The 1,153,433-nt window shown below is 47.8% G+C and overlaps 8 protein-coding genes and 4 long non-coding RNA genes across 25 annotated transcripts in view; 4 read left to right on the forward strand and 8 right to left on the reverse strand.

Moving 5' to 3' along the window:
* Positions 1-172, reverse strand: part of CLN8 (CLN8 transmembrane ER and ERGIC protein) — an 11,237-nt gene extending 11,065 nt beyond the window's left edge. The window contains exon 1 of one of the 2 annotated variants that reach the window (XM_082680453.1): positions 157-172. The gene's annotated coding sequence lies outside the window, so the exon portion shown is untranslated. Of the gene's footprint in view, positions 132-156 lie in introns of those variants that run through there. The other variant, XM_082680452.1, reaches the window with a different exon arrangement.
* A 3,125-nt stretch (positions 173-3,297) lies between these two features.
* On the forward strand, positions 3,298-4,469 carry LOC309838862 (ETS domain-containing protein Elk-1-like; the record flags this gene model as incomplete). The annotated part of the gene is made up of 2 exons (XM_082680247.1): positions 3,298-4,286; positions 4,328-4,469. The coding sequence occupies 2 exons, from the start codon at positions 3,298-3,300 to the stop codon at positions 4,467-4,469; spliced, it is 1,131 nt and encodes a 376-aa protein (XP_082536373.1).
* A 26,349-nt stretch (positions 4,470-30,818) lies between these two features.
* On the reverse strand, positions 30,819-733,649 carry DLGAP2 (DLG associated protein 2; the record flags this gene model as incomplete). Its single annotated transcript, XM_082680415.1, has 16 exons — positions 733,526-733,649; positions 641,184-641,285; positions 568,670-568,724; positions 353,114-353,146; positions 177,578-177,643; positions 125,869-126,938; positions 113,567-113,778; positions 84,314-84,461; positions 79,196-79,415; positions 57,768-58,117; positions 56,823-56,864; positions 50,831-50,916; positions 48,788-49,203; positions 39,707-39,798; positions 33,449-33,601; positions 30,819-31,037 (listed from the first exon to the last, which is right to left on the reverse strand). The coding sequence occupies exons 2-16, from the start codon at positions 641,196-641,198 to the stop codon at positions 30,819-30,821; spliced, it is 3,177 nt and encodes a 1,058-aa protein (XP_082536541.1). The 5' UTR covers positions 641,199-641,285; positions 733,526-733,649.
* On the forward strand, positions 334,226-336,868 carry LOC309838966. 2 transcript variants are annotated; one of them, XR_014298433.1, is made up of 4 exons: positions 334,226-334,346; positions 335,733-335,877; positions 336,308-336,411; positions 336,793-336,868. It is a non-coding gene; the product is annotated as an uncharacterized lncRNA (long non-coding RNA). The 2 variants fall into 2 exon arrangements; XR_014298434.1 differs by lacking the exon at positions 336,793-336,868 and having other exon boundaries at positions 336,308-336,614.
* A 7,009-nt stretch (positions 733,650-740,658) lies between the features above and the next one.
* Positions 740,659-787,935, forward strand: ERICH1 (glutamate rich 1). Of its 2 annotated transcripts, XM_082680518.1 has the most exons (6): positions 740,659-740,772; positions 754,962-755,108; positions 763,035-763,169; positions 780,508-780,984; positions 783,577-783,771; positions 787,485-787,935. In XM_082680518.1, the coding sequence occupies exons 1-6, from the start codon at positions 740,751-740,753 to the stop codon at positions 787,556-787,558; spliced, it is 1,050 nt and encodes a 349-aa protein (XP_082536644.1). In that variant the 5' UTR covers positions 740,659-740,750; the 3' UTR covers positions 787,559-787,935. The 2 variants fall into 2 exon arrangements, with proteins under 2 accessions (XP_082536644.1, XP_082536645.1); XM_082680519.1 differs by lacking the exon at positions 780,508-780,984.
* An 81,130-nt stretch (positions 787,936-869,065) lies between these two features.
* On the forward strand, positions 869,066-918,944 carry TDRP (testis development related protein). Its single transcript, XM_082680454.1, has 3 exons — positions 869,066-869,281; positions 916,079-916,182; positions 917,902-918,944. Exons 1-3 carry the CDS (start codon positions 869,150-869,152, stop codon positions 918,245-918,247), a joined length of 582 nt encoding a protein of 193 aa, XP_082536580.1. The 5' UTR covers positions 869,066-869,149; the 3' UTR covers positions 918,248-918,944.
* A 6,781-nt stretch (positions 918,945-925,725) lies between these two features.
* FBXO25 (F-box protein 25) lies at positions 925,726-981,588 on the reverse strand. 7 transcript variants are annotated; one of them, XR_014298452.1, is made up of 12 exons: positions 981,475-981,588; positions 975,054-975,194; positions 957,724-957,827; positions 956,747-956,796; positions 954,071-954,163; positions 940,338-940,431; positions 938,906-939,090; positions 937,663-937,845; positions 936,282-936,425; positions 932,871-932,897; positions 930,759-932,275; positions 925,726-926,578 (listed from the first exon to the last, which is right to left on the reverse strand). XR_014298452.1 is itself a non-coding variant. In XM_082680578.1 (11 exons), exons 2-11 carry the CDS (start codon positions 975,185-975,187, stop codon positions 932,186-932,188), a joined length of 1,101 nt encoding a protein of 366 aa, XP_082536704.1. In that variant the 5' UTR covers positions 975,188-975,194; positions 981,475-981,588; the 3' UTR covers positions 925,726-932,185. The 7 variants fall into 7 exon arrangements, 4 of the variants coding, with proteins under 4 accessions (XP_082536704.1, XP_082536706.1, XP_082536703.1 ...); XR_014298453.1 differs by having other exon boundaries at positions 925,726-929,175; XR_014298454.1 differs by having other exon boundaries at positions 929,047-932,275.
* A 1,453-nt stretch (positions 981,589-983,041) lies between these two features.
* LOC309838875 lies at positions 983,042-992,555 on the reverse strand. 2 transcript variants are annotated; one of them, XR_014298403.1, is made up of 6 exons: positions 992,347-992,555; positions 988,465-988,590; positions 987,302-987,419; positions 984,142-984,321; positions 983,664-983,780; positions 983,042-983,534 (listed from the first exon to the last, which is right to left on the reverse strand). It is a non-coding gene; the product is annotated as an uncharacterized lncRNA (long non-coding RNA). The 2 variants fall into 2 exon arrangements; XR_014298404.1 differs by lacking the exon at positions 992,347-992,555 and adding an exon at positions 989,440-989,626.
* A 1,394-nt stretch (positions 992,556-993,949) lies between these two features.
* Positions 993,950-999,368, reverse strand: LOC309838877. Its single transcript, XR_014298407.1, has 3 exons — positions 998,587-999,368; positions 996,762-997,722; positions 993,950-994,131 (listed from the first exon to the last, which is right to left on the reverse strand). It is a non-coding gene; the product is annotated as an uncharacterized lncRNA (long non-coding RNA).
* Positions 999,369-1,001,959: 2,591 nt separating this feature from the next.
* On the reverse strand, positions 1,001,960-1,054,715 carry LOC309838876. Of its 2 annotated transcripts, none has more exons than XR_014298405.1 (5): positions 1,054,676-1,054,715; positions 1,037,917-1,038,106; positions 1,004,393-1,004,618; positions 1,003,129-1,003,567; positions 1,001,960-1,002,008 (listed from the first exon to the last, which is right to left on the reverse strand). It is a non-coding gene; the product is annotated as an uncharacterized lncRNA (long non-coding RNA). The 2 variants fall into 2 exon arrangements; XR_014298406.1 differs by having other exon boundaries at positions 1,037,917-1,038,147; positions 1,054,676-1,054,711.
* A 15,938-nt stretch (positions 1,054,716-1,070,653) lies between these two features.
* On the reverse strand, positions 1,070,654-1,071,103 carry LOC309838863 (RING finger protein 11-like; the record flags this gene model as incomplete). Its single annotated transcript, XM_082680248.1, has 1 exon — positions 1,070,654-1,071,103. The coding sequence occupies one exon, from the start codon at positions 1,071,101-1,071,103 to the stop codon at positions 1,070,654-1,070,656; it is 450 nt and encodes a 149-aa protein (XP_082536374.1).
* A 15,126-nt stretch (positions 1,071,104-1,086,229) lies between these two features.
* ZNF596 (zinc finger protein 596) lies at positions 1,086,230-1,099,973 on the reverse strand. 3 transcript variants are annotated; one of them, XM_082680207.1, is made up of 8 exons: positions 1,099,940-1,099,954; positions 1,098,175-1,098,252; positions 1,093,351-1,093,583; positions 1,091,736-1,091,818; positions 1,090,052-1,090,178; positions 1,089,238-1,089,333; positions 1,088,270-1,088,361; positions 1,086,230-1,087,795 (listed from the first exon to the last, which is right to left on the reverse strand). In XM_082680207.1, the coding sequence occupies exons 4-8, from the start codon at positions 1,091,745-1,091,747 to the stop codon at positions 1,086,530-1,086,532; spliced, it is 1,593 nt and encodes a 530-aa protein (XP_082536333.1). In that variant the 5' UTR covers positions 1,091,748-1,091,818; positions 1,093,351-1,093,583; positions 1,098,175-1,098,252; positions 1,099,940-1,099,954; the 3' UTR covers positions 1,086,230-1,086,529. The 3 variants fall into 3 exon arrangements, with proteins under 3 accessions (XP_082536333.1, XP_082536334.1, XP_082536332.1); XM_082680208.1 differs by lacking the exon at positions 1,098,175-1,098,252 and having other exon boundaries at positions 1,086,230-1,087,792; positions 1,099,940-1,099,973; XM_082680206.1 differs by lacking the exon at positions 1,098,175-1,098,252 and having other exon boundaries at positions 1,099,940-1,099,973.
* Positions 1,099,974-1,153,433: the final 53,460 nt, after the last annotated feature.

A 1,153,433-nucleotide genomic window follows, 5' to 3' on the forward strand; every position in this document is an offset into this window, starting at 1 on the left:
ACCCCGTCCCACCGCCCACAGTCCAGGCAGGGCCGCCAAGTCCCGCGGGCCGCACGCGGGAAACTCGGGGCTCCTCCGCGCCAGGACTGGGGGCTCTCAACTCCACGAGAACACGCCGACTGGACCCGGAGACCCCGCCCCCCGCCCGGCGCCTACCTGCGCACGGATGTGTCCCGACCGGCGCACACGTCGCCGCGCATGCGCACCCGGGGGCGGGGCCTAGCGGCGGCCGGGCGCTACCAAAGCGTTAGCCGGGGGGGCCTCGGGCTGTACCACCAGCTGGCTGCTGGGGGGGCGGGGCGGAGGCGGACCCGATGCGCTCTCCGCCCCGCCTCTCCCGCCTCTACAGTGAGCCAGCCCCGAGCGCACCCCTCACGCCCCAGGTCGATTCCTCCCGAACAGTGATGAGCAAGGCAAGGGTCGCCCTAGCCGACTGCACTCGCGCTGGGGTCCTGGGGCCCCCTGGGGGGAGCGGCCCGGCAACTCCTCTGTGCACACCGCCCCGGCTCGCGGACAGGACCCGGCAGAGCCCCCATGTGACCCCGAAGCCCAGCCCCCCGGAAGGCCCGCTGGGCCGCGCAGCCCGGCCGTGACTCAGCCCTGCGGCCCCGCCGGGTCCACGCGCAGAGGCCGGCCGGAGGCCACGGCGCCCGGGAAGCAGGGTCAAGTGCAGTTTCTCTTCCCCACTCCCTGCGGCCGTGGGCAGGGGACCCGGCTCCCCTCCACCCTGTTCCGCCCAGGCCGGCCCCGCGCTCGGAACCGAATCTGGGCCCCGGCCCCCTGGCTTTCACGGCGCCGGCTGGGCATGCGGCCCGAGGGTCGCTGGTTGTGACGGGGCAGCAGCTGGCATTGCTCAGCAGGCGGCTCCTGTGGACGGCGGAGTGCGTCCCGCGGGGTGTGGGATGGACGTGTGAACCGCCAGCCGGCTCCCTCCCCGCCCGCGGCCTCCCGCCCGCGAGGCCCGCAGAAGATGCAGCCGAGGGGCCCAAAACCTGGCGCAGCCTCCCCGGCTTGGAGTCGGACAGCCCTGGGCTCCAGACTCGCCAGCTGGGAGAGGTTGAGAGAACCTGCTTAACCTGGAGCCCGGCCTCGGGTGTGAAGGTGGACGCCCGCCTGGCCGGGGGCGCCCCGAAGCTCACGTGTCCCCATGGTCTCACCCCGCAGCCTTTCTTACTTTAGGGTACTCATCACCATTGGGCCTTCTGTACTTTCATGGGTTTGTCTTAGTTATTTGTTGATTTTCTGTGTCCTCTGACTAAAATGCCAGCTGCATGAGAGGGGAACATGGTCTTGTCAGTGTTTTATCCCCAGACCTGGAACGGGCCCGGCACGTCACTGGCGCCCAGTGCACGTCTGCGGAAAGAACAAGTGAAATCGCATGCGGGTCGTCTGTGTCCCGCTCCCCTCCCCGCACCTACCCCTCCCCCCAGCCTCCTGTATGAGAGGCACGCAGTCGTTTTACAGAGTTGAATTAAAAGCATGACAGCCTTGAGGCTCGCGCTTGTTTTGTGCTGTCCCCTTCCCTGTAAGGTGGTGCAGAGAGCCACTGCTTCGGCTACCTCTCAGGACTTCTCCGAGGACGAAATAAGGTGTTTAAATTATCAACGCCCCTTGAAAATTCAGCACATTGGGGAGGTTTACATTCACGGTCAAATTAGGCTGCTTTTCTGATTCTCGTCTAGGCTGAGGCTAAACCCCGAGTCCTTAGTGTCCTGTGAAAATAGACGTAAATGCTCGCGGTGCCACCACCTCCACGGTCCCTGCCTTCATTCTCGGTTCCTCTGCAGTGCCCAGGCCTGCCTTTCAAAGGAGGAACTGGGGCTCAGTGATGACCTGCTTAGTCATGCAGGCGGTAAATTCCTCAGCTTGTTCAAGGATTGTGTCTTTCTGCTCTGCTATCTTTAAAGCATCCTGATAAAAACAATCATTTTTTTTCAAAATTTACAGGTATAACTGGTGATACATAACCCAGCAGAAGTGAGAAGACTTTGAATGAAATGCACCCTGATTCCTGCTCACAACCTGTCCTCCCCAGTGAGGCACCCAGGTTTCCAGCCTGGCCGCTGGCCTCCCGAGGTCCATCTCCTCCCAGCTCCAGCCCTCTCCCTGCCCAACAGCAAGGTCACTGTGTGTGTGACATCAAGCTAAGCCCTTTCTGTAAATGGTCCTTTCCCACCTCAGCTGCACGGCAGGCTCTTGGACACTCTTACCCACGTGTGTTAGATGAGGAAACAGGTTCACGTCGGTGAGGTTGGGCCTTGTCCTGCTTGCTACAGCAGCTCAGGATGAGGCTGAGTTTTGGGGTTTTACGCCGTGAGGACTTGAAGAGGACTAAAAACTCACCAGGAGGCGGTCAGGACGGCATCTCGTTTTTTTCTGATCGTATAAGTAACACATGCTCATTGTTTGTTTAATTAAGAAAAAAACAGGCTTTTAAAAGACATTAGCAGAGGGGTGGTGCGATTTCTCCTCTGTGCCCATTTCTTTCTAAGAGATAAGCTGGTGAGGGAGGGAGGGGTCTCCCCAGTTTTAAACCTGGGAGTTACTCAGAAGAGAGCATGGCTGGCTCTGGAGCACAGATGTCCCCACACCCTGCTTCCAAACGGCAGTTTAAAGCCCCGGAACCCGGGCTCGCCATCTGCGGACGATGGGTCCTAAACAAGCATGGGCCTCTCGATTTCTGAATACCAGTGAGCGGGGTCTCTCTCCCTGACCCAGCGCTAGCTGGCCTTCTCTCCGTCCTCAAGGCCTGACCTTGGGTCTGTCCCTGCATGGTTAGTTCAGCTTTAGCAACCCCCGCCAACCCTGGATATCTGATCAAATTCCTCCCGCCCCACCTCGCTGTGTGATCACCTGAGCTTGCCTTCAGCAAGAATCCTGCTGAGTCCATCCCGTTCAGGATGCCCCTGGCCTTGATGATTGCTCCCAGTCATGTCCAGTCCACCGCCACTCCAGACACACACCCTGCTCCTTGGCTGTGATCCCCACTTGTCCCTGTTGTATTCGGAGCTGAGCCAGTCCCCCTTCCCCCCCGCAGGCCCCGTGGTGCTGGTCCCTACACCAGTCTCCGTGGTGCCCTGAATTAGAGCTGCCTCACTGTCCTTAGCTAGTGCCATGAAAACTCTTTCCTCCACAATTGTGGCAAAATGAAAGCTTCCTGGGCCGCCACCGCCACCTCGGAGCCCGGGCCCGGGGGGCGGTGGGGCCGCGCATGGAGCCCCCGCCCCCCGGAGCTGCCAACACCGCCGCTGCGCTACACACGGGTACCCCTGGGATGGCGTGAGCGCTCGCCCAGCAATGGACCCTTGTGTGACGCTGTGGCAGTTTCTGCTGCAGCTGTTGAGAGAGCGAGGCAATGGCCACATCCTCTCCTGGCCCTCCCGGGATGGCGGTGAATTCAAGCTGGTGGAGGCTGAGGGGGTGGCCCGGCTCTGGGGGCTGCGCAAGAATAAGGCCAACGTGAACTGTGGCAAGCCCAGCCGGGCCTGGCGGTACTGCTATGGTAAGAACGTCACCCGCAGAGTGCGTGGCCGGAAGTTCGCCTACAAGTTCGTGTCCTACCCCGAGGTCGCGGGGTGCTCCACTGAGGACTGCCCGCCCCAGCCTGAGGTGGCTGCCGCCTCCACTGTGGCAGATGCGAGCACCACAGCCGTACACGCCGTCCCCAGGGACACTGCCTCTGGGAAGCCAGGCACACCCAGGGGTGCAGGAGTGGCAGGCCCGGGCGGCTTGGCGCGCAGCAGCCGGAACGATTACATGCGCTCGGGCCTCTATTCCACCTTCCCCATCCAGCCCCTGCAGCCGCAGCCGCCGCCGCCCTCATCCTCGGCCTTCCACAGTGCTCCCCAACACCGCCCCTGCAGGGGCAGCAGTGCAAGCCCCTCGGAGGCCTGCCTGGAGGCCTGCCTGGAGGCGGAGGAGGCCGGCCTGCCTCTGCAGGTCATCCTGACCCCACCCGAGGCCCCAAACCTTAAATCCGAAGAGCCAAGTATGGAGCCTGGGTTGGGCCGGCCACTGCCCCCATCAGTCAAAGTGGAAGAGCCCAAGGAAGAGGTAGAAGCCTCAGCCACTGGGGAGGCGGGGTTTGTCCTGGAAGCCGTCAAGGCCGAGCCAGAAGCCCCTCCCGCGGAGGGCGTGCCAGCCCGGCTGCCTGCGGTCGTTATGGAAACTGCGGTGCCGGTGGGCTTCCCTGCCACCTACGCACACATTGACCCCGGTGCTGCTGACGCCCAGCTCGCTGCCCCCCAGTATTCACTTCTGGAGCACCCTGAGTCCCACTGCACCCCGTACGTAGCCCGACCAAGCTCTCCTTCCAGTTTCCGTCCAGTGGCAGCGCCCAGGTGCACATCCCTTCCATCAGCGTGGATGGCTTCTCAACCCCCGTGGTGCTCTCCCCAGGGCCCCAGAAGACACGACTATCACCACCACCACCCCCACCCCTTTCTGGGGTCACTCCATCCATGCCCTGAACTTCTCTCCAGCCAGCCCTCTCAAGGAGAAACACAGTTCAGCTGACAGACTCGTGCTGTGGTCGTGGTTGGGTGGGGATTCTTAGGAAAGAGGATCTCTCAGTAACCCTTCCACAGAAAACATACGACTTCTCCCTTCTTGGTCAGTCCCCCAGTGGCCGCTCTTACACGTCTCCTACTGCAGTGGTGGGGACGGTTTATTTATTTATTTTCTGAAGGCCACCGGGAGGAGCCTGGCCCTCTTGGGGGGGGGCGGTTGGCGAGGGCATCTCCCCCATCTCCACATTTTTTCCCCAAGATGAGACAGTCGGGGTCTGGCTTGAGAAGGAACTTTCCTTATTTATTTCTCAGGCTGCCCTGGGGGAGCTGAGGGAGCCCTGTCTCCATTTTGGGGTGCGGGTAGAAGAGCTAGATTGCTGTAGGTTATTATTCCTGGCGCTCCCCAAGGGTCCAGGAAGAATTTGTGCTGTTTAACGGTTTGGGAGTTTTGGCCAAGGAAGACTCACACCCTTGGGAATGGAATATCCACCTCCCCGGCCTTTCTCTCAGACAGCTTGTCCTTTTTCAACCACCTTTTTTGGCCGGGGAGGAATCCAAACTCCTGGGGTCCTGACTGTTACCTCCCAATGGAGGGTTTTTTGGGGGAGTGGTCCCCGTCTGGGGGGCCCCTCCAACCAGTACTCCAGGTCTCCCTGTCCCCCACCCCCTGCCATTTTGATAGTATAATCTATTTTTAAACAGGGCTTTTCAACAGGGGAGAGGGAGGCATCTCTTCCTATATGAGATAGGGTGGGTGGGAAGGAAGGGGTTTTGGGGGGGTCTTCCTGCCACCCCCAAGTGTTTATTTTTGATACCAAACGTGTATTTTCAGCTCCCTCCCTCCCAGCCCCCCAATTTCCTGCGGGTGGGTACAAAGGACTCTTTAAGTGTCCGTGGAGTTGGGAGGGAGGAATGAGGGACATAAAGCCTGTCCTGTGTGAATTCCAGGCTGGAGAAGGGCGGGTTCAAAGGACTCCTGGGTTCACCTCCCGTCAGCACCGGCCCAGCCTGGGCCTGGGGACCCGGGGGTTGGTGATTTGGGGGACGGTGCTACACCTGTCTCCACTGTTTGTTTTACTTCCCCCAAAATGGATCTTTTTTCCTAAGAGTCCCAGAGAATTGGGAATTGTTCCTGTAAATATATATTTTTAAAGGTGAAAAAAAAAAGAAAGAAAGAAAGAAAGAAAGCTTCCTGGAAAGAAAAAACATTTTTCATAGAAAAACGTGTCTTCTTAGAATCATTCCTGCTCCTATGAGTATTCATTATGTCCATTTCTTTTTCTGAAAAACATATTTTGAACCACAAAACATGGTGCCTATGGCTTGGATCCAAGACTCTCAAAATGTGCTGAAGGCTCAGACTGGGGCTCGACTCTTGCAGGTTTTCCTCCTACTGGCTCGTAACCCTGGAAGGGTGATTTAACCTCTCTGAGCCGCAAACACGAAAAGATGAGATTGGTCTAAAATCTCTTCCAGCATCAAGGCTTCTGCTCCTTGAGTGTCATCTAAGTCAGGCCCGGGTTCTCTCTGTTGCAAATGATGACCTTAAAGCTAATGGATGTAATTATCTTGGCACACAAAGAATCCTTAAATCTCAGCTGGCCAAACACCGGAACAACCAGTTTTTAAAAACGCCTCGATAAGATTATATTGGTTCAAGGGCTACAGAGCCAGGCTGTGCTTTTCGGGTCGACCACCTCCCTCAGGGCCAAGTCCGGACATTTTTGGTTTTCACAGCCGGCGGGGGTGGGGCGGAGGTGCCATGGGCATCTAGTGGGTTGGGGCCGGAGATGACGCTACACGCCCTACGATGATGCATTGGGCGGAGCTCTCAACAGAGAAATGTCAGCCATGGGGGGGCCGGGGGAGAAAGTGCCCCAGTTACAAACTGAAACCCTGCAGAGAGGCCCCCAAACTAGTCGGTCCAGTTCCATCTCTTGGGTTGGTACAAGATGGTATTCAAGTGACCTGGAGGGTCAAGTGCAACTTTGAGAAATGCTTAATTCATATCCACAGAGTGATTAATACCCTTGATCTTTCACCTCGGTTACTATCTTAGAAACAAATGTACAGGGTCAAAATTCGCCCTCCCTTCCCCCACCCTCCAAACACAGCACAATGTGATACACAGATCAAATACATAGGCATATAACGGAAAATGGAATTTAGTGTTTCCAAAATGTCACGTAGAATGTTGTAAGGTAGGCAGATCCAAAAAGCCACACACTGAGATGGGACATTTGCAAAATCGCCAAACGATGAAAACCTAGTTTCCAGTTTTCCTCCCTGGGAACTGCCCTGTCTGATGCAGAGACAAGGATGTGAGACTTCGGATCAGCTGACCAGAAACCATCAACGGCAATTAGGAAACACACTCCTGATTCTGAGGTCTTTCCCTCTTGTTAAAGTCACTGAACCAAAGTCATCGTGAAGGAGCCAGGTCCCAAGGCTCTCCAGCTCACCATGGACTGAGGGCCACTGATAACCAGACAATCACTTCTTCTCACGACGCCCTCTGCTCAGTAAGACCAGGGCAGAGCTACTCTGGTCTTAATAATTACTTAGTAGGCGTAAGGCATGTTACAAACAAGGTCTGAGTCATTCTGCACAAGAGTCACCCAGCACGAGGACACAGGACGCCCATACGTCACACCTGGGCCGTGGTCACACCTGGCGTGGGGCAGGGTGGCCTGGCACCACATCCAAACCCGAGCCCAGCTGGCAAACCTGTTTAGTGTAAGTCGTCTGAAGGTAAAGAGAGGCAGCAAGACTTAGGACGAAGCCTTCAGTGGGTCCGACAGGAGATGGTCTCGCCTTCACCAGGTAAAACTCACCATGTTGGGGTGACACTGACACGCGCTGACCTAAGAGTCACATTTTCCAACAAAAGTGCAGACAGAGTGGCTTTACTTCTGCACACTGCCGACTGGTCTTTTGTTCTTTTCTACCAATAAATATTAACCCCGAAAATCAATGTGCTTTCAACCTCCAGGCACCTGGGAGTGAACTTCTTGCTAGTACACAATTTACTTAAGAAAATAACAGAATGGTTTGTGCTAGGGTTTACAAATACCGAGAGAAGAGACAGGGCCTGAGCTCAGGGTAGTTACTATATTGTAGAAAACAATAATACCCATGTAGATAATGCTTTAGATTATAAAGTTTGTTTTATAAACTTTTTTTTCAGCATGTGCTCTAAGAATATTAAAGTGAACAAGTAACCACAGCCATTTCAGTTAACCCTGATCCATTCCAAAAGAAGAAGAGATATTGCTATAAAACAGAATGTATTCCCAATTGAGAAAGTCAATCTTGGTTTAAAGTGTTGTGTTTGTGTATTAAGGATGTTTTTTATTGTCTGTATTTACGATGCTTTGATATATTGGGGCCTGTCTGACCAGGGAGGACTGCCCCTCCCAGGCTGAGCAGACCACATGTAAACCACGCAGGACAAGCAAAAGTTAAGAGAATTCAGCACCACCAAACCAGCTTTACAACAAATGCTAAAGGAACTTCTCTAGGCAGGAAACACAAGAGAAGGAAAAGACCTACCAAAACAAACCCAAAACAATTAAGAAAATGGTAATAGGAACATACATGTCAATAACTACCTTAAATGTAAATGGATTAAACGTTCCAACCAAAAGACACAGATTGGCTGAATGGACACAAAAAATAAGACCCATATATATGCTGTCTATAAGAGATCCTCTTCAGACCTAAGGACACATACAGACTGAAAGTGAAGGGATGGAAAAGACATTCCATGCAGATGGAAATCAAAAGCAAGCTGGAAGAGCAATTCTCATATCAGACAGAGTAGACTTTAAAAGAAAGACTATTACAAGAGACAAGAAGGACACCACATAGTGATCAAGGGATCGATCCAAGAAGAAGATATAACAATTGTAAATATTTATGCACCCAACATAGGAGCACCTCAATACATAAGGCAAATACTAACAGCAATAAAAGGGGAAATTGACAGTAACACAATGTTAGTAGGGGACTTTAACACACCACTTTCACCAATGGACAGATCATCAAAATGAAAATAGATAAGGAAACAGAAGCTTTATATGACACCTTAGAGAAGATGGACTTAATTGATATTTTTAGGACATTCCATCCAAAAACAACAGAATACACTTTCTTCTCAAGTGCTCATGGAACATTCTCCATGAATGGTCCATATCTTGGTCACAAATAAAGCCTTGGTAAATTTAAGAAAATTGAAATCATATCAAGAATCTTTTCCAACCACAATGCTATGAGACTAGATATCAATTACAGGGAAAAAAACTGTAAAAAATACAAATACATGGAGGCTAAACATTATGCTACTATATAACCAAGACATCATTGAAGAAATCAAAGAGGAAATAAAAAAATACCTAGAAAAAAATGACAATGAAAACATGAGGACCCAAAACCTATGGGATGCAGCAAAAGCAATTCTAAGAGAGAAGTTTATAGCAATACAATCCCACCTCAGGAAGCAAGAAAAATCTTAAATAAACAAGCTAAACTTACATCTAAAGCAATTAGAGAAAGAAGAACAAAAAACCCCCAAAGTTAGCAGAAGGAAAGAAATCATAAAGATCAGATCAGAAATAAATGGAAAAGAAATGAAGGAAATGAAGGAAACAATAGCAAAGATCAATAAAACTAAAATCTGGTTCTTTGAGAAGATAAACAAAATTGATAAACCATTAGCCAGACTCATCAAGAAAAAAGGGAGAAGACTCAAATCAATAGAATTAGAAATGAAAAAGGAGAAGTAACAACTAATACTGCAGAAATAGAAAAGATCATGAGAGATTACTACAAGCAACTATATGCCAATAAAATGGACAACCTGGAAGAAATGGACAAATTCTTAGAAAAGCACAACTTTCCAAGACTGAGCCAGAAAGAAACAGAAAATATGAACAGACCAATCACAAGCACTGAAATTGAAACTGTGTTTAAAAATCTTCCAACAAACAAAAGTCCAGGACCAGATGGTTTCACAGGTGAATCCTATCAAACATTTAGAGAAGAGCTAACACCTATCCTTCTCAAACTCTTTCAAAATATAGCAGAGGGAGGAACACTCCCAAACTCATTCTATGAGGCCACCATCACCCTGATACCAAAACCAGACAAAGATGTCACAAAAAAAGAAAACTACAGGCCAATATCACTGATGAACATAGATGCAAAAATCCTCAACAAAATACTAGCAAACAGAATCCAACAGCACATTAAAAGAATCATAGGCCACGATCAAGTGCAGTTTATCCCAGGAATGCAAGGATTCTTCAATATATGCAAATCAATCAATGTGATACACCATATTAACAAATTGAAGAATAAAAACCATATGATCATCTCAATAGATGCAGAAAAAGATTTCAACAAAATTCAGTACCCATTAATGATAAAAACTCTCCAGAAAGTAGGCATAGAGGGAACCTACCTCAACATAACAAAGTCCATATATAACAAACACACAGCCAACATTGTTGTCAATGGTGGAAAATTGAAACCATTTCCTCTAAGATCAGGAACAAGACAAGGTTGCCCACTCTCACCACTATTATTCAACATAGTTTTGGAAGTTTTAGCCACAGCAATCAGAGAAGAAAAAGAAATAAAAGGAATTCAAATGGGAAAAGAAGAAGTAAAACTGTCACTGTTTGCAGATGACATGATGCTATACATAGAGAACCCTAAAGATGTTACCAGAAAACTATGAGAGCTAATCAATGAATCTGGTAAAGTAGCAGGATACAAAATTAATGCACAGAAATCTCTTGCATTCTTATACACTAATGATGAAAAATCTGAAAGAGAAATTAAGGAAACACTCCCATTTATCATTGCAACAAAAAGAATAAAATACCTAGGAATAAACCTACCTAAGGAAAGAAAAGACCTGTATGCAGAAAACTATAAGACACTGATGAAAGAAATTAAAGATGATACAAACAGATGGAGAGATATACCATGTTCTTGGATTGGAAGAATCAACATTGTGAAAATGACTCTACTACCCAAAGCAATCTACAGATTCAGTGCAATCCTTATCAAACTACCAATGGCATTTTTCACAGAACTAGAATAAAAAGTTTCACAATTTATATGGAAACACAAAAGACCCCGAATAGCTAAAGCAATATTGAGAAAGAAAAACGGAGCTGGAGGAATCAGGCTCCCTGACTTCAGACTATACTATAAAGCTACAGTAATCAAGACAGTATGGTACTGGCACAAAAACAGAAATACATATCAATGGAACAGGACAGAAAGCCCAGAGATAAACCCACGCACATATGGTCACCTTATCTTTGACAAAGGAGGCAAGAAAAGACAGCCTCTTCAAGAAGTGGTGCTGGGAAAACTGGACAGCTACATGTAAAAGAATAAAAGTAGAACACTTCCTAACACCATACACAAAAATAAACTCAAAATGGATTAAAGACCTAAATGTAGGATCAGACACTGTAAAACTCTTAGAGGAAAACATAGGCAGAACACACTTTGATATAAATCACAGCAAGATCCTTTCTGACCCACCTCCTAGAGAAATGGAAATAAGAACAAAAATAAACAAATGAGACCTAATGAAACTTAAAAGCTTTTGCAAAGCAAATGGAACTACAAACAAGATGAAAAGACAACCCTCAGAATGGGAGAAAATATTTGCAAACAAAGCAACTGACAAAGGATTAAACTCCAAAATATATAAACAGCTCATGCAGCTCAATATTAAAAAAACAGACAACCCAATCCAAAAATGGGCAGAAGACCTAAATAGACATTTCTCCAAAGAAGAAATACAGATGGCCAAGAAGCACATGAAAAGCTGCTCAACATCACTAATTATCAGAGAAATGCAAACCAAAACTACAATGAGGCATCACCTCACACCAGTTAGAATGGGCATCATCAGAAAATCTACAAACAACAAATGCTGGAGAGGGTGTGGAGAAAAGGGAATCCTATGGCACTGTTGTTGGGAATGTAAATTGATACAGCCACTATGGAGAACAGTATGGAGGTTCCTTAAAAAACTAAAAATAGAATAACCATATCACCCAGCAATCCCACTACTCGGCATATACCCTGAGAAAGCCATAATTCAAAAAGACACATGCACCCCAATGTTCATTGCAGCACTATTTACAATAGCCAGGACATGGAATCAACCTAAGTGCCCATCGACAGAGGAATGGATAAAGAAGACGTGGCACATATATACAATGGAATATTACTCAGCCATAAAAAGAAACGAAATTGAGTTATTCGTAGTGAGGTGGATGGACCTAGAGTCTGTCATACAGAGTGAAGTAAGTCAGAAAGAGAAAAACAAATACCGTATGCTAACACATATATATGGAATCTAAAAAAAAAAAATGGTTCAGACGAACGTAGGGGCAGGACAGGAATAAAGATGCAGACGTAGAGAATGGACTTGAGGACACAGGGAGGGGGAAGGGTAAGCTGGGACGAAGTGAGAGAGTGACATGGACATATATCCACTACCAAATGTAAAATAGATAGCTGGTGGGAAGCAGCCGCATAGCACAGGGAGATCAGCTCGGTGCTTTGTGACCATCTAGAGGGGTGGGATAGGGAGGGTGGGAGGGAGACGCAAGAGGGAGGGGATATGGGGATACATGTATACGTATAGCTGATTCACTTTGTTTTACAGCAGAAACTAACACAACTTTGTAAAGCAATTATACTCCAGTAAAGATGTTTAAAAAAAAAAAGAAAAAGAGGAACAGATAAGGTCTGCGGAGCTTCTGTCCTCCTGTCTCCTGTTGACATATGACTTGTAAATTCAAGTCAAGCTGCCTTGAAAGTTCTTTCTGTAAAGTAAACCCATGAGCCAGTGATGCAAAGGCTCATGCGTGAATCTGGGACGGGGTGCTACCCAGACGCTGACACCATCCATCTCCAATCCAGGCTTTAATTTGGCTTCTTAATGACCATTTTGGTAACAGACATTAAATTATCAGCAAGCAGGAAGCAGAAGACTGTGGGGCACCCAACGCTGGCCTGGAACTGGGATGCAGCTGGGGGAGGGAATGTGACGAATCTGGGCACCACTGGGGACCTGTCAGGTGGGGGAGGGCAGGGGCTGCCTGGATCCGTGGAGAGACTCCTGTTTTAGGCGAAATCACGCTGAGCTCAGTCATGTGAGACACGGAAGAATTTAAACATTAAATTGTAAACTCCGCACATAAAGCACCTTGGGGCCAGACAACCACCACTGTGCGGGGCGTCCCTGCAGGCGCTGCACCCCGGGGTCCGTGCAGGGTGCTCCGGGTGGTCGCAGGGGTTCCGTGTGAGGGTTACGGTTGAGCCCAGTGGCTCAGACCCTCGTTCAGGGTCCACTACGTGCTGGTTAGGCCGTCGCTGGGGTGGAAACGTGAAGTGATGATTCGGCATCACTCGCTGCCTGCCGAGAGCTCCTGGTCCAGGAGAAAAAGAGGCACCTCTTCTCATTTATCCCATACAGCCTGCTATAGCTTGAGTGTGTGTCCCCAAAGTCCATACGTGGACTCCTAACCCCAAGGTGGCGGTGTGGGGAGGGGGCCTTTGGGAGGTGATGGGGTCACGAGGGTGGAGCCCCCGTGATGGGACCAGTGCCCTGATAAGAGCTCTCTCTCTCCACCCCCATCCCCTCCCTGCCACCTGGGGACACAGGGAGAAGATGCCGTCGATGAAGCTGGAAGGGGGTCTGTCTGTCCTTACCAGACACGGGATCTGGACGTCCAGCCTCCAGAATGTGAGCAGTAAACGTCTGCCGTTTAAGCCCCCAACCCCTGGGGTAGTTACAGCAGCCGGAGCTAAGACATGGGTGCAGCCAGCGTGTACCCATGACCACATCTCTGTCCGTATCTGTCATTCTATTTAGAATGTGTATGTATAACATGTGCATACAATAAGGAAATCAGTGCAGAGAAATTGTGTGTTCACACTGCTGAGAAGTGCCCAGCTGGGAGGCAGGCTCAGGCCCGGCCGCCTGCACTCAGGACACAGTCCCTCTCACTTTAGGGTCCTGTGGGTGTCCTGGGGCTGCTGTAACCAAGTGCTACAACCGGGAGGCTTAGAGCAACAGGGATTTATTTTCTCACAGCTCTGGGGGCCGAGCTCCCTTGAGAGGCGCAGGGGAAGGTCTGTTCCAGGCCTCCCTCCTGGCTGGTGGCAGCACACTGCCAGTCCTCACGTGCTGTGTCCAGACCCCCTTTTCATAAGGACACGTGTCATACTGCACTAGGACCCACCCTAATGACTTCATTTTAACTTGATTACCTCTATAAAGACCCTATTTCTAAATAAGGTCACGTTCTGAGGTGCCAGGGGTTAGGACCCAATATATCTATTCTGGGGGGTAGGGGGGCAATTCAACCTGTAACGGGATCCTTCACAGAAACCCAGGGGTCCCCCCTAATCCACATCCCGCCTCCACTAGATGCTGCTGGGAACAAAGCTTTCATACCCAGGAGGCTATGGCTTCACCACTGAAGTTTCGTGGCTGCATGCATTTGGCAAACTTCAGAAGCATCAGGACTGTGTTTCAATTTCATGGTTTCACCTTCAGAACACTTAACTACTGCACCATATCCTTGGACTACATAGAATTCATAGAAATTTAAGTCAATTCCAAATATCCTTGGAATTTCATTCTATATGAAAATAATTCACGAATGAACGCGTTGCCCGGGGTTGTTGTATCAGGGCCTGGTTCACCCAGCTGGGCGCGAGGCAGCCAGGAAAGAGGGCGTGCTCGTCTCTGGCTGGTTCTGTGGAGTCAGCAGACACATGACTCACAGTCATAAGCTGGGGGGGAGGGGGCTGCACTGCTGCTGGGCCCCAGCCCCTCACATCTGGGGGCAGGGGAGGGTGGCCGGTAATTCCGGCTGGTTCAAGCAGGAAGCACTTTGCAGTCAGTCCTGGGAGGGGAGATTCTGGTTTGTGGTCCTACAACCTCTCATGTCTGGGGGGACGTTAGGGATCCCTGTCCTGTCCTCTCTTCCTCCCTATTGGGCTCGATATCCTTCCTTTCTTTTTCTTTTTAAACATCTTTATTGGAGTACAGTTGCTTTACATTGTTGTGTTTCTGCTGTATGACAAAGTGAATCAGGTATATGTACACATATGTCCCCATATCCCCTCCCTCTTAATTCTCCCTCCCACCCTCCCTATCCCACCCCTCTAGGTGGTCAGTTTTCTTCCTTTGGGGTTTGAGGCAGAGCAAGAGGAAAAGGTCGGGGTGGACATGAGCAAAAAAGAGAAGAGGAAGTGCAGGAATGGGGCTTTCCTGAGAACAGTGCCTTCTCAGCAGCTATCCCTGGCGATTGGACAGGCGACTCAGGACTCGGGCAGCTCAAGGGGGCGGGGAGCCTCCTCCCCACGTGTGGAACGTCGGGGAATGTCCCTGTGTTTTGGTCAAGCTTCAATTCCAGCGTGTGGATCCCCAGGTACCCTGTAGGCACCGAACACGGAGAGCTGGGAGCAGAGAGCTGTGGCCGGTAATCCGGCCACAGGGTCACCCCAGAGCGATGACAGCCGAGGCCACAGCCGAGGTCGCCGTCACCCTCGAAAAATGTTTGGAACTACGGAGTCGGGACTTTGGTTTTGTTTTGCAGAAAGTATTAGGTTGGAGGGAGTGCCATGCGATGTTCTTTTTTTTTTTTTAATGTTGAGCTTTCTTTTTAATTAATTAATTTTTTTATTTTTGGCTGTGTTGGGTCTTCGTTTCTGTGCGAGGGCTTTTTCTAGTTGTGGCAAGCGGGGACCGCTCTTCATCGCGGTGCGCGGGCCTCTCCCTGTCGCGGCCTCTCTCGTTGCGGAGCACAGGCTCCAGACGCGCAGGCTCAGCAGTTGTGGCTCCCGGGCCCAGTTGCTCTGCGGCATGTGGGATCTTCCCAGACCAGGGCTCGAACCCGTGTCCCCAGCATTAGCAGGCAGATTCTTAACCACCGCGCCACCAGGGAAGCCCCACCATGCGATGTTCTTACAAACTATCAGAGACTTAAGATTTAAACCCCTTCAAGCATCAAAACAACCCACAAGGAAGCCGGAGCAGGCAGGCGCAGCCTCACGTCTGGGCCGTCACCTGGGAGTTGCAACAGCAACACGCGGTCCAGAAGTGAAAGGAGAGTTTCCAGCAGCGCTGACTGAGCAGCCGCGTGTCCGGGGCTGCATCTCGGGCCACGAGGGTTAGAGTTAGGGAGTGTCTCCACCACCTCTATCCACCGCAGCGCTGGGTCTGCTTGGGGAAAACATTTCATCATCCTGGAGAAGAAGGACGATGCATTTCGCCACTAAGTCACCAGGGCTCACCCAGTATTTACTCGGTGCTTCCTGTGGGCCCGGCTCGGGGCCCCGAGAAGCTGTTCGGCTTTTCTTGAGATTTTTTTTTCTCCTGGCCCTTTAGGGAGAGCTTTGGCGCTCACAGGTCACGGCTGCACTTCGCTCCCTGTGCCGGGGTGTCAGAGGTCCCCGCCGCCGGCCCGGCCCCCGTCTCCGCACCTTCTCCCGTGACGTGACTCCTCCCCTGTGCCACAACCATCCCTACGACTCTCCATCTTCCCGAACTGCCGCTCTGCCCCAGTGAAACACTCACGCCCACGCCTCTCCCCGCCAGCCCCTGGAAAACCCAGGACTTTCGAGTATTTCTGCGCAGCTCATGTCTGTGACCAAACTGCTGGGGCGCCAGCCCTCCCCACGCCCCCCGCCGGAAGCGCCAGCACAAGCACTGAGCGCGGCTTCTCCGCCCCCGCGTGCCGCCCCGGACCCCAGGGTGGGCGGAGCTGGGCGCACCCCAGGCGGGGAGGGACAGGCGGCAGGGACGCAGGGACCATACCCAGCGCCCGCTCAGCTGGGGGGAATGGGGTGGGAGGGGGAGGGGGAAGGAGGAGAAGGGAAGCACAGTTAACTGGGACCCCCTCTTGCCCTGCCTCCCCCCTCAAGTACCTTCCGGCGCCTGAGACGTTTCTCCCTGCCTTTGGTGTCCTGCGGTCTGACTGAGGTCTCCCAGGTGCGACTTGTATTTATCCGTCTTAGTGGTGCAGGTGCTTCTTATAGCTTCACGCCTTTGATTGGTTTTGAAGGACGTCACCGGCCGTTTTCTCCTCCTCCTCTTGCGGGACCCCGATTGCACGCACATCCCACCTGCTCTCCTGGTCCCGCTGCCCTCGCGGTGGCCCTCACGCTCTGCTCGGCTCCACGACCGCTTTCTCCGCGCGTCTGCGACCCTATAAATTCTTCTCCTTCGCTACATGTAATCGGCCTTAGAGTTCTCATTTTCGGTTATTACAGTTTTTTCTTTCTAGAATTTCCACGTGATTCTATGTATATGATTTTCACTTCTCTAGCGAGACTCTCCATCTGCTCTGAACACAGAATCACACGACTTTTTAAGCCACATCTCATAACTCTGATTCTGAAATTTCCCATGAAACTGCTTCTACTGTCTGTTCTTATCTCTTGGTTTCTGATAATTTTTTTCTGGTATTATCTCTGCCAACAAATTTTTAACTGAATGTTGATTATTGCATCTGAAAATACTGTAGAGATAGTTTGAGGATCTGGACGTATTTTTTTTTCACTCTTGGCAGGCGTGTGGGTGGGGCGAATCGTTTTAATCCAGTCAGGATTGAATCCGGTCGGGGCTGGGTTTCAGGGTTTTTGTATCTTGTTTTTGGTGAGCTATTCAGGTAGTGAATAGTGCATATGTTTTGTGTTTAGAATTGTGAATTGGAAATTACTTTGTACGCTTGGTTCAGACAGACTGGAGGAATGCGAGCTCAGGGGTTAACGTGCTCAAATTGTGGCAGCAAGTAGGTCAGCGAAGGATCAGCCCGACTGTGCAGTCAGGGCCCCGGGGCTGGGGGCACAGGCTCGCAGACGGCCGAGGAGGTTTGGTGAGGGGGTGAGCCTACGGGACCAGCTGTGGGGTGCTGAGCACCTGCCGGAGGGGACTCAGCTGTGTCACCTACGTTACCTTAAGGCTCAGCACAATTCCTTATGAGTTCTCATTTTTCTTCTTTTACAAGAACAAAGCAACCAAATTAGAGTGGAGAATGGTCCCTGTTAATCTCTGGCCTTGAGACCCAGCCTGGCCTCAGGTAAAACAGGAACTGGGTGTTATCCTAACCTTTCCCATTTTGTGCCTACATCCGCTCTCTACCCTCCCCACCCATTTCTCTTTTTTTCCTTTCTTCCCCCGAAGTGTAGAATGATTAAAACATTTGAATTATGAACAAGGCCCTACTGTATAGCACAGGGAACTCCACTCAATATTCTGTAATAATCTAAATGGGAAAATAATAGATACATGTGTATGTATAACTGAAACACTTTGCTGTATACCTGAAACTAACACAACATTGTAAATAAACTATGCTCCAATTTTAAAAAAAGTAAAAAAAAAAAATTTGAAACATGAATGTGGACTTGAAATAGTTTATGAGTTAAACCAAAAATTAAATCTGTGTACTTCCCTGGTGGCACAGTGGTTAAGAATCTGCCTGCCAATGTAGAGGACATGGGTTTGAGCCCTCGTCTGGGAAGATCCCACATGCCACGGAGCAACTAAGCCCGTGCTCCACACACAACCACTGAGCCTGCGCTCTAGAGCCGGCGAGCCACAACTACTGAGCCCACGTGACACAACTACTGAAGCCTGCGTGCCTAGAGCTCGTGTGCCGCAGCAAGAGAAGCCACCGCAATGAGAAGCCCGCACACCACAACGAAGAGTAGCCCCCACTCGCCACAACTAGAGAAAGCCTGTGTGCAGCAACGAAGACCCAACGCAGCCAAATAAATAAATTTAAAAAAAGAATTAAATCTGTGAAATATATAACCCGCAAGATACTGTGCAAACTCCCCGACTAGCTGTGGACAGCACGGGTGCCCGATTCATCTCCGTCTACAATGCCTTCTGCCCAGAGATGCTCCCTCTGCAGCAGGAGTAAGAGGGCTGTTCATGGAAGAGACCCTGTGGGGTGAACACTTTGGCCCAGTGTCAACTGATAAATATTGTCTGCACAAGACATGGCTGCTTAGAGGCAACAGTTACTGGTTGATTGTGACTAGGGATTAAAATAAAAGATGTGTCGTTTCCTACTACACCGATCGTATTAACTTTCTTATTAATCCAACATGGGGTTTGCTTTCTGAGTCATCTCCTGTCAGTTCAGAGAATTGCTAGTTACAGAATATAATCCTTATTTCACGTTTTCCAGGGTGACTATAACTTGGTGACAGCTTGTATCAAACTGCTGACATTTTGAAGTATATTGTTGTTTTACCAACCCCTGTTTATTCAACATCCTTGAACAAAGATCGATATAAAAATGACACTGGCTTTATGTATTTAACTAAAAAATCAGTGTTTAATTTCAGTGTTTACAGCTGAGCCTCAGGAGGCCTGCTGCCCTCTAGTGGACGATCCTTGAGCTGCAATGCTCTTCCCCTGTGATCTGGTGAATCCAGCTCCGTTCACAGCAGCCAAAAATACCCCTGTATCCCCAGCAACTGTAATGAGTTGTTGCTGAAGTTGTGCCGTGTGCAGCTCCTTATTATGCATAAATATGCAAAGCAGATTTGCTGGGTGTCATTTACTTAATTCAAATGAAGACGCCTGTCCAGTCTCTTCTTGGTTATTTGAAGGAAGCAGCCTTGCGTGTGTGCAGCAAATTGCTACCCTCAAAAGCCAAGTCCCTGTGTCACTTTGGGAAGCTTCCATCCGTCCTGCTTCAAATGGGGGTGCCCTGACGCTACTTCCCAGGGAGACTGCTGTGGGGATGAGGGCTGTGGAAGGCTCTACAACTTTGCTTGGTTTAATAGCTCACGAAACGACTTTCTTCTTTGCATAGTTAAAAAAAGCTCTTACGAGAGCTAAACATTTGAAACATTTCCTAAGTTTTTATGAAATTACAGGTCCAATACCCTGAGTGAGCACGGGATCACCTAGAAAGGCTGGACGTGGAGAATTTCAGGGGCACCACAGAAGGTCAAGGATTCATCAGGATGAGGCTGTAATGTTTATGAAGGAAAGTCACATGTAAGAGGAGTTCTGTCCAAGGACCCTCTCCCACCCGCGTGGTGTGCGAGCCTCGCCAGCTGGGGACCAGCTGACCCGGCCTGCACACAAGGTCTGGCCTCCTCCTGGGGCTCAGATCACAGGGGTCCAGCAGACTCGACCTGGCGGAGACCACAGGAAGGGAATCATGGGAGAAAGTGGGGTTTGAAACAGGGAAAAGGCAACGGGAGAAACAGAGTAAAAAAACCTGTCGCCCAATGATCTCAGCACGGGCACCTGGTATCTTGCAGGTGCAGAACAAACACTCACAGCAGGGAAGCCACTCTCCAGGCCCGTCCCCCCCACCCCACGTGTGGGGTGTGCCATGAGGGCGATGCCCTGACTGCTGCTTCCGGGGCCATCGCTCAGGGCCCAGCTCGCTGTTCACAGCCTGGAGGGCGAGGCAGCGTCTCCCGCGGAGACCAAGAGCATCCCTCCTGAGCGCTGTCTATGAGACCAGGGCCCCCAATTCACCGTCCCTCAGCCGTGCCACCAACACGGCACACACAGCATCCACCCCCCACCTCGCATGGCCCCTCGGAAGTCGGGGTAAAGGAGCCACAGGCCGGGGCTCACGCCGCTCCCCGTGAGGGGAGCAACGAAGCTTCGGATCTGAGCATCACCGATGAACCAGCAACAGGCTAGTTACTAGCTTGTAAGCAAAGAACATCTGTGATCTGTCACAGACCCAACACCCTCTGAGAGAAAATCTGTCTGGTAGTTGAACATAAGCGCTAGGCCCATAACTCTCTCTCTCTCTCTTTTAAAATGACAGTATCTCCAGCGCGGTGCCCAGGGCGTAAATGTTGTGCCGACACAGGCAGGACCTCAGCTCCCGAAGAGGCTGGATGCTTCCAGCAGGGGCTGCGTGTGGAGAGACCGAGGGGGCGGCAGGGGGAGACTGGAGAAAGGGGCTGGAGGACCTGGGCCTCAGAGAGACGAGGCGTCCCTCGGGGCCCCTCAGCACCGGGGTGTCTGTTGCGAGACTGGGTCCCGGGAGAGGCAAAGGGGGCTGTGGGGATGCACACGAGGGTCCCACATGGTCTGCATCGCCCCTGAGTCTTGGCTTTGCAAAGCCTGTTGTGGGTATTTTCACACGCTCAATTGTAGAAGACCATAGCGGTGGAATGAGATGGTTTGGAAATGGATTTTCACGGGCACTGACTGGACTCTAATTGTTTGGGGGAAATCCATCTAGCCGATTTTTTTTTTTTTTTCTTTTTTTGGTACGTGGGCCTCTCACTGCTGTGGCCTCTCCCGACGCGGAGCACAGGTTCTGGACGCGCAGGCTCAGCGGCCACGGCTCACGGGCCCAGCCGCTCCGCGACATGTGGGATCCTCCCAGACCGGGGCACGAACCCGCATCCCCTGCATCGGCAGGCGGACTCTCAACCACTGCACCACCAGGGAAGCCCCATCTAGTCGATTTTAAAGCAGCACAAAAGCTGCAGCGAGCACTCCCGGGAATTCGAAGGGGTGTTATTTGTCTGGAAGCCAAAGCTTAAAGCTTTGAAAACCTTTGTTTCTTTCCTGACGTAGCATCTGTGTAACAATTCTCTGAACCTATTAAGTGATGATAAGTGAAGAGCTAACAAAACAAAAATAAACAAAAGTAAGGAGCAGAAATCTTTCCAACATCCTACTTTTCACAAAGCAACTCATTAAAAACTTCAAATAATGGAAAACAAGCTGAAAACATCCAAACTGTGGTATCTGACTCTTCTAATCATTGCTTCTTGCGTTGATGTTGTTTTAGTTCATAGGCTATTTTGGGGAACATTTTGGTTTACAGAAGAATTGAGTGGAAAGTACAGAGTTCCCACATAATTCTTCGCCCTTCCTCCCAGTTCCCCTGTTAACACCCTCATGGATGTGCTACATTTGTTACAACTGACGAACTAATATGAATACATTTAAAATGAATATCATACAACTTTCCATGCATTTTTACTGACACCTGGGAAAACAGCATTAAACCGTATGTAGATAAAAGTGTAAAGTTTTCAATGAAATGCCGAGTAAATTAAAACTTTCATGGAAGGATTATGGGATTAAAAAAGAAAAACGTATAAAGCTTTCTTTTTGCTAGTTATAGGTATGTTATAGCAAGAAGCAGGGTGATCACCTAATTTATGACAAAGGAGGCAAGAATATACAGTGGAGAAAAGACAGCCTCTTCAATAAGTGGTGCTGGGAAAACTGGACAGCTACATGTAAAAGAATGAAACTAGAACATTCCATAACACCATACACAAAAATAAACTCCAAATGGATTAAAGACCTAAATCTAAGACTGGATTCTATAAAACTCTTAGAGGAAAACATAGGCAGAACACTCTCTGACATAAATCACTGCAAGATCATTTTTGATCCATCTCCTGGAGTAATGAAAATAAACATAAAAACAAACAAATGGGACCTAATTGAACTTAAAAGGTTTTGCACAGCAAAGAAAACCATAAACAAAACGAAAAGACAACCCACAGAATGGGAGAAAATATTTGCAAATGAAGCAACCGAAAAGGGACTAATTTCCAAAATATACAAACAGCTCATGCAGCCTGATATCAAAAAAACAAACAACCCAATCAAAAAATGGGCAGAAGATCTAAATAGACATTTCCCCAAAGAAGACATACAGATGGCCAAGAGGCACATGGAAAGATGCTCAACATCACTCTTCATCAGGGAAATGCAAATCAAAACTACAATGAGGTATCACCTCACACCGGTCAGAATGGCCATCATCAAAAACTCTACAAATGATAAATGCTGGAGAGGGTGTGGAGAAAAGGGAACCCTCTTGCACTGCTGGTGGGAATGTGAATTGGTACAGCCACTATGGAGAACAGTATGGAGGTTCCTTAAAAAACTAAACATAGAGTTACCATATGACCCAGCAATCCCACTCCTGGCATATATCCAGAGAAAACCATAATTCAAAATGATACATGCACCCCAATGTTCATTGCAACACTGTTTACAATAGCCAGGACATGGAAGCAACCGAAATGCCCATCGACAGACGAATGGATAAAGAAGCTGTGGTACATATATACAATGGAATATTACTCAGCCATAAAAAGAATGAAATGATGCCATTTGCAGCAACATTGATGGACCTAGAGATTGTCATACTGAGTGAAGTAATTCAGGTTGAGAAAGACAAATATCATGTTATCGCTTATATGTGGAATCTAAAAACATGGTACAAATGAACCTATTTACAAAACAGAAATAGAGTCACAGATGTAGAAAACAAACTTAAGGTTACCAGGGCGTGAGGGGAGGGATAAATTGGGAGATTGGGATTGACATATACACACTACAATATATAAAATAAATAACTAATAAGGACCTATTGTGTAGCACAGGGAAGTCTTCTCAATACTCTGTAATGTCCTCTATGGGAAAAGAATCTAAAAAAGAGTAGATATATGTATATGTATAACTGATTCACTTTGCTGTACACCTGAAACTAACACAACATTGTAAATCAACTATACTGCAATAGAAAGTAATAAAAAAAAAAGAGGTAGGGTGAGTGAAGGCTAAAATATTAGGTATGTGCTCTCAGTTATTTTGAAATGGTTTCTCTTAACTGAAAACTTATAAATCATGATTGTTCTCAGGCGAGTTGAACGGAAAGGATTCGTAAATGGGTTCAGTTTCCCGAACAGTCCTTACGCGGAACTCACGAGCCTCGGCAGGAATTGTCAACGAACGGCACTCAACTCACCGAGGGAAATCAGACCACAGTCTCACCCGTCCTGACTAGAGACTTTTTTCCTCCATCTTGCCGCCGCCATCAACTTACCTCGAAACCTCAGCGAGGCCGGAGCGGGTGGAAGGAAGAAAGCAGCTTGCAGAGACGGGAAGCAAGTCCGGGGTGAACATGGGGCAGGTGCTGAGGGGCCTGGTTGCCCCCACCAGACTGTCCATGCTTCCTGGGGGGCTGGAGGGAGAGGCTCCAAGGGGGAGCCGCCTGCACTGACCTCCTGCAAACGCCAAGTGGCCAGAAGCACGGAGGCGGCAGAAGCCACGGGAAAGCAGGGATTCCCAGCAGGCAGCGCGAGACTAATTGGCAACAGGCGGGAGAAGGAAGCACAGGTGCCCTCGATCACGCTGATGCGAGAAGAGCTACCCAAGCAGAGCGGCGCCCAGCCCGCGCCCACCCAGGGGCTTTTCCCCGCGGCGGCCTGGGGGTTCCGCGGAGACAGCATCCCCCGCTCCCTGAGCCTGAGTGGCAGACCCCACACGTGCCCTGACACGCCTCTTGTCTGCAACGCAAGAGAATCTAAAACACGCATTAACTGGCTACCGTCGTACTTACTAGTTTTAAGCTCATTTTCACCTGTGCCATTTTTTGCATCCACAGGAAACCCGTCGACTTAATAAATGTCCTTTTCTTTTTAGCAGGTAGAGGAGGCGAGTCCATTTCAACAAGGAAGTACATACTGGGGGAAGGGTGCAGTTCTCCAGATAAGATTCTTTGGTCTATATAATTCTGAGTTTAAAATCACACGAGAATTCACTCCAATAAAAAGTAGACATTATTTTTCTCAAAAAATTTAATTGCAGAACTATTTACAGGAGGTGAACATCAACAATACAGAAATCAGATGAGAGAGGCATTATCCTGGAAGAAAAGGTGAGTGCGTTTTTCTTATAATCAGCGGAGAGTGAAAAGAAGTCAGGAGGAAAAAGAACCCAAATGACACAATCCTTCAATGCCTTAAAGTAAGGACCAACATTCTGAGAAGTTATTGACAAGAAGAAAGAAAGTGTGGTGTGGACTGCGTCCTGTACATTCAGCGTAGGCATCCTGCATGCTAGGAAACAATTTATCAAAAGAACCAGAAAAGCATGAGAAAGAGAATTCCATAAAATCGTTTAATTCCAGTGAAGAGTAACTTTGTACAGATGTCGAATATTTGGCACTCTGTTCATCCTCACTGTTGATGTGACTTCATATGTATATATATTTATATATATATTTATATACTTTAAAAAAAAAACAAAAAATGTTAACAGCTAGTTTCCTGGTTCTAACATTCCTTGAATTTCTGTAGGAGGCATTTCCTTTAGTCCTTAGGCCACACCTGGGTATTGTGACATGGGGGGTGGGTGTGTGGACCGCTCTCCGGGCGGGGAGGACCCGCACGGGGAGGAAAGTGACAGTATTTGGAAATAAGAGTTCAGAAGTAGCCTAGGATTCACTACCGGCGAGGGGAAACTTTTTGAATTCAGCAAACCAGTTATAAAGTGGAGGGAGAGAGACGTACTGAGCCCTTTAAGTGATGTGATAGTAGTCAAGCGATGGGCTGGGCCGTGGCGGGGTGAGATGGGTAGGGGGGTGTCAAAGAGCGGGTGAATGGCACCTGTGAGGTACCACAGACAGCCTTGGAGCTCCCTTCTTGCCTGTTCGCCAGCACGAACCGACATCCTCTCCCTGGTCTGCTTGAAAGACAGAAATGTGTACACAGATCAGGCAGAGACCTTTCCTTTCACCGTCGCCTCTCCTCCAGTGAGGATGTGATCGTTTCGTTCCCGAGGCTTTCAGGTTCAGAATAAGCACCCGTGATGAAGTCACATAAAATCTAAGAAAGGGAGGTAAACCCCCGTTACCTGTGTGTGTGTGTGTGTGTGTGTGTGTGTATACAAAATCTTTTAAAAAGTAGTGTTGTCGTAGGTAACTAACATTTCCTCTGCAAAGAAGTCATCTGTCAAGAGTCGAGATTGAAACTTGAAATAATTTCTTTAAATGCTGGATCAAAATGCCAGGGTTAGGACAGCAATTCAGGAAATTATGTGGATTTCTCGATGTTGCAAGGATGAAGAGGTGGAGTTTCCTCGGAGCATTCCCACGGGGCACTTCACGTTCTCTGAGGTGTGAAACGGGGTCATTATAAAAAGCCAGGCCAGAGGGGCCAGTTTCACAAACCTTCAGCGATTTTGGTACGTCTGAGTCCATCCTTGGCACTGTCCCACATGCTCAGCTTTCTGTTTCCAAATTATTTTTTCTCTCTCACGTTCACGTTTCACTTAAGAGCTCATCATTTCATCTAAGATGACGCTGTGCTTAAGCAGTGGTGAAAACATCACCTCATTCTGGGTGGTGCCTGGTCCTTGTTCGTGGAAACATCTAGAAGCGCTTGCCATCAAAGCTAGAAGAAATGGAGAAAGGCCCCCGGTAGTTCTCCATTTCCAGGCCTTCACGGAGCTCCTGGCAGCCTCCTGCCGAGCCCAGACAGCCCTCTCAGGAGGGGACCGCTGCGTCTGGTGGTCCTGACCATCTCTGAGATGCTCAGGAAGTGACTTGACCTCCGCAAGCATCCGCCACACAGAAGGGGGCCGTGGGCATCAGCTTTATCGAGAACAGACACTTTCACACCTGATTCCAAGGAGCTCAGAGGACGTGAATGTCATCAGTCTTCACAAAACGTCTGTGAGGGCGACGGGGATGGGAGAAAACTGAGACGCAGGGTCAAGAGAAGTTGCGGCTGATGTAGGAACAGAAGCCGGGCTTCTCATTCGACTCCAGAACCCTCTGCAGCCACTCTGTGCTAAAGGGCGTTTCCTTAAACTGTAAAAGGGCACCTTTCCCAGCATTGCGTCCACTGCCCACACTTACTACAACCGTCAACTTAGTAAAGGGACCAGGTGGACCCTTGCTGTGAAGGCACAGGGCTCTGACGGGACCTGACGCCGCGAGCTTTATGACAAATGGTGCAGGGGGTGCTGATGAAGGTGCTTCCACGGCTCCAGCCTGGTGGTGAAACGTACCTACTACGAGCAGCTGCTACAGTCTTGGTTACTTACGCTTGAGGTTTTCTATTTTATTTTCAAATTCTGGAACCCTGTAGTCAACCAAAACTTTCAAACGAGTGTAAGCAAGTATGCAGATAAAAACAAAGGAGAACCTCAGGGGCTAGTATATGAAACCACTGTCTTCAACTACCTGACTAGTATGTTAAATTTGCAGTAAAAGGAAAAAAAAAATCAGCGGTTCAGGCTCTGAGAAGCAAGGAGGTGCCTGGGAAACGTGCACAGGTGAAAGATGCGGGATGGAGCCATTGGGTCCATCTGGGAGACACGACAGGAACGTCCCACTTTTCAGAAAGGCAGGGAGATGCGGCATCCACGTGCCCTCCCCAGGCTGAACCGTTGGGGCTGTCCTTCTCCATCCGAGGTGGGCACGTCCCTACCTCACTGGCCGAAGTTCTTGGAGGCCTTCACTCCCCTGGACCAGGTGCTGGTGACTCTGGCCAGCCTGGGGGCCCACACGTTCCCAAGCTGATTCCAGATGAGGCACGTGGGACCTTCTGGAAACCCGACAGAACCCTGAAGGAGGCTGATGGCTCTGCCAGCAAAAAGCAGCTCAGGCCTTGGCCACGTCTCCCTTGAGATGCCCCAGTGGCCTCCAGATCCTCAGGGCGCTCGAGGTCTGTGCGATTTGACCCAGTTACTGCCGACGGGAAAGGGCTTTCTGATGAGGACCGTTCCTCCTTTCTTCTGCTCCCTACTCGCCACTGAAAGCTTTGGCCCAAATCAGGCAGCTGCTTTGAAGAGCCCACATTCAGAGTCACTCCAGGCACTTGGACCAAACGTCTGCAACATGACTTTTCTTTCCAGGCAGAGTCCATCCCGGATCGGGCCGTGGATTTGAGTGAATACGCAACGCGGGATCTTCGAACTAAAGTGACGGATACAGTGGTTGCTCCACATGGTATTGGGAAAGGCAAACGGGAGCGCAGACCCCAAAAGAAATGTTCAAAGCCCATGCATCTGTGGGCTGTGGAATCGTGTTGTCTTCTGGTCATAAATTTGGCCACTTCTACAGGACCTAGCAGGGAGAGTCCCTCTACTTTTAGGGCCACTGACTTGCTGGTTACTTTTTTTTAAAGAGGGAATCTTAAATGTAATCTGTTATTTTCCCTAATACACTTTTCTACTATTTACTGCTGGAAGTCTTTAGTCTCGATCTTGAGGTGCAAACATCAACATTTCCTTTTAAACAAAAACGTAATTTTTTGGTATCATACAACAGTTCGATTCTCCATACCCCATTCTAGGATGGTTCTATAAATTTGCTGAGAAAAAAATGGTAATGATGGTCACTGAGAACAATTACTTTTAAGTTAAAGACAACGATAACAAATGAAGATGTATGAGATGACTTACATCGAAAGCGCACTTGTGAACAAGTGACATTTGCCTTGTTTGGGTTTTGTTAAACTTTAGGACCCTGTTTATCATACTTGTGTTCTGATTTGGAAAGTTAAGTAGGGCCTTCAGCATGGCAACATCAACTTGTTGGCTGTGAGGAAAATGATTTCTAATGGGGTACCTGGGTTATAACGGTTATGGGCTGTATCTTCAGGGAATACAAGTCTGTGATCACAGAGAACATGGCGCTTCCCAGCACCATGTTCCTAGAACATCGTGCACTATCATTTTCAACCATATTCTCAAATTTACGTATCATCTTTCAGTAAAGTTATATCCACGACGTGGTGAAACGATCACAGGATAGTTCTGTGTCTGTAGAAGTGACTGCAATAAGTTAGTGTGAGGGACTAACACAGTATTATAAACAGTTTTATTTTTCTTTACATGTACAATGTGTAAACATGGCTTATCGTCTGCATTTCATGATGGGATGTCACCATGAGAACGGATATATTGCACTTGGTCGTGTCACACAAACGGGTACCATTCCATCAGACCCAGCTGCAAGCATCCCCCCTGCCCCCCGTCACACGACCTTCTTTGGAACAACGTGGACCAAACAGGGGTTCGTACACGTTCCCCACTTCGCATCAACAACTGATGTCAAATTTAGTTGTAGGTGAATTTGCTCACCAAGGGATGGTTTAGGCCAAGACTTTGGGGGATTTTAAGATAAAAATGAGTCTACGAAACATAAAGAAAATTAATCCAAATCCAGTGAGTACTTTGGTTTAAGTCAGCATCAGAGAATCTGGGATCTAAAATCATTATTGTCTAATTTTATAATTTGTTGGTATATATTTTGTACAGGTTCAAGGAAATGAGATAAAACCCATCAGCTTCCAGGCGAGGCACACGTGAGTAGGTTGGCAAACACGTATGCAGTTTACATTTCCCCATGTGAATGAGTGCACACCGAGTTTTCCGTGGTTATTCCTAAAGAACTTCGTCTTAATAATACATCATGTTTAGAGTCTAAAATGCCAATGCTTGCAAATACATTTGTCTTTAACATAGTATACTGACTATAGGAAGAAGCATCATTATCGTATGCTACTCAGGATTTAGGTATTTATTTAGGTAGAAAAAATGTTTAGAATACTCTGGGGGAAATAGGATTCATTTATAGAAGAATATTTCAGGGGATTTTTTTTTTTTTTTGCATTTTTCAAGGATATACATTCGTACTGATTTTTGCTTCCAAATATATTTTAAGGCTGTTTGGTAAAATATATACCAGATATGAGGTTCCATTTACAGGGTTTTGTCCTTACAGGGAATTCTTAACTACTCAGCTTTAAAAAAGTAAAACTTTGAAGCTAAACATGCTTTAATGTCATCTGTGCTCCTACGAACCCCATGCTTCGTGAAATGTAGAATACGAGGAAAAAGAGAAGCTGCAGGCGTTAAGGCGCGCCCCAGCTGTGCAAGGACCTCACCGAAGGCTCTCGTACATTATCAGGCTGCAGGGAGAGCTGGGTGCGTCTTAAAGTGCGAGTCAAGGTAGGAATACAAAGTGCTATGGGGGAGGGTCTGTGCTGCTGGGCTGGGGGCACAGCACTCGGGGGGCCACAGGGGACCCGGCGTTCGGGCGGAAACGCCGCGTCACCTGCTTTTACCTGGAGTCACAGCGAGGACTCTAGTATGGGGTCAAATGGATCAATCCACAGGCGCTTCCTCTGAAGTGATGTCTGAACAGACACACACACCGTTGGATTGGAACAACGGTCACGGCATCTAAATTTCATGAGACGAATGGGAAACCTTCCGTTAGAGACCTTCCTATTTTTCTCTGGTGCCAATCAGAACCACGAAAACGAAGGACTTTTGCTGAAGTCCACAGGTGGAAATCACAACGTGCCCTTTTTCTTTTTGTCTAAAACAGGCAAGAAATGTATTCTTGACTTTAGCCACACTGCATAGGACAAACGAATTCTGGAAAAATACAAATGTAAACTACGTTTCTTCTTTACCATTTAAACTGAGAGACACTTACCACTCACATTCATGTTTCTTACACTTTTTACAACATCACGACTGTCATTTTAAACAAGCAAACGTTTTGTTTTGTTTTGTTCTGTTTTTTAAGGATACCCTGGAAAGTCAACTGACAGAGCATTTGAGAATATATATACATCTAGAAAGAAAAAAATCACATGGTGCCTAAAGGGTGAAACTTAAAGACAGAACCATGTGTGACATTTTAAGTGACAAAGGAATAAAAAATAAATGACTCTTTTATCTGAGTGAGGACAACTCTTTGCTCTTTTCTACTCCTGCTACAGGAGTGCCAGCCTTTCTTAAGACTCTGCTCTGTTTCCATCTGTCTCTCCCTGCGTGAATGAACATTCAGCTGACTTTCTGACTGTGAAGATGCTGCGCTGAATATCTGTGGCGGGGGCGGACTTCTCACCCCCCAGGTTTCTGGAGAAGCACACGGCGGGGAGATTGGTGGCTGGAGAGATGACTTCTCATCACCATAGACTCGGCACAGAGAACCACGTGAGGGGTCAGCTGGGCTCAGGGCGCGGTGACCCCAGGCCACGGTGGGGTCTTTCTTTCCCGCACTCAAGCTGTAGCACCTTCCTCTTGGGTGTCTAATGCCTCGAGTGAGTGGGGAGATGCACCCATTCATAGTTTTTTTTGTTATTCTTGCCTCTAATATCACACAATTTATAAAAATATAAATAACAAAGTGTGAACTGGGTTCCATCTCGAGAGGTGTTCCTCGTACCCCTCTGAGAACAGAGTGGGTATGTCAGGTGTCCCCACGCCTCTCCCTCCCTGCTGACGGGAAGCCAGGCCATCCGGGGAGAAGTCGTCGTGGCCGTGAGCTCGCAAACCATGGACGTCAGGGTGTTCCAGGGTGTTTATGGCACAAACACAACAGCCGGGGCGAGCTCGCTGGAGGAGTGACACAGGAGCGACCAGGGATGGGATGCACGGCGCGGGTGATGGGAAGCAGGGGAGGGAGGGGCGGGCCCGGAGCCCTAGAGCCGGGTCTGGGCCTCGGGGATGTAGATCTCGATGCTGTCGGCCCGCTCGCTGGCCGAGCTCTGGCGGAAGGACGCTGCCCTCTTGGCGGCCGCCAGACGCCTCCGGGCCTCCTGGCGCTGTCTGTCCGGCAGGTCCAGAGACTTCTCTCTGGTGATGGGAAGTTTCCCTTTGGGGGGCTTCTTTGGTATTGGAGGGGGGACCTTTCTTTCTTCCTGAAAAGCATCACAAGTCAAAATTGGGGCAGTCAGAGGAGCCCGGCCGTCCCCCCAGCTCACAGCCCCGCACCCACCCGATGCCGCGTGACCCTGCCCGGGGTGGGCCTGCTGTGCCTGCCCCCAGATCCCCGGGGGGGGGGGGGAAGTGTTTACACACGAGGACATCCATCCTGCATGTGTGCGTGGGACGCCGCCCTAGTCTTAGAGTTATTTTGACCCTGTTGCTGGGCGAACACTTGACAAGTGCTCACAGGCTCACGTTCTTGAGTTTCCCAGGGGTCTTGGAAGATGCCGCCTGACAGCCCTGTCCTACGTGACAGTCTTTTCAACAGACTCCAAGGTCCAAGGACACGGACCAGGGAACCGATGTCCAGATTCTCTACTATGGGCCTTAAGCCCTTTGATATGAACTACATATGATGTTTCGCTTCCTTGGTAAAAGGATGCGAACAACTATTTCTGACCCTTAGCTCGTGTTCTCAAACAAGTCACCCCAAGATACGTGTATGCCTCTTCCAGAAAGAGAAATGGCACAATTCTGCAGCAAAGGAACACACAATGCTTGCAAGGGTCCTGGTGGAAGGCCTGTGTCCCACACTATGTTCTCTATTTGCTGTGGCCCCTCGCTAACAAGGCCGGACCTTCCCAGTGGTTGGAGGGCGGGAACTCCGCAACCAGTATCCTTGTCAGGAAAGGGGATGTTGCATACGGGGCCCGGATGCTGCCTTTTCTGAGAAGATAGTTGTTGAGGGGGGGCACCCACTCCTCTCTTTCCCTTCAGCCTCCAAAAGAATCTGAAGGGCACGAGATGGGCCCGGGCTTGGCCATTAGCACAGGTTCAGGTGAACACATGGCAGAATCTTGATGTTGTGTGCTATTGTTTTTGGCAGGAAGATCGTTTGGGTGTCTGAACCTTTGTTCCCATGACTTATTTTAAAATGACTTGGACCAGAAGCAACGTCCCTCCCGGCTTTTTGGCAGGGGTACAATCAGGGGTAATTAATTCGTGAAGACTTGCAGCTATTTCAAAATTTAACCCCTGCCTTAAGTGCTTCACTGTGATTATCTCTCTCCTCTCCTTTCGCAGCCTCTGAAATATGGGACTGTAAGAAATCAACCATTCTTGTGAGTCTCCGTTTTCAAGAGGCTCGCAGGCTTCCTGCAGTGGAAGCGGGTGGGGTGGGGTGGGGTGGGGTGGGCAGGTGGCCGAGCAGATCTATGAGGCAGAGCGTCAGGACTCGTGTCCCGAGTGCAGGACACGGAGCCTCAGCCGCGTTCAAGGGCTGCTCGCCTTCTGGACGGGTTGCTGTACCCTCAGCAGGAACCGTGTTCATTTTGAGGACTACTCTCTGTGTACAGTTGAGGTGGAAGGGATTATATTAGCTGTCAATTACCGAAGAATGAAAAATAGGGAGGATTTTTGCATATCATTGGACTAGTTTAATAAGTTGTATTTTTAGTGATTTCTTTGAAGAACTTTTTCATTTGGAATCATTACTTATGATTTCCTTCACTTCAAAACCAAACCATAGATTTCCTGGACTTGCTTATGTACAACCCGATGGTTTGCGGGCCCCTCAGCCCCGTTATCTGCGGTGAGGACTTTTTCAGCCGCCCGCAATGGAGCGATGGCCTCCAGCCTGGAGCCCCACAACGATGGTGGCAGCACGTTTCTGGGAAAATGGACAATGATGATGGTGCTTTCATTCTAACTATCTAGATATACACCCTGAACTACATATTAAACACTAATGTCCCAAGTATGTTGGATTAATTTTCTTTATCGTTTTAATTGATAATGTCTGTCCGGAAACATCAGATTATGATTACGTAGAACTTCTCTAAAATGTGTTAGGAAGTCAATGTCTTTATAGCTAATTCACACTTATCTATCAGCCCCAGTAAAGATGAGCTCTAGAGGGAAGAGGTGAAACCATAGGTTCAAACTTAATGGACATTTTCAGCCTATTTCAGGGCCAGGAAGTTTACATCCTCAAATTGTTCAGGAAAGCTTCAAGGGTTCCCTGTCTTCAACTGCAGATGCGCAACTGGAAAGTTTATCTCCACGGGAGGCATTGTAACTGAACTGAAACTTCCCCGGTGGGAAACCGTCTCAGTACAATCCAAACAGAGGTTTGATGGCGATAACACAGGGGACAGACCCTACTGGAAACCAGACCGCGGCAGACAACGTGAGTTTTGTTGGTGTCTTCCGGGAATTGTCAGCAAGAAAGGGTCTCATTACACATGCTGACGACTTTAGCTCCACCCCGATCACGCACACGTGGGTTTATCCCTGAAAATCGGATCCCGTACTGTTAATCAAAGACCGAGACACACATAATAACATGGCATTTGGAGCACGTGGCCTGAACGCCGGGAGGTGGCAGCGGCAGGTGGGGGGTTACCTTCATCTCCGGGGACGCCAACTCCTTCCAGTCACTGAGCTTCAGCTGGTGCAGCTCGTCAAACTTCATGCTGACATCCTGGACGGACAGCTGCAGCATGTCCCAGTACCCGGCCAGGTCCTGCGAGGTGGGCCTGGGCATGGCGCTGGGGTCCTGCCGACACATAGGCGCAGTTAGAGCTGCTGAGAACTCGGAGGGCGGGGGCGGGGCTGCTCTTCCCAAGGAAGCGGGTTAGGGAGAAGCCCCACGAGTTCAGAATCGGGTGCAGATATTCCCAAGGGCCCACGAGGATTCAGGAAGAGTTCCCTTAAGTATCTGCTGACAGTTAAAAAGTCTGAAGAGGCTACATTCTGTATGGTTCCAACTCTAGGACCTGCTGGAAAAGGCAAAACTATGGAGACAGTAAAAGACCAGTGGCCATGGGGGTTGGGGGGAGGAGGGGTGACCAGGTGGAGCACAGAGGATTTTTAGGGCAGTGAACCTACTCTGTGGGATGCTGTAATGGTGGACAGGTGTCATGATAACTTTGTCCAAACCCGCAGAATGTCCAACACCGAGAGTGAGCTCTGATGGGAACCACGGACCCTGGGTGGTGACGTGTCACTGGAGGTCCATCAGTTGTAATAAAGGACCACCTGGTGGGGATGCTGATGGTGGGGAAGCTGTGGTGTGTGCGGGCAGGGGGTGTATGGGAATTTTCTCTGTATTTTTCTGTATTTTCACTCAATTCTGTTGTGAACCTAAAACTGCTCTAAAAAATAAAGTCTATTAACCTGATTAAGAAAATGGGCAGAGGATCTGTCTTCCAAGGAAGACATACAGATGGCCAACAGGTGCATGAAAAGATGCCCAACATCACTAATCATCAGGGAAGTGCAAACTGAAACCACAATGAGCTGTCACCTCACACCTGTCAGAATGGCTACCAACAAAAAGATAAGAGATAACAAGGTTAGTGAGAACGTGGAGAAAAGGAAGCCCTCGTGCACCGCTGGTGGGAATGTAAATTTGTGCAGCCGTGATGGAAAACAGTATGGAGTTTCCTCAAAAAATTAAAAATAGAACTAGCACACAATCCAGCAGTTCCACATCTGGGTATTATGTGAAGAAAACAAGAACACTAATTCTAAAAGATATATGCACCCCAACATTCATAGCAGCATTATGTATCAATACAATAGCCAAGACGTGGAAACAACCTAAATGTCCATCAACAGATGAATGGATAAAGGAGATAGATATATATATACACACAATGGAATACTACTCAGCTATAAAAAAGAATGAAATCTTGCCATTTGAAACAACATGTAAGTGAGACAGAAAAAGAAAGATACTGTATGATTTAACTGATATGCGAAATCTAAAAATCAAAACGAGTGAACAAAAATCAAAATGAGTGAAATAGAGTCATAGATACAGAGAAGAAACGGCTGGTTGCAGAGGGAAGGGGGTGGGCGGAAGAGAGAAATAGGTGAGGGAGATTAAGGGCTACGAGCTTCCAGTTGCAAAATAAATGAAATGTACAGTGTGGGGGATACAGTCAATAATTAGTAATGCCTTTGTGTGCTGACATATCGTGACTAGACTTACTGTGGTGATCAGCTTGAAATATCAAATCACTATGTTGTTAACAGGAACTAACAGTGTTGCAGGTCAGTTGTATTTCAAAAACAAACAAAGAAACAAACTCTTAGAAAAAGAGATGAGACTTGTGGTTACTGGAGATGGGGTGGGGAGTGGCAGAAGGGGGTCAAAAGGCACAAACTTCCAGTTACAGGATAAACAGGGGCTAGGGACGCGATACCCAATACGATAAATACCACCAACGCTGCTGTGTGTCATACAGGTAAGCGGTTAGGACAGTAAATCCTAAAAGTTCTCACTGCAAGGGAAAATATATTTTTTCTATTTCTTTACCTTTGTACCCATAGGAGATGATGGATGTTCACTAAGCTTATAGTGATAATTATTTCATGATGTATGTAAGTCACATCGTTATGTGGTACCCCTCACATTTATTCAGTGCTGTATGTTAATTATATCACAACACAACTGGAGGAAATGAGAAGAAGAAAAATAAAGTCTACTGAAGAATACACGTGTAGTTACATTGCTTCACTGTTTCATTTTGAAAACGCTTTCTTGGAACCTGGGATGGTGGTACATGTTAAGGCTCCAGCCGCTTGACAGTTCATTCAGGCCCCAGGGTTCTGGTCGCCTGTGGGGTTACTGGGAAGCTGGTGCCCAGGAAGGGTCTGCAGTGGTGCTGGTGGTCATAGGCGCTGGGGAGATGGGCCTGGAGCCACGGCCGTTTCTGTTTGTTCTCTGAGCAGTCTCAGCCCTGCTTCTGAAGGTCAGGGACGCCCTACAAATGTACCATGTATATTTCGTCGCTCCCACGTGGAGGGAGGGCAGGCATGTCGATCTCCTGAAGGGTCAGAACTGTCTCGGGGACAGGTCCCCGCCCTTGGAACGTGCAGGTGATGTCACGGAGCGGCACACGGGCAGCCATGGGCGCATGTGGTCCCAAGGTGGGTTTGCTTCTGCACACGGCGCCTGATGTATGTGTAGTTTCAATGAGTTGTCTCTACTTAAAGCTGGGTGACTCCACAGGAGCAGAGGGGGGCCCTACAGTGGCCTGGCCACGCCCCTGGCGCCCAGCGCTGGCTGGTGACCACGGCCTCGAGTTCCCCGGGCCGCGTGACCTGCCTGCAGGCACCTGAGTTTGCCACCCTCGCGTTAAGGGTGTGAATTTTTCTGGTGTGGTTCCCTTGATTCAGTGTGGGGCTATCTCAGGTTAAACAGACAGAGAAATTTCTGATAGGTAAACATTTATCTGAATTTGCTTAAAATGTGCCATTTCCGGCTTGTTCATAAGTCCTTCCCATGAAGCACATCAGGAACTTCTATTTGGTTGGCTTTAAACTTCCTTTAACCTTTGTCTTAGTCCATTTGGGCTGAGAGAACAAGAAAACCACAGACTGGGGGCTTATGAACAGCACAGTCTACTTCTCCCAGTGCTGGAGGCTGGACGTCCAAGGTCAAGGTGCTGGCAGATCCTGTGTCGGGTGAGGACCCCCTTCCTGGTTCACAGACGGTGTCTTCTCTCTTGTGTCCTCATGTGGAGGAAGGGCTGGGGGCTCTCTGGGGTCTCTGTTATGAGGGCACTGATCCCAGCATGGGGGCCCCACCCTCATGACCTCGTCATGTGAACGTCTGGGGACACAGACATTCAGTCCTGGTTCCACACCCACATCCACTAGGTCACTCTTTGAGCCCCGTCTGTTCTGCTGATGCAGCCAGATGGCAGCTGTGCTGACCTGAGGGCAGACGGTAAGAACCACTGTCCAAGCGACTTGCACAAAACGCCCTTGTTTTCTCCTTCTCTGTCTGGAGTGAAAGTTGCAACCCAGGGCCATTGTCTGCGGTTTGAAGCTCGTTCTCCATTGAGCCACCAGGAGGCGAACTGGGCATGTGGATTGAGGAGACCAATGGGCAGGTGCAGGGTCAGGTGCAGGGTCAGGGTCAGGTGCAGGGTCAGGGTCAGGTGTAGTAGGGTCAGGTTCAGGGTCAGGTTCAGGATCAGGTGTAGGGTCAGGGTCAGGGTCAGGGTCAGAGTCAGGGGCAGGTTCACGGTCAGGGTCAGGGTCAGGGTCAGGGTCAGGGGAAGGTTCAGGGGCAGGTGCAGGTTCAGGTGCAAGGTCAGGTGCAGGCTCAGGGGCAGGGGCTGGGGCAGGAGGTTCCTCCAGTCGCCTGGGTTGTCATGTACTTGCCTGTCTGAGCTCAGCCACTGCTTGTGAAGAAAAGCAGAGCGAAGGTCTTGCCTCCAGGCCGTGCTCTGCAGGTGACGGGGGTGCACAGGGGCTCCCTGGACAGTCGGGGCTGGGGGGACTCCTCCCCGCAAAGGCGGGTCCTCAGCTGCTCTTCCGGAAGATGACACAAGTACAACGTCCTCTCCCACAGGTGCAGGCGTGATGGGGCCTGAACGTGTCCGGGGGATGGAACGGCTCCCCAAGTGGGACTTCGGGCCCTGGTCCTGCCCCACGGCTGTGCTGAGGCTCATGTCGCCCGAGAGTGGACTCTGTGGTCACCTGCCCTCCCCGCTGGACCGGCGAAACCTTTGTCCTCTGGGCTCCCAGGGAGCAGAGGCCGTGGCGTCGGTGGAACTGGGCACGGCCAGGGTCTGGCTCTGCACGGGAGGCGGCTGCATCTGCGTCCACTGGACATTCAGAGGCCCGATCTGTTTGTAAGTCTGGACATTCAGACGCCCGATCTGTTTGTAAGTCTGGACATTCAGACGCCCGATCTGTTTGTAAGTCTCATTTTTTCATGTCAGTGGTGAGCCAGGCCGGTCCCCTACCCCAGCAACGTGTACAGGGCCATCCGTCCTTGCTAACCGCAGGCCGTGGGGTCCAGGTGGGATGTGGGCTCTGAGGCTCCATGTTCCGGAACATTCTCTGGGAGCTGTGTGTCCTGAGAAGGGCTGAGAAGAGACCGTGGGTCGTGTTCAAGTACACTGTTAGACCGGCCGGGCTGAGCGTGACTCCATTTCTCCCTGCTCCGGGGTGCTGAGCCGCTGGCCCGAGAGGTACCGGTATCGACCCGCCAGCTTCAAGGGTGGGTCCTGCCCGGTGTCGTCCATCCTAAATAGCTGGTGGGCTCTTGACGCATCTCCTTGACTAAAAACTAGTCACTGGTCTAAAGTTGCAAAGTGTGGACAGTGTGGCTTTGCTGAGCAAGGCCCCTGCTTGTACTGTCAGCATTTCAGCATTTCTGCTGACAGGCCTGCTGAGGGCCCCAGCCTGACCTCCTCCAACACATGCTCCAGACTCTTTTGGTCTAATCCTAGACGGAGGTCAAAAGAAATGGAAGCAGTCACGCCAGACTTTTGGAGGTTAACAGAAAACGCAATCTGACATGTACAAGAGGGATCAAAACTATAAGAGGGTGGATAATTTTTAAGTCTAGTATCAGCCGCTCTGGCAGAGAAGACATGCAGATTTTATAAGCTTGAATAATGTGTCTCTGCTGAGTGTAGGGTGCTGAAAGTGGGGACGACCCTCCCCACCAGACTCGGTGGAATACGGACCATGCTCTCCAACGGCCTAAATCAATTCCTTAAAGATGATCCATTAAATACACACGACGGAGGACGCTAGAACATGCCCAGTAAACATAATAACTGAACGTTTCCGCAGCGGTATGTTTCTTTCAGGGACTCGAAACCTGCCTGTTTCCCCTTTTAAATGTTGATTATAACTTCACGTCATAGGCAACCAGGAGGTAACTCTTTAAATTTCATGATGAACTTGAATGGGATTAATTGGAAAATATTAGAGAAAACATACTTTTTAATGATCCTGATTAAAAGGGATAAATTGGCAACTCTGACGTGCTCTGCTGCCTTTGATGTGGAAGAACGTTCTGTAAATCCACACGCCTCCTTGTACATTTAAAAGCCAAACAAAACGAAATCAAATCACCTTGAACCATTGCTATGGGAGACCCTGCAGAGACCTACTTGTGTTTCAATGAAAATGTTTGGTCTGAAAGAAGTCAGTGTATGGATTATAAATAAAAGAACCTGTAAAGTAATGTGATTACTGTTTAGTTATTTCTCCAAATAATATCAAGTGAATATTTTCTTTAGTCAGATAATGTGTGTGTAACAATATATATTTATATTTATTTAAACATAGTATAGTATACATATAAGCATACACATAGGTAAGAGTGTCCCCTTGATCTTTTCAGGAAGATCAGAATCAAGTTTAATGCCAACCGTATTACCTAATTTAGTCCATGGTATTTCTGTTCACTCCTGACTGTAAACATATAAAGCGCAAATTATTTCTAAAATCTCTTCCTAATCTCTTGCACTGTGGTTGTTTACGTGTTTCTATTCAAGCCACCTCCTAGCACTGTCCTCACTGTGACACCCACCGTGACAGTGATTTACGCTTCCCCTCCATCCTGGGGTCCCCTGGGGGACAGCCAGGTGGCAGAGGACACCCCTCACGGCTGGGGAAACACCTGACTCCTTCCCACCCCTGCCCCTCCCCTGCCCATACCCCCATGGCCTCTCTGCTTTGGCTGCACTTTTAAATCCCCCCCAAAGCTGGGAGTGTCCCCCTACTCATTCACCAGGCTGCACAGGTGCAGGGATCTTTTAACAGGCGGGAACGCGGTGAGCACAGAAAGAACGGACGTTCAGCTTGGTTACAAGGGGCCGAGGTTACCTGAGGATCCACTTACCATGTTCTGTTGGCAAAGCCAGTAAAACTGTTGGAATTTCTGCGACATCAGAAGCTGGGCACTGCCAACAGCGCTCCTGATTTTCCCGAGAACTGTTAAAAAAAAAACAAGGTCAATTAAAAAACAAAAGCAAAAGCATTACACAAAGGGGGTATGACCCAAAGAGCAAAAGCTATTATTCTATCATCTCTGTTACTGGAGGTGAAACTGTTCAGTTAATTATGGCCACGGGCTGAACTGTCTTTCCGTCTGCTCCATTCCTGGGCAGGAAGGAAATTCAAAGACGACCTGTCCTACGGAGAGAAGCAAGTCAGAAAGAGAAAGACAAATACCGTGTGCTAACACATACATATGGAATCTAAGAAAAAAAAAAAAAAGGTCATGAAGAACCTGGGGCAAGACGGGAATAAAGACACAGACCTACTAGAGAATGGACTTGAGGACATGGGGAGGGGGAAGGGTAAGCTGGGATGAAGTGAGAGAGAGGCACGGACATATATACACTACCAAATGTAAAATAGATAGCTAGTGGGAAGCAGCCGCATAGCACAGGGAGATCAGCTCGGTGCTTTGTGACCACGTAGAGGGGTGGGATAGGGAGGGTAGGAGGGAGGGAGACGCAAGAGGGAGGAGATATGGGGACATATGTATATGTATAAGTGATTCACTTTGTTATAAAGCAGAAACTAACACACCATTGTAAAGCAATTATACTCCAATAAAGATGTTAAAAAAAAAAAAAAAAGACGATCAAATGCCAGCTACTAGGATACTTCAGTGTTGGGGGAAATTTAGCTTAGAAAGGTACTGCTAACACCACCAAGCCCTTCGGGGGTCAGCAGGGTGACCAGTTCTCCCGACCTCCTCACATCACCATCCGCTGACCCGTGGAAGCGCCACGTTCGGTGCTAGTGAGAACATCCCGCTTCGGGGCACCCTGTGGGCCAGCTCAGCTTTCAGGGGGTTGGAAGTGTCAGTTTAATCCAGAAACGATTTCTAAGTTGTAAGACTTTAATCAAATAGCACTTAAAAATGTAAATAATATAGTTTTGTCAGTGGAAAGGATTTAACCAATTACCCGAGAGCTGTGACAGCTCTGGGGTTTTCACTGGGCATGAAATTTGTGGGAAAACCCCACACCTGCTACCTCCAGGGGCCTCCATACTTCCCATCTTTCTGCCCCAATCCTTCCTTAGCCTGTGTAAACGTCGTCATTATTTTGGAAATAATAGCTTTGGTGGATCCCAGCTCCCACGATCCACAAAAGCACGTAGCAATCTGCAGGAGAACATTTCTGGCGACTATACCCAGGCCCACTTATCTCTGATGTTTCGTCTGTAAGCAACAGTTCCCAGCTATTTCACTGAGCTTACACAGCATCTTCCTCTGATGGCCAGAAGCATCTTCTCCTCTGGGTCCCCCTCGAGACTCTGTGCAGAACACAGATAACACAGCCACACGGAACCCCTGAAACTCAAAGTCGGGCCAGTTTGCTAGGCTGGCCATTCCCTCAGGCTTTCAGGAGAGCAGCGCAAGCTTGTCTCCAGTGCCCTGCGGGCAAGCCTTCAGGAAAAAGGGGGTTTTAGCCTGGAGGTGCGTCCGTCGCGAAGCAGAGACACAGCCATCACCACTAACAGGCTAGTTAAGTACTTACTCTGGACAGAATGCTTACGTCCTTGAGAAAAGCCCACAAAAGCCAACCCTATCAGCACGTGAGTCACCTGGGGGTCTGGTTCCAGGCAGATTCTGACTCAGGGGGTCTGGGGTGGCGCCTGAGACCTGGCATTTCCACAGAGGTGGAGCCTGAGTCCAGAGAAGTAAACTCAATTTTGTTCCCTTTCTCCCCAATTTCCCAAACATAAGTAATTTTGACAGGCAGCCTTCAATAAGATGACTTGAGACGTTTAACGTGCGTTAGAAAGTGGCATCAAAGACTGATTCCTGAGCCTGGCCACACAGCTGCTGAGACCCTGTTCCTCGGCCTCCCTTGCAGGGAACGGAGTCACAGACACCGTTGGGAAGGGCCTCGATCCCACGTAACCAAGTGTCACATGTTGGAACTGATGTCCCAGAAATAGACCCATTGCTGTGAGGGGTGCTGAGGACACATCCTAATGTAACAGAAATCAGCCACACAACAGAAGAGATAGCACAGCCTTCGTTTTTACAGGGTGAGGATGTGGCCCCACAGACAATGTGTTTGTAACACGATGCTCTTCTGGGGAAGTTAATGGACTGCAACACTTCTTAGTTTGCCTGTGTTTTCTTACTTGTCCAGATCGTTGCTCTCCAAAGTTTTATTATGGCAAATTTCACACGCACAAAACTTGAAAGAAAGTATCACAAGCACCTCCACCCCATCCCTTAGAATCACCAATCTCGGAGCGGGTTTATTTTCCTGACCCACTTGGATAAGCTGTGGCCAGAGCCCCATCTGCCGTCATCCTGTACGACCACAGCGCCATGACCGCTCCTAAGAAATGAATAGTTCCCTAATATCATCCAGTTCTAGCTTGCTCCTAAAATATGAAGAAGAATTAAAAATGTAACTTTTAATACAAGTGAGTTAGCTGGATAACACTCTGGCATCCTTTCAGGCTTAAAAAAAAAAATTGTCTTGTCAGCATCTTGACACCTGGGCCCTCGTGTCTCCTACCAATCCACTGCGAGAGGGGCTTACGCCCCCAGACCCCCCCATCCCGCCCATCTCCTCTGTCTGCTTTGCCTGCAGCCTTGCACGAGGGCAGTGGGGTTGGAGCACCTCCTGGAAGGGCCGAAAATACTTCCTACTTTGTTCCCAGTTTGATTCCCCAAACTGAATATGTTTCTGCAGCTCTGGTCCCACTGCTGCTGAGTGGAAGAGTTAGCTTTGTTTTTGAAAAGTTGAATTTTCACTTGTAAACCCCTATAACTTGCATGACTGATGAAAACCTTTCAGGAGACTTGTTTTAATCAAGCTGTCACTGCAGGAATATATAGAAGTGACTCATGGATAAGTGCACTTCTTTTCACTGACTCTATGCTTCCTGAAATGGTATTTATTTATTTATTGTTAATTTCTCTAACGCCTCAGTTTCTTTTTTTTAAATTAAATTTTATTTTTTTATACAGCAGGTTCTTATTAGCTATCCATTTTATACATATTAGTGTATATATGTCAATCCCAATTTAAAAAGTCAATCAGTTTTACCCATTTTGAGGTTTTAATCCCCAATCTTCATATTCTTCTTTAAATGTACTTCCACGGAAGTGTTAATATAAAGTACTTCCGTTTATCGTCTTTAGCACAACATGGACAGGTGGGTGATATGTGGGTGTTGAGTTAATGCAGTGGAGACTTATTATAAAGGGTGTAAATTGATTATTGCTAGAGAGAGATAACGGCTGTGAGAGTGTAGCTAATGACCTGATGGCAAATGGCAGGAGAATTTGCTGCTCAGTGAATGGGGATGATTCTATCTGATACCTATAATGTAAATAGCTTCCCATAATTGCAAGGAATTTGAGGCGAAAATTCAATTTATTCTTTTCCACCATCCTTCCCTAATTTCGTCACAGTTTAGACACTTTCTTTCAAGAGCTACAGATTAGGACGTATGCTCATCAGAATGCAAACCTACAACGAACCTGAGACAACCCTGGCCTTTGATGTACAAAGAAATTGGATGAACTGACTTTGCTCCTTTAATTTATTTTTCACGCGTGTTTCACAATTTTCCATTCTATCTAAATTTGCTGTGAAATGCCAGGACAACATTTACACTATTCTTTTCTTTCAAAATTCGAGGTGGGTTTTTCTAAAATCGGCAGACTGTTTGAAACGATCATTTGAAGATGTATTACTCCGGGATCTCTTGGGATTCCCGCCTGACTCATTTCGTAGAGCAGGCTGGGGGACACGGCTGCTTCCACAAACCCCCTCGCTTCCGGACCTCTGGCTTGATCATTTTCGTTTCGTTTCGCTTTTCTTGAGCACACGTTTCTTTTTATGCTCCAGTTTGCCTGCGGCCACTGGGTGGCTGGGCTGTGTGGGGACATCTCCGTCGGGCACTTACCACATCCTTAGCAAGAGCCGGGACACAACCAGGCTTGTGTGTCCTGGCAGGGGTCTGGAAGCAGTGGCTGTACGTTCCCTGGAGGACTGGTCAGATCTCAGAGGCTGTAGCAGCTGTGCCGCTAGAAGCATCATCATTACCTCTGGTCTTCAAGGTGCTGTCTTTGCTGATGGGGACTCCTGGGCAAACTGCACACCCAGGGGCAGTTTCTCTGTGGCCCATGTCCTCCTCGTCCCCTGCATTGCCACGTGGCCCACGAGTCCTCAGCGTCACTCTACTTGTTGTCTGCTCTTCCCTGGGCACAGCGACCGAGCCACGCCCCCTGCCACCGCCGCCATCCAGGGAGCATCGCCCCTCCACACGGGAGGACTGGGGGATCCATGCTGGACACCGAACCCCGACGTCGGCGTTAACGTGACTAGTGAAGCCGGGGTCCCTTAGATGAGGAAGGAAATCATCAAAGCCCCCAGCTCTGTGAGCCTGTGGGTCCACGCATCGGACTTGGTGATGTTCAGATTATTAGCTTTGGGGCAGAGCTGTTCTGGGGGCGAGAGAACGTCCCAACACCTCTCGAGAGACCCCATTGTTGAGTTCCTTATACCATTCATATTTCTACAGACCTGCTCAGTAAGATCTTTGTGGTTCTGGAACCATTTCTTTTATTTCAGAAAACATCCTATTGTTTTTATGCCACTTACCCGTTTGGTTTAACATAATTAACACAAAAATCCCAAAACACTAGTCTAGTGATGGTTTACAATCCCTCCAGAATATATAAATATATATAATATAAATATATTATAAATATATATAATATATTTATATAATATAAATATATTATAAATATATATAAATAATATATATATAAATATATAAAAATATATATTTATTATATTTTTATATATAATATAAATATATTATAAATATATGTGAATATATATTATAAATATATATTTATATAATATAAATATATTATAAATATATATAATATTTATGTATTAACAATAGGAAGCCTGCTTTAACATGACTTAACTTGAACCAGTATTTAACTGGGCTCATGATGTTTTTATTAACCACAGAGGGCTGAATGAATCTAAATTCGTTCAATCGACTCAGTGAGCTGTGATTATAAAATTACAGTTCAGGAGAAAAGTTATCTCATGTAATGGAAATTTCAATATTCCAAGCTCAGGGTTTTGGTTCCACAGCCATGTAATTTAAGCTTCGCTTTTTGAAAGGGCCGTAACCAATAACCCTGTATCTGTTCTTAAAATGAGGACTGGACTTGAAGGTGATCTGACCTTTAAACATTACTAGGGAAACAACTAAACGTGACTGGTACGGTGCTAGCTTAATGGGCAAAGCATACAGTTCAGGTTCAAAACAACTGTTCTGTCATCCTTGTCCACAAAAAAATAAAGCCAGGCAAATAAGAGAAGAAATTAAGAAAATCATAAAAAGGACCCAGCAGATCTGTTCTCTGTTCTTTGCCTCCGAGCCTCATAGAAATGCAGTCGCACGTAGTTATTAAACGGTGGTAGGAAAACCCACGCAGAGTCACGATTATTGAGCTGGTGCCTGAGGAACGGGGTCTTCCCCAGCCTGGCCGAGGGCGACTGCAGGATGCGTGGGGTTTAGATGCTATGCTTTAAGAAGGCATGAGCAGGGCTGCGACCCACCCCGGGTGTGAAGGCCGCACCTCTTCCCGCCTTCTTCCTCTCTCGGACTCTCAGCTGCACAGGGCTTCTGCCACGCACTGCTGGTGGATAATCGATGTACCAAGTGCGAGCCTTCCAGGAGCCTAAGATGTCAAACGACAGCGGGGCCCGGGCGGTAAGAGCTCTGGGAAAACGCAGAGCCGTCCCCACCTTTGAGCAGCATGTCCCCAAGGCAGTGGAGGACGACAGAGCCCAGGGACTCCAGAGGTAGTGGCTCAGCCTTCCCCTCGGTCAGGTGCAGAGTCCACGTCTAAGGGAAGGTCTTCCTGGAGGGTCTCCCAGCCAGTTCTCTGCCTCTGCTTGTGCCCCTGATCCTGCTCTCTCATCACCATCCCTCCGCCGACCTGCTTGACCAAACCCACCTCCCCGCAAGGTCCAGCCAAGATGTCACCGTCACCAGGAAGCCTTCTCAGATTTTCCCTGCCGGCAGCATCTCTCAGGCTCCTGAGAGAGTCTTTTAAAAGCACTGGATCTGCACTGCTCTTGCTACACTTTATATTTCTCACTCGCCATGAGCAGCTCTGCCCTGGTCTTACTTCACCCCTTCTTAAGTCACTGCAGCTTCCGTGCTATACACTCCTTTTCGTATCCACCTGCAGTCTATCGAACGACTCATAGTATGGGTTCAGCAAATATCTGCTGGGTGTTTACAAGATGCAGAGAGTCCAGAAGAAGGTCCCAAAAAGATAGAAAAAAACTTGTGTATGGAAATACAATTGAGGGACGGCAGAAACTCCCTTTCCTCTCTGCCTTGTTGAAGGAAAAATGTGTTCTCCAGATGTCCAGTAATAAGGCAACTGAACATCCTAAGTGATGGACTGTTACTGTTGATGTGGGTCACTGCAGATCATCAAATCGTATTTTAGACACAGTACACTTACGGCATTACTCCCAGAATTTTCTTGAACGCCCCAGTGGCAAGAAAATCATAACTTAGGACAACGCTTCAGCGCTGAAGCCTTTTAATTTCACCTCTTAACTTCCAAGGGCTGAGGCACAACCCAAGTATGTATTTTAAGGCTCAGGGATTCTCTCTGGACCACAAATGGGTGTCACAGATTCAGAGAATCAGAATGAAGTAAACGGCCAGGGATAGGGGCTCCACATTTTCTAAAAGAGCAGAAGAAGACAGTGTTAGGATACAAAGGACAAGTTCCCAGGAATGGAACATCTGGACTGAAGAATGTCGGGCAGCGTGGTGGGAAAGCACAGCTTTTGACAAAAGACAGCTCCGACTTCGAGCCTGGATTCCACTGCTCTACTCTGTGGAACGTGAGGCAAGATTTTAACCTCTCTGAACCTCAGTTTCTTTACTTCCATAAAGGTGACAGTATTTTCTAGGTATCATGATATGCTGAGCCCTTGAAGATGTAAGTGATGCAGTTAGCGTAGCCCTTGGCACTGTGTTCAGTACAGGACGGCTTAGAGATTTCTTTTAAAAAACATATCTTTAAAAAAAACTATAATCCTTGATAAAATCGTAACTGAATTAGCGGTACACACTAAATACGGAAAATCTGCCACGGCAGGTTTTGCTCTGCGTTGTCTCACAAACACAGCAAGGACGCAAGGCCTCCATCTCTTCCACGCACAGAGGGAGACCAGAATCTTGTGGATGTGTCCTAACTGGTGTAAATCCACATGGTTCTAGAATAAAATGCTACCGACATACTGTGGGGTAAGCCCTGACAAGGGTTACCTCTTGCTGAACTGTCCCCCCATCTCCTCCCCTTCAAAGGTATTTCACGGAGGAACCACAGGGTGTAGGAAACACATCCCGACTCATCAACCTCAGGCTCACGTCTCACAAGCCCCGAGGACCGCTCACCAAGCCCGGGCTGAACGCGGGGGTGTGCACAGAGCGGGAGCTGACAGTCTCCTTCAAATCCCGGGTCAGCTCTGGGTAAAGAGGATAAATCCCTGATACAATTCAAACGGTGTCGCCCCGTTGAAGCACATACTGACAAGTGAAGAAAAGCTGCGGGAAACGAGGGATTTTTAAACATCGGATTGAGCGCAGTCACCGTCGGCTGCGCCCTCGACAGGTGACACGTGTGGACAAACGCATGGGGGCGGGGTGACTTCGGCAGCTACGTGCAGCGATGCCGCATGGCCGGGGCACAGGCTATACTTCCTCCAAAACCCTCAGCGTCTAGTACCCACTCCGGCGAAGGAGGTGTGGGGTGTGATGACTGACAGAGGGATGTGGGAGAAGAGAACTGGGGACCTGAAGGCATGGCGCTCTTCCCCTTTCTTCCTAAGTTAACAATGTACATGTTAACAACTCAGGATCAAAACACCAACCATTTTCTTAGACTCCTCAGCGGCCAGGGCCACTGTGTCTATAAGTTACCGTCCTGAAACTTTCATCCTCATGCCTCCACTGCCAGGATTATTGACATATTCTCCTATAGCAGATTTCTGGACATGCAACGTCAGGGCGACATTTCCAAGGATGTCAGGTGTGCTTTTGAACTTCAGGATTTATACTGATCTAGCAATTGTACAAAGGACTTCATGGAAAAAGAAAAAATTAAAAAGAGCACGCTTTGTCGAGGTAAGACATTCAGAAACGCCTCTGTGAAACTGTATTTGGTAAAGACAAAATTTGTTAGTTGTATGTACGTTGCAATCGTTCTTGTGGTATTCTTGGTCTATAAACAAAAGTCAGGAGGTATCTGTTTCGAAATCAACACAGCAATTCATAAAGGATGCTGCTTCCGGACAACCCTGACAATAAGTTTCTTCAGGGAAAGGGGAGGCTGGTGCCTTTCTGCGCAAGAGCCGGAGACCCACCTGGCGTAAAGGGTTGGGAGCAGATCTGCGCTGCCCACACGAGGTCGGGGAACTTAGATCCCCACCCGCCCGGGGATGGGGAACCGGGAGCCGCCACCACCAGCTGGCTGGTTAATCGTCTACCGTAGCCAACGTTTCTTTGGCATAAAGCCAATGCAATTTCTTATAAACACGGGACAGTCATGATTCTAGAAAACAGCTGAACTGCTCCATATCAAGTCATTGCCAGAATTCAAGAGAACCGGCACGTGGAACATGAGATAAACTACCTCCCTGTGAGCACAAGCCATCCTGTTATCCAACAAACAAAACAAAACAAAAGGATGCCCTTGAATACTTCAGCGATTGCTTTTCTGCTCGGTTACTGTGTCTGAGAATTGGTGGGAGGCAGCAGGAAGCCCACTCACTTAAATGTACTCAGGGACCCAGGGACCCTGCCTGGGAATTCTACCGTTTGTGTTACGGCAACATCACGAGCGTCTACAAGCCTCAGAGGAGACCTGGGCCCTTACTTTCCTCCGCGAGGTCGTTCTCCTCCGCTTCCCTCTCCATCTCTTTGCACCAGCCTTCCATCCTCTTCGTCTCGCTGTGCAGCAGCTTCAGAAACCAAGCGCCGTCCCTGTGGCACGGAGACACGCGGCCGCCATCCACCGCGTCCATGGACGGCTCCAGCCAGGGGTCGGGAGGGGGCAGGTCGGCAGTGTCCACGGGGGTCCGATAGTCCTCTCGGTAGCTGAAGAGCCCCTGGGTCCGGACGGTCCGCACCGCCCCGTACTGGGTCGGGGTGCTGGGCTCCGAGTGCCTCTGGAAGGAGGACCCGAACTGTAGGCCCTTGTCCTCCGTGGCGACATGTCCTGGGAAGCCCTCCAGCTCCAGGTCCGCCTGCACTGCGGCCGTCACGCTGTTGGAACGCTTAAAGCGTCCGCACCTGCAAGGGAGGCAAGGGGGACAAGTGGGGCCTTTGCGAGGTGGCCTTGTGTAGCAAAACCTAGATGCACTCATCAGGAGTGCGCCTGGGCCACAAGCCGGCACCTCGCGGGGAAGACGAGTGTTTTCATCTCTATTACAAGCACTCTGGTGCTTCACCTATGGCAGAACACCATTTGGCTTTGCAAACAATGAACCTCTACCTTCTACCTAAGTTTCAATGTCTAAATAATGCCCGCTTAAGACTTAAGTTTATTGCACGACACAAGGAGGCTTGATGTATCCCGTGAAACCACTACCTTGGAGTGGTCACTTGCCTTTTAGAAAGACGCTACAAGTTTACTCTCTTCTGTTTGTGGCGTACACGTAAAACGAATCCCTGCTGCTTCTTTTATGTCTACAATTCTTTTAAGTAATTACATCTGTGTCCTACTGAGTTTTGGTGGCTATTCCTATCACAGCTTAGGACATGAGTTTCTTCTCCTATCTGAATAATGTAATATTATCCCGATGTTGTCTTTTATGCAAAACAATGAATCCAAATTCTGACCTCAGCAGGTGTTTAAAAAACATTTTCATCGTGTGTATTTAAACGTCAGTCATTCCACACAGCCAGTTACTGAAATGACTGGCAGAAGTGAACATAATAGGAGTGCAGATTTTGCTGGTGAGAACTGTGTGTGTGTGTGTGTGTGTGCGCGCGCGTGCGCGCGTGCATGTGTGTCTGCACATCCAAACTTTGCCCATGCTACATGTTTTGGCTCCGCAGCAACTGGCCCCCCAGATGGCACACAGCTGTGAGTACAGCTGGTTAATGGACCTGCCACCATCTCCTGCCCTGGAGGCAAAGGAGCTGAGAACAAGTCACCACGGGGGATGGAGACAGCCAGCCCAGGTCCCCAGGTACAGACGACGACGTGCGGGTTCTGAGAGCTTGGTGTCCTGGGGAAGCCATCAGTTTGTGTTCTGAATTCCTTGGCAATCAAAATCTTTGCGGGTTGGTCCTAAAGCCCTCCACCGTGAGCGAATCACTGGGGCTTCACGATGTAATGCGCTCATCAAAATTTGTGCTTATGAAATTTACAAGATATGCTATTTTAAATATAAAATAAAACAGTCATCCTGTTTTTGTTACAAAAACAACACTCCTGTAATGGACTTCTCTGTGTTTGACAGTTTGAGGGGTTCCTTTGAAGTGTCACAATCCCAGCACAGCTAAGGTCTTAAACATCTTTCAATCTCCCTCCCTCTCTCTCTGTCTTTCCTTTTACTTTTAACATGATAAGGTGAGAAAACCTGTGTTTGTTTCACCCTCAGCCTGTTTTTTCCCTTTGGATAAAGGACTGTAACATTCAGAGCTGCCAGCCCCCCTGCTTTCGTAGGTGGTAAATTACTTTAGAAGAAGCGGGTCCCCTGCCGCTTGCAGAAACAAGGCATAGGAGGATGTTAATTCACACTTACAATGATATACGTTGAAAAGTATAAAGATATGACCCTGTTTCCTGGCCTGAATTATTGATGGTCAAATGGCCTGCATTATTGATGGTCAGTGTGGTCTAGACACTTGCAGTCAGGTTACAAACCAAGAGCCCCGCTTGGGAGATGGCGGGTATCTGGGGGCTGGTTACCGTTTCTCGTTCTCCACCTGCACGCCAACAGACTGGTACTCCCGCAGGCCACGGCTCTCCGTGTCAGAGTCGGTAGCTGTTTCCACCTAATTCAACACAGAACACCTTATTTTAGAACCAAGACAAGGGACCTGGGTCAGGGACTATTTGTGTGTGTGTATTCATTTGTGGTAATTAATTATGTATCTGTTTAATTAATGCAGAGATGCACTTGACCCAGGAAAATGACAGAGAGAGGGAAATGCACTCATCGTGGTGTAAGTCGCTACTGCGTTCCGTCAAATTCTGTGTCACCACTTGAACTCAACAGGGCATCTCAGTCTTTTAAATGTATGCAAATGAAATGGCTTTGTTTCGCTCCCGGCAAAAAAATAGGCTTTGTTAGATCGCGTTTTGAGAGGACTTGAAAGCTCTTATCACACCCTACAGGTACAGCATGAACCAGAGAGAGCTAACAAAACACACACGCGATTTAATAGGACTGTGCTGACGGCTGCATCCACATACAAGAACACACGGAAGGAGTTTAAGCATTTACCAGGAGCACCGGGGCAACCTCTCCATCTGCGCCTACATAGAGCTGTCTCTCTTTTTGTTAATGATGTGCCCAGAGCAGGGCGATGTCAGAACAGAACAGAAATCGTACATTCTACACACAATCCTTATGGTGGTTGCGCTTGCCAAAAAGCCTCCCCAAACCCAAAGAAGCATTTATGATCGTCACTGGTATAAAGTTAACTCATGAGAGAATTCTAGTAGCGCAGGTTTTCTAAACAAACAAACAAGTAAACAAACAACCCCCCACCTGCCCCGCAAACTCTCAGTATGAAAAGTCTGCAAAACCAAAGGTTAGTTTAGTCAAATATTATCCCAGCTACTACACTGTCCCTTTTCCTTTTCACAAAGAATATTGCCTATTGTCTCAAAAGGACTTTTGACCCCAATCCACAAATGTCATAACTAAACTGTAAAACACATCTTTTCTTAAAAATATTAATGATCGCTGCAAAGGTAAGATACAAACCATTAAACGAATAATCAGGACGCTCTCCTGTGAGTTATGAGAAAAAAGATGTACTTAACAATCGTGCCTGTAACTTGGGATGCCCCTCGGCTAAGCCTTTGTCACTGGGGACTGACTCATTTTGTGGTGAGTAGAAGTGGTACTAAGAGCGAGCCGGCATTTGTTTTCCGCTGACCCCGCACCGGGTACCATGCTAAGAGCAGACAAGTGTTACTACACCTGGTGCACATGATACCCTATGTCGTTTCCAGCCACATCGAACACTGAGGAATCAGAGAAGGTGAGTAACTTGCCCAGGGGTGCACAGCTTGTCGGGGGCAGAGCCATGCTCTGCACGGATCCGCTGTGGCCAGAATCAGCGTGGCCACATGGAGACCCTGCAGCTCCCGGTGGGCTGCGGAGCTGGGGACAGCAGCCGGGGGCTGCTCACTGTTTATTGGTGTAATTCTGAAAACATGCACAGAAGTCATCTCTCATTTGTGTTGCATATTTTGGCGGCTGGAACAGGAAATAGGTTGACTGCAGGGGGAAACGCGCTTGAATAAAATTCCTAACCTTGCTATTAATCACCACGTCTTTTGAGTTTCAAGTGGGTCACAGCTCACATAAATGTTACCTTGCTGGGTGGGGAGACTGTTATTGTTTTACACAAAAAGATTGCAATAAAAGTTAATATATTAAAAATGTTACCCCATGTCAGTGCAAAAGGACCTGCCTTGTGCTTTAAGTGCTATTGCACTCTATGGCTATAACCTGATTTATTTAATCAGTCTTCAATGGAGGGATAATTTGGTTATTACTAGTTTTCTGACATTGTCAATGACGCCGCTATGAATACATGTCTGCACGTGCATGTACTTTGGTGACTATACTCCCAGCCCACGTGGTGGCTGAGGCAAAGGTATCCCATTTTACAATGTGGGTAGGTATTGTCGAATTTGATAGATACATAATATGGGTGAAATTGCTTCATTCGTATAGTTTTAGAGAGGTATTTGTAATGGAAAGAGCATTAGCTTTTCATCATAAAAATGTTCCAAGTATTTGCCTTACTTTTTCCAGTCTTGGGATTCTGGTCTAAAGAAGTTACCTCGAATTCTAACAAATTATAAGGTGACACGTGGGAAAAATAGGAGGCTAGGAAAGTAGGATAATAGTAACATATGGTAAGTTTTCATTTCTCATGACACAGAAGAGCTGTGCAGCTCTGAAAATGATGGTTTAAGGATGACACCACGAAAGATGCTTACGATACAATGTCCACTAAGGAATGTAGACTAGCAGGTGGCGTGAGCGGTCAGATCACAAGACGTGTATGCACTCATACAACATACACATCTTCACAGATACATAAACATGCCATAAAGTGACGAAAAAATACGACCAAGGTATCACAAAATGCTTTTTTCTTCCTTTCTCTAGTGTGTACGTTTTCTCTTATAATTCTCTTATTTTTACAGTGAATGAGGAAAAGCAGCTTTGGAGGCAGTCAAATCCCGCCACTTGCCGGCCGTGTGGTACTTGGGTAAATCTCTTAAATTCAGTGGAGTCTTTTCTTCCTACTCTCAAAAGCGAGGCAAGCGCTGGGCACTTGGTCTGATCGACGTAAGACTCTTTGGGTGGAGCCAGATTCAGCTCAGTTTCTCCACAGCACATCTAACGCTCTGCCCTCTCACGCCCGCTTTTAGGATCATCAGCTATATTAACAATAAGGTACTAAATTCAAGGAGTTTATATTGAATGACTTTTAGATTTTACAGTGTTTGTCATATGAAGCCTTTGTAAGAAAAACATGAAGATACAGCTCTACTTTTCAGAAGGTAAAGGTGAAGGGGGATATGATTCAGTGGTACAAGGTCAGGATGAGCTAAGTATTTATCATTTCAGAAATCCTGGGACAGCTTTATGTAGACGGGGAAAAGAAGTAAATTTGGGACAAAGAAAAGGAATTACTGTTTTGCACGGTGGAAAGGAAATCAAAGGGATCTTTTCCCGAGAGAAAATTCTGCCTAGGAGGGTAAAAGGATTGTAAAGGTTTGGAGAAATATATGCGTACATTCATTTTTTTTTACAAGATCCACGGTGTTCCAGGCATTGAGAAGAAAGATGAAATCAGCAAAATCCCTGTATTTTAAGCGAACTCTCTGTGAAGCAAACGCTGTACTGGAGGTGCTCACTGATGAAAGGGGAAAGGACCAGCCCATCGCTGCAGTGAGTGGTGGGCGCCGGGATCCGGAAGCCCCCGCCTCACTCTCCCCGGGCCTCAGTGGAGGGACGGATGCCGAGCCTCGGGCCAGGAGGAGCAGTGGGAAGGGCGGTCCCGCACAGACCAGTTAGGGAACAAGGAGTTTGGTGTGGCCGGCGTGTGTGTGAGTGCACACGTGTGTGCGTGTATATGCCTGTACGGACGTGTGCACGTGCATGTGTGCAGCACACGTGTGTACACGTGAGCGCACACGTGGGACTGTGCATGTGTGTGCGTGGCCCGTGTTTTCGGGAGGTGAAGTCTGATCGCCCGTGGTTGGAAGCACCAGAGAGGAGCAAGCCGTTACCAGGATATTTGCTGGAGCTCCAATCTCAAGTTTTTGCTCTAAACTGAGCTCATTTTAGGCTCTGCCTTCGAAACTTCACACATAGCAAAGCGGGTACATTGCTTCCCATACAAAGTCCCCGCAGTTCCCTCAGGGACTTATTACAAGTCCAACAGTTAAATATGATTTGCCAGCCCTGCTCTGTGAGATGCTCGCAGCCCCAGCAGAAGCAGTTAGGAAGGTGGGGTGGGGAGGGAAGGCTTGCTGGAAACATGAAAAGGCTGGGACTCCGAGGGCGTCCTGGGTCAGGGTAAATCAGCATCACCACAGAGGATGTTTAAACCCAGTAACCAGCTGGTGACACCCCAGAGTGGGAATCGCTCCCATTTTAGAGATGGGTTGACTGAGGCAGACGGGATTGAATGATCCCTGACATTAAACCACATCACAGGGTATGGGAACAGTAAACATGTTCTACAGAGTTTCACACACACACACACATACAAGTAGAAACTGCAATAACAGACAAACCACAGATAAAAACAAAAGTGAGCACAAAGAAAATAGCTAAATGTCACCACCATCGTGAAGAAAAGTGAAGTAGGGCCAGGTGTGGGCTCCAAGTGAGAAGACAGGTGTGCTGGCTGGGATATGTCACCAGGAGGGACCCAGGTGTAGCGCACACCTGCAGGGCCTGGGGCAGGATGTCACGGGAGGAGCCCTGAGCTGAGCCCCTGAGGACCCCACACATCAGTGCTCATCCTGGGCCCGGGCTCCAGGGAAGGTGCAGGCAGGAGGGCACACTCTGCTCGGTGGGAAGGACAGTGTCTGTACAATGAAAAGACTCTGCACTTTCTAAGTTTCCCCAACAGCTGTGGTTCTGGGAACCCGTCAGGTCCTGGTTCTGGCAGGCCAGGCGGGAACCCGTCCCCCCAGTGCTGGACGGGCTCGCAGAACACCAGCTACCCTGCCCTGCAAGCTGAGGACAGCGTGATGGGGCTGGGGGCGTTGCCGCCCTCCACGAGGGGTCATGGGGTGAGAACCACAGCAGGCTCCCGGGGGGGTGTCACCGCAGGACCCTCATTTCTTCCCCTTCCGTGTGCGGCAGGAGACTGCAGGCTGGGGTCCCATCCTCCCCCTGTGGCTGTCGACCTGTAGGCAAGTCACTCACCCCCAGCCTCGGGCTCCCCGTCCCTGACGGGGATGTGGCTCCAGCTGGCCCGTGGGGCTACTGTGAGGATGAGGGCAGCCCGGGGCGGGGCTGGGACGCAGACTCAGCAGATCCACACGTGGCCCCAAGCCAGCCCCGTTCTTCGCCCTCAGCGTCACCTCTACTTTGTGCCCTGCCCACCCTGACGCCCTCGAGCATTCTTCTAGAGCTTTCTAGGCATCTAGGGGTGGTCCTCCCATCGTCTCGGTCTTCACTTCATCCCTCTTCCCCCCTGTGCCCTCGAGCTGGCGCCCCACACCCATCTGTGTCCCAATTATCCTGACACTCAAGTTTCTTGGACGACATCTTCTTTGGCTTCCAGCTCACTTCCCTTGGCCACCGCGAGGTGACAAGCTCACATCGTGCTGTGACATGCCACCAGGAGGAAAGCGGAACCCCTGCATTCGCACGCTCGCCCACACTCGCCCACCGACACTGACCGAGAGCTCGCTATGTGCCAGGCGCTGTGCTAGGCGCTGGGTACCAAGAGGCGGCAGGTGCGCCCGGCCGGCACGCGATGCGCAGCTGGGGGCGGGTCCGGTGAGGCTGGTAGGGAGGGTGGCCTGGGCAGAGCGGGGGCCCTCTGGGGAGAGGCACTGCGGCCGGAAGCAGAATGGGGCGTGGGGGGGTGGCTCCTGGGGTGACTTGCAGGCAGGAAGTGGTGGCCGGATAAACTCGCTTTATGGGCGTCTGGAATTCCCTGAAATTATCTGAATTACCTGGAAATTCCCGCTATTTTCGGGTAAGTCAGCAACTCCTCGTGTTTGGAAGTCGACCCTCCAGCCTTGTTTGTGGCTGGGTGGGCCGTGCCCCTGTGGGAGGGGGCGGGTGGGCAGACCGGGGGGCACACGCGCCCAGGAAGGTGACCTCGGCCTCCTGAGCTTGGGGGCCTCACAAGTCTCGTCTGGAGATGTGAGTCTAATGGCAGAGCGACCCCCGAGTGAACGCCAGCTGCCCCCGTACCAGTACCCCCCGCCTGGCCAGGCCTCGTCTGCAGCGAGTCGCCTGCCCGTTTGAGCCCCAGTTTCGTCCTCATCAGAGTGGGGCTGATTCTGTGTCATCAGGGGATGCAAGGGTTCCCTGCAGTAATCTGGGAGCACCTAGCATAGAGCCTGGCATATAGAATCAGGACAGAGAGAGGTGACATGAGCAGTTGTATGGATAATCCAAAAAGGGAGAAAAAGAAAATTCATGCGTACTTGGCTTTGGAGTTATTTCGGTACTTACATCTGACCTTGGGTATGGCTGGTGCTCTGGGAATTCAGAGTCCTAAACAAAACAACGAAGCCACAGTGTGGAGACCGGGTTCAGAGGACCCAGACCAGCGGGCAGTCTCCCCAGCCTGCGGCCCCCGGCCCCCGACGCCCAGGACACGGCTCCCCTCTCACACCAGCTGAGCTCGCAGGCCCTCCTCCCTGGCGCCAGGGAAGCCCTCGGCTGGACTCGGGCTGGTGGAGGCGCCCGTGCTCGCCGAGGACGCCACGGGGAACCTGCCTGGCTGGCCGACACCACCTCTTGCAGGGAGTCACGGCAGAAATCCTGGGAAACGTGGTCCGCGCGAGGCCTGTCCTGGGCCGTCCCCGGGTTGGGGCAGGAGCTGGGTGGTGCTCTTCCTAGCTAGGCGCCTTCCCCGCCCCTGCGCCCGAGTGGACGCGGTGGTGGGAGCTGGTGTAGGGGCGGCCTCTGCGGCCTGAGCGGAGGTGGCTTGGCCCTCAGTGCTCAGAACACAGTGAACCAGAGCTAACCCACCAGCGTCCTGGGGTCGGCGCGGGGACTTTCGGGCTCACCTCGAGTAGCTGTGAGCCCCTTTTTCGTACAAGCAGCCCTTCCCTGTCATTCACCTTTGGTCCCAATGCCCTTCCTCCCCTCTCTACTGTTCGGCCACAAGACTAAAAATCAGGTTTCAACCACAAAACCTCCTTCTTAAGTGTCAGCATAACCTATTTCCATACTCTCCAAGCAGCTGGCAGCCCCTGGAAATGCCTGGGGGGGGCCCTCCGGGTGGCGGGTGGGCCTGGCCGGGGCATCCCGCCCGCTGCACCCACAGGCCGGCCTCCCCTGAAGGCCGGGCCCAGGCTCTGAATCCTCTGGCCCCGCGGGGTCCCTGCGAGGGCCCGGGCCAAGGCCAGCAGTGCTTGGTCTGTGTCACCGTGGGGGGCACGCGGGAGGTACCTGGACCCCGATGGAGGAGCGTCGGCTCTGGAGGAAGCTCTCGGCCTTGGACACGAGGGTGGTCTTGTCACCCGTCCGCGCCGAGCCGCCCTGGCCCTCGGCGGCATGGCGCTGGGCCGCGGCCGTCTCCAGGGCCAGGCTCATGGCCTTGTTGCTGTCCAGACTGTCCGTGGAGTTGTAGAGGCCGCGGCCGTCCTGGGGCCACGGGGCCATCCTCTGGGCGCGGCTGTCCTGGTAGGCGTCCTGCGTGGACTCGGTGCTGCTCTGCGCCGTCACCGAGATCAGAGGCTTGGAGGTGGCGCGGGGGGGTACGGGCGGTGGTGTCTTTTTGTAGTTGGTGTAGGACACGGCTGGAAGAGAGACAGAGGTCCGTCAGCGGGGCCGGGTCCCCGCCGCCCGCAGGGAATCTGGTCCACGACCGAGCCCTCCCTTGGCCACTGGGCAGGTTTCTCCCCGATGTCTAGCCTAGCAAAATGAGGCAGAGTGTGGGGAAAACCCTTTATGCTCAGAGAGAGTCGACAGGGATGTGTGTATAACAGCGAAAAACTATAAAAAACACCCCCAAATCCAGCAGAATAAGTAACGTCTGACTCAGCAGGGCAGAAGGAAGCCACACCATCGTCTACACGCCGGTCATGGTAGCAGGCGAGATGCTTATAACTCCAAGTTAAAAAAGCAGGGCCTACTCGACTCTATCCAGCCTAAGATGGAATCTATTGTAAAGAAAATCTGTGAATGAAGAAAGATGAGAAGTACATTTTAACCACGGGCATCATTCAGTGACGGTGTGGCTGACAGTTCTCTGTATATCCTACCAACGCTTCTGATGAATAGGTATTCTTTTAATCATGGAGAAAAACACACAGTATCAGAAAGCTCTTTGCTCCCCATAAGTACACGCTCCCTGGGTACAAGCCGTAGGAGGCGACTGAGAAGGGACCCGGGTCTCCACGTCTACCCGGTTCATAACCACCACTTCGCCTCCTCTGAGCCCCGCACACACTGGAGTTCTACACATGACGCTGACAGTAAACCCCCCAAAGAAAATAAGTGCAATTCGACATGAAATGATATTAACTGCCTCTTAGAAGGCACCCCAAATTCATCAGGTATATTTGCTGGGCTCTGGGTGTTACCAATTTTCACAGCAGGAATATATCACATCTGCTCTGAAGGAATGGGTTTTCCATAGGTGCTGGTCGTGTTTCTTTACCTGGAAGGAAGGATTGGCAGAAGTGTTTCCGAGAGGGACCCGGGCACCCTCATCATCACGCAAAGCACGCGCACCCAGGCAGGGTGCAGGCGTTGGGGGCTGTTGGCCTGGGGACAAGACGTGCCCAGGAGGACGGCCTGGGAGGGCCGAGCCTCGTCCGTGAGGACAGACGGAGCAGCTGTTTCCTTTCAGGGCCTCCAGACACCGTGCCCGGGGATCACCATCCTGCTGCTGTGTGGAAATGCACCATTTCCTCTCCTGTGTGTGGGGACTTCAACCAACATTCCTAACCTTTACCCTCTGCGCCAGTGATTTTTATATCTGCGTGAATGGATTTTCCCAAGAAATAAAGCCTCAAATGTCATCCCAGATGAACACAGGCAAATAAAACAAAATGAGTTTGTCATGTCAGGATGATCTTAAGACATAACAACTTCTCATGAAAATTTATGAAATGCACACATTTTCGAAAGGATGAATGGGAAAGAGGGGCTGAAGGGTAGGAAACACAGGGGGGCACAGGATTATTAGAAAAACGGGCTTTGAATATGGTTTACACCCGAGAAACCTCTAAAAGCATTCTCTTTAAAGACACTCACCAAGCTCTAGAGGAAAACTGTGGAAAGCTGACTTTATTCAGGGCTTTACTGTGGGAGATTCCGGTGTTTAAGGAAAGGCTCCCAACCTCCAGCACTTACCACCAGCTGCTGTTCTAAATAAGCCCGAATCCGGAGGCTGTGTCGCCAGCCGAAGGAAGGGGCCCTCCCGGACGTGGGGCTGCGAGCGGCTCTTCCTGTTTCCCCCGGAACGTCATCCACACCCCAGGGTCCTTGTGCCTCAAGTCCGCTTCTTAAGGGCACCTTCAACATCCTCAGCAGGCCTGTCCGCCTGTGCTGTCCTAGCGGCTAAAACACTTTGGTTTAAGGAGACCTCTGTCCATCCGGGTTCAGTCAATCACAAGGCATCCACCACCGACCCTGCGGTCCCTCCTGCCCTGGTCCCGCCCTCTGTCCTGTCGACGCAGCCTTTTAACCTCCCTCGCACACCTACCGTCGCGGCCCTGCCAGGCCCCCCTCAGAGCACACCCAGGACTGAACGGGCTTGCTGAAAGCCCAGCATCGTTCCCATGGGGCCCAGGTCACTAGGACACAAGGTCCTAGGAGTCAGGGAGCCCGGCCCCATCACCAGGCTAAGGAACTGCTCCAAGAGCGGAAAACTGCAAAGCAAAGAATACCTGCCTCTTCAAGAACGTTAACTGGTGAATGTTTTATAAAAACATGCTGTCACAGACATAGAGAATGGACTTGAGACACGGGGAGGGGGAAGGGTAAGCTGGGACGACGTGAGAGAGTGGCATGGACGTATATACACTACCAAACGTAAAATCGATAGCTAGTGGGAAGCAGCCGCATAGCACAGGGAGATCAGCTCGGTGCTCTGTGACCACCTAGAGGGGTGGGATAGGGAGGGTGGGAGGGAGACGCCAGAGGGAGGGGATATGGGGACATATGTATACGTATAGCTGATTCACTTTGTTGTACAGCAGAAACTAACACACCATTGCAAAGAAATTCTACTCCAATAAAGATGGTAAAAAAAAAAAAAACCAAACACGCCGTCAACCTGTGGATGCGCTGACTCCGGAGCTTGGAGTTTGCAGCTGCTTCCCCGTGGGCACGAAAGTCACCGGCTGGAGAGCGCGTGGAGAACAGGGAACCCGCCTGCACTGTTGGTGGGAATGTCAACTGGTGCAGTCACTATGGAGAACAGTGTGGAGGTTCCTTAAAAACTAAAAATAGAGCTACCATATGATCCTGCAATCCCACTGCTGGACATATACCCAGAAAAGACAAAAGCTCTAATTTGAAAAGATACACGCATCCCTATGTCCGGAGCCAGGACATGGAAACAACCTAAATGCCCATCGACAGAGGAATGGGTAAAGATGTGGTACATACATACAATGGAATATTACTCAGCCATAAAAAACAATGAAATCTTGCCACCTAGAGATTATCTTGCTAAATGAAGTAAGCCAGACAGAGAAAGACTAATGTCATATGGTATCACTTATACATGGAATCTAAAATATGATACCGTGAACTTATTTACAAAACAAAAACAGAGCCAGACATAGAAAACAAACTCATGGTTAACAAAGGGGAAGGGATAGATTAGGAGTTTGGGATTAGCAGATACACACTACTCTATATAAACTAGATAAACAACAGGTCCTACTGTATAGCACAGGGAACTATATTCAATATCTTGTAATAAACTATAATGGAAAAGAATATGAAAACGAATATATATATGTATATATTATCTGAATCACTCTGCTGTACACATGAAACTAACACAACATTGTAAATTAATTATACTTCCATAAAAAATAAATAAATTTTTAAAAAAGAAAGGGAAATCTCCCATATTTCCATTCTGGTTCTTTTAGAGCTACAGTAAATCTTCCTTGCTTCAGACATAAAGTGATGTAAGCGTGCGTGTGATCTGGGAGAAGCTGCCTTCTCTCAGCCTCAGTTTGCTCATCTGTAAAAGGGAAGCAGCCACAACGTCACTTATCTGCTGTCGCGAGGATGACGGGGAACAAAGCTCACGCAGGGGCGGCGGAGCGCGGTCTCGGGGAGGGCGGCCCTGACAGCGGAGGTCGCTTACAGCTGCTCATGGCTCCTCCTCCAATGGATAGAAAGACAAACACCAACAGCAACCAGCACCCGGCGCCACCTCATTTCTTCGGAGGCTGTTACCGGGTCACCGTAGGGGTGTTTAGGAGACACAGTCTCGGGGAAGAACAATCAGTGTGCACCCCGCCAGGAGCACACCCAGGGGCACGGCTGCAACTGGGAGAGCGTCTCTGTGGCCATCTGAGCTCTCCATCCTTCAGCCTCATGGAAGCTGCAGAACAACCTTGCCGTTGATAGCACTTGTTCTTCCATTTCCCAGATGAGAAAACGGAGGTTCCAGTATCTTTGAACATTTTCCTGAGGGCAGCCAGAGAGTCAGCGGCAGGACGGGACCCAACGCCCCCGCAGCTGCCGACTAGAGAGACTCCTTCCTCCTTTCCCTGACCTCGACCCGGCTCAGCCTGCTCTAATCCCTGGGGTATTCTGGATGGGACCCCTGCATCGAACCCCCCGCCATCCTCTGAGGCAGTTGTCCTCAGGCAGGCAGTGTAGACTCGGGTCCCGGCAGCCTTGCCGGCTGGTTTGCACCACTGGCTGTGGAGTTCCAGGGCTGCCACGCTTCCACGAGCTGTTCCAGGGGACGACCACGTGACGTCCCCCCAGAACGTGGGGCTCCCCTGAAGACATGTGGGCCGACGTTTAGCTAAGTGGCCCAGGGAACGTTCTGGCTGAACACGTGAGGATTTCCCACCCTCTGGGATCCAGTCACCATCTTCTCGATGGGGGAAGTACGTGCAAGGGTGAGACAGTTTTAAGCCCCTGAATGTGTTTATCACTTGTCACTTGATTCCCCTTGAAATGGCTCCAGTGAAAATCCAACACATACATTTATAATGAAATAAGTAGGCGCTACCTAATGTTTTGAGAGTAAATTTACACAAGTTAAAGAAACACATTCAGAAAACACAGATAAAAATTTCCAGGCACCCAGATATCAGATCCATTAGTACACGTTAGTACAGAAGTCCAAACGGGATTTGTAGTTTCAGACGTAAGACAGGCGTTTAACACACATTTTGAATGTCCCTTTTGCCACCCTCTCAGGCCCTATATGCACACGATGTGATCCCTCGTGTGACTTTGAATGAGGCTGTTTACTGCTGACAATGCAACACTTTTATATTCTTGGTCAACTGTATGCTTTTGAATTGGATCATTTAAAAATTCAGTGTCAGTTGTCAGCCTTGGGTAAATAAAAATTAATGTATACGAACTACTTTAGATTAGTAAAATAACACTGTGACAGAAGTTTTGAAAAATAAAGTATATCAACGTACTCATTCATAAGTCCATTCTTTTGACAAATACATGTCGGTACCTATAATCTCACGGAGTAGAATTGTATATTCTTAAACGCCTCCTGAGAATTAGAATTAGAAGCTGGGAAATATAGTAAAGAAAGGACTAAAAATGCTCATTTGAGCATGTTAATTTGCTGCCACGGATTAAAATAAACCATGATAGGTAACGTTTTACACATTCAAGAAAAATATTCGATTATTCAGTTGAACAGTTTAGGTAATAATGAGTGAGCTCATTGTTAGTTACAGGCTGTATCATCTATCATTTTCTACATGTAGGTCATTATATACGAATGAAAATTTTAATTTTAACTTAGCAATGTAATTCTGTCAAAGTGCATACAGCTTCGAAAAGCAGATGAATCAAGAGAGATTTCGAAACATCCCAAGATTTGTTTCAATAAAAGTGATCAAAGATAAATTTTAAAGTAAAAAATGAAATGATTACTTAACATCTTTAGGTGTCTGACGGCCTGACTACTCTATTTTTATTTTTTCATTGAGTCCAGGCAGGAACATTCTTTTGGGTTTAAAAGCCTGTCATCGATTTCTTTCACCATGTGTCTAATGCTGTGAAAATCCCTGGAGATTTTCAAGTGGCTTCCTGATTCTAGGGAGAGAGATTAAAAGGCACTTGTGTTTTAATCCATTTCCTGAGTTAGTCTGGACTCTGCTTATGTCTTGGGGATCAGATGAGTTGGTGAGACTCACCCTGAAAATAATGGGGGTGACAGAAAGCAGCGGCTCTGTGACGTGCCTTCTCTCCTGAGTCTACTGACACCAATGTGAGACTTTGCGCCACCAAGAAAAGGTTAATTACACTATTTAAGATGGAAGGAGCCATGCATATAATACATTTTAGGGAGATTTCTATGAAAATTGTACTAAAACAATAGTAGTGATACTTAAGGGACATGTTTCTCTTCCCTCTTAGAGCGGAATGAGAACCACGGCAGAGGCAGGTGAAAACCGTACTTTCCCAGATATATGCGGTATATATATGCGGGATTGAGTTAATCTCATTGGGACCCTTTCTGAAGAAATGGCTCAAAGCCCTGGTCAGAAGGGTGTGAGCTGGGCAGATGGGGAGAGGCTGCAGCTGCTGACCCTGCTGGCCAAGTGAACTGTGCCCAAAACCTCGTACATGATTTATCCTGATTGTGTGAGAAGGGCCGCATTCCAGACGGCTTTGTCCAATAGCATAGCCCGGAGCCAAGTTTAAATGACCTAAACTTCTGAAATATCTAAACATCTCAGCTCCACTTAAACATCAGTTCCTCCGCATTTGAGCTGCATTTCAACTGCTCAATAGTCACGAACAGCCAATGGGGACAGTACTGGACAGAGGCCAGAGAACATTCTCATTGCTGGATGGTGCTGGTCTAGAGGTTTTCTCCAGGCAAAGTTGAATCAGTATGAGCAGCCCCCATCTGTTCAACAGATGACATAAAGCAGAGGACATCGGTCATAAGGACTTCCCTTTAGGTCTTCAAAGTGTTGGGTTAGCAAATCAACTGAAGGAGAATCTGGAGAAACACATCTTATTGGAGGTAAACTAACTTGAATGGGATGAAATACACTGCTACTCAGTCTCTACTTCCACATGGCTCTGAGTAATCTCAAATGTGAATACATCGTTACTTTAAATGCATGCCTAGTTATCCCTCCACACCTGGAATTCTGGACACATTTCTGAATTCAGTCCTTACAAGTCATTTGCAAGCCAAAAAGGAAATTTAAAAATTAGCATTCTGTCATATAAATACGTAATCAAGATAAAATATTTTTCGAAAGTCAGGCATCGCCGTTCTATTTGAATGTAACAGCGACACTTAAATTCACTGCACTCTTAATTAGAACTTCAAAGATAACAGCATAAAAGGAATTACAGTCATCAAGCCCATGAATGTCTAATGAGAGTTTGGATATTGGAGAAACCAAACCAAAGACAAAGATTCGACATAAAAGATTAAAGCTATTTTGACACTTTAATTAATGTCAGTCTCAAAACGTAAGTGTAAATCAAACAGGACACAGAAGTCTTATCCCACCAGCGTGCACACAGTGATTTCCCTAAAGTTACAAAAACTTGCCTGGGTCCCCCAAGTTCTGGGGCAACATTGATGGGCTGGTGGCACAGACATGTACCTCGGATGTGTTAATTAGCAAGAAATTATAGTCTAACCAGCATCTAACATCTTGCAGACAGTAAAATGAAGTGATGACAGCTGTTTCACGGTTTGAGACACTTCCTGTTTTCATTTTAAATATTTAAAACTCACTTTGCACAAGAAGAACTTGGATTTTCTGAAAAAAAAACTGAGAATGAGCCAACTTTTAAGGATGTGAAGAATCAGATAAGTTTCTAAGTACAGAATTCTGAGTGTTCAAGGGCCCAGGCAGTAAACAAAATGATAACACAACAGGGAATTGATTATAATGACGGTAAGCGCTGAGCTTACAGAGATCAGATAACAAGACAAAATGATGAAAACGTACGGGCAGCAGAGGGTGTCTCTCCCCCCCCCCCGCCCAAATCAAGTGTCCAGTGTGACACAACTGTGTCCCGCATCTTTTGAGAATGGGAGGCTTTAAACTTAGATGAAAAAATTTTTTGAAAAGAATGATTTATTTCAGTGGAAAAGCTGACAGACCCATCACAGGGACACAACTGGGTGACTTGGGTCAATCTGTTCGTGGAGAATTTGCAGATCAAGTAGTGGAAGGCGCTGTCCTGTCCTCACAAGCAATATGTGGGCTGCTCTTTGTTTCACTTGGGACGTTTAATCGTGAATAAAGTCTACATTAAAGTTGTGCCAGAATTGTATTTTTACCACCAAGATGTGGGAGGGGGTCATTCTTGGGTGGGGTTTTGTTTGATGGTGAAATCATCGATTTTCATGTCTGCTCATGGCAAATAAGGAGTACGTAGCTGTGACCCACTGGAGTTAAAGTATCCAGAGTTACTACACTACTGTCTCTTGACTCAAGGAAAGAAAACGACCTTCCAACGAAAAAATAAATAAAATGATAAAGCTGATGTTACTTGCAAGGGTAAAATCAACCCATAACTTCTGAGCTATTGACACCTACTGATGCTCAGCGTCTAACGAATACATCCTAAATATTGTCTACTTCTCCCGGAAAGTTCCATAAGAAGGTTGGAAGACCCCCCAAACCTCTCATACGGACAACATAGTCACAATCTCCAGGTGACTTCAGTAGAAACAGACACACAGTCATCGATCCTGACGCACAGGACAAGCGCCAGAGGCACCTTCTGTGTGTGCCGTGTTGAGATCAAGCAGTCAGCTGTGCCAATAAATCAGAGCTCCCGGCTGGGGGCTTCCCGGTGACCTTTCTGGGCCTGCTTGAATCAGTAACCACTAACAGTTTGAGCACGAACAGCTCGTGCGGCCAGGATGCTGGCGGCCACTAGGGGCGTGGGATGGGGTGTAGCGGCTCTGCCTGGACGCAGTGAGACCCTGGCCCTATCCTGGCACCGCCGTCAGTGGCCATGGGGCTGCAGGTCCCGCTCACCTTCTGCAAAGGATGGATCCAACTCCCTTACAAAGCTCGCAGACCCAGCACAAGGACAAATACTGTGCAAACACAATGTGTCTGTGAACTCCTGCTTCGTCCTGGCCACGGAACTATATCTGCTCTGAATTCCCCATTAATAATGGGACCCTGAAAACCAGGGGCCTCTAACAGCGTGAAGGGCTCACTGCAGCCTCCGATCTCCAGGAAATCGTGTCCCTCCCTGGCCTGCAGGAGAGGGTGCATTGAGAGGAGAGGTTGGCATGGAGACTGCACAGTGAGTCATCCCCGAGCCCCGCCCTGAGATAAAACAGGGAGGAGATGAGACATGGACCAAAGTGGCCATTTACTGTGCTTTTCAGACACTGCTGGCAATGTGTCGGTCTGCCAGCTGCCTGCCATTCCTGGGCTCCACCTCCCCCCATATTCTTTATTAAAAAGAAAACCTGGCCCTGACACCTGGAGCTGGAAAACAGATGACGCAGAGTCTGTAACGAAGCACAAAGAGGTTCTAAATGAGTCCCCACAAAGGGCTGGTTTGCTGATCCACGCGTCCCTGGATGTTTGCTGGTGACTGCAGTGTGCTGTCAACGTCACATGAAAAGTTTTATTCTCTAAACTCGTAACATTAATCACAGAGTGAAAACCACCTGCACTGGGAACAGCGCTACCACCTGAGGGCAGCTCAGAGAGAAAAACATCCCTTACTAATTAACCCGTTTGTTCATTGTTTTCATTAAAACTCAGCAACTATTTCTTCAATGTTTAGCACATTCCAGGCCATGGGGACCCAAGAGTGAGGAAATCCTGGCTTTCCTGGTCTTTTGTCCCGGGAGAGGAGACGCTGAGCCAGACACATCATTAAAACACACAGGATGCTCTAGGTGACAGACTCCAAGTGCAACTTCATGACATTTGTGAAAAGTACCACGATGTGTATAAAACCCAATTGACTTTTCTAGTTTAATATTCAGTTAGCACCAGGTTCATGGAATTATTTTCTTAAAGGAGAGAAACACAAACATCTCTAAATTCCACACCTGCATGTTAATGAATGCATGACTAGAAAAAACGCCAACTTAACTGAAGGGAAAAGAGGAATCATTCAAATGGGGCTTCAGAAAAGGAACTCCCTGACCTCCAGTCAGGGGCAGGGCCTCTAAGTGCCTGGAGTGTGCGCGGGGCTTGCCGTGGGTGTCCACACCTGCAGGACGGCATCCATCTTTCTTCTCCCTAACCTTTCATATTTGGCTCTGATGAGCACAAATCCAGACTGAGACTAGAAACAGAAGCTTTTCTGCAGCCTGGAAGGTGCCCAGTCAATCAGGCATTTTCCTGCGTCTAACTCTCAGTGGGGAGAAGACTCCACCTGCCCCGGTGGTTCTGCGGGTTCGCGCAGTGAACAAAGACATCAGGGCTGCGTGTGAGGCGTCTGGTGGCCGAGCACTGCAGGCAGGAGCTAAAGGGCCACGCAGACCATCCTCGGGAGGGATGGAGGTCCAGTTGCCCACAGCTGCCTCTGTGGCCTCCACCCTCTGGGCACCCTGGGGCTTTGGGCCTCCCTGACGATGGAGCTGACGCCTGACTGAGGACCAGGACAGCTGGGGTCGCTGATCAAGAGCTGAGCTGAGCTGAGCTGGAAGACGCTCTCGGCTTGACGCTGAGGACCCTGGACTCCCAGGGGACTTTCCCGCTGCTGTGACAGGTCTCGCTCATTTCTGCCAGCCTCAGGGCTGCCCACTGAACACATAGAACCTAGCGGGTTCCCCGTTTCAGCCACGCAGGACACCTGTCCATCCTATTGGCTTCAGCACCTGGACCTTGGGTTGTAGGTTTGAGAGTGAATGGGTCTCTCTGTTAGCACTGCTCCCCAGATGCTTGCCGTGTGATGCAAGAATTATGCTGATGGGGATTTTCTTGGCGGAAGTAGGCACGGAGACCGAGATTGGAGCAATAGCAATGGAGCCTGTATCTGTCCTTTCCCAAGTACCTCTGCTTCAGAGACTCTGTCCCCATGCTCCTGTCATCTACATACAAGGGATGCAGACGTAGGCTCTGAGCATCCTTTGAGAAGCACACGGCACCTGCCTCTTCAATAACCCCAAGTGCCAAAGCAACTCATTTCCTTTTGCCACCGTCTGCCGCCCAGTACAAGCCTTTCAGAAAACTCCCTCACCGTGACAACTAAGCCTCAGTCTGCAGGAAAGAGTATGTGGGAGGAGACTCCTCTGTCCCACAGTTAGGATCTAAGTCCATGCCGTAAATATTCGGAAGAGAAGAGAACTTTGAGCATTTCGTGAATCATAGCCCACTTTGTAATAACTCACCATAGGGATCAAATGTTAACTACCAAGTATTAGCAGAGAAAATTTGAGCACGGTGATTATCTATTTGCAGAGTGTCCAGAGCTTCTAAATCTATTGCAAATTCTGTTTCCCTTCATTTCATGAAGCATCTCTTTAGTACTTTAGAGACATTAGACAAAATAAAAATCTGTGGATTTGATTCCGTTGATTGTGTGACTGATCAAAATGGCAGTGCAGGAAAGACCTGCTATAAATCCATAAACCGATAAAGAAAACACCAACTGTCCATTAGAGAAAGCGATCACAGCACACACAGACAATTTAAAGAACTGGAAAGGTGGCCTTGCCCCATATTTGCCGTATGGGTTTTTCTCCAGGAATTCAGCGGACCTACACCTGTTCGTGCCAGAAACGAGCACTGTTCCTTAGCTGGCGAACCTTTCCCTTCTTATGTCTTACACTCATGGTAACACTGGATACGATCAATCAGTTCATTCTTCCTTATCCCTCTCCTTCTTGGCTTCCAAAAAGTAATAAACCGATAAACAGAAGTATAAATGTTCTTTACGATAAATCCGCTGGGAATTTCAAAGCTCTCCCATTATTTGTGTTTAAAAAGCACAGCATGGCTCTGCATCTTAGTGGCTATGTTAGGATGAAATAAATCCAATGTAATTATTTATTTTATAAAGGAATGCTTGACACATATGAATATGTGTTTCCTATGGTCCATAGAACTATTTCCTTACAATGTTTCACTGCCACCTGTCTGTCATCTGAAAGGAATCCAGGCAGATATAACCCAAATCCCTAAAACCATAAACCAAGCCCACCATGTATATGTGTGTAGCATTCTACTTTTCTTGGCTTCTGAAAAGGGGTTGAAAGATTAACCTCAATCTCATTCAATCTCTTCCTCCAAACCTGGGAATGTTAAAATGGCCTAAACGAATTGTTTTGGCCTAACACCTCTACTGAAAATAAATGATAACCAGGCAGCACTAACTATAAGGTCGAGTTCTGAACAGCTCCAGTATCTTTGTAAAGGCAAAAGGAAGTTAGCGGTGGAATTTTTTCATCACTTAAAAAATATTTTGAGCTATGTGTATTTGGCTTTTGGACATCCTCAATGTTAGAGAAAGGCAGTTCCCTCCAATTCAGTTTCTATGCCTGAATAATTCTTACCTTTTCAGGGAATCAACATCAAAATTGGAAGGATCACCTGAAATGATTTTGCAATTAGTGGGCCACTAAGGACCTCTTTTCAGAAGTTCTCAGATGTCATCTGAGGAGTAATTAACAGGCACGGGTTGCTGCCATTCTGGGAAAACCTCTGCACTTGACCTACATCGCAGGATAAAATTTCGGGATATTATTTGTATGTTTTTTCCCACAATCCTTCCCGTTGCAAGCAGCTCTGGGGTCCCTCTCTGCAAAGATTTTGTTGGCGGAAGGTAACTCCAGCTTAACCTTGTCTTGACTTTGGTAAAATCCTAGACTCAACAGAGGTTGCCCAGGGGTCAGCGGGGAGAGGGCAGAGAGCAGAGTTCTGCAGAGAATGGCGGCAGGAGGAGAACCTGTGCGTCTCTGAGAAGCTGAGTCCCGACCATGCAGTGGAGGCCCAAGAACCCTGAGGCCACGCGGAAAGGGACACGGAGACCTTAGGGCAGCGGGTGTCCGTGACCGGGGGCCTCCAGATGCCTTGATGCCACGTGGGAGTCCTGGCCTTGTAATGCCCTAGGTTCACCCAAAATGACCAAGGCTGGATATCAGGCAGGAGGGGTGGGACACTCAGAATTGGTATTGAACTGATTTAAAGAAAATAAACTACTGTGTTATTTCTTGCACAGCTAAGTCGTAGGTGATCCACTCACATGTCACACTGAATATCTGATAAAGAAGTTGGTGGGTACCATGAGTTGGTACCGTCCAAAGAAAAACATCGAGAGAAAAAGCGGAACGGGAGGTCTGAGCGAAGGGCTTAGCAGAGGGGGAGTTTAAATACTGAATTTTAAATATTAAGTGAGTGCAAACTGTTAGTGTAAATAGATTTAAATATTTCATACAGTGTAACTTCTCAAGTCAACCATTCTTACATTCAACAAATATTTACTGAGTCCTGTACAGCCCAGGTGTACAGAGCAGGAGACTGGGCAAATCGAAACTCAGCTGCAGCAAATCCCGAAGTGCCCAAGTGTGGTCCTGACCTTGGCTAATACTAGGCAATACAGTAACCAAAGATCAACGACGCCCCAGAACCATGGGTTTGTGCACTGTCTTGGGCAGGATGTGACAGCCTGTGAGTAACAGCCTTGCTTAGTAGTGACAGCAGCATTTGTGATCTCCAGCTGCTTTCACCAGAGCCTGGTGGGGTAAGACTGGTCATGTAGCTGCAGGTGCCCGTGTGGCCAGCGCACCACGAAAGACCCCACCCCGAGCACACCTTGGGCCTCCTCGCCCTGCAGTGTTTGCACACATGCTGCTGCTGCTATCAGAAGGCATGTTCTGTGTGACCAGCAGTGAGAGGACAAAGAAACCCTGGGCCTCTCTGGATGCATACCGTCCCCCTGTTGTGTACTGTGTCCTTTGATGCAAACTGAACACTCGTGGGTGGTAAACTCCAGTCCCTGCTCTAGAAGTTTCTGATACAGTGTTTAACAGCCCCTAAAGGTGCCTGCTCTCGTGGCAGTGGAGGAAAGACAGTCAACAGTAAGAGGTAAAATAATTTCTGATGTCGATTATCTATAAGGAAACCCAATACTGCAAATACTGAAAACTGCACTACTCGAGCAGAGAAATCCTGCTGTGACACCTGCCGCTGGGCTGTGACCCGTCAGCAGCTCGGTCAGGCCGACACCCTCCTTCTCAAGACAACGTTTTAGATTCAAAAACTAAAATGCAGAGGATTAAAAAGTTACATAAAATATAATCATCAAAATGTTAAAAATGTCTGTGATATGTTCCTATCCATTAATGCAGTACATGATGAGATCCGGCAACGGGACTAATAACTACTGTAATTTCAAAGCCTGATGAGCGTAAACGGTGTTTTCAAGATCCCTGCAGGTATCGTAGGGCGACTCTGAACTGACACTCCCGCGCTCTGAGGCAGACGCACTGCTGACGTGAGCGTGTTCCATAGCATTCCTCACCCAGGGCATTGTGAGTTACAGTTAGACGTCAGAAAAAATAAAGATCCGCTTTTTATCCCAGCTCAGTTCATGTGGCCCCGAATTCCTGGCTATATTAGGGACCCCCAGGGGCCCATGGATTCCAGGTTGGGGACCTCAATTCTGGAGCCCGTGGCCTCTGTGGGGAGACTGCTGCCAGCTTCCTTGTTACAGTTTCCTGCAGGGCGTCAGCTGCAGACCCGCCAGGTGAGGATGGGAACCTTCTCCCTGGAACTACATGCCCTTAACCCAGCAGTCAGGATGAGCTCCGGGCCCTGCAGCTCTGTTTCTGCTGAGTCCTGGGCCCTCCCTCAGCCAGTTGACTGTCTCTTGGTTGCTTCTGATGCTGGGCCTCTCACTCCCTCCTTTATGGTGATGGACACTGGCTTCTCTGGCTGCCACCCTCGGTTCTCTTCCTAGACCAGAATTTCACTTGCCCTCCGGCTCAGGCACGCTGACAGCCCTGGTTCACGAGTCACCCATCCAGTGCCAACCCAGTCCCGGCAGCGGGGACACTCTCAGGGACTCACCTGAACCGCCAAATGGGACTTCTTTTCTCTGATGTCCCCGGGCCCCAGGGGAGGGTGTGGCCCCCAGAAGGTAGCATTTGCTGCCTTGGCTGTGAGCCTGGGCCACGCATGTCCACAGGGAGCACACTGTCCTGTAGGCCAGCTCCCTGGACGTGCCTAAAACCTGTCACGTGATTGTCGGTAACCGCCGGCTTTCTGAAACGAATAGTGTTTTCATACTTTTAGATCTACCTGATTGATCATTTTCAAACGTAGCTTATCAACATCTGTGAAAACACCTTTCATCTTAATGAACCCTCCCCCTGCCCCGTCCCCCCAGCCACAAGGACAAAAGATTCTTATCCATCTCGTTAAAGTCCAGGTTTTTGCCAGAGAGAGAGAAGGCCTGCTGGTGAAATTTCTCTGTGTAAATACTCTGACCGTTTAAAATACAGAACCTGAAGAAATATTCTTTGGAGATACCGTATTAGTCACGTCTGTCCAGAGAAACAGACCAAGAGAACGTATCCATACGTAGAGAAAGAGGTTTATTGTGAGGAATCGGCTCATGTGACTATGGGGGCTGTCAGGACCGGAGGTCTGGGGGGCCTGTCAGCCAGCTGGGAGAGACAGCGGATGGGTAAGTTAAAGTCCGAAGGCCGGCAGGCCCAAGACCCAGGAAAAGCTGATGTTTCAGTTCAAGTTCTAAGGTAGGAAAAAGCAGATTTCCTACAGTCGGGCAGGGGGAATCCTCTCCTACTCCGGGGAAGGTCAGCTTTTTGTTCTGTTCAGGCCTTCAACTGATTGGGCACGGCCCACCCACATTAGGGAGGGCAATCTGCTTCACTCAGTCTATTCACTCAAAAGTTAACTTGTCAAAGAAACACCCTCACGGAAACACCCGGAATAACGTTTGACTAAACATGCAAGCCTGGCAAGTTGACACATAAGCTTAACCATCACCGGTATCACACACAGAATTTTCCAACGTTCCTCAGTTGGAAACGCCTTAGTCCTCAACCACTAGTCCAAAGCAAACATCAACCAACCACTGGCAAACAGAATGGGAAAGACAGTGATAGCATAAGACAAACAGGCTTCAGGCAGTCTCCTCTTCCCTTTCTGAACGATGCTTCAAAGGATAATTTTTCTTAAAGGCGAATTCTCCAGAAAATAGAAATACCTAACAGGAAACCATTTTGTGTAAGTCCAAATACACCACATTAAATTGTCAAAGTGTTTCTTGGAAACCATAAGCAAAGAAGAAAAATCTGAAGTTGCAAAAGTAACAAGTGCATTATATTTTTTAGTGCATTTTAAAGATAATGTATGGAAAATTATTAAGTCCAGATAATCAATAAACTCTGTGTACATACAGGACTTTATGGACACATTTCTCTGATTTCCAATGTTAATTCTTTTCTACCTCATCGCAAGAAAACTAAATCCTGATGGCGAGTGATTTGGTTGAAAAGCATTGCTACACTCTTTCTTCCTGAGAGCAAAATTATTTTCTTTTCGAAGTTCTTAGAATATTTTATAATTTTGTGAATTTAAATAACTTGCTTTAATAACTTGCTTTAATTTAATATTTTATAATTTTGTGAATTTAAATAACTTGCTTTTTAACTAACATATTGTAAGAAATAAAAGCCATAGTATCGATGCTTTCTAAACATATTTATGAGAGGATGTAAGTATACGCAAATAGTGAATATAATTTGCTACCGTAGCCTAAATGTTTTGCCATCTCATATCTCTATATCTTTAAAAGGGAAGTACATTTTTTTAATTTTTAATTTTTTTGTGGCCAAGCTCACGGCTTGTGGGATCTTAGTTCCCCGACCAGGCATTGAACCCGGGCCCTCGTCAGTGAAAGTGTGGAGTCCTAACCACTGGACTGCCAGGGAATTCCCAGTACATTTTAAACATAAATGAAAGTTAGGATTTTTTTGTTTTAGTAAATATGTACTTTTGTTGGAACGCATCTGATAGGGGGATAGGAGGGAAGGAATTAGATGAAGAGCAAATCAGTGAAGGCTTCCTGGAGGAAATGATTCTTGGGTTGACTCTGAAAGCATAGCTAAGAATTAGGCAAAAAAAAAAAAAAAAAATCCGAAAAAGCAAATTCTGGTCTCAGCAAATAGGATATGCCAAAGCCCAGAAGTGAGAGACTGTGAGGAGGGGTGAGTGCCAGGCGAGGGGGTGAGAGGGCAGCTGGGGGCCGGGCCGGGTCATCCAGGTCACACACTGAGTGCAGACACTGTCGCCTCGGCTCATGGAAACCACGAAACCATGGGGGTCCCAGGTGGGCAGTGCTGGACCAGGATGAATTTTCAGAAAGTTGGGTGGAGGGTGGGTGAGAAGGCACTTAGGGGACCAGCTGGAGGGCTAAGCAGAGCTCCAGGTAAGCACGGCCAGGTGCGCAGCAAAGAGGGGGACGCAGGTGCAGGGGGCGGGCTGCCTGGGAGGCCTGAGGGGTCGGCCCCACAGCGCTTGGATCTCGGCAGGATCCTAAAATCCAGCTGAATGATTCATCATCCATCCGTTTCTTTATGCGAGCGTGAGTTCATTTATTGAATCACTGATTATTCAGGGCGTAGGATGTTAAATGTTATATCTGACTGGTTCACTTCTCCACAAGTTAAACAGTTATTTCTTATAGTGACTGATCACTCCTGCTGTCGTGATGGCCCCATGGAATCCCCAAGGGTCCTGGCTCGAGGAAGGAAGGAGGGTGGGAGTTGGAGGGGACGTCATGGGGGAACAGGCTGGAGTCACGTGGCCAGAGCTTAGGAAGGTGCCTGACTGCACACGATGGAGACTGTCTTGGGAACTGGAAATCATGATGTGTGCTTCAGGGACAAGGTACCATAGAAACAGAAACAACCAAATAAAACAAGGTTTATGGCTGTTTCCTCTGTCGTGCTTCGAATGGATTTTCCCTTCCTTGTAACGACTTCTGGAATCAGTTCTGACATATGCTGAGACAATTTTTGACCCAGAGGAAAATCAGTATAATCTAATTTTATAGAATTTTCCTCCATGATATCAATAACCTTCTCTCCCTAGGAAAATCGGGTGAAATGCATATTTAGACAAGTAAATCTATCTGATAAATCATTTCACAGATGAGAAAGAAACCATGTGTGAAATGAAAGTAGATGTTTCCAAAGCCACTTCATTTAGCGAGAGGACCCTAATCAGCAAGTGGGTTTTTTCGTAACAAGAGAAATAGTGGGATGGAGATACGCCCACGGTTGCAGGTCCCAGGGCTGAGCAGTGGATTCTGGTCCTATTTCAGCTCCCTGGAGATTAGATCGCAAGCGTCTGTTTCAGCTGAATCACCACCGCCTTGAAGAGTTGAGGGAAAAACCGGTGAACTCAAGCCCCCCAAACAAGCAAAACATTTACTAGCAGCATGAACCTGGCAGGGTTGAAAATAGAATGCCTAGCATCAGAAGATCTACAAACAGCAAACGCTGGAGAGGGTGTGGAGGAAAGGGAACCCTCTTGCACTGTTGGTGGGAATGTAGATTGACACAGCCACTATGGAGAACAGTATGGAGGTTCCTTAAAAAACTAAAAATAGAGCAACCATATGACCCAGCAATCCCACTACGGGGTATATACCCTGAGAAAACCATAATTCAAAAAGACACATGCGCCCCCCAATGTTCATTGCAGCATGATTTGCAATAGCCAGGTCATGGAAGCAACCTAAATGCCCATCGACAGACGAATGGATAAAGAAGATGTGGTACGTATATACAATGGAATATTACTCAGCCATAAAAAGGAAGGAAATTGGGTCATTTGTAGAGACGTGGATGGACCTAGAGTCTGTCATACAGAGTGAAGTAAGTCAGAAAGAGAAAAATAAATATCATATATTAACGCATATATGTGGAACCCAGAAAAATGGTACAGATGAACCAGTTTGCAAGGCAGAAACAGAGACACAGATGTAGAGAACAAATGTATGGACACCAAGGGGGGAAAGTGGCAGGGGTGTGGTGGTGGTGGGATGAATTGGGAGATTGGGATTGACATGTATACACTGATATGTATAAAACAGATAACTAATAAGAACCTGCTGTATAAAAAAATTTAAAAAATAAAGAAAATAGAACGCCTAGTACATATCCTAAAGCTCTTAATGAGGCTTTCATGCATATGGTTGGTATTTAATTATTATTAGAAGAATATTAATACTACATGTTTGCATTCATATAGGTGAGACAACAAAAGAACACCAATTTGCATGTTTCAAGCTCAAAAAGAAACATTTAAATAAATCTTATTCTTCAAAATAATCACCGGGAATGTCTTTGCAAATAATGTTTTTTTGGAATTATTTTCAAAAGCTAATTTTAGAAGTGTGAAAGAAAATCAATGTGTCAAAATAATCTCTCTCTCTCTCCACACATACGCACACGTCAACCAAGGATAGCTATTAAATGTTATATGATCTTCCAAGCAGTATTTTGACACAAAACCATTGAAGCCCTGTTTTTGCCTCTCTGACAGGAGACTCTGAATCTAACTGGAAGTTCAGCTTTAATAGAAAGTGGGCATTTACATTCTGTTCACTTGCATGCTTTTGTTTTTCTACGTTTTTCCAGACAGAGGTTTCTCATTTCTTTGGTATTTTTCACAGTCTTATTAAGTAGGCTACTGTTGCATGCCATCTCAATTCTATTTAGGAAAGAAATAGAAATATTCAGTTTACAATGCTTACAGTAAAACAGGGAAGGGAGGAATTAAGGATCCATCTGCACCTACATTTCTTCAAAAAGGCCACTTGTAATTCGATATCTCAATTATTTCAAGGCAACTCGATATTTCTCCTAAGGTTTTCCATCTCTTCTCTTACTTCCCAGACCATTCCCTAACTCTGGAAGGCACGCCTGCTCTCTGGCTCTACCACAGTCTTGAGGAAACCGGGACTCCATTACTAGGCCAAGATCCAGGAGAAACTTTGAAGAGAAGCATTATGGGATTTTTCTTTGGTGCATACATGTTGGGAATACAAAAATGTACTTGGTAAAATGATATGTACATAAATCAGAATTGTAGTCTGAGCTCTGCACTGGTTCTTGTATTACCTCTATGAAACCTGTTTTATTTTTATTCTCCCCGGAATGACAGCTCTATAAACAATAAAGTCATTTCCCACTAGGTAATTATTGTTTCAAAGCATTTCTGAAGGCCAGGAGAGCTTAATTGTCACTTGCTCACAGGAGACACTCAGTGAATACGGGTGACTATATCAGTAATTACCCCTTAAGTGTGTTTTTATAAACTGCAAGGACGGTAAGGCTTGTTGCTTCCCTAAGTTTGCTCATTTTCCACATTTTTTTCCACCCCTACGAGGGGCGGTCCCCGACTTCATGGACAACAGGGTCCCCAAGGGGTGTAGTCCTGCCACCCGCAAGCCCCTGACAGCCCCGCGTGGCTCCCGCAGGACCGGGCTTCCTGAACAGCACCCACGGTGACTCCCGGCGTTTCTTCGGAAGGAAGGCCCGGGGCTCAGCTGTCGGAGGGCATCACCACCTCCACCCCGGGCCACAGGACAACATAAAAAGGTCACCGAGGCCCACAGCACTCTGGTCACTAATCCTCGGGCTGACTAATCAGTTACTCAGAGCTACCACTTCTCTTGGACACCACGGACAGCCGAGAATCTGACAAGCTAACCTGCCCAAGGTCTTAGAGGGATGATGGAGCGGGTTTGAACCTGGTTCGCCGTGCGTCCCACCTACAGGCGCTGCGTGGGGCAGCAGAGGTTTACAGCAGCGGCCTGAGGCCTGCACTTGTCATTACCCGCAGTCGCCCCAAAGTCGCGCTCACTGTCTTGGCTTCAGACACACGCAGCTCCGTCCATGGCGTGGTGACACGGGCCCTCCCCCGCTCTGGTCCCCAGTGCTGTCACCTGAGCCGGCTTCTCTCCAGTCCTTCCCAGAACCACCCCGGTTCCCCCTACCCCACACGACCGCAGGTCCAGATCTCACGCTCTTCGCATCCCTGCTTGTGCCTGGGCTGCTCGGCTCGGCCTTTCTACACGGCTCGGCGACTCTGACGCTGACTGTTTTAGGGGTGTCCCAGGCCATGCTTATTCACTGTGTTGTATAAATAACCACAGTGCAGTGATATTTAGTTTAGGTGGTAAATTTTCAAAGGGGTGGATGTGGTTTTCCCTAAGAACCGAAGGAAACCGTGACCTTGAACCTGCACAGCCCCGAGACGAGTGAATTTACATTAACAATCGATTTGCTCTGCGGCACTGAATCGTGGTTATGGATTTCCTCACCAGGCCACAGAGACTCAGGCTGGACCCGCGCCGAAGGACCCTAGAAGTCATCGCACGTCAGCTGAGGCTTTCCTGCAATCTGTTAATCTTTGGTATTTGAAACACAATCACCATCCAAATTTTCCTATATAAAACTTTATGAAGACTGTCCTTGAGGATTGTAAAGTGCCCTGACAAGCAACAGATTTCATCGTAAGAAGAAGAAAGGTTATCTATGAAAGAAATGTTTCGACACGCCATTGCAAACAGGAGCATGTCCCAAGCGTAACTGGGAAGTGTCCAAACATTTGCAGGGTGACTTACACCCACTCCTCGCAGGACAGAGGTGGTACATGCCTGTACGTGTCCCCGGAGGGTCAGAGGGTGTGCCTTACCTGCCGAGGGTCTAGCAGTTGAGCTGACGTCAGAGGGAATCACCATGGGGATACGTTCATCGTCTTGGGAGTAACCAGCTTGAATGGCTCGGAGGTAACTGTGACTCCGCGTGCGGAAGCCTCCCGGGAGGTCCAGGGCGTCCATGGCCTGAGACTCCACTTCACTGAAGACGGATTCACACACCGACTCGAGCTGCCCATTGACGTCCGCCTCGCTCATCTGCAATGACCGACAGCCCGGGTGACGGCGAGACCCAGCCAAGGTCATCACGGCCACGTCGCAGAAGAAAACAGAGCACAGGTCACCCCCACCTTCACTTACCATCTTCCATTTTCAGCATAATTAATGTGAAATCAGCACTGGGAATCGTTACGCTTGGGAAACAGCTTACTGTGTTATTTCTTACAAAACACTAAGGAAAACTGCCAACTCCCAAGATGTCCTTGAAAGCCTGTGGACCCCGAGGCAGAACTTTAAAGCATGGCTGGTAGTTACTACCAGCACAAGAGAGACGGGGAGCTTAAGAGTTTCGCACGCTGTTCACAACGTTAGTCTTCCCTCTTTCTCCGTTTCCAGGTGATGCCTTCGCGTCCTGGACTGTTTACAGCTCAGACAACCCCAGGCGTGGAGGCCATACCCGCGAGACTCATGGAAACGGCTCAAGCTATCTCACGCTGCTTCCTCTCAGCGTCCTGGAAACTAGCGCCCAGCTCGGCAATGCGCTCACATCCTTGTCCCAGGAGAGCAGCACAGGCCCGTGTCCGGGACGGTGCCGCTGGGTACACACAGCACGGGTATCACCTGAACTCCGGCGATGCCGTTTCCTTCCTTCAGTCTGGGATGGTCGTGCCTGCGCTTTGTTTGATGGTTCCGCAGGTAAAGGCATTATTTTCAAGCCTGAGATTTAATTTCCAGGTAGAGAGTCACCCTGGGAACCTAAACGTTCCAACTGTATTTCAAAAAGAAATGATCAGGCTTTGACTAGTGGAGGGGTCGTAGGAGGTGTGCACACAGGGGCCCGACCGTCGGGTGAGCTGAGGGCCTCCGTGTGTGCAGCTGATGGCGGGACATGCCTTCTGAGGTTTCTAGGTGGTAACACTTCGTGTGTTTCCCAGGAGCCAAGTCTAGAGGTTTTAAATGGAAACCCAACAAAGTGACATAGAACACTAAGGAAAGGTTCAAGAGCACGGGGTGGGGGAGGGATGGGAATTTTAAGAACGAAAAGCCCCAGTTGGGCAGGTGACGTGCAGCTGCTCCTAGGTCCAGGGTTCGTGGGCAGAGGCGGGGGTGGGCCTGGGTGGCTGGTGTTTGCCCCGCGGTTGGAGGGGACTTGGATGGACGGCCCCGCCCTCACTGCTCCTGTATTTAGGGCCCACCCCCCGGGGGCACCGTACATGTTAACACGGAAGCGTGTGTGTGGATGCTTGCGGTGACCCTGACACGGGAGGGCTGAGGCTCTGGGGGGCGTGGGAAGGTGTGAGTGGAATCAGGGCTCAGGCAGAGGCCACAGACGGGGCTCGTGGAGGGGCCCGGAAACCTGGGCTGGTCTCCCTGCGCAGGCAGACTCTGCTCTCCGACCCCCTCTGCTCCCCAGCACCCAGTCACCCCTCCCAGCCGTGTCCTTACAGCTGCCACAACCTGGTCACCGTCTCAGCCCAGCACGTCCATTAGTCATTCATTCCACTGCTTGAAATGTCACCCACAACTTCCTGAACACCCCCGGTTATGTTGACAGGTAAATAAAAAAGTATTGTTTTAAACACCAAATTAATCCTTTTCCTCTAATTGTTCACAGAGTAAAAGCAGGTAAAAGCATCAGATTTCCCCTTCAATAGGGAAGACACCTTCTGCCCACCTCCAACTGCAGACTTGGGTATGTGTCCTGGCTTCTACCTGAGATGCTCTACCTGAATCCCCTGCTTCTACCTGAGATGCTCTACCTGACTCCCCTGCTTCTACCTGAGATTATTCAGGAGCTAGAATAATGGCTCCTTTCCTTTCACTGGACAAATCCCAATGAGAACAGCCCATGGAGGAAGGCGCTGAGGGGGATTTAAAGGTGGGACTGCTGGCCCGAAGCCCAGGGTAAGAAAGAGCATCTTCAGGTTATTCAGTCAGAAAAGACCAGAGAAAAATTAATGGGCGACTGCATCACCCGAATAGTCTGAGGGTGTCTGACGTCGGAAAGAGACACACAAATTCAGGGCAAAAACAAATGACGACACCCCACCACGATCGCCTTGGGTGCCTAGTGAGGGAAATGCATCTGAAACACTCGCACTGGTCTGAAATATGACATTTTCTGGAGTACAACTTCCTTTCAATCTAAGTTTTCCCTTATGTGGAATTATATCAAAAAGGCTCAGATTGTGTTATGTCATTTACGTCAAAGATCCACATTAGACAACCTGAAAAAGCCAGAAACAGTCATGCTGCCAGCGTCCATCAGCTCCAGGATGCAGGATTTCGGTGGATCCCTCCCTTTCTGCAAACCCGCCTGCGCCCAGGAGCTTCTCCATCGGGAAGAGACACTATCAACCTTGCACGTGCATTCCACAAACGAGTGATGGACATTTCCGTGAGGACCGTTCGGCCACTGCTTCCAGCTATAAAACTGATCAGTGAGGTTCTAGAAATGAAGGGGACTTTTTTTTCACCCAAACAAGTAGTTGAGAAGGATCTCAAACTGGTCTAGACAGGAATTGAAATGACCTGTTCTCTGAGAGCTCATTCGTTCACTAGCTTGAGGGAGATTTGGAAAAGTGGGTGTTTTGCTTGGCAACTCAAACCACAGCTCGGGCCCGCTGGAAATGTCCCAGGAGGACGTTAAGCCAGTGTGGTAAATAACCAGTGTGGGCCGAAGCAACCGATTTCTTTTGTGAACTATAAACGCAGAAAAGCACTTAAAGTGCTTCTGGAGAATGTGGGCACCGAGAAACCAAAGAAGAGAAAATTGGGAAGATGGTGAGAAAGGTGACTGTCCCGTTGGTAGCAGAGAGGTCGACATACAGCTGGGGGCGGGCTCCTCGGGCGTCAGGATGGATGACAATTCCAGAGCAAGCATGACGGTGAGGGTATGGGGGCCCTGGGACCGTGCGCACAGCTGCTAGGGGTGAAAAATGGGGCAGCCGCTGTGACAAACCATATACAGTTTCCTCAGAAGGTTGAAACTAGAACTCCTGTCTGATGCAGCAATGCCACTCTTGGGTATACATGCACAAGAACTGAAAGTAGGGACGTGAACAGACACTTGTACACCCGTGTTCACAGCCGTGTTACTCACAGTAGCCAAGAGGGGGAAGCAACCCAAGTGTCTGTTGATGAACAAACACAATGTGGTCCATTCACACAATGGAACATAATTCAACCTTAAAAAGGAAGCAAATTCTGAAACAGGCTACCGTATGGATGGACCTGGGGGAAAGTGAAATAAACTAGACACAGAAGGACACATACTGTATGAGTCACTCATGGGTCCCTGGAGGACTCAGATCCACAGAGACAGAAAGTAGACGGTGGGGCAGGGGCTGGGGGAGGGGAAAGGGGAGTCAGCGTTCAGTGGGGACAGTGTCAGTTTGGGAAGATGAGAAAGTTCTGCAGATGATGGTGGTGTTTGCCCAACAATGTGAATGTACTTAATGCCACTGAACTGGACACTGAAGAGCGGTTAAGATGGTAAATTTTATGTATATTTTACCATAATTTTTTTAAAAAAAGGATGCATGACAGAGAGAAGCTACGATCACACGGAAACAGCTTTTCAAAGATGAGAAAAAGATAAGAGACGACGGCAGGACCTGACACGGAGGAAGACCAAACGTCCTTCCTTCAGTGAGTGAGGATGCAGGGGGCCCCCCTGCCCCCGTGCGGGTCTCGTGACATCCCCCTGCCCCGGCACCCGTCCTGATGTGCAACAAAGCATCCGCCGCAGCCCGGAGCCTCCCGGGTTCCTGGGAAAAGGGAGCATCGGCAGAATTATCCGAATGGCGGATGAGCAGAAACAAAGTAAACGCAGACTGTCTAGGGACCGTGACCTCAGGAGATTCGGCCAGGCGGAGCCTCAGCACAGACGCGGCCCCAGGGGCAACAGGAGCAGCTCAGAGCCTCCCTCACGCCCTCGGCCTCGGGACCTTTTTTTTTTTTTTTTTGGCGGTACACGGGCCTCTCACTGTTGTGGCCTCTCCCGTTGCGGAGCACAGGCTCCGGACGCGCAGGCTCAGCGGCCATGGCTCACGGGCCCAGCCGCTCCGCGGCATGTGGGATCTTCCCGGACCAGGGCACGAACCCGTGTCTCCTGCACCGGCAGGCGGACTCCCAACCACTGCGCCACCAGGGAAGCCCCTCGGGACCGTTTTGTCTTCCCGCCCAGGGAGTGGGCGTAGCTGTCCCGTCCCCAGAGCTTGCCCGCTCCCATGACAATGGCCACACTGTGAATCCCAGGGCGAGACTGAAAATATTCCATCGCACTAGCCGTACGTTGGGTCATAGGCACACTGAGAAGCAGGCAGCGGCGTGTACGAAGCGGCGACTAGGATGTGAGGGGTGAGGAGGGCCGGGTCAATGGGGAAGAGGGAGAAGGTCTGTAGGGACGCGGCGAGGCCCCCCGGCAGGTCCTCCTCTTCCATCTGGGGCCTCCGTCTCCCTCAAGCAGTAAGAAGCCAAGGGGAAGGTTTGGACACACCTGCCACCTGGCATCTTCAAAGCATAAGGGAGGGTGTGACCTTGCCGGCTTTCCTGGAGCTGAGAGGGTGTCTATCCCCAGAAACACCAGCAAACTTGGGCAGCTGGCGCTGGGAGACCCTGCGTGTCCCCTCGGGGTGGGACCCAGACCCTCCACATGGGGGGCGTGACACAGGGAAGGAGGCCGCTCAGCACGGAGGGGACGGAGGGGACGGAGGCCAAGACGGCCAGCTAGCCAGCCACCCCGGCTCAGAGCAGGTGGGAGAAAGAATGACAGAGCCATAAATGCAGCCCCTGCCCCCCGCAATTAACCTTATAATGTTCCCGGGGGCGCAACCAGGCCAGGATGACTCCAGGCTGGAATGTGCGTCCGCTCGCGGCCTGCGGCCCTGGCAGGGGCCGACTCAGGGCGGGGTGGGAGGGCGGAGGGACCCCACCTGGCTGACGCAGCTGGCCTGGCTGAGGGTGCTGACGGCCCGCATGTAGCTCTGGTTCCGGGAGCGGAATTTCGGGGAGCTGTAGTTGGCAGAGGGGTCCAGGCTGTGGCCGGCAGGCCCGTCACTGGCAGCTTGCAGGTAGCTCTGGCTACAGGAAAGACACGGAGAGAAGAGAAGAGGCTTCCGTGAGCATCGCCGCAGGGCCTGTGCGAGCACCGCCCGGAGGCTGTTACCAAACTTCGTCCTGCGGTGGACACACCTTTGCCGCACGTAAACACGCCTGAAAGACACTCGCACAGACGCGATTTCCTCCAAAGCAATAGGGGAGACTATTTGCAAAGTTGCTTTGAAACCTGACTTTTTATGATCAGGTAGTGACGTTAGGATCGCTCCACACAGAATAAAAAAGGGCTGAAAGCACAGGTAACTCACACACCATAAGAGCGAATTGGGGCCAAAAAACCATGAGTCTCATAAAAATCATGGTACACACTCAGAAAAATAAAAGAAAAAAAAATCAAAGGCTTGCCTTCAGTTTTAACGTATGAGAAGTTGTGCAGATCATGCAATACAGGCAGAGAGCAGACTGAGAAATCACATCCGTATTTGGTTATCATAATGATCATCTTCTCTCAGACAGCTTTAAAAATCTATTTCCTCGGGTATCCCTTCTCGTTATTTTGCAAAATGTCAGAAGTATGGGGAAACCTTGAGGGTGTCTGGCATGTAGAAGGTGCGGCTTAGCTTACGTTTCTGACTAACCGAACTCCTTTCAGGTTTTGGGGACAGACTTTCCACAATATAGTAAGAATTCCTCTTATTTGACCCCAACCTGCAATAATGTGGACACAGATAATGAGTTTATTCTTCCCTCGTATTGCAGATCACAATGGGAACATGAAATAGGATCAGGGCCCAGGCCTGTGTATAAAGATGTGTATAAGTGTCAGGTTGCTAATTCTGACTCTGTATTCGGCTGAAGAATGTTCCCTTGTTTTTCAAAGTAAATTCTTGATGTAAATTGTTTTCTCTGTGCCTTACTTCTTTAGCAATGGGGCAGAAGAGAAAAAAATGGGCTCAATGAAAAGTTCTGATTAAGCAAAGCCCATTTCTTATAAAGTCATTACTTTGGGTAAAATTAATAATATGTATTTTTAGATATTAATAGAATATAATTTATATCATAACTTATAATAATAATTTTTGTTTTAAAACCAGGTGTATAACATATTCCAGCTCCTACCTTCCTTCTCTCTACTCAAAACAAAAAAACAAAGGAAAAAAAAGAAAAGAAAGGAAAGGGAATGGGAGAGAAGTGAGTGTGGAGCCAGCTCTGCCCTTGGCTCGTAAAGGGTGCAAACCCCTGCCCACGTCCTCGTCAGCCCCGCTGCTCCGGGCCGGGGTCTGCACCAGCACGGCCTTGGGTCCCTTTACGCCTCCGTGGGCCCGCAGCTGGAAGCAGGCAGGTGTGCGACCACCCACAGCGCCCACGGCCGCCACGTGGGGCGCAGGCTAGCTTGGACGTGACCTCGTCAGCCTCACCTGCACTGTGTTTAGTCCCAGGTCACCTGCAGGGGTCTAAGCATCGCGGCCTCGGTGGTGTGTGTGGAGGTGTGCTGCCCGGACCCTCAGGCTCTCGGCCTCATGTTTGTGTTTGCAAAAACGAAACCTTTCTGGGTTCCCCTCTCCTTCTGTCTCCTTGAATCGCTGACCTCACGCTACGATTTCTACCTGTTAGCACTTTTAGCTTCCTTCCTTCCGACAGAAGAGCTTTCCCTGCTGATTAACACCGCTCTTCACCATTTCAACATTCTCAAATTGAAGTTCTGAGAATCCTTAAGAGAAGGGCTGTGTCTTTTTGATCTCTGTATCCAGATTTCCAGCCCACAGCCTGGCGCCGTGAGCCGGGGGCTGACTCAGAACTACAGCAAATGCCCCTTCGGTGGTGGCTGGGTGGGACCCACACACGATTCCATGTATTTGTGATTCTACGTTTCAAATACATTTTAAAAACCTCCCAACCATCTCCTTATTCCAACACAGGGTAGCCCCTTAAAGAAGCGCTTCCGCTATAGAAAGCTAATCAGGTGGTTTTTACAGACTCACAACAGTTAACGTTTGCTATACACTGTTATGCTGGATCCCTGCAAGCTTCTGACCCGGCACCAACCCATTCAGCGCTCGCGGGAACCCCACACGGTAGGGCCTCATTGTGCAAACAGGCAGACGGAGGCGCACCTTGCCCAGGTGCCCCCGGGGCGAACGCAGAGCTACACTCCGGGGCCAGGCAGCCTGGCTCCGAAATTCACGCTTTTAGCCCCAAGATTGCGGCTGCTGGGTCACAGAAGCAGACGGCCCAGGAGGTCTGGTCCTCTATCACCAAATGTTTTACACAGTTAAAAATAAACCCACCTGTGCCTCATTAGGGTTAATAGCACTTTCAACATTTTAATAGCTTGGCATCTTCTAATGCTGCCCAGGAAGGCCAGCGAGCCTCAGGAATCCCAGACCCCAGATACATCAGGAGCTGAGATGGGGAGGAGAGTCGACGGTGGAGGGGCAGGGCTGCCGGGACCCACTGGAACCGGGGCCAGGACCCCAGGACCTGTCCCTCTCCCTCAATTCCTGACGACGGAGTTCTGCTCTTCAGAAATCCGTCTTCGGGAGTTGATACCACTTTGAAGCTCCCTTAAAGCCCCTCAGTTATTCCCTCCTACTTCGACATCCCAGTTGTCAGGCGTGGAAATACATCTTCATGTATAGACTTTCCGGTGGCTCAGAAATTCTTAAGAGGAAACCACAGAACGTTTTCTAAACTAACATGAAACATTTTTTTCCAGTTTTTTTCCCTTTCAAATGATGCCCACGTTAGACAGTCATACGTGCGTAAATGAGATTGGAAACCTATTTTGGAAAGCTGAAAGAGTGAAAAGGAGTCGTATAAAAGAGGTTTCCTAGTTTTCTACTTCTTCCTCTCCCTCTGCAAACTGTGTCAGAGTGGTTTGCTGGATCACAGGCTCACAAACCTCTTCTGTGACTCCGGATCACTGTAAAAACAAATTCACGTAACAAAATACACGCCAGGCCTCTGTATTCAGCTATTCAGATCCACGTGGATATGCTTGAATATTTAGACAAAATAAACAATTCTCTTTTTGTCACCTCAGAAAAACAGTAAAGACTCTAAGTAGGTTGTATGAAGGAGAAATAAAAGAAAACAATTTTTTTCGAACTAAATGTGTTTATTCTAGATACAGAGGGCAACTTTACATCTTTATAAATGGAATCTGACTGGAATGGCGCGCATATATGACCACTGTCTTCACTGCATTACGTGGAGAATGGAACATTCTAAACACCATTACAGATAGCGGTGTGAGAAAGTGTGTGTGTGTGTGTGTGATATAGATGTGTGTGCGCTACTCCTCCTACAAAATGGAAATTATTCTAATGTCTTTCAGCACACATGTCACATAAGCTTGCAATTAAGTGATTTCAGAAAATTTTTTTCCAGATTATTTCCATATTTAGACTAAAAGGGTCCTTTAAACTTTAATTGCAGTCGCAGGAGATGAAGGTGTGCTTGTGCCCTAATTACACCATGCTGGGCCGGGGTGTCTGTTGGTGACAACGCAAGCGCTCAGACCCTAAAAGTGACACTGGAGGACCTGGCACTCGGGGCCTGGGGACAGCTGAGACCTTCCCGCCTCTATGGAGGCTTCTGAAACGGGTCAGGAAACAGGCTCAGAATCAGGTTCCTTCACCTGACTTGAAGGCTGGCGGGGCTCACGGAGGAATCGCTCACGTCACGTGGCTGGAAACGCATCCGGAGAGGAGGTGGCTGACGTCCGGGGTTCATTTGCAGCCTGGAGTCCGTGAACTTCCTATACTCTGCGGAGGCTGCCCTCGCGTCCTGCACTTTCCCCTCGTGCCTCGCTCGACCGTTTGCACCTGCCGCTCTGATTCTGCTCCTCTGTTCCTCACGTGTATTATTATACTGGCCAGCACCCCCTGCACGGTAAGGCCTTTGTACCTTCCCACTAAATTCTGCAGATTTCCTCGAGCGGGTGCTAGGAAAAGCGTCAGGCACGGAAGACAGCAAAGATGGAGGAATAACTGCCAGATAAAAATGCAGGGCACCCAGTTGAGTTCGAAGTTCAGAGGAACAGCAAGTACCTCTTAATATCAGTATGTTCCAAACGTGTCTCAAATGGGACATCCCTATACTAAAAAAATGCACTGTTGACCTGAAACTCAAATTTCACTGTTTGTCTTTCTTACATCTGGCAGTGCTACAACGGAGGTGTGCTCAGGGTCGTGGTGTCGGGGACGCAGACGGGAGCGTAGGTGTTCCTAATGCACAATGTCTGGGAGTTCGGTAGAAACGTCTTAGGACACACCTGGGGGAGCTGACGGTGGGGGGCTGCTCAGATGGGGCCCTCATTTTTCCGGGTCAGATTTTTGTCCGAACGAAACATTTCAACCGTTTGATTTTTTTGAAAAGAACAAACCTAGGTGAAGTCATCAAAAGAACATCATTTTTTCTAAAACAGAAATCAAGGAATAGAAAAATAAATACCATTACATGGTGATAAATTGAGACAAATTGATACACGTGAAATGCGCAAATCTCATATTCAGGACTCAGGGAACGCTGACAGTTTCTTTTCTGTAACCCTCACCCACACGCTCATCGGCATTCTGGGTTGTCACTGTTCTCAAGCTGAACCATTGTACTGGAAGTGAAGTGGTGTCTCGTTAAAGTTTACTCCTCATTTCTTGGCTGACTAATGATGTGATGATTGGTTATTTGTACATCTCCTTTTGTGAAGTGACTTTTCAACTTTTGACCCCCATTTTTAATGGGGTTATTTGTCTTTATAGCTTTGTTTTGTGGGAGTTCTTTATGCATTCTGTATTCAAATCCTTTGTCAGATATGCATTTTAAACGTTTTCCTTCACTTTGTGGCTTGCCTTGTCCCCTTCTTATTGGAGTCTCTTGGTGGGCAGAAGTTTTAAATTGTGATGGTTAGACTCACTCTTCTGTCACATTGATATATTCTGTCTTTTTGAGTTTTCCTTACCCTGAGAGATTTCACCTCCCGCGGGACAACTGGAAATGCCTGGAGATATTCTGCTGTCACAACTTGGGGGGCAGGGTGCTGGGCAGAGGCAGAGATGCTACCAAAACTCTATGGTGCACAGATAGTCGTCAACTGAAAAGAGTCGTCTGGCCCCAAATATCACTAGTGCTGAGGTTGAGAAGCCCCGGTCTATTCTGACACCAACAGCTCTCTGTCTTAAGGGCAGATGGTCTCCAACCCACAACAGCATCATCCGTATTCTTCTCAAGTGAGTGCACGTTGGGCATTCATCAAAATAGACTATATTATAAAACAAAGCTTAACAAATTTGAAAGAACAGAAATCATACAAAGTATGTTCGTGGACCAAAATAAATTAAACTAGAAATCAATAACAGAAAGATTTCTGGAAAACGCCCAAATATTTGAAAGTTAGGTCTGCAGTGACTCAATTTCGATATGAAAACAGGTTCTGAAAAGCGACCTGTTTGGTCCATCGGATTAGACTATTTGATGTCCATGTGATGAGTATTTGTTCATCTTTATTAGCAAGGATTGAAAGATGAGCAGATTATCAAGACTCCTACATCTTTTGGTCAGACTATGTATTTTGGCAGAGTATGTGAAGAAGAGACTCAGTTTCTAAATGAAGGAACTCTACCTTTTCTCCATCATGCTGAAAAGCTGATATATAATACTATGTAGGTAATATTCCTCCCCTTAACTATGCCTTCCTTGTAGTTACTTCCTTGTAGTAACCCCCATTTTTAATGGGGTTATTTGTCTGAAAGAGATAATATCTTTTGAGGAACTTTGGCATGGATTTGGTTTCGGTTGTTTTAAGGATTAATCAATGAAATGCCTTTATCAACTTTGCAAACTTTTTTTTAATATATGAATAAAACAGACCCAGGAGCTGGATCTCCTGCTATACTCACATGCCTGCTATCTATCAACTAAAGCTATCATTACTGTCTTGGACAAAGTGGCAAAAGATAAAATAAAATCTTTATGTGAATTAGTCAGTAGGGTCTGACACATGCTAACAATGTTGCTGACTAGCATAGCACCTCAGTATGTCAGCACCTTAGTATAATAAATTTCAATCAGTCGACCATAAAGTGAGTGTTTCAACTAGAAAAAACAAAGACAAAACAAAACAACATCAGTCTTCTGAATTGGTTCAAAGAGGAAGTCTCAATGGAAATTTAAAGCTGTCCTGTACAGACAAGCAAGGGGAGGGAGAAAAGCTAGAATGAACCATGTTGGATTAGATTATAGTCAGAGACATCGGTATGAATTCATGTTCGGCTTGATACAGACGCAGATGGGTAGACTAAGTAAATAATTATAGATATAAGCGTGTATACCAGCTCTGCCTGCTAAGGAAACCAGAGCACATCCAGTGCCCAGATCTTGGTTTCTAAACACCATTCTCCTGAAAGGCAACAGGGATCCTTGAAGAGACAGCTGGTTCCTGGGCTGGAAAAAATCAGATAGTGCGAGTTGTCTAACTTTGTTCTTCTTTGTCAAGATTGTTTTGGCTCTTCCAAGGTCCTTTGCATTTTCACACACATTTTAGAACCTTCCTGTCCATTTCTCTAAAAAGTGAGGCTGCTTTGAATGGCATCCGCTTTGACTGAGGTTGCACTGAAATGATACCTCAATCTGCGGAGAATTAACATCTTAGCAACGTTGCAGTTTCCATCACAATTTCTCTCTCCATTTGTGTTGGTCTAATTACATGTATACATGCTACACGTGCACATCTCATACATATACAGTGAATTCACAGATAAATGTCTCACACAGATATCTAGCACATACATAACACACTCCAGAGTGTACGGCTGCTTTCTGTAGCAGAGTTACGTCTCCGGAGCTCCTACCTGGGGCGTTTTATTTTTACATTATGTGGTGGTGGTCTTTGTCATCTGTTTGGCTCACAGACGTCTCAGTCCTTTTGTTGTTGTTTGTTTAGAGAATTCGCCACTGTGACAGGCAGAGGTGGGCTCTTCTTGCAGGACTACACACGTTAACTAGTTCCTTTCTCAGACTCCCGTGGAGCCGGGGGAAGGGCACATGACCTATGCTCCTCCGATGAGATGCATTCCCCCAGACCTGGGTGAAAGCCAGGATCATGAAGCAGAGTCCACGCTAACGGCGGTATCTCGTTTACAAGGTCATGTGGCTGGGGTTCAGCCCGGGGGTGTCAAACCGAGAGGTGTCTGCACAATGGGGCTGGCAGGCACTGGCTTCACTATGGCAGTTCCCAGTGAGGCTCTTTCCCTGCTGGAGATCCTCCCTTATTTTCTCATACATGTCCTTTCTGCTTATTTAAAGAGCCCGCTGTTGAGTTTATGACCCTCTAAGCCCTCTGTGTGATGACGCAACTGTGTTTCATGGATGCCGAGTATTCCAAGTGGCAGCTGAAGCCACACGTGGATTTTTACAGAGAACAGCGTCCCCCAGGGTCCCTCTGGCTCCACTGAAAGGCTCCTCGGGTCCATTTTACTGAAAACACTGTTGATCCCAAGACCCTCTAAGGCACATATCACAAAACTGGCCTTACTACCCATATTTGTATTAGAAATTGCTGAGTGTAACCAGAATAGAAGGTATCCACTTAAACCTTTGACATTCAGCATTTCTGAGGTTTATTCTTTGAAATTCAATTTGCTAGCATCTTTCACTACAATTTATTTTTCCAAAGAGACACAAAATAGAGGTCAATATTAGTGAACTGTGTACGCAGAGTCCGTATAAACAGAGAGGAACCCAGAGGCCTGCAGACCAACATCATCAGTAAGGACCACAGCAGAACGACCTCCCTTAGGAGATGTTTTTTGGTGTCAAAATGCTCTCCCCAAATATGTTTACCCAGCAAAATGAGTCATTCATCTAACACACATTTATGGGGCGCCAAGGACAGAAACAAGATGACTGAATACTCGCCCTTGTTCTCAAGGAGCTTGCTGGGTGGCACATAAATTTTAATAAAATTCGATTTTCCAAAGGATATATTTAAAGAGACCCAATGTCTTTCGAAAAATCTTCTTCTTCTCCATTCAAATTGCCTTATAGTTCAACTTATGAAATGTATTTTAAGGAAAAGGTGGCACTATTGCTCAAAGGATTATGAACTAGATTCCACTGTAAGGAAAGCAGAGAGATTAAAAAATCAGGAAGAACGACGAGGATTAAGGAAAAGTTCCAATTATTTATCTTCCATGTTATGACACTCTAGCAGCACCAATGGATGTAAATGTATCAAGGTTCCTGAAAAAATCTGCTCTTGTTACAAAATGATGTGCCTGTAAGCCTTCAGAGATGAAAGCATAAATGGATATAAATAAGAAAATTAAAAAGGTAAAATGAGGGATACATTTTATACAAACATATTTATATTTATACATACAGCACAATATGGTATAGAATACATTGAAAATTTACATTATTAAGAAGATGAGTTTCAGCCAGTTTAAAAACATTCTGGGAGCACAATAGCCAGGACATGGAGGCAACCTAAGTGTCCATCGACAGACGAATGGATAAAGAAGATGTGGCACACATATACAATGGAATATTACGCAGCCATAAAAAGGAATGAAACTGAGTTATTTGTAGTGAGGTGGATGGACCTAGAGTCTGTCATACAGAGTGAAGTAAGTCAGAAAGAGAAAAACAAATACTGTATGCTAACACATATATATGGAATCTAAAAAAAAAAAATGTTCTGAAGAACCTAGGGGCAGGACAGGAATAAAGACGCAGACGTAGAGAATGGACTTGAGGACATGGGGAGGGGGAAGGGTAAGCTGGGACGAAGTGAGAGAGTGGCATGGACTTATATACACTACCAAACGTAAAACAGATAGCTAGTGGGAAGCAGCCGCATAGCACAGGGAGATCAGCTCAGTGCTTTGTGACCACCTAGAGGGGTGGGATAGGGAGGGTGGGAGGGAGACGCAAGAGGGAGGAGATATGGGGATATATGTTTATGTATAACTGATTCACTTTGTTATAAAGCTGAACTAACACACCATTGTAAAGCAATTCTACTCCAATAAAGAGGTTAAAAAACAGAAAACAAGCAAACAAACAAAAAAAACAGTCTGGAAGCTCCTCAAAAGGATACATCTGACGTTCCCAAATGACCCTGCAGCTCCACCCCCAGGAACGAGAGAATGAAGATAAGCGTCCATATAAAAACCTGTGCAAGAATGTTCACAGCAGAATTATTCCTAAGAGCCCCAAAGTGGAAACAACTTAAATGTTCATCAAGGGACGGATGGATAAATAAACGGTGACGTAGCCATGTGACGGAATATCATTCAGCCAGAAAAAGAGGGGAAGCACTGACGCCCACCACAAAGTGAGGAACCTTAGAAACATGCTGAGGGAAGGAAGCTGGACACACAGGGCACGTACTGTAGGATTCCACGTCCATGAAACATCCAGAACTGGCAAACCCGCGGAGACACAAAGCACATTGGTGGCTGTGGCTGTGGCTGGGGAGGGATCTGGGGAGTGACTGCCGGTGGGTGCGGGGCTCCTTCCGTGTGAAGACACGTCCTGACGTTGATCACAAGGACCTCTGTGAATACACTACACGCCACTGAACTGTATACGCCAAGTGGGTGAATGGCATGATCTATAAACTGTATCTTAGTAAAGCTGTTAGGAATCAGACGAGAAAAGGACAATATTTCGTTTTCTGTCACTTGTCAATTGAAGTGAAATGTATGTTCAGGTGGATGATTTGGGAGGAATTTTCCAAAGGAAGCTGAGGCCCCACCCACCAGTTCACAGTGTGTTCACGGGCCCTGGGCATCACCGAGAGGGGAGGGGAGGCCCCAAGGCCGCACAGGTGACCACAAAACGGTTTCATTGTGCTCACCGCCTTTGAGGCTGTCTACGATTCTCTGGGGAAGGGACGACAACCCACTTACTTCATGAAGGCAAGGGGATCCTTCCTGAGAGGGGACCCAGGCCCCAAAGGTCCCAGAGCAGGCGCTACAGATTCTGCACAAAGATCGCTACCTCCAAAGCCTGCACGTGTTACTTTAGTATGATACATATATTTAAAAACATTTGCAATGCATTATTACAACTGTGTGATAAAATAATATTTCAGAAGAATACAAAACCGTGCAACGGTTTCTCTCCAGAGCAGAGAGCTGTCAGCTTTGGTTCTGGCGCCGTCACTGACCCAGGGCCTCAGAGCCAGCACAGGGCCTCGTGCTTTGTTTCCTCCCTTAGATGAGAGAACTTTAAGTCACGGGGCTGGGGGTGGTTGCTGAAATGGAGCAGAGCGCAAGGTCTCAGATTGCTAAGTGGAAAAATCCTACCCTGAAGCGGCATCTTAGGCAAACAAGGATGCGGAAAGTTTGTAAAGCTAATGGAAAAAGTACAGGCTGGTCTCACTAGACGGTCCGATTGGTGCAATCAGGAGAAATTCTTGCCACCATCCGCTTTCTGAGCTGTGAACAAGAAGACCTCAGGAGAATATGGAAATGGGCTTCCTTCTCCGGGCTGTGATAAACCTTCTACTCTGAAAGGACCTGCACGTCACCATCCACGTGACCGGAGACAAACGCAAAAGGAGGGCTTTCAGCTTCACCTTAACGTGCGCCCCCCAACCAACCCCTGCAAAGAGGGAGGGGCTGCGGGCCGAGAAGAGCAGAGGTTTGCAGCCAGGGGACCTGGGTCCGGGGTCTGAATTTCCCTCTATCCACCCTCGCAGTGTGAGGCTGAGTGCGTCGCTAACGTGCTTGACCCAGACTTTCTCCCTGTGACAACGACCAGCCCAGCCCCACGCACTTCAGGGTCGTGTACGCGGTTCAGTGACTCAGGCCGCGGCAAAGGTTCAGAGAAGCTCGCTGCCGAGCCATGACCTCAATCCCACTTCTCTTACCAGGGCTTCAGAGACAGAGGCGACCGCAGTATGTACCTCGTCACACCACGAGCCCCGTACAGAGCGTCAGACTTCCCTCCGGCAGTGCTGGGCAAGGGCTCCGCTCAGCGACTATTCTCGAGACCATCGCAGGGGAACCTTCCTCTGGCCTGAGATCCTTTCATTGCTATTTACATCCGCACCTTCTTCTATGTTTGAGATGGTTTTTTAAGCAAGTACAGAGCTTTTTTCTTTATTAAAATTTCTGACAGTTGCCGGTTTATATTAAAGGCTAGTGTCAGGGCAGCAGGAAAACATCCATTTAATGGTCTCAGAAGTGCTAACCTGTATCACAATCCCCTGGGGGCTTGCCAATAATGCAGATTCCTAGGCCACGTTCCCAAGATGGATTTAAGGGGGGGGGTCAGCCTCAAATCCAAATTTTAATGAACATTCTAGGTGATTCTATGTCAGGTGGTCTACGGACCAGCCCGCACTTTGAGAAACGCAGGTCTACTTGGATAGAAGAAGAGGGAACCCCACTGAGGGACCTTTTGGAGAATCTAGATGTTTATTTCATCCACAAACAATAATAAACACACTCTTGAAAAGTCTTTCCGCTGGTGCTGGGAGACGAGGTTTGTATCTGCGTGATGGGCAACCACCGAGCACTTAGAGCTGGGCCCCCAGGGCACAGTTCACTCAACCCTGCTTCCTGGAGAGAAAGCCTGAACCCACACAGATGCTGACCACCTCCGGTCAGAGTCCAGAGCGTCTGGTCACCGGTGTGGTCGTTGTTTAAACACCTCGGGCACCCCTGTGCCAACTTTGCTCTGAGCGCTGAGAGTGGTGACGTGTGACTGTGGAATCCCTGACACAGGGCAGGTGGGGATGCAGAAATGGGGCCCTGAGGTCCTTGTAGGGCGGGGAGGCAGGGTCGGGAACTCTTCTCTCGGAGGAGACTCGAGTGTAATCATTGCCCTGGAGCTCATCAAACATTAAACGGTCACATATTGACTGGTGTATCCTGCCCGGAGAACAATGAGGGAACGTGCAGCCTGGCTTAGAAGCATCCTAACCCTTTTCCAGGCCTGGTCCCTTAGACAGATAATCACCAAGACAGGACGTATTGACTGTTCAGCCCTGAGCTGGGCTCGGTGCCCCATCCGAGGGCGGGGAAACAGGACACCAGATCAGTGACGTGACGCTCATACTGATGTCATCGCCCGGCCCAACGGTTTTACCAACGGCCAGGACATCGGGGGTGTGGGTCAGACAGACCTGCGCCTTCAGGAAAGGCACTCTCGGGGCCCGTCTGAGGTGGCGTGCGGTCCAGTGACCAGCTTTCCGAGTCCCTGCTACGTAAACATTCAGAAGACGCCTACCAAATGGGACAAAACGAGCGCTGCTGGTCGGGCTAACCAACCTGTATGGCTTATAGGTAATGGCGGTCCCGTAGGGAGTTAATTCCATTAACAGGCTAACTGGTACACTGGATGAATACCTTACCATTGATTAACTTGTTACCTATGTATTTAACCACTATACCTCTTGGGTGCCACCGCACTGGGCACAGACGCGAAACACAGAACTCGCCTGCATGTGCACGGAGCTCACGCTCTCGGGGGCAAGAGACTGCACACAGACGATGATAATCGACGCTAACTGAATACCTTTGGATCGTGGTGATCAAAGAAAAGTTAGAGTCCACATTCAATGACTCCAACGTACAGTTGGCAAAAGGAAGCAAGATAATGGCAGTGTGGAAGAAAATGGAAAACCCAGAGAATTTGTGAGTGATGGGTGAAATCAGCCAGCCGTGGAAACAGCTGGCCGCCCCGGGAAGCACTGCTACGGGTCCAGCACCTGTATCGTAATCGTTTCTGGATTATCCAGCACAGTTACTGCGAGGACGGTGACTTTCTCAGAAATTCTGCTGTGTCACACCCAGAATCTGACTGTTTCTTGCTGTGGCTTTTTCTGCCCTGCTGTGGCCTCCATCACCTGAATCAGGAAGGCTGGTTACTGCAGCATGACTGGTCTCCCTGCCTCTGTCCTTGCAGCTTCTCCAGGCCAACTTCCACCCTGGAGCCAGCGTTCCTGCTGACAAAGAACTTCTCCTTGACAGGCTTCAGCTGGGCCCCTCCGAGCCCCGGCCTCCTGACTCTGCCCCCAAAGAGCCCAATTTTAGGGAGAATCCTGCCAAGTCGGAGTAGCCAGCATCCGTCACCCGATATCTGCTCACTCCCGGTTCCATTGGGGTTCCCTGTGCCCCACTCTCCTCCAGGTGAGGTCTGATCACCTGCCCGCCTGCAGCAAGAATCCTGTAAGGTGGGTTTGGCCAGAATCCCTGAGCCCTGATGTTTCCTCTTGGAGACTTTCCATCCGTGACCCCACCCTGCTCCCCGGCTGGAACCCCTGCTTGTCCTTGTGTGTTCACAGTTGAGCCTGGTCCCTCTACCCCTGTAATACCCATCGCAGTGGTGGCCACACCCACCGTGATGGCTCTGGACAAAGTTGGCCTCACCCTTCTAATCAGGGTCATGGGTGACTTTTCTCCTTAAGGCTGTTAAGACATGAATTAGATGACTTCACCTGTCTGCTCAAACCACTGGCTCCCTCTGTCCCCCAAAGTAACGCGGCAATGGATTTATGATCGTGTGGACGGTGGGGCCCCGCTAACCTGCCCTCCCACCCAACCCATCGCCTCTCGCCTCTCTGACGACGTTTCCCCTCCTGGCGACTTATTCCAGCCTCACCGGACCCTGCTTCTCCCGTGACTCTGCAGCATGCCCCGCTCCCCACCAGGAACTCAGACATCCTCTCAGAGGTCCTCATGCCAACACCTGCGCCTGGCTGTCACCTTCCCGGGAAGCCCACCCTGACCAGGCCACTTCAACTGTAACCCCCTCCCCAAGCCACCCACATACCCACACTCGCAGGTCTACCAGACCCCCAGACTCGGATCATTGTTCCCTGTGGCACTTCCCGCCTCTAATACGCGAGGCCCTTCGCTCCTTTATTACTGATTAGTTATCACGTGAATGGCGTGTCTTCCTCTGTTGCACACTAAGAACCACGAGGCCTGGGATTTCTGTCTGTTTTGTTCATTGTGTTTCTAAAGCACCTGAGCGGTGCCTGACACCTCACAGGCGCTCGGTCAGTATCTGCTTGACGGCAAATGAACAGATGCCCTGAACTGGACAGGGCAGTGCCAGCCTGCATGGGCCGTGGCCATCCCTCCCTGGCTTGGGAGGGTCTGGATGCAGCAAACACACAGCAAAGCAGGAGTGAGTCTGCAGGGCTGCTGCCTGGACCTCTGCGGATGCAGGCCTCAGGGTGTCTCCAGCCCTGGACGCTTTGGTTTTATCAGTCAGCACATTCCCCACTTTGCTTGAGCCTTTCACCTTCAGAGCTAAAGATACTGGATCAGCCATGACCTCCAAGCAGTGATGTGTAAACGGTGGCGGAATTGCTGAAGAAAGACCCGATTTCAGTGACATTTACCAGCCACAGCATATCATTAACTACAAACAATGCTTTGCAATAATTTTGAACCTACAAAAAGTTCCAAGAATATTGCAGAATGTTTCCATACACCCTTCCCCCACCTCTCCTTAATGTTCACATCTTACATAATTGTAGTATAGTCAGAAACACCAGGAAATTGGAACTTATTAGAATTTGACCAGCTTTCCCACGAGTGATCTGTTCATGGTCCAGGATCCATCCCAGGCTGCATTTGGTTGTCCCGGCTCCTGAATCTCCTCCAACCTGTGACGACTCGCCTGTCCGCCCTTGTCTGTCATGACGGACGCTCTGGAAGAGTGTTCATCACTTATTATGTAACTATCCCCTCACCTGGGGTGTGGACTTTTTCCATCATCAGGCGGAGGTGATGCATTTCTGGTGAGAACCCCTCAGAAGCTTGCTCTGTGCATCGTATCCAGGGCGTATGATGTCTTTGCATCTCAGAGGGTTGATTGCAACCCTAATTACCTGGTTAAGTGGGGGAGGGTCCTTCTGGCTCTCCACTGTGACATTTCTACTGTTCCCTTGATAACTAATACACGTCTCGTAGGCAGATATCTTGAGGCCAAGCAGACATGAGCCTTCGCTCGCCCATCGGTCGCTCTTGCTGCGTCAGTTAACGTGGTGGTGCCGGCCCGGGCATGCTTTTCTTTCCCCTAATCCTCCTATGTTAAAAATTCTACTGCAAGAAAGCACTATCCTGCTTCCCCGTCATTTATGTATTCAGTGCTTTGCAAATATTAGTATGGACTCACGGGCGCTTCTTTTGTGGATGACAATCCAATACCTTTATTATTTCTTCTGTGGCTCAAACTGTCCTAGTTTTGGCCACTGGGGCTCCTTCAGTTCAGTCTGTGTCTTTCTGACATGTCCCCACCGTGCCCACCCCTCCACCAGGCCCAGAAGGTAGAGAGAGCGGGCACTCGGCAGGTAGGCAGCACCGGGTCTGGGAGGTCTGGTCTCTTACCTGGTCACCAGGACCGCGGGGGCCACTCCTCTCCGCCACTGTAGACTCAGTGTGTCCAGGCTGGACTCAGCACCTTCCCGACGTCTGCTTCTCCTGCCAGCCTCCCCCTCTCACTGACTCACACCCCCAGCCCCGCCCAAGTCACAGCCTTGGGGGTGCGCCTGTGCCTGCTCCCGTGTCCGGCTCTGTCCCTAACATGTGTACCTCCCAACATATTTTCTCCACCCCGACTGCCATCACTAAGGCAGCCCCTGACAAGTCATCTGGATTTCCTGATAGACACCTAATTGTGTCCGCCCAGACAGACTGATCTCTCTAGAATAGAAACCTGCTAGCCTCCTTGAAATCTTCAGTGGCTCTGTATGACCTTCATTTTTTTTTAAAGAGAATTTTTAAAGAGAATTATTTTTTTTAAAGAGAATTTTAAAATTTTTAAAAATTTTTAAAGAGAATTATTAGCCTCACAAAGGAGCTGCATGGGACACAAAGTTACAGTAAAAATCATCTCTAATAACCACACATAATTGGCCCCAGCTAAAACTTCCTCATAAGCAATTCCATCCACCAAATATTATTAAGCACCTACTCTGTGTCAGGATAACGTGTTCTGTGCTCTCAGGAGACTTAGAGGGAAGTCTGGTAACGGAGACCACATCGAATAAATAAACTCCACGTCAGCTGGTGTGCGCAGAGGACGGGGTATGTAGGGAGAACACATTCTGTTCTACCCTGCAATTGTCACCTTTGTTCCAGTATTTTCCCTATTAGCACCTGAGATTAAATACCACGGAGGCAGTTAAATACGTATTTCCATTTTTCTCACTCCATTATATTTTCTGACTCTTGATTTTATAGGTTAAATATTTGATTACCTACCACTGTATAAAATAAGAGGTACACGCTACTTAAGAAGAAAGAGTTCTTTGACTATTGCAATGTTTAATGACAAATGCTGAATTTAATAACTATTTGATACTCACTGTACAAACGTAAGAATCAATGGTAGAATCTACTACCCTGTCGTGATAGGAGATAATCACTAAATGTACCTCCATTTGAAATAAAAATAAGATTGTAACTGTACCACAAAGAGTTCATAAATGGGGTCCCAGTCAGCTAGCAATGTTTGTTGAACATTCACTGGATGACAATTACAGGGATAATAAAAAGAAATGAGCATACACTGTCATTCAATTTAATCAAGAAGTAGAGAAAAACACAGAAGATAAAAAAGAAGAATTATGACATCAACTGTGCAGGAAAATGACAGATGGAAAACTCTCAGTATGGGAACTCTGCAACAGTTGAAAGTCACCCGATATCGGGAGGGGGCCCGATGCTGAGAGGGGCATCCGTGCTGGGAAAGCCCTTGACTGTCTGGACCAGGGGTATGTTGGAGGCTCCTTTTCCAAGTACTCCTTGTGGTGTTGGACTTAGAAGTGATTTTAGAGAGACTCCAGGTAAGTAACCCTCAAATGCTCATCCCTTTCACTCCATCAAGGAAGAGGTTCCCTGGTGGCAACACCAAGCCACAACTACTCCCAATGACACGCATCTCTCCACCAGCATCTCTTACTGTAAGTCTCATGTAACATGAGCCTTGGAGACACAAAATGTGGGAATACTACTGGGAATAAATTTCATTTTATGGCTTTAAAATCCACATAAAATTATAATTCCACTTGCAGCTGAAAAGTCTCATGAAGTCACTGAGCATAAATTCATTACTATTGTAACTTTACAACACAAGAAGATTCATTTAAATGCAGTGTTATTATTGGAGAGACAGTAATTACAGGTTACGAGGGGGCTTAGAAGACAATACAACTGATTTTCAATATCTTCTCTTCTTTTAACATTAATATACGCTTTTGGAAAAAGTTGAAAAATATTAAAAAAAAAAAATTCAGCTACAAATCCACCACCCAAAGATAACCATTACTAATATTTTAGTGACTTCCTTTTGTTTTTGGCTGTGCCACCGGTTTTCAGGATCTTAGTTTCCTCACCAGGGATTGAACCTGGTCCAGTGGCAGTGAAAGCGTGGAGTCCTAACCACTGCAGTGCCAGGAAGTTCCCTAGTGACTTCCTGTATTAGTTTTCCACTGCTGTGTCTGATGGTTCATCTTATGTATCAACTCGGCTACACTGTGGGACCCATATATTTGGTCAAACAGTATTCTAGATAGTGCTGTGATGGTTTATTTATTTATTTTTGGGGCTCCAATTAATATTTAAATTGGTGGACTTTGAGTAAGCAGATTGCCCTCCATTATGTGGGTGGGCCTCATCTAATCAGTTGAAAGTCTTAAGAGGAAAGACTGACCTCCTCGGGAAGAGAAATTGTGCCTCCAGACTGTCTTCAGACTTGAGCTACAGCCTAAATTCTTCCTTGACCCTCTAGCCTGTCAGTCTGCCCTGCAGAATTTGAACTTGCCAGCCTACACAATCATGAGAGCCAGTTCCTTACAGTTAGTCTCTCTGTCTCTGTCTCTCTACACACACACACACACACACACACACACACACACACACACACACACACACACACACACACACACACACCTATGTTTCTGGAGAACCCTGACTAATACACTGCATAACACATTACCATAAATTCACTGGCTTAAGGCAACACTCAAGGGTTAGCTCACATCAGAACTGTAGGTCACAGTCTGGCCCATCATGACCGGGTCCTCTGCTCACGGTATCACAGACGGACACCAAGCCTCCAGCCAGACTGAGTTCTCACTGGAGGCTCTGGGAAGAATGAACATAAGTGTTTTTTGGATACATATTGCCAAATTTCGCAGCAAGAGAGATTTTAAAAACACTTTCAACCATGATAAAATGATTATTTCAAAAGCAGTTTAGCTCATCAAAACCTCACTTTTAAACTCTGTGAAAATGATTTCTGTCATTTAAAATTAATTGTTTAGTTTTAGATGCCTAGTTAATATCCTGGCACTCTGTACACTTATTCATTTATTTACTTGATATCTTATTTACACACCCAGCCCTTAACATACACTTACTTATTGGATGACCAAATAAATGGAGAATTCATATATTAATTATCACACACCAAGGAAGACGATGATTTCAATAGACTAAATCATCTTTACTACATTCGGGAGAATTGCATATAATGTGACTTAGTAGAAGTCACTGCTGCTTCAGCCATTCGGCTTAATTTTATTTAATTTTGCACCCACATCTTACAGATTTGCCTCTCTTTGCTCTAATCTCTTTATTCAGTGCATTCTCTGGAAACAGTCAGTGCTTTGACAGCCACTGGCTTCTGGTTTATTAACAGAAAGCCCTGTCTGACCTCTCACAAGTGCTCAGCTGATCCATCTGTGTGTCACTGTTAGACGTTTGAAGTCCACAGAGGTAAAGACAGTGACTTGTGTTTAAAGAGTGATTGCTTTCAACACTCTTCACTGTTCAAGTGTGACAAATTCTTTGTCCATTATGCTATCTGAACTCCGGCAGTTCAGCATGAGGTGAACTGAGGAAACGTCCTCAGCTCTGTGCTGGAAAGCACATGTCACACTTAGATGAACGGGAGCACAAAGGCCAAAAGTAGCTCTGCGGTAGACTGAAGAGTGAGTGAATGCATAGGCAGCCGTGAGAGTGATCGGGAATGACGACTTTTGGGGGAATCGAGAGCTCATACAATGAGAAATGGGAAAACATTGGAAAAAAGAACAATATTTTATCTGTTTCTCTAAAATCAAGTTCCCTGCCCAAAGGGCTGGAAAGAAAAGGTGGTCAGTATTAAAAACTCTACACAATACTGAAGTTTCAAAAAGTAATTAAAAGGAAGAAAAATAGTTACTAGTGGCTACTACATTTATCCTAGTAAGTTGATCTTTCCTTCATTTAATTCATTCAAACCCCTGATAAAGGTGAAAATCAAAACAAAATTGCAGACTATCCAGAAAGTAGGGACAACAAAAGCATCACCTATCAGGGTATGTGTGAGGCAGGTATAGGTACACCCTTAGGAATATTCATCATAATCTCAAACACTTTCACTACTAAATAAGCATTCAGCTGAAGAATGAGAGAAATAACAAATTAGATCTAAGGAAATACAAAGAAAAAATTAACAATAAGAGCATAATTACTGAATTAGAAAACAAGAAAACAGTAGAGAATAATAACTCAACACAGAGCTGATTCCACAGTCTGAGAAGCAAAAGCGGAGGATTTACTAGAGAAACAATCAAAATAAATGAAGAGGTGTGAGGGTGAGATCCTGGTGACATCCATGAATGGAGACAGAAAAAGGCCACAGTGCTGAACAGGTCCACCTTCCTTCACAGACAGACGCCTGCGGAGTCTGCAAAGCCTGCAGTGGGATCGCTTCGCCAGTGAGTGGAGACCTGAGGGGCACAGCGCCAGGTGTCCCTTGGTCCCTACCTCCTGTTCAGTCTCTGATGAGAGACATTTTCAGCTACCTGGGAAGCCAGGAGGTCGCACTCTTCAGAGCTGCAAATACACACTCGCAGTGCTGGCAACAGCTCTAACGTGACCTGGCACAGAAGAAACCCCCGTGGTTTCCTCCAGCTGAAATGGAGGGTGTGGAAGCCACCAGACCATGGGTAGCAGTGGAAACTGTGAAAGAGAATACTTCTCCATGGAGCACATGGTTCCCTATTGGTTGAAGATTTGCACACTTAAGGTGTGTGATATTTTCAAGGAGGCTAGCATCTGGTCCTTTTGGGACTAATTATTAGAGAGTTTAAGGAGTTGAGTGAATGTGAATGGGCTTTCACACATCTTTTCAACTTATAAGTTTTACTTTTAGAAACTTTAAAAATGATGATTTTACTGGTGCCCTTAACAGCAGTTCACTTATTAAGTTGATTAACAATGATCCCTGACTAGGGATTCATAAGAAGTCAGTTTTCTTCATTCATTCAGTGTGTATGGGGCCCGTATAAAATGCCACACAGTGAAGATACGATGGCTGTTATAGACAGGACGTCTCTCTGTTAGGGAAAGCAGACACGTGTATGGTAGAGGCAAAGGCAGAGGACTCAGGAAGTGCCCGGCGGGGCACTGACTCAGGAAGACCCCCAGAAGGAGGGAACCCTGAGCGGGTACTGAAGGGTGAACAGGAGCGCGGAAGTGTGAGCCGATGGTGCAGTCAGGAGACTGCAGGGAGTTCAGCAGGGCTGGAAGGCAGATTGCCAGGAGCCTTGGGAAGGGTGAGAAGAAAGGCTTGCCAAGCTGCGAGGGGCTGGAGGGTGAGGGATCTGCCCTGGGGCTCAGCCAGGTGCCCCGGGTGCGAGGATGCTCAGAAATGGGATGCTGAGGGGAGACGAGCCTGCGATACACTGGGCCTGGGGTCGGGATGTGAGAGATGCTAGGAGCTGGGGTGGGGGGGGGGCTGCCAAATTCAAAAGGGAGCTGCACATCAGGAAAGAGCAGAAAAGTCAAGATTGATGGCCCTAGAAATGGGGAAAGTGGCCTTGCGGGATGCTCAGTAAGCTGTTCTAGATGGATCCTGCATGCCCTGTGCCTTTCGGGGTTTCTCGGGTTGACCCCACTGTGGCCCCGAAGCAGACCTGATCCCTCCCCAGCAGCCAAGGGGCACGACCAGTTGCTACCGGCCAGTGAATTCCAGGAGAGTCACAGGGCAGGTGTCTGGGTCATCGAGACGACCAAGTCAGTGTACATCTGGAGAAAAGGAAGCTCCCTTCTCCGAGCGCACGTGAGGAGCCAGAGGGACCATCTGAGCGCATCTTCCCGGCTCTTCTCCTGCGCTCACCTCCCAGCCGGGGTTCTCTCCTGCGACTCGTTCGATCTCCTCTCCAACCAGCGGCCAAGGGGCATGTCTTATGTTGCCTGATGTGAACCAGCAAAAAGGGGGTGAGGCTGCAGGGCTCTCCCCTCCTCCTGTCCCGGATCAATGTTTATGCCTCGCCACAGAGGAGCTGCTGGCACACACTCCATTTTCCGCCCTCTGTTTTTGATTTCGCAGGATTGGGTTTTCCAGTTCTGGTTCAGTTGCCCACTGTCAGCATCCCTCCCTTTCCGCACAGCTCCGGGCATGGTGGCAGGCGCATGGTCCTGTAGCTATCATCACAACGCAGATATGGAACGGTCCTTTTTTTGCACAGACCCAGATGTCTCTGTCCTCGTATTATCCCATATTCGTGCCTGAAGAACTTCCTTTAATATTTCTCCTAGTACAGGTCTGATGGCAATGTTTTTCTCTGCTTTTGTTTTTGTGAAAAAAGTCTTTATTTCATTTTTGAAAGATACTTTCTCTAAGTCTAGAATTCTGGGTTAATAGGTTGCTCTTTTAATACTTTAAAGATGTTACTTCATTATTTTCTGGCTTGAATACTTTATGACAAAAAGTCTGTGAAAATTTTTTGTTCCTCTGTATGTAATGTGTCTTTTTCTCCAGCTTTCTTTAAGATTGTCTCTTTATCCTTGGTTTCTGGTAGTTTGAAAATGATGTGTGTGGCTTTTGTTTTGTTTCTGGTACTTATCTTTCTTGAGATTTTCTGAGATTCTTCAATCTGTGATTTAATGTCTTTCATTATTTTTATGAATTCTTGGGTGTTATGTCTTCAAATGTTTCTTCTATTGACTGCTTCCCCTTCTCTTTTCCTCCCAGGATTCTGGTGTGTTGGACAGTTTGATATTTTCCCACAGTTCTTGAATGCTCGTTTCCACTTTTTATTTCTTACATTTTTTTCTTTGCGTTTCAGTTTGGTGATTTCTGTGGACCTATCTTCAAGCTCACTGATTATCACTCAGTTATGCTGAGTCTGCTTAAGAGCTCAACAGCAAAATGCCTTACTTCTAACACCATGATTTTCATCTGTAGTATTTCTAGCCGCCTCTTTCTTCTAATTTTTCTCTCTCTGCCAACTTCCCTTCTGTGTATGTGAGGAGTCCACGTTTTCCCTTAGATCCTTTGGCATTAATTCGTTATATTTAGGTTCTCTCTGATAGTTCTGTCAGCGGTTATCTCTAAATCTCCTCTTGGCTGCTCTGTTTTTTGAGAGTGGCTTTTATTTTCTTTTATTGTGTCTTCTAAGTTCTGATATTCCTGAAAAGATGGCACATTTGCATAAATCAGGGTTAACACTATATACAGAAAAGGGACATATTGAGATGTCCTGGTCCCAGCCCTATTGCACCTACTTCCTCTTTACTCCTTAGAGGTAAACATTTTTATTAGTTTCTATTTATCCTTCTATTGTTTCTTTATGTAATATAAATATGATTATTTATATTTATATAAATATTTATACTATAATTTATAAAAATTTATAATATAAATATGATATGAGTTTTAATCTTATCTTCCCATTTCATTATAGAAAAGTGGCAGCTATATACTAATGTCCTATGCTTTGCTTTTTAAAGGTGATGTAACCTGGACCGCTCCAAATCGGTACACAGAAATCTTCCTCATCTTTTATAGCTGCCTAATATTCTAGTATATTCTATGAATAATATCCTACCGTTTTAATGCTTGTATATCTATTATTCAATCAGTACTACAGTGGTGAACTCTGGATTGTCTTAAACTTCTGCTATTACTGATGATGTTGCAATGAACATCGTCTTACTTGTGTTACTGCTTACAGGTGTATCCAGAGGCTAGACTGCCCCAAGCGGGACCCAAGGCCTACGGATGGGCGCGTAGGCAGTTTACAGTTCCTTACAGTGATATACAATGGAATTGTGCGCATGCTGGACAGTAACTTCTTTAGAATAAGATTTTACATTTTTAGCTTTAAGTGGAATGCTAAAATACTCTCTAAGTTTCAATTATCGATAAGGTATGTAAACAGCCTTTTTAAAAAATTAAATTTATTTTTGGCTGCACTGGGTCTTCGTTGCTGTACGCGGGCTTTCTCTGCTTGCGGTGCGTGGGCTTCTCATTGCAGTGGCTTCTCTTGTTGAGGAGCACGGGCTCTAGGTGCGTGGGCTTCAGTAGTTGTGGCACCTGGGCTCAGTAGTTGTGGCACGCAGGCTCAGTAGTTGTGGCACACGGGCTTAGTTGCTCCGCGGCACGTGGGATCTTCCTGGACCAGGGCTCGAACCTGTGTCCCCTGCATTGGCAGGCAGATTCTCAACCACTGTGCCACCAGGGAAGTCCCATAAATAGTCTTTTCTGGACTTTGTCCATTTTTATAGCTACAGTGCTCACTTTTTCCTTACTGATTTGTAAGGCATCTCTTCGTATTAAGGGTATGAAAACGTGTCACCTGTATTATGGAACATTTTCCCAGGTTTTTAGGGTTGTTTTACTTTGGTGACAGTACTTTTAGCTTGTTGATTTGTTTGTTGGCTTTTACCATGAGAACGTTTTTAGTTTTATGAATTAAAATCTGTCAGTGTCTTGTAGTTTCTCACTGTGGAATAAGGTTTGGATATGCCTTCTCCAACCCAAGATTGTAAAATATTCATATACACACATTCATGTATATATATACACATATACATACACATGTATATACACATACGTGTATACACACACGTATATATATACACACACACATACCTGTATATACTCACACATACAAGTATGATTCTTATATCTGTAACCCACCTGAGTTTATCTTTACATATGAAGTAGTTCTTAAAATAAGCTCTCCTTTCTCTATAAATTTAAAATGCTACCTTCTTGAGAGAATGACTCAGAGATGTTCAAAATTATTAGAGCTTTGACTTCTCAATTCAACTAAGCAGAAAAAAATACCCTGAATTAAATTAGTTGGTCTACCTTTCATAATTATAAAAAGTGAATTCTCCAGATACTAATACATAAGCTAATTTAAAAATCTAGTAAATCAGATTCAGTAGCATCTTGAAATTTGCACTTCATTTAAAATAATTCTAAATGGTGTCTGCCTACGGGCAGGGTCTGACCCACAGAGAGACAGGGTCTGTCCCCGGCCTGGGGGTCTGATTTTCCTGATCAGTCAACACAACTGTTGAGAATTCTGAGCAGTAAGACAGCTGTGACAGGTCTTTGCCTGTCTTTTTTGTTTCATTTTTCTTTCGAGAGTGAAAAGACTTTCTCTCACCTTGCACTCTATAGAGAACACAGCAAGGTGAAAGCGAAAATCCTTATATGTGTAATAAGGACATGCACTCAATTATTAATGAGAAGACTGACTTTTTTCTCGGTTTAACAGCAGGAAGACAAGACAGTGTTCAACAGAATCACTGTTCCCAGAGGTCAAGCATTCTGAGTACGTGCAGCCTTCACAGAAGGGGTTTTATATTACACGGCTCAAAAGGGCTGGTAACAGGCAACTAAACAGCCAATCTCGTTTCAGGTCTTAGCTGGGCAGATTGAAGAAGGGCTGCTGGGAAAGTCCATTTTATACTAGTGTTTATTGTGACTTGGGAGGCTTGTAAAATTCCTAAGGTTTCAGTGTGCCCATATGATAATTCAACGATAAGAACATCTATCCATCAAATTAAAACTAAAGTATAATTTCTAGGTTCATCTGACTAGTTCATCTGCATTCTTAAATACCATTATGAGTGTGAATAGAATTAATGGTGCATACTGAGAATAAAACCTAAAGGAGGTTGGCAGACACCAATTCTTATGTTTATCACTTGACTCTTAAACCGTTCTGTCAGCTCCTGCTGGTGAAGTTCTGTGGTGTCAGAGGGAAAACATTCAGTGCACTGCTAAATCTGAGGGCCTTCAGTCATATTTTAAACACCCTTTAGAACTACCACTTCCCTTCCCTCAGAGATCATGTTGGGCCCCTGGCACACGACCCTGCTATTTGGGTGGAATACTTTCTTCGGACATGGGATTAAAAGAACTTTTCATTTCAAACCCCTGGTCCCTTCCGTGGCCTTCAGTACCTTGCTCCTCTGACTCAGGGTTCTGTTCCATAAAATGGGCACAGCTTTTATTTCCCTGGGTAAAGAGTTGAGTTTTCATGATGTCATTTAGGACAAAAATAAGTGAAATTATATTGAAACCTATAAAATTCTAAGATGTGCTAAGAGCCTAACAGGCAATAATAACAACTTACTTGATATACCTCCCAGTAACATATTTTAAAGAGAAAATTCGTATGTTAACACAAACAGCGACTTGTTATGGGAGTTTCACGGACTTTGCAAATTAGCAGAGGACTCTTGCAGGGCACGGTGTCGTCTGGACATGTCACAGGGTGCTGCCCCCTCCCCTTCACATCTCCATCGCAGTGTCAGATTTGGAGGAAAAGAATAATCCACACACGTGTAAGGAGAACTTAGCACAGTGCCCGGCACGTGTCGGAGGGATGAACGGAGTGATAGACACAGAATAACGGGAAGAAGGGCCCGACCGAGGGCTTATCTCTGCAGACAGAGTGGGCAGTGTTTGCAAGGCCAGCGCAGACGTAAGTGAGCTGAGAACAGGAGCAGGTGTTAGGCAGCATCTTCTATTCATTTTCCCCCAGGTTTCCCGAGGTATGAAGTGCAGCGGGTATGCTGGGGCTAGAAGCCGCTGTGGATGAACCCCCGGCTCCACTTCCACACGCGGTTGGTGAATGGTTACTCTGTCCGGTGGCCTTGCCTCTCCATCACTCTCTTGGGTTTTTGAGGGAATTTTTACTATGGTGGGTAATGACGTGGGCTTTACGAATGTAAGCTCCTAACAATATCTTCTGAACATCGTCAGCACTGGCGCCTGGTACAGATGAGGGGAGGGACGAGAGGCAGGTGCTGACCGCTGAAGAAGGGAATCGTGGTCCCGCGGGGAGGACTCAAGGGTTGGGGACAGGGCTCCAGGGAGCACGACCAGTCTGGGGTCAGCAGACAGGGATGAGGGACTTTGTCAATAGGAAAACAAAGTGCGTAATTCTTTTTTTTTTTTTTTTTTTTGCGGTACGTGGGCCTCTCACCGTTGTGGCCTCTCCCGTTGCGGAGCACAGGCTCCGGATGCGCAGGCTCAGCGGCCATGGCTCATAGGCCCAGCCGCTCCGCGGCATGTAGGATCTTCCCGGACCGGGGCACGAACCCGTGTCCCCTTCATTGGCAGGCGGACTCTCAACCACTGCGCCACCAGGGAAGCCCCAAAGTGCGTAATTCTTTTTTTTTTTTTTTGCGGTGCGCGGGCCTCTCACCGCTGCGGCCTCTCCCGCTGCGGAGCACAGGCTCCGGACGCGCAGGCCCAGCGGCCATGGCCCACAGGCCCAGCCGCTCCGCGGCACGTGGGATCCTCCCGGACCGGGGCACAAACCCGCATCCCCCGCATCGGCAGGCGGACTCCCAACCACTGCGCCACCAGGGAAGCCCCCGTAATTCTTAAAAGGTCTGATCCCTGCTCACAGTTCAAACACTGATTGCTTTTATTTCTTTTTCATGGTTCGCTTTCAAAGTGCACAATCATGAAATGAATCACGAACTTTTAAAATGAGGAGTTAAGTCGGTGACCCTACCCAGTGGACCAGAACCTCAAGACCTGCTAAGCACAACTGCTGTCCGGGGGGGTGGGGTTTTCAGATAACCCAGAGTTCTCAGATGTGTCTTCAGGCACCCCCAAATGAAGCTGGGGAGACCAGTGCCTGGTCCAGCCCTCGACGACTGCGTGCCTGGGTCAGGTGATGCCTCTGGTTCCCCACCCCTAAACCCTCACTTCTTTTTTTTTTTTTTTTTTTTTAGATGTTGGGGGTAGGAGTTTATTAATTAATTAATTTATTTTTTGCTGTGTTGGGTCTTCATTTCTGTGTGAGGGCTTTCTCTAGTTGTGGCAAGCGGGGGCCACTCTTCATCGCTGTGCGCGGGCCTCTCACTATCGTGGCCTCTCTTGTTGCGGAGCACAGGCTCCAGACGCGCAGGCTCAGTAGTTGTGGCTCACGGGCCTAGTTGCTCCGTGGCATGTGGGATCCTCCCAGACCAGGGCTCGAACCGGTGTCCCCTGCATTAGCAGGCAGACTCTCAACCCCTGCGCCACCAGGGAAGCCCAACCCTCACTTCTTAAGTTCCCAGCACAACCTTCCACTGACAACCTCTTGCAACGGTTTGCTTTCTTTGCTTACACGCCCCCTTCCCGTTATCCCTCTGTCAGCTCCACAGGGCGAGCCTCTGGCTTGGCTCCTAGGCACTGATTCACAAACCTCCCCTGACCACCTCCTCTGTGTAAGGCAGCGCCTTACCTTAGGGGACCCGTAAGGGACGAGACAGGCGTCGCTGCCTCCCTCATCTGTTCGTGCCTGGCATCCCCAACACAACTGCCGAGGGATTTAAGTGAACGAGGTCATAAAGGTACCGTTCACGTTTGTCAAATGTAGGATACGGGTCAATTCAAAATTTAAATTTTTCATCCTGTGAGGTAACATTTAACGGATGACTGGGTTTATCAGGAGAAATCACACCATTGTTTCACATGTCGCCATGTGCACGGGGCACGGGTGGGGGATGACACAAAGGTGACACCCCGGTCACAGCCTCATCCTCTCACTACGTTACAAGAACAACTCTGGATGCAACACTGGCAAAGCACTGAGCTGCTGTTTCACCCTCTTGCTGAACCTTCACACCAGAGAAGCCACAGCTCGTGGTGGGAAAAGCAGACAGTTCTTTGCACTTACATCCAGACTTAGCTGGAAGGACCAAAAACACACAAGGTGACTGCTAAGAATTACAGGCATATTTTCATAGTTCAAAGGAATAGCCGAGTTCCTAGTTTCCTCTGTTTATATTTTGGAAATTAGTTAAATTTATCAACAGTGTGTCTTTGCACGCACCCCTATGTTCATTGCATCACTGTTCACGACAGCCAAAACATGGAAACAACCTAAATGTCCATCGACAGAGGAATGGATAAAGAAGACGTGGCACATATATACAATGGAATACTACTGAGCCATAAAAAAGAATGAAATAATGCCATTTACAGCAACATGGATGGACCTAGAGACTATCATACTACGTGAAGTAAGTCAGAGAAAGACAAATAACCGTATGATATATCACTTACATGTGGAATCTAAACTATGGCACAGACAAACCTATCTATGAAACAGAAACAGACTCACAGATACAGAGATCAGACTTGTGGTTGCCAAGGGGGAGGGAGAGGGATGGAGTGGGAGTTTGGGATTAGCAGATGCAACTAGTGTATATACACTGGATAAACAACAAGGTCCTACTGTAGAGCACAGGGAACTATATCCAGTCTCCTGGGATAAAACATAATGGAAAAGAATATCAAAAAAGAATGTCTCTGTGTGTATAACTGAGCCACTTTGCTGTACAGCAGAGACTGGTACACCATTGTAAGTCAACTACACTTCAGTTAAAGAAAAAACAAAAAAAAACCCAATGTATTTTTGGACAAATATATAAAGCACATGCTATGATATTTGTAAAATTAATCCAGTTCCTGCCCCTACCCTGCAAAAAACTTGTTGCCTACATGTGCACTTGTAAAGTTATAGTAAACAAAAAATTCCCCATTGTGATTTTCACACACACACACACACACACTCACACAGATGTGCTCCTGATCAATTGCTGGAATGATCTGAGAAGACACGGATGGGTCATCGGCTATGATAGGTACTTGAAAATTAATATTTGACATAGAAACTGCCCAAGGGTATTTCCTTAATTACTATGCAATGAGTAAATAACCGAAGGTCTGATGACTTGAAAATTGACAGCCATTGAGCCTAATATTTTCAACCCAGGACTTTTTCTAGGGTGTTTGGACAACCGGCCGCGGTCGGCGTGAGAAGAGCCCTGGGCTGGGGTGAGGGAGGCGCGTGGGGGGCTTACGTTTGGAGGTCCCCCGGCGGCCTCTGTCCGATGGACTTGAGCAGGGGCTCTGGCCGGAGCGCCACCTTGGGGGGCATTTTGGGGCTGGAGTCCGACTCCCCGCTTTCCTCGTCACCCATGGCTTTGATGTAACTGCCACTCCTCGTCCTTCTGCAGGGAATTTCCTCGTCTTTGCCCCCCGTGGGGTACCCTCCCCACTCGTCCTGGGGCACCTAGGAGAGAACAGACAGGGCGTGCGTCAGCCTTAGCGTCAGAATCCCGTTACTGCCTCTCTGGGGACAAATCCTCGGAGCTCGTGAAGACACAGCTTGTTATGGTCACTCAGCAGTGAAAGTCACACGCTTCTTAGGGGTCTGTCATTCAAATCCCCAAAGGACATTAATATACAATTATTGTTTTCTCCCCTGTTATAAAAGTAATAAATGTTATGGGAAAAGTGAGACAATGTTAGAAAGAAAAACCCGTTTGTAGTCTCAAAACCTGGAAAAAAGCACCACTAACATTTAGATTTATTTCCTTCTGGTAGGAAAGCAGTTGAAACTTGAGAAAAGTGGAAAAAGAGGTCCCCAGTGTGGAGAACAAGAAATAAGAGGAAGAAGGAGACCAAAGGAGGACACCCTGCTGCGTGGCGAGGGCTGACAGGGGCGCACCCCACTGTCGGGCCCCCACACCAGGGCCCTGCACGCCCGGGAAGCACACACTGCGCTGGGTGGGGACTCAGACCCCGAACGCTGTCCACGGCGTGGGTCCCAGCAGAGCGACGCCCCCTCAGTGCTTCTGTGTCACTTCCGGGGTGCATGGGCTACGCCGCGAAGAGGATGAAGCAGGCCTGCACTCCGTGTCCACCCCCCATCTGGGAAACCCGGTGTGCTCACACAGCACACACAAGTCTCAGGGTGTCTACACCGCACGCGCCTGCCCCGTGCAGCTCACCTTCCACCAGCCGTGACCCTTACAAAGACCCAAACCACGCCAAGCAGCGGCTGAGGGTAGAGGGCTGCACGATTCCGCACGTGCCCGCGCCGTCACACGGAGTTCCGCAGTCCAAGAACCTAACACACGTGCTCTCCGTGCTGCAGGACGCCATCTCCCAGAGTACTCTTCACCGAGACAGAGGACGGCGCAAGTCTGTACTGACAGTCTTCGGAGACAGGGTTCTTCCTGTGGTGACTATTCAGAGACTTACGGACACTCAGGTCATCCTAAGAGGAGTCCTGCCATTTTTCCAGGGTTTTTAAAAAATTTGATTGAAGTCTAGTTGGTTTACAATGCTGTGTTAATTTCTGCTGTACAGCAAAGCGACTCAGTTATAGACGTATATATCTATTTTTCATATTCTTCTCCCTTATGGTCTATCACAGGAGACTGAATAGAGTTCCCTGTGCTATACAGTAGGACCCCGTTGTGTATCCATCCTATATATAATAGTTTGCACCTGCTAACCCCAAGCTCCCAATCCACCGCTCCCCCAGCCCCCCTTCGCAACCGCAGTCTGTTCTCTGTGTCTGTGAGTCTGTTTCTGTTTCGTAGATATGTTCCTTTGTCATCTTTCCAGTTTTGATGGTGCCAGTGGGCCCATTTGTCACCATCCCCGCCAGGGACGCACATGCCTGGATGGAAAGGCAGAGTTTTCAGCTGAAGGCACCTTTTCTCCATTTTCTTAAAACACATCTTCAGACATCTCGCATGTTACAGCCCAGGAGGGGAAACCGGGGATGGGACAGGATGTACCTTCTGCGGTTCCGGCCAAGACAAGTAGGGACAGGGCGGCCCCTCACTGAGAGGTGAGGGGTGGGCATCAAGCCCGTCCAGGCCCCGTGGTGACACGTCGTGGGTCCTGCCTGCAGTTTGTGTTTTAAAACAGCTCCCCCTCCGCCCACCCCAAGCTGGCGTAGGTCCACGGGAAGCGCGTGGAGACATCGCAGCCACACACAGGAAGAGGAGGGGGCTTAACAGGGTGGAGATTCCAGGTCCTCAGTGGACCGTGACCCCCAGGGCTGTGTGGCCCTGGGGGGGTCCGCAGCCGAGTCCCTGCAGCTGCACAGCAGGGGCCGCGTGGGTGGCGTTTCCAAGCTCCTTGTTGCCGGGTGCTGAGTGCCCGTCTCCAGGGGGTTTCAAGAGGACAGTGACCCTGGGGGTGGTCCAGAGTGGGCGGGCGGGCACGAGGCCACAGACGGCAGTGCAGAACCGCCAGAGACACGGTGGGAGGAGAGAAAGGCCCGGTGACAGAGCAAGCAATCAGCCCCCCGGGAAACAGGCATAGATTTACGCACATAGAAGGTATCTCCTGGCTCTCAGGATTGGGGGCACAAGGAAGAAGGAAGACTGAGCTTCTCTGGGCATTTAGGTCCTCATCCATGGGTTTTCTTACCAAAAGTCAGTTTTCCACCATCAGAACAAATTACCAGGATGGAGACAGGTGTGGGCACAGACATTTCCACGCCATTTCACGCCAGGTGGTAATGTGGGTCCAACATTTACAGCCACGTATCAGAAGACTTCAGACTGTGGGTGCCTCTGACCCAGCAATGTCCCCAGGCAACAGGATTCATGCCAGGGACTGTGAACCATTCATTAGGGTCAAAGGAGGAAAACTGATAATATCTCACGGGGTGGCGGGAAATATTTACTACAAGCATGCCATGGATACTGTGCAGAAGAATTGCTATTTAGCCGATGAAGGGTGTTCATGGGCGTGAGCATTTTAGCGTATGCACTCCGTGTTCTTATACTTTAACGACAGATATGCCTGCAACATGCATAGACACGTAGCCGGAAGGATGTGGAACCATCCCTGGGAGATACTGACCACGGGTTTCTCAATGATTTTTCCTTATACTTATGTCTTCTAAGTTTTCTACATGGACCATATATCTTGCTAGAGTAATAAGAAGTAAACTTTAGAAAATTTAGTCCCTAATGACAGTACATTTCAGTAGGAAGGCAGGCATAAAAGAAAGTGAATTATGGTTTAATTAGGGCTACAGAAGCAGGTGTGGAGGGAAGCAGCCAGTGGAAGCTGTGGACAGAGAGGAAATGATCTGGGAAGGCCTCCTGGAGGAGGGGTCTGGGCTCTAACTTCCTGGGATTTGAGCAGCAGGCAGATAGCCAGGACATGGAAGCAACCTAAGTGTCCATCAACAGATGAATGGATAAAGAAGATGTGGCACATATATACAATGGAATATTACTCAGCCATAAAAAGGAACGAAATTGAGTTATCTGTAGTGAGGTGGATGGACCTAGATTCTGTCCTACAGAGTGAAGTAAGTCAGAAAGAGAAAAACAAATACCATATGCTAATACATATATATGGAATCTAAGACAAAAAAAAAGGTCATGAAGAACCTAGGGGTAAAGACGGGAATAAAGACACAGACCTACTAGAGAATGGACTTGAGGATATGGGGAGGGGGAAGGGTGAGCTGTGACAAAGTGAGAGAGTGGCATGGACATATATACACTACCAAACGTAAAATAAATAGCTAGTGGGAAGCAGCCGCATAGCACAGGGAGATCAGCTCGGTGCTCTGTGACCACCTAGAGGGGTGGGATAGGGAGGGTGGGAGGGAGGGAGACACAAGAGGGAGGAGATATGGGAACATATGTATATGTATAACTGATTCACTTTGTTATAAAGCAGAAACTAACACACCATTGTAAAGCAATTATACTCCAATAAAGATGTTAAAAAAAAAAAAAAAATGAAGAGGGAGGCACCAAAGGCCCAGGAAGGAGGAGGCCGGGGGTTCCTCTATGGGCCGGGCGCTCCCGGGAGGAGGTTGCAGACGGCAGGAGACAGATGGAGAGGAGCCGGGAAACATGCATCCCCACTGGCAGCTTTATGGAGTTTTTGTGAATTAAAAACATGTTTCCGTAAAAAAAACAAAGATTTTCTCCCCAGCAGCTTGTGAATTAACTAACAAATGAGAGCAGCTTGTATTTTTTTGTTTCTGATGTAAGCCGCCAATTTCGCAGTCTCTGACAGGAGAGATTTCAATACAGAAGGAGGGTAAACCAGAGTCAAGCGTGGGCTCTGAATACCGCTTCCAAAGCACATGTCTCCAGGCTGTCAAAAGAACAAGGGAGTGACACGAAAATGCCACCGTGTCTCAGTCAATAACTCTTTCTTGGGTACATTACAGCGTCAAAAGCCTGCAATGGCAGGTAAGGGTGGCCAGGGTTGGCCCCAAACCCACAAGTGCTTTAATGAACGAACAAATGAACTTCCTTTCACAGTGACCACTGACCTCTGCAAATCCATGCGTGATCTTTGCTGCATTAGGCGATAATTATTACTTTAGTTCCTACTTGCATAGAGTGATATTTATGATGTCTAAATAGGCATTTTCCTAAGGTTGAGTTGAGTGTACAGTTCAGTGTCTCCTGCTCCTTGCTTGAAGGAAACTTCAACGCGGCAGGTTAAAATGTCCTTTCTTCCTTTCAAGCAGCAAGGCACGGGTGACAAGGGCCGGGGTTTCGTAATAATATTCTCTTTCAGGTGTTGAAACCAAGGAAAAAAATGTCATCAAACGCTGTGTGTCCCTGTAGGGAAATGTCTTCTCCATTCATTCCAGAAAGTTTTTGTGTTTTGTTTTAAATGCATGACAGGCACGCTCGCCACTGGGAATATAATTGACAGCAAGACAGCTGGGCTTCTCAGTTGCAGGTTGTTACAGTAAACAACAACGGTTCCAAGTGGGGACACCCTCTAGGGCCACCCAAGACATCCATCGGGGGAAGCCGTGAGTGCCACATACTTGGGGGACACGACCAGCATCCTGGCGGCCAGAGATGCTCGTTCGCAGGAAAGCATGACGCAATCCCACCCCCGTGAAGAACTGGCTTGTGTGCTGTATGCTTTTCTGTCTATAATGACCTGAGCCTTGAATCTAACTCTTCTTTGTATGTAAACTAAAGTTGTTTTGCTTTTTTCATTTGCATGGTCTTAACGAACAGTGGATTTTTCAGGAATGCAACTAACCATGTAAATCAAGGGAAGAGAGAACTTTGTTTGGTGTGATCCTTCCCCAAGAAATGTGGACCATTGCCGAAAATTCCATCTGGTGGGTGAATCTGCTGGTGGTGCGTGAATCATGACTATTCCCTCCACAGGTCTAAATTACTGTGTCTTCATCCAGAAACAAGCGTCCGAATACTTCCTTCTGTACATGTTTGTCATGTGCCCAGACATTTTTATATTAAAATTCATGTTCTTAGTTAAAAGTGACCCTCCTTTTATTTCTGTTTTATTAGCGTTTGGGCACATTATACACGTAAACAAACCTATACAGCTGACCCTTGAACAATGCAGGTGTTGGGGCGCTGACCCTCCACGCAGCCAAAAATCCGAGGATAACTTGTAGTCAGTCCTCCACGTGCTTCGCTCAGCATCTGAGGAGTCAACCAGCCGTGGATCACGTAGTGCTGAGCATTTACTACTGAAAAATTCCACCTGCAAGTGGACCCACGCAGCTCCAACCTGTGTCGTTCAAGGGTCAAATCTATACTCAGAATAGTGTGTGTAGGTCGGTTACACATGAATTTCATTTTAGAATAGTCCAGGAGACACCGTGAAATATTTGCTATAAACAGGATACTTGGTTTGACATGTTTAGGAGCCATGGTTACGGGCAGGAAAGTTGTTTAAACAATCGCACAATGGGTATAAATGCATGGACTTTGGAGAGGGCGTGGTTTAGCTATCAACAAGCCTCCTAGGACCTGAGAAGGCGTTTCACAAGAAGGTGTCGCACATGTTCCAGAACCACTGCGTACAAAAACAACTTTCTGAGGTTACCAACTTAAACAAGGGATCAAGGTTAGCATTACCCCTGATACGACATATAAACATCACGTACCCCTTGATATGATGCACTGAACAGGTCACGATATCACTTCTGGGTAGTCTTGCCAAAAATGCATAACTTTCATCATGAAAACATCTGAGAAACCCAAACTGAGGGACACTCTACAGAATAACTATTATTCTTCGAGAGTGTCAAGGTCATTAAGGTAAGGAAAGATTGGGGAACCACCATGTATTGGAGGAGATTAAGGAGACACGATAACTAAAAGATTGTGGGAACAGAAAGAGGACATCGGGGAAAACTGGTGAAATTCCCAAGAGATCTGTGTTTAAGTTAGTAATATTATAACGTTGTTACTTTCCTGATTTTGATAACGGTGCTATGGTTATCTAAGTTGTTAACACAGGAGAAATGGGGTGAAGGGTATACCTCAGTTTTCTTTTCTATTATTGCAACTTTTATGTAAATCTAAAATTATATCAAAATAAGAAGAAAAAAATTAAAAAAAAAAAAAAGGAAGGCGTCTCATAAAAAGGCTTCCCAGCTGAGCTTGGACACCTGGGAGGTGGATGGTACCGGGAGGGATGCTGAGGGCGGGGAGGCAGCGCCCGGGAGGAGGTGCAGGCGGAGGGGTCCCTGCCCCCAGCCCAGGAGAGTCGGCTTCTGATGAACCCAAGTGCACCTAGTTCTAACTCTCACGCTCTTGGGACGACCCCAGTGGTTCTCAGCTGGGGGTAATTCTGTCTCCTGGGGACACTTGGTGACGTCCGGAGACAAGTTTGGTCATCTCCAAGGTGGGGAGACTGCCTCCTGGCCGCTGGAGGCTTGAGGCCAGGGATGCCGCTAACATCCTTCCCTGACCCCCATGCACCAGAGAGAACCGCCAGCCCAAGCGTCAGCTCTCCTTTGATTTCTACCGTGCACATTCACAGTCACACACAGCCCTCGTCCTTCTTAACTGGTAAACGTGGACAGAGTAGAATATTCACCCACACAATATTATTATAGGTTTATATAATGACTGATGATTTTCCAAGCGCCTTTCTTACACTGTGTTGAGTCTCACCACAAAGGGTGATGTATACGAGATCAATGAGGCAGAAAGGTTGACCGGGCTCACGGCTGGCAAATACTCGAACCCCAGCATCCTTCAGTGAAGAATTTATCTCAACAATATTTCCCAAATGCCTGTCACAGGCCTGAGACCATACGAGGGACTCAACACGATGCACTGAGCGGGCCGCGGCCTGCTGGAGGTGATCCTGTGTGCTGGTCATACATGAGTCCCCTGTCGGTACCATCCATACGTGCCGGGCACTGTCCCCATGTGCTGGGCACCGTCCATATGTGCCGGGCACCATCCACATGTGCCGGGCACTGTCCCCATGTGCTGGGCACTGTCCATATGTGCTGGGCACTCTCCTATGTGCTGGGCACCGTCCATATGTGCTGGTCACTCTATGTGCTGGGCACCGTCCCTATGGGCTGGTCACTCTCCTACGTGCTGGTCCCTGTCCCCGTGTGCTGGGCACTGTCCATACGTGCTGCTCATGCCCCCCATGCCCTCTCCTGTCCCCTCTGGTCCCCGGTCTCCTCCCCCCACACGCTTCTCTGTGCCCTGACACTGAGGGAGCCTCTCGCCAGTCCGGGTCCCTTAGCCTCCGGTTCTGGTTGGCTCTGCCGAGGGCTGCACTGCGGGGGTAGTGCAGGGGGTTGCGGAGCGCCTTCCAGAGCTCTCTCCAGCTTCGGGCCCACGGTCTGCCAGGAGCTGCCTCAACCAGGCTTCCGAATGCTGAGGGTCCTGCTTCCACGGGCCCCCTCTCTCTGGACCCTGCCCATAGGCCTAGGATGGTAATGGTTTCCCCTGTGCTCTGGGAATGGCTCCTTTCAAACCCTTCCCAGGGGATGCCACTGCTCTCCAGGACCCACCCATCCACTGTCACGAAAGAACAGAGACGGCAAAATGACCCACGATGTGAGCGTGTCTTATGTGCTGATGAAATCGGCCAAGACGTGCACGTGGAAACACAAGAGACCGATTGTGAGAAGCGCCTGGAAGAGGGATGAGGGTTTCCATGGGGACTCCGGGGGAAGGGACCCGCCACCTCAGCAGGTTTGGGGAGTAACCCAACCCACAGAGGGGCCAGAGAAATCCAGTGGCCGTGATGCCAGCCATTCCCGGCGGGGACAGCCCCGGGGCTCCGGGGCTCTGGGAACTGGGTGAAACAATTAAGTTTGTGAGAAGCTTATCAGAATGACTGGTTTTCTGGAGTTGGGTGGTCTTTATGATCCCTAATTCCAACCATCCTGAAGAGTCATGAATCCCGTGAGAGCAGAAGAGGCTGGGGGCGCATCCATCCTCCTGATCGCCCCGATTCCAGAACCACCCAGACGCCTCCAGTGCCTGGAAAGACGCTGGCTTTGTTGAACCGACATCTGAGTATCTTTTCACTGCTTCCAGGTGTCCTGCGGCATCACAGGACAAATGAGCCTCCTCGTTCCTTCATTCGGGGCTTTATTACGAGTCCGACCCCACCAGACGCAGGGATAATGCGGTGACGGGGGTGCGGAGTCCTGTTGGGGAGACAGATCGTCGTAGACCGGCGAGCAGAGCAATGCAGGCGGAGGGAGGGACGGGGACACGAGACACACTCAGGACAGTTGGGGCGGCCACGTCAGCCAGGGTGTGGGAGGTGGTCAGTGTCAGAGCTCAGCTCTTAGTCAGAAGTCAGCTTTCACTTCTGATCACGTGGAAGCACACGTCCAGGGCTCTGGAAGCCTGAGGCCCCTTGAAGTGCTTACTGCAGAAACCAGAAGAGGCCCCCTTTGGTAAAGGTGGATGGTTTTTCTAAAGCACAGACAGAACCCACTGAACGAATGTCGCTGGGAAATGCAGTGTTTGTAGGATGTACTTCTGTGCGCGCGCCGCGTACTTCATCAACTTGATGACCAGCTTCCGCTCGGGGATGGAGGATGCTCACGACTCATGGAGCGTTTGGAGCCCTTTCCCGTGAAGGACGGTGGGGCAGGATCGGTGCCCAGGTCTGGGGGCGTGCGGACCTCGGTGGGATGGAGGTTGGGAGCGGGGCTGAAATACTCGGCAAGTGTGGGAAGATTTTCACGCTTCCCAGTGGCTCTCGCCGCTCCACGGTCCTTCTGCCCCTCCCCTCTGGCGGCTCCCTGGAGTGTCCTGTTGGGACGGGAACTCTTCCTGAATTAAACACCAAACAAGATGCTGCCTTCAGAACAGCAGCATCATTAGCACAGACACCGGGGTAAGACCCCTCGTCGCCCGGAGACCCTGCGGGTCTGGACCACCAGTCGGGCAGAGACAATCAAGAGAGGAAGGGGGGAGGGAGAGTGAAGGAGGTCTGCGGAGAGGCCAGGAGACCAGGACGGGAGAAGGGGGTACCGAGCTGGTGCTGGCCCTGGGCTGCGTGCCGCTGCAGTGCGATGTGATGGGGGCCAACGCCTGTGTTCCTGGCATGTTCCCACGTGTCCCCGCCGTGTTCTCTAGACGACGCAGTTGCCCTCACCTGTCCTCCCATCAGGGCCGGGAGGGCACCTCCTACCTTCGTGTCCCTAGAACCCGGGGCAGCACATGACAAGGGGGCCACCTGTTCCCTGAGCTAACCCCCCGCAGGTCACCGCCCAATTAACGTGACATTCATTAACACTCTGACCTTAGACGCTTTGTCTGCTGCTGGAGAAACTACCAAAACAAGCTCTTTCAAAGAATAAAAGGGACCATAATTTTCTTTCAATTCTGCCTATTGTCTGCTTTGACCTACTTAAAAACATAAAGACTCTTGCTCTAATGTTAACTATGTATTCTGTACAAACCAAAGGTAAAAGTGAAAAGCAATCCTTTGTTCAGCTCCAAATCTCTCTAGCTTTGGGTGGAAAAAGAAAAGCGTACGAGCATTTATTTCTCCCTTCTGTTCTTGTAAATCTTATTCCTACGGTAGCATCTACAGAGAAATTCTTCCGATCCCCCTACCTTCTGGCTGTGAAATAAAATCTGCGCTGGCGAGGATGCAGAGTTTTGTATCCTTCCCCAGAAAGCGTAATGCAATCAGCACGGTGAAGCCCTGTAGCACCAGGTCCTGGAAGTCCTAGGCCAAGAGGACAAAGGAACCTGGGAAGGAGGCGGAGCTCGCGATGCTCCTGGCCTCAAATCTCCCCCCGCACCCATCCCCCCGTGATCCAGCGGGGCCCCGGGGAGGGGGGCGCTTGGTGGGAACCCGTCTCCTGAGTGAGCGCCTCACCCGCGTTTCTCTGGGGCCCCGTGGTGCCGCCCTGCCTGCGATGTGGCTCCCGCCACGGGCGACCGTGGTCCAGACTGTTCTGAGGCTGCATCGTGAGTGGCCCCCAGAGTGTCCCTTCACGAGGACCACGCGGCTGGGTCTACGACTGCCCACTCCGAGTGAGGCCCTGGGGGGTTTGCGGGCCTGCGTGATTTAACACCGGGGCTTGTTCCACCGAATCACAACTTTTCACGGGACCCAGTCACGTGTCATTTCTCACACATTCTCATACGAGGACAAATGTTCCGAAGTCTGGAGACGGGGTTTTGCTGGAGCCGCGGCTGGACGGACGACCCTCTCGCTCCAGCGGGCGAGGTCCTTAGTGACTCTCACGCTAGCAGTGGGGGACCACGGGCGGGGGGGCTGATGGTGGAGGCCCGACCACCGCCTGACAAACACGAGGGCCCGAGATGTGGCTGCGTGACCCCTTGAGACCCCACAGTTGGAGCCCAGACTGCGGGGAACGTCAGACAAATGGGTTCCTAACCACCCCCCAAAATAAAATCCCTGGGGAGGACAGTGGTGGCAAGAGAGAGCAAAGAGAAGGAGACAGAGGAGAAACCAACAGATTTTTCATGGACAGGTGACCCCACCCCGCGCAGGCCCCTGATCTGGACGCCGATGCCAACACACTGTGGGAGAGAACTGCGGGCAGACAGGGAACCCTGGACATTGACCCGATATTGACACTCTGAAGAACTGTGATTCCGTAATGTCTTAACGGCATCACAGTTGTGCTTCCAAAGGAAGAGCCCTTACCTTCCAGTGTGGGTCTTTTAGAGATAAATACAGAAACACCTACCTAGGCTGTGTGGGCTTTGTTTCAACATAACCTGGACAGGAAGGCAGGTGAGGTACCGATGGGACAAGACTGGCCCTGAATCGATCATTCCCGAGGCTGGGTGATGAGTGTTTGGGGTTCATTATGTTGCACTCTTGCCTTTATATTGGATTACTAGTTTCCATGATTAGCAGATGCTCGGTAAGTGGAGAGGGGACAGAAAACATTTAAGAGAGAGGCCCTGAGGGGTAAGAGGTGCCCCAAGAAGTGTTGTGGAAAAGTCAGGTCACTGAGTCAGGCACCCAGGGGCCCCATACCCCAGCTGCAGGTCCATCCTGATGTGCTCAGGGGACACTGCATTGGAGATTTCCCAGGTCCAAACACGTACACAAACAGGAGAGTTTTGCTTCTCTCACAATGACTAGACTGGGCCCTGGATGCACTTGTCATATTTCTTTAGAGATGTACAGGTAAAATTTTCATATTTATATATCACTGGCTTTTGCTAACTACAAGCAAAATTTAAGTCTCTCCCATTGCTACAAAAATAATATTTTATCCATCTGCCAATTTGTCTCCTTGAATAAATCTTCCTATAAAAGCAATTTGGTTAGCATTTCCTTTGCAAACAGAACCACTGGGTTTTGGACCATGTTCCAGGATGGCAACTGGAGTTGCTAGAATGATTTGCAGCCACCTGACGCCCGAAAAGATTCACAGTTGTTTATCTGTTCCATTAATTGACCGTCTGATGACTCAGCCAGCATTTAGCGCTATTACTCATTATTCCGTGAGGATTTCTCTAACCCAGAGCACAGCCTACAGCAACTGCTGTCGGCCAAGTCGAAGGGATTGTGAATTGGAATACAAATTATACATACACTGGAGGAAAACTTCAGACTTTCCAGCTTTGCTAACAGCACTGTTAGCTAACAGAAGTAATTGCAGAGGCCTCTTAAAAGGGGTGGGTGCCTCTCAGTGGGTGGCGCTCCCCTAGCTCCCTCGGGGGTGGCATGGTTAGGAGGCCCAGAGGAGAAGGGAATGGTCTAAAACAGAGAATTCACAATATGCCACCTCCAGCCAGCCACTGCCTTTAATCTGTTTTTGCCTTTGGTGAATGTAGTTCACCCACACCCCAGGGGAACGCATGTGGCTTCCATAATCATGCTCCTGGGCTTAAAGATGCTGCTGTCGAGTAAGACCTGCGAACTCGCTCAAGCTCACTCCTGGACCAAACCAGCCACTTTCAAATGGGAAAGCACGACCACGGGCCGACACACGTTTGTGGCCGGTGCTACATCCTGGCCCGTCGTACCCAGGGCTACGGTCTGGAGGAAGGACGGGGCGTCCTCCAGGGCGCTCCCCATTCGGCCTGCCGAGACGGCGCGCAGTGCCCTCCCTTACCTGCAGGTAGTGGCAGGGCCGCAGTGGCGGCTTCAGCTCCGGGGGCCCCAGCGGCTTGTCCAGGTGCAGGGAGCTCTTGCGGTAGGCCTCCTTGGCCTGGCTCACCGTGAGCGTGGACCAGGAGCTGCGCTTCATGTACTTGGCTTCCGGCGCCAGGGCCAGGCCCTCACAGGCTGAGCACTTGACGTCGCTGTTGCTCTTGGAAATCCTCAGGGAGAGGTCCCCGAAGGGGCTGGCCAGGGCGTCGGGGTAGCAGTGGGCCGTGGGGTCGGCGGGGTGACGGCTGAGCACGCTGGAGGCTCGGTAGGTGCTGTCACTGTCCAGGTTGTCGTCTGAGCTCCACCAGCTGCTGAGTCCCGAGCGGTGCCGGCCCTCGGCCTTGCGCTCCCGGCTCTTACTCCGTTTGCTGTGCTTGGAGTGGTGGCCGTGGGCGTGCTCGTCCGCCCGGCCGTCCCCCTTGGTGCCGTTGACGTGGCCCTTGGACGAGCCCTCCAGGGAGTGGGACTTGGTGAAGAGCTTCTGCACGGAGTGGACCAGGTGGCGGATGCGGCCAGGGCTCTCGCTGCGCTGTTCGGCAGCCGCGGAGGTGCGCTGGTACTGCAGCGTGTGGAAGCCGTCCCTGTGCAGGGGCAGCTGCTTCTCGAACTGGTCCAGCAGGTTGGCCGGGATCCGGTTGGTCTTGGCGCCAGCGTGGGCCACGGCACAGTCGTCCCTGGTGTCGTAGTGGGAGCTGTAGTGCATCCGGGGAAAGGTGCTGCTGGACACGTGGTCTCCCAGCGCCACCGGCAGCATCACGCAGTCAGAGTGGACGGAGGCCCGCGGGGAGCAGCGGTGACGCTCCATCGGGCAGCTCTCGGCCGGGCTGAGCAGGTAGGGCTGCCGCGCCTCCGGGCCACGGTGCAGGTAGCTGTGGCTGTGCTCGCAGTCCTCGGGGGGCGTCAAGCCACAGGTGTGGCCGGAGCACAGCGGGGGCTGGTTCCGACTCCCGGGTAAGCCTTTCATAGCCCTCAGTGCAGGGGAGTACCTGTCTTCATTGAAGTGCTGAGTCGGGGACCATGAGTGCGGCTGGTCTGTCGAGAGAACACAGAAGCACCGTGTCAGACTCGGTGGGAACACGGACGGGAGCCCTCGCTTGACACCCTTCCCTCTACACGTGGACTATGTGTAGCCCGTGGCCACTCCTGGTCTGGACGCTCAAGTGAACGATCATTGTTTTATACCACATCGCCCGCTCCAAAGTGTAAGAGCATTAAAAGTAACTTCGATACTCCCCGGTGTAGTTTGACAACTACGAATACTTAATGCCTAATACATTCATCAGGTCTCCTGACAGCAAGATTTTGTGGCGTTAAACAGATGAACAATTTGGGGGAAAAAACCAAGTTACATTTCAACTAGACTCGCGTGTTGTGGTTCAGTTTAAGAAGTCTGAGAAATCACACCTGGTATTTCATCAGCGATACTGCCTGGTGGGCTGGCGCACCACACGCTAGGGTGCTGGTCACGAACCACTTACTGAAGCTGTGTCCTCGCTATGCAGGCAAGCAGCGGGGGTGACTTTCTCAAGGCCACCGTCCGCGTCAACGTGAGGATGGAACCAGGATGTCCTGACTTCCTATTTCAGATGGTTGACTTTGAGCTGTACGATTCTACTCAGAAACGTCGGGGAAGAAAGGTCTGATTTTGTGAGCTGCACTATTAGACACAGACCCCCGAACCACCAGAGCCGACCTCTGCAGGATGCTGGGTTTGCTGCTGCTGGGGGTCCCGGTAGGAAGACAGCTGAGCTCAGTGGTCGAAACGGGGGCCTCCGGGCATGGACTAGTTAGGGTTAGGGTCCCCGTTCTGCCAGCACTAGCGTGGGACTCCCGGCAGGCTTCTGGCACCTCAACGGCGCACTGGCAACAAGCAGAGGTCCAGGAGGAGGACCCGCTCAATGATTATCTTTAGCTACATTATGATGACTGTAATTGTTACCATTTTCAATTCTCTTGGGTCAGCATGTATAAAGTCCAGGGTTTACTGGATTCCAGGCTTTGCTAGAGAAGCCCCTCGCTCCACTTCTGCTTCCTGATGCTCCAGCGTCTCTGCTTCTGTTGCTTCTAACTGGTCACCAAACAGATGCAGGAGACACAGACTCTGTTATAGTATATGATATGCCTATATACTATGTATGCAAAATGCACATATCCATATAGAATATGCAAACCTAGTATATAATATGCATATAATATAATCTATACAGGAAATACAGACTCTATTATAGCATATGATACGCCTATACACTATGTATGCATAATGCTTAGGTCCATATAGGATATGTATACATAGTATGTTATTTGCATATAATATATAAAGGAAATAGACTCTATTATAGCATATGATATACATATATAGTATGTACACATAATGCATATATCATATATAATATGCATACATTGTACATAGTATGCATATAATACATACAGGAAATACAGACTATTATAGTATATAGCAGGGGTCCCCAACCCCTGGGCCACAGACAGCTACCGGTCCACGGCCTGTTAAGAACTGGGTGGTACAGCAGGAGGTGAGTGGCAGGTGATCCACGGAAGCTCCATCTGTATTTACAGCCGCTCCCCATCGATCGCATTACCACCTGAGCTCCTCCTACTGTCAGGTCAGGAGCGGCATTAGATTCTCATAGCAGCGTGAACCCTACCGTGAACTGCGCATGTGAGGGGTCTAGGTGGCATACTCTATGAGGATCTAATGCCTGATGACCTGAGGTGGAACTGAGGCGCTGATGCTAGCGCTGGGGAGCGGCTGCAAATACAGATTATCATCAGCAGAGAGGTTTGACTGTACAGAGACCGTAATAAATCAATTGTTGCAGACTCATATCAAAACCCCATCAGTGAATGGCAAGTGAAAACAAGCTCAGGGCTCCCACTGATTCTGCGTTATGGGGAGTGGTATAATTATTTCATTATCTATTACAATGTAATAATAATAGAAATAAAGTACACAATAAATGTAATGCACTTGAATCATCCTGAAACTATCCCCACCCCCCCTCCCCCGTCCGTGGAAAAATTGTCTTCTACAAAACTGGTCCCACGTGCCACAAAGGTTGGGGACCACTGGTATATAGTATACATATACAGTACGTAATATGCACATATGGCATGTAATGTAATGTATACCGGAAATACAGTCTATTATAGTATATACTATGCATTTATAGCATGTATATATAGTGCATATGTCCATATATAAAATGCATATATAGTATGTGTCTAATATATAGAGGAAATAGATCCTATTAGAGTGTGTAATATGCACATATAGCATGTATGTATAATGCATATATTTGTATATAACATGCATGTATAGTATATAGTATGCGTGTAATATATAGAGGAAATAGATCCTACTATAGTGTATAATATGCACATATAACATATATATGTAGTGCGTATACTCATATATAATATGCATACTAGTATATAGCATGCATATAATATACACACGAAATAGCTTCTATATTATAGTGTATAATAGGCACACATAACATGTATACTTAACAACGCATATATTTGTGTATAATATGCATATACTATCTATAGCATGTGCAGGAAACACAGACTCCGGATGGCAGGCTCCCTGAGGCTACCGGCTGGCCCCAGCCCTGTGCCAGGCCCAGAGCGGATGCTCCGAGCTGCGTGGAGACCAGATACGCTGGCAGAGCCCCTCCCTCTAGGTTCATCTCTCAGCTCTCCTGGGAAGTATCCTGTGCTTTGTCACATCAAACTGCTGCTCCTTCTGAAAATTCCTCCGCAGGTCCTCTCCACGCTCTGCTCCCCAGGCTGCTCCTTCTGAAAATTCCTCCGCAGGTCCTCTCCACGCGCTGCTCCCCAGGCTGGGGTGCTTCCTCCAGGATTTGCTCTCCGAGACTCGGCTCCAGCACCACCCACCGCAATTCAGACCATGCCTGGGCCCCCTGCACGCTGTCCTCAGGCTGAGGGTCCCGAAAGGGACGATAAGGGGACCTTCTCAACGCGTGAGAGCCTCGTCTCCTCAGGAAGGAAGCTGTCTGAGCCCCGACCCACCGCGGTGTCCAACACCCTCTCTGCAGGGCCACTGCCTGCCTCGGCACCACTGTCCTCCTCCAAGAGTGTCCCCCACTCACCCTTAACTCACAGAGCCTCGCCTGAGACACGCACAGAGCCACCCACCCTGACCCCCAAAGTGGCCTCCAAGGGCCACTGTGCGAAACAGGGAAGAAAGTTGAGAGACATGAGGCTTCTCCCTGATGACCACCCACCCAGCTCTCCCGGTGACCCACGCAAGGGAAACGTCACCCCCTGCCAAGGACACTGGCCCAGCGACTGGTCCAAGGTGTGGAAATGGAGCAGGACCCCATGGGGCCCCCCAGGTACACAGGCCCTGCTGTGTCCCCCGTTTCTTGCTGGTAGAAAAAGGCTTTCGTTTCCTAGGCCTTCCACGAGTCCCAAAGAGCAGACTCAATCAGTTACTGGTTAGGGAAGTGAGGGAATTGCAGAAATAAAGGAAAATCAGTCAAGCAAGAAAGGTAATGAGAGATTAAACAATAGTTCAGTGATAAAACAGAGTCCTAGTTCCTCCTCAAGGGATGTACCTACCATCTGACACATAGCTTGGGGCTGCTCTGCAGAAACTAGGACCCCTGCCCGGGTGGAAGAGGGTGACTACGGGCTGAGACCCCAGACGGGTCGGAACCAGGAGGTTGAGGACTGAGATTTCTGGAGCATCACCCTGTTGCCTCACCACCGACCAGAAAGTCACGGTCCCTGCAGCCCTCACCCCAGAGGTTGCCTTTAAAAACCTCATGCTCAGGCCAGCCAGTAACACGCATCAGACAAACCTACGTCTCCCATCTTCTTGGTTGTCGCCTCTGGACCAATGAACCTTCTCTGCTCCAAACTCTGACCTTTCGATTTGTTTGGCCTCACTGTGCATCTGACACACGGACTTGGGTTCGACACCAGTGTGGGTTCCAAAGGTCCCCTTTTCAGGCTCCAGAACTGCCACCTGTCAGGCCAGCTCAGATGTGGGAACGCGTTAGAAGAAAGGGACCCGGTTTCACGGATCCCTGAGAAGTTAGGGGCAACCTGGGAGCAACTGACAGCAGGAGAGAAAGTAAACCTTTTCTGAGGATCCCAGGGGGCTGTCTCTCACTCTCTCCTGCACGTTCAGAGCAAACGGTCCCCAATTCCAGGGTCCGTGGGCCCTTTATCTCCAAACAGAGCTTTGCTTCATCCCAGTGTGAGGTGCTTCTCTGTCTCACAGGAGTGGCCATCCCATAATAGCTACGCAGTGCCTGTCCTTCTCCACAGCCAAGTTATAACTGGAGCGCTTCAATATATCAGGAAAGGATATTTCTGATTATATTTTAATATAATTAAAAGCAAGTTTTCAAAGGAAATTCAGTATTCAATTGATAAACAGCACAAACTGTGCTCTGTCATCTAGACTTCACAGCAGCATAAAGTTGGCATCCTATTATCTTTTGCTTTATTTTTCCATTAACATGTAATTTAATACAATTCTAATCTTCCTCCATACTAAAAAGCCAGCCCATTATTGCTCCACTCACGTATCCCGTTTCTACCTAATGTTTAGCCTGCAAGCTACACTATGAATGCGGCCCCATAAAAGAACAGCATCAAAGAGAAAAGTTTAACTGAAATGAATTAAATTTGATTATGCCACATGTCGATAATATTCTCATTTCCCCTGAATTCCCTGACATAGGCGTGGAAGCTTACACATTACCTCTCAAAAATAAAACAGGGACAACACACAGGATAATAGTCCGCCGTAAATAATGGTGATACCAAAACATATAATGAGGGCTTGTACTCTGTAGGTTTTTTAATAAGTCTACATAACATATAACAAATACCTTAGGAGTTGGTCATTTCCCTTTGTGAAAGTGAGGTAACAAACACAAAATGCGGAAGGCGTCTTAGCTTCCTAATTTACAGCTATTCACTGAACCCTTTTTTGTTATTAAGCAAAAGAAAACAGCAATTATCATCGTCATTAACTGTCTCCCCGAATTCAAGCTAGGATGTAAATGCACATTCTACTGCTGGATTTCATGCGACTGTTGCCATACCCAGTCTAAAAAATATATTTTGAGTGGTGGAATGAAACCTTTTAAAATACAGCTAATGTGATGCAGTGCTCACTGTGTGTGAACCGTGTCACAGGCTTTACCCTCCTGGCGGCCCCCTGGGAGCAGTGCCTGTCCCCAGTGCAGGCTGAGGGGGCCAAAGCTAGCAGGGCAGTTGGGCAAGGCTCCCCAGGTGGTACCACACGCAGACACACACACGCACAGGTACACTCTCATATCAGAGCTGTAGCGGAACCCCAGCATCCCAGCTCTGGGCTGCTGATGGATAGGGAGGATGGAGGGGGCCCCTGTGCCCTTTCTGGTTAAACCAGGCTCGTGGTTCCAACACCAAGCCCAGCCTGAGCCACCCAGGCTGGACACACACTGCAGCAAGGGGCCCAGGCCCAGGTGTTTGGGGAAAGCGTGGAGGCCCCTGCCTCCGGGTACAGACAGGCATGGCCAGGCCCTCCCCAACCCCACTGTAGGTGCTTGGAGGTCCTTCCCCCGAGGAAACCAGCTTTGTCTCCCTCTGCCGGAAGCTCACTTACACCCAAGCTGCCTGCCTGCCTGCATCTGCCTCTGATTTTATCCCCCATCGGGGGGGTGGGTGGGTGGGAGGGAAAGACCTTCCACTGTGTCACTTGCCCCTGCCCTCACTTGGGAAGGAAAATCCTGTAGGAGGGAGAGGGCCGCTGAACTAAATGGAAAGAACAACCCAAGGAAGACAAAATGAAGGGGCAAAAACTTTATCCAGTGGACCACGGTGTTGCCTGCTAAATAAAGAAGGATATATTTTCCCCAAACTAGTGGAACTTATCAACATTTCCTCAGAAATTTCAGCTGGGTCTTGTGCAAAGCCGTGAGGCCTCCCTGGTGGTCCCTGGAACCGCCACTCCCTTTGCCTGCTGACTTGTCCTCCTCGCCACTCCTGTGTCCTCCCCGCTGGCCCCAGCAGCACTGGCTCAGCCCACTTCCCTTCACGACTCCTCAGGAGCCGCAGGCCAGCTGGCCATCTCGCCAGGACCTTGCGACACAAGTGCAGGTCAGGGAACCCAGAAAGAAAGAGCCGAGTGGACCTGTTCCCGTATGTAACGTGTGAAGGTATGAAAGATGGGGCCCACCATGTCAAAAGGAGCCTATCTGAAGCTCCTTTAAAGAAGTTTCCTCAAAAATTAAACAGAAAAGTTCAAGATTTGTATCCTGACAGCTACAAAATATTGCTGAAAGAAATTAATGCTGCTCTAAGCAAATGGAAAAATATACCCAAAAAAGAATGTATAACTGAATCACTTCGCTGTACAGCAGAAATTAACACAACATTATAAATTAACTATAGTTCAATAAAAAACAAAGATATCCTATGTTCATAAATTGGAAGAATTAAAATGGTTAACGTGGGACTATTCCCCCAAATGACCTACAGATTCAACAATCCCCATTAAACCCCCAACTGGCTTCTCTGTCAAAATTCAAAACCTGATCTTCAAATTCATATAGATAGAAAATGAAAACTAAATCTAAAGCTAGCAGGAGGAAGGAAATAATAAAGCTCAGAGTGGGGATAAATGAAATAAGAAACAATAGAGAGAGTCAGTGGAATTTTCAATATACGCAAATCAATCAACATGATACACCATATTAACAAACTAAAGGAGAAAAACCATATGATCATCTCAATAGATGCAGAGAAAGCTTTTGACAAAATTCAACACCCATTTATGATAAAAACCCTGCAGAAAGTAGGCAGAGAGGGAACTTTCCTCAACATAATAAAGGCCATATATGACAAACCCACAGCCAACATAGTCCTCAATGGTGAAAAACTGAAACCATTTCCACTAAGATCAGGAAAAAGGCAAGGTTGCCCACTCTCACCACTCTTGTTCAACATAGTTTTGGAGTTTTTAGCCACAGCAATCAGAGAAGAAAAGGAAATAAAAGGAATCCAAATCAGAAAAGAAGAAGTAAATCTGTCACTGTTTGCAGATGACATGATACTATACATGGAGAATCCTAAAGATGCTACCAGAAAACTACTAGAGCTAATCAATGAATTTGGTAAAGTAGCAGGATACAAAATTAATGCACAGAAATCTCTGGCATTCCTATACACTAATGATGAAAAATCTGAAAGTGAACTTAAGAAAACACTCCCATTTACCATTGCAACAAAAAGAATAAAATACCTAGGAGTAAACCTACCTAAGGAGACAAAAGACCAGTATGCAGAAAATTATAAGACACTGATGAAGGAAATTAAAGATGATATAAATAGATGGAGAGATATACCATGTTCTTGGATTGGAAGAATCAACATTTGTGAAAATGACTCTACTACCCAAAGCAATCTACAGATTCAGTGCAATCCCTATCAAACTACCACTGGCATTTTTCACAGAACTAGAACAAAAAATTTCACAATTTGTATGGAAACACAAAAGAGCCTGAATAGCCAAAGCAATCTTGAGAACGAAAAACGGAGCTGGAGGAATCAGGCTCCCTGACTTCAGACTGTACTACAAAGCTGCAGTAATCAAGACAGTATGGTACTAGCACAAAAACAGAAATATAGATCAATGGAACAGGATAGAAAGCCCAGAGATAAACCCATGCATATATGGTCACCTTATCTTTGATAAAGGAGGCAGGAATGTACAGTGGAGAAAGGACAGCCTCTTCAATAAGTGGTGCTGGGAAAACTGGACAGCTACATGTAAAAGAATGAAATTAGAACACTCCCTAACACCATACACAAGAATAAGCTCAAAATGGATTAAAGACCTAAATGTAAGGTCAGAAACTATCAAAATCTTAGAGGAAAACATAGGCAGAACACTCTATGACATAAATCACAGCAAGATCCGTTTTGACCCACCTCCTAGAGAAATGGAAATAAAACCAAAAATAAACAAATGGGATCTAATGAAACTTAAAAGCTTTTGCACAGCAAAGGAAACCATAAACAAGACCAAAAGACAACCCTCAGAATGGGAGAAAATATTTGCAAATGAATCAACTGACAAAGGATTCATCTCCAAAATTTACAAGCAGCTCATGCAGCTGAATAACAAAAAAACAAACAACCCAATCCAAAAATGAGCAGAAGGCTTAAATAGATATTTCTCCAAAGAAGATATACAGATTGCCAACAAATACATGAAAGAATGCTCAACATCATAAATCATTAGAGAAATGCAAATCAAAACTACAATGAGATATCATCTCACACCGGTCAGAATGGCCATTGTCAAAAAATCTAGAAACAATAAATGCTGGAGAGGGTGTGGAGAAAAGGGAACACTCTTGCACTGCTGGTGGGAATGTGAATTGGTACAGCCACTATGGAGAACAGTATGGAGGTTCCTTAAAAACTACAAATAGAACTACCATATGACCCAGCAATCCCACTACTGGGCATATACCCTGAGAATACCATAATTCAAAAAGAGTCATGTACCAAAATGTTTATTGCAGCTCTATTTACAATAGCCAGGAGATGGAAACAACCTAAGTGTTCATCATCAGATGAATGGATAAAGAAGATGTGGCACATATATACAATGGAATATTACTCAGCCATAAAAAGAAACGAAATTGAGTTACTTCTAGTGAGGTGGATGGACCTAGAGTCTGTCATACAGAGTAAAGTAAGTCAGAAAGAGAAAGACAAATACCATATGCTAACATATATATATGGAATCTAAGAAAAAGAAATGTCATGAAGAACCTAGGGGTAAGACGGGAATAAAGACACAGACCTACTAAAGAATGGACTTGAGGATGTGGGGTGGGGGAAGGGTAAGCTGGGACGAAGTGTGAGAGTGGCATGCACATATATACACTACCAAATGTAAAATAGATAGCTAGTGGGAAGCAGCCGCATAGCACAGGGAGATCAGCTCGGTGCTTTGTGACCACCTAGAGGGGTGGGATAGGGAGGGTGGGAGGGAGGGAGATGCAAGAGGGAAGAGATATGGGAACATATGTATATGTATAACTGATTCACTTTGTTATAAAGCAGAAACTAACACACCATTGTAAAGCAATTCTACTCCAATAAAGATGTTAAAAAAAAAGTTGGTTCTTCAGGAAGATCAATAAAACTGACAAACCTTTAGCTAGACTGAAAAGAAAAAAAAGACTCAAATTTCTAAAATCAGAAACCAAAGTGGCGGATTACTACTAACCTTATATAAATAAGAAGGATTATAAGGGAATACGATGAACAATTGTATGCCAGCAAATTAGATAACCTAGATGAAACGGACAAACTCCAAGAAACACACAAATTACTTTGAGAAGAAACAGAAAATCTTGGCAGAACTATAAGACAGAACTATTGGGTTGGCCTAAAAGATCGTTTGGGTTTTTTGTGCAACCCCAAATTCGCAGGATACAAGATCAAAACACAAAAATCAGTTGTGTTTCTACATATGAGCAATGAACAATTTCCAAAAAGGAAATTAGGAAAGCTATTTCATTTACAATAACATCTAAAAGAATAAAATACCTGTGTCTACATTTAACTAAGAAGGTGAAAGTTTTGTACACTGAGCATGAGAAAGCAGTGCTGAAAGAAATTAAAAAAGACCTAAAGAAATGGAAAGGCATCCTATATTCATGGATTGGAAGACTTAATATTTTTAAGAATTCAATACTATCAAAAGTAACCCACAGATTCAATGCAATCTCTATGGAAATTCCCGCCGGCGATTTTGCAGAAGTGGAAGAACCAATCCTTAAATTCAGTGGAAATTCAATGGGCCCCAAATAGCTAAAACCATCTTGCAAAAGGAGAACAAAGTTGGGGGACTCACACTTCCCAATTCCAAAACTTGCTAAAAACCTACAGTAACCAAAACAGTGTGACTCTGGTATAAGGATAGACATATAGACTAATGGAATAGAATTGGGAGTCCAGAAATAAACCTATACATTTATGGCCAATTCATTTCTGGTACAGGTGCCAAGAGTGTTTAGGGAAAGAGTAGTCTTTTCTATAAAACGTGCTGGGACAACCAGATTTCTACCTGCATAAGAATGAAGTCGTACCCCTATCTCACACCGTATGCAAAAATGAACACAAAATGGATCAAAGACCCAAAGAAAGGCATAAAAGTATAAAATTCTTAGAAGAAAACACACATGTACTTCTTTGTGAATGTGGATTAGGCAATGCTTTCTTAGATATGTCATCAAAAGCACAGGAAAAGAAGAAAAAAATAGATAAAATGGACTCCCTAAAATTGAAAACTTTTGAGATTTAAAAGACACCCCCAAGAAAGTGAAAAGACAACCCGGAGAATGCGAAAAACATTTTGCAAATCAAGTATCTGATAAGGAAATTGTATCTAGAGTATATAAAGATCTCTTACGACGTAATTATAAAAGACAAATAGTTCAAATAAAAATGGGCGAAAAATCTAAACAGACATTTCTCCAAAGAAGATACACAAAGGGCCAATAAGTACAGGAAGAGATGCTCAACCACCACTGGCCATCAGGGAAATGCAACTGAAACCACAATGAGATACCATTTCACATCACTAGGATGTCTAAGTAAGAGACAAAGTAACAAGTGCTGATGAGGATACAGAAGAAATGGACCCTCATTCCCTGCTGGGGGGGTGTCAGATGATGCAGTCGCTTTGGAAAGTTCTTCAGAAGGGTAAACACAGAGGAACCATGTGACCCAGGAATTCAAACGTGAGGTACATGCCCCAGAGAAATGAAAGCAGATGTCCCCACAGAAACTTGTATGTGAATGTTCATAGCAGGGTTATTCGTAATAGTAAAAAAAAAGGAAACAACCCAAATGCCCATCAATGGATGTACAAAAGTGGTTATGTCCATCCAAATGGAATATTATTCTCCAATAACAACCAATTAAGTATGGGAACACCGTATAGCATGGATGGACCTTCAAAACATTATGCTAGTGAAAGGAGGTAGTCACAAAGGACCACATGTTACATGATTCCACTCATATGAAGTGCGCAGAAGAGGTAAATCCTTAGAGACCGGAAATCGATTGTTGAATGTCAGGGGCTGGGGCAGGAGGATAGGGGGTGACTGTCAGGGTGTGGGGTGATGAAAAGGTTCTAAAAGTGACTGCAGTGGTGGTCGCACATATCTGTAAATACAAAAAACACTGAATTGTACATTTTAATGGTGAACTGTATGGTAGGTGAACTATATCCCCATAAACGTCTTATAACTGAATAAATATATACGAAGAAGACATAAAAACACAAAATTGAATATATACAAAGTTCGCTTTAAAAATTTTTCCTCATGTGTTTAGAACTCAGTAAAAGACCTGTTTAGTAAAATTTAGGAAAGCAGTATGCTTGCTGGCTTGCTTTTAAACGTCCTCTCTCTCCGTGGTAGGACGGAGGTGATTGAGCTGAGTCCCATTAATTCGACTGCTAGAGAGCTCAGGGCCAATTTGGGGTCCACAGACAGGCACTTGTTTCTCTTTGCTCCTTCATTCTTACTGAAAGTTCTCAGATCATGATTTCAAATTTGCATTTATATTTCATCATGTTTTTGTTATTCACGCATCACATTCTTATAAAATGAGATGAGGAATAAATTAGTGAATAAATTAACTTTAAGTGGTTCGATAATATTAGTTCACGTTATACAGTAAACGGATGAGAGCTGTTGAGTCATCGGCGGACAACGGCTGGGGAAGAGCGAACGCACTCCGGCGACGCTGGGGGCAGGGTCAGGAATCCAGCGAGCTGGGGGCCAGCGCTTTCCTCACTCCTGTTACCCAAGGTCTGACAGCTCACGCACATTTGAATTTCCTCACCCATTTGTGGTTTTGCCTTTATTTGCCAAACAGTTCAAAGCCCTTCAAACCTGGGCTATGCACCAGTCTCACCCGGGAAGCATTTCAAAGCGCGGTCCCCAGGCATTACCCCGGACACGGTGGGACTCTGTCTCTGGAGCCGTGGCAGCTCCCCAACCCGTAAATGTCAGACGCTGCCCTCGGCTTCACGTGGGGCACTGCTGTCACTGGTCAAGTCTTCCCCTGTGGCTTTGTGTCCCCAACTAGCGCCTTTCACCTCTGAGTCACTGTGTACCTGGGGGCGGGGGGGGGGTCCCTTGAACGACTGTCACGTCTCCATCATGGCTGGTAACTGAATGAATATGTAAACAAGCAAAATTAATAAAGAGCATTTGTGCCCCGGGCTTTGCCAGGGGCAGGACTCGCGGGGAGGGCTCCAAGGTTCTTAGGCAAAATTTAGATCCTCTACCAGCTTCTAGGCTGGAGTTGCTGGAATCACAGAACTAGTTTCCAGCAGCTGGAGCCTTTTGAAGGGAAGGTTCTGTATGAAACGCTCGCCGCTTCCGAACTGTGAAGCACTGGGGGCAGTACTGTTGAAACGGCTCCGCTGCCGAGCTTTTCTGGCCCTTCTCTCTGCTTGTTCTTTAATGCTTTTTTTAAATTCTGCTTTTGTACAATCACGGCCCCCAAGGGAAAAAACGCTCAAAGCTTGTGCGCTTTCAACCCGTTTTCAGAGGCACAGCCGGGTACCCCCGGGCGCTAACGCTGCCACGGTTCTTAAGCTGAGGGTCTTCGGGCCTGCGGGGCTCAAGACCTTCCCCCGTGTTACAGATGCAGGTCAGCTCCCTGGGCCCCTGGTACTGTCTGTGGAAGCAAAGTTCTCAGCTGCTCCCTGACCTCAGACGGGACAGGCCCGGAGGAGGTGCGTCTGGGCCGTGATCCAGGTGTTTTTCTTTTTCTCGTGGGGTCACAGATGCCCGGACGGAGCGGCCCAGGGGGAGAGGCCGAGGCAGGGAGTCCGCGGTGAGAGCTTCTGTCGTCCCCCTCCTCTCGTGCTGACCTGACCTCATGGTTCAGTCACCAGTCCACCCTGCATGTCCCAGAACCTGCCCAGATGCAGGCGGTGACAGGTGACAGAAACCAGGGGCACGCCGCAGGCCAGGGACGGAGGGAAACGCAGACAAACCAACCCGGGAGGGGTGACAGTGTGTGTGTGAGCCTCTCCCCTCTCGTGGGCCTCGGGGTCTGGGAGGGGTCGGGCCTGGGCCGGGGAGGGGCCTGGCGGGGATGCGCGGACAGGGTGGAACCTGCGGGCAGAGCAGCTTGGAGGCTGCACGGACTTGGTCTACTCCCCGGAGCCGAGCAACGGCAGAGGGGCGTGTCTGAAGCCTCTGGAGCTGTGAGCACCAGAGGGGATGAGGCCACGCGCTCAGGCCTCCTTCACGTCCCAGCCCAGGGGACGGCGACAGGCAGTGCCCTGCACCCACGTGCCCTGTTCACAGGTCGCAGCTCTGACCCCCAGAGAGTCTGGAGACGGGGCCTGTGAGGAGAGCGCTAAAGGTTGAATGAGGTCCCCGCAGGGCCCTGACCCGCAGCACTGGTGTCCTCAGGGGAAGCGGGGAGGACACAGCGAGGAGGGCCCTCTGCCCCCGGGCACCCTGGCCTTGGACTCCTAGCCTTCAGAGCGTGTGAAACAGACGTCTGTGGTTTAAGCCTCCAGCTTGTGGCGACGGCTGTGGAGGGAGCGGCAGGGGGGTGGGCGGAAATGCCGGCACGTGGGCAGTGTGACCCCCCAACGCCACCCTCCCCCGAAGCTCACCGTCGGCGTGTCCCTGTGAGGAAACGGGGTTCAGAGGGGCAGTGGCAGCCCTGAGCCCGGGCCCCAGCATGGCTCGGAGGCCTCCCCGCTGCCCACCTGTGATGCCGACTCCAGGCTCCCCTCCTGGGGATGCGATTGCTGCCCGCTACCTCCAGGCCCATCCAAAGCGGGGTCCGTAATACCGAGTCACAACCGTGTTGTAATCCCTGGTCACTCCTGTCCCCGTATACAAAGGTGTCCTCCTCTCAGGAGCCTCATGGGGGTGTGAAAACCAACACCGACACGTCCACAAGTCCACCTCTGACCCCCGAGCCAGGGCCCTGCGAACACACGTTGTTTCAGCTTCTTCGGGTCCCTTTGGACACGAACGCTGTTTGTTACGAAAACAAACAAAACCCACGAGCGTCGGATCCCATCCTGGGGAGGCTGAAAGACAGGATGAGGAACCCCTTCCGTGACAGGAGGGTGTGTGCCGGAGCCAGGAAACCTAGGCTCCGTCCTCCGACCCCGCAGGCACGGCCTCCGCGATCGGGCAGCTCGGTCCTTTCAGAAGCTCCGGGGGAACAGCGTGGGCCTCCGTCTCGGACGACAGGGTTTGAATCATGAGGGTGACATCGAATTCCTAGAGGAGGGGTCACAGCACCTGGCAGAATCTCAGTAGACAAGGCAGCGCGAGCCGCCCCCACCCTCAGGAGGAGGAGAGGGTCACAGCATCTCCATCCCCCGCGGCCCCTGCACGGCGAGCACCACCCGGGAAGAATTTCCTCTCCTTACAAAGAGCTTTACCGGGTCGTACACTGAGCCTTAAACCGAGAGCAGCACAGGGATCGAAACAAACTTAACATGCTTTCCATTTTCCCTCCATTCAACTCTGGTCTGGCTTCCAGGGAATTTCGGATGGTGGAGGGAGCGCGTTTGGCGGTGAGAAGAAGGCACAGCCTTTCTGAGGCACAACACAGCCTGCGGAGGAAGAAGAGTACTGCGGCACGAGGTAGTTCCTGAACGCACTGTAGAGCTTTGCGTTAGTGCAGAAGTGTATTTTGGGTGGATTTAGGTGGAGATAAAAGGAAGACAGAGTTCAGCATGGACGGCAGGGTAACCAGGAAGGACAGGAAGAAGGGAGGAGCGAGGAGGGGGCAGCCTGCAGGCTGCAAAGAGGTTCCTGGCCGAGGGGATGCTTTCCCTCTGCCAGAGCCTGCGGGGCGGGGGGGTGGGGGGGGTGGGGGTGGGGGGCTGCCCCGCCCACTCCACGCAGGGCCACGCCCTCCGCAGGGACCTGCATCAGCCTGAATCCATGAAATCCCGCGAGGCGAACAGCTCTCTTCCCTCCAAGGTCCCCCCTGTTCCCAGGGCGGTGCTTCTCTCTGCGTGACCCTCCGCACTTTACTGGACCCCACCCAGCCTTGAAGACCCACTGCACGGGCTTTCTCCTCCCACGGGTGTTTCCCCAGACCCTCCACCTAAACTCACTCATCCCTCCTGTGAACGTAAACAGAGCGTCTCGGCTCTGACAGTTACACTTCATTCACACATTCTTCCATCTACCCATCCTCACCCTCAGCCGCCCAGCATCCACAGGGCACCAGCTCACGGTCAGGTGTTGGGACCGTCCCTGTTCTGAGGCAGCAATGCCTGAGACGCTCATTCCAGTGGAGGAACGAGCATGTGAGCAAACAGAAACCTCTGTGACAGAGAGAGGCACGTGCAGACGGCGGGGAGTTGGGTGAGAGGGACCTGGGCCGGCGAAGAAGGGTCAGGGGGTCATCATCCACAGCTGACACGTGACAAAACCACTGCTCTAAGAACGCGATTTCCCAGGGTCAAACGGCTCAGGGGTCCAAGTTCCAGCTAGACCCCCAGTGCCCTGACTTCAGCTGTCCTCCTCCGGCCTGCTCGCAGCTTTATCCAGGACAGCGCTCACTGGTCCCTCGCCTGCTCCAGGTGCTGGGGACCCCACGCTGCTTTTTCCTGCTCCCCTCAGCTGACGCTCGCAAGAGGTTTAATCCCGTAGATGGATGAACTGAATGGGGGCCGAAGCTGCCCCGTCACCCCTGTTGCATCCCGGCAGGGACACCAGCCTTCTCGGGTCTAGCAGTGCGGGACGGCACATGTGTTGCCTACAGCCTGCTTCTCTTCCGGCTTCTCCACCTCCTGGAGAAATGGCTCACCTCCCAGCCAAGCCCGGTGCACTCACAGTCTAAGCTCGGGGCCCTGGGGACGGGGACAGAGCTGGCGTGCGCTGCCGCCCACACTTTGCAGGCGTCTGGACTGTGGGTGCTCAAGCGCGGTGCACCCAGGGGGGCTGCGAGAGATTCTCAGAAATACCTCTTCCTGCAGCCCTGCGGCCGCCTTGTTCAGGTGGATAAAAACGGCCGTCTGTACAAGCACGTCAAGGAACAGTGCAACCCCAATTCACTACTTTTAGTAAAACCAAATCCACTGCCTATTCTTTCAACTATGCACATGTGGACAAGAGGTCAGTGTGCTGCCCCAAGGCACAGCTGCCTGACCACTCATGACCTGCCCACATGTCACACGACCTTCCCTAAACCCTGCTTCCCGGCCATCCTTCAGGGGATGAGGGATTGAGGGAGGTTCCTGTTCCATCGTGGCGTGAGGCCAAGCCAGCACATCGCGGGTGCGTTGATGATGGAGAGAATAAATCCCACCTTCTTTCTCAGGGATTTGAAATCCAGACATTTGGAGAGAGGGTTTGTCAGTGCCGTAGCAGCAAAGCAGGGGGACATCTCAGAGGCGGTGTGGGATGCCCAGGTCTGAGGGCACGATGCCCAGAGCAGCAGTGACCCCATCTGCACGGCCACTCCATCTGGAAGGATGCTCTGGTCCCCTGCAAGCAGCAGCTGGGTACATGCTGACAGGGTCCTGTCTCCTTGAACCCTTGTGACCCCTGCAGCAAACTGACCTGAGGCATCTGTTCCCGGCAGCAGAAAGAGCTTCCTAAGGGGACACTTGGGGGACGAAAACTGCACCTCAGGCAAATGGAAGCAAACTGCCAACTTGCAAACCTAACTGACCAAAGGAGGATTTCACCCATTCAAACCAGTCTCAGCTAATACTTAGGGTTTTATTAACTCCTGTCATCTGTTCCATAGTGTGTCCTGCAGTGTTGATTTTGCGCACACACACCCCCTAGTGATTTGACTTGGCTCTTAGATCGGCAGTTTCAATCAATAATTTGTAAGACATGCAAGTAGCTTTCTTTTTTACCCCCGTTAACTCCACACAGATCAAAGTTCTACTTTAAAAGAAAAGTTGCACCTAGATGTCTTTTGAAAGGACAATGTCAACATGCGGAGTTTTGTGATTCTAAACTCAGGTGCCGAACGCTTCAGCTACTTCTCAGAATTTCCTTATATTTTTGATTAAGCATTTATGGTGAGCACGTTGGCAACTTAATTACCAAATGACTTCTTATTTATGGGCTAAATAAATAGCTTTTTTTTTTTTTTTTGCGGTACGTGGGCCTCTCACTGTTGTGGCCTCTCCCGTTGCGGAGCACAGGCTCCAGACGCGCAGGCTCAGCGGCCATGGCTCACGGGCCCAGCCACTCCGCGGCATGTGGGATCTTCCCGGACCGGGGCACGAACCCGCGTCCCCTGCATCGGCAGGTGGACTCTCAACCACTGCGCCACCAGGGAAGCCCAAAAAATAGCTTTTAAACAGATCTTTATTCTGCACTCAAAAACAATGGCTTCCAAAGCACAAAAGAAAATTGCTATCAGTTGTAAACCCAAACCCATTACTCATGAGGCCCAAAGTCATTTCTGACTCTTTATTAGGAAATTTGCCTTGTGAAATACGCGTGTAGCTTCACAAAATTATAACTGTTTTTCCAAGTCTCTTTCTCCCTGAGTTCCTTTGATACAAATCAGTCTCCTTAATTTAAATCAATCTCTTTCTCTCCTTTTACATAGTTTTTGATGATTCTTATATTTCTGCCTTGACAAAAATGTATAAGCTGTCAGCAATGTCTGTTGCCAATTCCCAACGTATATATCCAGTAAAAGAATGCTTGTTTTAAAATATTTGGTTTTTGACAATTACTTCATAAGCAATTTTGAAATAGGAATTCATAGTAAATTTTAAGGTAGTGATGATTACCTTAAATGTCTCAATTTATAAACTTGAAATTTTATGAAAATGAAATTCATTTTAAGATTTTAGATGATGGAAACTCATAATACAATCCCTGGTGTAAACATTTTAATTTAAAATCCATGCTCTCCACCGGAAAGGAGTCAAGACAGGATTCATTTAGCGCCAGCGGTGCCCGGCAATTTCCGGCAGCAGAGGGCTCTTTTGCTAAATCAAATGATAAAGGAAGCAACACCAATATGGATTTACGCCATTAGCTCATTTCCCCCCAGTATCAATGACTATGACTGAAGCTTCATTAATGGGGAACATTGCTTTGGGGAGAATGTCTCACTGGAGAACATTTAGATCAGCCCTATGCATGCGAATGACGCATCTGGAAATAGTTTACATGTGGGAAGAGAGGGAGAAGTACAGGGGCAGGTGCGCGGGGCCCACCTGCAGCAGGTGTGGTGCTGACGTTTCCTGTTCTCTGTTTGACCATACTTCTCCCTCCTACAAAGATCCGTTTTCAAAACCTCTGAATAGAACTGAACCTTCTTTTACTGCGTTACAAGTCAGAGAGAGAGGTGTGTCTACAAACCAGCCCCTCCTTTCTACTCAAGTAAAAAATAAAATTGAAGTCAAAATATATCTGCACTTTGCTATGAATCAAATAGGTATGTTAATAATTAAAACAGGCTGCTGTGGCCAGAAAGTGGCAAAGCATGACTCCTTCACAACGGGAGGGTGTTTATAAATTAGTATGACCTTCTGGGAAATAAATGAGGCAAAATCTTAGAAGCCATGAGAGTCTTTATACCTCCCAGCCAGGGAAGCATGCGCACAGTCTTCTGCAGAAGGAGCAATCTCGGAAGATGAGGTCACCTCTGCACAAGGATGTTTCCGGTGATCTTAGAAAACCGACCTCCTGTTTGTTTGCTGGTTTATACGCTGACACGTTCCAGTGAGGATTCAGTTTGTTTTTACAAATACAAACGAGAAAGTGAACTAAACTGAAAAAATTTAACTATGAAGCAAGAGAAAGGAGAGTAGGAACGGTGATGGGGGCGGGACCTCCTGTCTTAGCTACGGCTTGATTCTGACGCCCATTCGAGGAGAGAAACACCTGATTCGGTTACCTGCATGCTAGAGACACAAGAGTCACTCAGAAAAATGCAATTTCTAAATCACAGGATTTGAAATCCAGACATTTGCAGAGAGAGTTTGGTTTAGTAAAACCAAATCCATCGCCTATTCTTCCAACTATGCACATTTGGACAAGAGGTCCGTGTGCTGCCCCAAGGCACAGCTGCCTGACCGCTCATGACCTGCCTGTGTCATTTCCTCCTCTGTGTCCCCTTGCAGAATATATTTTCCCAGCTTTGTTGGGACGTAACTGACATATGGCGTTAAGTCTAAGGTATACAGTGTGATGACTTGATACACGTACGTATCGGGAAATGTTTACCACAAGAAGGGTAGTTAACACGTCCTTCCCCTGACGTCTATAATCACCATCTGTTGTTGTTGTCGTTAGGGTGAAAACAGTAAAACTCTCCCGTCTTAGCAACTCCAAGTATACAGTCTAGTGTTGCTGACTATAGTCGCCATGCAGTGCGTTATGTCCCCCGAACTCGGTCGCCTTATAACTGAGAGTTTATAACTGACAAACATCTCCCCATCTCCCCACTTCTTAGGGAATATAAAAATTCTTAGAGAATATTAAAATATTAAAAAGGAAAGAAATATCCCAAATACTAACATCCTCAATGTTTAAAGAAATCATGAAGGTAAGAAAAATAATTCCCTGAAAAAATTAGCAGGTAAAATGAAAATAATTTCATAGACACAAAATACAAATTACTAGCAAAATATTTTAACCTCACTAACAATCAAAGGCCACCAAACCACATGAATAAAATATCTTTCAGAAGCATAGATCCATTTTCCAAACTGTGGCACCTGGGGCTCTGTCCTAGAAAAATAATAGAACAAAGAGAGAAGGATGGTCTCATTGCACAATCACCTTTTGTGAAACTGGTTCCAAGTCAAGAATACACACACACACACACACACACACACACGCATATACACGCAGTGCTGTCTAATCATCTCAATATTGAACAGGTCACCATACTTAATTTTAATCAACTGCTCCACTTTTTTTGTGCGGGGAGGGAATTTAAGTTACTTCTAAAAATAGACTTTAAGAAAGTTAAAAACAATAAACTTTCAGCATATTGAGGGCAAAGTGAAGTTATAGAATATACTTTTGGGGGATTTGGGGTTTCTCAACATTCGTTAAACACAAAAAGTTGGAGAGAAATTTCAAGTTAAGGAGTGTTAGAGAACAAAAGGAATTGTTGTACCTAGACAATTATATTCGGAGTCCAAAGATGCTCTTCAAAGTGGGACATTTCCGCTGAGTTCCCCGTGGACCCCTGCCCCGAGCCCTCAAGTGCCCCTTCCCTGAGGGGACGTCGTGTCCACTGAGATCACTGAAACCACGGTCACAACAACTTTTACGCTGGATGGGCCAATATCGGACACGTTTACTGCCTGTTCAAGGGGCAATTATTCGCCAATTTTTTCACGTTGTACAGCATCAACTTCTGTTATTTTTAGCCACTCACCGTGCCGGCACTGGTCTGGAGTTTGTAGCAGCCCCAGTCCTTGGTGACGAGTGTTCTTTGGGTAGTGAATATTTCTGGAATTGGTACTTTTTATAAACGTTAATTTATCTCAGCATTAGATGAACACTCCGTTCTCTAAATCGTCACCTTCCTTCCAAAACCCGTGGTCCATCTCACTGACCACCGCTGAGGCAACAAATGAAGGAAATGATAAACATTTCCTGACATCACAATTTGACCAAAATCAGGAAAGTTAAACCACATGAACATTTGAAGAAACACTGGGAAACAATAAGGAAGGAAGTGGGATTAAATACATGGATGGACCTACAGATGATCATACTAAGCAAAGTAAGTCAGACAGAGAAAGACAAAATTATATGATATCACAAATGTGGAATCTAAAATATGACGCAAATGAACTTATCTCCGAAGAGAAACAGACTCACAGGCATAGAGAACAGACTTGTGGTTGCCAAGGGTGGGGGGACGGAAGGAATGCGAGTTTGGGATTAGCAGAGGTAAACTAGTACATATAGGAAGGGTAAACAAGGTCCTACTGTGTAGCACAGGGAACTATAGTCACCATCCTGTGATAAACCATACTGGAAAAGAACATGAAAAAGAATGCATATACATGTATAACTGAACCACTTTGCTGTACAGCAGAAACTAACACAACATTGTAAATCAACTATTCTTCAGCAAAATTAAATGATTTTTTTAATGAGGAAAGGTTCTTACTTTTCCCTAGCATCAATATTTACTTGTGGGGAAGTCACTCAGGAAACTGGGCCTTTGGTCTGCGTTCTTCCTAGTCGGGCCCTCTCCTCAGTGACACCGTCCTGTTTCTGTCACCTTTCTTGGCCTTTTCTCCTATTTCTAAACAGGAAACCAGAGATGCTCGTTTCCAGACCCTGGGGGCCCCTGCTGCCCGCAGGATGGGGGAGGCTGGCAGAGGCCTCGGCAGCCCGCGCCCCCGTCCCCTTGCTCCCAGCCCCTGCACACACCCCGTCCCCGATCTGGCCCCTCGTAGGCCTCCTGCTTCTGCCGGGGACTCTGCACATGCCCCTCCCTGCCCCCTGCGTGCCCCCATCGTCAGTTCTCTCCACCTCCTGCCGCCTCGAGGGTGGGGCAGCCTCTGTGACCCACCCCTGCCCGTGAGGAAGCCTGCAGATCCTGCCTCGCTTCCCAGTCGGCGTCCTGACCCTCAGGGCAGTTTTCTGTATCTATTTCAGTGCAGAGTTTTGGAAAGAAACAGAACGTTAAGAATGCTGGTACCCCGCCTACGACCAGGACCACCAGCCACCGCACTGTCACGTGGATTTAGGTGGTTCTGTGGCGAATGCCCGTCGCCCCTGCTGGACGATAAGCTTCATCAGAACGGGAGGGCCAGGTGACACGGCCCCTCTCCTTCCCGGACCCGGCCAGGCCCCTCTTCTCCCCGAGGCCTCGCCCGGCCTGTAAACACTCGGACAAACACTAACAAAGTTTCTATCAGCTCAAGGCCGCTTCCCTGGGAGACCCCAGCCCGAGAAAACAAGGTGCTGCAGCCACACCTGAAGACGGGCCCCGTGTCCCAGCCTCTGGGTGGGGGGAGGAGCCCGACTTCCCTGAGCCCCAGGCAGCAAAGCAGACGGGGTCCCCCCCGACCAGCCCCCTCCTGGCTTTGTGTCGTTCGCTCCCTGACTCTACTGAGTACCCCCCAGCCCCCAGATCCGTCACGCATCCTTTAACCCCTACCCCCTCCGTCACCTCCGCACAAACCAGAGTCGAGTCCAGATCACGCTGGCCTGTCCCCTTTGGCCACAGTTACACTGACTGAAATCCGTCCTTACACCTGCCGAGTGTCAGCCGTGTTCACGTCTGACGCCGGGCAGATGGCACCGGGCGCTCGGCGCGGGCTGTGGGACTCCTGTGCCTCGTGGGTTCTGCTGTTTTCTGACATGTGCTTATGTGATGCTCCCTCAGGCCCTCTTTGATGGATGAGGATGGAGAGAGAGGGACTGAGGGCCAGTCATACACGGCCCCCAGAGGCGGGAGGGACGCAGTCGGGATGGGCTGATGGTGGTGGCGCTGGGGTCCGGGCCGTGGCTCGGTCGCGGCCTGTCTTCCCTTGTGGAGGGGCTGGGAGACGGAGAAGGCTGGTGGGGGGCTGCGGGGGACGCTCCGAGGCTACAGCTGTGTGCAGGACCGACGGAAGATGGTCTGGCTACTACGATGTGTGGGGAAAGAAACCACCTCGTGGGGGAAACACAGGAAGGAATGACCGTTCCCCCTTCGAACTCCTGTGTCCCCCCCGTTCATGTGTAGGAGTCCTACCCCCGTGCCTCCCGACGTGGCTGTATTTGGGGGCGGGGGACACTAGAGAAGCACTTCAGTGATGGGCCCTGATCCAGTGTGACGGGTGTCCTTAGAAGAAGAGACGAGGACCCAGGCACGCACAGAGGGGTGACCGCGTGGGGTCGCGGGGAGGAGGTGGCTGTCCACACCCAGGACAGAGGCCTCGGGGACCAGCCCTGCGACGCCTCCCTCTCAGATTCCAGTCTGCAGGACTGGGGAGTAAACGCAAGCCCAGGGCCCTGTAAAGAGGCCGCCAGCAAGAACACCACGGGTCGCTGGCAGAGGCCGGGCTCCGGCCCAGCCTTGGGACCCGAGGCCGACGCCATCCCGTCCCTCATGGGCCCCCCGGGACAGCCAACTTGGTCCTCTGCTGGGAGGACCCCTGCTCAGCAGAGCACAGACAGCACCTGCTGCACCAGTGAACCTTTCCACAGACGAGAAGTAGTTTACAGGAGCCCCAGAGCCCGACTTCCTTTCTTCCAATCCCTGCACACGAAGAAACTGCTGAAACCACCGGGTCCTTGGGTGGCCAACGCCTGTGCTCACGCGCCCGCTGGCTTTTCCAACGATGTAGCGACTTCCATGGGCCCTGATCTACCATACGATTCCTCTTGAGCCACGAGAGAAATTCAACTCACTGACTGAATTTGTCATACTGAGTTGTTTTATTCAGTCGATTCATTCACTAGATTTCTTTTGAATCCCTATTAAGTTCCCAAAGCGCTGAGAGAGGCTGGGATGGACGCGCCCTCGGGGGCTGGTCCTACATCAGTGAGAGCAGATGCACTCGAGCGCCTGGATGCCAGGTGTCACTCCTGCTGAAACAGACAAAAACGAAGCGCGGAGGCCCCCGAGTACTCAGGGACTGCGGCGTCCTGCCCTTTGGGGTCTGGACGCCTCAGCCGTGGTCTGAGCAAAGTCTGGGATCTGCCTTGGGACTGTGGAGAGCTGGGCTCGTACCCAGAAGCCCTTCCCAGTTTCTGAAGGACGGCTCCACAGCCCCATTGCAGATCTGCAGTGGAATTCCCAGGACGGCCCAGAGACCCCAGGGCCGCCTGTGTGGGGTAGGGCAGCAAGTCCCCACATCTGCATGGAGTCTTAAACTGCAGGCCAGGGATGCTGTTTACAACTGGGCCACGGCCACTGGCCCAACATACGGCTCTCCCCCTGGAGGCTCCACGGGAGCAGTGGATTCTCCTCTGAACGTTTCACTGACGGGTCACGTCTTAATGTCATGGTGTCCACTGAGAGCCCAGAGTTGGGGGACTGGGGTCCCTCCCCCAACTTATTTTTTTTTTTATGTTTGCGGTATGCGGGCCTCTCACTGTTGTGGCCTCTCCCGCTGAGGAGCCCAGGCTCCGGACGCGCAGGCTCAGCGGCCATGGCTCACGGGCCCAGCCGCTCCGCAGCACGTGGGATCTTCCCGGACCGGGGCACGAACCCGCGTCCCCTGCATCGGCAGGCGGACTCTCAACCACTGCGCCACCAGGGAAGCACCCCCCACACACACAACTTATTTTATTTGAGGAGATTCTCGGGACGGACGATGAGGTCACCCTTCAAGGTCGTCCTGCTGATGTCTGGCAGAGCCTGGACACCAGTGATGATCGTTCCTTGGACAATGGCCTTTCCAGCACCCCTGCCCACCTTTATTCTCTACAGTTATTGTGACAGACAGATGAGAAAATGTAAAGCTGTATGCTTCTCAGTCTGCAGAGCTATTCCTTGGTTTTTATTCCAAAATTCACACAGGACTACAGAAAGGATAAATGGCTGCTGTCTGCTAGTTAACGTGATTTATTTGTTTGGGACACATTTAATGTCCTACAACTTGAAAGTTTTTGAATTACTATCCAAAATAGGTAATTTCCGTCCCCTCATTCTGCTTGCTCATTTTTCTTCTCTCTGACAGAATAGAAGCTTCTGCGTTGAGCTCCCACATCTGGCCGGCTGCCTCCCATGGGTTACCTTCATCCTTCCGACAGCCATGCTCAGAAGGTGTCCGTACCCCCTGTACTGACGAGGAAACCAAGGCATCACAGGCACCAAACCTGAGCCCAAGATCTGCGGCGGGGCGTTGCCGTGTGTCCTCGGCACCTGGCGTGAGCTGTGTACGTGTTTACTGGTTGAACCAAAGGAAGGTCCCCAAGACAACTGCCCTGACGTCCGACCTCTCCTGACCTGCCCCCAGGCCCACCGACGGAACGCGGCCGGCCTTCTCTGTGTCCAGCCGACCCAAGTCGCTCCGGGCGGACCTGGAGCTGCCGAGGCAACAGAGTTTGGTGGGGAAGAGAAACCTCTGTGTTACCGGAGACACCATGCTAGCAAAATGTTTTACAATAGGAGGAGTCGAGAAGGGACATGGTGAGCGACTGTGTCCCATGACCATCGGCTCCATTAAAACGTGCTCTACATTCACCGCATTTGCAGCTTCCACCGAGCCATCGCTGTGAAATCCGGAGCGTACTGATGGCTCCAGCCGTCCTGTGACTCCCTCTGCAGCCAGCCTCCTGCCTTCCCACCCCCGCCTCTGCCCACCTGCGCAGGGACCCTCCCTCACAGCAGCCCCTTCTGCCCCCCCAGGGGCCCCCCTGCCTACCCCGCCCGTACTGCATCCCTACAGCTTTCTCTTCCAAAAGCACAGTCCCGACACTGCCCCTCCTTGTTAAACAAACAAACAACGCCAAGACCTCTGAATTGCTCAGTATAAAATCCAAACTGTCCAGACAGGCAAGGTCCTTTGTAGTCTGTCCTCAAAAGGACCCTCCACTTTATTTCTCAGTTTCTCCTTCACATGCTGGTTGCCCACGACCTCCTTCAGTTCAGCCTAAACATCAGCTCTTCTGTGGGCAGGGCCACCGGCGGCTGAAGTTGCCGGCAGGGCTCGCACCCTTCCTTCCGCGTGCAGTGTCCCTCCTTGCTTGTCCCCCAGCCTCACTGCCACCACGTTTGTACGGCTGAGCCCTTCCCCTGTGTTAGTTTCCTCTGGATGCTGGGACAACTGACTGACTGTCAGGAGCTTAAACAGCACTCGTTGGGCTTCTGGTCTCTGGTCTGGCAGGTACGGAGCTTGAGGTCGCCACCCCCATCCTCACAACGAGTAACAAACTGAACAAACTGAACGTCAGCGACTCTTCTCAGACACAGCAGAGAACCAAGGTCACTGATGCGAGAGTTGAAGATGCACACAGGTGGACACAGAGAATCACAACTTACCGGAGCAGAATCCAGGGCTGGGGCAGAGGAAACTGAGCTGTAATTGAGGACTCGCTGGAGGCTCTGTGGGGACAAGTCTGCAAGGGGAACATTCTAGGGATCCAGTCTTGGGGGACCCACGCTTTGTGAGATATACCTCCAGGAGCCTGCCTGGTTCTCCCAGTGAAGATCTGAGATCCCCTCACTTGCAACAGGGGGAGGGAAAGGAGCCACAATGAAGTACACCAGAGCATGCTGTTCTCCTTAACAAGTTCTTCCTTCTGCAGAAACTCTTTTACCAGAGCTAACTTACTGGGGTTGCTTAGAGCCCGGCTGAGCTGGCGGAAGCCTCCCTAGCCTTCCTGTCTCACCTAAGTGGAGAAAAAATCCAAAACAACAAAACACGAAGTTTTAGCCTCTGACACCTACAGCTACAGCGTCAGTGAGCACAGCCCAACTACTAGAGAGAAAAACATGGCGCCTCACACCAAAGACCTTTCACCAAGTACATCACCTGTAGCTTTTAACCGAAGGTTATAAGGCAAACTAAAGACAACACGGTTTGGAGAGATGCAGAGCACTAGAACCAGAGACAGATATGGCCAGAATGTTGGAATTATCACACCAGGGTTTAAAACAGTTATGATAATTACACTAAGGGTTCCCATGGCAAAAGTGGATGTAATGCAGAAACAAATGAGTAATGGAAGCAGACAGATGGAAACTCTAAGAAAGAATCAAAGGAAATGCTAGAAATCAAAAACACTTTGACAGAAATGAAGAAAGCCTTCAGACTGGACACTGATGCAAAAGGAAGAATCAGTGAGCTTGAAGAAATGTCAATAGAAACTTCCAATACTGAAATGCTAAGACAAAATGATTTAATTAAGAGGCAGGACAGAATATCCAAGAACTGTGGGACAATTAAAAAGGTGTAACACATTCATAGTGGGAATACCAGAAGGAGAGAGAGAAAAAGGAACAGAAGAATATTTGAAGCAACACTGACTGAGAATTTCCCCAAATTAATGACAGACACCAAACCACAGATCCAGGAAGCTAAGGGAACACCAAACAGGATCAATACCAAGAATATACATGTAGGCACATCATATGCAAACATTCAAAATCAGAGACAAAGAGAATATTTGAGAGAAGCTACAGGAAAAAACAGCATCCCTGCAGAGGAGCTAGGGTAGGAATTACACTGGACTTTTCTTCAGAAACCATGCAAGCCTGAAGAGAGTGGATGAGATATTTAAAATGTTGAAAAAAGAAAAAAGAACCTCACTAATTTGTAGTTCTATATTCAGCAAAATATCCTGCAAAAGTAAAGGAGAAATAAAGACTTTCTCAGACAAACAAAAATTGAGGAAATTTGTTGCCAGTAGATCTGTCTTAAAGGAAATGTTAAAAGAAATCCTTTAGGAAGAAGAAAAATTATATAGGTGAGAAACTCAAGTCTATACAACAAGGGAAATCCATTAGAGAAGGCATAAATGACGGTAAAGTAAATTCTCCTTTTTTTCTTATCTAACAGGCAACACTTTGTTCAAAATAAGAACAGTGACCAGTGATTACAGCTCATGGACAAGTAAAAGAAAAGACAGCAATGTTATAAGGGATAAGACAGAAGGATTCAGATGCTCTGTTATAAGGTATTTTCACTACCTATGAAGCAGTATAGTGTTATCTGAAAGAGAACTTGCATTAGCTGTAAACGTATGTTGCAAACCCTTAAAAAAGTAGGAAAAGAACTATAGTTCATGTGCTAAGGAAGGAGAGAAAACATAACCCTATAAAATGTTCAATTAAAACCAGACAAGGCAGAAAAAGAGTGGAAGACAAAAAACAAAACAGAACAAAACAAAAAACCAAAAAACAAGGATAAGGGCAAAACCAGTAACAAATATGGTAGATATTAATCCAACTATATCAATAATCATGTTAAAAATCAATGGTCTAGGGACATCCCTGGTGGTGCAGTGGTGAAGAATCCACCTGCCAATGCAGCGGACACAGGTTCGAGCCCTGGTCCAGGAAGATCTCACATGCCGCAGAGCAACTAAGCCCATGCACCACAGCTACTGAGCCTGCGCTCTAGAGCCCGTGAGCCACAACTACTCAGCCCGTGTGCCACAACTACTGAAGCCTGTGCACCTAGAGACTGTGTTCTGCAACAAGAGAAGCCATTGCAATGAGAAGCCCATGTAGTGTATATATGTCCATGCCACTCTCTCGCTTCGTCCCAGCTTACCCTTCCCCCTCCCCGTGTCCTCAAGTCCATTCTCTACGTCTGTGTCTTTACTCCTGTCCTGCCCCTAGGTTTGTCAGACCATTGTTTTTTAAATAAATAAATTTATATATAAAAAATCAATGGTCTAAATACACCCTTCTAAGAAAGATAGAGACTGTCAGAGTGGATAAAACTGAAACCCAAGCGTACACTGTCTACAAGAAAACCACTTTAAATATAATGACACAGAAAGATGAAAAGTAAAGGGATGGAGAAAGCTACGCCATGCTCACACTCATCAAAACAAAGCCGGGATGGCCATAGTAATGTCAGACAAGGCAGACTTCAGAGCAAGGAAAACTGTCAGGTGTAATGAGGGCCTTGACATAATGATAAAGTGGTCAATTCTCCCAAAAGACATTACAATCCTTAGTGTATGTGTGTCTAAGAACAGAGCTTTCCAAATACACAGGCAAAAACTGATGGAACTCCAAGAAGAAATAGATAAATCCACAATTATAGCTGATTTCAATACCCCTCTATCAGAATGGGCAGACCCAGCAGGAGAAAATGAGTAGGGATGTGCTGAACTGAGCAGCGCCATCCGTCAAAGGGATCTGACATCTGTAGGTGATTTTGTTCAGCAACAGCAGACGCACCTTCTTCTCAGGGTCACACAGAACATTTACCAAGACAGACCACTGAGCCATAAAACTCACCTTAAAGATTTTTAAAAAACAGAAATCACATAAAACATAAAATCTCAGACAACAATGGAATTAAACTGGAGATCAATAACAGAAAGATACCTGGAAAACCCCCAGATTTGGAGAACAACACATTAAACCTCACATAGGTCAAAAAATGAGTCTCAAAAGACATTTAAAAATATTTCAAACTAAATGAAAATACAACTTATCAAAACTTGTGGGATGCAGCAAAAGCAAGGCTCAGAGGAAAATTTATGATCCTGAAGTGATACATTAGAAAAGATGTAAGACCTGAAATCAATAATCTAAGCTTCCACCTTAGGAAACTAGAAAAGAAAGAGCAAATTAAATCTAACATAAGCTGAAGAAAATAATAAAAATTAGAAATAATAAAAATTAGAGTAATAAGAATAAATGAAAATGAAAACAGGACATCAGAAAAGAAAATCGATGAAACCAAAAGCTGATTCTTTGAAAGATGAATAAAATTGATTAGCCTCTAGCCTATTTAAGAAAAAGAGAGGGAATACACAAATTGCTAACATCAGAAATGAAAGTGGGGCCATCACTAATGATCCCACAGACATTAAAAGGACAGAAAAGGAACATTATGAACAACTCTAAGCCCACAAATTTGATAACCTAGATAAAATGGACCAATTCTTTGAAAGATATAGCTCCAAAAATTCACACAAAGAGAAACAGGCAATCTGAATAGACCTATACCTGTTATAGGAAATTGAATCAAGAATTAATAACCTTCTAAAACAGAAAGCACCAACCTCAGATGGGTTGAATGGCAAATTCTACCAAATATTTAAGGGAGAAATTATCAATATATCAATTCTCTACAGTCTCATCCAAAAAAATAGAATCAGACGGTATATTTCCTTACTCATTCTATTAGGCCAGCATCATCTTAATATCAAAATCAGACAAAGATATGACAGTAAAGGGAATCTGTAGACCAATATCTCTCAAGAACACAGATCAACAGACCATTAGCAAATCAAATCCAACAGTGTGTCAAAACATTTATATACATCATGACCAAGCGGGATTGATTCCCTCTTGGAATGCAAAGTTGATTCAAAATTTTAAGATCAATTATGTAATCCACACATCAACAGGCTAAAGAAGAAAAATCTATTCAACATAGTATTGGAAGCCCTAGCCCAGCAATCAAACAAGAGAAAGAAATAAAAGGTATCCACATCAGAAGGGAAGAGGTAAAACTGTCATTATATGCAGAAGACTTGATACTCTACATAGAGAACCCTAAAGACTCCACGCAAAAACTATTAGAACTGGGACTTCCCTGGTGGCGCAGTGGTTGAGAATTCGCCTGCCAATGCAGGACACACGGGTTCGAGCCCTGGTCCGGGAAGATCCCAAATGCCGTGGAGCAACTAAGCCCATGTGCCACAACTACTGAGCCTGCGCTCTAGAGCCTGTGAGCCACAACTATGGAAGCCCGCATGCCTAGAGGGTGTGCTCTGCAACAAGAGAAGCCACCGCAATGAGGAGCCCGTGCACTGCTACAAAGAGTAGCCCCTGCTCGCCACAACTAGAGAAAACCCGTGTGCAGCAACGAAGACCCAACACAGTCAAATAAATAAATAAATAAAAGTTAAAAAAAAACCCAAACTATTAGAACTAATAAATGAATTCAGCAAGGTAGCAGCATACAAGATTCACATACAGAAATCTGTTGCATTTCTTTACACTAACAATGAAATAATCAGAAAGAGAAAGTGAAAAAAGAATCCCATTAAAAAATACCTAGGAATAAACCTAACCAAGGAGGTGAAACACTTATATGCTGAGAACTATGAAACACTGATAAAGGAAATTGAGGATGATTCAAAGAAATGGAAAGCTATCCCATGCTGTTGGATTGGAAGAATTAATATTGTTAAGATGGCCATATTACCCAAAGCACTCTACAGATTTCATGAGATCTCTGTCAAACTACCCATGACATTTTTCACAGAACTAGAACAAATAATCCTAAGTTTTACATGGAATCACGGAAGACCCAGAATTGCCAAAGCAATCCTGAGGAAAAAAGAACAAAGCAGGAGGCATAACCCTCCCAGACTTCAGACAATACTACAAAGCTACAGCAATCCAAACAGTGTGATATTGGCACAAGAACAAATAGATCAATGGAACAGAATACAGAGCCCAGAAATAAACCCACACACCTACAGTCAATGAATCTTCAACAAAGGAAGCAAGAATGTCCAATGGAGAAAAGACAGTCTCTTCAGCAAGTGGTGTTGGGAAAGTTGGATAGCCACATGTAAATCAATGCCGTTAGGACACACCCTCATACCATATACAAAGATAAAAAAGTGGCTCAAAGAATTAAATATAAGACATGATACCAAAAAAATCCTAGAAGAGAACATAGGTAAAACATTCTGTGACATAAATCGTACCAATGATTTCTTAGATCAGTCTCCCAAGGCAAAAGAAATAAAAGCAAAAAATAAACAAATGGGACCTAATCAACTTATAGCTTTTGCACAGCAAAGGAAACCATAAACAAAATGAAAAGACAACCTACAGAATGGGAGAAAACATTTGCAAATAATGCGACTGACAAGGATTAATCTCCAAAATATACAAACAGCTCATACAACTCAATATCAAAAACTAAATAACCCAATCAAAAAATGGGCAGAAGACCTAAATAGGTATTTCTCCAAAGAAGATATACAGATGGCCAACAGACACATGAAAAGATGCTCAACGTTGCAAATTATTAGAGAAATGCAAATCAAAACTACAATGAAGTATCACCTCACACTGGTCAGAATGGCCATCATTAAGAAGTCTGCAAATAATAGTTGCTGGAGAGGGTGTGGAGAAAAAGAAACCCTCTTGCACTGTTGGTGGGAATGTATGTTAGTGCAGCCACTATGGAGAACAGTATGGAGGTTTCTTAAAAAACTAAAAATAGAGTTACCACATGATCCAGCAATCCCACTCCAGGGCATATATCCAGACAAAACTATAATTCAAAAAGATACATGCACCCCAGTGTTCATAGCAGCACCATTTACAATAGCCAAGACAACCTAGATGTCCACCGACAGATAAATGGATAAAGAAGTTGTGGCACATATATACAATGGAATACTACTCAGCCATAAAAAGAATGAAATAATGCCATTTATAGCAACATGGATGAACTTGGAGATTATCATACTAAGTGAAGTAAGCCAGACACAGAAAGACAAATATCATATGATATCACTTATATATGGAATCTAAAAAAAGTGACACAAATGAACTAATTTACAAAACAGAAACAGACCATAGACACAGAAAACAAGTTTATGGTTACCAAAGGGGAAAGGGGTTGGGGAGGGATAAATTAGGAGTATGGGATTAACAGATACACACTACTATATATAAAATAAATAAGCAACAAGGATTTACTGTAGAGCACAGGGGACTATATTCAATATCTTTTAATAACCTATAATGGAAAAGAATCTGAAAAAGAATACATTAGCTACCTGTCTATCTGTCTATTGGTCTATGTATCTACCTATCTATCTGAATCACTTTGCTGTATACTCAAAACTAATACAATATTGTAAACCAACTATACTTCAATAACAAATCAATTATATAACCCACACATCAACAGGCTAAAGAAGAAAAAAAAAATCACACGATCATATTGATAGATGCAAACAAAACATTTGACAAAATCCAACACCCATTTACGATAAAAACTCTCAGTGAACTAGGAATAGAAGGGAACTTTTTCAACTTGATAAAGAACATTGACCAAAAACCTACAGTTAATAGCATACTTGGTGGTGAGGAACTAGACATTTTCCAGCTAAGATCAGGAACAGGTAAGGATGACCCCTCTCACCACCTACTCAACATCACACTGGAAGTCTCAGCTAATGTAACGAGACAAAAAAAGGAAACAAGAAGTATACAGATTGGGAAGGAAGAAATAAAACCATTGTTGTTTGCAAGTGACATGATTTTCCATGTAGAAAATCCCAAAGAATCAATTAAAAAATACCTAGAAATAATAAGTGACTATAGCAAGGTTGCAGGATACAAGATTAATATTCATAAGTTAACTGCTTTCTTATATACCAGCTATGAGCAATAGGATTTTGAAATTAAAAACACAAAACCATTTATATTGGCAACAAAAAATGAAATAATGCAGCACAAATCTAATATATACAAGATCTATATGAGGAAAACTACAAAATGCTGATGAAAGAAATCAAACAAGATCTAAATAAATGAAGAGATATTCCATGTATATTGGAAGACTCAATATTGCCATGATATCAGTTCTTCACTACTTGGTCTATAAACTCAATGCAATCCCAATCAAAATCCCATCAGGTTATTTTGTGGATAATGACACACCACCAATTATAAAGTTTATAAGGAGAGGCAGAAACGTCAGAGGACTGGCTGCCTGACTTCAATACTCACTACCAAGCTACAGTTATCAAGACGGCACAGTGTTGGTGAAAGAACAGACGAACAGATCAATGGAACAGAACAGAGAGCCCAGAAATAGACCCACACAAATACAGTCATTGATCTCTGACAAAGGAGAACGGGAAATTCAATGGAGAAAGAATAGGTTTTTTTTTTTTAAACAAATGGTGCTGGGGGACTTCCCTGGCGGTCCAGTGGTTAAGACTCCATGCTTCCAATGCAGGGAGTGCGGGTTCGATCCCTGGTCAGGGAACCAAGATCCTGCATGCCACATGGCGCGGCCAAAAAACCCCCCCAAAACAAGAAAACAAATGGTGCTGGAATAACTAGATATTCACATGCAAAAAGAAAAAAAGAATCTGGATACAGACCTTACACCTTTCACAAACATTAACTCAAAGTAGATTGTAAATGTTCAATGCAAAACTACAAAACTCCTAGAAGATAAAAGAACATAGGAGATAATCTAGGCGACCTTGGGTTAGACAATGAGTTTTTACCAGAAACATCATCCGTGAACGAAACAGCTGATAGGGTAGACTTACTTACAACTAGAGACTTATTTGTAATTCCCCAAACTCGGAAGCATCCAAGATGTCCTTCAGTAGGTTGATGGATAAACAAACCACAGGCCATCCAGACAATGGAATATTATTCAGTGATAAAAAGAAATGAGCTACCAAGCCATGAAAAGACATGCAGGAAACGTAAATGCTTAGTCTTAAGTGAAAGAAGTCAGTATGAAAAAGATACACCCTGTATGATTACTATTATATGACATTTTGGCAAAGGCAAAACTACGGAGACAGTATCAAGATCAGGGGTCGTTAGGGTTTTAGGTTTGGGAGGAAGGATGACCAGGTAGAGCACAGAGGGTTTTCAGGGCAGTGAAATTACTCTATGATACTGTAATTGTGGACACATGACATTGTACATTTCACAAACCTACAAAATGTACAACGCCAAGGGTGAGCCCTAATGTAAACCATGGACTGTAGTTAATAATTATACTTAATAATCTGTAATAATAATAATGGAACCATACTGGCTCATGTACCACATTAATGCAAGATTTGATAACAGGGGAAACTGGGGGGGTTGATATATGGGAACTCTGTATTTTCTGCTCAACTTTTCTCTACACTTAAAACTGCTCAAAATAATAAAGTCTATGAATTGAAAACGAACAAAACAGAACCTCCCAAGCGGCAACACATGTTTATCTTAGATTGCCTGGCTCAGAAATCTGAACTAGATTCCAGTGGGCGAAAGTCCAGGCAACAGCAGGGCTGGGTCCCCCCGGGGCGGGGGCGGGGGGCAGGGGGTTCCTCGGGGAACTGGCTTCTCGTCTTCTCCAGCTCTAAGGCCCCCCTGCGTGGGCTGGGCCTCCTCCGTCTTCACAGCCGCGGTGAGTCCTTCTAACTAGGCTGTCTTCTCCTGTCCCCTGAGGATGCCGGCGGCTGCACTGGGCACAGGGGGTCCTGCACCGTGCGCGGCCTGGGGCCCAGGATGGTGCTGGCTGTGCAGAAGCCCCCTTCCTTCCATCAGACCCAGCCTGAGCAGGTGGAGACGCCCCAGGGTGACTCATCGTCCCGCCACAGAACGAAACCACGACTTAGAACACGCATGTCACAGGCAGCGCGAGGTGCGGATGGGTCAGAACCCCGGGGTCTGGATCTCAAGTCCAGTTCAGCCCCTCCCCAGCTCTGCCTGAGTGACTTCCACCATGCCTGGCCAGGAAAGCAGTGGGAAGACCACGGGCCCTGGTGCAAGAATTCATTTTTCAAAGTATTTAGGGATCAGCCAGCACTGTGAAGCACATATGCACATACACTTAACGTGTGTGTGTGCGTGTGTACGTACATACATAGCATTAAAACATAATTAATACGGTTGGTTTTTTCAGTGGCCGAAGAAGGTGACTAGAATAGAAATATCTCACCTTGGCCAAGCTTGATTCTCAGAACCCTAGAGAATTTACATATTAGTACCACAGTGTTTGGAAACTAAGGAAGGTAAAGCTCAAAGGTTCACCATAACTTACTTAAATCCACAGTAAATGGCAAAAGGAGAAATAAAAATTTTTATCTGACTCCACACCCTCCAGAAACACTAAAGCTGCCAGGAGACCTGGGCCCAAACCATCTTGAGGTCATTTCCTAGCTGATCAAGTAACTTGATTCTGAGACTCAATTTCTTTATTGGAAAACTGGATCGTCACAATAGCTTTGCCGTGAGCTCCAATGTTATGTAATTGTCCGCTAGCTCTATTCCACATACCTTACGTCCACACCACCCAGACGTGTAGTATGTATTTGCCTTTTCCCTTTATAATGTGCATTTAAAGGTCCGTTTTTCACTTCGACTTGGTCTGCCACAACCAGAGATTAGACAGTTTGAAGACAAAGCAAACAAAACCCCACAATAGCTAATAGGCTCCGTCCCGGTAAACGAGGATGGAGCAGACAGATCTCATTACGCCCGGAATGCAATTTGGGTGCAGCAGCCAGTCCAGCTAGCTGGGGCAGGGCAGCAACAAACTCGATTTTGTGCCTGAGTCCCGTGGACAAGTCACCCAACCGGGGAAGGGAACGCTCAGTGTTCTGGACGGATCTGTGGGCGGCTCCCAGTCAGCACCGTCTGACACACACCAGACTCTGTAATCGAGCGGGGCCATCAGTTTTAATCACTCCTAAATGTTTCTACTGATGTCATTTCAACAAAACAGTCTGCAGATCTGCCTTGAGTGGAATTCAGTTAGGGAGTCGCTGTGACCCCGGGCGTTCCTTCTGGCAATTTCCCAGTTGTGACGCCCACGCCCCCGGACGCTTACTTGGGGCAAAGCCCCCTAATTCCCCACCCATATTCCATCACTACCCGGGGCCGTATTACAACGTGAGGCCTTGTTTTTGAAAAAGAAACACGGATTTGTGGCTCTGATGCAACGAGTACGTGGGTACCGACTTCTCGCGTTTTCATGGAACCAACAATCCAAGCGTGACAGCAAAGAGGGGCTTGCAAAGGCCACCTCCCGTCCCGACGAGGACAGTCATGTCCAGAGACGGTGCATCCCTTCTTCTAGCAGGCGCGGCTGCCTCGGGATGGAGGGTCCCCCACCAGGACGTTTACGCAGAGAAGCGCTCCTTAGTACTTTGCTAAGAGGAGCGACTCTTTTCCTTTCCTGGAGGTGGCCCAGGCAGTGCTGTCACTCATGTACACGGTGGGGAGAAACGCAGTGGGGACGGGTGTGGAAGTAGGGGGGAAAGGGGGCGTGTGCACCGGGGGTAGGGGACGGGGTGTGGGCCCCTCTACTGTGGCCTCTGCGCTCACCCTGCAGGTCCTGTCTTTCTCCCATCGCTGCAGGTCTGACTGCTCCAAATAGGCCTCAGGATGCCGCAGATGTCCGGCTTCTCCCTGGTCAGGAGGCGGGGGCTTTGGGGGCTGATGTGGTCCTGAGGGTGGAGGCCTCACAAATGGGATCAGAGCCCTGATAAAAGGGACCCCCGAGAGCCCCCAGCCCTTCCCCCATGTGAGGACACAGCACGAAGACGCCGTCTGTGAACCAGGAGAGGCCCCAGCAGACACCAAATCTGCGAGCACCTTGACCTTGGACGTCCAGCCTCCAGAACTGGGAGAAACGAATGTCAGTCGTCTAAGGGGCCCGGCCGACGGTGTCCTGCTGTGGAAGCCCAGAGGACCGCGACTGCCGCCCCCCTTCCTCCACGTGGCTGACAGAATCCACCCCCAGGCCCCAAGCACGGTTCTTCCAGCGACGAAACCAGACACAACTTTCACGGCTCCGGCACCTTCCGTGCGCAGGAAGCCTATCCAAGCTGCTGGTTGGTCCAGCCTCAAGTGGCCGCCTTGGCCGCCACCCGCTCAGCCCGGCCTCACCTGCGTGGCACTGGGAGGGGGTGAGTGCAGAGCGCTGGTGCTGGGGCCCGGCGGGTGCCGTGGGCGTGCGGGCCCGTGGAAACGCTTTCTGGTGGTGTTGGCCTTTACCCTCGCCCTAATGAAGCCAGAAACCTGGACGATGAAGGAAAAGCTTCCCTTCCGTTTGCTGTTTGTTTGTTTACTTGGTTTAAAGAACATCATGTGGGCCCCACAAAATACGTGCAAGGGGCCCTCTGGGGGCTCGCAGGGGCTGCTGTCACTTCCAGACGCGCGTCTGCCCCGTGCTCAGGGTGAAACACACGCCACCGACCCCTGCAGCACGTGCCCTTCAGCGCCCACATGACGTGCACCGCCCTCCGGGGCCTTGGGGGCTTCCTTCACAGCGCCCCCGGCAATCGCGGCTGCCTCTGCTCCGCACGCCGGGCGCGGCGGCTTCCCCACACCTGCAGCCGCTCCCCCTGGCCCCGGCACGTGCGTGTGCGCGAACGTGATCCTGAGTCTGTGTGCGTGTGTGCACAGCCTGCATGTACACGCATACCGTGCATGTATGTGCACGTGGTCGCGTGTGCTTGTCTGTGCATGTATGTGTGTGCACACACGTGCATGCATGCATGTGCACACGCGTGTGCGTGTACATATGTACGTGTGTGCACATATGTGCGCACATGAGTGTGTGTGCGTGCACTGCCTGCCATGCTTGTCTCTCTCTGGGGAAGGGACAGAGACCTGGTCTCTCCCTTTCCTCCCTGGTGGCCACCCATGCAAGTCTCTCATGCTGGGACCTTCTTCGTATGAAATGGAAGGATGACACCTGAGCCGGGCAGACTTTCACGCCCAAAGTGGGTTCAGCCACCATCCGTACACACAATAATCCGCTACGGCTTCTGCCCTAGGTGTCCAGCTAGATGCCCTCGTCCCACCCCGATGTGTCACTGTCCCCACGTGATCCAGACTCTGTGTCATCCGTGCGTGGTCCTCGCCCCGTCCCTCCTCGGGCCCTCACCCAGCTCTTCTCCATCACCTGATTCCCGGGCTGCAGCGCCAGTGCCCACATCCGGGATGCTGCACCTTCTCCCACCCCCGTATCATGAGATGGGAGCCACACCAGCCACGCGGTGGCGGTGGGGATGGGGGGAAGGACAAATAAACCAGCCCTACAAGTGAAGTGCTTTAAGCAGAGCCTGGAACTCCAGACCGGCCCGTTCAGTGTAAACCCAGGGGCCACCCAGTTTCCCCAGACCCACACGTCTACCATTTACTCAGACATGAGCGCTCCTGTCCTGAAGCCCTGTTGCATCCTCCTACCCAGCATAAACTGTTTTCACTCTTCTCTTGATACAGTTGCAACCACACTAAATTTTATAACATTTCATTTCATCGAGTTTTAAAAATGGAGTTTCAAATGCACTTGCAGATTCTGTGCGATGAGTAATAGAAAGCAGAAAACAGGGCTTCCCTGGTGGCGCAGTGGTTAAGAATCCGCCTGCCAATGCAGGGGACACGGGTTCGAGCCCTGGTCTGGGAAGATCCCACATGCCGTGGAGCAACTAAGCCCGTGCACCACAACTACTGAGCCTGTGCTCTAGAGCCCGTGAGCCACAACTACTGAGTCCGTGTGCCACAACTACTGAAGCCCGTGCGCCTAGAGCCCGTGCTCCGCAACAAGAGAAGCCCGCGCACCACAATGAAGAGTAGCCCCCGCTCGCCACAACTAGAGAAAGCCCGTGCAGCAACGAAGACCCAACGCAGCCAAATATAAATAAGTAAATTCATATACATAAAAAAAGCAGAAAACACGTACATGAAATTTAAAAATCCCTGGGCTGCTCGGAATTAACCTCACTTTGTAGGATGTACGTGGCCTTCTGGGAAGATTGGTGTAAGCAAAAAAATGAGGGTTGAATTTAAAATCGGGCAGGGAGAGGACATCTTGTACTGGACAGAGAATCTTATTTCTGACTAATTATGGACACTTGAGTCCCCTCCGATTCCACTTCCTCCCCGCTCACTGTCTAATTCGGCACCAGCCCCACGTCTCCCGCTGCCCGCTCAGCAATGCCCACAGGATGCCTGCGTAGCCCTTCTCTGCAGGGAGAGAAACGTGCTTGGTGAAAGCAAATCTAACCCCGTGCATGGCCTAAAAGAACCAAAGAATTTGAGACAATATGTAGAGTTATTTGCATCTTTTGGTTCAACATCTAAACAGCATTTTGTACACAGCGGGGTTTCAATAAACACTTGACTGGGATGCTGGCTGGCTGGACCTCTGAGCTCTGCAGGGTTAGATGCTGTGCTGTTTATCACCATGCGAGCATGGGAGGGTACTGGGAGACGGGGGCCCTGACCTCTCGGCATGGGTTCTGTAACTTCCCCTGGTTCTACGATTATTTACTAAAGAGTGTGCCTTCTAGTTTTGAGGACTGGAGTATAACTAGGAGCTTTTGCTGAGGAAGGCGGTAGCTCCCAGGCCTTGCTGCAGATGAGGTTGGGAAGTCTTGCCACCATTTTTGGGTTCAGGAACTCTGTCTCGTCAGCCTCCAGCTTGTATCTGTGTCTTGGAGGTGGGTGTACACTGGGTTACGAGAGGCTGGTGCGTACACAGATGGCTGGTGTTGGTGACAGCTAATGTCCCTGTGACAATACAATGCCTTTCTTCCTCTCTCCCTCCTCCTATTGCTGTTGGGCTGGGGGACACAGGGATTGCATCTTTGTAATAACTCTGCACAGGCTGGGGCCTGGGGCCATGTGGACGCTCCTGTCCGCTCCTCTGCGCTGCCCCTGAGATGCCAATGTGTACAGTTAGAACAGCACAGCTGCATGCTCACCTCCCAGGCCAGAGCCAGGGTCACTGGGAAGCCAGATTAGAAACTTGGATGTCAGCCCTTCTTTAGAAAATGTTAGTAACATACACACAATTTGTCTAATGAGTCTTCAGATGAATGAGGAAAAGATACTAGAGCTTCCCGGTCTCCCCTTCACGGCCATGGCAGTGAGCTAGTGGGCATGGGTATTTGCAATCAGCTGGTATGCAGAATTTTCAGCAAGGAGATTGCTTGACAAAACCGATCACTATGTCGTTTGTTTTTAATTATTAATAACTTTGAATGTGGGTGCTTTGTTGTTTGGTTTGCTGTGAGTTTTGGCTTCACTTAAGAGTATGTGGTGAGGCACGTGGGGGAACCCGAGGGTTTGGGGCTGTAATTTTCTAAAACTAGACGCTAAAGTATCAATGCATTAAGGCTCAAGGAAGAATTCCCATACACCCATGGATACAGCAAATTCCCTTTAACCTCCATCCCTAACCTCTGGTAAGTTAATGACAATTTGCAGGAATAGTGATGTTCTGTTTAGGAAACTGTGTGAAATAAACAACTTTGATTATATTGTCAGGGTAAGTATAATACAATTCCTGGGTTATTTTTAGTCTATAGGGCGTTGTTACAGTTAAATTTTGTGTGTATTGGGTCATATTCCTGTCCTATAATGTAACTAAGTGCCTGCTTTCTGCGACTTGCATATGGAGTTCCACTGCAGTCTCTCCACCCAGGGCTCTCCCGCTGCAGCGTGGGAGCTGCGGGGTGCGGGTGAGTGGGCCCCCAGCCTTCACCCTGCCGCCTGGGTGACACAGAGCAGGGGCAAGGGGCACTGATGCAAGGAGCCTTCTGCAACATTGTTAGTTACAAGTTTAATGTTAGTTACAGCTAGCATTTATTTGAATCAAATCTGTGATTTGGGAGAGCTAAAACGGACACAACATATGTACGCTCTTTATTCCATTTTGATAAGACGAAGCATAATGTTGTTCTTTTAAATTACTAAACAGACTTTGGGGTTCAAATTTGTCCATGTGGCACATTGTCATAGGCTATACAGCCATCATCCCAAGGAAGACCCTCACCTGTGAAAACACTTTTCAGCTCCATTTTGTGGTGAAAATGGGGATGCTTGCATATAACAAAGGTTTTCTGCTGAATTAAGTCATGGCCTGGAGAGCAGTTTCTGGTCGAGAAGCTGGAGCACATACAGACACGCATCCAGTTCCTGAATCCAACCGGTGAAGCAGATAAACACATGCGCTCACATACACCTGTTGTTCTACGTTTATTCCGGGTGCAACTCATTATCAGCCCCATAACAATTCAATTTCAGGTGCCAAATACAACAAACTAGATACACTGGACCGGACACAGGATATTTTGGTTTCTTGGGGAAGGAAGACGTTCCCACCCTGGTTTAGCTCAGAGCCGGAGTGGCCGCTGATTCATCAGGGACCCGGTTCAATCGCTGACCTCTGTGGGCTTCAGGCTCCGCACAGGTGCACTGAGGATGCTGCGGGGTTCAACTCACTGGGCTAGGTGCCCAGCGGGAGCAGGGAGCACCGCAGGGGTCCTCGGAGACACCCAAGTCCCCTTCCCGCTCCTCTCCCACTTGGTCCCCTGCATTGCCAAGGGCCATCTCACTCTTGATGCCAACCATAAACATGGAATATTGGTAAAATTTCTCAAAAGCCCAGGGCATCCGCTACCTTTCATTTTTCACAAACTACAGAGTTCCTCTAGAAGCCCAGCACTGGGTCAGATAATTCTGCTCCCTTCCCTGCCAGCTGACCGTTCATTTCCTATATCCCGGATGCCAGACTTCACAGGCTCGAACACCCGAAAAGATCAGCACGCCGCCCCGTTTCTACCTAATGCTGCATCCACTCGACAAGACAAGCGCATCTCCGGATGGCTTCTGACTCACGTTTGAACGCACGTGTGCCTGTGAGTCTCCTGCAGTTGGAGCGGCGAACCCTTACAGGCACACGAATCTTCAGAATCAAAGCGCAGTCTTGGAATCCGTGTTTTCAGCTTTTGCAACCTGCATACAAATTTAGTAGCCATGGACATTGTGTTCTAGACTAACACTGAGGAAACCAGACATCCAGGAGCTGGCGCCCATCTTCCCGGATACGACCTCCGCCTACGCATCCCTCACTCTTTCAGGCTTGGATTAGTGAAGGCGGGCGGGTGACAGCAGAGTGGTCATGACGATCACAAGGTGACAGTACAGATGATGAAAGCTAACGTGCACCAAATGCTAATAAGGCTTGCTAAGGTCTTACACTTTTGGGTTTAATCATCCTAATAATCCCGGGAGGTAGGAAAGTCCCCTTAAGGCTTCCCCTTTATTTGTAATAAACAGGGAATCAAAGGCACAGTAAAATCAGGTGGAGGTGAGGTTCCCAGGTGCTGGATCAGGTGGATGCGAGGGCTTCGGGGCTGCCTCGGTGCTTCTGTCCAAGACAGACGGCGGGATCCCTCTCATCTCCTGCCCGGTTCTACAGGGCGCAACTCTGCCAGCCGCTTCCCGCCCACGCCCATCGTGCCCCACACACGAGATGCCTTGTGCATTGGCACCTAGTCCCCCCCCCCCACACATCCGAGGTTTCCTTCAGCGACACTTGCCCTACTATGTGTGATGTGCTTTGATATTTTCTACTCTCTACATTCCATACTTTCCTGTTCTTTTTTTATTCAAAAAATTGCTGGTTGCGACCCAGTAACTTGAATTCACGACCCACTGAATGGGTTGCAGCCCACGGTTTTACAATCAGTGTCATGGAAATAGAAACAGGAGAGATAGGAAACGAAATGAAAATTACATGCTGACTCAGCAAGCGGCCCACTCAACGGACGGTCTCTTCTCTGATTAGATGGCTCATCCGTCACCCTCCTCCCTTCCTGTCGGGATCTGCCTCCACCCAAGACCATGTCACCCAGCGCAAAGGCCATCGCTTACTTGTCATAGAAGCTGACGGCTTGAGGCGCTATTGCAGCAGAAGTGTCATTTCAGGAGGAATGGCTTTGAAAGGCGAAAAGAAGACTTCCTGTGTTACTCAAATTTGCATGCGTGTGCGTGTGTATACAAAGACAAATGCACGTGTGGAAATACTTGCTTCCTTTAAGATAGACGGATATCTGCAGGAATGGACCAGAGAGTGGGTGTGTTGCAGACGTAAGAGCATCTGGGCAGAATCAGGAGGTGGGGCTGAGGGGATGCCCCCTGAGTCTGGCTGGGTCTCCGGCAGAAAGAAGCACGTGGAAGCTAGGGTCTTCTTATGCTCCGCCACTAGACAAGCCCAGCGTCCTCACCGGGTCCCTGGCACCTTTTCTGACCTCACATCCCTGCACCCTTGTGACATCTACACACTGTCCGCTAGACCCAAGTCCAACCTCCACTGAGTTATCAAGCTCTGAGCCCAATGCGATTCTATTTTGCCATAATCCCATATTGAAATGCTGATTTTATCAACAGGTACATAAAAAGATGCTCAAGACAATTAATCACCGGGAAAATGCAAATTAAAACCGCAATGAGATATCATCCCACACCTGTCAGAATGGCCGTCATCAAAAAGACTAGAAATAAGTGTTGGTGAGGGTGTGGAGAAAAGGGAACCCTTGTGCACTGCTGGTGGGAATGTAAATTGGTGCAGCCGCTATGGAGAACAGTATGGAGGTTCCTTAAAAAACTAAAAATAGAGCTACCATATGATCCAGCAATTCTACTCCTGGGTATGTATCCAAAGGAAATGAAAACACTAATTTGAAAAGACACATGCACCCCAGTGTTCACTGCGGCACTATTTACAATAGCCAGGACATGGAAGCAACATAAGTGTCCATTGACAGAAGAATGGATAAAGAAGATGTAGTATGTATGTGTATATATATACATATATATATATATATACACACACACAATGGAATATTACTCAGCCATAAAAAGAATGAAATCTTGCCATCTGTGACAACATGAATGGACCTAAAGGATATTGTGCTAAGTAAAAATAAGTCAGACAGAGAAAAACTGTTACTAAATGATCTCACATATGTGGAATCTAAAAAATAAAACAAATGAACAAATATAACAAAACAGAAACAGAGTTATAGATACAGAGAACTAACAGGTGGTTGCTAGAGGGGAGGGGAGAGGGGAGGAGAGAAATAGATGCGGGAGATTAAAAGGGACAGACTGCCAGTTACAAGATAAATGAGTCATGGGGGTGACACCTACAGTGTGGCGAACACGGTCAATAATAATGTCATATCTTTGCGTGGTGAGAGGGGGTCAAAAGGTACAAACTCCCAGTTACAAGATGACTAAGAACTCGGGATATGATGCACATGATAAACAGAAGAAACACTGCTGTGTGTTATACAGGAACGTTGCTAACAGTAGATCCTAAAAGTTCTCATCACAAGGAAAAATACTTGTTCTATTTCTTCTCTTTTGTATCTATATGGGATGATGCATGTTCACTAAACTTATTGGGCTCATCACTTCACGATGTATGTAGGTCACATCGTTATGCTGTACACCTCAACATACAGAGTGGTGTGTGTTAATTATATCTCAATTAACTGGAAGGAAATAAACTTGATGTACAATTTGCAAAAAAAAAGGCTTATTTTACTCAGAATGAATTCATCTAGTTACTTTTTGATTAGTATTGATACTTTGTGGTTTAAAAAAAAATGATTTCAAAGCCAAAATGTAATCTTGGGAGTTGTCTCTCTTTGTTTTCTGCATTATTTTTTACTGAAATCCCCCAATTTTCGTGCTGTTCAGGGGAGGGTCTGGAAGCACAGTTCTCTGTGAGGGTTGCTCTGTCCAAGGGCACGTGTGGCCGTGTTTGCCTGGGGTTTGGGGGACGCTCAGAGCAGCCTCCTGGATGGAAAGCAGCCTCCAGGTTTGCAGGACTGGGGCTGAGAAACCCCGGTCCGAAGCTGACTGAATGGGATACAGCTGGTGGGCTTAACCGTGAGAGTCCCTCTCCCACCCTCTCCTGAGCTTCTCCTCCCTCTGAGGCCCGTCTGTCCCCTCCCTGTGGGCCTGGTGATTCCGCTGGTTGGACCACTGATGCATCCCCGGTAGCCCTGGGTCAGGCTCACAGCCCCGCACATTCCATATGAGCCTGTTTCTCTCCATCTGCAGAAGCCGGAGGGTGGGACAGTGTCTAACTCCTGATCATGAAGTATTTACACACCGGGCACCTTGTCTGGTCCCGCCGCTCCAGACCCGCGGTCACCCTGCGACCTTTCAGAAGTCCTGGCGGGAGGGGCCTTGGTACAGCCCCCCATCACCCCGCACCTTCCAGGAGGAGCCCTGCCCAGGCCAGCATCTGGGTCCATCACTAGAGCACTTTTTTTTTTTTTTTTTTTTTTTTTTGCGGTACGCGGGCCTCTCACTGTTGTGGCCTCTCCCGTTGCGGAGCACAGGCTCCGGACGCGCAGGCTCAGTGGCCATGGCTCACGGGCCCAGCCGCTCCGCGGCATGTGGGATCTTCCCGGACCGGGGCACGAACCCACGTCCCCTGCATCGGCAGGCAGACCCTCAACCACTGCGCCACCAGGAGAGCCCATAGAGCATGGTTTTTCAGAATGCATCCTTAAGGTCCCGAGTTCACACGCTGCCCTGATGGACGCGCTGAATAGAGTTCAGGGGCGACCCCATGCCCACGCGGCCCTCCCTGCCCGCCCCCAGCCCCCTGGAAAGGTGCGGGTCCTGACGCATGGCCCCCTCGGTGCTCAGGTGTTTGGCAGCAGGAATGGCCTTACAGCTCCTCTGTGTCTGGAAACCTGCTCATCCCTGGGACCCCAACTGAAGCCGCCCTGCTCACCAGGCTCTCTAGGTCCCTAGTCTGCAGCAATTTGATTTTGGTCACAGTATAGAGAGTACTGTCAGTGCCTCTCTAACTGCACTGAATTCCTTTCTCTTATACACACAGCGGTGACGCACTTGGCTTCTTCTAACTCCTCAGTGTGTGGAGGCTGCTGGGTCAGGGAGCTAGTTGGTCATGCACGTGGGCACATCCTTCAGGGCAGAAAACGCTCAGTAATTGTTGTTTGAGTGAAATCTGCTATAGACTGAATGTCTGTGTTCCCCCAAAATTCACGTGTTGACTCCCAACCGCCAAAGTAATGGTGTCAGGGGGGCCTTTGGGAGGTGAGAGGTTATGAGGGTGGGCCCCCCAGGATGGGATTAGTGTCCTTCTAACAGAGACCCAACAGGGTCCCCAGCCCTTCCTCCCCGTGAGGACACAGGGAGAAGACGCCACCTGTAAGCCAGGAAGAGGGTCCTCAGCAGACGCTGAATCTGCCAGCTCCCTGATCTCGGACCTCCAGCCTCCAGAACTGGGAGAAGTAAATGTCTGCTGTTTATAAGCCCCCAGTCTGTGGCATTTTTTTTCTTTCACCGTAGCCCAAATGTAGTAAGACAAAGCCACACATGCACTGATGGAGGAGTGAATGCATCAAATAAAGATTTACTGTGTGAGGAGGGGAACCAACACAGGAGAAGGTACCGTAATTCATTCGGCAGCAGCCAGGCTTGGAAACTGTGCAAGGTAAACACTGATATTTAGCATAAAAGCTAGGCAGTGCACTCCAGAAATCTAGATGAAAAATCCCAATCTCCTAAGTTCTATAGACACGTGTTAGTAGCTTTAAAACTGATTTGATTTGTTTGTACAAAGTTTTAACATTAAATTGTCAAATAAATACATCTTTTGGACTGTCACCTTGATTAGCTGGCATGTGACCTTCCCTCCTCTGCAGCACGTGACGGGGACTCGACGTCACACGTTGGGAGGAGCGTTCCCTGAGGGGTGTCGGGATCCCCAAGGGGCAGGTGGGTAGGAGGGGGCTGCACGTCCTGAGGGGTCTCCGCTGTGGAGGAGGGAGGATGGAGGGACGCAGTAAATAGATACATTGTTACTGTCCAGAGAGAACCTTGGCAAGGCACCATGTCCACTATGTCTAGAAACTTCTAGAAATTTCCCTGAAGGAAATAAGTGTGGACGCCCCTCGAGTTACAGAGTTACACATCTATATGTACACGTAGGGGTGTTAATAAAAGGACACAAAAATCAATGTCCAAAAGAGGAATTCTTTTAAAATGAGTTACGTATTATAATTACTTTGAGACATTCATGCAGTTAGATGGTGTGCAGACGTCAGACGCCATCTAACATCCTTTATATAAAAATATTTTCACAACATGTGCCTGTCCTGAAGAAGGCTTTAAGTATTGGCAGGTATTATTTTATATGCAGGTATTTTTAAAATTACATAGTGTGCCCGTTTTCTCCGTGCTGTCTCATATAATATCTGCCTAATATTCTTTAATTGATCATTTCATTTTGTCTGCCTTTTTTCATTTCAGTTTGCAATTGACTTGCCAGTGCAAAATCTGGTTCAACAGAACAGTCTTCATAAATGCTTATAAATTACCAACTCTTTACAACTGACTTAAATTTAACATTCGCGGGAATGAAGAAAACCCATTATTAACGATCACATCTCCTATAAATGAGCCAATGTCACAAAAATTACTGGTAGGGCAATTTAATTTCAGTGTGTCTGAGGGCCTTCTCTCAAAATGTTTCTCCTAGAAAAAGTGGGTTTTCTCTTCCATTGTAGTCATTTTGAATGTGCTGTATTAATCCACTTTTATCACTGACTTTAATTTCATAGAAACCTTCTTTATCTTCCTCTGTTCCATGGCCATTTTCCTCATCATAAAGTTACTTTTCATACATTACACCCTATGAGCTTCAGAGAATGTCTGTGCCCTAAAATGGAATTGTTAATGGCAAGGGCATGGGGTGTGGTACTCACTTCTAAAAAGATGACTTTACTCATTTGTCTTGTCTGTCACTAGAGAAGATTTTAGGGTTTTCAGTAAATGTCACTCACCTTTCCTTGGAGTTTTTAGACACTGAGGCCAATTGGGAAAAAAAAAAAAAAAAGATTGGTATTTTGAACGGGACCAGAGGCAAAGGCTCCTGCCTTGTTTTGTGCCTTTAGCCTCTACTGGCTGTAAAACGTCCCTCAGTGCTCTGTAAATGACAATGACTCATTTCACCGCAAGAGCATTAACATCACTATAAAGCATTTTAAATTTTAATGTGGGACGGTAGAATCAGAGACTCGGAGGAGATGTTAAAAACCTGTCCAGTCTCACCCTCTCGATTCAGAGATAAGGAAACTGGAAAACCCAGTTTGGAAAATAAAACGTCTAAAATTATGGTGCTTGCTCCCAACTAGTCATTGTAATAACACTGGGAACATAACTGATTCCTTCTCTCCTTCTCTCCGCCCTTCCTCCCCCACCCTCCTTCCTTCCTTCCTTTTCTTTTTTTTAAAGCTTCCTATAAATTATCCTTTCACACACTTTACATCAGCATCCCTGACCCGAGGTGCGAGTTAGAATCACGTAGGGAACTTTTCTAGACAATAAGCTCACCAGGGACCAGTATTTAAATGCCCCCCAGGTGACAGGGACCCACGACAGGCAGGTTGACCCTCATGTTTCAGCGAAGGGGCTGCTCAAGACCCCTGGATCCCAGTGCGAACGCGCCTGGCGGGGGCGCCTCGGTGCTACGTCCACTGGCTGGTCCACTGGCTACTTGGCTTGCCCGACAGCTGATGCAGGGTTTCCCTTCCCATCAGAACCCACCGCCGCCCACTCACCACCACAAGTGGGAAACTGGGCAACATTTCGAGAACTCTTTTGTAGCCAACGTCACCAAATCCTTCTGTCCGTTTCTTCCCAAGTCCTTTAAAATCTGACTGTTCTCATTATAACCACCAACCATCACCTCATGTCCACACTGTAGGAACGGCACTAAGTACTTTCTGTGCCTAAACATTATGGTGGCTTCTAAAAAAACTTTAAAATAGAATTACCATAGGACAAAGCATTTGCACCTCTAGGTGTCCCCCCAAGAATTAAGTCCAGGTCCTCGGTGCCCTCGGGCTGAGACAGCACCCCGAGTGCCACGTGCTGTCCAGAGGTGGACGGTAGCCTCTGAGTCAGCCTCAGGTTCCTGCTGCCACGGAGACGGAAATGTGGCCTCAGGATGCATAGGTCTTATGTTTTGGCAGGTCCCCCTCCCTCTAAAAGCCTGTCACAGAAAAGAACTGGTGCCGCAGACACAACTGTGATGCTGGAAAATCTTAGAGCCAGTACAAATGCAGGTGAGCTATTGTCAAAGCCTCACGAGACAGAAGTCAGATGAGTCATCCATTCATGCGGAAGCGTCGCAGAGTGAAACAAAAAATAACGCGTGCTTATCGCAATGGGATAGCCAGTGTTCCTTCTAAATAAAGAGGAAAAATAATTTTATTGGCCTATTTCCAAGTAGAGAAAGGCCTGGTTAGACTGGCAAGTTAGAAATAAAGTTCTGACTCAATCATAGTGGATAATACACTGTCATTCTTTTAGGACTATACCTGGTTTCGTAATTTTACGTTGGAAAGCAACCTTTCTCTGGTTCTAATTTCCTTTAAAAGAAAGCGAAGCTTTACACTGAAGGACTCCTGCGATTTGCAATATTATTCTCTGAGCCAGTCAAACGAGCAACAGAGTCACTGGCTAACCATCAGATATCAATTAAGAAAAACTCGAATTTAAATAGAAATCAAGCTTATGATCCACAAGACAGCCTCTGCGCGGTCACAGCAGATGGCCGTCAGGAGCCGAGAAGGCAGCCGGAAGCCTTTGAGGCTGGCGAGTAACCGTGTTAGGTGCAGGGCCAGGAACCCAGAGCCACGGAGAGGGTGTCTTTTCTCAGTTACATTCCATGTGGATCTCATTCAGCCTTCTGACGCTGAATTCATCCAGCACTCCCCATTTCTAAAGGAGCATCTGCCCCGTTTCATGTAAGCCCGACTCCTGTCAAACGGTGATGGCCAACTCCAGCTCCAGCTTCACTGTGTCTGTGGCAGCAGACAGATAAAATTTCCACGTGATTTCTACGAGCGCCGGGGAAAAGAGAATGTGATAGTAACTCAGAGCTCCCTTGGAAGCAAGCGTATAGTTGCACTCGGCACCCAAGCCACGTGGAGCTGGGCCTGCCTGGAGAAACCAGCTGTTTTATGTCAAGTAACAAGAGTTACCTGAGAAAAATGCAAATACAAAAGCTTTTCCCTCCCTTAGATTGACTTAGGGTTTCGTGACGAAGGAGGGAAGGAGAGATGCGTCATCCTCCGTGTGCGGACAGGTCTCAATTATGTTAATGCAGTTTTGCTGATTAATAATATTAATTATGTAAATAACCGCCTTAATGATTAATCTGGGATGATCTGGAGCCAACTGTGTTCTCATCTAGATCTTCCATAATGTTTACAAACCGCTATTTAAAAAAAATTTCACCGCATCTTACTTAGTTCTCATTAGGACCCCCTAAAGTCGAATGTATACTTAAAACATTTTGCGGGGAGGGTCACCGGTGACGGACGTGCACATCGCCCCCGCCCGGAACGCCCGTCTGCTCTGTGCCGCACTGGTGTGTACTCTACCTAGATCCTCCTTGGCCGGCCCCGGAAAGCTGATGCCCGGCTGGACCAGGTCCCCGCCCTCTTCCTCTGCAAAGAGAGAAACAAAGTCACTTTTCAGTATGTTGCTGGTGTGGCCCGCATAAGCACAACGCATCCCCTACACGCCCCCGCGACGCTCAGGCACGAGCCACGCTTTCCGGCTTACGCCACGGCTCGGGGCTGGCGTTTGGGGCCGAAGCCCAGGAACCACCACCTTTTCTGACAACAGTCCTGCAGTCGCAGGTGCACGTTTGCCCCACGGAGGCGCCGCCTTAGGTCGCCGTGCAAGGGATTCACGGCTGCTCCTTGGTCTCCTGCAGACTTTGTAGACTTTGTCTGCATGTGAACTGGATTCTGTAAACTCGGCCACACGATTGTTTCCCGGCTGGTGAGTCCCCTGTGAGCCCTACACGGTCCTGAGCACGACTCCTCTGACGTCTGGAAAGTCTTGTACTACCTGAGGCCTCATCTGGCAAAATTGGAAGCCTGCAGTTACTGTTGTCATCTTAATACTCGTTAACCTTAGGTCAATTTTGTCCACATCTCATTTCCTTCTGTTGTGACAACAGGTCACCAGCATTGATTTTCGATTGCTGGGTCTGTGATTAGTGCAGAAGCAGACACGGCATTCTTAGAGGGACACGTCATGCGGCTGTATAAGGTCTCGGGGGTCATCTCGCTCTGGCCCTCCCTACCCAGATGAGGCAACAAAGCCAAAGGGACAAAAGGCCTGGGCTCTGTGTCCAGCCGGCCCTGGGGAGCTGGACACAGACACAGCAGCGGCCTTCCGTCCTGGGCTCCGCTCGGCGAACCAGGCGCCTTGGTCTGCCGGCCGCTCTGGGCCCCATGAGTGCTACCCGGCAGCTTAGATCTGCTGATGCCCAGGGACTGTCTGCCCCGCGATGCGCGGGGGGCAGACAGCAGGTCTCCATACAGAGACAGGGAGTTTCAGATAAGCTTCATATATGTGCCATCATTTGGGTGTGTGGTCCGTAAATATCATTCTAAATATAATTACATAGTCAGACGTGTGTTCACGCAGGCTTCCAACATCCGCGAATAAGCTTTGGGCAAATATTCTAGTCGGACATCCATTCTAGCAATCCTAAATGCAGTTACCATGTTATAGTCGCGGGGGGCTTCGTTTTAGGACATTGTGATCAGCCCACTGACATTTTCAGCATCTTCAAGTCAGCAAATAGGCACCTTCCTCTTTCAGCAAGTTTACAGGACGTTAAAGAGAGAAAGGTAGGGTTATTTGTAGTGAGGTGGATGGACCTAGAGTCTGTCACACAGAGTGAAGTAAGTCAGAAAGAGAAAAACAAATACCGTATGCTAGCACATATATATGGAATCTAAAAAAATAAAATAAAAATGGTTCTGAAGAACCTAGGGGCAGGACAGGAATAAAGATGCAGACGTAGAGAATGGACTTGAGGACACGGGGACGGGGAAGGGGAAGCTGGGACAAGTGAGAGAGCGGCATGGACATATATACACTACCAAATGTAAAATAGATAGCTAGTGGGAAGCAGCTGCATAGCACAGGGAGATCAGCTCAGTGCTTTGTGACCACCTAGAGGGGTGGGATAGGGAGGGTGGGAGGGAGGGAGATGCAAGAGGGAGGGAATATGGGGACATATGTATACGTATAGCTGATTCACTTTGTTATACAGCAGAAACTAACACACCATTGTAAAGCAATTCTACTCCAATAAAGATGGTAAAAAAAAAAAAAAGAAAGAAAGAAAGGTAGGGGGTTTGGCCATGAAAGATGCTGTGGAGCTGTGGAATTTACCATGTCTCAGGTAAATTGTGGTGGAATTTCATCTTACGGGGTCTCCCAGGCACTGCTTTTAAGATATATACAATATACATGAATATACATGTATATATGTCTAATAAATGTCTGTCTGAATTGGGGTAAGTATTTTAGAGAGACCTTATTCGAATGCATTCACATAATTCAGCTGCGCCCCGTTTTTCATGGCTAAGAGTACTTCTTGCACGTTTGAAGTCTTGTTTTACTGCTAATAAGCCATCGATGACAAAGCTGGCTGGTCAGGTGACCACAGGGTAATATGAAACTCAAGATGCCGTGTTTCATTTGTTTAGAAGCATAATGCAATAGGATGCACAGTGCTAATTAAATACGGTTGCCACGGAGACTATGTTCACGTGGTCAGCATTATTAACTTGAAGCCCGTCTACGTTAGGTGGGGTAGAAGAGAATTAGGAGAATAAACCGAAACGGTGAACCTTCGATTTCGATCCCATTTGTTCTCTTTGAACACACACACACAGAAACAAAGGGACGAGCTTTACCAGTATGAATCTGAACGAGCAGCTGACATCACACAGTGGAACCGCGAGCACGCGCTGAACTGACAAAGACGCCCAGCGGATGCAGATGAACAGACAGAACCCAGCGCAGCGCAATCAACCGGCAGCTTCACAAAAGGGCGAGTCTCATTATCCCGAGAACGAGACTCCAAGGACGCCGCCTGAGGCGGTGCGGAGGCCAGCCCTGGATCGTGAGGGTGGACGCCACCAGCTGCCTATTCCCCCTCCGCTTGTCCTTCCTCAGATCAGATAAAGTGAGGCCTCAGAGCGGCTACACTTAGGGAAAACCTTTCAGTCAAACACGTGGAATGTGGGTTAAGGGCAAATGTATTAGACGTTTCTGTTTCTGGTTTTACCTCTTAGCCCCCTGAGCCTCGTTCAAAGCGTGTGTTGGTGTCATTAGTGGCCGCGATCCTGCCTTATCCAACCAGCTTTTTCTTTGCAGCTGGTTTTGTGTTATCTGCCCGATACCTACTCACAGCCCAGAGCACTGATCCGGGCACCGTCCTGTTCACATGCACAGACGGGGTCTGCGGGCCGGTCACCCAACGTCCTGTGTCCGCAGCGGGACGAGAACGTCCGAGGTGACTGGCGAAGGAAGCACGTAGGGCGCAGGGCACGTCTCCTCCTCTGATACCTCTCGGTCCCCAAAGCTGCCCCTGCCAGGCTTACAGAGATGTGCCAGCACGGGTTCTTCCCGATTCCAGTCTCTGACCCAGCCTGCACCAAGGAGAGGAAGCATCTCTCCTGCCAGTGCTGCACAGACAAGTGGCGGGACCAGGGAGCAGCCCGGCTGGAGCAATGAGCCGGCAGCTCGGGGCTGCGCGTGAGACCCCCGGGGACTGCGACACCTCCCCGGCCACATGAGCACACCACAGCCTGGGGAGGGGTGGGGCAGCCACCGTGCAGATCACACATGTGAGATTAATCACGCTGTAAAATGAGGAGTGCCTGCACTGGACACCATGTTCACATTTCAGCATGTTTTCTTTGCAAAAATAGAAGCGTGCCACGGACTGAAAACGTTTGGAAATCATCCACAGACACGTGTGAGTGCATCTAGTGAGTTCTGGTCTTCACTAGAGGTTCGGCCCTTCACTCTTAGGGCTCTGGACCCTCCTCCCTGCACACTGGGTGCTGACAATACCTTCCAGATGAGTTCACCTTATGGATTAATCGTCTTACTTACCAAGTCGCTAACACATGACCTAGCGATTCGATAACACCTCTGGGTGAATTGTAAGCAGGTCTTTTTGTGGTTCTGGGCCACGGTGCTTCTTCAAAGGGTCAACGCCTAATTCCACGTGTGCACCGAACTTCTCCCAGATGAAATCCAGGTAAGGGGGGATCAAACGCGGCTGGTGGAGCTGAGCTACCACCACGGAAGCACCATGCGGGCCCGTCTCTGAAACTGCCTGCACACGTCAGACAGTCGCCACCCTCGTCCCCTGCACCCGGGAGCTGAGGAAGTTATCCGAGAGAATCCTACGATCCAGGGCGTGGCCATCATCTCAGAGGACGACCGGTGTCTGCCGCCTCTTCTCACGGACGCACTGCTCACGCCCCCTCAAGGGGGACGGGGTCAGCTCGGGGTGTCCTCACGGTCAGACCTCACATGCACGTTCCAGGTGGTTGTGGCATCCACCCTGTGCAATGAGGACCAGAGAGGCGGGCGTGTCACCTGGGGAAGAGAGACACTGGATGCGGGGGGCCCTGCTGGGACAGAAACGAGAGCCGTGGGTACAAGAGCCCATAGCGGGCGCGGAGACAAGGAGGCCGGGATCTGAGGTCCCGAGAAGCAAAGGCCTCACCTCAATGCAGACTAAAGTCGGGTCCCGAGTAAAGAACCCCCCAGTGAGGGTCAGAGCCAAGTGTGCTGGCAGCACCGTGTCAGAACGAGATCTGGCTTCACTGCGCTGTGCGCGTGGCCATGGGAGCGTCTCCTGCTTCACGGAGAGGGTCCTTCAGGAAGCGACGGGGCCGAGCACCTAACACAGCCCCTGCCCCGCCCCCGCCTTCCTCTCGTCCTCCCACTGGATATGAGCCAGGACTCGGCCCCTTTTCCAGTCTAAGGAAATGAGGGCTGGCATCGGGACCACCTGGGTGGTCAGCAGCTGGGTCTGCTTCCCAGCTGGCTTTTGGTCATTTGGCCAGATTTTGGTGAAGCAGAGATGAAAAGTGACATGTATGATAATTTGTGTGCACGTTTGCAAATCCTCAGGCCTCCATTACCTCACTTCATTGACCCGACCGACCGCTGTGCAGTCATGGCACGAAGGGCCCTCTGCCCTGATGGATGCAGAAGTCGAGACCCGGGACGTTCCGTGCCTTCCCTGACCTCACGTTAGGGGCGGATTCCCGGAGGCTGAGCCTGTCCTGATGGAAGCTCCGGCTCTTTCACCCCGCTGTCTGGGGGCATCTGTTTGGACGCGTCAGCAACATGACCCTTCATTTCTTAAAGACCTGACCCACGAACGCCCTGCTGCCAGGCTCAGAAAAGAGCAGGGAGAACACACACTTCCAGTCTTTGGGCTTCTAAACGCTCTTAAGCACAAGTACAAATTATGCCTTTTGAGGGGAAAGCTGTCTCTGAATCATGCCCACTTGGAAGCAATATTAAGAAAGCGTTAGAAGGAAAAACAATGTTTATACATGAAAAGGGAAATTGCTCATAAGAAAATACCGGATTTCTTGGTGTAAAGGAGTACAATACCGTGACTACCTCATAAACACCAAGAAAATGAAATGATACGCTTTGTCCACTGTGCCCGGGACTCGGCAGCATGTCTTGCTCCAAACGGTGTTTTTACTTATGCGCTTAATCAGTTTTTCCCCACTGTGTCCCTGTGGGCAGTGAGGGGGCAGAGACCACTGTCCTTGTGGACACAGTGGCCACAGGCCTGGAGCAGAGAAGTGATTCACCCACAGTCCCCAGCAGAATTGTGATTTCTGATGGAGATTTTCAGTAGCACATCCTTGTTTTTTTTTTTTTTTCAAATGACGCCTACACAGAACTCCAAATATAAGAAAGGATGCTATGGGTGCAGTCTGGGAGCACTGAGTTAAGAAGGGGATGTGGTGGGGTGTCTGTCCTCCTTTTCTTCTCTTGCAGCCTTCAGAGCTTCTCTGCAGAACCCAGAGTGGCCGGGACACACGGCCGCCCAGGGAGACCACGGGGGTGAGTGACTCTCACTTCTTTTTGTTGCTGGGATGATACCTTTTGAGCTGAGGGTAGTAGCATGTGAAGCTTTTTTTTTTTTAAACCACATGGACTACCGCCAAACCTATACAATTTTTTCCATATTTCTTTGCTGCTTTAGTCCATAGCAGGTTTTTTTTAAAAATTAATTAATTAATTTATTTATTTTTGCTGTGTTGGGTCTTCGTTTCTGTGCAAGGGCTTTCTTCAGTTGCGGCGAGTGGGGGCCACTCTTCATCGCGGTGCGCGGGCCTCTCGCTGTTGCGGCCTCTCTTGTTGCGGAGCACAGGCTCCAGACGCGCAGGCTCAGCAGTTGTGGCTCACGGGCTTAGTTGCTCCGCGGCATGTGGGACCCTCCCAGACCAGGGCTCGAACCCGTGTCCCCCGCATTGGCAGGCAGACTCCCAACCACTGCACCACCAGGGAAGCCCCGCATGTGAAGCTTTTGCTGCTGAATCTATAGCTTCCAAAGTCTGACTGATGTTACCAAGGACCCTCCACCATGCCCACCCTGAGTCCAGCTGCATCTCTGGGTCTTCCCTTGGGATTGGTCCCTCTGACAGTCATTTCTTTCCTGTTCCTTTTCCCCCAGGCCCAGGGGACCGGTCTGGCTCAACCCACGTGGGCTCCACACACTCGGCCTTTTTCCAGCCTCACTTCACCAGATCCATCTGGTCTACCCGCTCACTTCAAGTTCACTCACACCTCCGATCCCACCCAGATCCTCTGCCAGCTAAAGAAGGTCACTCGCACTGGGCTCCACAAGGACTGAGCCACGAGCCACCGCAGCTGCTGACCTTCAACCCACCGTGAGAGGAGTCCAGGGCGGAGACCAGGAAGGAGGTGCTCTGTGCTCCAGGAAAACTCGTGAACAGGCCTTCACATAGTTAGGTATTTTCGGGAGATATTACGAAGCCAATTTCTCACACCTCCCCATACTCAGAAAAGTGCTAAGACCATTAACTAAGGCATGTGCTCCTGTGACCAGCAGAACCTTCCAGCCAGCTGTGTGCCTGGTCGCACGCACCCTTCGCCTGAATCACACATGTGCTCACCTCCCCCAGCTCTGGGGAGCAGGTCCTCAGAGCCACCGGGAGGCTGTCTCCGGCTCATCGTCCCCGGTAAGTCCCCGAATAACCCTGGACTCACAGCTCTCAGGTGGTGCGTTATTTCCCAGTCTCCACCTCCGACCTCTCCTCAGTTAAAAATTTTGCTTGTGAAAATGTCTCCTGACTGTGTGACTGGTTGGAAACTCCTCCCGGTGGATAGAAAGGGCACAGGACACGGAGCCACGGAGTCAGGGTGACGACCACGGGTGGAGTGACCGAATCTCCAGGTGTGACACCCGGCAGCTACTTCTGGACGCACCCAGGAGACACTCTGCAAATTCAGCTCTTGAAGAAGCCACCCACAAAGTTCGGCGATCTGACAGTTTGCCCAATTTCTAGATTCTTCTCCGTCTTTTAAAGTTTACTCTGCAGAAAGCACTCAAGTCCCCATTTCAGCCGTTTCCCTAACGACAGGACTTGAAGCTGCTCAAATTAAGGGTCCATCTCTGCTCCTCGAGGATAAAGACACTGATTAGTGCGACCGTCCCTCCTCACAGCTGTGCCTGCAGCCTGCCTCCAGCCCCCGCCAGGACCGTTGCTAATGGCTTTCCTTTGAAACACAGAAAAATGCTCATAATTTTATTTTGGACCAAAGATCAAGTCTCCGGAGAAGCTGCCCGAAAGTCTGCAGAATTTTCACTCCTAGTCAAGTGTCACTCAGGTGAGAGGAAAACTTGGGGTCGCAAGAGGGAACAGCGGAAGCCCCGATGGCGGGTGTCAGGGTTCACACCCCCCGGACCCAGGCAGGGCAGTGGCGTCCCCTGTTTGCAAACTTTGAGGGCCTCACCACGCCTTCAAACAAATCACAAAATCGTCTTCCACAGGAATTCACGTGCGACTAAGGGCAGCGCACACTTCACTCTGAATTCCTCCGGACTTGGACACGGGAGGAAAACGTGCTGAAGTAAAAAGCAGATTTTCTTATGTAAGGAAGGAAGCTTCAGGATGAAACGTATCTGTGCTGTTAAACTTGAACATTCGTCACTTCAAAAGTGACGTTAATTACATTTTATATAGTATGTTTTAAATCTAAATTCCACATGAATGTAGTGTCAAATCCTCTGCGCTACCATCTGTATTTAATAAGGTTTTACACCTAAGTTTGCTGGGAGATATGTCCACCACGTTTAAAGTGGAAATACAGTTTTAAGGACAGAGTAAAGGGCATTTTACAAAGCTTAGAAAAAGCTGTCCTCTGCAGCCTGAGCTTCTGCTTCCAGACCCTGGGTTAGGTAACCACCTCAGAGAAGGGAGTGAATGATGCTGACACCAGACACCTTCTTTATCTCTGACACCAGACACCTTCTTTATCTCTGACGGGTGGCTTTCTGCTGGTTCATCAGAAGTCCCTGGGTAGGGCGGCCAGAGGACACCCAGGCATTTGAATTTCAGATAAACAAAGAATAATATTGAAGTATATCCCAAGCGGTATCTGTTGTGTATCTGAAATTCAAACTTACCAGGTCATCCTGGATCTTTATTTGCTAAATCCTGCCTCGATGCCCTGGGGGCTTTGAGAAGAACGCAGATGCTCTGGCCTCGATCCTGGAGGTTCTGGGTCCGGAGGTTCTGGGTGGCCCGGGGTCAGTTCACCTCACTCCAGAGGCGACTTTATTGTGCAGCCGGGTTGAGAACAGCCAACTTCACAGAACGAACAAAAGCGACGTATTCAAGGCCCCTAACCCACCCTCCCTCCTCCAGCTAGGAACAGGAGGCCTGACCGCCCTGCGCCCACAGGGTCCAGGTGGCTGCTGTCCTTGGCCGCTGGGAGGCCCAGCGCGGCCCTACTCCCCGCAGGCACCTTCCGGAGATGCTGACTTCATACCAGGACAGGGAGTGGGATTCTCTGCCTGGAAAACTCTCTCCCATTTCCTTTGTGATACCACCTACTTTCTGGAGAGGAGTTTTCCAGCATTTTAACATTATAAAAAGCCACAATGTTAACTTTTAAACACTCTAAATTCTTCGTTTTAATAGATCTTTATTGGAGTATAGCTGCTTCACAATACTGTGTTAGTTTCTGTCGTACTCTAAATTCATTTGACGTATCATCTTAATTTTCTACACTTGATGAATGTCCGGCATCTCCTGGCTCCTTCCAGAGGCGTCCATCCGAGCGGGAGGGGCTTTGATGACCCAGGAGTAATGAGAGCTCCAGTGATTTTGTGTCTTTTCCTGGATTTTGTGCAAGTGACTCGAGGGTAAGTAGTGACACTCCATTTTTTCCCCCTCTAACAAAATTGGCAAGCCTTGATTTTCCAATATCCAATTAAAGCAGAATGGTTAAATAAATTACGGAACAATCACAGCATGGAATGTTAGAGCGCTTTTAGCCATTTTAGAAATTCCCGATGTAACGCTGAGTGAGACGGCCGAGATGCAAACTCTGACTGCTTCACGATCCTCGTCTGCTCTGGAAAAAAGACGGGGGCCGTTTACCTAGATGTCAAGAGCGACTGTCTGCAGTTGGAGGGATTATGGCCACGCTTTATTCTTCTCTTTAAACTTTTTGTGCTTTCCAGATTTTCTTCAACAGGCCTGTGTGCGCTTTATAAATACAAAGGGGATTATAAAAACACCTGGTGTTCAGCGTCTCCAGTAAAACCAACATCTGTTTTCTCCTTTGCTGAAATTAGATGGTCCGGTTCCCAAGTCCACCTTCTTTCCTATTCCGCGTGTGGGCATTAGCCGCTCCTCTACTTGCAGAGCCCTGCGGTCCCTCCAGGCTTAGGTGGGCGTGGGATCAGGATCCGTCTTTGGGAACGTGACGGGGATAAAATGTGTCCTCGCCATTTTTACTTTCACTGTCTTTCCTGGGTGTTCATGTGCGTGCTCTCCTTTCCTAGTTACTCTTTAAGACACTCCTTTTCCTGCATCAAAATCTGGGCTCAGAAAATAAATGTGCTAAACTCATTCCCAGTCAAGTGCAAAGGGACCCCAACAGCCCTCTTGAACACGGCCTCTGCGTCCAGGGACTGTCTGTGCCCAGAGGGGCAGGGCCTGCTGTGGACACCACCACGCAGGGGGTTTCACCCCACGGATCACAGCAGGGAAGGAGGGCCTGGGCCGTCCACCAGCCCCGCTGCGGCCATGACGGGACCCCGAAAGGCATTCTGTGGTTGAACCTGCTTCATCATGGGTTCGTCCTACAGTGATTAAAATTCCTTTCAAAACATATCATTTAACAGCAAGGACCTGCTATACAGCACAGGGAACTATATTCAACCTCCTGTAATAAACCATAATGGAAAAGTATCTGAAAAAGAATATATATAGATATATAGATAGACAGAGATAGATAGAGATATATATAACTGCATCACTTTGCTGTACACCTGAAACTAAAACAACATTGTAAATCAACTATAGTTCAATTAAAATAAAAAGAAAAAAGATATCATTTATTTGTTTCTGGCCGTGCCGCACAGCATGAGGAACTTCCCCGACCAGGGATGGAACCCGGGCTCCCTGCATTGGAAGTGCGTTGTCTTAACCACTGGACCACCAGGGAAGTCCAAGCCGTCATTTAAAAGGTAGCATTTTCACATTTGCTGTTTCACTGGACCTAGCGCTTCCTGGAAGGGGACCTGGGAGGGATTATCTGAGGGGAGTGGTCCAGGGGCAGCTGTCCCCCACCCCCTGGCTGTGTGAACGACGCTGTCCCACACCTGCCCACACTCAGCCCCTGAAATCCCCCCCACCCTCACTTCCACCCCACACCTGCCTGCTGACACCAAGTGCTGGCACTGTGACTCTGAGACGGGACCCACACCCTCCAGGGGCCCACAGTCTGGCAGGAAAATTACATGAAACAGTGACCGCAGGGCCCAGAAAGGAAGGGCAGGAACAGGTCTTCGCGTGGACGAGTGCCATCCGTGTGACTCCATAGGGCACCTAATTTAAAAATACATTTTTAACTCCTGTCACTCCGGAGTTAGATGTATCATGTTCAGCTGTTACACAGACTTGAATAAACTCAATTATGGACAGAATTCATCATATAAGTCTATACATTAAAATATTTCCTAGCCAAAACGTTATGCTGATTCTTACTTTCTAAAACAAAGAAGCTTTGGAAATTTGATTTGTGGTCAAACACCCACTTTCAGTGCCCCTTCGCCGTAAAACTGAATTTTGATCTATATCCCCAGGCCTGCCATTAGTCACTTATTCCTCTTTGGATGTCAATCAAAGTGAATCACACTTGTTAGAAAATGACAGATGAACCCGGTTACCATCATGCATCGACAGGTCACGTCCAAGGCATCGCTCTTCCGTTTTTTAAATACATCACACGACAAGTTTACTCGCAGGAAACCGAATAAGTACAAGGTTTCACGGCAGCAATGCGTTTTTAAAGCCCTCGGATTCCAGATCGAGTCTGGTTGAACAAATGATGTGGTCCTTGACCTGAAACCCAACCAGAAATGGCACCCCCATATCGTTTCCATCTCCGAAATGGCTGGTCTCCTGGGTCAGCGGGAGACATTCAGAGAGTGGAGACGCCAGCTTTCCCATCTGTTGGTGCTTCAGGAGATCAGCAGCGGCAGGACTCATGCATTTTAGCATGCTAATGTCGTGTTTGTGACACAAGTGTGTGGTTCTCAACCTCCTGGTTCACTGGCAGTGAATCTGTCTCCAGCAATTTGTGTTTTCTATTATGAAAATCCCTGGCAATTTCACCCCACTTGGCAGGAAGTGCTTTGCTGGCTCAGAGCTGCAAGAGCCAGAAGCGATGGCTGACGGGGACCGATCGGAGGTGCGGGGCCCGCAAGGAGAGTGGCATAGGGGTCCCTGTTCCTGGGGACATGGCATGCGTGAGCTTGCCTGGGGACGCAGAGCAGACAACCTCCCCCCCAGGACCTTCCCCTCTCCAGGCAGGACCACTCTCAAAGCTGCTGGGAACACAATGGACTCCATCCACCTGATGGTGTTGCCGTCCTTTCTAAATCACAGGGACCGGCCACCACCCAGCTCTGAGCTGAGAGTCCCGACCTGGTCCCGAGCACACTTCCTTCCACCTGCCTGGGCTCCACTGCCTTTTACAAACGCCAGGGGAGCCCAGGACCCTTAGCGGAATATTTGGCACTAATACACCTTCACCTTGGACTTCTCCACGGAAATCCAAAGGGCTCTTGCGGGACGCTGCTCATCTGTCCCTTCCCTTCCAGCGTGAAGGCTGAGCCACACCGGGAGGTCTGGCCGGAGCACACGGCCTGGTACCGAGGGCCCGGGCAGGGATGGAGTCTGGAAGAACACGAGACCCTGAAGACAGGCACTGCCTGCTTATTGGTTTTCTGAGACCCACCTGAGCCCTTCAGAGGCTCGCCCTGTCCTCCACCTGTAAGGGGGGCTCAGTGCCAGACCGCACTCAGCCCCGGCTGAGCTCGTTCGTCTCCAGGAGTCCCAGCGCGGTGCCCGCCCCCAGCCATGCTCACACGCCCTGAGCTCGGGACACCCAGCTTCCCCCACATCTCACTGGCTGTCTCCACCGGGAGAATGTTTGCTCCTTGATCACGTTCCTGAAATCTGTGCTTTCCTGCTTCTCCTTCCCACATAGGGCATCATGGCTGGTCCATTCTAAACTGGTCTCCCGGGAACTTGGCAGACGCATGGCTGCTTTCAAACACACCTTCTGCATGTGAATGACAGGTGAGTCCTGCCTGATTTCTAAGGTGGAAAAACTAGAGAAAACCTGCAACTCATTAGCCGTGTTTACAGTGTACAGCAGGGCCTGGCTAATCAACCCGATCTAAATCATACTGAAAAAGCTTATAATTATCTGGCAAGAGGAGAGAAAAAGATGAGACAAAAATACATTTTTTTCTTACAGAAAAATAACAGGGCAGCTGCATTAAAATCAGCCCAATTTTCCAAGTCATTTCTGAAACCACTTGTCAAGGCGAACTCAGCATCCACACAGTTCTCTGAGGCTCCGTGAAAGAGACCATGGAAACGCCTGATGCTAATGGATAATTTCACCCTCAATTTATTCATTCTCATCGAAATTGAAGACAACGCCTGCGTACCGACATGGCAGCCACGGTGGCAAAACAAAGTTTCTGCAGGGCAGATGTCAGCGAGACAAAAGGGTGGGGAAGTCAGGGTGGAAGGTGTGGTGAATTGTTAAGGGGACAAATCAGTGTTCCGCTGCCGGAAGATTTCGATACAGTCTCATGACTCAGTTTGAGAGGAAATGAAAGCATCTCAGAAACCATAAAATGATCTATCGTTGTCCCCGTTCCTCATATATTTATGGCCAGTTAGGTCTGGTTTAATTTTTCATGGAGCTCCCATAAGTGTTTATGCACTAACAACATGAATGTTTTTGTATCAGATGCTACAGCCATTTGGAAGAGAAATGCCCTCCCAGCTTATACCTGGGGTCTCTATTCGCTGCACTGGCTGGAGTGAGCAGGAAGGACCCTGATGCTTCCGAATCAATTTGAACCCCTTTTGCGTTTCTGGATCGGAGTTCTGGACTATCACTGATGATAAAGAATTAACGCCCCATGAAGGACACCGGGGGTCATTGGGATTTCCAGGGACAGAAACTTCCACTGTAGGTCTAAGACACTAGGACTAGAATTTTCCTTCTTTTCAAGTATTTCTGGGCAATAAGGATCTAAGGAACTCATGTTAGCATCTTAAAAGAATCACCATTGGGGCTTCCCTGGTGGCGCAGTGGTTGAGAGTCCGCCTGCCGATGCAGGGGACACGGGTTCGTGCCCCGGTCCGGGAAGATCCCACATGCCACGGAGCGGCTGGGCCCGTGAGCCATGGCCGCTGAGCCTGCACGTCCGGAGCCTGTGCTCCGCAACAGGAGAGGCCACAACAGTGAGAGGCCCGCGTACCGAAAAAAAAAAAAAAAAAAAGTATCTTTGAGACCCACGTATTCTGAAGCACAGAAGATCTGATAAAACTACCACAGTTTCCCCCATGCTGTCGTGTAAGCAGATGCTAGGGTGACATCCCACCAGGGCAGGGACGGCTCTCTTCTCTGTGCGTGTGAGTGTGGTCACGTGCTGCCCTCCTGAGGAAGATGGACTTGATCCGGTGGAAGCGCCGAGGCCCTAAGGGTCATAGGTCAGGGGCCAGTCCCGGGAATCTCCTCTCAGCTGGTCATTCTCAACGACGGTGGAGACGTGGCCAGGTGACCGTGGCCAGGTCCACTGGGGAGGACGGCAGCTGGGGCCCAGAGGAGGCAGCACACAGAGGTGCCCACGATGAGTTTAATTTCTGGGCTGGCCGAGGAATCAGAGGTTTTTAAAATTCTTTTTCCAAGAGGTTAGTGCCTTAGCCAATAAAATCCAACACACTGTCAACTAACTCTGACTTTTCCTCCTAAGGTTTTTCTGTTAAAGGCTGTGCCACTGGAAAGAAAAGCGTGCTTCCTCTTTCCAGCTCAGGCCGGTGGGCGCCACGGCAGGTCGGCCGTCTCTCGGTTCCGCAGGCTCGTGGCCTCACACGATGGCCACGTAGGAAGCACGTGAAACCCACACCCAGAGACTTTCGGAACACGCTGGCTCTCTTTCATTTTTGTTGTTCTTTTATTTTGTTAGCACCAGCTCTCCTATTTGGCAAATCATTTATAAACCATCCGCTGGGCTGCCAAAGGATCAGCTGTCTGCCTGGGTGTCTGCTTAAATTAAGTCTCTCCCTTGGTTTAAGTTGTTTTAAAGCAAAACGTGTGTGCGTGCTGGCTCGTCCAGCACCAGGGGTGCTGCCTGGTGATGACGTGATGCTGAACAAAAGCAAGCAAAGACTGAACTGGCCCTGGACCGTCTCCCACCTCCCGCTCTCTCCTCTTTCAGGAAAACACAGGGAAAACCTCACCAAAGTCACGTGCAGTCTCTGAAGAGCCACACCACAGAAGCCAAACCGCACCTCTGGAGACTCGGAAACCCTCACCGGCCACACGGGGTTCCTTGAATCATCAAAAGCTCGGAGGCGGAGGGGGGAGACTTAGTGCAGCTATTACTCAGTGTGCAGATTAGATGCCCGGCTGCAGGGCGTCCTCGGGAAATCACGGTCCTCTCTGGGCGCCAGACAGAATAATCGTACTGCCGCCCAGGTTCACGTGAGGATTAAACGGATTAATACCTGGAAAACATTTAGAGTACAGACTGGGGCTTTTATTAAAAAAAAAAGTCAAACAGCACAACCCAGTTTAGATGTGCAACTGAGGTGCTCTCACAATAAATCCTACACAATAAATCCCGCCCAAACCTTCCATCCAGAGAAAGGTTTCCGCAGGGGATTCTCTTGGCCGCTATTATTACCTTATTACAAAGCAAACTGGAGCAGAGATGCCAAAAAAACTAACATCCAGCTTGGACCTTCGGGTGAGGCACAAGGAAAAACCACCGCAAAGCTGACTGTTTTCTCCAGCGTAGGGCTGGCCGAACCCTCTGTGTAACAGGCACGATAAGCGAGGCAGAAATCCATGACTGGCCAGAACAACACGGAGGAAACTGTTACTGCTTTCAAGGCTCAACCCGCGAGGAAAGTGAACGGCACGTCACCCGCCTCCTGCTTCGGAAGCGGATCCCCGTTGAGCAGGCTCGGACCCCACCCCCGGGACGGCCCGATTCTCAGATCCCCACTTCCGATTCATCACCTGCTGCAGCACCGCAGTGGTGTAGCGCCTGGGCAGGAAGTGATCCCGGCCCCACCTCTCAGGACAGAGCTTCCTCGAGCCAAGACAGGGCTCATTTCTGCCCCGAAAAGGCCCAGGGTGAGAGCTCTGCGCAGATGCGAATGATCACTGACGGACTTCGTATCCGACGCGCCCTTACGATTCCCGTCTGCGTTACCTGGTGGCTGAGTGACGTTCAGGACATGCCTTCAGGGTTTTGAAATGGAACATATTTTTAGACTCAGAGCCCCGCAGTCACCGGGTCACTGGAGGCCGTCCTGTCATCGGGACACTGTCAGGCTGGCCATCTTGGGTTCTGGGTGCTATCACTTTGTGTTATGGGGCCTGACAAGGTTGATAGATTTAATTGTTTCTGCATTATTTAGAGAGTGTTAATAAATTAATATTTCCTGAAGTTTCTGTGACATGAATCACATTTGGCTAATGCTGCACTCTGACCTTCGATTTGCTCCTCGACCTCACAACTCTTCTTAGTACCCGGCTAACGATGCGTCTTCATGAAGGACTAAGATGGAAGAACAGCTCCTCCACCAGGCAGGCCCCCTGGGTTACCAAACACAACACTGCATGGCTCTGACATCAAGGGGCTGCCTAATTTAACCGGAGACCACGCTAATGGAGAGATGAGTATAACCGGGATGACCTCGGGAGAAAGAGTGGCCATAAATTTTGCACACCTACAGGCTCACCCAGGAAAGTGAGGGTTTAAAGCTGCATCCTTAACCTTTTGGGGAACCTTAGGAGAACCTTATGGGAATCTTAGACGGACTTTCTGAGAAAACGGGGACGTCCATACACAACCCTTTTTGCCTGCGTCGGGGACGATTTCCTCGCAACCCTGCAACATTCATCAGCGTCCTCTGGGGCACAAGTCCCCGAAGTAAAGGGACGGCAGCCTGTAGCCTGGAACAGGTCACAGGAAGTCACCTGACGTCCAGGAAGACGAGAAATAAGCAAAGACAGCAAATAGTCTCTTTTGTAAGAGAAATGCAAGAAAACGAACAGGTAGTTAAGGATGAAACGGAAGATATTTCACTAACAGCATTTAAGGTCCTATGAGCGACAGCTCAGATACTGTTAACAAAAATCGTTTCTTGAAATCTGAGTGCTTCACAGCGTAGGCAACTGCCTGGTTAGCCAGACTTGCAATAATAACCAGCAGATCCCACTTGGAACTAGGGCTGGAACCATCCACCCACTTCTCACAGGCCTCTTCCAGCTGTCCGACGGTGGTGGTCCCGCTGCCACCAACTTGGGTCAATTCAAATGGCCACGGAGAATTTTTTTTTTCTTTTGGCCACGGAGATTTTAACTGATGGGTTAAGACACGGTGATTATCGTAAAATATGGCAGTTGGGGGAAAAGGAAGGTGGGCCATTTCCGAAGGTCACATTAACCCCTTGTGTACAAAGGAGGAACAGAGTTAAGTCACCTGGACAGAGGGGGACGAACAAACCCTCAAGAAAAACAAAACCTCCGTGCCTCCCACCCTGAAAAATGCTTTTCTGAGTGGCCAGACTCCACTGGCTCTGTCCACGAGAGCAAAAGTAGCGAGAACTCACTCTTCCCTGCCGATGACTGTTTCCAGAACCAGCTCTGTTCTCTTGGTTTGGGTTCTCATTCCATCAGGCATCGTTTTTAGTTCCCCACCTTTCAAATTCTTCTGGGCCACATCATCTCATTGTTGGTCAGCTCTGAGTCTGTGAACCCGTAATAACCCGTATGTTTAAACATGAGGAAATAAATGTCAGGGAAGTAAACTCCTCCGAGCAGATGGGAAGGATGCTGTCTGTCTTCACCACAGGCAGGTGAACGGTGAGAAATTCGACTCTGGATCAGACAGACGCTCCAAAGATGACTGACGTGGCCCCCGAGCTCGGGCTTTAAAGCCGCCTCTCTGAGCCGGAGTTTCAACAAAAGAGCATCATTCCCCACGGTGAAGGCTTAACGGGGGGAGTTCAGTCGAGTTGGGCCACGAGGGAAGGTGAAATAGAGTCAGATGGAGATGGAAGGAGGTGGGGAGGGAGAACGGCGTGTGGACGCAGCAGAACGGGACGGCGGCCAGCTGCAGCCGGGCACTTGGGCTCCCGATGGAGCACACAGAGATTACAAAGCAGTTTGACTTAGCAAGAACGGGCTAGTCATTTGGAGGAGCACACGGGGCAGCAGGAGTGGGGTCTGACCCAAGGCAAGGCACTGAGGGGAGACCGGCTTCTTGGAAGTGTCACTCCGATGACACTGACACTGACGCTCACACGGGGGGAGGAGCCGCGGGGAAGCGTGTGATCGAAATATCCAAGCTGGTCTCAGCGGAAATTAGCTTGACTCAGCTAAAACCACACATGCTGTGCTCAGCTGAACTGTGAAAATTAGACAGAACCTAGGAGAGTGGGTCAGGGACACCCTAGAAGCACAGAAGGAAAGGAAAAGACTCACTGGCCTCACAAGAGTAGATTTATATTTTAACATGGCTTCAAATGCGCTATAGGAACACTATTAGGATTACGCTGTTGTCTCCCGTAGATGCGCGTGTAAACAAGGCTTCAGAAGGATTTTAAAGCCGAGGCTCGCGAGCTGGGTCTTCCCACATCCCCCCAGCTTTAAAGTCTGAACCCACAGGTGAGAAGCACAACTCGGAACTAAAAGCTCGTGGCGCCGGATGACGACTCACTGTCACTTTTATTCTGTTAAACTCTTCATTCTGTTGCTTGCGGATTTAGCCAAGCATCAAATATTTAAGAGAAAATAGAATAAAATACCCATATGTGCTTCTGCTTGCCACCAATCCACTGATTTGGCCGTATCTGAGCTGTTCTACGGAGGTTCGAAGGAGGGAAGGCATGACAAGATACCGTGTTTCCACAGAGGTGGTATTAAAAATACTCATCAACCGTGACGTCACAACGTCCACCACTTAGAATGAATTCCAACCCCAGTGGGGTGGCTGCTGGTCCTAGGGGTCCATGAGGCTGTACTGGTGCAGAGCGGCTGGAAGACAGCCTTGGGATTGAGGGAAGCGTCTGTGAGCATCCCCGCAGCGGACTGGTCACAGCGGAAATACCGGCTAACGGCAGGAGGCGGATAGCCGCCACCAGGCGGGACTTCTGCCGGGAGTGACCCGCCGCGATTGAGTTTCGTAGGGTTCCCTCTGCGTGCACCTCTTGCGGAAATGGCCGTGGACCATCGGATTGAGGAGGGTCACAGATGGATTTCCGTTAGTTATTTCCTCTTGTGCAGTGGAAGCACTTCAACGAGGCCTGTTGCTGGGGGTAATTTTATTCAGGGCAACAAATCATGAATTTAGTATAACAAGTTCCTGGGTAAATGCAGAGGCGGTGCTTCTGACCTTGAACATCATCTTGGGTAAGGGCAGAGCACAAAAGGAATCTTTTAGCTGCTAGAGAACCTCTAGTAAAAATAAGTCACAGGTCTTCTGAGGAAGGTAACCCTTGACAACAGCAGGACAGGTAAAGCCTCAGTAGCAGGGATTTCTCTCTGGGCTACTTTCCATGATCTACATCTTCGGATAGAAACAGGGAAGCAAAACTCACAACCGTTGGCTGCATAAGGTGCCGGTGCTCACGGGCCTCCTGAGGGCTGGGTGGCAGCCCCCGGGGTCTTCCTGGGAGGAATTGAAGCAAAACACCCATCTTTCTTGGACGGGGTTCTCTCCACGCACCACGCGGCTCAGCGCCGAATGCTGTAGCCTATCTCTCCTGGTGCAGGGGACGCTGCTGGCTGTCTGCGGGTAGCCACCCCTGGCCACTGCTCTTTCCCACGCAGGAGCTGGATCGAGGGACACAGATCTAGACCCACAGGTCCTTCCTCCAGGGCTCCATGAGGTGGGAGCCTGCTAGGTCTTCAGGCCCCGGAGCCTGCTGTGCAGGGCGCTGGCAGCAAGTATTTCTTAGTGAGAAAGACTGACAGCAACTCCTGTGGGGTGATGTGTGGCCCCCACGCCCAGCCCCGGCACCTGCGCCTGTGACGCTAGTCTCTGCAGATGGGATCACGTTACACCGGGGAGGGTGGGCCCTGAGTCCAGTGCCTGCTGACCCTTTGAGGAGACAGGGCTGTGGTCTGGGGAGGGGGCCACACTGGTGCACCAGGGCGACTGTGAACAAGTCAGTAAACGGAGGCCCCCCTCTGTCTGGAGCTCCCGAGGGGTGTCCCAGAGGTGGGGCCGCTGAACTGGGATCTGTGGCAGAGACCAGGGTGGGGAGGCCATGGGGGGAGGACACAGGGGTGCAGGGGATGTGGACCTGGGGCAGGAGCGGGGAGGAGGGGCCGGCTGTCCAGCTTTGCCAGAACCCGATCAGCGAATCGATCTACAAGGACGCTTGCTGAGAAACGCCCGCAGGACTTGGGTTGAGACTTGGGTTTCCCCGGTGTCGTGCCTCGCTGGGCCAGTTCCAGGATCAGAGCTATCTGGGGTTCCTGTTCCCCCCTCGGGGTGACGCCTGCACCACCCAGTGGGTCACTGGGCATGAGCATCAATAAACTAAGTAAAAGCCTCCCGTGAGACCACCCCTTCGCTATGACTGCGCTGAGAGCCAGCACCACGGACTCCAGAAGGACTCCCGGGGCCGCAGTCCCTCCATCAGGACGTCGGAGAACTTCTCTTCACAGGTGTTTTTATCTCATTCAGTTGCTTACGTATGTTTTACAAGACACACGACACAGCGGTTCTGCACGAGGGCGTCATCGTTAGTGAAGCACCAGCACGTGTCGGGGGCTCTCTTTTAGTCAATGGCGCGAATGATTTTTAGGGTTGCTTAAAATTTCTCACGTGATGAAAGGAGGAGCGGCATTTGTTTCAGTCATTTGCTGGGAAGTAGCATTTTCTTCTGGAATTAACCCTTTGAACGTAAAATGGCTCCGATAAATCCCGTGGCGCTGTGCCCTGGGCTGGGCGCCTGGTGTGTTTCCGGGAGATAATGCTTCTCCGAAAGTAGCCCGGCAGATGCATCTCCCTCGCCGGCCCTGGGACTTGCTCAGTCCCGGCTCCCGCACCCTCCCACTGGTACCCGTTGCCAAGCAACCCAGGACGTTTAGCCCAAGTCCTGAAGGCTGAGTTACAGCAGCAGAGGAATTAAATGAATTTATATCTGCCTGATACAACAACAATCCAGTGAAAACCGGGTTCTTTTCAACATGAACCCAGCTGGTCTCCCTTCTGTCTCGTCCTTCACCGGAATCTGTCATTTCACCAAGCTCACCGACTCCTTGGTGATGGAGGTGGGAAACCTAGCCTGGGAATTCCAATTTCAAAATTTAGCTTGTTGTTTATGTTCCATAGAGGGTGTGTTTCCTGAATCCCTATCAATTCAGACTTTTGTGTGGAAATTATATTGAATAAGAAAATGCACTGGTGACACAGATGAATAGTTTCTACGTGGGATACTGGAGTCTTCATCCACAAAGTATATTCCCTGATTTAAAAACTAATACTAATTCTTTAATCTTGATTCTATCTCAAGTTCTCTAAAGAGATTGTACCACAAAGTGGATTATGAGATTTTGTCTCTTTAAGGTTGAGGAAATACTGCCCTAATCCAAAATCCAAAAATGTAAAGGAAAATTCACCAACGTTATCTATGGCATCTCCCTATCTGTCTATAGAAATCAATCAAATCCAGCGTTCCTACAACTAAAACCAGAGCATGAAAGCCACGAGTGGATGAGTGTCAGTCGTGGTGCTTTTGACGTGACCCCCGTTGTCTGCAGGGGAAGTTGCAGAAAGAGGACCCCCTAACTCCAAGCTGGGGACGTCACTTCGCTTTGCAGGAGTTTATTTTCTTATCATCCTAATACGGTGTTAATCCTCAGGTGTTGTCATTAGGACAATGTGAAAGAAGATGAAAAAGGCCTAGCAAGTGTCTGGATAAATATCTGTTTAAACAGTTTTAAAAAATTGAAACGACTAAAAGCTCCATTAATATTTGTTCCTTCCCAGCTAATCAAAACAATCAGTTACAAGACACAAGTTCAAAACGAAGCTGCTTGCATACACGGGTAACAGCTACAGTGTGTTTGGGTGAGTGGTCTTAAATAGAAAATAACTTTAACTTGACAGGCTCAATTCTTAAGCCTATGTAACTCCATGTTTCAAAGGAAAAATTACTGGGGACAGATGCCCGGAATTTAGGAGCCGTTTCAGGGAACGTGGTAGGAGGTTCCTGGTGGCATCATACGCGTTTCCTGTTGTCTGGTTACTATCAGAGTCATTGTGTCAATACCAGGACAGGACATTCCATTAAATGCCAACGTGTCTGAAGGCAGCAAACCTTCTCAGCACTGTCTGTCCCCATGAAGGAGACAATAGGACCTAAAGCCCCAAGCGAGGCTCTAAGTGAAGCTGCTACGCTCTGTCCCTGGGGTAGGTCTGCTGGGATTTCATGTGTTCACCCCATCCATCAATTTTTACAAATAATCCATGCTTGGTATGCAGCTCATCTGAGGAAGAAATGAATCCAAGCTCACTTCGAGTTTCCCTGACAGTGACAAACACGCTCTCTCAGAATGAAGCCCCTTCAGGGACCCCCAGATGCAAAGCTGACCGTGATGAGGGGCATCAAGCCTTCAAAACAGGTACAGGATTTGTGACCGGCGACAACCCTCGACACAGCCAGAGGCTCGGAGGAGAGCTGTGAGCCCTCACGTGGATGGACCAGGACAGCTGGGTGCCTCTCCAGCCCGGCGCCCCTTCCCATCCGAGAAGCAAGTGGAAGACTGGCCAGGACACCCAGGGATGTCCCAGGGCCTGTCCCAGTCTCCCTGACAGGAAAAGCCCTTTGCACCTCAGGGTGCTGAGCAAACCCTGCGAGTCCTCTGGCCAAGCCCGCCCATCATCGCCGAGTCACCAAAGCTGAGACACAACCCTTTCCCCGGAAATTCACCTGCCGCGTCCAGCCCCGGCTACCTCAAGACGGTTCGGGGACATTCATGGGAGAGTCGGGGATTGCTTCAGGCTGGTAAAAAGTACAGACACGTCTACACAGCATTTTCCAGAAAATTTTAGGGTTTCCTGAACTCCCAGAAGCCGAGCCATTATCCACAATGCCAACCAGCACCCCACGTCTAAATATGAGGTTAAACCACAGGATCTGCCATTCCGAAAGGTCAAGGTCAGTGAAGTATCAGCCATCTCATCTCGTTCAACAGACTAAAAGGAGAGGAATACTACATATTAGAATAACTTCCACCTGAAATCAGAAAAGGTAGTACGTTTTTATCCTGACTGAGGGAAAAGGCTCAGTTATTCAGAACACTAAACCAACCAAATGACTAACTGCTAGAAATTTTTTAAAAAACTGTATATTTCCAAAGACACTGGAGGAAGAACACGGAGGTCTTGTGGAGACCAGAGAACAGACGCGCTGACAGGAGTGGTCACTGTTATCACTCGTCCGCATCCATTTCACGAGCCGTAGAAACATGCATTCCCTCCAGAACGGGATTAAGGAGGAAAACGACCAAGAGTGTGTGGCCTGTGACGGCAGTCCTGTCTTGCCCTCATGAAGACACACTTGGAAGAAGAGAAGTCTCTCAGGAGGAAGGGGTGAGGTGCTGGGGGCAGCGCTGCAGTCCCTGGCTGTTCACCAAGGAAGCTAAACTTTGCGTTAGAAAAAGAGAAACGTGGCTGGTAGCCGCAAATGCAGAGGAAGCACCTGCAAGGAAGACGTGATTTTCAGTAAATATCACGTCTCAGTCTGTCTCGAAATGAAGCTGGTTGAGACTATACTTGCAAGGATCCATCTGTCTTAGCAGAACTGAAGGCTTGATTTTGTCCTATTAGTGTTTGAAATGGATCTTAAAGCTACTAATTAAGGAGACAAACCTATGTTTCTAGGAGACGGGGTATAGACTCACAGGCGGGAATACGTTTCTCATTACATTCTTTCTCTTCTGGTGTGCACGGCCTGCACGAGAACTCAGTACGGCACTTAGAACAGGAACAAGGAAGGGGTCTAACCCTCGGTTTTCTCTCTGCGGCTCCTTCCATGGTGGCCAACTGAGGACCATTTGTATGGATTGGGACTATAACTTGAGAACAATCCTTTGGGTTTAGACCTTTAAAAAATGTCAGTAAGCAAGATGAAAAAAATGGGATGAAAAAGAATACAGAAAAATGCCTGAGTTGACCTATTTAATCTGCTGGAAGATAGGATGCCCTTAAAAATCCTATCACTCCACTGAGATGGGAGTCTTTCACCAAGTCTCCCAAGACTCAGAGGGAACAAAGACAGTAAAGCCCGCGGTCTGCAGGTCTGGGGGCGGAGGCAGCTCGGAGCTCCGACAGGCTGGCTCAGGCCGGAGCACAGAGACTGGCGTAGCTCCTGGGCTCCGTGGATTGACTGCAAGCACTGGGCTCGTCGGGGAGACCCTGCTGAAGTTCTCCTTCAGAGAAATTGCTGTTGGCAATTATCAAGCATAAATTCTAGATGACTCATCAACAATCTGTCTCATTTTATTTTTTAATAAATGCAGTTTGTGTTTCTTTGGCAGCACTTATTTTTTTTAATTAAAAAGCTCAGTTTGCTGCAGAAAGGTAATCCTTCTCATCAAAATTTTTTAAAACCAATTTTTTACTATTAAATTGGACACTTCCGAGACTACATTTTCACAGTCCCAAGAGTTCCTTATTTGAAAGCAACAGTACAGGCACCCGTCAATTTTGAACAGCTACGTGATTGTCTTGAAAACACTGCTGTAACACCCACACTGTGTTATTCATTTAGCGAGACTGACAGAATTTCAGTCATATTTAAAAGGGCAAAATGAGCAAACGCAGCATCGGCAGCTTGGAAGGAGGAGGAGGCTGGTGTATGGAAATGTTTCTTTCTAACCTGCAACGCCGTCTGTGATCACGAGACGCATCCTCGGGGTAGGCAGTGTGCCGCGCACACTGGGCTTCCGCAAGGAGAGGGAAGCTTCGTATTTGCAAAATACTGCAGAACCTGCAGCATTCTCAGGAAAGAGCTTGCTCCTAAACCATCAAGGAGGTCGCTTCCAAATCCAATGCAAGATGGTAGCAGGAGCTGAATCCACGGAAACCACTGGAAAAACCTACAGGTCGGGCAGCAGGGGTTCCTCAGAATCAAAGCAATGGGTTCATACGGGGTTAAAAGTCAACAGGGCGCGTTGGATCTTTTCCAGTGGGATGTGCTGTGGGGGCCTAAGCAGCATCAGGTCCCCAGCTGAACCTCCCAACCGCACACATGGTCTCAGCCACACCGGGAACCACACGCTGGGAAGCAAGGACACGCCGGCTACTGCCCTCCTGGCACTCAGGTTGGCCGGGGCGCCTACGCTGAACAAGAAAGGACTCGTAAGATGAGCTTTACTAAAGGGAGGGTGCACTGTGCTCTGCACGCTTAGCAACGAGGCTCAGCTTAGGCTGCGGGTCTAACTGCTTCCTGGAGGAGGTGACAATTTCATCCCAGAAAAAAAAAAATGGGTTTCTGGGCCTCTAGGGGGTGGGAGGTCTGGGGAGGCCCTGAGAAGTGGGGGCAAGGCTGGTCAAAGAGGAAAGGACTTCAGCCACTCAGCAGAGCCCAGGGAAGAAGGAGGGCGAGGAGCTCTGCCTCGGGAGGACTGCAGGGCACTGCAGCAGCCCCGACGCCTCCTTTGCCCCCAAGCCGGGTGACGTGGAGGCAGGACAAGGGCCATGGGGGTCGCTCTGTCCACACACTCACACCTGGATCCCAGCTCTTCCCCAGTCTGGAGTCGCGACAGACATGGATGGGCTGGGGCCCCGTGTGGACCGGGATGCCCTTGGTTCTCTCTCTGCGGCACGTCTGCCCCTGCGGGGTTGGGAGGCGGCCGTCCGAGTGCTGGACCTGAAGCCGGCAACTCTGTGGGCACCCTCACCCCCAACCCCCCCAATCTGGCCTCCAGACCCCTGAAGCCAGTCCCCCCAGGACGCAAAGGACCCATCCGATTCTGACGCGGCTGGTGGCCAGGAAGCGAGGTGGGACCACAGCTCTCCCCGGACTCGCCGCCAGGAACTCTGCCGGCTTCAGACAGGCCCTGGGCAGCATCCCTCCTGACTTGAAGACCGAGGATCCGGGGAGACGTGTGCCCTTGGACACACCAGGCTGCACCTCAAGGCCCGTCCAGAGCCCTCCTTGCAGGATGCCGGGCCCCAGGTCGGCTGCAGCGCTGGACGCGATGGCTGCGCTGAACCCGATGCGTGGGCAGACGTGCCGGACCAGGAGCTCCAGGGAGGCTGGGAGCCAGCGACGCTCCCGCTGTCCTGGGGCAGCTTGTGCTCGGTGAGGACGATGCAGCTTCCCTGGACAGCGGGGCTGGGCTAGACGGTCTAGAGGCCCTGTGCCCTCTGCCATGGGCGGCTGAAGGGACGCGCACCAAGGGTGCTCGGGGCTCGAGCCAAGCAGGACTTGGCCTCCGACTCCCCGGGGCTCTTCCCACTGCTCCTCCACCCTGCCTTCTCCAGACTCCTAACTGGACCCAGAGGAGAGAAAATGTCTCAAGTCCCAATGGGAACACAGATTAGGGAAGACGTGAAATAAAAGCGGCACATCGCGTATCTGGAAATGCTTCACTGTTTCCTTTTCACCCCCTGCAATGCAGCTCAGAAATGTGTAGGCATTTTATTTGAGAAAAATCTGTTTCCCTTGAAATAAACACTCACCTCAGCAAATCCCTGCCACCCACCGCAACGCAGGCTCATGGCTGTGTCTGGTTCACTTCACAGTCAGCAAAGCCCTTGCCTTCAAACACACTTAAGGATGAGAGGTTTCAGTATAGTCTAAAAACTCGAAATTCTGCAGGGGAAGGAAACCTCACTCAGCCCAGGCTAGATGCTGCTGGCAGCGGGGAAACTGTGCTCTGAAGAGCCAGGCCGCTGGGGAAACCAGAAGGCCACGTTCCCATGGAGTCTCTCTGCTTACACGCTCGTCACCGGCGTTGACAGCTGGCTCGTGAGAAGACCCCGTCCTCTCCCCAGCCAGTGTCCGTGCTCCGGCTGTTGGGAAGTTTCATGGTTTTGTATTTCCCCAGAGTCAACCTTTCAACAGCAACCACCTGTGCCCCGTTTTCTGGATGAATCCCACCGCCGACGTGAGCCTTTTCCATCGGCGCCTCACGCCCTGTTCGCCGCATCTGGCTTTTTGTCTGTGCACGTGTCCAAATTCCAAGACACACAAAAACTCCAAAGACAAAAATATCTTAATGCATCCGAACATCCAGTTTCTATGGAGACGGAAATCAAAGTGAACTAATGAGAGGAGTTTAAAACATTTTTCTTTATACTCCCAGCCTGATGCTTTACATTTTTGGAGTATGTTGAAATGCCCGCGAGCTGGTTATTATTCCAAACACACTTTGCTAACGTGCGATCCCGCATTCTAATGAGAATTATTGATGACAGCTCATTTTCATTGCCATGGCCTCACTGACCCTTACAAATGCCGATTACACGGTAAGGTGGTGGTTTCGAAACTTTTGGGCTCTGAGAAAGCTCTCTGTTCCTTCTCAGGCCCAGATTCAGTGTTAGCCTGGGTCAACAGGGTGCTACAGGCACAGATTAAATGTGCTTCTCCTTTCAAGGGACCCCAAGAGATGTTTCGTAAGATGTCACCAAATTCAGTTGGCAAATGGCGGCACTCCAGGATAATCCACTTAATTTCTGGGCCTTTCGCTCAGAATACGTAACGACTGTCAAAGCACTCACACACACGCACACACCCTGGCACACACTCCATTTTGTTATTCATGTTATAGAGAAATTGGATTGACCCTGACAATAACCTAGTTAGAAAAGTACATTTCATCATGGCCTGTATTGCTCTCGGAGATGTCTATAGGAAACACGAGAGAGATGGTGTTCTTTCGTGCTCAGAGATAACTGTGATGGAGCAAGCACTGTCTCACACATGGCTGGTACCCATGTAATCTCCCCAGCGGTGCTGAGCTCCAGTCCCGGTTCCCTGAGCTCAGCAGGGCACCCCATCCCATCCCACCCCTGGAATGTCCTCACTGCAAACACCTGAGTTCATCTCTCCCTCCTTAGAGATGCAGCTTGAGGGCCGTATCCTCCGTGGAGACTTTTCCTCCCATTTGTGTCCCTCTGTTCTCGCGACCTACTTCCAATGCTCCACGTATGTCGTCGTAACCCGTCTCTCCTCTAAACGGTGGGTTCCTTGTGCCTCACTCACCTCTGTGACCTGAACCCAAGCACCGCGCCTGGCAGACTCTGAAGCTCCGCAATCCGAGGTGTGTACGGTCTGCATCCGTGGATAATACATCCCCCCGGTGCCAAAAGAGCGGTTCTCCAGCTTCACACGGTCTGCTTCGGTCACGTGGAGCAAAGCCCAGGTGATGCCGGAGGTGCTGGTCTGTGGGCCGCACTTGAGAACCACCGATCCCGGCTGGGACGTGTAGCTCTGCTTCCCAGCCTGGAATCTGCAGAAAGTGCCTTCCAGCCGGGTCTGTCTGCCCCCAACTTCTCCATTGTCCTCTCCCGTGTTCCCGGCTTCAGCCCCTCCGACTGGGGCTTGGAGACCCTGGCCCCCAGGCCCCGCCCGTGTCCCACCGCGTGTGAGCGTGGTCCTTCCCTGTGTCTGCACCTGAAGGGCAAGGAGCCTGGCCTCGTTCTCTTCCCCCCTGGGGCTGGTGAGTCTATCACACACGCAATGTCCACGCCGTGTCCTGTGTCTGATAAGCTCCTTTGTCTGGTGGTACCACCTACTACATGGAGGCCGCGCCTTTTCCTGGACCCTCGTGGTGACCGAGACAGGGCTCCTGGGCAGCATGGCCTGGCGAGCGTGTCGGTGCAACTGTGCCCAACGGCAACTTGAGGAGATGGGCTGAGGCTCTGTGGGGCTGCAGGGCACCAGTGCTGGCGGGAGGCGGGTTGACGAGGAAAGGCTGGAGTCCATTCGGCGACGGCCTTTCCGCCTCCTGGGTGTCTGAACTGAATACACGCCTCAGCCCGGCTAAGCCTCAATTCTTTCTCTGCAAACCGGCAGCAAGAATACTGGACTCAAGGCTTGTGAGAGCCCGGCAACACCATCCCAGACTCATCCTCGTCTCAACCGTGCCCCTGGCTGAACCCCTTCTGCTCCCACACACGCGCAGAGACACAGCACCAGTGGCAAAGGCCCCTGCCCCTCAATCACACCCAGCTCTGGTCCCTCTGTCCCTGCCCCGGAGGGTGACCGCCACCATCACCACGTGGCACGGGGACAGTCCCCAACGGCTCGAGCAAACGCTCCGCCCTGCCCCACGGATGCTTCCCTCCTTTGTCTTGGGTCCCTTCCTCTTGTGTTTCTGGCTATTTCCTCAGTGTTCTCACTTGTTGAGACCTGTGTGCTCCACGGTTACGAGGCCTGATTCCCGTTAGTTTCCATCGTGATGAAGAGAGGGAACCAGGGACCTGGGACAGGCCCAGTACAGTCCGGACCAGCCACACTGGCCCGCACCGGAGCGTGTTAGGCTGCGTGATCTCAGCCCCACCGCGGAATCGGCAGCCACGGTCTCCAAGCCTCCCAGGTGATTCCCAGGCACCAGGCCACGGCCAGAGGCAGAGACCCGATTAAAAAGGCATCGTCACCGGCTGCGAGTCCATGAGCACGTGCCACGGTTCTCTCTCGATGCTCCAGATGCGGGGTCCACAGCAGGGAAATGGATCCCAGATTCCGCGTGTTGCCGGCTGGGTCAGAACAGAGATGACAGAAAGGAAGCCTCTCTTCCGTGGAGGCTCGTCCGAGCCGCGCCCCAGGCCGGAACCAGCCTCCAGCTCCCCCGGGTGACAGGAAGTGTCAGTAACTCACGGGCTGTGTTCCTTTGGAGCCAGGAAGGCACCCAGCTGACTGAGGCGAGGCTCCTGCCCTGCACGTGGATGCTTCCGGCCCTGGTGCAGCCTGGCTCCGCTGTGAGCAGGGGGGCTTGTGCGGCGAGGGCTCTGTGACTCTGCAGCGCGGCCACCCCCAGGGCACGGGCGTGCCTGTGTCTCCCTGGCAGGTGTGGGCTGGAGCCTCTGCATGGACCCAGAACAGGGGCGGGTACCTCAGACCCTCTCAACAGCACTCACGTCAGGGCTGCAGTGGTTTCAGCTGCCTGTCTTCTCTGTGATGCCACCAACAACAGTGAATGAGGCTAGGAGAGACGTGTGGGTTAGTGATACTCTTCAGAATCACGCGGCCCACATTCCAGCACAGGGATCTAATGACGGGGTGGGGGCTGCGCTGCCACAGAGGGGCCCCGGATGAGAAGTCTCTCCGGGTGGGCGTCCCTGACTTGCACGTGGGGTGGGGCACCGTTTTGGATTGATGCCCCAATCTTGATATTCTCCTTGACTAGGATTAAGATAGTCTCAGCATTACTAGTCCAGAAAAACCTAATCTAGAAAGGGCTCAAACTTTGATACGAAATCATGTTTCAATAGCTTCTCCTCCGACGAGCATGATCCAGGCCTCAAAACGACAAGTGCTACATATTAAACCTTTATTATTCGCCAGATGCTGAGTGAAGTGCGTGCATTTTATCCCGTTTAACCCTCAAAGTAGTCGTACGAGGTATAGCGCCTATTCTTATTCCTGTTTCACTGAATTTAGGACTGAAAAGGTTACGAAACGGTCATCAATCCCCCAGGCGCTGAGTGATGGGAGTGGGTCAAACCCAGACCTGCCCTGAGAGTCAGGCAGGGGGCGGGGCTCTGGGGCTGGATCTGAACAGAGGCTACGGGGAGAGTTTACGGTCGTCCACGCTTCCTGGATACACAGCCGCCTGCACTGCCGAGCCAATGAGATCCCAGCTTCACTCTCTTATTTCTGATGTCAGAGGAAGAAAAGATGATCTACTCGTTCTTGGGTCCTGCAAACGAATAATTGCGATTCCGTGGAGGTCAAGTCCTTCCTATTTGCGTGTGATGGACTAAAAAGAGTTGACAACACCTAATGTGAGAAGGAGAGAACATCACTGGCTCTGTTCACCTAAATTTGAATGAACAATGAACACTGCAGCTCGTCCCTAAGTCACAATCCCTCTGAGGAAATGAAACGTTCTCCAACCTCGGAAACGATTCCGGACTTCAAACTACACAGGGAAAAGCCCTAGGTCCTCCCTTCCTGACATCGCTGTGTGTGCACACACGTGTGTGCGTGTATGTGCATGTGTGTGCGTGAGGCTGGGGGCGAAGTGCAGAGCCAACGGCAGATGCTGGCTGTGCAGGTTCGCTGGGCGTTGACCGTCCCTGTCGGCTCAGAGAAGGAAGAGCCGTACGTGGTGAAGGGCAGGCAGCTCCAGGACCACCCTGACGTCCACGGCCAGTGGCACCGAATGACCTTGGAAGAGGGAGAGCGGAGGAAGAGGTGGGCCCCTGGCAACCTCTCAGCTGTCTGCACAGGAGCTCCTGACTGGACAGCCACACCTACTGACTCTTCGTATTTCAGCCAACTTTCCCGACACCCCCGACCCGGTAGAGTGTCCTGGGGGGGCAGCTGCAGGGGTAGACAAGGCTTGATGCCGCGCGTGACCTTGGGGTGGACGTGAGCTGGAACGGGGGTCTTCCCTGCACGGCTCCCCAGCCTTGAACAGGCACCTCACTGGGCTCCGCCTTCTTTGCATATAAAACTGTGACCGTCATCACAGGTACCTTGCTGGGTGACTGAAAACATTAAATGAGAGAAGGCACGTCACTCATATGTACGGGATGTTCAGCATTCAGATCACAGCGACATGGAAACCGGAGTATATTCACCGACGAAATGATGACACAGTACAGAACGCTGACCTGCGCCTGTGCACAGAGGTCGAGACGGAGACGCAGCACAGCACTGACCCGACGGCTGACGGGGTCTGTGTGAGGTTTTTTCTTTTTGATGCTGAATAGGACCCGTGTTACTCACGTGATTTTAAAAACTGCCATGGAAACCACCGAGAAGTAAATAGTCTGGAATTCACGACGACGGGGACTTGCAAGTTTACAATTTGAAGGTGTGATGAGTTTTCAAATAGAGAAAGTCATTCTATAAATACATCAGTGCCTTAACTTAAAAATCACGAGAACATGTTCAATAAGCAGTTTGTAAAGGACTGCTTATTACAGCGCTTCCTTTAAAATAAAAAGGAATTATTGTTTGTACTTTACTACTTCTCTCTAACTCTCTCTCTCTCCTACGTATCTGCCCAAATAGAATTTTTCTGCCTCTCAGGCTTTTGAGCAAAAAGAGACATAAACGTCAGATGAGGAGAATTTTTCCTTTGCCCCTCGGCTGCGGTGACAGCTGGCATCCTCACACAACTTCATTCCGTAGCATTTCTGTCACCCCAGAATAGTTGGCACAGCCATTATTTAGAACTGCGACGTCAACTAATTACAGGGCAGAGCACTGTGGGCAGGAAAGATCAAGTCTGCAAGGGAAATGGCGCTGTGGGGGGGCGGATGCGAGGAGGGGCCCCCAGGCGGCCTCTGTCACCACCACGGGGAGTGATGACTGCCCTACGGGCCCCTGCCCCTGCCCGCCGTGCTCTGAGATGCTCGCTGCTGGAACCAGCCCTTCTTCCCGTGAGTCTTCATAGGACCTGGAGCTCAGTGTCCTTCCCTAAGAGCCATGCTTCAGAGAGGGCAGGCGCCTAGCTCTGGTGGCACGTCTGGTGCCCCATTTCTGGGTGTGGCTCTGGGACCACAGCCCGCGGTCCCGGGAGCTCATGGGACTGCAGACTCTCAGTGCCCCCGGAGCTCGGGGACTCATCCAGGCTGACGCACAGGCGCGCCTTCCCTGCCCGCCTCCCCAGCCCGTTCTTCCTGATGCTGACCCCACAGCACCTTTGTCCGTCTCGAGTCTCCCTGGAAGGCCAGCTTCTGGTCAGCCTGGGAAGGCTTCCTGAGTCTGCTCCAGCCCGGCAGACGGGCCTGCCTCAGCCCTCCGTCCCGAGTCACATCAGCGTCACCCGGGGGCCTGGGACGCCCTCTCTGGCCCGACCTGTCTCAGACAAGTGCACGGGCATCCCTGGGTGAGGACAGCACTCGGGCAGGTGTGAAGATTCCCCAGGTGACGCCAAGGCTCAGGCTGGACTGAGAACTGCGCTGCAGGGTCAGGGTGACCACGGAACCGAGTCTCCCGTCCTGGGCGATCTCGAGAGGAAAAGAGAGCAGTGAGGACGGTCACGCCAGGATGGCAGACAGAGCCCCCCTGCCCGGGGGTTTGGTTCCGTGACTACGCTAAGCCTCACGCTTGCACCGTTTTCAGGATGGGTATCGGCTTCTGAACGAGAATATGAACTTCACCAGGGCACAGACCCTGTTCCGATGGTCTCTGAACACCCAGACCCACCATCATTTTTGATGTGTAGTTGACGTTCAGGGGGCACTGAAAAGTACACAAGGTGACACACGGTTAAGAGTCAGGGTCAACAATGGAACCCAGGCTTGCCATCCTTCTAATACTCTTTCCAGTACATCTTTGCCAACTTTCCGATACTCTATCAGGGTTATCAATGCAACACACTGGTTTTCAAAGGAACTGATGAAAAGGTGGGGGTAAATGAGAAAGATGAACCTCCACGTGAAAAGTAGGTTTAAGAAGAATAGCAAAAAGAAAAATCAACGTTTCCAAGACGGTTGCTCTGAAGTTTATGCATTTAGGTTTATTTAGTCATATTTTCTCTGGGCTGTGGCATTTATTTGGGTGTATAAGTCCCAACTGAAAAGAGTCCGAAGGCTAGTTGGGAGTAAGCATCTGAGAAAAGAGGAGACCGTAGTTAATGAAACTGTCATTAAATTATGGGATTATAAGCCTGAGAAACGAGAAGAAGAGACCCGGTGATAATGTGGGGGACTCCTCAGAATGTTCCATGAGGGGTCTGTCTTTTTAATCCAAGAAGGGATACAAAGTTCCACCACAGAAATGGTGCCGGAGGAAAGATGTCGAACAGGACCGATTAGGGAAGGCGTTAAATGTGGAAATACTTCCAGCAACGGGAACCCCTCCACAAATTCCCCTTTAGATAATAATCAGAGGATTTAATAGTATTGCTAGGAGTTAAAAATTGAGTGTAAGCACCCATTTCTCCGGACGTGGTCCAGTACGCCGTCACGTTGTTGTAGATTACACGGATCCCGAACAACCCGTGGGGTAGGGTAGAGGGAGGGCAGGGGGTCATGCTTTTCTCCACCACGAATTCAGCGTGGTCGGGAAGTTCAGGAACGTGGGAAAAGCCACACAACTGTCAGAAGTATGTCGACTCTGACGCTTAAGCCACAGCTCTATTTGTCTTGTTATAGAGCTAAGATTGCAATTTAAAAGATCAAGATAGGTTTTTATTTTTTAATCCGTTCCACTTCTAAGTAATGTGACCCCGAACATTTAGTCATGCCACCTCGATGTTACAGAAAAAGACTCGGATTTGAAAAAATACCCCTAGAACATAAAGTGAAAAGGCTAGAAATACAGAATGATGTTTGATACTATAATTAACTGTGCGCGGAAGGAAGGGAGGGCAGGGTGGAAATATAAATATCCCAACATTCACTGGGATCCTCTCTGGGGGGAAGGACTGTATCTTTACACGTTCCTCTGTGTTACCTAAACCTTCTATAATGATTACGAATTACTTTTGCAACATGAAAAAAATGTTATTTAAAAGTATATATGTGAGCTGCCCAGTATTATGTGTAGTACTAAAATGACAGTATAATTAACGGTTGCCTAGCAAAGAGAAAATATTAAGCGAATGATCAATGAAGTTAACGGACATCACAATTAGAAGAGTAACCTTCACCGATGTACGTGTTTACTCTCAAAACTATTATTTATGGAAAAAGGCGTAAGCATATCTATGTGATAAAGATGACTAGATGCTGGATAGCGTGGGGGAGTGGTACAGTCAGAATGGCTGAAAGGGTCAACAGCGCTCGGATCTAAGTACTGATAAGACATCTCTTTGGTCCGGTTGAGGAAAAGCCCCACGTCACTCTGCATCTCCAGTTTAAGAAAGCCCTCATTCGGCACCTGGACAGTCCCCATAGGGGCTGCATGATTAGTAAAGCCCACTTTCACTCTATGTTATAAACTTGGAAAACAAATTTCAGTTACGACAGTGACACTTATTGAAATGAGAGGCTGAAGACACTTGTGTTATTTAACAAGTCCAGACATAAGTAAGGTGTCATTTTATGCCGTCTTATAGAACAATGATAAATAGTATGTCCATAATTAAATCTGTAGAATCTATTAAAACTTGGAATGCATTTTTTTTTTTTTTCTTTTGCGGTACGCGGGCCTCTCACCGTCGTGGCCTCTCCCGTTGCAGAGCACGGGCTCCGGACACGCAGGCTCAGTGGCCATGGCTCACGGGCCCAGCCGCTCCACGGCATGGGGATCTTCCCGGACCGGGGCACGAACCCATGTCCCCTGTATCGGCAGGCGGACTCTCAACCACTGCGCCACCAGGGAAGCCCTCGGAATGCATTTTAATGAAGAGATTAGCACTAAATAAATGCTGCACATCAATTATACTAATCATCTCTTCGTTTAAACATTACTTCCTCAAAATTGTGTTTCTTTGAGCTTGACTTTTATCCTCAGATTACATTTCTAATATAAAATTTTCCTTTCAGTGGCTTTTACATATTTGAATTGTAACCACTGACTATTTCATTTTTCTGCATAAGCACCACCCATTTGGCTAAAATCCCAGTGGGGGGAAGGTTATCGTGTAGACGTAGGTTCTTTTACGTTGGCTTCGTTTTCTAAAAGCTATTTCAGAAGTTACTCCTCCAATCTGGGCATAAAAGTAGCACTTTAAAATGTGTGATTAAATGAACAGTTATCAGAATCTGTGTTATAAAATAGTACTGCACACACCAATGGATTCCTCAGGGATAAACATAAAAAGAGCTATCGGTCATTGTAAGTCAAGAGGCGCCTGGTACCTCATCCACAGAAGCTGGTTTCTAGCAACATCGCCCTCCTCCTGCTGGGGTGATGGGGGCATGGAGCTCCGAGCTGCACCCACGACCCACTTCAGAGCAGAAGAACCAATGCTCTCAGGCTAAGCTAGTGGCAGGTCAGCTACCTTCCTATCAGAACAGCCCACCGTCTCTCTTAATTTCTGCAAACTTCCCCCTTTTGCTCTTAAATGATTCTCACAGCACACGCACATCTTCCAGCTAACAGGTCTCCTCCCTTTTCCCTTCTGTGGATGAAGAGCTCCCACTCTGTTTCTGCACTTGTGCTAGGATGGCAGCGCATCCACTGTGAAAGACACCTATGTGCCATCCACTGGCTTCTGCACATGTTCTTGAAAAGTTAGCTTTGATGAAACATTCAGCTCATAAAATAGTTTGTCTTGCGAGTCCATTTTAAACTTAGATTCAACAGACCTTACGGCACAGAATTCAACGGTATGTTAAAATAGAGGCTGAACGCAAACTAGGCACCCAGTTAATTGGCAGCACAATCGGAGACCATGTCTGTAACTGACACGTTTGGTGGAAGTTGTATCAGGGTCTTTTTTCCTCTTACTTTAACCAACTTCTTTTTTTCTTCTTTAAATTAAGAGAGGTAAACGCTAACATTTCCACTTCTTAGCACGATGAGAGGTGAGAGCGGCTGAGAGCAGAGGTTGGAGCCACAGGGCTCGTCTCAGCCCTGCTCTGCCCACCACTAGGGTCTGCCCTCGGTACCCTACTGACCTCCGTCTCCATGTGAACTGAGAACAGCGTCAGGGGGTATTATAGGTGTTAAGTGAGTTCAGATCTCTAAAGCATTCCGAGCACTGCCTTGCACATAGCAGATACTCAAATACCAAAATACTGTCACCTTAAAAACACTGGATTCATTACTCAGCCATAAAAAAGAATGAAATAATGCCATTTGCAGCAACGTGGATGGACCTAGAGATTGTCATACTAGTGAAGTAAGTCAGACAAAGACAAATATATGATATCACTTACATGTGGAATCTAGGAAGTGATACGAATGAACTTAATTACAAGACAGAAACAGCTTCAAAGACGTAAAAAACAAACTTATGGTTACCAAAGGGGAAAGCGGAGAGAGGGGAGGAGACATAAATTAAGAGTTTGGGATTAGCAGATACATGCTACTAAATATAGAACAGATAAACCACAAGGACCTACTGTATAGCACAGGGAACCATATTCAATACCTTGTAATAACCTATAATGGAAAAGAAGCTGAAAAAGAATATGTATCTGTGTAACTGAGTCACTCTGCTGAAAGTAACACAACACTGTAAATCAACTACATTTTAACAAACAATAAACAAACAAACAAAACTGGATTCAGGTTCATTGCCTAGTAATGGACACAGGAAGCAGGTTCGCAGCCTCAGAAATCTCTCCAAGTTCTCCTAAACACTCAGCATCTCCCAGAGCCCTCACCATGCTGTTCAAGGTGTCTGCACACGTTGAACTGAACCCAGAATGTAGACAGAGGTAGGTGGGATTCAGGAACTCTGCCTGCGTTTGTACTTTTGTTTCCACACTTCAGCCCTTCGCTCAGACCATCCTTCTGCCGCAATGGCCTCAGTATCTGTCTAGAAAACAGGGTAATGCCCTGTGCCTGAAAACACACAGGTTTTGGAATTGGGAACTGGAGAAGCCTTTGAATCTCAGCTCAGCAAGTGATGACTGTGCAACGTGGAACAAGTGCCTGAAGCTCTCTGGGACGTTGAAAAAGTGCCTGAACCTCTCTGAGCCCAGGTCCCCAGTCAGTGCGGAGAGACAGTCCTACCCACCTGCCTGGGTGCTGACGGAATTAAAACCAGAGCACAGAAAGCACCCGGCTCGGTGTGTCCCTGGGGGCACCGCAGCCCCGTCAGCAGGAACAGCACCGGTGCTCATCCTGGGAGCCCGGACACGTCAGCACCTGCTACTCCACTGACCTCTCCGCGCACTGGCTGGTCCACAGCCCGGGGCACAGCTGCCTGGGCTCCGCCAGCGAGGTGCCTGGCTGGCCCCTACCTCAACTCCACTCTGACCACACTCTGGCAGCTTCTGCTTTACCCTTTTAATTCCTAGCTCCTAAAAAGCACGCTCTACCTGGTCAATTATCATTGAAGACGAAGCCACAAGTTTTCTGGCACAGATCATTATTTCCTATTTCTCCTGTTTGTTCTCATCCAAGTCCAAACGGAAGCTGAGATTTCTGTATAACCGAGAACTACTTTTAAATGGCCAAGCATATTTTAACGAAATGCTCCTATTTTCGTGTCTATATTTCATGAAGGTGATGTTATTTCTAATAAAGAATATTGATTAATATCAGGATATCAGTATTAGACCCCATTTGCATTCCAGCTCGATCCTGCTCAGGAAACAGTTGTGAACTAGTTTCCATAGCAACGAGCAGCGTATTTTTAGCGAGCGCTGCTGCCTTCCCTTCTGTGAACCTCACTGTCTTCAGCCCGCAGACGCAGTGATTTTCTCAAGAAGCACGTATTGGGAGAGGTCGAACACCACCCTTGAGAGATCTTTACATGCATTGCCCTGTTTCTGCTCCCCTGTGCAAACGATTTCTTCCTTTGTTGCTAGTTTCCCTAAAGTATTTTCAACATAATTAATTCTTTTTAAAAAGAAAAATTGGGGCTTCCCTTGTGGCACAGTGGTTGAGAGTCCACCTGCCGATGCAGGGGACGCGGGTTCGTGCCCCGGTCCGGGAGGATCGCACGTGCCGTGGAGCGGCTGGGCCCGTGAGCCATGGCCGCTGAGTCTGCGCGTCCGGAGCCTGTGCTCCGCAACGGGAGAGGCCACAACAGTGAGAGGTCCGCGTACCGCCAAAAAAAAAAATACATATATATATATATATGTATATTTTATAATATACATATATATATATATAAAGAAAAATTGCATGGTTGAAACTGAGTGGTGAGTCACCCCTTATATATATGCAGTGGGTTTTCCTCACAAACCACAGCTCTTTGGGTCTGGGTATGGTTAAGTCAGACCAACAGTTTTATCCTTTAGAAAAACTCCCTTCTCAATCCAGGCAAATGGGCTCCTAATCTAAGCAGGGGAGCTGGTGAGACGACAGAGAAAAGCCAGTTGCAGCTGGCCTCGTGGTTTTAATTCTCAGTAACGTTAAGATCAGGAAGGGCTCTGCAGCTTCCAGCCGGGAAGCAGAGTCGCTCGGTCACCTTGCTGCAGAGCTGGGATGTCCGTGAGGCCTCTCTGACCCCCAAATCTGCATGTTTTCCAGTACACGGTCCCGCTCTGCCCCTCCAGGCAGGGAAAGGGAGAGAGAAGGACCACAGTGTCTGAAATATAAAAATACAGGTGGCAGCTCTATCCCTGCAAAGTTCAGGGTAGAAGACGAGAGTTGCCTCTGGGGACAAGACAAGCATTTTGAAGTGGAAACGCCCATCATATGGCATATCCTGTGCACAAAGTAAGGATTTTATTGTATCCATTTTGGGCGAAAATATTTATTTTTACTATATAAGCTGGGTGCTTTTTTTTTTTTTCGGTACGCGGGCCTCTCACCGTTGTGGCCTCTCCTGTTGCGGAGCACAGGCTCCGGACGCGCAGGCTCAGTGGCCATGGCTCACAGGCCCAGCCGCTCCGCGGCGTGTGGGATCTTCCTGGACCAGGGCACGAACCCGTGTCCCCTGCATCGGCAGGCGGACTCTCAACCACTGCGCCACCAGGGAAGCCCAAGCTGGGTGCATATTTACTGAAAATGTTGGTGGCGGTGAAATAACCTTTCCTCACATAGTCAGGGACCGAGGGCGGGGTGGGGAAGGAGCTGGCGGCCATACGAGGCCGAGGTCCAGTCTGGCGAGGCGGGAAGCCCCAGGCAAGAGGACCCCAACATCCCGGGACCTCCACAAAGTGAGGTCCCCTCAGAACCTGCTCAGAAACAGGGTGAAACAGGGCTTCACTTAAACTGTGTTCTTGTGCCATGAACCAACGAGGATCTGACTTCTCAGTATTAGAATTAATATTGCTGCGAGCTTTAGAGATTATAAAAACACTTGCTCACTGACGATCTCATTTAAGGCCTCGTTAACCCTATTTCACCCTGGGGTTGCAGTAGGTGCACAGTCCCCAGTACAAGGAACTTGATTAAGTCTCACAGCTAATGTGGGACATCTTAAACTCCAATATCCTGACCTGAAATTGCGCGTCTGTTTACTAAATAAGAGAATAGCTTTGGAGGGCCCTGGGTCTCTGTATCAGAAATCCCAACAGTCAGGAAGAGGGGGTGCCGTCGCTGTTACAATGTTGGCAACACTAAAGTTCCAAAAAGAAAAGAGAGAGTATCTGTGTGTGCATCTGGACGGACAGCATCACGGCTCCGTTCCCAGTGGCAGGTGAGCGTTCACTGGGTGTCCTCAGCCCCACGTCGGGGTCCCCCCGCCCATGACAGCAGGATAAGGAGGATCCCCACGACTCACATGCATACGGCACTTTCTGTCGTTCAAAATGCCTTCACTTTAATTTGCCGAGCAGCATTTTCAACAGCCCTGTGATCGATGTCGGCACAATGGCCCGACCTCCCTCAGGGACAGAGACACTCAGGTGGACTGAAGCGCTGGCCTCCAGCGATGGGTCACCATCCACCATCCAGAAACCGTCCAGGCTGGTTTCTCCCATCACCTGTTCTGCAATTCAATGACCCCGTCTTCATGGACTCTGATAATCTGCCGGGGAAGCTAAGTGCGATTTCCTCAGGTCCCTCCAAGAAAGTTCCGTGTTTGCCAAGAGAACACCTCCCCTTAGATCCGAGCTGCTGGCAGTTACGATGGGTCCCCTGATGGCAAACACACGACCCCATGCGGCCCTCTCGTCACGCTCGGCCGCGGACCAGCTGACTCCTAATTAGGTGCTGGTGCTGGAACCCTCTGCAAAATGTCTTTGTTGCAGGGTGGGGGGTGGGGGGATGGAGGGGCTCAGTGTTTCCTTTTTTCTCTCTAATGATATTTACATGACGAATCTTGGCTGGCGGGCTCTCAGAAAGGCATCATCCACCTCGTTTTTGAGAGCTTCAGGTGCCCCAGGGACTGGGAAGCACATTCGTCCATTGTACTAGATTGCATACGCATCCTGGGGGAAGGGTAGCAACAAATAAACAAACATTTGCAGCGTCTGATAAAATCTGGATTCCTGCAGAGACGATGGCCAGCCCTGTGTCCGACAGCCCAGCTGAGGCCAGCCAGCACGGTGTGGGCACCTCAGGAGGCTTCAGAGGTTGGCTGAACGCGTGCTTCTGGACCCAGAAAAAAATTCCCGGATCAGTAGGTCTGTGCTTTTACTGCCCAGTGTTTGATCGTTTTCCCATATTGATTACAAACGTGCCTCAAGCATGCTGTCAGGCTGAAGGGCTTTCCCAGGTGGCTCGTGAGACAGTGGGTGCAACTGAACCCCGGCAACAGTCACACCAGCGCCAAGCAAAGCGATCACAGGCTAAGCAACAAGGCCTTGCGCAAAGGTTTACTTCCAAACCACGCTGTTCAAGGCGCAGGCTCGGCGGCCTGCGCACATAGGGGGCTGGCGGGACCCGTTCATCCATGGCTGACGCTCCGCTGTGGATCACGTGCGTCCATGACCAACATGCTCCACCCACGGGGATAGCTGGGTGGGTACAAGAGTAGTTTCAGAGCACCTAGAGAGGACTGGGTGGGTGCTGTCCCCAGGAACGCAGGAAGCATCTTAAGTGGTCGATTTTCAAGATTAAATCCTTTGAACGTTGGCGGAAGGCAAGCCTGGCAGACTTTCTGGAGGAGACGTGAGCTTTCCATTCTAGCTCCCCTGCATCTGCTGCTCTTCAGAGCATCACTCTGGGACGTGTGGTCCAGTCAAGGTAGCCCCAAAAGGGTGCTTTTAGAAGTCTTTGGACTAAAATGCACCTGAATCAAGAAGAAGGCGGCAGGGTCATCTTCATGGGAGGTCCAGAGGCCCAGGGATGAGCAGTCTCCTGTGGCCATGAGTGAATTCACAGCCAGGACCCTGATCACCCAGGGCCCCAGAGTTGAACTGGACTGGCCAACTCCCTCTGAACCCAGCTTAAGCCAAACACACCGCAAGGGGAAATAAACGTGCTCCCCAGGCTAACAGGCCCTGCGTGAACCACTGCCACCCCGGCATTTTATTTCCAAAACTCAAGAACATGCCAAATACAACAGACAGGGGAAAAAATAGCTTGGTGTGAGTGCTTTCAATGGGGAAATTTCATATGTGTTTTACTATTAATAAAAAAAATGGCCCTGGCTTTCTAGAAAAGCATAAAAAGAAATTAAGTTTCACAAATTCAATACCCAGCAGGCTTTTCTCTCTACGCCCCAGGTGAAAATTTCAGAAGACTACGCCGCAGGAATCGTTACGGGACAATTAAAAGTAGGTGCGCAGGCAAAACTGTGGTTTCCTGGACTGGACTAATCTCTTCACTCTCAGCCCTTGAAAGTACCTCGGCGCTTTATCCTCCCCCCTCCCTTCACGGCACGTAGCATTTCTTGAACGTAAGAGCAGCTTCTCAGATTAAGTTTGGCAGTGGTTCCGTAGAGAAAGCAAAGCAAATCAATGCGGAATTTTTAGGTGCTATAATCTTGATCTTGGCAACTGGCCGTTACAAACGGCCTATTGCCAGCGGGATCTGGAGAAAAGGAAAAGCAGGGAGAGGAACACCTGTTCCCATCATGAGCGTGTGTGGTGGAAACCGCACCAGGCGGTCGGCATCCTGTCCGAGCCCGGATGACACTGGAACAGTGACCGGCCAGCACGGGGCTCTTGGCGCCACCAACGTCTCGGGGCTTTGCGATCATCAACCGATTTAAGCACCAAAGCAGCCCCCGATGGAGCTACGCTGGCCTCTGCACTTTGTGGATGAAAACCCCAAAGTGAAGAAAGAAAGGGTGAGTGAGTGGCCTGCACACCCCAGAGTCTGCAGGGAGAGGAAACACTCAGCCCCGCTCCATCCCGGGAGCAGCAGGTACCAGCCTCACCCAGCCCCTCCACATTTCAGGGGGAGAAACAGGAGCCGCTCTGCCCGCAGAGAACCAGGGTGCGAGGGTCCTGTCCGCCGAGGTGGTGCTGCTGTGGCTGCCCTGTTACTGCGGCTCGCGGCACCATCGGCCTGAGGGGGTGAGGCTGGGGCGAGCGTGGTGTCGGACACCCAGTGGCTGTCCACGCCCGTCGGGCACACATCGCTGAGTCCGGAAATAAAACGCTACTCTACTCATTCCTAAAAAGTTAACTTTGGCGATTTCCAGCCTTTAAAAGCACCCTAACCATTTGAATCAGGGCTTGAACACAATGGTCCTAACCCAGAGGAGATGCGATTTTGATTGATGGCCTGAAGATGCACAAAGGGCAGGTCCGTCGAGTGCTCTAGACTTGAATCCCGAGAGCGGCAAACGAACGTTTGTGATGGGGTTAATGATCGCCACCTTGGCTGGCGTTCTCCAGTTTACAGGGTCACCTCATTTCACGTGCACACGTTTCCTCTGCTCCTCACAGGAAGGGGGCGGCTGCGGGGGCTTCACCCTGTGGGACCCCCTGACGCCCAGAGACAGAGCCGGCTCTCCTGATGCCCCAAGACCAGAAATCCTTGGTCCAGGGCGAGAGATGAGCTCTCTCCACGCCTCTCATTGTTTCTTGTGCTTGATATTTACGAAGTTGCTGTTGCATTCCTGGCTGAATGTTGTCTTTAATTTTAAGGACAAACAGCCTTTGAATCACCACTGAGTCGTTTCGTTTTTCTTTGGAATCTGCAGTTGAAAGCCGTTTCTCAGTGGAAACAAACTTGTGTTTGTGTTAGTGAGAGGTTAGTGACTTTGATTTTTCTCGAAGTACACAGGCGGGTTGTAAACTATCCTGGATCTTACAGAAGAGCGATGACGCGCTGGGATCCGTAGTCCGAGTCTCATTTTAAACTCCGAGTCTCTGAGCCTGGAGGTATTCTGGGTTTGCGGGAGGTACAGCAGCCACAAAGCTTGTGGATCGAGGTTTTCTGAACATAATCCCGGCTCCTGCCGCCAGGAGACCTTGCACTGGTTAAACAGTCCCCCGCCTGGCAAAGCACATCACCACAATTTCCTTGTATTCTAGAACCGCGTGCCTGTTCACACACACAGCGTAAACGTGCCTTAAGTTCCTCTACTAAATGTAATGACGCCTTTTAATATTTAAACTGTATTATTATTTTCTTACTGTTTTTAGCAAGGACAATTTCTAATGCCTATTAAAGTTGAAATTAAAACCTAACCAAAGGGATCATGGCTCATTGAGGGATTAAAATCTTTTGCAGAGGGGCTTCCCTGGTGGCTCAGTGGTTAAGAATCCGCCTGCCGATGCAGGGGACACGGGTTCGAGCCCTGGTCCGGGAAGACCCCACATGCCGCGGAGCAACCATGCCCGTGCTCCACAACTGCCGAGTCTGTGCTCTAGAGACTGTGAGCCGCAACTACTGGGCCAGCGTCCTGCAACTACTGAAGCCTGCGCGCCTACAGCCCGTGCTCTGCAACAAGAGAAGCCACTGCAATGAGAAGCCCGCGCTCCGCAACAAAGAGTAGCCGCTCGCCACAACTAGAGAAAGCCAGCGCGCAGCAACAAAGACCCAACGCAGCCAAAAAAAAATGAATAAAAAGTAAATTTATAAAAAAAAACCTTTTGCAGAGAACCTTATCTTTAAAATATATACTGAAACAATTAATGAGTAATAGAATTATCCCAAAAGGCAAATTGTACTGCAGTGGTTTATTTTACCATATTGTCACATAACCCTTCTCATTAAAAATGAATTACGTTTTCACCTATGAATTGTCTCTCCACCTTCTATTTGCTTTCATTCCACAGCACAATAGTAACCAGTGTCCACCTGGAAATTATCCAGAAAGGCACAGGTAATGAATGCAACAAGCAGTAAAGAGCTCCTAGAGTGCTAACGCACAGAACAGTGACTACAGACACTATAACTGTGTCCTAACCTTTAAACGCGCTAAGAGAGTAAAACAATGATTTCAACTGCTAAAAAGAAAGGAGATGGACCTAGAGATCATCATACTCAGTGAAGTAAGCCAGAAAGACACATACCATATGATATTGCTTACACGTGGAATCTAAAATACGACACGAATGTACTTATTTATGAAACGGAAACAGAGTCACAGATATAGAAAACAGACTTGTAGTTGCCAAGGGGGAGGGGGGTGGGGGAGGGAAGTACTGGGAGTTTGGGATTAGCAGATGCAAACTAGTATACATAGGATGGATAAACAAGTCCTACTGTACACCACGGGGAACTGTATTCAATACGCTGTGATAAACCATAATGGAGAAGTATACAAAAAAGAATGTATATATAACTGAATCACTTTGCTGTACAGGAGAAAGTAACACAACGTTGTAGATCAACTGTATGTCAATAAAATAAATATTAAAAAAAGAAAATTCAACTATAGAGCATAAAAGAAGAATTATGTGGCATGATAGGGGTGCTAATTATCGCTACCATGGCAATCACAATGCAACACATCCGTGTATCTAATTAACATGTTGTGCACCTTAAGTTGGCCCATGTTACATATAAAATATATTTCTAAATAAATAAATAAGCATCTACTTTTGACCCCACCATTAATGACCCAATCACCTTGGCTGAGTTAGATGCGTATTTCTGGAATCTTTTTTAAAAAAGTGAACACAAAATCTCTGCCTTTCTGCCTGAGAGGAGAGGGTGCTGGGGGAGCACGCGCTGACCCCCTTCTACACAGGGATGGGCTTGGGAGAGAAGAGCTCTGCTCCACCGTGTCTGCCGCGCCTGCGGCTGGCTGGCCTGGGCCGAAGGCTGGTCTAAGTCACGCGGACACACCATGCGCTGGTGCATTTCTCTAGGCATTGCTGTGGCTGCCGACGGTCGTCTTCAGGACTTATTTTTTAGTAAGTTGCTGTTGTAAGAACGTTTCACAAAAGGGCAGCCCTCAGCATCGCTGAGTGCTTTTCAATTAATCCAGCCTTTCATTCTATCGGCATCATTTAGTGTCTCCTGTATCTCCTGTACTTTATCAAGCGCTGCAATCACAAAGACCAGTAACACGGTCTCGGACCCCAGGAGCTTACCGTGGGCGACAGAAGCCGTCACGCAGGTGCCCACATCTCGCTGGAGCGGGGCGGCGCCCGCTGGACGGATGACGGGGGCTCCGGGCAGCTTCAAGTGAGAGAGCTGCGTCTGCTCGTATGGGAAGTAAAATACACGTCCTGCCACAGCTCCTATCTGCCTCATGCTACCACCTCTAAACCTGTGCTCTGATACGTTTTCTGATATTCAACCATCTTTTCATTCCCAAGCGCAACCTTACTTGTTCAAGAGGAATCAGCACATGAAAATTAAGAGTTTGTGCATACTTACCGTGTTTAAATTTTTATTTACTATGTACTTTCGATGTTTTAACATTTTATTGAATGTTTTCCATCTGTGATCACAAATAAAACTGACTTGTAATTTTCTTTCCTTGCACCGTCCGTGGCCTGTTTTGGTATCAAGAAGACACTATTCATAGTACTGGCTGCGCGTCTTCCCCTTTCTGTGGAGGCTCTCCTTCTAGTGATAACATTCTTTCCCTCCCTTCCCTCCCTTCCCTTCTTTATCTGCTCCCCTTCCTCAAGAAGAGTGGAGATTCAGATTAATTTTATTATGTTTTTATTTACTAGTATTTGGTTTATTGGGTTCTCAGTTTATTCCCCAGCCAATTTAATTGTTTAAAATTGTCCTTTTTAATCTATATTTAAAAACTGTATTATCATGAAATGGCTCACTGTATTATGATTTTTAAAATTCCTACTGTGACTTTTAAAATTTTCTGCTTTGGGGGATCAGTTTTTCTATTTTCAAGCTTTTTCTGCTTTCCATTTTGATTAATTTTTCTTTTACCTTGATCATTTTCTTTCTCTTTATTTGGTGTACTCTGTTCTTTTTTTCCAGATCATTTTGCTATTTACTTAACTCACTTACTTTCCCTTATCCTTGTCATTTTCCAATAAATGCATCTATGGATTTTTAAAATTGCAGTCTAATTAATATTTTAGCCTTATTCCCACAAGTATTGATACTAGTTTGTTTGGTCTTATTTAATTCCAAATACTTTATAATGTTCATCGTGGTGTCATTAAGTCATGAATTACAGAGAAGACTATTTCCTTTCGGCATCTGACTATTTTCCAAGCGTACAGGTATGTTTGCTCATATTATGATTTCTAGTTTAAGTGCATTATGTTTAGAACAAACAGCTTCATCGTATTATATTCATTCTTTAAGTTTTTTGTGGTTGACTTTTGAAAATGTTTTACTGAGTATTTGTTGATAAATCATTACAGTACATTTGTCATTGTGTTACTCAAGTCATCTAGAGCCTCATTTTTTTTGTTGTTGGCTTAGTGACTTGTCTCTAAAACATATATTAAAATCTACCACTGTAGATCTGTCAGTTTCTCCTCTGGATTTTATAGAATTTAATGTACGTCGTAAAGAGCACATTAGCTCGTGCTGATTACATGTTCCCGGTTGAATGTACCTGTAATCCTACACAGTGTTTCTTATCACCCTTTTAATGTATTTTGTCCTTATTAACGTTATTTGCTGAGACAGAGAAGAGTCTCAACGCTTTATCCTAAGGAAATCATTTCTTTCAATTATTCAAAGAAGCATTCAAAAGGTTATTTTTAATCCTCAATGATTAATCAGGCTTACAAAATAATTCTGTTGGTTTAGCTCTTGCTATCATTGCTTGTACCCTGTACCTGCCCTCTGTTATTTTTTTCTTGCTTAAATATACAGTGTAGCAACATTTCAAGTATAATAAAAGGTTGTGCTTTTGTATATCCGACACTGTAGTATTCTACAGTAACTAAATTTTTATCTAGACATGAAGCTTTAGATGGGAAGTTATTTTTCTTCAATACTTAAGGGCTATAATTTGACCATCTTCTCTGTGATTGTTGCTAATGAGGAATTTACTGGGGCCTGATCCTTGTTCCTTTGAGATTTTCTAGCTCACAGTATGAACTTCTCTTGGTCATGTATGGTCTTGAGTTTAACTACAGTCTGTCCAGGTTTGCAGTGTTTCCCTTCCAGGCTAAATGTAGGTAAACATTTTCAGTCTGGGGATGGCTGACGACTGTTTTCTGGCCACTGCTTCCTTGTCCTTCCCTGGAATCAATTCTTCTGGAAGTCCTCCCTCATGTACTTTGGAGTCTCTACATTCTTCCTCCTTGTCTCTTAACTTCTGTTTCATACTTTTCATAAATCGATCTAGAGTTTATCCTGCCTGGTGCATTATTGTTAAGCTTTAGTGACTGTAATTTACCATTTTTTGGTTCCCTCATTTTTTTGTATCTCTTCTTGACTCTCTTTTTCCCTCATCATTTTTATTCGTTTAGGATGGACATCCCTCTTCTTTCCTATTTCCATGCGGATCTTCCCCAGACCTGTTTTAGGTCCGTGTCACAGTCCCTCCGTCACTGGCTCTGCGTTCGCAGTAAACCTGTCTTGCACTCGACGAGTCTGCATCTCCTCATCCGGCAGCCCGTGCTGCTTCCTGCGGGGACCCTAACCCTCCCTCGTTGGCTCAGAGCTCTGTCCTGCTGGCACAGGAAGGCCACCAACCCCGCAGGGACCTGCCTCAGGTGTGACTCTGCGTTTTGTCTTGTTTCCCCATCTCTGCTGTCCCCTGGTTGCAGGCCCTTAGCTCAGGCCATGCGCCCTCTCAGAACTGAACTCGTGGCTGCCTTGGATGGCGCTGGGGTCCTGCAGCCTCCGCCCCACAGGCATCTCCTTGTGGGTTTATCCTTTCAGTGGGACACGGAGATACTCATTCTGATTCACGACCCGCACAGGCCGCATCCGGACGCAGGACAGGAGCCCAGCTTGCCATCTGGGCCACGCCAGGTGTTCAGGGCATGGCCTCCCGCGCAAGGAGACAGCATGCTGGGCACTGCAGGGGCTGCGGGACCGGAGAGGCCAACACCCCCAACCCTGCTGCACAGATGCGTCCTCCCTCCTGGGCCTGCAGGGGAGTGACCTGTACACGGCACCCCATGGTCCCCATCAGATGCTTATCTTTCTCTCAGCCCGAAGTGAGTCACCAGCAGGATCACTGTTACCGCTGGCCATGCTGCCTAGTGACCCAGCCATCATTCTTACCCTTATCAAGTTTCCAGGGACCTGCTGGAGAGTTAACACGAGGTCACGTTCTCACCCAGCAGGGGGCAGGGATTTACTCCTCCTCTGCCGACGGTGGGCACGGCTGAGTCATTAATGTTCTTTAATACACAGATGTGCACGTACACGTATACACACATACACGCACAAATACACATTAACTTAATATGTATATTTTATATATAATACATATTAGCTTTCATTGAAGTCAGTTCAGAGACTGCATTCACAATATTATCATGTCCGAAGCTATACAGTTAGGTGTGATTTATAAATGTGAAAGTCCTCCTGTTGGTCAGTGCTGAAATATAATTAAAACATAAATCGTCTGCAAAGTGCTGTGCAAGTTTACTAAGAACTGGACATTTCATTTTCATTTTTTAAGTTGTGGTAAACTACACATAGTATGAAATGCGCCATCCTGCCCGTGGTTAAGCGCACAGGTCAGCAGCGTCCAGCCCACTCACACCGCTGTGCCACCACCCGCCGTCCGTCTTACAAGACCGACACTCTATGCCCAGCAAAAACTTACTCGGCCGCCCCTGCCCCAGACCCCAGCCCCACCCGCTGCATCCGGCTCTGTGAGTCTGACTATTCCAGTCCCGCGCGGAGGACGAATCACGGAACAGCCGTCCTGCTGTGACCGGTTTACTTCGCTCAGCAAACGTCCTCGACATCCACCCACGCGGCAGCACCTGCCCCAACTTCCTTCCCTTTTAAGGCTGAATCATACTCGACTGCACGGGTTCAAAGAACTGAGCATTTTAATTCTCATTATTTCGTCTGGAAACCACAAACACCCCACATCCCCAAGTGTCAGTGTGGTCCGGCCGGAGGGAAGTGCGTGTCTAATGAGGACTGAAACACAGTAGGTGCTCAGTACAGACGTTTTAATAAACTTATTTAAGTCTCCTTGAAATTTAAGAATTAGCACAGAGACAGAGGACAGGCCTCTCTCACTGGAGCAAACTTCTTATTTATGCCCAATGATCAGCTCAACGTCCAGAAGTCCCTAAATTTGGGTAAAGACAGAATTATTTGCAGCCGTACTTGTGTTTCCTCCCAGGGGGCTTCCCGTCACCCACGTGGAGTCTTTGCAGTGAATGAGGACGCTCATAGGACACATCTGATTGCTCCCTTCAAGAAAATAATAAAAAAGGAAAACCTCAGTCCGATGGGTTACTTAACGTGAGCATTGAATTATTTGGCTGTGTTTTCGTTGTTGAACTCATTCATATCCCGTGTGTTTACAGAAAGAGTACGTCCATTTTTCAACACTGCTTGGTCATTTCAGGCTATTTTGAAGACGTACTTGTGCTTTCCTCAGCTCACCGTGGGGAATGATCGTGTATACGCGGGTACAGTTTTTGAAGAGAGATTAGATTAACCTTCAGGAAATTCTTCAGTGACCAGGGGCAGCTCAAACAAGGCGGCTATTTCTTCTGCCCCACCTCCCTCGCGCCACAGGTTCTGGGCACACTTGTTGATCACGTTGATAGAGACGGGGCATCACACGTGGGTTGGTGCCGGGTTGCTACGCCCACCGAGCGGGCTCTACCAGAGCTCAACACGCAGAAGCCCACCTGCCCGAGGGTCCTCAGGCAGTTCTGACAGTCAAGACTACTACGGAGCCAGGGCTTGGGGACAGGTGACTTGAGGGCCAAGAGCTGGTAAAGAAAGGCTGAGCGCCACCTGTCAGACACCAGGGCACGGTCCTCAGAAGTCAGTGAGCACAGGAAGGGGCGCATGGGGGTCAGGAAATGCAGTTCCAACCCCACTCCCCCGTCCATTGAGTTAGCATCTCGAGGGCGGTCCCCGGGGTAGTCTATGGGGCTCTACACCCATAGAAGCCCTCATACCTTTCCCGTTCAGGAGACCCGTCTCCACCTGCTGAGAAAAGCTGGGGGAGGGAGGGACAGAATCAGGACCAGCTGGAGTTTACAGCCCCACACACCTGTTTACATTAAAACGGTAAATCTCTGCTGATCAAATTAAAAAATCTGTATCAACCCACCAACTGACCTGCGACCTCTGTGTTAGATGCTGAGATTTACTTACCCATTCATTATTCTGAAAACAGATCGTGCCCCCTAAAAGACAGACACGAGTCTGTGGTGTTGGGGTCATCTAAGCGTTTCAGAAGACCCACACTGCTTGTGCCCAGATGTCTCATCGCTCCCCCCGGGAGACCTGAATTGTCTTGTTCATCTACCTGTCTATGTACCCGCTCAGGTCCACGTGAGAACGAGACCTCGACAGTTCTCAGCTTCGTCGTGCACTTAGCTGATGTGATCAGGAAATGAGACAGCGCTCACCGTACGAATAAATTAAATACTTTAAATCAAGGAATCAGAAATTCAGAATTCAAAATCTTTGGGTTTATAATAATACTCAAAAAAGAGAAAGGGAAAATAAAGGAAGATTCTTGACCGCTGGAGGCTAGCTAATAAATCTAGAAGGACTGGTGCAATTAGAAAATCACCATTTTCAAAACCAACGTAACGACTGAATCAGACAAGGGCTTGTGTGAAGTTTGTTGGCCAACAGGATATTTATGTAGAGTTGAACTATCGCCTCACAACTGTCCACTGAGTGAAAACAGGTAAATACACCTTTCCAAGGGACAGAGTTGTCACCACTGAGTGACACAGTTTACCATCACTGATAGTACGGACACCTGCCAACATGTGTCTCACAGTGTGGTGTGATGTGAATGACACATGGTCCCTAAGTATTCTTGCCAAAATCATTTAGCCTGGGTCTAATCCAGGCATGATTTTCTGTCTGGAGGAAACACAGAGGTAGAAGGAGCAAATTACACATCTGGCTTGGGCTCTGTCAAAAGACAGTACGACAGAAGGTCCAACATTTAAAGACACAAAAGTGATAAAATAACCAAATGCAAAACACATGAAACTTGAGTGAGTCTGGATTAGAAAAGCAAAGTAAAAGCTGCAAACCTATAAAAACTGAAAAAGCCATAAAAGACATTCTTGGAAGAAGTGGAGAAGCTGTAACAGAGACAGCATATTACAGAATATTATGGAATTATTGTTAGTTATCCAAGGACAATAATCCTAACCATTTTCATATAAACACCCTCCACGGTCACGGCCTCACTGCCCCGCCACTGCTCCCGTCGGCAGCCTCAGCTCAGATAAATGCAAAGCGCCCCATGCATGTCACCACCGGGACTTCCTTGCGGGCCCCTGGTGACCCCCCCTCCACCCCGGTCTTCACTTCCTGGAAGAGCCTTCTCGTCTTACGTGGCTCCGTCTCTCTTTTCCCCCAGCAGTTCCTTAAACCTTCTGCATTCTCTGCAACTTTGGACTCTTTTCCCCTAACCCTTGGCAGGTGAATTCACCTAATTCATTTACAAATTGCTTCCTCCAGGAAGCCTCCCCTGACTGCTCCGGCACTGGTTGGACAGCCTTCTGGTGTGTCCCCAGCAGCCTGTGTGACCTTGAGAGAGCGTATATCCACTGCATTCCAGCTGGAACTGCACTGGACAGTAAACTCCACGGTGCAGACACCCCAGCCAGCACCCAGCCCCTTCCAGGCCATCAATGAATGCAGTTCCATGGATGAGGGTGGCTGCCCTGTCGGCCCGCCCTGAGGGAGCTGCCTCTTTCCAGCTTCCTGGCGAGCCGCCCCTCCGGTGGTTTGATCAACTCCTGCAACAAGGGTTTCCCTGCGTCCAGAGCGGCTCATTCCCTTTCCGATGGCTCATCCACGTGGTCCTACCTCTGATCGTGAGAACTCTGAACCACCGGCTTCTGAAACAACGCAACCCACCCTTCATCCCGGAGTGTTTCTAGTATTTGAAAACAATTTCTGGGCTAAGCACTCCCTGTGCCTTCAGTTTTTCCTCGGTTGACAATGAAACGCGTCCTCCCGTAGTTCTGGCTGCAGCCTGGCTGTGTCCCCCACCAGCGTGGGGCGGGTCCACGCCACCCGGGGCCTGCCTGCCCTCTGAGCTGACAGACGGAGGGTTAAGCCCTCTGATTCACCCAATCCCCGGGACGTCCACTCCACCACCCGCCCCTTTTGGCAAAGGGAGTCTTCCGGCTTCATGGAAGGAAGATGCAGGTGTGTAAGTCTATAAACACAGAAGTGCGGATTCTCGACATCATGCGATCTGAGTGAATCCGCCTCCATCACGGACATCGTGGCTCTCCTTTCTGAATATTCACAAACTGCATCTTAAAAGGCAGGCTGTGTGACTCTGCCTGCGGTGGACGTAGACCTCACCGCTGCATAACTGGTTGTTAGAACCCCCTTCCTCCCTAGTTTGAAAACTGGACGGCACATTTTACCCATCTCTGGGCACCTCTTCCAGTGCCTCCAAACTCCTCCTGTCGGTGCATCAGCGACCAGACCCACGAGCTCGCCAGCTCCCCGGGATGGATTCGTCTGCAAGCAAACTCACTTAGGACAATTAGGCTGTCAGACGATCTCCTGGCCTTTCTCAGACCTCAGCTCTCTCCACAAACATGTGTTCCCCTCTTTGTGTCAGAAGATCGCTCTCCTTGGCGGAGAGAGAGTGGATTCACAAGAATCACAGCCCCCTTCCTCCCGCCCCTCCCCCCCGGGGAGGAGCCTGGCTGCGCCTCGTCTTTGTGCTTCACCGTGACTCAGACTCTGTGGTCTCAGTCTCAGGGACGTGGGGTGGTTCTGCAAAGGTTATTTGCACGCAAGACCCAGAAGCTGTCAGGGAGCCCAGCCCAGCCCTGGACGGTCCCCCCGGAGCCTATACGGGCGGGGCAGTGGGGCCGACCGAAGAGACTCAGGATCGTGGGCACCAGTCCGATCATCCCTTAGGCGTAGCTTCCCTGGGGATCTGACCCTGAACCCTAGGGAAGGACGCATGGAACGCAGAAGGAGCCACGTTCAATCACACGCTGGCCGAGTGGTGAACGCGGAGTGAGAGAGAGGCGTCTTTCCACCTCGTTTGTGTGCACGGCGGGGCTGCAGAGGGCAGAGCCCCACGGCTCCCGGAGGCCTCTGTGCCGGAGCCGCTGTGCCCGCCTACAGCCGAGCAACGGCTATGGGCCTCCAGCCTCAGCGCGCATTGGTGCCGCGGCGTCGGGGCCGCTGAGCTCAGGCTGTTGGAACCAGAGTGGGTATGTCTCTCCCTCCTGGAGGCCACGTGGCGTCGGGAATCACCCAAAGTCCATCAGCTCCATCAGGCCCCAGCCTCGCCGCCTGTAAAACGGGGGCAGAATCCCGCTCACCTTGCAGGGGTGTTCTGGGGACTACACGGGATAAAGGACACACCTGGCCCTCAGTGCCTGGTGCATAGGAAATAAACAGCGGCGCTTATGATTGCCGGTATGCTCACACGCCACTTTGATCAAGCAGGTAAACCCACCTGCTTGCTTCTTGATCATCACTCATCTCTCTTCCGGCTTTTTCGCAACCTTTGGTCTCTTCCATATATGGGAATAGAATTTTCATCGTATTCCCAACTTTAATAACTGGAGCTCTACCCTCCCCCCAGTGGAGTATCATGGTGGTGTAGCCCGACTGACCTACAGCATAAATCTGATCCTCTCTTCAAGTGTCGTTGACTGACGTTCTGATGCTGTGTGGGTTTGCTCAGGTGTCATTATTCTGGGACCCTCTGATTTTGATGTTGATGGATGAACTGCGGTCAAAACTTTATTCAAAACATCTCACGCATGCGCGACATATAGGCATGTTTTCCTGTTTTAAAAGCGCCGGATACGAAATTCAAAGAGGAGCGTGCGGCAGCCGCAGCCGCAGACGATCACAGCTCCCATCATGGGACGTAAAGGAGCTGGACGTCACGTCGGCTTCCAGGGAAAGGAACCAGCTTTCCTGTTTACAAACCACAAAATGAACACGTCTGGAACACGTGCCTTGGACAAGTGGTTTCACCATTTTCTGTTTATCACTTTTTGGAGTGGCTCAAGTTTTCTCGAGTGAGTGTTTTATTCTGAGTTGAAAAGATTATAAGACGACTGGCCTCCTTCTCAGGAGGGTGTTTCCCCTTGGGAAGCTCCCTTTCAGGGCAGCCTTAGAGCAGCCCTTGGAGCCGCTCAAATCCCAGACAGACAAGTTCCCTGCGGGGCTGAGGGAGGTGGGCAGCGAAGACAGCAAACAGGACGGAGCAGACGGGCTGCCATGGAAGTGGTCCAAGAGGTTTGCACCGGGATGCCTATGGGGTTTCAACCAAGGTGCGTGCGGGGGCGAGGCGCACTGCTAACAAGACCAACACAGAACCAAAGCGGATGAGAATGTGATGTTTGGGGAATGGCGCGAGGCTTGATTTGGTTGGAAGAAAGGGTGTCTTGGTGGAAGGAACACAGTTGGGATGACAGATTTAGCCCGGGTGGCGTGGGGTCTTGGTTTGGAGGCTAAGGAACCTCACTATGTCCAGCATAGAACACCTGACATCTTCAGGATGTACTGGGGATACCTTAAACATTTTGAGTAGGGTAGTGGCGTGCGTGAAATTGTAGTTCAGGACATTTTATGCGGGATGAATTCGAATGGGAAGGAATTCTAAGCGGTGAAATGAATGGAGATGCTAACATAGTCGTGGAGGGAAGAAAGGATTTTCTAAATGTTGACAGAAAGATTTGTTTCAAGTTCGTTTACCTAAACACTGTGAAAGTAGACTTAACTCATTGGATTTGGGGCTTAAGAGAGACAGGAGGGCAACACAGCCATGAATCAGGCTACGTGACCGGAAAAAAAATTACTTCTCCAAAATGAGCAAAGTTAAATCCATTCACTAGATTTTTTAAAAAAGACCTGAGGATGTATTCTAAAATGTAACAATTTTCAGGTTTCAGACCATTGAAAGCAAGGTCCTATAATATTTTTTAGGCATATAATTTAATGAATGGCTTAGTTATAACATGCTGAATACCTATTTCTTCACTGTTCAGTGGTGCAGACTATTACACCGTAGGGTTTCTTTTGGCCAACCAAGATCAAGACCTTTGAAAGTGAATTTCAAGAAGGATACAGTACTTGTGGCAACACTGACTGACCGGAGATGGGGCGGGAGTTAGGTTTCTCCCGCTAATGAAGTCACTGTGTTCTCGAGGGCAGGGAATTCTCCATCCCACGTTTAGGACCTGACGAGACCCAGACTCTGCTCCCCAAACACGTGCTGACTTCAGGTCTATCATTCTGTTCTGCATGATGGATGAATGTGGGCAGCAGTCATATTCTGAAAATACAATATTTCATGAGAGCCAAAGGCTCCTGGTGCTATAGCGTCTATGTTGTGAGCCTCTGAATTCTTGCCAGTGAAGATGGGGCAGTAATTGAATTCTTCAAATACATTAGCAGCATTTGTATCAACGTTGATCCATTTCCCTGAAATCATTCCAGGACCTCTCGGTCTGTTCAGAGACCCCCGGGGCATCTCCACACAGACCTCTGCCAAGTGGGCGGCGGGGCTGCCCCCGTGCCGATGGAGACGAGACGCTGAGCCCATCACCGCTGCTTCATCCGCCCCTACCTCCTCCCTCCCTCCTCCCTTCTGGCTCCTGTTTCCTCCAGTTATTTACGTCTGTAGTCTGCCTACTACACTGACCTGGAAGAGGGGCTGCGTGAACCTGGCTAGAACCACTCTCGTGAGAACGCACACGTATGTGTCACTGAGTCACTCGGCCGTACAGCAGTAATTAACACAACACTGTAAATCGACCACACTTCAATAAAAAAATAAATACACAGAACCACTCTCACGATACTAACCCCTCAGAGCAGAAGGACGAAAAGACATGGAATCAGAGAGAAACTATCTGGGCCTCAGCTTTCAGCATAAAGGCAGGATGACCGCGTAGAGAGGTCCCTGCAGCACTGGCGTCGGCAGGTGACAGGTGCCGAGCACACCTGGCCTCCCCGCCCCGTCCTGGTCTCTTCTGTTGGGTGCCCGGGTTGGGGTAGGGAGAGCACGCCTGGTGCACAAACAGACCCCACGCGGCCAAGTCCTGCAGCACCAGGGGCCTGGGCTTCCTAACCAAGTATGCCTGTTACTGGGAACAAAAGCGCATTCTTTAGAGATTCGAGCAGCGTTCACACTAACAGGCTTCGTGCAGAGAATGGATTTATGTTCATACTTTGGAACAAATGCCTGAAGACAGACAGGACGTGCAGGAGGAAGGGCTCGAGCAGGACGTTCACGGAAGGAATTCAACGGCCAGAAATGTTCCTTCCACACGATGCCCAGCCCAGAGGCCGCCACGTCCTCGTTCCTTTTTTTACTTCTGTTGCTGCCCAGTAGATGTTTTGGCTGAAATGCCTTGGCGTTTGTCTCTCTGTGGACATTTTCAGCGGCGGAGACCATGGCCCCCACCTCCTCCCTCCATGGCTCTGTGACCTTGGGGGGGTCATTTCAGGGCTGTTGGAACTCCGCCTCTTCACCCACAAAACAGGAGATACATACAGACTCTGAGTCTACCAACACACGAGAGGGCCAGACACAACTGTGTCAAAGCGTAATAACCACACAAATGTAAATTACAGTATCACTGCACAGAAGATTTTTGAAACCTCACTGCCATAGAAAAGCACATATTGGGACTTCCCTGGGGGTGCAGTGGTTAAGATTTCCTCTTCCAATGCAGGAGGCGCAGGTTTGATTCCTGGTGGGGGAGCTAAGATCCCACATGCCTCGGGGCCAAAAAAACAAAACACAGAACAGAAGCAATGTTGTAACGAATTCAATTAAGACTTTAAAAATGGTCCACATCAAAAAAATCTTTAAATAAAGCACATATTAATTAATCTATGACAATGGAGGCAGGCATATATAATGGAGAAAAGACAGCCAGTTCAATAAGTGGTGCTGGAAAAACTGGACGAACACAAGTAAAAGAATGAAATTAGAACACTCCCTAACACCATACACAGAAATAAACTCAAAATGGGTTAAAGACCTAAATGTAAGACCGGATACTATAAAATTCTTATAGGAAAACATAGGCAGAACACGCTTTGACATAAATCGTAGCAATATCTTTTTCGATCCACCTCCTAGAGTAATGAAAATAAAAACCAGATAAACAAATGGGACCTAGTTAAACTTAAAAGCTTTTGCACAGCAAAGGAAACCATAAACAAAATGAAAAGACAACCCTCAGAATGGGAGAAAGTATTTGCAAACGAAGCAACCAACAAGAGTTTAATCTCCAAAATATATAATACAAGCAGCTCATGCAGCTCTATGTCAAAAAAACAACCCAATCGAAAAATGGGCAGAAGTTCTAAATAGACATTTCTCCAGAGAAGACATACAGGTGGCCCAAAAGCACACGAAAAGATGCTTAACATCACTAATCATTAGAGAAATGCAAATCAAAACTACAATAAGGTATCACGTCACACTGGTCAGAATGGCCATCATCAAAAAGTCTACAAACAGTAAATGCTGGAGAGGGTGTGGAGAAAAGGGAACCCTCCTGCACTGTTGGTGGGAATGTAAATTAATACAGCCACTATGGAAAAGAGTATGGAGGTTCCTTAAAAAACTAAAAATAGCATTACCATATGATCCTGCAATCCCACTCCTGGGCATATATCTGGAAAAGATGAAAACTCTAGTTTGAAAAGACACATGCCCCCCAACATTCATAACAGCACTATTTACAGTAGCCAAGACATGGAAGCAACGTAAATGTCCATCAACAGATAAAAGAATGTCCAAGGATGGATAAAGAAGATGTGGTACATATATACAGTGGAATATTACTCAGCCATAAAAAAGAATGAAATAATGCCATTTTCAGCAACATGGATGGCCCAGAGATTATTATGCTAAGTGAAGTAAGCCAGTGAAAGACAAATATCATATAATATCCCTTATATGTGGAATCTAATTTTCTTTTTTTTTTAATAGTGTTTTATTTTTACTTGTTGACAGTTTATTTATTTATTTATGGCTGTGTTGGGTCTTCGTTTCTGTGCGAGGGCTTTCTCTAGTTGTGGCAAGCGGGGGCCACTCTTCATCGCGGTGCGCGGGCCTCTCACTATCACCGCCACTCTTATTGCAGAGCACAGGCTCCAGACGCACAGGCTCAGTAATTGTGGCTCACGGGCCCAGTCGCTCCGCGGCATGTGGGATCTTCCCAGACCAGGGCTCGAACCCGTGTCTCCTGCATTGGCAGGCAGACTCTCAACCACTGCACCACCAGGGAAGCCCTGTGGAATCTAATTTTCAAAAAAATGACACAAATAAACTTATTTACAAAACAGAAACAGACTCACAAATATCAAAAACAAACTATGGTTACCAAAGGGGAAATGTGGGGGAAAGGGAGGGATAAATTGGGAGCTTGGGATTAACATACACACCACTACATATAAAAGAGATAACCAACTAGGATCTACTGCATGGCACAGGGAACTGTAGTCAGTATTCTGTAATAACCTATATGGGTAAAGAATCTGAAAAAGAATGAATATATGTATATGTGTAACTGAATCACTTTGCTGTACACCTGAAACTAACACAACATTGTAAATCAACTATATTTCATTAAAAATTTTTTAAAAGACCTAAAATTTAAAAAATTAAATAAAAATTAAAAAGCACCCGGAGATGGAAACAACCTAAGTGCCCATCATCGGATGAATGGATAAAGAAGATGTGGCACATATATACAATGGAATATTACTCAGCCATAAAAAGAAACGAAATTGAGCGATTTGTAATGAGGTGGATGGACCTAGAGTCTGTCATACAGAGTGAAGTAAGTTAGAAAGAGAAAGACAAATACCGTATGCTAACACATATATATGGAATTTAAGAAAAAAAAATGTCATGAAGAACCTAGGGGTAAGACAGGAATAAAGACACAGACCTACTGGAGAACGGACTTGAGGATATGGGGAGGGGGAAGGGTGAGCTGTGACAAAGCGAGAGAGAGGCATGGACATATATACACTACCAAACGTAAGGTAGATAGCTAGTGGGAAGCAGCCGCATAGCACAGGGATATCAGCTTGGTGCTCTGTGACCGCCTGGAGGGGTGGGATAGAGAGGGTGGGAGGGAGGGAGACGCAAGAGGGAAGAGATATGGTAACATATGTATATGTATAACTGATTCACTTTGTTATAAAGCAGAAACTAACACACCATTGTAAAGCAATTATACCCCAATAAAGATGTTAAAAAAAAAAAAAAAAGCACATGTTAACTTAAAACTTCAAATGCTCCACTAATCACTGGAGATCAGTTTCCATGGAGACTATGGTAAGAACCTAGCAAACGTCACTCCAGGGCAGGTTAATAACCCTTGCGTCTTTGACATTGGCACCGTAGGGCACCATGTGGTTGATGTTCAAAGTGAGCATTTAAAATAATTTGAAAAGTATTAACAGTCCCTCTAGCTTACATTATGAAACGTCCATTACATTTCTATCACCTAAAAACATCTCAGACTCTTTTGAAGTTATTTTTATATTTGGCCTTCAGCACTCTACTGCCCATCACGCGTCCCCAATCCTGATTTTAAACACTTTGCTTTCAGTCATGAAGTTATTCTTTGAAGCCATAAAGGAACAATAGAAAGCCAGAAGGAGAGAATTAGAAATGAATGTTTAGTATCATAAAACCAATTCCTGGCTGCCTGGACTCAAGCTGAGTTCATAGACAGAAGAAAAGATACGGACAGACACAGGGAGAAGCAGTGCTGCTGCCCGTGTGTGCGTGTAAACATACACACACACACAGACTGGACACGTGGAAGACAGTGACCTTATAAGTGAACTTATTTCGCAAGCTGTTTGCTGCCTTCATGTCAAGACGTGTTGAGGACAAAAGCCACCTGGACTTGAAGGGAGAGTGAAAGTTCTGAGGAGGCCGCCAAGCACGCAGCACGATCCAGCGAGCGCGCCCGTCCCGCTGGCTTTCTCCTCTCAGCTCATGGCTGCGCTGTATCTCGGCCCGTCGGCACCCAGCACTCCACGCGCTCCTGTCTCCCAGACTTGGCAGGCTCTGTGGGGTCTCGTCCTGACTCTTACCTTCAAGCTTCCGGTTCTGGCTGGACACGAAGAGCTCCTCGGGGCCTCTTCTTAGCTGCAGCTTCGGACACGCTGGCCCCAGCCGCCACCCACCAACGGGCTACGGAAACAAGACCAGCCTGCCACTGCAGACACACAGTGTTGCACACGCACAAGCCACACCGCTTCGATCCCGCTGAAAGGTCACGTAACCCTCTGTCCAACCTTTCCCCGTTTTTTCTGACTCTATCTTTCCTAACGTAAGTCCCTTTCTCCAACCCTAAATATTGTCGTTTTCTTTCTCTTGACCAGCTCGAACTCTGACGTTATAGAACTTCAAAGGAACATCTTTTCCCAACAAGAGGAGGGGGCAGTGTTTTCATCTGGTGACCACGTTTTCACTTGATAACATCCATGTTTAGTGGAACCTGTGGATTATCTGCTTTAGATCTCAGCATCCTGATGGTTGGTGTCTTCAAGAACAGCTTATTACAGTTTCAAGATTCTTTTTGCAAAAAATTAACATAAGAACTCATAGTTTCATGAGGATATAGTTAGTGCTACATATCCGTACGTGCAGTTCCTTACTTAGACCCATCTGAGGCGTGTCTGCTCACGTGCCCTGGCGAGGCCCTGGGCTGTTCAAGAGAACCACAGAGTCAGAGACTTGGGGATATCTCCTAGTCCAAGATGATCTGTAAGTATGACAAATAGTGAGTCCAGTACTGCTGAGTGAGGATTTGATTCCCTTTACGTCATCTCTCCATCCAGAGGAGGGCCTTCCAACACTTTGTATTTCTTGACTTTAAGACGATATTTTTCTAATGTAAACATTTTTTCATTTCTATTGTAACTGCATTTGACAGATTTAATGTGAAACACTCAACAGCTTTTGGAGAATCTAAATAAAATATGCAGAGTGATTTCTGCTTGTCCTTAAATTTATTTGACTCATCTTGAAAACAGTCTGTTTTATCCTATGTCAGCGCTGAACCTGCACTTCCTCTAATAGGTGAAGATTATTTATGTTACAATAAACAGTCATCATCCCTTCCTCTGTTCTCTTAATACAGCCGTCCACTTGTCCGTTCTTCTAGCCATCCTTCTAGCTCTGTGTTTCTTCTTTTATTGACTTTATTTATTTAAAAGTGCTATTAATGAGTAACTGATAGTAGAGGGACTGAACAGGGCAAAGGGCCACAAGATGAACAAGAGGCGCCGTCACTGTGTAGGAGCCACAGTCCAGTGAGAAGACAGGGGCCGAACCAGAACATAACCTGGTAAACGTGAGGGCAGACGCTTGCGAGGAGCACGGGGACCCAGGGGAGGAGGCCACGACCTGCACGGGGAGGGCAAGGGTGCCACAGAGGAGGTGGCCTGGAGTGGGTGTTGGGGGCTCTTCCCGGCTGGGGCGAGGGATTCAGGGAAGGGAGTGGCACCGATGAGGTGTTGCACGTTCAGGAAATGGCATGTGGACCCGAGCGATGGAAACATGGGGTAGCGGACAGGAAGTGCCGTGAAGCAGGAAGGATGTATCCGAGCCAGGATGGGGATGACAGCTAATAACCGCCTTGAACGCATTCAGTTTGTACTACGCCCAAGAACAGGGCCACGGATGCAGTAATTCCACGTGCGAACACCCCTGAACTTCACAAGGAGCCCTCTGGGGAGGCTCAGTTGTTACCACCATTCCTCAGATTAGGGCCCGAGGCGAAGAGCAGTTCTCAGCGGGCCAGACATGGTGGAGGCCGTGCGGTCCCACCCCCTCCGTCTACAGGTCACGGGGGGAGCTTCGGGGATCTCGAAGCACTGAGTCCGTGAGATCAGATACGAGCATCAGCTGCACAGCAAGTGTCTGGGCAGAAGGCAGCCTGAGGGCCGGGGGTGGTGGGTGGGATTTCCAGAACCCACCCTGCAGGGCCTGCGCGCCCACAGGAAAGGTGGGAACAGCCCGTGAAAGGCGCCGTTAGAGAGGATGGTGGGGTGGCAGGGAGGGCGCGCCTGAAGGAGCCCTGGAGGTCCTGCAGGGGGAGGGGCTGCCTAGCAGAAGGACCCTGTGCTGGGGGAGGGGAGGTCCACAGAGGGCAGGGGTCAGGACCGGATGTGGGCTTGGTGGCAGGGCGAGCGGGATGGGTCCCATCAGAGGCACCGTCAAAGCCCGGCGCATCCCCCATAGCACCCGCTTCTCTGCCAGACCCTCGCCCTGCTGTCGGGCTCCAGGAGCAGAAGACCGGAAGCAGGCGATACCGACGTGGCTGCACACACGCCACGCACGGGTGCCCCAATTATCACACGGGCGGGGGACACGTAACACAACGAGAGCAGCACAGCCAACGGGTCACAAGGGCAGAGTCGACCGTGAGAAAATTATCTTTGGATGCGGGGACTTAGTGCTTAGCTTCCTATAAATTCAGGGTCTGGGAAGTTCATGAAAACAGTGTTGGAAGCTACTTAAATGAAGGTAGGAACATCCTGCTGAGCTTGTGGGTCGTGTGGTGTAGACACTGCGGTTCAACAGGCGGTTCTACGCAGGAGGGGAGGGAGGGGTGGGGATGGACGGGGCCAGAGGAGAGCGGGGCATGCACTGGTGTGACACCTGGCTGCCTCGTTTAATCCCCCCAGAGCCCGCCGGTTTAGCGTTCTTACTCTGCTTTACAGACTGCGCACCTCGGCTCAGAGAGGCGACGGCAACGTGGCTGAAGTGAGAGTCAGAAATCGCGGCTCCAAGGGTGAACCCTGGCTTCTCAGGCCCCGAGGTCAGTGCTCCTTTTCGCTTTTGTGGTGTTTTTTTTTTTTTTTTTCTTTCCTCCCTTCCCCCTTTTCTGGTGTTTTAAGTGGAAAACCTGTACATATTAACACTAAAATTCCCTGCTTTCAACACTACATACAATTTTTTGGTGTTTTGATTACAGTCATCTGTTTTCTTCAAGTTATAATAGTATATAATTTAGCTGTTCGTTGTACACGATTAAAATACCTAAGTTCAAACAAATATAAGCAGTGATTGTCAAATCGAACAGCTGAAATTAATGATTAAGCAGAACAATTAGCCTAAGATGCTTTTCATTAAGAGTCACGGGGCTGCAGCGTCAACAGGCCCAGGGTGGGAGGTCAGTAGCCATGGGTGGTATTTCTTGTGGTGACGCCTGGATCACGCCTGGCGAAACATTTAAAATACTGGAGCTCGGTAACTAAAGGCCAGAGAAATATTGATTTAGCTGCTGATTCAGATTAATTTACAATACCATGGAATTATAACAAGGTAACTATTAAAATATCTTCCAACAACCGTCTTTACAACTCCACTAGCACTCGCTGTTCCTTTGAGGATAAGACTGTTTAGGACGGGAAGAAACCAGACACTGGCTACGGAGCATATGCCGGGAGGTTAGAATGAGGAATGGTGGCGATTTGGGAAAATCCCGGAACAAAACAAAGGGGACCACGGACCAGCAGCTCGAACTACGCTGATGTGGCAGAGGGCCTGTTGCTGGTCACACACGGCCGTGTTGACACTGAAGTGTGTGTCCTGTGATCTCTTCTTCTTTACGAGTGATCCTGGGGGTTTACGAACGTGACGTGGCTACACTTCACTCCGGGAAGAGAGCCGATCTGATACCTGGGCTTCAGCACATATCCCGAGCTCTTCGTGGACGGAATATTCCGCAGATCGGCTCCTGAGGGGGCCCTTCTTCAGTCTTCCTATTCAACGGTGCGATGCTAAAATAAGTTATTTCTGCAGAAACAGGTGAAGGGGGGCATCAGATAAAAAGCATGAGCCCAAATACACATTTAAGGGATAAGAGTTAATCAACATTTGTTGTAACCTCTCACCATGAGCTTAGCGGGACCACAGCAAGCCCACGGATGCCGTCTTGCGTGTCAGGACCTTGCTGGTCTCGTTGCCCGTCTCCTCAAAGCCCATGGATTCTGTGTGGTTCTGATGCAGGTGAGACTCTAACAGCCCCTCGAGTGACGGGCACCGAGAGGGGCTGGCGGTCTACACAGAGGGCTGTGTCCTCTTGTCCATGTGGTGTCAGAGCCTGAAATCGCCTGGAAGGAGCCCTGTCTGGCTTACAGACCAGACAGATTTCCTAGTGATCCGCCACGGGTCTGCACACCTGCAGTGATGAGCATGCAGACAGGGAGGGTGTCCAGCACCTAATCACACTCGTCTTCTTTCCTGAACTTGCCCCTTGAACTTGGGGGATTTCGGAAATCCATCTTTCCTGAGTTCACTTCTTCTGGCTCTCGGTCTCTCCTGGACAAATTCCTTCTCAGGACTGACCATCAGGGTGAGACAGTGCCCGACACAACGGGGATGGCCGGGAGGTCTTCAGGAGGGAGACTGAATTCTGGAACCAGGACTGGTGCCCCCCTTGTCACAAGGGGATTCACCTCTCAGGGAGTCAGTTGACACGTCACCGATGGACACAGACGAAATGCCCATCTCCTCCAGGTCGGTGGACCCGTGAGCCCAACAGGTGGCAGGACTCAGTGCCGTGAACTGTAGCTGTTGGCGCTCTACTGTCCAAGCCGTTAAAACCTCGATATTAAATCAAATCTTCCAATTAACACAGTGACAGTAGCGGGTGATTGGTCTCTCAGTGTCAGAGGGGTGGGGTTCACCAGCATCCCTGGACTTAATTTCATCAGAAAACTCTGTGCTGTCACGTGGAAGCTTATAATCTAAACACACAGGAAGGTCATCAGATGAGTGAGGGGCATTTTCAAAGTTGTAAGTGATCAAATGTGGCTGCGCCAGACAATAGGTCAAAATTGTATCTACCTCTGCCAGACAAGGTTGCTGTCACAGTGCACAGCAGCACCCCCATCCTCTGGACCACAGGACCGTCGTCCTCCAGAAGCTCAGAGGCAGAAGCCCCCTGGGACCCCAGGATGCCACTCACACCTCACTGATGACCCCCAGTCCTGGCACAGTCAGAGGGGAAACGACAGTCTTGGGGGACAGAGGTGAGCTGCGAGTCTGGGATGTTTCCAGAAAGGATCGTGGATGTACTTCGGAGGGCAAATGGAAACCATCAGCAGCTCTTAAGGGGGAAGGAACACATCCTGACTTTCAGAAGGAGAGAGAACTTTGAAAGTGGAATGGGGATTTCCCTGGTGGCTTCATCCTGGTCCAGGAAGATCCCACTTGCCATGGAGCAACTAAGCCCACGCGCCACAACTACTGAGCCCACGCGCTGCAGCTACCGAAGCCTGTGTGCCCTAGAGCCCGTGCTCCGCAACAAGAGAAGCCACAGCAATGAGAAGCCCACACACCACAACGAAGAGTAACCCCCGCTCGCCACAACTAGAGAAAGCCCGCGTGCAGCAACGAAGACCCAACACAGCCATAAATAAATAAATATTAAAAAAAAAAAGGAAGTGGAATCGAGGGAAACTGAACGTGTGATGAGTGAGGCAGAGCCTGAAGAACACAGGGCTCCTGGAGGAAAGCTCCACTGGAGGGGAGGGTGGGTGGGAGAACTGGGCCGTAATAAAGACCAGCCTCTCGACCAGGGCTGCTTCCCCAGGGGGCATCTGGCAACGTCTGGAGACACGCTTACTGCCCTGACAGGTAACCAGAGGGTGGAGTCCAGGGACGCTATGAAACATCCAAAGGTGTGCGGGACAGCCCTTCCCCCAACCAAGAACTACCTGGGTCATGACCTTGATAGTGTGACTGCTGGGAAAGCCCGCGGTGGACCGTTCAGCACGCAGCACGCCGCGCTCGGTGAGTCTGGGTGACAGCGGTGCTGTGACATTCTCATCAGCCCAAATGCCTTCCTGAAGCCTTTGTTCCGTATTTACAACAAAACTGGTCTGTCTGCATTTGGGGGAATAGCTGTGGGAAGCGCATCACATTTTTTGGAGACTCAAGCCCCCTTCAGACACGCAGACGTGTGAGCACGTTGGCAAAGTCCCCCGGAGCAGCAACAGCTGTCCCCACGACATGGAGCCCAGAGCCTGGGGCTGGGCTATTGTGCCCCTGTCCAGCTGAGCCCCATCCAGCGCGGCTGCAAAACCAGGAAGTGCTGACCCAGGACCTGCCGCGTTCCCGGAGCTGCAGAGAAAACCTGGCTCTTCATTAGCGGGTCCGGGCAGTCTCTGCTGGCTTCCACCCCACCTTTCTCGTAAGGTCACGAGAAAAATTCAAAGTTAATAGGAAAATAACCAGGCTATTTTAGGCATTTTTGGACGAGGGTTATTTACTTTCGCTCCACTGCATCCTTACACAGGGCAATAAGGCCCAGCAGGATAATGACACTTAAAAAAGGGCCGTGCAAAGTGGGAGCAGATTGAGGCTGGACTCTGTTATAAAACATGGCTGACTTAACCCGAAAGCTCTCCTGAGCGCTGCGAGCTCGTGGGAAGTCAGTGCAATCTTCTTCCCAAGAACACAGGTCACGGCAACCACCACGAACCGGTGTCGACACCGACCCAATCCCGGCTCTGACTGGTGGGAGAGTGGCCACCTCTGCCCCTCCCCCTCCCCCTGGCATCAGTGTTTCCCTCTGAAGATTCGGGGGCTGGATGAGACCACGTGCCAGCTCTCTGTGCTCAGTCCCGTGATCCGGGTTCTTCTGAAAGATGTCGCAGCCCTGGAACAATCTGTTGCCCATCTCTCTCCCCAGTTCCTAGGGCGACACTGTGACCCCTCCCCATCAAGGTGGACACGTGGTCATGGGAGGGATGGACAGACAGAGACTGGAGAACAGGGCCGCACGGTCGCTGCGTCAGTGAGCGGGGGTCACTCCCAAAGGTCAGCTGCCTGGAAGAAGGGCTTTCACTTACATCTAGAGAAAGAAACTCCCCCTTTTCTGATGTTAGCTCCTTAAATAATGGAGTGAAAGGAAGATGAGAAAATAGGCCAGCGGCCCCGCTCCAGACACCTTTCAGGGATTCACCCTCCTTCCTCCTGTGCACCTCTCTGGACCCTGGACGGACTAGCTCAGCCTTGAATCAATGCCGACCGTGTGCTCAGAACGGCGGCTCGGATCCAGGGTCAGACCTCAGGCCCTCCTGTCCTCTGTTGAACCTTTGTATCCGGGATGGCCCACGCTCACCAGGAAGCTGGGCGTTTTGCCCCCACGGTTCACGTGCGGATGGGCACACATCGTGTCCCCGACCATCCCAATTCCATCCCAATTCCCAACTGCTGAACTCCAGGCCCCACGAGCGAAACAGCCCTCGTGCAGCTCTGCGGGATGTGCTGGGCCAGCGTGACGGACCGCCAGCCCGACCCCGCTGCTTCCCTCACGGGCTTGGATCTTTTCCTGGTTCTTAGCGCACCTCGGGTCAGTCTCCAGGTAAATCGAGCCCAGCCCAGGACCAGACCTCACTCTTTTCTCTCTCTTCCTTCCAACATCCACCCAGCCAGCTGCTCTTTCCTTTAAAAATTCTGCTGAAATTGACCATTTGGCCGCCGTTCAGCGTGCAGCTCAGGGGCATTAAGCGGCTTCATGCTGTTCTGCCACCGTCACCAGCACCGTCTCCGGAACCTTCTCATCCTCCCGAACTGAAACCTCGAACCCGCTAATCCGACATCCGATGTCAGCCTTTGAATCTGCCAGATGTTTCAAATCCACTGGCTCCCACTCCATCCCCGTCACCACCGCCCAAGTTCCGGGGTTTCCGCTCCCTTCAAACTGATTTCATTCTCTTCTTTTAATGAAAAATTTCATCTTTATAACGTTTTGCACATTATAAAATTTTACAAAAATCAAATACCAAAGGGCTTATGAGGAAAATCAGCAACACTGGGTCTCAGCCCTATTTCCCATCTTGAATTCCCGTCCCCAGAGGCAGCCCCCTTTTACTATTATCCTCCTGATTTATAATGACCATGATTAGACAGTTATTTGCGGGTATTTAAATTTTTGCTTTTGAGCTGCATCTGCATTACAACCCGTATCTTCTTTCCTCTTCTCTGTCTTTCCAATATTGTAACATTTGTTAAAATCAACATTTAATGCTGGAGAGTGTGTGGAGAAAAGGGAACCCTCCTGCACTGTTGGTGGGAATGTAAATGGATACAGCCACTATGGAGAACAGTATGGAGGATCCTTAAAAAACTCAAAATAGAACTACCATAGGACCCAGCAATCCCACTCCTGGGCGTATATCTGCAGAAAACTCTAATGTGAAAAGATACACGCACCCCCATATTCACTGCAGCGCTATTTACAACAGACAGGACATGGAAGCAACCTAAATGTTCATCAAGAGAGGAATGGATACAGAAGATGTGGTACATATATACAATGGCATATTAATCAGCCATAAAAAAAAGAACAAAATAATGTCATTTGCAGCAACATGGATGGACCTAGAGGCTGTCATACTGAGTGATGGAAGTCAGATGGAGAAAGACAAATATCGTATGGTATCACTTATATGTGGAACCTAAAAGAGGGGTACAAATGAAATTATCTATAAAACAGAAATAGAGTCACAGATGTAGAAAATAAACTTATGGTTACCGGGGGTGGGGGTAAGGAGGGGAGGGATAAATTGGGAGATTGGGATTGACATATACACATTACTATACATAAAAGAGTTAACTAATAAGGACCTACTGTATAGCACAGAGAACTCTACTCAATACTCTGTAATGGCCTATATGGGAAAAGAACCTAAGAGTGGATGTATGTATCTGTATAACTGATTCACTTTGCTGTACACCTGAACTAACACAACATTGTAAATCAACTATACTCCAATAAAAAATTATTTAAAAAAATAAATATTTAGTATTCACATTATTTCTAGGTAAATATTATTTGCTGAAAACTCACATAATAAGGTAATATTATATTTCCTTTCTTATACAACTTATTGCTTTCCTTGGAGTTATTACTTTATTTTTTACTTATTTTTAATTTTTTTTGTGGTACGTGGGCCTCTCACTGCTGTGGCCTCTCCCATTGTGGAGCACAGGCTCCGGACGCACAGGCTCAGCGGTCACGGCTCACGGGCCCAGCTGCTCCGCGGCACGTGGGATCCTCCCGGACCGGGGCATGAACCCGTGTTCCCTGCATCGGCAGGCGGACTCTCAACCATTGCGCCACCAGGGAAGCCCTAATTACTTTATTTTTTAGTGTGCATAATTTCTAGGATCCTACTATTAACAGAGCCCGAGATTCTCAATCATAACATTTTTTCTATGAATGTGATCAAACGTATCCAAAAATTTGTCAGTTTTTTTCTTCAGATCCCCCCCATAGCCACAGGGATAATTTCCTGCTGTTTTCTCCACTCTCATCCAAGAACCTTTTCAACATATGTCGGTGTTTCTGGAGAGTCACTGTAAGCATATTATCTTTTTACTCTCATTTTCCATTGCTTTGTTTTTTTTCCTACTTTCTAGGAGATTTTTTTTCAATTTGATCTTCCAAATCTTACATGGATGGAATCAAACATTAATCCACAGGAGACCTTGCTTGTTCACGGGATGGTCCTTTTCGAGAGCGCCCTGTTCAGGCTTCGGATTTGTCTCATCTCTGAGAAGTGGTGGTTTTGGTTAGCTTTGTTTTGCAATCTTCTTCTGTTACTTCTGATTATTTCAGCATGTCTTTCAGTCTCTGCCAGTCCTGTTAGAGGCTTTTCTCACGTCTTTGGTGGGAGCTACAACTGATCGGAGCAAAGCACGGAAAAGCTATGGGGGCGTCGGGTGAGGAAATCCGGCTTCTCACCCGGTGGGGGCGGCACTCAGCCGTCAGCATCTCTGCAGCCGGCCCATTTCTCCCAGGGGAGCCCTCAAATCCCCCCTGGGCTTGGGAAGGTGTAAGCCTGCATGTGAAGCGAGGAGAAGGGCTGGAGAGAGCTCAGGGGGAACGCTTGCCCGCCCCCAGCCCCCCAAGTGCCTTGCACTTGTCTCCAGAGCCCCCCCTCCACCTGCTGCAGGTCAGCCTGGGGCCCACTTGGTTCCCGGGGGTAGAGGACCGGGGTTGGTGCCCAGACTTCCCACAGCCCTGGTCCATGCCCCTGTCTCTGCCTCTGCAGGTTTCTGCTGGCTTCCATTCCGGGGCCTTTCTGGAGACTCCCCTGTGTGAGAAGGTTCCCCTCCTTGTCAGTTTCCCTCTGCTGGGAGGGGCCCTCCCTCCTCACCCACTTCCCATATTATTCATTGATCTGCTTCCCTTCCGACAAATGTTGTCATCTCTGTGGGCGAGCGTCATGTCCCACATCCTCTTTGTCCTGTGTGTTTATACTGTTTTCATTCTGCCGTCGCTCTATGTGATTTCGGGACGGGGCCACATCCATGTGTGTAAAGAGAGGCAGGTCTGGCGGGAAAGACCCTGGAGCCCTTCCTGCCTGCACACGTGGAACCACGGCCCTGCCCAGCCCAAGCCACGTTCTCACTTGTCTATTCAATGTGAAAATCGGAGATCTTCTCATTTTCTGTTTTAGAATCCTCTAAAAACTGCCCCTCGTTTTCAGGATAAAACTAAACTCCCTCCGTAGTCTGCTCTCTGCCCACTTCTCCGGCCTCCCCCCCATGACCCCCTCTCTCTCGCCAAGTCCCTGCCACGTGCAACAGCGAGTGTGGACATGGCTCTACCCGCCGAGGCTCCGCATGTGCCCGCGTCCTCCCCGGAGCCCTTTGTTCTTTCCTCTCCATCCTTTCCTGAGCGGCCATCTCCTCCCTGCCCTTCAGAACCCGGCTCTACGTCTCCTCCGGGGACAGTCCCGACCCCCATGCAGTTTGGAAGCCTGTGTCCACATCCCACGGGGCCACGGGCACTTCTGCCCGACACGAAAGGTTTCCCTTTACGTCTCATGTCCTGCACGAGCCCCAGGGCCCGGGACAAGTAGAAGGTGAACTTGGGGCAGGAGGGGCAGAGCATCTGTTGTTTGTCGTTTCAGTTTCTAGCATAGTGACGACGCTGAGTAGCCTCAAGAGACGTTTTTTGAATGAATAGATGCATCTTTTAGTTTTTGTTGCCTTTGTTCCTGGCTCAACCCCACTGACGTGGCAAAATGATTCCCGCAAAAAATGCTCTCCAGGGGTTTTATGTGGACCATCCACTGCTGGCCAGGTAGAGAGGTGGGGCTGTGAGAAACCACCCATACAGCAGCCACCATCTCTATTTTAAAAACAGGTGAAGGACTGGGAGAAGCGTTATGACTTCTGAAGAGCTGGCATGCTCTCTGCGGTGGGGGGGGGGGGGCATAAACATCTTGTGACCAAGGATGGCTCCCCTTTTGTGCCCTGGTGACCTGGATGCTCAGAATCAAATTTATTTCGGGTCATAGAAACCACCATCACTCATCCATTTTCACAAATACTTGAAACGCTACCGTGATGAATTCCGATCGGGTCCTTTATTAACTGATGCTTAAATCAGAGTCTATGCTTTCCTAGCTTCTGAAAGGGCTACTGAATAACAGAAGGCTTTTTCTCCCGACGTCCACATATTTCATCCCTAACTACGGACACTGAATCTCAGCACGGGCTGGATGAGTCTTCCTTTATGAACATATTACATCTAAAGAGAGGAGAGGGAGAGCAAATGACCTTTTGTCTCCGGAATCTCCTGCCAAAGGCATCCGCAGCTAACGGGCCCCGTCATCCATGAAGAATAAATAGATTGATTAGTTTACTCAGCTGGAAAATGCTTGCTGGGAACTGCCGGTGGTCATCTGGCCAGGAATTTAATTCATATTTCCTGTCACCATGCAGCTAATGTGGGCTGCGACATGGTCATTCAAATACCAAGAAGCTTTCATGCCCTTAAAGAGAGAGAACCTGAAACCCCGAGGGCTCAAGGCGGGCAGAGCCCAGTCGCCCATCCAGCCCTCGGGGGGAGTGAAACAGCAGTGAGATTTAGCCATTCATTAAAGAGCTGATGCAATTCCTAAAAAATAAGACACAAGCAGGCAAGCGAGGCTCCTCAGACTGGGAGCTTCCTACCTGTTCTGTGCCACTAAGTTGCTTCTTTCCTTGAGGTGGTCAATCACCCGCCAAATCCCAGTTCCCTCCATGGAACACAGGGCGTCCACACAAGACGCCATCCTGCAGGGCTCTCACTATACAATCTGAGTCTATGTTGATCAACTTATCTTCTACTGTTGCTTTTCTTTTTATGTTTTACAGCATCCGGCACAAAGTAGGTAGGAGCAGTACTATTTTTTTCAGCACTTTTTCCATATTTGAGACTTTGCAATACTTTATTCCCTGCTTTCACTGCTCAGAAAGTACATCATTATTTTTTCAAAAATAAAATAGCCTATTTTTCTGGTTGCAGAATTAACGATTATACGTGATAAAATAATTCTAAATTGGCTAAAATATATATAAAGGAGATTATCACTACAACCTTTCCATACAAATATGGCCCTGCCCATATCTTAATATCCTTCTCCTAAGTATTTTCTCTGTATACACAGATGCTTAGATTCATGTTCTGCAAAAGTGAGATGACAGTACTTATGCTACGTTTTCAGCCTAATTAACATAATACCGTAGGTATAATTTCTTATTATTGGAGTCTCTCTTTCCACACACACAAGCTCATCATACACGTACGTCCCCGCCACAATTTTAGTTGCCCACGGAGCTCTGTTTATCAGATGTACTAAAGTTCATTTAACCAGTTCTGACGGAACAGTCGTTATGGCTTCTAAATTCTTGCTGTTACAAAAATAAACTATATGTGTTTCTGTACATATGTCTATGTGTATTTGTTTGGCTTTTTTCAAGATTCCATAAATATCTAGTTAAAGCTTTCTGTGTACTTTACTATTCCAGGCGCTGGGGCTCAGATGTGAACAAGGAATTTACAGTTTACATTTCTCCTTGACATACATTTGCAGAAGTGGAATTCCTATCTCAAGGATTACGCTTATTTTAACTTGCCACACTGAACATTAGAAATGTTTAATGCATGTACCTATACTATATACATACATATGATACATATATTAAACTAGTGAGAGCCCATTTCCCCATATCTTTGCTAATTTGCTAACGTTGGCTATTATTAACCTTTGCCTATTTGATAGGTGAAGAGGGGAATTTCATGGGAGGGTGCACAGATGCTATCTGTGGTGGATGTGAATGCCTTCTGACTGTATACACTCATTTTCTGAGGGTGTTTGTAAAGTACCTGTTCTATTTTCTCTTGTCCCTCTTTCTGTAGTACCTTATAAAACTTCTCAATGTTAGATATTAGCTCTTTACCAATATCTGCTAGTGATTCCTCTATTTTGTTTTGTTTTGTTTTTGCGTTACACGGGCCTCTCACTGTTGTGGCCTCTCCCACTGCGGAGCACAAGCTCCGGACGCGGAGGCCCAGCGGTCATGGCTCACGGGCCCATCCGCTCCGCGGCATGTGGGATCTTCCCGGACCGGGACACGAACCAGCGTCCCCTGCATCGGCAGGCGGACTCTCAACCACTGCGCCACCAGGGAAGCCCTGATTCCTCTACTTTAAACTTGCCTTTTTTAAGTCTAATTTTGATTAAAAAAGAATTTCTCTAGTATTGTTCCATGAAGTCAAATATAATAGCTTTTCCATTATTCTTTTTTTTTTTTTGGAATCATGCTCAAAACGTCGTAACCAATTCCAAGATGATACAAATGGTCACCCAAATTACCTCCCGAAATTCTTATGATTTTGTTTCCTTACGTTTAAAATTTAGTGCCCCTGGGATTTAAGACGTTAGGTAAGAATCCAATGTCGTTTTTTCCAGATAGCGCCCTTCGTCCCATGTGGTAGCCTACAGTGACTGCTCAGTGGGATGGGTGACGAGAGAAGGTTTAAAGTTCTTCCAGGACACAAAGCGCTGGCAGTGCCACCCCAGGTCCCCAGGACACAACGCCCTCGGTGGCGTCCCCGCCTCAGGAGTAAGTCAGAGCTACGAGTCTTCCTTATTCCTGTTCGTCCTCATGTGGACTAACTCACGTCGCCTGAAACCAGGTGATATGAAAAACGTGTAGACGCCCTCTCAGAGGAAAGCTTGTTTATGACGTGTCTGTTGTGCGGTAGATTAGCTTTTGCAACTACACGCCTGCGTTCTATGCACTGAGCTGTGTTTTTCCAAAGAGGACTGCTTAGTTCAGCTCAGTGATGCTAACTGAAGGGTCTGGAGATAACCTACAGTCCCATCCCGTACTTCCTGAAGAGGTGGCACTACCGTCGCCCAGGTGTAGCTGCTTTCCACGGGGCTGAAGTGCCCAGACCATGTCTGACACCCAACTTTGCAGATGCCCTGCAGGAGGAAAGGTCAGGGCACGCCCTCCTGCGCCCTGGAACATGTCTTACAGGTCTCCTACATGTTCATTTAAACGTGTTCACTGAATCGGTGTTTGGCAAGGTCCGGGGTCTAAGGAGAAGAGGTGAAGGAGGTGTTGGGGCCTGCCCGGGGAGCTCACACATGTGGGTGTGTATGCAGGACAGAGCTGGACTCAGGAGAGGCCCCCAGGGGAGCTGGCCCCGGAGGAAGGCAGGCTTCGCCATGCAGGGGTCAGCAGGGAGGGCATCCCGCACCAGGTGGTCCCGTCACAGCCTCCATGCACCCCCATCAGGGCATGGGGGTACCTTCTCTTAAGTGATGTGCTCCCCCTCCCTAATGAGAAGTGGAACTCTTTTCTCCATCTCTGTATCTCGAGGGCCTGGAAGGCCCTGGTTAATAACAATGATAGTCGTTACTGCACACAGGGGTCTGCAGACAGAAACAGTCCTGCTGTGACCTGCCTCTGAAGCCCGGGTCTCCCGGACCGTCTCAGGGTTGCGATGTTCCTCAAATTCCCTTTACGGTGATGTCCATCTTATCTGAAAATCACTGACCCCGGACTTAGGAGGTCTGGCTAGATTCTGATATCCAGCCAGGAGACTTTAAGAATCTGATTTCTGGAGCGTCATAAGAGGTTCACAAAGGTGAAGAAATGGCCCCGGTGGCCACATGGGGCTCAGATCCCTGTGCAGAAAATAAACATGTGACCCGAGGATCCAGCCCCCCCCCTTAGCATCTGGCACTGGGGAGGCGGCCCACACACTGTCGCTCTACCAAGGGGCATCGGTCCTTAAAGCAACTCAGACCCCTGAGCTGTTAAATTAGATAATTCAGTATTTTGCAGTGATTTCAACAATCTAATCATCACTTTCATGACATAATGTCTTGATAACACAAAGTAAAGCTAATGAAGTTAAACAAGATGAATAATTGCAGGATCGTAAACACTCAGAGGTGAACTTCGAGTTCGAACCTCTAAGGCCCCAATCAGTGCAAATACTCTCTGCAGTAAGTTAGAGGATGGAAAGAAGTCTAATTTTCAGAGCTACAGTTAAGCACAGCAGGAACAAATCCTTCCCAGATGTCCTTCCTAAGTAAATTGGCGCAAACGGAGAGCTTCAAGACTCCCACTGTTTTCAAAATGACTCTTGTAACTCTTTGCTCAATCGTCCTAAAATGGATGACAGATAGGCATTGGCCCGGAACACAAGCAGACCTTCTGAGACGCGAAGCTGTAGCGCTGCCTCCGTGACTAACGTGTGCGTCTGCGGGGTTAACAGGAATGTCCTGGGGTTTTCGGTGAAGGGGCGGCACTGGGGCGTGGCTCAGCCCGGGCTCAGGGTCTCCCGTGATCGTTCCCAGACCTCATCTCAGATCTCAGGTCCCATCCGTGACCTGCTGGGCTGTGATGAAGAGAAATAACTGACCTTCCAATTGGAATGATTTTTTCCCAACACAGGATGAGCGCCCTTTACTGCTCACCCATCCTGCACAGCGATGGACGTGTTGTTTAAAACAGCCTCTGTGCGTCTGTTATGTACGTGTGACCATCCCAGTGGCCAAGATGTAGAGTCAGCATCCTGAGTGGGCTCCGTGAAGGCGCCGTAACCTGTGCAGGGAAGATATGTGGGAGCCAAGCCAGCGAGTCGGATGGTCGCGAGGCTGCAGCCGATTAACTCTTCCATAGCGGACGCCCAGCGCACCCAGAGGGGCTCGCGGAGCCCCGCCCTGCAGGGGAGCAAGCTGTGCTGAAGCCTGCAGCCCACCCACTGGCTTTGGAACAACGTCTCAGTCCTTTGGGGGCTGCAACAAAAGACCACAGGTGGGGCAGGGGAGGCTTATGAACAGCAGAGGCTCATCTCTCACAGCTCTAGAGGCTGGAGTCAAGTTCGAGGTGGCAGCGTGACCGGGCTCTGGGTTCTGGTGAGGCTGCAGACAGCGGACGCCCTGTCCTCGCAGGGGGAGAGCAGAGGGGAGCAAGCGCTCTCCTGAGACTCTTCACAGGTACCCACCCCATCACGGGCCCCCCTCAGGAGCTCGTCTAAATGCAACCATCCCCAGTCCCGCCTCCTAACACCGTCACCCTGGCGGTCCGGCTTCACTACATGCATTTGAGAGGACACACACATTCAGTCTATGACCAATATTGCCAGCAAACACTGACGAAGCCCGCAGCTCCGTCAAGGGCACAGTCTCTCAGTGGGCAGACGCGTCTCCACACACGGGTCACGCCTGGTCCTGGACTTGGGTCTCCACTGACAATTCCTGCCCTCCCCCCAACCCCCCGCCCCGAGACAGCGGGTGCCCTTCCCCGACAGGCTGTCGGCCCGGAGTCGGATCTGCATGTGCCCCGAGCACACACCTGCGGGCACGTCAGCCAGTGTGTGGACCTCTGCGGAAGCCCCAAGCCGCCCTGGCTGCCCCTCAGGCATCCCCTACCCCACCCTTGCCTGTGGGATGAACTGACTGCTTAACAGATCCGTCAAACAGGGGTAAATGTAAATATTCGAACGGCCAAGCCAAATTTTATCCTTAAAGCTGTGTCCCGTGCCCTGTGTGCAGAGCACCTCCCAGGGTCACACGTGTTGTAATGGGAATCAGTCCCAGTGGTTCAGAGTCCCAGGCTTCCAGGAGCGATGACGAACCCAAATGTGGTCCCAATGTACAATTAAAGTACGAGTCACGCCATGATTTTGCGTACGTTACTATTTAAGTTAACGTGGGACCCACGCTCCTTTCACTGAAACATTGAATAGCATACTCAGAACGTGGCGGATGAATGTTTAAATGAAACCCCTAGGGCTCCACGTTGAGAAGCGAAACACCCATTAAGAGATCCCCACATTGGGTTACACTCTGATGTGGTCGTTTCTAGCTCTGTGTTCACTTGGGAAAATATACTGCCTCCATTGCAATACAGTAAATAAGAAGCTGGTCATAAAACACGATAAATACACTGTAATCTACACCTCTCCTCCACGGCCTTCCCCCTCCACGCCCTGCCCATCCATTTACTCTAAGAGCTTGGACCATCGGCTTCGAGTTGAGAGCTCCGGGTCTGAACACGAGCTCTCCGTTAAGCCGCCTGACTTCTCTGTACTTTTCTTAAGAAGTGCTCCTGCCGTGTGGGGGGCAGAGGCCGGGCAGGTCCTAGACGACCTACGATGGGCAGCATGACCCCCGCTGCAAAGCCTTCTGCAGCCCATGCGTGGACGCGCCGAGCTGAGAAGCCCTGTGCTCGATGGGAAGCACGGAGGCCCGCCTGCTTTCCGTGCCGAGAGGGGAGCAGCATGGCGCGGGGTCTGCTCACCGGCAGAGTCGGCGCCCAATAAACGGAGCAGTCAAGGGCTTCCCACCCGTGCCTGTGCCCAGAGTTCCTCTCCGGAAAATTTATCTTCAACATTGAAAACAGATTTTTTTTTTCTGAGTGCGAAACTGTTCCCACCACTCTGCTACTTAACACTCAGCTACTTCATGGCCGCTTATGGCTCAGAGCTGCGAGGTGTGATCCCCGGGCCGGCAGCATCGGCGTCAGCTGGGAACTTGCTCGATTCTCAGTCCCTCCTGTCTCTTCGCCCATCACCTCTTTGTAAACATTTCTCTTCTTTTGCTTTCTCTTTTTATTGCATCTCTATGAGATGACGGATGCTAATTAAACTTATTGTTAGCATTAACTTATCATTTCACAAGATGTGTAAGTCAGACAATTATGCGGTACACTGTCAAGTATTTCTCTATGAAAGGTGGTTTTAAAAGGCAGCAAAATCCCAAAACAAGCAAACAAAAACTGTACCTAAAAAAGAAAAAGAATAATACAATTTATAATAATTTAAAAATTGTATTGCTCTTTTTATAGCAATGAGTAGCGACCTAACTCATCACATGCCTTAGACCCCAGGCCTAGTCCCCGCGCCGCTGGAACTGAGCGGCGTGTTGAGGTTGGCTTCCTGAGTGAACTGCCGTCACCTTTTGATTCCTGCGGTTTTCTTTGCCATCTGAGGTTTCCCAAACACACCGTGATGTTTCTCTCCCCAGAGCCTTCCCATACGCTGTTCTCTCTTTCTGAAATAACTGTTTTTTCCCCTTAGGGAACACCACCCTTCTTTAAAGGGACATCTCCCCACAAAAGACTGCTCTTTCTTCTAATTTATTCTGTTTTACCCTGGTTTTATATTCTGAAGGAATTAAAAAATTGCATAGAGTCAAAATTACATTTGTAAACCCTGTATTCTGGCACTAGACACATAATGTCCCTATAATTTAGAGGGATACAGAGATACATGTATATGTATATACACAGGGAGATACACAGGCGGAGATCTAGACACAGATGCGTAGAGGTGACAGGTACGGGGAGGCGGGTGGGGAGAAAGAGAGAGAGAGAGGTGGATGCTGATACACACAGACTCTTCATGAGTCTTGATCTCTGGGAAGGAAGAAGAGAAGACAGGAAAGGAGGGAGGGAGGGAGGGATAAATGTCACTCAATCCAGTGGCTTTTCCTATGTAGCAGCTTATATTTATTCATGACCTCTTTTGAACAAAAATTATTTTAAAAATGCCGCTCCTCTGAAGTGTTTAGGAAACTAACAGCAAAAGAGCCCCATCAGACAGTTATTCTAACATGGTTAATTGCAGAAATTCTGGCTTACTGCATACACTTGCTGAGACAGGCCGGGAAGAGGCAAAGGCTGGGCTGCAGGTGAGGTCAGGTCCTCAGTCTCACGCACACGCTGGCCGGGCTACTGGGCTGTCCCTTCCCCAGCGGGGTCTCAGCGCCCATTGGCTCCACCAAGTTTACTTGTTTAAAATGCCACGTCTCTGTAAGAAGTTCTCTCCCATTCTCCCTTGCTTCCTCTTTCAGAGCAAAGCGGTATATTCAAGAGAACACTCCCTCGCTAGGGTGTGATGCTCTGGGGCCCAGTTTCCCCGTCCAGAGCCTAGAAACGGCCTTCTCCCAGGGTTGGTGTGACAGCTGCACGATCCAAAACGAAACACTTAGAATATAGGAAAAGTTTACGAATATTCACGTCTCCTTCCTAACCCGACAAAGGACACGGAAGCTAAACTCTCCAGCCACGATTCTAGTCTTTCCACGTAGGGCCCTGAGACGTCCTGTTAGCAATGATTTATTCGCCTCAAATTTCAACATCCAGTTTCATTACCATCAAATTTGAGAAAACACAAAAGATCTTTAAATTCCTCCTTTTCCAATCAAGCCACGGGAAGTGAGAGAATAATGGGGTTCAGCTGAAGAGATTTCTAATCACAGAAGCCGCAGACTATCCCTGAATATGAATCCTACAGCCGCCGGGCAGCGGCATTCGGGGCAGAAGGCCAGGCTGGACCATCCTGCCTGCACTGTCTATTTTTCTCGTCGCAGGTCCAGGAAACGCAGCTGACCTTTGTCAAGCCGACAAGATGCATCTCTGGGTGTAAACTGGGCCCTGGGACCCAGCCTGCCTTTAGGGTCCACGACAGGAAGTTTAACGAGAAGATGGAAATGCAGCACAAATAGTGGCTGCATTAGAGGTTGATTGCAAAAGAGAATATCGTTTTAGTGCCGTTCGATGTCTGGCTACAGATCACCTGTTAGGTGCTGGCCGTGCTGCCGGGCACAGGGCAGGGAGCAAAAGAGAAACACAACTTTTCTCTCCCTCGGGAAGCATGTGTATTAGGGAGAGAAGCAATGCAGACGAAGCAATTAGAGAAAGAAAATAAGACAGTCTATGGACAAAGTTTGCTTCACATGACAATTACTGCAATAAAAATACTAACAGAAGCCGCTAAAATATTAACGGTGTGAAGCTGAGGACAGAAAGGGAAACCAACAGATGGGAGGTGTCACGGGGTGTGGTCCCAGGGATGGTGCCCGTCACCTGGCTCTGTTCCCCACATTCCTTCCACCTGCAGCTACTGGAGGACGCGAAAAAAGACAGCTTTTCCTGTTTTTTTTAAAAACTTATTCTTTACCTTTTTCATGTTAAGCAAAGAAAACAGGAATAAGTATGTGGCTTATTATTTGAGTAAAAGTTTAATGTGAACAGGAGGTAAAGGAAAACCAGAAAGTGAAAAGAGTAGGATCCACAGAGAGGAGGGGTCCTCCCGGCCCAGGTGGGTGGAGCAGGTGGAGATGACACTGGGGACCCGCCTCCCCGCGTGAATGTGGGCCCAGCTGCACGGGGGGCCGGGTCCATCTGCAGGGCTCAGTCCATCTGGCCGAGATCCTGGAAGGGAGACTGACCTCGCCGTCTGCCGCTCTGCAGGAGGGCTAAGAAACGGGGTGGGAATTGAGGGAAAGGCGAGGTGTAGGCGGCTGCCCGAGGACTGTGCTGACCACCCAGGACACGGCCAGCGAGGGCTGCACCCACCACCTTTGGAACGTGAGCTGGCAAATCCGAGGGCACGTGGCTGGAGAAAGCGTCACGGTTCCCTCCTTTCTGGGAGCTCAGGATCCCAGGTTCTCCATGTCTAGACACCCGTCTCTCCCCTCCTGCTGCCAGTTTTGGTTTACAATGTGTGGGTACTTTTCCCTTTTCTGTGTTGCTTTACGATTTCACCTCCATCTTGCTTCTCTCGCGCTTCTGCACTTCGGGAAGAACAGACGCCACCAGGTGTCAGATCCCTCACCTTCCTCTGGGCACAGAATGCCAGGGCCTGTGGCCTGTGTGAACCGCACACTCGGTGAACAGGGCTAAACGGACACACACTCCCCAGACCCCGTGTCCAGCCGCATCCTGGCCTATGGCCTTAGCGACCGAGTCCCCGCCAGGCTCGTGTCTTGAACCTCCTCTGCGAGTCCACTGGGAATACTTGAAGATGTCTGGAAAACCAAGGTATCTTCCTGTAGTGCTGCCACGTGACTCCTGCAGATGACAAGTGTGAAGAGTTCAGAGCTCGCAGGACTTAGTTTGGCCTCGGATAGACTGGGGAGGGCTTTGTAATAGAAGAGGGATTTGAACTGGGCTGGAGGGACGGAGGACTTAGGTGAGAGACATGGGGCTCCGTGCATCCACTTAAGAAGAAAGAACCAGGGCTTCATTGGTGGCGCAGTGGTTGAGAGTCCGCCTGCCGATGCAGGGTTCACGGGTTCTATGCCCCGGTCCGGGAAGATCCCACATGCCGCGGAGCGGCTGGGCCCATGAGCCGTGGCCACTGAGCCTGCGTGTCCGGAGCCTGTGCTCCGCAACGGAAGAGGCCACAGCAGTGAGAGGCCCGCGTATGGCAAAAAGGAAAAAAAAAAAAAAGAAAGAAAGAACCAGAACAATCCATCCCTGTGAAATGCAGGCACTTCCAGAACTTATATTTGATGGCAAATGAAGTAGAGAAAGCACAGAGACAGGCCAAGAAAGGACAGGGCAGCGCCACTGTGTGTAACCGGCAGCACAGCCAACGGTCACGGGCTGGACTGTGTCCCCCAGAGTCTACGCCAAAGCCTAACCCCCAGGACCTCAGAATGTGACTGGGGCTGGCACAGAGCCTTTCAAGAGGTGATTAAGGTATAATGAGGTCCTAGGGGTGGGCTCGAATCCTATGTGACGGGTGTCCTTATAAGAAGAGATGAGGACCCAGGCACGCACAGAGGGGTGACCGCATGGGGACACGGGGAGGAAGCGGTTGTCCACACACCCAGGAGAGAGGCCTCGGGGACCAGCCCTGTGACGTCTCCATCCCAGATTCCAGCCTCCAGACCCGGGAGAGGTAAGTCTTTTTGTCAACCCACCCAGACTGTGGCACTTTGCTTGGGCCGCCCCAGAAAACCCACACCAGCTTGAACCAAAGCTTTGAACCAAGCTGTGTGTTCCTTCACTGCTGGGGGGCGGGGGGTTCCTAACACCGCCTGGCAGCCTTCCTCTCTCCCTGGGCCGCCCACTCCACGCAGGCCCATGACCCGCAGTGTTGAGTACCAGGTGCGTGCAGCCGTGCTGGGGGTGACCCTGGGACGTGGCAAATGCCAGTGCTGGGAGATGGGTGCCCAGAGCATCTGGGGAGGCCATACTGAAGGAGGAGCCACAAAAGGCCACGTGGCCTTCGTACTGGAGGAGTGGACACAAGGGGAGCCCCAAGTAAATTCAACTAAACGTGAAAAGATGTCTGGGTCCTAGGTTCCTCAGAGCAGAACAGGCTGCCCTGTTTGGTTGGAATAACCAAATAAATCATTTAACTCCGAAGTTTATCATGGAGTTTACCCAACATTAAAAAATTACATTATGTAAAGTCACAAGAAAGATGAAGAGGCTCATGGACATTTCAGGCTTCTCGAAAGATCTGTATTTACTTGTTTTCAATCATTAACCCTCCCCATTAGGCCCACACCTAACACATGCTGGGCGTCTTTCATCAACGTTCTCTCCCTATTTCTGGATTGTCTGCGGGGAGTGCCACGGGGGGCGTGGGACTTGGTGCAGGCGTGTGAGTGCCCGGGACCCCGTGTAGCCTGTAGGCCTGTAGGCACCCAAACCCCAGTTAGAATCTGCAGTCGCACCAGAGCCCGAGGTGGGCCGTCCACACGACAACACGTGAGGGAGACTGAACGTGCACGGAACAGAACAGAGCAGAGGGCGCGTCTGGTCACATCCTCCAGGGAGACAAAACCGCAGGAGCTCACACAAGCGCCCCGGGCATCTGCTCCCACCCCTGCGCCCTCTCTCCACCGTTTACACGGGACTCACGTCTGGACCCAGGCCAAGCGACTGGATACCTCTGGTCAAAACTTGACACTCAGTCCAGGTGCGTTGTAAATTCTCACAGTTAAGAATGCACACACAATAGCACATACTTCTGTGAGCAGCAGCGTTCAATGAGACACGTATTAAATCTTCCTAAGATACAGAGGGTTTCCAAGCACAGCAACCAAGGTGCTTTTTTTTTTTTTTTTTTTTTTTTTTGGCAGTACGCGGGCCTCTCACTGCTGTGGCCTCTCCCGTTGCGGAGCACAGGCTCTGGACGCGCAGGCTCAGCGACCATGGCTCACGGGCCCAGCCGCTCTGCGGCATGTGGGATCTTCCAGACCGGGGCACGAACCCGCGTCCCCTGCATCGGCAGGCGGACCCTCAACCACTGTGCCACCAGGGAAGCCCCAAGGTGCTTTTTATTAGCAGTGTGTGGGCTATGCCTCTCTTGACTTTTAGGATGACGAGAACAGCTCTGGGAGGGGAGGTGGAAGGTTCCACCTTCCCCTGGAGTCTCCAGTGGGGCCGGGACGGTCAGGGTCCCGGCTGTTTCCGGGGCTGGGCTCACGGGGGCTTCAGCTCCTGAGTCAGGAAGCCCCAGATCATGGGCTGATTTTTGTGTTATTGCCGATCTGTGAATTTTCCTAGAGACGTGACCACATTTTCACTAGATCCTTAAAGAAGTTTGGGATCCAGAAGAGAATCCCAAAGATCAGTCTTTTTTTTTTTTTTTTTTTTAATAAATTTATTTTATTTTTGGCTGCGTTGGGTCTTTGTTGCTGTGCGCGGGCTTTCTCTAGTTGCGGCGAGCGGGGGCTACTCTTCGTTGTGGTGCGCGGGCTTCTCCTTGCGGTGGCTTCTCTTGTTGTGGAGCACGGGCTCTAGGCACGCGGGCTACAGTAGTTGTGGCTCACGGGCTCTAGAGCACATGCTCAGTGGTTGCGGCACACAGGCTTAGTTGCTCCGCGGCATGTGGGAACTTCCTGGACCAGGGCTCAAACCTGTGTCCCCTGCATTGGCATGTGGATTCTCAACCACCGTGCCACCAGGGAAGCCCCAAAGATCGGTCTTTAGACTTCAGTTCCTGGAGGGAGTTTTCAGGTTTACTCCTTCGGCCTTGCATCGCCCAGCGAGTCCCATGGATGACAGCCAAGCAGCGGTCAAATCCTTACATTTTGGTTCCATGACCACCCCCCTCGCTCCTTGCAGGAACTGTTTCTCACAACGTGAGTTTCAGCTAGTAAGTCCCGCTGGTGACTGGGTTCCCTGGTCAAGTGTGGGAGGAATAACCTGTGCAAATTTCAATGCAGTTGCTTACGAACGGATGTCTCATCGCTCAAAACCTCACCCAGCTACTGAGAAAACGTGCAGGACACCTTAGAAAGTGCGCACCTTGGGGGTGGGCATCTGTTTGCAGACCCGGGTGCCGGGGCCGCCTCCCGGCCTGTTTCTCACCACAGCCCTCTCTCTTGTGCCTGTTTGGGCTGTGCCGGGCACACGCTGTGAAGCATCCTGCAGACTCTCTGCTCCTGCCTCGTCCAACACCTGCAGGAGCTCTGGCCCTCACTCGCCTCCACCCTTGGCACTGGCCCCCTCCCTTCACCCCTGAGCCTCACCCGGTACCACCTCCTCCAGAAAGCCTTCCCTGATTGCCCCTCCTCAGGCCTCAATGGATGTCCCTTCTCTCCACCTCCCGATCCCTGTGGGCGGACTTGCAGGGGTCTATGATCAGCTACTCGGCCTGGAGCCCCCGCTAGACTATGAGGGCAGGACACAGGTCTCATTTCTCTCTCTCTCTCTAGCCCTTGGCACTGAATCTGGTGCAAGTTAGGTGATATTTATTTTATGAAGAAATACACGAGGATATTGACAATTCAGGAAATGACCTGTTAGAAATCCTGTTACAAAGAGGGGAAAAGGGAGAAAGAGAGAAGAAAATGGGAAACTTTAAACACAGTGAGGACTTCCTGGGTTCCCAGCACAGGGTCTGTGAGTCAGACCAGCACCCCTGGCTGGCGCATCTGCCAGCACCAGCTCTGACAGCAGGGCGCGGGGTCGCTTTTACAAGGACAAGTGTGGCTGGATGATTTCTCTGATGCAGGACACACGAGGCGCTCATCCCTCACCGCACGCACGGCGCCTGCCAACACGCATTTTTGCTCCTGGGCAAACATTTATTCTAGGCAGTGAAAGGAAAGGGGCAGGACATTTATATCTGTGCCCCTGCGAGACGCTCACGGCGTCCTGGACGTTGATGCTCAGGGCGGCCCGTCCCCATCAGCCCTGCTGCGGCCCCTCCCCGCTCTGTCCTCTGGTCCTGAGGACATTCAGTAACGTGGCTGCAGGGGCTCTGTCCACGGGGACCAGATCTATGTGCTGAACACGTGGGTCAATGCCATTAACAGCAAGAGGACATTCAGGCGGCAGCTTTTAGTTCAGCAAGAATCTTTTATCCGAGTGAGCAACTTTCCACTTCTAGACCCACAGGGCACCCATTCCATGATGTGCACGTTCTCCTTTACCATCAAATGTGTTACTACCGATCTGTGAATTTTCCCGGGGACACGACCTCGCAGCCCCCCTTCCTGGTCCGCAGGTGGTAATGCTAGCCTTGCAGAGATGCGTGGAATCCAGGTCCCTGTAGGCTGTCCGTGTGTCCTGAGCCCTGGGACCCCGCTCACCCGCGTGTCCCCTCCAGGGCCAAGCCCACTCTGGTCCTAAATGAAGGGGTGGGAACTTGGCTTTGCCCACGGGGCTCCGAGCCCGGCGACGGTGGAGGGTCTGATCCGCCAGCCCGCAGGCTTTGGCCAGAGGTGCTGACCGAGACAGTCCCCTGAGCAGGACTGATTCAGACGTGCCTCTTCCTGAGCCCCGTTCCTTAGCGCATTTACTTTAGAAGCTTTTGTTACAAATCCTCTCTCCACGGAGGCCAGGAGCCTGATTTCGGCAGCACCTGCCCCCAGTTGCAAAACTACCTGTCCGTCGTGAAGATGGGAGGAAGCTCACGCCTCCTCTGGGAAAGGCCCATCTGCAAAGGCGGGTGGCCTGGGGTCTCCCACCCCGGCTCCCAAATATCCCCTCCCTTCAGCCCCGCAGAGCCGAGCTCAGTTCTCACCCCTGGACCATAAATTCTCCCTCGCCGTCCAACTGTCCAGTGCGATGTTCCCGCTGACACGCATTCGCGTGATGGATAGAAAACTCCAGGAGGCAGCGTTAGGGTCAGCGTGCTGACGAGGGCGTTTGGCTCAGGGAAGCTCATCCAGGCCAGGGCTCCCTGGCACCTGAGCCCATGCCCTCCTGCCGCCCGTGAGCTTTTTAACAGGGTGTGTGGACTTCCTCCGGAGAGGCTGCCACCTCTGCATCCCCGGGACTCAAACCCACTCAGATCCCCTGTTATGGCTTGTGTTGTTTCTGTGAAAAGAGGCATTGCTGGGTGGTTGTGGGAAGAAGATGCGGGTAGGTGAGCGAGGACTCATTCGTCTGCCTCACCCCGGCCTCTAGTTTGGATGCAGAGATATAGCTTCGAGGGGCAAGAGACCGACGTCCTGAGGAGGACGGGGGTCTTTCTCGCTGGCCCCTGCGCACCTGCCCTTCTACTGCAGTCTTATTTCCTCTCCTGTACAGGGAGGGTGGAAACTTCCAGGCCGGCAGCCAACTCTACCTACAGATGGATTTCGTCTGGCCCCATCGTGAGTCACAGTATTTTTTTTTTAATGAATTACTTGCCAACATCTAAATTAAGAAGTTTCAGACAGAAACTAGATTTTTGGCTTCTCATGAAAGCTCAGAGGATCTAGCAGCGCTGGGCCCGAGTCACGGTCACGGCAGGGCTGGGGCTGCTCCCTCCGAGGTGGTCCCGCTTCCCCGCAGCCCCTCCCAGGCCCCTGAGTGCTCTGGGTCGCCACCCCTCAACACAGAAAGGTAGCAGGATAAAGAGAGACTTGAAAAATGGGAAGGGAGGGGAAAAGGCAAGGAAAACTAGCTGTCTACCTTGAAATTTCACACTAAATTACCTAAGAGAAGTTCAGAAAACCATGAGGTCACGTTTCCTAACCTGAAATGAATATCATTAAGTCAGCGCTGCTCTCAAAACTAAGGTTTTAGCTTCACAAATTTAAAAAGACATGAGAAGAAAACAGATTGGAATTCTTTCTGCGCTCAGGGGTGATGTTAAGCTCTTGGGTTAGGGAGATACCCCCTTCCCTTCGTAACGGGGTGTTAGGGACTCGTGAGTGACTATTATTAGTGTGGAATCCACGGCTCAAGGGAATCAGACAAGAAATTGGGGAAATGAGGAAATAAATGAGCCGTGACACAGCAGCCCCTCTGCGCAGACACTGCAGCCAGCACCTCACCTCCTCCGCACAGAATTCCGGGACGTCTGAACCATCGCCTGCATTTGTGATGTGACGACACTGAACTCAGAGGGCTGGGGTGAGTTGCTCGAGGTTGTACATAGAGACTGGACGGGGTGGGGGGGGTCTGGGTCCAAACCCAGGTCACTCCCCCGACATCCAGGCCTGGACCCATTTGATCCACCCTGCCCCGGGGCAGACATGCCAAGGACCCTGCAGACCCCGCCACCAGGGGCTCTTGCCCACACACAGCTGCCTGGCCGGTCCTGGGACTTCTCCTCAGACAACTTCGGATGCTTCTAAGGACAGCGTGAGTGTGCCGTAGACAAGAAGAGAAAGAAATCTCTGGAAAGGAAGAGGAACGGCCACCACCTCCAGGCTCCACCTCTAGACTCACTGAGGAAGGAACTGCTCCTCGAAATAACGGTGCCCTTGACACTGAAGAATTTTGTTAAAGGAGGGAAATTCTGGGAGACGACTCAGCTTGCACTCGACATTTCTGGGCAGAGTCGCCAGCTACCGTGCAGTCCTCTTTTGTGTATCTCGGTTCCCACTGGAAGGGAAGAGGATGCCTTGCAGAGAAGATGCTTGACACACACTCACTAAACTGAGAAATCTAATAATCGACACAGGTGGGCCTCCGGACAGACTCTGGTTCTACTCAAACTGTGAATTGAGTCAGGAAACCAAACCAAGGGTCAGAATTCATTTAATACCACTGACCTAAAACCACGATGACTGGAAGGAAGCCCCAGCTCCAGACAGCTGTCCACAGGGCCCTGTGTCGGGGCTAATCCCGGTGATAACCAAAGAAAAAAATGGAAAAAATCGATAGAGAAAAATAATTTCTAAAGGCAACGCATGGTTTTCCATTTGTTTTCATCTTTATAAATCATTAAGAAAGATAAATCCGTGTCCTTCACATACAGTCTGGAGTAAAAACTACGAATTAAGGTCTAGCCTCGATACCGCAAAGTCCTTTGCTGGAGGAGAATTTGATCCATGAAACGTCAACCGAAAGAACTGGGCCACAGGGGCCCTGCAGGAGCCGGCTCGTCTGGACAGCCCCCCAGGGAGTGGGCAGGAGCCGGGGTCTGACAGTGCAGAGTCACTGTCATAAATCCTACTCAGTGAGTCCCCGAGGGTACCACCAGTGATGGTCATTTTAACTTTTCTATTCCATTAATAGTGTTAACCTGGGTTCTGGCCCCAAGCTCAGGCTACTGCACGGTGCCTCAAGAGAAAGGATCAGAGAAGCATCTTCGTCCTGTTCTCAGGATGAGGTTTTTAATCAGGTGACATTTTTGGGTAATTGCACGCCTCCCTTTTAGACACAGTGCGTGTGTCTGAAGCACACGTGACCCAGAAGGGGTGTGAGACAAGGTTTCTGCGTCTGGTGGGAGTGGATGGAAACTTGAAAGGAAGCAGAGGGTCACAACCAAGACTAACTCTGCAGCCAGAGGGGACGCGGACCCCGATCTCTGGACGGGGTGGTGCACACGTGCGGTCCCGGGACGTCTTCTTGCATTCCAGCCCAGGTGACACAAAGCAGCACAGAGATGCCTTTAATCGCCTACATGGACCCACATGCAAAATTTTTTTTTTTTTTTTTTTTTGCGGTACATGGGCCTCTCACTGTTGTGGCCTCTCCCATTGTGGAGCACAGGCTCCGGACGCGCAGGCTCAGCGGCCATGGCTCACGGGCCCAGCCGCTCCGCGGCATGTGGGATCTTCCTGGACCGGGGCACGAACCCGTGTCCCCTGCATCGGCAGGCGGACTCTCAACCACTGCGCCACCAGGCAAGCCCCATATGCAAAATTTTTAAAGCACACTCAGGGCGAAGGAAACAACACTTGGTTGCTCGTTTCAGTCTGCGTGTTTGCCAAAAGACAGCAATAGAAAAGGTAAATCTGAGATCACATCGCACTTGAAAGCCACGTGAAGGATTTCAGCACTTTTCTCCAATGTCCTTGGATAAAGACATGAAAAGTGGCAAGGGACTGTCACAGGCTCAGGTTGGGTCTTTGCTAGAACCCTGAGGATACTCAGGAGAAGAGAGGGGCTGGGGGGTGGAAGTCCCTCCGCGTTAGAAGCCCGTGGGATTTGCTGGTAACACACAAGACGGAGGCATGCTTGGATCACTCACGGGTCACACGAGCAACACGCAAAGGCTTTTTCATGAACAAATTTGGGGTGCGCACTTTATTTTCAAGTAGCAAAGCTCTTAAGACCGACGTAGCCACAGGGAGGAGAACGTGAAGCCTGTCTATCCCTCCACCCATAGTAAGAGGGAACCGGGTGCCCCGTCCTCGGAGCAGCAGGTCAAGCGGGATGAGAATCGCGTGGATGCTGCGAAACCTGCAGTCAGCCCAGCAACGGGCCCTCCTGCGGCTCTGACAACAGTAACAGGTACACAAATGGCAACACCCCTGGGGCCTGACGCCAGGTTCCGGGGGGTCCCTGACATCCGCGCGAGGACCTCTACGTGGCCACGGCATGGCTCCCCCGTCCCGCCTGGACTCTGACGGGTCCCCACAGAGCAGCCTCTGCTCTGAGCCCCTCCTGAGCCCACTTTCCTGGTGTCCGGAAAAGACGAGGGACACACGGTGCTGAAGAGGCCCCCCCCGCTCCCGTCTGCCCCCGGAGCCCCCGCTTCCCGGGTGCAGGTGCTGAGGCCCCGAGGTCAGGACGGGAGCTGAGCCACAGCACAGATGGGGCCGGAATGAGAGTCCCAGGGAGACCCGTCCCCAGGGACCCCTGAGCTGCCATTCTCCCAACACCTGCTCTCGTCCTTCCGACTTCTCATTTTTCTGCTGGAATCCTGAACTTAATGCAGTTTCAAAACCAAGAAAAGAGAGATTCTGTTTCACTGCCGTGAACTTCCAACCATCTGTGTGAGGCCAGCAGATAAACACGACTGCATCACCCCACAGGCGAGTGGGTGCCTTCCCCAGGATTCTTCCTGCCATGGAGAAGTGTCTGGGGGGCCACCGGGGGGGAGGCCACGAGGGATGTCCACCTGTGGTCAGCAAGCCCAAGGGGGACTGTAACCTTCTAGGGGGCTGCCCTGTTCTGAGAGCGTGGCATCTGGTGACCAGGCTAAGACGGATGACCTTGCGCCAGCCATCAGGGAGTTTATGGGTGGGTTTGGTGGGGAGGAAAGAGGAAAACAGTAAGAACACCCAGATAAGGGCCACTGGTGAAGTTCCTTCCCCCGAGTACTGGGTGGGTGGGTGTGTGACCTGTGGCCAATCTGAGCGAGAGCCCGTGATCGCCGTCTGACACTTGGGGGGCGACAGCAAGGGGGGAGGACCCGTCGGGGGTGGGCTGCTGCCTCGGTGGGAGGGGGAAGGGGCCAGGAAGCCGCAGAGCCCTACGGGGACTCGTCCGGGCTCGTGGCTGCCAATCGAGCATTGGTTTTAAATAATCTGTATCTTCATTTTAAGACATGCATCCTTCCTTAGGCAGAGAAAGGGAATCTCCTACAGCCTCACTTCTTCGAGACATCCCTGCTCGGCCCTGGTCATTACAGCAGGTTCTACGCCACGCGCCTTCTCCCGCAAAAGCGATCACCTTCATGAAGCTTCCTGCGTTGCTGCATCCACACCCTTCACACATTCGTCCGCAACATCATCTGAGCGGCTCCGTCACGTTTCATTGTTCAAATAGTTTCTTTCACTTCATGTCCCACTGTTGAACATCTAGGTAGTTTTCAACTTTTCATGCTAAGAGAACATCCTTCACAGGAAATGCCTAGAGCCAGAATCTTGGGCTCAAAGCAAATGAACACTTTGAAGGCTTCTGATATATAATTTTTCCCCAGAAGGCTGCACCAATGTGTCCTCTCATAAACAGTGGTGGCCGCTGTCATTAAAAAAAAAATTAACAACATGGTAAGCAGAAGGAGGACTTGTTTATTTTAAGGTTTTTTTTTAATTTCCATTTATTTCTTTGCTAGTAATACTGGAAATTTTTCATGGCTTATTAAATTTGTACTTTGTGAAATAACCGTTCTCTCCTTTGTTGATTTTCTCCCTCTAGGGATACTAACTTGTATCTTCCATATTGATTTGAGATATTTTCCCTATATTAAAATTTTTGTGTCCGTATATCACAAATATTTTTCCTGCTGCATTCCTGCCTTTTAATTTTGTTGACAATGTCTTTTTGACCTGTAGAAATTTGATTCTTATGTTAAGTCAACTATTGGTTTTTATGAATACTCCTGCGTTCAGTGTCATCCTTAGAAAGGCTTCCTACCCAGGAATTGCCTCGATTTTATCTTGTACTCTCGTCCACACGTGCTAATGAAAACCTCCAACATTTTTCAAAGACTTAACTATAAGATGCCCTCATCTGCCCCACAACTGACGATCCAAGCAGGTGCATGAAGCCAACAGACACAGGTGGGGACCGTAAGTCTGTCCCCATCACCTGGGACACGTCGTCTTCGGGCAGCTCCTGCCAGAGTGGACCGGCTGAGGGTCAGGAAGCCGTTCCGTAAGGAGTCGCCATCTGCGTCCTGGCGGCTTCCACGTGTGGGCACGGGGCCAAAGCTCTCCAACCCCAGGCTCTCCCCCGGGGGCCTGGAGTGGGGGGCAGAGCCGCCCCTCTGCTGCCATACCGAGGACCCGTTCTTGGAAAAATACGGTCCCCCACCGTCCTCTGTCCCCAGGATCCTCTTGTTCCTCCCCATGGGGTTTGTTCTGAGGGCCGGGGGACTGTGACCAGGTAGACAGACAGTGGCGTTTCAGATGGCCGAGCTCCAAGTCCAGGCCTGCAGGGAAACGCACGTCCAGGGCCCAGCGAGTGCACGTAGGCCTGGCCGAGAAGATGTACAGAAAGGAGGAACGTGGGAAAGGCCAGGGGGCCAGGTTCACGGTTCAGGTCCTTCCCTCAACTGGGGGGCAGTGGACAGCCGAGCTTTCAGGTCCAGCGAGTGACATGGTTGCTAACTCATCACTACAGATGCATGGATGGAAGCGATGGCATGATGGACGTTTAAGAGCATTGATCTTGTGGAGAGTCACTGGGATCCGACTGTGGTGGGGAGGACAGTTAGGAGGTGATGAGAACAGACACTGGGGGCGCTGAAGAAGGAAGGGAAGGAGAGCCCGGGGCTCCCAGGAGGGTCGTCCCCCCGGGGACCGAGGAGGGGAGAAGATGCTCTGGGCCGGACAGTGGCTGCACCAGGTGGAGCGGGCATCACAGTGCCCGGGGGTCACTGGCCATCTGTCCTTCTTCCACGACTTTCCTGTTCTTTCCTCTCTCTCCTCTGCCCTGAAGGAAGCCCTTGGGTGTCAGACCAACAGCTCCGGCGGGAGGTGAGTGTGTCGGGCATGAGGGGGTCAGGGGAGGTGGGATACCGGGGAGAGAGGCTCACTCCTTCCACGTGGTCCTCACAAAGCCTCCTTTACCACCAGGGGCACCAGCACTGGCTCGTCCACGAGCTTGAAGTTTCGGGCGAGGGCCTGGACCAGGTGGCGGGGCTGGGAGGGGCTGCGTGGACTGGGGGACCGAGACGGGACGTGTGTCCCCAGATGCGCCGGCAGCCGGGGGAGCCTCCAGGGGAGCTGCCGGGCCTCACCTGCAATCTCCAGTCCCGGAAGCAGGAAGCACGGTGAGCCGGTTACTTCTGCCTGAATTTCAATAATCGGCGGATTTTACACGTTAGAGAAATTATTGCGCCTTGTAAAGGAACCTCTTTCCAAATGAAAGCTGTGTTTTCCTTCCCTTTATATTAGTTTTGAGGTTATATTCGTTTGTTTCCATTTCTGGGGAAAACCCCAGGACATTTATAAACGCGGCACATTCCTAAGGCTTTGCCTGGAGATACAGGCGCAAGCGTCTCTCTTGAACGTTAAACAAATACGTAAACAACGTAAGGCATCCCCAGGATTTATGATGTGACAACACAACCGTAATGTAATTCATGGGGAGTCACGAGTTTCCGTTTCTCTTCAACGAGGCTGTGGTCACTTGGTGTCTCAGTCCTGGGGGAGGACGAGAGGCTGCCCGTGTTTCTCTGATATCTAGCTTACATACCTCAGCTGTATAGTTAAGTGTTAATATTTAACGTCACGGTGTACAGCCCTGCTGCGCTTTACCTGTGCAGGTTAATGGGAAGGGAAAGGGCACCCTGGACCCATCGGCCCTTGAAGATGGGTCCTCTCCCAGGAGTGCTTTCCTAAACAGAGCTTCCGGAGCAAAGCACCAGATCCTTCCTCAGCAGGTAGCATCTCACAATATCTCGCTCCACGCACCATAATATTTACTCACAGAGTTAGTCAACCCCACCGATGTTTAATATTTAATAGTATGTCCGAGCAAGGCCACAGACCTTGGTGGTGAATTTCCAGGGTAAGTCAAGACACATCCAAACCCACCTGGAGATGACTCCCCAGATCCCAAAGCACAGGAAGGCCAGGGACGGGGAACACATCGGGGGAGGGGTGCATCTGCAGGTGCGTGTGACGCTGAATCCAGCATGCTGCTCCCACGGCGTCTGGAAGGCTGAGGTCCACAGCCGCCTCACAGCTACCGGGAGGGCACGGCAGCGAGGGACTCAGGCCCGGCCGTCTGCAAAGCTCGGACCCCGGGTGTGACCCAGCGGCCGGAAGCTGCCCCAGGGGAAGCAGCGTGGGAGGTCAAGGCCGCCCCGCTCTTCCTGCCTCGTTGAGTCATTGACCTCTGCCTCGTGCTTTTCTCCTAGAGGGCTGTCACTAGCGATAATGACAGGGACACACTACAAACATGCTTGTTTAACTTTACAACAGCTCTGCAGTAGGTGTTCCAAGCCTCATTATACCGACCAAAGAAAGCTCAGAAAAGTTGAATGTTTGCATTGGCAGCACCTGACGGTTCCAAAGCCTCTGCTCCGGCTCCTTCTGAAATGGAGGTGATGACCTGTCCACTCTCCCCCAGATCAGGGCACACGTCAAAGGAGCTAATACACATAACACACAGGGCTACGGGAACCACAGGGTTAGAATGTGCAAAGTGTCATGTTTTATTGACAATTCTACTGCTAAAGGAAAGCTTGCATTATTAACCCAATTACTTTGTAGTTTGTAACCTATTTTCTTAAAATAATCAAGATGGCTTTTCATGTTAAAATGTGTCAAACAGGACAGGTCAGATTAAAAACATGGAAGTAATATCAGAAACTATTTTCAAGGAAGGGAGAGAGCCTGGGATGAAAACGTTTTTATAATTTTGAACCTAAATGTCACCGCTCTAGATTTTAGCAGCCAGTTCACAAGAGAGGAAGCGATACCATGTAGTTCTCAGTGGTGATAAAAGAAATCCAACAGGTTTATCTGGAGAAGAAAAGCAGAAGGACTGACGTCCACCCTGAGAGGACGCGAACCTGCATCTTCAGGTAAAGGAAAGGATTCTCCAAAACCCTATTTCACATGAAGTTCATGGGGCCCCAGGAGTCCCCTGCTGTTAACTCTGCTGCCACAGCTCAGTCCCTCACCTGCTACTGCTCCATAGGGATGGTCTTTGCAAAGAGCCAGATAACAGGTGCTTTCGAACTTGTCCTCTGAATTACCAATTGTCTCAATATCTAGTTTGGAAGCCTCTGAAAGTAGCTGCAGACGGTGAGCCCTCCCGAGATGTCTGATGTGTTCAGACGTCTGGACCAAGAACGCACCTTTGCCTGTAAGTGGCAACATTTACCCCAACAGAGGTGCATGCAGCGTCGTGCAGCTGAGCAGGAGACCCTGAGTCCGTGCCATGAGTCGTACCAGGGCGTCCTCAGGACAACTTGACAACATTCCCATCCTACGGAGCAGGAAGCTGAGGCACAAGGGGCCCAGGGTCTGGGAACTTGTCAAGGTCAAGTGGCTGGTGGATCCCGATGTCTGCGTCCAGACTGCAGGTTTTATCTGCACGGGCACCGTGAGGAGGGAAGTCTCCCCTCCATCTCAGGGGGCAGGGAGAGTGTCCTGAGAAGCGGGGCTGGAGATGCCATGTGTGGGGACCACCCTTAGTCAGAGGGCTCGGGCCCACGGAGGGTGGGGAAGCCTGGCAGGAAGTGAGGCCACATCGAAATCCCCAATTAAAGCAAACAACTCAGGGTCGCCAGCATCTTATTTCGTCAAGTAGGAAAAATGAAAATAAAAACACCATCATTTTCACAATAATATTATAAAAGAACGTGAAAATACAGGAGGGATGCAACCTCAGAGCAAAGAGTGGTCCTTTAACTTCAATGCATTTTTTTTTTTTTTAATCTCACTACAATATCCTACTTTTCTCAGGCTGCAGGCAAGGAAATCTTGTCACAGGCTGGTAGCAGTTCTTAAACTGGAGCCTGGAACCCACTGCTGGGAGTGGTACAGGGTACCAATAGGTTTGTTAAAAGAAGATTATTCTTACGGGCTGAATTGTGAGCCCCAAATTCATGTGTCGAAGCTCTAACCCCAGGACCTCAGAATGTGATACACTTGGAGGTGGGGCCTTTGAAGAGGTTGTGGAGTTAAAAGGAGGCTATTAGGATGGGTCCTAATCCAGTCTGACTGGTGTCCTTATAAGAAGAGGGAATCTGGATGCACAGGGACACCAGAGATGCATGTGGTCACAGAGATGACCCCATAAGGACACAGCTCGAAGGAGAGAGGCCTCAGCATGAACCAACCTGCCCACACCCTGAGCTCAGGACGATAAGAGAATACATTTCTGTTATTTAAACCACCCAGTCCAGGTATCTTAGTCTGTTCAGGCTGCTATAACAAAATGCCATAGACTGGGGGGCTTATAAAACAAAATCATCTGTTTCTCCCAGTGCTGGAGGCTGGACATCCAAGGCCAAGGCACCAGCAGGTTCAGTGTCGGGCAAGGATCCCCTTCCTGGTTCACAGACGGCGTCTTCACCCTGTGTCCCCATGTGCAGGAAGGGCTGGGGGCTCTGTGCGGTCTCTGCTATGAGGGCACTGATCCCATCATGGGGGCCCCACCCTCATGACCTCATCACCTCCCAAAGGCCCCCCTCCTAACACCATCCCATTGGGGTTAGGTTTCAACATGTGAATTTGGGGGACGCTGTGGCATTCTGTTATGGCAGCTCTAGCAAACTAACGTAGTCATCTCATGTCAAATAAACAGATGTGAAGCCTTGACCAGAGGAAAGAAAATATCCTCTCAGTTGACTCCCTGTGGCTATTAACTCCACCAGATACACACCATGAGCATTTCCAGTGCCCCATCACAAACACTTCCTCTCGCCCCCAAGAGCATCTCACACTGCTCACAGAAGATGGATCACACAGAAATCATTTCTAGTGTTTATCAAGGATGAGCAGCTTTGCCTGGGCTCGGTGAGCACAAGGGCTAACTCAGCATATCCAGGTGTCCTAACGCCACAGATTCCAGAGAAAGGACCGGCCTGGACACTCCTGGGAGGTGACCTCGGAGCCCTTGGGATGTCCTGCCTGATAAGAGTGTCTTTGTAAACCCGGGGCCTTGGGCCACGCCAGATACTTGATGCTGCTGTGTGCTCACCAGGGAATGCCTGTTTTGTTTGCTGGATGCCTGGGGCGAGGTGGCATCTTTGGCCTCATACCTACGTGACTGAGCCCTGCACACAGGCTCCAGGAGTTTCCCTATGGGCCCTTGCCCCGTACAACCTGTCACACGTGGCTGCTGGAGAACTAAGTCTGACTCCAGGGGCTGTGCCCGGCCTCTCCTGCCCTATGCACCTCATTCTTGGTTGTTATCCTTTCCCTGTAATCACCATAACCATCTCCTATCACCACATCACCGAGCCTGAGGGTGGTCTTGGGTACACACTGGGTGAAGAACAGATTATCAGCTACTAAGAACTGCTTAATGTGTGTGTCTCGATTCAAAGAAACGTGAGGAAAAAGTAGCAAAAGAAATGTAGCAAGAGCAGGTTTCTCCCTAGTACCCCACCCCATGTGTGAGCACAGGCTCAAACCTAACATCTAAAGAAAAACAGGGAACAGCTGGACCCTCGGCACCTGTTTTACTATTTCAGTTTCGTAGCTAAGGCGACACTTAGAAAGCAGTTTAGGCTAAATGCAAAGAGAAGAGGAAGAATTGGGGCTGGTATTTTAAAATAGCGCTTTAACTTAATCGATAGGGAGAAATGCCAAACACAGAGCAGATGACACCACCTGGCATTCCGACAAATATGCCATATTTTACAAGCTCATTAATTTTCATTCTGAAGTTCTGTTTAGTCACTTTCAATTAATGTTAGGGAGGGATAGAAAGGTGGAGAAGAGAAACCTTGCCAGCCATGAGGCACTCGCTGAAAATTCTAGCACAGCTTGTAAACCCATCTTTTTCAAGTTGTCCATGTCAGGAGTCGAACCCTGACACACAAAGCCGATCTGATAAAAACAAAACAAAAACGAAAGGAAAGACGTGCGCTCACTTTCTCTTGTGATACTACCGGAATCACAACTAACTGCTGAACAATCACCAACAGGAAGCCACTGGAACTCACCAAAAAAGATACCCCACATCCAAAGACAAAGGAGAAGCCACAGTGAGATGGTAGGAGGGGCGAAATCACAATAAAATCAAACCCCATAACTGCTGGGTGGGTGACTCACAAACTAGAGAACACTTATACCACAGAAGTCCACCCACTGGAGTGAAGGTTCTGAGCCCCACGTCAGGCTTCCTAACCTGGGGGTGTGGCAATGGGAGGAGGAATTCCTAGAGAATCAGACTTTGAAGGCTAGCGGGATTTGATTGCAGGACTTTGACAGGACTGGGGGAAAGAGAGACTCCACTCTTGGAGGGCACACACAAAGTAGTGTGTGCATCAGGACCCAGGGGAAGGAGCAGTGACCCCATGGGAGACTGAACCAGACCTACCAGCTAGTGTTGGAGGGTCTCCTGCCGAGGCGGGGGTGGCTGTGTCTCACTGTGAGGACAGGACACTGGCAGCAGAAGTTCTGGGAGGTACTCCTTGGCATGAGCCCTCCCAGAGTCCACCATTAGCCCCACCAAAGAGCTGGGTAGGCTCCAGTGTTGGGCCACCTCAGGCCAAACAACCAACAGGGAGGGAACCCAGCCCCACCCATCAGCAGACAAGTGGATTAAAGTTTTACTGAACTCTGCCCACCAGAGCAACACCCAGCTCTACCAACCACCAGTCCCTCCCATCAGGAAGCTTGCACAAGCCTCTTAGGTAGCCTCACCCATTAGAGGGCAGACAGCAGAAGCAAGAAGAACTACAATCCTACAGCCTGTGGAACAAAAACCACATTCACAGAAAGATAGACAAGATGAAAAGGCAGAGGGCTATGTACCAGATGAAGGACCAAGATAAAACCACAAAAAAACAACTAACTGAAGTGGAGATAGGCAACCTTCCAGAAAAAGAATTCAGAATAATGATAGTGAAGATGATCCAGGACCTCGGAAAAAGAATGGAGGCAAAGATCCAGAAGATGCAAGAAATGTTTAACAAAGATCTAGAAGAATTAAAGAACAAATAAACAGAGATGAACAATACAATAACTGAAATGAAAAATACACTAGAAGGAATCAATAGCAGAATAACTGAGGCAGCAGAACAGATAAGTGACCTGGAAGACAGAATGGTAGAATTCACTGCCATGGAACAGAATAAAGAAAAAAGAATGAAAAGAAATGAAGACAGCCTAAGGGACCTCTGGGACAATATTAAACACAACAACATTTGCATTATAGGGGTCCCAGAAAGAAAAGAGAGAGAGACAAAGGACCCGAGAAAATATTTGAAGAGATTATAGTCGAAAACTTCCCCAACATGTGAAAGGAAATAGCCACCCAAGTCCAGGAAGCACAGAGAGTCCCAGGCAGGATAAACCCAAGGAGAAACATGCCAAGACACATAGTAATCAAATTGGCAAAAAAATAAAGACAAAGAAAAAGTATTGAAAGCAGCAAGGGAAAAACGACAAATAACATACAACGGAACTCCCATAAGGTTAACAGCTGATTTCTCAGCAGAAACTCTACAAGTCAGAAGGGAGTGGCATGATATACTTAAAGTGATGAAAGGGAAGAAACTACAACTAAGATTACTCTACCCGGCAAGGATCTCATTCAGATTCAATGGAGAAATCAAAAGCTTTACAGACAAGCAAAAGCTAAGAGAATTCAGCACCACCAAACCAGCTTTACAACAAATGCTAAAGGAACTTCTCTAAGTGGGAAACACAAGAGAGGAAAAGGACCTACAAAAACAAACTGAAAACAATTAAGAAAATGGTAATAGGAACATACATATCAATAATTAGCTTAAATGTGAATGGATTAAACACTCCAACCAAAAGACACAGGCTCGCTGAATGGATACAAAAACATAACGCATATATATGCTATCTACAAGAGACCCGTTTCAGACCTAGGGACACATACAGACTGAAAGTGAAGGGATGGAAAAGAGATATTCCATGCAAATGGAAATCAAAAGAAAGCTGGAGTGGCTGTACTCATATCAGATAAAATAGCCTTTAAAATAAAGAATGTTACAAGAGACAAGGACACTACATAATAATCAAGGGATCAATACAAGAAGAAGATATAGCAATTATAAATATATATGCACCCAACACAGGAGCACCTCTATACATAAGGCAACTGCTAACAGCTATAAAAGAGGAAATCGACAGTAACACAATAGTAGGGGACTTTAACATCTCACTTACACCAATGGACAGATCATCCAAACAGAAAATTAATAATACAAGCTTTAAATGACATAATAGACCAGATAGATTTAATCGATATTTAGAGGACATTCCATCCAAAAACAGATTACACTTTCTTCTTAAGTGCACACGGAACATTCTGCATGACAGATCACATCTTGGGTAACAAATCAAGCCTCAGTAAATTTAAGAAAATTGAAATCATATCAAGCATCTTTTCTGACCACAACACTATGAGATTAGAAATCGATTACAGGGGAAAAAAACGTAAAAAACACAAACACATGTAGGCTAAACAATACGTTACTAAATAACCAAGAGATCACTGAAGAAATCAAAGAGGAAATCAAAAAATATCTAGAGACAAATTACAACGAAAACACGACAATCCAAAACCTTTGGGATGCAGCAAAAGCAGTTTTAAGAGAGAGATTTATAGCAATAAAGCCTACCTCAAGAAACAAGAAAAATGTGAAATAAACAATCTAACCTTACACCTAAAGGAACTAGAGAAAGAAGAACAAACAAAACCCAAAGTTAGTAGAAGGAAAGAAATCATAAAGATCAGAGCAGAAATAAGTGAAACAGAAACAAAGAAAACAATAGCAAAGATCAGTAAAACTAAAAGCTGGTTCATTGAGAAGATAAACAAAACTGACAAACCATTAGCCAGACTCATCAAGAAAAAGAGGGAGAGGACTCAAATCAATAAAATTAGAAATGAAAAAGGAGAAGTTACAACAGACATCGCAGGAATACAAAGCATCCTAAGAGACTACTAGAAGCAGCTCTATGCCAATAAAATGGACAGCTTGGAAGAAATGGATAAATTCTTAGAAAGGTATAAACTTCCAAGACTGAACCAGGAAGAAATAAAAAATACGAACAGACCAATCACAAGTAATGAAACTGAAACTGTGATTAAAAATCTTCCAACAAACAAAAGTCCAGGACCAGATGGCTTTACAGGTGAATTCTATCAAACGTTTAGAGAAGAGCTAACACCCATCCTTCTCAAACTCTTCCAAAAAACTGCAGAGTAAGGAACACTCCCAAACTCATTCTATGAGGCCACCATCACCCTGATACCAAAACCAGACAAAGATACTACAAAGAAAGAAAATTACAGACCAATATCAGTGATGAATATAGATGCAAAAATCCTCAACAAAATACTAGCAAACAGAATCCGACAACACATTAAAAGTATTGTACACCATGATCAAGTGGGATTTATCCCAGGGATGCAAGCATTTTTCAATATACGCAAATCAATCAATGTGATACAGCATATTAACAAATTGAAGAATAAAAACCATATGATCATCTCAATAGATGCATAAAAGGCTTTTGACAAAATTCAACACCCATTTATGAAAAAAAACTCCAGAAAGTGGGCATAGAGGGAGCCTACATCAATGTAATAAAGGCCAAATATGACGAACCCACAGCAAACATCATTCTCAACGGTGAAAAACTGAAACCATTTCCTCTAAGATCAGGAACAAGACACGGATGTCCACTCTGGCCACTATTATTCAACATAGTTTTGGAAGTCTTAGCCACGGCAATCAGAGGAGAAAAAGAAATAAAAGGAATACAGATTGGAAAAGAAGAAGTAAAACTGTCACTGTCTGCAGATGACATGATACTATACATAGAGAATCCTAAAGATGCCACCAGAAAACAACTAGATCTAATCAATGAATTTGGTAAAGTTTCAGGATACAAAATTAATGCACAGAAATCTCTTGCATTCTTATACACTAATGATGAAAAATCTGAAAGAGAAATTATGGAAATGCTCCCATTTACCACTGTAACAAAAAGAATAAAATACCTAGGAATAAACCTACCTAGGGAGACAAAAGACCTGTATGCAGAAAACTATAAGACACTGATGAAAGAAATTAAAGATGATACAAACAGATGAAGAGATATACCACGTTCTTGGATTGGGAGAATAAATATTGTGAAAATGACTATACTACCCAAAGCAATCTACAGATTCAATGTAATCCCTATCAAATTACCAATGGCAGTTTTTTTTACAGAACTAGAACAAAAAATCTTAAAATTTGTATGGAGACACAAAAGACCCCAAATAGCCAAAGCAGTCTTGAGGGAGAAAAATGGAGTTGGAGGAATTAGGCTCCCTGACTTCAGACTATACTACAAAGCTACAGTCATCAAGACAACATGGTACTGGCACAAAAACAGGAATATAGATCAATAGAAGAGGATAGAAAGCCCAGAGACAAACCCACACACCTATGGTCAACTAATCTATGACAAAGGAGGCAAGGATACACAATGGAGAAAAGACAGTGTCTTCAATAAGTGGTGCTGGGAAAACTGGACAGCTATATGTAAAAGAATGGTAGGTTCTAACCCTACCTAGCACCATACACAAAAGTAAACTCAAAATGGATTAGAGACCTATATCTAAGACCGGACATTATAAAACTCTTAGAGTAAAACATAGGAAGAACACTCTTTGACATAAATCACAACAAGATTTTTTTGATCCACCTCCTAGAGTAATGGAAATAAAACCAAAAATAAACAAATGGGACCTAATGAAACTTAAAATCTTTTGCAAAGCAAACGAAACTATAAACAAGACGAAAAGACAACCCTCAGAATGGGAGCAAATATTTGCAAATGAAATCAATGGACAAAGGATTAATCTCCAAAATATATAAACGGCTCATGCAGCTCAATATTAAAGAAACAAACAACCCAATCCAAAAATGGGCAGAAGACCTAAAGAGACATTTCTCCAAAGAAGACATACAGATGGCCAAGAAGCACAATGAAAAGCTGCTCAACATCACTAATTATTAGAGAAATGCAATCAAAACTACAATGAGGTATCTCCTCACACCAGTCAGAATGGGCATCATCAGAAAATCTACAAACAACAAATGCTGGAGAGGGTGTGGAGAAAAGGGAACCCTCTTGCACTGTTGGTGGGAATGCAAATTGATACAGCCATTATGGAGAACCTTATAAGAGGTTCCTTAAAAAACTAAAAATAGAATTACCATATGACCCAGCAATCTCATTACTGGGCACATACCCAGAGAAAACCATAATACAAAAAGACACATGCGCCCCCAATGTTCACTGCAGCACTATTTACTATAGCCACATCATGGAAGCAACCTAAATGCCCATCGACAGACGAATGGATAAAGAAGATATGGTACATATATACAGTGGAATATTACTCAGCCATAAAAAGGAAGGAAACTGGGTCACTTGTAGAGACGTGGATGGATCTAGAGACTGTCATACAGAGTGAAGTAAGTCAGAAAGAGAAAAACAAATATCGAATATTAACGCATATATATGGAACCTAGAAAAATGGTACAGATGAAGTGGTTTGCAGGGCAGAAATAGAGACACAGATGTAGAGAACAAACGTATGGACACCAAGGGGGGAAAGTGATGGTGGGGGGATGGTGGTGTGATGAATTGGGAGATTGGGATTGACATGTATACACTGATATGTATAAAATGGATAACTAATAAGAACCTGCTGTATAAAAAAATAAATAAAATTCTAAAATTAAAAAAAACAACAACAATCCCAAAACAACAAAAGGAAAAAAACACCCCAAAAGACCCTGTAAATTCAGTTTCTTAGGAACCCATGAGTTTCACTCATTCATGCCCAGAAAAATCATAGACCATGTAGTGTGGTCATCCAGTTACAGTCCCAGCTTTCAAGCAGGACTATCTCTTTTTCAAAAATTGTATTTTTAAACAAGAATTGTATATATTTAGGGTGCCCAGCATGCTGGTTTGAGACACGTGCACACAGTGAAATGGTTACTACAGCCAAGATAGTTGGCACGTCTGGCTCACATGGTGACCACTGTGTGTGGTCAGAGAACCTGGGATCCACTCCCTGAGCAAATTTCCAGGATGTGACCCAGTGTTATCAACTGCAGTCACCGTGCTGGACAGTAGTCTCGGGACTGCTTACCCTGTGTCCCTGCAGCTTTGTCCCTGTGACCAGCTCCTGCCCACCTGCCCCGCCCTCTGGCCCCTGGTCACCCCCATCTACCCTCTGCTTCTACGTATTGGACGTTTGTATATTTCAAGTCTAAGTGAGATCATGCAGTTTTTGTCTTCCTCTGTCTGGTTTATCTCACTGAGCATAATGCCCTCAAGGTCAGGACCTCCTTTTTCATGGGTGAATAATATTCCCGTGTGTGTGTGTGTGTGTGTGTGTGTGTGTGTGTGTGTGTGTGTGTGTGACGTGTTCTTTATCCACTCATCCGTCCACAGACACTGGGGCTATGCCCCCGTCGTGGCCTCTGTTGTGAATACACTTGAGCAGGACTCTTCCTGACTCACAGACACTTTCCCTCCTTTTATCCATGTGCTGCCTCATCCCACGAATATTTCTTAGCAACAGTGAGCACACCATGGTGTTACTGTCCTGCATCTACACTGGGCAGCAGGGATGTGACACACGGAGGGAAGAAGAGTCACTGCGGAAGCCATTCTCAGTCCCCAGAGGGAGGGGACTGAGGGGGGCACACGCGTGACGTTCCTGCAGGACCGGGAGAGGCGGGCGGTGTCCCCAACGCCTGCTCCCTCCGGCCGGAGCCTCCTGACTCCTGCCTGCCTCTTACCCCGCGACTGCACCTGCCTGCCTGGCTCACCTGTCATCTCGTGCGCCAGGTGCCCCCCTGCTCAGGGGCGCCCAGCTGAGACCCCCCCTCCCTGATGTCTGCAAAGACCCAGCCGTGTCTGCGTGGCCCCTCTCGGCCACCGCTGCGGAGCGAGGAGTGGTCTTGCCTCCTTTCTGTCGGCTGCAAACACAGGGCAGGTGTCATCAGGTAAAAACCACCAGGAGCGCGAGGATAGGAGTGGAGCCCGAGCACAGAGGTGCAGTCACCCTGTGAATCAGGGTGAAGGGAAACGATGCTTGGAAACAGCAGTGCCAGATCCCATGGAAAATTCTCCACCGACAGGTACCCAGCAGGAAGCCCAGGAAGGAGCAGACATGCCTCTCAGAAAAAGCTCGCTGAGGGTGTGTGTGGGGCTGGTCTGTGATGTCAGGAATGCTCGGGGGGTCGCTTTCCCCTGACATCCTTACCCGAGGCCCGGCCCGTCAGACGCAGGGTCTGTGTGAACAGTTAAAGCGCTGCTGACCGTCAGCCCAGCCTCCCGTTGATGTGTCCAGTCTGCAGGGGAGGGAGGTGGCGGGACAGAGTCACAGGCTCAATGGCGAACACGCACTGACCACCCACGACATGCCAGGTGCTGTCTGGGTGTCAGGGACACAGGGGGACATCCTTGCCCCCAAGTTTGCGTCCTGACAGAGTCTGACAGAGGTGGGCCCCCAACGGGCGGCCGTGTGGCTGGTGGGTGAGCGCTCTTTTCTGAAGTTCGATTTGGGCCAGGAGGATGTGCCAGCAGGTGGCTTGAGCCCTCCCTGTCCTTGACGCCGCAGCCTCCCTGACTGCCCAAACTCCACCCACAGAGCTCGAGGTCCGTGCTCTGCCCGCGCTCTCCTCGGCTCCACGGGGCGGTGCCTGCTTCCCCCAACGCCGCCTCCGTGTGCCCAGTCTGCCCCGGAACCCCGGGTGCCGGGCTCTCCCTGTGCCTGCAGGTTCCCTTTGCTCTCCTGGACCCCAGAGTCCAGCTCCGCTTCAACTACCCGCATTAACATAACCCCTCCAGGGTTCCTCCTCTCAGAGCAGCCCAGTTTGCGTTTTGGCTAAGTGGGCAAAAGTTGTTATGTCCAAGACTCTGAACCCTCCAAATAATAACATAATAATATGTTATTATTTCGCCTGTGAGACCCTGAGAGAAAACGCGCAGAACGAACTCGTGCTGGGTCAGCAACACGCCTTCCCTTGCCCGGCTCTGATTTTTCTGAGACCCTTGGACACCTCAGGCCTATACTGGGTGCAGAACTGCTGACAAAGTGTTCTGTGCGACACCCACGTGCGCTCCAGAGAGGAGTGATTTACGACGGTGATGTTCAATAACCATTTGGCTATGGAGTTCTTCTGCTTAAGAACTATCTAGCGAAATGAAATGTCCTGTAAAAAAGAAAACGTGCCAGGAGAATTAAATATAGCTCTCCTGGAAAATGCCGGTGGACGTCAAAAAAAGGCAACTTTTTTAAACAAAGAGGAAACTATCGGTATCTGAAAATGCGTTTTGCACATTCCCCTGGATGTGATGGCGTCAAAGCAGAAGGTGCCTGGATGCTTCCCCAACCGCACTTTACACACGTAACCTGACACTTGTACAGCTCCCTGTGAATATACATGTTGTCACTGGATCATGGGATCCCAGAGAAAAAAAGAAAGGTTCTACTTTTTATCTGTTATTGGAAGTGCTACAGAATCCTACCAGCAGTGCTGAGAGATGAGCTCCCATGTTTTTTAAAGGGATTTTGTGCCAACGGGAAAACGGCGGTGGGGAGAGGGCTCTGAGCTCAGACCTGCCTCTGCGGCCCTGTTGGCAGGTCACCCAACCTCCCCAAGACCCAGGGTTCTCGCCACTAAACGAGGGCTAGGAGGTCGCCTCCCAAGATCATGCAAAGCCTTAAAGGACATAATGCCCAAGAAGCTCCTGCTACATTTGCTTTGCCTTTGCTTTTTAGTTTCTGAGGTCAGGAAGGTGCTGCGCACCAGGCAGGTCACTCACCCATCCCACGGCACCAGGTACACGTGTCTGTGTGCACAGCTCGCCCCCCGCCCCCGGAGGTACGCGCTGAGCAAGCTGGAGGCTCACGCGTAGTGGCCCCGGGCCAGGGGTGTGGAAGTGCCCCACAAACCCCTGAATGCTCCCCGCACTTGTGGGTATTGTGGGTACAGGAGGGATTACGGGTCCAGGACACAGCGTCCAGAGGCATCTCCATCCCAGAAGGGGTCCCCTCTGAGAATCCTGAGGGAATTCTGTGGCTGGGCATCTATACTTCTGCACGGGCATCTCTGCAATCTTACCCCAACGCTGTCTTGGTTTAATTGTTTATTCCACGGAAGAGGCAAAAGGCATCTTCTTTCGGTTTCTCAGTGAAATAGGCAAGTGAGTGACTGTACCTGTGGGAGCACAGAGGAGGGAGGGTGAGGGTGTCTTGGAGTCAGCGTCCGAGGGCAAAGGGTCGGGGCCGGATCACAGGTCAGAGACGTGCTCCCGACTCAGCAAGGTCTGTGCTTGTTTCTGCAGAATGAGGTTTTCTCTCCGTGGGGTTATTAGCAAAGACGGCTCACCATGACGTGCACTGCACGACGGCCTCACACGCCGGACTCTTTACACACTCTGGGGACACAAGTGGATGCCTGGCCCTCGGGTCAGCCCCACTCCTGCCCTCCATGCACCGAATTCTCCCAGTTCCCTTCCTTTCTGGGAGGCCCCCCATGACAACCTGATTTTTTGTGTGTCGTGTTGGATTATCAAGAATACCCGGTTTTCTTTCTTTTTTCTCTTTTAGTTTATTTTTTCAGAGCGATCCTTTGCTTTTGCCACTTAGATATCCTGACCCCTGTAGTAACTGCCCTCTTCTCCAGGACACTCGGCCCCGTCCACAGCCAGAGTGCAGGGTCACTCGCTTCACTCGTTCTCATTGTGTGCCGTCTAGTGTCCGGGCTCCCCTGGGGCCCAGGATACAACTGGAGGGAACAGAGACCTCGCCCGGGGAGCTTGGGCGCCTCTTGTTCAGCGGCTCACACCCCTCACTTGCACTTATTTCCTCCCCTTACCTTCTGTCTGCTTATAGTGTTTTACACCCGAATAAGTCCTTTTCAGAATGAGGTGGGACACAAAATACATAAATAACACCCTGGGCTCCCCGAGGTCTCCGAGGTCCTCCGAGCGCCGAGTCTTCTTCTTGGGTGGCTCCCGGCTCTGGCTCTCCATCAGGACCAGGTCAGGAGGCCGCTCCTTGTGAGACACCCCCCTCCCCCAGGGTCTCTGGATTCCTGGAGCACCCGGTACCGTGAGATCACGTTTACACTGGGACTTAATGATGGGTTTACCACCTGTTTCTCCAGAGAAGGAACTGTTTCAGGACAAGATGGATGAAAAGGGCCATGGGATCCTGAGATTGCATCTTCATGCCTGAGGAGTCGGATGTTTTCAGGATGAGGGACCCGTCCACAGACAAATCACCCCGAGGTCCCCAGGACTGACGGTTCCTTCAGATGTGCCCTGGGTGCGTAGACAGCTCAGCCACCGGTTACCCAGATGCTTACAGGACTTCTGCGTTTTCAAAGACTAACTGAAGCCCCTGGGAGGTCTGGGTCCCGGGACTCCATCTGGAGAACAGATGGTGAATCGATGCTGCAGGAAAGACGTGGGGAGAGCTGAGGGGATGGGGGATGGAGGGGACAGGAGGGGATGGGGGGACGGAGGAGATGGGGAGACAGGAGAAATAGGAGGGGACAGGAGGGGATGGGAACTGGGGGGATAGGAGGGGAGGGGAATGGGGAGATGGTGGGACAGGAGGGCACAGGAGGGGCAGAAGGGATGGGGGGACAGGCAGGGATGGTGGGGAGGTGAGATGGGGGGACAGGAGAAGACAGAAGGATCAGAGGGGAGAGAGAAGGCAGAAGGGCGGGCAGTTCATGGGGTGACTTGGTGCCCTTTTCTTTACAACCTGTGGGGACCTCCACCAGGGCACCGGATGGTCGGGAAAGAGCTGAGGCACACCTGTAACCCTAAGAGGCAGGAGGCGAGGCTGCTGTGGAAACCCTCCCCGTGGCAGCCAAACCGCCAAGCTGCAGGCTCCGCGGGTTGTTCCGTGGGATCCGACGGACGGCCTCCAGCACGCTCTCCTCGGTGTCGGGGGCAGAGGCGGGGCAGGTACGTGCCTCACACACATCAAGTCTGCACGGTTTCATAATTGGAAGCTGCTTCCTCAATTGTACCGGTGGCTTTTAAGGAAGATTAAGTGGAACGGTAAAAATGAGGAATTTACAGGCCGCCTCCACACGTGCTTAGAGAAAATGCAGTTGAGCCCTTGAAAGGCTGCACCGCCCGGATGCAGGGGTCTTGCAGGTGTCGTCTGGGGGGCAGGGAGATGCAGCACGGCCAGCTCGGAACGCAGGTCCCGCACGGGCGTCAGCTGCCCGCCGGCCAGTCCTGGCCGCCAGGGTTCTCTTAGCTTAAGCGAGTCAGGTTTGCAGCTGCAAAGCTGCCAGTTTTCACTGCCATCAAACTCCTCCTTTGCTCTCAACTTGGTGGCTTGGAAGGTGGCCAGTCAGGGTTTCCAGAGCAGCACGGAGGAGCAATCTGCCCCGACCCCAGCTTTGCTGACACGCGCACCCAGGCGCAGGCTGCTAGGGGCCTCGGAGGGGGCTCTGGTGGCCCAGGTGGGCACCAGGCCTGTCCCGAGCCCACGGAGAGAAGCGCTCCGCTCTCGCGCGGGGCTGTCCGCGGCGCCTCCCACCTCCCGGTGCCAGCTCTGACAGCCGCGTGGGTCGGGCCCTGGCAGGGAGGGAAGAAGATGCCCAGAACTCGAATTTCCGTGCCCCTCTGCTGCTGTCAGAGTCTGGGGGGGGCAACCCGCCCGTGCTCTGCCCCACTCGGGGAGAACAGCCCCGGCTTCACGCGGTGGCTGCAGGGGGATCCTCTTCATGCAGGTTCAGACCCAGCCAACTGCCTCCGGCGATGGAAGGCTCAGCGACCGAGGCCGCCCCTTCTGACCCACAGCCTCGCTCCTGCCGTGACAGGCTCCGTGGATGTCCCTGTCACAAGGGGTCACGTGGACGACACGCACCCTGCCCACAAAGACACTTTGGGGGATGTGAGGCTGCCCACGTGTGGCCAGAGGACGCCCTGGCCCCAGGCCTGCGTCCTTAGAGATGCCGTGATGTCGGCACTGTGAGTGCGGCGGGGTCCCGGGCCTGCTTCCTGCTGGCGGGGCACGCGGCTGGTCGGGCCGCATTGGGGAATGTTGACAGGCTCCGCTCTTCCAGAGCGACGAGAACACCCGCAGGAACCGGGATGAAGGCCCCATGCTCCCTAGGAGCCCCGAGCCCCAGGCAGATGGGGCCGTGGCTGCACCTCTGCGTCCTCAGGATCTCATGGGACGCGTCTGGGCGGCGTGGGCTCGGTAGCGGGCTGTAAATGCTCGTGCCCGGGCCTGGCGCACGGGAACCTGCCTGCCGTTCGCGCAGATGCTCAGGCCCGAGTGTTGACTGCTGTCCCTCCAGCTCCAGGAGGCCTACGCAGGAACGTGTCACCCGTCGTGCAGTGGACACTCGTCATCTACCTAAAGTCTGCGGAAGGTACAGACGCCTTAGCCTCGGATTGAAACGCCCACTGTGAGGGCCCCAGGAAGAATAAACAAAGGACGGTATCATCAGCTCCCTTCCGGAAACCCTGTGCTTGCAAAAGTGACTTTGGGGCACAAAACGCTGTGGAAATCCAGATGATTGCTGTCACGTGACCTTGTTAGGTTTAAAAATACCCTCAGCATCTGCGTGGAAATAAACTGACTACTCAGCTCCTCCACGAGCTGTGGCCCACGCCCGCTCACAAATGCAGCCACAAGGTCCGGAGCTGGGCCCCAACCCGGCCCGACCAGCACCGGCTTGCCCTGTGTCCACAAGCCGGGGATGCAGGCGGGAGACGAGACAGGACAGGCTTGACATCCCCCCGGCTCCAGGCTCCTAACTGTCCACTCTCCTGGGGCAACAAGTAGGACATCCCACGGCTTCCTCAGTGACGTCTGGGACCCTCGAGTCCACAGCTTCTAAAGTCAGAACGGAAGCTCCGCCCACCCCCAGTTCTCTCCCATGATGTGCTGTCAGGAAGAGTCTGTTTTCTGTTCCACACCTTCGACCAACAGCTCTGGGACCCCTGGCACTGGGCACCGGCCATCCAGGTGCATCAGTGGCACATGTGGACTTTGTATCACAACTGTTCCCAGGGTCTTTGAACAGCGACCAAAACCTGGAGCCTTTATCGTGTTCACAGAAACGTGGGGACCCGCGGAACGGGAAGGGATGGAGGCCACCGCCCGGCACACACCCCAGGGGAGCTGGTTCGGGAAGGAGGGTCAGGGTCCGAATCCTCCCGTGAGTTTCCCATCGTGCGCCCTCGAGTGGGTTTCCAACTTTTCTGACTGGTTTCTTTAGCTGCGGGAAACCACGGGGCTATTTGGAGGATTAAATGCATTTATGGAAGCTGAACATCTGGCAGCTGTCAGGTCTTAGGAAAAACAGAGCATGTTTGCTGTTTGTCACGACCTGGGGTGGCAGCCAGGAAGCCCCGCGAGCACAGGAGTGCGGGGGGATGTCGGCTCATCCTGCCTCCGGCACTTTTCTGCACCTGAGGGAGCGGCCGCCCAGGGCCGGAGGCCAGCGCAGGCTTATCCCTGCCCTGCCCGCAGGAGTCCTGACACCAGTTTTAACTCGTTAAAACGGGCTTTAATGAGGCTCACACGCATCTCTCCCCAGCTCCTTCCGCGATCTTTATTTTTCTTTGCAGGTGAAGATGGGTATTTCTCCCAAGATTCAGCCCTTGTCAGTTTTTCTTCTCATCATTTGGAAAATCAATAATTACTCAGGCTTCAGCTCTCAGCTCAAGTACTGCCCATCTTCACTCAAGTGTCGAAGCCGGCAGCCGGCTCCCCCTGCCTCGCCCGCCCCCCGCGCCAGAGCAACTGCCGCCTTCGCAGACAGACGTCTGCGCTTGGAACGGGTTGTGACTCCATACCTTTGTTTCTTTTATCCAAGCCAGTTGTCTGAGTTCAACCAATCTAGTAAAAAATGAAATCTGTGTGTTCACAAAGCTGATTTTAAGATTTCCTCTTCTTTACATTCCAACCCAGCTGACTACGTGCTTTTTTAAAAAAACAGCTGACAATTATAGCTGGTATAATTGACCTACAAAAACCTGTGCACATTTGAAGTACACGGTCTGATGAGTTTGGACATATGGACACACCTGTGTCACCACTGTCACCATCAAGGTAATAAACATCCATCGCCCCCCAAAGTTCCCTTGTGCCCCTTTGCCCTTCTGTGGCACGAGCCCTTCGCAGGCGCCCGGCCCGGCTGACACGGTTCCAGGGCTCCGCATCCCTGGACCTGCAGCTCCCGAGAGCGTCTGTGCCCACCGACAGCATCCAGACTCGGGCTCCTGTATTCAGAGCCAGGACTTCGGAGCAGAAGCAAAGGCACGGCCGGGAAGTGGGGGCAGGAGGCTGAACGGGGGCTGGCAGGCTGGCGGAGTCAGGACGGTGAGAAAGGAGGCCGTCAGGGCGCGGCTTCGGGTCGCTCCTAAGAAGCTGCCTTGAAAAGACGCCGTTCGAATAAAAGGGCACTGAGAACACGAGGGCATCACCTCAGGGCCAACACTGGGCCCCATGAGCACGGCTGGGGCGGTGGGCTCTCTCCTCCCTCCCGTTCTCTGCGTCCCTTCCACGTGCCAGGAGGTGACGGGAGATTCCTGAACCTTCCAAGACTTGTTTTCTTAGACAGGGACCTGTTCTCATTATGAGGAACAAGTTCCTGCTCTTGTAAGAGGTCCCCACCTGCAGAAGAGGCAGAGGAAGGTGGCCTGGATAGCCTACCGCCTGAGCAACCGTGAGACGTTACATAAGCGCCTTTGAAACCGTGTCCCTGCGCTTGACACCGTTCAGAAGGAAAGTGGGTGTTGCTTCCTGGCGATCAGATGCCTTTGGAAGGAGCGCTGCTGGGGGTGCCCTTGCGGAGACACCCAGCCAGTGTCTGCAGCCCCAGCTGCTCGCTGCGCCCGGCCCCGGGATGCTCTGTGTCAGCTGCGGTCTCACTTCTGGCCGCTGATTTTATGCTCGGCTATTAATAGTCAGATCATAGAAGCTCCTGCTGCCATGAATGGCCCTAACGTGCTCAGGGGAGAGGTGGGGCGGTGCACCAGGGGCCGGATTCCCAGCCTGGCAGAGCCCGGAGGCCAAGGGCACTTGGGTGAAGGAGCCGCTCAGAGCGCGAGAGGCCGGAAGGGAAGGGATGTGCGTGCACACATCCTCTGCGGGGCGGACATTCACGGAGACAGACACACACACAGGTTTTATGCCAGGACATGGCCGGCACGTCCCAGGCAGGGACGGTGGGCTTCTCCCAGCAGGTCACAGAGCCTGACCAGGTGAGTTTTCGCCCTGCTCCTGTGGATGTAAACCCCTGACGCTTCCTCCTTCCTTTGAGCTGCTGACCCCGTGGCAACGGCCATCAGGTCGTCTGGCGATCAGCACTGAGAACAGATGTGCAGTCAGAGGGGGAACTCCTCAAGGTCCAGCCGCAGAATCCCCATGCGGGCTCTGCACCCCCCCCCGCCCTCCCCCGCCGCAGGGACATGCTCCCCCTAAAGCAGCCCCCCTTGTGTGAGACCCCGCTCCGCATCACCAGCCTTTTTCTTCCCTGCTGCAGCACACACACACGTTTCACTCCTTTCCTGGGTGTGGAGAGCAGCCCAAGTGTGCACTGCGCTTTACAACCCCGGTCGCATCTACGTCGGCCATGTGATGCGTTCTGGCCATAGAAACAGGAATGGAATTGACAGGGGCCATGTGCAGCTTGGCTCTCCACCCTGCACTGGCTTGTCTGCCGGTTTGTGGCCACGAAAGCCACACACTAGAGGTGGCGGCAGAGCCTGGGACCCTGAATGGTCGCTGATGGCGGCGTGTCCCCTCCCCAGCCTGAGCTCCCCAGCGACCGGACTGGTTGTGGAAAACTAAATTGCTTTCTGTTCTCTTAAGGTGTTGCGATCACGGCCTGCTCTGTGGCGGCAGCTTCTGTCAAACATTGCAGGAGGCGGCATCTCCCTTCCATGGAGGGCAGGTGCCGTTGGAGGGCTCTGGTCAGTGGAGCAGCGTCCCACGGCTTGGGAGAAGTGGGCTTTCTGCCGTGTGGACAAAGCTGCTGCAGAGGTATCGGCAGGAAGCAGCTGAAACAGTCAACCCAGATGAAGATGAATTCATCTTAATTAACTAAGGCTGGGACCAGGTGGTAGGTGCGGAGCTGCTGAGACCTCCGGTGTGTCCTGAAGGAAGGGCACCTAGAATCTGGGGTTGGACTCAAAGTAGGGACACGTCACAGGAACCGAGGAAGACCCACTGCTTCTGGCTCAGCAACGAGTGGAATGAATCGCCTTCCACTGAGATGTCGGGCCGCAGAAGGAGCAGGCGGTGAGAAGGGGTGGAGAGATCTGGGATTTTTTATTTAATAGACTTTATTCTTAGAGCAGTTTTAGATCAGACAGCACAGGATTCTCATGTGCCTGTCTCCCCTGCTCTCAATCTCCTCATTAGTAACATTTAGCATTAACGTGCACGGCTACTATAATTGACAAACCAATATCGATACATTATTAACGAAAGTCCATCCTTTACATCTACAACTTTGTACGCTTTACATTCTACGGCTTTTGACGAAAGCAAAATGACACGCGTCCACCACTGTAGTGTCCACACAGAGTAGTTTCACTGCCCTAAAAGTCCTCAGCCTAGTCATCCCTCCTTCCCCACAAACCCTGGCAAACCCTGGTCTTTTTACTGTCTCTATAGTTTTGTCTTTTCTAGAATGTCACTGAGTTGGAATCATACCGTGTGTAGCCTTTCCACATTGGCTTCTTTCACTTAGTCATATTCATTTAAGGTTCTTCCTGTCTTTTCATGGCTTGATAGCTCATTTATTTTTAGGGCTGGATAATATTCCATTGTCTGGATATATCACAACTTATCCACTCACTCACTGAAGGACGTCTTGGCTGCTTCCAAGTTTTGGGAATCATGAATAAAGCTGCTATAAACATTGTGTGTAGTAGCTTTTTGTGTGGACATATTTTTGTCAACTCATTTGGGTAAATACCAAGGAGCATGACTCCTGGATCATACAATAAAAGTATGTTTAGTTTTGTAAAAAAAAAAACCAAAACTGCCAGACTGTCTTCCAGAGTAGCTGCACCATTTTGCGTCCCCACCGGCAGTGAAGGGAGTTCCTGTTGCTCCATGTCCTTGTCAGCATTTGATGTTGTTGGGTCTTGGGATGTGGTTTGCTTTTTTTTTTTTTTTTTTTTTTTTTGCGGTACGCGGGCCTCTCACTGTTGTGGCCTCTCCCGTTGCGGAGCACAGGCTCCGGACGCGCAGGCTCAGTGGCCATGGCTCATGGGCCCAGCCGCTCCACGGCATCTTCCCGGACCGGGGCACGAACCCGTGTCCCCTGTATCGGCAGGCGGACTCTCAACCACTGCGCCACCAGGGAAGCCCGTGGTTTGCTTTTAAACGTGTTAGAGTTGAGATGCTTTTTAGATATCAGTAAAGGTCTGGGGTAGATGCAGGATATAAGAGTTTGGGGTGCCGAAGAGACATTTAAGTTGGAGGTAACAATTAGAGAATCATCAAAAAATAGATTGCACTTAAAGCCATGAGAAGGATGAGGTGACTTGGAAAATAAGTAGGGAAGAAAAAAGGTCCAAGGATGGAGCTCTGGGCACCAAAACATTTAGAAGCTGGAAAGATGAGGAAGAACTAAAAAAGGCAACTGAGGATTAAGTGCCAGTGAAGTAAGGGAAAAATGGAGAGAATGTGTGAGGGAGAAAAGGAGGGAGAGAGAGGAAGGGAGAGGAGGGAAAGAGAAGTGTCTGGGAGGCTGGAGGAGCTGTTTAGGAAGGAAGCCAATAGTCAAGGATGCAGAGACGCCAGCTGGTCCAGTTCTAGCCCCTGGTGAGGCTACAAAAGGAGTTCTCGTTGGTGAGTGAGGCTGAAAGCCTGAGGGGACCACATCCACTGAGGAGGCTGAGAGCAGGGAGGGGCAGCAGAGACAAGCCCTTCCTCTGAAGGGAAAGCAGAGAGACGCGAGAGTGGCTGGAAGCAGGTATGAGATCAAGAGAAGTTTCTCTTTGAAGATGAGGGATGCCACCTGCTTGTGTGCCAGTGGAGATGCTCCAGAAGGGAAGAAACAGGCTGGTGATGCAGAGCAGGGTCTGCGAAGGCAAGGAAGCGGTCCCTCACACGGGGGGCGCGGCTTCAGGGGCAGCGTGTCCACGGGGGCCGGGCGGGTGCAGAGCCGCTGCAGGGACTCTGGGGGTGGAGCACGCGGAAGCTCGCCTCTGACTGCACATCTGTTCTCAGCACGTGATGGCCAGGTGACCGACACGGGGTCAGCAGCTCAAAGGAAGGAGGAAACGTCGGGGGTCTGCATCCACGGGAACAGGATGAAATGTCAGCTAGTCGGGCCTTGTGACCTGCTTGGGGAAGCCCAGCGTCCCTGCCTGGGGACATGCCACGTCCATGGGAGGAACAGAAACCGTGCTGCAGAGAAAGACCAGCCTGCGCTGTGACCTCCTCCAAGGGCAGGAGAGGGCACGGGGTCAGTGGTGGACGCCGCCGGATGGAGGCAGGTCTCGTCTCAGGAGAGCAGGAGCTGTGTGCTCTTCGTTTGCGTCAAGAAGGGGCACAATATCTGAAGGATTCTGGAACCTTCCAGGCCTCTTTGGTATGAGCGACTTGGGAGAAAAAACAGCCAGCACCTAGCAGGACTCGCAGGGAGTGAACTCGGGGGGGGGTCTGCTCACACCCTGGCTGACTCTGCCGTTCTGACTGGGCCACGTGCAGCACCGTCCCGACCGTCTCAGCATGCCCTGGACCAGCCAGACTGGAGCACAGCAGCCATTCAATAAATGTTGGCTGAATTTCCCCAGATTGCAAAGTAGAATCTACCAACCTTTAGACACGTGAGCACGCACACACAGACAGACACACACACAAAACACTTCTAGGAATGAAGGATAGGAATGTAAAGTTTCAGAAATCATTATGTTTTAGTCTAAAATGACCTTCCTCAAATAGATCTGGCTTAATCGAACCAATGAATAAAACACTGAAAAGGGAGTATTGCTCTAAAACAAAATACCATTTAATCTCAGTTGGCAAAAATGTTTCGAGACAAGCCTTCTGTCATCCTTCTGTGATGAGTTGAGAGTTATGTTCTTTGATGAGAGAATCCGGAAATGAAAATTACCTTTAAAGATGGGCTAGAAGAACCTTCCTTTTTCTTTTTCTAACGCAGACTGTTTTATCACAGTCTCTCAACTACTCAACAGCTGATCCGGGCTCACTTTGGGCTCAGATCGTAATCTGGCTTCATCATGTCGCCGTGGCTTGTATTTTGTCGCCCTTCCCGGGATTTTTCTTCCTGTCTTCGTGGGTGTCCATTTAACCAGGTCACCACAAATCTAGCTCACGCGACTCTCCCTCAGGACACAACCGCTGTGCGTGACTTGAGCTGTGTCTGGGACGCCTTTCCTGCAAAATCCACACCATCACCTACTCAGAGTGAATGTTGTAGATAATCAGACAGCTCATTCTTTATTAGGTCCAATTTCCCCAAAGCCTCCAGCACGTTCCTCAGCCTGAGTGCAAATTATTGCAGTCTCATGGCAAATACCTATTTTCTACATTTCTCACAAACACGGTTCTAGAACATGAAAACCCACATATTTAAGCAGTATTCTGGCATTTCCATTGTGCCTTCCACTATTACAGAGAGTTCATTCTGTTTTTGTTGTTCTGTCTTTACTAATAGTTTTTAAGAAGACTGAATCATAAAGATCATTGAATTGAGGAAGGAAGTATATTAATTGTAAAAAGATCATCGTAACAGAAACGTCTCCCATTCACCCATGAAATCTAAAAGGGGGCGTCGTGTTCTGCACATACTCTCTGGCCGCTCAGTCCTGTCCTGCAACCCTTGCACTTATGTATAATCTAAGAAAGGGCCCCCAGACCTAATGAAAATGTGGGGAATGGATCTGTTTACAAGTTTGCAATTTTAAGAAGCAGGGTTCTTTAAAAATCTTATATTCATGCAAATAGGCATAAGTATAAGAAGTATCCCCTCAAAAAAGAAAAAAAACCTACACAAATTACACTGTATAGAACACACCCCTGTTACCAGGCCTATAATTTGCAGGACCCAGTGCACAATGAAAATGCAGGTCCCCTTGTTCAAACAGTAACAGGAGAGCGTTAACCAAGCTGGGGCCCCTCTGAGCACAGGGCCTTTGCGCTGGTGGAGGCCCACCACCTCGGACCAGTGTCCGGGGGAGACGCCGCCCCAGCGGGACGGCAGCACAAGACCCCACAGCACAGATGCAAACTTCATCCCTATGCGCGGTCTTCACTCAAAACTGTCATGCCGGAAGGCTTCAGGCCCATCAGAGGTAAATTTCATGTTATTCTACTAACTAAAATGATACAATTTATTACTTCTTCTAACCTACGCTGAAAAGCAATGGATACAAGGCTTTCAAACGAGGTTCAAGCTAGTTTCTACTAGAATCCAGTGCTTGTTCAGTTGCTAATCGTGTTCCTACAGTCAGTGAACTACTTCCTTTCACTTCAAGCAAGAGCACGGCAGTTTCTTCAGTCTCCAAATGATTATTTTTCTGTATGCAGGATATAAACAATTTATACTGAAATATTTCACCTTCTACAATCATGTATTATGGCTACCTTGTAAACATGTTCATTCAAATTCATTGTTTTGTCTTTTTATTTTCTACATTTTTTTACTGATAAATTTGCTTTCCCTAAAGGTATCACTTAGGAATCATTCAGTGTTAGTATATATTGGGTGTGTGTTTCAGTTACCAGAATTTACTGAAACACACATTCAGATTTTTCTTTCCCACTATTGCTTTTATGTTATGGAGCATGAGTTATCATTATATATCCTGTCTTTGTGGCCAACAACTTCCCAGTTGCCATAGACTGAATGTCTGTGACACCAACCCCAAATTCATATTGAACCCTAATCCCCAGGGTGATGGTGTCAGGAGGGGGCCTTTGGGAGGTGATGAGGTCATGAGGGTGGAGCCTCGGTGAAGGGATCAGTGCCCTCATAACAGAGACATGAGCCCCCAGCCCCTCCCCCATGTGAGGACACACCGAGAAGACACCGTCTGTGAACCAGGAAGAGGCCTCAGCAGACACCGAATCTGCCGGCACCTTGATCTCACACTTCTGCCTCCCGAACTGACAGCAGTGTTTGGAGATTTTTTATTTTCCTCTCCGAGTCAGTAGACAGTTATCCCCATCTAAGGTTTCCTCCTGGACTTCCCGATGCCTCATAGGACCCTTACAGGAAGGACACGTGTCTGCCCCCTTCGTGGGCACGGCAGGCGGAGGGGAGTGGCCGATGTGGCACAGGGGCCCCGACTCGCTGAGCGCTGTGCTCAGACGATGCTGTGTGATGGCTCGACACCTGATCCCCAGCCTGCCCCCAACAGAGTGCAGTCAGCTGAGATGGTGGCGTGTGCCAGAAGACGGCCTTCCCAGGGCCTTGGGAACAGTTCTGCAAACGTTCTCCTGGACTCTCCCTCCACTCCATTCACTTACCCCCCTAAAAGACTTAAATTTCCCAAGAACGTCAAGTTCACCCTCTCTGGATCAAGTTTAACAAACTGTAAGTTGGTGATAACCGAATGAAACTCAGTGATAAGACAAGGGGGGCAGCAAATAGCGACTTGGGCATAGAGATTCCACGTTAGATACGACACATCACAGCGAAAATTAAAACAGCTGAGTTGGTTTTGTGCCATGTTCCCACTGTTCCATCATGCACAAAACGCCCACGTGCCTACAAATGAGGAAATACGGACTAATTCCAGTGATCTGCACACAAGTTACACACGCTCTCATTTTAATTTAAAACCGGCATTGCACTGTGGGAGGACAAATGGTAAAGTTCATGCTGATAATTAAAATATAAAATTCTTCTTTACTTAGGATGACATAGAAGAGCAAGTAAACAATATGATGACAACCCAAGAGACCAGAAAAAAGGCAAAGCTCGGCTCTTCAGTACTTCTAAGGAGACTTTCCCCTGCTGATTGAACAGGCACCCCCACGTCTTCATTCGGCACCAGGCCCTGCGTATTCGGAGAGCAGACGTCCTTCGTGCTCACTGGGGAAGACGATGATAAACTTGCAACTTAAACTGTGATAAGTAGCATGAAATGGCAGTGTCGGGCTTCTGCAGTGGAACATGAGCTGAGTTTATGGGGGATCCTTGGAGAAAGATCCAAAGGGAGATTGGGAGAACCCCAAGGCCGTAATTGTACATTTTATCTTTCTCAAGAAAACAGATCTGAGTTGGGCCATTTTTCGTTAGGAGGTGTACCCACCAAGGTTGCTGTAAACTTTCTAGATGACACCTGCCCACCTGGCCACGGGGGCAACGAACAAGCCTGGCTCCAGGCTCTTCTGTTCAGGCCCTTTAAGCTCATGTGTCTTCCTGGTCCATTTAGGGAGCGATCCCTGCCATATCCCAAAGAGAGAAAAGAAAATGGCAACAAGGTTTAATTTGGGCTGAGCCAGCAGTTTATGTATGCATTTGAAGTCTGCACAAAAATAAGTTCGTCGAGCACCCCAAATTGAAACGACGGAAGATAATAAAAGCTCGCTGAAATGACAGAAGGCTCCAGCATTTCCTGCAGCGCTGGCTGCAGTGTAGCAGGGCCGGCTCTGAGAGCCAGTTTTGCTGAAGGACGGAGAATGGCCATCTTCAGGTGAAAGCCAGGTGCAGGATGGGTTTGATCTCTAAACTGTTTGGTCACTGTTGTGGTTTGAGATCTTTTATGTTCCTGCTCTTTGGAGAAAGGAAGTAGGTCAGCTCCTTACTTTTTTTTTTTTTTGCAGTACACGGGCCTCTCACTGTCGTGGCCTCTCCCATTGCGGAGCACAGGCTCCGGACGCGCAGCTCAGAGGCCATGGCTCACGGGCCCAGCCGCTCCGCGGCATGTGGGATCTTCCCGGACCGGGGCACGAACCCGCGTCTCCTGCATCGGCAGGCGGACTCTCAACCACTGCGCCACCAGGGAAGCCCGGTCAGCTCCTTACTTCATTGGGCTGTCAAGGAAAGTTTTGTTTTAGGTATTACAATCCCTACTTCTCTCTTCACTGCCATTTTAGGAAAAGAAATATGCCTGCCTGAATGTCTAGTATATATTAATTTTCAATACTTAAAGGACTGATAAAATGTTTTAAAAAATGCAGCTAAGTAAGCAGGAATTAATCCCCATCAAAAGGAATTTTTGATAGGATAACACTTTTTCCCATTTCATAAAATTTAAAAAGAAAACTTAATGGAAAATGGATATAATATTGTGCCTTAAATAATTTTACATTTAGAGTAATGTTAATGCCTTAAGATGATATCAGAAGAACATGCTTGCTGTACATACTAAAACATGCAGAACGAATGCCATGGTGTAATTATAGACAATGCTGGGGACATAAAATCATATTTGGTTTTAGAAGGGCAACTGTAATAGCAACCCAATTCCCTTATAGTTTTGTCAAGTTGAAGCAGGGTTAAGTTCACAGTCAGTGCAGATAAGCAGGAGACAGACTATGAACTCAGGCTCCGGGACAAGGGGTCTGTCGCTCCACTGAAACTCCGATGTCAGAGAATTACAAACACCCAAACACCGATCTGTCATTATGGGGCCCAGAGAGCAGTTTGTCCTGATTTGGAAAAGGTTAAATAAGGCTCAAACAAACAGCGTGTCTTGAACACACAGAGGCCTGAGACACGTCCTGCAGCCCTCACAGCCCTCCCTGTTTACTGAAGCCCAAGCAACCCCAAGACCAGAGGCCACGTCCGTCTCTGCCGTGAGGGTTACGACAGATACACACACACACGACTGAATTCACGTAAAGATCCTGCGAGTTCTTCATTCTACTGAAACTGTTAATCCCATGAAATAACAACTGGGATTTCTGGAAGGAGGCAGGGTGCAAACAGTAAACAAATAACTAAGAACCGTGGTCCCTGAGCAGCCGTGAGCTACAGCCGGCACCCGGCAGCAGCTTGATCGTTGAGCAGAGGCAGTCGGCTAGGTTTCACGGGCGGGTGTGTGACAGTCGTGGGTAATGACCCGATAACACGGCATCTCTGCCCTCCGGGAGTCCACTGCCTGCACATAAGTGGGGACAGGATGGAGCCACGCTCTGCCCACGTGGTGAGATGTGACCACCAGACTCGCCACCAGGCACTGGCTGAACCCTGACCCCGGGGACGAGGCTGTGTGTCACGGCTGCTTCAAAAGACTCCAAAAGGGTTTCAGTTGAATTTAACACAAGCAACATTTGTTACGCATGTTCTGTTGGGGATGGAGGGGAAAACAGTGAACTTTAAAAAAAAAAAAGACCCTTACCTTCATGAGTTCATAGTCTAGGAATTGAGGCAGACACGTAAAACAATAATAAATAAATCATTATGCATTGTGACCAATGAAACAACACATAAATCTGTAAACAGATGAGAATTAAAGAGGGAGTGATGAACTCAGCTCATCAGAGAAGACCCTGACATAGTAACACGTGATCCATGTATTTAGTAAGGAAAAGGCATTTTCCAGGGTAGGAAATGCGGCAAAATCATTTCACGCTGAAGAAACCACGAGTGCCTAGTCGCCAGGGCTGTGCTCCCCAGTGGGACTGTCTGGGACATTCTTTTACTGTGAGGCGTCCTGACTTGCCTCGGTTGTATTTATCCTGGTAAAGAATGTGTATTTTAAGTTTGGCATTTCAATGCTTTTCATTATGCTTGGCTTTTAACTGAAATTCTATTTTATAAAATATGGAACATGCTAAACTCCTGTTAAATTATGTACATCTGAAATATTTAATGGCTATAAACTGATGTGAAATTCAAGGCTCACCCAACATTAAGTCAGGTATCTGTCACTAGTTACTGTTATCCAAGGTCTCTGCTGACCTGAAGCCTGTTCCCCAGATGAAACTCCTCAGAGATGTGGGCAGTTACACATTCCAGTTTATAGAATTAGAATACAGTTCAGGGTTTATGCTAAATTTTATGCTGTGAAATACAATTAAAATGCTTGCATTTATTGTGTCTGTTTGCTGAGTTACTTTGGAAACGAAAGAATAGGCCTAAGAAAATTGATTCTATAAATCAAAACTAAAAGAGCTCCTACTTACCAGAACACAAGTCATCACCAAGCACAACTAATTACACCTTTTTTTCTCCCAGAATTCTGAAGTCAGAGAACCAATGAATTTTAGATTTTACGGACAAGGAAACGGAGTCCCAGAGAAACGCCATTGGGTTTATATGTGTTTTTAAACATTCTGAAAAGAGCTTGCAATTCCTTATGTAACGCAAGAACTGAACATGCAAGCAGGCGACATCCTTGGACTGCACGCGCGGTGGTGGGTAGGGGCGGCACTGGGTCCCCACTAACTGGGCGCCTCCCACTCGGCTTGAGGAAGGACCCCGGCAGAGTGGGATCTGGCTTCAGGGACGGGGGGAGTAAGGCACTGAAGGGCGCGGAGGAAGGAGAGAAGAGAGTCCCTCAGGGCAAGTGCAGGGACCTGGGGCAGCTGGAGCTCAGCGCGCGTGACAGGCAGGGACTCGGGATAGCCCAGGTCGCGGCAGTGTTCGCACCACTATCCCACAGCAGAGGCGACGCCCTGCGCGTGTGTGCAAACCGCCCGATCACCTCCGTCCTTTTGTCCGCTCGTCTCCCAGACCTCTCGCGACACCCCTGCACCCACCGCCTCCTTCCTCCCCTCCATGCCCTTCCTGGTGATCTGATTTAACTTCGTGGTTTCAAGTCCCATCTGTATGTTGATGCTCCCAGGCAGTCATTCCGGTCCTGGCCGCTCTTCCTGCACCCCAGACCTCTGTAATCAGCCGCCTACTTGACACCTCCGTTTCGGTCTTTATTACACTCAGCTTGGCTCAGAGAACCCGTGATTTTCCACGGCAAATCTCTCCCTCCCCCCGTCTTCTCCTTCCCGGTAAACGACACCACGATTCCTAAACCACTCAGCTGCTCGGCTTAAATAGGAATCAGGCATCTTTGATCTGATTTCTTTCTCTCACCTCACAATAAATCCATCAGAAAACACTGTCGTCTTTGCCTTCAAAAGGCGCCCAGAATGCAAACACTTCCGAACGAAGCCGCCACAGCCCAGGCCACAGCATCTCCCGCCTTGGTGCAAACCTTCCAGTGGGTCACCCTCCCCACTCTTGGAGCCCCGCGGTTATCCCCCCCGCCCCCCGCCAGCATCAGCACCGCCAAGAGCGTCCAGCCTCGTCCAGAGCAGAAGTCAAGTCCACGGCACGCCCTGAAGGCCCTCACGTCCCCTCGCTTCCTTCCAACCCCACCTGCTGTGGTTCCCACCTTGATCACCTCACTCCAGCATCACCCGCCTGGGTGATTGTTACGCACAGATTTCCTTCCCGTTTCATTTCCTTACACTTGATATTTCACTGCCTGGCCTGTGCTTCCTCCAAAGCTCCCAAGTCTTCTTCTTCCCAGCCTTCCCATGTCCACTTGAAGGTCAGCTCCTCAGAGAGACTAAGCCTGATATAAGACGACCTCCCTTCGCCAGCCACTCCACTTTCTTATCTCAGCACAACTGATGTTATCTGTTGACATGCCGACTTACTAGGTGCCTACCTTCCCAGGAGCATGTAAGCTCCAAGAAACCAGTGAGTTTGCCTTTGTTACTGCTGTATTCCTGTAATGAATGAATATTTTGTCACTCTCTGTATTGGCTTATTGCACATCCATCCCAACCCTGTCTAGAATGCACATGCATAGACCGATGATGCATGGATAGAAAGATACGATACACAGATGACGCATGAAGAGCAAGATATGATAGACTGACAGATAGATGACTGATAGACAGATACGTGCACTTCCTAGTCCTGGTAAGGAGGGTTCCAAACGTGACGTGATGTCTGTTCTACCAATCTGCTGCCCTTGCGTGAGTCTCTGATTTGAATTTGAGTCAGAGGAGACCAGTCTGAAGTTTCAGGGAATCTATTTCACCAGCACAAATGGTGGCAGAGGTGGGGGTGAGGATTCCAGGGAGAATCCCACAACTCAGCCACTCGCTGGTGCAGCAGCGGAGGCCCTGACCAGAAGCTGGAGGCTGTGGGCTCAGCTGTGGTGGCCACAGGGCACCCGGGGAGCCGGCCCGAGCCGGCCCTCCGGTCCCAGTAACAACCTGAACGCCTCCCATCCCCCTGCGTCCCCTTTCCACTTCAACTAGCAGATGGGAGCCACTGTTCGCCCCCGAGCCCTCACTAATATACCAGCTAAGTCCCCTAAAAAGCCACAAAGGAGATACTAGGTGGATTCCCATCTTCCAGGTGAGAAACAGCCACGCTGAATCCATGCATCATGAGTTTTGAGTTCATCCTAAATCTGTGGGGACCCACTGAACCCTCACCAGTGGTAAAAGGCCATCATTAATTTTGCGTTTCAGAGAGATTGCTCTAGCAGCTGTTGCGGATGCCGGGGTCTGGGAGAGCAGGGAGACTGATTACGAACAATGGAAACTAGAAAGATGTCCGAGTACCCGCCTCCATACACACACTTTCATACTCATACACAAAATGGATAGGGTTTGTATTTTGTTAACCTAATAACGAGCCATTTCACAAGGCAAGAACACCGTAATTAAATTCGTAGTGTGTGCTGATTTCTCGGTATTGTTATATATACCAATGGGAAGTTATTGCCAAAACCTGGGACCAATACTCGTCCAATGAAAACACATCCACAGACACATACAGTCTGGCGTGTGGGAGCTTGCAGAGACGCCGCGAGCACCACACTCACTCAGACGGATGGGGTTTCAACCGTAATCTTTCATCACTGTGCATCCATTGCTTTGTAAGAGCTCCCTAATTACTTCAGGCCTATGGTAACAAGTCAGGCATCTGATGTGGGAAGAATGAGGGTGTTGGGATTATGTGGTTCATGTTGTTTAATCAAGGAGAACACGATTTTTAGCAACATGATTGAAGAAATGACATCCCTAGTAAATAAAGCTAGAGACCCCCAAACTTCTTTCGTATCTGCAGAAGTGTATTACGCATCACGCGTTGCAGATTTTGAGAAAAATAACCCTTGTCAGCGACCCGATTACCCCACTGACTGCTGTCCCTTCAGACAGCTTTCCTGGCTAGCGGGTCACTGCCTATGTGATTAATTCATTAACTCATTCATTAACTTCTGCAAAAGTCAAACTAAGTGCCCTGCCTTTAGTTAAGCAGAATCAAATGATTAGGAGAATCTTGTCCTTGTTCACAGACCAGAAAAATCTATCAGTGAAAACAATAAAATTGACTACAGACTTACAAAGCTTAAAGCGATGGTTAAAAAATGATTTTAAAAAGCACTGTATTTAAAGTCCTTGTATTCGTTTGCTAGAATTTGCCAAAACAAACCACCACAGGACTGGGTAGCTTCAACAAGAGAAATTCACTCTCTCGCAGTCTGGGGCCAGGAGTCTGAGGTCAAGGCGTGAGCAGGTTGGTTCCTTCTGAGGCTGCGAGGGCATCTGTTCCAGGCTTCGGGCAGCCACCACACCTTCGGCGGTCCTCTCCACCCTCAGCTTCACGCATGTTCTCGCTGTGTGTGCGCCTGTGTCCTAATCGCCTCTCCTCGTAAGGACACCAGTCACCTGTGATGAGGGGCCCATCTGACCCCAGTATGACCGTATCCTAACCAATTATGTCTGCAAAGATGGTATTTCCCAATAAGGTGGCATTCTGAGATGCAGGGGATCAGGACTTCAACACAGGAATGTCGGAGAACACAATTCAGCCCATAACAGTGCTCATCAAAGATAAAATATATCTCAAGTTACTGTTGACCAGAATAAATCTAAACATCTTAAAACATTTGGATTCAGAACGATCCCGGCAGCAATTCAGTTGAAGTCTGACTCACTCGATCCCTCCCGCCCTCCCTCCCTCCCTTCCTTCCCTCCCTCCCTCCCTCCCTTCCTTCACTCCTTTTGCTTAAACAACTGGACACTTTATTACCTCACATCCCAGATGCCCGGATGTAGGGCTACTCCACTCAAACTTGAGCCAACACCAGGCTCCCTCCGTCGGTCTTTCCTTCTCTACCCTCCCCAGCACTGGCATCTTGGACCAGAGGTCAGGGAGGACCTCCTGTGGGGCTCCCGTGGCCCAGCAGGAAGGAAGGCTCTTCCTCTTTGGCTGTGTTTTCAACAGAGAAAGTTGGACTTTTCCAGTTATCAGCTGGGGATTGTGGAAGCTTAGCTCATTCTCTGGTGGCCCTCACCAGTTCCTAAAACATGTAAAATTTGAGCTATAACTCACCGACTGCAACATTCACCAATCTACGGCGTACAGTTCAGGAGTTTTCAGTGCAGTCACAATGTTGTGCAAACATCACCACTACCTGACTCCACAACATTTTCATCACCCTAACCTAAAAGGAAGCCCCCCAGCCATCAGCTGTCACTTCCCATGCCCACCTACTGCCAGCCCCTGGCAACCACCAATTTGCTTTTTATTTCTGTGGATTCGCCTGTTCTGGGCATTTCATATAAGTGGAAGCAGGCAGCATGTGACCTTCTGTGTCTGGCTCTTTCATTGAGCCTGAGGTTCTCAAGCTTCATCCATGTTGTAGCCTGTAGTGTCAGTATTTCACTCCTTTTTGTCACCCAGTAATATTCCATATTATGGGAATAATATTCCAATTACATTGGAATATTCCTATATTTATATAAATGGAATAATATTCCATCGTATGGACCTACCATATCTCTTCCTAACTTTTCATCTTCCTAGCTTCCTTTCCTCCTTCTCTTTTTTCCGAACAGTAAATGTCTTTAGATTAGACACTTTAAAAAAAGCCTTTTATTCCTGCTGTGTCTGTGGAATTCTGACCTAGGTTTGGGCACAGGGAAAGCATTTAATACAAGTTGGCTGTTTGAGTGACAGAAGGAAAGGATGAATGACCCGACCTGCCTGCCCGTCAGGACAGGCATAGGGTGGTCACAGGGCATGACACAGCACCCTGTCCCCAGATGACAGGCCACCCCTGGGGAGAAAGACTGGCACCTGCCCTCTGAGAATCCTGACTTCTAGGCGAGCAGAAGACCTTGGGTTTGGACACAACAGGTTTTCAGTACCGCCCTGGCCTCCCCACCGTGGCTTGGTGGCTGTCAATATATATCAGTGAAGACTTAGCTGAGATGAGAAAAATTAGGAGACTCAGTCTGGAATGCTTCCAGGTGCTCAAAAGCAAACAATCACGTTACACTGCTGGTCGTCCAGTCCGTGTTTGCACAGAAAATTAAAACAGGGCAAAATTATATTCAATTTTGATATGAGTCACTTGATTTTCATCTAAAAATAATAAATTAGTATATCACTTGACAGTATCTAATTTATAACCTCAGGTCCCATTTTAGTGACATGGGGGAGCTGCTTTTAGCATGAACGGAGGTGACCTATAACCCACATCAGGGCACGCATCTGTCATTTAGGGGAGGATGCTTCACACGGAGGCTGAACGCCCAAGTCAGAAATGGCCATTTACGAAATCGAAGATGCTAAAGGCTGCTGTTTTGCTGAACGGCAGACCCTGGCTCCAAAGAAACGACGGGCACTAGTAACTTTAATGTACTAGATATGCACAGTGGATAACGGTGTTGGGGAGGTAAAAAGAAGAGCTACTGAAAACAAACCCAAGAAAGCGAAACTGAAGTGAAAACCACATATTCCTGGACACGCTATACACCGAACAAACTTTTTTTCATGTTTTTGCTTTGGTTTTGAGAAATTAAAGACTGAAATGAGACTGTTCAACAGTTATTGAAAGACAAGAAAGGAAGGATGGAGGGAAGGAGGGAGGGAGGGAAGGATGGAGGGAAGGATGGAGGGAGGGAAGGAAGGAAGGAGGGAAGGAGGGAGGGAGGAAAGGTGGGAGGGAAGGTGGGAGGGAGGGAAGGAAAGCCATTTCTAGATATTGTATGAGGGATTCCACACCTATAAATGTTCTGTTTTTAAAACTTGTTGACTTTCTCTAGTGTTGGGAACTACCCCCAATTATTTCTTGACTTACCTCAGGAAGTTTTACTCTTCCCAAAACATTACCCGTCATACGTGTTTTCATTATCCGAAAACAATTCTCTAGTGAAAGTATTAGAAAAATATCACAATGAAGCGATATTCTAGAAATCATATGAATAATTCAGAAAAAGTAACTGCTGCTTATAACTACCTTTCAGTCGATGTCCTGCACCGTACGGGGTACGTTGGGCAGGAGACGTGAAAGGAGGCAGGCACACAGCCTTTTTCTGCACAGGTTGGGACTCCACCTGGAGAAATCCCGGGGACACTGCTAGAGGCTGGTGACCAGCTGCATCACCTGTGTCCACCATTTGGAACAAAAGAAAACTTCCAGGGAATTCGGGGACAGGAAAGCCATGGGGGAGGCCATGGAGAGTTCCCGACCTCCGGGCAGGGGGAGCGGGAGTGTGGCCTGGGTGAGAGTGGGAACCCTTGCAGCTGAGTGTCTGCTACACACCCTGAGCTGGGCTAAGCGCTTTCACTCATTCTAGTCTCTCCTCAAGGCAGAAGAAACTTGGGAGGTGGCCACGGAAGACTGAAATCAGAAAAGTAGCCTATGACGTGAGAGTAACTCAGCAGTATTTTTTGATGGAAAATTCCCCAAATACTTTATCAAACAACAGACAGATCTACAGCGTAATGATTTTAACACATTTTTAAAAAAAGTATTGTGCGACCCTTAACTTCCTAACTGCTACAAAATATACCGCACTTTTAAGGTCAATAGCACCACGACGAACTCATTTCAGTTAGCTGTAAAATGAAGTTGGGCTTCAGTGTGAGAAGAAAATCTCTATTTTCTCAGGGTCATTTGCCAAAAATATTTCGCATGTGTACTTAACACTAATTCCAATGGATAACCGAAAAGCTTGTGTTGCTATAAACTCTAAAGCAAATAAATATGTATTGATAAGTTTCTTATAACACATTTTTATGAGATATTATTGTAATTTTTAAAGTCTATAAACAAGTAGTTAAGTTTTATCATCTTATGTAGGAAAGCACCTTTTTGGTGGTTTCTGGAAGTGAGGGGAATTCACGAGCCTCAGTCTTTGAATCAACTAATGAATCTGGGGAAGGAATAAATACTTGGGCTCAATTTCAGCTCTGCTTGACCCGGGCCTCCCTCTGCCTTCCCACCACACATGACCCAGCCTTTTCCTTTTGATATCTATATTTTAATTTGAACCTTTCCTCACCCTCTGATTGGAAAATCTTTTGCCTTTTACACGATTGGCCATTTGGGATTGAATCACCTCCCAGCAGCCTTCAAAATAGGGTGTTTGTATTTCCCACTGCGTGTTCTCCACCGTAACGCAGACGGACTCCCTCAGCATGTGTGCGTATGTATGTGTGTGTGTGTGTATGTGTGTGTGTGTGTATATATATATATATATATATATACATACACACTGCAGGCACGTGGTGAAGACACACGCCCCGACCTCTATCGAGTCAACACTGGTGAGCATTTTCTTTCAGTTCTAACTGCAGTCCTATTTCTACTAACGAAGCCAAAGACACATGTGGTTCTGAATATTACCTTTTTATTTATTTTTTAAATGAAGTTTAGTACCTTTGAAATTAGAACGTATTGTAGATAGGGCTCGACTTCACTCATTCGGTTGGACTCACAGGATTCCATTAAATAGATGCACAGAGAAGAGAAGTAACCCTTTCCTTAGAGATGGACTATTACCTTCGTTTCCAGTCCTTCATTCCTATGAACCCTCCTGCAATAAACAGCTCTACCGCTATTCGTGTGATCATATGCGTATTTCTATGGAATGAATTCCAGTTTAATTCGTTGAGTGAAAAGGTGTGTGCGTTAAAAATTTTTTTTGCGAATATCTTTATTGTGGTAAAATATATGTAACAGCAAATCTGCCATTTTTTAAACCATTTTTAAGTGGACGACTTAGTCTGTGGCATTAGATACATTCACCATGTTGCCAACTGTCACCACTGATCTTTTCCAAAACTTTCTCATCACCCCAAATAGAAATCTTGTAACCATTTAGTAACAACTCCCCATTCCCCCTCCAGAAGCCCCTGGTAACCACTAAACCACTTTCTGTCCCTGTTTGTTTTCTTACTGTTGAGTTTTAATTGTTCTTTGTATATTTTGAATATGGGTCCTTGATTGGATATGTGTGTCTGTGGTTTGTTGTTTCTTTTTCTTAACAGTGTCTTTCGCAGAGCAGAAGTTTAATTTTACTGAAGTCCTACTAATCATTCTTTTCTTATTCTCCAGTGTTGTATCTGAAAAGTCCTTGAGAGGCCCAGGGTCACCCAGATTTCTCCTATGTTAACCTCTACAAGTTTTATAGTTTTACATTATGTCTACAATCTATTTTGAGCTAATTTTTTTGTGAAAGATGTAAGATCCAAGACTAGCTATTTGGCCCACATAGGGTCTACATTGGTGAATGTTCCATGGGACCTTGAGAAGAAGGGGTGTCTGCTGTTGTTGGATGAGGTTGTCTATAGATGTCAGTTAGATCAGTTAGATGCTGTTCAGTCCAACTAGGTCCTTAGTGATTTTCTGCCCCTGGATCTGTCCATTACTGACGGTGGGGTATTGACATTTACAATTATAACAGTGGATACACCTATTTCTCCTTGTAGTTTCATCAATTTTTGCTTCATGTATTTTGACACTCTATGGAGTGCATAAACGTTAAAAATTGTTATGACTTCTTGGAGAATTGACCCCTTTATCGTTAGGTAACAGGAGGCCAGAAACTGGAAGTCTCATCTCTGGGTTTTTCACAAATGTCCTCTATTGTGCTGAGGAAGTCCCCTTCTATTCCTAATTTTCTGAGCGTTTTTAACCATGAACAATTGTAAGGTTTTGAAAATGCCTTTTCTGTATCCATTGAGATGTTTTCTTTCCTTCTTTTAATGTGGTATTAATCGATTACTCTTATGTTGAACCACCTTTGCATTCCTTGTTTTTTTCTGAGTTTTTTCCCCCACCTTTATTGAGATATAACTGACTTGCCTCCCTTGAATAAATCCCACTTAGTCATGTGTCTAATCTGTTGGATTAGGTTTGCTATACTTTTACTGAGGATTTTTGCCTCTATGCCCAGAAGGGATGTTGGTCGGTAATTTTCTTCCTTGTGATCTCTTTATCCAGCTTTGGTATCAAGGTAATGCTGGCCTCAAGGAATGTGTCGGGAAGTACTCTCTCTTCTTCTATTTTTCTGGAAGAGCTCAAAAAGGATTGGTGTTAATGTTGTATACGTGTTAATTGGTGTATATGTTTTGTAGAATTCAACAATGAAGCCATCTGGACATTTCTTTCTTGGAAGTTTTTTTTTTTTTTTAAATTACGAATTGATCTCTTAACCTGTTATAGGTCTATTGAGATTTTCCATTTCTTCTTCAGTCAGTTTAGGTAATTTGCATGTTTACAGGAATTTATCCATTTCAACTCATCTAATTAGTTGTACAATAGTATTCTCTTATAATCACTTTTATTCCTCTATGGTCTGTAGTAATGTCTTCACTTTCATTTCTGATTTTAGTTGTTTGTGTCTTCTCTCTTCTTCCTGTCAGTCTAGTGAAAGGTTTCTTAATTTTTTGATCTTTTCAAAGAATCAACTTTCAGTTTAGTTGATACTCTTTATTGTTTTTCTATTCTTTAATTTTCTCTACTTTACTATTGATTATTTCTTCCTTCTGATAACTTTGGCTTTCCCTAGTTTCTCAAGGTATAGAGTTAGGTTATCGATTTGAAATCTTTACTCTTTTTAAAATCTTTTAATAGCATTTACAGCTATTAATTTCCCTCTAAGCACAGCTTTGTAACATCCCATATGTTCTGGTATGTGGTGTTTTCATTTTCATTATCTCTAAGTATTTTCTAACTTTCCTTGCGATTTCTTCTTTGACCCATTGGTTGTTTAAGGGTGTCTTGTTTAATTGCCACATACTTGTAAATTTTCTGGTTTTCCTCCTGTTGATTTCTACCTTTTATCCTCAAAAATATACTTCGTATGATTTTAATCTTTTCAAATATACAGAGACTTGTTCTGTAGCCTAAAATATTGTCTATCATAGAGAATGTCCCACGTGCACTTTATTTAGAAGTGTATTTAGAAGTATATTTTCTCTTTTCGAGTAGAGTGTTCTACATATACATGTGTATTATATCTAGTTGGTTTACAGTATTGTTCAAGTCCTCTATTTTTATTGATCTTCTATTTAGACATCCTATCCATTACTGAAAGTGCATGCAAGTCTACCATCCTTTTATTTCCATCTGAATAACGTCCCTTAGCATTTTTTTAGAGCAGGTCTAGTGGTATCAAACTCCCTCAATTTTTTGTTCATAGGGGAATGCCTTAATTTTGCCTTTATTTTGAAGGAAAGGTTCAGTGGATACAGACTTATGTGACAGTTTTCTTGCAGCACCTTAAATATCATCTCATTGTCTTCCGGCCACCATGGTTTCTGGTGGGAAATCAGGTAAATAACCTTTTAAGAGTCCTTTGCATGTGATGAGTTGCTTCTCTTCTGCTTCTTTCCCTCTCTCCATTTTTTGTCTTTCAATGGTTTAATTACAATGTGTCTTTTTATGCACCTCTGTGTTTAGTTTACTTGGAGTTTATTAAGCTTCTTCGACTTGTAGATTCATCTCTTTCCCAAAAATTTTGGAAGTTTGTGGCTATATTTCTTCAAATATTATTTTATTTTATTTATTTATTTTTTGCGGTACACGGGCCTCTCACTGCTGTGGCCTCTCCCGTTGCGGAGCACAGGCTCCGGACGCGCAGGCTCAGCGGCCACGGCTCATGGGCCCAGCCGCTCCGCGGCATGTGGGATCTTCCTGGACCGGGGCATGAACCCATGTCCCCTGCATTGGCAGGTGGACTGTCAACCACTGCGCCACCAGGGGAGCCCTTCAAATATTATTTCTGCTCCTTTCCTTCCTTCTTCTCCTTCGGGAACTCCCACGATGGGTATATTAGTCTCCTTGTTGATATCCACAAGTCCTTTAGGCTCCCCTCACTTTTCTTCATTATTTTTTCTTTCTGTTCCTCAGCCTATAATTTCAGGTGTCTTGTATTAAAGTTTGTGGATTCTTTCTTCTGTGTGCTCAAATGTGCTGTTACATCTCTGAGTGAATTTTTCATTTCAGTTATTGTACTTTTCTTCTGCAGAATTTGTTTGGTTTCTATAATGTTCTATCTATTTATATTCTCATTTGTTTATACACTGTTTTCTCAATTTCTTTTAGTCGTTTGAGCATATTTAAGACAATTGTTTTAAAAGTATTTGCCTGGTAAATCCAATGTCTGGACTGCTGCAGGAATGGTTTCTTTCGATTTACTTTGTTGCTTAGAATGGGCCATACCTTCCTGTTTCTTCTACTTTTTTTTTTTAATTAAAACTTTAAAATTTTAACAAGTTAAAACTTTCCTATGTGCTTTTTATTTTTCGTTGAAAACTGGACGTTTGAAAGTTATACTGTGGTAACCCTGGAAACTCTTCCCCAGGGTTGGCTTTTTTTGTTTTTGAAGGCTACAGTAGTCTGTTTAGTGACCTTCCAAACTTTTTTTTTCAAACTGTATTTGCTGTGGTATGTGGTCACTAAGGTCTCTGTTCCTTAGCTTGAGACGAGCTAGTGTTTTGACAGAAATTTCCTTGATGCCAGGAGCTAAGAAAACAAAGAACAAACAAAACCGTTTTCCCAGTCTTTCCAGATTTTCTCTGTGCTGAGCTGTCCTCCGATGTGTAGGCAGGCTTGCAAGAGCCTAGATGTTAGCCTGAAGCAAAAACTCAGAGCCTTCTCAGGTCTTTTCCGAACACACATATTGACCTGGGTATATATGTGGCTTTCTAAATTCCCACTTACAAACAGGTACTTTTTATTATTTTTTTAATCATGGTAAAATACACATACCTGATGACTGGTTGGAGCCAAGGCAAATTCCACAAAGTTTTCTTACCATTTTTGAGTTGCCTTTTTCTTAATTAAGCGTTTTCTTGGTTGCTGTAAACGTTCGACTATTTCCCAGTGTTCTGACAAAGTTGTTTCTGACCATTTCTCCCTGTTTTGTTGATGCTTCTGCGGGCGGATCAGCATTTGGAGCTGCCTACCCCACCATTTTGCCGATGTCACTCCTGTTCACCTTAAATCTCCCTTCAAAGAAGCTCCGTCAGTCTTGGGAGGGAGCATCGAAGGCCCTCATCAGTGTAGTGCATGAAGAAATGTTTTGATCTTTGTCAGTTTGATGAGAAAAAATAAAACACTTCATAAAAAATGCTTCTTTCATCATTAAAAAGGCCGAGCATCTTCTCATATGTTCAGAAATCATTAATGCATATTTATACAGTGAAGTATGCACCATGCAGCCATCTAGCTTAATGTAGTAAATATACAAGACGAATCACAGTGCCTAGCTCAGTACGTGATGCAGGACACGATCACCTGCTACGCTAACTCACAAAGCGGGTATGCGTGTGGTGGGGAGACGCACGGGAGGGAAGGGGGAACCCTGAGGGTGGAGAGCACGTCTACGTAGAAGAGGGGCAGTGTCACTTTAAAGCTGGCATGACTTGGGCATATGCAGAGTCAAGTGCAATCTAGACTGACTGCTTTCCTACAAGTTCTTTCTGCTCCCTGTTTCATGTGACTTTTTCTGACTTCTTTCACTAGAAATTTTAAAAGATACATAAAGGCAGATGCAACTCACTGCAGCCAATTTGCAACTACCCTTCTCCCTAGTTCAGAATCGTGGTGAGGGAAAGCAGACGGCATTCACATAGCAAGGTAAAGAGAGTGTCCTTATTCCAGAGGCTGCTTCCCTCGTGTAAGGAAAGGAGGGCTTCTGTGTCCTTCGAGAGAGCAGGGGACCCATGCTTAGGACACAGCCTATTATGTTCTGAGGTGACTGAGCTGCCAGGCTTTGGCCACAGACGTCAGTCGCTGTCTCTAAACTGTTGTCCTGCAGCAAAGCCTTAGCAGGGCCTGCAGGTTTCTGTTCCCACTAAGGGCTCCGAGCCGAGTAAACGAGTGCTTTAAAACTGCAATTATCCTTGGGAAGGAAGTAGTAAACCCTGGGTGAAATGATTCACTTTGCAAGGTCCAAACAAACATTTCATCTAATGACCGTCCCCAGTGAAGTAGCAGCTATTGGCTATATAAACAAAAAATAATAATAAAATAATCTTTGAGCCAGGAAAGAAGAGTAAATTCAGGGGTGATTTACTAACTTGCTGATTGTAATCCAGAAACTTTAGAATTAAAAAGATATATTACTAAAATAGTTTTGAAAACCATTTAATTGTGTATTGCTTTGATAGGATCTGTGAAGAATACTGAAGAAAAAGAATTCACTTTCTGTAAAAGAATAAAAATACTATTACATACAGAAAGCCATGTATAGCGCATACTGCCAGGGACTATGGTTGTATTACGTACTAGACACGACACGGCATCCTTTCATGCAGATCTTGTGTGGGTACCATTTTCTGAAGAAGAAAATGGGGCCAGGGAAGTACCAATAGAACCTGTGAAGGACAGAGTCAGAATCTTAACCAATTCTTAAGGCCCATCCCGCAGTTTTAAACGAAGTTATGTTATTGAACGACAGGTTGTGAGGACTCACTATTTTAAGGAAAGCGTAAACTAAACACGTGATTTGTATAAACCAAACAGGGCAATGCTAAAGATCCAGAGGGTCTGGGGCCCTGTGAAATCACCAAAGCCACAGCTACTCTGTGTGGAGACCACCAGGGACCACGCACTTCACGTGTGGTATTTCCAATTTCCACAACTTGCTAAGATATTGATAGATAGACCCTACTTTCATCTTTTCAAGAAGGAAACTGCACTCAGGGTCATTGGGTCGCTGGCTGTGACGGCAGCATGGGAAATGGCAGAACAAGCTTTAACCCAGCGCAGCTGGCCCTTGCCCTGCACCCCAGGGCGTCGGCCTGGACGAGGCCAGATGACACCCTGTCGGCCTCGGGCTCACCTCTGGGGGAGGGGCAGCTGCCATGTTTCCCCGTTTCCCCACTCGCACCTGCCTTATTCCATCTGCGTGTGCATCTGACCTTTACCCTCTGATCTATCTTTACGTGGATGACAGGTGATGGTATCAAGTATGATTCCAGATATGCGCCTTTGCAACTTATTCCCGTGATGCCAGAGTGTTCATCGTACGTTAATTAATGGCAACAGCCATGCACAAAACACTGACATGCAGGTCCAGGGCCCAAGTGTTCATGTAGCGAGTGTTACTCGACTTTCAAGAAATTATTTCCTCTGCAGTTTCACAGCATTTGATTCATTCTCTCTCCTGAAGCTCTATTTAGCTATGAGAAGTATTAAAAATTTTTTTAAGTATAGTCAATATACTTGAAACAATATACTTGAAACAGAGTAAATTCAATATACTTGAATTTACTCTGTTGGAGTAAGAAAAACCAATCACCACTTGTGCCTTTTATTGCTCTATTTTCTTCTTCTTTTAAAAGAAAAAGTGGATTAATAATCTCGGCTTTAATCAGCTGTCATCGTAGTCGTTTTCCTTAGACATTCTACTTTTGCTGTAAGCTTTTTATTGTTTGTTTTTGGTGCACGTATATTGTCATTATTTTAAATAGCTCATTTACTGCTTTCTTCGTAAGTGAAAGCCTAGGATCCTCAGATTTCTCGCCATTCAGTCACGTCCAGAGACCTCCCTACTTAAGGATCCTGGCTTCTGTGGTTCTCAACAGCTGCCTCACCCGCTACACGCAGTGTCCACACGCTCCTGCCACGGTGGTTTCCGGCTCAAGCCTAGCAACGCTGTGTGATCTGCAGCTCACCAGCCCCCTGTTCCTTTAGGCAGAGCCCAGCTGCTAAATCAGAAGTCCTCAGATATATTTTAGTTCCCTGCAAGGACACACTGACCGGCTACTGATGTAACCTTTCTTTTGGCTTCACTTGCAACTTCATGAATATTAAAATGGCCTCTGCACTGGAAAACGCAGTTAAAAACTCTCTACCCCCGATTCCACCCACTGACCTTTGTGAACTGGGAATAAGTCTCCTGGATACTCTGAGTGGTCTTCCAGGGGTCCTCTCTCCTCACAGAGGGAAAAAATCACCACTTTTCTTTAAAAGTGCATTAGCCGCTCCATTTACTGGGGAGATAAATACGTCTTAAAAGCCCATCTCGCTCAAGTTCACCTGTGATTCTGGTCCAGGAGAGAGGACGCTGGGATGTGGGGATGGAAGGGGTCCCCCAGGATGGCCAGTGCAGTCGGTGAAGGAAGCAGATGTAAGACTGAATTAGCTTATGTAAGAAACAGTCCCAAACCCCGGAGATGAGAGAAGGGAGAAGAGAGGCCTGGCAGGGAGGCACCGTCAGACCACCCGACCTTCCTGTTCCCAAGACTCTGCCTTCTCTCTTGGGGCTTCTTGCTGGCTCTCGAGCCCCTGTGGGGTTGAGTCCCCACTGCGTGCCGGGGGAGAGGGCGGCTGGGCTCGTGCACAGACAGAACTACTGATTCTCCATTAAGAAAACGTTGGGTCTTCCAAAGGAAATAACAAATCACTAAAGCTTCCGGATGGCACTAGGGATGAAACACCATATATCAGCTCCAGGACAATCGGCCTCATACACTTGCTTTCCTCCTTCTTACCCCATTGCCTGTTCTCTCTTCCAGGAAAGTTCTCTCCCCGCGGGAGGAGGGGTCCAAGGACAGCCAAGCACCCATTTGGTTACATTCTGCAGACGGAGCCACAAGAGAAATGGGCTGGGAGGAAGTGGCAAGTTCAACTGTGTATTCCCCCCACCGCACAGCCCGGAAGTGCTGCTCCCGAGGAAGATGCAACCGTGCGTGAGAGACAAACAAATGCACATCGGATTCTGCCCACTAGAGCAGTGGGGCTGTTCCGGGGGTCACCTTCTGTCTCCCCAGATCTGAGGGCCCGTCTCGGCCACGGTGCAGTCCCAGAGCAGAGGGGTCCCACGCCTGGTCAGCACCCCATAAATACGTCACCTTTCTGGTAACCCGGGGTCAGTGCCCGGGAAGGTGCGGTTAGGGATGCCAGGCAGAGTCAGACTCTTATTTCTTACAAAAATACTGCACCTGATCTCCAGCTCTTTGACTTCTTAAACCGAGATGTGTTTAGCATCGCTGACACTGCCATGCCGAACGAGATAGATGTCCTCCCACCCGTACACTCAGGTTGATGTGGCTGAAATACGGCTCTGTGTTTTCCAGACATTGAGCAGTTAACACCGTGTCTCACGTCCGACCAATGTGGAGCTGCGTCTCAGCAAACGTCAGGGGAGAGCAGGAAGCTCTCAGGGGCGAACGTCTAGTCCAGGCCCCTTTCACCCCTTCTGCTTGAAGTCCAGGGGCAGTGCATACATGTTTCGGTGGTGCTGGCTTTGAAAGTTGCTATGGACTGAATTGTGCCCCACCTGCCCCCAAATTCATATATGGAAGCTGAACCCTCGGGGTGACTATATGTGGATTAAGGTTATTAAGGTAAAGTGGGGTCACAAGGGTGGGGTTCTAATCCTATAGGACCAGTGCCCTTTTAAGAAGGGGCACGAGACAGCTCCCCCTCTGTAGGTGAGGACACAACCCAAAAACCATGTCTGCACACCTGGGAGGGTCCTCACCAGGAACTGAACCTGCTGGCACCTTGGACCCCAGCCTCCAGACTGTGGGAAACAAACAGCTGCTGGGACAGGGCCCCCGTCTGCGGCCTCTTGTACGGCAGCCCCAGCTGATTAGGACAAAAGTCATTCGAATTGTTTGAAATTTTTACTCACACAAGAAAGTGGCTTCAGACCAATTCTTGACCTACTTCAGCAGCGCAGCCTAGCGGGAATTGTGGATGATAATAATTATGATATCATTTTGGTTTTATGCAGCACTTTTCTTCTGAGCAGTTCACAGCACTTTAGAAAAATAATTTAAAAATACGAGGTAGGGACGAGCATTATTAGTCATAATTTGCAATCAACCTCGGAAGACAGGCTTTTAAAGTGAATAATTTGAACTAATCAGTTAGTTATTGAGCCAAAGAATTAGTAAAATCTAATTCTTTTTTAACAATTTATTTAATTAAAAAAATTTTGATACAGTTTTAAAGGTTACTTTCCATTTACAGTTATTACAGAATATTGTCTACATTCCCTGTGTTGTATGATACATCCTTGGGCCTGTCTTACATCCAGTAGTTTGTGCCTTTCATTCCTCCACCCCTCTATTGCCCCTCTCCCCACTGGTAACCACTCGTTTGTTCTCTACATCTGTGAGTCTGCTTCTTTTTTGTTATATTCACTAGCTTGTTGTATTTTTTAGATTCCACATGAGTGATCTCATACAGGATTGGTCCTTCTCTATCTGACTTACTTCACTGAGCATAAGGCCCCCAAATCCATCCATGTTGCTGCAGATGGCAACATTCCATTCTTCTTCATGGCTGAGTAGTATTCCATTGTATGCATATACAACCTCTTCTTTCTCCATTCATCTGCAAAATGTAATTCTTAAAACAGCGTTTTTGTTACCATGGAATACTTTCTTCATGTGCTTTTCTGTTAAACGTGTGCAACTTTGAATTTGTAAGATTATGGCAGGGAAACATTAAACATCATAATTTTACAGTAAAACGCTAGATGAAATCCACGTGTGAAAAAGTCTGTGAATCCATTTCCAGATTTCATACTTGTTTGTGCGTTTCTCAGGTGCATGGTGGGAAAGCCCCACTGATCAAAGGCTGGGCTGATGGCCCTCAGGCCCTGGTGCTACCCGGAACGTGGTCTCCACGGGGTCTCGGGGAGCACGGTTTGCCCCACAGCAGCCCGTTCAAGGCGCAGGGCTGTGCCGTCCCAGACAGCGCACTGGCCGCTCTGAGTGCTTGAAGCGCGACCGGTCCAAACTGACTTGATTCTGCTGTTCCTTTTAAATGTGGCAACTAGGAAATGTAAACCTCACAGGGCACACTCCTCTCTTTATGCGCAGCTCTGGTCTAGACAGACGTTCCCAGGACTCCCACCAACCTCCTCTCTCCTGGGACCCTTCAGGCTTTTAGGCCCGGACACAGCTCGACCACCAGCTCCGGGAAAGGGGCCCCTCCTCCTGTTCAGGTTTCTGGAAGGTTTGCTTATGCCCGCGGTCTCTGGTTGAGCCACCCCCCGCCTTTTGTGAGCTAGCCACAGTTAGGATCACATTGCCTCTCAAGATAATCTTTGCAAATGAAAGGTTTTATTTAAGAAATTCCTATAGAGAAACCCTGCAGTCCCTTTAGTAATTCAGCGACTCCTCACTGACAGGAGAGGACCGTTGCCCCGGCACGTGGCGCGTCTATTGCAACTGTGAGAGTGACTCGCAGACGGGTTTTCTCTAAGGATGTTCTCTCGGGTTTCTTCCTCGTGCTCACGTCAATGACACGCCGGAAGACGTTATGCCCGTTACTGGTCTTTGGGGCCACAGGTCAGCCTACGCTGAGTTTCCTCCTCTGTGTTCCCATAAAGCCTTATTCACACCTCACTTAGAGAGTTTACCACAATCTGAATTATGGCCTCCTGGGTGTCTCCACTGCTGGTTTCTGACGGCGTCTGGCACACAGCATTGCTCAACCCCTGCAGGACGGATGGGTGGGTGGATGGATGGGTAAATGGGTGGGTGGGTGGATGGATGAATGCATGGGGACATGAATGAGCTTGGTGTATGGATTTAGAGAATTTAGATTCCATTACTTCTACCAGATCATTTATAAAGATGTTGAAATAAAATTATGCCCAAGGACCTTCATTATCAATTATTTTCTATTTGTCCCTGGTTATCTGTTTGGTACCAAATCTGTTCCCAGTGAAATGTGCAATTTAAAGTTTCCGACTGAAGCTCCAGTTCTTGGAGGACACAGTGGGCCACTTCTCAGATATCCTCATCCTAAACACAAGAGGAGACGTGTGCTTTTCTGACATGTGTTTATATACACGAACATTAAAGTTTATTTACAGAGATAAATACGTGTCTTTCTCTAGATACGTATGCGTTCCTCATTATTTGAACTTCTCAGCCCTTATAACTGCATGGACTCTTTCATAGTGGATTGCCAGCGAGCATCTTTCTTCTCAACTTCGTGGAAACCGTGCAGCAAAGAGAGGAGAGGGACAAGATTTGCAGAGCACGTGCCCTGTGTCAGCACAATAAGAGGTTTCACACACTTCCCCTCATTTCATCCTCACCCCAACCATCCAGGTCACGTCGTCTCATTACACAGAGAACTAAACCCTGGCATCGGGTGAAAGGGCCCCCAGTGCCCTAGAGGCAGCAGGAAGTCCAGGCTCTGAACCGAGCCTCCGGGAGCCCCGCCCCGCTGCGTACCCTGTGAGCTGTACTGTCCAGAGTGGAGTGCAGGGGCCGCCCCTCCTTGCCCTTTGCACCCACCACACTGTCCCACTGGAGCAGCGTAAGGTTCACTGAAACCACTGCACCAGATCCTTGGAATGAGTCCAAGGGTTTTAGACTCTTTAAGTGCTTACTTTTTTTTTTTTTTTTTGCGGTACTTGGGCCTCTCGCTGCTGTGGCCTCTCCCGTTGCGGAGCACAGGCTCCGGACGTGCAGGCTCACCGGCCATGGCTCACGGGCCCAGCCGCTCCGCGGCACGTGGGATCTTCCCGGACCGGGGCACGAACCCGCGTCCCCTGCATCGGCAGGTGGACTCTCGACCACTGCGCCACCAGGGAAGCCCTAAGTGCTTACTTTTTAAAGCGGAGAGTGAAAAGGCTGTGTTCTTTGTTCACAGGACTTATCAAAATTCAAAATTCAGTAAGACTTCACATAGATTATGAAACCAGCTTTTATGCTGCTCCAGGCACATGTTTATTCATGTAGAATCTCAAAAAGAATTTAATAAAAGGCGTGCTCTGCCAGAGAGGCCGCAACGCACATTAGCCCACGTTCTGTTGCTCCCCTTCCTAAAGACGTACGTATACACGGAGGGCCGAGCAGCCCCGAATGATAACACCTGCCTTTGATCTTGACAATCGTTAAGAACATTTTTTGGAAGTTAGGAAGCCAATGCAACCAGAATTCCATGTGAGATTAAAGGCACCCTGCACATCTCTTTCAAGCACACACTGGAATTTATTTATAAAGTTATAATTGAGACTTCCCTGGTGGTCCAGTGGTAAAGAATCCGCCTTGCAATGCAGGGGAGGCGGGTTCAATCCCTGGTCGGGGAACTAAGATCCCACATGCTGCGGGGCAACTGAGCCCTTGCGCCACAACTACTGAGCTCGCGTGCCGCAAACTACAGAGCCCACGCGTCCTGGAGCCTGTGCGCCACAACTAGAGAAGGGAAAACCCGCACGCCACAGCTAGAGAGAAGCCCGGGCACCACAAAGAAGATCCTGCCTGCCTCAACAAAGATGCCCCGTGCCACAGCTAAGACCCGTCGCAGCCAAAAATAAATTAAAAAAAAAAAGTTATACTTGAGGTTCTGGGAAAGAACTGAAGGTAGCCCAGGACCACAGGATAAGACATATTCAAGGAAGTGTCAGATTTCATGCAGGTTCATCCTTAAGCTCCCAGCTACGGAGGGTCCCAGCCCACCCAGCGGCAGGTGGAAGGCACAGCCCAGAGGCCACGTGGGCTCCAGGCCACAGAGAATCCCTGGAAAACCAGTGCCCAAGGGAAAGGGTGAAAACCACTGGGATGACAGGGGACACAGAGAGGGCTGTGGACAGATGTGTTCAGGATTCCATCAGCTCGCCAGTGACCTTCAGAGGCGTGTCCCTGTCCACCAGCAACACTGCAGTGGGGTTTCTCCTCCAGACACAGGCGTGCTGTGATGTGTGCTAATTACAGACCCTGAAATGATTCAAATCCCCAGGCACGTGTTGGGGAAGGTACGCAAAGGATGAATTTTGCTTTAAGCAACGCGGTACCTCTCTCTCCCTCTCCGCACGGATGTTCCAGGGCAGCTCCTCCGCCGAATCACCTGCTGCCAGATCGATGCCTGGGCCAGTGCGAGGTGGGGAGCTGCCAGGAGGGCTCTCCTTGACATTGTCAACGAATCGTGCCTTTACAAAGACAGTCCACTCCTTAAGAACGTGTATATAAATATATATATATATATATATATATATATATATATATATATATACACACACACACACACACACAAATATGTACACTGTACATGTGTACGTGTGTTTTGTGTGTGTATTCTACATATGTAGGTGCATTCTGTATATCTACCTCTTGGTACTAACACATGCACATACACGTGTGCACAAAGGCCACTTTTTAAACACCTTTAAAGGTAAGATGGGCAAAGCACGCCATCCGTGGTCTGCACTACACTCCTCAAGGGCGGGCAGAGCGTCATTCTGGGTGTAAACCAGAATACGCCCAGTAATAAACTCTTATCTCATGTATTAATAAATTAAATGCAACATCTTCTTCCAGCATTTACAGTAACGGGGAAGAAAGTAGGTATTCTACAGCTCACCAGTACAAAATATGGCAAGACTTTTCGCACTGAAATCTTTTCTGGAAAATCGATTGGTACAAATAAGGCGCCTCAGAGAGGCAGACCTTTGAAGACGTCCACATAGCCTGGAGTTGGACGTGCCCCTGGAGGTGGGTCCCTGAGCTGAGCCCCTGGGGGGTGTTCCAAGTGTTGGGAGAGGGGCAGACGGTGGCGCAGGCCCCAGGGATCTGCACCCATTACCCCTGTGCACGCAGTGCTGGCGAGACGCCCAGCAGAGGTTTCACCCCAGCATCTCTCCTCCCACCGGGGCCAAACCCCTGAGACCAGCGACGGACAGAGCGATGTAGGCCACCTCCTGCCTGAAGTGGCCTTCGCTTCCCTCCCATCCGGAGGCCCGAGGAAGCTGCCCACGAAGCCCCGCGAGGCCGCGGGGGCCGGGAGACCCTCCCTGTGCCTGGGCTGGGGCTGTCTGCTCGTGGGTAACTGGGAGCCTGGCTGACCAGGCCCTGCTCCCTCCCCCCAGACTCCCAAGGTCACCTCGGTGCTGACATCAACACACACGCGGAGCTGCTTCAGGGGGGCGGCTTTTTGTTTTAAACATTCGGTGATGAATATAAGTGGCTGGTTGACTCTCTTAATTTAAAAAATGCAACTCAACATTGATCCGGTGGCTTCTCTGTTCCAGGACTCATTCTTGGCCTGGGACACTGAACGGACAACACAGTCCTTGCTGTAGGGACGCACAGAACACCGGGGAGACCGTGCCTTCCTCACCAACCACCCTGAAGGTTATGATGGATGTGTGAGAATTTCTTTAACACACGGTCTCAGTGACTCCTGAGAAAAATGGGAGAAGGGTTCCCACAAAGCAGACATGTGACGACATCACTAGTCTCTGTCACACAACATGGAGATCCATGATATCCTATTCTGATGGAAAAGTGATATTTTCTGCCATAAGAAGACAACATTCACTAAGCCGAGATCAGAAAACCCAGCTCTTGCGAAAGAGCTTTAAACCACACCAGCTACCCTGGAAGGCAGGAGGTGAGAGCCTTGAGCTGGGAGATGAGTGACGGCTCACCGTTGTTCTGTTTGGATGCAGGAAGCAACGATGAATGAGCAAATTACACCCCCCCCCCCAAGCAGGGCAGCACTGGGATTAGCAGAGCTGCCCTCCCGGGTGGGATCCGAAGCCCTAAGAAAAGGGCACGACCTTTCCTTCCAATATGGTGCCACATGCCCTCAATCGTGGTATTTGTTTTGCATCAAAATCAACCTGATGTAGGTCCTCCGAGTACCTGCTTCTGAAGAAAATAAACTATTAAAATAGGCTGATTAACAGTAGCACCAAATAGAAACACTAGCAACATCTAATAAAAAGAAAGTTGCTAAGAACTGGAGAAAGAGACTCTGAGATTCAAATCTTCCCTGTTCCACAGTGTTCCTGATTGTTTGTAATAACGGGGGCGGGGGCAGGGACGCGTCCTGGTCTCTGGCTCCCGAGAGACTCTAGAGGCAACAGGCAGGAGGAAATGTTTCCGTTCAAATTGGAGATGAGCGGCTGAGGCTCTGACAAGTAAATTTCAGCCCAGAATGAAATGGAGAAATACACAGATTATTTCAGGAAAAATTCCAGACCCAAAGGAAGATAATGAGAAAATTTCCTGTGCCATTAAGCCCACGGAAATAAACTGCATGAGTGCAGAAGACAGGGGAGCATGGGAGGAAAACGGAGGGCGGATGTGTCCTGAGACAGCGCTGCCCCTGTTACACACGGGGTGGGGGTGTGTGGTCCTTCCCTGTACCAGGAGGAGGGGCAGAGGGGGTGTGCATGTGTAACAGAGAGAAAGACAGAGAGAGACCAAGAGAGGCAGAGATGGAGAAAGATGTGGAGACACAGACACAGAGCCAAAGAAAGAGGGAGGGAGAGAGGTGGATTGAAAATGGGGATTCTGCCCACATGGGCCCCCTTCCCTCCCGCGATGTGGATAAAGCCAACTCCTCAGTTCAGCCCTGGCTCCAGCCTGTCTGGCACAAAATCACATACTGAGCACCCACGTCCACCAATTGCTGGAAAAGGGCACGATAAACAAGCACGGTCCCTGCCTGGAGGGGAAGACGGAAAAGCAAGGATCACACCGTGCGCGACAAACGCTCTCATACGCGATACCCTAGGCGGGATGGGACATTGTTAATCGGGGGTGGGTGGGGGTGGGTGACAAGTGACCTAGAAACACGGGTGAGTAGGAGGGAAACAAAGGAGGCTGGGGGAGGCTTTGCAAGAAAAGGGATGACACAAAGAGAGTGAAAAACAGAAGCTTGGGACAGAAGCATGTACTTGACAAGCTCCAAATAGTTCACTCCTTTGGAGCCAAAGCTGGGCTCGTATTTCTGTGGCATCTCTCAGTCTATTAAGTGTCCAAACAACGGCCGCCCATATAGTGGATAACAGGTTACTTGTCATCTTTTCTGGTCGTCTACTTTCCAAAGTATTGTGGGGGATACTGAAAATAAAATTATACCACATACGTACAAAAGCTGTCAACATAAACACAGAAAAGGACAGAGACTAAATAGAAAAAGGACAGAGCTATCACCTCCCTCAAGAACTCAAAGCGACAAGGCACGCTGCCTGCTGCCCAAGCAAAATTGGGGGAGTGCACAGCTTCTGGCGAAGGGGAGCCCCTCCCCCACCGGGTGAGACCCCTCCCTGGCTGGTTTATAGCTTGTTGACGTGTCCGCAGGATGTCAGGGGGCTTGCTACTGTCACCTGTTCCCGCTGTCCTTCCTGGTTACCTTTGTCAGAGGGGATGACGGTTCTTTCTGTGCTGATGGCTGGAAAACACTGTGAATTGTACACTAAAAAATGGTTCAACGGCAAATTTTATGTTTTGTACATTTTACCACGATAAAAAAGGAATGCCATTTCTTTGAAACCTCACCTCGCGCAATTTTGCCTGTGTGGACGACCCCAAGCCATCCAGCCTGAGCATCTCGGAGGGCTGGATGAGTCTTCACACAGTGCTATAATGTTCAAACCATGTATATCCTTGAATGTAAAATTTATACATATCTGCTCAAGCACAGAAAAGAACGTAGGAAAAGGCATCCTACCCGAGAGGTGTCTGACTTCCTGTCTCTGAGCCTGTGTCTCTTTTTCTCCCACACAAGTGCCTGTTTCCAAATGCCAACAGCAGGGTGCCTCTTCTCTCATAATAACTAAACTTTAACCAATTATAAATGGTGTGGAGCCTCGAATAGGAGTTGAAAACTTTTAAATGAGACGAAGATATGGGAAGCAGTTTTGTGGGATGGAGGGAGCAGAGATTTACTAGCCAGACGTTTCTAAGTTTCCATCCCGTTGTCACTAGTGACTAAATGCATAAACTGAGGCAGGATATTAAGTGCTTCTGAGTCTCACTTTCCACGTCTACGAAATGGGGATAATAATATTTTATTAGTGGGTGTGTTTTTAAGTGAGTTTTAAAGAAGACAAAAAGAGGAAAAAGAACAAGGGCAAAAAATAGAAAATGGTAACAAGTATGGTACTATGAATCCAACTATATCAGTAATCACTTTGAATGCCAATGGTCTAAATGCACCGATTAAAAGACAGAGATTGTCAGAGTGAATCAAAAAAAAAGTGTTGTCTACCAGAAACCTACTTTAAATATAAAGACACATGTAGATTAAAAGCAAATGGATGGAGACAAATATACCACGTTATCACTAATCTGAGCGAAGCAGGAGTAGCCCTGTTCACTTCAGGCAGAGCGGACTTCAAATCAAGGAAACACATCAGGCATAAAGACGGTCATCGCGTAGTCCTCCAAGAAGATGTGACAATTCTCAACACGTACGCACCTAACCACAGAGCTCTGCCAAACTATGCGAGGCAAAATGGATACAATGGCAGAGGAAAAAGACGCATCCACTATCATAGCTGGAGACGTCAACACCTCAATCAGTAATGGACAGAGAGAGCAGACAGAGAATCGACAGCAGACACGGCAGGACAGAGATGCGCTCAACACCACCACCAGCCAATGGGGTCTCACTGACATCTGTAGACGACCCCCCTATCAGAGCAGAACACACCTTCTTCTCAAGGCCATATGGGGCACTGACCACAACAGACCACGTTCTGGGCCGTGAGACGTGTCTTAAAGGATGAAATGATAACTAAGTGAAACTGGATGCGTGCTCAGAGCACACAGGGGCTCAGTGGACACCCTCCTCCCTACTTCCTCCAGGTTTCTTATCTCCAGGTCTGCATTTCACTCAACTTGGGCTAATTAATCCACTCCAGGAAGACGTGTGACTCCTCAAGTTCCATAACAAGCTCTGCGTCTCCCATGCATCCCCAACACCTGTATCCCTGGCAGGACTCAAGCCCTATCACTAACTATGTCGCTGAAATATCATGATCTGGACCCTAGAAGCTGGCGAGTGGATGCTTGGCTTGTGGAGCTGTTTCCAACTGGCTACTCCCAACCCAGCCCATTCTGGCTCAATTCCTTGTATGACATCACACCCTCTCTCTCCCCAGATCCACCTTGAGTATCATATATGGTCAAGAAATATTGAGTAAAACCACATAAGACGGTCTTATGCAACTCAGGAGAGAGTCTTTCACACTACATTTGCTACTTAATCTGAGGAGGTTCTCCCCGTTACCCTTTAGGCGGCATGCAGCAGGGGTACGCCTGCAAGACGCCAGCGTGTCCTGCATTCATCAGCACGTCCACACCATGTGGGGTTGCTTGATCTTGTGAAACGTTAGCTCAGGGGGTACTTTTGTCCAGATGCTGCCTGACAGAGATGGGGAAGTCTATCTTGAAGGCAGCGGGAGAAACTCTGCAAAGCCCAGTCTAGGCAAGCCCCACAGAAGCAAGTACCCCAGGAGCGCACCAGGAACTGGGTGACATGACACAGTTGATGCTGGGTGCACCCTGGCTTAGTCCACAGAATAAACTCTGACAGCTCCACAAAAAATTATATTCAAGACACCCAGTGTGCAGAAGGGCTTACAGGATCCAGAGGGTAACCTTGCCAACAGAACCACTAAGAGCCAATGGCAGAATTAAAATGGCAACTCTGAGTCCCAAAGCAAAACTCATCATTTCTTAAGTGTGACTTCTACATGTCATAATACACTGATTTTTACTTCCTCCAATTCATTTAAAAAAAAGTAGATGCTTCCATTTATTAGCAATTCTATAACAAACTGACCGCTCTGCTTACCTGATCCAGGCTCTAAATGCTTCCCAACAAACTCAGGTCCTCACAGTAGTTCCTAAGTCATAAACACACTTAAACCCAGAAATGAGTTTCCTTCAGGCTGGGAGTGGTCCAGCATCTCGTTTCAGGCTCCCCCACCCAGCAAGTGCATTTGCATTTCTTGTATCAGACAGAAGCCAGAGCAGCTCTGAATATCATAGTCAAGGAGAGAAAAGATCCAAAGGGATTTTGTTCTCAGATTTTCTTACATTCAGCAACTCCGATACCTAGATGGCTGCAATTTTCTAAGTCCCGAGCTTCAGGCTGGAAATCTTACATGATTTTCTGCAAAGGAAGCCAACCAGCAACCAGATTCACTTGCGAGCTAAGGCACAGTGAACACCTTTGCGGTATTTTCCTCTTCCTAAATTAACAGTCACAGGCACACACACACCTGTGCACACACTGAACCCAGACACAGCCCAAACACACCCAGGGATGGGAGATGCCTGCACATTACACACCTGGCTCTTTTCTTTCTACAAGTAGCTTACTGAGGCTGGTAACAGTCTAGCATAACTTGCTGTGGGTTAATTTATAGATAAGCCCCCAATCTAGAGTGTTTACCATTCTCATTACCCAGGAGACTGGCTTTCTTCTCGAATACATTTGTGCAAATCAAGGCACTTTCCCCACGTTGTCTAAAGCGCTCTAATTCCACCGCGAAGATGGGGTGAATTCACAGACACGTGGGGAGGGGTCCAGTACAGTGCACGGAGGACACACTCTGAAGATCGATATGCATTAAAATTCCAGTCTCTCCTGTTCACGCCCCTGGAACACGGCGAGATTCTCCTGGGACTGAAGGAGCTGCACGTGGCCCGTCGTGACCAGGATAAGAGGCTGAAACACACGAGGACTTCATCCCCTGAAAGGCACAAGGGGGTGTGGCTGTGGAAGCCACAGAGCCGATGCTCATTCGAGGCCCTGCATTGTTCTAATCACAGCTCCAGGTTCTGAATATGCGCTGTTTTCTTCACTCTCTACACCGAGAAAACTAAAGCTAAGAGCCCAGCTCTCAGCTGGCAGAGAACCGATGTGGCTCCTGTTGGCCCCGGAGACCCTTCCTGAAACCTCTTTTCATGTTGATTTCTGCATATTGTATTTGTTGATCTAAAAGAAAAATGTAAGTGGACAAGCCCAAAATGGAACTATTTAAGGCATATTTATGGTGCCTCACATGTCATAAACATTTCCCTGTTTACAAGCTATTTTTCTTGGCTTAAAAAAGCCATACTTTTTATATGAATCAGCGGAATTCTTTCCTCAAAAAGATGTATCTCATTGTCTGCGTAGCTGGACGGTAGCCTGTTATTATCCTACAATACCACGACACCAAATATTTATGCAACGCTGAAGCACATCTTATATCATCTCTTGGGCAACCTCTATTTATAAGCATCTTTTCAAAATATCTTCTAAAGCTAATCTAAATGCACAACATTACGTTCACTTGTTAGTGTCTTTTTTGAAATGTGACTGAGCTTACCGAGAAAAATGAATCACAAGGCATTTTTTAAAAAAGAAATGCATCAACCGTTTTTCCGACAATGAATACTGGGACCAACCATTCATATGGTAGATATGAAGATGTTTTAACTAAAAATAGTTTTTTCATCTGCTTATATTCTTATTCCACCACGGAAACTGTGAAGAAGGTGATCAATGAAATCTGTGACGCAAATGTAAGTTCTCATCATCAAATTTTATGTGGAAACTGCCTTATCTAGTGGAGTTTGTACTCTACGTAACTCTGCTCAATTTCGGCAGAACACCAAAAGCAAAGTAAATAAGGCAACTTTCAGATCACCGAGCCCTGGGAATTTGGTGCAGAGAGAGGGGAAGGCAAGAAGAGATGAGTAGAAGCCTGGAAGGTCAAGAACACAGCGGGGTAGGGAACAAGGTTTTGGGGCGAACAGAAGAGCAATTAAAGAAATCGAGAGAAACGGGCCGACCCTGAAGGGGGCAAGCTGGCAGGTCTCCCTTCGTATCCGGACCATCATTTTTTCCTGGAGCGCATCCTTATTTGACTTGCTGTTGGAAACGGTACTGAGATGGGTAAGCCTGCATTCTCTTGCATCTTCTTCTCATGTGGGGCCTCAATGATGTGACAGGATCATTTTAATGGGTCTCTTTGAAGCAATTTAGAAAATCTCTACTGAAAATACAAGCCCCTAGAGAACTGCTTATGTGGCTGCTAGCATTTGTTCTAGAAATCAGGGCACTTAGCTACTCGAATGAAAAAGTCCTGTAGTTCAGAATGCGTGTAGTATGACTTCCCTGCTGGTCTAGGGACTGGGCGATAGTAATTTTTAAACAAGTTTTCCCACTGATAAGCCACAAACTGGGACTTCGCTGGCAGTCCAGTGGTTAAGACTTCTCCTCCCAATGCAGGGGTACCGGTTCGATCCCTGGTCATAAAGCTAAGATTCCACATGCCTTGCGGCCAAAAAAACAAAACATAAAACAGAAGCACTATTGTAACAGATTCAACAAAGACTTTAGAAATGGTCCACATCAGGGGCTTCCCGGGTGGCGCAGCGGTTGAGAGTCCGCCTGCCGACGCAGGGGACACGGGTTCGTGCCCCGGTCCGGGAAGATCCCACATGCCGCGGAGCGGCTGAGCCCGTGAGCCATGGCCGCTGAGCCTGCACGTCCGTAGCAAAGGTCCACATCAAAATAATCTTTAAAAAAAAATAACCCACAAACGTATTTTAGAAAATTTGGGACATATGAAAAAGAAGGAAGGAGAAAACACAAGCAGCTAGAGTTCCATGTTGACATTTTTGATCACTTTTTACATCATTATCCTTCAGCTACGGGTTATTTAGTGATGCCACTTTGAAAACGTACACTCTGGCACTTCCCATATTTTTATAAATGTTCTAAGGCATCACCTTGGAAGGATATATACGATTTCCCTGCATAGATGCTACGTGGCGTGACAGCCACCCCCCTCCTATCCCACTTCAGTGGTTTCCAATTGTTTGCTTTTACTAAGATTGCAATACACATGCTAATAGTAAAGCATTTTCTGAGGGTTTCCTTATTTCCAGAGATAGAGTCCCAGAATTAGAAGTCCACAGTGTGTGAACCTTTTCAAGATGCCTGTTAGGTGGCAAAGAGAATTCTTACTAAAAGGAAATTGAATATTCCATAAAAGTCTTCCCAGTATCATCACTGTCATTTTCTGGAGTTTAAAAACAATGACAAACAGAAACCTAGAAATTATAACAAAGCAGAACCAAGCATCAGGGCTGAAATAAACTGTCTTTTGCAGCCACTGAAGTAATTCATCTTTTCAGTGGAGCAAAGGGAGATATATCCATATTTTATTTATTTATTTTTTTAACATCTTTATTGGAGTATAATTGCTTTACAATGGTGTGTTAGTTTCTGCTTTATAACAAAGTGAATCAGCTATACTATATTTGATTTTAAAATAACTTGCACGCAATAAATTAAAACAAATATGTTATTCCCAAAGGCTGTTGCTTCTTCCTTAACAAAAGGAACAGGCTGGGACACTGGAGGGCAACACAAGGGTCACAAGCATGGGCCAGCAGGTTTGGAACAGGGTCACGCTCTCACGCTCCAAGCTCCCTGCGTCAACTAATTCACAGTGATGAGCTTCATCACAGACGCTCCTGCTGTCGAGCTGAAGTTCCTCCCAGAGCGGATCAAAGACAAGGTGAGGGGCACCGACTCGCCCTTGCGTCTGCGCTACCCTTTCCCTCAGCCAGACTCCTGGGGAAGCGGCCGCAGGAGGGGCTCCGCCTTAGCCAGTCAGATCGATGGACCCCGGGGGCTGGATCTCAGGATGAACACCTGGTGCTGTTCTCTGACCACGTGCTAATTTAAAGCTCCCGGTGCAAACAATGCCGGGCCCAGCACTGGTCAAGCCTAGAACGTGCTTCTGTTCTGGAGGCTGGCTCGGCCCTGCAGTGACCTTGGTCCCACGGGCGGCCTGGGGTCGGATGCGTGACAGCCTGCACCCGGGGGGAGGGGGAGGGGAGGCGCAGGAACTGGGAACAGGTACCGGGGCCTTGAGCCCCGAAGCCATTTGGGGTGTCTAAAGGGCAGGGAAACCTCAAGGTCATGATGACAGGAAAAGCTAACCTGCAAGCTTCCTTGGCCCCCAGTTTGGGCACAGAGACCCTTGACTCAAAACACAAACCTAAGCCTTGGCAGGCATGCGCCTTCTGAGGTTGCTACGTCAGCACTGCGTAGCCATTTATAGGATACAGACTAATTAAAAAACCCATGATATTTATGTTTTTTTTTTTTTTTGCGGTACGCGGGCCTCTCACCGTTGTGGCCTCTCCCGCTGCGGAGCACAGGCTCCGGATGCGCAGGCTCAGCGGCCATGGCTCACGGGCCCAGCCGCTCCGCGGCATGTGGGATCCTCCCGGACCGGGGCACGAACCCGTGTCCCCTGCATCGGCAGGCGGACCCTCAACCACTGCGCCACCAGGGAAGCCCTATGCATATTTTTTAAATTAAATTATTACTACTTGGCGGGCATTATGATAAAAACTTGACACACATAATCTCATTTAAATCTGACAACATTCTCTGAGCTGGAAAGTGTTTTGATCCTAATTTTACAGAGAAAACTTGCAAGGTCATTTCTTGGCCAAGGGCGCAGAGCTGTCGCTGAGATTCCCAGCCCACGCCCAGAGGCTCCAAACCCAAGTTCCCCTTACAGCTTCTGCTTTTAGCAGTGGACTTGTTCCCCAGAAGACGGCACACAAAACTTCTGACTGTCGTGTCAGGGGTGGGCGATGTCCTCATGGGCCCCAGTTAAGAACCTCTGCATGACAGGTGACATCTGCAAACACGAGGGGGCACAGAGCTTGACGTGAGCTCCCTTCCAGCCTCATGGCCCACTCACCCTGCCCCCTCCGCCCTCCACACCCACGACTCACAGCTTAGCCCACGTGGCCCCACCCCATCCCCACCAAACAAAAAATACCTATCACGTGTCACTGCTCCCATGAACCTTCTTTTCATCTTTTTCCATAATCCTGCCTCTTTTTTCTAACCCCACGCCATTACCTGTTCTTAATTCCTCCCATTAAATCCCTTTCTGTCTAAATACCTAGAGAGGGGCCTGTCTTTCTGACACAAGGAAAATCAATGCCTGTCTGTGAACTAAATGGATATAAACAAATACATATTGTGACTCAGGCTGGCCTCTTTGTTTTCCTCAGTTAAATATTCATCTCAAGGCAAGAGATGGAAGGGATGGGGTGTAGACAGATTGTAAGTGGAGTACACGGCTGCTTGAAATCCTTAGCTACTGGCCTGAGACCTGATCAATAAACCTGGCCCCTGGAGAGGAAGCCCCAGGGATAGCTAAACCACCCGCTAGAAACAGCTGAATGAGAGGTAACCTCCGAAACCAAGTATCCCAGGAAAGTCAGAGAGAAGACAGGTCACAGGGAGAGAACTCAAGGACCACCAGACCCCTAAGTGAGCAGCCTTCAAAGATATGCAGTTCTGGGCTCTCAACGAGGAGAAGTTTCTTCATGTTCCTTCTTCACCCTGGGGCAGTGGACAGACTCCACGTGGCCCCAGGGACCCTCACTTCGGGGTGTTCACGCCTCCCCTCGCTTGAGGGCAGGACTTGTGCCTTGGACCTCACCAACAGAGGGTGGCCAAGGCGAGGGATGCCACCCTTGGGGGTGGGTCCCACCAGGATGGAAGACTCCATCCTGGGTTCCCTGGCTTCATCGTGGCTTTGAAGCTGCTGTGAATCCTACAGCCTCAGGGGTGAATCCCACCAGCAAGCTCGGTAAGCCTAGGAGAAGGCACTGCTGGGACCCCCTGACAGGTGAGAAGTCAGCCCTAGACACACCTTGACCGAAGTCTTGCCAGAGACCCAGCTAAGCCAGGACCCCTGATGCACAGAAACTGTGACACAATAAACGTGGATTATTTTCGGCTGCCAAGTTTATGGTAATTGTTATGTGGCAATAAAAAAACTCATATGCCTAGAATTCCAATTTCCCTCCAAAGCACACTCTCTGTATGTTGATTAGGACTCTTATTTCTGTCTTGAAACATAGGTTTGGACATGTCTAACTTTCCTACTTGCTGATTAATTCAGTTAGGACAGGCATCATGTGTACATGTCTACACAGGGGCCAAAGCTCAAAGCAGGCCATCCACAGGAGGTTTGTACAATTTTATTGAACTGGAGTTGAGTTGGAGAACATTCTGGAGAGTAAAATCAGTGAGTTGACAAACTCTGATATCAAAATAATCAAGACTTTAAAGTTGTTTTTACGAAGGACTTTTGAGACTGGGCAATTCTAGTTTAAAATTACCACAGTATGACTGTCAAACCACACAAGTGACACCTCTCACCTGCAATTTCACACGAGTATCAGTCAGAAAAATACTGTTTTTTGTTTTTCTCAGCTTTATTGAGATATAATTGACCTTTAACGTTGTGTAAGTTTAAGATGTGTAAGAGGACCATTTGATATACATATATACTGTGAGGTGATTACTACAGTAAGCTTCGGTAGCACCTCCATCCCCTCATATAATTAGCACTACTTTGTGTGTGTGCGTGTGTGCGCATGTGTGTGTGTGCGTGTGCATCTCACGTTTTCTTTATTCATTCTTCCACCGATGGACACGGAGATTGTCTCCACATCTTGGCTCTTGTGAATACTGCTGCAATGAACATGGGGATGTAAGTATCTCTTTGAGATGTGATTTAATTTTCCTTGGATAAATACCCAGGAGTGGAATTTCTGGATCACATGGTAGTACTACTTTTAATTTTTTTGAGGAATCTCCATGCTGTTTTCCATAGTAGCTGCACATTCCCACAAACAGTGAACAAGGGTTCCCTTTTCTCCACATCCTTCCCTGATGGTTAGTGATGTTGAGCATCTTTGCATGTACCCAATGGCCACCTATATGTTTTCTTTGAAAAAAATTGTCTATTCAGCTCCTATGCCCATTTTTATTCAGATTTTTTTTGCTATCGAGTTGTATGAGTTCCTTATAATTTGGATATTAACCTCTTATTGGCTACATGGCTTGCAAATATTTTCTCTCATTCAGTAGGCTGCCTTTTCATTTTGTTCATGGTTTCATCTGCTGTGCAGAAGCTTTTTAGTTTGATGTAGTCCCACTTGTCTATTGTTGCTTTCGTTGCTTGTTTTGTTATTTTGCAAATTTATGCAGTTAAAATCTATTCCCTGGGGTGAATAAGGTTCATTTCCTCCCAATTACTGTTATTTTTCTACATATTCTTTCTCCCAGTCTGAAATGGAAGAAACCACTTCTGTATAACAGTCACAGGTTTATCAACGTGAAGGACACTTCTGCATAAATATCTTCTAATGTCTTCTTCTCTGAGAAGACTGAACAGGGCTCATGTTTTAATCAAATGAACAGTGAAGCACCTGTATGGCTTTAAGCTTCTCATTGTCAAAGGGATCTTCATCACGCAGTTCATTTATCAAAGGTTATAACCAAATATGCATAAAATATAAAGATAGGATGGTATCAGCGCTGATTAGGTAGAGGGTACAGACACAGCATTTCTAACCTGAATACAATCAGATACACAGGGATCTCTTTAATACACCCGCGGCTTGACTAGAGAAATATATCTTTTTTATAATAAATTTACATTTTATTGTACAGCATACCTGAAATAATCGTTCGTTTAAAAATATTAAAATAAGTGTTTTTAAAGAACTATATCATTTTTATTAAAACCTGAACTTTAATCCATCAAGTTATTGACAGCACCAGTGAGCAATTTTTTTTTTTTTTTTTTTTTTTTTTTTTTTTTGTGGTACGTGGGCCTCTCACTGCTGTGGCTCTCCCGTTGCGGAGCACAGGCTCCGGACGTGCAGGCTCAGCGGCCATGGCTCACGGGCCCAGCCGCTCCGCGGCATGTGGGATCTTCCCAGACCGGGGCATGAACCCGCGTCCCCTGCATCGGCAGTCGGACTCTCAACCACTGTGCCACCAGGGAAGCCCAGTAAATTTTTTTTTAAGTTAGCATAAGGATTTAATTGTACTGGAATTCATTTATTCTTCCCGGCATTTATTCCCTCAGCCAACAATAAGAAAAATAATCGAGTGTTGACCACATTCAAGATTAAGCAAACGACACGGAGAGTGGAGTCTCACCTTAGGCTCCCTGGAGCCAAGGGCCACACCTCATCAGCATCAGATGTTGGAACTGGAAGAGATCTCACAAGGTACAGAGGTTTTCCTTTTCCTTTTCCGTGTAAATAAACCGAGGACCCCGGGGACTCGTGGCTTGCCTGGGGTTAGCCGGGTCTTCGGCGGCAGAGAGAGGACACAGCCTTTCTCCCTCCACACGTGCGCTGCCTGAGCGGGGCTCCTGTATCTGATCTAACGTGGTGTTTATCGGAGTCAATGGAAAACGGAAAGACCGTGTCTCCTGAACGCTGGAATTGGAAGAGACCGTTAAAAACTTATTGCTGACTCAGGCCAATTAAGCACAGTCACTGGTTTGTCCCGAAAGCAGTCTGACGATTCCTGTCTGTACAACCTCCCTCCCGACACCCAGTTCAGATCCGTGTTAGATTAAATGAGGTTCAAGAGACGTTTTCCATCACAAGTCTTCCTGTTCACGGACACGTCTATTTAACTTTCCTTGCACAGGATTTGTCCCAGCAGACTGGGGAGACGGAGGACACTGCACGTGAATTCGAGGAGCATCAAGGTTGGGGGCAAACAGGCTGTAGCTGCTGATGTAATGTGACCTGGTGAGTGAGCCTGGCCCGACCCCATCCCTGAGCTCTGCCACAGCTGCGCCCCGCCTGGAGGTCCCCACCCCGCCTACCTGCCTGGCTCACACTTGGACACCTTTCTCCACCAAGTTCAAGACTCACCCCTATTATGATCATTTTTTATAATCCACTTTCCTCCTGGCAAAATGGGCCATTCCCTTTTGGACACTATACGTCTATCACAGCATATACTTCTTATTTTATATACCTCTTGATATATGTACGTCTCCCTGCATCTCCCTGCTCGTGCTTGCTACGGAGCCTGTTAAAAACAGGTTGCCTAGGTATCTGTGAATTAATAACAATAGTAAATAACAGAGCTTCTGAATGTTTGGTGGAATATCTGCACTTGCGCAGACGTGCCCTTGGCTTCAGGATGGGAAGGAGGCGTATGTGACAGATCACTCCTGTGTTCCGAATCTTCATTAATAAGGTAACCACACTTTGAATTAACAATTGTATTTCTAGGATTTCTAGAATTTACCCTCAGGAAATAATCATGAATGAACATACAGATAAAGCTATGAATATATTCATGAAGGTATAATTTATATTAGTAAAAAGATTAGAAACAGCTTAAATTTCCATTAAAAGGGGATTAATCCAATAAATCACAGTGGACCAATACAATGCAATAATACGTAACCACTAAAAGTGATACTTAAAAGCTATCTAATGCTGCGGAATAGCATCACAGCAAGTGAAAATGCGGATCCTAAGGAACGACGTGTGGTCTAGAGTCAATAAACAAATATATCTATTCCATGTTTAGGACGTCCTCAGAAACCCTGGTACGAAGTGAAAGGCCATAAGATGAACACTTAATCATATTCATTTTCATGAGAGAATTATAACATCTCCTTTCTCCTTCCAAGACACACAAATAATTTTCACTGATAGAAAATACATCAATTAAGCAATGTAATCTAGTTTATGTTTGTCATCAACAGTACAGTTAAAGTAAACCAACAAAACTGGGCCATAAAATTAAGTACTAGTGGTTTGTTTTACTCCAGAACAGACTTGCTAAGAGGGAGGGGGGAGTGAGGGAGGGCTCCTAACTCAAGACCAGCGCTTACACTGCACCTAGCGTTCCAGCAAGGAACACACTTTCAGGGCAAAATACGGGATAAGCCATGTCAATAACACACAGCACAGCAAGGTGAAGGGTCACAGGACAGGAGCGGGGGACTCAGCACCCCTCCTCCCAGGACGCCCCCCGAAGCAACATGGGCTCAGACACGGCCTGGAAGGATGGATGACTTCTGTTTTCATTTTCCTTCCTTCTATTTTGTGTGGTTCTCCTTTGCAATAAGGACAACATACAATGATTAGAAAAATAAAAAACAGCACTTACATACGGAAAACCTAAACTAATGAACACTTCGGAAAGGGTAACACTGATTTTTTGACGAAAAGCATACTTTGTTTTAGTCCTAATTATTACTGTCTCCCCAAATCATTATTTTACAATGGAATTGATTTTATATGTGTTTTCCTCTTTTTGGACTGGGGACAAAGTTCCAGAGGCCCTAGCATGGTGGCTATTGACTTCGAGCCTTTCCTTATAAACTCATAAGCAGAGCTTTTGCATCACCTTTGTGTCGCTGTGTCTACGTAAAGATCTGAGAAGGGAACGTAACTGAGGTCACAGGAGGCTGAAGCACAGAAGCGACACATGGAATTCAACTTCTGATGAGACAGTGAAGCCACCGCCATCTTGCTTCCGCGCTGCGGCCCACCGCGCTTCAGGAAACGTGACTTATGGAACCTTCCCTCGGCACGCAGGACACAAATCTGTCACCGTGTTTTGCCTTTTTTATTCCAAATTCTCTGCCAGAAGCTAGACAGCATGTTCGGTTCTACTGCTCCATAAGCAAGTGTTAGCGCTCTGCCTTTCTGAGCCTGCGTTTACCTAAAGGCAACCCAGGGATGGGGACCATACGACCTTCACGGACGTTTTTCCCCATCCTTAATATTATGATCAAATTATATGTATACAGCAACGGAGATGCTTCTGTGTCATTCAGGAAGACGCCAGACCCCGGTGCTGTAGTCAGACGGCTCTAAATCCAGACCCAGGCTCTCACGGATCATATGTGACTGGGCTGGGAACCTCACCGCTCTATTTCTGATGGTGACTAAGGAATAAACAGAGAGAAGCAAGTCTGATAGATATAAGTTGCTGAACACGAGGCAGCCTGTAGGGAGCGCGTAGTCATGGCTGCTACAGTTAGTACTGCTGTTTTGGGAAGGATCCGTGAAGAGTATTTAATAAAAGTTCCCTAATGAAGAAATTAAAGAAACATGGAGCATTGTTAAGTCAATAAATTAAGAGCAAAGGGAATTTCTTTTCTCCTCCTGTTATTAGCCTGAGCATCAGGTATGTGATTCTTAGGTCTAATTGAGCTGGACCACTACTAAAGCAACAAAAACAACAAAACTTTAAAAACTACCTCAGAAAATGAATCCAAAGACACTCATTTTATGTTTTATGTTTCTATACATGTGACCTGTCCTTATGTTCACATTTGTGTGTGTGTGTGTGTGTGTTCATTCCAGCACACTGACATTTGGAGAGAGAACAGTTACTATTTTGAATAATCTTATCTCTTAGACACATTGAAGTATAATTTAAAAATGCATTTTCCACGTAAAAAGTCTCACAAATGCAAATTAAGACGTGATAAACATAGTGCTATTAGGCTGAGACATCACAGCTTTATAAATGATTTTATCACAAAGCTATTATTTAAATTGACAAGACTTTCATATATGAAAAATGGTTACTGAATGAGTCAGGTTTTGAACTGATTTCAAAATCAGAAGGAATATTAATACGTATATAGCCAGTTGCCCACAGTCCGAGCAATTCTCAGCTATATACAAAGGTACTAAACTCCGGAAAATTCATTTAAAGTTCCCCATTTGGAATTATACATCAATGTCATTCTAGCTTCACTCTTTGAACAGAATCCCATTTACCTCACTGGGAATTCTACAACGAGTTTATCTTAATTTAACATGCAGTATATATCCCAGTTCATTAAAAACAGGCTTCTGAGTTAAAGCATTCATACTGGCTTGAGAATTTGGATTAAATTCAAATTCAAACCAATGTTTTTATGCAGTAAACTCCAACGGTCTGTAGAAAGCTAGGAAGCCTTCTGGAAAAGATGGAGCCACCTCTGCACATCACAGAGCTGCAGCAGGACACATCAACCAACACAATGACACGTTCCTGCCCCACTGTGCACACGTACATCCAGGAACCAAGGGGCCTTACCGCCTGATCATCCCTCTGGAGTGTAAACTCAGTGAAGTGATACCAGCTGTGATTCAGCTTACAAGGTCAGACGGGCAAGAGGACCACGGGTCAGCATCCTGGAGCTCGCTCTTTGTTAGAAGCTCTGGGGGATGGAGGTGCCTATGTTCCCCAAGTGAGCACTCGGCAGCTGGGTGTCTCCTGCCCTGCTCAAGGCAGGAGCTCCCCAGGCCATCCCATGCCCAGCGACTCAGTACCCAGGGTGGCGGGTAAGTATCTGTGGTCCAGGTGAAGGCCTGTCTCCAACGTGACCCAACCACATCCATCCAAACAAAACTCGCTCACAGCAGCTATTTGGACATATTACTTACTCTCTCGTCACGAGGGTTGGCCCTGAGGAGGAATTCAGGAGCGAGCATGACCAAGGTCAGTTCCCAGGGGTCAAGTGGGTTTCGTCAGAGATCCAAGGTGGAGATGGACACACACAGCATTGAAATATGAACAGACCGGGAATCTTCCCTTCCAGGCTCCCCACACTCACAGCTCTTCTCACCTTTTCAAGGTCATAAACCTCTATGAGAAACTGATGAAAATTCTATGTTCTTTTGCCCCGAAGCATATATAGACACTCTCAAAAGTTCCGCACACAGTTTAGGGTATTCACAGACCTACGGCTCATGGGCCCCCTTGAAGAGCTATACAAAAAATCTGCAGCTTGATACGGAAAGCTGCCCGCGATCTGAGTCCTACAGCCCCTTCAAACCCAACACCATGGTTCCTAAGTCTTTGTCCTATTTTAGGGTCCAGCTCACCATTTGTTTCAGATGCTGTTCCCATGTCCAGCGTCGGATAACTGATTATTCCTCTCACAGTTGAAATTATTTGCTGTTTCTCTGGCACGATCATAACAGAAAGTTACAAATGTTACGGCATTTATATGACGTATGTGCCTTTCTTTCCACTAGATGACATCTGTCCCCTGGCTTGACGCCCTCACATATCATAGACCATCTCCATATACTGACTCACATGAGTGGCTCTAACCCCAAACCCAAAACGAGTGTTGATTGTAGAGATATCAATTCAAACTCGATTTATCTCATGTTTCACCTAAAAATGATGATATTCTAATTACTTCTTAAATCTGATTATGTAACTTTCTTATTTTTGCTTCACAATACCTAAGTAATATTTCAGAATTTGAGAAAACGGAGAATATTGAAATCACTCTAATTTCATTATTCAAAACCAATAACAATGGGTTCCCTGGTGGCGCAGTGGTTGAGAGTCTGCCTGCCAATGCAGGCAACACAGGTTCGGGCCCTGGTCTGGGAAGATCCCACATGCCGCGGAGCAACTAGGCCCGTGAGCCACAACTACTGAGCCTGCGCGTCTGGAGCCTGTGCTCCGCAACGAGAGGCTGTGATAGTGAGAGGCCCGCGCACCGCGATGAAGAGTGGCCCCCGCTTGCTGCAACTGGAGAAAGCCTTCGCACAGAAACAAAGACCCAACACGGCCAAAAATAAAATAAATAAAGAATTATTTAAAAAAAAAAACAACCAATAATAAGCAGGCCTGTTAAAAGAGTCATATCAGGTCAACGTATACACATAATCCAATCAAACTGTAATGTGGAGTCTGTATCAAAGCTGAGGTCCCCTCCTCAGTGTCGATCCAGTTTACGCCTCTATGGACTGCTCTCAGGTGTATTCCTAACTCTCCCAAACTAATCATTCCCAGAAAGACCCAAATGGAAATTTCACTTTACTCAGGGTCACTGAGCATTTCTGAGAAAGATCCAACCACATCCTACACCTCTCCCACCCGATGCCCCTCCCAGACCAAACGCCGAGGATGGTGAGGTCTGGAAGGACTGCTGGAAGGTCCACTTATACGTAGATTCTCTGCTTTTCTCTCTAGCCTTTAACAGTGTCAGGAGGACAAATGTGGGGAATTCTTCGGGCGCAGTTCCCTGTTGAATCTGTTGGTGCCTCAACAGTGAGTGACCCCAACTGAGTCAACAGCATCTACTGCCCTTCTGTTCTGTGCCAGGTGTTACCCCAGGCTGATACAGGTGCTAACACAGGCACCACCAGGGCAGCGATGCGTCCATCTGATGGGGTCTCTCTTCTGTGGAGGAAGGGAAGTGGTTCCAGCAGATGGAGGTGAAGGGTTTCTATAGCTACCTCTTAGAAAAGCCCTAAAATGTAAAAAAAATAAATAAATAAAAAGATTCCCTCTCTGCAACTTCCATTCTCTGCTTACCCTGAACTACCTCTTCACCTTACGAGCCACATTTTACTATAAGTGGGAACAACTTTCTATGAAACAACGGATTCATCATCATCATCATCATCGTTACAACTACTGGTTTATTTGTAGCTAGTTATTACAACTGTCACTTTCTCAGGTTTTCTTTAGATGCACAACTATCTCCTCATCCTGTATTTCCCCAACACCTAGAATCACACCTGACAAATATACATTGAATAAAAACACAGAATAATCGACAACTGAGCAAAGAAGTAAACAGCAAAACAAAACACACACGTCACTGAGTCCCTACTAGGTGCCAGGCACTATGCTAACCACTATAATCTTCAAAGTGCCTTGTAATGTGGATACCATGTTACCCATTTTGCAGATGAAGATTTCAGCCTCAGTGAAGTTGCACAATTTGTTCAAGGTCTACTTAAAGGGAGAAAGCTGGATTTGTTCCAAAACCTGTTTAGTTCTAATCTTGTATTCCTAATTTATATTCTTTTTTCCCCCTTTCCACACATTTTTATTCTGTACATTTATCATTAGTTTGTTTAATTAACAATTTATTAATTAGTCTGGTAATAGTTAATCTGCCAAAATTGCCACCAATTTCATGAAGAGGTGGAGGAATCATGAACTTGAATAGCAGGAAGTGGGTCAGCCCTCAGCGCAGTTCTGAACAATTAGTTCCCATCTGCCTTCCCCACCACACGTCTAATAGCAAGACACAGAGTTTCACTAAACCAAAGGCCAATGATGCACAATGTCATGGAAACCGTTGATGCCCGTGCAGAGCATCTAGAAAATAAAACGGAGACACTTGAAGCCAAGACTTTAGTCTGTAGACGTGCATGTGTGTGTAGACACACAACTTAGGAAATCTTAGGCCGAGAACATCAGGTCCACAGGGCAGCTTCTCACGAAAGCTCACGCTTCCATCAATGGAAAGAAGCTGGGACGCTGCCTCCTGATTCCTGGCCCAACTCTCCTTCCACTGGACACAGAACCTGTATTTCTCCCCAGGAAAGTCGATAACCTTGGATACAAGGCAGGAGTCAAAAAGGGCATGTATTTCAAAAACGATATTTAAGGGCAAAGCCAGTGATTTTTTATTAGTTAATGAAGTTGTGATGATCGATAATCACATCTGTTGAAGGGCTCTCCCTTGCCCATGTTGTATATCCTGCTTTTCTTTCCATTTTTAGTCTCAGAGAAACATGTTCCAGCAAGTCTGAACTCTCCTGACTCCACTCACTCTGTATATATAGTTGAGTAGCTCCCGTGTCCCAGAAGGTCTGAACTCTCCTGACTCCACTCACTCCATATATATATAGTTGAGTAGCTCCCATGTCCCTAATTCTACTCCTTTTAACACAGCCCCCGCCCCTGCACCTGCACGTCATTTCCCATTTTGCTGAGATGAGGCCCACACAATCTTCAGGAAACAAAACCACCCACGGTGCCTGGAGGGCGGAGGCGGAGAAGCTCTGTATTATAGTCAAGAGTGAGCTGAGCTGAAGGGAAGACGGTGTGTCTATGGTGATGTGAGGGGGCATTTCTAGTGGGAAACTATAGGAAAAATAAAGAGAAATGGAAAAAGCCCATCATCTGCGGCAGGTTTGCTGAGTAAGGCCTTTCCTGAGAACTCTTTCCAGCCGAGAAAACATGATCTCTAACGATCCCTTCCCTACACGTCATCTCACAAGAGCCCCTCGAGAATCCCATGAAGACAGAACCACGGCTAGCTCAACATTTTTAGAAAATGAGTCATACATCTAGTTCGCGTTTTTGGTTCCAAGATCACTGATCTGCCCATGACACCACAGCAAGTGCCGTATTTTTAAAACACGGTGTCCCTTGCAAGCATTTTGCCAACTTGTAGGTCCATACCCTGAGTTCCGGGTCATCTGACCACAGATCGGTTGGGGGAGGACACAGTAATTCTATGTTGGGAAGTTTACCTCCAAGGTTATTCTACAGTGATAGATGCTGTAAAAATCTCAATAATTTGTTATTCATAACATTGGTAATGACATGTAACAATCAGAGAGAAAAGCAAAATTATGAACCCATAATTATGAAAGCAAGAAGGCTTTCTCATCTCTGTCCGTCACTTAAAAGACAAGCAATATCTTAAACCCAGCCAAACCTGTAAACACAAACCCTGGGGCAAGTATTGGAGAAAGGTCAAACCAAAGGCTTCACATCATCTCCTCTGTGAAACGCTGATGACAGACGCTCTGGCCCCATGATGGATGGTCTTTCCAGAACATTCTCAGAACTCAAAGAACTCTATCCAGGTTGGAACACCCTCCAGCTTTTCTTCCTGGCACCCAGTACAGAGTCTTGGGACTCACTGAATGCTCGTGAAATGCAGGTAGGAAAACGAAGGAAATCCAGGAGAAAGGCAGGAATGAAGTCGCAAACACAGTCAGCAGAGAAGGGCAGACAGAGGAGTGAGAGCACGGGCAGTTGCCCAGAAGCCCTTGATTACATCCAAATCAGGAGCCCTGCTGCTCAACCAGGCCTTTTCCTTGCCTCTGTCTACCTCCAAGACTTGTCTCACTGATTGTCAGGGCCTTGCTGCTGCCCTGTGGACCCACGGGAGAAAGTGGGTTTACAGGGCTGGTGGCACTGGGACGGCCACTGTGCCATGAAGCCAACTCTGCCCGAAGGTCCAAGGCACAGAAACGCTTCTTTGTCTCTGAAAGTGTCTTGGAACTCGTCACGTCAGAATGAGACTCCCAAAAGGATTCTCACAACGTTTGCCAGTGTACAGCATAAAACTCAGGGTTAGAAAATTACAGGAAAAGAGGTAGTAAGAGGAGTTCATTTAACCTCTGCACGGACATTTCATTCTCAGGAAACAGAAGCACTCCACTTCTTCATGTTCCCAGAGCTTAAGAAGATGGAAAGAACTCTCTCGAGGATACTGATTCAGCTCAACCAAAAGGCAGCCTAAATGTTGGGTATTTTACGCACGGACCCTGAGGTGACATGCATGATATTCAAAATTTAAAACAAAGCTCTTGCTTTCAAGGTGGCGACATTCTAACATGGGAAACAAATGTCAGAGCCTGTCTTCATGTTAACTTTCTCTCTTTATCCATTTTTTCCAATATTATAAAGGCGTTTATTGTGAATTACTAGAAATAGTAATTTGGCGCTTCTCAACATTCCACTGCATATATTCTGTGTGTGCCTTCACCTCCCAAATAGGCTTCAGAATGCAACAAATAGGGGCTTCCCCGGTGGCGCAGTGGTTGGGAGTCCGCCTGCCGATGCAGGGGACACGGGTTCATGCCCCGGTCCGGGAAGATCCCACATGCCGCGGAGCAGCTGGGCCCGTGAGCCATGGCCGCTGAGCCTGCACGTCCGGAGCCTGTGCTCCGCAACAGGAGAGGCCACAGCAGTGAGAGGCCCGCGTACCGCAAAAAAAAAAAAAAAAAAAAATGCAACAAATAGGCACAAGTTTAGTGGCAAGAAAACAGACAGCACTTTACCTACGTGTTGGAAACCTGAAACTTGCTATTTAAACGATCTGGTGACCAGAAACATAGAATATTTATTTATTTATTGAGCAAATTAATGAGGTAAAATTGTTTCAGTGCCAGCTGAATGCCTGAATCTCAGATATTGGATAATCTAAAAAAATTAGAAATTTGCAAATTAGTGTTCTCTGTGCATTTTATGTCATTCGGCATAAACGCATAATTGTGACAGAGTCTCAGACACCAGATGGTATGTGCAATTCATCCCCACTTTCACTCTATTTTATCATATTTAATAGCTGTAGCTTCACCTCTGAGCGAAGCTTACGTAACTGCCTTTGTTGGCAATAAGACCAGATATACTAATGATTAGCTTTATGCATTTGGTTCAGAAATATGCAACTGGGCACTTTGGGATGTAAAGATGAAGTGACACAGCTCCTGTGCTCAGAGCGCCTACAAATCAGCACTCAGCTCCAAGTCTGGCATACATTGTGCTCCCACAGGTATCCCTGGAGAAAAAAGAATGGGAGGAAGGCTAACAGGAAGCACAACAGGCATGGAAGATCCCAGAGGGTGAGTGCCCATGGGTGATGGAGAGGACCCAGAACCCTGCATCAGGGAGATGGAGCTCGAGCTGGTCCTTGAAGGCTTTTCTAGACTTTTCTATGCTTAATACAAATATACTGCAAGTCTCCTCTCCCCCTGTACATGCAAAACTAACCTCTGCTGAGATAACAAATGCCAACCACCCCTTGTGTGTCCCTTGATCCCCCCCCTCTGCTCATCACACACACACACACACACACACACACACACACACACACACGGTCCCCACCAGCCCTCCTCCAACCTCTGTCCATCACAAATCCTTCAGTGTCCAAGTGCACTCTTGGAGCCCTCTGTTAGGATGTGGCAACCAGAATCCAGAGGGTGCATGAGTTACCTGTGGCTACATGAGGTGAAAAGGGCAAGATGGGGCAAGTTTACGGCAGATTTTGAATGTGGAGTTCATCCTATAGATGACAGGGAACCTTGACACCATTTGAGGAAGGAAATGATACCGTCTGACCTATAATTCAGGAATAGATATTTATCTGCCTCAGGCTATAAGGCTGGAAGGTGGGCTCGCTGAGCTTTGGGGGCCCCGGGAAGGGAAGGCAGAGATGCTCCACTGAGAGAATGTGGTCCAGAGGAATCTCTTTTCATCCTGAAGCCAAGTGGGTTCTGGATTTCTGCAAATATTTCCAATAAAAGCTCAGATTGTTTGGGCAAGCACTTGCTGTGGCCACAGGGCCACAGTATAAAAGGACTGAGGTGGAGCAGAGAACTAAACCTTGACCTTGGCAAGAACTCCCTTCAGCTGTCAGTAGACACGGTTCCCAGCAGGGATGCTGGGGGGAAAGGAAACACCTAGGAGCTCATCTCTCTCCCTGGGGAACCAGCTTCCTCCTGCAAGATTCTGGGTACATAATGAGATTAGGGAGTCTCCCATCAGAATTTTGAATTTGTCAGTTTCTCACTGTAATCCTGTTTTTCTTTTCTGTCTTTTTTTTTTTTTTTTGCATATTTTCAGTCTATTCTAAAGTAATGATTGTTTTAGCTTCTTAGAGCAGTATCCTTTTATCATTAAATAATGATTTTATTTATCTGAAAAAATACTTGAGTCACTTCTCTCGTATTTTGTGTTATCTGAGCCTTTTCCCCTCTCTCTCTCCCCCTTTCCTCTTCTAATGAGATTTCTGTTGCACATGTGGCATCTTCCTTACTCCCTTCATTTTTCTCAGTAATCTATAGACGTGACTCTAACGCCAATGCCATCTAGCATCAATTTTGATGACAGTAAGCCTCTGCTGTCACTGTAGCCTGTATATTCCCTTTGGCTATATTTAAGATCATTTGTTTGTCTCTCATATTCTTTTTTTTTAATTTGTTTATCTTAACGTATTTATTTTTTTGGCTGCATTGGGTCCTTGTGGCTGTGTGTGGGCTTTCTCTAGTTGCGGCGATCAGGGGCTGCTCTTCATTGTGGTGAGAGCGCTTCTCATTGTGGTGGCTTCTCTTGTTGCGGAGCATGGGCTCTAGGCACGCGGTCTTCAGTAGTTGCAGCTCGCAGGCTCAGTAGTTGTGGCTTGTGGGCTCTAGAGCGCAGGCTCAGTAGTTGTGGTGCACGGGCTTAGTTGCCCCGCGGCATGTCGGCATGTGGGATCTTCCTGGACCAGGGCTTGAACCCGTGTCCCCTGCATTGGCAGGCGGATCCCCAACCACTGAGCCACCAGGGAAGCCCTGTTTCTCATACTCTGAAGTTTCACTTTGTAAGATATGAATGTGCTTTATTTATTGGCTTCAGTATTGGTGGTCTATAGATCAAGAGGCACAGCCCGTTGCTTCAGTTCTGGAAAAATCTCAGCCTTTCCTCCTTTGAGCAATGTCTCCTTTCTCTCCATAGTATCTTTTATATGCTTATGCAAAACTCTAGATAATATCCTCATATCGTTTTTCTAGCTTGCTCATTCTCTTTTCAGCTCTGTCAAATCCACTTATAACATACGGACACAGTAGCGAATTTAAACGACATTTCTTGTTTCTAGGTACACGGTTTTTTAATCCGTCTTTGTTTTCATACCAGAGAGTTATTTTATTATGATTTCTTTTCCTTTTAAAAATCTCTTTAGTAATTTTAAGCCTACCCAACATCTCTGCAAGTCTGTTGATTCTCATCCTTCTATCACGTTTTCTCACCCCCAAAGTTTCTTTACAGGGGTTATGTTTTATTGTATGTTTATCTAAAGTGGGGGTTATTTTTTAAGTGGAGGAGTAGCCCCTGGAGCCCTGTGTTGTCAAAGATCCCGTAGATAATTTGAGATTTCGATTCTGCCGCAGCCGTCAGGTTTGGACAGAATCCCAAATGCTTCTGCTTCTGGAACAGCCTTCACATTAATTTCACCACATGGTCCTTCAGACACAGGTGGTAGAAATTCAGATTTCATGTCCGTGCCTGGAGTGCGTGTACCCTGTCGGTAACCATATTCTACCCATGACCCTGGTAATGTGATAAGCTTCCTTTATACTTTCATGGGTCAGTGTTTTCCAGTTCTTCTCTCACACATGGGGAAACTCCCTGAGATTCTGGGTTTCATTCCCAGGGCTCAGTTCCAGCTTCTCCGCCAGCCCCACCCCACAGGTGCAGCCAGTGTCTCTCATCTGCCTGAGCGTCAGCGCTCTGCCCACCCCCGTGCCTTTCTGGGTTCACTTCTCAGGGGCCAATGTCCCTTGACTCACGCCTACCCTCGGGCTTAAAATCCTTTCCTAATTCTTGGCACCTAAGCGATTCCCTCTCTTTCTTTCATTCAAGTTCAACTATGTGCTGAAAGCAAATGTTGATAAAAATCATGCAGCGATTTTATGTGTGTAGTAGGGACGGGACAGTCTTCCATGCTTTCTGATGTCCCCCATAGTAAACTTTTATGAGGAACAGTATTCTCTGTCTTACCCTAGGCAATATCTTCTGATTTCCGCTATAACACAAACCATTTTAAGGTCCTAGAAGACAGATTGGCTGGAGCAGAGTTCTGTTTTCTCTCAAAAATTAGTTGAATTCTTCAGTTCCTAAGCAACACTAATTTTTTTTCTAGAGTGCCTGGCACACGTGGAGAACTTAATAAGTGGTGGTTATCTTCCACTAACCATCCAAGAAGAGCAATCAGAAAAGATGGTGTTTATCCAAAGCATACAATTAAAAAGGTATGATCTTAAAACAAGAGAGGCACGAGTTGTATTTGAGAATTAACGCCCCCCCGTTTCCATGGACGGGGGTGAGAGCTGGGAGGAGGGATGGAAATGCTTCTCTCTAAACCCTTTGATGCCCAGTTTTCTAAAAGCCACCTTATTATTTTCCCTAATTGTTGAGGGGCCTTAAAATCTCAGGATGACACATTCTCAATTAAGGTACAAAAGTAGTGTGGAAATTTCCACTGTTCAGAGTCACTTGCAGGGAAAATCTTGATTATTTGTATTTAAAAAAAAATCAAGAACATAACACTATAAATACCGGGGGAAACTCTCCTTTTCTCAACTGATGGGTTATGAAGAAAGAAGAGGTATTTGGGAATCATTCTATCTGTAGTAAAATACAAGAGTCTGTATGTCTGTCCAAAATTCTAGGAGCAGTATGCAATTTAAAAACAACATGATCAAAGTAAAAAAAAAAATTCAGATTTAGAAAGAAAATTCCTCACTTTAAACTTTTTGAGATTTTCTTTTCTTAACCTTACATTTGTTTTTGGACTGGTATTTCTACAAATAAGATTTTCCCAATGATCCAATGTATATTTATGCCACCACAAATGGTCCACTGCTTTGAAGTTATAATCTTAAGGTCTCTATCACTGAAAAATCTTTCATTCTAAAATCCATCCTAACATTTTTGTAGCACATTCCTTCATGCCAAATTTATATCATAATAGCCTATTGTATTTCTTAGTTTTAATTGGGTTAAATAACATAAATGTAAGACATTGTTATTACATTATAGTAGATTTCAAATAAGTTCTCCTCAATCCCCCCAGGCATCAGGATCTGTCTTCCCACATCAGAAAATCTAGTAGGTAGGACGGCAGGTCCAACCACAAAAGTGTAAACATATAGACAAATGCATGAACGGACATCTGTGGTCCCACCAAATGTCCATAACTTTCCTTGTGGTCTTGTTAAAAAGCAAGGGGTATCACGTATCTGTCAGTAAAGTTTGGAAAGGATCATGTAGCCTTAAATTATCTTCCTATATTAAAGTAATGGATTATATCATACAAAACCTTCAGATATACTTTCAATGTCAAGAAGATCTGAGGTGACCTTCTTGCTAAATAACATCCAGTTACTTCCAAGGTCTAAACGATAATAGGAACCACTAGGGAAATGATACAAATGGAGACAGTCTTACTGTTAAATTATTATAGAAAATTATTTTAACAAATGAGATGGCTCTGAGTAAATTTTAAGCTTTTTTTGGTTTTGTTTTGGAATGGTCTCCATCCCAGGGAATTACTGTGGTCACTGTCCCCTTGCAAATGCCTAGATGAATCTCAGTCACTAAATGACCCCCCCCCCACTTTCACGCACCCTCTCTTGCAAGCATTCAGAGTTGAGTGGTCTGTATACTCTGAGTAGAAAGAAAGATACCAGTAAATAACAATAAATCCCATTAAACATTAAACATTCTCATCTCATAAAAACATAGCCATCCAAATTTCAGAAACCTTGAGACGACGTACAAAGTGTAAGCAATACTGAAATTGTGATCTACATTTCATACACAATTAAACTTTTATGTTCTCTGGAAAACAGGCCACAGCAGTGCAGGGATCCACAGTCTCAGAATTCTGAGGTCTCCAGCCTCCCATAAACTGGGTTCCTAGTCTCACTAGCTTCACAGATATTATCATCGGAGACAATGCTAATTATTCAATCTGGATCCAAAGAACCAGCTCTCTCCCAGAGAACCAATCATTAAAATGCAAATAGGTGTTTCCCACTTCACTGGTTTAGCAGTGAAACGCTGTTCACAGCCTTCTGACAAGAAAGAGGAGCTCAATCAGTTGACGCCTTAACCTTCTGGGTGTGAAGAGCCTGGGGCGCCCGGATCTAAGCTGTACATCCTGTTGCCAGCCTCCAGCTCTGATCCCCCCTGTGCACGGGGCTTACGAGTAAACTGATTGAAGTTGCCGGAGAAATTACTGAACAAAAAAGCTGATTTTAGATTCCGCTCACTGCACCCAGCCAGCCCTCACTTAGACTAATTACTTAAATGATTTAAAAATGTATGAATATTCATATGATCGTGCTTTTCAGAAAATAAAGCACAGCTGAGGCCGTGCCAGCCAGTCTTTCCTGCTCTCTGATTTGGAGCCACCCACTTGCATGTCTGAAACCCTGAAATGGCTGCAGAGAATCAGACTGCGCGGGGCAGGGGCGGAGGGGGGCCGCAGGGGGTCCAGCCACCACCCCACAGCTACCCAGCCCAGCGCAGCCCGAGACCAGCCCCCTTCCCGACCTTCGGGGCTCCGGCTGGACGGCTGGGGTCATTCTCACATGGAGTCAAGCTAGACTGTGACCAAACGTTCACAAGTCCTTCTGCCCCAGAACAAGAACAAACGTGTCCCCCGCTTCCCCAGACAGTTCCCCCTCTGCTGGGCTGACGGCCTTCGGGACGTGGACCTTAGACCAGAGCAGATGGAAGCAGCCCCGAGCTTGTCTGAGTCGGGCCGGCCCTGGTGTGAGCACAGGGCTGGGGCCTCAGCCTGGACCTGGGTCCCGCCTGGCCGGGCTGCAGGCCCGGAGGGGGCTCGTCCACTCCGGAGCCAGCCCGCCGCCCTGGGCGTCCACGGACACGAACCGATGCCCCCGAGCCTGGACGCCCGGGGACGCACGTGCCTACCTCCGCCCCTTGCCCCTCGCGCGCGCCGGGCTCCGCCGACCCGGGGACCGCGCTCTGCCCTCCCGCCCGCCGCCGAGCACATGCCTGCAGAACACGGCCGGCCGCTCGCGGAAACACTGAGACAGACATGCAGCACGGTTTGCAGCCGCCAACACATACAAGAATTTCATGTTTCACGACTTTTGTAGGGTACGTAGCACGCTGACCACGTTCCACGAAAGGTGTGGGGAAGAGCAAGGAGATTAGATGGGAGGCCAAGGCGGGGGCGCAAACCTGCAACAACGAGACAGCGCACAGGACACGGTGGAGAACTCCATCAGTCCCCCCGCGACACCCACAGCTCCCCGCAAAACCCCGAGACACCCCACGACACCCACAGTCCCCACGACCCCCGGCATCTCCGCGGTTCCCACATCACCAGGCAGCGCAGCTCAGCTGAAACCCGCTCTCGACCTTCATTCTGGAGCAGCCGCCCCGAGGACCACGCGTCTTTCGACCCTGGAAACACCAGGGGCCCAAAGTTCATGTTTCCATGACAGTGAAGCTTAAGACTTTAAAATGTGAGCAATCATTGCCACAGTTATCGTTATATAGTCCTTAAACAACACGGGAAGAACTCCAAACTTAGTCCTAGCATCTCTGTTAACCCCAAACTGAGGAAATACAGTGTTTGATGGAATTTCCAAGTTAACACTAGGTTCACTTTGTTTTTCGACTTGCGGGCAGACGCCTTCCTGGTGGCGTGATCGCGTGCATGTACGGAAGCCCCGGGGTTGAGGGGGGCACTCCACACCTGCTGCCGGGGGCTGGCTGCTCTGACCCCACCCCCTCGGCTTCCGCCCCGGACAACAAGGAGGAAGGAAGAGTTTCCAGAGGTCTCATGGCACGTGAGGCCCGTCAGCACCACCGGCTAATTTCTTTAAAGCCAATTCATATGTATTTGTAATACTGGCATTTATTACACGGAGAAAACGAACTGAAATTTCTAAAGCCAAACCGAAAGGGTTGCAATTTGGGTGTGCTGCCAATTTTCCTTTAGAGATGAGCACCTCCTGCCCAAAGCTCATCCCGCGCTCGGTTCTGATTCTTTTACTCACTTGTTCCATCAAACACCACACAGAGCGTGCTTTGGATTTGTAACCCGCCTCTGACAGGCTCCGCAGCGTCTGTCACAGCACAGGCCATGCCCACCTGAGGCAGGTGTGACGAGGACCAGGCACTCACCTTCCGGCTCCCCGCAGAGGGTGCACTGGGACTCTGCAAACAGAACAGACAGAGAGATGGTTACTCCCGGGCTCTGCCACTGAGTCAGAGGCTCAGCTGCAGCCTGACCTGCAGACGGTGCGATCCGGCCGCCCCAGCAAGACAGCCGGCTCTGCCTTTGCACCTCAGCAGGTTCTATTGTAAAGAAACTGCTTTGCAAATGTTTTACATGATACATTTTTTTTCAAAAATGACAATAACTCTTTGTCATATGCATCTGCACACATTAAATACATGTTGACAGCTGTACGTGACTCAGATTACTTAGCTGAAATAATAACGATGTATTTTACCACTTAATTTTAATATCGAAAACGTTGATTACGACTGTTAGATCTCTCAAGCACAAATAATGATGAGCAAAAGTACAGTATTGTATTTCAGTAAAAACACTAAAACGGACAAATACTGAGTCCTCGCAAAGCAGGCCCATGACTGGATACCAGGCTCTGCAGGAGGGACGCGCCCCGGGACCCACAGGGAACAAGGGGCCGCAGGCTGCACCTTTGCGGAAACCCGGGCACCTGTGAGCATGGTGGACGCAGGGCCGCCAGGCTTTCCCACCAGAAACTGGAAAGAGGCGCATCCTTTTCCCAGGGAGAGTCCGAAAGCCACAGAGTCGGGAAAGCCAAGACAGCCGTGCACAAGAACTCCTAGCCCTGAGCCCTGCCCTGCCCTCCAGAACCAAGGCCCGGGGTAGCCCTGCAGTGCAAAGGTACCACCCCCCCTTCCCAAGCAGAGGCCCAGGAGGCACCGTGAAGGAGCCCACCCCAGTCTGCTTCACCACGAGCTCCCAAACTCAACTCTGGGTGCGGCACACACACTCCAGCGGCCCTATGTGGGCAAGGCCCCTGACGCTGCCCATGTTTAGGGGTGCCTCTGAGGCCCGATGGGCTCTTGTCACCGTGACGAACTCCTCCTGGGGCCCGGGGAGACAGGTCCGCCTGCAGGGAGAGGTCACCGCTGGGGCCTCGGCCTTCATGGAGCAGATCCCAGAATGACGATGGGGCGGGGGAGGGGCGGCCACAGGCCAGAGTGTGGCCCTGAGCTCAGAGTGGGCACTTGCGGGACCAGACTTCACACCCAGCCCCACCCTTGGCCTTGACCACCCTCTGCCCTCACTGCCCCGTATGGCAGCAAAACTCAACACCAGGCTGTTTACCCAGGATGAGAATTGTGGAATGATAACCGAATTTGCATCAAAACTGACACCGAAATTCAAGACCTTCTCAGTAGATTTCATCTCCATCACGGGCTATATATGTTATATACGTTCAAAACTACACAGCAAGTTCAAAACACAGTAGTGGCACAATGATGATGATGATGACTCAGTAACTGACACCCTCAAGGAATTCAAATTCTGTGAATCAAAGATCATTCAAAAGCCTTGGGAAAAAGGTATTAGTTGAGCCGGTGGCATATGAACTTCTCTAGAACGCAAGTCTTAAGCAAATGTCATTTCAAATTCAATTATTAATGCATCTAGGCCTTAGCCTTAAAAAAAATCATTTCCAGCAAGATAAGTGAGAATCTGTCATCTGTGTGTTATAAGCCCAGGACACAAAGTAACTGGCCTGTCACTGCACGTCTGACAGCGTTCTTCTCCAAAAGGTCTGTCCTGGCCTTCTGCCATGAACTACGGGAATTAGTAACGAGATGCGGTGAGGGTCCCCAGCTCTTTCCAGCAAACGCATCCTGGAGGCAGTCACCTCTGAGTCGGAGTAAACAGCTCCAGAGCACCCGACACCCCATGAGCTGGAAGGAACGAGCGGATGCTGGGAGCTCCCAGCTGGCGTGAGGGCAGGGGCGCTGGGTCAGGGCCGACCCCTCATCACACAGGTCGTGATCTCCAGACGTTATGATCTCATAATCAGAAACACACACCAGAATAACAACTGACACCCAGACAGTGACCCAGGCAGACGGCGGGCCGTGGACCTCACTGCGATGACACTCTGAATTCCAACACTCCCTCTCCAAGTGCCTCAGGGGCACGGCCCTGGGCCTCCCCCGGGTGCACCCTCTACCTGGTGTCCACAATGCAGAGACAGCAGGCCCACCGCTGCTGGGGATTCACCGGCAACCAGACACACGGAGCAGAAATGCACACAACCCAGCGTGAGCACACGCTAAGACCCGCGCTGTCCGAGATATCCCGCCCGAGGTTTGCTGAGAAGTAGCTGTTTGATGTGCACAGATATTTCCCAAGCGGCAGCAAGAGAGGCTTCGGAAGCAGGGAGAGGTCCAGACACAGGGGCGTCTCCTCTCCTAAGGGTGGCAGGTCCGAGGATCTGACCAAATCCTGGCGCACGGCCATCGGCATGCACAACTCCAGCGTGAGAAACGCTGACGCTCCCAGAAATAAGAAAGCCCACTGAGTTAACACGTCCCTTAAATTCCCTTTCATCCATAAGGACGTTCTGAGCCCCAGTTGCATCCCCGCCTGTCCTGGGTCCTGTGGTATAGACAGTGGGAGGTACGTTCCTCGTTGAGAAGTTTTGCAGCTAGAGGAAAAGGAGGCCTTTCACAGGCTGGTTGTAGTTAAATGTCACAGTGCTGGAAGGGCCCTGTGGGTAACAAAGCAGCAGCAGAGAGGAGGGGAAACCGCGGGCTGAGCTGCAGGAAGCTTCCCAGGAAGTGCTGGAGGGGGTGGAGTCACAGCATTGGGGGTTTCGCTGGGCGGGGGGGACACAGAGGTATGAGGCCCAGGCCACCGGGCCCGCACGTGGGGAGTCCCAGGGGAGGCTGGTGCATTAGACGGAGCGATACGCTCAGGGTTCATGTGATGGCGAAGCGTGGGCTCAGGGTGAGGGGGGCGTGAGGGCTTTTGGGGGCCATCAGCACCCGTCTGCAATGTTGGGATATTCCCCTCCTTCCTGGAGCTCAGTTTGCAGCAGGAGGAACCGTGGCAGAGATAAACAGGACTCACTGGTCCCAAACCACAAAGCATCTCAACCAGAGGCGGCCATGGGGAGGGGAGGGCAGGGGAGGGGAGGGCGTGGGGGGAGGGGAGGGCAGGGGAGGGGAGGGCGTGGGGGGAGGGGCGGGCAGGGGAGGGGAGGGCGTGGGGGGAGGGCGTGGGGGGAGGGGAGGGCAGGGGAGGGGAGGGCGGGGGAGGGGAGGGCGTGGGGGGAGGGCGTGGGGGGAGGGGAGGGCAGGGGAGGGGAGGGCGTGGGGGGAGGGGAGGGCAGGGGAGGGCAGGGGAGGGGAGGGCGTGGGGGAGGGGGAGGATGGTCCTGGGACGAAGGAAGGATGGAGGTGTGGCCAGTAACTCAGCGCCAGGCGACGTGGCTGAGGGGACACAGCCTGGAGCCCTGACCCACTTGCTTACGCAACCGAAGACCCTAGGGGTCCCTAGGCAGTGGACGGGGCTTCGCTTCCCTCGCGATTCACTGTAAAAGTAACCATTTCACAGGCTCATGAGGAGGGAGGACCAGCCACTCAGACCAGGGCTGCCCCCACCCCGTCGGGGCCGGTGGCCTGTGAAGGCGCTAAGCCCTCCAGCCTTGGTTTCCACATCTGGTTCTCATCTAAAAGGCGGCTCTCGCTGCCGCTGCCAAGTGTACTGAGCACACGCGGAGCCCCGCGCTGAGCAGGGCTCGGTCAGTGACGGTCCTGGTCCCTGTGCTTCCAGGACGGGAAACCGCTCCTGCCTCGCCGTCCTCGGACACTTCCCCAAGCCCTGCACCAGCCTGAACACACCCCTGGAGCCCCACAGCACGAAAGGCACGCCCCCCGTGGAGTTGGCAGGATGTGATTCACGTTATCACCTTCTTCCCCGAGAGGCACCCACGAAGAGATAGTCTCCGTGCAGGAGGGAATTAAACGTGATGTATTGTGCACTCATCATCGTTACTGCAGAGTCTCATTTAAATTAAGAGAAGACTACACTAATTTATGCTAACTGACACAAGATGGAGAAATCTGCCTGGTGATTTTGTGTGCCCACAATCTGTACCTGCTCCGGGTGCAGACCTGCTTATCCCCCCACCCGGGAACCTAACGTCGGGAAGCCGGCCTGCCCTCCTGGGCGTGAGGTGGGCACCGTATTCTAATCTTCCAGCGGCTCCAGTGCGAACCCAGAAGGCATTTGACGGCGGAGGCTGCGCTAATTTAGGCACCTGTGTTTAGAGAGGCAGCTCTCAGGCCTGTGAGTGCACAGCTCCCTACCCCCGTTCTCTCTCCTGTCTGAGGATGGGGACGGCCACGGCCGTAGCCCCCACCTACTTCCCCTCGTGACCCACTGGGCTGGGTGACAGCAGCTGCAGGAGACACAGGTGGCCGTGGCAGCCCCCGGGGGAAACGGCTGACACACAGAGGCCCAGCAGGCACCACTGCCAAGCTCACTGGCACAGACCTGTGAGCGCAGCCAGGACTCCTGGCAAGGCCAACTTCAAGGTCACTGAGACAGTGACCCCTCTCCTGGGGCTCCTTCGTATCCAGCCACGAAGGAAAAGCATCGGCGCTCGATCTGCAGGAAGCCGGCCAGCCAGGCGCAGGCGTAGGGCACCTGCTGTGAGCTGGGCTGTGGCAGAGGAGGGCCGGGCGCGCCGGGCTGAGAGGGCGCGGCTGTGCCCCTTGTACTCATGTGCTCTCCCTGCGCCCCCTCCACCTCCCCCCGGAGGCCCTGAGTGATGGCAAAAACAGCCCTTCCTCTCTCGAGCCTCTGGGCGGCCGGGGGTGCAGGATGCAGGACGCTCTGTGCCCTCACCACCAGGAAGTGGTCCAGAGCGACAGCCCCTGCAGGCAAAACTCACCCCTCGAAGGGGGGGGTGGAGACACCCGGAACCAGGAGCCACTTTCCAGACAAGCAGAGAGCACGATGGTGCGACCCTCGGGGGAGATCACGTGACCCGGCACTCACTCACCCGAGCGCTCGATGTGATACTGCGTGGCGGGATGACTCGTGGCAACGCATGACACAGGACAACATGCTATTCGGCAAAACGTGACACACAAAACATGGCTATATGACAACACGACTGTATGACATCACTACATGGCAATATACATAACAACACAACTACAGGCAATACATGATCTGTGACAGCATGACTATCTGACAACACAGGACACGCCACAGCCTGACTGTACGACGCTATCTCAGGTACATCATAATATGACTATAAAACAACGGGACTATTTGAGAATATCACTTGATCTAATGGCTCAAGAAACCTGACTCTTCATCAATAAGGAACACAAATAAATCATAATCTGTCGATTCTATGAAATCTTACGCGCTAAAATGGAAAAAATCTGAAACATTCAAAAATAGAGAGAACCAAGAGTAGAACACTGTGTCTCATTTCCATTTCCGAAAGCACATTCTTTAATATCATTCAATACCTATGTATAGAGAGCCAGGTGCCAGGCTTGATGCTGGGGGACATGCACTGATAATATTACACTGTGGCACATGGCGCTGTGTGTTTATAAACGCATAGGAAAGCCCAGAATGGCAAACAGCAGATTTCATCAGGAGGCATTTCTAAGGAAGGAAGTGTGACAGCAGCGGGGCTGGGGCTAGGGCTTAGGTAGGAGACAGAAGGGGATGAAGTGAACTCTCTCAGCGAATGTACATGAATTTGTAATGTGAAAGGCACGCTTTAAAATGCAAACAGGTTAAGTATAAAGGAAAACAATATTTCTGGCACAAAGTCAGTCCGTAAACACTAGCTGTTAATATTACCATCATCTGACTTGTTCCAATTTCAAACACACAGGATACAATTGACTGTCAAAGGGGAAGCAATGGGTTCTCCCCCCAGGGCCGGTCCAGCAGTGAATGAAGTCATCACATAAATCCTTTCCGAAACCTCGAGAATATGGATCGATCACCAAATGTTAGCACTCTACAAAGAATTTTCATTGACTGTTAATGAATAAAGATAAGGGTCACCTCACAGGGGGAGACACTGAGGAGGAGAAGCGATTACGAGACCAAGAGACCAAGGTGTTCTAGAAGCTGCAGCCCCGAGGCAGCAAGAGTGACCAGGCTGTGACAGGAGAAGCAGGACTTGTCTAGAGGGTGGGACCCTTTCGGGAAAGGAATTAGCATACGTGTCTGGGGAAGAAATCAGGCAAGTTTGTTTCTAATCATTTTCAAAATATTTTGTCAAGAGGAAGATTGCTATGTGCAATCTCTCTCTTACCTTTCAGTGGTCACGTCAGGATCAAAATAGCAGAAAACTGTATTTAGGCTTCTTCAGTACTTGGGAAACACTTGAAGAAAACCCATCAGAAACTGAGTGGGTGGGAAACATGCTGTTATGAGTGTGCCCACAGTGGACCGACAGGTCGGGGGGAGGACAGTTCATTCAATCAGGTAATTGCAAGGAAGCAAAATGCTAATGGGTTTTTTAAAATTAAATTTTAAAATGTGAAGGCAAACCCAGGAGTCAGTAGCTTTAATAAAGCAAAGAGCCATAGGGGACCAAGTACAAAACCCATAGACAAATAGTTGAGAGGATGTTGTCTTCTCTCGTCTGGAAGCCACTGTCGGCTGGTCATGGCACAGTGTAGGACGAAGCGCTCACCTATCCCAGAGCCACATCACTTGTGAATGAGTTCACACCTCAGCTCACCCCCTTTCCAGCAGTCAAACCCCCAAATGTCATATCTGACTTTGGAATGTTTCTGGGGAGCTGATCTACCCTCCCAGTAAGCTTGACTTAAGGAAGTTAAGTGATTTATTAGAACCTCTGAGCAAAAACAGGGTCCCGAGATTATTCAACTCCAACGCCACGTCACCAGGCAGAAGTGAGCCCGGGATGCAAAGTCGGCCAAGAGTAAATGTCTCACGGTGAGAAGCGACAGGTCGCTCTATTTCACACCATAGTTATCTATGAATTCAATGCTTCTCTCGACTCCAACCTTAACTCCCAGGACGACTGTACGTAAATAACCAGCATTACTATTTCTTTCCTTCAGTCAGGAAGAGAGATGCCCAAAGAAATGAAGTCATTTGCCTGTGGCTGGTCACAGAGGCAAGTCGCCAGTCAGGACCAGCGATCTATTCCTGGGTGACAGGTGCTCCCGAGATGCGGCCATGACACCAAGAATTCTGGGCTCAGTAGGCTCCGGCCGTTTCCTTTCTCCGCACCGACCACATAGTCAAGGGCGTGAGCGGTCCTTCCCCATCAATTCCAGCATTCTCACAGAAAGGGCGGGAGGAAGCTGTGTTAAACTCAATTTCTCATTTTCCAAGGAGCTGCCCCAGTTCAGTCTCTTCAATATCACAAGCCAGCATAACGACCTCTCTCCTAAAAACGTGACGTCCCCCAGGCCCTATTCTTGACCCACTGCTTGTCTCACTTTTCAAGGCTTCTTTGGGTGCGTTCATTCAATTTCATGGCTTGAACGACGCGTCGTGTATGTGGATGACATGCCCGAAGCGCAGATGCACAGACCCAGAGCCGCTGGTGCTGAACGTCCCCTGGTCCCCGAGGTCCTTCCTTCCTGCAGAGACACTATTCCCCCAGTCTGGACCTCAGGAGCCTCCTGCATTTGCATTCTCCCCGTGTCCCCTTCTCCCCGTGCCCCCTTCTCCCCGTGTCCCCCCTTCTCCCCGTGTCCCCTTCTCCCCGTGGCCCCCGCTTCTCCCCGTGGCCCCTGCTTCTCCCCGTGGCCCCCTTTCTCCCCGTGGCCCCCCTTCTCCCCGTGTCCCCCGCTTCTCCCCGTGGCCCCCTTCTCCGTGTCCCCTTCTCCCCGTGTCCCCCGCTTCTCCCCGTGTCCCCCCCTTCTTCCCGTATCCCCTTCTCCCCGTGGCCCCCTTCTCCCCGTGTCCCCCCTTCTCCCCGTGTCCCCTTCTCCCCGTGTCCCCCGCTTCTCCCCGTGTCCCCCCTTCTTCCCGTGTCCCCCTTCTCCCCGTGTCCCCCTTCTCCCCGTGTCCCCCTTTCTCCCCGTGTCCCCTCCTTCTCCCCGTGTCCCCCCTTCTCCCCGTGTCCCCTCTTTCTCCCCGTGTCCCCCCTTCTCCCCGTGTCCCCTTCTCCCCGTGTCCCCCCTTCTCCCCGTGTCCCCCACTTTCCCCTGTGTCCCCCCTTCTCCCCGTGTCCCCTTCTCCCCGTGTCCCCCCTTCTCCCCGTGTCCCCTCCTTCTCCCCGTGTCCCTTCTCCCCGTGTCCCCTTCTCCCCGTGTCCCCCTCTTCTCCCCGTGTCCCCCCTTCTCCCCGTGTCCCCTTCTCCCCGTGTCCCCACTTCTCCCCGTGTCCCCCTCTTCTCCCCGTGTCCCCCTTCTCCCCGTGTCCCCCCTTCTCCCCGTGTCCCCCGCTTCTCCCCGTGTCCCCCCTTCTCCCCGTGTCCCCCCTTCTCCCCGTGTCCCCCTCCCCCCCAGCCGCTGCGTGTTCACAGCTCCCTTGTCCTGTGCGCCCAGCACCCCTCCCCTTGCTTTAGGGTTCTGGCTCTTGCCCAGGATGGCGTGGCCTCCGACGTGCCTTCCCTGGAGGTCTTCCAATACATAGGTCCCTGCGACATACCGGATGCTCGTCCCCCCGCCCCAAACGCACATGCTGAAGTCCCAATCCCCAAGGTTACTTCACTCGGCATCATGTCCTCCAGGCTCATCCGTGTTGCAGCTATGTTAGCACTTCCTTCCTTTTAAGGCCAAATCATATTCTCTTGTATGTACACACTGCATCCCTGGACACCTGGGTCGCTTCCACCTTTGGCTGCTGTGAGCTACGCTGCTGCGAACACGGGTGTGCCAGGATCTGTCTGAGTTCCTGCCCTCCCTTCTTTTGGGTGCATACTCAAGGGTGAGATTGCCAGGTCACAGGGACTGAATGTTTGTGTCCCCTCCAAATTCTTATGTTGAAATCTTAACCCACAGTGCTAGAAGGTGGGGCCTTTGGGAGGTGATTAGGTCATGCTGGGATCAATGCCGCTATAACAGAGACTAAGGGGGCTCGCTTCCTGCTTTTTGCCCCGTGAGGATAATTAGAAGGTGGCGTCTGCGGCCTGGAGACGACCATGCTGGTACCCTGGTCTCAGACTTTACGTTTCTGCTGTTCCTAAGCCACCTGGCCTCTGGCACTCTGTTACAGGACCTGATCTGACGAAGACAGCCCTCCACACTGCCACCAAAGTGAGCCACCAGAAAGTGAGCCACACGATTCTGGCACAGGGACTGCCACACGCTAGTGACTTCCCCTGCTGATGCCACCCTAACCCGCCCAGTGGCTCAGGCCTCAAGTCTGAGTCAGCGAAATCATACCAATTCAATCTTCAACATGTGAAGACAGATGGACTGGGTTTTTGGTTTGGTTTTATTGTGTATAGACTTTATTTTTTATTTTATTTATTTATTTATTTTGCAGTACGCGGGCCTCTCACTGCTGTGGCCTCTCCCGTTGTGGAGCACAGGCTCTGGACACGCAGGCTCAGCGGCCATGGCTCACAGGCCCAGCCGCTCCGTGGCATGTGGGATCTTCCCGGACCGGGGCACGAACCCGCATCCCCTGCATCGGCAGGCAGACTCTCAACCACTGCGCCACCAGGGAAGCCCTAGACTTTATTTTTTAGAGCAGTTTTAAGTTCACAGCCAAACTGAGAGGAAGGCACAGAGGTTTCCTGTGTGTCCCCTGCTCCCCGACCCCAGGCACAGCCTCCCCCATTATCAACAGCACCCCCAGATGGGACATTCGTTACAAGTGGTGAACCTACACTGACACAGCACCATCACCCCGAGTCCATGGTTTACAGCAGGGGTCACTCTCGGTGTGAGACATTCTCTGGGTTTGGACAAATGTATAATGACATGTGTCCATCATTACAGTGTTATACAGAGTAGTTTCACTGCCCTAAACATCTTCCAGATGCACTGGTTTTCACTCCGTTGGGATGGTATATTTGGGGTCTCTGGTAGTCAGTGTCTTAAGCCTTGATGATCTCCTCTTGATTCACACAGTTAAGGCTAAAATATAAGAATAGTTTTCCCACACCTGCTGCGTCCTCATCTGTGAGTCCTCTTACAGGGCAACCACAGAAGTTATCACGAGTTCACGCCCTCCACCTGCACTGCCAGGCCTCAAACGAGACCCACGAGACACCAAATCCACTGCAGTCAGAGCCTCCTGGCTGCTCCTAGCTTGCACTCTGGCGTCCGACGTGGCAGCTTTAAAGCATAAATCAGAAGATGCCACTCGCTTTTTAAGCTCCCTTGTGGTTTCCCATCACAGCTAAGAGAAGAAGCAGGAGTCTGAGGGACACCCACAAGGCTCCATGCCCTCAGACCCCACCCCCCCATCTCAGCCCTCATCACAGGCTCTATCCCCTGGACTCACACAGGGGAGGGGACTTGCATCTGCTCTTCTCTCTCCCCAGAACGTTCCTCCTCCAAATCTTCACATGGGGCGTCTTCTCTGCTGTGAGAAATCCGCCCTGAACAAACCTCTCACCTGCCTGCCTCTATCCCATGAGCCCATTTCATGTTCAGGCTAAAGTCAGTACTGACTCGTTTGTGCATGTGGTCAGATGTCTGTCATTCACCCTTAACCACCCAATAGGATACAAACACAATAAGAGCCTAGATCTCGTTTACTGTGTTCTCCCTTCTACCAACAGGTTTAAAACAGTTCCTGGCACACGAAGAGACAATGAATATGTGTTCAATAAATGCAGAACACTCAAGCTTCTTACCACCATAAGGAGTTTCACCACCGAAACGCACACAACGCACGTGATTATAAACACCAGGGCCCATCAGCCAGCAACAAAGGGGCTGCGTTTCGGCACCTCAGCCAGGCAGGACACAAGCACCTGCCAATGTGGCTTATTAGAGCAATGCTTCGGACGCTGGCAGGAGGTGAAGTAAGAGAGCAGGGAAACGTCAGGAAACAGCTGCCGTGAGAAACAGGATGGGTGGAGCGGCGCTCACGTCTGAAAGCCTGGAACCCAACCTTGCCATGCCGATCACGCTGTCACCTCTGCCCCCCGTCATCTTGTCTTGTACCCCCTTCTTGAGGGCCAGCTTCACGTGACACATCCCTGACTGACCACTTCCTACCAGTGCCCTCAGGCTACCAGCTACCTTCTTCCTTCTGGCTCATAAGGTTCTTTACACTTTAGTCAGTGGTTTAGGTGGCCTTCTCCCCTCTAGACTGGGGTGTGCTGAGGCCATGGCTGGGCACTCCCTGCATTTGTGCCCAGGTGTTTCTCAGATTAGAATAGTCTTTGAAAATGGAGATTCCATTCCCCCTTTGAAGAGGAAATTTCCCCAAGACTTACATTGTACTATAATTAATTCTTATTCATTAATCTAACACTATAAGCTGATATTCCTTATGTATTTTATGCCATACCAACTACATTCACATAAATGAGTCATTCATCTAACAGTTCCACAGGGATCTAATTGCGTATATGTACATACATGTATACACACATGCATATATAAATATATAATTACATGTATTAATATAGATACATATATAAGTACATAATATAGAAACACAAACATAAGTACATACAAACATGTACACATATAATTATATAAATGCTTTTACTATCTGCCTTCCATGCTCTGATTGGCACAGATACAAAGATGGACACATGCATGCAGACGTATGGATGTATGTGCACTGAGGATCCTAGTGATGTAGAATGGCACATTCATAGGTGCTCATAAACATTTATTAATGCCTTTAAAAATCTGTGTTCAGTCATCCTCCGTATCTATTTCTGATAATCTCACACACAGAAAATAAACATTAGCCTCAGGGGACTTGACCTAGTTTATCATTGTCAAACTAAAGGAAATTCACGTGAAATACCAAAGGTACCCAACAGTCTGCAATACCATAATGACACAGGAGACCCAGGACAGGCGCCTCGAACAGGAGCCCCTTATGTAACGAGGAGTCCAAGATCGCCACAGGGTGCCTTTCACTTCCCTGAACCGTAAATATTTCCACTAGAACCTTCTGTATCAAATATACTTTCCCTGACAGCAGTGTGTCCCTAGTTTGTTCCAAAGTGTCAGTAAAATATCACTTATTGTGAAGCCTCTTCCTTTGTTTGTGGCAAGGTATTCATCTATCACAGTAGGGCTCACAAGCGCTAATGAGCGCGGTGTTATTCAGCACCACGGACAGAGGCTGTTGCTTGTCACGTCTGGGCTCCTTACTCACGCTGCTGCACAGAAAGAACTCCACTGCGAAAGTTGGAACAATGTTCACCAGGTGATGGCCGTCACACTCCAATTCCACTTGAATTTGTACCTTCTATGTTTTGACTTGTCATAACCTATTTTTCCCCCATTTCTGGCACTTGTCGGCAATGCGTGAAGTTGAAAGGGAGTTTAAATATACCTTAAAAAGTATAAGGTCTTTTACAAATGTTTTTGCATTTAGCTTGAATTTATTTTTCAAAGAGAACAAGTCTTTGTGATAGTTTAGACTGTATAAAATCTCTCTCTAAACTGGAGCCAAACACAGCTACACTGGAAGCCTTGTCTCCAATTCTGAGAACCTGAAAGTGACTTAAAATAGGGGCTCCCCAAACTGTACTTAATTCTGCACCCTGATGTAGAAGAGCATACGTGACCCCCAAAATCCAAAGCATCTGCACAGTTCGCCTCAGTGAGGGGGACTGAGGAGGAACATGGGTAAGAAGTTCACCGAGCCTCTGGCAGCTACGGACAAGTAACATTGGTGGAAAGGAACAGAGGAAAGAATGAGGGATGAAAATTTGAAGAGCAGTTAATGTATCCAAAAGCATCATCACTTCAACTTTTAATTTTCACAAATATAACTGCGATGAGTAGGAAAACCATTTCTCTATTTCCAGGTTTTACTGAGAGTTTCTAGAACTCTTCCATTTTTAGGTTAGGTTCTCTCCTTCATTTACCGATTTTATGTGGACCAATTACCTACGTCCTGAACACTGAACTGACCAAATGTTATGAGGTGATTATGAAGTGTTTAGAGGATATATAGGAATCCTAGACATAACACACTTAAAATATTTAGGAGGTCAAGGTGTGTTCATTTGAACTGAAAGGTAGTCATTTGACAATACATAAGGAACAGGAGCAAATTTCAACGTGGAGATTAAAAGTGCTCTGTTTCTGTTAATAGGTCCATTTCCTAAATGACAGAGCCCTCACCTCTTAGACACACCTCTTCCTACATCCCCTGGTTACATGAGAACCACATCAGACCACTCAGTGCTCAGACCAAGCCAGGCTCCTGCACCCCTGGGCCTTTGCACATGCTATGGTGGTGAAGTGTGTCCTTCTGCCCTTCTTTGCCTGGCAAATGATTACTCATTCTTCTTCGTTAGTGATTTTTTACAATAACAGTTCTATGCAGATATCATTCATGTACCAAACAATTTTCCCATTTAAAGTGTATAATTCGATGGTTTTTAGCATATTTACAGAGTTGCACAACCATCACCACAATCAATTTTGGAATATTTTCATCCTCTGCCATTTAGCAGTCAACCCCCAGTACCTCATCAACCCAGCCCCTGGCAGCCACTAATCTAATTTCTGTATAGATTTGCCAATTCTGGACATTTCGTGTAAATCAATTCTATAATAATGTGGTTGTAATAGGTGACTGGCTTCACTTAGAAAAATGTTTTCAAGGTTCATCCATGGTGTAGCCTGTGTCAGTACTTCCTTCTGTTTGCTGTTAAATAATATTACATTGTACGGTTATACCACAATTTATTTACCCATTCCACGGTTTTGGGGCACTTGGGTTATTTGTACTTCTCGGCTATTATGAATATTGCCTCTGTAACATTCATGTACTGGTTTCTGAGTGGACATATGTTTCATTTCTCTTGGATATATACCGAGGAATGGAATTTCTGGTCATATGGTAACTCTACGTTTAACACTGAGGAAATACCAAACTGTTTTCCGAAGTGGCTGCGCCATTTTACATTCCCAACAGTAGTACATGAGGGCTTCAATTTCTCCACAATCTCACCAATACTTGCTATTGTCTGTGTCTTTGATTATAGTCATCCTAATGGGTGTGAAATGGTATCCCATGGTGGTTGCGATTTGCATTTCACTGATGGCTAATGATGGTGAGCATCGTTTCATGTGCTTATTGGTTACGTGCATGTCTCCTTTGGAGAAATATCTATTCAAGTCCTTTGCTCGTTCTTTTATAGGCTTACTGTCTTTTTATTATTGAGTTGTAGGAGTTTTTTGTAATTTCTACACATAAGCCTTTATTATATATATGATTTGCAAAATATTTCCCCACGTTATGGGCTTTCTTTTCCCTTTCTTGATGGTGACCCCTCAAACACAAACTTTTTTTTTTTTTTTTCTTGCTGTACGCGGGCCTCTCACTGTTGCGGCCTCTCCCGTTGCGGAGCACAGGTTCCGGACGCGCAGGCTCAGCGGCCACGGCTCACGGGCCCAGCCGCTCCGCGGCATGTGGGATCCTCCCAGACCGGGGCACGAACCCGCGTCCCCTGCATCGGCAGGCGGACTCTCAACCACTGCGCCACCAGGGAAGCCCAAACATTTTTAATTTCAATGAAGTTGAATCAGTCTTTTTTCCCTTCATTGCTTGTGCTTTTGGAATCATATCTAAGAAACCACTGCTTAATCTAAGATCACAAAGATTTACACTTACGTAAATCGTTTTTATAATTTTAGCTCTTACATTTAGGTCTTTGATGCATTTTGAGTCAGTTTTTGTATATGGTGTGAGGTAGGGGCACACCTTTGGCATGTTAACATTTAGGTTATTCCACCACCATCTGGTGAAGACCTAGTCATTCTTTAGGATTTATTTTAAATTTCAGTCCTTTTGGAAGTCAGCTCTAACTGCTCCATAATGAATTCATTGGCCCCTCCTCTGTGTTTCCATAGCATCTTTTTCACACGGGGCTTCAGAAGTGATGAGCTGCTCCCTCACCCCTTATTCTCTTTCTCATTTAACTTACTTCACAAATGTTTTGAGCACTCACTGTGTTGCAGGCCCCACACAATGTGCTGGGAGTATCTTTTCCGGGAGAGACAAACGTGCAAGCAAAACAAAATATGGTAATAAAAGAAAGTGAAAAACGGGGGAGTAACAGCTGAGTTTGCTGGGGGTTCAGGAATGGCTCTGCAGAGATGAGAAAGATTGAGATGATATTTGAAGCAGTGAGGGAACATTTTCATTCATTCATTTCTTCATTGTGGCCCTGCCCTCGGGGCTTACCTTCAAGTGAGAGAGGTATCTGTCCACAAATCAAGGAGTCACAAGGATAAACAGAACATGTGAAATGTGGCCAGTGCTCCCAAGGGCAGGTGCACAGGGCCCAGACAACAGAAGATGCCCTAACTCTGTAAACAGGGATGTTTCCTTGCTTACATCCCTGCTTGAGGAAGGAGCTTGAGCGACATTTAAGAGAAAACAGGATAAGGTCCGGGGAGAGGGAACATTATATAAGAAGCAAGTGATGCCAGCCACACAGGTATCTCCCCATTTTACGGATGGGAGAATCTCAGAGAAATTACATAGGTAACCAAGGCCTCAGGGCTAGTACGACAGTCAAGGCCACGGTCATGGGTCCAGAAATTTTCTTTTCTGCTCCAATTCCTGTCCAGGTCTGAGCAGGCAGTGTGATGTTACGGTTCCCCTAGAACCTCCCCTTCTCCTGCCTGCATCATCTCTATTCTCTAGCATCCCTGAAACTAGCTCCTCCCCCACTCCACCCACCCCACACAAATGTGCCAGAGCACATCTCTGTCCCTCAGTACCCAGAGCTCTGCCAGCAAATTGGATAAACTAATTAGTACTTCCATGTTAATTAATTTTCCATTGTTTATATAAGCTATGAGAGTTCTGTTCTTGTGATGGTCCCTCTAGGTAAGTTTATCTACAAACAAATTAAATCCCATTATACCAAATTATACCAGAATGTCAATCATCAAAGCAAATCTTAAATGAGTGTCTTCCCCTGCAGTACCTGCAGAGATAATCTCATACCATAAAGAAACATTTAAAACAGAGGTAATGCTCGTAATTGATGTACGTTGTCATATTAAAACTTCAAAAAGATTTATTAGAGAAGTCATTTGAACAGTGTGACAGCTACATTTTTCTCTAGATTTCTAAATTGTGAAAATTAAATCATCAGAATTAAGAGTATAAGTAACACTGAACTTTAAAACTGAACAAGGCCAATCTGAATGTTTCCAGAATTGATTTGTTTTCCAAGACTTACAAGATTTTTGCCAGTTTAAATCTAAACCACACTCTTGCTCTGAGAAATTAAAATGACACAGTTAATGCAAGTCCTTTCTATTAGTTAAGATGGAGTACCTTACAAATGGCTAAGTCCAATGTGGAGCGAAACAATTTGGAAGCTGACTGGTTCCCACCTGGGAGCGAATTGTATCAGGGGTCTCCCCAAAATGAACCACACTGCACCTCCTCCAGCATTTCTATAGGTAGGCGTCCTCAGGGACAAAACGCAGTAACTCCAAGGAAGAAGTAAGCAATACTTTGAGACCTGAGAGAATTCCTAAACCCAGTGCCATGATAATTCAGCATTAAAAAGCGTATGTACCACACTGGCTATAAACACCGTGTACTAACTCACTCAAGAGCATATACGAAGCTCCAACCAAATGACCTGTTAATTCTAAGTTAATTCTCACCATCTAAGATTTTCCATCAATGATATCTAACAAGACCAAATTCATTAGGAATCCGTCAAATCCAGATCACTGAATATAATTTTAAGCCTTGTTTTCAAACTGTTCCCTGTCACGGGATCATTTTAGAACTGAAGCAACCTGTTATGGGCTGCACTGTGACCCCTATATTTGTAGGTGGGAGTTCTAACCTCCAGGACCGCAGAATGTGACCTTATTTGGAAAAAGGGTCTTTGCAGATGTAGTTAGTTAAGATAAGGTCAACTCTCCTTAGCAGGATGAGCCCTAATCTAATATGACTGGTGTCCTTATAAAAAGGGGACATTTGGACACAGAGACATGCACACAGCGAGACACCAGGGGAAGATGGGACTTCTGGTGCCACAAGCCAGGGACCTGCCAGCAGTGAGGAGAGAAGCCCGAGCAGACCCTCCCTCACAGGCTGGGATGGAGCCCACCCTGCAGACACCTTGATCTCACACTTCTGGCCTCCAGAACTGAGACAGTCAGTTTCTGTTCTTTGGGCCACCAGGTTTGCGGAACTCTGTTACGGCAGCCCCAGCAAACGAACACACCACCTGTGACAATAACCAAGAGTACCTTCCCCTTAGGAAGGCGTACAGGAAGAGCCTTTAACTCAGCTTACTCTATATCAATAGGCTTTAGAAATGAAGAACGGCTCATTAAAAGAAGACCATAGGAGATAAATGAGATGAGTTAATACCTCTGTAGATATTCACTTGGGACTTGCAACAGTGCCAGCACCGCCCACCAACAGAATAACCATGGAATCTTTCCACGGGAGCCCCTATTGATCATCTAGTCAGACCCCTCCTATTATATCTGAAGCCCTTTGTATCATTAATATTATTTTAATTACCACAGTTCATATACACCTACATGACGCTATCATGTACAGAACTCAGTGCATTCAGCCTATGTCACAGACCTATGGGTTAATATAGCACTTTTCAAGTCTTCTGTATCTGGGCATGTTTCGCCTTTTCAAGTACAGAGTGAGCGCCTTGAGGGACACTTACATTCAACATATTTATATATCCTTGTGTTGCTTCGGAGGTCAATTGACAGGTACTCACTGAGTTCTTATTGACCAAGATCATCTATCCATAACTATCAATGATGTGAAAACTAGGGAGCAGGACCAATAGGGCTTGGAGCTCAGAAGTTCTGAGATTGGGCCCAACCCTGACCGTTTACTAGCGTCAGGCTCTCTTCTGCGTCGTCCAGAAGTCTTTATGATCCATCACTCCGCGTCCTGCCCTTTCCTACACTGTGTTCAGCCACACGGGCCACCGTTCTGGATCTGCCATACATCAGGCATTCACGAGAGTTACTGAGACCAGCAGTCTCTGTCCTCACGGGGCCACACTTGAGTCTTCTGCTGTTAAATTAAGGGCTCCTTGGAGCAGAGGCAAGACCAGATTCACCTCTGTAAATATACCACATGGCAGAGGGTCGAGCCAACATCCAGGAAAATTAGTGGAATATGCACAGAAAAGGCAGATCAATGTTCGTAGCAGCATTACTCATCATAACCAAAAGGTAGAAACAGCTCAAATGCCCTTCAATTGATAAGTGGATAAATAAAATAGAGTATATCCGTACAACGGAATATTATCCAGCCATAAAAAGGAAAGAAGTTCTGGTACACGCTACAACACGGCTGAACGACGCTAGGAAGGGGACCCGTCGCAAAAAACCACCGATGTTGTAGGATTCCATTTATATGAAATGTGCAGAGCAGACAAATCTATTGAGACAGAAAGTAGGTGGGTGGCTGTCCAGGGCTGCGGGAGGGGTGGGCGTGGAATTGGGGTGACCGTTAATGGACACAGGGCTTCTTCCCTGGGGAACAAAAATGCTCTAAAAGTAGATTGTGGTGACGGTGCTACCACCCTGTAAATACACTAAAAATCACTGAAGTCTACACTTTAAAAGGGTAAATCATATGGTTTGTTAACTGCAACTCAATAAAGCTAAAAAAGGTTGGCAGAAAAGTGAATGAGTGAATGAGGACGTGGCATCAGGTAAGTTACTGAACACATGTCTCACTTTTCTGAGTGATAACATCTACTTTACAGAGATTTTTGTGAGGATAAATGAAATACTGTACATGAATGCACCCTGAACATCAAACACTCAACAAAGACAAACACCTATAAGCAATTTTAAGGGATTCAATTATCCTTCTATATTTGCAGCCCCTCCTTGTTGAGCTCATGCTGACCCACTGACAATCCAGCTCTTAGATGCCACTCGAGACCTCAGACAAGTTCGTGCAAAGCCAGCTGACCTGGAAGAGGCAGGTTGAAAGACAATGCTTCCCGGTCACCACCACCCACAGGCCAGTGTGATGGTCACCATGGTGAGGGAGCTGCACAGAAAGGGACAAGGGAGTGGGGACCTGGCCCTGCACACCTGGCTCCTCAAAGCCTGTAAGCCAGAGGACAGACAACCCAGCTCGGTGTCCAACTGCCCAGCTCCAACCAGGGCTCGCTCCTCACTTTGTGGCGAGCTGGCTCTAGCAAGCCTGACCGTCCTCCTGGCTGACGCTCAGATGTGATGCCTTGCTGTTTATGGCGCGAACTGACCAGCCACCGTCCAATTATAAAAGTGACAAGGTTGAATCATGAACTCCCTCAATAAACACCTCAGAGTCTTCTTCAAATTAAAGTAGAAAAATTCAAAATTTGGAGTGACTGCTTGTATAGATACTTCCTAAGTCCTAAAGCGATTCTTTTATACATAATAAAATGCAAAATAGAAATAAAATTAGGCTTCAGATCAAAGACTGGGCTCATGTCCCACCTTAGCTGCTCCAACAGCTATGTGATCATGACTGAGTCATTACAATACACTGGATCTCAGAACCCTTATCTTTACTTATTTGTTTATTTATTTATTTTTGTGGGGTGGGTGGGGAGTAAGTAGAAAAGAATAGCCTTATTGATTTACCAGGCAAGGGGGGCCCCAGCGGGCTCAAACCCTTATCTTTAAAATAAAGGTACTAGTTGTATGTCTCACAAAGCTCAAAGCAGGGCTTTTTTCTTGGCATGGGGAGGGGAATGGCTTTGCCATGATATAATTCACATACCAATTTACCCATTTAATGTATACAATTCAGTAGTTCCTCGTATATTCACAGATATGTTCGACCATCACTACAATCTATTTTAGAACATTTTCATCACACCCAAAGCAAACCCCATACACTTTAGCAGTCACCCCTCCCCACTGTCTTATCCCCTCAACCCTAGGAAACCACTACTCTACCTCTGTGTAGATGTGCCTATTCAGGTCCTTTCATGGAAGCGGAATCCTATAATACGTAGCTTCTGTGTCTGCCTTCTCTCACTGAGCACGATGGTCCAAGGTTCACCCGTGCAGTGTGCATCAGTATCTCATTCTTTTCATTGGTACCTAAGATTCTATTGCATCCTGTACCACAGTTCATTAAACCATTCATCAGTTGATGGACATTTGGGATGTTTCCTTTTTTGCCTATGATTAGTAATGCTGTGAGGAACATTCGTGTAAAGGTTTTTTGTGGACATATGTTTTCCTTTATCCTAGGTACAGACCTACGAGGGGAATTGGTGGCCCTCTAATAACGCTCTGTTTAATCATTTGAGGAACTGTCAGCTGTTTCCATAGTGGCTGCACAATTTTACATTCCCACCAGCAGTTTATGGGGGTTCTGATTTCTCCAACATTCTTTACCAACACTTGCTATTATCTGCCTCCTTTATTATAGACATCCTAATGGGTGTGAAGTGGTATCTCGTGGTTTCACTCTGTGTTCTCCTGATGAGTAACGATGTTGAACATCTTTTCATGTGCTTATTGGCTATTTGTACACCTCCTTTAGAGAAATGTCTATTTAGATCACTTGTCCATTTTTATATTGGCTTATTTGTATTTTTTTCCCCATTTTAAAAATTATTTATTTATTGACTTATTTTTGGCAGCGTTGGGTCTTCGCTGCTGCACGCGGGCTTTCTCTAGTTGCGGCGAGCAGGGGCTACTCTTCCTTGCGGCGCACAGGCTTCTCATTGTGGTGGCTTCTCTTGTTGCAGAGCACGGGCTCTAGGCATGCGGGCTTCAGTAGTTGTGGCACGCGGGCTCGGTAGTTGTGGCTCACGGGCTGTAAAGTGCAGGCTCGGTAGTTGTGGCGCACGGGCTTAATTGCTCCACGGCATGTGGGATCTTCCCGGACCAGGGCTCAAACCCGTGTCCCCTGCATTGGCAGGCGGATTCCCAACCACTGCACCACCATGGAAGCCCACAAGTTCTTCTTTTTCAAGACTATTTTGGCTGTTCTGAGTCCCGTGAATATCCATATGAATTGTAGGATCAGTATGTCAATGTCTGAAAAAAAAATCAGCTGGGACCTTGCTACCAATCTGTAGATCAATTTGGAGAGTATTGCCAGCTTAGCAATGTTAAGTATTCTGATCTGGTCCATGAATATGGGAGGTCTTTCCATTGATTTAATCTTCTTTAATTTCCTTCAACAATATTTTAATACTTTACAGAATATAAATTATGTACTGCTTTGTTACATTTTGTTCATTGGAAGTGTACACAAATGCAATTAATTTTTGTATGTTGATTTTGTACCCTGTAACCCTGTTGAACTCAGTCATTATTTACACTCATTTTTTAGTGGATTCCGTAAGATTTTCCATACAATTTCATGTGGTCTGGAAATATAGTTTTACTTCTTACTTTCCAGTCTGACTTTTTTTTTTCCCCATAGCCTGACTGCCCTGGCTAGAATGTGCGGGTCAGTGTTTAGCAGAAGTTATGGAAGCAGACATCTTTGTCTTGCTCTTGATCTCTGAGGCAAAGCTTTCAGTCTCTCACCATTAAGTATGATGTTAACTCTAGGTTCTTCATAGATGCCCTTATTGTGGTTAAGCATTTCCCTTCTAATCCTAATTTGTTGAGTGTTTCTATTATTAAGGGGAGTTGGATTTTGTCAAATACTTTTTCTGCATCTATTGAGTTGATTATGTCATTTCTGTCCTTTTAATCTATTAAAATGGTACACTACATTACTTGATTTTCAGATGTCAAATCCACTTTGCATTCCTGGGGAAATTCCAAGTGAATATGGTGTATAAACTTTTATATGTTGTTGGATTCAGTTTGCTGGTATTTTGTAGAGAATTTTATGTCTATATTCATAAGAGATATTGTCTGTAGTTTCTTTTTTTGTGCTATCGTTGTATGGTTTTGTATGAGAGTAATACTGGCCTCACAGAATGAGTTGGGGGTTTGCTCCTCTTCTAATTTTGAAAAAACTATGTGAAGGATTAGAATTAGTTCTTCTTTAAATGTTTGGTAGAAATTCCCAGTCAAGCAATCTGGACCCAAGCTTTCCTTTGCAGGTAGTTGTTTTATTATTATTATCACTACTACTATGACTACTAATGCAACCTCTTTCTTCTTATAGGTCTCTTCAGGTTTTCTATTTCCTCTTGCGTCAATTTTGGCAGGTTGTGTCTATCTAGGAATTTGTCCATTCCAATTAAGTTACTTAATTTATTTATTGCCTTACAATTGTTCATAGAACTCTCTTACAATTTTTTAAAACTTTTTAAAATGGAGGTGAAATTCACATAACATAAAGTTAGCCACTTTAAAGTGAATAATCCAGTGGCTTTTAGTACCTTCACAATGTTGTGCAACCACCACTGTTATCTAATTCCACAACACGTTTATCACCCCAAAAGGAAACCTTATACCTGTCGGGGAGCTCCTCCCCACATCCCTCTCCCCTGTGTCACTGATAACAACCTATCTGTGTTCTATCTGTATGGACTGAACAATTCTGGATATTTCATGTAAGTGAAATCGTACAATACGTGACCCTTTATAACTGGCTTCTTTCACTTAACATAATGCTTTGGTGGTTCCCTGTTGTAGCATGTATCAATACTGTGCTCCTTTTCATGACTGAATAATATTCCATTGCATGTGTACAAGAAAATCGTTTGTCTATTCCTCAGTTCATGGACATTTGGGCTGTTTATACCTATTGGCTACTATATCAGTGCAACTACGAACAAGCTTGTACTTGTTTGAGTATCTGTTTTCAATACTTTTGGGTATATACTTCAGAGTGGAATTTGCTGGGTCATATGGTAGTTTTCTTTTGTTTTTTGTGGACAGCTAAAGCATTTTCCATGGCAACTAAACCATCTTACATTCCCATCAGCAACATAGAAGAGTTTCAATTTCTCCATATCCTCAGCAACACTTGCTTTTTTCTGGGCTTTCAGTGCTGCTATTCTTTTTAATTAGAGTCATCCTAGTGGTATGCAGTGATATCTCATCATGGTTTTGATTGCATTTCCCTAATGAGTAACAAAGTTGGACATCTTACCATATGCTTATCGGACATTTGTGTTATCTTCTTTGGAGAAATGTCTATTCAAGTCCTTTTCCCACTTTTAAATAGGCTGTAATTTTTGTTCCTGAATCTTAAGAGTTCTTCATATATTCTGGATGCTACCTTGTAATTTTTTCTGTGAGGTTGGTAGTAATGTCTCTCTGTTCATTCTGTATTTTAGTAATTTGAGTTGTCTCTTTTTTTCTTCATCAGTTAGCTAAAGGCTTGACAATTTTGTTGATTTTTTCAAAGAGCCAAGTTTGGGCTTCAAAGATTTTATGTCTTTCTATTCTGTATTTCATTAATTTCTGCTCTATTCTTACATAGAGTAGTTGTGAGAGAAATAAAATCCTGAATGTGAAAGGGCCTTTAAAAATGAACTTGTGTATAAATATTTATTTATACTAGTTATTATAACTACTGATTGGATACTTTCTCTCTGCCACGCAGGCTCTGTTTTATTTTATTATTATTTTTTGTGGTACGCGGGCCTCTCACTGCTGTGGCCTCTCCCGTTGCGGAGCACAGGCTCCGGACGCGCAGGCTCAGCGGCCATGGCTCACGGGCCCAGCCACTCCGCGGCATGTGGGATCTTCCCGGACCGGGGCACGAACCCGCGTCCCCTGCATCGGCAGGCGGACTCAACCACTGCGCCACAGGGAAGCCCCAGGCTCTGTTTTAGATGCTTGGTGTATGGCAGTGAAACTTTGTTCTAGGCTGTGGTACCTGCAAAGGTGCATACTCAATTGTATTTCTTATTTGGAAGAGCAGTGCCATACCCATCCTTATATCCCAGCTTCCTGGCCCATAGGAAACGCTCCACGAATGTCACGTAGATGCTTAAGGACGCGTAAGGTATTTCTATTATCTGTCATTTTCCTTGCAATTCTCTTAGACCGTAAGCTCTTTGTGAGTAGTAACCCTCTCTTAATCATTCTTGTAGTTTAAATTCTGCCACCGTGATGCCTGAAACATACTGTATACCCCCAAACTACCATTTAGATTAACTGATCAGCTTGAATCTGCCTTCATACCAATTAATATTAGGAGAACATACAGAAAGGAGAAATCAAGGCTGATAAAGTAACACGACTGAGGTTAAGAAAATATGCTGAGTGTTTTTAATGCCAAGGGCCATATCTCCTGCTTCTTTTCCATCTCACACATTGCTTGCTAGAGAACAGAGCACACAGGTGGTTATCAATAAATCTCTGCCTATTGTTCAGCTGATTTTATGCTTAAAATTCCAACAAGTAATTGTCCTGCCTCGCTTAGGGAAAACTGAACCGTCATCACTGAACCGTCTCGAATGATCACAGAGAATAACTTAACCACAGGGCTCACTGTGCCAAACACTTCCTTTTTAAGAAACCTTACCCTGGGAACTCAAATAAATCAGGGCCCTTTTATGTGGATATCTCTGGTGTTTGAGCCACACATGACTTTTAATAAATTATATTTTTAAATGATATCAGCCTGTCAAGAAGACAGCTGATAAAATTGGATTTCTCTTCTCCTACTCACAGAAAAAGAGGAATAAGAGCTCAACAGTTCTGGCCAAACACTTTTTTCCAAGCAGCCCTTATTATGCAATGATTTTTTTTCTTTAGTATTTTAAACTTTTAGTCGTCTTGTAGAGGAAAAAGAAATGTCATCCACCCACTAATTGGTTCAAAGTCACTCTTTTCCTTCCCATCCTGTACAGTAGTCGCTGGATAAAAAAATGCAGAGCTATCATCTTGTTATGTCTCACTGCAAAATGAAAAACAGCGTCTCTATGTCGAATAAATGTCTCCTCTTTACCTTGATTTCTCATTACCTTCCATCAACTAAGACAGAATAGAGTTTATCCCCTAATTATGTTACTACTGTGTACTTCATTCTGTTTACTTTATATCCAATTCAAGGGAAATATGACCTTTTTGGTGAGAGAGAGAGGATGATATATGTACAATTACGAGAGAGAATGTGGTAGCTGGTAGTGTGGGATTAGACAGTGAAGTTCAAGGACAGAATTAAATTTAAAAATGTATCAGTGGTTGCAAAACAATTAGGAAGGGAGCCTAATTTACTCAGGTAATGGTGGATCATTCTGGAACGCCAAAGCTTCCATTTTGAAGCAGAGACATGACTGCTTGTGATTATGACTCAGCATTTAGGGTAATTAACTTTTTTCACGTAATCGCTGAGAACCCCCATCTGACGGGGCTAAGCGTACCTTGTCAAGCCCCCATGGACAGACGCGCACTCTGCAAATGCAGACCCCTCTGCCCACACATGCTCTTTGGAAACAGAGGAAACGGTGAAGAAACTCCTGTCATAAATTAGTAGGAAACCAACGTCTGGAGCTAAGCGACAGCCCGAATGCACAACCGGCCCCCTCCCCAGCACTGTCAGAAGCACATCTCCAAGGCGCTGCACACAAACCTACTTGTTAATGTACAAACACGAATCTCCCATAAGTCCATTCAGGGGCAGTAGCTGTCAAGAGGACCGCTGATACACATTAATTTGAACTCACAGAGTCTTTGCGTTAATTCCCAATTAGACGTTCTGATCTTGTTCTTCTTTCTGAAGCTGAGATGCTCCACGTATGACCCCCTCCCACTCCATCCCCTTCGTACCCCATTTTTTATTAATGCCCCAAAGTTCTTCCCTTGATGATGGTATTTACTGTTTCCTACATGGATATAGGTTATTTTCCCTTTTGACTTTCAACAACTCCCAGGAGGTTCTGAGAGAGAAGTGAGCAGCAGACTATGTGAGCACAGATCACAGTCTCGAAACGGAATTGACTGCACTTCTAAACGCTCATTCTAGTGAGTATGAGTCAGGAGAGGTGTGTATGTGCCCTAATTAAGTTCAGATTAGGACATGGAAGCACTCTAAGTGTCCATCGCCAGACGAATGGATAAAGAAGATGTGGCACATATATACAATGGAATATCACTCAGCCATAAAAAGAAACGAAACTGAGTTATTTGTGGTGAGGTGGATGGACCTAGAGTCTGTCACACAGAGTGAAGTAAGTCAGAAAGAGAAAAATAAATACAGTATGCTAACACATATATATGGAATCTAAGAAAAAAAAGGTCATGAAGAACCTAGGGGTAAGACAGTAATAAAGACGCAGATGTAGAGAATGGACTTGAGGACATGGGGAAGGGGAAGGTGGAATGAAGTGACAGAGTGGCATGGACATATATACACTACCACACGTAAGGTAGATAGCTAGTGGGAAGCAGCCGCACAGCACAGGGAGATCAGCTCGGTGCTTTGTGACCACCTAGAGGGCTGGGATTGGGAGGGTTGGAAGGAGACGCAAGAGGGAGGGAATATGGGGACATATGTATACGTATAGCTGATTCACTTTGTTATAAAGCAGAAACTAACACACCATTGTAAAGCAATTATACTCCAATAAAGATGTTAAAAAAAAAAAAAGTTCAGATTACAGCCACGGACATCGAAACAACAAGAGCAGATGGTTTTTAATTCATTAGAGAATATTGTGTATAATTCAAGGCTAATTAGAAAATCTTGATAGTAGCAAGAATAGCAAAGATTTATGTATTCATTCACCCTGCACAGATTCACTGAAGGCCCGCCACGCAGGTGCCAAGAACCGGGTCCAGAGTGTTGAGTGGAAAGACCATTGTTCTGGTTACTGGGAGCCCAGGGCCTGGCCGAGGGTACAGACAGCCAGGAGGACACTAGCACACTGATGACTGACTGAAGCTCAAAGGCTTCAAAACCAGGAAGAGGAAACCATGCAGGAGGATAACCAAGCTGGGAGAATCAGCCTCCCAGGTGGGACTCCTGCACCACTGCTCTCCGCCTCATTTTTTTTTTTTTTTTTTTTGTGGTACGCGGGCCTCTCACTGTTGTGGCCTCTCCCGTTGCGGAGCACAGGTTCCAGACGCACAGGCTCAGCGGCCATGGCTCACGGGCCCAGCCGCTCCGCGGCATGTGGGATCTTCCCGGACTGGGGCACGAACCCACATCCCCCGCATCGGCAGGCGGACTCCCAACCACTGCGCCACCAGGGAAGCCCTCAGCCTCATTCTTTCCATAAAGCATTCTTTTAAGAAGACTGTAACGTCCCATCACCTGCATCAACAGCCCCAATGTACAAGTGGCCTTTGGTATGATTATTAATACCACCTGTTCCCTCTGGCAAGCATCCTGGTCTGGGTGATAGGAAAGGTGACCACCCGCCGTACCGATGAGGCTGCATCTGCTACCCGCTTGGTAACCCTGAGGGTTTGTTGTGGTGGCGCTTGCGGTCGTGACCACTGTCACCACTGCTGCTTCTATTCAGGTCGGTCAGGAGAGGCCTTTCTAAGACAGAGATGCTTATCTTGAAGGATGAAAAGCAGCCAGCTGGGTGGAGCAGAGTGTCGGGGGAGCGACGGTGAGAGAGGAACCGAGGGCGGGGAGCGGGGGACAAGGGCTGTTCATTCGAAAGCACCTCGGAAAACCACGGGAAATGCTTTAAGTGACGTTGGAAAGCCTCCAACTACCGTCCTCCCCACGTGCTCCCAGCTGGCTGCGGGCCAGAGGCCCGGCTCCGAGCCCTGGGGCTGCACATCCTCGAGGGCAGCGCTGAGCCGCCCCGGGGCCCCGACACTGCCCCGGGCAGCCCGCAAGCCGGGGCTGGAGAGCAGTTACACGGCAGTTCGTCCGCGTCTGGGGCCCGCTGGGCGGACAGCAGGGCAGGCAGACCCCAGCAGCTGCCGGACACTCGAGGGTGGGGGACGGCAGGCTCCAGTGAACCTCACGAGGACACAGTCTCCCCAGGGGCCAAGCCATCCAAGCTCAGTTAGCGTCCAGGAAGCAGGCCCGGCTATGGGGGAAGGCACAGGGCTGATGTGGGCAGAACCACGTTCGGGGGCTATTGGCGGGGACTGGGCCACCTCCGTCCTGCGTCCACAGGAGGCTCCACACTCACCCCTCATCGCAGGAGGTTACAGAGGACCTGACTCAGTGCCACACAGACAGGTGCCAGCACCCCAGGCTCACAGGCGACAGGCTTAGCGTCAGCCCTGACTGCCCCGCGGGGTCAGCCCGGCTCTGCAGCTGTCCCCGGTGTCCTCTGGACGGACGGCATGGATGTTCTCTGCCGTGACCCACTGGCCCTGCTTCCTTCCGTCCTCCCCGTGCTGCCGGATACCCAGTGGGTGTGCAGCTGCTCTGTCCGCACTGGACACACATGCTTCAGGCGGAAGCTGGCTCCCTGGTTTCTGGGGGAACGGGAACAGCGCCCCCGGACCAGGCCTGCACTGCTGCGGGGCCCCAGAGCCCATCCTGGATCCAAAGGAGGTCACGTGGGGCCCCGGCCACACACAGGCTATGCACCTAAAACCCACAGCAAGACCAGCACCTGCCCTTCTTAGAATTAAGACCTCATCGGCTCCTGTAACAGGGCACGGCAAGATATTGGGCCAAATGGACTATTTGGTGCCACTGAAGACACTGAGATTGGGGACAAGTGACTTCACCTTTCAGTTGTCCAGAGGGCGGACATTTCTCCACTAGGAGATGCTCAAATGCAGTGATGTCCCCATCGGTCGGGAGGGGCGTGGGTTGCAAGGGGGTTGTGTCCCACCCAGGAGGGCTTCTGGGCACCTGCATGAGAAATAAATTCACTTCTTCTATCAAGAGTCCTAATATTATCTCAGTGAAATGTGAAAACTCAGGACGGACACAAGAAAGAAAGAAAGAGATCATAAAAGTATAAAATAAACTCACTGAAGAACTAATTCCTGGACAGACACTGTTCGACCTGACCCTTAATTATAAAAGCAGTTTATATCAACTGTGACAAACGGCGGTGTCCGAGTTGGCCGCTCAGCTGTCCCCGCGGCTGGACACACCCGGACGGAGCAAGCAGACCCCCATTTGGGGCCATGGCATCGCGACCAGGGTGATAAATTCCTTTAGTTCTCAATCGCCCCAGGACCATCATCTTTTCTTTCTATTATTTCCCCACAAGAATGTGACACTACGTTCAGCTCACTGTGACCGGAGAGAAGGTGTCTCCAGGAACGTGTCCCCTCGGGAAGGGTCAGCGTCGGGAAGCGGGCTCCCCTCATCAGTAAGCACACGCTTCGGCCCCGAGGGTGAGCCTGGCTCCCGGCCTTTGAGGGTCTTGGACGGTGGTGAAGCAGCCACCGTGCATGGACACCCCGACAGTGCAGCGAGCGCTGTGGGCACGCTGCACAGACGATGCTGTGAGTCCCCCTTGAATTTCCCGAGACTGTGCCTTAAACTAAACGTTGAAGGAGGATGAGCTACCAAAGAACACGAGGAGCTTCCAGGCGTGAAGAGTAAACTGGGCCAGAGCACAGAGGCTGAACGTAACGCGCAGCTGGGGGCGATGGGGGTTATGTGTCGGATCATGAGACAGGGGTTGGGAAGACGGACCCAGAGGAGAGTCGCAGGAGGCCCTGGGCTTCCTGCCTACTGGCACCCACGCTCCGGCCCCCCTCAGGGGCAGGATGGCCCCCCCCCACCCCGGGGAGCCCCGGGCCCGGTCTCTCTGGAGCACGGGGGCGGGGAGGGCAGGGCGTCGTCATCAGGGCGTCGTCTCCCCAGCTGCGGGGCTGTCACAGAGGGTACGCGCAGGGATCAGGGTGCACGCGGCTCACCCCTCACCTGGAAATCCTGAAACCCTAAACCCAGGATCCGCAGAAACTGGGGTGAAGGCACAGAGTTCCTTGTTCATTTCTACACGTACACTTGATTTTAGCTTGGTCTCCATGTGGACCCGCCAGCTCTCCCTGCAGGGCTGCTTTCAGAGGCGTTTATACCCCCCCTTGAAAAAACTCCGTGAGGGAGTCTAGCCATCCTCTCCCCCGCCGCCACCGAAGGTTAATTAGCCCATCTTCCTCAATATAGAATGCCTTGGTTCCATTCTCTCTTAGTATTTAATTTGTCATCATCGTGAGGCGTTGTGTCTACTCTTCCCTCCCTGCGTTTGTGTGGCATGGACGCTTTCTGATGCTCTCGTGAGCAGCTGGCTGGCCACCCCACTGTTTATCAGGCCGCAGCAGCATTACCACTGCCTCCTGGCTCTGCATCATCTATGAATTCAATTAACATATGTCTCCAGACTGTTTCCAAGTCCTCAGTGAAGTCCCTGCATTACACTGGATCTGATTCTGGTCCCAAGGGGACCCTAAGAGACATCTCCCCACAGTGCACGGCTGTCCTTCAAGAAACAAAGATACTGAATTACATTAACCGTGGGCCAGAAAAGAAAATAAGTATTGGAAGAGTCTGCCAGACATTAGCGTGAATCACGCAGAGCGAGGGCTGTCTCCGGAGTTGGCAACCCACAGGACGCGAGCCGAGGGACACTGGGACACCCCGCCTGGTGCTGGGATGAGGAGGGACGTGCTTCTGCGAAGCCACGCTGGGCCGCGGCTCCGTGAGCCACCGAGGCTCTGGTCAGCGTCCCCTCTGTGTGCCACCTGCCTGCCTCTTCCTGACCTCACCTGCGCTCAGCCTGTAGACACTCCACCTCCCCTGGTGCCCGTCCAGTCCCTAGATGGCAAGATCGTCGCCAGCTCCTCCCGGGGGGGCAGACAGGCTCCCCCGCCCCAGGAGGAGAGATGTCAGAACATGAGGAAAGGAACCAGAAGGAGGTCCCGACATTTCCCTCCAGAGTCAGGAATTCGGGGGCAGTGAGAAGAGCTGGCGGGAAAGGAGGCGGAGGAAGAGTGATGGAGGGGCCGGGGCAGGCGGGCACGGGGCAGTTAATCTGGGTGATGGATGGTATCTGTTGTGTAAGGAAGAACTTGGCTGGCTTTGTCCTGGGCTCCCGGCGTAGAGGTTCTAAAAGTGTTGGTGTTACGGCCTGAACTATGTGCCCCCAGAGCCACACGCTGACAGCCTCACCCACAGCGTGACGGGGCCTTCAAGGAGGGATTAGGGTTAAATGGGGTCATAGGGCGGAGCCCTGACCCAGTGGGACTGATGTCCTCGCAAAAGGAGGGGACACCACGAATGCACCGCACAGACGGACGACCCTGCGGGACAAGGAGGGAGGCCTCAGGGGAGCCAGGCCTGCGACAGCCTGATCTTGGGGAACGAATGCTGCCCTTTAACCCTCCCCTCCCCGGTCTCTGGTGCTTTGTGACAGCAGCCTGAGCTGACTAAGGCATCTGGAATTTCCTGAGTGGTGAGTGGTTTCCAATGCTAATGAGGTGACGCAGGCTGGGCTGGTAGAGAGCTTGGACGGGGGCTGGTCCCCAAGAGGACCAAGGGTGTGACTGGGGGGGGTGGTGGGCTTGAGCCAGCCTGACCTTCGGGGGAGGGGCCGGAGGTCCATCACAGGCATCCTCCAGGCCACTCTGGCGGCCGAGGCCCAGTGGTGAGTGGAGACTCCAGGTGGGCAACGCGAATCCCCCGTAAGAAACCGGACCGCGCGTGCGGACGCCTTCCACGGCTCCCTGCGCTGTTTCAGGGAATTATCCAACCCGACGTGTCGTGGGAACCTGCACGTTTTTCTCCGGTTGGTCAGAGTGTGGGTGGCCTGGCGATCCCTGGAGGGTAGCAGTCTTGCTGGGGGCCATGCCCTTTAACCCAGGGGACCCCTCAACTCGGTTAGTGCCGGAACTGGATTGGGGACCACCAATCCAGTTGGGTTGAAATGGGGACATTATGACAGCTTTGCGGACCGACGCTGAGTGACCCGAGTCGGCCACGTGGCTTCCTTGAGCCCCAAGGGCCCGCGCCGGACTCGGGCCTGCCGGCCTGAGGCCCCCCCAACCCAGAACCTAAAGGGCCTCCCCCAGCGCTGTGGCTGGCGGGCCTGGGACCCGGCGGTGCCTGAGCTCCCTCCCGGCTAAGCGTTCTGAAGTGTCACCCCACCTTTTCCTGCCCTTTAATACTTTGTAAGCGCTCCTGCGTCGGACATAATAAAACCGCCACTTATAACACACCAGCACACCCTGTGGGCTACGTGAGGGGCTCCGACAGGCACCCGTCTTCACATCCGCTGTACCGTTTCTACAGGGGGAGTGGGCTGGGCGCGTCAGCAGCTGGCCCATGGTCACAGGGCCATTGTGTCTGGGCCAGGCGGCAGGGCTGTTTTCTCAACATCACGCCCACTCACCTTCCCACCTCTGGAAACAAAACCCTCAAGACAGTTCCTTGAAGAGCTCTTTTAACCAGAAGCAACAGTAACGGACGTCCCAGGGTGAGAACGGATGACAGGGGGCAGCTTCCCGGAACCTGTCGTGACTGTGACGAGCATCCCGCACGCACAACCCGGGACCGAGGCCGGCGAGGGCGGCGGGAACAGACCTCGCCTGTGCCAGTCACCGCTCACCAGATGCTCCCCACGTGTTTATTACCTAAAACGCTGAGGGTCAGGAAGCACCACGTGCCTGATGATAATCCAGCGTCAAGGCTTAGGGCTCCGTTACCAGGAGACCAGAGCCTCGGCGGCCTGCAGCGATGGGGGAGGGGCATCCTGACTGCACTGGACGTGAGGCCCGAGGACCGGTGCGCACGCCGGGCTGCGGTCACCATGGCGCAGGACGTACGGGGGAACCAGGGAGGCACCCAGGCCAGCCCCTACCCCCGAGGAAGGCTGCACGGGCTGGAGGGGACTATTTTCCTCTCTTTCACTTAGGATTGTGGGTTATTGCTATTATACTGTTCCTGTAATTTCTGAAGTGGAATATACGTATTAACCAGGTTTCTACATGGCTTTTGGCAAACTCAGATGAAAATAAATGCCACTGTTCCGGGGGTTTCTGCTTAATAGTAGAAATGACAGCATAGAAATGGAGACTCTTATCTCATCCACCCAAATTATCTCCAAAGCCTTTCCTTTAAAACACAACTGGGGCCAGCGAGTGCCCAGAGAGCAGCTAAGCTTTCAGAAGTTTCAGCCCCTGATGATTTCCAGCACGTGGACTTCGGTCATCCCTGCCTGTTTCATAGGAAACACCTGGTTTGTAGGTTTGAATGCTCCAGCGACGCTGGGTTCCTCGGTGGCCAACGTGGAGAGAAGGAGCTGAGGTGACACAGGAAGCAACTGTCGGGTCCCATCTGCCAAGTGGATGCACCTGAGTGCCCCCGCCCCAGAGCACGCCCCACCTCCAAGAGGGGACGGCTGGCCTGAGCTGCCATCTGCAGCCCCGCCTCTTCCCAGACGTTCCCATCATGAAAGGAACCACATCCGAGACCTGGAAATAAAACCTCGTCCTCCTCTAGTGAGAAATCGGAAGGATGGGACCCGAGCCCACGGCCGTCCCTCAGCAGGGCTGCGTCAGAGCAGAGAGGAACGGACACGGGTTTGGGTCCCAACCTGCCATGTGGGGCACCTGGCTGCCTCCGAGCCCAAGGGGGCTTTACCTGCAAAACCAACCCCAGGCCCTGGAGGACCCGGTGAGGTCGCGAGTGACACAGTGCCCACTCCTCTCTGAAGGCCGGTCCCCTCCTGGCCCACAGCTCAGGATGCGAAGTCCTGGGGTCACAGTGACCTCTGAGTGTCAGCCCCAATCTAGTTCTCGAGGAACACTTGCATTACAGGGAAACTCTGCTTTGTCATGTTTGTGGAATTACAGCCAGAGTGACTCCTGGAAACTAAAAAGTAAACTTTCAGACTCAGCATCACGGGAGACTTCTCACTTATTTTGCAGTAATTGTTGGCAAAGCAAGCATTTCTTTGCGTCTACTACTTTCTGTGAGAGCAGAGCCAAAGGGTAGCAACAAAGCGATGAAAGGAAGAAGGTACAACGGGGAAAATTCCGCTCACTCACCCAAGTTTCCCTAAGACTCAGGGCGAGATAACGTTCCCACTCCACCTGGAGCGTGTCGGGCCGGCCCCGCCGCCTCGGACACAAGGCCTCACTCTGGAGGCCACCCGGCCTCCCCGGACCCAGAGGCAGCCCCTGTCAGCTGAACTACGACACTTCCGCAGCCGTGGGACAACCGCCAGGCCCGGAAGACACATCCCCATAAGGCTGGAACGTAGGAGCTCCACTGACCTGACATCAGATCAAACAGTACGTGGCATTTTATGGTTTATGAAGGCCTTTAACTAGTAAGGCACACTCAGCACAGCAGCAGGTAAGGAGAAGGTTTAGTTTTCAAAACTTAATACGATGTTCAGTAGCATGATTAACTAACTGAATTTACTAAAAACGAAACAAAACTCACCCAAGAAACAGTAAATGAACACCTAACGTAGCACCTGTGCCAACCAGGGAGCTGGGGCAGGACGTACGTGATGAATCACAGACCTGCTCCCTGTCTCTCTGGAGCTTAAAATTCAGGAAACGAAACAATCAACGGTAAGCAAGCCCATGGGGGAGGGGAGTCTCGGGACCGCCCTCTCGAAGGGGCTGGGGAGGGGTGATGGTGACCCTGAGGGTGCGGGTGGCGTGCTAGGGGCGGGGGCTCCTCTGAGAGGAGCCGGCGGGGCCTGGCTGACTCGGGGACCAGGCACCGAGATGGACAGAAGGCAGCAGGTGTGCGGATGGGAGGCGCAGGATCTCGGGGTGGGGTGGGGGGAGCAGGTGTGAGAGGCCCGGGAGGGGGGCAGAGCCCACTGAGCTCTCGGGCAGAGGGGGTGGACAGAGTGGGACCAGGGACACCAGCAGGCCGACGGGGAGGGGATGGTCATCCCGGTGGGGACCTCACAACACCCAGGATGTGCCCTAGGGACCGACCGGTGACGCTGAGCCGTGACTGCAGTCCTCAGACACCTGCCCATCCGCAGGACACAGGCCACCCTCCTGTGCCTTCTTTTCACACCATCCTGCGTCAACAGAATGCTTGGATTCACGTCCCTTTGCTTTCCAGGAGTGTAAGGCTCTCAGATGCACCCTGGCTGAGATGCGGATGAACCTCTTGTTTACTTTGCTCATGAGTGCCCAGGGTCACCCCGGGTCTCTGAGATTTTGTCAACCTGCCCCGGGCTGGGTGGAGCCCCCCTCGGAATTCCGGGAACTTCACACACAGCCGTCTCCCCGCCCCACTGAAGGAAAACGGAGACACTGGAAACCTGTTCAAAAGCCAAGGCTGCCCCAGCCGCGTCGCATCCCCTCCCCTCCCGAGGGGCTCGGCCGGAGGCTCCGGGACCCTCCCAGGGTGGGTCCTGCTGGCAGCGGTGGCCAGTCCGCCCACGCGCTCTGTGGGCCCAGGACCGCGCGTCCTCGGAGCCTCCTAAGGCAGACCCAGCACTGTGGGTCCGTCCTCCCCCAAACGGTAAGAACGCCGCCGCCGTCGCAGAGGTCGCCGGCCCCGCTCCGGGTGCTCCGGGCTGCGGCGCCGTCGGCAGATGCTCTGCTGCGGCTTCTCACCTCCAGCTGAGCCAACGCTGCACTTCCCGCGGGGTAGAGAAGGAGGCCTGTTGCCAGGACACCGGCCCGGCCCCGCCCCATCACTGGGCGGACAAGGAACTCACGGATCCCAAGTCCGGAGGCAACTACCACGGTTTCATTTCACAAACAGACGAGGAGATGTCACAGCGGCGCCCCCGCCCCCCGGGTCCATCCGGCTGGATGTCCGTTCCCACCGTGGCCCCCTGCTCTGGGCAAACGGCTCTCGCCGGCTCTGGGACCGAGCCTACACTCTGCTCAAGGCCTTTATGATTCGGCTCAGCCCCGAGTGTGTCTGCCCGCAGGAGCTCCTGTTCTCACCTCTCCTCCCACCAAGGCGGTCCCCTCTCCCCTCTCCCCTCCCCTCGTCCCTCCGTCCCTCCGTAGTTCCAAGTAGACACCGAGGTTCCCACCCAACGACAGGAAATGAAGCTCTTACATCGTCAGCCACATGCCGCGTGCCGGGCGCGTCCCCTTCACGACGAAAAACTGTACATACGGACGGATGTACTGTGTACGATACAACATAATATAAATGTACATACCCGCGCATACACAGTGTATACACACACACACAGGATACGTATGTGGGCACTAGGTACCACACATACAGAACGCATGTAGTGTACAGGTGCATACACACACACACGTGCACTCGTGCGTTCTCGTCCTGTCTTCCCAGAGGCAGAAACTAAGATCCTAGAAAAGAAGTCACTTGCTCTGTGAGAGGTTCGACCCAGATTCGAGCCCAGTTCTACCTCATACTATGACCCACGAGCGTTAAGTTGACCCCCAACTCCACCAACATTGATGTTCCCTCTTTAACTTCCGATCGCCCCGTCGCTTTCACACGACGGTTCTGTAAGGGCCTCTCCCATGCCTTTCTGGTCTCAGAAGACGGTTAGACTCTGTATCACTTACCTTTACTCCTCACTGTATGTAACACAGAGCAGGGCACACAGGAGAAGCTACTCAAAATACGTCAAGATGTTCTACAATAAACGTCAAACTGTGGTCCCTGGACCAGCAGGACTGCCATCACTGGAGGGCTTTTCAGAAGAGCAGAGTCTGCCTTGCCTCAGACCTCCTGAATCAGAATCTGCATTTTAATGAGCTCCCCAGGGGACTGGTAAGCATGGGAAGAACTGATCAGCCTGTATTTTCACCTAAAACAAAAGCCTTTTTAGAGCGGACAGACTTTTTGGCACTTGAAATGCACATACTTACTGGCAGGCTTACGGGGTGAGCACAAACACAGCGACTCCTTACATAACTGAGTGACACGTAAATATCTCAGCCAACTCACTAAACAGCACACAGGTGAGAAACAGGAACGGAGAGGATAACTTGTGGGTGATGTTGACTATGTGAGAATAACGATGACATTCATCACTGTGAGGTGAGAACAACAGGAATAATTTGTGCATACAGTACGGAATGGGGCTGGAATAAGGGGATTTATGTAATCTTAGCTCTGGGCTCTGTTCTCCATTCCTTCCTAAGGAAGGAGGGACGTTGCCATGAGGCAACGAAGGCTAAAGAGAAGATAGGAAGATACTCAACACAAGACAGCTTTCGTCTCTGCAAGTCCTGCTCGGAGGTAAGAAAAGGTTCTTTGGAAAGGTAAGCTCTCAAAATCTCATGGATTTTAAAACTAAGCTGTGGACAGCTGCACCATTAAAGGACACATATACACACAGACACATCATTTCAAAGCGGAAGCTAAACACACGGGGTTCCCAAGGGGTCTGTGATCACCCGCCACTGTCATCGCGGTCCTCCCGGTCACATGACTAACGCCGGGTCAGTGAGCCTCGCGGGCACAAGGCTCCAGGACCCTCGAGAGTCATCCCACGCTGCAGTCCCCACACCCCAGTGTCAGCAAAACACGTCACCATCCCCCAGAGTCCACGGCTGACATCAGGGCTCCCTCTTGGTGTGGGCGTTCTGTCGGTTTGGACACATGTATAATGACAGGTGTCCACCATGAGAGTGTCACAAAGAGTAGACTCACTGCCCTGAAAATCCTCTGGGCTCTGCCTGTTCCTCCCTCTGACCCGAAACCCCTGAGGATGTGTCAACGTAGGTTCATCAGTTGTAACAAAGGGACCATCTAATGTGCATGGGTGGGGTCAGGGGTACCTGGGAAATCTCTGAACCTTCCCCTCAATTTTGCTGTGAACCTAACACTGCTCTTAAAAATGAACTCTTTAGACAACGCGTCAACTTCTCTGGCTGCAAACACCATCAGGGGCACCTTGTGAGCCCCCTCCTCTTGTACGGATGAGTCACTGAAGCCGAGTGGCAAGGGAGTGACTTGCCCTCGGGCCCCGGGGGTGGAGCAGGGACCCCACCCAGGATCCCTCCCAGCTGTGAGGAGCCTGCACTCCAGGACTTGAGACAGCTCCCTGGGGGGCACCTGCCCTGGGGTCTCCCGTGGGTCAATCTGTGAGGAGGTTTGTGCGGTGACACTGGGACCACCTGCCTTCTAGATGGAGGACTGGCCTCCGCAAAGTGCCGGGGGGTGAAGAGAGCAGACAGTGACCCCTCCCGGGGGTCAGAAGCAAGTGCGTAGAAACCAATCTCCCTGACAGGGGTCCCGGCAATGATTTTTTTGCCAGCGACAAAATAAAAGATAAATAAGTGAGACCACATCAAACTAAAAAGCTTCTGCACAGTAAAAGGAAGCAGCAACAAAGTGAAAAGACAATCAACTGAACTAGAGAAAATAGCTGCAAATCATACATCCGATATGATAAGAAGTTAATATCCAAAACATATAAAGAGCTCATATAAAGAACTCTTTATACATATAAAGAACTCATACAACTCAATGGCAAAAACCCCCAAATAATCCAACTTAAAAATACACAAAGAGTCTGAATAGTCACTTCTCCAAAGAAGATAGAGGAAAGGCCAACACGTACATGAAAAGATGCTCTATATTATTAATCATCAGGGAAATGCAAATCAAAACCACAATGAAATACCACCTCACACCCATCAGAATGGCCATCATCAAAAAGACAAGAAATGACAAGTGTTGGTGAGGGTGTGGAGAAAAGGGAGCCCTCTCGCACTGCTGGTGGGGATGTAAGTTGGTACAACCACTATGGAGAACAGTATGGAGATTCCTCCAAAAATTACAACTAGAGCTACCATACAATCCAGCTATTCCGCTTTTGGGTATTATTCGAAGAAAACAACAACGTTAACTTGAAAATGTATCTGTGCCCCCATGTTCCCAGCAGCATTGGTTACAATACCCAAGACACGGCAACAACCTAAGTGTCCATCTGCAAATGAATGGATAAAGAAGATGTGGTATATATTACATGTACACACACACACACACACACACACACACACACACACACACACACACAATGGACTATTACTCAGTAATAAAAGAGAGGAAATCCTACCATTTGGAATAACACTGAAGGCATTATGTTAAGTGAAATAAGTCAGACAGAGAAAGACAAATATCGTATGATCTCACTTATATGTGGAATACAAAACATACGTACACACACACACTCACAGAAGAAGAGACCAGACTTGTTACCAGAAGCGGGGACGGGGGTGGGGGTATTGGAGGAAGATGGTCAAAAGGGAGAAACTTCCAGTTCCAAGATGAATAAGCACCAGGGATGTAGGTACAGCATGGTGACTGGAGCTAACGCTGCTGCACGACGTACAGGAAAGGGGATAAGAGTGAATCCTAAGTGTCCTCAACACAAGGAGAAAAAATGTTTCCTGTGTTCTTCTTTCTTTCCTTGTATCCATGTGAGACAATGGATGTTAGCTGAACCTGTTGTGATCATTTCACAACGTATGTAAACCCAACCGTCATGCTGTACGCCTTAAACTTATGCAGTGATTTCTATCAATTACTCCTCGGTGAAACTGAAAATCAATAAAAGCCCTGTAAACCTGAGTCTGGACTCCCTGACGTCAGTCTGTCTTTGAACAGCATCCCAGTTTGGAAGGTCAAGGTTGTACACCTCCCTGGGGCTACTGCACCCCGTGCCCGCACCCACACCTCCCTGAAGACGAAAGCTTTGGTGCCTTTGGGGAATCACACGGCGGGCGGCTCCAGCAGGGGTCTGGGAGGGCCGGTGGCTTGCAGCAGCCGGCAAGTTAGCCCCGAGAACAATGCACTGTTCCAGCAACACCGTCCCCTGAGGAACGAGAAGCCAGACGGGTAGTTTAATGATGAATAGGCACCAGGACGAGTGGAAAACACCAGGCGTCCCTCTAACAACTGCTGGTGACTGTCCTTGAGGAAACAAAGTGAGAAGCAGCATCTCAACAAGCGCTGAAGATAAATTAAGAGGGGACGTGAGGGGCTGTGCTCAATGATGAAGGGACTAACACAACCCTGGAGCAAGAGACCAGAAACGTGCGGAAAAACTCCCCGCTGGAACTTGGGGCACACGAAGGAAGGACACGGAGAAACACAAAGAGGAAAGAAACGCGGAGCCCCGTGGGGACCCCCTGCTCAGGGCCGTCTGCCGCCTGCCCCCAGCCCCTTGGTCAGCTGTCCTCCAGGGGCCCATCTTCTTCAGTTTTACTCCCTGGTCCCTCGTCTCTGATCGACTCCAAATTCCCTGTGCTTTTTCCACACAGTGACAGCGCGAGGACTGATACTAATAAAACAGGAAGGGTCTCCTGGGGTCTCTGTCCTTACGGATCAGGCTCCACAAAGGAAAGGCGCTGAGGTCTGCTGGCCAGTGGGCTGTCGGACTTGGGGCAGGTCTGGGGGATTTGCCAACTCTTCCGGTCTTCTCTTCACCAGCCTGAATCTAACGATACTTGAAATTCACACACGCTTTCATCCTCTGGGGAGTTTGGTCCTCACGCGTCCTGGACACAAACATTTAGCAAGAGTGAGAGCTGTCAAACACACACCTGGGAAAGACCCTCCACCAGAAAGCTTTACTTTTCACTGCAAAGGATGGAATCCACTTCCTGGCACTAATGTGATCGAGGTGAGTTTGGGTCATTAAGATGGTTTTCCCAAGATCGCATTACTTGTATGAAGCCACCCTTTGAGTCTTCCGACCAAGAGGCCTGAGAAACAGTGTCGACCTGAAGACTTCCCCGATCTCTCTTCACCTCAACTCTGCCACGTGTGTATCTTTACTGCATTCTCATATTTCATGTTTCATCCAAAATATTAATACAGTGTCTACTGTAATGTGTACTCACTTTCACAGTCTTGAAATCTATTTTTCTACTAAGTAGGTAAAAAGGAAACTGCTACGCAAATTAATAGCCACAACCTATTAAGAAGGAAAAGCTTAACCTGCTCAAATACTGCAATGTATTTACTTACTCATTAAAGCAGGCTCCTGAATGATATATATTCAGCCATGCTTTTAATTATTCCCACTTGGAGTGAAGACATTAAAATTTCATTTCTATAAAATCACTCAATAGTGCAGAACGCTTTTCAGTAATTCAGACTATTGTTTCTGTGTGCGCATCTGTAATTATTTCAGAGTAGAGTCTTACCATCTCCATAACTTACAATCCTTCTAAAGTGAACAATCTGAAACGTCACCTTCACTCTGTCATCTAATCTGTTCACAAAAGTCTAAGGAGCAAATCTGAAACTCAGCTCCGATGACGCGCTTACATCTGGCACAAAATCTACATGAAGAGCTTCTGGGTTCAGGCATTTTTTTCTCTGTTCAAAGAAGCTGAGTCATCAATATACTTGCCTCTTTTCCTGAACATCAACTTCCAGAGAAAGGAAGGGATGGACCGAATATTCACTCAGTGCCGGTTACACATTTAACAACCAGGGCAACTTGTGTCACGACATGATCACAGTCACTTGTGATGTCAGAGCAAAAGCTTGACTAACTCCCCAGGGTCACAAAGTTGAACACAAGTCTGTTTTGCTCTGGGTTAAAGCACGGACCCAAATCCACACGTGCTGTTGACAACTCGGCGTCTCAAGTAAGCTAATTACGTGCTCTGAGCCTCTCAGTTCTCAGCAGAAACCAGGGATCGTGGACCCTGCAGGTGTGAGTGAGGATTAAAGGACACCACACAAGGGACCCAGCTCGATGTCTGAGCCCAGAGGCCCCCGTGCCAGTGGTAACAAACACACCGAGAGGAGAAGTATGACTTGCGGCAGGATTTTTAAGTGACAAACAGCAAAATAAAAATAAAACGACAGCAAACCCATCTGAACCACGGTCTGTGTCCCTGAACGACAGACATAAAGTCTGCACCTACCTCCTCCATACTCCTTGGTACATGCGGGCGCGTGGTGAGAACTCTGAGGCCTTGACAGACCTTCACGTTCTAAGTTCAGAGTTCCTGCCACTTCCTTAACGAGACTCATGGCGCCCCTCCGTCAATAACTCCCCAAAGCGCTCAGTGAGCCCCAGCGTCCAGCACAGTGATTTTCAGGGAAGCTTTAATCCATTTGTTGATGAATTGATTGGTTTTACCACATGGGAAGGCAGACCTCTAACTGAAATTATTTTGCAAAATTCACCGGTAAACAGGCTGTTTCTTTACCCAAGTGAACATGTTTCTAGGAAGCATGGCCTGAAAAGACTCTGCTTGGACAATGGTGATCAGTGTGAGGGTCACTGGGGTCTTCGGGGGAACTACAGGGTTTCCTGGAAAGTGGGGTGACCCGAAGCCAGGAGCACCCAGGTTCAGGGTGGGGGGAGGGTGCAAAATGCCGTGACCCCTCAAGCCACCACGTCAGACGTGCTCTGTCCAATCCCTTTGTTCCATTCCTTAGACAATAACTCTCTGGTCACTTTCAGGTTTAGGAAGCCCAGTTTTAGAGGGTCCACCTTGAACCCGAATGCCCCGTCCTCTCCCACCTAGCGCTGGCCTCATGGTTCTGAGAGAAGAGCACGGCTTGCCCTCCTACTGAAACCTGCCCTCCTTCCATGCATCTCTGCTGCAGTCTGAATGCCTGTGCCCCCAATCCATAGGTTAAATCCTAACGCCCAAGGTGATGGTGTCGTGAAGGCGGACAGGTTCACGAGGGTGGGGCCCCCGTGCATGGAGTTACTGACCTTATAACAGAGGCCCTCCTCTCCGCTCACCTCTGACCTTGGGCACAACCAGGATAAACCCCCAGAGACCTGTGGGCAGCAAGGGGCCTGACTTAACTCTCCCTGTGAGCCCTGGGTGGGGCTTGGGGGTGAGAGCTGCTCCTCTAATGGGTGGGAGGGCTTAAAAAATGGTTTTCCATCCTCGTTTTTTTTTTTTATTGTTTTGCTTAGTCTACCTCCATATGTTCAGCTGTTCTAGAAATCTGGAAATTCCAAATTAACGTTGCCATGATTAGCACATCTCAAACTTTAGGATGGCATCCCCTGGAGATGATTCAGCATGGACTCCTGGGACCACCCTGCAGGGTCCGAGGCTTTGGGGCAGAACTTGTGAATTTCTCCTTGAAACAGGCTCTCAGGTGACACCAAGACCCCCTTGGAGTTCAAGCACCTGGATCCAGAGGTTGCGTTGCACATTATGAGGTATTTTAGAATAAAGTCCCACGAGCTATAAAAGGTGAGTCAAGATATACCCAGAAGAAGGTCCCTCCTTGTCTGGGGTTAGAGGAACTGTAATCAGATCAGCAGAGCAGCACATACAAGCCCAGATTCCCGGTGGTATGTTCACTGACCGGCACTGGGAAAGCCCAGGAAGGCAAACCATGAGAGCAAGTTGGGAAATGCCCAGCACTGTCATTTCTCTTCAAATTATCGGAACCTCAGAGACAAGATGTGCCTGATGGCTTCTGCTGCTCTCCCCGGGCAGGCAGCCTCCTTTCCATGCCCCCCGCGTGTAGTTGGAGTTGGGCCGGGACGCCCTGGGGTGGGTTCCAGAAGGTGCAGCCGCTCCCGCTGGGCTCATCGAGGGAGGCATCTTCATCAAAGCAAATCAACTCTGCACACTTGTCTTTCTAATGGTTTAAAAATCAGCCCTGAAGTTAAGTCACGCGCTTCGGAGCTCTGCACCGCAATTAGGCATCGCCCAGAGGCCTTGCAATTATTCTAAAGCTGACAGGCTCACCAAAGAAAACCTCAAAGGGCCTTTCTTCCCAACTTCTCCACAACTCAGGGCAGAGCGTCAAGCCATGTCACACACCCAGTGCCACCTTCAGCAGAGGATGCTGGACGTGAAATCGGCTCCGTCCCCGCCCCGTCCCTGATCTGCGTCGCCAGCACGGTCGGCCCTGGAGGGGGAACTCTGCTCTCTGAAGGCCCAAAGCGGACCCACCTGCTCCTGGGGGCCGACCCGAGGCCAAGCGCGAGGACCCTGGAGGAAAGGTTTCCTACCGACAACTAGGAATCTTCCAGGAAGGGAGCAGGTGATGCTAATAACAGAGACGCATGGGTGCTCAGTCCTCAGAGTCACCCGACTCCTTCCCCTAGAAACAAAACCTCAGGGAGCAGAGATGCTAAGAGCGGGAGAGCGGCCTTCCACGTGGAAAGAGCTCGAGTAAAGCCCAGTGAGGAAGGAAACGGTGAGGCCCCGCCGGGCATGGGCTCACCCTCTGGGCACTCTTAAGGCTTCCTACGTGTGAGGTCAGCACAGGGGCTCCTGTGGACAGCTTGTGCCCCTGCCCCGTCACCTGGGACACATCCGCTGCCCGGCGACCAAGAGTCAGCCCCACTGTGTTCTCCATCAGCTCCTATTCACCCAAATCTGTTGGAACTGCACGGGTTTAAAACACTTTTCATAAACCGTCCAGCACGACGTGCGAATTCACTCGTCTTGGACAGGAATTTCCTCGCCAGTTCATAGACGTGGAGACTCCGAGTGTCTTCGTTTCCTTCATCCTCAAAGTGTGCTTGTCCGCCGAGCATCCTGGGTCCACGTCTGCTGAGTGGGTCGGTCGCAGGGACGCCAGGCAGGGGAGGGGAGGCAGCACGTCCAGGACCTGGCGCGTCACACAGGAGATGCAAGGAGGTGGCCTTGACTAGGACCGTCACACGGCCTCCCGGGGTTCTTAAAGCTTGGTGAGATCCTTTGAGGACAGACACAGGGGCTGCATTACGGGCTCAAGAGTCAGTGGCAAGGAAGACACGGGAGGGGGGTGCCCGTCGGGAGGGAGAGAGGGAATCGTTATGATAAATAACGAAAGGGTCATCAGGATACCACGCGATGCACGTCCGGTCCAGGGGTGCCTCGGGCTGAGGGAACCAGGAGGACGGGGCACCTCTGCAGGGTCTGGAGGCTGAGCTGTGTCCCCAACACTCAGGTCCTGCAGCCCTAACCGCAGGACCTCAGAATGGAAGTGGATCTGGGATGGGGCCTTAAGAAGTGATTAAGGTGAAATGAAGCCATTAGGGTGGGTCCTGACCCCATAGCCCTGGGGTCCTTACAAGAAGAGACGAGGACCCAGACATGCACAGAGGGGTGACCACGTGGGGACACAGGGAGGAGACAGCCTTCCACACGCCCAGGAAAGAGGCCTCAGGGACCAGCTGAGGCCACCGGGGAGGGGACCCACCAGCGAGGCTCACGGCGGTGACCTCAGAGGCCTCCCAGCTACAGGGGCTGCGGTCCCGCTGTGAAAGCCCGGCCTGCTGTTCCAGGGACAGTCTGCACCGACAGATGTACCTCCAGTCACCCGATCCGGGCTCCAGGGGGCGGCAGTGGGGTCCGTTCCAGGTAAACAAGCAGCTTTGGTCACGTGGTGAGGAAAACACATTCAGAGACTCTCCGGAGGAGAGTTTCATGATGTCCAGGAAGCAGCTCTCACTACAGGGTGTGTGTGTGTGTCTGTATGTGTGTGTACGTGTGGCATGCATATACTTTTTGCTGTGCGGATGTATTTACACGCACATACAACAAAATATTATCTATTTACAAAAGAATTCGAGATAATTTAAAAAAACACCAAAAATAGAACACACTGACACACTGTTTAAAGGTGACCACGCATCGACAGTACAGAAAGTCACGTGGAGCGAGAAAAGCCAAGCAGCGGGCCCTGGCCGGTGGTGACGTCTGACTCCTGACACCTGCTTTCAGGGTGTGGCCTCACCTGGAAAGTTTCTTCTGTTCTGAGAACTATTCAAAGAGAAACTGAGCTCTCTACTCAGTGTTGCTTCTTTACACCAGGCTTGTTACCACTGCGGTAGAGGCCCAATGGAAAAATCCAGAAAGGAAAGTAAATACTAATTAAACTGGAAGGAAATATTCTTGACTTATGGGAGAATCAGAAATGCCAAAAGCGGGCTTCCCTGGTGGCGCAGTGGTTAAGAATCCGCCTGCCAATGCAGGGGACACGGGTTCAAGCCCTGGTCTGGGAAGATCCCACACGCCGCGGAGCAACTAAGCCCGTGCACCACAACTACTGAGCCTGAGCTCCGCAACAAGAGAAGCCACCGCAATGAGAAGCCGCGCACCGCAACAAAGAGTAGACCCCGCTCATCGCAACTAGAGGAAGCCCACGCGCAGCAACGAAGACCCAACGCAGCCAAAAATAAAATAAATAAATAAATTTTTTAAAAAAAAAAGAAAAGAAATTCCAAAAACCTCAGCTGAGAAAATGTGCCTCGTTTGGAAGCATTTTCACCAAATGAAACACATCCCTTCAAACCCAAGTGTCCATGGGGCCCCCACGTGATTCAGGGACCCTCACCCGTCCAGTTCGCCTGTGACCACCTGAGGAGACGCAGAGACCCCAGGCTCCGTGGACCATGGCTGCACCCCCTCCGCACGGTCCACGCGGGACTCTTCCCGCACTTTCTGTCTGAGCCTAAAAACACAGCGAAGCAGGCGGCACCAGTGCATGACGACTTGAACATATTCATCTCCTGGGGAAGAGGAGAGGCCAGGTTAGGAATCCGAGGACTTGCTGAGCAACGCAGTCCGGCCCAGGCCGCACAGCTGCAACCACGGTACCAGCCCCTCTTAGCTCTGTGCTGGCCAAAGACAGACCGGTGTTCACCACGGGGTTACTTCTCAGAGTGAAGCAACAGAGAAATAGGCTTGAAGACGCTTCACGGAGAAACACGTAAATATAACTGGTAATGTTTCCTCTGACTGCACGAAGTCCCTGCTTATTAACGTAGGAGGTCTCACCAGGGAGCCCCGGTCTCTCCAGCGTTTTGCTCACAGAGAATATTCACAGACCCCCCCCAGCCCCCATCACCTGCCACCGCCCCTTCTCCTCTCCCCGCCGTGCTCTCCCCCGCCCTTCCGGGCAGCTGCCCATCATTCAAAGCCCAGGCAGACCATGCCTGCTCCAAGAAGCCGCCCTGACCTTTCCCGTCCCCACTGTGTCCTCTGGGTCCCTGCACCTGAAGTGTCCTCTCCCTCCGTCTCTCTGTCCCCCTCCCTCCCCCCGCCGTGAGATGCTGCAAATGATTTCCTTACGCGTCTGTCTCCCCTGCTGGACCGTGATTCCCATGAAGTGGGTTTGTGTCTTGGTCTTGGTGGTACCCCTGCCTCAACACTCCAGGAAAACAGCTTGTAGGATTGTGAGGTTGACTCCAGGTTTCTAAAGATTTAAATCCTGTGAACTCTAGAATTTTAGTTCTATTAAAAGGACAAACAAATAACTTTCCTCAAGTCATCTGAAGAGGAATGCATGCATTTGTTAGGCTCCGTTGCAAGATCTCAATCTTCATGCCTTGCAAAAGAACCGACGGAATAAAACAGGATGATAAGTCCCTCCCCTCTGATGGGTGACCTCTGGCCACTGGTTTCCTCTCTTGTGAGTGACACACAGGACAGGTGACATGGCCGAGGGTGATGACAAAGGCCAGCCTGCCCTGCATGGTGGGCAGGGAACAGCCGGAACAGGGCATTGGCCCGGCCCGTGACTGGACACAGGGAGGGGCTCAGAGCCGCAGGGCGGGTGCTCAGAGGACAGACGGCCCCCGACCTTGGTTCTGGCCCGAGCACGTGACCGCTGGCCCGCACCCCGGCCTGGTTATGCCTCCCTGAATCTCGGGAGAGGAGCCAGGAGGTGGCAGTGCGTCTGCACGTCCACAGACCAAGACCAGCGGGAGGACAAGACTCAGGGAGCCTCTGTGGGGACCTGGGGACACGTGAGGTGTCGGAACCCAAGTTTAAGGAAGAGCAACCGCTTCTCCTCAGTGCAGACTGGAACCCGGCTCAGGGCCCACAAAGAATAGCCTGTCACCCATTCAGAGGGTCCTCGCTTGAGGAACAGGAAACTCACCGCCAGCAGCCGGCCTGCCGTCCCAGCAGATGGGGGTCTCTGACCCTCACGGACACGGTATCCTCTCTCACGTTCTCAGAACTTTCTGGGTCGTCTTGTTTTACACTAAGTGGGCTTTCCCGGGCTTTCTAGACGCCCCCCAGCACCTGGACCCTGAGTTATCTCCTCCCTCCCCCTCCGCCCCCATCTGTGGTCCAGCCTCCCTAGGTCTCAGGTGCCGGTGGCCCCTCCTTGCTGTCTCTGTGTCTCCCCCCGCCCCCCGTTCCAGCCTCATTCCCTCCCCTCAACCCCGCCGGAACTGCCGCCTCAGGAACCCAAATGCCAACTGGATGCCTGGCCTGGTGTCCACATCTCACCAAAGCTGACCTTCCTCAGGGAAGGACCTTCCTCAGCTGGCCCTGTCCTTCCCACACCCCAGATTCCGGGCACGGGGACATCACACACCAGCTGCTAAATGTGTTCAAACGACCAAAGCTACCATTTCTTCATTAACAAAAGTAAAGTTTAAGCTGGTCTTTCCCTGACTGCCACAAAGTCAGAATCAGCAGAGGATAAACGCATGTTACTTTATGGTGTCACACGTGCAGCGGAACAAGGGTCAGCGACTATAAAATCGCCCATTTGTTTTGCGATGAACGTCTCGACTCCACAAATTTCTGATAAGCAAAACATCCTATTTAAACAGTCCAGTGTCTCAAATGTTATTAGCGAAGGACCGACTTCACTTCTCTTCACGCTGGAATCTGAATCCCCACTGCAGGCTTCTGGGTTTCCGAACATTTATTATGTGTCATCCTTGCTTTCAACACTGGCTGAAACTTCTGCCCAGGTTTGAACTCCAGGTAAAATTAACTCGAACAGTTGAAAATGTTCTGAAACGTGACACAAGCCAAGCGATCTGTGTGACTAAGAGAATATTTGGTGCCGTCTATATTTAGAGTTTTCCGGGTTTTTTTTTTTAAGGGTGTGGAGTGACAAGTTAGTGGCTGCTAAGGAAGGTACATCCTGAGGACGCAGAAAGCCTCCCTTCTGTGCCGGGCAGGGGCCATCTTCCAGATGCCGGCAGCTCAGACACCATACGAACGAGTTACAGTCTAACCACTTGGCAGAAAGGGAAGCAACATATACAGACTTCGTTCCCTCAAGACTGTTTGCGCGTGAGTCACCGTGCCTGCTGGGAGGTGCTCTGAAACTCCAAGAGGAAAACAGCACAGAAGCCTCATGTTATTACTGTCCCTTCTTTTCCATTACAGATAACACGTGGCCTGTGCTATCTGGGTGACACAATATCGTCTTCAAAGGTATTTAAGAGCTGCCTCTGCAGCTGCCTGGAGATTCGGAATAACTCGGAATCCCTCTCGTCCGCTTCTGTTCCTTCACTGACAGCCTGAGCTCGTGTCCTTTGGTGAAGGATCCCAGTGTGAACGCGGGAAGACCCACGCTGTCCCTCGGATGCCACGTGGAGTTTGGACAAACTTTAAAGATGCCTGTCAGGGCTGCGGGCGGGCGGTGCAGGCCGGGCGCGGGGGCACCTGAGGACCAGGGAGGTCCCGCTGGTAAGAAGACTCAGGACGGACGCGATCCAGGTCCCCCCCCAGCTGCTCCAGAGACCCCCCCAGGACGAGCTCAGCCCCTCATAGGGCAGGTACGGGTGACGCTTCAGATCACCCCACAGACAGCCAAGAGACAGCCTCTCCTTGCTGCGTCTGTAGGATCAGAAGACTGCCAACCCCCTCCAGAAAAAGGAAAGACAGGACTTCCCTCTCAGGGTCACCCTGAAGTTCAGGCAGGGTCCGGGGCACAGAAGCGGCCACAGCGCGCTGAGCACGTGTTAGCTGTGGTCGTTGTAAGCCTCGGCCTGACCTGCACAAGGAGCCTCCGGCTGGCCTCACCGTCCTCACAGCTGCACCACCCCCGGAGCCAGGCCCACCCGAGTTAAGATACGAAGGCACCAACCTACGGACGGCACCATTCTGCAGCTATACATATTTTCACCATGTTTCACATCTTGAACTAATAAACCCAAAATGCTTCCTACCTTCCTATGTGATGTAATCTTTAGTTCATCTTGATTTTTTAAATTTCAAGTAGTATGTTTAAAATGATGAGTAAAGACTGGTAAAGACTCCTGAATAACTTGGACATATCAAATGGGTTCGAACAAAATGCAAAAATACTGGATTTCCCAAAGATTTTCCCCTATCCTGATTCTATGCCGGTCCATGTAATGTTAATATGAATAAAAGTAAAAACCTGTAGAAATTTTCTACCTCCCAGTCATCACTCCTTACATATATTATTTCATTTCATTTTCACAAAATCATATGAATTAGATAATCTTATTCCTATTGTATAAATAAATAAATGGAGGCTCAGAGACGCTAAATAATTTGCCCAAATTTACACAACTTACAAGTGGCAGACGCAGGATTTTAGTCTATGCCCAGAGGCTTGCAAAATGTCTTCTGCCGTATGCCGCTTTAGAATTATAATGCAAAAAGGGTAAATTTCATTGATGAAGATACCGTGGCTAGGAGGCTGCGATGATGTAAACACGCCTGGGCTGGAATTAGCTTTTCCCCCGTGCCCTGTGCAGTCCCTGTGCCTGCATGGCAAAGCTTCCCTCCACTGAGGAACCTCGGCTGCCCCACCAGTCACTGTGCCTCCCTGGCCCCAGCTTCTCACCTGAAACATGAAGATATGAGGAGAAGCCATGTCGCAGGCTGCTGTGGTTAGTAAATGAGGAAATATTAACAGCACTGGGAACCCTTCCCTGGCTAGTGAACATGTGCTATTATTTTTAGTAGCTCACTCTACAGATCAACTCTTAGAGCAAATATTAGTGTCGGGAAACACACTTGCACACACATGGAGCACTGCCAAAGCTATCACCTAAACACAGATAATCGCTAGGCTAATTACCAATCAGCCATCTTTTCCATTGTTGTTATGTTACTTATTCCATGAACTAAAGTTATCTCCCAAACCTCCGAATCTTTTCCATTCCTCACACATGTGACTGTCCCTCCTCCAGCCCCACAGCCCTTGTCCTGAGAGGCCCCTTCTCACTCGGGTCCTTTCTCCCTGCTCACCTTCTCTCCATCACTGACATGGCGGAAGGGGCCACCTCCACGGTCAGCCCAGGGAGTCCCACCAGGGCGCAATCTGGAACGTCACAGCCCTTACCGTAAAGCTCAGATACATCTCAGTTCTTAAGCGAACTCACGCTCCTGCGGTCTACACGCCCCCAGAACTGCCCCCCTGTTCCCTCCGGGGTCTGAGCTTCAGCAGCCCCATCTGACAGTCCTTCACTCCGCCAGGCTGGTCTGTCTCCTCACTGAACCCTCAACGCTTCTGAACTCTGCTCTGTCCCACTTGCTGATGCCGCCCCGAGGTCTGGAAGCCCAGCGTCCACGTCTACCCGGCCCGCGTCACCTCTCCTTGGATTCTAAGAGCCTCTCCTGTCTCCAGCACACGTTGGGAGCTCATCACATGCTCCTGGCTTCTAGCACTAACTTCTATCTTATCTGGTTTTTGATATTATACACATTATTTTCCCCAACTAGATTACAAGATCCATGGAAGATGGGAACTTGCCCTTCAAAATCTGTTAAAGAACAAAATAGTTCTTTACATAAATAATGTGTATATATATATATATATATATTTTTTTTTTTTTTGGTGGTACGCGGGCCTCTCACTGCTGTGGCCTCTCCCGTTGCGGAGCACAGGCTCCGGACGCGCAGGCTCAGCGGCCATGGCTCACGGGCACAGCCGCTCTGCGGCATGTGGGATCTTCCCGGACCGGGGCACGAACCCATATCCCCTGCATCGGCAGGCGGACTCTCAACCACTGCGCCACCAGGGAAGCCCCAATGTATATATTTTTATATATTATGTAATTATATATATACTATTATATATAATCATTCTTTATATAAATAATATATATTTCTTCACTTTATATAATATATACATATATATATAAAGTGCCCCAGAATATTACTTTCCCAGAATACTTTCTCAAGACAAGTCACCTGGGAGCTTCTAGGAGAGGTACTGTAGGTGACCTGGGGACAAGCTGGGTCATGTGCCCAACGCGGCGCGGGCAGCTAGCGTGAATATTGGAAAACAGCTGCGTTTTAAAGATTATTACGGAATGTGTGTCAACTGTGCCTGAGCTGACTGCCCTGGGTTGCGTCACCTGACATCGCCTTGTTTACACGTGGCCAAATACCCAGGGCAACCTGGCTTCAGAGCCGCCCTTCTCTGAGTTCTGACTCAGCACGTTCATATTCAGGCCCGCTCCAGTGTGCAGTCCTGTCTTAACAATGCTGTTAAGCGTCTCTAGGACAAAATGGAGATGTGTGTTTCACTTCGTCAGCGGGAGCATCTGGCAGTTACGTGCACACAAGCCTCATGTCATGATTTATCCTTAGGGTCCACTTTGTCTACGTGAGGAGGTGTTTCCAGATTTTCAGTTTTCCCTTCTGTGATGTTAACTGAATGTGTCAACCTGCCTGGCCTTGAAGCGCCCAGGCATTGGGTTGGGCATGATTCTGGCTTTGTCTCTGAGGGTGTTTTCAGATGAGATTAACGCTTGGACAGGTAGACTGAGTCAAGCAGGTTGCCCTCCTAAGTGGGTGGGCCTCATCCAATCAGTTGACGGCCTGAACAGAACAGAGAGCTGACCCCCTCTGGTAAGACAGGACTCTTCCCGCTTGACTCACTTCAAACTGGGACACTGGTTTCCCTGCCTTCCGACTTAAGATGAAACCCGGCTCTCCCCGAGTCTCTGGCCTGCTGGCCTTCAGCCTGGACCACACCGTCAGCTCTCCCGGGACTCGGACTCGACGGCTCACCCTGCACATCTCGGGGCTTGGCAGCCTCCAATTCCTTGTTTTAAATCTCTTTCCATGTAGGTACAGTCACCCCTCCTATGGCTCTGTTTCTCTGGAGAAACCTAACACATCTCCAGTGAGACCCAGTAAACGTTCCGCTCACTGTAGCTATTTGTTCAGGGCCTCGTGCGCACTGCCTCCAAGATCCCAGGTCAGAACCCTGATTTCACGTCTCCACTGCTCACGCGTAGCCAGCGCCCAACACCCAGAGGTGCGCGGTGCCTGGTGCCTGAGGAGACGTGGGCCTTGACCGCGGGCACTGTGTCCTGCAGACGACACGTCCTCTCGCTGTATTCTTCCTGGCCTTTGATAAGGACTCGCTGCTGTGGAGGAGATATTCCCCACCCACCATCCGCTCCCCCCACGTCAACCTGGTGGGACGGTCCAGGGAGCCTGGGAATGAGCTGGGAGTCAGCACAGACAGTGCTCAATGCCAGCCTCTCCTCCTGAGCCGTCCCCCCAACGGGGAGAAGAGTCTGGACCCTGATCTCCATTCCCCCGGAGAAGCAGGCCTGGCTTGGAGGCTGCGGCTGTGATGCCGTGGCTGCGGCTGTCCCTCCCCCAGCTCCGCTTCCTGGGGCAGTGAGACCCCCAGGGGAGGCCAGACCACCAGCCTGGGGAGGCACAGGGTGCCCAGAGAATGACGGGAACGATGACTGCAGAGCAGACCCTCGTTTCCTCGTGACACAGTTCTGCTTGGACCACAACAACCGGTTCTGAATCAAGTCACGCGGCAGGTGGCCTAATGCAGACACCCACGCATGGGAAGGACACTCGGCTTATTCAACCACACACAGGACCTCAGGTGACAAATGTTGCGAGTCCCTCTCGCCGGCACCCAGAGTGGGGAGGGGGGTGATCGCCCTGAAGCCACCTGCTGGGAACCTGCACAGGTCTACACGGTGCTGAGAAGACCACTAGACACATTACGCCTGTGAACAAAGCAGGGATGACGTGTAACTCAGCATTTCCTGCAGAAAGTGCTGGATAGCAATGCTTGGAACAGAACGTCAGGTCCTGGGTCAAAACCATCCATCGGGCAAATGGCTCTTCTGTCGGGCCGTCTGAAGAAGGCTGCAACCTCCCGGGACGGGTTCCATGAAACTAGACCCGTAAAACTCCCTCTTCACCTTCAACCTTGATTATTCTGCAGCATTTATGTTCACCTCGAATGTCAACTTCTATCAGCGAATCACGGCCAAGGAACAGGAGGCAGTCGTGCTGGGTGTGCAGGGCAGGCACGGACGCCGTCTGTGGCTGGGGTGGACCGCACGCTCTCCTGTGCGACCGTCCGCCACCGCGCGGCCCCTCGCGCCCACCAGCTCCCTCTGCTTCAGTGTCGGCGTTTACCCTGCCTTCGCTCTCCAGGACCGAGTGATGCCCTCAGACTTTGCACCCATTTCTCTGCAGCAGTTAACGCAGCGCCTGCAACGCCTTACACGCCGTACATGCGGCAGCTTCAAGACCTCACGTGAAATCACACTGCTAACCTTTGGTGACAGACGTCAGGAGACTTTGCTTCTGGCGGCCAAGGCTTCCCCCGAAGAGCCGTGAGGGAACTTTCTGGGATGTGGACAAGTTCTCTGTCTTGATTGGTGCCTGAGCTACACGGGCATATGCACACCTGGTATGTGGGCATCTCCTGCATGTAAATTATACATGGATAAGACAAGAACAAACCTGGCTTTATGAGAGAAATAAATTATGATTTGTATCTTCATTTGTTCAAAAAAGAGGGCACTTTATGTCACTGGGAAGGCATATCTGTTTTGATTTATTCATTCAACTTTATGGAATCATTAGAAAGATAATAGGAATACTCAATAACCTTTTAGAACTGTTTTTCCATTCAAATAAAAACAAATGAGATGAGCTTCCCTGGTGGCGCAGCGCTTAAGAATCCGCCTGCCAATGCAGGGGACACGGGTTCGTGCCCTGGTCCGGGAAGATCCCACATGCCGCGGAGCAACTAAGCCCATGAGCCACAACTACTGAGCCTGTGCTCCAGAGCCCGTGAGCCACAACTCCTGAAGCCTGGGCGCCTAGAGCCCATGCTCCGCAACAAGAGAAGCCACCGCAATGAGAAGCCCGTGCACCGCAACGAAGAGCAGCCCCCACTCACCGCAGCTAGAGAAAGCCCGCACACAGCAACAAAGACCCAACACAGCCAAAAATAAATAAATTAAATAAATAAATTTATAAAAAAAATATGAGACTATGTCTTCATTTTAATTGGGTAGTATCAAACACCAAATATTTAATTGCATTTATTCAAACAATAATCCAGTATTTACTTCTAATGAAATGCTTTAAGTTTCCCTCTGCTAGTCATTTTGTTTTCCCACAATTATTTGTGCACTGCAGCTAGTGTTATATATTGAATATTTTTCAATCCATTCTTGGCAATCACTGGGTATACATTTAAGGGTATGCGATGAAGGGTAAAACATTTTTCCTGTTTAGTTCAAAAAATTATATTCACATTTATATTTTATAAAAATAGTACAACTCTGCATAAGTGTGTATTAACGTAGTAATTGCTACTTCCGTAACACTTAACATGTACATGCAGTTTAAACTGTGATTGCAGCACACAGAGAAAAGCAGATTTCTTTGAAACTACAATGCGTAGGTGATGTGGAGAGTTAATTTAACTACTGAGTACCGTATTTATTTTACTCTCCTGAATTAAAAAGAAAATTAGTGTATTAACTTTCAGTATGAATAGCACTAAGCAGATACAAAGGAAATCGTCAAAGTTTAGCGCTCCTCCATCTGGCCACAGGCCTGTGGCGGGACGGGCAGAGTCTTGACAAGGATGCTACTGAATGTGCCGGAAGCCAGATGCCGGAGGCTGGGAACCCAGGCCGCTTGCCTACTTCCTCTCTTCTCCGCGTGGCCCAGGGCAGCTCGCAGGGACCAGCAAGGCAGGGGCTGAGCCCTCGGGAAAGCTGAGTCCCTTTCGGCTCCACGACTAACTTCTCTGAAGCCCTAAGTCATCCTTTCTCCCAAACTGCAAAGTGGAAACAATAATGTGTGGATGTTCACTTTCTTTGGGCTCTTGAGGGATTCGAGAAATTAAGTCCATAAAACACGCCAGGCTCTTTGGCATTACACGAAGGTGCAGAAAACTTGCTTTGTATTTCTTTTCAAAACCTGTTTGTTGTGGAGCCCGACATCAAGGACACGCTACATCAAGGACACAGGACAAGAATCCCGGAATTAGAGGAGCCCCCAGAGCAGCTGTTGCCATGGGCTCTCCTGACCTAAACGGGACACCCCACCCCACCCCCGACTCCATATTAGGCAAAATAATCACAATGTAGTCACCCTGTCGCATCCTGACCAATCACCCAACACATCCTGCCAGCAGGAATCTTCTTTGTCTTGAAGCTGTAAAAGTTGGCTACTAGGGCTTCCCTGGTGGCGCAGTGGTTGAGAGTCCGTCTGCCGATGCAGGGAACGCGGGTTCGTGCCCGGGTCCAGGAGGATCCCACATGCCGCGGAGCGGCTAGGCCCGTGAGCCATGGCCGCTGAGCCTGCGCGTCCGGAGCCTGTGCTCCACAGCGGGAGAGGCCACGACAGTGAGAGGCCCAGGTATCGCAAAAAAACAAAACAAAACAAAAATAGTTGGCTACTAGCCCACAAGAAGGGGTCGGCTCTCCCTGGTCTATCAGGAAGTCAGCCCGCTGTACTGGCAGCGCCCCTCCCTAACTCTGCTCTTTGTTCTCCATAAACTCACTTTTCTAAAGTACTTTGTGTCCTGGAAATTCTTCCTCCAACCCGCGCTCGGACCACGACGTGTGTGTGTGTGTGTGTGTGTGTGTGTGTGTGTTGAAACAACTCCTGACATAAGCTGGGAGTGACAGCGGAGACACAAACAAATCTGTAGGGATCTCACGCAGGTGAGATGGAGACCTGGGCCCACCTAGGTGAGCGTGGCAGGTGTAGACCCAGCTCCAAGGGCAGAGGCGGGGGGTTCTGTCGCTGGGGGGTAAGCAGGCTGCTCCCCCTCATTAGAGGAGCCATCAGAGGCGAAGCAGGGTAGGAGGCTCCCCTGCTGGCTTTTCCCACAGCCGTGGAAACAGAGGTTCGAGGTACCAATGGTCAGAAAGGTGACTGTGTACAGGACGACCTTGGGTCTTTCCGGGCATTGACAGAGCAGAGTCACAGATTTTGTGGAAGAAAACCCAACCCTCACGTTGCTTAAGTTTCCACATCTCGTGCCTTTCCCCAAGAAGAAGCAAGGTGGGTTTGAAAGTTGTGTTGCATTTGTGCTTTAGAATCAGGGGATTACTCAGTAGTTCAAAGCTCACCTGGAAAAGAGCAAGAGAAATGCCTGACCTCACCTAAACGTCACCTCTCTCTAAATCCCACATGAGACCTAATGCTATGCTCATCGATGCTGCATGAGGCCTGTTATCACAGCAAAGGTGTGACGGACAGTGACACCTCGATGCCTGTTATCACAGCGTGATGCCTGTTATCACAGCAAACGTGTGACGGACAGTGGGCAGAGGGAACAGGGTAACAATCTCTGAGCTAGTTCATTACAACCTCGGGGAAACCCTCCCTACCACCAGCTGCTTCCTGGGAGTGTAGGTTTCTCCCTCACAAGAAACAAGCAATCACTAGCCTGCAAAGGTCAAGAGCAAATGCCACAAAGTGACGGCTCTGGAAATCAGCTGGAGAAAGTGCCTGTAGACACGCATGGAAGCAAACTAGTGACTCCCCCAAACCCACCCTTCACGGCGGAGGAACGACTCTCCAAGGAGGCCTTGGGCACCCCTCTCAGAGGCCACAGGACACCCCTGTCCACCGGGCCCCCAGCTCCGATCAGCCCACCGTGACCCGTTACACCCGCCACCATCAGAGCCCTTCACGATGGGAAGCACTGAAGCCTCCATTTCTGCTTCTTAGGGCTTTGCCTGTTTTCTCTACCTGAGATCGAAATGTAATGGAAATAAACATTAGCGAAGATTAAAGACACAAATCAACAAAGCCGCACAGCCAGAAACCAAACAGCGCCGCTCACCGAGATGCAGCGGACGGCCTGTCCGGAAGCGGGTGACTCACGTGCAGACTCCGGTTTGCACAAACATCACGGGGAAGGCGAGGGGGCCTCCTGACGAGGCAGTGGGGCAGGGGTGCACGTTTTCTACGTGGAGAGCCTGATAAAACACCCAGGCTCACTGATAACGATTCATCCCCTGAGCAAAAAATACTGCAGGAACATATGGAGAAAAGATAAAGAAATATGTGTCTTTGGCCAAGAATCCAAAGTAAAGTGCAACTGGGGCACGAGGCATCCACCGGGCTGAGCCGTGGGACAGGCTCTAAATGCGCCCAGGGCAGTCCCTCACCTGCTGAGGGCTGACCGTCCTCAGGGACTAGGACCTCTGGACCAAACACATACCTACAATTACATAGGTAATTGTCTAGAGAACCGTCACGCATTATACATGTAACCGAGCAGGACCCTCTGGGGCCTGCCCGGGGCAGAGCCCTCCCCCACGTCCTCTGTTGTAGCTCTTCTCTATCTGAATATCTGATGCACGCTTCCTGAGTTGCTTTTCGGATGCTAAGACCCCCACCAAGTGGAAGAAATTAACTACCTGATGCCCATGAGCACATAGCCCCCAGACATCTAGGCGCCTAAGGATTGTGAGCCCGCCCTGTGACCTCACCATCAACCAATCAGAGAACTGTGCATGAGCTGGTCGCATACCCTGCGAGCCCCCCACCCACCCGCCCTTTAAAAATGCTTTGCTGAAACCCTTCAGGGATTTAGGGATTTGGGGATTTCAGGGCCGTGAGCCACCCATCTCCTCGCATGGCCCTGCAATGAACCTTTCTCTGCTCCAAACGCCGACATCTTGGTTTGTTTGGCCTCACTGTGTGTCGGGCACGTGAACTTGCGCTCGGTAACACATATAAAATGTCATATATTATACATTTCATATATGACTACATATATGTAAAATGTCATTCTATGTTTATGTACATATACAGATGTTGGACTCTGTTGGCGCTATTGTTCCACACCAAGAAAAGTGTAACTAAAAACGTTAACACACTAGCTGCGTGCCCTCCAGGGTGTGGAGACCCTCGGCTCCTAACGCCATCCAGAGCAGGTGTGAAGGCGCCTGTGGCCGAGACTGGAGAACCCTCCCGGGGCCACCTGACTGCCCGTCCCTGGAGACGCGCGGCCGTGTCTGATTCAGCAGGACCGCGTCTCTAGGTGTCACCTCTGTCATCTCAGGGCCCCATGGAGGGAGTGCGGCCACCACGCCCGGAGCCTCCGACAGGCCTGGGTGACTCATGTGCACCCCGCTTTCTGCCCGGCTCGAGGACGACAAGAGGCAGAGCCCGGCGGTGCGCCCTTGTCGCCCTGGCTTCTGTCCCAGGAGGGAAGAGGAAGGAAGCAAAGGGCTCGGCTGCGTTAGCGGGGCTACGAAGCCGTCACGTCCACGAGGAACCTGAGAGGGAGGACCTCCGAGAACCGTCCCCCCAGCCAGAGCCTTCCCCTGCTCCATCCTTCCTTCCACATCTTGTTCAAGCACCGAGAAGCCGCCTGCAGTGTAGACCTCACAGGGCTGGTGGTACCAGCCTGGACCGGCACCAGCACGTGAGGGGCGCTGGGGCGCTTCCCCTCCGTCCCCGTGGGCGGCCGGGACGCTGAGAGGAGTGCTTGCTCCTCCCGTGGTACATAGCCACGTGCGTGGAGGCGACACGCGTGGTGACAAAGGGTGGACTCACGGCCCGAGGAGAAGTTCGCTTAAATCCAAACTCCTTGTACTCTATAGACACCAGCAGCCAAACAGCTGTCATTTGGGATTCACTTTAACCGCAAGGGGCCGGCCGCCGGGCACACTTGAGCACCACCAACTCAGAGCGGATCCAGTCATTCCTGAAGGCGCGACATGTAGCCACACTTCGTCCCCAAGACTGGACGGAACCGAGTCCCGGCACAACGCAGGGGCGTGTCCACCGCGATCCTCGCTCCTTTTCTCCGGGACAGTCTGGTGTTCGTCACGCCCCGGAGGACACACGTCAGGGCCAGAACATTCCATCCCCGCTGGTGACAGCCGAAGAGACTCATGATAACACCTTTTCATAGCAGGAGTGGATCAGGAGATCACATTAGGGTTTCATGGTGGAGTTTCCTGTTTATAAGTGGACGGTATTTCTGCTCACAAATATTATGGTAGCATCATTTTCCCAGGTGATGATACTCACCCAGAGCTCCTGGTTCATGTGCCAGAGGTTCTCGGAAACCAAGCCCACACAGGCGTGCAGGGCCTCCCCACGAAAGGAGCCAGTGCGCACATCTCACCTACACGTGCGGTTTACAAGTTCCCACATGTAAGGATGGTCCTGTGCTCGCCCTGGGTTATGAGTAAGGGACTGTGTGGCCCACGGCACAAGTATCCCCAGAAAAACCTTCACATTTACCACAGTAGATGCTCCCAGGTCTGGAGACATGAGGTGGGTCATGGGAGGGGAAGCCTAGATTAATTTCATGGGAAAACTGAATTTATTTTTGTACTTCAATCCCAAGTCTCTACTATTATCTGACTACTTTAGTGGAGGAAAACAATAGAATTTTCATTCTCAGAGGAGAAGACAGACGTTATTTATTTACACTTATCCCCATAACAAGACAACAGGTGGGCACAGGGCCTCTCGGAGCTGCCTCGTCCCCTGCACCTGTGTCCCCCTCAGCCCTGCACCTGTGCCTCCCTCCCCCCGCACCTGTGTCCCCCTCCCCCTACACCTGTGTGCCCCTCCTGCACCTGTGCCCCTCCCCCCTGCACCTGTGGCCACATCTCCTCCTCTCCCCCACAAAGGATTTCCCCACAGGCTGCTGCCCAAGGGAACTCTGACCGCAGACCCAGAAATCCCAGACCAGCAATAACTGATTTCACACTGGCCACCCTAAAGAGTTCCACCATCATAATTTTCAAAATAAAGTTAAATTACGTTCACTCCAGTTTTAAGTATTAACTCAACCTGGGTCATTTATGATGGTCTGATCCTCAGGAAAGAGGCTGAGCTTCTGTTGGGAAGCCCTGGGGCTGTAAGAGGCTGTAATTCTGTTCATTCGCACAGAAGCCCCAGGAGCGACAGTCACAACGCCTGCGGCCCAGCAGCGGACGGGCTGCACCTGCTGCCTGATTGGACCCTCTCCTGGCCGGTTTCCTCTCGCTCAGCTGCTCCCTGCGGTGCTAACCGGGCTGTGTGTTCCTTCCTTCCAAGATGAAAACTTCCCGGCCAGAAGTAAAGGGAGACAGAGAAGAGCAATAGTTTTAAAGAACCATGCTCTGGGGTGCATCTGGTCTGGGCCTCGGGTTGGGGCGCATCTGGTCTGGGCCTCGGGCTGGGATGCCTCTGGTCTGGGCCTCGGGTTGGGGTGCATCTGGTCTGAGCCGTCTGTGGAAATGTATCCGATTTGACCAAGCCAACACCTTCTCTCTCTTTTGAAATCTCTGTGGCTGAGGGCTTTGTGATAAATCTCATGGAACCAAAACCTCTGAGTGATTTATTCCTGCTAATTTGACGCACCTGCCATTTTTGTTGTCATGCTGCTTTGTCACATGTCAGGACCCTTTTGTGAATCTTGATTTTTTCCTTCAAAACTCATAAGCTACTTAATACCGTTATCCCTTTGTGAAAAACTATGAAGCTATTCTTGTCTTTACCAGAGACCATTTATTTAACCTGAGAGATTAAATTTTTGTATGATATCAACAGGGGACTTAATGTTATCAGAAAGAAGAAAATAATTTAAACACGTGTGATTGCAAAGACAGTTCTCGTGAATGCTCTATAAAAATGTCAGCATAACAGGGCGATTCACGATGAAAACGGGCGTGAGACTATCCCCTCCCCACTAAATGGAACAGTGTCATCGAAGGTGCCCCGCTCTCCCTACAGGTCCACAGACGGAAAACCCCACAAGCAGGAGTCAGATCAAAGGGGGCATCACATCACCACACCCGCCACGTCGGGTCTGCGGTCCCGGCTGCAGGAGTGTCTGGGGGCCGGCACGTCCCCAGGGACAGACGCTGGCGGCCACTACTTCTGGGGCCCAGGCATCTGCGGGGACGATGTGAGGCACCTGCTGAAAGACAGAAAAAGCCCTAAAACTGACAGATGCCAAGGAGGTCCAGGGAGAGAGGGCTGGGCACCCCGGCAATCAGGCAGCTGAGGGCCCGGGACTGGGGAAGCGGGGCCTCCTCGGTAGACTAACCCTGGATGACGGACGGTCACCGGGCCCCGAGCGAGCTCTTCTGAACATCCCCTGATCCAGCCGATGCCTTCCCAGTAGCGCCACAGGGAAAATCAACAACCACATAAACCTGACGATGGCGTATGCTACACAGACCTCTGACTGCTGAGCTACCCTGTGACTTTAACGCCATGAAGTAGAACAGAAAGACACACACAAAATCATGGCCGCCTTCCTCAGCCCTGATACGCAATTAGAATGTGTCTCCATTCGCAGTTCTTTACTCTCAATAGCTCGCGTGATTCTGAGATTACTGTATCGGATATGCTGATCATTTGAAACCCACTTAATTTCTCCTCTTGTCTCCATTCCTAATACAGCAAGTGAGCGAGCTGCACAGTTTTGTTCACCAAGAGGTACAGGTCGCTGTGACTGAGTTGTTTGCCTTTACTGCAAGCAAAGCTCCTTTCCCGCAGGTAAGATCTCCCCACCATCAGCCTGGGTTACAGTTCGGCCACTGCTCGATGCGCAGCCGCTAGAAACAGGCGTCCAGTGGGTTAGGACTCCGACCCAGAAACTGGCGCGCGGTAACCGCTACACAAACATCTGCTAAACGAATGCGTGTTCGCAGCGGGTGAGCTGCGGCCTCCCCGGCATCTCCCACCTGCGTTGTGTCACCTGCACCATCCCCTCCACTCGGGATGCTTTCTCCCCTCTGTCTCCTCCCACCGGTTTACAAACCTTAATGAAAACAAGAAGTAACTAGGGCACTTGTTACAGATGCAGATTCCTGGGCCTCGCCCTAGCATTGCCGATCTAGTCCATCTTGGGGGGACCCAGGAACCTGCATTCTGAAGAGCAGGCGCTAAGGGTGACTGTGATGGGGGCTCGGCACGGTGTGCCTGCTCCCGCGTGCGTCCCCATTGCCTGCACGTGGCCGGCGCCCGGGGCTCCTTCTCAGGAGCTCTCACTCCCCGCTGCGTCCCAGAAGCAGCTCATGCGTGCTCTGTCGAGGCTCTGTTTACAGGGACTGTCTCCGCTGGACTCTAAGTAAACTAGAGACCCTCGGAGTCCGGAGTTTGGCCTCCAGCACGGCTTCCTTTCTGCAGTCACTCAAACCCCCATGGCCGCAGTGCCAGCAAGGAATCAATACCCGCTCCTGTTCCAGAGCGAGCTTGCCAACAAGCAGCGTCGCGAAGCGGGTTTCTAACGTGGTATCTGCCTGCATCTCCGCCAGGAGGCTGTGCTCCTGTGGCCCGACCCTCCCGCCCTCACGCTGGGACCCCAGGCCGTGCCAGCCTTTGATCCCGGCTACAGAGAGGGCCTTTGATCGTGAGGCTCGGACGCTCAGGACAACCTGTCGCTCTGCCTGCGGACATTTCAGCCCATCTTCCCGCTGGCCATCTACTCTCCAACGGAACTCAGTGAAAGCCTGCGACATTTCAGGCCCTGGGCTGCTGATGGTTGGTTTACGCGTTTACAGATCAGTCAGTGTTCCTCTCCAGAGGGTTCTGTGCCTGGTGGGAAACTCCGACGAGCTTACAAAGAGCCAGAGTGCAAACCATAAGGGTAGGACAGACCCTACAGCGACTGCTACTACTGATAATTTATAAGAGCAACCATACAGCCAAAGCTACGCTCAAGGGCTGAGAATGTGCTTTACATACCTTTAGGAACACGTTAGATATAAACAGATCCTTTAAGATACTAGACAACTGTAGGTGCATTCAGCAAAGGTCTAATTTTGCTGTAACTCGGAGGAAAAATAATAATAATCTGTTAAGTGGAAAACCTGCAGTATTCCCACTCTTCACTTACTTACCTGGTTGCTAGAATCAGGTTTCAAGAACGAACGTGACCAAACAGAAAAAAAAATCAAGGCTGGTCTTCAGGACGGTGGAGAAAATGACACCTGCAACGCTTCCAGGGAAGGTTTTGTCATGAAGGACCCAGGCGGGATGGCTTTGTGCTTTCTGATTTATATAGACTCCGCACCCCTCCTGTCCTAGAGCAATCCTTCCTCAGCACAGAAATTTCAGTAAAAACCAGCACTGCCACCATCGCTTCCGGAATCTCTGTGTAAGAACTAAGCCGCTTCCTTGAAACTGGCAGTCAGATGAACATGAGATCCAAAGCGAAAAGCACACACACTCCATCCTTCTCAGTTTACAATTAAAAATATCACAAAAGATTCCCTTCACTGAAAAAACCTTCAAGGCCAGAGAAAATCACACCCCCCCCCCCCCCAGAAAACCTGAAATCAAGGACCAGCTCCTCCTGCCCTGGACCGGGGGGTGGCCTTCCTCCGACTTGGGCAGAGGATGGGTGACCTTGGACCCGCAGGTCACTGACTGCCCGCGGCACAGACTGAAACCAGCCTGGTCTGTTCACAAGGGTTTCCACCAACATGGAAAACTGCTCTGTTCTTACGAGTGTTTTCGATGCTACGCTGCCTACTTGTAAGTAACAGCCCAAAGTCTTACGTTGGCACATATGCAGGACAGTGATCCGTTAGCTCCGGCCATGGAGGACGGAGGCTTCCTCATGGTCAGCTCACGGGCAGGCCCTTCTCCAGCAGCATCAGCGGGAGTGAGGCCGGGGCAGGATCACCTCTCACCCCGCACCTCACACCCCTGCGCCTCTCGGGGTCCCAGCACTAGGGGGACACTCGGTGCCGATTTCCTGTGATGCCTTCAGAAGGGAGGGGCCCTGCAGAGATACACCAGCCTCGGGACCGGGCCGACCTGCCCAAGGTCATCAATCAACACAGAGAGTCACCACTTCTTCTCTGAACCCGTCGCTAGAATTACTCAACTTATGAGTGAAGTTTTGTAACCACAAGTTCAATCTAACTGCACTGATCACGTGTGACATGAAAACACACTTGAAATAGCCAAAGCTTCCTCCTATTTCCTTCTGAGGCACCTTAGACCATTGTAGGCATTTCATTTCTCGCATGTAAATCCAGAGAGAACACTGAATACACCCAGGGTGTGCTGGTCAGTGAGTTCACGCGTACACGCCTCACCAAAAACTCAGATCTCCAAACACCTGAGGGCACAGGCCAGGTGCGGCGCCCTGAGCGTGACTGACTGACTGTTGTAAGCGACGCATCTCCGGAACCCGAAACGCAATCGGTTCTAGGGGCAAACCAGCTCTGGGTGGAAACAAGTTCCTAAAAGTCACCGTCACTTTCCTGGTACCTTTTCCTCACATTGTTTAACTACAGCAGCTCCGTAAAGCATGAGAGAACAAGAGACGTTTGAGAAACACGAACCAAAAAAAATCCTTAAATTGACAGCAGTTTCAGAGGTAAATTTAGTGACCTCGACATTTTCTGTATTTTTTTGTATCAAATAACTTTTGATATCGTTTGTATCAGATGACCTTTTAAAAATCACACACATCCCTTAAAGAGAGAGAGCGACAGTCTGCTTTCTTCCCCCGAAAGAGTAAGAGTGGCCCGGCCTCTTCAGAAACAAACCGCTCACATCAGAGTCAGCACGTGTGCCTCACATACCAGAAACACAAAATAAGGCAAAGGGGATCCAAAGAAAGTTCGTACCTTTGAACGGGGTCAGTCCATGCAAGTTTCCTTTGATCTGAGTCACTTTCAGTTCCATGTGTCGGGACCGACCTCCTACTCATGTGCTTTAGAAAATGCAAAGTAAGGGTTCCACTAAAGTCATCCCTAAAGCGACGAAACCACAAGAAAGTAAAGCTTTACGGTCGTCAGTGTGGATGGAATCACAGACACTCTGCGGTTGGTGTGACTGTGGACCCCGGGCACCAACGGGCTGTCTATGCTGTTCACTCACAAAGGCAAGTCCGCCTTAAAGAGCTGCGTGGTTACACAGGGAGCACGAGGTGGCCTGTGGGCTCAGGCTACTTGGTGAAAGCGGAGCAGCTCCTACACGGAGCCAATCGCTCCAGTACTGTCCAAAGTCATGAAAAGAGCAATTTCTACACGTGAAAATATCACATTTATAAAGTCACTCACATACCCCCTGAAATGTATGGTTATATCTTAGTCAATAATAACCCCAAATCATTCAGGATACAGTGAAATTAGTTGTGAATCACGTATAAGTTGGCATTCTCGGGCATAAATAGATGAACATTCTGGCTCGCAGATCTCAGGGGAAACAACAGATCACATGCATGTATAATGTATAAATACATTATACATGCATGTATAAACACAGATGCATATGCCTGTATGTAATGAGATGATATCTGCTTATTTCTCAATGTTATGAAGCACAGTAGGGTCAATTTTTTTTTTTTTTACTTTGCCTCATTCTTTAAATTTTAAAAAATTATGGGGTAGCCCACAAAATAATTATATAGTTTATTTTAATTGGTAACTTTACACTGACCAGGCATGGTTTAAGTTACATGAGCTTTATACAAATGTCTGTAAGTACACAGCAGCAGGGCCGATTGGGAAGAAAAAACACAGACCGAATCTGTGTTGAATCCCAGCCCTGCCCCTCCCAGCTGTAGGAACGTGCACGGCGGTTTCATGTCTTTGGGATCCAGTGTTCTCGTCTGTAAAATGGGCGTCTGTCTCCTGTGTTGTTTCAGATGTCACTGAAAGAACATGTGGAGAATGACGTTGAACCTCCCCGGGAGCCCAGGACGTGCCTCATACAAGGCCGGGCCCCGGGCTCCTTGCTGAGGCCCCTCGTCCCCTCTCCGACACAAATACGAAGCTGTTTTGGGAGATCTATCTAAATCAGGAAGCGCCGGGCACAGGCTGGCGGCTGGCATCTGCCATGATGCTGCCTCGTGCTACTTCCCTAAGAACTGGTCACGGTCACCAAAGAGGAAGGAGGATCCGGACCAGCCCGGGACAATGTCAGGGGCACGTGCTCCGGCAGCTGAGATGCTGAGACCCTGGGCCCTCCCGACCCCCAAACTCCGTCTAAACTAAGACTGGCCAACGGGCCCAGGTGGTGAAGGCCGCAGACCTAAGAGGAAGGAACAGAGAGCTCCTAATCATGGTTCCAGCACCCCTGGCATGTGCCCTTAGAAAGGGCGTTCCGTTTCCAGCTAAACTTAAGGTCAGGATGTAAAACGTGGGGCTCAGGCTTTGGCACCGTGAGGATTAAAGGAACATTTGCAGGACCCACGGCAGCCAGCCAGACCCAGGGTGACACCCCTAGCAGAGGCCGGCTCATCTCCCCCCCTCCCCCCAGATCCGCCCCGGCCTCTGCGCGGGAGGATCGCCTTCCAGAGATTTCCGTTCCCTCCTGGGTAAGCAAATGGGCTCCTGGACTTCAGCCTAATTGAAACTGTCCCCCGCAGGAATCTGGCAGAACCCTACACACAGGGCTCCAGGCCAGAGAGGGGAGGCCTGGGAAACGGCCAGCCTGCGTGTTGAGCAAAAGGAAGAGGAACGCTGGGCCCTGACGCCCTGGATGCCGCCCCGCCAGGCACAGGCTCTGAGGACAGCCTTTCCCACACAGCTGCCGCCCCTCTGGGCAGCGCTCGCCTATTTCAGAGCATCCCTGGCCAAGCGGAGGGAAGAGGGAAGTCAGGGATACAGACGGAAGCAAAGGGGCAGTGGTGGGGAATCACAGCCCACGTGAGCTCGTGAAACCAGGGCTGCGCAAGTCCATCTAGGAAACGCTTTCCCACTCACTCTCCCGTCAAGACGGGGCCAAAGGGACCCGGTGGGGGTGAACCAGATGCCTAAGCTGACCTCCAGGACGTGTCCCCCTCATGCCGCCTGAGGGTCCTCTCACCCTCTGGCACCTGTTCCCACCCGATTCTGGGACATTCCTCCTTTATACTCAGCCCATCCTTTACTCAATCAAACACTCACTGAGGCTCGGCCCCGGGAAACAAAGACGCAAGCACACAAGGTCTAAGTTCTCAAGGAGCTTGTGTCCTAGAGCAGGATTTGGGGGCCAGGATGCCAGTTCCCTGTGTGGGGTTCTGAGAAGGGGAGCCCAGAGCTTGCGCGGGTGGGGACAGAGGGAACATCCCACGCTGCAGGGTCTGCCCTGGAGGCGGCAGTGGGCACAGGGGAGGGGGGTGGGGGCTGCAGGACGGCAAAGACCCACACGTCTACTGCATCCTCCAGGTGTGAAGCCAGCGTGATGCTGGCGACGCACCGTCGTGGGGCCTTAGGGGCAGCACGGCTAGGAGGTCCCGGGCCCCCTCCCGTCACACTAGGGTCCTGCAAGTAAGTCCCTGCCCTCCCCACGCGAGAAAACGAACGGGTCCTGTCTTCCCACAAGGGCCTTACTGTGTCAAGGGCAGTCAATACGGAATGAATGTTTCCATCACCCCAAACCCATATATTGACTCCCAACCCCCAGTGTGACAGTGTCAAGAGGGGGGCCTTTGGGAGGTGAGAGGTCATGGGGGTGGGGCCCCCAGATGGGATCAGTGCTCTCATAACAGAGACCCCAGGGAGCCCCCAGCCCTTCGCCCACGTGGGGACACCGGGAGAAGACGTCTGTGAACCAGGAAGGGGCCTCACCAGACACCACATCTGATCCTGGATGTCCAGCCTCCAGAACTGGGAGAAATAAAGTTGTCTATGAGCCGCCTGGCCTGTGGTGTTTTGTTACAGCAACGCAAATGGACCAAGACCGGGGTCAACGTGGTGAAGAAGCCATCCGGGCACGAGCGTGAAGGGAGACGTGTCCGAGGCCGCAGGGGCGGTGCCGGGAGCACCCCCATGAAAGGCAGCGTGGGGCGTTCAGAGGTGGCGAATGTCAGGGTGCAGAATGAGAGAAGGAGAAACAGATAACTTAGGGGGTGCAGGAGGAGGCCTGGGGGCCTGACTCTTGGTCCTGGAACCGGCGGGCGGGCGGTGGCCAGGTGTCCGCGAGCCAGAACCAGGACGGAGGTGAGAGGACGAGCTCAGAGGAAGCCGAGGAGATGCCCCGGGGGCAGGTGCAGCTGGGGACAGAGCGGAGGGGTCCACGGAGACTCCAGGGAAGGAGACTGAGGAAGGCCCTCGGGACTGGCCTGAGCATCGCAGACCACAGACAGGAAGCCGCGCGGGTGACAGAGATATAGGAGGAGAAGCCTGCATCACACGGGACAGCGGGAGTGGGGCAGGGGCCCAGGGGACCTCCTGGCCGGGGCCCGGCTCAGCCACCGTCCCCTCCTTCCGAGCAGGCGGCCTCGCTCTCAGCCCGGCCTCTTTGCTACCAGGTTCCCAGCCAGCCACCCCCGGGGGCAGGGAAGCCCCACACGGGGCCCAACACGAGGACACAGTGCCTGTGCCGAGGAGGCCCCCAGGCCTGCGGGGCGGAGCCCACTTTTAAATGCTCAAGGGCTTTACAAGTCGGCAGTTAAGCAGCCATTCTTAAAAACTAAATTCTGTAAACTTGCAGTCGAATAACTCATATTAAAGCAAAGGTGGTAACCGCTCACATTCACCCTAATTACCTGACTACATTTTCCTGCCCCTACACGCTCGAGGCCCTTGGCTTCCGTTCTGCCCACGAGACGGATGCCCTCCAGCAGAGTGTTGGCCGACGGCGCGCCTGGGCTTGGAGCCGCACTGCTGGCGGGAGCGTCCCCACCTCGGGGACCGCGAGGGCAGGGCTTTCCCTCGGGAGCCGCTGCTCACCTCAGGCTTTAAGGGGCTAGAAGCCTTTGAGGAGCAGGCAGCTGGGAGGGTGCTGGGAGAGACTCCTGAATTTACGATAGCTGCAACATTCAACGTCTACGACCTAGAAAATTGAGGCCTGACAGGATTTCCTACTGTCCACACACAGAACCTCAGCACGTTCTAAGGCTGCTGGAAAAAGCCTCCCGGCCCTGCAGGCCCCATGGTCGGTGACACTTTCTTCCCTCTCAGCTCATTTCAGGCGCTAAGGGGATGCGGCCAGATGTGGTAGGACTCACAGTTGCCTAGCAACCTGCCTACACTGCATCCAGACCTGCTCCCTGAAATATCCTCCTGCAACAGAGCTTTTTTGGAAAGTTCCAGGGAACATTTTTAGAATGAGTTTCCTGAGGTTGACAATAGCAGGGGCGCAGGAGGCTGTAAGGACCCCTGGCAGTCTGCCCTGGAAAAGGCCCCAGGCCACACCCTCCCTCCTAGTCCCAAGCTGCAGGGAGCCTGGACAGTTCAGAGGCGAGGACGCAGGTGGTCAATGCCCCCGGGAGGATGGGGCATCAGGATGCCCTGAGGACGGTTCACCTGCATGTGTATTAGTTCTCTGGTTCGACCCCCATGTGCTGGAAGGCTCACTGAGCTGGGCAGAGGGGATGCTTGGGACGCAGGGCGTGGCCAGCCTGCCCCACGGGAACCCATGGGGAGCCGCACATATGGCTGACGGGGCCACTGCTGGGAAGTGAGCGGGTGTGTGAGCCGCACAGCCAGGGGGCTCACGGGCCAGGGCATGCGGGCCAGCGGGAAAAGGCAGATCTAACTGAGGAGGGCCAGGGAGGAACCCGGGAGACAGTGGACACAGGCCCGGGGGTCTGAGATGTGCGGGTCTCAGGGGTCCCCAAAATCTCGCAAAGAGTCTGAGGCGGTGGTGGAGTTTGCACCTGAGAAACACCACGCGCCACTGGCCAAACGAGGCTGTTCCCTTGCGAAGGCTGCTTGTGAGCAAACTCGACGGGTTTTGCCATTCTCCTTACCATTTAAGAAAGCCATCTGGATAATTCTGAAAGGTTGGCAAATTTCCCCTCAATGTAATGAAAATGCTTCTCTCTTAACCATCCTATCAAGAGAGAGACTGAACAGGAGTGAGAATTCTGAGCCTTCGTGAAAAGGAAATTGTTCTCTGAGGCTCAGAATCTGGGCTCCATTTCAACAGGTGATGGAGATCCTTCCTGATTTCCTTGCAGAGACATCTGGGGACAAAGGAAGTGGAGCGGACAGAGATGAAGATGAAGAATTATTAATATTATTACTGTGGGGTTTGAGTGTGTAGGAGGAAAGCTTCCGGGAGAAAGAGAATTCGCTGCCAGACCTAGTGCCCCGGGGGTGGGATGCTCTGAGGACAGGCTGGTGTCCGAGTGCCAGGGTGGAGAGGACCACAGAGAGAACCGTCTGAGCGCCGGCCCGGTGGACTTGAATGCCCTCCTTCCAAGCAGGAGCCCCTGGGACGCACCCGGGATCCGCCAGCGGGAACCCGCAGCTGGGAGCCGGGCCCATGACACAGGTGTCCCCCTGCCCTGGCCCGTCTACCGGCACGAGGGCTCTGGGCCCAGGGGACGGGGGCGAGGACTTCCGCATGAACTTCCCCAGCGGGCGGCTGTCCGCCTCCAGTACGACATTGGCAGCACAGCTGAGACAATTTAACGCTGGAGCTTCCTGGTTACAGATCACGGCGAGAAGGTGCGGGGGGGGCTTCTCGGCTGTGTCCCTCGAAAGGGGAGGGGGTTGTCGGCCCCGAGACAGACACTGGCAGCGGGCGGGGGGAGAGGGTAGGAGGAGTGGGGAGGCTGGCTGTGGACGCACCAGAGGGGACGTGAGGGACCAGAAAGACAGCGGGATGCACGTGCGGACGTGGGAGCCACCAGCAGGGAGGCCACGATGACAACGTGGCCTGGTAGCAGGGGCAGCGGCAGAGGGAGCCCCACAGGGCCACCTGCATTCAGGGGCCAGAGCCCAGGAGCATCCTCGCCCGGGTCCCTCCGCCTCAGGGCAGAGCCCGAGCTGGTGACAAGCTCTGGCCAGAAGGTAAGTGACACTTCCAGGGGCCCCGGCCACTCAGGTCTGGCCGCTGGGCTGTGAACAGGGACGGCGTGTGGCCTGTGAAAGCCTCTGTGTCCAGATGAAGGGTGCACCTTCAGGATGTGGACGCAGTGGCCACACCTCAGGCCACCTCCCAGCCGTCCAGACCTCAGGGACGAGGGGCCCTCCCAGGGCCGTGGGGCCCTTGTCGACTACCCCACTCACACACACACCCGGGCGCCCAGACGGGTCTGTGTGCATGTGTGTGTGAACAAAGCCTTGGGCCAGAGGATACCGTTAAACGGGCTCTTATCACGGCCGGCTGGGACTCACCACCGACTCAACTTGGCACGTGTATTAGCTTAGTCATCCGGACATCTGACAGCCCACCAACCAGCGAGCGTGAGTTACTATTTCTATCCCCTGGAATAGACGGAACTGACATCAAAGCTGCCAAAGACAGGTGGACGCGCCCAGTAAATGCTCCCAGTCGGGGAATAAATGCCAGGGTCCTGGGCGGACACACCTGGGGGAATCCAGGCACCTGGCCCTCAGCAAACACTTCCTGAAAGGTCCGTGTCACGCAGTCATGCAAATTAGACACGGAACACGAGCGTGTGTGAGCATGAACGCGTGTGTGCACGTGTGTGTCTGACAAGTCAGCTGTCAGACAGAGACCAGTGTGTCAGCTGAAATTCCCTCTGTACACACGGTCAGCCAGGACCACCCGACCTCAGCCTGCGGGCACTGGCATAGGAGCGGAAGGTGGCCGACTCCTGCCTTGTTCTCTGGTCAGTAGCCTGGGGACATGTTGGGGCCCAGGAACAACAGAAACCACCAGAGAATTCACCTGGGCACAGCAGTGAGGTGAGAGTCTTTCCTCCAAAACAGAAACTAAATTCAGCTGAAAAACTGCTCCCTTTATACGAAGACGACTCCTTGAACTCAGAACGTCAGGGGACACGCAGACCCTGACATCGCGCGACACACACTTAATACACACTAGGGAACAGTCACAACAAAAACCAAATGCCACCCTCAGCCTTTCAGGTTCAATCCCCTGCCCACAGGGCAGCCGTCCATGCAGATGGGGCCACAAATGTCCACTCAATCCTTCAGGGAAAGGTGAGAGACTGGTCTGTGTGATAAGATGTTTTCAGGTCTCCCGTCCTCCCTCACATGGTCTTAAATGTCCGACCCCCACTGAGCTTGTTCAATGTCTAGAAACGGCCACAGAGGCCAGAGGACGGTGTCCCACACGTGAACACCATGGACAGAGACGAATTCCCTGGCATCCCCCCACTGGTAACATGACCCAACCCTATACAAGGCACTCATCCTGCCCCGAAGTGCAAGCTTTTCAAAGCCAGCGGAAACATCAGTGCCCTCGGATGACCCCCGACGATAGGAAAGTTGTCTCCACTCTCAGCTGTCACGGCACAGGGTCAGCAAGCCTGTGTAGGGCATGCGTGCTGTAGCCCAGCTTGGGCCACCCCGATCATGGGCCCAGAGCAGGGGAGGGACAGGGCCAGCTTCTCTTCAGACAGGACTCTGTTTACTCAACTGGTGTCCGGCCAGAACCACATATCCTCAAGGTCCGGGGAAATAGTTCCTCAAATTAGACAAGACTGATTTTAATTAATTTATTTTTTAAAGATTTTTTTTGATGTGGACCATTTTTAAAGTCTTTATTGAATTTGTTACAATATTGCTTCCGTTTTATGTTTTGGATTTTTTGTGGGTTTTTGTTTGTCCCCAAGGCATACGGGATCTTAGCTCCCCGGCCAGGGATCAAACTCCCAGCCCCTGCACTGGAAGGCAAAGTCTTAACCACTAGACGGCCAGGGAAGTCCCCTAGACAAGACTGATTTGAATTTCACGCACTGGCCCAATTCCTGAGTGCATTTAGCATCACGTGCCACACGGGGAGACGCCTGCCCTTCACTGCTTCCTTCTATTCTTCCCAGGACATTTCCACGTCCTGTGCAAACCGCCTTCATTCAACCCACTGCCCCGAGCACACCTGTCCCTTCGTCTCCCACCTGCACCCTCTGCCGTCCGGCTCCTGTTCACACCTGACTGTGTCCCATCAGAGGTGTGAGGGGAAAGCCAGCTGGACAGAAGCTCAGAGCATGACGTTTCCAGCCTTCCTGGGGGAGAAGCACGCTGTACTTTGGGGGCATCACTCTTCAGATGCAACAGGAAATAAAGCAAGTTGGAAGGAAACTGATGTGAAGTAAGGAGAAGACTAGCCAGGGAGAGGAATTAGGCGTAAGCTTCGGAGTAAGAGATCGTGATTCGTTAGGAACAGCAAGAAGAAAAAGCCACACCACGAGGCTTGTTTCCTGAGGACGCTCTGAGTTCAGAACAAAATAAAGCAGAATGCCAGCTGAAACCCAAACTTCAAAAGTATCACTCAAAGACTCACTGAACTTGTCTTTGCCATAAATAGCCAGCGAGAGCCAGGACCCAAGATGAGCAGCCGCTGACAGCGCCCCAGCTCCCATCGCACGCCCCGAGGGCAGTGAGGCTCCTTTGATAAGGGCTGCCCAAGGGAAGCACTGGAACTATGCTCTGGGGTCCACCCTGTCCACCTTCCCAGGTCAACGTCCTCTCCCACCACCCAAGTCAGCCTAGTGCCTAGTGATTGGTTTTCTCACACAAACAGCACATACTCAAAACTTAAATAACAAATGGCAAAATTTCATTCTTTTTTATGGCTGAGTACTATTCCATTGTATATATACATATACCACATCTTCTTTATCCATTCATCTGCTGGACATTTCGGTTGCTTCTGTGTCTTGGCTATTGTAAACGGTGCTGCTATGAACATTGGGGTGCATGTATCTTTTCTAATTAGTATTTTTGTTTTTTTCAGATATCTACCCAGGAGTGGAACTGCTGGATCATATGGTAGTTCTATTTTTAGTTTTTTGAGAAACCTCCATACTGTCTTCCACAGTGGCTGCACCAATTTACATTCCCACCAAGAGTGTAGGAGGGTTCCCTTTTCTCCACACCCTCACTAACAGTTGTTACGTGTGTTCTTTTTGATGATACCAATTCTGACAGGTGTGAGGTGATATCTCATGGAATCCTACTCAGCCATACAAAAGAATGACATTTTGTCATTTGCAACAACATGGATGGACTTGGAGGGTATTATGATCAGTGAAATAAGTCAGACCAAGACAAATACTGTACAATATCACTTATATGTGGAAGCTGTCTTTTATCATAATCTGTCTCTTATCATAACCTGCCTTTTATCATGAGGTCTCAGCCAACTACTTAGAAGAGTAGAGGGTAAATTATTTTTCCTCCCCTACAAGGAAAAAAAAAGAATAGATATTTTCCTATTTTGCAAGAACCAGATCACAGAATACAATAAAAATCATTCAATTATTCACTGCTTCTGAGACTGTACGTCGTCCGATTTGAATATTTAATGTTGTTTCTTTGCGGTAAGATGATCCGTTCAACCTGCAAGCTAAGTACGCAGCAAATGAACGATATGTTCTAAGGGAAGAGCTGCGTCTACATCACAAGTTACATACGTTAAAAATAGTACGTTACATAATAAAGACAAAAGCCCAACTGGAAACATATCTCAAAAAATAACAGAAAATGTTAGTAGCAACGTTATACAAAAAATTCTTAGAAGACATTAAGAAAATCACTAACATTCTATTTGCTATGCAATGTAGATAAAAGTCTGAAAATAAAACTTACAGAAGAACTGTAAATAGCTAGTAAATATGTGAACACACATTGTGCTCTCTAGGAAATAAAGGGATGAGAATTAAAACAAGATACAGCTGTCGCCTTTTAATTTGGGAAAGATGAAAACTGAACTGGGATTTCTTTGTTACTGAGATGGGGGTGAGAAAAGTATTCATAAAATTCTCACAGAAATATAAATTTGTTCAATCAGAAAGGAAATTTGCCTTTATATATACCACGGGCCTTAAAAATGTTCCTAACGTTTGATCTATAGTTTTACTTCTAATGTTTATTCTAATGAAATAATCAGAAATGAAGTCAAAGATTTGTGTAAAAAGAGGCTTATAGTGATAGCACTAATAGTAGTTGTTAAAACCTAGAACAACCCAAGTGTCTGGTAATAGGGACACAGTGAAGTTAATAAAAATCCAATCATAGTGAGATATAAACCAGTTATTATCTATGATGATTTGAAAAATATTAATGAAATATAAAATTGTTAACTACACAGTGCTGGATGAAAAAAGCTGAAAGCCAAGCCACACAGATGACCTGATACCCTCTGCACGTGTACATACGTGTGTGCATTTTACACACGTTTACAAACACCAGAAGAAAACAACAGAATTATGTCAGACTGATAATGCTTATCTCAGAAAGTAATATTACACGTTTCTCATGTTCGTATTATTTTTAAACTCAGAAAAGTGTATCTGACAGAAAAGTGAGGTTTATATATTTAGAGTAAGGATACTGGGTTTGTTGGAGTCTCACATAACTTTTCGGACCCTGACGCGGATGGCGCACTTCCATTTCTTATAAAGCGTGACATTCCTGAATCTCGTGGTCCTTCCCCGACATCAGAGTGGCGTGTAAACTGAGCAGCACCCAGTCCTGTAGATGCGCATGGATGGACCGAGGGCGGCCCTTCCCTCCTCGGATTTTCAGAAAGCCACGGGAGGTGAACTGGGATAGTGAACAGCTCATCTCTGGCCCAAAGGGACTGTTAACTACAAGTGACAAGCCCCCAGAGCCCTGCATCGTAGCCGCGCACGGGTTGCACAGGTGTGGGCAGGTACTCGCAAGTACAGCAGGAAGGCCCCAGCAAAGACGAAGAGAACGTAGTAAAAGAAGCTGAGACATAACAAGTAAGCAACGATACAACGTGATGACCTCCCAGTAAAACACGGAAAGGGAAAGACGGGGGTGACATCACTAAAAAGCTAAAGGAAAATAACTGCCCACCTGCACGTCCATAGCCAGAGAACTCATTCTTAAAAAGGAAAAGGAAAATGAAGACAATTCCAGGCAAACCAAAAGGGAGGGAATTTGTTGCCAATGGACGCTCACTAAAGCCCAAACTGGGAGAGTTGTCAGAGAGAAGGAAAATGACCCCAGACAGAAACAAGGAAACAGGAGAGCTGGTGACAAGCTAGAAAGGTGAAGATCAATACCAACCACACAGACAACAAGAGTATGGTCTCGATGGGTTTACAAATACATGCTGAATTCACACATGGGCCAAAAGCAACACAAAGCAGGAGGGAAGAAAAGGAGATGAAGGTTTTAAGGTCTGGAAAGGGGTATGAATACTCCACTCATGTCAGTTTCCAATAACATAAGGGTGACTACGGTGATACACAGCGAAGCTACTAAAGCAACAGCAGTGGAAGCTGCAAATGACAAGGCAGGAGAGGAGAAGATGGAATAATACAAACAAATCTCGATTAATACAACAGGAGGCCAAAAAGGAAAAGCAAACAAAATATTAATAGATGTTACTAACAGAACTAGTAAGATGGGAGATTTGAACACAATTACATCAATAAAAATGGTCATACTGGACTAAAATAAAAGCAACTACCTGTGGGCTTCCCTGGTGGCGCAGTGGTTGAGAGTCCGCCTGCCGATGCAGGGGACACGGGTTCGTGCCTCGGTCCGGGAGGATCCCACATGCCGCGGAGCGGCTGGGCCCGTGAGCCATGGCCACTGAGCCTGCGCGTCCGGAGCCTGTGCTCCGCAACGGGAGAGGCCACAACAGTGAGAGGCCCGCGTACCGCAAATAAAAAAAAAAAAAAAACTACCTGTGTAAGGAATACAACTTAAATATACGAACAGAGAAAGTTTGGAAGTAAACTGATTGAAGAAGATGATGAACTGCACAAATATTACCCCAAAGAAAGCTGATATATACTAACATCAGATGACACGGATTTTAAGGCCAAAATCAATGAAAGAGTATTTCATAATGATACAAGGGTGAATTTTCTAGGAAGATATAACAACCTGATATATATGTGTCACTATATGACTTCAAAATATTAAGAAGCCGAAACTGGCAAACTGAAAAGAAAAAAATAAATCTAGATAAATCTGAAGGATTAAGCAGACAGATGAATCAGAAAATATCAGTAAGGATTAGAAAGCCCTGAACAAGAGGGCTAATAATCTCGAGTTACTGATTTGTACAGAAATCTGAACACAAAAATGAGATAATTTTGTTCTTATATGCACAGAACATCTGCCAAAATTAGCCATATGCTGAAATTTAAAGCAAATCCCAGCAAATTTCATATGATGAAAAACATTCAGAAAACATATTCTCTGACTACAGTGGAACTGAATCTGAATTCAATAATGAAATAGATAACTAGTGAAGGACCAATTATTTCAAAACTAAGCAATAAACTTCTAAAAATTCCTTGTCGAAAGAGAAATTAAATGGAAATTATAAAACATTTTGAACTAAAGGTCTTGCAAGTATTGCATATCAAAACTCACAGGACGCAGCTAAGATTGAACATAAGATCTGCAGCCTTAAATCCATGCATTGGAAAAGATAAAAGCTAAACATCAATGATTTAATACTACTATACATCACAGGAAGTCAGAATAAGATTAGGAAATGAAAACTGAATAAAAAATAATAAAGATAAAATTAGAAATTCATTAAACAGAAAAAAAGGAACATAGTGTTGGGAAAAAAAGCAACAAAGCCAAAAAGTTGTCATTCTTTAAAGACTAATAAAATTCATAAACCCTTACTAAAGTTAATTAAGGAAATGAAACAAAAGGCCTAAAGCGATAATATCAGAAATGGAAAAGGAAAAATCATTACAGATTCTACAGACATTAAAAGATTTTAGGAGGATAAAAATGGTGATATGGGACATCCTTGTTTTGTTCCTGATCTTAGAGGAGAAGCTTTTAGCTTTTCATCATTGAGTATGATATTAAGTGTGGGCTGTCATATATGGTCTTTATTATGATGAAGTATGTCCCTTGTACACCCACTTTGTCAAGAATTTTTATCATAAATGGGTGTTAAATTTTGATAAATTCATTTTCTGCATCTACTGAGATGATCATACGCTTTTCATCCTCCATTTTGTGTGTTATCACATTTATTGATTTGTAGATGTTGAACCACCCTTGCATCCTTGGGATAAATCCTACTTGATCAAGGTGTGTGACCCTCTAATGTATTATGGAATTTGGTTTGCTACTACTCTGTTGAGGATTTTTGCATCCGTGTTCGTCAGGGGTATTTGTCTGTAATTTTCTCTTTTGTGGTGACTTTGGTTTTCAAATCAGGGTGATGCTGGCCTTGTAAAATGAGTTTAGAAGCATTCTTTCCTTTTCAGCTTTTTGAAAAAAAGTGTGAACAACTTTATATCACAAATCTGTAAGTTAACAAAAATGGAAAAATTCTTTGAAAAACACAACTTATAATAACTATGACAAAAAGAACTTTAAAATCTCAGCAATCCTCTGACTAATAAGGAAAATCTGGAACCATAAGCTTTCACATACAAGAATCACCAGGAGATGGCTTCCCCAGAAATACTTCCAACGTTTTAGAGAATAAGTAATACTAATTACGCAGACTCTTCAGAGTTGAGAAAAAAGAACATTTCCCAAGTTTGTTTTGCCATCAGATTAATCTTAATTCCAAATCAAAAGGATTAATAAAAGAAATGCAATCTGTTGTAAATATACACAAAAAAGTACCAAATAAAATATTAGCAAATATTATGCAATATTTCAAAAGGATAAAAAAAACACAAAAATATTGTGTTTATTTTGGGAAGGCAAATGTGGTTTATCATTCAAAAATCAATCAAGGGCTTCCCTGGTGGTGCAGTGGTTAAGAATCCGCCTGCCAATGCAGGGACACGGGTTCGAGCCCTGGTCTGGGAAGATCCCACATGCCGCGGAGCAACTAAGCCCATGTGCCACAACTACTGAGCCTGTGCTCCAGAGCCCGCGAGCCACAACTCCTGAAGCCTGGACGCCTAGAGCCCATGCTCCGCAACAAGAGAAGCCACCGCAATGAGAAGCCCGCGCACCACAATGAAGAGTAGCCCCCGCTCACCGCAAGTAGAGAAAGCCTGCACACAGCAACAAAGACCCAACGCAGCCAAAAATAAATAAATTAAATAAATAAATAAATAAATATATACCTTTAAAAAAATCAATCAATATAACACCATACAAAGAATAAAAACTATATAATCATCTTGATAGAAAAAGATTAGATAAAATTCAGTTTAGGGCTTCCCTGGTGGCGCAGTGGTTGAGAGTCCGCCTGCCGATGCAGGGGACGCGGGTTCGTGCCCCGGTCCGGGAAGATCCCACATGCCGCGGAGCGGCTGGGCCCGTGAGCCATGGCCGCTGAGCCTGCGCGTCCGGAGCCTGTGCTCCGCAACGCGAGAGGCCACAGCAGTGAGAGAGGCCCGCGTACCACAAAAAAAAAAAAAAAAAATTCAGTTTAAGCAGATAATTAGAAAGAAATTTTATCCTGATAAAGGTTATATATATGTCCTATAGTAAATATCATACTTAATACAGAAATATTAGAAATTTGCCACCCCTCACTGAATTTAGGAATAAATTTGGATGCTCAATAGCCTCACTTCTATTCAACATGTCCTAGAGGTCCTGGCCTGTGCAATATAGCTAGAAAAATGAATCAGACAACTAAGAAAATACTGGCATTTGTATCCAACTTATTATGGATGTAGAAAGTCTAAAATACCTACAGAAAAAAACAATAAATTAGTAAATAATACAGCAATTTTATCAGAACAAGTTTAATAAAACTATTATTTCTATATAACAGTAGTAAACAATCAGAAAATTATGTTTAAACTATGTCTTCAATAAATTGCCAATCAAAGCCTAGTGAGTTATTCTTTGTAAAAACTAAGACAGTGATTCTAAATTTCACACGGGAATGCGAAGAGGCAGTACTATAAAGCCAATCTCGAGAAGGCAGGACTCAGTTGGAGGACTTAAATGCCAAGACACAGTAAAAACAGTAACCATGGCAGCATGGTACTGGCCCAGGTGAGACAAACCCCCAACCCTACGTGCGGGCAGTGCAGGAGAGGCGCATGAGTGTGGCTCCCTGGGCCGGAGCAAAGGCTGCAGTGCAGTGTGTGTGTATGGCGGGGCGGGGCATGCAGTGCTCTTTCCATAACTACTGCTGGTAGAAGAGCAGCAGAACATACAAACCCGAAACAAGCCTCTCTGGCATAAGATCACTTTTGAGCTGAAGGTAACTGAGAAGAAGCAGACACAGGAAAAGCTCTCTGCCCTCTCCCTGCTGCCGAAAAGCAGGACATGAACTTAAAAAGGTGCCCCCTGCCCTCTCCACCAGGAAAGACAGAAGCAATCACTGGGGACAACCCTGGACCCTCATCAGCCTGAGACGGCACCGGAGGAAACAAACCCATCTGGAACCACCCTGTTTACCACCAGTTCCTATATATATGCCTTCCCACAACTTGCCACCCTAGAAACCCCAAGTCCCTTTCCTTTGTCTTGTCGCTTCCGTACGAATTCCCTGTTCTTTGTTCAGATGCCACACGAGCCCAAGTTCTAACCACCCTCTGAGCTCATCTCTCTGTGCTCCCATGAATATGCGAGATGCACGTGTTAATAAACGCCTGTGTGTTTTTCTCTTTTGAATCTGCTGTCAGTTTAACCTGCGGCCCCGTCAGAGGGTAGAAGGAAAAAGAACTGTTTCCTCCTTGCACATCTGCCTGGTCCTATGTTACATGTCACTGAGCTGGAAAACAGATCCGCACAGCAGCTGTGCCAGCGTGTCCTCAGTGATGGGCCAGGGGACGGGCACTTGACAGGGTGTGGACCGGTCGCAGCAGAGCACAGACAGGCTGGAAAGAACAAAGTGCAAGAGGAAGGCACAGAGGAATTCAGAGTGACTGGGGTACAGGGTGCATCAGCAAAGCGGAGGAATGGGGGTGAAGAGGTAGCACAGGCTGCAGTCTGGGCCGTTTTAGATGCTGAGGAACTGCCATGTCCCAGGCAGAATGGAGAACCCAGGACTCAGATTATTAATGACATTTAATTTGGGGGATTTTGCTGAAATCAACTGCATACTTAGGTTCTTTTTCCAATTTCGTAATCATAGTTGCTCTAGACAATGTTTGTGTCCTGTCAAATGCATGTGTTGAATCCTAACCCCCATGTGATGGGGGGGCAGTATGGGAGGTGATGAGGGTGGAGCCCCCATGAATGGGATCAGTGCCCTCATAACAGAGACCCCAGAGAGCCCCTAGCCCTTCCTCCATGTGAGGACAGACAGAAGACGCCCTCTGTGAACCAGGAAGCCCTCACCAGATGCAGGATCTGCTGGCGCCTTGATCTTGGACTTTCTGCCTCCAGAATGGTGAGAAACAGATGTGTGTTGTTTAAGCCCCCAGGCTACAGCATTCTGTTATAGCAGCCAAACAAACCGAGGTAACAGTGCTGTAAGAACTCCGTAAACATCCCTTCTATGGCTTTCGGAAAAGAAACTGTGAAGCAAACAAGTGAGAGTTTGAGAATGATACTCAGTGAAAGGAATCAGAGCGGCGAAATAATAAATTAAAAATGTTAACGCAGAGTTTCGGGAGAACGTTTTCATTACAGCCCATGTCACAGAGAAATCCTGCTCAGGGTGGCCCTGTTTTGTGTATGATTCACATCAGTTTATAGAACCTTTCTGTCCTTTCAGGCACTTTTAAGTGTGCTTTCAGTTTATCCTCAGAATAACTTTGTACAGAGAAGAGGAGAGATTATTTTCCACAAACGAGAGAGCTTTGGCCCAGAAAGTGGTGATCTGACTCCAGTCAAAGGGCCGAGTGGTGACAAGGTCTTGCCTGCAGGATCCCAGGCTCCCCTGGCAGGACCTCTGCTGATTGCCTCAGGTCCCGCAGGTTTGTTTTGAACCAAACCTCCAGAAAACAGGGCTTCCCTGGTGGTGCAGTGGTTGAGAATCTGCCTGCCAATGCAGGGGACACAGGTTCGAGCCCTGGTCTGGGAAGATCCCACATGCCGCGGAGCAACTGGGCCCGTGAGCCACAGCTACTGAGCCTGCACGTCTGGAGCCTGTGCTCCGCAACAAGAGAGGCCGCGATAGTGAGAGGCCCGCGCACCACGATGAAGAGTGGCCCCCACTTGCCGCAACTAGAGAAAGCCCTCGCACAGAAACGAAGACCCAACACAGCCAAAAACAAATAAATTAATTTAAAAAAAATCTCCAGAAAACAGACCCTCATTCTTATACATTACCACTCTTCTCTGAAGGAAACTCTTAGAGAGAAACAGCTTGGAACAGAAGCAACGGGCCCGCGGTGCAGGGTGGCTCCCCGCTGACCACCTTCCCCTTTTTAGCCCCGGGCACCTTCACGCACAGGTCTGGGCCTCCACACTTTTCCACTTCCTGTCTCCTATCTCCCTACACACATCCTCCTCTGCCTAGAAACTCCCCAACTCTAACTGCACAGATAGGAAAGTTCTAAGGCCCCCTCCAGCTCTGGTGAAAGCAATTCCAACGGCCGAGGGAACGGCCCTGATGCATTTTGTACTTGAATGGCTGCACTTGCCCCAGAAGCCCTTTTACACCAGGTCTCTAAGGAAGAAAGCATCTTATAATATTTGCCCTTTTCAGTTCTTACAAGCAGAAAGGCCACGCTCCAGCCTCCTTTAGAACCTTTACAAAAGACGTTCTACGCCACCCCAAATAATTCATAAATGCCACCTGTCAAAGTCCTGAGAGATGCCGGCTTTCCTTCTGACATCTCTCTCGATTTGGACACGTGATCTACTTGCTTTCTCATCCATCTCTAGCTCGAGGGATTGCTGAATAAACCTACTGGCTCATTTTTTATTAGATTTTAAATTACGTGGCATATACTGCTCAGGACTCACGGCTTATTTATTGCACATTTTTTCTTCAGGAAAGAAAGAAAGCTTTAGATAACCTTTCAATCCACTGATGAACCACCTTATAAGTCTTAATTTTCTTATCCAGTTAATACACACAAAAATCTCTATAGCAACCCCCCAGAACTTCAAAGATCCTCAGCTCCTTAAATAAAAAAAGCAAAGCTACTATTCCCAATTTTTGAAAAGATTCCTTGTGAAAGACTATGGTCTAAATTGTGATACCACTGCAAAAGCATTACGCATGTAGGCAGAAAATAAAAATGTCTACATCCCCTAGGAAATAGCAAATACTTTGAGATATATTTTTCAAATCTTTTCTTAAATAAATGAAAATAGGGCTTCCCCGGTGGCGCAGTGGTTGGGAGTCCGCCTGCCGATGCAGGAGACGTGGGTTCGTGCCCCGGTCCGGGAAGGTCCCACATGCCATGGAGCGGCTGGGCCCGTGAGCCATGGCTGCTGAGCCTGCGTGTCCAGAGCCTGTGCTCTGCAGTGGGAGAGGTCACAGCAATGAGAGGCCCGCGTACCGCAAAAAAATAAATAAATAAATGAAAATAAACTAATTGTTTATAAATTCTTCTATATGTAATTTTTATAGAATGCTTACTAGTTATAAACTGAATATGAATTCTTTTTGGAAAATTTGGGGAATATTTTTAAAAAGAATAAAGAAACAAAGAAATGATCTAAAATCCAAACAAAAATATCAGTCTTTTGTATTATTATTTATATTCAGCCCTGAAGCACGTATCTTTCAGTTATCTTTATATCTTAAGCATTTAAAATATATTATTTAAAATATAATTGTGGGTGCCAGGCTTTGGTACATGACTCATTTTATCATTCTTCTATTTTAGAATTTTAAGGTTATTTCCAAACTCTTGCTAATATGTATATAATGTGTCCATGTTGATCATATCCACAGAAAAAATATTCTAGAATGGGTATATTCTCTTACCAAGGTCAGAGCTAATTGGATTCCCATTAATCATATAAGAAAGATCCCATCTGACCATATCACTGATAATTTGTATTGATCTTTCCTTTCTTTTTCTAATATTACAGACTTTCTTCTAAAGACCAGCATGCTTTGAATCTGTGAGCTCTGACTCGTGTGTCCATGTACCAATCTTTATAAACTATAAAAGAAATCAGGTCTGATTGGATTTTTTCAGCTGAAATTCAGTTTTGCTGAGAAATTCAGTTGTGAGATTTAAAAATGATTTAATTAAAAATATACAGTTGCCCCTCAGTATCTGAGATGGGTTCCAGGACTCCCTTCAGATACCAAAATCCATGGGTGCTCAAGCCCCTTATACAAAAGGGTGTAGTATGTGCACATAACTTATGTACATCCTCCTGTGCACTTTAACTCATCAATGACTTCTGTAACCTAATACAATGCAGATGCTATGTAAAGAGTTGCCACTGCAGTTTCGCTTTGCGGAAATTTCTGGAATTTTATTTTTCCAAATATGTTCAGTCCTCGGTTGGAACCTGCAGGTATAGAGGTTCCGCTGTGTTCAGTTTGCAAGGCCCATTAAAATGAACATCCCTTCGGGCTTCCCTCGTGGTGCAGTGGTTGAGAGTCCGCCTGCCGATGCAGGGGACACGGGTTCGTGCCCCGGTCCGGGAGGATCTCACATGCCGCGGAGCGGCTGGGCCCGTGAGCCATGGCCGCTGAGCCTGCGCGTCCGGAGCCTGTGCTCCGCAACGGGAGAGGCCACAACAGTGAGAGGCCCGCGTACCACAAAAAAAAAAAAAAAAAAGAACATCCCTTCCCTCATCCCAAGTCTCGCTCCCTCCCTCCTAGTCACTCCTGGTCCACGCTGGGGCCCCTCACACCATATTTATGGTCATCGACCACCCCCAAAATAACTGCTTCTCTCCAGGTACAGCCACAACCCCATCACCCATTAACAACTGCCCGCTGTGATAACGGGGAGCTTCTGCTCCAGGGCATGGTGTGGGCCAGACAGCTTCATGTGACTGTCCCTAGACCACCCACACGGCCACGAGACGGTGGGGCAGGCCGCACTCATTGATGTGGCCCCACCAGTAATGAGACACTCTGGTCCTTGCTCACTTTTATGGTTTGGTGGGTGCCGTGGACTGAAATGCATCCCTCGAAACTCATGTGTAGAAGCCCTCCCCCCAGTATGACCGTGTGTGGAGATGGGGTCTTTAGGAAGAAGATTAAGGTTAGATTAGGTCACAGGGTGGGACCCAGTCTGATAGGTCTATTGTCCTTATAAGGAGAGGGACAGACGCCAGAGATGCAGGACACAGGGAGGACCCTGCGAGGACAGCTGTGCCTGGAGGCTGCAGCCCCATCTATCTCACCAGCCCCTGCCCCTAACAGTGAGTCATGTGACACCTGACTTAGGACTGTCCTTTCATAGCTGGAGACAGTGCAGATTTTTAAGAGCTTGAGGTGTAGTAGCTAGTAAGTGGGGGTCCAGGCACTGAGACCATCCCTGCAAGAGTCCAAGGCCGGGTCGGAGGGCAGCAGGACCCAGAGGGTCTTTGGGGGTGGTATCTACTGCTCACAAGTGAGCCCTCCCCTGGGAGAGGATGGGAGAGGGTCCTCAGATCCCAGCAGGGGGTCTTTGTTAGCAGATTGGGGAAAGTTGGTTCTGAGCCCAGAAAAGGGATGAGACTTCTAACTTGAATGAGGTTTGATTCTGGAGGGTCATCGGTTCCACGTGTAGGTGGCAACAGGCAAACAGTAAAACAGCTTCAGTCCAATTTCTTACCTTCCAAGAATGGTCGCTTGTGATGAAAGGACCCACCTCTTCCACCCTGACTCTCACCAAGCCCGGCACTGGTTCATAGTTTCACCTGCACTGACATCTCCGCAAGAGGACTAAACTTGTGAGTGGACGTGGCCGTTTCCCGAGCCTGGACTCATGTACCCACCCTGAGGTTTGGCTTTTGAACCAAAGGCTCATGATCTCACAAGCAGCTCCTGGAAAGGACGCTCTCCAAGCTTCTCTGTGCTTCTGTCACATTCCAATGGGAGGAAGAAATCACAGCACCAGAGCATCTCGGGGTTTTGCACTTCAAAGCAGACTCCTGTTCTTTTTTAGAGTCTCACACTTCTCAACAAATGGGCTGAAAAACATACCCCTTCCATAATCCGAGGTGAGGAATTTACAAGGAACTATCTCTTCAAGCCTCCCAGAAACCACTTCAGACTCTCCATCTATTCACGCTGACGGCTGTTAACGCTGTTCAGGGCTCATCTTCTCTTCACGTAACTGAGTTCTGTAGCTGCCTTTTAATTCTTGCAATTGGTTTTGGGGCTGAAGGTTTTACTTAGGTACCCCAGAAAATGCTGACTTCAACCTGCTCATTCAAAAACCAAACCAAAGCAAAAAACCAACTTCTTTATCAAGCGGGAGTGCCTACACTCGATTTTTTCCAGCTATATTGACAAGTACAATTGTACGTATTAGAGTGTCCAACACGATGATTTAGTATGCACGTACACCGTGAGACAGTCACCACAATCAAGTTAACTAACACCCCATCGATTCACAGAGTTACTTTGTTTTTCTTTCTTTCTTTCTTTTTTTTTTTTGGTGTGGTGCTTACACTTAAGACCGACTCTTCTAGCAGCTTTCAAGTACATAAGTCAGTGTTGCTAACTAGTCACCACACTGTACGTTAGATCCCAGAACTTATTCATCTTCTAACTGGAGGTTTGTGCCCTTTGACCGACATCTTCCCCCAGCCCCCAGCCCCCAGCCGCTGGTAACCGCCATCCTACTCTCTGGTTCTGAGTTCAGCTTTTCTAGATTCCACATGTAAGGAGATCTTACAGCATTTGTCTTTCTCTGACATCTCACTCAGCATAATGCCCTCAAGGTCGTCCACACTGTAGCAAATGTCAGGGCTTCCTCCTTTCTCATGGCTGAATAGTATCACACTATGCGTCTATACCACATGCCTATGCTTTTATGTGCCCAATACCAGGAATAAAACTGTAAAAGGATCCAAGGAAGCTATACATGTGAAGGTGCGAAAGACATTGGGGAGGGATACTTTTCAGTGACTGGATTGGAGAAAATGGATGGTTTTTTTCCAATTAAAATGAAGGGTAATAAAATCATTTTACCAGAAGGCTCTTTGGTCCTGAAAATCATAATCAAAGTTCAATCAAATAGAGTGCTTTCCTTTCCTTTGATTTAAAATCCTATTTTAGATTACTTTAAATTACCTTGTTCACTTGAATGTGGTTAATATTAATGTAAATTTGTGATGCCAGCTGAACTAGAGTTTTGATGCTGGAATAAAATCTGATACAAACCACATGACTTGTAGTCAAATGAGTGGGTCCGGGCCCTTCTTAAACCCAAATCAGCTTTATAATTTGAGAAAGACAGTCACAATCCCAAAAATCTATTTTTGATAAAGTTGGACTTCGTTTTTCCAGAAAATAAATATCTATAAGGTGTCATCTTCAATCTCTTCTAAAGGAAAAAAAAAAAACAAACATGATTTTTCTGGCTTACGCATGTATATCTCTCAGGATGATTTATCCTCCCAATAACCTACAGAATGTTATAATCCCCTAGTTTAGCTTTCTGGTTTTACAGAAAGATGAATTTTCTTTATAATCTTCTAAGCACAGTTTTCTACTGAGAGCTACACACATATCTGTTACAGTAAACAAATGTGTTACCAAGAAAAACCAGCACATCAGGGCTGATTGCTGAGGCCCAGAGGGGTCTGTTTGCTTGGTAATTAACCCTGGACCCCTCCTTTAATCCCCAGGACGGTCAAGTCACCTGGTAAAACACAAGAATCAAGAATTCCACTGGCCTCGCTGGTCTCTTGTTCACCCACCGGGGCTCCACACAATGGTTTGTAAGGTGGAGTTTGGGGCCTGGGCTACGCGTAAGCTGATTATATAAGAGACTGTGTGATAAAAACTACCAAAAGGAAGATAAAGACTCTACGGAATGTAAAAGTCAATTGCCAAACGCATCCCTTTGTGTTTCTACAGTTTACCTCTTTCAGATACGGCAGCATCTTTCTACTCCAAGGCAAAGAGCCTTCACTTGTTGATTTTGCAATAAACACATATAATGAAAAAGTTGTCATTCATTTCAAGAGATCACTGCACTACCCTTCCAACATTTTCTGGGAACATTCACGCTATTCTTGTTTTAGTCTATGTTGACAGTTAAATACAACTGGCATTCTTTAATATTTGGCCAAGCTTAAGATACAGCTGATACTCTCAGATTCATAACAATCTGGCTTCTGAACAAATATGCAAAAATTCTAAGTAAAATATTCATCCATCAAATCCAGTGGGGTATTAAAAGAACATCATAATCAAGTAGGGTCTATCCCAGAAGGACATGAATGACTTGGTATTATACAGTGTAACAGCATAATTAATAAATCAAAGGGTGAAAATGTAATTCTTATACTAGATGTCCCCCAAGCAGCATGACACTCAAAATGTATTCCAGATAAAAACTCTCTACAACCTAGAAATCAAATGTCTTTAAAATAAGGACATCTTACCAGAACCTCACAGCAAGCATGATATTTAATGTAAAATGCTGGCAGCTCATTCTCATGAAAGCCACAGGCTTTCCTAGACACGCACACACACACACGTACACGCGTGCACCACCCCTGGCTTACAGCAGTGGTTTCAGAGAGGGCCTCTGAGACCCAGGAGAAGTAGGTAAAAGATTCTAGTTTTCCCCTCCAAGTCTGGATCACTGCTTTTATTCTTTTATAATATGAATGCATTTTATATTTCTTAGGTGATTCAGCATAAATATGAAAATTTTCTCAAAATTAAGGAAAAGAGTGCACCTCCTTTTTAAGAAAATCAAGTGCCCAAGTAAACGTGTGAGGGGTGAAGGTCCTTCCAAGTTCAGATTTACTCCGGCTCCAGTGCAGCCTGGGGGCGCTTCCAGGATTCACAGTCCATCGAATGCGCCCTGACAGCCCCACTACTGAGGGAGGGGCCCCTGCAGGACGCACACAGACCCTCCCCATGGAAAGTCCACCTCCAGCCTCCGGGCTGGACCTCCACAGAGTCCAGGTGCCTCCCTGCCTCCCCCCAGGACGGCTGCACTTTGATGCGACGCCCTCAGCCTCTCGGACACCCACCAGGGAGGAGAGCCTGGCAGCTGACTGCCGTGGTTACGAGGCGCTGATGCACCGTCTGGCCCTGCAGCACTTCATGGCTCCTGGGGAAAACCCAGTGGGGACGCCCCTCCTCAGACCCGGGGGTGGCTACTCCCTACAAGCCCGGCACCTACTCTTATCGAACGAACACCATCGATCCTGGGACTGACCCTCTGCCCGTTTCATCTGGCTGCTCACACCTGGATCGAGACGCTCGGCCGTCACAAGCCACCACAGCGTTTCATGTTGTTAAGTCGGGTCCCTTCTGTTCCCTTATCTTTCCGATTCTGCCTCCCTTTGAACGTGAACGCCTATCGCTGAGTTGCCTTTTATCATTTTTTTGGAATTAGGACTGATTAAAAAATAAGTAAACACGTACAGCCACACGTGCATAGAAACACAAGAGAACATTAAAATTGTCATCACCTGAAAACTTCTCCAAATCACTCTATTTAAATCAGAGAGAGGTGGGTACTGGTCGATTACCAATATTAGTCACAGCTCATTAACTGAAGGGTTACTGTGTGCCAAGCACGCGGCCTGGGTCACCTCCCTGAGTTCACGGGAGCACTGAGACGTGTCAGCTGTGACAATCACCGGAGACCCTGTGAATGGGCATTATCACCTCACTTAACACCGGCAGGGTCTGGGGCTCACAGGGCTCGTGGTGGGTTGATGTCAGGGTCACTTATGGTCTGTCGACTTTTCAATCTAGACTGTTCCAGTGAAGCATGTCTTTCTGCCACAAAGAATGCCTCTTTCCTATCAAAATAGGCAGGATTATTGTTATCATGTTAAAAAGTGTACACACACGGGAAACACGAAGCATGCCAAAACTCAAATCTAACTGTATTCACAGTTACAAACACAACAGTTCAGCTCATTCGAGGCGATGAAGTAAAAATGAAATCGACAGAACAGGTGTCTGTCTACCTCTGAGCTTGCTCGGTGAAGGGACACTCCCCAGTGAAAATATTAATGAGATACTTCCCCCCAGCATTTTATGGAATTTCATTAGACTTGTAGCAGTAAATGTTAGTGATGCTACTCTCCTGAGTTTTAAAAAAGCATATCGTTGCCTTTAATTTTTAACCCATTTTACCTTTTTAAGACTGTCTTAATTAAACACATGACTCCAATTTTCACGTCTATACACAAAGACAAGACAGGTCCACGAGCTGGAATTCTAAGTTTGCTGTGATCTGCTGATACTGAAAACCCTTTCCTATCAGTGGCCCAAGCATTTAGAATTGCGGGGGAGGTGTCAGCGGTGCTAACCCTGCACACGTGGGCCAGCCTGACTCACAGTATCTGATATTTCTGTCCGAGTATAATGTGCATTATGCTTTCAGAATTTATTTCCAATATTGATTCATCAAAACTACTAAAGGGAGATTTCCAATTCTCTGAAAACAATTAGCTCTTAATACTCTCTTATCAGGGGATGATTTGGGCGTGTTGCCTAATTTGGGACATTGGAAAAAGTTACTAAATTCTAGTATTTCAAGATTCAATACATGCTTCTAAGTGTGGAAAACAGCTAGTCTCTAAATATTAAGTTTTTTGGCTATTCCTTTTTAAAAAGGCAAAAACATCAAAAGAAACTTATTTTTAATGGGAGAATGATGCTATTTTAAAATATTTTGTATGCTTTCTTTATTACTAAAAGATCCAGGAGAGAATGCACATCTTTGACTCAGCTCAGATTCTCTGTAAGCCTCCTGGAACTGTCAACCTACCAGCCACACCTGAACGGATGAGTCAGGGGACGTCCACGTGGGCCTGGCTTGAAAATGCCGGGCTCTGAATCTGCAGGACGCCCGTGGACACGGAGATGTGGGTTCTGAATGGGGCTGTGATGTGCTGTGCGTTTTGTTGTCTTAATCCAGCAGCAGGTGTGAGGACGGTGTCCTGACCTCGTGTGAGAACGTCAGGACATACCTAGGGGCAGGACTGCGAGACAGAGCTCGGAGCCGGAGGTGACGTCCTTGCAGCCCGTGCACGTGAACATCCCCACCCCCTGCAGGTCTGTACGCCTTAGAGCCAAACACAAACACATGCTTCTACGTGGGGACAACTTCCAGAGACCTTCATATTTTAAAAACCAATGTATCTCTGAGCATGAAAGGCACATAGTGTTGGAAATTCATAGCCAGGCAGGCACAAGCGGCCGCCCATCCGTCTAAGGCAGAACCTACCATATCCTTGCAGTCCAAGGACTCGCCAACTTGGTGAGTAAAAGACCAACGTTGTACTCATTGTTTCTTGGCTTTAAGGCATGTGAAATAAAACCGCAGCCTGTTAGAGCTGGCAAAGTCCACGGAGTGAGCAGAGCATTTACAGGAGGGAGCAGCGGAGACAGGATGCTCGGTGCCCACGCGGTGCCTGACTGTCCTGCTTCACCTCCCGCATCCCTCCCTGCACATCCTGCCCCGCCCGCCCCAGCCTCAGCCCGGGCCACGCAGCCCAACCACGGTGCAGCCTCAGTCCCTCAGCCCGGGCCACCTAGCCCGACCACGGTGCAGTCTGCGTTCCTCTGCAATGTTTTGCTTTCAAATTTCCAAACATCTTCTATTTCATAAGTTACGTATGAGTCAAAACATGCAGGTCTAAAAATGCACAAATAAATCAAATTGCATGTATACTAAAATAGCCATTCTTTTACGATCTCTATCTAATAAAACATAAACATAAATCAACAGCTTTCATACTAGATTTGAATCCGACTAGACAGCAAGAGGGAACAGCCCCTATTTTCAAGAGCCGAGCGGGCTTCATCCGTACGATGTAATTGGAAATAAGTGGTTACACTGAATTCAAACAAAATCCAGGGCTGTTTATTATTACAGAGTCCCTAGTATATGGAGACAGACAACTGCAGCACCTAGAATTAGTTTGAAAATAAGTGTGATGCTATTATAGGAAATTCCATTTCAGGTAATGGAAGAAACTCAATTTTCCGTGAGAAAACATTTGCTCAAGAGCTGAGTATTCATCAGGGGTGTAGTGGAATTTCAATTCCAAAGCTCTCACATAACATTTGGGAGCCTTGCCGTCCCAGGTGGAGAAGGACATTCATGTACCTTTCTGGGGGTTTTGTAAACCAGATACCAGTGACAGACGATGCTCCTGGGAAGCTGTCAGTAGCTCCTCTGTCACATATGAGGCCATGAGGCCGGGAGCCATTTACAGTCCATCCTGGGAGAATGGGCCCAGCCTGACAGAACTCAGACACTGAGTGGTTTGGGAAACTGGAATATAGATCAGAAACTGAGAGGTGCTGAAAGGATTAATGATAAGAAATGGTCCTTTGGCAGGACTGTCAGAGGGCAAAGAAACGGCAGCTGTAACCGAGAAATAAATCTGGAAGTCAGGGGCCCCATTCCTAAGCGGCCGACCTCACGTCAGAAAATGAGAGGATGTGAGCAATAAAAGGAAAATCTGACCTGGGGGGCTGCACGTGGACATTCAGATGAAACCAATGACACCCACGAGATACTATCCATATTTCAAAAATAATGCAAACCACACGCTCACTGATGGCAACAGTACAAATTAGCTCAAACGATAGGCCGGTGAAGGTTCTGTGGGGTTTTCATCAGCTCTGGGCGGTGACACAGTGAGATGAATGGTCAGAACATCCACCCCACAGTGATACGTGACAAACGATGAGAAAGAGAAACATATAAAAAATTGCTGAATCAATGCAGCTCGCTTTACAGGCCTAACTTTTTCAAACAGGTGGGAGACCCCTATCTCCCCAGAACCTGGGGAATTCCTCAGTAACCAGGACTGACCCATCTCTGCCGCCCGTGGGCACGCCCCACCCGAGCCTCCTGTCATCGGCTGTGGTCCCGGAATGAAAATGTCCCCAGTTTGTGCGAAGGATCAGAGGGCGCACTGGGGACAGCCAGCCGACAGGTGTGCCCCGGGGTCAGCACTCAGACAACGGTCAGATGAGGGTCAGGAACCTTTCCTCCCACTGGCGATACTGACTGATTTCTCAGCAGCCAGAGGAGACTCAGAGCTGATTTTTTTTTTTTCCCCAACGTCATGGTCCCTCACTCCAAAAACAAGACAAGACAAACAGTATCTTCTCTGCTCTAACGAGTGGCTTGGGAGCATATGGTTAGTCATTACACATCCTTTGTTTCAGAGAAAAGAAGTCTCCTGTAAAAAAAATTCATTTTATACAAGTGGGAGAGAATAGAGCCTGTATACAGAGGAACAGGTGATGTTAACCCTTATCATTGCTACCAGTGAATGTTAATAAATTTAGAAAGTATTGAAGAGAAATTCATTTTACGTTGTATTCAAAAGGAGTGTGGGTGGGGAGGAGAGAGACAAAGCGAGACAGAGACAGAGAGACAGAAAGAGAAATGGACTGAGGGGTGAGGGGAGGAGAGAAAGAGAATGAATATTGTACTATTTCCATTATCTTTTTCTTTAGGGGACAAACGAAAGACTATTTACAAATTATCTGAAAGGCCCCCTCAGGTTTATGATGTACAGTTTTTCCAGGTTTTAGTCCAAATATATAACACTTCAGTGTTTTTCTTCTAGAATCACCAAAGATGACAGGCATCTCCCATGTGTGCGCGCTTGGAAACCACCCTGGGTCTGTTCACCCAGCCCTGGGGACCTGCTCTGACTGCAGGACGCTTACCATGAAGTCCCAGGTGTGGCTTCAGGAAGCTCAATTCTATCACCCGCCCCAGGGGAGCAAACATAAAAGAACCACCGTGAGAGAGTCAGAGTCATGGAAAGCACTGTTCTTTGCTCTTTCTTTATGCTTCGGGACACAAATGACACTTTGAATTGAAATTGCTGTAAAAGTAGATTAACGGGGATGCCTTTTGGTTCATAACTCACACAGCAGTCAGAAGTGCTCGTTCCAAGATCCCAAGCTGATGCCGTTTTTCTGTGTGGTGAGGTGGTCTAGACTGAGAAGCGTGCACAGTTATCCCAAGAGGTCTGGAAGTTCGCGGGTCCCAACCAGGTTAGGCTGTGTGAGAGCCTCTCAGGCAAACAGTGAGTTAACGATCCCTCTGACCACACTACCTTGCTGAGCACGTAACAACCCCAGGTGAACAGAATTCTTGAGAGGTGCCGTCACGCTCAGCCTGAGGCTCGTCCTGTTCAATTCGGAGCCCGAGAAACCTCTGCTATCAAATGTGAGGGAAACCGCCGGTCAGGGGAACGAAATGCTGTTTTCAAGACTGAATTTAAAAATAAGGTTCCTTAAAAAAAAAAAAAAAAAAAAAAAGAGGAAAGAAGGAAAGGGAGCTTCCACTGTATTTATCTACTAAAAATTCTCCAAAGACGAGTGTCAACTTGGTGAACACGAAGCAGGTAAAACGCACGTGAATGTATTCACCATCGAAAAGCATGTTTACTGCGATAAAACCATTTCAGATAAGGAGGAAAACTTCTTCACTGCAATCAAATAAACAATGTTTTATGGGATGGGGCTACGGTCTCTCTGCGTGATAGACCATAGGGGATATTGGGTCCATTCTGGGGAGAAAAATCACCTAACGGATGGCATCTATGTCACCAGTGACCCCAGGGTTTTGCTGCCCAGTCCACAGAATTCCATCTGTAACCTGGGAGGAGAGCCCAGAATGTCATATTCTGAGGTCAGAATTTCTCCGAGGAGGCACCCACGTCCTCTCTTTGTGGAGAACGGCTGGCCTGTGTCTGTCTTCAGCTCACACGTGCATGAAAAAGGCATGAGGCAGGTTTCCCGATGTCCTCGAGGCCAATCCAGGTTGTCGTGGGAATAACTCACTCCGCCTCGAAGCCACGCTGACGTGGTTACAGGAAGAGCCGAGCATCTCAGTGCAGCTCTGTGGCCTTGCTGGAGGGAGGGAGGCAGGGATGGGTCCATCCACTGACGTCTCTCTTGATGCTCTCCGGAACTTGAAGGCAGCGACCCTCCAGCCACATGCAGATCTATAGCCGGTGTTGGCACAGAGCGTGGCGATGACCCCAGGGAGCCGGGGTTCTGGCCCCAAGTGGGAGGGGGGCCAGGAGGGGAGCAGCATCCCACCCCCAGAGGCTGTGTCTGGTTTCAGCACAATTCACGGCCCACGCCACTACGATGGTTCGGGGGGACGCCCACCGTGTCCCCTCGGCCACTTGGATGCCTCCTCATAGAGGAGCCCCTTCCTCCCACCAAGGAAGCCTTCCCTCCCTCGTCTGGCTCCGGGGGCCCGCGTAGCTACAGAGCCGCTGAGGACGGCGGTGCTGGACCAGGACAGCAGTGACCCCTCCCAGGTCAGCCCCAGCTCTCCCAGCGCCCAGTTACCACTTCAGTGTGTTCTGTTAAAATCTTGGGGCTGAGCACCGTCTTCAGCAGAAGGTCCAACAGCAGCTTCTAACACTGTGCTGAACACAGAGGCCGCTGCCTTTCACCCTCGAGAGAGTCTCCCTTGGGGTGTAGAAAACGGGTGTGATGGCATCGGGGAGACTTGAATTCAAAGGGCAGTCACCAAGCCTCTCATGTACGTATTGATATAATATCACGGGGGCCCCCAGACCGGAGCTGCGACCTGGCCGCAAACCCGCCGCTCCAGCCCCGGGGCAGCGGGCCGGCCGCGTCCCGCCCACGAGGAGGTGGGGCCGAGGTCAGCACGGGTTTACTAACCACTGAAGACCCGAGGGGCACACGACCCAAGAAACACCTGGAACAAACCTGCACACCCTCAGCACACCTGGGCCCAGGCGCATCGGGCCCGGCCGCAGGGCACGGGGTAGGGGCGGCGGGGGAGGTGGAAGATGCTTTTTAGTCAAACACTCTTTTTTTTTTTTTTTTTTTTTTTGTGGTACGCGGGCCTCTCACTGTTGTGGCCTCTCCCATTGCGGAGCACAGGCTCCGGACACGCAAGCCCAGCGGCCATGGCTCACGGGCCCAGCCGCTCCGCGGCATGTGGGATCTTCCCGGACCGGGGCATGAACCCGCGTCCCCTGCATCGGCAGACGGACTCTCAACCACTGCGCCACCAGGGAAGGCCGAGTCAAACACTCTTGATACTAAAATACTGTGCAGATGAACAAGGAACTTACGTAATTTCAGTAACTGCGGCCTGAAATAAAACCATTTCTACCAAAGATCAGAAACCCACCTAAAATGTATGTCACGTTCTACAAAGTGGATGCCCCGGTACAGAAAGGACATGGCATTTATGCCGTTAGTGCAAAATAACATAGATCAAAGTCATTTGTAATTTACCAATCCGTACTTAAATGAAAAAAATCACACATTTTTTAACATGGAACCAATTATAAATGGTCAGGAAAACAGCTCCTGGTAGAGCCGCCCATTACATAAGAACGCCTAAGCGCGGTCGTCCGCACTCATTTTGACACAAAACGATTAACCCACTCAATTATCCTATGCAGATGTAACTCTACTCACAAAATAAAACTCACCTGTTCCTCCAAGTCTGAAGTTTCTGGGGGTGTCAGTGGCATCTCAAGGGCACGGATTATTCTGAAGATTTGGTTATTCAAGGAAGCGGCGCCATGATGGACCCCCCCGAGGACCAGCTGTCTTCCATTCGGCACAGTTTAAGTTCAAAACGGGCGTCGCTACATAGTCCACGTACATGCACCTCAGAATTCCTTCGGTCCCCAGAGAGACAGACGGTTCTGAAGGATGCTCCACGTAACGGCCGCCAAACCGCATCCTGTTCAGCTGCCCTTTCGCAATTCCCATAGGTTCTGCTGGGACTCAGACCCACTTACACTAAGGAGCAGAAGATGCCGCGCTGCCTAGGGCACGGTTTAGTGCCTCTTCCTGACGCTGCTCTCGGGCTGTAGGGAAGCCGTGTGTCCGGGCAAGAGTTTGCCCTGAGATGACTTAGGCTCTTCTGGATCCTAGGGAACATCTGAGCCGGGTGAGGGGCGCACGCTCTCCAGACGGAGCCCGAGAGGGGGGACCACGTGCACGCCGCTCCTGGAAGCCCTCACCCCAGGGCTGACACCCTACCTTGTGTCCCGAGCTCCGGCCGGCGCTGCTGGCCGCCCACTGGCCTGAGCGCTCTCTTCTTCAGAACACACTCGGACAGCCTACGTGACCTGAGCGCAGGAGAAGCCACGGCCCAATGCCTCGGAACTGCAGCTCAGCTCCCGAGCCGGCGGCCCCTCGCTCCCCGGAACCTAACAGCGCTGACGAGCTGAGATACAGCGCTCGCGTCAAAACCACCGAAGACCTAATTAATCCATAAACTTGTCCAGGTAATCACGATTAGAGAATCCGCTTTATCATTTCATCAGGTCTATTCCACCTGGAAAAGGGCACATACCCACTCATCTTTAAAATGCTCTGTCCATGCTTGCGTTGTTGATATCGATGTCTGCTTTTCTAAAAATTAACTTGAGAATCTGTGAACAGTCGCGGCTCAGTGGGGAGCCTGGGAGGCTCTGAGCCCGAACGGACCTCATGTAACAATGATGAACACCTGGCCGCCCACAGGTGTTCTGCCTCAGGCGCTAGGCCACGCCCGGCCTCGCTCAGCACCGCCCCCCCCCCCAGAGGAGTCCACGTGTCATCCGGGTTCACGCTCTGCCTACTGGCCTCCATCCAGAGAACACGCCCCTTCGCTCCTTACCCCTCTTTACTCCTCCCCCTCCCCCCTCCCCACCCACGCCCAGCTGCCTCGTGCTCTGGACCTGACAGGTGATCTTCCCAGATTTATTACTAGCTTCCCACCTCTGGCCTCACTCCAGAGGGCGCGCAGTTTACGGTAACCGCACCTCCTGTGGTGGTACCTCCCCAATCAGGATATTTTCACATCTCTGCTCAAGATAACGCCAACAGCTTCAGAAATGGGGGTGCTCAGGCAGCCCCCCTGTGCTACGGTCTGTGCTTTGCCCTCAGGCCTCCGTCACAGGTCAGCTCTAAGAGACGATGCTGGGTTTTCTAGACCCTTAACGATAAGGGTCCGGGAGGTAAACTGGTTGTGGGGAACGTTTAAAGCCCCTCCCCACCCCGACCTTTCCGACTCTGCAGAGCAGCTCTGGGTTTATTTGGGAACCGTACAGCAGGTTTACCTTTCAGCTTCATTTTGGCAGAAGAAACCCTGGGATTTCCCTTCCGCCTATTCCACCGGAAGCTGTGGGCCGCTGCTGACTTTTTGCTTTGGTTTCTGCATCTTCCCAGCGAGCGGCTGATTTTTATTCAGTTCCCACCACGTCCCACATGTTGTACTGGACGTACTCAAGTGCATTATCTGCCCAGTTCTCACTGCGGGGGGTGCGTACCATCACCCCACTTTACAGAGAAAGACGCTGAAGGAACACGGAAGCGGCCCCGCCTTCTGGAAGGCTGCACGGCCCCCACGGCGTAGGATTTTTAAACTCACACCCAGGCTTTCTGACTCTACGTCGTCGCCCCAAACTGAAGCTGACGAGGATGATATTCCAGATTCCACAAGAATGAGAGCGCGTGGGGCGTGCAGGCGAGGCTGCCCGACAGCTGACCCTCGTGGGCGCCCAGGGCTGTGGGCACCCAGGGCCACACACACGTCACGCACGTCCGCGTGCGAACCCCCATCCCCCAGACCTCAGGAAACAAGGTCACCTCTCCTGTCCTTCCACTCCAACTCGTGGAGCCACAGAGGAGACGGAGGGAGGCCCGCGGGATTCAGCCATCATTTAGTCATTCGACAGCTCCCTAGACCCAACGCACAGCACCGACTGGACCCAGAACAGGAGGGTCTCCTCCCTCATGAGTCCAGGCCCAGGCGGGGTCCATGGGCTGACATCAGTCACAGCCGCTGAATAACAGACACCCACTTGAGGCCATGCTCTCCGACTCCACAGAGCCCTCCCAGGGCTGCAGCCCAGGCTCCCAGGAACCTCCGTGGGCCCCACACACTCCTTGGGGGGCGAGTCTGTCACTGGGCGGAATGGCCCCCGAGGGAGGCCCACAGTGACGGCTTCCTGGGACTGGGGCCCGAGAATGACACCCCCCCACACGTCTTCTGGGGAACTGGGGCTCGTCGCATCCTGTCACTGAGCACTCAGACAGGTTCAGCACACCTGTACCAACCCCCGCAGGTGATGGGGCTGAACAAGGGACCAGAAAAGGAGCAGACCTCGGACCCTCTAAGCAGAACAACGGGGGCGTGTGTCGTTTTTGTATCTGGAGATTACGGAGGTGGACCACTGGTTTGAATTCCTGTACAAACAGCACCGGCCCCGATTTTGGGGGAGCCAGTGGTCTCACTGCGGGGGGATTCTCGGCAGCACAAACATTCCATCGTTGCAACTTCATTTTCTTGATTATTTGGATCTTACCATTGAGTAGAAGACGGATTCCTAAGAATTCCTTTGTAATTATGCCATTTAAGAAACTCTTATAGCCTCTGTGACACGTTAGGTGCTGTCTTAGCACTTTACAAATAGAAACCCCTTCAACCCTCATAACCGCCTTATAAGGTGACGTCTTAGTCTGTCGAGGCTGCAGTAACGAAGTACCACACGCTGGGTGGCTCATGAGTTTATTCTCCCAGTTCTGGAGCCGAAGCCTGGGATCAGGCCACCAGCAGAGCACCTGTTCTGGGCACAGGTTTCTCACTGTGTCCTCACGTGGAGAAAGGGGCTGAGAGCTCTGTGGGTCTCTCTTGTAAGGACACTGATCCCATCATGGGGGCCTCACCCTCACGGCCTAATCACCTCCCAAAGTCCCCCCTCCTGACACCATCACCCGGGGGATTAGTGTTCAAGGTGAATGTTGGAGGGACACATTCAGTCCATTGCAGGCAGTGAGTTAGCACTTTTACCCCCATTTTCAGATGAAAAGTCTGCATCATGCAGAGGTTGAGGAAGGTTGCCCAGCTCACACAGGAGGAAACTGTGACCCTCCCCAGGGGCGTGGCCAAGAATCCCAGCCTTCGTTCCACACTGTGCTGTTTCTCCAGAGAACAGACGGAACAGGTTTCCGTTACCATCCTGGGGAAGCTGATGGGCACGCGGACAATCGGACACAGAGGGAATCCAGGCACCAGCCCCCTCCGGCTCTTTGCCCTTCGATTGTTTCCAGGATGCAGTCACTTCTGCATCTGGAGCACCTGTGATGAATGTGCTGGGCTCTGGTGCACAGGCTGCTCTCCCAGAGCCCCGCCCCAGGGGCTCTCCCTCCAGGAGGTATCAGACATTCAAGCCCGTGTCCAAAGCAAAACACACTCTGCTGCCTTTCCTCCTCTCAGACCAGTTTCCCTGCAGACCAGGAAAATCCTCACCTGGACTCATTTGGGAGCTGCTCTCTGGAAAGTCTGCAAACACATGCAAGGACGAGACAGGATAGATATCTCAGCAAAGTCGTTGCCTGAGAACTCTTCCAGCCCCTTCCTCATACCCAGGACCTGACTCTGCACACAGCTGTCATTTATGTCCTTTCCCCACATTTTCTTATTGTAGTAAAATGCACACAACAAAATAAATAAATAAAATTTAAAAATTTAAAAAATAAATGCACACAACATAAAATTCCATCTGCACCACGGTTAAGTGCACAGTTCAGGAGCACCAAGGACATTCTCGATGTTGTGTGACCATCACCTCCAGGGCTTTCTCATCCTCCCAGTGAGAATAGGAGGCTCTGTCCCCATTAACCCCTGACTCCTCCCCCCTCCCCCAGCCCCTGACACCCGCCACCTACTTTCTCTCCCTGTGGATCTGAGTCCTCCAGGGACCTCCTACACCACGTGGCCTTCTGGGCCTGGGTGATTTCAGGGCCACAACGTCCTCAGGTCCATCCATGCTGGAGCATGTGTGTCAGAATCCCTTCCTTCCCCGGGCTGAGCAGCATCCACTGTGCGGATGGACCACATTGGTTCATCCACGATCCGCGGATGGAGCCTCCGCGGCTTCCGTGTTCTGGCTGCCGGGAACGTGGCTGAAACTTACATCCTTCTCTACCCGTTGAAACAAAGCCGTGAAAATAGGATGGTTTCCTCAAAAGACAACAATAAAAAGCAAACACAAGCCGAGCTGGGGTTTACGACCCTCTTCAGGAAAGTCTCAGGATGAGCCCGGCGTCCGCATTTAGGGGAGAGCTGAGGCCGCTTTAACTGCAGGAGGACAACCAGGGGCTGGGCTTTATACAAGCAGGGCAGGTGGCCCTGCGGGCTACACCTGAGCCCCTCGGGGCTGCCTGTCCTCATGCAGGCCCGCCCGGGAGGGGGCTTCCCCCAGAGCCCCGCGGGGTGGAGGACAGGAGGTGCTGCCACTTGAGCAGGAGGGGAGCGGTGTCCTCGGCACAATTAAAGTGAATTTGTGAACGTGTATAAGCAGGCTCTACTGGGGGGAGCGAAAAGGAAGAGCAGAACCAGAACCCCCCAGAGGCTGTGCAGAGGACCACATAGCACAGAAGGCCCCCGGCTGGCAGGTCCCACCTTGGGATTCCGCCCCAGCTAAGGGGGCAGGAGTGGTACCGCAGGCCAGAAGCACCGCCCTCCCCGCCCTGAGCTGCGGCCCTCCAGTGACCCCGGTCCGGGTGTGACCCACAGGGGACACGACCAGCCACCCAGCGGGCCTTCCATGGGACAACCTGGGGGTTCAGCCACTCTGGTGAGCTGAGCGCACCTCTGCCCGAAGACCCACACCCGCCGGCCTGCTGGGCCCCCCAGGGCACGTGTCCCCAGGGGCATGCGTCCAGTGGGCCCTCCCCCAGTGCAGGGGCTCCAGGCTCAGCACCTACCCTGTGCCCCGTCTGCCGACCGGCTGCCAGGAAGCCCTCTGGGGATCCCCCCAACTCAACTCACGGATGCAGTCAGCCTCCAACCAAAGCCACAGAGCAAGTAAGCGGCCCAGCCCTGCTCCCTCCATGGCACCCCCTGTAAATATGCCCCCAGTTTGTATTTTTGATGCATGTGTGGTATTTTCCCAACCTGACCAGCACAAAAGTCCACATTTTATTAGGATGGAAAGTGCATTTAACGCTGCCTTCTCGACGCAGTAAACAGATTTGGTTTAATAGACTGTCTGCCCTTATTCTGCTCATTTGCTAAGACTCTTCCCACAAGAAAACATGCCTGAGACGTTGAAGAAAACCTGCTTCGAGGGCCCTGAGCAGCCCGTTCACTAGGGAGCACAAATGGCTGAATGACTCTCCTTTAAATTTCCCCTGACGCGGCTCACCGCAAGGCCCTCCGGCGGCTGGAAGAGCCCCTTCGACGGGAGAAGCTCAGCCGCAGGGATGCCTGCCTGTGGCTCACACGCACCTTCTGCCCAACAACCAGCACGACGCTCAAAATCGGCCTCAGCAGCTTTGCTCTTTCCAGAGCCCCACAAACAGCAATGGAACAGAAGCTCCCCAGCGGACAGGACAACGGTCTTCACGCAAACACCGTGAAGACGCCAGGCGTCTGTCCCTCTGTCCTCACCCTGGAGGACGCCCGCCCGGCAGCCACCGAAGCTCCTGTAAAGCCGCCAGCTCATCGCACGTTACAAGGTCCCAAGCGTTATTGTTCTGAGGTCCCTGACCCTCGGGGGGTGATTTGATTCACTAGGTCATTTTCAATGAAGTCTTATTCTCTATCTAGAGAAAACTTCCCTTAATCCCATCAAGAGTTGGGGGGACCGTCCTCTCCCAGAGCCACGCAGGGACACGGGGGCCACTCAGGCTGCACCATGGCCACGAGGACGGCTCCCCACTGCCGAGCAGCAGCTGGGAGCCATGCGAAGCCACAGGCCAGATCTGTTACACGACGGCGCCGAGCCCTCACACGGTGCAAGGTGCCCCTGAGCGCCCATGGATGTGGTGGCTGGTCTGTCCGTGGCAATGCTGAGCTGGGGCCCCGGGAATGCCCGGTGGTCTTGGCAGGCGGTGACCAGGATCAGGGTCTCCTGGTTCCAGACCTGCATCTGGGGTGGGGGTGGGGGGAGACTAAAGCGGCCCAGTGCCCGTGGAAGCACGAACACACTGAGGCCTGTGCTGTGACCGCAACACTGCTGCCACGGTACTTCAGTTAGTAAATGCAGGCCGGCACCATGAAAAACACGGGGAACGGCATTTACCAGACAAACTACCCGCTCACCGGATTCACGTGGCCACGAGCGGCTCCTGCAGCCCTGCAGCCCAGCCCTGTCCTGACTGGCCCAGGACGCCCTCCTGCCCTGTGCTGTGCTTCTGGGACCACGAAGCACCGGTACCCGCTCTGTGTCCAGCCGGAGCAGGTCCCTGTGCGGCAGGACCCCCGCTCAGCACACACGGCGCCCCAGGCCCCTGCTCTGATTGCAGGCTTTGCTCCAAGCACAACGGTTCACTTATGAGCAGCTGGGGTTCCTCCAGTGAGCGGCCTGTGCTGGTGAGCCTCGGGGTTCAGCACCAGCGGGGGCCCGAGTGTGGCCCTGGGGACACCGCCCCACTGTCACCACCCGGCCCGGCTGCAGGTGCGCTGGCAGCGGGAACCCTCTGGGCTGCTGTCAGAGACCGCCGATGAGGCAACGTCCTGACGTCACGCCAGCCTCCCCGGTGGGGATGCAGCCAGCTCACGGTGATGAACCTGGCGGCAGGCGCTGGTGGTCCTGAGGCCACCCCACCACCAGGCTGGGGTGGCACAGTAGCCGCGTGGACCTCTGACCCCACCCAACCCCGGGCTCTCTTCCTCTGCAGGTGGGTGTGGGTGTCCCCCACGAGGTCTCCGGGACTAACTGAGCCCGGCAGAGCCGTGCATCCGCCACTAGGCTCACTCAGCCCTGGGCACCGGCCCCTGCTGCACGTCCGTGGCTCGTGTCCCTGATCAAGTGTCTCTGCACAGCTGCCCATGGGGCTGGGGTCTGGAGGGCACCATCCAGTCTGCAATATTCGTTCCTGGTCCCGCTTCCGCACAGGCCCTCCCGAGGCCGCGGTGGACTGGGAGCCGGGCTGTCCTGCTGGGAACCGCCCAGCTGCCTCGGGCATCGGCCCCATCACTGGGCTTCGGCCTGGCCGCACAGTGTGGCCCCGGGACAGGCCGGGACATTGTGTCCTAGGGTTCAGCCCTGGCCCTGAGCAGACCAGCTGCTCACGTTCTGCCCCCGTGAAACACAGACTCCCATCCCCCTCCCCCAGCACCCACCATCTACTTCCCGTCCCCGTGAATCTGACAAGTCCAGGGACCTCACAGAAGTGGACTCACACAGGATTTGTCCTTCTGTGACTGGATATCTCCTGAGCACAGTGTCCTCAAGGTCCATCCGTGTCAGAATTTCCCTCCTTTTCAGGGCTGAGTAACATTCCACTGACATCAAGACTGGCGTCTAACCCCCACTGACAGGCATGGCTACGTTGTTTTCTTTCCCAGTAAATGAGAACCCACTTTGAAAGTCACTGACATTACATTTCAGTAAAAATCCTTTCAAGAGGCTTTAAGAGGAGGCAGAGTCTTAAGGATTCACCCTCAGGGATTTCTTGCTAAACGAAGAGCTTTCCCACTTAATTATTCAGCAAGTACAGAAGCACAAAGCTCCCCAGGTTCCCTCTGCCTGTGGACAACTCTGCACATCCAGTCCTGTTAGGTAACGCATGCAATACCCGCCCTACCCCCCAGCAGCGCAGTCGTGCACATGGGCTCAGGATTCCAGTTCACTTAACGTCTACACTGCGCCCTCGTATCAGGGCAGCCCCACGTTAGGGACGTGCAGGCAGCACATGGCTCTCGGGGGCCCGACACCCACACACAGACCGGCACAGAAAACTGTCACACCAGCCCCGTCACCGGAAATGACACAGGTAAAATAAAACATAACTTGTGTTGCTTAATTTTAAAGCATGTTCGACATGGACAGCTATCGAGCATCTGGAATGCTTCGGTTAAAATGGGTTGCTTGGGGAAGTTGATTTTTAACCGCAATCACCTGTAAGAAATTTAAATCCACTTTTCAAATTCAGTCTATTTCTGCAGAGTCCCTCTTCCCAGTTCCATCCTCCTGACACCACCACACGTGGACAGGGGATGGGGTCAGGGCCCAGACACAGAGCCCACCAAGACGGGATTCCCCACACTTGGTGTCTGAGAACTGTTCTCCTGACTTACTGCTTCACCTTCATTTTCTTATAAAAGCCTACAACAGAGTATGAGCAATGTTGCTACTGAAATAAGGGTCTTCAATGCACATCTATATGTATTAAGAAGGAATCATGTAAGTTTGAGTGAATTACCTTCAGAACGCCAAAGATTGGGTAAACATATGTGCTACTTTTTACTTTTTTAAAGATTTAATTTTATTTATTTTTGGCTGCGTTGGGTCTTCATTGTGTCAGTGCGCAGGCTTCTCATTGGGTGGCTTCTCTTGTTGCGGAGCACGGGCTCTCGGCCCGCGGGCTTCAGTAGTTGTGGCACACGAGCTCAGTAGTTGTGGCGCACGGGCTTAGTTGCTCGGCAGCATGTGGGATCTTCCCAGACCTGGGCTCGAACCCATGTCCCCTGCATTGGCAGGCGGATTCTTAACCACTGCACCACCAGGGAAGCCCTCAAGACCTTGCTACTTCTAAATACTGTACCCACCAATTACGAATGTCTAAATGTCAGGCCACTTTTGGCGAGTCTACCAGTTGACTTCAAACAAGCTGTCTGCTGAGTTACTGTGGGAAGCCCAGTGGCAGATTCCCCTTCAACACTACACATGGAGACGGTTCTTCCTCAACCTTCTGGATTCGTCTGCCAGAGTGAAGCCGCGTCGCTGTGGCCACTGGACCGTAAGCTGAGTCAGCCTGGATCTGCTCCCAGGTCACCTCCCAGGGGCTCAGAGGCAGACAAACCGTTTTAGAAACGATCAACCCCTCATGCTGGCATCTCCACAGAGCACACAAATTACTCCTTGCTTTCTTTCTATTGTTGTAAAGTTTCTCGAGCTGCTAACAGAAAATATTAATTCCCAGAAGCACTCTGGAAGAATTCATACCTGTTTGTATGAGTTCTAAAAAGCAAGAGCAAATCCAGTGAAATTTCAAGGCACATAAGAGCTTTAGAAAGCTAGATGCCTGGAATGTAAGCAGTGCTGAGAACTTAGGTTTTTCTTTCACTTTTTGCCTTCAAAGAATCTCTTTAAAATGTCATAATAATCGTACTTCCTGGGACTTCCCTGGTGGCGCAGTGCTTAAGAATCCGCCTGCCAATGCAGGGGACACAGGTTCAAGCCCTGGTCCGGGAAGATCCCACATGCCGTGGAGCAACTAAGCCCGTGCGCCACAACTACTGAGCCTGCACGCCTAAAGCCTGTGCTCGGCAACTAGAGAAGCCACCGCAGTGAGAAGCCCGAGCACTGGAACGAACAGTAGCCCCCGCTCGCCGCAACTAGAGAAAGCCCGCACGCAGCAACAAAGACCCAACACAGGCAAAATTATATAAATAAATAAATACATTTATTGAAAAAAAAATAGTACTTTCTAAATGGACATTAGCCCCAGAGGAGATGGCCCTGAAACGTTCCCCAGCCCCAAACGAAACAGCTGTTGAGATGCACACCTCTCCCACCTAGAAGGCACATGCAATCAACAGTAACACATTAAAATTCATGATTTCTGTAACGTCCAAAGCAAGAGAAAAGGAAAAAAGGGCCACATCCAGGGACTGGTGGCAGATCGCGGCCTCTGTAGGCAAGTGTCTCAGTGTCTCGGGCCAGTTTCCCAGAATGGCCAGCAAACAGCTTGGCCGCGTCCCAGATGGCGCCTGTGCCTTGGCAGGAACCCTCACGTTTGCCCACAAGGTTGTGAGGGTCCTTGCATGAGCCGCCCTTTGAGAAGGAAGGTTAATCCACAGCCGTCTAGAGGCGGAGGCCAGTGAACGTCCTGTGGGCGTCTTATTTACTATCTCACGTCTGATGTGATTCATTTCCAACTGAGTCTCCAAATTTAAAGTCTACTTTCAGAAACAAATGGGCGTGAGGACGAGTTTCCGTGATGTAAGCGCAGAGAGCTCTGAATTTGGCCGTCCTCCGGAGCCGTGTGCCCCGGGGAGGGAGGTGCACCTAGAAAGTCCCCCACAGGACAGTCAGCTTACGAGAGAGCCGAGCTCCGTCCCCAAGTGAAGCTACTCCCCTGAGGGCCTCTTCCGATCCGCATGGTGAACATGCTGAGGGCGGCAGGGGTGGGAAGCGAGCACAGGGGCAGCCCGGAGGCCATTGCTCGCTCAGGGCCCAGCAGATCTGCACGTCGCGAGTGTCCGCTCTGCTGGAAGGATGCTCTCCAGGACGAGGCCGGTGGGCGTTTGGACTGTCCAGCACGGTGTTGCCCAAAGTCCCTCAGGATAAGCATTCACTCCAAGTTTCTGGGGAAGAAGTGTGAGCCGGGGCTTAGCAATCTTTTAATCTTTTAACAAGGGTCCCGGGTGCTTCTTACGATAGGAGTTTGGGAAATAATCAGTCTCTCTGGCAACTGAGGAAAGTCGGCCGTAAGGCAGGGTGCAGACACGGGTCCAATTTTAATCCAGACGTGCCTACGGCACGCTTTGCATGTTTACGCTCTTGTAATTAGGAAAAAGATTCAGGGCGACATTGTTTGAAAACAAACCTGTTTTGTTAAATGTTTACTTTAAGTCTTTTTTTCATTTAACATCTAGACCTTGATCGCTGAAAAGTAAACTTTGTTTTTCAAGCTATGCAAAGTTCCCTAAAATCGTTCGGTGTTCTTGGTGTCAAATTCATCTGGAGCGCTCTCTCCAGGGAAAGGCAAGCAAATGTGTACTCAGCTGACACTTCTTAGGCATCTCATGCTTAAGATCCACACTGAAAAATGAATTAGCTCTTATTAATGTGTGCAATTGCTTTATTGTCCTTTCACTCTGGATTCTAGAATCAAAGCGGTTTTTTCCGACACTGAAAGAGGAAAAGATGATGTAAGCGCAAAGCCTCTTGAGTGTTTCCCTCCTCAGCTCAGGACCGTTTTGCCCCAAGACCTGATACAGGTGGTGACAACACCAGCGACTACGGGTCACTGCGTACGTACTACGTGGCTAAGCGCATTACATGGGGTTGCTTTCCACTTCTGACCTTCGCGACTATCTTGAAAGGTGGCCACTCATATCCCATTATTAACGTTAAATAAGACTCCTGGAAGTAACAAGAAATAAGCTCCAAATGGTTTCTTATTCTATATCCCCTGTGCTGACCACAGGGACCTGGAACAGTCCTCACCCAAGACCAGCAGCCCCAGTGGAGAGCCTGGTGGGCGCCCCGCAGCCCGAGGTGCTGGAGTGGTGAGCACGGGGTCTGGGCAGGAGAGGGGGCCTGTACACTAGTTAGTGACGGGCCACCTGTCGGTGAGTCCAGCAAGGGCTGACAGAGGACGTGGGTGGCCCCCTCCACGTGGGGACACACTCTGGCAAGACTGTCCCTTCCTAAATTTGGTCCAAAATCATCCCAGCCTCCGTTCCTATGCTTTTGTGCCCATCATCTTAAAAATGCCAAGAAAAGGACGACTAAAAGATCCCATCTTTCTGCTGAATGGATGCTAAGGTTATCACTGAAGACTGAGTGTCTGTGTTCCCCCCACCAAAATCCACATGTGGAACCCTAGCCCCAGTGGGATGGTGGGGGGGCAGTATGGAAGGTGATGAGGTCATGAGGGTGGGGCCCCCATGAACAGGATCAGTGTCCTCATAACAGAGACCCCAGAGAGCCCCCAGCCCTTCCTCCACGCGAGGACACAGAGAGAAGATGCCGTCTGTGAAGCAGGAGGGGCCTCACCCGACACTGAATCAGCCAGCACCCTGATCCTGGAGGTGCAGCCTCCAGCACTGGGAGAAGTAAGTGTCTGTTGTTTATAGCCACCCAGGCCATGATTTTTTGTCACAGCGGCCCAAGTGGACTAACTTGGTCATCTACAGACACCCTAAGGGAAGATGATTCCAGATCGGAGCAGACTGGCCCCCAGAACCTCACCAGAGTCATGACGGAAGAGAGATTCTATTTTCTCTTCTACTCCTTCCCGGGTCAGCTCTTCCCCCACAAAACAAAAACAAAGCCCACACAAAACAACATGGAAAACAAACACAAAAGAAACAGTCGTTGGCAGGGTCAGAACCGCAGCTTGGATGACCCTCTGTCCACTGTCTGTCACGCCCACCCTCCTGAAGTAGGCAGCTGTGTTGTGTGCCGTGAGTGCTGGGAGAGCAGACAGGTGGCTCCTCCGTGGAGAACATGTGTGCAGACACGGACTCTCAGGTCATCCGACACGCAGTAAACATAAACCAGAGAGTGGTTCTGAAGGCTTTGGATAAACCCCTAACAGAGTCTCATATTGTGATGAACCAAAGAACTCAAGTTGCAGTTCATTGGTGTCTCCATAGAAACAAGACATACTGCAAGACAGGATATTGCCAAAGGACTGAAAAATTTAAGGCTCAGCAGAAAACAGAGAAACGTACTTGAAGGATTTTTTTTCCCTGGAAAAACAAAATTAATTATTCATTCTCTGTACCGGAAGCATTTGGTTTCACGGTAAATACTTGATTCTCCGTCCCTGGGATTTACTGTGGACCCTCCTGACAACCTTCAAACACTGTTAGTGGACCCGGAAGGCAACATTTTTACAGCATAATTAAAGTTAAAATGCCTGAAATTACTCAGCCCCCAGTTGAGCAAGGCTTTCATCATGTTGAAGATGCTTACCCTCCTGGCTCACACTGAGTTTCTGCCCCTGAGACCCTGGCCTGAGGCCGACCTGCCCCATCAGGACCGTGTCCCCAGATGGGCCCCTTGGTGGGGAGACCAGGCTGCCCCCCTACCCGCCTCCTTGGAGCTCAGACCTGTCCACTGGCACCTGTGGATGGAGAGGAACAGGCTGTGGGCCCCCTTCCCCGGCATCAGCGTGGCCCTCAGCTGATGCAGTGTCCACCTTAGGCACCACCGGGCCGCGAGCTCACTGAGGCCCGCATGTCCAGGAAGCAGAGGAAGCGCCTGCCTGGGTAGCTGACTGTACATGTCAGCTTGGCTGGGCTGTGGTACCAGACACCAGTCTACATGGTGTAGTGAAGGCATTCTTAGACGGGCATTGCACTGAAGTTGGTAGACCCTAAGCCAAGCAGATTGCCCTCCATAGAGGGGCGGGCCTCTTCCAACCAGCTGAAGGTCGTGGTAGAAAAAGGGTGAGGTCCCCGAGGAAGAGGGAACTCTGCCTCGACTGTCTGTGAACTTCAGCAGCAGCAGCAGCTCTCCCCGGGGCCTCCAGCCATCCGTCTGCCCTGCAGATTTCAGAACTGCCAGCCCCACAATTCCTTCAAGTAAGTCCCTTAAGATAAATCTCTCTCCGTGTCTGTCTGTCTGTCTGTACACACACCCCCCTTCCAGTCCCGCTCTGCCCGCGCTGCATAGTGAGTGGCCCATTTGGCTGCACCCCTCCAGGAGGAAACCAAACGCACACTGGTGGGCAAATGGCACTGCTGGGCTCCTTGCTCGAAGATAGCTGAGAATTTCAGGTGACACCAGAGCCCCAAGCTAAGGGCAGGGCCCTTGGGCGACTGCCCAGCACAGGTGACCTGACAGAGGTCAAGTGGGCACAAAGGGACACGTGTGTCGGGGCAACACCAGCCCACTCACAGCAGCTTGTCTCTGATGGAGCCGGCTGCGCGCATCCCCAGGGAGAGAGATGCTGGAGCGCGGGCGGGCACAGTGCCTTGGAGACAGACCTGGGAAGGGAGGTCCCCTGGGGCAGCCAGGGCTGGTCTTGGTCTCCCATGGCCATTGGAGGCAAGAACACGGAGAACAAGGGAGTACGGGGGAAGGGAGAAGGCGGAGGGGCTCAGAGCTGAGCCGGCGGGGCTGGGGAGGGGCACATCCAAGGAAGACACCCAACCTCAGGGCCCTGGACAAGAGTGGCTGGCAAACCACGACTCCGGGGTCTCCTTCCAACACGGAGATGACAGTGCTGACATCAAAGAGAAACCCTGAACAACGGCAAAATGCCAAGATTTTTGTTAAGAGGTAAGTGTGTGGACATACGTGTGCATACGAAGACTCCATATCAGAACGTTAGCGGCCTGGGTGGTGGAATTATGGATGCATGATTTTTCTTTCCTTTTCCTATGAGTTTCATTATTAGTTACATTTTTAATAATTAGCTTGTGATTACAATCAAGAAAAGGAACAAGGCCTCTTCCCTTAAAAAAACAAGCTTTTCCCATTCCCTCCAAAAACTCCAAGTTTGGTGGATACACGTGATAACGCCTGTGTGCTCGTTTCTGACTCTGTGTTCGTGGGTTTGGCTCCCCCGAACCCCACCACCAAGCACGTGCTCTGACCCCAGTGGGCCCGGGCTCTGGTCTGGTGCCCTCGCTGTCTGCAGAGGGGATGCATGCTGGCTCACAAGGGGGGTCCAGGCCCCATTTCTTCCCTGCCAGCCCTTTCTCAGAGGACTGAGCCCCGGCCCCAAGCTCCCTGGCACGGGCTGAGTCTGAGATGCCAAGCGAAGCCAGTTGAAGGCCAGTCCTTGAGGATGAAATCAGAGCCTGGGATTCTGGTAAACGGAGCCTGGGATTCCGGGGAGAAACACTGTTCTGAAGCAGCTGGTTTAGGGCAGGACCCCGCCACCAGATGACTCATTCTAAACTGACATCCATCGCAACAATGATGGAAATGATTTCGGCAGGAGTGTGAACAGATTCCGCCCCAAATCCCGTTAACACGAGCCCTCAATGAAGGGAATTGTGTTCCTTATTTGGCTTTTGCACACACAAAAAAATCAATAAGTCTCTATTAGGGCAAAAAACTGGAAACACAAACCCCAAATTCCCAGCCTCCGGGGGTACCCCGTGTGCCCTGTCTCCCTGTGCCAGGCCCCCGCCTGACCCCTCCCCGGGTACACTGACTGGGGACTCTTCAACCCTGTTCCAGGCCACCGGGCCTCCACCAGACACCGGGCAGCTGGTACAGAGAAGGATGGTCCCAGAAAAAGCAAAGGCAGATGTGGGGGGAGACCCCTCCCTTCAGGGGCCAGAACACCCCTCCCCCCATCCTCCCAGCTTCTGCCACCTCGGCCACGAGGATCGCCCCTCGCCACGGGGTCGGGCAAGGACCCCAAGCCTGGCAGACGGTCGGGGCTCAACGACGATGTGGGATGAATGAAGAACTGGCTTGTCGTAGGTGTTTCTCCAACGTGCTCCACAGGGAAACACCGCTCAGGTTTCGTTTTGGTTTGGTTTGGGGGATTTTGGGGGAAACTATTCTTTTAATTGGCCATGAAAAATGATACAATCCGAGACGCAGCCCAGTCCTCTTCTGGGTCCTCTCTCCTCCTCATTAGATTAGCTAGTTCAGGGTAAATAAGAACAGCACTACCTGGCCTGGAAATTGGTACAAACCTATGACTTTTCAGCACATTTGCGAAATGCCCAGTTCCAACCCACATGGTGAGCCGAGGCCGTGGGTGCTCCGGGCTGCACCCAGTGGGGAGGGCACACAGAGGCTGCAGAAACCTTCCCCGAGGCCTGGGTGGTCGGGGGGCGGAACGTGGAGAAGCCGCAGCCGGCACACAGGTAACAGTCAGGGCAGCCTCCCCAGAGACAAGGCGCGGGCCGCGCCGCAAGGGAACAGGACACGCGTGTTCTCACCACGAGGTGTGACGCAGGCCGCCCGGTGCAGATTCGGAGGAGAGAACGAGCGGGGAAGACAAAGGGGACCAGGGGACCTTGAGAAGCTCCTCCATTTTGAGTGAAAGAGGAGGACGCGCCCACAGGTGACTTGATGCCTAAAGGATACGCCCGAGATTGTCCATGACGTGGCCGAACCCCGCAGGAGTCACACAGAATTAGATGGTGGGCGCAGCCCCTGAGAAGCAGCTGCAGGCTGACGTGTAAGGGGGACGGGGTCCGGCAACGCCCCCCGAGGGGGGAAGGTAGAGGGCTCAGCACATCTGTACGTTGAGAGAAGAGAGTGGGAACCGCAAAGATGGAGAACGTGGGACCCAGATCTGGATGAGGCAGGGCAGAAAGACACGTGCGCCAGCGGGTGGGGGGTTGGCGGGGATGCACCCGGTCCTTCAAATAGCCTCGTATTCACGGTACCGTCAGTGAGACCCACACATCACGTGCTGGAAACCAGAGACTTTCATGAAGGAGAAATGCTGCTTTACTTTACAACTAAATAAGATGCCTTCACCATGGGCTAAAATCATGACTCGTGAGACCGGGAAGACAGACCTCTCGAGCCTTAGGATTTTGCATTTTGCCAGGAGCTCACTCCTTTATAAGAGGAGGTGAGTCACTTTCTATTTTAGGAAAAAATTCATTGTGGTGCAAATTAAGACTTTCTTTTTTGTGTGAAGGTACATTCATAGTTCTGACTTCTAACTTTCAGAACCCGGCGTAATCGCTGAGTGGGGACGGGTGCTCGCACAGGAAATTAACGCTCTTAAATTCTCTTTTTAATGATCTGCTTTAGAAACAACGTGTGCCCTAACAAAAGACTAATAATTATCACATCAATTGTCCCAGTTCAGTCAACCATTAAGATCTGATTCTCAAAGATTCATGATACCAGTTAGTACAATTATGAGGAAAAGGGTCATTTCTAAATTCATACTTAAAATATTCATAGAACATTAATATATGTATACTTTATGGAATGACTGAGCTCAATAAAAAATATTTAGAATATGGGCTTCCCTGGTGGCACAGGGGTTAAAAATCTGCCTGCCAATGCAGGGGATACACGGGTTCAAGCCCTGGTCCGGGAAGATCCCACATGCCGCGGAGCAACTAGGCCCGTGAGCCACAACTACTGAGCCTGCGCGTCTGGAGCCTGTGCTCCGCAACAAGAGAGGCCACGATAGTGAGAGGCCCGCGCACCGCGACGAAGAGTGGCCCCCGCTTGCCACAACCAGAGAAAGCCCTCGCACAGAAACGAAGACTCAACACAGCCAAAAATAAAAAATAAATTAATTAATTAATTAAAAAAATTTAGAATATAAATTTGGGTAACAAAGTCAATATAAGCTTAAACTTCATAAAAGAGCAAAATCAACTTCAAAATCCCCCATAATAGCTGGTGTTTGCAAAAATCAAATAAGAAATAAAGAATCAAATAAATCAGAAATAAAGAGGCTGAGAAGACTCATCACTGAAAGCAGAGGCCATGTCTCGGGGTCACTGGGGGGGAACGGGTGTGAGCAGATAGCGGGGGGGACTGGAGTCCAGTCCCCAGTGTCCTCTGCGGAAAACTCCTTTTAAAATTTCACATCCTCCTCTGCCTCATTTGAGGAAGAGTTTTCTATAATTGACCACATTTCTTGTCGCCTTGACCACAGTAAACCAGGAGTGAAACCTCACAACTAAGATCAACTGTAGCCGACATTCTTCCTCTTCCTTTTCTATGAATTTCGACAGGTATTTTGAGAGGTACATTTCGATATAATTTATTTATAAGCCCATAATAGACCCTTTTAAGAAGAAGTTTTATTTTTAAAGTTTTAAATGCCTAAGACTAGGAAATAATACGTGAATTCACTTACCCCGTCTTGATTTTAAACGGTTTCAGGAAGAGCCTGTTTTGAGTTCTCCTTTTCCCAGGTCAAATTAGTCACCACTGATGATCTCCACGGAGTGCCACTTGGTTCCTACCAGGTTTTGTAGTCCAGGTAAAATCTTACAGAAAGGAAAGAGCGCACAGGCGCCTCTCACATGAGGAATACCACTGGTTACCTGGCAGCCCTCAGACAAGCCACTCTGATCTTTCTCTAGGAGACAGCCCACGGATGGGGGCACAGCTGTGCCGAGCCCGGCTTGTACCAAATGTGGATTCCTTGGCAAGTGTGCTGCACACGTGCTTCTCCTTCTGAGTTGAATCGTCCGGGAGTGTGCTATTGGGCTACCTCTGAGAGCTACGGCGCCCTCCGAGCGGATGCAATATCTCCTCCACTGGTACCCCAGATTTGCTGTTCCCACCCTTAACCAGAGCCGGACACTACGATTACCCTCCAAACACAGTATTTAAAAAACACAGAGTATGTAGGAATGCAAAAACCAAAAAGAGTCAAATAAGGAAAGGAAAAAATAGTCTGAAAAATGTTTTTGTTTTTTTGCAAAAAGTCCATGAAATTGTTTTTGAATTATCAACACAACATACTTTAAGTATAGTTAGCAACCTGCTACTTGAGTTCTGTCTCCAAAAGATTAAAATAAAAAGTATCAGGAAGATGTCTATGTCAACAGCAGGCACCGTCCCATGTAGAGGAAGGGGACTCACATCTCTGCCTGCAGGGAGCCCTGACCTTTCACAGAAGAAAGAAGGTCTCCCTTCTCCTCCTTCCTTTGGGGCATTCCTCTTCTGATTCAACCCAGAGGTTAGGGGACATTTTCACGTCACCCTGATTAGGGCTGAAAAGACCAGGGAGACACCAGCATCAGCTCAGAAGCCACTCACTGCTGCAGAGATGGGAACATTTTGCCTCCTCTCTCTGACACTGCAGATGACGTGAAGTTCAGAACACGTGACAGTGTTTCCAGTTTTACCAAGTTCCTAGTTCAGGGGGCGACCTGCACCCAGGGAAGACTCAACCAACCATGAAAGAGCAGAACTGAACCAGAAAGAAAAGAAACACACTGTTGATACGTTTCTCCTAAAATATCTTAGTTAGCCCATTACTAATCAGACATTTAGTAACAACAATAGCAACAGCTCTGCATGATCCATGTGCGGGAACCTGTTAGGGGTACATGTGGGTTAGCATTTTAATGTCACCTAAACTCTAGGAGGTAGATGTTACTGTTATTATTACTACTCTGGCTGTTACTATTATTATTATTTCAGGAACTAGCAAACATTAAGAAATGCAGCAGGTTTAAACGTTATTATCCAGTTGTTTAAAAAAGTGGAACAATGTGTGATGCAAATTTAATTCGATTTTGCAATCATCTCCAGAATAAAGCCTTATTTTAAATTTTAGTATACCAAACATAATACCTGTGTATGCAAATGAGGTAATATACATATAATTTCGTATTGTTAAACTATCAAGATCTCCATGGCTTCTCCATGTTCAAAAACATTCTGGATCTACGTATAGAATTCCAGGCACTATTTTACCCTCTTAAAGCAACGTTTAACACAATCCATTTCCAGTACAACGGAGTCAAAAGGACAACTCCTCAGAGCGCCATGTAAGTGGATGTGACCTAGTATGGACTTACCACTGATGAGGTTTTTTTTTTTAACTTGATAATATGAACATCTGTGACTCATAACTGGGGCTGAGGAAACTGGTTCCTGGTTCCTTTGTGACCACTTAGAGGGGCAAGATCAAGCATGTGCGTCGGGACCTCAGCTGAGCCACGGGGCACTCAGCACCACGGACAGAGCTCAATGGGCGCGCACTCCCCCTCTCTGTCTCTCTCCCTCTCTGTGTCTGTCTCTCCCTGTCTCTCTCCCTCTCTGTCTCTCTCCCTCTCCCTCTCTGTCTCTCTCCTTGTCTCTCTCCCCCTCTGTCTCTCTCTGACTCTCCATCTCTCTCTCCTTGTCTCTCTCCCTCTCTGTCTCTCTCTCCCTCTCTGTCTCTCTCCCTCTCTGTCTCTCTCCTTGTCTCTCTCCCTCTCTGTCTCTCTCTGACGTTCCATCTTTCTCTCCTTGTCTCTCTGCCTTTCTGTCTCTCTCCTTCTCTGTCTCTCTCCCTCTCTGTCTCTCCCTCTGTCTCTCTCCCTCTCTGTCTCTCTCCCTGTCTCTCTCCCTCTCTGACTCTCCATCTCTCCTTGTCTCTCTGTCTCTGTCTCTCTCCCTCTCTGTGTCTCTCTGACTCCCCATCTCTCTCTTCCTCTCTGTCTCTCTCCCTCTCTGTCTCTATCTGACTCTCCGTCTCTCTCTCCTTGTCTCTCTATCTTTCTGTCTCTCTCCTTCTCTGTCTCTCTTCCTCTCTGTCTCTCTCCCTGTCTCTCTCCCTCTCTGACTCTCCATCTCTCCTTGTCTCTCCCTCTGTGTCTCTCTCCTTGTCTGTCTCTCTCTGACTCTCCATCTCTCTCTCCCTCTCTGTCTCTCTCCCCCTCTGTCTCTCTCTCTCTCTGACTCTCCATCTCTCCTTGTCTCTCCCTCTCTGTCTCTCTCCCTGTCTCTCTCCCTCTCTGACTCTCCCTCTCTGTCTCTCTCCTTGTCTCTCTCCCTCTCTGTCTCTCTCTGACTCTCCATCTCTCTCTCCCTCTCTGTCTCTCTCTCCCTCTGTCTCTCTCCCTGTCTCTCTCCCTCTCTGACTCTCCATCTCTCCTTGTCTCTCCTTCTCTGTCTCTCTCCCTCTCTGTCTCTCTCTGACTCTCCATCTCTCTCTCCCTCTCTGCCTCTCTCCCTGTCTGTCTCTCTCTGACTCTCCGTCTCTCTCTCCTTGTCTCTCTGTCTCTCTCTGTCCCCCAGCCCCTCTCCTTTGTAACAAAACAAGTTGACTTCCTTACTATTGACCGCACTCTGCTCAAGCCTGAGAGCAGAGGCTGCCTTCCCAGGCATGACCAGTTACCTTCACAACGCACACCTTGCACGAGGCCCCCAGGCTCCACCAGGGCGGAGGAGACCAGCCCCAGAGGAAGGAGGCCCTGCCCACTCTGTGCCTGACAGCAAGCTCGGCATTCAGCGGGAGAGAAAGCCACAAAAAGTTCTAAGGTGGAGGTACACACATGCTGCCTCCTAGCGCCAGCCCACACGGAAACCCGCGGGCCACTCGGGGTCAGGCCCTCCCCACACTCAAGTCCAAGATGCAGGTTCTCACCCAGGCTCTGTCTCCCACCGGCCCCGTTCGCCCGTCTATAGAACCGGGACCGTCACAGCGTCACAACACTAGCAACACACCGGGAAGGATGATGCAGACCACGTGAGGGGGCGGTTAGAGATGACAGGCATTTGAGCACGTGTCCAACCGTCCCCTTAACCACATCCCAGCCCTTCATGACACCCGGCAGCTGCCAGACGCTGCCCCACTGTCTGTCGGCTGGAAATGACTTCTTCCCGTTCTGGTATAAACATCCCAGCTGCACTCCAAAGTCCAATCCAAACCTACTCCCTCTGTAAAGCTGTCACTGATCCTTCAAACGCAAATTAAACCGACTTCTTATCCGAGGTCCCCATGGCACTGTGTCCACGACTTCTCAGGAAAGCTGTCTCGTCTGCCCTGTGTTGATGCTATTTCTGCCGGTGACCATCTTCCCAACTGGATTATAACCTCATTCAATATATGAATCATGTTTTAATTGTCTCTGTACCTCCAGATCCTACGAGCCTTCCTATTCGTGGTTCACAGTCAGTACATGTTCATAAAACAAATGCATGACTATAGAACCCACACCCTTGCTGGGGAACCTAGCTATAGGAGTAAAGCTGCAAAAGACAGAGTAAGGTAGCAAGGAGAGGTGAAAGGAGCGCTCAGCACACCATCTGCTAGTCAGCAGGCCGTAAACAACTGCTGCTAAACCGATTTAAAATTTCGTTGAAACAGTCTCAACAAAAAAATCCAGGAGAAATGAAAGCATTACTACTTCAGGAGAGATACGTTACTTAAAAAGATACACCTATGTGCTCATATGTATACATATATGTTTACCGTATATTAAAATAGTGCTTAAGAATGAAAAGGCAAGTCAGACTGAGAAAAATTACCTGCGAAGCACATATCGGATAAAAGACAACAGGTACACAAAGAATTCTTAAACTCAATGAGAAATAAACAGCCCAATCAACAATGTGCAAAAGACTTGAACAGACACCTCACCAAAGAATGTATACAGACAGCAAATAAGCACATGAAGAGACGCCAACATCATACATACAGCCGCTCTGGGACACAGCCCGGCAACTTCTTGCAAAGCTAGACACTCTTACCATACAGCCCAGCCATCACACTCCTTGGTGTTCACCCAAATGAGCTGAAAACTTATGTCCACATAAAAACCTGCACTCAAATGTTTATAGCAGCTTTATTCACAATTGTCAAAACTTGGAAGGCATCAAAATGCTCCTGAGTAGGTGTGTGGGTAAGTAGGTGTGTGGGTAAGTAGGTGTGTGGGTAAATACACTGTGGTCCATTCAGACAACGGAATATTATTCAGCTAAAAAGAAAGGAGCTATCAAGCCATGAAAAGACGTGGAAGAACCTTATAACTACATGAAAGAAGCCAATCTGAAAAGGCTACAGAGTGTATGATTCCAACTGTATGACATTCTGGAAAAGGCAGAACTATGGAGACGGTAAAAAGATCAGTGGTTACCAGGGGGTGCGGGGAGGGTGGGGTGAACAGACAGAACATGGAGGATTTTTAAGGCAGTGAAGCTACTCTGCTTGCTATTACAATGATGGATATGTCACTATACTTTTGTCCAAACCCACAGAATGGACAACACAGAGAGTGCATCCTTAAGTAAACTATGGACTTTAGTCAATAATCATATGCCAATACTGGTTCATCCATTGTAACAAACGCAACCACAATGCAAGGTGTTAAAATAAGGGAAGGTTCCTGTGGTGGAGGGGGGTACTTTCTGCCCCATCTTTCTGTAAACCTACAACTGCTCTTAAAGTCTAGTAATTTTAAAAGGATGGCTCTAGCGGCTGTTCTTTCTTCACTATTAATATTATTCTAGACAAATGGATGTTCTGAACTAGGGGAAAATCCTCCGGGGAGCCCGCGAGTGGAGGGAGCCGGGAAGGGTGGGAATCCAGGATCGGTCCCATTTCAAAACGGGAGACGGTGGAGCCAGGACAGGAGCCGGGGGGCGGTGCTGGGGAACAGGGACACCCAGCCCCCCTCAAGGCGGCCCACCCCCTCCATCTACAGAAGGACCAGGACGCAGGCCCAGCCTTTCTATCCACTTGAAGGTTTTCAAGAGAACTCTTTTCTTAAACACCTCTTCTATCACTCGCTATTTATAGGAATCACTTTTTCTCTCTGAAAGGCACACTTCACATCTGTCCTCAAACCACTCTCTGTGGATGAGGTCACGTTGAGCACTCGATCCAGACTCTGGTCCCGGCTACTTTGACACAGACCGTCCAGAGCCACGGGCGCTGCCTGCACAGCGCCTGACTGGAGGGAAGCTCTGTGCCCGGTGACCGACTTCACGTGCAAAGGCCGCAGACCACGGCCGCAGTGCACCTGCATCTACTGCTATCCTTGCACTCGGTCTGTGCGCAGAGCTTCTGGTGTTTAAATGGCTCCTGTCCCCTCCCCACCGAGGAGAGGACTGGGCAGGGACACGTGCAGGTCGCTGTGCACGCGTCCGCCCGTCGACACCTGGTTCTGCCCTCGAACCATCCGTCTGGAGGCTCCCCTCCCACGAGTACGGACGCAGAGTCCACCTTTAAAAGGCAGCTTGACGGGTAAGCCGGGCGCAAGACACCCCCAAAGCTTTGCACAGCCCCACTTGTTAGAAAAGGAAGAGCTTTCCACTTGGCCCAAACAGGACCTTCCCTGGATATAAAAAACCAAGAGGGGGAGAGAGAGACAGAGGGGGAGGGAAAGGGGAAGGGGAAGAGGAAGGAAGGAAGGAGGGAGGGAGACAGACAGGAGGTGTCCTCAAATCAATCCCTGGACTATCGTCTTCCGGGCCCAGCGAGGAAGCACGGCCTCTGCAGAAACCAGCCCTCCTGACCCCTGGGTCTCATCCTCAAGGATGACCTGACTTCTCTCAGGCCTGAGGCACCATCAGAGGTGGGAGGAGGGTTCACCTGACCTGGCTGTCGTGGGAGCCGTGGCCTGTGTGGTCAGCGCTCACCCAACTGCTCCGAAGGCTTCGGTATCGCACACCCGTCCAGTCGCTGGGACCGAGCACGGCCCTGCCGTGCTGAGTTCAGGCAGGACCCTGCTGGTGGGACCAGTGTCCACTGGATGCTGGTGGTCCCTTTGCTAAGTGGTGTTGAATTTTCTTGGGTAGAACTGCATTGGGTTTATACAGCCCCAAAGGATAGATCAGATGACGTCTCAAAAGTCACCCCATATCTTAATCGTCTGATTATGGGAAAGATGAGTGGTGGGGACACCTCTTTCCCTTTCCCCAAAGTTTAACACTCGTGGCCACAGGAATTAAGACACTAAGGCAGTTTCTCTCACCAGAAAACAAACAAAAATATCTTTTGAAAAGTGAGGGTAATAATATACGTTATTTATTTGGGGCCAGTTGTGTCATGTTTAAAATTCTGAGCACACAGGCTGGTTTTCATTCTTTGCTGAGTTACACATGCCCATCTATAAGTTTAACACTGATATACAAATATTTTTATTATAGAAATTTCTACAGACAAAGGTCTGATACGCTCCATGGCCATTAGAGAGAAGGACACTCTCAGTGGCTATTTCTCCCTGGTTCCAGCTACAAAACTTCCTAGCTCCGGGCTATTTAATGGCTGTTTTTGCTATATTTTAAAACTTTAGTATTTATGGTAAATTTACAAAGGGAATGTGAACTGATGCACTCCAAAGGCAGGAGAGAAAACGACCTCAGATGTTTTTGTGGGGTTTCTATTCAAGAATCGTTTTGGAAGGTGGAAGACCCACTCGCCTCCCAACCATGCCCAGGGGTGGGCATCAGGGCGGACCTTTCCTCTTTCAGTAAAGGAAGTGTCTTTCTTAACGATCCCGGTGACATCAGGGCAGAGGTGCAGTGGGGAGATAATTAGTGGGTTACAATTAAAAATCACAACGTGTCACATGGGAACTCCCTGATTAAGTGAATATGGTGACAGCGGCTTCCCTCGGAAATCATCACAATCTAGTCAGCAGGGAAAACTTCCAAGTCAGCACGTGGGCAGCATCCAGGTTTTCAAGAATATCCTTATGTTTGAGGACGGGAAGATTTCAACAGATCGAGTGCACACTCACGAGACACTCAGCGCGACAGTGATGAACCACACAGGTGAGGCACTAACGGGCGGAAGCTCTTTTCTTACGCGAATTACAGCACAACCTCTAGCGGTCAGGACGGAAGCGGAAGCAGGCGGAGGAAGGGCAGGCAAACGCGTGATGGGGCCCCCACCCCCATGTCCCTAACGTCCTGCTCTTGACACTCACCTGCCCACCAGCCCTGCTCCGAGAGCCCCACCCCCCCGGACAGAGATGCAGCTCCAGGCCAGGTCCGCGCCACCCCCACGTCCACACGCACGGGGCTCCTAGAACCTCACCAGACATGCACACTGCGTCCTTGAAGAATTCCTTCTTTGAGTCAATAAGTGGGTGATAGAGGATATTCATTTCACCCACACACATACACACACACACACACATATATGAAAAGTAAATTAAATAAAAATAAATCTAAACCACACGCACGCACACATACACCTGGAAGCTGCGTGCCCAGACGGTCCCCGTGAGTTGGACGCTACCACAAATGCTTTAAAGAGAGATGAATTTTAGAAACTAGAGTGAGTGAAAACCAGGAGGGATGAGGAAACTGGAAAGTCGGGCACAGAAAGAGGCGACTGAAGGGCAGCAGGATGCCTGTATTTTGCAAGAGGTGTGTGTAATGGAACATCTGCACGGTGGCCTCCCCTCGGATGCCCCAAGGCCAAGGTTTTGCTGAATCGGGTCCCAGGAGAGCTGTGCAGCCCTCCCCCCTCCATCCCCACAGGACCCGAGGGTCGGCCCTCCCCCCTCCATCCCCACAGGACCCGAGGGTCAGCCCTCCCCCCTCCATCCCCACAGGACCGGGGGTCAGCCCTCCCCCCTCCATCCCCACAGGACCGGGGGTCAGCCCTCCCCCCTCCATCCCCACAGGACCCGAGGGTCGGCCCTCCCCCCTCCATCCCCACAGGACCCGGGGGTCGGCCCTCCCCCCTCCATCCCCACAGGACCCGAGGGTCAGCCCTCCCCCCTCCATCCCCACAGGACTTGGGGTCAGCCCTCCCCCCTCCATCCCCACAGGACCCGAGGGTCAGCCCTCCCCCCTCCATCCCCACAGGACCCGGGATCAGCCCTCCCCTCTCCATCCCCGCAGGCCCCGGGGGTCTGCCCTAGAGCCGGACGGGGTGAGGCCCAGGTCAGAGCCGTCCAGTCTTCCTCAGATGGAGGTAGATGCATGTCCTAGCTTAGCAACCGAACCACAGGAAATGGCAGTGCAGGGAGGCAGCAGGGCCTGGGCCTGACGCAGAAGGATGGCGCCCGTGGCGTGGAACAGAGCAAGCCTGCAGGCCCCACGGGCTTTCCGAGTGATGACCGGGACACAGCTCATCCAGGTCCAGCAGGGACCTGTCGGGTGACAAGTGACCCAGACCAGCTGAGCCAGCCTTCCTGGCTGCGGCGACCAAACATGCCATGTATGCAGCCCAAGGAGACGGAGGGCGCGGGAGGGTGCGTGTCCTGTAACCTCCACCCTCACGAGGGGTCCCTGTGAGCACAGCTGCGCTGACACCCCAGAGGCCACTGTCCCTTGGGGCCTCTGGGGCATGACCTGGGGAGGGTGCCCTTGCCCCTCTCACTGGCTGAGGAGGTGAGTGACAGCCCACGAAGCCCAGCAGCTCGGGAAGGCCCTCCGGGGCTTCTGGGTCCAGCTCTCCAGATGGACCGGCCTATGGGACTCTCTGGGGACATTAGCGATTCAGATCCTCTGTCCGTGAGCTGCCCACTACGCAACCACACACGTAGACGGGAGAAGCAGAGACGCAGGCCCCAGGGCTGTAGGGACCCTAAGGTGTGTCCTAAGGACCCAGTGAAGAGAAGGGGAATCAGACCCCTCCCGACCCCGTGGGAGAGGCAGACGCCGGCCTCTGCTGAGTCTCTGTCTTCAGTGAGAGGAGCCGCCTGAGGGTCAGCAGCTCACTTTCCAGAAGCCCCACTCCTCACCCACCAGATTTAGAAGCCAAACCCTTGGTGCTGTGTGATACGTGACGGAAACGAAAGAGTCCCACCCAAATACGTCACTTTCGGGCCCCGCTGAACGCGGCACATTTTTCACAAGTACGTGTGGACAGGAAAAGCAGTTTCACAATAACTCTTCTCTAAATAGAAATGTTCTGACTTTTTCCCCCTGATGCCAGTCAGAGGAAGAATGCTAATTTTACTACCAGTTATTATCGGGAAACAGTCAAGAATAAAATAAGGACCTGATGATCAAATTTCTAGCAGTTGCTATGTCTTTGAAAATAACGTACCGAGTCAGAGTTGAGACACCAGCCTCCCAGTGTGGGTCCCCTGTGCACAGTCGCCTGGAGGGGGATTTGTGTTCAAATGGGGATGAAGGCCGTCACAACGAGCGTGGGGGGGGGGTGTGTGTTCAGAAATAAACCGCACACGTTGTGCACCGGGTTACAAGCACACAGAGCGGGGGTGTCTGGTCCCATCTGGAGACCCACGCTCCGAGGAGGCTGTACATGCACAGCGGCCGTCAGACGCCCTTCCTGTGCCTCCCATGACGAGGGCCCTGAGCGCATGCACTCGGCCTCTGCCTCCTTAAAAGGGTCTCTGCTAAACCAGGGGAGGGTGTGTGTGTGTGTGTGTGTGTGTGTGTGATGGGGCAGGGGTGTGTGTGTGTGATGGGGCAGGGGTGTGTATGTGTGTGTTACAAGGCAAGTGTGTGCGTGTGTGTGTGCGTGAGATGGGGCAGGGGTGTGTGTGTGTGATGGGGCAGGGGTGTGTGTGTGTGATGGGGCAGGGGTGTGTGTGTGTGTGTTACAAGGCAAGTGTGTGCGTGTGTGTGTGTGTGTGTGTGTGTGGTCATTTTCCTCTTCCTAATCAGCACTGAGGTCAGTGCAGCATGCAGTGGACTCAAAGGAGAAAGGAAACAGTCTCAAACGCTCCTCGTACCAGGCAGAGCCCAGCGTGTGGACAGTCCCCATTCAGCCTGCGTTGAGTCTGTATTTTTTAGAGGATGTCAGTCTGATCCGCTACTGTAAAAACTCGCTCGTTTAGAAAAAGGAAGCTATCAAATTAAACAGTATTTAAATAAAAGCGATGTTGCTTTAGAAAACAAAAAAGCGCTTTGAAGTTACTAATGCCAGTTTGATCAAACCAGAGCAGAGAGCTAGCGTTTACCCGCCAAACGCACACCAGCCTCCGAGGGCATCTCTGGTTTGATTGTAGAAGGTCTGCTGTCTGTCACATTCAAAGAACCGGGTATGCATCTTGCAGTTACAGTTTTCCAAGTTGAACAGTGTTACTATACAGACTTATTCTGAAGCCATTCGTTATTGTTCTGGCCATAAACAGATTGAAATGAGTTGCTAAAAAATATATGCGATACTCATTACTCGCCAACACTTATTGTTGAATTAGTGCTGCAAACCCAGGCTGATGTCACCTGCTCTCCGGGTGGGCGTCTGCTCACACCTGTGCCCAGACCTCCCCACACATGCAGTTGGTCTAAATCAAACTCTCTGCATGGCCCCGAATCCCACCAAGGCACCTGCTCCCTAACTGCCCCTCTGGGGACCGTGTAGGGCCCCGCTTCCATGAGTGACATTCGTGATCAGTGATCCTGAGCCAGCACTTGTTGCTGAGAAAAAACCATGATTCACAAGCCAGAGAAAGTCCACTGACTCGTTCTGCTTCCTGGATGAGCTAAAGGCCACAAAATACTCCATGGTGACACGGAGCCTGTGCGTGGAAATGCACCTGAGCTCTGGGGACAAAATTATGAATGAAACAGTCAATATTCATCTAAATATGGGCAAACCAGTAACTGCTTCTTATTGGACGTGCCGGCTTCTGCACAGAGTATAACATCTACATAGAAGGCATCTTGGTCGTTGATAGCAGGAACTTGTAAAACCAGATCGCTAGATGCTTGAGTGGATAATAACCTCCCTAATCGACAGCCACTCCCGTTAGGAAGAGGCGGCTGCTACTATTTAGAGGGGGGCATATTTCTGCACAAGGTAAAGCAAAACAAAAATGTCAGCAGAGCTGGGCAAGAAGCACAAGAAGAAACACCCTCAGCTCACTGCTCAAGGCTCGCCGGGCACCTGCCACCATGCCCCTGCCCACTGCCCTCCAGGGACCCGGCTCGCGGGGACCCTCAGCAAAGCATGTCGCTCTGAAGCCCCAGCGATTCCCTTCACAGCCCAGCACCGCCACCTCTGCCAGGGCAGAGGACGGCCGCTCGGTCGGCACCACACACCGAAACCTCCTGCTTCTGAAGGGGTTTACGGCTTTCATGGCATAAACACAAGGCAGCGCTCCCCAGCATCTCAAAGATCTTCCCCCTTTTCTTTCATCCTATTTAATGCAGCTGCAGGGAGCAGGGAGGCTCTGGCTACAGCAGGCATTACAAAGGAAGCTGTCTTCACAGGCTCTTCTCCCCACAGCTTGCATAAAAAACACGGGTTTTAATAACTGCAGGTCCCTGGACTTACTCGTTCCCGAAGGGATGCTGAAGCCAGCAGCCCAGCTGCTGCATCTTTGCTTTAACGAACGGAGAGAGAGCCAGAATAGTTCTCGCCTTACCCATCGCTCGGGCGTTCAGTGATTATCGGAATCAGGGTTAATTGGAGAATGAACTTGTCTTCTCAGAATGACAGCGGTGTCGTTCTAGACCGCCGTGCCAGTCCTCTCCCCCAAACCCTCCACAGCAATTAAGATGCTCCCCGGCGGCTACCGCGTCTATGGAGAGATGAGTATTTTACTTATAAAGGCAGAGCAACGTACGGTGGGAGGGAGGACGGTGAGAAAACCTGGTGCAAAGTGCCGAGGGCAAGCTGCTCGCAGAGACTAACGAGTCGGGTGCTAATCGCTCCTGGCTGCCTGCCTGCTGCCACCGCACTAGTGGAAGTACATCTGAGCCGGGGAAAGTAAGAGACGAGTCATCCTGGACTTACCGAGGCAAGACTCCCGCCGTGCTGCCTGCAGCGTCCAAATGCCAAGAGCAGGAGGCTTGTCAGCAAACAGGGGGACGTGCGCTGGGAGGAAGGTTCAAAATCACTGCGAGAGAGCAAGGCCAGAGGCCACCCAGCGTGTATCCGAGGCCGGGCAGTCGCGCCGTGGACCAGGCGGCCACGGGGCTCCACCAGACAAGTGCACTGCAGCAGGGTGGCGGGCATGGGATTGCGATGCATGTCCCATATATTCAAGCATAATAGAAAACACGGATCTGGAGTCGACTCCATGTGGATGCGGGGGCCGCCCAGCAACGAGCAGGAAAGGGAGGCTCCCCGCTCGTAATGGAATCAGCCACGGGGGTGGACACCTTCATTATGGTGCAGCCCGAGCCCCCAGGATATCGATTCCAGAAAGCAGGTGCCTGTGCGTCCTGTTTTTTTCAAAGAAACGTCTATAATCTCATTTCACAAATGATCCCTATTTAGACAGGAGCCACCTCTTGTGATGATATCATTTTAGCCATAAATGGGCAACTTCCTGGGGGTGTCACAGCACTGACGACACGGCCTCTGGAAAGTGAGTGGGCAGGGCGGAGGCCCCGCCACCCGGGGCAGCTCCCACTGCCCGGCAGGGCTCCCTGAGGTCTGAAAAGTTACAGCCCAGGAAAGCCTTTCACCCAGAGGGCTCCGGACAACTCCTCCTCCCGGGGAGGGGCCCCCTCTGGGCGGGAGGTGGGGGTCGGCCAGGGAGCGCCACACCGGCCTCGGCCACAGGACCCCTCCACCTGCCTCGTCAGGCAGCCCGCTCAGAGGACCTCGGAAATGCTTTCTGCTCACAGCGGAGGTTGGGGGGCTTGGCGCCGCTGTTCCTTAAAGAGCTGAGACCCCACGCCTGCTTCACCCACACCTGCAGTACTCTCTCCAAGACACGCGGTCGGAGGATGGAGGCAGAGCTGGGATGTCCGGGAGGCTGGGTCCCCGGCATCTGTGCAGACAGCCTTGCCACCAAACCTCGGTCCTCTGTATGGGAACACCGGAGTAGCCAGGGAGCTGGGATCTATTTATATCCACCTCTGTCCCATCATCATCTGTACCCAAAGGAGAGGGGACGGTGAGGCTCCAGGACAAGAGAAAGAGGCCGCAGCTGAGTTACCACGTGAAGATTGTAAGAGAGGAGCCCAGGCAGCTTCTCATAACAAACCCTCTGAACTTTCCCTGCCGCCACCCCGGTGACCCAGATGCCCGCGTGGGAGAGGCAGCTTCCCACGGACCCGTTCACCACGGCTGAGCCTGGTGAGTGCCCGAGGACGTCGGCTTTACTAAACGACGCCAGGACCCACTGGAAAAGTACTTGAGTCAGTCACGGAGGCTCTGGGGCGCCGCGTGTTTCTATGGGCTCGAGTTTTCATCTGACAAATTCCCAGCCAGGGCGCCAGCTGAAGGGGAGAAGCCTGTCCTGCTGGGTGTTCACTCGAGTCCTAGGGGACGGGGGCCGAGGACGGTGGCAGCGAGAACGTGAAATCCACACATAATGCACGATGCCGCATTCAGGACACAAAGTCATAACGGGTCCAAATGGATGGGGACTCAAGGTGCGTGACATCACAGGGAGGGGGCCCATGGGATTCGCCTTGAGGACACACATTGGGCTGCTTCCAGGAGTGTCCTCTGGCCCGGTCTCAGGTGGCTTATGGAGGCCCTGACGGGAACCTCGCAGACCCTGCTCAGGGAGGAAGGCGCCTGTCACAGCTGAGATGAACACAGGGTGCATCATGTGTGGGGAAGGCATGTCATCACCAGTGGGTTGAACTGTGTCCCCAAACTTACATCCACCTGGAACCTCAGAATGTGACCTTATTTGGAAACAGATGTAATTAATTAAGGATCTTGAGACACAGTGATCGTGGATTTATGGGGCCCCAAGTCCAAGGACAGGCATCCAGGGACCTCCAGGGCCTGCCGGCCACGCCGAGGCCGGGAGAGAGCATGGCCGCACTGTGCCTCGAGGCTCCGAAAGGAGCCTGCCCTGCTGACACCACGCTCGACTTCCGCCTCCAGGCTGGGGCCAGCACGTTTCTGCTCTTTCACGCCCCCCGGTCGGTGGTCCTTGGCTTTGGGGCCGCAGGAGACACGTGACCCTCCTGTCTGTCCTGGAACATTCCCAGACTCGATTCAGGGGTTCGGCTCCCCTGGGACATTTCACACAGCCGTCACAAGGAACTCAAGGTGCAGATCTGCGTCCCTGAGATCCTCTTGCCCGGCTCAGCGAGCTTCCCCAGCATCACTGCTTTGCTGTCTGGACATCTTCTCTAGGGTTTCCTGGAACCCCAGAGCCTAGAAGCTCCTTGCAATCACCAGCATTTTAATACGTGTGATTTATACTATTGGTAACGATTAGAATAATAATTCACGTCGTTGCTGCATTCTTGGTCCTCCTCGCCTTCCCATTCTATTCCCGCTGCCTGAAATGCCTTCCATGGGCTGCGTCACCTTATTCTGGTGTTTTCTGCGACCCTGGACAGAACAAGATGCCCGTCCCTGCCTTGGCCGAGTGGGAGGAGGAGAGGACACAGCGGGTGAGGAACCGTGGCCACTCCAGGGCCCCCACCACGATGAGCCTGCCCGCTCCATCCTCCTGCAGCCTGCGACCCGCTTCACGGGGGAGGGACTGAGGCGCAGAAATCACCAGAGCCCAGCGATGCGCCCACACGGCCTGGCTCGCGAACGCAGCCCCAGAAGCCAGGCTCCTGGCGGATGCAGCAGGCCTCCCAAGGGCACAGCTCGGAGAGGCCAGGAAGAAGCCCCTGGGAGCCTGGGGACGCTACGGCCAAAGCGGGGACAGGCTTCTCCAGTGAAGGATGTGACGGGGATGGAGGAGGCGGGGAGGCCTGGGCAACTCACGGGTTCAAGGTCCTGCCGGGGCACAGAGACCGGCGGCCGTGGTGGAGGCCCCTGACTGCTCCCTGGAACAGGGTCTGCGTGTGTCTTCTCAGAAGGAGGGACTGCTTGGTACGTGCCCCGCAGATGACAGACAGAGCTTCGCTGAGCTGGATTCACACTTTCCAAGCTCTGAACGCCAGCTTTATTAGGTTTTTTCTAGGTGGGGTGGGGTATAGACACAGGCAGGCACTCTCACTGGGGAAACAGGCCCAGAGGTGTGAGGTCATCTGCCTGCATCACGTCAGAGCACCTCTGCGTCCCACCCTGTGCTCCGAGGACCCGGCCTTGGGCCACGTCTAAGACCAGCACCGACTTCCCCCAGAGGTGCCCGAGGGGGACTCTAGTCCGGCAACCACATCCAGGATACGTCCACCCCTGGTGACCACCACAGCCTGGGCTTCAACAAACCCTAACACGCCTGCCTCCTCCACGCCACCTCCTTTCGTCAACACCGATGTCTGGGTTGTCGCAACTCCACCCGAGGCGTGAGAGGTGCTGCATGAATGGAAATGAACAGCCACTCGGAACATCCCCGTGCACTGATTGGTTAGCTCGCAACTCAGAACTCAATGCCCGATCGTGCTGCACGACTCTCTGGACAACTGCAGCCACGCGGCCCGGCCCTGGCAGGCGGTCAGCCTGGGTTCCCCGGGGAAACAGAACCGAGAGAGGATGGATACAGATACGGATGCGGACGAGAGGAGATTCATTATGACGAGCGCTCTCGCGTGATTATCGCGGGACTTCTCGGGAGGCCGAGAAGTCCCGCGATCTGCAGCGCGCAGAGCCAGGACGGCCGGTGGAGCAATTGGGTCTGAGTCTGGCGGCTGAGAAACAGGAGGGTCAGGAGAAGGTGGACGTCTCAGCTCAGGCAGGAAGGGCGCGCCTTCTCTACCTACCTGGGCCCTCAACGGCTGCCCGCGTTGGGAAGGGTGGGTGTGCTTCACTCCGTCCACAGATTCAGACACTAACCTCCTCTGGAAACACCGTCGCTGACACACCCGGAAACACTGTTTTACCAGCTACGGGGGCCTCCCAGTCAAACTGACACATAAAGTTAACCGTCACGTGTCCAAATGGGAATTCAGCCTTCTTCCCACAGCACAAAGCAAGCAACAACCTACATGCGACGCAGCATCTCAGTCCCAAAAGGAGGAATTTCAGCAAAATGGCAAAAATGAGACCCTTTGTGAGTAAATCAGACCAAATGCCCAAGAGAAGTCCATCCCTGAACCCACGGGCTCCACCTCACCCCAACGTGGAGACATGGAAAAGCCACATAACACCCATCCTTCTGGAAGCAGCTACGTGTACCGAAACCACGCTCTTGCTAGTGGGTTGGTTTTCTTTTCTTTCTTTTTTTCTTTTTTTTTTTTTTAAATCCTAGATTCACGCAGAGCCACAAATCTAAAAAAACAAGTTCTCACGTTGTATGCAGATTTATGCTGGAATCCTAAGAGGTGAAGGATGTAAGAATTGGTAAATAGGTGAGCAGTAGCTCAGCACTTTTTTTATATCTCCAGTCTTAAGCGTCAAAGCTTCAAGTACTTTGTTTTCCGTCATTAAATGAAAGATTATCTTTCCTTCTCTTTTCTTGGCCACACATTTTAACCTCGAGTGTTGGTATCAACGAACAGAGTCACAATTCTTAACGATGAAAGGCCACAAGCTGTTCACAAATAAATCTCATTCAGAGAAAATCACCTCAGAGGCTCTCTTGTCTGCATGGTCTCTGTTCATAACCTCCGGAAGGATTTCGCAGGTGTTTAGAAAAGAGATCCCTAATCTTTCAGAGGTAGATGTAAGAAATGAAGAGAAAGTCCAGCTAGTAAGTTATAGGAACAATAAATAAACTGCAGAATTCTTAACAGTAATGCCATTTATATCTCTAGAAGGGAAACATAATTAGTTGCCTGAAGATTATGCCCTTGCTGACACAACTACCACAGTGGAAAATAATTCAGCGAAATTGAAAATACATGCAGTACTTGAATCTCTGGATTAACCTGAACTCTATGTCATCAAATTTGCCTGTGTTAGAATGTATTTTAATTTGCTCATGTTGCCTAATAACCTAAATTAATACAAACTACTAACTTCAATTTATCATAACTGCATGCCTATCTAATAAGGACTCCATGTCAAAATTATTCTCGAGTTGAAGACTTTCAGACCTTAATGATGAAACTTTGTAGGAATCACTTTACAACTCAAAGTCATTTTCCTGGGGTGAAATGTCCCATCAAACCAGGGTCTGACTATTCCCACTGGCCCTTAAGTTCTCAGGCTGGACAAACAGTGTCTTTAGTTCTTCAAGGAGATCTGTCCTTACGAACATGTATAGACATACAGAGGTCTATATATGCTGGTTGCATTCGCTGGAAAATGAAGGCAGGAGGGATTAAGAGCAGATTACTTCTTACTGAGCTGCCTACCAGGCACTATCAGAAGTTGCATGGGTGTAATTGCATGTATTCACTACGGCTTGTTTGGCGTAGGTGGTGGTGTCTCCAATCTACAACTGAAGACACTCAGGTCTGTTCAGAAAGTGACTTCTGGGGAGGCTCTCTGGCCCGGTCAGAGTGCTCATCTCGCCCTGTCCCTCAAGTCCTGTCCTTGATGTCGCTAACAGGACTCCTTCTGTTAAACCACACCTGCCCTGAGTCCATCTGTCTGTGTGCACCCTCCCTCCTGGAGACACTGGGATCCCTGAGTCAGGGTCCTGCTGGCTCGGGGGAATGCAATTCTTCTTTACTAGTCCAACAGCAACCAAGAGAATAAAGAATAAGTCCTTGAAATGCACATCCCAAACCAGAAAAACCCTAACATAAAACCCCAAACAATAAGTACCCCAGGAAAAAGAGGAGAGCCTAATGGGAGGGAGCCGAAGTGATCAGAGCATAGAGACAGGCAGAGCGATGAGACCCTGTCCTTCCCCGTGTGCACAGACTCCAGCAGTGAAACAGAACTCTGAAACAAACAGGCTTTAAGAAGCTGTGCATGGTCTCACGTCGTAAGTACATGACCCAGTGGCCCAGGCCTCTCAGAAAACGATTCCACATTACACACCCGACTGAGACCCTTTCATCAAAAGTTGTCACAAGAAACAGACTGGGTAGGTTTTCCTAAAACATGAATCATAATTTTTTAAAACCCTCTAATATTATGATGAGTTGCCTTAGCAACATGACAGAGGGCTGGCCTTGCGATGAAACGTGGTCCTGACACGATTCCACCTGGAAGACAGAGAGCTCGCCCGCCATCCACGCCCACTGTCCACACCGGCTCCCCTCCACCACCCACCACGACTCACCACTTCTTGTGTCTCAGCAGCACCTTCACCAAGATTACACCAGCTCCAGCCTGTCCTACGACTCTTTCCTGTGCTCAAACAGGTATTATTGAGAAGCTGAGGCGTACAGAGATTAAATATTTTGCCCAAATCTATGAAGTAAGAATCCGGGTCCAAACCCAGTTCTGTCAGACTCACACCGACAATTTCCTCAGTGGGACCAGCTGTCATTCATTTCCACGTCAGAGCCTTGCTGGAGTCTGACTCCTGGTGCAGCCAGATGGGGGCCGAGCAAAGGGAGAGCAACCAAAAGGGCAGTTTCCACTGTCGTAGAAGAGTCCTTAGCATTGAGGAAGGACAGGCATTTGGCTGTAGGTGTTTAATGGAAAATGTTTCCCAACATGACTATTCAAAAATGCATAAGGGCATCTAAGTAATAAGTACAGAGTTTAAGTGGGAAAAGATATTTATTATCTGACTCAGATATTAAACCCGATAAAGCCCTAACACACCCATGGGTGGAGAGCCTGGATCATTTATCACATTAATACTCAGAGCAGAAGGAGGAGACTTGAAAAGTCTGGATGATTCTAAATCATTGTGCTTAAGGTTTAAAACAAAAAATAAAAATCAATTTGCCAGTTTAATAAGTTGAAGCTGAAGTCCTTAATGAACTCACCTTCCTTCACATCCCCTAAAACAGATCTTACCAGTCCAGATCTACTACTAAACCACTTTATGTTTTGAGATTGTCATAGTTTCATCACATAATTAGACACGTAAGAAGGTGTCTCCTCTACCAGAATGTCTGTGCCGTAGATCTGACTTCTCACTAAAATGTTCTGGAAAGTTGATCCTTATAAACATCTGAAACACATGTATAACTCATACACGTGTAACTGTTTTTCTGAGCCAGCGATACCTCACGCGTACTCCTGTAGGGGCAAACTATTTAATTTTGTGTGTGCGACTTAATGCTCAGCGAAGAAAAAATTAGTTTTGTGTGTCATGGGCTAAAAGGGCTGTTATTATTTTGTTAAAAAAAAAAGCATTGAGATTTGAACTTTGTTCTCCTGTCTTCTCCTTGGCTGCCTTGTAAATAGGCCCTATCTTCGCTACAAACCTCGGATGTCTCAGCGTTTTAGCTTGCTGTGTTTCTGACAAAGGGAACCTGGCACGGATAAATCGCCCAGCCAAGAAAAATCCAACATACCAGTCAGATTTCTACCACAGTTGTCTACACTGTGTGGCTGAGAGGGTCTTGGTGCTCCGGCCGGGTGTCGGGCCTCAGCCTCTGAGGTGGGAGAGCCGAGTTCAGGACACTGGACCTCCTGTCCTCACGTAATATCAATCGGTGAGAGCTCTCGCAGAGATCTCCGTCTCAACACTAAGATCCAGTTCCACTCAACGACCAGAAAGCCCCAGTGTTGGACACCTCATGCCAAACAACTAGCAAGACAGGAACACAACCCCACCCATTAGCAGAGAGGCTGCCTAAAATCATACTAAGTTCACAGACACCCCAAAACACACCACCGGACGTGGTCCTGGCCACCAGAAAGACAAGATCCAGCCTCATGCACCAGAACACAGGCACTAGTCCCCTCCACCAGGAAGCCTACACAACCCACAGAACTAACCTTAGCCACTAGGGGCAGATACCAAAAACAACGGGAACTATGAACCTGCAGCCTGCAAAAAGGAGACCCCAAACACAGTAAGTTAAGCAAAATGTGAAGACAGAAGAACAGACAGCAGATGAAGGAGCAAGGTAAAAACCCACCAGACCAAACAAATTAAGAGGACATAGGAAGTCTACATGAAAAAGAATTCAGAGTGATGACAATAAAGATAATGCAAAATCTTGGAAACAGAATGGAGAAAATATAGGAAACATTTAACAAGGACCTAGAAGAACTAAAGAGCAAACAAACAATGATGACCAACACAAAAAATGAAATTAAAAATTCTCTAGAAGGAATCAATAGCAGAATAACTGAAGCAGAAGAACGGATAAGTGACCTGGAAGATAAAATAGTGGAAATAACTACTGCAGAGCAGAATAAAGAAAAAAGAATGAAAAGAATTGAGGACAGTCTCAGAGACCTCTGGGAAAACATTAAACGCACCAACATTCGAATTATAGGGGTCCCAGAAGAAGAGAAAATGAAAGGGACTGAGAAAATATTTGAAGAGATTATAGTTGAAAACTTCCCTAATATGAGAAAGGAAATAGTCAGTGAAATCCAAGAAGCACGAAGAGTCCCATACAGGATAAATCCAAGGAGAAACATGCCAAGACACATATTAATCAAACTATCAAAAATTAGATACAAAGAAAAATTATTAAAAGCAGAAAGGGAAGAGCAACAAATAACATACAAGGGAATCCCCATAAGGTTAACAGCTGATCTTTCAGCAGAAACTCTGTAAGCCAGAAGGGAGCAGCAGGACATATTGAAAGTGATGAAAGGGAAAAACCTACCACCATGATTACTCTACCCAGCAAGGATCTCATTCAGATTTGACAGAGAAATTAAAAGCTTTACAGACAAGCAAAAGCTAAGAGAATTCAGCACCACCAAACCAGCTTTACAACAAATGCTAAAGAAACTTCTCTAGGCAGGAAACACAAGAGAAGGAAAAGACCTATGATAACAAACCCAAAACAATTAAGAAAATGGTAATATGAACATACATATTGATAATTACCTTACATGTAAATGGATAAAATACTCGAACTAAAAGACAAAGACTGGCTGAATGGATACAAAACAAGACCCATATATATGCTGTCTCCAAGAGACCCACTTCAGACCTAGGGACACATACAGACTGAAAGTGAGGAGATGGAAAAAGATATTCCATGCAAATGAAAATCAAAAGAAAGATGGAGTAGCAATTCTCATATCAGACAAAATAGACTTTAGTATAGACTATTACAAGAGACAAAGAAGGACACTACATAATGATCAAGGGATCAATCCAAGAAGAAGATATAACAATTGTAAATATTTATGCACACAACATAGGAGCACCTCAATACAGAAGGCAAATGCTAACAGCCATAAAAGGGGAAATCAACAGTAACACAATCATAGTAGGGGACTTTAACACCCTACTTTCACCAGTGGATAGATCAACCAAAATGTAAATAAATAAGGAAACACAAGCTTTAAATGATACATTAAACAAGATGGGCTTAATTGACATTTATAGGACATTCCATCCAAAAACAACAGAATACACTTTCTTCTCAAGTGCTCATGGAACATTCTCCAAGATGGACCATATCTTGGGTCACAAATCAAGCCTTGGTAAATTTAAGAAAACTGAAATCGTATCAAATATCTTTTTTTTTTTTTTTTTTTTTTGCGGTATGTGGGCCTCTTACTGTTGTGGCCCCTCCTGTTGCGGAGCACAGGCTCCGGATGCGCAGGCTCAGCGGCCATGGCTCACGGGCCCAGCCGCTCCACGGCATGTGGGATCTTCCCGGACTGGGGCACGAACCTGTGTCCCCTGCATTGGCAGGCAGACTCTCAACAACTGGGCCACCAGGGAAGCCCCCAAGTATCTTTTCTGACCACAGCGTTATGCAACTAGATATCAATTACAGGAAAAAAACTGTAAAAAATACAAACACATTGAGGCTAAACAATATGCTACTAAATAACCAAGAGATCACTGAAGAAATCAAAGAGGAAATGAAAAAATACCTAGAAATCAAAGAGGAAATGAAAAGATACCTAGAAACAAATGATGATGAAAACATGATGGCCCGAAACATATAGGATGCAGCAAAAGCAGTTCTAAGAGGGAATTTTATAGCAATACAATCCTACCTGAAGAAGAAAAATCTCAAAGAAACAACCTAACCTTACACCTAAAGCAATTAGAGAAAGAAGAACAAAAAAAACCCCACAGTTAGTAGAAGGAAAGAAATCATAAAGATCAGATGAGAAATAAATGAAAAAGAAATGAAGGAAATGATAGCAAAGATCAATAAAACTAAAAGCTGGTTCATTGAGAAGATAAACAAAATTGACAAACCATTAGACAGACTCATCAAGAAAAAAAGGGAGAGGACTCAAATCAAGAGAATTAGAAATGGAAAAGGAGAAGTGACAACTGACACTGCAGAAATACAGTGGATCATGAGAGATTACTACAAGCAACTATATGCCAATAAAATTGACAACCTGGAAGAAATGGACAAATTCTTAGAAAAGCACAACCTTCCAAGACTGAACCAGGAAGAAATAGAAAATATGAACAGACCAATCACAAGCACTGAAATCGAAACTGTGATTAAAAATCTTCCAACAGACAAAAGCCCAGAACAAGACGGATTTGCAGGTGAATTCCATCAAACATTTAGAGGAAAGCTAACACCTATCCGTCTCAAATTCTCCCAAAATACAGCAGAGGGAGGAACACTCCCAAACTCATTCTACAAGGCCACCATCACCCTGATACCAAAACCAGACAAGGATGTTGCAAAAACAGAAAACTACAGGCCAATATCACTGATGAACATAGATGCAAAAATCCTCAACAAAACACTAGCAAACAGAATCCACCAGCACATTAAAAGGATCATACACCATGATCAAGTGGGGTTTATTGTAGGAATGCAAGGATTCTTCAATATACACAAATCAATCACTGTGATACACCATATTAAAAAACTGAAGGAGAAAAACCATATGATCATCTCAGTAGATGCAGAAATTTTGCAGAATTTTGACAAAATTCAACACCCAATTATGATAAAAACTCTCCAGAAAGTAGGCATAGAGGGAACTTACCTCAACATAATAAAGGCCATATATGACAAACCCACACCCAACATCGTTCTCAATGGTGAAAAACTGAAACCATTTCCACTAAGATCAGGAACAAGACAAGGTTGCCCACTCTCACCACTGTTATTCAACATAATTTTGGAAGTTTTGGCCATAGCAATCAGAGACGAAAAAGAAATAAAAGGAATTCAAATCGGAAAGAAGTAAAACTGTCACTGTTTGCAGATGACATAGTACTATACATAGAGAATCCTAAAGATGCTACCAGAAAACTACTAGAGCTAATCAATGAATTTGGTGAAGTAGCAGGATACAGAATTAATGCACAGAAATCTCTTGCATTCCTATACACTAACGAAAAAAAATCTGAAAGAGAAATTAAGGAAACACTCCCATTTACCATCACAACAAAGAGAATAAAACACCTAGGAATAAACCTACCTAAGGAGACAAAAGACCTGTATGCAGAAAACTATAAGACACTGATGAAAGAAATTAAAGATGATACAAACAGATGGAGAGATATAGCATGTTCTTGGATTGGAAGACTCAACACTGTGAAAATGACTATACTACCCAAAGCAGTCTACAGATTCAGTGCAATCCCTATCAAACTACCAATGTCATTTTTCACTGAACTAGAACAAAAAATTTCACCATTTGTATGGAAACACAAAAGACCCCGAATAGCCAAAGCAATCTTGAGAAAGAAAAACGGAGCTAGAGGAATCAGGCTCCTGGACTTCAGACTATACTGCAAAGCTACAGTAGTCAAGACAGTATGGTACTGGCACAAAAACAGAAATATAGATCAATGGAACAGGATAGAAAGCCCAGAGATAAACCCACACACATATGGTCAACTTATCTTTGACAAAGGAGGCAAGAATATACAATGGAGAAAAGACAGCCTCTACAAGGAGTGGTGGTGGCAAAACTGGACAGCTACATGTAAAAGAATGAAGTTAGAACACTCCCTAACACCATACACAAAAATAAACTCAAAATGGCTTAAAGACCTAAATGTAAGGCCAGACATTATAAAACTCATAGAGGAAAACACAGGCAGAACACTCAGTGACATAAATCACAGCAAGATCCTTTTTGACCCACTTCCTAGAGAAATGGAAATAAAAACAAAAATAAACAAATGGGACCTAATGAAACTTAAAAGCTTTTGCATAGCAAAGGAAACCATAAATAAGACGAAAAGACAACCCTCAGAATAGGAGAAAATATTTGCAAACGAAGCAACTGACAAAGGATTAGTCTCCAAAATATACAAGCAGCTCATGCAGCTCAATATCAAAAAAAACAAACAACCAAACCAAAAATGGGCAGAAGACCTAAATAGACATTTCTCCAAAGAAGACATACAGATTGCCAACAAACACATGAAAGGATGCTCAACATCACTAGTCAGTAGAGAAATGGAAATCAAAACTACAATGAGGTATCACTTCACACCAGTCAGAATGGCCATCATCAAAAAATCTACAAACAGTAAATGCTGGAGAGGGTGTGGAGAAAAGGAACCCTCTTGCACTGTTGGTGGGAATGTAAGTTGATACAGTCACTATGGAGAACAGTATGGAGGTTCCTTAAAAAACTAAAAATAGAACTACCATACAACCAGCAATCCCACTACTGTGCATGTACCCTAAGAAAACCATAATTCAAAAAGAGTCATGTACCACAATGTTCATTGAAGCACTATTTATAATAGCCAGGACATGGAAGCAACATAAGTGTCCATTGACAGATGAATGGATAAAGAAGTTGTGGCAAATATATACAATGGAATATTACTCAGCCATAAAAAGAAATGAAACTGAGTTATTTGTAGTGAGGTGGATGGACCTAGAGGCTGTCATACAGAGTGAAGTAAGTCAGAAAGAGAAAGACAAATACCGTATGCTAACACATATATATGAAATCTAAAGAAAAAAAAAAGGTTCTGAAGAACCTAGGGGCAGGACAGGAATAAAGACACAGACGTAGAGAATGGACTTGAGGACAGGGGGAGGGGGAAGGGTAAGCTGGGATGAAGTGAGAGAGTTGCATGGACATATATACACTACCAAATGTAAAACAGATGGCTAGTGGGAAGCAGCCGGATAGCACAGGGAGATCAGCTCGGTGATTTGTGACCACCTAGGGGGATGGGATAGGGAGCGTGGGAGGAAGACGCAAAAGGGAGGGGATATGGGGATATATGTATGCATATAGCTGATTCACTTTGTTATACAGCAGAAACACACCATTGTAAAGCAATTATACTCCAATAAAGATGTTAAAAAAAAAGCATTAATGAAAACATTTGATAATGAAAAATCTTTCTACATAACTTATGGCTTTTCTTTACAATTTAATTATTTGGGGGAGTTTGTTCTCAGTCCACAAAAGAGTTTTAAATCTTGACAAATATAATAGCACAAAACTAGCACAATGCAAAATGGTAAATCTAAATGTTCTAAATAATCTTAGTTTCTGCTGAGAAATTAATTTCCGCTGTTTTGTTTTATTTAAATCAAGCAGTTCATTTTCTGACAACTCCTTTGCATTCAATCTAAGGGGGAATGACAAATTACTGTGCTTGTTTTATTTAATTTTTATATTGTTAGGGAATTCCATGGAAAATGTAAGTATTTGCAGAAATATAATGTATTGTAATATACAGTGTTAGACTATCTTAATGATACTGTGATCCAAGGATTTATGTGTATATGATGGTAAAACCAGCCCCCAAATCCTAGCAGTAAAATCACTAACTACAAACTCAAGATTTTTGCCTATGAACCAAGCTCAGTCGTTTAATACGGACACTAAAACAGCATCACCTAATTTTTTAATACTGTGTTTGAATACATACATGACTACTGGGGTTTTATGCATGTATTTTTTTGTTTCTCTCTCTGTGTAGGTGTATGTGTTCTAACTGGGAAAAGAAATATAAGAAATAAATAAAGGAACCCTCCAAGAAAGACTTTGCAGCAAACTCTTAGCTCCCAGTTTCAGCACTTTTGATGATGAACCGATCCCAGACGTCAAATGTTAAACCTGAAACCAGGAAATGAAGCAAGTGTAACAACCAAATTTGTTGTAGCACTCACCACGGCTTTCTTTACACAGAAAGACCCAAATAGAAGTGAAATCCCTCAAAAGGACCCTTTTCATCTTTCGGGAAATATAAACCCTACAGCCCTTGCTCTCAAAGCACTGTGGAACAACTTTCTACAAATAGAATGGGAATCCATTCTGCTAAGAAGGGTAAGTCACCGCGATGATAATGGAAAATAAAATATTAAAGTTTTCATTCTTAAATATTATAACGATTTTTTTGCTGCTTGCCAACCTGCAACTGTTATGGGCTTTGTTGCCATGGCGACGTGCTGCTAGTCCCCAGTATGTTAGGCAGAACGACTGTGGGCCCTTTGCAATTCAATCCAAGAATTATCCTGTTTCCTGGTGCAACAGGCATCAACCTTTTCAGTCCAGGAATTATCCTGTTTCCTGGTGCTGCATTCATCAACCAATCCCTGCTCGTGCTCAGGGCTCTTGCTTCCCGTTCTTCTGAGACAATCTTCATCGTTCACACGAGCTGCACGAGAACATTTCCCTTCTCACATCTTCACAGGACTGGTCTCAAGGATGTCTGGGGGCGGAGTCAGGACAAAGTCTGGGGTCCCCCCCGCCCTCCTGTGCGAGCTCCTTACTCGCTTGCACTGCGTATGTACGAGACATTTGTATGTCGCCTGAAACCTCACAAGACTCATATGAGGAAGGCACTGTATAGATTAGGAGCCTGAGGTCAGGAAGGACTAAGTAATTTGCCCAAAGGGACAAAGGAGGTTCCACGTCGCCCGAGTTTTGGCCCTGATTCTTTTGAGTACCCCAAACTGCAAAATCGAACACAAAGGATCACTTTATCACTTTTGCAAAAATTCAAACAGCAGTGCACATTACGTCTATTTCCTTGTGTCTGTAAATACATACACGTATAAAATAAGGCTCAAGCCTGATGACGGAAAAACTCCACGAGGAGAAGAAATGTCGGCAAATTTATTAATTACATCACATTTGCGGTTCTCTTCACAGGTTCATACATTTGCTTAACCTGGGCACTCCTGGGTTTGCTGTGTAGACAGGCATTTGGGGGAAAGATCCTGAGTTCAAACATTGCTACTATGAATGCACTACAGGCATTTCTAGTCTCCTGGTGGAATCTGTCATCACCCGGTGTTGCAGCAGGTCCTCTCCCAGAAATGTGAACCGCCTTTCCAGAACCTTAGAAATGCGCCCAGCATATGGAGTCAAGCTCCTAGCAGACCCCCATAAGTCACCAGGTCACCAGAACAGGCAAACGTCCCGGGTGGCTGCTCCCACACAGGCACCGGCTCTCACACTGCCCCGGCCCTGCCGCGTGACCCCAGCCCTCCAGGGACTCTGCCCTGTGACTTACGCCTCTCCACGCGCCTGGGGTGCACCAACCACCCCACGAGTATCCCCCTCTCCCTCAGGCCCTCCTCTGAGTCTTAGCACCAACTTTCCCCATGAACAGTATGTGTCGCATTAAAATGACCTGTAAAAATGGTTTCTCCCTCCTAGTATCTTTGAGGTCAGGGGTTGCAGGTTATTCAGCTTGGAACATCGCACAGCACTTGCCACGGCACCTTACGTAAAATAAATCCTTCGCGTTTGTGGAAAGAAGAAATAAAGGCCCGGGAGAAAGGAGGGAAAGAGCAGGAAAAGGAGAGAGATTCCTGGACAGTGACGGAGCCCATTCGACACAGCACAGGCCGCCTGGCGGGGAGCCCTGTCCCCCCGACGACCTGCAGAGCTCAGCGCCCAACACCCTGCCCTGGGGCTGAGTCGGGACGGGGACCTGCTGTCTCTCTGCAGGATGCGCGTTGGGCGGGCTGAGCCCGGCTTCTGCCTCTGCCTCCTTGGGCCATTGCCTGGTGTGCGCGCGAAATCATAAACGCATCTGCGTCTGCACATTCATGACCTCACAGCAGGCCAGAATCTAAACCAAAACAAGCCTCCGCTAGCTCTTCCAGCCCAGGCCTCCGTTCAGAGGGAGTGGGTCCCCGCAGAGAGGCCCAGGGCCCCTCCGAGGGGCTGCAGGGCGCTTCCCGGGGCCCCTGCACAAGCCCACGTGCTGAGCGCGGCTCCCCGACAGGATTAAGTCTGAAAGGTCCGAGCGATGAGGCGGATCAGATGTGACTTTACTGTCGGACACAAACAACCGGTGCGCTGAGCCCTCAGGAAACGTTGCATTAGGATGAGTCGTACACGAGCAAATACATTGCCCCATGTGCAAACGATGTAAATTCTTTCATGTGTTTTTTTTTGTTTTGTTTTGTTTTTGCGGTACGCAGGCCTCTCACCGTTGTGGCCTCTCCCGCTGTGGAGCACAGGCTCCGGACGCGCAGGGTCAGTGGCCATGGCTCACGGGCCCAGCCGCTCCGCGGCATGTGGGATCCTCCCGGACCGGGGCACGAACCCGTGTCCCCTGCATCGGCAGGCGGACTCTCAACCACTGCGCCACCAGGGAAGCCCCCTCTCGTGTGTTTTTAGTAGAATATTCTTAGTGTGCCATCTTGTACTGAGGGTATTAAAACTAACAAAACCTGTGCTGTGTGATCACTTTGCGTCCGGGTATAAAAGGAGCTTGTGTTGAGGACACGTCACAGCCAAGACGACGCGGCCCGGCATGCTTTCAGCTCCATGCCTCTGGAACGTGCTGTGTGGACACCGCCCGAGAAGCCAGCTCTCCCGGGAGAGTCTGTGCCACAGGCAGGTGCCTGGACCTCACCCGGAGTGGACAGCTCTGCTCTGCACACCCGTCCCAGGCTGGTCCCCATCGGCCCCTTTCCCTCCGCGGCTGCGAGCCCGGCAGGGTCCTCACGGCTGTGCGTCAGAGTCTGTCAGGAAGCTCACACAAAATGCAGGGTTTTCCATCCTCCGTGGACCTAACGAATCAAGGTCTCCGAGAATGTGCACTTCAAACCAGTTCCTGAGAAACCATCCAGGCTTTTCAACACATGTGTGTTCTTAGATGTTGTTACGTGTAACAGTGAAAAATGCTGAAGCAATTTAAAGATCAAGAATAGGAGCAACAGGGACTTTCCTGATGGTCCAGTGGTTAAGACTCTGAGCTCCCAATGTAGGGGGCACGGGTTCGATCCCTGGTCGGGGAACTAGATCCCACATGCCACACGATGTAGCAAAAAAACAAAAAAAGACAGAAAAAAGAAAAGAATAGGGGACAACAGGGAACTCTACTCAATAGTCTGTAATAACCTATAATGGAAAAGAATCTGAAAAAGGATATATATATATACCTGTATAACTGAATCACTGCTGTACACCTGAAGCTAACACAACATCACAACACTGTAAATCAATTATACTCTAATAAAAATTAAAGAAAGAAAAAAGAATAGGGGACAGAGTTGGAAAAAATCATCACAGGGACATGAAATACTCCTAGGTATTAAACTCATATAGTATAATAACACTTAAAACAGCTGCACTTATAAGTTACAATTTATGATTCATGTTTAAAAGTTGGTTAAAACCCTAGGCACACCACAAACTCAAGTTTGTTCTCTGAAGGTGTAAGTCCAACGTGCGCGTGTACACTCGTGTGTGGCGGGGCCGTGCGGGTCTGGGTCTGCGTTCGCCTGTCACACGGAGTGGGTGTCATACAGCCTCGGTGACTGGTTATTTCAGGGGTTAAATATATATGGGGTCACAGTGCATGATCCTCTTCTACGTGTCCTGCATTTCCCAAAGTGAACATTATTTATACAACTGGAGAAAAAAGCACAATGAATTTAACTTTAACAAACAAAGGAGAAAAAGGTCAGTTCTATCCTCACGGGATATTAAATAAGGAGTTTAGAAAGATGTCCAAACTTCTCTTGCTGGCTGGGTACTTCTAACTGGGATATGTTTACATGGCGGGACCCTGGGTGGGAACCACGGGGAAGAATATGTCCGTATCTCAAAGGCACTGAAATTATAGAGGCAGAAGAGGCCTTCATACTTAGCATTTAAATTTCTAATACTGCTCACAACGTTACCATACATTTTTTTCCTAGTAGCTTAAGAGACAATGAATATAAAATCTTTATGGTATAAAAACTCAGAGAGACACTCAATAGTTTTTTAACAAATTACTGATGACATCCTCCTCAACATCTTTCCCCAGGACATATTTATGGGAATTTATCCTAAAATGGGAGGTAACTTCTCAATGACAGACACGTCACTTTGTCAATCTCTTATCAATCTCATTCTGAAAATTCTGTAATTTACTGTATTTCCTGGAAAACTTTTCCTGAGTTCCAATTGTGACTCAAACGGTAGCATCATGGCTATTTTTTTGTTTCTCTCCCCTGTAGACAGCCGATGTTGTTTTAATACAGTTGTGGAAATCACTTACTCACAGTTATAGACATACTGAGTTTTAAAGAGAGAGAGTACCCAGGGGAATAGCTCATTTTAAGGAAGAAAATAAAGACCCATGAGGGGAAGGAGTTGATCCAGGACCTTTGGCTTCAGTGGCAGGAGCGTGGACAAAGCTAGACCGTTTGATGCCCTGTCTGGTCTTGGACGCCCGTTATCTTGGGGCCCAAATCAAGCATATTGTTCCTACCCAACGAATCTGACCCAACCAATGACCCAAAGTGTGTGGCCCAAGTAAACAAGCCAAGTACTCATCACTGTACTTTCTGGTTAGAAATCATTTCAAGTGGAAAGTGCGTGTACTGTCATGCATCCCCGCGTCTGTCGCGGGGATAATCTTGGGTCCCCGTTGGCTGGCAGAGAGTAAGCGTAACTGCGCAGACAAGCCTTGTTACCGCAAGGAAGCAAGTTTTAAAATCAGCCGTTATGACACCACGAGAGGCCCAGCTCAGAACAGAGAGAACAACGGCTTTGTAGTCAGAAGGCAGTGCAGTCAAATTCTACCTTCTCTATGTACTTCCTGCTGAACCAGGACAATTCCCTAGTTTCTGTGGGTCTTCGTGTCCCCATATGTAACATGGAGACAACAAATAACCTCACAGGATGTGGGGTTGAGGGAGAACACACTTCAGACACATTCTGAGCAATCTTTGTACGTTACACACACGTTCCTACTTAAACCTCACGCCAGTTCTATCAGGGAGGTTTTTCTTTGCAGATTAAGAACCTGAGGCTTAGGTACTTGGAGAAATTCCCTGGGCCAAACAGTTTCCAGCTGACACTCTAACCCAGGCAGGTAGGCGCCAGAAAAACACTGTAACCACGCTGAGTCCATCCCTGCACACCTTAAGGCTCTACAATGTTCAAGCACAAAGGAAAGATTATCATCTCCTTACACAAGACAGACATGTAGATCTATGGAGTAAATCTGAGAGCCCAAAATATAAATCATTACAAGCGATTTTCAACAAGGCTGCCAAGACCATTCACTGGGGAGAGAATTGACTTTTCAACACATGAACCTGGGACAACTAAATTTCCACACATAAAAAGAAGTTGGATCCCTGCCTCAGGCCATATGTAAAAATTAACTGAAAATGGATTGTAGACCTACATCTAAGAGCTACAACCACAAAACTCTTAAAGCATAGGAGTAATTCTTTGTGGCCACAGATTTGGCGATGTTTCCTTAGGTATGACACAAAAAGCACAAGTGACAAAAGACAGAAATAGGTAAATTGGACTTCATTAAAATTCAGAAGTCTCATGCTGCAAATATACCATCAAGAAAGTCAAGAGAGGGCTTTCCTGGTGGCTTACTGGTTAAGAATCCGCCTACCAATGCAGGGGCCACGGGTTCGAGCCCTGGTCCAGGAAGATCCCACATGCCACGGAGCAACTAAGCCCGTGCGCCACAACTACTGAGCCTGCGCTCTAGAGCCCGTGAGCCACTACTACTGAGCCTGCACACCACAACTACTGAAGCCTGCACATCTAGAGCCCATGCTTCACAACAAGAGAAGCCACCGCAATGAGAAGCCCGCACACCGCAACGAAGAGTAGCCCCCGCTCACCACAACTAGAGAAAGCCGGCGCGCAGCAACGAAGGCCTAACACAGTCAAAAACAAGAAAGAAAAAGAAAGTCAAGAGACAACTCTCAAAATAGGAGAAAATATTTGCAAATTATAAACTGATAAGAAACTTGTATCCAGGATATATCAGTTGTCTTTACAACTCAATAACAAAAAGACAAATAACCCAATTTCTTTTTTTTTAACCCAATTTCTTAAAATAAGCAAAGGATCTGAATGGACATTTCTCCAAAGAAGACATACAAGTGGCCAATAAGCACATGAAAAGATTCTCAGCATGATTATCCGTCAGGAAAATGCAAGTTAAAACTACAAACAGATACCTCTGTACACTCATAGGATGTCTGCAACAAAGGAGACAGATAATAACAAGTGTTGACAAAGATGTAGAGAACCCGCGTGCTTCGCTGGTGGGGATGCAAAATGGTACAGCCACGTGGGAACCAGCTATGGGTTCCGCGGGCGTTAGGGTTACCATATGACCCAGCAATCCCTCCTAGATTTATATCCAAGAGAACAGAAATCATAGGTCCACATACATATTGTTCACAGCAGCATTATCCAAAATAGCAAAAAAATGGAGACAACACAAAGGTCTATCCACTGAAGAATAGATAAATAAAACATGGTACATCCATACCATGGGATATTATTTGGCAATTAAAAAGTACTTATCGGTCCTAAAACACAGGTGAAACTTGAAGCCTTGCTAAGTGAGAGAAGTCACACCAAAGACCACCTAGAACATAATTTTTTATATAAGATGCCCCATATAGGCAAATGTTCAGAGCCAGAAGGTAGGTTATCAGTTGCCAGGAGCTGAGAGAGGAGAGAACGGGCAGCACCTGCTAACGCAGACGGCTCTCCTCTGCAGGTGACAGAACCTGTTCTGGAAAGAGAGCTGTGGTGGCTGCCACCTCGGCGGGGAGACTGGAACCTGCTGAACTGTGTATCTGAGTGAAGTTTACAGTCTGTGAATTACATCTCGGTGCAACCGTTTTCAAAACCTTATATACTGCTGTAATAGAGCAGAAACAGAGGCACACGGGCTTTCCCAGCCGAGCGTTCACCCAGTGACTGCTCACTGTGGCCGAGGCACCGACACCTGGGCGTCCAGGTGAACCACAAGGTCAGCAGAGGACCAATAACCCGCACACCCCTGGTCCTCGGGCATCTCTTGTGCTTCAGGGCTTGAAGGAGGTTACCGTGCACTCACAATTGTGAAACCCCACACATGGCCAGAAGCTGATGTGAAGTGGACAGTCCACAAACCCACTCACCCACACTCACACGCACGCGTGTGCTAACACCTGTCACGTGGGATTCCGGGTCACCGAGATGGAGAAAACATGCTCATATCACGTAAAAAATCACCAAAACGCCCACATTTGAGTATATTATTACTTGGGCCTTCTCTGGTTAATTTTTTAGCAGAGGACGTTTCATTCAGCCAATTCCAAGGACACACGCACACCTGCAAAGTCATGTACACAGAGGGCTGGGGGCTGGCTGGGGGTTTAGGTCACAAATTCAAATCCGAAGAAGCAGCAACTTCCAGCCAAGAGGTAACACAGAATGAGACACACATTTTGACATTCTTGATGAAAAATAGCAAAGCCAATGTTTTTATACCGTCCAGAGTCCATTCAGCAAACGAGAGATTGCATTAGGGGCAGAGCAAAACTGAAACCACTAGGGAAATAAAGGTAATTAAACTCACATTATGCCTCAACAATAATGTTTCTGTTAATAACCACCTGGCTTTATTCTATTTACCACCAATTTACCAGACCGGGCAGCTTCCATACTGCTGCGCTGCTTTTTGTAACTTTTAATAGACAAATCTGCAGTAAAATCGAATAGCCTATTTCTTCCCTTCCTGAGCTACTCCCTCCTTCACCAGTCAAACCCAAAGCGCGTTTACGTCTTGCATCCCTTCACTTTGAAATAACTGGGACGCAGGCACCGAGAAGCTGGACCACGGATGCAGGGCTAATGCTCACCACTGTGCAGACATCCCGGGCCGACTCGGGAGGCTCCCTCCTCTCACGATATTTACCGAGCGCTTATTACCTGCCAGGCCCTCTTCTGTGCGCTGGACAGAAAAGGCAACAAGGCAGACAGCCCAGCCCGCGGAGCTGATGTTCTATTGAAGGAAGCAAGGAATGGAACAAATATGTTCACCTTTTTGTGGGGAGAAAAGAGGAGAAAGTGGTTTAAGTCTTGGGCCTTTGACACACTAGAGACCGTGTCAAATGGAGATAAAGGCACCAAAATGTAAAGTAGGGAAGGCGGCAATGAGGCAGGCGGGGGCTGGGGACCTGCGGGGGGCACGGGTGACCCCCGGGTCACGGGAACAGGGAAGTGCTCGGGCTTGAGAACGTGCGTGGAGACCGGCGAGCCCGGGGCTGGGGGCACAGGAGAAGGAGGTGGCCACGAGTTCCGGCCTGTACGGGGGTGCGGACCCTGTGAGTAAGCCTGTGGGCCTCCTGGGGCATTTGGTTTCTCCAGCGAGTGAGCCGGGAGCCCTGGGTTTACTGGAAGGAGCGTTTAGTTGTCCTGTGTCTGGAGGGTCCCTGGGGCCGCTGGGGTGAGCGCTAAGGAGGGTCAACCCGGAGGCGGGGGGGTGGGGGGAGGCCAGAGCAGCGGGCGGGTGGCAAGGACGCAGCCTGGACGCCCCAGCAGGGGAGGTGGCACTGGGACGCCGGGCGTGCACTGAAATTAGACCAGGATCTGCCGAGGGACGCAGTGGGGGACGTCAGAGTCCAGGGCAACCCCGAGTGAGTCAACGAAGCTGGACGCTCAGGGACTCAGGAGTGGCCTTGGGAGGGGACGTGGGTGTGGACTGCATGACGCGGTTTAGGCGTGACGCAGCTGGACGCGTCTCACCGAGTGAGGAAGTTGGTGGAAAAGAGAAGAGAGAGGCAGGTGCCGAGCCCGAGGGGCAGAGCCCAGAGAGACCGGAGCGTAGCAAGGGGCGGCCGGGATGGAGGGGGAGCCCAGGGGGTCCCGAGGGGGTCCCGGGATCCGAGGGAGGCCTGTGGGGACCAGGGGTCACCGACGGTGTCAGACGGCGATGGACCGAGAATGGGCGGGTTTGACAGCCTGGAGGCCGCAGGGCCCCTGCCCTCTGTGCAGTGAGGCCGCCTGAGCAGAGGAAGGAGGTGGTGACCCCCTGAACGAGCAGAAGGGGAAGCATCGTCAAGAGAGATCCTTAAAGACGGAGAAACGTCAGCACCCCCTTGCTTCAACGGGATGCCTTGCACACGCACAGGCGACAGGGGCGCATCCTTGGGGCGTGGCCCAGTGGGGACCTGCGGGGGACGCGAGCAATCCCGGGGTCGCCATAAGGCCGGGGTCACGCGGGTGGAGTGAGGCCCATCGGCGCAGCCCCGCTTCTCCTCCACCTCGTGCAGCCGCGGGGCGGGTACGGGTGCCGGCGAGACGGGGGCAGAGTTTGTGGGCTGGGATGCTGCCACGTGAGCAGGACAGACCCAGAGGCGGGCGGGGGGTCTGCGATCACGGGCACTTCTGTCCTTCTGCCATCTCGATACTCCATTTATCCGGGATGACACTAAGGGACAATTATTTAACGGTTTGCTGTATTTCAGGTTTTAAGGCGACCAGCTCATCTCGACAAAATTGTAAGGAGCCCCTACTCTTGGCAAAGTGCTGGTGGGAAAGGGGGACAGAAAACGGACCAGAGTCCTCCCTCCGTAAGCTGAGAATCCAGCAGGGGGACCACGAACTACAGACCATGAAACAGGGTAACCAGACGGTCACTGCTCCACAGGATGCCCGTGGGCCAGCGCTCCGTCCTAGGGGCTTCAAGAAAAACGTGGAGCAGACAACCCGCAGTGTCACCACAGACCCTCCAGCCGAGGCCATCTCCTCTCCCCGGCCACTGCCTCGCGGCCAGCCGCTGCACAGAAGCCTCACCACGTGCAGTCTTGTCCTCATTACTTCATATCCCCCCCCCCACCCTGCCGTCACCCAGTCTCTCTCACAGGAGAAGATGCGCCCTGACGAGGCCCCGCCCGTCCCCTCGGGGCTGGCGCCGTCTGGTTGATTTATCTGAGGCGCAGATGTGGGCGCGTTGCTATTTGATAAAGTGACGTGTTTTGGTCTCTCTTCCCCTCACACCTGGTCTAAGGGCACGTGGACCTGCCCGTCCCTCACTGACAAGTAGCCACACGTCCTATTCTACCTTTCTGGTTTCCACCACCTCTGACCGACACCTTCACCATCGTCCCTCTGCAAACTGTCGCCTCCCGAGAGTCCCCTGCAGCACCGCGGCTGCAGTTACCTTCACAGATCCCCAAACCGACCAGCACTGTCCGGTCTGGGGAGGGGGCCCCGACATGGCGTCTGTCTGTCGGTCTGCAATGCTCTCCCGTCTGTCAGTCCAGGAAACTGGCACACGTTCCCAGATCCCTGGAAAGCAGCCCGTCTCCGTGTTTCCTCTGACCCCGCAGGCAGAATCACAGAATCTTCTCCGGTCCTGGTGGCATTTCTGACGCACCCCATGAACTACCATGATGGAGGCATGAGTTACGTCCACGTGTCCGTCCTCTCCACGCTCTGCCCGGGCGGGAGAGCTGTGTGCCGGCTGTTGCGGTGGCAGGTGCCCCATCGAGGCCGCTGTCCCAGGCTGAGTGGCCCCTGGTGGTTTCCTCCCCGCCATTTCCCACGTACACCTTTGGGTGACACCAACCCCAGGTACGGCTTCCCCCCAGCATTCGCTTTTACAAGATAAACATAATAAGTACTTTGATAGAGATTCAAGGTCAGAAATTAAATCCCGTGCAGCCTCCGAGTCCTCGGGAGCGTTTCCCAAAAACTCTCAGGAATCCAGCCTGGACCCGCTTTCTGCAGGGGCCACGTGTCCCAAGCATCGGGGCCTCGACCCTGGTGCGCGTGCAGTCCACACAGACACCGGGCTCCACGCGTGCTGTGGGGAGGCGGCAGCTGGGCTCCAACCTCTGGCCAGACGAGGTCTGCGTGGTGGGCAGGACCCCCGACAACAGCGGACGGAGTCAACCTGCAGAGGCGACGCCCACTGGGCTAACACTGGGCTCCCCCGCCGTGGCCTGGCCACCTCCGTGTCCAGCGTCCGGTGCGAGGACCGCCACAGAGCCCCTCGCCGACAGGTCTGGTCTTGTGCTCTACAGCAGGTGGATGGCCCCATCTAGGGGACACACACGTCCTGGCTGGCAGCTCTCGGGGGAGCTCCTTCTGGCACCCACACCAGGCCAGGGGAGAGTGGTCACTCCGGGAAGAGGCTGTCATCGGAGATTCTCCTCTCTGCTGCCAGTGGCCAGGGGCACCTACGGCAGATGTGGGAGGCCCGTCGCCTTGGGGCCGATGACAGCAGAGACGATGGCAGGAGGAAACCCCTCCCGTTCCCACCGTCACTCGTCCCTCACCGGACGCTTCCCGGCACACGACCACCCTCCTACTTTCAGGGCACGCCCAGCATTTAGGCCACAGCTTGCAACTCTGAAGCAAAAGCCGGAAGCGGTGGAAGGGTTGGTCCCCGTATGTCCACAATTCTGATCAGCTCAGCACTGATTTTTCTGTGTTGTCATCGTCAGCATCACCATCACGCCCTGGTTTTTTGCTCCACCCCAGACAAGACGTGGCTTTAAAAAAAAAAAAAAGGGGGGAACCCTTTTAGCACACTGACAGCAGCAAGGTGTGATGTGAAAACGTGCAAAAATGTTCCAGGAACCACAAGGGTCACGTGAGGCCCCAAGTACAGCCACCAGAGGGTCAGTTGAGCTGGGCGAACGCCCCGCCATCCCCGGGGCCCCGAGCCATGCTGGCGAACCCTCCAGGACTGCAGTCCTCACTCAAATGAGGAGAAAGGCTGGCGTCACTGCAGCGAAAGGAAAAGACACCTGCGTGTCAGGACTGGGGTCAGTGCCAGGTCTGCACGTGAGGCCAGCTGCCAACCACGCGTGCAGAGCTGCAGCCAGAGCAGGTCTGGGTCCCGGTGGGCGTGGAGGGACAGAACACGTGAGGCAGGTGCTAACCGGACTCCTCCAGGAAGTGCGTGCTCAGAGCCCAAACACGGGGCAGACCCCGAGCTAATAAGACCACGGTGCCTGACCCCAGGGTTTCCAGAATGAAGGATAACGAGATGGCTCTGATGTGATGACCTTGATGCTACCATGAAACAAGGCTTCCGTTCCTTAGAAAGATCAGGTCAATAGGTGCTAATGTTGATCCTGTTTTATTTCCCCAAATTTAAATGATCCTACAGTTATATTTTGCATTCCAATTTTATTTAAAATTAACCATATCAAGGGTCAAGGATAGATACATGCCCTAAAGAAAAAGGAAGAGGATTCTGCACCATTCCCCAGATCCAGCAAAAATTCAAAATGCATCCTCCGCCTGTAACAGGAAGTAACTGAGGTAGAAGTTTGGGTGCATCCTACGTACTTTATTTATGGCAGCATCCTGCACTCATCCGGAAGTACCTCCCAGGTCACAAGGGCCGCGACCGGGCTGAGATCCATCCCAGGAGGAAAGGCTTCTCTTGGCCTCCGGTCGGGATGCCGTGAGCAGCTCCCTGCTGGGCTCACGCAGTCACTGTCCCCAGGCCGTCCTGACACTGGGTGTCTCCACAGGGATGAGCCCCACCCAGAGCACACCTGCCCATTTTACAGATGAGGACATCAGGGCTGGAACGGAATTTCTGGAAAATCACAGACACTTATTCACCTTCAGATCTTTCCACCAGGTCAAGGTCATCAGGCCTCTTAAAGGCGTGAGAATTGTGTGTAGCTCGAGACGGACAAACACCAGCCCCTCAAAGGGACAGAGACCCTGAGAAGCCTGCAGGCACGTGACGACACAAACATGGGTCCTCAGACCTTCTCACGAAACAGTCCCATTTTCTGAGAAACAACTGAGTTTCCAGCGGACAAACGTCGGGTTGTGGCTACGCGTACAATCCTTCCCGCCCACGAGGTAGTGCTGACCCTCACCTATTTTCAGATTTGTCTGCAGTTCTGTTATTCCTTCGAAGCCCCTAATTTCATACAGAAATGGAGGCCACAGGGAAGAAAGCTGAGAAATGAAACCACGAACCAGAGAGGGCTTTTAATTTGCCCAAGTTAGCAAACTCGTAACAGACTTACTTCCTGAGAATTACTGCTAACTTTCGATCTTTATTTATTTCCCTAAATGTTATTTAAGAATTATCTCGTTCTGCCGCTCAGTTTCCAATTTGGTGTCTAGCAGAGGCTCCTCCAGGGGATGTGAAAATAGTAATTTCATGGGAGTCTGAGGGCGTTTTTCTCATATCTTCAAGTTCAGGGAGCTGTCCTGAGTGCTGTCTGATGCTCCTGGCACACAGGAAACCTCAGACCCAGGGTCCTGGGGTCATTCTCGAACAGAACTCCCCAGAACCGAGCCCGCCAGTCCTTAGAGGGAAAGAATTACCTGGCATACTCATCCCAACAGTTATTATAACTCCATTGAGCAACGGATGGAGGAGCCGGGCTCTCCATCTGTACAGGCTCTGCCTCTACCAACCCAGGCACACGGATGTACATACGGTCCACCTAACACGATACCCTGTCCACGGATGCGCACACGGTCCACCTAACATGATACCCTGTCCACGGATGCGCACGCGGTCCACCTAACGTGATACCCTGTCCACGGATGCACACGCGGTCCACCTAACACGATACCCTGTCCACGGATGCACACGCGGTCCACCTAACACGATACCCTGTCCACGGATGCGCACGCGGTCCACCTAACACGATACCCTGTCCACGGATGCACACGCGGTCCACCTAACATGATACCCTGCCCACGGATGCGCACGCGGTCCACCTAACATGATACCCTGTCCACGGATGCACACGCGGTCCACCTAACACGATACCCTGTCCACGGATGCGCACGCGGTCCACCTAACACGATCCACTCACAGCTCGTGAGCACACGAACCAGGCAGTCAGGCGGCCTCTGCAGGCCCCACGGTGGGTTCCCTTGCCCTGAAGCAGCCCGCGTGGCTATGCGCACTGGAAACTCACCACCTTGCTGTCTGCAAGGCCTCCGCTTAGACCAGTGGTTCTCAGCTGTGGTCACCGGACTGGCACCTGGGCACCGCCTGGGAACTCACCAGAAATGCACCCGCTGTGCCACCCCCTGGACCTACTGAATCAGCAAGTCTGGCGGGCGGGAGGGAGGGTTGTGGCTGCCTGAGTGACAGTGAGATCTTCCGGTGAGTCTGAGGCCACTAGTGTCTGTCGGACCAGCAGGACAGCATCAGCTTGAATATTTCAGTGGCCTCAGAAGTTTCCAGAAGCCAGGTTTGTGTGTTTTTCTTTGGTTAAACTTCTAGGATAACAGCTCTCCAAGGAGCCAGCTGCTGCTCACTAAGCAACACATGCAGCTTCCAGGAACTGCAGGTGCTTAAAACACTGCTTTTGTCGTGTGCAAAAGTGCACCCACTAACGAGCCCTTCGAGAATAACACGCACGGGATCCCCGAAACCCTCGCAGACAGAGTCCCGTCTCTCCAAGACGTCGGGCAGAATACCACCCACTTCAATCCACGAGAGCCAGGCCCTGCTGGGCTCCGGGGGGCAGCGGTCATGGAGAGAGCCCCCCGGCAGCCTGACAATCAGATAAGAGGAGGGACAACACTGGCCCCCAAGGATGGGCCTGTCGCTCTACTGAGGGGTTTGAATACGAGGTGTAGTTTGGATTAGACAAAAGCTTGAAGACAGGCTTGCAAAAGGGCAGTAAGTAAAAAGGGAACAGCAGGGGCAGTCGGGTGGGAGGGAGGGCGGGAGGGACCCTGCACCCCAGGGAGGCGGTGCCCCGAGCCCACGGGCGCTTCCTCGCTCCTTCATCCTCAAGTGGGCCCAGCTCGTCCACCTGCCCAGGTTGAAAACACACCACGTGGGGCGACTCTTCACGGAGGCCAAGTCCAGCCAGCTGGACACAGCACAGGTTGCCAGATGCTCCCTGGCATCTTCAGGGGCCCCATCGGGAAGATTGAGGAGGAGAAGCCGAGCCCGAGCGGCCCCAGGAGAAGGTGACGACACCCAGTGTCCAGCAACAAGGCGCTGCCCCCAGACGTAACTGAGGGTAAAGAATCGCCCGCCGTGATTTCCGAGGGCACTTACGTGGAACACGTTACTGCACTTTTTTACTTCCTTTCACCGTCCCAGGCCCATCTCTCTCGATGGCCTCCCGGCTAATGTCACAGCCTCTGGCACGTCCCCTTCACTCTGCCGGCCCCTCCCAGCCAGAGTGACCCCCAAGAACCCAGCCCCTCCTCCCCGTACAAAACAGGCACCGAGCGCCCAGCTCTCTATTAACCTGCCAGGCCCACGTCCACAGCTTCCTTGGGTGCCCAGGGAGCCGTGCCGAATCCCCGGGTACCTGCCTTCCCTCCACAGACGAAGCGAGAGCCCCGTCCCCCCAACACACCTGAGTAACTCACGGTTGCTGCTGAGCACACCTGTCCAGCCCGAGACCAGGCGCGCGGGCTCCGCGGCACAGGGCTCCCGCTGTGTGGTGGTCCTGGCGTCTAGCATCCTGTCTACCCATCTCCAGAACAAACGCGGGAACGTGCAGGGTGGGCAATGAGACAGCGTGTTGATGCGCAACCTCAGATCTGACTCCCAGGTTCAGGCTGAGTCTCTGGGCTTTGCTCACCTGCCCTCCTCCCAGTAACGTGGAGCTGAGTGGCCCGGCCCACGTGCCTGCCGTGAGGGTCCCGTTCATCATTTCTGTCACTGGCCGCTGGGCGCACAGCCTGGAGCTCAGAGGGGGCTGGCACTCCGAGGTCCGCTGCCACGCGTGCGGGCGGGGTGCTGAGAGGTGCCCCCCAAGCCCGCCCCTCTGCTCAGCTAAGTCACCTGCCAGTCCGTCATGTGCTCATCACAGCCTGGCAGTCCTTGTCTCCTCAAAGGCAGCCTGATGGCCACGAGGACACCGGCGCTCAGGACAGAACACGCAACGCAGATGAAGGCATCGTGATGTTTTATTTATCTTGAAAATCACGCCCAAATACACAATTGTGAACAATACTTTCATTCATTTTTTGAGGCCCAAGCCATAACTGCATTGGTCCTCAAAGCTACGACACTCCGGTGGCAAAGGGATGCTTCAGAGACAAGCACAAGACCATCGCCCTTCTCCAAAGACAAGGCTCTCTCTCCACTCTCGGGAGGGATTTGTGGTTTAACCTGAGGAGGAACTGACTCCAATACTGAGAAGTGGTCCCTTCCCGTCCACGTCCAGCGTCTGGCTTCTCAGATGTGGTGAAATCTTCTAGCACACAGCCACCTAAAAAGAAACCCAGATCAGAAGACGTTTCCATCAGCAAAACAAAGTCGTCCTGAGAGCTCGCACTCCCCGGGTGTTCTAATGTGTACTCAGCATATCAAGGTCGTTTTCACCAGGTCTGGCATGGAGTGATGCCTTTGCTCAATTAGGAGACACGTGGGTCGTGCTGAGCCCCTAACAGGAGAGCATCTCCGGGTCCAGGTACCTGCTGCTCCCACCGCAGGGCAGCCGGGAAGTGCCCGGGCGTTGCCCTCACACTGCCACCCCGCCCAGGCTACAGAAGCTACAGCTGCCGCCGTTTTCCATAAATGAGCTAAACACGATGCCGGCCTGTGCTGACTGAAGCCGGCCAAATGCCCCAGAGGCAGAGGTCTCTTCAGAAGTGCAGGCCCTTTTACAGACATTACTTAAATCACACGCTGGACACAGACTAAAATCATCGCTCAGCAGGGACGAGAATCCCTGGGGCCTCGTCGGAGGGCAGAAATTCCAAGTCAATGGGCAAACTTGCTTCTTTAGCATGAAAGATCCAGGTTTGGAAATGGTGGCCATCAGTGAATTCATTTCTAATGGTGATGGACTACTTTAAAAGGATTGTTTTTAATGTAGTGGAGAAATCTTCTAAGCATCATAATGACTTTTATTTTTTTGTAAAACTATCCTTAATAAAAATGGACTCATGCAAACATTTCCATCCTTTTGCATTAAGGCTCTCTCTGAAAGGGATCGTAGATTTCTGTGTGTGTTGAAAATGACCTCAGAAGGACACTTCAGAAAACTCTGAGTGCCGGGCCCAAGGGTGCTCGGCCGGTCGGTGGGACTGGCCAAACGGGAGGGCCTGACTGGGCCACCTGACGCGTAGAAAAAGACGCCTCCTGGCGCTTCCACCTCCCTGGTGCCCGGAGAAGTCACGATGCCCCCTTGCTGCCTTGGTTTCCTGGGATTTCTGCAAAGGAAGCCGAATCGGTCCTATACTCGGCGAGGCACAGGCTGCATTCTGACACCGCACTGGGGCATGTCTGACGTGACAGCAGCATCTGCTGAGGAAACAGCAGCGGGCGGGGGGCTCTGAAAACAGAGGAGATGGAAGACCCCCCCACCCCGCCTTGAGGGAAAGTAGCTTTTCTTAAAATCGTTATTATTTTTTAAACAACAAAAACAACTTACCATGTCCAGGAGGCCGCGTGCATCCGGTGGAGGGTCAGGCTCACACCCTGGGCCCTCTCTTGGATTTCTCTTCAGACCCTCCATTGCCTGAGGTGAGAAATTTGCCCTGTGTTGACTCGTTTCCTTCGAAGAGAGACCGAAGATGCCATACCCGCTGTTTGTGCTGGTTTTGCTTAGATCAGTAAACGAAACCTTAAGAACGTCACCTCTCCAAATAGCGTCTTGCTTCCTGTCACTTGGGTGACATCAAGAGTACGGTTGCTTATATCAACGAAAACCCCAAAGCAACCGACACAAAGGAAATGTGGAACATGCGTCCTCCAATCTTCCACAGACGGGCAAGAGCACGTTTGTTAACTCACTAAAGGCACCGAGTACTAAAGATTAAAAACTAACAATGTTTTTTGGAGAGTATTTTATATTACATGCTTTAAACCTCACTTCTTTCCAACATTTTAAGGAATGATAAAATCCATACTATGACAGATGCCAAGACAATCCAAACCCTTCAATGGAGCAAGTGGACATGCGTCTGAGCTGCCCTCACCTTAGAATCCCACGTCCTGCAGCAGGGCTCAAGTCGCCAGAGCCTCGGTGTGTTTTGATCAGTAAGATTAATTCTCAATAGAATTACTTTTCTTTTTTTTTTTGCGGTACGCGGGCCTCTCACTGCTGTGGCCTCTCCCGTTGCGGAGCACAGGCTTTGGACGCACAGGCTCAGCGGCCATGGCTCACGGGCCCAGCCGCTCTGCGGCACGTGGGATCTTCCCGGACCGGGGCACGAACCCGTGTCCCCTGCATGGGCAGGCGGATTCTCAACCACTGCGCCACCAGGGAAGCCCCAGAATTACATTTGAAAAATATTTAATTAGTTTCCTTTCACCTCAAGAAGAAAATACAAGGGAACCGAAGAGTTTTGGGGGAAGAAACGTAACGCGTCACTTTTTATTTTTAGGAGGGGCCAGCTGTGTGTGGAAGTTGACGTGTGAACAGACCGTGGGTAGGAAGGCTCAGGGCGCCTGGTTCCCAGGTCCCTGCGGGCTGGGAGTCTACGCAATGCTGCGGCTTCACAGACGACCTGGGGGGGGAGGAGGGGCTGCGACATCAGCTACTGTCCCACCTGGTCATTACATTACAAAAATGTAATGGATTTTTTCAAATTCTGAAGTTGAAGTAAAACTGAAATCCTGGTAATCAGCCTGGTGAACGTGCGGACCCCCCGGGGTTACAGCCGTGACCGGCCTCCAGCCACCCGTTACCAGCTTCTTCACTGTCCATCTCTCTCTTTCTGCTGGCTTCTGCCCAGAAGGTCTCAAACCAGTTCTTGTCCTTTCGGCTCACAAAAACACCCCCCTGCTGCTCTAACGCGGCCTCACCTTCGGGGACTGGACGTGTGTGCGGGGACCGGGCCGTGAACACGCCTCTCCCCCTCCCTCCCAGCAGGGTCACCCACAGCCGACGACCTCGACGCCGCTGGCTCTTCCAGCTTCCCACTGCGCCCCGGCTACACTTCCTCGTCCCCTCCGCTCACCCCGCATCTCAGGGCTCCTCTCCCCTTCCTCACCCACGTCCTTTCTAAGAACGTCTCAGCTCCAGTCCACGTCCTGATGCTGACGGATCTTCCCAAAGCAGCTCCAGCCCAGACCCTGCACGAGGACGGCCGAGGCCACCCGGACGCAATGGTCCAGACGCACAGCCTCGGAACCAGGGCTAGGAGGTCAGCCCTCACGCCCCTGCCCTCCCCTGGCATCCTGCCCGCATGTGAGGGCCACTCGGTCCTCCCGTCTGCTCAGCAGGACCCAGGGGTCAGCCTGGACCACCCCCTTCTGTATCCGCGTCCAGGTAACTGTCAGCACTGCTGATCCCGCCGCCAACACCCCCTTCCCGTGGCTGCGGCTCCCCCGCTCTGCTCCCCGCCCACCCCCCAGGCCACCGTGTCCCCGGGTTCCTGGCAGAGTCTTTGGAGGGTCTCTCCGGGTCCCGTCCTCCGTCTGCACCTCTAACCCATCCTCTGTGCCACAGCCCTAGGGAGCTTCTGGAGATGCAAACCCCAGCCAAGGACGCCCAGCAGAGAACAGCCCTGGGAGCTTCCCGCTGCCTTTGAGACTCCAAACTCCCACCACGGTTCACGACAGTCTGCGAGCTGACCCCCACTCTCGCGCCCGTGTCCTCTCTCACAGCTCTCACACTGCACCCCAGGCGCGAGAACCTCCTTCCGACATGCGTCCTGCCGTCCACGCCGCGTCCGGGGCCTGAACGGCTATGCCAGCCCGGAGCCCGGACCTCGCAGACGCCCAGCGAACATCTGCCGCATTAACTAGCACGTCACGCCCCGCATGCTGGGGTTATAACCCTGTTCTAGAACAAGGCATGAAGTAACTGTGAACATGGGAAACGCCTCCATTTCCCACTGCCTTTCCTGGGGAGCTGTTCACCGAAGAATCGTAACTAAATTCTGAAAACCAAAGGCACGGCCCTCAGAGATGCACCTACCACAGAGAGTGTGGGTAAGCACGTCCACCTTCTCCCATAGGATCCTGAGCTGGTTAACACTGAAGCACAAATGTGAGTGATTTTAATAATTTATACCTACACCGGTCATACCTAAAAGAGCAGACATTTCTAATGTTCAGTGATAATCTTTAGAATTCCCAAAGGAAAACGAGCATATATTTGTTGAGGGACAGTCACAATATCCATTTTAAAACTTGTCACTACTCTTGTGGGCATTTTAATAAATATTTCAGCTAAATAAGATAACTGAAAGATTAGATTGTCATTAAATGTTAAGTTATATATAAATAAAGTTCATATATAACTTAACATTTCACTTGAATAAGAAGTTTGAGTTATTATGGAAATAACTTAAGTGTCCATCGACGGATGAACAGATAAAGAAGATACAGTATATATATTACATATCATATATAATACACACACACACACACACACACACACACACACACAATGGAATACTATTCAGCCATGAAAAAGAAAGAAATCTTGCCACCGTGACAACATGGATGGACCTTGAGGGTATTATGCTAAGTGAAATAAGTCAGACACAGAAAGACAAATGCTGCATAGTGTCACTTATATTCAAAACAAAAAATAAGTCAAATTCATAGAAACGGAGAGTAGCAAAGTGGTGGCTGGGGCTGGGGCTGGGGAGACAGCTGGTAAAAGGGCACAGACTCTCAGCGCTAAGTGGGTAAGACCTGAGGACCTGATCTGAACAGGTGATAACACTGCATTGTATCACTGACATTTGCGAAGAGAGTCTAACTTAAATGTCTCACCACCAACAAAAATGGATAAATATGTGAGATGGTAGGTGTGTTAATTAACTATAATAGTGGGGATTCCTTTACAGCACGTACCTCTACCAAATCACTGTGACACACACATATATCTCACAATTTTATGTCACTTATTCCTTAACAAAGCTGAAGTTAACAGAGAAGAAATCTGCGTCAGACCAAATATTTTATAGATGTTTAATTTCACTTTTCAATGTTTTTGATTCAAGATGACAAAATAAATAGGTAAACAGTAACAGAACTTCTTGTGGTCTTCTGCCATTGTTGGGAATTTTTTCAGTTTCCAGATATGGAGATGAATGCAGTGACAAATTAAGAAAATTGTCTTACTGTAAGTGACCTGCAAAGAAAAGAAAAACACTGTTAGAAAATTCGCGGCACAGCCGGTGGTTCAGATCACAGGGTGAGGGGGTCCGGGCATCACACACCGCGAGATGTATCCGAGGAGACGTGCTTCATCGTCTGAAAAACCAAACCTGGAACCAACCATTCAGCGAAGATCAACGATTTGCCGTTTACAGTGACCTGAAGTCACTGTGGGCTGTCAGAGGAGAGATGTGCACGACACCTGGTGCGGGGAACAAGACGGTCTGCCCGTAACTGCAGAAGGGCCGGCACCGAGGAGAATGATGCCTGCCAGTGTGGCCAGAGCACCTCGGGCTCCCGGGCTCTTCCTCGGCAGGACGGCTCGGTGATCCGCGGTCTCTGGAGCCCTTGGGGACCGTAGGTCCAGGACTACGTGCGCGCCGACGGTACGAGGTGGCGGCCAAGCGCACGGGCGGCCTCCCCCCACCCCCCGAGGCGCGCGCACGCAGTGGTCTCCTCGCCCTTGTCACCTGACATCTGGTCCAGAGGGAGCGTCTGCTGTGCTTTCAGCACCCACGGCTGTCTACGAGCTCCCCAGAACCTCCCATTCTGTCTCTTACTTTGTATTTGTCTTTCTCGCGGGGGCTCCAGCCAGGCCCACGATGCTCACGGCTAGGAAGGCCCCGGGGCTGACAGGCGTTGAGAGCTCACTGTCCCCACTGTGCGTCCTCAGGACAGCCCCACACACCTGCCTGGTCCTGCCCTGATCCCGCTGTGCTGCCACTTCTCCCGCATAATGTAAAGTGCACTGGCACGTGGCAGCCGCCAGGTGTGGCTCTGAGCCTTGGCGGTGGGAGAGGTGGAGGCACACAAAGTAGGACCTGCATGTGGGAGAGGGTCTCCTCCCATCACCCCGGGCCCCGGGGGCCGGAACTCCTCCCGTCACCCCTGCGCCCCGCGGGCCGGAACTCTGCACACTTGCTCCCGGCCCTTCCCTGACTCACCAATCGCTTAAATCAAAAACGGTTTCTTTAACTACGGTGCCAGCTCTGTCTCTATTACTGTACTTATTTATATCACATTAGGATTATTTTCTAGATATCCCTTTCTAACCAGAAAATGAGCTGCTTTGAAAGGACCATATGTTTAGAGTCTCTGCCATCCCAGTGCCTGGCACAAGGGAAGTTTAGAGCGTGATGTGTTGAACAGACAGGAGACTGAGGTGAGAGCGTGCAAAACAGCCTCAGACATGGGTCCTCTGCTGTTATGACCGCACGAGGCCACGCAGAGCCTGGGAATCGCCATGGGACCCCGGGAAACTGACACCAAGGAGGGTCGCTCTTCTGAAAGTGGCTGAGGCTGTAATCTGAGAACGTTCTAGGAGAAGCCAAACAACATGAGGGCAAACTTCTGACCAAGATGGGGTTTTCCCTGGAGACGGAGCCCACACGCATCAATATGCCACCCAGGTCCTTTTCCAGTTTAGGTGACTGTGTGTGTGCATGTATGTACGACGTATGCACACACACACACATGGTCAGACATGTTCAGACACATATATGCATAGATATGCACACATGTACATATCCATATATATTGATTCCTCCTCTTCCTGTGTATGTATATGTACGTGTGCATACACGTGTGTGTGTGTGTGTGTGTGTGTGCATACACGGACAGAGAGAGAGAGAGAGAGAGAGAGGAACCACTACATATCTGGAAAGAAGAAAAACCCTATAAAACGTAAGGCCCTACATCACACACGTAGTCAATTCAAACAATCTGTCCCGTCACCCCAGACTGTCCTTCCAGGATTCTGTTCCCAGCTGCTCCCTTATGACAAGGACTAAAGCATCAGGTCGGGCACCAGGGTCGGTCTTTGCTCTGGAAACTCCAGAGATCTCCAGCCTCAGCCCTGAAACGTAACTTCGTGAGGCTCTTCTTCTCACACAGGCAAGTCCTGCTTCTGAAAAATGCACGGTGACCCTTACCCATCCTGAACGACACTCTGTGAACTCTATAAGCAAAGGGAACAAACCCGCGTCACTGTCACCGCCCCCCAATCCAGGTACAAAAGGACACGTTACCTTCTTGTAACTTTACTTCCGTCTCAAACCCACCAGGCCCGCAAGAGACAGGGATTCTGTTTGGCAGGGTCCCCACATCAGGCTGGGCGTGGAGCCAGCGAGAGCAGGGCCCCAGGCCGCCGTCCCCACGGAGAAGTTCCAGCGTCTCCACGAGGGGCCCGCTCGACTCGGAGCTCGAGCCAGAAGGAGCCCTCCTGCCAAGGGCCTGGCTGTGCCCTTGCTGCCCTCCCCTGTGGCACCGTGGCGGGGACAGATGAAAAATGCAGCATCACCCCCGTTTATAATAAAGAGCAGCTGGGACTTTGCAGAGCATCTGGACAGCAAACTCCTCACAAAACTATATTTAAAATTTGAGCACTTGCAGATAGAAACACTACAGACTCTCTGAAAACAGCAATAAAGACAGACGTTGAAATGGAAACGCCACATCTCACTGCAAAATCATGAGAGAGGACACCTTATGGGGTATGCACATCGAGACAGCAGAACTGGGCTAATACGAGGGGAAAAGGAGCTGACGTGGAACCAGGGCTGCAAACAATGTCTTAGCCACACTTTGAATGGTCCCGGCCAGGTCCTTAAGTAGAGAAGACCTTGAACCCGCCCGTTTATTTATTGACTGTTTGTTACAATAAAACACACAGGCATCTTGCAACCACACACACGAAAATACTTCTCCTTTTAGAGTTTGTGTTCAGTTGTTTTCAATACATGATTTTTGGGGGTCTAAGACTTCTGTAAGTTACTGCAGAGGAAAAAGTGTTCCCAGCCTGAACTGATCCCACTGGGGTTACAACCAGAGTTCAGGGCAGGTGGGGAAGTAACATCTTTTACCAATTCTCCTTAGTAAATGAGACTCTATCCTGTATCTTAAAATATAATGATCTTCCTAAAAGTGAATCGGACAATTTTTTTTTTAAAGAAGCATCCAGAATTTAAAAGAATTCTTTATCTGGTCCTTTGAGAAAATTAATGCCCAGATGTAATCGCAGACACCCTGATAACACCTGATCGGAGATTCTCCACCCCTTTGTCCCTGGGAATCTAGACAAAACAGAATACTTTTATTAGCAAAAGTGTGTCCTTTACACATTTGGAAACCAGTGTCTTGCTGATTCCTGGGAAGGGAAGTTCGTGGCCTCAACCTCAGTGTCAGCGTCACCATGTGTTGCACAGCGGGCCTTCTGTGCGGCTGCAGTGTTCTGTCTACATAGACACGTGTCCACGGTCAACGCCCTCCAGGCAATCGGTGCGAGCACGTTCACACGACAGTCTCTAAATCCTGATCAAGGGTGTTTACGTTGGTCGCTGCTTCTCAAGGTCACCGTCCCGGGGGGACGGGCAGCACCTCCTGAGTGCCTTTCACCCCCCGGGAGCAGCATCTGTGTGTTGCCCAGACTCTGCTCTGCACCTCTCAGTCAGAGGCAGCCCACTCATTGCCACAAACACTCTGCCCCACTCACCCCCCGTGTGTGTGTCCACAGCTCCTCCACGTGGACAGTCTACAATGGTCTCAGGGCCCTCCTCTAAGACCGGCAGTGACATCGAGCAAGGGGACGCTCCCCAGAAGCAGTGGTGACAAGATGGGAAGCACAGAGACCTCGTCACGGAGAGGAGAAGGAAAGAGCCCACCCCCCTCCTCACACCAACAGCCGTGCGTGGCCCTGACCGACCCCGCGCTGGCCAGGCACTTACAGACGGACGGACGGACGGACCAGAGAATCCTGCGCAAGAAGACACTGGCTCCCCGACCTTTTCTGCAGGGAAATAAACTCAGTAAAATCGTTTGACCCTAAGCCCTTCCGGGTCTTTAGCTGGGTTATCAATTTAGCAAATTATTTTGACTCCGTAACTCTTTTTATCACATCAATGGATGGTTTTTCCAGGCCTCTGATGGCCTCCACAGGTTTCCGCCTGCCCGTATTTGTTGGTCTATAATTAGAGGAAATCACTCCAATAACCGGTCCACAGATGTTAGCTGAGCTCAGCAAGGCTGATCCACCACTGCCAATAACGGGGTGTCTCTGCTGAAAGCCAAACAAGAGAAATGCCACAGGCCACCCCAATCATGTCTGTGTGTCTCACAGAGCATCTCCATCACCAAGAAATGAAATGGGTCATCTCAACTGTGCTTCCGTGAACGTTTCCCAAAACATATCGTAATTTCATGGCTGGCAGCTTCTGAACTTGACATGCTGGAAAATGAGAAAACCCCATCAGGAGCCTGCTAGTGTCGAGGGTAACCACATCTTAATATTTAAGATGTTGCCTTCGTTGGAACTATTTATTTCTGGAGTATATTAATACTGAAATTAGTATTGATTGCTCTGTAAACACATGACCATCACAGGAGCAAACTTCTAGGACAAGCCAGTGCTTTGGTTTTCCACCCGAGCTCTGACACCTACTCACAAGGTAACTTTGGGCGTCACCGGCCATCTCTTCCTTTCAGCGTCTTCATCTAGGAAATGTGTGTAGGGACACCTCGTCCCAGTGGGAGAGTGACTAACCACTCTGCCTGCTCTCGGGCCTCGGGGAGAAGCCTGGTGATACGGGGTGAAGCAGGATGGACCGCAGCCCATGCTGAGCCAAACAGACGCCCCCTTTTAGAAACTTCAAATCTGCAGAGAGATTCTGTTCATTTCTGGAGTGTAGACACACATGCGAACCCAGAGCTGGAAGGCAGTGTGGTCCTCAGGCCTCGGGTTCTGGAAGGACTTGCCCAACATCGAGACAACCAGCTTCTCATCTTCCTAAAGACAGGCTGGGCGGGTCTGGGGCCCTTTAAACCCGATGATCCCTGAGACCCGTGACCAAATGTCCTGTGTGATCAGCACAGTCTCTGATCACATGGTTACCAGCATCCCTTTCACTCTCAAACATGCCCTGATGTAGCTAATAAATTACATGGTCATGATCCCTAAGGCCTCATCCCCCCCTTAGATTCAGTGTAAATTCGAGCGAGAGAATGTGTATGTGAGGTTTCTGAAAACTGTTAGGCTGTAATGTGTGAGCTCTTACTAATTAGGGCAAGTAGCAGAGGGTTTTACTTAGAGTAAGAAATCAGCAAACACTTGTGGAAGGAGAGAAATCTGTCTTCAAGCCAGCAAGGGCTTCAGGACGGTCTGAGGACAGCAGCGACGGGCACACGCGTCCTGTCAGGTTGACAATAAGCACGGGCCACCCCCGAGGGACCTCACTACCTCACGGCCAAGTTGGTTCCCCTAGAACTCAAAAATCCTTCAGAAACAGGATGGCCTCCTTGTATTTCAAAAGCAAATAAGTAAACAGCTTGTGAGACAATCGACAGGAGCAGCTCCACTCTATACAACCACTCCAATAATCTTATGATTTATCTTACTTCAAAATTATGCATCTGCTTCCTAGAAAGTGTTCTGTAGCCGTCAGATATTAATATATGTGTCTGCCTCCTGGTGTACCTCTTATTGGATGACAATTAATTAATTAATTAATTCCCTTGCGCTGCAGGGGACGGGGCCTTTGTCTCTCCCCGCTGCCTTCACAGCCCCGGCTACCCTGGAGGGTAAGCTTGCTTACCCTTGCTTTCTTTCCGTCTTGCCTCCCATGAGAATCAGCGGCTGCGCCCTCCGTCCAAGGCGTCACGGTGTATCTCACCCTGGGCCAAAGGCAGAGCCGCCAGCCCTGCATCTGCCCCTCACTGGGAAGCAGCAGCATGGCAGAGCAGCTCACGGTGAAAGAACATGACAAAAACATCAGCTCCACTCATCTCTATAAATAGAATCACACCAACGCAAAGTCCGTACAACAGGTGTAGAATCCAAAGGAGGAGAAGCCACCGTCCCACAAAGTTACTAAATTCTGACATCAATAACTCACCTTCCAACCCAGAAATGGTTTCCACCACTAGATGAGGCAGCAAGCTCTTCTCGGTCCCCGTCCACAGAGGGGAGAATGTTATACTCAAGGCACAGAGAGACAGAATTCTCTTTTACATAAGATTCTTGGTGAGATCTTACTTTGTGGAATTATCGCAGTGGAGCTGCTCTGGTCCAGGCACTTCTCAGCTTGGTGCAATTATCTCAAGATGGGAAACCATGATGGAGAGAGATGTCTGAGCTCCAAACAGCAAGGCGTGTGAGAGCTGTGTACGAGCCACCTGTGTGCACGCGTGAAAAGGCAACATGTGATATGGCCCATTTCCCAGGTATGAAAAAGCTGTTCAAATTCGCCATGAAAGAATAACGCTTATATGGTAGCAAGCAACTAAGGCAATCATGATGGCGTGTGACATGCACTTAGATGGTCTCCAAAGACGTGTGAATGGGACTGACCTTCTCCGCTGCCCGACGAGGTGAGAGTGGGCGGGGCCAGCTCCCTGGAAGCGTGTCCGCCTCAGCTGCTGAGCCCAGGACTGTCTTCAGTAACAACTGCTTCCGCCGCATCTGCTCTTCATTGCACTTGTCAGATTCAAGGGTTTGGAAAGTAAGTCGCACAAAATAAGGCACCAAACAATTCTTTAACAGACGAGAAGTCAAAGTCCGAAACAGCAATGACGTTTGAGTTGAAGCAACAGTTGAAATGGGTTTCCTTTGAATTGACAAAATATTTCTGAGGAAGAATAAGATCTAGAATAAAGTAGCCAATGAACGTGAAAATTATGAAGCTCGTTTAAATATCACGTTACTAAGTTAAGGAGTCTTCAGTTTGGGATGAATTAACTTTAATTTCTGCCAAGAGGAATGTGTGCTTACAGCCCGACGTATGCAGGGTGGGGCATGGGGGGAGCCCTTGCTCTCTGGGACGGCTGGTCGACCTCCACAGGGGCCTGGCTGGATCTGACAGCAAAGGCAACTCACAGAGCGGCCAAGAGCTGGCGAGCTAACTGAGAAGATATTCAATGTGGTTTGTTTGCAGGAGGACTTCCTGACTTAATGCAAAACAGAACCGCAGGAAACTACCCTGTGATCAAATCAACGCCTCACGCTTCTTCCTCTGCAGCTCAGATACCAACACACTGACCGTCAACCTAGGTCAGCAAAAGACGAAAGCCATCACTGTGGGAAAGTCTGAACCGGAGCATTCACCTGACCAGAGCAAAGCATGATGAGGATGGAGGGGCAGTCAGGGCAGGGGTCGTGAACGTCTCCTACAAGGGCCGGAGGGGACGTATTTTAGCCGCTGAGGGTAATATTCTCTGTCCGCCCGTCTCGGTAGTGGGAGAGCGGCCACAGCAACACAGGACAGTGGGAGTGGCGGCGTTCCAATAACACTTTCTTTACAAAAACGGGCAGTCGGATGCGGGCTATGGTTCGCCAGTCCTTAGCCAAAGCTGACCGAGGTCTGGACGCAGGTGAACCTGCCGGTGTGGAGAGGACCCAGGAGAAGGGGTCCACCTTGCAGAGCCGGCCCGGTCCCTACCGCCTGCTCCCAGGGCCTCCAGGGATGCCCTGCACCAGCCCTGGCATCTGCAGGCCCCAGGAAACACAGGCAGCAAGGCAACAGCCCCACCTGTCCGTTTTCTAGGCAAGGACGGGCTGGCACTGCCTACCTCGGAGCCGCTCCGTGAGGGGTGCTGGGGCTGCAGGGGACCTCCCACCCCTACCTGCTCAGCCCCCTCCTGGTGCTTCCGCCTTCTCCGAAAGCCCTTCGCCTCCCTCAGGTATTAATTCCAAACTTCCCTCGAGACTCAGGGCCAGCACCACCTGCCGTGATTACACACTGAGCGCTCCCCGCCCCGAACCCCGCGGAACCGTGGTGGTCTCGACTGTGCCAACCAGCACACTGAGTCTCTACTCTCTTTCCCCTGTTCTTTATTCTGTTCATCTGTTTCTTCTCATCAATTTATAAGAGGCTAAAAAGGCTCTATGATATTCTGCTTGGGGGCCAGGACACAGCTGGTGTTTAACAAACACCAACACTTGCTCTTCACGGCAAGTCTTCACCGCAGACACAAGCCCTATGCGGACAGGACCACGGAGACCTAGAAACAACCGCCGTGAGCGCTGGCCGGGATGCATTTGTCTCGGGCACTTTCTATCACAAAGATGGTAGCAGATTTTAAAACAGGTTTCCAAGAGTGTTTTCTGCATTATCTTTCTCAATTCCAGAGGTGGGGGGGGACCCTAAGAAGAAAGCGGGGAGGGGGGCAAGCTGGTGGGAGAGGGAGGTGCCCAGGAGCCGTCTAAGGGGCCCTGAGGATGGAATTGGAGGGGAAACTCCCCCGGGGGGACCACACAGCCGACAGGGCGCTGGACTGGACCCGGCCACCCTGAGGGACAGAGCGGTGACCCCTCCTCGGACGGCGGCATCGGGAGAGCTGGTCTCTGTGGGCGGAGCCTGCAGAGCAGCCCGAGGTCACCTCTTCCCCTGAAGCCGCACTTGTGGACACAAGCCCCACAGGAGCTGACCTCGCGATCAGAACGTGCTCACATGTCCATCCGCACACGTCCGGGAAGAGTTACAGGCGGATCCACACCCAGAGAACCAGAAGACCCCCGGCTAAGGACACCGGCCCCAAGCCGTGCCCTCCACACCCATCCCCCAGGTCTCCCACCCCAGGCTCATCGAGGGTCCTGTCCGACAGCCTCCGAGGGCAAGGACACACTGAGCTTTCTGTTTAGATTTCTGAGGTGTTGCTGAGGTCTAACTGAGGGCTCTTAAAAGCAAAACGTCCCCAAAACCCTCTGGAACTACTTTCTGAAGGAGGAAAACAAGCATCGTTCCCGGAAATTGTGGAGAAATTCTTCCAAGGCCCCTCGGTCACCCTGAGGCGGTGCCTCCTGGCAAAGTCGCATCCTCTCACCGGTCCTTCTTTAAGTCCCACTAAGGCTCCATCTGTATCACCCTCGGCAGGGCCAGAGCTGCAGAGTCCAGAGGACAGCCCCACGGCTGACCCTTCAAACGCTGTGTGTGTCTGTACACATACTCAGACAGCTGGGGACCAACCGATGAAGGCGTGTCTTTAAAATAATAGTTTGGTGAATATGAATAAGTCTTCAGCTCATCGACAGCAACAGCAAGGAAGGGATAACACTCTTTTTAATTTAAAGCAGCACCTGGAAACTCTATCAAAAGCCAATCATGCTCTTATTCTTGAGATGCAAAAATGCAAGCACCTCCCTGGCTTTACTGGTGAAAACCTGACACCAAGTATGATCTCCCATAAAGCTATTTGGAAAAGATAAATGGGTCTTTGCTGTTGATTACTGCTCCGGTTTAGATGGTAATCTCCAAAATTATAATCTCTGCTTTCCTCTGCAGAGTGCCCTGGTCACGGACGCAAAGCCTAGACTCTTCCAGACAAGTGACTCGAGGCCCAGGTTGCAGGTGGAATGGAGGGTGAATCTCTGGTTCTTTAAAAGGCAAGTACCCAGCAGAGCAAAAGGGCACATTTGGGCTAAGTCTGGGTCACGGGCTCTGCTTCCTGCCGACATGGGGTAGGACCACCCCCCCCCATCCCTCTCCTCCACTTCCATTTCAGCTGGAAAAAATCCAGTGTGTAAAGCTAACATCCTCACTTGAATTTTTAAAGTTCCACTTCATCATCCACCCTCGCAGAAAATGTCAGAGCATCAGTAAGGTCTGTTCCAGGTGTTAACCCTGAATGACAATCGAATAGAGCCTCCTTCAAAAAACTGAGTTTGTTCCTCAGGTCAAACCAACCGTCATTAAAAGAAGAGCCACTGGGGTTGATTACACGGGCACCTCCCCAAAGTCTACGAAATTTTCTAATAAAATGGAAACTGGCATCTCTTGACATACATTCTGAGCGGAGCTTCATTGACAGGAAGTGAGTCTATTTTGTTGCAGGAGGGGGAGGGATGAAAGGCAGCAGGCGAAACAGAACTGCAACGTCAGTGAATCTGGGGACCGAGACTTATGAGGAGACTCCCCCAAAAGAGAACAGAGAGGCTTGAGCGACAGGATATTTTATAAAGGAAGCCGTTGGACCAAAACAAAGACCAAAACCCCCGACGCTGGGCGTGCCATCAGGGGTCCCCAACCGTGCCGATGACACACAGCACATAAAACTCCCATAAACGTAAAGGAAGGCACGTGACACAGGCTTCCCCCCCCGACAGCCCCAAGGGTCTCTGGGGGGCTGGCTGCGCGAGGACAGTGAGGAAACGTCGGGACAGGCCAGGAGCTCCGGGCACCTGCCCTCGGGCACCCACGGGCTCTGGTCTCTGCCACATGATGCCCCTCTTGGCCCCTGTCCGGGTTGAGAACCGGTGCTGGGGGCTGGCGGCCCCCCACGTCAGCACCAGCGTGCTTGCACGGGAGGAGGGGGCCAGGGGAGCCCGTGCCCACCCCGGCAGTCCTCGAAGGCTGGCCGGGCGCGGCCTGACCCTGACCGCGGGGCAGGGGAGGCCGTGCAGGGCGGCTGACCGTCAAGCATCACCGGCCCCCCTCTGAGTGTGGACGGCTGCCCACTGACCCATCGAGGCACCGCCTGGCTACACAGGACAGCCTTTGCCACTGGAGGACTTGGACACTTCAGCCTCGTAGGGCTTAAAATCATGTCTTTAGTGTGCTCAATTGTTTCCTATGCGGGAACAGCCGTCTGAAATTACAGGGAATCAGTAAGAAAATACGGTTTTATATGCAAACACTCACTTTGTTCCCATTTCAAGAACACACTTAATTCCTTTAAAAAGCTAAACCACATCTTACTAGAATATGACCAGAATTCTGTTAAAATCATACGATGCAACTGGTGTCAGTTCTCACATTAATAGATACTAGTTGTAAAATCAGTGAGTGTCAAAGAAAGCTGAAATAATTTAACATCTTCATAGAAACTAACTGCAACCAAATTTTTAAATGACCTTTTTAAGTGATATTTTTGTTCTAAGTGATCACTGCTGACATTTACCTCTTTATCAAAATCTTGACCCTGAATTTCTTAAATGCTTCCTAATTTCAAAAAGAAATATGTCCAGAGGCAAGACAGATCAGTACTCTGCTTCACTAATCAATCTGGATGACAAATACATAAAAACATACTCGAGCCTGGAGAGTCCTGTGACTTTCAACTAATAACCTGAAAGCACAGATTCTTAGCCTCTCTAATCTGTAACAGTAAAAGAACGCATCAGCTCCCAAATGGAGAGATAACACTTCTTCAAAAGCCAAGCACCAAAGAATAGGTATTACCCTCCCCCATTACGGCACATTTTGTCTTTTAAAATGCCTTTGCTATAGTATCGGAGAAACATTACTTCTCGTGTTATTGGGCTCGAAATTAAGCCAAACCGCTGTTCCTAAAATCACAGCTCTAGTTGAGACAAAGGACACTTTGCCCCAGGACCGAATCAGTTGCCTCACTGCTGGTCCCCACACGGCGGAGGTGGAGCTGGCCAGCTCTCAGGGTGCCTGCTGCCGCAAACCCCAAAACACCCGTGGAGAACACGACCAGCCCCTGCACCTTTACGGGCATCCCCCGCACCTGGGGCCACCTGACCGCACGGCTCTGGGCCCTTAGGCCCAGCAGCAAATGAAGGAAACGTTTTCCTTCTAAGCTGAAATCAGGTCTCGGGACTCAGTCTGTGACTAAGGTTGTCACAATCCATCAATACGAAAAGGCAGCAGGAAAGGCCATCCTTGCTCTTCACCCTCCCATCCCTGCCTCGGTGACCGTAAAGCGACAGGTATCGGTCAGGCAAGACGTGGCACCGGGCCCTCCTGCCGATGCCCCCAGGGAATCCCAGTAGCAGAGGAGGTAGTGAAGCGGGAATGTGAGTGCCGACGATGGAGCAGGTCCTGAGACGCGTGATGTCCACGGGAAACAGACGGTAGAAAGGCACAAGCCTTTCAGAAATGCAGCATCCCATGATCAGTTTTGCCCCAACTTCTCTGCGGTCTCCACTGCTCTCCATTAAAACCTAAGTCCTAATCATGCCGGCTGTCAGACATCTGAAGCAGGCTCCCAGAAGATCTTACCTGGGACACCAAATTCCAAGAGGGACACGTGGTAAGAGTGTGAGCGCAGAGACTGTCACAGCCGTGGGGTCTGCTGTCCTGACCACGTGAGGACGCTCTGGCCAGATGGGAGAGGGTCCGGGCATCAGACGCCTGAAGGGCTGCCCTACAGAAGGGGCGCTGGGTTTCCGGAACTTCTCTGAAGCTGTGACCCTCTGAGCGGGAAGCACAGGGAGGCAGGTCACTCCACCCCGGGCAGGGCGACAACCGTGCCCTCATGAGCGCACGCTAATGCCCCTTGGGAAGCAGCAGAAAGGACGCCGACTGGTTAGGGCATCAGCCACTTTCAACCAGTGTGCTCTGAACTCCCTGCAGGCGTGCCGGTGAGGCTGTCTCAGGGTTGGATCGTGAAACGGTTACAGACCCGTGAGAGGCACGGGGGGGACAGAGCGCCCGGTGTGTGCCCCCCGGAGGCTGCCCCCGCACCCCCGCCTGTCCAGCCGGGGCGGGCCCAGACCAGGGAACCGACCTTGCCCGTGGCAAATGGCTGGTCCTGCACAGCGTCCCGCGGGAAGAGCTGCGTAGGCCTCACCGTGACCAGGACCCACGCCCTGGTGGCGTCCCAGGCCCTCCTGCCTGCACTGTGCCCGCGAATTTCAGTCACTCTGTGATGTCCATGTTCTGACGCAGCTGGAGGATATAAAACGTGATGGCAGTGTCTCAAGAGTGTGACAACCAGGGACAAGATTGTGCCTAGCAGCTCTTACAAAGCAGGGCGGGAGTGCTGCAGGACGGGCCTCAAGTTGCTGGCATAGTGGCAGCCTGGCATCAAAGAAAGTTTCTGAACTTGCTGGAAAATGCTCATAAATTCCTAAGAAAGTGAGATTAGTTCTACTCCGTGGTGGGCCCAGAGGTTCGGCGGGATGGCGTGGGTACAACCTGACGACCCTGTACGAGCCGTCAGATCATCTAAGACCCAAAGCACCCCAGCACATGTCTGGATTCTGGGACACTGCCTCAACCTCTTCCAGTCCTAAGCTAAGTTACCCTGTGTGAACGTAACACTCCACCACACCAATGCCAAAACTGCACGTGTACTTAACAAGCTAGACCTCACCTACTTTATATTGTACGTAACAATAATCCTAAAATGCAAATTAAAGCAATAATGGAATGTCACTTTAGCTTATCAAATTTATGAAGATAAAAGACAAAAGTTAAAACGCCAAGTGCTGGCTAAGCTGCTATGAAGAGTCCTCTCGTGTTTGCCAGTGGTGATATACATTCCTACAGGTCCTGGGGAAAGTGTTAACTTGGAGGTACATAGCCAGAGTCTAAAACATGCATATACTTTGAGCCAGTATTTTCATTTCTAGGAACAATTCTGGGGAAATTTTAATTAGTAGAGGAAATTTTAAAATTATGTTTTGGTTTAACATTGTAAAATCCAAAACACTGCAAACAACCTAAATGTCAATTGTGTTCTAATGTGTATTAGACACTTCCTGTGTGCCAGGCACCACAAAAAATAAAAAATGGGTATAAAAGATTTGAAGTAAATATATTTCTGGTATTGGTAAAGTTTATAACCTGGGGGGGGGCAGGGAGCGGTGAGCACACCAAAATAAAAATATAATTTCACTAAAACATGATGACGGGCTTCCCTGGTGGCACAGTGGTTGGGAGTCTGCCTGCCAATGCAGGGGACACGGGTTCGTGCCCCGGTCCGGGAAGATCCCACATGCCACGGAGCGGCTGGGCCCGTGAGCCATGGCCGCTGAGCCTGCGCGTCCGGAACCTGTGCTCCGCAACGGGAGAGGCCACAGCAGTGAGAGGCCCGTGTACCACAAAAAAAAAAAAAAAAATGGAGACATAGCTAGACATAGGTCACATGACACTTCGAATTAAGGTGAATCCCTGAACACATCAGGCTGCTCTGAAGTTTTGGGTTTAAGACCAGCTGTCTGCCTCCCTGGATTTGTCATGATGTGACGATCTTTTATACTAGCCTTGCGTTTGTTTTCTCAAGGAAAGCGTGAACTACCTAAATGCTTCTGTACAGTTTTATAGATCCCTGTCCTTGCTTCTGACTAATGCTTAAGGTTATTAAAATGTACACATCTGTGTCCACTAAACTGAATTTTAATAAGTGATCTTTAGGGGAAAAGAAGGTGGCCTCTTACAAACTTGAGGCAACGTTGCAAACCATTTGAACTTGGTTTTACACTTGCATTGATGTTAAATATCATCTCTGACAAAATTTTCAAGTCAACAGTGATGGTGTTGTTCTCTGAAGCAACATTTACTGTAACTCCCAGGTCCTTAAATGACATCAAGATCTTAAAAATAATATTAAATTAGTTAATAACTGGGAAACCTTTGGTTACCTAGACAATTTTAAATAAATCAAAATTCAGAGAAAGAAAGAGAGAGAGAATAGGTCCTGGGTCATCAACCACATGCCTTACTGTTTAAAGTTTCTTTCTGTAAAATTCTGGTTAAGATGATAAAATCAATCCCTGCATACACTATGTTAAGGGTGATTATATCTGAAAGCTCACATTAAAAGGTTTAAATAACACTGTCATCTCACTACATGGAAATTCTGTATACACACAAAAGCTGTGGTAAAATTAATAAGCAAAAGAAGCTTTTATGTAGGAGGCGACTGGTCATTCCAAGCTGGTGGATGCATTTGCTGGTGGCAAGCCACTCTTGATTTTCCGTGCAGTTGGTCCAGAGAGCTAGGCCTCAAGAAGGCCCTCACTTGACAGCTGCTGGCTTTTGTTTTTTCACAAGACAACGCACGTCCCTCACTTCTGAGTCGATTTCCTTTATTATTATATTGCTTCCTGAAATATTCATTTCCACATATTGTATCGTTAAACTGGATTATGTGGAAACCACGCAATATCCCCTGCCCTCTGGGGACGCTCTGGGGTATTTTCTTCCCACTGCTGTAGACTGTTTGTCTCCACCCCCCAAAACTCACACACTGAAATCCTAACCCCCAACGTGATGGCATTAGGAGGCGGGGCCTTTGGGAGGTGAGAGGTCATGAGGGTGGGGCCCCCATGCTGGGATCAGTGCCCTCATAACAGAGACCCCAGAGAGCCCCCAGCCCTTCCCCCACGTGAGGACACAGTGAGAAGACGCCATCTGTGAACCAGGAGGGGGTCCTCACCACACTGAATCTTCCAGGGCCCTGACCTTGGACTCCCCACCTCCACAAGTGTAGGAAGTAGATGTCTGTTGTTTAAGCCCCCAGACTTGGTGCCGTTATAGCAGTCAGGATGCACTAAAGCACTGGGGTCAGATCCTGGGCTTAGAGCATGAGGCTCTCCAGGTGTTTGCTGTCCTGTCGTTTCCACCAACCCCTGTGGTGTGTGCCAGTGGCCAAGCACCAGCAGCCAATTCAATCATCTGTGAAAGGCCGGGGGCGGAAAGCAACGTGGCCTATTTGAGAGCCATCGAGCTGTCAGTGCTCAGGGGTCGGTCCCCCCAGGCAGAAGAGGCCGGCATGACTGCAGCCCTGGTGCAGCTTGAGGGCGGACAGAGCGCGGTCACAGAGGCCGGCACAGAGCCTCCCGAGAAGTCGTCGATGGTGGGGTGAGGTGTGGGATGCTGAAGGTGGCCAGGGGTCCGACTGTCAGTGAGGGTACTACTCGGGATCCTGGGGCCCTCCCACTTCCGGGGGGACCCCAATCTGAGGCCACCATCGACCTCAATGCCCTCACAGTCACAGCCGCTGCCCTGAGTGGAGTGTCCCCGGGAAGAAGGGCCTGAGAGGCATGGGGGCCACGGCAGGAGCCCCAGGACCAAGCAGACCCACAAGCTCTGACTGCAGGGCACCCGGGACAGATCAGGACTCACATGATCTCACTCAGATGAGGCCTCACATCACGGGTGGGCAACTTCCGAAAGCAGCCCGCTGGCCTGGGTTGGGCTGAACTAAAGCTGACAGCACCAACGAGGTCATTTAATTTTATCTGATACCCTCCTTTTTCTCTTTAAACCACTTTGTGGAGGTATGACAGACACGTGAAAAGCTGTATATGGTTAATGGGCACGACTCGATGAGTTGGGGGAAAGTATACAACCCGTGACACCATCGCCACAACCAAGACCACAGACGAACCCCTCCTCCTCCCAGCATGCCCTCTGCACCTTCATCGTCATCATTATTATTGTGTGTGCACACGTGTGTGGTTAGAACACAACATACGCTCTGCCTTCCTAGAAAGTGTTACGTGCGCTGTGCTGGTGGCATATATGACAGTTCTGGAGAAAGCGTGAAACACACTGATCCGCCTTGCCCATCACCATGACCAAACACGTGCAAAGCTTCCTTACTGACCCCATCGGTTTTCATGACAATTTAGTTATTTTTATAATTTCAATAAGAATCTGCTCTTCTCTGTACCAGAATAAACAGAAATATTTAGAAAAACAAATAGTTCGAATCATAACAATTCCAGAATCCTGAGGTAAATTTCTTCTTTCAAATTTTCTATAACTTTGAGATAGTTTAAAATGAAAACTTTTAAAAGAACATAAGAATATGATGCACACCTAAGGGCACTAACACCTTGGACAGCTCCCAGCACAACCCTGCCACTCAGCAAACACCTGTTGGATTATTGAAAATAATTAGTACAGACTGGGACAAACTTCATGAATGCAATAAATATCAGAAGTACTAAAGGTGTGCTTACCCTTTAAAATAGATATGCACTACCTACTGACCGACCTATCTACCAAGTTATCCTAAGGACATAGGTAGTGTGTGAAGAGGCACATACAAATATATTGCTTGCGGTGTTTTTTTTTAAACAGCAAAGTATCAGAAACAAGGTAGAAATCCCACAAATTAGTTGAATTATGCTTTAGGCACAACGGAATATTATAAATAATGTATTAGAAATAAGAAACAAGAAAAGTATTTACTGTACAATGTTAAGCAAAAAACTACAAAGCAGCGTGCACATTCTTCTCCTATTTACATAATCATGGATACAGAAAACACGAAGAAAATAAGACTACAAATAACAGTGATTCTCTCTGGGCAGAAGATGTAGATATTTTCCCTCTGCCTTAAGTGAATCTCTTAAGTTTTCTACAAAAAACATTTACGTAGAGTAGTGCTCACATGTACAGATCGAGTTTAGATTCACTTCTTGCTCTGCAATTCACCAACTGTGTTACATTTCTCTCCAGACATGTTGTCTCAACTATGTAACAGAGGAGATGCTCCTATCTGAAGAGTGTTGTGAAAATTACAGGAGTGCTCGATAAACAGTATCAGTTTTATGTATTACTTGTAGAATGAAAAGGTTGGGGGGAAAATGATATGGAATATTTTCCTGCGGAAAGGGCCCCACTGTAAACAGCATCCCCATCGAGGTCTTTCTTATTAGGCAAATAAAACAAAATCGGCCGTATTGTATTTCCCTGCCCTTGGTAACATGGCATCACGAAGCTGCATCTTCAGCTGAGCATGAGATTGTACACCCAACCCAGCACCATCTCTGTCACGGACCAGCTCTCCTGATCCGAATGCATTTCCTTGCCATCGCTGCATGTCAGGTCCCGAGGCTGCCGCAGCGGCCGCAGGCAGGGCAGGGCGGTGGGTACGGAACGCCTTGGGAGCCCTGTGGTCCTCTGGAGATGCCAGTGGGGAACATACTGCAATGACTTGTCCATCTCCGTTATTTTTGGTGCCTTATTTAAACTGTCATTAAATGCTGCTGTGCCCAAATAAACATCTCCTGTGGCGCCTATCTTTCTGTTGGCAGAAAATCCACACTGCTCTTGTCCACGAGGGAGGCCAGGTGGCCCGGGTCCCGAGGAGACCACACTGCTGCTCACGGTAACCCAGGCCCTTGGAGAGCACAGCAACCAAATCCTCCCGGCCAGCGGCTCCTGCTTCTTCCCCTTTAGGTCAACTGTGCCCGTGATTGACAGCTGACCACCTGTCCGTGTCCCTGAAGTGACCTGAAAGATGGTTCCGGACACAGGACTTGTCACCGGGGAGGGGGCGGGGAGTCAGGGAGGAGACCATTCCCACTGGAAAGAAGGAAGCTGAAAGCGCGACTCCGATGACAGATGCAGAGTTGGGAGACCCGCGAGTGTGTGTGTGCGTGCACGTGTGTGTGCCCGTGGTATGTGCACTCACACGTGTGTACCTTGTCCTGCAGGGCAGGTGCAGACTCCGTGTCTGCTCCCTCGGCCTCCTGTGCTGGGCTTTCTCCATGCTCTGAGTTGCAGCCCGGGGCTCACGGTCCAGACCTCTCTCTTCTCTGCCCAAACTTACTCCCCGGCTCTCCTCCGACCCCCCTCACGCCGTCTGCATGTGGCAACTCCAGGGTCCATCGCCAGCCTGGCCTCTGCCTGAGTCCCAGGCTCACATCCAGGGATCTGCCTGATATTCGTGCTTGGACGCCTAACAGGCCACCCAAATGAGCATCGTGCAGAACTGAACTCTCGGTTCTTACCCCAAATGCGATCTCCTTTTCCTGCCAATAACTGCTTTCGATTGCTCAGGCCTGGCGCGGACTCATGTTTCCTCTGTCCATCAGCAGATCCTATCACTCCATCTCCAAATATCGCTGGCCTGGCACTTCCTGCCCTCTCCAGGGCTACACCCCAAACGGCCCGCGGTCACCGCCCCCAGATGACCGAAGAGCCTCCAGGGGCCTCCTGCCCCCAGCATCACCCCATCTCTGGGGTGGTTTTCAAGTGCAGCTCAGGTCGAGATGTGTCTCTGCTGGAGACCCTCAGGGGTCCTCCCCACCCGGCCCTCACCATGAAGCCGGGGCTGCACGTGACTGGCATGGACCCCTGTATCTGTCTCCCCAGCCCTCAGGCCTCCCCCTGCCGTGAGCCCTCCTGGAGAACCCAGGGTCTGCAGAGCCGGCCTCACTTCACGCTTCTTCCTGCTGAATGCCACCTTCTCGCGGGGCCTTCAAGGACCCCTTTCCTGCCATGCTCTCTGTCTCCCCATTTTCTCCCTACCAGGATGCATTTCCCTTCTTAGCATGGGGCACCCCCGCCATATTACGTTATCGTCTGTTATTTGTCTTGTGTTGAGCCCACAGGATGTAAGCTCCCTGCCAGCAAGGGCCTGTGGGTCTAAGGCTCCTTCCCTAGCGCCGCGAACAAGCGCTGGACGCAGACGTCCCGAGACTATTTACTGGATAAGTAGTTACAGGAGAGACAAACTTAAATGAGAGAAGGACAGGGCCACCGGGTGGACCAGACGAGCCTATAAGCAAAGAACTGCAACGTGGTACAGTGAGCACAGGTGTAGGGAGACTCGAATTTGATGCAGAATTGGCACCACGAGTGACCTGATGCTGGGCGAATCACTGGACTTCTGGCTCCTGGTTCCCTGACCCCCAAAGCCAGCACATCTGAGTGATTCATCTCTGGGCTCCACGACACTGAAGATGCTGGGGTTCTGCTGCTGCACCGCAGGCTCCTGGTCCCTTGCGGTGAAGATGCTGTGGTTCTGTTGCTGCATCCCAGGCTCCTGGGTCCCTCGGGGTGAAGATGCTGAGGTTCCATTGCTGCGTCCCAGGCTCCTGGGTCCAGAATCTCATCTATTCCAGACCGTGGGCTTCCCTGTGAATTTCATCACTTTGCTCAAAAGGATCCACCGGATTCTGACTGCTGCCCGCATGGTCCTCCACGGGCCGCCACCTCCCAGCTGTCAGCGGCCGGCCTCCGCGCCAGGCCTGGCACAGCTGGTCGCTGCCACTTCTCCGGCTCCTCACAAAGCAAACGCCTAAGAGCCGCCCTGACAGCTCGCCCTGCAGGGTTAGGCTGGAAGCACAGAACTTCACCTTCCAGCCAGGATGGTGCCGTCGGGGGCCCCTGCCTGCACTCCTCTCGTTTTTTGTTTTCACTTTTAAAGAACTACAGTGTGACAGAAAGTGACTGACGGTTTCACTGACTAAGGGCCCATTTGCAGAGACCTGAGCGTGGCATCCCAGGGGCCACACGAGGCACAGGTTGGGGTGTGCCCCCCAGATGCACAGTCCAACTGGGAACCGGCGCTCCGCTGAGGCCAAGACAAAGGGAAACAGTGCCCTGCAGCCCGTTTCAGGTTCTGGCACTACTCTCACGACCTGAGGAGGCAAGAAAAGACAAGGGACGGGCTTCTGATAAATCTGATTTAAAAAATAAATCACACCAGGAAACGTGGCATCACATGTGCAAATAGTACAAATCCTTCGTCTGACAGTTGAGGAGACGGAGGTCCAAAGGAAACGAGGCTGATTCACAGCCACTGAGTGACCCACCGGAGCGGGGGCCCAAAGAGCAGCAGCCCCTTCCCACCACGTGCACTGGGTTTCTTAGGCGAACGCGTCGTAAGTTTGGCCGTGACGGCATCTCTGCAGAGGTCACAGCCATTCCAGATCCTGCGTCTGCTCACCCACCCGCTCCAGATCTGCATTTCAGGTCCAAATAACCCCCGTTTGGGCCAGAGCACCACCTGAGCACCTCTCCACATAATGCAGGGCCAACCACGCCCTTCACGTCCAGCCACACAAGCCAGCACAGACACCGCGAGTGTCGCCATGCGGCGTGGAGGTGACGACACTCCGGGCTTCAAGATGTCCTGGGTGCGTCCTGGCTTGTCCATGGTCTCCTGTCGAGAGGCCATCTTCTCAGAAGCAGGAAGGGTGGGATTTGCTGCAGCCGCAGGGCTGAAATGTCTTGGCATCCTCAGATAATAAGGGCCCGAGAAGGCACCGCTCCCAGCGCAGGCCGACAAGCAGGATGACCCCAGAGCTGCCAGCAGCGCCCGCCATCCCGCGATCCCGGCAAGTCGTTCCCGCTACTTCTGTCCCCTTGTCTCTGCTGGTGCCTCGTGTGTGTTTATCTCTAAAAATCCACTCTCAGCTCAGAGAGGAGGTTACAGAGGACCCAGCCCTGCACGCCCGGCCCATCAGAAGGGTCTTGGGGAGTTAGGGAAGCCTCTTCCCGAGCCCTGTGGAGACCCCTCCTCGCAGTGGGCCCCCAGGCTCCACTCAGCCCCGTTCTGCACTCAACCAGGTGGGGCCAGGGTCGGGCCACCCCCCAGCAACGACCCGGGTGATGCTCCCACAGCACTTGGTTCCTCCTGACTTCTGTCATCGTGACATACACAGGCACCACTTACAGCTTACAAGGTGCTGCCACACGAACTTGATGACACTGAAAGCCCTGGACTTTTACCCGGTGGCAAAATTGAAACCCCGAGAAGTGAAATTGCGCCCGTAGCTCAGACTTAGCGCACCGCGTGGCGGCTTCACATCCGAGGTCTGTGACCCCGAGGCCCTCGGCCGCTTCTCCCCCTTGAGGCAGCACCGTCCTCACGACCCCACATCAGGACTTGCTGGGCTGCAAGCGGCCAGAGCATCAGGCCAATCCGCCTCCCCCCAACCCAGCTGGTCAATGCTGCCCGGGACCTTGGGCTCCGCCCAGCCCTGTTCATGCTTCTCCACGTGGCTCCTGCCTGAGAGGGTCTGGCCCGCGGCCAGGGCTGCCCACCTGCCCATGAGCTGGGGGAGGCTGCAGGGGAGCCCTGGGCTCTCGGCAATTGGGTAAGAACAGGACGAGGGATTCCCCCCAACACCGGCTTCCTGCCTGAACTTTTCTGTCACCAAGTCCTCAGGGTTGAGCCCTCATGTCCTGTCTGTCCCCTCCCCCAGGATGACGAGCTCCCACCCACGTATCCCCCCTCCAGCCCTTCAGGCACAGCCCAGGGGCCTGGGCATCACAGTCTCGAGGGTCCACGCTGATGCCTTGTCCCCTGCAGAGATCTGGAGCCTGCCTTGCTATGAGTGTGGCCCCATCAGCATGGATGCCTTGTCTCAGGACCCTGAGGACCCGGTGCTGGGCCTTTGCTGTGAGGTTTGCGGGGTCGGGGGACACCTTTGGGGCCACAGGGCAGGGTGGCATCCACATTAACAACCGCTCCTACCACGCCGGTGTCACCCTGTCCTGCTGGCCCGGCACCCGGCCTCTCCCTCCAGCACCGCCCAGACAGTGTCTTTCTGGAACGTACCCCATCTAAGGCTGATTTTCCCACCTCCTGCACTTGGGTGCTGGCTCTGCCCCAACAGAGAACGGTCTCCTCTGCCCCTGCTATGACCCCAGTGCCTGGACCACAACAGGTGGTGGTGAGTGGGTGTTTGATGAGTGAATAACGAAGCTACTTCTAAGGTGACAGTAGTCGGACATGACAGGACACCCACCCCCTGGAGGCCCTTGTCCCCCTGCACCAAGCACACAGCACCACCTTACGTTCCTTCTTTCCTCTGCAGGGATCCTGTTTTCCCAGATACACAGAGGTTGCGTCACAGCCCCATGAAGGTCAGGACGCCCAATATGTGTGACTCAGGGCTGAAACGTTCCACTCAAAGTCCCAAATCAGAGTGAATAACGTCCCTCGACGGGCGGAAGCATGCAACCGGGTCACGAACAGCGTGAGTGCTGCCAACCCGCGGGCCCCAGGCTCGCTGGGACGACCGTCCAGGCTGAGGAGGCACTCGGACACAGGACTCTGCAGGCGGCAGCCTCACATCAGAGTGGTCGGCGGATGGACAGGGGACCTGCGCTGTAAACACAAGGGGCAAAGCCTCCTCCGAGGGGCCTGGGTGCTGGGCAGGAGGTGCCGGGTGACAGGAAGGGCCTGGGGGACGACAGCGGGGAGTGGAGACTCAGGTTCTTCCTGGACGCGGCCGGGGACGGGGGAGGACAGGACTGGACGTTCGTGTCCCCGACAAAGCCCGTGGCAGGTAGGACCTCGAGACGGGGCGAAAGCGGCCTCCGACCTGCAGGTCAGGGGCCAGCACGCTGCAGCCACCACCCGCTTTCACGAATCAAGCCCCCTGGAGCACAGCAGGTCCCCGGAGGACACACCGCCCCCGGCGCCGTGAGCGCGACATGGGCAGAGCAGGTGGTTGGGACAGACACGTCAGGGCAGGCGAGACCCAGGCCCCTTCTCCAAAATTACTAAGAATGTTCTCTGGGCCTGGGGTCCCACGTCCTGTGTGACAAACCCTAACACGCTGAGCGGACCCTCTGCAGCAAAGGCGGGCAGACATCTGGTGGGGACGGAGCCACAGCGGCCAAGCAGAATGCCTGGGGACCCCGTCCTGAGAGTGGTGGCGGGGTGGGGGGGAAGGGTTCGGACTATAAAGTGAGGCCGCCACCAGCCCCAGGGCTCGACGCTGCCACGGCGAGGGCGGTGCTCCAGAGGAGGGGTCTCCCTCGGGGAGGGCGGGGCTGGCGTTGAGGCCCCTCCCCTCCAGGCACCTGCAGCAAGGCGGCTGCTCGGCTCGCCCCCCGCGGCCACCAGGTGGCGCTGCCGCCCAGCCCTCCGGGAGGGACCGGCACATCACTCGTGTCTACAAACCCGCGAGCCAGCTTCAGGGAGTCACCGCGCACCCCACCTTGGCTACCTGAGCTCGTCCTTCTGGAGGCGTCACCGTCTCCCGGCTTCTCTCCTGGGCAGGGACAGCCTCTCGGTCAGTAGCTCTCAGTCAGGGGGGATCCCCTCGGCGCCCCCCAGCAGGGGCACGTGTCTCCAGACATCTCTGACTGGAGGGCCTGGTGGGTGGGGTTGCTGAACCCCCCGCAGGGCACAGGACGGCCCAGAGCAGAAAGGGACCTGGTCCCAAACGTCCAAAGTGCTGAGGCTCAGAAACCTCTGTGCAGAATCACCAATTCCCAGCAATTCCTTGGTTTTGAGGGTTAACTAACAAGAGTTAACTCTTCAGGAAATTGCTCGCAACCCGGCAAATTTCCACACATCACAGTTATTATTGGCTATATGGTACCTATAATTCTGTCTGTATCTCTCTCCGGTCTGATCAAGGTGGCACAGAAGATGGGTCTGGAACCCACAGAGTTAGCACAGAATTTCTCCAAGCCCCTCACGAGCCTGGTTCTACTGACGCTGAGGACGGTAACACAGCCCACGAGGTTGCAGCCCTGTCACCACTCATCCTTCTCGTGCGACGACTCTGAAACCCACTTAACCTAGAAATAAAAGCAGAAGGAAGCCCTGTCTAGCCATTTATTGTCTTACATGCTGTGTGAGAGCTAAAAAACCAGCATTATTCACAGAGAGGCATTAAATGATTCAGGCAAAGCCCAGCAGAGGTTTCAGGGAATGAGACACAGTATCGATTTGGCCACAGCAAATGGTCACAGGCCCACCGGAGGGCGTGGCACAGGCACTGCCCGGGGACACGGTCACGGCCACGCTCGCCGCGAGAGCCCCACCTCCCGCACGGGCCCAGGCCACGCGCGGCGGCAGTGGAGGCGGCTGCCTGGGTCTGGGGGCAGCTGTCCTGTCTCCACGTTCCCAGGGCCACGCGGGCTTCCCGGGAGCCTTCAGAGCAGCCACACCAGCACGTGGCGGGGCGACGCTGAACGGGAGGGGCTCTGCTGGGGGTAATTCATGCCAATTTCAGGACGGAAGCGGTGAGCATCCAGAGATTACAGAGCAGTGCGGGGCGCAGTCACTATCTGATCCCCACAGGCCAGACTCACTTCCTCCGGTCACCCGTGTTGTCCTCGACTGAAACACGGAATTTCCACAGACACACATTACAGACGGGGCATCATGAGTGTAAGCGACTGTTGTGCAATACCTTGGGGGGGCGGGGAGCAGAGCCAGAGAGGACACACCTGGAGAAAACCGGAAGCTGCCAGCTGTCAGCTTCCCAGCAAAGACACTGCTCCAGAAATGCCCCTCGACCTGCCACTCCTTAAACGCACAGCCCACAAGGTTCTGCCCAGTAGCTTTTCTGGGAAGAGGAATCTTGCACAGAAACGAATGCACCTCACTGTTGCCATTTTCAGCTCCTCTGGGGCTGGGGCAGAAGAAAGGCAGAGGAAGGAGGTGACAGCTCCAGGCATTCGGGGCCTCCCTTCCTCCTGAGTTCAACGTCGAAAACTCAGAAAATGTAAACTTAACAACAGACGCTGAAGTGCTACGTTATTCAAGGTCAAAATGTCAGTTTCAAGGACATTCTAGAAACTCACTCTCTTCTCGAAGGCCAATGACCAGAAGACCTGCTTCAGACCCCGAGGGGGCAGTGGGGGCAACCTGTGAGGGCAGGGGCAGCAAAGCCGATGCCTCGGCTTTGAAATAGGCTTCACACTGTTCAGAAATCAGTCAGATAAAGGAAAACCGGCAGCCGGAAGTCATGCCGTGAGGGCGCCTTTTGTGCGCCGAATCCTAAATCTCCCTAATGTAAGTTTCTATCAACAGCACCCCAAGGAAAGTGTACAAAATGAGAAATGGGGGGGGGGATGTAAGGCCAACTGGCCCGAGGCAGGGGAACGCAATCAGACTCACAGGTTGCATCAGACCGAAACTTTCCGGACCACCCAGTTCCAGGAACTGACCTGGGGACTTTCCACCCGGCCCAGCCTGCCCGCCTTTTGAGGGGCGGGACTAACGGTCCCAAGACTGATGCGACCGGCACCAGATATTGCCACGATACCCAAAAAGACCACCAAATAAGGAATACCCTGCACCCTCCCGGATTCGCCACACCCCTTTCCCTTCTTCCCCTATAAATTCTGCCCAAACCCTCGCCCGGCCGCGACTTCTCTGGCCCCTTTCTTTCGGACCAGTGAACCTCTCCCGGGAGTGTTCCCAAATAAAGCTTGTTTGAGCTCTCCTCCGTTTTTGGTGCCGTTCCTTACAGGGGGGATGTAGAGAAAGAACTCTGTCCTGGACTTCGTCACACCAGGTATATGGAATGTGAGGTAAATACCCAGAAAGCAGACCGGCAGCAAAATGTTTTCTCATCAGCAGTCACACGTATTACCTTCCCGATTAGGTCAGTGCCGAACGGAATCCATGCCCAAACAAATCACAGAGCTGTAAAAGAAGAGCTGTGTTTGTTTATATTTGCAACCTCAAGATGAATCATCTGCAGGGAGATTTCGATGTTTTCACCACAGAGAAAACAGAGACCAAGGTTGACTTCCTGGAATTTAAGTGAGAAATTTAAACACATTTAGAGAAGTTCATGTATTTCCACTAACTTCTGGCCATTTTAATTCTAATCAATGAATAACTATTCACTACATAATGTCCTAACTCAGAATGTATTTCTAGTTCTACCATGTAACCTTATGTGAGTGGCCGTCCTTGTACATGGGGTGAAGAGCCCAGCTGCCCCGTCCAGGACAGGGGCCACTGCCACACAGGGGCTGTGCACTTTGGAATCTGTCTGGTCCTAACTCAGACATCCCATGAGTGAAAGTGCACATTGGATTTCAAAGTGTATCATTGGATTGGCTTTTTTCAAATACACACAAAAAAACTCCACAACTGCAAATGTCTCCTTGAACATTTTTCTCTTGATGACACACTGTGCAGAGAAGAGAGAATACAGCAGGCCCAAGGCTGCTATCTTCAGAAAGGCCTGCCTGCAAAGCTGACCTTTGTGGATGTCTGAGAACTTGACTGGTGAACAGTTCCCACCCTATAAACTGAGGTAAACATCCCCTAAATGATAAGAATGGCTCATTGTGCCTGAGCCCTTATGTGGGATGTGCAGAACACCTGCTTTTCCTTCTGGGAGTCTGGAATTTTAGTGACTGTGGTCATCACGCAGGCACTGGGCAGCCAACCCCCACCTGGACCCTTTGCGAGCATCTCTGATAGACAGTACTTCATGTCTTGTCCAAACTCACTGCTGGAAGAGCTGAATGTCCTGTGGGACTTCACTGGGAGAGACTCTTGGAAACTGCACCTCGTTTCTCTGGATTTGGCCCCCATGAACCTCTTCCCTTGCTGATTTTACATTGCATCCTTTCCTGGGAATAAGTCTTATCTGTGAGTAAGACTACATGCCAAGTCCTACGAGTCCTCAGGAAGTCACCAACCCCGGGGTTGGCCTTGGGGACCCTGACACAGTTGGTGTCACAAGTGGGATTTGCTAGAACAATCCTGACTCTTCGAAATACAGTGAAAGCTTGTTTGGAAAAAGAAGGATGAAAGGGGCGGTGGCGGTGAAAGTCCTTTGATGCTGAGTTATCCTCTGTTATCCTCTGTAAGGGGCAAAATTTACCTATGAAATTCAGCTATGACACATCCAACCCAAGAGACATGGTTCCGCTGGATTCCTGGGCTGTTTTTGGCTGTTCTGGATAATGTGAGTGAGAAAAAGTGAAGCCCAGGGATGCACTTTTTTTGTTCTCCCCCAGGTGGTAAGGGAAAGACCCAAACATTCCTAAGGTGAGCTTTGGATGTGCTAAAAATATCAAAAGTCTGTGGTACCCTTTCCTTCATGTGGGAGGAATAAAGGTTAAATCAGGTTACAGAGGCTGAAGCAAAGCTTTAGATAAACCAGAAAACAAAGAGGGAAAGAAAACACTCCAGGCGACGTTGCACCTGGTCCACCTTGCTTTCCAGCCAGGATCTCGAGGCCGCTGTAAGCCCAAGCCTGTAAGTGCTGAATCGAATGCTAGGGGTTTGGGTAAACTTGCAATGAGAAAAAAAGAAGGGGTTGAAAACCGTATTTTGTGGCTATTGCATCGGAATGCATAATAAAAACGGATGTAAACTGTACGTTTGTCATTTCATAAATGCTAGAGGGCTCATCTCAATCAAAGAAAGCTACAAAAAGAAAAAAATGTCAGTGAGTCACAGCTTCTTGCTTTTCACCACTGGTGGCAGATTGGAATTTAAGCTCTTTGAATATTACAAATAGACCAAATTTACATAACTGATGACGGTTGCTATTATTTTTTTCTATCAGAGCTTGTGGGAAAGGAATACAACAGGAAAAGAAGCACTCTCCAGTTGGGGGCACACTTCTGAAGGTTTTTTGGAGTTTTCAAAAGCAGTTTTTAGTTTGTTAATGAGCTCTCCTGAAACGAGACATCTGCCCCTTCGAGGCTGATTACTTCCCAGCCTCTGAGTGGGTAGCTCAGACCCCAAGACCAACAAAGAGAAGGGCTTAGGGAAGCCTGCTGGTCACTGGATGTGGGGCATGGCTATCCAGTCACATCACAGCCTGGCTGACTCCCAAGAAAAGCCACTGGATGTTTTCATCCTGGCTTCACAGGTCCTGGCCGTCCAGACCTCACTCCAGGCTGTAACCTGAGTGTGGCTGCCGTGAGCTGGTCCAGACCCAATGCTCGCTGTGCAGAATGGAATCAGGGGAACGTGCTCTGCTAGATAAACACGACTCAGAGGCAGGGACCAGCAGGTTCAGGATGCTGTTCTGTGGGCCGGGAACTGTGGAAACACCACAGATGCTGGCTGGCTGGTCTGGGTCACCTGCCCACGCCCCTAGGAATGTTCTCGGACCACCCGAAACCAGGCTGCTCTACACTTCTGATCAGCTCTACGCTTCTGATACACAGATGACTGCATCCCTAACGCCTGATTCGTGAAAAACTGGACGGCTGGGCTGGGTGGACAAGTCAGGGCGGTGACCCTCCCGCCCACTCCTGACAGCTGGCCCCAAGCCCCTGAGCCTCCGGGGCCACTGCTCCACTGCTGCATCGTGTGTGACAGCCTCCCTTCCCGCCCCTCTCCTGGAGCACGCGGTACCCGGGCACAGGGTGACTAAACGCCCTGTTCCCAGACAGGCAGTGGTCTCTCCCAGGCTGCTCCCTGCGTAAATAATCACAACAAAAGGGCTCAAGTTGTGTAGAGCTTTTTGAAATTTTTGTAAAAATTCCTGATTTTTTCCTGACCCCTCCTGAACAGGATGCACCTTTCTGGTCACATTATGTAAAAACTTATTTTGTCAAAATGGACCTCTTGCAACCAACCCTTTCTCACGGAAGGTCTGCATGAGCATAAGAAATAACTGGGCAAAACTGCAAAGTTATGATTACAGACTGGGACACGCTGATTTACAAAACAAAATAAAACAAAGGAGAAAAAAAAAACCCAAAACCCCAGCACCTGGAGACACACGGGGAGGGAGGGCATTAATGGACGTGTTTTCAAAGCCAATCCTGAAAGTTTTCCCTCCACCCCACCCCCCAGAAGACAAGGGAAGAAACGCCCCGCGCTGCCTTTCGAAGCAAATCCCAGCGCTCAGGTTCAGTGTCTGCACCTGGCAGGGCTGACCAGGGACAGTGGAGAGAAGCCCAGCTCCCGCCCCTCCCAAGACAACAGCCCAGACGCCGTCCACGCGCGAGCACAGGGTGAGCTGGTGTGATGGACAAGCAAACCATCTGGAACTGATCGCTCCAGGCAGCCCTCTGAACCCCGGGCCTGGAGTGGGTGATTACGGCTGGACCAGGAGGGAGACCACATGGGGGCCCGTGAACCTGACGGCCAGGCTAGCGCCTGCCCAGCTGGGGCACCTGGCACCGCAAACTCGGTTCCCAGGGCACCTACGTGTCATGTGGTGGTACCCTCCTGGGTGAGTCCCTGATGACCACGGCACGGCCTCAGCCCCGAGGACACCAGCCTACTGGCCAGAGCTATGCTGGGCCTGAGCTGATGCCTCAGGCTACATAAAACGTAATAAATAAGGTGATGACAAAAACTTGAGAATGCTGCCCTTCAGAGTTCTAACGCAGACCTTTGTTATTAATGGGACTGGTTTTAACTGGCTGGATCTAGGCCCCTAGGGCTGTGCAGGGGACAGCTGGTCACCAAGGGGGTCTAAGCCTGCTGTCCTCAGAAACGGCCACTTGCATGGCTGCCCTTGGCTGGGTCTGGGCACAGGACGGTGTAAAATGTTCCCTAAACGACAAGGGCACCTCGCTGGGCCAAAAACCTGTGTGCGATGGTGCGATGCAAGAGAAATGCTTTCCTCGGAGTCAGGGATTCGGTGGGTGCAGGGCAGAGGGTGTGGCCTCACAGCACACCAGGGCTCGGTGAGCTTCCCGGGAGGACTCGATGTCACACGCGCCGTGTGTGGCCACAGCCTGCTGCTGGGGCGGCTAACCCGTCCTGTGTAACTCCTGGGAGGGGGTCTGGAAGCTCGCGCTGGCCCCGGGCCTCAAGACGAAGCACAGCCGCCCTGCAGAGTCCTGGGAGGCCTCGGCCGTCAGAGCCACAGGCACTCTCCGGACCGGTGACCGTTTAAATGATATTTTGAATACATCAGGATAAATCAACTGTACTATTAAAATTAGTTTCACCTTTCCTTCCCTCTACTATGACCAGTAGCTACTGTACAATCACCAGCAGCCGCCACTGGGTGTCCAGCGGGCCTCCTGCCCCTGCCAGGCTCCACGGAGCACGCACCCCCCGGGGAGGTCAGGGCCCCACGAATGTCCCTGCCGACAAGAAGAGCCGTGAGCGTCTTTCTCCCAGGGGTGCTGCAGGGCTTAAAGGAGCTCCTGTATGTAGGGCCGTCGGAACGGCACCTAACGTGTAATGAGGGGTATAAATGTGATGGTTATTATGATTCCCATATATTTAACTGAAAAAATTGGAGTCAGAAAGGTAACTTTCTGTCATGACTAAAAGTGTGATTTGCATCCAGGTTTGATTCCGAAGTGATGTTCCTAAGAAAAGCATAAGAAAGAGATTTAATATTTTTTATTATTTTCATTAGTATTTTCCCTCCATTACAGCAGAACTAACTCCCTTTGAAAACAAGGGTCATGCAGACGGTAACCTCTTACTATTTCACGGTCGGTAGCGAGCTTCTGAAAATTCTGTTAGAGGCAAGCCGGTGCCCTGTATTCACCAGAGGCTCACGACACCCTTTCTACACCCGAGAAGAGCCATTCGATTGGAGAACTGATACTGTTGCCATCTGATTGCACGAAAAACAGGTTCCATCATTATTAAGTATCTACTGACACCACCACCAACTTTTGTGCCACGTGCTCCGTGTGCTATAACCACATAGTGCATATACGTGCTCAGTGCACGTATGGGCTACATACCGCACAGTGCGTATATGTGCTGTATATATGCTACACGGCGCACACACGTGCACAGTGCATGTATGTGCCACGCAGTTCACAATGTACGTGTGTGCATGGCGCATGTACACTGCATATATATGCATGGTGCACGTGCCGTGTGCTGCACAGTGTGTATGCATGACGGATGCATGTGCACGCTGCATACATGTGTTGTATCCTGCGTGGTGCATGTATGTGACCAGTGTTGCACGTACACAGTCTATACCACATGGATGATAGAACATTGGTGTGTTAGGGTCTGCAGGGCATCCTGGAGACCAGCTGGTCCCACCTCTGCAGGTTTCAGGTGAGGAATCCGAGCCTGGTGAGGTACCTCTTACCCAGAGTAACACTACCTACGACACCTCGGTCTGAACCACCCAGACTCAGAGAAGACGCTCCATCGTTTCCTGGTTCTCTTTCCGGCTCCGAGGCCTCACGGGCCAGCCAGCAGCACCTCACAACACGACGTGTTTTATACGCCTTTCCCGTTCATGTCACGAAGGCATGCTTCCACGCGGCCGTTTTTATTATCCCAATTTTAAAGGTGAAATGGAAACTCAGAGAATTTAAGTAAATGTCAAAACAGTCATAAAATAAATAGCAAAACTCCAACATTAAGCCGGTCTTCAGGCTCCGAGTCCCACGGTCTTTCCGCGGCTCTTGCAGACTTCATTTAAATTCCAAGCATTCTTATTGCTTTAATGCCGGCCTAGGCATTTTTAATTTTAAAGAGGAAGCTCATGATGCCCTTATAGTCCTGGCTTTCTTTTACTGGCAGTTCAGGGGCCTGGCAAGTGTGCTGCTCGTAACTCGTGCACACATTAGTGACGGCCCCGGGTGGCCCTGTAACACGGGACGGGAGGCCAGGTCCCACAGGCAGAGCCCTGCGTCCGTCGCAGATGCCGAGCTCGCCGGCAGGTCTGGGTCTGTAGCCCCAACACGGCCACTTTGCTGCTTCTCCACGGGTTAACTTGCGAGGTTTCTGAACATGAACATGATTTTACTTTCGTAGGACGAAAGGGTGTCCTTTGCTTCTACCCTGTTTTCACTCTTCCTTGGCGTCTGAGGTAGAGACCTGTGTGTCCCACTCGGTTTCCTTCACGTTTTCTCTCTGCGGCCCTGCGGCGGGATGAGCGCAGGGCCTGGGGCTCCCCCTGCCACGCCCTGGGCTCCCGCACACGGAGGGCCCGTCTCCCCGGAAGCCCAAGGCCAAGTAAGTGGGATACAGGTGGGGCAGACTCAGGCCTCGCCCTGGGTGTCCTCAGAGCCAGGCTCCTGGCCCGGCTGACCCGGGGCCCCGCCGTCCAGGCTGCTCGCACGGCTCTCGGGAAGCAGGTGGTCCTGCCAGCGGCGTCTGAGGTCCTCCTGGCCCCAGCCCGGCCCGCAGACCCCGCTGCACAGGCGGCACTGAGCCCCTTCCCGAGCGCTAGCCCCGCTGCAGACCCTAGGCCTCTGGTGTCTCCTCCACCCCCGCTGGCCCCTCCTCACCTGCACACCCCCCACCCCCCCGGAACTTGAGCTTGTCCTCAGCACCCAGTGGGCCCTCTCAGGACCATGGTCCTGGACCGTCCCAGGCAGAAATGGACACACTGATGCTCCCAGCTCACGTGTCCATCGTGCTTCAGGAACCCATTACGTCCTGTCCTTCAACGGGCCCTGAGTTCTCTGGGAGCCGGGCTGCCCTGCAGTCCAGCTCCTGGACAGTCCCAGACACACACACAAAACTCAGCGAAAATACATCAACATGAACAAGTCCCTCCTCTGCCATCTCTTCCGTATTGGTCCCAAGACCGCGTGACAGCTGTTCCTAGAAATGGATGAATGACAACTAGACCCAACTTTTAAATAAGGAAAATGATGAAAGACTTAAAATACCATTTTGTTTTGAGTTTACAATGGCTTTGGTTAAACGGGTGCATGTTTCTGAATCAGTAATCAATAATCCATCACCGAGAGCACGCCCCACGTTGAGACGACACCCGGAGACAGCAGACGCGGCCGTCCTCCCGCCCAGAGCAAACGCACCAGGTGTGCAGCCCGGCAGAGGCGCTGAGCAAGGCCACGGCGGGGACGGTGCAACACACGCCTCCCGGGCTTCACCCCAGAAGCCCCCCAGTAAACCGGAGAACCTTCCTAAGCGATAAAATGTTCTTTACAAAACACCAGAAAACAGCAGTCACACCAACCTCGGGAGTTAGAGGCTGGAAGAACACCCTCAAGAGAAGGTCTGACAAGACACGGCGCTGAAGTGAGTGGCGTGAGCGAAAGTGCTCGGACCTTCACGGACAAGGTCAGCACGCCCGACGCCCCCGGCCAGGCCGGCCACCAGCCCCGCGGCTGCGGAAAAGGTGCAACTAGGCGCAGGCGTCCGGGAAGGACAGTGTCTGCTGCAGGTCAGCACCATGTGAAAGTGTGAAAGGCCTTGTTACAACGGCCTGAGACGGCCACGGCCGGGCGCGCCCTCGCAACACGCTGGCCAGGGCTTTATTCAGGGGAAACTGTGGGAGGCTGGCGAAGTGTCCTCTCTCACCCTGTCCCCGGGAACCAGGGGGACGTCAGCATCCCTCCCCCCACCACGCTGTGCCTCGGGCTTCCCGCGTCTCCAGATGCTGCCCTCGGCCTACAGCCGGGTGTGGGTCTGTGAACAAACGGGTGGGGGGTAGGCGGCATGGCCTCCTTCCTCCCTGGTAAGTTCTTTGGATAGAAGCGGCAGACGACTGGCAGGAAACATGCTCGGAGGTCCTCCATCAACCGATCCATCCCCCCAGCCTTTAATTTCCACTTTCGAAACCCATGTAACAGCCTCAAAACAATAGCTCCGGACTTCCCTGGTGGCACAGTGGTTAAGAATCCGCCTGCCAATGCAGGGGACACGGGTTCGAGCCCTGGTCTGGGAAGAACCCACATGCCACGGAGCAACTAAGCCCGTGCGCCACAACTACTGAGCCTGCGCTCTAGAGCCTGTGAGCCATAACTACTGAGCCTGCATGTCACAACTACTGAAGCCTGCGTGCCTAGAGCCTGTGCTCCGCAACAAGAGAAGCCACTGCAATGAGAAGCCCGTGCACCGCAACGGAGAGTAGCCCCCGTTCGCCGCAACTAGAGAAAGCCCGCACCCAGCAACGAAGACCCAACACAGCCAAAAATAAATAAATTTATTTTAAAAAATAAAAATAGCTCTTTGGGGTGCCCTGCTGTTTCCTGGTGGAAGCTGGACCCTCGGTCCCGCCCCATCTCCTTAACGCCCTTAACCCCTGGCGGCCCAGTGCCCTCTGCTCTGGGGCAGGTGAGCTGGCAGCCCCCCTGCACCTGCTGTAGCCTCGACCCCTCCCGTCGGGCAACACCCCCAAGACTGCACGTGGTCCTCCCTCACAGGCCTCGGTCCTTTTCAAAGCCTCCTACTCTGATTCTTAACTTGTTCCTAATTTACTAGAAGTAAAAACCGCTCTCCACTCTTATGTGCCCTCCTATTTTCATGAGACAAAAGCAAACATGATTTACAGACATGTTTAAATCACCATAGAAAAAGCACACAAATACTTATCCTCCCTTAAAAAACAACCCAAAAACTAAGCTAGAGTCGTGTCCAGCAAGTAAGAAACATTCTGTTTGGGGGGAAGTTACATGAAATAGAAAACGTGGTTCCTGGGCACATGGAATATAAGACTCTTCTGAAGATACGGACTTAGAATTGCCAACCACACAGAATCAGAGCAGGCACTAAAACATGCCATTTGCTGAAAGAGTCTAAAACGCTAGCAAGCCCCACTGTCCAAGAGAAATACAATGTGAGCCATGCGTACAGTTTTAATTTATTAGCCACATCTATAAAGAAAGGAAATAAGGGGGATTCATTTTAATATATTTCGTTTAATCCAGTATATCTATAATATCTCATCTTTAACATACAATCGACATAAAAGTATTGAGATGCTTTACTTTTCTCATGCTAAGGCTTTGAAATCTGGCGTGTGTTTCACACCGCGAGCGCCTCTTGGTTTGGACCAGCCCCGTGTGGAGAGCCGCCGGGCAGCACAGCGGGCCTGTTTCCAAAGGAAACGCGCGACTCGATGAGGCCTCGGTTCCACGGTGGTGTTGTCACCGAGCTCTCCATCCAGAGCAACCCTCCTGGGAGACATGGAGCCCTGGCCCAGGGGGACTGCAAAGACCACAGGCAGTGGGGCAGCACGAGAACGAGGCGTTTCCGAACACCCCGTGTGGCTCTGCGGTGCCGGCCTCGCCCGCCCGCCCGGCGGGAACCGCGGACTCGATGCCGGCAGGTGGCCGGGTTGACCGTCAACACGATCAGCACAGACGCACGTCTGAGCTTCCGCGCCTGCGAGGCCTCCGTAGAAGTCAAGGACGTACACAACCTCTGAACTGCCACACCAGAACTGATTCGGAAACGCTGAAGATCCCTTAGACTTTAAAGAGGCAACTGGCTGAGCTGCGTGGGGGAAAGGCTGTCAGCAGACCCAGGGCTGCTCTTTATTTCTCTGCGTCTGATTGGTTGTTCTTATTGATCCAGAAATAGCCTCAAACGAAGGGAATGTGGGAGCCTTTGCTCCCCAAATTTTCCGTCTCTCCCCAGACCTGAGGCACCAAGCTCCCGCGTGGACCGTGCGTCAGTGTGAAGTGACGACGGGTCCCTGGACTCGGAACAGCTGTTCCCAGGGCTCCCGGCTCCGTTCTCACCACGAGTCAGGAATAGCTGCTTGTCCCGCGCACCTCAACCCCCAGAGCCTGCTTCCTCTTCCCCGAGGGACGGTCCCGTCCCGGCAGCGCGAGAGGCAGATGGACCGAAAACAAGGCAAACGGGGGTGAATTTTGAGCCGTCCCACTCGACGAAGCCCTAAATAGAGCCATGCAAACAGGCCACCATCCAGCCCAGGGGAGGGCAGGAGCAAGCCCAGATCTCCTCCCCACGGCCGGTCCCCACGCAGGACCGAGGGCTTGCCCAGGAGACAGCAGGAGTGAACCCGCAGGCCTCAGTCTGAGGTCCAACGCTGTGAGCGCCTCCTCGGATAAGGGGTGTCCCCTCACCGTCTAGGGCTTTTGCAAGAATGAAAGTGGACAATCTCGGCAGATACCTTTACAGACCAGCATAGCGGGGCTCAATGAACATGTCAGCTCTGTCCCCCACAGCCTTTCCGGGGAGGGAAAAGAGCCCCGGCCCTATTACGTCCAGCGCTTTCCACCTTCCTCCCAAAGAGTCTAAGAGCAGGCAGAAAGACCAGATAGAAAGCTGGGCTTTGAAGGAGGAACTCAAAGCGCTGACTGATTTCCCTTCCACCTGTGGGTTACCAACATCTTTTTCGTCTTCAGAAATGTTCTTTAATTTTGAAATAATTACAGAAACATAGAGAAGAGGTGCAGAAACAATACAGGGAATTCCCACAGCCTCTCCCCCAGATTCTCCCCAACTCAACATTTCGCCATGTTTACCATTCTTCCTCTTTCTTTCTGATCCATTTAAGACTATCTTGCAGACATAATAGTCCTTTATGACTCATTGTGTGTTTCCTAAAACCAAGGGCATCTGTCTTATAATCGCAGGAGAATTATCAAAATCGGGGGGTGTGCAAACTGATGTGATCCTATTACTTCATTGACAGACCTGACTCAGAGTTTGTCAACTGCTTCACTCCTGAGTTTTACAGACGTGGTGAGTCAGTACCTATGGAGGGCCAGATCGCGGTCAGGGCAATGGGCTACGTCTCATCAGAAATTCCAGAAACAGGGGTGAAGGTGCCAGAGAAGGAAGGAAAACTGGGAGGAAGTAAGAGGCCCAGATGGGAGCCGACGGTGAGCCACGCATCTGAGCTCCACCTGCAGGAGGGACACTTCCAGGGGCTGCAGGAAGATTCTGGAATCTTTGCTGGGAGCCCCGCTCTCTCCAGGTGCCTGGGAATGTCAAAACCATCACAAGGCGGCACCTTCCTGCCCATGTTCCGGACTGTTTTCTGGAGGCAGGAGGGGGGAGGGGCCTCCTCTCAGCCTCGTGTGGAGGCCCTGCTTTCTCGTTCCCTGGGCCTGTCCGAGTCCACCCAGACCCAGGGAGTTAACACAACCGGGTACCACTTGGTGGAAGCACAACCAGCCTGGGGTCAGCTGCACACACGGCCCCTGCTCCCCTCGGAGACCTGGTCCAGCAGGTCCCGGTGACCGAGGTCCACGGAGTCTGTGCGACTCGGGGGCGTACTGCCTCAGCCGTGTCCCCTATACACGCGTTTCTGTCTGGCTGCAGGAACGCCCTCTATCACTGCCCCATCCCGGGGAGACCGCTTCTGTGAGTCTGTGGTCTTCCCTGGGGACTCGGAGCTCCTGCCCTCCCGCCATGCAGCCCACAGGCCAGGGACAGCCTGCAAAATCCCCCAGTTAGCGCCGTCCCCAGAGGGACTTCCAGGAGGAAAAGCTCTCCCTTCTGTTGCACAGCCACTGAAGATGCGTCCGCGTTTCTTGTTTTCACAGTGAAGGGACCGTCTCCACGGCCGGCGCCCCTACCAGTTTAACATCTCCATCCCCCGCGTGGCTCTGGCGGGCCGTGTACAGGAGTCTCCATGGCCCGAGATCCTGGCATGGCTTCTGTCCCTGTGCTGGTGTCTCCCCACCACCGTCGTCCACGGCCTTCTGTTCTCCACACGCATTTACTTCTCTGATCTCCACCTCCGGGCCTCTGCACGTGCTTCCTCCGCGACCTCGATCACCTCTCTCTGCCTGGCCACCTTCTCGTCTGAGACTCAGCTCCGTGTGCTCTGCAACCCTCCTCTGCAAAGCATCCTCCCAGAACAGCCTCGGGCTTCCTCCCTGTGCCCTGAGTGGCCGGTGCTCACGGCACGGGCAGCCATGGTGACTCACGTGGCCGTCACCCCCAACATCCCGCAAGTTCCCCCAAAGCTGAGCGGTCACCTCACTCGCCCCCCCACACACGGCGAGAAGCAGAGAGCCTGGCGCGTGGGACAAACCTGACAAACCCAGCAAACGCGGGATGGCCGACAGGAAGGACTGGACCCTGCTGTCTTCATTTCTTTAGGAGGTGAGGGTCCATGTGGCCTGACCTGTGCCGTTATTACTTTTGCAAGTGCTGTAAAAGAAGGTACCAGGATTTTCACGGGTGACTCAGGAGTCTTAGCCTCGGACCCCAGGTGGACACATTGGTGTGGCCTTGTCGGATGGAAGCGCACAGTGCAATCATGACACAAAGGCAGGCCAACTTGTTCCTTCATAACGTGGAAAACCAGAATCGCGATGGAAGGAAAAGTGAGCAAAGTTCTCAGATGAGAAAACAAAACCACGGAGTTAAATGCAATTTCTAGTGTTCAATGCATTTCGATCACATTGTCCACTGATGTGTCCTTTCCTGGTAATGCAAGTGAGCGTGGAAATGAGTATAAATCATGGACCAGATCCAGGCTCTCCCTACCGTCCGACAGGCCCCATAAAGCAAGGCCACTGTCTAGGAGGGCAAGGGTCTTCCCCTTTCAGACAAGCCCCGAGGGGGTGGGTGGGACGGAAGAGCACTTGCAGACGGACCGTCCCCAAGGCCCCTGTGACCCCAGCGCTCTGTGCTTTCCAGGTTTTATCTCCAGCAAGCGGGGAGCCCATTCTACCCCATGAACACGGCTGGACGCCAGATGATGGGCAAGAAAGAGACAAAAAGGGATGATTTGGAGCCTCATCCCCAGCGACTTCACCTTTTTGGGGGTTTTAATGCCTCCAGGTTAAAGTCTTGCTGTTTCTGGTACAGCCCACACTCTCCAGCCACCTCGTCATGGGGGCTTGGGAGCCAGTTACCCCCCAAGGTCATCCTGCGTTGTTACTGTGGGATGGACCCAGGGTCCCCGACTGGGGATCTGCCTGTTTCTTCTCTCCACGAAGCCCTGTGTTGACCTGGAGCCACATTAAGGACTCAGTAGGTCCACCGCAGCCCCTAGAGGATGCGCACCCAGCCTCTGAAGGCCCCACCTTAGGAGAGAGGACGAGAGAATTCCCAGGTACAATACGGTCAATAGGTCTGATCTCTGCTCCAAGGCCCCCCGGGGCCGACCGGGAACACAGTGTGGCCTCACCGAGGGGCGTGACTCTCCCGCCGATCCCAGACCCAACACCTGTCCCTTCCCTTGACCCCAGAAGTGACCCTCACGAAGGCCCGATGCCGTCGCCCTGATCTCAGCACCTAATGCGCTGTAGCCTGACGGGAAGGCGACCTGGTGACGCTGCTAAACGCAGTGGAGGGGGGAGCACGGAGGCTCAGAGCACCCATGCAAGGCAGTGTCACTGAGGATCCCACGTCCCATGTGGGACCGGGGTGCCCTGGGGGGGACCCGCAGCCCGGGCCCTACATCCAGATGCCAGGCCGACCGTGCCCTCACTCAGGACACACTCCTTCCTAAGTCACGACGGCGCCCTCAGATCCGTGACAGAGGCTCCCGCCCGCCAGGCCCTGTCCTTGTGGGCTTCCCTGCGGTCACGGTCACCAGACGCAGCCTCATCTTCCTGGTGGTCTGTCTCTCAGGGGACCCACGATGGGGAGTCAGAGCCCCCAAGGTCTCATCACCCACGGCCCTGTTTGGCAGAAGCAGGGGGCTCACGGGATGTCGGTGACCACTTCCCACTCCCACCACTATCCCTGCTGTTCCGTGTTTGGGGAGCCTCACCCAGATATCAGCCAATCCCCCACTTTACAGGGAAGCAAACAGTAATCTATATCTTATATATTTGTAAAAAGTTGAGTGCAAGGTGCACCGCTTTCAGGCACGAGGCAGGACCACAGAGCTGGGCCTTACTCACGGGATAAACTCCTCCCTGGGCTCCGCCAGGCCGGGCACTGACCTCAGGGCACTCAGATCTACTCTGACTCATCTCATTTCAGTGCAAAGAGCACAGCTCAAGACCCAGGGAAGGCTGGTGCCAAGTCCTGTCTTCACCCTGCTGCTCACATGGCAGGTCCCAGGCTCCCAGCACCCCAGCTTCTCTCGTTCGTGAGGAACAATGTAACCCCACCCACCTCCCAGGGATTTTACGGGGACAGTGAGAGGGCCTGCGTATCGTGGGATGGCAGGTGAGCACACGGCGCAGAAAGGAAACGCAAACTTCCCCAAACTTCTGCATCCTCCCTGCTACCCACCCCGCAGGTCCCAGGGAAACCCTGAATCAGCCCCACAGGGGAGCCGCGGTCTGACCCTCTGGGCGCCAGGGCCTGGGGGTGGCTCGCTCTCTCCTCGCCCCCCTGCAGGTGGGGTCGGGTGTACGTATCGATGTGGACAGGTGGGAGGCTTGGCCCCGCCTGAGCCTGAGCGGACGCCCCTGGCATTTCGGGGAGGGCTGCCTGGCCCCCGGCCTGAGCGCGTGCGTGGCCGCTGGAGCCTGGGGCTGGCCTTGCTCCCGGGGCCTCCCTGCCTCTGGACCACGTCCCCCTCCGATGTTGGGGCTCAAGGGGGGAGCCCAGCTGAGTCCGGCCCAGGCACCTGCTCAAGGTGTGCCCTCCTGTGGCGGGGCATTTATGCACCACTGTGACTGAGCCGTGGGGCCAGGTACTCGGGCCAACGCTGCTCCGGGTGTTTCAGGCTGAGGTCGCCACCTGAGTAAAGCAACCCTCCCGGCGTAGGTGGGCCTCGCCCATCAGCCGAAGGCCTGAGTGGAACAGAAAGGCTGAGAGAGAGGGCTTCTCTGCCTGATGACCCTCAAATTGGGACGCTGGCTTTCTTCCTGCCTTCGGACCTGAACAGAGACACAGGCTCTCTTGGGCCTCGAAGCTGCAGACTGTGGTCCTTGTCAGCCTCTAGAACCACATGGGCCAAAATTCCTTATAATAAGTCTAAATCTCTCTCTCTAGAAAGACAGATAGATAAATACATATACTTAGACACACACACACACACACACACACACACACACACACACACACACACACTCTCGTTCCTTCGCTGGGGAACCCTGACGGCCACACCTTCAGACGGGAGCCACGGAGTTTCTTGTTCACCGTGGGGAGAACCTCGAGGTGCCACAGAGCTGCCTCTACGTCCATCCACGAGGCCTCCCAGGTGGCCGGCTCCTGGCCCACCTTCCACAGACGGCGTCCTTCCATCTTCCTGTCCCACGGTCCAGAGAGAGGAATGTTCAAAATAAAAGGCGAGGGCTTCCCTGGTGGCGCAGTGGTTGAGTCCACCTGCCGATGCAGGGGACACGGGTTCGTGCCCTGGTCCGGGAGGATCCCACATGCCGCGGAGCAGCTGGGCCCGTGAGCCATGGCCGCTGAGCCTGCGCGTCTGAGCCTGTGCTCCACAACGGGAGGGGCCCCAACAGTGAGAGGCCCGCATACCACAAAAAATAAATAAATAATAAAATAAAATAAAAATAAAAGGCGAGCCATACCTGGTGTAAACACCCAGATACACGCAAACATCCAAGCTGCCACCATCGTCCTGCTCCCGTGTCACCTTCATTAGCAATACGCTTATCATCAGTTCTTCAACTACTGAGATCTTCAGATGCCTGAGTTTAACGAACAACTAAGAACAGTTGGGAGCAAGCAGACAGGTCCCTTCCTGAGGCCCCAGAAACGCCCTGCTGGTGCCTCCACACCTTCGTCCAGGTGGCACCAATGTCCCTCCTGTACACTGACCGCCAGGCTGCTCCCCACAAGGCCAGCTGGGGCCCCTCCCTGCGGTGTCCACTCCTGGTGCTCAGAGGCTTCTGGTCAGAGACCACCGGTTTGCTGCCCCTCTGTTGCTGTGAGGACGGAGCGGGTCTCGTGGTCCATCCACGCTCTCAGCCCAGGAGGAGCCCGCATCCTCAGGGCTGACTGACCCAACGTTACCTCTTCAGGACGTCAGCACTCATCCCTCCACAAGCGGTGAGTAATCGGCTGACCTGGACCCGGTGGAGCCCTCGGACGTGTGACCCGGACTGAACACCAGGGGACGTCCCCACGAGGCCCCCCTCCCGATGTGCATGCGCTCGGGCTCACGTGCTCACATGTCGTCCTCAAGGTAGGGCTGATGCTGTAATTTTATTATACGGAACTCACAGCACTGTCCACAGCATCCGTCATCTATTCCAGGGACACTGAACTGGTCGTCCCTTTGGAAGGTAACGTTGGCTTGAACCAACCCTGGACTCACTCGTGTGCAGCAGCTAAACTACTCGTACGTGTGTATAACAAACCTTCAGCTTCAATTGTTTAACTATCTTTAAACTAATCTCTGCAACATTTCCCCTAATTGGTTATGCTTTTCTCCTACGTTATTTCTCCAGTAACAGGACACCAGTCGCCTGATAAAGGCACACGTTCAATTCAGTTCAATTTAAAATCGCTGTTATCAACTGCCCGCCATGTACCTGTGCTGGGCACACCCAAATCAGTAAGAGGCCATCCTGACCCTGGGGAAACCTATAGATACCTTTAAGAAGATGCATTAAATGTCACCACTGTGTCCTTCTTAGCAAACATCCTACGTGTGAGCATCAGCGTGAGGAACGGGATGTAAGGCGGGAAGCTATCATTCTGATCCGGGTGGATGCTAACGAGGAATGATATGGGAGATGCGGGGTGGCAGCCGTGCTGAACCCGTCCTGGCATCAGGGTCTCCACACCTCACTCCAGAAAGTCTCCACCACTGGACCTGGCACACAGGACAGCCCATCGCCGGCTCCGACGCAGGTGAGACCTGTCGCCCGGGGACCAAGCCATCAGGACACGTGAAGGTGCAGCGGGACCCTCACCAGCACCACCCCCTCCCAGGCTCCACGTCCCATGGGAAGCACCCCCTCTTCCTCTCACTGTCTGTGTCTCAGTGCTTCACACTCCCGCACGTTTTAACCCCTGCTCGTGCCAGAAAGAACTGTGCTATAAATCAAGTGTTTGCAGCATGACTCACGTGCCCCGAGTCCCTGCTTAGCAGTGAAATTGTGCTGCTAAATAAGCAAGCCTTTGACGGAAACATCAATCACCGTCTTTATCTGGTGCTTTCACCAAACTTTAAAGCCGGGATATTAAAATACACACTAAAACTACTTCCACTGTAACGGTTTGAAGTTTGCAAACAATAAAAGCGTCTCACACATGCACACACGATCATGCTGGCACGTGGATTCACGCAGAGCTCAGAAATATTTTTTACTTATCTTGAAAACCTGATAAAATAATTTTCATCCAAGATGAAATAAATTCATTATTTCTTAAGAAGCTTTAACCTTTAATGCAGAGTATTTTTACAATAAAATGACTTCCTAGCGTTATTTTTAAATGTTGTTTTTGGCAAATATTAAAACTGCCTTGAAACCAAAACAAGAACTTCAGTGTGTCTGGAATAACTTTCCGGATCCCTCTCACATCAGGAGTTCAGGGCAAGCCCTCCCTTTCCTGAACAGCACCTCCCTCTGAGGACGCAGGAAACTGTGACCCGTCCCAGAGGGGACGGTCACCAGGTCAGAGGACAGAGCAGGCTTCCTGTCTAAAGTGGCATCTGCCTGGCAGCTCTGACACAGCCTCTGCCGCCTTCCACCGAAGTACACGTGAAAATGAGAGTGACGCACCCTCCTCTGAACACCAGGGCCCGTGATCACCTGGCCATGAGAGTCGAGAAGCAGCGTCCGCCAACCCGATGCCCACGGCAGGGGGGAGCCCCAGCCCGGCCCCCCCGCAGGGTTCTGGGCGTGCGTTCTCTCTGTCGGAAACTCGGCCTGCAGGCCACTTCCACCCAGGACCGGCCCAACGTCAGGGAGCTGGCGGCTCTCTTCCCCAGTTCTATGTCCACTTGGGGAGGACAGGCTTGCAGAGGCGAGCAGAGCCAGCAGTGACCATGCCCTTGCATCAGGGCACGGCGACCACCAGCACGGACTCCCCTGGACAGGGCTACAGTCTGGAGCACCTGGCACCCTCGCAGGCAGGGCAGGAGGAGATCCCCTGAAGGATAGATCCTCCGCAAGGGGACATAGAGAGGCCACCTGCAGCAGCCCCAGGCCTCTCCCAGTACACACACAGTGGGAAATGCCACACCCCCACACACGCACACACACGGGAACACGGCAGCGCGACGGGGTCTGACCAGAGCTTAGGTTCTGAACTTGGAAAGCGGGCTACAGAAACGGGAAAGAAACATTGAGAACGGCTAATGAGACTAGTCTGAGACGAATCAAGATAGAAAGAGATGAACATGGCGCGTCAAAGAAGGAGTGCAGTGAAATAAAAAGCAATAGCTAAATTAAACCTGTGTCCGGGCAGAAGCCACAGTGCAGAGAGGTGAGCGTGTCCAGGAGGACGAGGTGAGGTGCGTCCCGGCAGGATGGAACGCTGGCCAGGCAGCAGGACCGAGGCAGGACAGCAACCATGCTGACGACGCAGAGCCCCCTGCCCCCGCCGGCCAGCACCTCCTCCTTTAGGGAACGAGGAAAGACTCCGAAATACGCTGCAAAGCGCACACATCCTCACATCCAGGCCCGACTCTGCAGCCTGGCGCCCAGCCCACCAGGCTTCTCTGGGACGATTTTTGGAAGATCCCGGGTCACACGTTGAGCCAATTTCAATGACCACGTCAAATCCTGTCAACTCAATATCAAATTATAGTGCGTTTTCCATATCAAGGTTTTTAAACATGAATTATTTTTATTGAGGTGATCTTGGCTTATGGTATATGTTTCATGGGTACAATACTGTACTTTGATCTCTGTATACACTACAGGGAGCTCCTTTCAAAACACAGCTTCTAAGCCTGAGGGTACAGATGGATTTAAAGGTGTTTTTAAAAATAATATGCTTTGATATTTTCAATAACTCATAAAATATATAGCAGTTTATCTTCAATTCAAACCAGTTTGTCTTAACTCAAACATCTATATGTCTAAAATGCACGAAGGAAAAAAAAATAAAGGATGTAACAATGTTTCTTTAGTTAAGAACTTAAACCAGCAGCTGTGAGTTAATGTAACTAAAGACAGGTCGACGGCAATGGCCACTTTATGGGCGGTGTCACCACAGACCACTGTCACAGACACTGACACCCCTGGGGTATGTCATCTCACTGTCTTTTACAAGGAATCACATGCTGCCCAAGCCACTTGATCAGAGAAGGTCAGGGAGTAAACGTGGACGCTATAGAAGCCCATCTCTCAGCAGAGGCTTCCGACGACTCTGTGCACCGTAATTTCTACTAAAGGCTGACAAGGAATTACCAACACTCAGAATTTTAAAGGACCTTGACTGGCTGCAACCAACATTTTAAACCAGGAGCCTTAAGCCTGACATTCTTGCACATCCCATAAGCACGTGTGCAAACAAAAGACTTGCAGAATTCAGCGGAGACTGAGGTTCAAGGTTTGGAAACGCTCAGAAGGTTGAGCGAGTTCACTGAGATTTAAACCCATGATCCCAACACCTCATCTGCAGCAGCGCATCTTCTCCGTGGCTTCATATACACAACTGACCCGAGAATTTGTCCCCAGAGGTCAGGACACGGTCACGGTGTCAATTAACTTGGTAACTTTATCCACATTGACCAACTTTACTTCACAAAAGAATCTCGTGGGTGCCGTCCCGGGATGATCACAGACAAGAAGAATCGAGGCTGGGAGAGGTCTCCTGGGGAAGCAGGTTCTCCCTACAGGGGATACGGCTCGGAAGCTCAGGTCCCGGGCGTGGACGCCGGCAGTGGACACGCTCCTCTCCGCTCACCCTCAGCTGCAGCTGCTGCAGCTGACGCCCTCGCGTTAACTCACCTGCTGACGCTAACAGACCAGACCTGGGTTCAGCATCTAGAGCAACGACCTGGGCGCTCGTCCCTCTGCGGGTCCGCGGCCCGGGCTGGGCTCGGCCGGGCGTCCAGCGTAGGACAGACGGCAGGAATGGCTCGGAGGCACGAGGCGGCTGCACTCACGCCCGCGTCCCGGGCCTCTCCCTCCCTGTGGAGGTCCACCCCCCAGACGGCTACCCCAGGCCTCCCACTGGCCACACCCGCAGGCCTCGCTCGGAATTAGACAGCATCATTGCCTCCTAATTCTCTGGCCAAATCAAGCCCGAGGCCGAGGCCAGCCCAGGTTCAAGGGTCGGGAACCACACCCTGCCTCCTGACGGGGGACCTGTCAGGAATTCTGGATGTTTTCAACCCACCTCTCACCGTACGCAAGCTCTGCTGCCTGTAACTGGATTCCTCCCAATTGGGAAGACGTCTGAAAGCAATGGCCCAACCAACCTTGTGGCGGTTCACACACAATTCACAGGGTCCAAGAAGAAGAGAGTATCTGCTCACTGTAAGCGTGCAGTTGACGGGCCAGGGCTGCTGTGGGCCCCAAATCCACAGGTTGAGCCCTGGCCCCCGACCTGAAGGTGTCAGGAGGGGGCCTCTGGGAGGTGATGAGGTCGTGAGCGGGGGCCTTCGTGGTGGGATTAGTCCCCTTGTGAGAAGAGACCCCAGAGAGACACCCGCTCTGCCCTCCACATGAGGACACAGCAAGGAGATGCCTCGACGCGCCAGGAAGAGGCCTCACAGGGTCCTTGATCTTGGACTACAGCCTCCAGGTGGGAGAAACGGGCGCCTGCTGTCTCAGCCCCAGAATGCACTCGGCGGGGCCGCCGAAGCTCCTTCAGGGAGCAGAGCCCAGGGCCCCTCAGGAGAACCAGACGCACCCCTCCTGTGCTCCTGTCCCTCGACTCACACCACCCCTCATCCGCAGGAGTCTCTTTGGAGACAATGTTCACGTCCAAACCTCAGCAAGTATTCTTAGTGGGGAAACGGACCAAATGGATGACATAAAAAACTGCTTTCTTATTTACAGCCCTTCACTCCTGAAAGTGTGTGGCTAAGCGTTTCATTCTTCCTCGCAAGTAGGACAAGCAACGCAGAAGCTCGTGACTCCACACGTGTCACACGTCTCACACCTGTCAGTTGTTCACCTTCTCCAGGAAGGGGCACATCCTGGAGACCGGGTGCCCTTCTGGTGCAGAGGATGGCCAACGGCACGATGCTGTCCCTACAGGCGATGCGAGCCCCGGGGGCACCTGCAGACAAAGCTGGAGGTCTGCCTGAAGAAGCGGTTTCAGGTCCACCTGGCATCTAAGGTATAAAGAGCCCACAGCCCCACAGGTCTGCCCCACGAGCTGGGCATCGTTATATCTGGTGTCAAATGCCAGGTTCACTCAGGAAACATCTCAGCGAAGAAGGAGCCACAGAATGTTCAGCCTTGAGCCACAGAACCTCCCGTCTGCACGTTAACCCGGCTGTAACCGTTAACCCGAGGGAGTAAGTACATCACTGGCTCAAGGGTGAGGAGGCCAATTTCCGCTCTGCACAAAAGCATCTGCTCCAGGTGAGCTGGGGCTGAAACCCAGCCTAGCTCAGGGTCCTCACCTCCCAAAGGGCTGACCCTCCCACATGGCACAAAGATGCCCGCCAGGCTTTGAGCGGCCCCCAGGGTTAAGAATAAGCTGCGTGGACTAGAACAGTTCTGGCCTTAAAACTCTGGATCCACAGCCTTTCGTTCTGGCGGTAATTTACTAGCATGTCCAGTTTCCTAATAAAGCCTTGTTCAGTGCATGAAATAAAGCCCTTTAAGCATATGAGGATTTTATCCCTCTCCAGTCGGTGGACAGCAAGGGGGTGTAGCAAGGGGAAGCATGTTCTCACCCCAGCATGGTGGGATCATCAAGATACAGGCTGGAAGGAAAACCGTCGTCATGGCTGAGACATTCACTTTCCTCATCCAGCTCAGCTCGGCACTGCCTTAGTTATTCTTAGTTTATGAATCATATCATCTGGCATCCTATTTGCACAACCACCATTCTTTTTGGAAAGAAAAAAGGCATTATAAATAATTTCAGTCTCTGGGTAAAAGAAACTTACTTGAAGGATTTGATCTTCTAAAGACAAGACATCTTATGTTTAACCTAGTAAGTTACAATGCCATTCACCTGGTGTTTGGAAAAAGCGAGGCATCCCAGGTGTGAAAATGTTCCACTTGACTGAACATCTTTTCAGCAACAGAGCCACCTGGTGTACTCCCCCATCTGGCGTTCTGAAGCTCCAGAGGCCCTGCTGGCAGTCCCTCCCCCTGTTTCCCTGCATCGGGATTCCCAGTCTACACCAGTTTGTTCTTTCACCATATTTCATGGGAAACCCACACTTGGAAGATGAAGGACTTATTAAGGGTCATGATGGAATCATATACTGACTCAGAGTGAGAACCTGCATTTGGGTCTCAGCAAAATACTCAGCAGCTGTGTGACAGTGAAATTCACACACAGCTTTGGGTCTAATTACTGATGTGCAAAACGGGGGCAGCATTTCCTATCTCACAAGAAAACAGTAGGACTAGCCAGAATAAATATAAAAGACCTTATAAACCAGAAACACTGCAAAAACACAAGGCGTAACGTCCACCATTCATGTGAGAACTTAAATTGAACACAGGTCACATCACTGTCTACACAGATCTAAGAATCACACGTAAGTTAGGCGTGAAATTAATGAAACAGCGTTTTATTTCCCCAGATACACTCACTGCCAAACTCTCACCGGACCCGTCACTGGGCACAATTTCTCCTTCAGACAGGTCTGCAGCAAAGGGAGCAAACATACTCATTGATTTTCCTTCACTTGTCCATGTGACATTAAAGGTTTTTTATAACCTTCGACACAAAAGAAACTTAGGGGATTTAGGACTCCTCAGAGCAGCCGTTCCCACGATTTCAACAGTTATGTCCCCTCTGCCTTTGACCTCAATATGAAGCTTCCCATGGCCGTCCACATGGCAACAGCCCTGCTCACCGTTCAATACTGTGTAACTGGGTCCAGTGCCCCAAAGGCGCCTGAACCCTCGCATGACGGAGCACACACACTCAGCCCCCAAATACAAATGCAAGAGTACTTACTATGTAGCTTTTTAAAACTAAGCGCCCCATTGCAAACGTTCAATTTTAATCCCAGATTTTATTTCGCCAACACACAACGGGACAGCCTGCCCCCACGGGGGGAGCACAGGCTGACCACGGCCCCTGAATTAACCCCTCAGGAGTTGGACACAGAAGTGAAGGCGAGAGCTAGGCTCGCTAGCTCTGACCACTGGCACCAGGTTCAGACCACTGGCATTCTGTCTGCTACTGGCGCCTGGGGACAGTGAGGACCCCTCCCGAACCCATGTCCAGTAACCACGGCGAGGTGTGTACACCCCAGACATGGGCCAACACCCCACGCGGCTTCCCGCCCCCCTCGCACCAGGCGCCTGAGGCTGGAGGTTAAGTGCCGCCAGCACATCACTGGGGGGAACCCAAGGTCAGTAACACTGAGTCTTCATGGACACCACGCCACAGGCTGGCAAACACGCAAAGATCAGTGACATAGAATATATGGAAAGTACTTAAAATCTTTCCCCCCGGTTTTTATATATAGCTTATTTCACAATCATTCTGCTTTCCCTGTGGAGATATAATGTATCTCAAAAGTCAAATACTGCCACGTGCTTAACCTGCTTGACGCCTCATTATTTAGTTGTTATTATGAAAGTCTGCATAAGTAAGTACCCCTGCCGCTTTACTGCAAAATCAGTCATTCTTGTAACTTCCAGTTATTTGTACCAGCCGAGTAGGCTGTGTCCTGATAGACGGGGGAGTAGATGCTGTGAGACCACTAAGCTCAGGGGCAGTACCCCAGCCCACTGTGCCGCCCAAAGAAAACAGAATTTACTAAGCTCACTCCTGCCTAGGCTTGATTGTCCCAAATGGCATGGAGATTCCGAGGGAATGGCACTGACAAACCGATATGGGATCCAGACCACCAAGGACTAAGGAGCCCCAGCCCCTTCACTGGTCGAAGGCACACCGTCTGGGAAACACGCTCACAGTCTGCATTCTCTCCTACGGGAGGTACAGCAGACGCGTCACGTGATGGTCGTTACATGTAAGTCGTGTACGAACCCGTGAGACGTGGAGCGGCAGAGGGAAGATGAACCAACCTGCCAACCTCCCACTGCAGCAAAGGGCCTCCCCAGCTCCTGGCCCTTCGGAGGCAGCTCCTCCCAGACGGGGTGAAGGAGGTCAGGACCCAGGGACAGCCTCTCAGCAGCCGTTCTGACAAAGGTCATACTGAGACAGGCTGGGCCCCTGTGCTGCAGGGCCTGCACCTGGACACACGTCTCCTCAAGCAACAGATACAAAGAAACTGTACAGCACTGAAAATAACTGCATGCTTGTGCAGTTGGGGCAAATTCTGGACAAGATACAAAAAGACCAAAAAACCCAACTGCCACGTCTGAGGAGCCGGGAGCAAAAGCAGGGAAGAGGACGACTGAGCCACCAGAACAAGGGAAGAGAGTCAAGGCGACGTGAACGGGAAGAAAAGCTCAGAGCCCGGGGCGGGTCTGTGCATGTGTGCGTGTGTGTGTGATGGGGCAGGTGTGTGCGTGTGTGTGTGTGATGGGGCAGGTGTGTGTGTGTGTAAGTGGTGGTGCAGGTGTGTGTGTGTATGTGTCTGATGGAGCAGGTGTGTGTGTGTGTGTGTGTGTGTATGTGGTGATGGGGCATGTGCGTGTGATGGGGCAGGTGTGTGTGTGTGTGTGTCTGTGGTGGGGCTGGTACGTGCATGTGTGTGTGTGTGTGTGTGTTTGCGTGGAAGTTTCCTCCTTCACAACAGACACGCTTTATGCACCCAACTCCCAGTGTTTCCAAGAAAAACATGAAAAATAAGGTCATCTACAGAGGCGCTCAACAGAATTCAGTCTGGTTCTTCACATCATATGAACCAAAATGATCACAGGTATCGAAATAGCAGGAGAAAGGATGAATTCTGTGTCCCACAGCAGCCAAGCTGACCCCAGAGCAGGGCGGCCTCATTACAGTTCCCCGCAGCCCCGCTGAGCGTATCAGCAATGAGACACCAGAAAACAGGTGGGTCTTCTTCCAGACATTCAGCTACAACATACGTAAGTCACTGGAGCATACAGTACTTCTAAAATAAGTAAAAATCAAACAAAACGAAAAGCCATGATTCATCCCAAAGTCGATCTTTTTTCTAAATTGTGGTCAACTACATGTAACGTACAATTTACTATCTTAACCATTTTTGAGCGTTTAGTTCAGTGGCGTTAAGTACATTCGCACTGTAGTGCAACCATTGCCACCATCCACCTGCAGAATGTTTTGTATCATCCCAAAATGAAACCCTCTACACAGTCCAAAGCTGATCTTCTTAATCAAAAATTTGAAAAGTCTTCTATAAAACCACTAAGGTAAAACCAAATGGCATTCAAGTTCCTAAGGACCCTATTTGCCATTAAAATGCAAAAGCAATACCACCGTGTCTGAGTCTGAAGAAATTTCCAAACATTTCCTAAATAATTAAGCAGCTTCTGACATATTAGATCAAATTATGTGGGAAAAACTAAAATTCTCACATCTTTCACCTCTAAAAGCTGTAATTTCAGCCAATTCCTCTTTCTCCCCATTTAATATGATTCTTTCCCATTTCCACACCTAAGGTCACAGCCTCAAGTCCTCGGCAGTGACTTCAAAGTGAAACACTATTACATAAAAATATTTTTAAGGAATCTGCCTAGTGGATGGCATCAATATTCAGGTCATAATGGAAGGCAGCTTTCTTGGTTCTAGAGGTTGGTTACCTGCATTCTTATGAAAAGCAAATAAAGTGTCTCAATTTGGAAATATCTGCTATGTGAACTTGAAACTTCTTATACAACAAACTGTCTAAAAATAGAAGAAACTCATTTCAATATTTAAAATGCACTCAGATCCCCACAGAACAGTACTTAACTTTTAATTGATTTTGTCATTATTTTTGATGCTTCTCAGAATCAGTAATGACTCACCTGGAAGAGAGAAACTTATCTGGAAAATGCATTCCAACTTTAAATTGTGTTATACTCACAGTTGTTGACAGACACAGTTTGCAAAATCTTTGTTTCTTCACGTGTGACTTGTTCATATTTTCATGACTAACCAAGACTTTCAGAAAATAGAAAGAGGCTCAAAAAAAATCTAACCACGTTCTAAACAAACTTCCCTATAAGCAGTGAATTTGTTCACATTTGCAGCTGAGACGTAATTGATCGGGCAGAACCAAAACAGAGACAGGTCTATGAACTTTTTTGAAAAATAATAGAGTCGGTAATATAATCTATCCATAATCATAAGTTAAAAAAAAAATTAAGATCTTATTTTTCCAAAATACTCTGTGTTTTACATTGGACTGCATGGTATAAAACAGTGCCTTGTAAGTTACGAATGGAACCCCGGTAAACAAACCAGCAAGTCAAGATGCTGTTTATGATAAAAGTAGAGAAATTCCCAACAGATTACATTCTTCTAATTATCACAGAAGAGCCCATTCTGATTCATTTTGTTTAGCTAGAAAACACATAAGGAAATGTCAGAAGCCTCTGTTTCATAGCCTGCAAAAGTATCCTGGGACACAGACAGACATACTTGGCAGGACACAACTGATTCTAGAAATGAATAAACTCTGATAAAACCCTGTGCAAAAAAGAAGCAGCATCTCAATCTTTTCCTCAGGACTTGAGTCTCTGAATAAAACACTTTAAGTTAGAACGAGTGAGACCCAGATCCACAGGATAACACGCTTCACGTAAATAATTCTCTGTTTAACTTGAAAACAACGAAGTTCCAAAGGATTTTTTTTCAGACTTTTTTCCCTCCATCGTGTTTCCTTAAAAGTAATACAAACCACCTTACTTACAACCTCTAACCACATACATCTGCCTGACAATGAGAAATCACAGGGTCAGAGAATCTCCCACTTCAAGATATCCATCCTATTGTTTGATTCATTGAGGTCCTCGAGGTCTGAAGAACAGGATACCTGGCCAGTTCCTACCCTGATTGCCAGGAAAGCCTTGACTGCAAACAGCCCCCAAAGCCACGCCACGCTAGCCAACAATGTGGTTTGCCTTAATAAATACCATCCACAACGGAAACAACTTTGAAATTAAGATATTCAGCTTTATAAGACGACCGGTTTCCCTTCAAAATCCAAGGCAACAATCCTCTGAATCTATTTCCTTCTTCAAATAAAAACAGGTCTCTGAGCTCCAGTCACAACTCACTGTAGAACTGAATCATCCGTTTGTTTTTTGCTTGTTTCAGTCAATATATAAGACAACCACCTTAGAAAACCAAGATATCTAAATTAGGCAATCATATTTCTCAATTTTCCACGGATATAACACCAAGAATCTCAAACCAGAAGAACAAAATGCATTTACCTGTGTTCCTGTCTGGTAAGATACAGCAATGCTTCTGCAGAATGCCAGGCAAAACCTGTTTCAAAACAAATAAATAAAAGACATGTGGTTATCATTCAGGTGGAGAAAGGTGTCTCATTAACCGTTGCAAGTGTTTTTCTAATAAGGCCATTCAGTGTTGCACAGTCAACATGCCCAGAACGATCTAACAAATTAAACAGTACTGAAAAATTCTGATACATACATTTTTCATCAAAGAGGTTAATCAGATTAGGTAAGTGTGCTGATTATATATGCTGCTCCTAGGACGGTAATGGAGTTCTGTTTAATGTATGTCTCTAATGGGTCCTCAAAGCACCTTGAAAGCTGCACTCAGGGGATGTCTACAAGAAGGCAAATGGGCCCACCAATTCTGTGATGGCTTTTAAAATACGAGATGCAATTAGAGCCTGAAAAGGGAGGCTTCATGGGGCAGTTCCTTGGGTCCATCTTCTAGGATCTAAGCCAAGACGCTTTTATCAAGGATGAGTCACAAAGAAAATGTGAAAGAAAAGCCTGCGTTTACACACACAGTTCGGTAGTAAAAGGTGAAGGAAATATCTTATTTGATAAGCAAAAGGAAGGTGAAAATAATGAAAAATGGCTTTCCCAAGAAACGTCAGCGCTGTCAGGTAACTGCAAAGCGCAGACTTAAAAAGAATTCGTGACTGAAGAGATCTCTGTGGGAAGTTCGTGACTATGCTTTCTCAACTCAATTAGGGGAAAAGCTGAACTTCCGTCTTAAGTCCTCTACCGATGAGGCTGCAACCATTCCCCAGACCTCCCTGATTACAAACCCCAACGTTCTCATCCAGGAAGCATGCGTTACGCCCCTCTGGAGCAAATGAATCAGGCAGTGGAGGGGAGAAGCGGGTGTTGCAAAGACGCTGCAGTCTCAACGCTGCCCTCGACCAGCGCAGGGTCTGCTGAGTATACAACAGGCTCTAGTAAACATGTTCAATGAATGCAGAAGTTTTTCTCCAGAATAATGATTCCCTTCCCTTCCACGCCCTCACGATGCCACTACGTCGAGACAAGAAACCCTGGGACCATGTTTGACACTCATCTCTCCCAGCCCTTGATGTCCAACTGTGCAAACACACACACACACACACACACACACACACACACACATACACACACTTCACATCCTGGGCTCCTTGTAAATCTGCATCCCTTCTGATTCCAAAGCCAACACACCCACTTCCAGAGGGACGCTCCTTGGCTTACCTATCCATAGTTAAGACTACGGCCTAATCACTGTCGGAAACGTGGGATCAGACAAGAACAGTCGATGGGTGCTAAAGCTGGGGGGGGGGTTGATGAGGAGATCTGAGTGGTTTTAAAGAATCCCCGCACAGGGAGATCAGCTCGGTGCTTTGTGACCGCCTGGAGGGGTGGGATAGGGACGGTGGGAGGGAGGGAGACGCAAGACGGAAGAGATATGGGAACATATGTATACATATAACTGATTCACTTTGTTATAAAGCAGAAACTAACACACCATTGTAAAGCAATTATACCCCAATAAAAATGTTTAAAAAAAAAAAAAGAATCCCCACAGAGCCCCAAGGGATGCGAAAGAGTAATAATTACACCCGAGAGAGACGCGACCAAAATGAGCATCTCTGTGAGAGGAAGTGGGCGGGGCCGAGGGAAAGACCCCTGTACAGCAGGAGCCTCCGCTGCCGGCTACACAGCACCTGCCGTCTACACGGCATCCTCCGTCTACACGGCACCCTCTGACTCTGGGTCCTGGTTTTCTTTTCCTAACTCTTACATTTGGAATTATTTCCAAATATAAAGTTTTTTTTGAGTTTTGCTCTTGTTCCTTGACCATCCTCTGCTCTCTGGGCCCTTCTTTCCCGTGTCATCACTTTCGTCGGCCTCATGAGGAAGCCAGGTGGGCTCCAATCAATACACCACTTTTGACTGGACCCCCTCGGTTCCCAAGGCTCGTGGACAAGTGAAGAGCTATGCTGTTTAAACAGGAAATAACACTGTTCCACTGTGAGATGCAGATGGCAATTCAGTGTCAGGACGTTACTACATGTTCAGTCCAATGGCACGTTGGCGAAGCCACCTTAGCTTAGTCCCCAGAAGAGGCCACGTCACCTCCTAACAGCCGCCCCCACCACGTCGTGTCGCCAGGACGGCCGGTCCCACGAGGGTGCGGGGATGCTGCTCACAGGTGGTGGTAGCAGGAACGCGGAGGTCCGGTGCCTGCTGGCGTCTCCCCGTGAAGGTTGGGCGAATGCTGTCTGTGACCCCTGGTGCTCCCTGCTCAGCTCCCCGCAGGCCAAGGATGCTCGGTGCCTCTGGCTTTGAAGGGTGGAGGCCCCGAAGCCGCTGCCCGGACGGAGGGCGCAGCACACACGTGGGCCCCATGTCTCTGCTCTCACCTCCCAGGCAGCCGGCAGGGTGGACCGAGTGCACGCGAGGAGGACACCGGCCAGAGTGGATGGGACAGACGTGCTCAAGGGCAGGCGATGTCACTGCCCCGGATGTCGGGGCCGTCACCGCATGCAACCCTGCTCGTGAGCACGGGCGCGGGCGAGGCTGCGGCAGGAGGGCCGGAGTTGGGGTGCGGGTCAGGACTGCTCCGGGCAGACGTTCAAACCCTGGGCCGTCACCCGGCAGGCCTGGACAGGAATTACAAGGACCAAAACCAGTAAAGTCACACCAGCCAAGGGGCAGAAACCGCCTGCGTGGGTATCGCCGGGGGCCGTATGCAGACTGCAGGGATCCCGTCGGGGACTAGGGGCCGGAGCCCCGGAAGTCGCATTCCTCTCAGCACCTGGGCTTTCCTCCAGGTTCCCCGTGGTGGGGTGGTGTCCCCGAGACCCACTGCAGGGGGCGCCCCCTCAGTGGCACTGTCTGCGCCCCGCGAGGTGCTCTCCCCACAAAAACGGGTGTGAGGAACCTCCTGGAGACGCGGGTGTCCACGACCTTGACTGTGCCGAGGGGCTCACAGGTGTGTACAAGTGTCCAGACGCAAAAAACCATGTGCCCTGAATGTGCGCCGGCTTTGTATACCAGTTATACCTCAGGACACCTGATAACAAGGTTTCTGCTCCAAATTCTCCGTGGATTTCTGCTGCGCCTTTAAACACACGTGTGTGCACACACACGCACGCACACAGACACCGCACGTCTAACGCGCTCCCAGCACTGCTCACCTGCTCAGCCCGAAGAACCACGGGTGCCCAGGCTGCGCCCAAGCAACACGGCCACGTGTCTAATGAAACTGTCCCGTCGGTGCACGTGGTCAAGTTTTGAGTGGGCAGAGCGACTACAGTAAAAATCTACAGGCACAGAAAGAACAGGATTCGCGAGCACAGAAGAAAGAGGCTGCAGCGTGTCTCTGTGAGATACACGGCTCTCTCAGAAGAGCTGGCAGTCGGGGACCCGGCCGCCTCCGGAGAGGTGCCTGCAGGGGCCCCAAGGGCAGGAGCGAGGCCGCTGGAAACCTTCACCCAGTGCGGCCCCTCCAGGTGCCCACACACGCAGCCCAGCCCCTCTCCAGCCACCAGAGAACGAGCTGAACTAGGGGAAGCCAGAGCAGCGCAGGCTCCAGCAGAGCCCTGGGTGAAGACAGGAGAGCTGATGGCTGGCTGGCTCCCCTGAGCCCTCCTCCCACCTTCCTCCGGAACGAGAGGGGCTGGGCTTCCCCCCACCTACCCTCACCCTTCCGTTCTCCTCTGAAAAACAGAAAAATACCCCCTGTGACGTGGGCCTCCAAATGGAAACTCCGGCTTCCCATCAGGTCCCTGTGTGGTCAATTCCTCCAGCCAACAAGCCCCACTCATCCACCAAAACACTGTCCGTAAATTTTAATCTTTCACTTAATTAGGACTTACAGCTGAGGATCATCACACAGTTAAAGAAAACTCCCACTGTGAGAGACACTAAAACAGACAGAAAACTGGAATGAGAGAAAAGCGCAACATTACAGGGGAAAAGAGAACTTTTCAAATAATGATAATTAATATTTCAGAAAGCGAGAGAAGGTATTTCGTCCGTGACTCAAGAAAAAGACGTTAAGTTTATGAAAAGAAAATTCACAGAACAACAAGGAGCTTCGGGAAGTTAAAAACAGGAGAACCAAATTTTTTACAGAAAAATAAAGAGTTGAAAAATATTCAAGGAAATCACCCAGAAGGTAGATTTTTAAAAAAATACAGAGAGTTAGGAGAAAAAAAGAGAGAACAGAACCATATTTGGCCATCCCTGGAGTATCTGACCAACGGCTCATCCAGAATGAAAGGTCCACGAAACAGAAGGGAAGACAGCACCCGACAAGCCACAGCAGGCCCCGTGTCTAAGGGACAATTTCAGACTCGACAGGACCCCGGGGCACCCAACACAGAAGGACCAGCCTCACGCACACTACAGGGAAACTTCAGCACAAAACGAGGGTTCCAAACGCACCCAAGTGCAGGACACTGGATGCCAGGAAATGTGGGAACAGGGCCTTGGAAATTCTAGGGGAAACTGCCCCCAACATCGGCCATGGTTGAAAGAGAGATGAAGGGCCAAGGAGGAGAGCCAGGTCTTCCTAAATGACCCACCGAACCCCCAAGAGGCTCCTGCCAGAGGACGTTCTCTGTGGCCGCCGCGAGGACCCGAGGGGTCCAGAGGCGGGGGTGTCACGGAGGGGCAGGGGTCCCAACGTGGCGCCTGGGCGGTGGGCCAGCACGCGGCGGGGGGGGACGTTGCCCAGACGGACAGCAGGCTGAGGCTGGACACGCAGGAAAGAGGTGAAAATGCGATGGAGACATTAAAGAGAAAGCCAGGCCTTTTAAAAAAGGCAATTAACGGTGAATGAAAGATGTTACCAAAAAGGCACAATCCTATCAATTTAATGTGATATAAGTACTAACTACTAATTTATCCCAAAGTAACCACATTGGGCATTTGGGGAGGGGGAGCCCCAACCTCCCCCGGCCGCAGCGGGAAGTCAGGGGAGGGGGAAATGGTGAAAGAATGGGGACGGCGTCTCTGGGTCCAGGGCAAGGTATGAAGGGGGTATGAAGCAGCTGACTCTACCCTCTATCATAAGCCTCTTAAAACTACTTCTCTTTTTATAGTATGTACACGTGTAAATTAAATGAACTTACAATTAACTCACATAAAGTAGTGCATGGTAAGTCTGCACAATGATTTTTACAACTACAGGAAAGCAGACTAAAATGTCCTTAAGGAGAGAAAATTTAAAACGACCAAGACCCTATTTGAATTCAAGTACTTCTACTAGACATTTTTACATCTATCTCATTACAATTTAGACACATCTAGAAACTCAGGCTTCACCTACCTACTCAACACACAGTTAAATCCAGATAAAAGCAAACACACAGTTAAAAGCTAGAACAAAATCCGAGCAAACCCAGCCCTGACCCAGAGTCACTTTATGTTTATAAAGGGACATGCAATAAGGAGTTAAGAATGAGGCAAATGCTTATATTTAAGTGACAGTAATGAAAACAGTGTGGTGCTGGTGAGAGAAGAGACAAATGGATCGGTGGAACAGAAGAGACCCCCATAAACATAGTCGACTGACCTTTGACAAAGGAACGAAGGCAACGCAATGGAGCAAAGACAGTCTCTTCAACAAACGGTGTCGGAACAACTGGACATCGTGTGCAGAAAAATAATAATCATCTAGACACAGACCTTACACCCTTCACGTAAATGAGCTCAAAGTAGGTCACAGCTTAAACGTAAAAGGCAAAACTATAAAACTCCCAGAAGATAACGTGGAGAAAATCCAGATGACCTTGGGTGTATGGTGATGCCTTTTTAGATACAACACCAGAGGCGTGATCTATGAAAGAAATAATTGATAAGCTGGACTTCATTAAAATTAAAACCTTCTGAAAGATGCTGTCAAGAGAATGAGCAGACAAGCCACAGGCTGGGAGAAAAGACACATGTGATAAAACCTGTGATCCAAAATATACGAAGAGCTCTTCAAACTCAATAACAAGAAAACAAACAACTCGATTAAAAAATGGTCCAAAGACTTTAACAGACAGCTCAGCAAGGAAGACATACAGATGGCAAGTAAGCAAGAAAAGATGCTCCACGTCGTATGTCATCAGGGAAATGCAAATGAAAACAACAATGAGACACCACTACACACCTATCAGAATGCAAACAGCACAGACACTTTGGAAGACAGTCGGGGGGTTTCTCATAAAAGTAAACATACTCTTATCCTATGATCCAATAGTCAAGCTCCCTGGTATTTACCCAAAGGAACTGAAAACCTTGGTCTACACAAAACCCTACACCCTTTATCCACAAATGCCAAAACTTGGAAGCAACCAAGGTGTCCTTCAGTGGGTGAATGGATAAATAAACCGTGGTCCCTCCAGACAATGGAATATTATTCAGCTAAAAAGAACTGAGCCTTCAAGCCATGAAAAGACATGAAGGAAACTTCAATGCATACAACTGAGTGAAAGAAGCCAATCTGAAAAGATTACAGACTGTATGATTCAACTCTATAACATCCTGGAAAAGACAAAACTGTGGAGAGAGTGAAAAGATCAGTGGTGAAAAGAGGGAGCACAGAGGATTTTTAGGGCAGTGAAACTACTCTCTATGACTCTGTAATGATGGATACAAGTCACTATACATTTTCAAACCCACAGAATGTTCAACGCCAAGAGTGAGCCCTGATGTAAGCCAGGGACTCTGGGTGAAGATGATGTATCATTCATTGTAGGTTCGTGGATTGTAATGAATGTCCCATCTGGTGGAGATGGTGACAGTGGGCTGGGGGAGGGCCGGGGGACAGGGAAATCTCTGTGCCTCACCCTCAATTTTGCTGTGAACCTAAAACTGTTCATGAAGTGGGAGAGTGGCATGGACATATATACACTACCAAAGGTAAAACAGATAGCTAGTGGGAAGCAGCCGCATAGCACAGGGAGAGCAGCTCGGTGCTTTGTGACCACCTAGAGGGGTGGGATAGGGAGGGTGGGAGGGAGAGAGACGCAAGAGGGAGGGGATATGGGGATATATGTATACGTATATCTGATTCATTTTGTTATACAGCAGCAACTAACACACCACTGTAAAGCAACTATACTCTAATAAAGATGTTTTTTTTTAAAAAAAAAGTCTTTTTGAAAATGCATATATTTTACCAGAAATTGAGGCATTTCTCATTTCATCACAAAGTGAACAGACACTGCTGCCCCATGCCCCCTACTCCAAGCAGAAAGACAGGGCCTTTTGTTCTGCGGGGCTGGCTGGCCTCTCTGGGAGGAAAGGAGAGGACAGTGGTTCATAATCAATCAGACTAAGACTTGGGGTGACTTCACCAACCAAGTCTCAGCCCTTCAGGCTGAAATGCGATCTATGAGCTACTCTGCAAAACAAACGTTCACAGACACACCACGGAAAGACTTTATGATTTAATAGCATGCTGTGTAATAAAAAGATAAATATGAACACACAAATTAAAAATCAACTCACCAGATGGAATGAATCGCCCCTTTCCACTGCTACAGTACTAAGAAAACATGAAAAGCTGCGCTGATGTCCCTTCCAACGACAGAAGCGCTACTTTCAGGGCAACAACACAGGCCTCTCCTCTAGTCCGGGGCGGGGAGGCAATGGGGAGGACGGTGTGCTGTGTCACTCACAGAAACACACCGATGTGGACAGACGGGGCCCTCCACCGCGTCACACCCCTGTGGCCCCAACCCCCCGGCCCTCCGCGAAGGTCTGCTGAGGGTCCAGGAGGCCCCGACGCGTGCCAGCTCCGCGACATGCTGGCCCTACCACACGGGCAGAAGGTCCCCAGGGAGCCGTGCCCAGGGCTGCAGTGCAAACGCCTCGCTGAGGCCACACGAGGTTTGTCTGCTTTCATGGCGGGGGCGCTCTCAGCTGCACAGAAACAACCCAGGAGGCTGGGGGTCCACGCGGCCCCATCAGAGCCAGGATGGAGCCCCTGCCTGGGCATCCTCTCCATCAAGTACCAGCCGCGAGGAGGCCGGGGGGTGCCGGGACCGGGAGTCCGAGCAGAGCTTCCGCCCCTTCAGCATCCGTGGGGACGGTTCTCCAGGCCCACAGCTCCGGACAGGGCAGGGCGGCGTCCCTGGACTCAGCCCCCAGCAGAGCTGTGGTTTGCTGGCTGGATCTTTACGTGCTGTGAGAGCCGCACAAGCGGGGGCACGGCCGGGGCACTTCCCAGCCTTCAGGAAACCACGTCCGAAAGGGGGCAGGGCACGCGGGACCCCGCCCCCTTCAGGGAACCACCTTCCGAGAGGGGGCAGGGCACGCGGGACCCCGCCCAGAGGCCTCTGCGCCATCAGAACTCTGGCCAGAAATGCCATCTTTTCTCCTGGATGCCCACTCTGGGGGGGGCCCCTGAGCTTGGCCTCCAAGGCCAGCCCCACCCTCCTCCCCACAGCAGGCAGGCCGTGCTCAGCCCCAACCTGGGCGCTTCCCTCCGCTCAGAAACGTCCTCAAGACCTGGTCCGTGCACAGGAGTTTTACACACAACTTGACCAACCCTGGGGCGTCCAGATTAAACGTCCCCCCGGGCGAGTCTAAGGGTGTTTCTAGGTGAGACCAGCATGACCCAGCGGACCCAGTAAAGCAGGTCTTCCTCCCCAGTGGGGGGCCTCACCCAGTCCCCGGAGGGCCTGGACACAGCAGGAGGACACGGGGGATCTGCGGCCCCTCTCGCCACCCCTCCCCGTGCCCGTGTGGAGCCCTGTCGGGTGGGGCCCTTCGCTCCCTCCCTCACTGAGCACCCTCCATCGGAGGTGACCAGAGCGGGCACTGCTCGTTCCAGGGTCACCCTGAGGCTCCCCTCTTCCCGGCAGTGGGAATCCGAACACGACCCCTGCCCGCTAAGTGGAGCTCAGAACCAGCCTCTGGGGTCTGAGGAGGTGACTCTGGTGTGCGACAGGGTCTCTAGGGTTTGGAAGATTCTGCCCCCCAGGACGGCCTGACTTCAAGCCTCACAGAGTCAAAGGCTCGACTTCTGAACGTGAAGCACAGCAGGCCCTTTATTATCACGTCCTCTGACTGCAGAGGGGAAGCCATGGATAGAAAGTTCCAAAACACACGTGCGCACACACGTGCATGCACACACACGTGCACACGCACACAAGCGGGCACACATGTGCGCGCACACACGCACACACACATACACACACATGCATTTTGTCCAAAATCATCCTCCCCGTTACAAGTGGAAAATGACCAAGATATTTCCATTCTTATCAAAGAGACCGTTTAACTTTTTACAGAACATCTGAGCTTAAAAATAGCGGGCGTTGGCGCAGAACGAGTTTGGACTCGCTGTTTCACAACACCAGCGCTCACTGCAGCTTTTTCTAAATTTCAGGAACTGTTGGTTGAGGAGGTTAAGAGCTAATTAAGAGCTAATTGAGAACTTATATTCGTATAAAACAGATCTGAAAAGGCATAACAATTTAAATGATGAGAAGAAACACCATTTCTAACTTTTTTAACAGATCACTGAAAAAGGACAGATACTTAAATTCGTGGTCCTGTAGCCTCCCAGTAACGGGAGGCTTGATGTGGGGTCATCTGGCCCCAGAGAATTCAGTCCACGGAATTCAAAGGAAGTGGAGGCCACCGACATTTGAAATATGCTTTGGGGGCTTCAAATAGCTCCATTATTCTTGTAAAACTAATAGTGGTTGACTTCTTTGAAAATCCAAAGAATTCCACGTTCAATGTTATAAAATAAGTACCTCATCCCTTACCTGTCTCCTTCCTGCCCCTCCCCATGAGCTTCTGAGAGGAACCCTGGGATTTCGATCCCAGAACCCCACCCAATCCACTCCGCTCAGGGTCACCTCCCAGGCCGGGGTGTCCCCTCCCCGCTCTGCTGGCCTTCTCTTCCTCCTGGCCTCCCAGCTCTGGAGCCTCTGTCTCTTCCCGTCTGTGCTCGTGGCCCAGGTCATCCTCCCTGGGCCCTAAACCACCTGACGACTCAGCTTCTCCACCTCAGCCGTAACCTTCTCTCTCCTGGATTCAGAACCATGTCCCGCTGCCTATTTGCTGCCACCCCGGGATGTCTAACGGGGATCTTAAAATCAACACCATGGGCCCTCCTTAACCACACCTGCTCCTGCACGGCCTCATGGTGTCTACACGGCCTGTCTCCACCCGCTCAGCGAGAACAGAGGCCCCCATGCACCTTCAAAGCCTCGGTCGGATGCGTGGAACGTGGAGCCTCCCAAGAGGCTGGAACCTTCCTTGGATTCACCAGCTGCTCTCAGATGAGGGTGAAGAGGCAGGGCAGCCTCGTCCCCGAGGAAGGGACACCCTGAGGGATGGCCAGGGCCCAGAGCTGGGCCAGCACCCATCACAGGGTGGGCTCCATCACCCTCCAGGACATGTGGCTCCCAGGTCACAGACACAGGCCGCAGGGCGCTGGGCTCCATCAGGAAACCACAGCCTCCTACCTGGAGGACCAGTCTCTGCTCAAAAGGGATCCCGTCCCGGTTGCCAGGCGACCCTGCCCAGGCCCCTGAGGCTCGCTCTGCCTCCGCCCCCGTCTCCTTTCACGATCGTCTTTCCTACTTTTCTACTGTAGACAAGGGTGCATACCGGTCCCATCTATTTAACTAAATGTTATTCAATTTATCTGCAGCGTAAGAAAATGTGAGTGCACGGACCATGTGTAACCAAGATGTTCACTTAATCGATCGCCTTTTCTGGGTTAAAAGGCAGGAAACCATCCTTCAGGGCTGTTCCAGAGTGTTTTTCTACAGAATGGAGAAAACTGCCGCGCTGGTTGGGTTTTCCAGGGAAGCAGAACCAACTGGATAACAGGATGTACAGACACTGCGTGTGCACGTGTGCAGGTGTGTGCCTGTATGTAAGCATACACATCTATGTGCACATACCCATCAGCCTCCATAATCGCGTGGCCGACTCCTCATAATCAACCCACCGTTCTCCTGCCGTGAATGAAGCTGCCAGGACACGGGGGACAGGGACCTGCCTCCCTGCTCTCGGTTCTGCGGGTACATCTCTCGATCGTACGGCAGTTCTACTCGTAATCTTCCGAGGAACCTCCACGCTGGCTTCCACAGTGGCTGCACTGTCTGGCGCTCCCACCGACAGCGCACGAGGTCCCTGTTCTCCATATCCTCAACACACGTGCTATTTTCTGGTTTTCTGACGGCAGCCGTCCTATCGGGTGCGAGGCGGCCTCTTCACCCACACGTTGCGGCGCTGTTACGCGACAGCTGCCCCGCGGTCAGCTGAGAGCTTTAGGAGTTTCCCCACCGCACCCCAGCCGCGTGTCGGAACCTTTGGGATGTCTTCCTGTCCTTCCCCAGCCCCGGGTCGACTGCGGGAGGGATGCTCCTCACTCCAGAACGTGTCCCACAATTCCCTTTGCGACAGGACCCTCGGTCCCGCGTCCTTACCCATCGTGTACCCTAGACGTTCCCACGCCCGCCAGGTGCTCCTGGGACCCGCCCCCTCCTGAGGCCCTCGTGGGCTCCCAGACTGCCTCCCCGCCTGCTCGGGGAAGCCCCCTTGAGACTCCCGCGGATGAGGGGCTCCCCTCCCCCACAGCCCTGAGGCCGCCCGCATTTGGGGGTGAAAGGGTCACGACCCCGGCTGACCTCCTCCAGCCCGCCTGCCACCTGATGGCCCAGGAGGACAGCACAGACACAGGGAAGCCCGCGCCTCTGTCCTGCCTGCACCTGCTTCCCAGCTGCATCCTTTACATCCTTCCCACGGCCTGACCTTTCGGACACTCTCAGCCTCTCAACCCCAACCCGGCAACCTCCCTTCCTCTTTTCCATCTATTGAAATCTCGAGCATTTTCCCAAATTAAGCTTAAATCAAATACCCTCCTTGACTTTTCATGCCACGTAGGTCCTGGTCACCTTTATCACCTCTCCCACATGGCACTAACTGTGTCCCCTGCCAGGAGCACCACCCCCACGGGCTGCAGCTGCATCTCTTTATACCCGTGTTCCCGGCCCAGAGCATCATAAGGCCCCGAACAGGAGGGCGCCATCCACGGGCAGCCTGAGCCCCAAGGCGTGCTTGGGGGGGGATGGACCCACAGACCCCCAAACGTGAGGACACTAACGGGAGGGGGGAGAAGAAGGGGGAAAGGGGTGAGGAAGAAGACAGAGAGGAAGAAGGGGAGACCACCACCAGGGAAACACGTCTGGGGGACCGGGAAGCGCCGGAAGCTGGGGAGGCTGGAGCCACGGGGCCCTGCCCAGGAGCACGTGTTCCATTCCCTGGAGAAGGGGCACTGTGCGGAAAGAGGTCCGCAAGGCGACGCGACCCCGAGGAGAGCAGAGCACAGATGGGAGGTCGACGCAGGTGGAGGAGAGCAACGCCTTCTGGAGGCCGGGAAGGAAAGTGACCACAACAGCACAGAAGCCGAGACGACCAGATTTCTAGCTCTCCACGCGGCTGGGACCCTGTTTCTCAAATTACACTCCCACGGTGGGGCAGGGGGGAGATTCAGGGTCAGAGAAGGTGAGGAAACACTGGACTCGCATCTCATCTCGGTGGCCAACAGTAACCACGAGCACCCTGACGTCCCCACGACATCCTGCAGGAGGAGCTTCTCCCCTGATGGCGGGGGGCAGCTTTTCTTAAATGTTTCTAGGAGAAAATGAACGTCTAAGGATCGTTTCTGTAACTTTCTGTGCAGCCACGGGATGGAAACAAGACAGGCCACGCTCCACCCGCCGTGGCTCGGGGGCCCATGAACCGTCCGTCCCACGCGGTGCCCAGGACCCACCCTACCAAGCCCTGAGTCCGCACGAGGGTGAGGACCGCGGGCAGAGGGCCGGAGCTTCTGCGTCCTGACGCCGCGGCGACGGCTCACGCATCCGATGACACAGGAAGGACGCGAAGCACAGATGCGGGTGGTGCGTCTGCTGAGTGTGAGGGAGCCTGCCGTCCGCAGAGCTCGACTCACAGACAGAAGCGGAGACGCTGACGGAGCAAAACCGCCCCCGTGGGAACGACCAGAAGTGACAGCCGTCGGGGCACGAGGAGGGAGTAGAGATGGGGTGTCGCACACCAGCTCCCGCAAGGAGCCACCTGGATAGATAAACCCGCTGGGTCTTGGTCACCATCTGCACCGGTGGTGCCACTCACGGTGACCGGATGCTAACATGGTGTGGGTGTGTGTGCGTGTGTGCAGGTGCCCATGAGTGTGTGCGTAGAAACACACACGTGTGTCGGGAGGGAGGCATTTCTCACTCAGAATATTTATTAAGGCGCCATTTCAAGTATTACAGACAAAGGTCCTGCCTGACCCCCGACACCAAGGTTCCAGGGCCCGGACGGGGGAGAGCAGCTCAGTCCTGGCCTTAGACGCAGGGACCACACAGACCCCTGGGACTGCTGGTGGGAAGGACGCAGATGTCCTGAGGAAGGAAATGCAGCCAGGTGGGGGGCGGCTAACATCTTTTGTTACATTTCACAGGTTATTCATGGACATCACAGCGACAGACTGAGTGTTACCAATAAGAAGGGAGTTGGGCCGGTCAGGAGAGGGGAAACTTTGTGTTCTTTTACATTTATTTCTACTGATGTATTTCTTAAACGGTTTCAGTTGCAATTTTGCTTTCAAAATCTAGTAATCTGAGCAATATGGAACAGAAGAGGAACCAGGTTCTCTGATAAAATATCCTACAACCAGCCAAACTATAGGGGGCAAACGTCTCACCTAAAACCACGGGATAAATGAGATTCGTGGGGAGACTAAGTCCACGCAGATCTATGAGTGCCTGGAGAGAGTTTTCCAGCTCAAGGAAAGATTGCCTATTAATTTTCTAAAAAGTAAAAATCCCTATTCTAGGTTGCAGAACTTTGCTGAATTGTTTTACTTATTTTTTCTTTTGGCTGTGTCACTCGACATGCGGGATCTTAGCTCCCCGACCAAGGATAGAACCCGTGCCCCCTGCAGCAGAAGCGTGGAGTACTAACCACTGGACCGCCAGGGAAGTCCCTTTGCTGAACTGTTTTAAAAAGAACTATTCTACCTTAAAGTATGTACGATCAGATTTATTACTGTTGTCACGCTGCATGAAATTTTTGCCAGTTCTTGGGACGATCCCTGAGGCTCTGCGGGTGAGGGCGGATCACACTTCTCTGTTGGGCCACATACGAGCCCCCGCCTGCTGTGCGCCATCTCCGGGGGGCCCACGATGCGTGAGCACGGCGCATGCAGGCTGTGGGTGCCGCTGCTCGGAGGAGAGCTCGTTCGTGTCAAGACGTGGAACCTGCAGCAGGAAAGGGGCGGCGTTCTCAGCAGAGTCCCGCCAGCAGTACGCACTGTGTTACCAGGGCCGTGGCGGACACGAATGTTCCATCACGGGGACAGAAGCCTGTAGCTGAGCCTGCACGCTGTCCCGGGACCCACAAGGCAACGGCAGCGGAGGAGGGTAGCCTGGCCGCCGGGGCCGAGGGCGAGAAGCGTGGAGATGGGCTCCAGGGTGGTCATCCGGCCAAAGGAGTGAGAAGAGGGGACAAACCTGACAGAAAGAGGTCAAAGGGAGGAAGGAGGGCCAGGGACACCGGTGATGAGAGCAGCCCCGGCGGGAGGACACTGCCCTTCCCCCCTGGAGGAGGGGGGAGCGCTGGTGAGGACCACAGGCTCCCAGTAGAGGCTCTGGGGGTGTTTGTCAGCAGCAACTACTCAAATACATGCTTTCCCAGCAGCAATCACGTCTTTTCGGTATGGAGTGGGGAAGATCAGTGATGCCATTTATCCACTCTTGGAACTCTGCCAAGTAGGAGAAGGACAGACTGCGGGGGGTGGAGGGGGCCGTTAGTGGCAGAAATAACGACTTGACAGACTCAGGCGGGCTCTGCTCCCCAGGGACCACAGAGACGAGATGGGACAGACGAGGGACAAACCAGAGGGTTGGGGCCAGGTACCGACCGCGGCAGGGCTGACCTCAGAGCAGGAAGGTACCCTCAGCACAAATGAGAAGTGGAGCACGAGGTCCCGCACGAGGGGGGCCTGATGGAGAAAATCCGGCACCACCGGACCTCGGGTCCCCAGCTCAGCACGCCCTGCGCTCCCCGAGAAGAGCCTGTCCCTCTGGCGGACGTTCCAACAACAGAATGGCTGCTAGTTCAAGGCTGACAAGCGTGAAACTGGTCTTTGCAAATGACAGTCAGAGAGCAAAGAACCCTCCGCCCAGAGGCCGGGGGGGCGGGGGGACGGTGAGAGAGCACATTCCTCTGGCCTCGTTCTTGTAGCCCATGGACTAAACAGGTCAGAACCCAACTCCTCCGGGGATCCTAGACCAGATTTGTTCCGACAGCATCTCTATCCTTGTAAAGACGAAAAGGTTAAACTAATAACCATGACCTTTTAACATATGACCAAGCCAGCTTTCATCAGTATGGACCCTGGAAGCCTCCTGGGTATATTTATTTCAGGTTTATTGAGGAGCAAGTGACCAATAACACTGTAATCTAAAGTGTAGGCATGATGATTTGATACACGTGTACACTGTGAGATGATCACGCCATCAAGTTAATGGACACGCCCCTCACCTCACAGACGTGACTCATGTGTGTGCATGTGTGCATGTGTGTGCTTTGAGAACACTTGGGACCTACTCTCAGCACCTTTAAAGGACACGATATGGTATTATTCACTGTAGTCACTACGCTGCATGTTAGATTCCCCATAACTTATTCGTCCTACAGCTGGAAGTTCAGGTCCTTTGACCAAGGTCTCCCCATCGCCCCTCCCCCAGTCCCAAGTAATCACCATTCTTCTCTCTGCTCGATGACATAAGCTTCTGTGTTTGTTTCTACATATAAGTGATGCCACACAGCATTTGTCTCTCTCTGGCTGGCTTATTTCACTTAGAATAAACGTCTGCCAGGTTCATCCATGTCGCCACAGCGGCAGGATATCCTGACCCTCACATTTTCTTTATCCATTCATCTGTCACCGAACACTTAGGCTACTTCCACGTCTTGGCTCCTGTGACTAATGCAATGAGCACATAGTGCAGATACCTCCTTCAAGATACTGATATCATTTCCTTTGGATGCACACCCAGAAATGGGATGGATGGACCATATGGTGGTTCTATATTTAATTTGTTGAGGAACCTCTATACTGTATGTACCAATTTATATTCCCCCCAACAGTGTACTAGGGTTTCCTTTTCTCCAACAAATAATCCGATTAAAAAACAGGCAAAGTGCATGAATAGACATTTTTCCAAAGAAGACATACAGGCAGCCAACAGGCACATGAAAAGATGCTCAACATCGCTGATCATCGGGGAAATGCAAATCAAACCACAGTGAAACATCATCTCACATCTGTCTGATGTCAGAATGGCCCTCATCAAAAAGACAAGAAGAAATTAGTGCTGTTGAGGACATAGAGAAACAGACGCCCCCTCAAGCCGCCGTCGACCAGCACACCATCCATCTGGGACTCCATGCACCACCAGTGTAACGAGATTAACGGGGAATCCTGAGCCGAGTTAATAACCACTGTCTGCTGAAAAGTCTCGAATTGAAACATGTGAGACTCCTCCCCTCCGCCCCCTAACTGCAAATCCTAACGCATTTTCCTGGAAACGCTGGCTCCCTCTCACTTCCCAGCAGCTGTGGGAGCCTCACGATCCCCCTCGCCCCCGCTGCGCCCCGACCCACAACCTTCGTCCCTGTCACAAGGAAGAGCAGAGACGGCGACAGGGACCACAACACCGACGAGCCGTCCCCTGACCCCTGTGACGTCAGAGACGCATCCCACGTACCTGACACTGAACCCCCAATGTGTCCTGGACACCACGTTCTCCTAAAAGGACTTGCGTCCCTGATGTCCCATCTCTGCCCACATATTCAACCTGCCCCCACCACTGACTTTTGCACACGAGCGTTTAAACAGGCTCAGATTTCTCTATCATTAAAAATGAGATCGGCTTCCAGCATGACAGCGCAAAAAAACCCCGCTGCCCACTTCCCAGCGAAGGTGTGAAGATTATAGCAAAAAAATAAATGAAAACAACATTTCAGCCTCTGGAAATGGTCCTGAGGACAAACAGCAAGTGAGGAAAATCTGCACAAATTTGGGGAGAAAGATGAGAGTCTGTGGTACTGGAACTGAATCTGCTCCCTCCCGCTCCTCCCAGCTCAGGGAGGCCGAGCCTGCACCCCGGACGGGGCCAACACCAGTGAACGCGTGCAGGGTCGGGACCCCTTCCTCCCCGCCCCCCGGCCCCACGCGTGGCACCAGTGTGCTGAGGACAGGGGGCCCTGACAGCCCTGCCCGCCGGAGATGTGCTGGTTCCCCGTCGGACCGGCAAGCCGAGAGGACCTGAGGCTGCTGCCGCCCCCCCACCAAGCGCTCAGTTCCTGGCGAGACGGGATGCTGCTCGGAGAGAAGCCTGTCTTCTTCCCAACCCCCAGCTCCAGCAGCAGCAGCGAGAGCAGACAAAACAGACTTTGAAATAAAAGGTGTTACTAGACATAAAAAAGGACATTTTATAATGATAAAAGGGCCAACCCATCAGAACATATAACAATTATAAATATATATGCACCTTAATGACAGAACACCAACGTGCGTGAATCAAAGACTGACAAAAATGATGTTGATAATAATAGCTGAAGACGTCAACACCTCACTTTCAATAACGGGTAGAACAACTAGACATACGATCAAGAGGACAGAAGGCTTAAGCAGCACTGTAAGTCAGCTAGACCAAAGACACATCTACAGAACATTCCCCCAACAGTAGCAACAGAGTACACACTCTTTTCAAGCGCACCTGGAACATGCACCAGAACAGACCATACACTGTCATAAAAAAAGCTCAACAAATTTAAAATGAGAGAGTTAACACAAATTATGTTCTCTGATCACAATGAAATGAAATTAGACATCAATAACAGGAAAGAAATTGGAAAACGCACAAATATGTGGAAATTAAACAAAGCACTCCTAAATAACCAATGGAACAAAGAACAAATCAAAAAGGAAATCAGAAAATGCATTGGGATTCATGAAAAATGAAGACAGCTAAAGCAATACTTACAGGAAAATTTATAGCTGCAAATGCCTTTATTAAGAAAGAAGAAAGACCTCAAATCAATAAGCTAAACTTCCACCTTAAGACACTGGAAAAAGAAGAGCAAACTAAACACAAAGCAAGAAGAAGGAAGAAAATAATAAAGATTACAACAGAAACTTGTGAAACAGAGAATATAAAAACAAAAGAGAAAAAAATGAAGTCAAAAGCTGGTTCTTTGAAATGATCAACAAAATCAACGTCTTTAGTTAGACTAACCAAGAAAAAAGGAAAGGTTCAAATTACTAGAATCAGGAATGAAACAGGGAACACTATACAGACTTTACAGGCAGAAAAAGATGAAAAAAGAAAACTATGAACAACTTGCACCAACAAATTAGATAACTTAGATGAAATGGACAAACGCCTCAAAAGACACAAACTACCAAACCTGACTCAAGAAGAAAGAGACGATCTGAATAGACCTTATAGCAAGTGAAGACAATGAATTAGTAAACAAAAACTGTTCACAAAGAAAAGCTCAGACCCAGATGGCTTCTCCACTGAATTCTTCCAAAAAATTCAGGAAGAATTCGTACCAATTCTTCACAAATTCTTCCCAAAAATATAAGTAAAGGGAACACTTCCCAACTCATTTTATAAGACCAGTTTACGCTGATACCGAAACCAGGCAAAGACCTGATGAGAAAAGAAGACTAAAAATCAATATCTCTCATGAACACGGATGCATAAATTCTCAAGAAAATACTGGCAGAACTAATCCAGCAACATATAAAAATAATTACAAGTTCTTGATGAAAACATTCGACAAACTAGGGATAGAACTAGGGAACTTCCTCAACCTGATAAAAGACATCTACAAAAAACTACAGCTAACATCATACTTAATGGAGAGAGACTGAATGCTTCCTCCCTAACATCAGGAACAAGGCAGGGGTGCCCGCTCTCACCACTGCTATTCAACATAGTCCTGGATGCCCTAGACAGGGCAGTTAGACAATGAAAAGAAACAGAACCATCCAGATTGGAAAGGGAAGAAGTAAAACTATTTGCTGGTGCCATAATCTTGTACATAAAAAATTCTAGGAGGGCTTCCCTGGTGGCGCAGTTGTTGCGAGTCCGCCTGCCGATGCACGGGACATGGGTTCGCGCCCCAGTCCAGGAAGATCCCACATGCCATGGAGCAGCTGGGCCCGTGAGCCATGGCCGCTGAGCCTGCGCGTCCGGAGCCTGTGCTCCGCAACGGGAGCGGCCACAGTGGTGAGAGGCCTGCGTACCACAAAAAATAATAATGATAATAAAAAAATAAAATAAAAATTCTAGGAAATCCATTAAAAACAATTAGAACTAATAAATAAGTTCTACAAGGTTGAAGGATACAAGATCAATATAAAAAATCAGTTGTAATTCTATGTACTTGAACAATCTGAAAATAGAAACAGTTCCATTTATAATTACATCAAAAAGAATAAAATACTTAGGAATAAATTTAACAAAAGAAATGAAAATCTTATGCTCTGCAAACTACAAAATACTTTTGAAAGAAATTAAAGATCTGAACAAAAGTACCTCCACGTTCATGAATCAGAAGATTTAACTCTTCAAACTGATGTACAGATTCACTGTGATCCCCGCCACAAGTCCAACTGACTTCTTTATAGAAACTAACAACGTGACTCTAAAATTCATATGGAATTGCAAGAGACCCAGAATAGCCAAAACAATCTTGAAAAAGAAAAACAAAGTTGAAGGACTCACATCTGGATTTTGAAACTTCCTACGAAATCGTAATCAAGACATTGTGGTTCTGGCACAAGAACAGATCAAAGTAACAGAACTGAAAATCCAGACATAGACCCATAGATTTCATGGTCAACTGACCTTCAACAAATGTGCCAAGACCACTGAATGGGGAGGGTAAACTTCTCAACAGATGGTGCTGAGACAACCTGACAGCCACGCACCAAAGTATGAGGTGGGACCCCAATCTCATACCATACACAAAAATTAACTCTAAATCGCGAAGACACCTAAACTCTTAGAAGAAAACATCATGGTAAAATTTCATGACTTTGGATTTGGAAATAAATCGGTGATGATGAGAAAGGTCTGGAGATGATGGTGGAGATGGTTGCACAACAATGTGAACATCCCTGATGCCACTGAACTGTACCTTTAAAAATGGTTAAAATGATGAATTTCATGTGATGTATATTTTTCCACAATTAGAACAATAAAATGTTTTTAATTTTTAAAAACTAAAAAAGTAGAAATTTAAAAAAGGAATAAAGTTCTAATACAATGTGGATGAACTCAACCTTGAAGACCTTAGGCTTAAGTGAAAAACTCCCGTCACCCAAGACCTCACGTCACATGATTCCATTCATATGAAACACCCACAACAGGGAAGTCCACAGAGACACGCAGTAGGTTAGGGGGCGCCTAGCACTGGGGTGGGGGATGGGAGGACAGGAGGGATGAAAATGTTCTGAAACTGACTGTAGTGATGTTGTATAAACTAAAAATCATGGGATTATACACTCTCAATGGGTGAACTCTGTGGAGTGTCAGTTATATCTCAACAGAATTGGTTTTTTTCAAATGAAAGAAAAACTTGCCCTGAGTAGAAGGAAAGATTGCTCTTGTTTAAAAGAATGAGTGTGATGTTTTTTCACCTTTCCTAATAGTTCTTGCTTTGAAATTGAATAATCAAGAAACAGAGACTTCAATATATTATTTAAAATAAAACATAGGGGCTTCCCTGGTGGCGCAGTGGTTGGGAGTCCACCTGCTGATGCAGGGGACGTGGGTTCGTGCCCTGGTCCGGGAGGATCCCACATGCCGCGGAGCGGCTGGGCCCGTGAGCCGTGGCCGCTGAGCCTGCGCGTCCGGAGCCTGTGCTCCGCAACGGGAGAGGCCACAGCGGTGAGAGGCCCACGTACCACAAAAAAATAAATAAATATATAAAACATAAACAGTAGAATAAATTCCTTCTGAATTCCTGGGGAAGAAAGAAGAAAGCTCAGAAAAGACACACAGCGCAGAGCAAAGTATGTAATCTTTTCAAGTTTTCAAGCATATAAAAGCAATGATATAAACTTAAACAATAGCACAAGACATATGTTACGTTAAACAGGGTAAAGTCACCCAGAAAGAGAAAGACTAGGATTGTGTCAAAAAATAAAATGCAACTCTACGTTCTCCGAAACAGAGAGACATAGAGAAGAATCGAGATATATTATGGTTGAGCTCAGGACAAAACTGTCAAAAACAGGAAGGAGATTTCATAACAGACAAATAGTAAAAGTCAAAATCTATCATGAGTGCATATGCACTGAAATGGTTAAAGGAAAAATTGTAGAATATTTAAGAAGAAAGTCAACAAAAACACAGCAGCACACGGCTGCTACCACCCATCTCGTGTAATATCTCAGGGAGGCAAGTAACGCGAGGCTGTGAAGACTGAATGAAATACGAATAAAGATCATTTCATATATCCAAATAAATGGAGACGTGCATACCACTATGTGATAGAGTCTCCCGGTGTCAGTTCTTCCTCACTTTATCTGTAAATCCAACATAATCCCAATCAAAATTCCAAACACGATTGCTTGAAAGCTTGAAACGTGATTTTAAAGTTTATCTGGATGAATAAACGTGTCAGGAAATGAAGGGGGATCACCCTGTCAGATACTAAAAAGCTTCCTGTTAAGACAGTATGAAGTTGCTAGACCAATGGAAGCAAAGAAAAATCCAGAAACAAACCAAAGTACGGATGGAAATGCACACCCTGATAAGGTTCCATCCAAAACTCAATTAAAATGGACAAAAGATGGATTAATCGATTAATTTAGGTGTGGACAACTGGACAGCCATGTGAAGAAAAATCAGTAGATCCTGGAATTGGTCTGTGATCTGATTAGATTTGCAGAGCTGGGTGACCCTGTGTCCGTGGTAAAGGGGGACCAGGAATCCACAGTTTGGGTGGCTGACGCCTATAATCTGATGTCAGCGGAAGAAAAGGCTTGAGGTCACTCAGTGTTTGCCACCATAGAACATCTTAGGGAAGATAAATGGGGTCGATCAGTTGTTTCTATTTGTTCTGAAGAACTAGAGGGAAGAAAATGATGAGCTGGGTGCTGAACGTCGGCTGCATTTCGGAGCTGGGGAAACACACCGGGCGGCCAGCTCAGCTCCGTGGAGAGGGGACCCCTGGCCCACAGTCCGTCACCCCTAACCCCAAGGAGCAGGGCAAGGGCACAGGTGGCAACACAGCCCCACCAGGGCTCAGGAGGCACCAACCTGCGACGCTCCTGGAAACCTTTCACCCAGAACAGCGGCCGAGACGTGACATGACGGCCTGACCAGGGCAAGAACAGGACAGAAAATCCAAGGACGAGGGTCTGCAGAGAAGCATGAACCAGGAAACCGTGTCTCCCTCTGGGAAGTGGGGAGACAGCGAGGGGGAGAAACGGCCCATCCACAGGGCTGCTGTCCCCACCCACCCCCTGGGGACACGCCTCATCCTGGGAGCGAGGACGGAAATTCTCGGGCCTCCTCTGCGGGGGAAGTGATGCCTGAAAAGTAGACAACAGCTCTGGGGACCTGTCAAGGGGGAAATGTAATGACAAAACTGAAAAATGGCTGCATTTGAGGAAAATTGACAAAGAAATAGCCACAGAAGAAGGAAAATCGGGGTAATGTAGTATTCAAGTAGGCAGAGAGAAATGCTAAGGAAGCGATGGTTGCGTGGATACAAACTGGTCAAGCGCATTACGAAGAATGAAACAAGGGCCTGGAGTTTGACTTTGAACATCAAATTGTTTTGTAAATCAGTGGTGACACTTTCTCAGCCCGTCTCCAAACCCTCTGCTCCCTGAAAAAACCACTTCCCTAATCCTTCCCTACTTCCCTCCTGGGGGCCGTCATGCTGTCCCGCACGTGTCCTGCCCGCAGGGCGCGTGGAGGCCACCGGGTCCTTATTAGATGCCGCTGTATCCAGACTGCAAGCCAGAGGTTCCGGGAAACAATCTCAAACTCTCATGGGTTCTCTCACCAGCTCCTGGTCCCTAAATGTTGCACCTACGACTTGAGACCATGTGTGCACACTCGTTATGAAGCCCAGGGAGTCGTTTGTTTTTCTTATAAAATGTATTAAGTTCACCTTTATCCAGCCACCAGCCTGGGAGCAGATGGAGGTCTCCAGGGATGAAAAAGCCTTGAGACCTGGTTTCCTTTTAGTGATTATCAGTGACTGGCTGTCACTTTCCACAGAGCAAATTAAGAAACATCTATTTGAATTACTGTACATTCAAGCTCTCAGAGTACACACATAAATGGAATTTTTCTTTTGCTGCAAAAGAAAATGTGCACCATAGCCTAAGCTGGAGAGAAAAACCCTGCACAATCTACCAGGACACAGGACGGGGCGGGCAGAGCTCCTCTGGCGGGAATGAGGGGCACATTGGGAGGCGTGACCACAATCCAGGCCCCATCAGTGGCTACTCCAAGGGTTTTTTTTTTTTAAATAAATTTATTTATTTTATTTATTTATTTTTGGCTGCGTTGGGTCTTCATTGCTGCATGCGGGCTTTCTCTAGTTGCGGAGAGCGGGGGCTACTCTTCGTTGAAGTGCGCGGGCTTCTCATTGTGGTGGCTTCTCTTGTTGTGGAGCACGGGCTCTAGGCACATGGGCTTCAGTAGTTGCGGCACGCAGGCTCAGTAGTTGCGGCTCACAGGCTCTAGAGCGCTGGCTCAGTAGTTGTGGCGCATGGGCTTAGTTGCTCCGTGTTAAGTGGGATCTTCCCGGACCAGGGCTTGAACCCGTGTCCCCTGCATTGGCAGGCGGATTCTTAACCACTGAGCCACCGGGGAAGCCCTGCTCCAAGGGCTTTAAAGAAAGAACAGTCACCAATGAGATGAAGGCTCAGGCATGACTCCCAGCGTATAGGAATGGTTTGGGGGTGGCTGATGGGCCACAAAGGGGAAAATAATAAATTACCTCCAAATTATGCAAAGCTGCACAGTAAACAAAGTGAAGAGAAGAGGCTAAGAGGCCTGAAAGGGGGAGCTGAGCGATGCTGGTGGCAGGTTGGGGCCGGGGGACCGCGTGCAGCCACCTGGTAACTGGCTCCCTGAGTCCGTGTGCAGGTGATGGGGATGCCTGTGGAGACCTGGGCGTCCTTTTCTGTTGATGAAATCTAGACCGAGTTGGAATCACCACTTTCCTACGAGGGCAATTCCACGTCTTCAGGTCCTTGAATGTCACTGTCTCCACGGAGGACCAAAGTGCCAGGGGACACGATGACGCTTCAGAATCGTTTCCCGACTGTCTCACGCTCCTGCTCTCCAGCCGTGCCCCTCGAGGACTTGCTGACCTGTGACGGCATCACACCTAGAAGAGGGACAACCTGTATGTAGAGCGTGTGACCACGAGACGGCGGGATGGAGCATGTATCAGATGTACGAGACCTAGCAGACCACATCCCCCAAAGCACCGTGTGCTCGGGACAGAAGTCACATCGCGAAAACTGGCATTCACCGCAATGTTTCTGGGGCGCTTCTGCAAAATCACCCTCAGAAACAAGAGCACGTCTCTGGATCACCCACCGTTGTGACAGACCCTCCTTCTCTGCGGCCGACTTGATTTGAGGTTAAGTATGAGTAGCGCTGCTCCTGGAGCTGTGACACAGTGTGTGCCCCACACCTCACGGGACCTCCTCCCAGGGAGATACTGTCACACGTGTTTCATGAGTGGCCACGGTGGCTCACGTCTCTGTGGACAAAGTTCCCATGGATTCACAGTCATGAGATTTTCTGAATCAGAAATCAGAACAGGAACAGTGGGCCTCCAGCTATGAGCTCAGGAAGGCGACAGTGAATGGTCACGTGAATAATGAGTGGGGTCGACGGCAGCTCCAAGTACATGACAGACCTCGTCTGCACCTAATGGATATAACCTCAAGGTCAGACTGTCACTCGTGTGACAGCTTATGACAAACAGAAATCAGAGTCTTAGGAATAAATAAGAACAATGTTCTTTCTCTTATATGCCCCTTTTTTCATTGTATCCTTAAGGTTAGGTATACTTCTTAAATACAAATAATAAAGGAAAAAATGTGAAAATATTTTTAATTAGCTGAAAATAAAGCATATAATCACTGTGAAAACTGACACCTTTAAATAACTGACAAGTAACTACATTTGAAGCAATGGGCGTGATGGATGGAGCTGATGAGAAATTTTGAAAATAAACTTTTAAGTGTTGAACTATCTTCTCAGATGTTAATAGACATTTTCAAAGTGAGTGTAAAATCAGTACAATTATCACAAGAAAGTTGAGAAAATATGTCTACAGTATTCACTTGGGTGGAAGACAAAATATACCACTTAAGAAATGCTGGGTTCACCTCCTGGAATTTTACTCAAAACAGAATTACTCAAAGATTCATTTCCCCATTAGAAACCAACATGAACAGGGGATTACACGCTGAGAAATCCTCGACATAAAGCATAGATGACGAGGTTAAAGTAATGTCTTAGATAAAATAAATTCTAACATTCTAAAATAAATTCTAACAGCCAACGTAAGTATGATTTGTTCATCATCATCAAAGCCCAAATCTAAAACGCTTTGTGTTTATCGCTAAAAGATTACTGTCACCAGGCTCAGTCTGAATCCAGAGCGAAAAAAATCTGTACGACTGAACTATAATAACATCGTCCTTCTTTCGCTCTCAGATACCTTGGATATCACAGCGAATCAACACTATAATATGGACGCAACACCTGCCAGAAGCGTATACATGACCTCACATCCTCTGCTCCTTCTCCACGAAATTAGAGAAATCACAGCTTAAAGGGTTTACGTTTGCTAATTAAAACAATCAGCGGGGCTTCCCTGCTGGCGCAGTGGTTGAGAGTCCGCCTGCCGATGCGGGGGACAAGGGTTCGTGTCCCGGTCCGGGAAGATCCCACATGCCGCGGAGCGGCTGGGCCGGTGAGCCATGGCCGCTGAGCCTGCGCGTCTGGAGCCTGTGCTCCGCAACGGGAGAGGCCACAGCAGTGAGAGGCCCGCATACCGCAAAAAAACAAAAAAAACAAAACCAAACAATCAGGGGCATAAAGCTTAGATAATTAAGCATACTTGAATTCAACACATTCCAACATAAAACTGTAAAAAAATAAATAAATAAAGCTGGTTGCTCCCGGGAAAGACACAGAGGAAACACAGGTTTTCTCTTGCACAGAACAAACCCTGATGGTCAGAGACAAAACTTAATTAGAAGATTCTGCCTCTGAGCCCAGCATTCAATGGTCCCTTGATCTATGGTGACAGCAGGTAAACAGCGTGCATATCGGATCCCAGGCTTGGACAGCAGAGACGCCTGACTGCCGCTGGGCGTCTGTGTGACGACCTTCACGATAGAGAGAAAACAAACAACGTGTAAACAAGAAATCGCAGCCCCAGACCGTTGAGGTTGTGAAAACAACAGAGACCCACCTGCCTGCAGACCTGGGAATCCGACCCCCTGCCACGGAGCAACAGGAAAACACCATCTCTGAGCAGCTTTTCCCAAAAGTCACGTGGGACAGGGAGAGACCCAGAAAATTAAGAAGGCAGATGCCAGGCTGATTCATAGAAAGGGAGAAACGGCAAATCTAGGAATGAATGAGATTATGAGTGTGAGGCCCACAGGTAACAACGTTGGGGGGAAACACTTAGAAGCTGGGGTTGTGACCTTGAGAACCTGCGGCCTAGGCACCGCGGGCTGCCCATCCCTTTGGCGGGGCTGCCGTCCCCACCCCACCCGGGGCCTTGTCTCTACCTGCTGGCGGGACAAGCTGGGAATGAGGGTGGCAACAGCCTGACGGGAACCAGGAGGGAAGAGCGGATGGAGACGCTGCCCTGGAACCTCCCCGCATGCGCCCCCAGCCTCCGGAGACCCCACCACACCCTGCACCTGCCCCAGGTGGGTTCACAGGTGCTCCAGCACATAGTAGGGGGAGAGGAAACGGAGAAGAGGCTCAGAGAGAAAGGTCTGGTGCCGCAGTGGAAGGCTCTGAACGACACGGGACAGGAAGCCTGACCAGGTGTCTGCTTTCTAGTTTCGGGAAGTTTTTAAAGAGAGGCTGACGGCCCGAGCTGAGAGCAATAAAGAACGCTGGAGACTTGGGGGATTCTGTCCTGCCCCTAAAATAAAGCAATTAAGTAACCATCACACGCCCCCAAAATATGGTCCTAAGATCATATTTTTTCTTCCATATAAAACTTAAGAGGAAACCCATGAGAGTGGATCAGAATATTGTGCCTTTTCAACTAGCCCCCAACCTATTCTAATACACGTGGAACAGGGAGGGTCAGAAATTAAAAGGACGCTCTCGTGCTAAGGGAACACATTAGACAGGGGGGCCTCTGCATGCACACCCACCTCTCCCCGCTGGGAGGACTAACGAGACCCAGAGGCTGGTAGCCAGCAGTGTGGAAGCTTCAGGAAGGCCGTCCTGCCGGAGCGGCCCCGGGACACACGTCCAGCAGAGAAGCAGCAGCCTCCCAGGAGAGATGCAAAGGCTAGCGAGCTGGGACCACGCTCTCAAAGCCACACTTAGGGGAAAACGTGATCTTTTCTCACAAGCAAACGCCCCATACAAACAGGACCTGGCAGGAGGGCGGCAGCTGGGAGAGCAGAGGATGAAGAGAGTCAGGTGAAGGATTACCACTGCAGCGACCGCACTAAACCCGGAGGGACATCGCAGCATCATCAACACAGAGAAGCAGGAGGCTCGAGAGGAGTCTGAAGGTGGACCCGACAGCGCAGATCAAGAGAGAGAGTGCAGCTTTAAAGTACCATCCTGAAACCAGTCTTACCAGCCAGAGCGAACACAGAAGCATCAGGCTGGGGTCTCAGCTGTGCATTAAGAGTAAGTCCCCTGTACAGTAAGGGTTTACCCTCCTGTAAGTCCCCAGTCCCCTCCTGCATTAACGAAACTCCAGCGGGGATGGATGGAAGGTCTGCTGAGGAGGTTTCCACTGGCCAGGCAGCCAAAGCAGAGGTCAGAGAGCACAGGCGCGAGGGCAGCCCTGTGCAGCCCTCCCAGCCCACGTGAGGTTACGTGTGCGGAGGGACCACCCCTCAGCTGATCACCGAACGCCCACCATTTCCAGATTTGAGAACCCACTCAAGCCTCCTCCATCTAGAAGAGACTCAGATTTTCAGCAAGTTTATGTCTGAGATTCCTAAATCCATTTGGCAGTTTTCCACTCAAAATTCCAAAGAAAAGAGATGTGCAAAGAAGCAGGTGTGTATTTATGCCTTATCCTCATAAATGACAAGAACATTGACTAATATAAATATTAATTTTTATTTTAAAATGCCTTACTATTTCGATCAATCCCTTAAAAAAATAAACTCTCAGTGTTAACGCGGGACCTGGCCATTGGTAAGCGCCGTGAATTTCCAACACAGATGACACTCACCATTTCGTGACTGTAAATGTTTATTGAAAGGAATGTTGTCTGACCGCCATTCTTGAATCCTACATTTTATAGCTCCTAACTCCCAGTGAGTGGAAATTTATTAATTTTATTGAATGTAAATTAACATATTATATCAAAGCATCTTGACAATCAAAGAGGGCCTCCTGCAACCACGAGATCACCCCTCCTGTGTTTTTCTACCCCAAAGAGATTCTAGAACACTGAGATTTTATTTCCAACAAGTATGGACATGAGTTAAATGCTGAAACGTGACGAGATGCCATATCTGGCTACCTGAAATGAGAACTAAGAAATTACCCTTCCTAGTGGGCTTAAGGTCATCCGATCTTAAACACTGGGGATTCAGTCATTATTTGTTGTTAAGAGCTGGCCACTCAAGCCAGGGAGAAAACGATGCTATTGGCATTAATGCAGCCTTGGCTGACCTGGCCCCGTCCAGGCGCCCCGTCAGGGTCCACATCCTGACTCCCAGCTCCAAGCCCAACACCACCCTGCTCGCTGAATTTCACCCGCCACATAACCACGCTGTGAGCGACAGGAATAATCCATTCCAGAGACAGCTCACGGGAACCACGCACTCAAATGCAGCGTAAACAGAAACCGTTTACAAATAGTAAAGTACAACACAATTGGGGGGCACATACCTGCAGTCAGCTCGACCGCCAACTTCACACTGATACACCTGAGGGACCTACATACCGACCCGACTCTCAAAGGACCCACATTCTCTGTGGCAACAGAGAAGCACTGTGATTAATTTCCCCAATCCTGTCCATCAATTATATAAGCTACTGAGTAAAACAGGAAATAGGGCTTCGCTGGTGGCGCAGTGGTTGGGAGTCCGCCTGCCGATGTGGGGGACACGGGTTCGTGCCCTGGTCCGGGAAGATCCCACATGCCGCGGAGCGGCTGGGCCCGTGAGCCATGGCCGCTGAGCCTGCGCGTCCGGAGCCTGTGCTCCGCAACGGGAGAGGCCACAACAGTGAGAGGCCTGCGTACCGCAAAAAAAAAAAAAAAGAAAAAGAAAACAGGAAATAATGTCCAGACACATAACCACGCATAGCATGTATCTACCTGTGTGTGTGTCATCACCAGGCTTCCGGGAACAGGGAAAATCACCATTTCAAAAGCTGAGGCTTCAAATTAAATTACTTCCCTGTTTGATTCAAAAACTGTGGATTCAGAAGCAACCCTGGGTATGGTCTATTCTAAGTCACTTATTTCACAGATGTAGAACCTGAGGAAGGGTTAGAATCGAGTGAATTTCCTGAGGCCGCGCAGCTATTTCCCATCACTGCTGATGTCCAGGGCTCCTGCAGGACCCCCAAGAAAGGGTCCATCAGCCACGGGACGCAGTGCTTCCCACCCGGTCAGAGAGCAGCTTACAAGGCAATGACTCAGCCCGTGGCCCAGGTCTTACCGCGGCGCAGAATCTGCTGCCCACGGTATGCGGTGCTTTGTCCTCCGCTGTGTGCTCTGGTCATAGCTGGAAACGAGCTGCCTAAATTCTCAGCACTTCTGCTCCTTGGCGTCTGTGTATCACACGTTCCGACAGGTCCAGCAGTATTCGGAAGACAGGTTCTAATTTCTTTCTAATTCAATTCAATTTGGACCTACTTAGGAGAGCCACAGTCATGATGAGTTTGTGAAATTATTGCTTCTATATGTATTTCAGGAGAATTACAGAAAATGGTTGAAAACACTGATGCAGAAGGTTGGAATTTCTTTCAAAAGTCTGCTCATCTAAACCGTTGGTGGGATGTGAATTTATACTTAACGGTCTTTTGAAACACTTTCCTAGGACCATTTAAATGTGTTTACTTGGAGCGCAGAGTATTATCTGGGGAATGAAATAGCACATAAACTACCAGCAGAGAATAATCCCCTGGCCGACACAGCAAAGCATCTGCCAGCAAATACCCTGCCACTTGGAGGCGCACATCCTGCTGCTCTGGGACACAGATGACGAGCTTGTGCCGCTCCATCTTGGGCCCGGATCAGTGGACACTCACCAGGCCAGCTCTGCCAGCACGTCCAACAAACACTGCTGCGGTCAAGGCTGTCAGATACACTTCCTGCAATTTTCTGAATAATTCCCTCGCTTGTTTGGAATTCTAATTTAATTTCACAGTAAATGGTAGCAGGTTTGCAAAAGTCCTGTTTAGAATAAAGCTGGTCAATTATCTGTGAGTCTACTTGTTAACTTATTCTCTCATCAGTACCCACAAAGAAGCAAGAACTGTGCCGGGAGCTGTGGACGCAAGAAATATTTGTTCTTTAAAAAAAATGTCCGAGGCAGATTTAGAGTTAAGGCTTCAAACTTCTTACACAAGTATTTAGAAATTCTACTGCATGTGTGAATAGAGAAGAATTCAAGTTCAAAGCTGTAAGTGTAAGAGAAAGAGTAAGAGGGATGAATTACTGACAGGGCTCAAGTTTTACTTTCCTTTTCACTCCTTTATAAATTAATTCTGAGCATATAGAATATGCTCCGGTGGCAAGTATTCCCTCCAAGGAAGCAAGTCGACCTGAGTGCCATGAAGACCCCGGCCCACGTCTTCACGGGTGAGAGCAGAGGGCCATGTGTTCCTTCTCAATTGTCTATGTATTAACTAAAAATGAGAAAGGAAACCTTCTGAACAGCAATAAAATTAACAGACTACAAAGTGAATACAAAATACGGAAACAGATGAAATTCACTTTGCAGATAAAACAACGAGCCACATAGAGGAGCCAAGAGAATCTACTGACAAGCTGAGACAGTCACCAGGACGTCTGCGCACCAAATCAGTAATGAAACTCAGCAGGTGCGAACCCAAGAGGAGGAGCCAACCAGAATAAGCAAGAGAGTTTTTAAAATTCTATTCACAACAGGACCTAAAACTGTACGATGCTTTTCCAAGTATACATCTAACCAAGGATGTCCAACACCTAAGTGTGGAAACTAACAAATATTATTTAGAACATAAAAGAAGTCCTAAATAATGTGGAGACATACACTGTGCTTGTAATAGAGAAGACTAAATATTGTAAAGCCATAAGTTCTCCATTAACTACTCTATAAATTCTAGCTGATTTGAATCAAAATCTCAATAGTGTTTTGGAAAACCTGATAAGTAGTTTTCACATGGAAAAAAGTAAGAGGTCTAGAATAATTAAATAATTTTTTCAAAAACAAGATGGGTATATTTGTCTACCAAGTATTAGGTTTTAAAGGCATAATAATTAAGATGAATTATTGCCAAAAGGTTTACTAAATAGACCAAGGAAACAAAATAGAAAGCACTGGAATCGACCCATACTCACGTGGGAACTTGACATATAACAGTGATTGATGTATTTCATATTGATGAGAAGGTGACTAAATTGGAAGAACAGATTATCCCGACTGAAAAATAAAATGACATCCCTATCTCACCCCAAACCAACTCTAAGTAAATTAAATATGTCACAGTGAAATGCAAACTTTAAAGGCTTAAGGAGAAATAACTGGCATCTTTATCATATGGAAGGTGTAGAAGATATTCTAAAGAAAATTAAAAAACAAAAATTGCAAAACGAAACAGTCAATTTTAAAATTTAACTAAAATTAACACATGCACAACAATAGACACTACAAAACGGTTACAAAAGAAGTCACAGCTGATAAAGGGTTAGTATCTCAAATATATGAAGAACATCTATAAATTAATCAGAAAAGACAAATAAACCAATAGAAAAATGAGCCAAGGATATGAAGAGACGATCAACATAAAAGAAAATATGAAGAGTCAATAAACCTTAGGAAAGTACGTACAATCTCATTAGTGATCAAAGGCTCACAAACAAACAGAAAAACACAATGAGGCTACCCCACAGCCTTCAAATGCCAAAAACTAGAAGTGTTACAACAGCGATTGTTGAATGAGAACGTGAAGTGAAGGAGTTCTCACAGGCTGATAATGGGGGCAAACCACATTTTACATCAAACTGAAAATAAAGTCAAGCTGAAGATGGTCTTACCCTACGACTCCAAGATTCCACTTCAAGGTAAATCCTAGAGCAGGTTCTCAAACTCTAGCTTGGATCAGAATCACTGGGGTGCTTTTTGAAAACCAGATTTCTGGGCCTCAATACCAAAGTTTCTGGTCCAGGAGGTCTGGGGCGGGGCCCAGGAATTTACATTTCTAGCAAGTTCCCAGGTGATGCTGAGCTGCTGGACCTGGGACCCCACTTCAAGAATCACTGCTATGGGGACCGCTGCTCTTTCACCCAAGGAGATGGGAGAACTGCCCACCACAGCCGAGCTCTAATGCCCGAAACTGGACATGACCCAAATGCCCGTCAGCCTGAGGAAGGGTAAACCGAGTCATTACAACAGTGCAGTACGCACGGACGTCCACCCGCAAACACCTGCAAACAACTCTACATGTTTTATTATTGACGGTGGAAACAGAGATGCGATCTGTGACAAAAACACGCCTGGGGTGACATGAACCAGATGCCTGGGAGGACCGGTCCAGGGTGGGCACAGAGCGATGCAAGTGAGGGGAGGATACAGGAGCCTCAAGGAATCACACCCTTAAGGCTTCACTTCTTGGAAAACTGAAAGTATGAAGCACATTTGGCTTGATGTCAAGATTCAATATACCTGAGAAGGGATGGAGTGGTGAGCGTTATGTGGTTCTCTATTCCTAGGTCTGCACTTGGAATAGTTTATAATAAAATGAACAAAATCCTATATCAATATGAACTGTCTAAGAATCAACTGTACATAGTAAACGAATGCTTTATAAAAGCATTTTATTTGGATTAAACCTTGTGTCAGAACACAAACACGTGACTTTGTAGCTAAGGGAGTTTCTCAACCAGTGAGTCCCTAATGTGGTCCACAGGCAGGTGGGCACCTCCTGTCTGCATGGCACGTGGGCACCTGGCCCCCCAGGAGCTTAGGGGTATGTCCAGGGAGAGGGACTCCAGTGACTGGAACAAATGCTCTGCCAGAACCACTGGCTGTGCCGTTAGGGAGAAGATGGGGGTCAATAAGAACTGGGGTGCACTTACAAAGGTGGGTTTTTAGTTGAACCTTTGAATTCAACTAAAAAAAGAGGAGCGATGTGTCAGGTAAAAGGTGGGGAGACGTCACTGCCTGCAGGAGAGACACACGTGCGAGGTGGTCAGGGAAGGGTGGGCTCTTCACCTGGAACCCAGGTTCTGACCTGGGGCCATCAGAACAGAAAACGGCAGGTGACAGGAAACCGAGCACTTAAGAGAATCCAGTAAAGGACATGTCGCTACCCAGTTCTCACGCCAAGCGAAGTTCACCTTGATGACGCTCTTCCTCTTACAGCTGCATCCAGCTATCTCATCACTAGGTTGTCAGCTCTGCTGTGAAGGTGCGTCCAGAACGGAGCTCCGTCCCCCGCCCCCTCTGTCCACACCTGGACGGGCAGAGGCTGCAGCCCCCAAGCTGCACAAACTGAACCAGCCCACACTCCCTGCCCAGAGCCCGCCCGCAGCTGTCACCCCAAGGAGCACTGGGCTCCGTGGCCCGACCGAGGCTGGAAGGCCCTGGGCCCCGCTCTCTGCTCCACTGCTCTCTGTCCGCATCCCATATGGTCCCGTGGGGCCTCGCTCCGTGGGTCCTTCTGTCTCGACCCCCGAAGGTCTCTGGTCGACCAGGTGGCCGTCTCATCCACAACCACACGCCCAGCAGCTTCCTTTCCCTGGTCCTACTTCCCACTCCCTTCACAGAAATTACAGCTTTGCATCTACTGTATCACTATCCGCCTGCTTATCCTTGTCTCAACACATAGGCTCGAGATCGCTGAGTATTCACCGTCAAGATGCACGCCTGGGACACACAGGTGACAAGGAAACATTCTGTGGGATAAATGAGCGAATGACCGAACACTCGCCGTGTTTATATTTTTGCAAAGAAACGAAAGAGAGAATGGTTTAAGAACAGAGTGACAGGTAAGGGCGTGGGGCTGCAGAAGGAGGAACACTCGCTGACCTTCCCTAAAGCGCTGCGAGCCTCGGCCACGGCCCCAGCGCTTTCCCGAGGGACCCGGGCTCTTCCCAGGCCCCAGGAAGCTGTTTAGGCCACGACAAGTGACATTCATTCCACCAGGATGGGAAAAGCCAAGGTGACATTAAATAGATGGAGAATCTCGCAGAGGTCTTTGAAGTACAGGTTATTTTAAAACCCCTGCAGGCGGGCGAGCACTTTTGCCATTTGCTAATATCAGGAGAGCCGGAAGCAACGAGTTATTGGTAATTAAAGTGATTTTTCTAAAAACCCGGGAAGTCTTCCCAGGACTCCATTCTAATTTCTAACCAGTGGATTTGAGAATTTACATAACAAAGGTCACACTTGAAATGTGGGGTTAGTACTACTAGAAGACCAGTGAAAAAACTCCCTGCAGCCGTCACAGAATCTACAGCAACAGGGCAAAAAGAGCAAAACTCAAGAAACAGTTACCCTGCTTTGCTTTATTTCTTTAATTGGGAAACAGTGATCTAAAACATAAGCCAAATTTATTAATACTATGAAAAGAAATCATCTTGGCTAACAATAATTTATTTTTTATCACCATTAACACTAAAAAGCTGCAAAAAAAAAAAAAGCAAAATCTCAATATTAGAAGTAGTACGATGAGCAGCCTATTTTAAGCCCCACCTTTTTTAAGTTTATGTTTGTAACACAACCAAGCCCCTCCTCCGAGCACGTGCCCACCCTTCTGCACGGCCTCCATCCTCTCATCGGGATGACATACTTGCGACTTGAATACCTAGGCCTCTGGAAGGGAGCCATACGCCAGAGTGAACGCGGAGAAATGCCAGGATTCTAAGAACATTTCCGTCTGGTTTGTCAAGCCAGCTCTTCATTAAAGGCCGTCACGTGTCCTGATGCCGAGACAGCAGACAACCTCACAAGATTTACACAGCCAAGAAGACAACGCAGCCCAAATGCTGATGCCATGAGGTCATTAGCTAATGAAGTTCCGTGTTGCAGCAAATGTACTAATACCCGAGGTTCAAACCCCAGTTCCACCATCAACCGGCTCTTCAGGCAAACAGCAGTCTCTCCACAAAGCCCCGGTCACCCAAACACAGGTTTTGTCCACCCTCAGTTTTTTAGTGACAATAAAATACGTGTGTAAACCCATGTTTTAAATAAATAGACTATTTTTAGAGCAGTTTTAGGAATATAAAAAAATGGAGGAGAAGGAGTTCATATAGCCCCTTCTTCACTCCCCCGACCCTCCCCCCGTGTTATTAACATCTTGCAACATATGGAACGTCCGTTACAGCTGCTGGACCAATATCATATCAATACATTATTATTAACTACAGTCCACAGTTCAGTTAGGGGTCACTCCTGGGGTTGGACATTCTACAGGTTTGGACAAATGTATCCACCACTATAGTATCACACAGGGTAGTTTCACTGCCCTAAAAACCCTCTGTGCTCCACCTAACTATCCCTCCCTACAATCCCTGTAAACCACTGATCTTTTTACTGTCTCCATAGTTCTGCCTTTTCCAGAATGTCTTATAGTTGGAATCACACAATCTGTAGCCTTTTCAAATTGGCTTCTTTCGCTTCGTAATATGCATTTAAGGTTTCTCCATGTCTCTACATGGCTCGAAGGCTCATTTATTTTTAGCTGAATAATATTCTCTTGTTTGAATATACTACAGTTTATCTATTCACCGGCTGAAGGACATCTTGGTTGCTTCCAAGTTTGGGCAATTATGGATAACATTGCTATAAGCAACCATGTGCAGGTTTTTGTGTGGACATAGGTTTGCAACTCATTTGGATAAATACCAAGGGTTGTTGGATTGTTGGAACTTCAACTGTTGGATTGTTGGATCAAATGGAAGAGTGTAGTTAATTTTTTTAGGAAACTGTTAAACTGTCTTCCAAGGTGGCTGTACCATTTTGCACTCCCACCAGTAGTGAATGAGAGTTCCTGTTGCTTCACATCCTCATCAGCATTTGGTGCTGTCAGTGTTCCAGATTTTGGCCATTCTGATAGGTATGTAGTGGTATCTCTCACTGTTTCATTTTCCATTTCCCTGATGACATATGATGTTGAACTTCCTTTCATATGCTTATTTACCATCTGCATTCAGGTGTTTTTAGATTTTTACCTACGTATTTCTTCTTTGATGAGGTATCCATTCAAACCTTTTGCCCATTTTTAAATTGAGTTGTTTTTTTATGTTTGAATTTAAGAAATCATACTAATCCTTTATCAGATGTGTCTCTTGCAAATATTTTCACTGAGTCTGTGGACTGTCTTTTCATTTGCTTGACGTTGTCTTTCACAGAGCAGAAGATGTTTTTATTTTAATGAAGTCCAGCTTACCAATTATTCTTACATGGATCATGTCTTTCAGGTTGTATCAAAAAAGTCATCGCCATATCCAAAGACATCTAGATTTTCTATGTTATCTTCTAGGATATTTTTAGTTTTGTATTTTACATTTAGGTCTGTGGTCCCTTTTGAGTTTCTTTTTGTGGAGGATGTGAGTATGTGTCTAGATTCATGTTTTCTGTGTGGATGTCCAGTTATTCCAGCACCGTTGGTTGAAGAGATTACCATTTTTTCCATTGTGTTCCCTTTGATTCTTTGTCAAAGATCAGTTAAGTATATTCAGCGAGGTCTATTTCTGGGCTGTCTGTTCTGTTCCATTGATCTACTGACAAGTAGATATTTCACCGATACCACACTCTCTTGAACACTGCAGCTACATTTACAGCAAGTCTTGAAGCTGGGAAGTCAGTCCTGTGCCTGTGCTCCTTCACTGCTGTTTTGCCTATTCTGGGTCTTTAGCCTCCTCTCCATAAAAACTTTAGAATCAGTGTGCTGATATCCACAAAATAATCTGCTGGTGTTTTGATTGGGATTGCATTTAACCTATAGATCAAGTTGTGAAAAACTGACATCTTAACAATACTGAGTCTCCTTGTCCATGAACATGGACTATCTCCATTTGTTTGGTTCCACTTTGATTTCTTTCATCAGAGTTTGGTAGTTATCCTCATATAGATCTTGTACGTACTTTGTTAGATTTTTACCTATGTCATGTTTCAGTGCAAAGATAAATTTTTTTTTTAATTTCAACTTCCAGTTGTTCACTGTTGGTATATAAGGAAGCAATTGACTTTTGCATATTAACCTTATATCCTGCAACTTTGCTACACTTATTAGTTCTGAGTGGGGTTTTCTGGTTGATTCTTTGTGATTTTCTACATAAACAATCAGGTCATCTCAAACAAAGACAGTTTTATTCTCCTTTCCCAATTTGTATACATTTTATTTCCTTTCCTTGTCTTGTTTCATTACCAGGAATTCTAGTACGAAGCAGAAAAGTAGTCGTGAGAGGAGATATCCTCCCCTTGTTCTTGATCTTAGTTTATCACCATTAACCATGATGTTAGTTGTGGGGTTTTTGGAGATTCTCTTTACCTGGTGAGGAAATTTCCCTGTAATCCCAGTTTGCTCATAGTTTTTATCATGATTAGATGTTGGATTTGGTCAAATGCTTTTCCCACAACTATTGATATGATCATGTGACTTTTCTTCTTTGGCCTGCTAATGTGATGGTTTACATTAATTGATTTTCAATACTGAGCCAGCCTCCCACACTGGGGATAAATCCTCGACTTGCTCTGTATGCCTCAAAACTCAGTAACTCTTGTCCCTGCTCCCACTACCCCCATTCCACCCCAATCTGGCTCCACTCTCAGACAGCTGACAGTCGCCCGTGACCTCTGTGGCGCCAGTCTGACAGACGTGTTTCATCATCATCCTCCTTGGTGTGTCCACAACATGAGGCACAGCATGCACCCCCATGGTCCTGAAACTCTTTTCTCTTCCTCAATTTGCCAACTTCCTGATTCTCCTTCTGCCTCTCTGATCACTCCCTTACAGTCATTCATTCATTCAACAAACCTTTCTAGAGTTCATTCTAGATTCCAGCCCCAGTGTTACATGTTAGGCATGCAGTCCTGCCCGACACACGCATGCCCTGCCACAGCACCCAAGTTACCAGAGAGCAGAAACGTTACAAAGAAAATGCTTATGACATGGCATGATGGGTGTGTCCCCCAAAGTATGTTGATGTTTTAACCCCGAATACTTCAGAATTATCTGGACACGAGATCTTTACAGAGATGATCAAGTTTAAGTGCAGTTATTAGGGTGGGCCCTAGTCCTACGTGGCTGGAGTCCTTATAAAAAGGAGGAATTTGGACACAGAGACAGACACGCACAGAGGGAACGAGATGTGAAGAGGCACAGAGAAGAGACGGCCACCTACGAGCAAACGGGGGATCCCTCCCTCGCAGCCCTTAAAAGGAACCACCTGACTGCACCTCAATCTTGGACTTCCAGTCTCCAGAACTGTGACACAATAGATTTCTGTTGTTTAAGGCCACTAATTGTGTGGTACTTCATCACAGCAGCCCCAATAAACGAAAACACACAGTGAAAAGCACCTGGGCAGAGGGGTAGGAAAGTGCAGTGGCCAGAACAGGCCTGTCACCCAACACAGCGAAGTGCAGGGGAACCAGCGACCCCGCCGGGGACACAGGAGGAAGCAGCACGTGACGGGACAGCATGTTACACGTCGTAAGCCACGGGAGCCGGTCCTGAAGCCGTGAATACAGCTCTGTGCTGAGTCCCGAGGGCCCTCTCCATGAACCACCGACGCTGGGGGTCTCAGGGACCCCGACGCAGAGCTGAATCAGGCATTACACCCAAGCTTTAGCACCCAGCATTATGAAAGCCCTGAATTTCTTCCTTACAGCATTTATCTATAATTATTTACTGTGTCATTACACAGCCCATCTCCCCAAAGATTTTTAAACCAGGTCTTATCTAAGTGTGACGATCCAGCGTCTGGAACCAAGGCCCCACATGGCAATAGCTGAATCCATCAGTGGGTTCACATGTGACAACAGCACCAAGTGCAGCAAAGCCCTCTGTAAAGACCTGGCAGCTGTGCAGTCAGGAAGCTGTGCGAGCACATAAAGCCACGCACGGCTCATGGATTCATCCTTTACGAAACTGTAGAAGTGACAAAGATGCTAAGGTGACAGTGGGTAAAACAATCAGTACCAACGCTGCTGAGAACATAATATTCTATCTGCAATTTATACAGAAGCATAAGAAGCTGGCGGATTTGGTTTGCTTATTCGTCACAGGCAGACAACCCATTCGCTGGCAGGAGAAAGATGCAAATGGCCACAGGACCCCGAGCAGAATGAAAGTGATAATAATTCACTGAAATTTACAGCCAGTGCGCAGACAAAAGACAGAGGAAGCACCACGACGGTGGGATTGGATTCACCACCAGCCTCCGTTCTTCCTGCTGGAAGGCAGGTGAGAGCAGGTGAAGAAAGCCCACCGGAGATTTCGGGCTGGTGGGTGGGACTTCATTACGTGCAGGGTGAGACCGAGGAAGGTGATGACAGGCCCGGTCCCACAGGCAGTTCCTGCTGTTCAAACTCAAGGCGCGGAAGAGGGCACACGGAGGAGTGAGCTGGGGGCGGGGAGCCGAGCAGGTGCGGGGAGGCGGTTTATCATCCCACCGAGTCCTGACGCGTTGATTCAGCTTCAGCCACGCAGGTTCCCAGACCCGAGCGCACGGTGAGAGGTCGGTGCCAGTTCTTCTCCAAAGCACGTGCTGGTGCAGGAGAAGCGCGAGCGCCCGTGGCCAGGGTCACAGCGGCTCAGCTCGGCCCCCGGGGGCTGGGCTCGGGGCCAGCGTCCTGCCTGGCGTTCCCGTGCGCCCACGGATGAGGGACCTTAAGAGAGTTCCTGAACCTCTAGCGTGCCCTTGACAGTCAAGGAAGGATAGTAATAAAGACCCCTGAGGGAGAGAGCGGAGACGAGGAGGAACCACACGGAGCCACTGGCACGGCGGACCGGCGCCCGGAGCCCCTGCCCCGCCGGCCCCGGGGCCACGGCACGCGCTCGAGGAGCTTCATCAGCTGGACGGACAGCCATGCCTTCCCACCGCGGCCACCGACTGCAGACCTGTCTGCGCACCTGCCGGGGGTCTGTCCCAGCGGTCGGTGGGTGGATGAGAAAGGAGTGAACCACTAACGGACACAGAGCCAACTGTCCCCAGAAGCCCGCGGGCCCTTCTCGGACCACGTCTGTCAACACACGCGGTAAAATACACACTAAACAGCTACACCGAGATAGAGTAAAAGTCAAACATTTTAATCAAGCTGTAGAAATATAGGAGGTTGATTAACACCTTATTTTAAATGATCGGGCAGCAGATATAACACTGACACTGATCTCAAAGCGCCGCTGAGCAGACGCCTCACTCGCGACATGACATGAACACACCTGCTGGAAGCACTGAGTCCCACTCAGAAGCTGCTGGGAACAAAGACCGTTTCCCTGCACAGACTCACAGAGCACTTGAGTTCCTATCTGCTCCCCCGCGAGGGGTCCGTGCACCCCAAGTCCTGAACTCCTGCCCTAAATTAAGATGTGACGCCTTTATAGTCCTGGAAACATTTCACAGAATGTCAAGACTCAGCTTTATGTCACAACTATCTTAGAGTTTTTATCAACAATAACGGGATATCAGTGTGTATCAGGGTCCCGGTGAGACGGCTGGCACCAACCAGGAGCTGGAATAGAGTCTGGTAAAGAGCCCACAGGAAAATCTGGGCAGGAAGGAAAGTAACAGGCATCGCGGGGCTGGGGGCAGTAACCGATGCCAGCCTCGGACCTGCAGGGGCCAGCGCTCTTTACTCTCAGATTCTTCGTCTGCAAAGTGGGAGGACACACACAGTACACACCGAGGGCGTCTCTGACAAGATGACAACAGACTCTGCCCCCGCTCATGCTTCATTCCATGTTTTTTCAGAAAATGAGTTGAATTACTTGGATGGCATGCAAATGAAACAAATATCCAGGATGCCAAGACGACAAAGCTGTGAACTCAGATCCCTAGGGGGGTTTTCTATATGAAAGCCAACAATGGACGTATTTGTCACACGGCGCCCTAAACTAATGGTGCCCATGCAATGAGACAGAATTTCATAAAAATCTGTACACAGCCAAAGCCCTTGAAATTTGCTGAGGAACGAGGATGATACATCCCTTCGAAAAAAGGCTTTGCCTATCCTACCAGGTGTCTTTGTGATTTCTCTGGCGACTGCATTTACAAAGCCAGCTGCTCCTCTGCATGTCACTATACACAAAAATAAAAGCCTTAGAAACAAACCCTATGTCACCTGGTCTGCAAACACTGTTTAAAATGTTTCCAGGAGTGGGAGAAAATATTTGCAAACGATGTGACCAACAAGGGATTGATTTCCAAAATATACAAACAGCTCATACAGCTCAGTATCAAAAAACAAACAACCCAATCAAAAAATGGGCAGAAGATCTAAGTAGACATTTCTCCAAAGACATACAGATGGCCAAGAGGCACATAAAAGGATGCTCAACATCACTAATTATTAGAGAAATGCAAATCAAAACTACAATGAGGTATCACCTCACACCAGTTAGAATGGGCATCATCAGAAAATCTACAAACAACAAATGCTGGAGAGGGTGTGGAGAAAAAGGAACGGTTTTGCACTGTTGGTGGGAATGTAAATTGATACAGCCACTGTGGAGAACAGTATGGAGCTTCCTTAAAAAACTACAAATAGAACTGCCATATGACCCAGCAATCCCACTCCTGGGCATATACCCTGAGAAAACCATAATTCAGAAAGAGTCATGTACCACAATGTGCATTGCAGCTCTATTTACAATAACCAGGACATGGAAGCAACCTAAGTGTCCATCAACAGATGAATGGATAAAGATGGGCACATATAAACAATGCAATATTACTCAGCCATAAAAAGAAACAAAATTGAGTTGTTTGTAGTGAGGTGGATGGACCTAGAGTCTGTCACACAGAGTGAAGTAAGTCAGAAAGAGAAAAGCAAATACCATATGCTAACACATATATATGGAATCTAAAAAAATAAAATAAAAATGGTTCTGAAGAACCTAGGGGCAGGACAGGAATAAAGACGCAGACGTAGAGAATGGACTTGAGGACACGGGGAGGGGGAAGGGTAAGCTGGGAAGAAGTGAGAGAGTGGCATGGACATATATACACTACCAAATGTAAAATAGATAGCTAGTGGGAAGCAGCCTCATAGCACAGGGAGATCAGCTCAGTGCTTTGCAATGACCTAGTGGGGTGGGATAGGGAGGGAGGGAGGGAGATGCAAGAGGGAGGGGATATGGGGACATACGTATGCATATGGCTGATTCACCTGATTCACTTGGTCTACAACAGAAACTAACACAGTATTGTGAAGCAATTATACTCCAATAAAGATCTATTTTAAAAAACTGGTATTTAAATGTTTACAAAACTTTTCCTTGTTAAATACATATTGCATTAATTAATCATGTATATAAGGTGCAAAATATATAAGGAAAGGTCAACTGTTTAATGCTAAAATATAAATTAATTATTTAATAAATGCATAAAACTGAGTATTAAACAAAGTAAAAACTGAGTAAATAGTCCTCTCTCAAACAAAATTCCTTGCAAAACAAGAGAATCCATGAAGAATTAATGAAATTTATCTTCTCAAGCGTGTGGCAGGCTGGATATTCTAATTACACCAACACTGGAAACAGATATTCAGAACAAAATAACTGTGAAAATCTTTTTTAAATTTACAGATGTGCTGAAAATATATCTTTGAAAAGTTTAAAAGGCAGGCGAATCATATGCAATAAATATATAAGTAAATAATAAACAAACCTCAAACTATTCCTCACATCTTACACAAAAATTAGTCAAAAATAGTTGAGACTTAAATATAAAACTTAAAACTATAAAATTTTTGGCAAAAATCATAGGAAAAAAATCTGTGGCTTTGCGGCAGGCAAAGAATTCTTTGACACAACTCCAAAAGCACAGTTCATAATAGAAAAAAATGATAAACTACACATTATTAAAATTAAAATATTCTGTTGTTCAAAATAAACTTAAGAAAAAAAAAGACAACTCACAACTGGGGGAATTATTTCTAAACCACATAGATGAGAAAAGACTTGTACCCAGAATACATAAGGAAATGTCAAAATTAAACATCAAAATACAAACAACACTTTTTTTAAAGCAGGCAAAACATATGAACAGACCCTTCATCAAAGAATAAAGATGGAAAGTAAACATGTGAAAAGAGGCTCAATGTCATTAGTTACTGGGGAAATTCAATAAAAACCTCAACAGAGATGCAACCATCTACTGTCAAAAAAGCTGGGAGAGTCACCCAGCCTTAGAAGCCCAAGCCACAGGGACCCAGAGCCTCGGGGACACAGAGCCACAGAGACACAGGGACACAGAGCCATGGGGACCCAGAGCCACGGGGACCCAGAGCTACAGGGACCCAGAGCCACGGGGACCCAGAGCCACAGGGACCCAGAGCCACGGGGACCCAGAGCCACAGGGACCCAGAGCCACAGGGACCCAGAGCCACGGGGACCCAGAGCCACGGGGACCCAGAACTACGGGGACCCAGAGCCACGGGGACCCAGAGCCACGGGGACCCAGAGCCATGGGGACCTGAAGCCAGGGGGACACGGAGCCACAGGGACCCTCGTGCTTTGGGGGAGGCAGCACACAGGGAAAGGGTGTGGCAGTTTCCAAAGAAGTTCACACATGCTTTCCCTTCAACCAGCCCCCCATCCTGGTGCTGAAATGAAACCCCCATGAGAACTGAGGACCTATTTTCACATAAAGTCCTGCACAGGAACATCCAGAGCAGCTTCACTCGTAATCGTCGGAAGCTGCAAATAGCTCAAATGTGTTTCCACAATGGAATCGATAAAGAAACTGACACAGTCACACCATGGAACACCGCAAGTTTCCAAGCGGAACTCCTGGTGCCACAGCAGCGGGATGGACCTCAGATGCACTGTGCTAAGGGCAGGGAACCAGCATCACAGGCTATGCAGTGTGTGGCCCCATTTACACGGTGTCCACGAACAAGTGGACGTGCAGGGACAGGAAACAGTCAGCCGGTGCCTAAGGCCTGAAGAATTCTGTCCATAACCTGTGGAGCACAGCTAAAATTACACCTGCAAGGAAGTCTTCCCCCCTTAAATCTTCATATTAACTAGAAATAGCACCATAAATAAACGAATAAGCTAAGCATCCAACCTAAAAAGCTGGAAAAGAACCACAGAACATAACAAAGAAAGGAAAGAGGAGGAAATAATAAAGAGAAAAGAAGAAGCTAATGGAAACTAAACAGAAAAAAGCTCACAACAGAGATGGTACAACAACAAAAAGCCTGGTTCATTAAGAAATTCTGGCCAGAATTATGCAGAAAAAAAAGAAAGAGCATATAAATTATATCTCAATTAAGGTGTTATTAAAATTGCTTTAATTTTAGTTAAAACTTAAAGGCACTGAAAACCAATATCAATGAACAGGAGAACATAGCTTAAAACAACACAAAGATCAAACAGATGCTAAGAGACAATGAACTTTTTCCAACAAATTTGAAAATGAAGATGACATGGAAAAGTTTAGATAAATGAAATTTCCCTAAGCTGTCTCAAGAAGAAATAGAAAATCTGAATAGTCCCTAATCATTACAGTTATCGAGTCAGAGGTTTTAAATCTTCCCACAAAGAAAACACCAGGTCCACGCAGTTTTAATGGCAAGTTCTACAAAATATTTAAGGTAAAAGGTTTCCAGTTGTACAGAAACTATTGCAAAGCAAATAAAAAGCATAAATGTAGCATAAAATGTAGCATACTAGCATATGCTAGCATATGCTAGTATACTACTAGCATAAATGTAGTAGCAAATCCTAACAAGAAAAATAGGAGAAGCAAAACAACCTGGCTAGTATCATGCAGCAACATGGATGGAAAATCATAAACAAAATAAAAGCAAGCTAAATATGGAAAGGTAAAAAAAATGGTACGAGGTGAGCCATATCCCACAAATGTAAATCTGAGATTAGAAAATATATGAATACCCACCCCATTAACAGATTAAAGAAGAAACACTGTATTATAATCTCAACAGAGGAAGAAAGAGCACTTGTGAAAATGTAATACCTGTTCATGATTTTTAACAGTACTTAGCAAAACAAGAACAGAAAAGAACTTTTTTTTTTTTTTTTTTTTTTTTGCAGTACGCGGGCCTCTCACTGTTGTGGCCTCTCCCGTTGCGGAGCACAGGCTCCGGATGCGCGGGCTCAGTGGCCATGGCTCACGGGCCCAGCTGCTCCACGGCATGTGGGATCCTCCCAGACCGGGACACGAACCCGTGTCCCCTGCATCGGCAGGCGGACTCTCAACCACTGTGCCACCAGGGAGGCCCCAGAAGAGAACTTTATAAACTCAATAAACCTACAGCAAACATTCCATGGTGATGAGAAACCACACAAATGTGCCCACTAACACCTTTTCTTTTCATTAAAAGAAGAAAAATGAACAAAAAGCTTAAGGACTAGATAAAGTCCAGGGGAATTAAAGATGTAGTGGTAAATGATGCAGCTTCTAGAAGGCAGTGCAGGAGGCTGCGTGGATATTCTGTGTGCTCCACCTGTTCCCGGGAGCTGAGCTCTGGGGCTGTCCCCCCCGCCAACCCGCCTCTGGCTGCCAGCTGGGGTTGTCCAGTTGATGATGGGCAAACGCAGGAAGACGGTAAGTTTGGGGCGTTTGCTCCCCAGCGCCCTCCCTGATGGTCAGGGGGTTCCAAACAAATTTTCGATTCTTCAAAGACACTAACAACCACAGCTCTGCCTGCAGCTCCCGTGGGCCTGCACCTTGTCCTTCTGACCCGAGAGCAATGCTCTCCAAAGTCCCTTCACCAAACTGTCCTCATTTCAGGGTGCCACCTGCTTCCCCACAGGACCCGGTGACATAACCACTAACCACAAAGAACAAGATTAATGAGTGGACTTGACTAACCTTAAGAATTTCTGTTCATTAAAAGAAACCATAAAGAGCATGGAAAGACAAGTACACATTGGGAAGAGAAATTTGCAATATGTATAAGTGATACAAGATTTGTATCCAAAATGTTAAGGATTTCTAAAAATCAGCAATAAGAAGATAATCAAGTAGAAAAATCAACAAAATTTTTGTATAAGCATCTATCACGGTAGGAAGTATGTATGGCCGACAAATATAAAAAATAGCCAATCTCATTAATAATCAGAAAAATACAAATTAAATGAGATATCACTTCACATCCAAAAGACGAGCAAAAAATTTTAATCTCACTATGACAAGTGAGAGAATTGAGAGAAACCCAGGGCCACACCCAGGTCCAGTGGGAGTGGACAATGGTACAGTGACTTTGGAAAGCACTTTAGCATCATCTAGTAACAATGAAACAGGTCTTCCACAAGAGAAGGGCATACAGAAATTCACACACAGGTGTCAGGAGATATAAGCAAGAAGACTCACAGCATCCCTGAAACGACAAAACTGGAAACAATACAAAACTGGAAACAATACAAAACTGGAAACAATGCAAATGTTCATGTAGCAGAAAATGGAGAAATCAACTGTGATGTATTCATACAATTGAAACTTTTAACGAACAAAGCTCAGCGGTAAGCAAAATACAGATGAATCTCAAAATACTGAACTATAAGATACAAGAGTAAATCAGAGAAGAAGACACCATGGTTCCATTAATATAAAGTTCAAATACTTGCAGAAGTAAGCAATAGTTTGTTTAGGGAATGGAAATATTTTTAGTAAAACTACTTTTTAAGTTTCTTTTAAAAGGCAAGGGATTACCTCCGTGAGGCTCAAAGAATCAAAGAGGGGGACTTCCCTGGTGGCGCAGTGGTTAAGAACCTGCCTGCCAATGCACGGGACACGGTTTGAGCCCTGGTCCGGGAAGATCCCACAAGTCACGGAGCAACTAAGCTCATGCACCACAACTACTGAAGCCCGCGCGCCTAGAGCCCGTGCTCTGCAACAAGAGAAGCCACCGCAGTGAGAAGCCCGCACACCTCAACGAAGAGTAGCCCCCGCTCGCCGCCACTAAAGAAAGCCCGCGTGCAGCAACAAAGACCCAACACAGCCAAAAATGAAAAATATAAATAACTGTATTAAAAAAAAAAAAATCAAAGAGGGGCCCAGAGAGAACTTTGAATAAAATCGTGAAGCCTCAAGTTTTTTCTTAAACTGAGTTTTTATCATTTTTTCATACTTCATACATATTTTAGAAATATTTTTATATCTGTACAATATTTAATGAAACCATTTTAAACGAAAAGAATGCTACTGCCACTACAAAAACACGTCTAACAACCCGAGAAACTTCTGTCAGCCCCTAAATGATAGCCAGCCACCTGGCTATTTTTCCAGAGGAAAAAATAGGTTTCCACCATTCCAATTTCTTTTATCATTTATCACAAGCAGGAAACATTATTAGCATCTGAATGGTGATCCTGTAACATTTGCTTCTATTCAAAGCATAATTCTAAATTAGCTTCCTGAAAAACCACTTTGAAAGACGGCTGAGTCCAGGCAACTTGAACAATATAAGTCAAATAAATACAGCAGGTGTGCTGCACTGCACAGTTTGATCTCGGTGATTCTGGAAAATACCATGGCTAACTGCTGCCCACCTGCTGGTCCAGGACGGTCCCTCGTGAGGTGGGCATTTAACACATGCAGGAGCCACACCCCTGGACCAGGGTTCTCAATGGGAGACTGTCCTTGGGGCGTCTGGAAGAGCTGAGAGAGCATTTTTGGTGTTTACAATGACTGGGGTTATTAGCGGCCTTAAAGAGCAGGACCAGAGATGCTATATTTCCTGTAACGCCTGGACACCCTGCACAGCAAAGACTGGTCCTGCCTGGCCCGCGACTTTGAGGTGGTTCTCCAGATGCTCTTATGAGTCGGCCAGTCCAGCGGACCATTATCTGAGTGAGAACTTAGCTCCGTCGTTTAAAAAGAAAAAGTCTTTTTTCTTTTGATCTGCTTAGGTTCACATACATATAAGGAGGGCTGTACTTTGGCGTTTCTTTGAAGCTTTACAAAGAGTTTTGCCTTTTTTTTTTTTTTTTTACTATTTTGGAAAACCATTTCACGGAGGACAAAATGTTAAGATGGTATTAGAGTTGCCAAAACAGCTGCGTTGATAGTGACTCTTTAAACTTAAAGAGATACACCTATGTATCTCTTCTCTTTAATATCAACTATGAATCAAATGTGTCAACTTTCACTTGAATATAAACAAACACACTCATGCTAAGTTTCCACAAGCTTCTCCTTTTTCCATTAAGTCACTGACTATATGCACACTTAGCACATGCGTATTAAAATATGTATTATTTTATTATGAAGTCTTTTCTTTTTATTTCACCCCTATAATAGGAGTGGGCATTATGTCAGTGTTCAGTTATGTGTATCACGAAGTTATAATAGCTACACGTTTCTTTCCTTTTTAGCAAAAAAGGGAAAGTGCTGGACACATTAACAGTGTGAGACTCCTCCATCTGATGCCGGCGAACTTTGTCTTTCCCCGAACAGCCAGACTTGTCAAGATACAGCCTGGATTGTTAATTGTGTCACTGGCATTATTACCAACACATTTTTTTAATATGTTCTTCACAAAAGGTGGAGGTTAACCACACACGAAAAAGCATCCATTATTCAGCCTGATGCAGCAGAAATCAGAATTACAGGATCAGGAGACATGTATTGAGAGAGGTAATCCCCACGGGTACTGAGAGACCCAAGAAGGCAAGGCACCCCCATTCTTTCCTTGGGGCATTTCTAAGCATGGCGAGTGCAGCAGAGCAATCTGCTCCCTTCAGGACCAAGAACAGATTCCTTAATGCTTGGGATTCCCCGAGCTTCTATTCCTCAGGTGACAGTCAAACCCACTGCATACGAGCATACACCAGGGAATTTGGAGGGTCCCGGTGTTTGACGTTCTATGAGTAATAAAGTCCTCTGTGACTGACCCAGGCACGCCCTATCTTCTGCCAGCATCATGACACAGTAATGGGCTGCTTTTTTAGCCTCTAAGACGTACAGGCAAATGCCAGACCCAACACTGAGGCTCACAGCAATCTGCTGAGTCCCCTTCTCTGTCAATGTCTTGATCTGAAAGACTGGGGAAATGTTACATAAATCACATGTACGATTTATGGAGCCACGGAGCAGAACATGCAGGCACAATTACCATCCAGTTCCTCTGCTACTGAAAATAATGCTTCTAATTTGAAAGTAAATTGACACATCATACACAAAACCAGTTTCAGATTGAGAGCAAATATAAATGAGAAAAGTAAAAAAAAACAAAATTCAAGAGGAAAACCTAGGGGATCATCTTATGACCTGGGAATGAGAAGAGAATTATTAAATAACATAAAAAATAATGCCAGCATACAGGAGAAAATGATTATATTAAAACAGAGAACATCTGCTAATCAAAATATACCATGAAGAAAGTTAATTCAATCACAGAGTCAGAAAAAGTAACTGAAATCAAAGATGGATAGCCAGAATATATAATCTATTACTATATAAATTTTAAAAAATACAAGGACAATAGCTCATTAGAAAAATGGGCAGAACATTTATATAAGCACCTTGAAAATGAGCCAAACAACTAAAAATATATATAAAGGTGCTTAACTTCATTAGCCACCAGATAACACACATTAAAACTACAATTGGGGGGAGATCTTCAACCTGGTGGAGGAGTGAGACGTGGAGATCACCTTCCTCCCCACAAATACATCAGAAATACATCTACATGTGGAACAGCTCCTACAGAACACCTACTGAACGCTGGCAGAAGACCTCAGACCTCCCAAAAGGCAAGAAACTCCCTGCGTTCCTGGGTAGGGAAAAAGAAAAGAGAAAAAACAGAGACAAAGAATACGAACGGGACCTGCACCTCGGGGAGGAAGCTGTGAAGGAGGAAAGGTTTCCACACACTAGGAAGCCCCTTCGCAGGCGGAGATGGGGAGTGGTGGGGTCGGGGGGAAGCTTCGGAGCCACGGAGGAGAGCACAGCAACAGGGGTGCTGAGGGCAAAGCAGAGAGATTCCCACACGGAGGATCGGTGCTGACCGGTACTCACCAGCCCAAGAGGCTTGTCTGCTCACCCGTCAGGGCGGGCGGGGCTGGGAGCTGAGGCTCGGGCTTCGATTGGACTGCAGGGAGAGGACTGGGGTGGGCGGCGTGAACACAGCCTGAAGGGGGTTAGTGCGCCACGGCTAGCCGGGAGGGAGTCCGGGAAAAAGTCTGGAGCTGCTGAAGAGGCAAGAAACCATTGTTTCGGGGTGCGCAAGGAGATGGGATTCAGAATGCCGCCTAAACGAGCTCCAGAGACGGGCGCGAGCCGCAGCCATCAGCAAGGACCCCAGAGACGGGCAGGAGACACTAAGGCTGCTGCTGCCACCACCAAGAAGCCTGTGTGCGAGCACAGGTCACTACCCACACCTCCCCTCCCGGGAGCCTGTGCAGCCCGCCACTGCCAGGGCCCCGGGATCCAGGGACAACTTCCCCAGGAGAACACACGGAGCGCCTCAGGCTGGTGCAACGTCACGCCAGCTTCTGCCGCCGCAGGCTCACCCCGCATTCCACAACCATTGCTCCCCCCGGCCTGAGTGAGCCCGAGCCCCCTAATCAGCTGCTACTTTAACCCCGTCCTGTCTGGGTGGGAACAGATGCCCTCAGGCGACCTACACGCAGAAGCGGGGCCAACTCCAAAGCTGAACCCCAGGAGCTATGTGAACAAAGAAGAGGAAGGGGAATCTCTCCCAGCAGCCTCAGGAGCAGTGGATTAAATCTCCACAATAAACTTGATGTACCTACATCTGTGGAATACCTGAATAGACAACGAATCACCCCAAACTGAGGAGGTGGACTTTGGGAGCAACTGTAGACTTGGGGTTTGCTTTCTGCATCTAATTTGTTTCTGGTTTATGTTTACCTTAGCTTAGTATTTAGAGTTTATTTTCACTGATAGATTTATTTACTGATTTGGATGCTCTCCTCCTTTTTCTATATATAGATTTCTTTTTCCTTTTTGTTTTTTTGTGAGTGTGTATGTGTATGCTTCTTTGTGTGATTCTGTCTGTATAGCTTTGCTTTTACCATTTGTGCTAGGGTTCTGTCTGATTATTTTTTGTTTTTAGTGCTTGTTATCATTGATGGATTTGTTTCTTGGTTTGGTTGTTCCCTCTTTCTTTATGACTTTTTAATTATTTTATTTTTAATAATATATTTTTAAATAACTCTATTTTCTTCTTTCTTCTTTCTTTTTTTTCTCACTTTTCTTCGGAGCCGTGTGGCTGACAGGGTCTTGGTGCTCCAGCCAGGCGTCAGGCCTGTGCCTCTGAGGTGGGAGAGCCGAGCTCAGGACATTGGTCCACCAGAGACCTCCCAGCTCCACATCATATCAAACAGCGAAAGCTCTCCCAGAGATCTTAAGCTCAACGCCAAGACCCAGCTCCACTCAAGGACCAGCAAGCTACAGTGCTGGAAACCCTATGCCAAACAAATAGCAAGACAGGAACACAATCCCACCCATTAGCAGAGAGGCTGCCTAAAATCATACTGAGGTCACAGATACCCCAAAACACACCTCCGGACATGGTCATGCCCACCACAAAGACAAAATCCAGCCTCATCCACCAGAACACAGGCACCAGTCCCCTCCACCAGGGAGCCTACACAACCCACTGAATCAACCTTACACACTGGGGGCAGACACCAAAAACAACGGGAACTACGAACCTGCAGCCTGTGAAAAGGAGACCCCAAACACAGTGAGTTAAGCAAAATGAGAAGACAGAGAAACACACAGCAGATGAAGGAGCAAGATAAAAACCCACCAGACCAAACAAATGAAGATGAAATAGCTAGTCTACCTGAAAAAGAATTTAGAATAATGATAGTAAAGATGATCCAAAATCTTGGAAATAGAATGGAGAAAATACAAGAAATGTTTAACAAGGACCTAGAAGAACTAAAGAGCAAACAAACAATGATGAACAACAAAATAAATGAATATAAAAATTCTCTAGAAGGAATCAATAGCAGAATAACTGAGGCAGAAGAACGGATAAGTGACCTGGAAGATAAAATAGTGAAAATAACTACTGCAGAGCAGAATAAAGAAAAAAGAATGAAAAGAATTGAGGACAGTCTCAGAGACCTCTGGGAAAACATTAAATGCACCAACAATCGAATTATAGGGGTCCCAGAAAAGAAGAGAAAAAGAAAGGGACTGAGAAAATATTTGAAGAGATTATAGTTGAAAACTTCCCTAATATGGGAAAGGAAACAGTCAATCAAGCCCAGGAAGAGCAGAGAGTCCCATACAGGATAAATCCAAGGAGAAACACACCAAGACACATATTAATCAAACTATCAAAAATTAAATACAGGGCTTCCCTGGTGGCGCAGTGGTTGAGAGTCTGCCTGCCAATGCAGGGGACACGGGTTCGTGCTCCGGTCCGGGAAGATCCCACATGCCATGGAGCGGCTGGGCCCGTGAGCCATGGCCACCAAGCCTGCACGTCCAGAGCCTGTGCTCGCAACGGGAGAGGCCACAACAGTGAGAGGCCGCGTACCGCAAAAATAAAATAAAATAAAATAAAAAGACCCTGAATAGCCAAAGCAATCTTGAGAAAGAAAAATGGAGCTGGAAGAATCAGGCTCCCGGACTTCAGATGATACTACTAAGCTACAGGACAGTATGGTGCTGGCACAAAAACAGAACTACAGATCAATGGAACAGGATAGAAAGCCCAGAGATAAACCCACGCATATGGTCACATTATCTTTGATAAAGGAGGCAAGAATATACAATGGAGAAAAGACAACCTCTTCAATAAGTGGTGCTGGGAAAACTGGACAGCTACATGTGAAAGAATGAAATTAGAACACTCCACAACACCATACACAAAAATAAACTCAAAATAGATTAAAGACCTAAATGTAAGGCCAGACACTATAAAACTCTTAAACGAAAACATAGACAAAACACTCTATGACATAAATCACAGCAAGATCCTTTTTGACCAACCTCCTAGAGAAATGGAAATAAAAACAAAAATAAACATATGGGACCTAATGAAACTTGAAAGCTTTTGCACAGCAAAGGAAAACATAAACAAGATGAAAAGACAACTCTCAGAATGGGAGAAAATATTTGCAAACGAAGCAAATGACAAAGGATTCATCTCCAAAATTTACAAGCAGCTCATGCAGCTCAATACCAAAAGAACAAACAACCCAATCAAAAATGGGCAGAAGACCTAAATAGACATTTCTCCAAAGATATACAGATGGCCAACAAGCACATGAAAGAATGCTCAACATCACTAATCATTAGAGAAATGCAAATCAAAACTACAATGAGATATCATCTCACACCAGTCAGAATGGCCATCATCAAAAAATCTACAAACAATAAATGCTGGAGAGGGTGTGGAGAAAAGGGAACCCTCTTGCACTGTTGGTGGGAATGTAAATTGATACAGCCACTATGGAGAACAGTATGGAGGTTCCTTAAAAAACTACAAATAGAACTACCATATGACCCAGCAATCCCACTACTGGGCATATACCTTGAGAAAACCATAATTCAAAAAGAGTCATGTACCACAATGTTCACTGCAGCTCTGTTTACAATAGCCAGGACATGGAAGCAACCTAAGTGTCCATCGACAGATGAATGGATAAAGAAGATGTGGCACATATATACAATGGAATATTACTCAGCCATAAAAAGAAACGAAATAGAGTTATTTGTAGTGAGGTGGATGGTCCTAGAGTCTGTCATACAGAGTGAAGTAAGTAAGAAAGAGAAAAACAAATACCATATGCTAGCACACATGAATGGAATCTAAAAAAAAAAAAAAGGTTCTGAAGAACCTAGGGGTAGGACAGGAATAAAGACGCAGACATAGAGAATGGACTTGAGGACACAGGGAGGGGGAAGGGTAAGCTGGGACGAAGTGAGAGAGCGGCATGGACGTATATACACTACCAAATGTAAAATAGATGGCTAGTGGGAAGCAGCTGCATAGCACAGGGAGATCAGCTCGGTGCTTTGTGACCACCTAGAGGGGTGGGATAGGGAGGGTGGGAGGGAGACGCAAGAGGGAGGAGATATGGGGATATATGTATATATATAGCTGATTCACTTTGTTATAAAGCAGAAACTAACACACCATTGTAAAGCAATTATACTTCAATAAAGATGTTAAAAAAGAAAGAAAGAAGAAAGAAAGAAAGAAAGAAAGAGAAAGAAAGAAAGAAAGAAAAAAGAAAGAAAGAAAAAGAAAAACTATAATTGGACACCATTGCAAACTCCCCAGGATAACTGAAATGAAAAGCATAGAATACACCAAGAGTTGGCCAAAATATAGAGCAACAAGAATTGTCCACACTGTTGATGGAAGTGTATTTGGGTAAAAACCACTTTGGAAAACTGTTTTGAAATATCTATTCAACCTGAATACAGGCCAACGTATAAACTGTAACTTCCAATTCCAAGTCTATACCAAAGAAATGCAAACATATTTTCACTATAGGACAAATAAAAGAACATTCAAAGCAGCACTACTAATGATAGGCAAACCCTGTGCCCTCACCAAGTGTCCACCAACAAGAGAAGGAACAGATAAACCATGGAATAAATTAGGAACAATTCACCATTAATGCAAGATAGGTAAATCCACAAACAAATGTTGAGGGGAAAAGAGCAAATAAAAGAAAATACACACCAGGTTTATCCAAAGAATGCCAGGCTGGTTTAACATCCAGAATTAATTAGTGTAAAACGCCATATTAATAGAATAAAGGACAAAAAAAGAGATGACCGAAAAAAGATGATGGTGGTGGCCTAGGGCTGCAGCAGAGCTGGAAGGACTGGGAGTGGGTGGCCAAGGGATGTGCGGTTTCTTTTGTGGGTGATAAAAATTTTATACAACTGATTGTGGTGATGGTGGTACATCTCTATGGACATACTAAATAATACACTAAAAGCTGCTGAATTACAAACTTGGAACAGGTTAATGGTGAGTTATATCTGGATAAATTTGTTCAAGAAAGTTAATATGTATGGTACAATTCTATTTATATGAAGAAGTTCAAATATAAGCAAATATAAGCAAAACCAAATATAAGCAAAACTGATCTAAGTTGTTAGAAGTCAGAACAGTGGGGACCCTTGGTGGGAGAGGAAGAATGGTAAGTGGGAAGGGGCACAGGAAGCCTCATGGAAACTGGAAATATTTCATTTGTTGATCTGGGTGTGTTCCCTCCATGAAAATTCAGGGAGCTGTAAACTCAAGAACAGCACACTTTCTGTAGGTAAGTTATATTTCAATAAGAAGTTTCTTTTTAAAAAATAAATTGATTTACACATGAACCAGCCCTATTATTTCTCTCCAGTCCCACTTCCTGACAGAAAAATTACTGATCTCCACAACCTACAAACACACTTCCCTTCTACTTCATTTACTTCCAGGGAAAAGCTGAGGGAATACTATTCTTTGTGCTACACCACAAAGTGATAAAATATTTTAAATGAATGAGAAATTTAGAAGAGCACTCAGTATCAAAAATGCTTATGTCAATAGGTCCCATTAAATGTCAAAATCACCTTCAAAATCATTTGCATCTGACATACCAAAACATATTACTAATATTTTAAAATATTTTTAATCTACTAAATAATCCATTAAAATATGTCTAAAACAACCCAGGTTTAAGCATATCTTTTAAATAAAGTTACAAATACTGAAAGCATTTACTTTTAAAAGACTATATGCGACATAAATATAAATATATTATATAGCAAGAATATAGTAAACATAAAAAATCACAAGATTTTTGTTTAAGTTCTATATCAAAATGTATTAATAATCTTTAAAATAATGTATGTAGAATATGGTGAATATTTTTAAAACAGCAGCACAGTTTTTAATCTCCCCAAATCCCCACATCAGAACATACAAAGTAGCAAGTTAGCAAAACACAAAAGTTCATGAATACCACTTACAAGAAAACTAGGTGAGGACAGAGCACCGTAAAGTACAAGGAAACAGGCAAACCACCAGCAGTACCAGGAACTGCATGGCTTTGTGTGCAAGGAAAGGAAGGGGGAAGGGACAGGGCAAAGGGCAGACTGAGAGCATCACCCTCCCCCCAGGGCTGACAAGTGTTCCCCGCACACGGGCAGCCAGCCTGAGTGGGGAGGGGACTGGGAGTGGAAGGGGCTTCACCCAATCCGACAGCCGTGATGAAGCCAACACGGCCCCTATGGACGTGAGATTGGTCAGCCAGACCTCCCTTCCAGGACAGGGTCCCACACTGAGAAGAAACTGCTCAGGCTGTAGGGGTGATGAGAGAGGAATGAAACTGTCTGGACAAAACCGGGGAGGGGGACCGAGCCAGGGAGCCTCAGAAACCAAGCTGCCATATCTTAACTCTCCTTGCAAACATCAGGATGGGAGACATCGAGGAACTGGAAAGTCATCCTGGCCCTGCTTTCCTCTAAAGTTCAGCAAAATTCAGTTCACACAGAAATGAACAACAGACAAGTATCAAGGTCAAGCCTGATATAAAGTTATTATGAGAAACAAAGAAGAAACATCTCAATAAAGCTGGGGAAAATTAATTTAAGAAGAAAAAGAAAAAAGTATCCAAGGAGCAGAATAACATCCCCACACACAATGAAATCCTACCAGAAAGACAAAATAAATTTTAAAAAACCACCTGCTACTCTAAGTTATCAGACAGGAAACAACCATGTAGATCAAAATGAGGAAAACTTAGAAATGAAGTGACAGAACTCAGGGGAAAAAACTAGAAATAAACGGTAGTTCACTTCAGAAATGATGAATCAGTGAGAACAAACATAATAAATGACACATTAAGAGAAGGTAAAAAAAAAAGGAAGGTAACTTTAAAATAAAAAAGAAATGAAGCGGCAAATATTAAAGGCAGGCAAAGAGGATACAAAGAACAGATGATAGGAGTCATTAAATGTGGACATTAAAGCAGCAGAACAGAACAAATGCTCACAGATATAATTTATGAAAAGTCTACTGAATTTAACAAAAAAAGGTTTGACTACGTATTGAAAGAACGCACCACGTACCAGAGAAACTGACTCAGAACAACTAACACCACGGCATATTATACTGCAATTACTGAACATTAAAGAAAATTAAATTCCTCTGACATCTAGACAAAAAGATAAGTGACTTTATAAGGGAAACAGATTACCTGCCAGCAGCCTTTTCCACAGCACTGTGTTGCAGAGAAGGAAGGCAGAACATAAGGTAAGCTGGGAAAGGAGATATAAGCCAGTGGTTTTCTACCCAGCAAAACTGACCTTTCATGTATAAAGGACACAGAAAAGCTGATGTCAACACATAATAACTCGAGGATTACTGTTTCCATGAGCCTCTTTTGAAGAAATGACTAGACCACAGGCTCCAGGAAACCATGAGGACATAAGACCAGTAGTTGGAAGTAAACACATGTAGACAGACTAAATGAGGGTTAAAGGAAGAACACAGTGTTTAATGGATACATGTTCTGACAACACTGACAGCAATCAAAAGTGGAGGAAATGTGACAGCAAATGAGAAAGATTGTTCATGGTTTTCAGGGGTCCTGTTGGTGATAGGTTTCCCTTGTTATTTTAATCCTGCTGTAGGTATAATGTGGGATAGAGCAGATGCATAATAATAGATTGTTTTAACTCCATTACCTCTGTGCTCTTGAAAATCAGGATTTTCAGCATAGGAGAAAAGAGATACAAATGTAACATAAAAGAGGTGTAGTAAAAATTGCATTTGAATTGCAATTACCAGTATGAATTCAAAATGTAGTCTGTCTTCAAAAATTCACGTTTTTCCCAGCTTTTCCCCTACAAAAATCAAGAAACAATGACCAACCTGCACCTCTAGAAATAAGAATGTGGTCTTGATGCCACTTTCACTAAATACAGCAGGTTCCCTTGACACTGGCTAATCCAGGTCTTGGGACCAAGAAATGGACAATATGGACATCTCTAAAAAACTCTAGCACTGGGTCAAAAGGCCTCAGATGCCAACTTGAAGAGACCCGCCCCCCGGCCAAAGACAGGAGTCACTAAGGTCTGAGCACCAACACGGGTAATAATCTCAAAGGACTAAAACAACATAAAACGTATTTAATCCATGACTTATAATAATACTTTTAAATGAAGGGTCATCTTTGGAGAGTGACAGGAACAATTCATTATTTTGCTAACTTGTAAATAAAGGGGAAGATAAAGCATTTATCTTGCCTGTTCTGTTGTAGAATGAAATAGCTGAAGGAAACTCTCCCATTATACAAACAACTCCAAAAGGATAAAGGGCAGCACTCGGAGTCTGATGCGCCACTTAAGGCGACGTTAGAAGACAAACAGAAGAGCCCTCTGGGTGTCATCTAAGCCAGGAGGTGGGTGACCTGCTCTCCTGGGGAAAAGCCACCACCCCCTTAGCGATGCAGCCGTGGTACAAGGCCTGACCCGCTCTCCAAAGTCCTTCCTGCGACCGAGGAAGCTGCTGCCACTCCCATGAGGGCCTCGGACTCCCTGCTTCACGACTTATTCCTACAGAAACGCAAATCCACCAGCAGGTCCTCTTAAAGGGGCCTCTACTTTCTCTGCACCTTCCTGCTGTTCTGAGCCCAGATGACAACACCGGGCACCTCTGTCTCCTCCGGAGACCCAGGACTGCACCAGGCCCCGCCCCCTGGCTCTGAATGACAATTACGGGATACTGACCATCACTTCATGACTCTTACGTTGTTTTACTCTAGTTCATTCTTTAGAATTTTGGGTCTTAGGCTGAGTAACACATTATTTCTCACATTGTCTCCATAAACTATCCCTAAAACAATTATTTGCCTTAACAGAGAAAATGTCCGGGTACCTAAGAGAATTGGATTCCTGTAGCCTAATCCCCACCAGTCACAAAAGGGCTTCCCAACAACCTCAAAGCACTACCTTCCTCCAAATCTCGCCCTCACCGTGACCAGGACCTCAACAAGTGGACAAACTTTAAACTCTGCCAGGGACTTTGAAAGATTTATAATGTCCGTAGCTATGGGAAGCTCTTTCCCGCGTTTGGCAGCAGTAACAGCCTCGTGGAATTCTCGAGCTGCCAGGTACCCCACGGTCCCCACGGGTTTCCATGGCATCACCCCCGAGAACGGGAAGTGTTCCCTGTACCATTTACAGAGGTAGGGCCACCTCTAGGGCAGGAGCCAGAAAACTCTTTCTGTGAAAGGCCCAGCAGTAACTGATGCTTTTCAGGCCTCATGGAGCCCACCCACCCCATGGAGCCCACACGCGGCCATGAACATGCGGCCATGAACGCACGGCTGGCTGGACCTGGCCCGCAGGCCAGAGTCTGCAGCCCCAGATGTAAGAACACACGGAACAAACTCAAAATGGCTTCTACCTGACAAACCTCCACCTACTCACAGGCCTTTCTTCTCCAGACAGAACGCATGTCAGCTGCTCTCCACGGAACAGCCCCAGGCCCGTCCTGGCCACTCCTCCCTGGACGCACAGCAGGCCCTGGGATGGATGCATCCCCTGCGCCCTCCCCTGGTCTCCCCTCTCTGGGGCCTCCCGCAAGGGAAGCTCATCCGTCTCCAAATATATTCTTAGTAAACAACCATCTTCAGCTCTAAAAAGAAATGAGCCTTCAAGCCATGGAAAGAGGAGGAACCTCCAATGCATATGACTGAGCGAACGCAGCCAGTCTGAAAAGACTACAGACTGTGTGAATCCAACTCCATGACAGTCTGCAAAAGGCACAGTGATGGGGACAGTAAAAAGATCAGGGGTTGTCAAAGGGAGGGCTGAGCAGACAGGGCACAGGGGATTTTAGGGCAGTGAAACTACTCTGTTCAAGACCGTAATGGTGACTTCACGTCATCATAAATTTGTCCAAAACCAAAGAATATACAAACACCAAGAGTGAACCCCAAGGTAAACCATGGACTCTGGGTGATGGTTACGTGTCAGTGTAGGTTCATCAATTGTAACCAATGCACCGTCCGGTGGGGATGGTGACGATGGCGGGGGCAGAAGTCCATGGGAAACCTCTGTACCTTCCTCTGAATTTTGTTGTGAACCTAAAGCTGCTTTTAAAAATTGTCTTTTTCTAACAAGTCAACCTTCTAACGTATTTCCAGCTCTAGTGACATATCAACCTCACCAAACAAACATGTTAACCTGCCCAGCCCCCCGCCAAAGATCGACCAAGTCAATCCCACATTTCCATCTTCCTCTCCCAGCCTCAAAACCGGCTCGCCCACTGCACCACCCCAAGATCTTCCCAGCTCTGTCTGCAGGTCCACACATCCACACCGAGCTGCAGGCAAGACACTGTTAACATCTGCTCAGTGCAGACTTCCTACCCAAACTCTCCTTAAAATTTCTAACCACCTACACCCCAGCATATGTATTTATTTATTTAAACGGCAATTCACCATGAACGGCTGTACAAGTAGAAACATCACAGTTAAAATTCTGAGTGGCGTGAGCTCTGAGATGACATGCCTCTGGGAAGAAGAATCGTCCTTGTGGAGGAGAGGACAGGGACCCACACGTCAGCAGTTTTACAGGAAAGCAGGGCAACAAAGCCCATCACTCTGTCTGCCTCAAACCAGCTGCATCCAGGCCTTGTGCTTTGAGCTCTGGTTCCCCCAGTGAGTGCCTGCAGGACACACAGGTCTAAATTTAAGAAAGAGAAAAGGTTCTTCAGGACCACACAGCTGCTGTGTTACTGTGATGTCCTGCTGTCACAGATGGTTCTTCAAGTCCAGGCGCTTATTTGTTACGTAAGGACAGGTCCGTCACCCACCCAGAGACAGTCTTCAGAGGAAGGAAGTGTTCTCGGATCAGAACCCAAGGTCTCAAACATGACCAGAAAGACCCGTGTTCAACCCTGAGATAAATGCATAAGTGTCAGAGCCTCGGGACCAACTGACCTAACCCGAGAGTGTCCACGAATCCAAGGGCCCGGCCGACATGGGAGGAAGGTTTACATGTGAGGCTGGAAATAGCCCCAAACATAAAGAGACCTATGATTTCATTATTCTAAGTATTTCAAGAATTTGGACACTCAGCCTAACATTGAGAAGAGAATGATATTCCAGGTTCATACCTGAAGTTCATAAAGTGTTCTGAGCACGTCTAAGATCTCAAACGCAGACACACAGACAAACACACATATACACACATGCACAGACACACACAGAGACGCCCAGTCAGACATACACACACAGACACACACACAGACACTGACACACACAGAGACGCCGAGGCGCGCACGCGCGCGCGCACACACACACAAAGACACACACATACCCAGATACACACACCCAGACACATACACATACAGACACCCCCAGACATGCAGACATGGAGACACACACCCAGACACACACACACGCATAGACACACACACATACACACACGTGACACTTAACAGGACAAGGACAGTCCTACTTGAGTTAATCAAGTCTCAGTCCTGAAAGTATTTAATTTACATGAAATAAGTTTTTGAGAAATAAAACAGAGCACATTTGGGAAGAATCTACCAATAAAACCGTCAGGAGAACCGCATTCTAAACCACGCCGGTGGGAGAATCAGACAACGACAAGGATGTGACCCAAAAGCTGTATCTCTAAGCAGCTCTTCTTTTTTCACACTGATTCCCTAGAGGAAGGCAGCTATTTTTAAGGCAAAAAGATCCAACCGCTTTAAAGAAACACAAATTAAAATGCAGAGAAGTGTGAACTGCAATGAAATTTACAGTTGTTTTAACTAGAAGAAATCACTCTTCCCATTCAACAAAAACATCCTGACTAATAGTTCAAGGCCCTAAGAAAAGGCAAGGAAGCCGTCCTCAGCCCGTGTCTGCTCAGGATCTGTTGGATGCCCTACGACGATGGTGCACAGCGCCGCCGGCACTCACACGTTTCACTTCAAAGCCCACAAATGAAAGCGGTGTATCCGGGCACACCTCTAAACCCAGCCACGAGGCCTGTGAATTCCTAACGCGCCACCATCCACCAGCCCGCGTCCTGCACACGTGCAGCCTGACGCCGACCTCCAGGCAGGGGCTTGTCTCTGTGGGGCAGGCTCACAGGATGATGAAACGTAATTACATCCCAGACAGTTCTTAGCATATTCACCAAGTAATTCAACCTGGGTTTCCCTGTTCCCAGTAACAAATCCTGTGCTTGGTTAGTTCATGTTTATTTAGGGCAACATCTTAACTACGTTTATATGCGTCACCTAAGAGGAAAAGTCCACTGCACTGGTGGTGAAATCACAAATCCAGGTCCGGCTGAGGGACCGTCAGCCCCAGTAAATAATTTTTTCCAGTACTTTGAAAATGGTAAAGGAGCTCATCTTACCTGTTATGCTCTGAAATATAGATAAAAGATGAAAAACTTACTTTGCAACTATTTTTCCAGGAAACGTAGAAATTTTGTTCAAATTCATGGTAAAGATAAAATCTCTAAAGAGGAACGCTAAATCCAAATTTATAAGATATTAGAAATAAATGTGGCAGCAGAACGATGGCGCCAGAGATGTCCACGTCCTACTCCCCAGGACTTGTGAGCACTCCCCGGCATGGAAAAGGCACTTTGCAGATGGGATTAGGTCCAGGATCCTGGGATGAGAAGATAATCCCACATAATCAAATATGTCCGTAAAAAGCAGAGAACAGAGAGGGACCCTCAGAGAGACTTCCCTATGTTGCTGGATTTGAGGGCAGGGTGGAGGCAAGAACCGGGACCCGCACAGCACTTCTGGAAACTGGAAAAGCTTCAGAGGACCCACCCTGCGGACGCCTTGATTTCCGCCCAGTGAGACGGTGCCGGATTCCCGACCTACAGAGCTCTATGACGATCAATATATATTGTTTAAGCCAACAAGTTTGAGGTGATCTGTTACAAAGAAAAATCTGAATTCTCTCAGGATAAGCGCACTACGCTGACCCCAAAATTCCACGGATAACTGAGCAGTCACTGCTACCTGACATGTCTCTCACATATCTGCACAAATTACACGAGTACCATCAGAAAGAATAAAACGCCCTAGGAACATAGTAGGAAGAACTAGCTAACAGGCTGTCTGATCCCCAGCCCTACTCCTGGAATGACACGTGCCCTCAGAATGCTTACTGGGTTTGTGGCTGTGTCTTCATAATCCTCAAAGCCAGATTAACCGCTAACGTGTGGCGTCAGAGGGAACAGGTGTCCTGAAGATGGCATTTCACCACAAGGAACGGACTCAGGCCTGGGAGCCCCACCCCGCGGCACCCAGCCTGGGCCATTTCCTTCGTCCTAACGGACCCTACAGTGTTTTTCCCAAAGCATTTTGTTTAGGGATCATCAGTTCTTACACACACACACAGAGCTGTTATTACACCAACAGGCATTTTAAAAAGAAAAGAAAAAAAAAGCTTCAACGTAAACTTTTATGAAAAGAAATCGGTGGAAAAGAAGAGTGACCCCAATTAGCATTTTCCCAAAATACAGAGATAATCCAATATTGGAACAGGTAACAGCACCATTTCTCAGTAAATGATAGCACAACAGCTCATTGCCCTCTTAGTGGCAGAAATAAGTACAGCCTTTACTTTATACATAAACTACAATAAATCCAGAATTAGAGATTTGAAGGGAAAAATGAAATTAAAGTATTAAAGTAAAATAGAGCTGAATGTTTATGCAAAATCTGACAAAGGAAGGCTTTTTAAGCATGACACCAAAGTCAGAAATCATAAAGGGATACATTCCTCCGTGACTGTACGAAAGTTTACTTCTTGCATAAAAAATTGTAAAGTTGACCATCAACAGACAATTGGTACATATATACGACGGAATACCACACAGCCATAAAAAAGAATGAAATAGTGCCATTTGCAGCAACATGGATGGACTGGACCTAGAGATTGTCATACTAAGTGAAGTAAGTCAGACAGAGAAAGACAAATACCACAGGATTATCACTTATATGTAGAATCTAAAAAGTAATACAAATAAAGCTATATACAGAACAGAAATAGACTCACAGACACAGAAAACAAACTTGTGGTTACCAAAGGGGAAAAAGGAGGGGAGAGGGATAAATTAGGAATTTGGGATTAACACATGCATGCTACTATATATAAAATAGATAAACAACAAGGATTTACTGTATAGCACAGGGAACTATATTCAATATTTTGTAACTGCCTATAATGGAAAATAATCTGAAAAATATATATATACATATATATATAAAAAACTGAATCACTTTACTGTACACCTGAAATTAACACAATATTGTAACTCAACTATACATCAATTAAAAATTATAAAATTGAAACTTAAATGGCAATCTGAGAAGAAAAAATATTTGGATCATAAATATATGAAAAGAGTTAAAAGACCCAACCATGCAATTCACACACACAAAAGAGGAAAAAGCATATTCAACAGAACCACTAACCTAAGTAATAAATTAAATCGCCCATTACGTGTCACCTGTCAAACCAGTAATTATAAAGAGAATTTTAAAAGCAAATACTGTTAAGTGTGTAATCTTGGTGGGAAGGCAAACAGGTGCATTTTTCTGTATTGAAATACACACTGAAAATTTTTTAAATCTTCATACCTTTTGAAACGTTTTAACGCCAAAAATGTATTCTAAGGAAATAATAAAGTAACTAAATAGAGGTAATTCGTCCAAGCTGTATTCATATTACGAGAGAATTGGACATCATTGTCAACCTGAGAGGCTGGCTACATCAACTGAGGTGTACCAACCTAACAGTATTCATCTGTGGATAAAAACATTTTAACAGCTACGAAGTACACCACTATATGAGCAGACCTCAGTGGGCATAACCAGCCCACCCAGTTGACAATGATGTATACAACGGAATATTACTCGGCCACGAAAAAGAAGGAAATCCTGCCATTTACAACAGTATGGATGGACCTCAAGGTATTATGCTAAGTGAAATAAGCCAGAGAAAGACAAATACCATATGATCTCACTTATATGTGGAATGTAAAAAACAAAACAAATGAGCAAACATAAAACAGAAACAGTCATAGATACAGAGAACAAACTGGTGGTTGCCAGAGGGGAGAAGGATGGGAGGATGGACAACATAGGTGAAGGGGATTAAAAGACACAAACTTCCAGTTATAAAATAAATAAGTCACAGGGATGTGAGGTACAGCATAGGGAATATCGTCAATTATATTGTAACAACTTTGTGTGGTGACAGATGGTCATTGGTCTTATCATGATGATAATTTCATGATGTGTAACAATATTAAATCACTATGTTGTACACCTGAAACTAATATTGTATGTTCATTATAACTCAATAAAAATAAATATTTTAAAATATTTTTATGAACAAGAAGAGTTGCCATAATATACTGTATTAATTTGTTAAAACATCTGTTATTGAAACAATTGGTATAATCATTTTATTAATACATCTTGTGGAGATATATATATATAGAGAGAGAGAGAGACATAAAAATACATGGAAAGTAAACCAGGACAACAATGACCATCTCTGACCCAGCAATCCCACTCCTGGGCATAAACCCAGAGAAAACCATAATTCGAAAAGACATATGCACCCCAATGTTCACTGTAGCACTATTTACAGTAGCCAGGACATGGAAGCAACCTAAATGTCCATCAACAGAGGAACAGATAAAGAAGATGTGGTATATATATATATATATATATATATATATATATATATATATATATATATACACACACACACACAATGGAATATTACTCAGCCATAAAAAAGAACAAACTAATGCCATTTGCAGCAACATGGATGGACCTAGAGATTGTTATACTGAGTGAAGTGAATCAGACAGAGAAAGATAAATATCATATGATATCACTTACATGTGGAATCTAAAAAAAAGGGTACAAATTAATTTATTTACAAGACAGAAACAGAGTTACAGATGCATAAAACAAACCTATGGTTACCAGGGGGTAAGGGGCGGGGAGGGATAAATTGGGAAGTTGGGATTGAGATAACACACACTACGATATATAAAAAATAGGTAACTAATAAGGACCTACTGTGTAGCACAGGGACCTCTACTCAGTACTCTGTAATAGCCTATATGGGAAAAGAATCTAAAAAAGAGTGGATATATGTGTATGTATAACTGATTCACTTTGCTGTACACCCGAAACTAACACAACATTGTAAATCAACTATACTCCAATAAAAATTTAAAAAAAAACAATGACCATCTCTGAATCTTGTTTTGTTTATGCTAATCTCTTCAAGGTAAGATATAGTGCTTATATGATTTTTAAAAGAAGAGACAACTAACTTAACACAATTTACAATTACAGTGTTCACAATTTCTACAAGTAAGTCTCTGAACTAGCCAGAGAGAAGGTACTTTCACAAAGAATTTGTGTAATTTATTTTTAATATAAATTTACTTGCTGCTAAAACAGTTAAAATTATTTAGTTATAAAGGCAATGGATATTAGCCATCCTATGCCCAGGAGTCCTTGTAGGTAAGTGTGATCTTCCTGCAGATGTGAGGAGATCCAGGGCTCATGAGCATGGCCCCTCACTCACTCACGGGTGGTGGTGAAAGGAGACTGCAACGAGCCTGGCCACAGTCAAGGAAGGTTACTGACCCATCTGAGTGAGAGCCTGGGTCCCTACCGCCAAGCAAATGCTGGTTAACCTTACACATTCTGCCTCTATTTCATTCTGTAACATTAGAAACTGAATTCTCCACCAACACAACGGGTGACACCAGAGCCCTCCTGGCCTTCCTGCTGATAAAGGAGAAACGGAAGAACCCACTACTAGGTTTAGCCCCGTAAATAACCAACCCAAAGTGGACTCATGCATTTAATAAGGGAAAAAATTAGGTTTGTCAAAGTAAACACATTGTAAGAAATCAGGGGGCGTTCTAAAACCCTAACTAAAAACCAATGACTCTTTGCCCCCTGAAAATGAATAACATTTTAATAGACGGCTGCCTCTGGAAGCATAAGTCGATCATATATAGACGTTTAGGATCATAAATGGGTCCTATTTTGTTTCTCTTTCTCCATAACATTTGTCTCTGAGAAACACAGATCTGTTTGTAGTTACCCCGAGGAAAGTGAATTTTCTTCTGCAAAATAAATTAAGTTTCTGAATTCATAATTATTGTGGCTTGACCTGGAACCAGGGCTAAGAACGCTTTCTATAATTTCTCTCACTTTAAATGAAACAAAATATCAAAGTGCAGCCTGATTGTTTCCTTGTCAGAACACAACAGAAATATAAATACTGTGCTAAACTCGGTGTGAGGGATGCAGTCACAGGAATTACCATGCATGTCATTACTTACGCTGAACCACTGTATCCATGAAACGATAGCCATTTGAATAATTCCAGTAGATTGTTTCAAAAACAGTTTACTGTCATCCCAAAAAGTGCAAATGTGCGTTTTAAATTTGCATGCAAACCCGCTCCATTCAATGTTCCTAAGAGCCCCCATGCAAAATTCTAACGTTGAAGAGAAATGGTTCTATATCAAGATGATATGATCCCCGTATCTTTCTTATTCAGACTCTTGAAGATACCTAAGTACCATAGGTTAGACCATAAAAGTTAAGCAGGGTTTCTCAGCCTTGCCTCGTGACATTTGCACCAGATCATTCTCTGTTGGGGGGCATTGCAGGACGGTTCACATCATCGTGGCCTCAACCCCCTAGATGTCAGTAGCGCCCTCCCCCCAGCTGTGAAAACCAAAAATCTCTCTGGACATTGCCAATATCCCATGGGGGCAAAAGTGCCCCGTTTGAAAACCACAGATATAAAGGGAGACAGAGGACCCCCAAGGCCTGGAAGGGGAAATTATCACCAACTTGACGCCAATAAGCCTGAAAACCTCAGGTGCTTCTCAGCGGGGCTGGGGGCTGACCTCAGCCCCTGGGGGCATCTGGCAATGTCCGGAGCCGTGTTTGGTGCTCACAGTCAGGGGGAGGGTCCTGGCATCAGTGGGTGGGAATGTGGAACGCTGCCCTCGTCCTTCCACACCCATGACAGCCCACCACAGAGAATTCTCCGCTCCAAAATGTCAATAATAGTAATGAGTGTCTTTTAAACATTATCCCTACATTTCCATGAATTTCCACAGTTAAAGTTCTACCCAAAGGCAGAATCTGACAAAACTGCCCTTTTCAGCAACTCTGCCTGTAAACTGAAGGCAAGGCAGCTGCCGTGCCGGGGCGCTGGGGGGTGGGTGTGGGGAGGTGCAGAGGGGGCATCACAGGCCACTCTGGGGTTATCCGGGGCAGCAGGTGCCATGGAGGCTCCTCACGGGCCAGCTTTGCTGGCAGCTTCCGGAAATTGTCCCGAGAAGCCCGTTCCTCCAAGATTCAGTGTCTGCCGTGGACCAGGAGCCACACGTGGTCCCCTCCTCCCGTGGCCACAACACAGGCTCCTGGAAGCGTGGAGGCTGTCAGGGAGGCCCTGATTCCCGTCCCCAGGACTCTCTGGTCTGCCCTGTTAGGCGTCTTGGTCCCCAGGGAAGGACAGTCCAGCAGGGAGTGAGTTATCCATGGAAACACAGGGATGCCCTGTGGAGTGAGTTATCCATGGAAACACAGAGATGCCCTGTGGACTGGATCTGGAGGGGGAGTTAGGAGCCGCTCAGGCTGCTGGACCGACAGGTGGCAAGGGCATCAGTGGACCCACAGTATTAGGACGCAGCGGAGTTTCTGCTCTGAGCAAGGGCAGAGGGTCAGACCAGGGGTTCCTCTGAATCCCTCACTGGCACCACCACATCCCCTGCAAAAGCTCACGGGAGCCTGCAGAGACTCCCGCAGGTAGGACCACCAGGAACTCAGGCATCTGAGGCATGAAGCACACTCACTCACCCTCACCCACAAAGTCAAGGACTCAGACTAGCAGAGCCACTGGCCGGGGCCAAGGGGACGTGGAGTGGGCAGGGGAGACGGGAGTTACCCTCACCCCCGTAGTTCTTCTTCGCTGTGTCACGTATACATCTATAATGAAACTAAAGCAACCTGAACAACCTGTAACCTAGTTTCCGAAAGGCTGTGTTGGCTGTAGTTAGTACACAGGGCCCAGAAACCAGGAAGGGGTCAGGTGGAACTCAGTGAACTTTGTTCCCAGACCCTGACTAGGAGTTAGACTGTGCGATGAGTGGGGTAAAAGTAAGCGTGTTTGCATTTTATACGGGACGGAGGCATTTACAACAGAGAGTGCTATTGGACAGCGTGGGGATGAAGAATGGGATCCACGGAGCAGACTCCAGCGGCGGCTCCCACGGGGCCGCCCAGCATCTCCAAATAGGCTCCCTGCACCTCTGTCACTTTCCCTCGCTGGGATCGACCCCTTCCCAAACGGCAACATGAGCACAAACATCAACAACAACAACAAAGGCGTTTTCCAGCCTTCCTGGCGGCCAGACGCAGGCAAGGCCCCCGGGTCTGGCCCCCGACCTTCCCTGCGTGGGAGCAGGTATCCCTGGAACAAGGCCTGTGCCCGGGTACCAGGGCATCTCCTCATCATGCGGGGCCCTGCAGCGGGGCTGACAGCCTCGTACAGAACATCCCTAACCAGCCCCACCAAAAGGTCTGTGATGTGCCTAACATCTCTTCTTTGCAATTAAGAACCCTACCTAATTCCTGGAAAAAATATGCAGCTGTCCTCGCTAGCTGCAGGGAGTTTGATTAAAGAGCTGATAAGAGCACCGAAGAGACATCATGCCTTGTCTTTGCTGAACCAGAGGGGGAAGCAGTTTTTTGAAAAGAGAGAAGAAAAGGCTTGGTCTCCACCCCAATGTTCATTGCAGCACTATTTACAATAGCCAGGTCTTGGAAGCAACCCAAATGTCCATCAATAAATGGATAAAGAAGATGTGGTACATATATGCAATGGTATATTACCCAGTCATAAAAAGGAACAAAATTGGGTCACTTGTAGACATGTGGATGGACCTAGAGACTGTCATACAGAGTGAAGTAGGTCAGAAAGAGAAAAACAAATATCATGTATTAATGCATATATGTGGAATCTAGAAAAATGGTAGAGTTGAACTGGTTTGCAAGGCAGAAGTGGAGACACAGATGTAGAGAACAAACGTATGGACACCAAGGGGGGAAAGCGGGGTGGTGGTAGTGGGATGAATTGGGAGATTGGGATTGACATATACACACTAATACATATAAAATAGATAACTAATAAGAACCTGCTATGGGCTTCCCTGGTGGCGCTGTGGTTGAGAGTCCGCCTGCCGATGCAGGGGACACGGGTTCATGCCCCGGTCCGGGAAGATCCCACATGCCGTGGAGCGGCTGGGCCCGTGAGCCATGGCCGCTGAGCCTGCGCATCTGGAGCCTGTGCTCCACAACGGGAGAGGCCACAACAGTGAGAGGCCCGCGTACCGCAAAAAAAAAATAAAATAAATAAAAAAAATAAAAAAGAACCTGCTGTATAAGAACAGAGAACTCCACTTTGCTGTACAGTATAAACTAACACAACATTGTAAAACAACTCCACCACAATAATAAAATAAATAAATAAATAAAAAGGAAAGAAAAGGCTTGGTCTCCTCAAGGCTCTTCCACAAAACTCCCACCAAAAAATGACTGTGTTCCGGGCTATGGAGACTGACACCCCATGTCAACATCTTTTTCTGAGAGCATCAAGAAGGTAAAAGAAGGTCTTAGGACACGGAGGTGCAGACATGTGAGGTGGCGCCAGGTGAGATGCACGAGGGGTAGAAGAGGAGGGAGGAAGGTCATCAGGGAGCCAGTGACAAGGGTCCACCTGAAATTTCAACATCGTTCATGCCTTAAATCTCTCCTGGAGTAAGAAATAAGATAGACTACAAATTGCCGCCTCTTCCTTTGAAAAACCAATGAAAGCCTCTATCTATAAAGGCTTCACTGATTATTTTATTCATTGGCATCAGGGGAAGTAAAAGGTCACACCTCTGCTCTCAAATACACTCCAAATGTGAGTGCAGATGGCTGAGTGGGCTGCGGCCCTCTGGGGGTTTCCTGAGAACACGCTGCCGCCCCAGGTGTTTTAGAAACGAACAGCAGTCAGATTGCCCCTGAAGGGACATCTGTGCCCCGTCTCACTCGCCATCAGTGAGTCTCAGACACACACGCAGAGCCACCGCCACAAACTCGTGGAAGCCCTTTATAAGCCTGGTAAGGTCATTCGACGTACCTGGAGAAGCCCCATTCCGGGTGTGAGGTTTCACCGCGGTCACGCCCACGTGTGCCCGCAGAGCCCCTCCTCCCAGCACACATGTGACAGCACATGTGACATGTGACGCCAGCAGGACCAGAACCCAGACCTCATCTCACGCTCGCTCCCTGGATCTCCAGTGGCCCCTCCCCTCCTTCCCAACCACTACACACAAGCACCGCATTTCTGAGCCGCTTACAGACACGCCTCCATCTGAGCAGTAAAGTCCTCTGCTAGAAACTGCGAGACTGCCCCCTGGGTATTTACCCACCTCCACCACCTCCATCACCTGCATCACCTCCATCATTGCATCACCTTCATCACCTGCATCACCTCCATTACCTGCATCACCTCCATCACTGCATCACCTCCATCACTGCATCACCTCCATTACCTGCATCACCTCCATTACCTGCATCACCTCTATCACCTCCATTACCTGCATCACCTCCATCACTACATCACCTCCCATCACTGCATCACCTCCCATCACCTGCATCACCTCCATCAACACTACTACCAGCACCTCCCGCCGTGTGGACATGGCCCAGAGGATGAAAGGGGTCACACGGTACCTGAGCAGTCCCCATGGTGGCGGAGCCGGTGCGGGCCGGGTGTTCACGGGCAGCTGCTGGGAAACCGGGCTGCTACGGCCGGGCCTCAGATGGTGGGAAGGCCTATGATGAGGAATGGATAGAAATGGGGAAAACATGATAAAAAAGGGTAAACAACCTCCCCCATGGAAAAAGAAACATATGGAATGTACATTAAAAAAATGACACTGAGCAATAATTAAATCAATCTAGAACAGCAATATGGCAAGAATGAAATAGGCAGAGACGCTGTACATAAAAAATAACACCAGGTATTTTTAAATAAGACCGTGGAACCGAGAACCCTGTAGGCACCTACATCACGTGGGCATTATGCAAGTATTTCGATTTTCAAGCTGGATTTGAGGTTATGATAGACAGATTTCCCAACTTCAAAATATTCACCCAAAGAGAAATAATAAAACCATACTTTAAATTAGGGGTGATGATTCCGCATATAACTTGAGGATGGAAGCGATATTTGTGAACTTAGACTGGTTCTGCAAAGAGCCAGGCAGGTTCCAAGAAACAAAAGAACAGTCCCAGGGAATATTAATAATCGATCATTTTCTTTCCACGAAAAAAGAGTGCTATCCCCAGATAAACCCAAACACAGCATTTTTTTAAAAGAGGTGCTAGTTCATATACCTTGATAAATTATAAAGCCTCTGCCCTTTTTTCATCGCATACTGATACACGAAATCACTGTTTCCCCCAAAATGAACCAGATGAAAGAGGAACATGCATTTTTTTGAGAAGACTTGTTTATAACATCACACTGGAAAGTGTGCTGTGCTTTATTCATACTGAGCTTGTAGGAACACAAACGCTCACCCACAAAACACTTCACATGGCCCTGAAACACCGTGGTCACATCAGATTAATTTCCACGAATCCGGAAGAGCTGCATGCTGTACCCCATCTTCTGAAAATCCTGTTTTGTCAGCAAAAGCTCTGACCAACCACCAGTCTGATCACATGCTACTAAACGTCATGTACTTACTTTCAAAGGTACGATCCTAAAAAGTTGAGAAAATGAGCCATATTTACTGTAGCAAGCACCCGCCACAAGCACTGATTACAATACACAAATGGATATCCACCCTTGGTCTCCGGTAACCAGTTAACACACATGTGTTGTGACTATCAATCTAAACTGTATATTAGTTCCAAGTTATTGAAGGTTAAAATGCCCGACCCTCCCAGAATTGACGTCCGGCTCATCTGCTGGACTAATTCACTTACTGTATCACCAAGATCTCTCCATGTCAGCACAGTTAGGCCCCCTTTTAATGAACTTTACTGCATTTCACAGAGACTGTGATTTTTACAAACTGAAGGTCTGTAACAACCCTGCATAAAGCAAGTCTGTTGTGTCATTTTTCCAACAGCCTTTACTTGCTTCATGTGTCTAAGTCACATTTTGGTAACTCTCACTATTTCAAACTTTTTCATTAGTATTGTATTTGTTACGGTGATCTGTGATCGGTGATCTTTGATGTTACTATTGTAACTGTTTTGGGCATCACGAACCTCGCCCGTGTAAGACGGGAACTGAATCGTTAAACGTTGTGTGTGTTCTGATTGCTCCACCGGCCATTCCCCATCTCTCCCTCTCCTCAGCCTCCCTGAGATACAACAGTACCGAAACTAAGCCAGATAAGAACCCTACAAGGGCTTCTAAGTGTTCAAGTGAAAGGAAGAGGTGCACGTCTCTCACTTTAAGTCAAAAGCTAGAAATGATTAAGCGTAGTGAGGAAGGCATGTCAAAAGCTGAGACAGGCTGAAAGCTGGGCCTCTTGCACCCGTCAGCCAAGTTGTGAGTGCAAAGGAAAAGTTCTTGAAGGAAATTGAAAGTGCTCCTCCAGTGAACACACAAATGATAAGAAAGCAAAACAGGGTTTCCCTGGTGGCGCAGTGGTTGAGGGTCCGCCTGCCGATGCAGGGGACGCGGGTTCGTGCCCCGGTCCGGGAAGATCTCACATGCTGCGGAGCGGCTGGGCCCGTGAGCCATGGCCGCTGAGCCTGCGCATCCGGAGCCTGTGCTCCGCAACGGGAGAGGCCACAACAATGAGAAGCCCACATACCGCAAAAAAAAAAAAAAGAAAGCAAAACAGCCTTATTGCTCATTTGGAGAACGTTTCAGTGTCTGGTTAGAAGATCAAATCAGCCACACATTCCCCTAAGCCAAAGCCTCATCCAGATCAAGGCCCCAACTCTCTTCAATTCTGTGAAGGCTGAGAGAGATGAGGAAGCCGCAGAAGAAAAGTCTGAAGCTAGCAGAGGTTGGTTCATGAGGTTTAAGGAAAGAAGCCGTCTGTATGACATAACAGTATAAGGTGAAGCAGTAGGTGCCGATGTAGAAGCTGCAGCAAGTCATCCAGAAGACCTAGCTAAGATAATTAGTGATTTTCAGTGTGGATGAAACAGGCTTCTCTTGGAAGAATATACCATCTAGGACTTTCATAGCGAGAGAGGAGAAGTCAATGCCCGGCTTCAAAGCCTCAAAGGACAGACTGACCCTCTTGTTAGGGGCAAATGCAGCTGGTGACCTTAAGTGAAAGCCAACGATCATTTACCATTCCGAGACTCCTAGGGCTCTTAAAAATTATGCTAAATCTACTCTGCCTGTGCTGTATAAGTGGAACAACAAAGCCTGGATGACAGCACATCTGTTTATAACATGGTTTACTGGATATTTTCAGCCCACTATTGAGACCTACTGCTCAGAAAAAGATGCTTTCAAAATATTACTGCTCATTGACAAGGCACCTGGTCACCCAAGAGCTCTGATGGAGATGTGCAATGAGATTAATGCTTTCAGGCCTGCTAATGCAATCTCCATTCTGCAGCCCACAGATCAAGGAGTAATTCCTACTTTCAAGTCTTATTATTTAAGAAATATATTTCATAAGGCTGTAGCTACCAATAGCTACCACAGACAGTTATTCCTCTGATGGGTCTGGGCAATCGAATAAAGTCAATTGAAAACCTTCTGGAAAGGAGTCTCAATTCTGGGTGCCATTAAGAACATCCGTGGTTCATGGGAAGAGGTCAACATATCAACATTGACAGGAGTTTGGAAGAAGTTGGTTCCATCCCTCAGGGATGACTTTCAGGGGTTCAAGGCTTCAGGGGAGGAAGGAACTGCAGATGTGGTGGAAACACAAGAGAACTAGAATCAGAAGCGGAGCTTGAAGATGTGACTGAATTGCTGCAATCTTGTGATGAAACTTGAAAAATGAGGAGTTGCCTCTTATGGATGAGCAAAGAAAGTAGCTTCTTGAGAGGGAATCTACTCCTGGTGAAGATGCTGTGAAGGTTGTTGAAATGACAACAGAGGATTTAGAATATTACAGAAACGATAAAGCAGCAGCAGGGTTTGAGAATATTGACTCTACATTTTTTTAACGTTGCTTTTTAAAAAATTCTTCTTCATATTCTTTTCCATTACCGTTTCTTACAGGATATTGAATGTAGTTCCCTGTGCTATACACTAGGACCTTGTTTATTGGCTGCAATTTTGAAAGAAGTTCTGTGGGTAAAATGCTATTAAACAGCATCACCTGCTACAGAGAAATCCTTCCTGAAAGGGTCAATCAGTGCAGCCAACTTCAGTGTTGTCTTAAGAAACTGCCACCCCAGCCTTCAGCAACCACCACCCCGATCCGTCAGCAGCCTCAACGTCAAGCCACGACCCTCCTCCAGCAAAAGATTACAATTCACTAAAGGCTCACATGATGGTTAGCGTTTCTTAGTAATAAAGTACTTTTTAATTAAGGTAAGTACATTGTTTTTTTTAGGCACAATGCTATTGCCCACTTAATAGACTACAGTATAGTGTGAGCATAACTTTTATATGTACTGGGAAACCAACAACTTTGCGTGACTTGCTTTATGGCGGTGGCCTGGACTGGAACCCACAGTATCTCAGAGCTGTGCCTGTACTTAATTATCTTTTTCTTGCCTTGAAGACTCACAACTGGCCCTACAAATCCCTTACTGTGACGCATTTGTGTTGTTTCCAATTTCCTCCAACTGGTAACAATTCCGTATATATTTTTGATTGCTCTCAGTGAGATTATGCAGAATAGGTTTCTATGAGTAGAATTACTGGGTCAAAGGATATCCACATTATTAGCCCCAAATACTGCCCAAACATTTGTACCTATTTACCCATCACATAGTATCAATTTTGTTTGTTTTTGCCTCTGTTGAAAAGAAAGTTTCTCATTGTTTTCATTGAGTTTCAGGGCCTTTTAATATGACTATTGATCAAATGTATTTCTGTATAAGTTGTCTGTTCCATAGATTAGCCTACTTCTTTGGGGTGATAAATTTTTAATTACCAAACAAGTATCTCTTTATAAATTCCAGAATTTTATACTTCTGCTCTGTAGGTTACAAACGTTTTATTTCATTGTCATTCATGTGTTAACTTCATCAATGGTATCTTGCAACAATTTACATGGGTTTAACATTATTTATGTGTCCAAATATATCAATCCTTTCCTTAACCGTTTCTGTGATTAGAAAGATCTTCCCAATTCCACAATTTAAGAGATATTTTCTATTAACTTTTCTTTTAGCCCGTCTATAACTATTTTTAATGACTGGAACTTTTTAAAATGTATTTGAAACTTTTTTGAGTTGTGAAATAGAAATTAATTTTTTTCTCTCCAATGGCAACCAGTTACCACAACAAATTGGCCAAATAATCCATATTTTCTCCACCAACTTGAAAATGCCACTTAAATAGAGAAGTTTGTTCTGCAGATCTGTCTACCTTCTGTAGCATTAGAATGAGATTTTTCTCTCCAGTAGACCAGAACTCCCACCATTCAGATTTTTCTTTAAAACTCTTTTTTGGACAATCTTGTGAATTGATTCTTCTAGTTAATTTTATTATCCCTTAATTAACTCCTCTCTCCCCACCTTTATTGCCCTTCCAAACAGGATTCTGACTAACATTACAGCGTACGAGAGCACATGTATGTACACACATGCACACACATGCACACCTGAAGGGAAGTGATGTGTTTCAGTACTGAGTTTCCCACTACAGTGTCTCCCTATACCAAGCACTTGGTAATGTCTTATGTCCTTTCCAAGCATTTTATCACTTTTTCCCCTATAGCCCTCATCCATTCCTGTTTTATCCCAAGGTATTTGGTAGGGTTTGACGTTTTTGAGAGTGGACCTCAAAAACAAAATTATTTTATGGTGTGCACTATAAGGATTTTTATTTATTAGTTTTTTATGTGTCCTATATAATCAATGTTCCTACTGATCTAGCAGATTTTGTATATCTTCCATTTTTCACTGAAATTAAGTCTTGATTTCCAATATTTTATCTCCTTTATTTTCCCATATAACCTTAACTAGAGACCCCAGAATAATATGGACTAATAGTGATCATTCTGACATTGTTACTTTGTTCCATATTTTAGTATTTCCTCCATGACTACCATGCTTGCTGTGGTTTCTGATTATATTCTTACCCCTGTTGAGAAAGGTTCCTGCCAATGCTCTTTCACTTAGAATTTATCATAAATGGCTACTGTATTGTTTCAAGGTCTTTCAGTATCTACTGATACAACTGTATGTATTTTTTCTTTTTTAACATGTTCATCTTATTCATTCCCACAATAGAGATTCTATTATTGAAATAATCTTAAATTTATGGAACAGAGCCTACTTGGTCTTATTTAATATACAGTTAATTCAATGTGCTGTTTATGAAATTTACATTTACACTCTTAAGTGAAATTAGCCTTTTTCTGATCCATTACTACATTATGGGGTTATTCATTATAAATAAATTATTTATAATTCATTATAAAAGAGTGATGCTTATTTCTCTGAAATAGTTTAGATAACATAGAATTATCAATTCCAAAAAGTTTCTGTAGAATTTACCTATGAAACTGAGCCAGTGCCTTTCATAAAAGCACATTTATGAAAAAATTTTAATTTTCCCATGGCTACTGTTCCAGTCACATTTAATAACCTTTGTTGAGTCAACTTATGGCATTTATATTCACCAAGAAAACCAACAATTTCATCTTGATTTTCCAACTTCTCAGCAAAAATGTCTACAGATTATCATATGATTTTCTTTTAACTTTATTATTTGTGATTCTATCACATTTTCCATCTCGAATTCTTTATATTCTTGAATTTCCTCTTTATTTTCTTTATTAATCTTGCCCCAAGTTTATTCTCAGTACATTTTTTGCATGTTCTTGTAAACATCACAGAACTCTGTATTGTATTTAATCCAACCTGAGAGTCCATTTTTAATCTTTTTTTTTTTTTTTTTTGGCCACGCCACACAGCTTGCGGGATCTCAGTTCCCCAACCAGGGATTGAACCCAGGCCACAGCAGTGAAAGCCCAGAATCCTAAGCACTAGGCCACCAGGAAACTCCCTGTTTTTAATGTTTGAGTTTTGCCCATTTACATTTATTGTGATTACTGATAAACTGGAACTTATTTTGTCCTGATAGTTCATGTTTAATTTAATGTTTTTCGTTGTACATTTCACTATCTTATATAGCAGAGGATATATACTATCTTACATCCCCAACCTTTTTGGCACCAGGGACCAGTATCGTAGAAGACAATTTTTCCACAGCCGGGGTGGGGATGTGATGGTTTCTGGATGATTCAAGCACATTACATTTATTGTGTACTTTATTTCTATTATTATTACATTGTAATAGATAATGAAATAATTTTACAACTCACCATAATGCAGAATCAGTGGGGGCCCTGAGCTTGTTTTCCCTTGCCACTCACTGATAGGGTTTTGATATGAGTCTGCAAGCAATTGATTTATTATGGTCTCTGTGCAGTCAAACCTCTCTGCTAATGGTAATCTGTATTTGCAGCTGCTTCCCAGCACCAGCATCACTGCCTCAGCTCCACCTCAGATCATCAGGAATTAGATTCCCATAAGGAGCACGCAACCTAGATCTCTCGCATGTGCACTTCACAGCAGGGTTCGAGCTCCTGTGAGAATCTAATGCTGCTGCTGATCTGACAGGAGGTGGAGCTCAGGCGGTCATGTGAGTGATGGGGAGAGACTGTAAATACAGATGAAGCTTCGCTCGCTCACCTGCCGCTCCCCTCCTGCTGTGCAGCCCGGTTCCGCTACTGGTCCGTGGCCAGGGGGTTGGGGACCTCTGTTGTATAGGATTTTCATTGTACTTTCTTTGTACCTATATATTTTATTTCTCCCTTAAACGTTTTAACATATGCAATTATATATGTTTTTCTAGCAAAGCCATCAATTAACCAGTATCTCTAACATCCTCTTGAACAAAACAAGGACTTCAGCGCTACGCTCTCACTTTCCCAAGTGTAGACTTCCCTCCCCCATACCACATCTGCTCTGATATTACCGTTATGTGGATTCCAAGTATGGTTGCTTATCAAACAAAGAGAAAATGTATTCCTCATTCTAAAATCAATACTCATAAATGTGTCTTTGATATTTTTGCTCACATCTTTCTGGGTTAATTTTTCCTCATCCTCAAAAACATGCTCCTGTTTTTCTTTCAACATGGTCTCTGTGGGGTCAAATGTCCAAGTCCTTGTATGTCTGAAAACATCTCTATTTCACCTTCAATATTGAATGACAGTTCGACTAAGTATAGAATTCAAGAAATTCAACAGATATCTCCAGGCACCTATTGTTCCTGTTGAGACATTTCTTGTCAATCAGTACGCAAGTTCTATTTCCTAGACCAAGTCTCTCAGGATCCTGTCTTGACTCTGGAGTGTGTCATGTTTCACAATGATGGTTTTTCTTTGCCTTTATTCCAGCCTCGCAGGTGGTTCCATTTTTCAATCTGAAGACCGTTTTCCTCCATTTGGGGAATTAACAGCCCTTTGATCACAAATACTGATTAACCACCTTTTTTTTTTATAATTCCCTTCTTTAGCATTTTTGCCTTTTGGATCCAAGTACTGCAACATTAACTGTGCTTCCTCATGTTCTCTCTTTACCTTTTTTGTGCTTAATTCTAGGGAATTCCTTCAGCTTGATCTTCTAGTGCACTGAATTGTTTTTCAGCTATGCTTGACCTGTGACTACTGAGTTTTCATCTCAAGGGCTATCATTGTTATAATATTTCTACTTGGTGCTTTTATATAATGACCCATTCTTGCTTTACAGGTGTTCCACATGGCATATTGGTTAAAAACACAGGATCTGAAGCAGAGGTTTGAACCCAGGAGCCTCTCTTTACCAGTAACACATCCTCTGCATGCCCGTCTCCTAATCGGTAGCTGCTGATAACAGGACTTACCCCATGAGGCAGTTATAAGGGCTAAGTCCTTATTACTCATGTAAAGTCCTCAGAACTTCAACAGAAACATCTTAAGAGCTCAGCGATAACACAGGAGTGGTCTCTGGGGCCAGTAACGTACTTTGGCTGTATGAACCCATCCACCCTGCTTTTCACTGCCTCTACTGATTTTAAGGGGAAACGAAACTAAATTCTACTCTAAAATTCTTCCTTTTTCATGGCATCTGCTCCTGCTTTGCAGATGAAATGGGAAATCTCCCTTCAAAGACATATGAGGGCTTTTTCTAAGTTCTCTTCTGGTTTCTCCTTCAGGAGGTCACCATTTATAACTCAGTGTGTTTTGCCTGTCAAGTGATGATTGCCTTCAAATGGCCTAGATTTTACCATCTACTCACCCTCATCCTTCCACAGTCCAAGCAGCCTGAGTCCGGCTTCTGGGTTCCAGAAAGTGGACAGGCAGGCTGCCACTGAGAAGGATGACAGCCATCCCGAGACTGATTAGCTGGAAAAGTGTGGGCCCCACACTTGGTGAGGCAAGGAGGAGTCTCAGCGTCCCAGGCTCTTATGAGTGTTCACAGCTGGGGGTGTGAGAATGTGCCCCCCCCCCAACCCACTGGGCCCGGGTTGCAGAGGGAAAATGTTCGGGTCGGCAGAGCAGGCCGCAAGGAAGATCCGATCAGCAGCATCTGTGGGCTTTTAGGCCCTAAACCTCCTGTAAACGACACCGTGTAATTTTCATATAAACTTAACTTTCCATTTTTATTCCTTGGTGCTAAAAGGCATAGGATTTAAGAAACGTAACGCACACACGCACGCACGCTTCAAGAACGGAAAGCAGACTGTGAAAGCGCGCACGCTTCAAGAACGGAAAGCAGACTTTATTTTACAAAAAGTATTTTCCCTAATAGAAACAGATGAAATGATAGGAACCTACTTTCCAAATCACAAAATAACATTTTCTTAATTATATCATACGCACACAAGTATAAACATTATACCAAATATTCTCTACCTAATTTATGATATCCATAATTATTTCAACTGGCCATCCTAAAATGTCTCAGGTTTTTTTACCCTCTAAAAAGGAATATAAACCACTGTGCTATGCATGTGATAACAGGAACTGCAGATCATGTATGTTTGCTCTCTTGATACTTTAATAAGATGAGAAGGGGACTTCCCTGGTGTCCAGTGGGTAGGACTCTGCATTCCCAGTGCAGAGGGCCCAGGTTCCATCCCTGGTCATGGAACTAGATCCCACATGCATGCTGCAACTAAGAGTTCACATGCTGCAACAAGGATCCTGTGTGCCGCAACTAAGTCCGAGCACAGCCAAAATAAATAAATAAATTTTAAAATAATAATAATAATAATCAGATGAGAAAATGTAGAAATTTCAAGTTCTGTTTAGTTGGTTAAAAGGTAATCTTTTTTTTTTTATTGGTGGCTTGTGGGATCTTAGTTCCCCCACCAGGGATTGAACCCGCTCCCCCTACAGTGGAAGGGCAGAGTGCTAACCACTGGACAACCAGGGAAGTCCCAAGGTAATCTTGATTCAAGATAGTACTGAAATAAGAATACCTTCTATGGTAGCTAAGAAGAGGTTATGGTAAAGCACAACCGAACACAGCAATGACACGTGTGTTCTACTTTTCTCATTTTGTCCCTGATACGATACACAGATATCAATCATTCCTCACTTGGTCCCTGCAGCCAAAGCCAACATCCTCCCCATTTTCCAACAAACTTGAATTAACTGCCTTCTCCATATCCACAGACAAGGGAAGAAAGCAGAGCCTGTTCCCAGAGATGTATTCTAAGTATCACAATGAGGCGAAAATAATTCACTCAATATATTATCATTTCTGAACAGAACTTATCATGTTTCGTCCAAGCATCACATCAGAGGCGAGTGCCCATGTTTAGGGAATGAGATCATCTATTAAAGCTTTAAGAAATAAACACGTCTCAATAGATGCAGAAAAAGCTTTGGACAAAATTCAACACCCATTTATGATAAAAACTCTCCAGAAAGTAGGCATAGAGGGAACCTACCTCAACATAATAAAGGCCATATATGACAAACCCACAGCCAACATCATTCTCAATGGTGAAAAACTGAAAGCATTCCCTCTAAGATCAGGAACAAGACAAGCATGTCCACTCTCGCCACTATTATTCAACATAGTTTTGTAAGTTTTAGCCACAGCAATCAGGGAAGAAAAAGAAATAAAAGGAATCCAAATCGGAAAAGAAGAAGTAAAGCTGTCACTTTCTAAAGATGACATGATACTATACATAGAGAATCCTAAAGATGCTACCAGAAAACTACTAGAGCTAATCAATGAATTTGGTAACGTAGCAGGATACAAAATTAATGTACAGAAATCTCTTGCATTCTTATGCACTAATGATGAAAAATCTGAAAGGGAAATTAAGGAAACACTCCCATTTACCATTGCAACAAAAAGAATAAAATACCTAGGAATAAACCTACATAAGGAGACAAAAGACCTGTATGCCGAAAACTATAAGACACTGATGAAAGAAATTAAAGACAATACAAACACATGGAGAGATATACCATGTCCTTGGATTGGAAGAATCAACACTGTGAAAATGACTATACTACCCAAAGCAATCTACAGATTCAGTGCAATCCCTATCAAACTACCAATGGCATTTTTCACAGAACTAGAACAAAAAATTTCACCATTTGTATGGAAACACAAAAGACCCCGAATAGCCAAAGCAATCTTGAGAAAGAAAAACAGAGCTGGAGGAATCAGGCTCCCAGACTTCAGATGATACTACTAAGCTACAGTAATCAAGACAGTATGGTGCTGGCACAAAAACAGAACTACAGATCAATGGAACAGGATAGAAAGCCCAGAGATAGACCCACACACCTATGGTCACCTTATCTTTGATAAAGGAGGCAAGAATATACAATGGAGAAAAGACAACCTCTTCACTAAGTGGTGCTGGGAAAACCGGATAGCTACATGTAAAAGAAAGAAATTAGAACACTCCATAACACCACACACAAAAATAAACTCAAAATGGATTAAAGACCTAAATGTAAGGCCAGACACTATAAAACTCTTAGACAAAAACATAGGCAGAACACTCTATGACATAAATCACAGCAAGAACCTTTTTGACCCACCTCCTAGAGAAATAGAAACAAAAATAAACAAATGGGACCTAATGAACTTAAAATCTTTTGCATAGCAAAGGAAAACATAAACAAGATGAAAAGACAACCCTCAGAATGGGAGAAAATATTTGCAAATGAAGCAACTGACAAAGGATTCATCTCCAAAATTTACAAGCAGCTCATGCAGCTCAATACCAAAAAAAAAAAAAACCCAATCCAAAAGTGGTCAGAAGACCTAAACAGACATTTCTCCAAAGAAGATATACGGATTACCAACAAACACATGAAAGGATGCTCAACATAACTAATCATTAGAGAAATGCAAATCAAATCTACAATGAGGTATCACCTCACACCAGTCAGAATGGCCATCATCAAAAAATCTACAAACAATAAATGCTGGAGAGTGTGTGGAGAAAAGGGAACCCTCTTGCACTGTTGGTGGGAAGGTAAATTCATACAGCCACTATGGAGAACAGTATGGAGGTTCCTTAAAAAACTACAAATAGGGCTTCCATGGTGGCGCAGTGGTTGAGAGTCCGCCTGCCGATGCAGGGGACACGGGTTCGTGCCCCGGTCCGGGAGGATCCCACATTTCGCGGCGCGGCTGGGCCCGTGAGCCATGGCCACTGAGCCTGCGCGTCCGGAGCCTGTGCTCTGCAACGGGAGAGGCCACGACAGTGAGAGGCCCGCATACCACACACAAAAAAAAAAAAATCAAAAAACTACAAATAGAACTACCATATGACCCAGCAATCCCACTACTGGGCATATACCTTGAGAAAACCATAATTCAAAAAGAGTCATGTACCACAATGCTCATTGCAGGACTACTTACAATAGCCAGGACATGGACGCAACCTAAGTGTCCATCGACAGATGAATGGATAAAGAAGATGTGGCACATATATACAATGGAATATTACTCAACCATAAAAAGAATTGAAATTGAGTTATGTGTAGTGAGGTGGATGGACCTAGAGTCTGTCATACAGAGTTAATTAAGTCAGAAAGAGAAAAACAAATACCATATGCTAACACATATATATGGAATCTAAAAAAAAAAATCGTTCTGAAGAATCTAGGAGTAGGATAGGAATAAAGACGCAGATGTATAGAATGGACTTGAGGACATGGGGTGGGGGAAGGGTAAGCTGGGACGAAGTGAGAGAGTGGCATGGACATATATACACTACCAAATGTAAAACAGATAGCTAGTGGGAAGCAGCCACATAGCACAGGGAGATCAGCTCAGTGCTTTGTGACCACCTAGAGGGGTGGGATAGGGAGGGTGGGAGGGAGACGCAAGAGGGAGGAGCTATGGGGATATATGTAAATGTATAACTGATTCACTTTGTTATACAGCAGCAACTAACACAACAATATAAAGCAATTATACTCCAATAAAGATGTTTAAAAAATAGTAATAAATATGTTTAATAAACAAAGGGTATAGAAGATTGTCATGTGGCATATGTCGTAAATAAGGATTATAGAAAAACAGTTTACAGCGTAATGAAGCTTCATTTACAGAATGTGTTTCAAGAACAATAGACAGCAAAGAACTAAGCGTGAAATCCAATTATCGGCGCATTAGGCACTTACAACTTCATATTTGCAACTGTTTTATAATCACTGTGCTGCCATTTGCATAAGATGTGTAATGGTGTGTACCAGATCTGTACTCTGCATTCTGCTTCATGTTTTAATTAATGACTAAAAAGATAATAAACAGCATTTCAGTACAAAATGCATTTTGAACAGTATTAACTTATCAAGCATTACAAGAATCAGTGATATTGGAGGAACTAAAAGACAGCGGCCAGGGCTTCCCTGGTGGCGCAGTGGATGAGAGTCCGCCTGCCGATGCAGGGGACACGGGTTTGTGTCCTGGTCTGGAAAGATCCCACATGCCGCGGAGCGGCTGGGCCCGTGAGCCATGGCCGCTGAGCCTGCGCGTCCGGAGCCTGTTCTCCGCAACGCGAGAGGCCACAACAGTGAGGGGCCCGCGTACCGCAAAAAAAAAAACAACAACAAAAAAAAAAGACAGCCGCCAGAGGTGGACACAGCAGAGCAGCACTGAAGCCCCGACGTCCCGCAGAAGGCGAGCCGGTGCTCAGAGACGCCGCACGATCATGGGTAGACGCATTTAAAGGGCTTGACAGCGGATCAAATTAAACCCCGATTTTTCCGCAGGACTGACCCCCACCCAGAGGAGGCATCTGGGCACAAACCTCAGCTGTAGCTCCAGGCCCAGAGCGGAGGCCCCGGATGGGGCGTCACCAACCACAGACACAGGGTGCTGCGCACAGTGGTCTCGCCGGCGGGTCAGCCAGACAACAGAGCAGAGCTTCCGTGCCAGCGATTGCGGAGGACGAACGGTGACCGTCGTGCAGACACCCCCACACACGCGCTCGGGCTGTGCCCTCGGGGGGCGTCTGAGGACAAGACAGACATCCTCTGAGGGGACTATGAGTTCTATTGATTTCAGGCCCCTTAACTCACAGGGGTGGACACACTCCAACTCGCAACATAATGAAGAAATTGTATCTGTAATCCCATGTTCCTTCCCAATGCTACACCACCAAGGAACCACTTAAACTACACAGGATCACGCTGTGTAAGAGAGACTGAGAACACGGCTGAGCTGATGAGACAAGCCGCACTGCTGTGAGAGAGACGATGGACGGACAGAGGGAAAGAGAGAGAGAGAGAGACATGGACAGACAGACAGACATAGGGAGGCAGAGACACACAGAGAGAAACACAGGGAGACAGAGAGACATAAAGAGACAGTGACAGAGGGAGATAGATAGGCAGACAGAGAGACAGGGAAACAGAGAGACAGAGACAGATGGACAAATGGAGGGGGAGAGAGAGACAGACACATGGACAGACAGACAGACAGAGGGAGGGAGACAGAGACACACACAGAGGGAGACACACACAGAGAAACACAGAGAGACATAGAGACCCAAAGAGACAGTGACAGACAGAGATAGATAGGCAGACAGAGAGACAGGGAAACAGAAAGACAGAGACAGACGGACAGATGGAAGGGGAGAGAGAGACAGACACAGGGACAGAGACAGAGAGAGAGACAGACAGAGGCAGAGAGACCAAGAGAGATAGAAGCAGAGACAGAGAGGCAGAAGCAGAGACAGAGAGGCAGAAGCAGAGACAGAGAGACAGAAGCAGAGACAGAGAGACAGAGAAAGATGCAGAGACAGAGAGACGGAGAGAGAGCATGAATATAGACTTACTCTCAGCAAGTTACAGACGCCAGTTATTTCCTTAGCAGTAAAAAGTTAGACCAAAATAAAGGGTCTAAGAAAAAGTCAAAAAATTAACGGGAAAGTTTCAAACAGTGACGAAGAAGCTGAATGAAAGCAGTTGTTGACAACACTTTCCGGAGACACTTTGGGGACACACTTTTTAAGGGGATTTCCACAGTAAAGCAGTGACCATGGGCCCACACAATGATATAGAAAATACAGATAAATTTTGAGGAAGAAATCCTGATAGATTTGAAAGGTACTAGGCAGCTAAGTATTAAGTACAAATGTCATTACCGGGTAAACGAGGTGTTTCTGTCACAGAGAAACTGTTGGTCCATGGTTCGAAGGCTTAGGGAAGGGCAGGGGTCTACAACAAGGTCATGAGCGTCGTCCGCCTAGGCCGCCCTGGGACAGCTACACGCCTGCACTTTGAGAAACCCCACCTCTCAGCAGTCAGTCACCCTGCGGAGGACACGATCAGATCCCACCCGGAAAGGTGCACACACCCCTCCCTGTGGGTCCCGGTGGGCAGCCCCATGGTTTTCCCCTGGGAAGGGGGGGCACCCATTCCCTCTGAGGGGAAGCGCCCTCCCCGTGCCCCCCTCAGGGGTCCCAGCAGGACCAGGAGAATGTCCCGCTCATCAGAGAGGATGAATCCCACCCACACCCTAGGCCTGGGGTCTCTCCTCCTTTGGGGGCACCCACCGCCCCTCACCTGCCCGGCACACACAGGCCCTTCCCGTTGAGATCTCCGTGCACGAGCTCACCCCACACCTGCCCACCACCAGGCGCACACATGGCACTCCATCCACGTGTCATGGCAACAGCAGGGGTCCAGTGTGCCAATCCCATTCATCTGACACCCAGGGGCCCTGTGCCACCTTGTAACACAAAAGGCACGTGACCTTCTCCGACACTCACGACAACCAAGGGTGGGAAGCACGCCCACGACTGGACAGGAGAAGTTGGGATAGAGGAGCGAGACATGGTATGTCCACAGGAGCCCTGGCCGGGACCCCGACTCGGGTCCCTGACCTCAAGGAGCAGGGAGCCTCAGCGATGCCCTTGACCCCAGGGAAGCTCCCCGTCCCCTCCACCTCGTGTGACAACGAGGCGCAGCTCCCAGCCCCTCCCCCATCCGTGGGTCCCTCCTCTGCTCTTTACTCATCCCCCCCGTCCCTTCCTTAAAGTCCTTTTAGCCACTGTTGTCTTATTTCAAAAGCAGCCCCAAGCTCTAAAGGTAAAACGGGAAAGCTAAGAAACTGCCTTTTGGTTACGGGGTAAAAGCAACCAGGGGTTGTGCGGGAAGCAGATAAATATATTATGGCTGTTACCCTGTTCCTCGGGCTCTGACAAGCATAAAACGAGAGACAGAAACAGAGACAGCGAGAGAGGGAGGATAAGATTGAGAACATCTCCCCTAACATCAGCAGAGGCGAGTCTAGGGTTTAGGGAGAGAACACAAATACTTAGCGCTACCGGCCCGCTGGGCAAACCCACAGTAACCAACGTCTCTCACAAAGAAAGGGAAAATGACTATATTTAAGAGAGATAACCAACAAGGAGCTGCTGTACAGCACAGGGAATTCTTGCTGAATATTCTGTAATAAGCTAAATGGGAAAAGAATCTGAAATAGATACATGTGTATGTATAACTGAATCACTTGCTGTACACCTGAAACTAACACAGCATTGTTAATTAACTATGCTCCAATATAAAGTAAAAAGTTTAAAAAAAGAAAGTAAAAACGCCCAAAACAAGAAGCACATGAAGGATCCAACATCTGAAGAAGCTGCTGAAATTCTGAGTCAAGAATTATTTGAGGTTCTCCGTCCAAGGCAGCAGATCCAGGGTTCAAGCCTGTGCCTGTTACAGTCATAACAAGACTGTCCATCCTCGGGGACACTAGGGTTTATGCGATCCCAAATCATTACAGTCACAGTACTAAGTATCTGTGTTTATTATTCCTTGCTCTTTTGTGCCCTGGTCATTTCATAAAGATAATAATTTAATATTTTTCTTTTACATATTGCTGTCTAATTTATAGAACCTTTCCAATGGTAAGAGTGACGAGCATAAAACTGTAATTGAACGGGGCAGCTTTCTGTCTCACTGAACGATGGCTACAGGAAGCAGAGCTGTTTGATCAATCACGAATTCTCTGCATAAAAAGTGCCTAAGAGAAAGAAAATGAAATCGATCAACTAAAACTGCAGCCCGTGCCACAGGAAACACTGAGGAGTACAAAACGACGTACAGGGAAGAAGTTACAACAGGTTCCTGTCTGTGCGTCATCTTTGCCTATAGAGCACGAATGCCTCTGCCTCTGGTCTTGTGCCTTTTGGTGATGGGGTAACCAAAGCTCTTTTCCTTTTGAGCTTGAAGCTGCTTTTGAAATAAAGAGGACAATGGCTGAAAGGATGTTAAGGAAGGGAAAGGGGGAATGAGTAAAGAGCAGGGAGAGGGAACCACACCCCCAATCACAAGGGAATCTGCCGTGCTCCCAGGGTGAGCACACAACCCAGACCTGCTCCGTCAGTGCAGTCCACACCCGACCACGGCTACCAGCTACTAGTCAGGATGTGCCCGCTTCTCAGTGACCGAAGGTCAGTGTACGGTTTTCCTGGAGCGACGAGACGTGATGGGGGTGGTGAGGCTGCAGCAGCCACGGGCTCCCGGGGGAGAAGGCCGCCTGAGCGATGCACAGCAGCCTGGAGCCGGGTCAGAACCAGAGAGAGAACCACACCCCAAGGCCACCACTGGAGCCCTTAGATCCTGCTTCCAACGACGCGATCCCATCAAGTCCCGGAACATCTGTAAACCACAGTGGGCTGAGCATCTGGCACTCGTAACCAATCGAGTGAGCTACCATTCTAGCCCAGGAATATGTTGCCTGGCATCTTCTTCCGGTTCTAAGATAACATCTCACGCCCGGTTTTCCAAGGGGTTTCCAAACGCTCTTGGCAAAGATCATATGCAAAGGAAATTAGCAACAGAGAGCGTTCTTTTTCTTCTTCAAAATGGAAGAACTAGAAGGGAAAACCCAGCAGGAACTAACAGACCAGGACGAAATCTGCACGCGGTTTCCCACAGATACATGAATATAAGTGTTGGTAAGATTCCGGATTGGATCATGTCCCGACAAACAAGGTTAGGCCACAGGGGTACACAGGACCCCGGAAACCACAGGTGATTTGGGAGTTCAAGACCACGGACACAGGACAACCCTCCTGTGAGCTGGGATGCGCCTGACTTTGGGTCTGGGTTGTATTTCAGGGAAGATCTTTCGAGAAGGCGAGAGTCGAGGAAGACGTTAAAAGTGTGATGAAGGTAGCAGGTGACGAGCATCCCCAATCCAAAGACACCTCCTCAGCAAAGGATCTGAAACAGCCCCGTAGCTGATCATAAAAACGGCTTCCCTGGAGGTCAGCTACTGCCCGAAAGGAATGAGAATTTGGGAGGATGATGGGGAGTGCGGAGGAAAGCTAGGGTTTTCCCTTCTCAGACTTACACTACTGATACAACTTCACAAAAAGTCTCACTCTGAGGCATTATAAGAGGGAAAAAGCAACTGCAGGCAGCTGCGGTCTACTTAGGGGCAGGCCACTCCCACTGCAAGTGACTTGAGTAAGGACCTGGGGCTTTAAAAAGTGAAGATGGGGCTTCCCTGGTGGCGCAGTGGTTGAGAGTCTGCCTGCCGATGCAGGGGACGTGGGTTCGTGCCCCGGTCCGGGAAGATCCCACATGCCGCGGAGCGGCTGCGCCCGTGAGCCATGGCCGCTGAGGCTGCACACCCGGAGCCTGTGCTCCGCAACGGGAGCGGCCACAGCAGTGAGAGGCCCACGTACCGCAAAAAAAAAAAAAAAAGGAAGATGAGTCGACATAAATTAGTGCAGGACAATCAGTGCCCTTTCTGGATGACTTAAGATGAATTAGAGTGAAAACATCATAGGCAAGTTTCATATATCTTGAGGGTATGAGAAAGGAAATAATTAACTTTGCACCTTCAAATATTCTGTTAGAATTTTACCCCAAATATGGTGGAATCAGGGGCGCGACAGGAAGTAGCCAGTTGCACTGGATCGGGGGACGACGGACGCAAGGCCTGAGGCGGGGTCAGCACCGGATGGGGTCTCAGAGGCAGAAGGAACACGGCCACCCCCGTGGCCGCGGCGTGGACGGTGCGGGAACAGGAAGACACGCCTCTCCCGCTGGCCCTTCCCTCCTGGGGGTCGGGGCAGAGCAGGTGGTCCTGGGCCCCCGGGCTCCCAGCAGTGCCCGCGAAGCTTCCAGGCAGGGCGGGCCACCTCCACCCTCTCGGGCCACGGTCACTGCACAGGGCCGCACCCTCTGGCACGATTCCAGAATCTCGGGGCCTGAACACCCCACACAGCCCGGACAGCAGCCCGTGAGCCAGGGCCACGAGCCTGTCGCCCGCCGGCCAGCCTCTGCCCTCTTAGACCCCCCCCGCCCCCCAGCACTGCTCGAATGGCCACTTTTCTCTGCCCTTCTCCGGCCTCTCCTCACCCCCCTCACGCCCTTCAGAGCATCTAGAGCCCCAACAGGCCCCGGACTTGCTGCCACACACCCTCTTGTCTCTTTCTGCCCTGTGTGCTTCTCCCTTTCTGGACAGTCTGAATTTATAACCCTAACAACCCCTGGACACAAGACTCCAGCTGCACTTCACCCTTCTTGCAGCTGTGGATGCCCTCATTCTCCATTCACTTCTCTCCAAGGAGGAAGGGTTGGCCCCAGGGTGATAATATGCATCTAGAAATCAAGATTATAAGACTCGTTGTCAAATTATTTCCTCTTGTAGCTGCCCTTTGCTAGATTATTTTCTTAAACAGCTTCATTAATAAAGATGTATTCATAATAATTACAACTTAATGGCTGCTTACTGTGGGTCAGAACTATACATATTAACCACCGAACATGCATCCAGAATTCTGTGAAGTGAGAAGAAAATTCCAGAAGAGATGGTGCAGGAGGCCAGGCTGGTTACCGTTTATTTGGGTGCCGTGACCTGTGGACGGGCAGAAAATCAAAGTACTCTGGGGAGAGGGGTTAATGGGAAAGGATCCAGGGACACCATAAATCCTGATCACAAGGAGTATTAGGCTTCCCGTGGGTGACAAGAAGGCAGGGAGGGTCACCCAGGAAGGGGAGGGGGGAGCACACAGAGGGGACAGGCACGGCTCCCAGCCACCAGGGCAGAAAAGAACAGAATCCCACCTACGAGAGGCAGAACCACGTACTTTAGTCTCAACAAACATCACCGATGCCCCCCGCACAACCCACACTGAGAAACACACATGCTTGCACACACAAAGACATGCATGCAGACCTGTAGGGGTGCACATGCGCATACACACATGCACACCTGCAGCCATGCACACACTTGCATACACACATGCACGCCTGCAGCCGCGCACACACTTGCATACACACATGCACGCCTGCAGCTGCGCACACACTTGCATACACACATGCACGCCTGCAGCCGTGCACACACACATGCCTACACACATGCATGCCTGCAGCCCTGCACATACACGCAGGCACACAGACGCACGCACAGGTTCCCCTACTGTGGACACCAAAGAAGGCGTCCTGCCAAGTGACTTTCAGTCTCTGCCTTGAGAGGCAGCAGGACGACGGGTCCGCCCAGCTGGGGGGTGACGGCTCCGTCCCCGGCAGACGTCAAGTGCTGCACCATGAGGGCAGGTCTGTGGGCCCCTGGGTGGCGCCTGCATGGTCATATACAGCCGTCGGACCCAGGGGGTCAGGACTAAATGGACGTTAAAGATTCTCCCACTGAGCTCTCCAACGAACCTCCTTCTTGCCTCTGAAGAAACACTCCCGCTGCACAGCTACCCTGAAGAACTCCAACAGGTCAGGAACCTTCGAAACACTGGCCCACAGACGTCCTCACACAGGCCGGGGCCTCTGAGTGCCTCGAGCCTGAGAACAGCACAGTGAGATCCTCAGAAGGGCGACTGGGCATGTCGGGCAGACGAGACTCGAGCAAGCAGGCACCCAGGACAGGGTAAGGTGGCCTCCCTTAAAAAGTGGCCCCATTTTTAAACTTTTTAAAATGCCATCCAACAGTGCGGTCTTACCAATGTGCTTCTTCCATGTAAGCACTGCAGAGGCCTCAATTAAAGCAAGTAGGAATGCTTATCCAATTACAGTAATTATAACATTAATTCATAACATTTAAGCCCTTTTAATAATCCAAAGCGAGTTCACAGTTAATAGCAACTGTTCGATATGCATCATTAGTAAAACGCATTGTTGCCAAAGACGCCTCATCGTCCCGTGGACTTTGTTAGGCACTCGAGCCAGCAGGCAACAGGGCATCAGGCAAGCTGAACTCACCCGTTTCCAACCTGTTTTTCCAGTTCCCAGCTTAGCCCGCCTCAGATGCACCTCATTCTTCTATCCTGCTGCCCACTACTGCAGCCCCGCTTTGCCACGTGACTTGTCCTCCACGCTTCTCCCCGCCGCCCGCCAGCCAAGCTCACACCCTTCAGGGCCCTGGTGCCTCCGCAGCCCCACTCACTAGACAGGGGCTCAAGGCAGCGACTGCTCAGGGAGGGAAGGGCCCAGCATGCGGCAGAACATCGAGACGAGGTTCTGCTCAGCTCCCGGAAGCTCCCCACTTTCGTAGGGAGGAAACCAGCTAACCCCAAAGAAGGCCTGTGGGTAGGGACCTCCAGGGATCCTGTAACCCGACACACATCAAGTCGCCTCCAGTCTCCTGACATCCTAGGTCAGAACACACAACCAGCCTCAAGACCCTCAGGAGAATAGCCAGTGGGAAGCCCATCAGTAAACATTTACCTCCGGGGCCAACAGAGACAAGCAGCTATTGTTTGCTGGGCCTTGGTGCACCCCCTGCCAGGCCCTGAGCGGAGCTGGGCCGGAGTCAGGAGGAAGGCGGGACCCACGCCCTGTCGGGAAAACCTTGGAGGTGACAGACGAGAGCCTGACGCAGAAACCACCACATGAAAACATGGCAGGGCCCCCAGGACACCAAGTGTCGGTGAGGGTTTGGTGTGCCTGGAACTCTCGGCGTTGCCGGATGGGACATAAGAAAGAGCGACACGCAGAGGACTGCGCGCACCTCTCCAAAAGTTAAACCCACAAGTGTGGCCCAGCAGCTCCCCTCCCGGTAGTTACCCAAGAGAAATGCAAACCTATGTCCGCAGAATGGCCCACCTCATCCACGAAAGCCAAACGCTGGTAACGACCCACAGAGATGGGACAAACAACGCCGTGGTCTGTTCATGGTCATACAGTGGAGTCCTCACCATAATAAAAGGAAACGGCTATTGACTGGCGTTCAACAACGTGAAAAAATCTTAAACACATTACGTTGAGTGAAAGAAACCAAACAGTAAAGTGCAATCTGTATGGATCAATTTTGTTGTCAAGAATAGGCACATCTACTCTATGGTGACAGAGGTCGGAAAGTAATTGTCTCTGGGGACCTCTGGGAGTGGGCGCTTCCTAGAAATGGGTACAAAGGAGGTTTCTGGGGTTATGGTCTCTACTGCATTTGGGAGGGTAGTTACGTGGTTATGTCACATTCACTACTGGTCCATTTTATTGCATGTAAATCATTCCTCAGTAAAAACTTATCAAAGAAGTGATGTCAGGTGTCCCGATGGGAATTAACTGAAGCTCAAGACGGGGCCTGCAGACAGGCGCTGGCAGGTGGGGGGCTGCACAGACAAAGGGCCCCTTACCCGTGCCTGAAAGGGAACAAAAAGGGCCAGATCAGTTGTTGGGGAGCATCTGATGCCACGAGGCTTTAGGGGGGAGGGAAGGTGGTCCCAGGAGAGACACCTGGTGGAGGGCCGTGTGGAGTCCAGCAGAGAGCAGGCCGGGGGCGGGGCTGGGAGGGGAGCTGACCACCGGGCACCTGCGGCTGCAGAACTGGGCAGGGGTCAGGGGTCAGGTCATGGAAAGACTTACAGGTCGTGCCAAAGGGGTCTCAATTCCCCTACTGGAGGCTGGGAGCTGGCGAAGGATTTTAAGCAGGGGAACGAGGTGATGGATCAGGCCTGTGCTTTCGTGAAGGACAAATGAGGGGGCCCTGAGACCACTGCAGAGGAATCCGCTCGGACTGAAACCGTGACCAGAGAAAAGCAGTGAGGGCTGAGCCAGGGCAGCAGCTCTAGGGATGAAGCACCAGCAGGAAGGACAGCTCGCCCCAGACCCCCGGATATCACATTAAAGGCTTCTAAATGGCGCCTAAAATCAAGAAAGAATCCAACCAGCCGCACAGAAATCCTGAGGATTTCCTGAAAAGCAGAGGTCAGTGTGGACGGCTCGTGGGCCACGCGAAGCGGTGAGAAAGTGGCCGTGAGGACGCAGAGAGCAGGCGGATCCCGGGCAACACAGCTCGTCCTCACTGTAGGGGTCCCCGGGCCTGAACTCCCCTACTTTGTTCAGGCTCAAGTTACAGTGCTATTCGCCATGGGAACGGGTCAATAACAGATAGCAAATAGGTGTCTTTCAACAGACACACACGTAAGACAAGGTCCAACCGGCTGACGGAAACGTGACGTGAGTCCGCTGATTCCTAGTCTGCAGCGGTTTCACAGAGTACAGCCATCAAAGGAGGAAACGCACGTAGGCTCCCTAAACAGTCGCCCCTCCCTGGGGTGCTGTGCTAGGGCATGGGCTGCTGGGCCTCTCCCCGGGCTGCCCAGAGGGCTCCAGGGTGGCCCGTCAGCCACTGCGACCCAGGACCCAGCACAGGTCACTGTCACGGCACACGAGGCAGACGGTTCTGCTGACGCAGGTCCGGGGAATGATTCCGGTTGTTAGAAACAGTTCCCGCCATCAGGCCCGTGCGATTTCAGAAGCACAGATGGACAGACGACCCGGATCATTCAGCACGAGGACATCACGCCATGAGGACGGGACACCCGATTCAACCAACAGAAAGAGAAACAGAGAAGCAGCCCTCGTGACACCAACGTGGTGACAACAGGTGGCAGGAAGCACCGTGCCAAGTTCTGTGGAAAGGTCTGAATAGAGGCGTCGGAAATGAAAACATAATAATCATGATAAAACAGGAGGAGAGGCTGGGGACGCCGAAGGGCAGTTACTGAGCTGCAGGGCAGGCGAGGCTTCCACTGGAAAACCGCACACGGTGCGGGGTTTGACAAACACGAGGTGACAGGCAGGAGGAATGACTCCAGGACCCGATGCCTGTCCAACAGGACTCGCAACGGAAGACCAGAGAGAGCACGAAGGAGGAGAAGACAGAGAGAAGACAGATTCCCGAACACAAAGGGAAAGCGGCAGCTGGAGCTTGAAGGTGCCCGAGGGCAGCAGGAGACAAGACAGAGCAGGACTCCAGCCAGGACGGCGGGGGCACAGCCCCATGAAACTCCGAAGATCAGATCAAATCAGGGCGGGAAGGGCGCGGGTCACCCATGAAGAAGAAAGACGACGAGGTGCAATCAGACCTCAGGCACATGGCCGTGGCTGTGAAGGGTAATGACTGAAGTTTCATTCCAGCACTCAGTAAAATTAGATTTTACGTGGGAATAAAATATTTTTAGTCACCGAAGGACTCTGAAAGCTTTCCCACTCACAGATGTTAACAAAGGCCCTCTCCAGAAGACAGACGCCAGCAAAGTGAAAAATGAATAAAAATTAAGGAGGAGACACGGGAGAAGAGCCAGCAGCAGGCTCTGCCTTCACGGGAAGGAGGCGCAGGGCACGGCGGACAGGCCGCAGCCAGGCCGGAACGTCCGGCTGAGGGTCACTGGAACTGAGGCTCAGATAAAATTATGCACGTGTGCTCAACCTCACCAGTGATCTGGGAATTAATTAAAATCATGGTATGACAACTCTTCGTCAGAGCAGAAATCGTAGAAGGCGGCTAAAATTCAAACTGGTAAACACTTTATCCATCAAAGTCATAGGCATGAATATTCATTGATTCAGCAATTCCACACATTCACAAAGATGAGTATGCAAGGTTGACTATTATAGCATTGCTTATTCTAGGAAGAAAGAAACAGAAACGACCTACGTGCCCATCACCAGGAGAATGGTTAAGCAGATCACAACACATCCACACCACAACGTGCTGTGCAAATAAAGCCGGGAAGGAAAGGCGGCTAAAGAGACGTGACAACAAAACGTAAATCTGATCCTCACCTGGAGTCTGTACAAAAGGGAAAAAGGCGATAAAAGACGTGATTGGGTCAATTGACAAAACTGGGGTGTGGGTGGTACATTAGCTAAACACACTGTATGATGTAAAGTTGACACTGCTCCCTGTACTGTGACTATGGACTGACTGTCCCTATTTCTGAGAAACACGTACTGAAGGATCTAGAGGTGACCTGCAAGGACATTTGCCACTTACGCTCACGTGGTTCACAAAAAACATACAGTCTATGTGAGCTGGTGTGCAGAGAAAGGAGCGTGACAAAACAGTGACAACGGGTGAATGTGGGTGAGATGCAATGGGTGTCTTTCTACTGTTCCTTTCTTGAAATTTTCCTCAGTTTGAAATTAAAAGGTTTGAAATAAAAAGGTTTCTTTAAAGGAATAAAGTAGAGTTTTATGCACATACATTAAAATGGAAAGCTGTTTGGCACATTAAGTGAGAAAACTGGCTGGAGAATACAATGCACAGCACGATCTTATTTATGTTAGAAATCTACACAGGGACACAAACATACATTCATAATGTATATACAGTTATTCGTACAAGTACAAAAAGACGCAGTTACATCTAGGGAGGATGAGCACTTGGGGGGCTTAGAAATTTTGCATTCAACTGCGAATTACCTGGAGTATTTTCAAATCTCTTAAAAACATACTCTTTGTTGAATTGTTTTCACTTGACAACACTGGCGGGAGTGGAGAGAGATGAAGATTGTGGCGAAGGTGATGACCCCGGCTGCCCCCAGCTTTTCACTGCACAGAACCAGCTGGTCACACGCTCCCAGCATCAGGAGTGGAAGCGTCATTCACTCAGAAAACACGCAAGACGCCAACGATGGTTCCGTCGAGGTGCTGGGATTACAACTGATCGTCGCGTGCTTCTTTGTACTTTTCAGTACCCTCCAAGTTTTCTCAAATGCACTTGTATTACTTTGAAAATTGGGCAAATTATATATAGTTTATATATATATAACGTAATATATTATCTAATTAAATCTCCAACGTTAATTGTAACAAAGGATGGTTCAAAAGCATGTGTCAAATGAAGGTGAAAACGTGGAGAGAGCACGCCGGGCTTTTTCCCCAGAAAGAAGCAGGGAAATGGGGAAGCGCACTGCTGGCTTCCTGGCAGCAGAGGCCACGTGCAATTCTGTTGCAGGAGGGGGTCTGCCCAGAGTCTACCCTGGGCGTCGGGGTAAACCTACCACCCAGGCTGCCTAGGCCTCCCTCCCCCAAGTGCCACGCAGGTGCCCAGACATCCCGACCCTCACGCCCCCGCGTTCATAAAGTATCTTTATCTTTCACAGACGAAAACCACCAAGGAGCAGGAAGAGGGTACTTCAGCACTCGAGGGTAGGAAGTGGAATCAGATCATACGTGTCACCGACTCAGCCGCTTTGCACTTGGTCACGTCATCCCCACCCCACCGTCACTTCCCCTTCATCCGTCCTGTCGTTCCTGGACGTCCAAGACACCCTTCACTCACTGCCCTGGAAACACGGCCTCGGAGCCCCCCCGGGAACTAATGTCCCCCTCTCCCCTTCCCGTCCAGTCCTGTCAACCTCTGAGGCCCTGACAGATCCAAAATCCCCCAGGACCCGCGAAGGGGACCCTTCCTCCTTCATGACCTTCCATCCCGTGGCCCCAGCAGGGAGGGCCAGCCCAGACCCCAGGGGGTGGTCTGTGGTCATCACCACCATCCCGGCCAGGGATGTTCCCAACTTCCACAGGAGGAAACGGACTGCCGGCCACACCACTCGTTCCAGAGAGACCTCAGGGTCATATCCCGGGCCAGCTGCCCGGGCAGGCCTGTGCTTCCCTCCCAGAGCCAGACGAGGGGGCCCGGGCCTGCAGGGCCCTGACACCCCCATAAGGACGCCCTGAAGCCAGAACGTCCGACCCACAAGCAGCAGCCTGAGGGTGGGCGCAGAGGCTCCCCGAGGCGGTCCGAGTCCGGGGTCCGAGTCCCGTTTGTGGCCCCTTGGGGGGGACCTCCCTGCAGCCTGAGCCAGGGAGAGGCAGCCGGAGCTGGGCAGGGGTGGGGGTGGGAGGGCTGGGGGGTCACCAGGGCCCCGAGGGGTCAGGACGAGACGGCACTGCACCTGTAACGCCAGGACGTCATCCAACCACGGCCGAGGTCTGTTCCCTCTTCCCCACATCAGGGGTCACGCTACAGCGATCGAGAAATAAGGCGTGCACGGGGCCGGGCCTCAAGATGTTTGCCCCTGGGTTTTTATAGGATTGGGGGGAAATATTACACAACCTTGCATGTTTTCAAATTGGCATCTAATATTCTCCATAAATTCAAGTGTCAAAGGACATAAAACCTGGTATAATTGACATTGGACATTTTGAGAGAAAACTCACGTCACACGTCTCAGCTGGAGCCTAAATGCTGTATAGACTTGATACCAACCACCATCCACGTAAAAACACGTGAGCAAGCTGGCCTCTGATGGTCTAAAGCATTACATCTCTCATTTGTGTTCTTAAATTCTCATTTTCATCCCACCTTCCCCACAGAACTGAATCCTGCTCGGACGCAGATTTAGGTTCAAAAGGCTGCTTTCTCAGCACGCGCACACACACGCATATATACATGTATGTATATAAAGTCAGAAATGTATTGTTCAAGTTTATGTGACATAAAGATTGCAAATAATAATTTCCACCTGACTAAATTTTCATGACTCTTAGACTTGCATAATTGACCCAAAAATAGAAATATATTATAAATTTTGGTGAATTTTTTTTTTTTTTTGGCCACACGGCTTGAGGGATCTTAGTTCCCTGACCAGGGATTGAACCCGGGCCCTTGGCAGTGAGAGTGCAGAGTCCTAACACTGGAGTGCCAGGGAATTCCCTGCTGAATGAGTATTAAATATTAACATTTAAAATTTAATTGGAAATGCATCTCCATGAGATAGAGATTTTTTTCCAATCATTAGTGTGTCCATTGATAAATATTACTTTTTAGTGAAGGAAACAGTTCAGCATCAATGACTTTTTCAATAGCTGTAAGTACAGAGAAACTTACATTAACAAGTGGGTGACAATGTAACAAGCACCTTGTTATGGCAATGACCCTCAATTCTACCATCAAAAATATCTTTGTTAATTAGCTACCAACTCTATTTCATCCTCTTTCAATTATGTTGAAAGCAGGTAAGGAGACACCAAAAATAATTTGTACCTACTCATTAGAGTCATTAACTTTGTCAACGGCAACACTGTTGTCTTTCCCCTGATGGCCTCTCCTACCCAGCAACACGCAGAGATTCAGGATGATGGGTGCAGATCTTGCCTTTACGAAGTGGGAGAAAGGTGCAAATGAGACCAGAGGAGAAAAGAGAGGTTCAAGCATAACAAACACTTTCTTAGATTAATATATTTTAGGGAAAAAAGCACATATGAAACTTACAATCAGGAAATTAATTTCCTTAAAACACTCTCATCCTGTTCTCCATAAAAAGCCTGATGCACTGACAGAAGGAGCACCTCATTTTGAAGACACTGAATTAAGAAAAGGAAATAACACAAATTCCCTTTCCTACCTAAAATGTCAAGAATGTATCTGCCTTTTGCACTCAGCTTTGTAAACTCAGAAAACAGTCCCTGTGATATTTCCCCATGTATACAAGCTCATGAGATTACTTTAAAAATATGAAAACCATACTAAACCAAGATAAGTGACAGATGCTCACGTGCCTCTTAACCCCCTGAACTGTGTTCTCCTGCTAGAAGGAGCTGCAAAGCACCTTCTGCAGCGTTTCTAAGCAATTCAGTCTCAAGCAGCAGCAGGCAGAGGCACGCGTATTAACACCTGGGGACGTTTCAGGAACCGTTTGCAAGCAGACTTAAGATCTGCCTTGGTCACAGGATTCTTTCACTGTTAAAGTATTTCCTAGAAAAATCACAGTCTTCAGGGTAACCCAAGTGACTTGGGCAACTTTACTTAACCCTGCAATAACTGATGACTCCTTCCAACTGTCCCAGACATCGTGCTGTCATAGTTCGACTTTCCTGGATAAGATGGGCAGCCACACACAATGTCTGAGCCACTGGTGTGCGCTGAGATGTTTGGGGTGAGTACCTATGGCTTGTCATGTATAGTTGACAGCACCATGAGAGGTGAAGGGGACCTGAAGGGCCCTTGAAATCCCCTGAGGAGGGCTTGTACTTGAGGACAGAGGGAGGGGGAAGGGTAAGCTGGGACGAAGTGAGAGAGTGGCATGGACATATATACACTACCAAATGTAAAATAGATGGCTAGTGGGAAGCAGCTGCATATCACAGGGAGATCAGCTCAGTGCTTTGTGACCACATAGAGGTGTGGGACAGGGAGGGTGGGAGGGAGACACAAGACGGAGGGGATATGGGGATACATGTATACATATAGCTGATTCACTTCGTTATACAGCGGAAACTAACACAACATTGTAAAGCAATTATACTCCAATAAAGATGTTAAAAAAGAAAAAAAGAAAAAAGAAATAGTTCTAAACCAGAAATATTCTAAGTTAGGCATGTGACTGGCAGATATAAGTTCATGCTCAAAGAGCCCTCAATTACCTTGACATATAAGCTATAACTTCAGGTTTCAAAGTGTTGATTGGAATTTTCTGTAACAGTAATGTAACCCAAATTTGTTTGGGTTTGTTTCTCAAGTCTTTTTACGAAGAATTAAAATATTTTTTCGAGCATTAAAATTAAGCAATGCGTGATCTACAGATCCAATGCAATCTTTATCAATATACCAATGGCATTTTTTTCACAGAACTAGAACAAATAATTTTAAAATGTCTATGGAAACATAAAAGACCCTGAATAGCTAAAACAATCTTGAGAAAGAAGATCAGAGCTAAAGGAATCACATTCCCTGACTTCAGACTATACTACAAAGCAACATTAACCAAAACAGTATGGTACTGGCACAAAAACATACACAGATCAATGGATCAGGATAGAGAGACCAGAAATAAACCCACATCTCTGGTCAATTAATCTACAACAAGGCAACAACATACAATGGAGAAAAGTCAGTCCCTTCAATAAGTGGTGCTGGGAAAACTGGACAGCTACACGTCCATGACATCAATTAGAACATTCCCTAACACCATATACAAAAATAAACTCAAAATGGATTAAAGGCCTAAATGTAAGACCAGACACCATGAAACTCCTAGAGGAAAACATAGGCAAAACCCTCTTTGACATAAACCGTAGTGATTTTTTCTGGATCTGTGTCTTAAAGCAAAGGAAATAAAAGCAAAAATAAACAAATGGGACCTAATTAAATTTAAATGCTTTTGCACAGCAAAGGAAACCATTAACAAAATGAAAAGACAACCTACTGAATGGGAGAAAATATTTGTAAATGATATGACCAGTAAGGGGTTAATATCCAACATATATGAACAGCTCATACAACTCAACATCAAAAAAAAGCCAGTTAAAAACTGGGCAGAAGACCTGAATAGACATTTTTCCAAAGAAGACATACAGATGGTCAACAAGCTCATGAAAAGATGCTCAACATCGTTAATCATTAGGGAAATGCAAATCAAAACCACAATGAGATGTCACCTCACACTTGTCAGGACGGCCATCATCAAAAACACAAATCACAAATTTTAGAGAAGATGTGGAGAAAAGGGAACCCTCCTATACTGTTGGCGGGAATGTAATTTGGTGCAGTCATTATGGAAAACAGTATGAAGTTCTCCTTGAAAAACTAAAAATAGAGTTGCCATATGATCCAGCAATTCCACTCTTGGGTATATATCTGAAACAAACACACACACTAATTCAGAAAGATACATGCACCCCAATGTTCACAGAAGCACTGTCTACGATATGTAAACAGCCAAGATATGGAAGCAACCTAATTATCCATCAACAGACGAGTGAATAAAGAAGATATGGTATATATATATATATACAATGGAATACTACTCAGTCCTAAAAAAGAATGAAATGTTGCCATTTGCAGCAACCTGGATGGACTTGGAGGGTATTATGCTTAGCGAAATAAGTCAAACAGAGAAAGACAAATACTGTATGATATCACTTATATGTGGAATCTAAAAAATACAACAAATTAGTGAATATAACAAAAAAGAAGCACACTTGGGCTTCCCTGATGGTGCAGTGGTTGAGAATCTGCCTGGCAATGCAGGGGACACGGTTTTGAGCCCTGGTCCCCTGGTGTGTATAACACAGGGATATAGCCAGTTTTTATAATAACTATAAATGGAGTATAATCTTCAAAAATTGTGAATCACTATATTGTACACCTGTAACTTATATAATATTGTACATCAATTTTTTTTAATTCTGCAATGAAAAAACAATAATAATAAAAATATACAGGGGACTTCCCTGGTGGTGCAGTGGTTAAGAATCCGCCTGCCAATGCAGGGGACACAGGTTCGATCCCTGGTCCGGAAGATCCCACATGCCGTGGAGCCACAAAGCCCATGTGCCACAACTACTGAGGCCACGCACCACAACTACTGAAGCCTGCATGCCTAGAGCCTGTGCTCCACAACAAGGGAAGCCACCGCAATGAGAAGCCCACGTACTACAATGAAGAGTAGCCCCCGCTCACCTCAACTAGAGAAAGCCTGTGCGCAGCTACGAAGACCCAACGTGGCCAAAAAGTAAAATATAAAAAAATATATAGGACAAGAAAAAATTAACTAGTGCATGAATATTGACTAAGAATTGAGGACGGTCAACTTTAAAATACTGATCACATGAAATAACTGCAAGCATCTCAATATTATAATATTTAGGAATTTATAAAAAATTGGTAGTCTACTGAGACAGTGTATTTGTTATGTGTCATCAACCCCAAAGGCAGTCTGAAGCCTTGCATGGTTTGAAAGGAGAATTCATGCAAGACGTCTACCAAGGTCCCACCAGTAATTAGAAGTTAACTGTGTGATTCTGCTGAGCAGGAGCCAGTCCCCATCTCTTGAATCATAGTGTTATCATCTCCTAAATGCATTCAACTCTTCCCTCTTAACATCACAAACAAAAATTATAGCAAAAGAATTGGGTTACATACTGGTTGCTGCAGAAAATTCTAACAAACATATGTCAGGAAGTGAGGCTGTAGTTCCCATAGCAACAATCACAGGGGCCCTTAGACCGATTCTGTGCATTTGTGTTGTCTGACTCTAAGAAGTAACTTAATTCCTTAACATGTCATGTAAACATTCAACCAAAACCCTGTGTCACATGAATTCCTTTCTTCCTTTTGTGTAAATGGTCATAGAGCCCTGTAACCACCATCACCCTCCACATTCACAGAACTAATGTGGTGCTTTAACAACACTTCATTTTTTTTATTAACATCTTTATTGGAGTAAAATTGCTTAACAATGGTGTGTTAGTTTCTGCTGTATAACAAAGTGAATCAGGTATACGTATACATATATCCCCATATCTCCTCCCTCTTGCGTCTCTCTCCCACCCTCCCTCTAGGTGGTCACAAAGCACCAAGCTGATCTCGCCATGCGATGCAGCTGCTTCCCACTAGCTATCTATTTACATTTGATAGAGTATATATGTCAATGCCACCCTCTCACTTCATCCCAGCTTACCCGTCCCACTCCCCATGTCCTCAAATCCATTCTCTACGTCTGGGTCTTTATTCCTGTCCTACCCCTAGGTTCTTCAGAAACTTTTTTTTTTTTTACATTCCATATATATGTGTTGGCATATGGTATTTGTTTTTCTCTTTCTGACTTACTTCACTCTGTATGACAGCCTCTAGGTCCATCCACCTCACTACACATAACTCAATTTCGTTCCTTTTTATGGCTGAGTAATATTCCATTTTTATATGTGCCACATCTTCTTTATCCATTCATCTGTCGATGGACACTTAGGTTGCTTCCATGTCCTGGCTACTGTAAATAGAGCTGCAATGAACATTGTGGTACATGACTCCTTTTGAATGATGGTTTTCTCAGGGCATATGCCCAGTAGTGGGATTGCTGGGTCGTATGGTACTTCTACTTCTAGTTTTTTAAGGAACCTCCATACTGTTCTCCATAGTGGCTGTATCAATTTACATTCCCACCAAGAGTGCAAGAGGGTTTCCTTTTCTCCACACCCTCTCCAGCATTTATTGTTTGTAGATATTTTGGATTATGGCCATTCTGACTGGTGTGAGGTGATACCTCATTGTAGTTTTGATGTGCATTTCTCTAATGATTAATGATGTTGAGCATCCTTTCATGTGTTTGTTGGCAATCTGTATATCTTCTTTGGAGAAATGTCTATTTAGGTCTTCTGCCCATTTTTGGATTGGGTTGTTTGTTTTTTTGATATTGAGCTGCATGAGCTGCTTGTAAATTTTGGAGATGAATCCTTTGTCAGTTGCTTCGTTTGCAAATATTTTCTCCTATTCTGAGGGTTGTCTTTTCATATTGTTTATAGTTTCCTTTGTTGTGCAAAAGCTCTTAAGTTTCATTAGGTCCCACTTGTTTATTTTTGCTTTTATTTCCATTTCTCTAGGAGGTGGGTCAAAAAGAATCTTGCTGTGATTTACGTCATACAGTGTTCTGCCTATGTTTTCCTCTAAGAGTTTTATAGTGTCCAGTCTTACATTTAGGTCTTTAATTCATTTTGAGTTTATTTTTGTGTATGGTGTTAGGAAGTGTTCTAATTTCATTCTTTTTTTTTTTTTTTTGCAGTACACGGGTCTCTCACTGCTGTGGCCTCTCCTGTTACAGAGCACAGGCTCCAGACGCGCAGGCTCAGTGGCCATGGCTCACGGGCCCAGCCGCTCCACGGCATGTGGGATCTTCCTGGACCGGGGCACGAACCCGTGTCCCCTGCATCGGCAGGCGGACTCTCAACCACTGCGCCACCAGGGAAGCCCCTAATTTCATTCTTTTATATGTAGCTCTCCAGTTTTCCCAGCACCACTTATTGAAGAGGCTGTCTTTTCTCCATTGTATATTCTTGCCTCCTTTATCAAAGATAGGTGACCATATGTGCGTGGGTCTATCTCTGGGCTTTCTATCCTGTTCCATTGATCTATATTTCTGTTTTTGTGCCAGTATCATACTGTCTTGATTACTGTAGCTTTGTAGTATAGTCTGAAGTCCGGGAGCCAAAAATGGAGCCAGCTCCATTTTTCTTTCTCAAGATTGCTTTGGCTATTCGGGGTCTTTTGTGTTTCCATACAAATGGTGAAATTTTTCAACACTTCATTTTTAAGAGGGATGTGAACACTAATAAATTAATTACAGCACTTAATCACAGGTGTAGTCAGTGTCAAGTGTTTTCACATTTTCATTCATTGTTTGCATTTTAAGCTATTTAATTTTTTAAAAACCCTGAGGTAATGTTAAGTTTTTTTCTTTAATGTTTTTTGCCCTTCTATGAGTATCATTAGGAATCAAACCCCTTTATTAACAAGAGTCAAGAAATAATAAGGAAAAATGTTAATTGCATTTAGACAATGGAGAAAATATAGGCAAAAATTTTTAACACAAAATTTTAATATTCAATTAATATAATGCATTTATAAATTTGACCCTATAAGGTGTACGAGGCCAAGGAATTTAGTACTTATTAATAATAAATATGAAATGTTAAAACAAATAAATGCTAGTAGGATCCTTAACAGACATGTGACTAATGTAAATAAAGGTGACTCGATAACAAAAGTTTAAAAAATGGTTATATATACATATTTTCATAACTGACCTGAAACAAAACTAAAAAGTGCTTTTAAAGTCATAAATCACAAACAGGCCAAATGGATGAAGGGGGTCAAAAGGAGCAAACTTCCAGTTATAAACTAAATAATTCCTGGGATGTAATGTACTGCCTGGTGAGTTAATAATTCTATATTGCATATTTGAAAGTTGCTGAGAGTACATCCTAAAAGTCCTCATCACAAGTAGAAAACAAAAAATGTGTAACTATATGTGGTGATGGATGGTAAGTAGACTTATTGTGGTGATCATTTCACAATATATACAAATATTGAGTCATTATGTTGTACACCTGAAACTAACATTATGGTATGTGTCAATTTAAAAAAAAAAAAAAAATCACAAACACTACACAACTGCATGGAGTTAACAGTAATTCCCTCCAAATGCTGCTTCCCCTTATACACAATCTAACACAAGTGGATTTATCTTGGTACTCTTTGTTGACATCTTCAATAATTTGTATTCTGGTACAGGAGAGATCCCTTCCAGCCCTTAGAAAAGGGATTTGACATTGTGATATAGTAAGACCAGTATGATTGGTCTCCATCCCAGTTGCTGGCAGAAGAGTTTCTAAAACCCTTGGGATTTCTGAGTGAGACAGGTAAAAGGAGAGTCTTTGTTATTCATAACAAGCCCCTTTCAACCCACCTGAGCTATGCTAATGGAGTGATTCTAGGAGGATGGGGGCTGGTTGTCAAGGGAACCAGCTGATTAGAGGGTTGGAACTTTCCGCCCCACCCCCGACTGCCAAGAGGGGAGAGGGGCTGGGGATTGAGTTTAATCACCTGCAGCCAATGATTTAATCAATCGTGCTTCTGCAGCGGAACCTCCAAGAAAACTCTCAAGGAAGGGTTCAGAGGCCCTTGGTGGACCCGGGGAGGGGCAGGGGAGGCGGTTGGCGTATCCAGAGGGCAGGGAAGCCCCCTGCCCTCCTCACCCCTCACTCTGTGTGTCTCTTCCTCTCTACCATCTGGCTGTTCCTGAGTTGTATCCTTTATAACACCTTCTTGTGTTCTGTGGGTTGCAGCAAATTATTGAACCCAAAGAAGGGATCATGGGAACCCCAATTTGCAGCCAGTCAAAAGTACAGGTGATAACCTGGGACTTGCTGCTGCATCGCGAGGCGGTGAGGTCCTGTGGGCTGAGCCCTTAACCTGCGGGTCTGTGGTGACGCTGAGAGCTAGTGTCAGAACTGAATTAAACTCTGGACACCCAGTTGGTGTCGGGAGACTTGCTGGTTGGTGCAGGAAAACCCACACTTTTGGTGTCAGAAGTGCTGTCGGGAGAAACAGATCAGGGGCAAAAGGAAAGCAAAGAGGCTGGAAGACTCTGCAGTGACCCCAGCAGACGACACGAGGAGGCAGGAGCAGACATCCTCTGTCACTAAGACGGGAGGTGCAGGCACGCAGGGGGCTGGAGGGCACATGATGGCAGAAAGAAGGTTCTGGAACCCAGAGAACATAAGTCACCCTCACCTTCCTAGAATAACTTCTTAGAACAACTTGGCAGATCTGTGAAAACACACAGGCAGACCTCAGAGCTACTGCAGGTTTGACTCCAGACCACCTCAATAAAGCAAATATCATGATAAAGTGAGTCACGAATTTTTTTGTTTCCCAGTGCATATAAAGTTATGTTTACACTAGACTGTAGTCCATTAAGTGTGCAACAGCATTATGTCTACAAAAAATGTACAGACCTTAATTTTAAAATACTTTACTAGGGACTTCCCTGGTGGCGCAGTGGTTAAGAATCCACCTGCCAATGCAGGGGAAACGGGTTTGAGCCCTGGTCTGGGAAGATCCCACACGCCGTGGAGCAACGAAGTCCGGGTGCCACAACTACTGAGCCCTCATGCCACAACTACTGAAGCCTGCACACCTAGAGCCCGTGCTCCGTGACAAAGAGAAGCCACTGCAATGAGAAGTCCATGCACTGCAACAAAGAGTAGCCCCTGCTCACCGCAACTAGAGAAAGCCTGTGCTCAGCGATGAAGACCCAATGCAGCCAAAAATAAATACATTTATTTTAAAAAAATGCTAACCATCATCTGAGCCTTCAGCGAGTCATAGCAGTAGCATCACAGATCACTGATCACAGATACCATAACAAATATAATCATAATGAAAACCTTGAACTATTTTAAGAATTACCAAAATGTGACACTGACACAGAGACACAAAGCACGCAAATGTAGTTAGAGAAATGCCACCAATAGAATTGCTTGAAGGGCTGCCACAAACCTTCAATTTGTAAAAAAGGCAGTGTCTGAGAAGCGCAGTAAACCCAGGTCTGCCTGTATCGTGCTTCCCCTTTACCCAATATTCCAAGGATGCTCCCAGCTGCACTGCTGTGAAACACACAGCTTGAAACCCCGTGTGTGCGTGTGTGAGTGCATATGTGTGTGTGTGTGTGCATGCGTGCTAATGCCTAGATGCATTCTGCTTGTGCTGTATGGACTCTAGGCTATTCATCCACTAAAAGGAGTAAAGACCTGTATGTACTTAGGTAGAGAACCCTCCAATGTGCGCCGGTAGGGGAATGAAGTTTTTTGCAGAAAACATAATCACATTTATGTTACAAAAAGCCGTTTGTGGGCAAAGGACCAGGTCCAGAACTATCCTGCTCAATACAACACCCAATAACCACATGTTTCTCGAGCACCTGGGGTGTGGTTAGTCCAAATGAGATGTACCGTGGTGTAAAACGTCAGATTTAGAAGGCGTAGTACAAAAAGAATGTAAAAAGCTTTCTTGATTATTTTATAAGGATTATAAAATGAGGTGATAATATTGAAACTTGGCTTAAACAAAATATGTGATTAAACATAATTTCACCTGTTTCTTTTCACTTGTTTTAATATGGCTTCTAGTGAATTTAAAATCAGGCAGTACCTCCAATATTTCTTTTGGACACACAGTCTAGTAGGTACTCACCATGGACTGGATTGGAGAGGGGAAAATTCTCATTCTTTGTATACTTCTGTGCTGTTTTAATGTTTATGGTAAATAGAAATTACTTCCATAACTTTTAAACAAAGTGATTTTTAAAAGAAGAAGGGCTCCTGAAGTTAAATTTGATTCACCTTATGCTAGGGACGCTCCACAGAGGCTGCCACAGCTGTGTTAAATATGTCTGAGCTCTGGGTGGTCGGTATAGATGATGGTGGTGCTCGTATTTTTACTATTATCAACATCATCATCATCATCACCATCACCATCATCATCATCATCATCACCATCATCATAATCATCACCATCACCATCATCATCACCATCATCATCATCACCATCATCACCATCATTATCATCACCACCACCATCGTCACCATCACCATCATCACCACCATCACCACCACCATCACCATCATGATCATGATCATCTAAACTACGCAGATTAGTACTGAACACCTTTTACCTTGGGACTGAGAGTAATCCCTATAAACCACGTATTCTAGATATGAAGCAATTAAACAGCAAACACTCAGCGTCACAGCTGGCAGACCCATCTTAAGCCAGCCTCGGGGGGCACAGGGACATGAGGTAGTTGAAGAGAGTAGTAAAAACCAAAAGGGCTTCTGAAGGAGTTTCTCTCCACTTAACAAGGGAGACCCACCCAATTTTCCTATGAAACTTATTTTGATCTCAGTGTTAACAGATGTCTCTAGATGCATTTATGAAAAGCATTTGCAAAACATTTTAAAATGTTTTAAAAGCATTTTAAAAATGACACTTTTGAGTATTTGCACAATATTCCTGGAGGCATTTTCAAGTAAATATGGCCAGAAAAGTAGAAATACACATGATGACGTCTTTAGAGTTTATGGGAATTTAAGCCATCATGGACATAAACTAAGGACCAGTCCCATCACGACAGAGCAAGGAGCGCTGGGTGAGATCAAAGCCAGGGCAGGAGTCAAGAGCTCGGACAGCAGACAATTCAACCTGTACGTCCTGTTGCTGGGTTCAGAGAGTGATGCTTGCTCTGATGATACTTTTGTTGACTTTAATCCAAGTCCCCCGAATAAAAAGATCATCTAAAGGTAGTTTTTATTCATGTTTCCCACCAGGACCAGGTCGACACGCCGTACAGAAAACTGACCCAGATTTCCACTGGGTGTGAGGACTGTGGATCCATTCAAAAAACTCACCGTGCTTTTCACAACATACAGTTTTTAAACCAAAATCGGGCTGAGGGGGCAAATGTTTGTCCTGCAGTGGACAAGAGGAATGGGTCCTCATCTGATCGTGCAGTGCCCTACTCGGAAGCGGTGCTGCCCACCTCACCCCCAGCCCCGACGGGGTCTGCTCACAAAGCACACAGTTCACCAGCCCTGCAGAAATGACCATGTCAGCACAGCCAACCCAGAGACCACAACTCACAGCCAACAAACGGACTGATGTGGACAAAGGGGGATCATCCAGTCCTCACCTCGAGGGCCGTGCACCCTGGAGCGTGCAGAGCCCACAGAATAGCCAAGGGCAATGCTGTGTGAATCACAGAAACTCACTGAGGGGGAGGAGGACGCTGGTTTGGGGCGATTCAGCGAAACTGGAGAACAGATGGCTTTCTGCAGAGCACAGCATGTACCCTCCGTCTCCAAATTCAATTTCCACAAGGAAAAAAGACTTTCGGTCATCAGTCAGAAAGTCTTCAGTCACAGACAAATTGACAGAATACGATCCTGTAACTAAATAAATCAGAAGTGTAACCTACTCCCCAGGGTGAGCAGGCGAAGGACGGTGAAGCCGGCACAGCGACCCAGCGGCCACGTTGCCTTCTGCACCAGGTGCCCGTGCACAGGAAACACACCGCGGCTCTGGGGCAGGAGGCGGGCTTTCGTCCTCAACCGCAGGACCCCAGGACCCTGGAGGGTCTCTAACAGCCTCATGCTGTGGAAATCAGTTCAAATAATAGGAATAGTGTGATTGTTTTTTGCAGGAACATACAAAGCATGTAGTAAGATAGTCTAGATAAGGCTTTGAAGGTACTGGTTAAAAAGTGATACAGGAAGATAAAATCTTTTATTATTATTATCATTCATACCTACGAATATCTTCCCCTCAGAAGATATATACTGTTCGAGACATGGAGAAACCCCCCGGGGCGGCTGCGTTAGGGCCTCAGTGACCAGAACCCACACCTGCTGCGGTGTCAGCTCAGCCGGCGGTCATCGGGTGTCACCACGGACACGCCAGGACAGCTCCTGCTGCCTTTTGGGTCTCATTTCTGGTGGAAGAATCCCGTGGAATCCAACAGGCTCCTGACCCGTCCTCTGGTTCACGTGGTCACGCAGAACTGGACATGGAATCTTCATCTAAATCATTCAGAGTCCAGCGTTTCCCTCCAAACGCATGGGACTCAGGATTTTGAACGGACATTAGCTGAGATTTACTCCTATCTTCCTTCCCAAACTAGGTGAAGGTTTCCGTAAAAAAAAATTTTTTAAGACCAATATGGGAATATGAAGGCTTATGGGGATTACCTCTGGGCCATTTCACTGCACAAATCATGTCACATCTTTCCTGACTCGAAGTTAAGGGGTACACGTTCCGGAACAGTGGCTGCTCTCGCTGTGGCCACCCAACCGCGTGACGATGACACTACCAATCCTATGAAACAATCCCCAGCGTTTCTCCACGGGCACCTCATGGAAACTCAGGAGGCCGACCCTTCTCTCCTACTGGGATCCGACACCACAAGTCTCTGTAGCTCTTCACTTCGTAGAATCTTAGCTTCACGTTACTCCACATTAGTCCTTTGGATTTTTCTGGTTATCATTATTTATTAACCTTAAAAGATTTTTTGTGTGGATTTTCTTTCTCTGAAGGGTCTGGCTGATACGGACCACTGAGCACGCCTGGCGATCGTGCACTATCTCCCATGAGCACATCACCTGTTTTGTTACCACAGGGCACAAACGACCCCGTTCTACTCCAATTAATTTCTTCCAAGTGATCAAATTTGCAAATTTTCTGAATTCGATAAAAGTCACGTGCTAATACGTAAACTACACATCACTAGCACCCACCCCACACTTCTGCTGCAAGTGTCCGGTGTTTCAAGTGTGTCCACATCTCCTTTAAAAATGCTTTGTGATGTCTCCCGTCACCGGCACGCCCAGTACACCTGGTGTGGCCTTCTGGTTCCCTGACTGGCAACAAGGGAAGATCGATGAGGGAGAGCCATGCAGCGCCAGCACCAGGGGCAGAGCGTGGACGAGGCCTGGCTGGGACAAGCGTCCTCTGCAGACACACGGTTCACAAACGGCCACGGGAGAAGGAGACACAGCCGCCAGTACGGGGCCAGACCAAGCGACCCGAGTCTAATTTCTCTTCTGTAGAAGTGAACGTGCTCGAGGAAATTTATTATCCAAAATCTCGGGCCCAATTCCGCCTCCATCAGAACTGAGAGGCGGACGCTGGGCCTGTGCTGCGTCAGGGGCCTCGGGGTGTCCTCAGCCTCGGTTGGCCCCGCCATCCACACTCGCAGTCCCAGGCCATCCGATGTACTTACGGCACCGATGAAACAGCTCATGAGTAAATTCTCGATGCGCCCAAGCAAGCCTGCATCCCTCGCTTATTCCCCAGGCCTCGCTTATTCCACGGTCTGAAGCCAGCAGGGCTTCTTGGGGTGACTGGTTCTTTGGGGCTCCGCTCTGGGAGGGCAGAATTTTTTTTTTCAGAGAATGCACATCCTCCTCTGCAGCGTCTCCAGCAATCGTGAAATGGTGCTCCAAGTATCGGGCAGGGCCCTCCCCACCCAGAGGGAAGCATTTACCTGGAAGAGCTCCACCTCTGATCCAACAGCCCGTGCACATGGACTCACAGACAAGAGAGATGCAAGGTGGTGATCAGTCCACTGTCAAAACTTATTCGCTGCACATTTCAGGTCACCCCCGAGTTCGGTTCTGGAGATCATTACAGAGAGTGATTTGACCCATGTCAAGGAATACTATGACTCACCTGGAGAACGCGGTACCCAAGAGAAGCATAACTCGCGTGAGTGTCCAGCCCACACTGCAGGTCTAAGTAGCTACCCAGGAAGGATCTGGAGGACAGTTGTATGCCCACACCCAGGACATGCGTGTGCGTGCATGTGTGCTTGTGCGTGTGTATGTATGCATGTCTGTGTGTCACACACATGCACACGTGTGCCAGAAGTGGGGCAGAACAGGAAGGGGAGACACCTGACATGTCCTCCTCTCTCACCTGCCCTCCTGCTTCCTCAGCCGCCTCAACCTTCACGATACTGCACAAGACCACATCCCTTAGTCCAAAAGTCCAAATTCAAAAGGTGCTGAAAATCACAAGTGTGTGGGCCGCTCACTGATCAGCAGAGCCCAACTCCCCCATCCCTCACAGAGAGGCGGCAACTGGCTGGAGCTGCCCTTCGTCACCCGCGTGGTGTGAGTATCCTGACCCTGCAGAAAAGATAATGCCCATCCACCCTCGGACAACCTGAGGGTCTCCGGACAGCGCCCTTTTTCCTCCCAGCACCTTCCACAACCCAGGCCCACGTGTCCCCACAGGAGGTGGCTCCAGGACAGGAGCTCTTGGCTTCTCGGCCGTCCTCTGGGTTCAGTGCCTGGTAAATGACGCCACTGCAGACATCCCCGTTGACTGTTACTTAAACCACAGACATAACATCATAAATTTCTGAAATCGGCGTACAGGCTAAGCTGCAAAGAAAAGAAGGTAGACAATTGGAATGGAACCTTCCGTGCACAGGAATATGGTTTTGAACGAGGAAAACCCCATGTGTCCTTGTCCTGCAGTTTCGTACACCAGTCACCCAGGAACCCGATCCCCAGTTTATTGATTTGTAAACTGGAATGAGCAGCTCACGCCCACAGACATGAAGAACGCGAGTAACGTAGGAAAGGATGCTTTAAGCCTGAAAGCGGCAGAACCATCACTCTCTGGTTTCAGTGGTGGGTGGGGAGGACCGCAGCTCCCAGAGCCACAGGTGCTTCATTTTACAAGAGAACCAGACCATTTTTTTTTAATTTTATTGGGTTATACTTGATTTACAATGTTGTGTTAGTTTCACAGGCAATTTTTTAAGTCCCTTTCTAGCCCTGTGGTGTGTGAGCTCTGATTTCATGACTGAGCCGGCCAGCATTTCCTAAAGGAAAGGTCACGCACAAACGGAGGAGGAGACGCGGGTGGAGAAGGGAGATCCCGCGGGTGGCGGGCGGTCACCAGGGAGGCGGGAAGCAGGGGCGCGGTCACCTCCGAGCGCAGCCGGCCTGGGCCCAGCCCTGCTGCCCCAGCGCCCGGACCCCACCTGCACACACACACGTTCAGCTCTTCGGCTCAACAGGAGTCAAGGAGAAGACAGTGCTTTACCTACAGACATGCCCCAAGCCTCTACGACATGTGCATGTGCCATTAGGGAAAAGATAATCTCAGAATGCATACCTGCCCTGGAAAACTAGGCTATAAATCACCACGACAGCCAGATGGGGCTTCCTGTGGGTAAAGAAAGCAGAATCTGAGGTCTGAGTAAAGCACTGTTTAAGATGAGCTCACCACTGTCTGATCAAAACCATGTGAAACCCTAGTGAGAAAGAAGAGACGCTCAGAACCGTGGGGCGGGGGGGACAGTGAACCAGGCCTCAGAGCGCTAACCCAAGTCTTCACTTCAGCAAGTCCAACGGCTAACGAAGCCGGGGGTCGCCAAGCTGCGGGGACCTGCCGGGTCAGGGCACGAGGGCCACAGACAGCCCTGCCCACCGGCTCGCCCACTGCCCGGCACGCCCGCCCACGGAACGTCTCCATGCGCCCATAACACGGTCCCAGCAAATTCAGAAAAAAATCTACACGTGGAAAAACAGCAGAGGCAGACTGCTCACCTCCAAGTACTAATAAGGGTCCGGCTTCAGATGGCACTGGTCACGGTAAAGGGGTCTGGGCAGCACCCATGAAACAGTTGAGAGGATTATCGACCACACACCGTCGTTCACCAGGCGCGGGCAGGACGAGTTCCAGGACGTGAGGTCCGGGAGCACGACCCCGAAACGCATCTGACACGGCCGCCCCGGACGCAGCAGTGGAGAGCTGAGCCTGCGGCACTGCCAGGTCCCGAGGCCTGTGCCCCAGAGGATCAGCTGCGGACGGACCCGGGAGCCTTGAGGGGAGGCAAAACCTGAGGTGGCGGGTCCACCCGTCCTGGACTGAGAATGACACAACAGCCCTGGGCTCCGGGAGGGTCAGCGGCAGGACAGGGAGGGCCCCCTGCTCCCTCTGGGTCTCGGTCAGAATCCGAAGGTCGGGGGTAGCAGAACAAGGCAGATAGGAAGCTGGACTCTAGAATGTGCAGGAAAAGAGCACAAGGCAGAACCACGGTGTGACTGAGCTCGGAGACACTCTCTTCTCACTGAGGGGAATAAACCCAGAAAAGCGGACGGCGGGGCCGCAGGGCTGAGAGCACAGGAGAGGCACGTCCACGGCAGCTGTGGGTGCCCTGATGGCAGGGAGAGAGCAGGGGCTGTCACCACGGCAACCTCCTTGCCAGGAGGCCCCAGGAAAACACACAAGCATCCAGCTCCTGGGATGCTGTGGGACCAGAGGGAAAATGCCTTACAGAGAGGGTTTCCTGACAGCAAGGACGCTCTCTTGGGGCTCTGGGTTTGTCAGCGTTTGCTTTAGAAACTACGCTGCTTCTGAGCTGATGACTGGGGAAGTGCCTGGTACAGAAACAAAGATTTCTAAACAGCGGTAAGCCGCCCTCCTGAGGCAGCGTCCCTGTCCTGTGACCCTGTCAGACGGGGAAGGGGAGTCAGCCCAGAGCTCACTCAGACCGCGGCAGCACTCCCAGGGCCAGCAAAACCCACAGGGAAAGTCAGGATGCAATTCCTTGTGAGGCTCATGTCTTACATACTCACACAACTTTCACCTTTGACTCCAAAATATTAGAATGTCTTCCTTAATTTTAAACTTTATTTTGTGTGTGTTTATTTCTCATTTCAAGTTTCTAATGTGAGAAAGCACAAAGGATAATATAACAAAACTGGGTATCCACCGCTTACATTTTCTCCAGAAATAAGACCTTAATGCTGGGAGTCCACTGTGCCACCCTCCAGCAGAGACGCCTACATGTGCAGACCCACACTGTTGTACGTTTCCTTATCTTTATCCATAAATAAACATATTATCAATGGGTTTAAACGTACATCAATGACGTCCTATGATACAATCCTTACAATACTTGCTCTTACTTTTTACTCAAGAATCCTTCCAAATGCTACATGCAGACCACTGGCCATACCGTAATAAACACCGTAAGGCCTTGGGCACTTGTGTAAGAATTTCTCCAGGATGGACACAAGGAGATGAGCTCTCCAGGTCTCAGGGTAAAGCCTTTGCACTCTACTGGACGTGGCCAGGCTGCTCCTGCAAGCAGACGCACAGCTAACCCTCCATCCTGCAGTGTGTGGGCTCCTTTCCCCCATGTCCTCACCATTATTCAATACAATTATAGCTCTCTCTTTTTTTTTTTTTTTGCGGTACACGGGCCTCTCACTGTTGTGGCCTCTCCCGTTGCGGAGCACAGGCTCCGGGTGTGCAGCCTCAGCGGCCATGGCTCACGGGCCCAGCCGCTCCGCGGCACGTGGGATCTTCCTGTACCGGGGCACGAACCCGTGTCCGCTGCATCAGCAGGCGGACTCTCAACCACTGCGCCACCAGGGAAGCCCAATTATAGCTCTTTTAACTTTTGTGACTATGACAGGTGTACAATCACACCTGGTATTTTAATTTATATTTTCCCGATTACTCCATTATGGACCAGCTAGTTGCCCTCACCGGCGCGTTGGGACATGCTCCCAGCCAAACGACCACATGGGTAGAAATTATTTTTTAAAAAGCAACCATTTAAAGTCTAGAAACTGTCCTAAGAACACGCAACAAATGAAGAGATATTCGAGAAAATCAACTAAATCCTGGTAAAACCAGCCTGCAGTACAGTCTCAACAAACACAACCCACTCCCACCCCACCCCCGGCTTGGTGTATGGGAAGCTCCATTCCAGGTGGGTGTGGAGATGGGTTTCCTCCCCCCTCAGCTTCAATGAAGGGGTACAGGAGGCCAAGCCACCAGCATTTCTTGTTCTCCTGGACTCTGAGTTGCAAAGGCCAAACTCCTGTCGGTGCCACCAAGAAGCTGGGAGAATCCTTCCTCTACCTGGTCCCAGCCGATAGGGTGGAAGGTCTACTCCAGGTGCAGAAAGCTACTTGGCACCCCAACTGTCCTCTGCCCATAAAACAGAGGCTCTATGATAAGAGAGGTGCTGTGGACTGAATGCTTGTGTCCCCCTAAAATTCATAGTTTGAAGCCCTAATCATCAATGAGATGGTATTAACTGGTAGGGTTTTCAGGAGGTAATTAAGTTTAGATGAGGTTATGAGGGTGGAACCCCCCTTATGGGATTAGTGCCCTTATAAAAACAGGAGGAGACAGGAGATTGATATCTCTCTCTCTCTCTCTCTCTCACACACACACACACTTTCCCTCTCTCCCTGTCTCTCTCCCTCTCTCCCTCCTCTCTCCATGCATGTATCAGCAAAAGGCCAAGTGAAGACATATCCAGGAAGAGAGCCCTCACCAAGAACCTGACCACATCCTGATCTCAGACTTCCAGCCTCCAGAAACATGAGAAATAAATATTTGTTATTTAAGCCACTCAGGCTACAGTAATTTGTTACAGCAGCACAAAATGACTAAGACAAGAAGAACAGATGCACCAGTGGCTGCCCAGCCCTGCTGGTAGAGCAGGGGTCACTCAGAGAGAAGCAGGCCACTCCACTCCCAGGCCTACAGTCACGGCTCACAGGTTGTGTCCTGAAGGAGAGGCAGCCCATACAAACGGAGAACCCCAAAGCTCTCTCCAAAAGAACTGACTTCATTTGAAACAGACTATAAGAAGTTCAAGCCCAAGAGCACTCTCAAGACAATGGATATTTAGATGAAGCAATTAAAATGAGGATGGTAGGGCTTCCCTGGTGGCCCAGTGGTTGAGAGTCCGCCTGCCGATGCAGGGGACACGGGTTCGTGCCCCGGTCCAGGAAGATTCCACATGCCGCGGAGCGGCTGGGCCCGTGAGCCATGGCCGCTGAGCCTGCGCGTCTGGAGCCTGTGCTCCGCAACGGGAGAGGCCGCAACAGCGAGAGGCCCGCGTACCGCAAAAAAAAAAAAAAAAAAAAAAATGAGGACGGTAGCTCTATGACAACAAGAAGTTAAACGAGAGGGGAACAAGTTTATCATAACGAAGCAGAGAAATACACATCTAAGAAGAGCCTTCCTGGGGTCAGAACAAATCTCAAAGACTGACCTCATAAACTATCCTTGAAAAGGGGCCCAAATGTAATTGCATCAGACTGTGGCACAAGTCATTCCCCTGGGCATAACAGAAAACAACAGAGAAATCAGCTGACACCTAGTGGAGCCTAACAGCTGGATGTGGTACCAAATGAGGCAGAAATGTTAAGAGAGAGGAAAAGACTGAGACAAAGAAAACTCTGGCAAAACTACTGTTACCTGGGGTGACTGTGTGCAAGGCTGTGCCTCTAAAGAGCTTCACGCTGCAGGGGATGTAGACTCCACTTGAAGGGTCCAGCCAAGACTTTGAAAATTAAACATCAAGGAAAAACGAAAGCAAGCCCCAGAGGGAAGATGGACATCCTGGACTACCACGGTAAATTATCCAAAATGTCCAGTTTTCAGTACAAAGTTATGAGACATGCAAACAGACAGGGATGTGTGATGCATACACAGAGGGAAAAAAAGGCAACAGAAACTGCTTAAGAGAAGACCCAGGTGTTAGACGTAACAAAGGCACCAAAGCATCCACCACAAATATGTTCACAGAACCAAGGGAGCCACGCTTGCAGAAGAACTGACACTGTCTCGCCAAATAGAGAACGTAAATAAAGACACAGAAATTGGAAAAAAGAGCTACATGGAAATTCTTGACTTGGAAAGTACAGTAACTGAAATGAAAAGTTCACTTGAGGGGCTCAACAATACATCTGACTTGCAGAAGAATTAGCAAACTTGAGATAGCTCAGTAGAGATGATGCAATGTGATGAGCAGAAGGGAAAAGGGAATGAAGTAAAATGAAGACAGCCGCAAAGAAATGTGCTCCATCGTTAGCTAATTCAACATACGTGCAACGGGAACACCAGAAAAAAAGTGAAAGAAAGAAGCAGAAAAAAATATTCAAAGAAATAATGGCTGAAAACAAAGTTCCACAATTTAATTAAAAAAATTAATATACACATCCAAGAAGCTCAACAAACTCCAACCAGGATAATGCAGAGGCCACATACGGATACGTCATGATGCTAAAAGCCAAACGCCAGGAGAAAATCCTGAAAGCGGCAAGAGAAAATGATTTGTCACATATAAGGGAGCTCCAAGAATATGAACAGCTGAAATTACATCAGAAACAATGAGTTCAGAAGGAAATGGCATATTCTAAGTGCGGAAAGAAAAAACTGTCAACTAAAAACCTTATATTCAGCAAAACTACTTTTCAAAAATGAAGGTAAAATAAAGAAATTTCCGAATAAATCAAAACAGAGATTTTGTTGCTAGCAGAACTGCCTTAGAAGAAATACTGAAGAAAAATGTTTCCATCTGAAAGCAAGTGACCCAAGCCAGTAATTCAAGTACATGGAAGAAAACACACCAGTACAGTAGGCAAAACAACAGCACCCCCCAGCCCCGCCCATCTCCAGGCCCTAAGATCCAGAAACTGTGGCTATGTTAGGTTACATGGCAAAGGGGAATTGAGGCTGCAGATGGAATTAAGGTTGGTAATCAGCTGATCTTGAGATGGGTGGATTATTCTGGATGATCTCAGTGAGCTCAGGGTAATCACCAGGGTCCTTATAAGTGTAAAAGGGAAGCAGAAGATACAGAACCAGAGAGATGGCTGGGGGGGTGGGGGTTAGTCCCAACACTGCTGCCTCTAAAGACGAAGATGAGTCCTGCGGCCTCCGGAAGCTGAAATAAGCAGGGAAAGGGATTCTACGCTAACCCCTCCAGGAGGATCACAGTCCCGCTGACACCTGGACAGGAGCCCAGTAAGACCCATTGCAGACCTCTGACCGCCAGAAATGCCAGCTAATCCATCTGTGGCCCTTTAAGCCACTAAATTTGTGATCATTTGCTATAGCAGCAATAGAAAACTAATATGGCTGGTAAAGATAACCATATAATTACAAAATACCATATAAATACTTATGTCTTCCCCTTTCTTCCCTTAACTGATTTAAAAAGCAATTGCAAAAGACAATATGTATATGGTTATTCATGCACATAATCACATAAATGTAATTTATTTGCTTTTTTTCTTTTGTTGTTTGTGCTTTTGGTATCATTTATAATAAATCATTGGATAATCCAGCTGTAAAAATTTGCTCCTAAGTTTTATTCCAAGAGTTTTATAATTTTAGCTCTTATATTTAGGTCTTTGATTTATTTGTTAATTTTTGTATATGGTGTGAGGGAGGAGTCCAACTTTATTCTTTTGCATGTGCTGCATATCCATTTGTCCCAGCACTATATTCTCCCTTCATTTAATTATCTTTGCGCCCTTATCAAAAATCAGCTGGTCCTAGGGCATGAAGAGCCCAATGGAGCAGAATAGAGAGCCCAGAAAGAAACCTTTGCACAGATGGTGAAATGATCTTCAATAAGGGTGCCAACCCTACACAATTGGGAAAGGATAGTTTCTTCAACATATGTTGGGAAAATTGGAAATCCCCATGCAAAAGAAGGAAGTTGGACTTCATTCACTACCTTCACCACCTACAAAAATTAACTCACAATGGATTAAATACCTAAACATAAGACCCAAAATGATAAAACTCCTATAATACAATAGGTGAAATGCTTCACGGAATTGGACTTGGCAACGATGTCTCGAATAAGATACCAAAGGCACAGGCAACAAAACAAAAGCAGACAAATGGGACTACATGGAACTTGAAAGCAACGAATATGCCCTTCAGTAGATGACGGGATAAATTAACGGTGGTCCATCCAGACAATGGAGTATTATTCAGTGATAAAAAGAAATGAGCTATCAAGTCATGAAAAGACTTGAAGGAACCTTAAGTGCATTTAACTGAGTGAAAGAAGCCAATCTGAAAAGGTACAGACTGTATGGTTCCAACTGTATGACATTCCGGAAAAGGAAAAACTATGGAGACAGTAAAAAGATCCGTTTTTGCCAAGGGTTAATGGTGGGAAGAAATAAAGAGGTGGAGCACAGGGGATCTGTAGGGCAGTAAAATTACTCTGTATGACACTATAATGATGAATGCATGTCATTATATATTTGTCCAAACCCACAGAATGTACAACACTAAGAGTGAGCCCTGATGTGAACCATGGACTCTGCGTGATGGTGACGCATCAGTCTAGGTTCATCAGTTGTAACAAATGGACCATCTGGTGGGGATGCTGATAATAGGGTGGACTGTGCATGTTGGGGGGGCAGGGGGTGTATGGGAAATCTCTAACCTTCTCCTTAATTTTGCTGTGAATGTTAAACTACTCTAAAAATACTGTCTTGATTTATTTTAAATTCCTATTTTTACCTGGGTTAAAAAACAGAGCTAATAAATGAATTCAGCAAAGTCGCAGATACAAAATCAACACACAAAACTCAGTGGCATCTCCATAATAGCAATGAACAATCTGAGAAGATAATTTTTTAAAATTTCCATTTACAAAAGCATCAATAAATAAAATACTTAGAAATAAATTGAATCAAGGAGACAAAAGACTAGTAGTACACTGAAAACTACAAAACACTGCTGAAAGAAATTGAAAGAGACATAAATGAATGGAAGCACATCACACATTCATGGATTGGAAGATTTAATATTGCTAAGATGACCATATTACACAAAGTGATCTATAGATTCAATGAGATCCCAATAGCGGTTTTTTTGCAGAAAGAGAGAAACCCAGCCTAAAATTCATATGGAGTCTCAAAAGATCCCAAATAGCCTAAACAATATTAAAAATGAAGAAAAAAGCTGAAAGACACACACTCCCTGATTTAAAAACTTACTACAAAGCTACGGTAATCAAACTGCGGTGCTGGCACACAGGAAGACATATAGACCAATGGAATAGAATAGAGAGCCCAGAAACAAACCCTCACATCTACGGTCAATTGATTTTCAACAAGGGTGCCATGATCATTTAATGGGGAAAGGACAGTCTTTTCAACCTATGATCCTGGGGAAACCTGAATACCCACGTGCAAATAAAATGAAGCTGGACCCTCACTTTATAGCACATTCAAAAATTAACTCCAAATGGATCAAAGAACTAACCTTAAGAATTAAAAGTATAAAATTCTTAGAAGAAAACATAGCGTCAACATATAAAACTTTTGGGGAGTTCCCTGGCGGTTCAGGGGTTAGGACTTGGTGATTTCACTGCCATGGGCCCGGGTTCGATCCCTGACTGGGGAACTAAAATCCTGCAAGCCTTGTGGTGTAGCCAAAAAATATATATATGTATATCTAAACTTTTGTGTATAAAAGTATAATATCAAGGAAGTGAAAAGACAACCCACAGAATGGGAAACAATAATTTGCAAATCATACATCTGATAAGAAATTAGTATCTGGAATACATAAAGAACCCCTAGATGCAACAATATAAAGACAAAAAACCCAATTCAAAAAATGATCTAAGGACTTGAATAGATATTTCTCCAGAGAAGACATACAAATGTCCAACAAGCACATGAAAATATGCTCAACATCACTAGTCATTAGGGAAATGCAAATCAAGACACAATCGGATACCACTTCACACCCGGTAGGACGGCTGTTATCACTCCTGGTTATACATTCGTCACCACTCCTAGGTACACGTCCGAAAGGACAGAAAACAGGAACTCAGATTACATGTACATGCATGTTCGGAGCAGCATTCCTCAAAGCAGAGCAGTGTGAGTTGTGAGTAATGTGAGAGGTGGAAACAACCCGAGGGCCCACCAGCAGATGAAAGGATAAACAAAATGTGGTCCATCCATATAATGGAATATTATGAAGCCTTAAAAACGGAGGAAGCTCTGAAACACACTACAACGTGGATGAGCCCTGAAAACATTATGCCAAGTGAGATAAGGCAGACACAGAAGGACAAAGATTGGATGATTCCATTTATATGACTTACCTAGGGTAGGTGAGTTCACAGAGGCAGAAAGTAGAATAAAGGTCACCCGGGGCTGAGGGAGGGGAAATGATGAGTTAGGGTTTAATGGGGACAGAGGTTCTGTTGTTAAGAAAAAAAGTCCTGAAAATGGATCGTGATGAAGATTGCATAGCATCATAAATTTACTTAATGCCACTGAACTTCAAATGGTAAAAAGGCTAAATATTATGTTATGTATGTTTTACCACAATAAAAAAGGAACAAAGTGCTGATACGCCCACAACACGGTGAAGCCTGAAAGCATGCTGCTCAGTGAAAGACATCGGTCACCAGAGAGCAGGAATGGTGTGACTCACGTCCAGAGCAGACAGATCCACGGAGACAAAAAGCAGATCAGTCCTGCCCGGGGGCGGGGGCTGGAGCACCTGTTAATGAGTACAGTTTCTCTGGGGGGCGATGAAAATGTTCCAACACTGACTTGGTGACGGTTGCACAGTTTTGTGAATAGACCAACCATCCTGGAATTGGACACTTTAGATGGGTGAATTGCAGGGTATGTGAGTTATATCTCAATAAATCTATTCTAAGGGAAAAGCTATGGCAAGCTTCCCCTGGGTGCTCACCTATGCCCAGGACACCTGTGGGCATGGTTCCTGCACCCAGTCAAACAGCACAGAACTCTGCCATGATTAACAGCAGCTACTATTCAGGTCAGATGTGGGATCACGTGTTCCCTGGAAATGCGATATTTATTTATATATTCCTATTCTCTCTTAATATTAAAATATAATCATACGAAGCGTAGTGCCTAGTCAATACTTGGTCTGTTACTAGTTGTAGGTATTGAAAAACCTTTCATTTTGGAAAGAGACTCTATGAGGAGCGTGCTGTATCTTGTGATACCTGGTCTCAGGTCGGAATAAGCAGTTTACAGATCTGTGTCTACGATTCCCAAACTATTTCACTGAGTCCAAGGGCAAGATAATGGCATTTTTTTTTAATGCTGGAGGGGATTTAATACGAAGATCCCTGGGTGTGTCGCACTTAAACTCTTGTACCTAACTGGAGGCTTCCCTCACCTACATACACACCTGACTTCAAGGCACAGCCTCCTGGAACCTAAAAATGTCATTTTTACTAGAAATTCACTCCTGTTAATATTGAGCAAGTCCTCCTGTGCTCCAACTACACTCAGCAACTCTTCGGCTGCATCACAGCCCTATCCCCACCTTGGAGTCTTAAGCCTCTGCTACAGACCAAGCATCTGTGTCCTCCCAACATTATGTTGTAACCTAACCCCAAGAAGATGGTATCAGAAGCTGGGGCCTTCGGAGATGATGAGGTGATGAGGGTGGGTCGTGCTAAAGGGACCCCCGAGAATCCCCAGCCCTTCCCCCACGTGAGGGCACAGCAAGGAGACACCGTCTGTGAACCAGGAAGCCCTCACCAGACATGGGATCTGCTCCGGAACTGTGAGGAATAGATGTCTGTTGTCGCTAAGTCGCCCAGTCTGCCGTGTCTCCTTATAACAGCCTGAACGGACTAACAGACACCTTTCCAGGGCAGAGCCACCCTCATTTCCGAAGTCTGTCTCTGGTCTATAACAGGCAGTGTCAATATTTTTTGAAAAACTGAATGAGTTAATTAAATTCTTTAGCTCTTTCTCTATTTCAAAACGAGAAACCTACTGCGGATGCCAGGATCCGACACTCTGCCTTCAACGTGGCCCCAAAGTCTACCCAAGACACAGAACTTTCTGGCTCAGGTGTTGAAAGGACCAAAGCAGAAGGTGCAGGCTCCTCCCAGAGCCCAGAGCTGACACCTCAGCGGAGCTGGGACCCACCTGGGGAGCAGCCCTCCCGGCAGGGAGCCCCCCGAGCCCGGCTCTTCGGAGTCCAACACGAAGCGTCTCTCAGGCAGCAGCTCACGTTTCTTTCATCTGTTTCCCGTGGTCCACCGCCTCAGTGAGCCTTCCTTTATTTCTCAGCCCTCAGCTGTCTACTTCCCTAATGAACACAAGGACTTCCAAACCCCCGGAGAAAAGGCCTTCATTTGACTACTCTCCTGACTGGGGTCCAAAAAAATTGTTGCCCTGGGTTTTCCTGAAACTTGCTCACATCCAAATATATTCACCAGCTCAGAGCCCAATTTCCCCGGGGACCCTGTCCCCAGACACCCTGCATGGCTGTGACTGAACAAGCGCTATGCTCTCTCCACTAGTCCGGGCTCCAGGGTGAGGCAGCCCGAGGCTGTGTGGGGATGCGGGGATGATTCTTGTCCTGATAAGGAATCGTTCGGGGTGTTTCCCTCGCCCCCATCCAACTCTGAATAGGCAATAACAGCTTCTTTCAACTCTCTCGTTCCAGGGAGTCAGCTGCTGGTTTTAACGGTCCTCCAGAGGGTCCCCGAAGGAAGTTACAAGGACCTGCTTCCCGTTGCATGATCAATGTGGATCCTGGGGTGAGTGGCTCTCCTCCCCGCCGTGACCCAGGTCAGGGTCACCCCATCCCACGGTCCTGCTCCCTCTGAGTGGACCTAGATTTCCAGTTAGGCTCACACACCGCCCAGCACTTCATGCACAGGAAGATGAGAGTTGAATGGCCAGCCCTCCAGCCCCCAAAGTACATTACCTGAATGGGCGTGAACTGGCCCTTCGGATTAAATCAACAAGCCAAGAGAAAAAAAGAAAATCCAGAATTAGACCCAAGTGCCCAACAAAATATAAACTTTTACCTCAAACCGTCAGCAGCTGTTGAAATTTGAGAACAACTAGTTCATCAGATCAGACACCAGAAGGCTGCTCTCTGAGACTGAGTTAGGACAACTCGGATGGGGGAAGGGGCAAGGAGAGGGAGGAGTCACGTGCGCAGCCACGCGTCCGCCCCGGGCTCCACGCCGTACAGCCCGTGAACGCAGAACAGGCCCCATAAACGAGCTTCACCTGCTGCGTTCACCAGGCGTTCTGCTCTGTAATGCATGTGCAGAACTTTTACATGTGTTCTCAAATCAATTTTTAACAGGACTTACTGAGAATTGGGTGGCACTGAGATATCACCTTTGAATCCCTGATCTACTTTCATCAAGGACTGAGTCCACAAACATTCCCTGATTCTCCATGTACTGTTCTTGTCTAGAAGAGCAACGTCTCTGACCTCTCGGTGGTATGTGCCCCTTGGAACGTTTTCTAGGAAGGCTCTAAGTACCCATAGCTGTCTGCATCATCCTACCTGGTCTCCTTGGAAACCATGACTTGCAAAACCTTCCTTTTCAGCATAAATTCTGCAACACCTCTTGCCTTGATACCCAGGACAGAGGTGCCAACAGAACCAATCCGTACAAAAAGGAAACAGAGGTGGCATACTGTAAAGATAGATACATCATAGTTAGAAAGGATTCAGTCAGAGTCCAGTGTTCTGCTGCTAATTTTAAGGTCTTTCATTTGGGTCTTACATCAAATTTTAAAACAGACCCACATTCAAATGGTGGTACCACCACTGTGTGATCTTGGACAAGGAGGCAATCTTTCTAAGCAATGGGTGCTTTTCTATGAAAACGGGGGAACTAGACCGACACCAAACAGCCCGACTTAGCAGCCTGCCACACCAGGGACACGCCAGCAAAGGCAGCTTTTTGCTTGGTTTTACTTGCAAATGCTGAGTAGACGTCCAGTCTGCGGTTCTGAACAATATTCTCACGAAAGTCAACTAGTCTTTCGGGCAACCGTACCTCCACCTTTTGAATCATTTGCATCAAGCTTAAAACAATTAATCCATCTCGGCGACATCTATAAATTAAAACAATTAAAAACGAAGCCGCTACCTGTTTTAACTCCAGTGTGGTCTCATAAGCTATTATTTTATTAATAATTCTACTAAAACTCAAGAATCAGTAAAGATGACAATGAATGCATTTGTTTTCCTGCAATTGAACTCAACCATTTTAATTCGCAGAAACATAAATCTACATGCATATATTAACCAGTGCTGTGGACTGAATGTGTTCCTCCAGAATCCATCTGCTGAAGCCCTAACCACCAACATGACTGTTTGGAGATGGGCCTTTAAGGCCGTAATTAAGGTTCTACGGGGTCATAAGGGTGGAGCCCCAACCGACAGGACTCGTGCCTAATAAGAAGAGGAAGAGAGAAGAGGAGGAGGACGGAGGCCCTGGGGTCACAGTGAGGAGAGGCCCTCTACCGTCGGGGAAGTGGCCTCACCAGAAACCAGCCCCGCTGACCCCAACCCCAGGCGTCCAGCCTCTAGACTGAGAGAAGTAGGTGCCTGTGCTTGAGCCCTATCTGTGGTATCTTGTTATGGCAGCCAGAGCAGGTTAATACACCCAGAGGAAAAGAAGCACAGATATACTCCATTTACGTAACGTCACTTTGTGGGGGAATCCATGAAACACTCTGCTTCAGCCCATTATGTAGGAAGAACAAACAAATCCAGAAAGAATAAACTAAAATTTTAATTTGAAAAATATGGGGCTTCCCTGGTGGCGCAGTGGTTGGGAGTCTGCCTGCCAATGCAGGGGACACGGGTTCGTGCCCCGGTCCGGCAGGATCCCACGTGCCGCGGAGCGGCTGGGCCCGTGAGCCACGGCCGCTGAGCCTGCGCGTCCGGAGCCTGTGCTCCGCAACGGGAGAGGCCACAACAGTAAGAGGCCCGCGTACCGCAAAAAATAAATAAATAAAAAAGAAAGAAACACATGAGCAATTTTGTCCTCATTTTCTCAACTCTTCATTTTTCATCAGTTTTCTGCCCAAGTCGCTATAAAACAAGTAGGTCAAAAATCATCTGAAAAGAAATCTGTGTCCCTTTCACCAATAAAATACAGTTCTCCATAAAGCATTAAGAACAATGTTTTTCACATTCTGATTAAAAGTGACAAAACCCGTTGCTAAGTGCTGGTGGAAGCTTCACGGTTGTCCCCTCCTCCCAGGCCCCGGAGGACGTAGTTTGGACAGCAGAGGGCACCAGCTCTCCTCGCCGGGGCTGAAGCACAGACAGCTCAGTGCCCTGTGCCCACGGGGCTGGCATGCAGCACTCCTTTCCACAATCCGAGGAAGCCACAGTACACTCAAGTACACCTCATCCACAATAGTGACAGAGCAGTTCTGTAATTATCTCCACAGTTATCACAAAGCATCATCGCTAAGGACCAAACCTGGAAAGGAGGGGGTGATTTGTAAACAGAGGAGTTAATAGCATGTTAAAATGAAACGGTGAGATGAGAATTTCTGAAAGGGGGTTTGATCCAAATAAAGTAGACGGACGCCACATTTTAATTTTTTTTACTGTACCGTGGAAAGAACACTTAAAATAAAATCCACCCTCTTAACCCATTCAAGGTCCAACACAGCATGGACCGGAGGTGGGACGTGGGGCAGCAGGGACCTGAGCTCAGCCCCCCACCCCTGGCTTAACTGAGACGCAGGCCCGCGGACGAGCGAGCAGCCTACTATCCTTCCCCGCCCCGCCACCACCTTCCACCAGGATCCCGTGGGGCTAACTATTTCAGGCACCGCATGTAAGTGGAACCACGCAGTGTTTCTCCTTCTGAGATTCACGATGCACTTCAGATGCCTCTTTATGTCAACCTTCCTTTATCCCCTGGCTGCCTGGCACTCCCTGGGGCATGGCTGCTGACGACCAGGCCCTGGGGCCCAGGAGAGACCCCGCAGGCATCAGCCAACAGCCTTACCTGCAGCACGAGGGCAGCGCTGCCTGGAGGGGACCCAGCGGATGGGTGTCCTGAGCGTCCACAGTGCTGCTGGCCCATGAAGGGAGAGATCGTGGCTGTGAGGCATGCAGACACGTCTGTGCCCTGATTCTGCTCAACGCGCCACACCACAGGCTGGACACGCCACGCTTCTCCATGCTCACAACCACCCTGCGAAGTAGAACAAGCCTCCCTTTCCAAGTACAGAAACCAATCCTTAGGTCAAGTGACTCATCCACTATAAGACAGTAAGGGGGACTTCCCTGGTTGCTCAGTGGTTAGGAATCCGCCTGCCAATGCAGGGGACATGGGTTCAAGCCCTGGTCCGGGAAGATCCCACATGTCGCAGAACAACTAAGCCCGCAAGCCACAACTACTGAGCCCACACGCCACAACTACTGAAGCCCATGCTCCTACAGCCCGAGCTCCGCAACAAGAGAAGCCACCGCAATGAGAAGCCCGCGCGCCGCAACAATGAGCAGCCCCTGCTCGCCACAACTAGAGCAAGCCCGTGTGCAGCAACGAAGACCCAGCGCAGCCAAATAAATAAATAAATCTAAAAATTAAAAAAAGACATAAGGGGTGAGGTCAGAATTTGAACTTAGATATATGGGGCTCCAAACCCACATTCCTCACAGCTACACCACCACACATACACACGTGTGTCACCGACCAAAAAAAAAAAAAAAGATCTTCAAACAAAATTCAGAACCAGCTCTCAGGATACCGGGCTCGTGAGCTCTGAACACCTGATGGGTTCATTCTGGGGAGTCTCCTTAGAAATGGTGAACTCTGTGAGTTACAGGAGGAGAAAGATGGTCAGAGAAGGGAGGAGGGAAAGCCACTTGTGGGGAATGGTCGAGAAGCAGACACAGATGTGAGAAGAAGCGCCTTCTCCATTTTAGGGCAAGGATCCTTCACAGAATCAGTTTTACCTTAAAATATAACAGGCAAAGCCTGGGGCCAGATCTTATATTCTGTGCTTCTGGCTTAAGAGGCAGAATTCTATTCCTATTGGCCAGTTTGGTGCACTACCATCATTTTAACTGAAATAGGTCTGGATAATTTTTATATCTCCAGGCAAGAAGAAGGAAGTATAAGCCCTCTTGTAACAAAACACATTTAATATATGTAGTGGCACATGATCAATTTTATGGAGAAAATTCGAGATGATTACAAACATAATTGGTTTGTTAATTAATGAGAGATGCTGAAGGTCCCTAAAGTGAGATGTGAACAACCAAACTTCAAAGATAATTAAGAAAATGCGTGTTGGAAATTCCAATACATCAACAATTATATATTTTCATCCTTTAAAACCTAAGACATAGGAGAAAACATGAAGTGTTACAATTACATCACTTCTTAAAAATCTATACCTGCCACCAAAACTTATCTACGGTTATTATAAATGACAAGTGCAAAGTACAGCTTCCAAGAGAGAGAAATCCTTATTATGTTGGCTCTTCCAGCAGCAGTAAAAAGTTTTTTAGAAGTGGTATATTAGTTGGGGAATCATACACTCAACATCTCCCTATATACCTTTTATCGTGGTAAAAATATACATAAAGTTTACCATTTTAACCTTTCTTAAGCGCACAGTTCAGTGGCATTAAGTACATTCACGATGTTGTGCAATAATCGACACTACTTACACAGTTTTAAAATTATTCACAGCAAAGAGGCTTAGCACAACGCAAAGAAATAGGAACAAACCAGGTACAAGCCTAAACGCCCGGGTTTCTGCTTAGGAAACATCGGGAGGTGAAGTATAGGTCTCGGGACGACGCCGACGAGGTCCCTGCCCCCGGACTCCCCGAACACAGTCGGTTCACAGGACTCAGCCACTCCGGGCTCCCTGCCTCTCCCGTCACGTCGGCGAGGGTGACCCCCACATGAGGTGACACGGCAGGGACTCGAAGGGCTCCATCCAAAGCCACGGAAGAACGAGGCTCAGCGTCCCCGGCCCTTCACGCCGCCCTCCCCCCCACCAGGTTGTGTTTCTGCTCACCGGAAGGTCCATGGCCGTGGACGTGCCTGAAGACCAGGCGACAGCTCTTCTGCCACCTGGTCCCCCAGGGTGTCCCCCGCGTCCCTCACAGTTCACACTCCCCACCTGCCGTGGACACTAAAACAGCCATGTCTACAGCGCTGTGATCAAGGGCCTTGGGAACCTTCCCACAGAGCCATCAGCTGGATATATTTAGGGAGGACGAATGTTGTCAAAATTCATTAGGTGCCAACGAAAAAGAAATGAATTACCATGGCAGGTCCCTGCCTGTGGGCAAAGAAGCCCAGGACACCACGAGTCACCACAGGAGAGGCACAACCCGAGTGACTGGAGGCCAGACATACATCTTCTCTTTTCCCACCTTTATTGACGTATAAGTGACACACGACACTGTGTATGTTTAAAGTCCACGATGTGATGATCTGATACACGTAGATATCGTGAAATGTTTACCACAGTGAGGTCTATTAACACTTCCTTCACCTCACATGGTCACCATTTGTTGTCGTGGTGGTGGTGGCAGTGGTGAGACACTCACAGCAACTTTAGGTACATAATACACAACTGACCAGTCACCATGCTGTATGTTAGGGCCCCAGACTTACTCATCTTATAACCGGAAGCGTTGACCCTTTGACCGACAAGGGGATCCAGCCAACTCCCAGCCCCCGAGGCAACCACCATTCTACTCTCTGCTTCTATGAGTTCAACTCGTTCTATTTTTTTTTTAATTCCACATATAAGTGAGATCATACACTATCTGTCTTTGGCCTATTTCACTTAACATAATGCCCTCAAGTTCCATCCTTGTAGTCACAAATGGCAGGATTTCCTTCCTTTTTAAGGGTGGTTAATATTCCATCGTGTATGTATACCATTGTGTATACATAACCAGTCATCCGTCAGTGGACATTTAGATTGTTTCTATCTTGGCTTGTAAATATTGCTGCGACAAACATGGGGGTATGGATTTCTCCTTGAGAGTGGTTTCATTTCCTTTGGATATATAACTTATATCTTCTCTTTTTTTAATTTTTTCAAAAAATGTATACAGGTGCCGATAGGTATGTTTTAATTTATTTAAGAGCATTACCAAATTACTACGGTATTTAGGTTTTTAAATGAATGAAGGAATACTACAAGCATAGCTGCTATTACTCAGGAATGTAAGGTTTTTAACATTAATATTACATGCTCTTACTTTTTAAAAGCTGGCCCGCCCCTGTTCCAGTCCAAATAAATGCTTGTAGGGGTCGTTATTGGCAGATGGTTGGGAGAGCCTGGGAGGACAGGGACCTACAGAGGCACTGACGCTTATCCCCACATCCACTCTTTTTATCCTTAGTAATACTACAACCCCTGAGTTTAAGGTTTTTGTCACGGTGGTGGCAAAATATAAATAACATAAAATTTGCCATTTTAACCACTTTTAAGTGTATACTTCAGGGGCATTAATTACATTCACAATGTTGTATAACCGTCTGCACTGTCTCCAAACTTTTTCAACAGCCCGAAAAGAAACTCTGTGCCCTGTAACACCCCCTCCCTCCCCTCTACCAGCCCCTGATAACCTCTATCATACTCTGTCTTTACCAATTTGCCTGTTCTGGGTATTTCACATAACTGGAATTTTGCAACATTAGTACTTCTGTGTCTGACATTTCACTCAGCACAGTGTTTTCCAGATCCATCATCTTGCAGCACGTGTCAGCCTGCATCTTTTTCAGGGCTGAATAATATTCTACTGTATGGATGGACTGCATTCTGTTTATCCATTTATCACTGATGGGCAGTGGGTTGCTCCACCTTTTGGCAGCTGTGAATAAAGGCTAGCACATAAAACTCCCAGTTTGAGTTGCTATTTTCAGATCATTTAAGCATATTTTAGGACTGGAACTGCTGGTCATAAGGTATTTCTGTGAACTTTTTGAAGGCCTGCCAGGCTGTTTGCTGCAACAAATGAAATATTTTTCATTCCCACCAGCAATGTATGAGGGTTCCAGTTTCCCCACATCCTGACGAAAACTTCTTTTCCTTTGCTGTTGTTCTGGGGTTTTTAATTGTTCTTTGTTTGCTTGTTTGTTTGTTTTGTAGCTCTTGAGTACTTTATTTTGTTTTAAACATCTTTATTGGAGTATAATTGCTTTACAATGGTGTGTTAGTTTCTGCTTTATAACAAAGTGAATCAGCTATACGTATACATATATCCCCATATCCCCTCCCTTTTGCGCCTCCCTCCCTCCCACCCTCCCTATCCCACCCCTCTAGGTGGGCACAAAGCACCGAGCTGATCTCCCTGTGCTATGCGGCTGCTTCCCACTAGCTATCTGTTTTACATTTGGTAGTGTATATATGTCCATGCCACTCTCTCACTTCACACCAGCTTACCCTTCCCCCTCCCCGTGTACTCAAGTCCATTCTCTACACCTGTGTCTTTATTCCTGTCCTGCCCGTAGGTTCTTCAGAACCTTTTTTTAGATTCCATACATATGTGTTAACATACAGTATTTGTTTTTCTCTTTCTGACTTACTTCACTCTGTGTGACAGACTCTAGGTCCATCCACCTCACTACAAATAACTCAATTTCATTCCTTTTTATGGCTAATATTCCATTTTTATATGTGCCACATCTTCTTTATCCATTCATCTGTCAATGGACACTTAGGATGCTCCCATGTCCTGGCTTTTGTAAATAGAGCTGCAATGAACATTGTGGTACATGACTCTTTTTGAATTACAGTTTTCTCAAGGCATATGCCCAGTAGTGGGATTGCTGGGTCGTATGGTAGTTCTAACCTCCATACTGTTCTCCATAGTGGCTGTATCAATTTACATTCCCACCAATAGCGCAAGAGGGTTCCCTTTTCTCCACACACTCTCCAGCATTTATTGTTTGTAGATATTTTTGATGATGGCCATTCTGACTGGTGTGAGGTGATACCTCATTGTAGCTTTGATCTGCATTTCTCTAATGATTAGTGATATTGAGCATTCTTTCATGTGTTTGTTGGCAATCTGTGTATCTTCTTTGGAGAAATGTCTGTTTAGGTCTTCTGCCTATTTTTGGATTGGGTTTTTGTTCTTTTGGTATTGAGCTGCATGAGCTGCTTGTAAATTTTCGAGATGAATCCTTTGTCAGTTGCTTCATTTGCAAATATTTTCTCCCATTCTGAGGGTCCTCTTTTCATCTTGTTTGTTTTCCTTTGCTGTGCAAAAGCTTTTAAGTTCATTAGGTCCCATTTGTTTATTTTTGTTTTTATTTCCATTTCTCTAGGAGGTGGGTCAAAAAGGATCTTGCTGTGATTTATGTCATAGAGTGTTCTGCTTATGTTTTCCTCTACAAGTTTTATAGTGTCCAGTCTTACATTTAGGTCTTTAATCCATTTTGAGTTTATTTTTGTGTATGGTGTTATGGAGTGTTCTAATTTCATTCTTTTACAAGTAGCTGTCCAGTTTTCCCAGCACCACTTAGTGAAGAGGCTGTCTTTTCTCCATTGTATATTCTTGCCTCCTTTATCAAAGATAAGGTGACCGTATGTGGGTGGGTTTATATCTGGGCTTTCTATCCTGTTCCATTGATCTATATTTCTGTTTTTGTGCCAGCACCATACTGTCTTGATTACTGTAGCTTAGTAGTATCATCTGAAGTCTGGGAGCCTGATTCCTCCAGCTCTGTTTTTCTTTCTCAAGATTGCTTTGGCTATTCGGGGTCTTTTTTGTCTCCATACAAATGGTGAAATTTTTTGTTCTAGTTCTGTGAAGAATGCCATTGGTAGTTTGATAGGGATTGCACTGAATCTGTAGATTGCTTTGGGTAGTAGAGTCATTTTCACAATGTTGATTCTTCCAATCCAAGGACATGCTATATCTCTCCATCTGTTTGTATCATCTTTAATTTCTTTCATCAGTGTCTTATAGTTGTTTGTTTGTTTTTGCCATCCTGGTAGGTGTGAAGTGATATCTCTTTGTGGTTTTGATTTGCATTTTCCTAATGACTGACTACTGATGTTCAGAATATTTTCATGTATGTTGACCATTTTATATCTCTTTTGGAGAAATAGCTCGTAATGTCCTTTGCCCATTTTTAATTGGGTTGTTTGTTGTCTTATGGTTGATTTGCAGGATTTATACATTCTGAATATTAAACCCTTACCAGGTATATGATTTGCCAATATTCTTCTCTATTCATGAATTGTCTCTTATTCTATTGATGGTGCCCTTTATGCACATAAATTTTCCTATAATATAAACAAGGTCCAACATATATATATATGTATATATGTATATATGTATATGTATGTGTATATATATATATATATATATATATATATGTATATATAAATAGATAGATAGTTTTGTTACCTGTGCTTCTGGTGCTGTATTTAAGAAACTATTGCCAAAAAAAGAAAGAAAGAAAGAAACTATTGCCACACCCAACATCATGAAGATTTGCCCCTATGTTTTCTTCTAAGGCTTTCAGCTCTTACAGTGGTATTTGATCCATGATGAGTTAATGTCTGTATATGGTACGAGGTAGGGGTCCAACTTCACTCCTGTGCATGTGGACATCCCGTTTTCCCAGCATTGTTTGTTGAAGGCACTATTGCTTCCCCACTGAACAGTCCTGGCACTCCTGTCAAAAATCAGTTGCCACTTCCTGTTTTTATATGGCTCATAAGCTAAAAATGGTTTTCACATTGTTACATGGCTAAAAAATCAAAATAATAATGTTTCATGACATGTGAAAATTATATGGAATTCATATTTCAGTCTCTATAAAGTTTTCTTGGAATATAGCAATGTATATTCATTTATGTGTGTCCAGGACCGTTTTCACACAATAATGGCAGAGATGAGAAGTGCAAGAGAAACCATATGACCTGAAAAGCCTGAAATATTTATGATCTGACCTTTTATAGAAGAAGTGTGATACTCCTGCTCTAGGATAAAGAAAACGTTTCCCAGCTTACCTTGAAGACAGGAATGACCATTTGACTACGTTTTGGAAGGTAAGATGTTAGCAGAAATGTTGTGTGACTCCTAAGAAATGTGCTTAACAATAGGGAGTGTGCCCTTCTTCATCTTCAGTGGTCCTCCTTACTGCTGGGTAGAAAGCAGGTATGATGACTGGAGCTCTGGCATCCATCTTGGCCCATGAGATAGAAGATCCAAGTTGAAAGATGGCAGAGCAACAAAATAGAAGTCTGTATCCCTGATGCTGAAGGAATGTCCATAGAGCCATGCATGTTCCTGGTTTGGCCCTTGTTTATATTATAAAAAATCAATGTCTCTTTAATTCACTGTTATTTCAGGATCTTTTTCAGATGGTGTGTCAGAACCTAATCTAGACTGAAATTCATCTGCCCCTAAGAGCTGCTGTATTTCAATGTCATTTAAGTCAATTAAGCCAAATGCCACGCGTTTGGCAAATGATTATTTTGTTCCTGGCACGATAAATCAACAGAAACCGTCTCTACCAACTGTGGGACCCAACTGTTAGAGTCACTTGGTGAAGAAGTTCTTTCATTTTGCCAGGTACTGAGTAACAGCCTTAAGAATATTCTCAACAAACTACATACATACCAAAGGAAAACAAGATCTTTACCAAACACAGTATTTAAAAGTTATCAATTATCAAATCATCTTGGTCCTGGAAGGGCCCTTGAAAATCTTCTAGTTCATGTTACCAACTTTTTTGCATTTGAATTATATTTCAAATAGACTTATACACAAAAACCCCTATATAAAATACAGATAAAAGCAGACAAACCCATATTGAAACCGGGATGGAGAGATGGGAGCCCCACCCATTCCCCCTAATTCTCAAGTTCCTTCTGCAATACAGGCATAGCTCAGAGATATTGGGGGTTGGGGGTGAGGTCTCAAACCGCCGCAATAAAGTGAGTTACACGAATATTTTGGTTTCCCAGTGCATATAAAAGTTATCTGTACACTATAGACCACAGTCTATTAAGTGTACAATAGTATTATGTCTAAAACAAAACCTAAACATACTTTAATTTAAAAATAATTTATTGCTAAAAACAAAAATGCTGAGCCTTCAGCAAGTTGTAATATTTTTGTGGGTGGAGGGTCGTGCCTTGGTGTTGAGGCTGCTGGCTGATCGGGGTGGTGGTTGCTGAAGGCTGGGGTGACAGTTTCTTAAAATAAGACAACAGTGAAGTTGGCTGCATTGATTGACTCTTCCTTTCAGGAACAATCTCTCTGTAGCAGCAATGCTGTTTGATGTTATCCACAGTAGAACTTCTTTCAAAATTGGAGTCAATCCTCTCAAACCCTACTGCTGCTTTATCAATTAAGTTTATGTAATATTCTAAATCCTTTGTTATCATTTTAAACTATCTTCACAGCATCTTTACCAGGAGTAGTTTCCCTCTCAAGAAATCACCTTCTTTGCTTATCCACGAGAAGCAACTCCTCATCCCATTCAAGTTTCATCATGAGATTGCAGTAATTCAGTTCCACTTCTAGTTCTCTCACTGTTTCCACCACATCTGCAGTTCCTTCCTCCACTGAAGACTTGAACCCCCTGAAAGTCATCCATTAAGGTTGGAACCAACTTCTTCCAAACTCCTGTCAATGTTGATATGTTGACCTCTTCCCATGAACCACGGATGTTCTTAATGGCACCCAGAATTGGGACTCCTTTCCAGAAGGCTTTCAATTGACTTGATCCGATTGCCCAGACCCATTAGAGGAATCACTGTCTATGGTAGCTATAGCCTTAAGAAATATATTTCTTTCTTTTTTTTTTTTTTGTGGTACGCAGGCCTCTCACTGTTGTGGCCTCTCCCATTGCGGAACACAGGCTCCGGACGCGCAGGCTCAGCGGCCATGGCTCACGGGCCCAGCCGCTCCACGGCATGTGGGATCTTCCCAGACCAGGGCACGAACCCGTGTCCCCTACATCGGCAGGCGGACTCTCAACCACTGCACCACCAGAGAAGCCCATGAAATATATTTCTTAAATAATAAGACTTGAAAGTAGGAATTACTCCTTGACCCATGGGCTGCAGAATGGATGTTGTGTTAGCAGTCATGAAAACAACATTAATCTCATTGTTCATCTCCATCAGAGCTCCTGGGTGACCAGGTGCATTGTCAGTGAGCAGTAATTTTCTTTTTACTTTATTTATTTTTGGCTGCAAAAATAAATTTTTTTTTTAATTTAAAAAAAATTATTTATTTTTAGGTCTTCGTTGCTGTGTGCGGACTTTCTCTAGTTGCGGCAAGCAGGGGCTACTCTTTCTTGCAGTGCGCAGGCTTCTCATTGTGGTGGCTTCTCTTGTTGTGGAGCACAGAATCTAGGTGTGCAGGCTTCAGTAGTTGTGGCACGCAGGCTCAGTAGTTGTGGCTCACGGGCTCTAGAGTGCAGGCTCAGTAGTTGTGGCACGTGGGTTGCTCAGCAGCATGTGGGACCTTCCCGGATCAAGACTCGAACTGGTGTCCCCTGCATTAGCAGATGGACTCTTAACCACTGCACCACCAGGGAAGTCCAGCAGAAATATTTTGAAAGGAATCTCTTTTTCTGAGCAGTAGGTCTCAACAATGGGCTGAAAATAGTCAGTAAACCATGTTATAAACAGATGTGCTGTCATCCAGGCTTCGTTGTTCCATTTACAGAGCACAGGCAGAGTAGTTTAGCATAATCCTAAGGGCCCTAGGATTTTCAGATGGAATGAGCATTGGCTTCAACTTAGAGTCACCAGATGCGTTAACTCCTAACAAGATGGTCGGTCTGTCCTGTGAAGCTTTGAAGCCAGGCACTGACTTCTCCTCTCCAGCTATGAAAGTCCTAGATGGCATCTTCTTCCAATAGAAGGCAGTTTCATCTACATCGAAAATCTGTTGCTTAGTGTGGCCACCTTCTTTTATGACCTTAGCTAGATCTTCTGGATAACTTGCTGAAGCTTCTCTATCAGCACCTGCTGCTTCGCCTGGCATTTTTATGTCATAGAGCCGGCTTCTTTCCTTAAACCTCATGAACCAACCTCTGCTAGCTTCAAACTTTTTTTCTGCGGCTTCCTCATCTCTCTCAGCCTTCACAGAATTGAAGAGAGTTGGGGCCTTGATCTGGATGAGGCTTTGGCTTAGGGGAGTGTTGTGGCTGGTTTTATCTTCTAACCAGACACTGAAACTTTCTCCAAATCAGCAATAAGGCTGTTTTGCTTTCTTATCATTTGTGTGTTCACTGGAGGAGCACTTTCAATTTCCTTCAAGAACTTCTCCTTTGCACTCACAACTTGGCTGACGGGTGCAAGAGGCCCAGCTTTCAGCCTGTCTCAGCTTTTGACATGCCTTCCTCACTAAGCTTAATCATTTCTAGCTTTTGACTTAAAGTGAGAGACGTGCACCTCTTCCTTTCACTTGAACACTTAGAAGCCCTTGTAGGGTTATTAACTGGCTTAGTTTCGATACTGTTGTATCTCAGGGAGGCTGAGGAGAGGGAGAGATGGGGAATGGCTGGTGGAGCAATCAGAACACACACAACGTTTAACGATTCAGTTTCCGTCTTATACGGGCAAGGTTCGTGATGCCCAAAACAATTACAATAGTAACATCAAAGATCACGGATCACAGATCACCGTAACAAATACAAAACTAATGAAAAGTCTGAAATATTGTGAGTTACCAAAATGTGACACAGACACATGAAGCAAGTAAAGGCTGTTGGGAAAATGACACCAACAGACTTGTTAGATACAGGGTTGTCACAAACCTTTGATTTGTAAAAAACGCCACATCTGGGGCTTCCCTGTTAGCACAGTGGTTAAGAATCTGCCTGCCAGTGCAGGGGACACGGGTTTGAACCCTGGTCCAGGAAGATCCCACATGCCATGGAGCAACTAAGCCCATGCGCCACAACTACTGAGCCTGTGCTCTAGAGCCCGCGAGCCACAACTACTGAGCCCACGAGCCACAACTACTGAAGCCTGGGAACCTAGAGCCCGTGCTCCACAACAAGAGAAGCCACCGCAATGAGAAGCCCGCACGCAGCAACGAAGAGCAGCCCCCACTCGCCGCAACTAGAGAAAGCCCGCACGCAGCAACAAAGACCCAACGCAGCCAAAAATGAATAAAATAAATTTATAAAAAAATAAAACAAAAACTCCACATCTGCAGGGAGCAATAAGGCAAAGTGCAGTAAAGTGAGGCCTGCCTGGACTCAAACTTTATTAAATACTTTCTAAATGCAACTCAAACTTTCCAATAAAGCTTGCCAAATTATATTAGTAATTACCACAGCTTTACTGAATCTGTTCTGGTTACTGGGAAATTTTTTTTCTTTCTGAATCTTCACTTCACTTTGAATAGGTTAAATTACCAAGTACCTGGATCTATACGTGAATTTTAGTACAATTAAAAGTAAAGTTCTGTGGCCAGAATTTGCAGTGGAGGCATTTTTGGCCCAGTCACGCCTCCATCTACGAGGGAATCTCTTAAGTTTTGAGCCCTGGGCTCAGATGCTTAGAGGCAACCCAGCTCCTTTACATACCGTAACTGCAGGGCCCTATTTTATGGTACATGTGACGCAGGTCAGGGATGTGTGGCATTATAGAACTAACTGGCCCACAACATGCGGATGAGTTTTATGACCTCAAGATAGAACAGCCTGAACTCGGGAGTGATGCCCAGGCCTAACAGCCCTTGAGGACTCACAGTTGCTTCCTAGTTGTTATTCTCTCAGAAGACTTGTTAATGGGTTTTAGAAGAAACCCACAGTTCTTTTTTTACATCTTTTTTGGAGTATAATTGCTTTACAATGGTGTGTTAGTTTCTGCTTTATAACAAAGTGAATCACTTATACATATACATATGTTCCCATATCTCTTCCCTCTTGCGTCTCCCTCCCTCCCACCCTCCCTATCCCACCCCTCCAGGCGGTCACAAAGCACCGAGCTGATCTCCCTGTGCTATGCGGCTGCTTCCCACTAGCTATCTACCTTACGTTTGCTAGTGTATATATGTTCTTTTTTAAACACCACAGTGACAAAAGTATATAATAAGCGTTCGGATAAGTTATGATCTCATTTCTTCTCCCAGATGGAGTAACTCATAGGAAATAAGGAAATTGCTGAGTAAGGGTTTAAAAAACCTTGTGATAGAAGTCATTCTCTAAAGAGGAACTAAAATAAAACTGCTGTCCCCACACTCCCCGCCCTGCGGTAGGGAGGAGTCTTTGCCGGTGCTCTGATGCCATGCCCGGGACCCTCCTGTCGAAGGGAAGCCATGAGTGGCAGCCGCTGGCCCAGTTCAGTGGACTGGGAACTCTGTGTAGACAGGATGCCATGCTTCCTGGAGAATGGATCATAACTCAGTAGCACACCAACATATTTAAACCCTAACACAGATTGGGAAGCTGTAAGACACAGACATCCTATGGGAGCGAACGAGCTCTCCAATGAGAAGCCAGGAGCACGGCCAGATATGGGGCTCCCTGTACCCCAAGACCCTTGATTTACTTACGACCCTGTCACTTTCTGCTCCATCCTTGGTGTTGTTTTAAATTAGGAAATTATCAGCTAAGGTTCAAAACCACAATTAGGAAGGATCTCTGTTTCCGTTTCCCTGATTTTTCTCACCCTTTTCCAGTTCAGCTATAGGTACTGAGTTCCTCACGTCTTCCGGGTGCACAAGGCACCCTGTCAGCACCCGCATGTCCACACCCTTGGAGAAGAGTACGCCAAGCTCCCCGCCAGGCAGGCTCACCTCCTCTTAACCAGCATCGTCGCCGGATGGGGTCTGACCAGACACCATCTGTGCATCTCCAAATCGCCTTTGCCACCCACTGTGCATTTATTTCCATAACTGTAACTGTCACTCCTTATCTCTCCTTCTTCCCAGATCCTTTCAGACAACGTCTCCTAGGAACGGTCTTGAGAGTGGGGACCCCGGCCTAACACGACCCCACTTCAACGTGCCACGTACATGCCTTTCCCTTTGGACGTTCCTCCTGGAATATGATGATAGCACAGTCAAGAGGGCCAATCACAGCCCCTCAGATTCCGGCAACTCAATAATTCCTGAGCAGAGGGCTCTTTATCTCAATGAGCAAAAAGTGTTACTTGAAAATGGTATCACTGCACTTTCCTTAAATAGAGACATCTCCCTAAAAATTAGGTTTCTCAGAGAAATACAGTAATAGCACGCAAAGGCAGGGGCTTGTTAGCCCCAGAGCTCAGGGTGATGGGGCCGTTATCCCAGCCGCATCACTCCTCCTCCCTCCCAGGGATAAAATCCAGAGCTGATTTCCCTACTGTTCCTTCTCCCCTTATCCCCACGCTCCCCAAAACCCCAGATTTCCCGATTCCTGATTCCCTAAACTAGCGGTCTTCAGGATTTGGCACAAGCACCCCTTAGAAAATTTTTGAAGAACTAGTAGAGCATTGCAAACGGTTAAATTCCTAGGATAGTGTAATGACTGCCATTCAATGAAACTGTTACCCCGTTCTTTTCGACGTATCCAGTAGACTCGCAATGACCATATCCATTCGGTGGCCACCATCCTCCGAGCTGTCTGCTGTGACCAAGCAGACGGACCCCACGGAGGGACATTCTGCTGCAGCAGGCAAGGAGTGACCCTGAGCTGTCTCTTTTCAAAACACATGAACCAGGCCGTTAGAAATTTCACACCGTTACTTTAACTCCTTCAACTCCTAATTCCACTCCATTTACCCCAAAGGATTTCATCCTAAAGTAATATATTTTACGCTTGAAAGTTTTTATTCATCATCACTTCATTCTCCCCTGCAACAAAGATATGTATGTGAGTTAAAACAAGACACCCTGTGACCATGAGGTTCCAAGTGTTTCACACAGATACTGCAAATTCCTATTCATAATTTTAAACCTAAAAAGGAAACTTTTACCACTTCATGACAGAGCTCTTTTTTTTAATGTTTCCTCGACTAAATATGACTTCTTGCTGGACTGAAACCGGGTCCAGCACCATTTCTATTCTCTATTTTGTTTGCCAAGATGTAAGCATGAGAAGCCTTTTCCACACAGAGGCTCCAGCCACTGATTCCTGCAAAGTTCTATAGCAAAACGCACAGCGATCTTCCATCCAAAACCACTCTTAATGATCCACCGGACGACAATCTGAGAGGTCCTCCTCTGGTTTGGCGGAAGAGGAAGGACTCAGGACCACCTGACCTGCACCAGGACGTGTCCCCCAGTCCCTATAGAGTCATCTCTCTCCCCTCCCACCAGCATCCCAAGTGGCCCCCAGAGACGGGCGCCCTCTCTCCCCACAGGTCTTTGCAGGGGCCAGGGCAGTGGCTCTAGAGGACAGAGGTGGGACAAGAACACTGCGAGTGGGGCCTCTTGATCTCAGGACAAGTTTTAGGGAAAAAGGGAATTTAGGTCATATTGTGTGTTTCACTGTGTTCTGTCTGTAATGCCGGGTCCATGCAGACGTCTAACACACACACGTTCACACATGGGAGGGAGACTGTCCACCACAGTCACTGAGATGCCTGACTCAAGAATCCAAGTGGCATCTGCTCGCCAAGGGAAACATCACGGGGGTTCCCGCCCATCTGTCTGCCATCGAGCTCTGATTCTCCAGCATCGGCATGTCTACCTGTGAAATGCGAAAACACACAGACCTTTTAGCAACAGTGCTTCCGAGAGAGAGGAAAAACGATAACACTGAATTTCAGGCCAATGTCATTTAAATAATGCTGGAGAATCCTATTACTTTTCAAACTTTTAAAATAAAATAGTGGTTTACATCATATTCAAGGTGCCCAAGTACCCAATTAATTACCTCCTCTTCCTTCTGAGACCCCCTTACGTGACTGCCAAGGACTCTAAGGAGAAGCAAATCTATAAACACGAAAGAAGCAGGTGCTGGAGAATCTGAGGGACTTGCTGAGTGGGCAGAGAAGAGGACTGAAGATGCAGAGCCGAAGAGGTGACAGAAAAGGAGGGAGCGAGGATGCAAGCCCGGCCACCCTGCGGAGGCCCTGGGACCCCAGACGGGTCACTGGCGCAGAGAGAGAGACATGGTAAACGTCAGCGACTGTATCGTCCTCATATCCCTTCATACAAAATGCCCGCCGGCCTGCCCCGCCCACTCGTAAAATCGGAACTTCTTCGCTTCAAAACCAGAATTGATTTGCTCTACATGAAGACCAGCACCTCGGCCAGCTTTCTGCCCAACCGGCCTGAAGAGAAGCCCACTTGGCGACAAGTCCCGCCTGCAAACACAGAGCCGGAGCCACAGTGACAGAATAGGCGAAAGGGACATTGCAAGGAATAGAGTGAAAAAAAGCAAATTAGTCTCCACAGAGACATCTGAGAAGATATTGGACCATGAAAAAAAGAAATAGCACAAAAAGAAGTCTTAGAAACTGAAAATAAAATTGAGATTAAAATTCTGATGGAAGTGTTAGAAGGCAACGTTGAGAAAATTTGCCAGAAAGTACTACAAAAATATAAAAGAGACTCAAAAGTATATAATGGAAAAGACATAGGACACTGAATCAATGTGAGGAAGGTCCTGCATACAAAGAAGAGTTTCAGAAAGAAAAGAGAAAAGAGAAGAAAATAAAAGAAAGGAAAAAATAAACAACAGAAAAAACAGATGGTAAGAGATTATCAAGGAAATACTAGATGAGAGTTTACAAAAGCCAAAGTCACATAATTCAAGACCAAAAGCATCCACGTAGCCCAGCATTTTGACTGAAAGGGGGGAAAACCTACACCCATGTATATCTTCATGAATCTTTAGAACACAAAGATAAAAAGAGAAAACTAAAACTGTCCAGAGAGGAGAAGTCAGTTATAGCAAAGGAACAAGAATTGGACGTTCCACACTAAATTACAATAAACAAAGGAAAAATGCCTTCAAAATTCTTAGACAAAATTATTTTGACCCTGGAATTCTATACCCAGACAAACTTTCACATATATGAGGGCAGCATTTCAGACAGGCAAGTTCAGAAAATTTATCTTCTACTCTTATTTTATCAGGAAATCAACAAAAGGAGGGTAAAAATCGAGGCATAAGACAAGAAATTTAAGGAACTCTAGGTCAAAGCAACTGAGAAATGAGAGTTAAAAGAGAGAGGCTGCACTTCCTGCCCAGAAAGCAGTTCGTTCTGAAAATCAGAACAATTGTTCAGGAAGAAAACCTCCTGCAGGTCAGTCAGTTGATGGGGGGATCAAAAGGGGTGGTTATATCTTAGAAACATACATTATCCCTTGAGCATTTGGAGCAACTTTAAAAGGCAATGAAGAAAGAAAATGCAAGAAAAGAAAACATCATTAGAAACTCCAGGAGCAAGAAGCTGTCTATTTCTCAAAAAGAAAACAATCAACGTGCACCAGTCGGCAGAGCCGTGGAAAATACCAGCGGTCGGAGGACAGCGCAAACACATACGTCTATTTTGTGTCTTCAGCCTATAGAAAAAGCAAGAAAATGAACTACAATTTCTAAACAGAACGTAACTGGACTCAACCTTGACAAATGCTGGCTGGTGAAATGAAATGAGAAAGTAGGTAAATTGAGAGTTGCTAATGTCTCCACATCACAGAATGGGTGTCAAGTGACACCACCAGAGCCCCTGGAATAAGAAAGAAGGTGGGGATTATCCATTAAATGTAAGGAGTCAGCAAAGAGAAGAAACTAAAAGGAGTAACTTGATTATAGGGAGAGAAGGGGAAGACGTGGTAAATAGCGAATAACACCTAGAGTAGATTAACTAGGAGACATGGAAATCATCTGTGAAGGCACGAAAACACAGAAACAGTAAAAAGTGAGTTACACGGTGAAATTTCTGTCTGATACTATAATGATGGATACATGTCATTACACATTTGTCCAAACCCACAGAATGTCCAACCCCAGGAGCGAACCATGGACTCTGGGTGATAGTGACGTGTCAGTGCAGGTTCATCAGTTGTGCACAGCCAGTGGGGGTGTTAATGATGGCGGGGACCGTGCATGGCGGGGCAAGTGGTATACAGGAAATCTCTGCGCCTTCCTCTCGATGTTTCTGGGAACCAAAAACTGCTCTTAAAAAATAAAGTGTACTTAAAAACAAAAAACATCTAGTTACACCTGATTCTCCTGGGGCTTGGGCTGAAAGAGGTAGGTAAGACCCTACTGCTTTTGATTATAATCCTTCTGTTCTGCTAGCCCATACTTAAGTATGTGCAAGTGTTACTTTAAGACATATGGAAAGATATAGATTGAAATTAAATAGTTTTAAAATCTTTATTATATAACAAACCTGAGAAGCAAGAATAAGGAGACGGAGCTGAGCTTTTCCTCCTAAAGGAAATTCTTCATTATCGTTTCAAAGCTTATACAGAAAGGAAAAACGTAGCCCCGAGTTTTTATTTGAAGGAAATACTAAGAAGGCTTCCAATACAGGCAACACCTGGTTAGATCATCCTGCCTTCTCTCCTCTCCCAGCACCCACCAGCCTCGGGCCAGAGCCACCCATTCACCCTGAACCGGCTTCGAAGACTCGGGCACTCACAGCTCCGACCTCTGGGCCCCTCATCTTTAGAGCAGATTGATGACAGAGAAACGGCCTGTGCTTTGCTTTTCTTGTGGGGTCCTGTCTGGTTGTGGTATCAGGGTGATGCTGCCGGCCTCAGAAGATGAGTTTGGAAGTGTTCCCACTACCTGCATTTTTTTGGAAGGTTTTAAGAAGACCTGGTTTAGTTTTTCTTTGAATATATGGAAGAATTCAGCCATGAAGCCATCTGCTCCTGGGCTTTTCTTTGCTGGTAGGTTTTTGATTTTTGATTCAATCTCCTTATTGTTAATGGTCTATCAGGCTATTTCTTCTTGATTCAGTCCTGATAGATTGTATGTTTCTAAGAATTTATCCATTTTTTCTAGGTCATCCAACTTTTTGGCATAGAATTGTTTTAAAAAAATCCCTAACGGTCCTCTTATGTCTAGGCATCCGTCGTACCGTCTCCTCTTTCATTTCTGCTTTTACCTACTTGAGTCTCCCCTCTTTTACCTGCTGGTCTAGCTAAGGGCTTGTCAAAAGCAGCACCACCATCTTGGCGGCACCGTGGACTCAGTCCCCATGGCACCTGCCCCACTGGCTCAGGAGAGGACCAAGAACCCACACCATCTCTACACTGAGGTCTGAAAATAACGATCACAGTGTAAGTAACCTGGATAGAGTCTTGATGAACAATTAAACCTAAAGAACTACAGAGGAAGAGAAATTGATGTTTAACCTGAATAACCAGAATTATCTATTCCAATTCCATCCACTTAAGAGTGTGAAACCAGAGCCAGGTGAGGCCGATGAGGCTGTGCTCACATAATCTCGGCTGATTAGGGGAAAGGGCAACACTAAAACGAGGGAGGGGCTGGTAGGTATATTAGCCGTCAGCAGACTGTGCTAGTAAATAAGCTCTACGTGGAAAGCGCAAGTCAACGTAACCATCATGCAGAAGAGGTGACTGATTTCAGCGCTTGGAAGACACCCAGCCGTCTTCAGTCCAGAGCCTCCAACCCCTCCACCCCCCCCCCCACGCCACACCCCGGATCCGAGAGCCGGCCCGTGGAAGCACGTGGATGCGCCAGCCGAGAGCAGCAGGCCTGTGCTGAGGTGTGGCTGAGGATGCACTTGGGAAAGAGCAGACCCCACACAGCCCTGCAGGAGCCAGACCCGCCATGAGGTCAACCAGGAGAGCTAAGACAGCCCCACCACGCTGTCCACTCGCTGTCTCCCTGATGGGCGTGAGGAAGTTAGGCTCATCCCACACCCAGCATCACACACCCCACAAAACCATCAAGATCAAAACCTGGAAGCACGTTTTTCGAAAGTTCCAAGTTAAACCTATGAACTTAAGATGCATCAGAGGACAAGCTGTTCTGTTATTTCTAATTTAACATAAATACAGATAGCTTTTTTTATCAATAAAAATAAAAGTTCTAATCAAAAAAATCATAGAGAATGTTAGATTTTAAAAAGCCAGGTGCCGAGAAGCGAGGCAGCCGTCGGTGGGGAGCCTGGCCGAAGGAAGGGCCCGCATGTCAGTCCTGGCCCCCTGCCACCCTGGCCTGCTACCCCCCAGGCCTCAGTAACCTCAATGTCACTTTGATCTTCACAGCTCCATGTGAGGTGAGAAATTATCTACATCCCCACTTCACTGATAAGTTACTGAAGCCCAGAGAGGCTAATGTCACGGTCAAGTGCACTCAGCCAGCTCTGGTCCTCACTCCCCGCCACCGCTTCAGGTGGTCACCGCTCCATGGTGACAACAGCAGAGCTGTAGGGTGCAGCCTCGAGGAAGCCTGGTGCACTGGTCCTGCTGGCCTAAAGCACAGAGAACAGATTCAGCCTCTGACCACACAGTGAACTCGACGCAGAGCCCCGGGGAGCTGCACACAGCTTCCCACCAGCCTCGGCACCGTCTAGATTCTGTGAAAAACATGAATCCAAAACGGGGAAATCAAAGACACACAGTCTTAACTCAAAGACATCTGATCTGAGATGCAGCAGTGCATGACTGTAAACGCCCCCGGCCGGGGGGCCACTCCACCCAGTGACTCAGCATCGAGCAGCACGGGTGCTGAAGGAGGTGCGTCCAAGCTAGTCACGGGCATCGTTCTTAGGAATCTTAGGAATCTGCCAGAATATCCCATCAGCCAGTAAAACACGGTGAGACAACTTTCAGAACATCATGCCTAAGACCCAGTGTGAAGTAAATCTCATGTAACTGCACCATTGCCAATACATAAAGGAAACTATTCTTTTAAAGAAAGCTCCTAGTGGGGTGTTTCCTAGTATATTTTTGTAAATCCAGCCAATCATTAGATGACAACTGGTTTTCTGGATTCAGGTATCTTATATAAGATGCCTTCTGAATGTTATGAGATGAAGAACTAACTACTAAAGGAAACCAAAAAGTAAAGAAATGGTCAGAGTTGAGGGAAGGAAGCATTTATAGGCGTCAGTTCCAAGAAGAAAGGGGTTTTGGAGTTAGACTGGAAAGAGGAACGGGCACAGACCAAGAAAGAAAAATAACACAAGAAACAGGCTGATAACGAATTCTCCAGGTGTGTGGAATGGCATGTGCAAAGGACCAGTGGCCGGCGACAGTAAGACAACAACAGGGAATTTGAGCAGCACTTTGGGGCAAACGTTCCATAAAGGCTCACGATGGAAATCCTCGGAAAGGGGACATTTTGCAGAAAGCCTTGAGAGCCAGAAAGGAGAAATCTGGATTTGACAAAAGGCAACAGAAAACAGCATGCAAAGAAGTGACATGATAAAAATGGCTTTAGAAAGATTATCCCAGCAGCTGTGTGTAGGATGGTTTCAAGCTGAGAGAGACTGGAGGCGGGTGGGGGGGGGGAGTTCTGTAAGAACGTTCTCCTAATTCAAGTGCAGTGTGGCGAGGGTGCGGCCAGGCACAGTGCCCGGGGGACAGGAACAAGGAATTCTGGGCCCGTCCTCAGTTTCCCCATCTGTGAAATGTGAGGCTTCACCAGAGGACATGTCAACTGGAGCAGTTTTTGGCGCAACAATTTTCTGTTGTCCACGATCCAAGATGTCCAGGGGGGCTGGATGTGACTGGATTCAGGGAGAAGGGAAAAAGTAAATTCCAACCTGCACGTCTAAACAGCAAGGCCTGGTTTGGCAAGTTAAAGTTCATGCATCTTTTTACTGTCTTAAAATTCTCTTAAATACATGAAACTGCATTCGTTCTAACTGAAAACAGACCAGAGACCTCTCCCAAGCAGGAGGTTAATGGTCTCCAACCCCAGGGGCTGGAACTGCACCTCCACTGGCTCAGGCCAGAAGCCTTGGTTAATCCTTGACGCTCCCTACACCCCTCTCCTCAGGCCTGGAAGACTCCCAACTCTGCTCCTGATTCCTGTTTATTCTTCCCAGAACCAGAAATGCCACTTCTGCCCCCAGGCTCCAGGCTCCTGGCCATGGGTCAGAGGACCAGTATCTGCGCATAGCTGTCCTCAAAGCTGAATCAGAATCGTTAGCATGAAAACACTTTTAGTATATGATTGCTGTATATTTATTTAATATTTATCTCTCTCCACAGACTCTTATCCAGCATCGTCCTCGTTTATTTACTAAAATATACATAATGGCGAGCACAGTTTTGGCACCTTGGGAGTTTACAAGAAAACACATCGAATGAATGAATTATTCATCAGTAATAAACACTAAATTAATGTCCTCGTTTGTATCCACCAGATAAGCACCCTAAAGTTATTTTCCAAAGGATATATGATCAGCAAGTTTCTAGAAATTCACCCAGTTACCCAGATGATTACGAATTGCTGGGGTTACTTACCAGATGATTAAAAACATGTATCCTGGAGGGGACGGTGGGCACCCTTTCAATCCCCTCTGCTCTGAGCACTAATGATTCCTCCGAGGGGATGGAGGACGCTAACTGCACCCTTTCTAACCAGTCTCACCCCCTGCCCCAAAAGGCGCAGGCGCTCAGGACGGATGCCGCGCCCCCCCGGTCTTCGTAGCTCTCGGGTCACCACCCTACTGGCCGTGCGGGTCCCTGACTTTTCAACCAGGGCTCTGTCCCTTCCTTCAAGGTTCAGCGAGGCCTGTCGGCGCAAAATCCAAGGAGCGCCGCTCAGTGGAATCGGGAAGATGAGCTGCAGCTGGATATGACGCAATGATGCAACCGCAGACGCCCTGCGGGTCGCCGTGAGCGCAGAGGGTCTGGAAGCATGGGGGCGTCTCCCCCAGCGGCTGTGGTGCTGGCTCAGAAACATGGAGGGACGCCCCTCGTGCCCCACCAGGACCACCCCTGGTGCCCCACGGGACCACCCCTGGCGCCCCCGCAGGACCACCCCTCACGCCCCCCCCAGGACCACCCCTCGCACGCCCCCCAGGACCACCCCTCGCGCCCCCACCCAGGACCACCCCTCGTGCCCCCTCCAGGACCACCCCTCACACCCCCACCCAGGACCACCCCTCGTGCCCCCCCAGGACCACCCCTCGCGCCCCCCCCCAGGACCACCCCTCCCGCAGGAGTAACCGAAGCCAGCTCCCCCCTCCCACTCGGGAGCGGAGTCTCCCCCACGGGGAGGACGTGGCTGAGCAGGCAGGGTCCACATCCTTCAAACAGCACGTGGAGGACACGTGGTGCTGCTTCCGTGAATCTCTGGGTCTCGAACGCCCACCTCCTCGCAGTTACACAGACCGGCCGTCACCCCTCACTTGCTGTAGACCCAAAAACACACCCTGCGTTCTCTACACAACATTTTTTTAAAGACGTCAAGCAAAATAATGAGTCTTTACCTCGTTCTATTATCTTGGATCATGAGAGGACACACAAGCCTGTTTACGAAGCAGATACATCTCCACCTGGTGCGCTGGTAAACTCTTTACACCTACAACATTGGAGCGGAGGAATAACGAACTCAGAGAAGCTTCTGAGCTGGTGAACGGCTCGCCCTCCTGTTACGTCCTCCCTCTTCACTCTTTCCGGGTTCATTTACTGCCCGGGCACCTCCCACCTCCCCCGGCGGCCTCCCCGGGGACTTCTGACTCCCTGAGAATCTGTCCGTGATTTCCAAACACCTTTAGCGACACCTGGTATCTTAACAGAAACTCTAGACTCTTCTGTCCTAGAAGGAGATGTCATCCAGGCCTACTTAGGATTAAGCAGACTTCGTTCCTCCTAGGGATCAAATGCCCCCGACTCTTGACAATGCTGAATTATAAAACAAATCGTGGCTGCCTTAGCCCAGAAGTAACACTAAAGAAAAATGACAGGATTACAAATGTGCCCGTTGTCTCTCTTCCTCAGAAGGTGCATGTGTAAAGTTCAGGTTCTGGAGGCGAAGGAGGGATCCCGCCAGAGTAGCCACTGTCCTCGCTTCCCCAGGAATGACAAGGTCCGAGGCTATGCGGCTCCTGACGGCCTAAACCTTACGCCTGTGCCCCTCACTGCAAAGGCTTCCCAACTATTCAGGCCTCTGTTCTCACGTTTGCAAGAGAGAGATGATAATACTTGACCCAAATAAGGCAAAAGACGCTCTTCTCTGTACTCTGTGTGTTCTTTCAAGGTGGGGTTTAGGAGCAAACACTGGGTTCACCTGAGCTCCATGCCACAAAAATCAAGGGATGACCCTATCCTGGGCTAAGAGAATGCTATTTCTTAAGAAAAAAATAATAACATTAAGCTTGAAAAAAATAAGATGAAGCAGAAATTCAACACTTACTGTAAGAATGAAGAAAGGGAAAGGAATCCCAGAAAAAGCCTTATTTTTTTTATTTTTTTTATTTTTTGGTATGCGGGCCTCTCACTGCTGTGGCCTCTCCCATTGCGGAGCACAGGCTCCGGACGCGCAGGCTCAGCAGCCATGGCTCACGGGCCCAGCCGCTCTGCGGCATGTGGGATCTTCCCGGACCAGGGCACGAACCTGTGTCCCCTGCATCGGCAGGCGGACTCTCAACCACTGCGCCACCAGGGAAGCCCAAGCCTTATGTTTTTTAACATTATGATTCATCTCATTTAAAGTCTTCAGAAGAGCCAAGAATAAGAACCAGTAGGAAGAACAGAGGAGGAGAGGAAAGTGACCCTCCTCATGGATCATCAGGGCCGTGTCAGAAGCAACGCACCCACCTCAGGCAATTATGCCCCAATGGAAGAGGCCGGCCAGCGCACGAGGAACGAGGACCTTCTCGGTGACAGGCTGTCATGAGAGCGCATGGCTGGTGACACCTGTTTGCTGATGGGACAGGAAGCAGAAATTTCACCTTCCCAAAGCCCCAAACAGCACAGGCCTGGAGACAGATATTTTGGAATAGAGCTATTTTCGATCTGGACACTTTTCAGACACTAAATTTAGCCAGCTTCAATTCTTTTTAAAAATGCTATCCCATTAAACCTTTGAAACAGGAAATCTACACTTATTATAAAGTTGGAACACAAGGTTCTCTGGTCAGCAAGCCCAGGAGGGACTGGGCGCCCAGCAACAAAATGCCACTGCAGGCGCATCTGGGAAGATTGAAGATGCAAACCGACAGAGGCCTTGAAAATCCAACACTGAAAATGTGTGGTATTTTTTAAATAATAACCCACTTGATAAGTTTTTTAAAAAGTGATGTTTTCACTTGCCTTTTTGTTACCATTCACTAGTGGTTCTCATTCTCAAATGCTTACCGACCCCTTCACCAATTTCTTGTTTTTTTCCCCATCCACTTTTATGCACACTTGAAAAACCTTTGCATATAAAGGAATTAGCCTGTTTTTCAGGATGAGAAGGACCGCGCTCCAGGCTCACCATGCAGCCTTACTTGGGTGGGCAAAGAGAAGCTCCCACGAGCTCTGGTCGAATCTACTGACCCTTTCCTTTGCTGCTCTTTGCTTGTTTTCCTTTGTTGCCCTTACAAAGCCCTACCTGTGGCACAGTCGGCTGCCCTTTTCCCTGTACTTGGCGAGGTGGCAGCAAAATGAGCCTCGTATTCAACACTGGCAGGAGGCTCTGGTCACCAGCAGGTTCAAGGTTCATGGAATGTTCATACCCACTGTATGGGGGTGTCACCACAGAAATCCCTGGAATCTACAATCATGACCTCATTTGGAAAACAGGTCTTTTTCACCTGTGATGAAATTAAGAACTTTGACATGAGGAAAAAATCCTGGATTATCTGAGTGGGCCCTGGGTCCAATGACTAGTATCCTTAGGAGAGAGATTCGAGGTGGACAGAACGGGAGACACAGACGCAGAGGAGATGGCCCGTGAAGACAGGGCAGAGATGGGAGTGATGGGACCACAAGCCAAGGGAGCCAGGTCAGGCACCAGAAGCTGGAAGAGGCAGGAAGGATCTTTTCCTGGGCCCTCTGGAGGGAACGCAGCTCTGGAATGCCTTGATTTTGGGCTTCTCTTGTTTCCTGTAGTTTTAAGCCCCTGAGTTTGTGGTAATTTGTTATAGCAGCCCTAATACACTAGATACATCCATTAACCCAGTAATTCTGTTTCTAGGAATTTACTAGAGAAAAGTTACACTTTCAGAAAACATCAAAAAAGACATTAATCACAGCTCGGTTCTTTGTGACCACCTAGAGGGGTGGGATAGGGAGGGTGGGAGGGAGGGAGACGCAAGAGGGAAGAGATGGGAACATATGTATATGTATAAGTGATTCACTTTGTTATAAAGCAGAAACTAACACACCATTGTAAAGCAATTATACTCCAATAAAGATGTTACAAAAATAATAATAATCACAGATTAATGGCCAAAAATTTTTGCAAGCAACTTAAACATTCAGCAATAGGGGAATGGCTGAATAACACTGCATACTGGAATATTATACTTCAATTAAAATCAAACTGTCAAAGAATATTTTGAAAATTTGGGCAAGTTCTCAGAAAAGAATATAAAGTGAAAAAAAAAAAAAAAAAACCCAGGACAGTTCCCAGTTTGGGTTTAAAGAATAAGAAGACACAACTGGTCATGGAATTATTGGTCCTTCTAGGTCATGGAATTATTGGTGACTTCCAAGTCATTAATTTGTGCTTCTCTATAATTTCTAAATATTTAGCAGATTAGATGACCAGAAAAAAAAGAAAAGAAAAATGTATGAAAGCAGCCCAAGCAGCCCCCAATTCACCACAGCTATGACAGAACAAAATATATCACAGGAGAGAAGAGTCTCCAAAAGTGGAATAAATATAACAAAGAGAAGATCTGGTAGCCAAGGAAATGCGTTACCGAGTCTGACAGTAAAGCACTGACCTCCGGGTTTTGCCTATTTTTGTTTCCCAGAAAAACACTGAATGCTTTCCAAAGCCTATCCTAACCCTAGAACAGAGAAAACCTGTAAAGGATGCGACGGCGGCTCAGACGCAGAGCCAAGGAATGGGCTGTGCGCATTGCCCACAATTAATAACCTGAGTCGTCTCTGGGGACACTGCTAGATGTCTGACACCGTGGACCTTGATTTTACCCAATGTCCCTATGTGGGTGTCTCTTTTAAATACATAAGCATGTTGTAGCATGACACGAGATACTACATCTCACCTTCCTCCCAGTTTGGACTCCAGTGCTCTACTGGGGAAAGGCCAGGCAAGGGTTTCCCCTTTGGGTCACGGGATAAGACTGCATATGTCTGCCTGGCCCACTGCCACCCCCAACCCCGGTGCCCCGCACGCCTCAGGCTGAAACGGAGCAGCCCCGGGATGCTTCACCTCTCAGAGCAAGGCAGGGACGAAGCGCTGAGGGATGGCCGGGGGACGCTTCCACACCCCTGCCGTGGGGCTCCTACCTTCCTGAAGCTTCTTCAGCCTCCCCTCAGCCGAGAGCTCGTCCAGGTCCTGCCAGTGGGGTCTGTCGTGCTAAAGTTAGCGGGACTTTGTTTCTGGGACTTGAGAACCCTGACACGTGAATTCCATCAGACGGTGGCCGTATTGACAACTGATCAAAGGTGGACTAGTTACAGCGGGTCTAGTGGGTCAGCAGAAGGTGTTTCTCTGTCCTATTCGCTTTACAACAGCTCTGCAATCCTTTACTGCACAGATGCATAAAGATTCCTTTAAGACATTATTAGATTACAGAAGTGTTATGTTGTGCCCCAGGCAATTTATAAATTCACAATAGCCGTGTAATAGACACTATGGGTAGATACCCAGACAGCCATCCCCCTCCTGATTTCTAAGGGAAATCAGCTTTTCCCCAGGGGTCACCCTCGTCTGCATGGCCTCAGGGGCACCAGGCACAGCCTGAGGGGCGGCCTAAGATGAACCTAAACCCAGACAATGATTCCATCCTTCTCGCCGTAACCGGTGAGGCATGACGGGATAGGAGGTAAAGACTTCTGGAGACGTTCTAGGGAAGGTCTCTTCACTCCATAAATGAAACAAGGGAGGCTTCCCAAAACAGTCAGCTGATCACAAACCCTTTCCTCTTCTTTCCCGCCTCCCTTGAGGTGCGTATAGCACATGACAGAGGCCAAGGAAACAGGAGCAGAAGTGGTGCATGTGCTCCCAGGCCACGCCCACGTGGTCCCCCAGCTCTTCCCTCTACTGATTGGATGAGGATGATGGTGGCAGAGCCACCAGACAGAAAGAGCCTGGTTACAGGGTGACCATTTGGGGGACCAAGAAAACCTGTCCTGACTTGACGTGAGAAGCCAACTTGTGCCACGTTACCCCACAAGTGCTTCCGAGGGTCTTTGATACAGCAACTATCAGACCCCACAGAGGGACGCGCCCTCGACCTATGGGGAGCGCAGGCACGGGCCGTGCGAGGGCCCCAATGCCAAGCCTCCCAGGCCAGCTGCTCAGGGAACGGCACGGAGGGAGCAGCAAGGTTGGGCCTCAAGAGGGGACTCAGTCACGCGGGCGGCAGGTGTTGGGTGGTGCTGGGTGGCGCAGACTGCTCTGGGACGAGGCCTGGATCCCGAGCAAGGTGCTGATGCCACTGGGTGACAACCCCCTCCCCACCCACCCCACCCCCCACCAGCTGCTGGGTCCTTCCAGACTTCCTGCTGTGTCCCCCGCACAGCAGCTTCAGGGAAGAGACAAGGGTGCTGTGCGTGCTGTTTGGTAACCTGGTTCCTTCACCTAATGGGATACGGACACCCCTCTGTAGTATTAAACATTTAATCTTCATCTTTTTAATGGCTGTGTATTTTTTTACGATGCTATATCATAATGAATTTATCCAATCTCCAGTTATTGCTATTTTCCAATATTTTACTGTGGAACAAAACTGGAGTGAACATCTGTTTAGCTGATTTCCTGTAAATTCATGATTATTCCCTTAGGATACGTTCCCAGAAGTGAAATTGCTGGGACTAGTTATATGCAAAAGAAGATTTTTTTTTTTTTTTTTAATGGAGTGCCTGCTGTGACTTTTAATAAAATACCACTGGAGAAACAAGCAAGTGGATGAATTGAAGACTAAGAATTACTGTTTGGTTGCTTTAAAGAGCTGCATAACCCATCTCTCACAACAAAAATCAAACTTTGAACCTAACCATAGTAATAATCTAGACGATTATGTTGTAGATGCGGGAATGCTATACAACGGTCACAGTGGAAGCTTGACGGTACAACATTCGACTGTTGATGAAAACGTCTAAATTATCTATAATATGGATTCATGATTAAGTTTTTAATAGAATCAGAAAACAGATATTCAGAAATGTATTTAGAAACTCTCAAAATATTACAAAGAATGTCAGAAAATGGAAATTATTTTTAAACAGCCAAAAGTTTCATAAAACAAGCAAATCCATTGACGTGCGTGTGAGGTGTCCTGTCTTGGTGAGACTCATGCAACTTGGAGAAGCAAGAGGTAAAGCCCGCCCGTAACTGAGGAACCTTTCTCGAGTGTGCGAAGGGTCCGCTGCTTATGGATCTACGTATCCATTCGAACATGTATTGAGTGATACGATCTAAAATGCTATGGTGGGAATTGTGAGGTTGCCAAATCTGTCCGTTCCCTGTTTCTCCTGGCAGGAGGAGGAACAAGGTCTCCCCAGGAATGTCCCTAAGGCCCAGGGACCCCAGTGGATGAGCAGTGGCATCCAGGGTCTGGGAACACGCAGTTCGAGGTCTGAGAGGATAAATAGGAGGAAAATGGAGAAAAGAAAAACCAGTGCTGGTGAGGGAGAGTCTTCCCCACCAAGCAAGGGCAGTGGTGAGTCTGGTAAACACCACGGGGAACAGTGTGCCCTTCACGCGCCTGTCCATTCACAGCAGCACACAGGCAGGCCCGGGGCTGAGAAGGGCAGGCTGTCCTCCTGAAGGGCAAGACAAGCCGGGGGCTCCCCTTGGGGCGCGTGAGGGTCACCCCCATCGCAAGCGCACAGGGAAGGCACTGGGCCTTCCGATGGCATCAGGAGGAGCTGCTGAAATAGCTCCTGCGCCCCCGGGGGCTGGAGCTCTGCTCCCCGCCAGGCGGGGTGGATGGCGTGGAAGCGGGGACAGCAGCGACGATGCGTCTGCTCCAGGGGCCTTGTCTTAGGCTGAGACACTTGATTTACATGAAAGCACAGTGGGAAATAAGATACATGTGACCTGAGAGATCTGAGTTTTCCCCGAGACACACAACTCGATCCCACATATAAATGCTAAACTGAAGTAGACCAGGGGGAGATCCAGAGCTCAGAGCCCGTCTCCCGAATCCCCAGTTTCCCATCTGGTCACGGAGGGAACGCAGAAATACGAGGAAAAGGTCACTGCACCTCTTACGGGTTGCCTGCGTATGTTTTGCTTTCCTCCAAAGTCTACTGTAATCATGAAAAACACTTCTGTGTTTGTATAACTGATGTATATGATCTAACCCAACCCCTCTATACAAAGTCAACCACGAGAGCATCTTTCACGATTCAGCACTTGGGAAAATCTTTTCTTCACTGTAAAGCGTGTATGCGACGTCCACCCCACAAGGGAACCAAGCGAGGGCCTGTGTCTTCTGGTCTGTTGAGTTGGCTTCCAGGAAACTCCGACTCAAAATTGAGGCCCAGGGCTTCCCTGGTGGCACAGTGGTTGAGAGTCCGCCTGCCGATGCAGGGGACGCGGGTTCGTGCCCCAGTCTGGGAGGATCCTATCCTACATGCTGCGGAGTGGCTGGGCCCGTGAGCCATGGCCACTGGGCCTGTGCGTCTGGAGCCTGTGCTCCGCAACGGGAGAGGCCACAGCAGTGAGAGGCCCGCGTACCGCAAAAAAAAAAAAAAAAAAATTGAGGCCCAGAGGACTATGTTAACCCTTGTGGTTACCACACTTGTTTGCTCTGATTGCCTGTTTCTACTTTATTTCATTTCTTGGACCTTGTCCTTTTGTCAGTGAGTCAAAAAACTTTTTGGAAAGAGGTGGCAAAACAGATATAAAAGAAAGTAAAAGAAGACTGGAAATAGTAAATACCTAAGTGTTATGGGGATTTGGAGAGTGGCTTCATTACGTCCAATGCAGGATGGCCCAAACTGGGCCCCAATTTCATTTCTTCATGATCAAAATAGTGGACACATGTTGGGCATTTACTATGTACGCTGTTCTAACTGCCTTACTCTCATCAATTCATTTAATCCTCCTGACAACACTACCCTGTTAATATTGGATCCGTCCCTCCTTTAGTGATGAAGGCCAAAAATATAATGAGGGCAAATAAACGGCCGGTGCCACGCAGCCCCCCAGGCTGCCTGACTCCAGAACCCTCACCCTCACTCCTAATCACTACCTACGTGGCCAGTGTAAAAAGCTGCTGGCTGGCATCGTACAACACTAGTAGGACACATTTCCATTAGGCACAGGAGGATGATTTTACGTTGCTTGGCCTAAGACGTGTACTCCGTGGGTGCTAGGAGATCATTTCAATATTTTTTTCTTTTGTGCAGAGTACGGCACATGTTTTTAAAGATAACGACCACTTAGGTTTACAAAGTTACTTTTTAACAAATTTTGCTACAATTTTATGCAAGGGCTGGTTTCAAGTACTTGTTCCTTTTTAACAAAAATTACTTTTTTTTTTCCTGTGGATACACACAAAAAGGCATACCAGACAAGTGTCACCGGATGATGGATAAATGTCACCCCGCAATGAGAGCTTTAAAGAGGAAATTTTTCGGGAAACTAAAAACCTTTACATCCCGTTGGGTGGTCAGGACAGAAACCCACGGCAATGACAGTTTCAAGCCCTACCTGACGCTGGACCTCAGTGACGTCGTAGGACCAAGTGCGTCCGTCCATGGCCCTGCTGTCCACCCGTGGCCCGGCCCTGCCATCCTGGGTACTGGCTTCCCAGGATGGACAGGCCACCCCGCCCCAGGCTGCATGTGAGGGACCTACATCCTTTTAGATTTACCTCCTAAAGCTCTCCATTCTCGGCTGAGAGGAAACGCCGTGCTCTTCCCGGAGGGGGGATGGGGTCCTGACCTCCTTACGCAGCCAGGAGCCCGCCCCCAAACAGCCACACCCTAGAAGTGGGCTAGGCAGTCTCTCCGAAGAGAGCAGCGTGCAGGTATCCTGCAGGGCCAGGCAGCGTAGACCACAGAAGCCGTCTGCAGTCAGCCTGGTAAGTTCAGCTCCTTGGAGACCCCCCAAGACAGACGATGGTGCAAGAGCAAAGGTCAGGAGAAACTAACCGGGGACATTTCCCAGGAGATGCGTTCTCTCAAGACGAGCCGCAACTGAAGCTCCTTGCGGGAATGTCGGAACCTCCAGGAATGGGAGGCGCCCTTCCGGACTGAGGGTGAGGGCCCTCGAGGGCCCCGGAGCTAATGCCTGACGAGGCTTTTCACAGCGGGTGCGGCCAGGGCAGAGGCCCCGCCGAGAAAGGGACAACTGATCTTACACGCGGACGCCACTGCCTTGGCCCAGGAGGTTAACACCGGCTCCAAACCCGCTGTTTGTCACCGGTGTTAAGCCCTGGAAAGGAAGGGTGCTGTAAAGGTAAAGGCTCTCCTAACGGCAGATGCAGTATTTAGGGGGGAATCTGCACCCCCCAACCATACCCGTCGACGCCAAAGCCCACATGCTTAGCTCCCCGTAAACGAGAGTGTCTGCCATGAATAAACTGGAAGCTACCGTGCTCAGTCTTTCTGACACACATGCCCAGAAGACAACGACACCTACTTTAAAAGCTGGCGATCTGCTGGAAATATGGTTCCATGATAAAAACAACTTGTATGTAAAGCTGTGGTTGATCAGAATGATTTTTAACTGCAGAGAATGCTTTGCCCGCTAACTTCCTGTTGGGTGGCCCATAATTCTTTTATAACCAACATGCTGCCAATGTTTTAAATATGACTCCCATCTGGCCAAAATGATGAATCATAGTTATTTTTATTGTATCCAGTGAATGACCATGGCATATCCATTCCAAAGGTCAATAAATAATACATTTAATTAATTTCCCTTTAAAATCTATGATCAAAGTGTATATTACTCAACTCCTTGAGTGACTGAGAAATCATGAAGTTTTTCCTCAAATATAAAAGAATTACAGCATTTCTTCAGTTTCATCATGTAGGCACACGATGGAAGACACTCTGCTAAAAACACAGATAACAAATCCTCTAACAAGCTTTAAAATGTTAGAATTTAGTTTCAGAATTGGTTGGCTTCTGGGTATCCGAAATCTAACGTGATTTAAATTGTGCAAAGTGCTTTTTCACTTTTAGTATTTAATGTGAAATTTCCACCAATTTCAAAAATGAAGTAGACAAAAATAGGAGAAGCAATAGACTGCCATAGGAGGACACATTTATGTCACTGGGGAGAAATCATGCAAAGCAATCTGAATTCTATAGAAATAAGATATATTGTTATTAATTCGCCTACAACACAAGAAACCTAAGGCACAAACACATTGGTGAATAAGCACACGTTTACTTCTATCTCCAGCCACTTTGGATAGTTATACTGTAAGTGGAAGGAAAGGGAATAAATGATTACCAACATGGGAAGTCAAATAGGACAGAATGCATATAGAAAACATCTTTGTGGTGAGAAAACTTCAATTCCTTCAACACTTTGGATTATTTATGTAGAATTCATTTTGCGCTTTAACCTAAAATGTAATCTGCAGATATGACATGATAGATCGCTAGGGTAAGTCATCCAATGCTTATCGATTTCTTAACCAAGAACAGAGGAAATTAGGGACAGGAGGGCACGAGGGGGCAGGAGGGGCTCGCAGACACAAAGCAGGCCTCCCTTGATGGGGGATCACAGAGGAGAAACCCCCCCATTGATGGAACTCCTGACCTGGGACGGGACTCGAGAGTGCTGGTGGGAAGGGGCTGCGAGCTTCAGGACAGGACTATTTCTTTTTACTGTTTTCATTCACTGGGTCCATACCTCTCCCAGCCCAGATGTGCCTGAGCAGAGAGTGTTCCCCACAGCCTGCTGGTCCTGCTTCCAGATGTGGGGTATAAAATATTCTAATTTGTTCCCTTCCAAGCAATGAGAAAGTCACACCATCTAAAAGGAAGTGGTACACACACTCTACAATTACTATCAGAGCTAAATCTGTGAGTCACCCAGCCACCTGCACAAGACAATTTGGCTACTGGAAAATCCTGATTAATGACATTTTTTTTTAAACACCAGAGTAACAGCTTGACCTGCCAAGAATTACCATTTTTTTCATAATTTCACCATTTTTTGCCTTGGTTACCTATTACCTTTTGCGGAGAATGTAAAGGAAGTAAAATGAAAATGGTGTTGTAACGCACATTAACCTCAAATCCAAATGTTGTTCCTTCCAAGGTGTCGGGGGAGGGGAGATGGCTCTGTGGTGTCGGCTTTGAAACAGAGAAAGAGTCCTTTTGGACGAGGCTGTGGGCTCTCTCAGGCCATGCTGAGATGCCAGGGGGGTTTCTAATAACTAATACAATCGATTCTCATCTGCAAGCAGGAGTCCTCCTTAAGTCATAGATCACCAGGCCCGCGAGTTCCAATCAGACACACTGTCCAAGAGGACACACGAGCTGGTTACCGTGAGCAAAGCCCCAAGACCCCCGGCGCTGAGGCCCCTGGGGAAAGTCCTAGGCTGAAGTCCTCCTCAGATGGCAGAATAAGCAGGTGCGCTTTACATTTCCGGCTCCAAAACCACCCACAGCCCGTGCTGGCAGAATTAATCACAGGAAGGACTCGCTGCCGATCGCTTTATTTTTGATCGATCCGAGCCAGCCGCGCCGGCAAGTCCCGAATTCCGAATCCGGAGCCCGGCCGAGTCGCCATTCACCGGGGAAGCGACACCCAGGCGGCCGGACCACGTTCCGGCGAAGCGCGGACGCCGGAGAAGCAGCTCCCGAGTTTCCGACGCAGGTCGCCCCCCGGAGCTGGTTCTCGCCGCTCTCCGCCGGCGAACCCGCGGGCCCCCACCCCACCCCCGACTCTTCGCCCAGCCCCCGCCGGGTCCCGTCCACTCTGCTCCGCGTCTCTCGGCGCCGCACGCGGGAGCCGGGGGCCGGGCGCCGGGCACCCAGCTGGCCCGCCAGGCGGCCCCCGTGCCTGCCGCTCCCGCCCCTCGCCGCCCAGGCTGTAATAATGACAGCCTCCTTATTTCTCCTGCTACCGTTAGCGAGCGAGCCCAGAACGGCAACAGCCGCTGCCGGGGGAGGCTTGGTTACAGAATCCTGCGCCGGGTAGCGGCTCGCTTAGCAACCGCCCCGAAAAAGCCCCCGCGCTCCGCTCCCACTCGTAGAGCCGGAGGCCGCCCTCCCGACGCGCTCCTCCAGCCACCCCCGGGCGCCGCGCCCCGGCGCCAGTGACCCCTCCCGTCACCCGGCCGCGCGCCCCCTGCGCCCCCCGCGCGGAGCCCGGGCTCCCGGCGCCTTCCACGCGTTCCCAGGGGCGGTCGGCGTCCTGCGCCGGGCGGGGGGAGGGGGCGCAGTTTGCTTCCTGCCGCCCCCATCCCCTCGCGGTGCCCAGCCGGAGCCCGGCGCGCAGCCCCTCGCCGGCCGGCGCTTCCTCCCGGGTCTCCGCGGGTCCCCCAGCTTGCCGGGCCGAGCGGAGAATGTCACCCCTCCGCGACGCCCCGCTCTGCGCCCGCTCCCGCGCGCCCTGCAGCTCAGGGTGAGGGGACCCAGTACACAGGCTGCCCCGGGGTCCCCGCCCCTCACCCAGCCGCCCTCGCGGGGCCCCAGCGGTCCGTCCCGCCGGGCAGCCTTCTCCCCCGCAACCCCCGACGGTTCTCGCGCCCCTAGCCCAGTCCCCGCGCGGCTCCGGTCCCGGTGGCTCGCACCTTCCTCAGCGTAGACATCCTCGGGTGCTCCAGTTCAGCAGGTGAGGGGCGACATGGCCCGTCCGCCCGTCAGTTCGCCAGCCCGCGCGTCCCCTCCACTGCCGCCGCTCCAACCCGCTGGAGCCCAGCGCACGGTCGGTCCTCACGGCCGGCGCCTGCGCACTGGGCGCCCGGGGAGGCACCGGCGCACGGGGGGGCGGCCGGCGCGCGGCAGCATCTGGAGAGGGGCCGGGCCCGCGCCTGGGGGAGCGCCAGGCCTCTGCGCCGCGACCCCGGCCCGCGCTTGCGGCCCGGCCGCCTGGCGCGCCTCGCGCGCACGGCCCGGGGAGCGCGCGCACCGCCCGCCCAGCCAACTGTTGCGCGGGGAGCGGCGGTTCACGCGGGGACGGCGGGGGACAGGAGGCGCCCGAGTGGCTCCCGGGGCCAGCGGCCTCACCGCTGCACGCGGAGCAGGTGCTCCCGGCGCTGGAAAGTCAGCCCGCGCGTCCGACATGCACCCCGACACCTGGCACAGCGCGGCCCGCTAGGGAGCGGTAGGGGAGACACGCGGGCGCATCGTGCGAGGGATTCGTGGACGCGGTAAAGTCTCCCCATACCCGGGACGCTCACGCGGCACAGAGGACGCGGAGAGATGTGTATCCTACATGTTGGCAAGGGTATCGATGGGCTGCCCCTCCTGCTACCTAAACCGAGCCTCCACCTTTCCATGCGCGCTCCTCCCCGTAGAGAAACATGCCGCCGTGTCTTCGCAGGGAAGAAGGGTCACCACGGGGTCCCTAGGCCCAGGAACAGCGTCTCTCTGTCGGTAAACCTGGGGCGATGGGGTCTGGACGCCTTCGCGCGTCCGCTCCCCGAGCGCAAAGACCACAGCAGCCGGGGGATAAGGAAGGAGAATCGGTTCAGTCGAAATTCTGTTCACGACCTGCAGCGAACTGGAACAATTTAGCGACTTTGGCCATGTTTTGATAGACTGGGATTAAATTCATGGGAATGCGCTTCCAGGGTGGGACTGCCAGGGGGAGGGAAAGTTACCATGGCCTAGCGTGAAGCCGCCGCACCGGTAACCAGAGACCAACTGGCTTCGTTCCCGCTTATCCCCGTGTTTTACCTGACCTTGGGCCAGTCCCAGAGCCCCGGTTTTTAATACATCTGCAAAACGGAGCTTTCCACGTCTCTAACTGGGCTGTTGTGAAGTTTAAATGAGATTAAAGACATGAAAGCTTCTAGAATAAGAGAAAACACCAAGATGAAAGTTTATAGGAAAGTGGGCAGGGATTAGAATAGGAAAAGAGAATCAGGTGACCAAAAATATTTGGGATGAGACTAACCAATCTTTTCCAGAAATTCTAAGATCTTTAAATAAGAGCACTGTCTCCATAATATTTCTTTATATAATTGATCACTCACATTAATCAGTTGCAGCTTATCTTCATAACAGAGTTCCAAATGCTGAGGGAGTGGATACAAGATGAAGTAAAGAAACCTACCCACAATCACATTTCTCCTTAGTGTTTATCTTCCAACTTGTCTTCTCTGTCAAAACCAATGAATTGTGTGTTCCAAACCTCAACCACAAATCTAAGTTCTAGATCAATTTTTCAATTTTAAAATGTACTTTCCCTTTACTTCCCTCCTCTCCATATTTGTCCTCATCCTTCCATCTTTCTTAAATTAATTATTTAATTTTTATTTTATATTGGAGTATAGTTGATTTACAATGTAGTGTTAGTTTCAGGTGTACAGCAAAGTGATTTAGTTACACATATACATATATCTATTCTTTTTCATATAGGTTATTACAGAGTATTGAGTAGAGTTCCCTGTCTATACAGTAGGTCCTTGTTGATTTCATCCTATAAAAATTCATTTATTTATTCATTCACGCAAGAGCAACAACAAAAATAAGAAAAATGTACTGAGTGCCCATCAGGTCTGTCAAAATGTGAGCAAAACAGATAAGCCGTCTCTGGCCCCTGGAGCTTCCAGTCTAGAAAGAGAATCAGTTTTTTAAAATAGCACAGTAACATATAATTACAAATTATAATTACTTTTCTAAAGGAAAGTAGAGGGTGTTATTGAATGGTAGAAGGGCAACCACACATCTCTGAGATGAGAGAAGAACCCTTTTTGGGAATCTTCATTAAGTCTTTGTCTTCCTCTGGTTCTCCCACAAGCAGGTCCTGAGACATGAATTTGGGTGCAGGTAGTTTATTTGGGAGGGTGAGGCAGGAAATGAGAAAGGAAGCAGGAAGAGTGAGACAAAGAGGGAGGGAATGTTATTAACATTGATGCATTATCAAGCTGGCCACCCCTGTGGAGAGTGGGATCTCAATCTGGCTGGGGATCCCCAAGGGCACCGTGTGGAGTGCACCTCAGAATTGCCTGCCTTCAGTAGAAAGGCTGGACATTTTTCCATCTGATCTCCATCTGCCAATGACTGCGTGTTGCTCCCCCCACCCCAGGTTCCTCTGGCTGAGTAAGTCCCACAGCTTCAGAGAAAGCCGTGAGGCTGAACTGAAAGGCTTAAGGTGCCCGCAGGTGAGTGCAAGGGTCTCTACAGCAGAACCAGCATGAAATCAGAAGGCCACTTCTACCAGAGCCCTGGAGAAGGAATGGGATTCAGGCAAGAGTGGGGCAGGGAAAGGATTTCAGGTAGAAGGAAGAGCAGGCCTGAAGACCCAGGGGAATAAACAGTCAGAGAACCAGAACACAGTGAGCGCGAGAGAGAATAGCATGAATGCATCCGGAGAGCACGTGAGGGGTGTTCAAAGGACGTTTTAAGGACTCTGAGTTGAATCTTATATACAGTGAATTTTTTTTTTTTTTTTTTTTTTTTTTTTTGCGGTACGCGGGCCTTTCACTGTTGTGGCGTCTCCCGTTGCGGAGCACAGGCTCCGGACGCGCAGGCTCAGCGGCCATGGCTCACGGGCACAGCCGCTCCGCGGCATGTGGGATCTTCCCGGGCCAGGGCGCGAACCCGTGTCCCCTGCATCGGCAGGCGGACTCTCAACCACTGCACCACCAGGGAAGCCCTATACAGTGAAATTTGACATAGGATTTTTAGCAGGGAAATAAGATGTTCTGCATAGACAATCATGTCATTTGTGGACAAAGACAATTGTATTTCTCCCTTCCCAATTTATATACCTTTTATTTCCTTTTCATGTCTTACTGCATTAGCTGGGACTTCCAGTACAATGTTGAAAAGTGGTGAGAGGGGCATCCTTGCCTTGTCCCTGACGGTGGCGGGGCGGCATCTAGTTTCTCACCATTAAGTGTGAATGTTAGCTATAGGTTTTCTGCAGATGTTCTTTATCAAGTTGAAGAAGTTCCCTTCTCTTCCTAGTTTGATGAGAGTTTTATCATGAATTTTGTATTTTATTGGATTTTGTCAAATGTTTTTTCTGCATCTATTGATATGATCATGTGATTTTTCTTCTTTAGCTTGTCAATATGGTGGATTACAGTCATTGATTTTTCAATGGCAACGAGATTTTTTAAAGGTCATTTTGGCTGCTCTGAGGAGAAGAGATAGAGTTGGGAATGGGAGTGAGGAAACAAGAACGGAATTGGGGAGATCAACTTAGAAATGCGTGGATAAACTGTAGTGAGAGATGATGAAGACATGAACGAGACAGTGGAAGTAAGAAATGATGCAGGTAGAATATACTTGCTGTGATTTCTTCGATGGGTCATGGGGGAAGAGAGGGAGGAGAGGATGCCAATGAATCCCAGGTCTCTGCAGCTGGGTAGATGGTGCTTCTGGGAGACCACTGAGTGGATACCGACAAGTGTGCACTGGATCCTGTGACATGAGGTCCTGTGACTTAAGCAGGAGCAGTTACAGCAGAGAAGGATGGAGACACATATGGGCAACAGAGTCAACCGAAGATGACAAAGTGGAGACTGACTTTGTCGTCAACTCTTTCAAGAAGTTTGAGTGTAAAAGAGATGAAAGGAACAGGGCTGGAGGGAAAGAGATGGTTTCTGGGAAGATCTCGTTGTAAGGTTAGAAAGTCCAGAGCTGCTCGAACACTGCTGGGAAGCTGAAGTAGAGAACGAGGTCAAGTGTGAACTAGTCAAGGATACCATTCCGTGTGCACTCCCTCTCTCCTGCACCATCTATTGTTAAATAGACTTGATTTTTTAGAGCGGTTTTAGGAAAATTGAGGAGATTTAGAGCGGTTCACAGGAAGATTGAGGAGAAGGTGCAGAGATTTCCTATATGCCCTCTGACCCTACCCATGCACAGCCCCCGCCCGCCCCATTATCAACATCCAAACTAGATGGTCCGTGTATTACAACTAATGAACCTATGTTGACGTGTCACTATCACCCAGAGTCCATAGTTTACATTGGGTTCATTCTTGGGGTTGTATATTCTATGGGTTAGGATAAATGAATAATGACATGTTTCCACCATTATAACATCATACAGAGTAGTTTCACTGCCCTAAAATGCTTCATCCCTCCCATCCCAACCCCTGGCAACCACTGATCTTTTTACTGTCTCCATAGTTTTGCCTTTCCCAGAATGTCATAGAGTTGGAATTATATACAGTATGTAGACTTTTCAGATTGGCTTCTTTTGCTTAGTGATATGCATTTAAGTTTTCTCCATGTCTTTTCATGGCTTTTGGTAGCTCATTTCTTTCTAGCTTTATAATAGCCCATTGTCTGAAGGCACCACAGTTTTCTTATCCATTCACCTGCTGAAGGACATCTTGGGTGCTTCCAGGTTTTGGCAACTATAAAGCTGCTATAAATATCTGTGTGCAGGATATTGTGTGCACGTAAGTTTCCATCTCATTTGGGCAAATACTGGGGAATGAGATTGATGGATCATAGGGTAAGGCACCACCAAACTGTATTCCACAGTGGCTGTGCCCACCAGCAATGATGAGAGTTCTTGTTGCTCCACATCCTTGTCAGCACTTTATGTTGTCATATGCTTATTTTCCATCTGTCTATCTTTGGTGAGGTGTCTGTTAAGGTCTTTGACCCATTTTTTAATTGTGTCATTTGTGTTCCATTACTCATTTTCAGTCTCAACTTGATCAGATCCTTCAGCACATAAATTTGGTGTGTGTGGCATGTGTATTTTCTAAACAACCCTCTTTTGATTATATGTGTGTATGTGTGGTGTGTGTGTGTGTTCTGTCTTTAGGGACCCTACAGCTGCTACCCCATCTTGGGTCCAGTAGAGAGAGATCTGAACTCAATATCTTCCATTTCTCTCCTGCAATTCTCTCTACCGAATTCCCATCAAGCTTTTGCCTCTACCACTTCAACGAAATTACTGTAATCAAGGTCACTGAGAACCTGTGCTTGATGAATACAATTGTCTGTGATGGGTCCTCAACATCATTTCAGACCAGCGATGACATGACTTGGCTTCAGGACAGCTCACTGTCCTCCCGGCCCCCCTGCCCTTTCCCTCCTCATCTCCCCACCTTCTAGAAGTTAGAGCCCCTCAGAGCTGTCCTTGCACCACTTCTCTATCTACACTCCCTCTTAGAGCTTTAAATGCACCTACATGCAGACAAACCCAGCTGTATATCTCCATCCTCATCCTTTCTCCTGAATCCTAAAATCCTATTCAGCTGCCTAATTGATGCCCACATTTACACATCTAAGGAGCACCTCAAACCTAACATGCCTGGCACTGCACACCACCCAACAATGACCGCCCCCTCTCCACCCCCCAGGGAGTTTTCTCATCTCCTTGGGACCACTCCAGCCTCCCAGTTTCCAAACCAAAACCTGGAGCTGTGCCACACTTCTCTCCTGCCAAAGCCACTCTTGGTCAATCAGAAAACCTCTTTTGCTCTGTCTTCATATATATCCAAATCCAACCACCTCTTCCCACAGCCTTATCCACCACTACCCTGGTGTTAGCCACCAGGGTCCTTCTCACAGGGAGGGACTCGAGCTGGCCTCCTGCTTCCCCCACCAAATCTGATCTCAGCTCAGCGGCTCAAGCCACTCCTTCAAGATGGGCTTCAGATAATTTCACTCCTCTGCTCAAAACCAGCCGTATCCTCCACCTGACTGCCTGGGAAACGTAAGGCTGATCCTCGCGTCTTCGCAAACTTGCCCAGCACCACCTGCTTTCCTGTCTGTCGGTGGCTGTCACTGTCCCTGCTCGCTGTGCTCCTGTCGCACGGGCCCTGTGCTGCTCCAGGCCTGGACGGTCCCTTCTGCTTTGAGTGCTCTTTGCCTGGACATCACCAAGCCTTGCTCCCTCTGCCTCAAGCCTGGTTCAATTACCTTCCAGGAGGCCTTCCTGACCCCCCACCTCCCCTCTCTGAAACCCCTTCCCGGCGGGAGGACAGTGATGTGCTCTCTGTCTCACGAGGACTTGTCTGTTTGTCAGCCCGTCAGGAGGTACCCCGGCTTCCATAGCAGGGCCCGGCACAGACAGGCTCTCAGGAAATAAGTTCTCCAAGAAACGGATTCAAGGAAGAAGGGTAAACAATAAACCAAGGTCCCAGAGAAGGTGAAATGGTTGGAGGGGAGCATAGGGAAGAAATCCACCTGCCGCAGCAGTCGCAACAGCGGGCAGAAGGGGTCAGTGCCACAGGGGTCAGGGGTCAGGGGTCAGGGGGCGGCGGTCTTCCTGGTCAGTCCCCGGGCTCCCCTCTTCCCAGTTTCCTCTCTGCTCTGAGTCCCAGCTTCTGCGGTACGATAGGACCCTGGCCCGATGGGCGCTCAGCAGACCCCTCCCACTGCTCGCATCCCTGTGCAGCGCTGGGACCCAGGGTGACACTGTGGGCGGTCACCCAGGAACACAATCCCGCCCCGCGCTGACCTCCTCCCAGCGACCGCCTAACCCCTGACTCCCCTCCTGCTGACCCACTAACCACCTCTCGCTGACCCACCCACCCGCTTCCAGTGACGGTCTTGTGATGACCCCCTAACCCCTGACCCCTCCCGCTGACCCCGCCCCATGACCCCTCCGCAGCCCAGGTCGGCTCACCCGGGTCACACCCTTTCCTCTGAGCATGCTCGGAGTACTAACGCCCACGGGCCATGCCCACAGCGCGCGTTAGAGCCAATCTGCAGCCGGTGTGGGGCTGATTGGCGTTCAGCGGCAGAGACCGCGGATCCTGATTGGGCAGGCCTGCTGTTGTGGACGGGCCTACAAGGACGGAGTCCGGAAGTGCAGTCGCGCTGCTCGGGCCTGGGCTGGGGTCGCAGGGGTCGCCGGGGCGGGGAGGCCGGCATGGCGGCGCTGCGGAGGCACGGTAGGCGGGGATCAGGGGTCTGTGGGGACCGGGAGCTTTGGGGGACGGAGACTCTAGGCCCTCGGGACTGTGGGGACCCGGGACTGTGAGGACTGTGGGAACCTGGGTCTGTGGGGACGGAGGCTGTGAGGACGGGGACTGTGAGGACCCGGGGCCGCGAGGACGGGGATTTTGAGGACCCAGGGCTGTGAGGACGGCGACTGTGAGGACCCGGGGCCGCGAGGACGGGGATTGTGAGGACCCGGGGCCGCGAGGACGGGGATTTTGAGGACCCGGGGCTGTGACGACGGCGACTGTGAGGACCCGGGGCTGCGAGGACGGGGACTGTGAGGACCCGGGGCCGCGAGGACGGGGACTGTGAGGACCTGGGGCTGCGAGGAAGGGGGCTGTGAGGACCCGGGATTGTAAGGGGCTCCTCCCAAAGCCCAGATTCTGACTCTCAAACCATTTACTTGCAGGGATTCTGAGTTTCTGGGCACGTAACTAGTGTTATTAAGCTATGGTAGTATTTTTAGCCAACACCAAAGGCAGGATGGATACATTTAATTGGTTAACCTGGCACATGCCTTAGAATGAATGTCAGAGATACAGGGAACTCCAGACACCTCATGGAAAGCCCAGCAAAGTTCTCGTTACCCTATAATCATTAATATTAAAATGAAAAAAGGGAAGATTCTATTTTTCCCAGTTTTATTCAGATATGATTGATATATAGCACTGTGTGGGTTTAAGGTGTGTATACAGCGCAGTGACTTGATGGGCTATGTACTGCAAAACCACCAGCCAATAAGTTAACATCCATCACCTCATATAGTTACACAATTTCTTTTCCTTGTGATGAGAACTTTTAGGACCTACTGTCTCTCTCAGCAACTTTGAAATTCTCCATACAGCAGTGTTAACTATAGTGACCATGCTGTACAACTACATCCCAAGACTTACTTGTTTTATAACTGGAAGTCTGTACCTTTTGACCATCTTTACCCATTTCTCCCATCCCCCAATCACCTCTGGCAACCATCAGTCTGTTCTCTGTATCTGTGAGCTCCTTTTTTCGATTGTTTTTTTTTTTAGATTCCACAAATAAGTGAGATCTTACCGTATTTGTCTTTGTTTGACTTATTTCACTTAGCATAAAGCCCTCAAGATCATCCATGTTATTGGAAATGAAAACATTTCCTTCTTTTTGGCTGAGTAGTATTCGCATGTGCTTTATTCATCCATCCATCAGTGGACACTTGGGTTGTTTCCTTGTCTTGGCTATTGTGAATAATGCTGCAGTGAACATTGGGGTGCATGTATCTTTTTGAGTTAGTGTTTTTCTTCTCTTTGGATAAATACTCAGAAGTGGAATTGCTGGATTGTACGGTAGTTCTATTTTTAATTTTTTGAGGAAACTTCATACTGTTTTCCATAGTGGCTGCACCAATTTACATCCCACCAACAGTGCATAAGAGTTCCCTTTTCTCTGGGCTTCCCTGGTGGCGCAGTGGTTGAGAGTCCGCCTGCCGATGCAGGGGACACGAGTTCGTGCCCCGGTCCGGGAAGATCCCACGTGCCGTGGAGCGGCTGGGCCCGTGAGCCATGGCCGCTGAGCCTGCGCGTCCGGAGCCTGTGCTCCGCAGCGGGAGAGACCACAGCAGTGAGAGGCCCGCGTACTGCAAAAAAAAAAAAAAAGAGTTCCCTTTTCTCCATATCCTCACCAACACTTGCTATTTCTTGTCTTTTTGATGATGGCCATTCTGACAGGTGTGAGGTGATGTCTCACTGTGTTTTGATTTGCGATTCCCTGATGGTTAGTGATCTTGAGCGTCTTTTTGTATAGCTGTTGGCCACCTGTATGTCTTCTTTGGACAAACGTCTGCTCAGCTCCTCTGCCCATGTTTTATTCAGATTGTTTGGGGTTTTGGCTGTTGAATTGTATGGGTTCTTGCTGTATTTCAGGTGTCAGCCCCTTACCAGATATACAGTGTACAAATATTCCTTCCCCTTCAGTAGGTTGCCTTTTCATTTTGTTGACAGTTTCATTTGCTTTGTAGAAGCTTTTTAGTTTCTTTTGTTTGTTTTTGCTGTTGTTGTCTTTGCTTTTGGTGTCAAATCCAAAAAAATCATTGCTGAGACCCATGTTGTCAAGGAGCTTTTCCCCTGTTTTCTTCTAGGAGTTTTATGGTTTTGAAGGTTTTAGATATGTTTCTCTTTTTATTTGGATTAGTTCGGGCCATGGTTATTTTTTTCCTCCTCTGTGTTTAAAACAGATGGTTGTGTTTTTGCCCTTTGAAAGGAAAAGCCCAGTGGCAACTCTGGTTAATAAGCATTTGCTTAAAATAGGAAGAAGAAATGAATTTCTCAGTAAGGCAGAATACAGAGAAGAGTAAATAGTGTTCCCAGTCTGTGGCTTCCTTTGTAGAAAAACACTTTGCCCGGCTTCCCCCGTTGCTCTGAGCCCCAGGCGTTAGGACTCACCTGGTCAGCCTTAAAGAACAGATCATCTCATAGTGACAAAATTCCTCAACAGTCAGATGTTAGCTCCAAAGCGGGCATTACAGTATTTTGATGGGTTCCCAAGCTACTTTTTATAACCCCCACCAGCGGTGGAGCCAGCAGGCTCTGCAGACTAACTGTGAGGTTCGCAGGGGTAGCCCTGACCGTGGCCTTCATGGGCCCCTGTGGCTGGTTGACCCCCTGCACCCTGACCGGGCCTCCTCTCCTGCCTGGGGCTCTGCCCTCATTCGCCAGCACCTGCTCTCCAGCCTTCCGGTAGTGCGGCCTGGCCAAGCCTGGCGGCAGCGCCCTACTCCCAACCCTCAGCTCGCTGCACCCAGAGGACTCGACTTTTCACCATCCATCCTCAAACAGGCCTCCTTCCTGTTGGGTCTCTGACAAAGTTACCGAGTAAAGTTGGGCTGTTGCAGAACATCGTGGTGAAAGGCTGGATTAGTAAGTCTTGAAAGCGTCCAAGCAGCCATTGTAAGTGAGAAACGCAATATCCATTCTCCGCATCTTCTTAACTAGGTCGCAGGAGCAGTCGTGCTGGGGTAAGAAACACTGAGGACCACTCGGTGGGGTTTTAGCCGGAAAAGCTTCTAAGCGCTTGTACCGGGTTGCGGTGTGAACCAGGGCCGCCTCTTGTCTTCCTGGTCTGCGGGGCTCGTGACGTGGACCCGATGCAGGCCGAGTGACGGTGGAGCAGATGCGACGGTGGAGCAGATGCCCCGCTGGCCGCGCTCGGGGCGCCGTGGGCCGGGGCGGCGGAGGCGGCTGCAGGGCTGCAGCGTATCTGGGCTTCAGAGGAAGAGGCCCGGCAGGGGGGGGACTGTGGGGCTGCTAAGCCCAGAGCTCTCTAGCCCGGGGTGCCTTGGGGGCCAGGGTGAGGGCAGCTGGGCGAAGTGCTTCTCTTCTCGGGAGCCCTACCGCGTGCCTTGGAAGAAAGCCCCTCAGCTGGAGCTCAGGGTGAGAAAGCATGAGTCCGGTGGGCTGGCGTGCTGCCTGGGGGGCGGTTCTGAGGCTTCCCTACAGGTCGGCGTCTGCTGGGTGATGGGGCCTCCTATGCAGTTTGTGGCAAAGCTTCTCGGGATGAAAGGAGGCTGTTGCCTTTGCAGCAAGGCTGCTGGAGGGAGAAGTAAATCTTTACTGTTCTCCCCTTGATGCCGGGGAAGCCTGTGGCCTGTACTGGAGGCCGTCCCTTGGGCATCCTTTGGGAGCTTCTGGGTTAACAGGCAGCGGTGGGTCCTGCACAGAGTGTGGTGGGGAGAGCGGGTGAGCATCCAGCACAGGGTTACGGGTGAAGCCCGGTGGGGACTGTGGAATCAGGAGGGATCTCGGGACAGCCCGGCGGGGCGCTGCGGAGAGGGAGCTGCACTGAGGTTCTCTGGCCTGCTCACTGGAGGCTACTGCTGAGGGGTGTCCTCAGTCCAGCGTCCCCCCACCTCCCAACAGGCACCTCGCCCCTTTTCAGAAAGTCCGCCAGCTCTGCTTCTGTCCGTTGCAGCTTCTCCGCTTGGAGCATGTGGAGCCTTGTCCCCTGATGCACAGACCCCAGCGGAGGCTGGGGCGCTCGCCTTTCCGGGCCCGCTCCACGCTGGCCGTGGACTCTCAGATGGGCGAACGTGAGGGCCATCCAGGGCCGGGGTCCGGGCTAGTAGGAGGACACTGCTGTCATCCCCTCCCTGCTACTCGCGTGTGTCTGTGTGTAGCTGTATGTGTGTGCGTGTATGTGCATGTGTGTGTCTGTCTGCATGTACGTTCACGTGTGTGTGTGTGTCTCCCCCATTGCACCCTCAGACTTACACTGCCCGCAGCTTCCTTTGGAGTCTCAGACCCATGGGTACTGGCTGGGGTCCGTCTCAGTTGGGAAGACGCCACTTTCCTTTGTGTTGAGCCATGTGCCTCGGGCGCCCCAGCAGGTGGACGAGCAGTTGCTCACTGACCTGCAGGAAGAGCCCAACTCTCTTTATCCACAAAAGTGTCACTTCGGTGTTTTCTTCTGTGTTCAGTGTGATGCGGCAGATCCCTTCTCTTCTGGATTAAGGGCCCTTTTTCCTTTCAGCGATCTTCCAGGACTGAACGTGCGTGCCGCAGGGCCTGGAGAGGGTTAACGCAGAGATGGGCCGGGGCCGGAGCGGGGGTGGACACGGTGCGGGGAGGAACTCCGAGCTGGAGGGGAGGGGCCCAGGCCACGGCATGGGAAGTGGGGAATAACTCAGGGACCAGGGAGGGGGCTCAGCCAGGCGGGGACATGCCCTGCAGGGTCCCGTACCTTGGATGTGACTGGGGACCGGGGCTCAGCTACCTCCTGACCACTGCTAGTGGTGAGCCTCACACTGCCCTGGGACGCGGGTGGGGTCACTGTCATCTCTGGGGAGTGCAGAAAGCCTCAGCCTGTGGCCAGCAGCAGGACAAGTTGGGCTTCGGCCCACCGGCTTCAGGTCTGGTTCCTCTGTCACCATCCCCTGTGTGTGACGAGCCCCACGGAGGCGGTGCCACCCGGGGCAGAGCCAGCGAGGTTGGACTAGCGCCCTCCCCGCCGGTCAGTGCCCGTGGCCGGGCACTGAATCTGTCCAGGAGGCCAGCGGCCGAAGGGAGGATGGAAGACCTGAGGGTCGAGGCTAGGTGGGGGCCGTTGGGGCGGGGGAGGCGGGAGGTGTGCTGGGAGCAGCGGTAGGTCTCTCTCCCGGGCTTGACAGGTGTCACGCGGGCGTGTGTGCAGGTTGCGGCGCACCGGTGAAGGCGCTCCCTGGCACCCTTGGGCCTCGTCTGTAAGGTGGGGGCTGTTCTGTGTCCTTTCACGAGCTGGTCAGTCAGGAGCGGCCGCCGGAGGAGGCTCAGGACAGGCCCAGGAAGGATGGTTTGTTGGGCTCTCGGGTCCTAGAGGCAGGGCCACGCCGGGCACGTGGGGGGATGGCCAGGGGGTCAGGGGGCGGAGGACAGGACGGAGGGAAGACTGAGGCCACGACCTTTACTGGGATTTCCAGAGGAAAGGCAGGCGGGGCGGAGGGAACACGTACGATTGGCTGCTTTTAGTGATTTTGCCGGGCTTTGGGTGACAGGGCTGCCCCGAGCCGCCAGGCACCCGGCCCGGGTGTTTCGGGCAGAGGAGGGTCACCTCCCCGGGGGCGGGGCAGGCGGAGGAGGCCGGGCCTGGCCGGGCTGTCGGCATAGGTCACAGGCGGGCTCCTGGCTGGGCCCTTGGCTGGTGGGGGGTTGTCTCTGCCCAGCCAGGCGGGACTTAAGATGTCAGAGCATCACAGTAGACAGAAAATTTAAGATGTATGACTACTCGGTGAACAGCAGAGTCATAAGGATTAACGCGGGTCACGTTCGTGAGGCGTGAGGCCCAAGGCCCACGTGAGCAGCCTGCCATCACTGTCACCCTGGGTGTGGGACGTGGAAGCGGCCGAGGGGGACCTTGTCGGGAAGACAGGGTGCACGACCCAGCGGCTGGAGAGACGACAGCGCCCGGACAAGGCTTCAGGACTGTGGGAGCAGGACGGTTCCTCAAGCAGAGGGTGCCAGGCGCAGTGGGGGCACGATGGGGAGCCAGGGATTCTCCCTGCTCGGCTGGGGCGGCAGAAGCCAGTGGGAGGATGGGCACTTCCTCCCCAACATCCTCACCCAGAGAACAGGTGACCCGGCTATGGTCAGGCAAGCCTTGTGCCCTTTGGGTTGAATTCCAGATCTGTCTGCTGAAAAAGCCAATGTCGATTAAACTGGAAAAAAAATAAAAGTATTGGAGTAAAAGTAATAGGTTATCCTCTGTCTCCCCATCGTAATGAGGCAGCTTTCCGAGTTGCCTTTGAATGTCCCCTCAGCCCGCCCCGCCGGGTCTGCTGCATCTCGTCTTGGTGAGAAAACAAGACAGGCTGGGAGCTAGCTGTGTCTGCTCTCCCTGCATCTCCTGGGTTAGGACGCAGTCACCAAGCCCAACAAAAATGATCACAGCCTTATGTGCACTTAACATGTTTCTGAATAGCTGATGGCATAGTAATTGCTGCTTAAAAAACTGCGAGGAAAAATTTTGGACAAAGTTTAGAATTTTTTTTTTTAAGTGTTAAAGTTTTGGGAGAAAATGAAAGTTTAGTGGATATCTACCTCTTAAATGGGGAGATCACGTCAGACTGGTCATGGCGTAGGATTCCAATTGTGTCCCATTTGAGTACTATTTCTGGTCTTATTTTGAGAACTGTCTTCCTTTTAATTAATATTTCAGAAAGCTTGCCAACTGTTGCTTAAATCTTAGCTAATTGTTTTTCCATTTATAATTCTGTGATGAAAGTCATTAACAAACTATCATTCATTGAATTTGCATACTATATTGAGCATCTCTTTCTTGTGAACTGATGTAGTACTATTATCAATTTATTCCTTTATTCATCAGTATCCATTAAATACCTTCTCTCATTATAGGGATAAAATGGGAAAAGAAACCGTATTGAATATTGTGGGAGAAAAAGCTATGGAGAGGTTGGCAGATAAACATAGTCTTTACTGAAAAGAGAAAATTTAAAATGCTGTATCAGATTCCAAGAAATACCCTAAGAAAATTTAAAGTGTCTCTTAAGCTCTACAGATATCAGGTGGAAAAGGGAATCAACTGAGTCAGTGTTTACTGAGGTTGGGGAACTTCTTCCTTTTCTTTATGATTTGTCAGTGTGTGTGTGTTTTGCAACATTTTCTCTACTATGCCAGCCTAAGGTCGGGAGGCTGTCATCAAACAGGGAAAAGGGCCACAGGGAAAGTTTCAATGAATTTCCATTTCTGATCTTATTTTCAGTAGCAGTTTTTCATTTATATATGATTTCAAAAAGGCTGCCAACTCTGGTTTCAAATTCTAGATAATCACTCTAAAAACGTACATCATAAAACCATTTGTTCTGATGTTTTTCTCTCATAATGAAATATCTCGAAGTCACTTTTTAGAAGTTATTTGTTAATATTTATGGTATCTTTTTTTATTTTTGTGTAATTCCTATAAGCATGTGGCCCCATCAGTTTTACTGTTTCCCATTAACATCCACCCCTGTAAATATAGTTTTTTAGCTAATTTTATTCCTCATGGCCCCAGATTAGCTCCACGTGTTTTTTTGTCCTCTGGGAGTTATGCTTTTCTGAGAGACAGTGGTTCATAGGGATGATTTGGCTAGAGAATTACAAATGACTCAATATCATTTCTCATCTCATCCATTACCAGAAAGATCTACAGTATATATTTAGTAAAAATAAATGTATAGTTTTACACCAATGGTAAATAAAGTATATTGTGTACATAGATGTTGAGGGAAATGTGTATCACTTTACCATCAAAGTGAACTTTTTTAAGGAAAAGAAAAATATTTCTGACATTAATGGGGTGACTTAGTGGTCTCAAAGATCAGAGGTGGGCTTCGCTGGTGGCGCAGTGGTTGGGGGTCCGCCTGCCGATGCGGGGGACGCGGGTTCATGCCCTGGTCCGGGAAGATCCCACATGCCGCGGAGCGGCCAGGCCCGTGAGCCATGGCCGCTGAGCCTGCGCGTCCGGAGCCTGTGCTCCGCAAGGGAGAGGCCACAACAGTGAGAGGCCCGCGTACCACAAAAAAAAAAAAAGATCAGAGGTGCTTTTTTTTCTATCACATAGTTTTCATTTTCCTTTGCTTTTTTCAGAATGGAATATTATGGAAGAAAAAGTTCCTATTTCTGTTTCTTTTTTTTTTTTTTTTTTCATGAGAGCCTTTTCTAATAGAAAGTACATGCACCCAGTTTCCCCTGATGAGGAAGCTTTCCCAGCTGGGAGGTGTGCCGGGAGCACTGTCTGACTCGGGCAGGAGCCTGTTAGGCATTCTGCCCTAAGACCACAGCGAAGGAGACCTAATTCCTTGAAATGCTGCCATTAACACCTCTGTTAAAAATGGAGCAAACCCCTTCCTTTTTTATACGCAACTGTTAGATTTTAAAACACGTGATTGCGTGGAAGGATAGTTCAGAATTGAATAGTTTACCACCAGCAGTCAAACTATCTATTTCCTTTTGAGTTCTTCCCAGGTGTCTACTTTCCAAAGAACACTTTACTGAAATTTTGTTATTTGGCTTGTGTCTTTAACCTGAAATAGCAAGTTTAGACGGCAGTCCTCTCTGAAAGTTATATCAAAATGACTTAATTCCCCTGTGACACAGAGACTTGATCTCTCTGTTTGGTATTTCGTCGCATTAATTTCAGACAGGATGTTTTTCTCCACAGTGACCTTTTTCTGTGTCTCTCATGTCCCAGCTCCAGTCGCCCGTCGCGTGGTGATTGTACTTGTCTCCTGCAGGCATCAATGTCCATTCCCCTGCTTTTTTATGTTCCGCTGATTGCTTTTTGACAGACAGCAGAGTTTCAAGTTACAACCTGCTCTTGCTGGGAGAGGGGGACGGCACAGGCAGAAGGCCAGCGGTTCACTGAGCTCCTGTGGTGACACAGAGCTGCCTTCCTGGACCCAAGCACCTTGCTCTTTTTTGTTTGTTTTTGAGCACAGTGGAAATTAAGCAAAAAAGAAACTTTTAATCTCTAAATTGATTTTTAGGACTATGTTTGCAGTAGGTACAAGGGCGCGCGCACACACACACATACGGAGGCACAAGGCGCCTTTCAACAAACCAAAGCTGACAGATGCTTTTTAAAAATGATGTTTTACTGTGTTCCTACCCTGAAAAAAATAACCTTTCATTTATGTTCTGCTTTTAACGTGAATCCCTAAGTAGGTTTGGCCAGTTAGAATCAAGTCCCTATTTGTAGGAAACCGGCAGGCAGTTCATGGGGTACCCAGCTCCTTCATAGCCCTGGAGGCTCAGAGAACTGAGAGTCCAGTGGCTACACATTTCTTTTGGTCTAAAACAGCTGGTAATTTGTATTTAAGTAAACTACGAGCTCCGTTTGTGATAGGAGCCCCATGTGACTGCACAGGAGCGGGTCCATCGTCCCTTTGAAAAGCAGAGGCACTGATCACTGGGGCTGGTGGGGGTCTGGGCAGGCAGGTCCACGCTGACAGCTTGTTTGCTTCAGAGGATGATGTTCAGACGTTCAGTGGTCTTACTCCCTGCGTTGTCTCAAATGCTGGGATAAAGTGAAATTCACCAAGGAACCCTCCAGCAGTATTGGTTGGTAGAAAGTATTGCTTTCATTCTGTTTGTTACACATTGCTCTTTTAAAGCTGATTTTGAAAAATTAAAATCACATTATTTTTAAAAAGACTATGCTTTAACTTGTGGCAACTGAAAGTATTAGACATGTATATTTATCAGCAAAATTATTTTAATCTGAGGTACCTGGATATTTGGAATCCGTTAAGACTTACTAGTTAAACTTCTCATTGAAGACACATCTCCCGCTTTTGCTGTTGGGATGCCCGTCCTGACAGCTCTTTGAGATCATCTGTTCTTGTGCCTGTTGACAAGACACTTGATAATTATCTCACGGATCATGGATAATAGGATGTAAAACCTGCATCTCCTCTCAGAGCAGTTTTGTTCCTGTGATAACGTTTATTACAAGTCGTAGGGGTGGGATTGATGGAGCACATGTGCTGCCGGGGGTGGGAGCCTGCAGAGACTCCTGGAGAAAGTGTGTTTTTGCTTGTGAGGTTTTTAACACACATGAGTGTGAGATGGAAATCATGCTGCCTCTTGGGTTTACGAGATGCTTACACCCATTTAGCTTAGGAGGATAAAAGTTCTCCTCTTTGTTTTAGTTTTTGAACTACTATGCTCAATTTTAAATTTAAAACTTAGGAAAATTGTCTTTCCCATTTGATGAAGTGTGAACTGTGCAGGCCCTCTGGCCTTTATGAATTAGCACATCTGAATCCGTGTACTGTTCTGCCCACGGTCACCCTCCAAATATTAATCTTGGGATTTAAGCGTAGAGTATGACACTTTTATATTTAAGTTGTACTTTAGGAACATTTGTTTTGAATTTTGAGTGCACAGCCTGTGTTCCCTCGATCGTAGATGGTGCGTGCTGTGCGTGCTGAGCCCCCGCCCCGTGGTGCAGCCGCGAGCCCTCAGAAGCACATGGACATGTGGTGCGTCCTCCTTCCCCGTGGGCACGTCCGGTGCTCTTGGGGCTGGTTCCCGCTCTGCTTCTCTGATGTGGGCCCCTGTGTCTGCAGTGGCCAAGACGGTCCTCCCTCGAGCAGCCGTGGTTGTTCAGCCAAGGACGGATGTGACTGGATTTGTGTTCAGAACGGGGACGCACCCTCCTCCTGGACACAGGCTCCTTGGAGACATGCCGACCCCAGGGCGCAGGCAGAGGGAGAGCAGATGAGCCTGGAGCAGCTCCTGGTGCCGGCAAGTAGCCACATGCTCTCAGAAGGCGGGGGGGGGGGGGGCATCAGGCGGGCAGCGCAGGGGCTGGCGGGCCGACAGTGCCCCAGGCCAGGCCATGGGCGCAGGGCGAGTGGGGAAAAACAGTTCAGTTTTGCTTTGTTGAAATACCGGGCGCTGCGGGCCATTGGGTGGGCTTGCCTGCTGTTGGCAGTGGGGTCTGGATCTCAGGCGAGCTGGAGGACGTTTCAGCTTTCGTCCCGGCCTGAGACGGGAGTGGGAAGGGAGAGAGGCCGGGAGTGAGGAATTGAGAGCCCCGTCGTCCACTCCTGTGTCGTCTCTGTAGCACACCTGTGTTGTCAGTCTTGCAGCCTCGCCCACAGAGGTGTTTCTGCCCATTTTACAGAGGGAAACAGTGAGACTCAGAAAGACCTAGGAGTGGCAGAACTGTGGCTTAACCCAGTTGAACCCAACTCCTGGAGGGATCCCTGTTGGGTATTGTGGGAGAGGGGAGGAGCTCTGCGTGGGGAGACCTGCAGGTTCGCCCTGTGTTCTGAGCCTCCTGCTGACCGAGAACCTCCTCTCCTCTCAGAGTCACGAAACTTTGCTCCCTGGTAACGAGGTTGAGGAGGCAAGTATTGAGCCCTTGAGTCTTGTGCTAGATTTAGTTTTTAAAATGTCAGTGGGGACACTACAGGGCCTGGCAGCCCTGAGCAGGGTCCCATAGTCAGGAGACATGGAGGGGGGCCCTGTCCCTGGCAGGGCTGCCTCTGGTGGGGCGTTGGCTGGGATGATGTTTGAACCCCAGCGATTGCCACCCTTCCCTATCGGGGAGGCCCAGAGCCCGAAGCAAGACCTGGCCAGGCCCCGTGGGGCGGGCGGCGGGGGAGCCTGGGTGGCAGATGAGGCCGCCCTTGGACCACAGCCCTCAGACCCAGGCCCCTTATAAGGAGCTCTCAGCTTCCAGAGCCAGGTGTAAGGCAAGCTTGTCGCCCCCAGACCCCACCCAAGTTGGCTTCTGGCCCCCGGGACCTCAGCACTGGAGCGCTCAGCCTGGGATTGTCTGAGTCTTGTCCTGAATCTTGTCCCTGAGGAAGGACCACGTGTCCTAAACCTCCCAACAGGCTGAGGCCCCTGCAGCGGTCGTGCGGGGACACCGCAAAGCCAGCGAGTGGAGAGCCAAAGGACCTCGAGAGCCGGAGGCTTTGCAGACACGCCGCCAGGTAGCTAGCGCCTTGGTGAAAACCCCTATTAATTAGGCTGTAAATACAATTTACGTACGCAGTCCGGTGAATTCAGTGAAAGCGCCACGGGCTTCTGTTCTTTTCCTTGCCCTGCACACCACCAATGTCTCAGCTCAGGATCCACGGCAGAAAGCCTAGGCGGTGAGTTCCTGGCCAGCCTGCCGTGTGCCGCGCCCTTGCCGCCTGTAGTCAGGGCACCTGTTCAAGCAAAATGGTGAGGTGCCCAATCCGCTTCAGTGTTCCCTGGAGAAGGGGCCTTCTGGGGGCCTGGTTTGCACTGGTTTCTCCCCGGGATCGCTGTGTTTTTATGTCGGGTTCTTCGGGCTGTGTGGCTGCTCAGCTGTGGTGCAGGCACTGCTTGGTGATGACCTGTGTCGGGTTTTCCTGTAGTGTTGTTTTGTGTTCAGATACACACGTGTGTGCAGAAGCTTCGGCTCAGAGATGACCTCAGCTGGACGCCCATGTCAGCTGCCGCCAGCCCAGGCGAGTCTCAGGCCCCGAGCTTCCCCGAGTTTGTTTTAGAGCAGGTGCCCAGTTAGGATTTTACCTTAATATTTGTTCTAGTTCATAAAAATGCTGACTTGTTGATTTTGTAGGTTGATTGAGTTTGTAGGTAAAGTTTATTTTATCTGCCTTTGGTTTCCCCTGGAAATTGCCACCCAGTCTTCTGGAATAGAGTGTTTTCCCCTCTGCCATTTAAGGAAATGCACAGGACAGTTCAATTTCTAACGGAAACTTGGAACCTACCCTCTGGACGTGTCTTTGAGCGCCGGTCTAACGGAACAGCCTGTCTCCCCGTGACGCACGCACTGCCCGGGGCTGTCTGCAGAGGCCTTGGGAATATTCTGAGCGGGGCCTTGCGCTGTTCAAGCAGGCAGAGGTGGGGGTTGGAGTCCAGCATTTCCGGGACCCGAGACCGTAAATGAGGGCATCGTCGCCAGAGGCAGTTTCTTCCATCCAGGGCCTCCTGGCCAAGCGGGCAGCCAGCCATCAGGCCACCGGGCCAGCGGGCGGGTGGCATCAGGACCCCGTGCTCCTCCCAGGCGCCCGGCCAAGCACTGCCTGGGCTTGAATAGTTTTCTGAGAAGGCCTTTCGTGTTTTTAGACCCAAGTTGTGTTTTTTCCAACTAGTACCGGTCGGAGGGGGTTATTGCTGCTGCGAGGGCTGTCTGAGCACATGATGAAATGAGGAGTGGTCTGCGTCTTTAGGGTTGTGCCTCCCACGTGGGGACAGGACCCTGCCCTCTGTGACCCACAAGCCACTCGGTGGCCCCTTCAGACTTCCCCTCTCACGTCACCGCGTCCTCAGTGGCCCAAACATACATCCTCCACCTCATCATCTGAAGAACTCAAACCCTTCTCCGGGGTCCCAATTTCTGCCCCACGGTGCTTGGTTACTCCAGAGCAGCTCTCTCTCTCTTTGCTGGTTTGTTTCTGAATTTAATGAGGTTAAAACAGGTTCATTGGGTGAACCTTTTCCCCTCACCTTTTCTAGGATGCTGTTTTGAGATTGTACCTGTTGTTCACACTTAAATCAGGACAGAAATATTTATTCATTGTGGCAGCTCTTCCCCTCCAGTTAGATCAGAATGTAAACTAAAATAAACCAAATGAAGACTCTGCACACCCTTGTGAGAACCTAGCTGGCTGTGCTGGTCCCCGGCGGGTGCCCTGGAGGGAGGAGCCGGGGCTGCCTGGGGCCTGCCCAGCGTATCTGCTGTGAACTGACGTGGACCCAGCCTGTCTAGGGCTGTGCTGGGGCCCAGGACCTCAAACCCTGATTCTCAAAACACCTCGCAGTCTGTGCTTTATACATACATTCAACCAGAGACAAGGTGAGGGAAGAACAGAACTGTGAGCCCAAGTGCGGCCCCCAGGTGTGAGCGGCTCCTACCTGTGCCCACACCTGTGGGGGCATCCAGTGCTGGGGGGCAGCATCCTTTCAGGGGACAGTGATGAGGGGTCCCCTGATGGGGACGGTGCTGGGGGTCTTCTGAGGGGGACGGTGCTGGAGGATCTTGGGGGGACAACCCCAGTGGTGTCCTATAGGGGGCAGTCCTGAGGTAGTGATGTCGTGATATGTCTTCGTTTTCTATAAAATCCATTTGCAATTTAAATAAAACTGCCGTCAGTAATTCTTTTCCTTTCTTTTGCAAATTGATGCCTCTGTAGTGTTTGTTGGAAAAGTGCTGAAGAAACTGTATCCTGAGGTTCCACGTGGCCAAGAGAAGAGGGCCCCAGTGAGTCCAGCCTGCAGAAACCCACCTGAGAAAGTGGCTCCTGAGAGAGTGAAGGGCGGGGGCATCCCCCCCATGACAGGTGAGGGCGGGTCCCTGGACATTCCCCAGGAAGCACGTGCCTGGCCTCAGGCCACTGGGGTGTCACCTCAGGGGACGGGCAGGTGTCGTCCTGCTCACGCTCTGGGAGGACAGTTGCTTCACTTGGGGAGGGAAGAAGCCAGCATCGGTGCCCCCAGCTGGGGACGAGGTCAAGTTCGCCATGGGTGTTGAGTTCATCTACATGCTGTTCCCGGTCGCAGAGACTGGACCCTGCTGCCTGGTCTCTCATCTGCCCTGTCACCCTGCCCCAGTCCCTGGCCACCCAGGACGCGGTCCTGACGTCTCTCCTGTTTTAGTCTCCTGTCCATTGCTCTTCACAGATGTCTGTCCAAGATCCTCACACAGTGAGGTGGTCGGCCGTGGAGGCTCCTCTCACTCTGGTTCCCCATCAATGCAGCGGTGTTGCCCGGCGAGGGGCCACTAAGTGGGACACACGGAAAGAGGCCAGGCGAGGTGGGGGCAGCCCTGGCTGCAGCCCCTAGTGCCCAGGTGGACGTGAGAGGGCAGAGTTCCCAGCACCCTTTCTCGGGTCAGTTCTGTTTCTCTTTGGCAGTGGCCCCTCACGGGGCTCTGTCCTAGAGTGATTCTGTTCCTGAGCGCTGGTCTCTCCTGCTGGCCTGGCCCGGTAACCTTATGTCCACAAATCCTGGCCCTCCCTGGACCAGATCTCAGTGGCAGGCCCGACAAGCCCAGGGCATGCCTGCTGCCCACAGGCTGGATCTCCAGAAATAATCGTGCCACGCCTGTTTCACCCATGAGATGGCCAATGCCTGCGGACGAGGGGAAAGCGTTCCCCCCCAGAATGGGGGGCTGCACAAGCTTGTCCTTCAGGATGAACCTGGGGCTGCCGAGTTCCCTTTCTGTGTCCTCATGTGCCTTGGTGTGGTTGGGATGCTCTGACCCCCGTGTAGCATCCCCCCAGGACCACCACTCTCTGGCGCACCTGCTGCTGTTCTGACAGAGAGCCTGCCAGGTGTAGGATGGACTCCCACCCCTGGAGTCACACTAAGGAATAGTGGCTACTATTTAATGCTGTTTTACCTTTCAAAGACCATACTGTCGTGGGCTGAATTGTATCCTCCGTAATTCATACGCTGAAGCCCTGACCTCAAGATGTTGACTGTGTTTGGAGACGGGGCCTTTAAAGAGGTGATTAAGTGAAACGAGGCCATTAGGGTGGGTCCTAGTCCAATGTGACTGGTGAGATCAGGAAGAGATCAGGACCCGGACACGCACAGCAGGATGACTGCATGAGGACACGGGGAGAAGACAGCCATCCACACGCCAAGGAGACAGGCCTCGGAAACCAGCCCTGTGACACCTCCATCTCGGACATCCAGCCTCCAGAACCAGGAGAGAAGGAACACCTGTGCTCAAGCCCCCACCTGTGATGCTGCCCAGAAAACTAACGTGACACCCGTTCCACCTGTGAAGGACGCACGTGGTTTTGAATAAGCACAGCACAGCTTAGCAAGGCGGGAACCGTAGGGAAGACGTGCCGCCTACGTGAGGAGCAGGCGTCCCTGGGTGTTCCTGGTTTTCTGTCCAAGTTTGACTGAACCAATGTTCTTAGTCTTTTTAAAAATTTTGTTTTTAGGGTTTATTTGCATTTTCTTCCCTCTTCTAACTTGACGGTTTTAACAGCGATTATTCACTAATAGTAATAATCTGGGTGGTGTCTTTCCACGGAAGCTCCAGGTTCAGTCATGTCATTTCAGCAGGCGGCTGTGAGGTGCTGTTGTTGTTCAGTATGAACAACATGATGTAAAGATGCTGATGTAAAGTTGGTTCAGAATGTATCGATTACGTGAAATGACCCGTACGGAAGGTTGAGAAGCTTGTTCCATGGAGCAGATGCCTGGTGTGAGTGGATGAGGGGGCCCTGAGCATGGGGAGCCTCCATCACGTCCGCCGGGAGCTGGGGGTGGGCCCCAGCTGCAGCCTGAGCTGTGATGGGCAGTGGGGCACCCATGGTGCTGACTGGTGATCGCCCCGTGGTGGCTGGTGCCAGCGGCTGTGGCACAGTCGGAGGATAGGACAGGATAGACGCCAGTGCCCGGATGGAGTTGGCCCAGCCAGCATGGTGATGGGGCCAGAGGAGAGGTCCCATGAGGACCGCAGGTCAGGTTTCGGCCCGTGTTCTCGGTGGACCTCTCCACCCATGTGATTTCTCAGACTGCAGACTCTGCGTGTGGTGCTTGCTGTCTAAGGCAGCACAGTGTGCCTTGCGCAGTGTAGACTGGCCACCTGCCATGGCCTAAACTAAGGGGGAGTGTTTAATGAGGATGTGGTGTGACCAGGGCAGTCTCACTGGGTCCTAGAGGGGCGTCCAGTTGCTGCATTTCTGCACACCCCACGCTTTCTCCCCTTCCAGACCACCCTCTGGCCGCCAGGCATCCTGGAAGGGGGAGGGGTCTGGTGGGCAGGACCCCCACACCCTTTCTCATGGCTTCAGGCCACAAATAGAGGAGGCATTTCTGATAGTTTTAGTATTTCACAGATGCAAATGAGCCTAACTTATATGTCCTTTTCTGAAAACTCCATACAACATGCAGCAACTTTTTTTTTTTTTGCGGTACACGGGCCTCTCACTGTTGTGGCCTCTCCCGTTGCGGAGCACAGGCTCCAGATGCGCAGGCTCAGCGGCCATGGCTCACGGGCCCAGCCGCTTCGCGGCATGTGGGATCTTCCCAGACCAGGGCACGAATCCGTGTCCCCTGCATCGGCAGGCGGACTGTCAACCACTGCGCCACCAGGGAAGCCCTATTTTTTAAAGATAAAATTCATTTAATCTAAAGTTTACCATAACCATTTCAAAATGTACAGTTCAGTGATTCTTAGTATACTCACAATGTTATGTAACCATCACCACTAATTCCAGAACATTCTTTTCACCCCAAAAGAAACCCATATCCATTGCAGTCATCCCCATTCATGCCTCCCTGCTTTCTGTCTCTACAGATTTGTGTATTCTGGACATTTTGCCTGAGTGGAATTGCATAATAGGTGACCTTTTGTGTCTGCTTCTGTCACTTAGCATGTTTTCCAGGTTCATCTGAATTGTAACGAGTATCAGTGCTTCATTTCTTTTTGTTGCTGAATAATATTCCATTCCGTGGATATACCACATTTTGTTTATCTGTTCATCGATAGACAGATATTTGGGTTATTTCTACTTTTAGGCTTTTATTAATAACGCCACTTTGAACATCCCTGCACAAGTGTTTGTGTGGACATGTGTTTTCAGTTCTCTTGGATATAAACCTAGAAGTGGAATTGCTGGGTCATGTGGTACTCCTATGTTTAACATTTTGAGGAACAGCCAAACTGTTTTCCACAGCAGCTGCACCATTCTTCATCACACCAGCCATGTGGGGGGAGGGGGGGGGTCCAGTTTCTCCACACCCTTGCCAACACTTGCTATTTTCTGTTTTCTTACCCTATTAGGCTAACCATCCTAGTAGGTGTGAGATTGCACCTCACTGTGGTTCTGATTCCCGTTTCCCTGATGACTGGTGATGTTGAGTGTCTTCTCATGTGTGTGTTGGACATTTGTGTATCTTTTTTAGAGAAATGTGTATATAAGTCCTTGGCCCATATTGTAATTGGATTGCTTGTCTTTTTGCTGCTGAGTTGTAAGAGGTGGTCATAATCTGGACACAAGAGCTTTATCAGATACATGATTTGCAAATATTTTCTCCCATTCCATGGGTTAGCCTTTCACTTCCTTGATGGTGTCTTGAAGTATAAAACATTTTAATTTTGATTAAGTCCATTATATCTATTTCTTCTTCTGTTGCTTGTGTTTTTGGTGTCATTTAAAAAACTGTTGCCAAATCCAAGGCCACAAATTTTACATCTAAGGTTTCTTCTGAGTTTTATAGTTTTAGCTCTTACATTTAAGTAATTTATCCATTTTGAGTTCATGTTTGAATATGGTGTGAGGTAGGGGTCCAGATTCATTCCTTTGTCTGGATATCCAGTCATCCCAGCACCACTTGTTGCAGAGACTGTCCTTTCTCCACTTGGCACCCTTGTCAAAAATCAATTGTCCAGGGCTTCCCTGGTGGCACAGTGGTTGGGAGTCCACCTACTGATGCAGGAGACACGGGTTCGTGCCCCGGTCCGGGAAGATCCCACATGCTGCAGAGCGGCTGGGCCCGTGAGCCATGGCCGCTGAGCCTGCGCGTCCAGAGCCTGTGCTCCGCAACAGGAGAGGCCACAACAATGAGAGGCCCGCGTACCGAAAAAAAAACAAAAACAAAAACAAAAAAAATCAATTGGCCATAAATGTTTGGGTTTATTTCTGGGCTCTCAATTCTGTTCCATTGGTCTCTATGTCTGTCATTATGCCAGTACCACACTGTTTTAATTACTGTAGCTTTGTAATAAGTTTTGAAATCAGAGTTAAGAGTCTTCTAACTTCGTTGTTTTTCAAGATTGTTTTAGCTGTTCGGGGTCCCTCACAATTCCATATGAATTTTAGGATCAGCTTGTCCAATTCTGGAAGAAAAAAAAAAGGAAGTTGGAATTTTGATACAAATTGCACTGAATTTGCAGAACACTCTGGGGATTAGTGCCATCTTAACAATATTAAGTTGTTCAATCCATGAATTTCGTCTAGCTTTCCATTTAAGTCATTTTTAATTTCTTTTAACAATGCTTTGTAGTTTTCATTATAAATTTTATACTTAAAAAAAGTTTATTCCAAAGTATTTTATTCTTTTTGATACTATTGTAAATGGAATTGTTTTCTTTTTGGATTATTAATTGCTGGTATATGGAAATACTAATAAATGCTTTGACCTTGCATTAGGCAGTGGTTTCTTAAATATGGAAATATAGATTTTTGTATGTTGATCTTGTATCCTACAACTTTGCCAAACTTAATAGCTCTAACAGGTTTTTTTGTGTATGTGGATTTTTCAGGGTTTTCTATATACAAGATCTTATCTGTGAGAAGAGATGTTTTACTTCTTCCTGTTCAATCTGGATGCCTTTACTTCCTTTCTTTCTTGACTAATTGCCTTGTCTAGTACTTTCAGTATAATGTTGAAATGAAGTGGCAAGAATGTGAATTGTAATCATTCCTAATCTTAGAGGGAAGCAGCCAGGCTTTCTCAATGGAGTATAATGTCAGCCGTGTGTTTTTCATGCTTTCTCTATTGAGTGTAGTGCCAGCTGTGGGTTTTTCATGCATGCTTTGTCATTTGAAGTTCCCTCTAGCCCTAGTTTCTTGAGTGTTTTTTAATCCTGAAAGAGCAACATATTTTTTGAAGCAATATGCCTTGGGAATTTTGAAGAAAAAACAATTCATTTGCAGCTAGAAAAAGAGAAATCTTGGCTAAAGACAAAACAATGAAATCACAATCAAATAGACAAATACAAGTTGTGGGCAGGTCATATGAAACATTCTGTAAAGGTCATCTGAGGATTTGCTTGAAGGCTTGATGCTTGTGGAGGACACAGTTTGGCGATAAGCAGAGCTGCAGGTGTGTCCAAGTCTTTTCAGTGTTGGAAGAAGCAGCCAGATGAGGAAAGGGGCCTTTGTCAGTCAGTCCTTGGATGAGGTTGAGAAAATGTTCTTTGTACAGTTAGGACACAGCATGCTGATTCTGGTAACTATTTGTTCACTTGACAGAAGTGTTTGTTTGTTTGTTTGTTTGTTAGTTTGTTAGTTTCAAAAGGGCATTGGTGATTCCATTTGTTCTTAAAGATGAGGACATGATCTGTAAACGGCCACAACAATCGGTGTGTATGCATTTTGATGAATTTCCGTCACCCAAGAGCCCATGTTGGACCCTTATTATTTGTTATTGCTTTATATCTGTATATATTTTAAAGAGCCAGGTAATCCCAGAAGAATTATAAAAAACAGCCTTGTGCCCCAAGCTCCGTGACACAAATACACCGATCGTGAAGGCTGCGGCCGTCCCAAGGGTGGCTTGGTGGCGGTGCCCTGGTGGAGGGCACGCGTGTGTGCTTGTGGGCAGGGGGCCATGTGGACAGGCACAATGCAGGGGGAGTCAGAGGTTAGGCATGAAATCAAGCTCAAGTGGGTGTCCTGCAAATCAGACCCAGAGCCAGAAAGGGTGAGAATTATGAACCTCGGATCTCAGCCAGCCGATCAACAAGAGGAGAGCTGATTAAGTCGCCTCTTCTGAAGCCTCGCGGCCAGCCCGGTGTTCCTAGGGAGACGGTGGCCTCTGTCAGCAGTGAAGGGGGTCCTGACATGCCTCGTCCAGATCCCCAAGCCTCACCCTGCGGGCCCGATGTGTGGGCGAGGGGATGCTGTGGCCCTGCTGAGCCCCGAGCCCTGAGCAGTGAAACACGACATCTGACTGCCGTGCAGCGATGAGCCATCTTCTACCAGAAGAGACAAGGGAAACCCGGGCCGGGAAGCTGCGCTCTGCGCCTGGCCACCCTGACACAGACAGCAGATCGCCTTCCTCAGCCCGCAGGCTTGGCCTCAGATGAGTGTGTGCTCGGCATGGGAGCATCGGGAAGAGCTCTGCCCTCAGGTGCATCCTTGCCCTTCATAACAGGAGTCATATCCTGCCTCGGGTCCACGGCACCGCCTGTATTCATCCTGATACTTAAGTGAGCAGTAGTGTTTCCAAGTTCTGTTAGCTGATTAAAAGCTCCCAAAAGTATTCTGTGAAAAATGATCAAATGTTGATGTCACCCGACAGGGGATGGTCTGCCTGGAAGCACATCCCTGCTCTGCCCTTGATCCTGGCGGTAACGTCCCTGCTCTGCCCTTGATCCTGGCAGTAACGACACAGTCGTTAATCAACTGGATGGATCAGATTAACATAAGAACTACATTCTTGCCCCTTAGCTTCACAAAAGTGAAGTATATTGATGGCAGAAGAATTTGAAAATGTTCCAAAGCTTTCACAATTTAAATGTCTCTCAACCACACGTTCTGTTATATGTGCATTAGTGATTTTGCTCAGTCCTTTTCATTGTTTTTAAAGTAAAATATTCATTTTTCTGAGAAAGACTAATGGGGATATCCACTTGTGTTGGATAAAGGTTACTTTGCCATATCTTGAATGAGAACATGAAGATTAGAGCGTTGATCCTGCCCAGTGTTGAGAGCATGGCAGCAGCACCGGAAGCTGCCTCTCCGGACGGTGCAGCTCAGCAGGTCCACTTCCAGGAATTTGTTTGGAGGAACCCTGTGGTCAGTGGTGCAAAGTTATGTACAGCCAGGATGGTCATAGCAGGTGCTTGTAATAGTGCAAATTTAGAATCAACCTCCATATGCAAAATTTAGGACAGTGGTTAAATTATAGTGAAATTTGCCAATGACATGGACTATCATGTAGCCTTTGAGAGTATGTAAGCTTAAATGTATCTTAATATTTTATCATATTCACTTTTGAATGATATTATACATATAGTATATACGTGTATAATGATGCGTGATCCCATTAAGGCGTGTGTGTGTCTGTGTGTGGCGTGATCCCATTAAGACGTGTGTGTGTCTGTGTGTGGGTGTGAACAGACACACACACTGCATACAGGTTGTTAGCATATAGAGAGAAAAAGGTCCAGAAGGTTATGCACCAAAATGTTGAGATTCATGTTGTGGTCATGAGGGGTGTGTTACATGGAGTCTTCTTATTTTCTGCTTCTTATTCATGAATTAGTTATGTTTTTATACCATATTATAAAACCCCAGAAGTTTACATAATAAGTAACTTAATGTGAATTTACATAATCATAGCTCACCCCTTGTCCCTGTCTGGGTGTAGAGCTTAGTGGCTCTGCTGGCAAAATGCTTGGCTGACTGACATCAGTATTTACGGCTCTGGCTACCCATCTTCAGTGAAAGTGGCTGGAGAAGCTGCTCGGCAAGTAGACGTCTGATGGCATCTGTCCCTGCTTCTTCCTGCAGGTGGTGACACTCGGGTCCAGCCTGCGCGACGGCTCTACACCGTGGGCCTGCCTCCTGAGGGGTGGGTCCCCCCTCCGCCGGAGGCCCCCAGCTGCTCGAGTCCTGAGAGCTCCTCCAGCGGCGAAGACATAGGAGGTAAGACCGCTGACAGCCTTTGGGGTCTTCCAGGGTCGTGACTCCATCTGAACTTTAACGGGCCTGAGCGTCTCACTGCTGTGTGGTCTGCAGTCGTCAGAGATGCCTGTAAGATCCACAGCAGGAAAAGCTCAGGCTGGGAGGAGACTTAAGGCTGGAATGTGATCGCAGCCCCATTTGTTAGCAAGTTAGGGGAAGTCTGGCGTTAATACATCCAAGTGTGAAAGTGCTTCTCTTGTTAAGTAGGACTTTTTTTCTTGATTTTCCAATTTTTTCAAAATTTCTGAGATTGTATATCAACTTTGTAATGATGAAATAACTTATGTTGCATCTCTTGTGGAAAATTGAATGATGATATTTGCTTTTGCTGTTGGATGTTTTGTGAGTGAAGGAAGATCAAGGGTCAGGTGCTCTGGTGGCGGTGCAGAGGCTGCACGTTACATTCTTACTGTAAAAAGTCAAATGGTAGTTTTTTCCCCTTTTAATTCATCATTTCGGAACTTCCTTAAGAGGAATTTGGAATTTTCCCCAGTTGATTTTTAACAAGTAAAAACTAAGAAACTCTGTACCATAAACCTTAACTTGAATATCAAGAAAATATGATTTTCTAGTAGATTGATCTTTCTGACTTCCTAATTAAAGCGTCAGAAACCATAAAACCAAAAATGGGATAGCTAAGCAGTAATATAGTCATCTATTCAAGCCCTGTTGAAAATCTTTGGAATATAATTATTGGATAAATAGATTATTTCATTCAAAAATTAAGCTATGTTCTTATAAAGATAAATTACTTTGGTGACATACTCCGTTGTGTACTTAATATATTCAATGAAAAAATGCGGACTCATTCCGGGGCTGTTGCCCACAGTGAGCTCTGCTGCCCATGCCTCCCGGGCGGGTCTTTGGGCAGCATCCCAGCCGAGAACCTTCTGGGTGCCCTTGACTGAATGCATTGCCGAGCTAGAGGGACGTCCTTCCAGGAGATGGGAAAGCATCTCAGCAGCTGGACACACGTCCCTGTGGTAGTCACTCTTCCTGGCCCTCAAGTCCCAGTGCCACCGCCTCCAGGAAGGCATGGGGGTGGCCTGGTGCCGCTCTGCTCTAGCAGGTGAGCAGTGGTCAGGGCGAAGCAGAGAGATGGGGAGTCGGTGCCTAGGACACATCCCTCTAATTACCATGGTAACCTGCACATCTCCGGCGACTTTCATTGTACCTTTGGCTCCAGCAGGTCCCAGGTTACATTTCTGCAGTTGCTTCTTGGCAGGCCATCCTGTTCATGTCCCTCTTTCTGTCCTCTGGTTCCCAGGAGCACACAGGTTCCAAGGACCTTCTCCCAGAGGCTGTGGTCAAGGAAGGTGTGGTGCGCCACCATCCCCCTCAAAGGAGAGACTGGACTGGGAAGGAAGGTTGGGATCTCCTTGCAGGACATTAGCTCCATCCCTGAGGTCACAGGGTGACATGTCCACCTTGCTCTGACATTCTGACTCCAGCTTCTGCCCTGACCCCACACCTGAACCCCACTGCTGCCCCAGCCTCATGTGTGTCTGTCCCACAGCAGGCGGGCCTGGGCTCCTCGATGACCTCCTGGTGGCCACATGGCTCTCCCCCGCTGGGGACAGGTCTCAGCTTTAAGAAGTGGTCCTTTCTCTCAAGAGGCCCTGTGAGCTCAGTTCCATAAGTCAACATCACTGAAAACGTTGACCCAGGTTTTCAGAAGAGCTTTGAATAACTCCTTCATGCACTTCTGGCTGGGAAGTTGATATCTTTCTATCTTGAACACTTGTAACTCATCTCCAATGTTTCAGTTCACTTTTCTTACTGTTTCTCTAATATTTTTCCCCTTTGTGAACCCGTTTGACAAGGTGGGCCGCTTCAGGGGTCTGAAGTGAGAAAGTGGAAGGAAGTGTTAATACTGTTTAAAATGAGAGATCTGGGCTTCTCTGGTGACGCAGTGGTTAAGAATCCACCTGCCAATGCAGGGGACACGGGTTCGAGCCCTGGCCTGGGAAGATCCCACATGCCGCAGGGCATCTAAGCCCGGGCACCACAACTACTGAACCTGCGCTCTAGAGCCCACGAGCCACAACTACCGAGCCTGCGCGCATAGAGCCCATGCTCCGCAACAAGAGAAGCCACTGCAATGAGAAGCCACGCACCACAACTAGAGAAAGCCCGTGCACAGCAACAAAGACTCAACGCAGAAATCAATCTTAATCAATCAATCTGCCAAAAAGTTTTTAAAAAATAAAATGAGAGACCCTTCAGAGAGGCGTGAGAGGCCACCGTGCTCAGCCGGGAGGCATGTGTCGGGGGTCGTTAGGGCTCGATAGGGGGCTGGGACAGGAAGAGGGACGCCTGAGCCGGGACTGGCAGGGCGTGAGGCGTGCAGACCCACAAGGCTGAGAGCGGGAGGGCTCCACAGTCTTATTGGTGGCACTGAAAGCAAAGAGAGCATGAGGACTGGAGTCGGAAAAGAAGGAAAAGTCCAGAGGTGACTGTGTCCACTGTTGATGGCCATTTGAATGCCCAGCACCAATAAACCAGTTCAGTAGTGACTCCTCAAGAAGTTGGGAAGGAAGAGGCTTCCCGGTCGGCTGCCCCGTCTGTGGCCGCCGAGTCCTGCGTCCCCTCCCTCGGCCCGTGCGGGGCGGCAGGTCTGGTGGCACCCAAGGCTGACCCCTCCTCACCTCAGGGCCTGGTCCGGTCGCCCCGCCCGGTACCGCTCTCAGTGGGTGTCGTGCCTGGGCAGGGAGACTGGGGCTGATGGTGCACGGCACCCTTCCAGGTGGTCTCGGTTCTCACCCGCTGCAGGTGATGGTGACAAGAGCTGGGTCCCGGCTGAAGGAGGGTGCCGGCTGCCCACCTCCCCTCTGCCTCGGCTCCCCTGACATGGACTGAGAGCAGGAGTGACTTTTTTTTTTTGGGATAAATTTGAATTCATAATTTTTTTTTAATTTATTTTTGGCCACGTTGGGTCTTCGTTGCTGCACACAGGCTTTCTCTAGCTGCGGTGAGCGGGAGCTGCTCTTCCTTGGGGTGCGCGAGCTCTATGCGCGCAGGCTCAGTAGTTGTGGCACACGAGCTTAGTTGCTCCGCGGCGTGTGGGATCTTCCCGGACCAGGGCTCGAACCCGTGTCCCCTGCATTGGCAGGCGGATTCTTAACCACTGCGCCACCAGGGAAACCCAGGAGTAACATTTTTAAAGGCTGTGCAAATCCTTTGTGAACTCTGCCGCTGTGCAAATCTAAACTGTTGTTGCAAGCATTGTCTCACGTGCTCCAGTTACAAAGAAATTCGCATTTCATGAGGCGTCTCTTCTGATTTTGATGTTGGCAGCTTCCACCTGGGTCTGCAGGGGCTCCTTCCCAGGCACACCGGGGTCTTCACACCTGCCGCCTGCCCATGGCGCTGCTCGGTCTGTCCGGGACCCTGTGCAGGGCTGACAGTCCTGTGGACGCTCCTCTGTGTGAGCTCCTGGTGACAGCACTGTGTGGGGACTGGTGCCGTCGACTCACAGGTTGACAAACTTGTCTTCTTCATACTTACACTGGACTGAGAACCCACATTGAGAACTGGGTGCAGTTCTGCATTTCCCTGTTAAGACTGGTTTTCTTTTGATGTGAAACTGTTTTATTCCTATAACTGATGTGTTTTAACTGTAACTGAAATTACTCTTTCCATTTCTCTTGTGAATGTCTGGTCTTCTCCAGCAAGTCCCCCCTTTAACCTCTGTGGACCTTCAGTGCTTCCCTGTCCCTTCCAGTAGGAATGGTCTGTACTTAGCCAGCCTCCTGGTCTATCGATTTTGTAACAAAATTTGTCCTTCGCATTTGCATCTCTATGGCTCATTTACCATTTTCACGGGCTTCCTTCTGCCCCTTCACCTTTATTAGCTGAACCAAGAATTCAGCCTTTCAACAGAGAGCAGTAAGCCACCCACGTCCCTTTAGAAACAGAATTGTGACTATGGTCTCAGCATTTCAGCGTTGGCTCTGGCAGTGAGCCTTCAGCAGCGCGGCCCCATGTCTTGCATGCGCATTGTTGAGAACGTAGGTGATCTTGGCGAGTGACAGGTCAGGTGCACTTACCTGGTTTGAAACCTGCTTTTCACAGCCACCACTTTCTCCACCATCATCTTCTCCTCTTTTCCTTAATTAAGTATTCTTGCTAGCTGTCCTTCTCTGCCTCCCCTTTCCAGCTTTCAGTGTCTCATCTCTTATCAGCAGGCGCTTGTCCTTGGAGCCGGACCCCGTGCGGCCAAAGGTGCGTCCCTCCTCTGCAGGCACGTGCATGCTGCCGTCATAGCAGCTTTGCAGAGGTCCTTTTTTCCTAATGAAAAGGCAGGAGTTCCTGCCTGCCACTGCCAGCAGGTGAAGTTCTGGAACCTCTACACAGAAACTTTACATTTACACATTTTACACAGAAATAAGAACCTCAGTTTGTTTTATAAACTAAAAAACAGGCCAGCCTCTAGGAAAGAGGGCCTTTTCTTCTCTGTTACTCCAAACTTTTTTTTTTTTTTTAAAGAAGAATATTTTGTTTTTCTTGACCACAGAAACACTTATTATAGAAAATTCAAGCATTACAGAAAACGCACAGGAAGTAACACATCACCTAAGGCCACCAGGCTGAGACCCTCAGAAAACATCTTTTGAAACCTCTCCCCTGTGCATGTTGTATATGCATGCGCAGATTTTATAAAAGTTGTACCATATCACATGATGCATTATAAACCACTTTCCACACTTAATGTATTATGGAGGTTTTTTCACATTTCAGTGCATATAGATATATCATTTTTTAAAAGTAGCTGAAATCTATTTTATGAAAGCAACTTGTTTATAACTAGGCTCCCCTCCCCTGCACTGAAAGACACCTAGAACTTTGCCTGGTGCTCGATAAGCACTTTGCACATGAACATCATTGAACATACGTGGTACATACATGCAGTAGTCTGATTCCTTCCTGAATATAAACTCTTAGAAGTGGAAATATTAAGCGTAAGAGTCCATGTGTTTCTAAATTTGAAGACATAATAACAAACTGTCTTTCAGAAGGCTGTTCCAGTTCTCATCCCTGAAGGCAGCCTAAGGAGATCCCCTCTCTTCCATCGCCTGGACATTTTCAGTCTTTTAAATTTTAGCTAATTGTTTGGACAACATATATCTTACATTTTCATGTGAGAAAACTGTGTGTTAGGGAAATTCTTTCTAAGTCTAAGAGCCTAAATGACAGGTTTGACTGTGAAGAAATTTAAACTTTCTTTATGGCAAAGGGCACTATAAATAAGGTTCAGAGCAAAGGACAGAATAGGAGATGATCTTTGCACATTCCACAATAGATGAAAGTTAGCTTCCTTACCATATAACAAGATATTACAAATCAATAAGAAAAGAAAAGATCACCCCAGTAGAATGAGCAGAACAGATGGCGACACCCAGAGGGACAAGTAATACTCACAAGCACCCTCGTATGGCTCCTGTTTATATATATATATATATATATATATATATATATATTTTTTTTTTTTTTTTTTTTTTTTTTTTTTTTTTTTTTTGCGGTACGCGGGCCTCTCACTGTTGCAGCCTCTCCCGTTGCGGAGCACAGGCTCCGGACGCGCAGGCTCAGCGGCCATGGCTCACGGGCCCAGCCGCTCCGCGGCACGTGTGATCTTCCTGGACCGGGACACGAACCCCTGTCCCCTGCATCAGCAGGCGGACTCTCAACCACTGCACCACCAGGGAAGCCCCTTTATATTTTTATATGAAATGTTTGACCCATCTGAGATATATTTTGTTAGAACAAGGTGTAGATCCATTTTTTTAAAAATAGATTTTCCTTTTTAAATCCTGCACTTTTTCTTCAGTTACCTGTTACTTTTCCTTGATGGTTTCGAAGCCATGTATGTGATGGACCACGTTCCACATCCACGGCTCTCTTCCCGGCTTCTGCTCACCCGTCTTCCCCGACCTGCATTCCTCAGCGGCTGCCCCGCTGGCTCGTGGGCTGGATGGGCCTTCACCATGGGGGCTTCCTCGTGCCTCTTTGCAGGCCGTTGGGTAGATGCAGCGTCCATCCCTGTCAGCAGGACGGCTGGGGATCCCTGCCCTCATCTGCACCTTCCCTGGGGCCACATGGGCATTGCAGAGCCACGCAGAGCTGAAGGGCCATTCCAGGAGTCACGGAGCGCCCACGGAGGGGGCACTGCACCTGGGTCGGAGAAACCCGACCCATCTGGTTTCTTTCTTCTTTTTCCAGAAGAGCTTCTTAGTCGTGAATGAGTGATTCCCACGTTTACCGATCTGTACATCGATCCGTTATTCGTGTCTTATATAGCTATTTACATTTCTTTGTGACCTTTTCCAGTATTGCTCTCTGGACTTCATGACGGCGCCACTGTTTGGTTTTTTTGGCTATCATAACATACTTTATGAACTTTTTGCAGACAGCCAAGTTTGATGAGGGCTGAGACTCTGTAATTAGGTCATCTCCGCGTTTCAGGAGCCACCTCCACAGAGTTCCCCGACCTGCATGTGCTGGGCTCCCCTGGTAAACGTCACCACCAGGAGGGCTCCCATGCCCTAGAAAGTGAACACCTGGGCAGAGTCTGGAATGCACGGCTTTCTTCTCCTTCCGCTGCCACAGCCCCACGCCACCTGTGAGGGTGCCCGGCCTCCTCCACACTTTGCCCTTTGCTCCTTCAGCTGCCGCTCCGAGAGGGTACAGTTAGGCCAGAATTCACTCCTTGAAGTCACTTCCTCCCGTCCCCATCCCCGTCCCAGGGCCTCCAGGGCTGTGGGCTCGAGACTCAGCACCGTCTCGGGGTGCTCTGACCCAGGCACCACCCTGGACCTGAGAATACTGGCCGGCTCCACAGTCCAGGGATGCACTGCGGGCTGGTCCCGCTGCACTGTCAGAGCTGTGTGTCAGCTCTTCCCAATGTCCTTGTTATCCTTGTGAGAACACGGGGGAAGCCTGGTCAGATGCCTGGTCACTTACCTCGCTGCTGGCTGGTCGTCTGCTTTCCTCTTCCCTGGGCTGCGTCCCTGCAACAAAGTACACTCAACACCTGAAGCATTTAGTAATTGCACACACCCGGAACTACTTCCTCTCTTTGTGCCTTTTCCAGAATTTATGTCTGTATTGAAGATACCTGCCTTTTTATAACTGAGTATAGCGTATCTATGATGTTATACGTTACTTTAGTTGTTGTAACAGTTATGTTCATTGCTTGCTGGGTGCCAGCAATCTGGCATCTGTTTTTGGATCTGTGGTTTCAGTGACTGAGAGGTGCCCCTGTCCCCCCGGGTGTCTTTCTTTTTTTTTTTTTTTTTTTGCGATACGCAGGCCTCTCACTGCTGTGGCCTCTCCCGTTGCAGAGCACAGGCTCCGGACGCGCAGGCTCAGCGGCCATGGCTCACGGGCCCAGCCGCTCCGCGGCATGTGGGATCTTCCCGGACTGGGGCACGAACCCGCGTCCCCTGCATCGGCAAGCGGACTCTCAACCACTGCGCTTGCTGTCTGGGCTGTTTCCCTGTTTTTTCTTGCTGGGATCTTGTTTTGGATCTTCCTCTGCAGATGTCTTCCTTTTCCAGATTTCCTGTGAAATCTGACTTGCCTTTGGTTTTAATTCCTTCGCTAAGGTCTGTGGCGCAATTCCCCAGCGCGTCACCGTCACCGCGGTGTCTCACTCTCAGGGTCCTCGTGGCCCCGCCTCTTCGGTGACTTTCTCGCTTACAACTGCCCGCTCCAATGCTGTTTATAACGGGAAGTGAGACCTCCCCATCTGTCTGGCTCTCATCAGAGGGTGCAGTGGGGCACTGGCGGGGTGGCGAGTCAGTTTGGGACACTAAGCCCCTCTGCCTGGTGCCTCTGCCTCTGTCAGGGCTCATTCAGGCTCGTCGCGTCGCTCTGGATCTCCTCCTGTGACCTCTGCCCCTGCCTGCTAAAGTAGCCCAGGGGTTCCCGTCTGCTCCTTCCATTCATGTTCTTGCGAGTCGGTCCTGCTGGGGCCCAGCTCTGTGCTGGTCGGTGCATGGGCTCCTGTTCGCTGACCTGACACACGTCGCCTGTGTCTGTCTAAGACCTGCCACACTTGCTGTCACCCCCTTTGTTGATCTGCTCCCCCCTCCAGCCAGCCAGGCAGGGTAGGGTCGGGTAAGGCTCCGGCTTCCTTCTAGCCTTTGCCCCCTGCTCGGTCCCTCCAGTGTGGGGACCTCTCCTCCATCCACATCCTTCCCTCTGCACGTCTTCTCTTGGCCTCCCTTACCCCGCCCCCCACCACGACACAGAAGTGCCCCCTCCCTTTGCCTTCCATCCAGTATCTGGTTATTTCTGTAACTTTCTTGCTCTTGCATCCTCACCTCCAGCCCCTGGGGGACGGAGCTCCGACTTGGCAGGTGGCAGAGTGAGAGTGAAGGGCCCTGGGTTTGCAGCCCCACTGTTGACTGTGGGTGCTGTCTTCCTTACTTCCCTGAGCCTCAGTTTCCTTGGCCACCTGATGGGGTAATAATCCTGCACTAGCACACCACACGCTTGCTGTGCCAATTAGATTGGGTTTGTGCAAAGCTTGTTCAAGCGTGAGCACTGCCAGCTCTTAATTCCCTGAGGCACCAGCGCCTGCTGGTGTTAAGTCTTCAGTCAATATTTGATGAACCAAGTTGCGTAATTATTTATAAAAACAGCCTGCAAATAAGGAGCAGTCCTCTCTCCTCATATAATCACTCGTATAATCACAAGTGGTTGACTGTATTGACATGGTTTTTGTGTTCAGATCAAGCTGCAAAGTCATTAAAATCAAGTCATTTTGATGGAAAGCTATTATGATTAGTATTCTAATAGCAGGCTCTGGTTGAAATAGTTATTAACTTCATGTTAACTTTCGGAAGCATGAGCTAAATGCACAGTTCTAATGTGGCTTCGTTGTGAGTCAGCCACCCTTTCAATGAGTTTTGACAGCTTTAGGCCACAGTTCTAAGGCAGATCCATCTTCAGATCTCACTGGCTCTGTTTGGGCTGAAGAAACCCTGATGCGTGATTTCTCTGAGCTTCCCAGGTGCAGAGCACAGCAGGCACTCTAGCTTGTTTGACTAATAAGGTGCAGTTTTCACCGGAGGCCACCGGAGTCAAGGTAGAGTCCTAGGCAGGCTCTCAGCAGAGATTCTCTGACCGGTGCCACGTTCCATACACATACTCTCTCAAGGGCGCAGCAAAGCCAGACTCAGAGTTAGCAGGCTTTCATTCTTGTCCCGGTGATTATTGAAATGAGACTTAAGACATGTAATTGTGTGAAAGCCTTTCCTTTCTCACAGGTTACTTGGGGGCATCTGAGGGACAGTAGAGGTGGTGTCATTCTGAACCACTCTTTTCTCTCAGTGAGTCGAGAACCCTCACTTAGACCAGCTGCCTCTGCCATGCACTGTCAACAATGTGACATAAAAGGCTAGACACGGAAGAGAGTTCATGCGTTCTTAGAGCACCTAAAAAGGCCTAGATTGTTTCTAGAACTATTTCGTACGCTCATGTTTTTGTTTCTTTGGCATCTTATTGGCACACACACCTGATACCCTGGATTCCTCTCAGTCACAGTGGCGTGAGCTTGCATAGCTTTAGATGTATGATTGACCAAGGACTATGTGGGTCAGAATATTAATTTTGAAATAATTTACCAGTGGAGTCTGCACAGCTCTTTAACCTGTCTTTATAAAAAAAGAAAACCCACAGTTGTTCAGATTGCCATTTATTTTCTTAAAGTATATACTTAATTTCCAAACCATTGTTGGCACATATTCATAAGAAACTTGGATTAGAGAAATATTTAGATCTTGGTAAACCCGTACACCACCTTAGCTTATTGTTAAGCGAATGCATTACAATAATAGAACAGATTATGAATACTTCTTTGGATATTGATTAATATTTCTTCAACTAATAAAATTTATTGATTAATATTTCGTCAACTAATAGACATTCCATAAAGAGATACTGAGAAAAGAAGGTGGGAAATTATTTAAGATGAAGATGTCCACTCTTGGCACTTTATTCAGCATAGTATTGGAAGTCCTAGCCGGAGCAATTAGACAAGAAAAAGAAATAAAAGGCCTCTAAATTAGGAAGGAAGAAGTAAAACTGAGTCTATTTGCAGATGACATGGTTTTATATATTAAAAACCCTAAAGACTCCACCAAAAAAAAAAAACCTGTTAGAATGAACAAATGAATTCAGTCAAGTTGCAGGGTACAAAATCAGTTTACAAAGATCAGTTTCATTTCTTTACACTAACAATGAACTATCAGAAATTAGGAAAACAGCCCAATTTACAATTGCATCAAAAAGAATAAAATTCCTAGATAGAAATAAATTTAATGGAGGTGAAAGATCTATACATGAAAACTATAAGACATTGATGAAGGAAATTGACAATGACAAATGTAAATAAATGGAAAGATATTTCATGCTCGTAGATTGGAAGGATTACTATTGTTAAAATGTCCATACTACCCAAAGCAATCTACAGATTCAGTGCAATCCCTATCAAAATTCCAAGGGAATTTCTCACAGAAATGGAACAAATAATCTTAAAATTTGTATGGAACCACAAAAGACCCTGAATAGCCAAAGCAATCTTGAGAAAGAACAACAAAGCTAGAGGTAACATGCTTTCTGACCTCAAACTATATTACAAAGCTGCAGTAATCAGAACAGTGTGATATTGGCATAAAAACATACACATAGACCAATGGAACAGAATAGAGAGCCCAGAAATAAACCCACACATATATGGTCAATTAATTTACAACAAAGGAGCCAAGACTGTACAATGGGGAAAGGACAGTTTCTTCAATAAATGGTGTTGGGAAAACTGGACAGCCACATGCAAAAGAATGAAACTAGAACCCTGTCTCGCACCATACACAAAAACTAACTCAAAATAAATTTAAGACCTGAATGTAAGAACTGAAACCATAAAACTCCTAGAAGAAAACGTAAGTGGTAAGCTCCTCGACATCAATCTTGGCAGTGACTTTTAGGATTTGACACCATCTGTATCCTAAAATAATGAGGTAGCATAAGAATCTGGCGAATTCTGAATGTAAATTCCATTGCATTTTCACAGCCAGTCAGATTCTTAATCTCAAGGTAATCAGAGCCAAACAGGAGACTACTTGCAACAAAAGCATCCGGTGTGAAGTAGCAATTGGTCATGGTAGAGCCAGAGTGATGGATCTCCTCTGTGTCCAGAGGCTGACCTTGTGAAGGTGACCTTACGCCCTGCTCCCTGCTTTGTCCTGGGCCATAGAAGCCATTGGCTGCGTGTGAGACTTGGCTTAACTCATTGACAGCCCAAGGAACTCCCTGTTAGTAAAAAGTCAAGAGACCCAGACTTCCTACCTAAGTTCACCCTAATCTATCTGACTGGGAGAGAGAAAGCCTGACTATGAGAGTCCTTTCTGGTTGTATGAATACCGAGGAGTGACTCTGATGATCAGCAGATTTAAACGCACCACGTGTAGCCATACTTCAGTCTCCAAAGGACAGTAGATTCATATTTGTGGAAACGATAAATAAGCAGCTTTTGCTCTTGACTTCCAGAGCACATGGGTTCTGTCCCCTGATTGCACCGTCTCTTTCTGCACCGTGGCTGGATCTGATATAACGAGCTCTTTGTTTGAACCTTGTGTGTCAGACATTGGAGGAACAATCGTGATGATAACACAACCCTTAACTGCTGTAGAGCTTAGAGGTTAGGGAGTGGAATAAAGTCAGTAACAGACTTTGTCATTCAGTACTAAGTGTTATTAGCGATAGAGACCAAGCGCCATAGGAGCACAGCGGATGGAGAAGCTAACCTTGGGAAGTCTTATAAAGCACTTGAGATTTGAACTGGTAAGAAAAGCTTGGCTCATAAACAAGAGGAACGATTTAATTTTCGACAGAGAATGAAGAATCATGAAAAGGTCTGGTATGTTTGGGGTAGAAAATGTTATAAAGGGTCAAATTTATCATTTTTCCATATCTTTATAAATTATGTTACATTACTCGGAGTTCTGCATGTAACCCAGCCAAACAGCTACGTTCTTTTTAAAAGCAACTGACAAGGGATTAATCTCCAAAATATACAAGTAGCTCATGCAGCTCAATATCAGAAAAACAAACAACCCAATCCAAAAATGGGCAGAAGACCTAAATAGACATTTCTCCAAAGAAGATATACAGATTGCCAACAAACACATGAAAGGATGCTCAACATCACTAGTTATTAGAGAGATGCACATCAAAGCTACGATGAGGTATCACCTCACACCAGTTAGAATGGGCATCATCAGAAAATCTACAAACAACAAATGCTGGAGGGGGTGTGGAGAAAAGGGAACGCTTTTGCACTGTTGGTGGGAATGTAAATTGACACAGCCACTATGGAGAACAGTATGGAGGTTCCTTAAAAAACTAAAAACAGAACTACACATACAACCCAGCAATCCCACTACTGGGCACATACCCTGAGAAAACCATCATTCAAAAAGAGTCATGTGCCACAATGTGCATTGCAGCTCTATATACTATAGCCAGGACATGGAAGCAACCTAAGTGTCCGTCGACAGATGAATGGATAAAGGAGATGTGGCACATATATACAATGGAATATTACTCAGCCATAAAAAGAAATGAAATTGAGTTATTTGTAGTGAGGATGGACATAGAGTCTGTCATACAGAGTGAAGCAGGTCAGAAAGAGAAAAACAAATACTGTATGCTAACACATCTATGTGGAATCTAAAAAAAAAAATGGTTCTGATGAACCTAGGGGCAGGACAGGAATAAAGGCGCAGACATAGAGAATAGACTTGAGGACACGGGGAGGGGGAAGGGTAAGCTGGGACGAAGTGAGAGAGTGGCATGGACATATACACACTACCAAATGTAATATAGATAGCTAGTGGGAAGCAGCCACATAGCACAGGGAGATCAGCTCGGTGCTTTGTGTCCACCTAGAAGGGTGGGATAGGGAGGGTGGGAGGGAGACGCAAGAGGGAAGAGATATGGGAATATATGTATACGTATAGCTGATTCACTTTGTTATACAACAGAAACTAGCACAACACTGTAAAGCAATTATACTCCCATAAAGATGTTAAAAAAAATTATGTTCAATTATGTGTAGCCATTGCCCAGTGATCTATAGGTTATGCTGGAAATGTTAAAAGAAGAAAATTAACAAATCTTTGTATCGATTGTAATGCCTACATATCATATCTAGGTATTAACATGCATTACTGTTTTTCAAAAGAAATATTGAACCATGTCTGTGTGAGTTAACTGGATATTCTCCACGCTAAGTCGCATCAAGATGTTGTACTTAGGAAACAGACACGAAGATGTCTCCTTTGGGGAAAAGGCCTCTAAGCACCGGCTGCCGAGGTAGATGTGAGCCCATGTCGGGTAGCACACAATTAGGGTGGTGAAGTCCTCCTGCAGTAACCGCTGTCCCTCATCTGTGAGAAAACGAGAGACTCAAGCAACAAATACGTAGCGTCGAAAGGGCATTGAGTGATGAGTATTTCTTCAGAGCAAGTAATTAGTCCTGTCAGTTACCACGAACAAGACGTGGAAAGAGCAGGGTGGCCGTGTGACCTCTGGCCCCGGGAGCCGGATGTCCCCAGCCATTGCCTCCTGCACGAGCCCGTGGTGAGCGTCCCGGACGGTGCCGTGCTGTCCAGAAGCAGAAGGACTCCCCCACCTCCGGGAGCGTGAGCCCTGGGAGTGATGCAGGGGCATGAGCTGAGGTGGAGACTCGGGTGCCACGTCTGCTGACCCCAGGGCAGCATGGGCGCCCCTGCTTCGGCCTCTGCGGAGCCCTCATTACGGGGAGGCCCAGGGACAGCGAGGCTCCCTGCTGCTCTGGGGCTGCAGTTCCAGTGTCCGGTGGGGTCCTTGGGGTTGGTGCTCTCTGCCAAACTTGGTGCTCGCCAGCGTTACCTTGCGACCCTCGTTGCTGTGCGGGTGAGCGTCCTCCTTGCTGCACTCGCGTCCTGCTTCTGTGTCTGCAGGCTCCCATGCAGCCTGTCTGTAGGGCCTGGGGGCCTTTTGGACTTACAGTGGTGCCGTCTGTAGCTGGCGTCCCCGTGAGGTCTGACACTTTCCCTCCTCTTGTTGCATCGCCAGGGCCTCCGGCAGGGAAGCAGCAGGGTGAGGGCTCCACGTGCAGTGTCCCTGCGGGATTTTCTCACCTTCTATCGCATTTCGCATTTCCCTTACATTTCTAGTTTGCTACACGTTTTCATGATTTGTTGGTGTTAATATTGATTGAATACTTTATATCACTACAATAAAACGGTTAATATTTTGTTTAGAAGTTTTGTATTGCTCTTTAGGAGAGGGGTTGGCCTGCAACCTTCCCGTCTTTCAGTGTCCTCATCAGGTTTTGAAAGAACTGTGTTGTCCTCACAAAGCGTGTGGTCACCGTCACTGTGTCTATTCTCCAGAAATGTTTTGTATGTTGGGCCTTTGTTTCTTCCTTAAATGTTCCTTAGAAGTCAGGTGAATCCACCTAGGCCTGAAGTTCTTTTGTGGGATTATTTTTAACTAAAGATTCAATTTTGTAATAGATATAGGACTATTAAGATTTTCCGTTTCTTCATGTGTCCAGTTTGGTATGTTGTACTTTTCTCAGAATCCTCCATTTCATACAAACTATGTAATGTATTTGCATAGAGTTGTCCACAGAGCCATCTTATTGGTCCTTTTGTGCCTACAGGATGTATGTTAACACACGCCTTCACCCCACGCTGGCCTTTATGTGTCCTCTGCTCGTCCCGTCCAGTCTTGCACTGTTCGTCTGTTTTCTTTCTTCACAGTGTCAGTGCTGGTTGCTGTCTCTCTGTTGGGTTTTCTTTTCTCTTCCTTTATTTTGTGCTCCTCTGATTGTTATTTCTTTCCTTCTGCTTTCCTCAGGTATAAGTTGCTGTTGTTTTTCCAGCTTCTTTCTTACTTATATGATTGATTTTTAGCCTTTTTTCTTTCCTGACATATTTAAGATTATAAATTCACCTTTAAGTAGAATTTAGTGACATCCCATGTTTTGAGTTGTCATAATTTCATCAAGTTTAAAATAATAATTTTTCCTTATTATGAAAACAGTATCTGCTCAATGTCCTACAGTTGGAAATCAGAAAAATACAATGAAAAAAAAAAAACCTACAGTCACAGCACCCAGAAACCACAGTTAACCCCACAGGTCTGGCATCTGGACCTTCAGTATCTCAGTATGTATTAAGTTTTCCTCTTAAGAAGTGTGCACACACACTTATATGAAAAAGTATGATACTCTTATGTCTTACACCCTTCTTTGCCACCTCCTCCTTCTCAAATTCCTGTTTTATAGTCTTTTAGAGTAGCAGGCTGATAGCACAATCATCCTCACAGGGCAGCATGCGTGCTGTGCTCTCACCACTTGCAAAGAGAGATGAACCGGAGGATGACGTCAGTAATTGGCTCGGCTGGAAGGGCCTGGAGAACGGAGATATCGGGGAATAAATGAGAGCAGCTCTCCGGATGCCACTCTTGGTGGACAGTAAGGATGCCCCCAGATGACTGCACGCTGCTCCCCAGATGGCTTTACTGTGACTTGATAAAGCATCCTATGCATGACTGTTTTTCCAAATCAACAAAGGCAAGAATAGACCCCAATGAGGAGAAATGTAATTTTTTCTTTTTTTAAACTGAATCTGGAAAATTTTTTAAATTCCATAAGCAGTGGTCATTTTTCAAACATTAATATTTTACAAGACCAGCTCAAGGGCCAGCTATTCAGAGATACTCATGAATCAGGTGTCTGTCAGCGACACTAAGCAGGTCTCTAAAATCAGTTAATATCAACTTTCAAATGAAATAGGAAAATGCTGTGTTCAGTCATCCACTGGTGATTGAGAAAAGAAAGAAAATGTACCAAGTATGGGACTGTATGACAGTGTCACGTCGTGGTTTTATGAGGAGTAATTTGGGCTTCATGCCAAGTTGCAGGCAGCACCAGGTCTCCTGGTTGTCACGTGTATCAAGAGAAAACCGAGGACTCTCATTCCAGAGTCAGGAGAGGACGCTCCCCGTATCCAGAGGCAGTGTCTGGTTTGATGATGACGCGAAGCTGCAGGGGAGGGGGCCTTCCGTGTCACACAGGCCGGGGGGGGGGTGGGTGGACGCTTGTTTAAATGCGCAGGTGGGAGTTTGGCTGCATAAATAGACTCAGAGCCCAGAACAAGAGAAGAAGCCCCCTCCACGGATCAGAGGGTGTGACCAGCGGGTTCCGAGTCTCAGGCCCCTCATCACAGGAAACACAGTGCAAGGACCACGTGGCATCTTCTGTCTGACGTCAGCAGCAGATCAAAGCCTTAGAGTGCAAATTACAGGGAGAGGGATCTTCATTCCACGTAGTGACGCACAGTGTCTCAGAAGTCTCACACATGGTGTTTGATTTCTCACCATAACCTGTGGTGGGCCTAAGGAGAACCTGTGAGAAGTGAGGGTTGTTGAGAAGAAGCGTCTGAGCGTTGATGGCAGCACCGCCGTCCTTGGTTGGCTGGGACGGAGCAGGTGGGCGCGTGTGGGCAGCAGCGGGTGTGCTGGGCGTGCACCGGGCATGTGCTGAGCATGTGACGGGCATGCACTGCCACGAGGGTGCGGGGATGGGGTGGACGGGGCAGGATTGGCATGCGGGTCGTCCCTCTCAGGCCCCACGTCCACCGCAGGCCTTACCACCCCACGTCCACTCCAGACCTTGTCTGTTGCGTGGCAGTGACTGCCACATCTCGACCATGTCACTTACCTGCCGAGAGCCCAGACGTCGTCTTCATTCATATGGGGCCCATTGCTGATTCGGATGGGCAGGTCGTCACTGCTTGCTTCTCATCCTCACACACAAGTAACTCTTTAGAAGGTGCTAAAGGACACTTTAAAAAACATGAGGATTCATGTTTCTCTCCCCAAGACCACAGGCATGAAATTTTACTTTCGATCAAACTGCAACAACTCTTACATCCTTAAAATCATACCATATGTCATGATTGTAACAATGTTGAGTAAATACACATACACACACATACGCGTACACGTACATACACCTTTTTTGGAAGAACAAGTAGGTTATTAATTTACTTCATGGTAAATCCTAGTATCCTCAACAGTGTACTTTGTTGGTATAAAGTTAAGAATCACTGAAGTAAATATTTTAAATTCCTTTTCTACTAAAATTATAAGATCCTAATGGAAAATTTATCTAGCCTAGTAAGTTTGTTATGGTTCCATTTTACAGAAAATTGTTATATTTGAATTTTTGTTTTTATAGATCAGGATCTTCAGGCTCAACCAAAGAGAAGAAGAATTAGAAAGCATAATTCAAAGAAAAAAATTAAAAATCCCAGTAACATTCCTCTAGAACAAGCAGAATTAGAGAAACAGCAGAGTATTTTGCAAGAAAAATTGCAGCCACACAGCCACAGCCACACAGATGGCCCCACAATAAGCAAAAATAAAAAAAGGAAACTGAAAAAGAAACAGCAAATTAAAAGGAAGAAAGCAGCTGGCTTACTAACAGGAGTCTCTGGCGTCAACTTCATGTACCAGCCTGAGGAGACCAGCAGTGAGCAGGGCGACATGAGAGTGAGTGATGGAGAGGACGGCGCAGACGGGGAGGGAGGGGGCCCGGATGCCGAGGAGGAAGGAGCCACAGACGCCGGGAAGGAAGAAGTTAAAAGTACCAATGAAAAGGTAGATGATATCCTGAACTTTTTGAAGTCAACACAAGAAATTTATTTTTATGATGGTATGTTTTTTCCTGTTGTTCTTTTGAATAATGGCATCTACTTCTTTGGAAAATTAAGCAAATGTAAAATATTTAAATGTTTAAAATATAAAACATTAAAAATATTCAGTATTCAAAATAAGTCATTAGTTTTGAGGCAAAAATCCAAATATTTAAATTCATCCCACCAAAGATCTGGGCTGGCCCCCTGCTCTAGGCTCACCAGGGGAAACAGCCCGCCCATTAGAGGTGTGGGTCCAAACGAGGGTGGTCTCATCATCCTCATTTCTCTAAGATCCAATTTCAGAATATGGTGCTATTCTCAGCTCTATGTTTAAAGAAAAGATAAATCCAGGTTGGAGACTTTGATGAATTCTTGCTCATTTTCATCGGCTAGTAGAGACGTGAAGGAAGCACAGCTCTCTCTCTCTCGGACACACATTGATTTGCTTCCCCAATGTGTGGCTTAGTGATTTGAGATTTTTCAGTAAGCATATTGGACCACTGTTTGTACTGATATAGGAGCTGAGGTTTATCCTGGGATTTATTCTGACGGGTGATAATCCCTCACCTTTGTGTGGAGCCTAACAGACAGCAGCCCTGAGGGTCAGGAAGGAGCAGGTGCTGGCTCGGTGCCAAGAACAGAAGTGCTGGGATAACTGCCACCATTCTGATCCGTCCCTGGGAGATTCAGGGGATGTGGTGGGCTTAGTGCATCGAACCTCCAGCATGACCAAGATGGAGAAATACTGCCTATGTGATAACTGGAGGGGTAAGGGATGGACTTAAACAGTGATGCGAAAACACCATGATTAACGGGTCCATTTTAACCAAGATTGACCCTTTTCCTCTTTTGCTTGTTTATCCACATTTTGTCTTAAGTTGAAAACATCCTTAACGAATATCCACATGAGACTAATAGGAGGACGTGGCGGAGACACTGCAGAACAGAAGTAGGCTTCAGAGAGATCTCAGTAGATTATCCATTCTCTGCATGAGGGAGTAGCTTGTGGCAGACAGCCCTCCTGCCAAGGAGGACTGAAGGTTAAAGTGTACTTGGAGTTTTAAGAGCTGCTGAGGAAAAGCCCTTGTGACAAATCCCAGAGGAGATGAACCACAGGCCGGGTGAGCCAGAATGCTGCTGCCCTCCTTCCCTCAAGGTGTCTGCCAGTTTGGACAGGGGCTTGGGCAAGGGTCCAGGGGAAGGGGCAGTGCAGCCTGGAGAGCAGGCAAACCAGCAGAGCCCCAGTGGTCTCACAGGTCTGGGGGGGGAAGTGGAGGGCCCAGAGTCGGCCAGCTCTGTAAGAAAGGAGGGTCAGAGACCAGAGCAAAGCTCTGCTTGTCCCCCCTCAAAACCTTGGCCAAGCCCTGAACTGTGGGATGGGAGGAGGGCAACCAGGCAGACCTCTTCCACATGGCAGGGCGGCCTTTGTGGCATCCTGAGGGACCAAGCAGGCAGGGCTAACCTGACCCTCCAGCGCAGCACGCAGGCCACGCGCTCAGGTGCAGGTGGACAACTGCCGGCCAGACGTGCAGCCACCCTGTGGTCAGTTCAGTCGCCTGCCCCTTCTCTGTCTGCCGAGCAGAGGCAAGCGGGGACCCTCTCTGGAGGAAAATGTCGTTAGCCAAGACCCTGCAATTTTCATGTTCATTCAAAAGAGTGTGTCAGACACAGCAAGAGACTGGACCATACGACCGAAACCATGAGGAAAAGAGCAGCAGAAAGAGGCCATGGGGTGGAGACGCTGATGTTACCAGACAAGGGACTTAAAATAGCTATGATCTAGATGTCCAAGAAGTAGGAGAAGATGGAGAAAAAAGGTGAAAAGCGGAGACTTTCACCAGATAATTTGAATCTATTAGGATAATCAAACGGAAATTCTAGACCTGAGAAATATAATAACAAATTAAGGACTCAAAGACGAGTTCAGACAGCAGATTAGATTCAGCATAAAAGAGAATTAGTAACTGCAAGGCAGGCTGAAGGAAGTATCCAGAGTGAAGGAGGGAGAGGAAAGGATGGAAAACACAGAAGGAGCATAACAGCCACATGGGCCCGAAGGAGCCTCACCCATGGGACTGGGGCACAAGGGACGTGTAAGAGGTGGCAGCTGGGAGTTTTTCAAAGTTGACAAAGACCATGAAGTCACAGATTCTAGGCATCCTGTGAACACCCACCAGGATAGTGCAGAAATGGCCTCAGCATGATGTAGGCCTGCCGCCGGCCAGCAGTGGGGACAGCGCTGTGCTCATGGGGCAGCCTCCTTGGCTTCCTTGAAGCATCCCAACCGCCCAGCAGCTTCATGCTGTTTGTAGATGCCTGACACCATCGGAGGGCTTGGTTTCGTGTGTTTCCCCTGCTGCGTGCGTGGATTCCGGTACGTGGAACACTCAGAGCTGCTTTACGAGATCGGTGCCCGTAACACACCACCTTTCCACTGTGGTTCAACAGTTGTATTTTGTGGTTTGCTTCTCAAAGTTCTGTTCTGATTGTCTCTCAAACACATCGTTCTAAATAAAAATATACGTTTGAGGCTTTCTTTAGGAGGTGAGAGCTTATCTTCAGTTTGTAAGAGTAAAAATGCATTTCTAAGTGACCCTGTCTTTGTTTAGGTGTCTCCAAGGATTCGGACTCGGCTGTCTTCATGGAGACCAGTGGAGAGCTATTTAAATATCTTGAAACTCACAGCATGCCCTCCTCAGATGTGTTCATTCTGGATCACATGAAAACGCTGTTACTTTTGCAAGATACTGAAAGATTGAAGAGTGCCCTGGAAGTGTTCCCAGAACATTGCAGGATGCCACCCGGTATGTACTGTGCACTTTATTCATTGTGCTGCTTTAGACACTTGTCTAGGGTTTGCCTCTGAAAAACTTACTCTCTAGCAAAGCAGTCCTGAATCAGAAAATATAAGGATGCACATATGGCTTGAGGAATAGATTCCCACAGAGGAATATGCTTCTTGCATCTCTCTTGCTATAAAAATATCTCTCATGATATATGCAGATATGCGTGTACAATCTAATTCTCCAGACTTGTGAGCTCCACTCTTAGGACCAAATCCTTATTAGTTTAAATGGAAGTGAAAGAGTTCATTTCTTTTCCTTTTCCTCTGCTAGATTTGGAGAAGGTACATTTTTTCTGTCCTCCGAATGTCTTGGTCTGCCTTCCTGGACCCTACAGTAAAAAGGGAATTGAACTATAAGATGATTTCTCTTTTGTTACTTCCTCAACCTTTGTTGGGTGCCCATTTCATGCAAACTGTAGAGTGCTGGGCCGACTGTGCTTGTGTCTTCACAATGCCATGGGTGGGGCTTCACACTGGCAGCTTGAAGTCCCACCGGGCCACGGTGGGAATACTCCGGCCGCAGAAATCTGTAAACACTGAGTATCAGACGATCAGGACTTTTTGGAGAGCACCTGCACAGCATGGAGCAGAACTCCGTGCCAGACCCAAGACAGGCACTGGACAACCTTTTAGTTGAGTGAATGGAAGTGATTCTGCAGATTACCTTGGGGCAGTAATCTCAAAATGAGTACAGTGCATGGTTTTTCTCCTTGGAAACCTCATAGTATAGCTAAAGAGTCAAGACTGACATGTTTAAAAAGCCACATATCACATTTCATCACATGAAATAACAGTAAAGCCAGCAGTAAAGCAATACGGCACCAGTATAATTAGCAAGTGGCTGGCGGGAGTTGACGAGACCCCTGCGCGTTGGGGTTGCCAGGAGGACCTGCCTCCCCCATACGTCCAGTAGTGATCTGTTAGGGGGCCTCATCTGCCCTGCCTGTGCGGCCCTGGTCCCGCCGCGGGTCTTCAGGGGAGAGCGCCCTGCCCTTCGGGGCTTACGTAGACCGAGAAGTCAGTGAGGTGTGCTTCGTACAGCTGAGCCCACGGAGAAGACATGGCGGGGGCGGGGTCTTGTGGGGAGGGGAGCGAGGGGTCAGAAGCGGGTGGGAGAGGAGCCGGGGACCGGGTCACGTCGGGCCCTGGAGGTTGTGCTGAGTTCGTTGGCCTTTATCCTGGGCGGCGTGGGGCCACTGGAAGGCCAGCCTGTTGGGTCTGACTGCACTTAGCAAGATCTCTCCGGCCATCACGTTCGGACTAGAGAAGGGGTCGGGGACAGCGGGGGCTTCGGTCATACTCCCGGGCGCGGTCAGATTTGTATCGGCTGTGAAGGTGGACTCAGTAGGGTTTGCCGACTGACTGGACGTGGGCGTCTGTGACCCAAAGCCCTGCACGAAGCCTGCAGCGCATCATGAGGCAGGAGAGGCAGCCACAGGAGCAGGTGGGGTGTTGAGCTGGGCCGGCTGGAGGTTCCTGTCGGACGTCCAGGTGTGGGGACTTAGGCCTGGGAGAGCCACTGCCAGTCACCCTCACAGAGCAGCCTGGGGTCCGGGGGGACAGAGGCTTTGTCAGAGCGGGACCAGAGATGGGGTGAAGGTGACGCCTTCGGGGGGGTTGCTGCGAGGAGTAGGACCAGAGGTGGTATGGGAGGAGTGAGAGCCGGTGGGCTGCCAGTGGGAGCAGCTCCGGGAAGGGAGACCCTCAGGCAGGGGAGCAAGTGCTGGCAGAGCCCTGCTCCTGCCGGGGGCGCCGCAGGGCCACTCGGGACCCCCAGCCCCGTGATCCAGTGTTTGCTCCTTTCCTTACTGCTGGTTGTTGGGCCTGCTGTATTCAGTATTTAAAAATGTACATTTCCGGGCTTCCCTGGTGGCGCAGTGGTTGAGAGTCCGCCTGCCGATGCAGGGGACACGGGTTCGTGCCCCAGTCCGGGAAGATCCCACATGCCACGGAGCAGCTGGGCCTGTGAGCCATGGCCACTGAGCCTGCGCGTCCGGAGCCTGTGCTCCGCAACGGGAGAGGCCACAACAGTGAGAGGCCCGCGTACCGCAAAAAAAAAAAAAAAAAAAATTTACATTTCCGTAAGAAATGTAAAAAGATCTACACTTCCATAATTTACATTTTCAGATTGCAAAAAGCCAATTTTATTAAGTTAAACTAATATGAAGTTTTTATGAGAGATGAAAATATATCATTTACGATTCAGTGGATCCTCACACTGAAGACGTTCTTCACGCGTGGCTCTGAGATGCATCAGGAGAGTTTGGAACAGGGATTGGGGATTGAGTGGAAACGCTTCTCTTGCTTCTTACATTGAAACCATTGGACAGGTTTTGCCTACAAGCACCTTAAGTAGTTGGTGGAACTAAAATTTATGCATGAAGCACTTTTCTGTGAAAATGGATTCCTTTTTAGTGCATGTAGGATGCGCAAAGTTTTTCTATGTTGAGCTACTTGGTAAAATGAAATCTTACAAATGGTGAAGCTTTATTTTCAAATATTGGTTCTGTCTAATTCAGATTTAGCATTCCGAAATTGTTTTCTTTTTCATAAAACTAGCTTATGAAGTTTAATTAGTAGCTGTATCTCTCCTGTCTATAGAGTAAGCCTGGAAATAGTAGCATTTAACAGCAGACACAGGGGGCTTTCTCTCTCTGCTGCCTCAACGATTGTTTTTCCTAGTTCTTTCCTAGTTCACGGGTGTTTCATTGACCGGGGTGCAGCAGCCGTGTCCCGAGGCCGGTGCACGTGTTTTTACAGTTGGTCTCACATATTGCGTTCCGTCATCTGCACGTACATGCACGTCACCATCTGTGGGGTTTTTATCATGCTCCGCGCACCATGAAGATGCTGCAGGCATCCCCGCCCTGGACCCTCCTGAGTCCTCTGTGCACACATTAGCCACCACCATCCTTGGGAGCCCGAGGCTGGGGTCAGGGCAGCTGGCCCGGGCAGGACGGGGGACGAGTTTGGAGGCACCTCAGCCACACTTCTGCATGGAGCGTGAGATGGGACCCCTCCCCGCAGTCCCAGCCTCTGCTCGAAAGTGCGTCTCAGGGCCTCAGCAGTAGTCGGCTGCCCCTCAGGCACCAGGATCTGAGCCAGACAGGGTATGTGTGCTCTCAGGGTTGGAGCCTCCGGACCTGCGTCCCCCTCAGTGAGCATCTTTACGAGGAGTGAGGCCCAAAATGAGGGGCTGTGACCTCAGCTCAGGTCCTTTGCTGGGCTGTTCCTGGGACAGTTTCCTGAAACCTGAGTGCTGTCCCTTCCAGCTCATCTCACTTAGAATCCTGCTTCTAACGTCCTGCTACTTTGTCCACCTTTGAAGTAAACTATTTCTGCTTCATTTCACTTTGTATGTGGTTTTCTTTGAGCTCAGATGTTAAGCGTGTAATATTGCGTGTGGTGTTATGGAGTTCAGCTCTAACTAACAGAACTTTTGTATCCAAGTGAAATACAAATATTCCAAACTGACCCATACTTTTATGGGATTTGCAAGCGTGCTGACAATCAACATCATTTCAACACCCGAGTTGTGTCTTATTAGATTATTTCAGGGTTTACTTTGGGCCTAAGGACTAATATCTACAAAATAATAATTTATAATTTTTCTTTTTGTTTGAATTTTTTGTTTTATTTTATTTTTTGTTCTGTTTTCTTTTTGCTTTCCAGACTATGCCCGAGTAATCTCAGCTTTCTTTAATTACTGGATCACACATATCCTTCCTGAGAAAAACAATGAATAAAATCAGTACATCTATTTAAGAAGAGCTAATATTTGACAAGAAAATAGGAAAGACAGATATGAAATGGGCTGAGACTTAATTTCTATACACAGAGAAGATGAAATTCTCTAAGTTTTCTTTGTAACCCAAACACTGGGAACTTTGAGGACATTTCAATTCATCTGTTTGTACATAATAGGTAGATGTAATCTGAGACTTTAAGTGAGAAATTGGGATAAAATTGAAAATTTCTTTGAAATTGTGTGTGTCTTAAATTAAAAAATGGACATTCTGTTAAGTTGAATAAACTGTATAGTTTGAAGCTGTATATATATTTTTATAAAGTTTTAAATCACTTTGTGTCTGAAAGTTTGTTTTAAGAATGTCGTATGGATATTAAAACGTTCATGGTTAAGTAGTTTGATTCTAGTTGAATTTATTGATTGTTTTCTTCTTTTTTTCCTCTTGACTTTGAGAAGAATATCAAGAACATGTTTTTCCTGTTTGATCTTCCTTTTGTCACAGAAGCCGTCACCAGTTTTCAGTGAGACTGAGTTTTAAAAACACCAACCAATCGATGCAGCGTCTTAGGATTGGCACTGTCTCTATACATGAAAATATACTTTTTTATTGTGGTAAAATATACATAACATAAAGTATGCCATTTTAGCCATTTTGAAGTGTACAGTTAAGTGGCATTAAGTACATTCACAGTGTTGTGAGGTCATCACCACTGTCCTTCCTTTTTTAGGCTGAACAATGTTCCACCTCTGTCCGTGGACACTGGGGTTTCCCCCATTTCCTGTTATGAATAATGCTACTGTGTGAACATCATGTACAAAATTCTGCGTGCACATTTGTTTTCATTTATCTTGGGAGTGGAATAGCTGGATCAGATGGCGACTCTACGTTAACCTTTTGAGGATCTGCCAGGATGTGGTCCACAGCAGCTGCACCATCTTCATCCCCACCACCCAAACATGAGTGCCAAGTTCTCCACGTCCTCACCAACACTTGTTATTTTCCATTTTCCTGGTAATAGCCATCCTCATGGTTGTGCAGAGGCATCGTGTGGTGGTTTCAGTTTACATTCTATGTACGCATTGGCTCTTCTCCTCCTTGCAGAAATTCCTGTGGAAGTTATTGCCCATTTGTGAATTAGATTATTAGCTTTTTGTCATTGAATTATGAGTCCTTCATGCTGGGTATTAACCCCTTATCAGATCTGTGATTTGAAAATATTTTCTCTCATTCTGTAGCTTGTCTTTTCACTCTCTTGTTAGTATATAGATAGATTCTTTTTCATATTCATTATGATTTATTACAGGATATTGAATATAGCTGCCTGTGATATACAGTAGGACCTTGTTTCTCCATCCTATATATGCTAGTTTGCATCTGCTGATCCCAAACTCCCAGTCCATCCCCCTCCCCATTAGCAACCACAAATCTGTTCTCTGTCTGTGAGTCTGTTTCTGTTTTGTAAATAAGTACATTTGTGTGATATTTTAGATTCCACATATATGATATCATATGGTATTTGTCTTTCTCTTTTTGACTTGTTTCACGTAGTATGATAATCTCTAGGTCCATCCATGTTGCTGCAAATGGCATTATTTCATTCTTTTTTATGGCTGAGTAGTATTCCATTATATACATATACACACACACACACACACACACACACACCCCAAATCTTCTTTATCCATTCATCTTTCAATGGACATTTAGGTTGTTTCCATGTCTTGGCTATTGTAAATAGTGCTGCTGTGAACATTAGGGTGCATGTATCTTTTTTTTTTTTTTTTTTTTTGCATGTATCTTTTTGAATCAGAGATTTGTCTGGATATATGCCCAGGAATCAGATTGCTGGATCATATGGCAATTTGATATGGCAACTCTATTTTTAGTTTTTTGAGGAACCTCCATACTGTTTTCCATAGTGGCTGCACCAGGTCACATTCCCACCAACAGTTTTAGGAGGGTTCCCTTTTTTCCACACCCTCTCCAGCATTTATTATTTGTAGACTTCTTAATCAGATTAGGGCCATTCTGAGTGGTGTGAGGTGTTACCTCATTGTAGTCTTTTTTTTTTTTTTTTTTTTTAATTTATTTTTGGCTGTGTTGGGTCTTCGTTGCTGTGTGCGGGCTTTCTCTAGTTGCAGTGAGTGGGGGCTACTCTTCATTGCGGTGCACGTGCTTCTCATTGCGGTGGCTTCTCTTGTTGCAGAGCACAGGCTCTAGGCACCCGGGCTTCAGGAGTTGTAGCACGTGGGCTCAGTAGTTGAGGCTGGCGGGCTCTAGAGTGCAGGCTCAAGTTGTGGTGCACAGGCTTAGTTGCTCCACGGCATGTGGGATCTTCCTGGACTGGGGCTCGAACCCGTGTCCCCTGCATTGGCAGGCAGATTCTTAACTGCTGCGCCACCAGGGAAGCCCCTCGTTGTAGTTTTGATTTGCATTGCTCTAATAATTAGCAATGTTGAGCATCTTTTCATGTGCCTGTTGGCCATTTGTTTGTCTTCTTTGTTGAAATGTCAATTTAGGTCTTCTGCCCATTTATTGATTGGGTTGTTTTTTTTTTGATATTGATTTGTATAAGCTGTTTGTGTATGTTGGAAATTAAGCCATTGTCGTTCACATCGTTTTCAAATATCTTCTACCAGTCCATAGGCTGTCTTTTCATTTTGTTGATGGTTTCCTTTGCAGTGCAAAAGCTTTTAAGTTTGATTAGGTCCCATTTGTTTATTTTTGCTTTTATTTCTATTGCCTTGGGAGACTGATTGGTATGACTTCTGTCAAAGAATGTTTTGCCTATGGAGTTTTATGTTGTCATGTCTTATATTTAAGTCTTAAAGCCATTTTGAGTGGACCTGTCCTGATCCCCATCCTGGTTGGTGGCCCATCCTAGCTGGTGGCCCATCCTGGTGTCCAGGCCTGGCTGGCAGCTCCACTTACCAACCTTTATTAAGCTCAGGGAGCTGTATGGTGTATGGTATATGGGTGTGTTCTAACTTGATTGATATATATAAGGCTGTCCAGCTTTCCCAACACCACTTGCTGAAGAGACTGTCTGTTCTCCATTGTATATTCTTGCCTCCTTTGCTGAAGATTAATTGACTGGAGGTGTGTGGGTTTATTTCTGGGCTCTCTATTCTGTTCCATTGATCCATATGTCTGTTTTTGTGCCAGTACCTTGCTGTTTTGATTACTGCAGCTTTGTAGTATTGTCTGAAGTCTGGGAGGGTTATGCCTCCTGCTTTGTTCTTTTTCCTCAGGATTGCTTTGGCAATTCTGAGTCTTTTATGGTTCCATATAAATTTTAGGATTATCTGTTCTAGTTCTGTGAAAAACGTCATGGGTAATTTGATAAGGATTGCATTAAATCTGTAGATTGCTTTGGCTAGTATGGCCATTTTAGCCATATTAATTCTTCCAATCTAAGAACGTGGGATATCTTTCCATTTCTTTGAATCATCTTCAGTTTCCTTTATTAATGTTTTATAGCTCTCAGCATATAAGTCTTTCACCTCCTTAGGTTTATTCTTAAGTATTTTTTTTTGGATGCAGTTTTAAAAGGAATTTTTTTTTAAATTTCTATTTCATTGCCTTTCTATTTAATTGTTATTATAAAGAAATGCAACCAATTTCTGTATGTTAATCTTGCATCCTGCTATTTTGCTTAATTCGTTTCTCAGTTCTAGTAGTTCCTGTGTGGAGTCTTTAGGGTTTTCTATATGTAGTGTCCTGTCATCGGCATATAATGACAATTTTACCTCTTCCCTTCCAATTCGTATACTTTTTCTTTTTCTTATCTGATTGCTGTGGTGAGGACTTCCAATACTATGTTGAATAGAAGTGGTGAGAGTGGGCATCCTTATCTTGTTCCAGATTTTAGTGGGAGGGCTTTCAGCTTTTCTCCATTGAGTGTTATGTTGGCTGTGGGATTGTCATAAATAGCTTTTATTACATTGAGATATGTTCCCATAAATGGAATTGTTTTTATTTCCTTTTCAGATTGTTCATTGCTAGTGTATAGAAATGCGGCTGATTTTTTGTATTTATTTTGTATCCTGCTAGTTTTCTGAATTCATATATTAGCTCGAACAGTTGTGTGTACGTGTGTGTGTATAATCTTTAGAGTTTTCTACATATAAGATATCATCTGTGAAGGAGATCATTTTATTTCTTTCCTTCTACTGTGGATGCCCCATTCTCCAGAGCTCCTCTTCCCCATCACCGTTTGTGTCCTTAAGAGGTGTCTGCTCCACTAAGTAGAACCTTCTGGAAGCAGATGAAGCAGCAAGGATGCCCTACTGGTTCTGGAGATCTGTCAGCTTGAGACTAGTTGCTGTGAAGTTCCCTGAGCTTAATAAAGGTTGGTAAGTGGAGCTGCCAGCCAGGCCTGGACACCAGGATGGGCCACCAGCTAGGATGAGCATCAGGACAGGTCCACTAACCAGGGCAGGTCCACTGACCAGAACAGGGCCCCCCAACCAGGATGGGCCACCAACTAGGATGGGTCATCAACCACAATGAGCCCACAACTGGGACAAGCCACCAACCAGGATGGGTCACCAACCAGAAAGGGCCACCAACTGGGATGGGTCATCAGCCACGGTGGGCCCACAACTGGAACAAGCCACCAACCAGGATGAGTCACCAACGAGGATGGGCCACCAACGAGGATGGGCCACCAACCAGGATGGGTCACCAACTGGGATGGGCCCACCAACTGGGATGGGTCATCAGCCACGGTGGGCCCACAACTGGAACAAGCCACCAACCAGGATGGGTCACCAACCAGGATGGGTCACCAACTGGGATGGGTCACCAACTGGGATGGGCCACCGTACCCCAGGGGCTGCCTCCTTGAGAATGGATGATGGTCCACTGTCTCCATGGAGCTGGAAACAAGACACGGCCACAGCCTGAAGTAGGACTGTGGGCAGCTTCCAGTCCATGCCTAAGATGGCCTTCGTCTCATTTCCCCCTCAGTGGAGATATGATCTGCTGCCACAACTGCTTTTCCCTCCTCCCCTGAGACGCAACGTCAGTGAGGTCAGAGGCCCAGGAATTGTGTCACCTTCACCGCAGGGCTGAGGGGTCACTCTAGGCAGGTAACATCAACCTGCTGCTTCCTTTCCAGAACCTCTGACTGCCTCGGGCGGGACACCTGCCTTTCTGATTCGCCAGGTTGTAATCCTTCCATTAAGGTGCCTATTAATTAATGACATGTGTTTGCCGGTATGAAAATAAATATTGACAGATTCATAATTTCCCATTAATTCTCAATATCCAATTTGTCTTTCAGTTATGCACAATTTACATCTTTTCCATGCCCAGCAAATGAATACACTATTGTTGGATTCTGGGGAAAACTTGTGATTTGCAGACAAGACTTAACCCTTTACTTGATTCTTTCTGGTCTCAGCACAGAATCCCTGTAAACTCTCCTCCTGTCAGCTCATTGGGTTTTACTTTGTCCGTTTCTCTGACCACACCCTAAAAGTACTGAGGAACAGGGGTGTAATTGAGCAGGTGGGATGGTCAGGGTTAATCAGTTTTGCGTATCATTCTAATTTCAAAGAGAAAAATGCCTCTTCTAGAAAAAAAATAAATCTTGTCTCTGTGTCAGTATAAATACGATAATCTGTTTCTCCCAGTGTGACTGAAGTTAGATGATAATTAGATCAACTTATCTTTTACAATAGTGCAAAATATCATTCAGTCTGAGTCATTTGTTTTCTGTAAACCATACCAATTAAGGCAGAAAGGAAGCTCTCGAGAATGTGAGGAATGCTCATCACAGTGAGATGGGGGGCGGGGGAAGCCCAGCGCTTTTCTGCATCCTGAGATCTCAGCAATTAGGAGAGGTGGTAGCAGTGTCTCCCTGCTGTTCCCCAGGCCCTGATGCTCAGTGTTTTCAGGAAAAACTGTCCTAGGTTCTCTCACACTCACTTGGCCGGTTCTGGATTTTCCTCTCCATGCAGCACTCGCTGTGCCCAGTTTCTCTAGGGAGCATGTGTTCTCATTCAGAGAATCTGGTGAAACATTGGGTCCCCTCCAAAATAAGAAGCCCGCACAGAGCTGCCCCACCACACACACAGACACTGCACAGCTAAAGGGGTTGCAGACTCCCTGAAACCCACGCAGCGGTGGATTGATTGTCTACTTCTGCATGACAGATTACCACGAATTTAGTGGCTAAAACAATGCCCTTTATTGCCCCCCAGTGACCATGAGTCAGGCCCAGGCTTGGCCTGCTGTGTCCTGGGTTTGGGGCCTCATGGGCTGTGGGCAGAATTCTATTCCTGTGGTTGTGGGACTGAGGTCCTAGTTTTCTTGCTGGCTGCCAGCTGGGGCTACTTTCACCTCCCTGAGGCCCCCCAAGTCCCAATTCCCCCCACCCTCTTCCCACCTGGCAGTGACTCCTCTGAGGCCAGCAGGAGACCTGGGAAGGACCAGGTTCTGAAGGGCTTCCCCTGGTGGAGTCAGGCCGCCAGGTTGGCCTCCCTTTTGCTTCATTTAAAACCAACTGATTACAGGCCTTGAAGTCCTTTGTCCTTGCATGTGGCACTTGGCACTGACCCTTCTGGTACCTCCCTGGCCCATAGCACCTGGCACAGATCTTGCACTGGTCACTCAACAGACATTTCTTGAGGCAACCATTCAAGTTTCCTTCCTTTCCTTTCCTTTCCTTTCCTTTCCTTTCCTTTCCTTCCAACCACTCAAGTCGGAATGTGGTTAGCTGCTGCCAGCCCTTCAGACCCACATCCTGCATAGACCAGATGTCTTCATTTACCGGGGTAGATTAGATGGCCTCATTCACCAGGGTAGACCAGATGGCCTTGGTTACCATCACTGTATAGGCCCCATAGATGTTCAAATGGGGTCATGCAACCCCTTTCATTTTGCAAAAGAAGCTAATGACCAGAGAATTTAGGAGGCTTGCTCAATGTCACACAGCACTCATAAAGGTAGAAAGTAGAAAGTAAGATGAGTAAGGTGAAGGTGAGAATGTATAGGTGATATGTTTTCAGAATTCAGGTGGAGAGAAATTACCTTCATGGAGGAATCAAGGGAGAAAGATGGCTTCATAAAAGGTGATACCTGAGCTCCTCCCTAAAAGACAGATAGGATGAGAATGTGTGGAAATACAGGAGGAAGGCAGAGGGGCTGGGAGGTGACAGAACAGGTGGAAGAAGGGGTGCTTCCCCTGTCTTGTGACTGTTTTCTATCTGCACCAACACAGATTTCAATCAGCAGCTATGCTGTTGACTCATAAAAGTGTCACACTTCTGCTGGAAATTATCCCCAAGAATGTCTCCTCTTCAGATTTAATCACCACCACCCATGCTGGAAATGTGCCTGTCCTAAAATAATAAATGTTTTCTTAAGGGCTTAGAACATTCCAACATGAACGTAGACAGCAACTGATGGCAACTGCCAGCAATCAGCCATGCAAGGCAGTTACCCCAGAACAAACATCAAGTAAATATGTGCAGAAATCACAAGGGCAGCCTCATCTCTTCATCCTCACAAACTCCACGGTATAATCCACTTTCTTACCTCAGTGATGTTCTCATTGCAAGGTTAGGTGCTCATCCAGTTTTTAATTATATTCATAATGGAGAATGAAGAAGAAAAAGGGGACTGACACTTACTGAGCACCTACTGTGTGCCAGGCGTGATGAATTCCTTACATACGGTATCTTTCTATTCTTGAAATCCATTAAAGTTTTAACAGTTATTAGCATCCCCACTCTGTGGATGAAGAAATGTTTGTTTGACCTTAAGGTCACTATTGACCGCGAGTAATGAAACATTAGAATTTCCATCGCTAAAGCTAACTTGTGATCACCCTTTCTCATAAACGTACATATCAAACTCGGCCTCACTACTTAGCCAATTGTTTCCTTTTCCCTGCATCTGAGAATAGCCAGTGTCCATGACGGACATAGAGGCCCATAGTGTCTCCTGCCTGGCAATGATGTTATGAGGCCCAGAGCAGAGTAGGCACACAGCACGTGTGATCTGATCGTGCCTGCGTGCATATGATATCCTGGTCTTAGACAGTTGTCACTTTCTTTAGTGGCTTGGGAGTGTCCTGAAATGGCCTTTTGGACCCTGGCACCGTCCTTGTACCTGACTGTCCCCCTAAATATGGCCCCATTAGTTGATGCACTTATCATCTGTGATTCAGAAACATCCCAGGGCTGTGTTGGGTGCTGGGCTACACGGATGAACAGGAGCCAGTGTCCCATTTGTGCCTTGGGGCCAGCCAGCTGCTGTGCATTGTTGCCACATGGGTGAGTCATGACCAAAACCCCAGCAGATCAACAGGAGTGAGCAGGGTCTTCCACAGGTCTGAGTGGACGCTGACAGTACAGCGCCTGAGGGAGCGTCAGAGATAGTCCCTGGCAAGGCTGGCTTTGCTGCACTTGGCGCCAGGCTCGGACCTGAAAGGTTAATCCCAGCCCAGTGCTCCAGAGGAAAAGCGGTGGAGGCCGTGCAGTGGATTCATTTTAAGGACTTTGTTTCGAGAACACTCCCAACAGGAAAGGGCAAAGCCAGGTGAAGCGATGTAGCCAGAACCGAAGACGAGCCGCCAGAGAGCCAAGGTGACCACGACTCCAGCCAGCAGGACGGGGGCAAGTGTCCTGGAGCAGCCAAGGGTCAAGGCTGACGGCACCAGGGGAGTCCTGGGTCCGAGCAGGCTCAGGCGGCCCAGCCCCTACGGCACCTGCGCACAAGGCAGCCCCCCAGGCTGGCACCTTGGAGGCTCAAAGAACTCCCTGTTTATTGCTTTTAAGAAATGCTATTTTTATACTGTTAAAAATTAAAGCAATGCAAAAAAGTACAACTAAGGAAGTAAAATATTACTCCCTAAGTCCCACCACACAAAAACAAAGATGGTTAATTTTGCTGAACATGACAGGCCTGGAAGGATGATAGCCATGCCGATGGTTGGGAAGAATTTTATAATAAAAGACTCAAACGAAGATGAGTCTATTAAAACTGATAGACATTTCAGCTCATTTTACTTGAATTTATTAAGTAAAAGGTTATGTGTTCGAGGGAAGGAAACTGAAACCGTATTAAAGGAGGTGCTGAACTTTATAAAAATATTTCTCCTCCCAAACAATATTAGTTCCTAACGGATCCTTGCAGTAGCTCTTCCTGGGGGACTGAACCCCGCAAGGGAAGCCTTGTAACCTGGGGGGACTCTCTGGACATCAGAGAAATCAGGTGGCCAGTCGGCGTTTAGGAGAGGGGGAGGAGACCAACCACCATGCAGGACGGCCCTCGTGCAGTTTCCTCAGATGCCACCTGACCTGCAGGTGTTCCAGCGACAGGTATGCAGGTGAGAAAGCTGTTTACTGCGATCTGAGCTCAGCACCACCTCCGTTTTCATGTATAAACACAAGGCGGTTTTCACACAACTGCACTATTTCCTGCATATTTCAGGAGTGCCATGGTCTGTCGTACACATGGGGGAGGTAGCACCTCATTTTGTGCCAAGAACTGTTCACCTTTTCTGAAAATCAATCCCCATGGCAACGTCAGTCGTGTTGCTGAGTCACCATCAGGTGGTGAGGGGGAAATACCGGGAGACCACGACCAAAGATGGGAAAAGGATTGTGCGCCAACGCTGCAGACAGACAGACTGCCCACCGCACGGTAGTGGCCGAGCCCTGTGTGGGGTGAACTGCCCCTTGCCCGCCTGCGGGATCTCTCACCCCGGCACATCCATCGGAGCTGCTTCGGGGATCCCTCATCTTACGGGTGCTGAAGAGGGGTGTCTGTGCTGCCTTTTAGGGGAAAGTCTGTTTTTCGGCAGAAAATGTGCTGGTGCAGGTGGGCAGTGTGTGGATTGTCAGTGCCACGTGGGCTGACAAGGGTTATACGGAGCCTGAAGACCTGGGCCAAGTCCAGAGCTGAAGACGGAGCCCAGGTCACCTTGTCACACCTGCGTCTCCAGCACTGAGGCCACGGATGAAATGCTGTGCGAAGCCCTCTTAAAACTCCTGGAAAAGAAAAGTCAGCACGTGTGATTCCCCTTCCTGGTCATCTGTCCCCTGAAGACTCTGAGTGTGAACCCGAGGACTCCACGGAATAGATACCCCATTGCAGCTGTTGTTACGTGAAGGGTGATTTAATAGTATTGATTTGGCTGAAGTGGGCCTTGGCAAACTGACAATAGGAAAAGGACAGTTTCCTGCCCGCTCTGCTCATGAGTAGAACTTGGCCCACATTTAATCATTCGGAGCGAGCGGGGTGATGGCGGGTGAGGAAGAGGAAAAAGTGCAGCCTGGCTGCAGGGCCCAGGGATGGCAGGCCAGCCATCAGGATGCCTCACGAAGAAGCCGGCGTCTCCTGCGGGCCACCAGGTGCCAGACAGACGTTGATCCCCTCCATTCCGGAGGCTGAAGTCCTAGGCCACAAGCCTGGCCGGTCCCGTGGGGCCTCTTACTGGCCTGGAGACAAACCTTCTGTGTCTTCACATGGCCTTTCCTTTGTGGGGAGAGGGGACCCCAGCACCCCCATCAGAGCAGGATCCACCCTGTGACCTCATCTGACCTTAATCTCCCCCCAAAGTCACCCAGGGGTTAGGGCTCTCGCAGGTGCGTCCATATGGGCGGTGGGAGAACAGAGAAGAAAGAGGCAAACAGAGCACTGAGGCCCAGGAGGTGAGGAGGGGGGCTGGGGAAGAGAGGTCTGGTCCATGGTGCCCGGTGCTCAGAGAGGCTGGAAGGGGCTCTGGCTGCCCCACAGCAGAGGGGATGATGGAGCCTCTCCTCAGGGCTGGCCCACCACGCTTTCCGGGCCCATGAGTGACACCATGGAACCCCGAGAAGTCAGGGCAAGCCAGTCTCATTCTTTCCCGCCAGGCGAGGCCTGCACCCCTGGGGCTGAGAAAGCACAGCCCCTGGAGATGTGGTGAGGGCCCTCCCTCCATCTGCGATGCATGGCGATGCAGGTTGAGCCGTTGTGTTGTTTAAGCCAAGGGCAAATGCTGGTCCGCCTTAAGCACAGGGTCTTGGGTCCACAATTATGGGGTCAGGGCCGGGGTGGGGGCGAGTCTCCGCCACCGAATCCAGATGTGGAGCTCCCTACAGAGTCGGGGGAACTGTGGGCAGAGACTGAAAGAAGACACCCTCTCAAATAAGGGATAATTGTGCTCTTGGGAAGAAAGAGGAAGGACCAGCAGGCAGAATTCCCTCCATTTCATCCAGTCCTGAGCAGCTGTGATGTCATAGCAGTAGCAGGAAGAGACAGAGCCAGGGATGTGGACAGCGCCGTGTTGCAGGGGAACCTACAGCAGGGTGCATGGGGCTCACGGGGCGCACCTGACATTCGGTCCTGGTTCAGACATTCTGGTGTCAGGACGGATGGAGACCCCCAGGCGGGGAGGAGCTGGGCGCTCGCAGGCCACCCAGCTGGGGGAGGGCGCAGATGCTCTGAAAAGGCTTGTTGTCCTTGTTCTCGAATGTTTGATTCTTTTTAGCCCAGCTGAGCAGCTTTTTGGTGGAGGGGCACACTAGCGTCATCAATGCAGATGAGAAGGAAAACAATGAAAAACACAATCGTGACAAGTTTTCGGTTGGCTGGCCCGGGGAGGGGAAATACGCAGAACCAAAAGTTTGCTTGGGGACTTCCCTGGCGGTCCAGTGGTTGAGAATCCACCTTCCAATGCAGGGGACGCGGGTTCAATCCCTGGTCTGGGAACCAAGATCCCACATGCCACGGGACAACTAAGCCCACGCGTGGAAACTACTGAGCCCGTGCACTCTAGGGCCTGCACGCCACAACTAGAGAGAAGCCCGCGTGCTGCAACAAGATCCCATGTGCTGCAACTAAGACCCAACACAGCTGAATAAATAAATAAATGTTGTTTTTTAATTATTTAAAAAAAAAGTTTGCTTGAACTGTTCTCTCACAAATCAGACTGCAAAGAAATTCAAACACTTAGCCACAAACAAAAACTTTGCTGATGAGGCTGTGAGGGATAAGAGGGTCACCGCGTGGCTGGTGGGAGACGCAGGGCACTGCGGAAGGTGGTCTAGAAATAACCCAGCAAGGGCTCGTGCCTAGGAACCCATCCTGAGTTTACATCTGCAATGGTTAAAGACAAATTATATATATACACATACACGCATTATATGTTAAATACAGTATTGTGTATTACACGCAGCGTATATACAACGTTATATATTGTGTGAGAGATAACAATGTTATATATTGTGTGATAGATAATGCGTACTGATAGTACTTGTTGCCAGTGATAAAATTCAGATCTTCACTTGAAACCTTGAATTTTGGAAACCTCATATCCATCACAATTATTGACATGATTTCATATTCCAGCTGCCACCAACCTTTAAGAAACATCGGGGCTTCCCTGATGGCACAGTGGTTAAGAATCCATCTGCCAATGCATGGGACATGGGTTCAAGCCCTGGTCCAGGAAGATCCCACATGCTGCAGAGCAACTAAGCCCATGCACCACAACTACTGAGCCTGTGCCCTAGAGCCCGCGAGCCACAACTACTGAGCCCGCGTGCCACAACTACGGAAGCACGCGCACCAAGAGCCTGTGCTCCGCAACAAGAGAAGCCACCGCAATGAGAAGCCCACGCACCGCAACGGAGAGTAGCCCCCACTCACCGCAACTAGAGAAAGCCTGCGTGCAGCAACGAAGACCCAACACAGCCAAAAATAAATTAATTAAATAAATTTAAATTAAAATAAAAGAAACCTCAACTTGCTGAGGTTGGCTATTGTATAAAAAGCATCCATAATTATCAGGAAGGAATATTAACATACTCCTTCCTCTCTCTTCCCATTCTATAGTAAATTTGCTAAAGAGTTTGTTTTGAAAAGTATAGTTATTTTTCACTGAAATGCATTATTTGTGTTAACATATGAGGGGTTTATTATTGTTCTTTTAAAATGAATGAATACATGTTTTTAAATTTCTGTTTAATTTCTAGTGTGGTAAATGTTTATAGTCATATACACACAAGCACAGCTCACAGTGTCCTCAATACCTTTCCAGCATGTCAGGGGCTCCTGAGAGGCAGAGTTTAACAATGACTGCTGCCCACCTTCTGCCCGGAATTAACGAGGCTCCTTGGAGAAATGGCCGGTTCCAGGCGTGGAGCAGGAAAAGTACAAGGTGAGTCCAGAGTATCTTGTTCCAGGAAGCAAGTAATTGCTCAAAAATGTAAAAGGACTTATCAAAATGACAGAAAAGCCAGCTTCAAGAGTCTCCCAGTGGCCAGATTTGGAAAAATGTAAGCATTAAAGAGAGCAATGACGTAACCCTAAGGAAAGCATGGGGAGGGAGGTGGGGAGGAGGAGATCTTTTCTCTCCCCCTCTGCTCTCCGCAGGGAGGTCGGGGTGGGGCTGAAAGTTCCAACCCTGTAATCACAGGAGGGTTCCTCTGGCCACCAGCCCCCATCCTGAAGCCCTGGGGCCTCACCAACAGTCACCTCGTTACTTATAAAAAGTCGCTCATCACTCTGGAGAATCTGAGGCTCTTGTGTCAGGAACTTGGGACGGAAACCAAATGTTACCTCTCACCCGCTGCAGTCCCAGCAATCCACCCTGTCCTTGGGCTCATCAGGAAGAGGGTCTCACAGGGGCGGGACAGACCGATGTGGCCAAAGGTCAGAATTATTTTCCCCCCTGCCCACAATTTGGGGAGAACAGAGATGGGCTCTTCCTCAGAGCCAGGCCTGCCTGGAGGGGGCGTCGTGCACAAAGGTCCTGAGCCTGCCTGTTTCTTGGGGCACCTGTCCTCACAGGAGGAGTGGCCAAGGGGCCTGGTCGGACGCCAGGTGTGAACGCAGACAGCCATAGACCAGACGTCCCCCACCCTCCCTCCTTCTAGGTCACACGGGGCCCCAGCCCACCATGCTCGATGGGAACAGGCTAAGGGTTCAGTTGTGCTCGGGACAGACGTGAGTGTCTTGTGCAGAAGCTGGACCGGTCAGCTGTCCCCGATGCAAATGCAAGGCTGACGGGAATGGACGTCGTGGAAGAAAGCTCAGAATTGGTGTTCAGATGTTTACAGACAGCTCGCTCTCCCTCTGAAGTCCTCCCAAAACACAGTGAAGAGGTTTTTTAAAGGCACAAATTCACGACTTACAGTGATGGGGATGGCAGACCTGGAAAATCTAGTCCTGGTCTATTGGTGCAAAAAACAAGAAGCAACACAGTTTACTCAGAAGAATAGCCCATGTTATGAGCTGATTGTCCCCGCTGCCACCCCAAATTCATCTATGGTGTTTTATTACGGCAACTTGCTATGGTCTGAAAGTTTATGTCCCTCGAACATTCATATATTGAATCCTAGCCCCCATGTGATGGTTTTGGGGGGGACATCTTGGGAGGTCATGAGGGAGAGCCCCCATGAATGGAATTAGTGGCCTTCTAACAGAGACCCCACAGGGCCCCCAGCCCTTCCTCCACGTGAGGACACAGGGAGAAGACGCCGTGTATGAACGAGGGAGCTCTCACCACTACGCCTTGCTGACGCCTTGATCTTGGATGTCCAGCCTCCAGGACTGAGAAGCAGACATCTGTTGTTTATAAGCCCCCAGTCTGTGGTACGTTGTTACAGCAGCCTGAACAGACTAAGACACAGCCCAAGCTGACTAAGCCCAGACGCTCAAGATTTGGCAACATCAGGTTCTGTAGAGAAGGTGAAGGTCACCACTGAAATAAGGAGGATCCTTTAATGGTCAGTTAAGAGGTTCTGACCCCTGAGGCCCCTCCACAGCTCTGTGCCGCCCAGTGACTGCTCCTTTCTTATCCCTGCAAAGACGGAGCTTGAGTCTCTGGAGGAGAAAAAGCAGAGGTTCCCTGGATGGAACCAGGTGCAGCTAACAGCAAGGCTCCCATCCTGACAACATGGCATCAGGGTGTCTCCCTTGTTCTCTGCTTGCAGCTCATCCCTCAGGCCACTTCCTCCTCACACCCCAGGGCTCCCAGCTAGTCCCCAGCTCTGCCAGCCCCCAAACTTGTCCTTCACGGCTCTTACCATGTCTAACTGTGTGTGTGTCTGTGTGATGTCCCACTATGCCCGCCTGCAGATGCCAGGGCCCTCCAGGAGGTCTGCTGTTTACATTCTGTCCTCAGTACTGTGGTTGGGGGGTTGGCACACAGCAAGACTCGATGAACCTTACTGAGTGGATGAGTGGTTGGAGGCCGGGGACTCAGTGCAGGTCGTGTGGAGGGAGAGCAGGGCTCGAGGGGCTGTGGACCAGAAGAGAGAGACAGGAACCAGGAGCTGAGAGTAACAAAAACAGGACGGGCAGTCAGACCCGGGAGGACCGTCCGTTCCAAAGCACTGGAAGCAAACTGCACAGAAATCCCAGAGCTGAGCACACAGAACTTGTAAGTCTTATGGGAGAAAAAACAAAAGCAACCAGGAGAGTTTAGACAGCTGGGTCGGGCCAGGTGTTGGAGAGGGTGTTGGGCTGTGCATGGCTGCAGGACGGGTGGGCAGGACAGGACAGCCTGGAGAGGGTCCAAGCACTACTTTAATCAAGCACAGGCCTCGCTTATGACTCTGCCGCTCTGCCTTCGGGCGCGTCACTCAAGGAGGTTCACGTGGGTCCTTGAGCTCATGCACGAAGATCCTCACGTTGGCGCTGCTGGTGGTGGCTGCAAGCAGGAGGCTGCTTGGCGTCCACCTACGGACCAGGCCATAGTGTGCGTGTTGAAAGCGACAAATCAGATGAACATGTAGCCTCACAGGTGGAGTGCTAAGAGGAAAAGTAAGAAACGTTTTCATAAAAATGCATGCTCGTAAAACAATAGCAGAAATTTTGCAAGAATGTGTTCAAGTAAAAAGACACATGGTAGAGAGGGGAGAGGGAGTGGGGAAAAGAGGATGAATGACAATAGCCAGAGAGCTCGCACACAGCAGGAGGGGTCATGTGGGGTAAAGTGAGCAGCATGATTAATTCAGCAGCTGGGGTCCTAGAAACAAAGGAGCAACCAACCAACCACACAACCAACTAAACCAACCAACAACACAGCCACTCAACCAGCCAGTCACACAACCAACCAACCATACAACCAACTAAACCAACCAACAACACAGCCACTCAACTAGCCAATCAATCACTCAACCAGCCAATCACACAACCAACTAACCACACAACCAACTAAACCAACAACACAGCCACTCAACCAGCCAATCACACAACCAACCAACCACACAACCAACTAAACCAGTCAACAACACAGCCACTCAACCAGCCAATCACACAACCAACTAACCACACAACCAACTAAACCAACCAACAACACAGCCACTCAACCAGCCAATCACACAACCAACCAACCATGCAACCAACTAAACCAACCAACAACACAGCCACGCAACTAGCCAATCAATCACTCAATCAGCCAGTCACACAACCAATCAACCACACAATCAACTAAACCAACCAACAACATGGCCACTCAACCAGCCAATCACACAACCAATCAACCACACAACCAACTAAACCAACCAACAACACAGCCACTCAACCAGCCAATCATACAAGCAACAACCACACAACCAACTAAACCAGTTAACAACACAGCCACTCAACCAGCCAGTCACACAACCAACCAACCACACAACCAACTAAACCAACCAACAATGCAGCCACTCAACCAGCCAATCACACAACCAACCAGCCAACTGTACAACCAGCCAACCACACAAGCAAATATGCAACCAACCACACAACACAACCAGACAACAAACGGCACAACCAGACAACCCACCTCAACAAAGAAAAGAGTGAGCTACTCGATGTAGGTGGGTATTTGGTGCACCAGAGCATTCATAATTTGAAATGTGAAATCCGCACTTTGTAAAAATTGAAGTCCATGTGAGTGAAGGGCAAAAGAAAACTAACGAAATTCATATTAGATTTTTTAAATGTCAAAAGATTCTGAGACTCCTGGCTATGCTAATACACACATAAATTTCTCTGCAGGGTTAATTATTATTTGCTGCATTTGATTCACTTACAGCATGCCTGCAGCTTTGGGGTGTGTGAATGTGAGAATAAAATAGAATTTATTACAGTAAGTCACAGAGTGCAGTCTCCTGTCTAGAGACACAGAGGCCTAATCTGTTAGAAAATCTAGGCCAAGACGAATAGCAGAGCCCGTGCTGCTTCTCTTGCTGAGAACGTGCACGTGTGCCTCAGACCAGGGCTCACGCCGAGGCCCAGCTGCAGCCCAGGCTCTGCAGGGACAGCCTGGGAGCACAGAGAGCAGATGGTGTCTGGTTTCCTGGTTTGCAGCCTTCTCAGCGGCCTGATGTGACCGTGCCTGAAGGGAATCTGTAACTAACGGGAATTAAAACACCACATCGGCCAAGTTGGCAAATTGTTGACTCTTTAAAATATGTTCCATCAGATGCCACTCATGTTTTCAATATGCATTCTCTTTTTTTTTTGTAAGATGTATGTTAGCTATGCATGTACCGTTTTGAATGAGGAAAAAATCAACCTTTATTCATAAAATTACTAATCGGCATTGAAAAGGGGACTCAGGGATCCACATTTCAGTACATGAACAAGAGGGAAGAAGTCAGACGTTGCAGAGACATCTTGGTGAGACGCTCCGGAGAGCCCACACGAGCTGGGTGGCTGCAGCCGAGCTGCGTTCTGGGGCAGGCGGTATCGTTGCTGAGTTTTCTCAGCAGTTTGTCTTCTGCTTTCCCCTCTCTCCCAACTTACAGAGGTTTGCTTTGTGCCCCAGAGATTTTTCCTGCCCTTGCTCTGTGGTAGCCCTGTGGTAGAGCCTGGGAGGGGCCTTGTCGGAGGGGAGGGGACACAGGGGACATGGGTGGGTGTGGGTGGCCGAGAGAGCCAGGAAGAGCTGGAGTTGTGTCTGGAGACCCAGCAGCCAGCGTGCCCTGCGGCCCGGCTCCTCCGTGGGCAGAGGGGCGGCACCGGGGCTGCAGGTGCAGCCTGAGCCTGGTCTCTGGAGGACACTCGGTCTTACACATTCATGCCCCGCAGGCCTTCACGAGGATCCCCAGTGCACAGGAAGTGCTTGTTGAGGATACAGGGGAGGGAAAACGCTTTTCTTCTCGGCTCCCGGGTTCTGCGCTGGGGCCCGGAAGCTAAACCTGCAAAAGACAGATTGACAAGAGGAAACAAACAGAGTCTCCTAAGAGGTGATCACACACACACACACACACACACACGCACATACACACACGTGCATGCACGCACGCACATGCACACGCATGCACGCACATGCACACACGCACAGACACCCACGTGCACACGCACACAGACATGCACACACAGACACAAACATGCACACAGATACATGCACGCTGACACAGACGCACGCAGACGCGCAGAGAGACACTCAGATGCGTGCACACACGCACGTACGCAGACACACACACACTCGGGAAAATCCAGCGGTGAGGAGCTCAGAGGGGTGGTTAGAACTCGACTCATTTGAGCAAAGCACAGGGGATTTGCAGAGAAGTGACAAGACAAGGAAAGGGCAGCAACCTGGGACAGAGAGCCTATGGGGAAACAAGTGCAGATAAGGAGGGCGTATGTTTGCCGTATAGATTCCTCTGTGCCTCCCTGGACTGGAGAGAGTCTGGATGTGTCTCCAGGGATGAAGAGTCTAGGAGGCGTCCTCTTCCTGCTATGGGGGTGGAAGACACATTACAAGTGGACATTTCTGTCCGGCTTCTAGGAAAGTGGGGGCAGGGAGCCGCTGCTCCCCAGTCGCCTTCAGCTCACAATGGCCCTCGTGCCAAAGAAACCAGTGCTGGGGGGTGGGGGGAGGCGTGTTCTGCCCCTGGGTCTCCTGGCTCCTCCTGGGCTCTCCTGGGGTGGGGGGGCAGGCTGGCCGTGGGGTCCTGGGCAGTAAGTCTGCACCGCCCAGCATTCCCTGAAGGCCTTTCAAGAAGCCCAGAGGACTTTGGGCAAAAGACAGAAACTTAAGATAAAAGTAATATATCTTCTGGGAAAACCAAACTACAAGGGGAGCCTCTTGGAAAAGCAGGAGTCTGCGCTGTCAGAGAGACGAGTGAGGCTTTGTGCAGATCGTTCTGACTGGATGTAGGCAGGACCAGGGGAGCCTTGCAGGAGGAGGCGTGGGGATCAGAAACAGGAGGGAAGGCCTCCCCCATGAGAGGATAGGAATTAGGTCAGCAAAGGCGATGAGGTGAGAGGCTGCGGCTCCCTTGATGGAATTAAAACAAGTGCAGAGGGCTTCCTTGGTGGCACAGTGGTTAAGAATCCACCTGCCAACGCAGGGGACACGGGTTCAAACCCTGGTCCGGGAAGATCCCACATGCCGCGGAGGAACTAAACCCGTGCACCACAACTACTGAGCCTGTGCTGTAGAGCCAGCGGGCCAACACTACTGAAGCCCGTGTGCCTAGAGCCCGTGCTCCGCAGGAAGAGAAGCCACTGCAATGAGAAGCCCGCGCACCGCAAGGAAGAGTAGCCCCGCTCGCTGCAACTAGAGAAAGCCCGCGCACAGCAACAAAGACCCAACGCAGCCAAAAAGTAAATAAATAAATTTATTTTTTTTTAAAGTGCAGACACGACACCCTCCCCGTACAATTAATCAGACAATATTATTAAATTATCGTTTGAATAATCTTTGAAAAAAGGTCTTGAGATGTAGGATGCTTTAAGGGTCAAACTATTAACTTTTACCAAGTAATTAAGGCCATCAAGTTATAACTGTATGTAAATGTAATGGTGCTTTGCATCCATTTCCTCCAAGATTAGACTTGGGGGTTTCTTCTTTTTTTTTTAATTTTAAATTTTGAAAGTGATGCCTGTCAACCCTGTTATATTTACCCAAGGGATGTACTGAACAGCCCATCCTTTTTGTCCTTGTTAACTACAAACACATTTAGACCATGCTGAGGCCTCTTTCCTTCACAAGAATTAATTCCAGGAAACTTGAAACTGAACTCTTGGTCAGGCTCCAGCAGATGGCCCACCAGCGTCCAGCGGTGTATCTGTTTTAATGTAAAACCACAGAGTGGAGCAGATGTTCGTCCCCTGCCTCCCCTGTCAGGGGTTGAGGAAACGTCAGCCACACCCAGAAACGAGGAGCTGGGGCGGCCTCGGGGGAGTGACAAGGGTGACAGGGGCAGACGTCAGGCCAGACCCTGAGCACGGCGGAAGACGTGAATGGACTGTCCTGCAGGGCCTTGTCCAGTTTCACATTTCCCTCAAACGCTCACTCCTGACCCTGGAAGCACTTGCTTTGAAGTCTTGGTTGAAACAAAACTGGGATTTTTAAGAAAAGTAAAAATAACACAATTTCCGGTACTTTAAAATGTGAACTGTATTTAAGCTTTTATAGGCTTTTGTCAAGATCAGATTGCAAGGATTTCAGTCCCAGCCACACCCAAAGTGAAAGAAAAGATCCTGTCCTGTTTCCAAGGAACCAGTGGCCGGATGGGGTGAGGGTTCTGTCCTGGGTGCCTCGCCCTCTTCCCTGGGGCCTCCTCTTCCCTGGAGGCCTTCCTCACCCTTCATTGTCACCACAAACAAAATGAAACGAAATACCGGAAATAGAGGCCAGGATGGAACGAAGGCTGCAGAGCACCAATTCCATGGAGCTCAGAAATCACGTGCTCTGTTTACACTCACAAGAGGAGAGCGAATCTCTTCTATCGAGAAACCTCGTTCACGCTCGTTTCTTGGGTTGGGTTTGGTAGTTTTTCAGGATCACAAGCAAGAAAACATTACGTAGAGAGAACCAGTCACATATCTAGGATGTTTGCACACATTACTTCAAAGGTGGGGGGCTTACATGGAAGGAGGCAAGTCACCCGGACCAGGACCTCTGGCTGGTACTTGGGAGCAGGGAGGGGCGGGGAGGGGGCAGAGTGGGGCAGGGAGGGGGCAGAGTGGGGCAGGGAGGGGCAGTCTGGGTGCCGACCAGGGCGGGATGTTCCTTAGAGCCTGCGTCCAAGGGGCTGCAGTTGGCCAGGGGGGTTTGCATGTCAGTGGCTCCCGGGAGGAACTGGGAATGAAAAGTTCAGCTGAAATACAAAGAATTCACATTTTTGGTATTAAAAGATAGCATCTGCTCCCATTTCGTGGCACTCACCCTATACAGGCTCTTCGTTTACGTGGAGCATCGTTCAAGAATCTGTGACTAAACGCCCAGCTCTGCACCTACTCCTCTGTGTCCAGGACGGCCACTGGGGCTCGTCCTACAAAGGTGCTCAGAGGGCTTCCCGGCCAAGGCACAGAGGACGTGCCCCTCAGATGTTAGTTATCATCGTTCTTCTAAGCGTCTTGGAACCTCAGCCGGAGAAATAGGGTCAAGAAATAGGACATGTAATTAGGGGCAGACAGCCAAGGAATTCAGAGCCGGGGTTATTTATTTATTTATTTATTTATTTTGCGGTACGTGGGCCTCTCACTGTCGTGGCCTCTCCCGCTGCGGATCACAGGCTCCGGACGCGCAGGCTTAGCGGCCGTGGCTCACGGGCCCAGCCGCTCCGCGGCATGTGGGATCTTCCTGGACCGGGGCATGAACCCACGTCCCCTGCATCGGCAGGAGGACCCTCAACCACTGCGCCACCAGGGAAGCCCCAGAGCTAGGGTTATTTCTAAGCCCAGCGCCTGGGTCGGTCACTTTCGCGGTAGCCCCTTCAGCTCATGCGATGACCCCCCACCATGCCCATGACAGGCGGGTTATTTGATATTTCGTGTGTGCTGAGCTGTATGTAGCCCAGAGGCTCTGAATTAAATTCTTAGTGCAAAGTGCTTTTCAAACCGTCGCTTCCTGTGTCTCTGTTTCAGTTCTTCTAGGAAGCTGTTTTATCCAGTAAGATAGATTGGAGTTTTCAGCCTGGGAGAAGGAGCAAGGTGACCACGCCACAGAGACGCCAGGGTGGAAACGGCAGGGGTGGAGCCCCGGCCGGCCCTAGATGGAGCCGGGTTCCAGGAGGAGAGAGAATTTATGAACCTGTGAGATGCCCGCGAGCGCCTGGGGCCAGAGGTGAGTCCCTGGGAGAGCTCGGCCTGTGTCACGCCTTTCACCCGGAACAAGACAGGCAGAGAAGTGACAGCAGGGGGACAGCGTGTAGCTTCCGAGGGTGGGAACGGTGGTGGGTGAGTGGGTGAGGGGCTCCGGCGCAGGCTCTGGGCTGAGTCTCGGGTGGAGGTGAGCGTGCAGCCCTCTGGGAGGGGGACACGGGGTGGGGGGGCTGGGAGAGAAGAGAGCTTTCCCTGCCTTTGCTGCTGCTTAATCAGCTTCAGCTCAAAGTGAAGTTATGTCCCAGAGGCCCTTTGGTGGGACACGTGCTGGTTTCCTTCGGCCTCGTGCCTGATGGGTGATTCTTCGTGGGGGGGGGGGGGCCAGAAGGACCCAGGCCGTGGGTATGCCCACCGTGCCGGGGCTCCGGGGGGCCTCAGAAGGGTGCGGCCAGCCCGGCGGCTCCGCTGGCGTCAGCGCCTGGGGAGGGAGGGAGGCTGGAGCCCCTGAGGACCACAGTGACTGGGCTGCAGAAGCAGGAGTGTGGGTTCAAAGTCGCCTCATCGCCGAGCGCTGCGTGCGGGCCGGTCGGTCGGAGCCCCGGTGTGCAGAGTTCACACGGACGCCTGTGGGACTGAGCCCAGGGCTCCGTCCTCGGGCCGGATGAAGGGGACAGAATCTGTGCGGGTGTCCTGGACGCGAATCAGTGCCGGGAGGGCCACGTCCTGGGGACCAGGTGACTTTTCTGCGGGAGGAAAGGTTAACAAAGCGTCGGGGCCGCGCGGGCGCCTCCGGCCCAGGTGTGTTGCTGCGTGTTCCCTCCCGGGCGGTGGCCAAGCGCCCCGGGTGTTCGCCAAGCGTGTTGCTGGGACCGGACACGGCCCCGCGAGTGGGGCCCACGCGGGAGCGCGCGCTCTGTCTCTGCTCTGGAGGCCGGGGTCCGGGGGTCACGGTGCCGGCAGGGGGCCTCCCCGGGGGCTGTCGGCCGCAGACCCCTCCCCGCCCCCGCTCCCTGTGTCGCTGTCCGCCTGTCACTCGATTAGGACCCGCCGCCAGGACCCCCTCTAACTCAAGCGCAGGTATAAAGACCCCTCCCCGCATAGGGTCACGTTCACGGTGCGGGGGCAGGACCCCCACGGCTCTGGGGGACACAATTCAACCCCCAACAGTAATAAGACAGTTCCTGAGCTTGGAGGACGTGCGCAGGACGGGGTCAGCGGCCGAGCCCCTCGCGGGTCATCACAGCCCCACTGGGAGGTGGGCCCCACTCTGCCCTCCTTTCTCGGAAAGGAGTTTGGGAGCGGGGGCCCTGGGACTGCAGGCCAGAGTCAAAGCCTGTCCCCCTTGGCCTCTGGGCCCCGGGGTCCCGTGAGTAAATTGTGTCCGAGATGGAGTCTTAGTTCATTTCCTACCTACCACCTAGGAGACTGTTGTTTATCATTTTGCCTCTGAAGATACTGGCCATCCACCAGCTCTGTGGCTTGAGGAGGAGGGGCCCGGGGCCCCAGAGTTGTGAGGCCGCCCTCACAGTCAGGACTCAGAAATCGACCTCAGTCGGGCTCAGGCTTTGTGCATCTGAAACGTCGCCTTTTGAGAATTGCTTCGTGAGCAGGCAACTCGAAACGTTGGGTTTTCAACATGTAAACGCAGTTTGGTTTTGAATCCATTTGTGATCTTATGAGAAGAGGCCTTACGATTACAAAGCCCTTTCTTGTAACTTCAGGTCCAGCCTGTGAAGTGAATTTCTCTTTCTTGGTAGCAGCCTTTGGGGTTAAGAGAATCCGCTAATCAGAAGTGAGACATTTAGTAGAACTAGCTGTCCCTTTTATTTATTTTTGGCTGCGTTGGGTCTTTGGTGCTGCACGCGAGCTTTCTCTAGTTGAGGTGAGCAGGGGCTACTCTTCATTGCAGAGCACAGGCTCTAGGCACACAGGCTTCAGTAGTTGTGGCACATGGGCTCTAGAGTGCAGGCTCAGTAGTTGTGGCACACGGGTTTCGTTGCTCCACGGCATGTGGGATCTTCTCGGACCAGGACTCGAACCCGTGTCCCCTGCATTGGCAGGCAGATTCTTAACCACTGCGCCACCAGGGAAGCCCTGAACTAGCTATTCTAAGAAGCCATCCCGGTCGTGTGAAAACTTTGGAAGCTGGTTTCCAGGAGGTGGTGGGTAAGCCAGCTGGGGGTTGGTTGGTTGGTTGGTTTTGGGGGTGGGGACCTGGGTCATCAGGGAAGAGTTCTTTGGAGAAGGTGACTCCCATCTTCCCGTGCGTCCTGGCCTCTGCTCTGGACCAGACTGCACCCCAGTCACTGGACCAGCCCCCTGACCTTCTGTGATGTTATGATAAAAAGTACATGCTTGCTCTTCATGCCCAGCTCCTGGCCAGAGCTCCCAAACCTCTCTGATTTCCTAAGCAATGAAAGTGCCAGGAGCATCTTTTGCTCTGGTATTTGGTCTTTCTCCCCACTTCCTGACACAGAGCCCCTAACCCCCCTGGGGTTTCCTGGGTGATGGGAGCATGTTTGTCCAAACGAGGCAGCTCTGGGTGGTCCTGGACAGGGCTGGTCACCAGGAGGACCAAGCCATGGTCAGAGGCTTGGGACTTCCAGCCCCACCCTCGTTCTCCTCGGAGAAGAGAGGGCTGGAGATCGAGTTAATGACGGATCGCGCCCTCGCAGCATGATGGAGCCTCCGTCAAACTCCCAGTAACGCGAGACTTGGGAGCTCCCAGGCCGCGGCGCATGTCCCTGTGCTGGGGTCTCAGAACCCAGGGAAGCACGCCCATCGGCTCCTTATATGATAAGGATTTGATAAAGGACACAGATGAACAGCCAGAAAATAGGGCACAGAGCACAAGATCTCGGGGTCCCTGGGAGCTCCTGTCCCCATGGAGTTGGGGTGCATCACCCCCAGCCTACAAACTCGGGGTCAACCTGTGACTTTACCAGGTGCTTACGTGTAACAACTGCTGAGGTCTGAATGTGTGTGTCCCCCCAAATCCATGAATCTGAGATCCTAACCCCCATGTGTTTTGGGGGGCTCTTGGGGGCAGTGAGGTCTTGAGTGTGGGGCCCAGGTGAACGGGGTCCGTGCTCTGATGGCAGACATGGGTGAGCTGTGTCTCCTCCATCCCCGCGTGGGGACATCCACGACCTGGACAAGGCCCCACCTACACGCCGACGCCCTGATCTCGGACCTGCGCCTCTAGGACCGAAAGGGGGCGTGTCGTGGGGTTTCTGCCGCAGCTCCCCCGCCCTCTCTCTCCTGCAGCAGATGGGCTGCTCCTTGGGGCTCCTCCACCCTCCACTCTCTGCCACCTCCCACCTCACAGGCCAGGACCTTCAGGGGGCTCCCCAGCACCCGCCGGCCTCCTGCTGACCCTGCCCCCGCCCCGTCTGCTCTTCCTGGGGGCCCGGCTCCCTCTGCTGAGGCGCTGGTGCACGTGAGGCCTGACTCACAAGCACGCACCTCAGGAATGGAGAATGCTTTCATCCCGGCAAAGGGACCTGGGAGACACTTCTTGCCGTGGGTGTTCTGTCATCCTGCCTGTTTCCACCCGTCCCGCCCGACCCAGCTCTTAGGTCTCCTGCATCTACTGGAAGTGGCAGTTTCTAGACCCCATGGAGTAAATCTGTTTTGAGGGGGTATTTTTTCTTTTCAGCTTTATTGACATAACAACACGCGAATTTAAGGTGTACAGTGTGATGGTTTAATACACACATGTATACTGTGAACTGAGTACTGCACTAGGGTTAGTTAGTTCCCCCAGCCCTCACCTCACATCATCACCCTTTTCCTGTGGTGAGAACGTTTAAGATCTGCTGTCTTAGCGACTTGCAAGTGTACAATACAGTATTAGTCATACAATCACCACGCTGCACATTAGATCCCAGAACTTACTCGCCTTCTAACTGGAAGCTTGTGCCCTTTGACCAACCTCTCCCCATCGCCCCACCCCCAGCCCCTGGCAACCACCATGCTACTCTCTGCTTCCATGAGTTTGACTTTTTTAGATGCCAGGTATAAGTGAGATCATATGGTATTTCTCTTTCTGTGTCTGACTTGTTTTACTTAGCATAATGTCCTCAAGGTCCATTTATACTGTTGCAGATGGCAGGATTTCCTTGTTTTTTATGAGTAAACAATGTTCCTCTATCTATCTATCATCTATCTACCATCTATCTATCTCTATCTATCTATCGTCTATCTAATCTATCATCTATCTATCATCTATCTATTATCTATCTATCTGTCTCTCATATTTTCTTTATCCGTGCATCTGTCAGTGGACACCTAGGTTGTTTCCATGTCTTGGCTATTGTAAATAGTGCTGCTATGAACATGGAGGTGCAGATATCTTTTCAAGTTAGTGTTTGCATTTTCTTTGGATAAGTACCCAGAAGTAGATTTGCTGGATCACACAGTAGTGGAGGGCAGCATAGAGGTCATGTAGAAATGTGTCGACTGCAACCACGTGGGCTCTTCTGGTCTCACCAAGAAGTTGAGGAGCAGGTGGTGGCTTGTGTTGGTTCGTCTCCTCCACAGCATCACTGGAAACCCAAACTCTTGGTGGATTTCTACTCCTCCATCTTTCATATGTTGGCTCTTGCTTGGTGCTTCATGGTCACAGGGGCTAAAGGGTTCATTTCAGGGAAGAAGGGCGGCTTAGATATTGAGTAAGGCGGTGAGGAACATCCAGGTCACAGGACGTGATGCCCATAAACTCACACGTGGCCTCGCCCCATCACACGTGAAGAGCCAAAGGGCCACCTCACAGCTCACAGGCTCTCAGCCTGCCCTTCTCCCAGCCCTACTTAGCTTGGAGGAAGACCACTCATTTCTGTCGGCGGTTTCCAGCCCACAGTGCACGTGGTTTGGACAAAGACAATGGCCAAGCATTTTGAGAACCTTCTGGTACAAGATCCCGTGCAGTCACTTCTTTGCCGTTTCAACTATAAGGATCCTTATCGTCTCTGCTTTACTCCCATTGACTCCGTATTGTGAAAGAGCTTATCTACCAAACTGATTTTTAAAAATTGTAATGACATTGTGGGGTTGCGGGGTGTACCATCTGTTTCTTCATGAGATAGCAGCAAACTGGCCTCTACACAAGTTATCCCCGTTTACATTCCCACCAGCAACATCCAGAAGTCCTGGTTGACCTACGTCCCCTCAGTGTGTCTCAGCATTTCCTATCTCAACACCATTAACGTTTGCAGCTGGATAATCCTTTGGGGGGATGCTGTCCTGTGCACTGCAGGGTGTTAAGCCCCATCCCTGGCCTCTACCCACCAAATGCCAGCAGCACCCCTAGTTCTGACAACCAAAAATGACCCCAGACACTGCCAAATATCCCCCCTGGGGTAAAAATCACCCCACTTGAGAACCACTGATGTACTTAATCTTTGTCAATTTCACGTAAATAACACCCTTATCTTAATTTGCATCTCTCAATTTACCAGGGAGTTTGAGCCTCCTTTTGTGACTTTTGGCCATTGTGTTCCTCTTTTGTGAATTTTCTGTTCATAACCTTTGCCCATTTTTCTGTTGGGTTGTTTGGTTTATTCTTACTGATATATATATTCTTCAAGTATTTTGGATACTTATCTTTTGTTAGTTATTCCAGTGATCTTTCTGCACCAAAATAATGTTCATACATTTATCCTTATAACGAAAGGAAATATAAAGCCTCTTGAATAAACCTCCATATGCTTTTAAGTAGATGGGCTTTAAGAATCTTTGGAGGATTTGATCTTTCACTTTCTTTTAGTCTTAAGTGAGATGAGTGAACTTTTAAAAATTTCTTTGTGGGGGACTTCCCTGGTGGCACAGTGGTTAAGAATCCGCCTGCCAATGCAGGGGACACGAGTTCAATCCCTGGTCCGGGAAGATCCCACATGCTGCAGAGCAACTAAGCCCGTGTGCCACAACTACTGAGCCCTCGCACCCTAGAACCCGTGCTCCGCAACAAGAGAAGCCACCAGAGTGAGAAGCCCGCGCACCACAACCCGCGCACCCCAACGAAGAGTAGCCCCCGCTTGCCGCAACTAGAGAAAGCCCGCGTGCAGCAATGAAGACCCAACGCAGCCAAAAAGAAATTAACTTTTAAAATATTTTCTTTCTGGCTTTGGCATTTTAAAATTTTTTACTCAAGCTGTGCTGCTAATCAGGAATTGTTGTCAAAACTTTGCATGAAATCAATCACAGTTTTGAGAAAAATTATCTTGAGACTTTTTCTCTGAAAACATTAACTAATGAAAGGTATTAACTCTGAACTGTTGAGTATTTTTCTCTCTGTAAGGATTGGTGGGTTTTTTAAATGAATTTCTTTTATTCCTTTCAACAAAGGTTGATTGAGGATGAGGCAGGACACCATAGATACTATCACGTTGAACAAAACAGTCTCTACTTGAGCAGTTTGTGATTAGTTGGGAAAATAAGACACTGGTGCAAATCACCAGACCATCAGAATTTAACACCTCCTAAAAAACAAAAACAAAACAAAAAAAACCTCGCAGCCGGATGGGTTTATCCGGCAGCCGGCTCTCTGCCGGTGCACTAGGTGGCGGTTAGAGTCTCCGTCCCAAAGAGCACCCTGGTCGTGGAGGAAATCAGAGCGTGTGTCCAGGGAAGCAGGGCTTACTCTTCTGGCTTGATGCTGCAGAGAGTTTAAAGAAGCAGAGAACCCCGATCTAGCCCTTAAAGAACAGGCAGAATTTCTTTGGGGATAAGAGAGGGGTGGGCTTTCTGGAGCTTAGCGCATAGCTTTGAACATCTGCCTCAGAAATCAGCGCGACCCTGAGCTGGGCGAAGGCCCCCTGGCGGGACGTGCCCTCGAGCAGCGCCTGCTGTGGCGCCCCAGCTCCCTCGAGCACCCCTACATCACCTCCCACGAGACCATCGCAAAAAATTAGTCAGTACCTATAAAACCCAAAATTCTTGGGTGATTTTTAAGAGAACTGCAAAAAATGCATTAGTCATCCCCCCCATGAAAACTCGTTTGCCAGTTTTTATCCGGTGGAGGAAGCTGCAGCCTTTGGGATGTTGCTGGTGGGGGGTCCCCTAGGCAGTGAGGGAGGGTGGTCTAGGCTCTCTCGCTCTCTCCCTCTCTCCCACCCTCTCTTTTTCTTTCGCTCTTCCTCAGTCTTTTATTTAGAACCTGCAGACAAAAAAAAAAAAAAGTGCGTGCCCGGCTGGCTCTATTTCAGCGTGCTGGGGTACAGCATCATGGGGTCAGTCCCGCCCTGGGCTGCGTGGGGGGCGGGAGGGGGGACCTGAGACGGTGCCACCTCTGTGCCGAAAGGGGAGAGGGGTTGAGCCCCCCGCCGGTGTGACCCGGGCCGGCAGACGTGTTAAGTCCACCTCGGAGATGAGAACGACCCAGGAGCAGAAACTAAAAGGAATCAGGGGAGTCTGCGGGGGGAGTGAGTGTTATTATTTCGGTTTTGTTTTTCTTTTCGAGGAGAAATACCAGATGAGAGTCCCTTTATTTCACACGTTGGCCTGATCCTGAAACGGATGAAAGGCGTGGGCGTTTCTGGTACTTTTCCAGGCACTTCTCTTTCGCTGCACCGTCTTCCCACCTCTTCAGTGCGTTTGTCACAAACGTAATTACCAGGGTGGAGATTTTGGAGCTTTGAAAGAACTTCCAGAACTTTGGAACTGTAGAGCTGCTCAAGCCATTTTGTGACACTCCCATGGCTGCAGAGTGGGAGTCGGCTCGGGGCGCTCCGCAAGTCTGCGGGGGCGGGGGGGAGGTGGCAGCTTTAACGCTCTGCTTGCCCCCCACGTGACCGGCCCTCAGCGCCCCAGAACCCGCCCTGGTGAAGCACACCGTCTGCCCTGACCGCGGCTGGATAAACAAGCTGTGCTCCTTCCGTACAACGAACGGAATGTCATTCAGCCTTAGAAAGAGAGGAAACTCCGGCACCTGCTACGACATGGATGAGCCCTGAGGACGGTCCACTTAGTGAAAGAAGCCAGAACGAAGGACAGACACTGTGTGGTCCCACTTACGTGAGGCAACCAGAGGAATCAAACTGAGAGACACAAAGTGGATGGGGGTCCAGGGACTGGGGTGGGGGTTGTGTTCAGTGGGGCAGTCAGTTTGGGAAGATGAGAAAGTTCTGGAGATGACGGTGGGGATGCCACCAAGCCATGCACCGAGCAGTGGTTAAGCTGGTGGATTTTCTGTGATGCGTGTTTTCCCACAATTAAGAAACAGCCCCTTCCCAGATGTCTCCTCCACTGGCAGGCAACGTGTGCCTGTGTGTGTGTGTGCACATCTGTGTAGTGTGTGTGTGTTGTATGTGGTGTGTGTGTTATATGTAGTTTGTGTTGTATGTTGCGTGTGTGTTTTATGTGGCATGTGTGTTATATGTGGTGTGTGTTGTATGTGGTGTGTGTTGTGTGTGCTGTGTGCTATGTGATGAGGTCGGAGGGCTTCAATCATGAGTGTAGGACCAGCCTTGGCGGCTGCCCCCCCAATCCCTCCCAGCCGTAGGGGGAGCTTGGACGGTTAAAACCCCTGCACATCCCTCCCAGTCACGGTCAGGGTCAGTGTCTACCGTGCCCCCGCCACACCCCCATCCCCTACCCCAGGCCAAGCCCAGCTGTCCAGGCTCTGGTCCCGTCCCCCGGCCTCTATCTGCCCCCCCGACCACCTGAGTGGTCCCAACAACCCCGTGGGGTCCAGACATTTGGAGGTCACCGAGGACCTGCAGAGGCAGAGGTGACGGGGAGGCGGGGGAGGCACGGTCCGGCAGGGATCGGGTCTGTCTGTGTCCGTCAGCAGCAGGTCTGTGCGCAGCGCTGCTTCCGCCACTGCTCCTGGCCCCACAGGCTGTTCGCAGAGCAGTCAGTTGGCGTCCACACACCTCCCTACCGTCCTGACAAAGCCCGAGCGCAGCTGAGGGGACGGACCAGCGGGCATTACAGCCGCCATGCGGACAGAGGCACGCTGGCTGGTGGAGGCTGGTCCGTGGCTCCGGGTGTCTTCCTGTCGTCCTGTCTGTCCCCGCCCACCTGTCTCTGCCCAGCGAGAGCGTGAGGCTCTGGAGTCCCCGTCCCACCTGGGCTGTCCCCTCAGTACTGCCCAACAGATCAGCACCTCGCCCGGCGGGCTCGCCGCTCGCTGACTGTCTCGGAAGCAAATCTGGGCTTGGGGTCAAGTAACCCGAGTCTTGATCCCCACGTGAGCGGACTTTGTGTGGCGTCGAGTCCTCCTGAGGGATGGGCAGCTGCCTGGATGGAGCTCCGCATCCACCTAGTCTGTCTCATTGGATCCTCCCATCCACCCTGCAGGGACAGGGCCTGGCTTTGCCCCCTGAGGCTCGGCCAAGGGCAGAACCAGGTCCTGTCAGCACTAGGGAGTGTCCAGGGCGCCATGGGGTCTCGGTCTGCCCTGCTGCACTGCCCACTGCCCCACCCCCAGCCGCTGGGACAGGGATGCTGCCCCTTCCTTTCTCCGATGAGGGGCCGGCAGTCGGCTGGTGTAGAGGCTGGCAGGGGTGAGGACCACGTTCCCAGGCCTGACGGGCAGGAGGGCTCCAGAAAGGCGGCTGAGGGTCTTTCCCTCGATCTGCGCTAAAATCCTCAATATTTGGCTCTGGGGAGAATCTCAGAAAGTGGGCTTTTCTAAAATGTCACAATTTCTAAGCAGACTCAGACCTCCAGGTGTTTGCACCTTGAACCCTGCAGACAACGCTGTGCAGGCCACCCTCATTCTTCATTAAAACAACTTTAAGACAGGCGGGCCACTTTCCTGGAGGACACTGCTGTCAGAACAGGGCCACAGTGGACACAGGAACAACCACACATTTGACCCGTGTGTGAAAGGGGCAACGAGGCAAGAGGTGCGTCCCCACGTAGAAGGGACGCAAGTGGAATAAACACAACTTTCCTCACTAGGTGGACGTGAACTTTTTTAAACCAACATGACTGTGATTTTATGGGACAGAAAAGTCTGGACCACTTTTTTGAAATGGCATTTGTGCCACAAACCTTGGAAGACCATGGCTTCTTAGCCCAAGTGAAAATGACATTTTGTAAGAGAAATCACACCTGGGGACACGTGCACCCCAAGGTGAAGAGAACACGTAAGGCGCGGATCCTGGAGACCTTGGAATCAGGCTTAACGTCACGCGCCACACAGAAGTGGGCTGTACACACGCCTGCCAAGTGAGGGAGTCCCTGTCTAAAGGCCTGGTCTGTATTACTTTTAACACGTTTGTTGGAGACACAATTCAGAGGCTTTTTGTGCCGCCGTCACTATGGTGAACTTCAGAGCATTTTCACTTCCCCCAAGAGAAACCCCACACCTCTCAGCCCTCGCCGTCCACCACCCTGCGCTCTCAGCCCTCGTTCACTGTCCGTCTTTGGACACTTCACGTAAACGTGCTCACACATGTGTGGTCCTTTGTGACTGGCTGCTTTCACTCAGTGTGCTTTCGAGGTCCATCGTGCTGGGGCCTGTGTCAGTGCGTCATTCCTTCTACGGCTGAATCCTATTCCATTGTACGAATACCTGACGTTTCAGTTTGTAAAGCATTGGTATTAATACTTCTTTAAATGATTGATAGAATCCATTCATCAGATGATAGCAATTTGGGTGTTTCCACTTTTGGCTGTTGTGAATATTGCTGCCGTGAACATTCGTGCACAAGTTGCGTGATCGTGTGCTTTCAGTTCTCTTGGGTGTACACCGGGAGTAGAACGGCTGAGTCTAAAGTAACTCTGTGTTTAACTTTTGGGGGACCTGCCGCACTTTTCCAAAGTGGCTGCAGCATTTTATGTTCACATCAACAACATGTGTGATTTCTTTGAATTTTCGTCTCAGTGGCTTCTGCCAGCTCTTGATGTTATGTCTCTTTGCTCATAGCCACTTAGTGTATCTGGAGTGATACCCCATTGTGGTTTTGATTTGCATTTCCTGATGGCTAATGAAGTTGGACATCTTTTCATGTGCTTGTTGGCCCTTTGTGTGTCTTCTTTGGAGACTCATCCATTCAAATCCCTCCCTAATTTTTAATTGGGTTATTTGTCTTATTGTTGAGTTGTCAGAGTTCTTTATATATTTTGGATACCAGTCCCTCATTAGATACATGATTTGCAAATATCTTCTCCAATTCTGTAAGTCGTCTGCTTTCTTTGTTGATGGTGTCATTCACAACAACAAAGGTTTTCATTTTAATGTCATCTAATTTATCTATTTTTTGGTTGCTTGTGCTTTGGGCGTCATATCTAAGAAACCATTGCCACATCCAAGGTCATGTGAATTTACTCCTATGTTTTCTTCTGAGAGTTTTGGCCCTTACAGTTAGGTATGTGGTCCCTTTTTACTCGATTTTGGGTATAATGTGAGGAAGGGATCCAACTTAATTTTTTATATGTGAATATCCACTTGTGCTGGTACCATTTGTTTAAAAGACCATTCTTTCCCCTATGAATTGTCTTGGCACCCTTGTCAAAAATCAGTTGACCATAAATATAAGGGTCAGGCTGAGGAAGTCTTCTACTCCTGGTTTGGTAAGTGTTCTCTAATTGTCAAAGGATGTTGGATTTTGTCAAATGTTTTTCCTGCATCTATTGAAATGCTCACGTGATTTTGTCCTTAGTCTGTGAATTATATGGTGTATTACATTGATCGCTATTAAACCAACCTTGCATTCCTGGGGTAAATCCCATTTAGTCATATTGCATAATCCTCTTTATATGTTGCTTTAATCTGTTAACTAGTGTTTGGTTAAGGACTTCTGCATCTATACTAATAAGGGACATTAGTCTGTAGTTTTGTTTTCTTGTGGTGTCTTTGCCTGGGTTTGGTATCAGGATAAAACTGTCCTATGGAAGGAGTTGGGAAGTGTTCACTCCTCTCCTATGTTTTGGTAGAGTTTGTAAAGCAATTGGTATTAATACTTCTTTAAATGGTTGATAGAATTTTCCAGTGAAGCTCTCTGGTCTAGACTTTGGTAGAAAGTTTGTACATTGTTAATTTAATAATTTTACTTACTTTAAATCTATTCAGATTTTCTATTTCTATTTGAGTCAATTTTGGTAGTTTGTGTTTTTCTGGGAATTTGACATTTTATTAAATTTTATTTAATAAATTTTATTTAATGACATTTTATTAAATTGACATATAATTGTTGATAATGTTCACTTATAATTCTTTTCTATTTTTATAGTATCATTATTTTTATAAGATGTTACCTCTTTCATTTCTGGTTTTGGTAATTTAGTCTTTCTTTTTTTTCCCTTAGTTAGGCTAGCTAAAGGACTGAATTTTTTTTTAATCTTTTCAAAGCAGCAACTTCTAGTTTTGTTGATTTCCCTAATGTTTTTCTACTCTACTATTTCATTTATTTCTGCTCTAATCTAACTTATTTCCTTCCTTCTGCTGTATCTGGGCTTAGTTTGCTCTTCTTTTTCTGTTTTTTTAAGGTGAAAATGTTAGGTTATTAATTTGAGATCTTTTTTAATATAGGCATTTATAGCTATAAAATTTCCCCTGAGCACTGCTTTAGCTACATCCCATAAATTTTGTGTTTTCATTTTTATTCATTGCAAGGCTTTTTAAATTTCCCTTGTGATTTATTCTTTGTCCCATTGGTTATTTTGGATCATGTTGTTTAATTTCCACATGTTTATGAATTTCCCAAATTTCCTTCTATTATTGATATCTAATTTAATTCCATTGTGCTCAGACAACATATTATATATTTCAGTCCCTTCAAATGTACTGAAGTTTATTTTATGGTGCATCATATGGTCAATCCTGGAGAATGTTTCATGTATACTTGAGAAGAATGTATATTCTGCCATTTTGGGTGGAGTTCTGTAGGTATCAGTTAAGTCTAGTTGGTTTACAGTGTTATTCAAGTCTTCCATTTCCTTCTTGACCTTCTGCATATTTGTTCTATTAATTATTGAATGTGGAGTTCTGGATTCTCTAACAATTATTGTTGAATTGTCTGTTTCTCCCTTCAATTCTGTCCGTTTGTTTCATGTATTTTGAGGTTCCACTGTTAAGTGTATATAGGTTGATAATTCTTTTATCTTCCTTATGAATTGACCCTTTTATCATTACAAAATGTCCCTCCTTATCTCTAGTAACATTTCTGTTTTAAAGTCTATTTTTTCCCTGATGTTAATATAGTCTCTCCAGCTCTCTTATGGTTTGTTTCCATGGTACATCTTTTTCCACTCTGTTACTTTCAGGCAATTTGTACTTTTTGAATCTATACTGGATCTCCTATAGATACAGTATATATTTATGTAACCTAGCATACAGTGTAGATTCATATAAATATATGTAAATATGTCTTTATCATATTTTTTGTTTCCCGTCTGATAATATCTGAACATAAATCTTTTATTATTTTCCAATTGTATTGAGATATTATTGACACTCTGACTCTTGATTGAATTATCCAGTTGATTCACATTTAATGTTATTATTGGTATAAGTGGATTTACATCTGCCATTATGCTCATCGTTTTGTATATGTCTTTGTTGTTCCTTCATTTCTCCTTTACTGCCTTCTTTTGTATTAAGTAGATATTTCACGGTACAACAGGTTTTTTGTCTGTTTGTTTTGTTTGACTATATTTTGGAGTTAGTTTCTTGGTGGTTGTTCTACAGCTTATAACACACATCTTAGCGTCAAGATCTGCTTCATATTTATACTAACCTAACAGCACTGAAATACGGAAATGTTGCCCCAATAACATTGTAGCTCCATTCCATAGACTTCTTTTTTGTGCTATTATTATCTCTATGTCACAAGCCCAGCAATATAGTATTAAAATTATTATTTTATATAAACTTAATTTCTTAAAGAAGCTGAGAGAAGAAAAGAAAGCATCTATAAATAAATGGAGTGTGTTATATTAAACTTCTTACTCACCATTTCTGATTCTCTTTATTTCCTCCCGTGGTTGTGGGCATGGGTTACCACCTCTGTCACGCCCTTTCTCTGATACAGCTTTGTCCCTACCCACCTGCCGTGTATTGCTGTTTCCAAATATGTTACATGTCTATATGTTAAAATCCAAATAATACAATTCTTCACATACTGTTTTATGCAGTTATTTTCTAAATTAGTTACAATATGAAAGGGGGAGAACTATGCCATTATACCATCCTTTATAATTACCCCTACTGGCCTCTTTGTTTCATCGTGTGGATTTGAACCACTGTCTGGTGTCACCTGCTCTCAGCTTGAAGAACTTCCTCGTACACCTTGGAACCTGATTCTGCCAGCAACAAGTTCTTTTACTTTTGTTTATCTGGGAGCGTCTCCACTTCGCCTTCATTTTGCTTGCCGCAAAATCCTTGACTGACAGCTTCTGCTCTCTGCACGTTTCATGGGTCATCCCACTGCCTCTGGCCTCCGTTGTTTTTGTAGCTCTGCCATTAATCTTACTGGGGCTTCCTTGTGCGTGATGTCATTGTTCCCTTGCTGCTTTCAGGAGTTTTCTCTTCTTTGGCTTTCAGCATTTTAACTGTGATGTGTCTGGCTCTCGGTCTCTTTGCTTTTATCCTGCTTAGCTTCTTGGATGTGTAGATTAATCTTTTGAATAACATTTGGGAAGTTTTCAGCCATTATTTTTTCAAATGTTTTTTCTGCCCCCTTTTCTCTCTTCTATCCAGGTAGTACAATTATGTGTTTCTTGGGGGGCTTAAATGGTGTCCCACATTTCTCTGAGGCTCTGTTCATTTTCCTCCGTCTTTTCTCTGCTTCAGCTTGGATGATCTCTCTTGCTCTGTCTTCCACCATCCCACATCTACTGTTGAGCCCATCTAGTGAATTTCCACTTCAATTAATGTACCTTTTAACCCTATAATTTCCATGTTTATGATTTCTAGCTCTTGGTTGATATTCTCTATTTGATGAGGTGCTTCCTTTAATTCTTTAGACATGGTCTCCTTCAGTTCATTGAACATACTTATGGCAGCTTCTTTGAAGTCTTTGTGTGCAAAGTCCAACACCTCAGCCCCTTCCAAAGCTTTTTCTGTGGCCTGCTTTCCTGTGTATGGACCACACTTTTCTGCTTCATCAGATCTTGACATTTTCTGGTTGAAAGCTGGACATTTACATACTATATTGTAGCAACTCTCAATACTAAACCCCGCCCCCTCACCTGCCTTAGTGGTTGTTGTCGGTGTGTTTGTTGATTTATTTGTCTAGTGACTTGGCTGGACTAACTCTATGAATTCTATTCCCCTGTGGTGAGCAGCCTCCGATGTCCCTGCTCAGTCTTCTTTTTCTTGTTTTCACCTTTTAGACTGGCTTCCTAGGGGTCACCCTGGGCCAGGATAAGTGACTTATCTGTCAAGGGTTATGCTTAAGGCCCTGTGGCCAGTGAGATTTTTGTTCTTTACCTTTAGATGTCTGTGCGACATGAAGGCTGCTGTCCCAGTTTACATTTTTTTCCCCACGTGAGGGAGACCAGTAATGTGAATTCCCTGTCGACCCCCTAGTCTGAACCTTTAGGGAAACAACCGTCAAGTCATCTGGAAAACCTTAGCTTGGTCATTTGAGAGGATCATTTTCATGAAGGCGCATGTGGAGCCCTGCACCTGCCCACACAGATGCACACGGGTTGCAGTAAGTCTGTGGTCGCGAGAATGGGATGTGCATGTCGACGGGTCCCCGACTGAAGAGAGAAATACCCGCAAACAGGAAACCCCACCGGGCGGCGATGCTTAGGGAAGATGGGCGTCCGTGCTCCACTTTTCACTTCTGAGAGGCCTGGGCCCGAGTCCCAGCGGACAGCGGACCCTTGAACAACACGGGTTTGAGCTGCCGGGTCCACTTAAATGCGGGTTTTCCTCCCCAGTAAATTCTGCAGGACTGCACGCTCTGCGGATGTGGAACCGCGGATACTGACGGCCGACTGTAAAGTCACTCGTGGACTTTTCGACTGCGGTGGGGAAGGGTGGTAGGTGCCCCAACCCCGCGTTGTCCAAGGGTCACTGGTATCCAGATCCCAGAGTCTGAGCCTCAGGCGTCCCCCCTCGTCCCTCTGGTCAACCGGGAGACCGTGTGCAGGTCAGGGCATCCGGTCACCACAGGGAAACACAGGATCCCGTCCTCGGGTTTCCAAGTAAACAGCCTGTTGTTTTCAGGTGACTTGGATGCAGGAATGAACTGGTTTTCACAATTGACTGCGCAGCCTGGAAAGGTTGCGGTGCTGTCACTTCAGTTACTGTCGTGCTCATTCGGTTCCCTGTGTTAGGGTAACACCGGTGCCACCTGGAAACCCGCTTGAGTCTGTTGGCTTGATGGTTCTGGAGGGGATGCCCTTCCTCCGAGGATATACCTGCTACCCCCTCATTAGCCTGAACTTCTGCCTTTGACTTAGGCCTGCAGCCCGCAGCTGACCCAAAACTAACACTGCAGGGAACCAGGAGCCAGTGAAGGAGACCCAAAATTCTCCTCTGTGATGCGACCCAGAGTAAAAGTTCTAAGTTTAACACCTCTAGGTGTTTGAGAACTTGGAGGAGAGATGGGCTCTCTGGGCCTTGTTTCCATCTGCAAATGGAAATGACAATTCAGTTGTTCTAGATTCCTGGGGAACATAGGAGAAAAATAAACATGGTTTGGCCTGTAGGATCGGGCTTTAGTGCATTGGTCATTTAGCCCCCACCATGAGTAACAAGGCTTTGAAAGGGAGCCCTGATTGACTGTCTTATCATCAGGGGAAAAGAAGTGAACAAATAAGTGGATTTGGGCATCAGAAAATCAAATACCATAAGCATCTTTATAACCAACCTTGTGTATGCAGTAATATACTTGATAACTATTTCCCAAAAGAACGAATAATGAATAAATCAACTCAATATAAATTAAAAATTTTTTAAAACAGTTGGGGCTTTAGTCCGCTTTGATGGCCTCTCACAGTTAAAAAAACAAAGGCCCAGAGAAATGAAGGCATTCGAGGATTTTGGAGATATTACTGGCCAAATATTTTATGATTTTTTTATTCATCAGTTTTAACTAGGATGTTATCATTTAACTTTGTATATTTTTTCCTTTTTATGCATTTCCTAGATTGAGTCTCATGAATGTTTAATTTCTGTTTAAAAAATTTGTTGTATCTACATATATAAAATTCAACAAATTAGGCCTTCTTGCAACTTAAACAAATTTTCTCACATAAGAAGACTAATACATTTCAAATCTACCTTTGGGGCAACATTTTGGCTTTACCTAATGAAAAATGCGCTATTTCACGTTTGGAGTATTTTCAGTTTCCTGGATATTTTATCTGTATAATGAAATTCATAATTCATTCTTTTATTTTTTTTTTCATTCTTTTATAATTAACAGTTTCATTTTGTGCATTCTATAGATTTTATGCACGCAAACATGCAAACCTTTATTGGTCCACAGATTCCATTCACTGTCATCTCATTTTAAATAAAAATTGGAAAGTATATGAATATAAATCTTTTGACTTAGGTAAGTGAACATTAATAAAAAATACAACAAACTTGCAAAGATTTTAATCATCCATGGAACTAGGCCCTGAATAGCTGGGTAACATCTTTCAAACTCTGCAGTTATTTTGTTAGACAAACAGCTGATTCAAGTTCAAGTACCTTGTACTCTCAGTGCCTCCACCCACACGTCTCAGGGGTGAGCATTGGACTGTGCTGCTTTGTGTTGTTAAGTCTATATTAAAAGTACCTTTGAAAGTACCTTGGAGCCCTTTTGTTTAGAACAAAAAGCTTGTACTTAACACTGACTGGAAAGATCAAACCTGGCTTATCCACACGATCTCCATTGATTTTAATGTTTTCATTCTTCCCTCTTCTGATTGTAAGAAACTGAGTTGAAAGAGAAAAAGTAATGATAAAACAAAAGCATTTTCTTCTGTTTTTTGAGAGTGAATGTCTTTGTGCTGCAGATAAAATTATTCATTTTGTACACCTATCGGGATTAACTATTTAAATGGAGCAGGAAAGTTTCATTCCCGTGACTCTCAGTCACAGAATGGAAGTTTGTGGGTGTAGACGGCCTTACTCCTGACCATCCCTGCGGTCAGCTGGAACCCTTCATGCCCTCAACAGCAAACTTCACCCAGGCTGCTTAGAAGAAAAATCTTCCCCCAACTTCTCACCCAGCAAGTGAGTGCCTACCCTACACTCAGCCCCTCGGAGTTCTGTGGGACCACTTGGGTTTTACGGCTGTATCTTAGTCCCTTCTGGCTGCTATGACAAGAATCCCGTGGCCTGGGTGCCTATAAACCACAGGCATCTATGTCCCACAGCTCTGGAGGCTGGATGTCCAGGATCAAGGCACCGGCAGATTCAGTGTCGGGTGAGGCCCCTTCCTGGTTCACAGACGGTGTCTTCTCCCTGTGTCCTCAGTCGGGGAAGGGCTAGGGACACTCTGGGTCTCTGTTTTAAGGGCACTAATTCCATCACAGGAGCCCCACACTCATGACCTACTCACTTCCCAAAGGCCATTGGGGTTAGGTTTTGTCAACTGAAAAAAAAATCGCACAACCTAAAAGTTGAGAGTTATGTTTTATTTGGTGGACATACTGAGGACTTCAAGCCTAGAAGGCAGCATCTCAAGTGGCCCTGAGAAACTGCTCCAAGGAGGCCAGGGTATGTAGGAGTTTTTGCAACAAAAGGCAGGTAGTCGGAAAGTCAAAAGATTATGGTTAATTAAAGAAAACCAGGTATTCAAGTTAAGGAATTTAGTGCTTTTCTTTGTATGAGAAGAGGCAAGAGTCTGGCTGGGCTCACTGAAGTCGTTCCTTTGATGTGCACCTCAGCTGTCTGGGGCCAGTGTCCTGTGCTTCTCATCTGGAGTCTCCTCAGGGCTCGCTGTCGGGGTGCCTGCAGTCTGATGGCTGCTAGATGGCGGGCATTCCTTGTTTCCATCCTGAGTTCCCTCAGGACTCACCGTCGGGGTGGGAGGGGCTGCATTCGCTGATGACTGCGACATCCTTCATTTTCTGAAAGGGCAGCAACATTCTTAGTTCACAGTTTCAACCTATGGATTTGGGGCGGACACACACATTCAGTCCCTGGTCCAGGACTGTGGCATGAGGAGGCCGGACGGGGGTCCCTGGTGTGGTGGCCTCGCGGTTACTCTGTCCGTTCAGGAGGAGCAGTGGCCGGGAGCCCCCGGTCTGTGGCTCCAGAGGTTGAAGTCAGTCAGTCAGGAGCTGGACTGCTGTCACCTTCAAAGTTGCCCTATGGGCTGTGGCTGATGTTCCACACTCTGCAGATGAGAAAATTTATCAGCTGATTTGAATCATCATCATCTTCTTTTCCTTCTTCTTCCTTTTTTAACAAACTGGAAGGAATAAGTAAAGAAGGAAGCTGGTGGGAAATGTGAAAATCTAGAGGCAAAACCACACATTTCCTGGTCTCCCCCTGGGTCATGACTCTCAGGTCATCCAGGGCTGGTGACGGGGTTTTGCTCAAGGCAGCCATTACTTGGGATCCTTGTGCTGAAAAAATAGAGTCCCTAGAATAACATTTGTGCAGAAAATCTGAGACTCTCCCCACAGGCTGTCTCCCCCGGGCCCTGCAGTAATTGCCTATGTTTCTCTGACAATGTGCTTGTCTACCAGAAACTGCATTTTAGAATAAAGGAGGTAGGGTAAGTCGTAGCATTCATTATTCTAGTCTCCAAATGGTCGTTCTTAGGTCTGAGTTATATAAAAAGAAATTCAAATAAAATATATAGCAATTGAAACGTAGTCTAGCTGGCCCACAGAAAACAAACAAATCATTTGTCCCTCAGGTTAATGTAATTCTGTGTCACCCTAGCAGAACTCTGTTTTTCTCACTTTCTCTATGTCCTCAACTTAAGATTCATTTTCTTGTGACTTTTTGATTCAAACCAAAATGTCTTTTGTCACATTTGTACTCAGTGTCTAGAATTTTGTGGTTAGCTGGGATCAATCTTCATAAATGAGAGAGTCAAACACAGAGACATCCCTCAGTCAGAAGAGAGAATGCCAGTGGCTTTTCAAATTAGGAACAAAAGGGCAGAAAGATAGTATCCAGAGGTTAATGCGTGGAATATAATGACACATTGTTCCCAGGTGAATTAGCATATTAACCTTCTTTTCAAAATTCATTTGAAGGTAAAATAAATGGAATTGGTTTTCAGAACAGTTAATCAACTCCAATCTATTTGTCTGGACTCTCAACATGAAAATCTAATCGCAATAGTTGAATATATACTTAATTGCAAGGCCTTTTATTTTAGGAAGTGAAAGCCATGCTTAGCTCCTTTCTATTGGGAAAAAAAGAGACGTTATGATATTTTGGTAGTTGGATAATTTTTGGAGAAAGGTTTTACATTACTTTTAAAGCATTTTCCAAAAAGATGCTAATTTTACCCAAAGACAAATGAACCAGGAAGTTAAATAAATTAGATGATCAACTTCTGTTTTGTTGACAGGAACTGACCTCTTAATTTGCCATCTACAGACAGATGTGATTCTGAGTATTTGTTACATCCCACTAGATATCAGATCATTAGTTAAGCTGAGATGGCACAAATACATTTCAATACGATTATCTCCTACTCATGGATTTACGTGTTCTGGAAACCAGGCCGCTCTACAGTCAAGGAATTCAAAAAACATAACTTGAAAGACGGGCCTTCCCCCTTGACCGCCCACCACGCTGGACTCTTGGCTCTGTTTAAGGGACTACAGTGAATCTCCACGAGCACCCGGTGGAGGAGCAGCGCCGTCCCCGCCAGGCACATGGGTGCTGAACGCACGGGTCCGCGTGACATCGAGGGCAGAGGGCGGGTGCACGGCCCAGCCTCTAACCACAGCTCAAGGCTCTGGCCAAACCCACCAGCCTTTGAAGCCAACCCGCTTTGGATGCTCAAGTCCCTCCCCTGAGATTTTACCTGAACCACCAGTTTCCGTATCTCTAAGGACAGACGATGATGAATCTTTACACGAGCCATTCACACAGCCTCTCCGTGTGCCTTTGTGCTGCAGGTTTTCCCCAGCCAGGTGACCCGTATTAATATTTTACTGACTTTACAAAGAGCTTGGTTTCCTGCTGCTGTTTCATTGGACAAGCAACAGAAGCCCCTTCTGGCTGATATAAGCGAAAAAAGGACTTAGTGGAAAGATACTGGGAGGGTGTGTGCAGCGGCCAGAACCCAAACCACACCAAGGGGGCCACAGGAGGCACTGGTGAGCACTGGAGCCCTGGACGCTGGGCGACAGCCAGGGCAGGAGTGTCGCCGTGCCTTCTGCCTCACTGGCCGGGACACCCCCAGGCCCTCCATGTTACTCACTGCAGATCAAGTCCCAGAGGGGCCCAGTCACGCCTAAGCCACCTGCACACACCCCACTGGGGGTCAGTGCTGTCGCAGGTGCAGGAGTGCTGGATGTGGTGATTCTGCTGCTCTGAGTTAAAGCACAAGTGAGTGTCGGTGCTCTGTGCCCAAGAGAACCAGGCAACCAGGATGTCTGCAGTCAGTGATTATTTTTATATTGAAAGGCACCAGAAAAAGTGAAGGCTCTAGTACTTATTTTGTATTTGCCGTGTACCAGATATGATAAACAAGCCACTTCAGAAAATCCTCAGAACAACCACGTAAACAGATCACAGGGAAAGTTGTACAGCCAGGTCTCTGGGCCCCCAGAACTTGCGTCCCCATCGGCAAATTTATGGGCATTTGCTCACGTGTGGGAGCTGGAACGTGTGTGTTTACGTCCACGTCTTCAGAAACTCCACTAAAACCAGTCACAGAATTGTCTGCACAGAGGTGTGACGGGGGGAGGGGGTGGGGGAGGACTTGCAGTTTCTGGTCCAGCCTGTAAGGAGCTCGAAAGTCATTACTCCTGTCCTGAAAACAACACAAGAGCTGAAAATCCACAGCTCTTCTGAGATCCATCAGAAAATTGAGGGCAAACTGCTGCCCCGAAATTGGAGAGACAGCAGCGGATAGACTTAAAACATGATTGAGAACTGTTGGAAACTCAGCGTGGATAAGTTTGAGAGTTTAAAACTCCAGGGGGGACCAGTCTAGGGGCCCCCATACTCTTTTTCATGAGCTCTACCACCAGGAACCCTACCAGGTGCTCACAGTAAAGATCAGAGAAAAATCCCCTCCTGCTTCCAGCAGGGGGAAGAGAAAGTAGCCCTGTTGAAATATACCCAGAACATTGTTTCATTTGGGTTTTTTTGTGTTTTGTTTTTAAAGAGAAATTATTTTACCAGAGCCTAACCAACCTAACCCACTCCAGCCGCTTCTAGCCTTCCACCAAATTCCAACCCCTCTAGCCATTCTGTCTTACCTGAATTGGAGAGGGAACTGAATGCATTCATCACAGTCCAGGGCACAGGCTCACTGAAAGACAGACCTAATCACAGGACTAGAGAAGATTCCCATCCCCCACACACACACCTTACCTCCACATCAGTAGGGCTCCTGTGTAATAACAGGAATAAAACTGAAATAATTAAATGTCTCAGCACTTACGTAAGAAGTGTCTAGGGAAACCCAAAGACGACGAGGAGATGAAAACAAGGACACACAGGTGAAAACAGGACACAAGGACACAAACAGCTACAGCAAACGGTAAACACAGCCCAGCCCCTGGCAGATAAAAAGAAAACCTCACATGAAAGAACTATTTACTTCAGTTCCTTTACCCAGTGCATCATGTCTGATGTGCAACAAGAAATTACAAGGCATACTAAAAGTCAAAACAAAACACAGTTTGAAGAGACAGAGCCAGACTCAGATATGGCAGAGATGTTGGAATTATCAGACCAGGAATTTAAGACTATGATGAACATGCTCAGAGCCTGAATGAAGAAAGAGGACAACATGCACAAACATGGTAATGTAAGCAGAGAAGGAAACACTAAGAAAGAATGAAAAAGAAATCAAAAACACCATAGCAAAAATGAAGAGTGCCTTTGATGGGCTCAGCAAGAGACTGGACACAGCTGAGGAAAGAATCAGTGAGCTTGAAGAAATGTCAGTAGAAACTTCCAAAACCAAAATGCAAAAAACTTACCAAAAAAAGCCCTGAAAACTGAAAATCAGTTAATGTAATCCATCACATCAACAGGCTAAAGAAGAAAAATCATATGATCATATCAATAGATGCAGAAAGAGCGTTAACAAAACCCAACATTCATGCTAAAACCCCTCAGCAAACTAGGAATAGAGGGGAACTTTCTCTACCTACAAAATGTCTACAGCTGCCATCACACTTTTTTTTTTTAATAAATTTATTTATTTTTTATTTAATTATTTTTGTCTGCATTGGGTCTTCGTTGCTGTGCATGGGCTTTCTCTAGTTGCTGCGAGCTGGGGCTTCTCTTCGTTGCAGTGCTCAACCTTCTCACTGCGGTGGCTTCTCTTGTTGCAGAGCACAGGTTATAGGTACGTGGGCTTCAGTAGTTGTGGCATGCGGGCTCAGTAGTTGTGGCTCATGGGCTCTAGAGCACAGGCTCAGTAGTTGTGGCACACGGGCTTAGTTGCTCTGTGGCATGTGGGATCTTCACGGACCAGGGCTTGAACCTGTGTCCCCTGCATTGGCAGGTGGATTCTTAACCACTGCGCCACCAGGGAAGTCCCTGCCATCACACTTAATGGTGAGAAACTGGATGTCTTTCAGCTAAGATCAAGAGCAAGGCAAGGATGCCCCATCTTGCCACTGCTTTTCAACATCATGCTGGAAGTCCTAGCCAATGCAATAAGAAAAGAAAAGGAAATAAGCCATATGCAGATAGGGAGGGAAGACATAACACTGTCTGTTCACAGATGAAATGATCGTCTATGTAGAAAAATCCCAAAGAATAATTTTTAAAAACTCATGGAACTAATAAGTGATTATAGCAAGGTTGCAGGATGCAAAGTTAACATAAAAAACTAAATTGTTTTCCATATATCAGCAATGAACAAGTAGAATTTGAAATTAAATACACAATATGATTCATGTACATTTTCACCCCCAAAATGAAATGCTTAAGGAATAAATCTAACTAAATATGTGCAAGATGTATATGAGGAAAAGTACAAAATTCTAATGAAAGAAATCAAAGAAAAAATAAATGGAGAGAGAATTTATGTACATGGATAGGAAGATTCAATAGTGTCAAGATGTCAATTCTTCAGAACTTGATCTATAGATTCAATGCAATCCCAACCAAAATCCTGTTATTTTGAGGATATTGATGGACTGGTTCTAAAGTTTATAGAGAGAAGCAAACAAACAAAAACCCAGCCAAACAAACAAAAAATAGACAGAATCCAGAACAGCCAACACAACATTGAAGGAGAAGAACAAAATTAAATGACTAACACTCCCTGAATTCAAGACTTCCTATAGCACTACAGTAATCACAACAGTGTGGTATTGACAAAAGAGTAGGCAAATAGATCAATGGGACAGAATAATATCCCAGAAATGGAACCACACAAATATAGTCAACAGATTTTTGACAAAGAAGAAAAACAATTCAATGGAGAAAGAATAGTCATTTCAACAAATGGTGCTGACACAACTGGACTTCCACATGCAAAAAAAGTAATCTGGACACAGACTTTACACCCTTTACAAAAATTAACTCAAAATAGATCAGAGATCTAAGTGTAAAGAGCAAAACTATAAAACTCCTAGAAGATAACATAGGAGATAATCCAGGTGACCTTGGGTTTGGTGGTGACTATTTAGCTATACCAAAAGCATGATCCATGAAAGAAAAATTTGACAAGTTTAATTTCATTAAAATTAAAAACTGCTCTATGAAATATACTGTTAAGGGAATGAAAAGACAAGCCACAGACTGGAAGAATATCTTTGCAAAACACATATCTGATAAAGGGCTTGTATCTAAGATGTACAAAGAACTCTTAAACTCTACAATAAGAAAACAAGCAAGCCAATTAAAAAAATGAACAAAAGATCTGAACAGACACCTCATCAAAGAAGATATTCAGATGGAAAATGAGCATATGAAAAGATGTTTACCCATCCTAAGTCATTAGGGAATGGCAAATTGAAAAAAAAAGAGCTACCATTACACACCTATCAGCCTGGCTAAAATTGAAAACACTGACAACACCAAATGCTGGTGAGGATGTGGAGCAACAGGAACTCTCATCATCGCTGGTGGGGATGCAAATGGTGCAGCCACTTTAGGAGATAGTTTTGTTTTTTACAAAACTAAACATACTCTTACCCTATCATTCAGTAATCACATTTCCTGATTTTTACTCAAAAGAATTGAAAACTTATGTCCAACACAAAACCCTGCACACAGATGTTTAAAGCAGCTTTATCCATAATTGCCAAAACTTGGAAGCAACCAAGATGTCCTTCAGTCGATGAATGAATAAATAAACTGTGGTGCAGCCAGACAATGGACTATTATTCGGCTAAAAAGAAATGAGCTTTCAAGCCATGAAAAGACACAGAAGAACCTTAAATGCATATTACTAAGGGAAAGAAGCCAATCTGAAAAGCCTACAGACTGTGTGATTCCAACTATAAGACATTCTGGAAAACGCCAGAAGTATGGAGACAGGAAAAAGATCAGTGGTTTCCAGGGGCTGGGGAGAAGGAGGGATGAATAAGTGGAGCACAGAGGATTCTTAAGGCAGTGAAACGACTCTGTATGATATTGTAATTATGGATACATGTCATTATATGTTTGTCCAGACCCACATAATGTACAACACCAAGAGGGAGCCCTAATGTAAGCTATGCGCTTTAGTCAATAATGATACATTAATATTGGTTCATCAACAGCAACAGATAACCAACCATACTAATAACAGATGTAAATTATAGGGAAAACTGGAGGGAGAGAGGGAGTATGTGGGAACTTTCTGGCCCATTTTTCTGTGAACCTGATCTAAAAGATAAAGTCTATTAAAATTTAAACAAACTATTAAACACACTATTTAAACAAAAAACTATTGCATACATACAGTATGACTCCAATTATATGTATAAACATTGGAAAAGTATACCAAAATGTTAATTATGGTCGCCTCTGAATAGTGGATTATGGACTGTTTTGATTTTCTTCTTTATTTATACTTTATTGAATTTTCTTATTTTTATGCAATGAGAATATGACTCTTTATTATTAAAAAAACAATAAAAGTGGTTCATTATGTTTTATTTAAATAAGATACATAGTTTCACAAGTATAACTGTACTTTGGGGACAATAGAAAGGAACGTTTGAAGTTGTCACTGTCCCAGAAAATCAAGGGACCGTGTTTCCTGTTATTACACAGAACACCAAGACACGTGCCCCAAAGAGCTGACACTAAAATGAGAACAGATGTTGGACAGATTCATGTGTGTGTCTCTAGTTCAAGGAAGTCATTACACAGGTAACAGTGTGGTTTTACCTGAGAAAAGGACACAAGAAAGCACCCCGTTGTTTTGACTCCACTGCTGTGGAATAAGCTCCAGGGAACCAGCCATGAGGACGCGCTTGACTCTCTTGGATTCTGTGGACCGCGGGGTGTGTTTCCAGGTAGAGAATCGCTGCTCGTCCACCTGCAAGTTCACAGATTCTCTTGTTTGCACAGAGCAGTGTTCTGTGCACTCACTTCTCCTCAGCACTTTGCGAGGGTTAAGTGGTTGTTTTTTTTCATTGTTTTGGGTGAGGTTGGAGGGTCTTAGGCAATAGTCGTCTTTTGTTTTTTGCTTTGGGGCTTATGTCCTTTGTTTTCCCAAGTCCGTCACATCTGCTTCAGAAGCCTTGGCGTGAGGGCGAGAGGGGCTGCTGCTCTGAGCCCCCAGGGCTCTGTAATTGCGTGACTGTCACTGCCGGGTGACCATGCTGCGTGGGTGGGGAGCTCTTGTCTTAGGACGGCTGGAGTTCAGGATGACATCGGGTAGCAAGCAGGCCCTCACAGCGATCCAGGTGGACCAATTTTAGGTGTACACTGTGTTAGGTGGAGTGAGTGATGGTGGAGCTGGGGTAGGGGGGAATCCACATGGCATCTAAGGTCTAATCATAGCGGGGGCACCGGTACAGGGACAGCTGTGGCACGAGGTTAACCACTTCATCAACTAGTCCTGGCCCCACCAGACCCCTCCCTCTGTGACCTTGAGTAAACCACTTCCCCTTTTGCATTCTCAAGCAAAATGAGGGGTTGGATTAGCTCAGTGGTTTTCAAACTATTTTTGGCCCACAGACCCCTATGTTTAAATGAAACTTAATTATACAGAAACCAGCCTAGAAAGGAGATAAAGGAGGAACAGCTCTGTTCTAAGCAGGAGTAGTGACGCCCCTCAAGGGCACACGGAGAACAGAGGTTAAGCTCGTGGGATCACATGATGTCTAATCTCCTTGAAGCCGTAACACACCATGTGGGAGGATGTCTTGTCATATGTCAGTCTGGGGTCTCCTGAATCTAGCCGACCACACACTACTCTTTTCAAACCCACCAGATACTAAGAGAAGCAGCTAGAACGGAGATGAAATGGTACCTAGGGTCAAAGCAGGTGGGTTAGTCCTAACGCACCCTGACTCGGTCCTCATGCGGGACAGAGCCCCAGCTCTCTGGCTCTGTGAAGAGCACACAGTGTCTTGCTGACCTTACAGAGGGTGGAGGGGTGCAAATCAACGGCCAAATTGGTGGTGTTTGCAAATCAACTCAGCATCAGTGGGGCATCGGTTATGAGAGGTGCAGAAGAGAATGCAGAAATAATTAAGAGATGGTCTGATCTGATGTCACCATTACAAAATCTATACAGATGTAAGGTACTGTCTTTATTTACAAATCAAAATGCACAATGAAAGAAACTTTTTTTTATTAACCACTCTTACCATGGTGTACATTACACCCCATGGTTTATTTATTTTATAACTGGAAGTTTGTACTTTTTGACCCCCTTCACCCATCCCCCCAACCCCCCAACTCCCACCTCTGGCAACTGCCAATCTGTTCTCTGTATACATGAGCTCAGGTTTTTTGTTGTTTGTTTGTTTGTTTTGTTTGTTTGTTTGTTTTTGCAGTATGCAGGCCTCTCACTGTCGTGGCCTCTCCTGTTGCGGAGCACAGGCTCCAGACATGCAGGCCCAGCGGCCATGGCTCACGGGCCCAGCCGCTCCGCGGCATGTGGGATCTTCCTGGACTGGGGCACGAATCCCTGTCCCCTGCATCGGCAGGCGGACTCTCAACCACTGCGCCACCAGGGAAGCCCTGTTTGTTTTTATTTTTGTTTTAACATCTTTATTGGGGTATGTTTTGTTTTTCATTTCACATATGAAATCCTACAGTATTTGTCTTTCTCTGTCTGACTTATTTAATTTAGCATGACACCTTCAAGGTCATCCATGTTGTTGCAAATGGCAAGATTTCCCTCTTTATTATGACTGAATAATATTCCATTGTGTATATATACCACATCTTCTTTATCCATTCATCCTCAGTGGACGCTTTGGTTATTTCCATATCTTGGCCGTTGTAAAAATGCTGCAATGAACATGGGGGTACGGATATCTGAGTTAGTGTTTTCATTTTCTTTGGATAAAGGCCCAGAAGTGGAATTGATGGATTATATGATAGTTCTAGTTTTAATTTTTTGAGGATAAACCTCATTGTGTGAGTTTAAACTGAAATCTTACGGGACATAGAAGAAAAATTCAGGAACATTTGTAAAGCTGCTTCCTGGAAAGGATCTCGTCCAAGATAAAGATTATAATGCAGGGCTTCCCTGGTGGCACAGTGGTTGAGAGTCCGCCTGCCGATGCAGGGGACATGGGTTCGTGCCCCGGTCCGGGAAGATCCCACATGCCGTGGAGCAGCTAGGCCCGTGAGCCATGGCCGCTGAGCCTGCGCGTCCGGAGCCTGTGCTCCGCAACGGGAGAGGCCACAACAGTGAGAGGACGCATACTGAAAAAAAAAAAAAAAAAGATTATAATGCAAAAAAACCAAAAATGAAATATTTACCATTCCTGAAAGATTTAACTGTCCTTTATCCTTATTTGTGAATAAGGGGACACAGCTCTAATTTCTTTCCTCAGAAATGATTTATTAGGACTTCTGCTCATGGGAATATGTACTTTTTCCTATTCCTCGCACTAAGTTCAACTAAAAACCCTACACTGTGTATAAAGGAAACAAAAGACAACTCTGAAAGACGGAGAGAAGAGATGGAATAGGGACTCCAGGAGCTGAGGAATGTCAACTGGGTTGTCTCATAGGTCCCAGAAAAAGCCAGAGGCCTGGAGACACCAAGAGTGCAGACTGTAAATGCCCAACAAAGGCTGCTCTCCTAACCAAAGATCCAGGGAGGGGGGCTAGAAAGACAGAGAACTTTAGACAGTGACTCTCAAACACCACAGAAAAAACTGTGGCCACAGCCCCACCCATGCCCACGCCCAGCAAGGCCTGGAAGAGCAGAGACGCCCACCCTTGGGAATCCGCTAGGTGGTGCCGTAACCTCTCCTCAGATGTGATAAAGCTGGTGACCTCTACGGAGACTGACAAAGAACCAGAGAAAAGACACAAGTGATGAACATTAGGAAGAAACAGGGACATCACTACAGACCCCACAGACATCAAAAGGACAGTAAGGGAACACTGTGAACAACTGCAGACACATGAATTTGACAACTTCGATGAAAGGGACCAATTCTTCTAAAAACGTAAACTACCACAATTCACCCAATATGAAATAAATAATTTGAGTAGCCCTATAACTATTAAGGAAATTGAATTCATAATTTTAAAGCTCCCCTAAAAGAAGTCTCCAGGCCAGATGGTTTCACTGGAGAATTCTACCAAATATTTATAAAAAAATTAACACAGATCCTACAAAATCTCTTTCAGAAAATAGAAGAGGGAATACTTCCTAATTCATTTTATGAAGCTAGTATTGCCCTGATGCAAAAATCAGACAGACAGTACACAGAAGGAAAACTACAGGCCAACATCCCTCATGAATATAGATGAAAAATTCTTAACAAAATATTAGCAAATAGAAGTCAGCAATATATTAAAAGAATTATAAACTAATGACCAAGTAAGGTTCATTTCAAGATAAACATACAAAAATCAATTGTAGGGAATTCCCTGGCGGACTGGTGGTTAGGACTCAGCGCTTCCACTGCTGAGGGCCTGGGTTCGATCCCTGGTCAGGGAACTAAGATCCCACAAGCCACACGGTGCAGGAAAAAAAAAAAATCAATTGTATTCCTGTATACTAGCAATGAACACCAAAATTAAAATGCAATACCATTTATAATAATTTAAAAATTGTGTGTAAATGTAACACATCATCTATAGGACTTGTATGCTGAAAACTACACAACACTGATAAAAGAAATCAAAGAAGATCTAAATAAACAGAGATGTTATTAATGGATTGGAAGACTGAACATAGTTAAGATGTCAGTTCTCCCAAAATTGATATACAGTTTTAACAAAATTTCTATCAAAATCCCAACAAGATTTTTTTGAGATATAGACAAGATTATTCTCAAATTTATATGGAAAGGCAAACTAGAATAGCTAAGACAATTTTGAAAAGAAAAGAGAATAAAGTGAGAGGAATCATTCTATCCAGTCTCAAGAACTTATTTGGTAACTACAGTAATCAGGACTGTGTGATATTTGCTGAGGGACAGACCCATGGATCAAGGGACCAGGACAGAGAACCCAGAAATAAACCCACACAAATACACCCAATTGATTTTTGACAAGGATGCAAAGATGGCCTTTTCAACAAAAGCTACTGGAACAACTGGACATGTACAGGCAAGAAAATGAACTTCAACCCAAGTGTCCCACCTCATTCAACAATTAACTCAAAGTGGATCATGGACTAAAGTGTAAAACATGAAACCATAAAAATTTTGGGAAAAAATACAGGACAAAATCTTTGGGATCTAGAGTTAGGCAAAGAGTTCTTACACTTGACACCAAAAGTATAGAGGAAACAATTTACAAATTGGATTTCATCAACATTTTAAAACTTTTGCTCTGTGAAAGCTCTTCCTAAGAAGATGGAAAAACAAGTTGCAGAATGAGAGAAAATATTCCCAAACCATAGATCCAACAGAAGACTGATACCTAGAATATATAAAAATGCTCTAAGTTCAACAGAAAAAAAAAAAAGTCCAATTCGAAAATGAGCAAAAAATCTGAAGAGACATTTCGCCACAGAGGATCTGCAGATGTCAAGTCAGCCTGTGGGAAGATGTTCACCCTCGTTAGCCAGGAGGGAAATGCGAGGTGGAACCAGAGCAAGAAAGCGCTGCACACCCATCAGAGGAGCTAAGTGAGCAGCGACAGCCCTGCACACGTGGGCCTGGGGCCCTGGCTCACACTCATGCTGGCGGGGGTGTGACATGCTGCAGACACTGTGGAATCATCCTGGCAGGTCCTTTAAAAACTAAACTTGTGATTACCCTAGATGCAGCGGCCACGGTCCTGGGCACTCATCCCAGAGAAATGGAGGCTGGCGACTTCACAGAGCCTGCACACAGCAGTTTATAGCAGCTTCACTCACAGGGGCCGGGCACTGGGGACAACCCAGGAGCCCTTCAGTGGCTGAAGGGTAACCAGAGTGTGCCACATCCTTCCACGGATTCCACGGGATTCCACGCACAGCAGAGGGGATGGATGTGGTACCCACGACAACCTGGCGCATCTCCAGGGAGTCCTGCTGTTGGAAAGCGTTAGCCCAACGGTTAGAGACGCAGGACTCCACTACGTCATGTTCTTGAGGTGACGAAACTGTGGAAATGGACGCCGGGGCGGGGGTGAGGGCAGCGCGGAGGTCTGCCCCTCCCGGGGTGGCCGCTCCAGGTCCATTGTGGATGGAGGCCCACGTCTGGGTGGACGGTGGGCTGTGGTTTCACGATGCTCCTGCTGGAAGAAGCCAGGTAGAGCGTACCTGGCCTCCCTGCATTCTTATGACCACCTGTGAATGTACTATTACCTCCAAAATCAAAAGTTAATTAAAAAGATAAATTGCTAAATTCCTGTCCACGTAGCCTTCGCTCATCTAATTTTGAAAGGTGTTAGATACAATGAAAATATGACATATACTTCCTCTAAAGCACGTTAAGTGTTTCTTCAATCTGGAATTCTAAAGTGCTCTCAAGAGTCATCTCTGGAACATCCGCTGTGGTTGCACCAGAAAAAAAAGAAATCCTTTGAGTTTCGTGGAGCCTCAGCTGTGTGTAGGAAGTCCTGTTCCCATTTCCACAGAAGCCAGGAGAGACTGGTTTGTTTTTTCTGTGGTGTCATTTTTGCTGCCGTGAATCGTAATGCAGTGAAGTCTCATTAAACCCATGATGCGTGGTGGCCTAGAATTTGGTGGAAGGCAGATCCATCTCAGAAGGGGCGTGACTGTCGCAAGTTCCTGGGGGGCTGTCACAGGAAAGAGGGGTGCCTTCCTCGAGCCTCAGAGGGCAGAGCTGGCCTGGGGGTGGCTGTCTTCTTCCCCAAACAAGGAAATTTCCCGAGGCCAGAGCAGCAGGAAGGAGGTCAGCTCACAGGACGTTTGCGATGGGCCAGCCCTGGGGCTGGAAGCTGGGGCCTCTCTGCAGCCCTGACCTCCCTCCATCCTCTGACCTGCACTGAGCCATCGGGTCTGGAGGCTGGGCTGCGTGCCCACTGCCCGCCTGGAGCTGTCACCAGAGCCGTGAGGGGACAAGGCCCCGCCCCCCAGCCCCACTGACATCTGAGTCGAGTTTCTCAGCTTCAGGACCCTGGTTTCCCAGTCCTCCCGCTGGGCTCTGGGTTCAGGGATCCTGACTCCGGGGCCTGGGTGATACCTCAGGGCGGCGGGGACACTGCTCCCCTGATCCTAAGGGACACTTCTTGTCAGAAACCACTGGTCTGTGTGCAGCCTTGAGAGGATGGGGGCGGGAGAGAGATAGGGAGACAGAGAGAGAGAGACAGAGGCAGAGAGACAGACAGAGACAGAGGCAGAGGCAGACTGTCAGCAAAAGCACTCCGGTCTCTCGTGTCCATCTCTGTCTCCCGTCTCCCCTCCCTCCTGCCCTCCCTGAAAGCCTCCTCTAGGATGCCCGTAACTATCTCTGAATCACTAATCGTGGGTTTGACTCTGTGTGGAGCTTCCCCTCAGCAAATATTGCAGTTGCTGCCCTAGAAAAACAGAATGAACAAAGGTGCAGGGACCCCTCCGGGGCTGGGGTTCATTCCTGGGGCAGAGCTGGCTGGCCAGGCCCCTTCCCAGCCCTGTGCTGCGTGTCTGAGGCCTGGACGCCTGCGTGTGCTGCTCTGGCCGGGGGGACAGGACAGCAGGGGAGAGGGGAGAGAGTCGGCTTAGGCCCGAGGTGGCGTCCACGTGGTTGCCCTGGAAGGAGTTCTGGGAGCTGGACAGTGTCTGCGGTCGGTGTGGGAAGGCCCAGGACGTCTGATGATACTGGAGGGTTAGGGTCCATCAGAAGCCCCATTGGGGCCGACTTGGGAAACGTGGGGCCCGTGTGAGGGACAACTTGGTGCCGGTTGATGCAGGCAGACCCTCCTCTCTGCCCACCCCCCTGCTCCTCCCCTGGCCCCCACCCCCACCCCTGGAACTCCCTGAGTCCCCTCTTCTCCCCATGTCACCACGGGCTCCCTGAGTCCCCTCCCCCTCCTTTTGTCCCCAGGGGCTCCCTGAGTCCTCTCCCCTCCCCCTGTCCCCAGGGGCTCCCTGAGTCCCCTCCCCACCCCCACCCCTGGAACTCCCTGAGTCCCCTCTTCTCCCCATGTCACCACGGGCTCCCTGAGTCCCCTCCCCCTCCTTTTGTCCCCAGGGGCTCCCTGAGTCCTCTCCCCTCCCCCTGTCCCCAGGGGCTCCCTGAGTCCCCTCCCCACCCCCACCCCTGGAACTCCCTGAGTCCCCTCCCCTCCCCCTGTACCCAGGGCCTCCCTGAGTCCCCTCCGCTCCCCCTGTCCCCAGGGGCTCCCTGAGTCCCTTCCCCTCCCCCTGTCCCCAGGGCTTCCCTGAGTCCCCTCCCCTCCGCCTGTCCCCAGGGCCTCCCTGAGTCCCCTCCCCTCCCCCTGTCCCCAGGGCCTCCCTGAGTCCCCTCCCCTCCCCCTGTCCCCAGGGCCTCCCTGAGTCCCCTCCCCTCCCCCTGTCCCCAGGGGCTTCCTGAGTCCCCTCCCCTCCCCCTGTCCCCAGGGCCTCCCTGAGTCCCCTCCCCTCCCCCTGTCCCCAGGGCCTCCCTGAGTCTGTCCATCCCCTCTGAGGCTTTGGGGTCTTGTGCTGTGTGGTGACCTGTGTTCTGGGAAGAGTCTGGATCGGCAGAGGAGAGTTCGGTGTGAGGACCCACCGTGACCACAGTTTGCTGGGGGCCCAGAATTAATCTATTTATTTATTTATTTATTTATTTTTGGCTGCATTGGGTCTTTGTTTCTGCGCGGGCCTTCTCTAGTTGTGGCGAGCAGGGGCTGCTCTTCATTGCGGTGCGTGGGCTTCTCATCGTGGTGGCTTCCCTTGTTGCGGAGCATGGGCTCTAGGCACATGGGCTTCAGTAGTTGTGGCTCGTGGGCTCTAGAGCGCAGGCTCAGTAGTTGTGGCCCGCGGGCTTAGTTGCTCCACGGCATGTGGGATCTTCCCGGACCAGGGCTCGAACCTGTGTCCCCTGCATTGGCAGGCAGATTCTTTTCCACTGTGCCACCAGGGAAGTCCCAGAATTAATCTTTTAGATGCCCTGAGATTCAGTCTGTTGACCCACAAGGTGGACAAATGCCCATCATGTCATCATGTGAAGATAATATTTATGACAGTACTTTGTGAACTGTGAAAAGTACAAGCTTTAAAAAATTAATATTTAAAACCTTTTTACCCGATCCTCGTGAGTCTGTAGCGTCAACACACTTTTCTAAAGCTCTTGTGTATTTGGCATCTTTTATCACGTCTGTGTTTCCACAAGTTTCTCTGCACCACTAATATGGACGCAGGAAGTACCAGGGTGAAGAGTGAGCTCCTGGGAATAACGGATTTCATGCCCTGTCCACCCGACGTCGGACGACACCCTGGCACCCTTTGTGCTGGGTTTTCTGGCCGACGCTGGTTGGATGAGATGGAGGTGGTGAGCAAGCTCCCCCCTGGCGGGTCCTGAGCTGGAAGAGACACAGTAATGCTCATCTCATGAGCTGCTGCTTCACCTGAGCACCAGCTTCTCACTCTGAGCACAGAGGCTTCACTCTGGTCCTGGAGCACGGTGCTCAGAGCAGGACACAAACCACCCCTCAGCCCCCACAGCCCCTCCCTCCGCCTGATCGCACCTGTGCCCCCACTTCTTCCCCTCATCCCCGCCCCCTCCCCATTTCCCTGGATGAGCAATGGGGCCTCATTCCCTCTGCTCCCCACCCTCCTGGGGCAGCAGTCACCAGCTCAGGTTATGCCAGGTTGGGCGTTCCGTGTCCACCTGGCCGTGGTCGTGGCCGTGGTCCTGCAGGGCTGCATCTGCTGAGCCACAGAGAGCACCGTGGTCGCCTTCATGTGCATTCTGTTGCCCTTTGGAGCTCGTAACTGTTGCATTTTTGTTGTTATTTGCTCAGATTTCTATGAAGCCACCACCACGTTAGCCACACGCTTTCTGACTTGCTGTCAAGTCGAGAGCATCGGGTGACCCAGCGGTTCTGGCCCGCCCCCCCCCACACCCGGTCTCCACTGCGTGGCTGTCACCACCCGGTTCCACCCTTCCTTCCTTCCTTCCTTCCTTCGTCTCCTCCTTCCCTGGTGGGTATCCTGGTGTCCCAGCGCCATCTGATTACTACTCGTCTTTCCACATCAGATGTTCTGGCACCCTAACGAAAATCCAGATATACAATTTTAGAGTCTGTAGATAATTTTATCTCCTCCTGCCTAATTTTTATACTGTGTTTTCTTTCTTTTATATCCAATTGCATGGACTGGTACCTCCAGTATAATGTTATACAATGGTGCTAGTACTGGGTATGTTTGCTTTTCCTTGATTTCAGTGGAAGTACTCTCCTATGAAGCATGAGAATGTATTTTATACTTGATATATTTCTTAATGGTAAGGAAACATTCATCTATTTCATTTTATTCGGGTTTTTTTTGTTTGTTTGTTTTTTGTTTTTTTGTGATACACAGGCCTCTCACTGTTGTGGCCTCTCCCATTGCGGAGCACAGGCTCTGGACGCGCAGGCTCAGCGGCCATGGCTCACGGGCCCAGCCGCTCCGTGGCATGTGGGATCTTCCCAGACCGGGGCACGAACCCGTGTCCCCTGCATCGGCAGGCAGACTCTCAACCACTGTGCCACCAGGGAAGCCCTATTCGATGTTATTTTAAAGAATGTTTTTAGAAATACTTTTTTAACAATTCTGAAGATGACCATAGAATTTCTTCTTCGGATTATTAATACAATGAATTATATGAATAGATAACTGTTATAGACCCATCCTAGCATTCCTTGATCACCTTGCGTTATTACTAATGTGCTATTAACTTTGTTTCTATATTTCATTTACATTTTTATATTGATGTTTATAGGTGGGTTGTTGAAAACCTGTATTTTCATTTGGTGCAGTCTTTAGGTTTTAATCACTAATGTTATATGCACTTTGTAGAAAACGTTGGAAGTTTACTTCCCTTCCCAGCGCTCTGGAAGCGATTTCAAGCTGTTGGAGACGGGTCTGTTCTGCCACAGCAACAGAGCCATGAAAAGACAGCTCGTCACCTGATTCCAGGATGAAAGTTGTCTATACATGTAAACTGTAATCTGGGGGGAAATTTGACTGATAAGCCAAGGCTGCACCAGGTGGGAATTTATGACTTTTTGATTCCCCGAAAAGATTGAAGTAAAAATGAAAATTCTTCGTGTCCAAGCGGGAGTCAAGGTTAACGATACATGGGAAACACAACTTATGACCCACAGTCATTACAAATGTGGTTCATTCTCATCCCCCTGTGGTCCCTGCGTCCACCTGTGGCAGCTGCTTCTGTTCGGGCTACCGGCCAGTGGTGCCTGTGGACTTGACAGGCTTCAAGGACCACAAGCAAGTTGTGTGTGAGCTGGGGCACACCTAGCGTGTATGGTTTACCCATCAGGTCAGTGGGTAACGTTGTGTGGACTCAGGCACCTGAGTCCATGGGCTGCGTACAGGGGTGTGTCGCCCAAGGAGGGGTTCGGGGTCCTGTGTCCTGAGATCCGGGAGGAGGGTGGTCATGGCTTGAAGCAGACACCAAGGCTGTTTGGTTGTCTGTGGGGACTGGGTCAGCCTGCAGGAGGCCGACGCACATGCACGGTCTGCCATCAGGCCTGGGAAACGCCAGCAGTGCAGGGGCGGGAACCCCTGCTCAGACACCGCCGGAGGGTGGGGTTCCCTCGGGCTCCAGGCTGTGTATTTTCTACCCTCATTTGTTCGTCTAGTCTCCGGAGCAGAGGGCTGCGCACAGCATTTCTGCCGCTGTCCCGGCTTCTCCCTCCCATGTTTCTGGATTCGTCCCCTTCACTCGAGGCCCCTGTCCATCTCCACTCATCATGGCCCTGCCTGCTGTGGGCTTGAAATCCGCCCTCAAATGTGTGTGTGGAGTGTGAGCTCCCAGGGGTGGGGATTTCCATCTGCCCCGTCGCTGGTGTTCTGAACACACTATGCACCCCAGGAAATGTTTGCCGAGTGGCTCTGGGGCGCTCCGTGTGTATGTGTTAATTTCATGGATGGCCGGAATGGTTGACACCGTTCTTCTTTGACTCCTTTTTTGTCTCCACGTTTTAAACATCTGTCCATGTGCTGTGTGAACACCTGGGTTCCCTCCAGTGCATCCGACCTGCAGGTGATATGTGTCCTTGGACGCGTCCCCTCTTGCACCTGGGCCGGCTGCCCTTGCGTTACCGCTGATGGCTGTGCCAGAACTTCCTCCGCCCCTACTGTTGTCACCAGCATCCGACGGGGTCCAACTTTCCAAGCTTTTCAGAACCGATGGGTGTAGCATGGTGTCTGGTTGCTAGTTAGTGCTGCGTTTCTCTTACCTCCCGGGACTTAGAGGAATTCTGCCCACGGAGCATCCGTGTTCCCTCTTCTGTGCACCCGGTAGCAGTTTCCTGTGGCCGCCACGACAAGTTCCCACAGACACAGCACTCTTATTCCGCTGCAGGTCTGAGGGTGGAGCCTAAAAATGGGTTTCGCCTGGGGGTTCCGGGGAGAATCGGCTTCTCTGGCTTTTCCAGCTTCTAGAGGCGCCCACACTCCTGGACGGTGGCCCCGAGCCTCTCTGCCTGTTCTGTCCTCACGGCTCCTTTCTGACGTCCACCCCCCTGTTAGAAGGACCCTCATGATTACACTGGACCCACCCAGACGATCCAGGGTGAATAACACCTGCAGCGTCCCTCTCATGTGATGACATAGTCGTAGATTCTGGGCCTTGGGACCTGAACTCCTTTGAGTGGGGAGCTGTGCTCATTACGCCCACCACAATTGCCATTCCAAATCACTTGCAAATTTTTCTGTTGAGTTTTTTGTCTTTTTCTGGATGATTTGCGGGAGCTCCTTGTATATTTTAATATAATATTATCCTGGTTGTGTGACATACGCATGGCATGAGTCTAGGGTAAACTTCACTGAATATAAGTTGCTGAGGTTGACGTAAGTTCTGTCTTTCTTTCAACTTTATGGATTGTTTTGGGATTCTTGTTTAAAAGGCTTTCCCCACCTGTAAAGAGCCTTCCTATGATTGTCCTACTTTCACTTTTCCCGTTTGAGAATTAGTCTGTCTGCAGCCTACCTTTGCATCAAGGTTGTAATGAGGCAGTAGTGCTACTCTTACCCATGCAGTCATTTTCTCCTCACACAGACTAAATGACCCGCTATTCCCCACTTGCTTTGTGATGTCTCCTGGATCGTCTATCTGGGTCACTGTTTAAACTCTCCTCGTTCCATTCGTCTGTGAAAATGTTCCTGTGTCAGTACGATACTGAATTTTAAAAAAAGAGTTTCATCATTGAAAATTTAAAACAATTACTAGAGAAGAGGGCAGTACAAATACCCCCATAGTCCCTGCCCAGCTTCCACAATGATGGGTCCTTGCTACTTGTATTGTGACTTATCTTCCCTCCTTTGTCCCCTTTTAATAGAAATCACATTTACTAACAGGCATTTCTGCTTTCATATTAGTTTAGAATAAATTGTTGAGGTCAACAGAAAATCCAGCCAGAAGAGGAAAATTCATAGCTTCAGACACTTGTAATAATAAAAAAGAATGACTGAGGATAGATTAATTAAGCATGTGACTCAAAAAGCTGGGGAAAGAACAAAAAGTAATCTGAAGGGATGCAGAGGGAAGGAATTACTACAGATAAAAGCAGAGTTTAGGGCTTCCCTGGTGGCGCAGTGGTTGAGAGTCCACCCGCTGATGCAGGGGACACGGGTTTGTGCCCTGGTCCAGGAAGATCCCACATGCCGCGGAGCGGCTAGGCCCGTGAGCCATGACCACTGAGCCTGCGCGTCCGGAGCCTGTGCTCCGCAACGGGAGAGGCCACAACAGTGAGAGGCCCACGTACCACCAAAAAAAAAAAAAAAAAAAAAGCAGAGTTTAATGAGAGGGAAAGGGGGTGACAAACATTCTTTGGAAAACAGAGTAGATAAATCATTAGATGGCCTCATCCAGGCAATGTGGGGAGGCACAAATGGCAAAGGCTGCGGTGAGAGTGACAACAGAAACACGAAAGTTAAAGCATCCGAATGGGTCAGGTGTTCCGTGCAGCTCAGATCTGCTTGGAACCCGCGTGGCTGCTCAGACACAGAGGCAGGGGCTGGGCTTCCGTTCCTGGTGAGGCCTCTTCCTGGCCCGAGGACGGCGCCTGACCTCCGCCTCTTCTTACAAGAGCACTGATCCCACCTCGGGCGCCCCCTCCTCACTCCCACCCGGGGGTGCACTTGGGGGACATTATGTCCAGAGCACCAGGGTTCCTGCGCCCGCCACCTCCTCTCTGGGGCCCTGTCTGCGGAGGGGACGTGAGGGGCCAGCACTGCAGCCGGCAGCCCACTTGGCGACCCCAGAGCTAGGGGACCCGTGAGGGTTTCTGAGCTGCCCGCGGCCTCGGGGCAGGATGCTCCCGCACTGTGTGCAGCGAATGCCCCGTCGGGACACGCGGCACTTCTGTGATCATCTCTGGGCCAGGGGCTACAGCCCGTCCATCTCCCTGCTGACCCCGTTTTGTGGGAAAACATCTGAGCTTGGGCCGTCTGCCCACCAGGCTGGGCGCCGAGGCCCTGCAGGGGCGGGGGCTGCGGCCCCTCAGCGTCTGTCACGGCCGGAGCCTCGCGGGGCTGGGTCCCTGCCGAGGTCTCATGTGGATAAATGCGCTGGCCTGAGGGAGGGCCCGCGTTCCAGCACTGAGGTCTGCACCACACAGCTTTCCCTCGAGAGGAGCGACAGGGAGGGGTGGAACGTTAGTAACCACAAGCCAGACAGTCGGGTTCATCAACTTTCGGGCTGCATGCCACTGTCTTAGCTGCTTGGGGGACACAGGTCCCAGCGGTGCCTGGAAAAGCCTCCTTCTCTGCCTGGACAAAGAAACACCGTTTGAGGAGCCCAGCAGGGACAGAGCATGGCGACAGCCACCTCCCTGTGCCCCGGGTCACCGTCTGTCCATCCGCGGGGTGTCCAGGATGGGCTCTGGGCTGGCTGGGCATTTTAGGTGACATTTGCTGCAGATTATTTTCTACAAACAAGTAAAAGGCTGTCTCTGGCTGGTCCTCAGGGGGAAGCAGGGACTGAATCAGGGCAGCGGTCTTTGACGATCCAGTCCTGGCTGCTTGGTCGACTGTCGTGGGCCTGGTGTTGGGCTTCCTGGACTGTTTGCTGGAGACGCAGCCTGACCTCAGCAGGGCCCTGGGCAGGTGAGTGCAGAGGGCGGGCTGGTCTCAGGGCAGGTGAGTGCAGAGGATGGGCTGGGCCCTGGGCAGGTGAGTGCAGAGAGTGGGCTGGTCTCAGGGCAGGTGAGTGCAGAGGATGGGCTGGGCCCTGGGCAGGTGAGTGCAGAGGGCGGGCTGGGCCCTGGGCAGGTGAGTGCAGAGGGCGGGCTGGTCTCAGGGCTGGTGAGTGCAGAGGGCAGGCTGGTCTCAGGGCAGGTGAGTGCAGAGGGCGGGCTGGGCCCTGGGCAGGTGAGTGCAGAGGGCGGGCTGGGCCCTGGGCAGGTGACCACAGGTGAGGGGCTGGGCCCTGGGCAGGTGAGTGCAGAGGGCGGGCTGGTTCCATGGGCTGGTTGCGGCAGGCTATGGGTCAGGGTTCCACTTTTTGCACCTGGTCTGGCCGTGTCCATGCGCACGGTCAGTCTCTCGTTCTGAAGTGACGAGGGCTCCCTGTCTCAGGCTTGGCTGGAGCACAGACCCCGGACCCACCCTCGGAGCCCAGCTTTGTTTCCGAGCGCCCTTCCTGGGTGATGCACGGGGCTTAGCTCCGCCCAGGAGTGACCGCTGGCCTTTCTGGCGGTTTTGTTCTCCTCTGAGTGACCACTTTATCCGAGGGCTCGGCGCCACCCGGCCAGCACTCCGACGTGGTTTTCATGGGGGAGGGGGTGCTTCAAACCTGCAAAAGGAGGGCCGTGTGAGGAGAGGCCCTCTGGTTTCTCCCGCGAGGTTGGCCCCCATCCTCTAACCAGGGGGAACGGGCCTGAGAAGACGCCAGTGCCTTGGAGCTAAAACGCGGAAAGAGAGCAACAGTGTCCTTCCTTGAGAACACCCGCCTCCAGCCTTTGTGATAGGAGAGCAACACCCCTGCTCTTTGGGGCAAAGAGAGTCCGAAGGCTCCGCCCTACAGGGACTGCGTGGTCCTCTTCTCAGAAATGTCGGACGCTGGGTACTTACTGATGGGAATTTGTACCGAGTCCATCCTGGGGAAATGTTCAAGCCCAACGCTGGAGCGGAAGATGTTCCAGGGAAGCTTGCTGTCACCTCGTGGCAGTGCGTGGCCTGTGACAGCTGCACAGCTGGGGGGTGTGCGGGGGTATCAGGGCCCCAGGCGAGGCCCTGACGTTTCAGCCTTTGACTTCAGAGAGCTGAACGCTGGCTGCATTCCCACATAACTACTGCACTTGGAGGAAAGTAAGAGCAAGTGGGTTTGCAGTTTACAGCTGTTATTCTAAACATTCCCTTTGTGAGTAAAAAATCCACCCATAGGTTTGTAAAACAACGGCCGTCCTGCTACAGGGCAAACAGCCCTGCTTCCTGTAACCTGAAGGGAAAACACGCCAGGAATTCTCCTTGAGGAGCCGCCGGCGGGAAGGGCCGGGTTAGGGTCCCGAGCGCCTCCGCAGCGGAATGTCGCTCAGGAGTTCATGTTCTGTGTCCTCTGCCCAGAGAAACGTCTCATTCGTTTTGGTTGTAAAGCAGCCATTTGAAAACTTTTAGAAAGCACTAATGTTTCACACTAAGTCAGCAATTCAGATAATTGTTTAAAACTCTTCAAAATGATGCCCATAGATTTTACAGTCACTCTGAGGATACAGAAATGTTTTCCAAGGCTCAGAGCTCACCATGCTGTGGAGGCAGTTCACACAAGGCAACAAAAGGTCAGAGCAGCAGCAGGGGAGGCGCACGGGGCCTGGCCCGGAGGAGGGGCGCACAGGCCCTCCCGGGGGCCATCCCCAACGGGTGGACCGTCCATGCGGGAGCCTGAGGGGAGGGACAGGCAGGGCAGGGCCGCAGCCGCTCTGCCCAGTGTTCCCCCAGAGTACAAGAGGCGTGGGTCCTCCAAGACCCCTCAGAGGCACGTCCTAGGGAAAAGCTGTCCAAGACACAAAATAAAGGGAAGCTTGTATGCTGCCATTACAAGGACCTTTTCACCTGCGGGCACTCACCCCTAAGAGACTCTGCCATTTCTTCAAGCTGTCACGTGTCACCGGGAGAGACGCGTGGCATCAAATGACAGCAGACCTGTGACAACGTTTGAAATCTCCTGCCCTCAGAGGACGGCAGGCAGCAGTTGGCGAGGTGATTTTGGCCCATCTATGCACAAAAGACCCCCTTCCTCATGTTTTGCTACATAATGTGTAAAATATTGATTATTGCCACAGACTATCTTTTTTAAAGGAAAAGATAGCAGGTGTGTTTGTATTTGCGTGTTTAGGATTTGCAGTCTAATTAACCCTAAAATGGATCTGTGGGTTCACACAATTAAAACAGCACACAGCAAAACCAAGTGAAGCGAGCAGAGCATCAGATTCCACCCCGGGGCACCTGCCACTGCGCACGATGATCTCCTTCTGAATTAGGTGTGGCTCTCCCCTTGGAAGCTGGGCAGGGACACCGAACGGCCGGCTTCTGGAACTGGGCCAAAGCACCTTAATTTCCGACGAAAATTATTAAAACCAAGTGTGTTTAGCTGTTTAACTCATTTACGTGAGAGGAACTGAAAGGAGTTCTCAGGAAAAGGTAGAAACTTTCCACATTCACGGGATGCGCCAGGAGCTGCAGGAAGGAAGACGCCTCAGGAGCCTCCGTGTGTGACCATGACGGAGTCTGGGGCTGGAAACGGTTCATGCTGCTCCCAAGCTGGCAACGTTGGAAGCCAAGTAGAAAAACAGAGGAATTCCGAGCATTTAGAGACAAACCGGTAACTGGGGAGAGCGACAGGGACCCCAGGTGCTGGCTCTCCTGTGTCCGGGTGGGTCCTGGGTCTTCCTTCCTCAGGGAATTGGGACGATTCCATCTGGAGAAAGGGCCAGGTGGCAAGTTTCCAGTTGAAGGAAATGCAGTTATTACTAAACTCTTTGATGCCTAGAACCCCCGTCAAAATGCTCTAGAGGAAGGAGACAGAAGGAGAAGGAGAAGGAGAAGAGGAGGGAGAAGACGGTTCACTCTCTGCACACAGAGAATCTTTGCCTGGGAACAGCAACATTCCGAGAGTCCTTGTACTGAGAACCAGAGGACGGGGGTCCTCTCAGACCGTCTTGTTTCCTCACCTGAGGGCAACTGGGTTCTCCTTACAGGGCTCCATCAGCTCCTACTTCCTGAATGAACACTCCTCTCAGCCCAGGCTGGGTCGCGGGGTCTGTGAAAAACAGCTGAACTCTAGCAACTTGTCTAAAGACAAGAGAGATTTAGGGAAAATTCAGATACGGCTCAGTAGGCTCAGTAACCTATTCTCTGAAGGAAAAGGGTACTTTTACAGGACAGACAGCAAAGATGAATATGTTAAAGCTTGATAGTTCGTTGCCCACGTGGTATCCCTGCGAAGACTGATTTATTTTCAAATAGGAACGTCTTCTGCATCACCCCCAGATGTTTCTCTTTTACCTCAGTAGGTAACTTTTACCTCCAAAAGGTCAAATATTGTTTCTACTTCCTGTCCTCATGTAAAAATCAAGAACCCTTTCTAACACGTTTCTAATTATACTCCAGGCTCATCTTCCTCTAATCACGTTCAGTGTACAATTGTGACAAAAGTGACATTTTTTCCCCTTTTTCTTGGGCCAAGGATGCTGCCACAGAAAAATAATTCCTGCCTATTTTGAAGTCTGTGGCACCAATCTGAAATAATGGCTAATCACTGAGCTCATCATTTGGAACTGCTGGGTAATCCACCCAGCAGTGTGGGAGCAGGGCTACAGCTGCCCCGAGGAAGGTCCTGCAGGATGACCCAGGAAAATGGGGGCAGAAATGAGAGAGAGGGGAGAGGGAGACAGACAGAGCACAGGAGCTACTGCCTCTGATTAGAAATTGCTTTAAAATTACATATAAACGGTGACAGCCAAGTGGTCTGCCTGTTCCGTGATGTACTCTCTGAGTCAATGGACTCATTTTCTCCCAGGACATTGGTAAGACTTTCTCAAGGCTTTTTTTAAATCTAGGAAATATTAAGTACCTCTTAATGCTCTTTGGAGAACAGAACCCTTTCTACCAACTTATGTCTCCATGATAGGAAGGGAAAAGTTATGTTCTCATCTTACCCACTAGAGCTGCCTATAGGTAAAGAAATCTCAGAATCTTGTCCCACTGGGGGGATGAGTATGAATATTATTTTGAAAGAAATTGTACCCAAGTTAGACCCCGTGAATATGGGATTTAAAAGTGGGAATTCGTGTGGTCCCTACTGAAACATGAAGCATGCAGGTCTGCGGCGCCATCAATTCAAAAGCCAGTTTTTAAGGGTTCTTAACACATATGATCGTCCCCCGGATCCTCAGGGAAGTGTTCCAGGACCCCCCGTGGATGCCTGAGACCGCAGAGAGTACCGGAGCCTACATACACGATGTGTTTCCTGTCCACACACCCCTGTGACAGAGCTGTAATTTATAAGCTAGGCACAGTGTGCCGAGTTCCCAGCATCACTCCTCCTGAGCTTTGGGGTCATTACTAAGTAAAGTAAGGGTCGCTTGAAAACACGCTGTGACACCTCGGCAGTTGATCTGATAACCAGGACGGCTACTAAGTGACTGACAAGCAGGAGGTGCTGGTCGAAGGGGTGATTCATGCCCCGGGCAGGACGGAACAAGATTTCATCACGATGCTCAGACGGTGCACAATTTAAAATTTATGAAGTGCTTTTTACTTCTAGAATTTTCCATTTAATATTTTCAGATCACAGTTGACCACAGGTAATTGAAATTGTGGAAAGAGAAAGTGTGGATGGGTGAGGGCTACCGTATTTCAACGAACGACGGCCAGAACACAAAAAGTAGAGCCTGGCCCACACCTGCAGCAGGCAGCCCAGGGCCCAGCCCGTCCTCTGCAGTCTCGGCCCAGGGCCCAGCCTGCGGAGGTCACACGTGTAGGGGGTCCTGCAGCCAGTCCAGGAAGCCCAACAACAACCCGGTGACAGTCGACCAAGCGGCCAGGACTGGATCGTCACTGAGCGCTGCCCTGAGTCTGTCCCCGCTTCCCCCGAGGATCAGCCAGAGACACCAGTCCTGAGGAAGCCCTTCTAGTTGGGCGCACTGCACCTGCCCCACCTCAGCCTCCGTGAGGGCCCCCAAATACCCTCCCTTCTCCCCCTGGACAGCTGCCCCACGGCCCTGCCTGCCTTTCAGCCTCTCCCAAAGGCTCCTGACCAAGGCCAGCCCCCCTCCCCAGCAGGCTCTGTGTGAACGGCCTCTGCCCACTCTCATCTGGGTGGTTTTCATTTATTTCCACAAGATTGATTGGATTTTCTTGGTGTCCTGACATCTGCAGTCCTTAGGCACTGGTGTAGATCTGTTTGTTTTCCCTTCTCAAAGTATCGTATATTCTTGGTATCAGTAATCTGTAACATCTACGGATGAACTGATCTGACCAGCATATACTACGTGCAGCTTTGAGGAAAGCCCCTTAATCTGTCAACCCATGGAAACACTGTCTAGCTTGTAGCATTTCCATTATTTGAGGTGCAATTTCAAATCCTGCAGCAACATGCCATCAGATTACTCTGTGGGAAAGGATGGAAGGGGTACAATTCTGCCGTTGCGTTCTCCTTAACCTCCTCCCCATGTGCTGCGTTTCAGATGGGACGTATTTTTCTCTGCTCCTAGACCCCACTCATCTTCACCGAAGACGTTCATTCCCTTTGCAGAATGAATACACGTCTTTAGGACCTGTCTTCCCTAAAGCCCTTCTTATCAGCAAAATTACTGTGTATCTGTGTCAGCCATGCCTTTCTCCTGCAAGGGAACTCCACAGGTGGCACACCCGTGAATGCCACTTCCTTGATGAGTTCCAGACCCTGGATTTTCCAGGAGAATCTCATTTTTAATGAACAAGGATCCTTCAGAAAGACTTAGGCAAGTGACAGGCAGAATTGCTTTGTGGGTTGATTCATTTAAATTTATTCAATCAACCAATAGTGATTAAGTACCTATTCTGTGCGAGGCTCTGAACGCACGTGAGTAGGACGGCGCGCGCTGCCCCCAGGGGTTCTCGGTCCAGCTGGGCACACGGTCACGAGGCCGCAGCCGTGGTGAGAGGTGTAATCAGGCTCTCCCAGCACAGATAAGCACTTACCTCTCTGGACATTTTATTTCTCGTGGCTCATGTACCGTATTTCATTCTTATGAAGACAGTGGAAAAACTGCGCAAAGCTCACTCACTCCTATTTCTCACATCTCAGCATCTGGTACTTATGCCCAATACGTGTTTGTTGAATGAGTGAATGAAGGAATGAATGAAGGCTAGCTTGAGGAGTCCAACCGTGCCTCCAAGTCCCTCTCTGTCCCTGCGGGGCCAGGACTCAGGCCCAACAGTGGAGGCCGAGCAGACGTGGAGACTGACGACCCACCGCTTGGCGCCCCGGATGCCCCTGCGCCGGCATGTCCGCGAGATGTTATGTTTATGCCGAAGCTACCAGGGCCGACTGGCGCCTTCAGTGGAGCTACTCCCGGTCCACGGGTAACCCGACCCCGCAGAATCCTATCTGGAGATTTTTATTGTGTTTAGAGATTTGGCTGGGAACATTCCCGCAGAGATAGACAGATTCACATTCTTGAGAATTTTTAATGTCATTGGAAAATTCTTACTACATGACATTTAACGAAAAAGGATGGATGAAGAATTTGAATTGAGGGTATAATTTTTTTAAAAGGCAGAGAAAAGATTGAACGGAAAAATGCTTACACACTTAAACAGAAATTCGAAATGGGGCTTCCCCAAATGCAGTGAATGTTTTGTGTGTGTGTCGGTTTCCTATCGCCTCTGTGACAAATTACCACAGTGTCTTACAAGGACACGGTTATCTTACCGTCTGGAGTCAGGGGTCTGGAGTGGGTCTCCCTGGCCTAAAATCAAGGCGTTCGCAGGGCTGTGTTCCTTCAGGAGGCCAGGGTGGGGTCTGTTCCTGCCTTTCCCAGCTTCCAGAGCTGCTGCCCTGCCCGGCCCCAGCCCCTCTGTCTTCAGCCTGTGCTGCCCTCTCTCTGGTTTAAGGCCCCTTGTGATCACGCTGGGCCCACCCACATTATCCAGAATAATCTTCTCATTTTAAGGTCAGCTGTTAACAAGTGCAATTTCGGGGACTTCCCTGGTGGTCCAGTGGTAAAGAATCTGCCTTACAATGCAGGGGACGCGGGTTCGATCCCTCGTCAGGGAACGTACCGCGGGGCAACTAAGCCCCACGCCATAACTACTGAGCCTGTGTGCCGTGCCGCCAACTACAGAGCCCACGTGCTCTGGAACCTGTGCGCCACAACTACAGAGCCCACGCACCCTGGAGCCTGTGCACCACAACTAGAGAGAAGTCCGAGCACTGCAATGAAAGATCCTGCATGCCTCAGCGAAGATCCTGCGTGCCGCAACTAAGAAGCAACGCAGCCAAAAGTAAATAAATTAAATAGTAAATACATCTTAAAAAACAAACAAACAAAAAAAACCCCCGCAATTTCAACTGCAACCTGAATTCTCCTTTGACCTAACATATCCGTAGGTTCTGGGGATCAGAATGTGGACATCTTTGTGGGCCATCGTTCTGCTGACACATGGCGACTGTTGGGACTCAATATTAGTTTTACTTTACTTTGGTTTTTCCCAGCGTTGTTTAGATTCTTCTTTTTTTTAATGAACTTATATAATTTTTAGAATAAAGATATTTGTTTTACTTTTCTTATAATTTTTGGAAAAAAATCTTTGTATGAACTGGATTTAAATGTCTGCATCACGTTTCAGTGTACGGATGTCCATTTGAGGATTTTATAAATGGTATTCAGGTAGGAAGTGTTGCTGTGCGGGGTGTGTATGTGTGTGTGGGGTGTGTGTGTGTGGTGTGTCTGTATGTGTATTTGGTGTGTATAGTGTGTGGTGTGTGTAGTGTGTGTGTGTGTGTATGTATGTGTGGTGTGTGTGTGGTGTGTGTGTATGTGTAGTGTATAGTGTGTGGTGTGTGTAGTATGGTGTGTGTGTGTGGTGTGTGGTGTGTATGTGTGTGTGGTGTGTGTGTATGTGTGTGTGGTGTGTGTATGTGTAGTGTATAGTGTGTGGTGTGTGTAGTATGGTGTGTGTGTGTGGTGTGTGGTGTGTATGTGTGTGTGGTGTGTGTGGTGTGTGTGTATGTGTGTGTGGTGTGTGTATGTGTAGTGTATAGTGTGTGGTGTGTGTGTGTATGTGTGTGTGGTGTGTGTGTGGTGTGTATGTGTATGTGTAGTGTATAGTGTGTGATGTGTGTAGTATGGTGTGTGTGGTGTGTGGTGTGTATGTGTGTGTGGTGTGTGTGTGGTGTGTGTGGTGTGTGTGGTGTGTGTGTATGTGTGTGTGGTGTGTGTATGTGTAGTGTATAGTGTGTGGTGTGTGTAGTATGGTGTGTGTGTGGTGTGTGTGTGTGTGGTGTGTATGTGTATTTGGTGTGTATAGTGTGTGGTGTGTGTAGAATGGTGTGTGTGGTGTGTGATGTGTGTGTGGTGTGTGTGTATGTGTGTGTGGTGTGTGTGTGTGTATGTGTAGTGTATAGTGTGTGTATGTGTAGTGTATAGTGTGGTGTGTGTGGTGTGTGTGTGTGTATGTGTAGTGTATAGTGTGTGGTGTGTGTGTGTGTGGTGTGTCTGTATGTGTATTCACGTGTGTAGTTCAGCCTTGTCCCTGCAGTGAAGTTCTGGAGAAGGACGTTGACGTCACTACTCAGCTCTGCACTGGCACACGAAGCAGCACAGTGGGTCACGGCCCCTTAGGGGCACCTTGTCACTTCCACACCTGCTGTTGTTAAGAGGGGGGGAGGGGGTCTCGCTAAGTCCCAACTCTCAACTTTCTCATCAAGACACTGAACTGGGTGCCGTGCACCCCACAAACGTTTGGCCTCTGCCTTGGGTGGGCCCCAGGCTATGGCGCCCATCCTGGAGGGGGTCCCCGCTGGGGTTGTGACGTGGACTAGATTTAGGGGCTGGGGGTGAGCACGAGCTTGCTCCCCCAGTTGTCTGGCCTCTGGACCGTCCTCAGCCTCTTCAGGCTGCCCTTCGGCCCTCGGTGAGCACGGGGCTGGGCCGCCATGTGACACGCCCTGCTCTCCGCTCACGTGCTGGTCTCTGTGGTCCCTGGGTCTCCACGAAGGGTTCAGAACACGCTCCCCCCCCCACCCCAAACACACCGCGTTGGCATCTTGATTGCTCTGGGCCAAGGCAGCTGAGAAGCAGCAGTCTGGCCTCTCTACCTGAAAGCAGGGCATGAACCTCCCCGTGAGGAAGGAGCCCCACCCTGCACCAGGGAGAGCAGAACATTCTTAGCACTGGAGAAGGGGTTCGATGCAGAAAGGGGTCTGGGCAAGCCCAGTAACATGACCCTGATCTCCTGTTGAGGCCTGTATGTTTCCTAGTCTCTGTGCCACAGTTTACCTCGTCAGAGCGCCAGGACTTATCATGTCTTTGTTTAAGAAGTGTACGAGCTCTGGATCCTGACTGCTTCTTCAGTCTTCATTTTCCTTATGAAGACTCCTCTGTGTACACAAAAATATTAAATAAAATCTGTATGTGCTTTTCTCCTGCTAATCTGTCTTATGTTGGTTTAATTCTCAGGCCCCATCACAGAGCCTAAGAGGGTGGAGGGAAGTTTTTCCTCCCTACAAGACCTTGAAACCTAATTTGTGCAATGGAAGCTGTGATTGGCTTAGTTAGGGTGGGTTATCCGCCGGTCCACTGAGTAAAATCTGCCATGAGCAGGGGCCTGCGGTGACAGGGACACCCCGTCATCAGCAGTGGAGGTGGATGGAGCGTTCTCGGGGAAGGGGCTGACCCGGAGAGGCCTCCTTGAGGGTGTCTGCCTGGCCTTTGCTGGGAACCCATATACACCAGGCCCTAGGGGGCAGCTGAGTAGAAGCTGGGCCGATCCACTGTGGGTCCGTGAAAGCCTGTGATTCTGCACAGCTGGCGGCCACTGAAGGTCAGCGTGCTGGGCTCTCCCCTGCGGCGCTGGAGCCTGTGCGTGTGCGTGTGTGTGTGTGTGTGTGTGTATAGGTGTGTTGTGTCATGTGTATATGTGTGTGGTGTGTGTGTGGGGGTGAGGGGTATGTTGGGTGTGTGTGTGTATATGTGTGTGATGTGTGTGTGGTGTGTATGAATGTGTGGTGTATGCAGTGTGTATTTGTGGTATGTGTATGGTGTCTGTATGTGGTGTGTGTGTTCAATCCAGTGTGTATATGTGGTGCATGTGTTGTGTAGGGTGTGTATGTGGTGTGTGTGTGTGGTGTGTGTCTGTATGTGTATTTCGTGTGTATAGTGTGTGGTGTGTGTAGTGTAGTGTGTGTGGTGTGTGTGTGTGGTGTGTATGTGTGGTGTGTGTATGTGGTGTGTATAGTGTGTGGTGTGTGTAGTATGGTGTGTGTGGTGTGTGTGTATGTGTGGTGTGTGTATGTGTGTGCGTGGTGTGCAGGGTGTGTATTGTGTGTGTATGTCTATTTGGTGTGTATAGTGTGTGGTGTGTGTAGTGTGGTGTGTGTGTGGTGTGTGTGGTGTGTGTATGTGTGTGTGTGGTGTATGTGTATGTGGTTTGTGTAGTGTGTGGTGTATGTGTGTGTGGTCTGTGTAGTGTGTGGTGTATGTAGTGTGTGGTGTGTGTGTGGTGTGCGTGTGTGTGTGGTATGTGTAGTGTGTGTAGTGTGGTGTGTGTGTGTGTATGTGGTGTGTATAGTGTGTGGTGTGCGTGGTGTGTGTGGTGTGTATGTGTGTGTGGTTTGTGTGTGGTTTGTGTAGTGTGTGGTGTGTGTATGTGTCTGTGCGTGGTGTGTGTGGGGTGTGTGTGCTGTGTGGGGTGTGTGTGTGTGTGTGTAGTTGTGTAGTGTGTGGTGTGTAGTGTGTGTAGTGTGGTGTGTGTGGGGTGTGTGTGTGGTTTGTGTAATGTGTGGTGTGTTTAGTGTGTGGTGTGTGTGTGGTGTATGTATGTGTGGGCGTGGTGTGCATGTGTGGTGTGTATAGTGTGTGGTGTGTGTGGTGTGTGTAGTGTGTGTGGTGTGTGTGTGTGGTGTATGCAGTGTGTATAGGCGGTATGTGTGTGGCGCATGTGCTGAATGCAGGGCGGGGGTGGGAGGTGTATATGGACACGGGCAGACGGCTCCCCCCTCCCCCGCTCCCCCCCGCCCCCCGCCCCCCGTAAGTGCAGAGGCCGCGCATCCCGGGGTGCGGGGCACCCTGCAGGACCAAGACCCACCAAATCCCTGTACACACCCCCCACAGCGCCTCCCACACATGACCCGGATGGACAGGCTCGCCCAGGGCCTGCCCCATGCGCAGACCCCAGAGTTGGAACGAAAGTCAAATGGGGAAGCCACGGGGCTCCCCTCCCTCTGGCGGACCCCCCCATCTCCACGCTCCTGGGAAGGAGGGGCCGCCCGCAGAGAAGGCAGGCGGCGCCGCTGTGAGGCTCCTGGCTGCGGGGAGGGTCAGATGCCGAGCGGGTTCTGGCTGGGCTGGGACAAGGGGGCACCTCCGGCGCGCCGCCCGGCCCCATTTAGTCCGACCTGGCTGTCGGGTTGCCCAGCAGATCCACTGGGCTCGGGTCCCCTGACCCTCCAACTCTCGGGCAAACACCACAGGAGGGGAGGAGCGAGGGAGAAGTCACAGAGCTCGCAGCTGTAGGGGCCTGCGTCCCGGAGGGTGGGGGGCCTCAGGTCTGCTGAGCGGCCTGTGATCACGGCTTACAGGTTTTAAAAATGCACGTTTATTACTATTACATTTCTTAAGCATGTAAAATAACTATTTAAATACAGTACAACCTTTTAACATGATTATAATTTTAAAAAGAAATACACAAACTTGTATACAGAAAAGAGATAAGCTACAAGGATTTACTGTAGAGCACAGGGAATTATACCCAATGTCTTGTAATAACCTCTAGTGGAACATAATCTGCAGAAAACCGAATCACTATGATGTACACCTGCCTGAAACTAACAGTGTTGTAAATCTGCTACACTTCAATAAAAAACAAACAAAAAAAGGGAATAAATATTATGCTTGTTTATTAAGACGTTGGGAATGATTCAGACGCGACAGCAGATACAAAAGTGCTTTAAAAATAAAGGTGCTGGGGGTGGGCAGCAAGTGTATTCATTGTTCCTCTCAGTATTTTATCGTATTACTTACCCTATTATTTCCTTGGAGAAAACGGGTTTAATTAAAAGGCACAGGCCTTTGGTTTGGTGACGAAGAGGATGTCTAGAAACTGGTGACCACCAGCCCTCAGAAACTGAGCGTCCTGGATGGAGATGGCTGAGGGGGACTCCGGTGGGAGGGTTTTGATTCTTCTGTGCTTTCATCGTTTCAGAGTGTGAGGGGGACGAAGGCTGAGTCCTGATCCCTGGACGGCCACAGCACCTCTAAGAAAGGTATCGGGACAGTCGCTAAAGATGGTCCGGCTTTGCTCCAGCGGGGCTCTCCCTGGGGCGCTGCAGCTGGGCCTGGGCGGGCGGGGCTTCCAGCCCAGGAGCGGGGCGGGGTCATGATGGAAAACATCCGGGGGGGATTCTCTCTGGAGGCAGGCTACGAGGTCAGGCTCCCCTGGGTGGTCAGCACGAGCTCCGGCTAAGCCGACCCATCAGGGGTCTTGCTGAGACTGGGCGACGCAGGCCAGGTGGACGGATGCTGACGGTCAGACACTGGAGGTCGAGCCTGGTGGGGCTGAGTTTGGGCCCGGAGGGTTTGTGCGCCTCACAGAGGGCTTGTTGTGGAAGGGGGAAGGGAGCTCGGACCCAGGTCACGGAAGCAGGTGCACACACCGCGTTTATCCAGAGATGCGGTCTGGCTGTGGTTAGAAGCCATGCTGGTCCGGCTCTACAAGTGGAAGAGGAATCCCACTCAGGTTAAAGACCTGGAACACCGAGGCTCAGAGAGGGCAAGGAACTCCTGCAAAGCTTCACAGTGAACGCACATTGCGTCTTTACGCTGAAGACGAGTCCTACCATCCTCACCTCATTGTGAAGCCTTCCCATCACTAGCTGACCAGAGAATAATAGCTCAAGATGCTAAAATGACTTTCCAGAGTCACAGAGTTAGTAAGTCAAAGAGCTGAATTATTTATATTCCCCAAGGAACCTTTTTGTTTGTTTGTTTTTTGTGGTACGCGGGCCTCTCACTGCTGCGGCCTCTTCCGTTGCGGAGCACAGGCTCCGGACGCGCAGGCTCAGCGGCCATGGCTCACGGGCCCAGCCGTTCCGCGGCATGTGGGATCCTCCCGGACTGGGGCACAAACCCATGTCCCCTGCATCGGCAGGCGGACTCTCAACCACTACGCCACCAGGGAAGCCCCCCAAGGAACCTTTTAATTAGAAAAATATAGAAGAGTACAAAAACAGAAAACAAAGTTCCCATAAACAGACATGTGATTGTTAGTAACATGCTGTATATTATGTGTAATTGCAGGAATGTGAGCTTTTATGTTTTCACCATCATTATGTATACATTTGGATATAGTCACTGAGGTTATCATAGGGTTTTAACATGCAAAATAAGATAAATTAGAACAAATCAATCATTTGAGTTTGTTGTAAGTTCCCTATCAGTTGCCATGTGTAGATTGTTTATATTTTATAGAGTAGCAAATTTCTTAAAAATTCAAAACAGCAAATACTTTTTGATCACCATGCTTACATACTAGATACATAATATATATGACCTATACATAATTTGTTGTCTATATGTGTCAAAATTCATATATATAACTACGTAAACCAAAGTGGAATTTTCTTACTCTGATTCTCAAGCTTACTTCCCACAGGTATCCAGTACTGAAGTTTGGTATAAATCCTTTCAGCCTCTATTTTTTTTTTTTTAAGTAGAGCTAAAATTGTAATCCAGGTCAATGTGCTCCAAATTCTGTGTTCTTTCCATTAAGTGAGATAATGTGTGTAAAGTACCAGCAAATGCCTAGTGTGTCGTAAGCACTCAGTAAGCTGTAGTTTTGTTTCACTTCTATCAACACCCCTGAATGGAATTAGTGATCAAATCAGTGAATTCTTGGTGCAAGTTTTGTTCTCAGTACCACCACACTGGGTATAGGATGTACTTGAGAAGGTGTGAAGGGTACAGCATGTCATTTTAATAATACCTACAGGTAAGGGAGTCCAGACAGAAGCCTGGTCGGGAGGATACTAGGTAACCTGGTAACAGAGCAGGGCGTGAAGGCTGACCTTCAAGGCCACAGTGATCTTACCCTTTAATCCTCCAGGTGTCGTCAATGACAGTTCCCTCGCTTTTGATAAAAACGCATTGCAGGCATATGGCAGTTTCCACGTGGGCCTTCAATGTGGCAAATGGAACTGCAAGCAGATAGGTTGGGGGTCCCCAGAGAGAGAGAACTAGGAATGGCTTTCTTGACAGAACCCATTTTGTGATCTAAGCCTGGCCACAGTGCTTGCCCTTGAACGGGTCTCAGTCATTAATCTTAAGGGAACAAAGGAATGCAGGAACAGAGAAGAGGCAGTCAAAAGTAGTACAGTGATGGGCTTCCCTGGTGGCGCAGTGGTTGAGAGTCCGCCTGCCGACGCAGGGGACACGGGTTCATGCCCCGGTCCGGGAAGATCCCACATGCCGCGGAGCGGCTGGGCCCGTGAGCCATGGCCGCTGAGCCTGCGCGTCCAGAGCCTGTGCTCCGCAACGGGAGAGGCCACGACAGTGAGAGGCCCGCGTACCGCAAAAACAATAAAAAATAAAAAAGTAGTGCAGTGATAAGCAGAGTCCTAGCTCCTCTTCGAGGGATAGGCCTAATAATACATCCTTGAGCTCTGAGGGAACTAAGGCCCCCTCCCCAGTGGAGGTTGGAACAATGAAGGTGACCCTCCTGACTTCAATCAACTAGAGCTTGGACTCTGTCGACCTTTGCCCCAATTCTGTGCTGAGTTCTCCTCTGCTCAAGCCCCTCATGAATATGCGTGTACCCTAGCTTAAAACTTCCTCAAGAGGCGAGCCCAGTTTTTGGGTAACAAAACCACCAGCCTGTGGAGGCTCGAACTCCGTCGGATATGCCTGGCTTCATGGCCCACGTAACTGGAATAACAGGACTTCAAATCCAGCTGCCTTTGCTGCTCAGATCCGCCTCTGCACCATCCCCTCCCGGGGTGTGGACCCATCTCTGGAGGCCATCTCTGGAGTAAAATCTCACTAAGTTGAGCCTTCAAACAGGGATGGCACACTTGATCTTTGTTAACAGAGTTCCTACACCAGTGAATTTTCAGGACTCTATTAGCCAATAAGAGCAATTCAGGCTAAAATTAGTATCTTCCTCCAAGGAGAGCTCAGTAAATGAAATGTTCTGTAACCATGTCTTTCTAGATCTAGAAATGGGTTCTTATGTGTAAGCGTTGTATTTTTAAAAAATTAATTAATTTTTGGCTGCGTTAGGTCTTTGTTGCTGCGTGCGGGCTTTCTCTAGTTGCAGCGAGCGGGGGTTACTCTTCATTGCGGTGCACGGGCTTCTCATTGCAGTGGCTTCTCTTATTGCGGGGCACGGGCTCTACGCACGCGGGCTTTGGTAGTTGTGGCATGTGGGCTCAGTAGTTGTGGCGCACGGGCTTAGTTGCTCCATAGCATGTGGGATCTTCGCGGACCAGGGCTTGAACCCGTGTCCCCTGCGTTGGCAGGTGGATTCTCAACCACTGCGCCACCAGGGAAGCCCCGTAAGTGTTGTATTTTTGTGACACTGAATAGTGTCAAGCACACCTCTTACAGAACTTTAACAATAGCATGACTTAATTTTATAAAACTCATAAATGAGTAAATGAATGACTAGGGCCAAATTCCTAGAACTCCCGAGAAGTGCTCAGAATTCCAGGATGCCTGAAGCTCAGTCACCAGCCCCCTCCTGCTTGCCTCAGGCGCTGTGCTTTGGGTTGCAGGTCCTCCCTCCTGAGCTCTCCTAGAAATAATGCAAAACGTTGTTTAAATATACTGGAATTTAGCTTTTTAATTTAGTTAGCCTGGCCTTCTTATTCCAGATCGGACTGGATTTGCAGGAGGTTACAGATTAATTTATAAAGAAAAATTTCAAAGCAGAGAAATGCGGATATGCCAGACAAAGGAAGCCAGTGGTCCGGCCCAGGCCCCGTGCTCTCTTGGTGAGAATAAAGGCATCCGTGTTATTTGTTGAAGTGTTCTGAGTTAGTGTTCTGTTTTGTTTGTAGTGACCTTGAAGGGGCTGTGTTTAGATCCTGGCTTTGTTTTGTAACCTCTGCTTTATTGTTTCTGATTTTTATCAATGTTTGTGCTTGCAGTATGTTTATTTTGACAGAACCCTGTGGGCCCCAGGTACAAATTCATCTTGTGTAGGTAGCACATCTTAGAACCATCACCATGTCTACGTTCAGTATTTCCATCCTGAAGTCTTTCCAGTCCAGAAGACCAAGCTTATTTGACCTGGTTTGAAAAGGTGTACAGATATATAATTTTATCATTCTTATATATTCCCATGAAGAAGGAGTTCTTTAATTTCTACTGGGTAGATTATACTTCAGTGGGTGTTCTGGGGTTTCACATCAGTTTGTAATATTTGTGCCTGGTGGGCCCGGAGATATTTGTGTGCCTGTGTGTTTATCTCCTGACCCTTGCGACTCACTGAGAAGGGAAGGTGGGGACCACTGGGCTCTTGCCACGGCCTTGCTTTCCAGGTAGCTGGTTGGTATGTAAAATTCGGCTTTCCCCCTCCATGCCCTAACCACTAACCCTGACAGGGCCCCTGTGCCCTGGGTCTGTTCTCGGGGCTCCTGCAGGCCTCTTCCAAAGACAGACTCAGAGCCTCTTTTCATTTTAAAAATTTTGCTGCTAATCATTTCTGGAAAAACCCAACAGGTACAGTTGATTTCTTTTTTTCTTTCAGAGTAGTAAAGATACAAAGCTTAAGAAAATGTTTATAGAAGCCTAGAGTTCTGGATTCTTTTTATAAAATGTACTTTTAAATCCCGCAAGTAATACACGTTTGGTGTGAAAACATAAGCAATACTGACGTATACCGAGTAAAAAGTTTCTCTGTGGATGGTAATTTGCTGGGCAGAGCGTTTGCACATTAAAATTGTGATAGATACTAACAAATGGATGCCTTCCAAAAGCGTTGTACTGTTTACACGCCACCAGCAGCTTATTTCCCTGCACAGCTACCAGCTTCCCTAGGTGCTTCCCAACACTGGGTACAGCTTTGCAAATGTTTACCACTTTGATAGGCAGGAAAAGGGCATTTCATGTTTATTTGCATTTCCCTCATTACAATGGAGTTGAATATCTTTTTATATTTTATTGTTTGGCTCTTTTGTGAGATATGAAATCAAAGTCATCTTGTACTTGGGAATGTGTGAGGTACTTCTGCTTCAGAGTTTTGGTGAGAGGCCAGAGGACACTTCGGGCCGGTCCTCTTCTGCCCCAGGCTGCGGTTCGGGCGGGGGCCCTGCCACGTTCGCCGTGACTGTGGCTGTAACCTATCTTACCTAGAAAAAGTAACAATTTTCGGCTGTCATAATTAGCTGTCAAAGTCCCTTCAACTGCCTGTGAACTACACCAGGTGTGCCACATCTTACTTGCTCGTCAACGTCAGGCTCCCCGAATGCGAGGGACCAGCGAGCACCACGGCGGGTTCCAAGGCGGCCTGGCCAGCGCAGCTGCCCACTTTTCCCTCGGACCCTGGGCTCCTAACGTGGAGACGTTGGAAGCTCGCGTCCCTCCCCCTGCCTATGGCTGAACACGGTCCCTGCACCCGCCCCGGCCGAGCCCACCTCCTGCTGCCCATCCCGGGGCTCGGCCGCACCCTCCCCCCGGCAGGTCCACGTGCCCAGCGCCTCCGCCCTCGGGGTTCCCGGCCACCATTCGCGCAGTTTCCCACCCGAACGGCTGGGCTGCTGCGCAGCCCCGAGACCACCAGGCGCGGGGGGCGGAGCGCCCTGGCGGGAACTGGAACCGCTTCCAGTCCCGCCCACCGCGCCCTCGAGCCACGGACCCAGGGGTGTGCGCATGCGCACTATGCCCGCTCCGCGTCCGGCGGCTGTCGCCATGGTGACCGGAGCCCCGGCCGCCCCGCCCCCAGCGCCGCTGCCCCGCAGACCTGGCCGCGCCCCCCCGCAGGGTGAGGGGTTAGGGGGTCAGCTCGGGTTGGGGGTGGATCCCGGGCTGAGGGGTGAGGAGGTCCGCCCGGGTTGCGGGGGCCTCGGACTGAGGGGTGAGCGGGGGCGGTCCCAGATGAGTGGGGGCCAGGTTAAGGGGGCCCGGGTGAGAGGTGATCCCTGGTGGAGGGTGAGGGGGTCGGCCGGGGGGTTCGGGGATCATCCCGAGGTGTTGAGGGGCCCGTGGTGGGGGGTGAGGTGTGAGGGGGTCAGCTTGGGGTGGGGACCCGAGGTAAGGACCTCGTGGAGTGATGTGGGGGGCGGGGACCTCGCTGAGAGGAGGAGGAGGAGCCTCGTTGGAGGTGTGGGAGGGTCGGTCGGGGTCAGGGCCTGGCCGGAGGGGCGGTGACTTGGGGTGGGGGGACCGCGAGCAGGGGAAATGGGGGCCTGGGGGGTGTGGCCCGCCTGGAGGTGGGCCCGGTCCCGGGCGTACGGTGGGTCTCGCTGGGTGCGGGGACCGGGTCCGGTCCGGGAGGGGGCGGGGCGGGGTGGGGGTGGGGAGGGCCCGGTCCTGGAGGTGGGCCCGCCCCACAGCCCGGCCCCGCCCGGCCCCGCTGGCCGCGTCCGGTCCTGCAGGAGCCGCAGCCGGTGCGTCCGCGCTGCGGGCCGGCCGAGGAGGGGCGCGCACGGACGCACGGACGCCGGCGCCCGCCCGGGAGCATGTGGAAGCTGGGCCGGAGCCGGGTGCTCCTGGACGAGCCCCCCGAGGAGGAGGATGGCCTGCGGGCGGGGCCCCCGCCCTCCGTCGCCCCCGCCGCCGCCGCTGCCGCCGCCGCCGCTGCCGCCGCGCAGGTGAGGGGGCGCGGGTCGGGGAGGGCGCAGGTGAGGCCTGCGCTGCGCCGTTGGAGAGGCGCACAGGTGGGGTGCGCAGGTGAGGCCCGCGCCGCGCGGCCCGTTAGGATCCCGCGTGGCTCGTGGTGACCCCCCCACGTTAGGAATGACTGAACCCCATGCCCCGCCACCCTCTTCGCGCGTGTTCGGGACCGCGGGCGCAGTCCCCGGAGGTGGTAGGGCAGAGGGCGCGCACCCAGGAACCTCGGGCCGTGGCCTTGCTGCGGACGGGGACCGCGCCACGCCGGGGCGGACTCACGGGCAAGGCCTGGACCGGTGGGGGCCAAAGCAGCGCGCTAAGTATGCTAAATACTTGTTTGTTTAAGCAACAGACCTTCACCTATGTTTAAACCTTTGGTTGGAGGAAGAAGGCAGATGTCCTTTATACAGAAAGACACTGGCCTTACGAGTTCAGAGATGTGCCTGGAATGTTTAGAATTTTTTAATTAAAAAGGATCCCAGGTGGATCCTGTCTGCGCTACAAATGCTTGCCTCCACCTCATCCCCAACGCAGCGTTCCTTTCCATGTGCAGTGAAATTCAGCTCTTTATTTTATTTTTAAAATGACGGTGGTCATACAGTTTCTTGTTTGTTAAATGTTTGGAAACTCTCCTGTTGCTGGTGGCCTGTAACGGAAGTTAATGGGGATCGGTATCTTTCTTCTCAGGACTTGTAAATAGTTCACCAGATTGTTTCTTTCCCAATTGGTTCTAAATAACTTCCCTTGGAACTGAAGTTGTCTCGTCTTGATAAGACATTTTTTTATAGGAGTTAAATGCCCTTGATTAAGCATTTAAATACGGTCCCTATCTGAAGTGTCTTTCAGAAGTCAAGTTTTGGTGGTATTAGTGCTCACCTTACTCTTTATTTTTTAAATCTCAAAATGTTATGGTTACTTCATTTTTATAAATTTATTTATAAATTTATTTATTTATTTATTTTTGGCTGCGTTGGGTCTTCATTGCTGCACGCGGGCTTTCTCTAGTTGTGGCGAGCGGGGGCTATTCTTCGTTGCGGTGCATGGGCTTCTCATCGCGGTGGCTTCTCTTGTTGCGGAGCACGGGCTCTAGGCACGCGAGCTCAGTAGTTGTGGCTCACGGGCTCTAGGGCGCAGGCTCAGTAGTTGTGGCGCACGGGCTTAGCTGCTGCGTAGCATGTGGGATCTTCCTGGACCAGAGCTGCAACCCGTGTCCCCTGCATTGGCAGGTGGATTCTTAACCACTGTGCCATCAGGAAAGCCCTTTATGGTTACTTTAAACAGCAGCTCTCTTAAATATAATGTTGAGAATTTATATGCAGTTTAAGTGTGGTTATAGAGTTATTTAATTTTGTAAATAACTATTATTGGTCAAAGATAAGCAATATTTGTTGTTTCTGAACGAACTATTAAAATTTTTAAATTGATTCTTCCTATGTTCTGCTTGTATTTCTCCTAATGAATTCTAAAACACGTTTTTTCCTCTTAAGTTAAATTACTTACAGGGAAAAGTTGGAAGGATAGGAGATTGAACACCCACATATATACTTCCTAGACTCAGCCATTAGTGATACATTTATTAAAACTTTTTTCCCGATCTTCAAGTTTACAGAATTACAATCTATACCTTTTTTTCTCACTGTGTATTTGTGTGTGTGTTTTAATAGTCTTTATTTTTAGGTACCCAGCAATTGAGTGGAAAATGCAGAGTTCCCATATACCCCCTGTCCCCATACAGACACAGCCTCCCCCTGATACTAGCAAAATCCCATTTGTTACAACCAGTGAACCTCTGTGGACACATCATTATCGCCCAGAGTCCACAATTTACATTAGGGTTCCCTCTTGGTGTTGTTCGTTCTGTGGGTCTGAACAAATGTGTAATGACATGAACTCACCATTATAGTGCCATACAGAGGAGGTTCACTGCCCGAAAAACCCTCTGTGCTCTGCCTGTTCACCCCTTCCTACAGCCCCACAGCCACTGATCTTTTTAGTCTCCATAGTTTTGTCTTCTCCAGAATGTCAGAGTTGAATCATAAAATACGCAGCTTTTATAGATTGGTTTCTCTTACTCACTGAGCAGTATATTTAAGGGTCCTCCCTGTCTTTTCACGACTTGGTAATTCATTTCTTTTTAACGCTGGTTAATATTCCATCGTCTGCATGTACCAGTTTACCTGTTCACCTACAGAAGGGCATCTTGGTTGCTTCCACGTTTTGGCAGTTGTGTATAAAGCTGCTGTAAAACATCATGTGCAGGGTTTTGTGTGGACATTAGTTTTTAACTCACTTGGATAAATACCAAGGAGTGTGATTCCTAGATCATAGGCTAAGAGTATGTTTTGTTTTGTAAGAAACCAGACTGTCTCCAAAGTGACTGTACCAATCTGCATGCCCACCAGCAATAAATGAGAGTTCCTCTTGCGTCCTGTCCTTGCATTCCAGTTATCAGTGTTCTGGATTTTGGTCATTCTAATAGGTGTGTAGTGGCATCTTGTTTAATTTGCATTTCCCTGATGACCGTGATGTGGACCACCTCTTTATATTGCTCATTTGCCATCTGTATGTCTTCTTCGGTGAGACGTCTGGTCAGATTTTTTTGCCCCATTTTTTGAGTTGCTTTTTCTCCTTATTGTTGAGTTTTAAGAGTTCTTTGTGTATTTTGGATAACAGTCCTTTATCAGATGTCTTTTCCAAATATTTTCTCCCAGTCTGTGGCTTGTCTTTTCATTTTCTTAACATTTATGTCTCACAGAGCAGAAGTTTTTAATTTTAATGAAGTCCAGGTTATCAGTTATTTCTTTCATAGATCATGTCTTTGGTGGTGTTTCCCCAAAGCCATCAGCACACCCAAAGTCATCTGGATTTTATCCTGTATTATCTTCTAGGAGTGAGAGCTGACTGCAGCTTCTGTGTTACTTTATTAAGGGTATCTATAGTTTGATGTGTTGAAAACTTTGCTATAGAAAAGCAGACTTTTTGTGGCAAGTCAGTCATACTCTAAATTGAGTTCATTTCATCAGGTAGATTGATCTTTATCCCAAAGCCAGCTTCTCTTAGCATTAAACTTTAAAATTCATGACAAGTCTACCATAAAACTTCTGCTGGCAAAATTTTATTTTAAAGTTGAAAGAGGTAGGAATTCATACGAGAAGAATTTAATGGATCTGTTAAATTGTGTCTCATTAGAAAGACGGTCTTATCTGTTTCATTTTCAGTCTCCAGCGGCCCGCCACCCCCCTCCACCCCTGTCAGCCCGCTCATATTAAACATGTAGGCTCAGAGTACACTTTGTCTTATTCTAGAAAGGCATTTAGTTTGTATTCAAATCTGGTCTGTTCGACCTACTTGAAAATCAGGTCACATGGCTGTAATCTGTGTTGTTTTTTTAAAAAGAAAAAAATAGCTTAATGTTAGGTTCTAATAAGTTTGAAATGTGAGGCATTCAGTTATTACTTGGATTTAAGGAACACTTGACTGTACTACAATAGCTTTAACATTATAGAAAATAAATTTCTCTGAGCATTTCTTTAGGCAATTGGCCTTTTTTGTCATGAATACACATCTATTTTGTAACAGTGGGGTTTTTAAGGTGAATCATTTATTGTAATCATTTAAAAAAGAGAGACTTACAAGTTTTAATGAGTCTAATTAAAAAAAAACAAATCTGCTATGCATATGGTAGAAGATTTCTGGATATTAAATGCCGGGTCTTAACTTCTTCCTCTTTCCAGTGGGAAGTATTGTTACCTTTTTTTATATAGCTATCCATGCAACATTTATGCATATACATAAATGTGTGTTTAAAATCGTACATTTGTTTTCCCACTACAAACATTTTTCTGCACTTTGAATTGTTCCCTCGATAAATAATATGTGTAGCATGGAACACTTCCTGTCTTAGCACTGCAGCTGAAAAAAATCATCTTTAAGCCTGTGTATTATTAAATCTAATTGGGCTCCTTCTGGTGGATATGGAGTTGCTGAGTCTTCTTTAGGCCCTGCTCCGGGGTCTGTGAGCGGTGAGAAGGAAATGGGGGTCTGCGATGAGATCCGCGTGCTGAGGTTTGGGCCGGCCTTCACTTGCTTTGAGCTGCACTGCACTGGGACTTAGTTAGCTGTACTTTAATGTCCTTAGAAACAAAACTCATGGTGTTTTTGGCATATTTTCATGTTAAAATTTTAAAAGACTTAGACATATTCTATAGGCATTCCAAAAAAAAAAATCAGGGAACATTTCAGGTGCTTTTTACTCTGCTCTGAAGATAGGAAGAACCAAGGGGTAGTAAGTCTTAGTTGAGATGACACCGAATCTTTCTTGCGGGGTACTGTGAGAGCTCTGTTTAAGTTTGCTTTATGGTGATGGGAAGAACGGAGTGAAGGAGATGCGTGGAGGTTTATGGGAGCGCTTTAGTTGAGAAAGTAAATGCTCTAAGGCCTCAAACTCTTTCATGGGGCTGATATACTGGGAGGAGCATGGGCTTTGAGGATAGACTGGGCTTTAATTAACAACTTTAAGACACTTACCCCTTGCTTTTTCCACTTAGCAATACGTTTTGGATCTGATTGTTATGTGAAGGCTTCTTTATTCTTTCCAGTGTTTGTGTGTGTATCAGTGTTGTATGGTATTTCCTGGTATGGATATATAGACTTTAAATGCCAGACCTCTATTGGTGACCTTTAGGAGGTTATTTCTAGTCTCTTTCTATTACAAACATGAGTATAAATCATTTCACATATCTGACGATAGATGTCTAGAAGTGGAGCTGAGGGCTTCCCTGGTGGCGCAGTGGTTGAGAGTCCGCCTGCCGATGCAGGGGACACAGGTTCATGCCCCGGTCCGGGAAGATCCCACATGCTGCGGAGCGGCTGGGCACGTGAGCCATGGCTGCTGAGCCTGCGTGTCCGGAGCCTGTGCTCGGCAATGGGAGAGGCCACAACAGTGAGAGGCCCGCGTACCGCAAAAAAAAAAAAAAAAAAAAAAAAAAAAAAAAAAAGTAGAAGTGGAGCTGAGTCCAAGGGGACCTCCCTTTGTAATTTTTTTTAATCAAACATTTATTAGTTTATTTTTCTTTTTTTCTTATTAGTTATCTATTTTATACATATTAGTGTGTACATGTCAATCCCAATCTCCCAATTCATACCCCCCCGCTTTCCCCCCTTGCTGTCCATGCATTTGTTCTCTACATGTATGTCTCTATTTCTGCCTTGCAAACTGGTTCATCTGTACCATTTTTCTAGATTCCACATATATGTGTTAATATACGATATTTGTTTTTCTCTTTCTGACTTATTTCACTCTTTATGACAGCCTCTAGGTCCATCCATGTCTCTAGAAATGATCCAATTTCGTTCCCTTTTATGGCTGAGTAATATCCCATTGTATATATGTGCCACATCTTCTTTATCCATTCATCTGTCGATGGACATTTCTGTTGCTTCCATGACCTGGCTGTTGTAAATAGTGCTGCAGTGAACATTGGGGTACATGTGTCTTTTTTTTTCTTTTAAAGCTTTTTTTTGTTAATCAATTAATGTTATTTTATTTATTTTTGGCTGTGTTGGGTCTTTGTTGCTGTGCGGGGGCTTTCTCCAGTTGCAGTGAGTGGAGACTACTCTTCATTGCGGCGTACAGGCTTCAGTAGTTGTGGCTTGTGGGCTCTAGAGCGCAGGCTCCATAGTTGGGGCGCATGGGCTTAGTTGCTCCGTGGCATGTGGGATCTTCCCGGACCAGGGCTTGAACCCATGTCCCTGCATTGGCAGGCAGATTCTTAACCACTGTGCCACCAGGGAAGCCCCATGTGTCTTTTTGAATTATGGTTTTCTCTGGGTATATTCCCAGTAGTGGGATTGCTGGGTCATACAGTAATTCTATTTTTAGTTTCTTAAGGAACCTCCATACTGTTCTCCATAGTGGCTGTATCAATTTACATTCCCATCAACAATGCAAGAGGGTTCCCTTTTCTCCACACCCTCTCCAGCATTTGTATGGAGACACAAAAGACCCCGAATAGCCAAAGCAGTTTTGAGGAAAAAAAAAAAGGAGCTGGAAGAATCAGACTCCCTGACTTCAGACTATACTACAAAGCTACAGTAATCAAGACAATATGGTACTGGCATGAAAACAGAAATATAGATCAATGGAACAGGATAGAAAGCCCAGAGATAAACCCACACACCTATGGTCACCTAATCTATGACAAAGGAGGCAAGGATATACAATGGAGAAAAGACAGTCTCTTCACTAAGTGGTGCTGGGAAAACTGGACAGCTACATGTAAAAGAATGAAATTAGAACACTCCCTAACACCATACACAAAAATAAACTCAAAATGGGTGAAAGACCTAAATGTAAGACCAGTTATAAAACTCTTGGAGGGAAACATAGGAAAAACACTCTTTGACATAAATCACAAGATCTCTTTTGACCTACCTCCTAGAGTAATGGAAATAAAAACAAAAATAAACAAATGGGACCTAATGAAACTTAAGAGCTTTTGTACAGCAAAGGAAACTATAAACAAGACAAAAAGACAACCCTCAGAATGGGAGAAAATACTTGCAAACAAATCAACGGACAAAGGATTAATCTCCAAAATATATAAACAGCTCATACAGCTCAATATCAAAAACACAAACAACCCAATCAAAAAATGGGTGGAAGACCTAAATAGACATTTCTCCAAAGAAGACCTACAGTTGGCCAAGAGGCACATGAAAAGCTACTCAACGTCACTAATTACTAGGGAAATGCAAATCAAAACTACAATGAGGTATCACCTCACACTGGTTAGAATAGGCATCATCAGAAAATCTCCCTTTGTAATTTTGCTAGATGTCTCGAAAGTGCCTTCCCAAAGAGGTTGCATGAATGTATGCGTCAACCAGCCATGTATGCAACTGGCTTTCAGGATGGGCTGGCCAGTATGATACAATGCAGTATGTCTGCAGAGTTTTAGATCTGATGGGTGAAAAGTACTACCTTAATGTGGTTTTAATTTGTGTTTCCCTCGTGGACGATATTAAATAGCTTTTCCTATGTTTATAAGCCTAAACGAAGACTTCTAAAGTCTTCCCCATCAGTCCTGTTACCATGTCACTAGATGGATTAAACTGGAGTCAAAATAACTGCATTTATGTGCAGATACAGCCTGGTGGTTCAGATGTGGACGTTGTCACTGGTGTCCGTATCCATATGCCTTGGTTGAGTCCCACCCCTGCTGCTTGTTACCAGATGCCCTTGTGCAGGCCCCCATCCAGACAAGCTTCCGGTTTGTTTTTCATCTGTGAAATTGGCATAAGGTGAAGCTACTCTACCGTGTATTATCTGTTGTCCTTAGACACTGCTAAAAGCCCTTGACTGGGTTAGTGCCACCATTTGCCAGATGTGTAAACCAGTCACAAAGCAGGAGGGTGACAGCTACTACCAGGTGGTGACAGAGACTCTCTACTTGACCAGAATGGAGTCAGGCTCCCTTGTGCCCTGTCTCGGATCAATGTCAATGAGTCTTGACCCTGAGAATCTTTGTCAGCAGCTCTGGAATCTTCTTGCTGCCCATGTGGCCCAGCCGGGGTAGGGGTGGGGAGGCTACAGATGGACAGGAGCTTTGAGGGTGGCGGTGACAGTGATCCCAGTGTCAGCCCAGCTGCACTCGTACCAGTGACAGCGACCTCCTGCATCTCGCTGGTTTGATAGCATTCAGAGAGCGCTTAACTGTCTTCTTAAGAGTCATCTACGTTCTAGTCCAAAGACTCCACAGAGGAGGGTTCCATGCCCACTGCTGTGACCCTGATGCCAAGAAGGGGCTGGGGGTGCACCTGTCCGTGCTCGTGGAGTGAAGGGGCTGGGTGCAGGATTGTCGACACCACCAGATGTGGGAACTGGGCTTGTGTGTAGAGTGCTGAGGGGGTTAAATGGGTCATCAGGGAAGCAGCCGCAGCGTCGGTTTTCTTTTCATCGGCCTGGAAGGATGAGTGGGAGTCATCTAGCCTAGAATATCTGATTTCTTCCTGGCTACAGGTTCATTTGGGACTAGGCAGATCCTTCTCTGTGAGGTTAGTCTTATTGGACATTCCCGTGATAAATCTGATGTTTAGTCCGCAAAACTCCTTTCATCAAATAAAAGCAGACAGTTAGTTGAGGGAAGGGGAGGAAGAGGAGGAGAAGATAAAAGATCAGAGGTAAAATACTCCTTCCTTCTAGATTCACTTAAGGCATCTCAAAGGAGGCCTGAAGTTTCTCCTGTTTATGAGACAGAGTAGCACAGTCCAATAGAAATACAGTGCAAAAATTTTCTGGTAGCCACATTAAAAGTGTTTTTTAAAAAGGTGAAATTAATTTCAATGCAATATTCTAAATTAAATATATCCAAAATATTAATTATATCAATATGTAGCCAATATAAAAATTTGTTAAGGAGTTACTTTACTTTCACTTTTTTTTCATACTAAGGCTTTGAAATCTAGTGTGTATCTTACATTTACTAGCACATCTCAATTTGTATACTCACTTTTCCTCAGAAATACGTGGTCAGTATTTAGATTTTATAAAATTTGCAGTTGAAAAAGTAGATTGTTTTATCCAAGTTGTTCTGAACATACATAAAAGTTTTCTAATAACTGAATTGAGTGTCTTTTTTTGAATTGGTACATAAATAATTTAAAATGCGTTTCCTCAGTCGTGTTAGCCCTGTTCCAGCTCCCTGGCAACTGTGTTTAGCTGCTGGTTAGGGAATTGGATGGCGTAGTTCCAGACTTTTCCCCCAGCTTCAGATCAGCTCATCTCAGGTCTGTGGATGCTTGTACGTGCCTGGGCCTGTGAACCTCTCTAGGCATGAGCTGGTTGAATTCCAAGGTCCCCCGCCCTGTCCTGTTAGCACAGTGGCCACTTGAGGATGGAAATGGTTAAGGCTTGGTGTCTGTCTCAGGCCCCAGGCCCCAGCACACTACTCTGTGTAATGTTCACCTGTCAATGCTAATATTAAGCATTTAGATTGAAATTGTTATTCCTATGAGTTAAAAATCCTAGTTCGTAAGGTTCACTTTTACTGATTTTACTAGAACTTAAGGTCGTACGACTTAGAATATTCTTTAAAAATTGCTACTCATTAAAAATTGCATCACAGAAGATTGTGATGTACCTTAAGGAGAAGATGCATGTTAGATGAGCTTTGTTCAGGCGTGAGGTCAACGTTAATGGCTGTACAATACATATTAAATAAAGTGTCTTTATACAGAAACACACACAAAACAAGGTTATGTATTGAATGATTGATGAAAATGTGACAGAGGCTCACAGGAACCTGACCCTGTATTTCCTGTAAGAGCAGTGATTCAGTATTTGCTGATTCATTGTCTGTGGCAACTTTTACAGCGCAGCTGCCTTGAATAAGGAGAATCAACTCTATTTTACGTTTGAGGAACTTAAGGAAGCTAAAAAACTTGTGCAGAGTTATGTAGCCACTAATAGGAATTTGAATCCGGGTTTCTCTTGAGGTTTTTTTTTTTGCTACCCTCTTTCTCTTACCTTACAGGTTATCATAAATTCGTGATATTTTTCTTCACTTTCCAAACATTCATATTTTATATTCAAAAAATTCTAGGGCTTCAACAATTAGTGCCTTAAAAAGCATTGATAAAATTGTGTCTTGGCTCAAATTTCAACAAACGCCCTAGGATATTTCTACTTTTTGCTATGCTTAAGTATTGTAATAATGAGTGTATTTATCGAAGTCTTACTATGGGAGATAGATGGTTCTCTGGTGAATTAGCAAGTGAAAAGTACTAGAACATTGTGAGAAAAGCAGAGCTGTCACACATACACGCGCCCTTTTCTTTATTCACCTCCTTTTCAACTTAATTATTGGAGGAAGAGCAGGTAGACTTTAAGCCGGTTCTTGAGGAAAGACAGTGAGAAAGGGGGGAAATGGCGTAGCTTTGGATCCAAAAGAGGTTTGGGGGATAGAGAACAAACCAATTTAACTGGCACGGGAGGTTGGGAAGCCCATTAAGGGTTTCAGACTTCACCTTTTAGACGAATATTGAGGGCCTTTGAGTCAGGGCTTCATGCATTTGACAGGAAATACTTGTCTGCGGAGGAGGGATTAGAGGCAAGGTGCATTGAAACAGGATTCTGGTGTAGGAGTTGGGACGTGAAATAAGAGCCTGAATTCTAGATGGAACAGTATCAGGACAAGAGGGAAGAAGTGAGCTTGCCAAAGCCGGTGGAAGAGAGCTGTTGCCTTTTGAGGTGAAGGTCAAAGGCTGAAGGGCAGTCGGAGTGATCAGGACGAAGATGTCACCTCTGAGCAGCAGGGAAGCCCAGGGCGCTGTGGCTTTGGGAGCAGCTTAACCGAGTTGACTGTGGACGTGTGACTTGGGGATGGCGTCGCACATCCTGATGGACGAGCTGCGCAGGTGCGGTGCTGGGGGGAGGAGCTGAAGGGCTCATCATTTGTGAAAAACTGCAAGGACCTGGCTCTCCATTTCAGAACTTACACTGCAGCTGATGAATGAACTGGGACCAGGGGAAAGGGAGTAGGTAGCCCGGTGTCAGCAGGCAGACCTGGGCCCACCTGTCGCTAATTGTGTGACTAGGGGCAGTTGAGTCAGTTATTCCCTCTCCAGAATCGCTGTTCTCAGTGAGAGGTTTAGAGCAGGAATTGGGCTGTGTGCCCTGTACAGTCTCCATCACAGCTGCTCAACTTTGCAGCTGTCCTGTGCAAACAGCTATGACGTGTGTAAGTGAACAGGTGTGGCTGCGTTCCAATAGAACTGCTGACCCCTGGTTTAGACTAAAGGATCTTTGAAGTCTCTTCTAACTCTAAGGCAACTTGATTCATTAGAGGTTTGCAGTGTGGAATTTGTTGTGATTTCAGGTACAAGTAGGGAGTCTTAATTGCTAAACTTGGAAATAAATGGCAGGGTGCTAGAGCTCATTTATATTCTTCCTGGGCTTACATTTTGTTAATTAACAAGTGTGCATTCGTATAGCTTTCCATGCTTTCACATAAATTAATTGTCTGGTTTGGTCCTTTATCTCATTCCATGACGAAATGAGTCATGCTTTTATGGTCAAGGGGACGACGTTAAGAACAGCATGTGATCGTCCATATCATCTTAACCCAGATGGAGCATGGAGGCAAAAGGAACCGGGAGGTGTTTTGAGACAGTAAGAACTGTGTGTGTAATGGTGTTCATCTTAGTTCTGCGGAGCCTGGGGGCCAGCAGGTGCCCTTCTGGGCAGACTGCTGACTTTCCCCCAGTAGCAAGTGTTCATTGGGTGTACAGCTCCCTAACCAGAGAGCATCGTTTGCACCAGCAGGGGCTCTGTGTCCAGGTTCTGGCCTGTCATGTGAGAGGAAGCCGTGTGTGCACCTGCCTCGCTTCCTCTCTTTCCCTCGTCACGTAGGTCAGTGGTGGAGGGCTGTCTTCCACCCCAGAGGTGGTGTTGTGTGGTGGTGTGCTGTGTTACAGCAGCAAATTTTATTACAACCAAGAGGCTTTATTACACAGTTCCCCCCAGTGACCTACTGTAAGTCACGTACCAGTTACTTCATTCTCCCTCTTCTGTATCAGTTAAACTTTAAAATAATACCTGACGTGATTTAGTGCTTCCTTGTAACTATTTATATCTCTTTTTAGATCTTTTTTGCCAGGTATTTGGCTATAGCTAAATACTAAGCTTGTTGACTGAAGACCAGTGATACTTTTTAAAAACAAAGTTTTATAGTGATGGTGTTTTAAACAATAAATGGAGAAGTTTTGCCCCAAGATGTAATTATAGACATTGATCGATGTGACAAGAAAGTGTGCTAAGAAATTTTACAGAGAAAAGACAGTCTGTAACTATAATTAAGACTGATCATCTCCACACCTTTCCATTTTTATCATGAGGAATATATGTATCTCCGTGTTGTTTTTTCCTGATACCAAGCAGTTCTCCAATTTTCTGACACCAAGTGGGTGTTCTGCGATTCATTTCAGTTCTGACACTACCTGAAGTTAGCACAGACCCCACAAGTGAAGGGCTCAGTCCCACAGGACTGCCGCCATGTCAGAAGTCAGCCACAGATGGGGTGCCCAGGCAAGCATAAGAGGAGTGACGCCAGCAAGATGGTGGAAAGGAAGCCCCAAGCCTGTTTCCCCTCAGAGACACTGCCTTACAATATATGGTCCAAAAAAGCCTTTATGACTCCAGAAACCAGTTAAGGAGTTGCAGTAAACCAGGCAGGCACAAAGCTGAGAACAGCTGCATTGAAATGGGTAAGGAGGCTGCTTCACTTCACTCACAATAGCCGTTCCCACAAGTGTCCCTTAGCACAATTGGTAGTAAACGCCAAACTCAAGACTTCTCCGTCAGGAAGGTAATAGAAGAGTGGAGCACGTGCCCTACGTTCTGGCTTTTTGAGAAGCTGCCCAGGGGACTAGCTTGTCTCACCTGACTGGCATACTTGGCACACCTGGGGCCACTGAGAACAAATGAGAGTTCAGCTGCTTGTTGCAGTGCCAGAGAACCTACAGACAGATGCCAGAGGGAAAAAGAGGTTACAAGCTCTGGAAAGAGAAACTGAGAAAACTCTCTAATTGGGAAATTACATGCACAACCTCAGAGGAGACACATCCCCAGAAAAGATTTAGAGGCTCCCAGAATCTCTAGCCAGCATGCTTGGTGAAGGTCTTTCCCTGTATGAAGCCAGTCCATAAAGACTGGGAGAGGTGGCAGTTTTTTCAGATGCCCAAATCTCAGCAAAAAATAATGAGGCATCTGAAGAAACAGGGAAATATGGCCTAGTCATAGGAACAAAATAAATATCCAGAAACTGACCCTAAAGAAGCTGAGATCTGTGAATTACCTACAAATTCAAATTAATTGTCTTAAACACAGTATGCTAGGAGAGAGCATAGAGAATTAGCTGCAGTTGTGAAAATGATGCATGAACGAAATGTAAATATCAACAAAGAGGAAGTATAAAAAAGGACCAAATTGTGGAGCTGAAGAATACAATAGCTAAATTGAAAATTTCTCTAGGGGGTTCAACAACAGAATCGACCAAGTAGAAGAAAGAATCAGTGAGTTTGAAGACAAGTCACTTGAAATTACCGAGTCAGGAACAGAAAGAAAAAAGAATGACAAAGAGTGTAGAAGGCCTAAGAGACTTATGGGACACGAATAAGTGGACCAATACATGCAGTGTCAGAGAACTAGGAGAAAAGGGCAGGAAGCTTCCCAAACCTGAGGAAGGAGATAAATATCCAAATTCAGGTTGCGCAAAAGAGGCCCAAACCAAGACACATTATAATAAAACTGTCACAAGGCAAAGCCAAAGAGAGAATCTTAAAAACAGCAAGAAAAAAGCGAGTTGTCACATACAAGGGAGCGCCCATAAGATTCTCAGTGAATATCTTAGCAGTAACGTTACAGGCCAGGAGGAAGTGGGATGATATAGTCAAAGTGCTGAAAGAAAATAAAAATGCCAACCAGGAAAACTATCTGGCAAAACCGTCCTTCAAAAATGAAGGAGAAATAAGACCTTCCCAGAGAAATAAAAGCTGAGGAAGTAATTACCTTGTCACTAGACTTGCTTTAGCAGAGGAACTAAAGGGAGTTCCTTCACATTGAAATGTAACATAAAAGCACATGAAAACATAATGCTTTTTGTTAAAGGTGAATATATAGACAGGTATAAAATCTGTAATACTGTGATGGTGTTACGTAGATCACTTTTAATTTGGGTATAGAACTTAAAAGATAAAAACATAAATATAGTAACTATAAATAAATGTAAAAAGATGTAATTTGTGATATTGATAACAAGTGGAGGGGAGATATAAAGGAGTAGAGTTTCTGTATGTGATTGAAGTTATTAGTTTAAAAGATTGTTGTAACTATAAAATATATTATGTAGCCCCCACAAAAAAATACCCGTAGAATATACACAAAAGAAAATGAGAAAGGGATCGAAGCATGTCCCTACAGAAAACCAATGAAACAAAGGAAGGAAGCAAGAACAGAAAAGAGGAGCAAATAAACTGTAAGACATACAAAAAACAATCAACAAAATGGAAATAGTAAGTGCTTCCCTATCAGTAATTACTTTCAGTGTAAATGTATTAAACTCCCCAATCAAAAGATACAGAGTAGCTGAATAGATTTTTAAAAATAAGTATGCAAGGGCTTCCCTGGTGGCGCAGTGGTTGAGAGTCCGCCTGCCGATGCAGGGGACATGGGTTCATGCCCCGGTCCGGGAAGATCCCACATGCTGCGGAGCGGCTGGGCCCGTGAGCCATGGCTGCTGAGCCTGCGCGTCCAGAGCCTGTGCTCCGCAATGGGAGAGGCTGCAACAGTGAGAGGCCCGCGTACCACAAAAAAAAAAAAAAAAAAGTATGCAAGTACATCAGACAAAAAAATAAGTCAAAAATTTGTCACAGGAGACAAGGAGGGTCATCATATAATTATATGTTACATATATATTATATATGTAATACATATATATTATATATGTAATACATATATCACAGCTCCCAAATATATGAAGCAAACATTGACAGAATTAAGGACAGAAATAGACAACAACATAATAATAGTAGGAAACTTGAATACCCCACTTCCAGTAATGAGTAAAACAACATACAGAAAATCAGTAAGCAAACAGCAGATTTGAACAATACTATAGACCAAATGGACCTAAACAGACTATGTAGAACATTCCGAACAACAGCGGAATACATGTTCTTCTCAGATTAACAAAGAACATTCTCCAAGGGAAATCATGTTAGGCCACAAAACAAGTCTTAATAAATTTAGTAAGATTGAAATCATACTGAGGATCTTTTGAACCACAGTGGAATGAAACTAGAAATCAATAGCTAAAGGAAAACTGGAAATTCATAGGTATGTAGAAAGTAAGACACTCTTGAACAACCAGTGGGCTAGAATCACCAGAGAAATTAGAAAATATCTTGAGGCAAATGAAAACAAAAACGCAAGACACCCAAATTTATGGGATGTAGCAAAGCAGTACCAAGAAGGAGTTTATAGTGGCAGATGCTTACATTAAAAATTAGACCTCTTGGGCTTCCCTGGTGGCGCAGTGGTTGAGAGTCCGCCTGCCGATGCAGGGGACACGGGTTCTGTGAGCCATGGCATGGCTGCTGAGCCTGCGCATCCGGAGCCTGTGCTCCACAGTGGGAGAGGCCACAACAGTGAGAGGCCTGTGTACCGCAAAAAAAAAAAAATAGACCTCAAGTCAGTATATTTACACTTTAAGGAACTAGAAAAAGAACAAACTAAACTGAAAGTTAGCAGAAAGAAGGAAATCATAAAGAGTAGAGCAGAGGGAAATGATTAGATAGTAGAAGAACAATAGAAAAGAAGCCAGTGAAACTAAAAGTTGGTTTTTTGAAAAGATTAACAAAGTTGACAAACTCTCAGAGGAAAAAAAAAGAAAAATCAGAAATGACAGGTGGTATTAAAACTGATGTCACAGAAATAAAAAGGATTACAAGAGATGGCTATGAACAATTATACACTAACAAATTTGATAAACTGGAAGATATGAATAGATTTTTAGAAGCATACAACCGATCAAGACTGAACATGAAGAAATAAAAATCTGAACAGATATATAACTAGTAAGGAGTTTGAATCAGTAATCAAAAACCTCCCAACAAAGAAAAACCACGGACCAGATGGCTTCACTGGAAAATTCTTTTGAACACTTAAAGAAAATTAACACCAGTCCTTCTTAAACTCTTCCCAAAAATTGAAGAGGAAGAAACATTTCCAAACTCATTTTTTGAGGCCAGCATTACTCTAATAGCAAAACCAGAAAAAGATACTACAAGCAGACTTCCCTGGCGGTCCCGTGGTTAAGACTTCATGCTCCCACTGCAGGGGGTGTGGGTTTGATCCCTGGTCAGGCAACTAAGATCCCACATGCTGCGTGGCGTGGCCAAAAAAAAAGAAAAAGATGCTACAAGAAAAGTATAGAACAGTATCTTTGATGAATATTGATACAAAAATCCTCAACAAAATACTAGCAAACCAAATTCAGCAACACATTAAAAGGATGATACACTATGACCAAGTGGGATTTATTCTTGGAACCCAAGGATGGTTCAAGATTTGAAAATCTATGTGTAACATGCCACATTAACATATTGAAGGAGAAAAACCACATAATTGTCTCAATTGATACAGAAAAAGCATTTCATAAAATTCAGCACCTTATCATGACAAAGCATTTAACTGATTATAAACAGAGGGAAAATACCACAACATAATTAAGACCATATATGAAAAGCCCACAGCTAACATCCTACTCAGTGGTGAAAAATTGAAGGCTTTTACTCGAAGATCAGTAATAATGCAAGGATGCCCATTCTTGCCACTTCTGTTCCATGTAGTACTGGAAGTCCTAGCCAGAGCACATTAGGCAAGAAAAAGAAATAAAAGGCATCCAAATTGGAAAGAGAGAAGTAAAATTATCTCTTTTTGCAGATGACACGATCTTATACATAGAAAACTTAGAGATTCCACAAAAAAGCTTGTTATAACTAATGAGCAAATTTAGAAAAGTTGCTGGATACATAATCAGGTTTGTTTCTATACACTACAGTGAAAATTCCAAAAAGGAGATTAAGAAAAAAATCCCATTTACAGTAGCATCAAAAGAATAAAAAACTTGGAATAAATTTAACCATGGGGACAAAAATGCAATGCACTGAAACTAGAAAACGTTGCTGAAAGAAATTAAAGAAGACACAAATAAGTAGAAAGACATCCTATGTTCATGGAGTGGAAGACTTGATATTCTTAAAATATCCACACTACCCAAAGTGATCTATGGATTCACTGCAATCCCTACCAGATCCAGTGGCAGTTTTTGCAGAAATAGAAAAATCCATCTTAAATTCATATGGAATCCTAAAGAACTATGAATAGCCAAAATTCTTTTTGACTAGCCTGCAGTTTTTTTCTTGAGAAAGAAAAAGCTGGAGACCTCACACTTTCTGACCTCAAAACGTATTACAGACTACAGTAACATAAACAGTATGGCACTAGAGAGCCCAGAAATAAACTCTCACTTATATGGTCAAATGGTCTATGACAAGGGTGACAAGAACACATGATGGGGAAAGAACAGTCTGTTCAGCCAATGAAATGTAGAAAACTGGTTATCCACATGCAAAAAAATGAAGTTGAACCCTGACATTATACCATGTACAAAAGATAACTTAGAATGAATTAAAGACCTGAACGTAAGATCTGAAACCATGAGACTCCTAGAAGAAAACAGGCAAAAATCTTCTTCGTATTGGTCTTGGCAGTGATTTCTTGGATATGCCACCAGAACACAGCCAGTAAAACCAAAAATTGACAAGTGAGGCTACATGAAACTTAAAAACTTCTGTGCAGTGAAGGAAACAACAGTAAAAAGGGCAGCCTATGGAATGTGAGAAAATATTTGCAAACCTCATACCTGAGGTTTGGGGTTAATATGCAGAATATAGAAATGAACTACAGCTCAACACCAAAAACAAACAAGGAAACAAACCTGATTTTTAAAATGGGCAAAGAACTTGAGTATACATTTTTCCAAAGAACTATGCAAATTTACTATATTCTGTTTGCATGGAAATGCAAATCAAAACCACAATATCAGCTCACACATGTTAGGATGGCCACTATCAAAAACCCCCCAGAAAATAACAAGTGTTGGTAAAGATGAAATTGAAATTGAAGAAATTGCAACCCTGTGCACTGTTGGTGGGAATGTAAAATGGTGCAGCCACTATGGAAAACAGCCTGGAGTTTCCGAAAATGTTTTAAATATAGAGAAGTACCATATGATTCAGTAGTCCCACTTCTTCCTTCCATAAAGAAAATGTGGTCCGTGCGCAGAATGGAATAATGCTTAGCCTTTAAAAAGAGGGAAATCCTGTCATGCTCCAACATTGATGAACCTTGGGGATATTATGCTAAGTGAAACAAGCTCACCACGAAAAGATAAATGTGTATGATTCCACTTATATGAGGTCTTGAAATAATCAAAGTCTCAGACACAGGACATAGAATTGGAGTGCCCAGGGCTAGGGAAGGCAGAAAACAGGGAGCTACTGTTTGGTGGTTAGGAGTTTTAGTTTTGCAGGATGAAAAAAAGTCCTAGAGCTCTCTTGCACAACAGTGTGCATATAGTTAGTACTGTACTTGCTATAGACCGAATGTTTGTGTCTCCCTGCAAATTCATATGTTGAAACCTAACCCCCAAGGTGATGGTGTTAGGAGGTGGGGCCTTTGGGAGGTCATAGGTCATGAGGATGGAACCCTCATGAATGGGATTAGTGCCCTTAGAAAGGAAGCACCAGAGAGCTCCCTTCTCTCTTCCGCCATCTGAGGACATAGGGGAAAAAGTGCCATTGTGAACCAGGAAATGGGCCTCACCATACACTGAATCTGCAGGCCCCTTCATCTTGTATTTCCAGCCTCCAGAACTATAAGACATAAATTTCTGTTGTTTATAAGACACCTAGTCTGTTGTATTGTGTATGGTAATCCCAAACTGACTAAGACAGTACTATATACTTAGAAATGGTTAAAATGGTACATTTTGTGTTATGTGTTTTTTACCATAATAAAAAAGTGGGTGCCCAGGCTACCCACACTTCTCTCTAGCTGACTACAAGTCAGGGGTTCCATGATCTCCCACTGGTTTCAGTAATTAACTAGGAAAGCTTACAGAAATTCAAGAAAGCACTTTACTTAAAATTAGAGGTATATTGTAAAGGATAAAACGCAGGAACAACCAGATGGAAGAGATGCATGGAGCCAGGTGTGTGGGGAGGGGCCTCCTCGACCTCTGTGGACCTGCTGTCTTCCCTGCGCACGTGCCCTCACCAGCCTGGAGGCTCCTGAACCTGTTATCTGGAAGTTCTGTTTCCTCCTATCAGGCAGGATAGATTAAATCACTGGCATTGGTCACTGAGTCAATTTTAGCCTTTCCCAAAGGTCAAGGGAGGGGTGGTGGTGGGATGGACGGACCGACAGACGGAAAGTTCTGACTATAGGAGTTTGCTTTTCTGGTGGCCAGCCCCCATCCTGGAGTTCTCTGCCCCCCCCCAAGACCCCCCTGCGTCATCTTATTAGCATACAAAAGACTATAAATTCCAAGTCTTTAGGGGCTTTGTGCCAGGAAGCAGAGACAAAGACCAAATATTTATCTTTACCAAATCCCCAATATTTGATTTGTTGTAAATGTATATGGATTTCAAACAAGACTTTTTATTAAAATACGTAAATGTTTTCTTAAAAAACGATAAAATCTCTCAGTTTTTCTCTGTGTTTTTCCTCTTGCTTTTATGCTGAGAAAGGCATTTCCTTCCTTGAGATCAGATTCTCCTTAGTTCCTTTATGGCTTCATTTAAAAGGAAAAACTCTTTCATCTGTGTGGAATTTATTTTGCTGTCTGTTGTGAAAATAAGAACTTAAGTTTTTTTCTCTAAAAGTAGATAAGCAGTTGTTCTACATCTTTTTTTTTGTTTGTTTAAATCATTGTTCTTTTACCCTCTTGGACACATCACTCTTATTAAAATTGCTGTGTGTTATGGTTTGTTGGGTTTTTCCATTCTGTTCTCTTGAATTCTGCCTATTCTTGTTACATTTCCACAGTTTACTTGCTGAAGTTTTATAATATGTTTAATAACTGGTGGCACAAATTGCCTTTTATGAGACTTTTTAAAATGTCTTCCTTTTTGTGAATGAAAAATGTTGCCTGCCACATCTGGAAAAAAGTGTTGCTGCCATCAAACCACTACAGCCCCTCCTGATGGTGCGCCCTGAGGGGACTCAGGCTGGAGACAGATGGGCTGACTCAGCCACTGCAGCCCTCCTCCCTACCCCCGCTCCTCCCAAACTGTGCACCCTGAGGGAACTTAGGGTGGGAAAGCACAGGATGCTGGCCCCAGAGAGGTGCATAGCAAAGGAATGATTTCAGAGTCCAGACTCTTGCATCTTGCCATGCACAGAAAAGCACTAAATTCCTTAACTTGGTTTTCTTTAATTAACAGTACTCTTTGGATGTTCCCACTACCTGGTCTTTGTTGGAAAAACTTCTGTGTATCCTAGCTCCTCCCTTACCTCTTCAGAGCAGTCCCTCAGAGCCATCTAAGAGGCTGCATCCCAGGCTTGAAGTCCGCAGAAATAAAACAATTGTCAACTTTTAGGTTGTGCTTTTTTTTTTCCAGTCGACACTTTCCTGTTTACTTTTTGTATGTATGTGTCTTATTGAGCTAGGTTATTATCTTCTTTTTTTGTTTTTAATACGACTTTATGTTTTAGAGCAGTTTTAGGTTCACAGCAAAATTGAGGGTGGGGCACAGAGATTTCCCATGTACCCCTCCCCCCGACCCTCCCCCAGCCCACTGTCACCATCCCCACCAGATGGGAGATTCGCTACAATCCATGAACCTGCACTGATACATCATCACCATCCAGAGTCCCTGGCTTACATCAGGGCTCACTCTTGGCGTTGAACATTCTGTGGGTTTGACAAATGTATAATGACAGGTATCCACCATGAGAGTGTCATAGAGAGTAGTTTCACTGCCCTAAAAATCCTCTGTGCTCCACCTGTTCCTCCCTCCCCCAAACCCTGATCTTTTTACTGTCCCCAGTTTTGCCTTTTCCAGAATGTCATAGAGTTGAATCACACAGTCTGTAGCCTTCTCAGATGGGCTTCTTTCACTCAGTTAAATGCATTTAACGTTTTGTCATGTCTTTTCATGACTTGATAGCTCATTTCTTTTTAGCTGAATAATATCCCCATTGTCTGGATGGACCAAGTTTATTTACCCATTCAACTGCTGAAGGACATCTTGGTTGCTTCCAAGATTTGGATATTATGAATGAAGCTTCTGTATAAACATCCACATGCAGGTTGATGTGTGATCATAGCTTTTTGACTCCTTTGGGTAAATACTAAGGCATGTGATTGCTGGACCTTATGGTTAGAGTATGTTTATTTGTATAAGAAACCGCCAACCTGTCCTCCAAAGTGACTTTTCCATTTTGCATTCCTGCCGGTAATGATGAGAGTTCCTGTTGCTCCACATCCTCACCGGCACTTGGTGTTGTCAGTGTTTTGCATTTTGGCCATTTTCATAGTTGCATAGCGGTATCTAACTGTTGTTTTAATTTGCAATTTCCTGATGACATATGTTGTTTGTCACCTTTTCATATGCTTAGTCACTGTCTGTCTATACATGTTTTAGTTAATGCTTAATTGTTTTCCGTGAAATAAATGTGCTGTGGACCCCCTGATATTTAATGGGTTCACTCTGGCTGGGACACCAGTTACAGCTGACATCTTTGATTATTCACTTTTGCATGTGAAAGTGGAAAACAGGTTTGTTTTTGTATGAGAAAATAGGAATTCACCTTTTTGGTTTCACCCTGTATATCTTCTTTGGTGAGGGGTATGTTCAGGTCTTTTGCCCATTTTTATATTGGGTTTTCATTTTCTTGTTGTTGAGATTTAAGAGTTCTTTGTATGTTTTGGACAATAGTCAAATACCTGATAGGTATGTCTTTTGCAAATATTTTCTTCAGGTCCATGGATTTTCTTCTCACCCTCTTGAATTTCCACCTTTTCTTGTTGTAGTCCACATTTCTGAGGACCATGATTTGAGCCGATGGGGGCAGCAGCTCACTGTCTGGAGGGACTTGGGAGAAGCAAGGGGCTTAGACCTGCATCTTCTGAGGCCCATAGGACTTAGAGTTGCCACATATTCTACCCCCATCCCAGGTAGAAATCATAACTACCAGACCAGTAATTTGAGAAGAAATTATACTTCCTAATATTTATTCTTGTCATTCAGGTAATGATTTTTTTATCTTCATTTATTCAAGTTATTTTTTAAATGTAATTTGTCAAGGTAACGTGTAACTTTTTTCTGAACATCTTAAATGTTCTTGTCTTGAGAATAGCATTTTTTCTGTTGTCTTTAACTGCAGTAAACCTATTTAGTTTTATACATTTATTTTATATTTAGCCATTTCATTAGGTCTAATGGTTCTTCACTTGATGCTTTTCCATTTTCTAGTTATATGGTCTTTGCCTAAATTATAATAATTGTATTTTCCTTTCCAGTTGTTTTAACTCATTTCTGTTTTATGCCTTGTACTGATTAGAACTTATAGAATAATACTGAGTAATAATGTGGGAGGGCTGCCGTATCTTTTTTCTGACTTTATTTTGGGTTATGCAGGCTGGAATATCATTTATTTTGATAGTACTTTAAGCATGCTCATGTACACAATATTTTGAATGCCTGTATCTGTAGTTGTAATCAGAGAGGGAGATTTCATAGTTTCATAGATACAGCTTTTTTGGCTGGCCAAGAGATTAGTGAGCATTTAAAAATCATAGAAAATGTAGAGCAGAAAATATATTTAAAGTGAGGATGGAGGAGGAACCTGTCAGATTCAGTCCCATGGCTGTCTCAGTACGCGGAGGCCAGTGTTGTCCAAATTTAATGAAGTTCAGGATGAGTAGGCACTAGGTCATTTCCACTAGGTTGCAGATGGTAAGTGGGGACCTGACCTGACCTGCATTCCCAGTATATGTGGTATCTTTATTCAGAGATATTAGCTGAAGTGGAATAAAGTCTGAATTGGAAAACTTCCTTTTCTAGATTTTTTTTCAGGATAAATTCCATCAATATCCAGTTCCTTCGACATACAAAATGAGAATCTTTATTTTAGGTGGCCCTTCAAGGCCAGAAGCAAGTACTCTCAACCTGTTGGTGCCAGCCTCTGGGGGCGAGGGATGGCATGTGAGAGCTGCAAATCGGCTCATTCAGCATGTGTCCCCATGGTCTTTGGGTGGGACTCCTTCCCCGGAGCTGGAAAGCTGATTTTGCCGTTTCCCAGTGTCAGTGGGGACTACCTTCCCCTGTAGCCACTTACAGAAAACAGTCCACTGTGCCGATGTGGACCTTCTGGTCACCAAGGGGCTTTGTAACCAAAGGGTTCCTTGTATTTACACGTGTGAGCTAAGGAGCAGCAGGTCGGGCCGAGGCATCCTGGACCCTGGATTGTTGCAGAGAATGTTGATCCAGAGAAGCGTGGAGGACAGCGGCCTCCCTACTCCTGTGTTGTGGTTGTGAATCCGTGGCTGTTCCCTGGCAGGTCAGCTCTGGTCCCGTTTTCTGGGGGTCATTCCTGCAGGCTCAGTGTGGAGCCCCATCCTTCAGTCTTTCAGCAGCTGGACGTGCAGCTGTATTTTTCTGTATTAAATCTCTGTATGTGAGTTAAATAGTGGCTGCTGTTAATTGTCTGTACCAAGCTCTGTAGGCCCTGGGTGTGCTGCTCCCAGGATTGGAACATGTGAAGATCAGTCATGGCAGTTGGTATCTGCGCTCAGGCATCTTTACACAGGAGTGAAAAGGGTAGTGCATACCATGCCTTTGCTATGAACTGTTTCAGCTGTAAAACTACTATTAAGAGTCTACTTTTGTGATGTGACCAGATATTTCAGGCATCTTCCTCCATTGTTGGGCCAAGGCTGGTAAGAGGTGGTAGGAATAAGCTCTCTCTGGGCTTCTGAGTGTGATCTGCGCCCCTTCCACGGTATTTTCAAATACAACCACCTGCCTTTTTCTCTTTAAACAGCTTTATTGAGACGTCATTCATATAACAGTGAACTCATTCACTTAAATGGTACAATTAAATGGTTTTTAGTGTATTCACAGATATGTGCAACTGCCGATTTCAGGACATTCTCAGGACCTCAGAAAGAAGCCCTGTGCCCTGTGGCTCTCCACCCCCCGTACTTTCCCTCCCCAAGCAGCTGCTCGTCTGCTTTGTATTACTACAGATTTCACTATTTTGGACTTTCACAGATCATGTAATGTGTGGACTTTTGTGACTGGCCGCTTTCACTGAGCATAATATTTTAAAAGGTTCACCTGTGTTATAGCATGTGTCAGTATTTTGTTACTTTTTATGGCTGAATAATATTCCATTTATCCATTTACCACAAACGTTTGGGTTGTTTCCACTTTTTGGCTATTATGAATGCTGCTATAAACAGTTGTGGCAAAGATTTTGTGTGGACCTGTTTTTCACTTCCGACGGGTATATATCTAGGAGTGGAATTTCTAGGTGCCTCAGACTGAATGTCTATGCCCCCCAAATTCATATGTTAAATCCTAACCCCCAGTGTGAATTAGGTCAGGTGCCAGAAGTCTAATGAATGGGATTAGTGCTCTTATAAAAGGGACCCCCGAGAGTCCACTGCCTCTTCCATCACGTGGGAGTGCGCTGAGCTTAGCCATCAGTGAGCCAAGAAGTGGGCCCTCATCAGACACCCACTCTGCTGGCACCTTGGTCTTGAACTTCCCACCCTCCAGACTGTGAGGAATAAATTTCCATTGTTTATAAGCCACCCAGTCCGTGGTGTTCTGTTATAGCAGCTCAAATGGAGAAGACACTGGATCACATGGTTTCTCTATGTGAAATCGTTTTACAAACCTGCTGACTGTTTCCTACAAGTGACATCGTTTTTCATTCCCACCAGTAGTGTTTGAGGGTTTGATCTCTACAATTCCGCACATACACGTATTATTACCTGACTTTTTGATTCTAGCCATCCTTGTGGGAGTGAAGTAGTATTTCATTGTGGTTTTGATTTGTATCAGTATTTCTCTGATGACTGATGTATTGAGCATCTTTTCGTGTACTTATTGGCTATTTGTATCACTTTCTTGATAGTGTACTTTGAAGCACAAAAGTTTTAAATTTTGATGAAGTTCAGTTGCTTCATGGTTTGATAAGACATCAACTTATCAATGTCTACAAAGAAGTCAGATAGGATTACATTGCATTGAATCTGTAACCATGTTATGTATTCTGATCCATGAACATTGTATGATTTTTCCATTTATCCACATATTTTAAAAGTTTATTTCAACAATATTTTGTGGTTTTCAGAGAAGAAATTTTGAACTTTTGTAAAATGTATCCCTAAGTATTCTTTTTGATGTGTTTGTATGTGGCATTGTTTTATTTTTTTGATTGCTCATTGCTGGTGTATAGGAACACAACTGATTTTTGTATATTGATCATGTATTGTGTCACCACATTGAACTGGTTTATTCTAATAGGTTTTTAGGGGATTCCTTAGGATTTTCTATGTAAAATATGATGTCATCGCAAATAGAAGTATTGTACTTTTTCCTCTCCAATCTGGATGCTTTTTATTTCTTTTTCTTGTCTAATTGCCTTGCTGGCACCTCAACACAGTGTTGAATAGCGATAGGCATCCTTGACTCATTCCTGATCTTAGGGGGAAAGCTTTCAGTATTTTACCATTTAGTCTGATGTTAGCTGTGAGTTTTTCATAGATGCTCATTATCAGATTGAGGAAGTTCTCTTTTTTTAAAAAAAATAATCATTGATTTTTAAAAATAGTATAACAAGCAAAACAAACATTTAAAACTTATTGCTACCATGCTTAGAACATACAGTGACAGTTCTATTATAACTATACAATATATGTAAATTATACTTGAAACCTGAATGTTGTGTCTTGACTTTAATTCATTTCAAACTATTTCTGATTTCCCTTTTTTTTTTTTTTTTTTTTTTTTTTGCGGTACGCGGGCCTCTCACCGTTGTGGCCTCTCTGGTTGCAGAGCACAGGCTCCGGACGCACAGGCTCAGCGGCCACAGCTCACAGGCCCAGCCGCTCCGCGGCATGTGGGATCCTCCCGGACCGGGGCACGAACCCGCGTCCCCTGCATCGGCAGGCAGACTCCCAACCAGTGCGCCACCTGGGAAGCCCTGATTTCCCTTTTGAGTGCTTGTTTGATTCATTGGTTATTTAGGCATGCTTTGTTTAATTTCCACCTCGTTGTGAGTTTTTCCTGGTATGGATTTTTAATTTCATTCCTCTGTTGTCAGAGGCTCTACTGTGAATAATTTTATCTTTTTCACGTGTTGTTTATTTTCTGTCTAGTTCTATCCATTATTGATAGTGGCATACTGAAGTCTCTTTTATTGTTGGATTGTCTAGTTCTCTCTTTATTTCTCTACATTTTTGCTTCTTCTTCTTGTATTTTTTTCTGTTATTATGTGCCTATATGTTTTTGTTATATCTTCCTGATGGTGAGCCATTTATCATTATGAAATAATCTTTATCTTTATTAACTTTAAATTTTTTAATGTTTATTTTATTCATTAATATAGCCACTCCAGCTATTTTTGTGGTTGCTGTTTGCATGATTTATCTTTTCCCTTCCTTTTACTTTCAGTCTGTTTTTATCTTTGAATCTAAAGTATGTCTCCTGTAGGCAGCATTTAGTTGGATCACTTTTTAAAATCCAGTATGACAATCTCTGCCTTTGATTGGATTGTTTAATCAGTTTACATTTAATAGTATTATTGCTTAGTTGAATTTACATCTGCCATTTTTTGTTTTCTTCATGTCTTTTTTGTTCTGCTATTCCTCCTTTACTACTTTCTTTTGTGTTAAGTGTATACTTTCTAATGTAACATCTTAATATCTTATTATTTTACTGTCTGTAGTCATCTTCACAGTCCAGTCCAGTTTTACCTGCACCCGCCTCTTTTATGCTATTATTGGCAAATGTATTACACTTTTGTTACATAAGCCTAACATTACATTAGATACGTGTTATTGTATACACTTTTTAAGTTAGTTATAAGAAGTAAAAAAATAAGCATTTATACTGTGTTTTATAATTACATAATTACTTCTACCAGTGCTCTTTGTTTTTTCATGTGGATTTGAATTACCATTTGGAGTTACTTTTAGTCTGAAGACCTTCCTTTAGTGTTTCTTGTAAGACAGATCTGCTAGCAACAAATTCTTTTAGATTTGCTTATCTGGGGAAGTCTTTATTTCATCTTTATTTATGAGAGATAGCTTTGTTGGATACAGGATTTGTGTTTGTCAGTTTTTTCATGGAGTACTTTGAGTGTGTTATTCCCCTGCCTCTGGCCTTCATTGTTTCTTCTGAGAGCCAGCTCCTAATCTTACTTGGAGGAGGGGGGGGGGGTCCCTTGGTAAGTGACTGGTTGTTTTTCCCTTCTAGTGTTCAAGACTTCCTCCTTGTCTTTGTGTGGTGTAATAAAGAAAATGTCTGGTCTTTCCCACCGCCACCCCCCCATTCCTAGCACAGGGGCTCCAAACCCTTGGGATTCCTGAGGGTCAGGAGTCATTGTTACGCTAAGACATGAACTCACAGTGTGCCCCTCCACAGCATCAGGATGGGGCTTGGTTACCAGAAAGACCAGGCATAGGAAGAGAGGTTTGGGATCCCCCAGGGAATGGAGAGGGCTAGAGACTGAGTTCTATCACATGGTCAATGATTTAATCAATGAATCATGCCAACAGAATGAAATTCCAGTAAAGACAGTGGAGCTTCACGGTTGGTAAACACAGTGTGTGTGTGTGTGTGTGTGTGTGTGTGTGTGTGTGTGTGTGTGTGTGTGTGTGTGTGTGTGTGTGTTTGAGAGAGAGAGAGAGAGAGAGAGAAGCTGGCTCTGAATCCACAGGCAGAGGGCAGGGAAGCTCTGCGTTCCCCCCAGCCTCTGAATTTATACCTATTGATTGCCTGGGGCCACTGAAATGAGGCTGGTGTCTTCAGTAAAGACGGTCTTGAGGAGGACTGAGCCTTGAACTTGTTGAGTCTGAGAGTAGCTCCAGGTAGTTAGCCTCAGAATTGTATTACAGTAAAACAGCCGATGTTGACTCTGACTTTGTTTAACCATGATGTATGTGTTTGTGGGTCTCTGTGTTCATCCTACTTGGAGTTTCTAGAGCTTCCTGAATGTATGGATTTTTGTTTTTCAATGAATTTGGGAAATGTTCTGTTATTTCTTTGAATTTTTTTTTTTTTTTTTTTTTTTTGCTGTACGCGGACCTCTCACTGCCGTGGCCTCTTCCGTTGTGGAGCACAGGCTCCGGACGCGCAGGCTCAGCGGCCATGGCTCACGGGCCCAGCCGCTCCGCGGCATGTGGGATCTTCCCAGACCGGGGCATGAACCCGTGTCCCCTGCATCGGCAGGCGGACTCTCAACCACTGCGCCACCAGGGAAGCCCCAGCACAGTGTTATTAGCTATGGTCACCGTGATGGACATCACACGTGCACAACGTATTATAACTGTGAGTTTGTACCTCTGACACTGTTCACCCACTCCCTCCATCCCTCCTCTGCCTTGGGCAGACACTAATCTGTCTCTGTCTCTCTGAACTGGGTTCTTTTTTGTTTTGCTTTTTTTTTTTTTTTTTTTTTTGCGGTACGCGGGCCTCTCAGTGTTGTGGCCTCTCCCGTTGTGGAGCACAGGCTCCGGACGCACAGGCTCAGCGGCCGTGGCTCATGGGCCCAGCCACTCCGCGGCATGTGGGATCTTCCCGGACTGGGGCACGAACCCGTGTCCCCTGCATCTGTCCTATCCCTATTGTATATTCTTGGCTCCTTTGTTGTAAATTAACTGATCATGCATGCATGGATTTATTTCTGCCTTTTCTATTCTGTTCCATTGACCCATGTGTCTGTTTTTATGTCAGTAACAGGCTGTTTTAATTACTGTAGCTTTATAACATAGTCTGAAATCAGGGAGCATGTTGCCTTCAGCTTTATTCTTCTCAAGATTGTTTTGGCTATTTGGGATCTTTTGTGGTTCCATACAAATTTTAGGATTGTTTGTTCTATATGTAAGTAAATCTGGGCACTAACCCCCCCCATTCCTGTTGCCAACTTCGTAACTTACTTATCTCCTCCTTGTTTTGTGTCCCGCTGGGTTATCTTTGTGATGTTATCTGTGCCCCCCAATGTTGAGTGTTGGGCTTTGCCCCTCAGGGAAGCCCTCCTCTGGGTGCACCCACATCGCCTGGGCTGCGGTGGGTTTGGCAGGCCGGCCTTCCTCTTGCCCTGACAGCATCCAGCTGTTAAACTCCACTGACTGCCAGCTGGTTACTCTTTTATTTCCAGCAATACTCGGGGGCATAAATTGCTCTGCAGATGCATGCATTCTGACTGGCTCCTTTGAAGGAAGCATTTCTGAGGCCCCTGTTGATCATCGCTCTGACCTCAAGGGGCCCCTTCTGGCTTCTCCTCCTTGCTTCTCTCCTGCAAGCTTGCTGCTCAGCTTAGCTGCACCTCAAGTCTGCTCTTTTTTTTTTTTTTTTTTTTTGCGGTACGCGGGCCCCTCACTGTTGTGGCCTCTCCCCTTGCGGAGCACAGGCTCCGGACACGCAGGCTCAGCGGCCATGGCTCACGGGCCCAGCCGCTCCGCGGCATGTGGGATCCTCCCGGACCAGGGCACGAACCCGTGTCCCCTGCATCGGCGCGCGCGTGCTGGCTCCGTTTCTCGTTTTGCTCATCTCTTGGCGGAAGTCAAATCCTCCACTCCTCTTCCTTCTCATGGGAAGTGTTTGGTACAGAAGTGAATGGAGGCTGGGAGTGCACGGGGTGAAAGTCCTGTTACTTTTGCTGTTTCTGGCGTTCGCCAGGCCTGTGCAGAGAGGACACAGCGGCCGCCACGCTTCAGCAACGTGGTGATTGCGCGCGCAGCTCTGCTCCGAGGCTGGACCCGTCGTTTACCGTCAGTTCAGGAGCCACTGTTTAAAATCAGTGTTTAGGATCAGTGCCATTTAGTGAGTTATATGTCTCAAATAATTTTAAAAAGGAATGAGGGATTGAGTTAAGATGAGAGTTTTTTTCTTTTATCTATTGATTCTTATCTCTGGCTCTTACATATACTCGTCTACCTTTAAGTTTATTTTTGCGGTAGTAACTTAGAATACTGCCGTGACTTATAAACACTAGCTACCTTTGGTCTGATTTTTACATGTGTTTATTGGCATCTTTATGCAATTTGTAATTGCTCTGTTTTGACACTTAGAACAAGTTAGGTTCTTACTACTATTTTTAGTAGTATGACTGCAAATACCTAAAATTTTAGAATACCTGATGATTATGTGATTGTTATATGGTTAACGATGTTTAGCTTCTCATCCCGCTGTGGGAGTGGAGAACTGAATCTAAATTTCTGGTAGGATTATGGGCTGTTCTGTCACTTCTGCCCTGGAAACCAGGCATGTAACCCACACGGGAGCCTGGGAGGAAGACGGGAACCGGGCCCTCCATCAGCCTTCCCTTCCTGCCGTGCCCGCAGCTGGTGGCTCACTGGCACCCCTCTCTGGCGGTGAGAGCTGAATGGCCTCGAGGAGGTGGCCAAGCTGGCCTTTCTTAGGACAGAGGCCCGCGGTGGCAGAGCAGGAAGGGCTGGGACAGCGGCGGTGGTAGTGCTATCAGGGGCCGGAGGGAAGTGCAAATAGCCTGGTGCCCGCGTGTGAAGGTGGGGCAGCGCGGGTGAAGCGTGGGAACGGCTACCCTCCGGGCCAAGGAGACCTGGAGCTGAGACCACGTGCACTGGAGCCTGCCCCTCCTCCTGGGACTGTAGGCAGGGGGAGGGGGGCTGGCAGGAAGGCCAGCTGCAGAGGGAGCGGGAGGGCAGCATCCCCACTTGGGGCCTGGGATCGGGTTTCTAGCTCTCCTGGCCCCGCTGCTCCCTGGCGAGGCCTCCTCCTTCCAGGCCTCTTCACTGGAGGGTGTGCACACTTCCTTGCGTGATTTCTGTGCTGCTATGCAGAAGGCTGGGCTTTGTGAGTAACCATTTTTATTTCTTCTCAACCTAACCCTCCTTGGTGTCCTGGTTATCTGATGATACTGGATGTGGGCAGCTTTTTTATTCCCATTGCTGTGAATGAAGAGGATATTCAGAGGTTGGAAGTGGGTGGGAGTAGATGGAATTTTCCTTTGGCCTCTGGCAACAGGTTAAGTTCATCCGTCTGAAATATTTCTAGCAAAAAAAATCCCCATATTTTGGATCTTGGTTGGCAAAGTGGTGGATTATGTTTCTTCACTGGGATTGCTTTTTCCAGTTTCTTTTAAGCGTCTTTGTCTTAGTGTGATCAGGCTGCTATAACTAAACACCACAGACTGGGTGGCTTAAACAACAGAAATTCGTTTCTCGCAGCTCTGGTGAGGACCCCTTCCTGGCTGTAGGCTTCTGGCTGTGGAGGAAGGGCTGAGGAAGCTCTCAGGGTCTCTTTTCTAAGGGCACTAATCCCAGCATGAGGACTCCACCCTCAGGACCTGGTCACCTTCCCAAAGACCCTCCTCCTAACACCATCACATCAGGGTTTAGGATTCCAACATGTGAATTTTGGGGGGAAACATACATTTAGACCATGGCCTTCCATGTGCGGACGAATAGCATTTCTCCCTCCTGAAGGCCCTTCGGCCCTGGAGTCTTAGCAGAGGGCCTGCATAATGAGCCTGTTATTAAAGCCGATTAGCACTTAGCGCCTGGGGTGCGTGGATTTGTGTGGAACGGTTAACGCTCCGACTGGATTAGTCCCTCTCAGCACTTGGCAAACCTGCTGCACAGTTTGTACCAAGGAAGGTTGTAGTGGGCAGTGTGTATGGGCTTGGATTTTCCAGTTACATAAGTACTCCACATGTATTAATTAATGTTTGTTTTCATCAGGCCTACAAGATTATATGAAGGTTGTAATTTATATTGGTTACATAAATTGAGTATTTAAGTAATCATTTAAGGTTAAGTTTTATTTTGGGTAAATACTCTTAAAAAATTTGGTGTGGGAAGGAAAAATTCCCTTTTCCCCACTCTCTAAATCCTGCTCTAAATAAGTAATTACCACTATTAATATACAATTAGCCAGTTAGTTTTCAAATAGCTCTTTTAAAAAGGACATAAGGTGGAAGTTTTTCAGAATGGGAAATGATTAAAAATGCAGCTTAAAAGCTCTGAATGAACTTACTACGTGTGGTTCCGAATCGTGCAGAAGCCGAGAGCAGAGTTCTTTTGTCTTAACCACTGTCGGTGTTTGAACAGTTTTTGGTGTGTGAGAATTTAAACATTCCAAGATCTCTGTGTTCACTTCCCGAGATAGCAGAGCACAAAGAAGTCAGTGAACCAGGAGTGTGAACGGGGAGTGTTTGCGGGAGGGCCGAGTACTGAGCTTCTCCTCCTGAGACGCTTGGGTGATAAGAAGGTGGTGGCCAAGGGTGTGCAGATCCAGGGCAGGTGCAGAGACCCGGGCCGCCTCTGTGGGGACAGCGCCCACGGTCCTGTGCCTCCTGAAGAGATCCCATTTCGCACCTCATCTGGGGACTTATTTCTAGCTTCAGGACTTTTAATAACACTTCATGGCTGCACCCCAAGGCTAAACGAGCGAAAGAAAACTGAAGGAAAAGAAGGGCATGTTATGCAGAAGACAGCGTCTCGGGCACCAGGAAAGGCCGAGGGCTGCCGGCAGGGTGGGGTGGGGGCACAGAGCTGCTGGGAGCTGTTTAATGACAGAAGATCCGAGTCATTTCAGGCCACGGGTCCTCCCCTTCTCTCTGGCTGTAGAACAGAAGGCTCGCCTGACCGGGTCCTGTGTCTCCTGAGCTGAAGACCTGGTCACATGACCAAGCTTCTCCCATATACTCGGCCTTCCCTAGTCAGAGAAGATCCTGTTTTCTTTCGTTTTGCCCATTTTCCTACTGGGTTGTTTTGATTTTTTTTAAATTGTTTTATAAAACTCTTTATATTGAGGACTTTGGATTTTTATCATTAAAAATCCAAAAACTTTTGCAATCTTTCCTAGAAAAATAGCTTGTTTTTTTGTTTTTCAAATTTGGAAAGAACTGTACAGTTTATAATTAAATAAAAGAAGCAGTACCCATTTCTCCCCTCCCCACCATGAGTTCTGGTCTCAGAAGTTACCCTTTTTAATGTTGAAGCTATCTCTCAAGACGCCTGCCTGCAGGTTTCCAAGCTCAGTGCTTATCCTATGTGGCAGAGAGAGATTCTGTAGAATGCGGCCTCTGTAGAGACTGGCCCCTGTGTGTATAAACTGTTTACTCTTTGCTTCTGGGTTTCAGAGGGAAGCACTTTTCAGAGCAGTCTTTTCTGCAGCATTAGGGAGACGTTTCCCACGGGCACGGGGTTGAGATGTGTTTTATTTGACCTGTTACCTACGGGGCAGAATCCCATGTGCCCTCAGTGGCCTCTGCTGTGGATCAGACGTTTTCCGACACCTGAGAATGCACTGCTGCACGTGTTCCTTTCCACAGCATCTGGGAGGCGTGGTCCCCCCAGCGGGGAGCTCTGTTCTGAACTGGGGGCTGCTGCTGTGGCCACTGCATGTCTGTCTTTGATGCTGGAAACCCCTCAGCCGTGCTCTTGCTTTTCCTCATGAAACCCATCTTAGCTGGGTCGCACCCTGACTCTGGCTGAGCTCTGCCCTGCGTCAGTTTCTATCTGGCAACTTGCCCTGTCGCACTGAGGTCTCCTCCTCCCAGAAGACTCAGTATCTGCTTGGTAACACCTCGTACTCTTTCTGTCCACCGTCTGCCTTTTAGTTTCCTGGGGCCTCCTCCCGCCTCGGCCCCCGCCAGCCAGCCCTTCAGGGATGCCCTGTTCCCTGCTCTCTCCGACTAGGACACATGGTCTGCAACTGTAGCTGTACTAAAGGGGACACGTTGAGTCAAGTGTCTGCCTGCCACCCAGTTCTCCAGTTCACAGTTTTTGCTCTTCCCTCTAGAGATCCTGTCTGCATGTAACACATCTAAACACAGAAGGACGTCAGTACACACATGCATGCCCAGATGTCCTAAGTACAAAGAGTGTGTGTGTCCCCAGATCTGTACGGGCAGCTGGTAGCACCGCTGGCATCTTGCTGGTTGGTCGGTGTTAGTCCCTGCGGCCCCTTCTGCCCCCAGGTGTGGATGCACCGCGTCTGCCTAATGAGGCCTCAGCAGACAGGCGTTCGGGTCGCCCCCCTCGGGACTCGGCAGTGTATTTTCCTGCTCATGCTTTCGGCACAAAGATGCACTTTGCTCTGAATCACGAACCTCTCTTTTCTTCCATTAGCATGAATAATTTAGTTGACTGTCAAATGATTAGGGTATTTGAAAGATTTAAACATTGTTGAACAAGTGACCAAACCAACCAAGTAACCAAAGTGACCAAACCAACCAAGTGACCAAAGTTTAATTGGTGGTTGATCAGGAACATTTTTTATATTTTAGAAACTACTACATGTGTTTGTGACTATTGGCGAACGCAGCTGTAACGTTGCACACTCCAGAACAAGTGCACGTCCCCACCAAGGAGCGTTTCCACGGCAGACCGTTGTACAGAGAATGTAGTTTCCAGAGCAAGCCGCGTGAAGCCTTAGCTGTTTCTCTCCTTAGTCCCAGGAGTTTGTGTACAGCTCTTTGGTGAGTGCCATCCCGACAGATAAACTGTCAGCCGGATGGATGCAGAGCCTCCGGCTGCGGAGAGGCTGCCTCTGGTCGGGTTCAGTCCAGGGAACGGAAGGCCCTCGGCTCACCCCAGCCGTCCCTAAAGCTCAGTGCACTAGTGGAGGAACCGCTGTGTCCCTGCGTTGGGCAGAGGGAAAGCACAGGGACACGGTCCAGCCAGCAGGCCTGCCTCACTCTACCCAGGACGGGGACGGGGAGGGCGCAGGTGCCTCTGTTACCCACAGGTCCTCAGCAGGTGTCGTCCTGCCTCAGGTCTGAAGAGTGTGCCTGAAGTGTGTGTGTCATATGAAGGGTTTTTTGAGATACAGGTGATGTACGATATTATATGAGTTACAGGTGGGCAACACAGTGATCCAGTTTTTAAAGGTTATACTCCATGTATAGTCATCATAAAATACTGGCTACATTCCCTGTGCTGCACAGTGTCTGATGGGCAGGGCTGAGGGCCGGGTGTCCCCTCGGCCTCACGCCGGCCCCCGTCCCCCTGGTCCCCCTTCACACCCATGGTTGCTCCCACGCCCTCCCTCCCATTTCTGTCTCTGCCATCAGTGGCGGGACCACCTTCTTCTCAGACCTCTTCACCTCATGCGTCTGTGAGCCTGTGAAGGCCCCGTAGCAGTTCTCCCGGAGCCGAGAGCTCTAGTCTGGCGACGGGGCCTTTGGTTTCACAGCTTGACCTAGAGGCCTGGATTGGGTTGTGAAATCAGTTTCCTCCAGGATTACCAGTTTCTCAATGAATTCAGTATTTAAACATAAAGTGGTTGTGAGTTCTAAAATTTAGAAGGGTTAGGAAATTAGGCTTTTTAAATTACATTTTATTCAGAACCTTGGCCGTCGCTGTCCTTTGGGACACACCAGACTGAGCCCCTTCCCGTGCGGGGTACTGAGGGCAGGGCCTCGGCCCTGGTTTGTGGCTTGGAAGTCATGCCCACAGCACCCACTGCCTCCAGAGTCCCCAGGCAGAGTTGGGGTGCTGAGGGGGGGCTCTGGGGAGGCTCCCGCCCGGCCCCAAGCCACCCCACACTGCCCAACCTGAGTACTTTTCACTCCAAAGCAGCTTCCCGACACGGATCCGAGCCCTTCCTGGGGCAGTGATGGCCCTTAGCCCGCCGACAGGATGACTCGAGTTGGGCTCTGCCCTGACACAGCGCGTGGCCTCTGGCTTCAGGCGGCCGGCGCTATGCGTTGACCTCTTTGATCCATGCAAGGAAGCGCACTCCCGGGCGGATGACTGTGGGGTGACAGCACTGCAGTAATGTCACCTGGTGCAGACGACCATGACACTGAAGCTGAACTCCACCCATGCGGGGTGACAGCAGTGTTTTCCTGCTGAAAGACTGGGATGCCTGACCTAAGGAAGAGTAACATTTTTCTCCTGATGTTTGACCTTAAATACCTTTAAAAAATAATTGCTTTTATTAAAGCATTCATATGCCGTGGGATCTGGACTGGACCAGTACCCTCAGGTTATGTGGCCTCCACAGAACCCAGCAGGGCACTAGGTTGTGTTCTTCCTCCTCATCCCTTGCATTCGTTTCTGATTTTCAGAGATATCTTGGCATAACATTTCCTTCGCCCCCATCACTGAAATGGCGCATCTCATTTATCACCATGCAGTTTGCATGTAATTTTTCTTGCTCGGGTAAAATTTGTGTTTTGATCCTCTTTTGGACCAAGAGTTGCCCTGGCAGCCTGGGGGCAGGTAGCTAATGCTTTCTCACAGTGCACGTATAATCAGACACTTCTAATAACTCGGTTACACGCTTTGCCAGAAAAATCTGAGATGAGAAACTTGCATCTGTCACATTTGGATAATTAAAGCACTTAAAGCTTTATATTTGAGGAAAAACAAGAGTAAATGCAAATGGTACTATATTTTGGTCTTTAACTTAGAGACATTTTGTTCTTTTTTTTTTTTTTTTTAGGTAATGAAGTTTTGTGCTTGGTTTTTTCTCGGCTTGTGTTTTGGGGAAGTCTTTTTTTTTTTTTTTTTTTTTTTGCGGTACGCGGGCCTCTCACTGCTGCGGCCTCTCCCGTTGTGGAGCACAGGCTCCGGACGTGCAGGCTCAGCGGCCATGGCCCACGGGCCCAGCCGCTCCGCGGCATGTGGGATCCTCCTGGACCGGGGCACGAACCCGTGTCCCCTGCATCGGCAGGTGGTCTCCCAACCACTGCGCCACCAGGGAAGCCCCTTGTTCAATATTTTAAGATTACAAACTGTGAGACCGAGTTGGAGGGATGGCAGCTTAGAGTGTTTAACTTGGTCAGATAAGGTTCTATTTTCCAGATCCAAAGAGACGAAGTTCACAGGTCTAGTTAGTTTGCTTTTTTCCAGTTTTAGGAGATATAACTGACACACAGCGCTGAATAACTTTCAGATGTACAGCATAGTGACGACTTATATGTATTTCGAAAGGAGGACAACAATAAATTTAGCTAACATCCATGGTCTCATAGATACAAAAAAAGGAAACATTATTTTCCTTGTGATGAGCTCTTAACAGCCTTCTCTTAACAGCTTTCGAATGCACATTACAACATTGCCGTCCGTGTCATCACGCACACGGCCGATACTTGTTTACCTTATAACTGTAAGTTTGTGCCATTTGACCACCTTCCCCCAATTCCACCCACTCTCCTCTGGTAACCACAAATTAATTTTTTTTCAAGATTCCATTGATAACTGAGATCATATGGCATTTGTCTTTCTCTTTCTCACTTATTTTCCATAGCATAATGTCCTCAGGTCCATCCATGCTGTCACAAAAGGCAGGGTTTTATTTTATTTTTTTTATGGCTGAGTAATGTTCCATTATATATATGCTGCTTTTTTTTTTTTTTTTTTTTTTGCGGTACGTGGGCCTCTCACTGCTGTGGCCTCGTTGAGGAGCACAGGCTCTGGACGTGCAGGCTCAGCGGCCATGGCTCATGGGCCCAGCCGCTCCACGGCATGTGGGATCTTCCGGGACCGGGGCACGAACTCCTGTCCCCTGCATTAGCAGGCGGACTCTCAACCACTGCGCCACCAGGGAAGCCCTATATGCCACATTTTATCTGTTCATCTGCCGACGGACACTTAGGTTGTTTCCATATCTTGGCTGTTGTAAATAGTGCTGCTGTGAACATAGGGGTACATATATCTTTTTTGAGTTAGTATTTTTGTTTCCTTTAGATTAATACCCAAAAGTGGAACTGCTGGGTCATATGGTAGTTTTTATTTTTAATATTTTTGAGGAACCTCCACGCTGTTCTCCACAGTGGCTGCACCAATCTATATTCCCACCAACAGTGCACGAGGGCTCCCTTTTCTCCACACCCTCACCAACACTTGTTACTTCTTGTCTGTCTGACGATGGCCATTCTGACAGGTGTGAGGTGATATCTCCTTATGGTTCTGATTTTCATTTCCCTCATGATTAGAGACGTTGAGGACCTTTTCGTGTACCTGTTGGCAACCTGTATGTCTTCTTTTGAAAATTTTCTAGTCAGATCCTCTGCCTATTTCTACACCATATTGTTTGCTTTTTGTTGTTGTTATTGAGTCGTATGAGTTCTTCAAATATTTTGGATATTATCTGGTATGTAGTTTGCAAATATTTTTTCTCATTCTGTAGGTTGTCTTTTCACTTTGTTGATGGTTTCTTTCGCTGTGCAGAAGCTTATTTGTCTGATGTCATCCCACTTGTTTATTTTTTATTTTGTTGCTTGTGCTTTAGTGGTGATTTCCCCAAAAAAATCATTGCCAAGACCTATGTCAAAGAGCTTTATTTTCTTATTTCTTTTAGGAGTTTTATGGTTTCCAGTCTTACATTTACGTCTTTAATCTGTTTCAAGTTAATTTCTGTGAATGGTGTAAGATAGGGGTCCAATTTCACTCTTCTGCATGTATGTGGCTGTCTGGCTTTCCCATGACCATTTATTGCAGAGACTGTCTTTTCTCCATTGAATATTCTTGGCTCCCTTGTCAAGTATTAGTTGACTGTATATGCATGGGTATATTTCTGGGCTCTCTGTTCCATTGATCTATGTGTCAGTTTTTATGCCAGTACCATACTGTTTTGATGACTATAGCTTTATAGTATAGCTTGAAATCAAGAAGTGTGATGCCTTTTGTTCTTCTTTCTCAGGATTACTTTAGCTATTCAAGGTCTATTATGGTTCCATACACATTTTAGGATTGTTTATGTTTTTTCCACTTCTGTAAAAAATACCATTAGAATCTCAATAGGGATTGCATTGAATCTAGAGATGGCTTTGGGTAGTATGGACATTTTAACAATATTAATTCTTCCAACCCATGAACATGGGATACGTTTCCATTTATCTGTATCTTTTTCATCAATGTCTTGTAGTTTTCAGTGTAGAGATCTTTGACTTCCTTGCTTAAATTTATTCCTAAGTATTTTATGTTTTAGATGCCATTGTAAATGGTATCTTTCTTTTTCACATAATTTATTGTTAGCTTGTAGAAATGGTACCAATTTTTGAATGTTAATGTTTTAAATTTATTTATTTATTTCTATTTTGGGCTGTGTTGGGTCTTCGTTGCTGTGCGCAGGTGTTCTCTAGTTGAGGTGAGTGGGGGCTACTCTTTGCTGCGGTGTGTGGGCTTCTTATTGCAGTGGCTTCTCTTGTTGCGGAGCACGGGCTCTAGGCATGTGGGCTTCGGTAGTTGTGGCACAAGGGCTCAGTAGTTATAGCTCGCGGGCTCTAGAGTGCAGGCTCAGTAGTTGTGGCGCATGGGCTTAGTTGCTCTGTGGCATGTGGAATCTTCCCGGAACAGGGCTCAAACCCGTGTCCCCTGCACTGGCAGGCGGATTATTAACCACTGCACCACCAGGGAAGTCCTGAATGTTAATTTTGTAACCTGCAGCTTTACTGACTTTATTGATTAGTTCTAACAGGTTTTTTTTGGTGGAGTCATTAGGATTTTCTGTATATAAAATCATGGATTCTGCAAATAGAAACAGTTTTCCTTCTTCCTTTCCAATGCTGATACTCTCTATTTCTCTGGCTTGACTGCTCTGGCTAGGACTTCCAGTAAGTACTGTATTGAATAGGAGTGGTGAGAGTGGACAGCCTTGTCTTGTTCCTGATCTTAGGGGAAAAGTTTTCGACCTTTCATCATTGAGTATGATGTTAGCTGTGGGCTTTTCATCTGTAGTCTTTATTATGCTGAGGTATGTTCCTTCCATACTTAAGAGTTTTTATCCTGAATGTTGAAAATTTTGTCAAATGCCTTTTCTGCATCTACTGAGATGGTATTTCTTTCCTTTCGTTCTATTAATGTGATGTATCACACTTATTTGATTTGTGTGTTTCAACCATCTTTGCATCCCAGGGAAATCCCACTCGATCATGGTGAATGATCCTTTTAATGTGCTGCTGAATTTGGTTTGCTAGTATTGAGAATTTTTGCATCTGTGTTCATCAGGAAAATTGGCCTGCCTATAATTTTTCTTTTCTTGCACTGTTCTTTTCTGACTTTGGTATCAGGATAATTCTGGCCTTGAAAAATGAGTTTACAAGTGTTCCTCTCCGATTTTCTGGAAGAGTTTGAGAAAAATTAATGTTAATTCTTCTTTAAATGTTTGATAAAATTCACCAGTGAAGCTCTCTGGTCCTGGACTTCTCTTCATTGGGAGATTTTTTAAATTACTGATTCAATTTCCTTACTAGTAAATGGTCTGTTTGGATTTTATATTTCTTCTTATTCAGTCTCAGTAGGTTATGTTTCTGAGAATCTTTCCATTTCATCTTGGTAGTCCAGTTTGTTGGCATGTAACTGTTCATAGTATTCTCTTATGGTTGTTTGTTTCTCTGTGATATGAGTTGTAATTTCATAGTAGCTTCTTATGATCCTTATATTTACATGGTATCAATTGTAATGTTTCTTTCATTTAGAATTTTGTTGATTTTGGTTCTGTTTTCCCTGGGGAGTCTAGATAAAGGTTTGTCAATTTTGTTTATGTTTTCAAAGAACCAACTCTTAGTTTTATAAATCTTTCTATCATTTTCTTGTTCTCTATTTCATTTATTTCTTCTCTTTATCATTTTCTTTATTCTACTAACTTTGGGCTCAGTTCGTCCTTTTTTTCCTACTTCCCTGAAGCACAGAGTTGTGTTACTTGGGATCTTCCTTGTTTCTGTGTGAACTTGTCTCTTAGAACTGCTTTCATTGCATCTGTAAGTTTTAGTATGCTGTGTTTCCATTTTTGTTTGTCTCCAGATAATAGTTTTATTTCCCCTTTAATATCTTCTTTGACCTGTGGGTTGTTCAAGAGAGCCTTGTTTAGTTTCCATGTATTCATGCAGTTTCCAGATTTCCTCCTCTTACTGATGGTATATGTTGTGGTCAGAGAAGATACTTACCATGCTTTCAGCCTTCTTGAATTTGCTCAGACTTGTTTTGTGGCCTAACATATGGTCTGTCATAGAAAACATTCCATGTGTGCTTGAAAGAACGTGTATTTTGCTGTCATGCTATATAGAATGTTCTGCATGTGTCTGTTAGGTTCATTTCATCTATAGTGTTGTTCAGACTCACTGTTTCCATATTGATTCTCTGGATGATGTATATCCATTGTTGAGAGTGGGGTATTAAATTCCCCAGCTATTACTGTATTGCAGTTTATTTCTCTTTTTAGCTCTGTTAGTTTTGTTTTGCTTTTTTGGCCACACTGCGTGACTTTGTGGGGTCTTAGTTCCCCAACCAGGGATCAGACCCAGGCCCTTAGCAGTGAAAGAGCTGAGTCCTAACCACTGGACTGCCAGGGAATTCCCTTAGGTCTGTTAGTTTTTACTTTATACATTTATGCGCTCCAGGGTTGGGTACATAAATATTAATTGTGTCTTCTTGATGGACTGACCCCTTTATCATTATATAATGGCCGCCTTTGTCCCTCTTTACCATTTGTAAAGTCTATTTTGTCTTGAAGTATCTTTTCCCATCATCCATTCACTCTCAGCCTATGTGTGTCTTTAAGGCTAAAGTGAGTCTCTTCGTAGGAAGCATATTGTTGGGTCTTGTTTTTTTTTTAATCCATTCAGTCATTTTGTGTCTTTTGATTGGAAACTTTAGTGCATTTAAATTTAATTATTGATAGGCAAGACACTTTGTTAATTTCTTTCTGGCTATGTCATAGATCCATTGTTACTTGCTTTTTATCCTGCTCTCTTTTGTTGTGGTTTTTGTTTGTTTTTTGGCTGCCTTGGGTCTTTGTTGCTGCGTGCGGGCTTTCTCTAGTTGCGGCGAGTGGGGACTGCTCTTCGTTGTGGCGCTCGGGCTTCTCATTGCAGTGGCTTCTCTTGTTGCAGAGCATGGGCTCTAGGCACACGGGCTTCAGCAGTTGTGGCTCATGGGCTCTAGAGCGCAGTAGTTGTGGCACACGGGCTTAGTTGCTCCGTGCCATGTGGGATCTTCCCAGACCAGGGATCGAACCTGTGTCCCCTGCATTGGCAAGCGGTATTTAACTTCTATTTCTTCTCCCCCTCACATTTTAGGTTACTGATATTATAGTTTACATATGTTTTATGTTGTATATCCAAGGACAGATTATTGTAGTTATGACTATTTTTAGTACTTTTTTTCTACTTTTAAGCTAGAGTTGTGATTTATGCACCACCACTACTACCATATTACAGACTCTAACTCTGACTATAAATTTACCTGTACTAGCGAGTTTTACACTACCTTCCTGTCTTTATGATGTTAATTAGAGTCCTTTTATTTTGCTGATGAGCTCCCTCAGCTTTTGTTTGTTTGGCAGAGTCTTTATCTCTCCTTATTTCTGAAGGACAGTTTTGCTGGTATAGAAATCTTAGTTGACAGTTTTTTCTTTTAGTATTTTATAACATTTTATAATATTGTATGTTAATTATAATTCAATAAATAAAGTAAAAATTTTAATAATTAAAAAAATATTTTGAATATATCATCCCATCCTCTCCTGGCCTGAAAAGTTTCTCTTAGAAATCTCTCCATAGTTTTATTGGGGGAGGGTAGCCCGTTCCCTTGTATGTAACTTGTCTCTTTTCTCTTGCTGCTTTCAAAATTGTTTGTCTTTGACTTTTAACAATTTAATTGTGTGTCTCAATGTAGATGTATTTCGGTTCAACCTATTTGGGGTCCTTTGGGTTTCATAGATCTGGATATCCATTTCTCTCCCCAGGCTTGAGACATTTTCAGCCATTATTGCTTTAAATATGCTTTCTGTCCCTGATCTTCTCCGGCAATTGCTGTAATGTGGATGTTGTTGCTTCTGACTGTGCTGCACAAGTCCCTCTGGCTTTCCTCATTCTTTCTTTTTTTTTTGCTCCTCTGACTGGATAATTTCAGCTGTCCTGTCTTCCAGGTCACTGATCATTTCAGTTGTTTCTCTGTATTGTGAAGGCTACTTTTGAAGCTCTCACTTGAAATTTTTCAGCTCAGTGACTGTTTTTCAGTTCCAGGATTTCTGGTGTGTGGTTTTCTTTTTGGTTTTGATGGTGTCTGCTTCTTTTTTGAACTCCTGTTTTGTTCATGTGTTGTTTCCTAATTTCATTTAGTTGTCTGTTATTGTGGTTCACTAAACTTCGTTAATAGGGTTATTCTGAATCCTTTGGTAGTTCACAGATACCACATTGCTTTTGGGTCAGTTACTGGAGCTTTCTGAGTTCCCTTTGGTGGTGTGACATTTACCTGCTGTCGTGATGCCTGACTCCTTACGTTGTCTTCTGCGCTTTTGAGTGAGTGGGTTCTTCTTCCAGGCCTTATAGATTCTTTGCTAGAGACAGTTCTTGAGCAGCTTAGTCTGGGTTTCTGGACCTGTCAGCTGCTAACGTGCTCAGGCAGATGGGGCTTGCTATGCGTGTTTACTCTGGGGCAAGGCCACTATCTGAGCCCTGGGCCCTGAGGTCCTGTTGGGTCGGGGGGTTGCTGCTGGCTGACAGTGTTCAGACAGGTTGGCTGGCTTGGTTCTCTGCCCACGTTGAGCCTGTAAGAGGGACCGCAGGGCCTGGGTTCTCTGGTTAGGCTCCACAAACAGCCAGGATGGGACGCTATCCTCAGCAGTAGAGGGGGCTGTGCATTAGCTTCCGTGCCCTGGTGGGGCAGCAGCGTGGGCCTCAGGGTCTGCCCAGCTCAATGTCTGGGGTCCCAGATCTTACTGGACTGTGCCTGAATTCCCTGGCTACACGGGGCCACCGGTTCTGCTCTGCAGAAGGGAAGAACCTCGGGCTGTGCCCTCCACTCAGTTGCCACTGTAAGCAGGGCTGCTGGATAGACAGCACAGCCTCCTGTGTGCTCTGCTCAGGGCCCCTGGGCAGGCGGGCTGAAGGCTGTACTCAGCTGTGGGCGGGCCGTGGGTTAGTTTCCCCTCCCAGGGGCAGCAGCTGGTCAGGCTCTTTGTGGTCTCGACTCAAGCTGACCCACGCCCCAAGTTCCCTTGTCGGATGGTGCCGCTGGTTTTGCTTTGTGGGTGATCAGCTCTGCCTGTTGGACTCTGGTTGGCAAGGCTGGGAGCTTTACTCAGCCGTGGGCAGTGCTGTGAACTCACTTTCTGCCCAGGCAGAGCGGGAGGCCCGGAGAACCCAGTCGGGCTTTGTGCTCACGCGGGGCAGTAGACGAGGTGTGACAAGACCCTCCTGCTAAATTGCTCCAACAGAACGAGTTTTGGTAAGTTATGGATGACAACTTTCTTTCTAGGATTCCATAGATTTTCCTCCCATGGGATGTGAAGTACTTTTTTTTTTTAACGGAGTTATGGGCACAGGGAAAAGTAATTCTTCCTTGTTCGGAGCTGGAATTCATTTTCTCATCTCTTTTGGACAGCTTCTTGGGTACTGCTCAGTTTCATAGCGTATCACCTGTGTCTTCATTTTGGGGCCGTCCCTTTCTCCTGGCTCTCGTCTCACTTATAAAGAATTTTTTTACCCCTGGCCCTTCTGACTGCAGGACGCATTTGAGTTTGTCATCTGCCCTCTGAGGATGGAAACTTCCTCACCCCACACCGCGAACGGCACCTGCCCTCCACACAGCCCACCTTTCCAGGTGAGCTCAGGAGCGCTTCCACGTCCACGGGCACCCTTCATGTGGCGCTTGTGGAGGGCAGCCTCCCTGAGATCAGGGGCAGAGCCCTTGGGCTGGGACCTGCTGGGTGGCTGCAGTCATGTCTGTGGGTGACATCCCCGTGTCCCTCTCGGGGTGCAGTTCAGGTGTAAACGTGGGCACTGCAGGCAGAGCAGGTCTGTCAGTGAAGGAGCGGTCTGGCTTTGACACATTCTTCTGGGATCGTTAAGCCCAGCGTGACGGCCGCGCTCCTGTAGGATGTGCCTGGCCCAGGGTGGGCCTCCCTCAGGCTGCCGGCGGGCCGTTTGCCCCACACTGTACGTGAGCGCTCACCACTCAGAACTCCTACTGCTCTGTCTGTAGATGTGACATCACTTGTCACTTAGTAGTTATCTGCCAGCAGAGAGAGGTTTTCGCACCTGGTCTCTCTGATTTCTTCCAGGTGCTGTGTCAGCTGTGACCTGGGACATCTGCTTGTTGGGGACGTGGAGCCTCGCTCTTACGTCACCTGGCAGGTATTGCCAGCCCTTGAGTGACGTGTGGCAGTGGGAGAGGTGTCCTGAGTACCCACAACCAGAGGCCTGGATTCACATGCCGGGGACAGATGTGGCATCCAAGGGGGTGGGGTCACCTACAGGTTCTGAGCCCGGCCGGACTAGGGGCACCAAGGCCAGCCCATGGAGGGAGAGGCGGGAAGAAGGCTGCCCTTCTTGAGGGGCAGCAAGGTGGAGGCAAGCCTGGTGGGCAGTGTCCAGTGGGAGGTGTGGGTGAGGTTAGAGCTCAGGGTCTGACACGGGCCCTTATGCTCTCCACGGAGAGGTGGTGGGTGACAACCAGAGAGCTCTTTGGCTCACATGCATCCCTGCACCTGCCCAGAGGGCGAGCGCATCTGTGTTTCCCAATTACACGTGAGAAGAAGCTGGGAAGGGAGGGTTTAGAGGCAGAGGAGTAGGGAGAAGGGGGAGAATGCCCTAAGCCAGTGACACGTTCCTGCAGTGTGGGCCTCCCGGACTGAACGGCACAGGTGGTTTGTGTTGAGGTTTTTACTATTTTAAACGTTTTTAGACGCTCCTTTCGGTGGTGGTTTTATCTCTAGTTTCCCCCAAGCTCTGGGGCCCACATCTAAGACTTACCATCTCATTTAGATCATCTCAGCGATTTGTAGTAAGTTTCTCCTGTAGGCTACAGAGTGGTTGCCCTAGAACTCTTTCCCCCCGCCCCCAGTTTTATTGAGAAACTGACACGCGTCACTGTATAAATTCCACATGTGTAGTATGATGCTGTGACTGACATACGTCAGGAAGTGATGACCACGCTAGGGTTAGTTACCACCCATCATCTCGTGTAGATACAGGAAAAAGAAGGAAATAGGTTTTTCTCCTTGTGATGACAACATAGGATGTACTCTGTTAACAACCTTGCTGCACAGGCAGAGAGTGGGTTCCGTCCAGATCACTGCAATAGAGCAAGTCATGCCAAGTTTTTGATTTCCCAGCATGTATAAAAGTTGTGTTTATGCTAGATTGTAGTCTGTTAAATGTGCAGTAGTATTATGTCTTTAAAAACGTAGACACCTTAATTAAAAAATGCTTAATTGCTAAAAAGCATGCCAACCATCATCTGAGCCCTCAGTGAGACAATCAGCCCTGGAGGGGCGAGCACGGCAGGGTCGCAAGCTGTTTGTTTCCTGTTCTGCGGATGGTCTCACACCACTGCTCGCTTGCAGCCTCCTGGTTCAGGTTTCAGTGCTGCTGCATTTTTAACATTTCAAAGCATTTAAAGCCAGGTCTGCCCTACGGGAGATGCCCTCCTCCATCCCCTTCAAAGAAAACCAGCTGCAGTTGGTGTGATTTTGGGCTCCAGGGACGTGAGAGTGGCTCACGGTAAAGGCAGTTAACACGAGACTTCTGGAGATGTCCTTCCTTTTCTCCATTCCTCCCTTATTACTGTATCTCTTTGAATCTGAGATGCCAGGCGTTAATTACATCCTGATTTCAGAAATGAAAAAGTAGAAAATCATTTGTCTTAGAATAAACAGAAATGCGTGGTTTCTTCTCAAAGTCCACCTGGAGGTTGGTGCAGCCCCGCACCTCGTGTCAGGAGCCCCACCGTCCCGACTGGCTTGGCGGCAGTGTGGTCACTGATCGTCTGTTATTAAACGTGGGTGGGTTTACCCACTGTCCTCACTGGGTAACGGAGATTACCTGCAACTGATGGGAAAAGTCGCTGTGCGGATACGGCAGGTAAGGAAATTGGTTCCAGCTTCTGTGCTGAATGCCAGCCCCGCAGTTACTGCATAACAGCTGTGACCTGTTTATTCACTATGTCAGATGTGATCTTTTTTTAACCTTTTATTAGGTTCAGGGAGCGAGTTTCCGAGGCTGGAAAGAAGTGACTTCACTGTTTAACAAGGATGACGAGCAGCACCTGCTGGAAAGATGTAAATCCCCCAAGTCCAGAGGGTGAGTAGCTGCTATCTGGACAGCAGCCGTTCCAGCGGCGGTGGGGAAGCAGGGCAGTGTGCAGGGACGCTGAGGGCTTCCTTCCCCGTGTGAGGAGACAGAAATGAGTCGTACTGATTTTGACAGTAAGCACTTAGAAAGATTATGGAAAAGTGGAAAAAAAGCTTCTCTGACCAGCTCTCAAACTTTAACAGTAAATAGAACTTATGAGCCTTAAAGCAGCTTGTAGCCATGCTTAAGGTGTGTAGTAGTTTCAGAAAATCAAGAAAAAAACCCAGTTAAAAATGCAAAGATTGATTGTAAACTGTAAAAGATTTTAGAAAATTGGGGCTTCCCTGGTGGTGCAGTGGTTAAGAATCCGCCTGCCAAGGGTAGGGGACATGAGTTCGAGCCCTGGTCCGGGAAGATCCCACATGCTGCAGAGCAACTAAGCCTGTGCACCACAACTACTGAGCCTGTGCTCTAGAGCCCACAAGCCACAACTACTGGGCCCATGTGCCACAACTACTGAAGCCCACGCACCTAGAGCCCGTGCTCTGCAACAAGAGAAGCCACCGTAATGAGAAGCCTGCATGCCACAAGAGAAAGCCTGTGGACAGCAACAAAAACCCAACACAGCCAAAAATAAATAAATTAAAAAAAACAGATTTTAGAAAACTGAATATATTTAAGCTGACAGTGCTAATTTATTATAAATATTTTGAAAGTTTAAAAAATGTATTTAGGGAGTTCCCTGGCAGTCCACTGGTTAGTACTCTGCGCTTTCACTGCCGTGGGCCTGGATTTGATCCCTGGTTGGGGAACTAAGATCCCACAAGCCATGCGGCATGGCCAACAACAAAAAAATGTTTTTAAAGATGAAAATATAAGTTCAGTGACGACCTAGTGGAATTGCCAGTGGCAGGTGACTCCTGGTGAGTCTGACCGTAGAGAGGCTTCTCTCCCGAGGACCGGGTGCCTCGGCAGCACTCATGACCCCCCAGCACTGTCTGGCCCTCCCCTGCCTCTGACCCCGTGGTCGTGACCTCATGCGCCCTCTCTGCAGGGACTGTGTAAGTCGGTCCTCTTGGATGTCAGGGTGGCAGCTGACAGGGGGCCTGAAAACACGCCTGTGTCCTGGCCCCTCGGTCCAATTAAATGAGACTCTGAAGGGGTCGGGCCTGGACGCCGGCGTTTTTACCCGTGTCCTGGGGATGCTCCCGGCCGCCAGGCTGGGGGACTGCGGCCAGAGCCCTGAGTCGTGTGTGAACATTCGCCTCCACAGTCGGCCGTATTTTCCTCAGAGCGCACAGCGCTCTGAGCTCTGAACATCTGAGGCTGCAGCTCTGAATAAACCTGTGGAAAACTGAACCTGTGGTAAATGGAGTAACCCCCCGTTTCTGAATCTGGACCTGGGGCTTCTTTTCTCAGGTTGGTTCAGAGACGAGCTCGGCCTTCCGTGTGGCCTTGAGACAGTCTGCTTTTTTCTCTTCTGTTTGAGAGTGACTTTGCATTTTGCCAAGTGTGGTACCTTAAATACAGCGTTCACAAGTTTCCCTAATCATGTGTAGTGACTGCTTTTTCCTTATTAATATTAATATTTCAAGTTTTACGTATAAATCTGTGTGAGCTTTCCAAACAAGACTTTTTTAAAAAAGAACCTTTTATTTTATAAAATAAACACAACTTGAGGCTCTGAGATGATTGATCACCAACACTTAACTCTTTCGTCTCCTGTAGAACTAACTTACGATTAAAAGAAGACTTGAAGACGGAGAAGAAGTCTGGATTTTGGGACAATTTGGTTTTGAAACAGAGTACACAGTCTAAGAAACCAGATGAGATCGAAGGTTGGGAGCCACCAAAACTTATTCTTGAAGACGTGGCAGCCAACTCGGGCGACCCCATGAGTGACCGTCTGTCCGGGCCGGGCTGGGAAGAGGACGCCAGGGGCTCCACCAAGTACACCAGCCTGGCCGGTGCCGGGAACAGCTCGCGCTGGAGCCTCAGGTCAGCGGGGAAGCTGGTCAGCATCCGTCGGCAGAGCAGAGGCCACCTGACGGACGACTGGGAGGAGCTGGAGTGACGGCCCCACTCCTGCGAGTTCACAAACCAAGGTCTGCCTGATTTTGCACCTTTGTATCTCATTTCATTCAGATTCCTAGAGTTTGCTGTATCACAGTGTGTTTTTAGTAGAGTATCAAGTTTGGTCTTTCCCTGATGAAAACTGCAGAGAATCTGCCCTGTGCTGTTTTATTTGGACTCTCCTCTTCAAATGCTTACTTAGGAAATTCCTCAGTGGACACAAACAGGGACCGCACATCAACTGCCTTATGTGGAAACGTCCTCCTGTCGTCCACGTGTTGCTGAGACTGGAGACGTGAGGTTTGCTGCTGTCCAGGAGGAGCGCAGTGGTAATTTGCATTTTGCCACAAAACCGTCTTCCTGTGTCCTCGGTTGCAGTTCTTTGTTCCGTGTCTTGATCCCTTTCTCTGCATGTAGCACATACGTGTAGTCTATGACACAAGAATGTAGCAGCTGCGCAGTTCTCTTCTGTTGCCAGAAACCTGCAATCCAGGTGTAAAATGAATCTTCCAAAGGTCATGTTACATTGTGTTAACTCTTCTTTTGTACTAAATTTTAAAATATGCAAGCAGAATAAACCCTGGAGAAGCAAAGGCTGTATCTGATCAGCGTGAATGCACTGTCTGCAAACGCGTCTTCATCTCCAGCCTCCTGTACGCGCATTAGATGATGACAGTGGTTCTTACCTTGACGTTTTATTTTTATTTCTCCTGAACTTTTAAATATTGATCTTATTTTCTTCTAAAACTTTGTTCTCGGTTTTTGATTGCAGATCAAAGAATGCTATATATAAAGCATGGATCAGTTTTAGTAACTTGACAGTTAATTTTGTTTGGAAAATAATAACTCGCTTGTTAAGAGTTAAAACTGTATGTAAAATGATGAAAGTGCCTCTCTTCTCTAACACCCAGGGTTTTGTTTTTTCAAATGAGAGACTGGCTGGTTTGGGCATGTCACTGAGGCATCTCGTGTGTCTCCAGACTTGCTCTCTGCCTCCCTGATAGACTGGCCCCGTGGTCAGGTACCCGTGCACGTGTGTCCTCAGCAGGACAGCTCCGATCCACAGGAGTACGTGTCTATCTCAGGTCACGGTGGCTTCACAGAGAAGGTATTGGGGTTTTTTGGTTAAAAACAAAAACCTCCAGTTACACTGTGCATTCCTCTCTTTAAAAGCCACTGTCCTCAGTGTTCAGTTCTGTGCTGTTCGACGTAAAGGGGTGCCATTTAGCAGTTCTGTGGACTCCGGGGGGTGACAGTGTCTGCCTGTCATCTGTCATTTCTCAATCAGTCATCTGTCTACACTCTGTCATCTCCAGCCATCTATGTACAATGTATACCTGTCCTCTAACCATCTCCCTCTGTCTACGTAGCGTCCATCAGTCATCTATGTCCATCTTTTTCTAAGAGACAAGAAGTTTACTTCACTGAGCCTTGAAAGGGGGACATGTAAGTGGTGGTAAAATCCAGTTTGCGTTAGAACCTTGAAATGTTAATACTGGAACTGAAAACCGTGTTTCCTCGGGGAAACAGTTCAGTCCATAGACTGTAGTCCTTCTCCCTAAAGAGAAGCTTGCTGTGGCTGCAGACGAGCTCCAGGCCGTCATTTACGCGAGGATTTTAAAGCAGGAGCCGCGGGCTTGTCTTGGGCTAATCCTGTGTTGAGGTGCAGGGAGGCAGACCTCGTGTCCGAGGCTCTAGGCAGGGAGCTCAGCACGGTGGTGGGGACAGTGTCCTCACTGTGGGGAGCCTGTGCCCGTGTGCTGTGACACTCAGTGCCCGTGACACACCCGTGGTGCACAGCTGGCAGAACAACTCTTCATACGATTGTTCCTCAAAACCAGACCGGGGTTGGAATATGCACATAAATCACACTTATCTACAAAGATAAACGTAAAAATGAATTTTTCTTCTGTTGTATCTGATTAAACAAAAATATTTGTGGGTTTTAATATAAATATTTATTGGTATGCTTTGGGGGAAAGATATTTTTTCTTGATAGAATTTACCGAAGCATCTTTGTTTTGTTCACTGGCTGATGAGAGAAGAGGTTTGTTTGAATTCTGTAAAAACATAGCTTCTCTGTGTGAAGAGTGAAGTGTCTGCTCTTTCGACTGTCGTTTTTAACAGAAAAGTGATTGGCTTCAAAGAAGGTTGAATTCTTAATGCTGAGGTTTCTTAAAATAAAACATGCTTTCTACACTCTGACTGTTAGTTTGCACGGTTACTGGCATCTGCTTCCGGTGACTCAGTCACTCAGAGCTGATGGTGCCCGTCTCGACACCTTCAGCCTCATTTAAGATGCCAACAGAATGTGTAGACTCACAAATAAACGACCACCTTCAGCCTCAGCTGTCAGGGTCATCGTTTGTGGATCTGAATGGACGCTGTTTGGGAACAGCAGGCGCTGCGCCTGCCCTGCCCTGGGCCCGCTTCCGATTTTACTGCAGTGACTCCACGAGTTAGAGCCTGAAGCAAGCCCCCCCTCAGCACCCAGCTGACAGGAGGACGTTCTTTACTTAATCATCTTCATCTTGTAAAAAGGTTTCCATCTGTTTTTCTCAAACAGTGGCCTCTTCTGGAGAGAAACCCTGACCTCCCTTAGGGACTGGATGACCACGATGCCGTCTCAAGCCAGGTGACACGTCCGAGTCCCACCACCTTCCTTTCCCGTGGTGTGCGTGTTTCTGCCTTTCCCTCGCTGGTCTCCTGGCCTGTCCCTGCCCTCGTCCCCTCTTCCTCCCCTCCCCCCCACCTCACCCACTCCTGCTCCCGTCCTGCTCTACACCTGCCTCTGGGGGCGTGTGCTTCCGCTGGTGGTTTCAGACCCTGAACCTCAGGTGCTCACTCACAGACATACGTCACCAGATATTTTCTGACTGTTGTCACAGGCCGGGGACTTTCTCTTCTTTCTCCCCATTTACTTCTAGCCATTTATATATATATACTTTATAGTTTTTATGGTTCTCAGTTGATATTTGAACAAAAGAAGGGCAGGACACTATTTAATAAGCTTTAAAGAAATGAATTGGCTAAAAATTTAACTTTGTGATAAAATAGTCCAAAGGGGGGTACAGACAGTGCTGAATGACTAACCAAGGGACCTGCTGCTGCCACTGCTTGCTTTTGGCAGAAGAGCGGTTCTGGGTGATGGATGCGGGGCAGGAACGCCCTCCGAGGGGGTTTCCCAGCGCCTGTGCCCTGAGGACAGGCACCGTCACTTCCTAGTAGTTGCCGCTTCACCACAAGGGTCTGATGGGGCTGTGACCCACACGTGATGCTGTCGTGGTGAGTGCGTGTCCTCACGGCTGTGTTCTGTAGTTTGTAATCGTGGATACAGGACCCAGCCTGGTCCAGAACTGTCTGCAGGGCACCTCCTGGGTCGCAGGGTCCCTTGGGGCTCCTGGGGCAGGGGGGTGGGGTAGGGTGGTGGATGGCCACATCCTGTCCCAGCCTGGTCCACTCGGTGCTGGCCAGCTGTTAACGTTCAGCCAGCTGAATGCACCTGTTTTCAGAAAAAGCGCTACTTTGTAACCTAAATGGCTTTCGATTCATGTTGTGCAGAGTCACGTTGCAATGAAAAATTACCAATCTTCACTAATAGCAGAACAAAGTGATGAACTATTGATAGATTTTGCCCACTGTTGAAAAATGTAAAATTTCTACTGAAAGAAGCCGTCTCAGGATTTGGAAAATATTTGAGCTGTGTCCTTTAGTAACAGGGTGATGAACGCAAAGGTGACCCCCAGGGTGTGAGGTGTCACATGGGTCTAGAAGGAAAGCCCCGCATAGCTGGGTAGCACCCCGGATTTGGTGCCCCTGATGAGGTCATCGTGTTACCCTGGAAACAGTGGCCCAGCACCCGACTTTCCTCAAACCCACGGGGAGAATGACGTGGCAGACGAGACCTTTTAACGGTTGCATTCGGATGAGGGATTGCAGGTGACTTTCACCTCTATGTTTTTCACGCCTTCTGGGGTATTTTGAAAAATCAGTTAGACAAGCGTACAGACCGTATTAACAAGCAAACCAGCTCCGCTCTGGGTTTTTCTAACCATGTCGTCTCCCCGCTGTGTTCGCACAAGGACAGGTCAGGGCGCTGCGGCTGGGCCTGAGGTCATGGGAAGGTGAGGTGTGGCCGGGCCAGCCCTGCAGGGGGCCCTGACCCGCTCGGTAGTGAAGCCATGGGGGTAATAAACCGAAAATTGGCTTCTTCCCTGTGAGGAAGAGGCCGTCTTTTCTGACCGAGTGTCTGTGTTCCAGTTCCCAAGTGGCGACTCTAGCCTTCATGCAGAAATTCTGAATTTAGAAATGGTGGCTTTAAACAGAACAGCAAGGGAGAGATGACACGTGGCTGTGGCGTGTGCATCTGCCTCGCGGGGGGAGGGCGGTGAGGAGACCTCAGACTCTGGCGTCGGGCGAGGGTCTCAGGCGCCGTCCACTCCACTCCCTGGTGCCGCCCGGCCTCCTGCGGGGCACCTGGTCCATCGGGGCTCCCAGAGGCGGTGCCGCTGCGCCCGTTTCCCAGATGATCAGAGTGAGGCTCCGAGGGTATTTGTGCCCAGGCACTCATTGGACCAGGAGCTGAGATCCAGGTGGGGAAGCCGGAGGCACCTGCTGTTCTGAGGGGTCTGACGTGTCCCCAGCACTGGTTGGGGGTGCAGGGCCTGGCTTCAGACTCACAGGGACGGGGTCTAAATGCTGGCTTAGACCTCGGGAGGCCACACAGTTTGTCCCTCGTTGCAGAAGGCGTGGCTGGACAGGGTGTGGCTGGCATGGAATGCGGTGGTGAGGGCCAGGCGAGGCTGCGGGGCGTCTGGGCAGGTGTCCCCACCTGGCGGTCCCTCCTGGACGGGTGGAGCCCCCTGCCCGTATGCACCGGGCAAACGTTTTCATGAAGCGGACGGAGCATGGGATTCAGTGGGGTGAGGAGGCCGTGTAGCTGGTGGACGGGAAGCTGAGAGGCTGGCAGAGTTTGGGAGACGTTCCTGGGGCAGCAGGGGTGCCAGGGCCTCGGAGCGGGAGGTTACTCCAGATCTGCAGGCTCTGCGAGGCTGGTTCAAGGAAAGGGGCTCCTCCTGGACTAAGCTTTTCGCACCTGTCAGCCACCCAGGGTCCCGATGGTGAGGAAGCCAGCGCCCAGCTTCCGTGCATTCACAGCTCGTCCAGGAGAACCATCCCCAGTGAAACAGTCATTCTCCTTTTAACAACAGGAAAGGCCACGCTCGGCTGTGAACAGGAGTCCCCACGCCTCGGTCACTCTGTGGGTCCTGAGGAATTGGGGGCCCCCGGGTCTCAGTGTGTGTGGGAGTGTTAAGAGTTGTGCTTTTTCTGTACAGCGTGTGCCACTCCTGAGCCCGGTAGCAGCAGGCATGTGCAAGGGAGGCCAGATTACACCTAAACCTCTAAGTGGTGGTTATTTTTCATAATTAACCCGTCACATTTCAATATGGAAGTGACAGGCATTTCAGTTTTTAAAAACTGTATTATGGAAAATATCTATGCAAAGGTAAGAACAGTGCAGTGGGCAACTCAGCCACTGAGATTCCACAGTTGCTGAACGTGTCATATTTGCTTCACGTGTGTGTTTTACCTGATAAACGATTTCAAGGCTGAGATATATATTCACCACTTAAAAGTAAATTACAGACATCGTGACGTTTCGCTCCTGAATGCGTACAGCATGCATTTCTAAAAACGAAGCTATTCCCCCAGCATAACTAACTACTACGTCAATGGCACACCTCACAAAATTAACCATTCCCTAACATCATCCGATACCCATAGATACAGCCAGGTTTTCCCAGTTGTCTGGAAAATGTCCTTTTAGCTGCTTTTAATCTTGTCCTCAAGACCACGACATGGTGTGTGCATTGTGCCTGGCCTGCTGCAGGGGCTCAGCCGATACTCAGGTAGGTGTGAAATGTGGGCATGGGGATGACAGGTTCCCTCCCGCCTCGCCTGCCTGCAGTTGCCTCTCTCCGCCTGCAGGAATGTGTGTCTGGGGACTTGCTTCTGTACAAATCCACGGCTTTGTGCTGGGTTCTGATACTCAAGAGTCCTTTCTCTGGGTATCGGCCAAGTTTCTGATTCTGTCCCAGGCCTCTGTCATCTGTCTTCTGGTCGCCAGTCTCCCTCCAGGGTCTTTGGCCTCAGTGAAGTGGTGGACAAGTTTATATAATTAGAAGTTAATGTCTCAGCATGACTTTTCAGAATTGCAGAATTTAGTGATAAAGGCAGGGTAGAATTTTAGCTTTCAAGAGAGTTGAATAAATCTGGAAGGGGGTGGTGATGGGAAAAATATCATTTGCTTTTTCTTTCTGAGAAGTATTTCTTTCTTTAGAGGCTAGGGTTTCAAAATTCTCTTCTCCCTAGAAACTTAGAACTGGCTCAGTAAGCTAGCAGGAGGATGCCAAGAATTTTTGTTCTGTAAGAAATCTCCAAAGCTCAACATGCAGAAGCACCTGGAAGACCAGTTTCCCTTGGGAACCAGTGAGCAGGACCCAGATGAGGGCATTGCTCTCCCCCAGGAGATACGCAGCTCTATTCTAGTACTTCGCTGTTTCTCTCACTTTATAATTTTGGGTGCTTACAGAGCTTCAAAAGGCAATGTGAGATAAAATACTGGAAAGATATCAAAATGTAAGTAATTACCTTGAAGTAGAATTATGGGTAGCATTTTCTTTTTTTTTGTATATTGGCTTTTTAACAAAACTTTTTACAGTGAATATAATTACTTTTGTGATAAAAAAAGAGGGCGACAAATGTTGCTGAAAAAGTAACACCTCAGTTTTTAAATGGAAAATAGCAAACATATCCAAAAGAAGAAACAAAATTATATAAATCATGGCTGGCACACTACAGCCTGGTGGACAACTGTGGCCGTCCCCCTGTACTTACTTATATGGCATACAAGTTAAGAATGTTTACATTTTCAAATGGTAGAACAACTTAAAAGAATAATATACTGTGACACATGAAATCCCACAGAGTTTAATTGGAACACTCGCTATCAATGTCCCCCACGCAGCTGAAGTCTGAGTTACGTATAGATTGTCTATGGCTGCAAGAGAGAATGTGGGCCCTGGAAAGCCAAAAATATTTAACACCTGCCTCCTCACAGAAAATCTGCTGAACCCTGGTGAAAACTCCTTCATGTACACATCCTTCCCCTCTACAGTTTTCAGCTCCTGGCCAGTCTTGTTTTATCTTTAGTCACCCCCTAGCCTCAACCAAGAGAATTAACTATGTTAAAGTAAATCCCATAATCCTGTAATTTCATCATCTTCATGTTGTTTAAATTAAAAAGTTGAGAATTTACCAAGAAGATGTAATAATCATAAACATACATGAACAAACATTAGCGCTTCTAAACATATGAAGCAAACACTGAGGAAAGAAGAGCCAGCTCTATATTATAGTAGGAGACCCCAATACCCCACTTCAAGAAGAGACAATATCCACCATTAGATCAATCAATTTAATACACGTTATTATACACAGAACAAAGGAAAAACATGATCATTTCAATTGATGCAGAAAAAGCAGTTGACAAAATTCAACACCCTTTCACGATGGAAATACTCAACTAATTCTGAATAGAAGGAAACTGCCCCAACATTATACAGCCATATAAAAAGTCCCAGCTGACACCCTCTCAATGCTGAAAGACTGAAAGCTTTTCCTCTAAGATCAGGAACAAGACAAAATGCCCACTCTCACTACTTCTGTTCCACACAGATTGGAAGTCTGCACCAGACAGAGCCATCTGGGCAAGAAAAAGAAATAAAGCATCCAAATTGGAAAGGAAGTATTAAAATTTTCTGTTTGCAGGTGGCATGATCTTACATGTAGAAAATCCTAAAGACAACAAAAAAATCAACATACAAACATCAGTTGCATTTCTATACAATAACAATGAAAAATCCAAAGAGGAAATTAAGAAAATTTCATTTTTTAATGGCAACAAAAAGAATAAAACACTTAGGAATGAACTGAGTGAAAAAAGGCTGAAAGAAAAAGACACAAATAAATGGAAGCCATCCCATGTTCATGGATTGGAAAACTTCCACCCAAAGCAATCTATAGAGTCAATACAATCCCCACCCAAGTCATAATGGCATATTTGGTCAAATGATTTTCAACAAGGGTGCCAAAACCATTCAGTAGGGAAAGGACAGTCAACACACGTTGCTGGGAAAACCACATATCCACATGCAAACGAATGAAGTTGGATCCTTACCTTATTATGCTATGTGCAAAAATTAAAACTATAAAACTCTTAGAAGAAAACATAGGGAGAAAGCTTCATGACATTGGATTTGGCAATGAAGTCCTGGATATGACAAAATGTGCAGGCACCAAAAAAAAGAACAGAGAAATCGGACATCAAAATTTAAAACCTCTGTGCGTCCCAGGACACAGTCAACAGAGTGAAAAGGCAACCTAGGGAATCGGAGAGAACATTTTCAAGTTGTCTAGCTGATAAGGACTTAGTGTCCAGAGTTGTAGTAGTTCTTTCTATATTCAACAACAAAGCCACATACAACTCAATTAAAAAGAGGGCAAAGGACCTGAATAGACATTTCCCCAAGAAAGACATATAAACAGCCAACAAGCACAGGAGAAGATGCTCAACATCACTTCTCATCAGGGAAATGAAAATCAAAGCCATAATGAGATATCACCTCCCAACCATGTGGACAACTACTATAAAAAACGAACAAAAAAAGCCCAGCCTCACAAGATAACAAGTGTTGGTGAGGATGTAGAGAAACTGGAGCCCCTGGGCACTGTTAGAGGCTGCACCATTGTACACTCCCACCATGGAAAATAGTATGGTGGTTCCTCAAAATATTAACTATATAATTAGCACATGATCCAGCAATTCCACTTCTGGGTATACATTCAAAAGGAAACGAAACCTTTATCTAGAAGAGAGATTTGTACACCATGTTCACAGCAGCCCAAAGGTGGAAGCAACCCAAGTGCCCATCAACAGACAGAGAAACAGAATGTGGTCCAACCACACAATGGAACACTATTCAGCTCACAAGTGAAGGAAATCCTGAGCGATGCTACAACACGGATGAAAAGACAACTACTTTATGATTCCAGTTACATGGTGTGTCTACAGCAGTCAGATCCATAGAGACAAAGTAGATGGTGGGGGCCAGAGGCTGGTGGGTGGGGAAGGGGAATTAGTGTTTAATGGGGACAATTTCTGTTTGCAGAGATAAAAAGTGTTCTGTAGATGATGGTGGTGGTGTTTGCACAACAATGTGAATGTACCTAATGCCACTGGACTGTACACTGAAACATGGTTAAGATGGCAAATTTTATGTGTATTTTACTGCAATTAAAATTTTTTAATGACATTTGAATTTTCTATGTAGATTAAATAGTAAAAAGCTACTTGCATTCGTCTGTGCAAATTTCTCAAATGACTGTCAAAGAAAAGTGAAAATTTTATCCAAATAATAAAAACAACATAGTTGAGGTGTCTCTCCTGTCTGACACAGAAGAACAAACACCGTGTGTGGAGAATCTCGCCATCCTGAGCGAGAGACACGTGAAAAGCCCTCTCGCGTCCTCAGGTGGCTGTGCTCTGAGCACCTCTGTTCTCCATGTGGGCCTGAGTCGGTGCTGGGGGTGGGGAGGGCAGCAGAACCCCCAGGAATACGCCTGAGAGATGCATGTGCCAATGACACCCAGAAGGTGCTGGCGAGGGGGCACTGCAGTCACACCTGTGCGGTGGGAAGGAGCAGGCCACACTAGCCATAGCAGGGGTCGGGAAGGTGCACGTGGCACGTCCCTGCTGGGATTCTGGGGGGCGCCCAGGGGACACTGTTCTCCAAAAGTGAGGGTCTCCTTCCTCTGCAAAAAGGGACAGAAAGCAGAGCTTGTCGGGAGTGAGGTCAGAAGACGCGACCACACCCAGATAGGAGCAGGGGGGTGCGAGCTGAGAAGCAAGTGGATGTCGGGCCTTTCAGCCGAGCAGGTGTCGGCAGCAGGAAATCACTGGGTCCCTCAGGGTTTTCCCTCCCAGGTTTGCAGATCCTTGGGTATCTCACCGGGTGGGGGTGATGCTGCGTTTGGTGGGGAATACAGGAAAGGGAGAGGAGTGAAGCATATGCATTTTCTCACACCGTTAATGAAAGAAAGAAATGTCATAAGCCAAGACAGCTTCTGCCTTTTCATCTGTGGTTTTCAGCACACTTCCTTCTGTAACTATGGAGGAAAGCAGCAGATGAAGTTTACAGCCTGTTTATTGCTAGGTTAGGGCCCATGATGAAGAAAATGAGCTCTAACCAAGATACGTCTCAGCTATCCCGTTAAAGGCAAAGGATTTTCCAAAAGGGAGGATGTCACTAAACTGAAAACAGACGCTTCTCCTCAGTAACTTCAGTTTCCAAGGAATTATCCTAATGCTTAAAGGAGGACACACACCAATTCTTCACAAACCCTTCCCAGAAAATGGGAGGGAACACTCCCAAGGCAAGCCCCTTCTAGGAGGCTGTTTTCACCCTGATACCAAAACCAGACAAAGACTCACCAGAAAAGCACAGCTAATCTCTCTTGTGAAAATGCTCAGTAAAACCAGCAAACTAAACCCACCAACTGTGTATGGAAACCACATGGGACGTGGGCCTGAAAATGCAAGGTTGGTTCAACACACAAAAGTCAACACACGACCACCTCTGTAGATGTAGAAAGAGCACTCGAAAAAATCTAACATCCTTTCATGATTAAAAAAAAAAACAAACAACGTCAACAAAGCGAGGCTGGATGGGAGCACCTCACCCTGATCCAGGCGTCCACAGAGAGGCCCAGCATGCACCACACCCACAGGCGAAGGGCAGGGAGCCTCCCAGGAACAGGCTAGGATGTGTGTGCACTGCCATCCACGTGCATGGGGGTCTGGCCGGAAATCTGGGAAGGAGAGGAGAGAGGGAGGGAGGGAGGGAAGAAAGAAGGAAAGGTGAAAAGCCACCTCTATTTGCAGAGGACACGATGTATATCCACGTCCTAAGGAATCTACAAAAAATACCGCTAGGTTTAATTAGCGATTTCAGCAAAGTTACAGGATACAAAATCAGTATACAAACACCTTACATGAGCATTTTGTTTGATTCTGTATGTTTGTTAGAATCAGATAACATCAAATCCTTCAATACTGTCCCTAAAGGAGACATGGTTCTCCATGGACAGCCCTGAGCAAACGCACAACAGATGCCATGAAACTCCCAGACTAGCACCTGGACCTGCTGCAGAACCTAACGTGGCTCCTCCTGGCCCATGAGTCACAACCCGGGTGAGAAAATGTACCTCAAGGCAAAGGAAGACGCCACAGACTTCCAGATGCCACTTCCTGAGGGTGGCAGTTCCCGCAGGAGTGGCTCTGGGCCCACTCCTGGCCGTGCTGAGAGGGTAGAGGGCGTGCAGATGACACATCGTGGGGAGCGACACCGTGCAGCCCGAGTCTGGTGAGCCCTCTGATGGAGCCACACTCAGAAATGACACATGAACCTGCAGCTCAGGACGATCCCTCCCTTCCTGTTCACGTCATCTGATCTTCCGTAAATGAGTGATCAGCACCCAGGAACTGTGTGCCTAGAACTCTCTGCCTGCCCCCAAATGTATCCTGCTCACGCCCCCTCCCAGTGCTGCGGGCTCAGGCACACCTGCTATAGGTTTTGCCAATGCCTGTGTGCGGTTTTGGGTCCAAGCACATCTGCTGCCTCTGGAAACGGGCTAATTAATAGGGGGAACAGCTGGACTCTTCTCCCAAGACTTTTAATGTTATCTGGGGAAAAAACTCACTTCAAGAGGTTAACGTCCTCCTAAGAAGAAACTTATACAAAAAAGACTAACACCCCAAGAGTAAAACAGGCAAAGAACACAATTAGGTAATTTGCCAAAGCAAAACAAAATACAGGGCTTCCCTGGTGGCGCAGTGGTTAAGAACCCGCCTGCCAACGCAGGGGGCACGGGTTCGAGCTCTGGTCTGGGAAGATCCCACATTCCGCAGAGCAGCTAAGCCCATGTGCCACAACTACAGAGCCTGCGTGCTGCAAACACTGAAGCCTACGTGCCTAGAGCCCATGCTCTGCAACGAGAAGCCACCAGAATGAGAAGCACGTGCACCACAATGAAGAGTAGCCCCCGCTCGCCTCAACTAGAGAAAGCCCACACACAACAACGAAGACCCAGCTCAGACAAAAATAAATAAATTTATATGTTAAAAAAATACAGAGGGCTTCCCTGGTGGCGCAGTGGTTGAAAGTCCGCCTGCCGAAGCAGGGGACGCGGGTTCGTGCCCCGGTCCGGGAAGATCCCATATGCCGCTGAGCGGCTGGGCCCGTGAGCCGTGGCCGCTGAGCCTGCGCATCCGGAGCCTGTGCTCCGCAACGGGAGAGGCCACAACAGTGAGAGGCCCGCATACCGCAGAAAAAAGAAAAAAAAAAAAAATACAGAAACAACTCGCCAATAAGCTTTCAGAAGACATGTCCTACCTCATAGCCTCTTCACGTCCATCTCCGGGGGAGAAAGATGCCGCCTTCCATCCTCGCCAGTGCTCCGGAAACATCCTTACAAACAACTGACTCCTTTCCCTGGTTCTGCTTCTCGTTTATCGTAAGGAGATCAGCAGATGCACACAGGTGCACACGTGGTGATGCTGATCACAAAGTGATCTGTTCCAGCTGTGTGGTACCAGGTCGCCAGTAAAAACCATATTTTCACAAACACTTTTGAAAAAAAGGCTGGTTATAAAATGAAAACAGTATATATGATGTTTACGGTTTTATGAAAAGCTTTCACCCAATACACACAGAGGGAAACTATCATTTGACAATTAAGCATAGTCTTGGCTGTGTCAGTTCAGCACAGAATGTAGTGAAAATACACTCTTTATTTACAAATATGCAAAACAGCAAATTTCCATGTGCTAAGAAGGAAGTAGAAATGACTTTGCTTGGGTCCTTGACCCTGTTCAGTCTCCCCTACACCTGCCGGGGCCATTCCTGCATTCCTTCTGGCAAGCACAGCTATCTCTGGGTGGCAGGGTTATATGCAAGTTTTATTCTTTTATAAACCTTTATTTTCAAAATTTTCTAAAACGTACATGCAATACTTTGAAAATAAAACAATCTTTGAAAGGTTTCAATAAATGATATCAAAATCATTGATACTACTTCCTTCAGTAAGATGCAAAACTGATGAAGTTAAAATCGGTAGATAAACATGATTTATTACTTTGCCTGCAAAAGGGGATTCAGAGCAGTACAGTGCAGGTCACGCTGGGCTGGCCCCCAGGTTAGGGCCCCTGCCTGCCAGCATCGGGCCATGAGCCCAGGATCACAGCCCCAGACTCACGCCTTTGTGGGTCTTGGATGTCTGCACAATTCACAACCCAACGCTGAGCACCCAGAAGACATGCACATACTTCCCTGGGTTCCTTCTGTATCCAAGGGGATTCATATGGACACGACCAATACAGTTAAAATACATCTCAAGAAAAATAAATATTCTGCACAATGTCCTTACAAGGATCAATGATCTATCCCCGCCCCCCGATCACTACAAAATCAGGAAACTATCATTTGACAATTAAGAAGCGTATGCTTGGCTGTTAGTGTCAGTTCAGCACAGGATGCGGTGCTGAAAATACAGACTCTTTCTGAACCACATTCACAAACATGCAAAGTTGCACATTTTAATGCGCTTAGAAGAAAAGCATTTTTTAAAGAAGGAAGTAGAAATGATTTTCCTTGGGCTCCCTGGCCCCACTTCACGGGTGGAAACAACAGATGCTCCCGCCCGCAGGTGCCAGGGCACTTTTCCACGTCCCTCCACGCCCTCCAGCCTGGGCACCAGGTCACGGCTCGGTCACGAAGGACGCGTCCTACCACGCTGCCCAGGCCACGGCGCGGTGGGGCCCTTAGAACTTGAAGAGGTCGATGAAGTGCTGCGGGGACACGGGCGTGAAGCAGCTGTCGGGGTCAGCAGCCGTGCAGGGGTGGCCCGAGTCCTGCGGGAGGAGTGGGTTGTTACCACACGGGGCGTGTTTCTGGAGGGAACGCAGCTCAGAAGTCACCAGCTGCTTGTTTAAACGCACCCCGGACCCCACCACAAAGGTGCGTGGACAGCAAGCGATGAGAACTACGAAAATGAAGGCAGCCACACGGCTCCCCGGGGGAGAGACTTCCCGAAGGAATTCCTGCTCCAGTGGATGGGGAGACGGGCCGCCCTGAGTTAGGGCCCCAGAGGGAGCCCTGGGCTCTGCGCCCCCGTCCTGGCCGCGCTCCTCCCCTCCCGCCGTGGGTCAGGGTCCACCCCGGGACCTGCTCTGGGCACCGCCCACCCCGCTCACCAGAGGGCCCAGCACTGCGTCCCGCAGCAGAAACGGGGCTCAGGTCAGGAGACAGAGCAGCCTCAGGACTGGGGGCCAGTAAGGCCGGGGACCCGGCGGCCAAGTCTACACCCTCCCTCTGGTCTACAGGGCAGCTCATGGGACCCCCGGTCGTGGCGAAGCAAGCAGGCCAGTCGCACATCAGCAGAGGGTGCGGCCTGAGGGGCACCAGCCTCCTGGGGACGCGCGCAGACGCGGGCAGAGCAGGAGGTACCTCGAGTAATAAAGCAAGGCGGCAGTCCTTGGAGACGGCGGAGAAAGGGTCAGGAAGGAGTGCAGAGAAGGGAGGAAAAAAGGGAAAACAGGGTTATTAGGAAGAGCCAGACTGTACTTAGCATTTAGGCTGGATGTGTATTATTTACGTAAATGGCTAAAATCATCGGGCAGCTGAATCAGAGGCACCGTCCAGCACCTGAAGGGCCACCTGGGACACTGCCACAGTTTCCACTTCCTCGAGTCTCGGACTGACAACTGATGAGGCTGCAGAGCTACATAACCGTCGGAACTGTTCACTGAAAGTGCACAGAGCGACACTGACACATACGGTTTACACTGCAAATATTTATGGCAGGTTTCTCAGAAGCTCCCTCATTCCCTCTTTGCTGTCTGAGAGTCAACTCCATGGAATTCAGAGCACGAACCAGACTCCACGCAAGCCCAGGCACCCCAGAGCCCGGATCCCGCATGGACCCCTGCGCATCCACGATTTTCAGCTCGAGGTCACCAACCTACAGCTCTCGCCTCTTGCCGGCCCGGCCACCTGGCCCGGCTTCCCCACCCTCGCTGGAGATGGGGGCTGGCCATCAGTGCGGGCTGGGGCCAGCAGCCTCCCTGCTCCGGCCACAGACCCACGGTGTGGACCTGGCAGTGGACAAGCCGAGACAAAAAAGGACACGGGGTCCTGATTCCCAGCCTTTAACTGGACTCATTCTGTCCGGCTTCCAACTCAGCCAACCCCCAGTGTTGACCGAAGTTCAATGAAGTCGAGAAACTCAGCTGGAGGACGGTCAGGCGGAAGGAACACAACGGTCTCGCGTCACTACTCAGCAACCCGGGAGGGCCGGCCCACAGAAGCCAGACAGACCCTGAGCCGGCACCTGCGCTCGCCTGAGTGACTCCGCTCAGTGACTCCAAGACCGTGGTGCACAGTTCTTAAGCCCAGTATTTCCCCTTCTTTCACTTTGGAGGAGTTCCCACAAAGGCAGGTAGAAAACTAACCCCCAGACTCCAGAGAGTGAAGCCAGAACAGACAGGACGGCTGGGGCAGCTGAGAGGTCAGAGCCCAGGCCCACGTGGGCGGAAGAGGACGAGTCTGGCAGCGTGCGGGAGCCGCACCATGGCGGGTCCCCACCAGCACCCGGTGGCATCTGATGGTGTCACGCTGCTGTCTCCCCATCAGCAGAAAGTGCTGGCGAAGGTGAGTCAAAGCGCAGGGGCCACTTCTGAGCACCAGCCCCGCGCAGGGCAGGGCACTGCTTAACCTTCACGACTCCACGCGGCAGGTCTGCCCCGACAGGAGGCTCCACGAGGCTGGGAACTAGGGTGAGGCCATGGGATGGTGTGGGATGAGCCGGGGGGGAGAGTCCGGTCAGCTGGGGCAACGCAGGGGGCCTTCCTCGGGAGCTGACACTGCAAGCAGTTTCCACCAGAAATTCCAGAGACTCGTCTTTTTTTTTTTTTTTTTTTTAATTTCCACCCACAGATTCAGAATAAAGTTGGAATGGCCTCTAGGAGAAAAAGCTACAGTGTGACCCCACGGGTGGACCGAACCAGGCCCTGAGGCCTGAGGCTGCATGGACATCGAAGTGCTCAGCTTTCAAGGCAAGACTGAACATTTCAGAGCCAAAAGACCAGCAGGAGACACTTGTTCTGAATTTTCATAAACAAAAGAATCCGCAGGCCAATTCTTCTGGAAACCTAAAAAATCACATCTCAGTTTTAAAAAATCCAGAACTTCCGTGCTTCTCGATGCCTCAGCAGCACATTCTTACACCAACAGCAGGGAGACTAAGGAGGGTGCTTCTCTGTTCACTACTTCAGAGACAGGGCTCCCACACTCTCCACACTGCAACGGCATTCTTAGAGAAACGCCCATCACATCCGCCCCAGGAAGAAACACCACTGCTCCCAGTCTCTCTCTGGAATAAAGTGATCTGCTCAGAACAGAAAACCCTGGGGAGGAGCGTCAGTTCAGAGCAGCAACCAGACGGTCTCGTCTGCTCTGACTCAGCCGTGAAGACGCCTCCTCACGTGTTTTCCACGGGCACCTGCCCGGGTATGTGTTTCTATCCCTGTGATTGGGACCAAGGGCGCACAATAAGGGCTCCGCTCCATGTACTGTAATCCCGCTGACTGATTCGCCTGCGTCCCCGCGCAATGCAGCCGGCACACCGGCGAGAATGAGCGCGAGGTGCCCCTGCCCCAGAGGAACAAGGTTCCACAGAACAGCCACTGCAGCCATGTAACACATTTCTTCTTTTTAATTGTGTGGGAAAAGCCACACTAGAATACGAAACAACCAATTACCAATGACGTGACCTCCTGTTGGTCATGAGTGGGGACAGCAGGACCTGCTCGCCTGCAGCCCAGGAGGTAAAGCTCTGTTGACACAGGGACTCTCACCCCACAACCACGGATTATAGTTAAAAAAGAGCCACATTACCACGGATATAATCTGAAATGGAAACAATTTCAAGTAGTCATTTCTCTTCCAACAGTTTAGAGTCTGCCATGTAATCCATGCAACAAATCACAGATAAATGAAGAGCAAAAGAAATACACCAACAGCCAAGGCGCTGACCAGGTGGAAGGCCTGCGCCTTACAGCCACGCCCGAGGACACGGAGGGGCAGGCGCACACCGCCTGCCAGTTTCGCCACTTTTCTCCCTAGTGAAATTTCACCACGTTAACAAGCAAATTCAAACTCAAGGCAAACTATGGAAATGATTTTACTGAGAGGAGGTGCATGGAAGCACCCCACTCCCCCGCCCTGGAAACTTGTTTTTATCAGAGTCTGGACAGGAGAGGAAGGGAGCCAGAGAGGGAGGGCATGGGCCCAGACAACTGCGGACATGGCTCAGTCTCCACCACGGACCAGACTTGCTAAGTGTGGCTCAAACACATGAGAAGCCTGGGCACCTTCGTGGGCCTCGCCTCTGCTCCAGGCACGGGGCTGTGAGGAGAAGCCCCCTGGAGGTGCCGTCTCCAGGCCTGCCCCCTGGGGGTCCCGACAGTGGAGCCTGAGGCCGAGTGTGGAGGGCAGCTGAGGGGCCCCCTCGGCTTCCAGAAGAGGGTGGGGGATCCTGAGCCTCAACAGCAGAAAGCAGCCCCGCCCGCCAGGACTCGGGCCGAGGCGCCAGCCAGCGCACTCACCGCCCTCGGGGACAGCCCCCCACCTGCTACCACAGTGCAAGGGGACGGGGTGGGTGGTCCGGCGTTCAGGTCCAACCGCAAGTTGTTCTACTTTTGTGAACCTGTTCCCCTGCCCCAGTCCTTGGTGATACATCATTATCTTATCACAAATACAACTTGCCTTTTTTTTTTTTTTTACCATTACCGTTAGGTGAATAGTTTGTTTCTCCAAATTTTAATCCTCAAACTCCAAGACTACATCTGAAATTTTTACCTTCCAAAAGAGGATGCTGCAGTGCCGACAAAAGTGCAGTGTGTCTCCATACTGTTCCTTAGTGGGGTAATGTTTCTGAAGTGCAAAATACATCAACTTCCATTCGATATGACCTTTTTCTGAAAGGATCAAGTGTCTACAAAACTAGACAGACAAAATTCTGTTCAGAATCAGATGGTTTTCATAGCATAACAATTTTTTAAAAGCAGTATACTGCATGAAACATTCAATTATTAGAAATTAAATTTCAAATATAATTCAGTCTATACACTGGAATACCATGCAGCTGTTAAAGAGACTTAAAGGTTCCGATCTGGAATGATGTCCACGACATACTATTAAGCTAAAAGTAAGTTACTACATCATGTATCTGCCAGGGACTTGTAACTAGAACACAAAAAGAACACAACTCAGTAACAGAAAGACAATCCAAATACAAAATAGGCAAAGGACTTGAAAAGACATACAAATGGGCAACAAGCACATGAAAAGATGCTCAGCGCCTCGGGCATCAGATCAGGGATGGGAGGAGGCAGCCCCTCACGCCCCCCGTGAGGCTGTGACCAAACACTCAGAGTAACAGGTGGGGATGGGGGCGTGGAGCAGTCGGGGGCTGCCCGATGGGGCGGCGACTTTGAGCAACAGCTTCTCGGTTCCTCAGAATATTAGACTCCACTCCGGGGCGCCCCCCCTCCGCCGCCCCGCCCCGAGAAGGGGGACCATGGCGGCCCCGTGGCCTGGCCGCACCCAGCCTCACCCCCTCCAGCACGCACTTCTCAGTTTCAGGGCCCGAACCTGCTCACCTCCAGGACGCCCCTGCCCGCCATGCCCCTCAGAGTGGCCGTGTCCACCTAGGGGACGGGCACGTGACCCCACACATCCCCCAAGCCCGTGTCTGAAGAGACACGTGACATCTGTCCCCTCGTCAAGGACCCCCTGGGGCAGGATCGCATCCTGCCCCATCTGAGACTGTCCCCTGCCCTTCACGCTGCCGTGCGTGTCGTGGATGCCCAGCTGTCGGTGCTTCACTCCAGAAACACGGGGTGGGGGGCGAGGAGGGGGGCAACGATGAGGGGGACACACAGGAGTCCGCCGGTCCCCGTGGCTAGTCCCGGTCCTGGGAGGGCAGGGGTGCGGGGAGCGCGTGGCCACCCATGATCCCAGAGGTGACACACCACCCGGAGAGGGGCCTCGAGTTACGGGAAAGACGAGGGGCACGTCCTCAACAGGAAGAACCTGCTCTTGTTCTGCTTCTCTGTTCTGGGCTGTGCTTAGAATCACAGCTCTTTCTCAACATGAAGAACAAGCTTTCCCGTAAGTGATTCTAGCCCATTCCCCGAAGTGGCCAGGCCTGGCCGCTGGGGCCGGAGCCCATGCTCACCTGCTTCTCGCCGAAGTGGTACTGGCAGAGCTTCTTCCACAGCCGCCGGTCCTCGCTAAGCGCGGACAGCGTCGGGGTCACCTGACCCAGAGTGACGATGTCCCACCCATCCGAGAACCTGTACAGGATGTTGCTGAGCATGTGCACGGGAAGGTCGCTGAGCGTCAGGCCGCTGTCCACCTGCTGGGAGGACCCGCGCGCTTACTCCAGCGAGAAGGCGCAGGAGCGCGGCACTCACACTGACGTCTGAGGCCCAGGCGACGGGAAGGCCGCCCGCCCCTCCTTCCTCCCCACTTGTCTCCAGATAACGCCCAGCAGCGGCCCTGCCTGGATCTGCGCGACAAGCATTCCCTTCCCTGGGGATCCCGACCGCTGACACCCACACTCCCCGAGTTCGCCAGCTGACGAGGCGTCACCACGCATCAGCTACTAGGGGACAGTGGCACCTGGCCACGTCTATCAAGGCCTGGATAGCAGACACGCCCCAGATGCGTGTGGCCCTCACAGCACAAGCCTCTGCCCGTGGGAACGAGGTGGGGTCTGTGCGGCACTCACACCAAGGCCGCCTGGACACTGGATGTTAGATCGTCCCTTGTAACTGCAGGGCCTTAATTAGGGAATCACTGCTCTTTGTAAATCCCACATCTAGGTAGCAAATAAATGGCCCAAAGTTACAGTGTTCCAACGCCACCTTTGAAAGCAACCAGAGATAAATAAAACACAACCTAAAACACTTACTTTAGTCAATAGGGTCAACATTTTTCTTGATGAAACTAGTTACCAGAATAAACAAAAAGCATCAGAACAACTGGAGTGATCTGCATGCTCCTTCTGAACTACAAACACATGTACACACACCATGCAGCGTACAACACATCAACCCTAGAGAAGCAACAGCAGATGAACAGAGTCACTACTATACAATTTAGCCTTAATCCATTGAACGTGATTTTAGCCTGAAATACCTAATCTCCTATAAAGGTAAATCAATTCACCACCTCATCACCCACAGGATCAGCTCTTTTTAATAATTACCATCCCCACCGTCTTTCCAATGACACCTATAACCCATTAAAGGGTCTTCTGGTCTTAATCCATCTTAAAACAGTTTAATATTTATGAAATGTAAAGGAAAAAAACCTTTGGAAAAGCTGTAATAGTCTTTCACATACGCTTAGAAGTAACAACAGTGTTTGTAACAGAAAAACAGAGTGTACTCACTTGTAGGCCAAGAAATGCATACCTCAGTCATCTGAAGATTCTGTAGCTGCTGTTGCCAGTTGAGAATAGTTTCTAACCGGCAAACCCAAATGTTGATATTTCCCACCAGAACGGACTTCCCCACTCCTCTAATTAGAATGCAAAGGGTAGAGCTTAGGTCTTGGAGAAGATCTTTGATTAGGCGAGGGTTTTGGTGGTCATCGAGAACTGGAACAAACAAAAACAATGCACTGATACAGTCAACCCCCGCTGTTAAGAATGACCTGCTTTCACAGCCCAAGGGCCCATTAACAGATAACACAGATATACAGAGTGTGATACATACACACAATGGAATATTACTCAGCCTTAAACAGGAAGGAAATTCTGACACGTGCTACGACGTAGATGAAACTTGAAGCCCTTATGATAAGAACCAGACACAAATGAACAAGTATTGTGTGATCCTCCTTATATGAGGCCCTTAGAATAGTCAAATTCATAGAGACAGAAAGTAGATGGTGGGCGCCAGGGGCTGGGCAGTGGGGGGAGGGTCGTGCTGGTTGGTGTTTATGGGGACAGAGTGTCAGCTCGGCAAGGTGAGCTCTGCAGATGATGGTGGGCATCGTTGCACAATGATGTGAATGTACTTAACGCCACTGAGCTGTGCACTTAAGAGTGGTTAAGATGGTAAATTTTATGTATATTTAACCACAATAAAAAACTATGATCTAATTTCACTGCAACTCCAAAGTGGCATCATTTCTGAGATATCACAAGTAGGATGAGATTTTAAAACTTCAAAATATTGTCTGATAGTGTATTTTTGGTTGAGTCTACAGTTTTGCCTTTAAACCTGTCAGTCTCTGTTTTCTTTTATACTTAATCATGAGAATGGATATTTAAAATGGCATATATATGCATAAACTCAAAAGTTCCGTTTATTACTGGCCACTAATCAGGACAAACATTAAATTAAAATGACAGGCTTAGCCGATGCCTAAGAACTAAGTCACAACCTTGCTAATTATAGAAACACTATACAGCTAAGGTGAGCTGTGACTAGTTACCCATGAAACAGTAAGTGTCTTTTTAAAACTCAGGGATTAATTACCTTTCTCTGGGACTTCCCTGGTGGTCCAGCGGTTAAGATGCCGCGCTTCCACTGCAGGGGGCACGGGTCTGATCCCTAATTGGGGAACTAAGATCCCACATGCCACGCAGTGTGGCCCCAAAACAAAAAAAATTGTCTTTCTCATTACAATATGTTCTTCTGTATGCAAAAGCACCTTTTAAAGAACAACAATAACAACATCAAGAACTGAGCAGCCAACCCGAGCCCTTGCCCTTGCCCTGACACCATCACATTATTTGACACCATTAATACTGGGGGGAAATAAAAGAAAAATCCAATCTCCTTGCACCGAATTTCTAATTAAGATGTAGATTATTAAAAATATCAGTCATCACCTTACCTTTTTGAACGATTTTATCCAGAACGTTGAAGTAGTTCTTCTGGGCCACACCGCTCAGCGAGGTCAGCTGGGACTTTGCGATCAGCTGCAACAGCTGTGGGGGGGGGTGGGGTGGGGGGAGTTACAGGTGAGCATCACCTCTGAAGGGAAATGCCCCCAAGTGACAGGGAAGGAGAGCGCAGGCCGCAGGCCGTGACACCCTCCCCACGACGGCACATCTTTGGGGGTCCACCCAGCATCCTGCTGTGCCCTTTCCTCTGAATGTCCCAGTCTCACACGAGCTGAGCCGGACCTTCCCCAACGGCCTCACATCACGTCTGTCCCTCCGGCCTCCCGCCTGACACGCACGGCACTGCCCCTCCCTCCCGCAGCTGCTGCCTGGCGTGCCTCCCAGGCTCCTGCACGCGATGCCGGCACGGCAGCCGGCGGGGAAGGCCTGGGAAGGACGGGACAGCCTTCCCGCTTCTCTGCCCCAGTGCTGTCCCCTCCCCTCAGCTGCTCCGGGGAGAGCTGGCTGTCACAAACACGGCTCATCCGTATCAGTCTTCGGTGAACCCACGGCCCACCTCTCTGTACAAACTGGGTCTCAGGAGTCCTGTGTCAGCCGCTTCCCCGCGTCCCCTCACGTCCTGTAATTTCCGCCTCCCACGCGGGGCCTCGCCCTGGGCCACGCGTGTGTCTGGTGTGGTCCAGGGCTACCTCTGCCAAGTCCTCCCCACCTGGACACATCCATTCACTTCTTCCCATACTGTTTCTTAGTTCTTAGGCATCTGAGCCACTGTGGGTAAGCCTTAAACAGATTTTAGAATCTGTGAATTACATCTGCCTATTTCTCTGAAAAAGGAATTTTTCATCCCTCCTTTCCAATCCTCCTAGCTGCCTCTGTGAGTTTCCAGAGGGAGAAAAGAAAATGCTAACTCACATACTCACGTTGCCATGTTGACCGTGGAAGTTAAAAAAAATTACAAATATGACAATCACATGATGATTGTTGGGAAAAAAATCATTCTGCAACTTCCAGTATATTTACATAAAAGTGTCCTATGCTGCAGTGAACACAGAAACAACACTCCAGGGCCCTGGCCAGAGAACACCTGAGAAGCCCAAGGCTACAAGGTCAGTCCGGCTCCTCAATCTTTTTTTTTTTTTAAAACATCTTTACTGGAGTATAATTGCTTTACAATGGTGCGCCAGTTTCTGCTGTATAACAAAGTGAATCAGCTATACATGTACATATGTCCCCATATCTCCTCCCTCTTGCGTCTCCCTCCCACCCTCCCTGTCCCACCCCTCTAGGTGGTCACAAAGCAAAATGTTAGCACCTTCCGTCTTCCTTGTTCGACCAGCATCACAATCAGCACCACTTTAACACTGACTCAGACCCTTTCCCCGCCTGCGTTTACAACCAACTTAGAGACCTGGGGCCAGCTTCACTGCTAACGACAGCCGGAAGGGGTGGGGCTCCCAGCGCTGACCCGACAGACCAAGCCACCGGCCCTGGGCAGTGAGTAACAACCAACCTTCCCTGACAGGCTCCCTGCTCTCAAGACCCTCAGGATCTGAGAGAAACAGACCAGATATGCAAATACATGCCCCTCCTGCTCCGCAAAGAAAAATAGGTGCGGCGCCCGTGGGCCGCGGCCCTCAGAGAGCCGTCCAGGGACCCCCGGGACCCCAGATCTAAGCTACTTCCCTGGTCCCACTGCTGCCTCGCTCGTGTGCAGTGCAGGGTCCCGGTGCCCCACGAGGATGCTGCACACGCTGAATCCAGCCCTGAGAACGCACCATCTTCCACCATCGCAGTCGCTGCGAAGATGGGCACAGGAGGACACAGGCACTCTTTATTTTTAAATAGAGAAATATTTTTAAAACTTATTTTAACTTCCATATGGTAAATATTAATAGACAAAACCCACATAAGCAAATTTCTTTGGGGTCCTCAGTAGTTTCGAAGTGAGGAGGACCCCTGACACCAGGTCTTAGTCTGAGAATGGATATTTTGTCACAAAAGGAAGTAAGTATTCCAACCACCTCCTCCTATCATCAACAAAAACTACAGTTTTCTAATATCACGTAAAAAAATCCTTTAGAAAAAGGCTGAACTCACTAGCAGAAGGTGTGGGGTTGGCATGGTGGGTTAGCTAGTTATCCACAGGGCACCCACCAGAAAAACCACCACAGTGGGATGTGCAAACACAAGAGTGACCATGTTAATAGATGACAGTGAAATCTTAGGTTAAAATGGTAATTAACATAAAAGTGCAGAAGACAATTTTTTTTTTTAATTTATTTTTTGGCTGCATTGGGTCTTGGTTGCTGCGTGCGGGCTTTCTCTAGTTGTGGCGAGCGGGGGCTCCTCTTCGTTGCAGTACGCAGGCTTCTCATTGCAGTGGCTTCTCTTTGTTGCGGAGCATGGGCTCTAGGTGCCTGGGTTTCAGTAGTTGTGGCACATGGGCTCAGTAGTTGTAGCTCACGGGCTCTAGAGCACAGGCTCAGTAGTTGTGGCGCACAGGCTTAGTTGCTCCACGGCACGTGGGCTCTTCCCAGACCAGGGCTTGAACCCGTGTCCCCTGAATTGGCAGGTGGGTTCTTAACCACTGCGCCACCAGGGAAGCCCCCAGAAGACAATTTACAAAGAAGATATAACCACACATTAGCCTCTATTCAGCTAGATATATAAGACAAAATCTGTTGGAAACCTAAAGAGAATTTGTCAAAAATACAAATACTGTGGGAGATTTTTATATGTCTCTTCAAATTTAACAATTCTAAACAAGTAAGGATGTGGAGGAATTAAATAATATAACCGCCAAACCTTGTTTAATAAATAAGCAGAAAAACTTACATCCTTCAAATAGAGAATCTGCATTTTTCTTATGTGTCAATAGAATATTTACAAAAATTAACTATGAAAATGGCCACAAAGGAAAATTTAACGCATTTCAAAAAAACAGAGATCGTACAGGCCGAACTCTCTGATGATAATATACTAAAGCTAGAATTAAATAAAAGTATGGAAAACCTCAGCTATCTGAGCTCCCAGGCACGTCTGGAATGCCCAAGCGCACGTGTTACGTGGTCAGGATGACAGCGTGGGTGTGAGGGAAGGACAGAGGGTGACGGTTTCGTGTTCAGGTCGCTCTTTCGTGCAGCACAGGGCACCCTCAATGGGCAGAGGCCGGGGGCCATGCCGTCTTCACTTCTGGCTTCACGCAGATTTCCACACTGACCCATTATTACCGAGGCGCTACCGGAAGGGCTGGACATGACTGCCTAATTCTTACAACACCCCTAGAAGACGTACTGTATTATCACGCTGCACAGCGAGAACTGAGGCCCAGAGATGAGGAAAATGATCCCAAAGTCACACAGTAACAGGGACTGGATTCAGGACTGAAACACTGCAAATTCTTGCCACCTGCGTCCCGTGCACCTCACGCGTGTCAGGACGCAGCGAACAGCTTCCACAGGCTTCAGCGATGTGCAAGTTGATTACCTGATTTTAAAAGTCTTCTCAGTTTTACTGTATTTAATGAAAAAGGAATGAGACCTAAACTCTGCAATAGCAGATTCTCACCTAGATGTTCACAAAGCCGGAGCAGTGCCAGCACGCAGGCTTGTTCGCAGACTCTGCGTCCATGTTGTTGTAACTCTCTGGGAAGTGTCAGGAGCTTTCATCAGGTTCTCCCAAGGTCCGTGGCCCCGTTCCTCCCCCAGGGATGAGGGTATCTCATGCAGGGCGAACGCAGGCTGCGTCGAGAACAAGGGTCCCATCTGGGGGACCAGCTCGGGCAGGTGGCCTGTGAGAAGTGACCTCTTTTCGGACTGTCCCTCTTGTCCACCCTCCATGGGAATTAACACCTCATTTGGCTCTCATCCTAGTCACTGACTTCTAATACTGGCAGAAGGAAAAACTGTTATCTTCTATGAATTGAATTGTTACACAATCTATAATTTCAGTTTTGTTAAAAGAATTCTTAGTTCTTGCGTTTGGTCACATTCTACAAGTTACATTGTTGGCAGCATAAATATGCGGGAAGTTAAAGAAAAATGAAGATGGTACTGGACACTTGCAGACTGTGCTAGTGACATTTCAAATTTCCAGAGGACATGCCATCTAATCAGCACACTCCTGCTGGCTGCACACACACATCCCATAAAACGTCAGAGCTACATCTAATTTAATTCTCTTGAGGCCAAACTGTCCAGTTAGTGTCCAGTAGTGTTTCCTTTGACTGGAAGCAGGCATCCCTGGGAGGTCCCACGTGGTCTCTTCTCCTTCATGAATCTTGTTCTTAGGAGCAGTTACATATTTTGCTAGCTTACTTTAATCCAACACTTTTTAAAGGAAAAAATTAGAAAAACTCCTGGAGTAAGTAGCCTATACCAATTCTTGAATCAACAAGAAGGACGTTTTTTAAAAAATAAATTGTAAACGTATCTTTTTGTGCTAAGGAACTCAGAGGGCATTCCTTTTGTGAAGAATTTGTTTTCTAATAAGGAACTTCCTCCATTTCTAAATACCAGTTTTCTTGAAAAGAGGAGGTGCCTGTAGGTTAAGTAAAACGACTGGCAAATTAATTATTTTAGTCTCTTATGAGCCAGTTCATATTCAGGTAGAATTTGTGCAGAATGTTTACCATGGAAAAAATCACCAGAACAACTCACAGGACAACCTGCTCATCCGTCCCCTCATTGCGAGTGGAGCAGCTCCAGGTCTGTTCCAGGTGCTGGGGGTATGTGTGTGTGGGGGTGCCCAGGGAGTGGGCACGTGGCAGGGACCAAGCTGGGCTGTGACCCAAGACACTGCAACGTGGCACACAAAGGCTCAGGTCAGAGATTCTACGGATGGCCCCTCTCAACAGTCGCCCTGAACTCAAAAGGCCACTGTTTTAAAATGTCTCCACGCGTGTCAGGAAGTCACTGCTTTCCACGAGAGGAGAACGCTACAGTATCAAGACAAAGAAGACCTTTAATACACGCATCTCTGCTGTCAGGAGCGCCTGTGACCTGAGGCACATCTTGCCCGCTTCTGCTCCCTGAATCTGGGGACACAGCTGGACCTGCATGGCTGCTGTCCTTCCATCTAAGCCACCCTCAAAAGGTCAGCCAAGCGTAGCAAGCGCTCCTGAGCTGAGCACGTTCAAGAGCTTGTTATGATCCCACCACGAACTCATCATGGCAGCCTCGGGGCAGATACAAACCCCGTTAGGTGTCGTGGAAGAAGAGATACCTGGTCAGTAAACTGAGAAAACAAGACACAACCCAACACAGAGGTCTGGCCCCTCCACCCCCTGGCCCTGCTGCTGCCTCGCGGGTCCCGGGAAGCTCGTCCACGACCATGGTCTCCCCCCTCCTGTCTCCTCGTGAACTATTCATGCCACGTGGTCCTTGGCAGAGATCAGGAAGAAGCTAAACATCTTCACATAACCAGACGGTCCAGCCGGAGACGTCCTTTCCCTTGTTTTCATGATTCCACTATTTAAAGGACCCAGGAAGCACTTGGGAAACAGGAGTTCACGTCCAAAGATTGAGGAGTGTTGGGAAACAAACTCCTGGGGCCAAAGTCCCAGGACCTAAGGAGGCATGTAAAGATGAGCAGACCAGCTCCCCAGCTCAAGGGCAGAGGTCACGTGAATACCCGAGTGGCCCCGGCCCTGCACACACTGCACCTGGTGCCCTGCGGTGAGGAGGCCCAACCTGTCCTACCTGACGGACAGGCAAGGGGCCCAAATGACACCCCACCACCACCAATCCCTTACCTCGAACAGAAGGAAAGGGTGTCACTAACACGGAGGAGGTGCATCAGGTACATTTTCACCCAGAGTCGCTATGACGGGCACCTCCTGGGGGACCTCAGTGGCACAGGGACAGCCCTCCCCATGGAGCCTTCCGACGCGGCCTGGGTTCCAGGTGTGCGGGCCAGCGGCAAGTCTGCAGGAGACCCACGTGCGCGACAACCGTCTGCTCTGAGGCCCCCTGCTCTTTTCACCATCAGTCGGTTTCAACGATTCATCAGCAAAATGTGTTCTCATACGCACTCAGGTGGCAGCAGGGTCTCCTTCCAACCTGTGCCAGAAAACGGAAGGCCTCCCGGGTTCTGCTCTTTGTAATTTTTTCACTCACTAGTTTGCAATCATGTCGTCTAACCCACCGTTAACACAGGCTCATTTTCCACATGTTCAAAGTGAGATGGTGTGAGAATATCTGACTATCGTGTAAAGAAGTATGTTTGGTCCTTCACAGAAGACAAAACATGAACAAGCATGACCTCTCCTCTCAAGGAGAAAAGCACACGGCACCCCAGGGGAGAAGTAACGGCCCTTCTGCATGGTTTCCGCGGCTGCCGTGAGGCAGCCCCACGCCGCGCGGGGTACGTCAGCGGGCACCACTCTCAGGGTTCTGAGGTCGCAGGTCCAGACCCCAGTGTCGGCGGGGCCCTGTTACGTTGTGGCCCAGGGAGGGGACCTCCTTGCCTCACTCAGCTCCTAGTGTTGTGGAGCCCCTGGGCCAATCTCTTCACATGGCTTCTCCCTGTGACTGTGTCTCTGTTCCCTCTTCTCTTAAGGACACAGTCACCGGTTTAGGGCCCTTCCCACTCCAGCAGGACCTCATCCTAACTGATTACACGTGCAAAGACCCCGCTTCCAAATAAGGTCACGTTCTGAGGCTCCAGGTGGACGTGAACCTTGGGGGACACTGTTCAGGCCCGCAGACTCGCTATTCAGAAGTAATTCCTCAAAAACATGATAATTCCTCTAATGTAGGAATGTGGAACAGTGAAAAGACTTAAGCAAAACTCTACCACTAAACTTTTCACGCAGGCAACCCACGCGCAAGATGTGAACCCCTCTGTGGCTCAGGTCACCATCTGCCGCGCACGGTGACCCAGCCCATCGAGCTGGCAGAGGATCAGAAGTGAAGAAGCAGGGAGGGTGCTCTGTGAGCCGTCGAGTCTCCCGGTATGGCCTGTGTACGCCTGGAGCAGGGCCGGGCCCACCACTCAGCCGCCCCACTCCCCGGCCCGAGGCCGGGCCCCGTTCTGACCGCCACCTCCCGCAGTTAATCCTGACACAGGACAAAACTGGAAAGAAAGTGATGAGAGGTGTGCCATCTCGAAGGACAGCGAGAACTCAGGGTCTGTCCACTGAGATCAAGGGGCGCATCCGCACTCGGCCCCTTTGCCTCCTGTCACCAGAACTTTTCGCTGCCCCTCTTCCCGCTCACACCGACACCCTCGTCTCTGGCTCTTCGGGGTGGGATCCTGCACGTACACGTGTGTGACAAAACGCAGGCAGTCCCTGGGGGCCGGGCTGAGCTGCAGAGGGGCTGCACTCGCTGTGGCCTTTCAGAGCTCCCCTGGCGTCCATGGGGCCTCCAAGCCCGACCGTTGGTCCCTGGTGCCCTTCACTTCAAGAGCCACAGCGTAAAACCAGGAAATCGGCCCTGCTGCATCCTCCTGGCCAAGTCACTCAACAATCCTTTTACTTTATTCATTTGTATAAGTTTCAGGTGCACAACACAGTGCCTGGCAATTTTAAAGCTTATACTCCATTTACAGTTATTATGAACTATTGGCTGCATTCCCTGTGCTTCACAATATATCCTTGTAGCCTGTTTATTTTATACACAGTAGTTTGTTCCTCTTAATCCCCTACCCCTACCCAACAATCCCTCTTAGAAATCCGGTTTCCACTGCCAAACTTCCTTCTAAGTCATAAAGTTATTGAAATATCCTTTCAGAATATCATATGCGCTACTGGAAAGTCCTACCCCTTTAGTGAAATGTTCTGAATGGAGAAATACTATTCTGTGTGATCCCACCTTGTATAAACATGAATCTTCCATGACCAACTTCTCGTAAGCACCCTAATAAGTGCATCTGTTACACCCTAAGCACACCCTGTATTTATTAATATTTCCTGATCCCCTACTGTGACTACAGGGTTAGTAGATTCTTTCTGTATGACCCCGAGTACAAGAAGGGACTTAAATACGTCACAGACGACAGGTTCACCAGCACCGCTGGAAAGGCCTGATCAATTATTAAACCTCACAGATCCTGCCCTGCCAGCCAGCAGCTATTCTCTAAACAGGCCGTGAATGCTAGCAGTGAGTATTAACGTCTTTTAAAATGTTTCTCAACAAATATTTTCATAATTAAGCTACAGAGTTCAACTCTCCTAACACTACGAATACGATGGTGCAGCACACACAGCCAGCACCCGACACCTCGCGCTGCTCCCTGGGCGACGCGCAGGATGGCCCGCCGCGGGCGCGGCTTCCCCGAGCTCAGGGAGGAGCCTTGGGTGAGCTGGAAGGGCCCTCAAGAGGCTGAGTTACTGTCACAGATAAAACCTGATGCTCCTGTGACCAGGCCTCAAATAAAGCTCAGAGGAACCCAACTGTCAGTGAGTAACACATTCCAATTATAGGGAAGTTAATGTGAGGAAGTTAAGGTAACCAAGGTAAAAAAAAGTCACTATTTACAAGCCAAATAAAGTGAATAATGTGTCACAGATGGCAGCAAAGCTCACTGACCACAGGCAGGGAATGAAGTATAAACTCATTTTCCAAATAACCCAAATAAAGGTACATAAACGTAACGATTGTGAGAGTTTTTCCCCTAAGAGGAACCTACTTTAGGAAGCACAGCACACCCGGCATGTTTATACATTTCAACTGCTACCCTGTGCTGCTCTCAGGGAGTTTCCTGACAGCCTCTTTGGCCATCGCCCCCAGTGCCGACCCTTCCAGTGCATGCTGTCCTTGAGCCCGCCCCGTCTCTCCCAGGGGACCCGCAGCTCCTGTCCCCGCAGTGCTGGGGGGCCTCGGACTCCAGGGAGCCACCATGCATGACCTACACGCCCCACAGAGAGACACAACCCAACTCTCCCCCAGGAAGGGCTGGCACTGAGGGGCTGCCCAGTTTCCAGGTGTGCACCGACACTACAGACAGACGCCACCTCTCTGCACTGCTGAAACTTCAGTGTGTATCGCTGACAGATGTGACGAGGTCTATGGCTGGAATGTGAATTAGAAGATTCCCTGACACTGTTAGTTTGGAAAGACAAGTCAACCTCACAGGATGGGACCGTGCACCTCTCCTAAGGGCGCTCAGCAATGTGGGCACCAACATTCTCATCCCTCCCACCTCAGACCAGGGGACACCAACTACTAGACAGGAGGTAAAGATGCTGACACTCAGTCTCCAGTCATGACACGGAGCTAAAAGCCCACTTCAAAGGCCTTTTGAAATACCAACTCTGCTATAAGTCTCCCCTTTGTGGCGAAATAACTACATATGTGCTAATAATTCTAAGTTTTTGGTTAATTTTTCTACTTAAAATTTTCAAAATTCCACCAAATTTAAGTCTTTGATTTATTTTAATGAAAGTAAGGTCCTAAAACTGACCAAAAATGCTTTTAATTTACTTACACATTACATATTAATGGTATGAATGAGAAGTAAGCTCAATTACGGACCAGATATTAAGAACTGTCCACTCACCAAGGCCAAATCTAAACTGCATCTTGACTGTCATTTTTTTTCCCTCAATAAGGAAGTTTCTCAGCACATATTATAAAATAATAACTGCAAATAATCAGTTAAGGAGAGAAAAATTACTAGTGAGTAAAGACCAGTTTTTATTGATTTTCTGGAAATAAATTTAATAGTTCAATAAATTATGCTAAGGGCTTTTCAGTAGCCGGCCAAGACAACATTCTCAATCTATAAATAAGCATTTTTTGGTGAATTACAAGATAGTTTTAACAGCAGTTTAACATAATAGCCATATCGCTGACTACCAACTAGTCTGAAACTAAATATACAGCATTACATTTGTACCACAAATTCTGCTGAATGGTGGTGAAGAACACGACTGTTTACAAGTGTGCGGACGAAGCTCAGTGGCGGAGGCGGTGTGTGTGTTTACGCACGTGTTAGCCCAGAGCAAGAAGTGGTCTTTGGACTTATCCGTGGCCAGATGGACAAAATGTAACGTGAATGAGGTTTAAGAACAGGCCGAATGCACGAGGAGCGTGTGAGAGACCACGCACTCATCCATCCCACCACAGCGCGGAGGGGGCAGCTCACAACCCCATGTTTACAGGTTTCCGTACGATTCCCACCAGCGCCGGCAGGCACTGCCTGTGTGATTCAACAGTGACCCTAAATTAGGTGCCATGTTCTGAGGAACATGGCACATGGAATTAGTTCTCTATTCTCCTTTAAAAAGTTGAGTGAGGGGCTTCCCTGGTGGCGCAGTGGTTGAGAGTCCGCCTGCCGATGCAGGGGACACGGGTTCGTGCCCCGGTCCGGGAGGATCCCACATGCCGCGGAGCGGCTGGGCCCGTGAGCCATGGCCGCTAAGCCTGCGCGTCCGGAGCCTGTGCTCCGCAACGGGAGAGGCCACAGCAGTAAGAGGCCCGCGTACCGCAAAAAAAAAAAAAAAAAAAAAAAAAAAAAAAAGTTGAGTGAATGCAGCTTGGAAAAACAATGTTTATTCCTCAAAATCAGACTAAAATTTTGAAAAATTGCAAAAGTAACCTAGGTATGAAGATGTTTCAAATAGTTTTAAACAGACAACACCAAAAGTGGCTTATTTCATATACAGGATGTGCAAGAGACAATTTAATTTGGATTTGTGTAATTAGAAGACGTCAAATTTCCATGCCTGCCAAAGTATAGGACAATAAAGACTAAACTTCCATTCCAAACTACTTATTTTTATTTTGACAACTAAAACAATTTATACTGAACACTAAACTCTAATACTAATTTTTATTCCGAAACTATGTAGTAATTATAGATTAGCCTCAGTTTAAAATGCTAATTTTAGCTAAACAAAGGGACTTCATATAAAATATTAATACTAATTTTTTTCATATAAATTCTTAGAGGAAATATTACTGCATGCCATCCGAAATGTAAGGAAACTCTTTCATCAGTCATTTCAAAACCACTGCGTGTACATCTACAGCTCTTCTAATATTAAGGAGTGGCCATCTGGACAACACAGCACAAGTTATAGGAAATTGTCTTGTTGAGAAGAACTGCAAGAGACCCTCACTGTCCTGGTAAGTGTGGTGTAAACATGAAAGCAGCAGAGAGGTGCCAAGGACACCACTCCAGCCACTAAGGCCAACTACGATTCAGTGCGATTCAGGGGTACTGACCGCACAATGATGCACTAACAGACCCGCAAAGCAGTGTTTCCACCCCAGTGGCAGGGTGCTGAGCGAGAGGGGATCCCACCCCCACAGACAAGGTGGCAGCCAGTGCAGGGGGACATGTCACCCAGAGGTGAGGCACAGAGCACGATCAAAAGAAAGCAAGTGGGGGCATCAGGCCTGCTGGGGAGGCAACAGGAGGAAAGGGAAGGGAAAAGAGACAGTACAGCATGTGGACCCGATCACAGAGAGTCACTAGGGCCAGGGGACAGCACGTCACAGCCACGGCACATGGACCCGATCACAGAGAGTCACTAGGGCCAGGGGACAGCACGTCACGGCCACGGCACATGGACCCGATCACAGAGAGTCACTAGGGCCAGGGGACAGCGTGCCATGGCCACGGCACATGGACCCGATCACAGAGAGTCACTAGGGCAGGGGACAGTGCGCCATGGCCATGGCACATGGACCCAATCATAGAGTCACTAGGGCCAGGGGACAGCACACCATGGCCGCGGCACATGGACCCAATCATAGAGTCACTAGGGCCAGGGGACAGCATACCATGGCCGCGGCACATGGACCCAATCATAGAGTCACTAGGGCCAGGGGACAGCGCACCATGGCCACAGCAAGTCGACCCGATCAGAGAGAGTCACTAGGACCAGGGGACAGCGCGTCATGGCCACGGCACATGGACCCGATCACAGTCACTAGGGCCAGGGGACAGCGCGCCATGGCCACGGCACATGGACCCGATCACAGAGTCACTGACAGCTGGCTTCATCTGTCTTTGTCTTTCGGAGAAGGCAGACATAAGCAGATCAGTTTGGGAAGGTAACCGGCCTCGGGAAGGGTTTGAAGGAGCAGGAAGCAGGGGCAGGAGGAGGGTGAGGAGGCAAGGACCCCTGATGGGGAGGCCCCACCTGGCGGGAGCGCTCGGCCATCACGGAAGTGCCACAGAGAGAGGCCAGCCGTGTGGGAGGGCCCAGTGGTGCTGGCGAGCCTCGCATAGCGGCCTCAGCGGCTGCCAAAGCCACCAGCCCCGGCGGCCGCTTCTAGAGGCGATGCAGGGAAACGCCACCTCACGCGTTAGCACGTGGACACACCACACATTTTACTTTTTAGTTACGTATTTTTTTACACATACTACAAAAGAACCAGCAGAGAAAGTCTACGATCTGCCAGGTACTACTGTCTAGGATGAGGACAACGTCTGAAGAAAGGCTCCTCAGTGAAAAAGAGATCAGCATGTGGACAAAACAAAGATCCCAAGGCTGTTCAGCTGACCAGGTTCAGTAGGACACAGAGCACAGAATGCTCAGACCTTCTCTGGTCAGCAAACCAAGGGCCTGGACCAGCAAGATGAGCAGAAAGCCCGGCACTGAAACCAGGAGGCTCGGTCCTCCCTCCCGCGTCTCCGTCCTCCCTCCCGCGTCTCCGTCCTCCCTCTCACGTCTCTGTCCTGCCCCAGAGTCTCTCTCATGCCCCCACGAGTAAAATCCCTCGTGTGGATCACGGTCCAGAGTGGCTGGTATTAGACAACTAAGCATGATCTGAACTATCAAAAAGCACGTGGGTAAACGCTTACTGTGTAACAGACCTCTCTGCTGACACACGTTTTCCTGGATACTCAAATCTTGGCATTTCTACAAAGTGGAGTCAAATTCCAGTTCGGTCGCCTGGAGGGAAGAGGTAGCTGGTGGAGGCCCCTGTCTGGTGCGCAGGCACCTGGGAGAACTCAAACCCTCGGAGGGACTACGGCCTCCACACAGCCCCCACCTGGCGAGGCTGCAGGGAGCACGTGGCTAGGAACCCCAGGTGCTGGTCACATGGATGCCCGGCAAACTCTGACGGGAACCAAACCAAACACTCGGGCTTAAAATCATTTAACCACCCAGTTTTCTGTCCTTCCGGTAGCACTTCCAAATGCCTAGCAGGCATTACAAGGAATATCTTTCCAGAGTCTCATAGCACCATTAAAAATCCAAAATCAACAGCTTCATGACCCATCACTTACTCTTTGCCTATAATAGTAAGAAGGTGAATAACTTTGTTAGGCAAATAAAAGCAGACAGTAAATGGAACATATGGCAAGATCCTTTCTTTTCTGAATGTAGGCCAAGACAAAAATTTCCTCTAAAAACATGTTATTAACACAATAAGGCTTCTGTGGAGTTCCATTCGGTATAAATTTCCTTCTTTCTGTTAGCCCACTGTCCCTCTATTAAGCAGGGATCATACTCCGTGAAAAACACAAAGTAGAAAATGCATGTGAAACCACCAGGTAAGGATTCCCAGGATACCTTCTGCCTCCTCTTTGCATCTCCGACAGCGCGACGGGCGGGGAGTGTGCCCCTGCCCCTGCGGGAGCCTGCAAAAGCCCTAGCGCCAGCCCGGAGCCTCGCCCGACTGCCCGCCCCCGGGGGTTCTCTACCAGCGAACAAGCACAACTGTACGCAGCTGTCAAAAGCATCTTAAATATTTCACATGATAATCCTCAAAACGCAGTCGCTCCAAAGTGTCATCAAGTGACTCTGAAATAAAATACTCACTCTGGCCACGTAAGTGAACCTCCGGGCATCCTGGACCGCACTGAAGAAGTCTAAGCGGTTAAAAGCTTCTCCCAAAGTGCAGTAGCCGTGTCTCTGGAAAAACAGACACAAGTGAAAATCTGTCAAATGAGTCATGAGTCAAAATGAGCTAACAGTTAACGTGAATTAGTCTGCGCAATTTCTTTTTTAATTTTGGCAAAGGATATTCGTTTTTATTATGATCTATTCCATATTTAGCTGAAAACAGAGTAAAATTAAAACAATGTAAATTTAAGTCATTTATGTATAATCAAGACATTACGCACTGACATTTCTACACCACTTAATGACAAGGATAAATATTGATTAAATATTTGTCAATTTCCTTTGTTGGCATGCATTTGGGGGAGGGCAAAATTAAGCCTAAAATCATAAAATAACTGGATGTATTCTAGGCTGTGCAACTACAAATACATAAATCATGCTTGGCCACTATGAAGAAGCATCTGCTATAAACTACACGTTGGAATTCGATTCCTCTGCGGGGAGTCCTGTGTGCCTGCAGGCCTGGACGTATGCCCAGCCGCTCAGGATCAAGGCCGAGAGGCACCTGAGTGGGGTGGGGTTCTGAATACCAGCGTGTGGGTGCAAAGGGCTAGAGGTGACGGGACGTGACCGTGGGCAGTGATATGCCCTATATTCCATACTGGTTTGTACAGATCTCTACCCCAGGTTTCAGAAGACATTTTAAACTCAATCTTCTATATTGGAATACTTAGAACATAAAGAGATCTTCAATGCAGAGTTGCGGGTATAGATAAAGTGGGGAATAATCACAGAAAACATGAGGTGACAAACATGCCTCACATTTCAAACAGACGACAGGAGAGGGGCCAGAGAGGGAGCTGGAGGGGAAATCCTTAGTCTCTGACAGAAGACGCACCGTGAGGGCTGATTTGGTTTTACACCCAAATCCCAACAACACTCTCAATGTGTGCACAAGCCAACAAGATACACTTATTTAAAACATTCATTATGTATTTTTACTGAATATCCACTAAGTACAAACTATTTTCCTGGGAGCTGTGGAGGAAGCCAAGATTAACTGGGTATCAATCACAACCTGAAATCAATCACAGCCAGTAGCTTCTCTTTCTCAGTGAACAGAATTCCAAACACTGGTGTTCCTTCCAGGCAGTCCCCCATCTCACAACAGCCTCTTCTTTGGGGGGAAATAAAATCACACGTTTGAAGCACCCAAGCAGCAAACACCTGGCGGGCCCCAGGTGAGAAGACCAAAGGCGTGATGTGATGCGGAGAGAGATGGGACCAGCTCCGAGTCCTGGCCCTTTCCTGTGCCTGCCTGTGCCGGTTCCCAGGACCCATGCAACACTCCGCAGACTCACCGCAAGCTCCCCCTCTGCCGCGTGTGCAGCCGAAGCTGGACCTCTGTTCTGTAATCAGTGTGGTGACACCCAGCAAATGAAATGTCTAACAGTCTTTCTTTCTTTTTTTAAAAAATAAATTTATTTATTTTATTTATTTATTTTTGGCTGCACTGGGTCTTCATTGCTGCGCGCAGGCTCTCTCTAGTTGCAGCGAGCAGGGGCTACTCTTTGTTGCAGTGCAAGGGCTTCTCATTGCAGTGGCTTCTCTTGATGCAGAGCACAGGCTCTAGGCGCACAGGCTTCAGTAGTTGTGGCACGCAGGCTCAGTAGTTGTGGCTCACGGTCTAGAGTACAGGCTCAGTAGTTGTAGTGCACGGGCTTAGTTGCTCCGTGGCATGTGGGATTTTCCCGGACCAGGGCTAGAACCTGTGTCCCCTGCATTGGCAGGTGGATTCTTAACCACTGCACCACCAGGGAAGTCCAAATGTCTAACAGTCTTTCATAAGCTCAAACTAGGTCAGATTTGCCAAACACCTTCCAATGGTGTACTGGAGTGTATGTTACGGGTTAGAGTGGTTTCATACCCATTAACAATGTTAACCATCGCCAAATAGGTCGGATAAATTTTCTATCTCAGAATCTAATCCTTAAGCTTCTAGGAAGCTGGGCTGGTTTCAGAACACCCACTATTAACACTTCTGGAACACTTAACTTACGCTAACATAATACATGCTAAACAACTGCTCCCTGAATATTTTCCCCCATTGTTGCAAAATAAGGCCAATGCAGAGTTTCTCAGACAACAGATGGAAGCAAGCTTCTCCAGATACCAAGAGAAAAAGGAAACTTGCAGAGTTGAGGCGAACAGAACTTTTGCAAAAGAAAGGCGGGCAGGGCTCAACTGCTCTTCGCAGATTCCAGCTTAACTACCATCACCTTAGCTACTACTCTACAAAATAAATGAGGGGTTTACAAACTGTTCTCACCAACCCAAAACACAGGAGAGCCAAGACACAGCCCTACTAGTACCAGAGGCTCACTATGAACAGCTTTTGGAGAGGGCAGGGGAGGAAATATCAAAGTACCTGGGGGTCCATACTTCTTCTGAAACAGCCCTCCACTGATTCAGATTCCTACGGGGCACTGACATACACCACACACACGAAACACTGTCTCAAGACCCTCTTATGCTTTCACCTCTTAGAATGTGGACACAGCTGTGATATTGCAAAAGAAACAATTTAATGTAACATCACATATTCAACAGTAACAATACAAAACATACTCTTATTTATAATAGAATACTTACTTCTCTTGTGCTTTCTTTATGGACATAGATCCATTTTTCACGATAAAAACCTAGAATAAAAATTAACTTTGTTTTTAAAAGCTGGTGAATCATTACAAAATGAAGACTTTAAGGAACTTCAACAGTGGCACATGCTAACAAAATTATCTGACATCATATAGATAAGAGATGCTTTGACTTGGCTAAATGCAACCAGAATTGCTTCGTTTCCTAATATCAGTTTAAGAGGTACTGAAACATCTTCACGTGAAAGATGATTTATGACAGTACCACGTTTAGGTAACTTGGAAGAAAATAGTGTCACCAAGTGACTGCAGTCATATCCAAACACAAATGGTTATAAAAGTACATTTGGTATACACCCTAATAAAAGTTCTCTTCCTCTTTCATGGCCCCGTATGGTGTTCCATTTAAATACACTTTCCAAGTAACTCACATTCCAGAGCTTTGAGGATCACGAGTACGTTGTCCACGGCAGCCTCCAGAGGGCGCACGACTGAATTCACTAACAGGGTCTCAGGGACTCAAGTCTGGGCATCTGCACAGGGGCCCTTTCAGAGCCTCCCCATCCCCGTCCCGCCTGCATGGCTCCAGTTTTGACCATGTCTACCTTCTGCTCCGAACCAGCAGCATCTCCTGCACCAAAGCCCAATGTCAAGGTCCCTAAGGTTCGGCCTCACTGCTTGGGAGTGAATGGAACTGAATTCAGGACTGCTATTCAACATTCAGACACAGAGGCTGTTTTGTAGGTTTTCCTGTCTTTGGTTTCATTGTAGCAAATCTTACTAATGACTTACTCAACTAAATGGCTGAGCTGCAAATATCTGACCACTAAGTCAGTGGGCAACTGTGGATACAGTGCTGCTACGTATATAACTGTATCAGCATTTACGTCATAAGACAGCACTGTCAATGCAATTCAATTTATCAACATATTCAACAAGTAAATATGAAATTATTAATGAAAATGTTCTTACACTGAGTATTTTTGTCATTTCTAAAATGGTCCTTTTTCCTTTTTTTGGATGCATATTCATGCTCTTCATTATTGAATATTTCTTCATCTTCACTATTTAAGATACTGAAATAAAGATACATTTTATTAAAATATTTTTACAGGGGTTTCTTCATCTGGATTTTCTTTTGTTAAAAAGAAATATTTCGTTTGCAATTCAGGAGCCCAGAATAAAAATCATGTTAAATTCTGAAAGCAATCCTTAATTTTCAAAGCAACAAATCACAGGTTTGAAATTACAAGGCTAATGTCTACGTTTTTTTGTTTGTCTGTTTGTTTGTTTGCTTTTTGCGGTACGCGGGCTTCTCACTGTTGTGGCCTCTCCCGTTGCGGAGCACAGGCTCCGGACGCGCAGGCTCAGCGGCCATGGCTCACGGGCCCAGCTGCTCTGCGGCATGTGGGATCTTCCCAGACCGGGGCACGAACCCGTGTCCCCTGCATCGGCAGGCGGACTCTCAAACACTGCGCCACCAGGGAAGCCCCATGTCTACGTTTTTTGCTTGTTTTGAGAAACCTGAGATTTATCCTGGTTCTTATCAGAATCCTGTATCAGGAAGTGATGCACAAGTTTTAGAATCGCCTAAGGATTTTGAAATGCTCAACCAAGGTACTTTCAGACTTTAAAACTTATAGTTTTATAGTTTATACTCTGGAAAAAAGTTAATGTGACAACATGATACCTAATACTAATGATCTGCTATATCCCTGACCCAGTGCTGAGTAAACTCAACACTTCTCTTTGTCCCCATACTTCCAAAGACTTAACTGGAACTACTACTGTATTTCTTTACTAAAGCATCAACCAACTAATGCTACCTGTTAAGGCGCTTAACTGAAGCCAGATGAAGTAAAACATTTCTTTTTTCCACTTAAATACATCTAATTCAAAGCTTTCCCATTTTTTTCTTTTGGATAAAATAAAATCATAAGGTGATAACTAAACAACTTGAACACATTTTTTAAAAAAAATTTCTTCCTTGTAGTAAAAAATAAATAAGACTATGCAAAAAGCAGTCCACCCCCTCAAAACTGAAGATGCACACAATTTTTATTTTCAGCACACTCACAGCTGGATTGTTTTCAGTCTGACAGCAAGCAGGGGCTCTGTGGAGACGAGCTGGCTAGCGGAGGGCCAGGGACTGATACTCAAAGCCAAGGGAGTAACCCTGCTGGCTGCCTCGTCGCCACTCTTTGACAAGAAAATTGTACACAAGCTCCTTCCACTAACCTGTATTCACTTTTAATCAAAACAGCTGATTTTCCCAAATGAATCCATTTATCACCATCAGAATAGACTTAAAGAACACTGGCAACAGTCGTAAATCATGAAGACAAGCGAAAGTGCATTTAGGAAAAACAAACAACTTCACATTCAGTGGCAGGCGTTAAACAATACCAATTCATAGAAATGGGTTGATCCTGGCTGTATCTCACATTGGTTTGTTGTCATTGATTCAAACACTGAAGGTAGAAGATTTCAAATGTGAACAGCTTTTGCAACTACAATCACAAAGGCATCAAGGGAAAGCAGAAGTACACTGCTCTCCAGAAACAGCATCACAGAAAGGAAACCAGGCACCAGGAGAGGAGGGAGCTGCCCGGTATCTCCTGAGAGAGGGAGCCGTGTCCGGCTAGGCCCAGGCAAGCGAGGGGCACTGGGCAAGCGCCCACGTGTGCTCTGCCCTGACTCTGCCCTGGGAGGGCTGGGCCGTCTGAAGGGAGGCAACAGGCCCGGGGACAGACGTACAGGAAGGAAGCACAGACATCTATACATTTCAACCGTGTTGACTTACGAAGATGACACTCTCAGCCCTCCACGCCCACCGCTCGGCACTCCACCAGCACCCCGTCACCCTCTCTCAGGAATGTTTTTCTGATAAACCCACCAAAGGTGCATGGCTTCTCCACACCCCACGTCCATTTCCAACCAAGACAAGGATACGTATGGAGAAGAACCATCAAAAACATCTCCTGACATACAGGTAAACAGCAAGGACCTACTGTATAGCATAGGGAACTGTATTCACTATCTTGTAATAACATATAGTGGAAAATAATTAGAAAAAGGATACGTACGGATATATGTGTAACTGAATCAGTCTGCTGTACACCTGAAGTTAACACAATATTGTAAATCAACTATACTTCAATTAAAAAAAAAATCTCCTGACAGAAATAACCAAGGGCCAAGAAAAGAAGTTACTCTCTTCTCCTAACTCACGCCTTGAAGTCAGCCTGCGGCTTTTAACACTGTCCAAGGGTGACCTCACCTTTTCCCACCTTAGGATCCTCACCCTAGTGATGACCCATTAGACAACTGGTGACATTTTTCTCAAGAGTCACATAACATGGTCTTAAGCTTCATCCCCAGACCTTTCTCGGGTCAGCACAATACTCTGTGATGGGCTATCACCTTCCAATCATTTCCACCCAATTCTAGGAAATAAGACAAGGGAGGGTGAACCTCCGGGTTTGAAAATGGTTAATCGGCAGTTCGTAACTGTAATGTTGTAAGACAAGTCACAGAAGTTTTGTAATTAGTAAGAAAAATTACCAACATTTGTGAATGATTTACATTTTAATATTTATAAAGGTAATTTGTGCTAATAAAAAAAAACAAAACCAAGTATAAAATGAAAAGTCTCCCTTGCCAATCTCACGCCTGAGTACTGGGTAAATTTTCATTATTTCTATCTTCACTTGTTCTGGTTGCTAATTTTATAATTCAAACCAAACCAAACCAAAAAACCCAGGCACATACCTCTGTTTTGAGCTGCCTGTAAGAAACAAGGAATTAACCTCATTACTACCCTCCCCTCCATTCTGGGTGGCAATTCATCATTCAACAATCATCAACTCATGACCCATCTAACCTCATCTCTCTCTCCACCCATTTTTTGGCCGGGGACTCACTTCAATTATTTTGACATAAATCCCAGACCGGCTATCATTTCAGGTGTAAATGTCTCAGGATGATACTTAGTCCTGCCGTGATCTGTGTAATTAGTGTTTCTTCATGGATGAGTTCTCTGGGGCGGTCCCATCAGCATCCAATGTCTCTTAAAGGTGCCCAGAGGGCAGGGACTCCTGCTGGACTAACCCCCAGCTGGGGGATGGGCAGGCACTGCTGCCTGGGTGCCCCTGCCTGGCCCTCAGGGAGAGATGGGGAATAGGTGGGCTGTGCTGTTGGCCCGTGTGTATCCCAGGTCTGGAACTGCGGGCACCCCAGCCACCTATAGTGCTGCCCTGACCACATCACTGCTCGGTGCTGGCGTCAGATACCTCCACGGCCTGGGGGAGGGAGGGATGCCCAGCACGTGTTCTGTCGGTCGCTCCTACTGCATTTCTCAAGTAAATACCCCGTGGCTGTCCCTGGGAGGAGCCCCCTGCTGCAGCCACCTCCTTGGCAATACCATCCCACACTATCCCCACCCCACACTCTCCCCACCCGGAAGCCCTTCGGCTACAGACCATGCAAGCGTGTCTCACAGACTCCTTACCCTTTCGGGTGCACCAAGACACTGAGAGTTGCGCCCCCCATTTTCTCTCAAGTACAATGTATATTTACAGTATTTAAGATAATATATACCTTTTTTAATCATTTCTAGGATTTTGCATAGGAGGGGAAACTGCAGCATCCATCCCCACCCAATTGCTTGAAATCAGAATCTTAAAAACTGTACTAAACCAGAAATATTTATTACTGCGTTGGGTTAAATAGTGGCCCCCTCAAATATGTCTAAGTCCTAACCCCTGGAACTTGTGAATATGAAGGTCTTTGCAGATATAATTACATGAAGGATCTCAAGACAAAATCATCCTGGATTAACCAGATGGGCCCTAAACCTTATATGGGGAGAGGCCACACAAGAGAGACACGGGGGATGGCGGGTGACAGCAGCCAAGGGACAACAGCCGAGTGACAGCAGAGGCAGAGACTGGAGCTGAAGGACAGCGAGCATTGCTGGCAACCCCAGAAGCTAGAAATTCTCCCAAAGAGCCTCCAGAAGGGACCACCCCTGCTGACACCTGCATTTCGGACTTCTGGCCTCCACACTGCAAGGAAAAAATTTCTGTTGTCTTATACCACTGGGTTTTCAGTATGGCAACCCTAGAAAACGAATACAATTCTCTATCTTCTTAAATTACTTCAGTTGGTATTGCTCTTGAAAGCACATATGGGCTATCAATTCTCCCATACAAACAGAGGAGACTCTGGGAAGAAAAACTCAGCGAAGTGAAATATTTAACATGCCAAAGTAAACATTACAAACAAAATGTGATCATTTTACCAAAAAACAAAACAGAGGAACCCCTCAGACACAGTCACCAGTAACTGACTGCCAAGCTGACTTCCACGGGCGTTTCTCTCGGTGAAAGAAACTTCTCTCCCAGCAGGGCCACAGTCTCTGCTCTAACAGTCCCAGGTTACTGTTTTCAGTTGTATGTCGGTCACCTATTAAACTTAGCTTTTTATCCTCACATTACCCACAAAGGGTCAGGGTTATATTACTTTCTCCTGCTGGCCAAATGTTCACGTTTGTTTTCCTGATATAAAATCACTTTTGCATCAGTGTATTATTAGCCTCTCTCTCAAAAAAGATATTAAAAAAAAGGTCCAATTTTTTTTAAGTTAAAAAAAAATGCAAAACCTGTCTGGTTTTAGCATTAGCACTTCTGTCCTAAACATCTCATGTGACATGCTTAAGGAATCTGATGCAGACATGATGCATGAAGGCAGCAGCAGGCAGATGGCAGGATGGGATACTGAAGACCAAGGTGGACAGCGGCCCAGGCAGCCCCACGGCTCTGCCAGCGGGAGAAGCAGTGGACACCCCCATGCAACTTGACGAGGGGAACACCGTCTTCCAGAGGTTCCAGAGGGAGCTCTCTTGGAGAAGGGCCATGTAAGAAGTCCAACCACAGCAGCTGCAGACTCCATGAGAGAGAGCCGGGAAGGCACGAGGGCATAGCGGCCACCCTCTGCATTCCACCGACGCCCCGCAGGCGTGCTCTGATGGCTTGCCTCCAACCTGCTGCCTTGCCTGAATGACAGACCCACCGAGCACCTCATGACGGTCACGCTCCCGCTTACTCTAAGAGTGCACGTCCATAACGTGAGAAAGACACAAAGACCTGACAGCAGTTCTGTAGGAGGAATCACAGGCCAGGAATGGAATGGGTTCAGGTGACATAGTTAACATACTCAAGTGAGTCAAGGATTTACCATTTAGATAAACCCAGTCTTAAAGGTAAAGGTCGCAACAAACGTTATGAATGTGCATGAACAGAGAAGTACGGCAACCAGGAAATTAGTGGAGAATCCACTACAGAATGAGCTCGGGAGGCCACCAGGACTAGAGAGGCAAAGGCAAGAAGGCTGGTGTTAAACAAGTAACATGTATGTACTTGTAGAATTACATGATTCTACACGTACACGAAGGGTCCATGATGACAGAAAAGACACAGCAAGTGATGGCTATAAGACACATAGCAGAGAACAATGACTAACAAGGTAGGGGAGGGCAGGGGAGACAGGTCAGCAGCTAACTGCAATATTACACACTGTACGGAGCCAACAGTCAGTGTTCAAAAAGAAGAAACCAAGGATACTACACAAAGGTATTAGCATAAAGGTGAAAATAAGAGGTAAAAAACTTCCTAAATATCAAAAGAGTAAAAGCAAATAAAACACAAGGGGCCAGACTCTCTGTTGTGTGTATGAGAGAGGTGAACATAAATAAAGACAGATACAGATGCAAACGTGTACTGTACATCCAAAACATTAATTTCAGGGAACTGAGGCCAAACGGAGCAGTAAGCGTGAAGGGGGTTGGCTCACTTTTAAAGGAAAAGTGTTTGGGGTTGGCTCACAAAGCAAAACAAACACCATACCGAATACGCACACATATAAAAGGATGGGGAAGTACACATCAGCATGTACAGGACCCAGGAAAGACAAGTGTGACAGGAAACTTTACAGCATTAAATACACATATCGATAAAAAAGTAAACAATATAAACATACAACTTGAAAGCTAGAAAAAGAGTAAGTGAACAAAAAGACAGAATTGTTAAAGATAAAAACAGGTGGGGCCTTCCCTGGTGGTCCAGTGTCTAAGGCTCCACGCTCCCAGTGCAGGGGGCCTGGGTTCAATCTCTGCTCAGGGAACTAGATTCCACATGCCGTAACTAAAAGATCCTGTGTGCCGTAACTGAAAGATCCTGTGTGCCGTAACTAAAAGATCCTGTGTGCTGCAACTAAGACCCAGCACAGCCAAATAAATTTTAAAAAAAAAGATAAAACAGGTATTAATAAATAGTAAAAGAATAGAACTGAAAAATAAGCCCCAAAGCTGGTTCACTGGACAAAACAAACCAGCAAGATAAGCCACTCGATATCTTATCAGACAAAACAGAGAAAGTACACTATATAAAATTAATGACAAGAAGAAAATTACAAACACAGACAAGAAATTTTAAAAATTGTAAAAGGCTATTTTGTAAAACTCTTTGTAAATAAATGGGAAGAAATGAAACAAGTTTTTTAAAAATATAAATTTAACCAATAAAAAAGTATCAGATTTTTCCCTTAGAGCTAGTTAAATACAAAGTTCATTTAAGAAGAAAGTGAGGAAGAATTAGGAGACAATTCAGAACAAGAACAGCAGTGGGAGAAGTCTAGTCCTACCTGATATTAAAACAAATTATAAAGCCTCATGAAAACTGCCTCTGGTCCAGTTCAAGATGGTGACAAAGGAGGACCCCAAACTCACCTCCTCGCAGACACACAGAATTGACAGCTACATATCGAACAGTTTTCCCTGGGGAAAACCCCCAAACCAGCAGAGCACCCCTACACATCAGCTGAACAAGAAAACAACACATTTAAGTGGGTAGGAGAGGCCCTGACACATCTCACCACAAACCTCAGCCCCGAGGGGCTGCCCAGAGTCGGGAGGGAACTCCCAGCCTGGAGCTTCTCTCTGAGGAGTGAGGGACATGAACCCACATCAGCATCCCAACTTTTAAGACCTGCATCTGAGAGACAAGCCCCCAGACATCCAGTGAGAGCTCTCCACCAGCTGCCTCCAGAACACAGTACAGAGACCTCAGCCCCAAATGCACCAGCCTCCCTGTGAAAGAGGCCTGTCAGTTTACCTTCAGCTATGGCCGGAGGGGCAGGGTGCTAATGAAATACTCATCTGGGGGCTGACTGCAACCCTCTCTAGAGACAGGAGCCTGGCAGGCGCCACATTCATACTCTCTCCCTGCCCCACTGTGGGTCATCAGCATCTCTGAGTGAGGAACAATGCACACATCTGGTACGCGGACCGTCATGGCTGCTGCCCAGAGAACCCAACCCTTGATAGCCTGGCTCTGTGGCCAGTGGCGCTGTGTTCATGGGTTCAATAGGACAATAGCAGAGAAGGAAACCATTCTTAACTGGCTACCCCAGGGCTCAACTCAGAGGAAACCGACAGAAAAGCCCACCTCCCAGTCTTCCCCTGAGAGGTATACGTGCATACTTCAAAAGCTGCTGCCTCAGGGTCTGGCTTCCAATCCAGCTTGAATCTAGGTAACAACTGATATACTCCCCTTTGCGACACTGACAGGTCTTGGCACACCCTCAACTACTGAGAGAGACTAAAAATAAAGTAGGCTGATTGGACAATCACAGAGGTTTGAGAGACAACCAAGAGCTGGGGCAGGGTTGAACAGTAAGGTTCATCTCCTACACCAGGCCACTCCTTCAAGACTGGAGGAGGTGGCTGTTTTATCTAATGCACAGAAACCAACACAGAGAGTCAAGGAAAATGAAGAAACAGAGGACTATGTTCCAAATGAAAGAACGAGATAAAACCTCAGGGAAAAAAACCTTAATAAAATGGAAATAAGTAATTTACCTGATAAAGGGTTCAAAATAATGGTCATGAAGATGCTCACTGAGCTTTGGAGAAGGATAAATGATGAACAAAATAAGAATTTCAACAAAGAGATAGAAAATATAAGAGTACCTAATAGATGTCACAAAGCAGAAGAATACAATAACTGAACTGAAAAATACAACAGAGGGGTTTCAAAGCAGACTAAATGAAGCAGAAGAAAATATCAGTGACTCAAAGACGGGGAGTGGAACTCACCCAATCAGAGCAGCCAAAAGAAAAAAGAATGAAGATACCTTAAGGCATTCTGGGACAACATCAAGCAGACCAACATTCACATTACAGGGGTCCCAGAGGAGAAGAGAGAAAGAGGCAGAAAACTTACTTGAAGAAATAATGGCTGAAAACTTCCCTAACCTGGAGAAAGAAACACACATTCAGATCCAGGAAGCTCAGAGAGTTCCAAATAAGATGAACCCAAAGAAAGCCACACCAAGATACATTATAATTAAAGTGTCAAAAGTTAAAAACAAGAGAAGAGTCTTAAAAGCAGCAAGAGAAAAACAATTCCTTACATACAAGGGAATCTCCATAAGAATATCAGCAGATTTTTCAGTAGCAACTCTGTAGGCCAGAAGGAAGTGGAACAATATAGTCAAAGTGCTGGAAAAAAAAAAAAAAAAAAAAACAAACTACCAACCAAGAATACTCTACTCAGTAAACTGTCCTTCAGAATTGAGAAGAAATAAAGAATTTTCCAGAGAAGCAAAAGTTAAAGGAGTTCATTATGACTAGAACAGCCCTACAAGAAATATTAAAGGGATGCCTTTAAGCCGAAATGAAAGGGTGCTAAATACAAAGAGGGAAACATGAAAGTACAAATCTCACTTGTAAAGGTAAAAATATAGTAAAATTAAGAATAATCTAATGTAAAGGCAGTGGGTTAATCACTCATAAAGACAGTATGTAGGTTAAAAAACAAAAATATTAGTAGTAAAAATAACTATGACTACAATAATTTGTTAATGGATACACAACATAGAAAGATGTAAATCAACACCAAAAATATAAAACGTGGAGGGAGAGTAAAAATGTAGCTTTAGAATACATTCAAAACATAAGATGTTATCAACTTAAAACAGACTATTACAAATACAAGTTGTTTTATGTAAGGCTTGTGGTAACCACGAAGCAAAAATCTATAGTAGATACACAAAAGATAAAGACACAGGGAACTAAGCATACCACTAAAGAAAGTCATCAAACCACAAAGGAAGTAAACAAGAGAAGAAGAAAGGAACAAAGGAATTACAAAACAGCCAGAAATTAACAAAATGGCAATAAGTACATACCAATCAATATTTACATTAAATGTAAATGGACTAAATTCTCCAACTGAAAGACACAGTGGCTGCATGGATTAAAAAAACAAGACCAATATATATGCTGCCTACAAGACACTCACTTCAGATGCAAGGACACACTAAGACAGAAAGTGAAGGAGTGGAAAAAGATAGTCCAGGCAAATGAAAACCAAAAGAAAACTGGGGTAGCTAAACTTACATCAGAAATAGACAAAATAGACTTTAAGACAAAGACTCTAATAAGAGACAAAGGAGGTCATTATATAATGATAAGCAGATCAACCCAACAAGAGGATATAACATTTGTAAACAGAGGAACACCTAAATAAATAAAGCAAATATTAACAGACCTAAAAGGAGAAATAGACAGCAATACAACAATAGGAGGTGACTTAAATGACATATTAGACCACATGGACTTAACAGACATATATAGAACATTCCATCCAAAAACAAGAGAATACACATTCTTCTCAAGAGCACAGGAAACATTCTCCAGGATGGATCATATTATAAGGCCACAAAACAAGTCTCAATAAATTTAAAAAAGACTGAAATTATATCAAGCACATTTCTGACCCTGATGATATGAAACAAGAAAGCAATTACAAGACAAAGACTGGAAAATGCACAAATATGTGTAGATTAAACACATGTTAATGAACAACCAATGGGCCAAAGAAGAATTCAAAGGAGAAATCAAAAAAATACCTTGAGACAAATGAAAATGGAAATACAACATACCAAAACTTAGGGTATACAGCAAAAGCAATTCTCAGAGGAAAGTTCATAGTGATAAGTGCCTACACCAAGAAACAAGAGAAATCTTAAATAATGTAACTTTATATTTCAAGGAACTAAAAAAGAAGAACAAAGCCTAAAATCAATGGAAAAGGGCTTCCCTAGTGGCACAGTGGTTGAGAGTCCGCCTGCCGATGCAGGGGACACGGGTTCGTGCCCCGGTCCAGGAAGATCCCACATGCCACGGAGCGGCTGGGCCCGTGAGCCATGGCCGCTGAGCCTGCGCGTCTGGAGCCTGTGCTCTGCAACAGGAGAGGCCACAACAGTGAGAGGCCCAGGTACCGCAAAAAACAAAACAAAACAAAACCAAAAAAACCCACCACAATGGAAAAAATAGTAGGAAGACAATGGAAAAGATCAATGAAACTAAGAGCTGGTTCTCTGAAAAGATAAACAAAATTGACAAACATTTAACAAGACTCACCAAGGAGAAAAGAGAGAGGACTCAGAGTCAGAAATGAAAGAGGAGACATCACAGCTCACACCACTGAAATAAAGGATCTTAAGAGACTAGTATGAACAATTATATGCCAACACATTGGACAACCCTGAAGAAATGGTTAAGTTCCCAGAAACTCACAACCTACCAAGACTAAATAATGAGGAAAGAGAAAATCTGAACAGACTGATTAAGAGTAAGGAGATTGAATCAGTAACCAAAAACCTCCCAACAAACAAAAGTCCAGGACCAAAGAGCTTCACTAGTGAATTCTAACAAACATTTAAAGAATAATTAATACTAATCCTTTTCAAAGTCTTCCAAAAAAATCAAAGAGGAGGGAACACTTCCCAAAGTCATTTTGTGAGGCCAGCATTACCCTGATACCAAAACCACACAAGCAAACCACAAGAAAATTACAGGCCAATATCAATGATGAACACAGATGCAAAAATCCTCAACAAAACACTAGCAAACTGAATTCAACAATACATTAAAAGGGTCATATACCATAACCAAGTGAGATTTATTCTAGGGATGCAAGGACGGTTCAACATCTGCAAATTAAACAATGTAAGACACCACATTAACAAAATGAAGTAAAAAAAATCATATGATCGCTCAATAGAAGCAAAAAAAGCATTAGTCAAAATTCAACATCCATTTACAATAAAACTCTCAATAAAGAGGGTATAGAGGGAACGTACCTTACCATAATAAAGGCCATATATGATAAGCCCACAGCTATCATCATGCTCAGTGGTGAAAAGCTGAAAAGGGGAGTTCCGTTTGCTCCACATCTGCATCACCATTTATTGTCAGCCTTTTTAATTTCAGCTATTCTGGTGGGTGGATAGTTCTACCTCACTGTGGCTTTTTTAAAAGCCTTTATTTTTTAGAGCAGTTTTAGGTTTACAACAAAACCAAGAAGAAGGTGCACATCACTGGGGTTTTAATTTAGTTTCCTTGATAACTAAAGATTTGAACTTTTATCTTACTGGCCATTTGCATGTTTGTCCAAGTCATTCTCCCAGCTGCTAATTGAGTTGCTTGTCTCTTTACTAAGTTGCCAAAATCCTGGAAGAAAAGCTGTCAGTGTAACAGCTGAGTTCAATCAGGACACAGAAGCCACATCAATTATTTTAACCGAGAAACTTAAAATGAAAATGTACAAATATATACAAAACATTGTTAACTAGGTAACCTAAAAGCCGAAAAGAACACTGAAGCATTCCAGAGGTAGTGACTGCAAACAGCTGTCACCACACTGCACTGGGAGAGCGAAGGGCACAGGCTGGAAGCAGCAGGAGGAAGCACTGTTGGCTGGTGCTGGAGTCTGAGCTCAGATGAGAAGCCTCGAGGGCCTGGGATCCACCTGTGGGGTTGGGTGGGGGCACCAGCATCTGGTGTTGAAGGGACACGATAAGCCAGGTCTGCAAATGTCAGAAAAGCTGGGAGGGACAGTCCAGTGCTGCCGACCTGCGGGGACAGGTACAGAAAGGCCCCGGCAGCAGCTGCCCCAGTCCCACCCCACAGGCCCCGTGGCACCCTCCCCAGGCAGGGCCTAGCAGGGCCCACCAGCTGCAGCGTCACAGGGAGGTGTGAGCAGGTAGAACGGAGCCCAGAAAACAGCTTAGTGACAGCTGACAAAACACGATACTTTCTCCCGGTCACTGGCTTGCCTGTTGATGTTCTCAATGGTGACTTTTTAAAGCAACTTTCAAAGATCGGTTTAGACTTCAAGAAGAGTTGCAGCAATAGTACAAAGTCCCCTCCCCCAGCTTCCCCACCATCTCACATGAATGCAGGACGGCAACCAAAGCCAGGAGTGGATGCTGGCACAGTACCGCTGACTCGCCCACAGACCTGTGTCTCGCCAGCCTCCCGCTGGTGCCCTTCGCTGTTCCAGGACCCCATCCGGACCTATGCGATCAGGGTACACGCTGCCCCTGTGTCTTGCTCCTGGTCATGTCACCTGGATCACTCGGTTAAGGTGGGATCTGCCAGGGTTCTCAACTGTAAAGCTACTGTTTTCCCTTTGTGAATTCATAGATATTTTGGAGGACGCTTTGCAAATATTGTTCTTCCTTAACATCTCACCCACTAATCTCAGCATCTATCAGTGGACTCTGCCTGCAGCCATCAGGTGACACTCTACTTCCCTATTCCTTCCACATTCACTAACTGGAATTATTCTGTCAGGAAGAGCTGTCCCTTCTTCCCCACTTATTCATGTGTTATATCCGCATAAACTCAGGGGTATTTATCTTCTCCTTTGAGTTATAATCCAATACCACCATTATTTGCTTTTTGCTCAAATGGCTCCAGCTTTGGCCACTGGACTGCTTTCAGGTTGGCCTCTGCCCTTTTGACATCTGACATATTCCCATCCGCACCCCCCCTTTTTTTTTTAAGTATTTCCTTACTTTTGGACACCACAAGATGCTCTAGGCTCAGCTTATATTTCCGTACCCCAGCTCTGGAATCAACCACTTCCCCAGGAACCCTTCAAAACAAAGATCCTGGTGTTCAGTCTGCTCATTGCTACTGGGGCACCACCGCTCTTGGCCTCCCAGAAGACAGAACTGGGGAACACGTTATATTAATTCACCTACACACTGATCCCTATCTACCCACCCACCCACCCACAAGAGCAACAACCGCTTGAGTAACACTGACACCACCACCAACAATCCAGCACCACAAGGTACAGTCTAGCATGATTTTGTGACTTCCTTCTCCAAAGTGAGAGATCTGGCTGTCATTATCTGCATTTATTTACTCACTCTGCTTAACCCTAGTATACATGATAAAGTAGTTTCAGAATTGCTAACCCACACCCTGGGGCATGAGAAGCACATTTCCCACCTAGAGTGTCTGTCTATAGCCTGACAATATCCTGTCAACATGGTTTTCCCAAGTTCCCAGGTCAGCTCCTTTCTTCCACACCCACTTCAGTGTGGTTATGGGGTTCGTCTGTAACACAATCACATCCATCTGTCACAGTTTACATCATTTGGGTGAGCAGCTCCCCGTCACACACATCCTGGTTGGTTTTTTTTTTTAAGGTTTACACAGAGCAAAATTTGCTTTTCGTGCTGCACAACTCTATGGGTTTTGACGAATGCAGAGTCGTAGAGGGACTGGCGCCTTCCCTACAGGGCAGCTCTACCACTCCCCAAAAAGCCTCCTGCCATCTGTGTAATCAACTCCTTCCCCTACCTCTAGACCCCTCGCATCCACTGGCCTGTTTTTCACCTCTTTTTCCAGAAGGCCATATAAATGGAATCACACAATATGAAGCCTCCTGGGTTTAGTTTTTCTCACTAAGCAAGATGAAACTAAGATTCATCACGTTGTGTCAATCAACGGTTCGTTCCTTTCGCTCCTGAGTGGCCCTCCCCTGGAGAGCTGAAGAGCATGGGTGATGTCCAAGCTTTGGCAATTACTGGAAAAAAGCTGCTATTAACGTTCACATACAGGTACTGTGTAAACATAAACTTCCATTTTCCTTGGGTAAATGGACTGAGATGCTGGGTCATACGGCAGCTATATGTTGAACTTAATAAGAAAGTACCAAACTAGTCAGCAAAGTGGCTTTGCCATTCTACACTCCCATCAAGCTTACAAGAGGACATTCTTGCCAGCACTCGGCACTGCCCTCACCAGCACCTGTAACGTTCTGTTGTTTGTTAACTGTAGCCGCTGTGGTAGGTGTGTCATGGCACCTTATCTGGAAGGTGAACACTTTCTCCACACTTCTGTCTAGGCCACGTTGGCTGTCTCACTCCCCTGGAACTTCCGGTACGTTTCTAGCTGGTCTGCTGCTGACCCCTCATTGCACTGTGATCTCAGGCACACCGCGATGTGTGTCTTCCCAGATTGCCTGCACTTCCCTGCTGACTAATGACGTTGAGCTTATTCTTCTCTGCCCAGATTTACTTCCAAGAAATAAAAAATGGGAAAAAAGGATGAGCAGTGTGGTCAGATGAACATGCACTGACAGCAGGAGCAGAAATAATACCACCTCATTGGAAAATGGAAGGTGGGCCTGCCCGTGACCCAGCAGCTCCACCCCCAGGCACGAGCCCTGAGGATCTCGCGCATGCACAGGAAGGTACACGGTCAGACTCCACTGTCATCAGACGAACGGCCACCCTCCCAGCTGTGCAGGCTGAACACCTGCCTGCCTTTGCCGACACCCCCCTCACTGCCCACCCACTCCACCTCTCAGCAACCTACCAGCTCCACTTGCAAAACATCTGAATCTGAGTACTTCTCATCACCGGCCACCTCCATCCTCTCTGAGCCACAGTCATTTCTCACTTGGGTCATTACACAGGCTCTTAGGAATGAGTCTATCTGCTCTGCCTCACGTCTCTGCAGCCCATTTCCAACAAAAAAGCCAGAAGGAGCCTGTTAAAACACAAACCTGAACAAAAGCCCCCTCTCTCTGCTCCAAACCACTGACCCGTCTAGCTCTGAGAAAACCTATCTGGCCCTTCATGACCGGCCATGGCCACGCTGGCATCTGGTCCCCTGCTGCCCCTCATCCCACCCACCTTGCTGTCCCCGCAGCTCCCGAGTTCATGACACCTGCCTCGGGGTCTCTGCTCTCCCTTCCCCACCTGGGCCGCCCTCTCGGTGCCCAAGGTGTCATTCAGCTGACCCTTCTCAGAGAGGCCCCCCCCGTGACACTTCCATGTACCACCCCCACCCCAACGGTCTTCCCTCCCACCCCAGGTTTTTTCCTTCACAGCACTTAAGACATGGAACAGACCACACGGAGCTCCTTTTGTCCTTTGTCTGACTGTCCCACTAGAATGCAAGCTCCTCCAGGCATGGGTTTTGCCTCTTTCTGTTTACTGCTGGATCCCAGCACTGGGAATACACAGTAAATGCCTGACATACGGTATAGACTGAGCACATACAACAGCATGTGTTATCACAAAACCAGAGGCATCTCAGGTCTGGCTCATGGAGGGATTTATCTACACACCAAAGGAGCACAGGCAGGACTCAGGCTCCTTCTGTTTCCAAGGAGCCCCCTCTGGAGAGGAGGGGACAGCCACATCCTTCCTGTGGACAAGCAAAGCAAAGTCACCTTCTCCTGGTCCCTCACTGTGAAGGGTCTGGAGTAAGCACTGGGCTGGGAAGACCAACACTCTCTCCGTTCACAGAAGGTAATTAATAAAAACATCTCTGATCCACACATCTTTGTGTGTTCTGGATGAAGCTGATAAAGATTCAGGATGAACTTAATAAAGATGAAAACTAAAAGTCCAACTGCAAGGGTCTGAGAACAATTCATTTACAACGGTCCCATCATGTTGCCTGGCAGGGAGTGAGTGAGTTGCCCATGGTCCCATCCTGTTTGTAAAGTTTATGTAAGGTTGGTAATTACATATGCCATTTGTATAAAGAGAAGGCACCCAGACTTGCGAGGCACCTGGATGGGAGCAAGGTGTCTTCACTCCACCTGTGGTGGAGAGTCCACGGCTGCTGTGACACAGCCTCTGTCCCTGTGAGGACACCCACACAGAGAGGCCTCTGCCAGCACCACTTATATTTCAAAGGATTTTCAAATAAGTGTGAATAGGAGTGGGTGGGTGGGAGTGTCTGTGGGGAAGGGGGGAAGGGAGACAGGAGAACATGGAGTTTATCATGCAAAGAAAACAGGTCTTGATTGTATTTCTCTAATTCTATGAATATACGAGACAAAAGTATTCTTCGATATTCACAACATGTTTGGAATGAGGGGAAATAAAGAATACATGAGGGAAAAAACACATGCAAATTCCTTAGTGTAGAAGTAGCAGTAACATTCTATTTCATGCATTACAGCTTTTTTTAAACTGACATTTTAGAATTCAGAATGGCAGAGAAATGCCACAATATAAATTCAACGAACACTGTGTGTTATCCTTCCTATAATCTTAAATATAAAATTAATTTCTGCTTTAAATACCTCAAACCCCAATCTCCAGTCTAAAGGTACCAAATTCCTAACAGAAAAACAGATGACCTGTCAGTTCGAAATACACAATTGATAGTTACGCAAGTGTGAGATAAACACATGCAGTAAAATGGATGACTAGACCCGTGACACTTTGGAGGAAGAGGTCTGCAGACCTCCCCAAGCCTCCAAATGCTCAAATACACTTGTGACGGGGATCGCGGGTGAGCACACCACGGCCACGCGGGCCTGCTCCTGCCTCCATGCAATCTCTACTTTCATCTGGAGAAAGACCACAACCCCCAGCCTGCCTGCAGCTCCCACTCCAGCCGGTGAGGTTTGGCACAGGTACCCTCCTCCTCTACCTTGCCAAGCACAACGCGGAGGTGGGGGCAGAACTCCACCCTGAACCCCACCGACGAGGCTACCCTCTGGGGATGGCAGAGCTAAAGGCCACCTCACCAACTCAGGCCTCTGACAGAGAAGACTATACTCCTGTCTCGCGCAAGCCACTGTCACCATGGGCCTCTGACGCAGGCCGCCAAAACTACATCTTTTAATTCCTTCAGGTTCCTCAGCTGTAATGGGAGGTTAATAAGAATAATACCTATCTCTCGGACTACTGTAAGGGTTAAACGTCTCAAATGAAAAAGAAGACGGCAGCATCTGTGCGTGGGCACTAGGCGATCTACCAGGCTCAGACTTTGGCTAGTAACTTGTTTCCTTACACCAGCCTTGTGCAGGTGCGGGGGGGTACTCCCAGCCAAGCAGTAAGTCATGGGCTCCAACAGGTGAAGCCGTAAGAGTCAGGCGGGGACGGTGTGGCTCTGCTGAGCTGCGACTCACGTGCCGTGGCTGGCGCCACACCGGTCATTCTCTCCTTCAAGTCCCTCACTCCAGGGTTCACATCTTTTCCAGCCGTCTTCTGTTTTAATCCAGCTCCATCCAGGAGATCTCCAGTCCTGGCCCAAAAATGGCATAGCTCTCCTATAATTTAGGTTAAAAATGTATGTGTAATTGATGTAAGTTTCTTTTCATTTAGAACATTAATTCGTTAACTTTAATGAATACAATTCTTAATATTTAAATGTCCGCACGTGCCTTACATGCCAGCTAGACACTGAGGTGAAACACTGAAGGTAACACAGGACTTCAGTTGTACTAAAATAAGATGGATGGGGACTGGTGGATTTATTAGCCCAACCCTGCACGTGTCATGAAAGGTTTCCCAGAGGTGGCATCTCAGCTCATGCCTGAAGAACAAGCAGTCAGGGAGTGAGGAAGAAAAGGAACATGACACCGAACAGAAAACTCATGCCAGAAATTAGAAGCAACAGAACATGAAACACTGATGCTCAGCCCTGTACACAGTCCAGTCTGCCTGAGGCTGACCATGTAAGGGGGGAGTGGGGAGTGGCTGGAAGTGAGAATGGAGAGGCCACTGGGGGCAAACAAAGTCAAAGGAGCGGGACTGCACTCTGAGGACACCAAGCGGCCGAGAAAGGAAGCTCCACTCCGCAGGGAGACAGTTCAACCAGACCTGAGCTTCACAAAGACCTCAGGGCTACTCGGTCTCTGCCAGCGCCTAGTGCCTTCCTAGTAATAAATGCTGTCTGAAATTACTTACATGGCTACAGTCTGCCTTCCTCAAGAAAACGCAATGTCTTGTTCAACTCTGTATCCCAACACTTGGAACGATGCCCGGCGTACAAGGGTAGCTCAACAATCACTGAATTAATGGCTCAGAGGGGAGGGTAAGGCTGGAGAGCAAGGCAGGAAAACCGCCAGCATCTAGACTGTACAGACAGAGACCAGACGGCGCAGGGACAGAAGAAAGCCAAGGGGCCAGCTTCAAGGGTCGCTGACATTGAAGGGACAAGCAGGTGAAGACGAGCCGCGAGAAAGGACACCGAACAGGAAGAGCCACGGACGTAGGGGAAGTGGGAAGGCAAGAGAAGAATGGGTTTAAGAAAGAAATGATCAACAGATAAGACAGTGTTATAAAGAAGCCAGTACGGTAAGAATTAAAAAGTATACATCGTGTTTAGCTACAAAAAGGTAGTTGATGACTCAACAAAAAGTTTCCATAGAGTAATGTGTTATATTAATCTCATGTCCGACGACGTAGATTTGGGATATTTCACTAATGTGGAAGTATCATATCACATCATATCATAGAATACACAAGAGATGAAAGTGTTCAAATACCATCTCCCAAATATATTTAATGTAACTAACAAAAAATAGGCCATTAAATAGGCATTTATACTGGCTTAGAAGAGACAAAAAAATTTCAGAGGGAAATTGTAACTCTTCAACAATATTCCTGTGTCAACTACAAGTGCTCAACATGAAACGTATGATGAAGTAATTTTCCTTTGTACCAAGAGGATCTCAAAACCTTGCTAAACTAAGTAATAATCAGAACACATCTTTTTCAGTCATATATTGTTTAACTGAAATTCTTTCTTTAGAAGATAATTAAAAATAATTCCTTAAATTTCAAAACTATTTTGATAAGCCTCATCTCACACTCTTGTTTCACAACTACTGATCACCCTAAAATGCAAAAGCCACCACCCATGTCTAGTCCATCCAGATTATTTAAGGTTGTCTCCAATAGCAGGTGTCTGATATTTTTTCATGAAGCTTCAGACAGAAGCCAGAGAATACTTTTACGAAAGAAGGCAAGTACCATGATGTAGTAGATGATGCTTAAACGACAAATTTCGTCTCATAAAACACAAACAAGAGAAGAATGTCTTTGAGGACCACCTCTGACAATTGCCAAAGTATCTCTCAATATCATATTTAAACTGCGTTTAAAAAAAATCAAGTGGCAACTGTGCAGAATATTGCTAATAGGTCAAATACAGTATTACTTCAATGACAAACATATAAACACAGACTAAATGTGTCATTATCTTATGTGTCCCTTCCCTAAGGGTATACCAGTAAACCCTTGAGGAACTAAAAAAACAAATGAAAACCCCCTCCACACACAATATATGTAAGTATATTTAAAATATATTAAAATATATGCATATGTGCAGTCAAAATGTACAAACCAACAGTCATAAAATAAATAAGCACTGAGGATGTAATGTACAACACGATAATTAACACTGCTGCACGTTATATTTGAAAGTTATTAAAACAGTAAATCTTAAGAGTTCTCATCATGAGGAAAAATATTTTTTCTTTTTCTTTAATGTTGTATCTATAGGAGATGATAGATGTTCACTAAACCTATTGTGGTAATCATTTCATGATGTATGCAAGTCAAATCATCAAGTTGTACACCTTAAACTTACATAGTGCTATATGTCAGTTATATCTCAATAAAACCGGGGCAGGGGGGATGTTACGTAGAAAACTGTCCCTTGAAGAATTCTCTGTAACAGGAACAAACTGTAACAACTATAAAATATCTAAAAGAGGTTTTGTTATATATATTTGTTATTACACTGGGATTGTAAATGGTTATTAATAATTGTGCAAATATATGTTAACATGAAAAGATATTCACAGTATATTAAGTGAAAGCAAAGCAAGTTTTAGGAAAATATATGTGATACTTCTGTGTATTTCTACATGCAGGCACAAATTTATACATGTGTGTACAGAAAAAAATCTGAAAGCAGATATAGCAAAATGTAAACAGTGACTATCTCTGCATGTTTGAATTTCAAGTGATTTTACATTATTTTTTATTTGAGGCATTTTTATTTTTAATATTTCTTTTATTAGATGAAAATGTATTACCCACATGACAATTTTTATAGAACACGACTTGCTGATCTGAAAGGCAGAAATGGTGATATTGTTAACCTATATTATTTGATTCCTGATGCAGTTGAAGAATTGTCCCCAGTATGTTTCCTTTTTTCTTTTGTGATCTGTATGCTCACAGATTTTACAAATTGATTATTTTAGTTTTTTCCTTTCTTGTAGAATTTAGAAGTCTTCATATATTTAAATTAATAAACTTGGTTTCTCATTAAATATACACATATGCATATAAGTGTGCATACGTGCCATCTTGCAATATGAGTACTAAATGAGTGGTAGAGAGAATAACTAAAAGAAACTCGAGTAAAGAGCAAACCACCTGGGAAACCTCTGAAGAGAAACTAGGACATGAGCTTGGCCTTAAAGCATGGGTAGATCGTAAGTGAATGAAGAAAGGAAAAAAATACCAATCACAGAAATGGTGGGTGAAAAAAATGAAGACAGGAATACATGTGACATGTTTGAGAATAAGTGGAATAGGCTGGCTGAAATAGAGAACAGATTGGAAAGGGGACTAGGAGAACGCAGAATATCAAAATTGTTTGGACTTTATTCTCTAAATAATTTAAAGTGTTTGAGCAATCCAGCAATGTGAGCAGTGCTATTTTCACAATAATTTGCCAGGGTGTGAAGGACAGACTGAAGGGGAGAACAGAGGCAGAAAGAACAACTACTTAACAGAAACTTCTTACCAACACCTCAGATAACAAGATATTTTAAGACTTGATGACACACACTGTACTTGCCTATTTAGACACCATGCCCACTCACCACTTAATGCACTTATATTCAGGCCTCACAAGCAATCCCTATAACATTTACACTAAGTTTCTGCAGTAAAGTTAAGAGTCAGCTAGGGGTTTCCTGTAAGATAATTGATTCCTTTACAACTACCAAAACCCTACAGATCATTCATATTGACTTTAACAACTCTGTGAGAAACAAACATAGTTAGCCTGAATTTTTCAGCTGCTAAGTGTTTATATTTCCATGGGTTGGAAGGAGTGAAATGCAGCTAAATGGACCATGGAAATAAAAATAGTACATTTCCAAGAGTTTTATTTTCAACACAGAGGAAAAGATTTGTTTCAAAATAAATGTGTGTATTCCATTCCATATAGGTGTATAATCTTTATACTTATGCTTTACACTTGCATATAACTTTTTTTAAATTGAAGTACAGTTGATTTACAATGTTGTGTGAGCTTCAAGTGTACAGCAAAGTGATTCAATTATGTACATTTTTTTTCATATTCTTTCCCATCATAGGTTATTATAATATAACCTTATATAGTACTTATATGTAATCTTTATACTTTATGCTTTAGTTCATGAACTAAAGCAGAGATTCTGGAAGCACAGATATTACAAACAATAACAAAAAAGCCATCAGGGAAAAGAAAAAAAACAGAAAGAAAAAACACACGAGTTGCAATGTGAAAGGCTTGGGTCTCAAATTTTCAAAAATAGTCCCAGTCTGAAGTCTCTAACAAGTCTGCAAATTGAAAAATACTGTTAAACTTTTGGAATGATGACAACCCATCATTTTTTATGGAAATGTATTTATCTGTCCTGCTAAAAGATCTGAATTGCTATCATGTTATAAATTTAATTAAAATCACCTTTGTTCTGATAATTTCCAAATACAAAAATAAGAACTAGAAATTACTCCTGAAAATTATTAAATGTGTAAGAGCAACTACTCAAAAGCGGCTACTCTTGTAAAATAGCTGGTACAATCTGCAATTTTGTGCACATTTCATGCCAACTAATGTCAGAGAGCGTATGGGGCCATCTGCTGTAGATCTTCCCTCAATCTCTATTTTATATGGCAGGACATGGGGGTGAAGCACTGCAGGAGAACAGGGCTTCATGAAGTTCATTTGCCAGTGGAAACTCCTGCACAAGACAAGAAATGTCTTTCCTTCAACAAGCACACTTTCCGTTAACTAATGATAACAGCAGCAAACATTTTCTAGATCTCAGTATGGGTTAGGCATCACCCTAGACAGTTTACCTCTATTATCTCATTGAGTCCTCACACTACCGTATAAGGTAGGAAATGTTGCAATCCGCATTTAAAAGTTTTAAATCTCTATTTTATAGATGAAGAAACTGAGGCAAAAAGTTTGGTGGAGCTGGGATTTACAGTCATGGAATCTCAATTCACAATCCATGCTCTACCACTATATTTTTAAAACAGCAATTCCTGAACACCCTATTAGAAACAGATGTCATAAAACTGCAGGGGTTTTTTTCTTACATTTTTTAGCTTATATGTCATACATCATCAGATATGATCTAAAGTAATGATTGATCTAAATATAAAAACACTAAGACAAGGAAAACATGACAGGAAACAGCTCTAAAAATCTGAAAAGGTTACATGTATAACAGTACTTACTCTCCTCAGTTACTAAACTGATTTTCAGAACAATAAAGCCTATACCTGTAGAGCAAGAGCTATGGCTATACACATTACAAACAGATAAGAAACAAGTTACAGTGAAAATAAAAGGCACTTTCATATTCAGAGAAAAAAGCTGGCAAAGGAGTTTCTCTTCCAGTATTTCTTATACTGGAAATTTCATCATAAATTTTGAGAAAATAACTTGCATTGTTCTTAGATAAGAATGACTGATCCTCAATTTGATAAGCATTTGGCTTTTTCTATTGCTTTCTCTTCCTTACAAGATTTCCAAATAATTGAGGGTCAAACATGAATAAGGCTTATAAATGTGGAAGAATCTGATCCAGAAAGACCATCAAGAAATGGTAAACCGAGGGCTGAGAATCAGAAATGGGGTTTACTGCAAGAAGGCCTGAGAGATAATCACAGATGCCTCACGGAAATGGAAAACCTTCCCGTAAGAGGGGAAAGTGGAACACGAAAGAATAAGGTAAAACGTGTCTTCTGTGATTAGGGCTGGAGGTAAGGATTTGGAAGAGGTAAGAAAGGAGGGCTCCGCAGGAAAAGGCACGATTCCCCACACTCCTTCAAGATGAGTCCGAGCAGGGCCAGGGCTGGGAGAAGGGTCCAAACGGAGCTTACCGCGAAGAGAAGGACGCAGAATTGAAACGCGTCCGCTCAAGAAAAATAAGAAAGGCAACCGAAGAGGGGCCGGAGCCGGAGCAGAACGGGGGCAGAGGACGGACGCCGGGAGGACTAGGGCAGGCCCGGGCAGGTGCCCGCGCGGGAGGGGCTGGGGAGGACGAGGCCGGAGGGCAGACGCCGGAGACGCCGGGCCGGGGAAGGGTGGTCCGGGAGGCCCCGAGCCGGGGGAGGAGGGGGCCGACCCGGTGGGAGCGGGTTTAGGCGGGGGCGGGAGGGGAGCTGGGCTGCGGGACGCGGAGGGTGGGCGTGGGGTTGAGGACGGGTGGGCCGCGCCGTGTGGCGGGCAGACTGCCTCCGTGCCCACCTGATGCGCGGACGCCCATAGTCCCCACCTAGCGCGCGGGGCGTCCCAATCCTTACCTGGCGCGCCGACAGTCCGGGCCCCACCTGGCGCACTGACAAGCCCCAGCCGGCACCTGACGGCGGCCCGTCGGGATTTATTGCCGGAAATCGCCCACCGCCTACCCGGGAGCGCCGCGGGGAAGCCCCGCCCCCAGCCGCGCTGATTGGCCAGCGCGGCTCCGCGCGGCCGTGTTGCTACCCTGATCCCCGAGTCGGCGGCGCGCGCGTGCGCAGTGGGCGTCGCCCCGGCCCCCCCCGGTGCCGCTGCCCGCGCGTGCGCAGTGGGTGCGGCCCGTGGGGCTCGTGGGGGAGGCGGGGGCGTCGTCCGGGCGCTGAGAAGCCCCAGGTGCTGAGGGAGCAGAGAAGGCGTAGGTCACCTAGGTCGTGACTGCCGGGCCGATTGCAGACAGACACTCGAATCCGCTCACCCCAGGCTGCTCAGCTTTCCAACTCAACCTGAATTTCGGGAATGCAGCTTCGATTTGCCCCCAATCCCCCTGTGCACCTCATTACCTTGTATACTGAGTTTTAAGGCCCAAGTACTTTGTATTTATAAACGATTTAGCGGGGTTTTCCCAGTTAGGAGACAAGAATGTGGGGTTCCGGAGGGCAGGGTAGGAGCAGGGCCCCCGGTTCTGGCCAGTGCGAGCTCTCGGCTGGGTCGGAGCAGGACCGACAGGCGTGGGCATTAACTAAGGCCTGAACCTCTCTGTGTCTCACTTTCCCCGCAAGTAAAATGGAGCCGGCAGCAGGGCTTACCTCACAGGATCTTTATGAAAATTGAATTAACATGGTCAAACATTCAAAACAGTACCTGGGGTATGGTGAGCAGGACATAAGTATTTGATCTTAGTATTTTTCTTTTTGTAAAATGTGTAAAATATAGTAGGTATTCACGTTTTAGAAAAATAATTTTGTAAATTATTCCTCATGTGCTTATTATAATAGTGTTCTTTGACTACATGCTTTTAAAATTATGGGAAAGTGATTATGGACAGAGGTCAGCAGTGTTGCTTGCATATCCTCAATGTAAGAACCGCCCCCTTCTTTTCCTAGTTTTAGGTATCGTCCATGGATGAGCGTTCGGTTCTTTCCAATATTTTGCCGTTAAAAATAAATGAGTAATAAATAAATGAGTAGCTGTATGCGTGGGTGGTTTTGGTTTATTTTTTAAATTTCTGGGGTGGTGTTTGCGAGTAAATTACCATCATTGGAATTGTTGGTGCAAAGACAAGTGCAAGTGGAGTTGTGGTCGACATTGCCAGGGCGAGAGCCCCGCCGGCACCCCACGGGGCTTAGAGGAGTATGAAGTCTAGACTAATTGGCCAACGTCCACATAACTCCTTGTGAAGGAGTTCCACTGGCTGGATTGAGAGGAAGCAAAGTGACAGCCATCCGCAGAGAAACGCAGGGGCCCCCCAAGTGGTTCAGGTCAATTCCGTCCAGCAAATATCTCTGAGAGCGCACTTAGCTTTCTGCTTGTAAAGAGGAGCATGTTCACGGGCCTCTAGAAACTTCACCAGTGGAGGAGGAGAAAGCAGCAGAGGGGCAGGAAGATGCTCCGCAAAGACAGGGTGTGGCTGGGCGCTGTGGAGCCCCGGGAGTGAGGGGAGAGCCCCTGGGAGGGAGCTTGGAGGTGAGGGGGGAGTTGCCATGGGGCGGGCGCAGCCTCAGGAGCAGTGACCCAGAAGGAGGGGCCTACCTACCAGACTGTGCCAGCGTCCCTTCACCTAACAAGTCTATCAACTGGGATGATGGAGAATTTCGAGTTCTTTATTTTCCTAAAAATAATCCAATTGTGATTCGATCCAAGGATTTGGGGACACTTAAACACATTGTTGCAGCCCCTCCCCAAAGCTGGGGTCCGCTGTAGCAGTGAGCTGGGGCAGTCACTGGTCACAGGCATGCTGGTGCCTCCATGCCTCACCGGGGGCTTGGGGTGCAGCCAGCACGAGGCCCCCATGCGTCCTGAAGGCTGCTACACCGCTGGGGAGGGTGTCCCTGATCCTCTGGAGACAAGCTCAGCTTTGCTCCATCCAGGCTCAGAGAATTGTCTCTTTTTCCATGCTCCACCCTGTCTGGAACACATAAGATGTTTAATGGCATCTTTATACAACACATGAAGACTAATTCTATTTTCTATGCAATGATAATACTGGGGTGCAAAATAAAAACCAAACCAAACCACCCAAACAAAACCCTGTCACCTTGGTGCAGACTTGGTAGAGCAGTAGGTACATTAGGGTGACCACACAGACCACATGCTGGGTACCATGGCAGGCGGTGAGGATGTGAAGTTGAAATCCCTGATTTTCAGGAGCTCACTGTTCGAGGCAGATATAGGATGGCAAATACACAGTGAGAAAATGGGGTGATGGCTATAAAGACATACAAAATATGGAGAGGCCTGGGGCAAAAGCACCTCTCTGACAGATGCCTCTAGGCCAGCAGGCATCTATGGCCAGGGCAGAAGAGGAGATAGCTTGTGTTTGCTGGCTTGTTTCAGATCTCCTCTCGGTCTTGGGCCTCCTTATCTTTCAAATAGGAATCGGAATAGAATCTTAGGATCCTGAACTAAGAGGTGGCCAGGAGCACGTGGTAAGCGTGGGACAGAGGGATGGGAAGGCTGACTGCACAGCCACCTGCAAGCACCTCATCCCTCCACTTTTGAAACTCTGTACTTGCCTGACAAGACATGTCGTCATCAGGCTTCATCCTGAGAGCAGCCAGTTTGCAAGCCCACAACTCCTCACCCAGCTCCAAACCCTCTCTGTTCACCTGGCGCAGAGCTGAAGCCGAATCCGGCCTCTGTGGGCAGCATGCCATTAACCGTTAACTTCTCCCACCTGGTGGGGGTCTCAGTACCTGCAAAACAGCTCAAAGACGTTGTTCTGTGTATTCCTTGATGGGGAACCAGGACCCTGCCCCAAGGCTGCTCTATTGTTTCTCTTGAGTCCCCCTCCCTTCCCTAATTAACAACTGCTTGAATCTGCCCCATGGAACTCATGGAAGGTCATGGAGGCTGACTGAAGCCTGTTTCCTATAATCAAAGAAATGGGGACACAGGAAGGATTTTGTGCCCAGGAACCCCACTGGGCCCTGCTCTGTATCAAGGCTGTCTCAAACTCCACTCATGGACATGTTTACATTAATACAGATGCCCCAGCACATTCCACCCTAGGTATTTATCAAAGATAAATGAAAACAGGGCCACGAGGAGCGTGTACAATAATGTTCGTAGCAGTTTATTCCTTGGAACAACCTAGATATCTGTTTGCAAGGAAGTGGACTAACAGACTGGAATATTCAAGCCGTGGAAAGAGAATGAGCCGCTGATACGTGCGACAACGTGGACGCTTGTCAAGAATAGTATCTTAGTGAAGGAACGCAGACACGGAAGTATATGCCGTGTGACTCCATTCGTGTGAAATGTGATAGAACCACACCCGTGGTGGCTTTGCGGGGCCAGGGTAGGGACAGGGCAGCCTTCTGGGTTGATGAGAGTGTCTGGTGTAGTTTGTGATGAGACTATGCCTGTGTTAAATATCATTGAGCATTTCACTGCAAGTATGTTAAACCTCGCTAAGCCAATACATATTTTTTCTTTGGGAGGAACATTTCTATCTGACATATTCCTGGCCAAATTTTATGCAACATATTGAATTAAAAAAATCAAACAACCAGCAAATATGTTGAGGGCTTACCCCACACCCAGAATCATATTAAGAGTTGTGGGAACTGCAGAAATGTAGAAACCTTCCCTGTCCGCTAGGAGCTTGTGCTCTGTGATTGAGGCAGGAAATACATGTAAGAAGTGTTAGCAATCAAACATTTAAACGAAAATTCAAAAGACCTCAAGGAAGGGCCAGGTCATTTGCACACGTGAACTTTGATGGGGGTCACAGGTGCAGGGAGATCACTTTAGCCTGAGCAGTCGTAAGAAGATACTAAAATTCACTTTGGCAGGTGAGGGGGAAAAACATAGTTTCATAACTTAATATGGCCTCTAACAGGGCAGATGTTTTCGGTAACATCTCTTAGAGCCATGCTCCCTTTCCTCTAACGTAAATCTCAGAAAGTAGGCACTTCAATCTAGAGACAAAAACGGTAAATCTCTAAGTCTCTCCCACTTCTGGTGTCTTAAAATTCCACCCATGAATTCAAGGGAGCATCTCCATGAAGTCCCGAGTTATTCTCAGCCTGCCCACATGACCCCACTCCTCAAGGCTCAGACCAACCCTCTCTTTATATGCTGATAACAATGACAGCTTTGATAATGACAGTGATGGTGTAAATGGCTAAATTTTACTTACTGTTCACTGCACACCAGGCTGTGCTCAAGCACTCTGCTTGCCTTATGCTCCAAATAACCCTAAAAGGTCAATCCTGTTATTACTGTGTCTTGAAGATGAGGCCCCGAGGCTTCGAGAAAGCTCAGTAACCTTGCTGGGACCCCACAAGTAGGCAGACGTGGATCCAGGATGTGACTTGGCTTGTCTGACGCCATCACTGCATGTCCACCTCCCTGGCGGGCGCCCCCCTGAGATGCCTGTTTTAGGTGATCCTCTTTCCCCTAGCCCTCCAGTGCTTCAATCTTTACCAGTCACTAGCCAACCACAGTTTCCTGTAACTTCTTTCAGTTAATTATATCCCAGCTCGCCCTGCCCTCGACTTACAGAAACATCTCAGCTTTGCGTGAAGACCATGAGCTCTCTGAAGGCAGGGACTAGGGTCTGACACTTTACAGAGCCCTGAAAGTAGAGTTCTCGGTGGAGAGGGGAAGGAGAGGCTGGCTGCCCGTCCAGCCAACATCGTTTGATCTACACAACACGACCACGGCTGGAACACTGGGAACAAGTCCCCTTCAGAGTCACCTCAGATGTGGTATTGAAGTTGGCTCGTCCTCTGCATGGTTATTTCCAAGCTGGCATGTGCTTCTCTTGGTTCTATATCGCTTTCTGTGAGATCCAAGCAATGGCATAAACTTCGATAGATTGTTAGAACCAAGAGAGAACTCTGCGTGGAGCCTAATCTGTCCTTGTAGATAAGGCCACACCTTCAAGACTCAGCTGGGGGAGGAACGGCAGAGCTGGGGCCGAGCCTCCCATGCCAAACATGGTTTTCTTCCCCTAACACAGCAGATAGTCTCTGTGTCTGCTGTCCTCTGAGCCTGGGAGTCCCAGATCCCTCTCCCCACGTCCACCAAATGCGAGACCACCATGGGCTGGGCGTGGTCGCTAAGGTGTCTGTAGCCTTTTATCAACAGCATTGCTGGGCTGCTCTCTGACTGGCCCAGACTTCCAGTCACCTTAGGTCACCCTGGTCTCCTGCCCATCATGACTCTGTCCCTCTGCTGAATGGGGGACGACTGACCATACCCTCCTGGGAGGAAGCACAGAGGTGCAGCCTCTGAGTGAGTTGAGCAAAGTCTATTAAGGGGACCCTTCTTCGAAAGGAGAGGCATGAGAAGATCCTCTCACGTCCAGCCATGAGAATTTTCCGAGTTTCTGCTTAGGGTCACTAGTTGTACAAATGAAGGCAATGTGCCACAGATGCCCCATCACCAGGGCTACAGTAAAAACCTAATAAATGGAAAACAGCAACATTGCCTGATGAACAACTGGGTTTTTCCAAGCAATTTTGTCAGCAGAAGTTTACTGCTTTTTGATAGAATTGAAAATAAACAGGGGCTTCCCTGGTGGCGCAGTGGTTAAGAGTCTACCTGCCAATGCAGGGGACACGGGTTCCAGTCCTGGTCTGGGAAGATCCCACATGCCACGGAGCAGCTGGGCCCGTGCGCCACAACTACTGAGCCCGCATGCCATAACTACTGAAGCCCACGTACCTAGAGCCGCAGCAAGAGAGGCCGCCACGATGAGAGGCCCACGCACAGCAACAAAGAGTAGCCCCTGCTGGCCGCAACTGGAGAAAGCCCACATGCAGCAACAAAGACCCAATGCAGCCTAAATAAATAAATAAATAAATAAATAAATAAATAAATAAATAAAATGAAATAAAAAATTTTGAAAGAGAAAAGAAACAGAAACAATAGAAAGGCAGTATTTTAAATACACCTGGATTTTAGTAAATCATTATGGTAATGTGCTACATAATTTTGGAAAATTAATTCTGGTTTGGCTATCAGCAATAAAATGATGAAATGGTTAATGGGCTCCATAATCATTCTTCCAATAATGTCTGGGAGAAAATGAAGTTAAAGCAAATCTAATTTAGAAAAGCAAGTGGAATTGAATGGTTGAAAATGTCAACAGAAATGATTCTCATCTGTTGCAAAATAGTGTCTAATGCACACGTGGAACTATATAACCAGAACACAGAAATTTAGCTTCTCTGTTCGCATGAAAACCTCAGCTTCATCTGAAATGCTGAGGATGGCAGGACAGAAAGAGGATGAATTCGCGCCGTTAGGGAGTCTGCATCTGCGGGACCGAGTTGATAAAGGCAGCCGCAGCCAGGAGAGTAGGTGTGTACGAGGGCCAGAATTTGTTTCTGTGCACACCAGGACCCACACTCATAGAGATGTCTAAACAGAGGAGCCACTTCCTGGCCCTGTGACGGCTCACCTTTTTTCTATCTGCTGGTCCACAGAGCCTCATTCCAGGTGTCTCAATCCACCTCCACGAACAGGGGAAGCAAAGAACAGCAAAAATACCAACAATTTTGCTCAGTCTTTCTACAAATTCTCTTTGCTTTTACTGCAACGTGAAACCCAGAGCAACGTAAGTGACGTGAGCCATGGGTGGGTGTAGCGTCACTGAAAGCCTAACGTTTGAGGAGTACCTAAGGAATGGCACATAACCGCCTGCAACTTCTCTGCTGAAGTCATTCTTCCGAGAACTTCTCTACTATGTCTCAGTGGGCAGAAGTAAAGAAAAGCAAATGCCAAAGCTAGGACCATGCTTAGGCAGGGAGCCCAATCCCAGGTGCGTATTTTAGAGATACAGTGGGGAAACCTTGAGGCACAACCAAACTGAGGAGGGAACTTACACGTGTCCAGAGCTGTGGAGGGCAGTGGAGGGTCCCCAGTGTAGCTACTTGGTTGGGACTTGGTGAGGTTTCGTGCACAGCTGGGCTCTCTCGTCTCTGTGACCCATGGGTCTGATGTGTAGGCAGCTGCCGATGGAAATCCCAAGGATTAGTGTGCTGCTTAAGTGACCCTGTCAAGTTGCCCCGGTGATGCAGCGAAGTCTAGAGACAGGAGCTTACTTTCTGTTTCTTGGTTCCACTGCCTCATGTTGACTTGTTGCAGCAAAATACATCAAACATTTACCCTTTCTTCTGCTTCTCATTCCAGCTCTAAAACTCCTACTTCTTTTCAAGGTAACATGGATGTTCTAACTAGTGCAAAGTCACATACAAGGGAGTAGATAAACGGAAGTCAGGGAGATTCATGTTTCAAGATATTATCCTTCCCTACCGGGAGGGAAAGTGTACTGTTGGAAAATATTCAGCCAGCGTTCTAAGCCAGAGAGCCTCATAGGTCCATGGAAATTGCATGTATTTTAAAGAAAAATCTTGAGAGGAAAATAAATAAGCTACTTTATATAGATGTTTCTCCTTTGACTGAAGGACAATTGTGCTGTCTACAATAGTTGTTAGAGCTATAAAACCTTAAAAGGGCATTTATAAGAAGGAAACACAGACTTGCTGTGATTCCTGCTGTTACAAGTGAAATGCCCCCTTGCTCTGCCTTGTCTTATCCTGGCATGGAAGGAAAATTGCCCGGTAGACAGTGTCTGCACAAGATCTTGCGAAAGCTGGGTCTTCAGGTGACTTGCAAGTATCATACGTTTACATATGATGGCTTCCTAACTTATCAAGCCTCCGCTCACAGGTTGCCTTCTCATTAGACCTACCTTTAGTATTTCAGTTAAAATTGCAACGTTCCCCAGACACTCAGAAAGCCCCTCACACTGGTCTATTTTTCACCCTTATTAATGTATTAATAAATTTATTAATTACCCCAGGATGTAAGCTTCACCAGGGCAGAATTTTCTTTTTTCTCTTTTGTTCACCAATGCATCCTGGCTCCCAGGACAGTGCCTGGTACATACTAGACACTTAGATACTTGCTGAATAAATAAATGAATGAACAAATCAATGAAACACATCCTTCATAAAAAAAATGTTAAGTATGCATGTTCATGTTCTAGACCAGAAGATTCTATTGATCTCACAACAGAATTGAAGGAATATACCAGGAGGGTTGGTAAATGGAGATATTTCCAGATTATGTTGCTTATTTACTTGATAAAGTTTGATGTTACTATGGCCTGAAAGTTTGTCCCCTCAAAATCCACCAGTTGAAATCCTAATGCCTGATGAGATGGCATTAGGAGGTGGGGCCTTTGGGAGGTGCTTGAACCCCGAAGGTCGAGCTCTCATGAATGGGATTAGTGCCTTGTAAAGCTACCATTGTCTGTGCTTTGCCTGAAGCTTTTCCTGTATTAACTAGAGATTCAAGGTGGGGATGGCGGGAGAGGATGAGGAATGAGGGAAATATGAACACAAACAATAAGAAGCAGAAGAAAATCAAAAGACAATAGAAGACAAAAAGGTGGAGCAGGACAACACAGCTTGCGGTTTATAAAGCAGACACAGCACACGTCAAAAGATCAAACACCCGTGTCAGCCGCTGTTGGTTAAATAGGCTGTAATGAGCTACCTTGGGAAATCTATGTCACACACATGACATGAGTACTATGGAAAAGGAGACCAAGAACCAAGCTCTAAAAAATGGGCAAGAATGTCTTTCTAAACTTGTTGCTTAGAAAGGAGACAGATTTTTCAGTTGTATTCCTCTTTATCATATTTTAAAATTATTGATCACTAATATTTTATTACTGAAACAATACAGTAGATGGAATATACTATACGCTTAATGAAAACTAGAAAATACAGACAAGCGTAAAGAATAAATATCTACAAACCATCCATAATTCCACCACTCGGAAACAACCACTGTTGTTTTTAAAAGAAGCCCTGTTTTGAAGCCTCAGATAGCTATGCAGGAAACGTTCACCTTTGGAAGAGGGAAGGTCCACCGTGGGGCACACGTGCGGTTAACTGTGTTCACGTGTTTCTCCGCACGGGCCCTCAAACTACTTACATTACAATCATCTGGTGCGTTTACTTAGCTGCAGCATCCCAGGCACACCTGTGGCTTCTCAGTCAGAATTTCTGGGGCTGAGGTCTGGGCAGCGGCTAATCTACAAGCTACTCAGGAGATTCTAAGGCACAGTACGGTTTCAACTGCTGGTCCAAACGAACGTTTCCCAAGCTCGCCACGATGTGTGCGTGAGGATCACCCAACGAGCTTGTGAAAGCTGCCGTCCCACCCCCATGAGATTCTCTTCGCTTTGATCATGGTAAAACCCGCATACTTCTGTTACCCAAAGTCTTTCCGGTTGATTCTCTGCAGCCAGATTTGGAAGCCCCTGCTTTAGATCAGTTGTTTCTTATTTTTGTTAAGCCCTCAAACTCTTTGTTCCAATGACCGGGCTTTCAATTAATGTGTAAAACACGCGAAAGCAATTACTGTTTGAATCAGAGAAATCTGGGCAAAACTTGTACCCCCCCGCGGTGCCCAGAGGTCTCCCCATCCTGCAGCCTAAACACCGCTGCTGGGTGGGGGAGACCCCGCGGGTGACGGCGCACAGGGCCCGACCTCTGTGGTCTGCAGTTGTCATGTGTTTGACGCTCCACAGGGGACACAGCAGAGAGGCTGGCATCTCATAACCAACCCACGAACTTTCACAGAACAGCTGAGGTCTAAGAGGGGCGAGGTCTAAGAGGGGCAAGGCCCAATTCACACAGACGTCCACTGTGTCTGGAACTCAGTCCAGTGTCAGCGCCAAATGTGACACAAGAGGACAGAATCAAAACGCAATTGCTCCAGCTCTGTAAACACTGTGTGCGCGTGGAAAACATTTGCTCGACGTCCTGTACAATGCTGGTCTCTGAGCGCAAACAAGGGCTCTTCCAGGGAATGGCGTCAAGAGAACAGGACCGCAATTTCTAAAACAAAACTAAATGTTAAATTACCCTTGCCCGCTTGACCCGGTGTCAGTTCCCCAACAGTGCTTTTCACAGTGGCAACAGGAAAATGGTAAAAGTATTTCAGACGGTATTCTGGCTAAGAGAAGGGCAAGAATGAAAAGAAAATAGCGTTCTACAGCAGGGCCTTGCCAAAAGTGCAGCAAGTCAGAATTCTCCGGCTCTTCCGGCTTCCTGGGGTTTAATTTAACCTGTGCTTTGGCATTCCTTCTGCCCGCCAGTCTCCCCAGAAGAGGTGAGATGGCTCAATGAACTTTCACGCATTCATACCATCCGGGTTAAGGTACAGAAAACCACATGCTTTTTCTAGCAACTACAGGCATTTATCTTGGCAAAGCCAGTGGAAAGAGGTCTGTATTACACACTAGATCCCTCTCTACCTCCTCAGATGTGGCGGGATCCCCTTAGGGAAGGATGGAACGTTCAAACTGGGGTAGTTGAAGGAGGATTTAATAAAGGGACTATGTACACCGGTGTGGACAGGGTTTAGGAAACCCAGGAGGGACGGCGTAGTCCCTGGGGCTGGGGAACGCGAGCGCCAGTCCTGTGTTCACCCTGGGTGAGCAGAGTCAATGCCAGGGAATAAGGCCACAGAGGTGGGACCGCCTGAGCTACGCATCCATTCCTGGTGACAGGGAAGACCTCCTGATAACCCAGGAAAAGCGGTTTATGGTTATGGAAACATAGTAACGTTTCGTTATTGCTGATGAGTAGATGCCACAATGCTGTTTATAGTAGATTTGCATGTGAACTTCCATTCTTTTTACGGCTCTCACAAGGTGGTCTGTTAAATGTATAACTTAAACAATTTACCGTTTAGAAGTGAGGCATAGGAGAGGCAGTTCCCCTTAAACAAGGTCTCAGACGTGCGGTGTTTTCCGCTGGAATCCCCTGTTCGTCGGAGTCCTCTCGATAGGACGTGGGTGTGGGGTGAGCTGGTGAGGCAGGAGTTAGATGGCCCCAGGCTGAGCAGCTGGAGTCTGTCCCCCTGAACAGATACTCCAAGACGAAGACAGCAGCTGGAGGGAGGAAGACCTGAGCCCAGCCCAGATAAGAGATAACGAGACCTCATATTCCTTCCCGATTACACACGTGCAGAAAGGCTCCTGGGGGTCAACAGGAGGGGGCGCCACCCCATAGTAGGTGATGTCAACCTACCCATAGGCCTCTGTGCTAGAATCCATCTTGGCTAAGAGATGCACGCACACACAGGGCAGGACCTTGAGATAAACCAAATACAGACTCAGAGCCAGACAGAGCAAGATGATTGGCCAGAGGAAACCCGGAAGAACTGCCGAATATAAGTGATTCAAACTACCACGAGGGCGCCACTCTCTGAGTCCATCTATGTGTCTATCCACGTGTACCCTTTCTCCTCCTAATAAATACTTTACTTGTTTCACTGCTTTCCGTCTCTGTGGAAATTCATTTCTACAAAGCCGAAGGGCCAGGGCCTTGTCACTGGCCGCTGGTCTAGTGGCCAGGATTCAGCGCCCTCACTGCCGCGGCCCGACTTCAATCTCTGGCTGGGAGCCGAAATCCTGCCTCAGGCTGCTTCAGGCCGAGGCCACCTGAGATCAAGGCGTGCAGTGTTTTCCACTGGAATCCCCTGTGCCTAGGAGCCCAGTCCAAGGGACGAGGGTGCATGGGGGCAGGCACGTGGGTTTGGTGGGCAGAGGCCTGGGGAGCAGCGATGCAGGTGTGGAGGACAGGGGGCGGGGATGTGGGCGTCGGGGGGAGTGTGATTACATCTCAGGTTTGAGGGTGCCAGCGACTGGGACCGTGACCTTCACAAGAGCCTCTCAGTTCTGTTTTCTCCCCACCTCGGGTGAGACCTTGGGTTTGCCCTGTGATCTCAGTTCTCTGAGGTGTATAAGAAGCACTGTTGATTTTCAATTTGTTCGCTTTTTACTTGTAAAACCACAGGGGTGGCACCATCCAGGCTGCTTACCTGCTAGCCTGGACCCTGGAGACTGGCAGGCCACGCCCTGAGCTCAGGCGTGACTCAGCTCCGGGCCTGGCGACTCTGGAAGGCTGTAGATTTGCGTCCTCCTTCCGGCCGCAGGTCCGGCCCTGCACAGCCCTGGGGCCCCCACCCTGCTCCCCCTACTGGCTGCCTGCTGTGGGTCCTGCCTGTTGGGCGCGCAGACAGCCTCTAGAGCTAGAAAAAACAAAGACGTGGATTCTCCTCTGGGCGCCAGAAGGAACCCTCCCCTGCCAACACCTAGTAGGACCCTGACCTCCGGAGCTGTAAGATAAAGGAAGTTGATGATGGGGTGGGGGGGGACCGGGTGGGAGAGGAGGAAGCTGGGCGAATGCTCTCCCTGCGGGCAGCTCCCACCTGCAGCCAGCCCACCCGTGGCCCCTGGGGCTCGTGGCTTCCTGGGCTCTGGGTTGGGCCATCGGCCCCCTTCTGAGGGAGCAGACTTCTCAGCAGAGGCCCTTGGCCGCTCAAGCCCTCGGCATCAGCCAGACCTTCCGTCAGGGACAGAGCCCCTCCTGGGCCACCTGCTCGCACGCCCGCCAGCATGCTGTGTGCCTCTCTGTTCACCCAGGTAATTATTCACCCTCTCCTATGGGCCATCGCTGCAACGTCTCCTAGGGAAGAAAAAGAAATCCAATGGAAACAAAGCAAAAGCAGATTTTTTAAAAAGAAAAAAGACCACCCTGAGGGCTGTCAGCAGCAGCTTCATAGGTCGGTTCACCGGACTCCAGAGGCAGCTTTTGGGCTTTGAACAATCCCCCTCGGCCCTGAGATGAGGTTAAGACACCCCCGCAGAGAGCACAAGGCTGGGGCAACAGTTCTTTTACTGTAGACTCTTTCCTGCTAGTCTTCCTTCCAATCTCCAGTGGGAAGAGGGGGATAAAACCTAAAAGTGTGAGGTAGGCATTCCATCCTTTAAAATATGCGGATACGTAAAAATCCAGACTTCACATGAGTTTGGAGCACTAAACCCACCTTGCAAAGGATTCTTAACAAGTCTTCAAGCAAATGGTGTTAAATCTAATTAGGCACAGCTTTAAATATTACTGAAAGCAAAGGCCCACGTACGTGACTACAATAAATGACAGTGAGGCATCCGCTCTATTTAAAACACAGTAAGCGATTGTATTTAGCAGCACAATGGCCGAGGGCGTGGGTAGGGGCTGGGGTGGAGTTCAGGCTGGAATGCTCGGGAGGGCGCAGGGTGGCTTTAAATACAGCTCTTGTGGTTGGGATTAACAGATACACACTACTACATATAAAATAGATAACCAACAAGGACCTACTGTGTAGCACAGGGAACTACTCAATATTCTGTAATAACCTATAAGGGAAAATGTGGTGCTCCAAGGACAATGGTGCTTCAAGGACAAAGGACAGCCCAGCCTGAAAAAGCTGGTTACGGACCCCACCAGACTCTCTCGCCCTCCGCGCCATGTTGCGATGGGAACGAAATTCCTGAGCCCACCTGGTCAACGGGACTGTTCCTCTTTCGTCCCAAATAAGGAAAGGCATCTGCCTTGTCCCACTCCCACCCTATAGAAGGAAGGTGTATATATGTGCCTCGACCAATTGAGAAAAGAAATTTTCACCTCGGACCATTCTTTTGTTCTCTGGCTATAAAAACCGACTAATAGCACATGTTCAGGGTTGGCTATCCCAGACTACTAGGAAGTCGGTCCGCTGTTCTGGCAGCAACCATTCCCGCTAATAAATTCCATCCTCTGCATTCTGCCTTGTGTCTGGAAATTCTTTTCCAACCTGCATTTGGACCACGACAGAAAAGAATCTAAAAGGAATATATATTCGGTTATATACATGTAACTGAATCACTGTGCTGTACAACTGAAACTAACACGGTATTATAAATCAACTATACTTAAATAAAAAATACATAAATAAATAAAGTTCTCGTTCTGAAGGGCGCTCGAAGCTGAGAGCTTGCACACCAGGCTCAGCCGTAAACCACATTTTGGAGGCATGTGTCGTAAGGACACTCTACTCAGCGTGATCCAAAAATCAAATGTCTTTCACGTGTGCCCCTTGTCTACGCATGTACCTAGATGTATTTGTGATAATAAAACACACATTTCTGAAATGTTACTGAATAGTACCTTTTCGTCATTATGCCCTTTCCCAATACACAAAAATTCTGAGTACAAGGGTGGTCCTCGGCCTTTCTTAAGTAGCCACAGTTTATTCCCCTACAACACTGATCTTATTATTCTTCAGAAACTAGGTGAAAGCCCTTTTGTACTTTTATAAAACTAGTAATTTGTATAAGCACAACTTCATTAAAAAAAAATTGGAGGGGAAAAAAACAATAAGCCATAGTAAAGAAGTGATTATAAACTGTCATTCTTAGATCATATAATCTGACAACATCCAAACCAGTACAGACCCCAGTGCTGGTCCTGGGTCTCCAGTTGTTATACTAACACAGGTGCCAGGAGTTCTGCCCACCCCACGACCTGGAAACAGCAAACGCTGAACATGTCTGTGTCATTTTGACATTTCTGGGAATATTTCATCTTGAATAAAAAGGAGAAACATGAAATAAGAGATGCTAAAACCTACATATCTTTATCCAAAACCCAAGAGAAAAGCAAAAATACATTTTTAAATATTTCTATTATAATCACTTTTTTAAACTGGAGGGTGTAAACACCAAGTTGGGCATTATTCATAAACGTGCTTGGGCCGGACTGGCCGAAGGTTAGGTCAATCTTAGCTGCATTTTCACAGTCAAACCTATTGTTTCACACTCAAGTCAGTGTGGTAAACAAGATATTCAGGAAGAAACATCATAGTATTAGTATTAGTTTCCTACTGCTGCTAGAACAAATTACCACAAACTTAATGGTTTAAAACACGCAAATTTATCACTTTGTGGTTCTGGAGCTCAGAAACGGAAAGGGGTCTCTCTGAGCTAAAATCAAGGTGTTGGCAGAGCCGTGTCCCACAGAAAACCCATTTCTTGCCTTTTCTTGCTTCTGGAGGTTGCCCACCTTCCTCGGCTCCCGGGACCCTCCCCCTTCAAAGCCAGCCCTGACCACCAAGACTTTCCCGCCCCCCTCTCCCTGGATCCTCCACTCACTCATAAGGACCCTGATGACACTGGGCCCACCTGGGTGATCCCGGCTGACCGCCCACCTCACGGTCAGCTGATAAGCAACGTTTACCGCTTAGCCTAAGGTAGTCATTGTTTCTGGGGATTAAGACTTGGACATCTTTGGGGCCTTACCCTGCTGCCCACAGATGGGTTACTGGTCTTCACAGAACAATGGTCCTGAACAGGCAGATGATCCTGTGTCTTCGTCCAGTATGGGGACAAAGGCACAAGCGTTGCCACTGAGCCACCAATGCCTCCCACTGGAAGCAGGACTGTCCCAACTTGCGCCATCTGTGAATTCCACCCCAGTGGTGCTCAAGGCTCCCACCAAGAGGACCCCTGCATCCCCACTGCCTGTCCACCATCTACTCAGCTCGCGCAGGCATTTCCTGCTTGTGCCCCTCGACCCTCGGAACTCTCAGTCCAGCCCCTCTGTCCCTCTGAGCCACTGTCGCAGTTACAACCTTTAATTTATTACCAAGTGACTTCAGGTGCGCCTCTCCCAGTCGGACTGTAATCTCCGTGGGGGACTGCAGTTCTGTTCTGTTCCCCATTGGAGCTGTGACACAGTTCTAAGAACCTGCACTTAGATGGTGCTCTGGGAATGTTTGCTGAAGGAACGAGCCTCCCACTGAATGAAAATGAGATGGGAGGAGGTTTACAGAGGACGGTGAACAGCTGGTGACACGGGTTAGATGACTGAAGCTGACGGGTTATCAGGATGCAGGATCTACCCAACAGTGCCTCTGTTTTCATCAGTGGAAACTGTTCATGAGACGGTGGTGAAGGGGCCAGACCGACAGGCGCAGCCCCAGCTCGCCCGCCCGCGGCAGACCCTTAAATCCCTGTGCCTCCTCGTTTTCTCTTTTGCAAAACACGGTAGTGGTACCTGCCCCACCCTCCCCTCCCCCCCAGCAGTGTAGTGATGGCTGAGTGCACGGTGATCAGTCTTCTTCGGACTTGGGCAGAGCCCGGTGCACTGTGAGCGTCCCCGAGAGCCACACACTGTCCTCGTCAGCACAGCTGTCAGAAGTCCCCACGCCAAAGCCACAGCACAGCCGTCACCCGTGGATCGGCCAGGAACTGGAGTTCACTCGGAAAAGAGGGATGGAAATGTTTTTTAAAGCACGTCAAGGTGGTTTATATAATGTCATTTAATTAACCCTTCAAAAAAAGGACCTAACATCAAGAGTCTCTAAACTGATCTCTAAGGGTCACTAGTGAGCAAAACGAAGGTGTGAGGACATCGTACCTAACACGTCCTCACTCCTTAACCTTCGTTTTGCTCACTAGTGACCATTAGAGGTTTAGGGATCCCTGACCCTAATTTAAGGTCCATTTCAATAATAATAACAAGTCGTCAAGAGTGAACAATCTATTACTTCAAGAGAGGTGTTAGTAAATTTGCTGAGTGGAAATGAACTTACTAAATCATCAGCCCTGGGGATGGAATGAACTGCCCGGGGGCAGGGGAGCCGCAGCGGCAGGACTGTCCACGCCTCGTGGCAGATCACAGGGGCCTTGGGAGGGAGCAGCAAAGAACTCCCAACAGTTTCTCCATTTTATTGGAGAAGCATGAGGAGAGATGATTCTAATTAGAAAAGAACAAAATGCTGAAGGTCCCATACGATACAAGATACTACATGTAGGGCTAATTAGCGCTTTAAAGAGGAAGTCACCTGTCTAAGCAGTAGACAGTGAGGGCTAACTTCACAATAATCATCTCTGACTCTAACTGGAGAGCTACCCTTTGGAAGCGGAGCTCAGAGAAACAATTTGCAGATAACATCAAAAGAGATTTAATCATATGCCTTCCTATTTGAAAATGTTAGCTGCCGCTGTGCAGACATATCTTATCTACCATACAAAAGATAAAAACTCAGCCCACCCACTATTTCTCCTTCTCCGCAAAAAACATTTTTTCTCTGATGGCTTGTTTTCTAACCAAGAAACTTACTGCTTATGTGGTGGCTTATCTTCTGCTGCTAAAGTATTAACTGTTCAAATGTCTTGAGGTGAGAATATGGAAAAGCGGACTCCTGGGCCCTCTCAACATCACTGTACAGGAAGCTGGGAAATGGAACCCACGTTTTACAACCCAGAGTTTTACAACTCTGGGAATCAGGGGCAGGAGGGGAAGGAGCTAAGGAAGCATGAACGCCCAGGGTCTCCCGCACCCCAGGGTCGCCTGCCCCTCACCCCATCTGAGCGTCCTGTCCCTGCCACACACCGAAGGCAAGGAGCAGGGCAGGGGAGAGAAAGCGGTGGCGTCTCGGGGACCCGTCATGCATCAGGGATGAGGGCCTGGGCAAATCCATGCACCGCTCGGCTGGCGATGCCTACCCCTGTTTGAACTGGTCGTGGACCCTGGCTCTGTCCCAGAGGTAGGTAGGGCTTCCCTGGGCTGATGGGCCTGAGAAGGGGGAGCTGAGACCCCTCTCACATGGCGGGAGGTAAAACTGAAGGCCAGTCTGCGTGCTAGTTCTTTGGCCTATGACCCAGCCTTTTAGCTAAGAGTCGGCCAAGGGGAGGTGGGCGGGGAAGGTGTGGCCACCGTCACCCTGTGTGAATTAGGGGATCCTGCAGGGGACGACAGCAAACCCAGGTGGTGTCGTGGTCTCTCTGCAGCTCAGCCCTGTCCCTGCCCCCACGGGCCTTCAGGACCAGCCTGGCTCAGCAGACCCACTTCCCTCAAAGATGAATGCTGACTGCCCAGAGTCAGCTCGGGGCCAGGTGGAGACATGCTGCCCAGCTGGGTAGGGAGAAGATGTTAGGCAGATGGGGAACGTACAAGAGTCATGAACGTGAGGGACAAGCGCGACAGCCAGTTATCACTACTCTTCTCAACAGTGCACTGGAGAACAAGCCTTTGCAGTAAAATAAAAAATTAAAACCATGAGTTATAAGGGATGAGAGAAAGCAAAGCTATCATTTTCTTGCAGATGATACGATTGTCTATCTATAAAATCCAAGAGAATCTATGAATAAACTACTCAGATTAATAAAAGTTTAGGGCTTCCCTAGTGGTGTAGTGGTTAAGAATCTGCCTGCCAATGCAGGGGACACGGCTTCGAGCCCTGGTCCAGGAAGATCCCACGAGCCACGGAGCAACTAAGCCTGTGCGCCACAGCTACTGAGCCTGCACTCTAGAGCCCGTGAGCCACAACTACTGAGCCCGTGTGCCACAACTACTGAAGCCCACATGCCTAGAGCCTGTGCTCCGCAACAAGAGAAGCCACCGCAATGAGAAGCCCACGCACCGCAACAAAGAGTAGCCCCCGCTCGCCGCAACTAGAGAAAGCTTGTGTGCAGCAACGAAGACCCAACGCAGCCAAAAATAAATAAATTTATTAAAAAATAAAATAAAAAAATAAAAGTTTAGCAAGATTTGCAGAGGACAAGAGCAATGCACAAAATTCATATCATTTCTTTACAGTAGCAATAACCAAGTGGGAATTATAATTTAAACTGCATCATTCATAGCCACAGCAAAATCTATGGCATTCATAGTTGCGGCAAAATCTAACAAACGTGCAAGATCTTCACAGAGAAAACAACAAGCGTGTTACTAAAAAATATAAAGGAAGAATTTAATAAATGGGGAAAAATTTCACGGTTAGAAATTTTACCCAATTTCGTGGATAGAAAGATTCAATTTTGTAAGTGAATTCTCCAAAATCTTTAAATTCAATGAAAATTCAATCAAAACTCCATCAAAATATATGGGGAACTTAAAAAACTGATTTTAGAGAATATGTGTAAAGAAATAGCTTAAGAAATGCTTGGGGGCTTCCCTGGGGGCTTCCCTGGTGGTGCAGTGGTTAAGGATCCGCCTGCCAATGCAGGGGACATGGGTTCGAGCCCTGGTCCGGGAAGATCCCACATGCCGTGGAGCAACTAAGCCCGCGAGCCACAACTACTGAGCCCGAGAGCCACAGCTACTGAGCCTGCATGCCACAACTACTGAAGCCTGCACGCCTAGAGTCCATGCTCTGCAACAAGAGAAGGCACCACAGTGAGAAGCCCGCACACCACAACAAAGACCCAATGCATCCAAAAATAAATAAATAAATAAAATTAAAAAAAAAAAAAGAAATGCTTGGAATGATACACTACCTGTAATTGGCTTCAGAAGAATATGGGGCAGGGGTGGGGGGACCAAGGGGGAGGCATAGATGAAAACAGATCGGGCATGAATTGATTATCACTGCAGCTGGAATTGGGCTATCCTATTGGGTCTATTTTTGTATGTTTAAAATTTTCTATAATATAAGGTTAAAAAAATTTGAGAAGCGAAAATACCAAAAACTCTTTTTTTGAGAAAAAGCCAAATTGGGAGAATTTACAAGAAAGTGAATATATCAAAGGTACAGTCATAAAGATTGTGACAACAGTACAGCAGTAGAAAAATAGACCAAGGGAAAAGAAGAGCTCAGAAGCAGTCTTGTGTGTATTTGGGAATTTGGTAATCTGATGGTGGTGACGTCACAGGTCAGTAGGAAACACGGACATTCAATATATAATGTGGGGAGACTGGGTCTCTTTATCAGGAAAACCTGTTAAACAAGAATCCTGCTTTATGAATACGACAAATTAAAGCCTAAATGTGACCAACCAAAAACTAGTAGGATGAAATATAGGTAATATAGGATTTTGTGATCACGAACATAGTGTGAAAAGAGAAAGGGGCAGAATAATTAATACAGCATGGTGCCACTTAATGTAAAGTAACACTTTCAAAAATAAGTTTGTATAATGGACACATGTACATATGTAAATTTTTAAAAAAGGAATATAAAAGTACAAACCACCAAACTGTTTACCACTGGGTGAGTGAGGACAGGCCTCTGTGTTGTTCGTAAAGGATTCCTAAGCTATATCTATTATGTATTTTTTCTTTTAAAAGGATTAGAAACAAGTATGACAAAATATATAGTTAAATTTGCGTTATGGAAACAATGTGTTTTGTAAAAATTCTTTATACTTTTCCTGTATCTTTAATTTTTTTTCAAAAATGCAAAAAGACAAAGAAATAAGAAATCACTCAAAGAAATAACATCACTAAACAAACTTAGAGTCAAGACAAGCTCTCCCAGGAAAAAAGCAGAAGGAAGAGCTGTAAGGGCTCCAAGGAGAGACTGCAGGACAAGGACAGAGGATCAGGAGCAGACGGAGGAGGAAGAAGCCAGGAGGTGAAAAGCTCCTACAGACGCCATCAGAAGTAGGAGAAGCAGGTGGGAAACGCTGTCCTGGACACAGGGAGCAAACCTGAAGTCACTCAGGGTGCTGAGCACGCACAGTGCAAAGCGGTTAAGTGACTCGGGGGCCAGGGAATGATGTGGAGATGATGGGAAAATAACGTGTGTATAACTCGTGCTCCTAAAGAAAGAAACCAGAAGAGAAAAAAATTAAAGATATGAGTGCATAAAGGTAACTTTAAAAAATGAAAAATTTTTATCTTTTGGACTTATGTTCCAGGAAACAAAAGTGATACAAGAAGATGGATATAAAATACCTTGATTAAATAACTCAACTTCAAGGAGAGAGAAAGACCCCTGGTTTCTAGAAGGGAAAGTATCAAAGGCAGGAAGAGGTCCAGAAACCAGAGCCAGGGGAGGGGCCTGCGGGTGCCAGGCAGAGGGAGGGGGTCTGTCATAGCCGCTGGCTGGCTCACACAAGAGGGCGGGGTCCTTGTGGGCCTTGGGCAGGGACAGAGGTGATCCACACCCAAGGAACCAGCCGAAGGCAGCTTCTCGAATGCTTAATCATGGGTCTGAATGCCCTGCATTGGATCAAACTCCGTAGGAAAGCTCAGGAAGGGCCCCTAAGGGGCACCAGCTAATCTTTCAATTACTGACAAGACTGGACCAGGGAGCTTAACTGATTTTTCCAATACTCCACAGCTGATTAAAGAGAGCCAGAACTCCTTCTAGCTTTTATTGGATTCTTAATCTGCTGCTCTTTGTTGGAAAGATCAAATGTATAATATTTGTAGTTTTCTCCATTTATTTTTTAAAATAATGTATTTAAAAAATATTTTATATCCATATATTTACACATAGATTATATATCATAGAAAATATATAATATAGAACTATATAGAATACTATATACTATATATAGTATAGCTATATATTATGGTTATAACATATGTAACTATAATACTATATACTATTATGCTATATATACTAAATATTTTATATTCAATATACTTTATATACAATATAGTATACATTATATTGTATATATAGTATTCTACATATTATATAGAATATATGGAATATTTAATACATTCTATATGTCATATACCATATGTAATATATAATTACATACTAAATACTAGATAATACAAATTGTTACATAATCTGCTACAGAAGTATACATACATACATAACTATACATATATATACATATACATACATAACTATACATATGATAACCTAAAATATATAACGCATGTCATACGCATGCATAACTGAGAACAATGTCAGCGGCTCACCTGGCGGTGCCCTCCTTGCTGACTCGGCCAGAGGGCATTTCTGCGTCTGTATCTTCTTCCTTCTATTCTTCAGCCGTCTCAGTAGCTCCGACCCCTCCCCAGGAGGCTCTTCCGCAGCCTCCTGTCTCCCAGGGTTACACTAGCTCCATCCGTGACAAGACCTCATTTGTGGCACTTCTTTCTCTTTCCTACGACGTTACAGTACATCAAGCTTGGAGCACCGTTTCCCCAGGGGTCACTCCCCCGTGGCCTCTGCGGGACATTCTGTGGCACTTGGCACTCGACCACATTGTACAGATGAGGTGCAGACATTGCTTCTCCTCTGTGCCTTCGGAATTGTACTTCACAGGTTGAGAAAAATCTTACTTAAATAAACTCTGTGAGGCTGGGATTCAAAGCAGGAAGCAGCTGCAGCTGAAACTTCCTACTGGACAATCATCTGTTTAAACAGCAAGAAGCAGCTTGTGAAATCGAAAGTAAACGCAAAGATGCCTTTGGACAATGTACCAAAGGGACTGAAAACCAATCCTGCTTAATCCTTCTAAACGCTGCATCTCCCCAGCAGGAACGCAACCTGCCAATTAGGGAAACAAGACAAACACAATCCCTTGGGGCTGCGCGGTGAAGGGGGACAGGTGTATTTGAGACCTTTGAAGGGGAAGCCAGTTGCAGGCCTAACATATCCGTGGGCAGAACAGGGAGAAGCCAGCACCCCAAGGGGAGAGAATGCCAGGAAGTGCCAGAATTATGCAAACGGTACAGGGGAAGCTAAAAACAGACCTTCACAGGTAATCTCCTGTAAGGAAGCCCATGGATTTCCTGACAGAGTCAACACAGTTGCCCTGCCAGGCACCTGAGAGCATCTGGTCTGAGGTGGGAGCAGCCAGCCTCAGCCGGGTGCCGGGCTCCCCACTCCAGTGTTGTCGACTCTGGGCACCATGTACGGTTCGGCTCCTGTCTCTCTGACTAACGTCCCTCCCCACTTCCACCTCCCCAGCCCTGATGCCCACCGTTCCAGTCCCTGATCCCATGAATGTGACCCTTTCAGATGCCCCATGTGAGTGGGATCATGTGTGCTTGTCCTGTGATGGCTCATTTCCCTGGGCGTATGTCCTCCAGGTTCATCCATTCCACTGCATATTAAGAATTCCCTTCTTTTCCAGCAGCCTCGGCGTGTGCTGTAACCTCCCCCCCGCCCCTTATCACCAGTGTCAGTTCTTGTTTGGTCATATCGATCGGATATGTCTTTGGCTCTGTTACCTACATGGTGTTCTAGAACGTGGACTTGAGTTGGAGCAGTGGGCGTGGGACTCCAAAGGAGGTGCTGGGTCCAGGAGGATAAGATGCAGGGAGAGTCAGCTCATCATAGGCAAGGAGACGTGAGGAGGCAGCCTCAGCCCTCCTCACCTTCACCCAGTGGAGCTCCTGGGCTGACAGTCTGGTGGCTGCTCCGCCTTTCAGACCCCAGTGTGACGACCGGCTGGAAGCTGCTGGAAGATTAATTTTCCGATTATGTAACTTTGTGGAAACGCAGAAGACCCTGGAAAGTCAGTTGAAGTGAACATATGGGCTGTGACATCTCATCTATGAATTTCATCAGCAGAAAACACATGGCTTGGGAGCTTCAAGATGGCGGAAGAGTAAGACGCGGAGATCATCTTCCTCCCCACAAATACATCAGAAATACATCTACGCGTGGAACAACTCCTACAGAACACCTACTGAACGCTGGCAGAAGACCTCAGACCTCCCAAAAGGCAAGAAACTCCCCACGTACCTGGGTAGGGCAAAATAAAAAAGAATAAACAGAGACAAAAGGATAGGGACGGCACCTGCACCAGTGGGAAGGAGCTGTGAAGGAGGAAAGGTTTCCACACACTAGGAAGCCCCTTCGCGGGCGGAGACTGTGGGTGGCGGAGGCGGGGAGCTTCGCAGCCGCGGAGGAGAGCACAGCAACAGGGGGGCGGAGGGGAAAGCGGGGGGATTCCTGCACAGAGGATAAGTGCCAACCGGCACTCACCAGTCCGAGAGGCTTGTCTGCTCACCCGCCGGGGCAGGCGGGTCTGGGAGTTGAGGCTCGGGCTTCGGTCGGATCCCAGGGAGAGAACTGGGGTTGGCAGCGTGAAAACAGCCTACAGGGGGTTAGTGCGCCACGGCTGGCCGGCAGGGAGTCCAGGGAAAAGCCTGGACCTGCCGAAGAGGCAAGAGACTTTTTCTTCCCTCTTTGTTTCCTGGTGCGCGAGGAGACGGGATTCAGAGCACCGCTTAAAGGAGCTCCAGACACGGGCGCGAGCTGCGCCTATCAGCGCGGATCCCAGAGATGGGCATGAGACGCTAAGGCTGCTGCTGCCGCCACCAAGAAGCCTGTGTGCAAGCACAGGTCACTCTCCACGCCGCCCCTCCAGGGAGCCTGTGCAGCCCGCCACTGGCAGGGTCCCGCGATCCAGGGACGACTTCCCCGGGAGAACGCACGGCGCGCCTCAGGCTGGTGCAACGTCATGCTGGCCTCTGCCGCCGCAGGCTCGCCCTGTACTCCGTGCCCCTCCCTCCCCCACCCCCCCGCTGCGGCCTGAGTGAGCCAGAGCCCCCGAAGCAGCTGCTCCTTTAACCCCATCCTGTCTGAGCGAAGTACAGACGCCCTCAGGCGACCTACACGCAGAGGCGGGCCATATCCAAAGCTGAACCCCAGGAGCTGTGCGAACAAAGAAGAGAAAGGGAAATCTCTCCCAGCAGCCTCGGGAGCAGTGGATTAAAGCTCCACCATCAACCTGATGTACCTGCATCTCTGGAATACCTGAATAGACAACGAATCACCCCAAATTGAGGAGGTGTACATTGGGAGCAATGATATATATATATATTTCCCTTTTTCTCTTTCTGTGAGTGTGTATGTGTATGCTTCTGTGCGTGATTTTGTCTGTATAGCTTTGCTTTTACCATTTGTTCCAGGGTTCTGTCTGTCCTTTTTTTTTCTATTACATAAAAAAAATTTTTTTCATAATAATTTTTTTAATTTTAATAACTTTATTTTATTCTACTTTATTTTATTTTATCTTCTTCTTTCTTTCTTTCTTTCTTTCTTTCTTTTTTTTCTCCCTTTTATTCTGAGCCATGTGGAGGACAGGCTCTTGGTGCTCCAGCCATGTGTCAGGGCTGGGCCACTGAGGTGGGAGAACCAAGTTCAGGACACTGGTCCACAAGAGACCTCCCAGCACCACGTAATACCAAACGGTGAAAATCTCCCAGAGATCTCCATCTCAACGCCAAGACCCAGCTCCACTCAACGACCAGCAAGCTACAATGCTGGACACCCTATGCCAAACAACTAGCAAGTCAGGAACACAACCCCATCCATTAGCACAGAGGCTGCCTAAAATCATAATAAGACCACAGAAACTCCAAAACACACCACCAGATGTGGACCTGCCCACCAGAAAGACAAGATCCAGCCTCATCCACCAGAACACAGGCACTAGTCCCCTCCACCAGGAAGCCTACACAACCCACTGAACCAACCTTAGCCACTGGGGACAGACACCAAAAACAATGGAAACTATGAACCTGCAGCCTATGAAAAGGAGACCCCAAACACAGTAAGTTAAACAGAATGAGAAGACAGAGAAACACACAGCAGATGAAGGAGCAAGGTAAAAACCCACCAGACCTAACAAATGAGGAGGAAATAGGCAGTCTATCTGAAAAAGAATTCAGAATAATGATAGTAAAGATGATACAACATCTTGGAAATAGAATGGAGAAAATACAAGAAACGTTTAACAAGGACCTAGAAGAACTAAAGGGCAAACAAACAGAGATGAACAACACAATAAATGAAATTTAAAATTCTCTAGAAGGGATCAGTAGCAGAATAACTGAGGCAGAAGAACGGATAAGTGACCTGGAAGATAAAATAGTGGAAATAACTACTGCAGAGCATAATAAAGAAAAAAGAATGGAAAGAATTGAGGACAGTCTCAGAGACCTCTGGGACAGTATTAAACACACCAACACTTGAATTATAGGGGTCCCAGAAGAAGAAGAGAAAAAGAAAGGGACTGAGAAAATATTTGAAGAGATTATAGTTGAAAACTTCCCTAATATGGGAAAGGAAATAGTTAATCAAGTCCAGGAAGCACAGAGAGTCCCATACAGGATAAATCCAAGGAGAAACACGCCAAGACACATATTAATCAAACTATCAAAAATTAAATACAAAGAACAAATATTAAAAGCAGCAAGGGAAAAACAACAAGTAACACATAAGGGAATCTCCATAAGGTTAACAGCTGATCTTTCAGCAGAAACTCTGCAAGCCAGAAGGGAGTGGCAGGACATATTTAAAGTGATGAAAGAGAAAAACCTACAACCAAGATTACGCTACCCAGCAAGGATCTCATTCAGATTTGATGGAGAAATTAAAAGCTTTACAGACAAGCAAAAGCTAAGAGAATTCAGCACCACCAAACCACCTTTACAACAAATGCTAAAGGAACTTCTCTAGGCAGGAAACACAAGAGAAGGAAAAGACCTCCAATAATAAACCCAAAACAATTAAGAAAATGGGAATAGGAACATACATATCAATAATTACCTTAAATGTAAATGGATTAAATGCCTCAACCAAAAGACATAGGCTGGCTGAATGGATACAAAAACAAGACCGTATATATGCTATCTACAAGAGACCCACTTCAGACCTAGGGACACATACAGACTGAAAGTGAGGGGATGGAAAAAGATATTCCATGCAAATGGAAATCAAAAGAAAGCTGGAGTAGCAATTCTCATATCAGACAGAGTAGACTTTAAAACAAAGACTATTACAAGAGACTATGAAGGACACTACATAATGATCAAGGGATCAATCCAAGAAGAAGATATAACAATTGTAAATATTTATGCGCCCAACATAGGAACACCTCAATACATAAGGCAAATACTAACAGCCATAAAAGGGGAAATCGACAGTAACACAATCATAGTAGGTGACTTTAACACCCCACTTTCACCAATGGATAGATCATCCAAAATGAAAATAAATAAGGAAACACAAGCTTTAAATGATTCATTAAACAAGATGGACTTAATTGATATTTATAGGACATTCCATCCAAAAACAACAGAATACACATTTTTCTCAAGTGCTCATGGAATATTCTCCAGGATAGATCATATCTTGGGTCACAAATCAAGCTTTGGTAAATTTAAGGAAATTGAAATTGTATCAGTATCTTTTCCGACCACAATGCTATGAGACTAGGTATCAATTACAGGAAAAAATCTGTAAGAACTACAAACATATGGAGGCTAAACAACACCCTACTTAATAACCAAGAGATCACTGAAGAAATCAAAGAGGAAATCAAAAAATACCTAGAAACAGATGACCATGAAAACACAACTACCCAAAATCTATGGGATGCAGCAAAAGCAGTTCTAAGAGGGAAGTTTATAGCTATACAAGCCTACCTTAAGAAACAAGAAACATCTCAAATAAACAACCTAACCTTATACCTGAAGCAATTAGAGAAAGAAGAACAAAAAACCCCAAAGTTAGCAGAAGGAAAGAAATCATAAAGATCAGATCAGAAATAAATGAAAAAGAAATGAAGGAAACGATAGCAAAGATCAATAAAACTAAAAGCCGGTTCTCTGAGAAGATAAACAAAATTGATAAACCATTAGCCAGACTTATCAAGAAAAAAAGGGAGAAGACTCAAATCAATAGAATTAGAAATGAAAAAGGAGAAGTAACAACTGACACTGCAGAAATACAAAGGATCATGAGAGATTACTACAAGCGACTCTATGCCAATAAAATCAACAACCTGGAAGAAATGGACAAATTCTTGGAAACGCACAACCTTCCAAGACTGAACCAGGAAGAAATAGAAAATATGAACAGACCAATCACAAGCACTGAAATTGAAACTGTGATTAAAAATCTTCCAACAAAGAAAAGCCCAGGACCAGATGGTTTCACAGGCGAAGTCTATGAAACATTTAGAGAAGAGCTAACACCTATCCTTCTCAAACTATAGCAGAAGGAGGAACACTCCCAGATTCATTCTACGAGGCCACCATCACTCTGATACCAAAACCAGACAAAGATGTCACAAAGAAAGAAAACTACAGGCCAATATCACTGATGAACATAGATGCAAAAATCCTCAACAAAATACTAGCAAACAAAATCCAACAGCACATTAAAAGGATCATACACTATGATCAAGTGGGGTTTATCCCAGGAATGCAAGGATTCTTCAATATATGCAAATCAATCAACGTGATACAGCATATTAACAAATTGAAGGAGAAAAACCATATGATCATCTCAATCGATGCAGAAAAAGCTTTCAACAAAATTCAACACCCATTTATAATAAAAAACCCTCCAGAAAGTAGGCATAGAGGGAACTTTCCTCAACATAATAAAGGCCATATATGACAAACCCACAGCCAACATTGTCCTCAATGGTGAAAAACTGAAACCATTTCCACTAAGATCAGGAACAAGACAAGGACAAGGTTGCCCACTCTCACCACTCTTATTCAAAATAGTTTTGGAAGTTTTAGCCACAGTAATCAGAGAAGAAAAAGAAGTAAAAGGAATCCAAATTGGAAAAGAAGAAGTAAAGCTGTCACTGTTTGCAGATGACGTGATACTATACATAGAGAATCCTAAGGATGCTACCAGAAAACTACTAGAACTAATCAATGAATTTGGTAAAGTAGCAGGATACAAAATTAATGCAGAGAAATCTCTTGCATTCCTATACACTAATGATGAAAAATCTGAAAGTGAAATTAAGAAAACACTCCCATTTACCATTGCAACAAAAAGAATAAAATACCTAGGAATAAACCTACCTAAGGAGACAAAAGACCTGTATGCAGAAAATTATAAGACACTGATGAAGGAAATTAAAGATGATACAAATAGATGGAGAGATATACCATGTTCTTGGATTGGAAACATCAACATTGTGAAAATGACTCTACTACCCAAAGCAATCTACAGATTCAATGCAATCCCTATCAAACTACCACTGGCATTTTTCACAGAACTAGAACAAAAAATTTCACAATTTGTATGGAGACAAAAAAGACCCCGAATAGCCAAAGCAATCTTGAGAAAGAAAAACGGAGCTGGAGGAATCAGGCTCCCTGACTTCAGACTATATTACAAAGCTACAGTAATCAAGACAGTATGGTACTGGCACAAAAATAGAAATATAGATCAATGGAACAGGATAGAAAGCCCAGAGATAAACCCACGCACGTATGGTCACCTTATCTTTGATAAAGGAGGCAAGAATATACAGTGGAGAAAAGACAGCCTCTTCAATAAGTGGTGCTGGGAAAACTGGACAGCTACATATAAAAGAATGAAATTAGAACACTCCCTAACACCATACACAAAAATAAACTCAAAATGGATTAAAACCTAAATGTAAGGCCAGACACCATCAAACTCTTACAGGAAAACATAGGCAGAACACTCTATGACATAAATCACAGAAAGATCCTTTTTGACCCACCTCCTAGAGAAACGGAAATAAAAACAAAAATAAACAAATGGGACCTAATGAAACTTAAAAGCTTTTGCACAGCAAAGGAAACCATAAACAAGACGAAAAGACGATCCTCAGAATGGGAGAAAATATTTGCAAATGAAGCAACTGACAAAGGATTAATCTCCAAAACATACAAGCAACTCATGCAGCTCAATATCAAGAAAAACAAACAACCCAATCCAAAAATGTGCAGAAGACCTAAATAGAGATTTCTCCAAAGAAGATATAGAGATTGCCAACAAACACATGAAAGAATGCTCAACATCATTAATCATTAGAGAAATGCAAATCAAAACTACAATGAGATATCATCTCACACTGGTCAGTATGGCCATCATCAAAAACTCTACAAACAATAAATGCTGGAGAGGGTGTGGAGAAAACGGAACCTTCTTGCACTGTTGGTGGGAACGTAAATTGATACAGCCACTATGAAGAACAGTATGAAGGTTCCTTAAAAAACTGAAAATAGAACTACCATATGACCCAGCAACCCCACTCCTGGGCATATACCCTGAGAAAACCATAATTCAAAAAGAGTCATGTACCACAATGTTCATTGCCGCTCAATTTACAATAGCCAGGACATGGAAGCAACCTAAGTGTCCATCAACAGATGAATGGATAAAGAAGATATGGCACATATATACAATGGAATATTACTCAGCCATAACAAGGAACGAAACTGAGTTATTTGTAGTGAGGTGGATGGACCTAGAGGCTGTCATACAGAGTGAAGTAAGTCAGAAAGAGAAAAACAAATACCATATGCTAACACATATATATGGAATATAAAAAAAAAAAGAAAGAAAATCATCAGAAGAACCTACGGGCAAGATGGGAATAAACATGCAGACCTACTAGAGAATGGACTTGAGGATACGGGGAGGGGGAAGAGTAAGCTGGGACAAAGTGAGAGAGTGGCATGGGCATATATACACTACCAAACGTAAAATGGATAGCTAGTGGGAAGCAGCCGCATAGCACAGGGAGATCAGCTCCCTGCTTTGTGACCAGCTAGAGGGGTGGGATAGGGAAGGTGGGAGGGAGGGAGGGAGACGCAAGAGGGAAGAGATATGGGGACATATGTATATGTATGACTGATTTACTTTGTTATAAAGCAGAAACTGACACACCATTGTAAAGCAATTATACTGTAATAAAGATGTTAAAAAAAAGACTAAAAAATAAAACTAAAAAAGAAAACACATGGCTTCATCAATGATATGGCATTTGATTACATTTAATCATGTAAAGTTATTATCACAATTAGGCCATATGAAGTCACCAGTAAGTGCTTTACTGAATTCATTAGCAGGTGTGAAAGGTCGCTGGGGAACATGTAATCTCGAAAGGCTCAGCAAATTGGCAAATAAAATGACAGAGAATCTCACACACGGTTGCTCTTTATAAACCAAAACACACTGTGTCCTCTGGGACAGACCCCAGGTTTCGCTACGGCTCCCCTGGAGACCTGACATCCCGCTGTCCCGTGGGCAGCTGGTGGATCTGGACTCCTGCCTTGGTGTGTGTCCAGCTCTGCAAACGACTGAGACCCCTGGTAGTCCGGAGTCCCAGCCCCTCACTGGCCCTCAGTGGAGCCCTGCAGTTCAAACAAGACGAGGCTGTGGGGAGACTAGGAAACAGTGATTCCTCTTTCCAGCCAGCTTAGTCTAGCCTGTCGTGACTCATGCCCCCATCTCTCATTCCAAGAATTAACACCGATTTCTTGTGAAATTTGCCTGTTTGTCCTTTGTATGCGTTTCAGCAGCTCGTGAGAACCCGTGAGCATCTTGGGCTGCGGTCACTTGCACTCCAGGCGGCTGCTTCCCAAGCCTCCGGCGCCAAGGCCCAGGCTGACCGTTACTCACCCCTCCTAGTCAGGCGTGTTTTGGGGGTTTGCACAGTTAGAAAGTGGGGTGAGGGCGCCTTAGTCTTGGTAATGATACTCCAGGTGGTGAGGTTCAGACAGCTGGGAAGCTGGCAGCGCCCCAGGATCTCAGAGCATCTGAGGGTTAGAGTCCGTTTCCAGAAGAAACTAAAACCTGGGTTCTGCGTTGCTAAGATCTAGGGTCAGGCCCGCTCCGCTTGCACTCACGCTCTTTCCTTTCTCGCTCATCCTGAGCCGAGCCGTGCTCCTCTCCCTCCCGGAAGCGATGCATCGAGGGTGCAAGCTCCCCAGGCCTGGAAGACCCACGACCAGGAAGCGACCCTGGAGACGAGAACCTGCACTTGTCTCAGGAAAGCAGAGGTCCCAGGAGGCGGTGGGGGAGCCCAGCGGGGTGAGCCTGCCGGCAACCCGAACCTCGGCATCGGTAAACTGTCTGCAGCTGGGCAGGGCTTGCTGGCGCCGGGGCCTCCTTCCTCTCCTGGCACTTGGACCATCCAGATGTTTCTGTTCGTCCTCTTCGATCCTCTGCTCCCTTTCGAATCATCCCCGTTTCGCCAGCTCTCCAGTCGAGGCTGAGATTTGAAGCTTCCTTCCTCCTGGACCATCCAGGTCGAATCCCGTGATGCAAAGAGCAGGTGCCGTTCTCTGGTGTTTCCCACTTCCTGGGGGTGCAGCTGGTGACCTTGTTCAGCCAGAAGATATGCTTTGTGAGGGCTCAAACTGAGGCTGAGTATTTTCTGTGTATTAATATAAGGACCTGTCTGGTCTGGACTGTACTTCTTGTGACTCAGTGGTAATGGGCCATTAATTACAAAGCCCGTAATTACACTTTGAAACTGGATGCCATTCCTTAGAGTTTTCAAAGCTTGGCCCCTGATTGGTTCCAGGTCAGGAAGACATGTTAAATGTTTGTAATATGCTTAGTTTCAAGCAAAATTAACCCGCAAAATTGACCTTGCAGCAGTAAACTGCTAACCTTGAAAAGCACTCTTTTTTTTTCCCTCTCAGAATGGGGAGCTCCGACAGTACATTTTTCCAACAGATATTTCTCAGCTCTGAGAAGGTACATAAAGTGTGTAAGTCAGTATGTACATTTTGGGCTGCTGATTCCCATTCACTGGCATATAGTAAATTACAATTTCTATAATTAAGACATTGAAGAATGGCTTAGCATGGCCTGTTTTTGTTGTAAAAATCCAGTTTCATGAAATTTGTGTGAGGAGAAGTAACAAGAGAATTTAGTGTGTTCTTCAAGCTTTAGTTCCTGGCGCGACTGATCTTACATGGATGGAGTGGGCAGGGGTTTGTGGATGTTTCCCTTTGTGGGCCACACAGCTGTGCCCATGACTCAGCTCAATTGTTACAGCAGGAGAGCGGATAATTCTTAGATGAGCATCTGTGGCTGCATTTCATTAAAACTTTATTTACAAAAGCAGATGATCACTGAATTTGACCTGTGGAAATTTATAATTTGCTAATTATAAATTATAATTTGCTAATTCTTGACCTAGAGATTTTAAATATTTACTTAATTCCATTCAACAGAACAGGCCCTGGGCTAAGTAATAATGAGGGAAAAATGAGAAAGACAATTCGGAGTTTATCAGGAGATGATAGTTCTAATTCAATTTCTTTCTTTCTTTCTTTCTTTCTTTTTTTTTTTTGTTTTTTAGGTCACTCTGTGTGGCATGCAGGATTTTGGTTCCCTGACCGGGGATCGGACCCGTGCCCACTGCATTGAGAGTGCAGAGTCTTAACCACTAGACTGCCAGGGAAGTCCCTCCAATTCAATTTCTTAACTGGAACTATTTAAAACAAAATATTTTCTTGGATCAGTCTCCTAAGGCAAAAGGAATAAAAGCAAAAATGAACAAATGGAACCAAATTAAACTGAAAAGCTTTTGCATAGCAAAGGAAACCACTGACAAAACGAGAAAACAACCTACAGAGTGGGAGAACATATTTGCTAATGATGTGACTGACAAGGGTTAATCTCCAAAATATACAAACAGCTCATACAACTCAATGTTGAAAAGACAAACAACTCATTCAAAAAATGGGCAGAAGACCTGAATAGACATTTCTACAAAGAAGACATACAGGTGACCAACTGGCACATGAAAAGATGCTCAACATTGTTAATTATTAGAGAAAAGCAAATCAAAACTGCAATGAGATATCACCTCACACCAGTCAGAATGGTGATCATCAAAAAGTCTACAAATAACCAATGCTGGTGAGGATGTGGAGAAAAGGGAACCTTCCTACACTGTTGGTGGGAATGTAAATTGGTGCAGCCACTATGGAAAACAATGAGGTTCCTCAAAAAACTAAAAATAGAGCTACCATATGATCCAGCAATTCTACTCCTGGGTATGTATCTGGAAAAAAATGAAAACACTAATTCAAAAAGATACATGCACCCCAATGTTCATAGCACCACTATTTATAATAGCTAAGACATTGAAGCAACCCAAGTGCCCATCAACAGATGACTGGATTAAGATACACACACACACACACACACACAATGGAATATTACTCAGCCATAAAGAAGAATGAAATAATGTCATTTGCAACGACGTGGATGGAGAATATTATATTTAGTGAAGTAAGTCAGAGAAAGATAAATATTGTATGATATCATTTACATGTGGAATCTAAAACATAATACGAGTGAATCTATTTACAAAACAGCAATAGACTTCCACATAGAAAACAAACCTGTGGTTACCAAAGGGGAGAGGGAAAGGGGGAGGGACAAATTAGGGGTATGGGATCAACAGATACAAACTACTATACATAAAATAGATAAGCAACAAGGATTTATTGTAGAGCACAGGGACTTATAAATATTATCTTGTAATAACCTATAATGGAGTATAATCTGCAAAAATACTGAATCACCATGCTGTACACCTGAAGCTAACATAATATTGTAAATCGACTACACTTCTAAGAGCTGGTGCAATGTCCCAGCATCTTTCCCTCTGCCATGAGGCTGTCAACGCTGCAGATGTGGGAGATTCTTTCTCCATGGGACTGAGGGTGAAACTGATTGAGCTGGTGAATTGACGAAGCAGCGCCTCTGTTAGCTTGTGAGGGATGAACCTGGGCAAGTAGTGAAGCTTTGCTTTTTTAACCCACAGAGGTTTTCTGAGGTTGTCTGTTACCATGGCAGGGCTTGGTCAGTCCTGATTAATATGGTCAAGAGGGACTTGAGGCAGAGCTGTCCAGGTGAGGATACAGGGTACCCACTGATTCATCGTTCACACATTTGCCAACTGCTCTGAGACACCTGTGCGGACAAGATGAGTAAAACATGATTCCTGCCTTCAAGGAAATTAGGGCATCACAGGGAAACAGCGGTGGAGCAAAGTGCTGCACAGGATTACCAAGGACAGACACTGTTACATCCCTGGGAAAGCCTGGAATAAACCGTAGGGTATTGAAACTTTCCTAAGAGATTGTAGGGAGTTACATATTCAAGAAACTTATTAAGTGGTTGCTTCTAAAGGGTAGAATTACTGAAGGTTTCAGAAAAGCAAACCCCTGGTGAAAGGCAGCGTCGGTTCTGTCTGAGGAAGGGCAGCCTGACCAATCCAGGATTTCCAAAAGGTGCGCATGGATAAAAGATACTGTTGTTGTAATCTACATAAGATTTTAAAAAGGAGAGCAAAATCTGACTTACTGGTACCTTTCTGGAAGGAAACGGGCAACTCTGTTTCTCAGGGGTAAGTGCAGGACCTTATTTGAAGTTCCTCTAAGTGCTCTTCAGAAAACAAGATGTGAGGTGGTTGAGAATCTGCCTGCCAATGCAGGGGACATGGGTTTGAGCCCTGGTCTGGGAAGATCCCACATGCTGCGGAGCAACTAGGCCCGTGAGCCACAGCTACTGAGCCTGCGCGTCTGGAGCCTGTGCTCTGCAACAAAAGAGGCCGCGATAGAGAGAGGCCCACGCACCGCGATGAAGAGTGGCCCCCGCTCGCCACAACTAGAGAAAGCCCTCGCACAGAAATGAAGACCCAACACAGCCATAAATAAATTAATAAATAAAGCAAACTGTCAACAAGTAAAAATAAACAAACACTAAAAAAAAAAAAAGAGTCCTGCTCTGTCTAAAAGTACTGGTCATCATTGGAGATGATTTTGGAATTTGGTACATTTAACGGAAGCAAATGACTGAAGCCTGAAGCCAAGAATGGAAGGCCTGGACTCAGCTGAACACCGTTTGTCTCCGAGGTAGAAGAACCCCCCACAGAGCCGGGCGTTGTTGGCATCAACGACCTCAATGGGAGGATTCCCCCAAAGGCAGTTCTCACACGGCTGCCTTCCCTCCTTCGCCTGGGCAATACCCCCCCTCACCCCCGCAGCAGGCCAGGCGCCTCCTGCCGGGACCGCGCTATGGCAGGTTGGGTGTTCTGGCTCCACTACCCAGACTGCTATTTTCATTTCCCAGCCTCTCTGCCTGAAACAGACTGGAACAGACCGGACTTTGATGCAGAAACTTGTTAAAACAGACCTTCAAGCAAACCCCAAATCAAGGAGTCAACAAGAGCAAAAATTCTTTTTGAGGAGCATTGGGTTCAACACTCTGGAAACTCCCATTAAAACCAGGATCTGGCCAAGGAAGGGAAAAAGGGTGATGGGGAAAATTAATCCCTTTATTTTGGTTATCACATTTTTTTTTTTTTTGCGGTACGCGGGCCTCTCACTGTTGCAGCCTCTCCTGTTGCGGAGCACAGGCTCCAGACGCGCAGGCTCCGGGTGCGCAGGCTCAGCGGCCATGGCCCATGGGCCCAGCCGCTCCGCGGCATGTGGGATCTTCCCGGACCGGGGCATGGACCCGCCTCCCCTGCATCGGCAGGTGGACTCCCAACCACTGCGCCACCAGGGAAGCCCATGGTTATTACATTTTTAAAAGATTAAATCTGGTTGAAAAACCACAGAGACAGTCCCAGACGGAAAACGGCAGGTTTCTCCCCACTTGGAGAGCCTGTGGAAGGAGGGCTGCTGTGGCTTGGTGACCAGTGCTGGTCCTGCCTGCGCTGCTCTTCTGAGGTTCATCTGAACAGCCCGGAGATCTGCCTTTTTCTTTCTCACCCGCCCCTCACAGCCCACCCGCTTCGCAAGTCTCTCTCCAAAGGCTCTGCTTCCCTCCCAGAAGCTCAGGATCTGGACAGTCGCAGCACAGGCGCCTCTGACAGCTGACCCAGCGTGGAAGCTGCCTGTGGCTACCGGGTCCTAGTGGAGTCTCAGGAGCTTTAGAAAAATACCTATCCACTGTCTTGAAAATCAGAAGGAGGACAGTGATTTCATCCTTGTTCTCCTTGTCTTGTGGATATTTCAAAATGGCACCCAGTACACAAAAGTTAACTCAAAATGGATTGAAGACTTGAACATAAAACCTAAAACCATAAAATTCCTAGAAGAAAACATAGGCAGTAAGTTCTGCGAATGGGTCCTGGTGATGATTTTTTTGGATGTGACACCAAAAACAAAGGCAACAAAAGCATAAACAACAAACGAGGGACTACATCAAACTAAGACGCTTCTGCACAGCAAAGGAATCCATCAACAAAATGAGAAGGCAACCTACCAAATGGGAGAAAACATCTAACAAGGGGTTAATATCCAAAACATAATAAACTCAAACAACTCAATAGGAAAAAAAAAACCCAATCTTATTTAAAAAATGAGCAGATCTGAAGAGATGTTTCTCTAAAGAAGACATACAAATGCCAACAGGTACATGAAAAGATGCTCAACATCACTCATCACCAGGAAAATACAAATCAAAGCCACAATGAGATATCACCTGACACTGTCAGAATGGCCATCATTAAAAAGACAAGAAATAACAAATGTTGGCAAAGATGTGAAGAAAAGGGAACCCTTGTGCATTGTTGGTGGGAATGTAAATTGGTACAGCCACTATGGAGAACAGTCTGGAGGTTCCTCAAAAAGTTAAAAATTAGGGGGCTTCCCTGGTGGTGCAGTGGTTGAGAATCTGCCTGCCAATGCAAGGGACACAGGTTCGAGCCCTGGTCTGGGAAGATCCCACATGCCGCGGAGAAACTGGGCCTGTGAGCCATGGCCACTGAGCCTGCGCGTCTGGAGCCTGTGCTCCGCAACAAAAGAGGCCGCGATAGTGAGAGGACCGCGCACTGCGATGAAGAGTGGCCCCTGCTTGCCGCAACTAGAGAAAGCCCTCGCACAGAAACGAAGACCCAACACAGCCAAAAATAAATAAATAAATAAATAAATAAAAGAAAAAAGAAGTTCAAAATTAGGGACTTCCTGGGAGGTCAGTGGTTAAGACTCTGTGCTCCCAATGCAGGGGGCCTGGGTTCCATTCCTGGTCGGGGAACTATATTCTGCATGCCGCAACTAAAGATCCCACGTGCCGCAACTAAGACCTGGCGCAGCCAAATAAATAAATAAATATTTAAAAAATTAAACTATGACATGATCCAGCAATTCCACTTCTGAAGAAAATGAAAACACTAACATGGAAAGATATATGCACCCCCATGTTTACAGCAGCATTTAAATAGCCAAGATATGGAAGCAAACTGAGTGTCCATTGATGGATGAATCAATAAAAAAAAATGTAACACACACGCACACGCACACACACACACGAATACTAGTCAGCCATAGAAAAGGAAATCTTGCCATTTGTGACAACATGGATGGACCTAGAGGGTATTACGCCAAGTAAAATAAGTCAGAGAAAGACAAACACCGTATGATCTCATATGCGGAATTAAAAAAAAAACAACACATGACAAAAACTGACCTCACGGTTACAGAAAACAGATTGGTGGTTACCAGAGGAAGGATTAGGGGTGGGTGAAATGGGGGCGGGTCCAAAGCTACAAATTTCCAGTTGTAAGTCCTGGGACGCACTATACTGCACGGTGAGCGTGGTCTCATTCCGAAGCAAAGGTGTCCAGTGATTTTGGTGAATCTCACCCAGCTCTGCAGTCAGTGGTGGCTCAACACAAATGGGATGAGAGGGGAGATCATGCTTGCAACCCTAGCATTGCAAAGGGAGCCTCTGAACAGACGGGTCAGCTGGTAAATGTGTAGTACAGGTCTTCTCTATTTAATAGGTCGTTTTAAGAGGGACGCGTTGATTCCATGACATGCTAGTTTAAAGCCATCCAGAACTATGTGTTCCTTTATTTAAGACGCACATTTTCCCACTTGGGGCGTGAGAAAAAGTACGGTGTTCACTCATCGTACTTTCCCTCTGGTTTCTATTTCCCTTGTTTTTAAAGACTCTTTATCAGCTCCAAAAGATGAAACATCCTCAAATACGAAAGGTCTGCTCTCTATTTGAAAAGACTAGCCCCAAGAAACACACCCACATTTCCACAGACTTCAAAACTGTTCATTAAAATGCACTGAAAGAGAAGAATGTTGAAAAGGGCTGGTGTGGGTCTTGGGGTGCCCACTCTGGGGGACACACACTGGAGAAGGGCTGTGGGGTCTTGTAAAGTATCCAACAAGATTGTCTACGGAGAGATTTCTTAGAAACAGAAGGTGTAATCAGGAGATGTGGATAACCAAGGGCAGTTAACTGTAAGCTTTAACCAGGTGATCACAGGAGTCAGGTCGTCACATGTCTATGGTTAAGCACTGGGATATCTTGTTTAATTTTTTCAACTGGCAACCAATTTAAAAAATAGTTCTGTTCCCTGCTAATCAATCATGCATTAACAAGCAATAAATATTTGAACCCTCTGCTAGGTACTACAGGTGTTAAAAGAGACAGAAGGTGATTTTAACCTAGTCTGGAAATCAAGATGCGTGCACAGGATGACCTGACTGGAACCAGGAATATATTGAGAATCAACAGCACAGAGAAAAGCACAGGGACTGGGAAATGAGGTGGCAGAGGAAACGGGCTGTAACCTGGAAAATAAAACATGGGTGGTGGTCAATTCCCCGTTTGCTCGTCCAGAGCTCACTGATCCTTGAAGCCCGACTTTCACGTAATTCAGTGGTTTGGTGCATGTTCCCCTCCCCAGCATTCTTGAAAATGTTTAATGTGTGGGACCAGCCAGCTTATTGAAAAGTTACAATTTAATGAACCAAAAATATTGTGTAAGGCCTATATTCAACATTAAGCGGGCAGACTGCATAGAAAGACAGGATTTCACCTTCATCTACAAAACCCATTCACAGTCTGCACACGTGCAAAGCCCGGGGGTGTGTGATTTGGCCCTGCGGCTCCATGCTTCGACCTCGAAGCTTCCTGCACACACAGGCCCCCAGCCTCCTGGGCTGTGCTGTCAGAACCAAGACGGTGCCAGCCGGCACCGCGGGTCAGCATGGGCCGTGGGCGTGGTGGCTGCCGTGGAGCTCAGCAAGCCTTGTTGAGGTAAGTGGGCTGTGGACTCATTGTCTCGGGCAGCACTCTCCATCCCCTTAGCTGTGCCAACCCTCAGGGGAATTTGGTGGGTGAGGACGTGTCAGACTAGAGGCCAACTCCAGCACCTGTGTGCGTGCGTTTGTGTGTATGTTTCCGTATGTGTATGTGCATAGTGTGCGTGCATGTGTGTGCACATGTGTAGTGTGTATGTGTATTTAAGTATGTGTGGGTGTATGTTGTGTATATACGTATGCACGTGTGTACTGTGTGCCTGTGTGTGTTTCCTCTGTGGGTGTTGCTTTGTGTGCACACGTGTCCTCTGCATGGACGTACACGTGTATACATGCGTATGTATTTTGCACATGTGTGTGATTGTGCACACGTTATGCATGTGTACGTGTGTTGTGTGCAAGCAATGGTATTATGAGGGGAGGTGGAGGCCGCTGAGCTGCCACAGGGACAGATATCGCGAGAGAACCAGGATCCAGACGGAACAGTGAGCGCAGGGGAGGCTCCAGCCTCGGGGCAGACCTGCCAGGCTCCTCCCAGCACCTGGTGGAGCTGCTCGCTGGATTCCTGCCGTGGGCTTCTCCCATCCTGTTCCAGTCTGTTCCGGTCCTGCCCCTTTGAGGGGGTCTACGCAGGGACACAACAGCTGACAGCGTTTCCCAATCCTCTTGGGTGGACTGAAGCTTTTACTGGCGGGACTGGTCAAAGGTCAAGGGTGCAACCCGTCGCCGAGGCGGGTGGTGGGGGCTCCTGACCCCCGTGTTCAGGAGGAACAAGCGGGCTGCGTGCACGCGTCCTGAGCGCAGAGACTCCACTCCTGTTCTTCCCGCAGGCCCTTCCTCCTCCTCCTCCAGCCACTGCCCTGGAGTCTGATCCGGAGCTCTGCGCTCCAAAAGCGTTACAGCCCAGGGGCGGTTCCTTCCTCAGGGCCTCATTCCTGCTGAGCGAGAGGTTTCTTTGAACTGACCAAAGTCATATTTGCTTGATTCAGGTTCAATAGATTTCATGTCTGTCAATACAACTTAAAAATACCCCCGAACATACATGCCCTATTACAGACTTTCTTCCAGGTACACCTCCCTCACATATGAGTTAGCCTAATAATTTCTTCTCACTTCTGCAACAATAAACTTCTTTCCTGATCAGCTCTACCCAACAGTCACAATATCCCAAGTAGGCACTTGTAACGTAAAAGCTGATTACAGGAGGTGCCGAAGTTATGAGGCTCAGAAAATACGACCTATTCAATGAAAATCAGGAACCAGGGCTTAGAACTCTGCATACTTTCCTCAGACGCAAAGGAAATCCTAGGAGCCCAGGGGCCGCAGCTGTGGTCTCTCATTACGAGGAAGAGGAAGCAAAAGGGGAACAAACCTTAAAGAACAGGGAGGTAATAAATAGAATCATTTGTGGGCCGATGAGAATAACTACCAGGATAAGAGCCATGAAGCAAAGATTAATCGGCACGTCAGCGGTTTGCAAGTTTCGAGGAGTTTAACCACAGGAGGACGGCGCTCTAGTACACAGTCCTGCTGGGACCCGCGCGCAGACGGGGTGGGACGGCTGGCGCTTTTGAAGCCCTATCTCCCTCCGCCTCATGCCACCCGATTTTAGTTGTGACTGTGAGTGCCAGACTTGTGCCAAACTATGCACAAAAACGGAGGCAAGTTTAATTTTAAAACCCCAGCTGTTTTTCGAAACCTGTGTATCAAGGATAAGATATATGGTAAGATATACGTAACTTAGATATATATATAGTTGGTGTTTTGATGGATTCTTTTCTGATTTTTTTCCTCTATGCAATATTCATGTACATCTAGAGAAAGGAACTACTCTCATTTGCAATATCTAAAATATTTTATGGGGAGTCCCATATTCCCCTTTCACTTAAAAGTCCTTTACAGGGGGCTTCCCTGGTGGCGCAGTGGTTAAGGATCTGCCTGCTGATGCAGGGAACACGGGTTCGAGCCCTGGTCTGGGAAGATCCCACATGCCATGGAGCAACTGGGCCCGTGGGCCACAGCTACTGAGCCTGTGCTCTAGAGCCCACGAACCACAACTACTGAAGCCCATGCACCTAGAGTCCATGCTCCACAACAAGAGAAGCCACTGCAATGAGAAGCCCGCACACCACAACGAAGAGTAGCCCCTGCTCGCTCCAACTAGAGAAAGCCCGCGCACAGCAACGAAGACCCAGCGAAGCCACAAATAAGTAAAATTAAAAAAAAAAAAATTCTTTACAGGACTTCCCTGGCGGTCCAGTGGTTAAGAATCCACCTTCCAAAGCAGGGGACGTGGGTTCAATCCCTGGTCGGGGGACTAAGATCCTACATGCCTCGGGGCAACTAAGCCCATGCGCCTCAACTAGAGAGCCCGCGCACCACAACTAAGACCCGATGCAGCCAAAAATAAATAAATAAATATGTATTTTTAAAGTTCTTTACAAACATTTCACCATAGATTAAAAAAATTCAGAACAATTTTAATGACTAATAACATTTCATTGCATTTATATTTAACCAGTTCTTCATTTTGAACTCAGATACCTTCAATAATTTTTCTATGAAGTAACAGTTATGAACATCTTCAGATGTGAATATTTGTATTTCCAATTATTTTCTTAGCCTAGTTTCCTAAAAACTAAAATTTCTAGGTCAAAAAGTCAACACACATCTTGACTGACAAGCTGATCTCCACAAAGTGGCTATCAGTCACCTCCCACTGCGTGGTATCTGCAATACCCTGTGGTCCACAGCTTCCACACGTGTCTGTGTTCTCCCGTGAAACTGCATCCTTGGTTTATTGGACGTGCCTCCTCAAGTCTTTGAAACTACCTAGCAATTGCCTTAGTTCTCTAATCAGTTCTGATTTCTAGGATTACAGGGCTTTGGAGAGAAACACGGAGCTAGTTAGTCGTCCATGACAATCAGAAAGGCTCCTTCACGTGGAGAAGAGCTGTGCTCCTCCGAGCCTTCTGAAATCTTTTGTCATTATAATGACTTGGGCTCTGACTCCCTCCAGCTCAGGCTGATTTCCTGGGCATTGTTTACTACAGAGCACTCAGAGTCTGGGAAGATGCATTCCTGCCTACAGCATCCCCCATGAGGCTAGAACCAGGAATCTGAAGGAGCTGGGGAAGCGTGCTCAGAGCCCTCATCATCTCCTTTTCACTGGATGCTGAGTCAGGAAAAGGGCAGTGGGCCCTGAGGACGTGCCCACCTGCCCTGTCCCAGCCCGGGCCGCCTATCTAACTCTCCCCCAACTCCCTAATTCCCCTCCCACCATCTCTCCACTCACCCAGCCAGAGGCCCTTCCTGCTGACACTTCATGGTGACATATGCACTTCAGATGTAGTGCCTACTTCTCACTCCCCAGCCCAGATTTCCACCGACATCCGTCCCCACTTTGTTGTGTTCGTGGTCAGTTCCCTCCCCTCAGCAGTGCTGACTATACAGTCTAGTTGGAAGGAACTGGTGCCCTTGCCCGTGTGGGATGTACCAAACCCTAAACACGCAACCAGAAACCATCTCTGCAGCATAAGCTCACTTCCACATTCTTTAGAACACTCTTGAACTTGGATTTTTAAAGTCTTTTTTCTCATCCCTCCATAAGGGCTTCTAATCTTTCTCTAGCATGAAATTTAATTATTTCCACTTGGGGTATCAGCCCTGGCTGCTTTGATTTTAAAGTAATCTCTCATTTGCCAAGGAAAATTCATTAGAGCAAATAGCGGTTTTCTCTCTGTCACATCCCATTAAAACGTGGCAAGAATCAGGCAGAGGGGCCAGCAGACCTGTGTTGAGGTCGCCAAGCAGCCACGTGGGCAGCCGAGCCCCTAGCCAGGAGGAGATCCCGAGACAGGAAATTGCCTTTTGAGAGGCAGAGTCAGAGACGCAGGCTATGTATTACACAAACATGTATACATGTACACATACGCATGTGTGTGATCCAGCTCTCAGCAATATTGTAACCTGGCAGCAGAAGACAAACACGCTGGCCTGGGAGTGGTCGCTGTTCTGGAAACTGCACCTTCCAGCAAGTTCAAGTTGAAGAGCCAGTCAGTCTGTGAGGCAAAAGCAGAAAAGGAGCAGCACCCTGGGGCCCGGGGTCCTCTGCCCGGCATGGGTGCAGGCAGGGGCTCGGCAAGTGTTCTCCTGTGTCTGATACTGGGTGTTGTTCTCCCAGCCGTGGCTGGCCTGGAACGCTCTGACCACTGCTGCGTGCGAACATGCCCCTGCCTGGGTTATAGGACCACAGCCTTCGGGAAGCTTACAGTGACCCTCGGCAGGAATTCCCCTTCTCCTCCCTGCATAGCATCTGCCATCACTACATTGCCACTGAGTCGGTTCTTCTCTGACAGGGAGAGTCATCAGGGAATGGCCAGGACATCGTATATTGCAATGGACTGAAGTCCAATTCAAAATGGCTTAGGGTATGTAGCCCAAGGCCCAGGTGTGATCATCAGGCATGGCTGGATCCAGGTGGTCATATTGGAAATTTGTCCCCATCTTTGGTCGCTCCTTCTGAGTAGGCTTCATTGCTGGCTTGGTTTCTCCATGTGGCAGCAACAACGACTCCCAAAGCTTGGGGCTTTCATGTGCTTTGCGTCTAGTCATCAGAAAAAGGGGGGCTTTCCTTCAATAATCCCAGTAGACATGGGTATAATATGTATTGGTCTTGCTAGAGTCAGGTGCCCACCTTGAACCCATCTCAGCAGTCAGGGATGGAAGACCCTCCCAGGAGAGGCCTAGCTTGTGGGCCTCCCCTAGAGACACAAGGTGGGGCAGCCCCACCCAGTCACACTCTCAAGAGTGTCACCCAAGTTACATGCCTTGGAGAGGAGTGAGTCCCCAAAGGAAAACAGGGTGCCCTTATGAAGAGAAAGAGGGTGCTGGACAGACAAGCAGAGCAGGTGCCCCTACAGCTGTCAATTCTAATTAGGAAGCAGGGCAGGGGACCATCAGCCAGTTCACCAGAACAGTTGTGCTGGCTTTTACTAAAACATGGCCTACTAAGAACATGGCACTCGTTAGCGCTGTGCCTCCCTCATCCTTCTTGCCTTGGACAAAGAAGAGCACATTTAGTAACCCCACTTTGTGCTAGCACTGTGATATGCAACACCGAGGCATATCATAGCTAGTCCCTCTACTGAGGTGCTCACTACATAATGTTGAAGGCAAAGATGTTAACAAAAACGCCTAAAGTTATACACAAATGTAATCAGTTCTACAGCAAAAGGCTGTGGAGCAACAATTCTGGTTCGGGGTGGAGTGGTTGAAGGTTTCAGAGCTGACAACATTTGAACTGGGCTTTGAAGTATGAATAGGAGCTCACCAGACAGTAATGAGGTATTCAGACGTTGTATGCAGAGGGAAACAAAATATGAGAGGGTGCAGAGTTGTAAGTGACTCTGTCACAGAAACAAAACCTTCTGCAAACAAGAATACTGTAAGCATAGGCTTTGCTGTTAGTGCAGAGCAATCTTTGTGAATAAGTTAAAAAATACTAACTTAGAACATAGGAAGTGTTTGGCAGGGATGTAGGGAGAGGAGAGAGCTGAAGGTGGAAAAACAGGACCAGATGATGGATGATGTGAAAGAGTCTCGGCCTCATCCCACAGAAAGTGAGGAACCATACATGGGAATCAGCCCACAAACACAGGTTCCCGTGAAGCACTATTAAGGCAAAGTCACTCCCTCTCTTTGCAGCGTGTGCTGCATTTTTGGTGGGTATGCGGCTGGACTTTGGCACAGCGCCCAAAGCTTATGGCATTAAAAGCCACACTGACTTAGACGTAGCTGGTCTGTCTGGGAAGATGGACAGAAGCCAATTCCTCTGAACACAGTCCCTTTTCAGACACTTTACGCAGATTGAAAGTCCAGGAGCAGCAGGCTCTCCCTGCGGTGGGGACGGGGACCCCAGGTCATGTCCACGGTCCTGTAAAGTGGGTTGGCCAATGTGTCACATGGGGGCGAGCAGGACCCCCCTCTTCTACTCATGCCCAGGGCACATGTGGCTCACAGCGGCCAGAAACCAAGGACGGGCCTCCCTCGGCCAAGGTTGTTGAAGTGGGAGGATAGTTCTGCAAGCTGAAGGGTTGGTGCATTGTACCCAGGTGAGATGCCCGTCTCCTAGATGCTCATTCTGGGATCTCAAGATCAGTTTCCTCGTTGACTGCACAATACAGGGAGCCCAGTGATACAGCTGAAAACATAAGAACACCTCACTTTTCTAGAACACTTCCCTCCTGCGTGGTCTGGGTCTCAGACACAAACACCTTGGACCAAAGAAATGTTGAGGCTGTGTGTGCCTTTCTGTTTCCTTTAAGCTTTAAGAAAAAAGGTATGAGGTGGCTGATTGCACCAAAAATACAGGCTATTTCTGGCATTCATTCTGAATGCCACCTGACACGGCCAATTTTGGGATCGTACATTTTCCTCTGAAGGACCCTTCGGTCTGGGTTCACAACCATGCAGCCCTGTGCTAGCAAAGTGCCCAGCACGTGGGGTGGCTGCCCCTATAGCACAGCTCCTGTGTCCCGCATTTGGACGAAGCAGAGAGGCACAGAGACCCATCTGAGAAAAACAAACCATAGACGATGGTTCCCACAACAGATCAAACGAGTGAACCAGACAGGAAGCCCCGAGTGAAGGTGGGGCCTGCCCATTCCCATGAGAATCTCCACGCACATCCAGGCGGCCCTTCGTACCTGGGGCTTGTTTTTTTCTTTCCCTCCTTGAGTTAACTCATCAATATGCAAACATGCTGGTCTTCATCTAAAAGCAAAACAAAAATCAAGCAGAACCCCCGCTGACGAGCACACGTCAGTCTCCGGATTCCACTTCACTTCTCTGTCTTCCGTTACTGCATGGCTTCCCCTGCCCCCACTCTGCTGACCAGGCTTCCAGCCCAGGGGTGGCGGCGGCGCCTCTGAAATGCTCTTGACAAAGTTCCTGTCAACTTCCTGTTGGCAGATGTCAGCCTCATCTGCCTGGTCCTTGCAACAGTATTTGGTCACTTTTGCTGACCTTTGAGAAACAAGGTTTTGAAGTGATTTTTCTGGGAACTTGCAGTTTTTCTGCTGTGCCCTTGGCCACAAGGCTGGATCCTCTTCTCTTCCTAGAAATAATGGAAATCCTTTTGTCTGTCTCCGTACTCAGGGTGTCGCACCCTATCCCAAGAGTTTAAGCACGACCACAATGCTGACAGGTTCCCACATTTAGATGCTCAGCCCTGCTCTCCGGGCTCACATACCCAGCCTCTGCCTGGACGTCTCACCTGGATCTCTGGCCGGCAGCTCACACGGAAAGGTTCAGCGCAGGACCCCTGCCTGCCCTGCCCTGCTCTGCTCAGCATGGCAGAGACCAGCAGCGGCTCGGGCCCCAGGCTCAGGAACTTTCTATAAACCCAGTCTCCTTACGTCGCAAGCCCAGTCCATTAGCAAGTCCCGAGTCTGGCCAATTCCCAGGGTCCGAGCCTCCACGTGCCTCTGGGAGCCTGGAGTCCCGTTCCCTGCACCCGGCCCCGCACAGCAGCCAGCGTTCACCCTCCAGTAACCCGTGTGGCCGAGCTCAGAGGCCTCACTGTGCCCAACAGGCCCAACTCCGTCCTTCCTGCCTTCTCCTGGCGCTGTTTGCCCAGTCGTCAGCCTTTCCCCCCGGGACGAATATTCCAAGCTGGCGTATGCTCTTCTCCAGGCTCACTTCAGTCGTCCACTCGAAGGCCGTGGATACTGGAGCTCTGGTGACCCTGAGCCCACCCTGTTACTTCATCCCCTTGCCCTCCTGGGAGTCCTCACGGCCTGAGGGGCCGCGTGTCTGATCCAACTCCGTCTTCTGACCAAAGGAGCTGCAGGTGCCGTGAGCTCGGGGCCTCGGCTGGTGCCGACTTCTTGCCCTTCATCCAGGCATCTGAGGCAGCAGTGGGTGCTAAGCACATTCTGTGCGTGAATTATGGTAAATTGAAGCTGGGATGGGTTAAGTAATGTAAGCAGTTTTAGTAAGTGGTCTGATGACAAAGCAGTGTAGAAGCTGTGCGCACATCGGGCCGGTAACCTTGTAGCGACCTTGAGGCACAGGCCCCATTTTAATTGTTGGGAGAGAAAGAGGTTGGCATTCATGTTGGAGCAGCAAAAACAGATGCGCAGAGGCAGAAATAGACAAAATGTGTTGATGGAATTTAAAAGAGAGGAGTTTTATAGCATCAGAGAAGTTGGAAGAGAAATCGTGCGAAGTAAGTTGAGACTAATAAATGGAGGGCACCCAGCAATGGGCCACAGAGCCTCGGCTGCAGGGGGCGCGGCAGAGGCTGTGAAGGCATATGGGTGCTGAGGTCCTAGGACTCACCGTGTGTCCAGTCCGTAGGCTTAGTGGGGATTCAACAGAAACAATGGGTCTGCTCTATAAAATCTGTTGACTGGGAAAAGAAAAAAACCCATGTTTTTGTGTCCATTAGCAAGAAAATATACTTCATTTCACATTTTAAATTGAAATGTGTGACATTTACCTTCTTTCTCTATTAAAAAAAATCTGCTTTCAAAAAAGTGATCATATTAAGAAGAAATGAGAAATTCTTACTGACTCAACATTCAATCAGCCTGGATCATTAGACCATAGATTACACATGTCACCAAAAATCCTTCTAAACCAGCATTTGACACAAGAATTGAAATGCAGCATTGAACCAGTTTGAACAAATCTGGAGCAGTGGTGTCTGTGCTTTATATATATATATATATATATATATATACACACACACACACATATATATATGTATATATATACAGATATAGATATTTTATATATAGATATAGATATTTATAATTTAAATATCTATATCTATATCTATTTCTACTTGTCAAGAGATGATCGGTTAAAGAAAGAGAACGTTTTATTCAATACTCCAGGTCCGTTGTGGACAGATCTTAGAGAAAGTCTCCTTTTGCATGAGGTTAAAACAACTGCACTCTATTTCTTTACACTAAAGGAGCCTCTCACTGTTAGCCAAAGTCAGAATACTTGAAGCTTAATGTGCTGCGTCTCCTTATGGAAACTCCTTCTGCAGACGTTTGTGGAGTTTTTGTATCAATGTTTCAGAGGTAAAACCACTTGCCATATGTTACTTCGTCCATTTGCCAGAAAACTTTAACCAAAATCACCTTTTTTTCCCTCTATGAATTTTAGAAATTATATTAAAATTCATCAAGATGGCAGATGAGCATATGAAAAGATGCTCCACGTCGTATGTCATTAGGGAAATAAAAATTAAAACAATGAGATCCCACCACACACATATTAGAACGGCCAAACTCCAGAGCACTGACACCAAATGCCGACAAGGACGTGGAGCAACAGGAACTCTCGTCACTGCCGGTGGGAACGCAAAAGGGTACAGACACTTTGGAAGACAGTCTGGTGATTACTTATAAAACTAAACGTACCCTTACAATGTGATCCGGCGATCATGCTCCTTGGTATTTACTCAAAGGGACTGAAAACTTATGCCCACACAAATGTCTATAGCAGCTTTATCCGTAACTGCCAAAACCTGGAAGCAAACGAGATGTCCTTCAGCAGGTGAGTGGATAAATAAACTTGGCCTGTCCAGACAGTGGGATATTAGAATGTCAAGTCCCAACAATCTCTGAGGCGATGCAAAAGGGCAGCTGAGGAGAAAATCCTGCAGTCCTGGAAGGAAGCTCTTTGTTCAAGGGACAATCTTTCCAAGCCGCTCTGTTTCTAGGGGCATCTAAACTCTGCCCTTCTGAATGGGGCAGAGTATCAGGAATTTTCCAATTTTCTAATCTCCAGCTCATCTCCAGAATTCACAGTGGAAAACAGTCTGCAGAGTTGCCTCCGTGGGTTCAATTCTTGGGGTCAAACCCAACATAAGACCCAATTTCTAATCAGCCCAGCCCAGAAGCTGGCGGCTTCCTGCTAAGGGCAGCCCACAGGCTGGTTCTTCTGTTCCCCTGGCCACCGCCAGGGAGCTGGGTCATGTCTCTTGTAGAACAACAAACCAGCCAAGGGCTACCTGTGAATCTCTACAAGCAGGAGATTCTGGAAAGTTAAAGTTAATGCATCATTGCACGTATGGACTGGGGTCGTGCGGGTGAATTTACCCGATAGACCAACATTTTCTTTTTTAAAAAAATTAATTTATTTTGGCTGCATTGGGTCTTCGTTGCTGCACGTGGGCTTTCTCTAGTTGCGGCGAGCGGGGCCCACTCTTTGTTGTGGTGCGTGGGCTTCTCATTGCGGTGGCTTCTCTTGTTGCGGAGCATGGGCTCTAGGCACGCAGGCTTCAGTAGTTGCGGCACGCAGGCTCAGTAGTTGTGGCTACTGGGCTCTAGAGCGCAGGCTCAGTAGTTGTGGCGCACGAGCTTAGTTGCTCTGCGGCATGTGGGATCTTCCCGGACCAGGGCTCGAACCCGTGTCCCCTGCACTGGCAGGCTGATTCTTAACCACTGTGCCACCAGGGAAGCCCCAGACCAACATTTTCTGTAAAACTTTTCGACAAGTGGAAGACAGTGTGGTTGAAACGTAACAAGCAGGATTACCCAGAAATGACCCCAGGGGCAACTTCCATTCTGAGGGCCACGGCACTCAGACCACCCCTCAGCAGGAGGACCCCAGGGACCAGGTGCTGGGAGCTGCTGGCCCCATGTCCCGAGCAGGAGCTTGCCACCCAGAGCCCTCTCCTGAACACTCAGCCCCTGGGAGGGGCTCAGAGGGACGCTCACCCCTTGCAGAGCGGCCCCAGCACGCCATGGCCCCACCAGGACCGGGCGCCCCTCGTCCCCCCAGGCTAAGTCTGCCCCCACCTGAGTGTGAACACACCTCAGCTGCCAGCGCTTCGATGGAAACAGTGGTTTCATTCTCTGTCTCTCAGTGATGGATCTTTCAAATAATTTCACACTCAGGTCCTGGGCCCTAGACTCAGAACTCACTGGAGGAGTGCGAGTGGCCGACGCAGGGGTGCGGGCTCGGGAGCAGCTGGCATGTGCTGACCCCGGGGCTCCTTTTCCCCACCCTCCTCCTGCACCAGAGCCCCCACCGTGGCCAGAAGCTCCACACCTCCTTCCTCTGCCCAGGCCCTTTCTTCAGGTCTGAATTTCACCCATAAACTCCCTGCTGGTGGCTGAGGAGAAGGCAGGAGGGTCAGAGTCAGAGGAAGAAGATGTGAGAAGAAGTTGCCCGGAGGCCTTGAAGGTGGAGGAGGGGGCAGGAGCCTCGAGGAGCTGCAAGAAGACAGGGAAGAGGTTCCCCCAGAAGCCTCCAGAAGGAACTGCCTGTGCATTGACTTCAGGCTTCTGTCTCTACAACTGTAAGATCATAAATATGTGCTGTTCTAAGCCAGTGAATTTTTGGAAATGTTCTACAGCAGCAATGGGAACCCTAATTCATCACCATTTCCTTGTTTTCACTCTCCAGTTTTCTTACTGACTTCATGGTGTGTGGTGATCACAACTGCATATACTACTCTGTGAGAGGGCAGGGGAATATCGGTCAGATTTGCTTGGTGGCCAGGAAAATTATTTCGTAACCTCAAGAGAAGAGTACAGACCAGAACCTTTGGAGACAGCCTTCTAGAGAATCCTGGGTACCAGGAAGCACACTGACTTTGAATTTTAGTGAATGATTATATTGTCCACAATAACAGTGATGTACTGTATTCTTTTCTACAACTGACCCTGTTCTAAGTCTCATTAGAAAGTTGAAAGCCCATTTAAGGAGTCTGGGAAGATGGTGGCAATTTAGTGTTTTTGTATTTTCCCAAAATTCTCCCAGAAACAGACATACTAGATCTGAAAGCAAAACTAAGAACCCAATACCCACGGATCCCACAGTTCTGGAACAGTCTGAACCCTATCAACTCAAAACTAACAGAGCTCCCCCAGCACCCAGATTCCCTCCCTCAGGAGAAACTCCTGAGGACTGAATCTGGCCAAATTGATCAGGACGCACAGTAGGGGCAGAGGAGAAGACACCTCGCAGGTGGTCGGGGAGGGGAGACAAGCGGGTTGATTTCTGAACCGCCCAGGCTAAATTGCTCATCGCTTTGTGAAAACAACAAAAGAGGAAGCACCAGGGCTTCAAAGTTAAAAAGCTATGCCAGCCCATTGCTATCTCCTGGCGATTCAGGAAAAGTCTTTGTTTTGTTTTATTTTTAAAAATAAGCAGCATGAACAATCACAGGAAAATCTCCCCGAGCATTGTCAATTCCCTGCCAACAATAAAGGCGAGCCAGGAAAATACAGGGCTTCCTGCTACTGAAACACACCCATAATAGCAATAACTATAACAATAACAGAAGGAAACCACTAAGTTAAAAGCGGGAGCGGGCATGGGCATTGTTATTCTGAGATTAACGTTTTTACATTGAGGTCAGATTGAGTCATTACTTTGATATCACTGAGAATCAAAATAGTGTGAGTGAAAGGAGACGGTCATGCAATGGATGAGGTTAAGTAAAAACACTGTATTCCTAAATTCGAATGGGAATTACGGATATGAAATGACTAGCTTTGTATAGAAAAGGACTGAAAACAGTGACCAAACCCGATCAGTAGTCACCCCCAGTGAGTAGATTTCTCACTAAAACCATCCGTGGCTTCTGGGAGAAATGGAAGATTTCATGTCTGAGTCGGGAAATGCACCATCTAAAACATCATGTCCACCAGAAAACAAGAAAGCCACCAAAGGTCTCCAGGTCCACGTCAAAAGGATTCACTGAAGAGGCCCCCACCGACTGAAGATGTGAGAATTACCGCACTGAAACACATCTAATGTTTAAATCCACGAGTTAACAGACATTAAAACAAACTAAAACAAAAAGCACAAAATCTAAATTGAACCTCAAGGTACAAGTAGTTGATGAGGGAAAGTGTTTTTTGTTTTTTTAAAATAGAAGCTTGGAATTAAAATGTCACTGTTTCACAACTCAGCATACCTGAGTAAATCTAGGCAACCATTTTCAAAGGCTGGTAACATCACCAAGAGAGACAGCCAGGCACCGGGGTTCCCGTGATGGGATCTGCTTTGGTGCCCGGAGGCCTCCAGCCGGCCCCAAAACTCACCCTTCCACAGCTCTGCATTCTCCCAGCTAAATGAGGCCACAGATTAACAGATACCATGCTGGGTGTTTTGTTTTGCTAAGCAATTATTGTCAACTTTTTGCTTAATGATAGAAATGCAATTACCTCCCATCTTTCAGAGATCCTTAGGGTGGATGCAACAGTACCATATCTGGAATTGCCCCAACGCCCCTGGGGGAGAGTGGTAGGCAGGGCAAAGATGGAACCAGATCGCTCAGCTGTATAACTTATTCTCTCTACTGACAAATTTTCACAATAAGAAAAAAAACAAGACAAACATGCACAAAGCCACACATACTCATTTAGATGAGAACCTGAATGGATTTGGTCCTACAGGGCTTGTGGAGCCACTGAGGGTGGAAATTAGAACCGGGAGACGTTTTTGTTCTACGGCACCTCCTGAGCAGTTTTGCAGCATTAAGAGCATTTTAAGTTGTACCCAAACTCTCACCAAAAAGAGATCTCCCTGATCCATTCTTATGCAAGGAGCTGTGATGTCAGCTTTGTTGATTTAAATTTTAAGCAAAGGGTAGATGGGGGTGACCAGGGGCCGGGAGGTAGGGGAGGTGGGCAGGAGCTGGTCACAGAGACAAAGCTGCAGGGACGCAGGGTGAGCAGTCCCGAGACTACTGTCCAGCACGGTGACTGCAGGTGATAACGCTGGGTCAGGTCCTGGAAATTCGCTCAGGGAGTAGACCTCAGGTGCTCTGACCACACACAGTGGTCACTACGTGAGCCAGACGTGCTAATTAGCTTGACTGTAGTAACTGTTTCACTGTGTGTGTTTCAAACCAGCATGCTGGACACCCTAAAAATTTTAAATTCTTATTTAAATTTTAAAAATTTAAATGCTGAAGAGCTGTGAAAGTGCACTTCTGCTAAATGCCGCCTTCCCGTTGCTTCTGGTATGAGTGGCACCCTCGAAGGCCGCGGCTGTTCCTCGTTCTCCTCTGCAGTCCTAGAAGTAGGTGGTACCGTAACCAAACTGGAGTTGAGGTGCACGGGTCACACGGCCCTGGGAGCAGGTGCCCCAGAGAGCTGCCCTAACGTTCTTGCCCAGGGCTTCCTCTTCCCTCTGAGCTTCACGTTTACCCCAAGGGAGCCTCGCACCCTCCTCACAGCCCCACCTGCTCCTGGTACGTGCACTGCAGGCCTCTGCCCACATCGGCCCCTGGAGCCCCGCACAGAGGGGAGGGCTGGCAGGCGCCGTGCTCCTCCCACAAAGCTGGCTCCACTCGCCTCTGCAACTTCCTTTTTCTCTTTCCCGAATCTCCAGTCCCAGAGCATGTCCCGTGGTTAGTGGGCACCTGTGCTGTCTGCCAGGGCCTCCTGATGGGGCTCCCCAGCTGCCCGCCACTCGACACCCTCCGTGTGAAGACAGGCTGGTCCTCTGGGGGTGAATCATGTGGTTACGTACATGCTCAAAAAACTCCAAACTTGTCCTCAGCCTGTGAGGCTCTGCAAATCCAGCCCTGCCTTTTCTCTCCAAACTCAGGTCCCGAGCCGGCCCCTCGATCTCGTGGCTCCAGCCCCCGTGGGCTTCTCTCTGAGCTGCAAGGGGAGAGTTCCATTCCCCTCGTAGGACCCTCACTCTCACTGTCCCGTGTGCTAATCTTCACATCTGTCTGTGCGGCTGTGATTCGGATCTGGTGAACTGACATGGCTTCCAGGTGATCTTTATCCCGCTGATTTGATCACGGACCTAAGCCTCTGTGTTTTCTTGACTGTGTTTTAGCGAAGCCTCTTGCTCCCCGGCGGGTGCACGTTACCTGGGAACAGCCCTGTCTTGCTGGCCCTGCTCACCCTCCACCTCTGGGTCCTGCCGCAGTGCTGGGCCCAGACTGAGTGCTCAGTGAAGGAATTTCTGCCCCTTGGTCTCCAATCCACTCCTGCTGTCTCCCCAGAGCAAGTTTTGTTAGTTCCCCTCCCAATGCGTTTTTCCATTTTCTTGGAAGGAAAAGGGTGCAGATCCTCCCTAAGCCAAGGTCAGCTCCCTTGCAGGGACTTCCTGCAGATGCTGCCGTTGGAGCTGCACCTGGGGCCAGGCACCTTCCCTGAGCGCTGGGTCCTCTGTCTGGAAGGGGCAGGGTGGGCCGTGGGGGACGAAGTCAGACCAGAGATGAGGCCCCATGGCTCTGAGGAGCAGATGCCCAGGTTCCCAGGGGTCATTTCATTCCCATCTCCGCCCCCGACCCTGCTGTCCCCTCAGGAATCATGAGCGGTCCCGACTCCTGTCTCTCCTAGATCCCTGGATGCTGGACCCCAAGGGAGCCTCACTCGGGAACGTGTTTGTCGTTGATGGGTTTCCGTTTGTTGACCAGGCTCAGCAGCTGCAGGAATCAAGCTCTCCTCCTACAGAAACACCAGACCCCCAAAGGGGCCTTCAGTTACCCCTTCCAGTCGCTCCAAGTTAATTAAAAACAAAGTGCTCACTGGTTCAGGTGTCTGCTATTTGTTTTGACAAGGGCTGGCTGTCTCTCTGGGAAGAGGCAGCTATGGACCAGCTCCCTGGCACGGCCAGCTGCATCTCAGCTCAGATTGGGACCGAGGCCACTGGCAGAAACTTTGTTCTCCTGACCTTGAGAGGATGACAGCCAGGAGCCCCTTTGGACTGAATAATCCTATAAAGTGCTCAGTGGCCTGGAAAAAATGATTTTTTCAGCTTTAATCCGTTATGATATGTTATTTGAAAATGTAATCTTCCGTGCAAACAAGCAGCACACTGGCCTCCTTTGCTGGCCTGACGTCCCCGTCTGGGCTGACAGTGTCTCTTCAAAGCCGTCCTCTGGTCGTGTCTGCAGGCTGTGAACTACTTGCATATTGGGGAACCTCGAGCCGGCGTGAAAAGTGAATTCAGTCCTTAGTAACCAGGTGGCCTTGTCTCTGGGACCCCGGCTAACAGATAGGAAGCACCAGGCTCTGCAAGGGAACTGAACACAAACGTCCACGTCCTCCAGGGACTGAGTACATCTAAACCCTCTAATCCTTTCTGAGAACCTGTCTCGCTTGTTTGGATTACACCAGTTCAAGGGGGGCTTCGGGGTCATGCACCTAACTGGACCTGGGAGGAGCTGGGGGCTGCCACGGCCGCCCCATGCCCCCTCTTCTCTGCCCAGCAGGGTCCTGCCCTCAGCCCCTGGACACAGGCCCAACCATGGGGAGGGAGTGTAAGGACGAACCGCTGGACACATGCTCTGGGGAACGCCAGGCACAGCCCAAGGTGACGTGTCTGATCAAGGGACCCCCACCGCATCTTCAGGATCCAGTCCCTGGGCTCCGTGGGGCAGAGTAAAGGGATGTCAGGGTTGTGGAAGGAACATAGGTTTGGGTGAAAGAGGGTCTGGGTTTGATCCTGCCTCTGTCACTCAGGGCCTTTGGGAAGACATACTCAGTTCCCACACAGAGGTGCAGGACGATGCTGGCTTCCTCCCTCGGACAAGGAGGTGAGGGTACACCCAGCCTGGCCGGGCAGCAGCTGCTCACATTGGCACTTCCACCCTCTGCCTTATTTGTGCATTATACACTGATCTGTGCTGTGGAGGAAAGGCCCTCCTCCCTCCTGGGAGGGCATCAGGCACGGCACTCGTGAGAGACGTGGGGTGCTGGGACCCTGCCTCACGGTCTGCCCCCACCATCTGCAGGAAGGACTGTGGTGCCCAGTCACATACGGACTCACAGCAGGAGCGAGGGCACCCACTCCCCCAAGCTCCCTTCCCACCACACGGGGCTCCACCCCACATCCTGCCCGCAAACAAGACACGCAGGCCAGCCTGTCCTCAGGAGCAAGGATGGCCCACGCCCTTGGGGCAGGAAGAGGCAGCAGCAAGCTTACCTGCAGCATATGGACAGATGGGGTTACTCCAAGCCCTTGGGGACTCTGGCAAAGTCGTGTTGGAGAGAGGGGAGCTACTGCCATCTGGTGGACGACGCTGGAGATGCTGCCCAAGGTCTCGCGGGCAGGACACCCCACACGGAGGACCCTCTGCTCCCAAAGCAGGAACTGACTCGGCTCTGGACTCACGCTGTCCAACAGAATCACGTGAAATGTTAAGTGTGCTGGTAGCTACAGGAAAAAGTAAAAAGAAATTAATTTTCATAACATTTTATTTAACCCAACGGATCCAAAATATGATTCTTTAACCATGTACTCAATCTAAACATTACTAGTGAGGTTATTTTACACTTTTCTTCCTCCCCAGCACATCTGGGTTCCAGTGTGAATTTCACACCGACCGCACCTCTTGGTGCAGACCGGCCGATTTCCAGGTCCAGGAGCCTCTGTCATCTTGGACCAGTGGTGGCCTGCCAGAGTCTGGTGTCTCCTTTCTGAAAAGTGGAAGAGTCTCAACTACCCTGTAAATTGAGCCTCCAGTACTTACTGGCTGGTATTGTTCCCACCAGGGTCAAAGGTTTTCTAAGACAGGGTTTTGCACTTCATTTGTATCTGTGAAGCTCCTCAGCCACCTGGCAGAGTAGATGCTCAACTTCTGAGTCCCTTTGGCTGCTGAAGTACTGCAGATGAGCGTGAAACCAGACATCTGTTCCTCAAGGTTGGAGGCTGGAGTCCAAGGTCAAGGTGCTGGAGACCTGGGTTTGGGTGAGGACCCGCTTCCTGGTCTGCAGATCCTGTTTTCCCTGAGTTCCCATGAGCACTGAGAAGCTGTTTAAAGCTTCGAGGATGCTGTAGTCACAGGCCTCAGGGGCTGGGGGAGGGAGCAGACCTGTGAGCCTGGGCAGGAGGGCCAAGTCCACTGCCCTAACCTTGATATGTGTTGACCCCAGTCAAGGCATTGAAGAAGGGACATCCTGCACCAGATCCTCGGTCTTTAGTCTGCCTGGGGGTGGGGGGAGAACTCTCTCTCTCTGCTTCTTGACCTACCTACCATAAGGAACTTGGGTAGTCACCCAAAAAACAGAATAAAGCAGACTGAATTGTAATTAAGATGAAGGAAGAAAAAAAGGTGGGCACTAATTAACCAAGGAAAGGAATGATGCTTCAATGGAGACGATGACACAGATGAATGAGTTTGCTGCAGATTTGGTTCCCACCTTCCTAGAATGATCTGCCAAAAGGGAGGCATCCTCAGCCATGGTTTAGTCAACGTGCAGGAGGTAAAACTAACCATTATCCAGGGAATTTGTTGCTCTTCCTGGTATGAAGTCAGTGGGAAGGGATTTCTCCTGGGAGGTCTATGAAGGTCACCATCTCCAACTTTCTGTCCTTGGATGACATGAGAGAATTCACCCTGGAGGAAGACCATATGGATGCCATCTGTGCATCCAGGGTCACCTCTGTCAAAGCTCTCACTCTGGATGATATATGAGTGCCCGAATTATAAATGCGATGAGTGTGAAGAGTCTTCACCACAGCTGTAACCTAACATACCAGAGAGCGCACACAGGGTGAAAATCAACGTCTCTGTAACCCCTAAGTTTTCTTTTTTAAAAATTTTATTTATTTATTTTTGGCTGTGTTGGGTCTTCGTTGCTCTGCGCGGGCTTTCTCTAGTTGCGGCGAGCGGGGACTACTCTTTTGTTGTGGTGCGTGGGCTTCTCACTGCGGTGGCTTCTCTTGTTGCGGAGCACGGGCTCTAGGCACGTGGGCTGCAGTAGTTGTGGCACACGGGCTTAGTTGCTCCACTGCATGTGGGATCTTACTGGACCAGGGCTCGAATCCATGTATTGGCAGGCGGATTCGTAACCACTGCGCCACCAGGGAAGCCCCCGTAACTTATCCTTAAACAACACGAGTGACCTCCATTTGGGAGGAAGCCTCTCTCTGTTCCCACTGCAGCAGGGACTTCATCTAAGCTTCAGCGTTAGTGTGCACAAGAAAATTCAGGGTAGGAAAAACTATAAAAACAGGAAAATCTTTAGAAAAGTAGACAAGTCTTTACCAGGAGAAGCAAGTTGGAAATGAAATAACACATAACTCATGCTGGAGAAGTTATTAAATGAAAGAAATGTAAAAAGCCCTTTACTTATAGAATATGTGAGACTGCACACTGTATAAAACACTCAGTGTAATGAATTAAGGAAAGCCTTCAGTGATTTCCAACCCCTTAGGTAATATTAAAGTTCCCATACTGAGGAGATACCAATCCTAAAATCAAAGTGAAAAAGCCTTCAGCGGAAATTCATGTTAGAAGTCTCAGAATTGGAAAAACCTCCATCATAAATGTTTTACAACACAATTCATCCATAAATTCAAACTTCTGCCTAATGACTTATTATTGAATATAAAATAAAATAAAATGTAGGAACATGGAACAATTTGGGAATGTTGAGTGCAGAATTTTGTGAAAATTATTACATTACATTTTAAAATGTAATATATAAATATATAGATTAAAAGTTGCAGCTGAAAAGCTATTATGTTGGTCACTTTCCAGTTTTTTTACATAGCTCTAAATATAATTAAGATGACTGGGGTCAATTAGAAAATAAATTTCTGTGTTAACGGAAATATGTACAATATGAGTGTTAACTATACTCTGCATAGCTATAGTCCAGCTTTCTTTGCTTATTTTTAACAAATGTACCTTCTCCATCCTTTTACTTCTAATATATCTGTATCTTTATATTTAATGTGGGTTTCTTTTACATAATGTATAGTTGAGTCTTTTTTTCTTTTTTTAAAAATCCCCTCTGACAGTCTTTTTTTTTGGCTGTGCCCCACAGGCTTGTGGGATCTTAGCTCCCTGACCAGGGATTGCACCAGGCCCTCGGCAGTGAGAGCGCACAGTCCTAACCACTGGACTGCGAGGGAATTCCCAGTCTTTCTTTTAATTGATGTATTTAAACGTCTGATGTTTAAAGTGGTTACTGTTACTATTGGATTGGTATCTATCCTATTTGTAACTGTTTTCTATTCATTGCCCTTGTTCTTTATTATTTTTTTTGTCTTCCAATTTTTTCTCCCTTACCTGGTTTTAACTGAGCATTTTATATAATTTATATAATTCCATTCTTTGTTCTTACTGTATCAATTAATCAATCATACTTCTAGAAAATGTTTGTCACTGTCCTTGAGTTTGCAATATGCATTTACAACTAATCTAAGTCTGCTTTAAAGTGACACCATGCCACTTGCAAGTACCTTACAACAGACTACAGGCTTCCCTGCTATCCACTTTCTTGTATGTTAGCAATGAACAACTGGAATTTGAAATAAATTTTTTATATTAGCACCCAAAAAATGAAATCCTTAGGCATAAATCTAATAAAAGATATATAAGACTTATATGAAGAAAAGTACAAAACTCAGTGAAATCAATAAATATGTAAATAAAAGTAAAGCTAGTCCATGTACATGGTGAGGAAGACACAATTCTGTCACGATATCAGATCTTCCTGATTTTGACCTGCACATTCAATAGAATGGCAGTCAAAATCCCAGCAAATTATTTTGGGGGTATCAACAAATTGATTTTAAAGTTTATATGAAAAGACAGAAGACCAAAAACTAACCTAACATTGAAGGAGAAAAACAAAGTTGGAACACTGACACCACCCAACTTTAATACTTAAAGTTACCATAAAGCTACAGTGATCAAGACACTGTGGTATTAACAAAAGAACAGACAAACAGTTTAATAGAACAGAATAGAAAGCACAGAAAGAGAGTCATACAAATATACTGGACTGATCTCTGACAAAGGCACACAGGCAATTCAATGAGGAAACAACAGTCTTTTGAACAAATGGTGTTGGAACAACTGGACAGCCACAAGCAAAATAATGAATTTAGATGCAGATATTACACCCTTCATAAAAATCAACTGAAAGTGCATCATAGACTTAAATGTAAAATATAAAACTCCTAGAAGAAAACATAAGAGAAAGTCTAGATGACTCTGGGTTTGGAGATGACATTTTAGGTGCAGTGCCAAAGCCATGATTCATGTCAGAAAAAAATTGATAAACTGGACTTCATTAAAATTTAAGGTACTTCCCTGGTAGTCCAGTGGTAAAGAATCCACTTTACAATTCAGGGGACTCAGGTTCGATCCCTGGTCAGGGAACTAAGATCCCACATGCCACAACTAAGCCCCTCGGGCCACAACTACTGAGCTTGCGTGCCTCAACTAGCGAGCCTGTGTGCTGTAAACTACACAGCCCACACGCCCTGGAGCTTGCACGCCACAACTAGAGAAGAGAAAACCCGCACGCCACAACTAGAGAGAAGCCCATGCACCACAACGAAGAGCCCGCATGCTGCAACAAAAGATCCTGCACACCTCAACAAAGATCCCGCATGCCGCAACTAAGACCTGATGCAGCCAAAAATAAATAATAATAAATCTTAAAAGAAATTTTAAAAGTTCAACCCAATTAAAAATGCACAAACTATCTGAGCAGACACCTGACTAAAGACATACAGATGGCAAAGATCCAACATGTCATAAGGGAACTGCAAATTAAAAGACCTGTTATCGTGGCTAAAACACAGAACGTTGACAACACCAAATGTAAACAAGGATATGGGACAACAGGTGCTCTCGCTCACTCCTGCTGGGAATGTAAAATGATACAGCCAGTTTGAGACACTGAAGCTACTTTTCTCCACTGGGGAGGTGAGGCTCAGTTCATTATCTTTCCAAAACGCAAACCTCCTCAGGCACCCACAGCTGGTGCTGAAGTCCACTGGGGTCTCACTCTAGCAGAAAAACCATCACAATCACCACAGACACCATAACCTGCATGATGGTTTTGCTTCTGTGGCAACAGTGCTCACTCCTTCAGAGAAACTTGTCTGACTTAAAAGAGACTTTATGGGACTCTGGAATATCGGGACCGCCTGCTACATGAATGCAGCGCTGCAAAATCTGACATATACACCATCCCTTGGCAACTCTACACTGACTCAGGGGTACTCTCAGATTTGTCGGCATTAAGGATTCTGCATCCTATGTACTAGGCAAGCCATCATCATTGTGATGTTATCAAGCCATCACACCCGTGAGTTGCTGGCTTCCATACACACAAGCAGGAAGATGTCCATGAATTTCTGATGTTCACTGTCAAAGCCATGCAGAAGGCACGTTTGCAAGGTGACAAGTAGTTACAGTGTCACTTCAAGGGCACCACCCTAACACGACCAATATTTGGAGGGTGCTGGAGACCTTAAATCAAGTGTCTCCATTGCAAGGGCATTTTAAACACCTTTGACCCTTACCTGGACATTAAGCTGGATATCAAGGTAGCTCAGAGTGAGAGCCAAGCTTTAGGATAGTCGATGAAGCCCAAAGAGCTGGACCACGAAAACTCCTGTCATTGTAGTGTTTGTCTAAAGAAGGTGCCTACTGCCAATGTTTACTTTGCACAAGGTCCTCATCCTTGTACTGAAACAGTTCACAGGTGACAAAATTGCTGAGTAACCATATCCTGAGTGTCTTGACGTGCAAATCTTCCTGTCTCAGCAGAACGCAGGACAACTTGTCTATTTACTCTAGGCTGTGCTGGTCTATGCCGCTTTGAGTTGTCTCAATGGACATTACTTCTGATATGTAAAAACTGGGAGAAAAAAAGAGTGGGATGATGGATGATCTAAGGTAGCCACCTGTGACATGACTTCTTTCCTGAGCCAAACTGCCTATGTCCTCTTTAACACTCAGAAGAGCGAACTGGAAAGAAAGAGTGGGAGTCTGGCAATAGGTAGGGAATCAACAGCCCTTGGGCTGATGACACAGCCATGGGAGCAGATTTAGGAAGCCCTGAAGGAGATGCCTACATCCAAGTTCCTGAGTCACAGGAGAATTTGGAAGAACCACCAACCAAAGGAGTCACCTTAGACCAGGGGAAATTTCTCCAAGAACAAAACTGACCAAAGCCTGAATTCAACCTCAGGAAAACAGAATTCACCCCGGGGTGCTGCAGTGCAGTTGTGATTCAGCAGTCAAAATAAAGAGGTGGGATGAGAAGAATCTCTAGAGCAGGAAAACTACCTGCTGAACGTTTCATTCAGGGACATCCCAGCTCAGGCGGAGGAGAACAGTAGCAAACTCCCTTGTCTGGGGCAGAGTGCCAGAGGTACCAAGAGAAAAAACAAGAAGGGTGAGTAACCTGTGCATGTATTCCAGTTATGTTGGTACAAGTGTTGAGGGCACGTGTGTGCAATGAGCACATATACATAGTCACTCTAGGGTGAAGAAACAAAGGTGAGGTTCGGTGACGACGTGTACACTGGTGCCACTGTGTAACAGTGACGGATCCAGAGCCGAGGCCTTAGAAGGGAAACTGTGCCTCGATGCCCTGAAACGTGTGTGGGATATGTGTGAATCGCCTTAACAACTTTGCATATTTGATTTTGGAGGTTTTCTAGTGGGATTGGGTGTTGTACATATGCTGATAGGTTGTCAACAGAGGTCTCAGGGTGAGTTCTCAGGGAATACCGGGCTGAGCAATTAAGTATTTGGAGGGATTCTTAGTATAGATTTTGTGGTTTGTGGGTGGCATAGATGGGATAGGTGTATGAGAGATAAGTATGAGAACAGAGGTATTTTCTGCATATCACCTTGCCTTGGTCAGATATGGGATTTTGTATTTGAGCTTATGTTTTGTAAAATTCAGAGATGTGGGGAATGTGTGTTGGCGTTCTATGTGTGAAGATTCATAAACTTTTGGGGTTATAGAGACAGCAGGGAGTTTTATTTGAAAATGGGGGTAGAAGGCACTTTGCCTTAATGGTGGAGCTTTTTATGGAGACATGTAAATGCTCTAGGAATAGTTTTTTTTCCTGTATTTTGGCTGCATAGTATTAATATCTTACAGAGTTCTCCTGGTTGCCACCTCTATCTTTAAAAGTTATGTATCCTCGGGCTTCCCTGGTGGCGCAGTGGTTGAGAGTCCGCCTGCCGATGCAGGGGACACGGGTTCATGCCCTGGTCCGGGAAGATCCCACATGCCGCAGAGCGGCTGGGCCCATGAGCCATGGCCGCTGAGCCTGCGCGTCTGGAGCCTGTGCTCCGCAACAGGAGAGGCCACAACAGTGAGAGGCTCGCGTACCGCAAAAAAAAAAAAAAAAAAAAAAAAAAAAAAGTTATGTATCCTCTTTCCCTAAAACAATGATCTTTCCACGCAATAAACAGAAAGCTCGTATGAAACTGAAACTAAATTATAAACAGCAAATGTCCAAATTCATAAAGATATAAATACAGGGAAAACTAACTAAATGCTATATGCTATGTTTACTTGCTTCAGTGCATTAAAATAGAAGTTATATAAGAACTTCCTGAAAACTCAATTAATTTTTTAATATATAGTGGGGTACAGAGGAATTCAGAAACATTTACAGCACAAAATGACAATGTCACCAGTTTTCAACATTTCCTAACAGATACACTTACATGTTAGAACATGTTGGCTTGGGAAAACTGAGTATTTAAAACAATGGGGTATTGGAAAAACAGCGACAAACATCCAAAAGAGCAAAAAGGAACAGTAAAAATTACAAGCATACAAGCGATATATATAGAACAAAAAAGAGGATGTCACAGAAGCTGTTCTTGAAAAGATTTATAACCTGAATTCACATGGGGCACATCATGTAAAAGAGTAATACTAGAAACAAACAAAACACAGATGAAAAAAGGGGCAAATAATTATGGACAAAGCAGATATGGGAATTACTTTCAATTATATGAATAATTCCAAGACAATGACACTAAAAAACACAAATTCTGAGCCTGTTCCCCAGTGTTTGTGGGAACTGACTTTATAAAGATAAGCCCGCTGTCACTGAAAGGCAGCATCTTCCCAAAGAAACCCTCCTAAACACACAGGCCTGGCCGTGTGCGTTAGTGTGCATGTGGGATGGGAGCCAAGGGTCAGATAGTAAACTTCCACATGGGGACCGTATTTGTTGGATGTACAGTGGCTTTTTTCTTATGGTTCATACTTGTACGCATTACTTGCATCTTATCTGAGAGTATCAAATAAACAATAAAAGTGATGTCATTTTGAGAAATCATTTTGAAAAAATAGAAGATGTCACAAAGGACACTATATTAGTTTCCTAGGGTTCCCATAACAAATTATCACAAACTTGGGAGCTTAAAGCAAGAGTAATTTATTCTCTCAAAGCCCCCAAAAATGTGTGCTGGCAGGGCCACATCCCCTCCACAGACTCTGGGGACCCCCCCCCCGCCCCCCGCCCTCCAGCTTCTGGCAGCTCCTGGCCTCTGCTGGCTCATCTCAGCCTCCGCCACCACGTGGCCTGTCCTTGCGGCTCACACTCCCTCTCATCTCTGACAAAGATACCACTCACTGGACTTAGGGTCCACAATAAATTAAGGAAACAACTTGAGATCTTTTTTTAAAATCTTTATTGGAGTATAACTGCTTTACAAGGTTGTGTTAGTTTCTGCTGTATAACAAAGTGAATCAGCTACACGTATACATATATCTCCATATCCCCTCCCTCTTGTGTCTCCCTCCCACCCTCCCTATCCTACCCCTCTAGGTGGTCACAAAGCACCAGGCTGATCTCCCTGTGCTATGCGGCTGCTTCCCACTAGCTATCTATTTTACATTTGGTAGTGGATATATGTCCATGCCACTCTCTCACTTCGTCCCAGCTTACCCTTCCCCCTCCCCGTGTCAAGTCCATTCTCTACATCTGCGTCTTTATTCCTGTCCTGCCCCTAGGTTCTTCATAACCTTTTTTTTTTTTTTAGATTCCATATTTATGTGTTAGCATACAGTATTTTTTTTTCTCTTTCTGACTTACTTCACTCCGTAGGACAGACTCTAGGTCCATCCACCTCACTACAAATAACTCAATTTCATTTCTTTTTATGGCTGACTAATATTCCATTGTATATATGTGCCACATCTTCTTTATCCATTCATCTGTCGATGGACACTTAGGTTGCTTCCATGTCCTGGCTATTGTAAACAGAACTGCAGTGAACATTGTGGTACATGACTCTTTTTGAATTATGGTTTTCTCAGGGTATATGCCCAGTAGTGGGATTGCTGGGTCATATGGTATTCTATTTTTAGTTTTTAAGGAACGTCCATACTGTTCTCCATAGTGGCTGTATCAATTTACATTCCCACGAACAATGCAAAAGGGTTCCCTTTTCTCCACACCGTCTCCAGCATCTATTGTTTGTAGATTTTTTGAGGATGGCCATTCTGACTGGTGTGAGGTGATACCGCATTGTTCAACTTGAGATCTTTAACTGTATCTGCAGACACTCTATTTCCAAATAAGTTCACATGCACAGATCCCTGGGGTTATGACTTGGGCTTATCTTTTTGGGGTCACAGATTCAACCCATGACAGACGTCATTTCAGCCTCCGTTGCAGGTGAATGGTGAAACGGCTCAGAAGCACAGTCAGTGACTAAGGCATGGAGAATGTGAATGTATTTTTTGGCCTCTGTGTGTTCAGCACGATGGACAGAGATTTTAACTCTTTCCTTCCTAAACTTTATGTGCTTCCAGGAACCTTATTCACTACAAATTGCAGTGCTACCAACATGCCTCTTTCTCTAATATGGAATAAAAATCACATCAAGTATAAAATAATTTCCAGCTTCCTTCAAAAATGTTACTTCAGAGCCTGCCTGTTTTGAAACTTGGTCTCTGAATACTGGCCCCTTAAGCCATGAACAGGATTTCAGGTTAAATGTGGATTTCCACAATCCAGGCTAGTGCTGTGCATAAATGGCATGCTTGTGAAGAAAACACTCCCTGAAGCAAGAGAAACTGAATGTTCGTCTATATTGTGGCATAATTTAGTCATCTCTTACCTGGGTGGGATCTTAAGAAAAAAGAAGTTTTACAAAGAAACGTGAGACCTCCCACATTTACATGGTTTACAATGTAAATTGTGCAGTTTAAACTGTTACAGTGTATGAACCCACATTTTGGTAGATGTACACACATCTAATTAACACCTCCATATGGATTCAGAAAATTACAGAGGCTCTGGGGTTCAGGGGCTACCCCTCCAGCCTTTCTTGCCAGGCACGAGCAGTTGCTGTTCCTCATTTAGGACATGTTCAGGGTCTCAGGCAGAACAAGCATGTCCTCCCACCGCCATCCCTGCTCACGTGGACTGTTTCCAGCCTCTGACAATTCCCACATGCTCTTCCCTAGAAGTTACTGGGAGGTACTGTGGGGACCCTCTGTCAGCCTCTTTAGTAAATCAGAAGCTCTCTGGGGGCAGAGAATTTCATGCAATGTTTTATAACAAGAATGATAAATAATAACAGTGGTAATAACTTCAATACTGATGATTAACAAGAACAATGACAATGAGGTTGAGAATGATAATAAGCCCAAGGAGATGATAGAAAAGATAAGGACTTCTAAGAGTCGCTGACCACGTGACCATATCAGCACTCATGGGGTGGAGTGGAGCCACACCAAGGTCTGTACGGTGAGGCATGTTCCCTGAGGACAAGAACAAGTAGGAGGATGGAAAAGAAAACTACCGGGAAGAGGTCCTGGATACACACGGGGCTCCCGCGTGCTGACTGGGACTAGAGGACTCTGGGGTGGAGGGAAGGAGACCTAGCTCCTTCTGTGGGCCTCACAGCCTCCTCTCCTCTGAGCCTGGACATGTACTCCACTCACCCAACATACCGTCCACCTTCCGGTCCTCCTAGAAGCCTAGACAGGGAAATTCCAAGCCTGTACCTTGTAGCTTGCATTTCCAAACCTTAATCTCTCCAGGTTTTTATGGGGATCTGGAGCTGATGACAGTCAAGCAGCCCCTATTCCCACCATACAGTGTACCCCAGAATTCACTGAGGTGAAATACACTTCTCTTCAGCCAGGACACTGGTTACGGGATTCTCCGACTGCTAAACAGAGGAAACCAAGGGGTGGCTTGGAGAGGGCTTCATGGCCATCTTTATGCCCAATGCACAGCACACTAAGAAAGCACAGCGTGCCTGCTCTGCACAGAGTCAACGCACCCTCCCGCACCCCGCCGACTACATGCCACAGCGCAGCCCCTTCTCCATTCCTCGTCCCTATTCCTGTTCATCTCTCAATTGTGAGCAATTCTGAACCTCTTCTGGGGTATAGGGACCAGAGGGTCAAGGAACAGTTATCCTTCAGAAACGACATCTGAGGCGCAGGCCCTCTCTCTCCGTCGCTCCAGATTGTGCTGGGTCTGGGACGTCCAGAAGAGCTCACATGACCAGGCGCCACTTCCCCAGGCTTGGAAATGATTTCATCTGAAACATGCCTGCCTGAGCTGTCTCATAACAAGTGCTCAACCAGTGTCGGCAGTTGTTCTTCCTACTGGATCCACACAACCTCCATGGGCATCTTCATCATTCATGTGACCACCATCATCCTGGAGGGCAGGGGCCCCCAAGGCCAGAAGAATACTGAACCCAGATGGCTCAGGAGTCAAGGGCCCAGAGTCTGGACTCAGCCTGCCTGGACTCCAGCCAGGATCCCCACATGCTGGGCGATGCACAAACGGAGATGGCCCTTGTCCTCACAGGGTTGTTAAGGGGTGGAAATGGTTTCGTGAGTGTAAAGTGCTGAAACCTGGAAGGTTATGAGGCATGGCTGTTCTTATTAACATATGGGGTGACAAGGGCAGTTTGCAGGTGATAAGTGAGCAGAAGGGCAAGAGTTCAAGGTGAGCCCATCTCCACAGATCCCTAAGACCATTTCGTTACCCCTGTTGCCTTCTGCGGGGGTGGGTCTCTCCATTTGAACCTGTCTTAAGTTGCCTGACTAGATGTATCACCTAGAGAAGCTGTGTCAGAAAATAACACCAAACTGTTAAGATAAAGAAAGCAAAGCAAATAAAAAATTGCCTTACATTTTACAAAAAATGTGCTGAGAATTCCATGCTACAATCTCTTGGGCACAATTAAAGTAGCCAGAACACAATCGAAAGGGAGACAAGAAGATCCCAACAATAGCCCCAGACTTCGGGGCTCTTGACTCACACCAACCATAATCCCCACAGGTTAGGAATCCTTGGGAAATGTGGAAATGAGAAATATCACCCAGCAGTCACTCCCCTCTGGTCTGGGGTGGATACCAGCAGTCTGAATATTTTCAAGAAGTTGCTTTAGGCCAAAACTGCCCCCAGGATACCACCCCTCATGTTACTCTCATGATTATGGTATGTTACAAGGCAAAAGAGATCTGGCAGATGTGATTAAGGTCACTATCGGTTGAACTTGAAAGATTATGCAGTTACATCTAATCTAATTACAAGAACCCTTAAAAGCAGCTTTCTCTGGGCTTCCCTGGTGGTGCAGTGGTTAAGAATCCGCCTGCCAATGCAGGGGACATGGGTTTGAGCCCTGGTCCAGGAAGATCCCACGTGCCGCGGAGCAACTAAGCCCACATGCCACAACTACTGAGCCTGTGCTCTAGAGCCCACAAGCCACAACTACTGAGCCCACATGCCACAACTACTGAAGTCCACATGCCTAGAGCCCGTGCTCCACAACAAAGAGAAGCCTGCGTACCGCAATGAACAGTAGCCCCCGCTCACTGCAACTAGAGAAAGCCTGCGCACAGCAACGAAGACCCAACGCAGCCAAATAAAATAAATAAATTAAACAAACAAAAAACCAAGAAGACACTTAGCATGTTTATGTGGAATTAGTGAATGATTTCTATGCAGTTTGGGGGATGACCATTAGTAGTAGTTACGTTACTAGTTTCAAGCTTATGGTATCATAATACAATATGTGGTGTTATTTTATCCAGTAGAGCTCAATCACTTACTAGAAAGGTCTCAGAAACAGAAAGTAACGATTTCTCCAGGAAGAGCTGATGAAAGGTGAATGGGGTACAGATATATGAGGGTGGTTAAGTGATGGCGTAGGAAGACATGAAGTCCAGAGTTTGCCAACAGACAAAGACCAGCCCATGTCTCACCTGCTGGCTTTGGATCACCGAGATCAAAGCCCTCCAATGGCCCAGGGCTTGGGGATTTGCACACAGAGATGTCTGGACCTCCTGGGCCTAGCAAGAGCAGAGGGCAGAGGGCAGTGTGGTGGTGAGGATCACATGCTGCTGGGGGCTTAATGTTCACGTAGGCAGGGCTGCTACGCTGCAGGAATGTGGGAGTGGCTCAGGAGTCCTGCCTTCCTGGCAGGGAGCTGCGCCCCATCAGCTAGCTGGCTGCTCTCCAGAAAGCAGGTGGGTTTAGGGCAGTGGGTGAGTGCCTATCACTCCCCCTAGTGTCCCCCAGGAATTCCCCAATTACACCTCTGCCTGACTTCTGATGGTTTGCTTTTCCCTTCTGGCGTGGTCTTCCACCTTCAAGGAACACGTTTCAAGGTACAGAACTACGTACGACTGCGACTCAAACCACCCCATAAGTACTGATTTGGGCGCTCTGTCACTCATTCAGGGTAGTCTATACTCTACTCTCCCATTTCCTGACATTATTATTTATCATTGTTGCTGTTGTTGTTATAAGACATTAAATAACATTTCTCTATCCAGTCACGGTCTGATTTACCGGCTAGGATGACTATTTCCAACATATACACACACACACAGGTTTCCTGCTCTACCACAGTACCTCCTGATGGCATTTTCCCCAACGAGTGCCTGGAAATTTTCAAGTCCCCTTCCAGGTGCTCAGACCTGCCATTTCTACAGAGGAAGCTTGAAAAGGGCATCCTGTCCTGCCTGAGCCCCTGGAAAATATTCTAAGTTATCTGGGGTCCAGCAAGGGCCCACGGCTGCCCGAAGTTACTTGGAGGCCATCTTTGGGTCACAAGAGTCACTTCAAATTTCCTGAGACCTCTCAGGGCCAACAAACCACCAAGGCAAGTTCAGAAGTCTTGAGAGAAGTCCTCACCTGTGCAGAAATTTCTAAGTACACCCTAGAACCAGGGAACCATTAATGCCACACCAGGTCACAGCCTCACAGCCAGGAAACTCTGAGGATGCCGAGGTAACAATCCGATGGCCCATGAACAGCTCTAAACAAAAAGTACAAGCCCAAATGTCTGACCTGAAGGTGGCCAGCAGAAAGTGCAGCAAGGCGGTCAGCAATGAGAGAGTGCTGCGGCCTTAATATTTGGTGTAGGTGGAGCTTTGGAGGGAAGTAAAGATGGATCCTGAGTCCAGCTTCCCTGGAGGAAACATACACACAAACATATTTAAATGAACAAAAAATAAGAGTTGTTTCTGAATGACAAATTGTTTTCCAAATGAATTTCCATGCCCTATAATTTTTGCTAATTTCTATTTCAGTATTTTTTTAAAAGAAAGAAGAAAAATGAGTATTGCTCCTATGAGTTGGATTACACAAAAAAATCAATATGACCATCTATTCTAGAACATCCTTCATATAAGCAAAACTTACAATAAATACATAACGTACCATTTGGAAACCATATCGCAATTAAATAAAATCCATACAAGTAGTTTTCTACATTTAATTTGATAGTTTCCATGTATCACTTGGCCTAGTTGACAGAAACCATGAGCTCTATGAAAGTGAGTTCCTGCTGCCCCTAAATGCATCTCTTTCTAAGGCTGCTGCCAAATAAGGTATGACTACTGTCTAACAAGGTGTGCAGGACTCCTTACACAGCATGAACTTAGATTCTTTAGGCCAACTGTTGCTCTTTTGTAATTTCAAACAAAATATTATGCAATTCATAGATACCATTTCTTGAAGAGAAGCCTTATAAATTTCACATTTTAATTTTCATTCTAAAAATATCGAAACAAGCTCAGTGAAACTGTACCATATGAAAAACATTTGAAGAGGAAAAATGGACACTGCATATCTCTAGCAAAAATTAAACACCAAACTATGGTATTTACTCACTCTCTTTCACTCTGTCTTTCCAAGTGCATCAGACCACCTCCCTCCTCTATTTAAACCTCTTTTTCCAGTGGGACATGGGAAAAGTAAAAACACCAGGCAGGGCATTTTGGCCCATAAGAGCCACCGGAAAAAAAAAAGTTTGTCAAGCCAGGAACTGCTTTTGTTAACACGGAACATCAGTGAACTTCATCTATCTCCTGCCTGGCACTCTTAAGATTTTCTAAGTGGCCCTGAGGACCCAAGAGCCACTAGTGTCTGCCTGGAAAGAATGGAGAGGGTGCCTATGCCAGTTAACCTTGCTGCAGAATTTTCTAGGTCAGTTCAGGAGCCTGGGAAATGCCACTACCCAAATGCAGTCCCATGGAAAGCATTCTAGGCCTGCTTGGAAATGTTCTAAGTCCCCTCAGATACCCAGGAAAGGCTGGTGCTGGACTGGAAGGCACTAAGGGGGGCACACACTGAGAAATGACAAATTCTTTAAGTTCTCAGGGGACCCAGGGAAAGACTTGTACCTGTCCCCCTTGGTGGCTAGGAGCGGCAAGGATGACTGGATCCTTGAACATTTGTAGGGGAAAGACAAAAGGAACTTGAAGAGAACATTCACTTCGTTGGAAACCTTAGCTCAAGACCAACTAAGTCAAAAGATCATATAAGCAAAGAAAGGAAGCTGTTATATACTAGAATGATTAACTAGGTTTGACTGTTAATAAAAACATTACCAACATCCTTACCAAGAACACGTTAAAATAGTGTAAAGTACCAAATAATATTTTCAATATGTAATAAAGACTGGAAAAGCATTGAGGCCGCTAACCAAACCTGAGACCATACATTTCAAAAGGAAAATAATGTGGAAACTAGAAAGCCATCTAATGAATGGGATGGGATCCACCCTCCTGTTGCCCCTACTATTGCTATTGATCAGGGCCCTCTCCTCCTACTCTGCCCTCCTCCATCTCTCTGATTCCACTGTTGTCTATTTTCACTGATCGCACTGCTTCTTGCTTAGCTCACTCTCTCCCACTCTTACTGTTTTGCCAAGTCCACAGGATCCACCCACTCTCCATCCTCTACTTTGCAGTCTTTTTCCTCACTCTCCCTTGCTAGCTGTCTCCCTGGCTCTCCCTCTTTGTCCCTTTTTCCTCAACCCCCCGCCCACTCGACATCCACAGGGGTGGAACAAAGATGCTCTGCCCAGAAGAGCACACTTTCCCGTGAGACATCGGGAATGTGGACACACGTTGGTCGGTATCGCCAGCGGATAGGATTTGGGACAGAAAGACACGGGGTGTCACTTCACAGGACTGATCCCCTGCCCCCAGCCCGGGGCTCTAGGGCCTTTCTGAGGCGGTGACCGCGAAGCGCAGCGATTGGCACGGCCGGGCCGCAGGAGGCCCAGGATGGGCAGGTGGTCTCAGGAGAACACTGGGGTCGGTGGAGTCCCAGGGCCGCGGGAGGGCGCGGCGTCCCGGGCTGCCCCGAGGGGCCGAGAGGAGCGATGCGGGGCGCGAAGGGCGAGAGTCCACGTCGCGAGTGGGGACCTGACACGGCGCGGGTCGGGCCGGGAGAAGGTGAAGAGACCGAAGGCAGAAAGGCCTGACGGGGACGGCCTCGGAGCGATTTTGACCGGAAACGGACGCGGACTCGGACCTGGCAGCCGAGCGCCCGGCATCCCGAGTCTCAGGGCGACGCGGGCCGGAGAGGCGAGAACGGGGACCCCCAGAACCTGCGTGTGAAGGATGCGGTCGGGAGGGGGCTGTGGAGCGCGGCTCTGATTCTCAGAGCCGAGGGTCTCACTCACCCGAGGGGACCTTCGCTCCCGAAATCCGCTTCCGCGTCGGCAGGAAATTACGCAATCAGGGCGGGGCCTTAGTCGGGGAGAGGCGGGGCGGAGCAGCGTGGGCGTGGGCGAGGCCTGAGCCTTCCCGCCCAGCTCCCGGCCGTTTCCGGGTCAGCCCCTACCCCGGCCGGACACACCTCCAGCCTCAGCGTTTGGGTGCGTTTGATTCGGCTGGTGTCCGGGGAGCCGGCTTGCTTCCTCGGGGCTTCAAGTTAAGTGTTTCGGACAACTCTAGGTACGAGCTTAGAGCTGTGAGCCCTTTCGTGGTAAATGCTGGGATGTTTCTCCGTTAACATGTTGCAAACGGTTTAGGTCGAAATCCCCTTTCGCGCCTGGAGACTCGTGTCCTGCGAGTGCTCGGGGCGCGACTCGGCCTCGGGCGGGGACCTCGCTGGGTCCAAGTGGGCCGTAGTGGGATCCCGAACAACGTCTGTGGTTCCTGCGCTTGGAATGGGTTATTCAGTTTAGCAAGGGCTGGAATTGTCTGTGCTGGCGATGGAAACCAGAGCGACCACGATTTCCATTTCTGCTCCCGGTTCACCGGAGACGCAGCCCTGGGCTCAGTATAGGGGACTTCATGGGGCTAGGACCTGGGCTGCGAGGCTGAGGGGCTGAGGCATTGCTTTACAAGAATAAAATGTACTGCGTGTGTAGATGTAAATTCTTTTCTCCTTATATTTCACTTGTTCAGTTTCACTCATCTTGAGGTGATTTATGAATGCAAGACCTTTGGGACAAGCGTGGATGCTTATCATTCATTTCTAAATATATTGTAATTTCACATTTTTCTTTTTCTATATCACAGAGCTATCTGAAAGTTTTTAATTTAAAAAATGTGAGATATTTTAATCTCTTTGTTTTCTATTTCTCAATGTTTTATGTCAAGTTAGGATGAGGCTTACAAAAGAGTCAAGTGATATATATCTGCATGTGTAACTCATCCAGCCTCCCAATCACCTTCTCCACCAAGTCTTCTGCATTTAGGTTTATACATAATATGTGCTTGGGAGTCTCCATATCGACTGTAGTGATTCCTCTTGGGTCCATATGGGATACATATCTCCCTAGGAGAAGCTGAGTCCATGAGATGGGTACCTTATGAGTAAACTAGTCTTTACACCACATATCTGAGTCTCTGTTTCCTTGCCTGGGGATTAGATCTAATGAAAGTGAGAAGTTAAAAGAAGTGACATTGCACTGAAGAATAATTTCTTCAGTTTATGTTTTCATTGTCATTATTACTATTTAAAGAAGAGTTTCCAGGGATTCCTTAGAAAAACTACCTCACTAAAGAACTAGTCCCTTTTTTCAGGAGGAAATATAGTCCTATGTAAGCAGTGTTTATTTTAATGGAGATTATTCCTAAACTACTCTCCTCGAGTTTATACACTATTTCAACATAATCATGTGAATTTTTATTTGTACATGGGCTGTTTTTGTGGGTGAATCTTTGAACATCACCTAAAAGATTGTATGAGCGATACATTATTTTTGCCCACCACCTCCAATGGTCCTCAAACTTTGCTGCACATTAACATTATCTGGAGAGTGTTAAGCCTTATGCCAACCTCACCAAAATATGTATCTATGGGGGTAGGACTCAGGCATCAGAAAAGCAGCCTTGGAGCATGCATGGCACAGACTTCTTCCTCTCCCCCTGATAATCATCAGTCTAACCAACTTACCAATAAGGGTTGTTCCTTCTATGGAGAACGTTCTCTGTCTCCCTCCTCTATTACCCAGCACCGGTTTCCAGGCTAATTCCTACTCTTCATCAATCTGGTAATTTTTAGGTAATTCTTCCTCAGACAGGCTTTTCTATGCCGTCCTCACCAAAATATAAAGTATCATCTAGTAACTTATACTTTAAGGTATTTTTCATATACTAACACAGTTGATAATTTAATAGTAATTTATTTAGGCTTTAAATATAATTTTCCAAAACAATTATGTCTATTGGAACTTCTACTACATTTGTTAATCAACACACCAATCCTGGTGACTCCAAATTCCTCACTACTCAGTGGCTGCATCTGACAAACACATGACTAGGATATTGATACTGGTTTAAATACAGCCAACTCCCAGAAACTTTCATATATATCTGGAAATCCTGCCAACAAAAGTATCCTTCCAGCTCCATAAGCACTTCAAACCTTATTCATCACACACACACACTCAGATGCACGCGCACACACTTTTACTAGTCTCCACAGAAGGGACTGCCCTCTACTACACTGATAAATTAGATCATTTGAGAAACTGTAAGTCATACTTCAGATGACTGCCTGGAAGTCTACAGTTATCCCTGCGTTCATACCCATCCATTACTACTGCTCTCCTGTAAATTGAAGTGTCCTCTCTACCCTGGGACATTCCAATTTCTCCAATTAAGTCCTTGTCTTTCTTGCTATCTTAGGAACTTTATGCTATTGCTTCTATATTAATTCTACTTTACCAGACATATGTCCTATTCTCCTTGATCTCTCTACTCAATATTAAACTATTAAGAGTCTTCCACTTTGGAACAAAATCTTCATCTGAACCTATCTTCTCTCTAGTTTCTGCTCTGCTGTTCCTTCCCAATCAAACTGAAAGCTGAAAGTGTTGTTACCATTTCCTTACATTTCCTTATGCTTTGACTTACTAAAATCACCAATGATAACCCAATAAATTTATCTTGCTGGCACCATGCATGTTACTCCCATCTAACAGATGTGTCTCAAGCTTTCTGAAACCATGTTCATGTCATTTGTTAGATAGGTAAATGTCTTGGTCATCCCGGGCTGCTATAACAAAATACCACAGACTTGGTAGATTAAACAACACACATTTATTTCTCTGGAGGCTGAAAAGTACAAGGTCAAGGTGTCAGCAGATTTGGTTGCTGGTGATGGACCTGTTCTTGGTTTGCAGAAGGCTGCCTTCTCACTGTGTCTTGACATGGTAGAAAGAAAGAGCTGCGGTCCATTATGGAAAATCCCAAACAAACTTTTTGGCCAACCCAATATTTGAAAGTATTGGTGAACTTGAAATTTTCACCAAAGTTAAATGTGTTTCATGGAAAAATGATGTATCACAAAAAAGTAGATTTAACACACCTCCTTGTACCTAAAGTTCAGAAAATAAGGAAAACAGAAATTGTATTAAACATTACTTTCTGCTTAAGAGATTTAAACATATTTGCTTAATTAATCCTCATAAAAACCCTGCTGATTTTGGTTTATTTACTATTATCGACTGAACATCTGTGTCCCCCCCCACCCTCCCCCAAGCAAATTCATATGTTGAAGCCCTAATCCCCCATATAATGGTATTTGGAGGTACCTATAGGAGGTAGGTGCCTATAGGAGGTAATTAGGTTTAGATGAGGTCATGAGAGTGGGTCTCCCACGAAGGGACTGGTGTCATTGTAAGAAAAAAGGAACAATGAAGTTTTCACTCACAGATGCACACTGACCCAAGATGTCTTAATTCATGCTGAAGAATGAATTAAGAATGAATGTGGGAAACACTTTAGCCAAAACTCTCATCTTCATTTCCACAAAGTAACTCACACAGGAGAGAATCCATATGTCTGTAATCAGTGTGGAAGGGCCTTCAGTCATTCTTCATCTTTAAATAGATATAGGAGAATTCATACTGGAGAGAAGCCATATGAATATCATCTATGTGGGAAAACCTTTGTTCAGAGCACTTGCCTTAGGCGACATGAGAGAACTCACTCTAGAGAGAAGCCATTTGGATGCCATCTCTGTGGGAGAGTCTTTATTCAAAGCTGTTGTCTTAGAGAATATGAGAGAACTCATACTGGAGAAAAATCATTTGGATGTCATTTGTATGAGAAAGCCTTTGTTACAAGCTCTTGCTTTAGAAGACATGAGAGAACTCACTCTGTAAATGTTATGAAGGTTGAAGAGTCTTCAGCCACAGCTCTAAACTGAAACAAATCAGAACGCTACATGGGAGAAATTCTAAGACTATATTCATTATGGAAATACCTTCATTTATAATTTATCCTTAAACAACATGAGTGAAATCCACTTGCAGGAGCCCTATATTTATAATCAAGGTGGAAGAGACTTAAGCTGATTTCTAGTTGTGGGGTGCACAAAACTCACTATGAATAATATTCTAATTTCCCTAAAATGGGAAATTAGACAGGAAACTCTTTACCCGGAGGAGTGCATGCTAGGGTAATAACAGAAAATTAGTGCTGGAGAACATATTCAGTGTAATATGCCTGGAAGAAACTTTTACTTGAAGAGATACTATTGTAGATGTAAGATTCCACACTATGTACAAAACACTTTCACTGTAATGAATTAAAGGATGTCTTCAATGATTTTTAATTCCTTAGTTGACATTCAATTTCAAACACTGTATATACCAGTGCTAAAAATCAAATGAAAGATTGGAGTTTTCATCAGAAATCCCTGACTGGGAAAAACACCTATCAATATTTTTGCCATACAATTTAGACATTAATTTATAATATTGCCCAATGGCCTATTATTACAAAAATGTAGGATAAATATCCAGGATTGTGACATCATCTGGGAATTCCGAATGCAGAATTTTGTAACAATAAGCAATAATTTTTTTAATGAATCAAAGTTGTTGCTGAAAAAACTACCATGTTGGTCAGTTTCAACTTTTCATGCAGCAATAATCATAATCATGATGAATACATTCAACCAGAAAGTAACTTTGAATATTAACTGGAAAATGTAGAACACAGGATGATGTGTTATTACTATACTGTTAATATATACATACATCACAATGATGAATTAAAGGTCAATAAATAGATAATTTGTGAATGAAGTCTGCTGGTGCATAACATTTCTTTTAAAAATATCGTTATTGAGACAAAGAAAGGCATAACATTATGATAAAGGGGTCAATTCAAAAAGAGGATAGAATGGCTGTACATATTTATGCACCCAACACAGGAGCACCTCAGTAAAATAAAGCAAATATTAAGAGACCTAAAGAGTGAAATACACATCAATATAATAACAGTAGCTGACTTTAATGCCCCACTTTCATCAATGGATAAAACATGTAGACAGAGTCAAAAAGAAAATCGTGGCCTTAAATGAAACATTAGGCCAGGTGGATTTGATAGATTTGTACAGAACATTTCATCCAAATGCAACAGAATACACATTCTTCTAAAGGGCATGTGGAACTTTCTCAAGAATAAACCATATTTTGGTACACAAGTTTCAATAAATTTAAGAAGACTGGAAAAGATGCTTGTTATAATTTCAATCACAATGGTATGAAACTAGAAATAAACTACCAGAAGAAAGCTGGAAAAGACAAAAATGGGTGGAAACTGAACAATATGATACTGAACAGCTACTGTGTCAATGAAGAAACCAAAGGAGAAATCAAAAATTACTGGAAGACAAAAATGAAAATATGACATATTAAAATCTATGCAATGCAGCAAAAGCTATAGTAAGAGGGAAGTTTATAGCAATACAAACTAGAAAGGAATTAGGAAAAGAACAAATGAAACCCAAGGTTAGTAGAAGAAAAGAGATAAACATCAGAGGGAAAATAAATGAAATAGAGACTAAAAAGACAATAGAAAAGATCAATGAAACCAAGAGCTGGTTCTTTGAATAATATAAATAGTATAATAATATAAATAGTATTGACAAACCTGTAGCTAGATTCACCAAGAAAAAACGAGGTCTCAGTTGATACCACGGAAAAGACCATGAGATTGCTTTGAACAATTATACTCCATCAAATTGGACACCCTAGAAGAAATGGACAAATTTCTAGCAACATACAACCTACCATCACTGACTCGAAGAAACAAAATCTGAACAGATTGATTACTAGTGAGGAGATTGAATCAGTAATCAAAAACCTCCCAACAAACAAAAGTCCAGGACCAGAAGGTCCTAATGAAGTCTACAACACATTTAAAGGAGAATTAGTACCAATCCTCAAACTCTACAAAAAAATAGAAGAGGAGGGAACACTTCTAAACTCATTTTACCAGCTAGTGCTACCCTGATAGCAAAAACCAGACAAGTACTGATTAATATAGATGCAAAAATCTTCAACAAAATATTAGCAAGTCAATTTCATCAATACATTAAAAAGACATACACCATGATCAAGTGGGATTTATTCCAGGGATGCAAGGATGTTGAAACATCCACAAAATCAATGTGATAGGCCACATTAACATACTGAAGAACAAAACCCATATGATTAGTAGATGCAGAAAAGCATTTAACAAGATTGAACACCAATTTATGATAAAAACTCAATATGGGTACAGAAAGAACACACCTCAACATAATAAAGGCCATATATAACAAGCCCACAGTTAATATCATACTCAATGGTGAAAAGCTGAAAGCTTTTAAGATCAGGAACAGACAAGAGTGCCCACTCTCACCACTTTTATTCAGTGTAGTATTGGAAGTCCTAGCCAGAGCAATTAAGCAAGAAAAAAGGCATCCAACATGGAAAAGAAGTCAAATGTCACATTTGCAGGTGACATATTATATATAGAAAACCCTGAGGACTCAAAAAAACTGTTAGAATAAATATATTCAGTAAAGTTGCAGGATACAAAAATCCATATACAAATATCTGTTCCATTTCTACACATTAACAAACAATAAAAAATAATCCCATTTACAACTGAATCAAAAAGAATGTCTAGAAATAAATTTAACCAAGGTGGTAAAGGACCTAGACAATGAAAAACTAAGACATTGATGAAAGAAATTGAAAACAAATAAATGGAAATTATTCTGTGCTCAGGGATTGAGAGAATATTGTTCAAAAATGTCCATACAACCCGAAGTAATATGCAAATTCAATTGATTCCTATCAAAACCCCAATGGCTTTCTTTATAAAAACAGAAACAGAACAAACAATCCTAAAATTTGTATGGAAGCACAGAAGATCCTGAATAGCCATAGTAATCTTAAGCTGGAGGCTTGGAACTTGGAACTAGAAGTTTGTACCTTTTCTCCATTTTCCCACCCCATCCCCCGGCAACCACCATTCTATCTCTGCTTCTGTGAGTTTGTCGTTTTCCGTTTAGAACACTATATGAAGGTTAAATTGTGCAACTAGTAGCAGGCCACGAAGAGGAAAAGGCCATAAAATGCAGACTTAGTTGAGCCACAAGCACTTTCCAGTAGGAAGTCTGTGTCTGGAGGGGGCTGTGCATGCCTGTCTCACAGGCCTTCATAACAACGGACGGTCTGCAGGTGACTTGGAGGAGTGCTGACAACTGCCCAGGACCACAGGACTTCCACCCTTCCATCCCTCACGATGCCCTGCAGTGCCCAAGGACATCCTACCTTGCACAGGACTCACTCCTCAGGCACCTGGAACAGGGGTTGAGGAGCTGATTCTTCCCTCAGCCTCCTCCCATCTTCCTCTCCTGTTTCTCCCTGGTCTCCTGGTTCTGCCCAACAGTATTTCAGGCCCAGAAAGGCTGCCCTGGTGTGGGTGTCCACGTGGACATGGGCCCAGGTGGACCCAATGACACCCAGTCCTTTTCAGCTCATGGTAAATTTAGAGCCATGTGTTTACACACTAACTCGTCAGCAACATATATGATTTTATGTTTCCAATTTATTTTAGGGGACACTATGGGTCAAAATACAAAGAGAGTTAAGTCCTACCTATTATGATTGTTTCATTAAGGGAAAAAGTCAAACATTTTTGGAGCCAATTCAAGTAAGCAACACAGTAAAAATGTTCTGCGTTTCCTGACCAACTGTTTCCTTGCTTTAATTCAGCCATAAGAAGGAAGCCTCACCATTTGTGACCACATGGATGGTTCTTTAGTCCATTATTCTAAGTGAAATAAGTCAGACAGAGGAAGATCTCACTTACATGAGGAATCTTTTAAAAATTTAGCTCATAGGGACTTCTCTGGTGGTGCAGTGGTTGGGAATCTGCCTGCCAATGCAGGGGACGTGGGTTCAAGCCCTGGTCCGGGAGGATCCCACATGCCACGGAGCAACTAAGCCCGTGTGCCACAACTAATGAGCCTGTGCTCTACAGCCCTCGAGCCACAACTACTGAGCCCGAGTGCCACAACTACTGAAGCTCGTGCACCTAGAGCCCGTAGTCTGCAACAAGAAGCCACCGCAATGAGAAGCCCATGCACCGCAAGGAAGAGTAGCCCCTGCTCGCCGCAACTAGAGAAAGCCTGTGTGCAGCAACGAAGACCCAACGCAGCCATAAATAAATAAATAAATAAATTTAGCTCCCAGATAACCAAGAATAGCTGCAGTTACCAGAGGCGGGGAGTGTGGGGTGCACAAAATGGGTGAAGGGGTTCAAAAGCTACAAACTGTCTGTTATAAAGTAAATAAGTCACGGGGATGTCATGCACAGCATGGTGACTATAGTTATTAAAACTGTGCTGCATCTTTGAAAGTTGCTAAGAGAGTAAGTCTTACAAGTTCTCATCACAAGAAACAAATCTGTGTAACTGTGTGTGGTGATGGATGTTAACTAGACTTATAGTGATCAGTTCACAAAATATACAAACACTGAACCATTATGTTGTACACCTGAAACTAATATCGTGTTCTATGTTAGTTATACCTCAACGAAAAACAAAAAGTAAAGTTGTGGCAGCATCCTCTGAAGTCTGTTCCTTAGTTTTAACTCTAGGGAGATGTGAGGCCTGCATATGCTAAGGGCCCCGCAGGGGACCTGACACCCCCGGTCACCTAAGGTAGATAGCTAGTGGGAAGCAGCCGCATAGCACAGGGAGATCAGCTCGGTGCTTTGTGATCGCCTGGAGGGGTGGGATAGGGAGGGTGGGAGGGAGGGAGACGCAAGAGGGAAGAGATATGGGAACATATGTATATATATAACTGATTCATTTTGTTGTAAAGCAGAAACTAACACACCATTGTAAAGCAATTATACTCCAATAAAGATGTTTAAAAAAAAAAGATCTAGTAAGGAAGAGAAAAAAAGTGCCATTATTGCTCTCAAACCTTAAAATCAAATTAAAGTTCACTGTATCTTAATATTAAAATGATGTGGTCAGTCCTGAAGGTTTTGGTTACCTGGAGAGTAAACAACCCCAGAATCGTGGGTCAAGCAAAGGGTCATATTAAAAATCTTCTCCCACTGGCCTTTGCCACAAAATGCAGAGCTCCCTCAGAGAATGAGGTGGAAGATCACCGCAGATGTGAAGAGGGCCCAACTTTCAGAAAGCCTTGAATCATACGAGAGGGGTATGCGTATTCTAATTCTCGCTGTCACAAAGCACTACCCCTTTCTGATCCATTTTAAAAGATTTCTCCCGAAATTTCCACTCTTTGTATCAAATTACGTCATCTCATAAAGACCTGGGAGAAAGACAGCTGACAGTAGTCTCATTTCAAAGTGTGATAAGTTATGGTTTTGGTATAAATAATGTATGGACTTAAAATAACGTGAGCGTTAGAAGACATACACTCTGCAACCGTCTGATATTGTTCAAGTATGTTACAGCTGTGGGGGAACTAACCACTGAAAATTAACAGAAGCCCGGGGGTGGACGCCCCACTTCCCTTTCTCTCACGGCCAGACCCGCACTGCCCGCACCCTCGTCCCCCCAGAAGGGCCCGACAGTTCGCGTATTCCCGTCACGAGTGTCCACGTGTTTCCCTCTCTCCGAATCTGTGTAGGGGTTCCTCCCTCAAAACAAGCCTGAATCCATAGCAAACACCACAGCATTCTGTGATTATCCATCCAAACTCTCAACGACGGTTGTTCTTGGGTTTTGTTTTTGAAGAGTCAGTCCTGCTGAAATACTACCTGGGAAAGTAGAGAATAAACCACGCGGGACCGTCCAGGAAATCAAGGGGCTCTGCTGCAGTTTAAGGAAGTCGTCGGGGAGACGCGCCCACAGCCCCTTTAGCCCTTGGCGTGGACAGGGAGCGTCCTCCTCAGGGCGACGCGGTCCCACGTCGTCCGAAAGTTGGCGGCGCGCTCTGGTGAGTCATCGGAGAAGGAAAAGCTTTCCTCACCGAGGACGCCGTGACGTCAGCAGGCGGAATGCGCACGCGCGCCAGGAAGGTCCCCGCAGGAGGGTTCGCGCCGCCTGCAGTCTGAGGGGCCGTGGGGCAGTAGAAGACGCGCGGAGCTCGCTGTTCGGTGCTTCCTGGCGCCCTCTCCTAGTCTCTGTCTGAGTAACTGAAATCCAGTGTTGGATTATTCAAGGCCACGATTTTGAAAGTTAACACCAAATGGAGTCTACCACACCGTGCTTTCATTGGAATGGACGGAGATAACAAGAAGCAAAGTATGTCAACTGCATTCCCATACACTAACACTTAATGATTGGAATTGGAAAGAAAAACAATGCAATTTTCAATGCATCCCCCCAAATAATCCTCAAGTATAACTCCAACAAAATATGTACAAGTCTGTGTGTAGAAAAAAAAACATTGTTGAAAAAAAACACAAAGAAAATGTAAATCAGGGGAGAAGTATCCCTTGATCATGATTGAAAGACACAATATTGTTATGATGTTAATTATTCCCAACTTGACCTATAAATTCGGTGCAATCCCAGTACAAATCAAGCTATTTTGAAGCTATCAGCTAACTCTATTAAAACTTGGAGTAGACTAGGTAATATTGAAGAACAAAGTTGATGAACCATACTTCCTAATCCAAACTTTATTATAAATCTTCAGTAAACAAGAGTGCCTGACATTGGAGAAATAATAGACAGATAGATAAAAAGAACAGAACAGAGAGTGTACAAACAGACCCAGGAAAATACAGTCAAATGATCATAGTAAAAGAAGAAAAGGCAACTCAATGGGAAATACAGTCTCTCAACAAAAGATGATGGCAACAAGTGGATGACCATATGCAATGAAATGAACAAAGACACAAAACTTATATGTATGTTCACTCAAAATAGTTCATATACTTAAACATAAAATTTAAAACAAAAAGTGACATAAGAAAACAAAATATACATGAATTTTAATATACATTAATTAGCTTAATGTACAAAATCAAAACAATCTATGAGAAAAAAATTGATAATATGGACCTTATTAAGTTAAAATTTTTCATTCTACAAAAGAAACAATTCAAGCAATGAAAACACAAGTCCCAGACTGGGAGAAAATATTTGCAAAACATAAATGTTTAGGACTTGTACCCAAAATATACAAGGAACTTGTAAAACTCAACATAGAGAAAACAAACTACCCAATTAAAAAATGGTTGAGTATCTGAACAGAAAGGTCATCATGCAAGATATACAGATAGGAAACAAACATACAAAATCATGCTCAATATTACTTGTCGTTAGGAAACAGCCAATTAAAAGAGCAACAAGATACCCTGCACACTTACTACAATAGCTAACACTGAAAAAACTGATAATGTGAGTCACAAAGGAGGATGGGGAACACCAGGAAATTTGATTCATTGCTGGTGGGAATGCATAATGTACAGCCACTTTGAAAGACATTTTGGTAGGTTCCTAGAAACGTAAGCATGGTCTCAGCATACGATGCATCATTTGTGTCCCTGTATATTTGCCCAACTGGTTTGAAAATTTGTGTCCACAGAATAAACAGCGTGCAATATATTCAGCAGCGTTATGCACAATGACCAAAATCTATGAGGAGCCAAGATGCCCTTCAGTAGGCAAACTTATAACCAAACTACGGCACAGTGGGTAGAGATACTTGAGGACAGACATGGAAAGCAAGCAGAGGGGGTTGGAGACATGGGAAGCCTGGATAGATGGGCTATGGCAAAACATATTTCCCTCCACACCACACTGGTCACGCAGTTGGCTTAAGCTCAGCCTAGTGCCCAACTTCCCCTTACCACTTACCCCCTTTACCATGTGAAAGAAAATCTTTTTTTGGTTTGACTTTGAGATGCTTGCTGATCTCTGCAATCAGATAGTTATCCCTATTGCAATAGCTTTTCTTTCTTTCTTCCCTTTTTTGGGCCGTGCAGCACAGCTTGCGAGATCTTAGTTCCCCAACCAGGGATTGAACCTGAGGAGCCATGGCAGTGAAAGTGAAGGGTCCTAACCACTGGACCACCAGGGAATTCCTGCAATAACCTTTCTTTCTATTTAAAGTCTCTCCCTATAGAACTCTGGATTTGATTTTACTTGACAATAATCAGAATGGTATAAATATAAATAATTATAATACTGATAATAAATAATAGGTATATGATATCAGTCTATATATATTCGTGATTATTTTAAGTTGCTGATCTCTTAATTCCAAATGCATTTTTAAAATCCTTCATATATGATTCATTTTGTTGTGAAGCTGAAACTAACATACCATTGTAAAGCAAATATACTCCAATAAAGATGTTAAAATGAAAAAAAAAAAAGAATGGTGACAGGGGAAATAGAGAACAATGTAATAGTAGAATAAATCAGATTAATAAGCAAATATAGTGTGGTAGCTGTAAACCCAGACAATCGTGGGTCACACTCAAGCACCTGCACTTACCCCAGCAAGTGACTTAATCTTCCCAGGTTCCAGTTTTCTTACCTGTAAAATGAGAATAATAAAATCCACTTAGATAGATAGATCGATAGATGATAGAAAAATAGGTAGGTAGATAGATAGGAAGGCAGACAGGTATACACACACACACACACACTCTTCCCAAAGGTAGCTCTATATATTTGACTGCTATCTGTTCACCAAAACCCATTTTCTCTTCTCCCTGGGCAGAGAGCTGAAGTTAAATGTTGCCACATGACTGAGTTCTAGCCAATGAACTGTAAGTAGAAATGATGTGTACTCTTTCCAGGCCTGGCCTTTTCAGATTCCCCATTGGAGATCCTCCATACTCTTTCTCCATCTGTTGGCTCAATACAGAGACGTCTGAGGACTCAGAGAACAGAGCTATGAGACACAAGAAGCCCAGTTCTGTGGATAATCATGGGAGGATTACCAATCAACTGGGAATAACTGCTGGAAACTTCACATGAGTGAGAAATGAATTTCTATCGTATTAAACCACTAAGATTTGGGGCTTTATGTCTATCTTTCTATTCTTGTACAGAACCTGACATCATAATCCTTTAATAAATGAGCATTATGACTTTAAAAAAAAAATCCTTCATATATACTTTCCTCCCCTCACAATTACAGTTTTTGATATCATATCATACCTCCTAAAACAAAGGAAACAAAAGCAAAAGTAAACAAATGGGATCTAAGTAAACTTAAAAGCTTTTGCAAGGAAAGGAAACCATCGACAAAATGAAAGACAACCTACTGAGTGAGAAAAATCATTTGCAAATAATATGTCTGATAAGGGGTTAATATTCAACATATATGAACAGCTCATGGAACTCAACATCAAAAAAAATACCCAACTTGATTAAAAAGTGGGCAGAAGACCTGAATAGACATTTTTCCAAAGAAGACATACAGATAGCCATCAGGCACAAGAAAAGCTACTCAACATCGCTAATCATCAGGGAAATGCAAATCAAACCCACGATGAGATGTCACCTCACACCTATCAAAATAGTTTTCATCTAAAGGAACACAAATAACAAATGTTGGCGAGGATGTGGAGAAAAGGGAACCCTAGTACACTGTTGGTAGGAATGTAAATTTGTGCAGCCACTGTGGAAAACAGTATGGCAGTTTCTCAAAAAACTAACGACTACCATATGACCCGGCAATTCCACTCTAGTGTATATGTCCAAAAAACCCCAAACCACTAATTTGAAAAGATACATGCACACTAATATTCATAGCAGCACTATTTACAATAGCCAAGATATGGAAGCAACCTCAGTGTCCATCAACAGATGAATGGATAAATAAGATGTGGTACATATATGCAAAGGAATAAAATTCAGCCATAAAAAAGAATGAAATAGTGAAGTTTGCAGCTACATGGATGGACCTAGAGATTATCATACTAAGTGAATTAAGTCAGGTAGAAAAAGACAAATATTATATGATATCACTTATATGTGGAATCTAAAAAATAATACAGATCAATTTATTTACAAAACAGAAACAACCTCAGACATAGAAAACAAACTTATGGTTACCAAAGGGGAAAGGGGAGGGGGAGTGATAAATTAGGAGTATGGGATAAAATTAGGAGTAGAGGACCCACACCACTACAGTATATGTAAAATAGATAAACAACAAGGATTTACTATATAGCACAGGGAACTATATTCAATATCTTGTAATGACCTATAATGGAAAAGAATGTGAAGCTGTACATCTGAAACTAACACAATATTGTAAATCAAGTATAGTTAAATTAAGAAAAAAGAAATTTTAAAGAAGAGAAAAGAGAAGACACTCCATACACAGTCATCAGAGATTTATCCCCAAAGATTGGATAGGGAGTTGTAATGTTTGTGCCGATCCTGGGAGGATTGCTATGGGAAATCAACCCTAAAGTGCCTTTGTCTGGGTGTATTTGGAACAGGAGATCACAAACGGCTTATAGTCCTAGGAGGTCTGAGAAAGTCGTGCAATTATCCCCTGGAGCCAGATTCCTCTTGTTCACTCTCAGCACTGGTTGGACAGCCTCAGTGGAGAGAATGTCCCACATATATGGCTCAGGGTGGACTAGAGGATTCTGTGTGCCCAGTGGGTGTCTAGTCACCTAACCTCCCTCTGCTTCCACAGGGTCGGGGTCCAAGAGAGAGGAGGAAGAGAATTGAGGGGACCAGTTTGCACAAGATGGAGCACTGAGAGCTGTGGCAGGCATTTACCCTGGGTCTGGGTGGTTTGGGTGGGACTCACAAGTTCTTCTGAACTAGGAGAGAGGGTGAAAGGGGAGGGGTCGCCAGTACAAGCATCAAGAAGGCAAAGCTGAGGAAGGACAAAGAAGCCATGGGACCCCAGTTTTCCAATTTCCAGACCCACATCTCATAAACATCAGTCCTTCATAAGGATGTGGCCCTAATCACTGGGAACATGCAGTATGCTCTAAGAGAAAGAAGGGGAGGGCTTTCCTTGCCTATGGTCACAAGGAAGACGACTATGACTATTATTGCTAATTAATAATATAGGAACACCTCCATTTGAGAGATAAAAATGTGGAAAACACGGAGGTGTGTATGCTTATTAGCCCACAGTGATCAGAAGTTCAGTTCACTCCATGATTCCAAATCATGATTGCAAATCCAAGTCAAACCTCTGCATACACTCATCCTGAATCATTCTAACGCCCTCCTCCACCTGGGGTCTCCAGCAATATCACTCCCTCAACTCTGACTTTTAGATGGAAAACTATTTTATTATCCCTTTACACAAACACAGCTAAATTACATGAACGCACCGTAATTACACAGCTAATAAACCTACTCACGACTGTTCTTCCCTGGGACACTGTTCCCCTTGGTTGGACTTACAAGACAAAAAGTTAAATGTCTCAAAATGATGGAGAAAAAAAAGATAAGACCATTTAGGAGGGTTATTTGAAAATAAGATTCTTCATTTATTCACTCATATATAATTGGATTTCATTTTAGTTCAGTTGTATAAATTGTAGTTTTTCATAAAACCTTGGTCCAAATGCCAGTTTGGATTGGGGAGAAGAAAGTTATATCACTTAGGAAAAGTAACCACTTTCTTTTCCCTAATCTTCAACAGACACAATACAACATGTATAGCTGCTGCAACATGGTACACATCCCATGTACTAGAAAAATGCTAAGATATAATTACACTTTTGAACACTTGGTCAAGGCTTTACATGCTATTATCTCCCTAAGTTTCTAAAACATTATAAATTGTTTGCCATCATCTGCAACATGACAGGAATTTTTAGGAAATCTTTGTGCATGATTTTAATTCTTAATCCCTGGCTACTTAGACACGATGACAAAATATCAAAATCACTAAAAATGATGGGACACTTGAAATCAAACAAGGGATCCTGGCTCAATTAAGGTCCTGGGATGAAGGCTGTGTGACATCCATGGGCCTGCGACAGTAGGGGCAGGTGAAGGACCTGGTCAACCACTCATTGATGCAGTTCAGGTGATAGAAGTGCGCGCAGGGCAGAAATCTGATGGAGTCCCCACGCACAAACTCCAACCAACAAATCACACACTCCTCCTGGATCTTTTCTTCAAATCCATCTGTTCTGTACACTCCTTGAGGCAGGCGCTCTTTAAGGCTGATTCTTTGAGCTAACCTCACTTGTTCCTCTTCCATCAGCTGTGCTGCTTGGTGAAGCGAGCTGGGTGTTGGAAGATGGATGGGATTTGGAACTTGTTCCGGATGTGGTTCCTGATCCCAGCGTCTCCTCCCGCCTGGGCCCACCCAGCGGGATGGAGACTCAGGAACAGAGCTGTCATCCAAGATGCTGGATTTGAGGCAGTTCCCCATCTTTCAGGCCTGGGTGTGAGATCTGTGCACCCTTCTCATGGTCCTCTCTGCAGGAGTTTCAACACACCTCCTTGTTCCTAGGTCTAGAGAAAAAGAAAAAGAAAAGTTTTATTAAATGAGATCCCTGCTTGCAGAGTTCCATAGAGAGGCTTCATTGAGCCTCACGATAACCCTGCTGATTTTGAATCCTTTACTGAGGGAACCAGTGTTGTGAACAGGGGTTTACAGAGCTTTAGTAACATGACAAAATTGCACGGCTTGGAAATGGGTCATCTGGCCTTACAATTTTGGTCTGTTTCCAAACTCAAATTTCTCAGCAGGATTGTCGTGAGGGGTACATGCCATACCTAGGTTTCACCAGGAATCATCACCTCTCAGGGAAGGACTCAGAGGCCCCACCCTGGAATCCCAGCCTCTCCCCTTTCAGCTCATCTCACAGAATCACTCCCCACCTAGGTTCTCCTACCACCTGGGAACCTGCCGTTCACCTATCCACTTTGTATTCAGCCCCACCTTCCTTGCTATACCTGCCTGTTTAATCCACATTTAGTCAATTCAGTAGAAAGACCAGGGATTCTCATGTCTGTCTGAACTTTTACTATCTCTGCTGATCAAGACACTGATCCAGGGATTATGGAATCCTGACCTACCAACTCTAATTGCATAGTCATGTGCTACTAAAATTAAATATGTCTTAGGACATTACCTCCCCTACCAAAACGAAGATGTAAATCAGACTCCTCTATTTGGCATTGTTAATTAATGGTTCTACCAGACATTTAGGGGTTTATCTTTTTTTTTTTACGCGGGCCTCTCACTGTTGTGGCCTCTCCCGTTGCGGAGCACAGGCTCCGGACGCGCAGGCTCAGCGGCCATGGCTCACGGGCCCAGCCGCTCCGCGGCATGTGGGATTTTCCCGGACCAGGGCACGAACCCGTGTCCCCTGCATCGGCAGGCGGACTCTCAACCACTGCACCACCAGGGAAGCCCAAGGGGTTGATCTTATACATGCCCTCAGAGAACCACACAAAAACAATTAGGTATTGCTCTCATCCCTACACGGAGACCTATTAGCATTCTTCATCCACACATACACCCTCACACCATACGCGGTTTCTTTCGGTCTTGGTTTAAATGTTAACTCCCCAAGGATCCCTTTTCTAAATCTCAACCGCAGTTAGTCTTCCTCTTTCCCTCCCCTTTGTGTTAAATATAACTCTATTATTCATTTAGGCAACTTGTTTATTTATTTACTGTGCTCTCCACTGGTATAACTGCAAAAAAATATTACCTGAATTCTAAGGTTAGGTACAATTCCCTGTGACCACGACGTAGAAATGATTAATCTAGAAAACTTCCATGTCCATAACAACCGAACCAACCCTCAAGGAGCCTACCCCAAATTCTTGTAGACAGATTATGTGATCATTTTTCAATTAAAATTCATTTTTAAAATAAATGACATTTGTCGCTTCTTGTGAAAATTATCTTCATTATTTACCAGAAATCAAATGGATAGAAAATCCAATGAAGCCAGGTCTTTCCTGAGGTTGCTGTCACCACACTCCAGAGCTCAGAACTTCTCTACACAAAACACTGCTCTGATGTGAGTTCTCTTTTTATGCAGTTGATAACCTCATCAATCATATAACCTCATAAACTATAATCCCATCAACCATCTAACCTCTCTCACCATGTAACCCAAAGGACACACCCTAAATAACTTGAGTGTCTGTCAAGATAAATCCAACCAAGCATTCCCAGTAACAAAATATATCCCCCTGCTTAGGTAAATCATGTAGATACAACTTTTAAAAACTGACCAAGTCCTTTACTTCTGCACGTCTTCTAAAGGTCTCAGAAGCAAACTTCCTGTTCTTTCCCAGAGGTTTCACTGTTTTTGAGGTTTTTCATTGTTATTATTACTACAGCACAGAATCTGCAGCAAGAGGATCCATACTGTTCTCTATTTCCTTTTTTCCTTTTTTCAAACTATTTGTTCCACCTTTATTGAGGTGTGATTGACAAACACTGTATATACTAAAAGTGTACAATGTGATGTTCTGATATACATACACATTGTGAAATGATTCCCTCAATCAAGCTAATTAACCTATCCATCACCTCACAGATTTACTGTTTTGTGTGTGTTGAGATCTACTCATTTAGCAAACTTCATGTATACAGTATTTTAAACTATAATCACTATGCTTTACATTAGACCTCCAAAAGTTATTCATCTTACAACTAAAAAAGCCCCACATTTCCTCCACCTCAAGCCCACGAAAACCATCATTTTACTCTGTGTCTTTGTAAGTTCCACTTTCTTAAATTCCACATGTAAGTGATATTATGCAGTATTTGTCTTTCTGTGTCTGGCTTATTTCATTCAGCATAACATCAGCTATGTTCATCCACATTGTTGAAATGGCAATATTTCCTTCTTTTGAAAGGCTGAATAATATTGTAAATGTATGTATACATGTACACAACATCTTAATGTAGACATCTCTAAATGAATGTTAACTCATTAGAAGACTAAACCACACTGAAACTCAACAAATTCATTTTACTGGATCTATTAAATCCAGTGGTAACTGGTCAAATGAAATACCTAGCTGACCTTAAATTGTGTTAAAAAATCATCCCTTCCAAATAGAAATCTCCTTAAAATGTATTTATGTTTGACACAAATTACGTTTTGGTAAATCAGTGAGGTTGGTGAGTGGGAAATTTGCTATATTTGGTAAACTGAGTTTTGACAAATTCATTTTCTGTGAACTTGTACACAATATAACATACAGTAATTCTGATAGAAGATGTCTGCATCAATACACTTTTTAAAATAGAACCAAGTTATTAAAGGACTACTTTATTTATTCTTATCAAAAACCATAATCTGTAACAATCAGAAACAAATAAAGATAGCAATGTATGTGATTTGATTTATTTGTTTATGCTCTTCCCAATTCTGCTTGTAGCTCCCTAACCCGTTTTAAAGCAAGGCACCTTGCTCATGGTCATACTGTATTCCATCTAAATGTTGATTGTATTGATATTCTTCCATGGATAATGTCCTACTGTTACTCTAAAATTACCACAGGCTAAGTGACTTAAAGTAACACAAAATTAGTCTCTTACAACTCTGTACCCGGAAGTCCTAAATCACTTATGCTACATCAAAACCAAGGTGTAAGTAGGCCCATGCTACATCTGGAGGTTCTATGACAGAAAGAGATCACTGGGGGGCAGCAGAACCCACTTTCATTGAGCTAATAGTTTCTGTCAAACAGGAGAAATAACGTAAGGAAACTATCAAATTTAATGTAGATATTCGTTAATTGAGGTTTAAATTAAATTAAATTAATGGTTTGCCAATGGTGTATTTTTTGTTTATTGTAAATATTGCTTATTTCAAGAATGATGTTTTAGACTAGCTAGTCATGTTGATTTCTTGTGTAATCCAACTAAGTCATAGTAACAATATTAATTTTTCTTATTTAAAAAATGAAATGCACTGTTATTTATATGTAGTCATTATTCTGAAATGCTGGTTTTGAAATAAGTAAAAGCAAGATAGGGCATAAATATTCATCTGGAAAACAATCTGTCATTCGAGACAACTCTTATTTTTGTTCATTTAAATGTCTGTAATGTATATTGTGACAGTTGGTTTTTCTTTTTTGTAATACAAGTGCCTGAGTTAAGCTTTGATTGTTGAGGCATCCACTTTAAATAGGCAACCACTTCAAAGCTGGACCTACGGTGACTTAGAATATTTTCCAGGGGCTCAGACAGGCAAGATGCCCTCCCTGAGTTTCTCCTGAGGGGGAAAAAAAAAAAAAAGGCCAGTCCAGGCATCTGGCAGTGTATTTGGAAAGTTTCTGGAAGTTCCCTGGGGGAAGTGACTGTGGAGCTAACCTGGGAGCCAGAGAGCAGCGGTGTGTGCTTTGGGAACCCTCTGTCATCTTCAGGAAATGAGACAGTTCTTCACGGATCAAGAAACTTTATTCAATGTTTTATAACAACAACAACAATAATGATAAGGAATTATTGTAATAATATTCAGGACATGGGTAATCTTGGGAACTCCCATGCCAACCCCAGGAAGAGATCCCTATAGGGCAGACATAGAGAGACCCTGTTTTAGAACCAACCAGCCACAGGAACCTCATGGAATTTCAGGGGTTGAGCCAATTTTCTGATGGCCTGGGTCCCTGCAAAGAAGGCAGGGCCCAGATCCACCTGCTGCTCAAAGGCCCCCTCTACTAGGCACTTTAAGTCCTCATGATGGCCTGGTTGCCTTTCTTGTTCTTTACCTAGCTTTTTCAGGTCCAGAAATTTCAGTTCACATGTCTCAGCCAGTGCTCCTCAACCAGCAGGGGCGACAGTAGCAGCCTGAGCTGTTACTGAGTTCACTGAGTAATTTAGGAAATTTGATGGTAGGTCACATGACAGGTTGTCCCCTCCTTGCCATCCAGTCCAGCACCAGCCTTTCTTGGACACTGAAGGGGATGCAGAACATTCCCAGAGGTTCAGGGGGGCCTAGGATGCCTTCCTTGAGCCTCAATTGTTTTTAAAGCCAGATTTCCAGCCTCTGTGCTGACTTTTAGAATTCTGAGGAGGCTCATGTGGGCAAGGATGCTCTCTGCAGCTTTTCCAGGAAGGTAACAGCACCTCCTGTGCCTTTGAATTGTCTTAGAAAATTATGTGAAGGCTCTGGCTAGTCTAAGACAGACTTCTGGGTCCTTAAGGCCAACAAAACAGTTCGGGGGCCCTCAATAAGACTTGTAAAATTTTCCAGATGTCCAGGCGGGGCTTGCCTCTGGAAGGAGACTTCTAATATTTCAAAAGGCTCATCTGACAGACAGGCCTCAAGGGCTACTGCAGGGGGACTTCTCTGCCTGCACAGTGGTCGGGAGTCCGCCTGCCAATGCAGGGGACATGTGTTCAATCCCGGTCCAGGAAGATCCCACATGCCGTGGAACAACTAAGCCCGTGCACTGAGCCTGCGCTTTGGAGCCCGTGAGCCACAACTACTGAGCCCGTGTGCCACAACTACTGAAGCCCGTGCACCTGGAGCCCCTGCTCTGCAACAAGAGAAGCCACCGCAGTGAGAGGCCCGTGTACCGTGACGAAGAGTAGCCCCCACTCAGCGCAACTAGAGAGAGCCCATGCACAGCAATGAAGACCCAATGCAACCAGAAATAATTAATTTAAAAATACTATTAAAAAAAAACTGATGAAGGTGTTTCACTTAAAAAAAAAAGAGGCTACTGCAGGAACCTGGGAGAACTGTGAATGTGTAGGTATGTAGGTATGTTGAGGGACCTTCCCTTACCTTCAGTCAACCTGACACCTAGGTGAAAAGAGAAACTCTGCTCAGTGCTGTATAACTACCACCACAAAAATAATGCATAATAAAAAAACATAATAATAAAAATCATAATGAGTAACAACATTGATAATGATGATCATCCTAATTATAATAAAAGTAGTAACTATAAAAATGATAATAATTAGAAACCTAGGGAGATTGTAGACTAGAATACAGACTCTCCTACCTAAGTGACCAGATACTGTTATTGGACATCATGGAATATTTTGGAGTTTGAACCCTAGGTCTGCACAATAAAATGTGTTTTGAAAGTCATGGATGAGAACAGGAGGGAAGTAACAACCAAAGGAGGGGAATATGGGCCAATGAGGGATCTCCTGTACCAACCCTGGGAAGAGGGATCTCCCCAGCAGAGGTGGAGGATGCAGGTCTGGAGCCTACCAGTCATAGGATTCCCACCAGAGGGACTTCCGTGGTGGTCCATGGGCTAAAACTCCACACTCCCAATGCAGGGGGCCCGGGTTCGATCCCTGGTCAGGGAACTAGATCCCACATGCCGCAACTAAGTGTCTGCATGCCGCAACTAAAGATCCTGCATGCTGCAACTAAAAGATCCCGCATGTCGCAACAAGGATCCCACGTGCTGCAACTAAGACCCAGCACAGCCAAATATATAAATAAATAAATACTTTAAAGAAAAGTATTCCCACCAGATATCAGGATTCAGGTCAATGGGCTGACAAAACTTGACCCCAGATTTACATCCAGGATACAGTAACCCCACCAGTAACATACATTAAGCTCCCAGTGCTATCTCAGTTCTCAGTGCCTAGCTTTCTTTCTGCCATCTGATCAACCCAGGCCCCTTGAGGTCCAGACATCTGTGTTCATATATATCATTCTGGGGCTCTTGGAGGATGTTACTATTGGAGCTCCCAGCTGGCAAGGTGTGACACGAGCAGGCACTAGAGGTTCCTTGTAGCCACACAGAACGTATAAAGTTCTTCAATTGATTGTTCTGGTGTGTTTCACCCTCCCTGCCTTCCATTTCAGCCCCTGGCTTTTCTGGGCATCCAAGAGGACTTAGAATATTTGCAGAGGCTCTGGCAGGTGTGGCTCATCCTCTGTGCTCTTCAGTTTTCAGCAATGGTACTTTGGACCTCCTGAAGTGACAGAAAATTCTGACAATGCTCTGTCAGGTTGAGATACCTTCTACAACATTTTCAGGAAGATAAGAATGGTTTCTGCATCCCTGAGTTGACTTACAAATCTTTGTGGTTTCTCTAGCAGGTCAAGGAATACTTCCCTGGGTCTCTTCAGATGGAAAAAGAGACTCCTGGTCCCTGAAGAGCTGTTGTAAAGTGAGCAGGGCCTCACTAAGATCAATGGAATCCTCATCTGGAACTCACCTACTCACAGGTTTGTCCCTGCTTCTGGAGCTGGAATTGAAAAATAAGGGTTTTGCTTATTGAAAAGATACTAAGTGGTATGGCAAGGAGCATGGGAGACTGTGAATGTGTGTCTGTTTGAGAACACTTGGCAATCATCTTCTGAAAATCAGACATCTTTCTTAAGTAGAGAATCACTAGTCAATGCTGTGTAGCTATAACCACACACGAAAATCCATAATAAGAAACTTAATAATAATAACTATAGTGATTATTATCCTTATGACATTAATATGAGGAAGTATAATAATAATACACCTAAGGAGATAAAAGAATACAGACATCTCTAACTGAATAACAAGATAATGACATTGGGCCCATTGGGTAGTTTGAAGTCTTAGTTCTAGGTTTGTGCTAGGAAACTTGCTCTGCAAGGCAAAGATGAACATCAGGAGGGAAAAGAAAACCAACCTGAGGAGAGCATGGGAGAACTTGGGAATTTGTGAGACACTTAGGAGAAGAGAACTACCAGAGAGAGGAAAAGAGGCCTTGGTCCAGGGTTTGCCCATCCCTGGACACTGGAGTTACGCCAACCTCTACAAAGACAGGAACCAGATCCGTACCCAGCAAGGAGAAGACTCACCTACAACATACCTTATATGTCCAGCACAGTCTCAGCCCTTGCCATCTGGGTGCCCTTCTACCTTCTGCTCTGATCAGCTCCTTTGAGGTCTGACATCTTGGTTTTCATATCTCAGAGGGGCTGTTGGTAGATCCCATTTTCAATGTGCCCAGGCCAGCAGAGGGTAACACATGCCTACATGAACCTTGCAGGGCTTCCTGGAGGACTTAGAAAATTTTACGTTTGTTCCTGCTGGTGTGTTGAGAAAATTTTACGTTTGTTCCTGCTGGTGTGTTGCTGTCTTCCTGCTTTCCATTCTAGCACCACCTTTTCCGGGACATCCTTGGGGATTTAGCTTAGAGTCAGGGGCTCAGAGCAGCCTAAGACAACCTTTTTGCATCTTCATTTCCAGCAGTGGCGATAGTGGTACTCCTGCCTCGTCACTGTGTCATGAATTTTGAAACAACAACAACAACAGAAACAGAGTGTCGTGGGTCTTAATTTCTGGCAATTGAAAGTCTAGAGAAGCACAGAAAAACTTCTCCTTTCTAGAATCCTCTGATGACCACAAGAGTCAAAGAATTTTAGATCTAATATAGATAGCAACCTGATATTTGAATCACCTGAGGGTTAATAAATGTTCTTTGATCTGCAAATAAAGGGGTCATGAAGGTTTTGTTAAAATAGTATTGATGCGAGGCTCATCCTCAGAACAACTGAAATAATTTCTGGAGTGATGGTATTTCTTACAATTACCTAAGGTTTCCCAATGGGAAAGCAGTGTTGAGAATGATTTAAGTAAATATTGCTTTTTAAGCTGTAATATACATGCAAATCTCTTGGCGATCAGGGGTTCAACATTAGGAAATTATGATTCAGGAAGTTTGGGAGGGACTGATGAAATTTTATTTTATTTTATAAATTTATTTATTTATTTTTGGCTGCGTTGGGTCTTCGTTGCTGCATGAGGGCTTTCTCTAGTTGTGGCGCGCGGGGGCTACTCTTTGTTGCGGTGCCGGCTTCTCATTGCAGTGGCTTCTCTTGTCGTGGAGCACGGGCTCTAGGTGCGCGGGCTTAAGTAGTTGTGGCACGTAGGCTCAGCGGTTGTGGCTGGTGGGCTCTAGAGCGCAGGCTCAGTAGTTCTGGCACATGGGCTTGGTTGCTCTGCGGCATGTGGGATCTTCCCGGACCTGGGCTCGAACCCGTGTCCCCTGCATTGGCAGGTGGATTCTTAACCACTGCGCCACCAGGGAAGCCCCCAAAATTTTATTTTTAACTTAAAAATGGAAATGCTGGGTCACAACATCATTTCTAAGCACAAATAGATTTGGTTCCAGCAATATCACCCATTACCTCCCCCTCCCCCAAATTATATTATTTGTTGACCTTATCAAATTGAGAGAAGAATAGAGAAATCAGCAGTGTTTGAGCAAGACAGTATTTGAGAAACAACATGCATCAATTCACTAAAACAAGCTTTACTGAGCATCTCCTGTCTGCTCTCAGGTTTGTTAGGCTCCAATGTGTACAAGGCACTGTGCTGGGGACCTCAATACATTATGTAATTTAATCCTCAACATTCTGGCAGTTAGTAATATTCATTGCATGCAAGGAAGGAAGAAGTGGAAATGGGGGGTGGAAGGCAAGCAAGGACATCTAGGGGAAATTTCAGAGTTGGTGGAAGAATGATACTGTGCTACAAATTCTGCTGTGTTCTGAGACCTTGTCACTGGTCCAGGGGTCTAGAGTCTAGAGTCAGGGAAAGAACCAGGTTGCTGCTGCAGATACTGAACCTGTGAGGGGAGAGTGCTAATTGGAGATCCTCCTCACGTGTGCAGCCTGTTGAGCAGGAACCGCAGTCAGACAGGTGCTGTGGGGAGCCTGTCTCTGGGGTAGTGTCTGGTTCTGTGGAGGCAAGTTGGTACCCTGTGCACAGGAGTGGGCGCTGCAGGGACCTTGAGTAAACGTGAGGTTACTAAAGACTCGGCTCTCAGGGCCTGTTGATCCCCACACCCCCAGCTGCCCTTAGTCCTCAGTACTCATTCTGACAGGAAGGCATCTTATGAGAAACAGTGGCCTAACATCCACAACAGGAAAGACTCAGAACCCAGTACATGCTTTTTGGAATTATGACACTTAAGATGACTCAAAAGCCATCCACCATTCTTTCCTTCATCTGGAACACTCATTCTTCCTCTATGAATAGTAGAAGGAAAGGGCTCCTGATTGAGTATGAAGGAGCCAACTTCAAATATTGACTGTGAACTTCCCTCACAAAGAACTAGACATTCTGATCCTTTCTCAGAGACCCCTGGACAGATGTGGTGGTGGAGAACCACAGCAATATGGGGTATGTGGGTATTTCTGTGTTGCCCTGTTCATGAAGGTCTGTCTTTGGAAATGACTTGGGATTCCCTATGATGGGAGCTCTGGGACCTCTAAAGTGTGTATCTGAGGCTGGATGTGAAGGTTATCAGCCAACACTCATTGTGTTTATGTTCTTCATTCCCCACTTTCCACTCCTGGATGGCTGTGTTTTCTTCACTTCCAACATGGCATCGTTAGAATATTAAAATAAACATACAATTCATCATGAAAAAAATGAGACAAGAGTTGCTGCATAAGCATCCTGATGATCTCAGCAGAATCTCAGTAGGACAAAAGCCTTGCAAACATTTTCAACACTGGGAAACACCCTATTCACTAACTCCCCTAATGTGCTCATGTCCCCATGAAGGGGAATTGGAATCTCCCTTATTGTATCTGTCTAAACCAAACATATGAACTGCTTCATTTCACCAGGGTTCTGTACTTTAACTCACAGCAAACATCTCAAGCTGAGGGTCCCTAACATGTGAGTACCCTTAGGTCACTTGATGGTCACATGTACTAGGACCAGGGGTACCTTGAGGAGGAAAGTTCCCCCGCCACCCCAGGAATGTGGAAATAGGTTCCCTTATGTGCACTGAATTATGTTTTAGAGAGGCCATATCTTTTTCAGGCCATCCGACTGACTCTCACCAAGATGTGTTAGGTATGGCTGAATCTCTCCCTACAAAGGAGTAGTTCTTTAATGAGGGGGCTTTGCAAAGGAATACCTGGAAAAAAAATTTAATTCTAGTAACAGTAAAGAAAACCAATTAAATTATACTTCAAAGCACTGTTACTTCCTTTTACCCTTCAGCTTTCATTGGACTTAATTCCCACATAAGGAAATAGAGTCTCAGAGATGTGGTGGGGAGACACTGTCGTCACTCAGACACCCACTGCATGTAAACATGAACACAGGAGCTTTGACATGGCAGGCGGGTTGGGGGAATGGACAATTTGTAGAGGCAGAAGTATACTGCTTGACTCCTATGACAAGAGGCGTGTCTGAAGTGTCTAACCCCTGAGTCTGTGGGTCCCTGCAGTTGTCACAGGCACTGCACCCCCTTGTCCTACCCTCAGGGAGAATGCCTCATCCTGAAACGCCCGGAGGCCAGGCAGCAGAGTTTGGGTCATTTCCTTTCCTGCTTAAAAGCACTCAAAGGTCCCTGCCAACCTTTCCGCATTTGGTCTCTTTACCGTCTCCTGCCTCGTGCTGTGCCAGGTCCCCACTCAGGACGTGGACTCTCACCCTTCGCCTCCCATCACCCATCCTGGCCCTCAACGCAGCCCCAGGATGCCACGCCCTCCCTGGCCCTGGGATTCTGCAGACCTCAGTCCTTGGGAGAGGACTAACCTCATCCTCCTTGTCTTCATGGAGCTGGGCCCTGTACCTCCACAGGTCTCCCTTTCGCGGTCACTGCCTCTGGGTAGCCCCTGTCGACTGAAAAAAAATGCACAAGGTGAGAGTTGTGAGCTGTGTTATTTGGGGCAAAATTAGGACAATAGCCCGGGAGACAGCACTTCAGATAGCTCTGAGAAACCGCTCCAGAGAAGTAGGGGAAGGTCAGTGTTATAAAGGATTGCAGTGAAGGCGGTATGTGCAGTCAAGCACACCTTCTGGCAGCGGCTCGCTGCTCATCACGAGGAGCGGAACAGCTATCTGAAGACCTGTTCTGCCAGTTTTCCCCAGAACAGAGTGCCTTCTTCCTCATCTCCATCCTGATCTCCTTTCAGGGGGTGTTGAAGGTCAGCAGCTGTAGAGGTCTGTGACTTAGTCCTTATAGAGGCAGATGACATGTGCCGATTTTTAGTTGGCACTCCTGAGTCCTGGCTAGGAAAGGTGACTGGCCCTGTCCTGTGACACCCGTGTCCTCTGTCCCAGATCCCATCTCACTGGCGGTGCCTGCCAGGGTATGTTTACATTCCTGATGTGAACTCTTCCTGCACAGGTGGCATCTTTATTCCATCCTTGTGAATGTGGAGGTGAAGGGCAGGGGAGGGGGAAGGGGGAAGAGAGACAAATGGAGAACCAGGGAGACAGTGAGTCAGGGAGGGAGAAAATGAGAGGGTAACATAGAAGATGGAGGAACAGGTTGGTCCGATGGACTTTCTAGATATGAGAAGAGTCAGACGGTGACCTGGGCAAGAAGCAGTGTGTTAAATGAAAACAGACAAAAAGGGTATCAGCAGAGAGATGGAGTAAGACAGAATAGGAAGAGAGTAAAAGAATGATAGATCTCAAATTCATTACAGTGTTTTAAAAATTATTTCTCTTAAATTTATTGTGTCACTTTCAGATTATGTCAATCATTTTCCACTCTTTATTGTATGCTGAAAATATTCTTTTGAGCTTACTAAATATTATTCTATTTCAATATGCACTTGGTAAGCATATCGACAAAACTTTTTTTGTATTAACAGTCAAAATCTTGTTTAACCAATTTGTCTAATAATAATTTTCATCAATTCCCTTATGCGATCTTTTAACTTAGTGGTCTATAAACTAAAGTTTCCCACTAAGTCTGTAAGCGCCCTTTATCCTTTCTTTGTAAATGTTCAAAGACTGACTGAATTGTACCTGAATTTTGTTCCAACAACGCCCATCTGTTCAGGATGAATACACTGCATAGAGGTGTTTACATAGCTGGCTTTCCTTCTTGATTTCCAGTGATGGTAGTTTGTTCTTAATTGTATATTTTCTGATAGTTTAATGTAATGTTCTAGAAAAGAGATGTTAAATACTTGAGATAATTATGATTAAAACCATAGAAAAGAAGTTACTCTTGTTTGAGAGTATGAAATATGGTCTATAATCATTAGATGTAGGAGTGATAAAGTAAACCTTGCCCTATTCCGTTCAGGCTACATTATTCCTCTGAGACTAGTGGTTTCTACATTCTACTGGCTTCTCCCACTGACTTGCTTGCCTGTCCAACACATGCACAGAGTTCCTGGTCAGTTGGGTAGGGGAGGACCAAGACTTTTAAAACTAAGCATAGAACATAAATACCTCTCCCATTTGGAAGGGACACGTGGCTATGTGAACTGAGCTTGGAGAATGAAAAGAATGCTATAGGGGATGAAGGAGCTAGGGATGAGTGGGACACTGGGAAGCTTAGAATTAGGATAAATGAAAATCTTTGCCCATCCTTTCCTGAAAATCCTATGGTCATCAGGTACTAGAAGTGTCTTCGATGTCTCCAACTTCAAGGGTAGGTCAGTCCCTCCCACACACCCACTGCTGCCAAGAAATATGTGGGTTTCATCAGGATAGGAGGACTTTCTGAAGGACGGGAATACCAAACTGCAGGCTCCACAGAGTTTACTGACCCTGAATTCCCAGTGTTTTAGCGGACAGCAGACGACGTGTCATATCCACAAGTGAATTCCTCCTTATCTGTATGGTTGTGTCACAGGAAGGGGGTATGCTGAAAGGCATATTTTCAAACACCCAGGAGTGACTTAGATCTTGCCTTAGAAAGCTCGTTTGAAATGAGGAGTCAGGAATGCTTCTTAGGAATCATCCTCTCTGTTGGTTGTTACCTTCTCTTCCTAAAACACTTTTTTTTTTTCCTCCAGGACCTGCTAATCTCTCTCATGTATCTTACCAACACATTTGCTCACAGTCACTCATGGCCTTCCCTGAGCCCTCTTCCATCTCAGGATAGATTCTTACCATGACTTGTGAACTGGCTCCATTTGGGGAATAATCATAGGAAGGACTTCACACTCAGATGTGACCTGAATGGGGAATGAGCACTATAGTTTAAATGAGATAGCACAGCAGGGGTCACATCTGGATGCACTGTCAATTCTCTATGGATAAGGTATTAAAGGAACTGCAAACTTTTTATTAATCTGCAGGAATAGCTGGAAAACAAGATTGATAATGGAAAACTTGATCTACCTAAATTTATAACACAACCCACCCTTAACAACGTGAATCAGTGTGAATTTGGCCACAAAATATTGTTTAGAATAAAATGGAGAATTCAGAAACTGGTAACAGTGAAAATTAAGACTGCATTTTATCCACATGATGGGGTGGGTTTTATTCCCTGCTTTTTAAAAATTCAATCAACCTAAATGTCTAAAATAGCTCACACTACGTCTATCCTAAGGAGACCTTGATGTTCCTTGATTTGTAAAGAATTTTTTTGTGGCTGTTTCTGAGCATAATGACTTATCTGCAGATGTCAGAGTGTTCCCTGATTTGGGCAAGTTGGAGTTTGGTTGCTGGTTCAAGTTATTGTGCATGCATATTTTGACAGATTTTGGCAAGCTACCCCCTACCTAAAGCTGCAATATCCTCACCCACAACCAGAATGTGGGCTTTTCACTCAGCTTTAAATAGGACTTGATACTACATTATTTTTTTATGTATGTGGAAAAATGAGTATTGTTTGTCTCTTTCCACATCACTGGTTACTGAATAAAATTTATCAATGCATTTTATTTCATAGACATGTACATGTAAGTTAAATTTCTTACTTGGCCAATTTTTCATGTAATTTTACATACTTTTTTATAGTCTGTAGTTTTATTGTGCACATACAGACTTATACATGTACACATGCCTGCACTTTGATCCATTTTAGTTATAATTTTTATATGATAAAATATAAATCTTTCCTTCATGTTGTCTCCTTTTATTTTGGAAGACCTCCTCTATTCCATCGTTATAAAATATTTTGTGCACTTAGTCTTGGTATTATATTGTATAACATATTTACAAATGTTACATTCTCTTCATGAACTCAGTTTTTGAATTAGTCCATTCTGTCTGATAAAAGTGTAGCTAGCTCTGCTTTTATGATTTCCATTTATGTGGAATATGTTTTCCCATCCCTTCACTTTGAGTCCATATGTATCCCCCAGAAAAACATGGGATAAATGAATTATAAGCATCTGTGTTCTCAGTTTTGCCACCTGTGAAACACGGATATTAGTCATGTTCAAATGAGTACCAAGAACCAGCCCTTCTGTTACCCTGGCAGCAGAGAAGCTCCAACTTTTTCTCTCTTAGCCTTCTGTATTTGTATATGGGAGGGGCTGGGACTCATGGGTATCATTCCCAGTTGGTGATTTGTGGATTCATGGCTGTTGTGACAGGGGAATATGGGCAAGATCAGATTATCTTGGCTTCTTTCTGCTCTCCCAGCTTTCTGGGTGTTTTATGAATCACTAGGAAGAGCAGTACTTTGTCATTACATCAATAAGTGTAAACATATTAGGCATTCCAGAAATGGGATATTCCAAATGTCTTCAATCTTCTTCATGTACTAATTTATTTCCATTTACTTCTTTTCTTAGCAGTTACCCGACACTGAATCTTCTCATGAATGCTAAGGGTGGTGCTAAGTTAAACGAGAGTGCACAGTGATTACAGGTCTAGAATTTCTCTCTTGTGCAGTTTACTTATTTATTTAGAGGATAATTTATAACTCAAGGCATTTCCACACTGATTACAGACATAGAATTTCTCTGACATGTGATTTATCCATTTAGTTTAACAGTTACAGCTGAGGATGAAGATTCTCCCAAATTCATTCCATTTGCAGTTTCAGTTCTCCCACCTGAGTCCACTGCTAAATGCTTTGTTACATAAGTAACATACATATGGATTCTCTCCACTTTGTATTAACTTTGAGTGGAGTAATAAGGACGAATAAAGGCTCTTATACACTGAATATAAACATAGTATTTCTTCACTGTGCGAGTCCACAATAGTGTTTATACTTTGAAGCTATGGGTGGTGAATCTTCCACATTTACTACCTTTACAGCATGAGTTCTCTCGTGTTGTCTAAGGTTAAAATATTTACTGAAGGCTTTCCCACATAGATAACATTTATGCGGTTTCTCTCCAGTGTGAATTCTCTTATGCAATCTAAAGTTATAACTTCTATTGAAGGCTTTACCACATATATTGCATTCATATGGCTTCTCACCAGTATGAGTTCTTTCATGTCGTCTAAGGACAGAAGAGTGATTGAAGGCTTTCCCACATAGGTGACATTCATATGGTTTTTCTCCAGTGTGAGTTCTCTCATGTCGCTTAAGGACAGAGGAATCAGTGAAGGCTTTCCAACACAGATGACATTCATATGGTTTCTCTCCAGTGTGAGTTCTCTCATGTCGTCTAAGGACAGAAGACTCAGTGAAGGCTTTTCCACATAGATGACATTCATATGGTTTCTCTCCAGTGTGAGTTCTCTCATGTTTTCTAAGGTGAGAACAATGAGTGAAGGCCTTCCCACATAGATGACATTCATATGGTTTCTCTCCATTGTGAGTTCTCTCATGTTGTCTAAGGTAAGAAGTTTTACTGAATGTCTTCCCACATAGATGGCATCCATATGGTTTCTCTCCAAAGTGAGTTCTCTCATGTTTTCTAAGGTCAGAGCAATGAGTGAAGGCTTTCCCACACAGATGACATTCATTTGGTTTCTCTCTAGTGTGAATCATCTCATGTCGCCTAAGATTATAACTTTTACTGAAGGCTTTCCCACACAGATGACAGCCATATAATTTCTCTCCAGTGTGAATTCTTTCATGTTTTCTAAGGTCAGAACAATGAGTAAAGGATTTCCCACACAGATGACATCCATGTGGTTTCACTCCAGTATGAATCATCTCATGTCGTCTAAGGTTAGAACTTTTACTGAAGGCTTTCCTACATACATGACATTCAAATGTTTTCTCTCCAGTTTGAGTATTATCGTGCTGCCTAAGGGCAGAACTTTGAATAAAGGCATTCGTACGTTGATGACATTCATATGATTTACTTCTAGCATGAATTTGCTTATGTATATTAAAGGATGACAAGTAACTGATGGCTTTTCCAAAATCTTGGCTGAAAAAGGGTTTCTTTCCCACTTGAGGTATCACATATTGAGTCAATGTTAAGATTTCAGTAAATTTTTCTCTGAAATCATTGCATTCCAAAAGATCCTCTTGACTGTGAGATCTCTGCTTTTTGAAAGGAAATGAGAGACTGTTACAGGTTTGCCCACATTTATTCATTCCTTCATTCATTCCTCTACATATAAATTCTAGAGTAATCATTCAGTGACAGACTCCAGTTAAAATTGTCCCTATGTTATTTACATAAACATGGGATATTACTCTCTTGCAAGCATAGATTTTATCTTTTGTAGTAACCCAACTGCAGAGACATCTGTTTATACAGATGTTAAAGACATTATTATGTTTCAGTGATTAGGAATATAAGCCATGATTATATAATTGTCTGTTTATATAAGACCTCAAGTTATGGTTTTGACTACAGGTTAATGTTTCTTCCCTAAAACCAAACTCACTAAAATTTTCTCCTGTGGGAGCCCATGATCCCAACTTTAATTAAATCAGGTAAGTGTGCCAAATTCCCAACTTATTCAATTCCTAGGTCTTCATTTGGAAGAACATGTTTACACCCGTGAAGCTTACCATTGCACTGATTACAGATGTGTCTTTCTTGTAGATATGTTGCATGGATATCATTTCCTGTTTTCTCAGATCATCTTCTCTACCTGAAATGACTGGAAAAAAATAAATCTCTATAGTGGTATTAGGAATTAAAATGGTGAAGAGACCCAATGCCCATTTGTGTATGTTTCAAATACTGACACGTAGATGGCAAAGAATGTCAAATTAAGGAATAGTCTGAAAAGAAAAAAACGAAAGCACATCAAATTAAGGAATATTCTAAAGACAAGAAACACATTATAGGACTATAACAATTGTCATTCTCAGGACTGAAATATGAGAAAAACAAAATGAAGATGGTGGGGACTTCCCTCGTGGTCCAGTGGTTAAGAATCTGCCTTCCAACGCAGGGGATGCAGGTTTGATCCCTGGTTGGGGAACTAAGATCTCACATGCCACAGGGCAACTAATCCTGTGTGCTGCAACTACTGAGCCCACGCACTCTAGAGCCCACACCACAACTAGAGAGCCTGGGAGCCACAACTACTGAGCCCACGTGCCACAACTAGAGAAGCCCACACACCACAATGAAGAGCTCATGTGCCACAACGAAGACCCAGGGCAGCCAATAAATAAACAAACAAACACTTAAGAGGAAGAAAAAAAAAGAAGATGGCAAGCTGAGGAGGAAAAGAGAAGATCCTATTCATAAAACAGGACCATGAAAAGGGACTTTCTGTGAATGTTTATTAGCTCCAGTGAGTATATAAATTTCACCTTGCTTAAAGCCAAAGGCAAAGGCAGAAAAACACGTGAATAGAAAATTGATACCTGCAAGGTATGACATCATCTGAAAAATTTTTCTATGATATTGTCTAAATTTTAAAAATATCACTAAACTTAGATATCTTCATGTGATATTTCTTAGGGCCTATTCACTCACTGACCAGGCTCCTCCTCCTATTGAAGCACAGCTTCTTGGATCTCACCTGGACTCTGGCCTTGCAGAAAACCTAACTCTTCTCTTGAAAGTTGCTCTCCTTGCTCCAAATGGGAAATCACATCTGATTTGTAGAGCTGATTGCCTGTTTGTAGGAGAAAGATGTGGATTTTGAGTTCTGTGCTCATTAACAGTGCATCAGTACAGGGCAGACTAATGAGGAAGAATACAATAACCTCTGAGGGTCAGCACAGAGAAGAGTACGTTGAAAACAACATGTATACTCTTTGACCAGCAAAATGATAGCTCTTGAACTTGTTCCCAAGGACATTAAGAACCTATCACAGCTAATGCCCATGCCCAAGTTCAAGGACAGATTGTGGAATCTGCAATATTTTCATTCTACGGTGTTTTAATATTATATCCAAAAAGAATTCAAAAAATACAGCCTCCAAAAACAATCCAATAAATACAACTTCCAATAAATACACCACAAAAATCTAAGTTTTGTGTGGAAAACAATATATCTGTTATTTTTAACACTGTGATCTGATCAAACCAGTCCTTGCTGTGAAATACATTTTAAAAAATCAATACATTTACTCACCCATACAAAAATAATTCCCACCACTGTTTGAGCATCAGAGATTGAGTAGCAAGAAAGACACAAAATTATGTTAGGAAGATTATACTGTAGTGGGACTGACAAACTAAATGTAAGTAAGAAGTAAAGAAAACTGTGATAAGGTAGTTGTGCGAGTTATGAAAGGATCAAGACAGAGTTTAGAGTAAGAAATGGGAAAGTTTTTCTGCATACTTGTTGAATGAATGAATACATACATAATAAAGAGTAAGAGACTCACCAACTGAGACCAGATGACTGATGTTCTCTAGCATCACATCTCTGAATAGTTTCCTCTGGGATGTGTCCAGTAGGGCCCACTCTTCCTGGGTGAAGTCTACAGCTACATCCTTGAAGGTCACTGATTCCTAAAATATTGTGGACATTGTTTCAGATAGGGCCATCTCTGCCAGGAGAGGATGGTACAGGTGTCAAGCACTAAGGAGGTGGGGGTCGAGTGTACAGAAATCTCAAACGGTATTTTGGGGTCCAATCACATCATTCTCAGTGTTGACATGAACATCTGACTTTCGGATATACCTACAGATACATACACACTCTAGATACATAAAACTTCATTATAAAGAGATAACACATGATGTGTGGTGTAATATACCCTGGAGATTTCCCAATAAATTTGTGATTACGGCTTCCAGATCATGATTATAACATTTCCACTTGAAACCTTATATCGAAAACAGTCTTCTCAACCAATTTCAAGTAAATCTTTTAAAGGCTTCTCACAAGGAATGAAGTATCTACGATATGCCACTTTTAAAGCACAACTATGGTGGGATTTCCCTGGTGGCGCAGTAGTTAAGAATCTGCTTGCCAATGCAGGGGACACAGGTTTGATTCCTGGTCTGGGAAGATCCCACATGCTGTGGAGCAACCTAGCCCGTGCGCCACAACTACTGAGCCTGTGCTCTAGAGCCCGTGTGCCACAACTACTGAGCCTGCATGCCACAACTACTGAAGCCTGTGCACCTAGAACCCATGCTCTACAACAAGAGTAGCCACTGCAATGAGAAGGCTGCGCACCGCAATGAAGAGTGGCCCCTGCTCGCTGCAACTAGAGAAAGCCCATGTGCAGCAATGAAGATCCAACACAGCCAAAAATATATTAAAAAAAAAAAAAGCATGGCTATGGTTAGATTATTCCCCTTTATGGTCTCAGTTTCTTCATCAGTGAAATGGTTTAATAATCTTCATGAGTTCTGAAAGATCTAATGAGCTAATGTGTAAAGTACTAACTATCTAGCAAATATTTCTTAAATATAACTTTTAGGTTTATTATTCATGAAATGGCAGAGAATACTGAAGCAACATCCAGGATCCTGCACAACTGACTAGAATTCATACAGGTCTTGGGATCAGCAGGTGTAGGCTTTTATCTCTACAAAACTTAGGTGTTCATTATAAAGGATAACTGATTCAGCAGCTCAAGCCAGAGGCTCTGAGACTCCCCCCAGCACCTGTAACACTGGATTGACTGACCTCACCTGTGGAAACATCTAACTCTCTATTGGTTTGTAATGTTTTCCTCCTCACTCATCTTCATCACCAGTATTCACTTCAATCCTAAGTTCATTACAGTTAATAAAGTGGTTAATGACTAATTTTTGGGTTTTTTTGCCAACTAGGCATGGTCTTGATGAGAAAAAGAAAACCTCTCTCATCTCTTCTATGAATACATAGCATTAGTAGAGACTGGAATATCTTAGTGTGATGTTGGGAAGGAGTTACCACTTGATGAGTCCTTGATCCAACATGACCATTCCAGAATTCTGGGGAAACTTAACTGAAGCTCAGATCCTTGAAAAATCTCTTGAGTGTGCTTAGAACATGTGTGCCTGTAGGAGAAATATGTCCATATACTGAAAATAGAGATGCAATTCCAGTAGAAAGAGTAATTTCCTACTTACCTGTGATTCCATCGTAACTAGCTCAGCTGCCAGCTGACTTCTGGGTTTTCACTTACACACAGTCCAAGCAACACGAGGCAAGGCTGAGGAAGAAGAAAAAAGTCATTAGACTCTAGCTGTTCACAATCTCCATATTCACTTATCATGAAGCCCCAGTGCTTCACCTGGAAGTAGCCCCCTGGACAACCACAAGAAACATGCAATGTGCTCTAAGAGAAATAGGGCTAGAGCTCTCCTCTACCAGGATCAAACGCAAGAAGGCTATGACTACTGTTGCTAGTAAAGAAGATATAAATACCTTCAATTTAGAGGGCAGAATGTGAAAAACCATTGAGTTTTGTATGCTAATTAAACCCTGGTGTTCAGAACTGTCCAATCCCCTCCGAATTCCGAACCATAGGGATCCCTGATTCATGTCACATGTGTCCCCACCTCTAGTAACCACTGTGGAACTTCTTAGGTTGAATCATTCTTACTCTGTGCACTAGCAGTTTCTCCAGCTCCGTTCCAGCCCTCTGGTGCCTCAATCCATCCCTACTTTTCCCTTCTTGCCTTTACAATCAAACTAAAAGATGAAGATGCAGTTGCCGAATCCTCACATCCCAGTCACCACTTGACTTATCGTACCGATATCTGCATAAATAAATCCAACGTATGTGCCTCAGGCTTTTACCTAGAGCTTAATAAAAAATATAACATGACCTCTTTTTGGGAATATACTTTTTCCTAGGCTTCTCTAACATCTCAGTCTACAGTCTTCAAAGGAATCTTGTCATTCTAACTCCTTATCACTTGCCAAGAACTTCTCAAACAATATTGTTGAAAGACCTCAAGACTCCATCCTACTCCTTCATCCTTCTCTACTTATGTACACTGCCCAGGTATGCCCACATATTTATTCAATTGCTTCAATTTCTTCCATTACTTTTTCTAAATTGAAAGTGACAAAACTCATATCTGAATTCCATTTCTGAGTTTGCTTTTTTTTTTTGAAACTAACATACACTAGAAAGGAAATAGATCTCAGGACATTATCTCCCACTTTCCCCAAAAATTACTCTATCTAGTCTCTAAACTTTTCAATGTCTCCACCAGACATCCAAGGGTTGACTTTTTTTTTTTTTTTTTTTTGCGGTACGTGGGCCTCTTACTGTTGTGGCCTCTCCTGTTGTGGAGCACAGGCTCCGGACGCATAGGCTCAGCGGCCATGGCTCACAGGCCCAGCCGCTCCGCGGCATGTGGAATCTTCCCAGACTGAGGCACGAACCTGTGTCCCCTGCATCGGCAGGCGGACTCTCAACCACTGCGCCACCAGGGAAGCCCTGCGCCACTGGGGAAGCCTGGGTTAACATTTTATATGCTCTCTCAGAACATCACAAATACAATTTAGCATTGCTACTACTTCTACACTGTTCATTATTATCCTTCATTTCTACTCAGATCCACAAACACAATTTCCTACCCCATATTTATTTCCTTCAATCTGTTTGAATGTCAATTCCTCAGAGATCCTGTCACTGAATTCTTACCAAAATGAACACTTCTCTTCACAAAAAATCATTTACAAAATAAAGGAGGACTATCTCTCCTAGTGAAAATGATCTCCAGTACTCACCAGAACCCAAACAGATGGAAAATCCAGTGAAACCAAATATTTATCGAGGATGCTGACACAACATTCCAGAGTTCAGAGCTTCTTTCTCTTTCTAGAAAATGCATCATTTTGATGGTGAACTCTCTTTTAATGCAGTTGGCAACCTCATCAGTGTTGTAATCCAAAGGACAAATCTGATTAACTTGGGTCCCAATCAAGATAAATGTATCAAGAAATGCCTCTTTAGATAAACCCTGCAGATGAAATTAAGAACAACAAATTATATCCTTTAATTTTGCTTCTTCTAAAAGTCTCAAAAGCAAACTTCATGCCTTTTCTCAGAGACTTCAGGGTTTTATGGATTTTGGTTGTTCTGGGCAGTACTAAGAATCTGCAGCCAAGAGACCCCTTCCTGCTCTTTATTTTTATTTGTAGGAGGATTTGTAATCTACCATCATTTTCTCAGGCTGTGGACATAAGTGTGACTCTACAGAAGTGTAAGTGTTTGTGCTGAATAAATATCTACCGAAGGAAAATATCTTTCGTTTTTACTACCAAGTGAGAAAAAGCTCATCCAGTGTTAGGTCTCTTCAAGTCAGATCTAGCTCATGTCCTAAAAACTGCAAAACCCTACAATCCTCATAATATTAAGGATTTCCAGAATAAATGATCAGTTTCAGGACTGATTTTATTGTAAACAGAATTTAATTATTTTTATTGTGGTAAAATACACATAACATTTACCATCTTAGTCATTTTTAAGTGTGTAGTTCAGTGGTGTTAAATACATTCATAATATTGTGCAACCATCACTGCCATCCATCTCCAACACTCTCTTCATCTTGTAAAACGGAAACTCTGTACCCATTAAACAACTACTCCCTATTCCCCCCTCCTCCCAATGCCTGGAAACCACCATTCTACTTTCTGTCTCTAAATAGGATTTGTTTTGGGGGGTGGGGCTGTGCTGTGGGACTTGCAGGATCTCAGTTCCCCGTGAGAGCCTGAATTCTAACCACTAGACCACCAGGGAATTCTCATCTAAGTAGCATATTTTAAAAAACTGATATTAAAAAGGAAATTAAACACTTAAAAATCTTAAGACATTACTTTATAGAAGGATATTACTTCTGAAGGAAAATCAAGCAATATATTTTCATTTTAGATATAGGCATAAGAAATACTTGATCCCATAAGAAATTCTTTGTAATTTTCTTTTTTAAAATTATACTCTTCTGACAGTAAAAAAAAAGATTTAGTATGTATTACTTTTTATCAACTATTTGATTTTCATGTATTTCTGAAATGGTCTATGTCTTTTCAGCCCATTTACTGCAACATATTTGAGGTAAGTTATGATCTCCCTTTGCCACAAATGAATGTTTCATGTCAACTCAGAGCCAAGACCATAGCAGGGAGTGAAATCATACTGATGAATAAAGCAGAGAGATCACTTGTCCTTATGGAGTTAACATACTAGCTTAGAACAGATTAAAGAAATAAGGGGAAAAAAAGAAATAATGACAAGGATACTCTGTGAACATATACTAAAGTGTTTCATTTGTGGAGGTGGGGAAGCTCTCTAGAAATGCACACATTATTTATGACATCTTAAAAATTCAGTTGGGCAAAAAGTTTGAGGCAGTTTTGCAGAAATGGAAATAGGTTCAGAAGTTTGTTTTTTCTTTCTGATTTAGGAACAAGTATAAAATCATGGACACATCATAGAATGTGCTGTACCCCAGGAAATGAGAACACATTGGAAGGCAGGTGAGTGACAGGAAGACCTGGAGAGGGTGTCAGGCAAGTAGATTTCAGGGCCCAAAGGCCACTGTAATTGGATTGGTCCTTCTTCTAAAGCTAATGGGAATTCACTGGAGAACTGAAAGCACGAAAGTGACAGGAAGACTTGTGTTTGTAAATGAGCCTTTTGTTGAAGAATGGAGTTAAGTAATTCAGAAAGGTTTAATGAGTTTTAAGAACTGGATGATGTTTGTCTGGCACAGGGTGTGGGTAGTGAAATTATGGTGGGGGAGGTGGAAGGATATGAGAGAAAAAGAAAAGGAAACATAAACAAAACAATTTTTTGTTGTTTCTCAGATACTGTTGGGCACCAATTACAAGTCAGACTTAGTGCTACGTGCTGGGCATACAGTAAAGCAAAACAATGACATGATTATTGCCTCCACTTAATGCATTTACTATTTAATAAACATAAATATTAAGTTACAATATGGTGTTTCTATATAAACCTAAAGACAGGTTACCAGAGAACTAAACTTATTATCAGAAGGAAATAGAAGTAGGAAGTATCCTAGAAATCAGTGCACTGGGTGCTTGAATCAGAGCCAAGAAAAGAGAGGAAAGGAGAGGAAATTCAAAAATAGCATCAAAGAGCTGAAACTGTATTGATTCTCAGAAGATATGATTTTTTTTTTTTTTTTTTTTTTGCGGTACGCGGGCCTCTCACCGCTGTGGCCTCTCCCGTCGCGGAGCACAGGCTCCGGACGCGCAGGCTCAGCGGCCATGGCTCACAGGCGCAGCCGCTCCGCGGCATGTGGGATCTTCCCGGACCGGGGCACGAACCCGCGTCCCCTGCATTGGCAGGCGGACTCTCAACCACTGCGCCACCAGGGAAGCCCGTCAGAAGATATGATTTTAAACAAAAAAAGGAATTGGGGAATCCATTTTAACTATCATACCTAATATTTTTTAAAGAGAACAAATCCAATCTTAATATATTGAAATCAATATTTCCTGTTTAGTAACAATAATTTAAAAACTAAGTAAACACACAAAAGCCAGTCTCTATGTACAACAGCAAAATATTATGACTCTCACTTGAAATAAATTTGCAAACCCATGTAAAGAAATTTTAAAACTTTTTGAGGACATAAATACGACATGAATAAAGCCTGCCAAACCAAATTCTTAGACTAGAGGACATGGTGACAAAAAAAGTCTAAATAACTGCAGAAATTTGGTGCAACTCAAATTGAAAAGTCATATGCAGAATCTAAAAAAGAATGTATATATGTATATGTATAACTAAACCACTTTGCTGTACATCTGAAACACAACATTGTAAATCAAGTATACACCACCCCCAAAGTCATATGTGATATTTCACATAAAAAATGAGAATTATCCTAAAAGTCAATTTTGTCTCAATTTTGATTAGGGATGAGGATACAGCCAAAATAATTGTGAAAAGGGAAAAAAAAATAGAGACAGGTCAAATTACATCTGAACCTATATTATGTGAAACTTTAAAATAATTTAAATTAAATAGTTGAAACAAACAATATATTATGACTAAATGAACATAATATTTTATACTATGAAATAGGTGACACCTTGCAAAGGAAAGAAAAAAAAGCAAAGGACATGAAGGAAGGATTTTGGTTTCACTTCATCAATGTTATCAGACCAGAGCGTGCACATATGTGTGTGTGTATAATTAAACTATAAACTATAAAATATAAGCAGAAAATAAGTAGAAAAATTCATTTTACATATACATGTCTATAAAAAGCAACAATCATTCAGTCTCTTAAGTAATTAGTAAAATGGAAATTAAAAACAGAGTTGTCATTTTATCCAAATCTATAACCATATATATATGTATATTAAAAAAAGTATATATATATATGTAAGATGAGGAGCTTCCCTGGTGGCACAGTGGTTAAGAATCCGCCTGCCAATGCAGGGGACACGGGTTTGAGCCCTGGTCCGGGAAGATCCCACATGCCGCGGAGCAACTAATCCCGTGCACTACAACTACTGAGCCTGCGTCTAGAGCCCATAAGCCACAACTACTGAAGCCCGTGCTCCCAGAGCCTGTGCTCCGCAAAGAGAGAAGCCACCGCAATGAGAAGCCCGCGCAGTGCAACAAAGAGTAGCCCCCGCTCGCCGCAACTAGAGAAAGCCCGCACACAGCAATGAAGACCCAACGCAGCCAAAAATAATTTAAAAATAAATAAATAAATACATTTAAAATGAATCCTGGTTAACTCCTGGTTAACCTCAGGAGTTGATGATGGATGAGGATTTCTTGTTGTGTATTATGTGTGTACAGGGAATCGTGCCAGAATCTATTACAAAATAAAACGTACCATCTCTTGGCCAGCAATGAAACCCCAAATACCCAAAGAGGAGGAACCCTCAAATATCTGTAGAAAAGTCATTTCTTTACAAATCCATGAACACCGAAGTCTCCCTGGGACGGATGTGATGTGAACAGTGTTAAAATCCTTACTGTTAAACATTTGGGTTGATTCTATTTTTAAACAATTACGGAATAAAATATACTACATTATGTGGACGAAATGCCACCTTAATTTGTCATGGTTACGTTTCTAATCTCTCCCTTCTATTGCAAATCATTAATATTTTGAGGCCAAATACACAGATTCACTTTGTTAAGCTTCAGATATATTACAAAATCAGGTAGAACAAATTTCCTCTTCTCCATGATTTTTTAGGTATTCCTGACATTAATTCAGTACTAATGTGTGCAGTTTCTTTAATCTTGGTCTATAGTACATCCAGATCTGGTCACTATGCAATCCCTACTGGCAAATCGTACTGACACTATGGTGCCCAGTCCTTGTCTCTAATTAATGTCTGGGCATGCAGCATTTCTCATAACGATCCCCCAAATGGAGCCACTTCACAAGTTCCATGTCACTGGTTGACAGTGAGATAGAATTGGTCTGGAGATAGGAGAGGCCATCAGTGAGTGAGGAAATGTGTTAGGCAGGATATCTGAGAGTCAAATTTTAGCACATCCTAAAAACAGCATTTCAGGAAGGAGAGGACAGAACAATCAACAGATAACATGACCTTTTCCAGATAAAGATTTATTCCTGACTCCTCATCTTCTTCCTCCTCCGAGTGTCTCTCTCAGGCAAGATGTCACTCCTGAGTGTTGAGAATGTGCCATTCAGGTCTTCAAATAACTTATCCCCTTCCTGGCCACAACCACATATGTAGGGAGAAATTCAACATTTGGAAAAAATAGTTCTCTGATGTCTAATGAACTATCAGGGAGCAGGGACGATAAACTCCTACATGGAGACCAACAGCTAAGTTTCTCTGCCCTTTACTCCATACACCCTTCTACCCTGTAAAGCCCACACATCACATGGCAGATATGGGAATGTGAGTTGGTGTGACCCTACCTTTCAAGTCACCATCCTCACAGTGTCTTCTAGTACCTGCTGAGCACAGAATCCCCAAGTAAGGATGGGCAGAGGTCTCCTTTTCTCCTATTCCTGAGCTTCCCAGGCTCTCTTCCATTCCTTAACATCCAGACTGCATTGCCCTTTCTCCTCCAGCTCCCTTCCCAGAGCCAAGTGTCATCTCCTCATTGGAGAAATAACTTTGCTCTGTGCTTAGTTTAAAAACTCTTGGTCTTTCCCTACCAGCTGCCTTTGTACTATGTGTGTGTGTTTGGGGGCAGGAAGAGATGTGAACAGGAGAGAGTAACCATTACTGGCCTCACAGGCATGGGGTGGTCTGGACTGGATAGTGGCAAGGCTTACCATTCCCACCCCTGCCCCTAAAGATTCCAGATAATATTTAATTCTCCCGAGCAAGAGCAAGTTCTCTGTCATGTTTTTAATCATACTGATTAAAATCATTTAATTTCTCTTTTCCATAATAAATATCAAAATATACATTTCCATGAATATATCAAAAAATATAACATTAAGAACACTTAATTATCGGCATTGGAAAACACAAAAGTTCAGCTGTGGAAATAGCTCTGAATAATGTATTCATCATGAACAAATGAGGTCTGTGAGAACAAAGTTCTAGAACCATCCAGCCTATCATTCAATATTTGCAAAACAAACAAAAAAACAAAGAGAATTTGAAAAGAGCATATACTTAGTTGGAAACTAGCTCACAGACCAATAAATTAAAAAGTGGTCTCCTTGTTCTGTCTCATCCTCCCCCGCCCACTCGACTTCCACAGGGGTGGAACAAAGATGCTCTGCCCAGAAGAGCACTTTCCCGTGAGACATCGGGAATGTGGACACACGTTGGTCGGTATCGCCAGCGGATAGGATTTGGGACATAAGGGCACGGGGTGTCACTTCACAGGACTGATCCCCTGCCCCCAGCCCGGGGCTCTAGGGCCTTTCTGAGGCGGTGACCGCGAAGCGCAGCGATTGGCACGGCCGGGCCGCAGGAGGCCCAGGATGGGCAGGTGGTCTCAGGAGAACACTGGGGTCGGTGGAGTCCCAGGGCCGCGGGAGGGCGCGGCGTCCCGGGCTGCCCCGAGGGGCCGAGAGGGGCGATGCGGGGCGCGAAGGGCGAGAGTCCACGTCGCGAGTGGGGACCTGACACGGCGCGGGTCGGGCCGGGAGAAGGTGAAGAGACCGAAGGCAGAAAGGCCTGACGGGGACGGCCTCGGAGCGATTTTGACCGGAAACGGACGCGGACTCGGACCTGGCAGCCGAGCGCCCGGCATCCCGAGTCTCAGGGCGACGCGGGCTGGAGAGGCGAGAACGGGGACCCCCAGAACCTGCGTGTGAAGGATGCGGTCGGGAGGGGGCTGTGGAGCGCGGCTCTGATTCTCAGAGCCGAGGGTCTCACTCACCCGAAGGGACCTTCGCTCCCGAAATCCGCTTCCGCGTCGGCAGGAAATTACGCAATCAGGGCGGGGCCTTAGTCGGGGAGAGGCGGGGCGGAGCAGCGTGGGCGTGGGCGAGGCCTGAGCCTTCCCGCCCAGCTCCCGGCCGTTTCCGGGTCAGCCCCTACCCCGGCCGGACACACCTCCAGCCTCAGCGTTTGGGTGCGTTTGATTCGGCTGGTGTCCGGGGAGCCGGCTTGCTTCCTCGGGGCTTCAAGTTAAGTGTTTCGGACAACTCTAGGTACGAGCTTAGAGCTGTGAGCCCTTTCGTGGTAAATGCTGGGATGTTTCCCTGTTAACATGTTGCAAACGGTTTAGGTCGAAATCCCCTTTCGCGCCTGGAGACTCGTGTCCTGCGAGTGCTCGGGGCGCGACTCGGCCTCGGGCGGGGACCTCGCTGGGTCCAAGTGGGCCGTGGTGGGATCCCGAACAACGTCTGTGGTTCCTGCGCTTGGAATGGGTTATTCAGTTTAGTAAGGGCTGGAATTGTCTGTGCTGGCGATGGAAACCAGAGCGACCATGATTTCCATTTCTGCTCCCGGTTCACCAGAGACGCAGCCCTGGGCTCAGTATCGGGGACTTCATGGGGCCAAGCGTGGATGGCATCACATAATTTGTTGTTAATTTCTAAATATTTTCCCATTTTCCTTATCTATATTCCCACAGCTATCCGAAAGAATGTTAGTGTTAAAGAAAAAACTTCAGTAATACTTGTTAAAGCTGATGAAATAAATTTATATTTTAAGGCGGGACAAGAAAAAAATTAAACATAAAATTTTCTGTGTTTGGACCTCCTCCCTCCATAACGTGCTGCGTGCATCTGCATTACGTGTTAACCAGAGCTCCTCAAAGATGGGGGTGCCTGCTCAATCATAAAGATCAATTTTTTTTTCTTTCTTCTTAAGCTAGTAATGTAACTTCTTAAAACAATAATGTTCTTTCCCAGCCCTGTAGGGGGTAATGATGACTTGCAGCTCGCTTTGTATGGGCTTACCTGGACTATGCATGCTTGGTGAACTTTCTGTAAAATATCAGTATGTCATTTTGATGTATGATCGTTTGTCTCAAAAATGTACTTGACTATGTCCTAGAGTTCTAACAGTCAGAGCTTTCTGAGAATCTGCTTCCCGACTTATAATCCTCAGTTTGGTTCAAATAAAAATTCCCTTTTTTCTTCTTAATTCAATTAACTATCAAGTTTTCTTCTTAACTTGACAGTTAATTGAATGTTCCTCGACAAAGCATCATAAGGAAGATTTTATTCTGGGGGTGGGCTCTCTCTCCAATTGGTATAGGAACCACTGCAGTGGGATTTTGTATTGGGTGAGAGAGATTGGGCTGAACTCCAAATACAGGATGAAGTGGGAATTTATAGCCAATGAGCAGGGTTGGGGGGGGGGTGTCAGTGGATAGAAAATTACTAAGAGGAAGCATCATGGGTAAGGGGAATTCTGGCTAAACTGATGAGCAGGTTTCTTTCAGAAGACACTCCATGGTGATCAGACATCACCTGTGTAATAGTAGAGAATGAGGAACCTGAGCAGATATCGAGGGTGGTGGATTCTCGTTGAACTAAGTTAGCAGCATTCTTGCTAAAACTGGATTTTACAAGGAAGTGCATAGATGGGCATAAGAGAAGCTTTAGGAGCCTAAAGTTTGGTCAAGCAAAGAATGTTTGTCTTCAACCCAATCAAAAAATGACAGAAGACCTAAATAGATATTTCTCCAAAGAAGACATACAGATGGCCAAGAGGCACATGAAAAGCTGCTCAACATCACTAATCATTAGAGAAATGCAAATCAAAGCTACAATGGGGTATCACCTCACACCAGTTAGAATGGGCATCATCAGAAAATCTACAAACAACAAATGCTGGAGAGGGTGTGGAGAAAAGGGAACCTTCTTGTACTGTTGGTGGGAATGTAAATTGATACAGCCACTATGGAGAACAGCATGGATGTTCCTTAAAAAACTAAAAATAGAATTACCATATGACTCTGCAATCCCACTACTGGACATATATCCAGAGAAAACAATAATTCAAAAAGACACATGAACCCCAATGTTCATTGCAGCACTATTTACAATAGCCATGTCATGGAAGCAACCTAAATGCCCATCAACAAATGGATAAAGAAGATGTGGTACATATATACAATGGAATATTAGCCATAAAAAGGAACGAAATTGGGTCATTTTGTAGAGACATGGATGGACCTAGTGACTGTCATACAGAGTGAAGTAAGTCAGAAAGAGAAAAACAAATATCGTATATTAACACATATATGTGGAATCTAGAAGAATGGTACAGAACTGGTTTGCAAAGCAGAAATTGAGACACAGATGTAGAGAACAAATGTATGGATACCAAGGGGCAAAGGCGACTGGGGTGGTGGGTGGGATGAATTGGGAGATTGGGATTGACATATATACACTAATACATATAAAATAAATAATAGAAAAAGAATGTTTTAAGTTAATATCTATTTATTTTGGAAAATTTGAAGTTCATGCTGGCTAGAATTTGGCAAGATCAGATCCCAACTATTCACGCTACAGAGATTTTTCCAAAAGAAGACGCGCTTCTGATTTTCCCAGAACTGTGAAAGGAAAATCAAAATGGAGTCAGTATTGCTGAGAGAGTTCTCTAAAATGGAGCCAGGAGACCGTTAAGGAAGTGTGACCTAATGCATCTCTCAGCCTGGATGGAATCTGACCTTTTGACCTGATGAAGGCATCCAGAACATCTGCCAGAAACTCATGACAGCCTATCTACGTATTGCACCCCTACCCTAAAACAACTTGTGATTCCCAAGGACAAATAATTTCTGACTCTCATCAGCATTCATTACAATTCTCACCAGGCAAGTTTTAGCAACTTTGTGGCTTTTTGTCTTTATAAGCCCCTGACTCTTGCTGTTCTCCTGAACACTCCTCTGGGGTTACCAAGTCTGTGTCTCCTGAATTGCAATTCTTAAGACCCTCCAAAATAAACTCTTTTGTTGTTTGCAGCCTCCTGCATTATTTTTTGGTTGATAGAACAAATACCATCTTCTCCAAGTTTAACATTTTTTCATATTAACATGTGAACCAAAATCAATTTAAATTTTGGAAGATATCTTTTTCTTAGGCAGTAGAACTAGAACTACCCTGGGTTTCATATAGAGGAGGGGGAGCAGCTCTGCTCACTGCTCCTCCAGGTCTCTAGGGCTGAGTTCATGTCCCCCGAGCTCAGCTTACCCCTCTAATTGCATTGAAGAGCTTTCTGTAAATGCCTCTGTACCTAAAACTAGAGCTCAAGAATTCCCAGGTTTAAGCAGTCATGAGCAGTTTCTCTTTTTCTCAGCATTCCCTCTTCTGCTGCCCCGGGTAGTCTTTTCCCATAATATGCACAGATGCATGTCCCCAAACCTAGGAGGTGGGAATCTCAGGCTATATAATATGGGAAAGGGGAGATGCAGGGAGCTTGGAGGACTGGTAGTTAATCCCTGGACGCTAAGTGAGACACCTCTACGCATCCCCTGATCACTTTCTGAGTGTCACTTAGTTGGACAGTTCTGTGGATCCCAGGTAGCCTCGTGCCCTTAAGTCTCTTAGGGTATTTCCCATAGAGGTTGGTGCTTACTTCACTTTGCAAGCCATACATTGAATTTAGAAAAAAAAAAGTCTTTTCTTTTCTTCAGAAGGAGACTGCCTAAGTAAGCAGATTCCTGTAGAATGAGATAAAGTCCAGGAGGGCAAAGTTGGGAATGAAAAGGTTCCAGTAAAAAGGCCATGTGTGGACAAGACAGTAAAGCAGACCAGCATGTGTCCCATAAAGGAAATGCTGGTGCTTCTGTTCAAGGGAAATATGAGTAACACTGAAATGACCCCGCTGGCCATACCTGACGAGAGTTGAGCTGTGTTAAGAACTGGTCCTTATCTTGTCAGCCATGCTTTCACAAGTTTCACTCGTAAGGATCCCTGGTGCACTTGTCAAACATGCAGAGTCCTGGTGTCCATCACTGACTAGAGAGGAAGGGCCACTGATTCATTCTCATTTCCACATTCTGCAGGGGATTAATAACCTTTGAGAACTGTGGCTGGTGTTTCTCAAGCCTCACAAATGCACGTGTGGTGTGCATGCAGTTTTTCCCACACCAATGACCGATACTCTGACACCAACTGGATGTCCTACCTTACTCTTTGGGCTGGAAAAAAATCTCTGGGTTTTGCCAAACGCATAGTGGTGTGTGTCAGTAAAGAATTGCATGGCATATTTCTACCCCAACCCCACCCCATGAACTGATTACCATCTGTGTAGTTTTGCCTTTTCCAGAATGTTGTGTAAACTGGTCGCACTGTGTAGCCTCTTCAGAGTGGATTCTTTCACTTGGCAATGCATACATAAAATTCATCCATGTCTTTGCATGGGTTGATGGTCCATTCCTTGCTATTGCTGCATAGTACTCAACTGCATGGATAAGGATGAAAAATAATTTTCCCTATACATTTCTAGGTTCTTGGCTTAGGCCCTCCTGTAATAAGTGAGAAAAAACAGAAGTTTAATAGCATGTATACTTCTTGTATACTTGGGAGATACCCAGGAAAACTGAGTCACTCTCTGAAATGGCCCAAGCCATCACCTTAAGTGCCATCTTCAGCTAAAAACAGAAGAAAGATGTTGGGGGAAGGGGGTACCCAGTTAAGGAAGGTTATTAGGCAAAGCACAAGGTGAGGCCCCAAAGTGGGGTCTGAACCCACCACCCACCCAGGGTGGCTGCCCGCACTCAACAGGTCCCACATGTCCCCTCTGAGGGGACCAGCTCCCAGAGCCTCCTCTTAGGGGGACTCACTCTGCAAGACCTTCCCTTCAGCAGATTCACACTACACAATCTTTTAACAGGATTCGTCTCACAATCCTTTTTTTTTGGCAGGGCAGTCACGTGGGAGGCTTGTCACCCTGCAGTGGGTTCAGTCTCACGTCACCAGGCCAGCTTTCCTGGGCCACACTCACCACCTGCTTGTCCATTCCCAGCTTAGGCCCAGAAATGCCCCCTCGGTCCCCACCCCACGGCTCCACCTGGGCACCCACTCCTATCCTGCCTGGTCCTTCCCTTCCGTGTCCCCTGCAGGGTCACCAGGAGCTTCCACCTGCCCCAGGCAGGCTGTCTGTTCTGTCCTGGGGAGGCCTCTGTGGTGTCAGGTGGAAGAAACAAGAGGTACCCGTGGGGCTTCCCCTCATGCAGCACAGTGGCCAGCACCCGTCTACTGACCTCATCACTCTGGATGGGCCCAGGCAGGGGCTCAGGGGGTCCGCAGTAGCTCTTTGTTCTCATCTCACCCCAGCACCACCCACCGGGGAGTTGCTAAGCAGCTGTGCTGCTTGCGAAGGGAGGACGCTCATTCACATGCCCCTCCCAGCCCATGGGGCTTTCGTGGGCAGGCCCTTCCCAGAATATGGAGCTCACCTGGGCAGGCACGCTGGCCGGGCTCAGCGCACAGGAACCGTGCCCATAGCCCTTGTTGCAGAGCACCCCCAGCCTGAGCACCTCAGAGCAGGATCTGAACTAACAAACAGCAGCTCCTGGACAGGGTGATCCTGGGCTTCACTCTGTGCGGCCTCCCTCTACCGGGTCTTCCAGAGGCTTCCACTGCAGCCGGGGCACCAGGCCTCCGTCTCCACCCACCACCCCTCCTCTCCCTGACTTCCAGATTCCTCCTGTGTGGAGAGGGTCTTCTTGAAGTTGTTTCCTACTCATGGGCCAGTTAAAATGATTAGAAAACAAGCCAGAGCTGCAGCCCCTTGTGTATCCTGACTCTCAGGACCCTACACCTGTTACTTGGACCTGGCTGGTACAGCAAGGCCAATTTTCTGTAACTATGAGCCCCTGATGGGCGAGGATTGGCTGGCCTGGGAAGCCTGACCCCGCCAGCCAGCCAGCCCTTCCCAGGTGTGCCTGGGTTGAGGTCAATATAACCACCCCGCCCACCTCTCCAGGCAGTAAGATTTCCTGTACCTGTGCCTGACACCATACTTCCTGCTCCATCAGCAGCCGCGGGACTGGGCTGGTGGGAGGGAGTGAGCGGCCACGGCCTTGTGGGTGTCCCGGCCTAAGTGGGGCTCTGCTGGACTGTCTATAGGAGTTGCCAGGCTGCCACCTGCCAAGGAAGAAGGTGTGTCACCCATACATGCTGTTGAAAGTTCTCCCCAGGCAGAGGTGAGGAAGCAAGAAGAAAAGAAGTAGGAGCCAGGACAGGAGGGGTAACTCAGGTAGGTAAGTGGAAAGCTTTCCGAAGAGCATCTGGAGGAGCCAATTCAGCAAGCGTGCTGTCCCTGGTGTGGCTCCAGGCCCTTTCCTCCAGCCTGTAAGGTCCTTGCACATATTTAGGTTTGCTTCCCTGGGAAGGGTGGATCTAGCTCAGGAGCAGCTGGCCTGGGGTTCAGCTAACGTCTACTCAGAGACGCCTCCGCAGGGCCCACGAGCTTTCCAATGAGGACCCTCCTTGTGGGGACTGCTGGCTGCATGTGAGAAAATTCCCCACCTCCGACCATCTTCAGAATTATTCATCGGTGTAGTAAGTGTCCTGATTGGGTTTTATCTGTGTAACTGGCGGGTTCTTAATTAGCAACGTGAATGGTGACATTAAATAGCCTCATCAGGGTTGAGATACCTCCCCCCACATTTACAGGTGTAAGGACATGCGCAGGCCGTGGGCAGCCGGCACCCTTAGGGATGGACTTCCGACTGACCCCTCCACATTCTGGTGTCCAGCCACTGCTTTAGAATTTCTGGGGGCCCAATGCTGACTCTAAGGGTTCTGCAATCCAGCCTCTGTCTGCCTTTAGTGAGACCCACACTTCCAGGATCCTACCAAGCAGGGTCTGTGTGACTGTTCTGTGGCTTCTGTAACAAATGACCACAAGCTGGGTGGTTTAAATCAACGGGAATTCATCCTCCCCCAGTCCTGGAGACCAGACATCTGAGATCAAGGTGTTGTAAGGATGAAGTCCCTCCAGAGGCTCCAGGATAGGGTTCTTCCTGCCTTTTCCAGTCTGTGGGTTCCAGGCGTCCCCAGGCTTGCAGCTGCATCCCTCCCATCACTGCCTCCATCTTCACGTGGCTTCTCCTCTGTGTCTGTCTCTCCTCTTTTGTCTCCTATAAGGACTTTGTCAATGGGATTGAGGGCTACCCTAATCCAAGATGACCTCACCTCGAGATCCTTAACTACATCTACAAAGACCGTTTTTCCCAGAAATGGTCCTGTTCATGTGTTCTTGGGGGCCATCATCTTTTGGGGCCACCATTCAACCTGTTATCTGTGTATAAAATAACCCACATTTTAGGAGATTACTAAGGTCCCGTATAGACTGGCACAGACAGCAGCCATGTGGGTGGGGGTCTGGGGAGAATGAGAACCCTGGCATCACCTGGAAAGGATCAAGGCCTGGTTTCATCAGAAGGTGAGCTCTTCCACCACAGGGCCCGTGAAAGCAGCGACTCCATCCTGTCCGTGGAAAGGGACCTAGTGCCAAGTGCGGAAGTGGCTACCTTGCAAAGCTGGCTCTTCTGGGATTTCATGATCAATAGGTTACAGTCATGTAACCAATTACTATGGGCTTGGAGGAATTGCTTTCTGGCACGTGATGACGGCACTGTCACTTTAGGCTCATCAAGCCTAGAATAGGAATGTTTGAAGGAGAAGAGTTCCGGAGATTGCGAAACTTTGTTGTCAAGGAAACCAAGCAGTTTTGTCAAGGTTGTCAAGGAACCTTCCCCTTTAAGCCAAAGGCAGAGCTCGGGGAGCTGAACTCCAGGGATATTTTAAAGGGGCTGCTCTGAAGCACCATTACAAGAGTGGTGGTCTCAGCCTGGGCTATGGTTTGAGAAAAGTGTGATCAAATTAAGCCTTACTTTCTGTTACAGTTGGGGAGGGTTTTGTAAAGCACTTCGGCTTTTAGGGCAAATGTTTGTTACTGGAACAAAGTGTCCCCTCCAAAATGTGCTGGAGCTCAAGGTGTCTCTGTCCCCTTCATGTGAAAGTCCAGGGCAGGTGGGTGCCAGGGCCCAGGATGTGTCCACCTTGTTTCTCCTCCTTGCTTCCAGGTGAGGGGTCCAACCAGCAGGGTGGGGTGACCATATGGGCACCATGCCCTCCATCCTAGGATGCAGGCTGGCCAAGGCCCTCACCACCTCCACCCCTTCCCCTTGGTAACATGAGACACAGTGCCACAGACACTTTGGTGGTCCCAGTTGCAAAGAGTAGGATCGCTGGGAGGTGCAGGGTAGGCGGGAGCAAGAAAAATGAAAACAGGCTCACCTGTGGCAGAGTTGCCAGGACACTAACCCACAGTCCCTGTGGGCTAATGAAATGTGATTACACATCAGCATAAGCTCTTTGATGCTTTGTGGTTCTGGAAATCCTATAGGAGGTGGTTCACAGCAGGTGAAGCTAATGCCCTCAGTGGAGGTGGTGAAGCCAAAGGTCTGCAGTTCAGACTGAAGGTGCCAGTGTGGGTGTATATACAGGACAAAACCATCTCGTGTGAGTGTAGTTCAGGCACGTTTAATGTGAATGTAGTCGTGTTATGCCTAAGGTCTTGTATCTTGTGTCTCTCTTCAGGGACCCCCCTCCTCAGTTCCTGAGGCTCCTGTAACTCACATACAGGGGGAATGGAGAGTGGGCTCTGTCCAGTCTGAGCCCTGAGTTATCCTGTGTGTGAGTCTGCTCGGGGCTGCCATAACAAACACCACAGACAGGCAGCTAAAACAACAGACATCTCCCAGTCTTGGATGCTGTCTGAGATCAAGGTGTTTCTCCTGAGGACTCTCTCCTTGGCGTGTAGACAGCCATCTTCTCCCCAGGTCCGCACATGGTCTCCCCCTGTGCCAATCTGTGTCCTAATCTCTTCTTGTAGGACATCAGTCCTATTGGACTAGGATCCACCATAGTGACTGCATTTTACTTTGATCACTTCTTTAAAAACTCCATCTCGAAATACAGCCACATCCTGGGGTCCTGGGGGTTAGGGATTAAGCATGTGAATTTTGGGGGACGCGACTGAGCCCACACCATCCTGCTTAGGAACTAACATGTGCCTTGGTCCCTCCTTTCCTCAAGTCCCACGGGGGTGATGTGATGGCCGAGGGAGAGACCACTCCTACAGTGATTGTGTCCCAGCTGGGGAAGCCTTCTCCGCTCCCTTTCATCAGGCAGCGGCAGTGCCAGCTCCCTCTTGAGGTGAGCAGTTCTGGGTCTGTCCCGGGAAGGCCCCATTGGGTCCTGCTCGGTTACACCAGGTGTCTGGGGCTCAGCAACCAGAGGAGGTGGGGAGCGGCAGGATCACAGTCCGCTGAGGGACCTGTGAGCCCCCAAGGTCTCCTGGCCTGCTGAGGTGCTCAGTGTCAGGGAACCTAGGAACCGGCAGTCTAGCGGGGATGTCGGGGACTCTCAGGGCCATGGGGGATGCCTCCCCCACCAGACACTCCAGCAAATGAGGGAAAACCTTCAGGGGATCACAGAAGGGAGAGAGTCAAGGTCTTGTTTGTGCTTCAGAAAGACCACATTGGGGTGGGATGAGAGATGCACCGTGGGGTGGGGAGCTTTGTCAGGGCCTGATGGAGAAATCAGGCACAAGATCGGGCTTGGGCCGGGGCTGTGGGTGTAGAGGGGAATTAGTGTGGGGACTGGCCACAGACTCTGGAGGAGGTGCTGACAGTCACTGGGGCACAAGGAAGGGGGAAACTGGGAAACCCCAGTGTTATTGAACCAAACTTGGGTCTGCTTGCCCCAGTGAAGTAAAGCCAACCTACTGATACCGGTTGTGGTGAAGGAAAGTGTAGCTTTAATTGTAAAAGCGCCAAGGAGGACGGGTGGCCTGTGCTCTAAAACCTGAATTCCCTGAGGGATTTCAGTAAAGCATTCTAAAGGCCAGTTTAAGGAGGTGGGTCACAAGGTATGTGATCAGCTGGTGCACAGTTCTCTGGTTGATGGTGAGGTCACAGGGCATTTAACGTTGTAAATTCTTAGGCACCAGAAGCTCTGGGGATACCTGTTCATGATCATCAAGTAGTTAATTTCTTCCACTTGGTGGTGGTTTCAGCATCTGTAAAACAACTCGGGAAGCATGCATCAGATACTATTATCCAGGTACTTCAGGGAGGAGCTACAGCAGAGGATATGGGGGAGGGGTCTGTCCTGGGAAGGCCCCGTAGGGTCCTGCTCGGTTACACCGGGTGCCCGGGCTCGGCAACCTGGGAAGCTGGGGCTGCTCCTGGGTGTGGGGAGCTGCAGGATCACAGTCCTCTGAGGGACCTGTTAGCCCCCAAGGTGAGATGGGGATGTGGTGGCTGGACAGAGGCGTCTGGCCTGGAAGAGGGGTCCGGGCTGGAAATGTCACTGGAATCATCGCAGGGAGGGAGAGGAAAGGCCAATGGGGGCATGTAGGTCACAGCAGACCACGTGCAGGTGACTGCAGTCCTGTTGGAAGCAACTCAGAGCCAAAAAGGAGTGGCCATCAGGGGCTCAGCTTCATTCTCTTGTTCCTTTGCTTATCTGTAACTTCCCACTCCCACGGTGAGGAGCCTGGCTCCCACCATCTGCCATTTATCAATTCATTTCTCCTCTTCAGGTTACATGTGCAGAGGTTTCCTAATTGTTAGCTACTACACTCTGGAAAGAACTTCATAAAATAAAGCCCACTGTTTATGTACGGTCCATTTTGCCTTTAGTCTACAGATTCTGTTCATTTCCAAAGGTAACTTAGGTCAGCACCTTATACCCCATCCCCTACAGTGAGTTTTTTTCCATGCGTTTCTAATGCAGTTAGATGCTGTCGCATTGTGTGTTTCACCCTGTGGCACTTACACCCTAAATAACTAAATTGAATAGATTATGATTAACCCTCTGGGCTATACAAGTCTGTGGGCTTAGACAAATGCACAGTGCCATGTATCCCCCCTAAAGTATCACTTCAAACCAGTGAAGCGATCTGCTTATCATCTGTGTGGCTTTGCTTCCCCAGAATGGCATCCAGGGGGTCACACTGTGTGCAGCCCCTCAGACTGGACACTTTCACTTAGCAGTATATACTGAAGATTATCCATGTCTTTCCATAGGTTGATGGCGCATTCCCTTCTGCTGTTGAGTAGTATTCCATTGCACATGTATGGGAGAAAAAACAATTCTCACAAACTCTGCACGAGTGGCCTCTCCTTCAGCCATTACATTGCCTCGTGTGACTGGAGGGAAGGAAGGACCGAGGCACATGTTAGTTCCTAAGCAGGATGGTGTGGGCTCAGTCATGTCCCCCCAAATTCACATGCTGAATCCCTAACCCCCAGGACCCCAGGATGTGGCTGTATTTGGAGATGGGGTTTTTAAAGAGGTGATTACGGTAAAAATGAGGTCACTAAGGGTGGATCCTAATCCAATAGGATTGATGTCCTACAAGAAGAGATTAGGGCACAGATAGGCACAGGGGGAGACCATGTGAGGACCTGGGGAGAAGATGGCTGTCTAAGCACCAAGGAGAGAGGCCTCAGGAGAAGCCAGCCTGCAGACACCTTGGTCTCAGACAGCATCCAGGACTGGGAGTTAGGTCTGTAATTCAAGCTGCCCAGTCTGTGGTATTTGTTACAGCGGTCCTGAGCAGACTCACGTGCAGGGTAACTCAGGGCTCACATGGGACAGAGCCCACTCTCCATCCCCCTGTACGTGAGATACAGAAGCCCCAGGAACTGAGGAGGGGGTCCCTGATGGGAGGCACAAGACAGAAGATGCTAGGCATTAACATGACTGCATTCATGTTAAAAGTGCCTGAAGTCCAATCACACGAGAAGGTTTTGTCCTGTATGTACATCGGCACCTTCAGTCTGAACTGCAGATCTTTGGCTTCACCAACTCCACTGAGGTCATTAGCTTCACCTGCTGTGGACCGTCTCCTATAGGATTTCCAGAACCACAAAGCATCGAAGCTTCATAGGACCCAGAGTCTGTGCGTTAGCGTCCAGGTGACCCTCACAGCAGAGCCGCTCAGCTGCCCGTCAGAAACCATTTCCCTTTTGCCTGTTCATGGCTACCCTGCACCTCCCAGCCTTCCCACCCCTTACAGCTGAGGCGCAGTTTCTCGTGTTACCAAGGGGAAGGGGTGGAGGTGGTGAGGGCCTTGGCCAGCCTGCATCCTAGGATGGAGGGCATGAAGCCCAGCTGGTCACCCCACCCTGCTGGTTAGAGCCCTCACCTGGAAGCAAGGAGGAGAAACAAGGGGGGCAGAGCCCGGGACCTGACACTCACCTGCCCTGGACTCTCACAAGGGGACAGAGACATCTTGAGCTTCAGCCCAGTTTTGGGAGACACTTTGTTCCAGCAATAAACTTTGCCTTAAAAGCCAAGGTGCTTTACAAACCCCTCCCCAGCTGTCACAGAAAGCCAGGCTTCATCTCATCACACTTTTCGCAAACCCCAGCTCATGCTGAGACCACCTCTCAGGTGATGGTGCTTCAGAGCAGCGACTTTAAAAGATCCCTGGAGTTCAGCTCTCCCAGCCCTGCCTTCAGTGTAAGGGAGAAGTTTCCTTGACAAACCTGCTCAGTTTCCTTGACAACCAAGCTTCACAATCTCCCAAACTCTTCTCCTTCAAATATTCCTATTCTAGGCTGGATGAGCCTAAAGTGACAGTGCTGTCATCATGTGCCAGAGAGTGACTCCTCCAAGCCCGTAGTTACTGGTTACATGATGCTATTGATGATGAAATCCCAGAAGAGCCAGCTTTGCAACATAACCATTTCTGGACTCGCCACTGGGTCCCCTTCCACGGACAGAGTGGAGTGGTTGTTTCCACAGGCCCCGTGGTGTAAGAGCTCATCTAATGCAGCCAGGACTTCATCCTTTCCAGGTGATTCCAGGGTCCTCATTCTCCCCAGACCCTCACCCACGTGGCTGCTGTCTGTGCCAGTCTATATGGGACCTTGGTAATCTCCTAAAATCAGGGTTATTTTATACACAGGTAATGGGTTGAATGCTGGCCCCGAAAGATGTGCTCCCCCCAGAACACGTGAACAGGACCATATCTGGGAAAAGGGTCTCTGTATATGTAGTTAAAGATCTAGAAGTGAGGTCATCTTGGGTTAGGGTGGCCCTCAATCCAATTGAGAGAGTCCTTATGAGAGACAAAAGAGGAGAAACACAGACATAGGGGAGAAGCCACGTGAAGAGAGAGGCAGAGATGGTAGGGATGAAGCCTTAAGCCTGGGGATGCCTGAAGCCCCCAGAAGCTGGAAAAGGCAGGAAGAACCCTATCCTGGAGCCTGTGGAGAGACTTCCGCCCTGCAACACCTTGATCTCAGATGTCTGGTCTCCAGGACTGGGGGAGGATGAATTCCCGTTGATTTAAACCACACAACTTGTGGTCATTTGTTACAGAAGCCACAGAATGGTCACACAGACCCTACTCTGTAGGATCCTGGACGTGTGGGTCTCATTAAAGGCTGACAGAGGCTGGATTGCAGAACCCTTAGAGTAGTCAGCACTGGGCCCCAGAAATCCTAAAGCAGTGGCTGGACACCAGAATATTGAGGGGTCAGTCGGAAGCCCATTCCTAAGGGTGCCGGCTGCACACGGTATCCCCAGGTTTTTATGCCTGTACCTGTTGGGGGTAAGTATTTCCATCCTGAATCAGGACTTCTGATGTCACCGTTCACGTTGCTAATTAAGAACCCACTAGTTACACAGATGAAAACCCTATCATAACACTTGCTCCAGTGGTAAACAATTCTGAAGTTGGTCAGAGGTGGGGAATCGTCTCCCATGCAGCCAGCAGCCCCCCCGCAAGGAGCGTCCTCATTGCAAAGCTGGGGGACCATGCCGAGGCATCTCTGAGTAAATGTGAGCTGAGCCCCAGGCCAGCTGCTGCTGAACTTTTCCCACCCTTCCCAGGTAAAACACCTGAATATGTACAAGGACTTGAAAGCCTAGAGGAAGGGCCGTGGAGCCACACCAGCGACAGCACGCCGGCTGACTTGGTGCCTGCAGGCCAGCCAGGATTGTCCTGGCCCCGGGCGCTCTTCTGGAAGCTTTCCATTTCCCTGCCTGAGGTACCCCTCCTGTCCCGGCCCCCACTGCTTTTTCCCTTCCTCACCTCTGCCCAGGGAGAAATTCCAGCGGCAGGTATGGGTGACACATCCTCTTCTTTAGCAGGTGGCAGCCTGGCAACTCCTGTAGAAAGTCCAGGAGAGCCCCACTCACACCGGGCCACCCACAGAGCCGTAGCCCCTCACTCCCACCTACCAGCCCAGCCCTGACACTGCTGACGGGGCAGAGAATATGGCGTCAGCCACAGCTGCAGGTACTCTTGCTGCCTGGAGCGGTGTTTATATAGACCTCAACCCAGGCACACCTGGGGAGGGCTGGCCAGCCGGGTCAGGCTGCCCAGGTCAGCCAATCCTTGCACATCAGGGACTCAGAGTTGCAGAAAATGGGCCTTGCTGCACCGGCCAGCTCCAAGGAACAGGTGTGGGGTCCTGAGGGTCAGGATAGACACGGAGCTGCAACTCTGCTTGTTTTCTCAACATTTTGTCTGGTCCATGAGTGGGAGACAACTTCAAGAAGACCCTCTCCTAATGAGAAGAAGCCAGGAGTAAGGGAGAGGAGGGGTGGTGGGTGGAGACAGAGGCCTGGTGCCCCAGCTGCAGTGGAAGCCTCTGGAAGACCCGGTGGAAGGAGGCCGCACAGAGTGAAGCCCAGGGTCACAGACCTGTCCCGGAGCTGCTGTTTGTCAGTTCAGGTCCTGCTCTGAGGTGCTTTGTATCAGCTCTGGCCAACAGGTGGGCTGGGGGTGCTCTGCAATGAGGGCTACGTGCACAGTTCCTGTGTGTCCAGCCTTGCTGGGTGCCTGCCCAGCTGACCTCCATACCCTGGTAGGGGCCTGACCACGAGAGCCCCGTGGGCTGCTGGGTGTCGGCCCAGGTGAGCTCCATACCCGGGGAGGGGCCTGACCACGAGAGCCCCGTGGGCTGCTGGGTGTCGGCCCAGGTGAGCTCCATACCCGGGGAGGGGCCTGACCACGAGAGCCCCGTGGGCTGTGAGCGGGGGCGTATGTATAAGCGTCCTCTCTGTGCAGCCAGCACAGAGTTACTTAGCAACTTCCCTGTGGGCTGTGCTGGGGTGAAATGAGAACCAGGAGATGCCACGGACCCCTTGAACCCCTGTCCATCTAGAGTGATGAGATCAATAGGTGGGTGCTGGCCACTGTGCTGCATAAGGGAGACCCCACAAGTACCTCTTGTGTCTTCCACCTGACACCACGGAGGCCTCCCCAGGACAGAGCAGACAGCCTACCTGGGGCAGGTGGGAGCTCCTGGTGACCCTGCAGGGGACATGAAAGGGACGGACCAGGCAGGAGGGGGTGGGAGCCCAGGCAGAGCCATGGGGCTCGGGGCCGAGGGGGTCTTTCTGGGTCTGAGCTGAGAGTGGACGTGCAGGTGGTGAGTGTGATCCAGGAAAGCTGCCCTGGTGACGTGAGGCTGAACCTGCTTCAGCGACAAGCCTTCCGGATGATCCCAAAACAAGATAGTGAGACGGATCCTGTTAGAAGAAGGTAAGTGACTCCCCCCAAGAGGAGGCTCTGTGAGCTGGTCCCGGGAGGGGGGTGAAGGCAACAGGTGTGGAAGCTGCGGAGAGTGGGCAGTCCCCCTGGACAGGTGGCGGGTGCAAACGCCACTCCGTGGTCCCACGTCTGTGCTTCCGGCTGGATTACTTGGCTTCCCGGAGCCTCAGCTTCCTAGTCTGCTCGTGGGGTGATGAGTGAGATTCTCTGACTCTTTTTCACTGTCTGCCCCTCGAGCCTGTGAGAAATGGAGTATTTCTTGCCATCTCAGTAAACAAAGGCTGTCACAGTCATCAGCACTTGCAGCCCTCCAGTGTGAGCCGCGGGCCCGGAGGAACTCAGGATATGCAAATACAGAATGCAGGCCCCAGAGAGCTGAGGTGCACAGCAAAGGAAGGATTTCAGTGAGCCCAGACTCTGGCATCTTCGCATACAAAGAAAAGCGCTACATTCCTCACGTTGGGAGAGCTGGTTTTCCTTAGTTAACAATCACCTTTTAATGTTCCCCATTACCTGCGCCAGGCCCCTGCCCTGTCCCCTACCCCGCCCTGCGGGGGTACTTTAGCTCAGGAAAGAAGGAGCGCAGAGGGGCTCGGCTGAATAAGGGCCCTGCGAGCCTCGGGAGGAGTTTTCGGCCGCTTTCCCCGCAGTCGGGAGGAGGGACGCTGACGAGGCAGCCGGACCCTGCGCCTCCCTTGCCCCGTTTCCCCTCAGGACGCTCAGGCTGACCCCCTCCCCACGCCCCCCAGGCCCCGCGAGCCAGGCCGAGGGCAGGGGCGAGAGGTGGGACTGAAGTTCCCCGGACCAGACGCTGGGGGCCGCTCTTTCTACACAGCAGCGGCGGGTGGCAGCGAACCCCTGCCCCTCGGAAGCTGGTCTTGCGCTGCCGCCCAAGCACCGGACCAGGCGGAGGGTCGGCGCCCACTTACCCGGCCCGCCGTCCGCACGACTGTCGCGGCTTCGGCCGCCGGGGCCCCTCCAGAGCCGGCAGCCTCAGTGAGGCCGCCCTCCCCTCGGGCTCCGGGGCAGCTCCGTGACGGCGGAGGGAAAAGACCCCGAGCGGCAGTTCCAGCTCTGCGGAGACGCGGGCTCCTTTCTGGGCACAGGGCGTCGGACCGCTCTGCCCCGAGGCCTTCCGGGAGGGAGGGGGCGTCGGGGGAGGGAGCCGCCAGGAGCGCAGGGCCCCTTCGGGCGTCCTGGAGGGGCGGCCCGGCCTGGGGGCCCCGCCCACTGTGGCCGCAGCCCAGGCCTGTTTTCTGTAATCCTACACAAAAACGTTAGAAAGATAGATACACAGTCTACAGTAAATATTCACAAATGATTGTTGCTGTTGTGCTTACTATTCTATTAAACGTGTAAAATCCATAAAACACTTTATGTTCAAAGTTAAATATGAATTTTTACCTTTCCTTATTATCTACTATTCACAATTGTGGTTAACGAATCAGAGACTGTGGCATCACTAGTTAAAAATGAGCTTGTTAAAAAAAAATGGAATTCAGGCCCACCAGAACTACTGAATCAGAATCTGCACTTTTACAATCTCCCCAGTGTACTTGTGTACCCATGAATAGTTGAAAGGTACATTTCTACCTCGACATGTCTTTTCTGTCTGAAAACTACACACATTTTAACCAGTTTGATATAAATAAAACACTAAAAAATGCATATACCTGTGTTGAAACCATCATTTTATCATTTCTTTTCCAGATAAGTATAGTCTCTATACTGGTTTTGTGGATCACATGCCATACTCTTTTCTTATAGTTAGAAATAAGGTAGAGAATGTTACTTTGTGAAAAAATATATATATAAGTGGATAATTCAAGACACTTCTAAATTAAAACCAGTTCTCTTGCTGTTTTCTTCTTGGGTCACATTATGAACTCTTCCCGTGGCCACATGGCATGTGTACTTTTAATTTCAGGGACAGGTGACATTCCAGGATGTGGCCATAGATTTCTCTCAAGAGGAGTGGGAATGCCTGAGCCAAGATCAATGGGAATTGTACAGGGATATGATGTTAGAGAACTATAGGAACCTGCTCTCCTTGGGTGAGGATACCTTCCTTCCAGAATTCCTTATCCACCCCCAGGGTTTAGAGTCCTTCATTTGTAGAATGTCTCCTGGAATCTTCTGCTTCCTACAACAGGGTTTCAGATTACAACTTTTCAGGAAAAATTGGGAGTTTGTGGGTATATTTTATCTTATTTTAAAATTGCAGCCTCCCTTTCAATATACTTTGTAACTGCTTGGGATGTGTCTATATAAACTGTGTACTATATGCTTCTGTTATAGTCCTTACAATATTTTATTGTCTTATTTTCTGTAACAATTTTCCATGGATTCTTTGGGCTTAAGGTATATTAAAAGGGAGACTGTGATTCTGGGACTTCCCTGGTGACGCAGTGGTTAAGAATTCACCTGCCAATGCAGGGGACACGGGTTCGATCCCTGGTCCGGGAAGATCCCACGTGCCATGGAGCAACTAAACCAGTGGACCACAACTACTGAGCCTGAGTGCCACAACTACTGAAGCCGGTGCGCCATTTATTTTTTGGAGAATAAAACCACCTGAGAGTCATTAAAATTTAGACCAGCTAGTCAAAATGCTTTATCACCTGTTGTTCTAAAACACTGATCAACAGAACAAGTTATACTCGGGATAACAGTGTAATTGTATTCTTGAGTTCATATCGACAATACGGTTTATGACCTTCATGCTGGATCAGGACATTTCAATGGTATAACTGCTATTAATGGTCTGTTTGTTCGATTAAAGTCCCACGTGATCTGAGTTCAGACTGGAGTCATCCTGGTTGGTTTCTGTCTATTACAGATTTCTCCCAGTATGAAAGGACAAGAGAAATACGGCTTACTTTACAAAATGTCTTCAAACTAAATGATGATATAATCTACATTCAATTAATTGATACATACCCTACTGTAGAACAGGGTTTGTTATGGTGGCAGAGCCCGGTAATTATGTAAAACTGAAACCTTTATCTACAGTGGCTCAAGTCCTCTTCCTAAGAATATATTTATAATCAACATTCTTTCATAAATTACCCAATTTAATTCACCATAGCATTCCTCATATTAACTAAATGGAAAATCCTAGGCTATATACAAATCCAGAAAGGGCCAAAAAGCATCAGCCCCTATGGATTATTACAACCCATTGCTGAGGCATTCAAATTATTTATTAAAGGACCACTATGACCGTCAACATCATCAATTTATATATTATTGCCCCAATGCTAGCCTTAACCCTGGCTCTCACAACATGAATTCCTCTTCCCGTATCTTTTCCACTAATTCATATAAATGTAGGCATACTATTTATATTAGCCATATCACACCTAGCCATTTATTCCACCCTCTGATCTGGATGAGCTTCAAATTCAAAATACTCACTCATTGGAGCTCCACGGACAGTAGCACAGACAATGTCATATGAAGTAACGTTAGCAGTTATTCTATTCTCAGTCCTACTGATAAATGGATAATTTACACTTTCAACAGTAATTATTACACAAGAACATCTATGACTAATTTTCTCCTGATCCCTACCCAGAATTTGATTATCTCTGCAGTAGCAGAAATCCAGTGAAGCCCCACTTGATTTAACAGAAGTAGAATCAAAACCTGTATTTGGCTTCAATGTAGACAATGTAGCAGGCTCATTCACCCCGTCCTTCCTAGAGAATATGTCCATTTCCTTATAATAAACATTTCCACGGCAATCTATTTTTAGGAGCATTGGACAATCCTTACGTGCCAGAATTATATACAGCCCAAGTCATCGTTAAAACACATCTAACAACCTCCTTTCTATGAATAAAGGCATCCTACCCACAATTTTGATATGATCAACATGTACATCTCTTACAAAAAATTTTTTTACTACTAACATTAGCCCTGTGTATATGAGAGCTTTCACTACCTGTCATCATACCAGGCAACCCACCACAACCTTAAGAAATATGTCTGACAAAAGAGTGACTTTGATAGAGTAAATCATAGAGGTTTCAATGCTCTTATTCCTGGAACTGAATTCTTCCTAAGAATTTTACATTCCCCATGCTACCACATTACACCACATGCTATATAATAAGGTTCTCTAAGCAAGCTTCAGGCCCGTACCCCCAAAATGTTGTCGTATATCCTTCCTGTACTAATAAACTCTCATTGTTTTTACTATCATTCTACTGACCATTATCTCAGGAAATATAATGGTATAACAAGCTCACACTGGTTAATGGTGTCCCCATTCTAATAAAAAACATGAACCCATAAGCTACAGAAGAATCCAACAAATATCTTCTAAAACAATCCACCGCATCAATACTACTTATAATGGCTATTGTCATTAATCTAATATACTCTGGTCAAAGAACACGACGAATTACAAAAATCTTTAATCCAGCAGCATCCACCCTCATGACAATCGCCCTTGTCACAAAAGTAGGGCTTTCTCCACTTCACTTCTGAGTGTCTGAAGTCACACAAGGCATCCCATGAACAGCAGGCCTGATGCTATTAACATGACAAAAGTGCACCCCTATCAGTTTTATACCACATGTCACCATCCATCAACCTAAATATACTATTAATCATAGTGATATTATAAATCATAGCTGGAGGCTGAGGCAGACTTAGCCATACTCACCTGGAAAAAATTACACCGTCCTCATCAATTGCCCATACAGGATGGATAACAGCTATTATAATGTATATTCAGATTATAACAATCCTAAACATACTAATTTATATCATCACAACACTCTCTTCTTATTATTTATGCCCAGATCATGTACTGCAAGAGTATCATTATCACACACACGAGATAAAACACCTCCCATCACAATCCTTTCCCTCACCATTATAGTATCATTAGGACATCACCCATCACTATCTGGGTTTTTAACCCAAATGAATAATTATCCAAGAGATAACAAAAATGATAACATCATTCTACCAACACTAATAGCCATCATAGCAGTCCTCAGCATATATTTCTACTTGCAGCTAACATACTCCACATCACTATGTTCCCTTCAATAAACAACACAAAAATAAAACAATTTGAACATACAAAGAAATAACCTTCCTATCACTACCAATCATAATAGCCACACGATTACTACCCATAATACCCATTCTATCAGTGCTGGACTAGGAATTTAGGTTAGTTTAGACCAAGAGCTTCCAAAACCCTAAACAAGTACAATTTACTTAATTCCTAAAAATAAAATAAGGATGGCTAGACTTTATCCTACATCAACTGAATGCAAAGCAAACACTGTAATTAAGCCAAATCCTTACGAGATTGATGAGTTTTAACCCCAGGAAATTTTAGTTAACATTCAAATCCTCTAGTCAACTGGCTTCAATCTACTTCTCCTGACTTTGAGAAAGAAAAGACAAAAGGCAGGAATATCACCGGCAGAATTGAAGCCGCTTCTCTGAAGTTACAATTCAGTTTGTTGATTCACCAAAGGGTTTGCCAGAAAGAGGGTTCAATCTCTGCCTTTAGATTTACAGTCTAATGCTAGCTCATTCATTGTACCTCTGTTCACACACTGCTGATTATTTTCAACAAATCACAAAGATATCGGCATTTTATATTTACTATTCGGTGCTTGACCTGGAGTAGCAGGCAGCACCTTAAGTATATTAATCCTGGCTGAGCTATGCTAACCTGCTGTGCTATTTGGAGATGCCCAAATCTGTAAGGTAGTCATAACAGTCCCTGCACTTGTAATAATTTTCTTTATAGATGCACCCATTATGATTGCGGGGTTTGAAAACTGACTTGGGCCACTAATAACTGGGACACCTGAGGTGGCATTTCCCCAAATAAATCATATAAACTTTTGACTACTTCCCCCATCATTCTTACTCCTACTCATATCACCAATAGAAGCTGGTTCTGGTACAAGTGGACCCGTATATTCAGCTCTTGCCTGCAATCTGGCCCACGCAGGAGCCTCTGTCGACCTAACCATTTCCTCCTTACATTTAGCAGGTGTCTCTTCAATTCTTGGTGCTATTACTTTTATGACTATAGTCTTTAATACAAAACCAGCAGTCATATCCTAATACCAAACACCATTATTTGTTTAATCTTCCCCAACTATAGCCATATGACTGTAATTACCACTCTCAGTCCGAGCAGCCAGAATTGCCATACTGCTAAGAGATAGAAATCTCAACACTGCTTTCTTTGACCCTGCAGGAGGAGACTGAATCCTATACCAACACCTATTTTGATTCTTTGGTCACCCTGAAGTCTGCATTCATGGCCTACCAGGGCTTGTTATAACCTCACATATCATTACATACTACTTAGGACAAAAAGTGCCTTTCAGCTATTTGGGAATAGTAGGAGTCCTGTCCACTGGCTTTTCAGGATTTCTCTTGTGAGTCCATCATATGTTTACCATAGGGATAGCTGTCGACTCAGGAGCATACTTTGCATCAGCTACCGTAATTACTTCTGTCCCTACAGGAGTAAAAGTATCTAGCTGATTAGCAACTCTTTTTTTAAGTTACTTTTTTGGCTCCGTTGGGTCTTAGTTACTGCATGCAGGCTTTCTCTAGTTGCGGCGAGCGGGGGCTATTCTCCATTGCGGTGCACGGCCTTGTCATTGCGGTGGCTTCTCTTGTTGCGGAGCACGGGCTCTAGGTGCGCAGGCTTCAGTGGTTGTGGCACACGGGCTTTGTTGCTCCGCGGCATGTGGGATCTTCCCAGATGAGGGCTTGAACCCGTGTCCCCTGCATTGGCAGGCGAATTCTTAACCACTGTGTCACCAGGGAAGTCCCTGATTAGCAACTCTTCACGGAGGTAATATTATATGACCTCCCTTCACTGAGGTAATATTATATGACCTCCCGCTCTATTATGAGTTTTAGGCTTTATTTTTCTTTTTACAGTAGGTGGTTTGACAGGAATCATCTTAGCCAACTCATCCCCGGACATTGTCCTCCAGGATACATACTATGTATTAGCATACCTCCATGACCTAATGTCCATGGGAGCAGTCTTCACTATTATAGGAGGCTTCCTATACTGATTCCCCTTATTCTCAGGTTATACACTTAGCATGAGCAAAAATTCACTTCACAAGTATATTTGTAATAGTAAATATGACTTCCTGCAGCACTTTCTTGGCCTCTCAGGGATGTCACTACGTTAGTCTGAGTACCCTGAGGCACACAGAACATGAAATATGTTGTCTTTAGGCTCATTCACCTCAGTAGCAGCAGTAATGCTAATAATCTTCATACTTTGAAAAGCATTTGCATCCAAACGAGAAGTCTCAGCAGTGGAAACTGCTACTCCTAACCTAGAATGGTTACACGGATGCCCTCTACCATATCCTACGTTTGAAGATCCTACCTATGTAAATGTAAAATAAGGAAGGACTCAAGTCCTTTTCAACCAGTTTCAAGGCAACACCATAACAATTATGTCTTTCTCAATATATGAGATAAAAGTAAAAAGTGATGTAACTTTGTCAAAGTTAAATCATACGCTAAAATCCTGTATATCATTAAGGCATATCAATTTCACCTAGGCTCTCAAGATGCAACATCACCGATGATGGAAGAACTTTTACATTTTCATAATCACACATTAATAGTTATTTTTAAAAGAAGTTCTCTAGTCCTCTATATTATTTCACTAATATTGACAACTAAACTAACTCATATACGTACAATAGATGCACAGGTCGAGAAAATTTGAACAATTTACCAGCCATTATTGTAACCTTAATTACCCTATCATCATTGTGAATCCTTTATATGATACATGAAATCAATAACTGTTCCCAAACCATAAAAACTATGGGTCAGTCATGATACTGAAGCTACGAATACACAGATTATGAAGATTTAAATGTTGACTCCTCTGTAATCCCCACATGAGAGCTAAAACCAGGAGAATAATGATTAATAGAAGTCAACAACCTAGTAGTATAGAGATAGTCATTGAATATTAGTTGCATCTGAAATTGTTGTACACTCCTGAGCTGTTCCTTCTTGGGCCTAAAAAGAGCTGCTATCCCAGGATGCCTAAATTAAAGAATCTTAATACCGACAGGATGGCCCTTCTGACGGATGCAAAGTGATACTTTTTGTAGTGTTGATTTGCATCGCCCGCCTGTTTGTAGTGTTGATTTGCATCGCCCGCCAACAGCTGCATTGTTGGCGAAGTTCAGCCGCTTTTCATGTGCTTTAAGGATGAGTCCAATCTACCTCTTGAAATCCCTTTCCTGCAATTCTGCCTTGCTTACAAGTCCAAAATGTCTTAAATGTTTGGAAACACCAACCTCTTCCTCATTATCATCATCATTGCCACTGAGATTTACTGAGAATTCGCAAGTATTACATCAGTTAATTATCATAACAACTCGGGAGAAATAGAATTATACCCATTTCACAGATTAGAAAAGTGAGATTTTAGAAGTTCAGTATCCCACCCAAAGTCACACAGATAGTAAGTGGTGAAGCTAGGAGTCAAACCCAGGCATTTTGTTTGACTCTGGAGTCTGCCAATATGCTATGCTGTTCTAGTTTCTACATTGTGCTGTTAACCAAAAGGGATGGACATAGAGTTCATAAATACTCTGGAATGTTAAACAACCAGAAAGAAGCCTATATTTGAAAAAACACTAGTTGGTAAATTTTCACAATACCTTAAAGAAAAGCGAAAAATTTCTTGAGTACGTACCTCCAGACATTATGGTAAGCTGCTATATATACAATTATTTCTTTTAATCCTCAAGTTGACTGAGGATTCATTCTGCTATTCTCTCCATTTTTAAAATATGGGAACTGACTCAGAGATTTAAGAATCTTGGCCAAGATCACACAGCTAGTAAATGGTGGAGCCAGCAAGCATTTGAACTTAGCTTTCCTTTCTTCGAATTTATTCTCCAGGTTAGACTCCACAGCCTATCTTTAATCACCTAGCCTCTCTCTCCCTCCATCACACTTGCCTGAACCGACTCGGATTCCCACCAGCTCCAAGTCTGCACCCAGCAGTTGAACTCTGCCAGATTCACACCACTGGGCAAACTAGCTTCACTTCACACTTCACCATCCCACACCCCAGATGGGCTGTCATTACAACGCAGCAAGCCAGTGCTTGTTTGCAGATAAGATTATTGTCCTTGTCTCCAAGAGAACCATTTCTTCTCTCAAACCTTCTGCCCTTCCTAGTGGCTTCCTCACATCCTCCATCTACTTCACCTTCTACTTCGTTGAGAAAATAGGACCTTCGCACCATCTGATTTACAAACTTACCTGCACTTGGGCCACTGTCCCTGTTTTGCTTCCTTTGGCAACTGAGCAAACAGCTTCCTTTCCTAGCAAGGGCAATCCTTCATGTGTTTTTTGGATCTCATCCCTTCTCAAGGATCCCATCCCTTCTCAAGGAATTTGCTCCTTAGTTTTCCCTTATTTCATCTTCAATTGTCCCTTCACTCATTTCCTAAAAAAACCGGAATCTTCCATCTTTTAACATCTCAGAATATTCTAGCCAAGGCCAAGTTAGGGAGAATGATGGGACCACTTTTTATTGGAATCAGCTAGTGTCAGGGTTAGTCCACGAGGCTTAGACCAGACTCACCTGCATCTGTTAGAGCCTGACCACACGAAAGGACCCCCTTTGCTCCCGGAGCACTGTCCTTGTTTGTCTTCCAAGAGAACAGGAATGGCGTGTGCATCACCTCTTCTAGAAACCAGGTGCTCTGGCTGGATATGATGTGTTCTTGCTGAGGTAGGGTGTCCTGGTGTGGGAAACACCACGGTGATGCAGTGATCTCTTATAAGAGGTTTATATTCTAAACCACTTGGAATAATTCTGGGGGCTCCAGCCTCACAAAGCTGACCCCGCTAGAGGCCAATTGTCACGTAGATGTTCATGAGACAGGTGAGAGACAGGATAAAGACTGTTGTCCAGGTAACAATGGGAGACTGTGAGTACTGACCATGCGCTTGGGCTTTGGCTGTACACTCTCAGTATGCCAGCACATAACGACTGTCGTCCTTCAACCTTTCATTTATTGCTGGGCAATAAACTAAACGTACTGTCTGGACAGTCACTTCCCTGGAGAGGGTTTATTCCAGTAAATTATGTAGATCTTGAGGCTCTAAGCCTCTTCAAGAGTTCCAGGAATCTCTGCCAATCTCTCTGCCCTCCGACTTACCATTACAGATGGTGAAGTTCCTAGACCCAGAAATCTGTTACCCTAGCTTCATCTGACACATTGCCAGTCTGACTGCCCATGGATAGACTGATATGAAGGAGACAAAGGAAGTGTTTCAGAAAAGTGAGATTGATCACAGAGTCAAATATGCCAGGCTATCGATCTTAGCAAGAGAGAGAGTGGTCTATCTTATAGATGCTCCAGTCAGAGGGATTTGACAAACCTAATTCTTACAGACTACTAGCTGTCTTCCCAAGACCCTCCCAGGAATAGCCCAATTCTCCATGCCCTTGACCATACAGGAAAGCCCAGTAGGATGAACTCCAAGAGGAAGACAGAGATGCAGAAAAGGAGAGAGTCAGGGGGGAAGAAGCTCTCCTAGACACAGAGCTCGGCTGACCCTGAATGAGATGATAGGAACCAATAAGAAAGGAAGGAAATAATTCACCTGCCCTTTGAAACTGTTGTCTTCAAAGTGTGGTCCATACACCAGTGCCTGTCTTTGAACTATTTGTTAAGTGTATGTGGCAAGTACAGAAATAACAGTTTAGAAACTTCAAAAGCAATTTGACAGAGTAATTTTCTGTCCGTTGAATGTTGGGATTTGTATTTTGTATGTCTTTATTTTTTCCTAGAAATTCATTTTTATCCTATTTTAAAAAACTATAGATCTGGTAGAGATTGTGGGGGGCAATTCTGTTTTGTTTTGGGTTTTTTTCAGAAATTATTTGAGAAGCACTGCTTCAGATTCATGTTTGTAGTTAACTCATGGTACAAGCCTCCTCCTTTTGGTGATAAACACACCACCACTTGCCCTCCTGTCCTGCCAGGCTTTACCTGAGATCCATCTGCATGCTTCAGGCCAGAAAAGGAACAGAGTCTTTGGCGAAGGAGAGGATGAAGATAATAGAAGAAAAAGAAAAGAATGTTATTTATTAACTATTTATGATTTACATTCTACCTCATTTTCTTAAAGAACTGGAAAGACAACAAATGGGATATGTTTGGGAATAAACTACCTCCTGGGCAGGAAAAGGGATTTAGAGCCAGGAAGTGAGGTATCTCTCCCTTTAAGTTCAAAGAGAGATATAAGAAGGTAAATGAGGAGACAGATGAGAAAAGAGGAGGCAAGCATAACCGTTTGTATTCATTTGCTAGGCTTGCCATGACAACTACCAGAGATATGGTGGCTTAAACAACAGGAATTTATGTTCTCATGGTTCTGAACGCTGGAAGTTTAAGATCAAGGTGGCGGCAGTGTTAGTTTCTGGTGAGGCCTCTTTCCTTGGCTTGCAGGTGGCCACCTTCTTGCTGCACCTTCACACGGCCTTTCCTCTGTGTAATCGCATCCTTAGTGTCTCTTCCTCTTCTTAGAAGGATACCAGTCATATCCTTAGGGCCCCACCCTTATGACCTCACCTTAACTACTTCCTTAAAAGCCCTACCTCTGCATACAGTCATCTTGGGGGTTAAGCTTCATTATGTGTATTTTGGGGGGAAAACAATTCAGTCCATGACAGGACCAGGCCTCGGCCGCTACTCAGAGAGTTGTCCTCAGTGTGGGCTACATGGCAGCAGCAGGATGTACGGCAAGCTTGTGTAGAGAGGAAGAAGGACACATTCCTGGCCTGCAGTCGTACCATATGCATTTTCTCACCATTCATTCTTGGTCATCTGGTACTTCACTTCACACCCTTGCTCCCCTGCCATGTCTCTGATAACTCAGAATCTGTAGAGTGTGAGAAGTGGATTCTTTCTTAACTCTGGTACCTAAGGTCATCAAAATGAAACCAAAATTAATTGAAATTGACAAGGCAGGACATTGTATAGGGAAAACTCTTAAAAGTATGGCTAAAGACCAAGTAGCTGAGGTCTATCACTTGCTCATAAAGTAAGTTTAAAAGGTCATTATAGTGGAATATTACTCAGCCACAAAAAAGAATGAAATAATGCCATTTGCAGCAACATGGATGGACCTAGAGATTATCATACTAAGTGAAGTAAGTCAGACAGAGAAAAACAAATATTATATGATATTACTTATATGTGGAATCTAAAAAAATGATACAAATGAACTTATTTATGAAATAGAAATAGACCCACAGACATAGAAAACAAATTTATGGCTACCAAAGGGGAAAGGATGGGGGAGGAATAAATTAGGAGTTTGGGGATTAACAGATACACACTACTATATATAAAATAGATTAACAACAAGGACCTACTGTATAGCACGGGGATCTATATTCAATATCTTGTAATAACCTATAATAGAAAAAAATCTGAAAAAGAATATATATACATATATACATGTGTATATATATATATTTTTTTATATATATATTCCATGTACATATACATTCCATACATATACTCCTAATCACTTTGATGTATACTAGGAACTAACATAACACTGTAAATCAACTATAAATAGATAAATAAGTAAAGGCAGGCGATTGTAGCAGATGGTGTCTGTGCCCTGGCCATCCCCCTCAGCCTTAACACTGTGAATCACAAGCACCCAAAGGCCTCAGGGCTTTCTCCAGTCCCAGAGCCAGCTCTGCCTGCAGGCAGAGGAGGGTGGAAATGCCAGAGAATTAAGCAACTCAGCCCCACCCCAGTGGCCCCCAGCTGGAGACTGAGAAAGTATTCTGTTCCACACTGGCTCCCAGTGGGATTGAGCTCTGCAACCACAGTGATGATTAGCTTGATGCTCCACCCCACCTAGGCTGCTTTCCTGCTCTGTCTCACTCTTCCCCTCTCCCACCTGTGTAGGAGCTTCCAAATAATGACTTGCTTTGCATCTTGTCTTCATTTTCTCCTCACCCTCACAGATTACTTATTAATTACTTATTAATAACAAAAGAAATCTGGCAGACCCCACCCTAAGTGAACAAATTTAGCATCGCCAATAATGGGAGAAACTGATTCAGTTGGAAGTACCCCACATCACTTATGAAATATTCTCGACAAAAATCTTCAAGCTCAATTCAATCATAAGAAACAATCATGCTATTACAGGTTGAATTGTGTTCTCCTCAAAATTCATATGTTGAGGCCCTAACCCCCAGTACCTCACAATGTGACCTTATTTGGAAATAGGGTCTTTGCAGATATAATTAGTTAGATCAAAATAAGGTCATACTGGAGTAGGGTGGACCCTAAATCCAACAAGTGGTGTCCTTATAAGAATACCATGTGAAGACACAAAGGCAGAGATTGGAGTTATGTTATTCAAGGCCAAGGAACACCAAGAGCCACCAGAAGCTGGAAGAAGCAAGAAAGGATTCTCCCCTAGAGCCTTTGGAGGGAGTGTGGCCCTGTCAACTCCTTGATATTGGACTTCTAGCCTCCAGAACTGTGAATCAACAAATTCCTGTTGTTTCAAGCCACCTGGTTTGTGGTACTTTATTACAGTAGCCCTAGTAAAGTGTTAACACACAAATTCAGATTGTGGGATATTCTACAAGACAACTAGTTTGATTCTTTAAACATATCCATGTCATAAACAGCACCAACACAAAAAAATAGATGGGGATTGTTCTAGGTTGAAGGAGACTAAGGAGACATGATAATTAAATGTAGTGTGTGACTCTTGATTAGATCTTGTCTGTTAAAGGGACAACTGGGGAGATATAAATATGGATAGATGAGATTACTATGCCGATATGTACACTTCTTGGGTTTGCTAATGCTGCTGTGGTTATACAGGAGATTTCCTCATTCTTAGGAATATGTGTCATGATGTCTACAACTTATTTTCAAATGGTTCCAAGAAAACTATTTAAGAAAAAAATGTCAAAAAAAAAAATGTCCCCACATACAGACTGATCAAGCAAATGTGGCTAAACAACTGGTGATTCTAGATGAAAGGTAAATAAATGCACTACTCTTTCAACTTTTCTTTAGTTTTGTAAATTTTCAAGATAATAAGTTGAAGGAACTAGTATATTTTTTGTGGATGGTGGTTTATGGCAACCACCATAAACCTCCACAGATATGATGCTTACACTTATTTTGTAACAAATTAACTAGTTGTGAAAAACTGGCTGACTTTTGTTCAATCCACATCTTGTTTAAGTGGGTGGCTATATGGGATATAAGAATGCATCCCTGGGACTTCCCTGGCGGTCCAGTGGTTGGGACTCCATGCTTCCACTGCAGGGGGCATGGGTTCGATCCCTGGTCAGGGAACTAAGATCCTGCATGATGCATGGCTAAAAAAAAAAAAAAAAAGAAGAATGCATCCCCTTTGAGAAACCAGAAGGAAACTGAGCAGATAATCTAAAACTTATACCCCTTTGGGAAGTGTGCACCATTTCCTGCTCATATATGCCATACTGCCTCTTAGGCAATCTAGACTCTAGATGTGTCATTGGGCAGACATCCCATAAAACCGATACACACACATGCAAGCACCACATCTAACAAGTAATTTTCTGAGTTTCAACTAACTTGTATTTCAGCCCTGAAAGACTAGTATCTCAGTTTTAGATTTCAACATTCTTTTTGAGGTTATTATAAAATGCTGTAACCTTAACTCATGGAATAAACCTTTTAAAATGTGTTTTTCTCATTCAATTATTTAGATTCAACGTTTACGTGACAGTGTTGAGAACTCTGAATATGTTTCCATCATATTCAAAATATTTCTACTCTCTGGACACCTCAGGGTAATTTCTGACATTATGACAAATATAAAAACCTGAATGGCTGAATTTGTGAGTGCAAAGTAGTTATATTATGGCATTATAAAGAATCTCTGAAAAGGATCCTTTCAGTCATATATTAGAGTTCATTTCTAGAACATGGAATTTCATTTTTACACTGGGGAATCTCAGGAATAGTTGCTCTATATGGTTCCAGGCTTTGCTTCAAGCACAGTAAGAAACAATGCCTCTGGCATAACCATAAGAATACAAGAGTGAAGATGTACTGGTCTGGTCATAATTGTTAGCTGTAATGTCTGTAATTTGACCATGTATATTTTAAGTAATTTATTTAAACATAATATTTTTATATTTAGTATCTAATATGAATAGAATATAAATTTCAATTGGTCAAAAAATTATCAAAGAGAGTGAGTCAGGCACAGACTGTCTTCCTGGTCACTGTTGACTGTTTCCACTTTTGGAAACTCCTCCTCCACTGGCTTCCATGATACACATTCTCTTTGTTTTCTTCTGGCCTCTCTATTTACTCAAGTTTACTCTTCCTTTGATGGTTCCTCTTCCTCCAATCACTGCTTAAATATTATCTTTCCCTGGAGACTTTACCTGGTTCTCTCTTCATTCTACACATTCTCTCTGAGGATCCTACACATAGTTCCACCTACCACTGATGACTCCCAAATATTTCCTTTGAGCCAACATTACTCTTCAGAACTTCAAACTCAAGTATGTTTCTTCCTGCTGGACATCTCTGCTTATATGACCCATAGGTACTCAAGCACAGCATGTCCAAAACTCATATTACCTGTGCCCCAACTACGTTCCTCCTTCTGCATCCCCATGCTCAGCAAGTGATATCTTTTTCCCACACAAAACTTTGGGATTATCTGAGACTTTTCTCTCTTCCTTGCCCAAAAATTAATTGTTCATTGTGTCTATTGAAACTACAGCATAAACATCTTTTAAATCTGTCTCTTATTCTCCATCTTCACTTTCAATGACTTGATTGATGACTCAATATTTCTGTAATATTCCAAAATCATCTCCCTTTTTTGTGACTATTTGTGAATCTACTCCTTACATTATTGTCAGAAGGACTTTCTTAATATGCAAATAATATCATGTCCCCTCACTGCTCAGAGTCCTTTAATAAAACCTCCCCTTTATTCTCAGGGAACATCCAAACTCCTTAGAATCCCCTACATAGCTCTTTCTGATCTTGATTTTTGCCCATTCATACCTGTTATGTCATGATAATGAACTGCATTTAATTTCCAAATCTTGCTCTGCTGTCTCACACCTCTTTGCCCCTGCATACACTGCTTTCTTTCTCTGCAATGACTTTCTTCCATTTGCTTTCCTAGCTGACTCCTACTGTCCTTGAAAGAGTGAGCTGAAGCATCAGCTCATCTGGGAAGACTGTCCCAGTCTGATTAGGTACTTCTCTATGTGTTGACATGCTATTCTGTTTATACGTCTATCATGCAATATAATATAGTGATATTATTTTATCTTCTTGTCTGTGTCCTTCACTGGATCATGAAATTCCTAAAGTCAGAGTCTGTCTTTTTTATTTTTATCTTTTAATAAATTTATTTATTTATTTGTGGCTGCATTGGGTCTTTGTTGCTGCGCGCGGGCTTTCTTTAGTTGCGGCGAGCAGGGGCTACTCTTTGTTGTGGTGCCCGTCTTCTCATTGCGGTGACATCTCTTGTTGCGGAGCACGGGCTCTAGGCTTGTGGGCTTCAGAAGTTGTGGCACGAGGGCTCAGTAGTTGTGGTGCACAGGCTTAGTTGCTCTGCAGCATGTGGGATCTTCCCGGACCAGGGCTGGAACCCGTGTTCCCTGCACTGGTAGGTGGACTCCTAACCACTGCACCACAAGGGAAGCCCCCAGACTCTGTCTTTTTAATCTCTGTATCTGCATGGCCTGGCATATAACATCTGCAAACAAACATTTATTAAATGGAAATCTATGTTAAAAACTTGCATCAAAGAAGAATTTCAGTGCACTGAGTGATTCAAGTGTTACAGTTAATACTGAAGTTGAACATTGGTGGTGAGATCCACAATCAAACACTAGTTTTTCTCAGTGTCAAGTGACCAGAGATTTGTTGTCATAGAAAGGAAAAAGTAAGTTTTTAAATGGTCTACTGGAATTTGCTATAATGGTTGTAAATTCTCTAATGACATTACAGTAGAACCACTGATAACAAGATATTGTTCTGTTTTTCTAAGTTCTCAATATACTTTTACTTATATGAGAAACCTAACTATTTTTCAACACTCTGGATGTCACTTAAGCTTTCTACTTTGCATTCAGTTGAACTTCAGCTAGCTGGAGATTTAAAGAGGAAACACTCTTTCATCATTTATATAACAAATGCTGCAGGTTCTACAATCTTTATGAGATTCATGTGAACCACTGATTTGTGACAACATCAGTTGACATTTTATAGATCATCAGAATCTTCCTCAAGGCAGAAATTTACAGTCTGTTTCTAATAGCCAATAGTCACAGAAGTATTCATGTACCTGCTAACATTTATATTCTTGAGCCTCACTGTACAACTTCATTGTACTGTATTGTCTTTGACAGTACTTCTTTCACCTATTTTCAATCATTCTTGGTTATGAAGCTATAAAATTAAGAAAACATGAGTATTACAATCTTCTTTTAACTTCTTCCTTGACTGTGTTTTTTCAACAGAGAAATGAAATGATTCAGCTAATATGGAGACTTTCTTAAATCCTCCATTTTTTTAAATTCTCAGTCTGCTTCTTTCCAAGGAAAAGAGATACTTTGTTCTTCAGTATGGAGGAAAAAGAATCTTTACTCCTCTGGAATTCCATATTAGGAGCTAGAATCCTATTGAGAGTATAGTCTATAGCATTTCCTTTTGTTTAAAAAATATGGAAGAGGGACTTCCCTGGAGGTCCAGGTCGTTTGGACGTGGCACTTTCACTGCCGAGAGCCCGGTTTCAATCCCTGGTTGGGGAACTAAGATCCTACAAGCTGCGCAGCGTGGCCAAAAACAAACAAACAAAATAAACAGGAGTTTTGTTTTTTTTTTTAATATGGGGGAAAGTTAGACAGGAATCCCCAGTATCCGAAGGTCAGGAGATACGATGATGCGGTAATGTGCAATCACAGTTCAGCACCACGGACAGTGGAACAGCACTCCACTGCCCCCTCTCTAATTTTTAAAAATATTCTGCCTACATGTAATTACCCAAAATGAGTTGCACTAAATGTTCCTTTGGGATGGCAGAAGAAAAATATTAGAATTTCCATTTATAATTATTTTTATCTAAAAATGTTTAAAGTTAAGCTTAATTAATATTAAGTATATGTAGAGATAGGAGTACACACGTATGATTTATAAATAAATACATATATATATATATATATTAGGGATGCATGCTCAAAATACTTTTACTGATATGTACACAGTCAAATGAGTTTTGAGATTACTACTAGAGATGATGGGGCACCACTGAAAATTTTGGCCAGGGAAATGACATGATGAAAGGAGAATCCGGGGAAAAACAATCTAAAAGCAGTATAGGGGTTAGATTGGAAAGAGTGTATGTTGAAGTTAGAAAGACTACTTAGGAGGCTATTGCAAGTATCTAAATATCAACTAGGGTGGTGACAAGGGGGAAGCAGAAAGCCATACTTGCAAAAGAAGAATCTTAAATATTAGGAATGATAAAATGTCAAAGAATAAGTGGAAATTTTGAGCTAGGCTGGCTGGGAAGAAACAAGGGGAATCAGTTATGAGAGGTGAACCACACTGTAATTGTCACTGACAAAAAGGCCCACATAAATAATGCAGAATCTACAGTATTATCGTCTTGAACAGGAGATTTAAGATCCTGAAAAAGCCCATAGTAGGAGATACATAGTTGAATAACTTAAAACCTTATAGGAGAAAAACAGAATTGTGGGGCAAGGATTGTACCCAAACTTGTGAAAGCTGTATGAATTTTTATGTTCAGAAAAATAAAATAATAAATACTGAGACCCCTCTGAGTAGTTTTGTATCCACAAAGTAAGTAATAAATATTAGATAAGAAACAGCAATCAATTAAGGAAATAGCAATTAAATGTACATATATATGTAACTGGTAATAATAATTACTATGTTATTTTCATTTGCCAGCTATAATATACTGGGAACTTTTCAGGTACTTCCTCTCCCATTTTCAAGACGTGCCTTGAAATTTGTTTTTATTTTTTGTTGGACAAATGCATAATAAAAAATTTCTTTGTTGCTGTTGAGTCTTATCCTCCAAATTTCTTTCTGATTTTTGACTCAGATATATTGCTTTCTGTTTCTTGGACCCCACTGTGACTCCAAAGATACAAAGTAATTGGGATGTTTAAGGTACAAAATCTTTGGGTAACATTCAAATCACCTTAACCTTGGCTCTGCCCATGATAAAGTAGGGCTAAACTACCCGACACCAGTGCACCTTAAACTTCTCCCACAGAACCTCTGCTAGCCTTTGTGCAACTAGAAAAAGTCCTCCCTTTGTGTAGATGCAGCCCTGAAAATCACTGTGTGCATTTCAGTCTCCCTTCTCACCATTGGCCAGACACCAATGTACAGTGCACAATTTCTGTTGTTTTAAGCCACTCGGTCTGTGATATTCTGTTACAGCAGCCCTAGAAAACGAATTCATGCACCATCACCTCTCTCTCATCTCACACCTATGGCCAGTTCACCAGAAGAAAATATGGGCTGGTTCAAAGATGAGTCAACAGGCTATGTTGAAGTGAGCTAAAGCAGACAGCTGCTGCCCTGTAGATCCACTCAGAGATGCCCTTGAAAGGCAGCGATTACACTGGGCAAAGCAATGGGCACTGTACCTAGTGATCCCTCTGTATCGAGAGAGAAGTTGTCGAAGGTAAGTATATATGTGGACTCTTGGGCAGTGGTGAATAATTTTGGCACATTTGTTATGGGCATCAGAGGGGTAGGTTTGGAAGGGGACAAGGAGGTCTAGGGAAGAAACATATGGATGAACCTACGGAAGTGGACACAAAGTGTGAGGCTCTTTCCATTGCGCGGTAATGCCTATCAGAGAGCTTCTGCCACATACAGGGCATTAAACAGCCAGACAGATGGTATGGCTCATCCAGCTGATGTTAGCCAGCCTCTATCCTTGCCACCCCAGTGCTTGCAAAAGTGCTCACGAACAAAACAGCCAGGTGGCACAGATGGGGACTGTTACGGAATTTGCTCTAGCTGTTCCCTCTTCCTGGAACAGTCTTTTGCAGATTTCTCTGCCCTTCAAGTCCTGGACAAATCTTCCCTTCTCAGTGAGACACACCTGCAGAGGCAGAGTGATGTGTGAAGCTAGCGAAGTTTCAGTCGCCGGACACATCACTCACACAAGCCTCCGTGAGGGCTGGAAGTTGCTGGTAGTCGAGTGTGAAGAACAGGACACGGGTTTACAGTTAGGAAATATTTCTATGTAAACACTTCTGATAAATGGTTTAATCAGAAGATAGGGACCTATAACTCTGATGTGACTAATTTCTTATAATCTTTTCTCATTCCACAAATGTTCACTTTGGGGACTAAGTTTTTAATTCCCAATTTTGCATTTATTTCTTAAGGAGGAAGCCCCCCAAACTTTACAAGCTTTGGGTACCACAAAGCCCGGCTGTCCCTGCCTCTTCCATCCACTCTGTTTTACTGCTCTACTGCCCGTTCCCGCATGGTGACCTCATTTACCCTGCTTTAAGTTTTCTCTTCTTTTTCCCATAGCCCTCATCACCTTTGAACATACTATTCGATTTACTGCTTGTTGCTTATTGTTTGAGCCCCCTCGTTAAAATGTAAGCTCCAAGGAGGCAGGGGTCTTGGCGTTAGTCCTGGACTCCATGTCCTAATGCAGTGCTTTACACATAGCAGATACTCAACAAATATTAGTGGAGGAGAAGACAGAAGGGAGGGAGAGAGAAATGGAGGAAGGGAGCACGGAGGGAGAAAGGCAGAAAGGTAGGAGTGAAGGGAGGAAGCAAAGGCAGAAGGTGGAAACCATTAAGAGTCATAGCGTCAGTAACGGCAAGAGCTGAGGTAGGATTGAGATGGCACGCGACGACAACAGAGCCCTGACCAGCCGAGAGGATAGACCACAAGCTCATCAGCCACAGGTGTCAACAGTGACTGCCAGCAGTGCGCAGGCAGCAGGCAATGGGGACTTCAACCCCAAAACCAGCAAAGGCTCAGAGGACAGCACAGGACCTGAACTTGAGGACCTGAGGCCTCCTCCCCTGACCACCAAGAGGGCACTGAAGCTTGTCTCTATACCCAACATCTGGAGGAGGAAAAAGCAAGGGGGAAAAACTCTGAACACCTGAGCATTTACCTGGAGGAGTGTATTTGAACTGGAAGAGAAAGCATTAATTGGCAAGTCCTTCCTCCTCTCCCACAAGCCTACTATACACGTAGACTGGAAGTTTGAAACAAGATTATAACAATTATAGGAATAAACCATGTGTTCTTGGCATGTCTGAGTCATAGTATATAGCCTTTTAAAGACTAGGAAAAACTAGTGACAGAAGTACACAGAATAACTGGTAGCGTTTCGATACGCTTTATTCTAAAAGAGTGTCCACAAAAAGGAGAGAGTATCCATCAATATTTTGGTCAGTTTTATAAGAAAAGTCTTTCTTAGTATTTTTCCTTGCATGTGTACTTACTTTTGACTAATGACAGCATATACCCAAATAAGAGACACCTGGTGGTTTTTATTGTGTCTGTGCTACTTTGAGAAAATCTTGTTTTAGATGAGTTACTATATCATTTATAGCATTTTTGTCACGCAAGCTTCTGGCACGTAGCTTCTACTATATTAAAACTTAGATTAAGTTAATTGGGTCTTAAATAATTTGTAAAACAAATTAATGGAACGAATAGTACCTCTAATACACCTTTTATTTACAGTCACATTTATATTCCAGTCACAAGGGACACATACTATGTACACAGACACACACACAGAGTCTTAGCCTTCGATGTGGAAAATCATCCTCTTTGGCAAAAGAATGCATTTATCTGGAATTTAAAGAAGCTAAAAATAAAAAAATATTTGTTTTTCTGGAATAAATAAAAACCAACATTGCCTTATGCATTCCCTTCCGGACATGGCAGGAAGCCTTTCCAGTTGGACAAGGGCTAACTGATCAATAGAAAATGCCAGTGAAGCTCACTGTAATGGGATTCTATCCATCTGTAATTTCCATTCCCAGAACCAAACACTTTCATCTGTTCCCATGTCTTCCAAAAGATTAGGACCCTTGGTGGTAAATGGAAACGTCTACAGATTGTCATCTCATTTTTGAGAACCATTCAGAGAGAAAGAGGCATACTACAAGCTTGGGACCAGAAGAGACTGAATTCATAAAAAAAGGCACAAGCCAAACTGTTCATCTCTGGTACATGAAAAATTATCACCGTTGTTAAAGCCATATGTTCTAGGTAAGAGGACAGGTTTTGTATACACTGTGACATTTGTTCTGAGGAATGTTAATGTACTTAATGCTAGCATGTGCTTAGCATCAATTTGTAAATTTGAAAAGTAACCCAGAGTTCAAAAAATGAAGAAGGAAGATAAGAAACTTTACTTGAGATATTTCTTAATTATCATTATGTCTGCATGTTAAAGCATGAGTGAAGACCCTTGACATTTGTCATCATTTCATTGCTTTAGGTATGCAGATTCAACCTTTAAAAGTTTGTTCATTCCCTAAAAAAAAGCAATTTTTTTAAGCTGCTGTAAGGTGAAATTACTAGAGGCTTTGGTCAACGAAAGTGACAGTGATTTGCACTTTTCAGCTGAAACCCTGCTCAGTTCCCCAGTCCAAGGTTTGAAAACACACACACACACACACACACACACAATTTTATTGGTGGATAGCATATACAGCATACATGAAGTATAGTGATGTGCACTATATAGAAAAGGGCACAAATCATAAGTGTTTGGCTTGATGAACTATAACCAAGTGAATAACCGCATGTGACTTCCATCCACGTTAATAAAAGATTACCAGTTCTCAAGACCCCCCTTACCTTGCCACACTCAATCACCACTTCTTCCCTCTGCCCCACAGGTAGCAACCACACTGACTTCTAACACTGTAGATTTGTTTTGCTTCCTTTTGAACTTTATATAAATGGACTCTATGTGTTCTCATATAACAAACTCATAAGTAGACTTACAATATATATTCTTTTGTGTTTGGCTTCTCTCACTAAGCAATATGTCTGTGAGATTCCTCCATGCTGTTATGTAGAACAGCGGTTTGTTCATTTTCATCACCGATAGCATTCCATCACTGGAGTATACCACAATTTATTTATCCATGCTAATGTTAATTGGAGATTTAGTTGTTTCTAGTTTTGGCTGACTAATGCTGTAAGAACACTATTGTTAATGTCTTTTAAACACATGAGTATGCATTCTGTTGGGTCTCTAGCTCATAGTGAAATTGTTTGGGCATAGGGTATATACAAGTATATACTTAACTTCAGTAGATGATGCCAGTCTTCCAAAGGGGTTGTACCACTACACTACCACAAGACATGCCTTGCCATCCTGTAATAGTGTCAGCCTTTTTAACTTTGGCCGTTTTGGTGAATTGTAATTGTAACCCACTGTGGTTTTAATTTGTATTTCCCTGAAAAATAATGAGGTTGAGTGCCTTTTTATATTGGCCCTTTAATATCCCCTTTTATGAATGTCCTGATCAAAACTCTTGTCCACTTTTCTGATGCATTGTCTATTTTTCTTATTGATTTGCAGAAGTCCTGTGTAAATTCTGGAAACAATTCCTTAGTTACATGTATTGCATATATATTCTATATATTTGTTGCTTTTAAACTCTCTTAATAAAATACTTTGATGAACAGAATTTCTTATTATTAGTTGCCTGGTTTATCAATCCTATGACTTCCTGCTAAGGTTTTAAAATCTTAGAATGGATCCTGACTTTTATCAGATTCTTTTATGCATCTATTTATTGACTTTATAAATTTTCTTTTATTCCTTTAACTTAATGAATTATAATGTTTCCCCAATACCTATTTTGAAAAATTTCAAACTTACAAAATAATTGAAAAACAGTTCAATGAATACCTATATATCTTTTACTTTGTTTCACCAGTTAATAACATTTTTCCACATAGGTTCATTCTATCTATCTATCTATCTATTATCTATCTTCTGTCCATCTACCTATCTCTCTACCTACCTAACTATATTTATCTTTGAAAGTATATTGCAGGCAATGATTGCTTGGATATGACACTAAATGCCCAGTCAACAAAATAGGAAATACTTGTACTACATCAAAATTTAAAACTTTTGTGCATCATGGGGCACTATCAACAGAGTGAAAAGACAACCCTTGCAATTGGAGAAAATATTTGCAAATCAATATCTGATAAGTGGTTAATAGCTAGAATATATAAAGAATTCCTACAACTCAACAACAACCCAAAAAAATTTTTTTAATGGGCAAAGGACATAGGTAAACATTTCTCCAAAAATAAACAAATGAACAATAAGCATATAAAAAGATTCTCAACATCACTAATCACTGAGGAAATGCAAATGAAAACCACGAGATACCACATTAGGATGGCTACTATTTAAAAGAGAAAAAAAGAAAGTGAATAACAAGTGTTGGTGAGGATGTGGAGATATCGTGCACTGTTGGTGGGAATGTAGAATGGTTCAGCTACTATGGAAAACAGTATGGCAGTTCTTCCAAAACTAGAAATAAAATTACCATATGTTCCTGTAGCTCTACTTCTGGGTATATACCCAAAAGAATCGAAAGTAAGGATTCAAACAGATATTCGTACACCCATGTTTATAGCAGCATGATTCACAGTAGCCGAAAGATGGAAGCACCCCAAGGGTCCAACTGATGAATGGATAAACAAAATGTGGTCTATACAGATAATGAAACCGTATTCAGTCTTAAAAGGAAGGAAATTCCCACATATGCTACCACACAGATGAACCTTGAAGACATTATGTTAAGTGAAATAAGCCAGTTACAAAAGGACATAAACCACATTATTTATTGTGTAATGGGCACAGAGTTTCCATTTTGCAAGACGAAAAATGTTCTGGGGGTGGATGTTGTGATGGCTGCACAACAATGTGAACGTGCTCAATGCCACTGAACTGTACACGTAGAAACGGTTTAAATGGTAATTTCATGTTATGCATATTTTATCACAGGTCAAAAAATAAATTTATAAAAAACTATATTGCAAGAGTTCCACTTTCAGAATGGCAATGTGAAGAGCCCTACAGACCCACTTCTTAGTGAAATAAGCCTAACTGGTGAAAATTATAAAAATGTAAAGTCTTTAAAAATTGTCCTAAAGGCATACAGCAAGTGAAGAAAAATTTATTGAAGAAAATCTACCAAAATTCAGCAAGGATAGCAAGAGTCTATGCCATGTGAACCACAACTCTCTCCTTATGTCCTCACTTCCAGCTCAGCATGAGGAAATCTCAGTCCAGGTGAGGGCAGCCAAAACACAGAATGAGAAATGAAGAGAGCCACAGAGAAATGTGGAACACTACCAAGTGTTCCAGTATACACATAATGGGAGTACCAGAAGAAGGATAGAGACAGGAAAGAGCAGGAAAATGTTCAAAGAAATAATGGCTGAAAAGTTTCCAAATTTAATGAAAAACAGGAATCTGCTCATTCAAAACTCTCAACTCCATGTAGGATAAATGCAAAGAGATCCATACACAGGCACAGTATAGTAAAAATGTTGAAAGGGAAGACAAAGAGAATATCTTCAAAGCAGCAACTGAAAAACAGCTTATCACAAGGAAATCTCAATAAGATTAACAGCTACTTCTCATCAGAAACAACGGAGGTCAGAAGGCAATGGGATAACACAACCAAAGTGCTCAAAAAACCCTCAACAAACCCAAACACCCTGTCAAACAACAATCTTATACACAGCAAAACTAGCTTTCAAACACGGAGGTAAAGTAATATAACTGCTAGGTAAACAAAAACTGAGAGACTTCATTGCTAGTAGATCCACCCTACAAGAAAAACTAAAGAAAGTTCTTCAGTCTGAAAGTAAGTGATCCCAGGCAGTAATTCTAATCTCCATGAAAAAACAAAAAGCACAAGCAAAGTTCATTATATAATTATGAAAGATACTGTAAAAGCATTTTTTCTTCTTTCTTCTCTTTTTTAAAAAATAATTTTAAAAACAATTTTATAAAATAATATGTATATAATTGTATTGTTGGGCCAAAAACATATATAAATGTTGTATATTTCCCAATAACAACACAAAGGGGGTGAGTATGAGCAAGGCTATATCGAAGTAAGGAAATGACACCAGATGGTAACTCAGATCCACAAAAACAAATTGAGAGAACCAGAAATGGTAAATTGGAAGATTAATATAACAAATGCTATAAATACATACTTGGTCTTCTTTCTTCTCTCAACTTCTTTAAAATACATAAAATTATATAAATTAATAACTGGAACAATGTATTGTTGGGTTTGTGATATTTATGGATGTAACACATATAACAATAATTGCACAAAGAGGGGGAAATATGGCATTTCATGATGATACGCCTTGAAATGTGTGTGTGTGTAACATCTGACCTTTCACAGTTTTAGAGTCAACATTCCATAGCACCTTCCATACACAGATATAAGATGTAGTGTAGAGACTTTCTCAAAAGACTATGTGAGCTAGGGATTGCCTTTCCAGCCCTCCTAATTTGGTGTGCCCAAGCTCTTGCTAAAGAAATGTGATCAGAAATGCTGAGTACGGTTTTCTTCCCACTTACCTGACAGACAGTCTCTAACCCTGGACTTGGCATTCCATCATTCTCTTCAGCTAAGATGGCAGAGTCCACGCTGACCTTGGAAGTCATATATTGAAGACGGTAGAGCCACTGTCAGCCAGAGTTCCTGAATGACACACATGTAGCGGAGAGTCACCTGCCAACCCAGAACACATGCCCTGTGACTTGAATGAAAAATAAACTGCTATCTTGTGTGAGTCACCACGTTCCTTTGTGCGCTTTGCTATAGCAGGTGATGGTTTCCTAGCTAATACAGTAGCCTTTAGAATCATCAAGGAGTGGAGGCAGCTCTTCCGCCTTCTGCTGACATTCTCTCAGCCTGTGTGTAGTTCAAGGAGGTAAATCCCTCACCTAAAGCTATGACTCCCAGTGTTCACTAATAAGCAGCAAAATTCACCTCTGAAGCCAGGAGGATTTGAAGCAGCTATTTAACAAGGAAAAGGACCTGGCTGGCTGGCATGCTTTCAATATTCTCTGTTAGCGTCACATACACCTACCAAGGAAGAATACATTCCTCATGTCTGCACCCTTATTAGCTGTTCTCCCACAGAACCAAGAGCTGGGAACTGTCACTCTCACTGTGACAACAAAGCTAAAGTTAATTTTTCCAGGCAAATCTACTTTGTTAAGTAAATATTGATCCTAGTTCTCAGTATTTCTTCTTCTTTTTTTTTTTTAAGGGAAATGACCAGAAGGTATGACTGGAAATGATTATTATTTTATTTATTTTTGCTGTGTTGGGTCTTCGTTTCTGTGCGAGGGCTTTCTCTAGTTGCGGCGAGCGGGGGCCACCCTTCATCGCAGTGTGCAGGCCTCTCAGTATCGCGGCCTCTCTTGTTGCGGAGCACAGGCTCCAGACGCGCAGGCTCAGTAGTTGTGGCTCACGGGCCTAGTCGCTTTGCAGCATGTGGGATCTTCCCAGACCAGGGCTCGAACCCGTGTCTCCCGCACTAGCAGGCAGACTCTCAACCACTGCGCCACCATGGAAGCCCAGTATTTCTTCTTTTACTGTTCTATTTAATTCTGTATAGCCATGGGCAGACTTGCACAAAGCTGGCTGAGCTAATTCCTATGGCATCTGGACACTTGGCAAGTTTCCTTTGACAAGAGGTCCTAATGTTCCCTTTTCTATCATAAAAAACTGAAGGAACCTCATGTTTTCCCACTAGCATCTGGCATATGCCTAAAGGCATTTTGAAACCATCTAGTATTTTCACGAAGGACTATTTTTAAAATATGTGAACATAGACAAAAAGCAGGGCTGTTTTCAAACATGTATTCTTATTACTAGAAGGTTCCCAGGATTGCTAAAATTACATTTCAGTCCTAAAATCCTTTTTATTTGTTTATGGACAAAAAAAGGCTTAGATAGAATCCAATATGAAGCCCCATGCAACCATATTTCCTAATATTAATATTCTGTGAAAAAAGGGTGACATTAGAGAGGGATTAGTTCCTGCTAGATTCACATTTTTACATAACGAATGCCTGATTGTATAGTTTCACAGCAGAGCTTTACGGCTACGAATCAAAAACACAGCAAAGATTCATCTTGCCTCCTCTTCCTGTGTGCCTTAAACAGGAACCTTGAATCACGATTTCATTATCACAGACAGTAGAATTCCATCAAATATCTGTAGCACCAAGTGCGTCAAAATTATGAAGGTAAAACCAAATTCTCAGTTTGCCAGTTTCAGGCAATAATTGACAAATACAGTTCCTCAAGTTCTGAAAACTTTTAAGTATTCAGTGCCTTAGGGTCTTTTCTAATGCTCATGTGTGAAGAAGGTGCGTTTTGCTTTTTAGACTAAATTTTAGACTGAAACTCATAAATAATGGGGACTGTCAGTGAAGGCCAAATTGTCATCTTTTCTTTCATCTAAACAAAAAGCCCTGGGAATGGGCCTCAGACGAAAAATCCTCAAAGACGTGTAGAGAAGCCCAAGAATATATATCTGTGCATCCCTATAAATATAGTTAAATCTACCTACAGCTATTGCATAAGCTGTACATTATATCACACTGGAGACTTTTTAAGAGGTGATTTTTCACACGCCTATAAGTTTAAAACAAGACATTTTCTGTATTCAATAAGTTACTAGCCTCTGAGACCCATAAGAGAAATTCTGAATTGACAATTTTCCTCCAGAAGAGGTATGAAAGAAGAACCCTGGCAAGCAATAACTTAATAATTTTCTCTTCTGTGTAACATTCAATAAATCCAGTTATTTTCTTTAACCAAGATCTATAAGTACAATAAAGGTAAATGATACTGCATCCACTGGACATATCTTACATATATCCTGACTAAAGACAAAACTCAATCTAGTTTCCACAATAAATGAAGAATAATTGGAAAAGTCATGCACCTTAAATCTTTGTTGGTTTTTATTTTAGGGCTTAAAGGAAAATTTGTATAAGAAACAATTTTTATAAAGTCTATCAACACTAAAAATTTTCTTTTAAAACCTAGATGTGGTCTGAAATGTAATATGTGAAGTGCATGAACTGTAAAGATAGTTCCCTTTACTGGTAGTTAGTCACACCAGAAAGCCACTGTTAAATTAAAAATTAAGCCTGAGAAGAGAAAATTAAAAACAAAGTAAATATATAGCACTTATAGGCCAAAATACGACAGGCTAAAGCTGAATAATTTTGTAACTGGTGCTGCTTTGCTAATCATCAGAATCTTCAGTGTGATGTTCAGCCAGGATCCTCTCAGCCCAGAGGTCTTCATATAACAAGATATTAGAGTCGTTTTATAACCTAAGACCTTATGATGTTATGAAAAGATCTGACAAGAATGACGTAACCCTCACTCCGAAGGGAGAACTCTGTACCCTTACTATTAATCTGAGCATCAGTATGTACAACTATGAAGAAGGCTCAGTGAAGTCCTGTTATTCAACTGCTAGTTCCACCATACTGAAAACCCTAGAATGGGTTTTCTGTTTATTTGACCCAGCATCTACAAAAACAGTACCACTGATGTACTTAATAGCAAAAGACTGAAGGCTTTCCCCCTTATCAGGAACCAGGCAAAGATGTCCTCTTTCACCATTTCTATTCAACATTCTTCTGGATGTCCTAACTAGTGCTATAAGAGAAGAATATTTTAAAAAACAAAAAACACATACAGATTGGAAGGGGAAAGTAACATGATCACATACTAAGAAATTTACAAAAAAGCCACTGCAATTTAATTAATTGAACAAGGTCATGGGGCAGGGCAACACATCAAAAGCAATTATAATTCTACACTACAGTAAATAATGGAAATGAAATTTTAAAACAATACTGCTTATAATAGCATAAAAACATGAAATACTTAGGGATAAATTTAATAAGATATATACAAGACATCTGACACACATTAAAAATCTATAAAACAAGACTGAGAAAAATTAGAGACCTTAATAAATAAAGCTATATACGTTGCTCAAGAATTGGATACTATTAAGGTATTTATTCTTCCCAAGTTGATCTTCGATTAAACACAGTATCAATAGAAATCTCAGCAGACTCTTCTTTATAGAAGTTGATAAGCTGATTCTAAAATGTATATGGTGGGGCTTCCCTGGTGGCGGAGTGGTTGAGAATCCGCCTGCCGATGCAGGGGACACGGGTTCGTGCCCTGGTCCGGGAAGATCTCACATGTCGCGGAGCGGCTGGGCGCGTGAGCCATGGTCGCTGAGCCTGCGCGTCTGGAGCCTGTGCTCCGCAGCGGGAGAGGCCACAACAGTGAGAGGCCCGTGTACCGCAAAAATAAATAAATAAATAAAATGTATATGGTAATGAAAAGACATAGACAAGCCAAAACTCTTTTGAAAAACAAGAACAAAGTTGGAGGACTTACCCTACTTGCTCTCAAGATTTACTCTAAGGCTACAGTAGGGCTTCCCTGGTGGCGGAGTGGTTGAGAATCCGCCTGCCGATGCAGGGGACACGGGTTCGTGCCCCGGTCCGGGAAGATCTCACATGCCACGGAGAGGCTGGGCGCGTGAGCCATGGTCGCTGAGCCTGCGCGTCTGGAGCCTGTGCTCCGCAGCGGGAGAGGCCACAACAGTGAGAGGCCCGTGTACCGCAAAAATAAATAAATAAATAAAATGTATATGGTAATGAAAAGACATAGACAAGCCAAAACTCTTTTGAAAAACAAGAACAAAGTTGGAGGACTTACCCTACTTGCTCTCAAGATTTACTCTAAGGCTACAGTAGGGCTTCCCTGGTGGCGGAGTGGTTGAGAATCCGCCTGCCGATGCAGGGGACACGGGTTCGTGCCCCGGTCCGGGAAGATCTCACATGCCACGGAGAGGCTGGGCCCGTGAGCCATGGCCGCTGAGCCTGCGCGTCTGCAGCCTGTGCTCCGCAACGGGAGAGGCCACAGCAGTGAGAGGCCCGCACAGCACAAAAAAAAAAAAAAAAAAAGGACAGGACAAGCCAACAAACATGATATTTTAAAAATCCTTAGAGGATTTTTTACCACACACACAAAAAAGCTACAGTAATTAAGATAGTGGTTTTAGTATAAAGATAAACATTAGATCAATGGTACAGATATAGAGTCCAAAAAGAGTCATATATATATATTATATATATACATATTATATATATATACATATTTTATATATACACATATTATATATATACATATTATATATATAATATATATACATATTATATATATATATATATATATAAAATCAACAGATTTTTGACAAATATGCCAAGGTAATTCATTGAGGGAAGAAAACAATCTTTTCAACAAATGGTGTTGGAACAGCTAATTATCTATATGGAAAACAATATAAAACTCAATCCTTCCCTCACAACACATAAAAATTAACTCTAAATGAATCATAGACCTAATTGTAAAAGCTAAAATTATAAATTTTCCAGAAGAAAACATAGGAGACAAACTTTATAATCTGGGGGTAGGCAGAGCCTTTGTAGCCAGGACACAAAATGCACTAAACAGAAAAGAAAAGTTGACAAATTGGACTTTATGAAAACTTTAAAATTCTATTCTTCAAAAGACACAGCTAAGAAGATGACTACAGACTGGGGGAAAATATTTTTGAAATATTTATATGACAGTGAGATTATACACAGAATATATAAAGAACTCCTACAATTGACAACTGACAAATAGATAGCCGTAAGATTAATAAAAGAGAAACACAGAGGGGGAGACAACTAAACTAATCAAGAATTAATGTGTGGACATATTAAATGAGGCTGGAGACAGTAAATAAGATATAAACAAATTTGGGCCAATTAATTTGAAAACCTAGAGGAAATGGATACATCATTTTATGGGCTGAATTGCATTCATTTGCTGAAGTCCTAACACCCAATACTTTGGAATGTGACTGGATCTAAAGGTAGGATCTTTAAAGAAGTAAGTATAAATGGGATCTTTAGGATGGGCCCTAAACCAGTTGGACTGGTGTCCTTATAAGAAGAGGATATTAGGACACAGACAGACACAGAGGAAAGACCATGTGAAGACACAGGGAGAAGATAGCCATCTACGAGCTAAGGAGAGAGGTCTCAGAGAAAAACAACCCTGTCCACACCTTGATCTTGGGACTTCCAGCCTCCAGAACAGTGCGAAAATAAATTTCTGTTGTTAAAGCCACCTACTCGGTGGTAATTATTTATGACAGTTCTAGCAAACTATAACACATCCCCAGAAAACATGTCAACCATTAATAAAACTAAATCTATAGTTTAAAAATCTTGTCACAAAGAAAACAGCAGCCTCAGATGACTACTTCTACTTCTACCAAATATTCAACTATTATATTCTATTCAGATAATTTCTCTTCCAGAGAATAGAAAAAGAGGTTGTAAAGCTAGCCTGACATAGATCTAAAAGTTTTAAACAAAATGTAGACAAACGAAATATAGTGATATATAAAAAATACAGTACCTGATTATCTCATTGGGTTGATCCTAGGAATTCAAGGCCTATTAATGTAATTCACAATAATGTATCTTTAAATCAGAAAAACAAAATAACGGAGAAAAATCATTTGATAACATTCAATGTTCTTCATAATAAAAATCCAGCAAGCTGAGAATAGAAAAAACTTCCTTCACCTGATAAAACACATCCTCATCAAAAGAAAAAAAACACCTGAGAAAATACCATATTCAATTATGAAATATTAAAAACACTCCCTTTAAGATCAGAAACTAACATGAACACCTGCCGTCACTCTTTCTCTTTAAGATTGTTTTGAAGGCCTAGCCATGAGTGAAGAAAAGCAGAAAAAACAGGAAAACATAGAAGGATTGGGCAGAAAGAAACAAAATTGTTATTATTTGCAAGATGATACAACTGTCTACATAGAAAACTCCAAATAATCTATAGATAAATTACCACAATTAATAACAGGATACAGCATGTTTGCTGGACAGTATCAATCTACAAAAGCCTATATATATATATATATATATATATTTTTTTTTTTTTTTTGCGGTACGCGGTTCTCTCAGTGCTGTGGCCTCTCGTGTTGCGGAGCGCAGGCTCAGCGGCCATGGCTCACGGGCCCAGCCGCTCCGTGGCATGTGGGATCTTCCCGGATCGGGGCACGAACCCATGTGCCCTGCATCGGCAGGCGGACTCTCAACCACTGCGCCACCAGGGAAGCCCAAGCCAATATATTTTAACACATTGGTAACAATCAGTTAAAATACCATTTACAATAGTAAGAAACATATAAAGTACCTAGGAAGAAATCTTACAGAGGATGTACAAGACTTCAGGGGCTACGTTTTGACAAGATCTTCAGGGGATTTGAACACACATTGATGTTTGAGAAGAACTCTTTAGTACAGTGGTTTTTACCCTTAGCTATATGCAGTATAATAGAATCAAAACTATTGTACTATATTAGAATAATTCCCCATTCTAATGTGTAACCAGCGCTGGCATCAGTATGGTTCAAAAGCCCCTCAGGTGATGCTAATGTGTAATGAGGGCTATAAACCACTCCTCCAGGGGAAAACAGTAGGAGGTACTGGAGGAAGGACACATGGGGCTTCCCAGGCACTAGAAACTTTCTATTTTTTCCTTTGGGTGATAGATTGTTTGGAACACTGGTCTTTGTCATACATATACCTTTTATATTCTTTGTTGTATTTTAGATTTCAGTGTAACACAAATACCCCCTTACCAGTAGTGGCAGTGCAAAAGTCTCATTATTTAATCCTATCATGATCTCTCTAATGCTGTGACACAGTCATTTGCTGGTTTTCCTAATCATCGCAGAAATTTGAGACTGCTTGAAATCCTACCACTCGTCACACAAAGTTAAGCAACGTCAGAAACAAAACACAAACATCTGTGCCAACCATTTAGAACAAATGAACCCCTCGCAGAATCAGAGGACCCGGATGGCACATTTCACAGGATCAGCCTTTTCTACCAGAAGCTTGGCCAAGATTTTAGCTAATAAGAAAGTATACTTTAAGTTGGTATTGTCTTTCTTGCAAATCAAAAATTCCCATCAACGGGTTTTCCCAATGGCCCTAGAAATTTTGGTCAGCCTTCAAGCACTGTTATACCAAGAACTGTAATAAACAAATAGTTTGAACTTGGAAGTCTAGGCCCAATATTCAAATCACTTTTTCATGAAAACCTGAGAAATCATATTTATCTCACAGTAGTCTTTGAGAGGAAAATAATCTATGACTCTGTACAGACATAAAATCTTATATTCTGCACTGAATTTTATTTCAACTGCAGGGAAATTGGTATCTTCGTACAGTCAATTACGGACACTCACTGGACCTGCCCAGCCTTTGGGAAGCCCCCAATGTCTTTCTCTTTCCAAGGGTGCTTTTCAGACCTCATAATGTTGAGAGAGGTGAAACCAGGGAAACTCACAAGTGCTAAGCAAATAGGCAAAACCAAAAACACCCAGTGGAGCTGCTGAAATGTTGCTGCAACTAGAAATCCTCCATAACCGAACTTTCAGTAACCAGGAACAAAAAGAGAAGAATTATTACAGGTTTTTTGAAAATTACTGGATTCATTAAAGGAGCCAGATTAAAAAGGAGTCATCAGTGTTTAACAATAGCATAGTATCAAGGTAACTGTTACTTCACAGGATTACAAAGCTCTAAGTAATTTAGAGAACACTGAACTCAAATGTCCTTAGGGAAGCTATGGGTCTGAGAGGCTAAAGGTCTTTTTCAATGTCACACATTATTTATGCCAGGATTAAGATTAGCACCCAGGTCTCCCAAATCTCCCTGTACCACCACTACTCCAAGGTCTCAGGGAACTCTGCACTGGTGAACTGAATTCAGAACACATAGGAGTTCTTATGTGGCTGCAAGTCCCATGTCCCAAGTGGAGAATAGCCACCCTGGGTTAGTGACATCTACTTTGTTGCTGTCTTTGGCTTGACATTAAGGACTGCACGCTTGATCTCACTGAAATAATGTCTCATGGGAAACAATGCTCACCGGGTATCTCTCACCTGCTACCTGACTGTCCAGATACCTACTGTTCGGAGACTATAAATGGCAACCAATGCCACTGTGGAAACTATAACCTGTTTCAAACTATTTACTGTACAGAACCAATTTCATATAATGCCCAATAAAAAAGCCACATAGGTTTAAGGTACAAAAAATACGGGGAGGGGGGAGAAAAACAGCATGGTAGTTCCTCAGAAAATTAAACATAGAATTGCCATGTGATCTAGCTTTCCACTTCTGGGTATACAAAAGAATTGAAAGCAGAGACTCAAACAGATATTTATACACCCATGTTCATAGCAGCATTATTCACAATAGCCAAAGGATGGAAACAATCCAGATGTCTGTCAACGGATGATTGGATAAACAAAATGTGGTCTATACATACAATGGAATGTCAGTCACTCTTAAAAAGGAATGCAATTCTGACACATGCTACAACATGGAAGAACCCGGCGGGCATTGTGCTAAGTGAAGTAAGTCAGACGCAGAAGGACACATGTCATATGATTCCACTTTTATGAGTTACCTAGATTAGTCAGATGCATAGAAATTGAAAGAGTAGAGTGGTTATCAGGGGCTGGGGGTATGAGGTTATGGGAAGAATGGGGAGTTGGTATTTAATGGGTACAGAGTTTCAGTTGAAGAAAACAAAAAGTTCTGGAGACGGATGGTAGAGATGGTTGTACAAGAATAGGAATGTACTTGATGCCACTGAACTGTACACTTAAAAATGGTAAACTTTACGTTATGTATATTTGCCACCGTAAAAAAGGGGGAGATTTCTACTTCAAATTTGGAGTTGGTGCAGAGGAAGACATCAGTGAAACAATACATTATTAGGGAGAGTCCACTTCTAAAGAAACAGGATATTTCCCTAAACCCTTAATTGTGTTTGCTACGTCTCAAAAGATCAGAAAGAACTGATGTTGAAATTTAAAGCATCCCTTCCACCACAGTGGTAGAATATTGCAAGGAAAGCACTGTTATCTTGATCTCTGTACCTGAACAAATCTTCTTCTCATGTTTGTTGTCACACTTTGATGTGTGCCCCCAGCCAGCAAGCTACCCTGTTTGGCTATGTAAACTCCCCGTCTTGCCCTCGACCTCGGGGGTGACCTGGTGCGTTAGTGACTCCTGGCTGAGGTAAATGATACGGCACGGTAATAACGGCAACTGTCAGATCTTCCCCTTTTATCTACCTCCATTCACTGTGAAGTGTCTCTCCCCCACTCCCTCCTACCAGGTATCAAAAAACGCAGATAAAGGGGAAGGGAGCTATCTGATGCATTGTGTGCCCCCGTAAGATATCCAATAATTTATGGTCACTGGAGACATTTTCTTTTAAGTGTGCTAGTGAGTGACCTAAATGTAGAGTTTTCCTCCTAACCCTTAACAGAGTCTTCCTTTGTCCTGCATTTAAAAATCTTAAACAGTCCTTTCCCTTCCTCAAGACAAAGACAGAAGTTTGTGAAAACACGTCGTACCCCATCACAATGCAGAGAAGGCGCAGGCATTGGAGCCCTGTTCTTTAGTTTTCATATTTCACCTTTTTTTTTTTTAACTGATCCTTGGACTACAGCTAATGTCATTTTTGAAATGACGGTTGAGCAGGGCCATAATGCAGAGAATGTCTGCCATAAATTCTGCTCTGTCAAGGACAGGGAAGTGACACAAAAGAATTCCATCTTTGCAGCCACTTCCGCTGTCCCCTGTAGGAGTGAGAGGGTAAACCCCTGAGCTCACAGGGGAAAAGCTTCAAATCCCACTTGGGTGGAGGAATCTTTAGGTAGACCTAAAGATACATTTCATTCTCTGAAAAGTCTTCCACCTACCTCATCCTTGGTGCCAATTACACCAAAGCAGTTGGAGAGCTCCATATGTGGCCTGATCCAGAGGTTCTGTGAACTGGATGGATGTGAGGGTCTTTGAATCTTCGCCCCAGTGAGTGTTCCCACTTCAGGCGTCCCCACACTGCTTAAGGAAAGGAGCACCTGTTCATTTCCTCCAAGACGTTTTGCCATTGCTGTGTGTGGGATGAATCCACCAGCAACGTTCCCAACAAGAGCTAGAGAGTGAAAGGTCTGGGTTGCATCTAGCACCAGACTCTCTATACAGCCGTGGCCTGTGCCTCCTCTGGACTTCCATGCTCAGAACGGGGAGAAAGAGCTGGAGGACCCCGGGGTTCCAGGTCACCCCCCTGTGGAGGCTCCAGACCGTCAAGCGCACGACGGCAGGTCTAACAGCCACCCGTGCCTCTACTCTTTCCCTTTGCCCCGTGTTCACAACCCTTCTCATCATTATCATAAGGAGCTTTTTTTAGACATTTTTTTCCTAATCATTCCCCTCCATGAAATTTTAATAGTATAGGTATACTAGATATCTATTTCTGTACTATATGTATACTCGTACTTTATAATAACTATGAGGTTATTGTTCCCAAGAACCAACTGCTGCATCCTTGGGGGCAATATGGTCCCTGTTGAAGAGGCATGCCCTCACTCCTTTGGAGAGCCAGCTGGACTAGATGTGACTTGAAGACAGAGCTGTGGGGTGGCATCTCCCTGTGGCCGGTCTGGCAGATGGGCAAAGCGAGC

This window comes from Grampus griseus, assembly GCF_964374135.1.
Source record: "Grampus griseus genome assembly, chromosome: 21".
NCBI lineage: Eukaryota > Metazoa > Chordata > Mammalia > Artiodactyla > Delphinidae > Grampus > Grampus griseus.

Bases quoted from the DNA above. Each gene is read 5' to 3' on its own strand.
- TDRP (XM_082680454.1), top strand. From the start codon at position 869,150: ATGTGGAAGCTGGGCCGGAGCCGGGTGCTCCTGGACGAGCCCCCCGAG. The intron at 869,282-916,078 runs GTGAGGGGGCGC...ACCTTTTATTAG, and splicing joins CCGCCGCTGCCGCCGCGCAG to GTTCAGGGAGCGAGTTTCCG. The intron at 916,183-917,901 runs GTGAGTAGCTGC...CGTCTCCTGTAG, and splicing joins AAATCCCCCAAGTCCAGAGG to AACTAACTTACGATTAAAAG.
- FBXO25 (XM_082680577.1), bottom strand. From the start codon at position 975,187: ATGCCATTTTTGGGCCAGGACTGGAGATCTCCTGGATGGAGCTGGATT. The intron at 957,828-975,053 runs GTGAGTCGCAGC...TCTTTATTTCAG, and splicing joins TGTGGCGCCAGCCACGGCAC to TATCTTAAATAGTGAAGATG. The intron at 956,797-957,723 runs GTAAGAACATTT...TTTTTATTCTAG, and splicing joins AAATGACAAAAATACTCAGT to GTTTTTATCGTGAAAAATGG.
- ZNF596 (XM_082680206.1), bottom strand. The intron at 1,088,362-1,089,237 runs GTGAGATCCAAG...ATTTTTTTCCAG, and splicing joins TCTGCAAGGCCAGAGTCCAG to TCATTTCAGGTAGAGAAGAT. The intron at 1,087,796-1,088,269 runs GTAAGCTTCACG...CCTTTCAAAAAG, and splicing joins CATCTGTAATCAGTGCAATG to CAGAGATCTCACAGTCAAGA.
- ERICH1 (XM_082680518.1), top strand. From the start codon at position 740,751: ATGGCGGCGCTGCGGAGGCACG. The intron at 755,109-763,034 runs GTGAGGGCGGGT...TTCTTCCTGCAG, and splicing joins GGGCATCCCCCCCATGACAG to GTGGTGACACTCGGGTCCAG. The intron at 763,170-780,507 runs GTAAGACCGCTG...TTGTTTTTATAG, and splicing joins CAGCGGCGAAGACATAGGAG to ATCAGGATCTTCAGGCTCAA.